At 40.5% G+C, this 1,131,126-nt stretch overlaps 7 protein-coding genes across 10 annotated transcripts; 4 read left to right on the top strand and 3 right to left on the bottom strand.

The window, feature by feature from the left end:
• Positions 1-5,544: 5,544 nt before the first annotated feature.
• Positions 5,545-18,229, top strand: klhl20 (kelch-like family member 20). Its single transcript, XM_052128442.1, has 12 exons — positions 5,545-5,675; positions 6,797-7,163; positions 7,644-7,850; positions 11,370-11,528; positions 11,759-11,853; positions 12,031-12,146; positions 13,193-13,376; positions 13,590-13,733; positions 13,895-14,028; positions 14,413-14,621; positions 14,716-14,822; positions 16,873-18,229. Exons 2-12 carry the CDS (start codon positions 6,828-6,830, stop codon positions 16,955-16,957), a joined length of 1,776 nt encoding a protein of 591 aa, XP_051984402.1. The 5' UTR covers positions 5,545-5,675; positions 6,797-6,827; the 3' UTR covers positions 16,958-18,229.
• Positions 18,230-18,356: 127 nt separating this feature from the next.
• Positions 18,357-27,878, bottom strand: cenpl (centromere protein L). Its single transcript, XM_052128444.1, has 5 exons — positions 27,855-27,878; positions 26,934-27,093; positions 26,570-26,821; positions 24,880-25,431; positions 18,357-19,281 (listed from the first exon to the last, which is right to left on the bottom strand). Exons 1-5 carry the CDS (start codon positions 27,869-27,871, stop codon positions 19,207-19,209), a joined length of 1,056 nt encoding a protein of 351 aa, XP_051984404.1. The 5' UTR covers positions 27,872-27,878; the 3' UTR covers positions 18,357-19,206.
• A 348-nt stretch (positions 27,879-28,226) lies between these two features.
• dars2 (aspartyl-tRNA synthetase 2, mitochondrial) lies at positions 28,227-58,057 on the top strand. Its single transcript, XM_052128445.1, is given in 19 exon segments — positions 28,227-28,747; positions 28,904-29,000; positions 29,100-29,166; positions 31,291-31,392; positions 31,501-31,606; positions 32,437-32,550; positions 32,640-32,686; positions 35,548-35,654; positions 38,439-38,508; positions 40,606-40,785; positions 41,078-41,189; positions 42,943-42,970; positions 42,972-42,993; positions 44,681-44,853; positions 46,567-46,570; positions 47,198-47,401; positions 47,493-47,603; positions 48,890-48,965; positions 56,028-58,057. Coding segments are annotated over 19 exon segments (1,998 nt in total). The 5' UTR covers positions 28,227-28,566; the 3' UTR covers positions 56,225-58,057.
• Positions 58,058-272,738: 214,681 nt separating this feature from the next.
• On the bottom strand, positions 272,739-395,974 carry LOC127644655 (BMP/retinoic acid-inducible neural-specific protein 3-like). The gene is made up of 8 exons (XM_052127958.1): positions 395,285-395,974; positions 352,618-352,924; positions 335,886-336,076; positions 333,260-333,441; positions 319,254-319,359; positions 313,136-313,372; positions 280,182-280,404; positions 272,739-277,599 (listed from the first exon to the last, which is right to left on the bottom strand). Exons 2-8 carry the CDS (start codon positions 352,887-352,889, stop codon positions 276,480-276,482), a joined length of 2,331 nt encoding a protein of 776 aa, XP_051983918.1. The 5' UTR covers positions 352,890-352,924; positions 395,285-395,974; the 3' UTR covers positions 272,739-276,479.
• Positions 395,975-408,232: 12,258 nt separating this feature from the next.
• On the top strand, positions 408,233-858,144 carry astn1 (astrotactin 1). 3 transcript variants are annotated; one of them, XM_052129055.1, is made up of 23 exons: positions 408,233-408,801; positions 484,722-484,909; positions 527,001-527,394; positions 528,978-529,127; positions 537,784-537,873; positions 558,982-559,128; positions 570,985-571,152; positions 573,881-573,965; positions 578,073-578,147; positions 588,794-588,931; positions 593,038-593,188; positions 632,030-632,196; positions 640,896-641,090; positions 656,935-657,062; positions 701,272-701,376; positions 712,738-712,926; positions 811,008-811,276; positions 811,670-811,803; positions 811,937-812,088; positions 827,776-827,908; positions 839,048-839,148; positions 842,212-842,395; positions 857,204-858,144. In XM_052129055.1, exons 1-23 carry the CDS (start codon positions 408,510-408,512, stop codon positions 857,439-857,441), a joined length of 3,873 nt encoding a protein of 1,290 aa, XP_051985015.1. In that variant the 5' UTR covers positions 408,233-408,509; the 3' UTR covers positions 857,442-858,144. The 3 variants fall into 3 exon arrangements, with proteins under 3 accessions (XP_051985015.1, XP_051985014.1, XP_051985016.1); XM_052129054.1 differs by having other exon boundaries at positions 537,784-537,915; XM_052129056.1 differs by lacking the exon at positions 537,784-537,873.
• A 711-nt stretch (positions 858,145-858,855) lies between these two features.
• Positions 858,856-984,306, bottom strand: LOC127645023 (pappalysin-2-like). The gene is made up of 23 exons (XM_052128517.1): positions 983,388-984,306; positions 976,276-977,338; positions 956,987-957,135; positions 953,166-953,459; positions 951,783-951,975; positions 948,364-948,485; positions 945,038-945,220; positions 933,481-933,784; positions 926,713-926,841; positions 926,444-926,529; positions 921,077-921,270; positions 915,859-915,972; positions 915,177-915,312; positions 914,310-914,484; positions 913,746-913,908; positions 910,522-910,699; positions 890,418-890,631; positions 888,485-888,653; positions 886,952-887,084; positions 883,943-884,052; positions 881,751-881,822; positions 872,225-872,323; positions 858,856-859,209 (listed from the first exon to the last, which is right to left on the bottom strand). The coding sequence occupies exons 1-23, from the start codon at positions 984,304-984,306 to the stop codon at positions 859,084-859,086; spliced, it is 5,325 nt and encodes a 1,774-aa protein (XP_051984477.1). The 3' UTR covers positions 858,856-859,083.
• A 15,012-nt stretch (positions 984,307-999,318) lies between these two features.
• LOC127645026 (E3 ubiquitin-protein ligase COP1-like) lies at positions 999,319-1,017,427 on the top strand. Of its 2 annotated transcripts, none has more exons than XM_052128520.1 (20): positions 999,319-999,879; positions 1,000,348-1,000,407; positions 1,000,513-1,000,610; positions 1,000,855-1,000,919; positions 1,002,780-1,002,899; positions 1,002,991-1,003,059; positions 1,003,149-1,003,208; positions 1,005,036-1,005,127; positions 1,006,376-1,006,430; positions 1,006,539-1,006,653; positions 1,007,815-1,007,950; positions 1,009,436-1,009,579; positions 1,009,688-1,009,796; positions 1,010,454-1,010,535; positions 1,010,646-1,010,762; positions 1,010,861-1,010,978; positions 1,014,712-1,014,836; positions 1,015,300-1,015,460; positions 1,015,993-1,016,037; positions 1,016,222-1,017,427. In XM_052128520.1, the coding sequence occupies exons 1-20, from the start codon at positions 999,611-999,613 to the stop codon at positions 1,016,237-1,016,239; spliced, it is 2,058 nt and encodes a 685-aa protein (XP_051984480.1). In that variant the 5' UTR covers positions 999,319-999,610; the 3' UTR covers positions 1,016,240-1,017,427. The 2 variants fall into 2 exon arrangements, with proteins under 2 accessions (XP_051984480.1, XP_051984479.1); XM_052128519.1 differs by having other exon boundaries at positions 1,006,373-1,006,430.
• The last annotated feature ends 113,699 nt before the right edge of the window (positions 1,017,428-1,131,126 follow it).

The following is a 1,131,126-nucleotide window of genomic DNA, read 5'->3' as shown; positions in this document are numbered from 1 at the left end:
CCAGGATACAAATACCTTTTAGGGTTAAAAATACTAAATACATAAATAAAATAAACATATATCACCTTTAAACTTGTGAATTTACTGATGCCCAATTTTTTGTTTTTTTATTAAAGGAACCGACCATCCTTCTCTCTTACTTGAATGGGCACAAGGGATTAGACAAGAGCAGGGTGCAGTGGGTTTGCTTGGCAACTGGCATGCCAACAACACTCCAGTCACCTCGTTGACTTAATTCCAATGGGAGTAGCACTGAGACCACCCCAGTGCAGTGCACCACCCCTGTGCCATTCATTCTCATTAACACACTGGACTACAGAATAGTACTACAGTAAAGGGATGGAATTGCTATCAATGCTACATTGACTCTCACTAATTCTTCACAATAATATCATATAATAACATATTGTATTGAAATCGTCAACTGTAAATACACAAAGAGAACCTAAAGCTGGGGGACCATTTGATCTGACCAGTTATTTTGACATAGGTGGGTGGGCTGTGTGACTTTAAAGTAGGCTCAGCAAGTAAAGGGATCTAATAGCTTGCACCATTATTATGCAATTTAGCTGCATTACAACTTTATGTATGCTCTTCCATTGATGATGAATTCACAATCTCTGAGACTTTTATTTTAATATTTGCTCAGCTGTGCGATGCCAAGTTTTGGGCAACATAAACACTGGAGTGGGTCTGTAAAATATATTATATGCTTAACTTACCACATTTACAATTCACAAATCGTACAATTATCTCCAAGTGGAAGGCATGGAGTATTAAATGTCCATGTTATCATCCACCAAGGATTTCATTTATATGTTTGTACAAGTTAAATATACTTTTTGTGGGTTACTAAATGGTTTCTGAAAATCCAAAGGATCATGATCTTTTCCTTTTCAAAGTGGTGAAACAGATGGCATTTTTGCTGATTAAGGTCAGACTACAGGCTGTCATTAGTGGAAATGGTCAACTAATCAATGGCTCAAATGTGGTCAGTTCATGAAGGTGGATTTGGTTAGATTAGAGGAAGTGGTGGGGACTTTCCAGATCTAACCATCATACTGCACTAATGCTGCTCGCCCTCTGCCTGACCAGACATTTGGCTCATTAAAGGTAACTCTATAGAGAAATAAATATGGGTTATTCTTTTGTAATTCTATCCATCGGACAGAAAAATCAAGAATGAGATCACTTTAACATCTCAGTTGTATCAAAATGTTGGTAATCTCACACGTGTCTCCTCTAGAGTTTCAGAAGAGATTTCAACGTCTCAAATGTTGCTTAGGTCTGCCAAGATACCAAACTATTGAGTCAAAAGTCTGGGTACAGCCAATTTGACAATATAATACAAATCATTGGCAATTGCTAACTGAGAGTGATTGGAAAACTATTTATTAGGGAGAAGAAAATTGTATATTGAATATCTTGTTCTAGTTGAGGCTGGTCATTATGTATTATACTAACGTGTAAATAACATGCATGTCTAGTTTTGTTCATGGTTTTGTTTAATTGACATTGACGCTGCCATGTACCACGTCATGTACCACATCAGGTCTGATTTTTCATCAAAGAACACTTGTTCTAAACTGCAGCATTGGCCCACTCATTGCTGTCACTACTGATTAATGATTGCCCTCTGGTGGGAGACTCGGGCTATGCTCGTAGAAGGTCCTCTTTTAAGTTGCTTTGACCAGATTTGAGGATCAGTTCACAGTTATGATCTAAATTTAATAAACTTTGTTTATTAAACAAAGTTAATAAACTTTGTTTATTTTTAACATTACATTTTAAGTGTATTACCAAAATAAACTAAAATAGCACATCTGGGATTAGGACTGAGTGGTATTAGTAACATATTTACTATTTATTACATACACATAATAAAATATTTAGAAAAATATAATTGTCAGTAATATGATTTATATTAGTAGGTTATATTACTCTGATACTTTATAAGTGGATATAATCAGGGTTGGGGAGTAACGAAATACATGTAACAGGATTACGTATTTAAAATGCAAAATATAAGTAACTGTATTCCACAACAGTTTAAATTTAAATAATTGGTAATTAGAATACAGTTCGATTCTAAAAGTATTTTGATTACTGAAGAAATTTCTTTGCATTTTATTTTCATTTGTTTAATTTAATATTTAGTCCTTTCAGATGGAAAACATTTATACATATAAATTATGCGATCCAAAGTGCATTTGAACAGCGGTGAAACACTTTCTTATGATGTGTTACATTCAAGTACAATTAAAAGTTTGGAGCAGAAGAAATAGAAATAAACCTTGTGCAAATGGTCAGCTTTACGCTTAGCTAAAATGCTATTTCTAGCCATTTTACATGCATGTTAGTAGGCACAATCATATTTTTTAACATATTTTTTTTTACTAAGACCTTTGATATGAGGGCAAAAATCGTATTCTTGATAATCATTTTTGTATTGTTTTCCTGTAAAAATATTTAAAAATCCTTAAAACAATATACATTTGATTTATCTTGTTTTAGAAACAACACTGCATAATTATGTTTTTCAGATAATGTATTTATAACATATGTATTATGTTTTACTGTACTGGCAGAGTTTTGATAATCAAAACAAGTGAAACAAATCTACCAGTGCATAAGAAGTAATCCACGGAATTTAGAATACTTGAGTAATCTAATGGAATACGTTACAAATTACATTTACAGCATGTATTCTGTAATCTGTAGTGGAATATAGGGTCCAAAAGTAACCCTCCCTACCCTGGTTATAATAAGTACTTCACCTAATTAGAACACAATCCTGACCTCTTCAATTGCCTCCCCAAGAGTGGACCCTTCAGGTTCAGTGCCCCCCCCCACCAATCCTTGTGGCCCCACCTCCTCCTCCCTCTCACCCTCATGCTATTTTCTCCTGGTTGCCTAGGCAATGTCTAACAAAGCCATCATTTCACCAATTTCCACAGAAACAGGTGCTGGCACAATGGTTGCTTCCTTCTGCACTGAAAGAGAAGGTTAGGGAGGTTCATGGGAACTTGGGCAGACAATCTCAGGGCTGTCCAAGTGTCGTCCTTAGGCTCTGACATAAAAGAAGGCTAATTTGTTGTTGCTGTTTTCCCAGGAGGAGGGGGGCAGGGGGCACACATATTTGGAGAAACAGACCCTCTGATATCAATCTCAGTAGCCGAGAGGTCTTGCTCTGATATGGTTGGCATTAAATGTTGAGCTAATGTAGAGTAATACATGTTTTAATGTGTATTGCTAAAGAAAGAAAAAAAGCAAGACAAGACTAAAGCAGAATCTATGTTGTTCCATTTGATGCTAGTATCCACCTGGTACCATTCACACTATTTCAAGCCCCCTGTTTGCCTGTCCCACTCCCTAAAACTGAAATCCAAGGGTTGGGTTCTGGCAGTACTGCAAAGTAAGTCTGGATATTTGGGCTAGGGGAGGTTCACTTTGCATGGTCCACGTTTGTGTGGAGACAAACCATTTTAGGATGCTTGCAAGCTTTCACAACCTGTATAATACTATGACAACATTGGAAATGCTCTTCTTGTAATTTGCAGCAGACTTAAGTGCCTTTGCATCTAAATGTGCTTTTATATAAAAACAAAAATATTCAGAATATTTTAATTGAATCTAATTAAATGTGCTAATTTATAGTTAGGTGTAAATATATGATAATGTGATATAAATGTATATTATGATATACGTTTTTTCACCATTTGCATTGCTGAACATTATAAACATTAAATGTATAAATATAAATGTAAATAAAACTCTGTATCACTATACTGTGAAAATGTCTGAAATTTTGATTATCATCATGAGAAATATGTTTATTGTTTTTAACATAAATTTTCATATAAGGCTCTGTACTCATCATCAAAACAATTTTTGGTATATTTGAGTTGCTAGGGCTAATTAATCAGTGTCTATTGAGAAAGTCTTGTTTACCCCTATTAATGTTGTGGTTTCACCACATCAATCTCCAAGGCACTGCCTCTTACAATTCAGATTGGGGGCCACCAATGCACAAAGTAAAACACTTAACAAAAGAGTACAATAAAACATGCCACAGAACAGAAAAAGGAGGGGGAGGCTGAGAGAGAGAGAGAGAGAGAGAGAGAGAGAGAGAGAGAGAGAGAGAGAGAGAGAGAGAGAGAGAGAGAGAGAGAGATGAACACACTCACACACGCACAACAAAAATACCTTTTATTGCTTAATAATGTGCTATACCATATATACCTGTCTGCCACTGGCAGTGGTGTAGTTGAAATGCCAATTCCGTAAGCTTGTAGTAGCTATTGCTTTTCTGACTTAAGCCATTCCCATAATGGAGACTATGTTAACCCTTGTGCGACCTTCGGGACATTTTTGTCTTTTTAATTTTTAGTTTGGCTGCGTTAATGTCAATGGCATACATTTTGCCAAAGGTGTGTATTTTTTGGGTAATTTTGTTATTTCAACCTCAGTTCCTATACTACATATATAATACACTGTGTACACAAAATAGTTACACTCAGGACCTTAAGGACAAAAATGTCCCCATTAAAACTGCAATATTCCCAGTGCCATAAAAGCATAAAATCATGAATTCTATGATATTATGCGTTCACTCCAGAGCCCTGGCTAAAAACTTTAAATTTTTAATATTTTCCACCAGATGGTGCCATTTTTCTCATGTTTAGCCCCTGAGCAAACGCATGCTTTTTTCACCTATTTTCTGTATTCTTATAGAGCACCGCAGGACTCACCGCAGGATGCAGCTAAATTGTGTGGGTGTGTTGGTATGCATGTCAGAGTGTGTGTGTGTTGTGTTGTGTGTGTGTGTGTGTGTGTGTGTGTGTGTGTGTGTGTGTGTGTGTGTGGCATTATGTAAACAAACTCATTTAAAGGGCCAAAATCGTGAAAATGAATGAATATTTGGTAGTTATGATCAATACTGATGCTGGTTAAAAAGAGTGTGTGGTGTGTTTTTATTATTTATTATGTTTTATCTGAAACTGCACAAAAATGTATAATGCATCAGAATCAAGGTTTTTGCTAATCATTGACATATCCAAGACTTTGATAAAAAAAAAAAAAAAAAAAAAAATCCACCTTAGCATTTAGTATATGGAAAATAATACATTTTTATTTAAAAAAAAAAAAAAAAAACAACAGTTGCATTATATAAACAAACTGGCATTTAAAGGGTTAAAATACTGAAAATAAATGAATATTTGGTAGTTATGATCAGGACTGATGTTGGTTAAAAACATTTACTCATTGAAAGTGGAAAATAATATTAATATATAATATTATTATGGCAGTGCTTTTGACGTGGACATGTTTGTCCTCTAAGGACCTCTGAGTAACTTTTTTTAAATCGACGCACAAGGGTTAAATAAATATAATATGTTTCACATATTTATTTATTTACCATACTAGTAAAGTAAGGCCACACATAAATATAAAAATATGTTTTATCATTTTAAACTTGCACGCCATAAATGAGCAAGTGAGATAAAGGACTTTTATTTTAAAATATGCATTTCCGTTTACTGTCAGGAAATGCCTCTAGAAAATAAAAAATACAATTGGACCAAGTCCCGTAAAGCCACTGGTTGCCCTCATATTATCTTATAGTCTCTCGACGACTTAAAATTCACTCTGGATCGATTTAATGGACAAATAAGGTAAGGGAGTCATGCCTCTTTTCTCAAATAAAAACTGTTAAAATCCAACATTTGAATCAAGCTAAGCTAGAGCTAGTTGACACTCGGTTAGCCAGCTCCAAAACTCGCTCATAGATTATATGTAGAGACCATGCATTTATGTGTACAATTAAATGGAGAGTTATAGTTTAAAACTGTCTAAAGGAGAATGCACTATCTTATGTGGAAGCTGGGCATATGGAATCCAATGGGCCCTGTCAGATTACCAGCATCACCAGATAAATCGCTTGATAATTGTCTACGGTGTCATTCCAATGTCCATAACAACATTGAGTTAGTTTGTGCAAACATAATATTTCTGCTTGACGCAAGCAGCATCTTTCTAATTCAAAATTCAGAGTTTAGAGCAACCAAATATCTGATGAAAAGAGCTTACTTATATTGTAATATAACTTAAAACTGTCTGACACAGAATACATAGATATTCAGTGTTAAGAAACAATGCGTATACTTGTTTTTCTTTATTTAAAAAGTAAAGTTCTGTGTGTCACATTCCGGTACAGACGAGTGAATACATTTGAGCTTATTGTGATCTTTGTTTACACGGGACATGGGCGTGTGTTGCTCTTCTGAAAGGATCTTGTATCTTTTTATATTTGCTGCTCTTGTTGTTTTCAAACTTTTTGGAGTAGAGTTCAGATTGCTTGATCTCCTGGATTTTAAGATGTTGTTTTTCTGTTCATAATTGTTTGAGGTATCTTCAAATCTTTGGCTCAACGTTCAGATTAGTAATGCATGAATAAGATCATCTCATTTAATCATGTTGGCATGTTTTTAATGTGTTTTAGGTATGATTTAACATTTTAATGACTTTGAATATTAATGAATTGAATATTTTATTTAATGACTTAACATTTTAATGACTATAACAAGTAGTTTTTGTATTTGAGTCAAAAGCAATTTAGTTGTGATGTAGCAAATTCTTCTGTCCAAACTGATTGAGAGTGCATTACTTACAGGCACAATGGTGATAGCTCATGGCTTGCCCCTTGCAGGAATCAAACCTAATAACATTTTTATCATTGCACCAAGTGTTAACCAGTTCTGTTGTTAAATCATACCTTTCATTTTATGTTTCTAAGGGGTACCGGTGCACGCCTAGATACCACAGGAATGGATATCACAAGTCGCTGCACCCTGGGTGACCCCAACAAGCTCCCAGAGGGCGTGCCCCAGCCTGCCAGGATGCCCTACATTTCAGACAAGCACCCTCGGCAGACCCTGGAGGTAATCAACCTCCTCCGCAAGCACCGGGAGCTGTGCGATGTGGTTTTGGTGGTGGGAGCCAAGAAGATTTATGCCCACCGAGTGATCCTGTCTGCCTGCAGCCCCTATTTCAGAGCCATGTTCACAGGGGAACTGGCCGAAAGCAGGCAGACGGAAGTCGTCATCCGGGATATCGATGAGCGCGCCATGGAGTTGCTCATTGACTTTGCATACACATCACAAGTATAGAGCATACCTTCCAATAACATTCTTATTGTTCAGTAGTGCTGTGAACTTCAGAAGATTTTCCTACAGTGACCCCAAAAAGAATTTGGACAAAGAAGACACACTTAAAAACATTGTTCAAAATAAAGACAAATATTAGGCTATTTGGTCATTTTGTGGGTGTCAGTAGAACAAGTCCATTGTTATTTTGTAGAAATCACCTGACTTCGGTTGGTTAAAAATGGTTTGGCTGGGGAATGGCCAAGAAAAGTTAGTTCTGGGAAAAAGTTTAACATAATTTGTTTAGAGATGGATTTTGGGTTGATACTGTTTTTCTTTTTTTTTTATCAATGCATTCAATTTCGACATTTTAATTGTTGACTTTAGTGTCCAAATACTTTTTTGGGTCCACTGTATGATTACTACTGTTTTTGCAGCATGTTGATATTGAATATTTTAAGTTCTAAAATGCTGATGTACCTCGTGGGTGGCCTGCAGGTGACTGTGGAGGAGGGCAATGTGCAGACTTTGCTGCCCGCTGCTTGCCTGTTGCAGCTGGCAGAGATTCAGGAGGCCTGTTGTGAATTCCTCAAGCGGCAGCTGGACCCCTCCAACTGTCTGGGCATCAGGGCCTTCGCCGACACTCACTCCTGCAGAGAGCTGCTGCGCATAGCTGATAAGTTCACTCAGCACAACTTTCAGGAGGTAATGGCTACTCTACACACACCCTCCATTGTTTTGATTCAGAATGTCTTCTGACTTTGATCTCGAACCCTTTGTTTTCATTTTTTGTCTTGTTCTCTTTTGTTTAAGCAGCACAGGTGTGCCCCCAGTCTGGTATCATAAATTAAAATTAATTTGTATTTTTATCTTGCATGATTGTTGATTTAAAAAGGGACATAATTCAACTGGTTGTTCTGTTACCAAGCTCTAATGGGTGGTTTTCCCTTCACTAATTTTAGTCATACACTCTACTCGATTCCCTTTTTTCATCACCTAGTATAGGGTTTCCCTGATGACTGTGTAACGTTGTTATTTTTGACTCGGGGAAAGAACCCTCTTTGGTGGTATCAGATGTACACCTCCTTATATCTACAATGTCCAGAGCATTTATACAGCTACTGGTTAGACCCTTACATTTACATTTATACATTTGGCAGATGCTTTTATACAAAGCGACTTACAGTGCACTTATTACAGGGACAGTCCCACCGGAGCAACCTGGAGTTAAGTGCCTTGCTCAAGGACACAATGGTGGTAACTGTGGGGATCGAACCAGCGACCTTCTGATTAACAGTTATGTGCTTTAGCCCACTACACCACCAGCACTACCCTTAGCTGGTCCAGTGACCTGAACACAAAGTTGAGTCATTTCTTAACAGTTAGTCTAAATTATTCAGTCAATAATGAATTATTTTGGGGGACTAGACCATCTTGGAAATGTTCTAGTTTCTTTAGTGTTCAGGGGAATAAGATAATAAAACGGATAACTTTGTGGATATAGAGCAGAGGGATTTTATAGAATGTAGAGGAGAAATCTAGTTACCTGCAAAGTAAAATAAATAGGTTAAAACTAGAGGTCGACCGATGCCGATCTTTTGAAATCTGGGTCGGCCGATATTTGGCCGATATGTGCTTGTTTTTAACCTCTTATTTGAACCTTTTATTTGAAAGATAAAATGTAACACAAATAATTACTTAAGATAGACAACATTTCTCAACAAATACATTTATTGAACACTTGACCAATCTGCACTTGTAAATAAAAAATGTATAATGTAAAAACATATTGTATAAATAATGTATAACAAATATTTTAAATAAACAAAGCAGGTGTTACGAACTGGTCCGAGACACGAAGGTTGAGATCCAAATGCAGCTTTAATTAAGGGGAAATCCAGACATGTAATACAATATTCAGAGCATCCAAGAGAAGCACAGGCATAACTAGGGATGGGTATCGTTAAGGTTTTAATGGTATTACTACTCTTACCGATACTGCTTATCGATCTGGTACTTTAACGGTATTCTTAACGGTTCTTTTTGTTATATACAGTCAGATCCATAAATATTGGGACATCGACACAATTCTAATCTTTTTGGCTCTATACACCACCACAATGGATTTGAAATTAAACGAACAAGATGTGCTTTAACTGCAGACTTTCAGCTTTAATTTGAGAGTATTTACATCCAAATCAGGTGAACGGTGTAGGAATTACAACAGTTTGTATATGTGCCTCCCACAACTTCCTTCCTGTGAAGGGAAGGAAGTTGTGCTAGACAGAATGAGGCTTATGTATAAATATTATTTTTATAATCTTTGGAAGGCGAAATCTAAAATAAAATCAGACTAATATCATAGATCTAAAGTGTAAACAGGCTACGTTTGAATGTTAAGTTCTGTCACTCATTAAGCAGGGCTTGTGTTGTGCTTGCTGTAGCACCGCATGAGCGAGATCTCTCTCTCTCTCTCTCTCTCTCTCTCTGACTGCGAATAGCTAAATTGCATCACAGACAAATGGTTTCATATTATTATACATAGAAATGGCTGGCGAGATAAAATAACTTTCTCTTTATAGCAATAATACATTTATTTTCTTAATTTCTCCAGTACCGACAGCAGAACTGATAACGTCCGAGCTTACCAAAGGCAGTCCTTCAATAGCCTATAGTGCGTTGGTATCTTTTTTATTACTTATTTCTCTGCATTGAGTGACAACCCTCTCAAATATAAGACACACAAACAGAACAAATACAAATCTCAGATTCACTGTCTGTAATTGCAAAATTCTTGCTTACTTATTGTGTAACGGTTTTTAATTAAATATAAAGGAGTTATACAAATTTAATCCTTACCGTTTTCTCCAAGGAACTTGGCTCCTTCCTTGGATGAGGTCTGCTCACTCTGCTGGAAAATGACTCTAGGGGCAGCGTGCGTCGAACACGTGTTCCACAACAACACTAGGCTGACCACAGATGTGCCTGCCTAATAATTGGCCAATGCCGATTATGTTAAAAATGCAAAAAATCGGCCGATTAATTGGCCGACTGATTAATCGGTCGACCTCTAGTTAAAACTACTCTTATTTTTTGTCTATTTATGTGATTTGTGCATTTCTGAGGAGATACTTTTGGTCGCATTTTTTTAGGTTAAATTATAAAAAATAAACAACAAAAGGTTTAATTTTTTATTTTTTTTTTGTTAAGTAGAATTCCTTGTTAATGTCATCCTCATGTAAAAATGCTCCCAGAGTTATTGCTTTTGCTTTGCCAATAGCATGTTCATCTGTGGAACATGGATGTTTAATATATATATATATATATATATATATATATATATATATATATATATATATATATATATATATATATATATATGCCATTATAAAATTTGCATATATAACTGAAGTGTTGTCTAGTGATAGACCTATATATTTCAAGGCTGATTAATCGGCCGGCATATGGACATTTTGTGATTATCAGGTGATATCCGTGTTTGCTTGGCTGATTTAACAGAGGTAAAAACCTTTTGCTTGTATTTACATTTATGCATTTGGCAGATGCTTTTATCCAAAGCAAATTACAGCGCATTTATTACAGGGACAATCCCACCAGAGCAACCTGGAGTTAAGTGACTTGCTCAAGGACACAATGGTGGTGGCTGTGGGGATCGAACCAGCAACCTTCTGATTAACAGTTATGTGCTTTAGCCCACTATGCCACCACCACTCTTGTGTTAAATCCAAAATCTACCAATAGATTTATCAATGGATAGTCAACTGTTCTCAGGTTTTTTTTTATTTATTTTTTTGTTTATGCAAATTTGAGAAAATATTGCAATTCCGTTTAGAAATGTTGTGTATATCTGATTTGCTTGTATGATGTTTTGCATTGTTTATTTTGGCCATCCTGCTCTCTAAATATCAGTATCGCCCATATCGATTGACCCCTTGTAATATCTTTATCATTGTGCATCCTTCATGTATTTTCATATGAGGTAAAAACACCTCCTAAGATGACCTTTTTGAAACCGATTTGCCCAGATTGTTGGATTCGATTTTCCATGTTCTGATCCTAAAAATGACTTGAAAGGGGCACTTTAAGATTATACTCGAATCTACAAAACACCTGCTGTGACTGTCTTGCCTTTTTCACATCTCATGAGTTTATATCCATGAGATTTTATTAAATCCTGTAATTTTTGTTTTTTCCTGGCCTTAGGTGATGGAGAGCGAAGAGTTCATGCTGCTGCCAGCCAACCAGCTGATCGACATCATCTCCAGTGATGAGCTCAATGTTCGGAGTGAAGAGCAGGTGTTTAATGCTGTAATGGCCTGGGTTAAATACAGCATCCAGGAACGCAGGCCTCAGCTGCCACAGGTCAGATATGAAGATACTGTACACATACTGTCCATAGATGCTTATAATTCAGAGTACGGTAAATAAAATATCTGTTGTGTTGAATATGTCAGTAGGTGAACCGTAAAACTGTTTTTTAACTGTATTTCTATGTTGTTTACATGCAGATTAATGTTATGATTGTGGCTTAAATCAATTAGATAAATGAGAATAATGAATGAGACATCTTGTCTGTTTTGTCATGGCAAAAGGTTTTGCAGCATGTGCGTCTTCCCCTTTTGAGCCCAAAGTTCTTAGTTGGGACGGTGGGCTCAGATCCTTTGATCAAGAGTGATGAGGAGTGCAGGTGCGTGTATACAGCCAGTTGCCTTTGCTGTTTTTCAAATGCATGGAATTATCTTGCAAATCAGCCTAATTTGCAACTATTGGTAGATTTGGATAATTTAAAATTGTCAATTTTACCTCCTAATGATGTTCCGGCACAGTTCAGGGAAAGTTGACAATGTTTTGTATTACTTTATAGGGACTTGGTGGATGAAGCAAAGAACTATCTCCTGCTACCCCAAGAGCGGCCTCTCATGCAAGGACCTCGAACACGTCCCAGAAAACCCATTCGTTGTGGAGAGGTGCTATTCGCTGGTGGGTGTTTTAAAGAACTTATCATGAATCATTGAATTAATTGTCTTAAAGGAATAGTTCACCCAAAAATAAAAAGTATGTAATAATTTACTTATCCTGATGCCATCCCAGATGTTTATGACTTTCTTTCTTCTGCAGAACACAAATTAAGGTTTTTAGAAGAATATCTCAGCTGTGTAGGTCCATACAATGCAAGTGAATGTTACCAGAACTTTGAAGCTCACAAATACATATAAAGGCTGCATAAAAGTAATCCATAAGACTCCAGTGGTAAAAATTAATTTTAATTTTCACTGCCATATTTTTCTCTTGTTTTTTTGGCATTTCACATTCTTCGGGCATATCACCACCTGCTGGTCAAAGGTGGAGATTTAAAGTAAAAAAAATAAATATAGAAGATTAGAACTTAATATTGATCTGTTTCTTACTCACAAATTTCATATTTGTTCTGAAGCCATGATTTAACCACTGGAGTCGTATGGATTGCTTTTATTCTTTCTTTATGCGCTTTTTGGAGTTTTAAATTTCTTGCCACCATTCACTTGCATTGTATGGACTTACAAGAGCTAAGATATTATTCTAAAACGAATCATTTGTGCTCAGCTGAACAAAGTCATACACATCTGGGATGGGACGAGGATGAGTAAATGATGAGAGAATTTACATATTTGGGTAAAGGGATCGTTCACCCAAAAATGAAAATTCTGTCAACCTCATATTGTTTGAAATTTATATGACTTGTTTCTTGGACCACAAAGGGAATGTAAGGCAGAGTGACAGCCTTAGTTACCATTCACTTTCATTGTATGGAAAAAAGATGTAATGAAAGGTGACTAAGACAAACAAACTGCTTAACATAATTTTTTGGGTTCCATAGAAGAAATCATATGGTTTGAAACAACATGATAGTGAGTAAACATGAAATAATTAAATTTTTTGGGTGAACTATCCCAATAGTATCAGTCCTGATCCAGGTATATTCCATGGCATATCAGATTTCCTGTGTTAGTGAGTCCTGTTTGTGTGACTATTGTCCATTTTGTCAGTGGGAGGTTGGTGTAGTGGCGATGCCATCTCCAGTGTTGAGCGTTATGACCCACAGACTAATGAGTGGAGGATGGTGGCGTCCATGAGCAAACGGCGGTGTGGAGTTGGCGTTAGTGTTCTGGATGATCTGTTGTATGCTGTTGGTGGGCATGATGGCTCGTCTTATCTTAATAGTGTGGAGAGGTGTGTTGGAAAAAAGTTTTTCTTTTTACAAATACGATTATCACACTTTTATATAGTGCTTCCTTGGATTTTATATACTATATAATATGTACTATATGAAGAGGTTGATACTGTCAAACGAAGCAAGGCAGAATCTGCTACTACTTTTAGAAAAACATTTTTGTGTTAAATTTAAGCAATTGTAAAACTGCTTCCATTTGCTGGCTCTGTCAGGTATGATCCTAAGACGAACCAGTGGAGCAGTGACGTTGCTCCTACTAGCACCTGCCGGACCAGTGTGGGTGTTGCTGTACTAGGGGGTTACCTGTATGCGGTGGGAGGTCAGGATGGTGTCTCCTGTCTCAACATTGTAGAAAGGTTAGTAAATTGTTTACTAATTGTCATCAGTAATCGTAAATGTCATTAGTGTAAATTATTATTTCTGAACAAGTGAACTCCTACATCTATTAGCTGCATGAGCATGGCTTTACATTCTCAGTAAAAGTGAATATAATTAAATATAATATGCTGTTTTTCAGGTATGATCCAAAAGAGAATAAGTGGACTCGAGTAGCCTCTATGAGCACTAGACGGTTGGGTGTGGCTGTAGCTGTATTAGGTGGTTTTCTTTATGCAGTAGGGGGTTCAGATGGCACCTCCCCTCTAAATACAGGTAAATGCAAGTCTCAGTAATACTGAAATGAATCCAAAGCATTCAAATATTGCTACTCTTACAGTTTGTGCTAAACCTTCTAAAATGCTGCATAAGTGGATGGAATTTCTCCTGGATTTTTATTATTATGAATGAGAAATTAACAATTTGGGAACTTTAACCTCTGTGAAAACAAGCCTTGTTTTGCTAATACGTTGAGTGCGTCAAATATGTTATCCAGTTATGTCAAAGTCTGTATTTGTTGGAAATGTTTAGCGCCATCAAACTCATTATTGTTCCAAAATATTAGTTTAATGTTGTCATTGTGTGTAAATTACATAATTTCAAGTATTCTAAAGGAATGTAGAATGTTTATTTACAACTAAATTGTTGGCATCTCTGTAGTAGAACGGTATAACCCTCAAGAGAATCGCTGGCATACGGTGGCACCCATGGGTACCCGACGGAAACATCTGGGCTGTGCTGTGTACCAGGACATGATCTACTCTGTGGGCGGCAGAGATGATACTACAGAACTGAGTAGCGCAGAACGATATAATCCCAGAACCAATCAGTGGTCCCCGGTGGTTGCGATGACATCCAGAAGAAGCGGGGTACATGTTTGAGATTCTCAGGCCATGGCTGTTATCTTATTTCAGCCTCATGTACAAGAATAGCCCAGCAGTCAAACTCTCTCTTTTGTTGTAGGTTGGTTTAGCTGTAGTAAATGGCCAGTTGATGGCAGTAGGAGGATTTGATGGTACTACATATCTGAAAACTATAGAAGTCTATGATCCTGATGCCAACACATGGAGGTAAGTATCTACTTGCAAAACTAACACAATCTTAAAGGGGTCATATCATTAGGGAATCAAAATGTTGGCTAACAGTTCATTTAATTTTTTTTAAATGTACTGTTACATTCAGAAAAAAATATATATATATTTTTTTTAATTGAAACTAAACTTCTGAAGTCTACCAATAATTATAAGAATTAGCATAAATACGTTTTAAAACCTTTATGTAGGCTTTGGATCAATGCCTTTTTCACACATCGATAATTGAAAACTTCCTGATGTTTATTGATCTATAACTGCATTTTTTCAGATATAAATAAGGCTAATCGTTACACAATAGTTTTTGTCTCTTCATACATATTTTTCAGCATAACTTTCGTAAAGTGTCAGCATTGGGGTAACTTAAAAGGGGTTGCAGGGCTCAACACTTTGGCCAGTGCTTCATTTTTTTCACTGGCCCCAACACAAAAATGACAAATGGCTGTTTTTACCATCATGGCTTTAGAAGTATGTCTGAAGATAAATATTTTTTTTACATATCTTATGTTTTTAATACAATGTTCCCCAGGGGCCTGGGTAGCTCAGCGAGTACTGATGCTGACTACCAACCCTGGAGTCACGAGTACAAATTCAGGGCGTGCTGAGTGACTCCAGGCAGGTCTCCTAAGCAACCAAATTGGCCTGGTTGCTAGGGACGGGAGAGTCACATGGAGTCACCTTGTGGTCCCTATAATGTGTGGTTCTCACTCCCGGTGGGGCTTGTGGTGAGTTGTGTGTAGATTCTGTGGAGAATAACGTGGGCCTCCACAAGCGCTACGTCTCCGCAGTAATGCGCTCAACAAGCCACGTGATAAAATGCACGGATTGATGGCCTCAGACACGGAGGCATCTGAGATTCGTACTTCGCCACCCGGATTGATGCCAGTTATAAATGCAGCACTGCCCGATCGGACAAGTGACAGTTCTAGCAACTGGCCTGAATCTTTCACATACTGGCCCCGGGCCATTGGGCAGTCCAGTTGGGTTTGTCGGACGATGTGGCGCATCCTAAAATTAGAAACAATTATTTTCTACAAAGGTACGCACACCGACGCCACCTTTCAGCATCTGCTGATGGTGTCCAGCAATGTCCTCAGTCCAGCTACGAACTTTCATAGTTTTCCATTTAAATTTACTTTTCTAATTATTTACTCTAGCCATCACTGGATGTTCAATTGTGTTTATGTAACTTTCATGTAGCCTACACACAAATATCCAACTGCGATTAAACTGTAGCTCATGTAATAAAAAAAGAATGATGTTACGCTTAAGCACAAGTTCGTAAACATCGCAAAACAGAAGAAGCTGCACTAACTTCTCGGCTTCACACAAAACAGCAGTTCCTTGCACCGTTTTCCAACAGCGATGCTCTCCCACTAAAGAATCTACAGCCCCACAAAAAAAGAAAACATATTTTCCTGAGTTTTCCTGAGTTTGCTATCCAGATTGAATGTTGGTGAGATAAAAAGAACATATACTGTAAAAAATGTTATTTCTATTGAGTTCGTCCTTGTGGGCGGAACATCCAGCACATGTATACCAATTCACAAACAAATGACTCTTATGAACCAATTATTTTTAATTAATCAAAACATTCAGAGCAACCAGTGTATTCCGACAAACAAACGGCTCTTATGATCTGGTTCTTTTTAGTGAATCAAAACAGTCAAAAATTATTCTTATGAACTGGTTCTTTTAATCAGTGGTTCAGAAAGACTCACAAACTGAATGACTAATTTTCTGTAGTTAAAGATAAATATTTGCAACAAGTTGTTTTAATTACTAAAAAATCTTATTTATTTTTTTTTTAATTATTCATAAAAAAAACACAAAAAAAAATTCTCAGTGAATTAGAATTGGAGTAATGGAAAGTAGTATGGAAAGGGGATCATGTAAACCTCTTAATCTGATTATTCCTTATACTCTAATTATTTAAATAATCAGAGTATTGGTGTACATGTAAACAGCCATTTTTTGGGGTTTGACCATGAATAGGCCTTTCACTAATTCTTTTGTTTCTGTTTTGTAGGCTGTATGGTGGAATGAACTATAGGCGATTGGGAGGTGGAGTCGGCGTAATAAAAATGACTCACTGTGAATCGCATATATGGTAACACCCTCAGCATCCCTCCCACAGATGCCTCACCATAGCTTGTGCCTCATAAAGACATTGTGCATCATGCAAGAGAAAAGCCTGTTTTAAGACTGAATTCTGTCTCTAGTTACTGAGATGGCAAAGCCAAGGAATACCATCTCCTGTAGCTGCTTTGAGGAGACTCCCCTGTACAGACAGACATTGCCACTCCATTTTTTTTATTTAGATGTATTTCATACTTGAGCATAGCCAAAGGCAACTTGTTATTGGACAGAGAAACACTAGTCGGGAAAAGCATCAACCCTCACCACAAATGTTTTTATTTGTCTTACAATGCCACATGTAGGCTTTCCTAGCATTTGTTTTTCTGGAAAGAACTAGGCCTCTGCTGGTCTGTTTGACAGTATTGATGAATGACTACATTTCTTTTTCTTTAAAGTGATCACCCCATAATTAAAATTCTGTCATATGTTGTCCCAAATCTGAGTTTTATGGAACACAAAAAGAGATGTTAGCCTCACCATTCACAGTCATTGTATTGAAAAGGGTGTAATAACAAGTGAATGTTGACTGAGGCTAACATTCTTTAATATATCTTTTTGTGTTCCACAGAAGTCACAGGTTAGGAACATGGTGAGGAAATAATGACGGAATGCTCATTGTTGGATGAACTATTCCTTTAATTTATTGATTTTACACTAATTATCTGTTCCTCTGCATTCTTACCAGATGTAAGCGGATTAGTTGATCCAATATTTTTTTTTTCTTTCCTTGATGTACTGAAAATGCATTTCCCTTTGCAATGTAATGAAGGCTGTGTTGAAGTAAAAAAGTCATTTTTTGAAGCAGTCCAAAACAGGTTTGATGTATTATCAGTTTGTTTACTTTTCTATAACAGAATGCATCAATTAATCAAGTCCATGCACTTTAAACCACTTAAGAGTTTTTCTATTAAAGTTTGTAATTTTTTTTCTAGAATAAATTGTTTGATATATTGTATTATTCATTCATTTTTATTATCATTGAAAAGTCATGGTAAGAAAAAATATAAGTTAATTGTTTTTCTTTTGACATTCAAGAAAAAAAAATGGTATCAAGTAGTGGCCTGCACGTATGGTCAGAAACTAAATGTTGTTGCTGAAAATGACATGAAACTGCCCTAATTGTCAATCGAACTCCATTATTTTCTCACAGAACAGTTGTATGCTGTAATCTAGGTGTTAAATATGGTTACATATCTTTCAAGTTCTTATTTAATTTTAAAGATGTTCACCAACTGTCTGTACATTTCAGAAATTTGAAATAAAACATGAAAATGATCTAATGTCATTGTCACGTCTGGAATTTTATTTATGGGCGATCAACCAAATGTATGGAAAATTAGAGAAAAATATATATATTCCTCAATGTCATTTTTACTCATACAGACTAGGGGTTTGTTAAAACAATTCAGGTTTGTGCTTTACTGAGAGACTAGAGGTTCAATTAAAATACATTTGTTATTCACATCCTATGTACTTTTAATGATGGAAATATTTAAATGAAGGGTGTATCAAGTGCTAATGAATCAAATTAAAATCCCAAAACATAAACGGTCAAGGTATATCATTTACAAAATGAAAAGCCAACCATTTGCAATTCAAAGCAATAACATTTGCTACTCTCACTCGAGTTCTTCGTACATAATTCCTAAACTGTTAGATTCAGTAAAACATAATGAGGTAATTCCACAGAACATACTGAATATACTTTGAGCCAGAGTTTACATGAGACAAAGGATAAAATATAAGTTGGTAAAAATCTAAATTGGTATCTGTCACCATTCTCTGTGTACAGAACCTTCCATAAGGTTTTAACATACTGTCAAGGGTAGAACATGTCTAGAAAACAGCAACATGCGTTACAATATACCAAATTATGAAAACAGACATGTAAACACCAATAAATGTCTCAACTCTAAATATTTATGAACAGCTAAACTATTTAATTATTGTTTGTACTTATTTGGGAAAATTAGTCATATCACTTTCCTTAAAGTGTTGTGGACTAAAATAATTTTATTTGCCTGGATGTAAAGTAAAGAAAACAGTCACAATAAAAACAAGACAGTTACATGTTTAAAATTTGAAGAAAGACAAAAATATTTTACTGCACATTTCAAAAAATATATATGAGACTTCAAACAAAAAGCCTTAAAAGATTTAAAAGTTTAGGGGCTGCACATATCTAAAAAAAGCTATTTACAAAATCTAAAACATTATGCAGATCTTAAGTTGGCATTTTCAAAAGGGCACACTCTGTCAGCAGTGTTAGTAAGGTGGTGATGTAGTCACTGTTTCCAATCTAAAGAGAGAAATAGAAAAGTTAAAAACAAGTTACGATATATGACTAGTCATACTAACAGACAATAAGAAGCAACATAGGATAAATATACAAATAATTAATATAATGACAGTTGTATGATTACTAGAGATAGGAGGAAATATTTCTCATGATTCGGTTCGATATACGATATGAGGTTCACGATTCGATATTGTCTCGATTTGAACACTTAAATGACAAAGTGTGGCAGAACATTTTGTTTATTTTTCTTTTAAATTTTTACGCAAAATGCACATTATAATTTCTCATCAAAGTAATGTTCTTTAATACACAATATAAATGCTAAAAGTTTCTAATTTACCCCTCACTATGAGGCTGCGTTTCCACTGACACGGAAGAAATCCGCACAAAGCCACTCCCAACGCTAGGGAACCGCTTGCCCTATGCTGCTGTCAATTTTAAAATCCACCTCGCGAGCTTGTTCCCTATCAAGAGGTCTCTCCTATTGCGTAAGTAGCTTACGCTATGGGAAAACTCAGTTTCTCGAGAAATATTGAAGTCTTTATGTAAAACGCATTGCAGCTGCACAGCAGACAGTAATGAGCGAGGCAGCTCGGTCACTGGCAGTGCTGCGGCAACTGCTCGAACCAATGACGGGGCGACTGGTCGCGCGCCTCGCGTTCGCGCGCTCAGAGCCCGCCGAAATTAGCATAGCCAGGCTATATAATGGGCACCCCGTCATACGAGTTCCTTTAGATTTAATCTCCTTCAGCGAAGACCTCCTCTTCGCTGGATCCTCCGGATTGTTGGAGTCTTTCGCCCGCCGTTGACAAGCCTACAGCAGGACTGCTAAGAGGACGCCGGCGCCTTCAGCCGCCTTCGAAGCCTTCTGCTACGCCATCCGGCGCGCATCACTATATCCTTTTTACTAAGCTACTTTGCAAGTGTTCGCCTTTGCGACACTTTTTGTAATTAGTAAAAGAGCAAATTCGAGGCGTTGTTCCAAATGCCTTCGACCTGCGCCTCGTGCAGAGGCCTTCTTCCTGACAGGGACCGTCACATTATCTGCACTCGCTGCCTGGGACCTGACCACGCAGAAGCTGCTTTCACTCGAGGCGGATGCCCGAATGTGACTCCCTGGGCCTCAACGAGCCGCTGCCGCTTCGCCAGCGAACGAGCGTGCTACCACCGTGCTGCCGTCCCTCTGTTCGAGCCAGCGCAAGAAAAGCGCCGCTCACGGAGGCCGCCAGAGCACGCGGACTTCAGTGACGTCACGCCGGGCCAGTCCCCGCGTGCTTCACCACCACCGAGAACTCCCGCCGCCAGTCCAATTCACGCAGACGGACCAGCACCCCTCCAACAGAGCGGTGGGTCTCATCTCGTTCGGCGCGCCAGGGGACGACGGTGAAAAGGATGACAGCCTTTCCAATTGGCGCTGCATCCGACGACTGGCCGGGCTCGGCCTTGACATTAGCGGACACGAGCACGGGCACCAGCACGGTAAGAGAGTCCGCTGAACGCTTCACTGCAGCGAGCAAAACGTGTAAAACATTACCCAGTCCCCTTACAGGCGGCTGGAAATGTCTGTACAGCAGTCAATGGGCCAGTCACAGAACTCGCTCACCTGCAATCAAACGCCGTTTTCACGGCAACCACAGAAATCACAAAAAGAGTCATTTTCTGCCTGTGTCACTAAGGGGTCACGTGTCCACACTAAAGTCGCGACTCCCACATATCAATACTGTCCAAACAGTGCCGAATACTTTCCCAGCTCGAGCTGGACGCCCCATAAATGTAGATCGTGTGCCTATTGTCATGTATGCACCACTACACACAAGCACTGTTCCCACAGTTATAAACACTTCCCCAGTAAAAGCGGAAATACTATAAATGTAGCGCGCGTGCCTGCTGTCCTGCACGCACCCCTACACACAAACACTGTATGCATGGCCAAAAACCCCGCCGCTAGCGGGAGGCTTTATGAAAGTGGCACGCGTGCCTACCACAGTAGACCCCCACCCATAAGCGCTGCCCATACAGTTCCAAACAGATCTCTGGCTCACGCCGCCAGCATCACAGATGTGACGCGCGAGCCAAGAAACTCTCCGCTAAGAGCGGGAAGCTTTATGGAAGTGGCGCGCGTGCCTATTACAATGTATGCACCCCCACCCGTAAACACTGTCGTTTCAAACATTTCTCCGGCTCTTGCTGCGAGCATTACGGAGATAGCGCGCGTGCCTGTAATCTCACACGCACCCCTGCACTCAACAAAGCTGCTCAGCTGCCAGCGCCTCTGAAAGCTGTAAGCTCAGTGTTAGCACATTTTCTGCCTGTGTCACTAAGGGTCACGTGTCCACACTAAAGTGCGCACTCCCACAGTTACAAACACTGTATGCATGACCAAAAACACCCGCCGCATGGCGGAGGCTTTATGTAAGTGGCGCGCGTGCCTACTACAGTATATGCACCCCCACCCATAAGCGCTGCCCATACAGTTTCAAACAATTCTCTGGCTCATGTCGCGAGCATCACAGATGTGACGCGCGGGCCAAGAAACTCCCCGCTAAGAGCGGGAAGCTTTATGAAAGTCGCACAATCCTGATAAAAGACATTCATTAGGGAAAAACGATCTAATCATTCGTTTCCTAAGAGGCGCTAGGAGGATGAACCCTCCTTGCCCCCCCTCGGTGCCGATCTGGGACCTGGCCACGGTCCTGGACGCACTCAAGAGTGCCCCGTTAGAACCTCTCCGAACCATGCACCTTAAACAGCAAAACTGCGCTCTTGCTGGCACTCGCTTCAGTCAAGAGAGTGGGCGACCTGCACGCGCTGTCATCAAGCGCTGCTTGCCTGGAATTTGGACATAACGACTGCAGAGTTGTCCTTAGGCCAAAGCACGGGTATATTCCTAAAGTGCTCTCCACACCCTTCAGAGCACAGGTGATATCTCTGGCAGCTTATCGTCCCCAGCAGACTAAGCGACGCTAATTTACTCTGCCCGTCAGGCGCTCAGAGTATATTTGGAACGTTCTGCCCTGTTCAGACAGACGGAACAATTATTTGTATGCTTTGGCGGCCGCACTAAAGGTCTCGCAGTCTCAAAGCAAAGAATATCGTGCTGGATAGTGGATGCTATAGCGCTAGCTTATGAAGCCAAGGGCCTTCAATGCCCCTTAAGTGTCAGAGCTCACTCTACGAGGAGCATGGCCTACTCGTGGGCTTGGTCGAGTGGGATACCCATTTAAGATATTTGTGCGGCGGCGGGCTGGGCCTCGCCTTCGACATTTATCAGGTTTTATAACCTACAGGTACCCTCATTGCATTCCAACATTCTATCAGCCTGACTGTAGAATGGACTGGAGTATGTATATGCTGAGCATTATCTCCTCCCTTATAAGGTCTGTCTCTGACCGACTTAGAGGATTTTTTATGCATATCAGTACATTGAAAAATGCATTCCAACATTCTATCAGCCTGACTGTAGAATGGACTGGAGTATGCATATGCTGAGCATTATCTCCTCCCTTATAAGGTCCGTCTCTGACCGACTTAAAGGATTTTTTTATGCATATCAGCACATAGAAAACTCAGTACATAAGATATGTGCTTGTGCTTGTACTATGAGCGCCCCACCATGGACCACCTTGGAAGGGCGCTCTATACTATCCCATTATGTAGCTCGCCGTTGGCCTGCTCGTGGAATAATCACTTTGCTTTAAGGCTCAGGCATCTGCCTCTGGCTTTATAGAGCGAAGTAAGCACGCACGGCGTTTTACATGGTGTTCCCATAGCGTAAGCTACTTACGCAATAGGAGAGACCTCTCGATAGGGAACGACTCGGTTACTAACGTAACCTCGGTTCCCTGAGAGAAGGGAACGAGTATTGCGTAAGTTGCCGTGCTTGTGCTTGGTCAGCTGGCTTCAGTCGATTGAACCTAAAGGAACTCGTATGACGGGGTGCCCAACTATATAGCCTGGCTATGCTAATTTCGGCGGGCTCTGAGCGCGCGAACGCGAGGTGCGCGCCCATTGGTCGCGCGTTCAAAGTCGCCCCGTCATTGGTTCGAGCAGTTGCCGCAGCACAGCCAATGACCGAGCTGCCTCGCTCATTACTTTCTGCTGTGCAGCTGCAATGCGTTTTACATAAAGACTTCAATATTTCTCGAGAAACGGAGTTTTTCCATAGCGTAAGCTACTTACGCAATACTCGTACCCTTCTCTCAGGGAACCGAGGTTACGTTAGTAACCGAGTAGATTTCCATAGGAAGGAATTGAAAGCGCTCGCTCACATTCCCTCACTACGCGCCAGTGGAAACATACGATAAGAAAGCCAAACTGCTAGTGTTTTTAGCAACACGTATGTTTAGATGTATAACACAGGCTAAATATCGAAATACTCAAAAGCTTATCATCGAAATCAAGGAGTTCTTTTATCGCGATAAATATTGATATCATTTTATCGCCCAGCCCTAATTTGAAATAATGTGCAAAGTAATAACATTAAGTTTACCTTCATTTTTGTAATAAGCACTATAAAGTTGCTGTCACTTTAAAAGCTTAAAACGCATCTCAGACTCACACAAGTGTTGCGTTTCATTTATCTACGAGAGAGAAGACTTTTTTTTAGCACATCCGTGCTAGTTGTTGATAAATGTATATTTATTTTTTTAACTGTAAAGAACAGAGAGCGCACATTATTCAATGAAAGTGGAGAGCGGGATCTCATCTTTGATGGATACATATTACATGGAAGGTCTGTTTTAATCCCAAGCACTTTTCAACTAAAGGCGATTTTCCAGGTATTCCAGTACTTAAATTTAAAGAGATACACTCAAGCACTTTAAGCAGGGATAGTTCAACCACAAATTAAAATTCATCATTTATGCACCCTCATGCCATCCCAGTTGTGTAAGACTTTCTTATTCTGCAGAACACAAAAGAAGATTTTTAGAAGAATATTTAATCTCTGTAGGTTCATACAATTGCATACAAAAGTTAATACAAAATTCATACAAAAGTGAATGGGTGCCAACATTTTTATGCTTCAAAAAGCACATAAAGGCATCATAAAAGTAATTCATATGACTTGTGTTTTTAATCCATATTTTCAGAAGTGACATGGTAGGTGTAGGTGAGAATGTGAAAGTGATCTGTATCTCACCCACACCTATCATATAGCTTCTGAAGTTATTGATTTAGTCACTGGAGTCTTTTATGGATTACTTTTATGCTGGCTTGTGTTATTTCTGGAGCTTCAAAATGTTGGTACCCATTCACTTGATTCTCAGCTCATTCTTCTTAAAATATTAATTTGTGTTCAGCAGATGAATTAAGTCATACACATCTGGGATGGCATAAGGCTGAGTAAATTATGAGAGAATATTCATTTTTGGGTGAACTATTTCTTGTGCAAACCCTGTAAAAATGTATGAAAAAAGCACAGTAGGGGTAAAAATCAAGCTATAGAGAGATTATGCTGTTTGACGGGTCATTGCATTTATGATCACATGGACAGAAAACAAATGTTTCAAATATCAAGTTTTGCCTCAATATGATTCATAAATTTTTTGGACTGTGATATATTGAAATTCTAAATATCGTCCCATCCATAAGGATTACCTTAATTTTCCCATCCAGATGTGCTGATCCAATAGCAGTAGATACTTTTACAAGCTTGCCAGCAGACAAGTAGATCTTAAAGTGTCTAAAGAAATGAGTCTCCAGCCCAGCCATGAAAGACTGAACATCCTTGATATCAATCCTGTCATCTGTAATCTCGTCTGGGTGAACACCGCTCCAGAGCTCCCACGCATCCTGTGGGTTTACTGTATATGAGATATCCAAGGGTGGCTGTGTGGGAAGGCTCCAGGATAACTTCAGGTATCTGATATTGCAGGTCGTATGGCAGCCGGTCCACAAAGCAGCCAGCCAGTTGAGAGTAGTGGAATTCAAACTCAAAGAGCCAAAGTTACAGTCAAAAGCTCGCTCGAACCAGGATTTAACCAGGGCCGTAAGAGACTCTGGCCCACTGGTGCAGAACAAAGGTAAGCTGACAAAATCAGGAGGCAGCGACCTCAGGTACTCAGAATCACCGTTGACACACGTGAGCCAACCACGCCAAACCACTTTCGGTGTATCTCCCGCTGCACCAAACACAGGTTTGGACTGGATCTGAGAAAATTAAAGAAAAATCAAAATTACATTTGGCATAAAACTGCTTTTATTCCTTGCACATAGTGTTGGTTCACCTAAACATTAAACAATAATAACAAGTCTGTCCTCTATCTAAATATGAAAATATATTGCACCAGGTTGTGCTGATGGAACCAGCTTAAAAAAATTTAAGTAATAAAAACTAGTGTTAGAATGATATATTGTCCAAGCTGATTACTCCTCTTACATTTAGAAATTGAGAAAACTTGTCATTTAATTACTTTCTATTTTCAAATACACGAGTAAATGCAACATTCAGAAAATGTTCATTCAATGTCAGAAAAGTAATTTAATGTTAATATTCATAACATCAAATTGTATTTTGTAATACATGTTAATTTATCTATATACTATATACTAATATATATATATATATATATATATATATATATATATATATATATATCTCATTTCACTGTGTACTGTACTAACTGTATATGGTTGAACGACAATAAAAACCACTTGACTTGGAAACTAACAAATATTCAACAAAACTATAGGATTAAACAATTATAACATATTATTACACAAAACTATCAAAGCGAGAGAAGAACTAAGAAAGGCAAAAAAAAAAAAAGAAGAGCGGCACAAAATTGTTTTCGCATTCTGGACGCATAATGACAATTCAGTGTGACCAGAGAGAGAGTAAAACTGCAAGAAAACACCTCACAAATATGGGAATATTTCTCACAGCATTGGATTTAATGTCCAACAGTGATCAACTTGTAATGTATTGTTGATGTGGCGCTTTGATGGCTGAACAGCAGTGATGCATAAATAGACTACACTTAATGCATTAAAGTGACAAAACTTCTAGCAGAAGACTATGCTGATTATGATTCATTTTTAAGATAAGCAAGCTATAATCACACCAAAATGCTCTCTAAAAAGTTGCGCCTTTCAATTAATTTGAGAATTGCATCTCCCATTAAAACAACCACCACTTAAAATATTAATGTTAGTAGTCGTGTCAGTGCCCACTAATTGATTATTTGACCACCGTGACATACCTACGACACCCTACTTTCTAGATATTGGCATTGGTTGTTGAAAACAATACAGTTTTACCACTACTAAGATGCATTTTCAAACTCACCTGGATGAAAACAGTCTCTGCATCCTCCTCAGTCTCAGCCATTCCAAGAACTGCAGTAAATGTAACTTTAAATCCCACCTCTAACCCCACTTCAACTGCAACTCCTTGTTGTTTCTCTGCCACAATGAAGGCTGAGAGATGTTTGGAATACAACTTCAGCTGCGTGTGTCTGAATCCATGCAAAGGGGTGACGTAAGACAGCTTCCACTCATTTTTTACCAAGAGGGCAATGTGCTCAGGGTCAACCTTGTTCTGTAGAAAGAGAAAATAGAGAGAGACATTTTAAGTCACAGAGTATGCAGATTATTACATTTAGATATTTTCTAAATAGAAGACAAAATTAATAATCTCCATGATTGCTTACTGTGATGATTTGTGATTTGGCAGCCCCTCTGCTGGCTGGGACCTTCAAGACTGTTAAATGCCCTGTCGTCTGCCAGAAATATGAGGGTGCTTCCACACAGCTCCGACCATAACTCTTGCTTCTGCGAGTAACAGGCCTGCTGGCAGGAGTATTGACGGCACTGTAGTAACAATGTAATTTACAGACAACGTTATGTACTCAAAAATAACACTGCTAGATTGGCCAATCCTCTGCTTTGTGATGTTCTAAAATGTAACTGTTATTCACGGTGGCCCAGAGGTGCACACTCATAGCACAACAAAAGTAGCTAAGCAAGTAAAAACTAAAAATACAAAAGGAAATACACCACATCACAAAGAAATTAAACCACAACAAAACAAAATTAAGCGACAAGCCCACAACACAATGCAAATTAACTCACAGCACTATAGAAAAGCACAACAAAAAAGTAAGCTACAACATAACAGAAAAGCCATAACACAATTAAATTAAATTAAGGCACAGCACAACACAACGGAAAAGCTGCAACAAAATTAAGCCATAACCCAACAAAAATAGATAACATCACAATAAAATGGAATCGAAATGAAGCCACAGCACCATGGAAAAGCCACAGCACAATATTATTTGCTTTGCTAATTTTGCTGTTGTGCATCCCTGAGCCACCGTAGTTAATGAATCAATTCTGTTGCACATGATCGTAATTTCAAGGTAATTTTGAGACTTATTAACACAACCTGATCAGAAATCAAGGCAGGTCAGACAATGTCTACTATTATCGGTTAGCGAAAGTCAAGACAACCATAAAGACATTATCTGTGTAATAAATAAGAAACAAATAGTAATTTAAATGAATTTCAATAATCATGTTGTATGGTAAAAACGCCTCTACTGTAAGTATAACTCTTAAATTCGCCGTACCTGCCTCTCGCCTCCATGACGAACAAAAACACCGAAAAATACAGGAAGTGGATTTTGAACATCCCGCTTTCCCATCATGCAACGGTGCCAAACAGGAATACGAATCAATTGATGTGGGCGGGGAGTGTATTATTTATTTCTATACTAAATCGAATCCTGATTAAATTCAGAAAGATAAGTAAATTGTGTCAAAAAAATAATTAATATGATATTCACGTGTAATACGCACTATGAATTATATATATATATATATATATATATATATATATATATATATATATATATATATATATATATATATACATAAAAATCTGAATCGATTAAGTTGAGTTTGACTAGTCGTGTCGAAGCGTTCTGTGCGCAGAGCTGGAGCAAGTTCATAACTATAGTGATCTATGCTACAAGAAAGTACATTTCAAACGATATTATGAGTAAAAACATTCGAAAGCGTTTATTTTGATATGCCCTTTGAATCTCTATTTATGGGTTCGTGTCATTTGCGGTTGTGTACTATGGCCGGATAATGGAAGTAAAGGGGAAGGTGACTGTAAGTCCTACATTACCGCAATAGTGTAATTGGACAAATGATATATTATTCCACACTGCTATAAACATGCACGCACAAAATAATTTATAGATCTATAGATTTTTCCAAGTTCATCAAGCTTTATTTTAGCTAGATAGAGATTGAGGCTAAACGAACTTATAGATAATGGCATCCAAATACAGATCATTATTTTTAAGATCAGCCCAACATGTCTTCAGGTATTCACCCTGTGAGGTGTGTTTGAATAGCAAGAGCTCAGTGCCAGCCACCAACCATTTATATGACATAAAACCAGTTTTCTCCACACTGGCATGGACTTATAACTTCTCTAGAAGCTATACTTCAGGTAAGATGACCTTTAATGACCTTTAATGGTAATGGGCTTTAACATTGTAGTGTTTTCATAATTGTCCATAATTATATCTCCTTTAGGAAGTTTTAGAGTGTTATGTGTCAAATAAAATGGTGGAGCATGGCTATGCCTTTCCCCCTTTTGTTGTAGGTCAAAGCAGTTTTTCTTTGAGGACCCACACATGTGAATTATGCTCCAGTCATATAGACGAAGAGGTTACTTTATGTGGCTGGATTCAGTACTTGAGGTTTGATATAACATGATGCTTAATTGTTTCCTAAATTACATTCACATGACTATATCGGTGATGTTCTAATAAACACATTTTGTATTTTCAACATTGCAGACAAGATCTTTTTGTGATCTTGAGAGACTTCAGTGGATTGGTGCAAATTTTTATTCCACAGGATGAGGTAACTGCATGATTCTCTTCTCTCTCATTTTTTATTTGTTTTTACATTAATGGTGCAGTATGTAACAAAACATATTTCATGTAATAATTCACCTTTTTTTGCCAATGTGTGAACGGCTTGTAATGCAACTTAAAATGAGCCCTTCCCGGACTTCCTATGTCAAGTCAAGTCAAGTGGTTTTTATTGTCGTTTCAACCATATACAGTTAGTACAGTACACAGCGAAACGAGACAACGTTCCTCCAGGAACATGGTGCTACATAAAAACAACATAGGACAAACACAGAACCACATGAGACTACACAACTAAATAAAATACCTATATATAGGTCTATATAAAGTGCACGTGCAAACATGTAGCCTATTAAATCCTATAGACTGATTTATATGCGAAGGGATCGGGTCGCTTTTGCCGGGAAAATCCAAAGGATGTGATGTTTATGCACACGCCCGAGAGCCTTGCCTCATACAGTCCCTTTTCTTCCGCTATTCAACAGCATCAACAAGACAGTCTGCAACACTAGGTAACGTTATCTTAGAGATGTAATCCAGAAAATGTCCGGCTCCAAGCACAACACCGACTTGTACACAAACTCAGAGTTAGCCAAACAAAAAACTTAAAAACATTTATCTACTGAATCCAATCTGGCTAAGAGGGAACGTGATCGTGGTCGAGTGAAAACTAGAGTGAACATCAGCAGGGTATTTGATTCCTGGAGGGACCTTTGTTTGGTTTGAATTGGCATTCTTCTTATTGGACGGGTAAGCTTACATCTGCAAAGCATGTGAAATAAAGTGCCATAAGGATTGATCTGTGTAATTGTAGCTTATTTGATCTTGCCTGCTAACGCTGACAAATTGCAAGCTACTTTGCTTCGTAACTTTCAAATAATTTCAACGATCTTCTCTTTATAAAAAAAGTTAGGTTAATGTCAATGTTAATCTGTAATTATTCAGCAAGATGAACTACAATAATACATTAAATGAATGCTAGACAATTTTCAAGATAATGCAAAAAGCTTCATTCATTAGTGTAACATAACTTGGTTATACAGAAAATATATACATTCTATTATTATAAAACAATAGCACATCGATATATCAAAATTACAGTTGTGAAGGAATCACATTAATACTGAATTGTGTCAACATATTTATAATGTGCAGTCTATTTTATAAACAGCTAATGTCATCATCTACCAAATTTAGCATCAGCAGCTATTGATAAATCTGGCTAGCTAGCTATTGCCGACATTGGCTATTGTATAAATGCAGTCAATGTATCATGCAAAGAGTAGTGATTACTTCAAACTACAGTCTTGCATAGTCAGACCTAAACCACTGCTTTAGCCCTGTTCCAGCACTGGTGAGTCAAATATAATATACAGTCTCAAAGTTTGTAGTAAAACAATCATAACTGTGTCATTTTAATTATGTGACCTCATCTGTCAGTATGATGTCGGTGAATCATGTTCAGCCTCTTTGTACATTACGTCATTGTTTTGGTCGATGCTCGCTTGAAGTTCACTTAACGGCCACGTGTGTCATTAATAACAAGCGTTTCTGAATCTTACATACTGCCCCTATAAAGGTGCACTCAGTCATTTGTTTAAATGTATGTTGTCTTGGACTGACACTGACACCTAGTGAAGTGGATGAATCATCGTTCAGATGCATATCTTTTCAGTTATCATTTGTAGAAATTCACTATTCACAGTCAGTCTCGATTAATTTAATCCATAATTGGAATTGTCCAATAAAAGGGCGGTTACTGAGATTAGACGAGAAGTATTTGTCTGGTCATGTAATCCAAACATGGCTGCACCCCTCAGGGGGCACTCTTTATGTAGAATCTAACAGCTTTACTGATATGACCGGAGTCTTAATCTCATGTGAATGCTCATCATTTTATATATCTGTTTCAAAATAACAATTCATTTCTTTAGGAGTACAACTTTTTTTTATATATTGAAAAAAGGACTGAGTACACCTTTAATTTTTGTCTCATAATTTAATTTTAGTCCTATAAACTGTATAGATCCTGTCGCATTTGTTTGTGTGGTTGTTGTGGTTGTATATCTTCACCTTGAGCCTAATGTTTTTCTTCACCATTTTAATCCCTTAGTCCAAATCTGGATTGAAGAATGCTTTTCTTGGCCTCACAGTGGAGTCTGTCATCATGGTCAAAGGAAGGGTCAGGCGTAGACCAGAAGGACAAGAGAATAAGGTTGTTCTGCGTATTACAATGTACATAGAGGGACATTTTTGATACTGTAGATGTCACACATAATATGTGTAGAAGACCATTATCTCATGTTGTTTTTATAATTTTTAGAAAATGTTTACTGGAGAAATTGAGGTCTGCGCTAAGAGCATGGAAGTGTTGAATGCCTGCCGAAAACTGACTTTTGAAATTAAAGAGTTTGTCAAAGTAAGTTTATGTGATTTTTGAATATCTAAAGAAAGCACTGTATGCATTGCAATTTAGAATAGTGCTTCTTCAATCTGTGGTAGAATAGAGGATACACTACAATCTGAGTAAATCGAACTTGTTCAGATCTTATATTTAACCCCAAAATAAGATAAATAAATACAGAAAATAAGAAATTATATTTTGCATAAAGAAATTGAAGCCTATACTTCGCCATTTTTATTTGAAGAGCACTTTTTACAATACACAAGCAGTTTTACATAAATAATGCAGTAATGTCTGTTAATCTTAAATATATAATCTTAAATTACATTACCTCCCCGTAAAATAATAATGCGTCCGGATGTTTTTTTCTTTAATTTTATTTTGTTTGTATTTCTCATTATTCTGAAAGACCATTTTGATTAGATTCTTAGTACTGTAATACATCCTGTCCAGATGCAGTGTTTGTTTTTTTTTCATCAGTGTAAAATTACAGGCAGTATTTTATAAGTACTTTAAAGTATTACAGTCATCTGAAATGGGAGGGTGGATACTCTTAGTAATCACAATAATGTCACAATCAAAAAAATTTGTGGTCCTATAATAGGTTTCATATTTTTATGTAAAAAATATTTTTGAAGTTTATTTTTTTTTGTTTGAGGTGACCCGGAAATGTTTCTTGACTGGCATCGTGAGATTCTCCCTTTGTCATTGGCTGAGGAATAGCCAATAAATTTAATTCCAGCATATGGCTATTTTATACAAGGTTCACTAGCTAACACTAATCACAATCCAGAAAAAAATCCCCTGCTAAGATTCTATTCTATCTTCATATGTTTGCCTTGAATAAATCGGAAGCCCTCCGGATATAATATCGCTATCTTGATCTTCGATCATCCAGAGTGCAGTTCAATTTAAGACTACGATCACAAATGGTGATGAAAATGCAGTATTACCTTTGCAATTTTCATGGTAAGGATTTTGTCTGATTATTCCATACTTTCTTATTTATATAGGATCTCAGTACAGTAGTCACTGAGCATTACTTGTCTTTTTCCAAGGATTTGTGGACGTTGAAACACCAACATTGTTTAAAAGAACACCTTGAGTAGGTTTTTCTTTACTATGACACTCAAAAATATAACACCAGCTGCTAATTAAGATACACAATGCAATTGTTTGTTTCGTATGAATCTAATTAATTAATTAATTAAATCTGCTTATGATTCATAGTTACTCCAAGTGGCTGTTTTTGCTAAACAACAACAACAACAACAAAAGACAGCCAATTTGTTAGTACCAAGTAATTCCAAGTAGGATACACACCATGATTACAGAGATCCATATACGCTCTGTACATATCTCTGCCAGTGTGTAAATTAGCGGTTGACTCTAGAGCAGCAGACAGATTTGAGACAATACTAATAGAGAGCAAGGATGTCTTTCTTTTCAAAGTTATTTGTTTTTATGTACTAGAATGTGGTGTTTTTGATATTTTTGCAGTGCAACATTTCCCATGTGGAAATGTTCAGTTCATTAACTTCCACAATTGCGCTTATGATTCGTAGTTACTCCTAGTGACTATGATATTTTACATTTAATAACATTTCAGAATTGTAAATTAGAATAATAATTTTTCAGTGCATATGGAAGAACGAGAACCAACCAACCAAACATCAAAATATATTTCAAATCATTATTGAGTTAAATGTAGGCTCTAGCTCAAAAGTCTAAGCAATACAACTTTCTGTTATGGCAGAGACATTGCATCCGTAAGAACATCCCTTAAACTGGAGGATGCGTCAGGAAGTTCTGTCTCCTGTAAGACACTTTTTAATGGATTGCCCAAACATCAACAGAATCTACAGATGGTGCAAAATATTGCTGCCACATCTTTATCAGTAGTTTGTGAGCGATCACATTACTCTGGCTTCCTCCTTCTGGCTTTGTTTTGTTAGGAACATGTTTAAAGTGAAAAGACTTATAAAACTTTGAAAACATATTTATGAGTGTCTGACATATTATTTTTCAAATAATAATAAAACAAATTTAGTTTGGTTGTTGGTTCCTGAATATTTTTTTATTTATTGTTTATTCATTTGTCTTTATGAATGCTGTTTTGACAGAAAACATCAGTACATATAGTGTTTTCATTTACTGTTTGTCTGTTTTTTGTTTTTTTACTTGCTTAGCACTTTTAGCTTTATGATGAACAGTTTTTAATGACAAACTAGTGTAGTTTACATTGTCTCTGATCTGCAAGTACAGAACTGGGGTGAATGTGTTGTATAACCACCAGTGGTTCTCAGCTGGTTTTGCTTCAGGTCCCAGATTTTACATTGGACATCAAGTGGTGACATAACAGTAAAAAACATAACCTGTATTTAATGTAGCCTGGATCACATTTTATTTTATCATGCACAGTTTTGTTTATGGTTTTCAAGTATAAAATATGTATCAAGTGACATTATTTTTGTTGTTGATGTATATGAGTATATGAGCCTATTATACAGTATTTGTTATCCAGTTTATTTCCTTATATCAAACATAATAAGACCATGGATGTCTCCTGATTACTGTGATTAGGTCAATTTAGCTAGCCTTTCTAAAAGAAACGAAGTAGTAGTATTTGTTATGAGAAAATGGTAGCCGAAACACGTTTAGAAACCTGCGGCTGCTGAAAGATTTTCTATTGAGGATGTACCCTGGCATTCCCTGGTGTCAATGACATTATTAGATTCGATTTAAATTAATTGTCATTGTGCATAATACAAGTACAGGCAAATGAAATAAAGTTAGTATTTAACCAAAAGTACCATATGTTATCAAATACCAATAAATTATCAAATATTATGGTGCAAGTCTGAAAATTGTGAGATGCTGGTGGAAAGAGGTTCTCCTCTTAACGAGGAAAATAAATAGAGAGGGTGCTGTGTACAGTGATAATGAGGTGTCATTTATTTATTTTTATTTGAAAATCCAAATTAAACATAAAAATAAATAAAACCATCTTCATTTCATCATTGCTTTTCCATTTTCAAATGAAACAAGGTTATACAAACAAGAGAAACAAAAAACAACCAAACATAAAAAAAAAGAGGAAACAAAAAAACAAATTAAAAAACTTTTTCTGTTACAAAAATATTATTAATAACTTCTATAAAATTCTTGCATGGTTGGCATCATAGGCCATAGCCATTTTTTTGTAATTACATTCTTAGATGCAGCTATCATTATTCTAAATAGATATTGATTACCTGTTGACCCAATATTTGGGGATATTAAGCCCAAATAAAGTACCTAAAATTTTAAAGGAATTTTAAGATCCAATACTCTTTTTGTAGTTTGATAGACATTCTGACCAAATTATTTAATTATATTACAACTCCAAAAATATGATGCTAATTAGTATTTATATACCCAAACTGTCACCAACAAAATAAATCTTTATAGTGTAAATAGCAGGTGATCATGATGCAAATTACGTCATGGTTGTAAATGGAGAAAAGTCAAAATGTGCAAAAAGGGTAGGATTGATATGGTATGTAATGCTGAGAAAAGACATTATTCACAGTAGCGCCATACTTGATTTTTGATGTGAATAAAAACGAGGCTGTGAGGGACAGACTTAGTCTTTTCAGTTACATCTACTGCTGTCTAAAGTTCATAGATCACATCTAATTTTCCACAACTTTTGTTTTCTGGATTTTTTTGTCAACTGAAATTCCTTGGAATTTTTTTTTTTTCAATATTTCAATGTCTGCCAGTGTGACTGTGTCTGTGCGATATCGTGCTTTTGACATTAATGTGTTTTTATGTCCTAGAATGTGGTATTTTTTATGTTTTTGCTCCCCTCTTTTTGTGTGAGTGTTTCATGTATCTTATTGGCTTGAGATATGTTGGCTGATTGAGTTATCAGTAAGAGGCAGGAATTCACAAAGTTTATTCAGCCATAACTGTATTTCTCAGGGTGCCAAATAGTTTGTGGTGCCATCTGGATACCCTGGGAAGTTTTACTCTCTTCCACAGAGCCCACATCAATTCAAACAGCTTCTTATGGTGGCTGGCATAGACTGGTAAAAACAGATCACATATTCTTGAACTTTGCCATTTCCTTGATATTCACAGATTTTTGTCAGATGCTTGGCACATTTATTAAACACTACTTTCACTGACTGACTGCACATTGAATGCAAAGCTACATCTTGGTGGCCAACATAGGCTCACATTCAGACTGTATTATTCTTAGCTTTTAGCAGCTCTCAAATATGCAAAAATGCATTTGTTCCAATGCTATACAAAATGCCAAAACAATGACATGTATGTGGAGGGTGCAGTCTGACATGGATTAGAATGCAGCTTTGGATTCTAGCTCAGTTACTGTGTAGGCTGGTGCTGCCATGTCTAGCTTTGTTGTTCACGGTTATACATTAAAGCAGTCTGGGTGCGAAACTAATTGTCGACTTTATCCTCATTTAAAGAATTGTTGATAAATATTTTTCTTTTTGAACAGTTGTTTGATCTCACTATTTTCATCAAGTGATTTCTTTATTAGATGAGGAACAATTATGGCTGTCATTCGATTACATTTTTTAATCAATGTTTTTAATTAATTGCACAAGTAAATATTTGCTCTGAAAGCCACTCAAGTAACAATAATTCAATAAATAATTATTAAAAATTAATAATTATAAATTAAACATATATTATATAAAAATATATATATATATAATTTAAATGTATTAATTTTGGTACAAGAGTAAAGCATTAAAAAAAGACAGTAACACTTTACAATAAAGTTCCATTTTTTAAGATTAGTCAACATTAGTTAACATTAACTAAGATTAATAAAAGCTGTAAAATTATTGTTCATTGTTAGTTCATGTTAATTTCAGCATTTACTAATACAAATTTCAAATCAAAAGTTGTGTTTGTTAACATTAATTAATGCACTATGAACTAAAAATAAACAATTGTATTTTTATTAACTAGTATTACCAAAGATTAATAAATGCTGTAAACAATTTATTGTTAATTGTTTGTTCACGATACCTAATTCATTAACTAATATTAATGAATGGAACCTTATTGTAAAGTGTTACCAAAAAGACCATTCAAAAAGCAATTTATTGTTTGTTTTCATATTATTAAACATAAGCCTGTGATTGGCCAACAGTTCATGGCAATTCATTTTGAATTGAATTCATCAATCAGTCCGAGATAGATTAAGGGCTTGTCTAAGGACGCGTCAATGTACACCTGCGTCAGATGCTTTTGGAGCATCTTGGTTACGTTGCGTCATAAACATTCCGTTTCTGGTCACTGTGTCAATTTAAACATGTCTTGAGATCCCTGCGTTTGATTTGCGCTTGATCAAGCTATGTTTGATTACAAGAACATGTTCTCATCTTGTGATGTCTGCTGTCGGTGAGTGTAGTTTGTTCTCTGTGTAAGCACATTGTCAAAACAGCTGAAGTTCTGCCTACTGTCTCCTGGAGAAAACAGGTGGTACTTCAAGCTAGAATTGCTCAGATGGAAGGAATATTCGTTATTACGGTCCGGGGACATGATTAATTGCATTATTTTTTTAAAAGCACTATTTTTTATATAATTAATTGCATTGAATTAATACGTTAAATCGACAGCCCTAGTAACAATGCTTGCTTAAGGGTAGTGGGCTTGCTGTCAGATCCAATATTGTTGGTGCTGTCCTATCCTTCAATAAATAAAAATGTTCTGCTCAAGCAAAAGCTACTAGAAAAGCAGCATTATTACTTTTGGTCATACTTTGGTTTAATGTTTTTTTCAAGACCTCTAAATCTAAGTATTGATGCTTGTATTGATGCCTGTAACATGTCATGCACCATGATCACATGGGAAATGGACATGTTGTTTCCAAATGTTCATTTACCCTAAAATCACCATTCAGCAGAATTACTGACAAGCACAACACCCCTCACACATTTTAGCATCAATTCAAATGTGTTCACAATTGCTGTAGTGCTAACTTCGGAGACAGGAGTTCTGGTCATATGTAAACCAGGAAGTAATCATGTTTACATAAACAATGGTGACCGTGATTCAGAGGTTGCATTTTCACTCTGTGCAATTTTTACTCCATTGATGGTTAAGGTTGGGGCTTGGGTTATTAGTAAGGTTAATAAAATATGCACTGTTCGCTTTATTACACCATTCACAACTAAAAATACAACTCGCTTTTGATGCTACTCTGTGGATATTTCATCTGGAAACTTATGTACCCATACAATTTTACAATACATATAGGTTCACCACTGGGGGCATTGGTTAGAATTTCAGTAAGCACAGACCGATTTCAGCAGCAACTATTGACCTATTGCTGCCGAATTCACAGTGCTATCAGTCTGCATGAATGATACTTAAATAATACTTTGCTGCTTGTTGAGGAAAGCTATTACTTAACCTGACAGATATTAAAGCAGATATGCAAACTCATAGATTTACATTGAAGGAAGAAGACTGGCCATATCAAGGGACAAGAATATCCTTTGGGGTGGGCTTTTTTTGACTTGGGCCAGTTAGTAAGTAACCACCTAGCAAATATGCAGAACATCCTGACAACCACTCAGAAACCCTAAAGCTCAAAATGAAAAATCTAGTTTCAGTTATAATTTTAAAAAGGATATCGACCACAACAGTCACATTTTCATTTTCATTTTGGCAGCACGTCTCTTTGAACGAATAGTTGCGCTAAGCCAAGACTGCAAACTAGTTTTATGAAAAGTCTGTCAAAGGTAAATAATACTGTATGCATGATTTAAAATTGTCAGTCAATATTGGCCCACACTCGCTTATGTACTGGTTATCTTCTGCAATCTCAGGTACTTTCAGCTTGCTCGCTGCTACAGAGACGAGGGCTCCAAGCCTGACAGACAACCTGAATTCACACAGGTTATATGTTAACGGTTGGGAAGAAATACCTTACAGCACGCCTGACAATATTGCAGAACCAGAGCTCGGTTCTGATGCAGATGAATGTTGAGGTTTTTATTATACACTCACCTAAAGGATTATTAGGAACACCTGTTCAATTTCTCATTAATGCAATTATCTAATCAACCAATCACATGGCAGTTGCTTCAGTGCATTTAGGGGTGTGGTCCTGGTCAAGACAATCTCCTGAACTCCAAACTGAATGTCAGAATGGGAAAGAAAGGTGATTTAAGCAATTTTGAGCGTGGCATGGTTGTTGGTGCCAGACGGGCCGGTCTGAGTATTTCACAATCTGCTCAGTTACAGGGATTTTCACGCACAACCATTTCTAGGGTTTACAAAGAATGGTGTGAAAAGGGAAAAACACCCAGTATGCGGCAGTCCTGTGGGCGAAAATGCCTTGTTGATGCTAGAGGTCAGAGAAGAATGGGCCGACTGATTCAAGCTGATAGAAGAGCAACTTTGACTGAAATAAACACTCATTACAACGGAGGTATACAGCAAAGCATTTGTGAAGCCACAACACGCACAACCTTGAGGCGGATGGGCTACAACAGCAGAAGACCCCACCGGGTACCACTCATCTCCACTACAAATAGGAAAAAGAGGCTACAATTTGCAAGATCTCACCAAAATTGGACAGTTGAAGACTGGAAAAATGTTGCCTGGCCTGATGAGTCTCGATTTCTGTTGAGACATTAAGATGGTAGAGTCAGAATTTGGCGTAAACAGAATGAGAACATGGATCCATCATGCCTTGTTACCACTGTGCAGGCTGGTGGTGGTAGTGAAATGTGTGGGGGATGTTTTCTTGGCACACTTTAGGCCCCTTAGTGCCAATTGGGCATTGTTTAAATGCCACGGCTTACCTGAGCATTGTTTCTGACCATGTCCATCCTCTGATGGCTACTTCCAGCAGGATAATGCACCATGACACAAAGCTAGAATCATTTCAAATTGGTTTCTTGAACATGACAATGAGTTCACTGTACTAAAATGGCCCCCACAGTCACCAGATCTCAACCCAATAGAGCATCTTTGGGATGTGGTGGAACGGGAGCTTCGTGCCCTGGATGTGCATCCCACAAATCTCCATCAACTGCAAGACGCTATCCTATCAATATGGGCCAACATTTCTAAAGAATGCTTTCAGCACCTTGTTGAATCAATGCCACGTAGAATTAAGGCAGTTCTGAAGGCGAAAGGGGGTCAAACACAGTATTAGTATGGTGTTCCTAATAATCCTTTAGGTGAGTGTATATATTGCTCCTACTCTCACACAGAAGTATGAGAGCTTCTAAAAGGCCTTGCAGGAGTCTTACTCAGAATAAAAATAAAAGAATAAATTTTTTTGCTTTTAGTTTCTCCTATTTTTTTCTATATTATTCATATTAGAGTTAAAGAGACAGTACACCCAAAAATGAAAATTCTTTCATTATCTACCTACCACCTTGTTGTGCATAACTGTATGACTTTCAATCCTGCGTGGAACACAAATGGAAGTATTTGGCATAGTGTCAGCCTCAGTCACCTTCCTTTTCATTTCATCTTTTTTCCATACAATGAAAGTCAGTGGTGAGTCTATCATTCTGCCTAACATGTCCTTTTATGTTTTCCTGAACTCAAGTCATACATATTTGGAAGAACATAAGGGTGATAAATAATGACAATTTTCATATTTGGGTATATCCCTTTAAAGGACCCCCATACAAGAACAAAAAAATAAAAAATCTTTATTAAATTATTGACCTGACTTAACACAACTGTGTTTTTATGAATCCCAATTTAACATAAGTTAATTGATTTGAATTCATTTAACATCTAAAATATTTTTTTGCTGTAAAGTTCTAAATATGCCCGAGTCCACCATGCACAAATGGATTCTTTTTGAAAACTGAATATTTTTGCAATTATTTTCAGTGGTGCAGAAATTACACACTTCAGATTTATTCACTGGCACAGAGTGGACAGTTTTCCTGGGTTATGGTTGACAACTCCCCATAATAGCCCTGACACAATTAGACTATGTTATTGACACATCTTCTCCTCACATAGGTGGATATTGAGATGTCCTTTGTGGACCAAGCTGGAGTCATGAATTTGATAGAAGGCTTGTTCCAATACTCCTGGCCAAAGGACAAAGGACAGATTAATGTTGCCTTTCCCACCATGACTTATGAGGAGGCCATGAGAGACTACGGAGTTGACAAACCAGACACTAGATTTGGGATGAAGGTGACTTTTTACTTTGTACACATCATCCTAGATAGGACGTAAGACATCAGTGAGGTTGTTTGCATGCTGTCTGTCCTTGGCGTCTTGCTGTGTTGGCATGCTGTTTTTCCACACATCACAGATTCTCATACGGTGCTCAACAATTAAAAATGAATCCCTCATATTTACAAGTTCTCATGCAACAATGCGTGTCCTGAATGCATAACTGACTGTGATTTAGAACATTCATGTTTCTCATGCTGTTTGATGAGTTCCGCTGTTGTTAATTTCAAAGTGCTTTCTTGTATTTTAGCTTGTGGATGTCACAACAGCATTCCAGGGTACACAGATCGATGTCATCAAGGATGTACACCTTCAGTCAGGGGGCTGTGTTCAGGCCATCTGTGTTCCAGAGGGAACGGCAAGTACAAGACATGGTGATTCTGATTCTCTTCCATCCTGGAAACTCTTTCTTGATCTGGAATACTCTGACCTGGTTGACTGACCTCATGCAACTTTAGGTATTAAGGGCACACAGGGTTTTTTCCACAGTTTTCCTGGAAACAAAGCTGTGTTTACAAGGTACCAAGGTGATAAAACAAGCACTTTTGAGGATTAAATATTCACTGCATTTGCCAAAGTTTCCCAGGTTAGAGGCATCTTAGCTTCGAATGATATTTATAATTTAGTTTGATGCATTCATAGTAAGTTAATTAGATATCCTCAATTTTATAATTCTATATATAATTATATAAGTCTATATAAGGTCTCACAGCTGAAACTGCATCAGAGCAAAAACCAAACTGCCTGCTGAGCTCAGAGACAGGATTGTGTTGAGGCACAGATCTGGGGAAGGCTACACATTTTTTTTGGCTGCAATGAAGGTTCCCAATAGCACAGTGGCCTCCATAATCCTTAAATGGAAGAAGCTTGGAACAACAAGGACTCTCCCTAGAGCTGGCTGCCTTGCCAAACTGAGCAATCAAGGAAGGTTAGAGAGAACCAAGAACCCGATATTCACTGGTTTAGCTCCAGAGATCATATGTGGAGATGGGAGAAACTTGCAGAAGGACAACCATCACTGGCAACGTTCCACAGATCTGGGCTTTATGGCAGAGTGGCCAGATGGAAGACTTTCCTCAGTGCAAGACAAATGAAAGCCTGCTTTGGATTAGCAAAAAAAGCACCTAAAGGACTCACACAGACTGTGAGAAACAAGATTACATCCCAACAGTGAAGCATGGTGGTGCAAGCATCATGCTGTGGGGGACTGGTCAGGGTGTACAAAAAGCTGAACGCAGCAAAATACAGAGATAACCTTAATGAAAACCTGGTCCAGAGCACTCAGGACCTCAGACTGGGCCGAAGGTTCACCATCCAACAGGAGAGTGACCCTAAGCACACAGCAAAGACAATGCAAAAGATTGGCTTAGGATAGCTCTGTGAATGTCGTTGAGTGGCCCAGCCAGAGCATGTACATGAACCCAAACAAACATCTCTGGAGAGACCTGAAAATGGCTGTCCACCAATGGTCCCCATCCAACCTGACAGAGCTTGAGAGAATCTGCAGAGAAGAATGGCAGAAAATCCCCAAATCCAGGTGTGCAAAACTTGTCGCATCATACCCAAAAAGACTTGAGGCTGTAATCGCTGCCAAAGGTGCTTCAACTAATTACTGATTTAAGGGTCTAAAAACTTATGTCAGTGTGATATTTCAGTTTTTTCTTTTTAATACATTTTCATAGTTATCAAAAATATTTTTTTTGCTTTGTCATTATGGGGTAGGGAGTGAAGATTGTAATTATTGAAGTAATAATTTAAAGCATTTTAGCATAAAGCTGCAACATAACAAAATGTGGAAAAAATAAATACTGAATACTTCATAAATGAACTGTAATCTATTTCAGATAAACCTGCCCCTAAACAACACACACAGATAAAATGAACTGTGGTTGGTGCCTTCAAATGTTGGTCTGATAGTTTCAATTTGTCTAAGTGGACAAATCTTGACCAGATTAAGCTACAATATGGACCATTTACCACTTTGTCAAAGGTCTGGTTACACAAGACAAGTTCCAGGGAATGATTTCGAAACAATTTTGGCCTCAGAAATGGCTGATGGTGAGGATGAAGTTAGCAAGCATCTGACGCAAACTGTGTGTGGTGTTTTATTCACAGAACACTTGAAGGGTAAAGACTTCCAAGTAGGCCAAGACACAGTATGGCCAGGTAGGTTCTGTCTCTTTCTCTTGATGTCTGCTCTAGTCTGCTGATGTAATGCCAGTCAGTGTGTGCACATCACAGGAAGACTACTGAACTATTTATTTGAAAAGTTATCAATAAGTAAGGATGATTTAGCAGTAAAAAAACTCAAATGTAACACACAGCATACTCTGATGTAACACACAGCATACTCACTCTGAGGCAGGATAGACTTCACTAGAGGGACACAGCTCTGTGTTTGTGTTGTAGGCCGTCTATGGAGTCCAGTAAATGGAATATTAAATCTATTCTTTTTGTTTCCACACAGTGCCCATTTGATGTGATACATGTTTACATACATATTTAGTTTTGTAAGGAGATGAAAATGAATACTGAAGAGGTGATTTGAGTGATTTGAGGTCTTGCTTTGAGTCTGCTCTGCTAAAGCAATCATCACTATTACTGTTGCACATAAAAGTATACTTCGGTTTTCTGCATGCTACTACGTCTCGTGCACACTGCCTACCTAACTTTTGGGGTTAACTCCCTTTAGGGTAAACCCCTAACCCTTAACACAAAAATGAAAATTACTCAAAATGTACTCACTCGCATGCCATCCAAGGTGTCATTCTTCAGCAGGACACAAATAAAGATTTTTAGAAGAATGTTCTGCTCTGTAGGTCCATAAAATGCAAGTGAATGGGTGCCAGATAGTACATGTAGCCATTATAAAACTTATACATACATTTCCTTTTGAGAAGACATGAATTAATCCATTCGAGTCAAACAGATTACTTTTATGATGGCAGTGTGTGCTTACTGGAGCTTAAAAATCTGGCACCCATTCACTTGCATTTATGGACCTACAGAGCTTAAATATTTTTCTAAAAATCTTCATGTGTGTTCTGAAGAAGAATGAAAGTCATACACATCTGGGATGGCATGAGTGTGAGTAAATTATGTAAGAATTTTAATTTTTGGTGAACTAATCCTTTAAGTATTAAACTTCCCTCACTGTTTTTGTTGTTACATCAAGTCATACAGCTTGTTAATGAAAGGTGTGCTATTACTTTTCTGATCAGATTTTCACATGGTGGACAGTGAAACTGGTAAAACAATCCCATAGACTTCCATTGACAGAAAGACCCAAGTTATATAAAAATACCAACCACCCAGAACACCCTAGCAACTGCATAGCAACATGCTAAAAAACATTCCAAACCTTTGAAATCACATAGCAATGCCTTGGGAACCACCCCTAGGATCTTGAATTGGGAAAGTACTACTCACATTTTCTTCAGTGAATGTAACAATAAAACTCTCTTATTCCTGTCTGTGGGGAACATTATGTTAATATTGTGTCTTTTAATTGATGAACACAACTTATTGATTATATTAAGTGATGAGTTCATTATTACTTCTGAATACTGTCTGTTCTACTTTTCATATTGAAAACATTGTCTTCTGTCTGTTTGTATAAATGGAAAGTGAACTTTGGGCCAGTGTCCCAGGCTTGAACTAAATTGCATTGTCAGAGGTGAATCTCCATCGCAATCAATTATAGTCCAGAAGTTGGCTTCACTTGTGTCTGGGAAACCAGCCCACAGTGTTCTAGAGACTGATGATTTCTCACGAGTTTGTGCCCTATGTTGTCTGTGGAAATGTAATATGGGCTGGTGGAGGAAATGGATGATCATTTCCATGTGTCGTACAGGAGGTGAGTGTGGCTCCAGTAAGGGCAGATGGTTCAATGAAATCCTCTCTCAGCCGGCTGCTCTCAGATGAGGCCAGACAGCAGCTGCTCCAGATGGCCCAGGCCAATGCTGGGGACCTGATCTTCATCACAGCCGGACACCGAGAGAATGTGGTGTGTAACGCCCCCATCTTGTTTAAATGTTTTAAATCGTTTGTTTCTGTTTTATTTTCAATTTGCTAATTTCACTTTTTTCAGCCATCTGGTTTTAGTTTAGTTTACATCTTTAGCGCTGTTAAATGTTTTCAACAATTAAAGCATAGCAAAGTTAATTTTATTTAACACTTGAAGCACTGATCAAATTTCTTTCCTTAAGAAGGGTATGTAGTAGAAGGACTTTAAAGGATTTAATGTAGTGCTATTATTGTTTTTAATTGTTTCCAGTTTTGTTTAGTTTTCACTCTGATTGTTATTTATTTATTTTATTTTTTTTACAGCTTTTCTAGTTTGTTTAATTTTAGTATGTTTAATTAAAAATGTTGGGGAGTCTGGCATTATTTAAAACATTTAATGCTGTTAAATTATATAAACATTTTATTTACATTTGATATTGTAACTAACAGTTTAATTTAAATTTTAATAATTGTGTATTATAATAACCCTGGTTCAGCAGCTACACAGACCCATATAACATGCTTATTCTGTATCATTAACTCATCAGTCGGGTTGAAGAAAAACCTACGTTAAACTACAGTTGCACCACAGGTATACCATGCTGTGACAGAGCAGAGGGCGGGGCCGGGTTGTGATTCTACACACCCGGCCCCTTATCAGGCAAATCAAGCCTCTGAGATTGATAAAGGCTGACTGCGGATGGTGGCGAGAGAGAGAGAGAGAGAGAGAGCGTTTACGGGCAGCTGCCCCATGTGTGTTTGTGTGTGTGTCTTTTCATTTAATTAAATGTTGTTTATATCGTCAAGCCGGTTCTCGCCTCCTCCTTTACATTAATCCCTTTACACAAGTGTTTTAGGTTGTTTATCTTTTCTCAATCAAATTGGGATGAATAATTCAATGCTCAGCATCCCCATTTAATATCCTCCAGTACTCAAGTAGCTTCCCATCAGTTCAGTCATTTCGAAAGGCATATTGTAGCATAAAGTGATTGATGACTAAGTATTTTCTAAAATATGTCTTCTGAAGAATGCTGACGTGATCTAATCACTTTTAAAAGAATATTCATCTTTTCCTTGCCTCAGCCCTCGCTCAGGGCCAGTGCAGATGGTGAGCTTGGCAGAAAGTGAGACTGCTGTTTAGTCACAACACAGAGATGTGGGAGATGGCCTGGGATAACTGGCAGGCTTTGTGTGCTGAGGTTGTGGGATGAATGGGAATGCTTGTGCAGAGGGCGAGAGAAATGAGTGCTACGGGAGATTTTCCCAAGAGCTCTTGGGATTCATTTACATAAGCCTACCTCAAACACCTTAAGTATGAAGACACCCCTTTCTAATTAATAAATATGGCTATTCCAGTAAATACACTGAAGACTAACAGTAATGCCACAGAATACAATGACATTCTAGAGCAGGGGTTGGCAACCTTTTTGACACAAAGTTCCATTTTGTATTTTTCTGGCTATGCCGTTTATATTTCATTACAAATGATATTATCAGCATAACAGTTTGAGTAAAAAATGTGTACAAAACCTGATGATTATGATATAATCATGATCCTGCATGTGAATGTTCACAGAACATCTTAAGTGCTTTAATGAAAGAAAACCTGTCCTTTTGTTCAAAATGATTTAACACAATTAATGTCAAACATTTGCTTATTTGATTACTGATCATGAAACTGTGGAATCTTAAATATTTCTTATATTTTGTCATACATTTTTTTAAATAACGCAGAGGGGTAATCACTAGCACACATGCAACAGCAAGAGAGGAGCAGGCTATTTTATTTATATGAAGTTTTTCGCACCTGACCTGCATTTCCAGTCTACATCTTGATGTAATCCTTCCTCATGATCACCCAGCATGTTTTCATCAGCTGAATTGGAGGGTAAACACTATTAAAGTGTTACGAGACTCACGCTGCACATGCAAGCCATTCACGCATCACAAGCCTATCAACTATTTAGCCCTTTTCAGTGAATCACACCAACAAAACCCTAAAACTTTATTTCCAGGTCTCATTTATATTTTGAATAGACAACTGTGAGCCAGGCCCCATCTGCTAACTTTAGTGCCTGACCTCATGTACACTGATGTACATAAAATAGCAAATCCTTACATCCATGTTTTAACATCTAGTGTAAATCATTACTAGAAAAGTGTAGGGGAAGACCAACATCCTATTAATGCCAATGTTTTGAAATTAAATGCACAATAAACAAGCACATATAGTTGTTTTTGGGTGGCTACATACTTTTGGCCATAGTACGCATGTGCACTCTACCGCAGTAAACAAAAGCTACATTTTTGGACTTTCCATTATAAAGAAAAAGGAGATTTGCTGTAATTAAATGTTCTAATTTAGAAGCTGAAACTGCAGTGTGCTGAGCTGCTTGAGGGCTATGGCATGCCTGTTCGTGACCCCTCGCTCTTTCGCTTCCTGTGGGTGGTGGACTTTCCACTTTTTTGGCCCAAAGAAGATGACCCAGAGATTTTGGAGTCTGCCCACCTTCCCTTCACTGCTCCAGTCCCTGAGGATGCCCATCTGCTGTACACCCAACCACACAAAGTACGCACACATTCACAGTCTCTTTCATAGAGTCAAATTATCTCGCTCTGAATTCCACACACTTCCCCCACCTGTTTATCTTCTCTCTCAGGTGCGTGGCCAGCATTATGACTTGGTTCTTAACGGCTGTGAGATTGGAGGAGGTTCTATCCGCATCCACAATGCCTCTCAGCAGCTGTACGTCCTGGAGACCATACTCAAGGTAATGGAACATGAGCGAAAGACTACATACAGAGCAAATGGCGCCATTTAATTGTATTCTGACAGCGAATACAACACTTGTAATGGACTTGTCCAGACTTCCAGCTGAACCATTTTTTTCTAACACCCCCACACCTCAAAATACCCGCTTAGTTGCTATGGCAACCCATCAGGCTATATTTCATCAACTTTAAAGAAAACAAATGTTTTAGATTCTAAGAGCAAGGGAAAAGGAACAACTTATTAGGGTGTTTTTACTTACGTGGACCCCGGTGTCTTAAGATTTTATACTACAAAGGAAATCATTTAGAATATCTATCTACTCTGTTGACATTGAAGTAGTTATTTGGATTTTTAAAATTTATATATTAGATATATATTATATAAATAGATACACAGATATGTATGACTTTCTTTCTTCTGCTGAACACTAGCAAACATTTTAGAAGAATGTTTAATCTCTGTTGGTCCTCACAATGCAGGTGAATATGTACCAAAATTTTGAAGCTCCAAATGCACAAAAGACAGCATAAAGTAATCCATAAGAAAACAGTGTTAAAAACCATACATTCAGAAGCGATATAAGTGTAGGTGAGAAACAGATCAATATTTAAGTCCTATTTTTACTATCAATCTCCAATTTCACTTTCAAATTCTTCTTTTATTTTTGGCAATTTGTATTCTTCATGCATATTGCCACCTACTGGTCAGGGAGAAAAAAATATATGGGGAAAAAAAGACAAAAATATTGACCTATTTCTCAAGAACACCTATCATATTGCTTTTTAAGATTTAGATTTAACTACTGGAGTCTTGTGGATTACTTCTATGCTACTTCATGAAAACTTTGAAGCCTCGCTTGCATTGCATGGACCTACAGAGCTGAAATTTTATTATTTTAAACTTTGTTGAATTCAGCAGATGAAAAAAAGTCATACACACCTGGGATGGCATGAGGGGGAGTAAATAATCAGGAAATGTCCCTTTACAATATTTAGCCAATTCTTTGGTCCATTTGGACTAGGCTGGTAAATCACAGTTCTGCTGTTTAGGCATTGTAAAACATGTACTGCTAATAAATTAGCTTATTATTGGGCCTATGCAAATAATGGAAAAATTTGTAATTGATTGTAATTAAATTTGTTATTTACATTTTGTATGATAACCAATTTTGCTATTGTGTTGGTTGCCACTTAACATCCAATGTAAAATCTAGACTGTGAAACAAAACCATTTGTGAACAACAATACTACATAATTTCATTTCTCATTTTCATTGGTGTTGTAGGAAGACCCATCCCTTCTTTCTCATCTGTTAGAGGCTCTGGACTCTGGGGCCCCTCCACATGGTGGAATTGCATTAGGTGAGCAAGCATTCAACACATGCCACCTTGGATGTTTGCAAAGTTGTAGAGGTATCACTGTGACTGAAGGCCTTGTTGATTCCATTCTGCTATTGGTTAAAGTGGAACGGTCATGCTCAAAAACTGAAATTGCTTTCTAGGCCTGTCACTATAATTATGTTATCAACTTATCGTACAATATATGGACATAACCTCGATCAATTTTGCTGACCTAGAAATTGCCCATTGTTTACATGCTTGTTTGTGAACATAAGAGTGAATGCCACCAACATTTTAGCCAGTCGCGCTGCCTCTGTCCTCTCGTCTGCTTTCTGTGTCAGAGGCGGGGCTCAGGCAGCTCCTCCACACACATGCACAGCGGACAGGTGAAGATTACAGGTTACTCGAGGCTAATAGGTGTTTTAATAGGTGTTTTCCCAGACGACTGCATAATATCAGACAGAAAGTTTGGAAGAATAGATCCAAATGGATTGATTGGTTTCAAAGCCACATTCCACAGCTCCGGTGTGGGAACATTTTGGCTTTAAGCCGAATGAGAGAGGAGAGCCCATTAACGTGAACAAACCGGTATGCCGACATTGTTTAAAAAAGTCGCAACACAACTAACCTAAAAGCTCATCTAAAACATAACCATCCCATCCAGTTTTTAGAGCTGGGATCAAATACTGGATTTGGAGATTGAGAGGGGCCTTCCCGAATCCCAACTGTTTTTGACATTCCAATTCCAATGTCTGAAAATTCCTAAGAATTAAAAGTTAATTGCTCTTTGAAAGGTTGTACTTGCATTATTATGCTGTTATATTATCATTATATCAGTAGCATAAAATGGTCTTAAAATTACAATTATATCGTTTATCGCAATTATTTCTGGGACAATATATTATCCAACAAAAGTACTTATCGTGACAGGCCTATTGCTTTCCCAGCCAAGAATGTTTGGCAGCTTTGTTTCTGTCTGCAGAAAGCCTTTGATTATTCAGGAACTTCTGTTTGGGCTTGTTTGTGGCAGAATTAGAGCATTTTGCATATTTTAAGATGCACAAAATTACTGTTATTATGAAAGATATCTTTAGAGATGCAGTGTGTAATTTCTGGATCACCAAACAAAATTGCAAAAATAATTACATTTCCTTTGTCTACCATTGGGTGACAAACAGGTATTTCTGCCCCAAACTTTTGCCATTTACCAATGTTTCTGAACAGGGCAATGATTTGATTGCACCACTGAGCCATAGTGTTTACAGTTCCACTTCTGTCACTCACTCGACGTTGTGTCGAATGAAAGTACACAAGGGGTCTTCCAAGGTGGACGCCAAACGTACCTCTGAACCTGAGAAAAGGCCAATGTCAGGTTGGCAGACGGAATTTGCATGCCCCGACCCAGACATACGGGTATAAAGGGAAGCGGGGCAGCGAGTGCCAGTCAGAACTTTTCTTCAGAGCCGAACAGTTGTGCAACAGCAAGCTGACGTTTCACCACTGTTTCACGCACCTCTGTCAGTGAGAAGCATTGCTCTCAGTGAAACGCGCCGTGAGAAGCTGTTAGGAATATTTTGGATCTGGTCGTGATCTCCAATTCCCCCGGTCCCGTCTACCTATGTTCGTGCCCAGTGAAACGCAGTCATGAGTCTGAGTCTCTGTAGACTTTTCGAAGGAAATAGAAAGAATGACACACACACACTCTGTCTGTATTCAATCTATTCAATGTTTTTTAGAGCAGGCAAGTCATTTATATTTTCATGAGACAATAAACAGCCAATGGGAAAGCGGTAACAAGGGAAAAAATGGGTGTACAGAAAAGAGGCCATGTACAGATGTTCCAGCCATGATGCCTCACGGTTGACGTCAGTGGACGGGTGTGGCCTTAATCAGATCACAGAAATAAGTATGCGGAACATGATAAAGGGAAAGAGAAAACTGTCAGCAGTTGCTAAATATATTGACTCACTGTCGTTCGCACTGCTGCCTGCATCTGGGGTCAACAGATCATACATGGGAGGCCAGAAACACATACACAGAGCAGAACAGCATGTACAATTTCATATTTCTCACAGAAGCATTGCAGCGCATTTCTATCCACTGTGCAGTCTACACCCCTGAGCGCTTCGACAGCGCTTTCCGCTGTTAAAAGAGTGTTCTCCTCCTAATAGAGTTTTGATTTCTCTAAAAGAGTTTGAGTTTTCCACTCACAAAAGAGCAATACACAGCGGCTTTTTCAAGATGCTTTTCTGCCCCTGTGTTGTTCCTGGATGCAGTCGATTTCTCTCCAAGACCGACGGCCACAGACGCTGCATCGTGTGCCTGGGCAGCGATCACACTGAGTCGGCATTCGTGGATGCTCATGTACTCATTGCGAGAACATGAGCATGGCAGCATTGCGGTCGCGGCTCTCCTTCCTCAAGGTGAATGCCACTTCAGCCGCCCCTGCGTCGCTCCTTCTTCCCACGGGATTGAGGACGACCCAGCTGGCGATGAAGGCGATATGGGGATACGACGGGCAGAGTTTCGCCGGGTAAAGGCGATTTCTCACATCATGCCACGGCACCGCTCCGCCTGCTCGCCGAGGGTGTCCCTCTGCGACCAAACAACAGGCAGCTCCGCCTCAACCTGGACCCAGTTCTCAGCCCCAGTGTCGAGCATATGCCTCTCGTCTCCAGGACCCCTTCCAGGACCAGGAAAGCTCAGAAGCGCGTCCTAGGCAGTCAGATGTTCGCTCCGGAGCTGGTACCAAGACCACTCCATCCCCCGGTGGAGGGCCAGGAGGAGAATCCTTGTTTTCGTTACTTTCATTTTCCTCCAGCCGGTAACTCTACAGTCCCGGCTCCCGCGGTTCCCTCGCCTCCGGCCCCGCGACTGCTCAGCCTCGGCAGGCCAGCACTGACGAGTTCCAAAGACGCCTCTCTAGGACCTCTTCCTCAGTCTCTAACCCACCCCCTGCAGGGTGCGTGTAGCAAGGTAAGTGCTTTGAGTCTTTTCTCAGCACCCAAGCCTCGGGACGCTCTTCTGCCTCCCGACGTGCTATTACCTGCTTCCCCCCACCGTGAAGCCCTGCCTGGTACGTCAAAAGCAATCGTCCCGTTAGTGCCCCTCGCACGGAGTTTGGATGCGTGGCTTTCACTTCCCAATCCGTCGCGCTGGCTGGCCAGTACCATCCGACTCGGCTAGCGATTCAGTTTGCCCGGCTCCCACCTCGTTTCAGCGGTGTTCGTTCCACTTCCATGCACAGTGAGAAAGCCAGCGCCTTAGGAGCAGAGATCACGTCCCTGCTCCTCAAGGATGCGATAGAGCCCATCCCTCCAGCCGTCCCATGGAGAAGGGTCCGTATACTGAACTACCACAACGACAGGCTCATCCTGGCTTACTCTCAAGAGTTACTGTGCGCTCACAGGGACTAGGTGCTCAGGCACCTCAGCCGTCTAGGGCTTCAGGTCAACTGGGAAAAGAGCAAGCTCGTCCCGGTTCAGAGCATCTCTTTTCTTGGCATGAAGTTAGACTCAGTCTCAATGACAGCGTGTCTCACCAACGAGCATGCTCAGTCAGTGCTCGGGTGCCTCGCTCTCTTCGAGCCCGGCACAGCGGTTCTTCTAAAACAATTCCAGAGGCTCCTGGGGCATATGGCATCCTCAGCCGCTGCCACGAAGCGGTCTCATGCACACGAGACCGCTTCAGCACTGGCTACAGACTCGAGTCCCGAGATGGGCATGGCGCCATGGCACATACCGTGTGACAATCACCCCCTCTTGCCGTCAGACTTTCAACCCGTGGACAGACCTCTGCTTTCTGCGGACCAGAGTCCCCTTGCAGCAGGTGACCAGATGTGTCATGGTGACCACAGACGCCTCTCGACAGGGTTGTGGCGCCATGTGCAGTGGGCACGCTGGCCTCTGGACAGAACCCCGGCAGCATTGGCACATAAACTGTCTAGAGTTGTTGGCTGTATTTCTTACCCTACGGAGGTTTTTCCCACTGATCCGGGGCAAGCACGTCTTGATCCGTTCAGACAGCACCCGACGGTAGCGTACATAAATTGCCAACATATGTTCTCGTCATATGTCACGACTCAGGTCGCTGCGCGCCACTCACATCCCTGGCAACCGCAACACAATGGCGGACGCGCTGTCGCGGCAGGTTTCACCCAGCGGAGAGTGGAGGCTCCACCCCCAGCTGATTTGGGACCAATTCGGCAAGGCACAGATAGAACTTTTTGCCTCCCAAGACATCTCGCACTGCCCGCCCTGGTACTCCCTGACAGGAGCTCCTCTTGGGACAGACGCGCTGGCACACAGCTGGCCCTGGGGGCTGCACAAGTAAGCAGTTCCCCAGTGAGCCGTATTGCACCAGTGCTGTGCAAGATCAGGGAGGACGAGGAACAGGTCATGGTTCTCGGATCTTATGCTCTTCACAACAGCACCTCCCTGGAAAATTCCCCTGAGGAAGGACCTTCTTTCTCAGGGATGGGGCACCCATGCCCAGACCTCTGGAACCTCCATGTCTGGCCCCTGGACGGGATGCAGAAGATCTAGTAGATCTACCACCTGCAGTCGTAGACATGATCAACCAAGCCAGAGCTCCCTCCACCAGGCAACTTTACGGCCTAAAGTGGTGCTTGTTCGCGAACTGGTGTTCTTCCCGAGCCGAAGACCCGCAGAAGTGCGCAGTTCAGTCAGTGCTTTCATTCCTGCAGGAGAGGCTGGAGGGGAGGCTGTCCCCCTCCACCTTGAAGGTGGATGTAGCTGCTATCGCAGCCCACCACGATGCAGTAGATGTCAAGTCCCTAGGTAAGCACGACTTGATTATCAGGTTTCTCAAAGGCGCCCGGAGACTGAACCCACCCCGGCCTAGCCTATTCCCCTCCTGGGATCTCTCAGTGGTCCTCTCGGGCCTTCAGAGATCCCCCTTCGATCCGCTTGATTCAGTTGAGCTCAAGGCCCTCTCCCTGAAGACGGCCTTCCTGATCGCATTAGCCTCCATCAAGAGGGTTGGGATCTGCATGCGTTCTCTGTCAGCGACACCTGCCTGGAGTTCGGTCCAGCACATTCTCACGTTATCCTGAGGCCGCGACCGGGCTACATGCCCAAGGTTCCTACGACCCCATTCAGGGACCAGGTTGTGAACCCGCAAGCGCTGTCCCGGGAGGAGGCAGACCCAGCTATTTCGTTGCTGTGTCCGGTACGTGCTTTGCGTATCTATTTGGACCGCACGTAGAGCTTTAGATGTTCTGAGCAGCTCTTTGTCTGCTTCGGCGGATGGCGGAAAGGGAACGCTCACTGGGTCGTTGATGCTATTTCGTTAGTTTATCACACCCATGCCGTGCCCGCCCCCTTGCGGGTTTGAGCACACTCTACGAGAAGTGTGGCATCCTCGTGGGCACTGGCCCATGGCACCTCCTTAGCAGACATCTGCAGAACAGAGAGCTGGGCAACACCCAATACCTTTGCCAGAATTTACAATCTCATGGTTGAGTCGGTTTCGTCTCGTGTTTTGTCAGGTCCGAGCCGGTAGAACTCGGTAACACGGCACAAACGACCGGGTGTTCTGCTTGCACACAGTGCCCTTCACCAAGTTGATCCAGTGCGCCTTCTATCCCAGGTTAGCCACTAGTCAAGTCAAGTCAATTTTATTTGTATAGCGCCTTTCACAACACACATCGTTTCAAAGCAGCTTTACAGAAGATTATCATTAACAGACGATAAAACTGTAATGTCTATAAAGTCGATGAATCATCATTGTGTAATTTGTATAAAATACGCTTCTTAATCGTGTTTAAAAATAAATAAATAATAATTGTATTAATAACCCCAGTGAGCAAGCTGTAGGCGACTGTGGCAAGGAACACAAAACTCCATAAGATGTAGATTACTAAGCGTCACTCCCTGGATGTTCTCCTCCCTAACCTTCTGGCCTGCAAATTCAGTGGAGCAATTTGCATCCAGACCCACTACGAGTCACAGGTGCTCAGTACTGGGGTCGGGCTCCACGGGATTATCCCTTTTCAGGCAAACTCCCAGTGATGTATTTCCCGCGGTATGGTCCCCCTGTCGGCGGACCCGCGTTTCCCTTGGGCAGCCCCGCTGCCCCGATCGCCATGCTTGTAGAGTCCCCCCTCATTAGGCTGGACCTACCACTGCGCCATTTCCCACAAACGGCTTCACAACCCTCGTGGTGTACATGTTACCTCCCCCTAGACTGGGAAGGATGTGGCCTCTGCAGGTTATTTTCCCCCTGAAAGAATAGGGTCGGGAAAGACCACCTTCCCCGATGCATTTCATAGCATTATGATAGCCCCAGCCGCTTCACGTCCTATGTGAGAGACATAGTGAGAGAAAAGGTGCGGCTGCCGGGCTTGCTCCCATGCTAGTCATGTAACACCTGTTCCCCCCTTCAGGGGTGCGAGGAACCTAAGGTCTGTATTTGACACCTCTTTGGGGATGTTGGGGAGGGCTACGTGCAGCCGACACAGTTGCCTCTAGCACGCGGTAGCCTGCTTGCACCTGTCTCGCCAGTTCACGTAACACGGTCAGTGCGTGGCGTTTTTATATGGGACCCCTTGTGTCACTTCATTCGACACAAAGTCGAGTGAGTGACAGAAGGGGAACGTCATTGTTATTGTTGTCACCTCCCTTCCCCGAGGGAAGGAACGAGGCGTTGTGTCCCTCCTGCCACAGCACTAGACCTACCACTGTAAAAGGCTGTACCTTATTTTCGGCTCCTCGGTGCAAAATCCTGACTGGCACTCGCTGCCCGTTTCCCTTTATACCCGTATGTCCGGGGCGGGGCATGCAAATTCTGTCTGCCAACTTGACATTGGCCTTTTCTCAGGTTCAGAGGTACATTTGGCATCCCAGGAAAACCCCTTGTGTCACTTCATTTGACACAACGTCTCGTTCCTTCCCTCGGGGAACGGAGGTTACAACAGTAACCATGATGTTTTCAAAGGAATCAACCTACGAATGACTTACTTATAGTTGTCTCTGCATATTATGCTGGGATAGGAGAAAGTATTTAACAGGGAAAAAAAAGTACAGATATGTGTAGAGTCTAAAATGTTTTCTTAATTTACAGGGCTGGATTGACTGGTCTCCATTATTGTAGGAGCTCCCAGTATACGGGATGTCATAGCGTTTCCAAAATCATTCAAAGGCCACGACCTTATGAGTCAGACCCCAGACTTTGTCTCTGAAGATGACCTGAAGCCGTACCATATTTCTGTGATCTGGCCTAACAAGGAGACAAAGGGAAAACAGGACAATTCAATATAAGCATTTCAAATGTTAAATGGTTTGTTCACACAAAAATTGTAATTCTTTCCCAGTTACTCACCCTAATATCTTTCCAAACCTTATGACTTATTTCTATAGGGGAACACAAAAGGAGATGTTTAGCAGAATGTTTACATTGATTTGTTTTTTTTCTCCATATGATGAAAATGGATGGTGACCAGGGGCAGTTAAACTCATAAAAGTTCATTATAAAAATGCATGCACTGTATTCATTGTATTTCCATACAGTAACTTTGTTTTAGTAACAGATTGTAATTTAAATAATTAATGGGAAATCTTGACTTGCTTGACAGCCTAGGTCCCTATTAGCTGTCATTGTTTGGAAAAGAGCAGCTTTGCCATTCTGGTTTAAATAACTTTTTTGTTTTCAAAGGAAGAGAGAAAGTTAAACAGGTTTAAAGAGACATGAGGGTGTGTAAATTATGCCATAATTAAATTTTATTTGATGAACCTTTCCTTTAATTTGTGAATGAGGTTCATGATTTCCATTGGGTCCATGTGATCACAATTTGTGCCCATGCCTGGTGATGGACTTTTTTCCTTTACAACTGAGGAAGCAGGATTACTTTCTGTCCTGTGAGAATTGAACACCATCTTCTGAGTGAATGTGATATCTAAGTCCCTATTGCTTCATGATCCAGAGTTGTCTTCTCTGCTATATCAACAGATAAATCATGTACACTACCGTTCAAAAGTTTGGGGTTACTTGACTGAAATGTTTCTCATGGTCTTAAAAAAAATATTTTGATCTGAAGGCGTATGCTTAAATGTTTGAAATTTGTTTTGTAGACAAAAATATTATTGTTCCACCATATTAATTTATTTAATTACAAAACTAAAATGTAATTCAAAAAAGTATTTAAAATAGATGACTTGGACCAAATAATTAAGAAAAGCAGCCACTTAGTGCCCAGCCTATAGATGAAAGTATCCCATGGTGATAGCTCAAGAAGTTGGTTGAGAAAATGTCAAGAGCATATTTCTGAAAATTCTAAGCAAAGGGTGGCAACATTGAAGATCCTAAAATATAACATAGTTTTGATTTATTTTTGATTTTTTTTTGTCACAACATAATTCACATATTTCCGTTTCTATTATTCCATTATTTTGATGACTTTAATATTAATATAAAATAAATAATAAAGAATGGGTGAGTGACCCTAAACTTTTGAATGGTAGTGTACATCCTCATCAAAACATGCTCTATAATAAGTGTTTTCAAGTATAATTTTTTGTATTAAATTCATAAAAGAAAATGTGATCCATGCATTCTAAGCTTTAGAGTGGATTGTAAGAGTGGGTGAATATTTCAGTAGAGGGCAGCGTTGTTCCATTGCAAGTGTTTACATTGCTCAATCCCCCATCCAGATGCCCTGAGGTGGAGGCAGCATGCGCGCATACCATATCTTACTTTTTTTTTCCACCACCAGACATACCGAATAAATTTCAGCGATGCCTTATCTGCAAAAGCAGATGCTCATTTTTCATGCTCAGGTAGTTAGTTTGAAGCAGACCTTTGTGTTGGATTGGAAAAAGGCCGCCAAGCTGTGAACACCGTTCTTTGTGTATGACATACTGTTTTTGCTGTTCAACTAATGACTTTTTCTCTTAGGTACCCACTCACCGCTTATTTCCAGTACATGTACATGTTTACATTGAAATAACTGCCCACATCCAACAGCAATGCAGGTAGATGTTTCGATTAAAGCTTTAGAACAGGGCTTAAGCTCTTTCAGTCCAAAGACCACTTGAAGGATAGAGAGAGAGCAAGGATGTATAATGTATTGTATAATATTGAGTTTTGCATTTTAAGACTGGCTTAATAATGTGTGTACAATACCATACTAAAGTATTTACGTACTTTATTGTGATGCTTACATTGCAAAGCCATTAAAATAATCAATATTGATGTATAGGCCTAGTTGCACTTTAAGTCAAATTTAATTAAAAAAACTACCGTTCTAAAGTTTAGGGTCACATACTCATTCTTTATTTTTATTTCTTTCACATTTTAGAATAATAGTAAAGTCAGCACAACTATGGAATAATAGAAATGGAAAAATGGGAATTATGTTGTGACTAAAAAAATCAAACATAATTAAAAACTATGTAATATTTTAGCATCTTCAAATAGTCACCCTTTGTCTAGAATTTGCAGACATGTACTCTTGACATTTTCTCAATGACATGAGGTATCACCCTGGGATGCTTTTAAACAGTATTGAAGGAGTTCCCATCTATATGCAAGGGAATTTAGTGGCTTCTTTTCTTTATTATTTGGTCCAAGTCATCAATTTAAAAACCTTTATTATATATATTAATATGTTGGCACAATAATTTTATACAAATTTATATACTAATAATTTAACTAATTTCAAACACTTAAGCATATGCCTTTAGACCAAAATGTTTTTAAGATCATGAGAAACTTTTCAGGCAAGTGACCCTAAACTTTTGAACGGTAGTGTATGTAAGCCTAAAGGAATAGTTCACCCAAAAATGTAAATTCTCTCATAATTTACTCACCTTTATGACATCCCAGATGTGTATGACTTTCTTTCTTCTGCTGAACACAAAATAAGGTTTTTAGAAGGATATTTCAGCTCTTTTGTTCCATTCAATTCAAGTGAATGGTGTTAAGAACGTTGAGTAAATATCTATATTAAATATGATGTCATAAATATTCCTATATTTATCCACCCTATTTTGCAACAGGGAAGTAAACAAGTATTTGCATGCCTCCATGTAAACCTCCATTCACATTAATGTTCAAAAACCTCCTTTTTTCCTTAAGTCGATGTTTTCACAAGCCACAAATGCAAAATCTGCATGTCTATCAAAAGCTAATAAATGGACATGATAGTTCTGAACGTTCCTTCTGTTGTATCACATCTTTGATTGCCTAAAAAAGCCAAAATAGCCATGAAAGTAAGAGAGAATGTGCTCTGAAAAATAAGGAGTTTATTATTTTGCCAAGATGAAAGAAGATGCTGTTTTGGTGCAGTAATGGTTTAAGAAGCAATAAGAGTGCAAACTAAGTCAAGATGTTTTTTGCAGTTGTTATCTGCTTTCTTTCTCTTGTCTTGTGTTAAATTTGTGATTGCAATGACTGTCCATCTTAGCACCTGATCTTTCATTATTTGGTAGTTCCCCAGTCGTCTGCCTGTGCAACAGCGTGTGATGAAAGGATGGCAAAAAGTGATAAACTGTAAAACAATATACGCTCCAAATCAATGTGTTTATTAAATAATAATTAATGAAAATAATATGATGACATACATTGGCTGCCAGCAGCATAAAGCAGCTAAATTTAGTATTTTTGTATCTTTAAACTGGCTGGAGATGGCTGATAACACAAGTGGCCAACATCCAAATTTGTAAATGGCCACGCCCATGTTACATTGAAAAATATGGTGGAAAGTCCATATAACTATATTTACACAGACTAAAAAACAGAAAGTCTAGTAGCTGTGTGTGATCTGATTGTGTGTGCGTTTGTGTGGAAATTCCTTTTTAGTGTAAATGAACATGAGACTTCTGATCTTTATTCCTGTTGTATCACATTGCCTATAGACAAAATGGCCATTAATTTGTGCATGATACATATATACTGAAAAGGTCACATAAAGGACACTGAATTTCCCCTCTACATTGCGTTTGCAAGTCTTGTAGTACGGTGACTATGGAAGAAGGATAATTATAATGGAATCCTGCTGAGATACTTTAAGGCATCCCTACTTTGTTTCTGTGTAATTCTGCCTATTTTGTAATCTTGGGGGACCATGCTCTGTGGAGAATAAACCAAATGATTTGAAGGGAAGACCCTTTAGGTAACTCACAAACATGGTGGGGGATAATGAGCTCTCTGCCTTTTTATACCTTTTGATTTCAAATGGCTGTTTTTCAAAGCACTCCAAAAGAAATAACTGGCTTGTGCATGTTGCTGTTTGTCAATCAAGGAATATAGGTTGCCTTGCCCATGAGATGCACATAATTTATTTCCAGGAAATTGTGACTCACAGGTCTCATCAGTGTTTTGTTCCTTTTTCCCTTCAGCTTGAAACTCAACACAAAGACTTTTTGAACAACAAACAATTACTGGCTTCAGAAGTTAATGTGTTTTGTCATGCATTTGAAATTGAGTTGCAAATGTTCAACCTCTATATTTGAACATATAGATCTAGTCGTTATTATTAGCTATGCATTTATGAGTCATTATCATAAAAATGCATCTTGTATATCTTGAAGATTCAATCCAAGGTGGTATATCTAAGAGCTATCCATTAGCATTTCCATTCATCTCAATAGCAGTTGCTCAGCTGGTGCATGCATCAATGGAAGTATGCAACATATATGCTGCCAGCTTTGCTGCATACGCTCTCCATTCCGGAAATATTTTTTTGTTTTTGCAGACCGGGAAAAACATATATCTATTTAATGCTTTTAAAAATCAGTAAAATATCTACTATCCTATAATAAAATTATTTTCTTTGCAAAAAATAAAATGCTTTGGTGTAAGAACCGCATCATCCTGCAGGTGATCACTGCTGAAGCTAAAATCCAAACCCTGACCCCCTTAGTTTAATCAGGCAGGTATTCTGGTTATCACTGAATTGATCTTGTTTTGAAAAGGAATTTTCTAATATTTCGAAATTGGCCTTCAAAGCAGTGTCCCTGAATTATTAATTAGTAGAGATGAGATCAATTTAGAGGTCTTTGAGGCTGATATACTAAATTGATTCAGGGGTTTACAGTACACTTGAGGCACAGCCAAAATCACTTAAGTGCTGTGAGCAGAAACAGTGTACTGCTGATATATCAGGCTGCAATTAAGTGCCTTTCAATGCAAAACACAGGATTTAATCTCTGAAAGCCTAAAAACTAGCCAGCTTTCTACACTACAAAAATATTCTGAACAGCCTTTGTCTTCTTTTCCAGCAAAAAAAAAAAAGAAAAGAAAAAAAAGGAAAAAGAGAGTGAAGACAAAAATAGGATACTTGTTAAGATAATACTTTTGCAGTGTAGCACAAGTATTATCCTGTATTTTAGAAGAAAGTGGGACATTCACTAAGGCTCAGCACTGATGGCTTGACTCATTATGTTACAGTCATATGGAATATTTCGTATGTTTCATATCCTTTGGGAGATAACAAATTCACGAAGGTTCAAAAAGGCAATAGAAGAGAATTATTTAAAGGTACAGTGCAGTGTGAAGCCATCCAGTATTTATTAAAACTCATTAAGAGAGGCTTGCTGGCAGATTGCCAAGGGACTGAAGAAGATTGCATTAATGATGTCTCAGGAAGTTCACTTTAGCCTTGAACATTCCCAAGTTAGCTTTAGCATACTGCTATTCTGAGGCAGTTCTCAGAAATTAAAGGGTTAGTTTTTTATAATTTACTCACCCTCATGCCATCCCAGAAGTGTATGACATTCTTTCTTCTGCTGAACACAATTTTTTTTTTTTAGAAGAATATTTCAGCTCTGTTGGCCATCAGAGCATGTCAATGGTGACCAGCACTTTGAAGGCCTTTGAATTGATGAGCATTTTTGGTTGAACTATCCCTTTAAAAGTTAATCCGCAATACGCACCAGTAGTTGATTAAGATGCAAATATTGAAATGTTCTCATGGGAATACTGGACTGAATATAAGTTCCAAAATATTTGTAGTCATGATCGTGATTCCCAAGTGACACTTGACTCCACTGTAACAAGACTAGCAGCCCTGCTGTTGGAGTGAGTGATGTCAGCTGTGTATCTTTCTGGCAAAAGAGATTGAGTATTTGTCCTCTGTCCATAAATCCATCAAGTTGCATTGTGACCTGAATAATAGATAGTCTGTCAGGCCTCCTGATGTCATTTTCTGTCAACATGAAGCTGTTTGTGTTTCATGGTACACTAAGGGAGTTGCAGCTCAGTACATGCCTGCTGAATTATTCTGAGCACAACAATAAACACATCCAAAATGTCTAATCTGGAGGAATGCTGACTAGTTTGGCAAGGAAGGAGAAATGTTGATCAGTGAGAGCCATGTTACCAAAATAGAATGAGGATCAATAAAGCAAAATTGTGCTTGCAGAGATTCTCAGATGCACAGTTTTCTGATGCTCTTTTAATAGGCCTACATCATGTCGAAAATAGAGGGATGGAAAAAGAGATTTTTCAATTTCTTTATGCTGTTTGCTTGATTTATGTGAATTGCGAAGGTCAAAAGACCTTGAATACTTGTAAACGATACTCTATATTACAGTATGTGCACTTTCAGTATACTTACGGTGTACTTACCTAAGAAAGTACTACTGAGTAATATTAAAAACGACATGTACTTAATGTGGGTTAGGGTTGGGGATAGGTTTAGGATAATCTAGTAATTAGAGAAGTTGTTGGTCACTTAAAGCCAAACACATATACCTGGATATCATATTTGGATACTCCAAATTTCCTTAGACAAATCATTGACACGGTTGGTAATAAATGTTTATTTACAGGTTCTTTCCCAAACTGCCTTAAACATGCTGTGGTGTCACCATATCCAAAAAACAAACAAAAAAAACATAATCCATCCTCTCTGTCCAATTTTCCTCCTATTTCCAATCTACCTTTTATTTCCAAAATCATTGAGAAAGTTGAACTGATTCAACTACAATCTGATCTGGCTGTGAATTCTATCCATTCATTTTGTTTTCAAACAGGTTTTAAAACTTTACTGTACACAGTACGGAATCTGCTCTTTTAAGAGTCTCAAGTGATATTTTTACTGAGACAGATTCTGGGAAATCCATGGCTTTAGTTCTTTTAGATTTGAGTGCTGCGTTTGATCTGGTTGACAAGGGGTCCTGCTGACACGTTTGGAGATATCAGAGGGCCTTCGATGCACAGTATTACAGTGGTTCCGCTCTTATTTGTGATGGTTCACTGTTCATATTTGCCATCACACTTCCTCTAGTATACCTTCCAATTGAGGAGTTCCACAGGGATCAATACTTGGCCTGGTGTGGTTTTCTCTGTATATGCTCCCTATGGCTTCAATTTTTAATAAGTATGGAGTGTCTTTTCATATATAACCTGATGACACTCAATTATATTTTCCTATAAAACATAATAATAAACACCCCTTACAACCTTTGATGGCTTGTTTAAATGAATTAAAGTTATGGCTAGAAAATAACTTCCTTACCCTAAATGAAAATAAAACTGATTTATTCTATTTAAAATTATTCTATTTGGGCCCAAGGAAAATTGTGCTGTAGACCTGGACGCTCCTACACTCTCTGGCTTCATATAAAACTGACTGTTCCAAAAACCTAGGTGTTCAGTTCGATAACAATCTAAATTTTGATAAACAAATTAATACAGTCGAAAAGTTGTTTTTTTCTACCTTCGGCTACTCACTAAGGTCAAACCCTTTTTATCTATGAGCAACTTTCAAACTGTGACTCACGCTTTCATTACTTCTCATTTAGATGACTGCAACTCACTTTATTATGGTGTCTCTCAATCGTCCCTTTTCCGATTACAGCTGGTGCAAAACGCTGCTGCCAGACTTATCATGGGAACTCACAAGTACAAGTCAGTCACACCTATTTTAATTGCTTTGCACTGGCGTCCGGTTAAGTATAGAATTTATTTTAAAATGTTATTGTATGTTTATAAAGCCCTTAATAATTTGGCCCCCAAATATCTGATTGATTTGCTCCATCCATATACTCCATTAAGAAATCTGAGATCTTGTGATCTTGGCCTACTTTCTGTGCCTAGATCTAGACTTAAAAAAAGAGGTGATCGTGCATTTAAGGTCGCCGGTCCGAAATAGTCTACCTCTCCACATCAGGCAAGCCCCTTCAATCTCAGCATTCAAATCTGTCCTAAAAAGTTTCCTGTTTTCTCTGTCTTTAATATCCCAAAATTTTCCATTTTAATATTTTAAATTACCAACCCAAATCCTTACTGAAATGATGCCTCATGAGAGACCGATTTGGAAAGCTCTATATAGGCGGCAACTCCATGTATCGTTCAAATAGCGGTCCTCATGCGCAGCATATGGGACACTTGACTCGCAACTGATTTCAATACAGGCAGTGATGGCCAGTAGCTTCGCTACAAATATTGAAGCTATTAGCTTAACTAAATTTTTGTGTAACGAAGTGGAAATTTCAATACATGTGCGGCTTGTGATAGACTTCTGCAGGTAAAAAAAATTTCTAACCAAAAGAGGTCAAAACACTTAAAAAATACCATGACATTTCCATGGGAGCACCATGTTAATACAATGGTATATGAATGTAGTAATATAGCTCGCTGTACCAAGGTCTTTTTTTAATTAACTTGAAGCACCGTGTAAATACAATAGTATATGTATATGGTCAGGGTTGGGAGGGATACTTTTGAAATGTGTTCCACAACAGATTACAGAATACATACTGTAAAATGTAATCTGTAACACATTCCATTAGATTACTCAAGGCCAGTAACATATTCTAAATTCTTTGGATAAATTCTTCAGCACTAGTAGATTTTTTCACTTGTTTTGACAAAAAAAACTCCTATTATACTGCCAGTACAGTAAGACAAAACACATGTTAATATTAGGGATGGGCATTTTAGTCATTTTGTCTATTCGAGTACTTGGATTAATTACCTGTCGAGTACACAAGGGGCAATAAAATGTTCATAACTGTATATATATATATATATATATATATATATATATATATATATATATATATATATATATATATATATATAATAACATGTCTGCTGCATTGTGTCTTGTTGTTCCAGTGTATCGTCTATTCATTATTGTCGGGTGTTATAAAATAGTATGTTAAAATATTTACAAAAGATTGCATAATCAAAATATAATGCATCATATTTTGTTATTATGTGAAGATTCGCTGCCCAACTCTGAAAGAATGTGCATAACGAGCGTCGGTCTGTTCTTCCTTCATCTTGCCGTAGTAATCTTAGTAACTGCTCACCGGTTTTTTTAGTGACTGTCTGAACAGTATATTTTCAAATAACAGGAGATGCAATAACTATTGCATTTTATTATGCATGTTAAGTTGATGTTCAGTTTTGAAGATGCTGCATTGTGTTCCATATAACTGTGCTCTGTGTAGCTGTTTGAACCACTCGCATACTTGTATACTGTATTGTACTAAACTGTAATATACTGTTACCATGGATTTAATTAACACCATGTGAATACGTCTTTTAGGTTCTTTGTCTATGACAGTATGTCCTGTGCATCTGTGGTTGGAAAAAATGTATTTTATAGGTAACAAGCTACTTTTGGCTTGTAGTTTAACTTGCTACTTTTTCTGAAGGGTATCTTTTAGCTCAGCTTAACTAATTTTCCTGTTGAGTAGTTGGTAGTTTAGCTAGCTACATTTTTGAGTAGCTTGCCCAACACTGAATACAGGTGACACAAGAGAAACTACGCAATCTTCTAATGAGCCTAAATATGCATGAAACACATATTTTGGGTAAAATAGTTGGTTTTGTGTAATATTAAACTGTTATTTATCGCTACTTTTCAGTACTGAATGGATTATAAATCTTTATATAATCAAAATTTCTCTCAATCCACCATCTTGGATTTATTTTTCTGCCAAGCTCATCACGATGCATTCTGGGATCACCTACATGGGAAAGATACATATGATGCTACCTTAAAATGTGGCCAAAACAAGATATCTTAAGAGGCAGCTGTAGTATATTATGGGCAGAAGAACAAACAATTGGTATGCAAAATGACTTAAATTCAGGACCAACACTGGAAATTCCTCAACATCATAAATTAAAGACTGCTCTGCTAATGCCAATCAAAGGCCGGAAAAGAGTCCATTAAAAGCTGCTCTGTTGAGGGTCAACCGTCTTGAGAACAAAGAGAGTTCTGTGGACATACCAAGATTCCTCCTCATCCAGTTGTAAATCAGGAATGCCCTGAATGTTAATGATCATCACATGACTTAAAGCCCTTCTTCTGAAGAAACTCCCATGGAAACCATGCGATTCCTAATCTTTTTTCTTGCCATTTTCACACTGTGTTAATCAGTGAAGAGTTTATATACTTTTAAAAGTGCAATATCTGATTTGTGTTCTCTTTTGTATAATCAATTTGATGAGTGAAAAGTCAGTTTCTCTCAGATCAATTGTACAAATGTGACATCTATTTTGTGATATCAGATGACCAAAGCTGAGGCTGCAGTGTGCACAGGCTCACCAAAACTGGACAGTTAAAGACTGAAAAACATAGCCTGGTCTGATAAATCTACACAGATGGTAGGCCCACTGCAGCCTCAGTGTTTGCCTTGGCTGACAGAAGTGAAACCCGACGTGGTCTTCTGCTGTTGTAACTTATCCACCTCAAGGTTCAACGTGTTGTGCATTCTAAGATGCTATTCTGCTCACTTCAATTGAACAGAGTGGTTATCTGAGTTACTGTAGCCTTTCTGTCAGCTTGAACCAGTATGGCCATTCTATGTTGACCTCTCTCATCAATAACGCGTTTCTGACCACAGAACTGCCTCTCTCAGGATTTTTGTTTGTTTTTGGCACCATTCTGTGTAAACTTTTCAGACCATCATGACAGCCAGATAACTTCGCCTCTTCCACTACATACAGCAAGCCACGACCGCTGACAGGTTGTGGAGTAACGGAATACATGTAACAGGATTACTTTAAAATATAAAATATAAATAACTGTATTCCACTACAGTTACAATTTAAATAATTTGTAATTAGAATATAATTACATTCAAAAAGTACTGAAGAGATTACTTTGCATTTTATTGTAATTTGTTTCATTTAATATTTAGTCCTTTCAGATGGAAAACATGTATACATATAAATTATGTGATCCAAAGTGCATTTGAACAGCGGTGAAACAATTTCTTATGATGTGTTAAATTCATACGAGCAGACGTACATTTGAAGTTTGGAGCAGAAGAAAAAGATATAAACCTTGTGTAAATTGTCAGCTTTGCGCTAAGCTAAAATGCTATTTCTAGCCATTTTACAAGCACATGTTAACACGCAATATCGGAGGCAACTCAGATGTAAAAACGTGAAATAAAGATAATATACAAATAGGACAAACCTGAGTTAAGGCCATACTGCATTGTGAAAAATGAGAGTACAGAGCATTTAATAGTCCTCTGGTGTGTCATTCATTCTCCTGCAAGACCTGGTGACAAAAGACATTTTAGTTATTTGTTTACACATCAGAACAGAAGCTTTACGGATTGCTGCATTCCCACTCATCCACAGCAGCTCCAGAGTATCAGAGAGCAAGACTGCTGGCTTCTCAGCCTGATTACTGGGTAGACTGCCTTCAGAACTACAGAAGGGAAAATATGATTTCCTCATTCACAGTTTGTGGTCTCGCACTGTTTAATTTTAGAAAGTAGAATTTCTCTTTTTGTGTTGGACAGACAAGACTCCAAAGCCATTCATTTGAAAGCAAAGTCAAGCTTTGTAATTTGAAATGGAACTGTCGTTGTTTCATAAAATCGCAAATTTTGAAGGTACTTTAAGATGATTGCATGCTTGTTGCCTATTGTTGAAGATAAAATCAGAATTTAATACATTTTTGATAATCGAGCAATATCACATTAGCAAAAGTGCTCTTATACTGAATATCAGCAATATATAAATCATCTCCAACTTATCCATGAAAATGTATAAATTAGCAAGTCCTTTTTTCCCCCACTCAAAATGTCTGTCAAACAATATTCATATACATTTCTATAAGCAATGCAAGGAATGTAATGTAGTTTTACCGAAAACACAAGAGAATTTATGCACAGCTGGTGCAACCCTACCCTGGTGTCGGCACGCAAGTCAGAATTAGGGTAGGCTATGAAGACATGATGAAACTAAAGTATGTTTCTAAATAATACCGAAGATCTTATTTTGACTCAAACATTATTGGCTCCTGTAGATAGACATCAGAAAATTCTTTGGACAAAGCAGGGACAGGAAAGCTGAAAGGAGAGATGAGTTTGAGGGAGGTAAGATTTAATAAACAAACTACATCCTCAGCCATCAGAGTCAGGTTTCAGACATCAGATGAAAAAGCATCAAGTCTCAGGAAAACCTCTGTCAAGTTTATGGAATTGAAAGAGAAAATAAACACATTTTTGTGTTCTGTAGTACTGTCTTTGTGTATGATAACAATGAATCCATCTTTTGGATATTAAATTAATCATTTAATTCGCTAGCGCTAGTTTAGGACACTACATAAACAGTTGTCAGTAACCTATGGCTGCTGTGTGCTAATTACCTTGCGACTTATAAGGAATACAGATTGGCTTGTTTTGAGATGTTGTTGCAAGTAAACTTAATGAGTTTCAAACATCAGTTTGAAAGTTCCACCAATTATGTTAACTAGCTAGTTATACATTTATAGAAACCACACCTCTGCATTTATAAAGTTAGCGATAGCTCAGCTAGTTTCGCAAGCTAGCAACCAAACTGAGCCACTTTAGCTACCGAATCTGCCTAGCGACCAATGCTTACTTAGCAACCAGCTCTCTGCTCATTTTGAGACCTTTTTGTCTAAAGCCGTTTTGTCTGAATCCGTTTTGCCTGACGTTGGATAATGTAGTTCCATAGACTTACTTGACAGAGGCTTTCCTGATGTGCAATATGTAATATAGAAGAATGTATATGTGCAAGAAACTTTTCTCTGGTTTTGTTATTTGCATATACAGTGTGTGCATTTTAGGCCATAAAACATGCTGCGAATGTTCATGTACAGTATGTTGAAGATACTTAAAGATAATTTCTTAAAGATTAATATCTCTACATGTTTAGCTTTCCCAGTAATTGTTGCAGTGTAGGAATAGTGGGTTAAGCAAGGGAAGTTTGTATAGTGCATTTTGTTGCACACTTCTTATACACAGCAGGCTTTCAAGAAAGAAAAAATAAGTGATATGAGTAATGGGGGGACTTTGCCCCAGTAGAGCATTATGTCTAGCAACACACCTGCCATGACGGTTCCATGTTTTGCATACACTATACACTCACAAATACTAATAAAAGATGTATTAATAGGCAAGCTGTTTCTTCTGTTAAGACTGGTAAAGCTGTTTGAGGTAATTTAATTAGCCTTTTGCATGGTTGCTCACTCATGAACAGACTGAACTGAAAAAAAAAAAACAAAACGCTCCAGTGAAGAGATGGACATTGCGCAGGGTGCTTGCACTCAAGTGGCCTTCGCTTCAGAATTCCAATGACTATTCATCGATAGCAGTCCCTGAGCAGTGATGGGTAAGAGTGGTGCACACTGGGAAGGAAAACCATCCACACCAGAATTGGAATATTATTCCGCTGCATGACTCCAATAGACTGCAGTTTCCTTTCTGAAGTGTGTTAAGCCTCACAGTCTCTCTGAATTCAATCAGTCATCAGGGCTGGTGTCAGGTTAGTGCTGCTCTCTATTGATTTCAACCTAGGAATCCCAGCAGCTGACAATGTGCATTTTCAATCTCTGCCTCTCTTGTGCTACTCTGTGAAGTTGCATAAATAATACATCCAATGTATTTTCATCAGCCACCGTATTTCTCTGTATCACATGCCGTGACGAGGCTAAAAGGATGCGCTGACTGAAGATGTGCATCTGGAATTGTATCTCTGCCATCAGAGATTATGTCCTGCAGCAATGTTTTTGTTTTAAGATACATCGATACTTAATTTCAGAGGTGTGAAAAGGGTAATGAATAGTTAACAGTTCAGCCATTCATTGACAGTGATTAACAAGAATTATTACTACAGTCCTTACCACCACATGTCTCTATGTCTCTCGATGATGGATGGCAGATTTATTTGGAGACTTTGAAAACACCCCAGACATCCGTTATATGAGTTCACTGAGAATCCATCTGCCAAAAGGCATCTTCTTCTGTTTCTCTGTAATAAGTGGACATTTTTCATATTGGTCTGATTTGTAGGTGGAAGGTTTTGAGGGGTGCATTAATTCATTGAGATTTACAATGGGATGACAATCTATATAAATATAGAAACTGTAAGAGTGATAGACCTGGGGACATGCCGGATTTCTATTCATGCCATAAATCTGGCTGTAGCAATGGCATAATAGACAATATTAACACTCTGCTGAAGACGTCACACCTTATCTGGTTGAACCTTGAGTTGTGACACCTACCTCGCCATTCTGGTTAACATTAATGAAAACTGCTCTACAGCAAGCTAAATTGTGAACGTGTGTTGGTCACATTTTTCCTGATTCAAATTTACTTTTGCCAACAGTGCTTCTTTAGCACTCGTTTAATTGTACAGTATGTGTTGAGCTGCGGAACTGCAACTCTGTACATATCGTAAATGGTCATTCCTACAATTCAGTGACATTCTGACTTTGACATTTTTGAAAAATAAAGCATATTTTTACAAGTTTCTTCATGTTTCATCATTACAGGGACATATGTAAGATTGTATTAGTCATAATGGTCAAGCTAAATTACAAAAAAAATAAATGTCCATCCAGTTAAATGGGCAGCATCAGGGTGGACATTCAGTGGATAAATGAGCCACTACATGGTCTGTGATTGATATCTAGGAAACATATTTTTAAACAAATATTTATGATTTTATTTATGTTAACATAAATACTGCATATTGAAAGTTTTAAATTATATTAATTTCCCCTATATCTTCCCATATTAGGGTGGACATGTTATGCTTGACCACATATGAACACCAGAAAATAAAGAAAAACTTAAGTAAAACAATCGAGTTTTAAACTTGAAATAACTAAGTAAAGAATAAGTAATTTTGCAGAATGGCTGATGTCCACCTCCAGTTTGTTTTGTGTCATTTGCTAACATACATCTTCAATGAAAGGTCATTGTACCATGACATAACAGTGTGCTCAATAAATCCTCCACTATCAGTGTTATTTTATTATTATTAAATTACACATTTACCACAAATTAACATGTTAGTGTGAGAATGTATCACTAAACTCTTAACTGTATGTGTGGGAAAAAAATAAATCTTCGGGGCGCCTTATCCACTGGGGGCATCGCCGAGTAACCCCTGGCTGCCCCACCATCGAGGGTAGTGAGAGCGGGGGAGCTGAAAGCTTGGGACCGGGCAGTGAAAGATGCCTCCCATGACCTTGACAGCTCCTAATGCACCTCCGGGAAGAAAGGGACTGGGGCGGGGCATGGCTGTGAGCGGCTGCCCGGGAATGCATGTCCGTCCATCTCCAGCGGAGGCTTCCGCGCCTGACTGGAGGAGCCCGCTCTCCGACTCTGTGCTCAAAAACTCATCACCTTCACGGGCTCCGAATAAGAGGTCGAACTCGACCTGAGATGAGCCAGCACACTCATCCTGAAGCCTAACTGGAGCAAACGTGCATCCGTGGGGATTTACCCGGCGGAGGTGGTCCCATTGAGGTCCCCAAATCGCCCCAGTGCTAGCCACACTGGCCTCATATCCGTAGGTAGAAGGACAGAGGCGGGGAGCCTTTAAAAAGACATTCCGTTGTGTGCCGCTCTTTTAGAATATACTCTTTTAGATCTGGAAAATACACTTTTAGAATATACTCTAGCTGTTGCCAGGGGTGATCTTTGCAGTGCAACAGTGCAGAGAGGGGAGAAAGCCGCTATAATGCGGCGTAAGGCTCCAGCAGAGGTGAATGGAAGCCGTGGGAAATTCAGCTGTGTGAACATCAACTGCTCAGCTCCGAAGAGAAAATCTGAATGAACGGTATGCACACCAGCTCCTTTATACCCGTATGTTCAGGGGAGTGGCATGCAAATTCCACTTGCCTATTCCCATTGGCCTTTTATCAAAGATCAGAGGTGTCTCGGGCTCCCAAGAGTGACCCCTAGTGTCGCTTCATCGACACAACGTTGAGTGAGTGACAGATAGGAAACTATAGCTGCCATAGATTTATTATTAGGACAAAAAGTGTCACCGCTGTAAGTCCACCGTGAAGAGGTACATGGCTTGTAAATTTGTGACTGTCCCTGGTTTTAAAGTGACATCTTGTCACCGTAACTGCGAATGCCACACCCAACTGCAGCTGATTCTCCAGTGCAGTGTGGACCACCAGTGCTCAATTGATCAGCTGCTCTGCATGGTACTACTTAACATAAATAAAAGAAGTTCTGTGGCTTGAAGAAGGATAAATGTGAAAGACATTTTGGCATACAGAGCGAGGGATTAATCTTAATAACTTCTTTAAGTGTGTGTGTGTTTTGGAGAATATATTTAATATTAACTGAGATTAGTTCATCTGATCAATTAAACAGCAGAAAACTTTAATTCTCTCTCACAGCATTGAGAAGACGACAGTGCAGGTTGACCAATCAGAAGAAAGGGGCAAGTCCACCCACATATACACTCACCTAAAGGATTATTAGGAACACCATACTAATACTGTGTTTGACCCCCTTTCGCCTTCAGAACTGCCTTAATTCTACGTGGCATTGATTCAACAAGGTGCTGAAAGCATTCTTTAGAAATGTTGGCCCATATTGATAGGATAGCGTCTTGCAGTTGATGGAGATTTGTGGGATGCACATCCAGGGCACAAAGCTCCCGTTCCACCACATCTCAAAGATGCTCTATTGGGTTGAGATCTGGTGACTGTGGGGGCCATTTTAGTACAGTGAACTCATTGTCATGTTCAAGAAACCAATTTGAAATGATTCGAGCTTTGTGACATGGTGCATTATCCTGCTGGAAGTAGCCATCAGAGGATGGGTACATGGTGGCCATAAAGGGATGGACATGGTCAGAAACAATGCTCAGGTAGGCCATGGCATTTAAACGATGCCCAATTGGCACTAAGGGGCCTACAGTGTGCCAAGAAAACATCCCCCACACCATTACACCACCACCACCAGCCTGCACAGTGGTAACAAGGCATGATGGATCCACGTTCTCATTCTGTTTACGCCAAATTCTGACTCTACCATCTGAATGTCTCAACAGAAATCGAGACTCATCAGACCAGGCAACATTTTTCCAGTCTTCAACTGTCCAATTTTGGTGAGGTCTTGCAAATTGTAGCCTCTTTTTCCTATTTGTAGTGGAGATGAGTGGTACCCGGTGGGGTCTTCTGCTGTTGTAGCCCATCCGCCTCAAGGTTGTGCATGTTGTGGCTTCTCAAATGCTTTGCTGCATACCTCGGTTGTAACGAGTGGTTATTTCAGGCAAAGTTGCTCTTCTATCAGCTTGAATCAGTCGGCCCATTCTCCTCTGACCTCTAGCATCAACAAGGCATTTTCGCCCACAGGACTGCCGCGATACTGGATGTTTTTCCCTTTTCACACCATTCTTTGTAAACCCTAGAAATGGTTGTGCGTGAAAATCCCAGTAACTGAGCAGATTGTGAAATACTCAGACCGCCCGTCTGGCACCAACAACCATGCCACGCTCAAAATTGCTTAAATCACCTTTCTTTCCCATTCTGACATTCAGTTTGGAGTTCAGGAGATTGTCTTGACCAGGACCACACCCCTAAATGCATTGAAGCAACTGCCATGTGATTGGTTGATTAGATAATTGCATTAATGAGAAATTGAACAGGTGTTCCTAATAATCCTTTAGGTGAGTGTATATATATATATATATATACACAATAAATCTTTTTTTTTTATTTTTTTATTGGAACATAAATATTATACCTAAATAATGCACAGTTTAATATACATCATACAATAGCACCAAAATACAATTATTCATCTCTATCAATAATCTTTTTCAACAGCAAAGATTTATTTTCAGCTTTTCTATTGTTCTTTACTGAATGTAAAGATTTATAAAAACTCTTAATGTCATTGTAGAAAAGTCTAATATTTGGTACATTTGACATACACTTTGCTTTGTGTATGGGATATTTCCAAAACAAAGCAAAAACGAATTGTGTTGTCAATCTCCAATAAACTGCTATCACATTCCAAAAACAAGACCATTGAATCAATTACTTGAAAATTTTGTGAAAAATCTCAAAAACAATTAAAGAGATTTGAGACCAGAATGATTTTGTATGCCTACAATTAGGTGCAAATAGGAAGCTCCCATGCTTCCTCAATCAAGTGTCCACGGTAAGCTCCCTCCATCCTCTGTCCTCATCTCCTATCGGTGCATTTAGAGAATTGATACGTCCTTAATGATGGTAGACTTTGATCGGTTTCCAGGTCACATGCTCGAGGATGGGGAGTGAGGAAATGAGGATGCACAATTCAGGAAATGAGAAACACCCCGGGAGTGGGCTGGAGAGAGGAGAGGTGCAATTTAATGAGCCTAGTTTAGGCAGCGGATGATGAGGCACACCTGATGTGAGTGAAGCCTCATTAATGCTACCATTAAAACACAGAGCGCATCACTCCTCGGGAAGCTGGCTCCTATCTCCTTGTGTGCACACACTGGCATCCTCGCAGGTTCAAGAGCAGAGCGAGGAGGGTACAGGTCGAGTTAGATTGGACCAGCCCCCAGACCCCCAGCAAGTTAGATGTGCCACCGGGGATGACAGTACACGTTGCGGCTGACGGGCTAGGATGCCGCCCTTCCCCTCAAACGCTGCGGCCTCTGTGAAGACAGGTCGCCAGAAAAGCTGCTGCCCTTCACGTCCCGGTAGGAGGGGAGCGCGTGCGACTGTCGAAACCCGCCTATGTCCTGGACCATCCTATGGTCACTACCCCTGCCTACACATACCCCATTCACCACGAGGGCACCATATCCCCCTTTATGTTGGACACTTTCCCCCTTGGACACTATTTTACCCATTAATGAACATTATTTATTTTCCTATTATTATTTTCCAAAATAATTTTTTTCAATGAATCCTCTCTGAGGGTTGACACCACACCCAATTTGTCTGTCAATTGCTCACACTGCTACAATGTATTTTTATGAGCCACGTCAGTTTGGGGCCGTTAAGTGTGCCTCAACAAACCTCACAAGCAGCCCAGCCACAGAATAAGAGTCAGTCGTATACATATATTGGGATGTGCACTGTAATACTTTGTTAACCAAGAGGGTTCACAAAAAGTTATTCAGTTATTCATCAGGAGTCGAGACTTGGGAATACAAATTTTTTATTTCAGTAGATATGTGTCAAACACGTCTCAAATTTGCAGGGAATAAAATGCACAGTGAGCTACAGTATGAGCCTAAATACATAGACCTTCAAATTTTAAAATGATTCATATTAAAGTCAAGTAAAAATAGTGAAACTGTCACTGCCTGCAGCATACAGTAATATTCGATCCATATGTCTAACAATGTCAGTAAGATTTTGTTAGTCAGTGGAGAAATATTTTTTTTAAATGCATCAGTAAGGAAATAGCCATGACTGATAGGTACCATGGAAAAGTTTTCACCTCAACTATGAGTTCTGGGTTTTAATCTGCAACATTATAACTTTTTATTTGAGTAAATGAAGATTGCATCTGTACGTTAGTAGATGTATACCATGAGCACCTTATTGCTTTTCTGTTTAACTGGAAAGAAGTGCTAGGTGTGGAGCAAATAGAGCACACGTCTGGATGCTGAGTACATTGCCACCTTCAATGCCACAGATAACAGGTGCAACAAGCACTAATCATAACATAAACACTCCAACACTGGCTCGGCACTTATTACAGCCTACACTTTCACTATAATACTTAATTTGTATTTAACTCGCTGCAACAGCAAAGGGAAAGAAAGCATTTCCTCCCATTTCAAAAGTTTATTTAGCTATCCTAGCTATTTTTTTTTTTGCCTATAGCCAATGTATTTTTTTTTCTTTCTTGAGTTGCAATTACTCTATGGCCTAATCTCCATATCTAATCCTCCTGCCATTTTCCCTGGCATTAAATGGGAATAGACCCCTAAGGGCTATGGACCCTCAGGTAGATATTTTAAATATTTAATTTGCCATTAATTAAAACCAGGCTATGAGGGCTTGATAGTTTTTAAGGCAATTGGAAATCTTTTGGGAAGACATTTTTTCAATGTTGAGTCAGCTAAACAAAACATGAACAACTATTTATGAAACACAAGCTTGATATCTTGAGGGAGAAGCTTCTACTTAATACAGTTTTCATTATGCATAGGCTTGCGTCATAAAGCAGAACCACCAATTGTTAACTGAGCTAATCGATCACTGACAGGTTGCACAGTAGTTTAGACAGTGAGACAGCTTTTGTCATTAAGCATCCAGTCAGCTGGTGTTATTTACACGTTGATCACACGGGAAGTTGGCGCGGTGTTTCCGAAAGTTTAGTTACCTTAGGTTCTGCAAGAGTATGCTGACTCACTGACATGCCCTATCTCCCATTGGACATATTTGGAACGGCTATACAACAATTACTTTCCCTTGTGGCTCGACTGATAGCATGTTGCGTCAGTTGCATGGGAGACAACAGTTCAATTCCGAACAAGTAATCACGTTCGTATAAACAATCACGAGCATGATAAGGTTGCATTTTTGTTCCTAACATTGCATTTTGTCTCTACTAATGGTTAATTTAGATTTGTTAAATAAAATAAGCATTTCTCTTCACTGTTTTAGACCCTGTTCAGCTGAAAACAATTATTTTTACCACTGGCTTCTGGCAAACTCTCCTGGATATAAATGGATGAGGCAGTGTTTTCAAATTCGATCAACGTATCCCATTTTTGGCTAAAGAAAGATTGGCACACACTTGCCGATTTTTATGTGAGATCAGGCTGGTTATTTGGTAAGGTCATGTGTAATGAATTGTCAGGAGCTGTTGTATGTCTCACGTTCATCTGGTGTATGATTTGGCATTAGCATTGAAACTTGAGGGTGTGGTTGGTGTTAATAAAATGATAATTGTACTTAATATTCCTAAATTGTAATAACATTGTCTAGGCTATGTCTCATTCCACTCCCTAGCACTGCTCCCTATGAAATTAATCATAACATTTCCACATAGTTTGAACTGAACAAGCTGAACAGTGGGTGGATATCAATATAGAGGAGAGATTTAGTTGTTTGTGATGACAAGTGCTTGCTAGTAGAGCTTGGGTGCTTTCAGACACATTTCAAGTCCACGTGGTCCACTGATGGGTATCTGGGGAGCTTTCAATGACTTCCAACAAAGCCCTCTCTACACCATTTCAAACAGCACACATACATCCTGTTAGTGGTCATTGACAGCCAGAACCCACTGGTTCCCTGTAGTAAACAACATCCACTGGTTATAGTGAAATGTGGTTTATTTATTCCAGTAATTTTTATTTTTATATTTAAGTGCTTACAATGGGGTGATTGATGTATGTAATGTTTTTTTTTCTCTTTAGATTATTACATTTGACTGGGATTCAGTTATATGATTTGTCTGTCATTATTTTTGTTCAACTTAATTGTGAAAAAATATAATTACATGGAATATTTGGTTTAGTTGTATACATTTTATAAAAATTTGATGGGACAAGCTGGGACAAGTTGACTTTCTTGCCTTGTTGGTGATGATTTTATAGAACATGCTAAAAACATAAACAGTTATGTTACAATTTAAAAATAAATGCACATTGTTCCTAATGGGGGGAACACACAACTACATTTTACTCAATTTGTTATTCTGATAATACAATTTGTATTGAAAATATTTGCATTAAATTATATAAGAGTTTATATTTCTTTAGTGTCGTAAAGAAGCATTTTCATTGGTGAATCTATAAGAACACATTTTTCAATGAAAAGAAAAACACGTTCAAATGAAAAATAAAGTCTGAAATAACAAAAATTGAGTACATACATAAATATACTGTACAAATAACAGTAAAATGTTTTACATTGTGTTGGTCAAATGGTCTTTTGATCTAAGTTTTGATGTTGATTTGGATATGAGTGATTCTGGATTAAAAACCCCTAGCCTACAGCTTTTTAATAAACTAAGCAAAATCGCTACTGGATATCAGTGGATCTAAGAAAAGAGCAGTTGATTTCATATTAATCGATTTCTTTGAAACCGAGATCGGACCATGGCGAAATGTTGTTGTGCTGTAGTAAAGACACCTCGGTGCTCTTAAAGACACCTCCACTTAAAAGGGCACCTTTACATTTGTGAAGGTCAGTTTTGTGTTTTGTATAGAACTATACATTTCGTTTACATAATCACTGCTTCATTCATCAGATGAGAATTTTAATATTTTGTTTTAAAAATTTACTCTGTGGGTCGAGATTAAAGCTTCCAGGTCAATTAATACAGTGGAGGCCCTGTGTATGGTCCTTCTAATGACAACAAGCATTAATTTAATATAACAACATTGACAGTGTTATCACGCATTGCAAAATAAGGAGACGTATGCAAGCTGCGCTTTAGGGAAATGTACCAATCAAATGGAGATCTTTTCTTTACTCTCAAAAGTGATGTGCTGTACTACACAACGCATGGTGCAGGCGAGAGCACCTTTAGATTTCAGAGAGTAAGAGGAGATGAGGAGCCAAAATAATGTACGGACATTTTTCATGCACGGCATTAAGTTATTTACTTTTTCCTTCTCTCTCTGATTGTAATTTTTACAGTTCTCTGCAACAATCATGCCACCACTTTGTTGTTACCTACTAGTCCACAAATAACTTTATTTGTTATCTGTTCATCCATTATTGATTAACCATTTCTGCATTTATTATTGTTATTATTCTTATTTTTATTATTATTAGCCTTGTTAGTTAAAAATAATAAAATAAAACATGTATAATGATAACAAATGAGCACAAGGTGTAGCTATAGGTGTTTCAATTGTATCAGGTGTAATTTCCTAATTGTCTTGCAGATGTCTGTATAAGTCTGTGTCGTTACAATGTTCTTAGCGCTTTACGATTACTCCAGAGCACTCGTTAATCTATGAACATTTTTAAGTACTACTTCATTTACAATGCTTTTGGGAAACAGACCACAAAAGTAAGATGAATTGCAAGTTGGATTCTACAATCTACTTAGGCTTACGATGCTTTTGGGAAATGAGGCTTGGGTCCATAAGAATGCAAGTCATACACTAAGCATAGGACTCAAAGGAGAATGAAAATAATATGATACAATAATTGTACAGCATTTGCATATATATAGAATTTCTTGACATTTTTATAGACAAGTCTGAGACAAAGAGTGCAATATAATTTAGGTTTTAAATAGTCAGTTTTCTGAACATTTTTGTGTATTATTACTTTTGTATGCACACATGCATGCATATAAAACGAATTGTAAATTTCACAATACAACCCACGAAAATTAGGAATTTACAGGCCACGAGGTGAAAGCCGAAAATAAAATATATTTTCAGTATGGTGCAGAATGTAATTTCAATTAAGCTGCAAAAAGTTTTTTTTCCCTACATTCTGTTGCTCGGACAGATAAAAGGAACATTTAAAGTAGAGAGTGAGAGACAGACAGGGGAATACAACCCAGGGTGTAAAAGGGCAAATGGTATCAAATGGATAAGATCAGAAAGAGTAATGAGATCCAAAGGTCCTAAATATTCTCATGGCCGACATAATTATCAGGCTGCATGGACAAATCTCTCATTTACGTTAATTCTGCTTATATACATCAAATGCTGTAAATAATTCTCTGACATCACTGCAGTAATTGGATGCTGTAAAGGTGAGGTTACTCATTTTAAATTAGCTGTGAGACTTTAATAAATAAATATTCAACAGCTAAAAAAATTCAACAGCTTTAATTGTCCAATATTTTTGTAGCCAATTAAACCTCTCTATTAAATGTAATTCTTTTATTCCTGAATCCTTTGCAAAAATATTCAGGCATTGATAAGCTGTTCAAACACATTTCATGACATCTAATTAAACATTTAGATATGTATGTACTGATAAGTTTAATCTACCTTTCCTGCTACGAATACTTTCAGTTACAGAAATAATAAAAATATAACAAATCTTAACAATCTCCCTCTCTTCCACTGGCTGATAATTTTACAGTGTAACACAGTTAAAGGATGGGAGGAGGCGAGAACCGGCTTGTCAATATAAATAATATTTAATGAAAACTTAAACTTAAACCAAAAGCATAAACATACACACATGACGTACATGCCCGTAATTCTCTCTCTCTCGAACCATCGTCACCGGCCACCTTTATCCCTCGCGCGCCTCATCAGGCCGATTGGGGACCGGGCGCGATATACCGACCCCGCCCCCCTCCGCTCCACATACAGCAACACAGTTTATTGGGGCCCTGATACTTCATCATCATCTTTTACTATCACAAAGGTTTATTCTACTTGTTTGAGTCACAATTCTCTGTTTAAGATTGTATTTATTCAGGAATCAATTGCAGAGCGACTACAGCCACACTGTCATCTGTTAGGGAGTAAGCTAGACAGGTGGATTTTTATGGAGTGGTGTGGCAAGAAAGGAAACCGCAATAGACTGGCACTAAGGCCTAACTACTTATAATAGAAATAAATACAGATTTAAGAAAACGGACTACGCCACTCTGATATCACACAGAGAATGATTGATCCCTTTATCAAAATGCACACAAGTTGGTTGCACTAGTAAGGAACAGAGACGTGAATGTCGTACAAAGAGTTCTTTATTACTAAAAACACATTAAAATAAACAGAGCGTACCAGGCAAGACACACCGCAACATCTGCCAATATAAAAAAAAGGGTTGTTATGTTGTCAGAAGAAGTACAGTCATTCAAAAATCAGTCACTACAAAACAAATATAATAAAACATTACACTCAGAAGCTGTTTTGGCTGAGGGCTAAAGAACAAGGAATAGTACCACACACACTTTGGAGTAAACTCTTATCACTCACACAAAATCTGTGCATCTCACTGCACACAGCACCCAGTATTCAAACCACCACCAACACGCGGAGAAAACCAGGGAGGATTCCTGGCTGAAGCCCTCAGCATCTAGCGAAAGTTACAATTGCTCACACACACACATAAACAACAAAAATCAAAATACAATTGGGTTATAAATCAGAACAATATAAACACTGAAGACAAACAATGATAATAATAACAAATCAACAAAACACTATAATTCCCACAGCAAATAATCTCAAAACAAATAAACGAATTAATAACAATCATTCAACTCACATATAATGAACCATGCATATCAAACTAAAGAACACACAAAAACGTAGGTAGTAGGACAACGGCGATTCCTCGCATTAAATACTGGCAAAAGGCAAAGAAAGATCTCGAACTCCTTAGAAGGGAAACACAATGGTTAAACGCCCGCACGAATGCCCAATGTTCTCAACCCAATCAGGAAAAGACTTACCCGATGATAGAATCGCGTCAGTCTCAATCACAAACCACCGTTTGTTAATTCGTTTTGATCCTGAAGCGCCGCACTGAACTGGTTTGCCTATGCCTGAAATGAGCTAAAAATCACACCCACTTTCCCAATCAATGCCTAAGGACACAGTACCCGTAACTTCCTATGATGACGACTTACCTGACAATAGAATCAGACAATCACTCTGAACCGTCAATCTTTTAGATGGCTTGGTCTTGTTTTGATCCTGCAGCGTTGCATAAACGGATTTACATATGCCTGAAACAAGCTAAAAATCATACCCACTCGTCAGATTAATGCCCAAACACAGTTTCCACAACTTACTGCAGTAACAGCTTACCAAAAGAAAGATCGCCGTTTCAGAAGCAAGCGAAAGCTGGTGTACAGCCGCAGTCAAATCATCCGCACGTTGGAAACAAATGGGAACCCCCGGGTCAGTCGGAAATTACACGTCTCGACAGAAATAGAAATAGGCTATTTATAGCCGATCGGAAATGACGTGTCAACGATTAAAGAAAATTTGTAGGCGGCGAGCTCTAATTAACTTAATTTATTAATAGACAACATGGGAGGAGAGCATCCGGTCACAATCTACCCCCGACATTTTCAACGTCGGCCCGACGATGTATACTTTTTATACACCTATGATTTTAATGCCAGGGTCGAAACCAGGCAACCACAGCACTGGATACCGGACTATTACCTGTACCCACTTCGTACCTTGATCTTCCTACTGTTCGAGGGAGGTGATGTAGGTTTGAATGGCGTCCCGCCATCAACCTCCTTGTACGTCTTACGCCCATATCCTCCTCAAGATGAGTAAGCTCTGGTGACCCCACACCCACCGTCACATTACCTGGGGTGGGTGCTATAACCCCTGCATCCACTCCCTTCTCTGGAAGACCATCTGCCAAGGTTCGGTCCCCTCCGGAGACTCCTAATGGGACCTCAACTAGAGGCACTGACATCCGCCCCTCCTGAGGGGTCTCGGGTACCACTACAAACCAGTCTCCAATCTCCTCTTCTTCCTCTGAGGGTGCTATTGGCCCCAACATACTACACTTAGAGGGGTCAACCGAAGGACTTTTACCAACCCATGGCTTTATTGCAGAGTGATGTACGTGTCTCACTTTACCCAGATTGTCCACTGGAGCAATAGAATATACCTGCTCACCTGCTTTCACAATCTGGTATACTACTGGGCCCCAGAGGTCATGTATCTTACGTCTCCCTCTCACATTAAAAGCTCGAAGAAGCACCAACTGGCTCTCCCGTAAAGGTTCCTCCCGGACCTGTCCATCATGCCGGGCCTTGCGACGTTCTGCTGCAGTTCTTAGCTGCTCTTTCACCCCCTCAAAAGCTACTTTGAGCCTATTCTGGTGTTCCAAGACCCACCTCTGCACACAGCCAGCCTCTGGCTCCTCGACTCTCCCAAGCAGAAAATCAACTGGGAGCCGTGGCTCCAGGCCAAACATCAAAAAGTGCGGGAATTCCCCAGTACTCTGATGAGGGGTACTATTGTATGAAAATAGCACCTGAGGAAGACACTGCGGCCAGTCACCCTTCTGAGAGTCGGGCAGAGAACGCAGCAAATCGTGCAAGGTCCTATTAAACCGCTCGCACTGTCCGTTACCCGCCGGATGGTACGGAGTAGTGCGAGACTTCTCAACACCATACAAGCGGCAAAGCTGTTGGATAAGGGCGGCCTCAAAGTTCCAACCCTGATCTGAATGGATACGACTCGGTACACCGAGTCGATAAAACCATTCAGATACCAGAACCTGTGCCACAGTCTCTGCCCGCTGATCTCTGGTAGCCACACCCCACGTGTATTTAGAGAACACATCAGTCATGACCATGACATTCTCAATGCCAGACTGGGAAGGCTCCAGAACTGTAAAATCGATGGCCAGAACTTCATTTGGCCGAGAAGCCATCAAGTGTCCCATGTAACTACTGTGTGTTGAGGGAAAACCCTTCGCATGTTGACACCTCTCGCATTGCTGGCACCAAAGTGCAATCTCAGACGACATATCTGGCCAATAGCACCGTTGTCGCACCAGCTGGGTAGTCCTTTCCACACCCTGGTGCCCGTGCTGCTGATGTAACTGCGTCAAAACCTCCTCCTTCATAGCCATAGGCAATAAAACCTGCAGGGTTTCTTCCCCACCATCTGGGCGGCTCACCCGATGGTACATTACACCATCCTGCTCCACCAAGCGGTCCCACTGCCGAAGCATCGTGACCACTGGTTTTGGCAACTGCTTACGCTCCTCGGGTGTTGGGAGTGCTTGTCGTTGCCAGAACCTTAAAAGTTCTTCAATATGTGGATCAGCACTCTGACCTGAACGCATATCTCCCAAGGGTGGGTCTGGGAACACTGTTACCTGGCTCACCTGGGCCACCAGTCCCCCCTGGGCTACTTAAGCTATCCTTTCTGGGATGGCCCGCCCTGGGACTAGACTTTGAATGTCCTCCCTTATGGGTGGATTCTGTCTAGACAAGGCATCCGCATTCCTATTGCAGCGACCTGACCTGTACTTGATCTCAAAATTGAAAGCAGCCAACTGGGCAGCCCAACGCTGTTCGGTGGCACCCAGCTTGGCTGTAAAAACATAGCTGAGAGGGTTGTTGTCTGTAAATACAACACATTTGTGGCCCAACAGGTACTCCCTAAATTTTTCAGTCATGGCCCACTTGAGCGCCAGAAACTCCAGTTTCATAGAGCTATAATTGTCCATATGGCGCTCAGTGGGCCGAAGACCACGACTAGCATATGCTATCGGTCGTACCTTTCCTCCCTGCTCCTGGGACAGGAATGCCCCCAGACCCCCATAGCTGGCATCAACCTCCAGGACAAAAGGCAAGGAGAAATCAGCACAGGCCAGCACCGGGGCCACAGACAGGTGTCGCTTCAACTCCTCAAAGCTCTGTTGACACTGTATAGACCAGGCATCAGCAAAGTCCTGCTCTGAACACCTCCGACGTTTTGGATTTGTCAGCCTTGCTACCAGCCCATGCAACGGGGCAGCTACTTTAGCAAACCCCTCCACGAACCGACGGTAATAGCTGGCAAATCCCAGAAAGGAACGCACCTCACCTACAGTAGTGGGACAACACCATTGGGTCACTGCCTCGATCTTACTTGGGTCTGTAGCGACCCCTTCAGACGAGACCACATGACCCAAGTACTTTACCTCCCTCTGGAAAAATGAACATTTCCCCAATTTAGCTTTTAATCCCTCTCTCTGCAGATGATTCAGGACCACCTCCATCCGAGAGAGATGTTGATCTACTGAGGCCAAAAACACCACCATATCATCGAGGTACAAAAGGAGGGACTGTCCTTGTTGATCGCCAAACAGCCTTTGCATCAACCGCTGGAAGGTGCACAGCCCGAAGGGCATCCTGTTCCATTCAAACAAGCCAAATGGAGTACAGAAGGCCGTTTTGTATCTATCCCCCTCCGTAACTGGTACCTGGTTATACCCACTGGCGAGATCCATGGTAGAAAACCATTGGGCACCCGTCAGTGAGTCCAAGGTCTCCTCGATACGAGGTAACGGAAAAGCATCCTTCCTGGTGCTCACATTCAGCCGGTGGTAGTCTACACACAAGCGCAGACTACCATCCTTCTTTCTCACAAGCACAATAGGTGAAGCATAGGGACTACTGCTCTCCCTAATTATTTGTGCCTCAAGAATCTGATTTATGTGTGCCTTCACGACCTCATACTCGGATGGAGGTATCCGTCGATGTTGCTGCCTAATGGGAGTATGGTCTACAAGGGGTATGTCATGAGCGATAAGGCCTGTGCACCCAAGGTCCCCCTCGTATGTGGAAAACACGGACTCATAACTCAACAGCAAGGCCCGAACTTTCGCTTGATCGGCCATTGGCAGTACAGACAGATCAAGAGAATTAATCTGGTCCCGTACTGGAGTAACTCGAGCCGCCTGTACGCTTGCTGACACTGCCACCGGCTGAACCTCGCTAACCTCAGAAGGCAAACTTACCACATCCACACCTCTTAAAGTGCCAATAATAACTCGTGGATAAAGAACAATATCAGTTGTGCCGACATTTATTACCGGTATATATACCGTTCCCCGAACCACTCTCACCAAGGCAGAAGATGCCAACAAACCTGCTGGGAGACCTGCCTCTGGTGGTTCAAATAAACTGCCCCACTGGAATACTGGGTTGAATAGGTAGCAGCTACTAGCTTTAATGTCCCCCCGGGAATACGGTTCACTTGGCGACCCCGCACCCTGACTTGACCACTAACAGTTACGATCGGCTTAATGCTTCCCTGATGACAGTGTTGCAGTGCCTGCGTAATGAATGAGGAGGCCTGTGACACAGCCGGTAACTCGAAGAGAGCTGGCCCATGTTGGCCAAAGAGCTCCTGGTAGCAGCGGCCTAAAACATTCATCCCCAAGACTCCAGGGACCCGGCCAGCCAAACCACCAGGAGGATCTCGCACCACCAGGACCCCGCACCCCAAGAGCAACCGACCAAAAAGTTAAATATCTAACTCCAGGTACCCTATATACGGAATTGACAAACCGTTCGCCGCTCGCAATTGCAACCACTGGCATGAAAGGAGACGTTCTGGTCCCCAAGGCTTGAAATAAGTAGTAAAACAACTTTCTGTGACAGTTGTCACCATGGAGCCAGTGTCCACTAGAGAAGACACAGGAACACCTCCCATGTGAACAACAAGCTGTGGACAAGACGACACCAGACGAGCAAGTGAGTCTGGGCTAATCAAGTGACTTGAGCCCCTCCCTTCCCCAACCGAGCAGTGACTCAACCGCTCGGTGGGGATTAGTTTTCCGACGGCTGGTCTGACGGAGCCGGTCCCCTTCCCTGTGGAGGACCCACCGGCATGGTAGGCTGAAACCGGGTAGCTCTACGCTCCCCCTCGCACTCTCTTGCGAAATGACCAGGTTGTCTACACCGCCTACAAATAATGTGACTAAATCGCTGTACTCCACCCCCCAATTGGGTTCTCTGAATATGGGCTAAACTTTGAGTAAGCTGGTTTAATTGTTGTAGTTGCATTTTCATCATCTCTTTTAATTCACGCAACTCAGATGACCCTCCTGGAGTGTTACCACCAGGCTGCGACTGTCCATGCACCCCATATTGTATACAGTGTGCCGTTGGAACGGAATGGCTACGTCCCCTTGCACCCCCAGGGGTCCCCTCTCGCTCCCAACAAATTGCCTCACTATGTACTTCAAGCAACGTACTATTGGGGCTACGCCGAACCAACTGTTTTAACTCGCGTCTAAGTGTACTATTGCTCACATTTTCAACGAACTGATCTCGTAATAGGGCACCAGCATTAGACATTTCATGTGGAGCCTGTTCTTTAACTTTCTCCCTTAGGCTCATCAGGGCCAGGGAGAATTCCACAAGGGTCTCCCCTTCCTGCTGCCGCCTAGAAAAGAACAGTTCTTGTAACGCTACATACGTTCGTGTACAACCGTACAATTCGCGCAATGCTACAATAATTTGGTCTGGGTCGCACCGCTCAACCCCTGAACGATAACGACGCTCTTCACGCGCCTCCCCCTCCAAATGATCGATTAAAAAGAAGGCTTGGTCAACGGTAGACATATGGCGTGCCCTCATACAAGCATGTGCCTCCTCTACCCATTCGTTAACATCAATGCCAGTCCTGCCATTAAATTTTGGGCACTTACGATCCCGCGGAATGAACACAAATCGCTCGGTTGGGCCGGTATCAGGGAGTAAGGGACTAACTGCCGGAGTCGCCGCAGCAATAGGTGGATCAGCACTAGGAGCTGGCAGCACAGCTGGTGGCCCATGACGCAACTGCTCATTATCGGTCTGCAGCTGGGCAACCAACGCCCGAAGCTCCTGCAATTCGTCCTCCATAACGCAGTTTTTAACTTCTCTCCCACGATTTTTTTTTCCGTTACCTGAGAAGGCCAATTCGAAGAAAATGGCTACACCGCCACAGCGCTACTGGCTGCACAGGGTCGCCGTTGTCCTATTCCTACTTAAAATAAAACAGAAACACACCCTTCACACAACCAAGAACAAGAGAAAAAGGTATAACAAAACAAACAATATACAATTCACATCTCTGTCCTACACCAGTGCCATATCCTGCTGACTGCGCCACGTTGTGGCAAGAAAGGAAACCGCAATAGACTGGCACTAAGGCCTAACTACTTATAATAGAAATAAATACAGATTTAAGAAAACGGACTACGCCACTCTGATATCACACAGAGAATGATTGATACCTTTATCCAAAGGCACACAAGTTGGTTGCACTAGTAAGGAACAGAGACGTGAATGTCGTACAAAGAGTTCTTTATTACTAAAAACACATTAAAATAAACAGAGCGTACCAGGCAAGACACACCGCAACATCTGCCAATAAAAAAAAGGGTTGTTATGTTGTCAGAAGAAGTACAGTCATTCAAAAATCAGTCACTACAAAACAAATATAATAAAACATTTCAGTGGCAAGGGGTGACATGCAGATTATGAGGGCTGGCAACAACAAAGCAAGCACCCATGTGTAGTTGTTATGGATTAATGTACCGAGATTCAGTCCAACAAGTACTAGATCATTAATTGGAGCCACTATCGTACTACAAATGTCCATGAATTTGCGATTCAACTGCATTTCCAGGAACCACATAGAAACCATTTTTGTAACATAAATTTTTTTTTTGCATAATAAAAAATTATTAACCAAATGTATATCTCCAGAGCACCAAAACACTGTCTATTAAACACACCTACAAATTCTAAATGTTCCTTAGCTTCACATATAGAACCGGTAATCTGGACTAAACGTCACCACTTTATGCAGGCCAAATGTTTTATTTTGTTAAGTGTACACATGGATGGAAAATGTATACATATTCCATGTTATTCTGCTAATAAAGTCCTGTAGGCCTGTCACCTTTGTAACAGCTGGAATAAGTCACTTGTAAGCGAAGATAAACACAAAGCTAGGTCTACATAAAAATAAACTGCACAGAAAATTGTACTGTGGGGGGCAGTGCTGCGAAGCTCATGAATATTAATTATGCTATGCACAGTAAAAAAATATTTTAAATAGCCTGTTTTGATCAACAGTAAGTCTTAATGACCAATTCAAGCACCCAAATGTTTCACATAATATGGTTATTTCATCTCTACATCTGCCACTTTCAGTCTTGGCATTTTGTAAGTCAGAAGATGAATACATAGATCAGCACTTTGTTTAAGAACATGACTGGTTGATCTAGTAGTAACTGTTTGCCTTTAGTGTTTAGAGGTTTTGGATTCTAATTCGGCCAAAAATAACTTTTTTATTTTAATAAAACAAGATTGCATATGTATGTCAGTGGATGTGTGTTACACTTTAAAAATAAAATGCATTAACAGATGCAGGGAAACGATTGTAGCGGAAACACAGACACCTATATTGACAGTTCAGTATATGAAAAAAAGCGAACTCCAAAATTCAGACAGCGGCAACCACAAATTCTGAAGAAAAAAAAAGTCAATATGCGCCTGAGCGCCCGTGAACGAGATGACACAGCTCACAAATCAATCACGCTATGGTTCTGTAGTCATTTGTGCATTCGATGAGAGTTAAGGCAGATTGACATGAATAAACCCCTACACAATGTCAACATCAAATATAATATATTTATATTTAATATATTTGGATACTTATGTTGGGGTGGCAGATGGGGTGGCAATGCTTTTTCTTAGGGTGGCATTTGCCCCCCCAGTAGATCTGCCCCTGGAGCTAGAGAAAGCCTTTAAAAGCATGATATACAAAACAAAGTGAGCTATTAACTCATTAGGCATCAGAGCTCCCCTCAGTCCAACCCAAGACAGACAGGTGTGAGCAAGGGGGAGTAAAAGACGCCGTCTGTTTTTTCTTCAAATGTTTAGGGATCTGATGGGAGAGAAGTATTTAGGGATCTCAATGGGCATTGACTACAGAAGGGAGTGGGGATTGGCAGGCACAAATGCTTCTGCCATTGTTGATAAAATTGTTTTCAGAATGACTTTTTTTTCTCCCTCCCTTCTCAATATAAGGTGCATTCATCCATCTTGGCTGTTCTCTTATATTGAGGTCCAGCTAGTGTTTGATGAAGCAAAAACACGTGCTGTGTTTGTGAAAATTAGTCACGTAGTAAGCTATTTTTTTAGGCAATGGATAACTGGGGTGTAGCCTAGTAACATATAATCTTTCTGTCATTTCTCTTTCCATCAGAGTTAAAGAAGCTTAATTGGCTCTGTGGGGTACATTATAGAGAGCCAGAGTGTGGCTTAATTTAAGCAGACTGAATTATATATGTTTGTACGGAAGTATGAAGCAGACATGACATATCCTATAGTTCAATGAACCCACAGCACTGGAAACTTTGAGTGGTGTCATTTCATGTTTTGTTCCCATTATCCTAAAACCAAGAAGAGAATGAGTTTTTTTGAGCCCTAGGTTCCCTCAGGAATTTCTAATGTTTTTAGAAGAGCAGTTTTCTATTTATATAGGTTAAATAAGGTCTGTGTTTAAAATAGAAGACTTTCCTGTTGTGTTCTACAGTGTAAATTTCACACAATCATACCTAAAACATGAATTCTGTGACCTTTGTACGGTTTTAAAACATAAGTGATCACACTGTGAATTCGGTGACAGGAGGTCGAAACTTCTGCTACTGAAATCAGTCAGTGCTTACCGAAATTCCAACCACTGCCCTCAAAGGCTGAATCTGGAAGTGTTGTTAAATGTATGGGCACTTGTGAGCTCCAGTTTTCGGGTAATATGTCCACAGAGTGCAGGGACGTGCTGTCCATATAAGCAACATAAGCACTACTTACCTAACAGGCGAAAAAGAAAAGGCGAAAAGAAAAATGATACTATGAAATATTAAAATATAATTGTAATATAATCAACTGTTTTCATTCAAATTTGTCATCTTTCATCTCAGGCAGCACAGACAATTATACTTTTATTCGCTTTGGCGCCACCCTCAGGTATAAGCACTTCATGTTATGCTTTCTCTGACTTAAATTGAAAGCATTGTTTACTGTCTTTTCATTCAACAATATACGTTCATTTAAACTGAATCACGCCCTCTACAATTATGCTACTACAAAGGGCCAAGGTAAGCATGCTTACCATAATGAGTAAGCCAATCAGAAGCTCCTTTCTTCAGTCACGCTATCTGATAGGCTAGATTTGCGTTTTGCGTCAACACGTTCAAGTTCATATAACTAATACATTATGAAGCGCTAAAATGGAAATAGTGTAGACATCGGTGTCCTACTGGGATATTGCAGACTTGATTTCAATGGAATCGAGTAAAAGAAGCTATTGAAACTTCAACAAGAGGGTGACTTTTACACATGTTCATTTGGAGAACATATTTATATTGTGTTCAAATAAAGGTAAGTTTATATATTTATTACAAATCTGTGTTATTGATACCTCTGTAGGTCATAGGTCATTTTTTCTGGTTAGTCTGAGGCAATTAAATGGTGATCTGGCAATCATGTCCTTGTTGTGTTATGCTCTGTCTGTTTTATAGATCTAACATTAGGGTGCAGTGTCTGTTTAAAACAAATTAAGGGATGTACAGAATGCCTTGTCGACGTTACATTTGCATTGTGCATTCAAGTTAAGACTGTTGTCTTTGGTGGTCAGATTAGTGAATTGTCGCTGTCTGTTCCACAGGTTCTGACATGTGAGGACGATAATGTTGAAAGATATAGCCTGCTAGAAACTGGCAATCTTTTCTTTTTCTTTTTGCTTTATGTTAAAACAAGCTCTTCAGTACTGTATGGTTCATTGTATGATTTAATGGACATGAACATGCTCAGCTCAATATATGACAATATGTGTGATATGAGCAATATTACTCTCCTGAATTAAAAACAATTTGGTCATGAAGTTGGCCACTGTAACACAGCTGTTTCCATTGACTGAGGGGTTCTAGGGCAACAATTGACATCAATAACATTTTAGTGACATTACACTGACCCATATAATATGTTTTGGGCACAATGTTTAATAAATTGTATTAAAAATCTTTGATGCTTGCGCAGTCTCAAAGCTCATGGCACGTGTCTGTTGAGTGGCACCAAAAGTAAATAATGTAATGCAGTCAACAGGAATGCATTTTTTATTATTGAATGTGGTGGTACGACCCACCCCTCCCTCTCGTATCGCCCTGCCTCTGAGGGCCGTCCTTGAGCAAGCCTCACATTGGTACAGTGAATTGTGTCAACTCCACCAGACAGGTTAAAAAGCATTCTATTTTTAATTTGATCCATCCAACAACAGTGTAAAGTCTTTAATGATCTAATAATAGTGTTCAGTAAAAGAGTGGTTAACCCTTTATAGTTCAGGGTTAACCCCATTGTGGAGCGGAGGGGGGGGCGCGGCCGATCAGAATATTGCGTGCCCGGTCCCCAATCGGCCTGATGAGGCGCGCGAGGGATAAAGGCGGCCGGTGACGATGGTTCGAGAGAGAGAGAATTATGGGCATGTCCGTCGTGTGTGTTTGTTTATGTGTTTTGGTTTAAGTTTTCATTAAATTATCATTTATATTGACAAGCCGGTTCTCGCCTCCTCCTTGCCCATCCTTGAGCTATTTTACATTGGTGCCAAAACCCGGGAATATTTTTTCCTTTGTGTTATGGAGCAAGATCGTCCCATAGAGTCCTCCCAGCTGGCGGAAATCCTCCAGTCCCTCGCTACTCTCCATCAAGGCCACCAACAATCCCTGCTTGAGCTCCGGCAGGATCAAGATCGGCGGTTCTTCGAGATCATGCGGGCTCAGGCAGAGGACCGACTTGCTATCCGGAGCCTCCTCAGCCAGGAGGCTGCGCCGGCCCCAGCCGCGACCCCGGACATTCACGCTACGCTGCCCCCGCCCACGTTACAGAAGATGGGGGTAGCAGATGATCCTGAGGCCTTCATCGATTTGTTTGAGAAGACGGCTGAAATCTGGAGCTGGCCGCCCAAACAGTGGGCAGCCCGTCTAATTCCTCTCCTGTCCGGGGAAGCACAACTCGCGGCACAACAACTGCCGGCGACTAACCTCCTGGCATACTCTGACCTAAAGAAGGCCATTTTGCAACGGGTTGGTCGGAGCCCGGAGGAGAATCGCCAGCTCTTCCGGAGCATGAAGCTTGAGAAGTCCGACCGCCCGTTTGCGTTTGCTCAATGGCTCCGGAGGATACACCAGGCCAACTTCCCGGCCGTGGGAGAACCCGCCTAACCCTTCCCCGTCCTTCAGCCGCTCTCCTCCTCAGGTGGTGGCGCCCGCCAGCACGGGTGCGGCCGTGGCGCCTGGGCCTGGTCTGCTGGAGGTGCGGAGACCGGACCACTTCCGGGATCAGTGTCCGCTGATGGAGGTGGGGACGGTGGTGCGGGTCTCCGATGTCCCGCAGGCTGCCCCCGGTCGGGCTGGAGCGTACCGGGTCCCGGTAAGGATCCAGGGGGGTACATACCAAGCATTGATGGATACCGGCTGTCAGACCACCATCCACCAACGCTTGGTTCAACCCGGGGCTTTGGGCACAGCTAAACGGGTGAGGGTGAGGTGTGTGCATGGGGATATTCACAAGTACCCCCTGGTGACTTTAGCGATCAAATTCCGGGGAGAAAAACATAGTGTGGAGGCAGCGGTTAGTTCCCGCCTCACCCATCCGCTAATCTTGGGTACTGATTGGCCGAATTTTAGAAGTGTATTAGAGGGAGTTTGTGCGGATGGGTCCTGCATGAAAATGAAGAGGTGTGTGATGTGCGATGCTTTGGCGGAGGAGGCGGAGCCGGGGCCGTCCTTGGCTGCTCCGAGTGACGAGGTAAGGGGCGAGGGGGTCGCCCCTCTCAGGGAGTTCCCTGAGGGGGACTTTCCCTTGGAGCAGTCGCGGGATGAAACCCTTAAGCACGCTTTTGACCAAGTGAGAGTAATCGATGGTCAACAACTCCGGCCGGGTATCGCCATTTCATATCCGTATTTTTCAGTTATTAAAGATCGGTTGTACAGAGTGACGCAGGACGCTCAAACAAAGGAGGAAGTGACTCAATTATTGATTCCACGGAGCCGCCGGGAAATGGTTTTCCAGGCGGCTCACTATAATCCTATGGCCGGTCACCTAGGGGAAAGAAAGACACTTCTCCGTCTAATAGCCCGTTTCTATTGGCCGGGCATTGGCGGTGACGTCCGCAGGTGGTGTGCGGCGTGCCGTGAATGTCAGTTGGTAAACCCACCGGCCGCCTTTATCCCTCGCGCGCCTCATCAGGCCGATTGGGGACCGGGCGCGCGATATTCTGATCGGCCGCACCCCCCCTCCGCTCCACACCCATAATAGCCACTATTGCACTGTGTCCACTCCATCCCTCAGGTGGGTCTGCCAGTTAAGAGGTTAATAAATAAATATTTTTTTGTTCTTTTTTCACACTATTCTGAAAATTCTGAGGGAGTTGACAAAATTAAGTATTTTTCAATCTTTACCACGTGTTGTACTCTGGAAATATTTCCCTCAATTGATGCTGCCTCTCACTGATGTGCACAAAAACAGGGCTACAGGGGCACAAGTCTCTGCCCCTTTCAGTCACAAATCTAAAGTTGCCCTTCATAAATGTAAAGGTGACCTTTAAGAGCGAGAAGATTTAAGCAGAGATGTCTTTAACTCAGCACAACACTTTGTTTTTCAGTTTAACATTGTGACCTCTTGCTGAGGACAGGTTAAGTTACATGTGCTTCCAAGTATAGAGCATGCATTTACATTTTTTTTAATGAAAATATAAACAAATATAAGAAAAAATGCCCTGAGTATACACATTTCCTTTAGATTTATTTTTATTATTATGAATTTCTTGATTTTTAACATACAGATGACTTGCAAGACATGTTTTATGGTGGAGTGGTGGTGGCGTAGTGGCTAAAGCACAGGGCTGTTAATCAGAAGAACCACCACCATTGTGTCCTTGAGCAAAGCACTTAACTCCAGGTTGTTCCGGGGGGATTGTCCCTGTAATAATTGCACTGTAAGTCGCTTTGGATAAAAGCATCTGCCAAATGCATAAATGTAAATGTAAATGTTTTATGCCTTATCTCAAGAATCAGTGGTATACTTACATTCTGGATTCTGTGCAGCTTGTGATTTCCAGCTACATGTATAACCAGGGAGTAATGATTTCACACAATGGGCAAGGAGGAGGCAATAACCAGCTGAGCAGTCAACATAAACTTTTAATGACACTAATGAACAAAACACAACATAAAACTGATGCGAACACACACACACAACTTTGTGCGTCTCTCTCTCTCTCTCAAACTGGCATCCCTGGCTCCTCTTTTTGTCCTTCTCTCGACTGATTGGGCTGATTCAGCACAGTGCTTCCATCAATACGGGCTGGTCATGCCCTTCTCCTCATCACATACCCCCAACGCCCGATTCAGACTGGGGAAATCGCTGGACTGCCTTTTAACCGTCCTTCCACCGGCCGGTCTTCCCAACCTCCTGGGAATCTGTGTAGGATGAAGGGACGGAGAGACAGAGAGAGAGGGAGAGAAAAACTGGCTCGCCGGGCACTGAACACACTGTTGACTGGTCCTCAGCCAGTTGTGCAGCAGTCCTTCATGACACCGGGCAATGGCACTGCCCCCACCTCCTCATAGACAGCAGTGGGCTCCTCAGCCTCCTGGCAGACATCAGTGGCTCCTCCGCTTCCTGGCGGATGGCAGCTGCATTCCTCGGCCACACCCTCCTCCTCATCACACAGGGTTTGACAAAGTTTATTATTTTTCACTCAGCACTTCATTTCTAAAGGTGAATTAATGAGATAAAATTAGCTTCTTTTTTATTGTTGGAACAAAACTAGTGTTCGGTTAAACGGCGTCTGAACACAAAATGGGTGTTTTTCTTTTCCTGCTGTTTCCTACACTCTGCTAATTGCTGCTGCTAAAACACTCGGAAAAGAGCGAGGACAGTTCTAGGAGAGCGTGATCTGCGTCTGCACACTTTTGTGTGATCATGAAACTATGCCTCACTGCGTCCAGTATATTATGCACTCGTGTGTCTTTGCAAGCTAAATAGAATCTTGCTTAGTTAGGTTAGATGACTTTGTTCACTCCATGTAATTTTTGTGCTCTCTCGCTTGTTGTCTGCTTGCACTAACATTATAAATGCAGCACTGGCATGATAAGCCAAGTGACAGTTCTAGCAACTGGAGCGAATCTCTCTCACAATGGCCCTGGGCCATCAGGCAGTCCTTAACGTCATCATCTTTCAAAGTGCGATACTAGAGAGAGTTTTCCAAAGTCTACTTTTTCAGTGGAGGAATACGCTGTTACAGTGTGGAAAAGAGACTTAAACGTAGTGAAAATGAACAATTAGATGTGATTAGCTTTTTTCTCTAAATACTAATGATTATATATTATTTAAATGTTTTTCTGTAAATGCCGTTGTTACGAATTGTCAGACCACACCGTCAGGCCTCACACTAAATATTGTGTTCCATTTCAGAATATTTGTGAAGATTTTGATTCAAATTAGAAGATGTGATTCTGCGTTAAATTAGAGAGACTTTCAGCATTACTTTGACTGCAGTACATTTTCCAGCCATGATTACTTTTGATTAATGATAATTCCTCTCACATTACCTTTTTTAATTTATAGTTCCATTAAATTAGAATTCTGGGTGCCAAAGTTCTGTTCTTTTCTGTTCTAGACAGCTGAAAAGAAGGCTATTACTCGGTAAACCACTTTAAACTGAGCTCTCCCCTGCATGACTTTGAGAATGAATTCATTCAGAGAACTCCCTGCTCTAATCTGAAATGGTGTTTGAACAGTACTGCTTCATGTAAGAACACCCACCGATGCCATTTTGTTCCAATCACTTGCTGACTGGGAGACCATTTACAAACTTACTCTGAGCATATTTCACCCCATTCTGATCACTGCCGGATAATATAGGCTGGTGTGGTGAATTATTATAGATATTGTGTCTTGATTTAAACCTTATTTAGCTTGTGCTATCGATTTTCTCTTAGTGCCCCCAGAAGCGCGCTGCCATTGAGAGTTGCGAGTGGAAAATGGTGAGTCAAATTCAATCCACGTACAGCAGGTAAAAATGACCTTTATTACAGGGCTGTAAGTAAGCCAGGGGAGATCTTTCCATGTTGTGTTAAACAGCAAGCCGCCGTGGAGCCCAGGTAGAATAAATTAGAAAGGAGGGATATCATTTATCGTGCACTGCTGCACTAGGGGTAAACTGACATCATTAATAATATTGTTGGTTGCATTTTGTTCCAACCCTCTGAATAAAAATAGAGGTCTTGCTATTGAAATGGACTTTAGTTTCAGTCCAGTTTCTCAACCAGGCAAAAAGAAATATGTCACTGTACTTTCATTATCATTCGGATAATGGATTACATACACATCTGCCAGATTCACTAATATTAAGGTTTCACTAATAGAATGACAAGGCTAATCCATACTCAATTTCCATGCATGAAGCATGTGCAAATGGTGCTAATAAATCCACATCTTGATCCAATCTATCCTTGTGTGGAGCGGAGGGGGGCGGGGCCGGGTCGGAATATCGCGCGCCTGGTCCCCAATCGGCCTGATGAGGCGCGCGAGGGATAAAGGCGGCCGGTGACGATTGTTCGAGAGAGAGAGAATTACGGGCATGTTCGCATGTGTGTTTGTTTATGGTGCTCTCCTCATGTTTCTGCAATTAGAGACAGGTGTTAGACATAATCAGAGCCATATAAAGAGAGAGTTGCGACAACGGAAGTTCTAAATGCTTGATCGTCACGTGATTCACGTAGACTTCAGATAGTTCCAGGAAGTGCTTTTGCGGTCATTCCAAACTGTTAGAGTAGAGTGACAGAACTGCGATTTCTGGTAATTAGTAGTCAATAAATGCATTTATTTTATATATTTATGTAACACACCGACATATGTATGTAGCATGAGTATGTTGTTACAGCGATGTTGTTTTTTAAAGATCAAATCAGCTAATATTTGAGGATTAGTGTTCGCTACCGTTATTTGCCTCAACTTATTTCAGGCTAGGGTTTCTGTTGCCTTTTTATGTTACCTCATGTTCATTGTTTTCACTAATCTCATGGTAACTAATGTCATATTTATGACTTTTCAGATAGTACAGAGACAGGCTGGTGACAGGTGATTTCCAGCTGGCACCGCACAATGGGTCAATGAACTATTAACTATTAGCAGCAGTTACGAAATGTAAAATTTAGTGAAATGAAGCTTATTGTTTACAATTCTTACAATTCTATATATAGTAATATAATTATTTATGTATTATAAATATTATATATCTAATGTATAATTCTTACAATACTTATTCATATACACAATATATTCAGCTTTAAAACAACTTAAGCATACTCGTATATAAACTGCCGTTCAAAAGTAATGAGGCTGAAAATTCAGCTTGGCATCACAGGAGTAAATTACATTTTAAAATACATTAAAATAGAAAACAGTTATTTTAAATTGTAATAATATATTACTGATATTACTTTTTTTGTATTTTTATTCAAATAAATGCAATAACTATTTACAGCAATTCATGAATACATTTCTAATAAATTAAATAGCAAGCCAAGCATTTTGTATGTGTCCTTTCATGTTGTCGTTGCATAGTCTTCACCATGGTTTGCTGTGCTGCACGGGGATGCTCCAATCGCTCAGAGAAAGGTGTGCAAATGTATGGCTTCCCCACTGACATGGAGAGGAGAAAAAAAATGGTTGGCTCAAGTCAGCAGGAGCAATCTAAATATAAATAAAAATGACAAAAACAAAAAAATGTGTGAGGTATTTGCAAAGATTTTACAATTAATAGGGTGTTCATTACTAACTTTATCCAGCTCCAATCCTTGCCTAATCTGTTAGTTATCCGATAACATCCCTTATCTCCTAATTTAATGAGTAATACTCAACTATAAGTTTTTAATTTACAAGTTATTTTTATTTAGATGTACTGATAATATACAGAATAAGATAATATTATTCTTTAAACGTCTCACCTTTTAAAAGTGCGTCGCAAACGGTTTGTTCTGATGCATCTCTACGGTGTTTGCTGCTACTTCCGGGAACTATTGAGAGGCTCCACGAGCCGCCATTGCTGTAAAAAAAACGTTCCATTGGAGTCAATGGAGTTGTCGCAACTCTCTCTTTATATGGCTCTGGACATAATTTAGCTCAGGCGTGAGCGCCTTTCCGCTTTTCTCTCCCGGACGGGCGCTTGACCACGCCCCCGCTGCCACACCTTATAAATCTCGCATGGAACAGCAAATTTTTTATGAACTACAATTTATAGCTTGTGATGATTGCCTAAATATGGAAGCCGGTTTCCGCCACAGTTAAATAAAAAAAGGTGATTTTGTAAGTCAATAATGAGATACTAAGTCATTATTATGAGAAACTTTCTCATAATAATGACTTAGTATCTCGTAATAATGACTTAGTATCTCGTAATAATGACTTAGTATCTCATAATAATGAGAAACTTTCTCATAATAATGACTTAGTATCTCATAATAATGACTTAGTATCTCATAATAATGACTTAGTATCTCGTAATAATGACATAGTATCTCATAATAATGACATAGTATCTCATAATAATGACTTAGTATCTCGTAATAATGAGAAACTTTCTCATAATAATGACTTAGTATCTCATAATAATGAGAAACTTTCTCATAATAATGACTTAGTATCTCGTAATAATGAGAAACTTTCTCATAATAATGACTTAGTATCTCATAATAATGACTTAGTATCTCATAATAATGAGAAACTTTCTCATAATAATGACTTAGTATCTCGTAATAATGAGAAACTTTCTCATAATAATGACTTAGTATCTCATAATAATGACTTAGTATCTCGTAATAATGACTTAGTATCTCATAATAATGACTTAGTATCTCGTAATAATGAGAAACTTTCTCATAATAATGACTTAGTATCTCATAATAATGAGAAACTTTCTCATAATAATGACTTAGTATCTCATAATAATGACTTAGTATCTCGTAATAATGACTTAGTATCTCGTAATAATGACTTAGTATCTTGTAATAATGAGAAACTTTCTCATAATAATGACTTAGTATCTCATAATAATGAGAAACTTTCTCATAATAATGACTTAGTATCTCATAATAATGACTTAGTATCTCGTAATAATGACTTAGTATCTCATAATAATGACTTAGTATCTTGTAATAATGAGAAACTTTCTCATAATAATGACTTAGTATCTCATAATAATGAGAAACTTTCTCATAATAATGACTTAGTATCTCATAATAATGACTTAGTATCTCGTAATAATGACTTAGTATCTCATAATAATGACTTAGTATCTCGTAATAATGACTTAGTATCTCATAATAATGACTTAGTATCTCGTAATAATGACTTAGTATCTCGTAATAATGAGAAACTTTCTCATAATAATGACTTAGTATCTCGTAATAATGACTTAGTATCTCATAATAATGACTTAGTATCTCGTAATAATGAGAAACTTTCTCATAATAATGACTTAGTATCTCATAATAATGAGAAACTTTCTCATAATAATGACTTAGTATCTCATAATAATGACTTAGTATCTTAGGATCTCATAATAATGACTTAGTATCTCGTAATAATGAGACACTTTCTCATAATAATGACTTACTGTGCGCATGCGCAATGTGCTCAGTCAGACGAATTGTGCGTTTTAGATTGAGACCACAACTCTTTTGAAAGTAAGTATAGTTTTATAGCAAGAGGTTTGCAAATAACAACAATTTAGCGCGACGTAAGTGCAGGGCAAGTGTGTTGACTCGCGAATCGGTTTCACACCGCAAGCGAGGTGTGCATTATTAAAATACATATATAATAATCTCGTTTATAATACCACAGTTGTTACACCTCAAGATATTTTCAGGTTTTAATTCCTAAAACGCTCTTGTGAGTATAACTACGTTGTTACGCCAGGGATTCAGGGGGTGAACCTCACTGTTTTTAGTTCTTCACCTAGGGTCTTGCGTACAAATTCTCCGTTACGGATTCGAAAGCGTCACTTTAGACCTACTAACGGAGGTTTATTGGAGTAACGTGTGTGTGCGTGCGTATGAGCGCTGGAAAGAAAGTGTTCAGACCTGCGTGTACCTGTGGGTTCGAGCTGTTATGAATCAACTGGGGATCATTTTAACTGTGGATGTGCGCTTGCACACTGTGGTAAAGTTAGTTTTACGTATACTGTTACAATTTGATATGTAAATAAATAATAAAACAATGTGACAAGCAATACATCTTGGAAAAATGAACCTAACATTTATATACTTGCACTGTTTTAAAAAGATGCCCATCCAAAAACGTAGGTTTACATTCCATGTTTAAAAAAAAGTTACTCTGGGTGCTACTGGATGTTATTTAAATAAAATACTTGATTTTAAATTTGTTATTTAGGTGATGGCTTAAATTTCATAACTGACATATGTTTGTCTACAGGATGGAAGGTCTAAAGGGATTCTTGAGACAGAGGAATGTCCCTGAGGAAACAATAGAGACACTGGAACATGAAACGGTGAAACAGATACAGATTAACACAGATAATGTTCATAAAAGTTTAAAAGTATTTTGTTAGAGATTAACATTTTAGCTCCAAACTCAAATATAAGCCGCCAAATCCATTCTTGCACTGACATTGGTAGTATTACAACATGTTGCACAAGTAATTGATTAATCGAGTACTCGTTCAGCTTTAAACATTCGACTAGAAAAACTTGATTTTCATTTGTGCCAGCTGTGGGCAACAATGAAACTGCTTTTCTCACTAAAATCTTGCAGTTACAACTAAATGTATTGGCTGGCATTGTACACTCCTGAGCACAAAAAAACGGGTCAAGCCCAAAATGTCAAAACATTAAGTGAGGAATATTAGCAAGAATTAAACAAATGCTCTCCTGAGACCTTCTGTGCCACCATTTGCTCATTAACTGTTTGGGGGGAAAAGATGGAAATGGGGAAATTCACTTATATAGTCTTACTATAGGCAAATGTAAAACCTTGATAACATTTTCCAAAAATGTCACTTAGCCTTCACAGTGGTGCGCAATATTTGGGCGCTACTCAAGAACAGCATCTCAGATGTAGATGCTCAATAGTTCGGTTCACATTCATGCATTTAGAACGGCACCAGAGGTGAATTTTAACAGAATTTGAATGATAAGATGCGAATTAAACTACTGTGAACTTGCCTACTGTGAGGGACAGAGGGTCAGAAACAAAGAACACAAGCTTTTAACTGAAAAGATTGGTCTTTATTTGAACCCAAATAAAAAAGGACTTACAAACTCATAAATTTCTTATAACATAACAAAATCCACAAACAAAAAGAAAATAAGATAACACAACATTCAATAGAAAACAACTAACAAACTAAAGCTGTCCCCTGTAATGAACAAAGCAACAGCTTATAAAGGAAAGGATGGGCCCATTACATCACAAGAAGGGAAAACAAAGTAACTTTACATTTAACAATTAACTCTACTTAAATCATGATCAAATCAACAAATACATTTATGAAATCAAAATTGAAGAAAAGCAAATTTTATAAAGATACCATAAATATAGAACTAAAGAAGTCAATTAATAAAGATATCAGTTTTTCCTCCTCCCCATGCAATCTGAGCAAAATGGTATGTAAACCAATGGTAAAAAATGGTAAACGGAACCAATAATGCTTAAATTCCTCATCCTGCCCGGACTCTAATTTTCGTCACCACAATATGCTGCTTCTGCCATCCTTGTCTGAAGACCATCGCCACTCATCACCGGTAAACTTAAACTCAAATTGAAACAAATATAAATAACAGACACAACGAAACTAACTTGTGTGCACTCCAAATCAGTAACGATGTAAATAAAGTAGGGCTGTCAATTGATTAAAAATTTTTAATCGAATTAATTACATGGTGTCCCGATTAATTAATCGCATTTACAAATATTTGCTGAGAAAGCCCTCATATAACAATAATTCAATATATAATGATGAAATAATGATACATAGTTATCTTTAAATATTAAAAAAAAAAATATATATATATATATATATATATATATATATATATATATATATATATATATATATATATATATATATATATATATATATATATATAATAAACAAATATTCAGATAATTAAAATGCATTACATTCCTGTAGCAGAAGAGTTAATCATAGATAAGACCATACAAAATTTTCAATTTACACCTACATCAGATGTCTCGGGTGTGTTGCATCATAAACATAAAATGTTTAGGTCACTGTGTCAAGTTAAATATAGTTTAATACTCAATCTTTAAACACATCTTGAGATCCCTTAGATTGCATTTGCGCTCCAAGTGTTTTGAACGCAAGAACTTAACGCATGTTGTTCTGCCTACTACAGTGTTTTCTTCACTGTATAAACTGTGCGTTGCTCATACAGCTGAAATTTCACTTACTAGGTGGTACTACAAGCTTGCATTTCTCAGGAATCTTCCTTATTATGGTCCGTGGGCATGCGATTAATTGCATTAATTCAGTGCGATTAATTGTACAAAAAATTACTTAAATTAATTGCAATTAAATGAGCATGTAAATTGAGACATTCAAAATAGTTTTTTTTTATATTTCTTGTTGCAGTTAGGTAAATGCTTCAAAAAAAATCCCAAACTAACATTTGGGCTTTCTTTAAGATTTTCTTTTCTTTATTTCTGTATTTCATTAAATTTTTCAGGTTACATTTTTGTGAAATAAATATTGTGACGTATCTCCAGCAGGCTCTCTCGAAAGGCTATGAAATTCCTCATCCCCTTCCCTCCTCTTACTTATGTGAGTGCGGGTTTTCAGCTTTGACCCTGCTTAAAAGCAAATACAGATCAAGGCTGCAGGTGGAGGACGATTTACCTTTATTCCTTTCTACCGTTTATTTTTTTGCTTAATGTAAGCTTATACTGTGACAAAACAGCACTGTCCATCTTGCTGATGTTGTTTGATGTCTGATGTTGATGTTTTCAAAGTTGAATTGGCTTAAGTCAGTGCTTCCCAACCACTGTGCCACGTGCTGTGAAAGATTGTCAGGTGTGCCGTGGAAAATTATCAAATTCCACAAAATAAATAAATGCATGAAAATAATAATAATTTCAGGGATCTAAACTGCTCACCTTTCAGAGAAATTCGCCATTATGAAACCACAATCTGTCACTTTTGTGATTGTGAAGAACAATGATTAATGTGCAAAAGTGAGTGATATTTATACACATTAAGAATCTTTCACATGACTCGCATCAGCACTGCAGAATACATTGAAGTCTATGAAGTGACTTGACAACAAAGTGTTTTTCACACATATGTTTTTTCTTCACGATAATATTTTTGAGATACTAAGCAACAAGAAATATAATTTTTTTTCCCCAAATTTGGTAAAAAAACAAGTGCATTTCCCCGTTTCCAGCTTTTTCCCCAAACAGTTAATGAGCAAATGGTGGCACAGAAGGCCTCGGGAGAGCATCTGTTTAATTCTTGCTAATATTCCTCACTTAATGTTTTGACATTTTGGGCTTGACCTGTTTTTTTTGTGCTCAGGAGTGTACAATGCCAGCCAATACATTTAGTTGTAACTGCAAGATTTTAGTGAGAAAAGCAGTTTCATTGTTGCCCACAGCTGGCACAAATGAAAATCAAGTTTTTCTAGTCGAATGTTTAAAGCTGAACGAGTACTCGATTAATCAATTACTTGTGCAACATGTTGTAATACTACCAATGTCAGTGCAAGAATGGATTTGGCGGCTTATATTTGAGTTTGGAGCTAAAATGTTAATCTCTAACAAAATACTTTTAAACTTTTATGAACATTATCTGTGTTAATCTGTATCTGTTTCACCGTTTCATGTTCCAGTGTCTCTATTGTTTCCTCAGGGACATTCCACTGTCTCAAGAATCCCTTTAGATCTTCCATTCTGTAGACAAACATATGTCAGTTATGAAATTTAAGCCATCACCTAAATAACAAATTTAAAATCAAGTATTTTATTTAAATAACATCCAATAGCACCCAGAGTAACTTTTTTTTAAACATGAAATGTAAACCTACGTTTTTGGATGGGCATCTTTTTAAAACAGTGCAAGTATATAAATGTTAGGTTCATTTTTCCAAGATGTATTGCTTGTCACATTGTTTTATTATTTATTTACATATCAAATTGTAACAGTATACGTAAAACTAACTTTACCACAGTGTGCAAGCGCACATCCACAGTTAAAACGATCCCCAGTTGATTCATAACAGCTCGAACCCACAGGTACACACGCAGGTCTGAACACTTTCTTTCCAGCGCTCATACGCACGCACACACACGTTACTCCAATAAACCTCCGTTAGTAGGTCTAAAGTGACGCTTTCGAATCCGTAACGGAGACTTTGTACGCAAGACCCTAGGTGAAGAACTAAAAACAGTGAGGTTCACCCCCTGAATCCCTGGCGTAACAACGTAGTTATACTCACAAGAGCGTTTTAGGAATTAAAACCTGAAAATGTCTTGAGGTATAACAACTGTGGTATTATAAACGAGATTATTATATATGTATTTTAATAATGCACACCTCGCTTGCGGTGTGAAACCGATTCGCGAGTCAACACACTTGCCCTGCACTTACGTCGCGCTAAATTGTTATTATTTGCAAACCTCTTGCTATAAAACTATACTTACTTTCAAAAGAGTTGTGCTGTTGTCATTTGTGTGATCCGTCTCAATCTGAAACGCACAATTCGTCTGACTGAGCACATTGCGCATGCGCACAGTAAGTCATTATTATGAGAAAGTTTCTCATTATTACGAGATACTAAGTCATTATTATGAGAAAGTTTCTCATTATTATGAGATACTAAGTCATTATTACGAGATACTAAGTCATTATTATGAGATACTAAGTCATTATTATGAGATACTAAGTCATTATTATGAGAAAGTTTCTCATAATAATGACTTAGTATCTCATTATATTGACTTACAAAATCACCTTTTTTTATTTAACTGTGGCGGAAACCGGCTTCCATACCTAAAGGTTAGTGGACGTTTGAAGAAGTATTTCAAGATTCTGTCAATATTTACTGACCCTCATGTCATTACAAACATGCATGACTTTATTTTTTAGAAGATATGACATATTCTGAATAATTTTCACAGGTCTTTGGCATAAAATGGCTACAAAACACAAAATAGGCTACTTTTTGAGATTAAATGTATCTTTTCAGTCACTGTTGGTAAGGGAAAGTCAATTTTAAATGCTCATCTTACACAGTGATGTAAACAAAAACCATGCTGCAATATATGGGTTTACCAGTTATCTTTAAACGTAACATGTGGGATCAATTCTTGCTTTATGTTGATACATTCTCAAACTTTTTGGTCAATACATGTGGAAAGTAATACAAAAATCTATACAAATACTGAAAACTTGAGCTGATAATCCTTCAAAAAAGAGTAATGTCACTCCAAATACTAAAATGTTTTCTTTACAAATGGCTGAACTTCATGTACAGTAAATAGCCTCCAGTGATATATTTTCATGCAATGCTAACTAATGAGGCTCAGGTATTCCTAAATGACTTTGTTGTGTCAATTAAAAGAATAGAGAAAGCTTGTTTATGAAGAGTTGTCTACTCATTAACCCTGCACTATGCAGTGTATTCCTTTACTTGTAATACAACATTTTCAATTCATTTTTGGATTTTTTTTTCTCTTTGAACACACAGAAAAGGAAAATAAAACTAAAGCTCTATTAAATCACTTTAAAAATATTTAAACTAAACCCATTCTGAACTAAATTCATACAATAATGTGACGCTGCTTTAAAAATTACCATGGTCAAAAATTAACTGTTAATTTTGAAAGTTTCAAAATTACCTACATTTTTAAAATGTAGCATATTCTCCATCTGTAAATTCTTTTGTTGTTTCATGTTATTTAACTTTCAAACATTCAAGGTATTCAGCATAAATAGATGAGACACTATGTAGTTTTATATGGGTAAAAAAAATCTGCCCACATAAAAGTAAAAAACACCTCTGGAAATACCAATACTGCCCCTTAATATAATATAAATAATTTCTGACATTGACACTGACCCTTTTGAAAAGTTAAATTGAAATCCAAAACTATTTGTCTCAGACAATGTGTACAAGGCAATCAATAAAATTAAACCCTTTTAGCGACATGTGACTCCTCCAATCCCACGCTATTGATTTTCGAAATAAAATCAAAGCAATTTTGTGACTAACAACAACGGAAGATACATTTCTTAATATAAAGTGAACGGCACCTTCACACAGATTTAAGAGATATGTCTCCCAAATACAGTTTATATTATGCTTTATTCACTCTCATGTCTTTCCAAACTTTTTTTTTGTCATCTGTGGAACATAAAAGGACATTTAAAGCAGAATATCTAAGCTGTTAATTTCCCTTTCTCTTAACAGTTGATGGGGACCAATGACACCTGTTTGACACCATTAATTTTCATTGTATGGAAAAGAGCAGCATGGACATTCTGCTAGTTAACTAATTTTGTGTTTCTCATCAGAAAGAAATCAAACAAGCTATGAATGACATCAGGGTGAGTAAATGATGATAACTTTTTATTTTTTAGGGATCTTATTAAGTTTTTAGGGGCAGTGGTGGCTCAGTGGTTGAGGCTCAGAGTTACTGACCAGAAGGTTGGGGGTTCAAGCCCCAGCACCACCAAGATGCCACTGTTGGGCCCTTGAGCAAGGCCCTTAACCCTATCTGCTCCAGGGGCGCCGTATCATGGCTGACCCTGCACTCTGACCCCAGCTTAGCTGGGATATGTGAAAACTAATAAATTTCACTGTATATATGCAAAAAACTGTGTGTATAATGTGTGACCAAAATAAAGGATTCTATTCTATTCTATTTTTAAATCAAGTCCGTCAACTAAGCATCAATGACACAATTCATCTTTGTCAAGGGATAGAATAACAAAGCTTAATAGTTTTTTGGAGACAAAAAGAAGTTGATTACACCCACTTTTGTTGTTTTGTACAGCTATTAATATGGGTATCCAGTAGGATAAAGAAGGGACATTACAATTCAACAGCATTCACTCACTCAAAAGGTCCCAGGTATTTAATTGCTTTTCACATAGATGAGATTCTCCATTGATTGACTGTGCCATCAAATTTATTTGTGGCTGAAAACATGTATTTGATTTTGATAGAAATAGTTCCCGTGACACACCTTACAGTCCTGACATGCTCATGGTGGAAACCAAGGATACACAAACATACTGTATATATATACATAGTGCTGATTTGGGAATGGAGCGTGAGATTGGGAGATGAGAATGGTAAGGAGTCCCACCTGCGGGTATTATCTCTAACAGCTGTTTGTGTTTTGCAGTGAGAGCAGACAAGGATAAAAAGGGGCTGTCCAGACCAAAAAAAAAAGAGAGAGAACGACACACGAAGCTGACAATTTGTGATTGTACTGAAAAGACATTAGTGTGTGTTACAGCAAAAGAGTGTGGAAAATAAAAACGTACTTGTATTGTTTATCCGGCTCCCGCTTCCTCCTTAAGAAGAAAGCTAGTTACATGTCACACTGGTGCCGAATCCAGGGAAGGAAGTAGGATACGCTATGGAGTCCTCAATGCTGGAAGTCTTCAGAATCCTTGCCTTGTCTCCAACCTCCTGGACTGCACTCATTTGAAGAAAGCCATCCTGCAACGGGTTGGCCGCAGTCCAGAAGAGCACCGCCAGCAGTTCCGCTCTCTGACAGTGAGTGAGGTCGGCCGCCCGTTCGCTTTTGCACAATAGCTCTGTGATGCCTGCCGGTAGTGGGTGCTGGCTAAGGACAACAGCGATGCTGATGACGTCATGAACCTCATGGTGCTGGAGAATTTCATCTCCTGGCTGCCAAAGTGGATATAGCGGAGTGGGTCCAGTGCCACCGCCCTGCATCACTGGAGGAGGTGATCCAGTTGGCTGAGGACCATCTAGCGGTGTATCTGGGGGCCGGCAAGCCCGTTTCTCTCGCAATTCAATTAAATTTAAAGTATTTTATTGGCATGATTGTGTTTACATACAATATTGCCAAAGCATTAATACACAAAACACTTTGGATACAGGTAGGTGGGTGAAGGTGAGGTGCACAGGGATATTCATGATTACCCATTAGTGACGGTCATCATTCAAATTTGGGGACAAAAGCATAGTGTTGAGGTGGCCGTAAGTCCCCGCCTCACCCATCTACTAATTTTGGGTAAGAATTGGCTGACATTTACTGCGTTATCGATGGAAATTTGAGTGGATGGGTCCTGTAACAAAGTTACTCGGTGTGTAATTTTGTTTCCGCATTAGAATGACGTAAGGGAATTCTCTGCTTCCCCAGCCCTTAGAGGATTTCCTTCAGGGGATTTCCCTCTAGAGCAGACATGAGACGAGACCCTTAGGCATGCCTTTGACCAAGTGAAAGTGATTGATGGTCAATGCTCCAGCCAGACATCACGCTAACATATCTCTATTTTTCAATTATTAAAGATTGGTTGTATTGAGTTACACAGGATACTCAGACGAAGCAGGATACAACCCAATTGTTAGTACCAAAGAGCCATCAGGAAATGTTATTCCAAACGGCTCATTATAATCTGATGAGGACTCAGATGATCAGATGATAAGTGATGATGATCACTTAGGGCGAGAAAAAGATCTTCCTTTGATCGAGGCCCCCTTCGAAAGAATTTACATGGACATCGTTGGGCCATTATAATGATTATGCAACGCGATATCCGGAAGCAGTGCCTCTGCACAACATTTCAGCTCGTAGTTTTGCGGAGGCACTCTTCAGAATTATCTCCCGAGTGGGGACCTCGAAAGAAATCCGAACTGATCAAGGCACTACTTTCATGTCACATAGACCACACAAGCTGTATGAATGATTGGGTATTAAATCGATTTGTACAAGCGTGTACCACCCGTAAATGGACAGCTTGGTTGAACGGTTTAATCAGACCCTGAAAAACATGATTTGTAAGTTTGTGCACGAAGATGCTTGAAACTGGGATAAGTGGCTCGAATCCCTTTTATTCATAGTTCGAGAGGTCCCGCAAGCCTCCATAAGATTTCCCCCATTCAAATGAATGTACGGCTGTAAGCCTTGTGGCATCTTCGAAGTTATGAGGAAACGTCGCCAATGCCTCGGATTGATGAACTGCTCGATCGGTTAGGCGTGGCTCACTTTTATTCAACACTGGCTTTGGCAAAGGGTTATTGGCAAATCCCCTTAACTCCCATGTCCTGTGAAAAAACTGAATTTACCACACTGTTTGGCTTACACCAAGATGCACATGGGGGTATGTGGAGGTGGGGGCGTGGGCATGGTTGAGCACCGATTTGTGAATGGAAATATTTCAGGTATTACTTGCTTACTGTTTTATAACAACTGGGGATTTGGACATACTTCTCCATTGGCCTACTGTTTTTGGCATTCTATATAGTAGAGATGTATGAATATTTGGAAGCAGTGTGTGATTGATTGCGTACTGTCTTAGTGGGAAGGTGCCAAAACAACACGCTAAATCTGTAAATCAGGCTCTAAAATTATTTTGTAGCAAATTCAACTCAAATTTTTTTAAGTATAAGGAATTAACTTTATCTTACAGTTTGACATTCCTTATTAGAAAATCTCCCTAGATCAGCCTAGTCTTTTGAAACTCATTCTTTGTGCATCTTATCGTAGTACTGTGTCTGTCGACAGAGCTCTGTTCAAACAGATTCCAGGGAGGAAAGCACATCGCTAGTGCAGAGACCATTTCATGAAACAAACTGTTTGGTGTGACCTTTAGTATTGCTGAAGTAGTGCTGAAATCATCTCATCTGAACTGTGTGGGGACTTTGCCTGCCATCACTTACAAATGACAAGTGATACTTCAGTGTCATCTTTAAGGCTTGTGAAGTTGCCATTTTAGCGAGGCCATTGAGGATGAGGAAGGAGCCAAGGAGAAGGTTACAGAGAGAACGTGGCCAATGCAAAATCGTGAAGACAAATGGCTGTATAATATTTAATGACTGCCCCTGGGCTCACAGCTATTGTATGTCATGAATGAGATATGAGGGAGATAATGTGATTTTGACACTTCATTGTAATACGGCAGCCTTATCAACCCAATCACCATGTGATATGACACTTTCGACTGCAACTCTCATTAAATTCCAAAGAAAACAAGAAAGACATGGTTGTTTTCTCATAATCCTGATTTACGTGTCTTTAAATTCACTTTTTGCCTCGCAGCACTTTGCCATAATGCTATTAGGTTATGACTAATATAAAGATCTGTGCTTTGGCATACATCTAGTGTCATTTTCTAGATTTAATTTAATGACTGCCCTCTGAAAAAGTTATTTAATGACTGCCTTATTGTGCTGGAGTTTAAATTGGATGCAATTTACATTTATCGTTTTAGTGGTAGCTTTGTGGGTCTTGCGGGTTGAGAATAAAACAAATTTTACTTAAAACAGAGTTTCGGAAATTGCACTTAGCACCAAGAGAGGAGAAAGACCTACAAAAGCCAACGACGTACCTCTGTGGTTTCGCTCACATGTCTTGTCATAAAAATTGTCATTAGCACCTTCGTTACCAATTTCAACAGGGAACTGTATGTTTCTCACTCAGAGAGTGTTAGAGATTAAATAAATTACATACGTACAGTCTTAAACCCCCTATTGCAAAACAGTACAATGCGTCCAAGAAATTAAGTGATTTGAGTAGATCCAAGCAGAGAAACATGAGGATAATTTTGTAGATCACTTGACATAAATCTTTAATCTTAGTTAATTGCATGACAGCATCGTGCAAAACGCTAAATCTCAATTGCCTCTCAGTCATGGAATGTTTGCTCGGATAGATGTAAATCGCTCCTATGTAAATCGCACTCCGAAGGGCACCTCGAAGGGTGCTGGGGAGCGTTGACATGATGATTGAATTCAAAACGAATCTTTGTTTCATCTTTGTTAATAATATGATAAGGGAGCAGTGCCTATTCACAGAGGCAGACTCTTGCGATAGACCGCTGCGGGTAGAAAAGTAGATCAGCGAACATATGAGCAAATGCAGGGAGCTGTTTCACATGTATGAGGCACAGAAGTAGCCGGTTTGCAGAAGCAGCTTCACGTGAACGGATCACTCCGGGTGGAAAGTTTAGGTGAGAACATATGAACAGTCGTAAAGAGCTGTTTCGTAAAGAGCTGATACTTCATATGTACATATGAGGCACCGAAGTAGCCGGTTTGTAGAAACAGCTTCACATGAACAGCACACTCAGTGTGGAAAGTTTAAATGAGAACAAATGAACAGTCGTAGAGAGCCGTTTCGCATGCATACAGTGCCGAAGTAGCCGGTTTGTGGAAGATGCTTCACGTGAATGGACCACTCTGGGTGAAAAGTTTAGATGAGCACATATGAAAAGTCATAGAGAGCTGTTTCGCATGTATACAGTGCCGAAGTAGCTGGTTTGCGGAAGATACTTCATGTGAACGGACAACTCCAGGTGAAAAGTTTAGATGAGAACATACGAACAGTCATATAGAGCTGTTTCGCATGTATACAGTGCCGAAGAAGCCAGTTTGTGGAAGATACTTCAAGTGAATGGACCACTCCAGTGAAAAGTTTAGATGAGAACATACGGACAGTCGTAGAGAGCTGTTTCGCATGTATACAGTGCCGAAGAAGCCGGTTTGTGGAAAAAACTTCACATGAACGGACTACTCCAGTGAAAAGTTTAGATGAGAACATAAGGACAGTCGTAGAGAGCTGTTTTGCATGTATACAGTGCCGAAGTAGCCGGTTTGTGGAAGATGCTTCACGTGAACGGACCACTCCAGGTGAAAAGTTTAGATGAGAACATATGAACAGTCAAAGAGAGCTGTTTCACATGTATACAGTGCCGAAGTAGCCGGTTTGTGGGAGATACTTCACGTGAACGGACCACTCCAGGTGAAAAGTTTAGATGAGAACATATGAACAGTCAAAGAGAGCTGTTTCACATGTATACAGTGCCGAAGTAGCCGGTTTGTTTGAGATACTTCACGTGAACGGACAACTCCAGTAAAAAGTTTAGATGAGAACATATGAACAGTCATAGACAACTGTTTAACATGTGTACAGCATTGAAGCAGCCAGTTGCAGATGCAGCTTCACGCAATGATCTGCTCGGGTGAATAGAGATTAGGCAGAAAGACAGAGTAAATGTAGCACTTAAGTGGTAGCAGTCGATGCTGTGAAACAAATTTCTGATGAAGGCAAATGCTTTGCAATGGAGTTGCAATCAGATTATCCGAGTCATTTGTATGGGTCTGTTAGTGGGCGGTGGGTGGGGCTGAATGCCGGAAACTCTCAATGCTAGGCTGAGGTATGCAGCTGTTTATATACTCTTACTCTGGCTGTGAGATTGGTCTGATTAAACTAACTTGCTCCTCCTGAACTTTGTTAATAAAACACCATATTTCAGCACAATCTGTATTCACCAGATGACAGGGTGAATCGGGATAATCCAGGACATGTTCATCCGCCTCTTTTTAGTAAGACTTGCAGGTTTTGGGGTTTGTTGACTACATCGTCATGGAAACATAGTTATAAAATTGGATATAACTTTGCACCGAAAAGGTTAGTAAGTGATTTTATCAGACTAAACACATATTGTTTACTTCTTGTGCCTATACTTTTGAAACAGTGAGTATTTTAATATTTATGGATTGGCCCCATTCACTTCAGTTGTCAAGTCAAGTCAATTTTATTTGTATAGCGCCTTTCACAACACACATTGTTTTAAAGCAGCATTACAGAAGATCAGGCATTAACAGACAATAAAACTAATGTCTATAATGTCGATGAATCATCATTGTGTAATTAGATAAAATACGATTGTTTATCGTATTTAAAAATAAGTAATTAAATAATAATTGTATTTGTAACCCCAGTGAGCAAGCTGAAGACAACTGTGACAAGGAACACAAAACTCCATAAGATGTTGATTAATGGAGAAAAATAACCTTGGGAGAAACCAGACTCACTGTGGGGGCCAGTTCCCCTCTGGCTAACATCATGAATATAATGTAAATATTACTTATGTATAGTTAAAATCATGGTTTAAAATTATTAAACTAAGTAAGTGTTAAGGCTCATTGTTTAAACATCGATTTTGTTTGAACTGTAAGATTAATGACCAATGTCTCTGAAGTCCATCCTGGATTAACTGCAGAAGTTCACATAGATGCAATTGTCCTTGTTAATTGACTGATGAAGGCTTTTGTTGCAATTGTTAGTCTATGCATTCCATTTCAAGATCGTAGTCCATCAATAGACTGAGGTGATACAGGCAGAGTTCAGGGATGTGAAATGCAGTTCAACCTGGCCAGTAATTTTGGTGTGGTTCGGTGTGGTCCATCCTAAATCCAAGGTTCAGACAATGGCATATGAAGTATCCTATGTCTTATGATTGGAGTTGGCATCAGTTCATCCTCTGAAGTCCATCATAATAGACTGAAGTGTTGTTTGGCTGGCACCGGCTGCGTTTAGTCATCATCATTCAGCAACACGTAGCAGTGGAGTCCAACACGAAGCAGGAATACTGCAGATATTAATTTTTTTATATTTAAAGAAAATATATATATTTTTTTTTTTGTGGTAATCACTATTATGCCACAAATACTGTTGACTGTTCTTAACTTGTATTGAACCCAGAATATTCCTTTTAAATCAGAAATTATGCCAGAATTGTTTTATTTAAAAAAAATAAAAAAAAATGCATATTAGCAAAATGCACATTCTTAATTCTCATCAGAACAAAGTTCTCTAATACACTATGTAAATGCTCCAAGTTCAAGTAATTAGAGTTTCACATGTACCTTCTTTATAAGAGATCACAAAGAATCCTTCAAAAATGGATTGCTTGCACCCAACCCTAGCAAATATCAAGGTTAAATTAGGTTACAACAATGATTTAGGTAAACAGACAATGCTTATGAATTTAGTATGAGACTTGGACCAAAATCTGAGTAGTAGTGAGGGCCAAAAAAAAAGGGGAAAAAATAAAGAGAAAACATACAATTTGCAAGCACGCCCTGTCTTCCTGTACCCAGTTTGTTTGTTGCAAAGGCAATCCATTTGGTCAGGCATAATATTGGACCTCTTTGATTCCGTCTCCCTTCATTACACTTGCTGAAAAGATGGGGATGGCTTCGGTCTGGGACTCTGTCCACGAAAGGTCCTCTGTTGCCTATATCCCTTATTCTGTTTTTCCTCCTTGAGTTTATATTCTTCTTGGCATTTGATAGATATCTCCTTGGCTCTAAGAAGTCTAGCTCAAGAAACTGACCAATGCAGTATTAAAAGAAGTCACTCTTTGCTCAGACAAGAACATTTGATTGTCAATATCCCAAAGCTACCACTCTTTAAAAGAAATACTGGCTATACTTTTCTATAAGAGAAGAGATAAACATTTAGAACATATATATACTTTGTTGCAAGGCTTTTCTTTGTAAAATTAACCCAGGCAGAATGTCAACCCCTCCCTCTGTCACTCTGGGTTGTTATCAGAGTGCACTAATAGGACTTCTTGATCTCCTAACATTCGTCAGGAATACCAAGTCAGCCATCTGGCCGAAAGGAAATTGCATTTCCATTTCATATTCATTTTCCGTAGCCCGTCACCTCTTGATGGGGTCTGTGCACTCCACTCTGGCTTGCTCTCTTATACAGTGTGAAGTAATTGCTAACCATGGGCCCTGGCTCTGCCAGAAATGAACACAGGGGTGAAAGTGAAGGTCATACTTCCATGATAATTCCAATGAATTCATTGTTGTGCATGTAATGAAAGACAGAAGGGTTCTTCATCGCTAGTCACTGTCATGAATATTCCTCTACTCATCGCTTATTATGAGCGTGATTGGGAGGACAAATCATTTTAAAAACAGATGCCACACTTGGCCCTGCTTTTGACCCTTAAAATCTCTACTTATTATATGTTCATCCATCTTATCTATCTATCTATCTATCTATCTATCTATCTATCTATCTATCTATCTATCTATCTATCTATCTATCTATCTATCTGTCTGTCTGTCTGTCTGTCTGTCTGTCTGTCTGTCTGTCTGTCTGTCTGTCTGTGCTTTACTCAATCAAATCTACAGTAATAATATATACAACAACATTTAGCTAATTATTTTATTATATTTTATTAATTATTATGTATGCAGCTTTTATGATCTCATATTAATTGAGAGACTGCATGGAATATTTGTACTTTTCACCGCCGGACAATTTACAATTAGCAGATTAAAGCAATTGGGTGTTTAAAAATTGTGAAAATCTTGAAGTGTTGACAGGACATAATATATACACTTTTTATGTGTATATTGATATACTTTTAGTTTAAAATTATAATTTATTTAATATGTTTACATAATGTTGATATTTTTTTTAAACAGGTCTCTACTACTCTATAGTATATATCTATTATAAGTGATTCATCTTTTTTTTTTTTTTTCATGACATGCTGAAAATCACAGAACTTTAAGATGAATCATTATTTCAGAACTCTTCATTTTTACCCAAACACTGAAATGCTTTCCCTTTGCTTGCCCTTTACCATATAGTCCCTGCTTCTAATTCAAAAACCTTTGTAAGACTCCAGGAGTTTGGACTAACTGGGAAAACCTGCCTGGTGTTGTCAGTCTCTAAAGATCTAAAAAGATCTTCAACTCCTTTTTTAACTCCTCTTGTAAGAGGCTATTATGCAAAATAACACAAAGTTCCTTAATAAGTTGTGCATAATCATTGAACACTTGCACTGATATAACCTCCTGTATATTCATTTGTTATTAATTATAAATTATAAATTGGGAGAACATTTACTTTGCTAACACAGCCATTGTTTGGAGCATCATGTATTGCAGATAGTTGTCTTGAGCATTTATTTTCCTGTTGCATTTTCGGTTGTGGTACAGACTTTCATTGCTGTATGTTTTTGACCCAAGAAACACAAGTCCCTGTTCATATACTTAAAATCGGAGCTTTAATGAGTAATCAATTAACGTACTAGACCTGCTGTTTGCCTCTACATATATCTGATTTCCATTTATAATTAAGTAATTTCTGTTATTGTGTTCATATATTTTCAGACTTCAAAAAAGAAACCAAAGCAATGACACACACACACACACACACACACACACACACACACACACACACACACACACACACACACACACACACACACATGTTGGGTTTCCATGTTTTATGGGGACTTTCCATAGACATAATGGTTTTTATACTGTACAAACTTTATATTCTATCCCCTAAACCTAACCCTACCCCTAAACCTAACCCTCACAGAAAACATTCTGCATTTTTACATTTTCAAAAAACATAATTTAGTATGATTTATAAGCTGTTTTCCTCATGGGGACCGACAAAATGTCCCCACAAGGTCAAAAATTTCGGGTTTTACTATCCTTATGGGGACATTTGGTCCCCACAAAGTGATAAATACACGCTCACACACACACACACACACACACACACACACACACACACGTTGTGTTTCCATGTTTTATGGGGACTTTCCATAGACATAATGGTTTTTATACTGTACAAACTTTATATTCTATCCCCTAAACCTAACCCTATCCCTAAACCTAACCATCACAGAAAACTTTCTGCATTTTTAGATTTTCATAAAAAATAATTTAGTATGATTTATAAGCTGTTTTCCTCATGGGGACTGACAAAATGTCCCCACAAGGTCAAAAATTTCGGGTTTTACTATCCTTATGGGGACATTTGGTCCCCACAAAGTGATAAATACACGCTCACACACACACACACACACACACACACACACACACTTAAATCAACCTATGGTGCTCAGCTGGTTTAGCTACTATCAGGGTGTGCCCCCTCTAAAACCAGCTAGCACACTAGAGATTATGAGAGATTCTGTAGTCTCTGAAGTTGTCCAGTTCATTTAGTAATGAATGGATGTAATTTATTTACTCTTTATTTCCTTTGCCATCAGGGCAGAAGCCATTAGCCGTGATGTAACATGCCAGGGCCAAAATAATCTTTTTCTCTAGCTACACTTCATCTATTACACAACTGTTTCCATTCCAGGCCTGATGCTCTTTCGAGACGAGAGCTTTGCTATACAGAGCTCAGCCTGAGAAATATGAGAGCAAATATTCATATTCTCCACATCTATCCTTATTAAAGGATATCTAACTGCAAACCCTCTCTAAGCGAGGGAGTGTTTGAGATGTAATTGGGGTAGATTTTGTTACTATGGTAATGGACACCGAGGGGATCTGTTTTAAATCTAAGCTTGTGGCAGCTAGGCACCAAGGAGTTTGTGGGCAAGTTGGGTGTATGGGTGAGTAAATATCAGAATGTGTGAGTGTGCAAGTCTAATCCTTTTTGGACAGGAAAAGAAGATATTTGTGGTGGTGCCGCCATGGAATATCAACTACAATGGCCTCAGGTGTGCATATACACTGATCTATCATGGTAAAACGCAAGGAAAATAGCTTGTGGCTGTCTGATGGTCCCAAAACATATTCTAGGTCAGTGATTCCTAACCATAGGTTTGGAAAGATTTCAATTTGTGCTTTGTTATAAAACCAGGAAAACATTATGAAATTATGACTTAAAAATATTTGGTCTGTCAAAATATTACAATTCTTTAAAATGCATTCAAGAAATAAAAGATTTAAGTAATGCCATTTTTTTAGTACAATATCAAACGAAATGCTGTTTTAAAAATAACAGATTACTATAGTTCTCAAATTGCAGCAGGTTCAGAGGAATCTCTTCGGTGTCTGTAGTATTGATTTGTTTTTATTTAATTGTAAGTCATTTAAATAATAGACCCTTTAATTAAATGAATGGCCACTTCAGTAATATTACTGTTAACTGCAGTAACCATGTTTTTTATGGTAAGATCTTTTTCATTGTTCTTTTATGGAACCATGATTGTTTTTATAAATTTTATGGAAAATGTTATGGTTTTACAACAAATACTATAGTTAGTAAATTATATATAATAATTTATATATAATAATATAAGTAGCCTCTTTAATGGGTTTTACTGTTGTTTTTTTATTTGTATTTATTTTACCTTTATTTAACCAGGTAAGTCACTTAAGAAATAAGTTCTGGTTTGGTGTCATTAAAAGGGGTGGGTTTTGAGCCTTACATATGGGACTGAGGGGGTACAAATAAATCTTAAACAGGCATCCTTGGTGGGGTAAAGTTTTGCACAAATTGGTAGTGACCTGCATGACCACTAGAGGGCAATCACTCTCCTCTGGTACACTGATCTTGACTTATCATGTATATATTAAAGCAAACTTTTCAAGGAAACTTTTCAAGTGCTTTCATACCAGGAACACATAGATCTGTGCAACTGATGACAAGAAATGCAGCCATTCTCGTACATGTTTATTCTTAGAGTCTTTGCTGCAGACTGTCTTCAGATGCCAGGCTTCACGCTCTACGAGTCTGAGGGAAATTAGATTAGGCTCTTGAATTGGTTAGAGGCCTAGTAATGTAAAGAGCGCAGAAGAAAAATGCTTCTTCTGTTCCCTTGTTTGTATCTGTGGTATTAGTCATAGAAATACACAGCTGTGAACTGCCTGTTCGCTCTGGTAATTTGAAACATCAAACATTCAAGAGAGCAGCTGATGGTGATGTTAAACTCATAAGTCATACTGCATGTAAACTTTCACTAATTAAATTGAATGATCCGTTCACATGTTTTCTGTTTCGGCTGCTGTCGAACTGAATACAAAATAGAACCAAAACTTAACTGCATTTCAGCAGATGTATGGAATTAAATTTGAGCCATTGTGACATGAACTTGAATATTAGGACTTGAATTTGTGCACGTTTACTTGAAATTGAATTTGCAGTTTTGAACTTGAAATACATCAAACTTGGAATTCAAATGCATGTGGCATGAATTCAGATCTTTCAATTCAGATAAAACATTTTAATACACTGATTCAGGTTTTTTAATCCGATTCGAATAAATATGATGAAGACATCCGGGGTACTCAGAAAGAGCAATCAAGGCTTTATGTAACCTCTTGACCAATCACAACGTAGCTCACAGTTCACATTTGGAAGAGGAAGGGTCCACTGTGAAATAGTGCCAACGTAGTATCAAACGATGGCTGAACGAGAGCCACCACTTCTCTCTAGCATAAGTTACTTTGTGGCAGGGCGGAGGGCGGGGCCGGGTTGTGATTATACACACCCTTATCAGGCTAATTAAGCCTCCGAGAGGGATAAAGGCGGATAGCAGACGGTGGTGCGACGAGAGAGAGATAGTTTATGGACATGTCCGTCGTGTGTGTTTGTCTTTTGGTTTAAGTTATTCATTAAAATATTATTTATATTGCCAAGCCGGGAAGGAGGAGGGATACGCCGTAGTAGAGTTCTCGCCTCCTCCTTCCCATTGAACTCCTTTACATACTTGTTCTGCCCTTATGCAAACTCCAGATGTAATTAGCAGATGTGGAAGCAAGTCACACATGTTCAAGTCTCAAGCAAGTCTCAAGTCTTAACCATCAATTCTCGAGTCAAGTCTCAAGTGCAGTGCAGACAAATCAAGCAAGTGACTCACCTCAAGCAAGTCAAGTCGAGTCCTGATGAGTGTCAAGTCGAGTCGAGTCAAGCCACAGTACTAAAATAAATAGAGGTTCATTTTTGAAATAAATATTTATTTTTGCTCTGAAATGATAAATTAATATACATATCTTTACATAAATTTGTTATATGAATTGTATAAATGTAATGTGTTATACAATATAGTTTCATTCAACTAAAAACTGTTTGCAAGAATAATGTTGTCTATGAGAATGTTACAAATGATCTCAGATCATCTCATAAGGTACTGTGTGTTTCACTTTATTTCCACAGAGCAGTTCGCTCTTACACATTGTGAACACAATTCTGCAGGTTCAGTAATATATACAGGCATCTTTGTATTAAAGAAACAAAGACGAAAATGATTAAATCATAAAGTAATACAAGGCACGTTCATTTTGAACCTAAAATTGAGTTCTATTTTCTTTTCTTTAGGCAGCATTGCTGTATTAACAAACGCAATACAAACACATTCGATAATAACACACATTTGGCAGCATTTTTTGGGAACACAAGATAATTTATTAGGCTTATTTATTATGATGATTATTATAATTATTATCTTTACAGTTATAATTATCTTTAGTTCTTAATTTGTATGCTATTAGTAATTTTTCACCTGGTGTCATGACGGATGCTTGATGGTAAATGTTTGCATTTGGGGAGGTGGTTATATATAAGATTCTTTAATCACTTTATTTTAATAGCTTTTTTGGTTTAGTTTAAAGTGCAATTTGAATTTAGAATTGTCTTTTGTTTAGCCCAAAAGTGAAGTTAAATTGTTCAAGAACAATTGCAAAAAGAAATGGAAGTGGAGCGTAGTTCTAGCGGGAAGACCAGCAGGTGTACATCATCACATCATTAGCTGGGTAAATCCTAGCCAATCGCACGTAAGCCATTGCTTTATAAGTCCGCTCACAATCTATCACATTGCTGTTTCGGTGTGCTAACACTGCAACCTCCACCTCCCCAACACCACCAGTTGAGCCCTGTCCCGCAGGGGGGTAGGCTCCTCGCCCCTGCCTCCTATCTCCGGCAGGACATGACGGTTCCGGGTACAACTACCTCTGACTGCCGGACGGGGCCTACGCCAAAGAGAGAGACATCACCTCCCTTTTTACATCTATCAAATAAATGGCATCTCAAACTTCACTCAAGCCTACGTGTCTTCCCGATATTCCCATATTGACACTTATTTGTTATTTGTTTGTTTTTGAGTAGTCCATGGGCAATATAAATTTTTATTTTATTGAAAAACGTTTTTTTTTTTTTTTTTAAATAGTAAATTGTTAGTTTGTGGTATGGCTCTATCAAAAAAATGCATCAACCAACATTTTTTAAAATTGGCTCCTAAGTGAAAAGGGTTCCCGAAAAGGGTTCCCGACCCCTGCATTATTCGGAGGTAAGATGAAAAGAAAATGCCATTGAAACTTTTCTGAAGACAGTCAGTTCCCTTCAGAGATACATTTATGTAAAATAGTCATAAAGGTATTGCATTCAAGGGCTTTAGTTAAAGTCTTCAGAAGTCATAATCACTATGAGAGCACTTAGATTTCATCACAAGTTATTCTGTATATTTTATACTATTTGTCACATTTTAAATAAAGTGTTATGACTGCAAATCTGCCAGTTATGTTTTTATATTTCCAACAAATGGTTATGGTATATTGTTGACTGTTGAGAAGGTTTAGAAAAGGCACACACACATTTAGAGGCAATGTCGGGTCATTTCAAACTTGTCGCACTACAAAACATGAGATTTATCCTGATTCATTTTAATTTACTGACAACCCTCAAACATTTGAACAGTAATTTTACATATTAATCTTTCTGGATAATGAAATTATAATGAAATGATTTAGGGGAGACCAGGGATGGCTGTAATATTTTTGACATTTCTGTTTGTATCTTGGAGTTCTTTTAAGCCAGTGCGTTAAAAATGCGATACAAACTAGTTAAACGTATCTGCTATTAAATGATGTAGCTGCAGGGCTGGACTGGGAAGAGAAATCAGCTGGGGATTTTACATGGCAACTGGCCGCTGTCCTTTTTTGCATATCGCGGCAGCGTTTTTTTGGTCCGTTCTTCATAACGCAACGGCTCATTTTAGCTTATCGCGGCCTATTCAGCACGTTTTGCGGCCGACCCACCGTTCCGCTCAGTTCTCCTGATGGCCATTCCACTCCTGATCGGCCCCAAAGTGCAACGGCCCACTGGGAAAATGCCTGGTATGCCAGATTACCAGTCCAGCACAAATAGAAAATGTGTGGTTTATTTCCAAACACGAGGAGTGAAATGTTACAATTCACCCCAAAGTCCGGGTTAGTTGTAACATACCCTGGGGTGAGATGTAACATTATGATATCCACTGGGGTGATATGTAACATTATGAAATAAGGATTATGACAAAACATTTATTTTGAAAGCTTTTTATTCAATACTGACATTTCAAAATAATGTGTGTGTGTGTGTGTGTGTGTGTAACAAAACTGAATAAAGTGAGTAAATGTGCACCAGCTTCAACAATTGAACACTATTTGTGTGTGCGTGTTACATTTGCATCATTATAAAAAAATGTGACATAACAAAGGCGTGGGAACGCAAATTTTGTTGCCAATGGCATTGACTGCAAATGCGAGACTGACCAATTGAACCCTTTCTCCTGATGTCATTGCCCCTCATTATTTCGTCAAGTTTTCTGAAAAACATTGCCACATTGAGTTTATTAAAACTGGTGGCCCACGTGAGGCTTGTGGCCTCAGGGCTCTTAATGGACAGAGTTGGGTTTCTTTTCATGTAGGCTGAAAACCAGTCTGCTCGTGCCTTTGAAGATTCATCCCATGTCTTTGGATGTTTGCACCCATATTTCACAGCAAGCTGATACGCAAGTTCTCTCACCTGTAATTTTAATCACATAAAAATTTCAATATTTAGAATTTTTTTATATTTCCCTCATCTATCCATCTGTATGTTTTACATAGGCACCACTATAAATTGATAATTTTCTCCTAACTTTCTCCTATCTTATCCATAATCCTACTCTTTATTCTACTTCACTTGGACACAGTCCATAAAATGTTTCGGCTGCCCTCATCAGATATTCGGTAAGTTCTTTCTCTTGTTCATCAGTAAAGACCTTCTTTCTTTTAGCCTACACTCGGAGGTTCCCTTGATCCCTTCTCTTCTAACATCTTCCTCTTTTGGCAGAATCTGTTCAAGGTTACATGGCAAATGCCATACAATTTTGCCACAGATCTTACAGATTTCCCTGCTCTTTTATCTTATCTGATGCTCTCTTCAAAATGTTGAGATACACCCCTTGTTTTGTCATACTCTTCCAAGACCTTGGTACTGAAATTCAAAGAAAACATAAATTCAACACAAAATTTCCTTTTGGTAGGTTGTATTTCATTGACATTACAACTAAATTTTTGTAGCCATAAACTAGCTCACCTTACAGCTAACAGCCAAAACATTAGCACTAACAACTTGCATGAAAAATATCTACACAGACACACAATAAACATAATTTAACTATAAAGCAGGCATTGCATCACAAAAATAAATTGAGTAAAAAAAGTTACTTCTTTACCTCAAAATTAAAAAAATGTGTGAGAATACTACCATGCTGCTTTTGTGGGGGTAGGTAGGAGTGTTAAATAAGATGATTATGGCTTTTTTTTGTCAATTTCTATGTAGATAATTTCTATAGGTTTTTTAACATTCTTAAGACTGCCACGGGGCTCTACTTTCTCACATGTTGAATAAGGACTAAACTGAGCATGTGAGAAGTGAATCAAGTGATTTGTAACTTGTTCCTGATTGGAGAAATTGGAAGTTTACAACCGACCCATGTTACAACCGTCACGTCTCCCTACTTACCTTTCCTTTTGGTTTTTGAAATGTCTGATGAAATTCGAGGTTGTGGTTGTTGTAGCTGATATTTTTGCATTGTATATTTTCTTATTTGTTTATTCACATGGTCCAATTCGAAATCTTTATATCCAAAGAAGGTTTTTTTGGGGAGCTTGACAATAATCTGTCATTTTGGCACATTGTGAGCGCAGCATTAACTGCACAGATGCAGATCAGTGGTGCTGCGGCTTACATTTTTGCAGATTACTTAAATGATGTTGCAATATTTTTGAAACTGCGACACTGATACTGTTTATAATAAGTTATTGAAAATAATAATAATAAAAAACATTCAAGTCATTGTCGACTCATACAGTTCAAGTTAAGTCAAATCTCGAGTCACTGGTTCTCAAGTCAAAGTCATTTTCTTCATTTAGTCAAGCAAGTCACAAGTCCTTAAATTTGCGACACGAGTCAGACTTGAGTCAAGTCATGTAATTCGAGTCCCCCACCTTTGGTAATTAGTGTGACTGGAAGGGTTGCCACCCGTCCCATAAAATACGGGATCGTCCCATATTTAAAGATAAAATGATGTGTCCCGTATTGAATCTTTTCAATCCTTTCAGCTGGTCAGATGGCGTCATGGTAACATTAATATAAGTTGGAAAATTTTCCTATGGTGGGTACGGAACCATCTGAAAAGTTCACACATTGTGCTAAAACATAGTAATCCAGTGGAGGGTGTGGTAAGGGACCTTCTAAAAAGTCCACAAATGGTGGTAAAACTGTGGCCTTTTTTTTTTTATATATAACTGTTCAATAAGATCAAACAATGTATGAATACAATCATAAAGACAAGTACAGGTGAAGGAATTTTATATATATATATATATATATATATATATATATATATATATATATATATATATATATATATATATATATGTATAAACCATCCAAAATGTATTCATAAATAAGATAAAGAAGACAAATAATCAAATGTATATACATATATAATACAAATGTAATACATATATTTTTAACATATAATGTAAACTCCTCTCACATTCAACTGCTTACATTTTCAGCAAACTTAACATGGTAAATGGTCCGCACTTATATAGCGCCTTTTTAACATTAGCGGTATTCAAAGTGCTTTACACTGCGTCTCATTCACCCATTCACACACACATTCACACACCAATGATGGCAGAGCTGCCATGCAAGGCGCTAGCCTGCCATAGGGAGCAACTTGGGGTTCAGTGTCTTCCCCAAGGACGCTTCGGTATGTCAATCAAACCACCAACCCTGTGATTAGTGGACAACCCGCTCTACCGTCTGAGCCACAGCCGCACATGTGTAAATATTTGTATGAACATAAAAAGATTACTCAACTAAGACATAATCTGAACAAGTTTCACAGACATGTGACTAACAGAATGGAATAATGTGTCACTGAACAAAGGGGTGGGGGGTCCAAATTAAAAGTAACAGTCATTATCTTGTGTCAATAAATAAAGATCTGTAAAGTTATTTGGATTTTTACAAAACTATCTTTAAAATACAGTTTCCTGAAAATGGGTAATTTCTCTTTTTTGCTGAGTTTATTTTTTTCATGGGTCAGGAAAGTTCACCTGTACTGTGAGACACCTAAGACAGCGCTACAGGGAGACAGAAAGGACATCTGATCATCCTTGCAGTGGCAGACCAAGTGTAACAACACCTACACAGGATCGGTACATCCGAATATCACACCTGCGGGACAGGTACAGGATGGTAACAACAACTGCCCGAGTTACACCAGGAATGTACAATCCCTCTATCAGTACTCTGAATGTTCGCAGAAGGCTGAGAGAGGATGGACTGAGGGCTTGTAGGCCTGTTGTAAGGCAGGTCCTTACCAGACATCACCGGCAACAATGTCTTCACACATTTCATATTAGCAAACTATAGTTTTGGCAAGTCGTTTAGGACATCTACTTTGTGCATGACAAGTAATTTTCCAACAATTTTTTACAGAGAGAGTATATCTCAATTCCAGTGTGTCAGAAGTTTACATACACTAAGTTAACTGTGCCTTTAAGCAGCTTGGAAAATTCCAGAAAATTATGTCAAGCCTCTGGCAATTAGCCAATTAGCTTCTGATAGGCTAATTGGCTAATTGGAGGTGTACCTGTGGATGTATTTTACGGCCTACCTTCAAACTGCTTGACCTCATGGGAAAATCTTAAGAAATCAGCCAAGACCTCAGAAAAAAATTGGGGACCACCACAAGTCTGGTTCATCCTTGGGAGCAATTTCCAAATGTCTGAAGGTACCATGTTCATCTGTACAAACAATAGTATGCAAGTATAAACACCACGGGACATGCAGCCATCATACCACTCAGGAAGGAGACTCATTCTCTCTCCTAAATATGAACATAGTTGGGTGAGAAAAGTGCAAATCAATCCCAGCAAAACAACAGCAAAGGACCTTGTGAAGATGCTGGAGGAAACAGGAAGACAAGTATCTATATCCAGATTAAAATAAGTCCTTTATATTCATAGCCTGAAATGTTGCTCGGCAAGGAAAAAGCCATTGCTCAAAAACCATCATAAAAAAACCAGACTACAGTGTGCAAGTGCATATGGGGACAAAGATCTTACTTTTTGAAGAAATGTACTCTGGTATGATGAAACTAAAATTGAACTGTTAGACAATATGACCATCGTTATGTTTGGAGGAAAAAGTGTGAGGCTTGCAAGCCAAAGAACACCATTCCAACCGTGATGCATGGGGATGGCAGCATGTTGTGGGTGTGCTTTGCTGCTTCAGGGACTGGTGCACTTAAAAAAAAAAAGATGGCATCATGAGGAAGGAAAATGTTGTGGATATATTGAAGCAACATCTCAAGACGTCAGCCAGGAAGTTAAAGCTCGGTCACAAATGGGTCTTTCAAATGGACAATGACACCAAGCATACCTCCAAAGTTGTGTCAAAATGGCTTAAGGACAACTAAGTCAAGATATTGGAGTGGCCATCGCAATGCCCTGACCTCAATCCGAGAGAAAATTTGTGCTACCAATTACTAACAATGCAAGGCATTGCTACCAATTTCTAACAAAGTGTATGTAAACTTCTGACCCACTGGGAATGTGATGAAATATATAAAAGCTGAATAAATCATTCCCTCTACTATTATTCTGACATTTCACATTCTTATAATAGTGATCCTAACTGACCTAATACAGGGAATGTTTTCTGCAAATAAATGTCAGGAATTGTGATTTGTATTTGTATTTGGCTAAGGTGTATATACATTTCTGACTTCAACTATATATGTATGGTATGAAACTGCTTCATAAACAGTCTTTTCTAGTCCTGGACTTACAGCCAACGTGGTCATGTCTGTGTTTACAGCAATTTCACTGTCAGCTTGATTCAAATGTGGATGAATGTATACACATAGATGTGTGCACACTGCCAGAGCTGTGTGAGAACACTACCATGCTGCTTTTGTGGGGGTAGGTAGGAGTATTATGGTAAGATAAGATAAGATTAAGACTAAAGATAAGATGATTATGGGTTTTTTGTCCATTTCTATGTAGATAATTTCAATAGGTTTTTTTAACATTCTAAAAGCTCTTTATTCCTCAGATACTACAAGCTAGTCAGTGTATTCAGTAGGTTGCATCAGAAGCATAAGGTATTGTAAGTATTACAAACAACAATGCGTTGACATAAAAAAAGAAATTTACTTTTGATACTTAAATACTTTTAAAACCAAGTAGTTCTGTACTTTTACTAATGTAAAAATCTGTCTTTACAAATTTCACTTGTAATGGAGTAATATTTGACTAATAGTGTCTGTACTTTCACTCAAGTAATGGAGTTGTTTACTTTGTCCACCTCTGTATATATATATATATATATATATATATATATATATAAATAATGTAAGGCATAATTGATGATGGACTGCTGAATTGTTGAAAAATAATACAAACCCGGGGTGGTACCATTGCACCTCGTGTGTGCATTATTTTTCAACAATTCAACAGGCCGGAGTCATTTATTCCGCTTATACCAAACCTTAAGACATCAGTCAGGGTTTTATCACAAGACATTTGAGTTTTTTTCCCCTAAAATTCAATTATGAGTGGAACTACTTTCTTCCACCACGGATTCAGCATCTTGCTTTAATATAGTCTGAGTCTTCGTTGCTAATTCGAAAACGTCACATTAGAACTAGCAATGGAGGCTTGCGTTGCTTTACTCGAGAACATAGTAATAGATAGTTTAAAAAGAAATAGTTGTATTAATCAAGTCACAGGGTGCGGCTCAATTTGTTGGTGTGCGTGTATGTGAGTGTGCGTGTGTGCATATGTGTGTGTGTGAGAGAGTGAGTGAGGGGGAGTGCAAGGTTTTTTCCCACAGATATCTCAGATAATATAGAAAATGTTGTATTGATCAAGTGTATCTAACTTTGATAGAGCTCAAGCCTTTGTTGCTAATTTAAAAACGTAATTTCTGAACTTTTAGTTGTGCTTTCCACCACAACTATATGAGGCTGATTAGGATGAAATACATTGAATCGTTAAAAGTTTTTTCGTATAATAAAAATTGTTGTATTGATCAAGTCTCGGGGGTGCGGCTCTATTGGTTGGTCGTGACTCGAATTGCAGTGTGTGTGCGTGCATGTGTGTGTGTGCGTATGTGAGCATGTGTGTGTGCGTATGTGAGCGGGTGTTTGTATGTGTGTGTGAGCATGTGTGTGTGTGGGCAGGTTTAAGTGTTTTACAAGGACTTTTTTTTAGGTTACAAACTGGTAATTACAAGGGTATTATGCTATAAATGTGGTTTATGAGGACATTTCTAGTGTCCCCATAATTCAAATTACTGAACGATATTTTATTGAAAATGTAAAAATGCAGAAAATGTTTTGTGAGGGTAAGGCTTAGGGGTAGTTTTAGGGGATAGAAGCTATAGTTCATACAGTATAAAAAATCCTTATGTCTATGGTGAGTCCTCATAATGATAGCTGCACCAATATGCGTGTGTGCATATGTGAGCGGGTTTGTGAGTGTGTGCGTGTGTGTGTATATGTGTGCTAGTGTGTTTGTGATTATGTGTATGCATGAGTGTGTGTGTGTGTGTGTGTGTGTGTGTGTGTGTAAGCATGTGTGTTTGCGTATGTGTGTGTGTGTGAGAGAGTGTGTGTAAGTGCGGGGGAGATGAGAGAGCGAGGGATCTTTTTATCCGAAATTGAAATAAATGTATTATATTTTAGACATTGTTTGAAGTTTTTAACTGATTTAATTTACCCAATGTCTTTTAACTGGTTATTTTGTTGTGGTAACCTGTAGGGCTCTTTGAAATAACTGACATCATTTGGAAAATAATTGCACACCTTAGAATGTCCGTGAACAAATCAGAATCAAGCATTCAACAGACTTGTGATATATATATCTATACACACACACAATCAATCAATTGGTGTAATAATGACATAAGGTAGAAAGAGAGACAATGATGTGTGATGAACCCAAGAGCAGTTTTATTTCCAAACGTGAAATCCAAAAACTCAAACTACAAACGTGAACAAATACAAAACATGGACTTGACCATAAACTTGTCATAAACATGACTTGACTATAAACTTAGTATAAAAATGACTTGACTATAAACTTGGTATAAACATGACTTGACTATAAACTTGGCATAAATATGACTTGACTTAAACCAACATTACACAAACAAACAATACCTGACCATGCACAATGGCAAACATGAGGCTGAAATACATAGACAAGGGTAACAAGACAAACAAGTTTACCAGTGACAAGACAGAACTGGTAACTAGACAATAAACCAATGCAAACAAGACACATGAACATGGAGGGAAACATGAAATCACATGACCAGGGGACCACATGACATGAAACACATGAACAAACACATTAAACATTACAATTGGTAAGCAATAACCAAAGACGTTTTATTTAATTGCTGTCAAAACTGGTAAAATTACTGCAATATTAAAATGTACATTCAATAGATTTGAGAGCTATGGTTGAGGGGAAAAACATTAGTAAATAACTATTTAATTTTAACCTTAAAGGACCATTCACACTGAATGCGTACTTGCATTAAAATCCTAAATGCAGTGCAACGAATTGAACCTAGGTGTCTCAAGTAGGGTTGGGATGATATGGTTATCTCACGAATCAGTTCGATGTACGATATGATGTTCATGATTCGATATAATATCGATTTGATATTATAACACATAAATTACAAAGTATGGCAGAAATTTTTTATTTAATTTGAAATGTTTGCGCAAAATGCACATAAACATTTTTCCTCATCAAAATACAATTCATTAATACACAATATAAATGCACAAAGTTTAAATAATACAAGTTTCTCATATACTGTACCTTCCACTTTCAGAAAATATCACAAACAAATAAGCCTTCAAAAATAGTGGGCTACATTCATACTGATCAGGTGTAGAACAAGTAATAGAACTGAACAGAACCTGTCCTGAAAACCGTATGTGAAAGTGTATATTTATTTTTTTATATATTGTTTGTCATCATTATTATAATCACATTTTAACATCTTCAAAATTCTCCATTCTCCATTCTATCAATTAATATTATATCAAGATATTGTATATATTATAATGACATGATCTGTCAATGTTTGAAATAATGTATACAGTAATAACATTATGTTTACATTCATTTGAATAACAAGCGCTATAATGGTATTGTCATTTTAAGAGTTCAACATGCTCTCACAGACTCCCACGGGTGTTACCATTCATTTATTTAAGAGAGAGAAGTCTGTGTAAAGACTGTAATGAAAGGATATTAAAGGACACATTACATGGAAGAAATGGTCCAAGGAATTTTCCAGGTGTTCCAGTACTTAAATTCATAAAAGCTAAATTCAAGCACTGTAAGTACTTCAAGGACATTGTGTGAACCCTTTAAAAATCACACTAGGTGTAAAATCAAGTGATAGAGAGTAGGGCTGGGCAATAGGATGATGTTATCTGATATCAGCAGGACACGCCTGTCTCATGGAAGACATTTACATTTACATTTATGCATTTGGCAGACACTTTTATCCAAAGCGACTTACAGTGCAATTATTACAGGGACAATCCCCCCCCCGGAACAACCTGGAGTTAAGTGCCTTGCTCAAGGACACAATGGTGGTGGCCATGGGGTTTGAACCAACGACCTTCTGATTAACAGCATGTGCTTTAGCCACTACGCCACCACCACTCCATGTGGTGGCGGCGTAATGAAGAAGCACATGTAGTCGTGCAGCGTGAGCCTTTCTCATGGAACAAGTGCTTTCACTCTTTTTTTCTCTTTTTCATTTGTCTAAAAACTTTTTCCAAGAATAATGTTGTCTATGAGAATGCTGCAAATGATCTTTGATAATCTCAGGAGGTGCTGTGAGTTCGCTTTGTTTCCAAGGACCAGTTTGGGGTTAACATGCATTGTGAACGCAACTCTGCAGGTTCAGAAATAAATATCTTTCTATTAAAGAAACAAAGATGAAAGTGATTAAATCATAAATATATACAAGACACGTTCACCTTAAACCTAAACTTTTGTTATATTTTATTTCTTTGGGCAGCATTAACTGTTACCAAAAAGTAATACAAACACAAATTCGATAAGAACACACATGTGCCAGCATTATTTTGATAAAAGAAGGGAATTTATTAGGCTTTATATTTATGATTATAATTATCTTTACATTTATAATTGTCTTTAGTTATTAATCTATAGGCTATTAGTAATTTTCCACCTGTTTTCACAGGTGCTCAGGTGATGGCAAATGGAGCCGTTGGAAATGGTAAATGTTTGTTTTTGTTTATGTTTTTCATGTTTCAAAAAGTAATATAATGTTATTAAAAAATATATAACAAAAATATTCTCTGACCCCAGCAGATGGTTAACAATATAATAATATATAGCAATATTTTTAAAGCTAATTATCTATACAATATTTTTTCTACATATCGCCCAGCCCTAATAGAGAGGTTGTGATGTTTGATGGGTTATTTCACTTATGATCACATGGAAACATTGGACAGAAATCATTGTTATATATTTAGAAATATCAAGTTTGCCTCAATATGGTTCATCATGTTTTTGGTTCGCAATATATCGGAATTTGATACTTTGTCCCATCCCTTGTCATGAGACCGCTTTTAAAAGTTGATGTTCTTTTACCTTTCCTTTTCTAACTGAACACAAAAACTAAAAAACATGGTGCCTATAAGCAGAACACTGTCAAAACAGAAAGACATGTTTACATAGAAAAACAAAAGACACATGCAAGACAATTGCAAAAATGTGTTTAGTGTAAACGTCCCATTAGAAGACTTGGAATGTTGCGCATAAGTCTTTTGGAATATTCTATACAAGGATGACTAAAGAAACCAGGAATCTGACTAATTTTGTGTTACACAGAAGATAGAAAGTAATACCGGTTTGGAACACATGAGAGTGAGTAAATGATGACACCATTTTCATTTTTGAGTGAATTATTCACTATTCAACTAACATTGGTATAAATTAGCCTACATTTTGAGTTGTGCAGTTATACTCTTCTTTTCTGATCTAACTGCTTTAACACTAAAGTTGATATACACTTCTCAACTCAACAAGACTGAAGTTTCAGAGAAAGTATTTTCAAAACGTTGCTCACAGAGAACAGAAATGAGAGTTAAAAAGGTGCTCTTCAAGTAAACAACAGCATGATTTATTTAACCATTACTTGTGCACACAGAAGTTCTGTTTACAACCGAAAAGGTGGGAGACCTTTAGCATGGGTTTGCTAACCCACAGGGTTGTTTCTCATGTGAAGGGAACCAGGGCATGTTTGCTAATGAAAGAATTGGCAGGCTCAGTGTACCAGTGACATTTGTGAGCAGTGCAGCGCTCAGTGCCAGGACAGAGGGCAGGTGATCTGCAGGGGTAGAGCGTTCTGGTTTACCATCAGCCGGCCGTGCAGGTCATCACCATTCACTTCCAGGCCAGAGAGGGTGGAGGCACTGAAAAAAAAAAATAGACCAGGGAACTAAAGTACTGCAGCGAAGTGGAGAGGCCATTTTAGAGTATTTTGAAGGGTTTATGTGATTGACTAATCATGGGTTTGAGTTATCTCTGATCCAGTGGTGGTGGGTAGAGTAGCCAGAAAGTTTACTCAAGTAAAAATACTCAACTAGCAGTAAAAGTGCTAACATAAATAATTACTTGAGTAAGAGTAAGAAAGTATCAATTAAAAGATTACTCAATTTGTGAGTAACTCGTGACTTTCACAACTGACATAATGGACGTTAACTCCCCTATATTCCATTAAATAATACACATTTAACATGTATTACAGAATTATTATTATTAATAATGGTATTTCTGTCATTGTTCACCATCATGTTGTTCCAAACCTGTATGACTTCCTATTTAGTCACTATTTACTTTCAGTGAATGTGTTTTTTCCCTGTATATTTTGAAAATGAATGATTACGGAGACTGTCAGTTCCTAACATTCTGTTTAACATCTTTTGTGTTCCAAAGAATATAGAAGGTCACACATGAGGGTAGGGAAATTATGAAAGAATATTAAATTATGGCTGAGCTATCACTTTAAAGGGATAGTTCACACAAAAATGAACATTCTCTCATCATTTACTCACCCTCATGCCATCCCAGATATTTATGACTACCTTTCTTCTGCAGAACAAAAATTAAGATTTTTAGAAGAAGACTTTTCTGCTCTGTATGTCAGTACAATGCAAGTGAATGGGTGCCAACATTTAGATGCTCCAAAAAGCACATAAAAGCAGCATTAAAGTAATCCACAAGACTCCAGTAGTTAAATCCATATCTGCAGAAGTGATATGAGAGATGAGGGTGAGAAACCGATCAATATTTGTCAGTTTTGCTAGAGATTCTTCTCCCTGGGGCGATATGCAGAGAATATGAATCACCAAAAACACAAGAAGAATGTGAAAGTGATCTGTTTCTCATCCACACCTATCACTTTGCTTCTGAAGATATTGATTCAATCACTAGAATCTTATGGTTTAAATTATACAGATTTGTTTTAGCTTTAAAAAGTTGGCACCCATTCACTTGCATTTTATGCACCAAAAGATCTGAAAAATTATTCTAAAAATCTTCATTTGTGTTCAGCAGAAAGTCATATACATCTGTGATGACATGAGGTTGGGTAAATAAGAGAATTTTTCTTTTTGGGTGAACTATTCCTTTAAGGACTCTTGCCAGATCTGGATGAATTTGCCAATAAGAAGAGAGGTTTGAAAACCTTTCTAGTAATTATTACAGTGAAAACGTGAAAATGTTCCACATGGACATTATATATAATGCTGAAATATAATCCAAAGCAAGATCATGTTTTATAAATGCCTACTTTCACTATTTCATAGCTAAAAAGTTAAGTTAAAAACATGCATGCTTATTTCAGTGTAGTTACAGTTTTCAGTGTCAAAAGAATTTAGATCATTAGTTCTTTACAGCAGTACCGCCACTCTCTGAATGCAGAGTACACAGCATGTGTGTTGTTGGCATACAGTCAAATGACTCACATCGACAAGAAGGTCCCACATCCTCATCAGCAGGTTTTCCTATGGCAATCTGAGCTATAAGAGCTGCGATTGCCTGATGGGCCACGGTTGGTTGCAAGACAGTTTTAGTTGGTTGAACTGTCCCTAAGTCTGTTCTGCCTGTGAAAACAATGTCATGGTCTGTTCCATTCTGTAAACTAAAGGTAACTAAATGCAAACACCCTTTCTCACCATGAGGAGGATTTAAAACAATTCGAGACCTTCAGGATGTTGTGGATTAATATGAGGTTCAAGCAACAACACACTATCTTGTTTCACATGTGGTGTTTTGATCTGACACTGAATTTGCATGACTGTGTGTTTTGGAATATTCACAGGTTCTTTCACGGTACTCACTGCATACTCACTGGACTCTTCTGCCTCACCATGTTTCTAAAGGTACGTATTTTACTCCTTCTGATGCTTGTAAAGGCATTTCTGACTGCTTTGTAAAGATTTTCATCAGCCGCATCAGTAGACTTGTTCATACCACTTTGTTTGATCACTTGCTTGATCTAGGAATGACTAAATCCTTTGCACTTTCAGCAGGAGAAGCCAACTTTAAAATGATCTCTACCTAGCCTGGTGGTGCCATTGGCTGCCACAAGGTGAAGACCATCTGACATTTTTGCCTTCTCGGAAATGTCTCTCAGTTTCACTCCAGGTATGTACTTGTGCTTCCACTGCTCATCTATGATACATACTTGGGAACCTGTGTCCCACAAGGCCTCAGTTTTGTGTCCTTGCAAATAACATGTTACCAGACACAGTTTACCAAGTCACAGGTGAGTACTGGTTAATGTGATATTTAGCATCTACAACACGCTCGGGGGAATGAGTTACAGACTATGACTGCATTTTTCCTAAAAGCTGCATTGGCCATTTCTGGAACGTTTCCGCTGATTGAGTCGCTCCCTGTCCCGCAGGGCAACCCACTCCCATGTAAAGGAATTCTTCCTTGTGGTCTGGTGCCCATAGCTTTACAACCTGCTGAAAAATGTTCACTACTACCACAACAATAAGTATGGGTAAAAAGTTCTTCAGTTCCTCTTTGCTGGCAAAGGAAACACTGTATAACTTGCTGATGTCTGTGCTGCTGGAACGTACGAGGGTGCTGTGGTTGCAGTACTGTTGCATTCTGAGGCTGTATAGTGTGATGGTTGAGTTACATACTGCATCGTCATTTGGTAAGGGTGAGGTTGTTGAGGTTAAGTTGGATATGGCTGTTGGTGGTAAGGTTGTGATTCTACACACTGCGGTTGCTGAACTGGGCTCAGTTGTGCTGGCTGCGGCTGTTGCGATTATTGGGGTCATTCATACACAGCGGTATCTGTGCTCCAGGGTTGGTGTTCAGGCTCTGGACTCGGGTATTGACTGGTAATTTTGTATAAGCTCTGCTAATGGATGACAAGCTGCCATCACTGTTAACCCCTTACTAATAACAGTACAGCACTATGGAGATGCAAGTGAGGGTTGCTGAATTGTTTCTTTGATTTGCGTGATATCATCACTGATAGGTTGCTTTGTCAGACATTTTGGCTCAGGGGCTGGTTTTTCAAACTGGGTAACATTGACATACGCATTACACTCATTTTTCTGTTTATTTGTCTTTCAGTCTTGTGGGCTCAAGCCACATTTAGTTTCTCTAGTGATACCTCATCTGAGACATTAGCATCAGACAAGTATGGTTGCAGGTCAAGACCAGTTAGTACTGTATGTATGGACATATTTTGCACTAACGCTGGATCATTCTTCAAACCGGATATGTCTTCCTGTGAGGCGAACAGGATTTTCTGTCTTAGGTTGAGCACATGTATCAAGAAGCTTTATGTGGTGCTTCTTTAGCTTTCTGAACATCTGTAGTGAATTGTTTATATGACTCAGTAGCAGTTTTCTCCTGGTAATGCAAACACAATATTAATCTCAGTGTGGGAAGCGTCAAATCTGTTTTTCCCTCAAGATATCAATGTAGCTGGAGTCCAGGTGTGATGGCCCTGATAACTGCATCTGTGACTTCCTGCTCTGAATATCCAATTTTTTAGTCCACCCTCAATTTGATGAGCAAGACTAGAAAATGACAGTCTGTCTTTCTGGCACATGTCACCAATTGAACCAGCTATTTTAAAGTCTTTATGCCATATGGGTTTTGAAATGTGTCTTTGTATCATTGTAGGGGGACAGTTGAGTGAATTTAGTTTCACTGCTGCGTTGTTTACAACAGCAGGGCTTACATGCATGGTGGAAAGCGATTCAGTGGTACTCTCAATTACCTGTCTAGTCTCTGTCACATTTTCTGCGGCAGTCATTATCTCACTTATTTTTTCGGAAATTCTCATAATTCTCATAAAAGCACTAATCAATGGGTGGGGAGTGTGCGTTTACCTTGCTGTCTTGACTCGTTGCTGTGAGTAACCTTTGTACTGCACAAGCACACTCAGCTTTGTCTTGCTGCTCCACTCTGCAGTTGCCTTACTCTGTCACTGAATTTTTGGGACAGATGTGACTGGACAGGTTCTCCAGTCAGAAGAGGTCCTCGCAGAGGTCAAAATGTTAGTACTCTAGTAAAGGAGAACATTTACAATTGAACAATTGAGATGCGATGCTACATCACTGTGGCTTTACTCAAAAATGTATTCGAATAAATTAATAAACATTACATACATTAACACAAATTCAATTTTGCATAGTTAATCACATTCCTCTCAATGTACACTGTTTAAAGATGTGATTAGCAACATTAACAACTTTAAAGTACATAATTTCTTTACAATATGGATACCTTACGTGCATTTATGCATGGCATTTAAAAACTCAAGTTCTCATAACCATACGTGCATGATATCACACTATAGTTTTACACTGCGTTAGGATGAACTGGCACAAAATAAACTTTATACAATGTTAATATATTATATTCACATGAAGCATGTAACATACATCGTGTTTGATATGTGACATATAATATATCTCACGTTTCTCAGTATTGTTTTCACATGTTCTATCGGCATGCACGGAGACCGATGACAGGTTACAACACGGTGTTTAATAACATACAACTTACATATTTATTCAAAAACAGTCAATATAGCAACTGATCTGAATTACAACTTATTTAAAACACTTTGTGCATTGTGTTTGTGTGTGTTTTGTGCATTAATGTAACGAATGCAGGAGTGAAGGCAGACGAGGAGGTGCGGATCCAAAAGCAGGTTCTTTATTATAAATCAAAGTGAGGGCAAACAAACAGGAACAAAGAAATATCCACGAGGGGAAAACAACATGAACATGAAAAACATCCACAGGCAGGAGAAACAACCATAACATTCACGTGCAACAACATTCAACGACAGACAAGGACTAAACCAAAAACCAGGATATAAATACAAAAACATGGGAAAAAGGGGCCAATGAACAAACAGAACACAATCTAGGTGACAAGGTGATTAACAGAAACCAAAGGCAAATTAACAAGGGCAGGTGAAAACAATGAACAGTGAACACGAGGGAAAACAAGACTATGGAGGTACAAGGGTGACAAAAGTGAAAACTAAGGAATAACAAAAGTGACAAAATTACAAACAAAGGGCAACAGTGAGACAAGACAGGGTATCCGTTACAATTAATTACCTGTAAAGTAGAACATTTACAAATGAACACTTGAGACGCAATTCTTCATCGCCTTGGCTTTACTCATGAATGAAGCATATCGTGAGAACTCTCCCTAGTGGACCGAGATACAGGTACACACAAGTACATATGACCAATAAGGTTTGTGCATTTTCACCATATTTGCATACTGATCTCTAAACGTAACCCAAGAGTCTCAAAATAGTATTTGACATGGAATTTAAATGTATTATTAAGCTTAAAAACCTTCACAGCATTCTAAAAGAAATTCACAGTATTTACATATTCAAATTATACACAATATTCCCAACATACCTCAAAAACACTTTTACAATGCTCATAAATTGTAAGTTGATACACTTTAACTTTTGCATCACATAACCAACTACATTAACAAGCTTCTTGCATGATTATGTTGCTTTTTACCTCCACTGATAGAGTGTTGCACTTGTGATACAAAGGTTGACACTATCAGTTTTTGGTTTAAGGTTTAGGTTAGGGAGATAGGTTTGTTAAATTCAAACTCAAAAGAGAATTAACCTTACAAACCTCATTAGTTTTTCATCTCACATTTCCTTTTTATAACACTATTGGTGTTTACAATTAGGTTTACACTATTAGGCTTAGGCTAAAGGTGTAGAGTAGGGAGGTCAATTTTGTTGAGGTTTAGTTGATTTTAAAATCAAGAGAGCATTAAGCATCTGTTTGGGAGAACATTTAATCCTCTTTAGTGCCACATAGTATTTCAACAATACGTGTAATGAACCACAGGGTGTCATTTTGCAGAAATGAGTCACTGTTAATGAGATCGGTCTTAAAAATATTATATAGGTAATTAAATGATCTGACAATTTCAGTGCATATTAGTGCTCTGTATTTTTTTAATAATCTAATAATCTTTGGTCATTACAGTGATTGCAAGGTGAACACTATATTGGAAGTATTATTACTTATTTTTTCCACACATTTGTAGATAATTTATGATTTATAGGTGGGCTAACTTTTTTGTACTTTTAAATAGTTTGAAAATCTTTCCTTGACCACCATTGATAGAAACTGCAAAGATGTTGCGGTATGTGTCGGTTTTCATACACAGCTAACAGAAAGCAAGATGTGCACTAATTTTCATAACAACTACAAAGGTTAAGTCTCTATGTGCATTTTATTTAATCCTAAAACTTCAACACCGTTCTTTTGCTGGCTTGCAAGAACTGTTTTTTCCTTAGGAAATATGTAGTTTGATTAATGAAAGTTTTTAGTATTGTTGTTTTAATAATTAGTAAGTTCTCACAGAACTTTGATTCTAATATACTTTATCAGTTGTTTTGTAAGGATATATTTCCCAATTCTGGGAAAGACAAAATGTGCTTTAGAGTTTAAAGAAATATAATATGACGCACAAGCCAGCAGAAGATAAATACTATTTAGCTTTTTAACTCTGTTGTACCAAGAGTTAACTGTTAGAACAATGGCAAACAAACACTATATTTTTTCTCCATGATGCAACATACAGCATATCTTCATGGCCAAATAGAGACGTAGCAGTATCCAGCATTGATGTTGCAGCAGCCTGAAGAAACTTTCATTGAAAGCTTTTCTCACGTTACTCTATCGATCCTTCCCAGGCCTGTGAGGCCTCATGCTGTGCTGTCTCCTCAGCAGGAAGGCCAACATACAGAAAAGAGAGACCACTGATGGATTCTTTCCATATGGTCTGCTTTGTATCAGAGCCAGTCATGCTGGCAAGCCACAGCTGCTCTAACGAGGTACTGCAGTCCCGATGATCCACTGGATAGATTCTTCAGCAAGCCTTGGTTTGCTGAATTGATAATTAAATGATGGTTATGTTGATTGTTGAGAATAATAACTTCATTGCATGGCTAGGGAAAATTGTTGGCTCAAAATCTACGCTGCTAGATGTGATTTAGCTACATATTTATGTTTAATCTTGTGTCATGTGTGTTCAAATACAGGTAAACTACAGTAAAATGGTTCCTGGTTTCACTATAGTTAAATTGGAAACCGTTTTACTGATATATTATTATTAGGTCTGTCGATTTAACATGTTAATTCAGTGTGATTAATTATATAAAAATAATGAAATTAAAAAATTTACACAATTTTCTCTTGTCTCTTGTGAAGGAATTTTCCTATTGTTCGAGCAATTTAAGCTTCATGTACCATCTTCATGTTTTTTACAAGTCTCTCTCAGAAAGGAGCAGTATGTGCAACTTAAACTATAAAGGCAACAAAGCTCACTTACTGAGAGTAGACAGCACACAATTAGAATGCTTTCTTATGATCAAACACAGCTGGGATGGCAAGTCCCCATTCAAGGGTCTTGAGGGATATATTTTTTTAAGTTTCAAACTACGATTAACTTGACGCAGCATCCTAAAAATGCTGTTTGTGATGCAATGCAAACATACGTGAGATACACCAAAAACAACCGTCTAACACATGTGTACATAGACACATCCGTAGAAAAGCCTTTATTATAAATCTACCTTGGACTGATTAACATATTCAGTTGCAAGTTGGATTGCTGTGAACTTTAGGCCAATGATAAGCTCGTTCAAAAAAACAGTATTGTGCCTTTTTGTATTGCATAATCAATGCTTTACTCATCTGTAATAATAAAGTTATGTATTTTAATAATCTGAAATGTTGTATTTATTTTATGTATTATATTATAATTTATGTAATAACAATTATTTATTAAATAAAATATTTTTATTTTAGGGCTTTTCTCAGCAAATATTGATATATGCATTTAATTGCAAATAAATTGCTTATTTAATCAGAATATGACTGGTAGTAAAGATTCCTGTCTTTTAACGCTTGCAGTGTGATACAAGTCATTGCTGTTCATAATTTTTTAATGTTGTAATGAGACTGGAATTATATATTGCAGCTTTCTCATCATTTACTCACCCTCATGCCATCCCAGATGTGCATGACTTTCGTTCTTCAGCTGAACACAAATTAAGATTTTTATAATAATATTTCAGTTCTGTAGGTCGATACAATGCAAGTGAATGGTGTACAGAACTTTGAAGGTCCAAAAATATTGCATAAATGTATCATAAAAGTAATCCATGCTCCATAGCCCAATGGTTTAATCAATGTCCTTTGAAGCAATCCAATCAGTTTTGGGTGTGAACAGGCCAAAATGTAATTCCTTTTTAACCATAAATCCTGATAAGAGTCTCCTTGGCGACTGTGATTTCAAGCTTGATTAAACTTCCTCTAGCGCCATTTGGCCCTGTGCGCATGCGTCAAGCACTCGGAAGTGCAATCAAGCTTGAAATCATGATCGTGCAAGATGTACAGTGAAAAAGGAGTTTGTACTCACCCAAAACTTTTGGATCCATTCTGAAGACATTGATTAAACTTCTGGAGTCGTATGGATTAATTTTATGATGCCTTTATGTGATATTTGATCCATCAGAGTTTTGGCCACCATTCACCTGCATTTATGGAACAACAGAGGTGAGATTTTCTGCCAAAAATCTTAATTTGTATTCTGCAGAAGAAAGAAAGTCACACAATTCTGGGATACCATAAAGGTGAGTAATTGATTGGAGAATTTTAATTTTTAGGTGAACTATTCCTTTAATGCTTGTATTAGGGCTGGGCGGTATTCAATAAATTATATCGTGATAATTGTGTTTTTGTGCTGAAATAGCAGTATCGTTTAAAGTAAAGGATCGTTTTTTTTAAATCAGTGTGTGGTAAACATCAGTTAAGATGGAATTCCAGGGACCAGTTTATGGCAGGGCCCCTCTCTAACTGCCGGTGTGGAAGAAGTTGTGCCACACTATGATTGGATCATTGGTGAATGAACATAAACAAATGGTCAGCAACATCAGACAAGATGCTAAGACAACTGCCAGACACCTTTTACAGGGCAGGAATGGGGACTCTCTGCACCCACCACCACCAAGGAGAGGACTTCTCATTGGACTACAGGTTGACTTTAACTCATCAAACATTCCTAAGGTTTAGGCAAGAACTGCCATAAACATTTCTTCAGGACCTCCCGGATGCAGCAGCAGTGGAGGGCCACAGAGGTCTATTCATACCTATGTTTGGAGGCCTTAGATTAATATAAACTGCAACACATCTACTCCATCTTCATGCAAAGCACAGCTTATGTTAATGATTATTGACTGTTAACACAACAGTTGATGGGACAGACCTATTAACAGATAGAAGAATGCATGGATGATGACTTAACCGTTTCTTATCCTGTTTGGTCTCTAAATGTTCCATAATATTCCTTTAATAATTTGAAAGAGGTTTGGTGAAGAAATAATGCATGGGTAAAACGTTAAAGACACTGTTTTAACACTGTACTTTATGCTATGCAAATGAGTTCCACACTAGGGTGGTCAACACCGCGGCTACTTCAGACACCAGTGGCCAATCACACTCTAGGATCAGAGAGGTGCCAGATTTCAATCTCCTCCACATCAGAAAGGGATAAACATGTCCCCCCCGAGTCTCCAACTTGACGGGGAAGGAGACACCAACAGACACACCACGTCCTGAGTTTCTGACCTGACGAGGAAAGAGACTACAAGATAGTTGAGGTTAGGCTTTTGCGAGCAAAACCTTTTATATCGCTTTTGGCTGCACTCTAGCTGAAAAAGGGCCCCAGCATTGAGGGACCTTATCTGAACCTCACGGCTCCTCCAGCAGCACAGCCCAGTCCACAAAGGACCTCTGCATCAGCAGACATTGCCTGTCCCACACGGCTGCTCAGTGACGCAGCCAGCCTACAAGGTACCCTGTGATGATTCAACTGACCCAGCTGCCCAGTCCACTCTTTAAGGACCCTCTTTGCGCAACCGAAGTTCAGCATCCTCCAACCCAGCGTGGCAATGACTACTGGATCGTAACTATGCGCCCTTCCCACTGCATGCTACCCGCATCACCAGTGGAAGACGTCTCTACTGCCGGACTGATCACCCAACTGTGGGGAATGTAAATATAAACTTACCAAACCTCTTTCTAGAGACATTGGCATTAGTTGATACTTGCAGCATATGTTTTTCTAACTTGCTTAGATAACAGTCACCTGAGGTCAGCTTGTAAATAAGCAATATTTATCACCATTTTGCCAGAGCCATTAGGTGGTTTCACATAAGGAGCATTCCAATACAATTCTCTCCCATTACTACATTCAGTTCAACAGCATTGCATTTATCCATTCTGTGTTCAAATCATTTAATTGTTTTATTGTTTAATTCTTAAGTACTTTCTTTTTGGTTATAGTTTATTATCCTTTAGCAGTGCATGTTCATTATTCGCATTATTAATCATTGTGGTATTTACTCTTGCATATCTATTATTAATACATTTCCTTAATGTTATTCAACTGTGTCTTGGGTACCAAAATCCGGGAGACCTCTGAGTTTCCCTGGAAAAATAACAAAACGGGAGGTGGGGCGGGTGATCGGTGTGAAATACGGAAGACTCCTGGGAGTGTTGCCAGGTATGGTCTTCATTGTGTTGATGATCAAAGATTCTAGGCCTATTAGTTGTCCAGACCTTCACAAATCCTTCAGATGAATCAGCTGACCTCTAGTTTACATTCATTCTAAATTATCGAACAACTCTTTTGGGAGTGTTCTTAAATTGTTAAGAATTTATTCTTATTCTTAACTGCTGCCCCATATTTAAAAGGGGGAGGGGTCATCTGATACACTCATAACCACACCTTAAGTGACACGTGATCAAAAATCGCAAGATCTGTGAATTGAGTAGATACCACTACAAACGGTTTTTATTTTGACACTGCATGCAGTCATGTTTATTTCACATTCATCAGGAGCTTTTATTATAAAACGGAAAGGGCCATGTTTGTTATAGTTATGAGTTACACATCTTGTGAACCGCTTTCAAACTCTCCTTTACTGTTCTGCATTTATAGATTTGTATTATAACTTAAAAGGTTCGTGTCTAGAAGAGATCCCTCGTTTGTGAATTTGTTCAAGATGCACATGAACTGCTTTTAATTTATAAACGTTTAAATGTATAAACATAAATGCTAATTATACAGTATTAAGAAGATAGCAACATGTGCTGCAGTGATGTACTTGATGAACAGTGTTGGGTAAATTAAATGACTAAAAAAAAGTAATTCATTAGTAATGACTAATTACATCTTCTACAGTGTAATTAGATTACTGTACTAATTACTCTGTCTGAAAAGTAATATCATTACTTATTACTAATTCCTTTCTAAAACCCTTATGATCCTCAACCAGATGAAAAATACAAGGATAGACATGAAACTGTTTTCATTCTTTCAAATAAATCATCTAAAATCAAATACATTATTCATGAACTGGCCAAAGAATTTAAGGGGGCAACGTTAAATTAGAAAACATATATTTTAACATTAGATGTTACATTTTTATTTTAAATTCACTATTGTTTTATATAGAATTGCTCTATAGCCTATACAGTATTTAACACAATTAACTGTAATTAAATTACTGAAAAATTAAGAGTAATCCCTTACTTTACTTTTTTCAATTAAAAAGTAATTTAATTACAGTAATTAATTACTTAGTAATGCATTACACCCAACACTGTTGAGGAATCGAGAATGGGCAGCGAGCTCCTTGTTGTTGCGAGTTCCGTGGTTTGCACTCTTTTCCAGTCAAATCCCAAAGAAAAGTGCTCACAAAATGTACCCCCACTCAATATATACATCTACTGAGGAGCGGATGCAATCTTTGTTAATTCAAATATAATGTTGCATATGGACAGATTAGAACATTAAGCCTTTTATGCATGGGGTAAATTAGTTACCACTAGACAACCCAGTCAGACTCCTATTATGGGCGCTGATTGATTTACTTCTCCACTGACTTACAATACCTCTGACAGTAGCACACATAGAGATGAAGTTATCAAATGTATTATGTGAAATATTTATTTTAGATCTTGGATTGATCATCATGAATGACTATTTATCAAAACAGACAATTTAAAATAAACTTTTACTAGCACTCATCTTTGCTGTGCGACATCAAACGCCATATATATAATCTGTAGATTTGTAAAATCTCACGAGATTGACAAAAGAGGGATCCCTTCTAGACATGACCACTTAATAGCAGTTACTAATGTTTGGAATTGTGCGAATGCTTCAACTGGCAGTACTTCACAATGCAGGTGAACTGCGCTAAAAACACTAGCCCATGAGCCACGCGTGCACACACACCATGTTTATCTGTCTTTAATCGCAGCCTTTGGCAGTTAAATAATCAGATGATCATATCTCCATTTTATGTTATTTTAATTAATTATACAGTCATGAAGGATTGTGAAATAGCCTACTGATGCACTCTATGAAACTAATGGCCAATTAAAAGGCTCATTAAAATCATCGCGATATTCACAATATTGTTGAATTGTACATCGTCTGCAAAATCATCATGATTAGGTTGTGGGTATTTGATGTATCACTCAGCCCTAGCTTGCATTGATACCTTAATGGAACATATACTGCTTAATAAGATAGGAATTAAGTGTGCTGATACAAGATGTTGCATTTATCTGCTGAGTCACTTGGATTGAGAGTGACTGTAATATCCCTTGAAGATCTTGCTATGCTAACGTTGTCTGTTAAGAAGACATGAATGCTTCTTTTTGTGCTGTTCAGTCACACATATACATATCTTGAAAGAGAAATACTGAATTAATACAATGGTCTCTACTACATGTCAGAATTAGGGTTAGCAATGCCCTACAAAATCAAACACCAGAACAGAGCTCTCTATGCAAGTTTTGTTGAGATCATAGATCATTTTCACTGTCTAAGAATAAGCCTAGAAGCATTTTTTTCTCCACGATAGACTGATGTGTTCTTCCCTTTAAAAAGGTGCATGGATTGATACTGACTTGTTTTTCTTGAAGTCTGGGCTCAAAGAACCTTGAGAACTTGTATGACAACCAAAGCAGATGCATCAATGGTGATCTGTGTTCTTGTGTACAGCAAAAACATTCCCATGTCTCATTTATGAGTTAAAATTACTGGAGCTGCAATGTGATGAAGGAAGGGGGCTTGGAACGGTGATATATTATAAATTATTAAAAACAGCATAATCTTTCATCTTGGTGTAATCACCAGCTTGTATTTTGTTTATCTTCCTTAAGTTGCATCTGCTCCCTGTGACGTACTTCAATGAAACTTGATTGTTTCTATATAAAGGACAGGCCAAACATCAGTCATGCATGTACTGTGCAAATAAGTAGAGTAATGTTTTGAAGAGACATATGGTTTTCCCTTAGGTGAAGCCATTTTCTTTCCTGTAGTGTGAACACAATTTTAATAGTATGTGCAATTTAATGTACAGTTATTATAATTTTCTATTTACATGCAAAATGGCTAACGATGCAGTCCACAAGCTGTCCAATGTGATTGTGACTATTCAATGAGAAACCATCTGTTTCCAAAAGAGAGACCAAGCTGTTTTCAAATGTAAAATTCATGAAAAGTATGTAAATCCTTTGGATTTACCTTGATTTTTCCATAAATGTGTTATACAATATGAAGAATATAATAACAATAATATACAAAAAAACAATAAGTTTCATATTTATATTAACACTGAGTAAAAATTCAAAATGCAGAGTTGATAAAAAGTGGATTTACATAATAAATGGTTGAATTTCCTTTGAGAGCAATATCTTCCACCGATTCTCCATGTTCATAGAAAATATGCGACAGGAGGTCAAATGTTTCATCTGCTTGAATCAGTGTATATTTTCTGAATGGACCAACAGCCCAAAATCTCAACTACCAAAATTCAAAGCACTGCCCCCAGTGTCCGCAGCAGGTGGTGCTTTTGAACATAAAAAGGTGTGAGCTCCAGTTTCCAGGTGAAATGCCCACAAAAGGGCGCCAAAAGCGAGTGTAAAGTGAATTGTTTTTAGCTGTAACCCTTTTTTGGCTGTAACTCTTCCCCCAAACCCAAACACCAACCATAAACCTAACTGTCATTGGAGTAAAAATTTAATCTTAGAGAGAAAATGGAACCTCTGAATTGTGCTAGTCACGACTATGAGAAAGCAATTACTTCCTAGTTTCAATGCTGGGTAAGAACCCGGGTCTCCTGTGCTGCTGACACAACATGCCACAGGAGGGTCATTCCTGGTATTCTGTAATATCTCAGTCCCCCAGACCTTATGAATTGATAGTTCACTAAAATGAAATGATGAAAGCTTTTTACAAGACATTGATATGTCCATTATAATGAATTCAAAGAATTATTGTATTAAAATATTTTTATCATAAAAATAATGTCTTTATCTATTTAAACCAAGCAATTTTCCTGTCGCTGAGGCATGAAGCAAAATATTTATGTCATTAATGTAAAGATTTATTTGTGCTCCTTTGCTGAGAAAGATATTTTATAAAAATAAATAAATATCTAAATAAAATAAATAAATAAAAAAGAAAATGTCATAATTTTTTAATTAAGGTTTGTCCCTCAGTCTGAACGCAACACTGTTGCACCAACCATTTTCAGTCCATAAAAATGTTAGTTCTGCCCATTTGTGACATTATTAACTGTAAGTGACACCATTCACCTGTCTTCAATAGTGTGGTGCAGAAACATAATAGTTACTATTGTAACCTCCATTCCCTGATGGAAGGAACGAGATGTTGTGTCGATTGTAGTGACACAAGGGGTCTCTTCTGAGAGCCTTGCGTACCTCTGAACTTGAAAAAAGGCCAATGTGAAATTGGCAGACAGAACTTTCATGTCCCGCCCCCGGACATATGGGTAAAAAGGGGAGCGGGCGAGCATCTGTCAGACAGGTTTTTGCACTGAGGAACCGAGAATAAGGTTACGGCGCATTACAGTTGTAGGGATAGTGACATGGCAAGGGGAAAACAACGTCTCCTTCCTTCCTTCGGGGAACGGAGGTTACAACAGTAACCATGACACTCCCCTTTTGTCACTTACTCGACGTTGTGTCGATTGTAGTGACACAAGAGGTCCCACTTCAAAATGCCATGCACTAACCCATGTTACGTGACTGCTGAGCCCAGTACCTATACGGGAACGGGCGATATGACTTGGCATGGGAGCAAGCCGGCCAGCCGCGCCTTTTCTATCTCTATGTTTCTCGTCATAGAGTTTAAAAGCGTCTGGGGCTATCTTAACGCTATAGATGTCGGGGAAGGCGTCCTTTTCCATTCCTATTCTTTCAGGGGGAAAAGGCTCTGCGGGGACCACAACCTGCCCAGACTGGGGGAGGTAACTTGTGGCCAATACACACGGGGGCTGTCAAGCCTCATGTGGACATGGTGCAGTGGTAGATCCTGCCTGACAAGGAAGTAGTTGCTACAGACATGGCGACCGGGGGACAGTGGGGACTGCCCAAGGGAGACGCGGGTCCTGCCAGCAGGGGGACCGTACCATGGAAAATAAATCACAGGGAGTTGCCTGAAGCAGGAACTATGCCTGTGGAGCCCAAGCCCAACACAGAGCACTTGACTCGTGGTGGGTCTGTCGGCAAATTCCTCTGCTGAATTCACCGACCAGAGGGCTAGGGATTAAGAACATCCAGGAAGCTAGAGCTTAATGGCTAACCTGGGAGAGAAGGTGCACTAGATCAACTTGGTGAAGGGTGCAAGGTGCAAGTGGAACACCCGGTCGGCTGTTCCGTTTTACCAAGTTCTACAGGCTCGGACCTGACAAAACACGGGATGAGATCGACTCAAACTTGAGGTTGTAGAATCTAGTAAAGGTGTTGGGTGTTGCCCAGTCCGCTGCTCTGCAGATGTCTGCTAGGGAGGTGAAGGGCCAGTGTCCATGCTCGAACCCGCAAGGGGGCGGGCATGGCCTGGGTGTGATCGCGTCAACGACCCAATGAGCTAACCTCTGTTTTGAAATGGCGTTCACTTTCTGCTGTCCGTCAAACCAGACAAAGAGCTGCTCAGAGCATCTAGAGCCCTGCGTGCAGTCCACATAGATACACAAAGCACGTACCAGACACAGCAATGAAGAGGCTGGGTCTGCCTCCTCCTGGGGAAGCTTCGCTTGCAGGTTCATGACCTAAACCCTGAAGGGGGTCGTAGGAACCTTGGGCACATAGCCTGTTCGTGGAAGGTGAGCATCTGCTGGACTGAACTCCAGGCAAGTATTGCTGACAGAGAATGCTTGCAGGTCCCCAACCCTCTTGATGGAAGCTAGCGCAATCAGGAGGGCCGTCTTCAATTAGAGGGCTTTGAGCTTGACTGAATCAAGTGGCTCGAAGTGGGGTCTCTGATGGCCTGAGAGAAGTGGACCAGTGAGGAGCCACTAAGGTGACCTGTTTCTCATCCTCCCTTAAATTGCACAGCACTAGAGCAAGAAGGCTTACTGGGGGAAATGCGTACTTGCACAGCCCCTGATGCCAGCTGTGTGCCAGCGCATCAGTGCTGCAAGGGGCTTCTGTTAGGGAGTACCAGAGAGGGCAATGGGAGTTGTCCTGGTAGGCAAAGAGATCTATCTCTGCCAAGCTGAACCGGTCCCAGGTCAGCTGGACCATCTGGGGGTGGAGCCTCCACTCTCCGCTAAACGTAACCTGTCGCGACAGCGTGCCCGCCATCGTGTTGTGGTCGCCCGGTATGTGAGTGGTGTGCAGCGACCTGAGTTGTGGCTGACTCCAAAGGAGGAGATGGCAGGCGAGTTGTGACATATGACGAGAACGCATGCCATCTTGGCGATTTATGAATGCTACCGTCGTGGTGCTGTCTGAACAGATCAAGACGTGCTTGCCTGGGAGAATCCTCCGCAGGTCAAGGAATACAGCCAACAACTCGAGGTAGTAGCCAACGCAGGCAGGGCCCCATACAGGAGCCAGCAGCTGCATTCCCATTGCACACGGTGCCCCAACCCCTTTGAGAGGCCTGTTCAAGGGTTGAAAGTCTGACGGCAGGAAGGGGTGATTAACACACGGTATGTGCCGCGGCGCCATGCCCATCACGGGACTCGAGTCTGAACCCAGTGCTGAAGCAGGAGCCTCTGGTACTGTTTAAGAGGAATCGCTGTGCCTGGCTTGATGCCAGCGAGGCACCTGACCGCTTAGTTGTGAGGTGCGCTGACATTGAGACTGAGTCTAACTCCAAGCTGGGAAAGAGATGCTCTGAACCGGAGAGAGCTTGCTTTTTTCCCAGTTGACCTGAAGCCCCAAACGGCTGATGTGCACAAGCACCTGGTCCCTGTGGGCGCATAATGACACTCAAGAGTGTGCTATGATGAGCCAGTCATCGAGGTAATCGAGTATGCGGATGCCCACTTCCTTGGTTAAGACACGAGGGGACAGGGCGGAAGGGGAGGACCTTGTACTGATATGCCTAACCATCGGACGTGAGCCGTAGGGAGTGTTGACACTGAGGCAGAATGGAGAAGTACACATCCTTCATGACTACTGCTGCAAACCAATCTAATGCAAATGCAGGTTATAATTTTTTTCTGCGTGAGCATTCTGCAGGGAGCCCGGCGAACTGAATCGCATAGCCGAGTCGGATGGTCCTGGCCAGCCAACGTGAAGGGTTGGATAGCGACTTCCAAACACTTCGCAGCTGGGGGGGTGCAGTTAATAATGCGTCGGGATGCAGAAGCGCGAACATCTGACTGCCTGGGTCTTCCATCTCAGGGGCGCTTAGGAGCTTCACGGGTCCTAGTGACTGGGGGCATACACCGCCTGTGGGGCGCTCGACGACGGGGCTGAGAGCTGGGCCCATTTGAAGGTAAGCTGCCTGTTGTTTAGTCGCAGGGGGATGCCCTCGGTGGGCAGACGGGGCGCAGGCTACGTTGAAGCGCCGGCACGGCATGATGTGACATATAGCTTCCGTCTGCATTTTCACCGCTGAAAAATGCTGGGCAAAGTCGTCAACGGTGTCAAAGAGGCCGAACTAGGAGACGGGGGCATTGAGAAAGCGTGCCATGTCAATGTTGTGCATTTCGACCAAATTCAGTCCTGGACCACGAGGGTGGCCCGCCCGAGTGCTTGCGCTGTGACCTTCATAGCTCTGAGAGCAAGGTTGGAGTGGCTTTCTCTCGAGAAATGAAAGCAGCGGCACTATGAACCATTCATAAAACGCTGTCTGTGTGTGATCGCAGCCCAGGCACGCAAGGCGGCTTTTATGACAACAAGGGTTTTCCTCCCGGCCCTCCACTGGAAGAAAGTGGAGAGAAATTGACCACATCCAGGAACTACACAAAGGCGGAACGGCATCTTGAAAAAGACGAGTCCTGAAAAGGACGTTCAATGCCTGCTGTGTATTGCTCTTTTATGAGTGGAAACTCAAACACTTTTAGAGGAAATTAACTCTTTTAGTAGGAGAAACAATTGCTCTTTCAGACAATGAAAAGACTGTTGAAGTGCCCAGGGGCGTGGACTGCACAGCGTGCAGAGAGGAGAAGGCCGCTGGAATGCGCCAGCAGTGCTTATCGCCAGTAGAGGTGAGTGGAACAGTAGTGAACTCAGCTTTGCTGTTGCACAACCGCTCGGCTCTGAAGAAACAAATCTGTCTGACAGACACTCGCCCACTCCATTTTATAACTGTATATCTGGGGGTGGGACATGCAAATTCTGTCTGCCAATTTCACATTGGCATTTTCTAAAGTTCAGAGGTACACGAAACTCTCAGAAGAGACACCTTGTGTCACTACAATCGACACAACATTGAGTGAGTGACAGAAGGGGAACAGGTAAGAAATGTTATAATTTGTATTCATATATTGAAGAGTATTATAGTCAGATACTCAACACCGTCACATGAAAATAAGATAATAAATCAGTACTTTTCAAAAAGATATTTTAATCCATAAATATAAATAGTATTTAGTAATATCATGCATCAAACAATCATTTTCAAACCACTTACTTTTTGTCTGTGAAGGGGTTGAGAAAAAAGGTGTCCAAATCAGAAAAAAAAATAAATAATATATATATATATATATATATATATATATATATATATATATATATATATATATATATATATATATATATATATATAAGGGCTTTGATGCCTGAAGTGGGCATATATGATTTGTTGGAGGTTTAATATGTGCCTAATATTGTGGAGTATTCAGAATATTTAGAAAATTCTAGAAATATTACAGAATCCCAGGAATGATCCAGGAAAGAAAAACACACTTGAACTGATGCAAAAATGTCTGATGGGAGATGGCGAATGTCAGTTACTCTGCAGAATTGGGCTGATGTCAGGGTACTGGAACATTCTGTTACAATATTCCGACTTCCGATTATTTTGGAAGATCAGACCAATTTATGCAGAAATCCAGGTAAATCAAAAGGATTCACATTTTTTCCTGCAACAGTAGTTTTAGGATTTAGTTTTCTTAAATCTGTATACCTGTGCTTTGCAAATGACCATGCTGTGCACTAGCGTTCGGCTTGGCTTGCTTATTTGGGAGATGTTGTGGTGCATTGTGTGTGTCTGTCAGTGTCAATTTGCATTCTGTGAACGACTGACAAGACAGCAATTCCTGCAACCCTGACTCCTGAAATATCAATGAAAACCTTTCAATAGTAATGATATAGGAGCACAAGAAGCTCCTCATTTGTCAAGCACGCTTGAACACCTTTTGTAATAATGATTGCTTTTCTTGAAATCACCACCACCATTACACAAACAACAAGATCACAGTTCTCAGGGTGCCCTGTGCTAAATTTGCATGCAGGAATGTGGCTGTCAAATTCTTGTGTTAGCTCGACATCTAAATAGAACCTGATGTCCTCATGGGATACTATAAAAACAGCTTGAGCTTGTAACCTGACATGACTCATTAATACAAAATAAAAGTAGATACAACACACAAACCACCAAGAAAAAGTTAAGAACCACTTGGTCTAACCAAAATTAGAGTCTAGTGACTTATTGTCCATATGCTTGGTAGGGGAATACATGTAACAGCATTATGTATTTAAAGTACAAAATATTAGTAACTGTAGGCCTATTCCACTACAGTTACAATTTAAATAATTGGTAATTAGAATACAGTTCCATTCAAATAGTATTTTGTTTACTGAGAGATCACTTTGCATTTTATTGTAATTTAATATTTAGTCCTTTCAGATGGAAAACAGTTACACGTATAAATGATGCGATCCAAAGAGCATTTGAACAGCGGTGAAACACTTTCTTATGATGTGTGAAATTTGAAGTAAGTTTGGAGCAGAAGAAATAGAAATAAACCTTGTGTAAATTGTCAGCTTTACGCTATGCTAAAATGCTATTCCTAGCCATTTTACATGCACATGTTACCAGGCATCATATTTATCAAGACCTTTGTTATTAGTATTAATTGTACAAAAATCGTATTCTTGATAATCATTTTTGTATTGTTTTCCTGTAAAAATATATACAAATCCTTAATACAAGATCAGTTAGATTCATCTTGTTTTAGAATCAACGATGCATAAGATATTTAGGTTTTTCAGATAAAGTATTTTTAACGTGTATTTTGTCTTACTGCACTGGCAGCATTTTTATTGTCTAAACAAGTGAACAAATCTACCATTGCTGAAGAAGTAATCCAAAGTATTTAGAATATGTTACTGACCTTGAGTAATCTAACACAATACATTACAAATTACATTCTACAGCATGTATTCTGAAATCTGTAGTGGAATACATTTAAATAGTAACCCTCCCAAACCTGTATATATATATATATATATTAGGGCTGTCGATTTAAAAAAAATTAAGGCAATTAATCGCAATGCCCCCAGATTGTAATAAGGAAGATTCCTGAGAAATGCAAGCTTGTAGTACCACCTGTTTACTCCAGAGGGCTGTAATTGAAATTTCAGCTGTGTGGCAAAAACATTTGATGGAGTGCAAATTCGAACTAAGAGATCTCAAGATGTGTTCTAAGTATTAAACTATATTTAACTTGAAGCATGTCTGACGCTTGTTGAAATTGACAGGTCCTAAAAAGAGTGACAAATTCACTTGCGAAATGGATTGCTGTGAATTTTTTAATATTTAAAGATAACTGTATAATTATTTCATCATTATATACTGAATTATTGTTATATGAGGCGCTATCTCAGCAAATGTTTGTATATGCAATTAAATGCGATTAATTAATCGGGAGATCATGTAATTAATTTGATTAAAAATGTTAATTGATTGACAACCCTAATATATATATATATATATATATATATATATATATATATATATATATATATATATATATAACCATTATATTGTGTATTGAGAAAATCTTTACATAGTAAACTATAGCTACTTGACTGTTGTAGTGTATGTGATGGTGGGTCAGCGCTGCAAATCAAAAAAGGTTTGTATTTAATTCCATATGATTCATAATCATACTTATTCATATACATACAAAATCACAGAGTATTTTTGGTAATCAAATGGGATATTATATTTTGTATTTAAATTCAGATGTTTAAGGGTTTTAACTTCTCTGTCACTGAAAAGCAAGTTGAAAATCATATGTTCGTTGCCCTGCAACACCACACAGCTTCACCAGAGCCCCATTTGCCAAGCCCAGTCTGTATATTTCACTCCATATATATTTCATTCTATACTTCTCATTTTATCAAGAAAATAAAATAAAATTTCATAAAATTGCCGTTCCTTATGGTTTTTGAAGAGTGCGCATATTTATGTGCTCAAGTACGGTAAAGTGAGGTAAGAGGGAAACCCCACTATTGCAGCTCAAAGCTGCTACAGGTCGCAATTAAAACAAACACACAAGCAATAGAGGAAATGTGAAAATAAAGCGAAACAACGGAGAACATATAATAGCGAAGTAGTCCTCAGATGCCATGTTCATTATTAACAGCAGAGTCATGGGGAAATAACGTTGCTATGGAGCTACTTACTGACGAAACCACTTGTATACTGTAGTAAAGAGTATGCCACTTACAAAGTGCATATAAATGTAAACATCTATTTCGTATCTTCAGCAGCAGTCTCACAAATGGATTTCTGACCATGCAAATTAGCTGTTACTATTTCATATCCATTCGATCTCTGCAGAAGTTATTACTCCACCCCCTGCATAACATCATTAATGACACCTCCACATTTTTTACCCAACGTGGTTCGAACGATGGATATGCGACATAGTTACTAGGGTTTTAGGAAACAGTCATGACTAGCTAGTTAGTTTCATCTAATTGTTCTATGGTGGTTCAGCAGTGAGGTACGTCATTGTACAGGAAACGCACCCCAGATCGGAGATGAAGCGGGCTCAATATAAACAGTGTTGGAGTGCGTCTCTATAAATTAACATTAATGTTTTCTTTACACACCATGATAGTGTTTTAAAGTACCAGATGACAACAAGCAATTTTGATCTCCTTGTTTCAACCCAACCTACATTTACATCAACGATCAACAGGAAAGCATTAAGCTGATGTTACACCATCACCAGAGAAATGGTATGTTATGTAGCATGCAGTGTTTAAAGATTTTAATAAATTTCAAATAAAAAAATAAGTCAGATGGTTCGAAATATCTCACGATCCATAACATAAAGATTTAATGAACTCAAATGTGTGTACAAGGGATATATCATGTATACAAGTTAATTAATTAAACATTTCACAAATTCGTACTAAACATAGCCTAAATGTATTAAAATACACTGCACAAAGAATATTTTTAAGAGGAAAATGCCAATACTTGCATTCTTTAAGTGTATTAAGTAAAATTATATTTAAACAATAGGCTACAGGCACATATTATTTGGAGTCCTCTACATGTGTTTTGCGTTATTAACATTAACGATTAATTGATCATTAATTTCCATGACGATCAATTTATGTCAGACATTTGACATCCCTAATCAGAAATACATTAACACAGGAAAGAAAACAGATAAACGGCTAAAAAAAATATTTTTTAACAATGATATAAACGTAAATCCATTTCTGGCATATCTAATCCATGCTCAAGGCATAGTTCTTGTGAATTTACAATTGAAAAAATATGGCTATTCAATGCTTGTTTTAATGAGATTACCTTTGCCTGTAGATAAAGATTGTGAGTTGATGGCAGATGTCATACTGTACAAAGTCATATGTCATAAGTATTTGCAGGGACCCACTGCTCAACACTTTTTGACTCACTCATTGCTCCTCTTCCCAGCCTCTTAAATGTTTGTATTCCCTAGGATACAAAAACTTTTTTAGGGATAATTGAGTATGTATTTGGAGGTAGATATGTAGTGCTGTTTAGGCTCTTCAAATGTTAAAGCGAAGCATCATTCAGATTTAATGTGCGATCAAAGCTACTGTCTGTGGTGAGAGAGTACTTATGTTGAGAAAGACTTCCAACATATCAAGAAAGAGTGAGACATTTCAAAACATTGCAGGAAACGTTCATAACTCTAAACTTCAGTTTATTACTGGTTCACTCTCTTGCAATCCCAAAAGATAAAGAGCGCAGTCATTATATTCAAAAGAAATTCTTCCTGAGAGGAGTTATTATTTAAATTCAGTGAAAAGTTTTGTGGAATCCAGAACTGACCCATAAGCAAGCGGACGTCCAGTTGAGGATCACGTCTGTGAGTTTTTAGAATTAGCGAATTTAGTGCACTATCTCCAGACCTATCTCTGGTGGTTTTCTTCTGGACCGGTCTGAATAGTGCACTGAAGGAACTGATGCCTCATAATTTAGGGGCCAGTAGAAATGTCACTGGTTATTGTTTAAATCACAAGACATTCTAATTTGGGCTTTAAAAAATTCATCAACAGGTTCTCTTTATTTCATCAGGGAATGTGTCTAGAAATGTATTTCCTGAAGTATTATTAAGTGCTGTTAATTTCAAATACAAATTTATATTGACTAGGAATCTCCATGCACTCTAATAGTCAATTTTCTCACAATTTAACATCAAAAGTAAACTTTATGCTTCTTTCATCTTGTATGAATGTGGATATATGCATGTGGAAATGTATTTTCTATAAGCAATTGCGATAAAAGCTGGAAGCCTGATTAGCGTTTCCATGCCGTCAATATGGCTCATCAGGACGATCTGTCTTGACAACGCGATCCAGTTCGTCAGACGACCGCCCAGGTTAGGTGGCATCCTCTCCGCTGTGGTGCGAAGATGCCTCGGTTATTTGGGTGGAGATCGCCACTCTTCTGGTGAAGGGTGCTAACATCGAATGGGGTTTCAGGTCAACTGGGAAAAGAGCAGGCTCTCCTCAGTGCAGACCATCTCTTTTTTTTGGTATGAAGTTGGACTCTGTCACCATGATGGCACGCCTTATGAACAGTGTGCACAGCTGGTGCTGGCCTGCCTGAAAACCTTCAGGCGGAGGGTAGCGGTGCCATTGAAACAGTTTCAGAGGCTCCATATGGCATCCTCGGCGGCAGTACTCCGACTCGGGCTGATGCATATGAGACCGCTCCAGCACTGGCTACAGACTCAAGTCCCGAGGTGGGCATAGCGCCACAGCACCCAGCGTGTGAATATCATGCCATGGTGCTGCCAAACTCTCAGCCCTTGGTCAGATCTGGCGTTTCTACAGACAGGGATTCCCTTAGAGCAGGTCTCGATTGTGCGTCATGGTCATGACAGTTGCCTCGAATTCAGGCTGGGGTGCTGTGTGCAATGGGCAGGCAGAATTGGGGCTCTGGTACAGGTGAGCCTTGTTGCACAGACATTGTGCAAAGTCAGGGAGGATGGGCAGCAAGTCCTGATGGTTGCGCCATACTGGCCCAACTGGACTTGGTTCTCAGACCTGATGCTCCTGGCAGTAGCCCTTCCCTGAGGCAGGACCTTCTCTCTCAGGGACTGGGCAAGCTCCAGCACCTGCGGCCAGATCTCAACATCTGGCTCCTGGATGGGACGCTCCACTAGAGGTTTTGCGTCTTCATGGACACTGGCAAGGGGCGCCTCTCTAACAGACATATGCAGATCAGCGGGTCTGGTTTCAGGGATTGGTTTACACCCAATAATTTTGCGAGGTTCTCTCGTTTTATGAAATGCAGTGGGATATCTCTGAGTCCACCCTAGGTCTGCGTTGGCTTTTGCCAAATGGACACATTTAATTATAAAGTTTGTCAGCTGGAACCACAATTGCCCACAATGAGGAATGTTTATCAGGTCTTTGATAGTCATTATGACCCACTGGGATACATTATCCTATAATAAGAGCCAAAGTACTAATACAAAGGTTGTGGGATAGAAATCGTGGCTGGGATGACCCATTGCTACCAAGTGACCTTCTGTAAGCCTGGCATACATAGGAAAAGGAATTACAGAACATAAACAAGATAGCCATACCACGGTGCTATAGCAGACCAAAACTGGATTTTGAACAGGTAAAAGAGACATTCCCATCTTCTGTGATGCTTCAAATCATGCTTGCAGGTCAGAGGCATAGTCCTTAAGGTCAAACCAATGTCGCATTTGTTGCTGCAAGATCTAGAGTGGCACCAAAATGGCAGTTGTCTATACTGAGGCTATAACTCTGTGCAGCACTCATTGGGGCCCAGCTGGCAAGACTTTTGGACAAGGAACTATATGGAGTGATTCAAAATCAGTCCTGGCTTGGATCCAGTCAGATTCATGCAGATACTAGGTATTTGTGGGGATGAGAGTCATCAAGCATGACATTATGTAATGTCTCAAGACAATCCAGCAGAAGACATTACTCGTGGTAAAGCTCTCTGGAATCTCTCAGAGCCAAGTCAATGGAACCAAGGACCACACTTTCTTTGACAAGACCCAAATACCTGGCATAATTACCCAGAAAGCCTGAAGTGCCAAGAATGGCTGATCTACCACCTGCTTGCCATTGTCTCTATCGCCCAGCCTTCTATTCAACAGGTGTGGACTGCTTTGGGCCTTTCACAATCAAAGTAGGCCAACGCAATGAAAAATGGTGGGGAATAATCTTTAAATGTATGAACACCAGGGGAGTATACATAGATTTACTCACCAACGTTGATACAGACTAATTTATCATGGTCCTGCACAGATTCATTGCATGCAGAGGAAGTCCCCACAAACTCTATTCTGACCAAGGGACAAACATTAAGGGAGGAGCAAGACAACTATCGTAAGTATTTGCAGCCCTACAGCCCACCATACAAAGCCAGATTGCAAAACAGGAAATCCAGTTAAACTTGAATCCCCCTGGAGTGCCTCACTTTGGTGGAATATGGGAAAGGGAGATCAGGTCTCTGAAATCTGCAGTTAATGTTACTCTTGGGGCCCAACATGTGACTAAACAGTGACTACAGAGAACGAAGGGATTTCAAACTCCAGACCCCTTGGCAATGTTTCATCAGTCATACCAAACAGCCTTTTAATGGGGTGGCCAGACTCCAATTTGCCATAGGTTGTATATCCTGAATCAGAATTGCTAAGTAGGAAACACTGGAGACATAGCCAAATCCTTGCTGACCATTTCTGGGCCCACTACATTAAAAGATACTTAACTTAGCTGCAAACCCATTATAAATGGACGACTGAGGGTGGCAAAGACCTGGAGACTGGGACAGTTGTAATGAATGTCAATTACCAATTGCCTCAAACCCTCTAGCTAGTAGGCAAGGTCTCAGCCTCAATACCAAGAGCAAGGATTCAAACTGTTGAAGTGCAAGTTCAAGGTTGGAAATACATCCGACTTGGGAGTTTACCCCACTTACCAGAAGATTTCATAACGGATTCATAAAGGATTCATAAACCTTTTCTGTAATAGAATTTACATCGTAAATTGGGGTGGCTGTTGAAAAGGCTTATTAATGTTTTTAACATCTAATTTATTGTTGTATGAATGATTGAGAGTTCTAGTTTCCCACCCCCAAGTTCGTTGCTGGCTGTTGGTTTATTCTGAAATGATGTTAAGAGCTTATTATCTTTCAAACAGAAATATGTGTGTGCGTAAATGACAGAAGAACTCACACACACACATAAACCAAACATGTACACACAAGTGTAAAGTTGAACATGATTGAACTTCAAAATTAAATATCAGTGATCTGGACTACCTGACTTTGTACATTCTTACAGACGCCCTGTGGCACCCCACTCAAGTTAGCACTAGAGAATACATTACTTAAACCCCTGAAATCTATTAAACACAGGCATTTAAGGACATTTACATATTTTTACTGGAAAACAAGAAATTCTAATTAAATTAACATGATTTTGCAGTTTACTCTTGGGCCATTTGGCTGTGCAGAGCCAAAAATATCTTTATACATAGAACAATGATTTCAAACATAACAAGGGCATATTGCATTGTTCACATGTTCCTGTAACCTTTTATATGATTCTCTGACTCCATTTGATGGCAGGGTTGGGGAATATACATGTAACTGTATTCGACTACAGATAGAATTTAAATCATCAGTAATTAGAATACAGTTACATTCAAAAGCATTTTGATTACTGAAGATATTATAATTTTATTGTCATTTGTTTAATTTAATATTTAGTCCATTCAGATGGAAAACATTTATACATATATATGATGCAATCTAAAGTGCATTTGAACAGCGGCGAAACACTTTCTTATAATATGTTACTTTCATACGAGCAGACAGAGAAGTTTGAAGTAAGTTTGGAGCAGAAGAAATATAAATTAACCTTGTGTAAAGTGTCAGCTTTACACTTAGCTGAAATGCTATTTCTAGCCATTTTACATGCACATGTTACTTGTAACGTTGTGCTAGCACTGGCAATGACGAAGACAATGATGTGAAGATGAAGAACCCAAGTGCCTTTTATTTACATACGTGAAATCCAAAACCCTAACTATAGACATGAACTAAACTAAACATAAACATGAACAATTAACATTAACTTAAACTTGACTTAAACTAGACTTAAACTTGACTTAGCAAACAAGGTTACATAAAAAATACTTGACAAGAGACAATGGCAAACATGAGGGCTTATATACACAGACATTGGGTAAAACAACAAGAAAACCAATAAACAGACAGAACTATAAACAAGATAACAAGTTTAATAACCTTAAACCAATGACAAACTAGAATTGATAATGAGTAACAAGACAATAAACCAATGACACATGAACATGGAGGGAAACAGGAATCACATGACTAAGGATACAGGAACTAAAGTTTTTAAAATAAAAGATATGAAATACAGGAACACACACATATGTGACGCTCTTGTTCTACCCGCTCCGTACGGGACTCATACCAGCATCTCATAAGAGGCGGGTGCACTAACAAGGAGGCTACATCCTACAGCCTCTAGTGTCAGTCACTAGTGCATCTCTTGAGGTCAGGAGGGTGAGGTTTACACACTACACAGCTATCTACCAGCTGGCTTCCGTTACACATAAACATTACATTACCAGGCACGATCATATCTTTTATAAAGAAAATTCACGTTTGGATAATAATATTTTTTTCTTCTAGTAAGACCTTTGATATTAGGGCAAAAATTGTTATTATTGATAATAATTTTTGCATCGTTTTCCCTGTAGAAATATCTACAAATCCTATAAACAAGATCAATTTGATTTATCTTGTTTTAAAACAACACTGCGTAAGATATTTAGGTTTTTCATAGAATGTATTTTTAACGTGTATTTTCTTACTTTACTGGCAGTTTTTATAGCCAAAACAAGTGAAAAAAATCTACCAGTACTGAAGAAGTAATCCAAAGTATTTAGAATACATTACTGAGCTTGAGTAATCTAACAAAATACATTACAAATTACATTTTACAGCATGTATTCTGTAATCTGTAGTGGAATACATTTCAAAAGTACCCTTCCCAACCTTGTTGATGGGTGAAGAGATGTGATTATATTCAGATGAAGCTGTCATCGAATTTTTCTTGAGTTATTGAATGTCCTTCAATAGAAGATGATTAGATTGAATGAAATACCCTTGATACTCACTTGAACATGTAACCAAAGTAAGCATGCAGTAATGAATCTTTGATTCACATTCTGTCTTTCACATTCTGGATGTGATTATATCAAGACTTTCTTTGTCTTAAGGGCACAAAGAAGAGGTGGGGAAATGGTAATATACAGTTCATAAGTCCTGTGTTTTATTCCTTTTGATGCTGCACTATTTGGGTAATATTTGTTATTTTTTGATAGACCTTCTCATACTCCAACATCACCACTTTTATATTGAAATATCATCTAGGGTCTATTTAAGAAGCAAATGAAGCCTTCGGTAATAGGCAGTTCTGCTAAAGCTGTCAGAGTCCAGATGGAGCCTGGATCAAAGCTAAACTATACACAAGCTCTCAGTGCCTATTCTGAGTATCAATTAACGTCCGTCCCTCTTACTCAGTAAGGGGTCAGGACAGTGCAGTCATTTTCTGTAAAAATTACTCTTGTTTACCTTTTTGACGAGATTTATCACTTCTCTCTCTTTTCTCTTTCTCTAACTATTTTTCATTTATTTTGATTAGTTTACGCTTAAGTTTCAAACAAGTGAGTTTTATATGTTTTTTTAAATGTCATTTGACTGTTTAGCTTGCTCTTAAGCACTAAATACACTAAATATTCCTGACAAAAGTATGATTTAAAAAACATGGTTTAAATGTCTCATGCTTTAAAAGACTGTTTGCACTTGGTGTAAATAGCACATGTCCACATAGCATGGCTATTTGCACTCAAAATAGTCTGGTGGAAAAAAGATTGAAAACAAACTGCACACCCAAGTATCTCTGTAATAGCATAGTGTGTAAAGACAGTGTGAATGTGTACCCAGGTTCGGTTCCCCCCTTTGTCCCACTTTTTCCTATCCTGTTTCCTGTCTCCACTCTTAATATTTCCTTTCATGCTACTACTTATAATAATAAATGATGGTTGATTGCCTCACAGTGATTTGGTCACATTGATGGTCAGGGAGTTCAAAGAAATGTTTAAGCCAGGTAAAATGAACCATGTTTTACTATAGTACTATTGTAGTAACCATGTTTTTTGGCGAACTACATAGTTTTAATGCAAATAACCACGGTGTTACTACAGTAAAATGGTGTTAATATACTATAGTAATTGTGTTTAATTGTGTGTTTACTATGCTTTTACTACAAAATACCATGGTGATACTATGGTTACTGTAGTAAAACCAGTACCGCCACTCCCTATAAGCAGATTATACAGTCTGCGTAGGGCACCAACTCCCTAGGGGGGCACCATCTTACCCTAGGAGGGCACCAGAAAGTCCACCGGCAGCCCTTACTTGCACGTTATACGTTATTCAAGGACCTGAAAGCAGTTGCGGAACAAAGGGGATTGCTTCGTGCTCATATCACGTGATTTTTATATTGTATACGCATCTGGAACACACAGTCAGATCATCAAGATCTCTCTCTCTTTCTGTGGTGAGCTGGTGGCCTTTAAGTCTCCCTTCACATCCCTGCAACAAGGTGTTAGAGCTAATTACAACCCAGGTGAAGAGCCTTACTGCTCTTCCCCTTCTGCACACAGACACATGACCATGCCCCCATTCCCACATATTCCCACTGCCCGACTCAGGCCAGGGCAACAGCCGGCCTGCTAACTCCCCCACCTGGAGAGGAATTCAACCACAGCCATCTGCACTTCTGGTCTGTGGATCACTTCAAATTTGAACGGCTGAAGTGCCAGGTACCAGCGGGTGATCCTCGCGTTGGTATCCTTCATGTGTTGGAGCCATTGGAGGGGGGTAATCTAAACAGAGGGTGAAGGGCCCCCCCCCCCCCAGCAGGTAGTAGCAGAGGGTGAGGATGGCTCTCTTGATTGCCAGACACCCCTTCTCCACAGTGCTGTGCATATTCTCCCTCAGCGAGAGCATACGACTAATGTACAGCACCAGTCGCTCCTCCCCCTCCACCTCCTGTGAGAGCACTGCTCCCAGCCCCCTGTCTGATGCATCTGTCTGCAAAATAAAGGGAGAGAGAAGTTAGGAGCATATAAAAGCACAGACTTTATTTTTAGAAAAGCCTGTTGGCTTCAGGGGCCCTGTTCCTAGTAAGATCAGTCAGCGGGCTGGTGAAGTCAGAGTAACTAGGCACAAATGTTCTGTAGTAGCCAGCCAATCTCACCTCCTTTTTAGTCTTGAACCTCGGACAGGCCACGACCCCTGTGGTTTTGTCAACCTAGAGACGCACCTGCCCGTGGCCCAAGTGAAGATTGGAGTTAAAGAGATCTGCCAATAACCCTTTGTTAAGTCCAGTGTCGAATAAAATTGAGCCGCACCCAACCGATTGAGCAATTCGTCAATCTAAGGCATTGGGTACGCATCAAATTTGGACACCACATTCACTTTGTGATAGTCTACGCAGAACCGGACCAACCTGTTGCTCTTAAGCACCAGAACCACCAGGCTGCCCCACCCCTCTCCGTCCACTTAACCTCATAATCGAGATCTCTGACTCACCCTGTGACCTCAAAGGGCCCTTGCCACTTGGCAAGTAATTTAGAGCTTGAGGTGGGCAGTAATAAAAGCACTTTGGCCACGATAAGATAAAACGAGCTGCCGCGTTATGCAGAATGGACCAAAAAATGGCGCCACGATATGCAGAAAAGGACAGCGAAAAGTTATGGGCCATTTGCCATGTAAAATCTTGGGCCGATTTCTCTTCCCAGTCCAGCCCTGATTATGGTGAGCTGCCTGGAAGAGGGTCTCCCTCCACCATCACTATAAAAAGAGACAGGTGTTAGAGATAATTACAACCCAGGTGACGAGCCTTACCGCTCTCCCTCTCCCGAAGACAGACACATGACCATGCCCCATCCCCACAGCTCTGTACTATCCTTTATCCCAGGTTGACACACGTGCGCTGCTTGAATACAGTAGAATGGGGCAGAGGAAGCAGATCACTTCATGTGTTTAAATGGTTCTATGATGGCTTGTGCCACACTCACAGGAAAATCAGGCTTTAATCCTGCAGCGTAAATTCGCATTTCAGATGAGAAGCATTCTTAGCACTAATAAAGTGTCAAATCCGAGATTAATATAATTTATACCACTCAACACATGGGCAGATGATCTGAATGAAGCATGCACTGCACAGCTGAAGAATCTAAAAAATATTTGGGGCCCCGAACACCCCTGGGTTAGGGGTTGGGTGTCTGTAGAACTCTAAATAAATACAATAAACACTGCTGTGATCCTCCTATACTGTATATTAGTATTTAATTAGGAGAGCAAACGATATCTGCCACTATTTGCACTTAGTGCAAAGAAGAGGCTTTTTGTTGCTATTTACAGTACTCTTATATGGCCAAGTGGAGGGGTTTCAGGTTGTTTGGCTGTGTTCGTGAATTAGATGTGGTCCCTTTAATAGTTTTGCGATACCCGCTTTCTGGCACTCCTTGTGTTGCGCATATGTGCTGGTTAGAGGCGTGAGAACTTGTATTGTGTAAGAATGCTCTGTAAATTTTGTTTACTGGTTGATAATTCTTCTGGTAAATATCAAAATGTATTATGCGTTAAATATGCGTTCACAATAGTCATATGTTAAAATTTAGTGTTTGTTATGGAAACATGCATATGGATTGCATCTGTGGAGATTGACCACGTTTTCTGCACATGAGGACTGATTATGCAAATTTAGAATCATTCTTAACTTATTTCATGATTTATAGCCCAGAGTGTTTTCAAGTTTAGTGATTAAGTGTAATACGTGTTATATGTGCAGACATGTGTAATGAGAATTTAATTGTTTAAACTGTTATTTAAGTCCTTAAAGTTTAGTTGAAAATGCAAAAAATGCTTTGAGTGTTTAAGCATCTGTTAAATGCATAAGATGCTTTGAGTGGTTTGAGCAAGAGCTTAAGTGCATAGGGTGCTGTGAATGATATAAACATGTATTAAGGTGATGTATGCTGAAGCATATGGGTAGACTAATTCCCTGTTTTTCCTCTGATTTGGAAATTAGCTTCTACCGTATTTCGATGAACCATATTTCATTTTTGTATTTAATTTCCGTTTTCCATTTTACTATTTTGTTTTTCTTATATAATGCCTTTTTTTCTTCTTCTTTTTTGAACAGCTATCAGAATAAAACCCCAAAAATATATTTTCACATCCTGCGTTGTTTCTTTACAACCCACCGGCAACACTTAAAATAAATGTATTTTTAAAAATCTTAACTTTGTCAGGTATAAAATTTGTTCAGTTAATGCCAAGTAAATGTAGTTTCTTTGTCATTTACCATACTATTACATTTTTTTAAATGTTAAAAAAAAAATTAAACTGCATTTTGTCTGCTAAGTTTTAAAAGAGCATACTCTGCATTCATTTTAATTTAAACATTATAGTTATTCAGAATTCTAGAATAGTATGTTCATTATCTAAAGATATATGGTTTTTGTCTTCTGTCTTTAGTTTGCCCCAAACTACATTTCCCATGTTGCATTGCCCTCATCACAGGCATCTGTTCCCCATCTTCCTCACCTGTTCTCTATTCCCTCATCAAGCACCAGTTTGTATATATACTCTCTAGTTTTGCTCATTCTGGGTCTGTTCTTAAGTTACCTAGTATGTTCCTAAGATCATAGTCAATGTGTTTATGACATAGTTTGGGTCTTTGTATAACTCCATGTTGTTTTGTATAACATTCATCACCTTCATTAAAAGCCTGTGTGTAGATCCATCATTTCCCATCTCTGACTAATTGTGACAGGAGAACAGACCTCAACAAATGGATCTAGCAGCTGTCAGGATTATCCTAGCACATTGAGACTGTGCTAATTTAGTGCATCCGGCTCCACCCTGGTCCTTCGAGCCTTCGGCTACTCTCTGGGCTCTAAGTTCTATTCTACAGTACAGTATATTGAATGCTGAAGGCCACCAAACAGAATCCAATACATGAAGAGGTCAATAGATCATTAGTTTATGGCCTTAAATTTGACATCTCATATTCAATTACAGTTGATATGCTTTTTGAAATCACAGTTTGTGAGAACTTCAAAAATATTGCAAAAATTATTATACCTCAAAATTGTGAATATATTGTCACCTATTTTGTTTTTGGAATTGTAGTTAGACTACTAAAGAAATATATAGACTATATGCAAGCATTTAAAGTCCATCGAGATATTTATTTTTATATATATATATATATATATATATATATATATTTGAAAGAAATTGCATTTGTTAAATGCATAAACCACTTTCTTCCTTTCAGTCTGAAAGATCAGGTTTTATGGATCGTGCAGCCTCAAAGAGACTGTTTGGGACCTTTTCATCTGTTAAGATGTCATATTTCGATGCAAATTATGCAATATGACTTTAAAGTGTATTGGTAGCATGAGTAGGGTACAACAGGGCTAAAGCCCCTGTGCGGTAAAAGCCTCCTTTGATTTGTATTTTCTCCCAAAACCTTAAATAGCATCAAAAACTGCCACATGATTCAGAAACACCAATTTGTCACTGTGCACAGCAAAAATGTCCTGATTCATGAGTTGATTGCATGTAATGTCGAAGGTTTGATTTTGAGGTCATTTGCTCTAATATTTAATAATTTTGCACATTTATGTATCTAATGAATATCCTGGAAATTATCAAATTTTATTTTGAGACAAACTACTTCTGGTCATTTTTAATTTCGTTCAAGGTGATTATGTAAAAAGAAATAACTGTCCAATAAGTAAAAGGATAGAATTTGGGGTGTTGCAGGGGCTAAAGGCTGCCATTAAACACATTGTTTTTCCAGCGTGGTTCCATGAAATTGATGTGAACATTGCAATGTTTTTGCGAAACTGAAATGATGTGCTTCATTACACATTTGGCTGCAGTTTTCAAGTGAAATGTCCCAACCTAAAACTTTACTCTAAACCTAACCAATAGTGTTCGTAAAGATAAATGAGAATTAAAAAAAAACAGATATCCTTATCCAACACCTAACCCTAAAGATGCAAATTCAAAAAAAAGAAATACATTTACTGAAGCATCCTCGTCATTTCATGTCGCTTTCATGACTCTTTGACGAGGAGGAGGAAGGTGGAGCTGTGAGTGCACACGCCCGGCCCCCAATCAGGCTAATCAGCTGAGGAGAGTGATAAAAACGAGCTGGATGCGGCAGTTCGAGAGAGAGTCACACGCAGCTGCTGTGTGTGTGTGTGTTTATGTTTGTGTCCTTTTGTTTTTAGTTTTCATGAAATATTACTTTGATGGTTCGTCTGGTTCCTGCCTCCTTCTTGATCGTCCTTTATACTGTTACAGACTCTTTCAATTTCGTGCATCTTTGGGTGGTCTCGAAACACTGTCTTCAAGACCAAAGTTCAAAGCTCATTCATATGAGCTACCAAACAAGCTAATGGTGTCGGTTGAAGGAAAGCCGTGACCGCAACGTTGCCATGGTCATGTTCTCGCAGTGAGAACATGAACCATCCACAAACACTGCCTCGGTGTGATTGCAGCCCAGGCACACGAGACAGCGCCTATAGCTGTATGAAGCGGAGAGCACTCTACCGCATCCAGGAACTACACAGGTGCGGAAAGGCATCTTTATAAAGACGCGTCCTGAAAAGGACGTTCAATGCCGCTGTGTATTGCTCTTTTAGAGGGAATTACTCTTTTAGAGAAAATCACTCTTTTATAAACTCTTTTAAGTTTTGGCTTTCAAAGTGCACAGGGGCAAACTGCACTGCCATGCAGAGAAGGAGAAAGCCACTGAAGTGTGCCATAGACCCAACAGCAGTATCGCTCAGAGGTAGAGGAACAGGTGTGACTCGCAGCTCGCTGCATACATGACCATCGGTCTCCTCAGAAGAATCCTGAATGAAACAGACGCATTTCCCCGCATTTATACCCGTATGTCCGGGACATGCAAATGCTCTCCACCAACTTCTTTTTGTCCTTTTTTCATAGATCAGAGGTATATTCGGCGCTCAAGAGAGACCCCTAGTGTTGCTTCTTCGGCACAACGCTGAAGTGAGCGACAGACGGTAACTGACTTTATACATTCACTAAAATCACCTTATGACCAGTTGGTTAAATGTCATTGTAAAAAAAAAAAAAAAAAGTAAATAAGAAAAAATAAATAACTTAAAAATAAGGTAAAAACTGATTTGCGGGATGGATTCAGGGATAACACTTGAGGATCCTTAGTTTTAGATCCCTGGTCAAAGGCATTGTAGCTTCTCCTTTCAGTTCTTTTCTCTGTCAATCCAGCTTGACACATCCTCCACTCTAGGGGATATATGGAGACTTTTGGGCACTTGACCACAAGCTCATCTTCACTGCCTATAAACTCAGGTCATTCTTTTCCTTCCACTGTGCAACTCAGTTGATGGGTTGCAGTCCATGTGATCATGATCCTTAAATGGATCAGGAGAAGATGAAAAAGTGGATGTCAAATGCTCACTCCCCACCCCAGGCAATGTCTTCTTTCATTCACTGCAGGAACTTGGACACATAAATCAAAGATGGCTATTCTCATAAACTAATTGCTTCTCTGATAGTGTTGGACATAAATACTTTTGAAATGCTAGTTGCATTGATCTAGTGAGTTGTTATTTAAATTTGATAAAATAATGACACAAAGAACGGAAGATCGATACTGAAAAAAGTAAACAAAAAGTAAAATATAGATACATTTGAGATTATTTTTAATAGTGTGCATTTTTAGTGAAAAAAGTGCTGACCTTCAAGTTCTTTTGAAGTAATTACATAAAGAGAGATAACAGCATATGGCAAGTCATTTTTATCTGCATGTTGTATTTCAGATCAGCCATTGGTTTTGAGAGCATGTTGGGTTCACAGTCGGTGGTGTTAAAATATTTCCTTTGATCCTGCAGCCCACCTCACCTGGATCCCACTATACTTCAATCTGCTGTGCCATCTACCTATTATCAAAGCTCCCTCTCAGTGATCAACATTTCATAAAAGAAAAACTTATCTAAAACCTGCCAAAACAAGGGGATACTCAATAAAGTTTATATGGCACTTATGAGGTATGTTTGTAGTAAAAATTCAGAATGAAAATGTCTGTCATTCAACACAAGTAATCAAATGAATGGAAATAAAGACCTTCAAAATGTCTTAAATCGTCAAATTATATTTTTGCAACACTAAGCAATTCAAAACTGTATACAAAAAGGGGCATCTTAAGCATTTAGTGGTTTTAAAAAGGAAAAATGTTTCATTTGAAACAAGGCAAGAGTAGGGTATTCTATTTTAACCAGTGAGTATTTGTGTAATTTTTTGATGCCAGAATGCCATTTTAATAATGCCCCGTGTATGTGATGTGCTCTATGTGATAAACCCATCGAATTACCTTTAGTTGTTTCTTCTAAAACCACAATAATGATTTTTATCAAATCATTATTTTTAGAATTAGTTAACCAAATCAAGATTGTATTAGTTAACCAAATTATTAATGCTGGCCTATCAAATAATTGCCTGCATCCCTAGTTTTAGGCCACTGTATTTAATGGCTTATTACAGGTCCAGAACATGAATATAAATGTGTAATTGTTGCCTAGATGACGACAACAAATAAGCCTGTGTGCGTAAAAATCCATCAAAACTGTTTGGGAACATGTATACCCAATAACTGTATAATACTAAAATTCATGGTAGTATAAACACATGTACTTGTTGTAGCTGTTCCATTAGCCCCAGATGGAGAACACCATCTGGCTAGTGGTCCCCATGTAATTTGAGTTTGAGACCCCTGATATATTTCTCAATCTATACATTAGAACTCTCAAATGCTCTCAGAGTATGCACTGCAAAAACAAAATTTGTTCATCATTTGAATAAAAAAATAAATTTGGGTCTGTTCTTCACACAAAGTAATCGGAAGACAAAAAAGGTAAATGTGTGCATAAAACAATAGATTATTAACTACTTCAAAACAATAGATTTTGCTGATTAAACTTTAACCACTGTGAATAAAAGTTCAAATGAAATGAAAATGCCCCAACATATCATGTCACAATGAGAAAATTGTACCCCAACATATAATTTGACAGTAATGAAATTCCAATCCCTTGAGTAAGCCTATTGACATCAAAGGTTTTTAATTGAAAACAATGCACTTGCTGGAACAGTTGCTGAAGGCTGATTTTTGGCATCCAAAATTTTATTTGTGGGGCTCTTGCACAAATGTCAGTATTTTACGCCTTGGGAGTGAGAAAAAAAAAACACAAACAAACAAACTCAAATTTACAAATTTTACTTTAAATTCTATTTATAATTATTTTTTTTAATAATAAAATAATTATTTTCATAGAATATACTGTATTTTTAATTAGGTTGATTTTTTTTCTTACCTCACTTGCAATAATATTTTTTTCAAGGAATAGAATTTTTAAATGAAAATAATTTTTAATCCAGTCCTGTTGACAGCACTGAATCCAATTGTCACGTTCCTGTGTTGTCTGCCCCATGTTGTCTGTTTCACACGCCACTTCTCACATTCCATGTCACGTTCCTTGTGGTCCGGTCCGTGTTTTCTATTTCACTCAGCACGTCACATTCCATGTCACGTTTTCCTTGTTGTCCGCCCCGTGTTTCACTGTCTGTGTATAAACTACAATTCCCACAATTCCTGGCCTCTCTCACTGCCTGCACTCTTCATTGTTCTCACCTGTGTCTCGTTTAGTCTTCATTGTGTTTGTTATGTTAACCCTTGGTTTGCATTTCGTGTTTTGTTTACCTTTTCCCATCGTGGATGGTTCTTTTGTGTTGCGTTTTATTTTTAATAAACCTTGCTGCGTTTAGATCCTCGTCCCGTGTCTACCTTCACCGTCATTCGTGACAGAAAGACCGACCTCTAATGGATCTAGCAGCGGTTTTCCTCGAACTGGCCCGGGCAAATTTTCCAATCCGCGAGTACTCACGACTCTTCTCCACGGTCGCCATCCACACCGGGTTCGACGACGATGCCCTGAAGACCATCTACTGGGTCGGGTTACCGTCATCCCGGCAGGGAGAGGCGCCGGAACCCGGAGACCACCCGTGGAGGGAGTACGTGAGTCTCGTTCTGAGGAAACTCGCGCCCGAGGAACCACCCCTCGTGATTCCGGCTGTCGAGCCTGAGCCCTTGCCTACCCGGATCGATGAGCCAGCGCTGCCAACTTCTTCCGCCCGGAGGAGGAGGAGGAGAAGGAAAGCCTCCGCTCTCCAGCTCACGCCTGCCACGGTCAGCGAGCCAGCGCCTAAGCTTGCCACGGTCAGCAAGCCAGTGCCTACGCCTGCCACGGTCAGCGAGCTAGCGCCCGCGCCTGGCACGGTCAGCGAGCCAGCGCCCACGCCTGCCACGTGCAGCCATGACCGTCCCAGGGCCAGCGCCAGTAGCCATGACCGTCCAAGGGCCAGCGCCAGTAGCCAGGACCGTCCAAGAGCCAGCGCCTCTCGAGCCTCCTAGGGCTCCACCTCCCAAGTCTCTCGAGCCTTCCAGGGCTCCTCCTCCCGAGCCTCCTAGGGCTCCGCCTCTCAAGTCTTCCAGGGCTCCTCCTCCCGAGCCTCCCAGGGCTCCGCCTCCCAAGTCTCTCGAGCCTTTCAGGGCTTCTCCTCCCGAGCCTCCTAGGGCTCTGCCTCTCAAGTCTCTCGAGTCTTCCAGGGCTCCTTCTCCCGAGCCTCCTAGGGCTCCGCCTCTCAAGTCTCTCAAGCCTTCCAGGGCTTCTCCTCCCGAGCCTCCCAGGGCTCCGCCTCCCAAGTCTCTCGAGCCTTCCATGGCTTCTCCTCCCGAGCCTCATAGGGCTCTGCCTCTCCAGTCTCTCGAGTCTTCCAGAGCTCCTCCTCCCGAGCCTCCCAGGGCTCTGCCTCTCAAGTCTCTCGAGCCTTCCAGGGCTCCGTCCCTCAAGTCACTCGAGTCTTCCAGGGCTCCGCCCCTCAATTCACTCGAGTCTTCCAGGGCTCCGCCTCTCAAGCCTCTCGAGCCTTCCAGGGCTCCGCCTCTCAAACCTCTCGAGCCTCCCAGGGCTCCTCTCGAGCCTCCAAGGGCTCCTCTCGAGCCTCCCAGGGCTCCGCCCCTCAAGTCACTCGAGTCTTTCAGGGCTCCGCCTCTCAAGGCTCTCGAGCCTTCCAGGGCTCCGCCTTTCAAACCTCTTGAGTCTTCCAGGGCTCCACCTCTCAAGCCTCCCGAGCCTTCCTGGGCTCCGCCTCTCGAGCCTCTCGAGCCACCCAGGGCTCTGCCTCTAAAGTCTCTCGAGCCTCCTACGGCTCTTCACACAGAGATTCCAGAGCCTCCTACGGCTCCGCCTCCCGAGCTTCCTACGGCTCTGCTCCCAGAGACTCCAGAGCCTTCTAGGGCTCTGCCTCTGAAACCTCCTACGGCGCCGCCTTCCAGGCCTTCGCCTCTAGAGCCGCCTACAGCGCCATCTCCCATGGCTCCGCCTCCAGAGCCTCCTTCAGTTCCACCTCCTGAGCCTCCCCCGGCTCCGCCTCCAGTGGCTCCCTCAGCTCCGCCTTCTGAGCCTCCTAAGCCATCACCTCCCTCAGCTCCGCCTCCGGAGCCCTCTAGGCCTCCGCCTTTAAAGCCTCCTACGGCGCCGCCTCCTACGGCGCCGCCTCCTACGGCGCCACCTCCCTCGGCTCCGCCTCCAGTGCCTTCCAGGGCTTCGCCTCTAGAGCCTCCTACGGCGCCACCTTCCTCGGCTCCGTCTCCCGAGCCTCCCTTGGTTCCGCCTCCCGGGCCTCCCACGGCTCTGCCTCCCGGGCCTCCCACAGCTCTGCCTCCCGGGCCTCCCACGGCTCTGCCTCCGGAGCCTCCCACGGCTCTGCCTTCCACGGCTCCGCTTCCCAGGCACCCCGAACCAGTCCTTGCCCTACGGCCACCTCAACCAGCCTCTGTCCTGTGGCCACCTCCCAGGTCCTCTGAACCGGCCCTTGCCAAGTGGCCAGCTCCCGGGCCATCTAAACCGGCCTCTGTCCTGTGGCCACCTCCCAGGCCCCCTGAAATGGCCCTTGCCTTGTGACCAGCTCCCGGGCCACCCAAACCTGTCCCCATATTGTGGTCGCCTCCCAGGCCACCTAAACCGGCCCTTGCCTTGGGGCCAGCTCCCGGGCCATACAAACCTGTCCCCCTATTGTGGCCGTCTCCCAGACCACCTAAACCTGTCCTTGCCCGGTCGATACCTCCCTGGCCTCCTAAACCTGTCCCTACCCGGTGGACGCCCCCCAGGCCACCTGACCCGGTTCCCTTCACACACCCCCAGAGACTGCTTGCCTGCCCTCTCGGTCTCCCTGGTCTGCCAGTCTGCCCTCTCGGCCTCCCTGGTCTGCCTGTCTGCCCTTTGTGTCCCCGTGGACTGCCTAATTGCCCCCTCCTTGGTCTGTCTCTGTGTCCTTTGTGCCTCCTTAGTCTGTCTTTGTGTCCCTTGTGGCCCCTTTGGTCTGTCTGTTTTCCCCCTTGTCTAGCCCCCCTCTCCTTGAACACTTGCTTATTTTTTCTATTCTTGTTAGGACCGTCTGGAATCCGGTCCTTTTGAGGGGGGGCTATGTCACGTTCCTGTGTTGTCTGCCCCGTGTTGTCTGTTTCACACGCCACTTCTCACATTCCATGTCAAGTTCCTTGTGGTCCGGTCCGTGTTTTCTGTTTCACTCAGCACGTCACATTCCATATCACGTTTTCCTTGTTGTCCGCCCCGTGTTTCACTGTCTGTGTATAAACTACAATTCCCACAATTCCTGGCCTCTCTCACTGCCTGCACTCTTCATTGTTCTCACCTGTGTCTCATTTAGTCTTAATTGTGTTTGTTAAACCCTTGGTTTGCCTTTCATGTTTTGTTTACCTTTTCCCATCGTGGATGTTTCCTTTGTTCGTGTTCTTTTGTGTTGCCTTTTATTTTTAATAAACCTTGCTGCATTTAGATCCTCGTCCCGTGTCTACCTTCACCGTCATTCGTGACACCAATATGGTGGTGACATAGATAGCATCAAACAGTATGAAGACACATCATTTCTTTAAAAACAAATTCCACATAAATTAAATGTATTTTGTCTGTAGGATAATTAGATTTTTAAGCATGAACCTCACAATTGTTTTTGTAAGTTAAGACAAAGAAAAACAAAAAAATATATATTTTCCAATGGGGTGGGAATAAGTCTTTTATGCAATTTTGATTTTCAAGAAAGAATATGCCTTACTGGAAAACTAAACTTTTAAGAACAAAAATTATTAATAAACTTTCAATTTCAAAAATAATAAATCGATTGGTTAATTTTTCAGTTATGTTACTTGATGGTACCAGAAGAATCGATTCAGGACAGGGGAAGTCTTTAACTAAAGATTATATTGTAACTACTCATCATTTTTTAAATGTCTCTCTCTCTTTCTTTCTTTCTTTCTTTCTTTCTTTTTTTTTGCAGAAATATTCAAACTGCACTTTGATAAGGGGCCAGGTTTAAAAGCTCTTTAGAGTTTTATTCCTACCCTCAAGCCTCTTTTTAAATCAAGAGATTAATTGAAATTGCCCAAAGGCATTGTGTTTCTCCATCTTTCTTTACAACCGCTTTGAAACAGAGCTATTTTCTTATTTAGAGTTTTGAATATTTCTATTTGAAAGGGATGAATGACCCAATCACAGCTCTTATTACTTGTCTTCAGTGCTTTTGGAGAAGGAGACTATTGACACGCTTTGGGGTGATGGAAATGGTAAATGGTCTGCACTTATATAGCTCTTTTTTAACCTTAGTGGTTTTAAGTCCTTTACACTGTGACTCATTCACCCATTCACACACACACTCACACACCAATGATGGCAAAGCTGCCATTCAAGGTGCTAGCCTGACATTGGGAGCAACTTGGGGTTTAGTGTCTTGCCCAAGGACACTTCGGCATGTGGAGTCATGTGGGCCAGGAATCGAACCGCCAACCCTGTGATTAGTGGCCAACCCGCTGTAAGGGAAGGGACGGATTTCAGTCTTAGATCTTGACTCACACTGTTCAGAGTGCAAGACCTTGATTAAAGTCTTCCTTCTTACTTCTCTGCCAATTTAGAGATCTACATAGTAGGGAGAAAATTCCACCTTGTAACTTACCAAACTGAATGTTTAATAATGGAACAACTATTAATATGATTTTGTTCCTGCCCTCTCTATTGGATTTTCCATCCAATTCTAGTGTTTTAACTTTTTAAATATTGCCATCATTTGTGCTGATCTGTGTATGTGTGCGGGTTTGTGTGTGCACAGATGGTAATTGTTGATTTGATGTAAATAAAGCATTTACATGCGGTAAGTCTGTGTTTTTCTCTCACCACCCAGGAAATAATTCCCAGCTAAATTACTTACTGGGCCCTATTTTAAAAGTGTCATGCCTTAAGCACTGCGCTATGCGTTACATCAAACGTGCAAAGTCAGTGGGCATGGCTGTGAAGTTTTTATATTTTTGTGCAAGCATGTGGCAAGTCTAGGCACAAGTCGGTTGGTGAAACCGTCTGTGCAAAGCGCTAATGAGCTGGGTCAAGTGCAATTTTATTCTGAGGATCTTCTCCAGTTATTGCATGGTCTGCGTCCTATTATATATTTACTTTTATTTTAACAACATTGATATAATATAAATGAAGACAGCCCATTCATAAGAATCTACAGTACTCACACACAACTCATAACTAGTATTAAAAGTGATCGATAGCTCTTTAATACCATCTGCTGGTGGAATCCCCAAACTAAAAATGCAGGAACTGATTTTAGGCTTTGCGCTGAGATTAGATGTGCTTCGTCAAAGTCTTAGCGCAATGACATATTCTCAGGAAAATTGCAAATTGCGCTTTGTGCCACTTCATTTTCGCACAATAAACACACAGTTACACGTACAGAGAGCAAAAACACTCCCACTCATGCATACTTGGGCTTTGCACCAGTACAAACATTGTGATTCGAATTAGTATTCTAAGGGCTGCTATTTCAAACTTTGGTTATGTTTATATTCACACTTATTTTTATGAATTTTTATGAAGAGTTAACTATAAGTAAGCCATTTGTTTGTTGATTTTACCTAAAAGTGGGAGAGCAAGATAATTTTTCTGCCTTTGCTTGTGCGTACATCTTTTAATTTTGTCAGTCGTGGAGCGGTCTCTAAGTTTTTTGTGTGCAACCTCAAATTTGATTGGTTATTCCCCTTTCCCCTAAATTAGTTGTGATTGGCTCACTTTTGCCACGAAGAACCATAACAAACTCACCTGTTCTTCGTGAAAGATATGGCTTCATCAAGGGACCCTCTACATGTGAGTCATTATTAATTTTTTGTTGCTATTTTTTTCTTCCTTATTTCATAGGGCTGATTTCATACTATATAAAGTTTATCCTTGTCAGACACTTTAAAAATAGTAAGTTTACCACCAGTTTACTTGCAAGCTGTTGCATACTTGTGATGTTAAATAAAACTACATAGAACAATTTATCTGCTATAAATTGTAGTACTCCAATAATATGACTCCAGTAAGTGGCAAGGAGAGGTCTGCGCCAACCCTCAATCTGAGATGTTATTCTTCTCACCACAATTGTACAGACCGGTTATCTGAGTTACCATAGACTTTGTCAGTGTGAACCAGTCTGGCCATTCTCTGTTGAACTCTGTCATCAAAAAGGCATTTTCAACCACAGAACTGCCGCTCACTAGGTGTTTTTTGTTTTTGGCACCATTCAGAGTAAATTCTAGAGACTGTTGTGTGTGAAATTCCCAGGAGATCAGCAATTACAGAAATACTCAAATCAGCCTGTCTGGCACCAACAATCATCCATGTAATTATCTAATCAGCCAATCATGTGGCAGCAGTGCAGTGCATAAAATCATGTGGATATGGGTCAGGATGTTCACATCAACTTTCAGAATTTGGAATAAATTGGATCTCATTGATTTCATTTGAGGCATGATTGCTGGTGCCAGATAGGTTGGCTTGAGTATTTCTGTAACTGCTGATACAGTATATATATATATATATATATATATATATATATATATACGTATTTATCAATGGCAGACCTTTTGGAAAACCATGTTTATTTTTGCAATTTCATTTGGTGGTGCTAGTGACACAAAAATGACACACTTTGTGCTTTTACTCGTTTGGTGTCATGATATTTTCTCCCTAAGCAATATTAGCAACCAGAGTCATGTTATCGTCAGGCTATTTTTAATGCATTCTTTTCATCAGATGCATGCAGTTTCGTTGTGCTCTTGGAAGCACACCCACAACAGCCTTACCATGGATTTTTTGCCTTAGATCTGTCTCTATCTTGCTGGCTGGATTTGTTGGGCCTTGGCTGAAGTGAAGTAAAGGTATGCTGGGAAGCGTCTTGCAGGTTTAATCGTAGGCGCTGAAGTCATACCGAGCTTAGATCATGCTGTAAACTCCAATATTTATGAATCCCTTCTCTAATTAAATTCAGAAATGTACATACACCTTAGCCAAATAAATTTAAACACAGTTTATAACAATTCCTGACATTTAATCGTAGAAAACATTCCCTGTCTTAGGTCAGTTAGGATCACTGATTTACTTTAAGAACATGAAATGTCAGAATAATAGTAGAGAGAATGATTTATTCCAGCTTTTAATTCTTTCATCACATTCACAGTGGGTCAGAAGTTAACATACACTTCATTAGTATTTGGTAGCATTGCCTTTCAATTGTTTAACTTTGGTAAAATGTTTTTTTCAAATATGGATAGCTTTCCACATGCTTCTCATAATAAGTTGCTGGAATTGTGTCCCATTAATCCAGACAGAACTGGTGTAAGAGTGCCAGGTTTGTAGGCCTCCTTGCTCGCTAATGCTCTTTCAGTTCTGCCCTCAAATTCTCTATCGGATTGAGATTAGGTCTTTGTGATGGCCACTACAATACCTTGACTTTGTTGTCCTTAAGACATTTTGCCAGAACTTTGGAGGTATGCTTGGGGTCATTGTCCATTTGAAAGACCAACTTGTGACCAAGCTTTCACTTTCTGGCTGATGTCTTGAGATGTTGCTTCAATATATCCACATAATTTTTCTTCCTCATGATGCCATATATTATAATTTTCCTTCCTCATGATGCCATCTATTTTGTGAATTGCACTACTCCCTCCTGCAGCAAAGCACCCTACAACCTTATGCTCCCACCCCCATGCATCATGGTTGGGATGGTGTTCTTCAGCTTGCAAGCCTCCACTCTTTTTCCTCCAAACATAACAATGGTCATTATGTCCAAACAGTTAGATCTTTGTCCCCATACGCACTTGCAAACTGTAGTCTGGCTTTTTTATGGCAGTTTTGGAGCAGTGGCTTCTTCCTTGCTGAATAGCCTTTCAGGTTATGTCGATATAAGACCAATTTTACTGTGGATATAGATAATTATCAACCGGTTTCCTCCAGCATCTTCATAAGGTCCTTTGCTGTAGTGCTGGATTTGATTTGCACTTTTCACACCAAACTACATTCATCTCTAGGAGACAGAACACATCTTTTCCTGAGCAGTATGATGGCTGCATGGTCCCATGGTGTTTATACTTGCATACTATTGTTTGTACAGATGAATGTGGTACCTTCAAGTGTTTGGAAATTGATCCCAAGGATGAACCAGACTTGTGGTGGTCCACAATGATTTTCTGAGGTCTTGGCTGATTTCTTTAGATTTTTGAATGATGTCAAGCAAAGAGGCACTGAGTTTGAACGTAGGTCTTAAATTACATCCACAGGCACACCTCCAATTGACAGCATTTAGCCTATCAGAAGCTAATTGGCTAATTGCCTAAAGGCTTGACATCATTTTCTGGAAATTTCCAAGCTCCTTAAAGGCACAGTGTAAGTAAATTTCTGACCCACTGGAATTGTGATATAGTTAATTAAAAGTGAAACAATCTATCTGTAAGTAATTGTTGGAAAGATTACTTGTGTCATGCACAAGGTAGATGTCCTAAACGATATGCCAAAACTATTGTATGCTAATATGAAATCTGTGGAGTGGTTAAAAAATTAGTTTTAATGACTTCAGCTTAAATGTATGTAATGTATGTAAATTTATAACTCCAACTGTATCTGGGGTAGAACACATGTCCAACACAGAAAAATACAGAATACCTATGCCACCGTTTTAAAACTGACATTAGTCCCATATCATGTCTCTGCAAAGAGAGCAGGTTACATTTTAACAGATTTTACAGCCCACACAACATCTTTAATGTTGTAATCATTGAAATGTGTTGGTGCAAGGAGCCGTGTGATCAGTGAGTGTTGATTACTCATAGCTGGAATGATTATTCATAGAGGTGAAATGAATTATTAGAACGTGACATGTCAGGAACACTTTAAACCTGCAATTATGCATGTCAGTAAAACATTAATGAAAGGCAAACTTGCACTAGATGGAAATAGTGCAACTTTCCTTAAATGTGCACGTTTATATCTATATATCTTTCTCTCTCTCTCTCTCTCTCTCTCTCTATATATATATATATATATAATTTTATTTACATTTTTTTGCAGGGTACTTGATCTTTTGAAGTAAAATAGTGCATTGTCCAGTGAAAGTGTACTGTATTCAGGACTCTGACCATAATAGTTTGAGTGGCACATTTCAGCAGATTGTTTTGTGATCCTGTCACATTGCAATGCATGCTTTTCAGAGAGGCTGCTATTGAAAGAAGCAGCAGTTAAACTTCACTGGACTCGACTGCCGCAAGTGCAGCATATCTCTGTCTTAAAAGACTTTTTGATCCTAAAAATAATTGATGTTTTGTCATAAATAACTTTGCTAACAATATAAGTGGACCTCAATAGATAAAAATAATAAAAAATAATAATTAAAAGAATATTTCAGGTTCAATATTTGTCAAAGAAATAGTTCACCCAAAAATGTTCATTCTTTCATAATTTACTCTCACCCTCATGCCATCCCAGATATGTATAACTTACTTTCTTATGCAGAACAGAAACAACAATTTTTTAGAAATATATTTAAGTTCTGTAGGTCCTCACAATGCATGGGTGCCAAATTTTTAAGCTCCAAAGAGAACATAAAGTCAACATAAAAATAATCCATAAGACTCCAGCGGTTGAATCCATATCTTCTGAAGATAGGTGTGGGTGAGAAACAGTTCAATATTTAATTCTTCTTTTTTTTTACTATCCCTCTCTAAAAGATTTTTTTTGCGTTCCCCAGTGAGCCTAATTGCACAGACGTTGTGTGAGGTCAGGGAGGACAAGGAGCAGGTTATCCTAGCGGCCCACCAGAACTTTGTTCTCAGACCTCTTGCTCCTTGTGACAGCCCCTCCCTGGCAAATTCCCCTGAGGAAGGACCTTCTTTCTCAGGGACGGGGTACCATCTGGCACCCACGACTAGACCTCTGGAACCTCCACGTGTGGCCCTTGGACAGGACCACCCCCAGGCCGTGCCTTGTTCCCTCGTGGGGCCTATCCTTGATCCTTTGGGGCCTACGGGGAGCTCCATTTGAGCCCCTAGAGTCAGATGAGTTAAAGGTGCTGTCTTTGAAGACTGTCCTTCTGACGGCACTCACCTCCATCAAGAGGGTAGGGGGCCTGCAGGCGTTCTCTGTCAGCGAACCGTGCCTGCAGTTTGGTCCGGATTACTCTCACGTCATCTTGAGACGCCAACAGTCTATGTGCCCAAGGTTCCCATGATGCCATTCAGGGATCAGGTGGTGAACCTGCAAGCTCTGCCCCAGGAGGAGGCAGACCCAGCATTAGCATTGCTGTGTCCATTGTGTGCTTTGCACATCTATTTGGATCACACAAAGTGCTTTAGAAGCACCGAGCAGCTCTTTGTCTGCTTTGGTGGACAGAGGAAGGGAAGCTCTGTCTCCAAACAGAGAATCGCTCACTGGGTCATTGATGTCATTGCTATGGCATATCACGCCCAGCACATGCCACCCCCTGCTGAGCTGCATTCCCATTCTACCAGCGGTGTAGTGGCCTCTTGGGCTTTGACCAACGGCACCTCTTTAGCAGACATCTGTAGAGCAGTGGGCTGGGCAACCCCTAACACCTTTGCCAGTTTCATCCCGTTTGTAATCACGTGACACAAACAGGTAAGTTCAGGACAGCTGGCCTAGTGTACCGCTTGCGCACAGTGCCTTTCCCCTCCCTTGAGGTGAAGACATGTGCTCGTTTCCCAGTCTTGTTTGCAAAAAAATGTGAGCACTGGATGTTCTTCCTCCTTAGCCTAGTGGCTGCTGAGTCTTCAAAGAAGCTCACCGCCAGCCCAGTACATGCGTCAACTAGGCCGCTGAACGATTCTATTCCTTTCTTGGAGAGAATAAAAGAGAGAATTCCACGGCTGTGTCTGCCGGTCCTTAATTTTTGAGCAGACAACTTGTCCCTGAGGTGCAGGCGACCGTTTTGATGCCTACCAGTGCATTGGGGTAGTTACGTGACGGCCTGGTGTGCTGGTTACAAGGCAAACAGAGCTCTGCCCAGCAAAAACTGCCAGTCCACGTAACACAGTTAAGTAGTTGTGGCATTTTCCATAGGGACCCTTAGTGTCACTTCATCGACACAACGTCGAGTGAGTAACAGAAGGGGAATGTCTTGTTTATTAATGTAACCTCCGTTCCCTGATGGAGGGAACGAGATGCTTTGTCCCTCCTGCCACAACTCTGAACTACCCGCTGAAATGGTTGGGATGGCTCCTCAGTGCGAAACCTGAATGAGTGGCTGCATTTTCCCTCCTTTTATACCCGAATGTCTGGGGGATTGGCATGCAAATTACACTTGGCAATTTTCATTGGACTTTCCTCAAAAGATCAGAGATGAATGATGCTCCCAAGAGCGACTCCTAGTGTCACTTCATTGACACAATGTCTCGTTTCCTCCATCAGGGAATTGCAGGTTATGATAACCAAGATGTTTTATTTTTTTCTAAGAAAAGGAGGGACATGTCAACATTCAAATTTGTATATCTTTTGGGGTTTTATTCTAAATGCTGTTTAAACCAAAGACAGAAACAAAAAAACAGCAGTTGATGGGGGCCATATTAAAAAAAATTGTGAAATTATACATTTTTGAACAGTTAAATACGGTAATGTAATACGGTAGAGGCTAATGTCAAATGAAAATACAAACTGGGCATTAGCCTACCCATATGCTTCACATCACCTTAATACATTATTATATCATTCACAACATTTTATGGATTTAAGTACTTGCTTAAATCACTCAAATTATGTAACCCTTTCCTGCCTGAGCCCAAAATTCAGAAAATTCCATTATGTGCCAGAATATGATATTCATATAAAAATTCACATTATATTCATATTCATATAACATCACACACCTGAACTGTATATACATATTGAAGAGAATAACTAGGGCTTTAAAATTATATAAATATATTTATGTTACGGTCCAGCCCAACATTCTCAACATTCAAGCATGCCAGACATCTGCGCGTCGGTCTCAGAGTGGGCGAGCAGACCAGAAGATGGCAGCCCAGTTAAGGCATCAGACGCCATGACGCTCTCCGATGCAGCGGTGATATTCTCATTCAGCTCGGGGGTCTGAAGGAGATATCAGACTGGCCGTGGGGTGAGCCGATCTAACATCAAGCCTGGACAGTAGCAAAAAAGCGTGCAGGGGGGCAGGTGGTCCGCGGGGATTTACCCGGCGAAACCGCACCCGCCGAACTCCCCAAATCACCTCCATTGTCAGCCGGATCGGCCTCAATCCCGTGCGAAGAAAGCGCGACACAGTGGGTGGCTGGAGTGGCGTTTCCTTTAAGGAAGGAAAGCAATGCTCTTAGAGGTGAGTGGGACAGCAGTGAGAGTCTCAGCTCGCTGATCACACAACTGCTCGGCACCGAAGAAAGAATCTGACTGAACAGATGCACGATCCCTGCCTTTTATACCCGTATGTCCGTGGGCGGGAGATGCAAATTCTGTTTGCCAATTCAGCATCTGCCTTTTTCATATTCCGAGGTATCCGAGGCTCTCGAAAGAAGCCCCTTATGTCACTACAATCGACACAATGTCACGTGAGTTACAGAAGGGGAACTTATAATATATACATAATTTTGTGGGCAATGTAGAGTAGCAAACAGATTAGAAATATAATCTATTGTTTAAAAGTTATGACCATTCTAGTGATTAGTGGGAAAACGGAATAAAACTAATTTAGATTGTTAAGATACATTTCACATGACCACTCCTCAAATACTCCTTTTGAGCACCTGCAATAACAAATTGACATTGCATCTGAAATTGAAGGACACAAACACTGAAATTAAAATTTTATGTGTTCAATAATACACATGCTTTATTTAATTTGAACATTAGAACTACACACAATTACACAGCAAAACATACAAAATCAAACTTAAATAAATGTTCAGTAAATACGTTTTTAATTAAGAGTGCAGGAACAGAATATATATAAATTCATAAATATTCAACAACTGCAATACCTGTGGAGAGAAGAGAGGGAGAAAAGAGAAGAGAGGGGGGGTGGGGTGTGTGAAAACAACAGTAAACACAGCCCAACCTAGGCCTCTTCGCGAAACTGGTCACACATACTTAGCTGAGTGACAAGACTGAAAACAGTTTATATCGCTAACAAAGCAAAGTCTTTTGCCATTACATTCCAGCATGCAACAGTCTACTTTAGTTTTATTTTCAGTCCTACTTTTCCAATAGCTTAGCCAGCATCTCTTAGAGGACTCTTCAAATATAGGGACATGGGCTGCGTGGAGTGATGCAAAGGAGGGACTACAGCCTTTAGTGTATGCAAAGGGATACTTGCGTGAATATTTATACCTCACAGCTGACGAGCTAGGTTTTCTCTGAAATCTAGCTGGGTTAAGTTCAACGGTCAATGCTCATCCCCTGGTGAATGTGTTTGCCATTGCTTAAACAATATGAAACTATTGACGACAGCAATGTCTCTGAAGTAAAAAAAGAAAAAGTGTTCCACCACTTCTGAGTTTTTTTGTTGGACATCTTAAGATTTTATCATTTGGTCTGACCTATCAACACCACCCAAGTTTTTGTTATAATTGCTAATGACAGTGGGCTGGAGGGCTGCTACTTTTGTCCAGTCACCATAATTTTTTCAAACCTAGTAATTTCGGTTGAGCCATTCACATTGTGGAAATTGGACAGGCATGTAACTGCACGCATGTTCTTCCACTGAATTACAAGTATATTCCCTTCAATCCTACACCACTTCATATCCCCACAAGCTGTCTTGCATTCCCATCTTTTGATGTCTTTAAATTCTGCAGGAAACAGTTTATGATTCACCCTGCATGTCCCACAGGCATTACTTCCTATTTCTAACAACATAACAATAAGAGCTGGGGACATGTAAAAGTTGTCAAACCAAATATTGTGGCCCTGGTCTTTGAATGGCTGCTGTAACGATTCAACTACTTTGGTCGTTTGGTCATGATGGGCGTGTCAGTGACACGCCCATCATGACTACTACCTGTGTAAACATTAAAGTCGAGAGTATAACCAGAGTCTGATGTTGCAATTACCCATAATTTAAAACCCCACCAACAGTTGATGGTCTTGGCAGGGGATCAGGTTCTATCTCATCCTCCATCTCCTCGTGGTCCCAGTCTTCATGAAGTTGTTCCAGAATGTCCAACTGCAGATAGCCCTCACACACTTTCCTTGTGAACAGGAAGCTACACACAACCTAAAATCATGACTGTGTGATGGAAGGGATATGCTAAATTATAGAAAGATGTCTACCATTTTTTTTTATTACATGGGAAAATCAACACTATAGATAACTTACAGTGCATCCGGAAAGTATTCACAGCACTTTTTCCACATTTTGTTATGTTACAGCTTTATTCCAAAATGGATTAAATTTATTATTTTCCTCAAAATAATAATAGTGGTGGCTCAGCGGTTAAGGCTCTGGGTTACTGATCAGAAGGTCGTGGGTTCAAGCCCCAACACCACCAAGACACCACTGTTGGGCCCTTGAGCAAGGCCCTTGAACCTATCTGCTCCAGGGGCACCGTATCATGGCTGACCCTGCACTCTGACCCCAGCTTAGCTGGGATATGTGAAAAATAAATAATTTCACCATGTATATGCAGAAATGTATGTATAATGTGTGACAATTGGTCAAATTAAATTAAATTAAAATTCTACAAACAATACCCCATAATGACAATGTGAAAAAGTTTGTTTGAAATCTTAGCAAATGTATTAAAAATAAATCACATGTATAGAAGTATTCAAGGTCAATTTACCCAAGAATTCTTAAATGATGAACAAAACTGGGAGCTCTCTTGCACAATGTATGTTCTCACATATCTAACACAAAAGAGTGCCGAAAAGCAGGTGCCGCAAAACTCCGGTTCTTAAAGGCGCTACGTCCAATTTATGACTAGAGTCAAGTTACTTGAAATTTCTCCACTTGGCTACATTTGTAATCAACATTATGACACACATGCTGTCAGTTGAGCTTAGTTTGTATTGAACCCAGAATATTCCTTTAATAAAAACGTATTACATGACCCCTTTGAATTTTAAGTTTGTTAGTTCCTTAGTTTACTTTGCACTGTCATTAATTTAATTTAGCAGGCATTATTTTACTTCCCCTTAAAATGTTTTCTTTGTCCACAGCTGAGATGCATATGTTTTGGCAATGCAAATGCAAAATGATTGGTCATGCCAATAAAGAACACTAAATTTAAATTGAAAAAGTATTTGTTTGACCACACTGAGGTTTAATATCTGAACAAGGGATTAGATGTGTCCAACCACATCTAGCATGTATAGTTAAAATGACACTGGGTGCTGCATTTAAACATAAACGGTAACCAGTTCTTAAATCCAATGATAGAATATGTATGTTATAATTTCAAAGATATGAGAATTATCATCATGTGAGCTATTATACAGGCAGTGTCAGTGAGCCATCTGTTGACGCAGATTAATTTAATCATTGCTATTGTCATGCCAACCTTTATGAATGCTCTTTTCTGCTCTTAAATGCTGTATCATTATGTGTCTAGTCTTTAGCTTCTTAATTGATTTATATTATTCAGCTTAATATTTATGTCTGTAACTATGCGTTAAAGGCTGCCAATGTAACCGGTGACACTTATCTCTTAATATAGGGGTGATGTTTACTCAATTAGATTAATTTGTAATTGTGTTAAACCTTTAAAGATTAATACCCTTTATCCATAAAATGCAGAAAATCTGAAAATTATTCTCATTTACATAAGAATGAAAGGAGTACTTCACCCCAAAATTAAAAACGTCATGGTTACTGTCATAACCTCCGTTCCCTGAGGGAGTGAACGAGACGTTGTGTCGAATGAAGCGACACAAGGGGTCTTCCTTGGGAGCCTCACGTACCTCTGAACTTGAGAAAAGGCCAATGTGAAATTGGCAAAAAGAATTTGAATGTCCCGCCCCAGACATACAGGTATAAAGGGAAGCGGGCGTGCATCTGTCAATCAGGTTTTTGCACTGAGGAGCCGAGGATTAGGCACGGCCGTTAACAGTGGTAGGCCTAGTGCTGTGGCAGGAGGGACACAACGTCTCATTCACTCCCTCAGAGAACGGAGGTTACGACAGTAACCATGACATTTCCCTTCGGTCACTCACTCGACGTTGTGTCAAATGAACTGACACAAGGGGTGCAATTGCTCCACTGAATTTGCATGCCAGAAGGCTAGGGAGGTGAACATCCAGGAAGCGACGTTAGTGTTTAACCTGGGAGAGAAGGCGCACTGGATCAACTTGGTCAAGGGAGCTGTGTGCAAGCAGAACTCCTGGTCAGTTGTGCCGCGTTACCAATTTCTACCGGCTCGGACCTGAAAAAACACGGGACGAGACCGACTCAACCCTGAGATTGTAAAATCTGGTGAAGGTATTGGGTGTTGTCCAGCCCACTTCTCTGCAGATGTCTGCTAGGGAGATGCTGTTGGCCAGTGCCCACGAGGATGCCACACGTCTTGTCGAGTGGGTCTGGTAGGCCAGTGAGTTGGCGTCAACAACCCAGTGGACTATCCTCTGTTTGGAGATGGTGTTCCCTTTCCACCATCCCTCAAAGCAGATTAAGAGATGCTCAGAACATCTAAAGCTCTGCGTGTGGTACAAATAGATAAGCAAAGCATGTTCCAGACACAGCAAATGGAAGGGCTGGGTCTGCCTCCTCCTGGGGCAGTGCTTGCAGGTTCATGACCTGGTCCCTGAAGGGGGTCTTGGGAACCTTGGGCACATAGCCCGGTAGTGGCCTCAGGATAACGTTAGTATGTTCGAGTACCGAACTCCAGGCAGGTGTTGCTGAGAGAGAACGCTTGCAGGTCCCCAACCCTCTTAATGGATGCTAATGCTATCAGGAGGGCCGTCTTCAGGGAGAATGCCTTGAGCTCAATTTAATCAAGCGGCACGAAGGGGGTCTCTGAAGGCCCGTGAGGACAACTAAGTGATCCCAGGAGGGGAACAGGCTTGGCCCGGAGGTTTTAGTCTCCGGGTGCCTTTAAGGAACCTGATAATCAAGTCGTGCTTACCCAGGGACTCGCCATCTACTGCCTCATCCAGCCTCTCCTGCAGGAATGAAAGCACTGACCAAACTGTGCATCTACAGGTCTTCGGCTCGGGAAGAACACCAATTCGTGAACGAGCGCCACTTTAGGGCATAAAGTTGCCTGGTGGAGGGAGCTCTGGCTTGGTTTATCGTGTCTACAACTGCAAGTGGTAGATCCACTAGATCTTCTACGTCCCATTCAGGGGCCAGATGTGGAGGTTCCAGATGTCTGGGCGCGGATGCCAGAGGGTGCCACGTCACTGATTAAAACGGCAGATGACACGTCACTGAGGAAATGGCGGGCGAGTTGTGACATATGACGAGAGTGCACGCCATCTTGGCGATTTATGTACGCTACAGTCGTGGTGCTGTCTGAACAGATCAAGACGTGCTTGCCCCAAATTAGCAGGAGAAACCTCCGCAGTGCAAGACATAGAGCCAGCAACTCTGGGCAGTTGATGTGCCAACACAGCCAGGGACTGTCTAGGAGCCAGCGGCAGCGTGCCCATTGCACACGGCGCCCCAACCCTGTTGAGAGGCGTCTGTGGTGACCACGACACATATGGACACCTGCTGCAAGGGATTCCGGTCCGCAGGTAGCAGAGGTCTGTCCAAGGTTTGAAAGTCTGATGGCAGGAGCGGGTGATTGTCACATGGTATGTGCCATCGAATCTGTAGCCAGTACTGAAGCGGTCTCATATGCATCAACCCAAGCGACACGACTGCTATATGCCCCAGGAGCTTCTGGAATTGTTTTATAGGAACCGCTGTGCCAGGCTCAAAGAGAGCGAGGCATCTGAGCACTGACGGAGCGCACTCGTTGGTGAGACGTGCTGTCATTGAGACTAACTCCATACCGAGAAAGAGATGTTCTGAACCGGGGCGAGCTTGCTCTTTTCCCAGTTGACCTGAAGCCCTAGACAGCGGAGGTTCATAAGCACCTGGTCCTTGTGAGCGCATTGTAATTCATTGTAATTCACGAGAGTGAGCCAGGATGAGCCAGTCATCGAAGTAGTTGAGTATGCGGATACCCACATCCCTTAGCGGGGCAAGAGCTGCCTCTGCGACCTTCGTGAAGACACGAGGGATCAGGGACAGGCTGAAGGGGAGGACCTTTTACTGATATGCTTGGCCGTCGAACATGAACCGTAGGAAGGGTCATGTCGAGGTAAGATGGACACGTGGAAGTACGCGTCCTTCAGGTCTACCGCCGTGAACCAATCTAGCTGTCAAATGCAGGTAAGAATCTGATTCGGCGTAAACATTTTGAACGGGATTTGAATGGGAGAATTGGTCGCAACCAACCACCTTTTTTGGGTACGATGAAGTAAGGGCTGTAGAAACCCTTCTTCATCTCGGCTGGAGGGACGGGCTCTTTCGCTTCCTTGAGAAGCAGAGCGGTGAATACCACCGAAACGAGGCAGGCGCTGGGCAAACTGAATCGTGTAGCCAAGTCGGATGGTCCTGGCCAGCCAGAGCGACGGGTTTGGCAGTGAAAGCCATGCATCCGAACTCTGCGCGAGCGGCACTAACAGGACGATTGCTTTTGAAGTACCGGTCAGGGCTTCGCGGCGGAGGGAAGCAGGTTATAGCGTGTCTGGAGGCTTGGGTGCTGAGAAAATACTCAAAGCACTTATCTTGCTCCACGCACCCGGCAGGGGGTGGTTTAGAGACAGAGGAAGAGGTCTTGGAGAGGTGTTTTGGAACTCGTCAGCGCTGGCCTGCTGGGGCTGGGCAGTCGCGGGTCCGGAGGCAAGAGAGCTGTGTCCAGGGAGCCGGGACTGTAGAGTTTTGGGGCCGGGGTGCTGTGGGAACGGCGTGCACCGGCTGGATGACCCAGGGAGTGAGGAAATTTGTCTTTTATTGAGAATGTGGGTAACGCAGCCTGAAGGCCGTGCGGCAAATGAAAGTAACGAAAACAAGGATTCTCCTACTCTGCCCAGCTCCGGAGCGAACATCTGACTGCCTGGGTCACCCGTCTCAGGAGTGCTTCTGAACTTTTCTGGTCCTGGAAGGGATCCTGGAGACGGGGGACGTACTCCGCCAGCGAGATGCTTGACATTGGCTGAGCGCTGGGCCCAGGTTGAGGCGGAGCCGCCTGTTGTTTGGTCGAAGGGGGGAGAGCAGGCGGGGCACGCTGGCTTGGTGGCACTGCGGCATGATGTGCGATATTGTCTCTGTCTGCTTCTTCACTGCCTAGAACTGGGAGACGGGGTGTTGAGAAACCGTGATTTGTCATCGTCGCGCATATCAACCATGTTCAGCCAGAGGTGGTGCTTCTGGACCACGAGGGTGGCCATCACCCGCCCGAGTGCCTGTGCTGTGATCTTCGTGGCTCTGAGAGCAAGGTCAGTGGCAGAGCACAGTTCCTGCAGCACGTCGGGATCGGGACTAGCCAGGTGGATATCTTTGAGTGCTTTGGCTTGGTGGATCTGCAGGAGAGCCATGGCATGCAGGGCAGAGGCGGCCTGTCCAGTGACGCTGTAGGCTTTTCGCTCTGTCCACCTTGGGGTCCTCTGTGTACCCATGGGCCACCCTACCATCCAGGGTAGTGAGAGGAGGGGTCGGTTCCAGGCAGTAAAAGGTGCCCACGTCAGCTCGTCATGCACTTCCGGGAAGAATGATACCGTTGGGGGGGCGTGGCTATGATCAGCACCCTGAGCCGAGGTACCAGTCGAGGGTGCCAGTCCGAGCCCACGCTCATGGCAGCCCAGGCAAGCATGTCGGCCATCTGCGCGTCAGCCTCAGATGCTCTCCAATGCTGCGGCGATGTCATCATCCAATTCCAGGGGCTCAAGGCAGAATGCCGGCTGCCTGTGAGGTGAGCCATACTCATCCTGAGCTCGGATGGAAGCGAGCGTGTTGGGGGTGGGTGGTTGTGGGGATTTACCCGCCAAAACCTAGGCCATCATCATCCCCAAATCGTCTTCATCGCCAGCCGGGTCCTCCTCAATCTCGTGGGAAGAAGGAGCAACGCAGGGGGTGGTTGAAGTGGCATTCACCTTATGGAAGGAGAGCCGCGACCGCAATGCTGACATGGTCATGTTCTCGCAGTGAGTACATGTGAACCATCCATGAATGCCGCCTCAGTGTGATCGCTGCCAAGGCACACAAGGCAGCGTCTGTGGCCGTCAGTCTTGGAGAGATATCGATCGCATCCAGGAACTACACAGAGGCGGGAAGGGCATCTTGAAAAAGACGCCCGCTGTGTATTACTCTTTTATGAGTGGAAAACTCAAACTCTTTTAGAGAAAATAAAACTCTTTTAGGAGGAACACTTTTTGGGGAATGAAAAGAGTTGTCAAAGCGCCCAGGGGCGTGGACTGCACAGCGTGCAGAGAGAGAGAGAACGCCAGCTGGAAACGCGCCATAGATCCAACAGCAGTGCTTCTCGCCAGTAGAGGTGAGTGGAACAGTGGTGAACTCAGCTTGCTGTTGCACAACCGCTCGGCTCCGAAGAAAAAATCTGACTGACAGACGTACACCCACTTCTTTTTATACCCATACGTCTGGGGGCAGGACATACAAATTCTGTCTGCCAATTTCAGGATCTACTCTTCAGGACTGTATCCCTCCCAGTCCACAAGGTAATGTAGTTGATTTGCACTCCTTCAGGAATCTAGGATCTCCCGGACGAGATAGGCAGGGGATCCATCGATCTCCAATGGTGGAGGTGGTGTGGATTCAGTGGTTATAGGTTCCAGTGCAGGATGTACAGGTTTCAGGAGAGATACATGGAAGGAAGGAGAGACACGGTAATCAGCAGGAAGCTCTAGTCTATAGGTCACAAGTTTATTTTTCATACCATCTTAAAGGGACCTACGTACCTTGGACTGAGCTTCCTGCTAGGTAGCCTTAGATGTAGATCCCTCGTAGAAAGCCACACCATCTGGTCAGGTTGGTAATTAGGGTGTTCTGGCAGTCGACCTGAATTTCTGTTTCCCGATGACTCTCTGAAGCCGGACATGAACGCTGTCCCACACTCTCTCACTGCTAATCCAGTCATCCATCGCCGGCACCTCTGATGGTTCTCCTGACCAATTGTATGTCCAGGGGCGGGACAAGGAAAATCTACTATTGCTCTATTCAATACAATTTCAAGCTTCGAAAATGCAGCAAAAGCATGATAAATATAACAAGACATTTTAGAAACAGATCTAAATTTGAAACTTTTTTCTGTTAAATTTTCCCTCCAATAAGATGAACTTGAGAGCCATAGAAGTACGATTTATGAACAAATCATTCAGACATGCTTTATTAACCACATCAACTGATTAATTGAAAAGAGCTGTTTCAATTTGTTCACAATCCAGACTTCACAATCTCTCTCATTGTAACAAACCCATTACTGGAGGCTGGTTAGAATCCATGTTGCAGATGGTCTTTATTGTCCAAGGTACTGAGCAGAGAGACGAAGTCGAAATAACAGGCAGTAATTCAATAACAGGTAGGCAGTCCAACAAGTCAACAAAACAAAGATCCAAAAGACATAATCCAGATAAACAGGCAAAAAGGTCATAACATGTGACTTAAACAATAGGCAATGGAAACCGCTTGGTAAGGCAGATGAACTGGCAATACTTTGCAATATGGGTGTGTGAATGCACTATATACATGACAAAGAGGAAGTGACATGGCAGGAACTGATGTGGCAGGAAACAGGAAGTGACATTGTACAGAATTCAGGTGAGGGCTCCCTCTGGTGGACAGGAGACCACTCAACCATTACACTCATGAACTTGCAAAGGAGAGCTATGGCAGATGTCAAGATTGTCAGTCAATTACATCTACATTTTTGGTCTGTTCCATAAAGCTATCGTATGGCTTCAGAAGAGTTGGAAAATAACATACCAGTCGCAAGGACTATTTTTATGATGCTTTTATAGTGCTTTCACATTCATTTTGAAGCTTGAAATCTCTAATGCCCATTCAATTTAATTGCATGGAAAAGAGGGATGAGTACATTCCTCAGAAGTTCCACTTTTTTGAGTTCAACGTAATGCATATCATACGTATTTGCAACAAGATGAGGGCATGTAAATGATGACAGAATTAAAATTTTTGGGAGAACAATTTTAAGCCAAATAACTTAAGTGCAATACTATACTTCTGTTGGCTATGAAAAGATTAATTTAACATGTTTATAAATTGACTGTAAAATGCTCAATTCCTCTGTAAGCTCTGTGTTTCCCAGCTGGTCTAATCAATCTACACTTCACTCCACTGCTTTACTGCAGAAGAGCTCAGCATGACATTGACAGTCTATCATTCTTTGCTCTGTAAGGTTAAATTTTGTCAACCAACCCTGCATTGCTGTGCACAGTAAATATGAGTCGACTGATTCAAGACTAATGTTTCCTGAGCCCAGATATTACTGTGTGGATATGTGGCCCTGGAATTTCATCCATCTCATACAGGAATCTCTAATGGAATTTCATTTACATTTACGCATTTTGCGTTATCCAAAGCGACTTACAGAGCCCTTATTACAGGGACAATCCCCCCAGAGCAACCTGGAGTTAAGTGTCTTGCTCAAGGACACAATGGTTGTGGCTGTGGGGATCAAACCAGCGTCCTTCTGATTAACAGTTATGTGCTTTAGCCCACTACACCACCACTCCTATTCTCATGTGCAATATTCCACAAAATATTCCTTAGCAAAAACACTATATATTCTCCAAATCAGACAGACTTTCTTTATCAGCCAGTCCTATTATGAATGCATACTTTTTTCTTTTTTTGTCATGCTTTAGGGAAAGATTAATTTAACCTGAGTGAGTAGCTAATGGATTTCAGATAGGAAATTATACTTGAATCCTTTTTAAGATTCTGATATTTACTATATTGCACACTGGCTTCAGCTTCTGAAATTGACTGCCCTCAAGCAAAAGAAACTGACAGTGTAAAAGAGAGAAAGAAGAAACCTGAGTTCTGTGGGCCAAGTCAGGCAGCTCTCTCTTCTTTCTCTTGCAGATTAAAAACCCACAAATCCTGTAATTGATACATATACAGTATATCTAAATGAGGACATATGTATTGTAAAATGTTCTGTGAAGTAAATGTAAAAACCTGTCCATGGACAGGGGAAAAGTTATTTAGTGAGACATGTAATTTTACAGTTACTTTAAACTGGACATGTAATTTCCTTTTTTTTTTTTTTTTTTTTTTGGCAAGTAAAAAATATGAATTGCTCTGTTTTACAGTGAAAGCTTGTATTATATTTAATAAGACAATACATGTACTTTTACAGTAAAATATTGTTAAAATTATGGTTTTGTAGAATAAAATATGCCCTTCTATTTTATGGATCAAAACAGTAAAATAATGTTCCCAGAAATCCCTGTGTCACACATCACATTTCATTATATTTCATGAAAATTGTAACAGTTTGTTTCTTATTTTATTTTTTTTTAATCAGTTTTATACATTGGAGTGTTTCATTTTACATTTTTATTTTGCTTAGTTAATCTTTATAGCAATAATGTAGTGACGTGTATTAGCCTGGTTGTGTTTCATTCAGCAAATTTTGATGAATGTCAAGTCATCACGTGGCTTTCTATTTTATCACCTGTGTTACTATGATGGTCATCAGTGTATTGTAAGGTACAAAGCAGTAGATATGAACTCTAAAATATGCAGGATCAAAATCCATGTAAATTTAACAGGATTTGTTTTTAGAGTGTATATTACCACTTAAAAGTATTTACAAAATTCAAAGCCGATTATTCTATTTGAAAAAAGATAATTTCACTTCTATAGGAATTTTTTTTTTTGGATCTGGTGTTTGTTTACATGTTTTGCGCATCCTGTTGAAACACAGCATCATCATATGTCCCATCTGTCTGCGAACAGCCACCTGCTCCCAACAAGCTGTACTTTCTGCAGGCTTTAGCTCTGTGCCGTCTACCCTGTGACCTCTCTGTAGTTATCTCTCTATCCTCAGCTATTCCATACCACATTAGAGCCAAACTTCAAGTATGAAAAGTGACAATATGTTCATCATAAGCGTGATGCCACTGTAACATGAAAATTATATTTTCCCTACTGGTAAGTGGATTTGTTACACTTTACAATAAGGTGTATTTGTTAACTTCAGTAAGCAGGCATTAGGCGTTATGAACTAACAATGAGCTAATTTTTTACAGCATTTATTACAGTAATCTTGGTCAATGTTAATTTCATGTTCTTTCATAATGTATTAACATGTTAACAAATACTAAGATATTTTAACATTAGACATTGTAGATGTAGAAAGTAACATTTACCAAGATTAACAATTATTGTTTGTTCATTATAATACTATTGAATGTTACAATATTGTACACTTAAAGGGATAGTTCATCCAAAATCTAAATGCACTTATTTAATATAACTTTATTTATTTTTCAGTACATAAAGGGAGAAGTTTAGAAACAAAGATCTGCTCAGTGATGTCATAAAATGGCAGTTTATGATGACTACCTATTCAAGCTTAAAAAGGACCCAAAAGTATAATTCAGAAGTCTAATCAATTATTAAATGTGACTCATACCTTGTTCTGAAGGCATATGATAAAGTTTGATGAGAAACAAATTAAAATCGAATTTATTGTTTAGTGAAAATCTTCAAGATTGCATTCATCTTAAAGGTGTTGCACCGTTAACCTTCTGCTATGAACTTAACCTTCTGCTATGAACTTGCACTGGTCCATAATCTTTGTTACAACAGTATATTGAAGCCAGAGTCTCACTATTTAGCTAAAATCAACCTAATTTTGGCAGAGAGTGTCACACCTACCAACTTTTTTGCTGAGGTCTCACTCTATTCAGTCAGAGTTTTGTCACACATATACCGGTTCAAAATGGAGAAGCTGTGACACAAACCAGCATGCTTAGACTTTCTCTCTGGTTCTTCAAGTTAACTTTCTGCAAGCAAAACATCCAAAATCTCAAAAACACTGTGGTCTTTTGTACTCTCTGTCTGACTGTGGCTTGGTTGACTTCATGGTTGGGACTGGGCTGGGCTGCAAGGTCTTATAAAAACTTATAAAAGGAAATGTTTATATAAAATGTGGGCCCCAAAGCCTAGACAAGACCCCTTCAATAGAGCCCTGTGAAAATGAGGGCCCCCAGCCGTCTTATAGGACCTCTTTACCTCCCTGATTCTAATAAAAATAATTTGAGCCACTCTTTAACAGATATCATATCATATTTGATGCATGACTTTCTAAAGCCTCTATGTCATCGACATAATTAAGACTTTTCCCTGATAGAGGGAACGAGACGTTGTGTCGATGTATTGACACTAGGGGTCTCTCTTGAGAGCCTCTGTTACCTCTATCTTTGAGAAAATGCCAATGAGAATTGGCAAACAGAATTTGCATGCCCCTCCCCCGGCCATACAGGTGTAAATGAGGGAAGTGTGCATCTGTTAAGACAGATTTTGAGCAGAGGAGCTGTGAGTAAGGTCCCGACCATTTCAGCGGCTTAGTTCAGTGTTGTGGAAAGAGTCATATAGCCTGGTCGGGTCTCAGGATGGCGTGAAAGTCTGCCGGACGGAAATCCAGGCAAGTATCGTTGACAGAGAATGCTTGCAGGTCCCCAATCCTCTTGTTGGAAGTGAGCGGGATAAGGAGGGCCGTCTTCAAGGATAGGGCCTGTAGTGATTTAGTGATAACATCAAGGCCTTTAGTGGGCCTTGATGTAATCCTTCCTCATGATCACACAGTGTGTTTTCATGAGCTGAATGGGAGGCTAAACAAAAAGTTAAAATGTGACGAGACTGCAATATACCCAACAGACTCCTGAAGCGCATGCAAGCCATTAGCACATCACAAGCCAGCAGAGCTTCACATTTGCTTAATCACGTGAATAAACGCGCCCGCTTTGCCTCTTTCAGTCTGCGTGGATGACAGCCTACATTCCATGTTTCTTTTGTTTTGTTTTCTTTCAACAACACGTGATGTAATAAGGTAAACACCACTATTATTCCTTGAGATTTCCAACACAACATACAGGTACACTCCCCTTAAACCATGGCCAGATTTAAAATTACATTAAATGATAAAAAAAGAACACATAAACCCACATTGTGGGGTTCAAAAATGTTTGACTTTTCAAGTCTATTCAAATTAAACCTGGAAATAAAGTTTTAGGATTTTGCAGGTCTGATTTACCAAAAATGGCTAAATAGTTGATTGGCTTGTGATGCGTGAATGGCTTGCACATGCAGCGTGAGACACGTCACATTTTATTAGTATTTAGTCTCCTATTCTGCTAATGAAAACATGCCTGTCACGGTATTTAATCCTATGTCTCTTCCTTGTCTCGTGCCTTGTTCTTAGTGTGTGTTGTGTGGGTGCGTGAATGTGTGGGCGTGTTGTTTGTACCATGATTAGCGCTCTGCCGCAATCACTCCTCTCACCAGCTGTTACTCATTCCCATTCCTTTAAATTCTCACCACTCTCTCATCTCCTTGTCAGATCGTTGTTTGTGATGTCGGTGTTGTTAAGCTCTTCAGAGTTCCAGTCCAGTTCTCTCGTTGTCCCTGTTTACGTGTCCTGTTTGCTGTTACCCGGATTAGCGTGTCTGTTCAACACTTCTCTTCACTCTTCTCACCACGATCATCTGACCATTGGAGACTCTGCGCCACTAGACCATCACCCGGACTTTTCCCCTATCTTCTCAATTTGACTGTCAATAAACTAATTGTCAACTTGCAACTTGCTTCCTAGCTTCATTACGTCACAGAACGATCTGACCACAAGATGGAAGCAGCGGTAACAATTCAGACAGCCTAGAAGAATTCAGTGATGAACAGCAGACTTCGTATGGAGAACCAGGAGAAGAATCTCAATGACACGGCTCAGCTGTCCAGGCTCTAGTGGCGCAGGTGTCGGACTCACCCAGCAAATTCAACTTCTGCGAGCTCCCACTGCGCCACCCGCACGCTGATTCCTCAACCACCACCAGCGCCCCCTCCCAGTCGGAGCCCGCCTACGGTTCCAGAGCTATATTCAGGTGAACCTAATTTTTGCCGAGCTTTTCTAACACGATGCTCAATGCATTTTTCTTTACAACCCAGAACATTCTGTGATGAAAGAACCAAGGTAAGCTTTTGTCCTGGCGCTACTTTCTGGGAGAGCGGCCCTTTGGGGAACGCGGTGTGGGAGAATCAAGATGAATGCTGCACCTCTTTTCAAGCACTCTCAGCGGAGATGAGGCGAGTTTTCGACCGTGCTGTCTCGGTAGAGAGGCAGCCAGAGTGCTGGCCGACTTGCGTCAGGGAGAGATCTGTATCAGACTTTTCTATCGAGTTCGGACGCTAGCGGCGGAGAGCCAATGGAGCGAGGCGCAGTGGGACATGTTCCTGCATGGGCTGGCTGATCGGCGTCCAAAAGGAGATATCGCCATGGATCTCCCCACCAAGCTAAGCGATTTGATCGCCTTGGCTTAGAGTGGGCGCAAGGTTATCCAGAATGGAACAGCGAGTACAAACCAACACGCCCCTTGAGAGGATTAGGCGGTCAATGTTCTGGGCGGGGGCAGCGTTCAGCCCCGTCTGTGATCCGAGCCCATGCAGGTGGGTGAGCCCGGCTTTCCGGGAGGAGAAGGAAAGGCGGAGATCCCAGGGACTGTGTTTGTACTGTGGTGGTGCTGGACATTTTGCCTACAACTGTCCTTTAAAAGGATCCGCCCGATAGCAAGTATGAGGCTACTATCGGGTGGGATCTCCGCCGAAGACCTCATCCACATCTACCCTCCTTCGGTAAGTCTTCAATGGTCTAATCACCGTCCACGACTGTCGAGCACTTCTGGATTCTGGGGCGAAGGAAATTTCATGGACTACACTTTTGCACTCAACCACCAAGTCCCCTCAAGTCTCTCACTCACCGGATCGCTGTTCACGCCCTCAATGGCCAGAAACTTCCCACCATTTCCCTAGCCACTGAAGACATCACTCTCGTCACGTCAGGCAATCACACGAGACCATCTCCTTCTACATACTGGACACTCCTCTTGCCCCCATAGATCCTTGGTCATCCCTGGCTCACCCATCACAACCCTAAAGTGGACTGGCAGTCTAAGTCTGTGTCAGCGTGGAGCACTCAATGTCATAAGTCTTGTCTTGTTTCTGCCTGTTAGGTCTGTTTTTGTCCCTGTTTTTTCAGGAAGAGGTGGATTTATCTAGCGTGCCCGTGAGTACCTGGACCTGAAGGAGGTGTTCAGTAAGTCTCGGTGACTTCTCTCCCTCCACATCGTCCCTATGACTGTGCCATAGAGTTATTGCCAGGTACATCTCACGCCTAAGGGCAAGTTATATTCACTCTCGATTCCAGAGAGGGAGGCTATGGAGAAATATATTTCTGATTCTCTAGCTAATGGATTCATCCGCCCTTCCTCTTCTCCAGCGGTAGGGATTCTTTTTGTGGGGAAGAAGGATGGATCTCTGCGACCTTGCATTGATTACGGGGGCTGAACAACATCACGGTAAAGAATACTTATCCTCTACCGTTGATGTCTTCAGCTTTTGAGAGGTTGCAGGGAGCATCCATCTTCCGCGAAATTGGATTCACGTAATGCTTATCATTTGGTCCGCATCAGGGAGGGGATGAATGGAAAACCGCTTTTAACACCCCCAGGAGTCACTTTGAATACTTGGTCATGCCGTTCGACTGTCCAACTCCCCAGCGGTCTTCCAGGCACTTCGTCAATGGCGTGCTCGCGAGACATGGTTGATCAGTTCATATATGTTTACCTGGATGACATATTGATTTTTCTTCTTCTCTCCAGGAACATGTGCAGCACGTCCGGCTAGTGCTTCAGAGATTGCTAGAGAATGGGCTTTTTGTCAAAGCGAGAAATACGCTTTTCATGCACAGTCTGTTCCTTTCTTAGGGTACATCGTGTCGGTTGAGGGAATCGCATGGATCCTGAGAAGATCAAGGCTGTGGTAGATTGGCCAAGTCCAGAGTCTCGTAAGGCCCTACTGAGATTCCTGGGGTTAGCCAATTTCTACCGGCGTTTCATTCGCAATTTCAGTCAACTAGCCACACCTCTGACCGCCCTGACCTCCCCAGAACAGCGTTCAGGTGGTCAGAGCGCAGCTGAGCTGCGTTTGCCAAACTGAAAGGTTGCTTTGTTTCAGCCCCCATCCTGATAACCCCTGATCCATCACGTCAGTTAAGTGGTGGAGGTCGATGCATCAGAGGTGGGGGTAGGCGCGAGTGCTATCCCAGCGTTCTCCTTCAGGCGACAAGATACACCCTTAGCGCGTTTTTTCTCATCGCTTGTCCTCGGCGAGCGTAATTATGACATTGGTAACAGAGAGTTGTTGGCAGTCAAGTTAGCTTTGGAGGAATGAAGCCACTGGTTGGAGGGTTGAGGGTACCTTTTATCGTCTGGACCCGATCACAAGAATTTGGAATATATTAGCACAGCTAAAGATTAAACTCCAGGCAGGCTCGGTGGGCTCTTTTTTCGGTCGTTTTGATTTTACTCTCTCGTACCGCCGGGTTCCAAGAACATCAAACCCGATTCTTTATCGCGTATTTTTGATCACTCCGAGCGCCCGTCTACTCCGAGTGCATTTTACCAGAGACTCTATTCATCTCTACACTCACATGGGAGATCGAATCGAAGGTCAAGGCGGCCTTAGAAGGAGTGCGCCCGGCTCGGTGCCCACCGAACCGTTTGTTTGTGCGGAGGGTTCACGGTCCAGCGTTATTCAGTGGGGACATTGTTCTAATGTGGCTTGTCATCCAGGAGTTAATCGAACTAAGTTTTTAGTCAAGCAACGATTCTGGTGGCCTTTGATGGTTACGTGGCGTTCACAGTTTTGTTTTGGCTTGCTCAGTCTCGCCACTGGTAAGAGTTCAATCGACCCCCAGGCGGGTTACTTCAACAGCTGCGGTGCCATCGAGACCCTGGTCCCATATCGCTCTAGATTTTATCACCGCCCTCCCACCCTCACAGGGACACACGGTAGTTTTAACCGTGGTGGACCGGTTCTCGGCGGCCCACTTCATTCCCTTGCCCAAATTACCCTCTGCCAAGGAGACAGCGGTGATTGTCATTGACCCGTCTTTCGGCTACATGGCCTCCCGACAGATGTGGTCTCTGACAGAGGACCCCAATTTGTGTCCAAATTTTGGCGAGAATTTTGTAAATTACTGGGGCGACTGTTAGTCTGTCCTCAGGGTTTCATCCCCAGAGCAATGGTCAATCTGAGCGAGCCAACCAGGATCTGGAGAGAGCGTTACGATGTTTGGTATCCAAGAATCCTTCCTCATGGAGTCAGCAACTGTCTTTTGTTGAGTGCGCCCACAACCGTTACCAGTATCATCCACGGGCCTATCTCCGTTTGAGTGTAGTGTAGGTTACCAGCCACCTATTTTTCCTAGTCTGGAATCGAGTGGCGGTCCCCTCGCTCACGCCTTAGATCCAGAGGTGTCACCGCACTTGGACTAGGGCCGGGAGACTCTACTCCAAGTGGGGTCACGCACCAAGGCCAAAGCTGATACGCCACGGTCTAGGCCTCCCATTATCGTCGTTGGTCAAAAGTGTGGCTTTCTACTAAGAACATTCCTCTACGTTCATTATCTAATAAACTTGCACCTAAATTTATTGGCCCGTTAAGCTGTCACCAAGATGCGTTAGTCGGTGGCAGTCGCCTCAACCTTCCTCCAGCGTACAGGAGAATTCACCCGTATTTCATGTATCCAAAATAAAACCCGTCTTTTATTCCGCATTAACCCGCCGGTTCGGTTCCCCCCGCCGCGACTTCGTGAGGCGGGGAACCTACTATTCGGTCAACCGTATTCTGGACTCAAGGCGGAGGGGCGGATTTCAGTACCTGGTGGACTGGGAAGGTTACGGTCGGAGGAGAGGTTGGAGTACCGGCCAGAGACATTCTGGATCACTCCCTTATCGATGACTACAATCGGCAGGTAAGGGAGCCTGGGAGCACTCAGGAGGCGTTCCTAGGGGAGAGTACTGTCCGCGGTATTTAATCCTATGTCTCTTCCTTGTCTCAGTGCCTTGTTCTTAGTGTGTGTTGTGTGGGTGCGTGAATGTGTGGGCGTGTTGTTTGTACCATGATTAGCGCTCTGCACAATCACTCCTCTCACCAGCTGTTACTCATTCCCATTCCTTTAAATTCTCACCACTCTCTCATCTCCTTGTCAGATCGTTGTTTGTGATGTCGGTGTTGTTAAGCTCTTCAGAGTTCCAGTCCAGTTCTCTCGTTGTCCCTGTTTAGGTGTCCTGTTTGCTGTTACCGGATTAGCCGTGTCTGTTCAACACTTCTCTTCACTCTTCTCACCACGATCATCTGACCATTGGAGACTCTACGCCACTAGACCATCACCCGGACTTTTCCCCTATCTTCTCAATTTGACTGTCAATAAACTAATTGTCAACTTGCAACTTGCTTCCTAGCTTCATTACGTCACAATGCCGTGTTATCATGAGGAAGGATTACATCAAGATGTAGACTGGAATGCAAGTGCGAAGAACATCATATAAATGAAATAGTCTGCTCCTCAATTGCCGTTGCTTGCATGCTAGTGATTACATGATTGCAATGATGTAATATAATAAATATTTAAGATTCCACACAATTTCATGATCAGTAATTAAATAAGCAATTTTGTGACATTAATTGTTAACTCATTTTGTATAAAAGGACAGGGTTTCTTTCATTAAAGCACTTAAGATGGTCTGTGAAAGTTCACATGCAGGTTCATGATTAAATCATAATCGGTTTTGCACAATATTTTCACTCAAATTTTTATGCTGATAATATAATTTGTAATGAAAAATAAATGACTAAATTAGAAAAATGCAAAATAGAAACATTTTCACAAGTGGACTTGTGAACAAAAAAACAACCTTATAAAATACTGACAAATCTTTATAAGATATATTTAAAGTGTGAACAGCTAATTATTTTAAATAAGCAGCTTGCTCTGTCATTATAAAGATTTCATGGTTTTACACTCACATAAGGATTATTAGGAACACCTGTTCAATTTCTCATTAATGCAATTATCTAATCAACCAATCACATGGCAGTTGCTTCAATGCATTTAGGGGTGTGGTCCTGGTCAAGACAATCTCCTGAACTCCAAACTGAATGTCAGAATGGGAAAGAAAGGTGATTTAAGTAATTTTGAGCATGGCATGGTTGTTGGTGCCAGACGGGCCGGTCTGAGTATTTCACAATCTGCTCAGTTACTGGGATTTTCACGCACAACCATTTCTAGGGTTTACAAAGAATGGTGTGAAAAGGGAAAAACATCCAGTATGCGGCAGTCCTGTGGGCGAAAATGCCTTGTTGATGCTAGTGGTCAGAGGAGAATGGGCTGACTGATTCAAGCTGATAGAAGAGCAACTTTGCCTGAAATAACCACTCGTTACAACCGAGGTATGCAGCAAAGCATTTGTGAAGCCACAACACGCACAACTTGAGGCGGATGGGCTACAACAGCAGAAGACCCCACCGGGTACCACTCATCTCCACTACAAATAGGAAAAAGAGGCTACAATTTGCAAGAGCTCACCAAAATTGGACAGTTGAAGACTGTAAAAATGTTGCCTGGTCTGATGAGTCTCGATTTCTGTTGAGATATTCAGATGGTAGAGTCAGAATTTGGCGTAAACAGAATGAGAACATGGATCCATCATGCCTTGTTACCACTGTGCAGGCTGGTGGTGGAGGTGTAATGGTGTGGGGGATGTTTTCTTGGCACACTTTAGGCCCCTTAGTGCCAATTGGGCATCGTTTAAATGCCACGGCCTACCTGAGCATTGTTTCTGACCATGTCCATCCCTTTATGGCCACCATGTACCCATCCTCTGATGGCTACTTCCAGCAGGATAATGCACCATGTCACAAAGCTCGAATCATTTCAAATTGGTTTCTTGAACATGACAATGAGTTCACTGTACTAAAATGGCCCCCACAGTCACCAGATCTCAACCCAATAGAGCATCTTTGGGATGTGGTGGAGCAGGAGCTTCGTGCCCTGGATGTGCATCCCACAAATCTCCATCAACTGCAAGATGCTATCCTATCAATATGGGCCAACATTTCTAAAGAATGCTTTCAGCACCTTGTTGAATCAATGCCACGTAGAATTAAGGCAGTTCTGAAGGCGAAAGGGGGTCAAACACAGTATTAGTATGGTGTTCCTAATAATCATTTAGGTGAGTGTATATTACAAGCTGTTATGATGCCATTTTACTATAACATCCTAAGATAGCATAATAATTTATTTGATGTGCTGAATTGTAATGTTATATATTTATATAGAGCAAGGAGAGGAAGTTATCATGGGCCTCACTAATATTTGGTAGCACTGAAAATCCCAGGGTGTTAAGCTAAACATGCTATATCTGCATGTCTGCCTTACATTATTAACAAATAACTTGGCTTAGGTGGTTGGGGAAAATCAAATATTGATATTTTATTTACAAACAAAAGTGTGAGAAAAGTATTGATTAAACTAGATAGTTAAAGTTTGTCGAGACAAACTATTATCTTAGTTTGACAATAATCTGAAAGTTTAAAATAGTTTTTAAGTTAGAAATTGGATATTTGTACAGGTCTTATAGTCTGAAATAAAGCATGAGCATTCCCTAACAAGCTCATTTGAACATTCTGTAATACACACGTGATAAACATTGCTTACATGTAAACATTGTAGTCTTGGGGATTTGTGGCCACTTTGAAAGCAAAAATGATGCAAGGGCACTTGGTTGGGAGTAATAATAATGGTAGCCAAGCTGTAGGGTTGTTCCCAACAGAATTTTCAATCAAATAAATGTACCACTATTTTTTTAGCCCCACACCTTTCAGCCCTCCTCATAGTGGAGACTGAAGTCTCTAAAGTAAATAGGGTATAGGGATGATCACTTCTTATTAGAACATACTCCATAATTCAGATGAGTAAGAACAGGTATAGCAGTGTGAGCCAGAACTGCCTTAACTCTTTGCAGAGTTTGTTGGATGTAGCTTTAAAAAGTGAAAGTTAGAAATATACAGTTCCATGAAATAGCCTTTAAACATAAGCAAAAATGTGGTGTGTCTATTTACATTTATGCATTTGGCAGATGCTTTTATCCAAAGCGACTTACAGTGCACTTATTACAGGGACAATCCCCCCGGAGCAACCTGCAGTTAAGTACCTTACTCAAGGACACAATGGTGGTGACTGTATGGATCAAACCAGCGACCTTCTGATTTACAGTTATGTGCTTTAGCCCACTACACCACCACCACAAGAATTTTATTAGTAGTTTTTATTTTATTTTGATACACACAACAGTAAAATCAGATTATATTGGTTATGACAGGTATTATTAAATTTGTTGGCATTGTTATGTTTACAATCAAAAAATTTCAATTTTAAATCAGATTTTAGCTTTTTAAAAATTATTATTGCTGGGTAACAGCTGTAAAATGTTAGTATCTAATGATAGTATCTAATCAATTCAAACAATTTGATAAAAAAAAGAGATAAATACTGGAAAATTGTTATGGATATTTGTTATTGATAAATTGTAATATATTCTTTATTTATTTTATTTTATATTTTTATGTGCAAAATTTCTTCAGCTGTTACTTTTGATAAGAATTGGACTAGCCAGCAACCATTCACCAAGTAGAGCTTGGATGTCACCAAGTAGCCTTTTTTGGAACTGCGTCTAATCAAAATATCAGTGGAACCTCATATTTTGTTAAATCAAGCTCAAATTTGAAACATAACTTGGTTGGACTTATGGCTTTTAGGGTGACCAGGCACAGCTTTATATATATATATATAAATATTATAAAAGAAAAAATGTTTGGTGCAAGTTTAGTGCAGTATATTTTCATTACAATAAACTTAAAAAATGATTTAACTTCTGAAATAGTGAATAAACCCATAAGTGTCGTCTTTAAAACAAGACCAAGATTATGTCTTTAGTCCAAAGCATTCATGAATTACAATAAATTAAATATGGTTATATAATTTTCCGGTAAATTCTAAAAGGGGGGACCACTTAAGACTACGCATGTCCAGACCCCAATTGGGCTAATCAGCCGAGGAGAGGAATAAAGGCAGTTGCGTGTGGCTCTCTCTCTCCCAAACAAGTCTGCCATCAGATAAAATTAGCAAAATGCTGGCTAATGCTTAATGTAGAATTTCTAAAATTGTTATTTCATGTCGGCATTAATAATATCCGGCTTTACCAGTCGGATATCAAAAGAGATAAGGGGTGTGCAGCGAAACCATTATATAATTTGTATCTGTTCAAAAGACAAAATTATCTGTATCTGTCTCTGTATTCGGATAGAACCGTGTGTGGGTGGGGCTTAAACCGGAAGAGCGTCAAAACTAACTTAAATCCCCATTTTTAAATGTTACCCTTTCATTTATGCTTTCTAATAATTAAATCAGCCTTTTATATGCATTTTAATAATAATAGCATACTAATAATAATTCATAATAATTTTCTTCCCAATTTGGAATTCCCAATGCACTCCAAGTCCTTGTGGTTGTGTAGTGATTTGCCTCAATCCGGGTGGCGGAGGATGATTCTCAGTTGCCTCTAATTCTGAGAGGGTCAATCCTTGCATTTTATCACATGCCTTGAGCACATTACCATGGAAAAATAGTGCGTGTTGAGGCTTCATGCTATTCTTTGTGGCAACCACGCAAAACTCACTATGTGCCCAACCCAGCCTGACAACCACGAGGAGATTACCCCTTGTGACTCTACACTACCTAGCAACTTAAGCGTGACTGAAGTCACTCAGCATGCCCTGGATCCGAACTCGTGACTCCAGGGGTGTACTAACTACCCAGGCCCCTGAATAAAAATATTATTTAAAAAAAAAAAAAAATATATATATATATATATATATATATATATATATATATATATATATATATAGGCTATATGCATTTCTTACCAGATGAAGCTGAATTTGTAGGCTACATTATCTGTGGAATATGTTGCAGTTTCTCATGGTGTTTTTGATATTAATATTTGCATGAATCAGAATTTTCATTTGTCTGTGCATGTATAACAACATTATTCTAAAGGCAGGAGGTGTCGAGCACACATTTTGCAGTGAATAATAAATACAAATTCAAACATTAAACATGAAAATAAAACCAATATAGCCTAAAACAGCTGAAAGTCCCATAAATCTATAAGGAATTGTTATAAGACACCATTATTTAGTTAAATAATAAAAAAATTACCAGTATAGCAAGGAGAATAACAAGGAGAATGTTTCAGTTTCTTCATTTTACATAAGGGAATTTACTTTTTTTCGGATTAAAAGTCTTAATTAGAAAATTTCCTTTATCAATGATGTGGACATAAATGTGGTAAACTTTAAGAGATGGACAGATGGGCTCCAGCATGAAATCATCACTTCAGGTCAGGAATTTAACACTGCGCTCAAGTTTAGGCAATAAATCTATACATGGTATTCACGTGTGTATCATCTTATACATTCATATTAGACATTTGTAGTGAAGTGGAAATATATATATTAATTTGTATCTTAATGTTACACTTAACAAGCTCCAGATGCACAGTCAGAGCAAGAGCGGGACAAAAGGACAGAGCAGCAGTTTAATGGATTTATTCACAATATATATGTCAACATAAAACTGTGCTGGCAAAGTATAAGAATCCCAGTACTGGCTGCAGTAGCGGGGGGAGAAGTACATGTGTGCTGTGGCTACACAGAGGGCAGATAAGTAGAATGCGTTCGTAGATGGGTGTATGTGTTGTGGAAGTCAAGAGCAGATCCAAAGGAAGTGTCCGTTGAATCGGCGTGTGATGCAGAGAACAAAGTCCAGATGATTAGGAGGCAGTTGTATTTGCAACATGTGCACAGAGACGAGAAATCCTCCACTGCAATTCTTGGGCAGCGAGAACAGGCGTACAGCAAGCTGGAAGGTAACCACACTCCTGACACACAGGCAGAGACAAGCAACCAAACAGATACTAATACACAAGACCGCACCAACAAGACAAAGAGAGCAAGGTTAGTTGCTTGAAATCACACAACAATTGTCAAACTACATTTAACATGAAATAATCCAGCCAAGGACATGACACACTAAGGGATTTATGTAGGCATGATCAAATAAGGGTCAGGTGCCACGCGCAGCTGAACGTTGACATGATCCGCGTTCCCATGAAAACAATCAGGGTTCCAAAAGAAACGCTGATTCCGCGTGCCAGCAGCACCTGAAACATGGTTTTGAAACAGACAAAACCCAACCTGACAAGGTGACAAGACCATGACATCACCGGAGAGTGCCCGGCTTTAACTTGTGCCGTGGCTTAACCATCAGTCTGCAAGTTGCCTTGAGACATCACACGGGTAACAAACTACAACAAATAGAGATTGTATCACCTAGATATCATATAGAGACCGTGTCTGTTCCCCGACTTACCAAACACAAACCCCTTACTAAATAATTTAGAAAAAAATGTATTAAGGTGAAACTTGAAAATAACAAAACATTTAATATAAACATCATATAAAAAAGGTAGAGCCACTAAATATTAGATATCTTTCATCCAAAGTACTAATTGTAAATAAAATTATTACGGATCATAGATTGGATGTGCTCTGTTTGATTGAAACCTGGCTTAAACTGGATGAATATAGAAGCAGAATCAGCTTTATTGTCAAGTATGCTTACTGAATACAAGGAATTTGTCTTGGTGACAGGAGCTTCCAGTGCAAACAATATAGCAACAAGACAAAGATAATAATACAAACAATTAAAAATAGAAGATATAAAAGTATAAAATATATATATATATATATATATATATATATATATATATATGTATATATATATATATATATATATATATATATATATATATATATATATATAGAGAGAGAGAGAGAGAGAGATACACAAAATGGGATTATACAGTCCAATTAGAGTACACCACTTACATTTTTGTAAAAAATGTGATTATAACACTGAAGAAATGACACTTTGCTACAATGTAAATTAGTGAGTGTACAGCTTGTAAAACCGCTGGCAACAAAATTGAGTACACCCCTAAGTGAAAATGTCCAAATTGGGCCAAAGTGTCAATATTTTGTGTGGCCACCATTATTTTCCAGCACTGCTTTAACCCTCTTGGGCATGGAGTTCACCGGAGCTTCACAGGTTGCCACTGGAGTCCTCTTCCACTCCTCCATGATGACATCACGGAGCTGGTGGATGTTAGAGACCTTGTGCTCCTCCACCTTCCGTTTGAGGATGCCCCACAGATGCTCAATAGGGATTAGATCTGGAGACATGCTTAGCCATGCTTGAGTCATCCTTCACCCTCAGCTTCATTAGCAAGGCAGTGGTCATCTTGGAGGTGTGTTTGGGGTCGTTATCATGCTGGAATACTGCTCCGCTGCACAGTCTCTGATGTTGGCATTCATGGTTCCCTCAGTGAAGCTCTCCAGTGCTGGCAGCACTAATGCCGCCCCAGACCATGACACTCCCACCACCATGCTTGACTGTAGGCAAGACACTTGTCTTTGTACTCCTCGCCTGGTTTCCGCCACACACCCTTGACACCATCTGAACCAAATACGTTTATCCATGTCCTTAGTCTGCTTGTCTTCAGCAAACCTCTGCAGCAATGCTGGCAGCACTCACACGTCTATTTCCCAAAGACAACCTCTGGATATGATGCAGAGCACATGCACTCAACTTCTTTGGTCGACCATGGCGAGGCCGTGCTGCAGCTCAGTGTCAGGGTCTTGGCAATCTTCTTATAGCCTAGGCAATCTTTATGTAGAGCAACAATTATTTTTTTCAGATCCTCAGAGAGTTCTTTGCCATGAGGAGCCATGTTGAACTTCCAGTGACCAGTATGAGGGAGTGTGAGAGAGATGACACCAAATGTAACACACCTACTCCCAATTCACACCTGAAACCTTGTAACACTAACGAGTCACATGACACCAGGGAGGGAAAATGGCTAATTGGGCCCAATTTGGACATTTTCACTTAGGGGTGTACTCATTTGGAGTTATTTTGAGGGACAGCAAATTTCCACTGTTATACAAGATGTACACTCTCTACATTACATTGTAGCAAAGTGTCATTTCTTGAGTGTTGTCACATGAAAAGATATAATCAAATATTTACAAAAATGTGAGTGTACTCACTTTTGTGAGATACTGTGTAGATAGATAGTCACAGCTCCTCAGAAAACAGTTTTTCAGATGTCCTCATGAGCAACTTAAACTGCTGCTGTCATAGGTCTTGAAGAGCAAACAAAACTTATCGAAAGCAATAACGTATGTTAGATCCAATACCAACTAAGCTCTTAAATAGTTATTCCATTTAATCTCAGAACCTCTTATTAATATTATTAACTCGTTGCTATCCTTTGAACACGTCCCAAGAAACTTTAAAATGTTTTCATTTTAGTTTTCAAACCGTTTAAGCCACAGCTAGATATTTGGCTAATTATAGATGGATTTCAAATCTCCCATTTAAGTCAAAAATACAAGAAAATGTATTGTCCTTCCAACTATGTTCATTTCTAGAGAGAAATGGTATATATACACACACACACATTTCTCTTCTAGTGCTTTTAGATCTTAGTACTGCCTTCGACACTGTAATGGTGGCAGCCACTGTACAAAATTTAAATGCCAGACAGGGTTGGGCCCGTCAAAATTAATACTTTGTCCCAGATAGCTCTTAAAAGCCACCAATTATGTGCATTATATGCATTTTAAATAAATTCACAAAAGAGTGTTTCACTTTCCAAAGCATAAGTATATTTTTTCAAATAGCATAAAGAAAACAGTAAACAAAGGCAAGGAATCCAAGACTCAATCAAAATACCAGAAATAATCAAATCAAAATCAAATCAAATCACTTTATTGTCACACTACCATGTACACAAGTGCAACAGTAGGTGAAATTCTTGTGTGCAGTTCCGAGCAACATAGCAGTCATGACAGTGACGAGACATATACCAATTACAATAAACAACATACTTACACAAAACAATTTACATATCAAATGTACACATACTTACACAAAACAATTTACAAATCAGATGTACACATACTTACACAACACAATAATTATATACAATGCAGAATATAGAACAGAATATACAATACAATACAATAAGTGGGAGTATATGAAATATATATGTGTATATATATATATATAGCAGTTGTATTGAGGAGAATATGTTGACAGTCCAGTGTGAGATTATAGCTGAATAAAGTGCAGTGCTAATTATTGATCCTGATAGATCAAGAGTTCAACAGTCTGATTGCTTGGGGAAAAAGCTATCATGTAGTCGGGCTGGTGCGGGTCCTGATGCTGCGATACCGCCTGCCTGATGGTAGCAGTGAGAACAGCCCATGACTTGGGTGACTGGAGTCTCTGATGATCCTCCGAGCTTTTTTCACACACCGCCTGGTGTATATGTCCTGGAGGGAGGGAAGCTCACCTCCGATGATGTTCCTGGCAGTTCGCACCACCCTTTGCAGGGCTTTGCAGTTGTGCTGCGTGCTATTGCCGCACTCAGGCGGTGATGCAGCCAGTCAGGATGCTCTCTACAGTGCTGGTGTAGAACCGCAGTGAGGATGTGGTGGTTCATTCCAAACTTCCTCAGCCGCCTCAGGAAGAAGAGGCGCTGGTGAGCCTTCTTCACAACGGCCTCAGTGTGGACGGACTCATGTGAGTTCCTCAGTAATGTGGACACCGAGGAACTTGAAGCTGCTGACTCTCTCCACCGGTGCTCCATTGATGGTGATGGGGCTGTGTTCTCCGCCTTTCTTCCTGAAGTCCACAACAAGCTCCTTGGTTTTACTGACGCTGAGGGAGAGGTTGTGCTCCTGACACCAGCGTGTCAGAGTGTGCACCTCCTCTCTGTAGGCTCTTTCATCATTGTCAGTGATCAGACCTACCACCGCCGTGATCGCCAGCAAACTTAATGATGGCATTGAGCTATGTGTTGCCACACAGTCATGTGTGTACAGGGAATACAGGAGTGGGCTGAGAACACAGCTCATGCGGGCTCCAGTGTTGAGGGTCAGTGATGAGGAGGTGTTGCTGCCCATTCTAACCACCTGACGCCTGCCTGACAGGAAATCCAGGATCCAGCTGCACAGCGAGCTGTTTAAGCCCAGAGCCCGGAGTTTCTCATCAAGCTTGGAGGGCACTATGGTGTTGAATGCTGAGCTGTAGTCTACAAACAGCATTCTCACATATGTGTTCCTTTTTCCAGGTGGGAGAGAGCAGTGTGTATTGTAGATGCAATGGCATCATCAGTGGAGCGGTTGTTGCGGTAGGCAAACTGCAATGGGTCCAAAGAGGGGGCAGAACAGAGCAGATGTGATCTCTGATTAACCTCTCGAAGCATTTGCTGATGATGGGGGTCAGAGCAACAGGACGCCAGTCATTTAAGCATGTGATTATAGCTTGCTTCGGTACAGGCACAATGGTTGATGTTTTGAAGCATGTGGGGACTACAGACAGGGAGAGGGACAGATTGAAAATGTCCGTAAAAACACCAGCCAGTTGATTCGCAAGACGCTCTGATGACGCTGCCCGAATGCCGCTCTGGACCCGCGGCTTTACGGATGTTCACCCGTCGGAATGATCGGGTTACATCCACAACAGAGACGGAGAGTGAATCAACCTCTGTAGCGCCAGTCGCGAAGTGCACTCTCCGCGAGGGCGGTGTTACTGTCCTCAAAACGAGCATAAAATGTATTAAGTTCGTCCGGAGAGATGCAGCGGTGTTCATGGCGGAGACTTTATTCCGCTTGTAGTCCGTGGATTGTAGTTAATTCCCTGCCACATACTTCTGGAGTCAGTGGTGTTGAACTGACTTTCAAGTTTGTGCCTGTACTGGCGCTTAGCTGCACTGATAGTGTTACGGAGGGCATAACTGGCTTGTTTACGCCCTCCGCGTTAGGAGAATTAAAGCGGAGGTCCGCGCAGTGAGTGCCGCGTAACATCGCCAAGTAACCCATGGTTTCTGGTTGGGGTATATCCGTGATAGTTTTGGTCGGAACAACGCCCTTCACGCACTTCCTGATGAAACACGCTACGCTGTCAGCGTAAACCTCGATGTCGCCATCAGAGGCGGACCGAACATCTCCCAGTCCGCGTGGATCAAAACAGTCTTGTAGCGCAGAGTCTGATTGGTCCGACCAGCACTGGATCGCTCTGAGGGTGGGTGCTTCCTGTTTCAGTTTCTGCCTGTAAGCGGGCAGAAGCAGAACGGAAGAATGGTCCGATTTGCCAAATGGGGGCGGGGAGGGATTTGTAGCCTTCCCGAAGGGAGAGTAACAATGATCCAAAACCCGTCCCCTCGTGGTGTTGAACTTTATGTGTTGGTGGTATTTTGGGGCGTATTGCTTTGAAGTTGGCTTTGTTAAAGTCCCCGCAACAATGAACGCAGCCTCAGGGTGCGCGGTTTCCTGCTCACTTATACACCCATACAGTTCCCTGAGTGCCCGGTCTGTGTCGGCTTATGGGGGATGTACACAGCTGTGATGATAACCGCTGTGAATTCCCTCGGCAGCCAGAATGGTCGACACAGAAGCATGAGATATTCCAGATCAGGAGAGCAAAAGACTTGATGAAATGTACGTTCCTCTGATCACACCATGATTTGTTGATCATAAAACATACACCACCACCTCTGCTTTTACCAGAGAGGTCTTTCGCTCTGTCCGCCGGTGCACGGAAAAGCCCGTGATTTCGATGGTCGAAGTCTGGAATCTCCGTGAGACAGCCAGGTTTCTGTAAGGCACATAACGCAGCAGTCCCTCGCTCTCGTTGGAAAGAGATCCGCGCCTCAGCTCGCAGAGTTTGTTGTCCAGAGACTGAACATTTGCCAGTAGTATACTGGGTAGCGGGGTCGATTTGCACGACGCCTTACTCTGATGAGAACGCCGCTCGCTTTCCTCTTTTCCTTCTGCGCTTCTGCGCCGAGCAGCACAGACAAGGGTTCACCGGGCGTGTTTGTAAACAGCTGGTCGGCATTAAGGAATTTGAAGTCCGGTTTTCGATGTGTGATTGTAGAACTAATGTCCAAAAGCGTTTGTCTGTCGTAAACAATAAGGCAGACAACATCCAAGACAAAAAAACAAAGAACTGTAAACAAAACAAACAATAAACCGCAGTGTTGTAACGGAGCTCGCAACGCAGCAGCCATACTCGGCGCCATCTTGAGTCCAGTTGAGTCCAGTAATCAAATCCCAACAGAACAAAACACCCAACAATAATTATTAAAGTGTGTGTGTGTGTGTGTGTGTGTGTGTGTGTGTGTGTGTGTGTGTGTGTAAATGTATGATAGATCATTCATGTAGTAGGAGGGTTTGTGAATGGTGCACGCTGGTTCATGGAGAGTTAGCAATGTACCTTAATGACGACTGTGGGCCATACTGCTGGACGCAGAGTGAGAGTCCAACAACAGGGAATAAAGGTAGGTCAGAAGAATCAAGAAATCACCTGGCACTTCCACTTTAGACCTTTAATTTTCCATCACACCTGGACCATGGAGCTCTTCAGCAGTTGCAGATCCTACGAACTCATGCCAGCCCACTTTTACTCAAGAAGTGCAATGAACGGCTATGATATCCAGGCCTCACACTCTGGTGATGAGCACTGTCAAATTATACCCTTTGTTGTTTCTTCCTCTCTCCTCCAATCATGTTCCTTATCCACATAACAGTACGAAGCAGCAAACTTTCTTTCTCCTTACACAGCTTGGCACACCACAACTTCACCTCAAACCAGTCTCAAATCTCTCTTGATTCTCTTTTTTCCTGAACAACCATCTTCCTTGTTACCTTTATAGCTGCCTTTATCGTTGACACCTGGTAATCTGACGAGCAGCCATTTTAGTAGGTGGTAGTGGAACCTTAAAGGGGCAGTGTACAGTTGTGTTCTGCCACAACACCATAGATCACATCATTCTCTTGGATAGGTTTGAATATTATGTTGGCATTTGTGGACTTGCGTTAGCATGGTTTAGGTCCTATTTAGCAGACCACTTCCATTTTGCCTGTGTAAACGAGGAATTGTCAAATCAAACAAAATTAAGGAGTGCCACAGGTATCAGTTTTAGGGCATTTACTCTTCTCCTTATATATGTTTCAACTGGGAGATATTATAAGGAATAATGTCATAAGTTACCACTGTTATGAAAATTGCAGCCTCTGAACTTTTAAATACTCCTCCTAGGGGATTCATGTGACTGGCACCAAATTTGTGTAACATCATGCCAAGACATTTTAGATGCTTAATTGTGAACAGATTTTTTATATTTTGAACGGTGTAGCCTTGGCGATTCATTTATGGAAAAATATGTAAAACATGAAATGCATTATATCTTCTGTGTGCATTGTGTGATTTTTATGAAATTTCAGCTGTATGTTTGGAAATGAGGGTTGATCACATTGATGTGGCTATTATGGGTCACTGTCATAGCACCACCGACACGCAGCAGGAAGTATGGCACTTTTAACAGACTTTGAAATAGCCATCTTGTGTTTACAGGAATTTCTTCAAAATTCTTTAGAATAATGTCAAGACACTGCTGATGTAAAATTGTAAAGGAATATTAGATGTCTTAAATAGTGTTGCCATAGCAACACATCAATTGTTATTATTCCTTTCTTTGTATATTTGGGTGCTTAGAATTTCATGACATTTTACACACTCATCAGAATCATTGGCCATTAGGGTTGGGCAAATGTTCACATATGGGCATGTAGGGGGGCTCTGTAGTGCTCCCTTTAAAATGGTCATATAAGATGGCCTATGTAGCACACGAATTGGAAATGGCATAGTGCTTGGGCCTGTCATCGCTGCTTGCAGCTTTATTTCTATTTGTTTCCTTGTCTCTACAGAGCCGGCCGGATCCAGCTCCATTTCCGCTTGGTGCGGACTCCACAGCTACATGTCACTCAGTGATGATGACTAACTGCTGCCACACATCACTTCAGTCTACTATGATGGACTACATAAGATGAATTGATGTCAACTCCAACTGTAATACATTGGACACTTCATATGCCACTGCCTGAACCTTGGACTTGGACTCACCGAAATGACCTGCCAGTTGAACTGCGATGCACCTCACTGATATCTGCCTGCATCTCCTTGGTCTAATTATGGACTACACTTATAAAATGGATACATAGCAGGGATGCACCGTCCATATAAGCAAGGTAAGCAGTGCTTACCTAACAGAAGGGTGAAAATAAAAATTACATTATGAAATATTTAAATATAATTGTTAATATGGAGGCCTAGGTAGCTCAGTGAGTAAAAATGCTGACTACCACCCCTGGAGTCGGAAGTTCAAATCCAGGGCTTGCTGAGTAACTCCAGCCAGGTCTCCTAAGCAACCAAATTGGCACGGTTGCTAGGAAGGGTAGAGTCACGTGGGGTAACCTCCTTGTGGTCGCCATAATGTGGTTCTCGGTCTTGGTGGGGCGTGTGGGGGCGATAAGATGCGCGGATTGATGGTCTCAGATGTGGAGGCAACTAAGATTCGTCCTCTGCCACTCGGATTGAGGTGAGTCACTACGCCACCATGAGGACCTATAGTGCATTGGGAATTGGGCATTCCAAATTGGTGAGAAAAGGGGAGAAAAAAATTATATATATAATTGTTCATATAAACTACTGTTTTCATTCAAATTACTCATCTTTCATCTCAGTTGAGCAGCACAGACATTTATTCATTTATTCACTTTGGCGCCACTCTCAGGTATAAGCACTTTATGTTATGCTTACTCTGATTCAAACAGGGGTGGAAAGAGTTCTGAAAAATAATACTCTGAATAATACTGAAAAATAAAAGTACTGTTACTTCGTAAAAAAAATATTTTTAGTAGAGTAAAAGTACCTGTCCTAAAAACTACTCAAGTAAGAGTAAAAGAGTAGATTGTTTAAAAGTACTCATGAGTAGTGAGTTCAGAGTTGTGAAAACTATGCCCCTTTATAATAAAAACTCTATGCTGCAATTTAAAAATTTAGCACACATAACCTAATTTACATTCCCTTTCATGGCTGTTTGCTAGAAAGAATAAAAAATATAGGTATTTTATAGGTGTTTGTGACTGAGAACTTTTAAAATACATCATATATCTATGATAGTATAAACACTACATGAATCTGATGTAAAAAAAAAATAAATAAAAGGACGACATGATTACAGAAATGAAAAGATAATTTTTTTTTTTTCAATATCATAATGTATGAAACAATTACATTAAAATCACTTTATGTACAGGGTCTACATGTCCCTTAATTCAGACTGAGAGAGTTATTGTTGCACATAAATCATGTTCAAAACAATGCTAGGAATGCAAAAAAAACACTCGGTTACTCGGCACAATAGAGGCGGTAGAGCAGTTGTTTTTATACAGGGGCCTCATTGGGCTTAAAAGGAATAATTCACAACAAAGACAACAATCTTAACCTGAATGCACAAGTCAAATGTAAAGTAGACGCGGCAGTCTACAGCAGAGGTGTATAGTAATACAGAACAAATACTTTGTTATTGTATACTGTCTAAGTACAGTTTTTTTATATTTTTACTTTACTTGAGTATAAATGTTTATTTGGACTTTTACTTTCACTTAACTGCATTTTGAAGAGAAAATGTATACTTTACTCTGATAAATTTCTCCAGAACCTTTCGTTACTTTTGCGACTAAACACCTAAAAAAAATAACAGCTGTAAGTGCAAAAATGCATGCAGTTCGGCTATTGTGATGTGTGATTTGTTGAAAGAATTTTGAGTCAAATTATTTAAATATGATTCCTTTGAACTGAACAAAAATATTCAAAAATTCTGAATTATTCATTTTGTGAATCACGAATATGAATCAAAATCACAAGCGCAGCATGCTCTAGATTCTGTTGTATGTCGCAACTGGGGAAGATAAGAAACTGAGACATGTTTAAAGACATGTTTAGGCTTAAACATTATGAAAGTTGTTAAATAATGAAGTTATGTGTACTGGTTGACACTGCATTTTCTCTCACTCTCTTTTACTGTGCCTATTGCCCTGTTCCTTTTTAGTAATTATTGTAATGTCCTGTACTTTTTGCACACATTTGCACGTGCACTTTATGTAGTAATTTGATTTAGTCTGTGTAGTCTCATGTGGTTCTGTGTTTGTCCTGTGTTGTTTTATGTAGCACCATGGTCCTGGAGGAACATTGTCTCATTTAGCTGTGTACTGTACTAACTGTATATGGTTGAACGACAATTAAAAACCACTTAACACCACATGACTTGACACTTATGTGCGATCAGTTTCCTGCCTTTCCAGGTGACCTGTTCATATAAAAGTCAGTTACATGCATTTACATTTTACATTTAAGATATATGTATGAATAATTACCAGTGATCATGAAAATGTCCAACAATGTAATATTTTTATATTTTATGAAGATGTGAATGGTCTTTGCTAAAGCAAAACTAGTTTTTTGGTGGTGGTTGCTAAAGTGTTATATTTGCTTTGTAGCACATTTGTGCTACAGTATGTGGTAACTAGATTTTTATGGATGTTTGCTAGGGCATGCTATGCAGTTGTCAAGGGGATCTCTGCTATGTGTTTTGGTGCATTGCTACAGTAGGTGGTTGCCAGGTTGATACTATGCTGTTGCTAAGTTGTTTTCTGTGATTTTTGCACATTGCTTTGCAGTTGACGGGGTGTTCTAGGTGGTTGAGGTTGTTGCTATGCTGTTGTTAAGTTGTTTTAACTGTGTTTCAGCACACTGCTATGCAGGTTGTTCTGGGTGGTTGCTTATTGGCCCAAATGAAAAGAGCCTACCCCCACAAGTCTCTGTTCTGGTCACTAATATGACTCAACTCCCTCCTTCATTGTTCCCATTTTTATGGACCGTTGTGTTCATTTACACTCATCCCATAAATATGCTCATTCTGATGTGACTTGAATGCGCCATTAAATGGATAGTTCACTTAAATGAAAATTCTCTTAGAATTTTCTCACCTTCATTCGATCCAAGATGTGTATGAATTACTTTTTTTTCTGCAGAACACAATCAAAAAGAATTTCAGAAGAATATCTCTGTTATGTAGGTCAATTCAACATAAGTGAATGGTGGCCAGACCTTTGAAGCTTCAAAAAGCACATAAGTGCAGCATTAGATCAATCCATAAGACTCCAGGGGTTTCACCAATGTCTTATAAATGAATTCAAGTTTTAAGAACAGGCTTAACAGTATAAATAATATTTAATTAAATAAAAAGACATACACAAACACATACAGGGCAGCTGCCCGTAATTCTCTCTCTCTCGAACTGTCTTCACCGGCCGCCATTATTCCTTGCACGCCCCATCAGGCTGATTGGGGACCGGGCGTGCATCATTCCAGCCTGGCCCTGCCCCCCTCCACTACCATCAGAAGTGATATGATAGGTGTGGGTGAGAAACAGATCAATATTTAATGCATTTTTGCTATAAATTCTTCTCCCTTCCAGGTAGATGGTGATATGCATGAATGTGAATCACCAAAAACAAAAGAAGAAGAAAGTGAAAGTTAAAGTGGAGATTGACTGAGCAGGGAGGAGAATTTCTAGCAAAAATGTACTTAAATATTGATCAGTTTCTCACACAACATATCATATCTCTTCAGAAGACATGGATTTAACCAATGGAGTCACATGGATTAGGCTACTTTTATACTGACTTATGTGATTTTTGGAGCTTAAAAATGTTGGCACCCATTCACTTGCATTGTATGTACCAAAAGAGCTGAAATATTCTTCAAAAAATCGGAATTTTTGTTCTGCTGATGAAAGAAAGTCATACACATCTGGGATGGCATAACAGTGTCTAAATAATGATAGAATAAAAAATATATATATTTTAAAAATTTTTTAGTCAGATTAGTTCATTTCTGCTGACCATTTCAGTGGTTCTGAACTGTGGGAAAAGTGAAGCCCATGATGTTGAAGCTAGTAACTGGCAATCTTTCCTTTTTCTTTTTGCTGTCGGTCAAAAAATGCTCTTCTGGCACAATGGTTCATTGTATGATTTAATGGACATTAACTTGCTTGGCTCAATATATGTAAATCTTTCATTTGTGTGATATGAGCAATATTACTGTTCTGAATTAAAAAACAATTTGGTCATGAAGTTCACCACTGCGACAGTTGTTTCCTATAGGTTCACCTATGCACGCCCAGCCCCCAATCAGGCTAATCAGCTGAGAAGAGGGATAAGTGAAACGAGATGTGGCAGTTCGAGAGAGAGAGAGCTACAGGCAGCTGCCAAGTATGCATTTATGTTTGTTTGTCTTTGTGTTTAAGTTTATTAGAAACATTACTTTGATGCTTTGTCCAGTTCCCTCCTCTCCCTTTCCACTGAACCCTGTTACAAAGACCTGTTTTAGATCAACAAAATGATTGGGGTAACGCGATAAGTAATGAGTGTTATGTTATCAGATTACTTTTTCATGTAATGAGTATAGTAAGGCAGTATTTTTTATTTTAGACTATAATATTGGAGTTACTTTTTAAATAAAGCATTGCTTTTGTATACCTATTATTGTCCCTGTATTGCGAAAAATCAGGAGTAAAAGTATGCAAATTTGGGGAGGAGACATAGTGCATGATTGGCATTGTATTTCTATAGAGTGTGAGGCCAGAAACTGTTTGTTTACTGTTGTTTTTACATGAGTGTTGTACAGTAGCTAGTAGGACCTGCAATGTCTCTTGTATGAAATGCATGGCTTATTTGAATGGAATGCATAGCATAGCAGAAGAGAAAGTGTTTGTGAGAAAAAAGTAGCGCAAAATTAACTTAATACTTTACTTTCCATAAAAAAGAACTTTTTAATTAAGTTATTCTAACAAGTTACTTTTAAAAGTTACATTACCAAACACTGCTCACGAGTGGGGGACTCATAACTGCTGCTCTTGTGCACTCTCATGAACACCCACAACAGTGCAGCGATCGGTCAAGATTTTCACTAAACAATAAATTAGATTTCAGTTTGTTTCACACCAAACCTTATTGTATGCATTCAGAACAAGTAACATGGAATAATTTGTTAGATTTATGAATCGTACTTTTGCATCCTTTTTGTAACTTGAAGAGGTAGTCACCATAATGGGGTTATATTCTCCATCTGATAATACATTTTTCACTATTATTATTTTTTATAAACCTGTGTTAAGTTTTAATGCTGAACTAAAATTAATGATACTATTATCAATGGAATAGGTAGGCCTGTTAATGTATGAAAATATTATACTTAATAATTCTATTATTTCGTATTTATAATTATTATCCAAAATATTTTTAAGACAAAAATGATAAATGGTGGGATATATTGCACTATAAAGAAATGTAAATATAAAGAATTGATCAAAAAACAAAAACACCTGGATTTATCATACATTCACTGGTTCAAAACCTAAATTGTCGATAAGAAATAAATGCGTAATGCTGAAGAATACACAACTGTAAGAGGATTTAAAAACATTTCTGATCATTCTTTGTATTTATGGACTTCAAGGAGGTTTGGTTCAATATAATAATAAAAAGAAAAATAATACTGCTCTTATGTAAATTATTGAGCCAATATGAATAAAGGATAATGTCATGTCTGACTTTATGCAAACTAACATAAACAGGCAGCAAGTCTGCTGATTATGCATAAAAGATTTGCATATCATCACTGGAACCTTTACTGAACCAATAATATAAAAATAAAATATAAATAAAATATGTAAAGGAAGATATGTCTAATCTTTAAGCCAAGCATTTACATTTACATTTATGCATTTGGCAGACGCTTTTATCCAAAGCGACTTACAGTGCACTTATTACAGGGACAATCCCCCCTGGAGCAACCTGGAGTTAAGTGCCTTGCTCAAGGACACAAAGGTGGTGGCCGTGGGGTTCGAACCAGTGACCTTCTGATTAACAGCCCTGTGCTTTACCCACTACACCACCACCACTCCGCAATGGTGGTGGCTGTGGGGATCGAACCAGCATCCTTCTGATTACCAGTTTACCAAGCAGGCTCACAGAATTAAAAACGTAATGACGTGAAACACATTACAGACAAATAATGATTGTGAGTTAAGCCACAGTACAGTATCACTCACCTTTCCAAGTGCTTTCTCCAAAAATTACACAACTTGCATAATATATTGCAGTTGGGGAAGAAAAGAACAACAATAACTGTATTTTTCTTATATAGACGAGCGCAGTTATGAAGAATGAGGTAGAATCAGAACTAAAATGTTTTAATTTAAAGTGAGCGTTTGTTTCCTCATTCATGTGGCACACGTCTGTTGCAAGAGTGCGTATTTAATCTGATATTGCCTCTGTAACACATTTGATATTACAGTCATTATAATTGATTATTAAACTCCATAATCAATTCATCAAAATTTCAGCATTACATTGACAGATTTTAACAACTCTAAAAACAGCTGTTAAGCATAAAAAAAGCATTTCATTTTGGGCGGCATTTTAGGGGCTCCTCAGCAAAATGGCAGGGGCTCAAGCCCCTAGAACCATCCCCTCTGCACGTGCCTGCACTTCACTTGCAATGAGGATAACATTATAGCCAAACAGTGTTTTGTGCAGTAAATTATTGCATATCGATAGTAAGAAACCATCCAAATTCAAGAGATGTTTAGAAAACAATTATAAACCAATTTATACAATTCAGATTTTGATTGAAAGTACATTTAACTTTGTAATATGAATAATTTAATACAGTGTTAAGTCACCACTTGAATCAACATAATGCAGTGTAAAATTTGGTTTTACACCCAAAGTGGCATTTGTTGCAAAAATCAGTCAAAGTGGCATATGTGTGAGGTCATCGGCACTGAGCAGTGTTTAAGTACATCTGACAGTGCACATTTAAGTGTAACAGAAACAGCCGCTTCCTTGGCCAGAGTAATTCACAGTTTAATTAATAGCTTAAGGGAGTCTCTTACCTCCTTATTGACACACAATGTTTGTTCGATGTGCTGAGCTTGAGCAGTGTCCTGAATGGACACCAGAGAAAATTAATGTTGAACTGCAAAGCCTCATGCCTCTTTGAATTGATGAAATTAATGACTGACTCTTTTTGTTTTCGAATGCTTTTTCGTTCTGTTTTAAAATAACCTTGAAAGAGGAAAGCAGAAGAGAGTCTGATGGAATGAATGAAATAGGCTATTTTGCAAAATGAGATTTCATTATCTTTTCAGCATTATGGAAATAGGAGTAAATAGCCAGCAGTGTAGAGGCTTGATGTTTTTTTAATATATTTGATGGGTTTGGAAAAACATATAAAACAAAATTTAGCAACACAACCAACCGTGCACTCAATGCAATGTGATTAAATAATATTTTAGTATTAATGATAAAGGAAGACAATTAAACAATCATTCTATGAGTTCTGTCATAAGTTTCTTGATTTTAAATAAAAATCTATAATTTTAATAGCAAAACTTAATTATTATATTTAATAATGGTGGCATGGACTTGCTTTAGAAAATTGTATCGAACAATTACACATTGCACTGGAATGGTGGATAGATATTACTAGTTTTCCTCTGAAGAGCGGAGAACTCTTTTAAACATCTTAAATCCATTAACCATTTAGACCTTTAATCATAATTTGAGTAACCAAAAATAGTATCAATTAAACTTTAAAGTTAGCACACTTTACCCCTGCATGCGATGATATCTTTACATATTCTGGTGGCAGTGTTGGGGAAGCTACTTTGAAACTGCAAGCTACAAGCTACTCATAATTTTAAGTAGTTAAGCTACAGTCAAGCTACACTGCAACTTACTATCAAAAAGTTGCTAGCTACATTGAAGGCAATATTTTTTTTTAATGTTACTATCAAACAAATAATATTAATAACTAAATTTACACTAATGACATTTGTCAATTAATGTATAAATTAAATACATTTAATGTGTTTAATTAAATATATTACATGTATTTAATACATTTAATGAATAGTAAAATTTACAGTTAATAATGGCCATAAAATAAAATGTCTCGGTTACTGTCATAACCTCTGTTCCCTGATGGAGGGAACAAGATATTGTGTCAATGAAGTGGGGGTCGCTCCTGGGAGCCACAGACATCTCTGATCTTTGAGAAAAGGCCAATTAAAATTTGCGAGTGGAATTTGCATGTCACTCCCCTGGACATACGGGTATATAAGGAGCAGGAATGCAAACACTCTTTAGGTTTTTGCACTGAGGAGCTGACACAAGGTCCTGGCCAATTCAGTCGGTAGTTTGGTGCTGTGGCAGGCGGGACACAATGAGACGTTCCCCTTCTGTCTCTCACTCGACATTGTGTAGATGAAGTGACACTATGGTTCCCTATGGAAAACGCCACAACTACTGAACTGTTTTATGTGGACTGGCTGTGCGAGACGGGCAGAGCTCTGTGTGCCTCGGCCTCTTCACTTTTCCTCCCCAAGAGGAAAGAAATCATTCAGCTGGGGGCCATGTAAGATCCAAGTCGGGGGGGTTCCCTCCACACGCGAAGACCACACCCCCGGGGGGAGCTTTAGAGGGGGAATACGTAAAATGGTCTTCCCAAGTCTGGTCAGAAACACTTCATGTGAAAGGGTCCCGTGGTAGATCATACCCAAAGGAGGAGTTACTACAAACATGGTGACCAGTGTCAGAGAGGCCTCTGCCCAATGAAGACACGGTTTGGGTTAACAACAGGATAACCAACACATGTGGAACCTACCTACCCCAGTACAGGGCCTAATTGACAGACGTACTGATTTTCTCCAAAAACTCACCAGCCACAGGGCTATGGAGGGACATCCAGGGTCCACACTTTTGTGAACATGACATGCCCCAGGAGCCTCTGAAAGGATTTCAGTGGGACAGACGTCTTCTGCCTGAACGTACTCAGACAGTCCTCATTGAGACCGGGTCTAACTCATACCGAGAAAAGAGATGCTCTGAACCGGGGAGCATCTATTCTCTCTGCTGCTGAAGCGCCCAGGGGTATTTCTCTGCACAATGCCAGTGCGAGAGGGGGAGAACCACTGTAATACACAGTAGAGACAGACAGCTTGTGAGAGTAATAGATGAATGAATAGCAGAATAATCATCAACACAACGTCGAGTGAGTGATAGAAAGGGAAACAGTATAAAATAAAAACAAAAATTATCAGACGCCATTAAAAAAATCATTTTTTATACTATACTTCACACTTTTCAGTCCTGCTGTGGCCAGGTGTAGCCTTCTTCCTTAAAGATACAATTTCTATGACAAATTCTCCTTGGGCTTGCATTTTTTGTTCTCATCACATAATATTTATTGTAGATAACATGTGAATAAAGACTCATTACTTGTTTCTCCCCTCACCTGGGTTCATGCTCATTGTATTTTCTGACGTTTTTGTCACTGACATGCAAGTGCCATCTTTACAAGTCATATACATAGGTTGCTCTACATATATTTGTTCACTTTGTTCAGGTCCAAAAAAAGTGGATGGATGGTCATCCTAGATTGTTGCATAATAATACATGCCATAAATTATTTCTTGTACCAATCATTTTATTTATTTTACATGAAAATAACAGTTCATTAAATGCCAAGAAATATAGAAATCAAATTGTTCTGCATGATATTAATAATTATAATAACATATATTGTATATTTACAGTATAACAGGGGTTAAAGTGAAAAAAAAATCCTGAGCCTGAACTTTTTTTTGGGGGACTGCACAGACAGACTTATCTTAAAAATACAGTAACAAGAGCTTAAAGTGCTTAAAAAAACTGGTAAACTGAGACTGAGGTGGACAGATTCACTTCTCTTCAATGATTATGCTTTGCACCATTTATTTAAAAGTACTATGTCAAATAAAGTGTTTTCTTCTGAACAATAACAAGTGCTCAAAGTGCTAAATAACTGAACTGCTAAACTGAAGATTAGAAGTGAAAATCAAGGCCATTATCACTTATTTTTTCTTTTTTTCCAGGTTGTAAGCAAAGTCCTGCAAACTCGTTCTTTTTAAGACATTTGGACCAGAAGATGGAGTGTTCATGTAACTTGCATGTTGATTTGAAACCAACAGGCTAGTTAACGCTTTTTAGTCTTCTGCTAGTTTTCTACACAGATTGTGACCAGTGGCTGCGAAATTCTGAGTGACAAATCATGTTCTGCACGTATTTTTAAATCGCAGACACGGTCAGTCATAGACAACGGTGTGTCAGCTGTAACAGTTGCTCCGGCAACGTCGTGGGAAGTTTGAGTGCACGGGCAGCGGCTCTATGACCGGAGTCTAAATCATGACGAGCAAGCACTTTCTTACCGCTGCTGGCATACAGTAGCTTCCTCGAGCAAATCGGGCTCTCTCAGTTTCTGGCACCAACTGCCAAAAGGCTCGCCATCTCTACTTCACAGATGTGAACGAAATAAATATGTTTAGAACAGAAACAAAATCCCTCAAAAGGCAATAATAACGATTAGAACAGGTAAATATGCTTTTGTGTGATCTATTAAGAACAAAGTCTATGAAAAATTCTTTGATACATAGAAGAATAAAATTATGTTCTTTTATCATTTTTAGATTTAACTGCCCCAGTATGTCATATAAAGGTAAACAAACTGTGGTAGCTCGCTTTACATAACCATCAGACAATCTCTACTAATCCAAGTGAGCTGTAATGAGCTCTCACTAGATGCAGCAATTCACTATTTTTGTTTGTGATCTGCCATTACAAAAGAAGATGATGCTGCCTGATAGGGATGGGTGATACCGCTTATTTTCTTTTCGATTCAATACCAAGTAATTTTAGGCCAATATTGATACCAATACCGATACATCTAATAAATACAAATTTTATGAATTCTTTGGATAAAATTAGTAACTTAAATTATTACTTAAAGTTTTAAATATTTATAGGCCTAAGCAGAAAATGTGCCTGATTGTTTACCTTTTAATTTTTTTTAAATATAAGCAACATATAAAACCACAAAATTAACCATAGATATTATTAAATGGCTACTAAAACCAAGTTACAATATGGATACTACAGTAATGCTGTAGCAAAACAATGGTTAATTGTAAAAAAACCATGGTTACTACAGTTGGGGTTACTAGTCATGGTTAACACAATATTACTACAGTAAATCCATGGGTAGTTTTCATAAGAGTATCATTTATTAACCAAGATTAAAGATCATTGTCAATGTTTTAACAACTCTGAATTTAAATAAGCCTGTTTGTCATTACTTGGTGTGAATAAATCCAGATGTTGTTTTTCTGTCATTACCAGAGGAAAGCACTGCTCCCTCTTTGAACGAGCACTGTGACTGAAAGATTGAGCGCTGTCTACTGGTGTATTTTATCATTTCTGCACATCAAGATGAGCAGAAGGAAAAATAGTTCCGGTGCCATGCAACAATTCGCTAATATAATTATTTGTATTACTTCCAAGCTTATGAGATGCATTAATATTCATGTTATCTAAATAATAAGATCACTAGTTAAAAAATAAAAAACCTTCAGAATCTATATTTTTATGTGAGGCTCGGTATTCTTGATACCACATCAGTATTGGAAGTATTGATACTTTAGTATCGATCCGCCCATCCCTACTGCCTGATTCTGATCAGCAGACAGAAATATGCTGCCAGATCATCTGACTTTTTTCTGGTAAAAGTTTGGCTTCTATGCAATAAAGAATGGTTTGGTCACGCTACACTGTTACTTGCTGGAAAAAGTAGTTTGTTACTGGAAAAGCTACTGTCAAGCTATTGAAAAATGTAGTTAAGTTAGTAGTAGTGTTGCTGTCTGGAGGCAACTCTTTTACAACATTTATATTATGATATTTATATCATTTATATGTAAATATTTCATGTAAATATGCGATTTTACACAATATTTTCCTTTTATTCATGTTGTCTGAGCTTTTAGATGGAAAATAAGTGGCTCACTTTGGACTTTTAAACAAAAATGTTCCAAGTTTATGTTTCTAAGTTTGCCAATTTATCCTCAAGGGTATAACAATGCTAATTTGTCTTTGTCGATGAGGAAGAAAACACCCATTGTTCTTAGTAATGCAACCGTGCATATTATCAGACAAAACATACACTGTCTGACCATGAGTTATTAGTTTTCATTAGCAACACACTAAAGACTACTAGCCACTATGGACTTAAAGGTGAAGTGTGTAATTTTTTTATGTTAAAATAGTTTTTCCTATTCCAGCTTATTACAGAGACAGCTATACAGTAAATCATGCAACCATTGACAGGTTTATTTCCCTGAAAGTTGTAAACACATTGGATCTGGCAAAATTGTCTTTTTTGTTTCAGAATAAGCTTGCTATCTATACTGTACCCTTGCAAAAACACCATGAATTCACAGATTTTACTCCTGAGAAATCATAATAAATTAATCTTTCTGTCATATTTATTTTGGATGACAGTGGTTGCTAATACCATGTAACCACAAATGTATTCCAGTAACATTTACATTTATATGCAAACTATGGTTAGCAGGTTTCCATTAACATAATATCAGAATTTTGGGATATCGAATGACAAATGTTGGATTGAAATACAAGGATATGATTAAAGTTTCCAAAAAAAGTATCCTTGCTTTGCTTGGTAGATTGTAATTCCATAGAAAGACATGCACATAAAGTACAATGGAATCCCATTTACCCAATACATTCCTATTGAATTTACCAACACTTAATACACATTTTAGCTAATGGTACATTTTGGTAAGTGTAATATTTAAATTGAAATCCAGGTTAGGAACCGTCACTTTAACGAAGCAGACTACTGGAGACAAATGCAACAAAAAGTACAAGGACAGATAATCATGGTAAATTTTCTGCACTTATATAGTGCCTTTTTTATTAACCTTAGAGGTACACAAAGCGCTTTACACTGTGTCCCATTCACCCATTCACTCTCACACTCATACACCAATGGCGGCAGAGCTGCCATGCAAGGCGCTAGGAATCGAACCATCAATCCTGCGATTAGCGGCCAACCTACCACCTGAGCCACAGCCACCCATATCATGTGGTGTTGTGTATGTAAAATCAGTTGTCATATGTCATAAACCTCACTGGAAGGGTAAACATGTGCATAGAGACCCAGTAAAACATCATGTTCATTTTTTGCTTGTCATGCTATTTAAATCAGGAGTTTTGGCATGACCTTGGGTGTTTTTATTCTCCACATCATCTGTGAATGTTCATTTCTCTCCTTACTGCCAGAGACTGCTTACTATAAGCACCTCAAAGCAGTGGTTGCCATGCTTGCTGCATCCGTTTGATTTATGAAAAGAGAGAGAATAAGAGAACCGGGAGAAAATTATTTTTAAAGAGTCTTTTACTTTGAACAGACACAAGGCTAGACACAAAAAGGGCTTATGTTCATTAAAAGGCTTGACAAAGCCTATAGTATTTGAGATAATAAGGGGGATCAACTCTGAAGATGTGAAGCACCGCAGAGACATGTCATTCTGGAAGCGTATGATACAATCTTAATTAGTGGCAATGAAACTTACAAAATCACTGGAATGCACAATGGAATTTTGAATAGATGTCAGAGCTTGTGCGTCCATAGTCTGACTGTCAGATACAGTATATTCTGACTGTCAGATACAGTATATTTTGTCTCATCTAGTATGTGAAGTTATAACTGCATAAAATGTAGGACATGGTTTGAATGGCTTTCAGAAACACACAAATGTTTATGGGTGACATATCTAAAATTAAAGGGATGGTTCACTGGAAAATTTCTATTTTTTCATCATTTGAAACAATATAAAGTTGAGGAAAAGATGACAGAATTTACATGTTGGGTGATTTACCTCTCTAAATCTGTTAAATTTTGGAGCAATTGAATGATGGGATTTATTACTGAAAATGAAAGTATCCCTGATGAAATTGTATTATTAGGTAACAAAGTGTTGGTGAAAATGCATCCAATGTTCTTGTTTTCAGTCAGTTCAATTAAATGATATTCCAGAAAAAGGGATCTCTGCGCTAAAAATGGAACAGTAATTGTTGGAGTGGAAATCCAATTATTTTGCTGATGTTCAATTTTAATATGTTATGGTCAATTATACAACTAATTAGAAAACTAATCAGAACACGTCCTATACACGTTTTTACTGCTTTCATCATTCGGACTGAATATCAGTTTGATGGCCACATTATTTCTGCTCTTTTGAGATATTTAGCTTTGAGATATCATATCTTGAGGCTGAAATTGTAGCCATGTTAATTAGTTGTAAATGTTAATCCTAAATTCATAGAAAGATATTCTACATCAAAGGCCTATAACCAGACTCACTGTGGGGGCCAGTTCCCCTCTGGCTAACATTATGAATGTAATGTAAATATTAATTATGTATAGGTAAAATCATGGTTTAAAATGATTAAAAATCGATTGTGTTTGAACTGTAAGATTAATGACCAATGTCTTTGAAGTCCATCTTGATTAATTACAGAAGTTCACATTGATGCAATTGTCCTTGTTAATTGGCTGATGAAGGCTTTTGTTGGCAATAGTTAGTCTAAGCATTTCATTTCAAGATCGTAGTCCATAAATAGACCGAGGTGATGCAGGTTGGAGTTGGCATCATTTCATCCTCTGAAGTCCATCATAATAGACTGAAGTGATGTTTGGCTGGCACCGGCTGCATTTAGTCATCATCATTCTGCGACATGTAGCAGTGGAGTCCAACATGAAGCAGGAATGGTGCTGGATTCAGCCGGTTCTGGTGACCTCAGGATAGGAGTCCCGAGGTTGAGACAGGGAAACAAATAAAAAGATGTAAGCGTAGATGCCATTCAATTTATTGCAGAGTTAGAGATCATGCTCAATGTTTCTGGTATCTGGTTCCGGCAGGCCCAACTAAAGCAGCCTAATTGTGGGTTGGAGGATAAATTAGGTGTATGCCTGGCTAAATAGATGAGTCTTTAGTCTAGACTTAAACTGAGAGAGTGTGTCTGCATCTCGAACAGTGTTTGGGAGACTATTCCATAGTTTAGGAGCCAAATATGAAAAGGATCTTCCTCCTTTAGTGGATTTTGATATTCTAGGAACTATTAATAGGCCAGAATTTTGTGATCTTAATGAGCGTGTTGGAATATAGCATGGTAGAAGATCACTTAAGTACTGCGGAGCTAGACCATTCAAAGCTTTGTACGTAGTTAACAGAATTTTAAAATGAATACGGAATTTAACAGGTAGCCAATGTAACGATGATAAAATGGGGCTAATATGATCATATTTCTTGGTTCTCGTCAGCACTCTGGCTGCTGCATTTTGAACAAATTGAAGTTTATTTATTGATCTTGCTGGACATCCTCCCAGTAATGCATTACAATAATCTAGTCTTGAGGTCATGAAAGCTTGAATTAGTTTTTCGGCATCAGCAACCGACAGCATATGCCTTAATTTAGCAATATTTCTTAGGTGGAAGAATGCTGTTCTACAAACATTTGTAATTTGATTTTGAAAGGACAGATTGGTATCAAATATAACACCTAAGTTCTTCGCTGTTGAAGATGATGTAACAGTACATCCATCTAGAGTCAAATTATATTTTAGTGGCTTATTTTTAGAGTTTATTGGTCCAATAATTAGAACCTCTGTTTTGTCAGAATTGAGTAGAAGGACATTTCTGGCCATCCAGTCTTTTATTTCATTGATACACTCTGCTAATTTTGAGAATTGTGAAATCTCATCAGGTTTTGAAGAAATATAAAGTTGTGTATCGTCAGCATAGCAGTGGAAACTTATTCCACGATTCCTGATAATATCTCCCAGGGGAAGCATATACATGGAGAAAAGCAGAGGCCCTAAAACTGATCCCTGTGGCACTCCATATTTTACTTTTGTTTGGTTTGACAATTCCTCATTTACATAGACAAAGTGGTAGCGGTCTGCTAAATATGACCTAAACCATGCTAATGCAACTCCACAAATGCCAACATAATTCTCCAGCCTATTCAAGAGAATGTCGTGATCTATCGTGTCGAATGCAGCACTAAGATCTAAAAGCACTAGAAGAGAAATGCAGCTGCGATAAGATGATAAGAGCAAGTCATTTGTAACTCTGATAAGTGCAGTCTCTGTACTGTGATGAGGCCTAAATCCTGATTGAAATTCTTCATATATACTATTTCTATGTAGAAATGAACATATTTGGGAGGATACTACCTTTTCTAGTATTTTTGACATAAACAGGAGATTTGAAATCGGTCTATAATTAGCAAGTTCTCCAGGATCAAGTTGTGGCTTCTTAATAAGCGGTTTGATAATTGCCATTTTAAAGTTTCTTGGGACATGTCCTAAGCATAGCGAGGAGTTAATGATATTAAGAAGAGGTTCTGATATTACAGGAGATACCTCTTTTAAGAGCTTAGTTGGTATAGGATCTAACAAACATGTTGTGGCTTTTGATGTTTCGATAAGTTTTGTTAGCTCTTCATGACCTATGATAGCGAAGGATTGAAGTTGCACATGAGGAAAATTATTCGACACTGTTTTCTGAGTTGTAATGACAGATGATTGCATAATTCCAATTTTATTTCGGATTATTTCAATTTTATCTGTAAAGAAATTCATGAAGTCATTACTCTTGAGCTGTGACGTAATATCTGGTTCGGTTGAGGCTTTATTCCTAACCAATTTAGCCACAGTACTGAATAAACATCTAGGATTGTTGTGGTTATTTTCTATGAGTTTACTAAAATATGCTGACCTGGCAGCTTTGAGTGCATGTTTGTAGCTACAGACACTATCCTTCCATGCACCCTGAAATACTTCTAATTTTGTATTTTTCCACATGCGCTCCATTTTCCGAGCTGCTCTCTTGAGAGCATGAGTGTGATCATTGTACCATGGTGCAGGGCTTATTTCTTTAATTTTCTTTAAAATCGAAGTGGGGCGACAACATCAAGGGTGCTAGAGAAGACTGCATTTACATTTTTTGTTATTTCATCAAGTTCGTCTGGGCTTTGGGGTTTATTGAGTATATGAGATATATCTGGAAGTGTATTAGTGAAGCTATCTTTAGTGGTCGAAAGAATAGTTCTACCTGAACGATAGCGTGGTGTAGATTGAGTAACATTAGCTGATTGCAGCATGCAAGAGACGAGGTAATGATCCGAGATGTCATCGCTCTGCTGCAGAATTTCTATATTATCAACATCAACTCCATATGAAAGAATTAAATCTAGCGTATGATTATGGCGATGAGTTGGTCATGTTACATTTTGTCTGACTCCAAGAGAGTTGAGAATATCGACAGAGGACGACAGAGGTTTTATATTTATATTTATATTTGACGGTGTCACATTAAGCATTATTAGTTCAAAAGACTTACATTTATATCCTGTCCTCTGAGTAACACCGAAAACTTCACTGTAAATTGTAGCAACACCTCCTCCTCGACCCTTCAGACGAGGCTCATGTTTATAACAATAACCTGGGGGAGTAGATTCATTTAAACTAATATATTCATCCGGTTTAAGCCAGGTTTCAGTCAAACAGAGCGCATCCAATCTATGATCTGTAATCATTTCATTGACAATTAGTGCTTTGGTAGAAAGAGATCTAATGTTTAGTAGCCCTATTTTTATATGATGTGTATTTTTAATTTGTTTGTTTTGTTCAAGTTTGACCTTAATAACATTTTTTCTAAATGATTTAGTGAGGGTATTGCGTTTCGTAGTTCGTGGAACAGACACAGTCTCTATGAGATATCTAGGTGATACGGTCTCTATGTGTTGTAGTTTATGTGACCTGTGTGACGTCTCAAGGCAGCTAACAGACGTTCGGATTAACCAGTTTGTCTGCTTCCTGATGTAAACTTTGTAAACTTTTTCATTAGATTACATGGCAAATATTGTTAGTATGTTTTGGTAGCTGACACACAACATGATTTTAGGTTCATATGTTAATGTATGTATAGGGGAAAGCATAAATCGTACTGTATTTAGTCACCATTTTTTTCTCTCACAGTTTTGCCTATTTTGCCTTCACTTGTTCACTAGTACTTTTATGCTTCCTTTTTTTCCTTTTTGGACCTTCTGATTTCTGGTCACCATTCAGTTGCATTTGAGAGGACCAACAGAGCTGAGATTTTTTACAATTATGCATTTGGCAGATGCTTTTATCCAAAGCAACTTACAGTGCACTTATTATAGGGACAATTCCACTAGAGAAACCTGGAGTTAAGTTCCTTGCTCAAGGACACAATGGTGGTGGCTGTGGGGATCGAACCAGCGACCTTCTGATTACCAGTTATGTGCTTTAGCCCACTATGCCACCACCACTCCATCTTCATTTGTGTTCTTCAGAAGAAACAAAGTCATACACATCTGCAGAGCCGTCATTTCCATTCAGACTGAGGGGGCATCTGGCCCCATAGATTTTTAAGCAATGAGGATTTTGGATGTATTTTTTGAACTTCCAAAGACGTATTTGAACATTCCATAGTAAAATTAAATGATTATTGCATGTAAAAACAATGTCTGTCGCAGATATTTTTATTCACATGCCAAAATTGTGTCAGTCCGAATCCAATCGAGTCATATGTTTCACTATACGCATCATCCTGTGCGTTCACAATCTCAAGGAAAGTCGAGCAACAAAGGAAAGCGTGGTGTTATGGTAATACAAATTAATTGAATCAACATCAGTGCAGTTAACGTTTGCCAACTATGACTGGTCTCCATAGAACAGTCAATTTTTTGTATGGTCTAATAAAGATTATGTTTTTGTTATTGCTAGATTGGTCGCTGTTCATTTACTTAGGTGCTGAATGCTTTTGACAGGTTTTGCACCATCTTTACACTCCCTTAATTTTTAATGAAAGCAGCAGCATATTATCTTATTTCAATGTGAATCCTCTCCTTTCCAGTCATTATAAAAACTATACGAAAGGTGGTTTTACACGGTTTCTAGGTAGCCGTGGGTTCCATATTTTCAATGGGAGAAAAGATGGCGGGAGGCTGAATGGATCGGAGCAGCAGCGCTTGTGTTCATGAGACATTAGCCAAGTCTTGCATGACTGCTTACAGCACACTCTACGCAAGATCATTTAAAAAAATATTTTTACATGTTAGGAGCAACACCACCAGGTTTCTTTATGGTCACTCAGATCACAAAAAGTACAACACATAGAGACTGTATCAACTAGATATCATATAGAGCCTGTGTCTGTTCCCCAAACTACCAAACACAAAACTCTCACTAAATGATTTGAAAATTTGATGAAGTTAAATCTTGAAAATAAAAAAAACTCTGAAGATAAACATCATATAAAAGGTAGGACTACTAAACATTAGGTCTCTTTCAACCAAAGCACTAATTGTACATGAAATTATTACAGATCATAGTTTGGATGTGCTCTGTTTGACTGAAACCTGGCTTAAACTAGATGAATATATTAGTTTAAATTAATCTACATCCCCATACTAACGTTATAAACATAAACCTCATCTGAAGGGTCGAGGAGGAGGTGTTGCTACAATTCACAGTGAAGTTTTGGTGTTACTCAAAGGTTACTATAAGTTTGAGTGTTTTGAACTAACAGTGCTTTATGCTACACCATCAGATACAAATAATAAATCACCTTTACATTTACATTTACATTTATTCATTTGGCAGGCGCTTTTATCCAAAGCAACTTACAAAAGAGGAAAACATAAGCGAATCATCTTAAGGAGACAATGGTACGAAAAGTGCCATACTACAAAGTTTCACTATCATCAGAATAGTACACAAAACAGATTTAAGTGCAACAAGAATTGTAAATATTTTTATTTATTTATTTATTTGTTATTATTTTAATTTTTTTTTAGTGACCGGTTAAGTGCTTTTGGAAAATGTGTTTTTAGCCATTTTTTGAAGATAGAGAGTGAGTCAGCTTCACGGAAAGTCCGGGAAAGTGTTTTGGTGCCACTTTGTTTTAGTACGACAAGGCGACGTTCCTTAGCCGACCGCAGGCTTCTGGTGGGAACTTAGCCCTGCATAATTGTTTTTAGGTATGCTGGAGCAGACCCAGTGACTGTTTTGTATGCCAGCATCAGGGCCTTGAATTTAGTACGTGCATGAACCGGCAGCCAGTGGAGAGAGACAAAGAGTGGTGTAACATGTGCTCTCTTAGGTTCATTAAAGACCAGACATGCTGCTGTATTCTGGATCATTTGGAGAGGTCTAATAGCACATGCAGGAAGGCCTGCAATTAGAGCGTTACAATAGTCCAGTCTAGTTATGACAAGTGACTGAACGAGCAGTTGTGTGGCATGTACAGAGAGGAAGGGTCTTATCTTCCTGATATTGTAGAGTGTAAATCTACATGATCTTGCAGTCTTTGAGATGTGGTCTGTGAAATTTAGCTCATCATCAATGGATACCCCTAGATTTCTGACCGTTTTGGAAGGCGAAACTGTAGTCGGACGTAGCTGCACAGTGATGTTGTACAGCAGGGTTGGCTGGAAAGACGAGGAGTTCGGTCTTGGCTGGGTTGAGTTGCAGGTGGTGTTCCTTCATCCAGGCTGAGATGTCTGCCAGACAGGCAGCGATTTGAGCGGTCACTGTGGTGTCGTTGGGGTGGAAAGACAAGTAGAGTTGTGTGTCATCTTTTCGTCTTTTAATCTTGCTTCAGTATGTAGATCACCCGGGCCATATTCTGATTTCCTTGGAGAATTTGCAAATTTCAGATTTTGTAGTTACTGTGGATAGAACTTTGATTGTTGGTGACTTCAAAATTCACATAAATAATGAAAATGACATACTGGAATTAGCATTTATCCATATTCTCAACTCTCTTACAGTCAGACAAAATGTGACAGGACCATCTCATCTCCATTATCATATGCTAGATTTAATTCTGTCATATGGAGTTGATATTGATACTATAGAAATTCTGTCGCAGAGCAGGTAATATCAGATCATTACCTCGTCTCTTGTATTCTTCGATCAGCTAATTTCACTCAATCATGCTATTGTTCATGTAGAACTATTCATTCGACCACTAAGGATAGCTTCACTTATAATCTTCCAGATATATCTCATATATCTCAGTAAGCCACAAAGTCTAGAAGAACTTGATGTAATAACAGAAAATGTAAATACAGTCTTCTCAGGCACTCTTGATAGTGACAAGTGGCACTCGACCCTCTTCGATTAAAGCAAATTAAAGACAAAAATGGTTTAGGTCCTATTTAGCAGACCGCTACCACTGTGTACATGATGAATTGTCAAATCAAACAAAAGTTAAGTATGGAGTGCCACATGGAACGGTTTTAGGGCCTCTGATTTTCTTCTTATGTATGCTTCCCCTGGGAGATATTATCAGGAATCGTGGAATAAGTTTCCACTGTTATGCCAACTATACCAAACTTCATATTTCTTCAAAACCCAACAAAATGTCATTATTCTGAATGTATCCATAAAATCAAAAACTGGATGTCTAGAAATGTCCTTCCATTCAATTCCAACAATACAGAGGTAGCCTATTAATGTTTGGACCAAAAACCTCTAAAAAATAATCTGCTAAAATATAATTTGACTCTTAATGGATATAGTGTTACATCATCTTATACAATGAAGCATTTAGGTGCTATATTTGATACCAATCTGTCCTTTGAATATCTTATTTCCAACGTTTGTAGAACAGCATTCTTCCACCTCAGAAATATTGTTAAGTAATGACACATGCTCTCTACTGCCGAAAACGAATTCATGTGTTCATGACCTCAAGACTATATTATTGTAATACATTGCTGGGAGGATGTCCAGCAAGTTAAATAAATAAACTTCAAAATGCAGCATCCAGAGTGTTGACTTGAACCAAGAAATATGATCTTATTAGCCCCATTTTATCGTCGTTATATTGGCTACTTGTTAAAGTTCGTATTAATTTTAAAATGTTGTTAACTACTTAAAAGCTTTGAATGGTTTAGGTCTGCAGTACTTAAGCAAAATTCTGGCATGTCAACTGTTCCTAAAAAATCTAAATCAACAAAGGAGGTAGATCCTTTTCCTTTTTGGCTGCTAAACTATGGAATAGTCTCCCTAACACTGATCGGGACGCAGATGTAATGGAACCAAAAACATTTATCATGATCTATAACTCTGCAAAAAATGTAATGACATCTGTGCTAATATTATTCTATTTGTATTCCTGTCTCAGCCTCAGGGTTCCTATCCAAAGTCAGAACTGGCAAGATACAGCTCAGTTCCTGCTTGGTGTTGGATTCCACTGCTACGGATCTCTGAGTGATGAGAACGGTTCCAACCAGACATCACTTCAGTCTATTACGATGGACTTCAGAGGATGACCTGATGCCAACTCAAACCATTAGACATGGGATAATTCATATGCCACTGCCTGAACCTTGGGTTTAGGATAGAACTCACCAAAATTACCGGCCGGTTGAACTACGATGCACCTCACTCATCTCTGCCTTTATCAACTTGGTCTAATGATGGACTACACTCCTGACATGAAATACATAGACTATCAGTTAATTTCCAACAAACACCTTCATCAGCCAATAACAAAGGACAATGCATCTATTTAAACTTCTGCAGTTAATCCAGGATAGACTTCAGAGACATTAGCCATTAATCATTATTGGGATTAAACTCATGCTGTTAGCCAGATGGGAACTGGCCCCCACATTGGGCCTGGTTTTTCCCAAGGTTATTTTCTCGAATATTCAACATCTTATGGAGTTTTGTGTTCCTTGTCACAGTCGCCTTCGTCTTGCTCACTGGGGTTCTAAAAACAATTACTATTTAATTATTCATTTTTATACAAAATTTACAATCACATTTAATCAAACTACACAATGATGACTCTAAGACTTCCTTTCTGTTAAGGCATGATTTTCTGTAAAGTTGCTTTGAAACTATGTGTGTTGTTAAAAACGCTATACAAATCAAATGACTTGACTAAAATCCAGAGTGGGACACTATAAAGCCCACTCTTAAAGTTCATACAAAACTTTCAGCCCACTCTCAGTTTGCTTTGAACCAATGGACATATTGTAAAAATGAAATATTTTATTTAATACAGTGTTTGCCTTATTTTTAATTAGGTGGTCGTGACATGCTTCAGACTCATGACTCAAGACCTGCCCATGCCTGCAATCGGCCCTGGCTGCAGTGTGACAAATAGCCTACATTTTTAAAAGTGCAAATATTCCATGTTGTGTCTCAAGTAAGACAATAAAAGCTCCATGCATAATATTGATCAAAGAATGAGCAAAATGCCATATAAGTTTTACTAAGAGCACAGCATGTCACAAGGCAGGACATTCAACTTTCTGAAATTATTACATTTCAATACTCATTTGCAGTGTGGGCAAGCCATATGCCTCACTGGAAAAAGTGTTCTTAAAACGTTAGGTAATAATTCTGAACCCTTTCTTAAACCAAATTAACAAGTAATACTGTATAATAATATTGTATTTCTCAGATTTGTCATCATCTAAAATGCCATATGCCTCACTGGAAAAAGTGTTCTTAATACATTAGGTCATAATTCTGAACCCATTCTTAAACCAAATTAACAAGTACTACTCAATATCATATTTCTCAGATTTGTCATCTTCTAAAATGGCAAATTCATAAATACTCATACTAAATTCTTTCACTGCTCCTGAATTTTATTTGACAAAATTTGTTGTACAGCCCCATTTCTTCTCGACTCTAAAGCAATTGTGCAGTAAATGTGAAATACTAGACTAATAGAGTAATTAGTGTCTTTTCTATTCTCTCTGTCTCTCTCTCTCTGATGATAACAGTGTAATTGATTAGTATTCAGAGGATTTCAAACAAACAAACTGTACTGCACCTCAGTTAACTAAGATGCCAAATAGCCCTCTTTTGAAGAAAATGTAGGTTTGCACAACCTCTTTAATTTAGGGAGGGATTGTGTATCAGGAATATTCCAGGGATATTTCTTGTTTGATAGAATGAGTGACTGTAATTAATAAAAAATACCAGACATATCTTGCTTAGTCACTTCTTAACCAATCAACAGAGGGAGACATAAGAGATAAAAAGTGCCTCCATTTTCCCCAACAGTTCACTTTAAATACATTTCCTCTTATTTTTTTCTTCTTCTTTTTGATTCAGACATTTATACAGTATATGACTCTGTCTAATGAGACATTGTTAAATAAATGCTGACTCCAATAGAGTTCTTATTAAACTGTTTACTGATTTGGAGACTACACTCTTGATAATTATAAAAGCCCTGTGTGAATATTATCAATAGCTTTAGGCTTTACTGAGTACAATGAAAACGTCTTCAAAGTTGCAGAGCAGATATTCTTTCAGCGAGAGGAATAAGGTGTTTGTTTTAGCCCCAGACCTTGCCCACTGAACAAAAGATCAGTACAGAACAGGCCAGTCAACTGAAATTCCTGAAAATTTGACTGTTGTGAATAAGTACAGTTTGTGCCAACGAATGCTTTGTCCTGTTGCCATATTGATGTACTCACATTTTAATGTGGTGCTCGGTGTAAGTGCTGAAATGCTGGTAATTCAAGTGAATTGCACAGCTGAATAAGAGGAATTTTGTTTGGCCTGTTGTGTTGTGTATGAAGGGGTGGAGGTGGGGGGCAGGTAGTGGGGATGTCATGTGATGCCTCAGCATCTTAAAATGTTTTTTATTACTGTTGTAACCTCCATTCCCTGATGGAGGGAACAAGACGTTGTGTTGAATTGTACACTAGGGGTCACTCTTGGGAGACCTATTCACATTCAGATCTTTGAGAAAAGGCCAATGAGAAATTGGCGAGTTGAATTTGCATGCCACTCCCCCCGACATATGGGTATAAAGGGGAGATCGGAATGCAGGTTCATTCAGGTTTTGCACTGAGGAGCCGAGACAAGGTCCCGGACATTAAAGTGGTGCAGTTCAGCCTGTGTCAAGAGGGACACAACGTCTCGTTCCCTCCATCAGGGAACGAGGCTACGACAGTAACAAAGACATTCCCCTTCTGTCACTCACTTCGACACTGTGTTGAATAGTATCCCTAGGGTTCCCTATGTGAAATGTCACAAAGGCTGAAAGGTCACGTGAACTACTGATGCAGGTGTAGGAAAGCTACTACGGGCATAATAACGGATGCATTCGGGCTGCATGGAGCCTCCCCAGATGCCCCAAAACTTCGGGTGCTTCCCCAGAAACCTGATGTGGGGGATGGAGACGTGTTAAGTATGAGAGCAGGCCATGGCAGCTGCTGCTTTTTCTTTCTATATCTTTCTCCCCACTTAGAAATTAGATTCGACTGTGGTCCATAATGCTCATAAAATGTGCCAGGGAATGCTACCCAGAACGTGGGGGAGGAGTTTTTCTACAAGCACAGCAACCAGGTAGAGGAGGCTCTGCCAAGGGAGACGCTGGTCTACCAAAACAGAGAAGGGAGACTGTATTGCGGAAAATAAATACAGGAAGTTACTAGGGTAGCCGAGAACTGTGGAGCACTTACCCCAGTACAGGTCCTGTTAGCACACATATTGGATCAGACTACGGATTCCTCTGCTGAATTCGAGAATCAAAGGGCTTGGAGGAAGAGCATCCAGGATTCACAAGTCGTGAACACGCATGGCTTCACCTACCTAGAGGGGAAAGGTGCTATGCGCAAGCGGTGCACCAGGCCGGCTACATCGTGTAACAATTTTATTTACTGTTCCTACCTGAAAGAACATGGGGTGAAACAATCTCAATTTCACAATTGAAAACAATTGAGTCAACCTGGAGATTGAAACAATCTTGTGAAGGTATTGGGTGCTGCCCAGCCTGCTGCTCTGCAGATGCCTCATGGAGAGGTGCCATTGGCCAACGCCCACGAGGATGCCACACTCCTTGTAGAGTGCGCTCGAACCCGCAAGGGGGCGGGTATGGACTGGGTCTGGTAGGCCAATGCGATGGCATCCATGATCCAGTGGGAAAGCCTCTGTTTAGAGACAGCGTTCCCTTTCCGCTGTCCACCAAAGCAGGCAAAGAGCTGCTCAGAGCATCTAGAGCTCTGTGTGCAATCCAAATAGATGTGGAAAGTATGCACCGGACACAGCAACGAGAAGGCTGGGTCTGCCTCCTCCTGGGGCAGCTTCGCTTGCAGGCTCACCATTTGGCACCAGAAAGGGGTGTTGGAACATTGGGCATATAGTCTGGATGGGGTCTCAGGATCACGTGAGAGTCTTCCGGACCAAACTCCAGGCACGTTCGCTAACAGAGAACCCGACCCTCTTGATGGTAGTGAGCGCAGTCAGGAGGGCAGTCTTCAGAGGGACGGCCTTCAGCTCGACTGACTCAAGAGGCTTGAAGGGGGCTCTACGTAGGCCCGAGAGGACCACTGAGAGGTCCCATGAGGGAAAGAGGTGTGGCTTAGGAGGGTTCTACCTCCTGGCGCCTCTCAGGAACCTGATGAAGGGGCCGTGCTAATCAAGAAACTTAAATTTAACATCATTGTGATGTGTTGCTAAAGCAACTACAAGATCTCGAGAGTGGAGGGGGACAGCTGCCTAGCTGCCCAGTCTCTATAGTGTGGAAGAACCTGAACTGAATCCGACTTAACATCTTCGAGCCAGACACCCAACATAAGATCCTGACCTCATTGATACCCTTGTGTCTAAATAAATCCCTGCAGATGTTCCAACAACTAGTGGGAAACCATCCTAAAAGAGTAAAACAATGTCTCGTTTCCTCCATCAAGGAATGGAAGTTACGACAGTAACCATGACGTTTTCTTTGCTTTTGTTTCCAAGTTCTGTGCTTGGTTTTCCAAAACGTGTGAGTAGAGTTTCATGTAAATCAGGGGGAGTTTTGCATCCCTATTTGCACCCTATTTGCACCCCACACTAGTTCTTGATCGACATCTCCTCCTCTAGCAAATCATTTGAAGAGGGGAGGTGACAGAAGGGGAAATACATTATAAGCACACAAAAAGAAAATATGAGCAAAATTTTCAGATAGCACAAAAAAACAGTAATTTAACCAAGGAAAACATGATTTTGTTTGCAATTCTGATGACTTTGCTTTAATTTTCTGTTTTCATTTTTTTTTTGCAGCATATTTTAAATTAGTTTATACAGTATATTTTTTATTCATGCTTGTTATTTTTTGATCTGTGCTAATTATTTTGATCTGCACTTTTTATTTATTTATGTGCTTTTAACTTTTTATCTGCACTTATTATTTTTTAATTCATGCTTATTATTTTGATTCACGCTTATTATTTTTGGATCTGTGACCACAATACTTTTGATGGGATTTTGATCCCATATTAATGTCCATATTTATTTCATTTAAATGTACCTTTGGCCTTGTAGTTTACAGTATATACTTTTATAATATTTAGCTGATCTACAACAACCCAATCAAAATCATATCTCTTGATATAATTTACTATGTCTTTTGATCTGTTTAATGCTAATGATACATCATGCGTTTAGTGAAGAGGAAGATGACTTCCATAGAATATCTGGCAAGAGGAGGTGATGACTGCCAAAGAATTCCATTCATCATGGATCTGTTTCTGATGCTTTCAAGTTGAGTCAGTGTACTAGAGAAGTAAACTAAAGGGATCTTCAGAAAAGGATATTAAAACAGTTCAATTGAATTAGTATGGATTCTGATACGTTAGAGCCAGGGGGTGTATTACAGAGTTGCCATTGTTGGACCTTAATACACATAAGAAGAGTCTAAATAAAAGAACTTACCGAGCCTAGTGTTGTGATCCCAGTAATAGGCTTACATAAAAGAGGAGAATGCTTACTAGAGGAGGCAGGGGAGTAAGGAAATGGTGGATAGGTATTGGCCTGCTCACACTTCTGCCCTTTTCATCCTTTTAACGGCCATCATTTCTCCACATGGAATTTGTCAATTTCTTCCAAGACTCATAATTGCTTTCGTTGCTGTTGTATTGCATTCTCCTGCTATGTTATCATGAGCCTGAGCTGTAGCGATGAGTAAGATCACTTTATTGATCAGCTTGTCTTTGACCATTTTGTCTCTCTGAATGCATAGTTCCAACAGTTAGCATACTTCATAAGCAATGGTTATAATAGACATAATTTCCGGTGGGGTCATGTCCACATCATTTTTGCCATATCTGTCTATTAAGTCCCTACTTTATGAAATAGCTTGCAACACTTCTGTATGTAATACAGAGGCAGTGTTTCCAGTTGTTGAGCATTTTGTTTGTGTGCATCGTGATCATAAAAATGTTGCTTCTGAATGTTCATGTACCCTGAAATTGACACATTCTGCTACACTACTGACAAGCACCATCTCCAATCGAACAATTTAAATTAAATTGTGTTTACTTTTCCCTATTGCGCTTTTGATGGCGTGAACAACCTCCAAGATGCAGACTCTGGTCCCATGGAAACTAGGAAGTAATGACTTTCACAAACAACATTGGGCATTTTGAATGTTGTGTTTCACTATAAAAACACACATTTACTTCACTGATGATAAGATTTAGGGTTCGGGGGTAGAGTTAATAAAATATGCATTCCTATTAATTGTAGTAGTTTCTTTGAACCTAAAAATACAATTATTTGGCTTCTCTCTGTGAATATTTCACCCAGATACTGGAGTTTGCACATGTCCAATGGTTGACAGAGTACTGTTTTTTTTTTTATTACTTAAGTAAAAGTACCGCTACTGAAGAAATAATTCACTTGAGTACAAGTAGAAGTACTAATAAATATTATGACTCAAGTAAGAGTTAATTTGTAGCTTGCACTCAAGTAATTACATTACAAGTTACTTTATAAAAATTATATATATATATATATATATATACACTCACCTAAAGAATTATTAGGAACACCTGTTCAATTTCTCATTAATGCAATTATCTAATCAACCAATCACATGGCAGTTGCTTCAATGCATTTAGGGGTGTAGTCCTGGTCAAGACAATCTCCTGAACTCCAAACTGAATGTTAGAATGGGAAAGAAAGGTGATTTAAGCAATTTTGAGCCTGGTATGGTTGTTGGTGCCAGACGGGCCGGTCTGAGTATTTCACAATCTGCTCAGTTACTGGGATTTTCACGCACAACCATTTCTAGGGTTTACACAGAATGGTGTGAAAAGGGAAAAACATCCAGTATGCGGCAGATGCCTTGTGGGCGAAAATGCCTTGTTGATGCTAGAGGTCAGAGGAGAATGGGCCGACTGATTCAAGCTGATAGAAGAGCAACTTTGCCTGAAATAACCACTTGTTACAACCGAGGTATACAGCAAAGCATTTGTGAAGCCACAACACGCACAACCTTGAGGCGGATGGGCTACAACAGCAGAAGACCCCACCGGGTACCACTCATCTCCACTACAAATAGGAAAAAGAGGCTACAATTTGCAAGAGCTCACCAAAATTGGACAGTTGAAGACTGGAAAAATGTTGCCTGGTCTGATGAGTCTCGATTTCTGTTGAGACATTCAGATGGTAGAGTCAGAATTTGGCGTAAACAGAATGAGAACATGGATCCATCATGCCTTGTTACCACTGTGCAGGCTGGTGGTGGTGGTGTAATGGTGTGGGGGATGTTTTCTTGGCACACTTTAGGCCCCTTAGTGCCAATTGGGCATCGTTTAAATGCTACGGCCTACCTGAGCATTGTTTCTGACCATGTCCATCCCTTTATGGCCACCATGTACCCATCCTCTGATGGCTATTTCCAGCAGGATAATGCACCATGTCACAAAGCTCGAATCATTTCAAATTGGTTTCTTGAACATGACAATGAGTTCACTGTACTAAAATGGCCCCCACAGTCACCAGATCTCAACCCAATAGAGCATCTTTGGGATGTGGTGGAACGGGAGATTCGTGCCCTGCATGTGCATCCCACAAATCTCCATTAACTGCAAGATGCTATCCTATCAATATGGGCCAACATTTCTAAAGAATGCTTTCAGCACCTTGTTGAATCAATGCCACGTAGAATTAAGGCAGTTCTGAAGGCAAAAGGGGGTCAAACACAGTATTAGTATGGTGTTCCTAATAATCCTTTAGGTGAGTGTAGTGCATACGCTTCCAAATTTAGAACAAAAAGACATTTTTGTTCTTGAAAGAAACGTATGCTTCCTTTCACCAAGGATGCATTCAATTGATCAAAAATACTATACAAATCTTTGATACTTATTCCATTTTTTCTTTACCCATGATGGCAAACATATACTGTGTCACCTATGCTTTACAAAATCATTCTAAGTGCTAATTTGTTAATCAAGAATCAAGAAAATGTTCTTATTATTAGAACTATTGAAAATGTTTGCGCTACCATTCACTAAATCGGCAAATCACAATACAGTGGGTTTTTCTCTTATTTGCTAAGGTACTGAGTTCTTATAAATTTATCTAAACTTTTGGTTTGCTCTCCTGAAATATTATTTTCTCCTAAAGTCTATTGATTTAGAGAGATAAAGGCTATTCCATGCATTACTGTTTTGAAAAAATAATCTATAACAAGGATAGACAGGGAAGTGGATGGCCAGATGCACAACAAAAAGACAAATAAATCACAGTTTATATTTTGAGAAACAGACTTCTCACAGGTCCTAAACTAGCAGCTTCTATATGCCAAAGACCTGCATTGCTGCAAGAGGATTCTTGGACAAACAGAACATTTTAAGAATACATTTATTTAAAGAGAAATAGCTATTTTTAACATTCTAAATGCCTCTAAATTGTCTCTAAACTACATAATGTGCAATGTGACTGATACACATTCCTATTTCAGGTTTATTCTCAATCACGGATGTCCAAGTATTTTGACTATTAAGTTAACATACTGTACAAAACTAATAAAATGCAAAAACATAGAGGAGGAAATATATCCTCTATGAAATTGCAGCAATTATCAAGATATGGAATGAGATTATTAACCAAACTGTTATCAACTCCTACATGACAGCTGAATAAAATAAGGCAAAAATGAAACAAATACCCAGTGTTTAGTGAGAGATATGATTGATTCAAACACTAAAAGTGTTTGTTTTGTATATGTATTATTGAATTACAATTGTAATAATAAAGTATTAATTAACATAATGGTTATTTAAAATATTGAGATTTTATTATTAAGTAAATTGTAGCATTTGGTTTCATTATTGTTTGTGATTTCTCATACCTTCTTTATATAAAATCAATTTCTTGCACGCTTTTGGCCTCTTGCGGGTGAGGCTTTTCAGACAGAAGAACAGGGAAGGAAATTGGTTGCAGATAGGTGTGTGGAAACGGACGGTGGGAAAAAAGTCCATAAATATACGACACTATTGGCATTGTATCTTTCTAAGGTATATAAATAGATTGTTTCAGACATATAGTAGCAAGTAAACAAGATATCCCCACATACAGTATATGTCAAACTACAATGTGCTAATGTTTGACAAAATTAAAACATTGCCTGGTTCAGAAGGTTCCCTTGTACCTGAATGAATGGCCACTTTCCAGAATTAAATGAAATATGCAGAAAATCACAGTATTACAGTTCTTGTGAAAGGGCAGAAAGTCTTGGAGAAGCTAGAGAAGAGAGGACACTGGTGTCAGTTTATGCAAGCTGCTGCTGTGCTCATGATGCTGTGCCCTTCGGGATTCCGTTGCATAGTGCGTTTTAGTTTATTAAAAGATTTAGCGCTTAGAACTTTCTTCTTCCCAAAAAGTCTGAAATATTATGTATTATTTTGTACTTTGTTTGTGGTGAAAAATAACTGTAGCTAAGTTGAATCCTTTTTTTGATCAACTCAAATAAAAGTACTATTGTTTATTTAAAAATGTGAAAGCTTTACCCAAGTACTGTAACAAGAGTAGTTGTAATTTGTTATTTTCCACATCTCTAACAACACTTCTATAGCTACCCCCACTGGGGGTGTTCTGACAAGCTATGCTACCTGCTCAAGATGTACTACCAGCAGTAAAAACAGTGATATGTAAATTTAAATAAAACATGTGTTAAAAACCTAGGTAGCACATCTTGTCAGGCAGATAATACCATATAGATAGATATATATCAGATAGTGTGATATTGTGTGAGGCTGTACTAAGCCATAACCCTAACTCAAAGCCTAACCCCAGCCCCAAAACTATGCAAATATAGCGTTGGTAGCACATCCTGATAGGTTGCATATATTTTCAAGACACCGGCAGTGATTTCAATTTTGACAGACACAGACACACTCCTCTTTGTGCCACCATAACACCTTCATCTCTTGAAGATGATTTACAAATATATGTTGTTTCTGTTTACTGGGTCTACTGTATTTTACTGTTCTTTTCTTAAGCAATTTCTTAGGTAATTTCTATGTTGCTGTCTTTGTAAACAATTTGCAGACTGTGAATTGTAGATGCTATATCTTCTATTGCTTGTTAAGTATCCTCAAAGCCAAGCGTTATAGAGTTACTTTCACACATTTCTTACACAATGCTGTTACTCTTGAGACATTTGCCCTAGTGGCCACTAGAGGTTGCTAGGTGATTTTAAGAGTTTGAAGTTTTGTGTTTTCCTTGTCTAGTCATGTAATATCCTGTTTCCCTCATGTTCATGTGTCTTGTTTTCATTGGTTTATTGTATTGTTAATTTGTTATCCATCTCAGCTTCTCATTGGCTTATGTTTTAGTAGTCTTGTTAACTTGTTATTAGTTTAGTCTTGTCATTGGTTGTCTTTTTTCATGTGTTTCCCTTGTCAGTCTATTTAAATCCTCGTGTTTGCTATAGTCCCTTGTCGAGAATTGTCTGTATGTAACTCTGTTTCATGTTCTGATACCACCACTGTAAATAAACTGCACTTGGGTTCACACTTAAGCTACTTCGTCTCCATCTGTTCCTGTATTCAGCCTGCCTGAATGTTACCGAATACTCAAACTAAAATGAACCCAGCAGTGGCATTTGAAACACCTGAAATGGTCAACGAGCCCGTGCCTGATGCCTCGTTCGTCCCAGTGACAGCGTCCTCTGCCACGGATGCCACAGCTGTGCCCCCGGCTGTATGGAAGAGAAGGGCTCACGGCCTCTGAGCTCTCCAAGTTCCCTAGATTCTTGCTCTCCAAGTTCATAGAAATGCAAATGCATAAATGTAAAAAGCTGCTCTGAACCCTTTGAGTCCCATGACTCAAAGAGTCATGACCTCTGAGCCCTTGCCTCCAGTAGCTCCATCTAATGAGCCTCGGCTTTCTGCTCTGCCCCTTGAATTTCCGCCTCCTGCTCTGCACATGAACAATAATTTTTTTTGTTAAGGAGCTTCAGGAGCCGCTTCTTGGATTGGGGGGCTGTTGTTATCAGTCTTGTTTTCTCATTGGTTCATGTTTTAGTAGTCTTGTTATTAGTTTAGTCTTGTCATTGGTTGTATTTGTCATGTGTTTTCCTTGTCAGTGTGTTTAATCCCTCTTGTTTGCTATACAAGCAGAACACCTTTGTTGAGTATTGTTTGGTTGTAACTCAGTTTCATGTTATGAAACCAGCTCTGTAAGTAAACTGCACTTGGTTTCACACTTCAGCTACTTCGTCTCCATCTGTTCCTGTCTTTAACCTGCCAGAATGTTACAAATGCTTAGGTTGCCCTCATTGATGTAGGCTTGTTATTGCTTCTCACAAATTGCAGTTTTATAAACAATCAGTAGTTTACAACTTGCAGAAATCCATAGCAGAATGTATTATTTTGCATAGCTGGCCACACACAATAAGTTGACTCCATGTCGATATCTGGAATAAATGGATATTTACAAATCTGCAAACTACAAAAAATTATGATCCAGAATAAATTAATTTGACTTTTTATGACTTAGGATGCCTAAATTCATATAATTATGAGAAACATTCCTTTAATAAATTAAGTAAACAGATTTTCTTCTACAAAAAAACCTGCCATATAAGAGCTTGTATAGTGGGTGTGTTATTCTCTTTTTTGTTACTTTCTCCTGTGCTCTATTACCTCGAGAACCAGGTCTCAAAGCTTTGTGAGATTGCAGCATGATCCATTAAGGTACATGTCTTCACACACAGAACTGCAAACCATCTTGTGGGGCCAGTGATAATTATCATAGGGGCCCTGCAACTCAAACTTGTTCAGTTCATACCAGACAGACATGCGTGAGCCCCTGGGGTCAGAGCATTTACCAACGCAGGATATTCCACTGGAACTGTTTATTGATGAAAACACAGATGCACAACAAGGACCAGGGTGGGGATCGATATGCAAGTTTGACATTGTTCACAGCTGAATTACTGCTAATTGTTATTGAGTATTGTTGTTAAAACCATCAAAGTCTGATAAGCTATATTGAGGATATTTCTTGACAGTATGAACTCCATAAATGTATCCAAGTGTAATTTAACTCTAAGAACCAAAGTGTGCAACAACTGAGTTTTGCGACACCTGCTTTCCAGCGCTATCTCATGTTAGAGTTGTGAAAAACACACATTTTGCAAAAGAGCTCCCTGTTTTTTTTTTTTCATTGATTGAGTATTTGTGTAAATGTCAAATTTTACACAAAATGCTTATAAATTGCATTAAATGTGTTCAGAAGAGTCATATGTTAAAAATGAGTGTTTGTTGTGGATAATTTTTGAAGGATGAATATGGATTGCATGTGTGGAGTTTGACCACATTTTTACATACATGTGAGGTATGTACATTTATTATTATTAATATCTTATTTAATGATTTATATGCAGCCAGTGGGTTGTAAAGAAACAACACACGATACAAAAATATCTTTTGGGGTTTTAATCTGACAGCTGTTAATAGAAAACCAAACCGCAGTAGATGGTGCCACATATACAGTATATATATATATTAGGGCAGTCAATCGATTAAAATTTGTAATCAAATTAATTACATGATGTCCCGATTAATTAATCGCAATTAATCACATTTAATCACATATACAAATATTTGCTGAGAAAGCCCCTCAGTATAACAATTATTCAATATATAATGATGATATAATTATACATAGTTATCTTTAAATATAAATATATATATATATATATATATATATATATATATATATATATATATATATATATATATTTAACTTGACACAGTGACCTAAAAATTTTATGTTTATGATGCAACGCACCGAGACACTACACAAGCATGTCTGACACTTGTTGAAATTGTATATTATATATATATATATATATATATATATATATATATATATATATATATATATATATATATATATATATATATAATATACAATTTCAACTGGAGTAAACAGGTGGTACTACAAGCTTGCATTTCTATCTATCTATCTATCTATCTATCTATCTATCTATCTATCTATCTATCTATCTATCTATCTATCTATCTATCTATCTATCTATCTATCTATCTATATATCTATATATATATAACAGTTAGTTCCGGTCCTCAAATCTGATTGGACGAGAGACGTTCCATGTGCACTGATGGTCTGACAGCATCAGCACTCGGACACTTCACTCTGTGTGTATCACTCCGCTTGTGGTCATGCTGTTCTAAACTAAAGTGTACCTGTTAGGAGTTACTGTCTTTATTTTTGAAATTACATATGTTAACCAGCAGGTGGTGGCAAAAGATAATTTTTGTGTGTAATATGAGCCAGTTGGTGACGTAAAGTGAATTTGTTAGTCATTGTTTACATAGAACAGCGCTCTGTGTTCGCTTGTATGTACTACATTGCTAGGACATTGTTTTAAACAGCAATTTTAGGATTAAGGCTCATCGCAGCTGAGAGACACAACGGACTGTTTGATTACAGAACTCCAGGAACATTCCACATTGGCTGTTTCTATAGTGAAATACCCTCGCTTCGACACTATTTTTCCACTGAGAAAGCTGATCTTCAGAACGCTGACATCATCTCTGCTTGGGAGTGACAACAGGTGATCGCACACGCTCCATCTCTCTCTCTCTCTCTCTCTCTATCACACACACACACACAGACAAAGACACATAGACATGCACACACATCGTTTCAAAGCAGCTTTACAGAAGATCAGGCATTAAAGATTGGGAATTGTGTTTAAAAATAAGTAATTAAATAATAATTGTATTTATAACCCCAGTAAGCAAGCCGAAAGCGACTGTGGGAAGGAACACAAAACTACATAAGATGTTGGTTAATTGGAAAAAAAATTCCTTGGGAGAAACTACACTGACCTTGAGGGCCAGATCCCCTCTGGCTAAGATCATGAATATAATGCCAATATTACTTATGTATAGTGCAAGTCATGGTTTAAAATGATTAAACTAAGTGTTAAGGGACAGTGTTTAAACAAAGATTTTGTATGAACTGTAAGATTAATGACTAATGTCTTTAAAGTCCATCCTGTATTATCTGCAGAAGTTCACGGATGCAATTGTCCTTATTAATTGACTGATGAAGGCTTTTGTTGTCAATTGATAGTCTATGTATCCATTTCAAGAGTGTAGTCCATCAATAGGCCGAGGTGATGCAGGCAGAGATCAGTGAGGTGCATCGTAGTTCAACCTAGCCAGTATAGGTTGATTTAATTGGATTTGTAATATACAAGATTTATTTATTATATTTAAATCCATCAAATTTCATGTTAATATGTTTACCTAATTTGACATTATAAAGTGTTATTGTGGTCATCGGTTTCTTTGTGATTTCTAAGGACTGCTTTGACAACACACACACACATACACACACACACACACACACACACACACACACACACACACACACACAAATTAACAGATTAGTGGGGGGTGGGGGGTAATTCAAAGGGGGGTGTTATTCAAAGTAATAAATGAAAGACCCACTATGGGATTGTGTGGTATTGTGGGGTTGTAGAGAACTATGTTCCCATTGATAAATATTATTTTGTATTTAGATTTGGCCTCAAATTCACAGTATGTAATTTTGCAAGTACAATTGAATACAGAAACTAGCTTAGGTATGCATGTTCTTGTGCCCTTTTGCGCAGTGCTACACATATGGAGTTAAATTTTTCTGCCCTCGCTCAGAAATAGTTGCATGTTTTACTGATGCATCTGACGGTCGGTTATTTTTTTACCATAGTGTGGAATTGTACCATTTAGCAAGGAAAAGTTCAGGCCTGGGTCACTGTTTTGTGTGAGAGGTGAGACTGTGTGGGAAGAGGTTAGTAGAACTTACTGTAGTTGAATTGTAATAGTTTACAGCTCCCACCTAATTACATTATTCATCTGTGTGGCACATCTTCTTACTAACTGAGTAGTCATGACCTTTCCATTTGTGTTAATTTAAGTTATTTGTGTCTAAAAGAGCACCTTGAAAGGTTAATTCCGAGGCATTTGTCTTTATAATATATTCTAAACAGACAGCTTTACATTCCTGTGAATTAATTAACAAATAATGCTAATATAATTATGTGATTTAATCTTTTGGCCATTTCATGTTCAACTTTTAATTGCCTTTATGCAGGGTCTTCACTAAGCACAATATAATATAATAAAGGAATTATTTTAATATACATTCAATTTCAAATTATTACAATATACTGTATATAGGCTTAAATTTCAAATGAGGTCACAACATGATCACACAGGAAGTCGGCGTGTTGTTTCTGAGAGTTCAGGTACCCCAGGATCAGCCAAATTATGCAGACTCACTGACTAGTGGCATCTCCTGTCAGACATTTTTGCATCAGCTCCAGTGCATTTTTATTATAAAATGTATGAAATTAACATTGAATATCAAATATGAAACTAAATGGCATTTATGCTATTTTAAATAAATATAGCAAATCCAAATTTTACAAGCAAAATATTTCCCAAAAATATATTTGTTTATGTTTTCAGTTATGAAACAATATATATAGTGTCAAAAAGTAAGGCTTAATTTTGACTTCACTTACCATTTTAAATTAAGATTTCCATACATCCACTAAGATGACCTTGGTACCAGTTTATTTGAAGTAGGGGTGATTCTAGAGTCAGTGAATTTTCAGGGCTTTGCCAAGACCTTTGTGTTTATGTATGTGGCCAGGCTTTGATTAAATGTAAGAATCTAATATACTTTATGATTAAAGTTTAAATGTTACATCTGTAAGGTGTCATTTGTGTAGGAAATTAGTGACTTGTGGCAGGGTATATTTACAACTGCTAACATTCATCACCAATAAAATTTAATCATTTATATGTAAATTAGTTTAGGAATCTTGGCTGAATTCGACCACCATTATATGAAGGATAAATGACAAATGATCAGATTAGAAATCTGAATAAAAATTCTCCACCTTTAAATATACAATTTATATGTGAGGAATTTGCTTAATAAGGGAATTATGATTCATTTCTTATTGAAAGAATTAATGTGTACGTTTTATCACTCGGCCACGCTGACTTGATATGATGCATCAGTTAACTCTTTAGAGTAATACTATTCTCATGGCTATTGAAAATAATATCACAAATATGTTGAAATATTGTTCGAGTTCGGAGCGTAGACCTTTAAGAATCAATTGACGAGATTATTTATAAAAATGTATCACAGTCATATTACCTTTGAATACAAACAAGACTTTATTGCTATTCTAAAACATCAAACTAACTAACACATAGACAAACAAGAATAACAAGTTTATGAGTGAACTGTAACAGAAGATGAATGGAAATGATCTGTACAGAGAAAATGTATCTTTATAGAGTCTATAGACAATGCCTTGAGAACCATCGATACTTCATTTAGTTTACCTCGATTTGCAGTTGGTTTACCCAAAGTTCTTTGGATCTTTGGCTGGGTCAGTAGAAAGTTCTGGTTTATCCCCATCTAAGTTCTGGATGCAGGATAGTTTGTTGCTGGAATGATGAGGCGGAGCTATGAAACAAGGCCTAGACTCACAACTCCCCATTATGTGTGTGAGTCAAATTGCAGAGAAGAACTCTTTTCTGAGCATTTTGTTCCGAGCTTTCATGGACTCTACATCATGCAGAACCTAGTGAGAGGGGTGCCGGAGTGAAGCCAGCTGAAAAAAGGCTAAGAACCAAGAGGGAAGAGAAGAGAAGAAGAGTGTTGAAGAGAAGAGGAACATTTATCCTAGGCAGGGAGGTTTTTTTAGAGTTGAGGTAGGCTGCACCCCAAAGGTGCCTTGAGCCAATCAGAAGTGTCTTTTCAGATACCATGTGATCATTTATCTGTCCCTCCTTCTGAAGGTGATTGATGAGTCTTTGTTCTTAAGGATTCTGTTTCCCACTCAAAATTGGGCAATGTTTAATCATTAATTTTTATATTATGAAATATTAGAAAATACCCTTCATTAGCATTTAAAAACATGCAAAATGAAATTAAACGTTAGTAAATATGTTACAAGTTACAAAACATGAAAAAACCTGATTAAAAATGATAATTGTTTATTCATTGATGTTACAACATATATAATATATAACATATACAGAATACCGAAACATAATTGTCTGGGTTATTATCAGGTTAATCCTTGAATGAGAGTTCTAGATTAGATTAAGATTAGATGTCCTGATATATATACACTTGAAAAGTTAATTTTGTACATTTGAAGTTCAGATCAGGGCAATAGTTTTGTGTCCTTTTAAAAAGATAATACAAATGTATCATTTCAATGAAAGCATACTTTCTTCAAGTCTTCAAGCTCTTTTGTCTTGGATGAGTTTTTAGCATATGACAGTAATACATTCCACAGGAAATGTCTCATACTCCCTTAGTAGTCTTATTTAAGTGTAGCAAATTGTTTAAATCGAAGGAAAATGTAGTGTCTTAGATTCCCATGGCAACCATTGGGGTTTCTTCAGAAGAGTCTCTTGCAGATGGTCGAGATGGCCATGTCATGTGATGACCATTAAGTGTGAGGGTATTTCCTGATTTATAACATGAGTGAGGAGGGGTCTGATGGGAGGTTGTGTACCATCCTGATAAATTGCCTTTGTTCAGATGATGGTTGATAATAAACAGATGTGCATTCTTACACAAGGTTGATTCAGACTTTAAAGGCACAATCTTGGCATAGTCTTTAATTTAGGACATTGAAGAATTTCAGAGTAGACTATATAATTAATCTTACTCTTTTTCTGTTTCTGAGCTCCTCAGATCTTAAATTTATAAAGTAAATTTTTTAATATAACTGAAACTAAAAATAAAATACTGAAGAAGATAAAAGAGGACGCTTGAGCGAGGAAACACTGGAGCTTCTTATGCGGAAGACTTTTTGGTCAAAGCATCTGACGCATGCATAAATTCTTCTCCCCTTCACATCTGACACAACAGCTTCAATTCATGCTTCACCTTTTCACCTAGCGGGAAGACTAGCAGCTGTACATCATCGCACCATTAGATGGGTAATTTCCAGCCTATCACATGTAAGCCATTGCTTTATAAGTCTGCTCACAATCTATCACATTGCTGTTTCAGTGTGCTAACATGGCAACCTCCACTACCCCAACACCACCAGTTGAGTCCTGTCCTGCACTGGGATAGGCTCCTTGCCCCTGCCTCCTATCTAGGATATGACGGTTCTGAGTACAACTTCTTCGGACATCCAGACAGGGCCTACGTCAAAGAGAGATGTTACTTTTCAGTTTTATATTCATCAAAAAAATGTCATCTTAAATTTCTAGTCTTCCTGATAGAAGTCTTCCTGATAGAACACAAATTATGATTTTTAGAAGATTACAGCGCTGTAGGTTCATGCAATGCAGGTGAATGGTTGCCAACATTTTGACACACCAAAAATCACATAAAGTCATAATACAATTAGTCCATTTGACTCCTGTGTTTTAATCCATATCTTTAGAAGTGATATGGTAGGTGTGGGTGAGAAACAGATAAATATTTAAGTCTTTTTTGCTAGAAATCCTTCTCCCTGGGGGGTGATAGGCATGAAACATGTCAATCATCAAAAACACAAGAAGAAGAATGTAAAAGTCTTCTGTTTCTCACCCACACCTTTCAGTTCTGAAGATACTGATTTAATCACTGGAGTCTTATGGACTACTTTTATGCTGACTTATGTGATTTCTGGAGCTTCAAAGTTCTGGCCACCATTCACTTGCATTGAATGGCAAAACAGTGCTGAGATGTTATTCTAAAAATCTTTTTTTTTTGTGTGTTCTGCAGAAGAAAGCCATACACATCCGCGATGGAATGAGGGTGAGTAAATGATGAGAGAATTGTCATGTTTTTGTGAACCATCCCTTTAATGTTTCACTTTGCTGCAGAAACTAGTCAATGCACTCATATTTATTTTCTTAGCGGATACTTTCGTAACAAATCACATTACTGGCAAATATCAGGGAAGGCAGCTGAGAATACACCAATGTTTGCTAAAGGGCTCAGTCACAAAGCAATTTGGGTCACAGTAAATATTCTTTCCCCTGTCTCCAGATACCCCTATAATATAAATGTCTTTTTATAATTTCCTTTGACTTTACCCTATACTGTTTGTTTTTGCCCCTTAAATAATGTGACAACCTAGAGACGGTTTGGCACAGATACCGCAGCTCTCCCTTCACGAAACTCCTATAGATATCACTTTGTTCTCAGCTATCTACGTTTCTGCCCCCCAGCAGTGAAAAGCAGCTTTCACAGTGTGCTAAAGCTTCACTTTCCTATCTTTAATCCAATCTCCAGGGATTTTGGATTTCACACTGTCACATATGTGCCAAAATTTCCTTGGTATCTCTCACTTTTGCTTTTATCTGTGTCTGAAACAGATATAGAGACAAAATGGAGAAAGCGCTGGGATGAAGGGCTGAAACAGTAAAAGAGAAAGGACAAGCAGAGATATAGCAAGGAATGGAACTTGCTCTCCTGTTAAATCATGACCATTTATAATAGTATACTGTAGGCTGGCTTAAAATATCCATAAAATAGGTGTTCCCTTTTGTCACTCACTCACTTGACCTTGTGTCGATGAAGTGACACTAGGTGTCGCTCTTGAGAGCTCCGAAACACCTCAATCATTGAGAAAAGGCCAATGGGAATTTGCGAGTGGAATTTGCATGCCACTCCTCCGGACATATGGGTATAAATGGAGAAGGAATTCCCTATCTTATTCAGATTTTTTCTTCAGAGCAGATTGGTTGTGTATCAGCGAGCTGAATACTACTGCTGTTCCATTCACCTCGAAGAAGCATATGCTGTTGGAGATACAGTGCATTCCAGCAGTTTTCTCTCCTTCTGCACGCCTTGTGCAGATTCCACCCCTGGGCTATTCGACAGTGCTACTAAGAGATTATATTTCTGCTAAAAGAGTATATATCTATGGGATGATTTTAATCTCATTATGATTAATGAATGCACACACAATTATGCATGTACTAGATAAATGTTGTGAATGTATTTTACTAACCACAAACAAATGCCATTTGATTTGAATCTGTGGAATTCGGGATTGAATGATTGTGCAGCGATTTGTACAAATACAGACATATTTGCAAATAAACATGTTCTGTTCTACATTAATAAATCAAAAATTGCTCATGCAAAAATGAATCCGTGCATTTGTGGATCAGAAGACACGCGTGCATTTATTGACATCTTGTTCGAATCGATCGTGTTCGGTTCATTTTGATTTTGAGACTTCCTTTTCGCATTCAACCCACGCACACAACTAACGAACAAGTCAGTGCTATTCATTAACGTGAACACGATTTGTAAATGTGTGTCACTATACAATGAAACAAATGCTTTTCAACCGGTGTCTGTAGAATTAAGAATTACATAAATGTGCAGCAATTTGTACAAATAAAGTCATGTTTGTGAGTATAAATGTTCTGCTTTGTATTAAAGTGTGACAATTTCCGCGTGCAAAAAGGAATCAGTGCATTTCTGAATCAGGCGACACACGTGCATTTATTGATTCCTTGTTGGAGTCGATCCTGTTCGGTTCATTTGGATTTTGAGACTTGCTTTCCGCATTTTCAGCATTGACGATCCACACGCAACTGAAAGGCAAGGCAGGCAGCTACCACTAGATGGCAGTCGCAGAATTACCGAGTTGGCCTGCCCTGGTTTGAGAACAGGTGATATTGGACATTGTTCGCATTCTCCCGAAGAACCTTTAAAACATGGATAATACCATTTTAAACCAAAAAGCTGGTTGGGTAAGTAAAACAAATCTTTTTTCTTTTTTTTTTATTGCATACTGAAAAAAAATAAAAAGTAACTTCCTATAGACTAGCAAGTTAAAAACAATGTACATTTTATATATTTGACATATTAATTACATTTTATAAATATTAATTTGATGAGATATTAACAAAAAAATGTTGGCTCTTCATTATGTATGTTTAGAGTGCAAGCTGATCAGGGAGGAGAGAATGTTGGCGTGGCTCGTCTGATGTTTTCTGTACGTGGGCCAGACAGTAACTGCTTTATAGCAGGCAAAAGTGTGCACAATCAGAGGCAAGATTGTTTACATTTCTTTAACTACTACTTGAAAAACTTGTAATGTAATTATTTTTTGTAATTTGTCTTTTTTTAAATGAAGAGTAGAGAGACTCTCACCATTGACTATTAAAGGAGTCAATGGGTGCCGCCAACTGTTTGATTACCAAAATTCTTTAAAATATCTTCTTTTTTGTTCAACAAAAGAAAGAAACTCATACAGGTTTGGAACAACTTGAGGGTGAGAAAATGACTAAATAAAATTTTTTGGGTGAACTATCCCTGTAAAATGATATTTTCTTTGTTTAACTGCTTCAGTACCTCTGGGTATGTCAATGGGATTTTCCATCTGACCAACCACCCACAGTTTTTTTGGTGAGAGGTTTTGCTCTGTTCTCAATGGGTGGTTGTCCCATCCCTCACAGAACACATTGAGGTTTGCTTGCAGTCGGGGCAAAAATACATAATAACAGCATAACAGGTGAAGAGTGCTGCTCAAATCCAGCATGTCCTGTTCCTCTAGTGTGTGCAAGATTTGGTAGAACATGCTGGTGACTCCCATCCAGAGATCACGCCAGAGTCTCTCTACTCTTCATTTAAAAAAAGACAAATTACAAAAAATATTTACATTACAAGTCTTTCAAGTAGTAGTTAAAGACATTTAAACAATCTTAGATTAATCTGTTTTGCCTCTGATTGTGCACACTTTTGCCTGCTATAAAGCAGTTACTGTCTGGCCCACGTACAGAAAACATCAGACGCATGAGCAATTTTTTATTTTTTAATGTAGAACAGAACATGTTTATTTCGCTGCACAATCATTCAATCCCGAATTCCACAGATTCAAATCAAATGGCATTTGTTTGTGGTTAGTAAAATACATTCACAACATTTATCTAGTACATGCATAATTGTGTGTGCATTCATTAATCATAAGGCTCGTTTGCTCCCGTTGAGTTCCAAGATGAGACCAGCTTGCCTCATGGCAAGCTTAATGTCTCTTTCGGGGCTCGTGAGCAGGATGAGTTCTCGATCGCTGTATCGGAGAGCACACTGGCGATGTCAGATGCCGAGAACTTGAGTAGGCTGCCACCTTCGGGTCTGCCCGATCTGAGGCCAATGTAGAGCTGACTGCTATGCTTGCCTGGGCCGCTGTTAGTATCAGGTTGGACTGGATCCCTCCATCCTCCCCTGAGCCCTCGCGGCTATATGATTGGTTGCTCGGTTCAGGGCGTCGCTCATGGTCACACACCCCCCTCAGTCCCTTGCTTCACAGAAGTGCACGTGGAACTGAGGAAGTCGTGGAGGACACCTTTTTCTGCCTGAAACTGACTTCCAGGTTCGTCCGCTCTCACTACTCTTGACAGAAATGCAGCCCACGGGTACACGGAGGTCCCTCGGGTGGATAAGGTAGTTGCGGTGCACCTGTGCCCGCAAAATGACGCCACCTGGCAGGATTGTCCGGCACTCCCCTCCAGGGCCTGTAGGACTACATCATATCTAGTGACCAAAGCCTACAATGCTGCTTGACAGGCTGCCTCTGCTCTTTATGCCATGGCCCTCCTGCAAGTACACCAGGCTAAGGCACTGAAAGAGCTGCATGTGGGTAGTCCTGATCCCGATGTGCTGCAGAAGGTGTTCTCGCGACAGCACCTCCCTGGCAAAGGAAGTACCTTCTTTCTCAGGGACAGAGCACCATCCGGCACCCATGTACAGACCTCTGAAACCTCCATGTCTGGTCCCTTGACAGGTGTCAGAAGACTTTAGTGGTTTACTGCCCGCAGTGGTAAACGCAATCACTCAGGCCAGGGCTCTTTCTACAAGGCAGCTGTATTCCCTGAAGTGGCATGTGTTCGCTAAGTGGTGTTCTTCCAGTAGCAAAGACCCCCAGAGATGCGCAGTCGGATTGAAGCTGTAGGAGCTGTTGTCCCCCTCCACCCTGAAGGTTTACGTAACTGCTATAGCAGTGCACCACGACACAGTTGAAGGTATGTCCCTTGGTAAGCATGACATGATCATCATGTTCCTGAGAGGCACAAGGAGGCTGAACCCTCCTGGTCCGCACCTCTTTCCCTCATGGGACAACTCCGTGGTCATGCTGGGACTTCAGAGTGCCCTGTTCGAGTGCCTAGAGTCAGTCGCTTTAAAGGCCATCTCATTAAAGACCACCCTCCTGACCGCGCTCACTTCCATCAAGAGGGTCAGGGACCTGCAAGCATTCTCTGTCAGAGTACGAACAGGTAGAGTTTGGTAATACAGAACAGATGGATGGGTGTATTGCTTGCGTATAGCACCTTAACTCTCTACTGAGGCGAAAACGTGTGCATTTACCCCCAGTTGACTTCAAGTAGTCATGGACCCTGGATGTCCGTCCTCCCAAGCCCTGTAGCTCACAAATGGTAAATGGTCTGCACTTATATAGTGCCTTTTTAATCTTAACTGTATTCAAAGCGCTTTACACTGTGAAACATTCACCCATTCATACTCCAATGGTGGCAGAGCTTCCATGCAAGGCACTAGCCTGCCATCGGGAGCAACTTGGGGTTCAGTGTCTTGCCCAAGGACACTTCAGCACGTGGAGTCATATGAGCCAGGATTCGAACCACCAATCCTGTGATTAGTGGCCAACCCGCTCTACCAACTGAGCCTCAACCACAAATTCGGTGGAGAAGTTCGCAGCCAGACCTACTACAGGAACTAATATGCCCTGTACGAGGATAGGTGCTCCACAAGTGCCGATTACTCACGTAACCCCCAGTGATGTATTTTACGTGGTACTATCTCCCTGTCAGCAGACCCACATCTCCCTTGGGTAGAGCTCTCTCTGCCCCCGGTCGCTGTCCTTCCCTTCAAGGCAGGACCTACTACCACGCCTCTTCCATGTGTGGATGGTGAGCCCATGTGTCGTATTGCCACATGTTGACCCTCCTTTTGAGCTGGATGTGTTCTCCGTGGGGTTTTCCCCCTGAAAGAATAGGATAGGAAAAGAACACCTTTCCCGATGCATATAATAGCATCTGGCACGGCCTGCTCCCTTGCTAGTTATGTCGCTTCCCCTCCTCAGGGACGTGGGGAACTACATTACGTCTTTTGGGGCGTTGGGGGAGGTTACATGCAGTCTGATGCACCTGCTATTACGCACGCAGCAGCTTGCTTGCACCTGCATTGGCAGTTCATGTAACACGGTTCAGCTGCTGTGCATTTTTCTATAGGGAACACTAGTGTCACTACATTGACACAACGTTGAGTGAGTGACAGAAGGGGAACATTGTGTCCCTCTTGCCAAAATGCTGTACTAGCCGCTGAAATAGCCAGGACCTTATCTCGGCTCCTCAGCAGAAAACCTGAATGAGAGTGGGCATTCCTTCTCCTTTTATACCCCTATGTCTGGGGAGTAGCATGCAAATTCCACTCGCCAATTCCTACTGGTCTTTTCTCAAAGATTGAGGTGTTTCGAGGCTCTCAAGAGCCTACATCGACACAACGTTTCGATCCATCAGGGAACGGAGGTTACAACAGTAACCGAGACGATTTACATGGAGGTTTTAAAGGCACAATAGTAAAAAAAAGCTTGCTAAATTCTATGGTCAATGAGAGGGTGAAAAATGGTCAAGTAAAACTAAATTACAAAATTTGCTCCAAGACATTTTGACTAATATTATGAGTTGACTTGACCCCATCAAATAATAATAATTTGTAGCATACTAAGTATACATTAACCAAAAAAGCTTAGGGGCTTAACTGAATGATGAGGGAACATGAGCACAATGGACACTTTGCAGAACAATAAATGAATAAAGCACATTTGCTTAGTCCTATTCACATTCTTTGCATGGATTTCAGGTCACCTTTTTCTTGCATTTCTTGGGGCAGCTGCTGAGCATTAACCCTGGTAATCATTTACATTTATGCATTTGGCAGACACTTTTAACCAAAGCGACTTACAGTGCAATTATTACAGGGACAATCCCCCCAGAGCAACCTGGAGTTAAGTACCTTGCTCAAGGGCCCAACAGTGGCATCTTGGTGGTGCTGGGGCTTGAACCCCCAACCTTCTGCTCAGAAAACCTGAGCCTTAACCACTGAGCCACCACTGATTGTAGCGATTGTGCCCTTTCACTGCTTACATATGTGAAGAGACTCATTGTTATTCTGCAGGTTGGCTCTGATGGTATTTCATTTCTTAGGAAAAAACGTGTGACTAGTCAAGGTGATTTTTGTTCTAGGAGCAGAGGCCTTTTTTAAAACAAGAATTATGAGTGACTCATTAAATGATTGACCACATATACACAGACCAAAGGCTTCACTACACTGACTCCAGCCCACTTAGCAACAGGTGCACATTAATTTATAATCTCACTAAATACTTGTGACTTCAGGCATATTAATTTAATTAGTTCTAAGGGACACATTTAATTATTTTCCCTTTCTTGAATGCCAGAGTTATGAACAGTCATTAGCAGTTTTAACCACTATGCAAACCACGCAATTGCGTGTGGCCCCAGACGTTGGTGGGGCCCCGCCCTGTAGGAAAGCTCAGCAAAAACTGCTTGAGGGTGACATGATGTTTTTGGTACACGCACGAATACGCTGTTGTCAGCGCTTTTAGAGTGGATCATTTTAGAGGTATACGTGGTTCAGGTCAGTTTTTCAAGTAGGACTTTGGGTTCAGGTTTTTAATTTATGAAAAAATATTCAGGACATCCAATTCCGAACATGAATTAGGGGCCGTTCACACCGAACGCTTGTTTGTGTGTGTCTGCTCTGATTTTGCATTGTTTTTCTATGTAAACATGTGCTGGACGAATTCCCAGTAGCAGTTTTAACCACCACGCAAACCACGCAATTGCGTGGGGCTCCGGATATCGAGAGAGCCCCCACAACGGTAGGAAAGCAATGCAAAATCCGCTTGAGGTGACATGTTGTCCGACCTTTATCCCTCACGGAGGCATAATTAGCCTAATACGGGACCGGGTGTGTAGGATCACGACCCGGCCCCACCCTCCGCCCTGCCACATTCCTCCCCACCCTGACGTACACGCCCCCCCCCCTTTCCCTGAGGGAGGGCGTGCTTTAAGTCTAGTCTGCCGGCAGGTCATCCCAATCTACCTGGACGAGGGAGGGGACAAGGGGAGGGAAACAGAAATAAATAAAATGGGGGGGTACTTCCTGTAACAGTGTAGTACCCCCCCAAAAAACACTGTAAAATTTAAAAGAGGGAAAAGGCCAACGCAGAGCGACAGTGAGAGAGAGAGAGGAGAGAGAGATAAAAAAAACAAAAAAAACACCAGTTCTCTGATACGCCGCAGCTTGTTCCTCGGCCGCTCCTCCACCCTCTATCGGACGACAGCCGCACCTCTCTGGGCGGATCAGAGGCAGTCCTCCAGCCCCAGGTGGACGGAACGCCCCGCCGCATTCTCGGGGAACAGAAGGGGTCTCGGGGAACTGAAGGGGCCTCCCTCCAGGCGGTCAGTTAGGAGCCCTTTCTCCCCTCGCGGTCGGCAGCCATCATCCTCTTTCAGGCAGCTGGGCTCCTCGTCCCCCGGCAGATGGCCGTGGCTGCTCCGTTGGGGTGGACAGTAGTGGCGAGAACTCTACTACAGCGTATCCCTCCTCCTTCCCGGGATTCCGGCACCAGTGTAAAGGGATCAATGGAAAGGAGGAGGCGAGAACCGGCTTGACAATATAAATAATGATTTAATGTAAAACTTAACCAAAAGACAAACACACACACATATGATGGACATCTTTCTCTCCCACACGATCCTCTACAGTCGACCTTTATCCCTAACGGAGGCTTGATTAGCCTAATACGGGACCGGGTGTGTAGGATCACGACCCGGCCCCGCCCTCCACACTGCCACACTATTGTATACAACAAATCATCAAAGTCATAATAATACTGTATCATTCTGTATTATAATGAAAAACTGGACAACAATTAATAATTGATAGGTCATAATAATAATAATTAATAACAAACTGAATTCCAAAATGTTAGTGAATGAAGTAGTAGGTTTTGCACACTCTTTTTATTAAAATTAAGTGTTTTGTAAAAATGTAGGTAGGTGAATCTTTTTTATCACTGTATTGTCGAAAAATCAGGAAAACATGCATTCATTATCTTGAAGTAGAATTTTATTTTATGAAACATTTTGAATTTACTTGGCTACAATGGCTAATATGATGCATTTAAAATTATGATTAAAAATAAATTTTATGTAATTTTTTAAGTAACATTCGAAATGGAGCCTGGGTTGGTTGGTTGAAATCGTAAACCTGCCCCTGCAAACAGTCTAAGATTGAAATTCTTACAATGCTCTTTATGGAGGCGATGTGCAGAATTTTAACAGGGGAGAACGCTTGGGAAAAACAAAACAACAGGGCAGCACAATAGCTCTAACAACTGCTTGGAAACATGCTAGAAATCAATGTTTGTTGTTGAGTGGAAAACTCTTGAACATTATTCATTAGGTTTCTGCAGTTTTGCCAGTTTATGAACTCAGACCTTCTCCCTACATTTATTTGAGCACATCTTCCTGAACTGCTTATGGATTTGTGCACCCTTGGGCCACCGTAGTATGCAAATAAGGTAACATACACCCACTTAAAGAAAATCCAGACATTTGCTTCAAGACATTTTTAAAACACACCCTGACCCATTATTCTGATTGATCTAGCCAGAAATCAACACCACCTTATGTTGCAGTGATTTGAAAGCCATAAAACTAAAGATCTGACATATCTCATTGAAATGTAAAATCACAAAGGAGATCTCTTTCATATCCCCATTGTTTCTCCTAGACTGGAATGACAGCAAAGGAGATAAAATGGAAACTATTGTGAAAGTGTCCTGCTTCTCAGATTTTCTCATGGGAAAAAGACCCCAGTAATGTCATGTGTCTCCTCTAGAATTTCTGAAAAGATCTCAACAATTTCTTAAAATGTGCTTGATTCGCCAAGATATCAAAGTCTGTAATCAAAAGTCAGAGATTTCTACAGTATATATGAACTGAAGCATTCTCATGAATTTATTCCAAGACCAAATTATTTGATATATGTTAGCTACAGAAATGTTATATTTCCATAGTCTTACTGTACTACCATCTGAGAAGAAAAATTACATATTTCATACTTTTATCCAAAGTGGCTATTCAAAGACAGTGCATACAAATTATACATTTGTACTCTGTTTCCTGGATAATGAACCCACAACCATTGCGTTGCTAGTGCCATGCCTCATCAGTTGAGTTACAGGAACAATTAAATAAGGATCAAATTAAATACTTCATGATACTTAAATGAAAAATAACAGAACTCAATCTCCTGAACTGCTTTAAGCAATAAAATTGTCCTACTGCTTACGAGCTATAATAGATTTGAAAAACACATTTTGGGGCACATCGTACTTTCTTCCCAATAAACTTTATGTATACGTTCAAAGCAGTCCTGTAAAATGTCAGTCTTAAACATGAGGGCAACTTTTTGGCAACATTTGAAGAAATTGGGGATAAACACAAGAAAGTTTATAATGTTCCATACCTTGCGCACTTGCCAATGGCTACGTTTAGAAAAGAATATTAATTTTGAATATATGGGCTTTCCAAACAGTAAATTGCCAAATGATTTATATAGGCCTAAATGATTATCACATTGTCTGAAAACAAAGTATAATTTATTCCTCATTTATACAGTATAATCCCAATGTATTATTAATTTAAATATATATTTTCTCTTTTTTTAAGTTTTATTAGTTTTAAATGGGACCACATGGAATAAAAAAAATGTCAGAAAAATAACATGAACAAGGCTAAACAAAGTTTTGATATGGTTGACCTATTTTTTGTTTTCACTGCTTTATTCACCTTATTGACATACAAGCATTTAATTTTTATATGTGTAATTCTGCTTAATTAGTATTTTTCAACTTGTTAATTTATGTTAAAATGTGTAGTTGATATTAAATGTTCAGCAGTGACTGCTCATATTATTACACATGCAATATCAACATGAAAGAAACTGATTTAAAATTAATTTGTCACCCTTCATTTTTAGAGGCTTAAAAGTGATTAAAATAGTTGTAAACAGTTTCACATGTGTATGTGCATAAATATAGTCACCCCTCCCGTCCTGGGTTAACTCTCCTGGGTAAAATCTGCTTACCTTAACAACGCCATTGGTGAATTCATGAGAAGATGGTCAGCTTATAGAGATATTTTTAATGACCTTGTGTTGCCTCTCACAGGGTGAAGTTGTTTGAAAGGTGGCTGTTGCTTGACTTGCTTGTTGCTAATTGTAGAAACTAGGCACATGTCTAGAAAAAAAATATCACTTGTAGTATTAAGTATGTAATATAATATTATGAGAAATGCCAAATGCTGGTGGCAATGACCATTATGTCCCATCCAGTTATAATTTTTCTTTCGTGGGCCTTTTTCAATCTCCCAATAGATCTTGTAGCATGAACACACACACGCACGCACGCAAACACGAATGCACACACACACACACACACACACACACACACAAGATCACACATACCAGCACACAAGCATCTCTGCTGCCTAATCATCTAAAGTTGATCCACTCCTCTCCGCTCCTCATCCTCCTTGAAGATTTTGAAAATAGTGGTATGGATCAGCTGCCTAGCGCTAATTTTGGGTGTCCTTGGTTCTCCTACTGACAATTTGGATTAAAGGGACCCTCATGTCAGCTCATGAGGGACAGCCAGTCTATGGGCATCTTCAGGGACGTCTCATTCTGGGCCAGTCAATGGACCACCCTGCCCTTGACAGCAAGCTCCTGTCTCTTCCAAAATCTGTCTCTCCACACATTTTTTTCACACACTGCTGCTCACATCCTTAATGTCCCTGCTTCTAGTTGTTTTTGTATCATACGCTGCCTCTCAGCACATAGCATTTGTTTAATTTCTGTTGGCGACTTAATAGAAATAGACGATGGGATTTTTTTTAACTTAATTTGCTGTAAATGCAAAGCAAGAGAGCTAGGGTGGAAGATGACATTATCCATGAAAACAAAGAAATGTATTATGTCATGATGTGTGGTTGCAAGTATGGATGTCAAAAGTGCTGTATCTGTAGCAAGTTGATACTAAAATGTATAACAAAAATAACGATACCTGTTCCCGTAGTACAGAGTACAGACTTCTGAATGACACACGGCTTCTTTGATATTTTCCTATTTGATATAAAGTACATAGATATTTAACTTTTTAAACGGGTTAAAGGAGTGCGTTCAATAGCATATTAATCTTTGTTTTTGCTGTGGGATCAAAATTGCTATTAATAATTGTGAAATTTTACTGGTATTGGTACTGACTACTGAAATTTTGGCAACACTAGTCACGAGACTCGCAAGAACCAATGAGGTTTGATGCTATCGACATTGCCACCATATTGGATTTAGAGCCATTTACATAGTTATTCGTGATTTGATTTGAGAGTTCACTCAAACACTTACATTCTTTTCTGTTCCTCAAACAGATCAAATGGCTTTAGAAGACTTGGAACAGTGCACATATGGGCTAATTTTGAAGTATTTTATTTATTTATTTATTTATTTTTTGGTACCTTTACTAGATACTGCATGTTTTGATAGATAAATAAAAAAAACCTATACAGGTTTTAAGAGACATGGGGGTAAGTAAATGCTGGATGAATTGTCATTATTGGGTGAACTATGAAAAATTATTAGATTTCATGAGAGAAGCTTGTTCAAGCAAGATTTATAGTGAATAAGGACTTTTCTCTGGTAAAATCTGTTTCTCATCCAAAGTGGTCACATCACTTCAGAAGACAAGGATTAAACCACCAGAGTTATAACAATTACTTTTATGATGCCTTTATATCTATTTTGGAGCTCGAAAGTTTTGGTCCATATTGACTTACATTTTATGGACTAAAACACATAATACATCCTTTAAAACATCTATGTTTGTGTTCTGCAGTAGATAGAAAATCATACAAGTGAGACTGCATGATGGTGAGTAAATGAGGAGAGAATTATCATCTTTGGGTGAACTATCCCTGGTCTTTTTGCAGGGTAACATTAACTTTTAAACCAAACACTTCTCTTGAGCTTGTTTTCCAGGTGTCAGTTTCACCAGTCATGCTTCTATTAGTCGTTATCCAGCATTCTAGCATCGACACAAATGCCTGAAATTTCAAAGGCACACAATTAATACACAATATCACATCCAGTACACCATCAAATTCAGTAGTTCACATGTTAATGCAATCCTGAAGAGGATAGTGTAAACTTGTTTTGGCTCGCTGTCCCTCGCAGAGTGCTTGAGGCTCGAGACTTGACCCAAGCTCGAATTATATCGTTTTTTTTTGTACTGAAGCATCTCCTAGTAGACCCTGCATAACCTCAGTAATGAGTGAACATGAGCCTTAATTAAAATACCAGGATAGCTTTTCTCATTAATCTTGGTGTAAGGTCGTACATGCAGATATAGATCAAGGCAAAATCTATTACAAATTTAACAGATTTTCAGTGCTTTAAGACCCCATGAAATCAAAATGGGAGTTATGTGGCTTTTACTCAATGTCTATTAGTTCTGAGGCCATCTATACTGTACATGAGCATACTTTTACAGTCTTTTGCTTCAGAGAAATTTGACCAAAAGTATTGGTAACTCTCCCCTGAGATTAAATCTGCATTTCTTCACTTTTACGCAAATGTAGTTTCAAGATGAAGATTAAAAAGGATTTGACTCAGCCCTTTTTGGGGCGTGGAATATTCGCAGCAGGATGGCACTTGTCCAAAATTTTGTGCATTGGTGGAAATTAGGTGGAATTTTTTTTTATATAACCCGCCGAATTCACATGTGATCATTTTGGGTTATTTTAAAAGGGATCCTTTGATATGCCCTGCCCAAACTTCCTGTTTCCAATCGAATAAACAAACTAAATGATTTAAGATACTGTAAGAGATTTCTTCTAATATATATATATATATATATATATATATATATATATATATATATATATTTACTTTGCCCACAGTGTCAAGATTCTCCTGCTTCTTTAAACCTCCTGAGTGACAAATCACATCTTTATTCCTCAAGTGGGAAATGGATTTTAGTGTTGCAACTCTGCTCCATTGAGCAGTTTCCTTTGAGAGATAATTACTATTCATTAAACTGGCCAGTCAGATTATCTTCTACCTTTCCTGTTCTCTTCTCCCTCTCACGATGTCCTTCAGGATACCAAGTAGCTTTCATTCTGTCAACCCCCAGCTGTCTTATCGATTCACACATCTCTGCCGAAGCTGAGGAAGCCGGCATGCCAATTCCAACTGTTACTTTACTAGTGTTGACCTTTTCATTTCTTTAAAAAACTGTTTTAGGGGGAACAAATAAACCGCCCTAGTGTATCCACTCTCAATACCCATGGAAGCCTTTCTTGTTAACTTTCTTCCTGTTCTCTGTTGTATTAAACCTGTTTGTGGTGTTTCTTTATCTGACTTTGAATCCCAGTACACGCTGAAGGAGAATCAGGAAGAATTTATTTGCTCTGCAGTGTGGTGTGGTGTGTAGAAGTTAGATTATATTTTGCACGTTCTCTCTCACATGCTTATCTTCCTGCTTACTCCCAGGGTTTCTGTTACAGCAGGAACATATGGAGTCTGTAGGAAGGAGTCATTGGGGTCAAAATGGCCACTCTCGCAAACATACACCAACAGCTCTGTCCCTCTACATTTCATTGAAATGAATGATTACCACTACTGAAAACTGCGAAACACAGTGTTTTTCCAAAATGCAAATAAATAAATAAATAATATTCTTAATAGGAAGCTTTGTCTTATTTTCTATAAAAAATACCTTTAAATCCTTAAAACAAGATATATTCAACTGATAAGATACATTTTGTAGATTAAGACAGGATTGTTTTTTTCTTAAAAAAAGTGTAAAAACCAACCTGTGCGACAAGACAAAATACACTTAAATTCAAGATATATTCTATGAAAACAAGCCTCTGTTAAAATGTATTCACTACTATTACCATGGAACACAATAAGATATGTTTGGCAAAATGGTCCTAGCCACAGTCACCATTCACTTTATTGTTTGGGGGAAAAAAAGACTTAAGAAATGTAAATGTTGACAGAGCCTAACATACTGTCCAGCACCTTTTATCAGGTACAACATAAGAGTGAGTAAATGATGACAGAATATTACATTTTAATTCAAATCTAATCTTAAACCTTAATTTTCTTCCAAAATGTCTTTTGTTCTAAGGAGGTGTGGATATTTTTAACAGTAAAAAAAGACAACGATTAAGAATTTGTAATTTCTAATTGACTATTGCTATTTTACAGATCAAAGAGCCAGCCCTTCTTGGTAGAAAAGATGGCACTTACCCAAATCATTTACTTAAAGACTTCATGGGGGGAAAAGGATTGTTTCATCCTTTTATTAATCATATAAGAACATGTACATCTTGTTAAAACATTGAGAGAGAGAGAGAGAGAGAGAGAGAGAGAGAGAGAGAGAGAGAGAGAGAGAGAGAGAGAGAGAGAGAGAGAGAGAATGGTTAAAAGAGTATAAAGATAATGTTTCATTTCATGGCCTGCCCATATCAGGCTCTGTACAGAATCATAAACACCATATACAGATACAAAATTCCTATCTCCTATCAACCAAGAAAATTAGCTCTGCACTATTTCATGCTGGCACCTCATGCTCTTTACTGAGCTATATTGTCTCTCATAGAATTCAATGCAGTCAAACTATTTACATTCAGCACTTTGGTTCTGGACATTGATACCTCTCAAAAACAAATTAATAAATAAATAAAATCAAGCATACAGTGGCCACAATAGTAATTCATAAAAAAGGTGTGAATGTCTTTGCATTATTTTAAATATAGCAAACCATGTGGCATTTGTTTTAAAGAAATATTGCATAAACACTCTTTGCAAGCAGAACATTTCACGCAAAAAAGGTTTGTTTTCAAATGAAAATTTCAAATGATATATTAAGTAGAAAAAACAAGTTTTTTTTTACACTTTCTGGTTGCCAAACTTTGTGGAACATGTACAACATGTGATAAACTACACTTGTGGTTACTTTGCTAGGACACTTGTATTAAGTCAAAGGGAACTGATTAAATAAATAAAAAATCAGAAAAGTTATTGTTTGCATTATTTGTTTACAGAGGCCACGAAGTTTGAAATGTTGTTCTCTAATGCAATAACATTCAGACAATTTTGTTTGGCTTAAGTGTCCAAAATGTCAAAATATTTTTGGGGCAGCTTAATGTCCCACTTGGGTGATGCATGGAGGCTCAAGGCATGACTGTAGACTGACCCCACTGATGTAACTTGAAGATTATTCATAACATTGTAGAATGTACAGGCATAAAGTTTTGAGTAAAAAAAGTACTTCAAGTGAAATGTCACCCCTTTTTGGAAAATGGTAATATATTTGAGAAACATCAAACATGGACACAATTTCTGTCAGTTGATGTTTACAGCATGGTAAATCTCTCTGCAATGCAGCATTCATGGACACTGCAGTGCAAAGTTGAGAAGTACATTAAAATGAAGTTTAAAGACTGGGCAGAAAAGGTTGATTGCGACAGTAATCTAGACAATTTAAGAGGTATCTGAGGATTCTCAGATTTCACAAATGTTTAAGTACCCCAAGTGACTAGTAGGACACCAACAGTCACCTCAAAACTCCAAGAGCTGTATTAATTTGACAACATGCCATTTTGTTTCAGAGCATGCTTAGTAAATAACTACAGGTTGAAATTAATTAACGATTTCACAAAAAATAATCGTTTTGATACTGTACATTAGTGCACGTTAGAGGATTTCTTTTTTTATTTCAAAGTATGCTAATGAAGGCTGGTTTTCAAACATTTTCATGGAATCAGAACCTCCCCCACCCACACCCTCACATTCTGTTTTTAAATAATTAAAACAGCGTGCTGAGAGAGCCTAAAAGTAGGCCACGCTTGAATCTGAGGTGGAACACCAAACAAAAATGTCATGCTTGGTAAAATCCCAAAGAAATAAATACAAGGTAACTTGCAACTGTTACAGTAATGAATGTGAGAGTTTTGTCTGGCTTATGTTGAAATATAAATGCAAATGTTTTCAGTGCAACCGTCATAAATCATGTAATACTGACATATTCCAATTGTGTAGGCATTCTCAAGATAGAGGATGCAAGTTTACACTGGGCCTCTGTAATTGATTAGATGCCCTTCACTGTCTTAACATTTTGTTTAAGGGCAAAAACTGATTCCTGTGTTCTACATTAAGATAAACAACTCACATTTAGACTCCGTGTTATTTCCATCTTATGAGTTTAGTGAACATTTTATTTTTATTTTCAGTTCAGCACAGATCAAGATATGTTGTGACAGAGTATGTGAAGGTCCTACAGCTCTATATGACAAATGCATAAATTGCTCTTATCCCCCCCACACACACACACACACTGTAAAAGTTGCTCATCATCTGTGGAGTTATTAATCTTATCCTGACAGACAACTGGTTCTTTTTTTTATGTAGCTGGATATATGCAATTTTCACAGACATTTCTAGACATTCCAGTTTTAAATAATAAAGAGTAATAAACACTCAGTGTTGACAAGGGCTATAATACTCTGGCTGATTGTGTTTACAAATTCCACAGCCCAAGTAATGTAATCAAGAACACTTAAGTGGTACATGTAAGGTTATTAAATTCTGAGAGAAAATAATTGCCCCGAGATGCAGATATACTAAAATGAATTCATGTATTATAGTTATGCTCTGTCACATCATTATATATGTCTATGTGTAGTAGAAAAGTAGGGAAATGGAAAAAAAAGATATTGAATCGGGAAATGTTAAAGTAACTCTGTTTTTGCACATAGTAGACAAATAATGTACTCCTCAAATATTACTTCAATTAAAATGAACATTTACAGATTAGAGGTCACTGTAATTCAAATCAGAATTTAATAAAGCGAGAAAAAAAAAAGAATAAGCAAAGAACTGTTGAAAAAGCTGAAGGAGAGAATTTTTCTTTTGCCTTATTTAAAGAGAGAGAGCGAGAGAGAGAGAGAGAGAGAGAGAGAGAGAGAGAGAGAGAGAGAGAGAGAGACGTACAGCCAAGTGTGCTTTGATATAAGAACAGAGATTTCACTTCATAAGGCAATTGTTTTGTGTTGAAGTGTAGTTTGGTCTTTGCACTTTAAAAAAGTACAAATACATCTGTATATATCCAAGAAGCAATGAAAGCTTTTCATGTCTTGAATGAGATGGGGCAATATTTACAAAGCTGTCCACAAACCTTTTCAAAACAATATTGTATGAATGTTATCTTAAGGTTACCTCAGAAGAGATTTCAATGAACATGAAAAAAAAAAAAAACAGTAAGAAACAGCAATAAATTTTGCCATTCAATTTGCTTTCATGTTTGCCTTATGGTTTAGCCATATCTATGAATACAAAGGAATTTTTATCCAACATTCTGGCAATTCAGTCCAACATCAAATACAGATATACAGATCTCACAATACAGGAGTTGTGACTCCAGATAAAATAGAAAAGGAAAGATTTAAATCTCTGTTGATTGTTATAACATTTGGGCCAGTGTGGTCCAAAACTTCAGATCAGAATGGAATCCTTATCATTGGTTCTCTGCTTTCATCTCAAATAATGCCATCACATCAACACAAAATCCCTACAGCACCTGCAGAACAGCAGACTAGGTACAGTCAGGGGTGTACTGGGAAGAGAAATCCACTTATGCATATCACAAGTGTATATTCTCAAATAAAATGTTCTTTTCCATGTTTGCTCAGGATCATCTAGTAGGAAGTCTCCTTAAGTTAAATCCCCATTGTATTAAAGCGAACCTTTTCTCAAAGCCAGTTAGTAGTTTTGAATGTAGGCTACATCCACCCTTCTTCCACAAAGTTTTCCCTGTGAGGGAATATTCTGGCAATTCAGAAGCCTCCTACTGTAAACACTCCTATGCCAGTCACAATAAAAAATCCTGCAATGCATCCCGCCCAAAGGAGGTTCATTCAAAGATGCTCTCATCTACAAACATTTGCACACACACTGACAATATATTTATTTTCCCTCTCTTTCATCACATACAAATACATTCACACACACAGGCCAAAATGTGTGATCTGAGCTAGCTGCACAGCTGGCTGAGTTCTGGCTCAGCAGAATTAGGCAGCTTGGCATTGAAACTCTGGAGCGCATCCCGTATGCGTACCACCTCACTGGATGAAAGCTTGAGCCTGTGCCTCAGTAGGCAGGAGAAGAGGTCCAGTGGCTGGGCTCCTGGTGGAGAGAGCCGGTTGATGCGGTCCCTCATCTCTAGAAGCATCAAGAAGGCTGCATCTTGTGAGCCCTGTGTGTAGGGGTAGTCCAACTGCAAGATCAGATCTTTGATACCCTCTGGATCGAAGTGCATGCTGTACCCAAAGACCTTCAGGCTGTTGATTTTCATGTAGCCCAGGTTGGCCGAGTTGTCATCCAGATCGAGCGGTTCATAAAAAAGCGTCTCGTTGACTGCAGGCTCATCTGTAATGATACGGCTACGAAGGTAAATGTGAACCGTCTCGAAGAAGGACTTCCACTTGCTGCCAAGACTGAGGGTCCAGTTATAGCACTGAAGTGAGGCATCCAATTTCGTTTTTTCCCAGTCTGGGAAGTCCTGCTGGTTAACCGGCATGAACCAGCTCTCTGAATGACTGCCCCCAAAGGGGTTGACGTAGATTGCAGGCACAGGTTCCAGTGTGCTGTTCTTTGTGGAACAGATCTGGAAAGAGATCCCCATCAACATGTGGATAAGGTTGGATTTGTTCTTGTTGCTCTTGAGGGTGAGCAGCATGCGTTTCCGCCATGCTGGGTTGAACCAGCTGCCGAGCCGCACATCATTACTGATGTAGATTGCATGGACCTCCATGCGGCTATCAAGCCTCTGGAGGAGGTAATGCATCTCAGCGTCAGGCATGTCAAATTCAAAGTTGACGTAGTGGTCCAGTGAGTTGGCAATGTTGGGGTGACAGGAACCCATATGGAGGATGCTGCCTGGGAAGCATGTGCCACAGCGGGTAATGTTATCTGGGGCACAGGACGAGCAGGGTGTCCCCTCACCCACCCTACATGGCACAGTGCCCTGGCAGAGAGTCCGTTGCTCTGCAGCGCAGATGCAGCCCTGCAGTTCCTCTGAGAAGGTGCCATGCACACCATGCTCACTGCAGTACAACAGAGACTGGGCTTTGTTTAGCCAAAACCCTAGAGTCCTGCAAGAGAAGTTGATAATTACAGACATGATTAGTTCCTGCAAAATTAATGTCTAGGATTTGCTTATGAAGATGCAACTTAAAAGACTTCAAGGCTAAAATGACATGAACAATTGTTCGACTAACATGTTAAAATTGTTCAGTCATGACTTTGCACTGGCCTTACATTTTGTCTGTGGTAAATGAAGCATTCATTTCCTCTCACTGATTGATAAGAATATTAATCAAGTGCTGATGCCTGTTCCTTGACAAAGTCAAATTGTTCTTAACCAATAAAGGATGTGAGTCTAAAGCACTCTAGAGCTCTAAAGATGCATGTGTGGAGACAGCGTTTTCTTTTCATTCTCTTTCATCCAATTTAGCAAGAGACGAGTCACTTAAATAAATGTTCTCCATTATCTTCCAACTCACTGCTGTTGACGCATACTTAATGCCATACATATATAAATAAAATCCCTCTCGTCATTTGCTCTTTCTGTGTGCTGCTTCCCTGCAGGGTTCCATTTCATTTGGCCTTTCTTATATCCTGGAATATTGAGTCTATTAATGCTCTTATACACTAATGTATCATGTATCTCATGTTGAAGATGATCATAAGAGCCTTAGATGACAATTCAAGTGGCTCAAATAATACAAAAGTTTTAACAAAATAATGAATGTAAGTGCCTATATAAAATGCCTTAAAATCCTCAAAAAATTGGCCCCATTCATTGGTTGCCTTACTGCAACCTCTTTCTTGCATTTTTTAAAGAAAAGAAGGGATGAGTCAAAATAATATTGTTATTATTAATATATATATATATATATATATATATATATATATATATATGTATATATATATATATATATATATATATATATATATATATATATATATATATATATATATATATATATATACTATATATATATATATATATATATATATATATACAATTTTATTTTTTATTTATTTTATTGTGGTAATACTTATTATCCCAGAGTCTAGATGTCTTAAACGTGGCTAAGTATTCCTAGTAAGTGTTATTATGAGCATAAGTGAAATATTACACAGCTGTTTCTACATTATGATGAAATTATATATATATATATTTAAGTGTGTAATTATTTTGATGTTTAAATTATTTTGTCTCAGCTTAATATACAGAGACAACTATACTATAAGTGAGATATATTTAAGTTGATTTCCCCAAAACGTATAAACACTGTGGTGCTACTGACCAGTCTGACCAGCCTGCAACATTTACTCAAAGATGTGAGTTTGGGGCAGGACTATCCATTTGTCCAACCAACGCAAGACATGGTAAGTTGTTTGAACACTCATCACTTTTGCAATTCTGATACCAGTGGTTAAATGTCTAAAAATTATTTTAGTCTCAGATTGGTTGAGCTCTGCTGTGTTTTCCCCCTGTGCTGTGTTACATATACAGCAGACACAGGTGAGAGCAGTCAGAATGGAGGGAAAGTCGTCACCCTGAAGGATGCTAACTACAACCTGTCACTTGCGTGGAGCTCTTTATTATAATGTGTCCACACTGACCACTTTTCTGAAAAGTCTCTCTATACAGAAGCCAGGAGAGTAAATGTTGCCTCTCTCTTAAATCCTTTGGGCTCTTTCCTCATTTTATGTCTCCCATGATTTCAGATATCTGAAAGCATGGCTTGCCATATAGTGCAATTTTTTTCCACAGAGTCAAATACCAAATACTTGCCCTATAACAACAACAACTGAACCATGTAATTGAGTTGCTTCAATGCCTCTTAGCCATGCTCTAAATAGACTAAACAATGTGCAATAAACTGAGAGGAAACATACCAACACTCCTATAGGCACAGATATACAAAGAGATATGTATCTTGCAAGTAGCTCATGTGGAAAAAAAAATATCATGACCAGTAGAAAAAAGTGTAACCTCCTGCAGACCCTTCAGACCACTGTTTAGTTGAAGATTAAAGCTATTATGGTAAATAGGTCAGACACTGGTGGAATCCAAATGCACTTGGCTAACATATTATTAGTAACTTTAAAATAATGTCGTAAAGTATGAAATTAAATCTGAATGCTTCTGTGGAATCCAGTAGTCCATTGACAAAAAGCTAAATTTGAGTGTTGCCTTAGAGCTGCAGTGGATTTGCTTTGTCCTGGAGCTCATTGGTGCAGCCAATATAAAATGTGCCGTTGTCACGGCAAATAAAACATTTAAAAAAGTAATAAATAAGTATAATACACTGCATGACAGATCTTGTGATTGTGATGTCCTGTGATTTTGGGATTTGATTCATGTCATTTTATGCAAACTACGTCATAGGGATAATAAAGAAATTACACTTTTAATGTAAAAAAAAGGGAAAAAATGCCTTATAGTCAATCTGAGATGCCTTAGATGTCTATTTAACAGATATCTAAATTATGTATACAGATATTATACATAATAACTGGAGGGGGGCATTTTGTACTAGTATGCTTAAATACCAAGTATCTACAGAGCTAATAAATGTACTTCATTTCTGCTTTCTCACCTATCTTGCAAGTTTTGCAGCAAAAAAATGGGAGGGGGGCTTGTTCATAATGTGGCCTTTACCTTTCTCTTGTCAGGCTGATCTTTGGCTGTGTTGGACAGCGCTTGCTGAGAGCAAAGAGCTTGCGAACTATCTTGATAGCTTTGCCAAGCACCACCTTAGTGCTCGCTTCCAGCATACCATAGCGTCTCTGCAGGACCAGATCTGACGTCCAGAACTTTAAGATGGCGGAGGTGTTTAAAAACTGGTCCGTTGGCAATTTCTTGAGAAAGGACTTGAACTCATCTGAAAAAAATACAGAAAGACAGAGACAAAGGTTATTGTGGTGTGAAACTTTGGAGAGAGGGAATATACTCTATTGAGCTGTTATAAGCTTTGAATCTAGTGAGATGAGAGAACATGAGATTGGTTCATGATATGAGCACATTAGAGGGAATATGTATATGAATTATTGAGCGGCTGACTGTGGGTGTTATAAAAATGTGCTAGTGACAATAACTGTGAAATGTGATGGTGTAAAACATATTCAAATAATATAATTGATTAATCCTATAAAAACAATTTATTCAATCCATGTATTCAATATTCTATGAACCTCAAAAGAATCATAAACATCTGTGCACCTTTAAAATCATTCATTCTTAAAAGGGGAAAAAGTGTTTACAGTGTCTATTCAAACACACTTAAACCACAAACAAATACATCTGAATACTAATGAGATCACCTTGCACATTTTTAGCAAAATTGACAAACACCTTCCATTGCAAATGTTATACAAGCTGGAACAGCAAAACATTAGGGGCATTATTAAATTTGAATTGTATACAGTAGAAACCCATCTGAATTCCAAAGGCCACTTAAAAAAGTAATTAGCATTTCTCAAAGCTGAGAAACATGAAGACATTTGTGTAAAGCTTAAGAAATCCAATCCCTGGTGTTTCTCCTTGTGAGGCTATGAAGAAGAGACTCTACTGGTGTCCCAGGCCATTAGAATGTGCAATGTGCACCCCTGATGTCCCAGACCATTACATTGGGCAATGATCCTTTGAACACTGAGCCCAGAGGCTCCCACTGATAAGACTAAATCAGAGGAATAACATTAGCATTGGCTCAGACTGTCACTTAAGCTCAGTTGAACTGCTGTTCAGCTCTTTCAATGTCCCTGTTCCCAAGACATATTTTTCTTCTGTCATTTCATCTATGCGTGTGTCTCCATTTGACTCTAAAATAGGGCTGTAACTAACGATATTTTGATAATTAATTAATCTAACTATTATTAGAACTATTATTCGACTATTCGCTGATTATTGCAATAATTAATAACTATCTTTTAACCAATTATTCAGCTAGTGCCTGAATTAAAATGTTGTATTAAATGAGCTTACTAACAATAAAGAGGACACAATTATCTTTTAAAAATACCTCTGTGTCATGGGGTCGTGTTTCTGTCTGCGGGAGAGAGAGAGAGCGGTAAGGCTTGTCACCTGGTTTGTAATTATCTCTAACACCTGTGTCTTTTTGTAGTGATACGGAGAGAGACATTTAAAAGGGACGCCAAGTGTCGAGTGAGGGAGAGAGAGTGGATCCAGAGAGCTCCACAGACGGAGTGTGTTATTGTTTATGTATATTTACGTTTCTACGGCGGTGACCGTCGTACGTTCAGCATAAAAATTAAACAGCTGATTTCAAACCTGCTTCGCCTTCTCCTGACTCCTCCATTGCTTAACGAATGTGTTCACAACCTCTTAATGGCATTCACTGAATTAAAGGGAAACATTAATTTTTATTAAGTTTAATTCAGTGGATCATATTGTTATCAAGTGTTTTTGTCTTGTTTTGCATTTCAAATTGTCTAAAAATGCTTAAAACAAGATGCATTTAATTGAGAAGCAACATATAATAAATTTAGACTTGCTTTAAGATAATATATCTTCAATATAAGTGTATTTTGCTTATAAGTGTATTTTTTCACTTGAATAAACTTCTACAAGAGCAGTAAAGACAAAATATACTTATATTCAAGATCTATTCTCTAAAAGCAAGTCTAAATATCTTATATGCTACTTCTCAGTTGAATGCACCTTTTCTTAAAGGATTTTTAGATATTTAAAAATATTTATATTTTTTATATCATATTCAACATCCTCAGTTAATTTTTTTTTTTTCAAATGTACGTTGTTTTAAAGGAGTTTTAGATATTTATATTGAAAAACTAGCCAAAACAAAAACAAATAAAAAGTATTTTGTTGCAGTGTATAATGGGACGAAGACAACCCTCTTTCAACTTTCTGTTCACTTCAATCTATCTTTAACAAAAAAAAACAAAAAAAAACACAGCAACAACAAGGCTGGGTCTACCTCCTCCCCGGGCACTGCTTGTAGGTTCACCACCTGATGCCTGAAAGGGGCTGTAGGAACCTTGGGCACATAGCCTGGTCGGGGTCTTAGGATCACGTAAGAGTCCTCTGGACATAACTCCAGGCGGGTATCGCTAACAGAGAATGCCTACAGGTCCCCAACCCTCTTGTCAGACATGAGTGCAGTCAGGAGGGTGGCCTTCAATGAGACTGCCTTTAGCTCAACTGACTCTAGGGGCTCAAATGGGGCTCTCCGATGGCCCAGAAGAACTATGGAGAGGTCCCATGAGGGGAAGAGGCACAGCCTAAGACGGTTCAGCCTCCTGGTGCCTCTCAGGAACCTGATGATCAGGTCATGCTTCCCTAGGGACTTACCATCCACCATCTTGTGGTGTGCCACTATAGAGGCTACATGCACCATCAATGTGGAGGGGGACAGCTGCCCCTACATCCTCTCGTGCAGGAAGGAAAGCACTGAACCAACTGCACATCTCTGGGGTTCTTCGCCTCGGGAAGGACACCAACTTGTGAATAAACATCACTTCACGGTATACAGCTGCCTCATAGAGGGAGCCCTGGCCTGAGTGATCATGTCTACCACCAAAGTCCTCCCTCTGGGGAATTCGCCAGGGAGAGGCTGTCATGAGGAGCGAGGTCCGAGAACCAAGTCTGGGTGGGCCAGTATGGCGCCACAAGGATGACCTGTTCCTCGTCCTCCCTGACTTTGCACAAGGTCTGTGCATGAAGGCTCACTGGAGGGAAAGCATATTTGCGAGGGGAGCCTACGTTAGAGAATACCAGAGCGGGCAGTGAAAGGATTCCTGGGAAGCAAAAAGGTCTACCTGTGCCTTGCTGAATCAACTCCAAATCAGCTGGACGACCTGGGGGTGGAGTCTCCAATTTTCCCTGAGCAACACCTTCTGTGACAGCACATCCACTGTGGTGTTGAGGTTGCCCGGGATGTGAGCTGACTCAAGAGGAGGAGACGGTGGGTGAGTTGGGACATGCAACACGAGACGCCTTGGTAGTTTATATACGCTACTGTCGCTATGTTGTCTTTCCGGACCAACACATGCTTGCCCTGGATCAAAGGCTAAAGCCTCCACAGAGTGAGCAGTATTGCCAGCAACTTGAGGCAGTTGATCTGCCAACAAAGTCACGGTCCTGTCCAGGAACCGGCGGCGCCATGCCCATTGCACACAGTGCCCCAGCCTAGCTTGGAAGTGGCTGTCGTAACCACAACGTATCTGAACACTTGCTGAAGGTGAACACCTGCCCAGCAGAAATACAAGGTCTGTCCAAGGGCTGAAACAGTGGAAGCAGATACAGTGGAGGCAGTGATGGCCATGTATGCCGTGGCACCATGCCCATCTCGGGACTCGAGTCTTAAGCCAATACTGAAGCGGTCTCATATGCATCAACCCGAGTGGCAAGACCGCCGCCGACGGCACCAAATGTCCCATGAGCCTCTGAAAGTGTTTCAGTGGAAACGCTGTTCTCTGCCTGAATGAATACTGGCAGTTCAGTACCGACTGTGCGCACTCGCTCGTAAGGTGTGCTATTATCGATGCTGAGTCTAACTCCATGCCAAAAAAACACATTCTGAACCGTCGAGCGCTTGCTCTTTTCCCAGTTGACCCAAAGCCCCAAACGGCTGAGGTGCCTCTGAATATCAGGTCCCTGTGTGCACACAACAGGTCACGAGAGTGAGCTAGAATCAGCCAGTCATCGAGGTAGTTGAGGATGCGAATACCCACTTCCTTTAGCAGGGCAAGGGCTGCCTCCACGACTTTCCTGAAGATGCGAGGTGACAGGGACAGGCCGAAGGGTAGAACCTTGTACTGATATGCACGGCCCTCAAAAGAAAACCGTATTAAGGGTCTGTGTTGAGGTAGAACTGAGACGTTGAAGTACGCATCCTTCAGGTCTACCACTGAGAACCAATCTTGATGCTGGACACACCTCAAAATGCGTTTCTGCATCAGCATCCTGAACGGAAGTCTGTCCAAGATTGGCCGCCACCCAATGCCTTTCTTTGACACGATGAAGTGAGGGCTGTTTCCTCATCTCAGCTGGAGGGACAGGCTCTATAGTGTCCTTCTCCCTCAGGAGTGGGATCTCTGCACATAGGGCGGCGGCGTACTCATCCTTCACAGAGGTGAAGCAGATGTCGCTGAACCGGGGCGGGCGCCTGGCAAACTGAATCGCGTAGTCAAGTCTGATAGTCCTGGCCAGCCATTGCAACGGGTTGGTGAGCACTATCCACGTATACAAGCTCCAGGCAAGGGGCACTAAGGGGATAATCACGTCTGCCATACCTGGAGGTGCGTCCTCACAACAGGTGGGAGCAGAAGACGCCACAACGAGGAGCCTTGCTTAGTCTCGAGGTCGTGGCTGCACTGAGGAGAACCTCAAAGCACTTACCTCTCTCCATGCACCTGGCATAGGGCGGGTCAGCGACAGAGGAGGGTCTTTTTGGCCATCCTCATAACTTGTCACAACCGGCTGGCCGGGGGTATGAGTGTGGTGTGCCCTGGCCGCGAATGCTTGGTGTCCGTGATACAACCAGCCGTACACACCTGCTGTGTGACCCAAGGAGAGAGGAAACCACTCTTTTTTTGACAATGTGGGTACGGGTTGCGGTGAACACAAAACAAAAGGAAACAATAGTTTCTCCTCCAGGCCCTCCACTGGGGGACGATGTGGTCTCCAAGGTTCCGGCGGACATCTTCCTCCTCAGGTTGTCCATCTCAGGGGCACTTAGGAACCTTCCTCTGGGTCTTAGAGCCTGACCATGAGGTGGGGGGCATCAGCTTCCTGCGGGGTCTCTACGCCGGGGCCGAGGATTTGGCTCGGGCTGATGCAGAGCCGCCTGGGCTTTCGCCACTGCAGGGGGACACCCTCGGCGAGCAGATGGGGTACGTGATAATTAGCCATGCTGGGGCAAGATATAGTGTATCGCCTCAATGTGCTCTTCACCGCCGAGAACTGCTGGGAAAATTCCTCATTTGAGAGATGCCGTTTAGTGCAGCATTAACGTGGGTGGGATTATAGGCTGATCATCATAGTTGCGCCGCCTCTACTGCCGTGACATCATCTTAAACACGACACAAAAACTGACCAAAACAATAACACAACCACTAGCTGTTAGCTACTAGCTCATTGTGCTGCATAAAGCAGTTGTTGCATGGTGATTTTACACAAGTGTAACAGTTAAATTGCCCTGGTTGTTTTAGAAGCAAGCTTCCAGTAGCTGGTCAACTAAATAAAGTGAAGCTTTCAAGCAGAGTATATAGTAAACATAACAAAACATACCATTCTCCATCGTGGATCAATGCCAGTCCAAGGCACTCTCCCTCCCATTGCTCGGCCAGTTTAGATAGCATCCATTTGGTCGAACCACTTCCACTTTTCCTTGATGGTTCTGTAGTTGCATTTAAGTTGTTTTTAACTTTTCCCTACACTGTTGGTAGGTCCGGTGGCAGCCGTGTGCAGCCAACAGCTGATACACTTACATTTACATTTACATTTATGCATTTGGCAGACGCTTTTATCCAAAGCGACTTACAGTGCACTTATTACAGGGACAATCCCCCCGGAGCAACCTGGAGTTAAGTGCCTTGCTCAAGGACACAATGGTGGTAGCAGTGGGGCTCAAACCTACAACCTTCTGCTTAACAGTTATGTGATTTAGCCCACTACACCACCACTCCACTTCCTGAGAGACTTTTTCGTTTCGCTCATTGTTAACGAGTGAACCATCTGCAGCTCGTTTGTTGACCAACCCGCTGCTCTACATATGTCTGCCAGGGAGGTGCCCCTGGCCAGTGCCCACGAGGATGGGTGTGATTAAATGGTGTCCACCACCCAGTGGGAAAGCCTCTGTTTGGATACAGCGTTCCCTTTCCGCTGTCCACCAAAGCAGACAAAGAGCTGCTCAAAACGTCTAAAGCTCTGCGTGCGGTCCAAGTAGGTACACAAAGCACATACTGGACACCGCAATGAAGGGGCTGGGTCGGCCTCCTCCCAGGGGAGTGCTTAGGTTCTCTACCTGGTCTCTGAAGGGCGTGGTAGGAACCTTGGGCACGTAGCCCGGTCGCGGTCTTAGGATCTCGTGTGTGTCTGCCGGACCGAACTCCAGGCAAGTGTCGCTAACAGAGAACGCTTGCAGGTCCCCGACCCTCTTGATGGAGGCGAGGGCAATCAGCAGGGCAGTCTTTAGAGAGAGGGCCCTGAGTCCAACTGATTATAGCAGCTCGAAGGGGGGTCACTGAAGGTCTGCGAGGACCACTGAGAGATCCCAAGAGGGGAACAGGCTTGGCCGGGAAGGATTTAACCTCTGGTCGCCTCTTAGGAACCCGATGATTAAGTCGTGCTTACCCAAAGACTTGCCGTGTAATCACAGCCCAGGCACACAAGGCAGCTTTTATGACCGTCAGAGGTGGGGAGAAATCAACCGCATCAAATAAACTACACAGAGGCGGAACGACATCTCTAAAAAGACGCATCCTGAAAATACGTTCAACGCCAGCTGTGTATTTGCTCTTTTAGAGGAACTAACTCTTTTAGAGAAAATAACTATTTTAACTGCGCTGTCAAAGCGCCCAGGGGCAAACTGCACTGCCGTGCAGAGAAGGAGAAAGCCACTGAAGTGCGCCATATATCCAACCTAATGCATTATGAACCAATAATAAACAAAATTAGAAATCAACATTAACCAAGATTAATAAATGCTGTAAATACTTATGATTCATTGTTAGTTCATGATACCTAATGGATTTGCTATTATTAACAAATAAAATGTTATACATAAACAATAAAAATTATTTGTTAATCTTAGATCATATCAAATTATAAATATACAATTTTCCATAGTTCATGTCTGTTCATAATGCATTAACTAATGTTAACAAAAACAATGTTTAATGCATTATTGTTTGTCGACTGAACAAACAAAAATGCTATTAAAGCTTAAATGCTTATTTATTGTTGTTTCATGTTCATGTTCATTGCATTGACTAATGTTAATGTATACAAACTTATTGTAAAATGTTACCTATTCACTGAGAGAAAAATAGATGTATATAGATTTAATACATGCCCAAAAATGTACTAGTTAAGTATCTATTCTAGACTATTAAAATGTTTATATTAATAATGAAATGTATAATGTCTAACATTCATCAAAACTCTTTTGGGGTGGTTTTTGTTTTATGTTTTATGGTTTTGCTTTCTGAGTTATTATTAATTATTTAGTATTTTCATGGCTATATTGTCAACAAAAGCTTTGGATGTCAATGAGTAAAATTGTGATAATGGAGATGAAAACGAAAAAATACTACTGCTCCTACTACCAAAACTACTAACAAGTACAGGTGCAACTCTAGTTAATCAGTTTGGTCATTTTATTTGTCTTTTCCTCAAATAACACAGATGCCTTTCTTTGTCTTGTGTATTTATCCCAACGTGTCTGTGGCAGCGGGGGCGTGGTCAAGCGTCCGCCCTTAGCGAGAGAAAGCAGTAAGGGCGCTTCCATCTGATCTAAATTATGTCTAACACCTGTCTCTAACTACAGTGATCACAAGGAGAGCGGCATAAAAGAGTCACACCACCAGCAGACCAGAAGAGTGAGTCTGGGTCTTTGAGTATTGTGAAGGCGTATTGTGAATGCTTTTTTGTAAGTTACTCAATTAAACTGCTTACCAGAGTTGAAGAAACCTGGTTCCCTGTGTCCTTGCTTTTACGATAAAAAATGTGTGGCTTTTTTTTTTTTTTAATGCCTTCACAGTCATAGTGCTTGAATGATTTAATTCAGTGTCATTTCATTTTACAATAATTGTGTCCAGATTATTCTGTTTCTGGGCAGATGCTTTATCACTCCTTGATTCTCAGATCCGCAGCACACTTGCTTTCAGTATGTGATTACAAAAAAGAAAAGCATTTAATATGTACATTTAAATTCATAACATAAATCTACATGGGCTAAAATCAGGGTTGTGGTATGGAAATGTAACCAAATAAAACTATAGTAATTCATTCTGTACCCAATCATAACAAACCAGAAAGCAATGACCTTTCTCACAGACCAACATAATGCAGCACTGCTTTTATGAGACTTTATCAGTCTCTCTCTCTTTCTCTCTCTACTTCTCTTCTTTTTTTACTTTCACTGTTTACAGTCAAATCTTCTCTTCATCTTATCCCCATTTCATTATCTCTCCCTTGCCCACATTCTCCTGGAATGGAGATCTCATTATTCACAGCACATTTAGAGCATTTAAGACTACTTTTCTTTCTCTTTCTACTTTTTTTCTTCTTCTGGCATTTATGACTTTATGTTCAAATTTATGGACAATTTTGCCCTTCCTAAAAATGTCAGATAGAAGGATGAGGTTATTTTCCACAAAACACATTCTCATTTTGTATGTTAGCACTTCAAATATCTATGAATAAGGAGAAATGGGGACTTACTGCTGCCTATGGATGTTCAATTAGTTTCACAACAAGGACTTAACTGCATTCAGTTGTATTCTTCAGAGAAACTTCACCTTTTGTAACTCAACACAATTGAGTCTTCTTTTGTCCCTTTAAAGGCACACATATCACGGATTCCTTGCAAATATAGCACAGGTCATGGCTTGCAATTCTCAAATGTGTTTGTTCAGAATAAGATCACTCTAATGAGCAAGTGTACATGGTGGGTTTAACATCACCATGAGACAACGACAGCCCCTTCTGGGGATCGTGGCAGAGGGAGGGGAAACACATATACATTTAGTTTACTTGCAACAATGGATCTGTAATGTCTTATGTTGTATTGTGTGTTGCATCTCCACATGGTTTGTACTTTGGAAGTACAAAGGAAACCTGGAGAAAAGGAAAGCAATGCTGTCTGCTGATGAAACTCTAGAAAACTGGATTCTTAGTTTATTCCCGAAGTACTGAACTATTGCAGAGTATCATCAAAGATGTAATGTCCTCCATGACAAGAAAGTTTGAAAACCTGTCAATAAAAGTACAGTAGTTGCTTAAAAAAAAAAAACTAATGAATGAATGAACTACACAGGGAAAAACACAAATGCATTTTGAGTGTATTTTGAATGAAGATTTCACCTAACATCCTAAATAGTCTTCCGCAGATTATTTGAATTAAACTGGATATTCTGTCATCATCTACCATTATTTATGTTTTCCAGAACTTGTATGACATATCACAATAAAGGAGTTACCTTTAAAGGTAAAAGCTATTTTCCATACATTGAAAATGCTAAGTGATCACTGGCTGTTAAGTTTAGTTGCAATTTTGCTTGTTTTATATAGTTGACATTTGAATTGAGGTCCATCATTCTCATCCATGGACTGGACTACCACTAGTGTAAAAAAAATCTTCCCCCCTCATCATATTAAAGTATAACCTGGCACATGTCTAATGATATATTTACAAAAAGAAGGCATTGTGGCCATAATACTGCTTTGAAAGAAAACAGAAAAGCTTTTTAAGACTAAGTGAACAAAGCTGTCTGTACTATCTGTCAATGTTCCTCTTTATCACAAATATTAATTTTTAAATTGCCTCTTAGACTTTGGCTAAATGGATTCACTTTTTGGGGCATAAAGCATTTGCTTGGGTGATCAGCCTTTTCTATGCATTTCACAGACGTTTAACCGAGCCAAGCGTGCCTACAGGTAGGACATGTTTTTTTTTAATTTATTTTGGTAATTATGTAAAACATCAGCAAGCAGAGGCACTAAGTAACTTTAACTTCCAAAATCAGAATCAGAAAACAGAAGCAGGCCAAACACAGTCTTATTCTTTTCATCAGATGCCAATAAGACTCGCAAATTCATTATACCAGTAATGAACTGCTTTGCATCTAAATAGCAGGAAATATACAGTAATTATCACTCCCGAACTCCACAGAAGTTTCATTTAATGCAAAGTAAGATACAAGAGGCTCTGCAGTGTAACCACATCTTTTTTAAATATTTGATTTAATTAAATTCCTTTATTACTATTACAAGGCTCTCTGGAATAGTATACTCTGATTGGTGAATCACATCACGCTGCAGTCAATTATTTCTTTGTACCTTAGCTGCATAATTAAACTGTATATTTGACCATTTTCCTAACAACCAATTCATGTGTCTGCCGTCCCCAACTTCTCACAAAATCTCAAATCAAAATGTTAAATTATGCCAATTTATTGAATAATTTGGTGAGTAGCTATGTAATAAGCAAAATAATTTAAAGTTAGCCAGTCAATATTGCAAAATTAACCCATTCAGAACGATAAAAGATCTCTCTGATTCGTTTTAAGGGTGCTGATCACCTTGGGTTTATTTTGCGATAATGGCCAACTGACTGCATATTATCCTTCATTAGGAAAAAAGATAAACTAGACCAAGGATGTTGAAAACTGAACTTTCTGCCCCTCACCAAACTGTTTTATTTTTTTGCAACAAGAAAGCAGTACACCTGTATAATATATTCAAATGAGTGCTTTTCATGATATCTTCTCTGGACACCCTGTAAAACACACTGTGTGCCGCTGGCCTCTATATGTCTATTATATCTTCTTTTACTTATATTATATATAAGTGGTTTATAATTTTAGAGCAAGCTAAATTTAGTGGCTCCCAGAGGACAGGGCATATTTCACAGATTAATCAAAGGACAGGTAGCAACATGGTGCTGAATTATGGCCTGTCTGGAGAAGCTGAGAAGCTTAGTGACAGACATCTTGCAGTGTTTGAATGAAATGATCTGTTAATCAGTCCACTGGGCCACAGAGATAATTTCCCCCATAAAGTTGTTTAATTCATAATTTTGTGAGATTTATGGTGTCACATCGCCATGGCAACAAAGTTGTAAAATTTGATGAAGCATTACTCAAAAAAAGTTTAGCTAGTTTGTTCTTCACTAAATTCATGTTAACACCAGGGACTAAAAAATGTTCAAGGAATGAAAATAAAAAATGAAAACAAACTACATTTTTGCAGAACGTAACCCAAAATGGGAATCAAGTTGCTTTCGATTGGAGTGAATACATTATTTTAAAATTTTGCTAACTGGTTAATAACTGGTTAATTTGTTCTGATAATTTTTCCATGAAACCAAAGGGTGTGTAAAGGGATCAATGGAAAGGAGGAGGCGAGAACCGGCTTTTCAACATAAATAACGGTTTAATAATAAACTGAAACTTTAACAGACAAACACGCACACATGACGGACATGTCCGTAAACTATCTCTCTCTCCCGCACGATCCTCTGCAGTCGACCTTTATCCCTCTCGAAGGCTTTATTAGCCTAATACGGGACTGGATGTGTAGGATCACGACCCGGCCCCGCCCTCCGCCCTGCCACAGGGTTTATCACAGTAAATTTCAGAATAACACCACTTCCTGTTGCCCGAACAAATTAGGCTTCTCTCTTTTAAGTAGAACATACGCATGCACTTTGATTCTGGAGGACACATCTAGTTAAAAAAAAAACTATGTTAATAAAATAAAAATCATGGGTAACATAAGGTTACTTTTAATCCAAATGTGCCGACGCAGTTTGTGCATGTATGAAGGAGATTTTGTCTATTAATTGATTTTAGGTGACCAAATTATGATTTGAAATATTTGTCTGGAGTTATTTAATTTTAAGAATACATTAATTGAAAAGACATTACTTTATATAGGCTACTAAATACTATGCTTGATATATTTCTATCCTGAAAATTTCAATCATTTTTGCTTTATTTGAGTGAGGATAGTCCCTAATTTTGAGCTTGTTTTTCCAAAATACGTAGAGCCTTTTGAGAACTGGAAACACTGTAATTGGCATATCACCAGGCCTTAGAGCAAATTATTGTCATTTTAAAAAGAACATTATTAACTGTTCTTTTATTTCATTCTAACCGGTTACCATTTGGAAAGGAGGTTGCAGAACATCACAACCAGAACGAAAAAATATTGTTTCTGCTCAGAACAAACGGAAATTATAAAAATATTTAGATTTCAGTCCCTGATTAACACACTTGTTTACGTCTTTTGGCTATACTTTTGAAACAATGTGTTTTTTTTTGTTGTTGTTTTTTTTATGGTAACGGATTGGCCCCATTCACTTTCATAGGAAGTTCCTTGTGTAACCCAGATTTAGCTTTTTCTATTATAAGAGGAGGGACGAAGTCAAAATCAACATTATATAAATCAACATTGTGGTAATCAACATTATGCCATGAATGCCATCTATTGAGCTTAACTTGTATTTAACCTGGGATATTCTTTTAATGTCACAATTTACCCCATATAGTGTGACCGCACAAAACCTGAACACATTTTGAAGAACTGTATCTTTTTTTTTCAGGGAAATAACAGTGGAGCTGTTCAGTAGCATTATTGAAGTCAAGACTTTAATGTATATGCCTATACATAAAATTACTTTAAAAAATAAACCTACCCTGAAAAAATATTCAATGGACTAAAGATTGTGACACAAGGCCCAGCCTGCTTTATTTGATTTGTATATAAATAGAATACAAAAGCTTGTTATTTTGGGGGGTACATTCAGTATGAAACAATCCAGGGAAAAAATATATTTTAAAGCGAAAAACAAATAAACGAGAAATACAAAATCTATCTTTAAATGATAAACAAGAAATGTTAGGCAAGCAATACTATAATGCATAGCTAGTAACCTGTTGAAGCAGTCGGTTGCATTTTAGAATAAGAATGAACCAACCTTGGAGCTCGTCTCTGATAAAATACTGTTTCCAACACTTCTGCTGTCATCAGAGCTTCAACGCATACACTGAAATATAGTCCTCACTCTCCTTTGCTGTTGGTGAAACCCAGAGCTATAAATACAGGGCTTTTATCCATACAGTCTTAGTGCTGTGCTATGTGACTGCTGCTTATTGTACTCCGGTGGGTGCTTTCAACAAGGCCAAGCTGTTTTGTAGAGGTCTCAGCCTCCAAAATCTCATAAAGGTGATCAATCCTTACTAAGACAGTAATTTTTGCCTATCAATGTCTGGAGAGGAGCATAAAACAGTTAAAATGCTCATCCGTAAGTTGTAAGAGAGGGCATTGCACTATGACATATAGTAAATTTAAAATTATTACGTCAACAGTTGCAAAGCACACACACACACACACACACACACACAAAAGGTAGAAAGAGAAAACATGATTATGGTGAATTGCAGAGCACTCTTTCCATTAAACATAAAAGCAAGACTTTTTATAGTTTGTATTAAAAGATTTATGTGACATGCTAAAAGCATAAATAACCATTGTACGCTGGGTAGTTATTGCTTAAGTAAAATGATGTTCGTTTTAATCATGTCATGCTTCTAAGTAAGCAGAAATTATAGCAATGCTTGCTTTTCTTTATAGGCCATTACTATGTAGCATTTCAGGCCCCCACATTATTATGAGTTTGAGGTGCACTGGGGCCTGGTCTTAGCTTAAATGGGGCAGCAGGATGAATTGGAATTGGCGTGTGGCTGCAGAATATCTGTAGCTATGCTTCAGAGCCAAATGGACTGGACTGTGAAGTTATACAAGCCATTGCTTTCATCATTAAAGAGAGTAAAATTGCAATATGTGACATTCTCTAAAGGAAAAAAAAGTGTATATATATATTTGCAAAATATAAATGGTTGTGAGTTTAGAAACTAAAGTTAAGTGACCATTTTTTAAGCGGTTGGAGAAATAGTTTGTTGGTAGTTTTTAGCTACAAAGTATTGCACAGTGGGGCTCTGACCTTCCTCATTATTTGTGTTTTTGCTGAATTAATACCAGCAAATGAAAAGTGTACAGAGGTACAGTGTATTTTTATTGACTACAGTCTAATTTAGTGTATACTGTATATTATTTTTAATGTATACAGTCATCTTAGTTTGTGTATACTGTATATTGTACATTATTAGGTGTATATTGTGTTGTGTAACAAGATGTGTAAATTGTGTTATGTGTAAATCAGATTTTTATTGTAATTATCATACTGCTATGTTGCTTGGAACTGCACTAAAGACTTTCACCCACTGTTGCACTTGTGTATATGGTTGAGTGATAATAAAGGGATTTGTTTTGATTTGAGAAACATTGGTTCCAAATTTTCATGTACCTTGAAATTAAACTAATTTTGCCAACTTATTGGCAAGAGCCATCACCCATCAGATAGTTTTGCATAAATTCAAATGTGATCACCTTTCCTTGTGGCACTCGGAGACACCAGTTCTAGCCCTAGGGGAACCAGGAAGTAAAGGTGTTCACATATCACACGTGATGTGACTTTTCAATCAATTCGAAATTCACTGACAATTACCTTACAACTAAACACAAACTTGTCAAAGAGGAGCTTATTTTGAATTTTTCAGAGACATCTCATAGCAACCATACTGATCTGACACTGCAACGCTACCATTCCGATAATAAAAAAAGAGAATGCAATTAACTGTGTTTTGAACACCTGTCCCTGCAAAACATTTGCTAAACACATTTTATTATCATTTAATGAAAGAACTTTGACTCATTAATGTATTTATTGAATAAAAGTGAATGCTTGTTACTGACTGTAAACCTGTAACACACACCTGCATCTCCCCGAAACGGGAGTTGAAGATTTCCGCAAGAGTTTCCAAGTTTGAAGTCCGACATAAAGTGTCATTCTGTTGCACTTACCCCAGTGGAATGGTGGAAATTCCAACTCTCTGACTTGAAAGTAATGCTTCACGAATCATCATAGAAACAACAGTAGGTGCATTGCGACTTTCCCCACAGGTGCAAACACTTGGACACACACACACACACCAGGCATGTGGCAGTGGACTCATGCATATACGGCAGGCGAGGGTTTCAAACAGCTAGACAGAGCGTATCTAAATTGAACAGAATACAGCGTCTTCAAAACTGACCTTCAACTTAAAACGCATATTTTAAATCAGATGGTTATGGTAGAGCTAGGGGACTCGAGTCTTTTAGTCCAGCCGAGTCCATGACATTTGTGATGCAATGAAAAAAAATTATATAAATAACAAAAATAAATGAATTAACTATCTCTGCCTGCATGCAGCTGTATTAGCCTCTGAAATCATAGACGTAGCCAAAGTTGTTCCACTGTGTTTAAGCAAACACACACACACACATACGCATGTGCACAGGTACACTGAGCAGACAACCAATATGCTTGAAAGTTACTAAAGAGGCTGCTGTATAACATCGACTACCGGGGTGGCTGGCATGATGAAAACATGAAGACGGGTATGTATCCAATGTCACAGGACCTGAAAACTGGTAAAATATTGTGTGGCATTTTTGCAGCCAAGATGGTGCTCGCATTGCTGTTTCATTGTGGTTTAAAACTTAAAATCAAGAACCACATTGAGTCAAGTCACTCACATCATGTCTTTCACAGTTTACTAAAAACAGCATATCAAAATAAAAAGACATAAAATAGAATCAATATTGGATATTAAGTCTTTTTAGGGATAATATATCTACACATGTAGGCTTCTGTAGTCTCTTGTTGTCAATGCAGTTTGAACTGGTCCATAATAGCTTGATGAATAATACTAAATTAAATTGAATTGACAAATTGAAAATGATGTAGAAATGAAAACGAAATAAATTCTAAACATAATAACCTTGTTTGTAATGACTAACGTATGTAATGTAATGTTTTGAGTGGAGGGGACAAAGCAACAAATATTTGAAATGACAGAACGCAATAAGAATTGTGTCGAAGGACAGTTTTGATTTCAATAACCTAAAGCATTTGTTTTCAATTTAAAACCACATTGAAGTTTGTTCAGCAGGCTTCTACTAATATATATATATATATATGTATGACTTTTCTAAATTTGGCTAATTCGTATGATATTGTGCAACTGCACTCATTTGAATTCCTATGAGTTTCACTACAGCCAATGATGTTGCTTGACATCGCTTCCATCTAATACGCGACAACTGTTTGCTTCTGTCACACACAACAGCTCTTATCATGTTTACACATTCTACTGATTTGTTAAGTTTAGATAAGGGGTTTGGGTAAGAGCATAATATTAATAAGTATGTTCTTAATGCCTCGTGCGTGGAATTCGTGCTTACTTCTGCATTAGACAGCTGGGAATTTGCCCGTGATGAAGACATACAAGTTTATGCAAACAACATCGTGCAAGATCATAAGAAATAGCCAACTGGTAAAATTATGTACGAATTTTCATGAGATCGGTTTGTCTAGTGATGACACCGTATCTCTAAAAATTCAGATTCTTTGAGTCTGCATTGCATGGAAGCTCAGTCTACTCCCACATTAGGGTTCTGACAGCAGTGCGTGACATCATATGTTGGTGAGGCAGCAGTTCAGAATCCCTTATGCTTTCCAGGGACTGCATTTTTATGGATTTACAGGGTAGCTTTATTAAACAAAACTCTCTGCATTGACTGTACAGTTTTTCTGACACATAATTGGTGTCAGGTGAAGAGTAGTTTTCATAGACAATGCCTCAAGGTATTTATGATTGTTGTTGAAAAACAAAACTGTGCACACACTGCTTATGAGATAAACATGCATATTTCATATTTATATATTGTTAGCATGTATAATTTTTCAAGTATTATCCACCATTGTTTCATCTTCGTTTGATTGTAGAAGTTCACCAGGATAGTCCGAGAGTGCAGATGCAAACATGCACAAATGGCTTCATGAAATTAACAGTTGTGTAAATAAATGCTTTAGTGAACACCAATTGCATCTGAATGAGCGCTGACAAGCTGTGTCTTTCTCTTACTGAAATAATTACGATTAAAAAGAGAACCTACATGAAATAATGAATTCCGTCATAAAGCTAGGATAGCTCCTCAATAATCGGATCAAAAGCCTAGGTTTTCTTGGTGAGAACATTGGTGAGATGTTTTAAAATCAATAAAAATACAGATGAGGAGTAAACTATTTTATTCATATGAAATTCTGCACCTGCATTACAATCTACATCTTTATGTAATCCTTCCTCGTGATCATTCAATGTGTTTTCATGAGCTGAATGGGGGGGTCTAACAAATGGTCGATGATTTTTGCAATTACACTTCGTGCCACAGAAATGACACCTTTAACTTTGGTAGTGACATGTTCCTACAGTCTATACATAAATCATTGGCAAAGATGAACTGCCTACATTTTTTCTTTCCGTACGGAGCTGCATTTGAGCATAGAATATATTTAACTCCTGAATTTTCCATATGGCATTGAATTTCTTTTTTCTCATTTGTAGTAGTCAATGATACCAGTAAATGGACTGCTCCGAGTCCCACAGAATGTGATATATGTCTACTTAAACTGATCATCATGCTCATCACAGTGTGAATATGACTACCAGTTAGTCTCATAATGTACTTCTTTTCCTCCGTTGTAAGATCTGAGGAAGCAAATGACCTTGATTTCCCTGCTCTGCGAAAGATGTTGTAACACGTGAATGCTAATACTAGTATTTTGTTTTTTTCTTTGCAAATTTATAATTCAACAGGGCAGTACTGAGCAAGGGAATATCTCCCCTATTCTGTTCCATGGTGATGGACCAGCAATTACACATTACGCCCCACCACTGGTAAAGAGCTAGTGGCAAACCAAATCATAGTGGGGGGAATAAGGGTACGATTCAAGATTTTTGTAGCAACATAAATGGTGTTTGCTGGCCAGTCTTTCATTCTTTTCTTTCTCGTTAAGTTAATCTACGATATTCCTAGCATGCAGTAAGTTAAACTCTGCCGATTCTTACACTGTTCCAGATGTCATTGTGCCAAGGTGACATCAAACTGTCAAGCTGTGATGTTTACATACTAAGTTTCTTATCTTTTTTTGTTTTTATGGATGAAATGCATATTTGACAAAAGAAAATTCAAGCATTTGTGTTAGAATTTGGTTGTGCATGAAACACTTACCAGGCTGTCAACAGATTTCACTCTTTCCACAAAGACTATGACATTACACGTTACATATCACATCGGAAATAGCTGGAAACCACTATTTATTTTCTGCCTGACACATTTTTTTGGTATTTACTGGGTTCAGAGTGACGATTGCCTTATATCTGTGGGTTCTGCTGCCATCACAATTGTTGGATATTGCAAAGGGCATTATTTGATCCTCACAATTACAGTTTTATTGGGTTCACTGGTATCGCCTTGGGGACCAGAAGCTCAGCCTCTGCTGAATAATGCATAAAGCTATCCACAGTAGACACTAGCTGACTGAACAGCATTAGAGTTGTTGTAACATAAAAGCCTGGCACACACTTATTTTATATGGTTAATAAGCTCTCATGAAGATAAATAATGCCCCTAAAATTATAAAATTAAGACAAAATGTTGCCTATTATTGGAAAAGTTCATTTCTGACCAATGTTGGGAATATACTTTCAAATGGAAGTTTTACAGGCTTAAGTTAAAGTTTTTATGATGTAGTCACATTAAGTAGCTACTTAAGGAAGCTCTATATACACACACAAGTGTATATATTATCTGTCACAAAACAGTATTTACATGCACACCAATTCACTGATTGCTACAAAAAAAAAAAAAAAAAAAAATCAGCTTATTCAAAAATGAAGAAAACAGCAAGCAAGAAAACTGTTTACATGAGACTTAAAATTCTCTGATTATTCTCTGCTTTTGACTTCAAAACATAAACAGCCATGCAATCAACACTTTCACGCAGTGGATAAGCTGATGAAAACGTTGTTAAATGTTTTTATATACAGAGCGAAACAGTGGTAATGGATCTTGGTGTGCAGATCGGTTTATGCCTAAATCATTTAGGACCTTACCCCATTAAAGCAAAACCATTGCAGCGTTTATGTGTTCTTACATGTTGTCAGTTTATTAAGCATAATGTCTATAATTGTGAATCTAAACACGCTTTTTTAAGAATTAGCAATTTCAACAGGGTAACGGCATTTAAGATTTAACTTGAACAGATAAATGTACACTTAACACAACAAACAAAACTAAAATACACCATAATATATGTCAAGAAAACATAGTAAGAAACAGCAGCATTTCACTAAATATTTTGCTATTAAATTTTTTTATCACACAACATGACTCATTGCTGAAAAAGGTGGCTTCTTACTGGAAAAACTACAATATTTTGAAAACAGCTAGTTAGTATCATCACTACTTTTAGTAACTCCCCATCAATGAGAGTTTAACAATTAAAAAAGTCTAACTAAAGCAATAATTCCAGACCAAGATAATGTGGTTGTAGATCGGTTCTGTCTAGCATGTGTACACTTCAATCGGGCCTCAACAGGCCATGCTATGTGCATGGTCAAAAAAAGGTGATGTTGTGTGGGTCTGGCTGTAGCTGACTTCGATGTGCTTCTATAATGCTAAAGGTCAACTGGAAAACATGTCCCCTCCTAGGCTGATGCAATTTCTTTACAATACAATGCATTTAGTGATTAGCACATGGTGTCATGTATACTTTGACAGAGAGATTAAGACTGTAGCTCTACATCGCAAAAAACTTTGGTAGTTTGATTAAATCTGTCCATGAAAACTACGCATTCACAACAGCAGAGCTCCTGTCAAACTACAACACTCTATTGTGAACAGTACCACAGAAAATGGATGTCCTTTATATCTTTGTCTTTGCCACCCTACCAGATGGCATTATTTAGGTGCTCAGTGGGTGATCTGATCCTTCTCACCCTACTCAAATTACCCCTTGTTGATTTGATCCTTTTCCCCTTTAAACAAGCGCTTACATCAGGCTGCGTACAAGATGAACTGCCATTGTCTCTCACATTTGTCAGTAGAAGGAGAGCAGGGAAGTGCTTGGGCCACCTACACATCTAAATGGCAGACAGTCAGAAAGTGACACTTCGCATACCATCCCTGATGACAATGACAGTATTTTTCAAAAACTCATTTTGCACACACCGCACTGCACAAATCTGTCCTCATTTTGCCTGGGCCATCTGCCAGATTTAATGACAGCTGCTTATCAAGGCAGAAAATATATGCAGCTGTGCAGATCAAAGTTTTCTAGCTGTCAGTTGGAGTGGCATTGTGTGAATGTGTTTCTTAACACAATCGCTGTGGATTTAGTTGGTTATTTAAATAGTTTTTGACATACAAGGGACTGCAACTGATCTTAATTATATCAGGGTATTTCTAAGCAAAATGCATGATTCATTGAACAGTTTATCACATTTTTGTTCCAACCTCTTTCTCACCCTGTTTCATTAGAAATGAGTAATAGTCCAGAACCATGTGCACCCTTCTATACTAAATATTGTGAAAGAGTCTTAAAATGTAAGTGTAAACACTAAGGCCAGAAACATACTTTCTGCAAGTACAGAAATGCAGAAGCGAGTGCTTGGCCTTGCATTTCCATTATGTGGTCCGGTTGAACATAATTAATGAGTGTTCCTGCGTTACTGTGGCACTAAAAAAACCTCAGTACTCAAGGGGGCGATAGAGTCTAAAAATATTTACATTACTTATTTGTTCAGCAATATTCTACTCAAGCTGTTGCGTCACCTTTACAGTAGACCTGGAGGAGAAAATTCACTGTACGTAGATGCGGACTGTTCACTTGAAAGTTTGCTATTGCACACTTTTTGGCAATGCTGAGAATCCAACACATACATGTACTGTGTTATGAATTGCGGTCTGATACATTTTGGAAAATTTGGACAATGGCACATGGAATCGGGCTTGCGTAGCTAGAAGTGTCTGTGTTCATGAACTTGCATAGTGTATGTTTCGGGCCTAAGTTGTAACATGTTCTGTAATGGTTCTTTGCAGAATCTTATAGATTCAGCAAAGAAACCTCCTCTATACAAATAAACACTGTATCTTGTTCTTTAATTGACTATACAGATCTTTGGAGGTTAAGAAAATTCTTGAGGTTATATTATAGGGCTGGTTATAACAAGCTTTCCCAATTCGATTCCGATTTACAAGTGTTCGATTTGATTTGATTCCGATTTACAAGTGTTCGATTTGATTCGATTCCGATTTAGTTTATGATTGTGTGATAAAACGGTATTGTCTCTGCCTAATACCAGTGTTTCGGTTGAGCACGCAGAAAAGAGAGCTAATGGTATTTGATGTGTAATTGATATTGCAAATATTTGTATAAAACTTTATTAAAACATTAAAAAACATTAAAATGTACACAAATTATCATGCAACCTGACTTGTACGTTAATTCCATAAGAAAAGGATTTATTTTTCTACCATATGAGCAATTCAAGCTTGACGTATTATCTGTATGAGCTGCGGCAATAGGTGCCTCAACAAACCTCAAAATCTGCGCAGCCATAGAAAGAGAATTGCTCACTCAAGCCTGATTTTGTGACGAGGCAGGCAAAGAATGAGGATCTAAGTGCAGCTTTATTACAATAAACAAGAAAACTCAGCATAAAGAAAAACACAGGGAACCTAGCACAGAGCATAACAAAACATGCAAGAACTGACAAACTATATGGGGAAAACAAGGGCTTAAATATACAAGGGAACAAACAAGGGAACGAGGAACGCCTGGGGAAACAATCAGGGAATGAGAAATAATCAGGGAAAATCATAAAATGAAACTACAAGGAACTACAAAAACCTAACAGGAATCAGGAACTAAACAAGAACTTCAACATAAAAGCACAAAAACAAAAGACAACAGGGAATGTGACAGATTTATATTAAAGAAGAATCCAAATTTGTTTTCTCCTGGATGAACTAAAGCCCCCAAGGTGAACAAAGCCGGCGTGTATACTACACACATACTATACTGCATACATAACATACTGTTCCAGACACAAGTAGTGCCAGTAATGCAGGCTTAATGCAGCGCTGAAACAAGAGATTGCCGGCATTTATAATGCTGAATATCAGTGAGATGCATTCATCTGTGGCACGTACATGTACATAGAGCAATAATTAAAAATAGCACAGACACATTGACAAAGTCAATGCAAAACAGATTGCTGTCAACTGTAGGCTTTTTCAATGAAATGAAAATAAAACAAATATCTATCTATCTATCTATCTATCTATCTATCTATCTATCTATCTATCTATCTATCTATCTATCTATCTATCTATCTATCTATCTATCTATCTATCTATAGTATATATACTGTGTATATATGTATATAATGTGGTGGAATGACCTGCCCCTCCCTCTCATCATCATTGCTCCACCTCTTACGGCTGTCCTTCAGCCAGGCTCACAACAAGAGAGGGCTGGAGAAAGGAGAGGTGCAATTTGATAAGCCTTGTTTGGGCAGCAGATGATGAAGCGCACCTGATGTGAATATAGTGTCCTTACCGCTGCCAAAAGAACTTAGAGCACACGTCCAGGCCCTAAACCTGCAACCCCAGTGCAAATTAGATGCACACATTGCGGCTGACGGGCCAGAAAGCCAGACTGCTTTATACCTCAAGCAACAAGACCCAGGGAACCAATCGCACCACACATCTCGGATCCAAGAGAGGAGCACGTCGCGGCTGCTGGACCCCACCCATTACACCTGTACCTTACAGCAGATTATTTTGTACACAAATTCCCCATTCAACAATTTTATGTTTATTTTTATTTCCAATAAATGCCTCCGAGGCCTGACACCACACCCACTGTGTTACACACACACACACACACACACACACACACATACACACACACTACAGTCATCCATAAAACAGTCTATAATCTAATAAGTAGGCTATTGTGACGGAACATAACTATATCGCTGGCAGCAGAAAGAAACGCACCTGATGTCGAAATTACGAAAATGCAGCTTTTATTTTCTGTGATATCACATTCCCCTTAGACACTTTATTTAGACCTTTCGTGTTTGTACTGTATGTCTTTGCTTACAAAGATCGATGAGGGGAAAATACTGAAATTGGCAAAAGGTGAGCTTGAACACTGATTACCCACACAAGTAACCAGCTTGATTACTAATGTCGCCACATCAAATCGTTTTGAAAGGTTCCAGACTATTGGCATGCATATGGTCTGTGTGCCCAATACTATTTTCACTTCTTGCAAATAATTAAATGGCTATACTGAACCAGTGATAGGGGTGTCCTGGTGGCAGTGGAGGCCCTATTAAGCCGCATATATTGCATATTAGACAGGGCCAGCTCTGAATTATATTGTATGTGCATGTTTCTGAGAGAGTGTCGAGACGTTGTCCTACAGTACATCATCAGGATCTCACAGCCGCAGAGACCCCTGGAATCATCTACACCATCCAACATTGGACCTTGGACATTGGACCTTGCTGAAGCTGACATCCTAAAGCCAGTTCCTATCTGTCAGTCTGGGCCCATTGAGAACCGCAATGAGATTCAGAGGTCATCATTCACAAGGGCAGTCACCACTGTCCAGAACTCCTGGACAGGAGCTTCAAACAATACATTGGTCTGAAAACTCTACTCTGCCTGCTCTACTTATGCCCTGCATCTGAAAATGTGTACTTCCAACACACTCCTATGATGAAATCGTCAAGATTCGTATTACTTTTCTAAATTTGGCTAATTCGTATGATAACACGCAACTGCACTTGTTTGAATTCCTACGACTTTCACTACAGCCAATGATGTCGCTGGACATCGTTTCCATGTAATACATGACAATTACTTGCTTCTGTCACACACAACAGCTTCCTATCATGTTTGGACACTCTACTGATATGTTAAGTTTAGATAAGGGGTTTGGGTTAGGGCATAATATTAATAAGGATGTCCTAAATGCCACGTGCACTGAACTCACACTTACTTCCGTATTAGACATCCGGGAATTTGCAAGTGATGAAGTCATACGAGTTTATGCGAACAACATCATGCGACACCATATGAAATAGCCAACTCGTAAATTATATTCGACTTTTCATTAGATATGCAAACCATTTGCAAAAGTTTCTGGACTTGTCTGATATGCATGGGGGTGATTGTTCCCCAAAGCAAGTCTGCGAGTATCTGTTCTGTAAGGGTGGACTGAGGACAGTGTCTTTATGTGTGGTATATGATTGTGTGTTTGTGAGTATGTGCAGCCCTGAGCACTGGAAAGAGTCCTTGGTGAACAGGGATCGAACAATTCTGATGGTCTGGTCTTTCACAAGATGAATGTGTTCTTTATTTTGTTATGTTACATTCATGATAAAAGATAGTTTTTATCCCTGTAAATAGCAGAAATCAATCCCTCTGCAAATTCTGGACTCAAAAGAGCCAGAAAGCATTCTAGTTCAGAGAAATAGTACTTGCATGGTAAACAGAAAATAAATTAAATACACAGTTCAATTATTTTGTCAAGTAATATGGTGCATTATCGTAACTGTAGGATTTTTGTAGTTGCATTACTATAGAGTATGCAGTAATACATGTGCAATTATGTTAATTTTACAATTGCTTCAAACACAACTCATTCTATCAGAGTCTGAATGATCTATTAATTACTTAAATAATTACAAAATTGATATTTGCATGGATTTTTATCAATTTAGTTGATTTCTCATTATAAACAGATTTTTATGTCTACCATTTTAATAAAGTAAAACAAATAAATAAAAATTCATGAAACTATCAAATTACATTTTGATGAAAAAAAATAATCAACCTGCTATTTTGGTTAAGAAAATACATGGCTTGAATAAATCCTAAATATCCCATTAGGATCTGAACTATTAAACGAACTTAATTAATGACAACAGCAAAACTGAAGGGAAGGACATGCTATGAATAATTCATATTCTAAATCCACCACAATTATTTCCCTAAGCAACATGCAAATATTAAATAAGAAACTGGCATTTTCAGTGTCTGTGAATCTGCGATAGGTTTATCTATGCTAAGTATTTTATTGCCGTCTTTAGGGAAAGCACTTGTGGGATTTGCTGAGAAGAAGTATCATGTTTATGACAGTGGTACAGTTTTGTATAATCCCTGTTTAGACTAACCAGCGCTGTTGCTGGGTGAATCCATTTGTTCTGCTATAGCCAATTTAACCCCAAGTGAATGGAGTCCTAAAATCTTGCACATGTTGGAGAACTGAGGATAGGCTATTTAATCCTAAAAACCTAAAAATCCTAATTTGTAATTTACTGCGATCTATCACATTCAAACAGTGAAAGTGCCTTATCTAAGTATGATCACTGTGTGCTTTACAAGCTAACTGATCCAATAACTGGATGCAAAAAATTAATTAAAAAAAAATTCAAAAAAATTCCATTGGCAGACTCTGATGGAAAGAAACATGTTGCCAGGGCTGTTTATTAGTGGTACCATGTATCAAATTACCTCATGTAACTTGAAGCCAATAGTTTTTTTTTTTTTAATTAACATAATGGAATGGCTCAGCTAATCAAGCTGTGAACTGAAGGATGGAGAACACAACAGTTTTCCACTTCCAGAAGACTGGATTTACTGAAGTAAACATAATCAGTTATGGAAGTTTAAAGAGAGGTGTTAAAACTATTGTGTGGCATGATTTAGAAAGCCGTCCAATAAGAATTCTCAGCTCTGAAAAGGTCATGTGTGGTACTTTCGAACAAACTTGAACTAAGTGCAGTGAGGCAAAGGATGTGAGGAGAAAGGATTTTACATTTGTGAAGTATATCTGATTGTTTTGGTGTGTGGGTGTGTGATTGTGTTTGTGTTTTTTTTGTTAGATGTAAAGAGTAGGAGGCTGGGAAACTAACTGAGAGCCAGAGGTTGTTGTTTTATTTTGTTCTTTTTTTTTTTTCAGCAATGACGCTGACCAAAAACGCATATTTGTTCGACAGCTCTAGTATAATTTCAAAGAGATTATATACAGTGGCCCCAAGAATTATTTGAACACTTAAGCCACACATAAAATGTATAAATTACAGTGCATTAGATAAATATAAAACATGCAGTATCTACAAATAAAATATGCTTGATCTTTTTTACAGAACCAACTTCACTTTTATGATGCATTTTATAACATTTACCAACTGGTTCCAAGTACATTTTTGTGGATATGAAAAATTATTTGAAACCTAATAAACTTATTTTGTGAAATGCTTTACTTGAAAAGTTTGTTTTTGCTATATTTATTTAAAATAAATACTACTTAGTTTGATATTTTCTTATAAAGTGTAATGCCATTTACACGTTAAGTTTGGCTCAACTCAAGTCTCCAAAAATGTTTTTGGGGCCACTGTATGTTCTTATATTTATTTATTTATTTGACATGGTAAAATACATACATATATGTATATGCTGAAACATACAGTACATATGCAAAATTGACATTCTGGTGTCTGACTTGGTCAAGCTTTTGATTGCCCAGCGTTTTTCCATATTTTTTATATTATTTATCAGAATCCTGTATGACAAATCAGTTCCCTTTCAAAAAGCTACACTTATGAATCTGCGCTGAGTTAGCGCTTTGGGAACAACTTTAGGTGTGACCAGCTGTGAATATGTGTGCAACACGTCAATGAACATTGACCAGAATTTATAGCCTCTGCCGGTGACATCATTGGATGCACCTGTAGCAGGGCTATAAATAGATGCGTCACAGGTGCATCGTCAGATCTTTTGTCTTCAGATCACTCTGTGTGTGTGTTCTTCGTGAGCCTGTCAGAAACCTTTCTACTTTCCTCTGCTAGGAGTTAGATTTTGTTAGGCAGTGCGCAGATACCTTTCTCTTCTTTCTCAAAAAAAAAAAAAAAAGGAGAAAATGACTGAAAGACAGAGCAAGCGATGTGTGTTCCCTTGTCTATGCTCTGTGGCTGAGAGGGACACACATCACTTTTGCTTTGTATGTTTGGGGGAAGAGCATGCTGCTCTCGCGTTGGGGCGGGGCATGTGCGAGCATTGCGATCTGCTCTCGGTCAAAATGCTTTGCGCTCGTCTTGATTACTTCCGATAGTCGGCGCCCACACTTCAATCATGGGGCTCTCGTATGGATCTGGCTGTGGAGCGAGAGACGGGTCCGTCCCCATCGCTCACTCTCTCCCCAGACCCAGCTGGTCCTTCCCGTGATCCTGAAGCACGCTCCGGTGCCTCTTCAGTTCATGAGGGGGACCAAGAATCTCTTGAGTCTGCGGACTTCGAGTTACCCACCTCCGAGCATTCTGGGCATGATAGTAAATCATCTGATCTGAATCAGGCTGATCTGCTGAAGGACCTGAGTGCAGGTTCCACGCTCGATGAGGAGGCTTTCTCCGAGCTTCGTCGAGCCACAGATCTAAGTCTCCGCGCGACCAAGCAGACGGCCTGTGCCATTGGCTGGTCTATGTCTGCTTTAGTCAGCACGAAGAGACACTTATGGATCAACCTATCGGGCATCAAAGATAAGGACAAAGTTTTCCTTCTTGATACCCCGGTTTCGCCTTCTGGTTTATTTGGGGACGTTATGAATATAGTTATCACCAGGTTCCAGGAGGCAAAAAATCATGAGGAAGCATTCGGGCCGCACTCAGGGGGCGGGGACGTTGGCCACCCAGACCCACCCCTGCTAGAAGGGAGGTTCAGAAACAGAGCGTGGTGAATCGTGCTCCCCCTCGTAAAGACTGGGGACAGGCTTGTCACCCTCATCAGCCCCCAAAGCAAAACCTCAGGGGAGTAGTTTCTAAAAAGAAAGAAACTTTTTTTCTTCTTTTTTCTTCCAGAGAAGGGTGGGGGGTTGCGTCCGATCTTAGATCTTTGAGGCTTGAATCGCTCAGTCAAGGCGTTCAAGTTCAAAGATGCTAACTATCAAGACGGTCGTGTCACAAATCCAACATCCCGATTGGCTGGTCACGATTGATCTCATGGACGCATACTTTCATATAGAAATTTTGCCACAGCAAAGGAAGTTCCTGAGGATTGCTTTCGGGGGCCTAGCCCCATCACCCCGCACATTCACAAAATGCATGGATGCAGCACTGGCTCCTTTGCGACTCCGGGGCATCCGCATTCTGAATTACATAGACGACTGACTGATACTAGCACAGTCTCAGGAACTGGCAGTTCAGCACAGGGATATTGTCTTAGCTCGTCTGATTTCTCTGGGTCTGAGACTCAATGTCAAAAAGAGCGTTCTCTCTCCCACCCAGGGAATGACCTTTCTGGGAGTTATATGGAATTCGATCTCGATGCCGGCACAATTGTCTACCGCTCAAATCATGTCCATTCAGAACACCCTGAGCAAAGTCAGGCTAGGTCCAGGTTGCACTGTTCGTCAGTATCAACGACCTATACTTCTCTCTCAGTCACCCAGCCCCCCCAGGTCTGGATGCGATTGCGCATACATGGCCCAGAATGCGTCTGTTTGTGTTTCCCCCGGTTTCTCTGCTCCAGGGAGTCTTGGCCAGAGTTCGCCAGCAAGGGTCCTGCCTCTCACTGATAGCGCCGCGCTAGCCGAACAGGGTATGGTTCTCGGAGATAATGTCTCTCCTCGACGGCGTGCCTTGGGTAATTCCGGACAAGAGGGACATTCTATCTCAGGCACAGGGGACAATATTTCATCCCCGAGATGTGGAACCTTCGTGTTTGGCCCCTAAAGGGTACCAACTGAGGGACACTGGGTTTTCACCTGAGGTTATCAAGACCATTTTAAGTGCTAGGGCTCCCTCTACCAGAAGGATCTACGCCAATAAATGGGGTGTCTTTGAAAGATGGTGCAGTGCACATAATGCAGATCCAGTTAACTGCCAGATTGTTTCAGTTCTGGACTTTCTCTGTCTATGTGGCCACCATTTCGGTTTGCCACTCCTTGATGGACGGGGTGCTGTTGGGGAGACATCCTCTACTCACTAGCTTCATTCGTGGAGCTATGTGACTGAGGCCTACTGCTAGGACCAGGACCCCTTCATGGGACTTAGCAGTAGTCCTTGAGGGTCTGGTTGAGACCCCCTTTGAACCTCTAGAGTCAGCGTCTGACAGACTTCTGACTCTCAAGATGGTTTTTCTTATGGCGATTAACTCTCTAAAGACAATTGGGGATCTACAGGCTCTGTCTGTCTTGCCAGCCTGTTTAGATTTTGCCCCAGGAATGGCTAAAGTGATTTTGCACCCTCATCCTGACTACCTTACATCCAGTCACACTTGAAGTCTTCTGCTCCCCGCCGTTTACAACGCCGGAGCAGGAAAGCCTTCACAGACTTTGTCCAGTCCATGCCCTTCAGACTTATGTCCACCGCACAAGCCAGTGGCGTATGTCAGGGCAACTATTCGTTTGCCATGGGGGCTGCAACAGGGGCGGCCACCACCAAGCAGACTATGTCGCATTGGGTGAAGGACGCTATTGCCCTGGCCTACAAGGTGCATGGTCAAGCTTCACCAGTAGGTATCAGGGCTCACTCTAAAGCCTTGTCTAGAGGTGTCCCTCTGCAGCATGTTTGTGATGCGGCAGGCTGGTCCTCTCCACACACATTCATTAGATTTTATAGTTTGGATGTTCATGCCACTCCAGGCTCTTATGTCCTTGAGTTGACATCACAAGCTCATGTCTGAGACCTCTCGCACTCTTGTGAGCACACTACACAACTGTAAGGGGTCCGGACATACACAGTGCGGCAGCGTGGGTTTTCGCGTTCCCAAAGCGCTAACTCAGCACAGCATCATAAGTGTAGCTTTTTGAAAGGGAACATATCGGGTTACTTGACTGTAACCCTTGTTCCCTGATAAAAGCGGAACGAGATGCTGCGCTTCATTGCCGCACTGGGATGCCCCAGGACTGCTCTTCAGACCAAATACATGGCGATGCACCTGTGACACATCTATTTATAGCCCTGCTACAGGTGCATCCAATGATGTCACCGGCATAAATTCCAATGTCCAATGTTCATTGACGTGTTGCACACATATTCACAGCTGGTCACACGTAAAGTCCCAAAGCGCTAACTCAGTGCAGCATCTTGTTTCGCTTTTATCAGGGAACAAGGGTTACAGTCAAGTAACCTGAGACATTTTCCATTATAAATCTGAACGAATGTTTTCTCTCTGCTATCAGGACTTCTGACAAAAGGGGCAGGTTTCTGTAAGGGCCGGTAAATAAAACCCTTATGCTGTACCTACGCTATGGTCAAAGAACCCTTTTCCCAAGACCAGCACTTCACCTGCTGAAAGGAGATATGCATTCTTATGAGAGCAGTGCCACAGTTAAAGGGATTTGAGCTGCTTTCATTAATGATCCTTCACTGTGCAGAAGAGGCTTTTAGAGGCAGCTAGGTTTTATCTTCCTGATTTAATCATTCTGTGAATGTGGAAACACTCAGCTGGGAGAAAAATCTGAGGTGCCATCTTTCCATGCTTCTCTCTTCCACTCTTTACCTTGGGTTTACTCTCTCTCTCTCTCTCTCTCTCTCTCTCTCTTTCTTTCTGTCCATTTCTCACCACCATTTTAAAAACCACAGATTGTATTTGACTGGTCTTCTCAAAACCAGTGCAATAAAACACACAAACCCTTCCTCTCCTTTGTAGTCAGATAACTTTAAAGAACTTAGAATTAAACCTAAAAGTGGGTCACATTTATCAAAAGAGTTCATAACCGACTTGTATTCCCTTGCAGTCCTTTTTAGAGACACATTCGCCCACCATACCCATCAGATGCATAACATGGTCTTTGATGGTGCCCACCAGCATGTATGATGAACAGTTTAAGTGTTTATGAATTGCACTATATATATATATATATATATATATATATATATATATATATATATATATATATATATATATATATATATATATATACACTCACCTAAAGGATTATTAGGAACACCATACTAATACTGTGTTTGACCCCTTTCGCCTTCAGAACTGCCTTAATTCTACGTGGCATTGATTCAAAAAGGTGCTGAAAGCATTCTTTAGAAATGTTGGCCCATATTGATAGGATAGCATCTTGCAGTTGATGGAGATTTGTGGGATGCACATCCAGGGCACGAAGCTCCCGTTCCACCACATCCCAAAGATGCTCTATTGGGTTGAGATCTGGTGACTGTGGGGGCCATTTTAGTACAGTGAACTCATTGTCATGTTCAAGAAACCAATCTGAAATGATTCGAGCTTTGTGACATGGTGCATTATCCTGCTGGATGTAGCCATCAAAGGATGGGTACATGGTGGCCATAAAGGGATGGACATGGTCAGAAACAATGCTCAGGTAGGCCGTGGCATTTAAACGATGCCCAATTGGCACTAAGGGGCCTAAAGTGTGCCAAGAAAACATCCATTTACACACCATTACACCACCACCACCAGCCTGCACAGTGGTAACAAGGCATGATGGATCCATGTTCTCATTCTGTTTACGCCAAATTCTTCAACTGTCCAATTTTGGTGAGGTCTTGCAAATTGTAGCCTCTTTTTCCTATTTGTAGTGGAGATGAGTGGTACCCGGTGGGGTCTTCTGCTGTTGTAGCCCATCCGCCTCAAGGTTGTTCGTGTTGTGGCTTCACAAATGCTTTGCTGCATACCTCGGTTGTAACGAGTGGTTATTTCAGGCAAAGTTGCTCTTCTATCAGCTTGAATCAGTTGGCCCATTCTCCTCTGACCTCTAGCATCAACAAGGCATTTTCGCCCACAGGACTGCCGCATACTGGATGTTTTTCTTTGTAAACCCTATAAATGGTTGTGCGTGAAAATCCCAGTAACTGAGCAGATTGTGAAATACTCAGACCGGCCCGTCTGGCACCAACAACCATGCCACGCTCAAAATTGCTTAAATCACCTTTCCCATTCTGACATTCAGTTTGGAGTTCAGGAGATTGTCTTGACCTGGACCACACCCCTAAATGCATTGAAGCAACTGCCATGTGATTGGTTGATTAGATAATTGCATTCATGAGAAATTGAACAGGTGTTCCAAATAATCCTTTAGGTGAGTGTATATATATATATATATATATATATATATATATATATATATATATATATATATATATATATATACATATACTGTATACTCAGTAGGTATTTTGTCATTTCTTGAACTTAACACTTAGCCTAGCCAATGCTTGTTTATCTACAGTACCATACAACACACTAATTGCTGGGCCAATCCCCTAGGTGCACCTTGGCATTAGGTGCAATTCATATGGACACAATGGTAACAAAACAGGCTTGTGTTCTCATTATCGCTCCATTTACTTGGACACCTGGGACTGTACCTCCAGAACAGATCCTTAAACTTCTGCCACCACCCATTTTGACTACATATATCTGGCCATGCATTCCAATGTACATTTCAGTGTAATATTTTTTTTTTTTTTAATAAATAAATTGTGGTGCAATGGTTGCACACATGCTCATGATCAGCATCTAAGCTGATGGTGCTCATGTTATGTTCCAATCCCAAACACCTGATATCTCAATAATCTGATGCTTTGCCACAATTGAATTATTTTTCAGTTGTAATCTGCACTAATAGTACATTCATAAATTGCTGCAGCTTACACTGAATTAACCCAGAAACCCTGCAAGGAGTATCTGCTGAGTGAATACGGTTGCTGACTGTGTATCAGTCAATGTCACAATCAAGATCTACCATTGAGATTTACCCTTCATATATTTGATCATTTATCTACAGAGAAGTTACATTCTCCTAGTTTTCATCCAGTCATGATATGAAGTCTATGTAGAAACTTTTCATGATCCAAGAGATTACACACACAAATTTAGCACATGTGGCAATCAGATTAACCTACCTGACTCCAAGAAATCAAAGTTGAGATTAGTCCAGGACTCCTTGCTTTTACGGAGACTCTCTTCCATGGCTTTGATGTCTGCAAAGGGGCAGTTACAATCTGGGAACTTTGTGGAGCAGTGGCACCAGCAGTCATTGTTGTGACACAGTAGTTCACCCTCAGAATTGCATGCCACGTAACTGAGGGCTGCCTCCACAAAACGATTCCGCAGAAACTCTGGGAGCACATCCTGTAGACCTGTGTGTGGGAAGAGGAAAGTTTACTTCTGTAATCGGTTACAGATCTGTTTACTTTCATGTAACTCTCAGTGAGTTTTTTTTACCTACATAACACAGCCAGTATACTGCCAGTACAATTAACAAAACAATCCTAAAAGATTCTAATAGATTTGTAATGGAAAAATAGGCATTTTAGTTTTATATCTAGTTCACTGGTAAATTAATTTTCATGAACTCTTAAAAGGGGAAAAAATAAATAAATAAATACATAAGAAATGTATTTATTGCTGTTTTCCAATACAATAGAACCCAAATAATACATTTCCATGTTTATAATTAAAATATAGCTTTTTATTTTACACCTTGAAGAAATCATGAAAATAAACTTCAATCAGTTTTATTGTTTTATACAATTTTGAATCTAGAGCAAATGCATCTTGTTTTAAACATAACAGTTTAAAATTTTTACAAGAAAACAAGACAAAATACACATAAACAGTTTTTTTTTTTTTTTTTTCTTAAGCATTCTTGTGTAATCCCAAATTATTAATTCCAAATTATGATGGAAATTCCATTGCCATTCTTTTCGGATATATTGGCAAGGGAATGTTGAAAAACAAGTTCTGATTGGTGATCTGTGTATCCACTATAGACTTATATGTTTACAAAATATCTCAGAGCACCACTGGACCTTGAATTCCCATATGGATGCTGAAAAAAAACATCCCTGAGTCAAATGACATAATTATAAACCCCTTTATCAACTGTCCTCTGCCTATCCTCTCCTCTCTCTCTACACTCTGTCTCACTTTCTACCCCCCCTCAACTCTCAAAGTAATATATTTTCTATTTTAAGTCTCCATTTAGACCAATGCAATAAAGGCATGCTACCATTGTTCCATTACCCTCAATTGGCTTAGCTATACGGGACGGAGACCAAGCTGGGAAGCAGACAGCATGTAAAGTGGGTCAGAGATGCAGGCAATGTCAGTGATTGGAGTTCTATTTGGGACAGAGGTCTGCTATGTGAGTGCAAGAATGGGGTAATTGGATGAATAAAGACCAACAATCTCCATAGCAAGGTCATTCGGCCGTAAACCTCTGTCATGAACTACTGGCACGCGGAATACAGGGAATCAATGCGAAATTCTCCTGTCCAATTACATATACTGATAGCAGGCAATAGGGGTATTGATGTTTCCTCAGGAACCTAATTATTGATTATTTGAGCGATTGGGCATTGACAAGGTGGTACAATGATAAATAACACGTAGAGAAAAATATGTAGAGCAGAACCCCTCTGTTCATTTTATAGATGTAATATTGCCTCTTGATCAATAACCTACGAATTACTTATAAAAGCCTTCAGTGTCGAATATATTAATGCTCCAGCAATTCCATCACGTAAGGGAAAGATACAAATTTCACAGCACAGCTGTGGGTGATGAACACCTTCTAATTATATTATCTGAGAAACTGCTCTACATAGCTTTTCCAGACCTGACATCTTTCAAGAGAGAATCAATGTATTTTGCCCTCATATACAAGCTTTTCAAATTCCCTTCCCAGTGTGAATATTTATGTATTCCTCAGTATTTATTTATTGAATTGTGAAAAAAAAAGAGTCATAATTAGATGCAGTCTTCCTCTTAAGCCCTGGCTTCTGCTGGGTACAGATCCAACAGAGTGAGGATCCACACAAAAGAGACTGACTTGGATGCCGTTCATTCCGGAGACAGCTAAATAGCTGCTCTTATGCCACCACCTCCACATTCTGTCTCTTTTAAAGAGAAAGAGAGGAACGTGCATTATTCCTATGTATTTTTTCAACCCTCCATTACATCTAATGCATGATATCTTATTTTAAGGGGTCTAAATTCTGCTCTCTAACAGGACATAAAGCTTTGATATAAAATTGCATGGGAAGCCCCTATAACTGCATGAAAGAAAGCATACAGTGTACCTATGCAATAATATGCAAGGATATTTCTACGTTTTATGCAATTTCCAAGCATATTTCTGCATATATTTTTTTTTAAATTTTACACCAAATTAAATTCATTAACTACAATATCCATGGGGTTAAACATATTCAATTAATAATTAATATATCTTAAATCAGAGCCCAGTTTGAAAGCCCCTACTGTACATACATTTTCCGTCCTTGAGGGGGCATGCGCACAAAATGTGTTCTTGTTTTGAAACAGCTAGACTGTAACTGAATGGAACAGAACATAGTGGTCTTAAGACGCATTTTAAAGGTGCTTTTTTTGTGACGCAGTTTACTATTTTTTACTTGACAAATCACATTAAAAATCCAGTGCTCGGGCCTGGGTATCATAGAGTATTGATGCTGACTACCACCCCTGGAGTCGCAAGTTCGAATCCAGTGTGTGCTGATTGACTCCAGCCAGGTCTCTCATATTGGCCCGGTTGCTAGGGAGGATAGAGTCACATGGGGTAACCTCCTTGTGGTCGTGATTAGTGGTTCTCGCTCTCAATGGGGCACGTGATAAGTTGTGCGTGGTTTGTGGAGTTTAGCCATATGCTGGGAATCTCAGATTGACTGTCTCAGAAGCGGAGGCAACTGAGACATGTCCTCCACCACATGGATTGAGGTGAGTAACCAGGCCACCATGAGGACATACTAAGTAGTGGGAATTGGGCATCCCAAATTGGGGAGAAAATGGGATAAAATAAAAACAAACAAAAAAAAACAATCCAGTGCTCATGTCTTGAGATGCCGAAAACAAATAAACAGTGAGACGTGATGAAACGGCAAAAGACATCTGTCAATGATTTATATAGAACATTGACTATAAGCATTGACTTATCTGTTGAGTATTCCAATAGACAACATAAATGGAGTGTGACAGGGCGGAGGGCAGGGCCGTGTGGTGATTCTGCACACCCGGTCCCTTATCAGGCTAATTAAGCCTCTGAGAGGGATAAAGGCTGACTGTGGATGGTGGTGCAACAGAGAGAGATCGTTTACGGGCAGCTGACCGTAATGTGTGTGTTTGTGTCTTTTGGTTTATTTCTTCATTAAACTATTATTTATATTGTAAAGCTGGTTCTCGTCTCCTCAGTTCCCTTAATCCCCTTTACATGCAGTTCTTCAATGACAGTTCGGGAGGAGCTTGCTCATCTAATCTGCCAATCAACCTGCAGGCTGCAGAGTATATAAGCCGCCACTTACCACACTCTAGCGACAGTCTTTCCGGCATCCAACACTGCTATCTCTGATTTTTTCTTTCCCAACTTTCTCTTCCCAAACACTTACCACAGATAAGCTTTGACGCAGTACTCTTTAATGTAGTTACAGCATTCTGGGCAGCAGGAAGCTTGCTTCAGGAAATGGCAGTATTAAGTGGGTTGACAATTGAAATGTCAAGAAGGCAGTGGAAATTGGCACAGGCCACGTATATAATTAGCAATGGCTAGAGGCTTAAAACCTTCCTCTTTTCTACTTTCAGTCTTGTTACTTTATCTATTCTTTATTGCTTCGGCTACTTCTGACTTGTGGTGACACCGCTGTCATGAGAGTGTGAGGCACATTAATGCATGCCTGTCTTCACATAACCCCTCACTCACTTTGAAAGCATGGAGACAATATGCATGTTAGCAAGTCCTGTGCTCTCCACAAGAGCCGCTGTCAGTCAACCTGTTAAGTAAGCAAAGCACTCAACTTGCCTGAAAGAGTTAAAAGTGATGAGAATATTTTTTCAATGTTAAAATTCTTTCTCTAATCACAGTTTAATATGCAGAAACAATTCCAGTATAGCCTATTGACTGTAAGCCATCTGTAGATCAATTCCGCTGAAAAGTGTGAAAACACAAGCTTTGTTACGATGTCTGTTTGACCATTCTGAGCAGCCCTAGCAACAATGTTTGATGGTCTTTGATGGCAACCAGTGGTGTGAGCATGGGGCAGGCATCTGTTTGTATCACCAATGCCAGACAGGGCGAGTGTCTGGAAACCAGTTTGAAAAGTCATTATTTTTGTTATTCCATTTCCTGACATTCATGTGACAGAGATATTACATACTTCAATATACAAATCATTAAAAGCAATACTCTACAAGATAAAAGAATATTGTAGGGTTATCTCAGACAAAATAATTAGCTGCAAGGTTTCTTATATCTACAAATCAAATTTTGTTCTTGCAAAATGTAGGACACACTGTAATTTTGAAGAACTATGGAAAGCCTGGAAAAGTACAACTGACTAAAATTACATTTTTAATTTTTTTTTTCAATAACAAGCATTTGTTTCTCATTTATTTCATTTAACTGCCAAATCAAAGCAGTTTCTTTTTTTTAAATTCAAGATCAGTTTCCTGTGTGCCAATAATAACTACAGACTTTAATACTCTGGAAGGACTGTTTGAATGGGCGAGTTTTATGAGATCTTAAGACACAAATCAACAATTAATTTTTAAAATAAGCTCTTGGATCACAGAGATGCAAAGAAATTTAACAAGTTTAACAACAAATTATTCTCAAGGGGAGAACATGTGAAATCTGTGTTCAAGCAAAGTTAGTATAAACTATTTATTAAAAATATGTGTTAAGGACTAAAGGCAATGGAAGTTGCAGTAGTAGATTACAGTTAACCACCTACGTTCAGTTCACTACTCTTCAAATGCGATCAGCTACCATTTTTTATTTGCACAGTGGCTGTTTTATTATATATATATATATATATATATATATATATATATATATATATATATATATATATATAGAAGGTCGCTGGTTCGATCCCCACGGCCACCACCATTGTGTCCTTAAGCAAGGCACTTAACTCCAGGTTGCTTCAGGGAATTGTCCCTGTAATAAGTCCACTGTAAGTCAGCTTTGGATAAAAGCCTCTGCCAAATACATAAATGTAAATATAAATAAATATAAATATATATATATATATATATATATATATATATATATATATATATATATATATATATATATATATATATAAACACATGGATTGGTTGCATTCTCTAAATTTGTGCTCCTCAGAAATTCCATATGCCACCCAATATAACACCCCCAGTATGTCATCCAGCTGCTGACTCAGGTCCTTTAAAATGCTTGATTGTTGGTAAAAAATTGCCATTTTATTAATTTTACTTTTAAAGTTCTCATCCATTCTGAATTCAAATCCAAGATCATTAACCATGAATCATTGCTTCCACAGTTTGCTTCATTGTACATCCAGTTAAAGACAATTAGTAGACTTGCTCAATTTTCACACTATCGGTTCAGTTAACACTGGTCACTTGTTAGACCATTCTGTATTTTTAAAACATGATTGCCAGAGTTCATTAACCTGGGCTGCGATTACAAAAAGCATCATAAGCCTAAGCTGATTTAGAAACCATTGATGCCAATGGTCTCTTTGATCAACTTGTGCTTGTGATGCTTTTGGGAAATACAGCCCTGGATTGTTACTTGTAGAAAACCTATTCAGAGCTCAAATCCCAAGCAAATGAAATGCATATAAAATGGTATTACATTCATGGTTTGCTATATATTCTTGCTGTAAATAATTCACTAATACGTCTGCATTAAGTTCAAAGTTTAGCTGAGGACTAAAAATGATCAAATACTGTACAAATACTGACAGCACTATACGGATGTCTTTGATACCATGCCTCACTGTTTTTGTTTCAGCGTATTGCACAGGACTGCCATGTTTTTACATTATGTCAAGTTAAAAATAACTTTTTAAAAAGAACTTAGTTCTCTTCTATTCGTTGCATTAAGTCTGTTTTTTTTTTTTTCAGTCTGAAGAGCCCTTTACTGCACATCACCAGCACAGTTGATACAAGTAAGAGCAGAACTAGCTGCAGTGTTGTTGTCCATTGTTGTTCTAAAAATCATAACAGCTGTCATACCTTTCAGATGGATTTTGTTTTCTGGGCTGTGCACTAAGACGGAGCTGACAGAATCCAGGCTGTCGTAGTTACTACATCCAAGAGGCCCTGTTCTGGTCTCCGTTACCTAGGAAACAAGGAGATATTTTAATGCCTTATTATCATCTAAATCATGCACCTGTTTGTTCCTCTTCAGAAGCAGTAGAGTGCTGAGCATATGATGTTGTCTATAACAAACTAACACGACTGTGCTATAAACCTGAGTCAATATCTAAATGTCACCAAAGCCTATTTCAGCATGTCAGAGCCCCCTAAAAATGCTCACTTTGCACTGCTTCATCGAAATAGTAACATTACTTCCTGAAAACTCCAGTGTTAGGTCCCATTGCATTATTAATTTCAAATCTAGAGAGCAGTGAGCCATGTGCAGTGGTATAGTGTTGTTAACGGGCCCTTGCATTAAATAGATGGGTTTTCTGGCTCTAAAATAACACTGTGTGTAATGTGTGTCTGACCTGGCATTTCAACTGGGACTTTTAAAATAATGGTGTAGCCTAATGCTCCAGGACTTTTTGATTGAGTTGTGTCTTTTTTCTAAAAATGCTGATGGGCCTAATGGGCACTCTGCCCATTACTACCACTTGGCACATCAATAATCAGTTAATTAATCAAATAGAACACACACACAAATTGAATAATGTGTGAATTGTGAATAAACAAAAGAAATGGATGAAAACATTTTTATAAAAAATTGTTTTTATAAAAAATAATATATATATTTTTTTTAATTCATGTTTTTTTTAATCAACATTCCACTGTTTCACAAAAGGTTTTCTTGTTATTTCAAATCTAATGTGAAAAACTGTGGTAACGTTTGATTTAGCAATTGAGTCTGACCAGTGTAATTTCAACTCACGAATCACTTTAACACCCCAACAAGGCAAACAAGTTTGTATAAATTGATTCATTGGAAAGAGCCAGTTAGAAAGAAGCCATCATTCACAAATCTGACAGTTCACTCAACCATTAAATGTTATTCACTGTAACGTAAACAAATTTATGCTATCAAATGAAGTGAAAAAAAGTGCTTGCTGTTAGCAGTTGCAATACGAATCAATTGTGACTGAGGCTAACACAATTCCTAACATCTATTTTGGGGTTTGGTGAAGAAAGTCATATGGGTTTGTAACAAGAGGCAAAGTAAATGATGACAACATGTTCATTTTAAGGTGGCCTAGCCCTTTAATGTTCTTCACAAATGTTAGCAAATCAGAACTGGAGTGTGTCCAAAACTGAAAAGGGAAAACAGACCCTCATGAAAAGGTTTGCTTTGAACAATGTTTTTTGCCAGGTCAATATATCATAACTTAAGCTGTACATATATTAGTATTTATATATGTACAATAAAAACTGACATATGTCTTGTGTCAATCAGGAAAAAAAAAAAAAAGATATGATAAGATAAGCCAGCCTTACTTGATGATTCAGAGCGAGTAATTTATTATACTATATATTCTTCTAAATAGTGTTGCTATTTCAAACAATACTTCAGAATAAATATATGTTTCAAGGAAAAGCTGATGAACACACCACTGAGTCAAAATGAACCATATCATGTAACTTGGCTATGGAATCCATATCTTTGTTTTCAGAAGAGTGCCTTTGTAGCTAAGAACTTTAACACTGATGTTAAAACAAAATAATGGTGTTTCTGCCTGAATACAAATTTGTCTAAATTTTTAAGCCTATAAAATGCTCTGATATGCATGAAATATCTCGCAAAATATTCTTATGGAGGCGTTTGAAATTTCACTAGCACAAAAAACTTTCATCTGTCAAATTTCGCCCCACCACTTTTGGTGGCTTTGTGCCGCCTCTGCTTTGACATAAATAGATGTCAAAATATGTGTGAATTTACATATCTTTGTCAGGTCTTTGTCTTAAAATGCAATACTGCAACTAATCCAACACTAATCCAACACAAAAATGCAAAGGATTTGGGACCATGTCCTCATAATGCCATAATCATTAGTTTGGATATTTTGAAGTATGTTAAGAATAAGCAATTCCCTTTTTATATGTATTTTTCCCTCCTCTGTTGGATTTAAGATATTCCTCAATGGAGCTTAAACAGAAGAAACAGTGTTCTATTTGGCGAATATTTTAGTTTATCCCCTTTTATCTTTTTTCTTTCTTTCTTTTTTTTTTTTACTGATCTGCTTTATTTCTGATATATTGCCAAGCAGTTTATAGATACAGTGTTGAAAACAGACTATACGTGTTTGAAGTAACTTGCCAACACTGTGTCATTGATTAATGATGGCTTTCCGCTTAACATTACAGTCCTTCTCTTATCTGTCACAATTTATCACCACATGATTTTAAATATATACCTATATTTGAAAATCCTTTGGATAAACAAACAGTAAATTCAGTGATAACATAAAATCTCTATGATGATATTTACACAACTTTGGTAAAGGAGCATCACAATGTATCATAATATGTGCACACATGTGCAAACTTAATCGTTATTTTACAAACTGTCTCTTTTCCCAAAAGTGTAAAGTCCCAGTTCACATACCCTCCTCCTCTGCTTGTCCCACTTCAGCATCTCATTAGATCACTTGTCATTTATGATCACTTACTGCAGCTGACTTGCTCTGATCCCAATAGGACTTCAGGCTGTTTGCCCAACACATAAATACAGACACTAATCCTTCTAACTGTCTTCAAACTTGCGTTCTTCATGTGGAAATCATTTCAATCATTCACTCTTTTTTTATTTTTATTTTTTCATTATTTGTGCTACTGACTGTTCAAGGTATAATAAAACAAACAGCTCATGTTGTTGCTGTGATCTGTCATTGCATTGGTTTATTTTGTTGAATTGAGACTAGAGCTATACATATATAAACAATTGGCTCATACTGTTCTCTGTTTTGTTCCTAGTATGGTTTCAAAATAAATGAATAAAGAAGTAAAGATAGAACATCCAGATTCAGAACTTCAGACTAGATTCTAATTGAATGACCTGCATTCAAAGCCTTTGTAAAACAGCTATAAACACTAAACATATTAATGCACTAAGATGCTATGTTGCTTGGCAATGATAATGAACTACATTATTTGGTGGAAGAATTGTTCATTGCAAAAAGTAGTAATAATAAATGTAAACATTTGTGTCATTAATCATGATGCTGTTACTGCTGTTTTATAAATGCAATAAGCCAGAAGTGGTTCAACTTCAGTTGCGACTCAAAACATTTCCCATAAGTTTGCAGACAGCAGAGAAAAAACAATGCTAAATGTAAGTAATAAAATGCAACTAACCGTGTAAATTAATCTGTAACATGGTGATATGGCTGATACTAATATAATATTTAGCCCAGTGTTTGTTCCATGTGTTTATGCATTTACAAAATTGTCAATTTTCCATGGTATTTTTGCATATTATTGGGCACGTGCAGTTTAAAGTAATATGATTAATTTGAGGACATTTTGGTTTAGTTTCAAATGAGATACAATTGTAGTGCTTTGTTGGGTTATTAATATCCTGAAGCAAAACCAGTTGAGAACCACCACATTTACATTAAGAGGTATTCTTAGGCATGAAGTGGAACCTCTCACAACTGACTGCTTTATTATTATTTACCTGGCACATTCATGTACATTGTTTGTCAGCATCACTTAATATTAACACATTCTGACACATCCATTTAAAGAATGATTTCCTCCTACCTGCCAAAACAAACGGATAGCACATAAATCTGACATTTCCTACCCTGCCTCTTGCAAAAGTGTCATTTGTTGTTTGCTTCATATTTCTGTGGCTTTGTATTAAACTGTATCCTCGACATGCTTGTCTTAAGGGCATAACAAAGGAAATTAAGGCCTTGGGTACTTCCCTCTCCATTTCTCCCTCATCTCACACCAGCCAAAAGCCCACAAAACACCCACAGACCACAGTATAGCCTATTCTGTCTCAATTGAGATGCTAGAGAAATGCATATCAAGGTGACTCATTTGTCAAAAATGCCTCTACCCCTGCTATGGGAGGCACACTTAGCAAAAGACTGCAGATGCGCTCTGAAAGCTGGGATTCAGCTGTTTAGGAGTACATGACATGTGACAGGATTTTAAGTGCAGGTTCTGAGCTTCATTGAATTTGACAGCTGAAGTTGATTATACATTGCTGTCAGATGTCTTGACCAGTGCCAACTATCTAGAGAAGGCTCTCCCCAAACAAGGTTCATCGTTAGGAGCTCTCTTTTAAATACTAGACTCATTTAGATCATTATTTATATTCTGCACAGAATGAGACTGAATGAGAAAATATACTGTAGGTGTACAAAAATGTACACTGGTGGTACTATAGTAATGTAATGGCATTAGATGGTAATACCATGTTACTTTGATATATTCCATGGTACTAAATGATTACCATATACATACAGTATATAGATATACTCATTATATATAATATATACAGTAAATGAATATGGTAATCATTCAGTACTATTGTATGTATCATGGTATTACCATCTAATACAATCACTGTACCATGGTACCACCACAGTTTATTTGGTACTGTATTTAAATGATACTCTTTGAAAAGCGGTTTGCACACCTTATGACCAATGGATTTCCAGGAATGTTCTGTTGTTGTCCAGTCACTCATTATTACTGGAGATGGATTTTCAAAAATCTTTTTACAGAAATTACACTCAAAAAAAGTAATTTCGAGCCAGTTAAATATTTAAGACTTGAACATAATATAGAAAAATTTACTTTCACTATAGAAATCTCCATGACAGGATTTTATTTATTGCCATAATTTTTCTGTTATGAAGGTAAGTGAGGACCCAAGAGCGATGTCAATGAAAATAGAGTCTTTAATGAGAATTCTTTTCTCACCCCCTCCAACCACTGTCGCCATTCGCCTAGGGCTAGGCGGATGGCGAGCAGCTCACGGTTACCCACATCGTAGTTACGTTCTGACCGCGACAGGCGATGAGAGAAGTAAGCGCAAGGGTGGACCTTGTTGTCAGAGAGAGAGCGCTGGGAAAGAATAGCTCCTACGCCCACTTCGGACGCGTCAACCTCGACAATGAACTGTCTAGACATATCAGGGGTAACCAGAATGGGCGCGGACGTAAAGCGACTCTTGAGGAGGTCAAAAGCGCCCTGGGCGGAAGCGGACCATCTAAAGCACGTCTTGAGGGCAGTCAGGGGAGAAACCACCTGACTGAAGTTACGGATGAAGCGTCGATAAAAATTAGCGAAGCCGAGAAAGCGCTGCAGCTCGACGCGTGATTTAGGTGCGGGCCAGTCTATAACGGCTTGGACCTTGGCGGAATCCATCCTAATACCCTCAGCGGAAATGACAGAGCCGAGAAAAACTACGGAAGGGACATGGAAAGTGCATTTCTTGGCCTTAACGTAAAGACGGTTTTCTAATAGGCACTGAAGGACACGACGAACGTGCAAGACATGAATCTGGAGTGACGGCGAGAAAATCAAGATATCGTCGAGGTAGACGAAAACAAAAATGTTCAGCATGTCTCTCAGGACGTCATTAATCAGCACCTGAAAGACAGCTGGGGCGTTTACCAGGCCGAAAGGAAGGACCCGATATTCAAAGTGCCCTAACGGAGTGTTAAACGCCGTCTTCCACACGTCCCCCTCCCTAATGCGCACGAGATGGTAAGCGTTATGCAGATCCAATTTAGTAAAAAATTTGGCCCCCTGCAAGATCTCGAAAGCTGAAGACATCAGAGGGAGCGGGTAACGATTCTTAACTGTTATGTCATTCAGCCCTCGATAATCAATGCATGGGCGCAAGGACCCGTCCTTCTTCTGAACAAAAAAAACCCCGCCCCGGCGGGAGAGGAGGAGGGAACAATAGTACCGGCATCGAGCGCTATAGATAAATAATCCTCGAGAGCCTGACGCTCGGGAGCCGACAGCGAGTAAAGTCTTCCCCGGGGGGGAGTGGTTCCCGGAAGAAGCTCGATCTTACAATCATACGAACGATGCGGAGGAAGAGAAGTGGCCCGGGACCGACAAAACACCGTCCGCAGATCGTGATACTCCTCCGGCACACCCGTCAAATCGCCAGGTTCCTCCTGAGAGAAAGAGACAGGAAATGGGGGGAATAGCAGACATTAAACATTCCACATGACAAGAGACGTTCCACGAAAGGATAGAATTTTTAGACCAATTAATAGAGGGATTATGTCGAACCAGCCAGGGATGGCCTAAAACAATAGGGGCGAAAGGTGACTGAAAAATAAAAAAAGAAATGGTCTCGCTATGATTACCAGAGACAGTGAGGGTTAAAGGTAACGTCTCGCGCTGAATCCTGGGGAGAGAACTACCGTCCAAGGCGAACAGGGCCGTAGGCTCTTCTAAAACCCTAAGAGGGATACCGTGTTCCCGAGCCCAGGTCTCGCCCATGAAACAGCCCTCTGCCCCAGAGTCAATCAAAGCCCTGCAGGTGGCTGAAGAACCGGTCCAGCAGAGATAGACAGGAAAGGTAGTGCAAGCCCTTGAGGGAGAGGCCAGAGTTGTAGCACTCACCAGTAGCTCTCCTCTACGAGCTCGGCGATGAAGGTTGAAGCATTTCTCAATACGAATGGCGAGTTCAATCGCGGAATCCACACGGGAAGGGACCTCTCGAGAGAGAATCTCATCCTTGACCTCCGCGCAGAGACCCTCCATAAAGCGGGCGAGTAAAGCCGGCTCGTTCCAATCGCAGGAGGCAGCAAGAATCCGGAACTCAATGGAGTAATCAGTGACGGACCGCTTATCCTGACAAAATGAAGACAAGACCCGAGAAGCCTCTTCTCCAAAAGCAGAATGGTCAAAAATCTCTTCCTTAAAGTCCTGATATCGGGTCAAACAATCAGCCTCCGACTCCCAGATGGTCGTTTCCCACTCTCGAGCCCGTCCAGAAAGGAGAGATAATACATAGGCGATACGAGCTCTGCTCTGGGAGTAAGTGGTGGGCTGGAGAAAAAAAACTACATCACACTGGGTGAGAAACGCGCGGCATTCTGTGGGCTCACCAGCATAGCACGGCGGGTTATTGATCCTGGGTTCAGTAGGCACAGGAGTCTTGGAGGCGACCGATGAATCAAGGCGAAGAAGGTGTACCTGACCTGTGAGGTCGGCGACTTGAGCAGCCAGGGTCTCGACGGCATGTCGCGCAGCAGATAGCTCCATCTCGTGTCTGCCCAGCATCGCGCCCTGGAACTTGACGGCAGACCGTAAAGGATCCGGAGTTGCTGGGTCCATCTTGGTCTGAGTCTACTGTTATGAAGGTAAGTGAGGACCCAAGAGCGATGTCAATGAAAATAGAGTCTTTAATGAGAATTCTTATGAAGCAAAAGATGAACACAAATCTCCTCCTTGAGAGGTATAGCTCAACATAAACAACCCGCAGAGAGGGCGAAAAATAAAGGAAGCTTCTTCAGAGCTTCTCAGGGAGTGTCCCTTTAGGCAGCAGTCGGGGGTTGTAGTGTAGCGCCGACAGGCAGTAGGCTCCCCAGGGGTAGACAAGGGTCGAGATGAGACAGTGGTGTCCAGGCCTCTAGCAGCGCAGGGCGCACTGAACAGAACACAAATATATCCAGATAATTATCAGTAAACAGATAGCGTAGAGTGGCGGATGCCAACAGGACAGGACTGGACAGCGACAAGCAAGACAGTGGTTGTATCAACGTGTGAAACTCTAGTGAGACTCAGACAACGACAACAGCGAAAGCAGAGAAAGAAGTAGAGATCTTAATCAGCGGGAAGCAGGAACAGGTGGGAAGAGAATTAACGGAGAATTAAGGGGAGATGAGGAGCAGCTGGAGGAAGAGGGAAAGGGGGAGAAATAACCTAAAAGGGTCAGCAGAGGGCGAAAGAGTAGAGGGAAAGAACAAGAACAAAACATATTATGACAAGACAACACAAGACATGACATTTTCAAGGTCTGGACATTCCAATTTTCTTCTTTCATGACCCAGATGTTTTTTCAAAGAATACCATGGTAAATGTCCAAAAATCCATGTTTTCTTTTCTTATTTTTTTCTGTTAGTGCATTAGTTCTGCATAATGCTTTAGCATGCCATTATTCATTTTCACTCCAGTACCATTCGGACACTTGCATGTTAAATGCCCTTGCATGTTTAAAGAAGTGTCTATTTTTACAACATGTACTTAGTCTATTAACATGGTCGGTACATTCAGTGGCGGTTCTAGCTTACATGGTGCCCTAGGTGAGATCAGAAGTGGCACCCCCTCAACTTCCCAACCCCTTTAAAAATTATGGAATTTACAGATAATTTTTTTTTATTTATTTTTTTTTACAGAACTATGCTTTAACACAAAATATCTAGAAGGGTTAGTTCACCCAAAAATGTAAATGTTATCATAATTTAATCACAATCATGACATCCCAGATGTGTATGACATTCTTTATTCTGCTGAAAACCAATGACATTTTTTTAGAAGAATATTTCAGCTTTGTAGGTCCATACAATACAAGTAAATGTTGGTTAGAACTTTGAAGCTTTAAAAATCACATAAAGGCACCGTAAAATAGCCCATAAGACTCCAGTGGTTAAATTCATATCTTCAGAATCTTTATCTGTTTCTTGGGTGAGAAACATCTAGGTTACTATTGTAACCTCCGTTCCCTGATCGAAGAAGCGACACTAGGGGTCTCTATTGAGAGCATTGCGCATGTCTGAACTTGAGAAAAGGCCAATGAGAAATTGGCAGACAGAATTTGCATGTCCCTCCCCCGGACATACGGGTATAAAGGGAGGGAATCATGTGTCTGTCCATTCAGGTTTTGCACTGAGTAGCCGAGAATGAGGTTTGGCCATAACAGTGGCTCGGTTCTGCGTCGTGGCCAGGAAGACACAGCGTCTCGTTCCCTCCATCAGGGAACGGAGGTTAAAACAGTAACCTAGACGTTCCCTGTCTGTCGCTCACTTCAACGTTGTGTCGAAGAAGCAAAACTAGGGGTACATATTCAATCACGCCATGCGCTGATCCGTGTACGTGTGATGCGGGTGCGGGCAGGCAGTTGCATGCCAAAGTGACAGGCTACGTCACACTGCACGTACCCTTCCCCAACGCCCCATAAAATCATCATAAACTATTTAGGTTCAAGGCACCCCGAAGGGGGGAACAAATTGACATGCCAAGCATGGGAGCAGGGGCCATCTTAACACTATCACACGCATCGGGGAAGGCATTCCTTTCCAACTCCTATTCTTTCAGGGGGAAAAGACCCCATGGAGACCACCACCTGCCCAGGCTAGGGAGAGGTAAAGAGTGGCAGAATACTTCACATGGGTTTTCAGGCCACATGCGGGAATGGCGCGGTGGTAGATCCTACCTGTGAGGGAGGAGTTGCTACAAACACAGCGACCGGAGGGCAGGGGGGAATGCCCCAGGGAGACGCGGGTCCGCCCGTAGGGGGACCTTACCGCGGAAAATCCACAAAGGGGGATTAATCAACACAGACCCCCTCCTGTGGAGCACCTATTCCAGTACAGAGTAGTTTCAGTATCCGTAGTGGGTCTGGTCGGGTAGGCGAGTTAGTGGAATCTCCTGGGATAGGAGCGCACGTGATCACCTCAGTGGAGGGGAAAGCCGCTAGGTGCAAGCGGTACACCCGGTCAGTTGTTCTGCATTACTGAGTTCTACTAGCTCGGACCTGAGAAAACACGGGACAAGACCGACTCAACCCTGAGATTGTAAAATCTCGTAAAGGTACTGGGTGTCGCCCAGCCCACTGCTCTGCATATGTCTGCTAGGGAGGTGCCATTGGCCAGTGCCCTAGAGGATGCCACATTTCACATTGAGTGTACTCGAACCTGCAAGGGGGTGGTCATGGCCTGAGTGTGATAGGCCAATTCTATGGCATCAACAACCCAGTGGGAAAGCTTCTGTTTGGAGACAACGTTCCCTTTCTGCTGTCCACCAAAAGAGACAAACAGCTGCTCAGAACATCTAAAGCTCGGTCCACATAAGTACGTAAAGCCCACACCGGACACAGCGATGAAAAGGTTGGGTCTGCCTCCTCCTGGGGCAGCACTTGCAGGTTCACTACTTGGTCCTTGAAGGGGGTTGTAGGAACCTTGGGCATATTTTTCTAAACCAAAATATAGCGTGATTTGATAAACCAACACTTTTAAATCTATGGCTAACCCTGCAGCTGTTAACTTTCTTTGCCTAAGTGACGTCACAGACGTCACAGACAGTGGAGACTGCAAGTGGCGTCATTATCAGAGTACATGCAGGTGAGTGAGCCTGCATAGATAGCAAGTGCAAGTCTGCAGCCGGACCCTTCTCGCGTCTTTCCCCCATCGCCATCTTGCGAGCTCTGTACGGGGGCGGGGTGTTATGATTTGGGGTACCTCAAAAATGCTGTTAGACACAGACACGTGCTTGAAGCAACACACTTTATTATAATTGAGAACAGATGACAGAAAAGCCATATATGCACATGTCTGGCGCGCTGTTTGTTCGAGGGGTGCAGTCTCCTCAGGGAACACAAGAATGTAAAGGCTTCTCACTCATGAATTTTTTTTGGAAGAATAGTATTTTCTATGAGAATGCTACAAATGACCTCATACGATATCAGGAAAATAAATCATAAAATATTAAAAAAATGCATTCACCTTGAACCATTATCATCATTATAATTATTATGTTTACATATAGAATTGTTTTTAGATCTTCATTTGTATTAGTAATTTTCCGCAGTTGTCACAGACGGATATTTGCGTGATGGTAAATGAAAGATGGTTCTGTTTTTATATTGTATTTTTTACCACTTCATTATTTTGATTGATTTTTCGTTTTGTTTGAAGTTCTATTTGAATTTAGAAATGTATTTGGTTTGAGATTTTGGTTTTTGTTTTAATAAATGAATACAATTTCTATGCAAAATCACTAAAGCAAGAATATTCACCGATCCCCCAGCCAGTGGGTTGATGATTTAATTGGATATTGTGTGTGTGTGTGTGTGTGTGTGTGTGTGTGTGTGTGTGTGTGTGTGTGTGTGTGCGTGAGTGTGCGTGCGTGCGTGAGTGTGTGTGGGTGTGTGCGTGTGTGTGTGTGTGTGTGTGTGTGTCTGTGTGTTTGTGCGTGCGTGCGTGTCTTGTGAGAACGCTGAAAAGCCATCTTTTTAAAAGTTGAACAACACTATTTTAATTGCACTTAATTTGTTTTATTTTTTAAAATAAAGTTAAAAGTTTGAAATCAAATCAATTGTGTAGGCTATTGCTTAACGAAAATTACTCCATAGTACCACCTAGCGTCCGACCAGCGGTAATACCGGTGTTAATCGGTTTGAACGTGAACACCGCACCTGTGTGAAAATTATGATACCATGGGAAGTCTACTGTTAATAGGATGTCATTATGACAAATGGTTATATTATAGAGGGAAGAGTCCATGTCTAGGGCTGGATGGTATACTATATGAAATTACACACATACACAGATTCCGTGATATTAAACATCTTCAACAATCAGTAGAATCTCTTAGATCTGGGAAGACCAGCTAATCTTAGGATGTTTGTTCCTGCAAAATTTAATCGGCACTTAACCCGCCATGGTATCTCAGGCTATTTTTGTCCTTAAGTGGTATCTGTTTACATGGAGGCAAAGTGACGCTCCCCAGAAGCAGCTTCCTGGTGTGCTTTTTGCACTTCTTTTTGTGTGTAATTGATCATCCTTTATGGCATTATTGATGAGCCCGCTATAACCCACTTCTACATTGGTGCCCAAATCATCAGTCTGATTTGCACACAGGGTGCATGAAGGAAGCAGTCAAAGGTATGCCCAGTAGCCTTGGAATGTCTCATTAGCTCAAAGCAATACTGTAGGGCACTCTGAAAGCACTTTTACACCAAAAAAATATCACCTTTGTGATTTAATGAGATGTCTGTCACAGAGCGCCAGAGTCAGACACACGTATCTCATGCACAAGTAGGATATTTAAAGAGATAGTTTACTTCTAAATGTAAATTATGTTATCATTTACTCAGTCTCATGTTGTTTCAAACCTGTATGTCTTTCTTTAATGAAAAGAAAGGGTTGGAACAACACAAGGGTGTGAATGAAATATTTTTTTTTTTAGGTTGACTATCCCTTTAACAATATGTTTTACAAATCACTAGCTCCCTAGTGCACAATATATGCTCTTGTTGTACATCTACGCTCATTTGAATAGCTTGATGTGTTTATATAGTTTGCAATCAAGATCCAAGTGGATCACATTAAGTACATAAGCAGATGTTTCCCAATAGGTCTGTGGCCATATTGAAATGGAACTGTAAAGGATCTTTGTTAAATTGAACTTCTCTGCCGATGTTGTGTGGGGAAAGCTTGGGCAGATGAAAAGCATATCACAGCCCAAAGGGAAAGTCATTATCTTCCACTCTCAATTTCATCAGTGTAAAATGCTCTTGCCTTCGTTACAAGCCATGCCACTTTTATTCAGGCTGAAATGTTTTGCAAAAATAAAGGTGCAGTATAGAAGTTTTGGCTTTGACGGTGTTTGACAGAGCTTGAAAGTTCCATACTTCATTTTGACTGATCAGCCTGCACAATGGTAGTGCCCAAAAACCACAAAGTAACTACGCCAACACTAAAACTGAGAAAAATGTCTTCAAAGGTTTTTGGTTTTAGTGTGGATCTTCTGTGAATCTGAGCATAGTTAAGTCGAACCCGATAAGACTAGAATGATCATATTCTAATAGACCCAGTTTCGGTCATAACTCAGTTTTGAGCAAATGTTTAGTTAATGTGTTTTCCTTTAGCATAGGAGTATAAGAATACAATGGAATGCATAAAAAATATTGAATAATCGGCATTTTGCAATGTTGGCATGCATTCCCAGATCGATTGTGACAAGAATTTGCTTATGTAATTAGGAACCCTAATGCTAAGCAAAAACATTGCCATAAACAAATTAACAAAGTCTAATTTTGTCATCATCTTTTCCATTAGGAAATATGCTTGTGAAACCTGCATCTCAAACCACAACAGGAATGTCCCTTGTATCAAACTGTAATTGTATGCAAGCAGGCGTCAGCATATCTTGATTGGAAGTCAATGATACATGTCTCTGTTCACCTTTCAGAAGCATAATTTCCTGCACAGCTCACTCTGAAGGAATCATGATGTTGCAGTCACAAACTGTTCTACACCCACTCAGCAGCTGTGAGTTACAGCGAGGGGCAGTTGATGCATCATAGCTGCTTAAAGTGCAGATTACCATGGAAACAAATATGCAACAAAATGCCTATAATGGTAAACGTATGTACCACAAGCTGAATATTCAGAGTTCAGCTGATTAATGGGAATCAAAGGCTCAACACAATGAAAAACAAGAGAAATGGCTAACATGCTGGTAAACTTTTAAAATAAGTTGAACACAAATGTAAAATTCATTAGTGGTGTAATAATTATGCATAGTAAAATGTGTTTGGTTAACATGGGGCACATGAAAAAAATACAGTGAGGGAAATTCATAAAAAATAAATTGTGGCCTTTATTAGCACTGATTATTTGAATGTGTTTGTCTGCAGTTTAAGCACCTAAATAATTCATTAATTCATGATGCAAAACAGATACCATCACATACACACTAAAAATCATAATTTTACGAATTACTGCTGCCATGATCAATATAAATGTTTATATCTAATTTTACAGATAACCCCAAATTTTAAGAAATGATTGCAATAATTTATAAATAACATTGTACAAGTTTGCAATTTTATGATAAACATAGTTTATTATAATATAATAATATTTCAAAATTTTAAAAGCATGCCATTTCAGTTCTGTGTCCTCTATTTTCGAGGAAAAAAACTGGTTTTTGTGCAGAAATAACGTGCAAAATTGGCACAACTGTTAAGTGAATTTACCCCACAGTCTCTCTAAAATGATAATAGCAGGAAACCATAGCTGAAACTGGATTAAACCAGAAGAAGCAGTCTTTTCCATTACCTTGATGGCAGATGTAGCAATCTGCAGGTGGTGCAGTCTTCGCAGGGTGCTTTCTCTGTCTGTGAAGTATGAAGCCGCCAACTGGTGCAAGATTTCCAGGGAGACCATGGAGCTGTTTCCTTTTCCCTCTGTCTTTTTACTCAGCTTCTGTTTGTCCAAGAAGATTGTGAGCGACTCCTCCCCTTTGGAAAGAAGCATGCAGAGCCCAAAGCATGAGACATGGTGGTTGAAAAAATATATGAAGGCTTCACTTTCCAAAGACAATGTTCAGCAAAGTGACAGTGAGTCCTACTCATGTTGTCCGACAGTTGTCCAAGTGTGCTATTGAATGAGATCCATACAGTCATTTCAGATGTTTTGCAGGTCTTCATTGAATATCAATTACAGAAGTGAAGACTGAGAAGCAATTAAGTTTCCAAGAGAGATTCCAAAAGGGAGTTTATTCCAAATTCAGGTTGTTATAACCACAGATTTCTACTGATCAATTTCAGATTTATTTTATTTTTATTATTATTATTCTAAATGTTTATTTGATGTGAGGCTAAGCCTGAGGTCCATATAAATATTTTCAATCACATGAGGGTTAAAAAGTGTCTGCATCTTTCTGTGGAGCCTGAGTGTTGTTATTTGTGTCAGTCTTATTAGTATGCACACAACAGCATTGTTCTCCCATTTCCTTAGCTTTGAGATGTTAATTACCAGCATTCACAGCAGCTTTACCACTTCATTTGTCTCCCTTGTTGCTAAAGTTCTCTAGCTTCACTGCATACATTCACCAATAAGTGACATTATAATTAGTGTGGGTAACGTAGCGATGTAACATTTTGCTAGAGACAGTGAAAGTTTTGAAACCACTATTGGGACAAGCTGCCCTACTTATCATTTTGATGCCAGGGGGAGATGAGAGAATAACTGTCTGAAAATGTAAGTTAATCAAAAGAGTCTGGAATGCCTTTGCAGTCTGATTTCTACTGTTTCTATTATATTTAAAACTAGATTTTTACACTTTCTGAATAAAATATAAGTGGTGCTTATCCATGCAAAACTTGCTGTTTTGATGTTAGGCACTAGCTAGGGTGTTGTGGGTGGTTATTAAGGTGTTCTCAGTGATTACTAGGTAGGTTGCTAGCTTTCTGACCCAAGTCAAAAGAGCCAATTTCATGACATTACATCTTATGACATCATCATTTATACTTTTTTAAAAGAACAACTTGTACATTGGTATTGCAATGTATTAATTAGTAGGCTACTGAAGTTACAATTGTTTTATGAAAATATATGGATTGCAAAGGCTATTATAAGGCATAACAAACATCTTCATAATGCATTATACACTCACCTAAAGGATTATTAGGAACACCTGTTAAATTTCTCATTAATGCAATTATCTAAATCAACCAATCACATGGCAGTTGCTTCAATGCATTTAGGGGTGTGGTCCTGGTCAAGACAATCTCCTGAACTCCAAACTGAATGTCAAAATGGGAAAGAAAGGTGATTTAAGCAATTTTGAGTGTGGCATGGTTGTTGGTGCCAGACGGGCCGGTCTGAGTATTTCACAATCTGCTCAGTTACTGGTATTTTCACGCACAACCATTTCTAGGGTTTACAAAGAATGGTGTGAAAAGGGAAAAACATCCAGTATGCGGCAGTCCTGTGGGCGAAAATGCCTTGTTGATGCTAGAGGTCAGAGGAGAATGGGCCGAATTTATTCGTTACAACAGAGGTATGCAGCAAAGCATTTGTGAAGCCACAACATGCACAACCTTGAGGCAGATGGGCTACAACAGCAGAAGACCCCACCGGGTACCACTCATCTCCACTACAAATAGGAAAAAGAGGCTACAATTTGCAAGAGCTCAGCAAAATTGGACAGTTGAAGACTGGAAAAATGTTGCCTGGTCTGATGAGTCTCGATTTCTGTTGAGACATTCAGATGGTAGAGTCAGAATTTGGCGTAAACAGAATGAGAACATGGATCCATCATGCCTTGTTACCACTGTGCAGGCTGGTGGTGGTGGTGTAATGGTGTGGGGGATGTTTTCTTGGCACACTTTAGGCCCCTTAGTGCCAATTGGGCATCGTTTAAATGCCACGGCCTACCTGAGCATTGTTTCTGACCATGTCCATCCCTTTATGGCCACCATGTACCCATCCTCTGATGGCTACTTCCAGCAGGATAATGCACCATGTCACAAAGCTCGAATCATTTCAAATTGGTTTCTTGAACATGACAATGAGTTCACTGTACTAAAATGGCCACCACAGTCACCAGATCTCAACCCAATAGAGCATCTTTGGGATGTGGTGGAACGGGAGCTTCGTGCCCTGGATGTGCATCCCACAAATCTCCATCAACTGCAAGATGCTATCCTATCAATATGGGCCAACATTTCTAAAGAATGCTTTCAGCACCTTGTTGAATCAATGCCACGTAGAATTAAGGCAGTTCTGAAGGCGAAAGGGGGTCAAACACAGTATTAGTATGGTGTTCCTAATAAACCTTTAGGTGAGTGTATATACAGATTTCATGAATTGTTACCAAAATGTCTTGTTAAAATCACTGGAAAATAATTTTTCAATTGCATTTCTAACATATAGTAGAACTCATGCAATATTGGCTTACCTCCCAGTGTGGCTGATACCAAGAAATGAGTGCCATATTTCTTGATTAGGTTTTCATGGATCTGCTGAAGGCTCGGCCTTCTCCCCAGAAGCCTTAGGTTGCGTAAAAACTCTGGCGCCAAAGGCAGTGGGGCTTTGAAGAAATCTCTCTTCTCTGTCACCAAGCTGTTCACTTTCCAGTGACTAAACTCCCTGTAAGACAAAACAAGCACAGTTAAGTGCTTTCAAGCCCAGTTAAAGGTAATGCATGTGGTGAATTTTGGAACCCATTTTTTTTTTTTTTTGTATTTTTTTTATGTTGTTAATCATTGGTGGAACAGGGAATTGTGTCTCTTGGTCTGTGTGCTTATGTGTGTGCAAGGTGTTAGACCATGAAAAAAATGCTGATTTCAGCAGAAATTAAAACCATCCCTGCATAAATATGCATCAGAATTTGGTGCTGAATATTGATGCATCTAATTTGAGTGCAGGGCAAAATATGTTTCAGAATCAGAATCAGAACAAGTGTTATTGCCATGTATGCATACACAAGGAATTTGTCATGATGACAGAAGCTTCCAGTGCAAATGCAACCATATATACTTACATAGAAACATATACATTTAAACATACAGTATATACAAACAGTGACATAAAAAGATATAACATGGAAAAAGAGAAATATAAAATAAAGCAATAATGTTGTTAGCATATTTTATATACAGATATATTGTACAGTTATGTGCAGGTAATATAATGTATTGAAAAAGAGGTTGGATATGTTAAAGAATATAAAATAAATATGGATATAAGTTGGAATGGATAGATTGAATATTGCACATTGTTGTATTAACAAAAGGAAAGTATTTGGGGGCCGTTTTAACTGTTCATGAGGTGTATGGCCTGAGGGAAAAAAAAAAATGTTCCTGTGCTTGGCTGTTCTGGTGCTCTGTGCTCTGTTGCGCCGGCCAGAGGGCAACAGTTTGAAAAGGAAGTGTGCTGGAAGAATGGGGTCAAGAGTGATTTTACCAGCCCTTGTAGTCACTCTGTATGTGTACAGTTCTAGCAGGGTGGGAATGGGAGCACCAATATTCCTATCTGCAGTCCAAACTATCCTTTGAAATCTTCTGATGTCTGACTTAGTAGCTGAACCAAACCAGACAGTTATAGAAGTACAAAAGGCAGACTCGGTAACTGCTGATTAGAACTGTATTAACAACGCCTGTGGCAGGTTGAACTTCCTCAGCTGGTGAAGGATATACAACCTCTGCTGGGCATTTTTCAAAATTGAGTCTATGTGGGTCTCCCACTTCAGGTTTTGTGAGATGGACTAGTCCAGGAACCTGAATGACTCCACTGCTGCCACAGTGCTGTTCAGAATGGTGAGCGGGGTCAGTGTTGGGGTGGGCCAAGTCCACTGTCATTTCCACTGTTTTGAGCATGTTCAGCTGTAGGTTGCTTTGACTGCTCCTGTTAGCCATCTGTTCAGCCTCCCTTCTGTATGCAGACTCATCGTTATCCTGGATGAGGCCGATGACAGTGGTGTTGTCTGCAAACTTCAGGAGCAGAGGGGTCCTTGGCAGTGCAGTCATTTGTGTACAGTGAGAAGAGTATTGGGGAGAGTGCACACCCCTGGGGGGCACCAGTCTATAAACACAATAGAGCTTAGATGACGCAATTGGCAGCTTTGGTAATAGTGCACAGGAACTCTGCACATGAGTAGTTGATACAAATTGTGCCCATGTACTTTAAACATTTTCAACAACTTTATCAACATCACGATTTTAAAAATAAAAAGATATTCAATTTAAAAATAATTGTTTAAATTATGGTTTAAATGAATGTTTAAGGGGAAGTATATGTTTGGTTCTGTACCATTTCTAATAATCTTTTTGCCTTTGCTAATTCATTTTAAACTGTCCTGCAGTGTGACAATTTAAAGATTTTTAAACAGTACATTGTCTCTTAATTATTATGATGTCATAAAAGCATGCATAAAAATGATAACTGTATTAGTAAAATGCTGTTTAGGTTAGCTTTAGATGGAGAATAGCATGTCACACCAAAGGAAATGTAAACTTTCCATATGTATTCCAAGTCAATAATCCACTGCATCTTTCAAAACACTGTATCCAGCATCAGCATAATTTCATAAAATTATTAATCCTTAAACATATCACCCATAGGAATCCTCTATTTGGGCTTAATATGGTTCATGAAGATCTCTTAGAGTTAATTAACAAAAGCAGTGGCTGTCCAACCATAAGTTAATGATGATATATGGTCTTAATTAAAGGGATCTATTACCAGCTGGAACTCTGCTGTGGGGTGGGACACTCACACCCAAAACACTCTCCTTTTTAATACCCCCTTACCAGGAGGCCACTGCACCTGGGTATCTCAACACTACACAGACTTGCTGTAAATTAGCTTCTTTTATTTGTTGTTTGTCTCTGCTCTTTCAGCTAATTACAAGCAGTAAATACAGCTTTAATATAAGCTTTAATTGTTCTTCTGAGATTTAAAGAAAAAAATTAAACATCTTATTTACACACCCTCATGTTGATCCAAACCTTATTTCTGACTTTCTACAGTGTAGTTTGGTGAAGATCCTGGCCTCTCTTTTCCATTTCATAAAATGAATGATGACTGGGGCTTTCAAGCTCCAAAATGACAAAAAAAGCACAATAGAGCCATTCTAAAAGTGGTCTATACCATTTGTGGGCTATATTTCAAGTCTTCTGAAGTCATACAATAGCTTTGTGTGTGAAACAGATGGACATTTAAGTAGTTATTTGCTGCTAATATTTCCCTCCAGCAACTCTGGACTAATGTGATCTGAACTTGAAATGTTGTGCTAAAGTCATATGGACCACTGTAATGGTCATTAACTTACATTATGTGGATTTCTTGAAAAGTCTTGAAAATTTCACCTTTTGTGTACTGTGGCCTTGTGGGTTTAGAATGACATGAAGGTGAATAAATGACGATGACGTTTTTGGGTGAACTGTCCCTTTAACTTGCACACACACACACACACACACACACACACACACACACACACACACACACACACACAATCGAAAGAGAGAACTGCTGATCTGCAACACTTTGCTCTGCTGAATTAAAACTGGGTCTTCTGGCCTGTTTGTATGAGCCTGCCAATCAAGCGGGGGGTGGCAGGTGTGCTCTATGAAATACTCTCAAAATATGTCTTCACTTCTCAAACTGTTCACTCATTAAAACAGACACATTCCTTTAACAGATGCATTTAATGAATAGTCTGTCCTCTACCCAATGGTGGACAGTATAGCAAAGTCATTGATACTAAGAAATTCCATCTGGAAGGTGGTTAGTGCTTTGCAGAGTTTGGTGAATGAAGGAGGGAAAATAGCAGATTAGCAATTAGAGTCTTTTTCTTCTCCCCAGCGTATGGGTGTCGGCGGTGCATTCTGCTATGGTGTTTGTGCTCAGCACACTAATGGGTGCTTCCCAACATGTACTCACTAATTTGAGTCAGTTACACATTTCCTAGAAAAGAAACTTAATCCGAAATATCTATTCCTTGACAAGTAGCCAGTAGAGTTCTGCTCCAGAGCAGCGTTTTCTTTTTTTGGTAAATGGAAAAGTGGTCGTATTGGGATAACACATTTTGTCATGCACCAATGGCTTTATTTTGCCAGGTTGAAAAGCATTGACACTGAGCTTGAATCTTAATTACTCAAAAAAATCACAGTTCTAAATGCTGTAATTAGATTTTCTAGCTTGGTACCCTCAGGCCCTCGACAAGAAAACACACATTTCTTTAATACCAGGTGTTGGAAAATCAAGTAAGGCCTTATTTAAATATACTAACAAACGCCATGATAAAGTATTGATTATCCAAACTGCTGAAAGATTGTAACAATTTTGGAATGGCTTAATTGTATAAGTAGCTGTTCAGGCAGGACATGTTCTTGGAGCACAATAGAAAACAACAGAATGCAGGGGTCTAGAGATGCATTTTTCAAATTTGATCTATGACTTGACACATCACCTAAAAAAAGTAGCTAAGTGAACAAATGCATCTGTTCCCATTCATCTCTACATAAACCAACAATTAAAAAAAATTAAAATACTGCAGATGCAATGTGGAAATTCTCAGCAGCCCCTCAGGAGAGCATGATACTTCATCTGGAATAGTTGGACTTTCCATTCCAGTGACAATATGTTCACACTGTAAAGACCTTCACACTTTACGTCAGTATGAAATCAGATCAGAATTGACGTGAATTTGATTGGAGTGACAGACTATCAGGCTCTCTGGCCTTTATTGTGTCTGGAAAAAAATAATTCCAGTGCATTTGGACTAGTATGAAATAGTATATTCGTGTCAACTAAATACTGTAAGTATTTCTTCATTCTCACCCAGAGACACTGAAGCATCTAGTGAACTCAGCGTTGTGCAAGAGCAAATCTGCGCTTTCTCCAAATTACATCGCAGATTTACATCTTTCTTTTTTATCATTTCAAAATTTGGAGGAAAAAAATATTGTAATGGAATTAAGAAGGTAATATTTGCATAATTGCAAAAGAGGCTGTGGCTTGAGCTAAATAAACTAAATACATTTCTGAATATCCATTGGTAAGAGAACTAGATCAGTGGTTCTCCTCTGGTGGGTTGTGAGGCAAAAATGGGTCGGAGGTCTCTTCTGATGAGAGACCTCCCGGCAGGGAGGCTTATCAACTTTTAAAAATAATGAAAAATATTTCCTATATTTGTATATATTTATTTATTTATTCATTTTGTTAGGCTCAAATCATACTCTATGATATTTTGGCACAACTTTATATATCACTTGGTAGAAGCTAGCCAAATTATGCAGATGCCTCGTAAAATCATGAACAAAACGACTTAAAGGAATAGTTCACTCAAAAAAGAAAGTTCTCTCATCATTTACTCACCCTTATGCCATCCCAAATCTGCTGAACTTAAATGAAGATGTTTAGAAGAATTCTCACCTCTTTTGGCCCATAGAATGCAACTGTATGTGGGCCAAAATGTTTAAGCTCCAAAAATCACATAAGTCAGCATAGAAGTAATCCATAAGACTCCAGTGGTTAAATATATGTCTTTAGAAGTGATATAATAGGTTTGGGTGAGAAATATATTAATATTTAAGTCCTTTTTTACTAGAAATTGTCCTCCCTGCTCCATCAATCTCCACTTTAAGTTTCACATTCTTCTTTTATTTTTGATGATTCACATTCTTCATGCATATCGCCCCCTAGTGGGCAGGGAGAAGAATTTCTAGAAAAAAGTGACTTAAATATTGATCTGTTTCTCATTGATCACTTCTGAAGATATGGATTATAACATGGAGTCATACGGATTAATTTTATGCTGCATTTATGTGCTTTTTGAAGCATCAACATTTTGCCACCTATTCAATATGGACCTACAGAGCAGAAAGTCAATCACATCTGGGATGTCTTGAGAGTGTGTAAATGATTAGATAATTTTCATTTTTGGGTGAACTATCCCTTTAAGGTAAAACAAAAACAACAAAAAACCACACAGACCACAATAAATAAATAGGTTCACAAGGATAAACATAGTTTGTGCAAAACCACAATGAGTTTTGTCAGGTAAATTCAGGGACTGCTTTGTATTGTGAAAGCAGCTTTAATAGATTTTTAAAGAAGGATTAGTCACCAAAGTTAAGCAAATAAGTAATGACAAAATCATGCTTTCAGCAAAACCAAAACTACACAATGGAGAAAAAATAAAAAAGAAAGAAAAAGCTGCTCAGCAAAAACTCTGCACTGGTAAACATCAATATAGAGAGTGAAATTTGACTCTGATCTATGAAAGCTCAGACAATGTTTGTCAAATCTAAAATATCCTTTAGTGAATGATTGAAGTGGGAAATTGTATCAAGTCAACAGAACACAAAGGCGCTTTTTTTCAAGCCCCTGTACCACTCTTTTTTCCATTATAATTCAAAGCAAGCATCTCCAAGTTTGCCAGCCATTTGTCTTATTAATTCTGCATTGTGTAGACCAACGTCACCTGTACAAAAATGCTGTATTCATAATTCACCGCATCAGAACACTTGCATTTCTTAATTTGCCAGTTTCAAAACACCAAATTACGTTCTCTCTCTCAATCATTTACAGCTTAAAGATGTCTTCACTATTTTTTAACGCTGATACTCGTTGCCTCTGGAAATCAGCTGTTTCCAGGTTACTGTCCCCCAGGGAGTGGCTCCCTACTGGTTGTCACTGCCATCATGTCCTGCAGCACCAGTCTTGGTCTACAGATGATAGCACAAATGGGAGTTAATAAATCATCCAGATTCCACATAGGAAGGGTACCGCATCATTGTTCTACCCTCCTCTACAATCAGAAATAAGTGTACAGTGCGTTTCCAATAGTTGTCCATGTTCCTTGGTTAATTTTTTATTTGAATTTTTTTTAATGAAAGATGCACCCAGTTTTTTTCTTAATGTCACAATGGCCAATATTTCAGTCACCTTGGACATGTAGAAATCAACGGTGATGTCAATGAAGAAAAGCCCTATGATTAATTTATTCTGTATAAACGTATCTGCTAATAGGGGTTTTACCAAGATAAAGTAAGTAGTATTCAGCTTTTATTAGGCTACTGATTGACTGGAGTCTTAATCTCAATTGAATGTGCATGATTTTTTCAGAAATATTCATTTGTGTACAGTTTATTTCTTTAGAGATAAAATATTTAATGAGGATAAAAGTACTTAATATTGATTAATGTATAAATAGATGCATAATTGTCTAACACTGTACATTACACAAGGTTCCACAGTGCAGAAGTTTGTGTTTTTGGATATATTATTAATTTAATAATAATTCAAACAAATTGTTTGGGATTAAACATTAAATTTATTGGGAGGACTCTTCTGTAGTTCAGTTATATTCTCTTTTAAAAGGCTTTTATTTATTTATTTATATTGCAATCACAGAGGGTTTCATATTGAGTAACATTTGAATCTAAATGTCAACTGCTGTGTATGTTCCTAAAGCCCAGGATCAAAGCAAAGTATTGCAAGTGCATATCTCTTTCTATTTACAACAGAAATCCCCATCGGAGCTGGCAGTATGACTAAAGACCATAGAATTCACTCTGCCGGGGATCCTTTGGTGCAATGTAGCCTCCCAGAGGGGAGTTGTGCCCAAGGAACAGTAAAAGATACAATCCCTCAGTAAATGTCTGCTGGTGTTCTCCTCTTACCTAGCCACCAAAACCCAGTTTCTCTTCTCGGAAGTCCTTTTGAAAAAGATTATAAAATCAAAGTGCCAATGCAATGACCAACTGAAGTACCGTCACTGCTGTGTGAGTTCAGGGATGCTGTTTACAATGCATCTGAACTATGAAGCACAATCAGAAGACTTGCATACAAACAGATGCACACTCAAAACACCCCACTTGAACACACCCACACAGACTCTTTGGCTAGCAAGACAACCTTTTCAAACTGTGCTGGCAGAGGCTCCACAGGCCTTTCTTTGCCCAGCTGCTGTAGGCATGCTGAGTTCTGAATTTGGTGAGCAGGGAGAGTTGGACAGTATCTTCACTAAGATAGCTTCACTAGTAATCTTACAGATCTATTTCATACACTCAATAAGCCCCAAACCCCAGAAGAACTTGATGAAATGAATATAAATTTAGTCTTCTCTAGCACTCTTGATATTGTCGCCCCACTTCAATTAAAGAACATTAAAGAAATAAGCCCTGCTCCATGGTACAATGATCACACTCATGCTCTCAAGAAAGCAGCTCAGAAAATGGAGCACATGTGGAAAATAGAAAATTAGTATTAAAAGTATTTTGTGGTGCATGGAAGGGTAGTGTCTGTAGCTACAGACAGGCACTATAAGCTGCCAGGTCAGCATATTTTAGTAAACTCATAGACAATAACAACAACAATCAAAGGTGTTTATACAGTACTGAGGCTAAATTGGTTAGGAATAAAGCCTCAACAGAACCAGATATTAAGTTGCAGCACAAGAGTAATGACTTCATTAATTTCTTTACAGATAAAATTGAAATAATCAGAAATAAAATTATGGAATTATGCAATCATCTGTCATAGCACCTCCGAAAGCAGTTTCTAATAATTTTCCTCACATCCTTCTCTGTCATAGGTCATGAAGAGCTAATAAAACTTATCAAAACATCAAAAGCCACAACATGTTTGTTTGATCCTATACCAACTAAGCTCTTAAAAGAGGTATCTCCTGTAATTTCAGAACCTCTTCTTAATAGAAATAACTTGGCAGTTATCAAACCACTTATTAAGGTAGTTTCCTCCTATTTCTACAGAGAAATAGTATATACAAATAATTTAAGTCAGGATTTAGGCCTCATCACAGTACAGAGACTGCACTTATCAGAATTAGAAATGACTTGCTCTTATCATCTGATCATGGCTGCATTTCACTTCTAGTGCTTTTAGATCTTAGTGCTGCATTCGACACGATAGATCATGACATTCTCTTGAATAGTCTAGAGAATTATGTTGGCAATTGTGGAGTTGCTTTAGCACGGTTTAGGTCATATTTAGCAGACCGCTACCACTTTTTCTATGTAAATGAGGAATTGTCAAACCAAACAAAAGTAAAATATGGAGTGCCACAGGGATCAGTTTTAGGGCCTCTGATTTTAGGTCATATTTAGCAGACCGCTACCACTTTGTCTATGTAAATGAGGAATTGTCAAACCAAACAAAAGTAAAATATGGAGTGCCACATGGATCAGTTTTAGGGCCTCTGATTTTCTCCTTGTATATGCTTCCACTGGGATATATTATCAGGAATCGTGGAATAAGTTTCCACTGCTATGCCGACGATACACAACTTTATATTTCTTCAAAACCTGATGAGATTTTAAAATTCTCCAAATTAGCAGATTGTATCAATGATACATTTCCTTCTACTCAATTCTGAAAAACAGAGGTACTAATTATTGGACCAAAAAACTCTAAAACTCTAAGCCACTAAAATATAATTTGACTCTCGATGGATGTAATGTTACATCATCTTCAACAGCGAAGAACTTAGGTGTTATATTTGATACCAATCTGTCCTTTCAAAATCAAATTACCAATGTTTGTAGAACAGCATTCTTCCACCTAAGAAATATTGCTATATTAAGGCACATGCTCTCTGTTGCTGATGCTGAAAAACTAATTCAGGCGTTCATGACCTCAAGACTAGATTATTGTAATGCATTACTGGGAGGATGTCCAGCAAGCTCAATAAATAAACTTAAATTGTTAAAAATGCAGCAGCCAAAATGATAACGTGAACCAAGAAATTTGATCATATTAACCCCATTTTATCATCGTTACATTGGCTACATGTTAAATTCTGTATTAATTAAAAAATTCTGTTAACTACATACAAAGCTTTGAATGGTCTAGCTCCACAGTACTTAAGTGACCTTCTACCACACTATATTCCATCGTGTTCATTACGATCGCAAAGTTCTGGCCTGTTAATAGTTCCTAGAATATCAAAATCCACAAAAGGAGGTAGATCCTTTTCATATTTGGCACCTAAACTATGGAATAGTCTCCCTAACACTGTTCGAGATGCAGACACACTCTCTCAGTTTAAGTCTAGACTAAAGACTCATCTATTTAGGCAGGCATACACCTAATTTATCCTCCAACCCACAATTAGGCTAATTTAGTTTAGTCTGCCAGAACCAGGAACCAGAAACATTGATCATGATTTATAACTCTGCAATAAATTGAATGGCATCTATCCAGCACCACTCCTGCTTTTTGTTGGACTCCACTGCTACGTGTCGCTGAATGATGATGACTAAATGCAGCCGGTGCCAGCCAAACATCACTTCAGACTTCAGAGGATGAACTGATGCCAACTCCAACCATAAGACATGGGATACTTCATATGCCATTGTCTGAACCTTGAATTTAGGATGGACCATACCGAACCACACCAAAATTACCGGCCAGGTTGAACTGCATTTCACATCCCTGATCTCTGCCTGCATCACCTCGGTCTATTGATGGACTACCATCTTGAAATGGAATGCATAGACTATCAATTGCCAACAAAAGCCTTCATCAGCCAATTTACAAGGACAAGAATTTCTGCAGTTAATCCAGGCTGGACTTCAAAGACATTGGTCATTAATCTTACAGTTCAAACAAAATCAATGTTTAAACACTGACCCTTAACACTTATTTAGTTTAATAATTTTAAACCATGACTTTAACTATACATAAGTAATATTTACATTATATTCATGATTTTAGCCAGAGGGGAACTAGCCCCAACAGTGATTCTGGTTTCTTCTAAGGTTATTTTTCTTCATTAATCAACATCTTATGGAGTTTTGTGTTTCTTGCCACAGTCGCCTTCAGCTTGCTCACTGGGGTTATTAATACAATTATTATTTAATTACTTATTTTTAAACAAGATTTAAAAATCGTATTTTATCTAATTACACAATGATGATTCATGGACATTATAGACATTACAGTTTTATCGTCTGTTAATGCCTGATCTTCTGTAAAGCTGCTTTGAAATGATATGTGTTGTGAAAGGCGTTATACAAATAAAATTGACTTGACTTGATTATCGGCTGCGAACTACACAGAGGAAGCCGGCAAAAAGGCCAAATTCCCCTGACAATGCTGAGGTCAGTCACAGTAATATGCCAAACATACATTTAATTTCTGTTGTGCATGTGCCTTTGATATGGACTGGAATTCATTCTTAGTAATTGATATTTAAAGGGATAGTTTTTTTACTCATTTACTCAACCTCATGCCATCACAGGTGTGTATGAATTTCATACTTCAGAACACATTTGAAGGAAAAAAGAAAAAAATATCAGTTCAGTAGGTCCTTAAAATACAAGTGGATGGGGATCACACCTTCGAACCTCCAAAAATCACAGAATGTAAACATAAACGTCATCCACGTAAATGTATCGCAGCATAGTTCTAGCGGGAAGACTAGCAGCTGTACATCATCGCACCATTAGCTGGGTAATTCCCAGCCAATCACATGTAAGCCATTGCTTAATAAGTCTGCTTATTGTCACATTGCTGCTTCAGTGTGCTAACATGGCAAATAGACATGTTTCAACCTCTCCAGGCCACAGGAGAACCAGTGCACAGAACATCTCTGGAAGCCCGCCTTCCCTGACCAATGACGTCATCACTATATCTCAACATCTGCCCACATCAGACCCATTGGGAGTAAACAACCAGCAAACCTGGATCTTCACCATATCTCATTCATTTAGGAGATCTCTCTCAATCGAGCCACCGCATCCTCAATTGGATTGCACGACCTGGTGCAGAAGGAGCGTGCTCCACACCATGTCCGTCAAAAACATCGGCTCAATCAGCAGCTGGTTTCCATCAAAAATAAGCTAAGTTATTATCATATCCATCAAATGAATTCAGATTTAGTCATGGGTCTAGCCTTCCGTTGCCATGCCATCTGTTCATCATAAAGTTGCAACGCTGTCTGTTCAACATAAGGCATATGCATCAATATCAAAAGCCAGTATTTTATGTCAACAGCACATTCACTCTCATAGTAATGGCAGGCAATCGTGCAATCTCATGAGGGCAACTCGGTCAAGGTTCATTCACATGTCATTCACCGTGCTGCATGCCCGAGCGTTCCCCATCGGGGAATTAAGATAATTATTCAGGCATATCATCATGTACAGTCAGTGCTTATTTTATGGAGTCCCATTACTCCATTCAGTAAGATATCCCTGTTTTGCTGGTCGCCTTCACCCAAATCACGTAATGGGTTCTTTCCGATACAATTTATCATCCCTATGCCCTACTCACTAGGAAAGACAAAGCCTATGATGTGGGCATTCCGAGGGAGCATGGCATCACAGTTTAACCCATTGATGTGTGCCCCCTTTTTGAGCACAAACCATGAAAATTACATACCTGAACTTAAATGGTTGTATTTACTGGACCCTTTGGAGTATGGACACAGTTGTAGTATCTTTTGAAAGAACACTTTGGGCTTTATTTCCCAAGTTTCAGAATTAATATATGTTGTTATTTTTTTAAGTTAGAGAACTATGAAGTTTATAGTAATGGAGATATTTTGTGCTGAACATATTTTTATATATAAATAAAGAATTAAAAAACAATAATAAAAGTGCCAAGACAACCCAGAAATACAATGTTCTCAAAGCCACAAGTCTAAAGAAGTTATGTTTCAAATTTGAAGATGATCTAACAAAAAAATTTAAAAAATTTGCACAGAAATGTTTTCTGTGTAAAATTGCTGGAAGAGTAAAATTAAGGCTTTGCCTTTCAAGACGACACAAAATCTGACCGCACTGCTTGGATATTATAAATAAAACTACACCCCATTTTTAAAAATAGATTTTGGAGATGGGCTCGTTTTGTTTATAGTTTTACAACATGAATGCTGCTCAGATTGCATAGTTTGTTGAAGAACGACGATTAAGGGTAATTCTTCCAGGCGAGATCTCATGTAAACAATAGAAAACATATCAATATTTCTCAGATTTATAATTTTTATGGACAGAAGTGCTATTGGATGTTATAGAATGAACCCTTGTCATGGACAATTGACCCAAGTGTGGCGAATTGGATTCATCTCTCGATCGCGATTTCATAATAAAGGTATACAGTTCCGTTTTGATATTACATGTTTTCATTCGTACTCCTGGCACAATTAAACAAATTGCTGTTTCTGGAGGATTGCTATCATGCAATGGAGATCGGATATCAATGTTGAACCCTTAAACCTTTGAAAAGATGTATAATTTGTTAACATTAATTACATATATATACTGTAAATTATATATTAAATGTAAGCAGAGTGACGTCACTCCTGAGTGTGAACAAATGCGTATCAACAGGTTAATATACCCTTCACCAAAGCCTTGTGATAGGGTCCTTGGTGAAATAAATAACTTATTTTGTTCGGTACAACATTTCGAGTGATGTTCCCCAAGCGCCTCCAAGGGCGCATTAATGGCAATCCATAAAATGCAGCGTTTTCTTACTCTATACGTACTTCCACATTCTCATCGTAAGCACGACTGTTGAGGCGCGCCTCTGACACCTAGCAGTAGGCTCCGCACCGCATCCCCTTATTCATCAGATTATTTAATTGCCAGCGTAATAAATATCACATAATGATCAGGTCATACAGCGAGTAATTCCTATCTTATGGCATATTTACATTTTATTATCATTCAGGCATCATTAAGTGCAGAAATTCGTATGGCATGTCTTCTTAAATCATTCACTCATTGTTGTTCAGACCACGTTTCAATCTATGGGGATCTTCAAGCACTTGGAGCTTTATCCATGTTCCAAATTTCAACGCTCAGAGTCTAACAGTCATATCAGCCCAACTACATTACTTTTAAGTGTCAAAGCATTTTGGTATGAGCCGTTCCTTTTTAATGCGCATGGTCAGGGACGTTACATTTTAGTAGCAGGTAAGTAGGTCTGTCAATCACTGGATAAAACCTGTGCCAAGTCAAGCTCATTAATATAATCTTGTTACTGTTAAAGGAGACCTATTATGCCCATTTTTACAAGATGTAATATGTCTCCAGAATGCGTCTGTGAAGTTTCAGCTCAAAATACCCCATGGATCATTAACTATACAATGTTATAAATGTCTCTTTAGGGTGGAATCAAAAACACGCTGATTTTGTGCATTTCTCTTTAAATGCAAATGAGCTGCCGCTCCCCGCCCCCTTTCCAGAAGAGGGCTATGTCTTTTCAGTTCCAGGTCCATTTGTACGTCGTTCTCTGGTCAGTTTGGGTCTCATAACGCAATCAACAGTCCCTATCAGGCCACCTTAATTTTGCCATGCTTATCATTCCTCAAGGCCACTCCATCGTTTCCCGCCTCCTCACACTAGCTCATTCCATACACAACCTCTCCTACCTATCAATCGATGATGGCTGCCGTGAATCTCCGGATGACATGTCCCTATTTACGAATGATTCTAGGATTCAGGGGTTACTTTCTAGGATTATGGTTCACAGGTACATTTTTAGTAAATTTTTCTCAATCTGCAATCCCCATCTCGATGCGGCTCAGCTGAGAAAAGAAAGAAATGACACGAAGACCGAAGCTATCAAATCCTTCCACGTTTATTCATACAGCACTTCATTATATGGTCCAGCAAAACAACATTCCACTATATCCTCCAATTAAATAGTTCTTTATCCTATATGGGGTAATATATATGTTTGAGTACAGAAATAGAAAATACATTCCCAGAACAGATGTGTTTTGTGATGACACAGCAAGCTACATCAACAAGAGAAGTTTAAAAGAGCCCTTTATTATTACACACCCATCGTCATGACCAGCGTCATATGGGTTCCCTTCAGACACGCAAACGCATCGTAGTTATGCAACAATTCCGCAGTCATCCCTATAATCAATAAAGGCTGGTCCTCCTCGAACATCATGTCCCATATGAGACGTCTGACATGGCAGACCATTTCCTGCAACTTCATTATCCCAGCCAGACATATTCCTGGGTTTTTCAATGTAATCTCTGACTACCTCCCTCGTTTCGCAGGAGTTCTACAGACCAGCTTCTACTGGCACCCTTCGAGGTATACTGGAATCCACAATGAAGGTGCTCGGCTGCTGGTCTCCCCAATCGTACCTGAAATGGTCAACCTAACGCAAATCTTCAAACAATCTCAACTCTCCATCAGCCATAAGTTCTCATGCATATCTGGTGGTGGTTGGTGGTTCTCTCCCAGCACATCCAATTCAATTCAAGCACGCCCACTGCTCGCAAGGATAGCGCATAACTATGTCTACCACCCTTGCCAGGGCTTCAATAATCTCAAGCATGGTTCCTTTGCATAGGTATTGCACAAGCCAGCTGCCCTCGCTGTAAAGCTCGAACTATAACGGCATATCTTTCAACAAGGTATTGCACAACAACAACGCCATTATCGTATGGCTTTATGTATGCTGTTCACCTTGGCAAAGATGACCATTAAACAAGGGCCTCCCTCGAGGGCTTGAGCCTCATGGAATATCTTTCTACAAAGGGTATTGCATGCAACGTCTTTATCGTATGGCTCTACGCACGTTGTTCACCTTTCGGCAAAGATACCTGAAACAACTTTTCCCCTCGTCGGAGGGTTTTCATATCAAATGTTGTTTATCTTTCAACAAAGACACTGCACAGCAGTGCCGGCCTAACGTAGGTCCGTATACCACGTTGTTTGTCTTTGGCAAAGATTCTACACAACCAGGGGCCTTCGATGCACAAGGACAAAATCAAACTCAAGGAGAAAAAGAGAAAATACACAAGGACAAAATAAAACTCAAGGAGAAGGGAGAAAAAAAAAAAACGCGGCTTTCCCTATTGCACGGCTTTTTCTATTCAAAAAATGAACACATGACCTGGCTCGTACCCAATCGGACAATCTCTTTTGGGGGTAGTTTTCTACATTCTCTCTCTTTTGGGGGTAGGCTCCTCACCCCTGCCTCTTATCTTCGGCAGGATATGACGGTTCCAAGTACTACAATTTCGGACCGCCAGACGAGGCCTACGCCAAAGAGAGACATTACTTTTCTGTTTTATATTAATCAAATAAATGTCATCTTCAATTTCACTCAAGTCTGCGAGTCTTCCTGATAGAAATGAATGTCTTCTAAAGTGATACGATCAATTTTGGTGTGAAAAGGTCACAAGAGCACTGAATTCAAGTGGTTTCTCATGTGACAAATTCACGTTGGCATGTCATGGATGCCATCTCACGTTCTTTTCTCAGTTGAGACATCCTGGATATGCTCACAAATTCACCAATGTGAGTAAAGAAAAAGATGCAAATACAGATTTAAACCAAAGCCAACAAGCACTGCCCTTCCAGGTGTGTCGCACGTCACGTGAACATGCCAACCACACTTATACTGCTGCTGGCTGGAAGTGATGCCTATATTTAAAAAAATACTTATTGCACTTATGCAAAAATGTATCTTTTATACACCAAAAGCAATCGTATCGAAAACATGAACATAACAGCTAGAGTTGTACGGATGACATTTATACTGACTGTCTGTTCTTTTTGGAGCTTTAGAGGTCTGATTACCATCCAAAATAATTAGAGCGCATAGAGTAATAAGTGCTAAGGTCACGTGTTTGATTCACAGTGAATACACATAATGATAAAATACCTTGAACATTCCATGCATCAGTTGCTAAATTTTAAATACAAAGTAGTACTGTGTATATATATATATATATATATATATACACACAATTTTACATTTTAATTTATTTTTAAATCGCGCAAAAGACATGTGCCCACGTACCTTTGTGGACCATGATCCTGCCCTGTGTAAATGTCCATAATGTCTAAATGAATATGAGTAAATTATGACAGAATTTCCATGTTTGTGTGAACTATTCCTTTAAACATTTTGCTAATTTGAATATGATTTCAGCTACCAAAAAGACTGTAGTCAACTCTATTTAAGGAATTTTACCATATTTAAATCCATTTTTATTTAATTTTTTACAGAGATGTAATAAAGGTATGCAGAATCAGTGTGGACCACTTTCTCGCTTATTACTTACTGTTTAAAAAGACAATATAAGCATTCTTTTCCGTTATATAATAGCTTGTCAATTCAGAGAGGACAATGGATAGATGGTATTTTCCATTAATAAGATAATCTTCGCAGCACAAACCTGTAGATTTTGTAGCGTGTGGAGAAGCCTTGTTGGATGCGTTCTTTGAACTCTGTATATTCTGGACAGCGATGGAAGGGCCCTTTATCAGACAGGAGCCAGTCCAGCTGGCCGCTGCTCCATCCGGAGATGGAAATTAAAGGTGAGGTTTTCTGGGTCAGAGGCTCAGCCAGAGCCAAGAACCAGCTCAGTGAGCACAGAGGTGCCCAATGCAACAGGAGCATCAAGAGGAACCATCTAACAACTGCAGCTCTCTGCCAACACATCGCCATCCTGCCTCCAGCATTCTTCTGCCAATCCCTTTGACCTGCACAGACAGGGTGAAAACATAAGGTACTACTTTTTAAACTGTAAATTATAGTAGAGTACAGCTCAATATAGCATATGAATAACATAGCATTGCAAAAAATAAAAAATATGAAATAAACACAATTTGTTAAACAAACTAAACAAGTATGAGAAATTATACACTGTAAATTGAAAATGAGCTGTTTTTTCATCAAGGAGCTATTTCTACCTGACCTCTTAAAAATGACTTTCATTTGTTTAACCATATGCTGTCAGGTTGATTCAGATATGAGATATATTTGACTTGAATAAAACCAGTACAATTTTTTGGGTTATTTGAGAAAAATGTTTTACAGTGCCATGAAAATGATAAACTCAAAAATATAAAGATAAAAAATATAGCAAATCCAAGAAACGTTTTTGTTAGTTGCAAATTCAGTTTAGGAGTTTCAACCATTGTCTTGAAAATGCCTGCCTCCCTTTTCTGCTCTTGAGCAGATGACAATTTGGACCGTGAGCCATGAAAAACACCATTTACCATTTACATCTAGTTATTTACAGCAGAATTGGTAAAAACACAAGTCTAAAATTAATGTTTTACGTGTATGTAAAAAAAACGAAGGGCCACTGGGGACCGAATATTAATGAGTGAGCATAGATTATGTATCCCGCTGGCTGGTAGACACGGGTTTTGGGAGTGAGTGGGGATGCTTCATGCACCAATGCAAACAAAATCAAACAGTTAATTCTATACAGGAGGAAATATTCCCTGACATTTATAATCCCCCTTAAATCCATGATGAAAATTAATTTTCAGAGGGACTAAATGCATGTTTGGATTCCTAACGATGCAGAAACAACCTTGCAATCATTTCTAACCACAGCAAGGGAATATAGTGAATTTTTAAAAGGCAATTAGAGAAGAGCATATAGTTCGAAAAATAAAACTGGGCTGAGCGTGACGAAATAGTTAAAATGTCTCTGCTTTATGCAAACGAGGAATGAAAAATGCAGGCACCAGCCAATCACTCTGAGCTGAACGCAGTGACGTGTGTCATCATAAGCGCTTAAAATATGCCTTTAATGAAAGAATTTCTGCTGGATTCAATGCTTTAATCACATCATCATGTATATTTCTGACTTCAAACAGACTTCAAATGATGATTCCACAAATGTTTTAGTGGCAATACTGAGGCTGGGTAAGTAATCATGTGATAAATCAACACTGACCCGACTATGGTAAAGGCTGTTTCTGATTGGTCATCCCCAGATTCTCACAAGGTATTGCTTTTTTCTGGGTTTCACAAATTTTTATTGGAGGTTTATTAGGAATTACAGTTTTTAAAACAGTAATTCTTTTGGTCCCCGGTAGCGAAGGACTGTTTTTTAAAAAAATAAAGAAGTGGTTTTCTTCCTCATCTATTCTAATTACTCCCGATCCCGCAAATCAGTTCATGGTGGAGGTGGATGCATCCGAGGTTGGTGTTGGAGCTGTCCTGTCCCAGCCCTCCCTTTCAGACAGAAAGATGCATCCCTGTGCTTTTTTTCCACAACGTTTAACCCCAGCTGAACAGAATTACGACATCGGCAACTGAGAATTATTGCCTGTACAGTTGGCCTTGGGCGAGTGGCATCACTGGTTAGAGGGTTTGGGGGTACCTTTTGTGATCTGGACAGCACATAAGAACCTAGAGTATATTCGTTGCACTAAATGTCGCAACTCATGTGGTGGGCATGGTATCTTGGGAGGTGAAGGCCAAAGTCCACATGGCGCTACGCAACACTGCGTCACCAGCCGCGTGCCCAGTGGGTTGGTTATTTCTTCCATGATCTGTCTGGACACATGTCCTACAGTGGGGTCACTCGTCTAACATTGCTTGTCATCCTGAGGTGATTCAAACACACATGCTCATTAGACAACGATTCTTTTGGCCATCACTAGCGCATCACTAGGCGATCACTGTACGTCACTTCATTGCAGCTTGATCCAATTGCACAACTAACAAAACATCCTGTGAACTCTCAGCCAGGCTCCTCCAACCGCTTCCAGTCTCGTTAAGACCCTGGTCACTGCTCTCTCCCCTCTTCCCCTGGCAACATTGACAATTTTGACTGTAGTGGACTGGTTCTCGAAGGCAGCTCACTTTACCTTCAACGAGGGAGACAGCGGAAGCAGTCGTTAATCATATCTTCATGGCCTCCCGGTCGATGTGGTTTCTTTACATTCTGTGCTTCATCCCGCCACTCCTGTCCCTGCTCCTCCACGTCTTATTGATGGCTCTCTGACGTACACGGTCAGGAGAATGACGATGTTAGGTGGATATAATTTAAATAGTCATCACTGTATGTACTGTGTAGTAGGCTACATGCCTTCCAAATGGATATTATGTAGTCTCATTCCTGATGCGTCAAACATTCCATCTGATTTTTACCTAGTGTGTAACCGTACGTTTCCACTGGCACGTGGTGAGCGAGGTAAGCAAGCGTTTATTTCAACTACATTTTTATGGGAAGGAGGGCCACGCGCTTGAGGTGGATTGTGGGATTAACAATGGTGCGGCACAAGTGTGGGGAGTAACCTAGAGCATCAAAAAACTTTATGCAAATAAGAAGCAGAAAAATCTGGGTACGAGTCAATCACTGTGAGCTGAAAGCAGTGATGTCTGTCAGAAGCAATTTCTTGATTATTCAGTGCTTAAAGCATACCTTTATATTTAATTCTGTATTTAAATTAAGCAAAATTGTAAAAAATCAACACTGTTTGAAGAGTGTGGGCATTCGAAAACTAAGCTGGCAAATTAATCGCACAAATATAAGATTATATTACTGCTCGTATACTGAAAACAATGAGAGACCATAGACACTGGCTTTGCATATTACAAACATGCCCTAAAGTGGTAGCTGTCTAGCATGTTGAGCAGGGTTGAGAGGGTTGTGCAGAATCACGGCCCCGCCCTCCACCCTGCTACACACATACAAGAGGCAAATCATAATAGATCAAATCTTAAGTGTAAATTTAGGTAGGGATGATAGGGACATGTCCCAACAAACTTTAAGGAAAGTTTGTGGGCAATTTTACTACACTGAAAAAAAAAAAAACATTTACTTTATACAATTTTTTTATTTATTTTTACTGTTTGAATAAAAATGTTCCTGTCTAAGTGAAAAATTTACTGAGTTTTGCAAGCAGCCCAATGGAGGATTCTGCTTTTTTGGCCAGTAAGCGCCATTTGGAGGAAGACACCTTTTTGTGTGTCAGGATCTTAAGATGCTAAGAATATACTTTTGTTTTTGTTGTTATTTTAAAGAATACCAACATTTTGAATATTATCCTTGCGGTAGGCTATGTCCCTAGCAACTTTCAAACCAAACCTGCACCCTTGTATAAAATTAATGGTGTGAGAAAATAAGAGCACTACTCTTTTGCACTACATTTGTAAACAGAACAAATTCACCATGGCCTGCATCTTCACTCCGATCTGGTATTATCTACTCCCTGAGAGAGATAAATGCCATGCTATTTATCAAACTAAGAGCAAAAACCTCATTCTAAAATAAAGGCCTATATGTCATTGACAGAATGGCTAAAATCTCAAACACAAGTACTAACTCAACCACCACCTGAGGGTCCCTCTTGTTTTTGTAATCTCAAAGTTCTGAGGTCACTCCTACTTACATTTCCTGTAAGTTATTTTGTTATGTATCCCAGCACTTTGAATCTGATGGCTCCTCAGCTCCTGTGGCCAAATGGGATAGTGAAGTGTCAATTGGTTGCACACATATGAATCTTGGCATTTGCAGTAAGTCATCTAGGTTTTATTTATCTGCTTTTACATGAATACTGATGTTCTGCAAGTTTGACTATTTGGATGCACAACACCTCTCTCTTCCTCTCTCTTCACATGACCTCGCATCCCCTGTCTTCTCTTGCTGACATTGCTCTATCTTGGCTCTGTGTGTTGGTAGTGGGTCTGCCATGCTGAGCAGCAGATAAGAGATTAATGCTAATTCCATCACATGCTAGTTTTGCAAGCACTAATTAAATGTTGTTGTCCATTTTTAGGTGTTACAGCCATCTGGTCTACTCTTGATCTGAAATACCTTGGCTGATCCTTGTTTGAAATTTAAACTGTAACACCCCAGACAGCTAAGGCTTGAGCATATGATTATCAGAATAGAAAACATTATATCTAAATGATCTGATAATGATTATATTGTGGTTTGAGGAACTGGCTTGAGCACTGGCAGAGACAACAGCTGTATATGATTATGAGGGATAAACAAGCTCTGAGAACAGTACATTTCTTGAGGAGGTTAGTTGTGTTGCTCATTTTGACCTGAATGTGACAAACAAGTGGCATCTGGACAAGGACTGAAGCTGTGAATAGGGAACAATTTATGTGTCTTTGTCATGTGGAAATTTCAGATGAATGGTATATGTACACTATTTGTTTATCATATCCACATAGCTTTTCACATGAAACAACACAACAAAACTCCAGGAAATTTGGTATAACTGCTCTTGAATAACACTGTAATTACTTTCACTTTGCCACTGGATTTTTCAGTGTCCTTAACAATGTTTATAAAAGAGCCTATGACTCATGATGTGCACCTGCTAGTATTTCGGTAACCTCCAATGATTGTTCATCACTCTTCATTATGTTCAAAGAATGCAGCACCTGCAAATTCTGTTGTCAGTGTACTTTATGAGGAATCTGGCTAATTCAGCTCAGCTGAGGCTTTGCCTTGTTATGTATGAAAATTATTACATGAACATCTCTGGGGGATAAAAACCTCATCTGTAAAATGCTTGCAAAATTTTACTTTGTTTCTTTCTCAAATTGTATTCCTTATTTTTTTCAATTAGCCAGTTATTGCAATTAGTGTGGATGATCTTATGGAAATGATATTTAAGTCATCATTTATTTGAAACTTTGATCGAAGTGACCTGCACTTACTTTAGGTGCACTCCCCCAGAAGCATCCTGAGATTAAGCGCCTTGCTCAAAGCTGAAATGTTTATCACATATGGCTCACTTTTTGCAGCAATTGAACCAGCAACCTTCTAATCTTCATCAATGGGCTTTTAACAGCTACATTCCGGCATACTTGCATGAAATGATTCTCACAAAAATTGGGTATGTATCATCCAAAAATGCATATTTTTCAACCATACATCCCTTCTTTATATACATGTGTGATTATGGGAACATAATTTATGCTGAGGAACACTCAATTTCACCTCTCGATTCATGCACAAAGCAGAATCAACATCTAAGCCATCAAAGGTGTTGATTTTGGAAGTTATCCAAAAGTGGCCCAGCAGTCGGTTTTTAAAATGGCCAAAACATGTATCGCTGTGATTTAACTGCTATTCTACCCTTTTTAGTAACTAAATTAAGAATGGTTTTCACATAGTAGTGCAAGCTCTTCTTGAATTAAAGGATTAGTTAAACATTCTGTCAATTTTGACTCGTAGGACTTTTTCTCTAATGTGTATAAGAGATAAGAATATTTTCTGAGAACAGTGATTTACTCTAGGAGGTTAAATGTGTTTGTGATAGGGTGGAGGGCAGGACCGGATCGTGATTACACACCTGGTCCATTATCAGGCTAATTAGCCTCCAAGAGGGATAAAGGCAGACTGTGAAAGGTGGTGAGAGGAGAGAGAGATTGTCTACAGTCAGCTGATCATCATCATCATCATCATCATCATCATCATCATCATGTGTGTTTGTGACTTTGGTTTCAGTTTTACATTAAACTGTTATTTATATTGTCAAGCCGGTTCTCGTCTCCTCCTTGTCCGTCTAAATCCTTTACAGTGTTGTTGCTCATTTTGTCCTGAATGTGATAAACGAGTGGCATCTGGACAAGGATTGAAGTTGTGAATAGGGACTATTTATTTTTTTAAAGTATATGGCAATTTCTGATTCCCATTCAGTACCATTTGATAATGACCCAATTTAAAGCTGACAAAGCACCCAGAAGTGTCATAAAATCAAATGAAGGAATTTTTATCTGAAAATAAATTCATTACGACACAAGAACCAGTAAGGTTTGATGTTATTGACATGTTGCCATATTTAAGAAACTATTAAGAAAAAAGATGTATGAAATACATTATAGACAATATAGAGACATATATCAATGTTCACAACCCAGATTTTGTTTTGATTCTGGCTCTGTATGCATAAGTTGATCTTTGATATGATTTAACAGTGAGTAACACTTTCAGAAGCCACAACGCACAAGTCACATGGACTACTTTTAAAGAATTAGCATTCCTTGTAACAGATTTCTACATGGCAGAGCTCTCAAATATCCTCATGTAATGTCATAAGTTAATAAAAGGTTTCTCCAGTATGTGTTCTCATCCATTATACAAAGCAAAGCAAGAATTGCTGTCTAGCCCAGCTGTAGACCTTTACTGGTCCTGAGTGAGCAGAGGAAGCAGGTGCACAGGCATTACCATGAGGCCGGCTGTCCTTTTGAACTCAGATACTCCTACTCCGCATTCTCTAAACACAGCAACCCCCACCACCTGAAGTACTCTTACGATTACGTGTGGCTACACCTCCCAAAACAGAAATCCAAACGTAAGCTAATTCTTCCAGTGAAAGTTCTACCTCTGCCTCTGCAAATAATTTTGTTTAGATGCCTCATTAGATCAGAGAAAAATAATAACCATGCAACCGGCTCCTAACAGCTGTCAGATTTTACTCAACCTGTTAAGCTTTCATTACAGTTTATTTAGAGTTTTCCTCTATAACAGTAACTTCTGCCACATTTAAATAGAAACGATCTTTTTTCACTCATTCAAGAAAAACAACCAACGATTGAGGCCTTAGGGTGTATTCAAAGTGTGATAATTTGGTTCTCTGAACTCTTATGTGCAATGTGCATTTGTGTATATTTACATGCATGTGTGTAATTTTCTCTCTGACAAGGTACAGCAGGTGTTACTCCATTATGGCAAATTAATCAATTGTTCTGTCAGCGATATATAAACCAGATGTTCTCAGTGGCAACGGAGTGAAAACATAAAGAGTTAGAGCAAACACAGCAACAGTAACAGGCATTTACAGTATGCTAGAATTAAGCACAATAACCTATGGATGGTTAATGTTATCATTGCCTTCTTTGGTATACCAGTGCTTGATAATTGAATGAATAGTTCACCAAAATTAACATTCTGTTATAATTTAATCACCCTCACTTTTTTTTTTTTTTTTTTTGTGGAACACATATTGAGAAACTTCTTGCTTACTATGACCATGTCTGTCAAGCTCCAAAAGGACACAAAAGCACAATAAAAGTAGTTCCCCTTCTGTCACTCACTCAACGTTGTGTCGATTGTAGTGACACAAGGGGTTTCTTTCGAGAGCCTTGGATACCCCTGAATATGAAAAAGGCCAAAGCCAAATTGAAGAACCGAATTTGCATGTCCCGCCCCCAGACACACGGGTATAAATGGTGGGGATCGTGCATCTGTTCAGTCAGATTCTTTCTTCGGAGCCGAGCGGTTGTGTGATCAGTGAGCTGAGACACTCACTACTGTTCCACTCATCTCTAAGAGCATTGTTGTTGGATCCTACGCCGCATTACCAGTGGCTTTCTCCCTTTTCTGCACTCCATTGCAGTCCACGCCAATGGGAGCTGATCTGGGACCATTCTGGCAAAGCACAGGTACACCTGTTCGCTTCCCAAGATATCTCTCATTGCCTGCTCTGGTACTCCCTCATGTCAGAGACAAGTCCCCTTGGGACATATGCTCTGACATACAGCTGGCCCCAGAGGCTGCGCAAGTACGCATTTCCCCCAGTGAGCCTACTTGCACAGGTGCTGTGCAAGGTCAGTGAGGACGAGGAACAAGTCACTCTATTGGCCCCGTACTGGCCCACTCGGACTTGGCTCTCGGACCTCTTTCTCCTCGAGACGGCACCTCCCTGGCAAATTCCCCTAAGGAAAGTCTTTCTTTCTCAGGGTCGGGGCACCCTCTGACATCTGCGCTCAGAACTCTGGAATCTCCACGCCTGGCCCCTGGGCGGGATGTGGAAGATCTAAGCGGTCTACCACGAGCTGTCATAGAAACGATCAACCAAGCCAGAGCTCCCTCTACCTCTCAGCTTTACACATTAAAGTGCCGTCTGTTAGCAAACCAGTATTCTTCCTGATCTGAAGATCCGCAGAGGTGCACAGTTGGGTCAGTGCTCTCATTTCTGCAGGAAATCTGGAGGGGCGACTGTCCTCCTCCACCTTAAAGGTGTATGTAGGGAAGCACGACTTGCTTATCAGGTTTCTAAGAGGTGCCTGGAGGTTGAATCCTCCCAGGCCATGCCTGTTCCCCTCATGGGATCTCTCCGTGGTCCTTACAGGCCTTCAGAGAACCTTCTTTGAGCCGCTAGTGAGTTTTAGACTCTCTGAGCTGCTCTTTGTTTGCTTTGGCAGACAGCGGAAAGGGAACACTGTCTCCAAACAGAGGCTCACCCACTGGGTATTTGACACCATCGCATTGGCCTATCGGGTCCAGGCCGTTCCCATCCCCTTGCGGGTTCGAGCACACTCTACAAGGAATGTGGAATCCTAGTGGGCACTGGCCAATGGCACCTTTCTAGTAGACATTTGTAGAGTAGCTAGCTTGGCAACACCCAATACCTTTGCTGGATTCTACAGTGTCCGGACCCTCCATCAGGGAATGGGGGTTACACTAGTAACCTAGATGTTAATATGACTTGTGCACTATATACTAAAATTTCTGAAGCAATACAATAGATTTGTGTGAGAAACTGACCAAAGCCTATGATGTCATTCACTAATAATATTGACTTTAATTGGGCCATTAAATCTAGTACTAGATCATTGATTCAGTGAGTTGAACTCAAGACCTGGATCAGAGTTCAGTAATCCGGTTCAGGAATTGGAATTATATTTCTTGAGTTCAATTCACTGACTGAACAACCTGGTTTCAATGGTTCTCAGTATAACAGCTTGAGTTAACAGGGAAGATTATCAGTGAATTGATTTACAACTTGATTTACACCTTTACAAAACATTCTGTTTGTATGCAATTTATTTTTACTCTTGCATTTTTATTTCATGCTTTCACAAATCTTACTATGTGCATGCAAATCATTTAAGCATTATTTTACCTTCATATTTTGTTGGTTTCAGAAGACTTGGAATATTGCACACAAGTTGTGTGGACTATGTTCATGACATTTTTGTTTTGTGTGTTATTGTGCTTTATTTTTTTAACTTGACAAACATAGTCACTTTGAACTGTGGTTACATGGAAAATAACCGTGTGAAGATTCTTAAATTCTCAATTTACAAAAATGTCAGCGTACATTTTTCTTTTCAAAAATAAAAATTAAACTTGGATTTCACATCCTGATTGAATCATACTGTTCAAGTAACAGTCGCTTAATGCCTTAATGTCCAGCTGTTGTATCTTCAGAAACCCATTTCAGCCTTCCACTGGGGTGTAATCGCTGATACATCACACTTTTAAAAAACACTGTTCACACACATAGAGTATACACACACTCAAGATAAGTAACCAGGTTGCTTATTAGATTAACACTGCTCCATAAAAATGCATCTGCATATTGCTCTAATTCTATTAGCTCCGTGCCTCATCCTTAAATACGTCCTGGCACACTTACTGCCAGCCCCTCGTCGAGTTTTCAGAAGTTTGTTGCCAGAGCTTAGGCAAACTAATTTTGATAATTGAGGGAAAACCAGGGTCCCTGTGCAAACAGACCTCCCACACACCTATAACACTTTCCTGCCACTAATGAGAGGATGAGCTTTAGAAACACACATAGGACAATCATCTTCAGTACACACAGGACACATTCCCACATCATTGCCATGGTCACCTCATAGTGGCAACAATTACCAAAAGTGCACAAATCATGATAATATACACCAGAGGTCCTCGAGCATTTTGAGAAGTAACCACATTAAAAATGTGTGTTCAAAACCTTTGATCTTTGCCTTCATAATATTGGTGCCCTTGTTGGGCATTCCTGTCAAATAGGGATGATATACATGAAGATAAAAACTAAATGTATCATTAAAAGCAGGCCTGTTTAGTGTAGTTTTTTCACAACTGTTTGGACCACAAAACTAATCGAATCAAAATTTCTTTAATCTTTTTCATTAACCCTCTGGGGTATGAGGGTGTTTTGGGCCCTGGAGAAGTTTTGACATGCCTTGACATTTGTGCTTTTTTCAGTTGCTTAAAAACACATTAATGGCTAAAGTCTGATAACACTGTATTCAATACAAACTGGGCTACAATAATATGTGAGCAACATGTATGTACAGGTTTGTATTTTTGAGAAAATAACGTTTATGCGTGGTTTTTGAAAAAACAATAATTTTAAGTCATTGAAATAAGGCCATATAACACATAATAAACCTTTGTCCACAAGACTTTTGAGAACTGGATCTTGTAGCCTAGAATTTTTTCTACAAAATGATGTGAAAACCATCCTGATCACTCATTCATACAAAACAATATACTAATTTAACTTTTGTAAGACAATTTTAGTGTTGAAATGTTATATGCAAGGAGGCATGAACTAAAATGAATATTGAGGTGATTTACATCTGAGAAGACAAAGACCCCTCCCCTGGTCCTATCAATGAGGAATGTGACAGAAAGAGAATGAATGTGAGGAGACTTAATTATCAAAATCAAGTTTTAAGTTAAAAGAAGTAATCTGACTGTACATTTTCTTTAAATAAAGACTTTACTTAATTTTAGACCTACACTACCGTTTAAAAGAAGTCTCTTCTGCTCACCAAGACTGCATTTATTTGATCCAAAAAACAGTAAAACCAGTGATTTTTTGAACTATTTAACAATTTAAAAGAACAGTTTTCTATTTGAATATAATGTAAAATGCAATTTGTGATCAAAGCTGAATTTTCAGCATCATTACTGCAGTCTTCAGTGTCACATGATCCTTCAGAAATCATTATAAGATGGTGATTTTCTAATATGGGTATATTTAAAGTGCATTTTACTCATTTAACCTGAACACACATTTGCAAGCACAAGCTTTGTTGATGATAATGATGTTGTTGATGATAATGAGGCAGCATAAACACTAGATAACATATATTCTAAACATTCATATTATTTTTATACCATAGTACATATCATATTTATATCATACATCATACAATTTAAATACCTGCTTTAGCCGAAACAGCATTTAAATGTAACTAAAACTTGCTTATTAGGAAATATTTCAAATGTCAATACTCTGAATCCTGTCTGGCAAGTCTGGAAACAGTCTCCAGAATGACATCCAGAATTGTATCCTCGGCTGGATCAAGTCTCTCTTCAAAATACAAACGTTCATCAGAGTCCTGCTCTTCTTCTGAGGAAAATGTTAACTCTTCCTTAATATCCTGGAGTTTCCTCACCTGTGTATCATTACAAACGCGCAGAAAAATGAATGAATTCTGTTTAAATTAAACCTCAATATCGGGTGCGTTTACCATTTGTATTGATCGCCTCAGCACATTAGCGTATGAGTGGCGAGCCCTGCTGGTGGGTGTAATCACATTAGAGATAATTCGATGAACCGGTAAAAAATGTACAGCGTTTTGTTTCATACAGATTACATTGCAGGAGAATATTTGTTTAAAAAATGTTTTATTTAAAAGTAGAAATTTTAAACTTTCTTTAGACATATGCTTCATGTTTGTGTGATAAGTATTCGCGGAGTTTCAGTTAATTGTTGTGACGTGTTTCAGAAATATGCTCGTGAACACAGAGACAGCTGAAAGCTCACCCTTTTTATTTTCTTTACTTTACAAAAGTACAAGGTTTTGTTGTTATTGTGAGTGTACACGAATAAAAAATACCCTTTATAGTCTCTAATGATGTCTTACACTTATCTGTATGTTGTTTCTGCTGTATTGACGAAAATATTCAGCAGGTCGCGCCAGCTTGTCCGTCGACCCCAGAGGGTTAAACCATGTCAACTGATGAGAAAATACATCTCTCTCACATACACACAATCACACACCATACCATTTTGTAAATTAAGTAGCAGATAATGTAACTCTTAATACAAAATGTATATCCTTATGTTATTTTAACTGTTCGGTCATGCAGTTTTGAACAGTATTTACACACACAAAAAATGCTCTTGAATAACATATGGCCTTTAATGCTCCTACTACAGACATTGAAAACTTAGCTCAATGTTCTTTCCTGAATTTTTTAAATCCTAAACATCAACAGTTATTTCCACTTAATGCAATCATAAATACATATTGTTGATTCCTTTGAGGGAGCAATACTAAATTGTGTCCAGCAAACCTGAAAACTGAAGCTGTTTATTAATTGCAGCAAATGTAATGAGTACCTTAACACTCTCAAAACGATTCCTTGAGTTATTAGAACGTTGGTGTACCACACCGAGATAACATCCTTTATTTAAGCTAATGTATCAGAAAGCTTTACACAATTAAATAATGTTTCAAAAGCAGAGTTGGAGTCAAGTCTTTGGGTTGAGGCTGTAACAGTTTTTATGTTCTCGTAATCCAAGTAGCATCAATCAACAGTATACCACAGCAGTAAAGTTGTATACCTGAAACTATCTTTTGTTTTATAATGTACTATGCTGGCTTTTGTTCAAGTGGTCACCATAGCTTTTGAACTCTTTATATAGGAATAGAAGATAGAGAGGAGAAATGTGAGGAAGGATGATTGGATCGATGTGAAGCAGTAATACAAACACACCTTTTGTCCTTCAGCTATTCGACTGGCAGATACAACACCATTCACTATGCTTAAGTGTGTGAATGTGTTTTTATGTACATAATATCCGTTTTGCTTGTCATTGTTCACATTAGGTCATTTTTATCGCTTACTGTATATGTATATGTGAAGTGCAGTGGTGTAAAGTAACGAATTACAAATACTAATGTTACTGTAATTAAGTAGTTTTTCCCATGAATTGGACCTTTTTTTAAGTAGTTTAAAAATGTTTATACTTTTACTTGAGTAAATTTTAAGTGCTACTTTTAACTGTCCTTTTAGTGCGCTATTTTCCAACTGTCTGTGTTCGCCACTTCCCTGACCTGATTTTATTTTTATCTATCAACATGATTTGCTAGGGAGAGTCTTGTGACTTCCGTCAAATCAAATCACACGTAAAAATATTGAACGGCAGCTGTAGATCTGTCACCAACTGTTATGGATCTGGAGAATGCCACAAGCATTGTTTACAGCTGAACATCTCGGTCGCACCTGAAAGGGCTTTTCACAGTGAAAAAGGCCAATTGCATGATTGGTTTGTGGGTAATGAACTCTGGCAGACACAGGGTGATTGTGAAGCTCCATATACATGTTTGGTAATGAGTGAAGACAGATGTAGTGAGCAAAGACTAATCAGGGGAACTGAGAACCTAAAATAGTCAATAAATCTACCACAGTGCAGAACGAGGTCCATTACCCTCCAGCAGCTGAGAAACCTTCCCTTAAAGATTGTTCTAGAAAAAAAAAAAAACTGGCCCATGACCTTGTTTATTGGTCTTTCACTGATTTAATCAGAAACATCAAGAGCTAAAAACCAAAAGTGACTATACAGAATGATCAGTTTTGCCCATGGTGTTCAGAGAGCAGCTGTGCTGTACTGAATCTGTCACCTCAGTTATCAGGGAGTCTAACTAGGAGTTAGGATTCGGTTAGCTTCGCGTAGCCAGACAAAGTCTGGTTCAGGATATTCAGCTTATTATGCATGTAATTTAAAAATGAGAATAACCCACTGCGGGGCCAGGTCGTGATCCTACACACCCGGTCCCGTATTAGGCTAATTATGCCTCCGTGAGGTTTAAAGGCTGACTGCAGAGGGCCGTGCGGGAGAGAGAGATCGTTAACGGACATGTCCGTCATATGTGTTTGTGTCTTTTTTTTAAGTTTACCATTGAACTATCATTTATATTATCAAGCCGGTTCTGGCCTCCTCCTTTCCATTGAATACGTTACATTGGTGCCGAAGCCCGGGAAGGAGGAGGGATACGCCGTAATAGAGTTCTCGCCACTACCGTCCACCCCAACGGAGCAGGGACGGGGGACGAGGAGCCCAGCCACCTGAACGAGGACGATGGCCACCGACCGCGAGGGGAGGAGGGGCTCCTAGCCGACCGCCTGGAGCGGTCAGGGCCGCTGCCAGGGGCGGAGGAGTCGCCTTACCGGCCGCTGAAACGCAGCGGCGTTTAAGACCGCCGACCGCGAGCAGGGAGGGGCTCACTGCCGACCGCCTGGAGCGAGAGAACCGCTGCCAGGGGCGGGGAGACCCCTTCTATTCCCCGAGAACGCGGCGGGGTGTTACGTCCGCCAGGGGCTGGAGGACTGCCTCAGATCCACCCGGAGAGGTGCGGCTGTTGTCCGATAATGTGTGGAGGAGTGGCCGAGGAACAAGCTGCGGCGTATCAGAGAATTGGCGAGTACGTTTTTTTTTCATCTCTCTCTCCTCTCTCTCTCTCTCTCACTGTCGCTCTGCATTCGCCTTTATCCTCTTTTAAATTTTACAGTTTTTTTGGGGGGGTACTACACTGTTACAGGAGTACCCTCCCATTTTAATCATTTCTGTTTCCCTCCCCTTGTCCCCTCCCTCGTCCAGGTAGATGGGGATGACCTGCCGGCAGTCAGCGCGGAAGGCGCCCTCCCCAGGGAAAGAGGGGATGTACGTCAGGCCGGGGGCTCCCCAGCCTGAGAGAACGAGGGAGGAATGTGGCAGGGCGGAGGGCGGGGCCGGGTCGTGATCCTACACACCCGGTCTCGTATTAGGCTAATTATGCCTCCGTGAGGTTTAAAGGCTGACTGCAGAGGGCCGTGCGGGAGAGAGAGATCGTTAACGGACATGTCCGTCATATGTGTTTGTGTCTTTGTTTTAAGTTTACCATTAAACTATAATTTATATTATCAAGCCGGTTCTCACCTCCTCCTTTCCATTGAATACGTTACACACCCATTTAAACCTAAAGAGTACTGAATGTCAGAATCTGACTGAAATGTGACCAACAAAAAAAAGCATCTTTTGTTTTAGGTGGCATTTTTTTTTTTTAAAAAAAAACAAGGCAGTGTACTTTTTATTTCATTCTTTCATATATTTCTTTTATTTCACAGACAGAAAACCTACTGTACATACAGTTCAGCTCTTGTATATTTATTTAACCATATTATTTCAATGGTTTGATGCCACTGACCTGGCAAACCTAATCCAGTAATTGCATCAACCCGGTACTTTGTTAACACTACTTAACTTTTCTCAAAGCGGAATGGAGCATATTTCAGCAGGGTCGGAGTCTGTTTGCCAAGGTACTGCTCAGAGTAAATCACAGAATGTAATTCTGAATCATTATTGGCACAGCTGCAGCAGGCTAATGTACTTCTATCGAGCAAACTATCATTGGCAATGAGTGTGAATTAGAAATTTGTCAAAGTTGTGGACTGTCCACATTATGTATTAAGTCGGAACTATTTTCTTTGGTAGTTCTGTGGTATGTTTCCATCGAAGACAGCCTAAAGCCGTTGTCATCACCACAGATCCAGTGTCTCATGCAGCTATGCTTGGGACATACCGTAAGCATGCTGCGTAAATCATATGTTTGAAAGCCAGCAAAGATTATTGACGGCTTGATGGATCAGAATGATTATACTGGTCAGTTTTGATCACTCTAATCACAACATCAACTTGCTATGGCTGTTTCTCCACTCAACACTTGTGCTTTTCAGAACAAGTCATGTACACCTGGAGGGGAAAAACTGGCAGCAGTAGCTAACACCTTTAGAGGATGGAGTTACTGAGATTATGAGTGCCAAGGTGGGGTTGACGGGGTTTAGCGCTGGGGGTTGACGGAGACAGCGTAAGTCACAGCTGGTTTTATCAACAGCACTATGCATCTCAGATATCATCAGTTAACATGTAGAGTGCAGTAGGCTGTTATGGCATGGGTGAATACACCGATCAGCCACAACATTAAAACCACCTGCCTAATATTATGTAGGTCCCCCTCGTATCGCCAAAACAGCCCCAACCCACATCTCAGAATAGCATTAGGAGATGCTATCTCCTCACCAAAATTATACGGAGCGGTTATTTGAGTTACCGTAGACTTTGTCAGTTCTAAACAATCTGGTCACTCTTGAAATCTCTTAACAACAAGGCATTTCCATCCACAGAACTGCCGTTCACTGGATGTTTTTTATTTTTGGCACAATTCTTAGTAAATTCTAGAGCCTGTTTTGTATGAAAATCCCAGGAGATCATCAGTTACAGAAATACTCAAACCAGCCCATCTGGCACCAACAATTATGCCATGCTCCAAATCACCAGATGGGCTGGTCTGAGTATTTCTGTAATTGCTGATCTCCTGGGATTTTCATTCACAACAGTTTCTAGAATTTACTCAGAATGAGACCAAAACAATATTAGGCCGGTGGTTTTAATGTTGTGGCTGATCACTGTAGATTTGCAAGGCTGGAAGATTTGTGGATGAGATTTTCTCCATTCATTTGTTTTCTCTGGTAGACTGCGTGAATGCATTTGATTTGCTATCCTGTAGCATAAAAGAACAATTGTGTTGCCATAGAAAAATCATTACTCTGACCAGTGGGAAAAAAGTGGTTATTTGGCTTTTCACTCCATAGTGAGTGGAGGGCACAGCACTTTAAGCTTTCAGAGGGTTTATGGATAAATGCTTTTCCTGTTGCATGGGGATCGTTCCATCAGGGTCAATGAACATTAATGGCCAAAGTAACAGTGATGCATGCCTCATGGAATAGCACTTTAGCTGCAAACACACATTCCAATACGTGACAGATATTGGTGAATGTATATCAGAGATAGGGATCACATCAATGGATATCAACAAGAGTCCTATAATGTGGACATGTAGGTTAAAGTAAGTAAATGTAATCGGTAACAAAGTGTCACTGGGGGGCCAGGTTCTGATTTCTGTCTCTCTGTCTCTGTAACACAAAATGTAAACACAAAAAACTGGTGTTGCTCTGAAAAAAAAAAAAAAACATCTTTAAAAAACATTCTTGTTTTCCAGTAAAAATATCTAAATGGAAGTTTTCTTAAAACAAAATCAGTATACATGAAGATAATATGACTTGTTTTCACAGAATATATGTTGAAGTTTTTATTTTTCTTGCTCCATTTGCAAATAATTTATCTTATTTTAAGCATAATTCCGAAATAATTTGTCAAAGTTTATACATTAAAAGAAGATAAAAACTTTGCTAGTGAGTTCAGACAAATATACTCAATTCAAGGTGTTTTTTCCTGAAACAAGTCTCAATATCTTATGAAATTTAGCTTTTCAAGTACATTTATCTTGTTTTTGGATGTTAAAGGATATTTTTACTGATGAAAAAAGAGATACTGTTTATGAAAATGTTATTTTTTTTGTTTGTTTGCTTTTCTTGGTCATTTTGCATGCTAAGGAACAACTTTTGAGGGCCAATCTCATGTCCATGCTGGTGAATATGAAAAGCTTAATGTACAATGTGTCTTGAGCTCGATATGTGCATGCAAGCAAGTGTTAGGGTGATTGTGTGTGCATGGATGTCTGCGCAGTTTGAATCCATGCATTTGTCTTGAATTTCTTCTAACTCATTATTCAGATGCCTGAAAACATTTTAACTGCAATATTACGATGTACAGTAGGATGTACAGATATATACTATATATATGCATGTATACTTTTATGGTCCATCACTCCAGAGGGTATGCCGCCAAAATGCTTAGTCCACAGGATCAACTGACAGAGATGTCATGCCAAAACAGACCACTTTTCAATAGCTTTAACCAGTCTGAATCAACCTCACTTATGTGTGCATGTAATTGTGTGTTTTGTCTATCTGTTTTTGCATTTGCAATAGTTGTGTAGTTTTATAGCTTTTGCACTTTCTTGGTCTTCAACTTTGCTGATCATCCGAGATTCATTTATACCCACCAATCATTGGGTATTGTTTCCCAAATGTTTAGTTCTACAGACTGGCGCTAGTCTCATCAGAGCTTTGTTTCTCTAGTCTCTGTTTCCATAGCATGCCAAAATGGAGAAGAGGTCCCTCTATGCAATGGCAAAACTGGATTGAAATGATGTTTGAGGGGGTGGAAAAGCACTCAGCAGAATGATGGACCATTTCCCGGCTCACACTGGCAGTTCTCACATCATTAGTCCTCAAAAGATAATGACATTCATCCCATTTTGCATATTGGCAGCTGACTTTCATGCCTCCATACATCATAAGCCGCTCAACCCCCTGTACCCATGGGCAGCCATTGATAACAGCTCTTAAAGTTAAAACTTTAAAACAGACATCTCCGAACATTAAAACAGCCACATCCACAGGCAGTTTTTAACCTTTTATTTGTTGTGCGTATTCAGCTTGGGACTCGGTTTCAAAAGTAGACTTCAGTGGAAGTCGGTTAGATATGAAGGTGTATGATTAATAGGCTTCATGCTGAGAGAGGGCTTAGCCATGGTAATGGACCCAAATTCAAGCACACATATACAGCTTAATTTACAGACCCTAAAGACCAAATAGAGCTCATTCCTTTACAAAGACATTTCATGCTCATAACTTATATTTAATATACAGTTATTGTTTATTTGCCTTTGTAATTTAAGGAGCTGCAAATAATTTCAGACATTTTGCTAACTTCCGCTAGATTCATTTAGTTACTGAATTAGACGGTTCTGCATCCCTTCAAAAACACCCTTCCAAAATCCTACCCTCCAAAGACATGTCAGCCAAGCCAAGGTCAGCAAACTCAAATGCATAAAAATAAGAGAGGCAGAGAGCATGGGGCACTCCCAAGACTTTTATTTTTTTGCTGTTTATGGAGGCTGTGTCTGTCACAGAGAAAGGTGTGATTTTTCAGGCCATCTATTTCAGTGATATATGCCAAGAAGTAGGGACATTTATGCATGGTTTACTTTTTTTACAAATTGTTTACTTTTGGCATGAAAAAAAAAAGAGAGACTCTTCAGCCCTACTCCAGGGATGTGTGTGCATAAGCATTAGATGCTGCAAATGTCCCGCCCCTAACTGAAATGGAAAATGTGATTGGTTAGCAAATCCAATTATGTCTGAGATGAACGTTTTGATTGGTAAGTCTAATGATTGGAATATCTGGTTAACACAACAAAATTGCTGACATTAAGAGCCTAATCTTACATTACGCTCATCAATTAAATATATAGACAATCCCTTCACATTATCTTATTTGTCCCTCCGGAATATATGTTCCGAAATGCGGGACTACATTTCCTGTACTCAGTCTGCTCGAATCATGAAAAAAAATATGTTTTACCTTTCTAGTTATCCTTACCAAAAGAAAACACAATCGTTATCTACAGTTGTGAAGTGTGTCTTGCAATATCCAATTCAGACACTCTGAATGTTTAAGTGAACTTAAAAACAGCAATATTTAAGGGGCTCAAGTGCTGGTGCTGATTTCGATTATTTTTTTTTACCAACATTTCAGTTCACACGGGATTAATATTGCCAGGGGTTGTTTTACAGGGCATTTTACAGTAGGTAAAACATGCTGTAATTTTTATCAGCGTGGGAATGCCCAATTCATAAAACAATTATAAGATCTGGTATTTATTACATTACCCAACATCCCCATATATATATATATATATATATATATATATATATATATATATATTAGGGCTGTCGATTTAACGCGTTAATTCAGTGCGATTAATTTTTCAAAACTTGTTAAAAAATTTACGCAATTAATCGTATGCCCACGGATCATAATCTGGTATTTATTACATTACCCAACATCCCCCATATATATATATATATATATATATATATATATATATATATATATATATATATATATATAGATATATATATATATATATATATTAGGCTGTTGATTTAACGCGTTAATTCAGTGCGATTAATTTTTCAAAACTTGTTAAAAAAATTTACGCAATTAATCGTATGCCCACGGATCATAATAAGGAAGATTCCTGAGAACTGCAAGCTTGTAGTACCACCTGTTTACTCCAGAGTGCAGTAAGTGAAATTTCAGCTGTATGAGCAACACACAGTTTTTACAGTGAAGAAAACACTTCAGTAGGGAGAACAACAAATCGCTCAAAACATTCGAAGGAGCGCAAATGAGATCTAAGGGATCTCAAGATCTGTTTAAAGATTGAGTATTAAACTATATTTAACTTGACACAGCGACCTAAACATTTTATGTTTATGAAGCAACATACTCGAGACGTCTGACGTAAGTGTAATTTGACGGGCCCTTAAACAAGCCCTCATAATAAATCTCCAACTGATTGACAAATTCACTTGTGAAATGGATTGCTGTGAACTGTATGCCAATGATTGATTTATGATCAATAATATGGTAGTAAACAATACATTATATTCTAAAGCCGCTTTTTGTATTGTCTTATCAATGATTAACTCTCCTGCCACAAGAATGTAATGCATTATAATTATCTGAATATTATATATATATATATATATATATATATATATATATATATATATATATATATATATATATGAAAACCTCTGAAAATTATATATATATATATAAACTTTATATATTTAATTATTGTTATATGAGGGGCTTTCTCTGCAAATATTTGTATATGCGATTAATCACGATTAATTTTAATCGATTGACAGCCCTAATATACATATATACTGTATATATATATATATATATATATATATATATATAAACTTTGGCTTTGTTAGGGGATCATGATATTTTGAGATCCTTTGCATCAAAAAGTTTGAAAACCCCTGCTACAGTCGATACTGGAAATTTACAAGGGGATAGTTCACCCAAAAATGAAAATTCTGTCACCATGTACACCACTGCTGCTGTTCAAAACCCACAACCCGTCTGTTGAGCATGAAAATAAATGTTGGACAGACTGACTGGAGCAGACTGTTTGAAAGAAGAAGAAGAAGAAGAAAAAAATGCAATGAAAGTGAATTGGGACCTAACGTTTTACTTAACAACTCTTTTTGATGTTCCATGAAGGTGCGGTGTTCCACAGGCAAAACAACATGTTGAGGGGGAGTAAATTATTACAATTAAAATGTATCGTGTGAACTATCCTTTAAAGTAACAGTTCTAAATGTGGCAAGGCGGGTTAGAACCCACCCTATTATTATGTGTGATTTATTAAATGACTGATGGGTGTGACAGCCAATGGGCTGCTGTCCCTGACCTATTTAAGGCGGATTTCGGGCCACCTGGGTATGCGTCATCGTCAGATTCACTTTTGCGTGCGCACGCAGCTCTTTGGGAGGTATGTACTAGCTGTTTGGCTAATGTTGCTGCTAGCACACACACACACACACACACACACACTATTAAAGTGGTGGTGTATTTATTGTAGCCAGGTTCTGTAGCCAGTCGCACTGTTTGCTCTGCTGCTTTCCATACTACAGTGTGACTTGTTTTCTTTTGTTTGTTAAATAGCTTTACGGTAATACTGGTGGTCTTGGTGAAGGGTGGCTAGTCTCAGGGCCGTCACTAAGTGTGAGACTTTCCAATGTTGCACCTTAGCCCCACCTTTTGCGATATCGCTACCAACTGTTTGTTTGTTAATTTGTTGCTTTCTTTGGTCTGTGCTTTTCCTAGTTGAATTACTTTTTGTTTTGTGATTTGATTTTGTTTGAAGTATAATTAATTGTCAATTCTATTTTGTATTGTTTGACTTATTTTGTTTGTGGGTCATTATTATTATTTTTTTTCTTTATAGCAGTTGGCTGCTTTATTGTTTGTTCAGGCCTTACTGGCAATTTAGTGTAAACCTTTCTGGGTTACACCCGTCTGTCGAACTTGTGGCCAGTAATTCGCCAGTTATTGACCTTCAGCATTGGAACCTGCCTTACTATAACTGCGTGTCTGTTGATTGTGAAATCAATTGTTTTTTTGTTTGTTTCAGGAACTGGAGGCCCCCGGTGTAGGGAAGCTAGCTGTCCTTGTCCTTTTTGTGGTGTTTCCTTCACAGAGTGTTTTGCCGTTGGCACTTGCCTTTCTCTCACTTGGCGTGTGTGAGTGTGTGTGTGAGTGTTGGTGTGGTCTTAGGATACTCACTCTGCAGCTAGCCACCCTACTGGTAAGCCTCAGCCTGAAAGTTTTTCCTCTTTATTTTCCATTTTTTTGGTCTGGCACCCACTGAAGCAGTGAGAACTCTTACCTGTTTTTATACATTTTAAATGTATTATTGTTGTGAAAATAAAAATAGTTTTGTATTCATATCCACGTCTCTTGTCCTCTGTGGTAGCGAACCTGTGTGTCTTATGAAATTTCCCCGTTCATAGAAACGGGGTGGCATAGTCTGCTCTTTATCTTGCTTCATTTTGTACATTTAGTGTAATTTTTGTCCAACCACTGCCCCGCCACATAAAGTAAGTGCCTAAAGTAGTGAAATCTTACTGTAAATGGACTTCATTCATATTTCAAACAAAGAAAAAGAAAGAATAAAACTGTGTTGTGGGGTTCTGCTTGTCATTGCATTTGTAAAATTATATTGCTATTCTCTTTGTGGGATTGAAGACTGAATGCTTCAACAAGCTAATATGGATGAAGTGTCAAGTTGCTAAGGGATATAATCAAACCAGACAGTGTTGCGAAATGGAGAAAACTTTTGAAAGACTTTTCATCTGGAACAATCCAGAGGAATATGGTGCCAAGTGCCCATGGTCGTTGATTTTGGTACACTGTTTAAGGTGGCCATTTAGCCTAATACAGGCAGGTCATTTGGGGACACTTTCAAGCCTGACTGCTGACACAGTCTAACTGACTGAAATAGTTGCTGACTTGCAGTATGCAGTACAACGATTACTGAATAATGCATTACATGCTGTATGTACTGGTCTTGAATGTAATATGTTAGCTCTGTTACTCTGTTACTTGATGCTACAACTTTATTTTCAGAGGTGTTCATATGATTTGGGATATGAATTCAGATTCCTTTAACCATTTGAGAATACATTAATTCCTTGTGCTGTGATTTCTACCATTAGTAGGCCTGTATAGGAACTGCTCTTTTAGTAGCTGAAAAGTTTAATTGTGAGTGAGCTGTTCTCATAGAGCTGGAGATGTATTTCAATTCAGAGCTTTGGAAGTACATGACTTCAAGGGCACTCAGTTTCAGAGGTAATTTTTCACAATCATTGTAAATGCCACTTTATATTTGAACTCCTTGCAGTAGACAGATACATAGTTCTATTCCATGCAGTTAGGTGTGCTCTAAAATTAGAGTTTTGTATTACTTATATGTTGCTTGCAAAAAAGAATGCACCTGACCCCCTGGTTGTGACCAATGGGGAAAAAAAAGTTTATTTATTCTATTTGCACTTGCAATATGAATTAAAAATGCCATCACCAAGAATATTTTGTCTGTAAAACCTTCACCTCCATTAATTTGGACACATTTCTATATATTTTTACATAAGCGTTTTGTGAGAAAACACTCTACTGTCATTGTCTATAGTGCATTTCCGTTCACACTTGGTGGACTGACTGCCTCTCAGTCACACATATTTCATAATCTCTGGCCAGGGTGCCATAGGGGTTGTGTGAAGCCATTCTGAGAGACTGCATGCCAATGTATAAGCTATGGAAGGCAGATATTAACTGGATGAGCTGAAAACCCCCCCCCCCCAAAAAAATCCAGACCTCTCTCCTCTTTCTCGATCTCTCTTTCTCTCCAATAATCCAAATTCCTCTCACCAAAAAAACAAAAAACATACTGCAGTGGTGGCTCAGTGGTTGAGGCTCAGGGTTATTGACCAGAAGGTTGGGGGTTCAAGCCCCAGCACCACCAAGATGCCACTGTTGGGCCCTTGAGCAAGGCACTTAACTCCAGGTTGCTCTGGGGGGATTGTCCCTGTGATAAGTGCATTGTAAGTCACTTTGGATAAAAGCGTCTGCCAAATGTAAATACTGTAATTTAACACCATAAGGGTGAGTAAATCATTACAGAATGTTCATTGTTGGGTGAAATATTACTTTAAAGTTCTAACAGCACATTTCAATTTTTGTAGTGAATACTGTATATGGAACTGCATGGTTACCATATTCATGTAGCAAGACATTTACATTGTACTCCGAAGTACTTCAAATATTGCAACACCGGCTAATTCCACAGTATAGGTCCATATAAGATGGTAATACCATCTAAACCCCAGTATCCAGAATGGAAGCCTTTTTAAAAGTACACACAGAAATTCAATGCGGCCAATAATATATGAATGGAAACTGCTACATTGGCTTGTATAGCAAATTGCTGCAGGAGATTTTGCGGCAGGCGAGTGAATTTATACCCAGTAAATGGTGGATTGAAGTTAGGGTCTTTAATTACATGCAGCAGAAGAGCATGTTCAGCAGTCGGGGATGAGGGAATTGACTAAAGTGTTCGAGGTGGTTGAGATAATGCTGCTGACAGTGTGCCCTGGAGCAATGGAGAAGTCCTTACCTCAATATTGGTCTTCTGCATCTTATCTCAGCTAGTTTTCAACCAAATTATTGCCAACATACAGTTGGTTATATGGGACAAGGAAACTACAACCTCCAAATATTATGTACAGAGTGAGTGGGCTGTTTATTATACATAAAGAAATTAAAAAATAAGCCATGAGAAGACTTGCAGTACAGTGATTTTTCAATGCTAAAGAGTGTGCTTAGGCACAATGTAAAGCAGCCTTTTATAAAACAGCAACAGCAATATGATTAAAGACATTATTATTAATAATTAACAACATAAACAATCTCTTTACCCTATGTGGAGTTGCCAAGAACCATACTGTAGCAACTTGGCACATTAATATAAAATATGTGCTTGCAGGTATACATTTATAGTCATTTTACAATGGTTTTGAATACGGCTTATCCAAAATAAAAAAAAATAAAAATTTTTAATATCAAGGCAGAATGTTTCTCATTGCGGAACTGGGCTTTTCTGTACTAATGCACAATAAACCCCAACAGGGTGATCAGGATGATCTTGTATCATCCTGAAGGCCTGAAAGGTTTATTTTGCGATAACAAACGACTGACTGTACATTATCATGCCTATTACACTGCTACTTACCAAATAAATAAACAAGTGGGCATATAATACAGATTTTCATTGAGATTAGGTAAGTTAAGAAGAAAGAAATCACTGAACAGCTGAAATCTACCTCAGGTTTGTGTCAGAGTTCTGTTGGTGTTTATTTTGTGAAAATGACCATCTGACTGCTCATTGTTTAACCTATTACAAGACTACTTGCTAAATAAACAAATAAATGGACATGAAACATTGATTTGTGCTGAAATTGTGTAATTACTGTATGCGAGATGAAAGAAATCGCTGAACAGCTGAAATCTACCTCCAGTTTGTGTCGAAGTTCTGTTGGTGTTTATTTTGAGAACATGACCATCTGACTGCTCATTATTCAGCGTATTACAAGACTACTTGCCAAATAAATGGACATGATGAACAATGAACAATGATTTGAGCTGAAATTATTTTATTAGCTTACTTATAGAAATTGCACATCCAAGAAGCAGGAGAGGCTGTTCGCAGTACCCGCATGAGCGGTATGATACGTTTTAATCCCTGGATATGCGGATGTTACAGAGCAATTGTTGGACCATTGAATGGTGCCATTGACCAATCAGAATAGAGTATTACAGAGAGCCGTTTAATAAATAAAGTTAACAACCTGTTGTGCATATTCTGCATATATTGTGCTGGGCCGGGACTAAAAACAAAATTTTTCTAAGCAAAAATTTTAGTTTTTCCGTTCCAGTTCAGAAGTTCCGCAGCCTACTTTTCAAAAGGTTACCGGTTAGAACTAAAAAAAAGAACAGTTAATAATGTTATTTTTAAAATGACAGTACTCTGTGCTAACGGCTGGGTGAAATATCAATAGCAGTGTTGCCAGATCTCACAAGTGAAACAAGCTAGATGATCTTGAAAAACAAGCCCAAAATAAGTCATTTACCTCACCAAAATTAGCGAAAATAAGCAATTTTTTTCCCCTGTGTGGTGGATTTATCGACATAAAATCATAACAAGCAGTTAATTAACAGTTAAGTATCATTTTATTTACAGATCTGCTTTGGAGTCAAAACCCAGCAGCATCAAAATTGTATTAATGCATCATAAAATAGTAATTCTGTGAAGACTTGGAAACAAATGAGAAAAGTACTTTTTACCTCGAATAATGTTTTCCTTGTATCTGGATTAGCCGTGCATGTATATGTAGTAATTATACATTGTTGTTAAAAAGGTAAGTAGGCAAAGAAATGTGTGATGAAGCAGTTTAGGCAAATGAGATTCGTCCTCCGACCACCATGGTCAACATGCATGTGAAACACAAGACCTGTTACCAGCAATATGTCTGAGATCCACAGTTGAACCTTGGCCCCGGTGACCCTCTTTTATTTGCATTCTTTGCTCATAGCAATTGTTGAATTTTTCGGTCTACATCATTCTTGCTTTTTCTCTCAAACACACTCAAACACACACATACACACACACACACATACACACACACACACGTGCACTACCAAACAGTGCAGCTATTTGCACCCCATAGACCTTTATCACAGACTGTGATGACTCGTTTCCACATTAATTAGCAGCGTAAATCTACCAAACATTTTTATGTGATAATTGTATCAAATATTGTGTAAGTTTATAATATTATGCTTCCTGTTATATTACCCTGGAATTAGTTTTAAAAACAGAATTACCACAGCTGTGAGGGGTTTCTATTGCAGCTCCTGAGAGGGTGGCAGTAAATTTAGCATTTTCTCCCATTTTTCTGTCTTAATCCACCACTCTCAATTTGTTTCTTCTTCTAGAAAGTAATTTAAATGTAATAGAGGATTTCTTATTTTGCTCTTGGAGCAAATGGGTAAGTGAAAATAATATTTGCAGTGGTCTCCCATTCACTCCCATTCATTGCTGTCAAAGTTTACCCTGCAATTATTTACTTCTGCGTTCCAATACACAGAGTGTGAAAAAGGTCTATAGTCTGGTGGAACCACAGAAATATATGAAAACTAACCAGTAGATGTTGCTGCAGTGGCGTGGGGTATAAGAAGGTGTGTGATTGTGTAGGGTTGTTCTAGTGGCTGCGGTTCGAATCCTTCTTTTGTCCCACTCTTTTTAACCCTTCTATTTCCTGTTTCCACTCATAATATTTTCTTTAATACTACAATAAATACTAGAAGAAAAAAAAATGAATTGTTGATTTCATCATAGTGATTTGGTCACAGAGAATGTCAAGGAGTGCAGAGAAGGGTTTGATCCAGAGGCAGGGTCTGTCAATCACACTCGTTCCCGCATGAAACCATGGTTACTGCAGTAAAACCAAGGCTATTTAAAGTTATTTTTAGGTTTGGTTGAAGGGGTTGATGTATTGTGACTGTGGGACTCTAAATAAACACAAAAAACACACTTCAGTGATGCCATCCTGTATGTTAGTATTTAATTATGGGTGCAAATAGTAACTGAAACTATTTGCACCAGGGTGCAATTATCTACCATTAATTGCACCATGGAACAAATATTATCTACCATCATTTGTGCCAGGCTTTGTGTGCAAATAATTTCTGCCACTATTTGCACTGTGGTGCAAATAGCATCTGCCTATTAAAAAAAGCTACATGCCATAAGTATGATATGAAGAAGTAGACAATCTGTGACCTTTCTCTCTTTGCTTATCTTCTATAATGCCATGACCTTTCCATAGTCTGTATTTAAAATTTCGTACAGCATTGTCATTCATCTCCACTGCATGCAAATACAGTAATGATTGTGTTCTAAGCAGCTTTTGGAATTAATACACAATTGTAAAGAATAATGCACCATTTTAACTTTTTAGTGGATTGTCATTAATGTTTTTGCACTTACAGTGTATATATAGATCAATATACATCAACTAAAACAATTATATAAAATCTAATATTACATTTTAATTTGCTATATGAAATGTTGCCGATATAAATCAGAAAAAAACTCCTTTTAACAACTTAAAGAACAAGCAAAAAATTGTTAGTTTCGGGACTCAACCTGATATTTATCATTTGTTTTTAAGAAGTCAAGCAAAATTGTAGAGTGCCAGTTATTACTCTGCATTTAGTTGTATAAGAAAAAAAAAAGAAAAAGCAGTTTTACATTTTAAAAATACAACATTTTGTGTTCAACTGTAAGAAAAAAAATACACATTTTAAGCAACATGGGGGTGGGTATATGACAGAGTGTTTAGATTAAAGCAAATGATCTGTGGAAGGTTCGAATTGCGAATGGGTGATTTCTGATACAGCACTTTTCCAGCCCTAAAGTAATCATGCAACTTAATTATCTAAATATACTTTATTTATTTTTGAAGTTGCATTCAAACTCCCCTAGGCTCAGTGGGCATGACGCTTCAGTTTATGTTACATCTTGACCTATCAGCATATTGCATCCATAAGAGAGTGAGCCAGCTCCATTTTACAAAGAGGAAAGTCTGGACCATGCAGAGAGCCATGTGAAAAGATGTATGGGAAGACAGTTGCAAGATCCATTTAATCTTGCTCGCTTTCAGCTTAATCCTACTGAGGCTGATTTACGCCTGTAGGTATTGTGGGAGAGGAACTGTGAGTCATCTGCCTGAGCAACTGCACTGGAGCAGTGGTGGAGACATGAAGAGAGCACACATTCTTTTGAACCCCACAGATTAAATACAAACAGAATACCTTTTTTTTTTACTTCTGCAAGATGAGTCGGTGACTGTCTGCATGAGATATGTGTTAAGACATGAGTCCTATATTTAGACATCAAATCGTTCAGTCCCCGTTTCCCTCTAGTTTTTTTTTTTTTTCTTCGCTTAGGTCTATTTCACTAGTCCCTGCCCCTTGATATCATTGGCTATCTGAGACATGCACAAAGGGGGATGAATCCAACCTCTGATGTGCAGAGCATGAATTTCAAGTCCGCTGAGACACTAAAATTATGGATGAGTAGCAACCTGCACAAGAGATTTCTTTTTTCTTATTCCATTTTTTTTTTTCTAAGCAATACATGAATCTATCATGAGAATTTCATTCTCTAAAGGTTCTTTTAGCACAGACAGTAGCTCATATCATCTGAAACTGAAACTCAAATACAGGAAGAGATGGTGCCAGGGAATTGGATTGTGTTTAGATAAGAGTACAAGAAGTCTTGGGACCTCATACTGATTACAACTATGGCCAAGTGAAGGCTGAGGTGTCAACAGTTAAAGAATTTAATAGATGGAAGGATGCGTGTTCTCAATAATATACGTCATTTATAAAGGACATTTAATCAATATAGGGTTTTCATACCTGCCTGCTGTTTATCTTGTGAACACCAGCTGGTAAGATGAGCTTTACTTCGAGAGCAGTGCGAAGGATAAAGGCCTCGATATACTTCTTACGAAATCAAAGAAACAAATGGGTGTGACGTCATTTATAACAGGGGAGCATTGGATCAGCGTTCACATCGCACTCCCTGTCAACTCCAACCTGGTCTCCAGCCAGGATCTGAAGTTGCAATGATCCAACCAGCAGGCCGAATTCCTGCAATGAATCCCGGTCATGTGCCACAACCATCAGCAAATTCCGACGAGTCAGTGTGCAGTGATTTTCAAGCCATTGGACCGGCACTTAGAGTTCTACAACTTAACGTCGAGGGACTGTCTGCAGCCAAACAAACACTCACTCATTTAGAACAAACTGTGGCCAAAAAAAATTTGTTTATCGTACGTTACGGTGGTTCGTAACAGCTCGCTGGGGCGAAATTTTAAGAAAAGTTCTATTTGACAGCATAACACCTTACTGCTATTGGTCCATGTCATTGGTTTGTGTGACCTAGAGCTCCACCTACATTGATGCCGAAAGCAAGTTCTGTTTATGTTGTTTAGTGAGTCAAAATCAATCAACATAAACACATCACCGTGTAGAGTTATTAGGGACCTGGTGCAATTTACCGGCATCTGTATGATTGTTCAGTTGGAGACATATTCCAAGACCATGATTTTTGTTTAATTAGTCTGCCAAATGCATAAATGTAAATGTATTGCAGTTAGTATGTAAAGGGAATTGTACTTTGAACTATTCATTATCTTTAGACTGTATTCAATAGGTAGACCACACGTTTGAAAGAGGGAATAATATCGAAATTTCCAAGAAAATAATGTTCTTCATTGGCCATCACGATGAAGCAGCTGTTTGCCTCGAGAGCAGAGTGCCGATGTGAGACATGAGAGAGGACCCGAAGAGAACATGCATCTAAACCAACTCTCACTCTAAACAAACAGCTGTCTGTATCACTTTATGTCAGGAAACATTTCTTTTGTCAGAAATTAAAACTTCTAATCCTGACAGTAATTCCAATTTTTTGAAAATGTAACTGTAATGATTACAGTTACATAATAGTTGTATCCTGATTACTTAACACCATTACAAGTAATCTGTTATTGCCCAAGCCTGATTATAGATCACAATAGCAGTGTAACCTGCCGATATAATGGCCATGTATATTGTGTTAGCGCATTAGTGCCATGAATTCAGAACAATAACCAAGACAAATTAAATATTTTATACTGCATACATATGTTACTTTAAATCATCGTTTTAGCTTTTTTTTTTACTGACTTCATGTGAAGTCTACTCATAGAATGAGACATAAAGTTATTGATCACACATTTTGTATAACACATTGGTTAAAGTTTTACATGTAGCGTCCTCATATTTAAATATATGCCTCCCACAGCGGTGTGGTGGGTGCCTGAATGTTCGGAAACAGTATACCGTTGCTTAACTGTTTAGAACTTCTTTTTACCCTTGAACGAATAACAAAAAAGGAAGTTCTCTGGAAGTATATCGAGGCATTAAGAAGAAAATTCTAATGACCATCTCAAAAGTACAAAGTGAACTTAGATTTTAGCATCAGGAATTGGCAAAGAAATGGCAGATGAATAATGGAAGGAGCTTCGCTGGAAAAATCTAAATGTTGATGTTTCTGGTTTCAGAGAAGCAAACATACAGAGCAAATGAATTGCAGAGAAATTCTTATTCTCATTAAGTCCTTCAAAAGGACTTCTATATGTAAACGGTAGTGCTAAACAAAATTTGATGTCAATAAGGATTACCTACATTGATTACAAAACAGCATGCAGTTTCAGAAGAAAATAAAATATGCTTGTTGATAGATAAGGGTTTCACCATAAAAGCTTTTATTGTGGTAAAAAAAAAGTGAAAACAAGTATTTTATGTAAACATTATCCTAAAATATTGTTGCTTAGATCTTTATTGGAGGCACACAACACTGTTAGACACTTTCCATAAATTAATTAATTTTCTTACAGGTCTTTGATACCAGTGTAATATAAAACCTAATAGATGCATGTTTTTCCTTCTTAATAGTCAAGATAATTCTCAAATTTAATTAAAATCTAATCCAAAAACCTTTAAAAATAAATGAATAAATAAATAAATAAATAAAGCCACTTGAGGCTACTATGAATATAAATGGGGCAAAGTGAAACTCGTTATAAAACATATTCAGAATATGACATTTCATCTTTTCCTCTTTGTCATTTAACAGAAATTGAATACAATAGGCTATAATGTAGCTGTCATGTTTACCCTTTTCAAAAACAAAATCACAAAGCAAAATGAGAAACATGGCTTAAACGACCAATCAGCAACAAGCTAGTCTGCTTTCAGTGCATACAAGAGATGAAAAGAGACAAAGGGCAAGACAGATCAAGATTTGTTCATGGAAATAATTACAATATCTTTGATTATGAAGTTTGATCTAAATTATTTTCTGAGTTTTTTTATATGATAGAGATACAATATGTTGTAATGTTTGTAAGTTTTAACATCCTTTTTTAATTGATCATAAATGAATTTATCATATTTGTGTGTGGAAAAGTTGCATTGCTAGTCAACGAAAAATTATGTAACAGTGGTGTAAAAAGCTGAAACAGTTATAGCCTCATTCTCAAGGCTTTATTTTTTTTTATTACATCTCAGTATGTTAATCAAAACTCTAAATTAATTCTTTATAATTGCCAAGCATGGAATGCTCTAACTGTATTTTGTGGCACATGCTTTAAAGGGATAGTTCACACAAAAATTTAAATTCTCTCATCATTTACTCAACCTCATGCCATCCCAGATGTGTATGACTTTCTTTCTTCTGCAGAACTTATATTTTAAGAAGATTATCTCAGCTCTGTAGGTTAACACAATTTTTTATTTTACTTTTAAATCGAGAGATCAAGATTTTGCAAAAAAATATTGCAAACGCTATACTAAGATACACCGTAAATCCTCCAAAGTCTGAATAAGGAACATCAAATAATGCATAGAGCTTGTCTAATGCTAAATTTACACTACATGATTTTAAGCCCAATTTTGGCTCGCCGACAGTTTTGTGGAGATCGCCAACAAAAGCCTGAAATCTTTGGCAAATCGAAGCTCGCTCCCATGAGTGACGATTACAATGTATGAATTATCAAAGACGCGATTTGAGAGAAGCGCTGACGCATTGCCGATGTCAGCGAGATATCTAGGATGTTAAATATCTGGACCAGTCTGTGACTCCAAATTGCGCAATATGATTTGTGTTTTGACCGAATACAACTGCAGCGTTGACCTACAGCCAATGAGAGATCAAGAAACAGGGCATGGGAAGTTTCAGTGGGAGGAGTCCTGATGTATTTGCAACAGAAAATCAGCTAGCATGTATGCGGCATCAAGAAATTCTCATTGGACCGTAGAAATGGAGGAAAAATTTGAAGAACATTGGCAAGAACACCAGTGCATATTTGATGTTTCCTTTGAACTGTACCACAACCGGGTGGAGAAAGAGAAGAGTTGGAGAGAAATTGCCAATTCTCTTGGACAATCAGGTAAGCAAATAGGTAGATGTTTCAGTAGGAGGTCCTTTTTCATATGGTAACCAATAAAATATATGATTAGATTTAGGCAATTAGTAACATACACATAATATTCAGAAACGCATAACATGATCATACATTTGTTTTCTTATCTCGTATCACTTCTCGCGTGTACTCTGTTGTGAAACGTAATTTGGAGTGCAGGCAGAGTCATCGGGGATTTGTCAATAGTGAAATGTTTTGTAATGTGTTCACCCCTGTCGCCAATTCGTCGTGTAGTTTGAAAACGCCACGACTTCCATGACAAGACAGACAGATGTGTAATATGAACGATACCACGATCTGACATCTTTGAAAGTCGTGTAGTGTGTAGGAGGCATTAGTGCTGCTCCCGATTTGATCAGCTGCACATATGTGGCGTGCTCCAAATGAACGTGACATTGGTAACATTCCCAGTATGATTGTACACAGTGTGATTGTAGCTCAGCTTCAGACATCATGCAGGTATATACTGGCTTAAGACCATAACAGGCCTCGGTGTGTGTTGATGAACTGTCTCCTTTCTTTTCTTTTTACCTGCATAAAATCACGTTAGTTATGTAACAGTTATGGGCGCTTCGTTTCAAATCATAGAGAGGCTATATATGGGAGAATCAAACATCTGCCACTCTTTTTGCCATGATGATTCAGATAGATAGCTAATTATTACATTGTTCTGTAATATGTTTCATGTGTACTGCATCTATATAGCCAAAATTTGGTAAGCGATCATTTGGTAAACTTTACTAGTTGAATTGTAATGATAATTTATTTCATATCGCTGGAGGGAACCGCTAAAGGGCGCGTCTCCATCTGCTGTAGTTTATGAATATACACATATTTTTGGATGTGAATGAGTACATTATAGATAAACTTGATAATTTTGTGATATTGATTTCTAGAGATACATTTCTAGATATAATTAGTTTGAATAAAATGAATACCTACACTGGCTAAGCATTATTTAGCAGTTTTCTTATTCTATTATTTCTGATTTTCATTTATTTTACATTTACACACTGTTGACATCCCTCTGTGAAGCATTTGTAATTTTTCTAGCACACCTTTGTTTCCTATAATGAAATGAACTTGGGCTTCTTTACATTCTAATAAAGAACATACAATTTGAATCATGTTTGAGTACATTTAAAAATGGAAAAAATCGTGTTGTGAATCCTCCATAAGTTTGATAAAAATTTAGAATTTATTTTTTCGGCCATCCCTAAGTGAATGGTGACCAGACCTCTGATGTTCCAAATATCACATAGGCATCATAAAAGTAATACATATGACTCCAGTGGTTTAAGCAATGTCTTCTGAAGCAATCCAACCAGTTATGGGTGAGAACAGACCACCTCCTTGGAGATCGTAAATTCAAGCTTGATTACACTTCCTATAGCACCATCTAGTGCTCTGAGCATGTCAAGCACTAGTAAGTGTAATCAAGCTTGAAATCATGATCATACATAGATAGTGCAATGGCAAGATGTACAGTTAAAAAGTGTTATATTTTACGGGGCGACTGTGGCTAAGGTGGTAGAGCAGGTCAGCTGCCAATCGCAGGGTTGGCTGTTGGATTCCCGGCCCACATGACTCCACATGCCGAAGTGTCCTTGGGCAAGACACTGAACCCCAAGTTGCTCCAATGGCAGGCTAGCGCCTTGAACGCTTTGGTAACCTCTAAGGTTAAACAAAGCGCTATATTTACCATTTTGGTTTGTTCTTACCCCAAATGATTGGATCCCATCCAAAGACATTGATTAAACCACTAGAGTTTATGTGCCTTTATGTGATATTTGGACCTTCAGAGTTCTAAAAATCTTAATTTGTGCTCTGGAGTAGAAAAAAAATCATACACATCTGGAATGGCATGAGGGTAAGTAAATGATAAGGGAACTTTCATTTTTGAGTGAACATCTCGTAAACCCCTTAATTGGAACTTAGGCAGAATGAAGACATTTGTAAAACCTATTATAGAGAATGATCATCTCAGAATGCCAATAAGAATACCAAATCTTAATTATGATACACAGTAAAGTCAGTAAAGAACTGTGTAGAACTTGGGATTTTGGCATGGGTCACTAATTAGTTTTTCAGCATACTTTTATTTACAAATTCTCTATATGAAGTGAAAAATGACAATTTGAAGTCACTCTTGACAAAACCAAGCAGCAATCCCTACTAAGAATTCCAGTTTAAACCACATGTATTTACATAGTTCTAATAATTTATGGGAAACAAGCTTGCCCATGAATCTTACATTGATCCACATATCTCAGATTCGACTAGCACAATGGTACAGTACAGTACTTGTCTTCTGACAGAAAGTGGTCAGGAGTTGATCGATAGGTTATGTGCATCACATTGCTGCATTGAAAGGTCAGAGGGAGCCCGAGTGAAATGCCAGGAGGGTTGGTCTTGCCTCCCAGAGACCAGGGATTGGGACACAGACAATGACAGCCTTTTGGTGTGTGATACAATGGTTTTTCCATCTCTTCTGATTCTTCCTCTTCAAGAGTTTAGCTAGCAAAGTTCTCCTATTTTCATGCTTGACAATAAATGATAGTTGTATGGTTGCTGTGCTAATAGTTTGGTGATGAATGAACTAGTAGCCTATATTACAATAATGTATTCAACTAATCAAATTCTGTTTTATTTTTTTTCATTCTGTGCTTACATACAATTCTGTGCATAGTTTATATAGTATATACTGCAGAATTGGTAAGAGTAGTATGTTAATATGCTATTAGGTACATAGCCATGGTCTTGAAGATACATATCTTTTGAAGATATAGGTTCCTTGATAAGACATCCATTTTGAATTGCCATGACCATTACCACATTACATTGTATGCTTGGTCGTACACAAACTTTCTCTGCCACAAATTCTCTTTGCAGTGAGAACAGCACAGGCAGTGCGATAACGGACCCTGCCGCCATACACAATGGCCTCCAGCTTGAGGTCTGTGAAGGCCGGCTGGTACACAGCAACCAATTAAAACTTAGAGATGGGGCCCTGCTGCTAGGGCTGATTGGTGGAGACTCCTGTGATCATCTGCACTGGGAGATCTATGCATCCTGGTTAATCATTGCCTTTGATCTTTGACTCTTTGTCAAATACATAATTTTCCTCCTGGCCCTTGACCAGCAGGCAGGAAGTATTCCGATTTTTTATGCCTCATGTCATGGTTGATTCGGAAATGTGACTGCATACCGCATAACAGGATGGGCTGCGGATGGCTTAGTGTGAAGTGAATTCGCCCAATCAAATCCAAACTGTTTCCACACAAATCCACACAATTTACGTTGTTTTCACATATCTATACAAATTATAAGTGTTTCAATATGAAAAGATAAGAATCAGCTGTTCAACTGTCCACAAAGAAGAAAAAAATTATTTCAATATTTTCATATATTTTACTGACGCTACACTTTTTTTACTGATTTAATGTACTACTGCTACAATTACAATTATGGATTTCATATGACGGTAACTGAGGGATTTTGGTTAGCTAAAAAAGATGAATCATATGACATATGAGATGTCTGCAAACATATGCCCTTTTATCATAGGACTTTTTAGATTATTCTGGGCAGGAAATTACATTAAATGTAACCGCCATTAAACGAGTAGACTTGGGATCACCCTTTTAAATTAGATTGAAATCTACTGAAGCTTATATAATGAGTTACTTAATACATCATATGATAACTAACATGAAAGAGTCCTGGACACTAATGAGACTTTACTGAAGAGCTGGCTTATAAAATTCCCACTATTAGTTAAAACAAACACAGTGCAAAAGATATACACAAAACATTAAATATATGGTTTGGTATAATGTTTCGACTACCAGACACCATATAGAAATAAAAGTTACTTATTTGTGTAATATTTCAAGAGATTAGGATTCAGTGTTGATGCACTGAAAAACAATTGAAGAAAAGGGGGTTGATATTTGAGTTTCAAATTATTTACATAATTTGTAACGTTTATTTTTGTTTTGTGCACAAATTTCAACCCCTTTAATGTATATTTATTCTTATATATTGTTTTATATCTATATTTATTCATTTGTTATACAATAATATTTCATTATTATTATTATTATTGTTGTTGTATGGTACTCTCATACTGGGAACTCCTGCTACATACTTTTATGCATTATGATAGATATTATGAGTTTGAGATCACACATGCATTTCCATTGCCATTTCTTCAATGAAGTTTTGTATGATAAAGTTAAATAAAAAATTAAATACACACACTCACACTCACGAACTCTCACACTCAATCTCTCACTTTCAATCTCTCACTCTCACACATTCACACACACACTCTCACACACTATCACACTTAAACACTCTCACACACTCAAACGCTCTCTCTCTCACTCACACTTACACTACCACACTCACTCACTCTCGCACTCACACTCACCCACTCACTCACATACACACACACACAAACACACACACACACACACACACACACGCACTCACACACACACGTTGGGTTTTCATGTTTTATGAGGACTCTCTATAGACATTATGATTTTTATACTGTACAAACTTTATTAAGGATTTTCTATCCCTAAACCTAACCCTCACAGAAAACTTTCTGCATTTTTACATTTTCAAAAAACAGATTAATATGATTAATCAGCTGTTTTCTTCATGGGGACCGACTGTTTGTCCACACAATGTAAAAAAAATCCGGTTTTACTATCCTTGTGGAGACATTTGTTCCCCTCAACATAGGGAATACCTGGACACACACTCACACTCTCTCACTCACACTCTCACTTTTAATTAATTTATTTTTTTATTTCAATTGCTTTATTGGCATGATTTTGTTACAATGTTGCCAAAGCACAAGTTTTAATCAAATCAAACAGAGTAGAAACATATGTATAACATTAATCAACAGATTTAAACTGTGGATATTTAGAACACAGTAATTAACCAAAAAATAAACAAATGCATTGTATGTAAATATTTTAAATCACATGTAACTGATACTCAGTATATATATATATATATAATGAAATAATATTTGAACTAATGTATAAATATATCTTTTGCCACCACCTGCTGACTAACATATGTAATGTAAAATAAATGTATGTTAAATGAGACACATAGCCTAAATGAGCTCTTAACACGTATGCACTGCCCTTCACTTTAGTTAAGGATGACAAACACAAGCAGAGTGATACACACACTGTGTAGCGTCCGTGTGCTGATGGTGTCAGACCATCAGTGCTCATGGAACATCTCTTGTCAGATTTGAGGACCGGAACTAACTGTTGTATATAATTAAATAATATATGAACTAATGTATAATGTATAATACTAATATATAAAACTGTGGATATTTAGAAAACAGTAATTAACAAACAAATAAACAATTGCACTGTATGTAAATATTTTAAATCACATGTAACTGATGCACAGTAATATACAGTTTATATATAATGAAATAATATTTGAACTAATGTATAAATTTAAGCGAAAACGCTTGGTTTATTGGCTCAGAGTTCTTTCTCTCAGGTTACACACACACACTCTCTCACTCTCACACTCTCACTCTCACTCTGTGTATACTCTAACTCACACTCTCACCCTCGGCCCCCACACTCTCACCCTCGGCCCCCAATCAGGCTAATCAGCCAAGGAGAGGGATAAGTGCAGCGAGATGAGGCAGTTCAAGAGAGAGAGAGAGCCACATGCTGCTGCCATGTGTGTGTTTGTGTTGTGTGTCTTTTTGTTTCATTAAATATCATTTTGACCGTTCAGCCAGTTCCCACCTCCTCCTTTCCCATTTGAACCTTGTTGCATTGGTGTTGAGGCAGGGAAAGGAGGAGGGATGCGCTGTAGTGGAGTCCTCGTCACTGCCATCCACCCAAAGGAGCAGCCGTGGGGAAAGGGGGAGCTGCTGCTCCACCGCTCCAGGCAGTCCCCCCTACCGGCCACCAAAATGCGGAGGGGCATTCCATCCACCAGGGGTCGGAGGACTTGCTCCGGTCCTTCCGGGGAGGTCATCCACCAGAGGGTGGAGGAGTGATCGAGGACCAGGCGATGGCATGTCTGGGAACCGGCGAGCAAGTGACTACGCATGCCCGACCTCAATCGGGCTAATCAGCCGAGGAGAGGGATGTGGCAGTTCGAGAGAGAGAGAGCGAGAGCCACACTCAGCTGCCATGTTTGTGTATGTGTTGTCTTTCTTTTTGATTCATTAAATATTATTTTGACCGTTCAGCCTGTTCCCACCATCTCCTTTCCCATTTAACCTTGTAACAATACAGTATAATAATAACAATAGCTCTGAACTTTGATTGGCATCCCTTTATATGAAACACGTACAAGTTCAAAGGAGTTCAGGCAGGGGTTATAAGGGTGTTTGTTTGTTATTTTGAATTTGGCATTTCATTAGGCTTGCTAAAAAATTGTCATGGCTACAAAAGTGATGAGTAAGATCATCGGAATTTATCAAGCATGTGTAAGAATTTTATATTGATAAAGTCCGAATATTTCCCATATGATAATCTGCGCATTGAAATACCGCTCACATTAGTTGTAATGCTCCCCATCTCATATATCACTCTTTTGTATGTATGGAGTCCAGCCTAAGAGATTCAGTTACATTTTCTCAACATCGTTTTCTTTTCTCTATTAAAGCTGTGCACACATGTTTTTTGATAAAAGCAGTGAGAGACTATTATAAAACTGGCACATACTGCACTTGGCAAGCGGCTACAGATTAATTTCAATAAGCTGCAGACCTTTATGATGTTCTTTTTTTCTATACTTCTGCCTTTGTGAAGCACCTTTGCTTTTCAGATTGATATAGCCTTAAACTAGTTTTATATTTTAATTTTTCAATTTCAGTGAACATACAGGGGTGAATTCACTACATTAAAAAATTGTGTCTTATTCACAAACTACCAATCCAGTTTAACCTGGTGCTAAATGCACTGAAAATGAAGTCATTGTCAAGATCAGGAATTGCGCCATGCAAATATACCCAATTGTTGGGTATGTTAGCTCCATTACATACTTTGGATAATTCTTTTAGTGAATCAGCTAGCAAAACAACACATGCAAATACAAATTGATATCACTGGCCACTATTCATTCTAAGTAAATTCCATTTTGAATGCACTTTAAATTTAGTTTTCTTCTGAGAATATTGCTTGGGCTGATCTACAGTTCTTTAATAACATTATACAGCAAACGACTGCCATACACAAACGCACACACAAACGCAAATACACATAAGGTTCCCCCTCTGGGACTGGAAATGGAATTTTGTGTTCTCTCCCTCCACTTTAACACATCAAATACCTCAGAGGGCTTCTTGGTAAGCAGAAGAGAGTGCGGACTAGGGAAGCATCATGGGCTTGAATCCCAATCACTATAGCCTGCACATTATAGATGCAGACATATTCAGCATCATCTCCTCACCTTGCATGGATTCAATCTTTTTTGACAGTATCAGAGGAAATCAATCATGTTTAGATGTCAAACTGAATGGATGGACCTCAGTGAATCTCTCTCCAATAACATGATCAATATTTCAAACTGATAATCGTACTGTCATCTCCTACTGGAAGCCATGCTGTTTGTTTTCTTCAATGGCTTTGGTATAACAGTATTATTCATAGTTTTAAATAGTATATGTAACCCAGTTTATATAACCTACCAATGCAAATTGCCCCTCATGTTCTTCTAAACCTGTATGACTTTCTTTTTTTTCTCTGTGAAACACAAAATCAGTATAAAATGAATGGTGACTCAGGCCAACATTCTACCTAGAATCTAATTTTGTGTGACCTGCAGAAATAAATGAATATAGGTTTTTAAATACACAAGGATTCCATTGTTGGGTGAACTATTCCTTAAAGGGGCTAGTGATGGGAATATGATTCTGTTGGTATGAGGTTGTAGAGTGCTTGTTAGAAGAGTTGTGTATTGCTCCCTCTGTAGGCTGCATAAAGAATCGAAGCTGTACAAGTCTGCTCTCTGTGTGTTGCTTTGTAAAGACAAATGCTGAACAAGTGCTGTCAGCCTATACTGTACATCGGTCCCTAAACAATTGATTTACTCTTGATATGCTTAAAATACTATTCTGCCCACAGAAAGATGGCCTGGTGGGTTTTTTTTGTGAAGCCACGAAAAAACTACACCAGTAATCTGCTTTCCAATTGTTAATCCAAAAAAGAAAGAGAAGATTGAGGAGCAGAAAAAAAAGAGACCAAGAACAGCTTAAATATTTCTGCAATAGATTAAAAAGAAAGCTGCTTTGTATTTTGACAGAAATAGGCATACTATTCTCCTACAACAGTAGAATTGCCAGCGTGCTTCTGCTCTGCCACTGCCAGAGTGAGAAAAGAAGCTTAATGTACATGTGAGACATGCAGCCCAGCTCTACCCCTTCGTCCACACTGCACCGCATGTGCCCTCAAACAATTGCAAAATACAAGATTTGCATGGCCAAAACATCAAGGAATAAGACAGAAGCAGTTCCGTCCTACACATCAGTCCTTCTCTTGTTGGTTGCTCGTATTGTCCAGGCAGACGTCCAAACCAGACTGTGAGGAATCCATCCTTTGAGTCTGTTTTGAGCTGTGGGTGGTTTTGTTTCATCTCTTTGCTTCTGCTGATCTTTTTTTTCTTTTCTTTCTTTTTTCTTCCTCGTACTTATTATCAAAAACTTCAGAGTAAGGAAAAAGCTTGGAAAGGGAGCAAAAGACATCTTCCGTGTTTTGAGAGCACCCCTCTGGGTGCTTGTCGTTGTGCAAGGAGCTGGAAACTCTTGGGGCAAGCTCCAAATTTAGTTACAGAAAACATTGTGGGATGAAATTCAATTCAATTTAATGAGATGAAGGCAAATGCCCTGTAGACGGCTGCTTCACCATTCATGATAACAGCTATGACAAGGAAAGACAGCAATATTTATAGCATCAACTTATCACCATGTACTAGCTACAGTGAGCTGAATATTCAAAAATAAACTTCAGCTAACCTCTTATAAATCATTTTATAGCCTCTGTGGTTTCATGACTTGTATGTCACCTTCACTCAAATTGTATCTCTTTTTGGGATCCTAAACTACGTTGTCCATTGCTTGTGTTAATGTCACATTGTTAAATGCTTGTTGATGGACACTGCAGCTATCCAAAATCAGATGAAGGGGAAAGCAGCGTGCACAGATTCCTAACAGATCACATCTACAGATAAGAGTCCACAAACAGTAACATTTAAGCCAGAACAGATTCTCAAAATGTACCAATAGGATGAGCTCAGTGAAGTGGCATAACCCAGTATAGATTGTGTGTCCAGTGAACAGTAAAAAAGTACTCACCCAGAACGTGAAGGGAGGTTCCACTCTAGTCTTTACAGTATCCGATCAGCTTATAATAACAATCAGGTTGTCTTAAGTGGAGAAATGCAGTTCCCACTCACTTAGCCCCCTGCTTTCCCTTTAATTCCTCCGTTGTGATTTTAATAGGCAGTCAAAAGGGTAATCCAGGTATTTTATTGACATACCTTCTTGCTTCAAAGAGAGGGCAACTAAGTGTGTTCCATTTAGATACAGTTCTTCATGCACGTGGCTGGAAGAATCAAAATGTTGTTAGCCATTAGTTGTTTTCTTTTTCCTTACTTTTTTTGTGTGATCAGTTCAAAACAAAGATGAATACGGAAGAAATGTAACTTTTAAAGCCAGTTCTGTAGGATGGAAGTCCCAGCAATTCGTTCTTTCTTGGCAAGACAAATCATGAAGTCACCAGTGCATTTCTGATTGTCTTGATAACTGTATGATTTAAAAAAAAAAAAAGAAAAGGATACAAGTAGAGATGTGGTTAAAATTATAAATCCATACGAAGCTGCTCTCTCCTCCGCTCAACTCATTTGCTTTATCCAGCTTCTTCCAGGTACGGAAACTGCACCTGTCATGGTTAATCTGTGATATCCATTGACAGTCTCTGTGTGTTTGTGCCAGAATAGTGGTAGAGCTAGACTCGAGCTGCCTGTACTGTAGTCATCACTCACTGCCAAGCCCTATAACGCCAAGCCTCACACAGAAGAGAGTCTTTCTGGAAAGCATTTCTTTCTTTTCAACGAGCTCTGTCCAACTGAGACCAGTGGCCACACCCCTTTCACTATGATTGGCTGAGCCCACAGCAGGAAGCGATGTGACAAGAAAAGAGAGAGGGAGAGAGAGAGAGAGAGAGAGAGAGAGAGAGAGAGAGAGTGAGAGAGAGATTCAGGGAAGAGAGGATAGATTGAGCTCTGTGAGCCCTAGAGGGATAGGATGGCTAATGAAAGCAAAAATGATTTTCTTCCAGTGATTTAGCCAAATTTGTCTGCTGCAAATGTGTTGTGGCTCCTGGCAAATCACATTCATACTAACAACGTCTTTTAAGAGAGATGTGTCTTGTTCTTTACATAATAAAGGCAAAAATCAGTCTTATTATAGCCTAGTATCTTCTAAGTGCCAGAAATCCCTGGCATTGGAGGAAAAAGAAAAAATACATAGGCCTAAGTGTGATGACTATCGCGATGCGCGTGCAAGCTATTGGCACATCACGAGTCAGCAGCACTTCTCTTTCGATGAATTGCGGAAGTAAATGCGCCCGCTTTGCTTCGGTCAGACTGCGATGATGACAGCCTACATTCCGTGTTTCATTTGTTTCTTTTTGCTTTCAGAACAACACGTCATGTAATAAGGAAAGCACCACTATTAATCCTTCATTGGCACAGCCATTGACTAGGAAAATAAATTAAATGGCACTCCATGTCAAAAAGGTTGCCGATCCCTGGAGTAATATCTTGTTGAGTCCAATTTGTGTAGGCTATTATATAATTCAGTGCCTTGCAGATATAACTTTCTAGATGAAATGTTTCATATTTCCGCTTTTAAGTATTTTAATGTTACACTTTAAGAATGACAATATACTTTTCTTTCAGTTGATGAAAAACTGACATGTCTGCAACACCGGATAATGAGTCTTAAAGCCGAGGCGTCTTACAATTACTTCGCCAAATATATGAAATATTATGTATAATTTCTACAAAAAAAAAAAGTGTCGGGACGAACTCAGAAAGTGAGGGGGAGCATCCCAATTAATAGTTTCTACGCCACAGTTTAAAATAGGCTGGCTTTATAGCAAGTGTTACGTCGGTAGCCAAGTGAGCAGCAATACAGCAGACCCAAAATTAAGGGGAAATAATTTAATTAATCAGCTATTATTGTATGTTGATAAAGAAAACGAAAAGCGGTCATATAACGTGATACTATTAACTTACCTCTGTATCTTCTGTTGGCAGTGGCACTGGTCGACCGTTGAAATTTAAAATGTCCTCGCCATACCAATTTTAACCCAACTGGGTGCATTATTATAGAAACAACCCAATAAAAGTTAGGAATAACCCAACAGAACCACCCAATATGTTTAACCCAGCAATTGGGTAAAATGAATAGCCCAAGGTTTAGGCTATATTCTGAAATAAACATTAGCCAATATTAATACATTCTGTAAAAAATGTTGTTCCTTGTTTGTTCACAATATCTAATGCATTAACTGATGTTAATGTATCATTTTTGTAAAGTGAAGATTATTATTGATAATTATCATTATTATTGAGCTCATGGTAACTGTTAATGTTACAGCTTCTTTATTTTCCCATATTTTATGAGTAAATGATGCTAGATTCCATCTGAGGAATGGGAGCCCCTTTCATCTCTGTATTTGAGGAATCTAACCAGACATGACAACAAACTCTTGTCCCTTTTCTGGAATCAGCAGCAAAGCTGGCAGGCAAATGTGTACACAGATGACTGAAATGCCTCCACAAGTGAAGCTACAATCCCATCTTTAAAAAACTAACAAAAAGACAAAAATTGTCCAGAATGTTGTTTTAAATAGACCAAAGTGTCTGTTATTGCAATTGCTTACAGATTTAGGTAGGCTATAAGCACCACAGTGCATCTAATAGCATTTACAAGAACATCAATTGTATTATAATTAATATCAAATTTGAGCAACATTTACTCTTCATTATTCTTTCACTGCTCAGGTACTTTAAAATCAAGCTATTAGGCATTGTTATATGTATTGTTCTGCAAATATTTTCATTACATACATTTGCATAATGGTATAACCTAGTTTGGTCAAGTACATTGCAAAACAAAACTCAAACTGTGTGGGCAGTGGTTTATGATAATGGTGGACATATGCGCTGTAAAAATCATGATCTTCAGTTATGGAGGTACAAAACCAGATGTTACATCATGCTGTTATACCGGACATGTCAGTATTTAGGAAAATTATAGAGTCTATGTACAGTTTTCACAGGAATTGGATACCATTTTATTCCACCTTCTAAAATAAGAGCCTCTTTGTGACAATGAGAAATCTATGTAATGCATTTCTTCTGCAGTTTCTTATGTACTGGTATGTATTTTCAGCAACCTCAGCCATTGCAAAACAAATAAGGCTTACTGTATGCTGTATTTGACATGTCAAAGCAGCTGAAACTCAAGGTTTTGCAACTTTTAGTAAATCCAGCATATTATTTTTATAATATTTTTATAAAATATAATAATAAAATAATTGCATTTTAAATAGTGTGAAGCAAGGTAGAGACATAAGCTCCTTTTCTAAGACAAATCACACTTCAAATCTACAGTACAACATTCTAATATAAAAGAACAGCATGTTCACATTTATAGAGATTCTATTAAAATGACAAATAGCAACAAGCTTCTCAGAGGTTCTTGAGACACACATTCTTGCACATACACACTCTTACTAAAAAGTATAACCCACAATATTCCTAACTACACTTCTCTACCATATTTTCTGCACATAATGTATACACACATAAACGCTGACACATACAAATACCCCTCACAATTTTCATAAAAAATTAACAAAGAATAATCTGCAAACATTTTAACCAAACACAGAGAACACACAGCTTTCTCCACAATTCATTCTGCTATCAATGCTTCCGACTGAGTTAGAAATGGCAAACAAAATTAACTTCAAACAGTAGGCTGCACACAGTATTTTGTTAAGGGACAAAATATAGTTCTAGATAATAGCAGATACTGAAGGATGATGCACAAGCACTGCTGGCATGTTGAAGAGGACCCATTTTTTTAGATTTAGGAGTCAAAGTAATCCCCATGTATTTATAAAACTTCTGTCTTGGAAATTAAAATAATGATTACATTAGCGTAGGAATATCTTTCATTTTCAGTAGATATTGTACTTCTGCTTACAGCTTTGCTCTTGTTGTCTCCATTGGACTTTACAGTACTGTATGTTCAATGAAAGCTCTACCTCACAGGTACACTTCTGCTTAAATAAGTTTTACTAAAAACAACATGCTCTGCAATATGATAAATTTATTTAAAGGTAGGTGTCCTTCCAGCCATACCCAAGCTGCAAAATAGGACAGATGTTTGACAAAATAAGAGCATTCCTTCCACTCATGTACAAGGTGTTACCTCTTATCCAATTAGCTGGAGAAAAGATGAAGCACTGCAGAAAATTATGCTGAAAAAGCACACACATGAAAAGATGGAGGTAAAAGTGTTGCAACAGTCAAGTTGTAAAGATTTTAAATTACACTACCAATTGAGTAACCCGTGGACTGTTAAACTGAATTAAAATGCAAAAAATTGTGTGACTGAATATACAATTCTGTGTATTTCTGCAAATGTCAATTTGTCTTCAATAAAGTCAGACTTTGGGTTTGTTACAATAGTCTGATTGACCAAATGTTTGATTTTCACATTAGAGCTGATTGTAAATTTCAAAATACAACTGAAAATGAACTCATAAGATTGAGAAACTGAATAATTAAGGGAGCTCTGAGATAAGATGGACATTCAAACTGATTACTCTATGCATAGTAATAAATTCAGGCAGCTGGATGTAAATATGTGATTTATGCTAATATTTTATGAATAAGCATTATGAGGTTATTTTCAGCAGGATTTTATGAGCTAAATATTCTATTCTCCACTTATCTATCATGTTTTATATATTGCAAGTCTGTTCTGTCCAGACAGCCAGTCAATAATGTTATGTACAGAAAAAAAGAAGAAAAAAAGAAGGAAAATAATGTGGATAACAGCCAAGAAAATCTGTTTAATCTGATACGCCCAGAGTCATAGTCATGATAGATCATATGATTGTTTGCAAGGAATGAAGTGCAAGCAGACAGACCTGATACAGTCCATGCTATTTTGACATTTTGAATGCTAGCATAAGAGATCATTTTAGAGTCTAATATTATTTAATTCAAAATTGAGAAAATATTATTACCAGGCTCATAAGCTTGTGGACAACAACAATAACAGTTCATTCTTCATGGGCAAGCAATAGATTTACAATTAGATTTATTCTCCATGAGTCAAAGGAATGACCCTGACGCATAGTGATTGCATTCATTTAAGTTTTCAGTAAATGTTAGTGCTATGGCTGTAGCACAATTAGGTTAATCTACATTCATTTTTCAAATTGTAACTCTCCTAGCTCAACAAGCATCATTTTTCTTTATGGCATAAGTGATGTAATGCTTATTCAAGGAGACTTTTCTCCAGATTGACTGTGGAGATCTTCCAGGTTTCTATCCAGAGATTTTTTAATTTATTATTTTTTATTTTTTTTTTTTGTCAGTGTCAGAAGACGAATGGCGATGGGGAGTGTCTGCACCCTCACCCATAAAGATGAATCACCCTTGTTGTCCCGTTTGCCATTATCCAAACGCAGACTAGACCATGATCTCAGCAACAATCAGTGCCATGGATTGACCTTCCACTCAAGGCAATGATTACCCCCTTGAGCATGCAGCACCTGGCAAGGTAGTGTATTGTTGGCATATAAAAGTGATGCCGCAAGAAGCAGAAGGAGATCGGTAGACTTGAGTACCGTAGAGTTTGACCATCTGTGGCCTATTGGTCGTCAAGATTTCTAATTTGAGACAACTTGGGAATAAACCAAACCAGGGCTGAAAATGTCATTACCTGGCTCCTGTTGATGTGTCCTTCCATATTTACATATTTATACAACTTAATTGTCTTTGCTTCACTGCCGTGACATTGAAGCTGTGAAAACAGCATTCTATCGCAGGTATTAAATTTGAAAGTAAACCAGCACCATTAACGTGACAATATAACCTTGAGATGGACCATTGCACTTGAAATAGAAGGGAGTTAACACAGAGAATATTATTGCAACTGTTGTTTTTAATGTGCAATCATGTTAACAATCTTATAATTAGTGCTTTGTTCAAACTGTCAGACAGTGTCTCATGAATTTGCCACTCAGATCTAGCTTTTTGTATGTTCTCTTCGTTATACTTGAGGAAATTATAAAGCAACTAACAATATACATGTCAATCATATATAATAACCAGCATATTAATTAAAAAGCTAAAAAACAGACATTAATTATTTTGAAAAGCTGTTTGAGCTTGTTCTCTGTTTTAGCACTATTCTGCAACATGGGAAAGATGGGAAATCAACATGTTGTTCCCAAATGTTTAAATATCCAGAAATTGACCAACATTCTGACAAGTTACTAACAAGTGCTATCAGACATTTTGAGACGTTGCATTAACTCAAATTGGTTTGCTTTTTCCTGTGGCACTACTGATTTGGGGTTGTGCGAACAGCCTCTGGTCACATAGGAACCAGGAATTAAACACGTTCACATTATCAATGATGAGAATGATTTGAAGGTTGCCTTTTCACTTTAAGATTATACTTTTACAACACTGATGGTTAGGTTTATGGATGGGATTAAGGTTAGGGGCTAGAGTTAATAAAAAATGCATTCCTGTTGAATGTAAAATAAAAATACAACTTGCTTTTTGCGTCACTCTGTGGACATTTACAAATGTCTGGGAAACTGGAGATTACACTTGACTATACGTTCAAGATCACATACAGCTTTGGCCACTGGGGGCAGTGGTTCAAATTTCATTTAGAACTAATTGATTTCAGCAGCAAAATGTTCTGCCTACTGTCGCAGATTTCACAAAACACAGGACTGTGAGAAAATTGCATTCACTTCTGTATTCTAAAATACATTTAGATGCTATTTTGATGCTTTTGCTTGTGTCAACAAGCTTACTCTTTTCTTTGCTGCCTTTTTTTGTAGAATCAAAACTGTGCAAAGTAGTAAGGTTTACAAAGCAAAATGAATTGCAATCCTGCTGGCACAAACAGAGACATAGCTAGCTTATTTTTGTCAAGGCCAGGCAGAGTAGACAAATGATATGCAGAAAATTTTCCAGTTGGAAGCAAGAAAAAGATCTCAGTTGCAATGAATAAGAATAGTTGTAATCCATACATTGGAGGTATACTGACAACATTATATCCAACATGTGTAGTTATTAACTTGACTCAGCTGTCATAATTATCTTGTAAATGGTGTGAAACATGCTCAAGATATGCCATGTTTTAAGCACAAGAATATCAGTAACACATGGGAGTAACGGATGTCAGTTGTTGTTTTGAGACAAGAGACATAAACCTCCCTTGAATTCTGTATTATTTATTAAGGGGGTTTGACTGATAAGTTTGACAGGATTTCAAACGTATCAGTCTCACCCCTTTAATAATTGCTGCAGTAACACGTTTTGTCAGTTTGAATTTGTTCACACACTGAATGCAAAATATCCTGTTCAGCCAATAAATTCTTGTATGATAACTGCAGATTTTGTGCTCAGCAATTTATGAAATGTTAATGTGTCACCACTTCCTGCTTACATATAGATTTATACAACTCTTCCATAAGGTAAACTTCAGCAACCACTTCATAAAGCAATCTTTGCCCCTGAAGAGGAGAACATCACATCACAATTATTTATGACAATTATTTTCAGGGAAAATAATTCCTTCGCGTCGTGACCACATTACCACCCCGGGTGTGCATTATTTTTCTAATAATTCAACGGCCCGTCGTCAATTATTCCTTACATAATCACATCAAATAACTAACAGTTATGACAAAAAGAACAACATAAAAGCAGCGAACAGCAAAACAATAAGCCTATAACACTAACCATATAGTTTATTCATGCTGCAATTAATGCTGGGAGCTCACAATTAAGTAACAGTTTACAATATTAAATTTTTGCTCAGACTACTTTTTTTTCCCCAAAAAAATATTTTGGGGAAATATTGTTGGTCTAATATTCAATTCACTTGGTATCTGTTATTTAAAAAACCCTTTATGCTGGATAAAACTTGATGCTGATTTTTTTTTTTTTTTCACTGGCTGCATCCAAAACAGAATGTAGCTGTCTTGTTGTCTCACTGCCCTATTAGTCAATGATTCAACAGACAGAATTTGCGTACAAAGGTACCTCCAGAAAAGTATCTTTACAGCCAAATGAACAATGAACCATAAACAAGTACTCAGTAAAGGCCTGTCTTTTGTACCATCTCCTATAACTGACCTTTTTCTGATTAAGATTAAATTGTTTAAGTTTATGAGGAATAGTAAGTTGAAAATGTTTTTTTCAGCTGTAAAGAAACTTTGGTGAATTAATTAAACAGTTTAAACTGAAAAGTATGTTTGCACCCCATGTTTCGTATTATTTTGTAATTACATTTTGTCGGCTGGTGGAAATTAACATAGATGAGATGTTAAAGGACAAACAAGGACATTACATTCTTCTCTAGAAGAACAATATTTGTTAGTAACATTAGATGTGTCTTCTCTCTATACTCCAGTTCCATATAAGGAAGGTCTAGAATCTCTTGAATAATTTCTAAAAACTTCACAAACTTCTACAATATCTTGTGAAAAGGTATCTTGTTTAATGTGAAAGAGGAAGCAGGAGCTGGATAAACAATCCAACATAATTCTTTATTTCACACACTTTTCAGTGCAAGACACACAACTATTACTTTTCAGCAGCACACAAGAACTCTGCTGCGTACATTTATCTTTCTCTCCCCTCCGGCAGTTCGGACTGCCCTTTTATCCCTCCTAGCTCTCACTGCAAACACAAACAGCTGTTAGAGATAATTTCCCACAGGTGTCCTGACCGTTCTTCCTATCTCAGCCTTGCTCTCCACAGACGTCACTCAGCCATGCTCACATCACAACATACCTGTTGACTATATTCTAGAATTTTCAAAATGTATTTTGATCAGGAATTATGTTTTATTTGACAAAGATTATTATTTCCAAGTTCAAGACACTGCTATAGGCACCCCTCTGGCATCTAGCTATGCTAACCTTTTCATGGGGAAATATGAACTGGACTTTATTTATAATAATAATCCCTTTGGGCAATGCATTAAATACTGGGCAAGATACATTGATGAATGTTTTCTAATTTGGAAGGGAAATGAAGTGAAAATGTTTTTTATGTTTTTGAATTCTACACTTGGTTTGATTTAATTTTCTGTAGAAATAGACCATTCAACCATTCATTTCCTAAATGTGTTAATATCTAAGGACAACAATGTTGGGTCCACTACAGTCTTTCATAAACCAACAGATAAAAATAGATTACTCTCTGCAGATAGTCATCACCCACTACTTCTGAAAAAAGTTTAACTTTAAGCCAACTTTACTGACTGAGACGAATTTGTGATTCAGAGAAGGAATTTGACAAACTATCAGAAATACTTTGCAACCGTTTTTGTTCTATCACAAGCATGGTTACAGTCTGCATTTGATAGGGCAAAAAAGTTAAATAGAGCTCAATTATTAAACAATACACAGGAGAAAAAATATTTTTCTGTAAATTATGTTAATATTTACACTGAGAAAAGTTGTAAAATCAAATCCATTGTTAATAAATATTGGTTAATTCTAGCTTTAGATCCCCCCTAAAAGACATTTTTAATGATCCATGTTCACCTATAATAGATCTCGCAATTTGGCCAATATGTTGGTGATATCAGATTTGGTGTGTGATGACAAAAAAAAACAAAAAATGTTGTTTTCTATGTTGAAATTGTACTTCATGTTCTTCAATATTGAAATGCAAAGAATTGACATGTATTTCTACAAAAAAGTGTATCAGATTAAATTTTGCATAACTTGTTCCACAAACAATGTGATTTACTTAATTCAGTGCCCATGTCCTCAAATGTAAGTTGGGAAAAAAATCAAGGGCACTAAAAATTTGCATTAGTGAGCACAAATCTGCCATCCGTGGACAAGAAATCACTTCACCCATTGCCAGATATTTCATTTAATACAACCACAACACTGAACAATTAAAATGTATTGGGATTAAGAAAGTAATGAAGGTGGAGTTAATGACAAAAATTACTACAGTGAGAGGCATTTGGTTTCATTTACAGACATTGTCTCCTGTTGGTTAAATTACTTTCAAAGACTTTGATCTTTCACCTTTTTTGTAATTTTCTGTTGTTAAAAATATTGAAGTTATGGAAGTAAAAATGTACTAGGTGACAATATTAATTAATGAATGGTATTTTATCCTGATGTGTCATATTGCTCCTATTGGTGGTATGTCATTGATTGTATAATTGGGTTGATTTGGGAATTGTCCATTGGCTGCTTTGCCAATAATGGAAACCTGATAACACCTACAGGCTTGGCCATCAATAAGAAGATCAAATGAGAACTGAGTTACACACTGAGGCAGGCTTTTGGCTGAAACATTTGTTTTAATTCCCCTGAAGTAAAAGGATAATTAATGCTTATGAAGACATTTTCAGAGAGCAGACCTTCCTTTATTTTTGTGAAATCAATGGACTAAAAACTGTCTATCATGTGAGACTAGGTATGTATACATAGTGTTTAGCTTCCCATTCAGCTGATGAAAACACGCTGCGTAATCATGAGGAAGGATTTACATCAAGATGTAGATTGGAATGCAGGTGCGGAATGTATATAAATATAGTCTACTCCTCTCTCGCTGTTGCTGGCATGCCAATGATTACCCCTCCACGTCCCAATGCTGGCACGAGTACCATAGGTTGCGGACACCTATATTACACAATAATCAGCATCTACATGACATTGGGTGATAGTCTAATCAGAACCCACTTTTCAGATAGTTCTGCGCCCCTGAATTCACGGCGGTTATGACTTTTTTCACGTCGTGACATTTATCACTTTTATTGTGACTTTTTAATGCCAAAAAGCGGCAACATTTTGATGGTGTTCTTTTACATTTACATTTACATTTATGCATTTGGCAGATGCTTTTATCCAAAGCGACTTACAGTGCACTTATTACAGGGACAATCCCCCCGGAGCAACCTGGAGTTAAGTGACTTGCTTAAGGACACAATTGTGGTGACTGTGGGGATCGAACCAGCGACCTTCTGATTACCCGATTACCAGTTAGCTTTAGACCACTGCACCACCACCACTCACTTTTACCATTGTAGGAAGGTGCCTGGCTATTCCAGAGTCAGCTTCAGGCCATGTCACAGCCATGCCAGAGTCAGATCCAGGCCATGTCACAGCCACACCTCAGTCTGTTCCATGCCATGTCACAGCCACGCCTCAGCCTGCATTATGCCATGTCACAGCCAAGCCTCAGCCTGCTTCATGCCATGTCTCAGCCAAGCTCCAGACTGCTCCATGCCATGTCACAACCGAACCGCAGTCTGCTCTGCTCTGGTTTTTGGATATAACTTTTGTTTAATAAACTTGTGTTCGTCTCTCCATTGTCATCGTCTTCATCCTTACACCATTGTCTACTTATTTATTACTTATTTATTTGTGGTGGTTCTTGTAAATTGAAACGTGATTGTAATTAACTTAATGATAAAAAGGAAGTAAATTGATAAAACAATTGAAACAATTCACTTAATTAATGAAAATGTTTGCAACTTTTAATTTAATGGAAATAAAGCATTTTCAAGATATTCGTAACTTGTGCATTATAATTTATTTACTCAGCAATAATAATAATAATAATAATGTCAACAATAATAATAGTACCAATAATACTAGGACCCCCCAAATAAAACCCAACAAATTATTTATTTTATAACCCAATGTCCTAGGTAAAACTTGCTACCCAATGCATTGGTTGGTGCTATATCAACCCACCATTGGGCTATGTTTTGGGTCATCTTTAACCCAACTGATTTTAGTGAGTACAATTACTCATTGTTAGTTCATGTTAATCTCACATAATCTCAACAATACCACTCTAAACACAGAGCACACAATTTTTTGAGAGTGTTATAATGAGGGAAACAAACATATCCTCAAAGAAATGTCACCATACTGTTTTTAACAGTCCACTATGCCCCAGCCCTTATATTACCTTTGGATATGTGCAAAACACAGAGAGTAACAGCTTGAGCAAAAAGGACACTAAAAGAGACAAGGATTTCACAGCCATTTCTCAAGTATAGCGATACCACTCTCTCCCCCACCACCCTCAAAGTTCAATTATTGTGCAGGTCAAAACTGAAATGAGTACTGTGCCCTTTCATCACAAAAGTGCTTCACACTTTACTAAAGCCTTGCTACAGTGCTGGAATAAGCTCAAAATTACACAGGGAGATCATTCTTTGGGGCAGACTGCACTGCTTCTTTCTTTCCTGTCTCTCTCTCTTTTTTCTTCTTTTTTTTCAAGCTTGCAGCTGCAGTTTGCTTCAAAAGATGCTCTTGGCTTCTCGTCTTCAAACTTATGCTGTTCTTTTTTTCAGTAGACTGTAAAATGTAAGATAGTCAACTAATATTCTTCTATATTGACTCTCATATTTTACATTTGTATCTACTGATGTGTATAAAAATTCAGGTAATGTTCATGACAGTGTTTATATGCCATTAAGTGTCCTTTAGAGTACATGATAAAAGCATTATGAAAATGGTTGTTAACCATTAGGTTGTTCAGAGAGAATAAATAAATCATACATACACACACACACACACACACACACACACACACACACACACACACACACACACACACACACTGGCTGTGAGTCGAAACGTCTGTGTTTTCCTGTTCTGTGAGACATAAAATAAAATTTAAAGAAAAGGGGAGTGCGGATCGCTTTTTTGCAATTGAGAAAAAAATATATATATGTATATTAAAATTTGTTATCATAATACATGCGTTTAAAGTGTATTTAAGTGTTGAGCGTGAAAAGATCCTAATTAACATGTCTGAAAAGCTAAATAAATTCAATAACACGACGACATCAAATGGGAAAATAAAAATAACGCCACGTAACCTTTTTTTACAACTTTAATCCTCCCATATAGCAACTGCTAACGGATGTACTTTTGCGACAAGAAAATCGTTGTAAATGGCTTGAGGTGGGGAAGTCCAATAAGGGGCTCTGATGCTGCGCTGTTCCGCCTCTCGCGCTGTCATCACTAAGCCGAGTCGTGTTATGATGAAAAAAAAAAAGATTATTTAGACTTTGGATGGAGAACATTTGACTCTAAAACTTGCGTTCATCAAATATTTTCGCGCAAACCGCAAGCCCGGAGGTTCGTGTTTTGCTAGCTAACCCATTCCTCGCTCATCATCCTCCAGCTCCCAGTGACTGCAGCAGCCTTGAAACGTTGAGCCGAAGCCGTCGCACAGTATCCAGCAAGATGCTACCACCTCTCTCCGCTACGCTTATCGGCATTTTATGGATTGTCGTCCTCTATTCCACAGCTGTGAGATGCCTGAACAGCGAAGAAGATCAGTCGCAAGACATGGAGTGCAAAATGAAAAGTGTGACGGTGTCAGCTTTGCCGTTTTTGCGAGAAAACGACCTGAGCATCATGCACAGTCCGTCGGCCTCCGAGCCTAAACTGCTGTTCTCCGTCAGGAACGATTTTCCCGGCCAGATAGTCGTTGTTGACGACCTAGAAAACACCGAACTCCCGTACTTTGTGCTGGGTAAGTAGGCTACTGTCATTGCTATTTATTTTAAGTTATATTATTAATTGTGACACCAATTATGTTTAGTAATAGAAATAGCTATCCATTGCAGGCCTACTCCACAAACTCAAAAAGGTCAGTTTTTTAGCCGGCTGTAAATATGTGTTCTTTGTCTTTTACTGTGTGGCGAGCTGCAGTTATGTGGTTATTTGCGCTATATGACGCATGGTGCTCTAATAGTAGACCAAGAGGCAGACAGACAGAGGTGTTTAATTATGAAAATATGTGTCAACATACACAGTTGTGCGCCCGTAGAGACTCAGTGGTCACTTACTGTCTTGTGAGAATCCCAAGTTTCAACTTGTGTGAAGTGTGTGTTAAAAACAACAAAAAAATTGAGTTGACACACATTTTGTGTAGAAACAAACAAGCAAAACATAAATAAATAAATAATTAATTGATTGCTTTATTTCAATTTAGAATACCAAGTTGTTGATAGATAGATAGATAGATAGATAGATAGATAGATAGATAGATAGATAGATAGATAGATAGATAGATAGATAGATAGATGACCATTTGACTAAAATTTTGTGTTAAATATCAATACATTGTTGTTTTGTAAGATTGTTTCAAACACATTTGCACAATGCTGTGTTGGTAATCTCCAAATCCCAAGACCTCCCAGTTTCTTGTGGAATTAAAGACTAAACAACTCATTGACTGTACTTTTGATTGATTTAACTTTAATTTGAAGAATATAAATTAAAGTGCACAAGTAGCTCCAACTGGCTGCTGTCCATGGTGCTGATATTTCAATGAACACCACTTGCATGTCTGCCATTCACCCTGAGGTGCACACACACACACACACACACACACACACACACACACACACACACACACACACACACACACACACACACACACACTATATATAATAAACTGAGGGAGTGGACAGTTATATAAGTCACTGACAATCAGCATGTTGTGTAGTGGTATGTGGCTGTCATAGACAGGGTTTGACAGATGTGCTTGGGTTGACTGTTTATTTGGCACTGCCATAGTGATGTCAAATATGTCAAGTTGTCTCTCACATTAGGGGTGTCTGGGGAAATTTTTTTTGACCGTAAACATGGTGAAAAAGGCAGAATTGGCAGAGAGAGAGAGAGAGAGAGAGAGAGAGAGAGAGAGAGAGAGAGAGAGAGTGTTCTGCATTTTAATTTTCATTATCAAGCTATATTTTATTGATTTATGACAATTGATTGCATCCCCCAAAAAGCAGGGTATTTATACTCTTTGATTAATAAGTGATTTAATTCAGAATTTTATATTAAAATACCCTACAAAACTTTTAGTGAAATGTTATATTGCACAAAGTTTCATATGAGCACCATAATATTTGAATGCATGAAGACCTGCATATTTACATTATAACTAGAAATCATTAGAGTCTAAAAAATAGTGTCAGCATATATATGTGTTAACAATGTTTGTATATGACTACATATTTCAAAGGATAATCTTCTTGGTGTTCAAGATTTTAATACATATACCTCAAACTTTAAATGAACTCAGCACTTTAGAGTGCCAAAACACTCAAAAATAGTAAGTGCAGGCTCTGCAGAAACATGTAGGTCTTTATATATTCCAAAATTGAATTTTATTGGTTTATGGAAACTAGGAAATCCTTTTTTTTTCTTTCAAATTTATCATAACTTCATTTTGGGGATATATAAACTTTAACATCTAGTTTTTCAAGTTTCACTTTCAGTTTTGCCCATTCACTTAAAAAGTAATAATTCAGAGTTTATTAAAGTTAAACTTCTACTTAGGTGAATGGGTGTGTTAGTGTTTTGTAGTCCCAGAATGCACGTACTGAAACAATTTCAGCCATGCAACAATATTTTCATGTTTCATCTTGTGCTCAGTTGTTTGTAATTTCATTCAAACAAACTACATGTTCCCTTACGAGATAGTCTCATCTGGTTCTTCAGCCTCTCTCTTACACAATGGCTCTTTGTTTGCATAAGATTGATTATAATGATCATGGGAAGTAATTTCAAGACTGTTATAAATGTTGCCTTAGGTGTGTGCACTCCCCTCCCTTTGCTCTGTGGTCTTGTTTACTGATTATAAATGCAGTCTTTACAGAGCAGCCACAGTCTTTGAACAAGTTATTTTTAATTGCGTACATTAGTGTAACTGGTTTACAAATGCATGCACAAACTCATGCACACACACATGTTTGTTTTTTGCTTTTTTATGTACAAGTGGGTACTTTTTTGACTTCTATTGTTTTAATAGTGAGCTAATAAAATTTTCTAATCACTTAACCTCACCTTTACTCTAACCCTCTTATAAATCTGTTTGCATTTTTATTTTCATTAAGACAATATTTATTTAGCTTATTATGCCGTTTTCTTCACGGGGACTGTTGACTGGTTTTCACAATGTATGTTATTTTAGGATTTACTACTTAAAACCTAATTCCAGTACAGAAATAAATTGTTTAAAGGGATAGTTTAAATAATGATATCAAATTCTCTCATCATTTACCTACCCACATGTTGTTGTTAACCAATACTGACTAACATTTGCTTAACATTTGTGCTCCATGAGAGAGAAAGTAATCCAGGTTTGGAACACATAAGGGTAAGTAAATGATGACAACATTTTAATTTTTGAGTGAACTTCCCCTTTTAAGGCCAACACAAATATAAATAAATAAAAAAACACCCATTTATTTTTCTAAAGAGGTTTGAAAGTTTATCATTGATTATGTTGTCTGACCTCTCCTGTGCTGAAGTAAAGCAAATACAATAAGATATAATGATCCATGTTTTACCAAACCCTCTCAGTGAAATCCTGGATTTAAAGCTGAGCGTTGCTGTGTGTTTGTCAGGAAGCTTCTATGAGACAGCACAGGGATATTGTGTGGCAATGAATGGTTTCCATGGCAACAGGAGCTGGTGCTTAGAGGATGCCTTGAAGAGTTGTGACATTATGCTTCCACCTTAGGAGAGAAAGAGCAATTCTTCCTCTAACTATGTCTGGAGAATCGAACGGAAATTCAGTTTAAGTTTACAAGCTTTCAAGCCCTTTGTGTTGAATCCCATCTCTGTTATGATCAATATCTCTTCATTTTTGTTTCAAATAAACAGCTTCATGCTCTTTGCATAGTTTGATTACAGTTGTCTTTGGAAATTCCATTGTTATGACTGAATCATAACAGTTTGAAAATTGTAATTACTTTAAATTCCACATTGGATCCCATGCTAGTTAACAGGCCATGGGATACCAATTGAAACAATAAAGTAATTAAAGGATAAGTTAACCCAAAAATTAAGATTATGTCATAATTTACTCAACCTCATGTGAGAGCTTGTTGTTTACGTCTAAACAACACGAGTTCTCGCATGAACATGTGAGCCACTGTGAATTTTCTCTTATGCAATCAAGAACACATGTCTTTCTTATATCATACGCCTTCTAAAGACTTGCCTTATAATGCAAAATATGCATGGACTACTTTTATCATAATTTGGGGTCCTTTAATCACCTTTAATATGGAGTTTTTCCATAACTGACAAATCCACCAGCATTCCAGAGTTCTTTAATGCGTGTTGTAATTTAAAAAAGTTGTCACCTTACACTTTACAGCAGATGCACTGGAGGACTATATAATGTAATTTGTAATGTAATTTTGAGATGTTTAAAATGATTGATTATGATAGGTAAAATGTAATCGCGAACATCACAATTGAAAATGTACGTGTATGTGCACTGCAATATTTTTATATTGCAATGCAGCATGGGATTCTGAGTTCATCCAGCATAGATGGTTCTATAAAACCTAACCCTTCCACCTGTTGCACTGGAAGTGGTGAGAAAGAGCAACAGATAGAATGGGAGAAGACTCAAGTGGACTAACTAGTTGATATAGTACATTCTGTATTTAACATCAGAAAACATCACTTGCTGCGTAAAAACAGTCAGCTCCAAGTGTTGCAGCTTTAAACATTTATTTTGTGATTATTTGAATGTTTTTAGTGTAACTGGAGCCTGCTGGTAGGTATCTGTACAGTGTGTAAACATCACTGCCCTAGCCCTAGCGACTGATGCTAGAGGTTGTAGCCTCCTGCCTCCCATGCCGGAGACCCCGGTTCCAATCCCACTTGGAGGGGGTGAAGTAGGAATGGATACAGTGGTGCCATGACCCAGATGAGAGTGAGATTTAGGGGGGTGAGTGTAACGGGAGACAGCTGGTAGATAGTTGTGCAGTGTGTAAACCTCACTCCCCTGGCCTCAAGAGGCGCACTAGTGACTGACGCTAGAGGCTGTAGTGTAATAACACCAGTTTGATCAACGTTTGAAAGAGTTAAGTGTAACAGTGAGTTTCTATTATCTGCCATTTTATTTAAAAAGAAGGGATATTCATTTAAAATCTTTTTGTATTCAGCATAAGAAAATCATGCTAGTCTGAAACAACATGAGAGCACATAATAAAATAATAGTAAATAATGAAAAAATTTGTCAAAGTTTTCGGTGAACTAGTCTTTTAATGCATAAACAGTCTTTTCGAGTACCCTTAGCCTGCCTCAAGAACAGGGAGTACATGCTTAGATTATGTGAAACAACAAATTGCTTTCCGGAGAAAATCACCCACAATTGTCGACATTAAACAACATCCCTATAAAGAATAAAATCTGGTAGATGCGGCAATAATTTTGATCTGTCTCTGATGTTTTGTGCGGTTGCTATGGGCTGAAATATGTGCCACCAGAAACTGAATTTGAACCATTATATTTGAATTTGAATGGCTAAACTTGAATAATTGCATTGAAAAACTGAATTTGAATCACATCATTTGAAATTGTATTGTTTAATTAAAATTGAATTTATTCAAAAACTGAATCTGAATTGTATCATTTGAAATTGAATTTATTCGTTTGGAACTGAAGTCCAATAAAATTTGATCCTCACTGAAAATTAAACTCTCTATATATCTTCACATTCACTTCTCACAATTCAGATTCAGTTCAATTCAATTTCAAGTTACTGAGACAGACATCCGGGTAGTTGGAGGATGAAGGAAGAGCAATCGAGCGCAGATCGATAGATAGCGTTCATTGGCGCACAGGACTCCTCTTGGGCCAATCAGCACCAATGTTTTGGAGCACAGTACGTTACCCGCCATGAAACTATGGAATTACGATTGTGTCAATAATAATGAATGTAACTTTATAAAACTGAACGTAACTTTTTCAGAAACTATGAAAAATATTCCATTACAAAAGAAGAAAAACACAATTAAAATGAAAAAAAATGAACTCAGTCGCACGAATTTAACAGGCTCGTCAAATATGCTTCATTTTTTGTTAATGTTTTTCAAAGATGCGTTTTCGCAAATCGTGGATTCTGAATACATTGCCACAGATTTCGCTTACGCTTCGCAGTTTTTCGTTTGCTGTTTTGAGACAAACCTGTCATGGGGGTGGGCTTAACAATGATCTACTCTGATTGGATAGTGAGCTTTTGATGGACAGGTGCTCTCTGACCCGGATGTACAGACGTCACTCAGTGGCGCGCATATTAGAAAGCTCTCGCGGTGATTTGTAGTTATACAATACGTCGTGCTTTGTTGTATTACTTACTAACAATATGTAAATAATATTTGACCTATAATTATATAATTTAATATTATATGAGACCTTCGATCGTCTAATAATCGTCTTCGATCAGTCTGTAAAGATGAGCTTTCAGGAGAGACATGGAGCGGCATCATCTTCCTCCTCTTATTTATTTAAAAAAAATATATATATATATATATTTTTTCAAAAGAGAAAGCATACGTACATCACATAATATCAACCAAAACAATAAAGAAGACAAAAATAAATAGAAAAAATAATAATAATTAAAAAAAAAAAGATAATAATAATAATGTATATAACAATAAAAGAAGAGGTAGGGCATTACATCACACACAAATGTTCACATGAAGAGATCAAATGCAATGCAGATTCTAACAGTCCTTATGGCTTTCTTATTAGTAGATACTGAAATCAAATGTAGATAATTTTCTATTTCTTTTAAGAAGACAGAGAAGATAGGTTTACAGTTTAAAAATTTGCATTTGTGAATATAGAATTTGCTTAAGAAAATAATTAAATTAATAACAAAACAGACATTTTCGTTTGTGGGGTCTGAATCAAAATACCCAAATATAATGTTTCTCATATGTATTGAGAAGCCTGGCAAAATCTTACACTTGATAAAAAACATCAATTTCATTCCAGAGCTTCTGAGTGTAATGACACGACCAAAATAAATGAACCACTGTTTCATCAGAATTCACACAAAAAGAGCATGTTAGCTCAATGTCAGATTTAAATCTTTGTATAAATTTCTTAACAGGATAGAACCTGTGTATCAACTTAAAGGAAATTTCTTTCACTTTATTTGTGAGAATGAATTTCTGCTGTAAAGACCAGATTTTTTCCAATTAAGGTTACCAAACAAATTATTCCAAAAGGAAATAACAGGTGGAACAGAAATCAAATCCTTAAGAAATAAAGATCTTATAGTTTTTAGCTTTCGACTCTGAAAAACAGATTTGACCAACAGAAGTATCACAAGGTTTAAGAAAGGATGCAGTAGATACTGGGGTGAAGTAATTACGGTTTTTAAAAAGCATACATAAACCAGAGGGAATAGCACCCATTACTGTAGCAAATTCTTTTGGGGTTACTGGTATTTGGTATTCAGAAAGAAATTCTGAATATCTGAATAAAAGACCTTGCTTATTACACAAATGCTCCACTCCTCCTCCTCTTGTCCTTCAAGGCAGCTTGAAGTAAGTTCGTGTTACTGAAGTAACCAATAACATCGATACAATTTTCTAATTTTACAGAAAACACTCTAAATTTCAACACAGTGGTGGAATATTGCATATATTTTATTATATTTATTCACAATGTTTTGATAAACACATATAAAATATAATATTTTTATATATTTTTTAATCATTTTTTTATTGTCATTCACAAGTTTGCAATGCACTGATGTCATGTCATGATGTTATGTAGTTTGATTGTTTGCTCTTTTGCACAGATATTATATTCAAGGACGTGTCAATGTAGACAGTGCAGATATCAAACTGGTCTTCATTCTACAGAAAGGCAGAAATCTTGGTGCAGATACTGCATCTGTACATAACAACCTTGAAATTCTTAACCAGTCGCTCGGGAATACCAGCACAAGGCAGGGTCAGCAGCAGTCCGTTCAGCAGTCGGGGCAGAGTCAAACAGTGGACCAAGATATGGCCAGGTTTCAGTTTTGCAGTCATGACAATGACAAAACAGCAACATTTTATTTAGCATGCATTTACAATACAACAATAAATTTGCAAAATAAAGCCAGAACTGTTGCACACTGTAACGTTACATGAATAAAAGTTTTATCGATGTTATTGGTTACTTCAGTAACACGAACTTACTTCAAGCTGCCTTGAAGGACAAGAGGAGGAGGAAGATGATGTCGCTCCGTGTCTCTCCTGAGAGCTCATCTTTACAGACTGATCGAAGACGATTATTAGACGATCGAAGGTCTCATATAATATTAAATTATATAATTATAGGTCAAATATTATTTACATATTGTTAGTAAGTAATACAACAAAGCACGACGTATTGCATAACTACAAATCACCGCGAGAGCTTTCTAATATGCGCGCCACTGAGTGACGTCTGTACATCCGGGTCAGAGAGCACCTGTCCATCAAAAGCTCACTATCCAATCAGAGTAGATCACTGTTAAGCCCACCCCCACGAGAGGTTTGTCTCAAAACAGCAAACGAAAAACTGCGAAGCGTAAGCGAAATCTGTGGCAATGTATTCAGAATCCACGATTTGCGAAAACGAATCTTTGAAAAACATTAACAAAAAATGAAGCAAGAGCCTGTTAAATTCGTGCGACTGAGTTCATTTTTTTTTCATTTTAATTGTGTTTTTCTTCTTTTGTAATGGAATATTTTTCATAGTTTCCGAAAAAGTTACGTTCAGTTTTATAAAGTTACATCCATTATTATTGACACAATCGTAATTCCATAGTTTCATGGCGGGTAACGTACTGTGCTCCAAAACATTGGTGCTGATTGGCCCAAGAGGAGTCCTGTGCGCCAATGAACGCTATCTATCGATCTGCGCTCGATTGCTCTTCCTTCATCCTCCAACTACCCGGATGTCTGTCTCAGTAACTTGAAATTGAATTTGAGAACTGAATCTGAATTGTGAGAAGTGAATGTGAAGATATATAGAGAGTTTAATTTTCAGTGAGGATCAAATTTTATTGGACTTCAGTTCCAAACGAATAAATTCAATTTCAAATGATACAATTCAGATTCAGTTTTTGAATAAATTCAATTTTAATTAAACAATACAATTTCAAATGATGTGATTCAAATTCAGTTTTTCAATGCAATTATTCAAGTTTAGCCATTCAAATTCAAATATAAATGGTTCAAATTCAGTTTCTGGTGGCACATATTTCAGCCCATAGGTTGCCTCCTTGAATCATCCCTTGAATGACACAATATTTGAGTGGCTTTGTATGAGGAAGCAACGCATACCCTGAGTTATACACAGAGGAACCAAAAATATTTATGCACGCTCACATGTTGCTGGCAGGGGCATTCACAGGACAAGCAAACAGAGTGAGCTAGACTCCTGCAAACTTTCTTTGAAGAAAACTGCAGCATTAACAGGCTGTGGCTTTAATGTATGGCACTACACGTGTTGCTACCTGTGGTGAGTTCTTTGAGCAAACAGAAAATATAGATGATCTGAACTCCAGTAACAAGGGCATAAAGAAAATGCCACAAACCTTCAAAAGCTTTTAAAGGTTATTTCAGTGATGTAATGACAGATGTTGAAAGGTATTTAACAAATCTGCAGGATACTTTTTATCTTCCTAGTTGATGGATGGGAATTACTGTTTATTACTGTGAAATTCACATACCGTGAATACAATTTTTGTTGTTCATAACGGCACATTTAGCACCTGGGGCTACAATTATCATAATTCTATAGAGGTTTCACATTCACTTCAGTAGTTTCAGCAGGTAAAGAGATGCAGCATTAATATGCAGCACATGACGAGGGTGGATAATGATTTGAAACAATCAAGCCATGTGAACATTTTAAACATTTACTTGCATGCTTGCCTACCTATGTGCAAGCAAATTGTCCCACATTGGTAGTTATAATTCCAGAAACATGACATGTGCTCTGACACATTTGGCATTATTGTATTGAAGCAATAAGCCATGAGATTTTTATATTGTTACGAAATGGTTAGGATCAGGTTAATGAGTAAGGGTGGGCAGGGCCGGAGTGGCTAATCGGGGGACCCAAACAAATGAGAGAGCGAGCTTTGAAAGAAAAAACACTGGCTGTTAATGTGCTATCACCAGAGGTGGGTAGTAACGCACTACATTTACTCAGTTAAATTTATTTTAATAACATTTTGGAAAAAAAATACTTTTAGAGTAGGTTTAAAAGTAGGTACTTCTTTCTCACACTCAAGTCAATTTCGAATGGAATTTTTTTTACTTTTACTTCTTTAAAATGGGCGGCGTTCCTGTCGTTACATTACTGGGTTTAACTTTAATTAATGCGTCATTTATTGAGAGATTATTGAATGGGACTTTTACGAGATCAGACGTTCACATAGCTTTGCATGCTGCTGTCACAGACTGTCACTCAAGTCATCAGTGCTGCAGCATCAAACTCTTCAAAGTGAAACACTTTCTCTATTTCTTATATAGTGAATGGCAGTTAGTGCACTATATCTCAGTAGTGAGTAAACTAAATGAGTGAGTGAATTCGGACGCTGATGTGTACACAAAGCTGCTGGGGCTGTCATAGAAACAACATCACATATGAAGTTTTAAAATACTTGGGCCTTACTTGTTATTCTTATTATATAATATATTAATACAATTAATCTTCATTCTGTTTGTCATTTTTAATATATATTGTTTGTTATTATAAAGATTAAACACATTTTTATCAAATAAAGAGTACATTTTAAAATGTATCTGTATGTTTGCCTCTCTATATGTTATTATGTTATTTTAATCAAGTAATTATTTGTCAAAAAGTAATTGAATACATTCAGCATGAAAGAAAACATTGCAGCAGTGAAGGAAGCAGTAAACTCCCAGCTTGTACGTCTTCTCCGTGGTCAATTGTGGGCAATTAACCATTGTCGAGTGTACATCAAATGTACAGAACTAATGATCTACACTGAAATAAGAATTTCAGGACATTAAAAGCTATGAAATAGTGAAAGAAGGCATTAATAAAGCATGATCTTGCTTAGGTTTATATTTCAGCATTATATATAATGTCCCTGTGGGACATTTTCACGTTTTCACTGTAATAATTTCTAGAAATGTTTCCAAACCTCTCTTATTGACAAATTCATCCAGATCTGACAAGAGCCCTTAAAGGGATAGTTCTCCCAAAAAATTATCATTATTTACTCACCCTCATGCCACCCCAGACGTGTATTACTTTGTTTCATCTGCTGAACTCAATCTCAGATTGAAGATTTTTAGAATAATTTCTCAGCTCTGTAGGTCCATACAATGCATGTGAATGGGTGGCAACATTTTAAAGCTAAACAAAATTCTCTGCATTGCACCCCTGCTGTCTAACAAAAAAATGACAAATATTGATCTGTTTCACACCCACATCTATCATATCACTTCAGAAGATATGGATTTAATTACTGGAGACTTATGGATTACTTTTATGCTGCCTTTTATGGCTTCTTTGAGTATCAACATTTTGGCCAACAGAGCTGAAATATTCTTCTAAAAATCTTAATTTTGTGTTCTGCAGAAGAAAGGAATTCATGCACATCTGGGATGGCATTAGGATGAGTAAATGATGAGAGAATTTTATATTTAGGGAAAACTACACCTTTAAAGTGATATCTCAGCCATATTTTAATATTCTGTCATCATTTCCCTACTTTCATGTTGTTCCAAACCAGCGTGACGCTTTGCATTATGTGGAACACAAAATATGTTAGACAGAAAGTTAGGGACTGGCAGTCTCGCTCACCATTCACTTTCAAAATATGGAGAAAAATATTCACTGAAAGTAAATAGTGACTCAGGCAAACATTCTGTCTAATATCTACTTTGTGTTGCATGGAAGAAAGAAAGTCATATGGGTTTGGAACAACATGATGGTGAATGATGACAGAATTTACATTAATAATAATAATTCTGTAATACATGTTAAATGTGTATTATGTAATGGAATATAGGGGAGTTAATGACTATTATGTAATTTGTGAAATTAGCAAGTTACTCACTTGAGTACTCTTTTAATTGAATACTTTCTTACTCTTACTCAAATAAATATTTATGTTAGTACTTTTACTTCTACTTGAGGAAATTAATTGTACTTTTACTTGAGTACAGTTTTGGGCTACTCTACCCACCTCACCATCACGTTGCATCACTTGACAGTGGGGGAAGGATCACGGAAGGTCCAGCGAGAACAAATACCATGAGTTGATTGGATGAACATGCTTCAGGTACAAGATCATCGCAAATTTAATTCTGACTCTAGTCTCAAAATCTTAATCAGTTAATCTCTTAAATCCTCATTCCTCGCATAGACAATATTGTTTATTGTCACAAAATAAAAGAATACTTAATGTAAATGAATACAGATGCAACAACATGAAACAGTTTGAAAATAATTAGACTTTACATCTCTCAAAAGTTTAATCTCTGCGAAACAAACTGTGTAGAGTGCAAAAGTAAAAAAATTACATTTTTCTTTTTTTCTCACTTCTTTGTAGGTAAATGTCACTTAAATGGAATAACAAAATATAAAGACAATCACTCAACCTTTATTATTTAATGAGCATTTCATTGCTGCATATGTTTTCATTGGATCTGTTGCTATGCTAATTATCTAAAATACAAAGACAATTTGAAGGAACTCCTTCAATACTGTTTAAAATGCATCCCAGGGTGATACCTCAAGAAGTTGGTTGAGAAAATGTCAAGAGTACATGTCTGCAAATTATAGGAAAAGGGTGACTACTTTGAAGATGCTAAAGTACAACATAGTTTTGATTTATTTTGTTTAGTCACAACATAATTCCCATAGTTGCATTTATGTTATTCATAGTTTTAATGATTTTATAATTATTCTAAAATGTGAAATATATATATAATAAAGAATGAGTAAGTGTTTCAAAACTTTTGACCAGTAGTGTGTATATATATAAAAAAGAAAATAACGTTTATATGTATAAGTTGTACATCATGCATTATTACGATCCCTCATGTAGGGGGTGATGGAGTAAAAAAGTAGAAGAGGTTTCAGACAACCATCAGACCAAAAACACGCAACAACGAAAAGTAGATGCTTTTGTTATTTATTAACAAAAATAATTATTTTAAAGTTAAAGCAACAATAGATCTCTTTTGGCTTCAGGGTAACCAAAGGTCCAAAACAACAAACAAAACCCACTTAAAAAGAAAGACAGATATTACCTAACAAATGAAGAGAATAATACCAATAGATACCAGTTAACCTAACTACATTGACAATAAACAAAAGAGTTCTCAAAATAAAAGGACAGGTTACCCCTACAGGTTGCTGCATTAAACTAATGACTTAAACATTTAACACAAGAAAACAACATAACAGTTCGCTGTGGCTCTTGTTGATTTGCCGGTTGGTCTGGGAGCATGGATATAAGTGACCAGCCCGAAGTCACAACACCCTCCTTTCCAGAGAGCAGCTCTCCCGATTATAAACCGACCATACCAATTTGTCAACCAGCCGTAATCACTGATGGCTGGAGCTATCCAATCTTTCAATCATCAAATCAAAAATAAAAATAACACATTAGAAAAGGTAAGCAAAACAAAACACAGCACCGGATTGTAACATGCATAAAAACGATTACGTTTTAGATGCTGACAATTTGTCCATATTATAAGCCTATGTGTCTATCTAAATGTAATGTTTAAATGTTATGTATAAACACCTTTTAATAAGAATGAGATCAGGCTGACAAGTGTGGATTTAAATAATGTTCCAACAGTTTTTGGAAGGTTCGTCCACTCAGAATTTTGAGTCTGAATGTTTTCATTCTAGTGAATTTATGCTCATACATGATCTGCACTTTTAACATCCTCAAAAAAACAAAGATAAATTCAATCTGTTTCAGCAACCCTCTTTATTTCAACTCCAGTTTCGGATTCGATGATTATTTGCTTCTATTTGTAAACCATTTATGAATGCAGTACGAAGGTACATTTACCAGCAATTCAGTTTCATTCTCCATGCTTTACTTTTGAGACTTCAGAACAAAAGTAAAATCTTCAAATATGAATGAATCTACAAGAACATACCCATGTGGTCCAAGCATCTGTTCTGCTTTATCAATCTCAAATATCCAGGGTGGATTTGATGTGCCAAATGTTGTAGCGTGTGGAAGATGAGTAGAGTAGAGTGGGTGAGATGTCTAATGGACACTCTCCCACCAGCACTCACTGGGTACTTGAGTTATGTATTTTTTTTTCTTTACAAGCCACAGTTCATCATCTTCTCAATTTACTGCAGTCTTCACTTGTCGACCTTGACATCCTTCCTTTATTCACACAACTTTGAAGAAGCCGTGAATGCAATTAAAGTAAAAAAAAACTGGCACATGCTTCCCAACTTTGAAGGAGATAATCAAGAAGAATGGGCTACTTATGTTAGGTAATTTGCATAAACTCATACTAAAAGCATACTAATGAATGAATCCGGATCGGCTCAAACAAGAGAGTGAGACATCATTATTAATGAAGCTTGAAATGGTAAAGATAGAAGAGTTTGTTCTTGACTTGGCTTTTCCCTCTGTTAATAATTTCATTCCTCTTTTTCTTTAAAAAAAAACAAAAAACAATTGAGGTTATACTGAGGCACAAGGAATTGAATATAAATTCTCAAAAACATTAATAACCAACACTCCTGGACAAATAAAATATTTGATGAAAAAATCTGACTTTCTGCAGCTTGGTATTACTGAAAATGTCACAACTTAGTCCCACCGGACATACATTTTTAGGAAAACTATTTGCTCTAGAAAATGTGTTAATTCATTTATTGTTGTTTTTTTTTTTTTTGCTTGTTTTTGCTTGGGTGTTACTAGTAACAAATCAAAATAAAAAAAATGAAAAAGTTATTTTAAGAAAAGATTTATTTTAAGATTTTTTTTATTTGATCAACATTATGCCAAATGTTTTTGATTGAGCTTAACTTGTTACCCAAAATATACCTTAAAGAACAAGAAAAATAACAACATTAAAAGGATAGCTAACTCAAAAATCATATTTTACTCACTCTAGTGTCGTTCCAAACCAGTATGACTTTCTCACTTCTGTGGAACACAAAAGAGGAATTTTTGAAGAAGGTCCTCGTCGCTCTTTCTATACAATAAAAGTGAATTTATTTTGGTATTTTGTGGATGGTTAGTTACCCACAAAAAGCAGTAATTTAATGATTAGAAACATGTTCACACAGAATTGAGCTTCATGCATGGATCCCTTGGGGAAGTACAGTTGTACATTCTTTTTCTGATGGAGCATTTCAAGAGTTGTACATGATGTGATGGCTGCCAGTGTTGCTCAAGTTCTATCTGTAATTGAATAGAGTGTCAGAGCTCAGCAGAAACTTTTGATTGACACTGGCTCTTGGCACAGTGGGAGTGACCCTATTTAATGCCAAACCAGGAACAGGGTGTCTTCTTTATTACTTTCCAAAAGAACACACATCTATGTCTCTCTCTCCTTTTCTCAAATGTGCTCATTTAATACTTTTCTCATCTGTTCATTCTGCTTTAAAAGGACACAGGTCTATATATCCACATGCTATGCTTTCACCTCTCTCCATTTTCATTTCTTGCCACTTCAACCACTTGGATGGATGACAAAGGAAACATTCTGTATAGGTTTTGTTCTTTTTTGCCACCATGCTGCAGTGCTACTTGTGGAGAGGCCAAGCTAATGAGATGACACCAGCAGCGTACTTGTCTGGTCATGACAGGAAACTGAGATAGGATAGAAGGACTTGCAGTGCTGGTAATAGACATTTCAACAACACAATGGCACTGTTAGTTAATTCAGCTACATGAAATCAGCCACAAACTCATGATATGCTCTATTGATGCCAGGTAAGATGAGTTGGTTTGCCTCCAAAAAGAAAAATCCATCCATCCATCCATCCATCCATCCACAATGAGCAATTATGATAACTTAAGTTCATAAGTTTTGTAGCATAACATGTTAAAATAGCTGTTTAAATATTGAAAAGAATGATCACTGGGAGGGCCTGGGAAGCTTAGTGGTAAAGATCCTGGCTACCACCCCTGGAGTTTGCAAGTTCAAATCCAGACAGGTCTCCTAAGCAACCAAATTGGCCTGGTTGGTAGGGAGGGTGGAGTTACATGGGGTAACCTCCTCGTGGTCACAATAACGTGGTTAGTTTTTGGTGGGTTGAGTGGATGCCGCAGTGGATGGCGTGAAGCCTTCACATGTGCTATGTCTCCGTGGCAATGCGCTCAACAAGCCATGTGATGAGATGCACAGGTTGACAGTCTCAGATGCGGAGGCAGCTGTGATTCGTCCTCCACCACCTGGATTGAGGAAAATCACTATGCGACCACGAGGACTTAAAAAAAAGCAAATTGGGAGAAAAAAAAAAGAAAAGAAAAGAATGATCACTTTTAAGGCATACTGGTCAATTACCTAGTGTTAGAGTTTATGAAAACTGCTGGTATGCAAGAATATTTCTTGGTACTGTGTAAAGCATAGTGCAGAATTGCAGATACTGCATACCAGTGAGTCTTGTCCCACTTTGAGCACTTTATACAGCATATAAACATTCTAGTGGGATTGCAAGGTGAAACTTTCATTTTTTTTGTTTTTTTTTGCCGGGATACAATTGTATTGGATAATGAATGTGCTGCCAGCCAAGCACACAGTCTACATTCACCTCAAATGCATTAGGGCAGCACATTATATTGCCTGGGTGGAATAATTTTGATAACTAGATATGCGAGTTTAACTGAATTGGATAGGGCACACTCAATGACTTGTTTATTAAATGGAGAATAACATATTGACTCACATTCAATAATATGATTGCTCATTACATAGATCTGCAATGGGTGTGGCCATTCAAGTAGTATGTAGGGATGAGCATTCATCAATAATTTGGTATTCGAATATTTAAGCTAATAAAAAAAAATACTCAAATATTCTATTATTTAGGTAATGGTAATACCTAAATAGCTAAATATCAAGGTAATGAATAAGAAAGAGACATTGTAGAATTGTTTTTTTTTTGTCATAAAGGTTGCATCACCATTAAAAAAAAAAAAAAAACAAGCTTCTAATTACATCGAAAACGTCTCGGGTTACATGTGTAACCCTTGTTCCCTGAAAAAAGCAGAACGAGATGCTGCGCTTTTGCTAAGCGCTACGGGGAACAACTCAAGCTGTGATCCGAGCTGAATAATGTGTGTAACATGTCAATGAACATTGACCAGAATTTATAGCCTCGGCTGATGTAATCATTAGATGCACCTGCAGCCAGGCTATAAATGGATACGTCACCAGGTGTCGTCAGATACTTCTTTTTGAAGAGCAGTCCTGGGACGTCCCAGTGCGGCAAAGAAGCGCAGCATCTCGTTCCGCTTTTTTCATGGAACAAGGGTTACACATGTAACCCGAGACGTTCCCTTTACAAAAAGCTTCACTTTGATGCTGCGCTTTTGCTAAGCGCTATGGGGAACGCAATACCCACGCCGCCGCACTGGGGCTGTCCAGACCCCTACGGTTGTGGTGTGCTCACAAGAACGCGAGAGGTCTCAGACATGAGCTTGAGATGTCGACTCAAGGGTGTAAGAGCCCGGAGTAGCATAAACATCTAAACCATAAAACTGGATTAATGTGTGCAGAGAGGACCAACCTGCCGCACCACAAACTTGTTTGGTGTCAACTCAAGGGCATAAGAGCCCAGAGTGGCAAGAACATCCAACCTATAAAAGTTTAATGAATGTGCGCGGAGAGGACCAACCTGCCGCACCACAAACTTGCTGCAGAGGGAGACCTCTAGCCAAGGCTTTAGAGGAGGAGAGCCCTCTGGTAGAGTGCGCCCTTAAACCTACACTGTAAAACTTTTCCCTGTAAAATTACAGTAATATACTGGCAACAGAGTTGCCAGCTAAATACTGTATTTTGTCTTTACAGCATGACTGCTGTAATATATTTTACAGTAAGGAAAAAAATACTGTAAAACATATTACAGCATGCCTGCTGTAAAGACAAAATACAGTATTTAGCTGGCAACTCTGTTGCCAGTATATTACTGTAATTGTACAGGGAAAAGTTTAACATCCTGTGATGAAAATGACCTGAAATAGACATTTATTTTACAGTTCTACCAAGCATATGTTGTCTTTAGAACAAAAACAATATAGGCATAGTAACATACAGTGTTTATTTGTTAACATAAAATGTTTTGCATAAGATGGTTATACACAATAACTGTTAATTCCTGAAAATATCTCAAAATGTAAAAGTGGAGGTCAGTGAGAGAGGAGGGCAGAGAGAGTGACATGCATAGATTGCAATAGCAATCCAAAATCAATTACAAATAACTGTTTGTGCCTGTCTGTTTAAGAAAGTGAGGAGAACAGGCAGTGACATGAACCAAAAATACATGTCACTGCTAGCCAGCCCTAAGAGGACCCTGATCGTGGATGGTCAATCCTCAGCTCTGGACAAACATAGAAATAGAAAAAATAAAGAGAGAGGTTGCTATTACCCTGGGGTAAAAAGGCAGCTGACAGCTGACAAATCAAGATGACTGTATTCATCAGGTGTACTTACATATTTAATTTCTTCCACTCAAAGTCCTTTAGGTTCTTGAATAAGCGAGTAACATTGGGGTTTATTGGGGTTGGCATTCTCTGAACCATCTTCTCGGTCTTTCGGCTCACTCCAGTTTTGGCTGTGCATTTGGAGCCTTCTGGATTTATTAGAACTGTGAACCTGCACAACCAACATAGAATATATTAATAATAATAACTCAGATTTATATAGCACGTTTCTGAATACTCAAAGTCACTTTGCGTATCTATACAACAAAACAAATAATTAGACATTTTATTAGAGAAAAACAAAAAGAGTTAAAAGTGCTAGTCTTATGAGGTGGGTTTTGAGGGCTGTTTTAAAGGATGGGAGAGTGGGGGCATATTTGATGTGGTTATGGGAGTGCATTCAAAATGAGGGGGCAGCAACTTAAAAAAAATATAAAATCAGAGTAGTAAACAAATAACAACAGAAAATATAACTGCAGTGTAACTGAAACATATACTAAATGTGATGGATCGACAGCAGTTCAACACTCGCCTCTGTATCAGCTCCAAGGTGGCCAAAGCTGACTCCTGATATTCTATATTAAAGACATAGAAATAGGGCTGGGCGATATGGCCAAAATTGTTATCACGATAATCTTTTTCATATTGTTCGATATTGATATTTATCACCATATACATTTACACATTGCACTTTCTTTTTTTTATTTCAAAGTTGACGGAAGAAAATTTTTAGAATTAAAAATTAATTCTAAACAGTCAAAATAGTCTCTACAAAACTGCACAGGGGGTCCTGAGACACCCAAAGCAGTGGGGTCTGTGGATCTTTTACCAAAATATAAAAATATTTTATAGTTTATCAATTGAAAATGAATGTTAAAAGATCCTCTGTTTGTTCTGAATTACAGGGACAGCAGTCCAGTATTTGTTCGAATATTTTTACATTAAAATAAAATATTTTTTAGATTCAGATACCCAAGTATGGGGCATAGAATCCTTTGTGACTGTGGAATTATTTTTATTTTTTTTAATTAAAAGAAAATTTGTATATTTTCATTAAAGTGAGAGACTAGTCTACCAACTAGTAATTTTAATTTAATTGATTTTCACGAAATTTTAACAGAAATCAATTTGTTTATTATTAAATGCTCGTAACACGCTGATTAATAAAAGGGAAAAACGTTATGGTCTAAAAGGTGCTTTGAAACGACATTAACTCATGCAGCAATGCGTGTGGTGCGGGGCAGGGCAGAAATGATGCATGTTTGGTGCTAGAGAACCACATTCAAGATTACAGCGCAGAAAGAGTAGAGCTGTTGTCCACATCACTGTTGTTCTGTTGCGCTCTTCACTAGAGACGATGAGAGGGCACAACCATTTTTATGAAGTCTTGCGGTGCGGATGGAATCAATCCGGTGTCCGACGTCGCCTAATCATTAGCAAGGCAGCTAGCATTAGCAAGTTCATCCAGTCTGACCCTACGTTACCACTGGCGCGTTGTAAGCGAAGCTGAGAGTGTTTTCAATTCATTCCTATGAAAGCCGAGCATCATGCTCGCAAGGTGGATCATAGGATTGGCAGCGGTGCGGAGCAAGCTCTCCCCAAGCGCTGTGAGTGCCTTTGAGCGGATTTCGTCCGCCCTAGTGGAAACGCAGCCTGAGAAAGCCGAACTGTTTGTGTTTTAGCGACACGCACATAAATATAGAAAATTCCTCAAAAACCTATTTTCAATATTTTGGATTTTATTTATAGTGATAAATATCGATATTGTTTTATTGCCCAGCCCTACATACAATGAGCTGAAGAGCAGAGAGAGCAGCTGCAAAGTTGGAATGACTGTCCAAAACACACACCACTCGCCCCTTAATGGAAACCATCCATTTTGAGCAACCTAATAGGGTATTTCCAGACATACACAGAGGTAGAGGTGTTATTAAGTACTCCCTAGATATCACAAAAAGTAATGAACTATAATCCCCCTGCCCCCATCATTTGAAATAATAACAAATACTACCAAGTATGATCAGCCTTGGGATGTCGGGCAAAGACATTTGCGATTCAATGTCCATCTGAGTCGCAGTGATCTGAAATTACAAAATACATGGTCAAAAGCAATGTTAACATCATGCGTAATGCAACAGTAGTAACAATATTAATTGTAACATTATACATTTTATTTGTATATGAAAACTTTTACTCACATCTGCCAAGAGGAACAGAGAGGTCGTCTCCTCTTTAAAGTGAGCCATCAACAGAAGATTGGCAGTAGTGGCTGTAAGATCTTCATTACCTCTGATAGAATCAGTCCCTTCATTCAACAGGGACTGGATCTCTCTTCTCCCCTTGGTCTGTTGGCTTTTAAAAAAGTCCACAATTCTTGGACCCTTGCTCATGAGGGCTTGAGTCAGACGACTTTCAATATCAATACCAGTGAGGGTATTGAAGTGATCGCAGAGGCATAACTTAGTGAAGAGGAAAGAACACTGGTCCTGGATGACACAAATGCTTGGTGGAGAGCAAGTGTTTATCATGTGACAGTTTCATCAGACCATGCACTTCTGCCTTACCAGACAAGTAAAAAACAGATTGGTAAAAAAACTAAACAAATCTGATTCCTTCAAATGCAGACCACTGTCCCCTCAATAGAAACCATCCATCTTCAAGAATGAATCTGTAAAAGGCAAATTTCCAGTCAGAAACTGTTTTTGTAATAATTAATTTAACTTCACGGCACGACGGGAAGAACTTCAAGGAGCTTATCACATAATATGAAGTGCAAGCACCCAGTCTAAACAGGACTCAGAAAGCTAACAGCAAGCTAAAGTCATCCCCCTCTCAACAACACTAAGCAACTACGTGCCTTGGATACCACAGAATAAAAACAATAATAGAAAAAAATGAAACGATATCAGTCCCCGTTTGCTAATAAACTAAAAATGATTCGCCTTACGAATGAGCTAAGTCTGCCTCAGATTTTACTACCACACTAGCTATTATGCTATACACTACTAGAGTGACTAGCTATTGTTACAAAAAAACCTGCAGCAGAAAACGGTTTCGTAAAATAGTTTTGCTAAAACTGGAAATAGCTAGGTGACAGAAGCACATTATTATAATATTAATGCAACTTTACCTCAGTTTTGAAAAGGTCTCCAGGTTTGGTCTCTCATTTTTCTCGGCTGCTTCTCAGACTTCAGCGCTGTTTCTCTGTTTCAGGGTGTGTTCACTCTTTGCAGGTTGCATTCGATTAAAATAAACTGTGGTTCATTTGAACAAGTGTGAGCGCTGTCACCCGAACCTTCGTGCGCTCCAAACAAGCGGACCGAGACCGCCTGAAAAATCGGCCTCGGTCCACTTCCAAACGAACTCTGGTGCGGTTCGAGTGATATATGAAAATACGTCTAAACGGGCCAAAAACAGGAAGTATTTTGTCTAATGCTGACCTCAAGCATGGTTCAGGAGCTATGTTGCCCATTACAGTTTGGTACAGGTGTCGGAACCGCCGTCAGCCGTCCTTGCAGCAAATCTTAATTTGTGTGTGCAATGGAGGAATTCCTGGTGCTCTTTTGACTAATTTACACATTATATTAGCTCTTCGTTTGATCTCAGCTGGTAAAAAATACCGCCATATATACATGTCGTCTATAATATAACGAGCGCAGTTCGCCCCGCACCCTGCATTGTTTTGGATGTTCGGCAAGTTCCGTCAAAAAATATACATCATAAACGCTTTCCAACCAAGTTGTGACTTTTTCCTGATTCCTTTGGTTTTGTATCATTCGTTCCAGTTTTAAAAATGCCAGTGTGAATGTTAAGTGAACCAGGACATAATGTATTTTATTTTTTGGTCCGGACTAAGAGGACCGATCTACAAGTGTGGGAACATACCCTCAATCTCACATTCACAAAGGCTACAGACAATTTGGCGCCTCTGTCTTCAGTAGGGTAAAACACTGCTGTAAGACATTACAGTATGTTAAAGTATTTTTTACAGGAGGCTTCCAAATACAGTATATTACAGTATTTCTTATACTTTTACCCACAATACAGTGCGATATACGGTATCCATGCTGTAAAACAGACATATGGTACTTTACTGTAGACTACACAGTATTTTACTGTTGAAATGACAGAAAAGTCTTACAGTGTACTGGTGAAGCTTTACCGCATGCCTCGTAGGCCCGGGCAGTAAGGTCCCTCACCCAAAGTGACAATCCGGTCATGGCTTCAAAGTGAAGAACTGCTGCCCTGACTTTACGCCACTAGCAAATGCGGTGGACATAATTCTGAAGGGCACAGACTGGACAACGTCTGAGTAGTCTTTAGCTGCTCCGGCATTACAAACGAGAATGACTGGCCAAGGGTCGCGAAAGGCACCTTGGGCAGGTAGTCAGGGTGAGGGTGCAAAGAATGCTTTTGGTCCTACCTGGGGCAACTCAAAACAGGCCGGCAAAAGAGACAGAGCCTGTATTTTCCCAAGTCTCCTTAGAGACATAATTGCCATATGAAAAACCATCTTGAGAGTCAGAAGTCTACCAAACGCTGACTCTAGAGGTTTAAAAAAGGGGGATCTTACCCTATGAAGAGGTCCTAGCAAGGATGCCCACCCGCCCACCGAGGCGTGGCAAACCGAAGTGGAGGCCACATAGAACCTGGCAGTGGTGAGGCAAGTGCCCGCTGACAGTTCTTTCTACAGAGACTCCAAAACTGAAGCAAACTGAAGCAAACTGGCAGTTAGCTGGTTCTGTAATATGAACTTATTAGAAGGAAACGCATGCAGGCATATTAGTGCCATGTATACGGCACCACGATCAGCTATCAGGGGTTATTGACTCAAGGAGAAGTAGAGGAGACATTGCGCTATCAACATAGGCGAAGAGGTCCTCTTCTGCCCTGTAAAATCTACCCAGATCAGTTCCAAGTGGAGGGAGCCCTAACACTTGAAATGGTCTCGATAACCTCAGGAGAAAGCCCTGCGAACCTCAGTTGGTACCCTACAGGGGCCAAGCATGAAAGGTTTCACAATTCGGGCCGGGGATGAATATGTCCCCTGAGCCTGAGAAAGAAGGTCCTCCCTGTTCAGAATCGACCAAGGCGAACCGTAGAGGAGAGATATTAACTCCGAGAACCATATCCTGTTTGGCCAGCGCAGCACCATAAATAGGAGGCAAGACCCTTGCTGGTGAACATTGGCCAAGACTCCTGGGAGCAGAGAAACCGGGGAAAGAAACGCATACAGACGCAGCTGTGGGTCATGTATGTGACTTAACTTCCAGACCCAAGGGGGGGCTGGGTGACTCAGGGAGAAGTAGAGGAGACATTGCGCTATTCATAGAGGCGAAGAGGTCCTCTTCTGCCCTAAGATCTCACCCAAACTTGTTCCAAGTGGAAAAATCCCGGCATTTAAAAAGGTCTCGATAACCTCAGGAGAGAGCCCTGTGTCCCTCAGTTGGTACCCTTAGGGGCCAAACATGAAAGATTCCACAATTTGGGGCAGGGATGAAATATTGCCCTGTGCCTGAGATAGAAGATCCTTCCTGTTCGGAATCGCCCAAGGCGAGCCATCGAGGGAAAAGATTATCTCCGAGAACCAAGCCCTGTTCGGCCAGCGCGGTGCTATCAGTAAGAGGTAAAAACCCTTGCTGGCGAACTCTGGGCAACTACTACCTTAGGGTGGAGTTCTTAACTCCCCCGTTGGTATTTTCTGTCTGGACCGTAAATCTGCTCCCATATACGGGCATCCAGGGATATAACTGACCTGAGTGACAGGAGCTTGCCCTGGGCCCTAAGGAGAACCCAACGTGTCAGAAATACAGCTGACAAGAACGTGGGTCTCCTTGATGATTTATGTAAGAGGCTACCGCTGTATTGTCCACCCACACCAAGACATGGCAGCCTCAGGAGGAGGTATTTCAGGGCCAGAAATACAGCCATCAACCCGAGACAGTGACTGTGACAACCGAGCTGACGACCCTCCTATCCCCTTAAGCTGGACGACCACTTAAGGCCGCTACCCCGCCCATCAGGGAGGTGTCTGTCGTTAGCAGCCTGCGACAACAAGACGCACCTAGAGTGGGACCCAAGGGAGAAAACCGGGGTCTGAACCACATAGAAAGGGAACGAAGCCTGAGGCGCGTAACCCTATTTAGCCTAGGGGTTTTGGCCCTTGGAAGAAATCCCCTGGCTTTTGGCCACAACAAAAACGGCCTCATGAGCAGAAGGTCCAGAGGGATCACCGTGGACGCGTTCGCCCTGAGACCTGGAAATAGTTGATACTGATAACAGTGCAACCTTGACCTAGCCTGACTTTGCTCAGGGTGATCTGAATGGACTCAATACTAGCGGGAGACAGTTGTGCCCGCATTGTGATTGAACTCCATATGATGCCCCGATAGACAGTATTCTGAGTGGGAGAGAGGACGCTTTTCTTGGCGTTGAGCCTCAACCCCAGAGAAACAGATGAGCTAAGAAGATGTCCCTGTGCTGAACTGCCAGTTCCTGGAACTGCGCTAGGATCAGCCAGTCGTCTACATAATTCAGAATGCAGATGCCCCGGAGTCGCAAGGAGCCAGTGCTACATCATGCATTGTGAATGTGTGGGTAAAAAGGGCTAGGCTGAGTGAAAGAACCTGACCCTGGAAGACTTCTAAATGAAGTATAGAAGTGCGTCATAAGATCGATGGTGACCAGCCAAACGAGTTGTAGGGCTTGAGACACGACCATCTTGACAGGCATCATCTTGGACTTGAACACCCACTGGTAGTTCAAGCTTTAAGATCTAAGCCAGACGCCACCCCTCACCCTCCATGGGAAACGGGAAGTATTTAGTGTAATAACCTAACTCTCTCTCTGGAAGGAGAACACATACCATGGCCCCTTTAACCAGGAGATTGAGTTTTTTGTTTTTACAAAAAAAGAAATCCGGTTTACGGTAGTGAGAACACGCTGTTGAAACTGTTGAAAAGCGGCGAGTGAATTAAATCCTGACGCCCTTATAAGACCCACAGAAAAGAATATATCCGGCAGAAGTTTCCACGCTGCCAGGATCTCTGAGATGGGTATTATATTTTAACACTTCCTGTTGAGGGGTTGTCGGGTGTTTCGCGTCCTGAATAAAATGCAGGAACAGCGAAAACACCCAATTTTGATGGAAGCCTCTGCAACCCGAAACACCAACAGGTGGCGGGAATGGAGGGGCTTCGAGGGGTACCGGGAGGGTGAAGTGAAGCACGCGCCCCATCCCGAGGGGAGCTACCCCCTAATCTAGGCGCAAGACTGTCAGGGTTTTCTCTTGGGTCTTGCTTCGGGGGCTGGCGAGGGCGGCGAGACTGTCCCCAATCCCTGGGAGGAGGAGCACGACTTGCCACGCTTTGCTTTTGAGCCTCCCTTCAGTCAGGACCAAAGTGGGTCTGAGGCTTGCTCGTCAAGCGCAGAACCCACACTCAGGTCTTCCAGGAGGTCAGCCTGGTACGCCTGTAAAACAGCATAGTGTGCAGAGCAGCACCAGCCTGACCTGCTGCTTGATAAGCCCTTCCCACTAAAGTGGAGGTTGTCCTACAAGACTTTGAGGGGAGAGAGGGCTTCTTAAGTGACGATGCCGAGCCCGGCGAGAGATAGCCCGCAAGCGTGTCTTCGACCGGCGGCATCACTGAATACCCCCGTGCCTCAGCACACACGATAGTCGAATATAATGACGTCGAGGGTATGTGAACACGGGAAGAAAATATATATATATATATATTTTAGGGGTTCTCCATGAGCGATAAAGCTCTTCATGGAGGTTATCAAAGAAAGGAAGGGACCCATGAGGCGTTCCCTTTCTTCGACCTGAAGATAAAATCTATCCCCTAATTTGGAGCGTTTGGGTGTCTCTTTTTCGCGTGGCCAGTCCAATCTGGCAACCGCACGAGTAACAACATCGAGCAATTCCTCCGTAGATTTTCTATCACGGACGGAAAGCTCGGAGGCGGGAAGAGAATCGCGATCCACCTCATGATCCGAAGAAGCGTCGGAACGCGCTTCGAGATCATGTGAAGGACCAGCTGGGTTTGGGGAGAAAGTGAGACAAAGGGAACAACCCGTCTCTTGCTCCTCAGCCAAATCCATGCAAGAGCCCCACGAACTATCTTTTTTTTTTTCGTGAGTGCTAACTCCTGGAAGAAAGCGAGGCGAGCACGACGCACTCTGCCTGTTAAAGCAAATCGCAGTGCTCGCACCCGCCCTGCTGCAACGCGAGAGCAGCGTGCTCTTACCCCCAAACAAACAGCAAAAACTGATGTGTGTCGTCTTCAGCTATAGAGCGAGAAGAGGGGAACACGCACCGCTTATGGCTTTCAGTCATTCTCTCTTTTTTCTTTCTTTTTAGAAATATATATATATATAATATTTTCTAAACAGAAGAGAAAAGAGAACAACGTTCACTGCACACTGCCTAACTGATTCTAACTTCTAACAGAGAAAAGAAAGTTTTGACAGGGTTTGTGAAACACACAGAAACAGAATCGCTCTGAAAAAAGAGTTTCTGACGACACCTGGTGACATATCCATTTATAGCCTGGCCGCAGGTGCATCTAATGATTACATCAGCCGAGGCTATAAATTCTGGTCAATGTTCATTGACGTGTTACACACATTATTCAGCTCGGTTCACAGCTAGAGTTGTTCCCCGTAGCGCTTAGCAAAAGTGCATCATCAAAGTGAAGCTTTTTGTAAAGGGAACAAGCTTATATTATGTTTTTTTTTTTTTTTGTTAAAAACATTTAAACAAGCAATGCATGAAAACAAAAAAGTACAGAATGAAAGCATTTAAGCTCATGCAAATAAAAAGAAACCGCTAATAAAGTAGACTGATGCAATTAACCTACAGGACAAATACAAACACTCAGCAAATAATAGTTATTTTTATATTATCTTGTGTCATGTTTTTGTTGAGATAAACAAGCACTTCCACATGCTCAGTAAACTATACTAATTTATACACACCAGTTTAGTTGATGGAATGTCCCTCTGCTAGCAAAGTCTTTCTCAGATGCCATGTTTGTTGTTTACAGGAGCATCATTGGGATTATGTTGCAACGGGGACGCTGCTTTCTGATGAGTTGTGCATATACGGGAGTAAAGAGTACACCGCTTATCCGGTATATTTAAACAGGATTCCAGCTTTCTCACAGTAAGCCACATTCTAGCAATAACTTGCTTTTTGGAGTCCACCTAAATTAACTGTCAGAATGGTTTGCTCATCAAATGTGATCAACTTGTGTCCACACTCAACAGCACCACCCAGTGCATTCTGTTATACAGTAACTGTGAGTTTTAGTTTGTGTGTTCAGGATTCAACATGCATCTCACTGTATATATGTCCAACAAAGCAAAATTTAGCAAAATTCGAATAGTATTTTTACTTTTCGAATACTTATTTCAAAATACATACTCGAGTATTCGACTACACTTGCACATCCCTTGTAGTATGCTCTCAAATTGGATTTTGGTTACCTTATATTAAAACACAAAGGCACTGTCATAGTTTTTATGTTCAATATCCAACATTCCCTCTTCTCAAGCCTTCGCTAGTATGTAGTGAGCAAATAGAAACCCAATATGGTTGACTGGAGCTTTGCCCTAGGTCAGAGATAGATGGTAACATGCCCTTGGAGAATTCCTGCCACTGTCTGTCAGAAAGGGAGTCGGAGTATTTGAGGTAAGTGAATGCTCTTGAAGGTCAAGTAATTGTTTTTCATTTTGTTCATGAGATATAGTTTTGTTTGAAAGCGCAGGCCCACTCCCAGCTCAATTCAGTCTGTTATTTGTGTGCAGAATATTAAATTACTTTTGCTATCCACATTGCTGAGCTGTTGACTTGCTATTCTCCAATATACTCAAGGCCTCTACACTAAAGTCTATAATTACATACATTTTATTTACAAGACATTTTTTCAAAGCTTGTTGCAACTTAGAATAAAATATATCAGAGCAGATTTGTGCAGAAATTGTGCTATGTGTAACGAAGGGAAGTCAGGAGAAGGCAGACGGGAGGTGTGGATCCAAATGCAGCTTTATTGGGCAAGCATATAAACATATAAACAAACAAACTCAGGAACAAATGAAAAGTCCAGGGTGGGAAAAATAAACTAAATTAGGAAAACATAAAGGGGCTAAACAGGCTGGAGCTGTGGGAGGCCCAGGAGGCGGAGTCGAGGGAGACTCAGGAGGCGGAGCTGAAGGAGGCTCTGGAGGCTCAGGAGGCGGAGCTGTGGGAGGCCCAGGAGGCGGAGCCAAGGGAGGCGGAACCATGGAAATTCTCCAAGGTCATGTTACCATCTATCTCTGACCTAGGGCAAAGCTCCAGTCAACCATATTGGGTTTCTATTTGCTCACTACATACTAGTGAAGGCTTGAGAAGAGGGAATGTTGGATCGAGGCTACAGGCGCTGGCTCAGGGACGGTCGAGGCCACAGGCGTTGGCTCAGGGACGGTCGAGGCTACAGGCGCTGGCTCAGGGACAACGACAGGCGTGGAGGTGGGCTCGCTGACAGGTTGAGCTGGCGCGACAGGAAGCGCCATAGGTGACTGGAGAGTCACCACTGAGGGAGGAGAGGTAGGGTCCTCCTCAGCGACGCCCATGGTGAACGGCGAGCCACAGACCAGCAGAGTCGCCTCCAGGAAGTCGCAAAGACTCCAGCCACGCGTCGTCTGCGGCAACCGCTCCTTCGGCGAACTCCGCAGGTTGTCCCTGAAGAAAACCACCAGAGAGGAGTCCGGGAAATCCGATATACTCGCCAGTGTAAGGAAGTCGCAGATGTGGTCCTCTATAGGGCGGTCCTCTTGCTTTAAGCAGAGCAGGTTGTAGTTTGTGCGTAGAACCGCTGGATCCATAGTTGGTCAATCATTCTGTAATGAAGGGAAGGCAGACGGGAGGTGCGGATCCAAATGCAGCTTTATTGGGCAAGCATATAAACATAAACAAACTCAGGAACAAATGAAAAGTCCAGGGTGGGAAAAATAAACTAAATTAGGAAAACATAAAGGGGCTAAACAGGTTGGGGAAACATCCATAAAAGTCAGGGAAACCTCGAACGAAGACAGAGAATATCAAGGACATGCAACGAAATGTCAACATTCAACAACAATCGTCAAGGACTGAACAAAGAACCAGGTTTAAAGACAGACAGACCAAGGGGGCACTAGGGGCAGACAGACAGTCCAAGGGGGCACAGAGGGCAGGAAGGCAGTCCAAGGGGGCACAGAGGGCAGGCGGGAAGTCCAAGGGGCAGGGACAGGTTCAGGAGACCTGGGAGGTGGCCATAGGACAGGGACAGGTTTAGGAGGTCTGGGAGGAGGAGTGGCCGTTGGGGGAGCTGGCAGAGCCAAGGAGGACTTCTGAGGCGGAGCCGAGGGCGGCTCGGGAGGCGGAGCCCAGGGAGGCTCTGGACGCTCAGGAGGCAGAGCTGAGGGAGGTTCTGGAAGCGGAGCTGAGGGAAGTTCTGGAGGCTCAGGAGGCGGAGCTGAGGGAGGCTCTGGAGGCGGAGCTGAGGGAGGCTCTGGAGGCTCAGGAGGCGGAGCTGTGGGAGGCCCAGGAGGCGGAGTCGAGGGAGACTCAGGAGGCGGAGCTGAAGGAGGCTCTGGAGGCTCAGGAGGCGGAGCTGTGGGAGGCCCAGGAGGCGGAGCCAAGGGAGGCGGAACCATGGAACTTCTCCAAGGTCATGTTACCATCTATCTCTGACCTAGGGCAAAGCTCCAGTCAACCATATTGGGTTTCTATTTGCTCACTACATACTAGTGAAGGCTTGAGAAGAGGGAATGTTGGATCAAGGCTACAGGCGCTGGCTCAGGGACGGTCGAGGCCACAGGCGTTGGCTCAGGGACAGTCGAAGCTACAGGCGCTGGCTCAGGGACAACGACAGGCGTGGAGGTGGGCTCGCTGACAGGTTGAGCTGGCGCGACAGGAAGCGCCATAGGTGACTGGAGAGTCACCACTGAGGGAGGAGAGGTAGGGTCCTCCTCAGCGACGCCCATGGTGAACGGCGAGCCACAGACCAGCAGAGTCGCCTCCATGAAGTCGCGAAGACTCCAGCCACGCGTCGTCTGCGGCAACCGCTCCTTCGGCGAACTCCGCAGGTTGTCCCTGAAGAAAACCACCAGAGAGGAGTCCGGGAAATCTGATATACTCGCCAGTGTAAGGAAGTCGCAGATGTGGTCCTCTATAGGGCGGTCCTCTTGCTTTAAGCAGACCAGGTTGTAGTTTGTGCGTAGAACCGCTGGATCCATAGTTGGTCAATCATTCTGTAATGAAGGGAAGGCAGACGGGAGGTGCGGATCCAAATGCAGCTTTATTGGGCAAGCATATAAACATAAACAAACTCAGGAACAAATGAAAAGTCCACGGTGGGAAAAATAAACTACATGAGGAAAACATAAAGGGGCTAAACAGGTTGGGGAAACATCCATAAAAGTCGGGGAAACATCCATAAAAGTCGGGGGAAACATCCATAAAAGTCGGGGGAAACATCCATAAAAGTCGGGGGAAACATCGAACGAAGACAGAGAATATCAAGGACATGCAACGAAAGAACCAGGTTTAAATACAGGAGGGAACAAACAAGGGAATGAGGGACACCTGGAGGAAACAATCAGGGAAAGATAAACAATCAGGGGAACACCAATGATACAAAGAAACTACAGAGGACTACAAAAACCAAAACAGGAAACAGGAACTAAACTAAACTTCAAAATAATAGTACAAAAACAAAAGACAACAGTGAACATGACACTATGATTATTGTAGCTCTGCCAAGATTTTATAATTTACAAAGTATCAGAGGTAATACAAGGACTTCAATAAGACAAACAATCCTTACTTTCATTACCCTGAGCTGGTTCGTGGGAAACTTGCTCAGTATTGTCAGTGGAAAAAATACTACTTATGCTAAACCAGAGACAGTCATAGAAAAGTGAATGGGAAAAGATAAAAATTTGCTAAATAAGCACAGTTTGAAATAGCATTTTTTTTTTTCAGATCTTATTGCTGATTTGGCATGTGTTATTAGAATGTAAACTTGACAGCATATTTACATTTACATTTATGCATTTGGCAGATGCTTTTATCCAAAGCAACTTACAGTGCACTTGTTACAGGGACAATCACCCCGGAGCAACCTGGAGTTAAGTGCCTTGCTCAAGGGCCCAACAGTGGCATCTTGGTGGTGCTGGGGCTTGAACCCCCAACCTTCTGGTCAGTAACCCTGAGACTCAACCACTGAGCCACCACTGCCCCAAGCATATATAATTTATCACGTATAATTAGTAATATTACTGCTACCTGAACCTTTTTTTTCCATTTGTCAGTCATGCTTGTTGTTATAGGTTATTACATCCTGTTTATTTCAGATTCAAATATTTCTATTTTTAGAAAATAATTTGGATGTGGTAGGTTAATGGCAAGGAGCAAAAGAACTGCTAACAAGCCTGTCTCTCAAAGTAAACAACACCAGAAGGTCTTTATAATGTTGATACATCTGTATTTTACCCCGTTCTGACCAGAGGTTAACAGAACGGACCTGACATTGAAGGGCACACACACTAGCACTCTGTGAACATCTGTTTTTAACAGGGAAGGAGAGACTGACATGTTAACATCAGGGGAAAAAACAGCAAGGTGAGGCTGAGCTACTCTCTCAATCCAATGGTCGACTAATTGCCAGAGAAACCTGAACCGTATTGACTGTGAACTTGACATCTAACCTTGCGTATTAAGCACCTAAACCTTAAAATGAAAACACCTACCTCCTGTCAGTTTGAAAATGGTTAGATGCTACAGTCAGTCAGCTTTTAACTTCAGCCACTGGCGAGAAAACTAATGCTTGTACATCTTTTATGGGATGAATATAGTATGAACATTATTCACAAATTCGTAAACACATCCATCAATTCGATAAATGTCATACATGTATTTTATTATCTACATACAAATGCCTTTCAACTTTTGTCTGTGAAATTCCAAATGAAATGAATGTGCACCTATTTGTACAAATAGAGACACATTTGTGAATACATATGTTCCCGTTTGTGTAAATGTAACACAAAAAGGGAACTTGATCCACAAATGCAAATTCAATGCTTCACAAGGCCATTTTCTGTTTAATTTGGAACATCTTCCTTTGGTTAGACATGCAAATTGTGTTACATTTATACAAAAGGGAAATTTTGTATTCACAAATGTGTATTTAATTTGGAATATCACAGACACAAGTTGAAAGGCATCTATGTGTGGATAGTAAGATGCATGTATGATATTTATATAATTGATGGATGAGAGTTCACACATTTGTGAATACTTTCAATACTATATTCATCCCATAATAGTCCCTCTTGTTGCAACATAAGCTGAGATATTTCTAAATAGTTTCTCTTAGACAGCAATAAGATTAAAAGGAGACCAAATGGAGACTCATGCCAACGTCTCTCAAAGTTATGAAAGAGCAACCTCCGAGCAATACGTTATTCCTCTTGGCAGTGTCATAATCTGATAAAGCTTTGGAAGATGGTAAGCTTTTTTGATTCTTGCTCCAGAGTGTGGTTTTACAAAACATTAAACATTTCCTGAGCTTCAGGGAATTTGAAGGCTTAAGTGCTTTTTTGACATGACCTCATCATGCAGATTTACTACACATACAATCAGTCTCTTTATTGCTTGAGGGAACCATGCATTTACATCTCGACTTCATGATACAATGTTGTTGTTTTTTTCTTTTTTAAATAATTTATATGTTGCATTTGAGGAATCAAAAGCCTTCAAGCATACACATTTAATGGGAAAGGACATATTGTTAAATGTAACCGCAAATATACAATTGCATGAAATGTAATTATTTGTAATGATTCAATTAGAGAGCAGACATGAATTTCTCTTTAGCTTCAGGAATACTGTAGTAAAATGGTTGTAAAGGCCATCTAAAATAAAAGAGTAAGACAGCTCCTTGTGGAGTTTAAATGCAAATCTGTTTTTCTTCCATTCTGGTAAGCCACAGAACTACTGATGTGACATGAAATGGAGTAAAGGACACAAAATATAATCTTGTCTTGATAGCAATGAGCTCAATAGGCTTGCCAGCTAGTGTGAGGGTCTACATGATTAATTTTGATTCGTTTCAGACAGTTTGAGAAGGAACACTGCATTCTTCAAATAAGCTTATTGACAGGGCGTTCTTTTTTTATTTTTTATTTAATGTAATTGTAAAGCAGTTCAATGGAAATGAAGAGGCGAGAACCGGCCTGGTGATATAAACAATATTTTTATAATTAACTTAAACAAAAGACAAACACACACACATGACGGAGATGTCCGTAAACGATCTCTCTCGTCGCAACCCCGTCCACAATCGGCCTTTATCACTCTCGGAGGCTTAATTAGCCTGATAAGGGACCGGTTGTGTATAATCACGACCCAGCCCCGCCCTCCACCCTGTCACAGTAATTTACAAGTTTTTATCATTGAAATGTTCAAGACCAAGGTACCTTTAAAGCTGAAGTTTGCACAATTAGCGCCATCAAACGGAACTGAAATAATAATAATAATAATAATAATAATAATAATAATAATAATAATGGTTGTTTTCAAACAGTGTGACTCACTCCTTTTCCTATTGGTTAGAAAAACAGAAAGTTCTGCCCCAAACAATGGCTTTTTAATTTGCCCCATATTTTTTTTTTCTTGTTAGCAACACTGGGCAACTTCAAGTTTCTCAGGAGCCTGAAAAGTTTGCTTATGCTGTACACATTCAGTCACTTGACTTTGTTTTCTGTCTCTCACACATTTTCAAGGTGTTTTAAAAGGTTTATTATTCGCTCTTGGTGGTTTTGCCATGTGGCCAAGTCCCAGATGGAAGGCTCAAAACTCTCCATAGCAACATGAGGGTTCAGGGATGTGTTTTATTAAGCTGCATCATGAAAGTTATGGCCTGCCACTGTGAGCTGTAATAAATGCAAGTCAGCATGGATGCTTCTGGCTTGCATCCTTAGAGAATAGTTTATTCAACTGTCAGGATTATATTAGATAGTCAATGGCCTAGATCTTGGTGGAGACCAAGCTGTGAAATTGTGTTTACAGCTATGTGGTAAATTTCTAGATTAATTTGTTTAAATATTTATTTGGTTTACTATAGGCTTGTTGTTAGTATCTTTTGCATTTTTCACAAGTTTGTGTTGTATATAATGCCATGTAACCTATAGTGCCCCCTAATGCCATGTTTAAAAATGTATGTATGCCTTTGCATTAAATAACCAATCATTACATTATACATTACAATACTCAATTCTGATTGTGCCATCCAGTGGTCTGAAATTTCTGAATAATGGTAGCACATCCATGGATAAAGTTATATTTCACCGGTCATCCGGGTATTGCGAGTCAAGTGTCCTACTGGTTGTTTCACTCTTTGATCTCTACAAGCTTGGTCATCATTGCAAATTAATAAATAAATACATAAATAGAAAATCGAAACCCTTCTTTTCCATACTGTGATCCTGACCACCCTGTTGAGGATTATTTAGCCTGGTCTCATGGTCATTACTTGACCATGGCTACACTGCCCTGCAAAAGCAAAAGACCTTAACTCACTAGAGTGTGAAACTGAGAAAAATGACTTTAAAGTTTCTGTTTTGTCCAGACAAAAGTATTATAGGTAGGACTCCCAAAATTTCGCAACTAGTTGCTATACAGAAGAAATGTTTGTATGCAAAAAATCTTGAGCTCAAAATTGACCTTTAAACCCTTGTTTGGCAGTCTGCCTTTGTATCATGTGCCAAAAATCAGGAGTCATGCAAAGGCAAAAGGCCGTAACTGACATATAATCAATATTTACTTGCTGTTCACCATACTTACATCCATTATAAGAACACCTAACCAAGGTCTAGTCATCATGGTATTTGTTTTAAATTATATAGAAGACCTTTGGTTGTTCCTATTTAGTGCTATAATGATCAGGATAGTGCGGCAACACTAACACAGTTAAACAGTATAACAGATAAGTTACTTTGCAGTACAGTATGTACAGTATGAATAAATATTATCTCAGAATTAAAAAGTAGTAATCCAAGTCAAGTTCGTTGACTGAGCATCTTGAGCAGTTTGGACTTCAAAGTTTAACCCTTTAAGACCCTAAAACCCTTTTAGTTTAATGATAAACTGAACGGAAAACACACAAACATAAGCACACAGAGCAGCTGCATGTCATTCTCTCTCTATCTCTCAAATTGTGGTCACTGGTCGCCTTTATCCCTCGCGCTCCCCCATCAGGCTGATTGGGGACCAGGCGTGCCTTATTCAATCCCGGCCCTGCCCTCATCTGCTGTACATCCAAGTGTTCAAATGTATTATTTTTTCGAATTATGCAATAGAGTAAAAGTGTTTTGATATCATAACATAACAGTGTGTAATTGTGTGAAAAGGAAGTGTTTACTTGCAGACATCTACAAATGATTTGTTTAATTTCCCCCCAAAATTATTCAAATAAAATGAGAGAGATTAACAATGCTATATAAATCATTCCTATTTGTGAAGATTGGGGAAATATTTTTTTGAAAGAAGCCATTGAGTTTGATATCAGAAACCAGACCAGGGGGAGGAGATGTTATAAGAAAACACGAGGTTTATAGATGATACCATACAACAGAGGTGCCTCAACAAAGAGACATCCATTAACAATTGAATTGTCATGTGTTTGCTGATCAAATTTCCAGCACCTAAGCCCTGAATAGTCATTATTAAATTTAACGCTAGCATACAGCATAAATACTATACTATACAAGCAAACCCTAATGCCATTGAAATATACCTTGGCAGGAGATCACAGTCTGCTGCAAGTTTAAATATACATCTATATATCTGTGTAGATGAGGCCATTACAGTTCTCACACCTTAATGCTTGTGAGCCTGAACAAGCAAAAGGAAAAATGTGCCAAAAGACTTTTGCCTCTCAACAATCAGTGTTTATCACCAATGTTAAGCGATCATTTTAGATGCCTATTCTGTGTTAGGGAAAATAGGCTCTATCACATAAAAGCGCTACCCCCTTTCCATAAACATAGATTATTTTCCTTCAACAATTTCATCTTGGCAGCCATCTTTGGCACTTGAATATTTTTTACATTATTGTTTCATTTTTCCTAACATAACCCACAACGACAAATGAAATAGAATGAAACGTTTTCAGAAAATATGATCAGCAATACTATTATCATTTCTCCACGTAATAGATCCCACTGTTGTGCTTATCATTAGATTTAAACAAACACACTTTCTGGCCACCATATGTGGTGACAGATGTCATTGTGTAGACCCTGAGGGGGAAGACAGATGACCTGTCTGCATAACTGAAGCTGAGAAATTGTAGTTTAGGAGAAACACAGACAGAACATTTGCATTCTCTACATGTCCTTCATTCAAGATTCATTCTTCTCTGGGAATGCTCCAGAGAGCTTGATGTACGCAAACTGTGAGAAGGTCTAGGGCATTTACCAAGGTTGTGAGTGGTTCATGAGCACTGCCAATTCTGCCTAGGTTTGACTTTAGAGGAATTTTCTAATACATTTATTTAATTATATATCAGCTTCCATATTTTTGTTATTCAAACATTAAAGATTTATTTCTTCAACATGGTGCCAATTATTGTTTTATTTTTTTTTCCTTTAAAAGGGTCATGTCATAAAGAATAACATTTTCCTTGATATTTTGACATAAACGAGGTAATTCTACTATAAAAACATACTGTACATTTTAGAACTCAGTACGTAATCCCCCATGCAACAAAAGCATTTATTGAAACCAAGCTGCAAATTCACCTCGTTCTCTACTTCCGTGACTTCCCTACATCACTAGAGGGCCCATTATTGCATGACTGGCTCCACAGCAACAATATCAATGCCTACTGTACAACATCACACCCTTGGCACCGCCCACTGGTGCTCAGTTAATTCTCAGAGAGAGAGAGAGAGCAGGACAAACAGTACAGTGTAATATAAATGTACAGTGAATACAGTTATTTATACAATTACAGTGATTTCGTTTGGAAGTTAAACGTGCCCCAGCATGCTGTCCGAAATCAAGGGGCAACTGATATTGACAAATTCTGAATGTGAGGCATTGGGATTAAACAGTCCAGACCCTTTCCAGATATTTTAGGAAGCAATCATTAATTCTATTTTTGTAAATTGACTGATAGTCTTGAAGAATCTCTTCTATATCACCATTAAGTCCTCTAGGAGTCCTTAGGCAAAGAACTACATCAATAGTAGAGGAAAGAGGATAATCTTATCTTCACATCTGGAGCCAATTATTAGACCAAATGAAGCCCTCATCAGATTGGGAGATGATGAAATTATGGTTCCTACGAGAGAGACGTTTTCCCATTGACAGTTCACTGAATCTGACTTAACATAGTAATTTCATGATTAATTCATTCAAAAGTTATCAACACCAGGCAGAATACACTGAAAAATGTTTAAACTTGAAACATGCTTTAAGAGGGAACATTTAAATTAACTGGTTAAAATAATATGTACTACACTGTAAAAAAAAATATTCTGGGCTTTAGTTAGATGGATGAGTGAATTCATGTTCTGTGAGCTTGCATTGTCTTACGACACAAAACGATGAGTTACAATAACCTCAACCTGAACAGAATTTAAAAACATGCTCAAACAACAACCCACCAACTAGTCCCACCAACTTATAATGCAATGCGTCATGATGGTGTACTGCTTCACCTGAGCTGGGACTGATGGATTGTCTGCCATTACTGTGGATTTGCGCGGATTCAAAATTCCCTATTATACAACTAAAAGGAGAAGACAAAGGTGCCCTTGAAGGAATACAGACTAGAGTTTGTGTGCTGCAAAGGATCAAATAAGTAAGTATGTTTTGAATTATGTTTCCTGTCAAGTTATTTTAGATTTGTCACTTGTCAAGAATTTAGCGTTACCCATGCTGTAGATCGCTATCCAGTGAGATGATGTAGTGTAATGTAGGCATAATAAAAGATACAAATAAATATAAAATGCTAAAATACCTTCATTGTGGAAATTTCGTTACCTGACAACACTGTTCAGGCAATATTATGTGTAGTGTAAAGTTACTGCGTTCACACTTGAGGTTCATTAAACCTGCTTGTACTTATTTTGAAATCTATTTCATTTTGTATATTTTACTCAAAATCCAGGTAGGACGTTTAATAAAAGTTAAGTGTTTTTCATTTAATTTTAACTATCATTAAAGTTCAGAAAGTATGAGATGTCGTATTTTTTGTATCAGCAGCGAATACCTGTACTCGTGTAAGATTATAGAAATGTTTAGCACATGTTGGCACTATAAAAATATTTTGCATAATAATGTTAATTACCTCAGAAAAAAATCTTCCTTCAGTGTTTATACGTTTAAACATGTTTCTGTTTATATTAATTATTGCAGATTTGCTTTAAATTCAGTGTCTGAATTTACCTTACCTGTGAAAAATGCAAAAATATAGAGTTTGCAAATGCTATTTGCTATGTTTGTATATAATTGGCCATAATGTTATATTATTGTTTTTTAATGCAGGATCAGTGCAGATTTCATCTTGGAGGTACACTGCAAGCACCATGAGAGCACCATGGGTTTCGATGAGGTGGTGCAGCAAGTTTTGTCATTAAGTCTTCATATAACCAGCACAATCAAGTAATCAAGCTGAGCCTGAAACAGAAAAAATGCAGTCAAGCAAGTCACTGTTCACGCTCATGCATCTAGATTGTTTATGCTCGTTCAGGACTGAACTGTCTCTGAAGAAACATTTGACTCAGCATCATATTCTGTTCAGATCTGCTCAAAGTTCTTTAAAGAAATAGTTTGTCTAAAAATAAATAAATAAAATAAGTCATCGTTTACTCATCCTCATGTTGTTCCAAACCCATAAGACTTCAGATCACAAAAGGATATAGTTTAAAAACAATTGTGATTTCCATGCAATTGCAGCTGATAAAATTACTCTTTAAAAAGCACAGAACAAGTTGTTCAGTCTTCCAAAAGCATACAATCACTTTGTGATAAACAGAATGAAATGTAAGCTATCATCTACTGTCATATCTAATAGAGGTTGATTGATAGTGGATATAACCGATACAAGAGTGCGATATGGCCCTACATCAGCAGTGCTGATGTAGGGCCATATAGCATGATTGCGAGTGTGATATTGCTTATATACAACAGTTCAATGAACAAGTACATTTAAAAAAATTAAGAAAATATGAGTACGGTCATAAAAACATATTTGTGCATGAAACTATTACGTGACCGATCAGAATCTGTCCTCGCTGGTTCAAAACAAATGATGCGTCCAAGCCTTCATTAGTATTTCAAAAATGTCAATTCAGAAATAGTATCACGGCTTGTGCTGTTTCAAACAAGTTATTGGATAAACAAGGATGGATGTGTTTGTGTGTGTGTGTGTGTGTGTGTGAGAGAGAGAGAGAGAGGGAGACGGAGCGTGTATAATTTCTCAGTGGTAAAATAGCCGTCCAAGCGGGGGTATTCCTCTCTATTTTACGGTAGCCGGTGTGCAAGAGTAATTCCCTATAGAAACCGCAATATCCTCTGAAGCTGTTAGTTTAAAGCCGTTTAAAGCTAGTAATGTAGTAGTAATACGAGCGATCACGGAGCATTGTTCTATGTAAACAGATTCACTTCACATCACTAACTGCTCATATTACACACAAAAATGATCTTTTGCCACCACCTGCTGGCTAATATATGTAATGTAAAAAAAAAAATGATGTAAAAAGTGACACATAGCCTACATTAGCTCTTAACATATATGCACTGCTCTTACACTTTAGTTTAGGACGACGAACACAAGCAGAGTGATACACACAGTGAAGCGTCTGGAACATCTCTAGTCCAATCAGATTCGAGGACTGGAACTAACTGTTGTATATTACTGCATAGAATATTCCTATCCTGGCTGTTAAAAAAGTAACTAATGTGCATAAAATAAATAAATAAATAAAAAGTTTTAGTCAGCCCATATTCTTAAATGTTAAGTCAAAAGTAAATTGAGGGAGGAAAATGCTTCAATATATAGTTCACATGGTGTTACACTTGCACTGATTCCTACTACTCCAGACTCAAGCTTTATAATTACAGTGAAGTACCACATTGCTTTTTTATTCATTACAGTTGTATGTAGGGTAGCAATATTCACAGATAGCAGTGTTATTCAGCTGAACTCGGTGGTGAAGTGGCTCAGACTATGAGCCCAGGCCAGGAGCTGTTCAAACAGACAGAACACAACAGACTGGAACTGAACGTGAGGCTCTCAAGACACATATTTCCAAGTTGAACATCTTTCCTGACAAAGCATTTAAACAAATCATTGCTTAATCTGAGAAATGCTTATAAGAGAGCAAGACACAATGGCCAAAGACCTCCAACAGCTCTAAAGGGCTGTTCACATTGAACGTTTTAGCAACCATCCATTTGTTTTTCTATGTAAACGCGCTAGACGAGTGTCTTTGTTTCCCTTTGATTTTGTTTATTCAGCATCTCGTGCAGGAGTGCTGTTTTTTAGATGATGTGTCTAATTAAAACGTACTTTAAAAGCATATTGAGACATCTGCTTTCTATTAACCTGTAACTATTGTGCTGTGTCTAGTCTTTTTTAGCTCAAGAATGCGCTCGATCTGAAGTCATCTAATTACAGTGAGGATAAAATAAATTAATTAGAAATCAGATGCGTTTCAGATTTGTTTATACATTTCTCTCGGCTGCATGATGTTCATTTGCTTTCTCACATCACTAGCTTTAAATATGCTACTTAGCTGGCTAACGAATGCGTAAACATGACCAGCTGGATATAAACTAATGCAAATAGATGGTAATAGATGGAGACAATCGTGAAATGTAAACATTTGTGTAGGACTTGCATGTATTTTTGTCACATTGTTTCCTCTCTGCCTTGTCGGCAAACATACTGCTGTTCTCTACTAATGCAGCATCTAGTCAACAAATGAATTACTTTATAATGATATGACCACATGTACTGTATACATACCTTTTCATTGTTGGTGTTTTCAATCCGCATCTGAAGTGCCCCGCTCCATGCAGAGTGTAGTCTCACGTGTCAAAACAAACACCACAAGGCATCAGTAAAGTGCTAGTTTTTATTTTGCCTTGAATTTTGACAGCTGACCCTTCCCAGCCACTCCAGCACTGGACGCAACGGGGAAAAACTTTCGGGGTGGATTTTTGCAGATAACCGACAGTTCCAGAAATCTGTTGTCGGTGCCGATTAATCTGCAAAACCGATATATCAGTTAACCTCTAATATCAAATCATTGATCTGCTCCTGTAAACAGAACACAAATAAAAAATGCGACAGGTCAATACCATCAAATCTTATTGTAGGTGTCTTGTGACCAAACATCATGACACAATGAGGTTTGCTGTTGTTGACATGTTGCCATATTTAAATTGTTCACTTTCTACAGGAGTTGATCAATGATTTAATCTGAGAGTGAATATCAAATGTTGTCTGTTTATTATACAAAGTGATTGTATGCCTTCAGAAGACTTGGAATATATTGATTTAACCGTATCGACTATTTTAACTGTGTGTTGAGTTTTTTGTCCTCTATGGATCTTAACAGCTCAGAATCACCATTCACTTTTTATTAAATAGTGAACGTCATGTGAATATGTTTTTATAATTTTTTTAATATTTTGTTTTCCACAGAAAAATAAAAAGTATGTCATACTAGTTTGGGACAACAGGAGGGTGAGTAAATAATGATAAAATCTTTTGGTGAACTATTCCTTTAAAAGAATAATTCACCCAAAAATAACAATTCTTTAATTTACTCACTTTTAATCCATATCAAACTCATATGAATTTATTTCTTCTGCAGAATACAAACAAAAGACATATGTCCAGCGAGATATGGTTGTTTTTCGATACAATGCAAGTGTCACATATGTTCTGGACTTTAATTTTGTATGGACTCTAATTTTGAAATCATGTTTGACTTCTTCTGTTCTTGTTCCCCTCTGATTGTTCCCCAGGTTTTTCTTGTTAATCTTGTTAGTCTGTGTGTATATATTGCCCTTATGTGCTGTCTGGCTGTCAGTTCTTTTCAATGATTGTCTGTAATGGTCTTGTGTTTCATTAAAGTTTTTATTAAAATAGCTTGCATTTAGATCCACCTTCTCTCACCTTGATTCTCCTGCATCATTACATTAAGTCAATGTGGTCCAAAAAGGACATAAAGGCAGCATAAAGGTAATCCATATGACTCTAATGGTTTGCTAAAGCATGGACCGTGCTCACCACATGCATCAAGTGTGGGAAGTGTGATCAAGCTTCAAATCATGTTCATGTCAAGGAGACTGCAGATGTTAAGATATATGGTGATAAAGGAGTTACATTTTGGTCTGTTTCTCACCCAAAAATGACTTACTTGGAGGACATGATTATGCTGCTTTAATGTCCTTTTTGGAGCTTGACATATTTGAACCCCTTTGACTTGAATTGTTTGGAAAAATGCACGCTTCATAATGTCTCGTATTCTGCAGAAGAAAGTCTGAGTTTTAGAGGACATAAAGGGAAGTGATGAGTTTTTTTTTTTAAGATTAACTATTCCTCTAGATGCACTGGATAACATTTTCCAGGTATGATTCACCACCTAGGATGAGCCTTGCATGGCCTGCCTTTTTGTGGAACAATGCATCAAAATTCATGACCAACTGTGAGGTAAGCTAAAATATGTCAAGTAAGCTTAGGGAAATGTTTTGATAAATTCTCTCTGGGTCTGGGGATTATGTGTGTGTATAATCCTTTCTAAAGTTCAAGCACCTTGTTTACTTTTTATAAAGCCCAGTGATCATGAAGTGGATGCTATCATATTGTGGTTGTGGAAGATGTGAATGAACCTTTTCCAGCATTCTACAATCTTGGTGTCCTGGTCATAATGGAAGTGGTAATTTGTCACCTAGGCAATATACATACTGCTTTTGTGAACCTGGTGGATGCTCTAAATCTGGACTACTAGGAAGTACATTTGTGTGCGTGATCACCAGCTTATTGCACTTTAACGCCCGTTTCACACATACTCCGTGTGCAGTGCGTATGTGGTACGTATGCTGTGCGTATATGGTACAGGAGCAGCATGTGCTAGTGCTTTCACATATGCTGCGTTTGCAGTGCGCTACTGATCCGCAGTTTCTGTGTGCCACAAAATCAAAAATGTGTAAGGAATTTTGATTTTAAATCCAAACGTTAACTTTGACATGGTTTAAGACATTGAAACCGTATGAAAATGTATTTTAATCGTTGTGATTCTTTGTTTTACATGTAGTTCGAGTTGAAGAAAAGCTATCGCGCTATATATGTTGCTAAGAAGGAGAAGAATGAGACGCATTTGCGTTCACTCTGTCTTTTTTTAGGGTAAAAAAATCATATATGATGGCATTTTGCAACTTTTGGGACTATAATCATACTTTTTTGTTTTTCTTGACCCTGTAATTTAGTAACTGTAGAACACATTAACTGTAATTATGCTTATATGATTAAATTATTACAGTTTCTTGACAATCTATGCCTATTTTAATGTGAACAATGCGCTGCCACTTTAATTCAGTGCGGTGCAGCGCAGCAAAAATAGACTCGGTCCGTAAACCATCGCTGCACTGCTGTATACGCACCGCAACTGGAACGGATCGACAGACTGCATCCGCGTGCAGTGTAAAAGCGCTAACCTGTTAACATGGGTACGGAAAAATATACGCACCGCATACGCATTGCAAACAGAGTATGTGTGAAACGGGCGTAAGAGTTCACTCTGAAGAAATTACTGTATAGGAGTGTAATTGTCAATTTTTCTTTTCTAAGTACCTGACTTTGCCAAACACAGGCTTGTACTTATTTGGGACATTTACATGCACAAGATTGTGTGGAAGGATTCTACACAGCCTGCTTAATTTTTCAAGATGTTGATGTCAAAGACATACATTTTCTACTTTTTGGGAAGTAACATACTCTACTACTCAAATTAACTGCAAGCTTTTCATTAAACAGAGTTTGGTGACATGTGACCCACTAATATATGTTTTATTTATTTTTGTGCCATTGCATGATTAAATGTCCAAAACAGGATCATCACATGTTTGCAAAAATTGTGTCTGTGAAGATTCATTTAATTTGACCACATCTATTTTTCATTTACATGTTGGGCATTTCAAAGATTTGTGTGACCAAGAAACAATGTTGTGCTGCTGTACAGTTGATTGATGTTTTGGACTAGTTCAAATCTTACTAGTTACTTTGATATGTTTGCTTAAAGTCCAAATACATTTTCCAGCACTGCCTATTCTACTTCTCTATTTAAATGTCTCTACTTTTAAGTTAAAGAAATGTTCTGTATTCCGTTAATTGTACGCTGAATCAACTAATCTGCTATTTTTTAGAAACTCTTTGTTTGTGGTAATCAACAATGCCTTGTGCTGTCAAGTTACTTTAAATCCGGAAAACATTCTTTTGTGTCTAACACACATGCAGTTTTGTTTTAAGATTTTAACTAATAATTGCAGTGGCTTTTGAGAACTGTGTCTGGTGTATTTGTGTGTAAGTTATATTTATGTGGGAGAGTGCTTTTGTGACAATTCCAATGTAGGACCAATAGTTCTCAACTGAATTTCTGTGAATAAAAATTGAGTTCTAATTTTCCTGTGTTTATTTACTCTAAAGCTAGTCCCAGATAACAATACTACAAGAACTTTAAGGCCTTTAACTCCCTGGAGCTATATGGATTTCTTTTTTTGATGGATGCTATTTTGGGCTTCAAAATCTAAGGTACCATTCACTCCCATTATAGCTTGGAAGAGCCAGGATATTTTTTTTATATAACTCCGATGTGTTTGGCTGAAAGAAAGTCATATACACCAAGGATGGCTTGAGGGTGAGCAAATTATGGGATCATTTTTATTTTTGGGTTAACTAACCCTACATCAGTTTACACAAAGCTAATTTTCTGAGTTGAATCAGATAGAAAATGCTCCTTTAGATAACAATTGCAAGGGACCACTTTTTACAATGTAGTTTGTATATACAATATACCTGGCTCAAACATGTAGCATAAGGAGTAGTATACTAGGGATGGAATGTTAAACATTTTTTCTTTTCCGATACCTGAACTCTCAGTATTGGCTGATCGGATCCCAGTGTTTTTTTTTAAATTTTATTCTTAACTAGTTTAGAAAATCTTTAATTCACCTTGTGGTAATTATTGAGAGTACTCCTTGTAAAGAAACAAAAACCTCTAACAACACATTATTTAATTATAAAAGAGGAAAACAAAAATATTACATACGAGCATATGCAAAACATTGTTAACTATTCTGCAGGATGCATCAGCAAAAATAACCGTAATTCCAGTCAAATTCTTCAGTAGAAGCTCGGAGCTTCTAAAGCTCTGTTTGCGATCCAAGTAGATAAGAGGAGCGCGCACCGGACACAGCAACGCCAAGGCTGGGTCTGCCTCCTCCTGGTGCAGCGCTTACAGGTTCACCACCTGATCCCTGAAAGGGGTCGTGGAAACCTTGGGCACGTAGCCCAGTCTGGGTCTCAGAATGGCACGAGAGTAAGCCGGACCAAAATCTAGGCACACTTCACTGACAGAGAACACCTGTCGGTCCCCTCCTCTTGATGGAGGTGAGCGCCATCAGGAGGGTGGTCTTCAGGGAGAGCACCTTTTGCTCCCCTGACTCAAGGGGCTCGAGAGGTCCCACGAGGGATTGAGGCACGACCTGGGGGGTTAATCTCGTTGCACCTCTCAGGAACCTGATGATCAAATCGTGCTTCCCTAAATAAGTACTGTCTACTGCATCGTGATGTGCCGATATGGCCTACAGCTGTCTCTCTAACTTCTCCTGCAGAAAGGAAAGCACTGATCCAACTGTGCATCTCTGGGGGTCTTCACCTCAGGAAGAACCCCACTGAGCAAACAGACGCCACTTCAGGCCGTAAAGGCGTAAAGTAATTGTGTCTACCACCGTGGGTGGTAGGCCACCTAAGTCTTCCGCGTCCCGTCCAAGGGCCAGACATGGAGATTCCAGAGGTCCGGTCGCGGGTGCCAGATGGTGCCCCGTCCCTGAGAAAGAATTCTTCCTTTGGGGAATTCGTCAGGGGGGGCTGTCGCGAGGAGCATGAGATCCGACAACCAAATCCGGGAGGGCCAATAAGGGGCCACTAAGAGGACCTCCTCCCCATCCTCACTGACTTTGCACAACGTCTGTGCAAGTAGGCTCACTGGGGGAAACGCATACTTGCGCAGCCCCAGGGGCCAGCTGTGTGCCAAGGCATCTGTGATGAGGGGAGTCTCGGTCCGAGTGTACCATAGTGGTCAATGGGAGGATTCTAGGGAAGCGAACAGGTCTACCTGTGCTTGGCCGAATCGACTCCAGATCCGCTGGACCGCCTGAGGGTGGAGCCTCCTCTCTCCCTTGGGCGTAACCTGCCGCGACAGCGCGTCCGCTGTGCTGTTGAGGTGGCACGGGATATGAGTGTCTCGCAGCCACTTGAGCCGGTGCTGACTCCAAAGGAGGAGGCGGCGGGCTAGTTGTGACATATGGCGAGAGCGTAGACCGCCTTGGCAGTTGATATATGCTACCGTAGCTATGTTGTCCATCTGGAGTAACACGTGCTTGCCCCGGATCAACGGCAAAAGCCTCCTCAGGGCAAGTAGTACCGCCAGCAACTCGAGGCAGTTGAAGTGCCAACGCAGTCGTGGGCCGGTCCAAGGGCCAGTGTCTGAGTGCCCGTTGCATACGGCACCACAGCCCCGTTCGGAGGCATCTGTCGTAACCACAACGTGCCTGAGGACCTGGCCAAGGGGAACTCCTGCTCGTAGGAACGCTAGGTTTGACCATGGGCTGAGAAAGCGGCAACAAGCCTGCGTGACAATGATGCGGTTTGTGCCGTGGCGTCATGCTCATCTCTCGACTTGGGTCTGTAGCCAGTGCTGAAGTGGTCTCATATGCATCAACCCAAGTGGCATGACCGTCGCTGAGGATGCCATATATCCCAGGAGCCTCTGAAAGGATTTAAGTGGGACCAATGTGTTCTGTCTAAACGCATTCAGACAGCTCAGCACTGACTTTGCGCGGTCGTTGGTGAGGCGCACCGTCATTGAGACCGAGTCCAACTCCATACCGATGCTCTGAACCGGGACGAGCTTGCTCTTTTCCCAGTTGACCCGAAGCCCCAAGCGGCTGAGGTCTCTGTGAGCACACAACATGTCCCGTGAGTGAGCTAAGATTAGCCAGTCGTCGAGATAGTTGAGGATGCAGAAGCCCACTTCCCTTAGTGGGGCAAGGGGTGTCTCTGCAACTTTCGTGAAGGCTTTTTTATTACCTTGTTTTATACCACAAGGTGTTTTATTAATCCATGCCTGCAATTTGGTGAATCAATCGTCATTTTACTGTGTACTGAAGAGACATTTATGGCTGCTGTTATGCACAGAGACAATTTGTTGGGAGTTGGGAACAATAGAACAGAAAATAAATTCCTTACATTTTCATCTTCAAGCTTCTGAATCAGTTCCTCATCAATGGAAAATCTCTGAATCTCTGAAATCTCTCAGCTGAGCATCCATATTGTTGTTAACTGACTCCTATAACACGGGATGAATTCAATTAATTTCAATATAACACCCTGTCAACGCAGGACGTGAGCATCGCATCACATCAAAAGCAATAGAACCCCATTATAATTAATGATGTTGTCTGCTGTCGAAGCGTCCATTGCGGCGCATCTGTTGCTCTGACAAAAAACGCGTTTTGCATTCCATTTTACGCTGCTCGAGCTGATGCTACTACAAAAATGTATGGTTTAGAACGTGCGTGTCGACCCGTCCCTTGTAGACTTAAGCCATTTTGGCATGTCGAGTCAACGGATGTGCCCGATGATAGGGTGTTACTGTATCACTTCGATACTCATGACCAATACAACCTTACAATGTGTGATTACTGATAAGAAATACAGTTTCAGAAACAAACACATTCTGGAGTTTTTGGTGCAGAGTTGGCACTTCAAGGTTTATAGATGTAGAAGAAAAATACATTTGAAATGGACTAGCAAAGGAAGTGATCAATTATTACAAAACAAACCCTTGTGGCACTAACTATAGTAAAATGCTGTATTACTGTATCTCACTTCTAAATGTAAAGGTGTTTAAATTTTTGTTAGTGTTACTTGTGAAAAAATCAGTTTAGGAGACTGATAATGAGGTTAGTGCCTGTTTCACAAAGGGGGAGCAAGTGTAATAAATAAACGAACGAACTGGTCACATTTAATTAAAACAACGCCATAAAATAAAACGTGACGATTTACAATTTTTTCCCCCGCAAGTCATGCGCAGGTGTCCGTATCATACACCCAACAACACTTGCCTCTTTAGCCACTGAGAGCAGTGTTTCACATTTCGGTAAGCACAGACAGATTTTAGCTAAAGAAAAGTCAACCTTCTTTTTCTGATTTCACTGAATTTTTCAAAAGATTTCTGAATTTTTTTAAGTTTGATTTTTCAATAAACACTGGCTAACTGTACATTATCCCACTAGTTACAAGGGAATTTACACACTGTAAAAAGTGGTAACCTGCAACTAAGGAGTTTTTCACTTAGTAATTTAACCCTAAGTAGTTTAGTTGGTGGAACCTAATGTATTCAGGTTGATTCAGCATTGATGAATAATATTTTTAATTGAATCAAACCAGTTAATTTAGATGTCATCGCATGACACTTTTCCAGTGCACTGGGAAAAAAAAAATATATATATTTTTTTCAGGTAACTTAAAAATTTAAACTTAAAACTTAAAGTTTTACTGTAGTCAAAAATATCACATATGTTTAAATTATGTGCATTAATGTATTTTGCAGCCGGCCCTCTGGGAAAAGTCCTTTTTATCCCTATGGCTATAAGCACATTTTTAGGTTACCTGAAAAAAAATAAAAATAATTATATGCTGACAATATATATATATATATATATTTTTTTTCCCAATGCACTGGAAAATTTAAATTGCAGTCTGTGTCAGGCTGCACAGTTTAGCTCTCAACAAACAGTGCATGCTGGTCTCTCCTGTGAGAATAATTTGGTCTCTAAAAATCTGCTTATTCCCTCCCACTATTATTTTTGTTTAGCTTTTAATGTGATTCCCTTTTTTTACATCAGCTTATTAAGATATCTGTACTCACTTTGTAATGAATTGGTAACATGTTATATATTATAATAATACATTTGCATTAAATCTTAATCTTCTTTGTCCTTGAAAAGCTGATGTTTTAAATGTGCTCATTTGTCTTTTTTACCCACTTTTCCATGGGGGGCTGTAGTGCTAAGTGCATGTCATCTTGCCTTTGCACTGTCAGAGTGCTTTAGTGTTCTTTGTTTTTTTTAATTGCCCTCTTACATAATTGTTTAATTAGCTCTTTCTGAAAATAGTCGCCTGATAAGTCGAAGACGAGATGCGTGCGGGCAACTCTGGTGAGCATGGCCAGTAAATAATAGGTTAATTGAGTCTATAGCACTTAAGGCCCAGTGCTGCCATTCCATATTATTTGCATTAATTAGGAGCACCGCTGCAGTCTCAGGAAGAAGCAGTCCCACTAGGTGTATAGGGAGCAGTATAGGGAGTTGACTTGCTATTGCTCAGTGAGTGGGAGGACAGGATTGCACAGTACCGTAATACTCAACATTTTTTTGCAGTTTGCATAGTCTGTTGAGCACAGAATGCAAATTTTCAGTATGGATGAAAAACCCCTATGACCTATTTTCCGAAATGTACAGGACAACCACAGCACAATGCGTTGCTTACTGTATGAATTCCTATCTTCTAAAACAAAGCGACTCATTATTTCATCAAAATATTAATATTTGACAGCCAAAAGTATTAATTTTTTTTTATACATAATTGGATTAAAATACTAAATGAAATGGTACCGGTACATAAATAACCAAATTAAACATGCACAATAATAAGGTCATATGACAACAATGTAGCATACTCCTTTTTGAAATTATTATTATTATTATTATTATTATAATAATGCATACAACATTGTATTGAAGTATACAGGATATACTATGTATGATTCAATACACTACGCAGGCAGTATAACTTTATATGAGTTTGGAACAACATGAGGTTTTGTAAATTACAATGTGTATTTTAAAAACATTTTTGGGTGAATTATTCCTTTAAGTAAGAGACATAGCCCCTTCCTGCCAGCCATATGGATCACTATGGAGACCAATTTCAGAGACCATTCTTATAGTATGTAGTTATTTAATTAGGGATGGTATAACAGCTACGAAGTTAGGTTCCTGTCAACCCAAGACTTGAAATGAAAATCTTTGGTGTATTAAAATGCATGTAAAGACAGTGACAAGAATGAAGCTGCAATCTATATGTGCAATTTTGAAGATGAACTGACCCTGAAGGCATCCATAGTCTCATAATTAAATGAGCCATCAGATAAATTCATACAGTGGAAGACTTTTCTGGAAGCAATTTTCAGAGATGGCATGGAAATCTTAGTTAATGAGGTAGGTTATGTCATCTGACTGTGCTCATCAGGAACTTGTTTAACCTTTCATAGGGACGTTCTTGGTTCCAGTAAACAGGGATAGCTGAACTAAATATTTCCTCCATTCTGAACAAGATCTACTGCAGTTAAAAGTTTGGTACATCCAAATTCTACATATTCTCCCAGAGGAAAATGTTATTGTTCAAAACTTATGTTGTTCAGGTAATTGTTGATATGCTGGAAGTGTACAGAGTTTTTAAATAATTGTGGATAGCATAGCACAAATCGTTTAGTCTTAGAAGTATTTGATGAGAAATGTGAATTCAGCGATAGTAGGTCAAAAGTTCTGATCCTGAAATCGGTCTGTGCTTACCTAAATTTGAATCTCTTTGATATTTTTCTTTCCTGTGGGCTCCTAAGGTGTTGAAGCATGATATACAATAGATTACCATACAGCATGGCCACCCAGTGACCCTGACAAAAATTAATTTGAAGGCCAGAGAATGTGTGTATAAGGTGTATGCTGAACTGAAGCATCACTTGTCAGAGATATTTCTTTGGCTCTTGTTTGTCTGGCTAGTGTTGCTCAGCAATATAAACAGAGCTTGAGTGCCCGTGGAGTGTTTCATTAACACAAGAATAGGGTTTTTTCTTTCTTCTATTTTGCCAATTTTGCTCAATTGATTCCATTACCTACCAGATATGTCCTGAGTTAAAAGTTCTGTACTTTACTTTTGTTTCCATTAAATCCAAAGCAATTTCTTTGCATTTATTCCATAATTAATCTTGAATATGTGCTGTGGCAGACATACGGCATGGCACCCATATATTGGATAAAAAAAAAAAAGAGAGAAAATTCTGGAAACGATATGCAGAAAATTTATTTATAAGTATATGAATTAGAGCAAGCATTTGTTCTTTGTTTTGAACGATTAAGTGATCAAGTTTTCCAGTTGTGATCAATTTCTAACAATCTGCTAGATTGTGTTGCCATTTTAAACTATGAAAATGCAGGCTATAATTACCGAAGGAACCGAAGTAGCTAATTTGCTTATTTATCAAATGGGGGAAAACATAATTGTTTTTATTTCACGAGAAACTGAAAAATAAAAAAGTGGTATTTGTTTGAATTATTTCCAACTTTGATGTTTAAAACTGCTTACAACAAAATTGAAGCTGAGTGCCGTTGTTTTCTTATTTTATGTTTTTGGAAGATTTAATCAAGAATGTAGTCTTCACTGCCATGTAGCCATATAATCAAGAGCACAGGGAGTGATAAATCCACATAGTTTCTCTCATGTTTGATATATGGCTCAATCAAACACACAAACAGATCTGCTGATGAATATCTTTTCATATAATGGTCTGTTTGTCAATGTCAAGCTAATATTTTCCAGTTTGTATGTGGGAATTCTGTGTACCAGCTGCCATTGAATGCTGCAAATTGCATATGACTCTTCAACTGTATTCTTCCAATGCTTTATGTAGGATTTTGCAATCAATATATGCAAATGAGTCTGTACAATTATATGTAAAGACACTCTGGCTTATTTTGCTATTTGGATGTAGTGGAAGTGGCATTTTGCATATAATGCATTGGATAGATCAGGCTGTGTGTGATTGTTCTAAAATAACTAAAGCACATTTGGGCCATGTACACTGCAAATTTTTGGAGTGACAATGGCATTCAAATCTGTAAATGAAGCCCCTAAATTATCGTTCACAGTGTGTACAGGAAACTGACAACAATAACCATAGCAATATGTTTGTGTCCTGCATGTGTAAATAAGACTCATGGATGCCAAGTGAAACAGAAAGGGAAGGAAGCAAAAAGGGAAGATTAGAACGAATATCAGTTCTTCAAAATGACAAGACATGCAATGCTCTTTAGTCTGGCATGCCACAGTTGCTCATTCAGTTTCAATTATCAGCTAATTCACAGGCAGAACATGAAGTATTTTTGGGATTTGCAGAGAGTTTTACTGTTGAAGCAGAGATCCGAAATTCTCTGTGGTAATTTCATTTGTGTACAGGAGCTAATCTCTCACAATGCATTAGCTATTGTAAACAAAAGACCTTGATCTTGACAAAACAAACTTAATTGAAAGGTTTCTCCTCTACCTGTATTTTTTTTTTAAGCGCTTTTTGTTTAATGTAAAATTATCAAAATTCGAAGCAGTCGTTCATCCAGGAAATGTTCACGCAAGATGTGTTTTACAACTTTTTTGAACACAGCATTATAAAAAGCTTATAAAACATTACATAGGAATGGTGAAAGTTGTCAATTTGGCGCATGTAGATAATTAAACAACACAGATGGGCCGTCTGAATGGCCTCTAAGTAGGGATAAAAAAATAAGCCATGTCCTTTCCTGTGCCTTTCTCTCGGTGTCTGCCATACGAGGATACAATGATTTAACTGTTTCTCCTGCTTGAACAATTTCAGAAAATTACCTCCAATTTTCTCCTTAAGCCAAGATTGTCTTAAAATAGAGATGGCACCAGCCTTTCTCTTTTATTAAGTTTTCTTCTTTGCATCACTGCCTTTGAGCTGTTATCTGTTGGGGTGCTTGGTTTTTCTGTCATGGTGAATCCAAGGATATTGCAGAAGCAAATAAAATGAATAATTTTGCTTTAGAGAAAATGCTATGCAATAATCATACAATATATTCGCCATTTGTTGTAGGTACAGTATCTATGATAGCTTCAGAATGGAAATACAGCTCTTTAAGCTGTGTCTGTATTTTTATTTTATATATTATATTTTTTAAATTTTAATTTTCCTTTTTTACAAGTGAAACTATATGTGTGCAGTAATTTAGGGAACACAGGAATTTGGATGGATGGATGGATGGATGGATGGATGGATGGATGGATGGAAAGCAATGCCATGTAAGCACCATAGGTTATTTTAATGGAAAAAAAAAATAGATTAGTTTAAAAAGCAATGACAAACAATAAACAAAACACAAATCCCACAACAGTGCTGTGTTGGACAAGTTTTGATTGCTGAGTGCAGGTGCGGGCGGGACGATGTGTGCACGGGAACGGGAGAAATGACCTGTGTGACTGTAAATATATATCTAAAAATATATATTATAGATTATGTTATGTATTTAAAGTAAAAAGTGTTATTCGTGTTATCCATCTATTGTGCAAGAACAACAAAAACAATTACGATTTACAAGTGCAGGGTTGATTCATACAAATTCTTCCTTGTGCTCTATGCAGCAGAAAGTCCCTTAGTGCTGTGGATGTTAATGCTATATTAAAGAAAGGTACAAACAAAACTTTGAAAGCAACCAAAGGTCAATCAGATATTTGGCAATGTTAGTGTTAACAAAAAGTTTTTTTTTCTCACTCACTCTCTACCCGTTTTTATTTATTTATTTATTAATTTTTTTTCAGATGGGAATTGTAATAAAAATAGTCTATGATAGGAAGAACAGAATCTTACGGGAGTGGGACTTAAAAATGTGCGCAGATCACCACCTGCAGGCTTTAGTGGTTTGGAGCGGGACAAAATAGTACATATTTTTTTGCCGGAGCGGGACAGAATCTTTCTGGAGCGGGTCTGAAAAATCCATCAGAGCTCTACTTTATAATTCAGGTCCAGAACTTCATGAAAACCTGCAGTGCGATTTTGGGTATCTGATGTCGAGGGAGAGGGAGATATTTGATAAAAGGGAGGCTGTGATACATTAACGGCAGCCACATGGTCACTGCACACTGAGACAGCACCAGACATCTTTATGGGCATTAAAAACCTATACAAAAATATCTCTAACGTCTCGGTCTCTCTGGATTGCAGCAGCCGCTTCTTGAGAGTGTCATTGCTTACGGCCAATGACAAAAATAGAAAAACACTACACATTTCTGGTACTGTTTTGTGATATGTTGGGCAATCTATAGCCCACCCTCAATGTTTGTAACAAACAGCGTGCCCCCTTATTGCTTTTAACCAAAGCACAAATTGGGATTTTTTTTAAAAGTTTATTTAAAATTTTTTCCCAAATGTTTGATTGGGTGGGCAAGACTCACATTTGGGTGGGCTCAAACCACCCCTGCCCATGCCTGCACATGCCTACATCCGGCTCCGCTCACATGTGCCATGTTAAGCCAATCGGGTCACATGGTGTAAGCTGATTGGTCCTTTGACATGTAATCAGGTATCTAATCATCTTGTGTTTCTCTCTTTGTCTAAAATTTTTATTTGCTCAGTTTTGCAGATAAGCTGGTTTGTAGTGAGCTGCAAGAGTTTTTCTCTGAAACCCATCTCCACCCCAGCTTCAACTGTCTAGATCTGCTACATGGATTTATTCTTCAGGGGGATTTTTTGTAAATCTTTTTGTGCAGCAGCATGTCCTACCAGTCTCAGTACTTGCTCAGCAGCATAGCAGATCTAGTATGCCAAGACCATTATCCTATCAATACGTCACATTCATGCTGCTAAATCATACTAACTCTTTCTGAGAGTTGTCATCATCATCAGTTGTCGCTGATGTTTTGTTCATTTGTGCTTGTGTTATGGGTGTGCAATATCTTGATAAACTGGCACAATGAAAGGTCTTGATCTTTGCACACAATTCTTCGAACATAGCCCATGACATTCAGAAGTGTTTAACCCACAGCTGATCCTTAAAGTGGGTCCTCACGATTTGCCAGATTAGTTTTGAGCACAGGCGCTCCCATGTATATGGAGGCTAGCAGCCATTTTAGCCCTAATTATGTGAAATGTTACACTCTTTCTGTGCCATCTCCTGGCAGCGTTAAATGAAATGATGCTCCAGTACAGAAAATAAACTGTCCCTGATGCAAGGAGGTCATTCAGTCTCAAGATAATGTGTATGACTTAGTGGATAACACACAATGATCGCATTTTCTTTAGCTAATTTTTAGTGCTTAAAATGCATTTTTTTAAGCAACATTTGGATGGAAGCCCAGTTATTGACTGGGTAGTGAGGCAGCATGGCAGGTGCACAAGATTTCGGATGCAGCCCTTATCTGTGGTGTGAAAGGTGGAATGGGAAAGAAAAATACATTTTCGCCCATGTTTCGGTCTTACCGCTTCCATTAGCAGGTCTTCACTCCCTCAGCCCTCCAGTCCCCTTAGCCCTGTTGACTTGATTCAACTCTATAAATAGACTCCTAGAAAGACCCTCCGGCCCTGTTACAAAAAAAGAGCATGCTTTTTCATCCACATCAGCACCTGTTTTAACATTAAACTGAGTCTTCCTTTGAGGGAGCCCTTGGTGCACACAACTAAATTGTTAGCTATGCAACCTTCACTTAACAGGCCATAATCGACCAGTCTTGGTGTTAAATCCATAGTGCATCACGTATGATGTACTTGAGCTCAAGCTTTTACCCATGCTTAGCACAAATCTGGGGATCTGAAGGACATGGCTGGGTGAAAATTAAGGAAATTAAATCTGAACAAAAATAAATACAAATCAGGCAGAAAAAAATTTACATGTATTTGATTTGGCACTAATCTGAGCATGGTGTTTTTGATAACATTTAATACACATGATTTCTAGTTAAATTTCTTTAATAGACACTAGTACGCCTGCACTTTAACCGGAATGACCTGAAAATGCATTCTGAAAACCGCCAGTTGTGCCACAAATGAATTGCAAGGTTCCAGGCTGTGAATAAGTGGTTGCATTTTGCTTTTTTCCTGCTGGTGCAACTAAATTACAGTGCATCCGGAAAATATTCACAGCGCTTTTTCCACATTTTGTTATGTTACAGCCTTATACCAAAATGGATTAAATTCATTATTTACCTCCAAATTATACAAACAATACCCCATAATGACAACATGAAAGAAGTTTGTTTGATATCTTTGAAAATGTATTTAAAAAAAAAAAATCACATTTAATTAAGTATTCACAGCCTTTGCCATGACACTTGAGCTCAGGATCCTGTTTCCACTGATCATCCTTGAGATGTATCTACAACTTGATTGGGTTGTAGATACATCTCAACCAGGTCGACCTGTGGTAAATTCAGTTGATTGGACATGATTTGGAAAGGCACACACCTGTCTATATAAGGTCCCACAGTTAACAGTGCATGTCAGAGCACAAACCAAGCCATGAAGTCCAATAAATTGTCTGTAGACCTCCGAGACAAGATTGTATCGAGGCACAGATCTGGGGAAGGGTACAGAAACTCATTTAGCTAAACTGAGCGATCGGGGGAGAAGGGCCTTAGTCAAGGAGGTGACCAAGAACCCGATGGTCACTCTGACAGAGCTCCAGCGTTTCTCTGTGGAAAGAGGAGTACCTTCCAGAGGAACAACCATCTCTGCAGCACTCCACCAATCAGGCCTGTATGGTAGAGTGGCCAGACAGAAGCCACTCCTCAGTAAAAGGCACATGACAGCCTGTCTGGAGTTTGCCAAATGGCACCTGAAGGACTCTCAGACCATGAGAAAAAAATCTGAACTCTTTGGCCAGAATGGCAAGTGTCATATCTGGAGGAAACCAGGCACCACTCATCACCTGGTCAATACCATCCCTACAGTGAAGCATGGTGGTGGCAGCATCATGCTGTGGGGATGTCTTTCAGCGGCAGGAACTGGGAGACTTGTCAGGATCGAGGGAAAGATGAATGCAGCAATGTACAGAGACATTCTTGATGAAAACCTGCTCCAAAGTGCCCTGGACCTCAGGCTGGGGCAAAGGTTAAACTTCCAACAGGACATCAACCCTAAGGACACATCAAAGGTAACAAAGGAGTGGCTACGGGACAACTCTGTGAATGTCCTTGAGTGGCCCAGCCAGAGCCCAGACTTGAACCCGATTGAACATCTCTGGAGAGATCTGAAAATGGCTGTGCACCGACGCTCCCCATCCAACCTGATGGAGCTTGAAAGGTCTTGCAAAGATGAATGGGAGAAACTGCCCAAAAATACGTGTGCCAAGCTTGTAGCATCATACACAAATAGACGTGAGGCTGTAATTGGTGCCAAAGGTGCTTCAACAAAGTACTGAGCAACGATTACTTTTATGCTGACTTAAGTGATTTAGTTTAGTGTTAACATGTTGCCACACATTCACTTGCTTTGTATGGACCTACAAAGATGAGAAATTCTTCTAAAATATTCATTTGAGTTTAGCAGATGAAAGAAAGACATGCACATCTGGGGTGGCATGAGGGTGAGTAAAAAATTATCATTTACATTTTTAGGGTGAACTTTCCCTTTAAGGGCTCTTGTCAGATTTGGAGGAATTTGTCAATAAGAGAGGTTTGGAAACATTTCTAGCAATTATTATGGTGAATATGTCCCACAAGGACATTATATGTAATGCTGAAATATAAACAACAGCAAGATCATGCTTTATTAATGCCTTCTTTTGCTATTTCATAACTTTTAAAGTCTTATTTCAGTGGAGTTACAGTTTTCAGTGTCTAAATAATTTATATCATTAGTTCTGTACCGCTGCTCTGTAAATGCAGAGTATGCAGCTTAGTGTGTAGGGCACCAACCTCGGTCGTGGAACACTTGCTGTGTTCGAAACCACTCCCTATCCACTATATAGTTATTTTGAGCGTTGCCATTTTGTAGGATTGTCTAAATTCTGAGTGAGCCTCTCATTCCTTACATTTGTTCACTCATTATTACCCACAATGCACTCTTATACACAAAGTGTACATTTGATGTATACTTGACGACGCTTAATTGCCCACAATCCACCATGGGGAAGATATACGAGCTTGTAGTTTACTGCTTCCTTCACTCCTGCAATGTTTTCTTTCATGCTGAATGTATTAAATTACTGCAAAACATACAGATACATTTTAAAATGTACTCTTTATTTGATCAAATGTGTTTAATCTTTATATGAACACACATTATGTATTAAAAATGACAAAAAAAATGAAGATTTATTGTTTTTATATATTATTTAATAAGAATGACAAGTAAGGCCCAAGTATTTTAAAACTTCATGTGTGTTGTTTCTGTGACAGCCCCAGATATTCGACGAATTCTCTCACTCATTTTGTTCACTCACTACTGAAGTATAGTCCACTAACTGACATTCACTATATAGGAAAAAGTGAACGGTTTTGGACACAGCCAATCTCTTCGCCATACGATCGCCTCACGCCCACACATCTCTCAAGTGCACGCCCCACAAACCTCACTGTGCACGTGCAGAAATGATGTCTGTTCGTGCTCCAGTTGTCAATTACGCGAACAGCAGAGCCAAGGCATTTATTTACACTTAACTTGGCTGTTTACTTGGATTTATAGTTAATCCACCTGAAGTAGCTGCGATAGTTTCCAGTACCCCGCGAGGGTGCGTGGTAAATGCGTAAATACTGCTCATGACATGCTGACGCGGGACAAAGTGCTGCACTGATTTTAAAATGTACACTTAAAAACTGATGTCATAAGAGCCCTGTTGCACAGTCACCCTGACAATTGCCATCACATTCACACAGAAAAGCCTGTGTTAGCATTAGAGGCAAAACTTAGCGTGCTGCCTTAAATTGAAGCTGTGATTTTTATCTTGAAATATCCGCTTGTGTTGGTGTTAAATGAAGCCATTGCATGATGAAACTATTCTTTTTTTCACAGTGCAGAGCGGATAAAGTGTTTCTTGAGTGAGAGAAAGTACCCACTTTTAAACCTACTCTAAAAGTTTTTTTTTTTCCAAAAAGTTACTGAAGTAAATGTAACAGAATAATGTAGCACGTTACTACACACCTCTGGTTTTAATTGACTTCTTATAAATATTTTGTCATTGATATCAGTAAACTTACAACTCAACTTGCTTTACTGTTAAATGTGTGCTGCAGTGGATCAGTACTAATATGTAATATTAGTTAACTAATATAACACTGTTATTGTTGGTTTCTGACCTACATTTTTTATTTTTAAATACCATCCCCCACCCTATCCACCATCTCATATGTTAGTCTGGAGCCCTTGAGTGTTACTGTTGTGCTCAGGGACTTGTTTTGTTTGCCTCCTGCTGATCTGGGGAAGGCATATGCCTCTTTGACATGCTAATAGGTGTTTATAAATAACTTATTAAATGTTATCCTGAAAACTTCTGCTGCTTCAGCAGAACTCTGAGTTTGAAGCAGTGTCCTCAGATTAGCCTCTTGGTTTACATGATTGTAACGAGTTTCCACTGAGGAAGGGACGGAAACTGCAACAGGATTCAGGTTTTTTTAATTCTCACACACTAATTCACACACTAATTCACTCACTAATACAACACACTAATACAACACTCTAGCTTCTTGGCCTTCGTGTCGGGCTCTCCCCTGGGCTCTGTTGCTGCTGCTTTTTACGCCGCTCTCCTCAAGCTACTGCAATTAGAGACAGGTGTTAGACATAATTTAGCTCAGGTGTGAGCGCCCTTACCGCTTTTCTCTCCCGGACGGGCGCTTGACCACGTCCCCGCTGCCACATACCCCCACCGCCCGACTCAGGCCGGGGCGTCATCCGGCCTGCCTACCACTCCCCCCCATTTCTGGAGAGGAAGTCAGCGGCAGCCATCTGCACCCCCGGTCTGTGGACCACCTTGAACTTAAAAGGCTGGAGGGCCAGATACCAACGGGTGATCTGGGCGTTAGTATCTTTCATGCGGTGGAGCCATTGCAATGGGGCGTGAGCCGAGCAGAGGGTGAAGGCCCGCCCCAGCAGGTAGTATCGGAGGGTGAGGACCGCCCACTTGATGACACTCCTTCTCTACGGTGCTGTACTTAGTCTCCCTCAAGGAGAGCTTCCAGCTAATGTACAGCACCGGGCGTTCCTCTCCCTCCACCACATGCGAGAGTACGGCCCCCAGCCCTCTGTCTGAAGCGTCTGTCTGCAAAACAAAAGGGAGAGAGAAGTCAGGTCATGCAAAAGCGGCCCCCCACAAAGTGCAGCTTTAATCTGTATAAACGCTTGTTGGCACTGCTCCGACCATTGGACCGGATCTGGAGCCCCCTTTTTAGTGAGGTCAGTCAGCGGGCTGGTGACATCCGAATAATTAGGCACAAATCTTCTGTAATAGCCAGCCAGCCCCAGGAACTGCCTCACCCCCTTTTTGGTCTTGGGTCTAGGGCAAGTCGCAATCGCCGCGGTCTTGTCAATTTGGGGACGCACCTGGCCATGACCCAAGTGGAACCCCAGATACCGTACCTCCACACGCCCAACCGCGCACTTTTTTGGGTTTGCCATGAGCCCCGCCTGCCGCAGCGATCTCAGGACCGGCGCTATAAATGATGATATCATCTAGATAGGCAGCGGCGTAAGCAGTGTGCGGTCTGAGGATCCTATCCATGAGGCGCTGAAACGTGGCTGGTGCCCCGAACAAACCGAAAGGAAGCGCCACGAATTGGTGTAATCCGAACGGCGTGGTGAAGGCCGTTTTTTCACGGGAAATTGGTGTCAAGGGGATCTGCCAATAACCCTTCGTTAGATCCAAGGTCGAATAAAATCGAGCCGTACCTAACCGATCGAGCAGTTCATCAACACGGGGCATTGGGTACGCATCAAACTTAGACACCGCGTTGACTTTCCTATAATCCACACAGAAACGTACAGACCCATCACTCTTGGGAACAAGGACGACCGGGCTGGACCAATCGCTGTGGGATTCTTCTATTACTCCCATCTCAAGCATCGCGTCCAATTCTTCTCGAACTACTTTCTTTTTATGTTCGGGCAAGCGATAGGGGCGGCAACGTACCACCACGCCCGGCTCGGTCTCGATATGGTGATGTATGATGTTTGTGCGGCCCGGTAGAGGAGAAAACACGTCTGCAAACTCCTTTTGTAATTCGGAAACCTCTGCGAGTTGGCGCGGTGAGAGGTGGTCTCCACAAGGAACCGGGGTGTTGAGATTGTGGGCTTTGTTTACCTCCGGTCCGAGCTCCGCCCTCTCCGAACTACCGTTGCCAACGTCACAGAGGCCGCCTCTTCTCTCCACAATTTCAGGAGGTTGAGGTGATATATCTGACGCGCGCCCCCTCGTCGTGTGACCTCAAAGGGTCCTTGCCACTTGGCGAGTAATTTCGAGCTCGATGTTGGGAGTAATACAAGCACTTTATCTCCCGGTGCGAATTCCCATAGCTGGGCACCCCTGTCATACAGCCGGCGTTGGCGTTCTTGAGCCTGGAGCAAATTCTCCTGTGTTAATTTCCCCAGTGTGTGGAGTTTTGCTCTAAGATCAAGAACGTATTGAATTTCGTTTTTACTATTAGAAGGTCCCTCCTCCCAAGCTTCGCGGATGACGTCGAGGACCCCGCGTGGGCGTCGCCCATACAGCAGCTCGAACGGTGAGAACCCCGTGGAGGCTTGTGGGACCTCCCGTACTGCGAATAACAAGGGGTCGAGCCACCTATCCCGATTCCTAGCGTCTTCGTGTACGAACTTATGAATCATATTTTTTAGTGTTTTATTAAATCGCTCCACTAGGCCATCAGTCTGCGGATGGTAAACGCTAGTGCGAATCGACTTAATGCCCAATAGTTCGTAAAGCTCGCGAAGTGTACGTGACATAAACGTTGTGCCCTGATCGGTGAGGATTTCTTTCGGAATCCCCACCCGGGAGATTATTTTGAAGAGTGCCCCTGCAACACTACATGCGGTGATGTTGCTCAGGGGCACTGCTTCCGGATATCGCATTGCGTAATCCACTAGGACTAACACAAAGCAATGTCCGCGTGCTGTCCGTTCTAATGGCCCGACGAGGTCCATTCCAATTCTTTCGTAGGGGACCTCGATCAATGGAAGGGGGCGCAGTGGCGCTTTTGGGGTGGCCGGTGGGTTTACCAACTGACATTCACGGCATGCCGCACACCACCTGCGGACGTCACCGCCAATGCCCGGCCAATAGAAATGGGCTATTAGACGGAGAAGTGTCTTTCTTTCCCCTAGGTGACCGGCCATAGGATTATAGTGAGCCGCCTGGAAAACCATTTCCTGGCGGCTCTGTGGAATCAATAATTGTGTCACTTCCTCCTTTGTTTGAGCGTCCTGCGTCACTCTGTACAACCGATCTTTAATAAGTGAAAAATATGGGTATGCAATGGCGATGCCCGGCCGGAGCTGTTGACCATCAATTACTCTCACTTGGCCAAGAGCATGTTTAAGGGTTTCGTCCCGCGACTGCTCTAGAGGGAAGTCCCCCTCAGGGAATTCCCTGAGAGGAGGGGCGGCCACCTCGCCCCTTCCCTCGTCATTCCGAGCAGCCGAGGACGGCCCCGGCTCCGCCTCCCCTGCCAAAGCATCGCACACCGCACACCTCTTAATGCAGGACCCATCCGCACAAATACCCTCTAAAATATCTTTGAAATTCGGCCAATCAGTACCCAAGATTAGCGGATGGGTGAGGCGGGAACTAACCGCTGCCTCCACACTATGGTTTTTCCCTTGAATTTAATCGCCAAAGTCACCATGGGATACTTGTGAACATCCCCATGCACACACCTCACCCTCACCAGTTTAGCTAATCCCAAAGTTCCGGGTTGAACCAAGCATTGGTGGATGGTGGTCTGGTTACAGCCGGTATCCAACAATGCTTGGTATGTACCCCCCTGGATCCTTACCGGAATACGGTACGCTCCAGCCCGATCGGGGGCAGCCTGCGGGAAGTCGGAGACCCGCACCACCGTCCCTATTTCCATCAGCGGACACTGATCCTGGAAGTGGTCCGGGTCTCCGCAACTCCAGCAGACCGGCCCAGGCGCCACGGCCGCACCCGTGCTGGCGGGCGCCTCCACCTGAGGAGGAGAGCGGCTGAAGGACGGGGAAGGGGTAGGCGGGTTCTCCCACGGCCGGGAAGTTGGTCTCATGAATCCTCCGCGCCTGCGGGGGGGGGCAGGAACGGACCCTGGGGAGAGGGCAGAGCGAGAGGGAAGAGGGGAGGGGAGAAAAACAGGGGAAGAAACAGGGGAAGGGGAGAGAGAGGGCTCATCCGCCCTAGGAATCGCCGCCATGTGGTCCTCCGCGAGTCGTACGGCTTCCTGCAAGCAGCCACCTCCGACAGGCATCACGGAGCCGTTGGGCGAACGCAAATGGGCGGTCGGATTTATCCAGTTTCATGGCCCGGAAGAGCTGGCGACTTTCTTCCGGGGTCCGACCAACCCGTTGCAGGATGGCTCTCCTCAAGTCGGTATAAGCCAGGAGGCTTGTTGCCGGAAGTAGTTGTGCCGCAAGTTGTGCTTCCCCGGACAAGAGAGGGACAAGGCGGGCTGCCCACTGGTCGCGTGGCCAACCCCAAATTTCTGCCGTGCGCTCAAAGAGGTCCAGGAACGCCTCTGGATCATCTTCCGGCCCCATCTTCTGTAGCGTGGGTGGGGGCAGTGTGGCGCGGGTGTCCGGGGTCGCGGCTGCGTCTGGAGCGGCCTCCTGGCTGAGGAGGCTCCGGATGGCAAGCCGGTCCTCTGCTTGAGCCCGCATGATCTCAAAGAACCGACGATCCTGGTCCTGTCGGAGCTCAAGCAGAGACTGTTGGTGGCCCTGATGGAGCGTAGCGAGGGACTGGAGGACTTCCGCCAGCTGGGAGGACTCTATGGGGCGACTCTGTTCCATAGCTTTGGACCACTGTTCCTGGAAGTCCCGGGTTTCGGCACCAGTGTAACGAGTTTCCACTGAGGAAGGGACGGAAACTGCAACAGGATCAATAGATCAATAGAAAGAAGCTACACACACTTGAGTGAATATGTCGACACTACTGGCAACCCACGAAGCCGAGACTAGTGCTAAGTCTTTTGTGGCTTTTTCTGAATGTTTGTGATAAGTTTGTGTGCTGTGCAATGGCAAGGTTGTGCCTGGCTGACAAGCCTCATTGAGCTGCCATTGTCACAATACCTGCATTTTTGAACATTTTCTCTGAGTGCACAAATCCAGTGTTTAAAATGTGCAATATTCAACTTTTTTTGAGTATTATTAGTATAGAGTACATGTGCTGAAAATGACAGCAAAATAAACCTGCACATGTAAAAAATGCAACCACATAATTTCTTCATGGTTAAACCTAACCATAATGCCTATAGTTTTACACATCTAGTGAAAACAGTCCTTCATTTTGTATTCACTAGCAAATTTGATCAAATGAACAGTAATTAAATGCACTTAAAAAAAGTGAGATAAGTAAGATTAATAAGATAAATGGCTAATGATTAATTTAATTAATTTCCATAAAGCTGATAGTCTGCTACATATATTGTTGGGCACTAAGAAATGTCACATAAAAGTGATGCCACAACTTCTCCACAGTATGTGCTGCATGGTTTTTCAATTACCACTCAGCCCCCATGTTCACTTGCATTCAAATTCTTTTTTTTTTTGGGATGTTAAATAATTCACACCACACAGGGAAGTAACTTATACACACTTTAGAATCTGTTGAATGCAGATTCCTTCACTCAACAGATTCTGAAGTGTGTATGAGTAACTTCCCGGTGTGGTGTGCATTATTTAGCACCAAGTGGCTAAAATAATAATAGCAGGTGACATTGAAGGTTGGTGGCGCTTATTTATAGAGAGTTTCTAAAAGTGAAGTGTCTAGGACTGAATATAGCAGTAGTGGTGATGGTACGTTGCAAAACTTATCCTTGGTTTTATTTTGAAACTCAAATATTTTCTTAAGATAGAGAAGCACTCAATCTAATACACTGCTTGTTTTAAACATAAATGTTATTCATTTAAGTGAGGCTTATACTTCAGGTAATTGAACCAAAAATACTAATGGAACAAGACAAAATGTACTTATATTCAAGATGCGTTCAATGAAAACTAGCCTTAATATCTTTGGCTTCTCTGGTGAATTTATCTAGCCTTAAGGATGTTTGGATATTTCTACTGCAAAGACTAAGGGATATTGATTAAGAATAGCTTTTTTTCTGCAGTGTAGTTGTGCACACTAAACAAAAAAACCTTGTTTTACAAAATATTGCTAGAACTAAAGCTGAATATGCAAAGTATTCAAACTGTAACCTGCACTTTTTCTATAAACCAGAGCTATTTGCACCAAAAAAAAAGTGAGTAAAATAAAATGTTAGGTTATGTGAATGTAGATTGATTGAGATTTGTTATATTGTATATGCTTCTAGCTGCTTTAGATAGAGTGCATAGGTTTAGTATTAAAGTTATGTTTGACTTGTTAGGGTCACATTTATATCTTTGTCCTTGTAGACAAGAGCAGGTAAAGTAATTCATATTAACTGATATTAATGATTGAACAGTGAATGGTTTGCTTGAACAATATTTTTGTATTTTGGAGACCTTCTATTAGGGAATGTATTGTGTAAGTTCTAAGAAAAGCAGGAGATCTCTTAACCTTGAAGGCACTCATTCCTTGCTCATTAAGGCAAATTTTCCTACATTAAACATTAAGCATGGCTTTGAAACCTTAACAAATTACCACTTTCTAGCAATTGCGCTTAATGTTTGGATAGGTTGGTAAAATAATACTGACTTTGACTGATTGCTCAGTCCTAAATTCTTATTCAGGGGGAAAATTGGCACCATCAGAGGAAATATACCTTGAAACAGGCTGGTGAAGGTAAACTTTGATCTACTGTGAATAAGATGTCACATGATTTTTTGTTCTTCACCTTTTGTGAGTGTGAGGACAATTTGTGAATTTAACATTCAATAGAGGATGAATTATATAACTAAAGTGCTCAATACTTTAAAATATCATGCTATATATATATATATATATATATATATATATATATATATATATATACCGTGTATATATATTTCAATCAAGTAAATCCTTTTCTGAAAAATGTTGCACTAAGATCTGTGCTTTTTGTGCCACTATAGCACTTAATAAAATCGTAGAAATAGCAGTGTAACGAGTAAAGGAGGGACAAGGAAAAGGTGGGAACCGGCAGAACAGTCAAAGTAAACTTTAATGCCAAACTCATCTTAAAACAAAATAAAACATCAGACACACACACAGCTGCCACCTACAGTGCGCCCTCAAGGACCGGCCACGTCGTCCTCCTCGTCACACTCCTCTGCCGCCCGATTCAGGCCGGGGCGCCATCTGGACTGACCTACTCTCCCCCCCATCTCTGGAAGGGAGATGTTGCCCTTCTGGCTGTTCCGCCAGCCAGTGGTCCACCCTGCCTCCTGGGAACCTGGGGGAGAGACAAGGGGAGGGAGAGGGGAGAGGGAAAGGTATTTACTCTTACTTAGAGAGAACAATTACTCACCAGTCCCCGGACATGCTGTCTTCTGGTCCTCAACCACTCCTCTACCCTCTTGCAGACAACAGCCGCTCCTCCCCGGGTGGCATCAGCTCCTCCGCTGGTGGACGGCAGCGGCGAGGATTCCACAACAGTGCATCCCTCCTCCTTCCTTGTTTTCGGCACCAATGTAACAAGTAAAAGATGAGCAAGTACGAGGCGAGAACTGGCAGAACAGTCAATGTAAACTTTAATGCCAAACTCAACTTAAAACAACAGCTGCGTGCATCTCTCTCTCTCTCTCTCAAACTGGCTTCTCCGGCTCCCCTTTATCTTGCTCTCCCACTGATCAGTTGACTTGGCGTTGGCCGTGCACCCTCACGGCCTGGCCACGCCCCCCCTCCTCATCGCAAAAGTTTTTAAACAGGTGTCCCAAACACTCTCCATATCTTCCACTAGTCGACCAAACACACAATCCCACCCTAAACCCATGCCATAGACCTACGAATGGCTTACAGTTCTCTCTGCATATTAAACTTGGATAAGTATTTTAACATTGAAAAAAAAACATCACATTTGAATTCCTGTTGATATTGATCTACAAGCTAAATCCACCAGTACAAACAAATTTGTTTAGTCTTTCAACAAGCACACAACAAAAGCTGAATAAAAAAATCATTTAATAACCAAACCAATTCCAGTTTGGAATGCTTTTAATTTTCATTTGTGTTAAAAAAAAACTTAAATAGCGATAATGGCTCATTGTGTTAAGACACATTGTGTTAATGACTCTTTATCACAAAATGTGATTCCCATACAATGGCAGGCAGCCACTCTCTGCATTTTGAAATGTTAGCTTCTGTTGTTACTGCATTATACACCTTTAGGTGTTGCCAAACATCCTGGCCAGTTCTTCCTTAGAGGGAAACTGTAAATAGTTGTATTTAGCCAAAGACCAGATTGTATATTTGAGTCTGTGGCTCTGTAGCAAAACCACAGTGAAAGAGGGGAGGGCAGGTTCTAGCACTGCATCTGGATGTGAGATGAATACTGTAGTATGAGCTTTTTACCTAAGCCTTCTCTTTCTTCTCCCTCTCTTTCCATCTGTCCTTTTGGTTTGCACTCCCTTGCAGTTAAACAGGCATTTTGGTTAAACCCTTGCTCAATATGCATTTAAAAGACAATTCAGCTACAAACAACATTGGTCCTAGTTTCTTCTTTGAACATTCTGTATTTCACCAGCTTAAATGCTTACCTAAGAATGGCTTCTGCTCATTCACACTAGTAATTATTATTTTAATTTTTTAGTGTCTTAGAAATGTTCAACATTGTACAGCACATGGTTTGCTTTGAATGACAAAAAAGTATTGTGAACTCACTGGTGATGTCACAAGAGTAAGAGTTCCCAAGGACATATAACACATTTCCAAGCATGAAAAGACACTGAAAGATGTGCTCAGCTCTAAATTATTTCAGCTCCTAGAAATTTCCCTTTGTGAGTAAAATCTCTAAAAACAATTTATGAAAAATCTAATCACAATGAAATCTTCATAAAAAGTTGCAAAGATTCATTGGTCAAAAGGTCTGGGATCCCTGCAAGAGGACATACTTAGACTTAGATCCTCCCATGCTAGGTAGCATATCGGGCAGTAAGTTCACTCCTGTGTTTCCCGTCTCTGGCCACAGTTTCTTCATCATCCCTTGTGTTGTATAGTGTCTTCAGGTCTTGGATAAACATTCTTCCATGTGTTTCGGGGTGCCCTTTTTGACGTTTCACGTCTGAACTTTTCACTTTTTTTGCGATCTTGAATATCATACCTCTTTGCCAGTCTTCAGGGACTTCTCCGTTTCACCAACATTTGTTAAATGGCGTCATCATCTGTTCGAATATGGCCTGGCCTCATGCTTCAAGACCTCTGCAGGTATTACTTCCAAGCCGGCCGCCTTATTGTTCTTGAGACTTTTGACTGCGACTTTCACTTCTTTGATGGTGATTTCGCCAGTGTCCACTTGGAGCTCTTTCCAGGCTTCGTCCACCTTGAGGTCGTAAGTGGTGATTGGGTCTGTTTGATTAAGAGTTTCCCGGAAGTGTTCAATCCATCTCTTGTTTTGCTCATCTTGGTTGACCAAAAGCTTCCTATTCTTGATTTTGACATACAGTACAAACAAAGGGCATACAGTGAAAACAAAATAAAGCAGTCAAATAATAACTGAATATTTAGTGAGAACACAGGTTTGAGCAATTGGGCATCATTATTCAGATTTTTAAGACCTGTCCTTGTCTTCTAACAGTACAGGGCTTTGAAATGTGTTATTGAGGCCTATGTTTTTTTTTTTTTTTTTTTTCATGAGCGGTGGCCCTCACGCTCAAGTTCATAGCGGATGTGAAGCTAGTCTCTACTGACATTACAACATGTTTATCTTAAAGATATTTTGCTGGCCGGTCTCAAAAATACATCACTTATCTATGATAAACACTACATGAATCTGATTCCAAAAAATAAAAGGGAGACATGATAACAGAAATGAAAAGATGAAAAAGTTATTTACAATACACTGATCACCATTTTAAATCTTAGTGTATGAAACAATTACATAAAAATCAGTTTGTATAGGGTCTAATTTCCCTTAATGCTGACAGAGCGTTATTGTTGTGCATAAAACATGTTAAAAATGCTAAATAAGCAGGATCACTTGGCAAGTCATATTCTGCACAATAGAGGTAGAGCAGGCATGGGGTAAGTTTTTTGATACAGGGGATACATCTTGCTTAAAATTCACCAAAAAAAGTTGAATTGGATGTGTATGACTTTCTTCTGCAGAACACAAATTTCAGCTATTTTGGTCCATACATTGAAAGTGAATCAGTACTAAAATCTTGAAGCTCCACAAATCACATAAATCAGCATAAAAGTAGTCTAATCCATGTGCCTCCAGTGATTTAATCCATTTATTCAGAAGCGATATGATAGATGTGGTGAGGCACAGATCAATATTTAATTCCTTTTTTACTATTAATTCTCCTCCCTGCTCAGTCAATCTCCACTTTAACTTTCACTTTCTTCTTGTGTTTTTGGTGATTAACATTGCTATGCATATGTTGATTCATTTCTATCTTTATAAAGGCTAAGAATAATTATAAATTATTTTACCATCTCTACTTTCCTGGTAATTTATTTTACCAATTAACACACTCTCTACATCAGGGGGTTCAGTATAATTAAAAAATGAACTATATTTAAAAAAAAATAATATTATTATAAATGTCACTGTTTTATTCTATTACATTAATACTTTTAAAGCTACTAAAGTTATTAGTGAGTGAGTGGTTTTCTCGTTTCCTTGTTGTTTGATTAAAAGCCTTTTTATGACATAGCCTACTAGACAGTGCTCAATTCGGTAACATGTACACTTCAAGTCAACATTTTGATGCAAATATGCTTTTTGTCCCACTGTTTACATTAATTTTAGACATAAATGACTGCGTTTACATTAAATCCTCACCAAAACGGGCATTGGCATAATTATAAAGTGTATTTGATCATTTAGGCGCGTAACCGCATTAGCGCTCAAACAATAGCGGCCTGTCAATCAAACAGCACGCAGCGACAGTGTAACACAGTTCAATGGAAAAGAGAAGGGTCGAACCGGCTTGACGATATAAACAATATTTTAATGAAAAACATAACCAAAAGACAAACACACACACAAGACTCAGGCACCATCCTCCGCAGTCAGCCTTTATCCCTCTCGGAGGCTTGATTAGCCTGATAAGGGACTGGGTGTGTAGAATCACGACCCGGCCCCGCCCTCCGCCCTGCCACATTCCTCCCTCATTCTCTCAGGCTGGGGAGCCCCCGGCATGAAGTACATCCCCCCCTTTCCCTGGGGAAGGGTGTGCCTTTCGCCCCGTCTGCCGGCAGGTCATCCCCGTCTACCTGGATGAGGGAGGGGACAAGGGGAGGGAAACAGAAATAATAAAAATGGGGCGGGTACTTCCTGTAACAGTGTAGTACCCCCCAAAAAAAACTCTGTAAAATTTAAACGAGAGGGAAAAGGCCAACGCGGAGCCGCAGTGAGAGAGAGAGAGAGGAGAGAGAGATCGGCCACTCCTCCACCCTCTAATGGATGACAGCCGCGCCACTCCGGGCGGATCGGAGGCAGACCTCCAGCCCCTGGCGGACGGAATGCCCCGCCGTGTTCTCGGAGAATTAAGGGGTCTTGCGCCCGGATTTTGGCACCAGTGTAAAGCAGTTCAATGGAAAGGAGGAGGCGAGAACCGGCCTGGCGATATAAATTATATTTTAATAAGAAACTGAAACAAAAGACACAAACACACACATGATGGACATGTCCGTAAACGATCTCTCTCCCCCCCGCACCATCCTCTGCAGTTGGCCTTTATCCCTCTCGGAGGCTTGATTAGCCTGATAAGGGACCGCGTGTGTAGAATCACGACCCGGCCCCGCCCTCCGCCCTGCCACAGCGACCTTCTGATTAACATGTTTGATTTAGCCCACTGCGCCACCACCACTCCTCGTCAAGATCAATCAACCAGTGGTGCTCTTGCTATTTTGATTGATGGAATCAACACCCCTGTTCTAGATGTAGATCATAGGCTAAATATAGAAAACTACTGAAAGTTTGATCGAGGACATCTCTCTTTTTTTCCGAAAATCGTCTAGATAATTTTATTACACAGAATCTAGTAAGAAGAAATATGACATTTACCTCGATGTGTTTCTTCAAATTAGAAGCAGGATTAATGCTTATATATGGCTTGAACAAGATAAACTAACATGACACTATCAAGCAATTGGCCTTTTTTCACTGCGAAAAGCCCTTCCCCCATGCTGGGTTCTTTATTAAGTTTTATTCATTCTCATTTTGCTTAATAATTATTCTACAAAATACATAAGAAATTACTGTTGTATAGTAGGAAACAGGCAAACAGCAGTAATATATTCTTGTAAAGTGCTTTTGTTGTTTTCACACATGTTTTCATTAATAAAAGTGCTATACTATACTGGTCCTGTGGGATTCTTCAGTCTAGTGATGAAGTGCAGAGTCACTCTGGCTTGTGCATGTGAATATTCAATTCACAAAGTGGGTCAGAGTTTCTCCTCCAATTTGTAGTCTGCAAGCACCGTTTTAAAGAGTTATCAGCCTCTCTCTTGCTTAAAATATAAAAAAATGCATAAGTGACTGCACAGGTCAAAAGCTTTTTTTTTTTTTTTATAGGAGCACATCACCATGTTTAAGAACAAATGCTTAACAAAACAAACCAAAAAGAGAATTCTAGAACATTCATTAAAAATGTATAACATGTTCACATATCCAGTATACCATCCAGCCCATATACTTCAATAAACCGTCAAAAAATGACAAGTTGCTCGATTTCAAAGCCTTATCAAAACCCTCTGTCTTTATATATCAAACAGACTTTATTCACTGTCAAGAACATATGTTTAGGTTGCTTTGTACTGTGAAAATCTCTTCTGAGCAGAATAGCAGAAGATAGGTCTTTTTTTATTGCTCCACCTAAAACTTCTGATAATGTGACATCCAATAATATTTTTCCTATTAATGTGTATTTGCCTTGACGTGCCCTAGTCATCTGCATCTACCTCAATTAACTAGACCTAAAAAAAATTAAATGATCACACACATTTAAAAAGTGAAGTTTGAATGCAGAAGGGATTGCTCAGATATTTCAAAACTTATTAGGAGTGATATGAATAATGTTTAATCACAGTAAACTGCGAAAACCATTTCTGATTTTGCCTGCAAACCATACCACACTGTTCAATGTATGAATAGTTCCTAGACTTTTGTTACACATTAAGTTCACAAAGGGTTGGATGTAACAGAATTCATGCAACATCGCTACCTATTCAGAATACCAAAATGTACTGTATTCAGCCCCCGTTTCAAGCACCTTTATTCAGAAAATTGTTACTTTATAATATTTTTTTAGAATACTTTTAGAATACAACTCTCATAATGACCACAAAATAAGGCAGAAAGAAAAATTCTTGTCAATCAAGTGATATTTCTTGTTGTTCTGAACAGTTTATCTGAAGAGTTAAGTGCTGCACACATTCTCTCTCTCTTCCCCAGATCAGCAGTAGTGAATGATTGCAGTGATACCAATGTTCCCTTTCGTAGGAACTTGAGCTGCGTAACTGCATTGGGACACGCCCTGAGTGTCAAGTGGTCTGAAGCTTTGTGCCATTGAGTCAGATTTTCTGTTCTTCGTTGTTTATACAGTGTAGATTTCAGAGCAATTTTAATGTTTTTTTCCAAACATTACAAGGGTCCAACGGGGACAGCTGCAATTTTCGAGGCTTGCAATTTCTCACTGAGGCTATATCCCCCTTGTTATCCCCACAGTTCCACAGCCTCCAGATTTGAACCTCGATTCAGGAGCCATTTGGGATCTGAGAAGTTTGGAGTGCAAACTGACATCATGTTCTTCCTTGTGATTGTCCCTCCCCCTGAGAAAAAATTTGAATATCTTCGGACATGCTATGAGGCCTAGGTCGGCTGCCATTTTTTGACAAAGCATGCAAAAGATGCATGCACATCTTGAGCCATTGCCATTATGGAAAAAATAAATGCTGCATGAGAGAATTCATCGTTGGAAGGTAAGGAACAAGTTGGCCCTGTTGTCCCTATTGTCTTTAAATTGTGTCTTTTATATTTCGCTCATTCGTGGACAACAAGGGCATTCTGGCAAGACAAGAGATGCACACTGCCATCTGTATCTACACATGATGGTTTTGCAGTCCAACCAAACGCATCGCATTAAGTAATGACTTTAAGATAATATCATTTGGAATTTTCCTCATATGTCGCGCTGGGGAACGAGTTGGCAAAGCCGATGCTTTTGTACGTGAAGGTGTTTCATGCTATCCGGGTTCTACACATTGTTCCCCCATTATATGCTGGGATTGTTTTTTTGTCTCACCCATTTTCCAGTACACCAATTTAGTTCACTTTCCCCCATAATTTATGCTGACAAATAAGCATTGAATATTTTCATCTTGAGTTTGGCCTCTGCCTCCATGACCAAGGGCATATGTAATGTAACGCAATGTAAGATATAAATAGGTCTACACACGAGCCTACAGGCTTGCTGTGTAAAAAGCCATGCAGGCGGCTTGCATGCCATTCTGGATTGAGACATTTGAATTTTGCTCTAATTATAAAAAAATTATGTCACAAGTACAACCGGGGGACTAGTTTGTGACAAAATATTTGAAGGATATTTATTTCCATATTCAGATTGCACAGAATCACATGCGTATTCTCAGATTCGCATTTGGGGCAAGCGTATCAATTTAGCGTCCTTCCATTCGGATTTGCACTGGCACCACGCATTTTCACAAAATACATAGATGAAGCTTTGATGCACTTGAGGCTTCAAGGCATCCACGTTTTGAATTATCTCAACGATTGGTTGATGTTTGCCAACTCTGAGACTTTGGCTGCCCAACATCGATATTTCATTCTCAGCCATAAAATCTAGGGTTGTGTGTAACCTAGATAAGTGTGTCCTGTTACCAGGGCAAAATAATCTATTTCTAGGGATGGAGCTGGATTCGGGAGCGATGCAGGCGTGTTTGTCTCCTGTTCACATTCTGTCATTCTGCCAGTGTCTACCGATATTCAGAGTGGGATGTGTTCTCCCTGCGAGAACAATTCACAGGCTTTTGGGCTTTATGATTGCAGCTTCCGCTGTCATTCCCCAGGCATGTTGATTATGAGATCTTTTTCAGTGCTGAATGAATGCTACCGAAAACTTAACATGGAAACGGGCCTGCCTTTTGATGTAGGGTGTTCCGTTGGACAGGTGTGTTGCCGCAAAATTATAACAATAGATGCCTCCTACGTGGGTTGGGGCACTGTATATGAGGGTCGTCTAGCCTACGGGGTTTATGCTGCTGGCTTAAAGAATTTCCTCCTGGAGATTCAGTGCAGCCATGTCCTCATCCGGTCGGAAAACAGGATGGTGGTGACCTACAGTACATCAGTCGTCAGGGAGGAGTGCGTTTTCATACCATGCTGAGAAGTTAGCATGGCATTCTATATTGCATTCTTCTGTTGGCACGCGATGATGTGCTGTCTGTACAAGCCGTGCATGTCCCGGGTCGGTTGAATTTGGTGGTGGATCTCCTTTCTAGACAGGGCTTGATGCCCGGAGAGTGGACATTACATCCTCAGATTATGGAAAAAAATCTGGAGAAGGTTCAGCAGAGCGGAAGTGGACCTGATTGCCTCAAGTCAAGTGGACCTGATTGTCTTTTCCCTCCTGCCAAAAGCACTACTGAGCATCTATGCGTTGGTGAATCTACTACATTGTTGTCAAATGACCTCAATTTTTTGTTTTATTTCTGCACATGTCATACAGTTATTATATAAAAATTAAATATGGTTTATTTTCATTTATTTTATAATTGTATGTCAAATATATCATTCTTTGTAAGTTCAATCAAATAATGGGCTAAGAACTGTTTTTAAAATATTAAAATATTGTAGTTGAACTACCTTCTGTTTGTCTTCTGCTTTCCATAAAGAAAAACATTAGTGTCCAACTCCACATTTAATAATACAATTCAGATTCACTTAAGAGTACTTATAAGTGGAAGTGTAGCACTTCAGATAAGATAGAAATGACACATTGCATGTACTTCCAATTGTGACTTTTCATTTATAAATATGTATTATAAAAGTATTCTGAATGTTACTTTTTATTTGTTGTATTCAGAATAGTTTACTGAATGCATTGTAGAAAGAGAGTTTAATATTCAGCACAAACTTTCTTAAAATATTCTGCCCAACCCTGATTCCACAAATGTTGAGATTTAGAAAGATCGGTTTTATAACAAGCACACATTTAGCTCCATTTTACTCTGATTATTAAAATGAATAGATCAAACACTTGTATTTGTGGCAAAATTCTGACATAAAACTGTTTTAAGAACTTTAAGAAATGTAAAAGTCTTTTAAAAAGATTACTTTTCGCAGTTATAGAATACTTGTCTTATAACATGCAAAAAGGTTTAAAAGAAAATAACGAACTATTCACAAATTAGTGCAAATATGTCATCGTCCACAAAAGGTACACAAACTTACCATCAAAACAAACTCATCAAAATCATACATTTATGATGACTAATAAATGTTCTGATCTGTTTATGTTGACAGAGATCTCAGGGAACTCAGAGGATATTCCGCTGGTGCGCTGGAGGCAACAGTGGTTGGAAAATGGCACCTTACTTTTCCACATCCACCATCAGGATGGCAATCAGAACTTGCCTGGCCCGGCGGCCACAGCTTACCCTGCTAGTGACTCTGCAGAGGAGGAACTTCGTATCCTGCACATCTCTGTTATGGTATGTAACCATCAAACATGTATGTTGATTACACTGAAAGGGCACAGTGTAGATATTTAGCTAAGAGTTGTAGGGAACAGTATGTGTGTTAGGAATTTAACTAAACTGTCCGCATGTCTACGACATTATGTAAGGAATTTATAATGGAATTAGCCTCAGTCGACAACTATTTTAAGAAGGATAAATTACAAATAATTAGGTTATATGTCTGAATAAAATTATCCACCATTAAAATAGTAATATAACAGCTCATTTTATCTGCTGACAAATTCTATTGTAAGGAATTAGCTTTAATAATGGAATTATGATTAATTTGCTTATTGGTGTAATACTATTGTCATGGCTTATTGAAAATAATATCACACAGTTTAGATATAGTTCGATCTTAGGTGCGCAGATCTTTGAAAATCAAGTGACAAGATTATCAGAATATACCACGGTCAGTTCATCCTTGCATACAAACAATACTTTATTGCTAATCTAAACATAAAAATTAATCTAACACTTACAAACTGGGATGATGAGACGGTGGGTCGCAGCGCAGAGAAGAGCTTCCTCGGAACTTGCCGAAATTGGTGTAAGACATGACATCTGTTAACCTCAACATTCTCTACATAAACAGGCAATCACTTACTAAATATGACATACTTTCATGAACATTCTACGAGCAAATACTGAAAAATTAAAATACCTGATTAAAAATCATAATGGTTAATTCATTGGCTTTACAACATGGATAACAAATTACACATTATGAGAAGCATGACTGTCAAGGTATATTATCAAGTTAAACCTTGAGAGTTCTAGGCACTTTGACAGATCATGTACAGGATAACATTACAGTAAAGATTTGCGATTCTGTCAGAGATTATAGATTCAAATGCTGTTTGCAGGAAATTATCACGATTTAGTGATCATGATCCCTCTTAGTTTAATTTTTAGTATATAAATTGGTTATGTTCAAAACCAAAAGTCTTAGTATTGGCTTGTGTTGAGGAGAGTGTTTTAACTGAGTCTTCTATTGACCTTCACATCTGTCCTTAAAGTGGTGGTGGTCTTCTTTCCTGAGATGGTTAGATGTCATGTGATAACCATTAAGTGTGGATGTATTTCCTGATTCACAACAGGACCGAGAAGGGGTTGTTCTCAAGATGGTTAAGTTACACAAATGGGCATTCTTGTTACGATCCCGTGTTGTCTGCCCCGTGTTTTCTGTTTCACTCTCCACTGATCACATTCCATGTTACGTTTTCCTTGTTGTCTGCCCCGTGTTTCACTGTCCTTGTATAAACTAAATTTCCCACAATTCCCGACCTCCCTCACTGCCTGCACTCATCATTGTTCTCACCTGTGTCTCGTTTAGTCTTCATTGTGTCTGTCTATTTAAACCCTGTTGTTTTCCCTTTCCTTTGTGGTTCATTATCATTGCATGTTATGTTTCGTGTTCATGCCGTTGTTCTCTCGCTGTTCCCCTGGTTCGTTCGAGGTTTACCCTGCCCTTCGTTTATGTTCACTGTCTGTTCTACCCGCTGTGTGTTCTTTTTTGTTTGAGTTAACTTTTCCCATCGTGGACTTTTCTTTGTGTTTTTGCTCTAATTACTTTCAATAAACTGCTTTTGGATCCTAACCACCTGTCTGCCTTCTCCTGCTTCCCGCACCCTTAACAATTCTTATCTCATTTAGCTGGGCTATGCCAGACTTTAGAGTGTCGCAGTCTCTTAGTTTTATGGCTTTGAGGAATTTCCAGGGTTAAAAAGTTTCCTGGATTCAAGTCATTTTGCATAGCAAATATTTATTCTTCTGCCCATAATATACTACACAGTAGACCAATACTGAATATATATGATTTTTTATTTTTCATGAATTTAAATATGGAAAACATTTTTAAGATAGCTGAGCAAATACACACTTTAAATGTTGTGATGTCAACATAACCAGTATTTCAGTACCAAGTCAAGACTTAAATAAATAAATATTTAACAAAACTGTCATTCTACAGTATCAAAACTACAAATACCAACTCAGTTTGTTACTCATGCTGTCTCATTGACATGTGAATGCTTTCAAATGCTCACATGCATTTTGTACGAATGCTCTGTGAAGATCACTTGCAGATATGCAAGTGATCGACTCAACCCTGAGATTGTAAAATCTGGCAAAGGTATTGGGTGTTGCCCAGCCCGCTGCTCTGCAGATGTCTGCTAAGGAGGTGTCATGGGCCAGTGCCCATGAGGATGCCACACGTCTCATAGAGTGTGCTCGAATCCGCAAGGGGGCAGGCACGGCATAGGTGTGATAAGGTAAAGAAATAGCATCAACGACCCAACCCTCTTGATGGAGGCTAACACGATCAGGAGGGCCGTCTTCAGGGAGAAGGCCTTGAGCTCAACTGAATCAAGCGGCTTGAAGAGAGGTCTGTGGAGGCCCGAGAGGACCACTGAGAGATCCCAGGAGGGGAAAAGGCTAGGCCAGGGAAGGTTCAGTCTCCAGGCGCCTTTCAGGAAACTGATAATCAAGTCGTGCTTACCTAGGGACTTGCCATCTACTGCATCGTGGTGTGCTGCGATAGCAGCTACATACAGCTTCAAGGTGGAGGGGGACAGCCTCCCCTCCAGCCTCTTCTGCAGAAATGAAAGCACTGACCGAACTGTGCACCTCTGCAGGTCTTCGGCTCAGGAAGAACACCAATTCATGAGCAAGCGCCTCTTTAGGGTGTAAAGTTGCCTGGTGGAGGGAGCTCTGGCTTGGTTGATCATGTCTATGGATGCACGTGGTAGATCCACTAGATCTTCCGTCCCATCCAGAGGCCAGACATGGCAGTTCCAGAGGTCTGGGCACGGGTGCCAGAGGGCGCCCTGTCCCTGAGAAAGAAGGTCCTTCCTCAGGGGAATGTTCCAGGGAGGTGCTGTCATGAGGAGCGCAAGATCCGAGAACCAGGCCCAGGTGGGCCAGTAAGGGGCCACCAGGATGACCTGTTCCTCGTCCTCCCTGATTTTGCACAGCACCGGTGCAAGAAGGCTCACTGGGGGAAATGCATACTTGTGCATCCCTCAGGGCCAGCTGTGTACCAGCGCGTCTGTCCCGAGAGGAGCTCCTTTCAGGGAGTACCAGACCGGGCAGTGGGAGTTGTCTTGGGAGGCAAAGAGATCTATCTGTGCCTTGCCGAATTGGTCCCAAATCTGCTGGATCACCTGGGGGTGGAGCCTCCACCCTCAGCTTGGCGAAACCTGCCATCGTGTTGCTGTTGCCAGGGATATGAGTGGCGCGCAGCGACCTGAGTCGCGGCTGACTCCAAAGGAGGAGATGGCGGGTGAGTTGTGACTTATGACGAGAGCGCACGCTGCCTTGGCGATTTATGTACACTACCGTCGCGGTGCTGTCTGAACAGATCAAGACAAATATCTGCAAGAAATACAGCCAACAACTCTAGGCAGTTGATGTCCCAACGCTGCCGGGGTCCTTTCCAGGGGCCAGCGGCAGTGTGCCTGTTGCACACGGTGCCCCAACCCTGTCGAGAAGCATATGTTGTTACCATGACACATCTGGATACCTGCTGCAAGGGGACTCCGGTCCGCATAAAGCAGAGGTCTGTCAAAGGGTTGAAAGTCTGACGGCAAGAAGGGGTGATTGTCACATGTTATGTGCTGTGGCGCCATGCCCATATCGGGACTCGAGTCTGTAGCCAGTGCTGAAGCGGTCTCATATGCATCAAGCCGAGCGCCGTGGCCGCAGCTGAGGATACCATCTACCCCAGGAGCCTCTGGAATTTTTTTAGAGGAACCACTGTGCCAGGCTCAAAGAGAGCGAGGCACCTGAGCACTGACTGAGTGTGCGGCCGTTGGTGAGACACGCTGTAATTGAGACCGTGTCTAACTCCTTGCCGAGAAAAGAAATGCTCTGAACCGGGACGAGCTTGCACTTTTCCCAGTTGATCTGAAGCCCTAGACGGCTGAGTTGCCTGAGTCCTGGTCCCTGTGAGCACACAGTAACTTGAGAGTGAGCCAGGATGAGGCAGTCATCGAGGTAGTTGAGTATGCGGATGGCCACTTCTTTTAGGGGGGCAAGAGCTGCCTCTGCGATCTTCGTGAAGACGCGAGGGGACAGGGACAGGCCGAAAGGGAGGACCTGGGCGGTGTTGAGGCAGAATGGAGACACGGAAGTACTCGTCCTTCAGGTTTACTGCCGCAAACCAATCTAGCTGTTGAACGCAGGTAAAAATCTGTTTCTGCATGAGCATTTTGAATGGGAGTCTGTGTAAGGCCCGGTTGAGAACTTGCATATCCAAGATTGGTAGCAACCCACCGCTTTTTTTGGGTAAGATGAAGTAAGGGCTATAGAAACCTTTCTCCATCACGGCTGGAGGGACAGGCTCTATCGCATCATTGAGGAGCAGGGTAGGGATCTCTGCTCGTAAGGCGCTGGCTTTCTCGCCGCTCACGGAAGTGGAGCGAACACTGCTGAAACGAGGCGGGAGCTGGGCGAACTGAATCACATAGCCGAGTCGGGTGGTCCAGCGCGATGGATTGGGAAGTGAAAGCCATGCCTCCAAGTACCACGCGGGGCACTAACGGGATGATCGCTTTTCACATACCTGGCGGGGATTTGCAGAAGGGGGGAGCAGGTAATAGCGCGTTGGGAGGCAGAAGAGCATCCCGAGGCTTGGGTGCTGAGAAAAAACCCCAAAGCACTTACCTACCTCCATGCACCCTGCAGGGGGTGGGTTAGAGACTGAGGAATAGGTCCTTGAGAGGCGTCTTCGGAACTCGTCAGTGCTGGCCTGCCAGGGCTGAGCAGTCGCAGGGCCGGAGGCAAGGGAACTGCGTCCGGGGAGCCAGGACTGTAGCATTTTGGGGCCAGGGGGCCATGAGAACGGCACGCACTGGCTGGATGACCCAGGGAGTGAGGAAATCGGGAATGTGGGTTCCGCAGCCAGAAGGTGGTGCGGCAAATGAAAATAATGCCCACCGGGGGATGGAGTGTTCTTGGTACCAGCTCCGGAGCGAAAATTTGACTACCTGGGTCGCCCGTCTCAGAAGCGCTTCGGAGCTTTCCTGGTCCTGGAAGGGGTCTGTGGCAGGGTGGAGGCATGGCCCTCATCAGGCTAATCAAGCCTCCGAGAGGGATAAACTGACTGCAGAGGATTGTGCGGGAGAGAGAGACAGTTTATGGACATGTCCGTCATGTGTGTGTGTTTGTGTCTTTTGTTTCAGTTTTATTATTAAATTATTATATATAATAATAATTCTCGCCTCCTCCTATCCATTGAACTATGTTACAGGGTCCTGGAGACAGGGGGTGTACGCCACCTGCGAGGTGATCGACGCTGGGGCTGAGAGCTGGGTCGCAGGGGGACGCCCTTGGCTAGCAGGTGGGGCGTGGGGTGTGCTGGTTGGGCGCACACCCTGCTTCTTAACCGGCGAGAACTGCTGGGCGAAGTCATCGACGGTGTCACTGAAGAGGCCAAGCTGGGAGACGGGGGCGTTGAGAAATCGTGACTTGTCAATGTCGTGCATCTTGACCATGTTCAGCCAGAGGTGGTGCTAATGGACGGGTGGCCATCGCCCGCCCGAGTGCCTGCGATGTGACCTTCGTGGCTCTGAGAGTTAGGTTGGTGGCAGAGCACAGTTCCTGCAGCAAGTCAGGGTCGGGACTACCCAGGTGCAAATCTTTAAGTGCCTATGCTTGATGGTCCTGCAGGAGAGCCATGGCATGCAGGGCAGAGGCGGCCTCTCCGGTGGCGCTGTAGGCTTTGGAGGTCAATGATGACATCATCCTACAGGCTCTGCAGGTGAGTACCGGGCAGTCCCGCCAGGTGGCGGCGTTCTCGGGACACAAGTGGATCGCAACCACCCTATCCACCTGTGGGACTTCTGTGTACCCGTGGACCTCCTCGCTATCCAGGGTAGTTAGAGCGGACAAGCGGAGGGGTCGGTTACGGGCAGTAAAGGTGCCCTCCACGACCGTGTCAGGTCGTCATGCACTTCCGGGAAGAACGGTACCATGGGGGGCATGGCTATGAGCAGCTACCGTGGCCAAGGTAATGGCCCGAAGGTGGCAGCCCAGTCGAGTTGTCCGCGTCAGACACCTGGATGCTCTCCGATGCAGTGGTGATGTCATCATCTAAGTCCAGGGGCTCAATGGAGAATGCCGGCTGGCTGTGAGGCAAGCCGCACTCATCCCGAACTCGGATGGAAGCAAGCGAAGTTGTCAGGGGGCAGTGGTTCGTGGGGATTACCCGGTGAAACTGACCCCATCGTTATCCCCATATCACCTTCATCGCCAGCCGGGTCGTCCTCAATCCCGTGGGAAGAAGGAACGATGCGGGGGGCGGCTGAAGAGGCATTCACTTTTAGAAAGGAGAGCCGTGACCGCAACTCTGCCATGGTCATGTTCTCGCAATGAGTACATGAGCCATCCACGAACGCCGCCTCAGGGTGATCGCTGCCCAGGCACACAAGGCAGCATCTGTGGCAGCATCCAGGAACAACACAGGGGCGGAAAGGCATCTTGAAAAAGACGAGTCCTGAAAAGGACATTCAACGCCGCTGTGTATTGCTCTTTTGTGAGTGGAAAACTCAAATTCTTTTAGAGAAATCAAACTCTTTTAGGAGCGCCCAGGGGCGTAGACAGCATAGCATGCAGAGAGAGAGAACGCCAGCTGGAAACGCGCTGTAGATCCAACAGCAATGCTTCTCACTGACAAAGGTGAGTGAAACAGTGGTAAACTTCAGCTTGCTTGTTGCACAACCGTTTGGCTCCGAAGAATAATTCTGACTGGCACTCGCTGCCCCGTATGACAGAGGGGGAACTATTTATTTTGAATGATGCTGCATCCACATCTCTAGGTGTCACTTTTAGTCCAAGATGACATGAGCAATAAATTACTGAGTGCACATTTATATGAGGCATACCTGGTCAACATGCCATTTTCTAATCAAATTTGTTAATACTTACTAGTGAAAAATCACTGGGATTGGTATCAACTACTAAAATCTTAGTGTCATGGCAACTTTAGCTGAAAGCATTATCAAATTAGACAAAAATATTACAATTTTACCTGATTAAAAATAAATGAAAAAATGTTGATGAGGACAAACAAATTAACTTGCAAGGGGCAGGGTGTGTGTTGAATATTATTTTGTTGGAGTTCTACGAGTTAGCGCCTAGCCTTGAGGGAATTTTAGAGTGAACACATAACAAAGACTAGAAAAGAGTTGGACATGGTTGTGAGATAGAAGGCAAGATTAAATTTGGTTTAGATTCAATAAATTAGTTGTTCCTCCTGGCTTCACAACTCTCTTCTCTCAGATCAGTGAACTGCTGTCATGATCCTCAGAAGTTACACAGAACAAATGGAACAAATTATCTTCAGGGCATTAGGTTTATTTAAAGCTTTTTAACACACTTACACTTAGTATAATTAGTGGAATATCCATATGTTAATTGTCATGATGAATAGGAGTGGAGTTTGAAAAGAGTTTGTTTGCGCTGACTAGTAAAGTAGACAAGATGAATAAAATTGAGTAATGTAGTTCTAAAAACAGGCTGGATGAATGGCCTGTTATAAAAGTTTTGGTATGCAAATCCTTAATTTGAAAAATGCACAAATGGCTCATTATTTCTATATAAAGCTATATGGACATATGGGTGCTCCAGGCTTTGCTGAATTTTTTTTGCTGTTTGAATTTCAAATCTTGTAATTGCATATCAGTGCTGCAGTTTTTTGTATGGTTATATGATTCTGTTTGCAAAGCCACTGATTATTGAAAGATCACCATTGGAATATGACCCCTAGAAGCTCTGGGAAAGCTCCTATTTTTAGCTTACCCCACATGATTCCTCAGATGCTGAAGAAGATTGCTTACCTCCTATCTCAAACACAGCCCTTGACATTGATATCGCTACAAAGATGATAGTTATAAGTATTCTAATAGCAACATGCTGGAAGTCAGCAGACGATTCAACCTCACTGAAGGCAACAGGACGCAAAGAATTTTCTCATCTCAAATCATTGTTTGTCATTTCATAAGGGCAGCACAGTGTTTTGATGTCCATGGACTATATACATCCACATTTCCAAAGGACTGGCTCCAGTCATTAATTACTTAATTATTCTGACTACAAATGTGAACAAGAAATTCAACCGGCTGCCCCTCCTCGCACGTTTTTTATTTCTCTTCATTCTTTGTGCGATGGGTTGTCTTGTTAGGTATTACAACCACAACATTACTTCATTAAAACCTGGCTGGCAACAAGAACACAGGTCAACAAAGATCAGCACTTGTTTTATCCAACACAGATGTGTTGGATAAAACAAAACTGCCCTCATGAAAAACAATGTCGAAACGTGCATCCATTGCTAGTCTCATGTGTAGTGAACGTCATTACTATGACAACCAATGTGGACATGTTAGTAAAAGAAAACTGCAGTCTGTACATAAAACAAAATAATAATAATAATAATAATAATAATAATAATAATAATAATAATATGGAGGAATTTCCATTTTAATTCTTCTTAATTTCCTTCTGCCTTCAGTCACTACACTTGTGCGCCACTATATGCTTGCCACACAGGCGTAGACAGTTGGCAGCTACTGTTCGCATGGCGTGAATGTATATAGTTCCCAGTGCGATTATGCAATTCCAGTTCCTACAAAAGGGAATGACTTGGTTGTGTAAAATGGAACTCTGGTTCCCTGAGTGAGAACGAGACCCTGCAGAAACTGGCCATACTCTCTAGCATCTGCATAGGCTCGTGCCTTCCTGCAGAAAATCTGACTCAATGGCTCCAAAGTGAGCACTTTTATGGAGCCCGCGATGTAGCTCCCTGGTGCATCGCTTAAGTGCCACCAGCCAATAAAATGGCATGATTGTATAAGGCTTCAGACCACGTGACCCACTCATGTCCCAATGTGATTACGCAGCATCGCGTTCCCACTCAGGGAACGCGATGGGTCTAGGTTACGAATGTAACCTCCGTTCCCCGATGGAGGGAACGAGACGTTGTGTCCTTCCCGGCTTCTCTGACACAACATCTCGTTCCCTCCATCGGGGAACGGAGGTTACATTCGTAACCTAGACGTTCCCCTTCTGTCGTTCTCTCCACGTTGTGTCAGAGAAGCGACACTAGGGGTCCAATTTAGAGCCGTGTACGTGGTCTGACACAGGAGCGGGCAGGTGTTTTTTACGTGCCAGACGACCAGATGTATCAGACTACACGTACCCTTCCTCAATGCCCCACCAAAGTCGTCGGAATCCTTTTGGTTACCCTGACAGGGGAACAAGGCGACGCTTGCCAACCTGGGAACGGGCCAAGCCTGGCTGGGCCTCTTTTCTCTCTATGTTTCTCGCACAGAGCAATAGACAGCCAGGGCCCTTACACGCACTGAGGGAAGGGGGTCTTACCCAATTTCCTATTCTTTCAGGGGGAAAAGGACCACCCCTACCCAGCTGGGGAGGTAAGGTGGTGAATACATCACATGTGCTTTTAGGCGACACGTGGAAGTGGTGCGGTGGTAGATCCAGCATCAACGAGGGGGGAGTTGCTACACACGGCGACTGGAGGGCAGCCGAAACTTACCCAAGGAAAACGCGGGTCCGCTCGTAAGGGGACCGTATCGCGGAAAATACACACAGGGGGAGTCCGCGTAGGAGTCCTCACCCTGTGGAGCACCTATTCCAGTACAGGGTAGATTTGAGTACCCGCAGTGGATTGGGTCGGCAAGTTCCTCTGCCGAAATGCGGACCCATGAGGGCTAGGGAGGAATCGACCAGGGATTCAAGCTGAGTGGAATCTCCTGGGAAAAAAGACGCACAGTTTTACCTCAAGCGAGGGAAAGGGCGTATATGCAAGCGATTCACCCGGTCAGCCCATCAGCGTGTTACCGAGTTCTACTGGCTCGGACCTGAGAAAATACGGGATGAAACCGACTCAACCCTGAGATTGTAGTATCTCGTAAAGGTGTTGGGTGTCGCCCAACCCGCTGCTCTACAAATGTCTGCCAGGGAGGTACCCCTGGCCAGTGCCCACAAGGACGCAACACTCCTTGTCGAGTGAGCTCGGACCCGCAAATGGGGGGCACGGCCTGAGTGTGATAAGCCAGTGAAATGGCATCTACTACCCAGTGGGAAAGCCTCTGTTTGGAGACAGCGTTTCCTTTCCGCTGTCCCCCAAAGCATACAAAGAGGTGCTCAGAGTGTCTAAAGCTCTGCGTGCAGTCCAGATAGGTACGCAAAGCACGTACCGGACACAGCAACGATGGGGCTGGGTCTGCCTCCTCCTGGGGCAGCGCTTGCAGGTTCACTACCTGGTCTCTGAAAGGCGTGGTAGGAACCTTGGGCACATAGCCCGGTCGCGGTCTTAGGATCACATGAGTGTCTGCCGGACAGCGCGTCCGCTACCACATTGAGTTTGCCGGGGATGTGAGTGGCACGCAGCGACCTGAGTTCCAAAGGAGGAGACGGCGGGAGCGTACGCTGCCTTGGCGATTTATGTACGCTACCGCAGTGGTGCAGTCTGACCTGATTAGGACATGTTTGTCTCGAATTAACGGGAGGAACTGTCACAGGGCAAAGAAAACAGTCAACAACTCTAGGCAATTGATATGCCAGCGCAGCGGGGCCCCTCTCCAAAGGCCCGCAGCTGCGTGCCCATTGCAAACGGCGCCCCAACCCGATTTGGAGGCGTCGGTAGTGACCAGGACGCGTCGGGACACCTGCTGCAGGGGCACTCCTGCCCGTAGAAAGCAGAGGTCTGTCCAGGGTTTAGGTGTCTGGTGGCATGCGGGGGTGATATCCCACGGTGCGTGCCGTGGCGCCATGCTTGTGTCGGGACTCAAGTCTGAAGCCGGTGCTGAAGCGGTCTCATATGCATCAACCCCAGCAGCGTGACTGCAGCGGAGGATGCTATATGCCCAGGAGCCTCTGGACGAGTTTTAGAGGGACCATTGTGCCTGGCTTGAACTTTGCAAGGCATTTCAGCACCGACTGTGCACGCTCGTTGGTGAGACGTGCAGACATTGAGACTGAGTCTAACTCCATGCCGAGAAAGGAGATGCTCTGAACCGGAGTGAGCTAGCTCTTTTCTCGGTTGACCTGAAGCCCCAAGCGGCTGAGGTGTTTAAGCACCTGGTCTCTGTGAGCGCATAGTAACTCTCGGGAGTGGGCCAGTATGAGGCAGTCATCGAGGTAGTTGAGTATGCGGATGCCGGATTCTCGGAGCGGGGCAAGGGCTGCCTCTGCGACTTATGTGAAGACGCGAGGGGACAGAGACATGCCAAAGGGGAGGACTTTGTACTGAAACGCCTGGCTGCCGAACACGAACCGTAGGAAAGGTTGGTGTTGCGGCAGAATTTAGACGTGGAAGTACGCGTCCCTCAGGTCTACCGCTGCGAACCAATCTAGGTGCCGAACGCATGTTAAGATAAACTTTTGCGTGAGCATTTTGAACGGGAGTTTGAGCAGTGCTCGGTTGAAAAACTTGCAAGTCCAAGATTGGTCATAAGCCGCCGCCTTTCTTGGGTACAATGAAGTAAGGGCTGTAGAGACCCTTCTCCATTTCGGTTGGGGGGACAGGCCCATCACGTCTTTGTGCAGGAATTTGGCATGTTTGCAGTCTACTGCGGAAACGGATGCCCGCGAAGGGGGGGCGGGGCCTGGCAAACTGAATTGCGTAACCGAGTCGAATGGTCCGGTACAGGCAGCGTGACGGGTTGGGCAGTGAAAGCCACGCCTCCAAACTCCGTGCTGGGGGTACCAAGGGGACGAGTATTTTGGACGTACCTGGCGGGGGCTTCGCAGCGGGGCGAAGCAGGTAGTGTGGCGTCGGGAGGCAAGGGTGCGTCCCGAGGCTTTGGTGCTGAGAATAAACTCAAAGCACTTACCTTGCTCCGCGCACGACAGGGGCGGGTTCGTGACTGGAGGAGGTCCGGTTGCAGGCATCCTCTAGACTCGTCAGAACCGGCCGGCCAGGGGACAGTCGTGGGACTGAAGGCGAACTGTGGCCGCGTCCAGCATGCCGGGACTGTTGAGGTCTGGCGGCAGAGTGCCGTGAGAACGGCATTTGCGGGCCAGGTGACCCAGAGACAAAAAAGGAAATAGCTCTATTATTGAGAATGTGAAATGAATTGAATGAAATTAATTCAACAAAATATTCTCCTCCCGGCCCCCCACCGGGGGACGGAGTGGTCTTACCAGCTCCGGAGCTAACGTCTCGGTCTCTAGGTCGGTCATCTCAGGAGCGCCTGGGGGTCCGTGAGATGAGGGGGCGTCCATCTTCTGCGGGGAGCTCGATGCAGGGGCTGAGAGCTGGGCCCATGCTTGTTGAGGTGGAGCACCGCTTTTCTTTCTTTCTTGAAAGCCGCAGGAGGACGCCCTCGGCGAGCAGACAGGGCATGGCCCCTGGCGGCAGGTTTGCGGCAGGGCAGGATGTGTGAAACAGCCTCCGTCTGTTTCTTCACCACTGAGGACTGCTGGGTGAAGTCGTCATGTGGTGTCGCCGAATGGATGGAGCTGGGAGACGGGAGTGTTTGAGAAAGCGTGCTTTGTCTACCTCCTCTACTGCGACCAGGTCCAGTCCATGCGTTGCGTTTCCGGACCACGAGGGTGGCCATAGCCTGTTCGAGTGCAGTTCCTGCGGCACGTCAAGAACAGGACTACCCAAGTGCAAATTTTGGAGTGCCTTGGCCCAGTGGACTTGCAGGAGGGGGCCATGGCATGCATGGGGGAGTGGTCTGGGACCGCTCTACCTCCGAGGGTAGTGAGAGTGGAGGAGCGAGGAAGCTTGGCTTGCTCAGCTCGTCATGCACGTCCGGGAAGAAAGGAACCGGAAGGGGGTGCGTGGCTGTGAGCGGCGCACATGCCCGTGGAACCAATCGAATGGCCATGAGGGGGAGGGGGACGGGATTTCCGGTCCAACCTCGTGCTCACGGTACCCGGGGAAGCATATCGGACTTCTGTGCATCAGGCTCAGACTGGGTGCGCAGACCCGAAGGTGGCGGCGCAGACGAGCCATCAACATCAGTAACGTTCTCTGATGCAGCGGTGATTATCGTCATCCAATTCCGGGAGCTCAAGGGACCGGAAGGCCGGCCGCGAAGCGGGCCGCGCTCATCCCGAGCTCAGATGGGAGCAAGCAAGCGTGCCGGGGAGGCGGGTGGTTCGCGGGGATTTATCCGGCGAACACAGCCCGTCATTGTCCCCAAATCGCCTCCATCGCCCGCGGCACCTGCCTCAATCCCGTGGGAAAGAGGCGAGGCGCGAGGGTGGCTGAAGTGGCTTTCTCTCATGACAAAAGAAAGCCTACGACCGCAATGCTGCCTCAGCTATGTTCTCGCACTGAGAACATAACCCATTGGAGAGAAATCGCTCATCCCGAGCTCGGACGGAAGCCAGCAAGCGTGCCGGGGAGGCGGTGGTTCGTGGGGATTTACCCGGCGAACACAGCCCGTCATTGTCCCCAAATCGCCTCCATCGCCCGCGGCACCTGCCTCCATCCCGTGGGAAAGAGGCGAGGCGCGGGGGGTGGCTGAAGTGGCTTTCTCTCATGACAAAAGAAAGCCTACGACCGCAATGCTGTTATGGCTATGTTCCTGAAAACATAGACCATTCATAAAAACGCTGCCTGCGTGTAATCGCAACCCAGGTACGCCAGGCAGCTTTTATGATCGTCCGAGGTGGGGAGAAATCAACCGCATCCAGAAACTACACAGCGGCGGAACGGCATCTTTATAAAGACGCGTCCTTTGAAAAGGACGTTCACGCTCGCTGTGTTTGCTCTTTTAGAGGAAATTACTCTTTTAAATAAAATCATTCTTTTAAGAAACTCTTTCGAGTTTTTATCTGCGTTGTCGAAGCGCCCAGGGGCAACAATGCACAGCCGTGCACAGGATAGGAGAAAGCCGCTGTTATTCGCCATCAAATCCAACAGCATGCAGATCGTCAGAGGAATACACGGGTGTGTGTAACTCGTAGCAGACAGCATACAAGACCATCGGCTCCAAAGAAAATTTCTGAATGAACTCTAGTATTTGCCTCGCCTTTATACCAGTATGTCCGGGGGTGGGGTATGCAAATACTGACTGCCAACTTCTCATTGGCCTTTTTTCATAGATCAGAGGTATATTCGGTGGCTCAAGAGAGACCCCTAGTGTCGCTTCTCCGACACAATGTGGAGAGAGCGACAGAAGGGGAACCAGGGTTACGTTTCACAAAACTTAGACCTTTTGCATTAGTTTTTGCGTTTTGCTTTCCCAGGCAATTTTTCTATAGTAATATTGTAGTATTGACTGTTGTAGGCTAACCATGTTTTGTTTTTTTGAAACCATGCTTTTACTTTAGTTATATTGTAGTAACTATGAAACATATGTTGAGCAATCATATTTTTCTGGCAGAAACTGTTGTTTTAAAACAGTATACTATATTATTTCATTCTTATTTATTTATTATTCATTATTATTATTCATCTTTTTCTTTAAATATAAAAAAAGACTGAAGTCAAACCTTATTATGCATACCCTTTTTACCTCAAGTTTTACATTCTCCCTTTAAATATTTCCATTTATGGTCCTAGTTATTTTATCTCATAAGAAAATAACGTGAAAGAAAATAAAGAAATTTGAAAAGAAAACATAAGAGCTTCAAATTAATTTTTAGGTTGTGACAAGATTTTCAAAAATGTTTTGTCTTTCATTAATTCTGAATTTTGTACAGCATCTCCAAAAAGTCTTCTTTTACAATAGACCATTTTATTTTGAGTATGTCCTGGTCAGGTCTGTGCTCAAAAAAATAAGCCACCAGTTAAAGTAGTTCACCTAAAAATTTACTTATGTTGTTCAAAACCCATATGCTGTTACTTTATCTTGGAACATAAAAATAGATATTTTAAGGAGCTCTACTACTACTACTACTATGGCCGTTCATGTCGAGTACGACAAACTGCTTCCCGTTTTGAGCGTCTCTCTTCCAGAAATGACTTGTAGGCCTCCTGAGAGTCCCTGCGGCTGTTGTTAATTGCTGTGCGCCATTTGGTTCTGTCATTTGCAAGTGCCTCCCAGTTGTCCAGGTTGATGGAGAAAGCCTGAAGATCCCTCTTAATGACGTCTTTAAAACGTAGATGGGGGCGACCATGTGTGCGGGGGGCATTTGCCAGCTCGCCATAAAGCAAGATTTTTGGAAGGTGAAAGTCATTCATTCGATATATATGCCCAGTCCAGCGGAGGTGGCGTTCACGGAGGATGGTGTACAGGTCACTGGAACCAGTTCTCTCAAGTATGACAGAGTTTGGCACATAATCCTTCCAGCATACACCCAGTATGGAACGAAGGCAGCGAAAATGGAAGGCGTTGAGGCGATGTTCGTGCCTCCTGTATGTTGTCCATGTCTCACTTGCATATAGTAAGGTGCTCAATACACATGCATGGTACACACGAACTTTGAGGAGCAATGAGAGGTTCTTGTTGTGCCAGACACGCTTGCTCAGTTTTCCAAACGTTGATGATGCCTTCCCAATGCACATGTCAAGCTCTGCGTCAAGGTTATTGTTGTTTGATACAGTGGAACCCAGGTAGGTGAATTTGTCTACCACAGATAGACATGTGTTGTTAATGTATACTGTAGGGTTTAGGGTTGCAGGTTGGGCAAGAATAACTGTCTTTTTAAGACTAATCTGCAAACCAAACTCTAGACATGCAGCAGCAAAAGATGAGCAGAGTAGTTGTAGATCTGCCTCTGAGTGGGCAACAAAGGCAGCATCATCAGCATAAAGCAGCTCACGTACCAGAACATGGCGCACTTTAGACTTCGCCCGCAGTCTGGCCAAATTGAAAAGTTTTCCTGAGCTACGGGTATGTAGAAGAATACCCGAGTCACCAGGGACGGCACGGCGTAGTAGTGCAGAGAAGAAAATTCCGAAGAGGGTAGGAGCAAGGACACATCCCTGCTTTACCCCACACCTTATCTGGAACTCATCAGAGCGAGTGCCTTCAGACTGTACAGTTGCCTTCATGCCCTCATGAAACTCAATGATCACCTTCAGTAACTTTGGAGGGCAGCCAAGTCTTTGTAAAATGAGGAAAAGTCCAGATCGACTAACGTAGTCAAAGGCCTTGGTCAAGTCTACAAACACCAAGAACAGAGGTTTATGCTGTTCTATACACTTTTCCTGTAGTTGACGGACACAGAAAACCATGTCTGCTATGGAGCAGCCAGTACGAAACCCACACTGGCTTTCAGGGAGGATACAGTCAGCAAGGATTTGTAGACGTGGTAGAATAGTGCAAGCAAATATCTTGCCAGCAAGACTGAGCAGAGATATTCCTCTGAAGTTGTTACAGTCTGCACGGCCCCCCTTGTTTTTATAGATGGAGATGATGCTGGCATCTCTAAGGACATCTGGGAGATATCCACTGTTCCAACACATCACAACCAGATGATGTAGGACAGAAGCAAGAACATCACCGCCTGCCTTATAAGCCTCAGGGGGGAGGCCGTCAGCTCCAGGAGACTTGTTATTTTTTAGTGCCTTAATTGCAGATTTGACTTCCTCGATGGTAATGTCTGCATCCAGATCAGACATAGGGGGGAGCTCAGGAATAGCAGCAATTATTGCCAATGTATTGGCTGTGACAGGCTGAGCATAGAGAAGGCTGTAGTGCTCTGCCCATCTCGCCAATTGAGATTCCACATCGGTCGGAAGTTCGGCTGATAGGGAACGGAGTGGAGAGGATTTTTTAGGGACTGGGCCCAAGGATTCTTTCAGACCTTTAAAGACACCTCGGATGTTTCCAATGGATGCACTTAACTCAATACGTTCACGCAATGTGCTCCAGTAAGCCTGCATGGCTGTGCGAGTGACCCTTTGGACATTGCGGCATGCCTGCTTCCATGCTGCCCTATTTGAGCGAGTGTTATGCTGCAGATAGGACAGTCTTGCTGAACGCTTAGAGTCAGTTGCAGGTAGGAGCAGGCTGGCATGGGTTTTGAACCAGTCAGGCTGTGATCTGGATCGCTTTCCAAAGATGGAAAATGCAGCCTTTGTGGTAACAGAGTGGAAGTGCTGCCAGGCAGCCGTGATATCTTCATGAGGAGGTGAAGAGTCAAAGCTGGAAGCAAGTAGTTCCTGGAACGCATACTGCGACGCAGGAACATAGGTTGCAGAAATATCCAGACGAGGAGTAGGCTTGGGCCTTGCGTAATGAAACTTGCTTGGGACCATCCTTAATTTACAACGTAGAAGGGCATGATCAGTGTCACAATCTGCTGAGTGCAGTGATTGGCAGTGTGTTACTTCCTTCAAATGCTCACGCTTCACCAGTACATGGTCAAGTTGGTGCCAGCGCTTAGAACGTGGATGACGCCAGGTGACTTTAGAGGAACTTGAGCCCTGAAAGAATGAAGAGGGGACACAGAGTTTGTGGGTGTTGCAGAGTTCCAGTAAGCGCTGACCGTTGTCATTCATGTTGCCATATCCATGGCTTCCCAGAATATCAGGCCATGCACTGGAGTTAGCACCCACTCTGGCATTAAAGTCACCAAGGATAATCAGACGTTCAGTTGAGGAGGTCTTCTGAATAATGGAGCTCAGTTGACTGTAAAATGATCCCTTTACATCTAGTTCGGAAGTCAGCGTAGGGGCGTAAGTGGCTATGATTGTAACTGGGCCACAGTTTGTGTGCAGGCGCAGTGAGGAAAGACATGAGGAGATGGGGACAGGTTTTTCCACTGAGGACAGTAGCTTGTTTTGAATTGCAAAGCCAACTCCGTGCATTGGTCTGTCACCATCTGGGTATCCGTTCCAGAATAAAGTGTAGTTTTTTTTCCTGGACAGAACCAACACCGGTCAGCCAAGTTTCACTCAGAGCAGCGATGGAGATGTTAAGTCGGAGTAGTTCTGCATCAATCAGGGCTGATTTACGAGGTGAGACGCAGTCCATGTCAGAACTAACGCCAAGCGATCGCACATTCCAGCATGCGATGGAGGTATATGCGACAGTTGCAGGATGACGACCAGGTCGCGCCTGCCGTACACGTGAACCTTGCCGAGCAATGACAGCACTCTTAAGGACAGCGTGCTCCCGAGTTGCCAGTCGTGGAGGCTGAGTATTAGACGTCATAATGGAGAGATGAGATGCTCATAGTAGAGAGCGCCCGGGCAAAATTTTAAGTGAAAGGATGCTCGCCCAGGTCAACCTTCCACCTCTGGACTCAATGCTACAAATTCCAACGGAACAGAAATGTGTGACGGTTGGTGTAGTTATGAGTTGCCCCGCAGTGACCAGCTAACTAGGTCTATTGCCCCGTGACCATTGGTGAAGTGCTCTTCTGCTCACTCAGGTGCTGTGACAGCAGGCACGATCTGATACTCAGCATACCAGCCCCTGCTGCCGGGCTGGCAGGGTGGACTGCATTTCGTCTGGTCTCCCGCCTTTGACCTGTCTGGCTTGCTTGAAGCTACCAGGGGTACAAAAGGCCCCCGCCAGCATAGCTCTCAGGGTCATTTAGACTCACAAGCTGTTCCGCCACGACAAGGCACCAGTCCATACAACAGGAGCTCTATTCCATAGAAAAAACAGTTTAGAGTAAGTTGGAGCTGTAAAGCTTCATAAAAGACAAATACTATAAATCGTTATTAAAGGTTCTGTATAAAGACATCATAACAGTAGTCCATATGACATTGCAGTGAATTCCAAGCTTTCTGGTGGCAAAGAAAAGTTTAGTGTTGCATGGGAATTTTATGGTATTTTATTGATAATTTTTTGGTTTGTTTTTTTAGCTTTGGATCTTGACAGCAGTGGTCAATGTGATGTATTTTTGTATGTAAAAGAGCATTGTTAGGATTATTGAAGAAAAGATTGTTTTATGATTCTACTGGGGAAAAAACAATGAGAGACAACTTGAGGACAGTAAATAATTGTGAATTTTCTTTTTGCAAGCCAGCTGATGGCATGTCATTTTACAGATATGTCAGTGATTAAATTAAATTAAAATTATTTTTGTCTTTTCTTTGATACAGCCCAAAAAAAGAAAGGAAAGGTGACTGAAATAAGCAAATTGCTTGCAATGCAGACACAGTTTGTCTTGTACTGTGTGAGAAAAAAAAAAAAAAAAACATAATTTAAAACCAAGCATTAATACATTTTGGTCACATTACATTTTTAAACAAATTTAAAGCCTTCATTCAGAAAATTATTGCATTCACCACATTTACTATTTTAAAGGACTGAGGACACCCGAGACCCCCAACCCATCTATTTGATGTGTGCATCTACATCTGGACTTATTTTTCCTTATCTGCAATATGTCTTTAAGATGCATGTCAATAAGTATGTCTTGGATGCCAGCAGATGTCATTGAGACATTTATGATTTAGAATTTTTGTTTATCTGATCTTTTTAGAATGTTTAGCAGATGTTAATTAGATTGTGATACTTTCCAGATGAAAATATATTTAACAGATACAGTATCTCAGTTGTACGTCTGCTATCTGGGATGTAATAAAATCGTCTGACAAACAATTATCCATTTTAGCATATTTGTACTTGAATTATTATTGTACTTAAAATTCTCTCATTATTTACTCACCCATATGCCATCCAAGATGTGTATGACTTTCTTCTGCAGATCAAACAAAGATTTTTAGAAGAAAATCTCTGCTCTTTAGGTTCATACAATGCAAGTGAATTATGGGCAGAACTTAGAATATTCAAAAATCACAAAGACAGCATAAAATAAATCCTTATGACTCCAGTTGTTAAATCCATGTCATTAAAAGTGATAGTTTGTGTGAGAAACATCTCTCTCTCTCTCTCTCTCTCTCTCTCTCTCTCTCTCTCTCTCTCTCTCTCTCTCTCTCTCTCTCTATATATATATATATATATATATATATATATAATGTACAGATTTTGCACACAAGGAAAGAAATCTGTACTTTTATTCACCAAAGTGGTATTCAACTGATCACAATGCATAGTCAGGAGATTAATAATGTGAACAATTACTATTACAATTATATATATTTTTTAAACTACTTCAAAGATTTCTCATCAAAAAGCTGTCAGTTTGTCCATATACTCAGGTGACATTTCACCCTAAGCTTCCTGTAGTACTTGCCATAGATGTGGCTGTCTTGTCAGGTACTTCTCAAACAACTTACGGTCTAGCTGATCCCACAAAAGTTCAATGGGGTTAAGATCCATAACACTTTTTCCAATTATCTTTTGTCCAATGTCTGTGTTTTTCTGTTTCAAAAGTGGCTTTTTCTTTGCAATTCTTCCAATATGGCCTGCACCCCTGAGTCTTCTCTTTACTGTTGTACATGAAACTAGTGTTGAGTGGGTAGAATTCAATGAAGATGTCTGATGACATGTGAGGCATCTATTTTTCAAAGTAGATACACTGATGTACTTATCCTCTTGTTTAGCTGTATCTGGCATACAACATCTCTTTCTGTCCTTGTTAGAGCCAGTTGTCCTTTGTCTTTGAAGACTGTAGTGTACACCTTTGTAAGAAATCTTAAGTTTGTTTTGGCAATTGCAAGCATTGAATAGCCTTCACTCCTCAAAACAACGATTGACTGATGAGTTTCTAGAGAAAGCTATTTATTTTTTGCCATTTTTGACCTAATATTGACCTTAAGACATGCCAGTTTATTGCGTACTGTGGTAACTCAAAAACAAACATAAAGACAATGTTAAGCTTCATTTAACAAACCAAATAAATTTCAACTGAGTTTGATATAATCGCAAGTGATTTTCTAGTACCAAATTAGCAATTTAGCATGATTACTCAAGTGTACTGTGTTGAGCGATGGCTGCTGGAATTGGGACCTGTCTAGATTTGATCAAAAATTACTTTTTTAAAATAGTCATAGTGTTGGTGCTAATGTCCTGACTACACTTTGTTTTATATATACACTCACCTAAAGGATTATTAGGAACACCATACTAATACTGTGTTTGACCCCCTTTCGCCTTCAGAACTGCCTTAATTCTACGTGGCATTGATTCAACAAGGTGCTGAAAGCATTCTTTAGAAATGTTGGCCCATATTGATGGGATACCATCTTGCAGTTGATGGAGATTTGTGGGATGCACATCCAGGGCACGAAGCTCCCGTTCCACCACATCCCAAAGATGTTCTATTGGGTTGAGATCTGGTGACTGTGGGGGCCATTTTAGTCCTTGAACTCATTGTCATGTTCAAGAAACCAATTTGAAATGAATCGAGCTTTGTGACATGGTGCATTATCCTGCTGGAAGTAGCCATCAGAGGATGGGTACATGGTGGCCATAAAGGGATGGACATGGTCAGAAACAATGCTCAGGTAGGCCGTGGCATTTAAACGATGCCCAATTGGCACTAAGGGGCCTAAAGTGTGCCGAGAAAACATCCCCCACACCATTACACCACAACCACCAGCCTGCACAGTGGTAACAAGGCATGATGGATCCATGTTCTCATTCTGTTTACGCCAAATTCTGACTCTACCATCTGAATGTCTCAACAGAAATCGAGACTCATCAGACCAGGCAACATTTTTCCAGTCTTCAACTGTCCAATTTTGGTGAGCTCTTGCAAATTGTAGCCTCTTTTTCCTATTTGTAGTGGAGATGAGTGGTACCCGGTGGGGTCTTCTGCTGTTGTAGCCCATCCGCCTCAAGGTTGTGCGTGTTGTGGCTTCACAAATGCTTTGCTGCATACCTCGGTTGTAACGAGTGGTTATTTCAGGCAAAGTTGCTCTTCTATCAGCTTGAATCAGTCGGCCCATTCTCCTCTGACCTCTAGCATCAACAAGGCATTTTCGGCCACAGGACTGCCGCATACTGGATGTTTTTCCATTTTCACACCATTCTTTGTAAACCCTAGAAATGGTTGTGCGTGAAAATCCCAGTAACTGAGCAGATTGTGAAATACTCAGTCCGGCCCGTCTGGCGCCAACAACCATGCCACGCTCAAAATTGCTTAAATCACCTTTCTTTCCCATTCTGACATTCAGTTTGGAGTTCAGGAGATTGTCTTGACCAGGACCACACCCCTAAATGCATTGAAGCAACTGCCATGTGATTGGTTGATTAGATAATTGCATTAATGAGAAATTGAACAGGTGTTCCTAATAATCCTTTAGGTGAGTGTATATATATATATATATATTAGCGATGTTAATTGATACAACAATTTAATCGAATTAAATTAATTACATGTTGTCCCAATTAATTAATTGTGATTAATCTCATTTAATCACATATACAAATATTTGCTATGAAAGCCCCTCATATAACAATAATTCAATATATAAAGATCATACATAGTTATCTTTAAATAATTAAAATTATGCTTACAATGTATTGTTTACTACCATATTATTGATCATAAATCAATCATTGGCATACAGTTCAAAGCAATCCATTTCGCATGTGAATTTGTCAATCAGTTGGAGATTTATTATGACGGCTTGTTTAAGAACCCGTCAATTTACATCTTCGTTAGATATTCTTGTGTAGCATCTCGGGTGCGTTGCATCATAAACATAAAATGTTTAGGTCACTGTTTCAAGTTAAACATAGTTTAATACTCAATCTTTAAACACACCTTGAGATCCCTTAGTTTGCATTTGCGCTACTTCAAGTGTGTGGAACGCAAGAACATAACGCATGTTTGCGTTGTTCTGCCTACTGATGTGTTTACTTCACTGTATAAACTGTGCGTTGCTCATACAGCTGAAATTTCACTTACTTCCCTCTGGAGTAAACAGGTGGTACTACAAACTTGCATTTCTCAGGAATCGATAGCCCTAATTTATATATATATATATATATTAATTATAAATATCTACCTTTGACCAGCCCCAACCAGTAGGTGGCAATATGCACAAAGAATGTAAAAGTGAGAGTGGAGATTTATGGTTAAAGAAAATGACATATATTGTTCTGTTTCCCACCCACACTTAACATATAATTTCTGAAGACATGGATTTAACCACTGAAATCTTATAGATTATTTTAATGCTAACTTGTTTGTGATTTCTGGAGCTACTAAGGTCTGATCACCATTTTCTTGCTTTGTATGGGAACAGAGCTGAAATATTCTTTTTAAAATCTTAGTTTGTGTTTTTCAAGAGAAAGAAATACACATCTGGGGTGGCATGAGGGTGAGTAAATTATGATAATGTTCATCTATGGATGAACTATACCTTTAAGGCTTTAACAACTGAAATATTGCAGAGGTATAATGACATATAAATAATAAAAATAATTATAGATTATTATACATGAATAATAAATAATTGTTACAATAATATTTTAAATATTTCAGTACTTCCAAATACTTAAAATATGTCTCTAATTTTGGACAACTTTAGTCTTGGTCAGCTTTATATTTACACTGTTGTTTCCTGGAACCCAGCCAACCTGAATGTAATATTATATTATATTATATTATATTATATTATATTATATTATATTATATTATAATATTTTTAAGCAATATCACACAAGCAAGAGTGCGGCACTTCTGTGATTCGGCAGCAGGGTAGCTAGGTAATCGCAATAGGTAATCACAGCAGTGCTGCTTTAGGGCATATATAGCACAATTATGAGTGTGATATTGGTTATATAAAACAGTTAAAAAGTACATATTAAAAAAAAAAATAAAAAGTACATCTTCAGCTTTCTGAAGATAATGTCATTTTGGTGAAATCTGTCCTATATTCCCAGTGGAAATATAGCCATCCAAGCAGGGGTATTCCTCCCTATTTAATGGTAGTTGGTGCACAAGAGTTTTTCACTATAGAATCCGCAATCTCCTCCACCATTTTGTCCTTTCCAATGTGGAAAGTCCAGTAAGAGGTAAGCACCTATAGTTTGTGTAATTAATCAGTCTGTTGTGTCTCTCAGCTGTGATGAGCCTTAATTCTGATTTGTTAGTTGTTAGTTTAAAGCCCTTTAAAGCTATTTCCTAACTTTAGTAGTGTAGTAGTAATACGAGCGATCACGGAGCACTGTTGAATATAAACTCTGATCTGACTCTCTTCATGTCACCAACTGGCTCATATTACACACATAAATGGGCATTTGCCTACACCTGCTGGCTAAAATATGTAATTTCATAATATTAAATGTAAAGAGACAGATGGCTCTTAACCATCTGGGGTCTGAGTGTGTTTTGGGCCCAGGAGAAGTTTTGACATGCTTGACATTTGTGCTTTTTTCAGTTGCTTAAAAACACATTAATGACTAAAGTCTGATAACACTGTATTCAGCACAAACTGGGCTACAATAATATGTGAGCAACATGTTTGTACATGTTTGTATTTTTGAGAAAATAACATTTATTCATGGTTTTTGAAAAAAAATAAATTAAGTCATTGAAATAAGGCCATATAACACATAATAAACATTTATCCACAATAATTTTGAGAACTGGATCTTGTAGCCTAGAGTTTTTGCTACAAAATGATGTGACAACCATCCTGATCACTCATTCATACAAAACAATATAGTCATTTAACTTTTGTAAGACACTTTTAGTGTTAGAAAGGTCATATGCGAGGAGGCGTGAGCTATCATGAATATGGATTGTAATTCACACCTTTTATACACAAATAAATGTAGACCCTTTATAGTCTCTAATGATGTCTTACACTTATATGTATACCCCAAAATGACAGAGACTTTAATGTTGTTTCCACTGTAATGATGAAAAAATCCAGCAGGATGCGCTGGCGAGTCTGTCGACCCCAGAGGGTTAACACATATTCACTGCTCTTACACTTTACTTTAAAACGGCACGAACACAAGTTGAGTGATACACACAGTGAATGTCCAAGTGCTGTTGGTTGGAGACCATTAGTACTCATGGCACATATTTTGTCCAATCAGATTCGTGCACTGGAACTAACTGTTGTATATTATATTATATTATATTATGCAATGCTAAAATATTTTTGTTCTAAATTCATCACTTTTAAGTGAATGATGAATTTCAAGGATGTCTGATAATGCATATATGAACCTGCATTGACGGAGAACATTTGTCATTCAACAAATGTTAAATTAAAGCGAAACCAGAGCACTTTACGCTTATTATCAAAAACCTTGTTTATTTTTTCACAGTAGTTTGGCGTGCACCTGAGCAGATGGCACATGTAGCACTGTGCTTCAGAAACATTTAATCTTCATGCTTTCAGGAGCTCCAATGAGTGCGATCCGTGGTGCAACTCCGTGAGATTTAATTTGAAGTTCATCCATCCCTGATGAAAGCTATGGGACACCATCCGAGTGTCACATGGTCTGAAACACTTATACAATCACGGCAATTTATTGGCTGATGGTGCTTAAGCAACGCCCCCTAGGGAGCTATGTTATGGGCTCTAAAAAGGCGATCACTTTCAAACCATTATGTCAGATATTCTGCAAAAGACACAAGCCTATGCCAGCGGATAGAGAGTATGGCCAGCTACACAGCGTCTCATTCCCCTTAGGGAAATAAGGTTTCTTATGTAACCGAGACGTTCGCATTTGTGGAACTCGAGCAGCACATGAACGCAATGGGAACGTTATAGGTTCACGCCATGCAAACAGTAGCTGCCAACTGTCTAAGCCCGTGTAGTAAGCATGCAGCGGCGCACAAGTGAGCTAAAGCATCTGCATAAAAGCAATTATGGATTTACTCCTGTTGCAACAAACAGGAAGCAGGAGTCAAACCCTCGTCCAGATTATAAAATCTTACAAATGTATGAAGAGAGGGTCACCTTGCCGCCATACAAATGTCCTCTAAGGATGCACATCTAGTCAAATCAACATCCATCCACAAGGGATTGATCAACAGGGCATGCAAATAACAGACACTCTTACAACCCCAATTCCCAAAAAGCTGGGACAGTATGAAAATAGCTAATAAAAACGAAAATAAGTGATTTCTAAATTATATATATATGGGGATAAACCATTATTCAAAATAGTGCCCTGTTTAGGGGCCACACCCATAACTTCCATAAAAGTGCATGGATGTCCAGCGTGCCAGGTGTGAGAGAGAAAACCAGAGGGGACAGTGCGATGTTTCACTCTGTCGAACCTCCTCCAGATTTGTTCCACAATCTGAGGACGTGATGTCCTCTGGGTATCAGACCCTGTCTGAACAGGAGATCCACCCCTACATTCAGTGAGTCCGAAAACATGTACGGCACGCAGAGAAAGTACATTTATCTGTGCCCACAGATGGATGTGATGTGCCAGTCTCAGCATTGCATGAGCAACACCATGTACATCTCCATACGGTGTATTTGTCAGTCCCGCTGCTGGCATATACAGTGCCCTGACCCACAGAGGAGGCATCTTAGCGGCGACACACCTGTCCCAACAGAACACACGATATCAGAAAGTGGGTCCGTATCCATGGCAACAAAGCCTGGTAGCACCCACACATCAATCTGAAGGGATGAAGTGCATGCCTCAGTGGTTGAAGTCCCTTTGTGGAGTTCATCCAACATTGAAAAAGGTTTTGCATGCAACAAGTCCAGGGGAATGACAGCCGATGCCATGATAATGAGTCCCAAAAGCCTGTGAAATGTTCTTACAGGGAAAGCACATCCCACTCTGAGCATCGCTAGACACCAGCGTAATGACACAACGCAAGCTGGAGACAGGCTCGCATGCATCACCCACGAGTCTAGCTCCATACCTATAAACATGGTCTGTTGCCTTGGCAACAGGATGCACTTGTCTAGATTCACTCGCAGCCCTAGATTACTCAAATGGCTGAGAACAACATCTCAGTGTTGGGCAGCCAGACTCTCTGAGCAAGCTAACACCAACTAACTGTCAAGATGATTCAAAATGCAGATGCCTTGAAGCCTCAAGGGCATCAGAGCCGCATCCATGAATTTCGTTTAAGTGAGTGGTGCCAGAATGTTTTTTTTTTTTTTTTTTTAAACAGAAGGACACAAAATTGGTTCGCTTTGCCTGTAAAATCAAATCTGAGAAAGTACCTGTGCTTTGGCGCAATATGAATATGGAAATAAGTGTCATTTAATCTATTGTCACAAACCAGTCCCCCAGCTGTGCTTGTGATATTATTTGTGTAACCCTGTGTTAAATAGTAATTAAGCTAGAAGGATTTGTTAACATAAGTGTAATATATAAGGGTTGTTGTTGAAAATATCTCTTGACTAATAACTTTGATATAATTGTAATTTGAGGGTGTACATTATGTTAAACACAGTTATATAAGATAATTACGGTAAAAGAACCGAGAGCTCATGGGAAGGCTCCTTGAGGGAAACCCCAAAAATGTATATAGTTTTTGTGAAATGTACTGGTGCGAACATGAGGGAACTATCAATTTGTATGTCCGTCATGATGTGATAGGCTAATTCCTTGTTTGCGTACACCTTCTTTGATGCAGGGTAAATGTTTAACAGTGCCCTGACATTTCAATCAAGGAAGTGTGTGAAATATGTGTATATATAGAGAGACGGGAAGAGATGAGAAATAGAGAAAGAATGGAGACGAAAGGTTGTGAAAAATTTTGAAGTTCTTTCACAGTAGACATGCTTGTTCCGCTTTCACGGGTGTGGAGACCACGCTGTTAAAACACGGAGGACGGTGATCAAATTTAATTCATTTATTTATTAGTTCAAATTAATTAAGTTAATTTATACTGTTCTTAGAACCCACATCAAAACACCTGGCAATAGCTTCCACACTGCCAAGTTCTCTGAGATGGGTATCAATTTTGACACTTCCTGTTGAGGGGGATGTCGAGTATTCCGTGTCTTGGACTAAGGCAGGAAGCAACGGAACACCTAACATTTTTCTGGAAACCTTAACATGGTGGGAATGGAGAGGTTTCATGGGTGTATTGGGAAGTTACGGGTGAATGCTTCACACTCCCCGACCCGAGGGGGGCTACCCCAACAAGTCTGGGTGCAAGACAGTCAGGGTTTTTATCTTCTTTGAAATGACTGTCCTGAGGTCTTGCTTTGTGGGCTGCTGAGGGCAACGAGCTGGCCCCCAATCTCTACGAGGGGGAGCAAGACTCGTCACGCTTTGTTTTTGAGCCTCCCTTCTCGAAGGACCAGGGCGGGGCTGGGTGGCCGACGTCCTCTCCCCCTGAGTGCGGCGAGGAAGGAATGTGACGCATCAAAGTGCAGCTTTTTGACAGGGAACAAATGTTTCCATTGCCAATGTAGAAATTCACTATTTGCAATCAGCCATGATGAATATATTTTGCAAGTGAATGTGTCCAATTACAGGGAATTGTTGTGAAAAGAAAAAAATTTTCACATTCGACTGGTCATATGATCTCAACATGGCGCAGCTCATAAATGTGCACCAAGCACCAGTAAGTAGAATTTAGCAATTAGCACAAAAAAAAAAAAAAAACATTACTGAGTGCACTTTTAACTCAATATATATTATCTTATGGAGTTTTGTGTTCCTTGTCACAGTCTCCTTCAGCTTGGTCACTGGGGTTATAAATACAAATATTATTGAATTACTTATTTTTAAACACAATTCACAATCGTATTTTATCAAACTACACAAAGACAACTCTAAGACGTTATAGAAATTACAGTTTTATCTTCTGCTAATGCCTGATCTTCTGTAAAGCTGCTTTGAATTGAAGTGTGTTGTGAAAGGCGCTATGCAAATAAAAATGACTTGACATTTTAAAAATAAGAAAATCCATGCCTTAACCTGAAATCTTCTCAAACTTGTCTTTGCAGAGCTGAGGCTGTTATTTCAAGTTGGTATAGAGAGAAAGTTTTGTTTGTAGTGAGGCAGCAAACCTCTGTGATAGATGGTACTGTACCTATGGCGCATACCCTCCTTACTTCAGCTTGAGTCTCGGCCGGAGGGCAAGCTCTTAAATCTAGTGCCCACCTAAAATCATGTCACTTCCTTTAGTGCTTTGCCATGATGCCAGTCCCAAAGAGACCGAGCCACCAGTGTAGACACCTGTCACCAGTCCATGTCTATTGTTGGCCATACACGACAGCCCTTGGGCCAGCTGGGGCTTTTTCTCAGCTCAGTGGTACAGCAGTGACCCTTCAATGCCAGGCTCGCAGTCTTACCGTGATATAGTTTAGGGCTTTTGGATGGATAAGTGCTCATCAAATGTGCCTTGATGAAAGGCCTGTTGTGCTCTCATTATGATGTGATGGGGCATTTTTCTCCTTTCTTTTACCATCTTTTCTTCAGACCCGTATCTCGCGCTGCTTTCACAAAGGCCAAATTGTAAATTGAAAATGTTATTCCATTACAGCTGATTTAATGAAAAGCTAAAAGAAGTTATAAAATATGAGAAATGTGGTGTGTCCCTTAAAGGTGTGCCCTCCCCCAGATCCTCCATACAAACTACCTCCTGCATGTAATCTACAGGAATCAAGGACCCATTTAATTACAAATTCTGATCCCATAGTTGTGAACCCCTCAATAGGGGACACAAATCGAATTAAAATGACAGACACCACCATTTGGTAAGCATATTGAATTATCTGGGTTTATAAGGAAATGGGCAAAAGGTTGGGGAGTCTGTAGGTTGACTTCCCACATGATCGCTGTGTGTAGTTTTCATTGACAGGTAAATATTTCTATAAATTCCACAATTTTATTCTGACTGACTCTGAAATGGTTTTCCCAAGTAGATTAAACGATTCATATGTTACCGCAAGTCTGCGTCAGATTAGTGACAACTAATATTTGGCATCAATTCAAGTGTACTTGGTTTGGATTTCCGTTTAGAACAGCAAATGCTGCTTGACCAATCTAAATTCGGGTGTGTCTTACCTCTGTTTTAATTTAATGTTTCTCCAGATAAGTGTACACGGGAAACCACGACATGGCCAATCCAAAGCTATTATAAGAGAAGTTATGTTGGTCAACTTACATCTGTAATAGTGGCCGTGACCTCTACTGAAGAAAACGTTAAGTTAAATTCAAGTGTATGCAATTCCATGGGGGCTATACTGATGTATCTTTGATTGTGTAAACGTGACTGTGACCGATCTTAGGTACATAGGAATTACCTCTGTTTGATGATCAAAGACTGATGAGCTTGTGATCGTGAGACCCGCATAAAAGAGAAAAACACCTCAAAACGACATAGTTTCCTAATCTGAACGGGTATAATATAATTAAAGAGTTAAAAATAATAATCAAACATTCGCTCACTTTTAATGATGCTCAGATATCATTAAAACAGTTTTAATATATGGAGTCAGATGAAATAACGAGATAATACATAATAGAAAATGTATTTCATTTAATCTTGTTGTGTTGTGTAAAAGGAAAGACAGTAACGCACAGAGACCTTCACCCGTATTATTGGAGACGGGCTTACAGTTATTACACTAGACAACCCTTAGAAATGTAATTGTGATAAACATATTTAAATGGTATAATTTAGTGTATTAAATTGCTAGCCCTAAAATAATATTTCTAAAAAGATAATCTCAAAGTGAATTTGGTGACAGGAGGTAAACAATTCTGCTGCTGAAATCAGTCTGTGACTGATCAGTCCAAAATTCGAACCACTGCTCCCAGTGACTGAAGCTGGAAGTGTTGTTGAGGAGAAATTAACACAGGTTGTCCACAAATTGACCACAAAAGCAAGTTGTATACCCCCAATGATCTGATGGCCCTTTGATATTTAGTGAGCTGTCCTCCTACCTTGTTGTTCATGCTCTTCCCACTAACAGCCTCTCAGAGGTGGTTGCATTATTATTGGAGAGATTTTCAAGGTGCACCATCCCTCCATTCAGCTGACCATTTTACAAGTTGCAATTTACTCTACTCAGCAAGCCTTAACATCCATAGGCTGCTCCTGACCCCCGTTTCTACCATTTGCCTGCCTGAAGCTTGTTCCCTGGTGGTTTATCTCTCTGTGGATGGCTGGCTCAGCTGCTCCATGCCCTTGCGGTGATTTGCACATGCTGGGTGGAAAGCGATGCGACTTGTGCAACATAGTGCTCATTGCATCTATATCACAACTCCTGACAACTAACCTCAAATTGGCAACAGAAACAGATGGTATTGTGTCCTGGATTTAGAACAATGGTAGATGTGATTATCATTTTTTTTATATATATATATATATAAGCAAAACAATGAATAAAAACATCCACACCTGGGCAATAAGATGACAGATTGTTACACACTTAAAATAGACAATGTATTTGTCTCTGTTTAGACTTGTGTTTGGCATTCTATTGTTAGATCAGAAGAATAATCTGTTTAAGCAGTTGAGCAGACTTTGGGCAGTTTTGAGTAGACTTAGATTATTTTTACATTACAGGGATACCTTCCCACGGTCATGGAAAACTTAGAAGGATCAGGGAATTTAAAATTGGGTATTCCAAGCCTGGAAAGTCATGGAAAGTAATTCAAATTTAAAAGCCATTGAAATTTTCCATAAAATATTTTAAACTTTTCTAGTAAATTGGCTAAATATTGCTTTTGGGTAGAGTAACACTTGCTTGCATTGTGATGTCCGATTTGTCAGTAATTTTGTTTTCCATCATTAAACCTTAAATTAATTAAGTTACAAAAAATATTCATGTCAAATAATATTATTTAAAGTGATGAATCACCATGACTCACTGAAAGCAATGTTGAGGGTCAGATAGATTATGTTCCTTAAGGTCACAACTGTGTGTTTTCACTTTTTACAGTGTAGCAAACCAGTTTGTATTTATTTATCATATATATATAAAGAGAGTCAAAGGGTGTTGTAATCAAGGTTATTATAAGGTGAATATTTGATGGAGGTTTTAATGAGTAAATCATACCTAAAACCTAACTAATAGTGTCCTGAAAGCAAATTAGAGGTAAACAAAATATCAGAGCTAAGACATACTGTGTAATTCCTCACTCATAGCTGAATAGGTGAGATCCAGGAAGCTGTCCTAAATTGCCAGGCCAAGGATTCAGAGGTCATGTCAGTCCCTTAAGTGTAACTCTACAGTGAAGACTGTTTGTGCTAACAAATCCAGTCCTGAGTAAGCTGGAATGCTAAAGTTCAACTGACATTACATTATAAAAAACACTCAAATGTGCATTTAAAGTGTGTAATGTATAGCTGTGCCCTTGGTATGCGCTTAACAAATGTTCCAAGAATGAAATCATGCATCAACTATGCTTTCAAATATAGATTTGGCTGTGTGTTAGTCAAATGTAAAAATATAAGGAACAAAGGTAGCAAATTGTAAGAAATCCTAACCCTAAACCAACATCTAAACCTAACCTAAAGTGTCCTAAAAGTAATTGCAACATAAAAAAGCACATGTTCTGAAGCAACCATGTCATTTTGTGTCATTTCTATGACATTTTCATCTTATGTGTCAGCTTTTGTGATTGACAGGTTTCAAATCTCAGTCTTCTGAGTCCAAGGTACAATACTCTATGAAGTGAGATACTGTGTAAGCTAATCACATTGGAATAAGTGTAGTAATATAGGTGTGTCTGGAATACAGGCATTAAAATGTATCTTTTTTAAATTATGTGTTACAGTACAAGTGATTCTAGCTCATAAAATAGCAGTTTGTGAGTAATAGTGGGAAAATTTATAGTTTAAAAGCGATAATCGGTCATTGTATTCATGATTTGTGTGAAAGTACATAAAACGCACAGTTATTGTTGTGCTTTTAGTGTTAATTAAACCAGGAAACTGTGGCAAAACGTAGAACATGGTACGTAAAAGTGAGTTTGCAAAAATGTAGTTATAGTAGCGTTCATTCTTTGAGACTTAGTTATGAAATTCATAGATTAAAAAGTATTTTCCCCCAACATTACATGTGAAAACCTCCCTTTGTAGAGGTGAACTTGCATAATCTCTCAGTGTGATGATAAGCCATAGACTTTCTCCACTGAATGGTAGTAGAGAGATATGAGTCTAACACAATTACACTATTGACTGAACTAATGCATCTTTAAAGATACTCAGCTTCCTGTGTTATTTGATTATGCAGACTTACAGTATGATTTCATCACTATAAATATTTTGGGTTCCTTTGCCTGCCATAAAAGACTCAATATTAATCTTCCAGATTCAGTTTTAAACAAAACTGCACTAGTGAACTCTTGAGTAGTGACTGATTCTTTAAGTTTTCTTCCCTTATTGCTCAGGCTGTAATCTCCCCCTTGGATTAATGTCTCAGACAATCTTTTTGTGTTGGTCTGAACTAATGAATCCAGACTTTACGATGGGATTAAAATCTATTTTTTTGAGCCCTTACACAGGGTTGGGGAGTAACGGAATACATGTAATGGAGTAATTATTTAAAATACAAAATATTAGTAACTATTTCACCACAGTTACAATTTAAATCATTGGTAATTAGAATACAATTACATTCAAAAAGTATTTTGATTACAGAAGAGATTACTTTGCATTTTATTGTCATTTTTTCATTTAATATTGAGTCCTTTCAGATAGAAAAATGTATACAAATTAATGATGCGATCCAAAGTGCATTTGAACAGTGGTGAAACACTTTCTTATAATGTGTTACATTCATACGAGCAGACAGAGAATTTTGAGGTAAGTTTGGAGCAGAAGACATTGAAATAAACCTTGTGTAAATTGTCAGCTTTTCGCTAAGCTAAAATGCTATTTCTAGCCATTCTACAAGCACATATTACCAGGCACGATCATCTCTTTTATCAAGAAAATTCACGATGGATCTTAATTTCTTTTTTTGTATTAAGGCCTTTGATATTAAGGCAAAAAACATATACTTGATAATTTTGTATTTTTTTCCTGTAAAAATATCAAAAAATCCTTAAAACAAGTTTAATTTGATTGATCTTGTTTTAGAAACAACACTTTATAAGATTTATTGTATTTTTACAATTTTTATTTAATCTTACTGTACTGGCAGAATTTTTATTGGCAAAACAAGTGGAAAAATCTATCAGTGCTGAAGTAGTAATCTGAAAAGTATTTAGAATACGTTTCTGACCTTGAGTAATATAACGTAATACGTTACAAATTACATTTTACAGCATGTATTCTGTAATCTGTTGTGGAATACATTTCAAAAGTAACCCTCCCAACCCTGACCTTACAATGACACATCACACCTTGTGCTTCTGTAGCTCTTGGTTAAAAAGTTCTACTCTGTCATTCTAATGGATGACATATGTATAATTTCCCACTCTTCTTGGAATCATAAAAGATGGTATTTCAGAGTTAACTGCCAGGGTGGCATTAAGGAATTGGATATGAAGAGGGGCTGAAGCAATAAAGCAGAAATCAATTATTTTTACATTGGCTAACAGCCAGTAAAATAGTTTCCTTAAAAACATCTTGTGAGGTAAAAGGTCAGCTTGGTCTTATAAACATTATGTGACCATGACAACATTTTAGCAAAGCAAAATTGTCTGCTTCGGTACAGTTTCCCAGTGATATGTCCAGTGAGGGGCACCAAAATCGAATGAAATATAATCAGACAAGGTTTTTAAAGTGAACAGTAGATGTAAGTTTTAATGAGTAAAACACATATCCCTAACCTAAAAGTTTTACCTAAATCTAACCAATAGTGATCTAATAATGAGAGGTAGACACAAAACAGAGATCCTTACCCTTAACCAATACATAAACCTAACCGATAATGTCCGAAAACAAAATGAGAAATGAAAAGCACATTTTCTGAATCAATGACTCCTGTCTCACATGTCAGCTTGTGTCCTTGACTGGTATTGAACTGCAGTCTTCTGTATCCAAAGTCAACAACTCTACCAGGTGAGCTACTGCAGAAGCTATTTACATTGAAATAAGTGTGTAGATGTAGGTGAGACTTTAATACAAGTATTAAAATCTGTCATTTTTCAAAATGCATTATGATACATTTGTTTTGATATCATAATATAGCAGTGGGTGAGTAATAGTGTGAAACATAAGTGTTTATAAAGTCATAATCACACATTGTAGTCATGATTTGTGTGGAAGTGAATAAAACATTCAGTTGTTGTAGAGCCTCTAGTTTTAATTTCACCAGGAAACTGTGACTAAATGTAGTTTTCTGTATGTAAACATCAGTTTGCAAAAGTGTACATATAGTAATGTTCATTCTATGAGACTAGATTGCAAAAGGTTTATTAGAGTGAACACATATGATATCTTCACACAGTCAGAGTTTGGGATTGACAACCTTATTTACAAGTGTGACTTTTGAATTGCTCCGTTCACAACAGCTATAGGAGTGGTTTAAATACTGACTGTATGAACAATTAATCCATGTAAAGCCCTTTTTCTATTTTCGCAATAGCCATGAATAATATCTGAAACCAAAGTGACAAAAATAAATATCACAATATTAAAGATGCTGACTTCCATAATGGTGGAAAGTTTTTTCACAGTTAAAACATATAATTTCATAAACAATTAAATTAAGGCACAAGTTCATCTGTAAATTCTTAATTAAATGACATTTATTTTTATTTTTATTTTTATTTTTATTTTTCTTCTGTTTTAAGTGCAAAACACAGCATTTGGGTGGTGCCAAAATCACAAAACGAATAAGAACAGCTCTTTGGAGGAAAGTGACTATATTTAAAATCTTCAAATGACATACTGCTCATTTCTACAGTACATGTCTGTGACTTGTGTGAGCCCCACATGAAAAGGAAAATAAAAATACAACAAATACTAGACAAGCATGTGTGTAGTGCAGAGGTCTCACTGTCACACTGCGTTCCATTTCATATAGAAGCTATGTGTTTACAAAACTCACTCATAAAATGTGGGTTTGAGTTCTGGAAGTCACTTTGTTTATAAAATGTTGTTATTGGTCTTGTTTATAACCAAACTGGGTGTGACTGTGAACGTAACCATATTTAGCACTCCAAAACAGGACTGACAATGTGTTCTGCTGGTTTGCAAATTAAACCAATGCACTTCTTAACTCCATACTAATATGTGTTTATTTATTTATTTATTTATTTTTTTTACTTTGAATGATAGTGGATATTTGAAGGGTCTTGCTGGCTTCCAGCTTACCAGCTGCATTAACTCCCAAAACGCTGACATTCCCAAAACAGATTTGCGCATTACGTTCTCTTGTTTTCCCAGTCCCTTCTCAACCATCCTTCTCTAGTAGGCACCTGCAAGGCAAGGTTCGGAATGTGGAGGTGTAAACATTGTGAAAACTCAAATCCATTTATAAAACAGACCTGCTGGAGATATGAGTTTCTGCCCTGTTAGCAGCCATAAGAGGAAAGTGATATATCTTTGCTTTGAGCCCCCTCCCAAGGGCCCTCTGCAGCATGAATGTAACCGATGGCTAAGAGTGTTGGAAAGAGGGGCAAGCAATGTTAAAAGCAGTGAAATATGAATCTCTAAGGTAGCAACAATGTTGATGCTCCTGGTACATTTATTTCAGGCTACACTGCAGTCCAAATCTCTGAGAGGTGGGTATTTTATAGTGCAGTTTAAAATAACATTAAGGTGAAATTCTATGAATATCAAGCAATACATATGCAACCTCTTAAAAGCACTTCCTCCCTTGAGTACACTTTTAAAGTGTATGGTCATCTCCAATAAAGAAGTGTTGAATAGAAAGCTGCCAATGGTACATACAAATCAAGTGATATCTTAATTTTTTATATTTCCAAACATGGCCATGTCAAGTTTTAATCCTTATATTCCATTCAGACTTTACTGTTTTCATGTTTGGGGTCCCAGAAACCCAGTGTGTGTGTGTGTGTGTGTGTGTGTGTGTGTGTGAGCGTGTATTTATCACTTTTGTGGTGACCAAATGTCCCCATAAGGATAGTAAAACCTGAAATTTTTGACCTTGTGGGGACATTTTGTCGGTCCCCATGAGGAAAACAGCTTATAAATCATACTAAATTATGTTTTTTGAAAATGTAAAAATGCAGAAAGTTTTCTGTGAGGGTTAGGTTTAGAGGTAGGGTTAGGTTTAGGGGATAGAATATAAAGTTTGTACAGTATAAAAACCATTATGTCTATGGAAAGTCCCCATAAAACATGGAAACACTACATGAGTGTGTTTGTGTGTGTGTGTGGATGGATGGATGGATGGATGATATGCCAAAACGTAGGCCTTCATATTGGCACCAAATATCATTTGAACAGAGGAAGCATAATAATAAGACAATAAAAAAGGAGTCATGGCCAGTTCACTAAATCCATTTTATTCATGTGGGCTCTCCTTTGCTACAAGCAATTAGAGTTTAAGTGCTTGATAATACCTTGTTTTATGCCCACACGCACCCTTGAACGGAAAGGGCATTTCCTCTTTCCTCTCTCATTTATTCCACAAATGCCTTCTAGATCAGATAAAGGCCCATCTGGAAAACTGTCCTGCTATTTTCCAAATCATTAATATCAGCGCAGACCCTTGGACTCACATTGCACACTCCTACACTAAAACAAACAAGCAAAACCAAACAAGTTTTAAGAAATCACAATTATTTATCAGTGTCAAATTTTCAGAGTGATGAAATTCAATGAGATTCTGATACAAAAGGATGTGACGCAGGTTTCATATTTATTTTATAGCTGGAGCTGAAGGTGATTTATCATAAAGGAACTTGTCACCCTTACAGTTCCACTATCCAAAAATATTGTAGAGATTTTGTCTTCAGATTGTTCCACAGAATACCAATCGCATTCAGTTGACCGTTGTGCAAAAGGCACGAAATAGCTTTTAACATCTGTTCAAACCATTGCAGAGCACCTGATCACACCAAAGCAATTTAGTAATTTCATCCTTAAACATTCTTTCTACACAATAAAGATAAAGGGTGATTTGCATCCTAGAATTTGATTGTCTGAATGTTATTTAAGTTTCCATTTAATCCATTATGCAGTGAATTATTGTACCACGTTCCAAAAAATGCTAAAACATTACATTACCCTGCTACAGTCCCTCTTTGTCCATGCATGGCAGCATGGCTGGGCAGAGAGTTTGCCAGGTACATAACCATACCACCAATACCAACAGATTGCTTTAATTGACTATAAGTGAATAAGTATTAATTTAAGTATTCAAATCAAGTAGCCTGTTCATATGATGGAAGTGGTCCTCACTGAAATAGTTAAATAACTGTTTGCATATGATGATCAATATCAACATGATCACAAAAGAAATCGACATGTTGCCTTCTGTAAAACAACCCCATACTGCTGAAGTACTGACAAGCTTAATCCCCCATCACACATTTTTACATCAATTCAAATGTGATTACATTTCCTTCTGGAGCTACTGAGTGCATTGTGTGAGCAACATCCTAGAATGGGCTTCTGGTCCCGTGGGAACTAGGAATTAATTGCATTCAGATCACGATTACATGTTTTTACCACACTGATTGTTAGGTTTAGGGTTGGGGTTTGGTTTAGGGGGTAGAGTATAAAAGAATACAAATTTGCATTCCTGTTGATTTCATTTACAACAACAACAAAAAAGGCTAAACTGCAAGAATTACAAAAAATAAAAATAAAATCAAAGGTCAGTTTAAATAACCTTCCTACTTGATAAAGACGTAAATAAATAAATATAGCAATGTTGTTTAAATAAATATTGATTCAAGTGTTTAGTGAGTTCAATTTTTTTTAAAGTATCAAACAGTCCTTTTGTGTATTTGGATAAAACATTAACCTTTTAATTGCTGAATATTATTAAATACATGTCCAGTAAAGGGACAGTTTGGGACATCACTTATTATTTATACAATTTTAACAAAATGCTAACTATTCTTAGAAAAATACTTTGCTTGCACACCTGAGAGAAGCACATACATTTAAGAATATGTGGTCAATTTCCATAGACCCTTGCATGTACCCATAATTGCTGACTTCCTCATGTAAAATGTCTTCAGAGTGCTCAGCCAGAAGGTTGTCGGTTCAATCCCCACAGGCACCACGATTGTGTCCTTGAGCAAGCCACTTTACTCCAGGTTGCTCCGGGAGGATTGTCCGCTTAATAAGGACTCTGTAAGTCGCTTTGGATAAAAGCGTCTGCCAAATGCATAAATGTAAATGTACATTTTATATGGGGGGTATTGTCAATGCATGTATTATTATCTGCTACACAGCTCTTTTTGCTCTCACCCTGAAATATTTTAACGCCCAACCCTCATCAGGATTAGAAACCTACATAATTGCCTCACAGGAATAAACCACATGGCACATAATATTTATGATTTAGATCACACCATATGTTAGTTTTACTTCTTTGATTAGCAGTAACAATCAATAGCTCAATTATCACATTTCATACAATTATTCACTTTCCTAAGGTATATTTTGTTGCTAAATGACACACTATTCCCCTCTAGAGCAAGTTTGATAAACCTATTATACCATCAATTCTACACTTGAGCTAATTTAATTACAGCTCCTTATGCTGCTAGAGTGTGATGTTTTGTTCAGTCTTCATGAACAGATATCCCATGTGGTCTCATTTTAAACAGTCTGTAACTTGCAGCATTCACAGTTATATTTTGCTTGTTCGGCTATTTCAAAGTGATACACACAAAGGAAAGCAAATGACATAAAACTAATTACAGTATCTGTTGAATCTGGTGCTGATTGTGACCACAGTCTTGGTATGGTTTTCTTCCAGCAGTCTTTAGCGCCATGTGTAGATTATAATCTCGATGCCATGAGGCAACAAGAAAAGAGAAGATTTTTCTTTCTCTCTCTCTCTCTCTCTCTGTGATCTGTAGGTTAATGCTAAAGCCAGTCTGATCTCATGGAATTTACATGAAAATGACATTTATGCAATTCAAAATTTTTGTGCTGTATAACACGTTTGGCTGGGGGAGCCAAAAGTGAGTAAAATTGTGTTGTATTCAGATGAGGTTTAAAGGAGAATTATGGACAGGGTTGGGAGGGTTACTTTTGAAATGTATTCCACTACAGATTACAGAATACATGCCGTAAACGTCATTTGCAATGTATACTGTTAGATTACTCAAGGTCAGTAATGTATTCTAAATACTTTTGATTACACCTTCAGTAATGGTAGATTTTTTTCACTTGTTTTAACTATAAAAACTCTGTAATACAAAATGCACAATCTCTTGTTTTAAGGATTTTTTAAAAACTTTTACAGGAAAATAATACAAATATTATTATCAAGAATAAAAATTTTGCCCTAATATCAAAGGTCTTACTAGAAATAAAGAAATTATGATCCAACATGAATTTTCCTGTTAAAAAAAAATGATCATGCCTATTAAAATGTGCATGTAAAATGGCTAGAAATAGCATTTTAGCTTTGCATAAAGCTGACAATTTACACAAGGTTTATGTATATTTCTTCTGCTCCAAACTTACTTCAAACTTCTCTGTCTGCTCGTATGAATGTTTAAAGGACATTCATACGAGCATTCATAAAATAGCAGGGTCTGAGTAATAAAATATTAAGTCATAATCAGCTATTAATGTGAGACCAGGTTGGCCAAATTCTTTGTTTGAAATGTCATACTGATGATCTTATTTATGGATTGCACAGAAAACAGACATCATAAGAAAATGTTTCACCGCTGTTCAAATTCACTTTGGATCACATCATTTAATGTTTTCCATAATAAGAAAGTGTTTCACCGCTGTTCAAATTCATTTTGGATCGCATCATTTAATGCCATCCTTTGTAGTGATGTTATTTGAACTTTAATTCTCTTTAGTTAACATGGTCCTACTAATTTATATCATCTACTTGTATGAGACTGTTAATGGATTTTTGCATGTGCAAAAATAATCTAAAGCACTTTGCATTTTTTAGCTGTTAATTCTTGTTTTATATTGCAAATCCATTGCAGGCACAGTGAGAGAGCATGCTGGAAACCAATACTTAGATCTTAGGTTTGATATACAGTCAAAATTCACTAAACAGTTGCATCATTTTGCCTTATTCACACGCAAAAAATAAATAAATTGTGGTATTTGCCTGGTGCAGCTTTGCGCCTTTGCCACTCACAGAAAGCCAGATTTAGTTCAAAAGAGATGTTTTGTAGATTTTCTTTTGATCATGGCAGAAGTATATTGATCAAATTATAAAGACAATGACAGGCCAGATATCCAGATGTGCGTCAGGTGCCTGGATCGCAGTACACAGTACAGTCCCAAACATTTTTGTCTTAATCTCAGTAGTCTTCTGCATCCTACACAACCATGCACTTGGAAATGATTTGAAAGATCCAGAAATATGCCTTGCAAATTGCATTTACCTCAAAATTGTGGGGTGTATGAGCGCCATTGCCTGATTTGCATAATTCTTTCTGTGAATTGGGTGCTAAAACAACAAAGACAGTGCATGCAAATAAACTACTAAATGTAATCAGTTGGAGAAATTAATTCTTATTGAATTAACCCAAAAATGTCATGGTAGCTAAGCCTGTCATGTGTTATCTCCTAAATAGATTTCATATGATAGTTGGATGTCTGATTGTTAATGTGAATCAGACAATTCCTTGGTGGAATTGGGATGGAATAATTTGAGAGAAACAATATGCTATAATTAAATCTCATGAAAAAAAATTAAATAAAGTATATATATATATATATATATATATATATATATATATATATATATATATATATATATAAAAAAACATATAAATATATATATATATATATATATATATATATATATACAGACTGTCATATACAGTCCCAGTATATATACAGTATATACCTGGAAACAATATATTCTGGTTTACTCTTAAAATACAATTAAAGGTGGAGTGTGTAATTTTGTAGCATTAGCATCATCAAATATGATCGCAAGAATAATGACTTTAATAGTTTCGGCCCTAGCCGTTGGTTTAGCCAATGGTTCTATACAGGGCTGGTTAGGATCCTCAAACAAACAATGCAGTTTTGTAAGTGCCACAATGTTTATGCTTTTTGTGAGAATAAACCTACAAATGACTTACTTATAATTGTCTCTGCATGTAAAGTGGGGATTAACTAATTTAACCTTGCACATACTGTATATTTTTCACAAAACATTTAACTGTCTTTCTATACATATAAATGTTGTATATATGCAGGTTTTTTTTCATCTTACTGTCTTTTTAAATAATTTGTATTGCTCCATTTTCTATTCTCTCTCTTTCTGTAGGGTGGCATGATTGCTCTTCTGTTGTCCATCCTTTGCTTGGTATTGATCCTGTACACTCGTAGACGCTGGTGTAAACGACGCCGGGTCCCTCAGCCACAGAAGTGTGCAAGTGCAGAGGCAGCAAATGAGATTCATTACATCCCTTCTGTGCTGATGGGTGGACAGGCACGGGAGAGTTTGAGAAATTCCCGCGGACAGGGCCACAACTCCAGCGGCACTCTCAGTATCCGCGAGACACCGATTCTGGATGGGTACGAGTTTGACATCACTGACCTGAGGCACCACCTGCAAAGGGAGTGCATGAACGGCGGTGAGGACTTCACCAGTCAGATGACCCGTACACTTGACTCACTTCAAGGGTGCAATGACAAAGCTGGCATGGACCTCACCCCAGGTGTGTGAGCTTTCCACACACTGCAGTGCAGAAATATGAAATCTTTGTATATTCTGAGATAAAGTTGAAGTTTGTAATTGATGTCCTTCTAGCGTTACCAAATTGTCTTCAAAAAGGTTTTCCAAAATCTCCACAATCTCAATCCAGTGTTTGAGCCAAGTTTGTGAAGATGGGATGGACGAACAAAACAAAAAATTTGATAGCACCTCAAAGCCACAGTTTTAAGAGAAATCAACCTACGAACAGCTTACTTATAGTTAGGGATGTCAAAAATACAATTACTTTAGTCCGAACATTTCTGCAGTATCGGTAATTCCGAGTACTGACTCAACTAGATACCTGCATGCCTTTTGACTGACAGCCTGCTGCTATCTAATGCATATAAATGTATTTGCACACATGTGCTCTGTGAAGCACATTCACAATGATGCGGCTATGGGCATACATATCAAATGCACCTTTTTGTCACACAGTTAGTCTATAAATGTAGTCTGTATGAGAAAAACAAAACAAAGCAAAAAACATAGTGTAGAAATATCTGTGGCTGCACTTTCTGCCTTTAACCATTTAGCAGACATTTTATCAAAATAAACTTACAAATGAGGAAAACCGCAAGCAATTTGTCATAAAAGAGCCAGAAATGCCTCATTCATGCACTGCCAAGTTTTAAAAGTGAGCTTCAAACCTCAGAAGTATGAGTGGTACAGAAGCTATAGCAGAAATGCAGGCAAAACAAGTTTCTTCTTCTTTTTGGTTAATATTAACGTTTTCATTTGAAATGTAAATGTGTTCAATAACCTGTTAGTATTGGTATTAGTATTAAAATTGGTATTGAGAATTGCTATTTAACTCGTATTGATTATAGAAGTTTTGGCATTGTGACAACCCTTTTTAAAGTTGTTCTTTAATAGATTAATAATCTGGTATAGGAAATAAATATTTGAGAAGAGCAATAAACTTGCCAGTGAAACATCAGATTATAACCTCATAATCATTTTAAAAATATTATTTAATCATTCACAAAATTAATTCACTCCCCAATTAATTTGCACCTTGTTGGTCTTAAAATCCCACTGCCTGTTTATTTCACCAAGATAGCTCAAGAATACAGATGATGCATGACTTGAGTATTTGCCAGATTGGCTGTGTGCATTGGATACATAGACTTTAGAATGGCCACCCCTTATCAAATGTAAAATTGTGTCAATGTTTGCCTTGAAATGTAGCTCACTATAAATACCCCTAAAATACTATGTGGGAGATGAGTGATTTCATGCTTTCACAATAATTTGCCAAATACAATAAAACCCTGCAGGGCCGGTTGTCTTTGTTGTGCAAGTTACTCATTCTAAAGGGGATGGAAATGTTGCATTGTAGTGAATGACAGAATGTCATATACAGTACTGAATCACTGGCCTGTGAAGGCTCTCAGTGTAGCAATGCACTAACAATACTTTGCAAAGACTTGACCTTCTGAATTGCAAGCATTTACAGTATGTAAAGTGTCTCTATATACCCTCGGTGGGCTATTATTTTCTGTCCATCTGTCTCTTTATCCCTAATTGTAACCTTTGTGCCATCAGGGAGTGACAGTACAAAACTGTCCCTAATGAGCAAGTACAAGGATAACATCATAGCCACCAGTCCTGTCGACAGTAATCACCAGCAAAACACACTCCTCCCACACAATACCTCCACCAACCAGCGAAAGCGTCTGTCCAGCAAAACGCATGGTGAGTCTGGATCTCCTATTGTGTGCACACACGTCTCATTTCAACCATCAAACAATTGGTGTGATCATACCCACACCAAATTATGTCCTCCATTCATTTCCTCTCATCTCGTACTGTGTCTGAAGTGTTTGTGATATTTTGTGCAGGCTCTTTTATGCCTAGCATTTTGGTGATTGGATCACAATCATATTGCTCTTGACCACATAAGCTATGGTGGTCAGAGGTGGTCAGTGACAAATTCTAACCTCATTCGACAAATGTATAACAATTCAAAGGCATTTTATTATTTGCATTAAACTGTGTAAGCAGTCTGTAATGCTGATGCAATCTGAGGATGCGCTACAAATAATAATTTTATGTCATTTTAACAGACTGGGTTGTACATTTTCCATCATTCTGTATTTTTATACATTGTCATTTCAATTTTCTCGATTACTAAATTAAGTTAGGTTTATAACGACTTGTGCTGCGTTTCCCAAAAGCATCGTAAGCTTAAGATGTTTGCAGAAAATATCATACAAATCATGCTTAGTATTAAGGACTGTTTCCAAAAAGTATTGTAACTTAAGGAGTATTTGAAAATGGTCATAGATTTATGAGTGCTGTGGAGTAACCATAAAGGGCACGAGAGCATCATAATGACATAAACTTGTGTGCAAAATTACACTTAATACAATTAAATATATTTAACGTCGACATTCCTACACTTTAGGCAGTAGTAGCGACCATGAAAAATAAATGTTTAATGTAATTTAAAATGTATATATATGTATATATATATATATATAGAGAGAGAGAGAGAGAGAGAGAGAGAGAGAGAGAGAGAGTGAGAGAGAGAGAGAGAATATATATCAGTCTGCTTTTATCATCTATAGGCCTATTTTTATTATATATTGTATATAATAATATAAAATTGTATAATTTAAAATGAAGGCATAAAATGGATCAATAAAATACAATTCTAAAATAAAAAGCAAAAAATAATGAATGATAAAAGAAAATCGACATAAATCAAAAACTTACACGGATTTGTGTGCAGGACCAGGTAAAAAGTGGTCGTATGTTTGCATTACAAATTAAATTCAGGGGGAAGGGAGTTATATTTAAGAGGGAAACTGTCTATCTATCACTGACCCTGTGCTTGCACCTCGACCCACAGATGTATTTGTGTAATTTGTAATTTGATGAAAAAAAAAAGCAGTGATTGTGTAAAAATATTAGCTATAAGTCCTCACAATATATTAGATATTAGATATATTAGATATAAGTCCTCACGGTATATAATTATGCAGTTAATTAGCTTGATTATTTAAGAGAATAACTTTTCCAAGCGAAGTACAGTAAATTATGTATTTTTAAAGTTATGTTCCGAGCTATAATACAAGTACAATTATGAGCGTCACTATGTGGTAACATTTCAGCACTTACACAGGGACAGCGACTCTTAAGAATATAATGATTTTAAGAACTAAAATCATAGATGACTGTCAAGTATAAGATCTGTGTAACTTTTAATTTCAATGCATTAATTCAGTAACAAAAACATTTCATTTGAAAAGTGATGTGCAAATTACTCTATAAATACTGTATACTGTATAAAACCACATTTCCTCTAATTCAAAGCAGATTTGGGCAGCTGAAACACAACATACTTACATTGCATGCCTAAATCATTCCTTTAGTTGGCTACTAGGAACAATCAAACAAAATTTCAAACATTCCTTTCACTCGTACTTGTTCAGGGCACAAAACGGCCAGTGAACTCTTCTCACTGAAAAATATTCGTATTTTCTAGCTGCACAAATCTTTGATTCTCTGCTCATGCTTTTATGCCTCATTACCTCAGTCCAGCAGACATACCGCCTTTCCATGACCTTCAGATGAGCCTGTTTCATACGCAATGCACTTGCATTATCTATTCACTGTAAATTAATACAATAATAATACAAAAATAAAAATAGTGAGAGTTTAAAATAAACAAAATGAATTGGATCCACTAATCAACTCTTTGAGAGCAATTAACAGAGCCAAGTTGCTGTTTTAAAAAGGTGGTAGGCATGGAGATTATTTTTAAGGAAGCAACTTCTAAACATATCAAACTTAATAAAAATCTTTATTTTTCGAGGAATAGAATGTACTATATCACCAGTCCACTAATTGCATCACGGATGAATTTGTCTCTGAGGGTTTGACCCTGGCATTGAGTTGCTGTCCTATAAAAACTCTTCTGACAACTCCTAAATAGCAAATTCCCCATTTCTCCAGCCTTCCCTAGTTTTTCATATACAGTATGTATTTACATTGCCCTGTTTGTTTATTGGCAAACATCCGAAGACAAATCAAGATTAATACAATTGTCAACATTCATTTGTTTTATATCTGCATGAAGACAGAGCGACTTTGTTCCCCTTTGAAACAATTTTCTCTTTTTCTCCTCTCTAATGAAGCACGTTTTGAGCGAGCTCTCAGAGCGATCTGCCAAACGCGAGGGCTGCTAAAGGCTATGTTTAGACTCCTGTTCACGTCGCCGAAGGAGAACGTGTGTGTGTGAGCGCACAGGTCCTCTCAACTTCTTTTTTTCTTCTCGCAGTCACACCTGCCTTTCTCATCTCATCTATTTATATCCCTAATTTTTCATTAGAAAAAATAGAACTGTTGCTCTCGACGTTTAACTTTTCATAGCTATCTCTAGGTCAACAGTAATCGAGTAAGTGTTCGTATTTCACCTTTCCTCAGTTTGAGAGCATTCTGGTGACTCTGTGATAGCAAGACCTTTCTAATGATTGAGTTTTAGAGCCCTGAATGGCAGGACAAAATATCATTTCTTTTAGGAGGCATGCGCACCTGTGCTGCATGCCGAGAGGCTGTTGGTGTTCTGCGATTAAAATTTAAATAGCTCATCTTTTATTACCCTGCATGGAGCTTTACACCTTTCACCCTCACCTAATTGCGGAGGCTAACACACAATTCTCACCTGCTCTAAGGTTTACAGCTAATTTCTTTAAAGGTGCTTCTTTTGGTCAAAAAAATTAAAAAGGCTACATTACTGGGTTTAATTTTAGTTAATGTGTAATTTATTGAGAGATTATTGAATGGGACTTTTACAACAGCTGTTCACTGCTTCGCTCCGCACAGTCAAAAATAATAGTTTAGTCATGCAATGTCTTAATTTAACACCAAGACAAGCAGATGTTTCAAGTTTAAAATTGAAGCTCAAACTTAGACAGCATGCTGAGGTAAGTTTTGGCTCTAATGCTAATACAGTGTAATATGATGGTCATTTCAGAGTGATTCTGTAACAGGGCTCTTATGACATACATCTTTAAGTGTACATTTTTAAATCAGTGCAGCAATATATCAGTGCGCTTTGTCCCGCATGTCATGAGCAGTATTTATGCATTTACCCCACACCCTCGCACTAGCAACTATCACATACTACGGGCTGATTAACTGTATAAATGCATGTAAACATCCAAGTTAAGTGTAAATAAATGACTTTTGCTCTGCCATTCATGTGACTGACAACTCAAGCGTGAACCGACAGCATTTCTGTGTGTGCATAGCAAGGGGTGCGAGGCGCACGTGTGAGTGATGTGTGGGCACGAGGCGATAGTATGCAGAATAATATATATGTTAATATAAAGAGTAAACACATTTTATCTAATATACATTATTATATTTATTTGAATTACTTTTGTATCTTTAAACTCCAATACAAGCTGGGTTGTACCCCTGTGGGATATTTTCATGTTTTCACCATAATAATTACTACAAACATTTCCAAACCTCTATTCTTATTGACAAATTCATCCAGATCTGACAAGAGCCCTTAAAAGAAGTTCACCCAATAATGAACATTCTCTCATCATTTACTCACCCTCATGCCATCACAGATGTGTATGACTTTCTTTAATCTGCTGAACACAAATTAATATTTGTAGGAGTATTTCTCAGCTCTTTTGGTCCATACAATGCAAGTGAATGGGTGCCAACATTTTAAAGCTTAACAAATCACATAAATCAGCATAAAAGTAATCCATAAAACTCCAGTGGTTAAATCAATTATCTTCAGCAGTGATGTGGTAGCTGTGGATGAGAAACAAATACATTTTACATTCTTCCTCTTGTGTTTTTGGTGAAGTTCTTGTGTTTTCACAAAAAAATTATAAATATTGATCTTTTTCTTTCCCACACCTATCAAATCGCTCAAAATACATTTATTTAAACACTGGAATCTTTTGGATTACTTTTATGCTGACTTGTGTGATTTTTGGAGCTTCAAATGTTGACACCCAGTATGGACCTCTGATCTGTCATATCACTTCTGAAGATATGGATTTACTTTAATGCTGCCTTTATGTGCTTTTTGGAGCATCAAATGTTGGCACCCTTTCCCTGACCTACAGAGCTGAAATATTTTTCTAAAAATCTTAATTTGTGTTCTGCAGAAGATAGGAAGTCATGCATATCTGGAATGGCATGACAGTGAGTATATGACGAGATTATTTGTATTTGTATTTTTTACCCTTTAAATTGATAGCTCAACCATAATTTAATATTCCGTCATCATTTCACTACCCTCTTGTTGTTCCAAACCCTTGTGACCTTCTGTATTCTGTGGAACACAAAAGATGTTTGACAAAATGTTACAGACTGGCATTCTCGGTCACCATTCTCTTTCAAAATATAAAGGAAAAAACACATTCACTGAAAGTAAATAGTGACTCAGGCAAACATTCTGTCTAATATCTACTTATTGTTTTGCATGGAAAATCATATGAGTTTGGAACAACATGATGGTGAATTATGACATAATTTCCATTAATAATAATAATAATGCTGTAATAAATGTTAAATGTGTATAAATAATGTAATGGAATATAGGGGAGTTAACGACTATTATGTCATTTGTGAAAGTAACGAGTTACTCACTTCTTGAGTACTCTTTTAATTGGATACTTTCTTACTTTTACTCAAGTAATTATTTATGTTAGTACATTTACTTCTCCTTGAGTATTTTTTAAATAATTGTACTTTAACTTGAGTACGGTTTTTGGCTACTCTACCCACTTCTGCATTTTGACTCCTGAGCTAAAAGAGGAACAATAAAATAAAGTAATAAAGTTTAAAATAAGTGAAAACAAGTGTCATTTCGTGAAATACGTGTTTATAAGTAATAATTACTTGATTCTCCACCACACCACAAAGGACGTCTTCTTAATGGATCAATGGCTTCAAACATTATTCCTCATCATTGTGAGGCAGTCTAATCCATGGTCAGTGTGTTCATGCATCTCCTCCTCTCACTCTGCATAATGTGAGTGTTTTTCTTGCTTTGTGATGTGTAAATTGTGTCTTTTGTACACATCAGAAAAGAGCCCAAGGAGGTGTGCATCTGTCATCTCAATTGCACTCCTTACCTCATGTTCATTACTTATATTTACCCAGTACTCTCAGGAAGGAGAATCATGTATCTTAGGTGTCCAGAGAACAATGATTGTGGATTCTTTTTTTTTTTTGTCTGATTGGTCTATATGGCACTATGGGGTCTGTGCTGTACATTTGTGATGTATGTTTGAAATTATGTGGTTTCTGAAGTGTTTTATATAATTTAAGTGGAAGTTTTGACATTTTTCCAATTGCTGAATGTTGTCCACTATTATATGAGCAGGTGATGTGAATATATTTCCCTTTTTATTTGTCTGTTGACATTGTATGTTATGTATGTCATTCACTGCATCATTTCATTTCATGAATTCAAACTTCAGTGTATAGACCAGTTTTGATTATTATATCTTCCATGATTTCTTACATATACTGTTTCATGTAATATTTCAGTGAATTAAGTGCCTTAAAGGTGAAGTGTTTTTTTTTTTTTTAATTCTTTCTTTTATACAAGCTTAAAAGTATAGTTCACCAAAATTGAAAAAGTTCTCATCATTTACACACCCTCGTGTGTAACATAGACTTTTAGATTAATTTTTAACACTGTATGTCCAATCAACGCAAGTGAATGGTACCAAATTAAGTCAGCATGAAAGTAATCCATAAAATTCCAGTGGTTAAATCCAAATCTTCAGAAGAAATATGATAAGTCTGAGTGAAAAACAGATAAATATTTATGTCATTTTTTACTATTAATGTCCACTTTCACTTCTTTTGTTTTTGGCAATTCACATTCTTCATGCATATCACTATCTACAGGGCAGGGAGGAGAATTTATAGGAAAAAAAATACTTAAAATAGCGTATCGCTTCAGAAGAAATAGATTTAAACATTGCAGTCTTAAAGATTACTTTTATGCTGCCTTAGTGTGCATTTTAGAGCTTCAGTTTTGTTATCCATACTTGCATTGTGAGGACCAATGGAGCTGAAATATATACAGGTGGAACTCGAAAAATTAGAATATCGTGCAAAAGTTCATTAATTTCAGTAATTCAACTTAAAAGGTGAAACTAATATATTATATAGACTCATTACAAGCAAAGTAAGATATTTCAAGCCTTTATTTGATATAATTTTGATGATTATGGCTTACAGCTTATGAAAACCCCAAATTCAGAATCTCAGAAAATTAGAATATTACATGAAATCAATAAAAAAAGGATTTTAAATACAGAAATCTCGGCCCTCTGAAAAGTATAATCATGCATATGTACTCAGTACTTGGTTTGGGCCCCTTTTGCATTAATTACTGCCTCAATGCGGCGTGGCATGGATGCTATCAGCCTGTGGCACTGCTGAGGTGTTATGGAAGACCAAGATGCTTCAATAGCGGCCTTCAGCTCTTCTGCATTGTTTGGTCTCATGTCTCTCATCTTTCTCTTGGCAATGCCCCATAGATTCTCTATGGGGTTCAGGTCAGGCGAGTTTGCTGGCCAATCAAGCACAGTAATACCATGGTCATTGAACCAGGTTTTGGTACTTTTGGCAGTGTGGGCAGGTGCCAAGTCCTGCTGGAAAATGAAGTCAGCATCTCCATAAAGCTTGTCTGCTGAAGGAAGCATGAAGTGCTCTAAAATGTCCCGGTAGACGGCTGCGTTGACTCTGGACTTAATAAAGCACAGTGGACCAACACCAGCCCGATGACATGGCTCCCCAAACCAACACAGACTGTGGAAACTTCACACTGGACTTCAAGCATCTTGGATTGTGTGCCTCTCCATTCTTCCTCCAGACTCTGGGACCTTGGTTTCCAAATGAGATGCAAAATTTGCTCTCATCAGAAAAGAGGACTTTGGACCACTGAGCAACAGACCAGTTCTTTTTTTCTTTAGCCCAGGTAAGATGTTTGACATTTGAAGCCCATGTCCAGGACCCGTCTGTGTGTGGTGGCTCTTGATGCAGTAACTCCAGCCTCAGTCCACTCCTTGTGAAGCTCCCCACACATTTGAATGGCCTTTTCCTGACAATCCTCTCCAGGCTACGGTCATCCCTGCTGCTTGTGCACCTTTTTCTTCCACACTTTTCCCTTCCACTTAACTTTCTATTAATGTGCTTTGATACAGCACTTTGAGAACATCCAACTTCTTTTGCAATTACCTTTTGAGGCTTTCCCTCCTTGTGGAGGGTGTCAATGATGGTTTTCTGCACAACTGTCAGGTCAGCAGTCTTCCCCATGATTGTGAATTCAACTGAACCAGACTGAGAGACCATTTAAAGGCTCAGGAACCCTTTGCAGGTGTTTAGCTGATTAGAGTGTGACACTTTGAGCCTACAATACTGAACCTTTTCACAATATTCTAATTTTCTGAGATTCTGAATTTGGGGTTTTCATAAGCTGTAAGCCATAATCATCAAAATTATATCAAATAAAGGCTTGAAATATCTTACTTTGCTTGTAATGAGTCTATATAATATATTAGTTTCACCTTTTAAGTTGAATTACTGAAATTAATGAACTTTTGCACGATATTCTAATTTTTCGAGTTTCACCTGTATTTAAAAATATTTGCTATTGTTCATCGAAAGAAAGAAAGTCATACACATCTGGGATGGCATGAGCGTGAGTAAATTATGATAATTTTTATTTTTGTTAATTAAAGTTAATTAAAAGTACCTGTAAGCCATTCATAGGTTTATTCCCCTTAAAAGTATAAACACTGTGACTCAGTAAGAAATTTGCTCTGATTGCTTGTCTTGACCAACCTGACTTAGCAACATTGGCTTAATCTGTTTTTTGTTTTTTGGAAGTCTTTGTTTTTGCAATTCCATTTGGTGGTGCAGAACATTTCACACTTCACCTTTAAGAAATGTAATTTTAATAGCAGCACAAAAACATTTTCCTTCATTAAAATGATTATTATATTTTGTTTTTCAGTTTGATATTTCTAATGTATCTGTTTTGTAGGGGTTTATTGCTTATTATTACTTGCAGTATTAATCAGTACTGCAAGAAAAATAAACAAGGGGATTGGCAATTAGACAAAAATAAATAAATAAAATAAAAAAATAAAATTGACATGCTGTCGCAATTGTTTAATTTCAAACCCAGAGAATCACAGTGTTTTTGGAAATGTTGTTATATATCTGCTGTGAAATTATTATTTTGATTTTAAACTCAAAGTTATAAATTATTTTTCATGACAGTCAGCCACAGTTACATTTTAGAACTGTTCATGCTTATTTACATACAAAATACCATTTCATCCAAAAGCCCATGATGGAGACTCCGGGACGGAGGTGGACAGTGAGCCTCAGCTGACCTTCTACACCGACCCAAACCGCAGCCGCCATCGCAGTCGAGGTATGAGAAATGGTAACGTCAACACAGCGTGGGGCTCCGGGGGTAAGGAAGATTTCCACACCATGGCATGTTTTCAACCTGCACTGCCTGACTGTGGCCATTTGCTATTTGTGTCACATGTTAATGGACTTTGTTCAGAAGCTGAGCAAAGTGTTAGTTGTGATGTGTCGCATCTCACAACTACCTTACTGACCGAGGCATGTCTAATGATGGATGTAAGCGTGGATTGATTAATTTGAGATTTGGCATTGCCATTGAATGTTCTATTCAATTTAGTCAAATAAAAGTTGGCATGATATAATACAGTATATAATTATCCCAAAGTAGGAAAATGGGTTTTATAATTCAATACGTAATTCTTGTAATATAAAGTTGGTGTTTTTGAGTAGCATTTTTTTTTTAAATACTTTGTCTTATCCTAATTAATATGTAAAGGCAACTATAAGAAAACCATTCGAAGGTGGACTTCACCAAAAAGTGTAAATAATGTACCATTATGGCTCTTTCAGACATTGATCCAGTGGCGGTTCTGGCTTGGTGCATTAGGCGAGATTCAACATATCTGTTTCTCACCCACACCTATCATGTCACTTCTGAAGACATGGATTACTTTTATGCTGCCTTTATGTGCTTTTTGGAGCTTACAAATTCCGGCGACCATTCACTTGCATTTTATGGGCCTACAGATCTGCAATGTTCTTCAAATATCTTCATTTGTAATCTGCAAAAGAATCATACATACAAATGGCACATTCAGTCATTTTTGGGTAAACTATCCCTTTAAATAAAAATAACCTGACAATGAATAAAGAAATGAAGTAACAGTATATCAAGCCAGGGGCGGGGCTGCACAATCTAATGAGCCCCTTTCTCTCATTACGATCTTGCAAGCTCTGTATGGGGCAGCCGAGCAGGTAACCTATCATGCTGCCCTAGCCGGCTGCCTATATTGCCTAAGCCAGGATCCGCTACTGCATTGGTCTGTTTGAATGACCCATCGAGCCCCAGCAAGACTGACTCTACTAATGGCATGAGTTTAGGGCAGGAAAATATGTTAATTCAACCAAAGGCATATGAGAGTGTTCTTGAAAATCTATATAAAAACAAAGTTTATTTTTTGAATCTGTTTGTTTACGTCGCAGAATTTTCAAATTTGATATTTTATGAATTTTTATTAAATTTTAATGTTATATTTTGTTAATTTAATTACACAGCACCGAGACAAACTCTTAAATTCAGCACAACAACAGTGCAGAGTGACATGTTGAATACCTTAAGCGATGCTTGTTCAACTAGTACAGCATGGTGCCAGCAATGCCATGGTCATGTGATTGGTTCGACACACAAGAAATACAAATATGGACACAGTTGGTCTTAAGTGCAAGTCACTTTGGATAAAAGTGTGTGAATAAATCTAAATAAAAACATTGCACATCTGTCCCACCCTAAAAGTATTTTTAAGGATGCAAAAATACAAATATATATCTATATATATATATATATCTATATATATATATATATATATATATAGATATATAGATATCTCTCTCTCTCTCTTTTTAAATATATATATGTATATGTATATATGTATATGTATATATGTATATATATATATATATGTATATATATGTGTATATATATGTGTGTATATGTGTATATATATACATATATATACATATACACATATATACATATATACATATACACATACACATATACAGGTAAATCTCAAAACATTGGAATATCGTGGAAACGTTTTTTCCGTAATTTCATTCAAAAAGTGGAACTTTCATATATTCTAGATTCATAACACTTAAAGTGAAATATTTCTAGCCTTTTTTTGTTGTAATCGTGATGATTACGGCTTACAGCTCATGGAAATCAAAAATCCATGATCTCAAAATATTAGAATAAAGAATTTATTATACAGAAATGTTGACCTTCTGAAAAGTATGTTAATTTAGGCACTTAATACTTGGTCAGGGCTCCTTTTGCATAAATTACTGCAAATAATTATTGCTCAGTGGTCCAAAGTCCTTTTTTCAGATGAAAGAAAATTTTGCATTTCATTTAGAAATCAAGGTTCCAGAGTCTGGAGGAAGAGTGGAATCCAAGGTACAGAATCCAAGTTGCCTGAAGTCCAGTGTGAAGTTTACACAGTCATTGATGATTTGGGGTGTCATGTCATCTGCTGGTGTTGGTCCACTGTGTTTTTGTCAAATCGAGAATCAATGCAGCCATCTACCAAGAGATTTTAGAGCACTTCATGCTTCCATCTGCTGACAAGCTTTATGGAGATGCTGATTTCTTTTTCCAGCAGGACTTGACACCTGCCCACAGTGCCAAAACTACCAGTAACTGGTTTGCTAAAACGTTTTATTACTGTGCTTGATTCGCCAGCCAACTCGCCTGACCTGAACTCCATAGACAATCTACCAGACCCAACAATACAGACGAGCTGAAGGCCACTATGAAAGCAACCTGGGCTTCCATAACACCTCAGCAATGCCACATGCCACGCCGCATTGATGCAATAATTTGTGCAAAAGTAACCCTTACCAAGTATTTGGAGCATACATTTTCAGAAGGTCTAAATTTCTGTATTATAAATTCTTTATTCTAATATTTTGAGATAATGGATTTTTGATTTCAATGAGCTGTAAGCCGTAATCATCAAGTGTTATGGTGCAGGAGGAGGCAGACAAGAGGTTGGATCTATTCGCGGCTTTATTGCTCTGATTAACAAGAAAACACAGAGGAAACAAAACACTGGGAACAAAATAAAACATCCACGAGGGGATAAACAAGAATGTAAACATTAGAAACCAGAAAATCTTAAAGGAACACGAACTGGGGAAACAAGGCATAAACCGGAACAGCGAGACACGGGTGAAACATCCATAACAATATTCATCAACATGAAACGACGGGTAACCATACAACGAACGACAAAGAAAAGGAAAACAACAGGGTTTAAATACACAGACACAATGAAGACTGAACGAGACACAGGTGAGAACAATGATGAGTGCAGGCAGTGAGGGAGGCAGGGAATTGTGGGAATTGTAGTTTTTTGACAAAGACAAGTGAAACACGGAGCGGACAACAAGGAAAACGTGACATGGCGCGTGATCAGTGATGAGTGAAACAGAAAACACGGGGCAGACAACACGGGAACGTAACATAACCCCCCCTCAAAAGGACCGGATTCCAGACGGTCCTACAAAAAAGAAAACCCACAAAAACAACAAAAACAAAAAGTCCAAGGAGTGAGGGGGTAGACCTGGGGGAACACAGACAGACAAAAGGGGGCACAAGGGACACAGAGACAGTCCAAGGAGGCACAAGGGACAATTAGGCAGTCCATGGGGCAAAAGGGGCAATTAGGCAGTCCACTGGGGCACAAGCGGCGGACAGGCAGGCCAAGAGGGCAGACAGGCAGTCCACGGAGGCGCAAGGGGCCGACAGGTAGACCAGGGAGGCCGAGAGGGCAGGCAGGCAGTCTATGGGGGTGTGAGACGGGGTCAGGGTCAGGTGGCCTGGGGGGCCTCCACCAGGTAGGAACAGGTTTAGGAGGCCAGGGAGGTGGCCACAAGGCAAGGACCGATTCAGGAGGTCTGGGAGGTGGCCCCAGGACAGGGACAGGTTTAGGTGGCCTAGGAGGTGGCCATAGGGCAGGGGCTGGTCCAGGGGGCCTGGGAGGAGGAGTGGCCACTGGGGGAGCTGGCGGAGCCAAGTTGGACTTCTGAGGCGGAGCAGTCGAAGACTTGGGTGGCGGCGCCGAAGGAGGCATAGGCAAGGCCGCAGGAGACCCTGGGGGCGGAGCAGAGGCAGGCAGAGCCGTGGGAGACACTGTGGGCGGAGCAGAGGCAGGTTGAGCCGTGGCAGACTCAGGTGGTAAGGCCTTGGATGGACCAGGAGGCGGAACCGTGGTGGGCGGAGCCAAGGAGGACTTTGGAGTTGGAGCCGTAGAAGGCTTGGGAGGCGGCGCCGTGGAAGGCGTAGGGCTGTGCCGAGGGAGGCTCGGGAGGCGGAGCCGAGGGAGGCGATGGCGTAGAAGGCTCAGAAGGCGGAGCTGAGGGAGCCACTGGAGGCGGAGCCGAGGGAGGCTCAGGAGGTGGAGCCGAAGGAGGCTCTAGAGGCGGAGCCGAGGGAGGCTCTGGAGGTGGAGCCGAGGGAGGTGAGGGCTCTGAAGGCTCTGAAGGCATAGCCGAGGGAGGCTTCGGAGGCGGAGCTGAGGGGGGCTCCGGAGGCTCAGGAGGCGGAGCCCTAGGAGACTCGGGAGGCGGAGCCCTGGAAGGCTCGAGAGGCGGAGCCCTGGAAGGCTCGGGAGGCGGAGCCCTGGAAGGCTCGGGAGGCTCGAGAGGAGCCCTGGGAGGCTTGAGAGGCGGAGCCCTGGGAGGCTCGAGAGGAGGAGCCCTGGGAGGCTCGAGAGGAGGAGCCCTGGGAGGCTCGGGAGACTTGAGAGGTGGAGCCCTGGGAGGCTCGGGAGGAGGAGCCTTGGAAGACTCGTGAGACTTGAGAGGCGGAGCCCTGGAAGGCTCGGGAGGAGGAGCCCTGGGAGGCTCGAGAGACTTGAGAGGCGGAGCCCTGGATGGCTTGGGAGGAGGAGCCCTGGAAGACTCGGGGGCGCTGGCTCTTGGACGGTCATGGCTACTGGCGCTGGCTCATAGCCACTGGCGCTGGCTCAGGGACGGTCGAGGCTACAGGCGCTGGCTCAGGGACGGTCGAGGCTACAGGCGCTGGCTCAGGGACGGCCGAGGCTACAGATGCTGGCTCAGGGACGGCCGAGGCTACAGGCGCTGGCTCAGGGACGGCCGAGGCTACAGGCGCTGGCTCAGGGACGTTTGAGGTTACAGGCACTGGCTCGTTGAAGTTTGAGGCTTCAGGCTCTGGCTGGTTAACCGTGGTATGCGTGAGCTTGGGTCCGCTGGACACTGAGGGCAGAGCCATGGGGGGTTCTGGGGACGGAGCTGCGGGAGGCGGAGGCTGGAGGGCAGAGGACTTTCCCCTTCTCCTCTTCCTCCGGGCGGATGAGACTGGCGACGCTGGAACGCTGTGCATGGTTGTCGTGGCGTCAGGCTCGCTGACCGTGGCAGGCGTGGGCTGGGAGGCGGAAGCCCGTCTTCTCTTCCTCCTCCGGCCGGTGGCAACCGCTCCTGCAGCGAACTATGTAAGTTGCCCCTGAAGAAGACCACCAGGGATGAGTCCGGGAAGTCCGGGATATTCGCCAGGTTGAGGAAGTCACGGATGTGGTCTTCCACTGGACGGTCCTTTTGCTTCAGGCTGAGCAGCTGGTAGTTTGCACGTTGCACCGCTAGATCCATTTGTGGTCGTTCGTTTCTGTTATGGTGCAGGAGGAGGCAGACAAGAGGTTGGATCTATTCGCAGCTTTATTGCTCAGATTAACAAGAAAACACAGAGGAAACAAAACACTGGGAACAAAATAAAACATCCACGAGGGGATAAACAAGAATGTAAACATTAGAAACCAGAAAACCTTAAAGGAACACGAACTGGAGAAACTAGGCATAAACAGGAACAGCAAGACACGGGTGAAACATCCATAACAATATTCATCAACATGAAATGACAGGTAACCATACAACGAACGACAAAGAAAAGGAAAACAACAGGGTTTAAATACACAGACACAATGAAGACTGAACGAGACACAGGTGAGAACAATGATGAGTGCAGGCAGTGAGGGAGGCCGGGAATTGTGGGAATTGTAGTTTTTTGACAAAGACAAGTGAAACACGGAGACATAAAAGAAAAACGTGACATGGAGCGTGATCAGTGATGAGTGAAACAGAAAACACGGGGCAGACAACACAGGAACATAACATCAAGATTATAACAAAAAAGGCTTGAAATATTTCACTTTAAGTGTTATGAATCTAGAATATATGAAAGTTCCACTTTTTGAATGAAATTACGGAAAAAACGTTTCCACGATATTCAAATGTTTTGAGATTTACCTGTGTATATATATATATTTAAAAGATATATATATATATATATATATATATATATATATATATATATATATATATATATATATATATATATATATATATATAAATTTTTATTTTTATTTTTGTTTTTTTCGTACTTAAATTCACCAAAGTGGCATTCAACTGATCACAAAGTATAGTCAGGACACTACTAATGTAAAAAACAGCACCATCATTATTTAAAAAAACCAAAAACAATTATCAAATCTAGACAGGCCCCATTTCCAGCAGCCATCACTTCAACACCTTATCCTTGAGTAATCATGCTAAATTGCTCATTTGGTACTAGAAAACCACATGTCATTTTATCAAACACAGTTGGAAGCTATTTGGTTAATTAAATTAAGCTTAACATTGTCTTTGTGTTTGTTTTTGAATTGCCACAGTATGCAATAGACTAGCATATCTTAAGATCAATATTAGGTAAAAATCATTATTTAAAAAAACCAAAAACAATTATCAAATCTAGACAGGCCCCATTTCCAGCAGCCATCACTTCAACACCTTATCCTTGAGTAATCATGCTAAATTGCTCATTTGGTACTAGAAAACCACATGGCATTTTATCAAACACAGTTGGAAGCTATTTGGTTAATTAAATTAAGCTTAACATTGTCTTTGTGTTTGTATTTGAATTGCCACAGTATGCAATAGACTAGCATATCTTAAGATCAATATTAGGTAAAAAATGGCAAAAAAGAATCAGAAAACTTTCTCTAGAAACTCATCAGTCTATCGTTGTATTAAGGAATGAAGGCTATACAATGCTTGAAATTGCCAAAAAACAGTTTGTACACAACAGTCTTCTAAGACAAAAGCCAACTGGATCTAACAAGGACAGAAAGAGATGTGGAAGTCCAGATGTAGAACTACACAAGAGGATTAGTACATCAGAGTCTCTAGTTTGAGAAATAGATGCCTCACATGTCCTCAGCTAACAGCTTCATTGAATTCTACCCGCTCAAAACCAGTTTCATGTACTACAGTAAAGAGAAGACTTGGGGTGCAGACATTATGGGAAGAATTGCAAAAATAACAGCCACTTTTGAAACAGAAAATCAAAAAGAAAAGGTTAGGGTGGGCAGAGAAACAGACAATGACAATGATAATTGGAAAAGGGTGTTATGGATCTTAACCCCTTTGAGCTTTTGTGGGATAAACTAGACTGTAAGGTGCGTGAGAAGTGCCCGACAAGACAGCCACATCAATGGCAAGTTCTACAGGAAGCTTGGGGTGAATTGTCCCCTGTGAATCTGGACAAACTGACAGATAGAATGCCAAGGATATATATATACACTACCAGTCAAAAGTTTTGAAACACTTCACTGAAATGTTTCTCATGATCTCAAATCTTTTGATCTGAAGGCATATGATTAATGTTTTAAATTAGTTTTGCAGACAAAAATGTAATTGTGCCACATAATAAATTTATTTCATTATAAAACTAAAATTTTATAAAAAAAAAAAAAGTTTTTAAATTGATTACTTGGACCAAATAATAAAGAAAAGCAGCCAATAAGTGTCCAACATAAATAGGAACTCCTTCAAAAAAAAACTGTTTAAAAAGCATCCCAGATACCTCAAGAAGTTGGTTGAGAAAATGTCAAGAGTACATGTCTGTAAATTCTAGGAAAAGGGTGACCTCTTTGAAGATGCTAAAATATAACACAGTTTTTATATATTTTGATTTTGTTTAGTCACAAGATAATTCCCATAGTTCCATTTATGTTATTCCATAGTTCCCCTTCTGTCACTCACTCGAAGTTGTGTCAAATTAAGTGACACAAGGGGTCTTCCTGGGACGCCAAACGTACCTCTGAACCTGAGAAAAGGCCAATATCAAGTTGGCAGACAGAATTTGCATGCCCCGCCCCGGACATACGGGTATAAAGGTAAGCGGGGCAGCGAGTGCCAGTCAGAATTTTTCTTCGGAGCCGAACGGTTGTGCAACAGCAAGCTGAGTTCACCACTGTTTACTCACCTCTAATGGCGATAAGCACTGCTGTTAGACCTACGGTGCGTTTTCAGCTGGTGTTCTCTCTCTCTGCACGCTGTGCAATCTACGCCCCTTGACGCTTCGACAGCGCTTTCATTTCCTGAAAGAGTGTTTCTCCTCCTAAATAGATTTTATTTCCTCTAAAAGAGTTTGAGTTCCCCCTCATAAAAGAGAAATACACAGCAGGCGTTGAACGTCCTTTTCAGGGCGCGTCTTTTTAAAGACGTTTTTCCGCCTCTGTATAGTTCCTGCATTCGGTTGTTTTCTCTCTACTTCTGATGGTCATAAAAGCTGCCTCGCGTGCCTGGGCTAAGATCACACGCAACCAGTGTTTTATTAATGGTTCATGTTCTCAGTGCGAGAACATAGCCATGGCAACATTCTGGTCGCGGCTTTCTTTTCTCACGAGAGAAAGCCACTTCAGCCACCCCCCGCATCGTTCCTTCTTCCCAAATGATTGAGGATGACCCGGCCGGGTCTGCTCGCCCTGTCTGAGGCTGATTCGCAGATGACCGCTATGCTTTCCCGGGCCGCCGTGAGCACGAGGCTGGACTGGAAACCTCTGTCCCCCCATAGCTGGAGGGGAGGCTATCCCCCTCCACCTTGAAGCTGTATGTAGCTGCTATCGCAGCCCACCACGAAAGGAGCCCGGAGACTGAAAGGAGCCCGGAGACTGAAACCTCCCTGGCCTAGCCTGTTCCCCTCCTGGGATCTCTCTGTGGTCCACTCTGGCCTTCAGAGACCCCCCTTCAAGCCGCTTGATTCAGTTGAGCTCAAGGCCCTCTCCCTGAAGACAGCCCTCCTGATCGCGTTAGCCTCCATCAAGAGGGTTGGGGACCTGCATGCGTTTTCTGTCAGCAACACCTGCCTAGAGTTTGGTCCGGCACATTCTCACATTATCCTGAGGCCGCGACCGGGCTACGTGCCCAAGGGAACCTTCGGGACCCCCTTCAGGGACCAGGCCATGAGCCTGCAAGCAAGCTGCCCCGGGAGGAGGCAGACCCAGCCTTCTCGATTCTGTGTCCGGTATGTGCTTTGCGTATCTTTTTGGACCGCACGCAGAGCTCTAGATGTTCTGAGCAGCTCTTTGTCTGCTTTGGCGGATGGCGGAAATGGAACGCCGTCTCTGAACAGAGGTTACCTCACTGGGTCGTTGATGCTATTTCCTTTGTTTATCACACCCAGACCGTGCCCGCCCCCTTGCGGGTTCGAACACACCCTACAAGAAGTGTGGCATCCTCGTGGGCACTGGCCCATGGCACCTCCTTAGCAGACATCTGCTGAGCAGCGGGCTGGGCAACACCCAATACCTTTGCCAGATTTTACAGTCTCAGTGTCGAGTCGGTCTCGTCCCATGTTTTGTCAGGTCCTAGCCGGTAGAACTCGGTAATGCGGCACAGGTGTTCCGCTTGCACACAGTGCCCTTCACCAAGTTGATCCAGTGCTCCTTCTATCCCAGGTTAGCCACTAAGCGTCGGTCCCTGGATGTTCTCCTCCCTAGCCTTCTGGCCGGCAATTCAGCGGAGCAATTTGCGGCTAGACCCACTACGAGTCACGGGTGCTCTGTTCTGGGGTCGGGCTCTACGGGCTTCGTTCCCTTTTCAGGCAAACTCCCCGCGATGTATTTCCCTCGGTATGGTCCCCCTGTCGGCGGACCCGCGTTTCCCTTGGACAGCCCCACTGCCCCGGTCACCGTGCTTGTAGAGTGCCCCCTCATTAGGCTGGACCTACCACCGCACCATTTCCCAAGTATGGCTTCACAACCCTCATGGTGTATTTGACACATGTTACCTCCCCCTAGACTGGGCAGGAAGTGGCCTCTGCAAGGTATTTTCCCCCTGAAAGAATAGGACCGGGAAAGACCGCCTTCACCAACGCGTTTCATAGCTTTAAGATAGCCCCAGCCGCTTCACGTCCTATGTGAGAGACTAAGTGAGAGAAAAGGCGCAGCTGCCGGGCTTGCTCCCATGCTAGTCATGTAGCGCCTGTTCCCCCCTCAGGGGTGCGGGGAACCTAAGGTCTGAATGTGACATCTTTTTGGGGGCGTTGGGGAGGGCTACGTGCAGCCGACACAGTTGCCTCTAGCACGCAGTCGCCTGCTTGTACCTGTCATGTCAGTTCACGTAACATGGTCAGTGCTTGTTGTTTTTAGATGGGACCCCTTGTGTCACTTCATTCGACACAACGTTGAGTGAGTGACAGAAGGGGAACATCATGGTTGCTGTTGTAACCTCCGTTCCTCGAGGGAGGGAACGAGACGTTGAGTCCCTCCTGCCACAGCACTAGACCTACCACTGTAAACAGCCGTACCTTATTTTTGGCTCCTCAGTGCAAAATCCTGACTGGCACTCGCAAATTTGACATTGACAACAACATGACATTGGCATTTTCTCAGGTTCAGAGATACGTTTGGCGTTGCAGGAAGACCCCCTGTGTCACTTCATTCGACACAACGTCCTGTTCCCTCCCTCGGTGAATGGAGGTTACAACAGTAACCATGACGTTTTGATGACTTAACTATTATTCTAAAATGTGAGAAAAAAAACATTGTAATAAAGAATGAGTGTTTCAAAATGTTTGACCGGTAGAGTATATAATCACCACAACTCAAATAAATTAATTTATAGAAAAAATGTTTAACCATCTAGAATAGATATTGTATATGCAGCTAGTCATTAAAAAAATATTGTTAGGTCTCTCAGTTGGAGAGACCTCAGGTTATTAATTTATGTATTTATTTACAGTGCATGAATCCTTAATACATGATTTTGTCATTTTGTTCTTTGTTCTTAAACTGTCCGCAATTTTTAACTTTGCTTAGAGAATTCTTCAGAGCCTCTTTGTGGACATTTTCAGAATTGAATGATGACTAAATACAGGTTTAAAAGGATTTAAACACCTTAAGCTTAGCAGCTCAGTTTGTAGACCACTTTTAACTTTAAGCTGGGTACATTATTGTATGTTAAGTGTCAGAGGGCTTGTGACAAGCCCGTAGGACATTACTGTCAGACACTAATGCAAGAGTCTGACTGAAACCCCTGAATTGTCTCTAGAGGAACGCTGTATTTTGCTCTAAAGAGACCAGACTAAATGCAAAGCTCTTGAGGAGCTGCCACTTTCAAAGCAACTAACAGACCCTTATTACACTTTAATGCTTCATCCATTCAATTATCAAATGTTAAACCCTGTACTTGTCACAAACAGTAGTAGTCAACTGTGGCAACAACACCTTTAATTGGACTTAAGTTAATAATAGACATGGCTTGTTTTGCATTTTTGCTAGATCACTTTGCATGAACTGGTGATTGGTTGTGAGCAGCGCGTTGACTTTGATAGACATGTTTGTGCATGTTTGCATTACAAAGCAGGTGTTAGTATGTCGTATTTAAGCGAAGTTAAAATGTTGCAATCTGTGAAAGAATTTTAGTGAAGCTTATACCCATACTTTCATCAAGGATACAAGTACAGACTGATAACTCCATTATTTTCCTCAACATTCTACAAACAATATCCCCATAATGACAACATGAAATATTTTTTTTTTTAATCTTTGCAAATTTATTTAAATAAAAAACAAAAAAAATCACGTTCATAAGTATTCACAGCCTTTGCCATTGCACTCAAAATTGAGCTCAGGTGCATCCTGTTTCCACTGATCATCCTTGAGATGTTTCTACAACTTGATTGGTGTCCACCTGTGGTAAATTCAGTTGATTGGACATGATTTGGAAAGGCACACATCTGTCTATATAAGGTCCCACCAGTAACAGTGCATGTCAGAGCACAAACCAAGCCATGAAGTCCAAGGAATTGTCTGTAGACCTCCGAGACGGGATTGTATAGAGGCACAGATCTGGGGAAGGGTACAGAAAACTTTCTGCAGCATTTAAGGTCCCAATGAGCACAGTGGCCTCCATCATCCGTAAATGGAAGAAGTTTGGAACCACCAGGACTCTTCCTAGAGCTGGCCGCCCGGCCAAACTGAGTGATCAGGGAGAAGGGCAATAGTCAGGGAGGTGACCAAGAACCTGATGGTCACTTTGACAGAGCTCCAGCATTTATCTGTGGAGAGAAGAGAACCTTCCAGAAGAACAGCCATCTCTGCAGCACTCCACCAATCAGGCCTGTATGGTAGAGTGGCCAGACGGAAGCCACTCCTCAGTAAAAGGCACATGACAGCCCGCCTGGAGTTTGCCAAAAGGCACCTGAAGGACTTTCGGACCATGAGAAACAAAATTCTCTGGTCTGATGAAACAAATATTGAACTCTTTGGCCTAAATGGCAAGCATCATGTCTGGAGGAAACCAGGCACCACTCATCACCTGGCCAATACCATCCCTACAGTGAAGCATGGTGGTGGCAGCATCATGCTGTGGGGATCTTTTTCAGCGGCAGGAACTGGGAGACTAGTCAGGATAGAGGGAAAGGTGAATGCAGCAATGTACAGAGACATCCTTGATGAAAACCTGTTCTAGAGCGCTCTGGACCTTAGACTGGGGCGAAGGTTCATCTTCCAACAGGACAACAACACTAAGCACACAGTCAAGATAACAAAGGAGTGGCTATGGGACAACTCTGTGAATGTCCTTGAGTGGACCAGCCAGAGCCCAGACTTGAACCTGACTGAACATCTCTGGAGAGATCTGAAAATGGCTGTGCACCGATGCTCCCCATCCAACCTGATGGAGCTTGAGCGGTCCTGCAAAGAAGAATGGGAGAAACTCCCCAAAATTAGGTGTGCCAAGCTTGTAGCATCATACTCAAATAGACTTGAGGCTGTAATTGGTGCCAAAGGTGCTCCAACATAGTATTGAGCAAAGGCTGTGAATTCATGTGATTCTTTTTTGTTTTTTATTTTTAATAAATTTGCAAAGATTTAAAACAAACTTCTTTCACTTTGGCATTATGGGGTATTGTTTGTAGAATTTTTAGGAAAGTAATGAATTTAATACATTTTGGAATAAGGCTGTAAAATAACAAAATATGGAAAAAGTGAAGCGCTGTGAACTATTATTCTAAAATGTGAGTAAGGCAGGAACTGGGAGACTAGTCAGGATAGAGGGAAAGGTGAATGCAGCAATGTACAGAGACATCCTTGATGAAAACCTGTTCTAGAGCGCTCTGGACCTCAGACTGGGGCGAAGGTTCATCTTCCAACAGGACAACAACCCTAAGCACACAGTCAAGATAACAAAGGAGTGGCTATGGGACAACTCTGTGAATGTCCTTGAGTGGACCAGCCAGAGCCCAGACTTGAACCTGATTGAACATCTCTGGAGAGATCTGAAAATGGCTGTGCACCGATGCTCCCCATCCAACCTGATGGAGCTTGAGAGGTCCTGCAAAGAAGAATGGGAGAAACTCCCCAAAATTAGGTGTGCCAAGCTTGTAGCATCATACTCAAATAGACTTGAGGCTGTAATTGGTGCCAAAGGTGCTCCAACATAGTATTGAGCAAAGGCTGTGAATTCATGTGATTCTTTTTTTGTTTGTTATTTTTAATAAATTTGCAAAGATTTAAAACAAACTTCTTTCACTTTGTCATTATGGGGTATTGTTTGTAGAATTTTTAGGAAAGTAATGAATTTAATACATTTTGGAATAAGGCTGTAAAATAACGAAATATGGAAAAAGTGAAGAGCTGTGAACTATTATTCTAAAATGTGAGAAAAATACATTGTAATAAAGAATGAGTAAGTGTTTCAAAACTTTTGACCGGTAGTGTATATAATCACCACAACTCAAATTAATTAATTTATATAATATATTATTTAATATAATTTTCCGGATGCACTGTATATTTACTATTTACACCCCAGTGCAAATAGTGGCTGATACTATTTACACCCCTAATTAAATGTGAAAATACAGTATAGGGGCATCACAGCAGTCTGTTTATTGTGTTTATTAAGAGTCCCATAGACACCATACACCAACCCCTAACATTCCCTTACAAAAATTTGCCATGATTTTACTACTGTAACCATAGTATCAACATGGTATTTTGTAGTAAAATCTTAGTATACACAACATTAAACATGATTACTATTTTAATATCATATAGCTGTGGTATTTTCATTAAAACTGTGCCTTCAGCCAAAAAACGTGGTTAAATGTTACTATAGTAAAACCATTGTCAATTTTACCCAGATCAAACCTTTCTCTCAACTCTCTGAACTTCACCATGACCAACTCATTGCAAGAAAATCAACCTTTATAATAATTTCTACATATTAATATAAGTAGTATTAAGTAGTATTAAATCCAAGTGAGAGAAATTTTGATAATAAATATACTTATAATCTTTTCTAAATACTAATTACAGTTTAATAAGATACAAAACTGACTATTTTACCATAATTGTGTGTGCTTTGCATATTTATCCTCATAGACCTTTTTCACGCAAGCGCCATCTTTGATTTTAATGGGAATGGCTGTGAGAGATAGACTAACTCTTCAATGGCACAAATGGTATAAAGCTGAATTAAGCTCCTAGATCACATCTGATTTTCAACAACTCATGTTGTCTGGAGTTCTTTCTATACTGAATGTATTTGGACAGATATTTTACCAATGTTTTGTTTGCAGAACAATCCAAAAACACTTTAAACTGCAGTCCAGTCCACTGAAGAGACTGTAAGTGTATCCCTCACAGCCGCATTTTCGTTCCCATTAAAAATCAAAGATGTGCTAGTGCGGATAAGGTCTATTTGAATATTGAGGTATTTATCTTGAGCACTGAAAACAGCTGCGTTTCAAGTCTCTCCTTCGCTGCGTGTATGGAGCACTATTTGAATAACGTGTAGAGCTGCCACCTATTGTATGTAGAGTGTTCCAAATCAGTCTCTTATGAAGCTCCATTTCAGTTATGCCATAGAAGACAGCTGCCTATATTGGCAGGAGACAGCGCTGCAACTCACTAAGCTTTTGAACAGACCCCTAGTCTGCAAATAGACACTCTGTTTATTAAAGGGATAGCTCAGCCAAAAATGAAAATTCTCTCATGATTTACTTACCCTCCTGAATATTTCAGCTCTGTAGGTCATCAAAATACAAGTGAATGGGTGCCAACATTTTGAAGCTCCAAAATCCACATGAAGGGAGCATATATTGTATGTAATCCATATTGACAGTGGTTAAATCCATATCCTCAGACATATCTTTTATCATACATTCTCCTCCCTGCTAAGTAGGGGGTGATATGCATAAAGAATGCAAATCACCAAAAACAGAAGAAGAATGTAAAAGTCAAAGTGAAAGTGGAGATTGACTGAGCAGGGAAGATAATTTATAGTAAAAAAACAACTTAAATATGTATCTATTTCACACCCAAACCCAAATCATATTGCTTCAAAATACATGAAGTTAATCAACAGAGTGATCTGGAGTACTTTTTTGTTGCCCTTATTGGAACTTCATCATTTCGGCACCAATTCTCTTACATTGTATGGACCTACAGAGCTGAAAGATTCTTCTAAAAATCTTTGTTTGTGTTCAATAAATGAAAGAAAGTCATACACATCTAAATAATGAAAGAAGTTTCATTTGTGTGTGAACTAACCCTTTAATTTGACCCACTAATCCAAACCCCAATCCTAAACCTAATCGTTAGTGAAGTATCATTTTTATTTTAGAGTGAAAATGCAACCTTTGAGTCACACTCACCATTGTTTATGTGAACAAAATCAATTTCTGGTTTCCATGGGACTAGAAATCATTTATCTATTATTATTGGATGGTGCTTGTCAGTAAAATGAATGAATGGAGTTGATGTTGGAGTAGATGACTTTCACAAACTACTTGCCGGTTTTCTGTGTGATCGTTTTAACAACCCATTTATGGTGGGACATGCAAGAACAATGATGGTGTCCCCTTGAAATTTATTCGGCATCTAACCCTTTAAATGTTTTGCTGTCCAACCGCCCCCTTTGGGATGGTTCGGCACCCTCCTTTGTCTGGCACCTCTAAGCGCTACAAATGTTGCATAACCCTTTTTTGCACACCTGAATTTCATATAAAACAACTCGGGTCAAGCCCTCCCTAAATCTTAAATGCTAACATTTATTACTGTCTCCCAATTGTCAGACTTCTTCACAGTTAATCTCTTAAACTCTGCAGAGCCATTTTAACACTTAAAACCCTGAAGTCCCTGGATGCATAAGTAAGGCATATGTGGTATCATTTGAAAGCTTAGAATCTGAACCCCATCACTTTTGCATTTAGTTATATAAAATAACATAATAAGGCCTGAAAACATTTGTGTCGCAAATTGACCCCACCTAGAGTTTACGTTGTAGAATTTTGTTTTAATGAAAATAAAAGCACTTAAATAGGGTCAAATATCAACTGAAGGCTCTCCTTCTCAGGAAGGTGACTGTACAGTTTATTTTCCATAATACCACAGTTTAACTTATTTTTTTTAAATATCTCAAAGTGAAATTTTATTTTGGTAAGGCATAAAATGCAAATGTCTCTTTTATTTGCTGACCACTGATCTGTAAACCCAAAATAGCCTCAAATTTTATATAAAATCTTACCTTGGTTTGTTAGAATTATTTAAAATGAGTTAAATACATTTCTTGTTTACTTGTTTGATAGCTTGCTAGGGTGAATAATCCAATGTTGTGCCAAAAATATTTAGAACAAAATATGAAGTCCTTTAGAAAATGTATGATATACAAATAATAATTAAAATAGGTTCCCTTTACAAAAAGCTACACTTCTGATGCTGCGCTTAAAGTGCTTTGGGAACAACTTCATGTGTGTGACCAGCTGTGAATATGTGTGTAACACGTCAATGAACACTGACCGGAATTTATAGCCTCTGCCAGTGTAATCATTGGATGCACCTGGGGCTGGGCTATAAATAGATGCGTAACCAGCGCGTCGTCAGATTATTTGTATTCAGAGATCATTCTGTGTGTGTGTGCTTTCACGAGCCTTTCAGAACTTTATTTCCTCTGTTAGGAGTTAGGCAGTGCGCAGAAGACCTTTTCTCTTTTCTCTCTTTCTTTCAAAAAAAAAAAAAGAAAGGGGGGGAAATATGACAAAGTCAAGGCAAACGATGTGTGTTCCCTGCTCTCGCATTGGGGCGGGGCGGGTGCGAGCATTGCGATCTGCTTTCGAGCAATGCTTCGCGCTCGCCTCGCTTACTTCCGGGAGTCAGCGGCCACTCTTTCCTCGTGGGGCTCTCAAATATATCTGGCTGAGAAGCGAGAGTCGGGTCCGTCCCTATCGCTCGCTCTCTCCCCAGATACAGCTGATCCTTCTCGTGAGCCTGAAGCGCGCCTCGGCACCTCTTTGTTTCATGAGGGGGCGCTGAACCTCTGAACATTCCAGGCATAATAATAAAGCGGCTGAGAAATTACTCGAGGTGGTTACTCGGGTGGTGGCCAGACTACAGCTAGACTGGTCATGTGAACAAGAGAACCCCCCCAAACACTCCAAACTATAAGACAGATTTGTCTGGTGGCTAAAAAAAAAAAAGAGGAGGGGAACGCTATATTAGTCCCTTCCTTTCTTTGATGACCTCCATGACGAGCTTTCTCGTTCATGGAGGAATCTTTTTACTTCCTGTGTCTTGGTGCCCTTGATGTCGACATATTCGACTATCATAGATGCTGAGACACGGGGCTATTCGTTGATGCCGCCGGTAGAAGAGACACTTGCGGGTTATCTCTCGCCTGGCTCGACATCATCACTAAAGACACCCACTCTCCCCACAAAGCCATGCAGGACTACCTCCATGCTAGTGGGGAGTGCTTATCAAGCAGCTGGTCAGCCTGGTGCTGCTCTGCACACTATGGAAGTCTTGCAGGCATACCAGGCTGACCTGCTAAAGGACCTGAGTGCGGGTACCACGCTTGATGAGGAAGCTTTCTGTGAGCTTCATCGAGCCACGGATCTATCTCTCCGTGCGACCAAGCAGACAGCCCGTGCCATTAGCTGGGCTAAGTCTGCTTTGGTTAGCACAGAATGACACTTATGGCTCAGCCTATCGGGCATCAAAGATAAGAACAAAGTTTTCCTTCTTGATGCCCCGGTTTCGCCTTCCGGCCTATTTGGGGACTCTATGAATACAGTTATCTCCGCTTTTATCAGGGAACAAGGGTTACATTCAAGTAACCCGAGACATTCTCATGTTACAAATCATTGTAAAGATGAGATTCTCTTCTAGATTGGGCTTCTAGACAACTCAGAAGCCTAGATATTTAACAAAACAGTGTGGAAGCTCTCAGGACTTTATTATGCATTAGAGCACCACCTACATTTCAGATCATTATAATGTGATAGAATGTTCACTTAACAATGACAGGCAGAATCAGATGAAAACGATGATGCGAGAACCTAAGTGCAGTTTATTTACCATGTGAAATCCAAAACTAAACAAACATACGTGACTTGCAAAAATGTGAATCCAAAACTTCAATTACTTGATTAACTTGACTTAACAATGACACAACGTTACACCAACACAATACTTGACCAAAGACAATGGCAAACATGAGGGCTTAAATACATGGACATGGGCAAACACATGACAATGACAACCAATAACAAGACTAAACTATTAACAAGATAACAAGACTACTAAAACATGAACCAATGAAAAGACAAGACTAATAAACAATATACTCAAACAATGAACCAATGAAAACAAGACACAGGAACAGGGGAAACACATGACAAGATCACATGAGGGAACAAGAAATCACATGACATGAATATATGACTATAAAACTGGAACTAAACTAAAAAATAAAAGACATTAACACAAAACATGAACAAAAACACATATAAACGTGACAGTGATAGAGGAAAAAATATATTATATTTTCATCCAGTGGAATAAAATAAGACTTTTTGCTTGAAAATTGAGGACAATGAACTGAAATGGCATGTTTTAAACTTTAGACATTAAAAAAAAATTTATATATAAAATGTTATCATAAAATTGTAAACATATACAAAGTTATTAATTAATTATTGCAATCATTTCTTAAAATGTAGGGGTTATCTGTAAAATGAGACCATTGTTATGAAATTAGTCCACTGTATGTGTGAACAGAGAGATTTTAAATCTCTCAGCTAACATTCCTGCTTAAAGATCATGTTGTTTTAAGGAGCACTATGTAACATTGACATCAAGCATTTAAAATCCGTTCTGCAGTCCAAATTCAAAATATTGGAGAGAGTTGTCTCCACCGCCCTCTCCACTCCAGACTCAAAGCTCACGGGGGTTGCCAGGTTGAGGGCACGCAACAGGAATGAGCAAACTGACAATGGCAAGCGATGAGCATTACACTGTAAGTTCATCAGCTAATGTATACATTTGCAGTGATTTTATTGTTTGCAGATTATAAACCAGCTCATGTGAATTTTTTTTTATAAAAGACTGTCAATGTTAATTAGATGTATTGCTGGCTTCCATGACTGCAGCACGCTGTGTTTGCCTGCTAACGTGTTTAAAATCTGACAACCCGAGGTGTCGAAATACTATTGGGAAATGGGCAGTGGGCAGGATCACACAGACCAAAACACAAACAGAAATTCCATCCTGGAACAGACATTTCAAAGTAGAATACACTGCTGTAGCATTGTTTTCGGATAAGCCAGTATTTCAACTTATCATGCTTCCTAAATCTCTGATAACAATCTATGATAATGTTATGCTTTAGTACAGTAAATATATTACATATTGCACCTTTAAGTATCTATGCTTTTATATTGTAAAACTGGGTTTCCTCCATTCATATGCACTTTTTTAACACTATGAAAATGTGTGTCTGGGTAACTCTATTTTGTAATTTCAGAGAATGTACAAAAATTTTGAATGTAATTACACAATATATATCATTGTTAATGTATTGTCGTCAGCTGTATTTTGACATACATACTATGAATGTATCATCTGATTTCATTGCATATGTGGTTCATTTCTCTTGTCAGACCTCTTTCATTTGACTCAGATTTGTCCCGAGATGTTAACTGAGTTTTAAATGTCACTTAGTGTTAATGAGCTATGACTAGCAAAGTGGAGGGATCTCCACAATACAGTATCTGATCATCACCTTTGTGTCCTCATTCATTTGTGAATACGTATGAATATGTCTTTTTTTGTGTAACCTTGTTGTATACCCAGAGGCATAGCAACTATTGTAACCCCACTTTTAGACATTTCTAAATTATTCCTTCACTTTTTGTGCTAAAATCATTATATTTTAAGAGCTTTGCTTTGCTTGGTCAGAACCAATTGTAGCCACATAAAATAACAGGTTACCCCAAAATGATAATACTCTCATCACCCTTACCCTATTGATGTGCCAAACCCACATGTCTTTCTTCTGTGAACACTTTAGTCAAAGTCACCGTTCACTTTTATTGTATAGAAATAGGATGCAATGAAAGTAAATAGAAAAGAACTTTGGCTAACCTTCTGCTTCACATCTCATTTAGTGTATCACAGAAGAACAAAAACATGTTTGGGTGAACTATCCCTTTAAGACCAAGCAGAAGCCTCTGCCAACCATCTGATTTGGCAGTCGATTTAAGAAATGACTAGGATGTTATTTCTAATATGGCTAGCTCCCATTTAGCTGCTTTGTAACAAAGCAGGTAGAACTACTGGGTGAACATTACATCACCTAATTAATATTCATGAGCCAATGCTGTTTATACTATTCAGTCACAGCTAGCTGTCCCTACTGCCTTGTTTTTGACAGATGAACAGGCACTACACCAAACCAGTTTGGCTGGATAATAATAATAATAATAAAAAAGTTTTTAAAAACAACTTTATTCATGATTTGACATTAAAAGTTAATCATACAAAATATCAGCCTTTAAAATGTAAACAGTTATCTTTTCACCACACTATTTATGCCAAAGCTGGTTGGTTTGATCCAGTGCTTCTTTCATGGACACACAAACCCTGATGTTGGCTGTTTTTAACTGCCTCCCTTGTGCCTTTTAGAGGTGCACATAAAAATGTGAACTTTCCAGGCTCACAGCATTGCTCTTTTATTGTGATCTCTCTCTCTCTCTCTCTCTCTCTCTCTCTCTCTCTCTCTCTCTCTATTTCTCTCTTCTCCCCAGGTTCCCCACGTAGCCCTATCAACAAGACCACCCTGACTTTGATCAGTGTTGTGAGCTGTGTGATTGGACTCGTCTGCACGTCTCACCTCTCCTGCACTCTTAATGTCCGAATCATACTCCACATTCCGGAGCACCTCATTGCGGACGGTAATCTCATCACCCGCTCTGCTTGCACACAGCCCTTGCACAGTAGGGTGTCATCAGCCCCTTCGCTACCCCCCACAACTTCTACTGTATTAAAGCAAATGTCATACTGACTTCCACTCTGTCTCTAGTGAAAAGGAAACAGCTGTGATGCTGAAAGCATCAAAGCACAGTCAGGCTTGGTCAGAGACAAAATTGCATGTCTCTCTCACACACACAATTGCATGCTTGTACACAACTTTAAACAGCATCTAGCCCCTTTTCCCAAGGGTTCTTTGTTTGTGATTTGGACCTAAGTCGCGTTTGTGTTGGATGAGCTTGTTATTTAATTTCAATGTTGCACCTGCAGTCCAAGGCTACAGACCAAGTGCTTTCTCTCTCTCTCTCTCTCTCTCTCTCTCTCTCTCTCTCTCTCTCTCTCTCTCTCTCTCTCTCTCTCAATTCAATTACATTAAATTAAATTCAAATTAGCTTTATTGGCATGACGTATACAATGTTTCCAAAGCATTGAGTAATAAACATATTCATAAAAAAATATATGTATGAACAATAAATAAATAAATAATAAATATAATAAAATACAATCAAATGACAAAGTAAAATACAGAGATCATTGAGAAAGGGAAGAAAAAGGAAATTAAAATAGAGCTCTAATAACATGAGGGGTCAGCCTCCCTCATATGATATTAGAGGCCGACTCGCTCTACCACCTGAGCCACAGCCGCCCAATTAGCTGAGGTTTGGTTAATTTTGTGAATAGAGGTTTCCGAAATATTCTATCCAGAGTTTTGGGTTAAAACTTTTTGGGAATTATCTAAATTGTTCCATAATTACCAAAAGGAATTTTCGTTGACAGCCTCCTCATTCTTGTTGAGCTTTGCTGTCGCATGTTCGGCTCTTTTCTTTCTTAGTAGTGACTTGTACATTTTAAGGGTTTAATGATATTTGGTTTGAGTATTCTGGTTTGCAGGGTCTCTGTGTTTTTCATTTGATAATGATTGTAATTCCTTTCTGGAAGTTTAACAATCTTTGTCAAACCAATTGGCTTTAACTATTTATTTTTTACCTCTGTATATTTTTCTTTTTCTCAGGGATTTGCTAGCCACTGTAGAAAAAATTGGTTAACTGTTCTGTTGGTAAATTTAGACTTTTCTTGTCTAGTAAACATTTTGTGAAGAAACATTTGTCTGATTTTTCATCAGAAGAAATATGAAAATGTTCTCATAATGAATGCCGTGGACCTGGTTCATACTGGACTGGACTGTCATTTTTCCATATAAATTTGGTGGGGAGGGAATACTATTTAATTTTCTGATCAGATGGCAGATATGCTGACTTGTTTAGACTAATGTCTATGTGACTGTGATCTGAGAAACAAAGCAGTGGCATAACCATGAAGTAGTTGATCTTATTGTGGTCTATATCTGTTATAGTGTAGTCCATTGTGCTGCTGCCTCGAGGTGAGCAGTAAGTAAATTGACCCAGAGAGTCTCCGCTTGTCCTGCCATTAACTATATATAAACTCCTTTGCAGAGCTGCAGGATGTGTTTCCCATGTCTGTTTATTGTGTTGTCGTAGCTCTGACGTGCTTAAGTAAAGAGTTGACTCTGCTGTATATGTGTACTGTTAATATATTTATCTCAAGCTGAACTAATGTTGTCTGGATCCTTTCCAGGCCTTGCATTCAGATCTCCCATTAACATTACAGAGCTTAGAGACTGAAACTGAATGACCTCTGACTGTAGTGTAGGTAAGTTGTCCTTATTATTATAGGGGGGCTTGTACGGGGGGATATACACTGCAAATAGGTAAGTGTCTTCATCTGAAACAATTAGTTCAGAACAAAGTTTCATCCAGATATGTGTTTTCCTTTTTAATTACAGGCTGACTGTTGTGGAAAAGATGCTCTTTAAACCAAACTATATTTCCATTTTTAACATGAGGGTTTTGATTGAATGTATAAATAACGCTCTGTAGTTTGAAGGAGTGTAGGTTTGAGACTCTAAACAGCTCCATGTCCCAAGTAATATAATTATATAAAAACTATATACAATATTTAAAAAATAAAAGTTAGTGCTTTTATCTTCAAAAGATGACGAGAACACCCCCTGAATGTTGTAGCATGTTATTTTAAATAAAGACATTGATATATTTTCTATTTATTCTATTTTTTGATTTTGCTCCCACTATTGTTTTGAAATATAGTGAATAAATTAAAATGCATTACAAGTTATCAATACTAATTATAATAATATTAATAATAATAAAGAATATGCTTGACTAATCTCACATTGTAGGTAATTAACCTAACAGTTTGTCACATATCATCTTTAGCATGTTTTATATCTGGCTGAGGACATTGGTTTCTGAGCTACCTCTACCAGCAACAGCAGCGGCATAGCTGTCTGCCGGGATGCTGTTTGACCCTCTCCTCACGGACAAGACGTTTTCTCTGGGGGTTCCTCAGAGGCGCCTCCTTGATGGATTTTGCGAACAGTCTCATGCCGTCTCGATGAATGTGCAAACGGTCATATAGATGTTCATATGTACTGTGCTGATGGTTTGAAATGTGCACATTTGACATTGGTGCACAAACACTAGCTATCTTTGTATTAATTGTGTTAATGATTTTTTGTGGAATGTCTCTGCGAAGGAGAAGGGTAAAGATGATGACCTTAGTACTGGGGTAGATCCTGGAAACTGTTTTCACCACGTTGTTCAGAGCTTTAGCGACCTCCACCCTTCTGGTGCTGAGGTTGTTTGTTCCGGTGTTCTCTCTCTCTCTCTCTCTCTCTCTCTCTCTCTCCATATTTCCACCTCACTAATTTTGTCTGTCTTACTAAGATTGGGTGCTATGACCACCATCTTATAGGGCTGTCAATCGATTACAATGTTTAATCAAATTAATTAAATGATATGAAGATTATTTAATCACAATTAATCACATACAGTGCATTGGTATCTGCAGAGAAAAGTCCCCAAATAAAAATAATCCAATATATAATGATTCAATTATTATGAATAATTATATTTAAATAATTATTAATAAAACATATATAATACATATAAAATTTTCAGATTAATGTGTCCCAGCTAATTAAAATACATTATTGTGGTAGATGAGTAACGCATTGATAAAAGGCAATAGAAAAAGTGTCTGTAGGCAACATATTTCCATATATTGAACATAAGTCTATCGTTGCCATGCAGTCCACAACAATCTTTTTTTTTTAATTGAACACATCAATCTGTCCAAGGTATTCTTGTTCTTCCGTTCGGACTTGTACTGGCACCACGCATTTTCACAAAATGCATGGATACACCTCTGACACACTTGAGGCTTCAAGGCATCTGCTTTTTGAATTATCTCGTCAATTGGTTGGTTTTCACTCATGTAGAGGTTTGGCTGCCCAACATCGTGATTCTCAGCCATTTGAGCAATCTAGAGCAGTGTGTAAACCTCGACAAGAGTGTCCAGTTGCTAGGTGTGGAGCTGAACTTGCAGGCGATGCAGGCACGCCTGTCTCCAGCTCACGTTCTGTCATTACACCAGTGTCTAGCGGTCAACAGATCAACAGGATAGTGGTGACCTACATAAATCGTCACATAAATGGGTGCACTCTTGTGCCATGCTTAGGCTGGCAAATTGCATAATTTTGTGGGCAAGTGAGAATGTACTTACACTACGAGCCATACATGTTCCGGGACGTTTGAACTTTGGGGTGGATCACCTGTCCAGACAGGGTCTGATGCCCAGAGAATGGATATTGCACTCTCATATTATGGAGCAAATCTGGAGGCGGTCCTGTTAATTTTGAGCGAGAAGTCACACTGTCCGCTCTGGTTTTCTCTCACCTCTGGCACCACTGGGCATCGATGCACTGGTGTATCAGTTGCCGAGAGCGCATCTTTACGCTTTCCACCAATCAGTCTGCTGCATGCTGGTCTGCAGAGGGTTCGTCAGGGCTTCTGTTAGTTGCGCCGTTTTGGCCATCTCAAGTATGGTTTTCGACTCTGGTCTCTCTGCTGGAAACGACAATTTGGGAGATTCTAGTCAGAACAAACATGTTGTCTCAGGCATGGGGCAGCATTTGGCACTCCCGGCCAGATCCCCCGCTGTGGTTGATACCATTCTTGAGAAATTCTAGTCAGAACAAACATGTTGTCTCGGTCATGGGGCAGCATTTGGCACTCCTGGCCGGATCCTCCGCTGTGGTTGATACCATTCTTAATGCTATAGCTCCATCACCGAGGAGGCTATATACTGTACATTTAAGTGCTGTATTTTTATGCTTGGTGCTTTTTGGTGTACAGCACAGTGTGAAAATCCAGTTCGGGAATCCAGCAATTTGGGCCCAGGGTTGCCTCGGCAACGCTTCTAGTCTATGTTGCAGCTATAGCGGCTGAACATGCGCTTATCAATGTAGTCTCTATTGGTAGACATTTTTGCACTGGGTACGCAGGCTTAGACCTTTTTGTGAAGTTCACGTTCATTTATTGGATTTATCTGATATTTTAGAGGTGCCCTTGTGTGCTCAGTTCGAGCCATGAATAATTACATTATTATACTTTTTTTTTTTACATATTTTTTATATAATGTATTGCTATAAGTTAATATGTTAAATCAACAGCCCTAATTATAAAATATATGATGTATCTATTAATATAATATGGATGTACACTGGAGGAAAAAAATACCCTAAAACTGTAAAATGGCGTAACATCTAAGCTGACTGGTTGCGGTTCACAAATATTATTTTACATAATTGAATTAGCTTAGATCAAGTAGAAATAGTTCTTTATAGTTCCTAAAATGTAAGGTTAGCACTTCTTACAGTGTATTTCACAATTTCATTATTTTTGCTGGATATTCAACCATAAGTGTTTTAAATATTTCATAACTGTATAATCCAGTGAATTAAATACATTACAAATGAAGATTACTGCATATTATGTGATACATATTTTATCTTTATGTGCGACTTTATGGACAGAAACTAAAAGATAAAAATATTCATAACAAATTAATCTGACGTTATCACAAAAAACGTCTCGGATTACTTAACTGTAACCCCTGTTCCCTGATAAAAGCGGAACGAGATGCTGTGCTGATTTAGCGCTTTGGGAACAGTTTTAGGTGTGACCAGCTATGAATATGTGTGCAACACATCAATTCAATTTACTAGAATTGATAGCCTCTGCTGGTGACATCAATTGGATGCACCTGTAGCAGGGCTATAAATAGGTGCATCAGAGCTGCATCGTCAGGTATTTTGTCTGAAGAGCCGTCCTGGGGCATCCCAGTGCGGCAATGAAGCGCAGCATCTCGTTCCGCTTTTATCAGGGAACAGGGGTTACAGTTAAGTAACAAAAAAGCTACACTTTGATGCTGCGCTGATTTAGTGCTTTGGGAATGAGAATACCCACGCCGCCGCACTGTGGATGTCTGGACCCCTTACGGTTGTGTAGTTGTGCTCACAAGAGCGTGAGAGGTCTCAGACATGAGCTTGTGATGTTGACTCAAGGACATAAGCGACCTGAGTGGCATGAACATCTAAACTACAAAATCGTATAATTTGTGCGGAGAGGACCAGCCTGATGCATCACAAACCTGCTGCCAAGGCTTTAGAGGAGGTGACTCCTCTGGTAGAGTGAGCCCTGATGCCTACTGGTGAAGCTTGACCATGCGCCTCGTAGGCCAGGGTAGAAGCGTCCCTCACCCAATGTGACAGTCTGTTTGGTGGCGAATTGTTGCCCTGACTTACGCCACTGGCTAGTGTGGAGGACATAAGTCTGAAGGGCACGGACTGGACAAATGTAATGGTCTCCTGTTCAATGTAAACGGCGAGGTGCAGAAGGCTTCGAGAGTGACCGGATTTACAGTCGAGAAAGGAACCTTAGGCAGGTAGTCAGGATGAGGGTGCAAAATTGCTTTAGCATTCCTTGGGCAAAATCTAAGCAGGCTGGCAAGACAGACAGAGCCTGTAAATCCCCAATTCTTTTTAGAAAAGTAATTGCCATAAGAAAAACCATCTTGAGAGTGCTGACTCTAGAGGTTCGAAGGGGGTCTGAACCAGACCCTCAAGGTCTATTGTTAAGTCCCATGAAGGGATCCTGGTCCTAGCAGGAGGTCTCAGTCACATGGCTCCACGAAAAATGCGAGCGAGCAGAGGATGTCTCCCCAACAGTACCCCGTCAATCAAGGCGTGGCAAGCTGATAGAGTGGCCACGTTAACCCTGAGAGTGGCGGAACATGTGCCTGCTGACAGTTTTTCCTGCAGAAAATCCAGAACTGAAGCAATCTGGCAGTTAATTGGATCTGAATAATTATTATTATTAGAGGGAGCCCTAGCACTTAGAATGGTCTTGATAACTTCAGGTAAAAGCCCAGTGTTCCTCAGTTGGTACCCTTCAGGGGCCAAACATGAAGGTTCCACATCTCGGGCTGGTAATGAAAAATTGTGCCCTGCACCTGAGACAGAAGGTCCCTCCTGTCCGGAATTGCCCAAGGCGAGCCGTCGAGGAGAGACATTATCTCTGAGAACCATACCCTGTTCGGCCAGTGCGGCGCTATCAGTAAGAGGCAGGACCCTTGCTGGCGAACTCTGGCCAAGACTCCAGGGAGCAGAGAAAACGGGGGAAAATGCATAAAGGCGCATTCTGGGCCATGTATGCGCCATTGTGTCCAGACCCAGGGGGGTCTATCTGTTGAGAGGCGAAGAGGTCCACTTCTGCCCTGTAAAATCTCACCCAGATTTGTTCCACTATCTCTGGGTGGAGTTTCCACTCCCCCGTCGGTATTTTCTGTCTGGACAGTAAATCTGCTCCCACATTCAGGCATCCAGGGATATAAGTTGCTCTGATTGACAGGAGCTTTCCCTGGGCCCAAAGGAGAATCTGCCATGCCAGTCTGTTCAGCTGGCGTGAACGTAGACCTCCTTGATGGTTTACGTAAGAGACTGCCGCTGTGTTGTCCACCCGCACCATGACATGGCAGCCTCTGGAGGAAGTATTTCAGGGACATAAATACAGCCATCAAGTCGAGATAGTTAATGTGACAATTGAGCTGACGACCCTCCCATTCCTCTTGAGCTGGAAGACCGCTACCAGCCCGTCAGGGAGGCGTCTGTTGTAGCAACTTGCGACGGTAGAGTGGGACCCAAAGTAAGGAACCGGGGTCTAAACCACATTGAAAGGGTACGAAGTATGCAGCGCTTAACCCTTATTAGCCTTAGTGGACTGGCCCTTGGATGAAATCCCACGGCTTTGAGCCACAACTGAAACGGTCTCATGTGCAGAAGGCCCAAAGGGATCACCGAGGATGCTGATGCCATGAGATCTAGTATTCGTTGATACTGACGAACAGTACAACCTTGCCCTAGCCTGACTTTGCTCAGGGTGTTCTGAATGGACACGATTCGTGCGAGAGACAATTCTGCCCGCATCGTGATCGAATTCCATACAACGCCCAGATAGGTAATTCCCTGAGTGGGTGAGAGAATGCTCTTTTTTATGTTGAGTCTCAGACCCAGAGAAACCAGATGAGCTAAGATGATATCCCTGTGCTGAACTGCCAGCTCTTGAGACTGTGCTAGTATCAGCCAGTTGTCTATGTAATTCAGAATGTGGATGCCCGGAGTCGCAAAGGAGCCAGTTCAGCATCCATGCATTTCGTGAATGTGCGGGGTGATAGGGCTAGGCCGAATGGAAGAACCCGATATTGGAAGGCTTCGCCCCCGAAAGCGAACCTCAGGAACTTCCTTTGTTGTGGCAGAATTTCTGTATTAAAGTATGCATCCATGAGATCGATCGTGACCAACCAATTGTGATGTTGGATTTGGTACACGACCATCTTGCTAGTTAGCATCTTGAACTTGAATGCCCTGACTGAGCGATTCAAGCCTCGAAGATCTAAGATCGGACGCAACCCCCCAACCTTCTTGGGAACCAGGAAGTATCTGCTGTAATAATCTGACTCTCTCTGGAAGGGGAACATATCCCATGGACCCTATAACCAAGAGATTTTGCAGTTGTTTCCACAGTAGACATGCTTGCTCCGGTTTCACGGTAGTGGCTACTACGCCGTTCAAACGCGGTGGACGGGGAACTAATTTAATTCTGTAGCCTTTTTCTACTGTTCTTAGGACCCACATAAAAATACCTGGCAGAAGTTTCCACACTTCCAGGTTCTCTGAGATGGTATTCATTTTGACACTTCCTGTTGAGGGGATGTCGAGTGTTCCGTGTCCTGGACTAAGGCAGGTACACCCAACATTTCGCTGGAAGCCTCTAACTCCCAAAACACCAGAGGCGGAAAGGTTTTGTGGGGATATTGGGAGGGTAGAAGTGGATAATACACGCGCCCCTTCCCGAGGGGGGCTACCCCAACAAGGTAGGGCGCAAGACCGTCAGGGTTTATTCCTCCTATAAATAAATAGCCCTGAGGTCTTGCTTTGGGGGCTGCTGAGGGCAACGAGCCGGTCCCAGTCTCTACGAGGGGGAGCATGACTCACCATGCTTTGTTTTTGAGCCTCCCTTCTAGAAGGACCGGGGTGGGGCTGGGTGGCCGACGGCCCCTCCCCCTGAATGCGGCGAGGAAGGAATTGCCCGAAGGCTTCCTCATGACTTTTTGCCTCCTGGAACCTGGTGATAACTATATTCATGGCGTCACCAAATACGCCAGATGGCGAAACCGGGGCATCGAGAAGGAAAACTATATCCTTATCTTTGATGCCCGATAGGTTGAGCCATAAGTGTCTCTCCATGCTGACTAAAGCAGATATAGAACGGCCAATGGCGCGGGCGGTCTGCTTGGTCATGCAGAGAGACAGATCCGTGGCTTGACGAAGCTCAGAGAAAGCCTCTTCGTCGACCATGGTGCCCGCACTCAGGTCCTTCAACCGATCAGCCTAGTACGCCTGTAACACTGCCATAGTGTGAAGGGCAGCACCAGCCTGACCTGCTGTCTGATAAGCCTTCCCCAAAAGCGTGGAGGTGATCCTGCATGGCTTTGTGGGGAGAGTGGGTCTCTTTAGCGATGATGCCGAGCCAGGCAAGAGATAACCCGCAAGTATCTCTTCTACCGGCGGCATCACCGAATACCCCCGAGCCTCAGCACCGACAATAGTCTAATATGTAGAACTGATATAGCGTTACCTTAATGTTTTTTTTTTTTTTTTGGACATCAGACAGAAATCTGTCTTCTAGTTTGGAGCATTTGGGGGGGGGGGGGAGGGTCTCTTGTTCGCATGGCCAGTCTAACAGTAGTTTGGCCACAGCCCTAGTAAGCACCTCGAGTTATTCCTCAGCCACTATTATTGTGCATGAAATGTTCAGAGGTTCATCGTCCCCCTCGTGAACCAAAGAGGCGCCGAAGCGCGCTTCAGGCTTACGAGAAGGACCAGCTGGATATGGCGCGAGATCGAGCGATAGGGATGGACCTCTCTCTCGCTCCTCAGCCAGATCCCTGCGAGAGCCCCACGATGAAAGTGTGGGCACTGGCTCTTGGAAGTAAGCGAGAGGAATGTGAAGCATTTTGACTGTAAACAGATCGTAATGCTCGCACTGGCACCTGCCCCACCCCAACTCAAGAGCAGCATGCTCTTCCTCCAAACACACAGAGCAAAACTGGTGTGTGTCCGTTTCAGCCATAGAGCGTAAACACAGGAACTCTCTGCTTGCTTTAGCTTCACACTCATTCTTGGAAAGGAGAAAAGGTTTTCTGCGACTGCCTAACAAATTCTAATTCCTAACAGAGGAAAGAAAGTTCTGACAGCTTGAGAAGCACAGCACACAGAGTGATCTGAAGACAAATGATCTGACGATGCACCTGTGATGCATTTATTTATAGCCCTGCTACAGGTGCATCCAACTGATGTCACCAGCAGAGGCTATAAATTCTAGTCAATTTCATTGACGTGTTGCACACATATTCACAGCTGGTCACACCTAAAACTGTTCCCAAAGTGCTAAATCAGCGCAGAATCAAAGTGTAGCTTTTTGACAGGGAACAGCTGATTTACATATTTGAGTTAAGAGAAAAAGACTCAAAAAGAGTACCACATTAAAAATAAGATTGGATGAGGTACATTCTTAATCAAAGCAAAAGTTAAATAAAGCAATAAGCCACAAGAGACTATACACAACAGTGATTTCCCACAGGATAAATTTATTATTAATAATAATCTGAATAAACATAATTTTTTTTATGTAATATGTAATAAAGTTATATGGTTAAATATCCTAACTTTAGGAGACTGTGGTTGCCTAGAATTTGTAGAAAGTGCCACTTTAATAAAGAATGTACAGTGGGGTTTATAGTCATTTTCAGCTACTTGGAAGGCAGCTCGTCCAATCAGAATTTTGATTAAGAACTATCTATTTTATTTTAGACGATATGCTTGTGTACACACTTGCAATTATACTGTTGACTTTTTTATAAATGTACCAAGTAGTGAAGTTCCTTGTTAACTGTAAACTGTTACACAGTCTCTATTCTGGAAATGATGGATGATGTCACATCGCAAAGGCTTGAGGATGTGCCCATCTACTGCATAGCATACAGTAGGCTATAGTGTTTTGCTTGGTGTCCCATTTTTATCAATTCTAAAGTGAATATACTGCTGTAACATGGTTAAAATGGGAAAGGAGGAGGCGGGATCCAGCTGAACAATCAAAGAAATATTTTAATAGTCACTTAAACAAAAAGACACAAAAACATAAGCGCACAAATGGCAGCTACAGGTGGCTCTCTCTCTCTCCTGAACTGCTGCATTCCGCTGCACTTATTCCTCTCCTCGGCTGATTAGCCTGATTGGGGGGCGTACGTACGTAGTCACGGCCCAGCCCAGCCCTCCTCCTAGTCAGAACTGTGTTATAAACTCATTTCACTGTTGCATGGTACAGTAAATACTGTTTATATTGCCCAACCCTATCTCCCACCTATACCCTCTATTCTCTCACTCTCCTTCTCTCTTTATCTTTTTCAGCTCATTGGCATTTTCAGCCTACATTTCTAGAGTTTAGGCAATATGATGGACTGTGACTGGCCTTGCTCATCTGTCATTTTATCTTTCATGCGTAGCTGTTCTGTATGGGATATGCCGCTTTATGGGTAGATTAACATTCACACAGAAGTCTAAGTGAACAGAATCTGAGGAGAGGAGAGAGTGAAGGATTTTCAATTCTCCTTTTGAATCGAAAAATCAGATACATTTATGGTGTGTCTATAACTGTCTAACAGTATTACAGGGTGAAATGCTGTCAAAGCAAATCTGATAAACCTGATTTTTACAGAATATATTTTTCTCTCTTAGCCCCTTTGTTGTGCTCATCGTTGTGAAATATTCAAAGGGATTGTGCAGAAAACAGCACACTTTCAATTGCAATGTTTTTATCTGAGCTGTTGTCTCCTAACTAAAGCTATGAACCATAAAAGCCCATACTGGATAGAAATTCAGCTATACACTCCAAAATATTTTTCTCCTGTAAATAGGTTTAAAGATTCCTAAACAAGAAAAAAATACTTAAGATGCAAATAAGTGTAAGATCAGATAATATATTTTGAATTAAGTTTATTTTCTTACACCATTGGCAGATGTTGATTTTTTTATATTATTATTTTTTTTTTTTTGCAGTGTAAGGATTGTACTACTTCTAAAGCTTTGCAAAAAGTTAATTGCATTTTAAAGACTGTTTGTCCAAGGAACATTTGTAGTTTCTAGTTTGTGGTTCATACTGTGTTTGCTTATGTTACTGTGTGGTACTCCATGACAATGCTCAGTAATGTAGATCACATACTTGTTGATTAAACTCATGACAGATGTCCTCTCTGATTCTTTATGTTCCTTCCTCCTCCAGGATCCAGATTTGTTCTGCTTCAGGGTAGCCAGTTGGACGCATCTGATTGGCTAAATCCAGCTCAAGTGCTGCTGTACTACCAGCAGAATGCCAGCGGTCCCTGGGTTAATGATCTGTGTGGCCGTCGCCTCTTGGACCCCTGTGAGCACCAATGTGACCCAGATTCAGGTACAGTCCCCCTATTGTGATTCCTTACTTCAGACAGCTCACATAGAAAGTCTGAGATGGCCAATTGCACACACCTGTTCTCTCTTATTTTTATCTTGCTGAGCAACACCTATTCCATACACACCCTATGGCCACCTGTGCTGAAGCCCCCAATGTAGTACCAGACCTGAGCTGTGTTCAGGAAAATTATCTTGTCAGAATTTTCCAAAATGTATTTGGTTGGTTGTCCATCATTGTCACGTCTACATTTTTTTGTTGCAGTTTAAAAACAAGACGTGGTTTTGCAACTTTAGAAGACTGCAGCAGTTTGCCCCACTTTGATTAGTCAGTAGCTGTGCCTAATTAATCATAAAATAATCTCTCATTCCCCCAACTGAAGGTGTGCCCATTCCGCACGCTGTGTAAAATCAATGTTTTCATCAAACTGCAGTTGTAACATAGCTTCATTTAAAGAGCAGGAGGGAGGGGAGAAAGGCTTAGCTCTGATTCATCTGTCGTTTCATTTGCAGATTTCTCTGAAGGTGTCTCTCTTGAGTGAGCACTATTAAGTAATGAATGCTAAATTAAGCGAGAGCTGTGGGGACAGTAATGCTTGGCTATGAATCTTTGTAACACAGGGCTTGGGATTACACAGCCTGAGAGACCTGAATTTTTTTTAATTTATTTTTTTTATTATTATACAGTAGGGTCAAAGCAGGATCAAATGGAATGTCTTACCCAAGGAGAGCTAGAGTTTTATCAGCAAAAAATGCATTATACAGAGACTGTATTGCATGAAAATCCCAGGAGATCAGCAGTTCCAGAAATACTCAAACCAGCCCATCTGGCACATATACAACAATTATTGATAAAAACATTTTATCGATAAACATATTACTATACTATTTACACCATACAATATAGTATTAAAAAAACACACAATACAATTTACAATACAATATAAGCATACTGTGATACAGTGCAGAAAGACGAAGGATTCAGGCAAATCTGATAGATTAGAAAACTTCTGATGTGCTGAAGTATGTGGATGTAATTGGATCATACAGTTTGTTAAGAGTGTTCTGGTACTTAAAAGTGTTTGTACGCAGCTTGACAGTCATTGGAAATAAGCAGTTCTTTATTCTGGATGTTATGGTTGTCAGTGATCTAAGGCATCTGCCTGAAGGTAATAGTTGAAACCAGACATATGATGGATGAGATGTGTCCTTCATGATCTTATAGCACGCGTAATGGTGGTTGGATATACAGTGATTCCACTGATGCAAGATCTGTACTGGTGATCTTTATGCTTTAGTGACCATACGTTCCAGCTTTTTTTCCATAGCAAACAAAGATGAATGAAGTCAGAATTCTCTCCACAATGGCTGTTATCGCATACAGTAGTCACATAGTCATCTGTTTTCCTTAGCCTATACCATACTTTCTTTTCCCACTCACAACACATTTATTTCCCCATGTCTCCATGTTTGCTAACCCTCCTCCCCCCGTGCCCCGCTATATTTGAATCGGGCTCCTCTCTCATCTGTTATCAAAGTGGGTTGCTCCTCCTCAGGCTGCAGCTTCATCAGTCCCATGAACCCAAATCATGAGCAGCATGCCCGCGGTATACCCTGACAAGTACGATCAGCCAAACCCATAGTGACTGGAACTGTCTGGGCCATGAGCACTTCTGAGGTTGGCTGGCACAGGGAATCTGCTGTGCATGGATATATGCTTCAACACACAGAACAGCACCCATACACAGCACTGATTTTTCAGTGAAAATCTTGATGTTCATTGTGCATTCATAAGTGCTATGAGATAAGCTTGTCCACAGTGGGTCTCGTGTTCACACAATAAGTTACATTGTTCAGTAGTAAAAAGTAGATTTCCTGTGTTCTTATGTTAATAGCGTGCCACTGTGATAAAGCTTCTCTCATGCTCAAAAAATTCTGGTTATTTACATTGATAATTTTACAGTCATAGATACATTTGTAGTGGTATTTTTGTACAGACTGAGACTGTGGTTATCATAAAAAAATTTGTAATGACAGAGAGGCAAATCAAAATAAAATAAAATCCCTTTATTGTCACTCAACCATATACACAAGTGCAACAGTGGGTGAAAGACTTGTGTGCAACATAGCAGTATGACAATTACAATAAAAATATGATTTACACACAACACAGTTTACACAACTTGTCATACAACACAATATACACCTAATAATATACAATATACAGTATACACAAACTAAGATGACTGTATATAATAAAAATACACTGCCACCCCCAATATATGTGCTTCAACACACAGAACAGCACCAATATACAGCACTGCATGTCCATATATAATCATTATATCGATGCGAGCATGACAATGAGGTAATTCACCCTTGTCTCTGAATTGTTTACACAACTTGTTACACAACACAATATATAATATACAATTTACAGTATACACAAAATAAGAAGCCTGTATACAATAAAACTATTATTTTAGTATGTTATTAAGAGAAGTATAAAATGTCTGAAGTATAAAAGAGTCCAGTCTGAGGCTAATAAAGTGCGATGCTGATGTGCGGTGCAACCAAGGCTTAGTTGATAAAACCACAGTAATCGTACACAGCTGTCCTTCAGTAGTGACATATTACAATTAAAGCTTAGCACCATTTTATTATCCAATATATTAATTTCCTGCATTTCCTTATTGATTATGAGTATAAATGTACATTATATCTGATTTCAGGAGATTGTCTCTGTTTTGATGGCTACATGAAGGACCCTGTTCACAAGCATCTATGCATTCGCAATGAGTGGGGCCAAAATCAGGGGTGAGTATCATAAGAATCTTACAATATGTAGACACTTATATACCACAGCACTACAGCAATCAGAGATCTATCACCTAGAGAACTGGCATGTTGCTCAGCTGTTGTAAAAAGTCTCGAGTGCTGATAGCCAGCCAGGTGTTATGTGCTGTGGGAAAATTAAATTGACTTGTTTGAATTAATTAACTTACTGGACTTATTATTATAATTTTTTTTTTTTTTTTTTTTGCATTAGGCTCTTGCTCTAGAATTAGAAAAGTGATTATTGCAGCAAAGCACTGGATCATTTCAGATTTGTTTAAAAATTATTTACATTTCAGTATACCGATTAAATGCTTGCATTGCCCATTGTAACTCTCAATACATACAGTGCATCCGGAAAAATAAATCACATGTACGTAAGTATTCACAGCCTTTGCTCAATACTTTGTTGAAGCACCTTTGCCCCAATTACAGCCTCAAGTCTTTTTGTGTATGATGCTATAAGCTTGGCACACATTTTGGGCAGTTTCTCCCATTCTTCTTTGCAGGACCTCTCAAGTTCCATCAGGTTGGATGGGGAGCATCGGTGCACAGCCATTTTCAGATCTCTCCAGAGATGTTCAATCGGGTTCAAGTCTGAGCTCTGGCTGGTCCACATCAAGGACACTCAAGGACAGAGATGTCCCATAGCCACTCCTTTGTTATCTTTGCTGTGTGCTTAGGGTCATTGTCCTGTTGGAAGATGAACCTTCTCCCCAGTCTCAGGTCCAGAGCGCTCTGGAACAGGTTTTCATCAAGGATGTCTCTGTACATTGCTGCATTTATCTTTCCCTTGATCCTGACTAGTCTCCCAGTTCGTGCCACTGAAAAACATCCCCACAGCATGATGCTACCACCACCATGCTTCACTGTAGGGATGGTATTGGCCAGGTGATGAGCAGTGCCTGGTTTCCTCCAGACATGACGCTTGCCATTCAGACTAAAGAGTTCAATCTTTGATTCATCAGACCAGAGTATTTTGTTTCTCATGGTCTGAGCGTCCTTCAGGTGCCTTTTGGCAAACTCCAGGCAAGCTGTCATGTGCCTTTTACTGAGGAGTGGCTTCCATCTGGCCACTCTACCACACAGGCCTGATTGTGCAGAGATGGTTGTTCTTCTGGAAGGTTTTCCTCTCTCCACAGAGAAACGCTGGAGCTCTTTCAGATTGACCATCGGGTTCTTGGTCACCTCCCTTACTAAGGACCTTCTTCCCCGATCACTCAGGTGGCCAGCTCTAGAAAGAGTCCTGGTCGTTCCAATCTTCTTCCATTTACAGATGATGGAGGCCACTGCGCTCATTGGGACCTTAAATGCTGCAGAAATGTTTCTGTACCCTTCCCCAGATCTGTGGCTTTCCAAATCATGTCCAATCAACTGAATTTACCACACGTGGACTCCAATCAAGTTGTAGAAACATCTCAAGGATGAGCTAAATTTTGAGTGTCATAGCAAAGGCTGTGAATACTTATGTACATGTGATTTTTTGTTTAATAAATTTACAAAGATTTCAAACAAACTTCTTTCAAGTTGTCATTATGGGGTATTGTTTGTAGAATTTTGAGCAAAATAATTAATATAATCCATTTTGGAATAAGGCTGTAACATAACAAAATGTGGAAAAAGTGAAGCACTGTGAAAACTTTCCGGATGCACTGTATACAATCACTAAAATGGATTGTTCACCAAAAAATATTTTTTTTGTTTTCCTCATTCCTCATACCCTCATGTCAACCTGACTTTCAATTCTGTGTGGAACATTTAATAAGACATTTAGCAGAATGTTGTCAGTCCCCATTAACTTTTGTTGTATAGGAATACAAACTTAATCTCTTTCTCCTGTGGTGTTCAAAGTTTGGAGCTGCATGACCCTTGAAGTGCTTAATCAGATATTTGCACATTTGCATTGAAAATGCATATAAGCTTATTCTCCTTATGATCAAAATCTTAAAAGGCTGGTTCATTTACTCACCTTCATGTTGTTCCTAATCCATGTGACTTTATTTCCTTTGTAGAACGCAATAGGAGATGTTACTGTAGACAGAATTTTAGCCTTAGTTTTCCATGCAATAAACGTGAATGGTGACTTAAGTCAATGAAAGTGAATGTGTCAGGTTTAGAAAAAAATCATGAGAATGTGTAAATCATGGCAGAATATTCATTTTTGGGTTAACTATCCCTGTTGATCCATCCCAACTGTATCTGAACAGATGGTATCTTTTAACTGAGGTAAAAATGTGATTATGCATAACCAAACAGATGCTTCTTATGTCAACAAATAGATAAATAAATCACAAACATAAGAGAATGGCACAATATACAATGAGAGCATGTTTAGCTTTGAAACCACCCATTAACAGTCCAGAATAATGAAAGAGTTTAAATGTTAGGAGTACAAGTTTATAATCCTGGAAATACTTGTATTTAAGATCTTTGAAGTTAATTAGACCCTCCCTGAGGAGATTTTCAAATGCTCATCTGGGTTTAAGGCTGTCGCTCTGGAGTGGTTTGATTAAGATGTGGAGGTGAGGAAATCCTTGGCATTTTAATTGGGAGGGAGATGGGTGTGATGATGGTTGGTGAGATGGATCCGATAATTAGAAATCAAATTGGAACAATCAGGAAGATTGCCTTAGGCGAGTGGAATTGCACTGGATGTGCTTGTTCCTTTTGTGCCATGCTGTGAAGGTGTGAACAGTTTTTAATTGAGTCTACCACTTAGCAGATGAAAGAAAGTCCAGCGCCAAATGTTCTTAAAAGTTTCAAAGTGCCAAAATATTTCTCACACTGTTCCCTACAGGCTAAATGCTTCTTTTTATTTTAAAGAAAATCTTAGGGGTTTTTGAACAAAATTAGAGTAAATTGTTTCTGGGTAAACAATCCCATTAATATTCAGCAAGAATGCCAGAGCTCTGGCTTAAGGCCCCAATATACTTCCAGAGAAGTTCTTATTCTTTCTTCATTCAGAATTAAAACAAAGTTCTAAAAGTCCAAGCAATGATATACTGGTTACGAACATTCAGACACCATCCACACCATTGTGGGAGGCGTTTAGAAGTACATTTAAATATGAGGACCCTCAGTAAAACCTAACTACTGTGACATTAAAATTAGTTATCAATGACGTTATGCCTCATTCTATGAGTATAATTCACACGAGGTCAGTAAATATAAGTTGTTTTAACCACTCAATGATGATTTAAAATAATATATATGCAAAATAAAATGTTTAATTTGTCTTTATATTATAAATTCATGACACTAATGTGCAGCCATAATATGCACTGGTTAAGCTCTGTTATTGTGATTTATGATGACACAGATACTACTGCAAATATGAGTGTATAAAAGTGTTAATGTGCAGAATAAAGACAAAAGAATTATGATAGAGGCATTTCTTACTTTACACAGATGTGTGGATGGCTTTCGCTGCAGATGGCACTTGAGTGAATGGGCACTTAAGAGTATTTGTGAAGATATGATTCCTTTAGTAGACTAATTAAACAAAACAAAAAAATTGCATGACATGGTTTTGGAAAACGTTAATGTTTAAACAGTAATACATTTATCATGAAGTGGTGTAACCAGGCTGTGTCTGCTCTTTTGCTTTGAGTAACAGCTTACTTATAGAGGCATCAGCTCCTTGTCTCTTCTCTTATACCACAGTGACAGCCCCTGTCCCCACAGCTGCCTCTCTGCATTAATTTCCATCAGCTCACATTGCTCTTAGAGCTTTAGGTAAATACTCACTTCAAGTCACGCTCACGTCTAGGAGATGCCACTCTTAGGTCACAGTTGGAACAAACAGCATTTGTTGGAGTAAATTCTGTGATGATCATGTTTCAAATATATTTTCTTTTTATGTCGCCAACGAAGGAACTCACTTTTAAAAGGTAGTAATATTTTCATCATAATGTCATGCGATTTTAAATGTCGAATGGCTTAGAATGGACTGGACCAGTTTAACAATAAATGAAGAGTCACTAGTGTTTTATATATATATATATATATATATATATATATATATATATATATATATATAAACATTAATTATTTATATTCTTTCTGACTTATTTTCTTTGTGTTTCACAGTCCGTGGCCCTACACAATTTTCCAACGTGGCTTTGACTTGGTAATGGGAGAGCAGCCATCTGATCGCATTTTCCGGTAAGACAACAGACAGAACACTTTATTTGTACTGTGAAGACTGTGAAAGATGACTCAGTGTTATTGAAGGTTTAGGGACCATCACAATCCACACATCTTATCACGTGGCCTGTTGCGCATGTTACCGTAAACATTTAGCACACATATTAAAATCAAGATATGTCCTAGTGTGGTTGCTAAACCACAAAAACTGTGATTTAATGAAATAAATATATAGTTTGCATGTGCTTTGCACTTCAAATGGGAGCACTTGTGAATGTGTGGAGCCAGTGTTGTGCTGATGCTGGCTGCTTTAGAGTTCTATGGCTCTTGTATGGTAAAAACCATAATGAGCATCACACACTGTTTTTAGCACATGGCAGTAAGCTGAGTGCTAATCCACTTTGTAGTGCTAGACACATACAGACTACATATTTATGTAATTAAATATCAGCCTTTTGCAGTTTAATAATCACATCGGGTCATGTAGCGACCTGCTTTTCCATAAATGAGAAGCTTCCGTCAAAACACCACTGAAACAACTCAAAATAAAAGCTTCTGCCAAAATAAAAGCTGAACTTAAATGGAAAAAAAGTATGACACAAATATATCACTACTGTATAGTTATTAATGCCTAATTTTCACTGTAATACCGCTACTAATACTACTACTAAATCTAGTAACAGTAGTACTACTACTGCTGTATATACAGCAACAAATATGTATCATACAGCCGTGGCCAAAAGTAATGGCAGTGACATACATTTTGTGTTTCACAAAGATTTCTACTTCAGTTGTTGTGGTGTTGATTCACATTGTTTCTAGATTATTGTGCAGAGTGATCAGATGCATTTTATATAATTGCAAAAAGCTTCATTGGCCAAAAAAATGAAATTTATCACTAAAACCTCAATTTCACTGTTTTTTTTTGGCCCTGGCACAAAATTACCAGCTAACATCATTTCACTAATCATATCAGCAGCACTTGGGAAAGTGTGAACGAGTAGTAATCAGGTGAAATCACTCTATCGTTCTGATTGGATTATAAGAGCAGACTGTTTGCTATAAAAGGAGGGAAGAGGTGCTTCCAATAATTGTGTTCTTGTTAGCAATGGTTACCTCTAAAGAAAGACGTGCAGCCATCATTAATTTGCATCAAAATGGCCTCACATGCAAGGAAATTGCTGCAAAGAATATTGACCTGACCAAGAACCATTTAACGGATCATCAAGAACTTCAAGGAGAGAGGTTCAACTGCAGTGAAGAATGCTTCAGGACGTCCCAGAATGTCCAGCAAGCGCCAGGACCATCTCCTACTGAGGAGTCAGCTATGGAATCGCGTCACCACCAGTGGAGAGCTTGCTCAATATTGGTAGCAGGTTGGTGTGAGTGCATCTGCACGAACAGTGAGGCGAAGACTTTTGGACAATGGCTTGGTGTCAAGAAGGACAGCAAAGAAGCCACTTCTCTCCTAGAAAAACTTCAAGGACAGACTGAAATTCTGCAGGAAGTACAATGATTGGACAGCAGAATACTGGTGCAAAGTAATTTTTTCCGATGAAGCCCCTTTCCGATTGTTAAGGACATCTGTAAAATCGATAGTCTGGAAAAGAAAAGGTGAACGCTACCATGAGTTCTGTGTCGTGTCAACAGTGAAGCATCCTGAGACCATCCATGTGTGGGATTACTTTTCATCCAGGGGAGTGGGTTCTCTCACAATTCTGCCCAAAAACACTGCCATGAATAAAGAATGATATCAAAAAGTCCTGCAAGTGCAACTTCTTCCAACTATCCAGGAGCAATTTGGTGATGATCCGTGCATTTTCCAGCATGATGGAACACCCTGTCACAAGGCAAGAGTGATAATGAAGTGGATCGAAGATCATTACATTTAAATTTTTGATCCATGGCCAGGCAACTCCCCAGATCTTAAACCCATAGAGAACCTGTGGTCAATCCTCAAAAGGCGAGTGGACAAGCAGAAGCCCACAAATTGTGATAAACTCTGAGCACTAATAAGGCAAGAATGGATCGCCGTAAGTCAGGATTTAGCCCAGAAGCTTATATCCAGCATGCCAGAGCAAATTGCAGAGGTTATGAAGAACAGGGGTCAACACTGTAAATATTGACTCTTTGCATATATTGAATGTTTTTGCCAATAAAAGCCTTTCAAACTTATGAAATGATTATCATTGTTCCCTTTACAAAAATCTTCACTATGATGCTGCGCTGAAGAGCGCTTTGGGAACACGTCTTGTTGTGACCAGCTGTGAATATGTATACAACATGTCAATGAACATTGACTGGAATTTATAGCCTCTGCCAGTGTAATCATTGGACGCACCTTGTGCAGTGGCTATAAATAGATGCGTCACTGGTGCATCATCAGATTTTTCGTCTTCAGAGCCATTCTGTGCTGTGTGATATCACGAGCCTGTCAAACTTTCTTTCCTCTGTTAGGAGTTAGATTATATTAGGCAGTGTGCAGTGAACCTTTTCTCTCGTCTCTTTCTTGCTTTCAAAATGAAAAAAGGGGGGAAGATATCGTCTTAGCTCATCTAGTTTCTCTGGGGTTGAGGCTCAACGCCAAAAAAGCGCCCTCTCTCCCACTCAGAAAACTGATTTTCAGGGGACTGTATGGAGTTCAATCACAATGCGGTGTGAATCGCATTGGACCGCTAGAATCAAGTCCACTAAGAATACCCTGATCGAAGTCAGGCTAGGTCAAGGTTGTAATAGGTCTCAGGGCGTCTGCATCCATGGTGATCTCTCCGGACCTTCTACTCATGAGACCATTTTTGTTGTGGCTCAAAGCCAGGGGGGGTTTCTCCAAGGGCCAAATCCCCTAGGCTAATAAGGGTTACGCACCGCGGGCTTCGTTCCCTTTCTATGTGGTTCAGACCCCGGTTTCTTACCTTGGGTCCCACTCTAGGTGCGTCTCATTGTCGCAGGCTGCTAAAGACAGACGCCTCCCTGATGGGCTGGGTAGCGGCCTTACGTGGTCGTCCAGCTTAAAGGGAATAGGAGGGTCGTCAGCTCGGTTGTCACAGTAACTGTCTCGAGTTGATGGATGTATTTCTGGCCCTGAAATACTTCCTCCTGAGGCTATCATGTCTTGGTGTGGGTGGGCAATACAGCGGCAGTTTCTTACATACACCATCAGGGAGATCCACGTTCATGTCAGCTGAATTTCTGGCACGTCGGATTCTCCTTGGGGCCCAGGGCAGCTCCTGTCACTCAGGTCGGTTTATACCCCTGGATGCCCGTATATGCGAGCAGATTTACTGTCCAGACAGAAAATACAGACGGGGGAGTGGTTACTCCACCCTGAGGTAGTGGGTGAGATTTTTCCCAGGCAGAAGAGGACCTCTTTGTCTCTATGAACAGCGCAATGTCTCCTCTGCTTCTCCCCGAGTCACCCAGCCCCCTTGGGTCTGGACGTAAAGCACATACATGACCCAGAATGCGTCTGTATGCGTTGCTTTCCTCGGTTTTTCTGCTCCCGGGAGTCTTGGCCAAGGTTCGCCACCAAGGGTCTTGCCTCCTACTGATAGCGCCACATTGGCCGAACAGGGTATGGTTCTCGGAGCTAAATTCTCCCCTCGACGGCTCACCTCGGGTGATTCCAAACAGGAAGGACCTTCTTTCTCAGGCACAGGGTACTGTATTTCATCCCCGGCCCGAATTGTGGAACCTTCTCATGCTTGGCCCCTGTTGGGTACCAAATGTTCTCCTGAGGCTATTGAGACCATTTTAAGTGCTAGGGCTCCCTCAGCTTGGAACAAATCTGGGTAGATTTTACAGGGCAGAAGAGGACCACTTCGGTGGCGCATACATGGCCCAGAATGCACCTGAATACATTTCCCTTTATTAAAAGTTAATATTGCAGAACCAGTTAACTGCCAGATCGCTTCAGTTCTGGACTTTCTGCAGTAAGAACCGTCAGCAGGCTTATGCCCCGCCACTCTCAGGGTCTATGTGGCCGCACCTTCGGCATTCCATACCTTGATGGACGGAGTGCCCTTCAGAGGCACCCTCTTCTAGCTCGCTTCATTCATGGAGCCATGCGACTGTGGCCTCCTGCTAGGACCATGACCTCTTCATAGGACTTGGAAATAGTCCTTGAAGGTCTGGTTGAGACCTCCTTTGAACCTCTAGAGTCAGCGTCTGACAGACTTCTGACTCTCAAGAGGGTTTTTCTTATGGCGATTATCTCTAGAGAGAATTGGGGACCTACAGGCTCTGTATGTTTTGCCAGCCAGTTTAGAGTTTTCCCCAGGAATGACCAAAGCAATTTTGCACCCTCATCCTGACTACCTGCCTAAGGTGCCTTACGCGACCCTACATCAGGTCACTCTCTAAGCCTTCTGCTCCCCGCCGTTTGCAACGCCGGAGCAGCAAAGGCTTCCCAGACTGTGCCCAGTCTGTGCCCTTCAGACTTATGTCCACCGCACTAGCCAGTGGCGTAAGTAAGGGCAACAACTCCTTGCTATGGGAGCTGCATGAGCGGCCACCCCCAAGCAGACTATGTCGCCTTGGGTGAGGGATGCTACTGCTCTGACCCTCGTGGCGCGCTGTCAAGATTCGCCAGTAGGTGTCAGGGCTCACTCTACCACAGTGCTCACCTCCTATAAAGCCTTGGCTAGAGGTCTCCCTCTGCAGCAAGTTTGTGATGTGGCAGGTTGGTCCTCTCCGCACACATTCATTATATTTTTATAGTTTGGATGTTCTTGCCACTCCAAGCTCTTATGTCCTTGAGTCGACATCTCAAGCTCATGTCTGAGGCCTCTTACGCTCTTGTGAGCACACTACACAACTGTAGGGGGTCCGGACAGCCATAGTGTGGCGGCATGGGTATTCTCGTTCCCAAAGCGCTCTTCAGCGCAGCATCATAGTGAAGCTTTTTGTAAAGGGAACGTCTCGGGTTACATGTAACCCTTGTTCCCTGAAAAAAGCGGAATGAGATGCTGCGCTTTTCTGATGCACTGGGATTCCCCAGGACTGCTCTTCATACGAAATACCTGATGATGCACCGGTGACGCATATATTTATAGCCACTGCACCAGGTGCGTCCAATGATTACACTGGCAGAGGCTATAAGTGACGTGTTGCATACATATTCACAGTTGGTCACAACTGAGACTTGTTCCCAAAGCGCTCTTCAGCGCAGCATCTCGTTCCGCTTTTTTCAGGGAAAAAGGGTTACATACGTAACCCGAGACATTTTCCAGTATACCATAGAAACATGTGAAAAAAACAATCTACAAATACTGAAGCAGTAAACTCTACAAAACACAAAATGTATGTCACTGCCAATACTTTTGGACATGGCTGTATGTTATGTAATTGTAGAAAGAAAGTGTTTAAAAAATGTCTTGACAAGTACATAATAGGATTCTGTTGAGATGAACTAGCTTGTGAAAAGCAGTAGGCCTACACTTATTCTGTCTCTATGGCTAAACTTTCATTTCTACATTTAGCTTCAAAGAGTTCCTTTCAAAGTTCAAATAAAACCTTGAAAATTGAACAAATTTGAAATGATTTTAATGCTGTGCTACTGAATGGTTTCCCTTGAAAATAAATTGTATCCATGTAGAAAGGCAGGGAGTTAGATGACGTTTATCTCTGGCTATAACACAAGACTTAACACTAATCAGAGCATTGCTTTAAGCACTGGATATATTTCAATTTGCGAGGTGCATGTTTTGGAATATTACAGTAAGCTATGCTTATCCTATTGTAACATCATATGGTTATCTTTAGTTGTATACAAAATCTTAATTTTGTAAATTATACATAGGTCTGATCCATTGCATTTCAAAGTCCTTAGATTGTCTTGTTCATTTCAACCCAAATTAATATGCCCAAATCAGAAGCTATTTATTTTTACGAATCCATATTGAGTCATTGCTCTTTATGACTTGGTGCTATGATTTTCTCAATCAAACAGTATATTTATTAGAAAACAAAAGTATTTTATATATATATTTTGAAGCTGTTTTATTTCCTTAAAATTTATAAAATCTCACATCCATTTGCTTTATTCCATTGGTCACCATACATTTCATTGGGACAGTTAAAACCTGAATGTTCGTGTTGACTTGAATATATATTTGAATAATATATTTGTTTTCAATTTCACAGGGCTTTTCCTCATACATCATTGATTTGTGCCATGAATGAATAGGAAAGGCCATAATCAATTTAAAAAATGGATAGTGTGGTCCTGGATGCTCATAAGCCAATGCTAAAATACACAATAAAATAACTGCATTGATGCAAAACACCAGCTCACTGCATAACCCATCAGACCAGTATTTTTGTTGCATAGCAGCATGCTGAAAAGGAAGAATCTTCTAGTGGAATGTTGGCACTTTATGTATTTGAGATTAAAATAAGGGTTTAATAAAAATTTGTGTACTTAAAATTGTATTATGCAGTAAGCATTTTATAAAAGCAATAAGGCACATGAAGCTAAGCTATTTTGTGAATACACTTCCAGCTGAAAGAGTTGCAAGCAATAACCTACTGTAGCAACGACTCAAATCGTATTACTGATTACATTTTTTGCATATACATTTTTTATCCTGCTTTTAACTTCAGACTTATAAATGATCTGGCTTATATTTTTTATATTTTTAAAGTGACATTATAAAGCACACTAGCAAGAGAAAAAGAGAAAATGTGGTGCTATGGTGCAACTAACCATCATATTAAACTAGAGGTTTTTTTAAAACTGCAAATCACTCTGTAATCTGATTTACTTTCTAATCTGCAAACCATTCAAAGTTGGGAAATGAGAACCTTTCACATTCAAATGATGTGTTCCGGTGTCTGCAAACATCTAATCCAAACTGCGATACCATCAACATGATTATTTCGGACACTGCTGCTTTTAACAAAACCACATTTTATGATTATTTATTTGTCCTCCATTTCTAAAGGCTTTGTCTTTGTAGGTCAAAGAGCTAGTGTGCTACTGAAATAGTGAAAAAAGGATCTTAGCCATTTTGATAGATGCTTTTTCGCTTTTAATTGTCCTGCAAAACTCAAATGAAGCCATTTCACACTAGCTGGTGACAAAATGTAAATGTGTCAGGCTTCACTTTGTAAATCCCCTTGCCTGGTTATGCATATTACAACAAGCCTGCAAGTTATTTCAACAGATGTGTGTTGTGTCCGCTTAGCAAAACAAGACTTAACTTTAGATATTATGAAACATATGGTTATAAATATATTAAAAAACAATATATTGTAATTTTAAAAATATATTTGACTCTTTACTAAATTAAATATATATATATATATATATATATATATATATATATATATATATATATATATATATATATATATATATATATATATATATTCATTACACTTAAAGTGAAATATTTCAAGCATTTGTTTGTTGTTATCTTGATGATTATGGCTTAAAGCTCATGGAAATAAAAAATCCAGGATCTCAAAATATTAGAATAAAGAATTATAATACAGAAATGTTGACCTTCTGAAAATTATGTTAATTTAGGCATTCAATACTTGGTCAGGGCTAATTTTGCACAAATTACTGCAAATAATTAAGGCTCAGTGGTCCAAAGTCCTCTTTTCAGATGAAAGTAAATGTTGCATTTCATTTAGAAATCAAGGTCCCAGAGTCTGGAGGAAGAGTGGAGAGGCACAGAATTCAAGTTGCTTGAAGTCCAGTTTGAAGTTTACACATTCATTGATGATTTGGGGTGCCATGTCATCTGCTAGTGTTGGTCCACTGCGTTTTCTCAAGTCGAGAGTCAATGCCGCCATCTACCAGGAGATTTTAGAGCACTTCATGCTTCCATCTGCTGACAAGCTTTATGGAGATGCTGATTTCCTTTTCCAGCAGGACTTGACACCTGCCCACAGTGCCAAAACCTAACAGTAACTGGTTTGCTGACCATGGTATTACTGTGCTTGATTGGCCAACCAACTCTACTTAACTGAACTCCATAAAGAATCTACCAGACCCAACAATACAGACGAGCTGATTTGTTTCCAAACAAAGGTTAGCTCACTGGGTCGATGATGCTATTTCCTTAGCTTATCACACCCAGGCCATGCCTGCCCCCTTGCGGGTTCGAGCACACTCTATGAGAAGTGTGGCATCCTCGTGGGCACTGGCCCATGGCACCTCCTTAGCAGACATGTGCAGAGCAGCGGGCTGGGAAACACCCAATACCTTTGCCAGATTTTACAATCTCAGGGTTGAGTCAGTCTCGTCGCATGTTTTGTCAGGTCCGAGCCGGTAGAACTCGGTAATGTGGCACAACTGGCCTTCTATCCCAGGTTAGCCACTTAGCGTCACTCCCTGGATGTTCTCCTCCCTAGCCTTCTGGCTGGCGAATTCAGTGGAGCAATTCGTGGCCAGACCCACTACGAGTCACAGGTGCTCTGTACTGGGGTCGGGCTCCATGGGCTTAGTTCCCATTTCAGGCAAACTCCCCGTGATGTATTTCCCGCGGTATGGTCCCCCTGTTGGCGGACCCACGTTTCCCTTGGGCAGTCCCGCTCCCCCGTTCGCCGTGCTTGTAGAGTCTCTCGTCATTAGGCTGGACCTACCACCGCGCTATTTCCCACGTACGGCTTCACAACCCTTGTGGTGTATTTGCCACATGTTACCTCCCCCTAGACTGGGCAGGATGTGGCCTCCGCAAGGTCTTTTTCCCCTGAAAGAATAGGACCGGGAAAGACCCCCTTCCCCGACGCATTTCATAGCCGCTTCACTTAGTATGTAAGAGACTTAGTGAGAGAAAAGACGCGGCTGCCGGGCTTGCTCCCATGCTAGTCATGTAGCGCCTGTTCCCCCCTCAGGGGTGCGGGGAACCTAAGGTCTGTATGTGACAACTCTTTGGGGGCGTTGGGGAGGGCTACTTGCAGCCGACACAGTTACTTCTAGCACGCAATAGCCTGCTTGCATCTGTCTCGGCAGTTCATTATGAGACCCCTTGTATCACTTCATTCTACACAACGTCGAGTGAGTGACAGAAGGGGAACGTCATGCTTACAGTTGTAACCTCCGTTCCCCGAGGGAAGGAACGAGACGTTGTGTCCCTCCTTCCACAGACCTAGACCTACCACTGTAAACCTTATTTTCGGCTCCTCAGTGCAAAATCCTGATTGGTACTCGCTGCCCCACTTCCATTTATACCCATATGTCCAGGGCGGGGCAGGCAAATTCTGTCTGCCAACTTGACATTGGCCTTTTCTCAGGTTCAGTGGTATGTTTGGTGTCTCAGGAAGACCCCTTGTGTCACTTCATTTGACACAATGTCTCGTTCCTTCCCTCGGGGAACGGAGGTTACAACAGTAACCATGACGTTTTTGTGACACTGCGTGCAATGCCGCATATGCTATGTTTTTCGCTTTTGTTGTGCTGAGAATTGTATTAAATGTAAATTAATCAATTTAGATTAACTAGATTTGCATTTCCTGAAGGAAATCCCAGTGCTTGCACAGGAGTAAAATAATAGTTTTAAAGTTTTAGACAAGCAGGTATGGTTCTGTGCACATTCAATTATGCATCTGCTCTGCTTTGCACTTGTAATGACACTCATCAGTTGTCTGGTTCAATTCCATATGAAACATTTTGATGACATAATAGCTAATAGCTCTTGGTTACATTTTGAATGAGGAACATTCTATCAATGTAAGCCAATTTTAGATATTTATTAGCCAAATATTGGTAGTACATCTGAGGCTGAAATGAGGTTGGTAGTACATCCAATGATGTACTGTAATCAGACAGGATCTTCAATGCATCTTTAACAAAAAACAAACACCTGGTGCATTCTCTTGTCGTAGAGACACACTACAGTAGATTCAATTTATATTCTATACAAGTCAATGTCAGTGTTGGGCAGACCTTTATTCATACATTGATTCTTATGACACCTCAGGATTTCAAAGTGAATTTAAATTATTTAAAACAGTGATAGCTTGTAAAGTTATGCCAGTTTTCAATTACACATTCAAACTCTTTGGACCTTCAGTTGTGGGCATTATTTTACAATGCTCAGTTGCTTTGTTTTTATAGTCCTCTATGAATGTCCACCCACATGTGTTACCTGAGTTGATCTGATCCGCCTGTATGTCTCTCACCAACAGGGGGAGTTTTTAAGGTCGGAACAGGCTCAAGTTTTAAAATATGCAACTGCTCTGGAGGTTGAGCTTGATTTTGCTGTGAACATAAGAATACAGTCTGTTTAACCTCTTGGATTACTTGATAAATCCCTGCTCAACTTTGCAGAGGTGGCTACAATAAAAAAAATAATTAGATCAGTTTACATACTGTATATGTGGGTGTCTCCCATGAGGCACCATGGAAAGGTTTTCTTGTCAGAAATCATTCAATGAATATTAATAATATCATGTCTCTTTTTAAAATGTGAAAATGTATTGTTAGTTGTTACTCTGGACAGCAAGGCTGCTATTTTTGGATTCATAAACAGAATTTAAATGTAAAATTCATGGATAGTTATTAACTAACTCCTGTCAGTCAAATGCCAGTTTCCGTGTCTCGCGATGTAGCAATACAGGCCGAACGATAGAAAATGTGTTGGATTATTATTTAATTTTTTTTCTATTTGGAAATAGGTTTCTAAAAGAGTCTATATGTCCTTTTTGTGTTTCAGATTCACATACACTCTTGGTGAAGGCATGTGGCTGCCACTTAGCAAAAGCTTTGTTATTCCTCCAGCTGAGCTGGCCATCAACCCCTCTGCCAAATGCAAGACAGATATGACTGTCATGGAGGATGCAGTGGATGTCAGGTACTGTAGGATATGACATTTTCTCTCTACAAGCAGCTCATTTTAAAGAAGAATAGCTAAGAATTATTGAAACCATATATTTTTTAAATGTAAATATTATACAAAAAAGTTAATTTTATTGGCACTTCAATAAAATGTTTTAAGTGAAATGAATGTAAATACATGTCAAAAGATATCCTAAATATCTCACTTAGATATCTTAAATCTTTCATTTATATTTCTTTAAAATATCCTCTAAGTTGTTCCTGCTGGTCTGCTTCAGAGTGGCCATTGGCTTCACAGGGCTCACTGAGTAGAATTTTGCATGTCATGCAGTCCGAAGGTCATGGGTTTGTTTAGTATCACCTCAATTCCAAGTGTCTTTAGAGAATTGGGATTTTTCTCATAATCGTACCAATCTTGAAAACAAATCATGAAAACAAATATGTATTCAAGAAGGGCTTGCAACCCAAGGAACACTTTTGAAAACAGAGGAAGGTGAAGTTGTGTTATTTGATGTTCAAACTGCTTGTATGACCTTCAACAAAGTATGAGTTATAATCATTTGGCTGACTCTTTGGTTAAAATTAGACTATAATTTATTGACTTGGCCTTTATTTACTTGGAAATGCCTACTTATGAATTGTTGAAGGAAATTATAAATTCAGGCCACTACTTGAGCTGATCGTCTTTGAAAACATAGCTAGAACCATGCAGTGAAATCTGTAATTCTTTCTTACAGAACTAAATGTCAGGATGGATACCTATATTTATTGTTATTTTGAATGTCCATTGACTGCGTGTCCCTGCAATTGTCAAAATGGAGATTGGAAATGTACCATAGCTGTCAACTTTGTACATCACATAGTAAATATTTGTTAATTTCAAGCACAGCAAACACATTTCTCTACGTTTGTGCAAACAAACAATACTGTTTCTACTACCAGTAGCATAATCTGATTCAAGGGAAAGCAATCTTAGAGCTGCACAGAACAATAATTTTAGATAATACATTGCAGACTCTGTATTCATGTGTATAATGTTTGTTACGTCATTGCATTTATGGTTTTTAATGTGATGGCACGATTAAATATAGATCATATACAGTAAATGTGGACCACAATGATGTTATGATTATTTTTGAACATAAAATTCATAATTTTAGCACTGATACCCTTTCAATTCATGAGTTGGAATTTTAATTGAATTGGCTACACCCTGGAGGGTTTTGAATTGAAATTGAAATATGGGATAGGGATTTAGTCAATTCAAAAGAATTAAAAGAAATTGAACACAGTTACAAAACAAAGGCATTACATTAGTTCAGCACAACAACAAAATGAGCAAGAACAGATAACTTTGAGGTGCTCTGTGGAATGGAATTGAATATAATTGGTATTCTTAATTCAGTCTTAATCTGAATGGTGTACTTGCCTGCTAAAATGAGATGGTGAAATTGTCCTCATTATTATTAATATTAGTTCTTTTGCTAATCATTTTGCTAAGTGATACGCAATACCTCCAATTACAATATGGGAGTAAGGACAATAATAGATAATGACTGACTTTATTTTTCCTTGTCTTAGCTTTTGATTGAATTGGATTAAGCATCAGATTTGTTCCCGGTGAGTCTTCCTAAACTTAGATAGTCTTAAGTGAAGGTTTGGTTTAATTACTTCTTGCCGATGTTTAAAAGAACAGGATGCACTTTTCCATTGTCTAGTCTGAAAATGCTTGCTTTGTATTTGAAGTTAAGCTACTAATTAGAGCATCCACAGACATTCGGTTCTAAGCTCTTCCAACTGAGATGCTTTGTTCACAGAGTTAGATTTGTCTCAATTTGTTCAAAAGTGCCCTCATTACCATGGAACGGGAGTCATTATTTATTATCCCTTATAATGATAACATCTTCCCCCTAACGGCCATAACATCATTACTTTAAAAGGTCTGCTTTCTCCGGCACGCCTACTCTTTAGCTAAGATTGGTGTGAGTGGGAACCTGGGGTGAGAACTGCATTGTCTGCTATTAAGAGAGCTGGGCATTCACTAAGACAGACCATGCATCTGAATGTGCTTAATTCCTGCAACAGATGTGCAAAAAGCAGTCAAGCGAGTAGGATGTCTAAAAACAGTAGATGAACAATACCCGGATGACACACTGTTTCTTCTGAAATTGTAAAGTGTGTAACCACTTCAAACCTACAAAACATACTTCTTCAACAGTTGAGTCATTTCTTCATCAAAAGCTGTACATATTGTAAAAGTACTGGAATACAGATGCCAGAGAATATACTGATAATCATTAATTATCATTAGCCATGTTATATCTGAAAATGTAAAATCTTTCATATCCCCTATAACGTTATTCATTTATGAATTCCTTTTTAAAGCTGAAGTGTATCATTTCTGAGTAAGTAGTGCCACCAAACATAATTATAATGACAGAAATATGAAAATAAATTTTAATAACATCAAATGCTAAAAAAAGGAAAGATTTTCAAACAGGTTTCCCTCCAACACTCCCTCCATATGCAACTGGCATAAAAACAGAGAGTCCCACTCCGATATCACATCATTGTTTAACCAACTTTGCTGTGTACAACCAAACAGAGCAATATATTAATATTGCTACAGTAAAAATATTATGCTTTTCAGGGAAGTTAACATACAATATACAATATTTATATATATTATGTCTTTTTGTCTTTACAAAGACAAAAAAAAAACATAACTAATTTATCCCACAAATGTTCTTCAAAAGAACTTTTATGAAATGTATTTTCATTTGTATAATGTCCATGCAGACAGTAAGACTAAGGCAATGATTGTTTGAAGTATGTATCGATCATGTGAATGAAATGGCATGTCCAAAAATGTAATAACATTTTTAACACTAATTGACCAAGTCTCCAATGGGGATTGAGATGAATAATTGTGGCCACATTAGAAAAGAAATAGGAAAAATGAAAGAAAGAGGGGGTACTATCTTCAAGCTGAAATCACAATAGCAGTACTGTGAATCCATTTATCATAGCATTCTACTTCTCCAGCAGCCCTGGTGATTTCACTTAAAATATATTAGACAATAAAAGGTCACTGGTTTGTGCTTTCATCATGACCACTGCACTGTCATATTTCATAGTAATGATAAATATTTGAATGTTTCAAGTGCTCTGGAAAGGAAAAATAAAAATCACCCAATGCAATCTTTCAGTCACACAGCTCAAGCCAAGGTCAGAGCAATAATGTTCATGTTTTCAAGGTTTTGCCATCAGCACCATTGTTTACTTTTTGCTACCCTGTAAAGATTTTGCCTTTTGCTGGATTTATTGTAGCCTAGAGAGTGTAGACACCGAATCAATGATTTCTACTTTATAGTAGAGACTCTTTGACATGACAAAGTATAATTATGCATTATTTCAGGGGATGGCTAAAGATCAGTAGATAAATTGGTGAATTCGTTAAACTGTTGCTTCACATTTGCACACAGTATTTCATTGAAAAACCTATGTCTTATTTACCAAGCGCACATGATGCACTATAATCAGGTATTTATTGTATATTTAAGTATTTTTACATTATTTTCAGCACAGACACACCTGCTCTCTGTGTAAATTAGGCATCTTATATGTCACTGGTTCGATCCCCACAGCCACCACCATTGTGTCCTTGAGCAAGGCACTTAACTCTGGGTTGCTCCAGAGGGATTGTTCCTGTAATAAATGCACTGTAAGTCACTTTGGATAAAAGTGTCTGCCAAATATAATTGTAAATGTTATAGATTGTGCTTTATTCGCTAGTATTGACATTGGAAAGCAGGCAGTAAACAGAAATGTATTAAAAAGAGATGTTTTTGTATATTTTTGTTAATCATAGTCAAATTATAAAGATCAGAACTAAGTTTTTGGCCATGTTTGCACCATTAACTTATTTGCTTAATACCTTTAGCGAATCAGGTGCTAAAACAATGCAGAGAGTGTGTGCAAATAAACAACTTTATCAATGGGCATTTTATTTTATTTTTATGAATTCACCTCAAAAGTGTGATCATTCCAGAGGTTGTTTTTAAAGCAGTATGATTAATCTGCCGTCACTAATAGAGTTTTCAATGTGCCAATGTTCATCAGGGAGGAGTTGATGATTTCCTCATCCTTCGACAGTCTGGAGGTCCTCCTTGACTCTTTCGGGCCCGTGCGAGACTGTTCAAAAGACAATGGAGGCTGTAGTCGAAATTTTCGTTGCATCTCTGACCGCAAGCTGGACTCCACAGGCTGTGTGGTGAGTTGTCTTTGCTTGACCCCTTGTTATTTAATGTGCCGTTCCCTTGTCTGTCTATCACCCTTTGTATTGTGTGCTATCTCTTATCCCTCCATTTGAAGCCCTCTTTTTTATCTCTCGTATGATGATTTCTCTGTTTACCTGTTTACAATCTGTCATAGACACAAAACAGAGATAAACGAAGCTTTTTTCACGCCATCATGCACTTCACAACATTTTGGCATATTTCCTCACCTTATCATGCACTTGTAGATACACAATCTTTTGTATTTTGTAAGGCCATGCATCCAACTAAATTGTATTTTAGCACAAATTTAAATGTCATTTGATTGAAACTAGGCAGATACCAAAATGAATAGTTTAGTTTGGTTCACTAGTTGGGTTTACTGGTAAATCACACTTTTGTTTGCATTAACCTAAATTTTGTTTGCATGTTTCCTATACAGCCTCTCCTAAAGGAGATTATTATATATATTTTTTACAATAAACAATGATTGGTCGATACATGATGTTGAATATTAAATATGAGTCCTGACGCAAAACTAGCTATGAACCACAGAGTTAGGCCTTCCTTGTCTGACGGTGGAGTTTCCATGAAAAATCACATTGATTTCTTTCATTTCTTTCTCTTTTACATCATACTCTGATTTCACTCATCATCTGGCTTAGGTATGCTTAAAGTGTTTGATTTCTCACATTGGCATGCACCGTGATTAGTCCATTTGGCTGGACGTGCTGGTGGGAGGATTTTTTCAGGCAGGGTTTATGAAAAGAGCTGCATCTAATCCATCTTTCTGACACTCACTTCATTCATGAACTCCTGCCCGTGTTTTTGAAACATGTGAATGAGGGTTTGTTCTGATGAGGTATGTGTCCAACACGAGCCTTATCAGATCTTTTTTTTTTTTCATCTTGTTGTTTCATTTGTGAGATAAAGTATTTGCACTGCTTATGTTCAGTGGAGCATCTGAACATTGAGCGACGTTCACAGTGATTACATTACATTTTCTGTTTAGTTTAACATTGTCTTTTCTAAACAGAAAACATGGAATGATAATAACAGGACTCTCACAAACATGGAAAACCTTAAAATGCAGGAAATTGAAAATATTGTGATTTCCAGACCTGGAAAAGTAATGGAAATTTATAAAATCCTAATCACCACTAGGGGTTGAATGACAAAGTCAATATTTATGTGATTAAAGTCGAGTCGATGTTGACTAATCGCTGATGACGCCATTAATAAAAACACAAGAGATGGAAATGGTTGCAACATGCCACAATTTGCAATTTATTGGCAAAAAATTATGTAGATGCTGACAGACAACTCACACCATGTTGCAACTTAATGGTAACAATGCAACAATAACACTAATTCCCATTTTCATGCAAAGGAAAAGCTATCAATGCATGTTGGCATAACATAATAATGACACTCACGCAAGATCTAGACTGTAAGCCTACTCACTGTCACAGTCCTGCTCACTCAGAGTTTTTGCTTTTCGATCCTGGTTTGCATGTGTAACCCATCGATGTGGGCTTGATGGATGGCTCGCCTGCTGTCGGGTGATGGTATTCCCAGCCAGTAAAAAAATTCTCTCCCATGGGTGCTGGTAGCTGGGACAGCCAAGTAGTTTTTGCAAAGCTTGGCCCAATGGGGAAATTTGTCCTGGTCGCAGGCCCACCACTCTAGGGGGTTCTCTATGATGGGAATATGTGGTGTTGTTAATAAATATTCACTGACTTCTTTGGCTGCTGTGGAGAGGTGTCCCAAGCGGCTTTCCCTCATCCTGGAGCAGGCTGTTCAGGTGGCTGTGGGCAGCCTCTCTTTTACTCTCTGGGATGAAATAAAGATGTTTGAACCGTGTTCTTAAAGCATGTACAGCTCCATGGTGGAGGATGTCCACAAGTCAGTTGTTATTGACACACTCTGAACTCTCATCTCCTTCACAATATTTTCATACAGGCTGTCGTACTGGTGTTTGACAGTGTTTCACAGTGTGTTGTATGATGGGACATTGTAGCCAGGCTCAAAAAAGTGCAGTATTTATCTCAAATATTCTCAGTGCACTGCAGCTAATGGTCGAATGTCTTTGACAATTAAATTCACCAGCAAATTGGTTATTTGCTTTCGTCTTTTCTCTGTCACAGCAGGACGTTTGGTAAAGTCACTAATTGACTGCTGTGAGATGATTTGCATCGTTCCTCACCTAGCATTAGTGGAGGCCTTTTCAGATGAGTGTGCATTGCACTTGTACTTCAGGATGGTGTAAACGGATTAATGGAAAGGAGGAGGTGAGAACCGGCTTGACAATATAAATTATATTTTAATTATAAACTTAACCAAAAAGACAAACACACAAAGGTGTCAGACAGTTGTCTGTAAATCTCTCTCTCTGTCACACTGCCGTCTTCGGTCGGCCTTTATCCCTCTCGAGGGCTAATTAACCTGATTAGGGGCCGGGTGTGAGGAATCACAATCCGGCCCCGCCCTGCGCCCTACCACAGATGGACTTGCATATTTCACAAGTGAAGTTTTAGTTAATTATTTCCAGACAATTGAATTACCACTGCTGCTTTGCTGCAAACTCCAACCCTATCTCAAGAGAAGTCTTACGAATTGTAGACGTGCAAATCCCCAGATGTGTAATGTGACTGTAAGCTAAAGTTCTGTGTTTCAGACGTTTTGTACATGATTCTTAATTTTTTGCCTTATCCCTTATCCAAATCCAGCGGCGGGCCGTGCATTTAAATCTAGGCCTTTAGTGTGATTCATGCCATTAAGAAAAACACAGTTTCACAATGAATAAGACACCCTATGCCTTTGGGCATCATACATTATATTGCGGCTAACTAGTAATACCAATTGACATTTTAAAAACATGTCCACGCACGAAAGCCAGAACTTGAAATGAAATTTAATGCTCAAGCAAGCATAATTTTAACTGCAGCATGACTGTTTTGTGAAATGAACATCTCCTGAACAGACATTCAAAAATCATAATTTTTCAAATGAATCTACCAAGGTCTTTATTACCTAGAACAATCTATCTAATAATATTTGCGATTTAAATGTCGCTTGCAATACATTTAGTTTCATCAGGGTACAATGTTATGCTGTGTTCCATTCAAGTTGGATGTGTGATATTCCTACTTGATATCTCCGACCATAAATGGATTTCATTTCACGATATTCAAACTGCAACACTCCTGTTACCTTAGCAGGTGTTTGACTCTCATTAGAGATGTCTCCTAGCAACCCAACTGATAAACAATGTTGCAGCGCTAGCATTTGTGCTTCAGGTGTACGATTATCAAAAGAGATTATAATGTTGTATACACCTGTTTCTGCAGGAATTTGTTAAACAAGCTTTAATATCATGTCATTTGGAAATGAACTCATTTATCGATATTACTTAAGTGTTTATCACTTACTTTGCATATTTCCCTGAGTGTCCAAATTATTGTGTGACATCATGCCGACACTGACTGCTCAAGCAGGCTAATTTACACAAAGACAACTCCTGATGTTGCTATAACAATGCAAAAAGCACTTACCAATTTACTTGAAGTGAAAATCAATCCTCCTGGCCTGTTTATAAATTAAGCAATCACAAGGTCATGCAGAACATCTCATGTTTTTAAATCCACAAGGATCTCTTTCTCAACAGCGATTGTGGCAGTGATGACAGTCAACTGTTAGCAAGTTGCTCTTTGCTTTCAAATTACATCACTTAAAGCATGATTGCGTCACTCAAGGCCAGCTAGAAGGCCTCGACCGTGACATATGCTAAAGATCACACCCACCAAGAACAAATACATCAATCTGATTGGCTGAGGAATCTGACAATCTGACTTTAGTTGCCCATTCATGTGCACTGTTGAGGGATTCTGAAGAAATTCTGAAGGACTGAGGGGGTGGAGGTGTTGCGATATTGCGGCGCCGTTTCCACCCCGTAGGCCCAAAGTGCATCGGCCCACCGGGAAAATGCCCGTTATGCTAGATTATCAGTCCAGCCCTGATGATATTGTAAACACTACATGAATCTGATTTAAAAAATAAATAAATAAAAGAGCGACATGATTACAGAAATGAAAAGATAAAAAAGTTATTTTCAATATCATAATGTATGAAACAATTACATTAAAATCAGTTTACATGCAGGGTCTAAATTTCAATTAATTCTGACTGAGAGAGTTGTTGTTGTGCATAAAACATGTTCAAAACAATGCAAAGAATGCAAAAAATTCATAAATAATAAAAAAACCTTGGCACAATAGAGGAGGCTGAGCAGTTGTTTGGTACAGGGACCACATCAGGCTTTAAAGGGATAGTTCACACAATTTTTTTTTTATTCTCCCTTATGCCATACTGGATGTGTATGACTTTCTTTCATCTGCAGAACACAAATTAAAGATTTTTAGAAGAATATTTAAGCTCTTTTGGTCCATACAATGCAAGTGAATGAGTGCCAAAAATGTGAAGCTCCAAAAATCACATAAATCAGCATAAAAGAAGCCTAATCCATGTGACTCCAGTAGTTAAATCCATGACTTCAGAAATGATATGATAGGTTAGGTGAGAAACAGATAAATATTTAAGTCACACAGGGCATGACAAATGCAATGATTGTTCCTCATCGGATTTAAATGGAAGAGGGAAGAAGGCCTGTAGGTGAACCACCTGCATTCTGGAGGGCATGGTTAGGACCTTAGACACATAACCATTTCTGGGTTTGACAGTGGCTTTTGAAGGCTGACTCCCAAAAAGGAGATTTGTTGGCTGGGGGAGAGCATGCACTTTGCCCAGTTCACATTGAGGCCCAAGCTGTTTAGATGTTGAAGCAGTAAGTCTCTGTGCTGGCATAACAGAGCCTCTGATTGTTCAAGATGCTCATGACCAAGAACCGCATCAATGCACTTTGTGAATGTGCGAGGAGCCAGAGACAGTCCGAAGGACAGGACTTTGAATTGATATGCTGTTCCCTCGAACGCGAATCTCAAAAACATCCTGTGATGTCATACAATTTGGATTTGAAACTACACATCCTACAGATATGTCGAAGCATACCAATTGTGTAGGCGTTCATGCAATAAGATTGTGCGATTCAAATGTCTCAGATCCAGGATCGGCCAAAGCACGTCGTCTTTTTTGGGACAAGAAAATAATGGCTGTAAAACCCTTTATGGGCTTGAAAAATTAGCACAACCTCTATCGCATGGAGATTGTGTATTTCGCTCATAACACTGGCGCGTCTTCTGATAAATCCGTGGAAGACAGAACACCGTTGAAATAGGGTGGCAGGCATGCAAATTGAATATTGTGTATTGTATAATGTGTGATATAAATATAAATATATATTTAGCCACACACACGCAGAGTTGGCTCTCATGGAGACTGTCCTCACTGCGAGGACATGAGTCTCAAGAAGCTTTGCTCGCAAATCGCCCTCGTTCTGAGGGACGATTCAGCCTCACGCGCCCTCCCACCCGCCTCTTCTGTGATACCCAAGGATTCACGGCGGGGCCGCAAGGTCGAGCAGGATGAATGTGAGGTGATATCACAGAAGAGGTGGATGGGAGGGCGTGGGAAGCTGAATCATCCCTCAGAATGACGTCAAAGAGTACAGGGATTCCAGACAAGATATGATTGCTGATTTGAAGGAAGAAATTCTGAGTAAATGGTGGTTGTGCACCTGTATTTATAGTTGAAATTGCTATAAACAGGTGGGGCTCAAACACCTTAGCCAATATTAGAATATTGACATTATTGTAGAGAGGTTTCAACTAGGTCATGTAAGAAAGCACTCCACATATACGTTAATAAATGCAATGACAAGTGTACTGAGTAGTAAGGGAATTAATTATAATTATAAATGTAAAGACCATTATAATCTGTAACACTTTATAATAACTACACTGTATAACGTATTTGTAAAGCATTAGTTTATAGTTAACTGATCATTTATAAATTATTGTTCCTACATTATTAATACATTAATGAGCTACATATAAATAGTATTTTATTTGTTTCTATTCACTTTAGCAAATGCTAACTTTATTAGAGTTATCTCTTTTCTCGGCATGGAGTTAGATTCAGTCTCAATGTCAGCGCGCCTCACCAACGAGCGCTACAGTCAGTGCTGAAATGCCTCGCCACCTACAGGCAATGCACAACGGTCCCTTTAAAACTTTTCCAGAAGCTCCTGGGATATATGGCATCCTCCACGGCGGTCGCGCCGCTGGGGTTGATGCATATGAGACAGCTTCAGCACTGGCTCGAGTCCCGAGACGAGCATGGCGCCACGGCACGCACCGTGTGATGGTCACCCCAGCCTGCCACCAAACATTCAAACCCTGGACAGACCTCTGCTTTCTGCAGGCAGGAGTCCCCTTGCAGCATGTGTCCCGATGTGTCCTGGACGCCTCCAGATTGGTTTGGGGCGCTGTGTGCAATGGGCACGCAGCTGCGGGCCGTTGGAAAGGGGCCCTGCTGCGCTGGCACATCAACTGCCTGGAGTTGCTGACCGTTTTTGCCCTGCGGAAGTTTCTCCTGCTAGTTCAGGGCAAACACGTCTTGATCAAATCAGACAGCACCACTGCGGTAGCGTACATAAATTTCCATGGCGGCGTACCACTCACATCCCCAGCAACCTCAATGTGGTAGCGGACGCACTGTCACAACAACGCATGCCCAGTGGAGAGTGGAAGCTTCACCCCCAGTCGGTCCAGCTGATTTGGGAACGTGATGGGGAACGCTCTGGCATCCGCACCCAGACCTTTGGAACCTCCACGTCTGGCCACTGGACGGGACATGGAAGATCTAGCTGATCTACCACCTACTGTCACAGACACAATCACCCAAGCCAGAGCCCCTTCCACCAGGCAACTTTACGCCCTAAAGTGGAGCTTGTTTGCAAATTGGTGTTCTTCTCGTGGTGAAGGCCCACAAAGGTGCGCAGTCAGGTCAGTGCTCTCATTTCTGCAGGTTTTGGTTGGAGGGGAGGCTGTCCCTGTCCACCTCGAAGGTGTATGTAGCTGCTATCGCAGCCCACCACGACTTAGTAGACGGCAAGTATTTGGGTAAGCATGACTTGATTACCAGGTTCCTAAGAGGTGCCCGGAGGTTAAATCGCTCCCGGCCAAGCCTGTTCCCCTCCTGGGATCTCTCAGTGGTCCTCTTGGGCCTTCAGAGACCCCCCTTCGAGCTGCTAGAATCAGTTGGATTCAGGGCCCTCTCCTTAAAAACGGCCCTGCTAATCACACTCACCTCCATCAAGAGGGTCGCGGACCTGCAAGCGTTCTCTGTCAGCGACACTTGCCTGGAGTTTGGTCCGGCAGACATACATGTGATCCTAAGACCGTGGCCGGGCTACGTGCCCAAGATTCCTACCACGCCCTTCAGAGACCAGGTAGTGAACCTGCAAGCGCTGCCCCAGGAGGAGGCAGACCCAGCCCCTTCGTTGCTGTGTCCGGTACGTGCTTCCCCCCCCCCCCCTTGCGGGTCCGAGCACCCTCAACAAGGAGTGTTGCGTCCTCATGGGCACTGGCCAGAGGCATCTCCCTGGCAGACATATGCAGAGAAGCGGGTTGGGCAACACCTAATATATTTGCGAGATTCTACAATCTCAGGGTAGAGTCAGTCTCGTCCCATGTTTTCTCAGGTCCGAGCCAGTAGAACTTTGTTCACGCTGACGGATTGACCGGATGAATCACTTACACATAGCGCCTTTCCCTAGGCTGAGGTAATATTGTGCGCTTTTTCTCCCAGGAGAGCCCACTCACTCGGCTCCCTGGATGACTCCTCCCTAGCCCTTTGGGTCCGCAATTTGGCAGAGGAATTTGCCGACCCGATCCACTGCGGATACTCTAATCTACCCTGTACTGGAATAGGTGCTCCACAGGTTAGGGCTCCTACGTGGATGTTCTACATGTGTGTATTTTCCATGGTACGGTCTCCTTACGAGTGGACCGCGTCCCCCACTGCCCCCCGCTCGCCGTGTCTGTAGCAACTACTCCCTCCAAAGAGGCGGGATCTATCACCGCGCCACTTCCCAAATGTGATCTAAAAGCCCATGTGGTGTATTTCGCCACTTTTACCTCCCCCTCTCTGGGCGGGTTTGGTCTCCGCAGGGTCTTTTCCCCTGAAAGAATAGGAAACTGGGTAAGACCCCTTCCCACGATGCGTGAAAGCGCCCCAGCCGTTTTGCTCTATGCGAGAAACATAGAGAGAAAAGACGCCCGGCTAGGCTTGCCCCGTTCCCATTGGCAAGCGTCGCCTTGTTCCCCTGTCTAGGGTAATTCTAAGGGTTTCCGATGACTTTATGGGGCATTGGGGAAGGGTGTGTGCAGTATGATACAGCTGGTCGTTTTGGCACGTCAAGTACCTGCCCGCTCCTGTGTCAGCAGTACACGTACACGGCTCAGCGCATGGCGGGATTTAAATTGGACCCCTAGTGTCGCTTCTTCGACACAACGTCGAAGTGAGCGACAGATGGGGAATGTCTAGGTTACGGATGTACCCTCCATTCCCTGATGGAGGGAACGAGACGCTGTGTCCTCCTGGCTGCGTCGCTGAGCCGAGCCACTGTTGTGGCCGGACCATTTCCGGCTCCTCAGAAAAATCCTGAATGAAACAGACGCATTTCCCCGCCTTTATACATGTATGTACGGGGCATGCATTGACATGCAAATTCTGTCTGCCAACATCTCATTGGCCTTTTTTCATAGATCAGAGGTATATTCAGCACTCAAGAGAGACCCCTAGTTTTGCTTCTTCGACAAAACGTCTCGTTCCCTCCATCAGGGAACGGAGGTTACAGCCGTAACCTAGACATTCTCTTTTGTTGCATGCGTCAAAGTGATGTGTGAAGGCACTGACCCCCTAAAAACATCACATTTACATTAACATTTATGCATTATGCATTATGCATTTTATCTAAAGCGACTTACAGTGCCCTTATTACAGGGAAAATCCCCCCGGAGCAACCTGGAGTTAAGTGTCTTGTTCAAGGACACAATGGTGGTGGCTGTTGGGATCGAACTGACAACCTTCTGCTTACCAGTTCAGTGCTTTAGCCCACTACGCCACCACCACATTACATTAAGGCTTCTGTAATCTGTGTATTAGATTACAGAAAGCGAACCGCTTATTTCATGTGACGCATGCAGCACATTCCAGACTATATATTTAATGAAATTGCTGCCTCTTAAGGTGTAACAATCAAATGACCATGTAGTAAACTGCTTATCCAGAGGTGTGAAACTTCTGTGAAACAGACACAGAAACTGATTCATCAAAATAAAAGTTTGGTTTAAACTGATTCGTGTAATTGAAGAAGTTATGGCAAAAATTATATTACTACTGCATAGTAAAAATGTTATATTATTTTTATTATTATTATTATTATTATTATTATTATTATTATAAATATAATTATTCCTGATATAGTATGAATAATAAAAATATTTTAGCAAATTTCACAAGCAAGTCTGCTGTTGTACTGAATGTACTGTACATGTTTTACTTATACCGTGAATCTCTGTAGTGCTCACATTTTTTGACAAATAATAACTGTTTTAGATTCAGCTGTGAAGATGTTATTGAAGCACTTTAATTGCTAAAATAATTTCATTTGATGAACTCTTTATTAATTAATTTTATTAGTCATATTTTTTATAAAAAATTATTAATCTTTTAAATCAGAATTTGGGAAAACAAAGCAGAATTAGAAAAAAATTATTCATCTGGCCTATTTTTTATCCCTCACAAACTTAAACATTTACATTTTATTTGAAGTAATAAAAGTTGTTGATGTAATAAATATCTAATTTTGCTTATTGAAATGTGTCATCAAAGTGGTGATTTAACTAAAAATAGCTTTCTATGAGACAAATGTGTCTTCCTTAAGGGGGTGTCTCCCAGCCTGTATCCTGAAAGCGGAATTCTTTGTTGATCAGCATTCAAAACTTAGGACATTTTTAAATACATCAAATACAATATTCAGTAACCACAAACTACTGTTATTGTTCCATCGGCCCAGCGCTGAGAAAAGTAGCATACGTGGCGTGACAACGTCGCTTGTTCACTTCAACAGCATAATAAGGACATTTTCACTAATGGCAGCCGTGGTGGTTTTGTGATGGCTGTTTCAGGAGCACAAGCACAGATACTGTAGCGGGATTTTTGGACTTTCCTTCTGGAATTGGATTACATTTAATGATACATTTATAGTGGTCCACTGGAGAAACTGAATTAAACAGTCATTTTAATTGACAATAATGACAACAGGTCTGCTCTTAAAGTTTAAAAGGATGGAACATGCTGAAGTCAGGTTTGAGCAATTAGAGGATATCTTTTAATGAACTGTGGATTTTCATCTTTCACTATTATTCGGCCGCCACATACACTTTGAGCGTGGATGGGGATCTGCCCTTATCCAGCAGCTCTTGTAGAAATACGAGCAGCGACGACACCCCACATGTCCGCGGGTCCAGGTCTCTGTCGGTGCACCATTTTGAGAACACAGACCATTTTGACGCATAGAGTCTTCTCGTGGAAGGGGCTCTAGCGTGTATGATGGTGTTTATTACTCCTTCTGGCAGAGCGACGGGTAGTCGTTGATCACCCACGCATGCAGCACCCAGCGCTCTGGGTGGGGATGCCAGATTGTGCCGCGAGCTTGAGAGGAGATCTGCTCTCACTGGGATGGGCCACGGCGCTGTCAGTGACAGCTGCGTAAGCTCCGGGAACCATGTCTGATTCTCCCAACGCGGGGCTATGAGGAGCACCGAGTGACGCGTTCCCTGATCCTCTGCATTACCTGTGGCAATAGCGAGATGGGAGGGAAGGCGTAAAGCGGGCGTCTGGGCCAGTCCTGGGCCAGCGCGTCCTTGCTTTTCGAGAAAAATATTGGGCAGTGAGAGTTCTCTTTGGACGCAAAGAGGTCTATCTCTGCTCTGCCGAATAGGTGCCATAACGTCTGGACTGTTTGAGCGTGCAGGGACCATTCCCTTGGGGGAATATTGTCTCTGGACAGTCTGTCCGGGCCGTCGTTCAGGTGGCCTGGCACGTGCGTCGCCCTCAGCGAGCGCCGGTGGCACTGGGACCAACTCAGTATGCGTTTCATCAGATGGAAGAGGTTCCTGTATCTGACACCGCCCTGACGGTTTAGGTAGGATACCACAGATCTGTTGTCCGAACGGACCAGGACGTGGTGACCCTGAATGGCCGGGAGAAAGCGCACGAGCGCGTACTCGACCGCTATCATTTCCAGACACGCGCGGGTGTTTAGTCAATGCTGAAGCGGGCGCATGTGCAGTAAACCCAGCTGAAGTACTGCTGCGGCTGAGGCCATGTAGCCTAGCACTCTCTGAAATTTCTTCAGAGGTGTGAGGCTGTTCATCTGAATTGACGCGGCTAGTCGCTGCACACGGCGCGCGCACTGTGTAGATAAGCGAGCCGTCATTGCCACTGAGTCTAGTTCTATTCCAAGGAAGGAAATTGCCTGACTGGTCTGTAGTGAGCTCTTGGTCCAATTGACTGCAAGGCCCAAACTGTTCAGATGACTGAGGAGAACTGTCCTGTGAGACAGAAGCTCCGTATGTGATTGTGCCAAAATCAGCCAATCGTCCAAATAGTTCAGAATTCGCAAACCCTGACTCCGCAGGGGTGCGAGCACCGCGTCCATGCACTTCGTGAAAGTACGGGGTGCTAAGGACAGGCCGAACGGAAGGACGGTGTATTGATAAACCTGGCCGTCGAAGGCAAATCTCAAGAATGGCCTGTGACGGGGATTTATCTGAATCTGAAAGTATGCATTTTTCAGATCGAGAGAAATAAACCAGTCCCCCTGGCGCACATGCGCGAGGAGTTTTCTGGTTTTAAGCATTTTGAACGTTCTTTTTGCAAGCGCTTTGTTCAAAACCCTGAGATCTAATATTGGTCTGAGGCCGCCGTCTTTCTTGGGGACAAGAAAATAACGGCTGTAAAACCCTGACTCGCTCAGGGGAGGCGGCACTCTCTCTATGGCCCTTTTGCACAGAAGGTTTGCTATTTCTGAACGAAGCATGCACGCTGCTTCCGTGTTCACAGTAGTTTCGAGCACGCTCTGAAGCTAGGAGGGCGGCGATCGAACTGTAGCAAATAGCCCTGTTTTATTGTGCTTAACACCCATTCGGATATCCCTGGAATATCTTCCCACGCTTTGAAGCGTAATGTTAGAGGGTGAATGGCCAAATCGCTCTGATTGCCGCACAGCAGCTGAACAGAATGTGTGAGCGCACTTACTGTGCTTATGCTGGACTGCTCGCAGACAGCATGGACAGGCTGTTCTGTGAGTGACTTCCCGATTGAGGTGAATGGGGAAAGAGTCACGTCTGTTAAGTGATGCGCAAGCATAGCCACGAGCGCGGGACTTACATACAGAGAAGTGTTTGCTGGCCGTGTGACAGAGCGGGCAGAGAATGGGCACACGCGCGTATTCGTGAGCGCATTTATTGACTCTAACACTCGAGTGGTTCAGTAACCGCTTTTGAGTGTGCTCTGATGGGGACACGGAGCGTGTAATGCTTGTGTGTAGAGGTGAACACTGGATTGTGGGCACATTTTCTACATAAGGCTGGTCGGTGTGACAGAGCGGCCAGAGAATGGGCGGCTTATTAACCCTAACACTCGAGCGGGTCGTAACCGCTTTATGTGAGTGTGCTCTGATAGGGACACGGGACGTGTAATGCTTGTGTGTAGGGGTGAACACTGAATTGTGGGCACATTTTCTACACGTAAGGCTTTATTTTGGGTCGCCGTGGAAGCGGCGTTTGAGTGCAGAGCAAGCGGGTAATATCACCGGCTTGTTGGCTGCTGACTCCACCACTGCAGTAGCCTGAGAGAAGGGGACTGACAGGTGGCATACGGGACTTACATACAGCTGGCCGTGTGACAGAGCGGGCAGAGGAGGAGCGCGCTGCGGGCTCGTGGGGCGTTTATTAACGCTAACACTCGAGCGGGTCGTAACCGCTTATGTGACTGTGCTCTGATAGGGAAGCGGGATGTGTAATGCTTGTGTGTAGGGGTGAGCACTGGATTGTGGGCACATTTTCTACACATAAGGCATGTTTACTCTTTACAAGATTTCTTTGGGTCGCCGTGAAAACGGCGTTTGAGTGCAGAGCAAGCGGGTAGTATCTCCGGCTTGTTGGCTGCTGAATCCACCACTGCAGTAGCCTGAGAGAAGGGGACTGACAGGGGCTGAAGCTTTGACGGTGGTCCGGCCGTGGCGGGACTGAGCAGTCGTTTTCTCAACAACGCTAGGAGGACTTCGGTTGCTCAGGTTTCAGTACAATCTTAGGCCGAGGCCCGCAGAGGCGGCGGTCTGCGGCGGCTGTCTGAGCCGATCGAGGGCGGCCGCCCTGTCGACGCTGAGAAGTCTGGCTTGTTGAGCTGGGCGCTGTGAAGAGGCTCGTGCAGGAGGCTGGTCACGTGGGCGGCCTGCAGAGGAGCTAGCGCGACGAGGCAGAAAGAGATTCATGGCTTGGGCTTCAAGAAACGGTCAACAATGCCACTCACCGCGGAACCGAAGAGACCGGACAGAGAGAGCGGCGCGTAGTGCGTTCAGCTTCTCCCATGTCGGCTAGTCATATCTGAAACAGCCTCTGTCTGTAAGACGGCCATGGAATGCAGAGCAGATGCGGCTTGGCCGGCGGCGGTATAGGAGCGGCCAACACAGGCAGAAGTAGTTCTGCAGGCCTTAGACGGGAGCACCAGCTTAGACCGCCATCTCACGGAGGGCGGGCAAAGGTGCGGCGTGGAGTCTGTTGGGAGCCTGCTCAGGGGGCGGTGACCACTCGAGCCCGAGGCGGTCGACGGCCTGTGTGAGGAGACGCGTTAGTTCCCCTTCGACTCCGGCGCGGGTCCTGCTGGATTCCTGGGCCGAGGAGGAGGCGTGTGAGCCTGACCACTCCTCGCTATCCGAAGCCATGATGGAACAGCCCTTATCCTCCGCTTCTTCATCCGAGATGGCAGCAGTGCAGCCGGGTGGGCGGGGAGGGTGAAGGCGATGCTCGAGGGAGGGGCTCCGGCGAGGCAATCGCTTCTACCACTGGTTCCGGCAGCCTTTGAGAGCGGCGCTTTTTTCTGCGCGGCTGAATGGAAGGCGGCGCGGTGGCTCGGTCCTGAGCGCTCGAGTCGAGCCCGCAGGGTCGACATCGAAGCTCCTCGCAGAGATCGCATCCGCCTTCAGCGAGGCGAGCTCTGCATGCCCCAGTCCCAGGCAGAGAGCGCAGATGACGTGGCGGTCTCCGGTGCTGAGAGGGGCGGCATGAGGCGCAAGTGGAGCGAGGCATCTTTAAAAAGACGCTCGTACTCTTTTGTGAAGTTCAGTAAGAACTAGCTTGCTGTAAAATGGATACGTCGCCGGATGGCGTAGCTCGCAGGACGGCTGAAGGTGGCGAAGACGGCCGGCTTCTTCGGCGCTGTCCACGCTTGCTTGATGCCCCTCGAACGGCGACGGCTTCCAGTTCAGAGATGCGAAGAGCTTCGCTGAAGAGATGAAAATCAGGGTTCCAGCCTACTGAACTACGCTTATATGCACTCTAGTCACGCCCATTTTGGCGGGCTTTGATGCAGTGAGCGCGGACGCCTCTCATTGGATCGCGAGTTCAGCCCAAGCTCGTCTATAGGCTGCAGCAGTTGCCGCAGAGCAACCTATGAGCTCGCTAGCTAGCCCGCTCAAGGTCTGCAGCTGCCGCACTGCGTTGACAATGGATACAAAAATTAAGGATAATTTTTTGGCTTCAATATCTCAGAAAAGATGAATCTTTCCCGTAGCGTAAACTAGCTTACGCAATACGAGAGAACCTCTCGTAAGAGAACAAAATGCAGAATTTAATCAAATACATCTACAGAATATATACATTATATATATATATATATATATATATATATATATATATATATATATATATATATATATATTATATGTATTTCTAGAAATGTCCTTTGTCCTCTGTCCTGGAAGAACTTTAATCTCAACCAATTACAACCCTAATCGTAACCCAACATCTAAAGCCAGGTTGCATTGATTGGTTGACAGGATCTTCATCATTTAATGTTGTTTCCAGTGGTTTCATTATGAGATTGCTTATTTTGTCCTAAAAAACTCTTATTAATGTGGTTTATATATATATAAATATCATATTCTATATAGCTTTCTTCCCTGTGTTGATTAATTTCCTACTGAAACAGAAAGTTTGGATGGGACATAGCGAAGGGATGTATGTCACAGCTGTGAACCATGATTTGCTACTTGCTGCTCCATTTCAGGGATTGGGCATTCGTATTTTAAAGAGCATTAGATTAGACGAAAATCTGTGTAGTGCAACATGAATCATCAATATGTTTTGATAGTTTTCATGAAAGATACAAAATGTAAATGCATATACTGTATATGCTAAAGGGGTAGTTTGTAAATGTTCAGGAGATCATTAGCACACATGACCTCAAAGCAAACACTTATGGGCTAAAAGACACAAAACTCTGACTTTAAGGTACACTGGTATATCCCTAATGAAATGCAAATGTAATTTTCTATTACCTACAAAATAATAATAAGACACATTATGTCCTTCTCAATGTTTTTCTACATTATATCACCTTTTGCTCAAATTTGAACTCTAAATTCCTTCTGTTCCTCATAATCAACACACACCCTTCTGTTGAGTCGGGAGCTTGGTGTTTAGTAATTAACCGGCAACTGAAGCTATAAAAATGATGCTTCAATCTGTCCAATCATAAGAGCTCACTGCAGGGCCCCCAGAGAGCCTCATTCCCCCCTAATCAATTAACACCTTGTCTGAAGACAGCAGTGCCACAGCAGCTTCTGTGTTTTAATATCGTAGTCTGCGTGAGCAGGCTCGTTCCGATCTGTTCTGTCGCTCTGATGTATGGCACTCCTGGGGAGAGGAACTGTGCTCTAGTTTGGAAATACTCTGATAATCGCTAAATGATGATGTGATTAATTAGTTCCTTTCCCTCAAGCTCACAAGGTGTTGAGTGCTTTTTGTGGGACACAGAGGGGTGCCCACTGTCCATCCAGCCATCCACATGAAAAACAAATTGTCTCATTTCCAGATCTCAGCAAGCTATCCTGCGATGATGGAGAGAGACTGTTTAACCTACCGCTAGGAAGTTTTAATTATTTTTATTTTTTTTACTGTTTATTTATTTATGTTTTTGTAGTGCTAGGCTTCTGCTGAAAATGGCATAAAAATTTAGGCAATCTTGCATCAGGTCATATTGTTTAATTTTAGTAAATTTTATTCAGACTAAAATACATTTTTCAGTTGAGGGTAATGTAATAAAAAATTTAATTGATCAATTGTCACCACTGCCCTATGACTACAAAATGACTGCAACAGACCAAATATATATGTATAAAAAAAATCATTTATAAATTTACACATGTATCAAAAGGCTTTATCAACATAGGCAAAAAAAAAAGCAACATGTAGAACTGTCCATGTTGTATGAACTTGAACTCCTGAAATAATATAATTATGATCATACTGAAGTATACACTACTTTTTAGAAGATATTGTTTACTAATTCTTTGTTTTAGAGAATGTTAATATTTTTCTCAGTGTAACGTGCAGGGGTGGTTCTAGGGTCACTGAATATTCGGGGCTTAGCCCAGACCTTTGTGGATATGTGTGACGTCAACTCTGATGAGTTATCGGAATATAGCACACTTAATAAAACATGATTAAATGTTATATCTGTGAGTGTCATTTTTACACTAAATCTGCAAATATTACTAAACCATTAACATTTTCCTCAGATTTGCTCAAAGACCAGAATTTGCATGCTGTTAACATTACGTACTTTAAAACGCGATAAAAAAAACACTGTTTTGTCCCATTCGCCTTTCAGAATTCCAATGCAACATTGGGCCTCATTCATGAAACACAAGCAGAATGCATTTGTGTAAATCGTACATAAAGCCGTTATGACGTAAATTCTCAGATTCTGAAAAGTTTTACCTCCCGACCATGTGTAAGTAAGACATATGAATGTATTCTTTCAGGCAAACTGCCATGACTACAGTTTGATAGAAGTGAAATGAAATAAGGAATGAAAAATACATAAATATCTAATAAAATTTAAATTAACCTTCAAAATAACAAATTGATAAACAAAAAAAGACAAAAGTTACAATTACTGACTCAGGTAATGCGCTCTCTCTCTCTGAGGAGGAGGAGGAGGAGTGCATATGGGGAGAGTGGGGGAGAGGCTGAGTGGATTGGTGGGAGTGAGTGTGAAACGTTTCTTTGTTTTCAATGTTCTTTTTTTTCTCTGGGGCCCTATGCAATAAATAATAAATAAATAAATAAAGTGGGCCCTGACTAGGCGACAGGCTCTACATATCTCATAACATGAGAAATAGAGTTCTGAAAATAAACATTTTCTCCTTGCCTTTCTCTGATCATAAACTCATTACAGTTGTGTGTTTTTTTTTTGTTTGTTTGGCAAAAATAACTTTTAAGAGCTATAAGAAACTTTTAGATCCTCTTGAGATCCTCATCCCAGTCCTTGTGATTTAACTCTATAAAATATACACCATACCTAGTTTTGCTAGATAATTCTGAAAATGACTCTATGACCTATGATCACTTGTATAACTGACAAATTAATGATTATAGCTATATAATCAAGGTATGATTATACCTTTTAAAATATTTGTAGTGTTTGGTAATCACTTATAACTGATAACTCGATGATTTTAATCTTTAATCTGTTATGATTCATCTAATTCTACTAAGAATGGCAACTGTTCAACTGGATATCTCTGACAATCAGGTTCCTCATAATGTGTAATGTATTATCCATGATGTAAAACCAATGAATTAATCAGAATGATTTGTAACTAGGGATTTTCATGTTTTGTTACTTACATGTGTAATATTCATGAAAGAATGTCATATTTAGTATGTAAATGCTTGCTTGTTTACATAGAGAATGTTGATGACAACAACTGTCATGTATCTTGCACTGTTGTTAAGATATAAAAGTTCATGATTAATATTGGACTATTTTTGAATGGGAGTTTGTAAGGATCCTAATCACAAAGGATCGTAAATCAACTTTGGGAAATGGACAGACCAATCGACCTTGTAACTCTGAAAAGCCACTTCTGATTGGCTCAAGACACCTTTTGAGTGGCCAATTTAAGTTCAAAACTTTCCTACCCAATGAAGAAATTCCTCTTCTGCTAAATTTCTCTCTTCCAATGCTCTCTTTGAACCGTCGCTTGGTCTCTCCTCTTTGGCTGCTTCCAGATCCTCCATGCCATGTAGAGTCCAAGGAAAACTTGGGATTCACAAAGTCCTGAGGAAGACTCTCATTCTCAACTCTACGGTTCACATAACCAATGGTAGTCATGAGTCCTCCTTGCAGAAGGCCTTGCTTCATCCAGACAATAACTATCCACGATCATAACAGAGTCCAAAACATTTAGGGAACAAACTTTTGACAAAGAGCCAAAGAACCAAGCAACACAAAGGATGCAACGCAAGGAAACGCAATGACACACAAGTACATCTTCAGAATTTTGGTCAAAGTGCAAATTATAATTCTCTTATTAAAGCGAATTCCTTACAATAGAAATTGTGAGCGGATACAACGAGAGGTTGTATTTTGATTTAAATTGTGGAGAATTTTATTCAGACAAATAATCTATTATTTGTCATTTATCTTTCTTATAATGGTTGTCGAACATGACTAATTCCATTATAACTTTCCTTACATAATAATGATGTAGAATAAGGACAGTGTAAATTAATTACTGTTTTCCTACATATAATGGTGGGAGAATTGCAGCACTTTAGTCTGTACCATGTACATTTATACTATATATACTATATACACTATATAGAGTGCACCATCGAGTCAGTTCACTCATTTGTCTAAGCCTATGTTTGTTACAGCAACTCACGTTGAAGCAAGGATTGTTATTCCTCCCTTTTAAGTGGCTAACATGTAAGGACATCGTGTATATGGTGTATATTTCAGAGCAAATTTTATGTTTTTTTTCCAAACATTACAAAAGTTTGAACAGCTGCACTTTTTGAGGCTCGCAATTTCTCACTACGTGGTATTATCCCCACTTGTTCCAGTTCCACAGATTCCAGATTTGGAGCTCTGTGTGCTGGAGATTTTTGGGATTTCAGCTTTGTGTCTGAGAAGTTTTGAATGGAGAACTTTGGAGTTTGAAGTTTTTGCTTCCTCCTGTTTGTCACCCTCCCCCTTAGCGAAAGCACCAGTCTCAGTCTCATTGGACATGCTCTGAGGACTAGATTGTTGGCCATTTTCTGACAAACAAAGTGTGCAAAATAGTTACCATGCATGTCTTGAGCCATCAGCATTAAAAAAAAAACGCTGTATGAGAGAATTCATCGTTGGAGAGTAAGGAACAAATTGTCCCTATTGTCCCTATTGTCTTTTTCTGTGTTGTTCTGGGAGAATGTACATGAATAAGGTAAATGGAGGAGTGGCCTCTGCCTTTCTCTCTCTCCCCTCCATATTCGAAGTGAGCTGCTCACGGCGTAGGGGATCATGCATGGGCCAGTGAGCCTGCCGCAGATCGAGGGGGCTGGAATAAGAGAATATTACCCAATGGAATGATGGCGAACCAACACATGGAGTGCTTGATCTGTGCCATTATTCTTTCGGGATTCTATCAGGAGATGCAAGGTATTTTAACTCATTATTTTATCTTTCGCCCATTCATGGACCACACGAGTGTTCTGGCAAGATGAGAGATGTGCACTGGTATCTCAGCTTGATTTTTTTAGTGATGGCATGGATGTTGCTCTTTTTAGTCAGCTGTTGGATCTAAACACAATGGTTTTGCAATCCAACCAGGCGCATCACGTTAAGGAATGGCTTTGAACTAATATCGGCTCCATTTGGAATTTCCCTTGTGTTTTCCTCCTGGGCTCTTGCAGTGGAATGAGGTGGTCAAGGTGATGCTTATGTTCGTGAGGGTGTTTCAAGCTATTCGTATACTACACGTTGTTCCCACATTATATGCTGGATCGGTTTGGTGTTTAACCCATTTTTCTCCACCAATTTAGCTCAGTTTCCCCCATAATTTACACTGGGGAACAACATCGAATATTTTCAGGGTCTTTGGGCATGCATAATATAATTTAAATCTGATATAAATAGGTCTACACATGAGCCCAACGGGCTGCTGTGTAATGAAGGATGAGCCCCTATTCAGTGAATGAACTTGGACTGTGTAAACATATCCATTTCTGTCCTGTTTTTTCCTTCGGTCAGTATTGGAATGAATTGCCATTGTATGCGTCTCGAACTTCCGACAACCAGAATATGGTTAATTTTTCCCCTGCAGTTTACTTCAGCCTCTGCCTCTATGACCAAGGGTCTCAAGATATGCAGAACAGAATTCGATGTTCATTGAGTAAAAGTGTACACAAAACACAAGAATGCTGTTCATACACTTTCCCCCATTCAAATACCATGGAAAAGGTTTATTCTGTCAGCATCCTTGCTGTAGATATATTGCAGGGCACCCATCATTTATGCCTAAATAAAATAAAGGCACAAAAATTTACAAATTCCCTTCAACCAGCCACAGTATTAGATGAGTGAATGCTTCCATCCGCTGTGCCGCTGGTTCTGGGGCAATCACCAAAATTATGCCAAGTGCGCCATCTAATGGTTACAGGTCATGCTGCGAGCAAGGAACAACAAAATATAGATATAGTAGTATAGTAGTGTATTCAGGTACATTGATACGTTTAAGCAATATGAACATTTAGTGTGGTATAATAGTAATTATTATAATTAATAAAATTTTTCTTGTGATGTGGAGAGAGAGAGAGAGAGAGAAACAAAAAAAAAACAGATTCGCTATCGGGGCAAGTGTATCAATTTTGCATCCTTGTACTGGAACCATGCACTTTCACAAAATGCATGGATGCAGCTTTGATGCACTTGAGGCTTCAAAGCATCTGTGTTTTGAATCATTTCGGTGATTGGTTGGTGTTTGCCCACTCTGAGACTTTGGCTGCCCAACATAGTGTAACAGAACCACAGACTCGAAGATAGTGTTGAACCCGGAGGTATAGTTTATTGTAGGGAAAAGGGAAGTAGGAGAAACTGAGTGCACAATGACGTGCAGCGGAGTGAGTATCAGGGGAGGTTGATGAAGGGGCGATGGAGTGATGAGCCTTGACACACCTGATGGTTGGAGAGGAGAACTTGGTAATAAGTCGCTGTGATGAAGGAGCGAGGAGCCCGGAATGGCGACAGCTGGAAGGCAATGCCGAGGCACCTTGAGGGAGGAGCGCTGAACACGCCGGAGCGTTGGAGAGGAGATAATCGTCGTATGTTTACTGGAACGAAGGAGCGATGAGCGTTAGATGGAAGCCAGGAATCGTCTTGGAGAAGGAGCAGGTAAGTGAGTCTATGTTCACGTGTGAGATCAGACAAAGAGTGAACGGAGAGTGGAGCTTTTATGTTGTGACGCAGATTGATGAGGGAACAGGTTTCAGGTGCGGGTGATTAGTACTCTGGAGAGAGGGAACGTGGAGTGAAAGTGCTGGGAGTGTCAGGCGGAACTGTTACATTACCCCCCCCTCCAAGGGCTGCTCCCGAGGGGCATGTAGTCCGGCGTCTGGGGCGCCCACGACCACGAGGAGCAGGTCGATCTGGGTGGGTATCGTGGAAGTGGGAAAGAAGGGTGGGATCCAAGATGTCATTACGAGGTATCCACGATCTTTCCTCTGGTCCATATCCCTCCCAGTCGATGAGATACTCCAAGCGACCTCTACGGCACCGGGAGTCCAGGATGTCTCGGACTGCATAAGCAGGACCATCTTCTAGGGGTAATGGTTGGGGAGGCGCATCCGTAGGGTCCTGTTCCGTGGAGCGAAGAGAGAGAGTTGGGTGGTGAGGTTTTAGCAGAGAGACATGAAAGGTAGGGTGTATACGGAATTCAGGTGGGAGTTGGAGTTGGTAGGTGACAGGGTTAATCTGTTTGGAGATTGCGACCAGGATGCCAGTATAACCTTCGGAAGAGGGTAGATCAGTGATGAAGTCTACCCCTAGATGTGACCAGGGGCGATGAGGAACAGGTAGAGGAAGGAGTTTGCCTGCAGGAAGTCGGCGCGGAGTTCGGGAGATGGCACATTCCACACATCCTTGGAGTTACCTTCGAACGTCAAGTTCCATATGTGGCCACCAGAATTTGTCCTGGAGAAGGGAGAGAGTTCTGTTACTCCCGGGATGACCAGTACCCAAGGAGGAGTGAAGGGAATTGATGAGGATTATACATAGTGAAGTGGTAGGTAGGTTTTGTCTGCAGGGCAGTTAGGAGGAGCTGGCTCAGTGACGGTTGCTTCGGCGATGTCCTCGTCCAAGGACCATTGAATGGGACTAACCATGATGTTGGGAGAAAGAATGGTATCTGGGACTTCCTGGCTCTCCTCAGGGGCATAGAGACGAGACAGTGCGTCTGCCTTGACATTCTTGTTACCTGGGCGGTAGGAGATAGAGAAGTTGAACCGGGAGAAGAAGAGGGCCCATCGTGCTTGTCGAGGGTTCAGGCGGCAAGCCTCACAGAGGTATTCCAGGTTCTTATGGTCAGTTAGCACCAGGAAAGGGTGTTTAGCTCCTTCAAGCCAGTGTCGCCATTCTTCCAAGGCTAGTTTGATTGCCAGAAGCTCCCGGTTACCAATGTCGTAGTTGAGCTCAGCAGAGTTGAGTTTCCTGGAGAAGTAGGCACAAGGGTGAAGTCTGGACGGTTTCCCCTGTTGTTGGGAGAGGACAGCTCCCACGCCGGTGGTGGAAGCGTCTACTTCTACAAGGAAGGGCTTGTTAGGGTCTGGATGGAAGAGAAGGGGAGCCGTTGTAAAAGCTGTTTTGAGACGTTGGAAGGCCAAGGAGGCCGAGGGGGACCAGGTTAAAGACTTGGGCTTGGACTTGAGGAGTGAAGTCAAAGGAGCAGAGAGGGAACTGAAGTTCTCAATGAAACAGCGGTAGAAGTTGGAGAAGCCCAGAAAGCGTTGGAGCTCCTTAATGGTCGTAGGAGTGGGCCAGGTTCGCACTGCCTCTACCTTACCCTCATCCATCTGGATGACTTCAGGACTTAGGTTGTAGCCGAGGAACTGAAGTGAGCGCAGGTGAAAGGAACACTTTTCAGCCTTGAGGTATAGACGGTGGTCCCTGAGCTTCTTAAGTACTAGCTCGACATGCTGGCGATGGACCGTTTCATTTGTGGAGTAGATGAGAATATCGTTGATGTAGACGATGACAAACTGATTGAGGTGCTCCCGGAAAACCTCATTCATGAAGCCCTGGAACACAGATGGGGCATTGACCAGACCATACGGCATCACCCGGTATTCATAGTGGCCAGTTGGGGTGACGAAAGCAGTCTTCCATTCGTCTCCCTTCCGAATGCGAATAAGATTATAGGCGCTGCGTAGGTCAAGCTTGGTAAAGATAGTCGCTCCTCTCAACAACTCCAGGGCAGCAGGAACTAGGGGAAGAGGGTACCGGAACTTCACGGTTATCTTGTTGAGAGCACGATAATCAATACAGGGACGGAAACCTCCGTCCTTCTTGGCCACAAAGAAGAAGCTAGAGGCAGCTGGAGAGGTGGATGGGCAAATGTAACCCTGAGAGAGAGCCTCCGTTATGTACTCTTCCATGGCGGCCTGTTCTGGAATGGAGAGGGGTAGATCTTACCTCTGGGTACAGGTTCGCCCGGCAGGAGGTCGATAGAGCAGTCTCAGGGTCAGTGAGGTGGTAGTTGTGATGCCTGAAGGGGACAGAATACGTCCTGAAAGTGGGAGTAGCAGGAGGGAAACTCTCTGGACTGTGAGCTGGTCGGGCTTTCGATGGAAGTGGTGTTTAAATGGACAACAGATTCCCTGGAAGTAGTAGAGAGGTTTGGAGCAGGTAGGTTGGGAAAACAGGTGGAGAAGCATTTGGGTCCCCACTTCAGAACTTCACCGGAAGACCAGCAGATGACGGGAGAGTGTTGGACGAGCCAGGGGCGGCCTAGGATTATGTCAGTAGTGGAGTTATCTAGTACCAGTAGGGTGATATCCTCCGTGTGCAGGCATCCTATTTGAAGTTTGATGGGGCTGACCCAGTGACGGACATGCCCCCTGCACAAAGGTTTGCCAATTATGGTTTGGATCTGGAGACAGGGTTAACAGGTGTGTTTCTGGAGGAGGAGACGTTTGCAGAGCATGCCAGAGATGAAATTGCCGGCTGACCCAGAGTCGAGGAGCGCGGGTACTGAGAGAGTGGAAGCAGAGGCAGTAAGTGAGACCTTAGTTAGGAGTGGGGAAGAGCAGATTCTTGGAGAGTGTAAATAACTCACCAAAGGGCGAGGTGGCCGAATGGGACACGAAGAGATTACGTGTCCCTCCTTTACGCAGTACAGACACAACCTCTAGGTCAAACGGCATTGGCGCTCAGCAGGGGACAGGCGGTAGGAGTCCAGCTGCATGTTGTCACCTTCGGGTTCATAGGAATAGTTGGAGAGTGGTTGGACAACAGCTGGAGGAAGTGGCACTGTAGGCAGCTCGGCAAGACAAGACCTCATACGATTAGCCACCCGGATGGAAAGTAGTATGAAGCACTCTAGACCCATAGCATCATCAAAAGAAGAGAGATGTAGTCGCAGCCGTGGTTCCAACCTCAAGCGGTAAACAGTGAGGAGAGACGACTCATTCCATCCACTGGAGGCTGCTAGTGTGCGAAATTTCAGAGCGTAGTCGTTGATGGAACTCTTACCCTGGCGGAGGTTATACAGTTGTTCACCTTGCGATGTATCCCCTGCAGGGAAACCAAAAACTTCCCGGAAGTGTTGGGTGAAGCCGTCAAAGGATAGAGTTACAGGGCTATTGGAGTCCCAGAGAGGTTGGGCCCATTGTAATGCTTTTCCAGTTAGAAGAGAGATGATGAATGCCACCTTAGAGCGTTCTGTTGGGAAACGATGTGGTTGCATCTCTATAGTTAGTGAACACTGCATCAGAAAGCCACTGCAGTACTCCGCCACTCCTGAGTAGGGCGCTGGGTTGGCGACGGGTGTCGAAGAATGACCCGGAGAAGAAATAGCAGAAGTGCCGGTGGATAATGGCAGAGCGGAGGGATCCAAGTTGCGAGTGAGTGCTTGCTGAAGAGCATCTACGAGGGCTTGAATGGGATCGGGTCCTTCCGGGTTCATGATGTTGGGGGTCTGATCTTCTGTAACAGAACCACAGACTCGAAGATAGTGTTGAACCCGGAGGTATAGTTTATTGTAGGGAAAAGGGAAGTAGGAGAAACTGAGTGCACAATGACGTGCAACGGAGTAAGTATCAGGGGAGGTTGATGAAGGGGCGATGGAGTGATGAGCCTTGACACACCTGATGGTTGGAGAGGAGAACTTGGTAATAAGTCGCTGTGATGAAGGAGCGAGGAGCCCGGAATGGTGACAGCTGGAAGGCAATGCCGAGGCACCTTGAGGGAGGAGCGCTGAACACGCCGGAGCGTTGGAGAGGAGATAATCGTCGTATGTTTACTGGAACGAAGGAGCGATGAGCGTTAGATGGAAGCCAGGAATCGTCTTGGAGAAGGAGCAGGTAAGTGAGTCTATGTTCACGTGTGAGATCAGACAAAGAGTGAACGGAGAGTGGAGCTTTTATGTTGTGACGCAGATTGATGAGGGAACAGGTTTCAGGTGCGGGTGATTAGTACTCTGGAGAGAGGGAACATGGATTGAAAGTGCTGGGAGTGTCAGGCGGAACTGTTACACATAGAGATGTCATTCTTAGCTATTTGATCAAGGGCTGTGTGTAACCTAGACAAGAGTGTCCTGTTGCTTAGGCAACAAACTCTATATCTAGGGGTGGAGCTGGAGTTGTAAGCAATGCAGGTGCATCTGTCTCCAGTTCACATTCTGTCATTTTGCCAGTGTCTAGAGATTTTCAGAGTGCGACGTATTCTCTCTGTAAGAACATTTCACAGGCTTTTGGGGCTCATGATCTTGAAATCATGTGCATGCAAGAACCTTTCATTGCTGAACTCCACAAAGGGACTTCAACCACATACATCATTCAACCATTGGAGGCAGATCTCCTGTCCAAACAGGGCTTTATGCCTGGAGAGTGGACATTAAATCATCAGATTATGGAATAAATATGGAGAATATTCAGCAGAGTAGAAGTGGACCTTTTGGTTCGAGCGAGACGTCACACTGTCTCCTCTGGTTTACAGTCTCGACCCTAGCACCTCTGGGCATCGATGCGTTGCCGCATCAGTGACTGATAACACGTCTTTATGCTTTCCATCAATCAGTCAGCTTTACGCAGTTCTGCAGAGAGTTCGGAAAGATCGGGTTCAGCTTCTGTTAGTGGCAATCTCAAGTATGGTTTTTGACTCTGGTTTCTCTACTGGAGGAAATTCCTTAGGAGATTCCAGTCAGAACAGACATGTTGTCTCAGGCTCGGGGCAGCATTGGGTACCCCCCAGCCAGACTTGTGGAAGTTATGGGTATGGCCCCTTAACGGGACACTCTTTTGAATAATGGGTTATCACCCATTGTGGTTGATACCATTCCGAATGCTAGAGCTCCATCAACTAGGAATCTTTATACGTTCAAGTGGCATTTTTGCTTCTTGGTGTACAGCACAAGGTGAAAATCCAGTTCACCGCCCTGTTTGTACAGTGCTGGATGTTTTGCGAGAGTGTTTTAGGGCTGAGGTTTCCCCGGCAACCCTTAAAGTCTATGTTGCGACTGTAGCAACAGAGCATGCATTTATCAATGGAGTTTCTCTCGGTAGACATTCTCTTGTCTCTCGTTTTATGTGCAGGGTACGCAGGCATAGACCTTTTTGTACTGTCCACGTTCGCTTGTGAGATTTATCTGTTGAGGTGCTCTCAGGTGCTCCGTTTGAGCCCTGGCAACTGTCGCTGATAAGTTTCTAACTCTTAAAACAGCCCTGCTAGTAGCATTGACATCTTTTTAAAGGGTTGGTGATTTGCATGTCCTGTCAATCAAATGTATGTATGGATTTTGCACCATGGTGTTTAAGACTGATGTTAATACCTCATTTGGGCTATTTGCCAAAGGTCGTTTCTACATAATTTTGCTCACAGTCTATTAATTTTCAGGCATTCTATACTCCCCCATTTGAGTCAGAGGAGCTTGAATTATTGCATATGCTTTGCCCAGTTCGGGCGCTGCAAGTTTACGTAATAGTCAGTGGCGTAAGTCGGGACATTTGTTTGTGTGCTTTGGTGGCTACAACAGGGGTTTTTCGGTGTTACGTCTCATTGGCTTACTGATGCAATTTCAAGTGCTTACGAAGTGTGCGGTTTACCTTCACCTTTGGGTATTCAAGCCAGTTCTACGAGGAGCATGGCATCCTCATAGGCTTTGGCTAGAGGTTGCATCCTTGGAGGACATTTTTAGGGTGGCAAGGTGGTCCTCTCCGCATAGATTTTTTAATCTGGTTGAGGGTTTGACTCCTGCTAGGTTCTCTCTGTTGGAACAGGAGTAAACTCATAATATTCTCTGTTTTATTCATACACTTTAGCTCACTTGTGCACCGCTATATGCTTGCCACATGGGCATAGACAGTTGGCACCTACTGTTCGTATGGCGTTAATGTATGTAATTCCCAATGCAATTATGTAGCTCAGGTTCCTATGAAAGGGAACGTCTTGTTTATGTGAAGCATAACCATGGTTCCCTGAGTTGGAGCGAGATGCTGCATAAGCTGGCCATAATCTCAAGCAGATGTATTGGCTATTGCCTTCCTGCAGAACTGACTCAATGGCACCAAAGCAAGCTCTTTTATGGAACTCATGATGTAGCTCCCTAGGGACATCACTTAAGTGCCACCAGCCAATAAATTGGCATGATTTTACAAGGGCTTTAGACCAAGTGAATCTCATGGCATGTATAGGTCTGACTTGTCTAACGTCCTTCTACAGGTTTAAGTAATGTTTTTCTTCAGCGATGCAGGAAAAAAGTACTTTACGGACTGTGTGTGAAATGGTTACATCTGCCTGCACTTGAGAATGTGAAGAAATCTCAATGGCAGGAAGTGTTTGGACTGGGCTTCTCCATTAAAGGTAGCTGGAGGACATTGTACAAGCCTCCCATTGAGAATAGGTCTGGAGACATACAATGGAGGATTGTGCATCGTATAATAGCCACAAACAGACACAGAGTGCACCTTGATCCACAAGTGGGGGAGGTCTGTCCATTGTGTGGTGTATAAGAGGCAGTGTTTCATTTATTTTTAAACTTTGTGAGACTTTTTATTTGTTAAAGTAGAAGAGTCATGTCAGACCATGGGAGAAGACTATAACACTATGCTTTTAATTTATGGTCCTTAATATGATAAAGAATAAGAGGGAATTTCCTCAGGGAAATAATAACCCCAAAGGTAAAGGGAACACAGGATTGTTACCAAAGGAGGCAAAGAGATGTGAGTTTCAATAATAAAAAAAAACCATTCTTGAGTACACAATTAATAGAATGATAAAAACATTTTGGTTGACACTGTGGCAAATGTCACTCAGACAAATGTGGTATAAGCTCAGTATACCAACACAAAGGTCACACAAAAAGAAGGAAACAGGGCTGAGGCTTACCAGTAGTAGGGTAGGCTAGCAGAAACCAACAGTTAGCCAATGGATACACAATTAACCACACAGGTAAAAAGAGAAAGTAGGATATCACAACATTGGCATCCCACAACAGAAAAGGAAATGAAAAATAGTACCAAATGAAATGGACAACTGATATAAACTGAGTAAGCTTACACCAAATAAACAAATACAGAGGCATGAGTGGCCAGTTACTAAAGAAAAAAGAAAAACAGCCAAAACTATACAAATATATTAAACTTACCACTGGCAGATATCAACTGAGCTTCTGCCAGGTAAACCTAAATTAGTAATGTAAACCTAAATTATTAATTTAAACCTAAATCAGTATATTAATCAAAAAGAAACAATCGGCACACTCAGTTTCCTCAAAAAAGTACATGATAATTATCAGATACCGGAGAACACACCTCAAGAACAAAATAAAAAACCCTTAAACAAACTAATAACCACTCCGCCGATGGCCTTTGAGCTGGCTAATGTGCGCTGATAAGAGTATATTCAACAATGGGTGAGTGTTAAAGCAGAGCACCACTTTCCCACCTTAACACCGACATTGGCATGAAAAGAAAAAGGATAATTAAATATATAAAGAAAAGAACATGAAGAGAAGCGCTCACCCCGCAGCCCAAACAGATAGAAAACGCACTAAGACAAGCAAATTAGCCAACTAAAAACAAGACAGTAAGTTATTAAAGCTAAAACCCAACCCTCAACTATGCTAAAAGACATAAAAATAATATACATACCAGTGCAATACACAGCTTAGTTTATTTATATTTGTCCAACATGTCCTACCTCTTCTGCCATACATTCCCTTGCATCTGTATATAACGTATTTGTACATATAAATATTTTTTTGTCCTGTGTTTTTTTGTGCACTGGAAGCTTCTGTCACCAAAACAAATTCCTTGTATGTGTAAGCATACTTGACAATAAAGCTCATTCTGATTCTGACTGGTCACTGAAACCCATATGACATACAGTTGCTCAAAGCATAGATCACAGCAGCCTAATTGCAAATATGTCAGCGGTACGAGGCGAGCTGCAATGTAATGGAAGCGTCAGTTACTGATCACATCAAAGCTGGTTGGAAAAAATGGTTGGAATCAACATACATGGGGGTAATAGACAGCCTGCACATAGCAGCAAGACAGAACAGATCCGACACAAACCCAGCTACAATGAATAAAACACATTTTAGCTGTGCACATACACCAGTAGCAAAACTAGCCAAACAGCTAAATACCTATCTTTGATGGAAGCGTGAAATATGCAAAGGAGCAGAACTGACAATGACGCATACCCAAGGGGCATGTACCAGTCTTTAGATAGGCAGGGACTAACTGCTGATAGGCTGTAACTAGTGTCAATAATGTAATGACACAAACAGGCCACCAGAGTATGTGAGTGGAGTGGAGTGGGAACGAAGCGAGTAGTGGAGCAGCATGATTTTGCCTGGAGTGAGGAGCGGGTTTTTAAAAATCCGGAGCACCATTGTTTTCTCTCGCTCCAAGAGTGCTACACTAATGCTCTATCACAGGCAAAACATCTGGTTACGGACCTTTATGCAATAATTCACCATGTGTTAAGCAGTGTTAAACACTATTGGCATGAAGGAAAGATAGAATTTCTGATATAACCAGTAAGAATGTGATAAAAAAAAAATACTAATTTAAAATCTAGCAGCACTTGGTAATGTTCGTCCTCTAGCGGGAAGGTTACTTTCACTTTCAGTTTTCACGCCCCCTATTACTGAGTTAAGCTTGCGGTAAAGCTTGACTTAACTACATGCTTGTGTCTCATGTCTTTATTCTTTCGTCAACCAGCATATAGTGAAATTAATGAAGGGATGGCGAAGGAGAAAACGAGTAGGGAGGTGATTGCCACGATCAAAGATTTGTTGTGTCCAAATAACACGATGATAATCCGTTCATATGTGGAGAGAAAATCTAAAGGTCAGTAATACATATATCCCCTATTAAATATTTTTAATAATCATATCAACATTCAAATCTAATGCATCTCAATCTTAACTGTAGGCTATTATGTCCCGCATTAAATATAATTGAACACCAACAGAATTAATCAATATGTTAATATTGCATAGTTTGACTTCAATCGCGTAACATCTAAATTTATTTTAGTGCTGTAGGCTAATTTATGTGTAATACATTTGCAGATGAAGAAGCTCAGCAAATGCGAATAGAGGAAGATTTAAAATCTTTAAAAATTAAAACGCAAGTATTTCTAAAAGTGAACTCTGCATTAGACATATAGTTTTGACAAAAAAAGTGTAGAACATTCTGAGAATGTATTTAATTTTTTCATTCACAGAATTATAGGGCAAGGTTAATTAAAAGAAGTGCAATAATATAAAATAATAGTAATAAATACATAGGCCTAATAATGTTTTCTTCCAGTATTGTGTATTTATTTTTCATTTAATGCACATACTGCATGGAAGGTTGTGATATTAAAAAGCATACTGAAGTAACTTTACAGTGGAGAGGTATTTAGGGGCTAATTTTGCCATGGAGCGAACATGGAGCGGGATTTCTCTAATCGACAAGCACGGAGAGAGCGAGGAGCGGGAAATGGACAACCCGGAGTGGAGCTGGAGCGGAGTGATTAAAGAATGCTTTTAGCTCAGAGGAGAAATTGTTGCCACTCCACTTCACTCACATTCTCTGCAGGCCACAAATACAAGGGAGGGGTTTAACCTACCCTGCCACACTATGATTAGATTATTTGCATAAATCACATTCTATCTGGATTTTTTCTTTTTCTAAAAAACATTGTTAAATCATAGTTATATATATATATATATATATATATATATATATATATATATATATATATATATATATATATATATTTCTCAACATACTTTCTTTAATATCAGTTTTAATTAAAACTTTTTAACTAAAACTATGATATATATTTTTCATCTTATTATAGTTTTTTTTGTTTGGTTATTTTTATTTGTATTTTTATATTGACAATTGTCAATATTTTCAATTACGAGATTATGCCAAACACTCCCGCAAGAAGCAGGATTGATCCTGGCACAGTAGCTCTCTGCATATGAATAAAAGTAGCTATATAAATATGGTACCAAAGATTATAACCAGACTGCTATAAGCAAGTTTAGCTTCAGGTCATTCACTGGTGGTAGAATTCTCTGTTCCTTACTGATGTATTCCATCACCCAATCAACAGCCAGCTCACTATTTCCCCAAAAGCTGTTCTGTCTACCATCATGTTCTGGCTGCTAAGCACTACTGAGTTCTCAGTCAATACTTGGCAAAGGTCTCCTGAGTGCAAACTCTGTGGGAGTGATCCAGGTACTCAGCAGGGAGGAAACACAGCCTTTTTTTTTTTTTTTCAAGACCAAACGCTGTTTTTAAAAGGACTGTATCCATCTCTGTGACTATATGCAATAAAGAGGTAGTCGTGAGAGTAGGGATACTTGAGCATGTTAAAGGTGTCATGAATTGGAAAATCAAACTTACCATGATTTCTTGACATATAAGAGTTCATAACACTATACAAACTGTAAATTTCAGTACCGAAACCTTCTTTGTTAGTCAAAAAAATGCTTTGTTGAAACCAAGGTGCCAAAATGACTTATTTTCTACTTCCTCCTCACTATTACATCATAGTGAGATATAACATCAGCATAGGCATAAACAGATCAATGCCTACTTTATCGTCGACACTGCTTAGGCCCACCCACCGATTTTACGATTAGAGTAGAGCGCTGAGATTATTTTTGGAGCAACAGGAGGTGTCATGATGGCCACGAAGATGTCAAGACGTTGTGCAGTGCCAGGTTGTTGGAAACTAGATTTCTTGCATTTGCTTCGCAAGGATCCCAACATTAAGAAAGAGTGGCTGACGTTTATTTTTAATTAAGTCCTGGATCGCGTCGGTAAGAACGTTTTTGTTTGCTCACTTCATTTTACCGAGGATTCTTTCACAAACAAGGAAGCAGGCTTTAATAAAAGTTGATGCAGTGCCAACTATATTGGACCAGACAGTGATGTCACAACAAACAATTTAAGTATCCATGTTTATTGTTTTGCTTACTGCTTATTGTTAGATGTGTACTGAATATTTGATTTGATCCTAGTGATTTTAGACACTCATGTATTAGTTTTAATGCACAGGAATCTCTAAGTAGCATATATTTTCTTGTTCTGTTGGCATGATGGCACAATTGCCACAGATGTACCGCTTTTGTCACTACACTGAATATATTATGAAAGATGATTACATGACGAACGACAGTGCGACAAACACCGGTGAATGTATCATGTATACATTTAAATGTTGCATGGTAAGTGTATCCTTTCACAGTTATAAATTTGATAGCACCGTGTATTTACACTTTATTTGTTACTGTCATGTGTTACTCAGCATTTGTAAAACACAGAAACTGCCCCAACTATGTAACAAGATACTCACCGTTGTGTCGCGTCTTAGTTTAAACAACAACAAAATAATACCTATTACACAAATAGACAAGTAATTTACAGTGATTATTTACCTAGCTATCACAGACTGCAGTATCCTTGGTGTTTGTGGAGGGGGTTAATTTTCTTCAAATTCGGTATCAGACTCTGAATCTGGATGAATTCCTCCTGTTGTCATTTTTTAACCACCTGACGTTTTAAAAACAACCCCACATGTGCGTAATGGTGGGGGAGTTTACACTTATCCAAAGATGCAAAGATGTTACCCAATCACAGCAGTGTGAGTTTACACTGAAGTCTTCAAGAACACATGCCCCAAAAAGTATTTGCATCAGAGGCACAAAAACTGGATAGAAAATGACCAATTACTCCTACATTATGACTACTTTTAATAAAAAATCACAATTAAATTATAAATGGACCTCAAGGAACATTATAAAATAATATAAAAATCCAATTCATGACACCTTTAATATAAGATATAATCCCCAAAATTAAAATTAAAAATGTGATGGTCAGTTGAACCTTTGGTTTTTACCAGATACAGTAAAAAAAAAAAAATAAATAAATAAATATATATATATATGGCATGCAGGGCGGAGGCGGCTTGTCCAGCGGCACCGTAGGCCTTGGCTGTCAGGAACGGCGAAAACCTACAGGCCCTGGATGGGAGCTTCGGGTGCCCGTGCCAGGTGGTGGCGCTCTGCAGGCATAGGTGCACCGCGAGCGCCTTATCCACTGGGGCATCACCGAGTACCCCTTGGCCTACCCATCATTGAGGGTAGTGAGGGCGGGGAGCTGAAAGATCGGGACCTCGCAGTAAAAGGTGCCTCCCATGACCTTGTCAGCACCTCGTGCACTTCCGGGAAGAAAGTAACTGGGGCGGGGTGTGGCTGTGAGTGGTGCCACGGGCCCAGGAACCAATCATAGTGCCACAAAGTTTCAGTGGAGAGCAGAGGGTTCCACTCCTGCCCGATGCTCGCGGCTGCCCTGAAAAGCATGTCAATAATTTCCGTGTCAGTCTGTGACTGGGCGACCGTACCCGAGGGTGGAAGCCCAGCCAAGGCTTCCGCGACTGACTGGACGAGCCTGCTATCCGATTCTGCACTCAAGAGCTCATCACCTTCACGGGCCCTGAACAAGAGGTCTAACTCGCCCTGAGATGAGCCGCCGCACTCATCCGGATGCCTGATCGGGGCAAACGAGCGTGCTGGGGAATTGGAGGTCCATGGGGAAATACCCGGCAGAGGTTGTCCCATTGAGGTCCCCAAATCGCCCCAGTGCTAGCTGCGCTGGCCTCATACCCATAGGTAGAACATTGCCATGGTCGTGTTATAGCAGTAAGAACATAACCAATCCACGAACGATGTCACGATAGACAGCAATCGTGGCCATCAGTGGGCGAGAGATAACGACCGTAATCAGGAATAACACACAGACGGATAGGCATCTTTAAAATGACGCGTCTTTAAAAAGATGTTTCCGTGTGTGCCGCTCTTTTACTCTTTTAGGATTTTTACTCTTTTAGAATATACTCTTTTATTCTGTCTTTATTCTATATACTCTTTTGTTCTGTCGAAGTGCCCAGGGGCAATCACTGCAGTGCACTGGTGCAAAGGGGGGAGAAGCCCCTGTAATGCACCGTCAGAATCCAGCAGAGGTGAATGGAAGAAAAGGAGAAAATCTGAATGGGCGGTTTTCACGCCAGCTCCTTTATACCCGTATGTGTGGAGTGGCATGCAATACCACTCGCCTATTCCCATTGGCCTTTTATCAAAGATCAGAGATGTCTCGGGCTCCCAAGAGTGACCCCTAGTGTCACTTCACTGACACAACGTTGAGTGAGTGACAGATAGGGAACAGTTAACAATAATGGCAATCTGTATATTATTATTATTTATTTTCAAGGCACAAATAACTATTGTTAACAAATTAGAAATTTAGCTAAATATGTCAAAAAAATCTGTCAGTACTTTTTGGTTATCGGAATGGATTTATTTGCCAAGAACAGAAGCACCTACCAATCCTGCATATTGGCACAATCCATCCATAATAATGTTGATTTTGGTTCTGTGTGTGTGTTCTTGTGTTTCTATAGCAACTGTCCTTGAAATTGTTCAGATTTACTGATGCAGTGCATGTCTGCCTGTGTTATACATAATCAGAACTCCATACCTCTGGGGTTTAATGTTCAGGCCATGTCTCAGAGTTTTAACAGTGTTTAGAACAATGTTACAGCTGTCATCAACTGTAGATGTTTTTTATGTATTATTATTATTATTATTATTATATTCCTTTTTCCCATGCAAATAAATAAATAAATCAGTTTTTGGATTGGTGTTCTGTCTCTTTTGTTCTCTTGCTTCTCTTCTCTTTTTAGATTTGCATAGCTTATTAGACAGCCTAAAAGGGATGTGTTCCTATATGACAAATTCGCATGGCCAATTCTCTTAAGCTTTAGAAAGCTATGGGACTAGATCCCCATTTGGAAATTAGATTAAAATGCTCAGTAGATCAGGGCTTTCTGAGTTTATCTTGAATTTATATCCTTTTTAGGCATCATTAACTGTCTCGCCATGCCCTCTGTACTACAAAGTGCTTTTCAATCAAGGCTGCTTTGAGTTCTGATAGAAGACAGCAATAATATTGGACTCTGACTCAGGAATTTCATTATTCACTGTGAGTTGGATGCAAGGTTGCACAGACCACAGACCAAGTGCTGTTCACAAACCAAAACAGTCCAAAAAAATGTCAAAACAATATAAAATAAAATGTAATTTCCAAATAATAATAAAAAAAGCATTACTGCAGTAAATAGCCATCCTTTATTTAAGAGCAATCCCGTTGCGTTATCAACTTGTGCATTAGCAGAAATATATAGGATATATGGCTGTCAGGACAAGTTGTAGTTAGTGAAACCAAGTGTCCTTTGTGTGAGACTTGACAGTGAAGTGAAGTGAACGTGAGTTATTTATGCAGGCTGTGATGATTGAGTGAATTCAGTGCAGGTGTGGTGAATTAGAAATAGAGTGAAGAGGAGCGGACCACTGAGGGAGTTGCAGAGTCACAATGACAACGTTTTTACACATACCTGAGTTTGCTGGAAAAACAGCATGTGCACAGCCGATGAATTCAGATATCGACCCTTTGTTTCTTTCAATTGTCTGAAATCCTCACAACCACCAAATATTTGAAAGAATCAGGGTGAACTGATATCCAGGTTCAGCGCGAAAAGCCAGAGCTTCAGTCGCTCATGATCATGTATATGCATTTTCTTTGGGGTTTCTGAAGGTTGAAGCATCCAGGATACACACACCAAATGACCATTTTGAACAGTACGCTTATATAAATGCAAATCTACAGCAAAGACAAATCAACTTTTGTACAGTGCCCCTTCTCTAGTAAACAATGATGTGCTTCCTGCCTCCTCCTCTACGTGACGCGTGACCTTACCAACAAGCTGAGAAGTGTACTTTTGTAGTTAAAAAGTATATAATTATTGTTTTGTTTCTAAGAATAATCAATCGTTTGGGTTCAGAAGAACTTTATTCTTCGTGTGGATTATTTGGATGCACCCTTAATATGCTTTTTGGACCATCAAAAATGGAGTACATTCACTTGCATTGTTTAAAGGAGGAGGCCTGAAATTCTATTTTGATGAAGAAAGAAACTTAGATACATCTTGGATGGCCTGAGGGTGAGAAAATTATCAGCAAATTTTACTTTTAGGGTGAACTATTATAAACTATTCCTTTAATATAAATGAAACCTGGAGATTTAACAAAATACAAAAGCATGACTGCTAAATAGTGTGAAATGAGGACGACCAGGCAAATCATGAAATAAAAATTGATTTGTTTCGAACAACCCTCCACTTCCCCATTATAACGTCCTCTGTTCAGCTGATCAAATTGGGACTTTGTGATTTAAGGAATCTGCCACAGATGAGTTAAGAGTCTCAGTGCCCTGCGCTCTCTGCATTGCTGGTAATAAATCAGCTGTCTTGTCAGCTGTAGCTAACTGACAAAATCAATACGGATGCATCCAGGGACAAGATGTGCTACTAAGATGCATTACCAACATTTGGGCTTTGATCCCAAATACGAATGAGGTCAAGTGGAAAGATGGCACTCAGAAAATGTGTGTTTCTTTTACACCAACTTGCAGCTGAAGAATCTGTGGAAGTTTGCTGGTAAAGTGAATATCATGCTGTGATGGACTTATTAATCATTTTACTCTCCCTAAGGCCCATGTATCAATAGCACAAATGTATTAGAAATGTTATTATACTATGAAGAAAGAGTCTTTTGTGTCTTTAGTAAAAGAGCTATGCAATTGTATTCTCTCTTAATGCATTTTTATTATGACAGCTGCTTATTTCTGGAATCAACGCCCACTGTAATAGAAAATGATGCCCTTTCAACCTCTCATTTGTAACAATTTTTGAATAGTGAATGACTAATTGTAGAGCAGTTTGTTCTTTTGTAGAAATGGCACTATCCAAAAGAATAAAGTGTTTCATTGTTGCTGCTTTCCCATTACAACAACAATGGCTTCCTTGGAAGCAGTTCTTATGCTAGTAAACCTTTTTAACACTACTGCAGGTAAGTATTTTGCTTGAATCTGTGGGCACCTGGCAGAAGAAAAAGTAATGAAGCTTATAAGTTAAGGTGTGGAGGCATATGAATTTTGTCCCATTCTCCAAGCAGGGATGCCCTGTAAGAATCAACCTGTCAAACCCCCCTTTGAAGCCAAAAGCTGACAGACAACATTGTGTGAACTTGGCTTCACTAGCTTGGGGAAAATTGCAATTGTCGATGCAAGGGACTGTGCCAGACAGAGAGAGTAGTGTAACCTAATGTTGGGGAACTTAAGTTTTTAAAAATAACGTGTTAGGTAGACAGACCAGTAATCTGCATTACTCATTTGAAAGTAACTAAGATATGGTGTAAATTCTATGGTAATAATTTAATCTGATTCAGGGCAGTGTCATAATGAAGATGTCACAGTGTTTTTTACTGCATCATGGAAAAGACCTTGTCACTCCATTCTTACCTCAATTCGGTGGATTTAGGCATTGGTGACGATGGTATTTTATGATCTTTTTGATTACAATTTTTCATAGTTTGAGCTGCAGCTTGGACATTCAGAAAATTTCCTTTTTTGCCTCACGATAATCAAAATTAAAATGTAGAACAAATAGTAAACGTTTACAGAATTATTTAATTCATATTATTTTAAAATGTAGCCTTCGAAAAATTATTGAAATACTTTGAAAAAATAAAATCCTAACCATCTTACTTTAACATGTCTAATAGTACTCCTAAAACATTATTGATATTTGGAAAATATTGTGTGTTCCACTGTTGGTTGTTTGTAATAACACTTTTGGAGAGTTTGCATGTTGTTTTTATTGGTTGAAAGCTTTTCAGCAACTGTCAGAGTTGTGGTTCAGTGGTTAGCATATGTATACTCCTGTCATGCTGGAGCTGTGTTGCTTGCTTTACACAAACAAGTCTGATTACACAATGAAGTAGAGGAAGTGCATTGCACAAATTTCACCTACCATCAAAATAAAATAAATGCAATATGTTAAAAAGAAGAGTGAAACACATATCAGTGAATGTATACCGTAAATGAATTTGTATGCATTTATCTTTCTCCCAGTGTCCTCCTGGTTTGAGTCCAATGAAGGATGGCACAGGTTGCTATGACCACCATATTGGCATTGACTGTTCTGATGGCTTTAATGGAGGCTGCGAGCAACTGTGCCTTCAGCAGCTGGCACCTCTGGAGGAGGACCCCACTCTCTACAACATCCAGATGTTTTGCGGGTAAGAAGACTCACACTCTACACACATGTAGCTATCTGTTTGATAGCTATATCTGAACATGTTAACAAGGCTTTCTTAAGTCAGACATTTTGAACTTTAACTGACATACTGAAACTGTCTCAAGTATTTTTAAACCAGAAGGGTGTTGGAATTTGGGTGTTTCTTTAACTTCAAGCAATTTTATGTCCCAACAGGTCAATTACAACAAACAGAATTAATTAGTAAATCTTAATATTTACACTTTTATAGCTATGATAATATAAACTGAGAGTGAAATAAACACAAACATTTGTAATATATGACATTTAAGTTGTTAAATAAAGTATGACCTTTGCGTCATTTCCACCTTGACCAACAATTTTGTCACTAATAAAGTATTTTCAAAAGTCAGTGTACTAGTCATTTAGGACACACACACACACACACACACACACACACAAAATATCACTTGTGAATAGACTGTTTATGCAAAAATGGCAGCTTGATTGGAAATTCTGCACATTAATACGATCATTCAGAAAGTGTGAAAGTAGTATTTGATTGTGTGAATTTTTCATACAATGTAGCTTCAGCAACACAAATAAGTCTGACAATTTATTCCAGATAAAAAAACTTTTAAGATATCTTTTCCACTACAGCAGTGGTTCAAAAAGTGTGTGGCACGCCCCTATTGTAAGGGGGGGGCGCAGAAGACTGGCCCGTTTTCAAATCACTTTCAAACATTCACCAAAAATAGTGACAATACATGCAATGTGCTCAATTACTACACCTCTGTAGAAGGCAGGCACCACAGCACGAACTTCACAAAGCATGTAATGGTGTCAGGTGTGCTCTCCGCTGCACTTATATAAACAAAGATGTCTCGTGCGCTAGTTTCAAAGATGAATTAACACTGTTATTTTGGTTAGTTACTCACACAACACTATTGAATGGCTTCAGAAGAATTGATATATAAGGCATAAAAGTTAAGGACATCTTGTACGGTGCTTTTGGATCTTGTCCAGCATATCACCATCCTCTCATCCCTCATTCTTGTTGCTGACATGTAGTACCTGTTACTTTTCTCAGCGCTGGGCAGGATGGGCCAATCACAGTCGTTTATGCTTACTGGAAGTTAAGAGTTAAAAATGCTGTTATATAGAATACTGAGGCAGATATGAATCTTTGCAATTATTATTATTATATATAATAAAAATAAATATTATATGGAAATGTCTCCATTAGAGAAAAACGGTCTGCTATTTAAATGCAGATGAATGGAGGATTTGGTTTGCAATGTGTTCATGCCCAGGGGTTGCTCCAGCAGCAGTATTACTTTTTATTTATTTATTTTTCCTTCTGTTTTTGTAAGTGTACAGGCATAATTAAAATGTTTTATGTATTTATGTAATACAGAAGGTATACACAAATTTACTGAACAATGTTGGCATTGTGACACATTTTCATTCAGATTCTTTTTCAGTGAAGTGTAACTTTTCATTCACTTTTTATAGTATTTTTAAATATTAAAACTTTTTTGCGAGATATAAATATGAAAGAAAATGCTGCAAAAGTTTTTTGTTGTTTCAAAGGGAGGTATGACCAAATACATTTGAGAACCAATGTAGTAGAGAATGAATAATGATTTGAAATGTGGTGAGAATTAGTAGACATGGTAAATAAATTAGTGAGTTGAATTTTACATTTTACATTTATGTATTTGGCAGACACTTTTATCCAAAGCTACTTACAGTGTCATGAAATTAATTGTATCATTTTGTGTGTTCCCTGGGAATTGAACCCATGATCTCAGCGATGCTAGCTACTTCTACCAGTTGTGTTTCAAATGGGTTTTATTTAAAGTCTACAGGGCCTACAGTGCCATAGTTTAAAAAACACCCACTTGCATCCACTATTTTTAAATTAATCTTGAATTCACATGCTAACACACGTTCATCTGCAAAACAATGCAGTTGAATACCCGCACAATCTGAATTTTTTGCACAATATTATTTTTTCAATGTTTGCTATAATATTGAATGTGACGTTTGTAAAAATAAATAAAAAGCTAAACAAAACAAAACTTGTTTATTACAATAATTATTGTAATAAACAAGTTTTGTTTTGTTTTGTAAGGATAAATTAGAAACAAACTCTTGCAGAATGTCACATGACAGTCACACCATGGTAATTGCCTCACTATAACCTTGATTTTTGCTTTTTTTAAAGAAAAGGAGTGATGAGTCTAAATAAATTTTGGTGGTAATCAATATTATGTCACAAATGCTGTCGATTAAACTTAAATTGCATTGAACCTGGAACATTCCTTTAATGCACTTTTGAATCGTTTATGTGAATTTTGAGGACATTTGCTGATGACTGTTGTATGTTGGCATTGCTAGCGGCATGCTCTACCAGTTGAGCCGCACACTTAAAAAAGTTGGAACCTACAATTGTTACCTCAAGTGCTTTCTTACGTTTCTACTTAATCTAATGCATATAATTAGATTTTGTTGGTGTAGCAAAATTTGTCAGGTTGGTTTAATCAGATTAAATTAAATTGTTGACTTAAATTAAACCAGTTATTTAGTTGTTACCACATGGAGCATGTACTTGTTTTAGGTTTCCTGACAACATTTTACACTCCAGGAACATTCTTTCAATATTGTCAAAGGAGATACATTATAAATACCAGCCGACTTGTAGATGGAACATATACTGTAAATCATAAATACAAATTGTGAACACAATTCATTTAAAAGGAACGCTACAGTCAAACAGACTAGTTCTTGTTCGGCAATGAAGAAGTCATCTTCCTGTCATGTCTTGGAGGTAGTGCCTACACTCTGACATGACATCACATGCATCACAGAAAACTAACCACTGTGAGACGTTCATGTGCTAGCAGTAGAGACTATGTGGTCCAATTGGAAGAAAGACCTTTTCCTATATATTCTTTCTTGCTAAAACAACTTTTTTTTATCCAGACTCCAAGATCATTAGCTTCTGTAGGCTCGTGACAAATGTGCATAATTATCTCTTTCTTGATAATATGACTGAAGCCACTTAAAGTGTTTTCTGTGTTACGGATGTGCTACTGAGATGATGTGTCTCACCTCCACTGATGACAATTTCCTGTAGTGCTACCAGGAAAAGTGAGACTGAGAATTTAAGCTCTGACACCCCTTTCTCTCTGTTGTTTGTGTTGTAGAGTACACGTCACAGCTGAGTTTCAAAGTTCCATAAATATAAATGAGTTCTGTGAAGTGTCACTTTTAAGATGATACTGTTCTGCATATGGTAAAAGTTGGTAGTGCATTGAGTTGGCAAACAGAATTGCCAGCCTTACATTCATGTTGTATGCTACACTGTGAGATCATTACCTATACCTACAGCATATGGCTTTCTTGCTAAGAGTGATGTCTTCATGTTTTATGACCTATGTTTTTTTTAAACACACTCCTAAGGTACAAACAAGTGAATAGAAATTATTGATGACACTTAATAATGCCTAAATAAAGAAATCAAAAAGCAAAAAGCAAAAAAAAAAACATGAAAAACACTATATGGAATATATCATTCTAATATTATCTTTCCATGTAATTTCATAGTGGTAGTACATTATAATATATATATATATATATACATATATATATATATATACACACCCACCTGCCACATACACTCAACCTTCTCTCTCCCCGGAATACTGATCACCCACACCTGCCTCCAATCAACACATCAATCAGCTCCTCTATTAAACCCTCTGGGTTCTGAGGGTGTTTTGGGCCCTGGAGAAGTTTTAACATGCCTTTACATTTGTGCTTTTTTCAGTTGCTTATTAACATATTAATGGCTAAAGTCTGATATCACTGTATTCAGCACAAACTGGGCTACAATAATGTGGGCAACATGTAAGGTTTGTATGTTTGAGAAAATAACATTTATGAGTTGTTTTTTAAAAAAAAGTCATTGAAATAAGGCCATATAACACATACTAAACATTTGTTCACAAGACTTTTGAACTGGATCTTGTAGCCTACAGTTTTTGCTACAAAATGATGTGAAAACCATCCTGATCACTCATTCATACAAAAAAAATGCACTAATTTAACTTTTGTAAGACAATTTTAGTGTTAGAAAGGTCATATGCGAGGAGGCGTGAACTATCATGAATATCGAGGTAATTCACACCTGAGGAGACAAAAGACCCCTGTCCTGGGCCTATCAATGAGGAATGTGACAGAAAGAGAATGAATGGGAGGAGACTTAATGATCAAAATCAAGTTTTAAGTTAAAAGAAGTAATATGACTAAACATTTTCATTACATAAAGACTTTACTTAATTTTATATTTATACTACCGTATAAAAGTTTTAGAAGAAGTCTCTTCTGCTCAACAAGACTGCATTTATTTGATCCAAAATACAGTTAAACATTGTGTGAACTCTTTTTACATTTTAAAATAACAGTTTTCTATTTTAATATATTGTAAAATGCAATTTGTGATCAAAGCTGAATTTTCTGCATCATTACTGCAGTGTCACATGATCCTTAATAAATCATTATAAGATGGTGATTTTCTAATATGGGCATATTTAAAGTGCATTTTACTAATTTACACCTGAACAGATATTTGCAAGCACAAGCATTGATGATAATGAGGCAGCATAAACACTAGATAAAATATATTCTAAACATTCATATAATTTTATATCATATTTATATCATACAGCATGCAATTTAAATACCTTCTTTAGCTTAAACAGCATTAAATGTAACTAAAACTTGCTTATTGGGAGTCATATTTCAAATGTCAATACACTGAATCCTGTCTGGCAAGTCTAGAATCAGTCCCACTAGTAAAATATGTACATGTTTATATCAAATAGCATGTCAACTAAAGAAAACTAAATGACTTACTCGTCCGAAATTGTATCCTCGTCTGGATCAAGTCTATCTTCAAAATAAAAATGTTCAGCAGAGTACCGCTCTTCTTCTGAGGAAACTGTTAACTCTTCCATACTATCCAGGAGTTTCCTCACCTGTGTATCGTTACAAACGCGCATTAAAGTGAATGAATTGTGTTTACATCAAACCTCTCTGTCGGGGGCATTTACCATTTGATTTGATCGTCTCAGCACATTACCGTATGAATGGCACGCTCTGCTGGTTGGTGTGATCACATTAGCTGTAATTAGATGAACCAGTATAAACTGTACATCGCTTAGTTTCATACAGATTACATTGCAAGAGAATATTTGTTTTAAAGTTGAATTGTTTTATTTAAAAGTAGACATTTTAAGCTTTGTTTAGACATATGTTTCAGGTTTGTGTGATAAGTATTCACAGAGTTTCAGTTCATTTTTGTGACGTGTTTCAGAAATACGCTTGTGGAGATAGACGTCTGATAGCTCATCCTTTTTATTTTCTTTATTTTACAACAGCACAAGGTTTTGTTGTTATTGTGGGTGTACACAAATAAAAGTAGACCCTTTATAGTCTCTAATGATGTCTTACACTTATCTGTATGCCCCAAAATGACGGAGTATTTTAAGTTGTTTCCGCTGTAATGACGAAAATATCCAGCAGGACGCGCCAGGTGTCTGGTCTCAACCTGGAATACAGACTCACATACCTGATCTTCATGTCTGCCCAGAACTGAAATATCACACTCACCTGCTTGGCTTTGTTTGTGTTCCATGTCTCAATAAACACATGCTTGTGTTCAACATCATCAAGTCTGGGTATTCCTAATAGAAGACCAGACCAACAAGAACCATGAACCCTCCAGGGGCTGGTTGACGCTCTCCAGCAAGCAGTGGCTAACCCCTCATCACCTCCAATATCACCCAGCACTTCCACAACTACTTCTCCGGTGTATTCCGCCAGTCCCGTGGTCAATCCAGCGCCCTACTCTGGATCGGCGGAGAACTGTGGTGGCTTTCTGCTCCAATGTTCGCTCGCTCTTGAGATACAGCAGCATCGATTCCCCACTGAGTGGGCTAAGGTTGCATACATCATCTCCTTGCTGTCTGGACAAGCACTACAATGGGCCTATTCACTTCGGGTTCAGAATAGCCAGGTAACACACCAAGGTAAGCAGTTTACGGAGGTATTTGGACTTCCTGAGGGTGACCCTTTAGCTGCAGGAAAGCTTCATTATCTTTGTCATGGTCAGAGCTTCATCAATGTCTATACACTTACTGTCATACAGTAAGTTCCACACTCTGGCAGAATCTAGTGGCTGGAATGAAACTGCTCTGATTTCCACCTATCGCCTAGGAGTCGAGCCAAATCTGCGGCAGCATCTCTCATCCTACGAGGACACCATGGGGCTGGAGCGCTTCATCCAACTCTCCATCTGAGTAGCTAACTGCATGAAGAACTGCCTCGATGATTTACCCGCCTTGCAGTCTCTGCCATTCCCTCCGCAAAGGTCGCCTTACCACTTTCCAGAACAGAGACGGATTATGACTTTGATGTGCCCTGGGCACGGATGCCTCAAAGGCCCCCTACACTACATTTGTACAGACAACTGTATGCCACATCATACTGGATTTTCAATGACACAAATACGTGGGGGAAAATACACACAATATTCTGTACTTTCACACCACAAATTGGTTTATTTATATCTAACCAGCTTCTGACCTTCTCTAAACATATCACATGAGAATATTCCATGAATAATTTACATTTCTGCATTTAGCAGATGAGCGTTTAGCAATCGATGCATTATAAAAACAAGGAGCAATATCAATCACCAAAGGCATTTAGCTAAGTAAAATTTTTTGGTTTTACCTTAGCTGAGGGGTATCTTTATTGATTTCCTCAGAGAAAACGCTTCCACAACGTCATCAAAATCCAGTTCCCTCACAAGATCGCATTCAATGGCAATTAAAGACAGTGAATTGAGACGTCCTTGACACATTTTGTTTCTTAGTTCGTTTTTTACTCTTGCCATGAGAGAAAATGAACGTTCTCCTTCACAGTTGCTGACTGGTAGGGTGAGGAAAAGCTTTAGGGCAACATACATATGGGGAAAATTGATGGCAGCCCATTATCTATAATTGTTTTCAGCATATTTGATAGTGTTCTATCCGGCTCCATTGAAATGAAAGATCTGAACTGTATCAGCTCATCAGCAAGACAGCTGTTCAAGTCATCAGGGTAAGCAGCAGAAAGGTGATGGGCTCCTGTAATAATGTTGCTGTCGGATTCTGAGTCTGGCACGTATAGAACACAAAAGAGACTATTCATGTGTTTATAAGCATCCAGTCTGTGATCAAGGCAGTTGTCAATATTGTCAATGGTAACATTAAATGTGTCCACTTGAAATTTTCAGCTTCCACTAAGGCCTGCGTCACCATCTGTGGTGTACTTCATGCTTATAAGACTGCCATGCACCTGGCACACTTGAAGCGCTCCTCACAAAGTGTTCAAATAGTTCTCGCTGAGCTGATACAAACTAACGCAATGACTCAAGCAGTCACACTGCTGTCCGAAGGTCCATATCACTTTGTAGACATAAACGGGTCGCGTGGACTTGTTCGAGAATAGTATTCCAGAACTGCACCATAAATGCAGTTTCTAGTTTGTCCATCTTTGCATGAAGTCCCGATGCTTCGTTGCGTGTTTCCCTTTTTTCGGTCTCATCTGCAGCTATACTGTTTAAGGCCTCTCTTATATTACTGTAATTTTGCCAAAGAGCTTTGGCCGAATCAGCCCTACAGCTCCACCGAGTATTAGATAAATGCTTAAGTGTTAAGTTTGTTTTTTCGAATACTTTTCCCCATCGGCGTTTAGATGCAGAAAACAATTAATACAATGACTGTAGCAGACTAAAATACTATTCGACCTCTGGACTGCTGTGTATACTGTTTACATCTACTAATTTCAATGAGTGAGCTGCACAAGGTATGTAGTGGGTCAATGGATTTCTCAGTTTTAAGTGAGCCTGCAGTCCATTGTATTTGCCCGACATATTACTCACATTATCGTACGATTGGCCTCTACAGTTTAATATGTCCAAGCCTTGGTCATTTACCATTTTAATGACGTAATCACACAAACCCTCACCTGTGTGACATGAAATGGGCTCGAAAGCTATGAATCGTTCTATTACATTCCCTTTCGCATTGACGAATCTGAAGATGAAAGTTAATTGGTGTTGAATCTGGTGTTGAATCAACGATGACTGAAAAATATTTGGCATCCTTTAATTCATTCGTGATTACTTGTTTAGTTTTTTCTCCCAATACATCAATAAACTCCTCAAATATACTTTATGACAAATAAGATACACTTCCCCTTCCTTTTTGGCCACGTGTTTTAATATGCTTCGATAGAAGCTCGTCCTCTCCCCTGAACGCCAGTCCTCTTTCTGCTAAAAACTTTATCACTGCCACCACACGCTTCAGTAAATCTTTCCAGTATTCCCTCTCTCCAGCTATTTGTTTGAACAGAGCTGAGTCCATTGCCTGGGTGTCCAATCTTTGTCTAGATTTATTCAAGTTGATTCAGTGATGTTAAATAATATTTTTAACTTAAAACTAGATATTTTTGATGTTAACACATAAAAAATATTTTCAAGTTTAATAATTTTTTTTGTATAAAGTATTATCTTACTCTACTTGCCAAACAATTACTCCCCTGAATTTCTTTTTTTTTTTTCTTCTCATCTCTTGTGTCGTTTTCCATTTGCTGTCTGTTTTGTAGATGTATTGAAGATTACAAGAGAGGAGCAGATGGCCGCTCCTGTCAGCCGCTGTCAGAGGCATGCACTGAGGGATTGGACTGCGGGGACATTGCTGACATCCCAGCCAACCAGACTGTGTTTGGGGACCTCTTCTATGGCTTTAATAACCACACCAAAGTGATTACATCAAGACAGATCCTTAAGTCCACCTTCAGGTGAATTAGTGATGAGGTTTAACCTCTTCTCTGAGTATGTTTTTTGCTATGCAAGGGGTGACAGCTGACTTGTATTCAATAAGTGTTCAAAGATTGTGTTCATAATGCGAATTGTTGTAATGTGATTTCTTTAGCCTCACTTAATTAGACCTGTGGTTCCCAGTTTTGTCATGTTCCAGTGATCTTACCATGGTTAAGAGGTGTTGTTCAGTACACAAAGTGGAGTTAACCATGGTAAAATAACTGTAACACTTGGCCTTAAGTGGCTTATTTATTTTATTATTATTATTATTATTTTTATTATTATTATTATTATTTAGGCTTTAGCCAAATTTACTGACAGAACAGTGAAGATATGGCAAGATACAATATATTGAGGAGAAGAGAGGTGGATCAGGAGATGCATGAACTCAGGTTCAAACTGGGGTTGCGTTATATGTCTGAGCATGTGTACAGCCCATATTGCCACATCTCTGAGAGCAAGTAGCTTATTGTTTTTATACTAGGATGAGAATATACAAGTCACTAAAAATCAGTTGATAATTAAATTGATTAAAAAACAAAATAATCCCACCAAGTTATACATTTAATTAGCCTTCAACTCTATGTTGTTTACAGTTGCCAAGAAATGGACATTGTAAAAATGTAATCATATTATTATTATATATTTTTTTTGGTGTAAACTCAGGTAGGTCAGGTAGATTCGTTCATGTTAAATAATAATAATTATAATAAATTATGTATATATATATACATAATTTATTTACCTGAATAAAACCTTTTAACTTATATGTTATAACGGCTATTTTATAACAACTTTGAATGTAGCTCATCCAGATCGATTTTAGAGCTGGAAATTATAATAATAAATTATTCCACCTAGGCCAAAATATAATATATTTTTCATAATCAATAGTTAATTTTTGTTTTTGTTTTAAAGGGATATTTCATCCAAAAATTACATTTCTCTCATCATTTACTCAACCTCTTACCAGAGCCATCCCAGATCTTCAGCAGAACACAAACAAAGATTTTTAGAAGAATATCTCAGCTCTGTAGGTCCATACAATGCAACTGAATGGTGATCAGACCTTTCTAGTTCCAATAAAATAAGACTCCAGTGGTTAAATATATATATTCAGAAGAAAGTCCTTTTTACGCTAAATCTTCATTTTCACTTTCACTTTTACATCTGAAAGTCACATGTGGTGCCTGTTTAGCTTCACTTTCACTTATGAAACATAAGTTAATTTTAAAATAAGTTTCTCACCCACACCTATTATATTACTTCTGATGATATGGATTTAAAGGGTTAGTTCACCCCAAAATGAAGATTATCCCATAATTTACTCACCCTCAAGCCATCCTAGGTGTATATGACTTTCTTCTTTCAGCCAAACACAATCGGAGTTATATAAAAAAAAACATCCTGGCTCTTCCAAGCTTTATAATGTGAGTGAATAGAACCTTAGAGTTTGAAGCCCTTAAAAGTGCATCCATCCATTATAGAATGTAATATAATCCATACGAATCCAGTGGGTTAATAAAGGCCTTCTGAAGTGGTGTTTTTGTAAGAAAAATATCCATGTTTATAACTTTATAAACCCTATAACTCCTCGCGTACACGATAGAGTTGAGTTCCGGCATATGACGTAGGTGTAGCGTAAGCTCTTGTGAGAAGTGACATAAGTCATGTAATGTAACATACTGTTATCACAAATGAGAGTTTGCTGTGTTGAAATCCAACCACGTTGGACTGTTGTGTATTTACGCCATCGCGGATGAGACCGGCACACTGTGTTTATCCATTAAAGGACCAAAGGCTGCGGGACAGGTTACGAGCCGTTCACAAGCATCTCTAAGTGATAAACTAACAGTTGCCTTTTCTCCCACAATCGCGAAACCGGCTTCAGTGCCGCAACTTTATTCTCTCTCTAACCACACACACACACACACACACACACACTTGTGCACGCACGGCCCCTCACAAACATTTGGCTAGTAGATAACTTTGTGATAAAGCTCAGCTTTGTCCCCAAATTATCGTACAAGCGGAGACACGCGGTAAACGGGCGAACGCCATTAACCGGCTTCTCTCCGCCCACATTCGCGGTCATACTCTCTGGCCGGAAATCTCACTTGACGTACACACACACACACACACACACACACACACACACACACACACACACATATACCGTCCTTTCATGTGATATAGGCTTATTTTGGTTACCATATCTAATCATGTCACTGTTTTGTTTGTAGTTGTAGGTCAGAAGTGTATTGACTGCATTGTATTAATTATTAATTGATATTGCTGCATCAATAAACTTTGTTATATTTTAAAGAGAAGTGCTTTGGTTTGTTTTGCATACACATGTCAAAGGCTGGCAGGGGATGCCAGTGCTCGAATTCAAACCTTCGTTGTTTCCTTTTGAATTTTGATGATCTACGGACATCAATTTTCCTAAGAGAACAATCTAATATTGAGACTGTTATACCATATTAGTCCCTGATTCCAGGGTGGTGCCCCGTCGATATTAATCCTAATTAATATTCTATTGATTTTGATAATTGACAATTATCTTTGATGATTGTTGAATTTGAAGGATCAATAAGCTAGTGTTAAGTCTAATCAATGTTTCATTGATTTTAATACTGAATGATTATCTTTGATAATAATTAATAGTCTATTGAATTTGATTATTGTTGATTTAAAGGATTAAAACTAACATTGATTCTAATCAGTGTTCTATTGATTTTAATAATTGATAATTATCTATGATAATAAATCATTATTGCTAATAGCCAAACCCGCTCCTAAACTGTGAGCCCTACAGCTAAAATGGTATGATTATCTTTCACATGCATTGTATAGACCCACAGATCTGAGATATAAATCTTTGTTTATGTTCTGCTGAAGAAGGAAAGTCAAGCGCATCTTGGCTGGCATGAGGGATGATAAGATAATAAAAAATTTTGGGTGAAAATATCTTTATTATTTGTACCGTATTCTTTATGTTCCGTATGCTAAATATGGTAATCTTGAATATACTGGAGGTTTTTAAAGTATGGCAGTAATGCTATTTAATCATCAGGGCTAATTTAATAAAACCACATATCCTGTGAAATAGCACCACAGAACATTTATCTAATCGAATGCGGAACCACTTTGAAGGGGAGGAGGGAGGCCAGAGTGATGGAGGAATAGATAGAGCGGGTGGAGAGTTAACGTTATCAAGAAGCCAAAATCTCTAATGCTCTGATCTCATTTAGAGCTGCCCAGAGAGACAGCGGGTTTAGACAGCCTTTGAAAAGCACAACCAGCCCCCATGCTCCGAAACTCACTCTCTGCACCTTTAGAGAGGCCTTGCTAATGCAAGCTCTAATTATGGGGAATGACAAGATGCAAATTAAAAGTGACCATAAGCAAGTTTGATTTAATGAGGATTAATTTGGCCAGCTGAATTTTCTAGATCTTCGGTTAAACAAATGAAGGCTAAGCCAGGTTCATTAATCCTTTATAGAATATTGCAGAGCTGCAAAAATATATTTCAAACTTAAGGAAATGGTCTAAATATTGATACTCAGGAGGGGCAGGGAAAGGAAATGAAAAGTTGTTTGACATTCTAGTATGCAGAAGGGAAATCTTTAAAGAGAACGGTTCAGATAAACAACATATTTTCCTGATTGATTGCATTCTGAGATAAATGCAGGGCTTCCATTTATTTCAGGTATGTTTGACTTGTCTAATCTACATTAGGATATAAAAAAATAAATTTTTGATAGCTGTTAATCCTTGCAGTTTGTTTAGTGTTTGTCGGTTTAATGTTTGATTTATTTTTTAAGATTTTGGTTTGCTGTGAGTCACTGAGGATACATTTGCAGTTTTCTCGGTTACGTGAAATGTAACCCTGGTTCCCTGAGTGGGAACGAGACACTGTGTAAAAGCATTGTGACACACCCTGAGTGTCACTTGGTCTGAAGCCAATCACACCTATGTATTGGCTGGTGGCGCATACTTCACACACCTAGGGAGCCATGTCAAAGGCTCCATAAATGCGCTCGCTTTGATGCCATTGAGAAAGATTTTCTTTAGGAAGGCATAAGCCTGTGCACTTGCTAGAGAGTATGGCCAGCTTACGCAGCATCTCATTCCCACTCAGGGAACCAGGGTTACGTTTTACATAAACGAGACGTTCCCTTTCATAGGAACTCGAGCTGCGAGTGCTGTCGCATTGGGAACAATATACATTCATGCCATGCGAACAGTAGCTGCAAACTGTCTACACCCGTGTGGCAAGCATATAGCTGCACACAAGCAAACTACAGCGTCTGAAAAAAACAGAGATAATTATGAGTTTAATCCTACGGCAACCCTGGAGCAGATAAGGTCAAGGACCTTGTTCAAGGGCCCAACAGTGGCATCTTGGCGGTGTTGGGGCTTGAACTTTTTGGTCAGTAACCCAGAGTATTAACTGTTAACCCACCGCTGCCCCCTGCATCAGTAAGCCAATGAGATAGATTTGCGGCCACCAAAGCATGCAAACATCTACTCTGATTTATGCCACTGGCAAGTACAATCAACATTAATTCACAGCATCCAAACTGGGCAAAACATATGTAAACTTTCATGGTCCTCCTACTCAATTGGGGGAGGATAGAAAGCCTGAAATTTAATAGTCTGCAAACAAATTGATGTAGTCGAGAATACCCTGGTGCAAAATCCATACATAAAAGATTGATTGACAGGGCATGCAAATGACCAACCCTTTTAAACGATCCCAATACTACTAGCAGGGCCATTTTAAGAATCTTATCAGAAACTTATCAGAGACTGTTGCCAAAGGCTCAAACGGAGCACCAGAGAGCACCTCTAAAACAACAGATAAATTCCCTATGGGAACGCGATGAATGAACAGGATGAAAAGGTCTAAGCCTGCGGACCCCAAATAAATGAGAGACAAGAGAATGCCTACCGACAGAGACTCCACTGATAAGTGCATGCTTAGCCACTATAGTGGCAACATAGACTTTAAGCATTGCCGGTGCAACCCCGGCTGAAAAACACTCTCGCAAAGAAATCCAGCACTGTACAGACAGGGCAGTGAACTGGATTTTCACCCTGCGCTGTACAGTAAGAGGCAGAAATATGCCACTTGAACATATAAAGCTTCCTATTTGATGAAGTCTAGCATTCAAAATGGTATAAACCACTGCAGTGGATAACCCATCATTCAAAGAGAACACCCTTGAGGGGCCATACCCATAACCTCCACAAGTCTGACCGGGGGTGGAAAATGCTGCCCCGAGCCTGAGACATGGCATTTCCTCCAGGAGAGAGAGCAAAGTAGAAATCCATACTTGAGATTGCCAAAATGACACCACTAACAGAAACCAAACCCAGTCCTCCTGAACTCTCTGCAGGACTGCTTGCAGCTGACTGATTGGTGGGAAATTAAAGACACATTGTCGGCCATTGATATGCCAAAGTATCGATGCCCAGCAGTACCGGAGTCAAGAAGGAAAACCAAAGGGAACAGTGTGACGTTTTGCTCGAAGTGAACGGGTCCGCTTCTGCTCTGCCAAAGCTTATCTAGATTTGTTCCATAATCTGAGGATAGAATGTCCACTCTCCGGGTATCAACCCTGTCTGGACATGACATACGTCTCTAATTTAAACCAGCCTGGGACATGCACAGCTCGTAGAGACAGCACATTGTCCCCTGCCCACAGAAGAATGCGATGTGCCAGCCTCAGAATGGCACGAGTACAGACTCATCCATGGCGATTTATGTAAAACACCACCGTCCTGTTGTCCGACTGGATGAGGACATGGCTGCATTGAATCTCCGGGAGGACAATCAGTACTGCCAGCTGCACCGTGAACATCTCCAGACAGTTTATATGCAAAAATTTCCGGCGGATCCGTTTCCATGGTAACAGAGTTCACAAGTTACAAGATACATGTTCCATTTCCATGGTAACATGTATCACTTTGAAGAGACGGAACACATGCGTCAGTGGTTGGATTCCCTTCGTGGAGTTGCCCAGGGGAATGACAGTGGAAGCCACGATCATGAGCCCCAAAAACCTGTGAAATGTTCTTGCAGGGAGAACGCATCCCACTCTTAACATTGCTATACACCGGCAGAATGAGAGAACGCGCACTAGATACAGACGCGCCTGCATCACCAGTGAATCCAGCTCCACCCAGTGAATCCAGACTCTAGAAACAGAGTCTGCTGCTTTGGCAACAGGACACTCTTGTATAGATTTACACACAGCCCTAGGTTGTTCAAAAGGCTGAGAATGACATCTTGGTGTTGGACAGCTAAAATCTCTGAGTGGACTACCACCAACCAGTCGTCGAGATTATTTAAAATGTGGATGCCCTGAAGCCTCAAGGGCATCAAAGCTGTACACATGCATTTTATGAAAGTACGTGGTGCCAGTGCAAGTCCAAAAATAACTTGTGACATTATTTGCTTCTGCGTCAGCATTCCGAATTGACATTTCATCAGAGTGGAATTCAAACATCTCAAATGCAGAATGGGACATGAGCTGCCGTCTTTTTTCTGGACCAGAAAATAAAAGCTGTCAAAACGCATTCTCTCTGAGAAGGGTGAATCTCCTCTATTACCCCATTCTTAGAGAGAATTATTTTCCTGATTCAATAATGGGGCTTACTGAAGAGAAATGTCTGTCGAGCAAGCTGCTGGGGGAAACTGAATTACATTCTGGCTGTTGGATGTTCAAGGCGTGAACAACGGCAAACTCAACCCAATGATGTCTGAAGTGCAAACAGAAACGACATCAATATGTTTGCACGGTCTGGTTTTGTTCATCGAATGGGGCTCACCCTTCATTTCACTGCAAGTCCGTCAGGATTGCTTCTTGTGTCCCACCAGCAGCTCAAAAGGGGCTGATCCACCATCCAAACGCCTACGCACATAGACACCCGTGATGGTGGGAATGAACGAGGACTCCGGAGGGGGTGCAAAACTTGTGTGTGTTGCCTTATGCGGCTCTCTGTGTAACAGGTCTCCTAGTGGATCTGGGACACAGCAGCAGGCGGAGTCAGAGACGCGGCAGTTGGTTCCCCATGTCCTAACGACCCCTAGAGAACAGCCTATGTGAGGGTTGTGAGCAGTCAGCCATGGGAAGCCGAGAATCAGAGGAAGCTTAGGAGAATGTATCAAAAGGAACTGAATATGTTCCTGGTGTTGCCCCACCTTTAGCTGGAGAGGTGGGGTGCATAGAGTAACCTGTCCAGATCCCAGAGGGCTGCCATCCACTGCCATAATATTAAGAGGTCTAGGTAGGGTAACAGACTGAATAGAGAGGCTCCTGGACAACTCAAAATCCATAAAGCTCCTGGCTGCTCCAGAGTCTACAAAGGCACAAACCTGATGGTGCTGAGTGCCGTGGGTAAGGGTGGCGCGGAAGGACAGACCAGAGATCACAGAGCAGGGGACGGTTCCTACTCTCGTCCTGGCTCCCCTCCTCCTGGACGAGAGTTGGCTTTTCCCGACAACTCAGGGCATGTGGAGCGGAAATGGCCTAACCTGCCACAATAGAGACAGCATCTTTCCCTCATCCGTCAGTTTCGCTCACTTTGAGAAATCCTGGTTCCACCCAGCTGCATGGGTTCCTTGGGATCACAAGGGGACAAAGGCAGTTTAACTGGGTTTGCAGACTCCAGAAATCTGACCTCCTGCCGTCGCTCCTGTAGGCATTATCTTATGCGATGGTCTACCCGGATGGCCACGTCAATGAGGGATTCAAGATCAGGTGCAGGATCTCAGAAAGCCAGCTCGTCCTTGAGCTCTGGAGACAAGGCATGGTGAAAGGTGGCTCTCAGGGCTCGTTGATCCCATCCACTCTCCGTGGCAAGGGTGCGAAACTCAATGGCAAATTCTGCTACACTCCGGGTACCCTGAGAGAGGTGAAGCAGGCGACGGTCCACATCTCCCTTACTGGCAGGATGAAGGAAAACTCTCCTCATCTCAGAGATGAAGTCTTGACAATTAATTGTAAGTGGAGATCTTTGGTCCCATAAGGCTGAGGCCCAGTCCAAAGCCTTGCCGGTGAGAAGGGCTATAATGTAGGCCACTCTACTACTCTCTGTGGGAAAGCTGCTGGGCTGAAGCTGGAAGGCCCGGGTACACTGAGTGATGAACCCTCTACAACTCTCAGGGGTGCCATCAAATCGCTCAGGGGCTGGTAGTCTGGGCTCAGATGGTGAGGCAGGCATAGGTCTTGGTGAGACATCAGGAGGAGGGACTTGGGAAGAAGAGACTTGTGACTGGTGACTCAGAAGGTGGAGGATCTCTGACAGAGCCTGGTCATGCCTCTGAATGGCCGTGGCCTGGCTTGAGAGAGCTGGCAGAATCTGTTCAAGGTTAGATGAACGCTCTTCCACTGGGCTCGCTTCCATGGTTCAGTCTTGCTGTAACGGGTCTGCCTTTGGAGGGGATCGAACCTGTGTCTGCAGTGTTCAGAGTGTATGGTGTTCTGCCACTGAGCTAATTCTAAAAAAAAAAACATTATCTTTTACTTGTAGAGAATTGCAAAGTACAATTAAACTGGGAAAGCCGAGCTTCCACAAAACTGATAAACAAAAGAGACACGAGGGTCAAAAAGTTACAAATAATCTGGGTAAGCCGAGCTTCCACAAAACTGAGAAACTAAGAGAAACATAGATCAATAAAGCAACTAGAGACAAACTTAGCTGAGGGCTGGTCAAAGGAGGAACAGGGTACAAAGGCTCAAGACTGAACACCTTGGTGAAAAACAAACAGGCTTATATAGGGCTAAGCACAGGTGAAGGGAATGAGGGTTAATGAGTGGATGGTTGAACTGGGTTAGGGGTGTTAGTGCCATCTGCAGGAGGGGAGAGGAACATGGCATGGAAGGTACAGGACGAGTGCCCTCTGTTGGTCTGGAGGAGAATAGCATCCCAAAAGGGAGATCCTTACACTCTGGTTGGACTTTCAAGAGGTGCCCGGAGGTTAAATCCCTCCCGGCCTAGCCTGTTCCCCTCCTGGGATCTCTCAGTGGTCCTCTCGGGCCTTCATAGACCCCCCTCCGAGCCGCTAGAATCAAATTTTCTGATTGTATGAGACCCTGTATGATTTATGATAGAGTTACAAGGTGACTGAAGATTTTCTTAAAAGTATTTCCTTTGTGCATAGTAGGTTTTTAGGGTAGGGCACAGACATACGTTTTAGAGTCAATAATGTAACTTTTTGTAATTTGTCGAACTAATTAACAACACAATTGTGAGTGTGATATTACTTCAATCAGACTACAGTAGAGGACCAGAACAGTTATATAACTAATTTTTAAGGATACATTTTCTGTGCATTTCTTTTTCCACGTTAATGCAGTAACTCCAAAGTTTTATTGGTAAGCTAGAACATTTTGTTAAGCTATATACACTTTTTCATATGCATAAAAATTCACAGACATTTCAATTCACTGGGGTAATAATAATTTTTGCCTAGTTTTAAATTCATAAAGTTAAGAACCGTGCATCATTTTCAGTAAAACTACTGGCCCCAAGGTTTTTGCACTTTTCTATTTAGCTGCACTGCCTCAATGGGGAACTGAAACTCTTATCATCCGATGTGGCTTTGACAAGCAATAAATCAGAGCTATTAATATTTCAATATATGAGTATCTATTGAAGCGTGAAGTTCAAATTTGACGAGCTTCAACTTTTTTACATTTTTATTATACATGATAAGGAAATCCCCCCGTGTTTAAAGATGTTTCTGCAGTACTGTATGTGCTGCAGTGTACCTTCTAACACATTTACTGTAAGATTACTGTTGCGGAAGCTACTTTAAATCTGTAGCTTCCCAAGACACAAGTTACAAATAATTTATAGTAATTAAACTATAGTCAAGCTGCCTTGTAAAAATAAGTGGATACACTACAAATTACTAACAAAACTACATTGAAGCTATTCAAGGTGGCAATATATATACTCTGGACACAGTTCCCCTTCTGTCACTCACTCAACGTTGTGTCGAATGAAGTGACACAAGGGGTCTTCCTTGCTCACTTCCGTCTGCTCTCTCGCTTCCATCCGAGTTCCGGATGAGTGCGGCTCGCATCACAGCCAGCCGGCATTCTCCGTTGAGACCCGGAATGGGATGTTGACATCACCGCCACATCGGAGAGCGTCCAGGCGTCTGACACGGAGGACCCGACTGGACTGCCGTCTTGAGGCTGACGCGCAGATGGCCGACATGCTTGCCCGGGCTGCCGTGAGCGTGGGCTTGGACTGGAACCCTCCGTCCTCCCCACAGCCTTCGCGGCTTGACGACTGGTTCCTCGGCTCTGGACCTCTGGACCCACGACTGCCCAGCCCCGGCAGGCCAGCGCTGATGAGTTCCGAAGATGACTTTCCAGGACCTCTTCCTCAGCCTCTAACCCGCCCCCTGCTGGGTACGCAGAGCAAGGTAAGTGCTTTGAGTGATTACATGCTCCCCCCCCACAGTGAAGCTCCGCCTGATACGTCAAAAGCGATCGTCCCATTAGTGTCCCTCGTGCAGAGTTTGGATGCGTAGCTTTCGCTGCCCAACCCATCGCATGGGTTGGCCAGGACCATCCAACTCGGCTACACGATTCATTTCGTAGGTATTCGCTCCACCTCCGTACGCCGCGAAAAATCCAGCACTTCACAGGCAGAGAAAAGGTGGCATGTTGCGACCAATCTTGGACCTGCGAGTTCTCAACCGGGCCTTGCACAAACTCCTGTTCAAAATGTTCACGCAGAAACAGATTCTTTCCTGCGTTCGACAGCTAGATTGGTTCACGGTGGTAGACCTGAAGAACGCGTACTTCCACATCTCCATTTTGCCTCGACACCAACCCTTTCTAAGGTTCATGTTCAACGGCCAGGCGTATCAGTACAAGGTCCTCCCCTTCGGCCTGTTCCTGTCTTTATAAAGGTCACAGAGGCAACCCTTGCCCCGCTAAGGGAAGTGGGCATCGGCATACTCAACTACATCGACGACTGGCTCATCCTGGCTCACTCTCGAGAGTTACTATGCGCTCACAGGGACCAGGTGCTCAGGCACCTCAGCCGTCTAGGGCTTCAGGTCAACTGGGAAAAGAGCAAGCTTGCACCGGTTCAGAGCATCTCTTTTCTCGGTATGGAGTTAGACTCAGTCTCAATGACAGCATGTCTCACCAACGAGCGTGCTCAGTCAGTGCTCAGGTGCCTCGCTCTCTTCGAGCTCGGCACAGCAGTTCCTCTAAAAGAATTCCAGAGGCTCCTGGGGCATATGGCATCTTGATGCATATGAGGCCTCTTCAGTACTGGCTACAGACTTGAGTCCCAAGATGGGCATGGTGCACAGCATATACTGAGTGACAATCACCCCCGTCGTCAGACTTTCAAACCTTGGACAGACCTCTGCTTTTTGTGGACTGGAGTCTCCTTGCAGCAGGTGTCACCACACACGCCTCTCAACAGGGTTGGGGCGCCGTATGCAATGGGCACGCTGCCGCTGACTCCTGGACAGGACCCCTGCTGTGTTGGTACATCAATTGCCTAGAGTTGCTGGCTGTATCTCTTGCCCTGCTGAGGTTTCTCCCGCTAACTCGGGGCAAGTACGTCTTGATCCATTTAGACAGCACCGTGATGGTAGCGCTCTCGTCATATGTCACAACTCACCCGCCATCTCCTCCTTTGGAGTCAGCCCACTGCACACCACTCACATCCCTGGCAACCGCAACACGACGGCAGACGCGCCATCATGACAGGTTTCACCCAGTGGAGAGTGGAGGCTCCAACCCCAGGCGGTCCAGCTGATTTGGGACTGATTTGTCACAGCAAATATAGATCTCTTTGCCTCCCAGGACAACTCCCATTGCCCGCTCTGGTACTCCCTTACAGACGCGCTGGCACACAGCTGGCCCCAGGGGCTGTGCAAGTACGCATTTCCCCAGTGAGCCTCCTTGCACTGGTGCTGTGCAAGATCAGGGAGGACGAGGAACAGGTCACCATGGTGGCTCCTTACTGGCCCACCCGGACCTGGTTCTCGGATCTTACGCCCTCACGACAGCATCTCCCTGGAAAATTCCCCTGAGGAAGGACCTTCTTTCTCAGGGACGGGGCACCCTCTGGCACCCGCGCCCAGACCTCTGGAACCTCTGCGTCTGGCCCCTGGATGGGACACAGAAGATCTGAGTGATCTACCACCTGCAGTCCTAGACACGATAAACCAAGCCAGAACTCCCTCCACCAGGCAACTTTACGCACTAAAGTTGCGCTTGTTCATGAATTTGTGTTCTGCCTGAGCCGAAAACCCACAGAGATGCGCAGTTTGGTTAGTGCTTTCAGTCCTGCCGGAGAGGCTGTCCCCTTCCACCTTGAAGGTGTATGTAGCTGCTATCACAGCCCACCATGACGCAGTTGATGGCAAGTCCTTGGGTAAGCACGACTTGATTATCAGGTTCCTTAGAGGTGCCCGGAGACTGAACCCTCCCCGGCCAAGCCTGTTCCCCTCCTGGGATCTCTCAGTGGTCCTCACTGGCCTTCAGAGACCCCTCTTCGAGCTGCTTGATTCAGTTGAGTTTAAGGTCCTCTCCCTGAAGACGGCCCTCCTGATCGCGTTAGCCTCTATCAAGTTGCTGTGTCCAGTAAGTGGTTATCATATCTATTTGGACCGCACACAGAGCTTTAGATGTTCTGAGCAGCTCTTTATCTGCTTTGGCGGCCGGTGGAAATGGAACGCCGTCTCCAAACAGAGGTTAGCCCACTGGGTCATTGACGCCATCTCACTGGCCTACCAGATCCAGGCCGTGTCTGCCCCCTTGCGGGTCCGAGCATACTCAAAAAGAAGTGTGGCATCCTCGTGGGTACTGGCCAATGGCACCTCCCTAGCATACATCTGCAGAGCAGCGGGCTGGGCAACACCCAATATCTTTTTACAATCTCAGGGTTGAATCGGTCTCATCCCATGTTTTGTCAGGTCCGAGCCGGTAGAACTCGGTAATGTGGCACAACCGACTGGGTGTTCCGCTTGCAAGCAGCGCCCTTTACCAAGTTGATCCAGTGCGGCTTCTCTCCCAGGTTAGCCACAAAGTGTTGCTTCCTGGATGTTCTCCTCCCTAGCCTCCCGAGCAATTTGGGTCCAGACCCACTACGAGCCACAGGTGCTCTGTACTGGGGTAGGCTCCAAGGTCTTAGTTCCCTCCTCAGGCAAACTCCCCGTGATATATTTTCCGCGGTATGGTCCCCCTATTGGCTCCCAGTCCCACTGCCCCAAGTCGCCATGCTTGTAGAGCTCCTCCCTCATCCGGCAGGACCTACCACCGTGCCACTCCCACGTACGGTTTCACAACTCTCGTGGTGTATTTTCCACATGTTACCTACCACTCGTCTGGGCAGGATGTGGCCTCTGCAGGGTCTTTTCACCCTGAAAGTATAGGACCGGGAAAGACCGCCTTCCCCAATGCATTTCATAGCGCTAAGATAGCCCCAGCCACTTCACACTCTATGAGAGACATGAGAGAAATTGCCGTAGCTGCCGGGCTTGCTCCCATGCTAGTCATGTAGCACATGGTCCCCCCTCAGGGGTGCCGGAAGCCTAAGGTCTGTATATGACACCCTGGGGAGGGAACGAGAGGTTTTGTCCCTCCTGCCACAGCACTAGACCTACCACTGTAAACGGCCGTGCCTTATTCTCGGCTCCTCAGTGCAAAAACCTGACTGACAGAGGCACGCCCGCTTCCCTTTATACCCATATGTCCAGGGGCGGGATATGCTAATTCGGTCTGCCAATTTCACATTGGCCTTTTCACAAGTTCAGAGTTATGCGAGGCTCCCAAGGAAGACCCCTTGTGTCACTTAATTTGACACAATGTCTCATTACCTCCCTCAGGGAACAGAGGTTACAACAGTAACTATGACGTTTTTCTTGGTTGTTGGCAGATAGGATGTACCAAGCTTCTTGGAGAATTCACCACAGTTCTCAATTGCTTCAATCTCTTCATGTAATCCCATACTGACTCGATATTCAGTGGGGGGCTCTGTGGGGGCAATTCCATCTCTTGCAGAGTGCCCTGTTATTCTATTCTAATCTTTTCAATTGGCAAAATTAATGTTTGTGAGTCTAAAATGTATTTTTCCTATTGACACACTAAAGCTGAATACTTAAATAACCATCTTAAGACAAATGTTTTTGTAAGATATCATTAATGCCTAAACTTTTGCACAGTACTGTATAAGTGTGTGTGAGTGTGTATGTGTGTGTGTGTGTGTGTGTATATGTGTGTACAGATAATGCAAATTTAAACTAAATTTAACCGATTCAACTACAATTACACAAATCATCCAAACGAACTGATTCACTAAAATGAGCCAGACATTCTGATGCTACATTTGTGTTAAGTGTCACTACTTTAATTTAATAAATTTTTTGGTATATACATTTAATACATTGTCTTGTGCATAATGTTTGGTACAAAATATTACAGGAAATTACTATTATTTATTGATGTTTTTACTTTTTTTTCTTTTTTTTTTTTATGAAATGTGAAGGAAGCATTGAGTCATTCAGGAAAAAATTGCTTGACTGTTTACCAAACATAATGATGGCACTTCCCACCACCAGCTACTTTTCATTCATTAACATGAAGCACATTTTGCAAGCCTCTGGCTTTTTTCTGTTTAGGCACAATTGTTTATACTGAACTCTGTGCAATCAGAGATAATATCATTCTCTTATCCAAGTCCACTTTTAAATCAGATATGACAGTAATGCTTGAACAGAGATTTATATTGCATAATGTTGCCTGGTACAGTTTCCCGAATGCTTGCTCATTTACAATTTGATCGTTCAAGCATTCTAGAATCTTAAGTGCATCCTGTATATTTCCCTTGTGTGTTTTCTACTCTAGGTGCTTTCTTGCTGACTTGAAAAATGCAACATTATATTTCATGTTTTCCTTTAAACATGTACATACTTTATATTGCTTTATTCAGTTTCTACACATGCAGGCAGTCTATCTCTAGAATATTTTAACCTTGATCTGTCTTTAGATATGTAAAGAAAAATGGAGTCAGACTCCTATACTGTAAATGCTTTGTTTGTGCGTCTTTCCTTCAAATCTGAGCATATTTTGCTGTTTAACAGTTTATTCCTTCACTGTTGTCCATTTGTTCAATGTACAATTCTTTGCTTACGTTGCTTCAAAACTAAACTGTATCTAGTTTATACTGTAACTGTTTTGATCCCCTTCTGTGTTTCTTTATGTTATGTTAAATTAACTGATTGTAACTATTGCAGATATATCATAACCACTCATACAGATTCAATCCCTCATTCCTCATTAACATTTAATAATAATATTAAAAATATTAAATATAACTGCTTTAAAAAGTCCCCTCCTATATTCTTCCATCCACTTTTTGTTTTAGTTTGGATTACATACATTATACTTAAGAACCAACAGGGTCACCTAACTGTGATTAATACACTTGACAACCATTTGAGCAATGATCCAAAATGAGTTAAGAGAGAATTAGCAAATGAGAAAATATATTATAATAGAGAACATTTAATCTAAAATAGCCACTAAGCATTAACAAGTGAACTTTGAAGAATGAAGAATGTGATACCAAAAATAAAAACCTGGGTTTGACAAATAACAATGGTGGGTTACTCAAAAGAAAAAATAATTATAGATTAAAAATACATGCTCATGTTTTTCTATAGATTTTTCTGTAGCTATTGATGTGCTAGAAATTCAGGATTTGTTCATAAAGGCTAATGGATTGTGTTTTTTGAGAGGACTGTCTTCTGTATTTTCTCTTTTGCAGGCAGAAAAACTTTGCACGTAGCATTGAGAAGCAGCTCCCGGATGGCATGGTGGTGGCGTCAGTACCTACTGAAGCTCAGTGTCATGAGGAGTTGTCTGATCCAGTGCCTGATCCAGAGTACTTGACTGGTAAGACACCTTCTGTGTAAAATGTATGTTTGGACATTTTCCCCTGTAAATTCCCATCTTAGAGACTAAATCAGCAATACTATATACTATGGTAAAGCATTAGAGGCCCAAACCCCAGGTTTTTTTTTCAAACCTTTCTCTCAACTCCCTGACCTTCACTGTGACCAAATCACTGTGAGGCAATCAACCTTAATATTCATTTTTATTATTTTTTTTTTATTATAAGTAGTATTAAAGGAAATATTAAGAGTAGGGACAGGCAACATGTTTGGGAAAAGTGTAGAATCAAACCTGGGACGTTCGCATATCCACATTGTCTTAACACTACAGTATTGCAGTGACACTTGTGGATAAAGTTTGTCTGATTGCAAATAGCAGTGCTGTGTGACAGGTGCTATTTATGCCTAGTGCAAACATTTGCTCAGTAATTACTATATATTCATTCATTTTAGACACTTTGTCTATTAAATATTGATGTTTGTTTAATGTGTAATGCTATATACTGTAATTACAAAATCACACAAATCAGTGTTTAAAATGTAGCTCATTTAGCCCCAAAGTTTTTGTCCTTTGTTGAAAAACAAATAAAAAACAAATACCAAAGACAAAATAGCATTTCTTAAATAATTTAAATTAGATTATAAACATGCCTGTTTTCTGAAGGAACTTATTGGCAGTGAGTGACACTAGCAGAGTGAATCCTCATTTTCACCTTACAGTAATGGTAAGATATAATTTTTCTTTGATATATGATTGTTGGTACTTCTAAGTTACTAACATTATATCAACCGTCGCTAGAGTTTTATTAATATGAACACAGTTAATATGTAAATAGATTTGCTCATAATAGTTTTATCTCACACTAAATGTTAGCTCATGTTATGTCATGTTAACCAGTTATTATATGGTTGTGTAATGAATGAGGCAGCGAAGGCAGACGAGGAGGTGCGGATCCAAATGCAGTTACTTTATTGAATGATAAAATAAACACAAAGGAAAAACCCACAATGGGGAAACAGGAAACTTAAACACAGAGAACTATCAAATAAACAAATAAACACAAAGGAAAAACCCACAATGGGGAAACAGGAAACTTAAACACAGAGAACTCGGGCAGGGAAAACATACCATGCTAACAACACTCAACGATTGACAGAGGGGAGTGAAAACAACCGGGTTAAAATACATGGACAAGGGAAAACGGGAGCCAATGAACAAACAGAACTCAAACAAGATGATAAGGTGATAAACAGAAACCAAAGGGAAACTTAACGAGGGCAGGTGAAAACAATGAACAGTGAACACGAGGGCGGACAGGAAGACTATGGAGGTACAAGGGTGACAAAAGTGAAAACTAAGGAATAACAAAAGTGACAAAAAATGACAAACAAAGGGCAACAGTGAGACAAGACAAGGTATACGTAACAGGTTGCAATGTCTATTTATTATGCTGTGCCTGTGTCGAGCGGTTTTCCCTCAATAGTTTTAAATATGCAAGTCACACTTATAACCCTAGTGAAAACATAACATACTCAAGCATACTTTATTCGTGGGTGCTTCAGTATACTAATATGTTTTGCTGGCAGGCTATAAACTGGTATATTTAAACTCTGATAAATTTGAACAGCTAATTTTGTACTTAATGCACTTTAGTTTGCCGAAAGCAGTGCTGTGGTGCAACAAAATATGTTTTAAGTATACTTGGTTGTGCTTAAATGGAACTATTTCAAGTATGCTTTAGTACACTTTAAAAATCTACCCTTGTATTTAATTTTGTCAATACACAGAATTGACTCTGTGTAAACTTATATTGTATTTTGTTGACATTACAATAGCAACTCCATTACACTGTAAGAGTGCTGGACATACATTAATGTATAGTAATAATATACTGCTGGCCCACAACACAACTGAATTTTGGCTGGCATTAATATGTGTGCATATGGTGCTTGCATTAAAAGTATTACAGTGTGAGTATTACTGGGAAAAAAGTTGGGAGACCTAGCATAGTGAGTCTTATATCGCACATTTTCATTTTAAAAAGTCTTTCACTGATTCACACAGGATCATACCTTTCTCAAAGCAACACTAATCTCAGCAAGGGTAACAAAAAAATACCCCTTTACGGAACATAAAATTACATTTTTAACAATAAGCTGAACTTGAAACAACAATTGTCATTAAATTTGGTTTAGTTTTATGCTCTTTATGTGCCAATTTCACAATTTTCTACAAAACAGAAAATGATAAAATTGGCACGAGAAGATGTGAACCTTCTTAGTATTCTAGGCTTCAAACCCTTAAACACTTCCATTTATTGGCATTGGAAAGATTCCCCTGTTCAGAGCAACAAAACAAGGATGATTTCTGTAACACCAACCCAAAACTATAACTTTACTCAACATTGCTGAAGTATGCACACACACACACACACACACACACACACACACACGAGAGATATCATCACAGACTTCAAAGGGAATAAAAACTCCGCCTTGAACAGTGCTGCCTCTCTCCCGGATGAGATTAATACTTTTTATGCTCGTTTCGAGGGAAATAACACCACCTTCACAGAGAGAGCTCTCCTGGCCGAAGCTACAGAGGTTAGTTCAGTCTCTCTTTAGCGGATGTAACCCGCTCCTACCGATGGGTGAATATCCGTAAAGCCGTGGGTCCAGAGGGCATTCCGGGCTGCGTCATCAGAGAGTGCGAGAACTGGCTGGTGTTTTTACAGACATTTTAAAACCTTTCTCTCTCCTTGTCTGTAGTCCCCACATACTTTAAGACATCCACCATTGTGCCTGTACCAAAGCAATCCAAAATCACTTGCTTCAATGACTGGCGTCCTGTTGCTCTGACCCCCATCATCAGCAAATGCTTTGAGAGAGTAATGAGAGATTACATCTGCTCAGTGCTGCCTGCCTCACTGGACTCAATTTGCATACCTTAACAACTTCTCCACTGATGATGCCATTGCTTCTACACTACACACTGCTACTCTCTCCCACCTGGAAAAAAGAAACACATATGTGAGAATGCTGTTTGTGGATTACAGGTCAGCATTCAACACCATAGTGCCCTCCAAGCTTGATTTGAAACTCCGGGCTCTGGGCTTACATAGCTCGCTGTGCAGCTGGATCCTGGAACTCCTGTCAAGCAGATGCCAGGTGGTTAGAATGGGCAGCAACATCTCATCACTGATCCTCAACACTGGACTGTGTGGCAACACATAGCTCCAATGCAATTATTAAGTTTGCTGATGATACTACGGTGGTTGATTTGATCACTGTCAATGATGAAACACTGCACACTCTGTCATGCGTGTGTCAGGAGCATAACCTCTCCCTCAACATCAGTAAGACCAAGGAGCTTGTGGTTGACTTCAGGAGAAAATACAGAGAACACAGCCCCATCACCATCATTTGAGCACCAGTGGAGAGAGAGTCAGAAGTTACAAGTTCCTCAGTGTCCACATCACAGAGGAACTCATGTGGACCATCCACACTGAGGCCATTGTGAAGAAGGCTCACTAGTGCCTCTTCTTACTAAGATGGCTCACTCTGTTCTACACCAGCACTGTAGAGAGCATCCTGACTGATTGCATCACTGCCTGGTACGGCAACAGCACTGCCCTCAACCGCGAAGCACTGCAAAGGGTGGTGCAAACTGCCAGACACAACATCAGAGGTGAGCTTCCTCCCTTCAGGACATATATACCAGGTGGTGTGTGAAAAAAGCTCGAAGGATCATTAGAGACTCCAGCAACCAGAGCCATGGGCTGCTCTCACTGCTACCATCAGGCAGACGGTATCTCAGCATCAGGACCTGCACCAGCCAACTTCATGACAGCTTCTTCCCCCAAGCAATCAGACTTTTGATCTCTTGATCTCTCACAATCAATATACATTAGAACTGCACTTTATTAATCTTACACAGGACTGTCATTAATTGTATTCTGTCTGAACAACACAATTGGAACTGACTATCAACCGACAGCCTGAATGTCAATATAGCACAACACATCCTACTGTATATTTTTTATATATATATAAAAAAAAAAATTATTGTATACTGTGTATTCTATATTGTGTGTATGTGTATCCTATATTGTGTGTATTGTATACTGTACATTATATATTATTATTTGCATATTGTGTTGTGTGTAATTACTGTATGTGTATATTATAAATGTCAATTGTGTTGTGTAAATCTGATGTTTATTGTAATTGGTATATGTCTCATCACTGTCATGACTGCTATGTTGCTCGGAACAGCACCCAAGACTTTCACCCACTGTTGCTCTTGTGTATATGGTTGAGTGACAATAAAGTGATTTGATTTTTGATTTAAACCCAAGAGAAAGGAGATAAGATACTATAAATATTTGATTTAAGAGGTGACTATGATTAGCTGAAGGAGAGAGGGTGGGACTATGGTGTCTGTGTAAGGGGACCCACCAAGTGCTCTGTCTCAATTTGAAAACTGAGGGTAGCTGACACACAACTTGTCATTGAACTTTATTATTATTTTATTCAATATCAAAATGTTTGGTTAAAATTTATAAGAATTAATGGATAAGGGTAAGTTCATGTTTTAGCATTAAAATTATTTAATTAGAACTACCTATAAACAAATGTTAGTTTTGCCACATTCTAACATGTTGACAGAGTTTTGATAGTTTACTTTCTATTAGTTGTCCACTTTATAAATGTTTGTCTTGAATAATTAAGCCTATTAAGCTCACCCTTGACCTCATTTAAGTACTTTAAGTACTCATCTTTGTCGCTAAACCTAAAATAGTAACACTATCCACTTGGATTTCCTTCTTAGTTTAATTACAACAAGGCCATTTAGTAGTTCTATTAATTTACTTATTTTCTCTACTTTTAAAAAAAATATTTTTTTTAAATTAGAGAAAAATTATTCAAATCATTCATCAAGGGTAATAATAACAGATTGAGATATGTAACATCCATCTTCTATATTTGGTGTGTATGTTTGAGATTGTGTGTATAGTACATTATACATTTTTGTAGATCTTACAAACAGTCGACTGGTCCATGTAATCTTGTGCCAGATCAAGTGAGTCAATGATGAAGAGGCAGAAAATAGAGAGGGTATTAACAAAATAATTTTTCTGCTAAGGTTGGGATTCTAGATGCTACAATCTCAGTCAAAACTCATTAGCTGGCCAATCTGACTTCTTTCTGGAGCTCACAACATTAGTGGTGTTCTGTACGGCAGCCACTTACCATAAATACAGAAGGGGGCAACTTTTATGTTCATGCTAATGAAAAAAAAATGGTGGGGAAGGGGGTAAGTCCCATCCAGTCCAATGAGTCAGACTTCAGAAGCTGCATCTTTCATCATAATCTCCCCCTCTGGCACTGGACGCCCATATCAGACTGCCAGTGAATAAAGGATTATAGTCTTAGGTCTGATGTAAAAATAACGTGAGGCAAGGCCAAATAGAATAGATATAATTTGCACTTGTTTTTTTTTAATATTTTTTTTTATCTTTGTACAGCAGCCAACGCCAGCTACAGTGTGCTTTTTGATGTACATATTTTCATTTACAGTGGGTTTCAAAAGTCCTCTCTGATTCTATTTAGCATTTTAATAATTTAATACTGTATTTTATTACAACTTATATTATCAAAAATTTTTTGTAAAATTTGAACTTAAAAATGTACATGAATTTTAGTTTATTTTTTTATTATTATTATTTATTTATTTTACATTACTTTGTTTGTACTTGGTATGTCCTCCTTTTGCTTTAATGACAGCATGCGCTTGAGCTGGTATGGACTCCACAATTTCGAGCAAAACCGGATGATCCATATTATCACAGCATGATTTGAGAATTTTCCAAAGATCATCTTTTGAGTTTTTCAATGGAAGTAATTGTACAAAGGAGTTAACATGGTCAATGGCTATTTGATTACTGACATAGAAATTGTCCAGAATTTTTGTAATACTTTTATGATGTTTTATTATCTTTATTTAAAATCTTTTTACTTCCAGGTTTAAATTAGATTTTGAATCTCATATTTCCAAAGTGAACTCAAAACGTTTGTATATCACATTAGATTTGATTTGAAGAATTGCTCACTTTATGCATGCCTGACATTTCATGAGTTTGTACATGATAAGTTTTGTTCGGTGCCAAATGTAGAATAAGAGAAGAAGATATTTATCACATTTTATAGGTATTTTATTATGAACAACTTGATTCCCCGACCACTATCAAACTCCAATTTTTGTCTAAAGGTCACAAGTGTATGAAATGGTAATGTCTATTGTGGCTCTGCAATATCACCTGAGCTACCAGTGGGTGCAGATGCTACCCTCAAACAATGGCTGGCAAAACTGGCCTTCAAACATAATGGTTATGGCATAAGGTGAGACTTCTGTGAGATCATATTGGACACTTGAAGGAAGATTAATATGGGTAATCTGGAGGAATCATCACCTGTCACTCATGCCTAAGGCATTGGTTGTGAACACGGTGGTTATTTATCCAGTGCATTGTGATCTGCTGCAGGCCTGGGGGGCATATGAGGCGGGTGGTTTAGTGGAGAGCTCTCCAACCCCTCTAAATCATCACTGCTGCACCTGATACTCTTCAAGCTCTTCTATCAAAAGAACTGCAAATTATCCTTAATGTACGACTCATTAGTCATATTAGACATGTGTGCCATTTAGATATTTAATTACATCCATAGGAAGCTGTTTGGATAACACATCTCCAGTCCTCCCAGTACCAGATTCCTTTTATTGTGGAAATGAAAATGATTTGCTGTTACATTTATGCCAGATATATAACCTCCAATTAATTACGCTCCTTAATTACATTCCTCTTCACTAATATCATGCATTTAAACTAAAGCAACAAGCCATGAGAGGTTGTGAGTTGTAGTTAATAATGGGAAGGGATAAGAACAAACCCCTTAGTTAAATGACTGTAACTCATGAGTCGATTGGCTTGTTGTTTTTATAAAATGTATAAAATGTTGGCAACAGTACTGTGATAAAAACACCAATGTTCAATAAACAGTTGCATTTATTATTGATAATATTCAGAATACACGATTATTCCTCATTAGTAGTATAATTCATTGTCCTTAATTTAGACTGTTTGCGATTGCCAAGCAACATATCCATCTGTCCGCCTGTCCGTCCATTCCATCCATCCATCCATTCCATCCATCCATCATTTGTCTTTTTCCATTTTCTGACTGTATTTTAGATGTAATAGAACAAAAAAAAATTTCATTTGAATTGCTACTCTCTTGTTGCACACTGCGGCACATTCTTTGTAACAGTATTTAAAATCAAACTCCTCTTTTTAGAAAAGATTTTGTTTCTAGCCCGTGCCCTTAATACATCTTTGCAGTGTTTTTCCCTTGAATGTCTCTAAATATCACTTCTGAAACACACTTGAGGTTAAATTAGTCACTAGCTCTTGTAATTGGGCACGGAATGGCCATGTGGCATAAACCTGAGTAGTTGCTGAAGTTGTCAGGCCTCTGCCACACTCCCTTGCTGATTTGGGCAAGTTGGTGCGACGGTCAATGTATTTGTCACTATGTCAGCACTCCTGGAGTCTTTCCTCCAACCCTTGCAGGAATGCATTCATCTTTCTATTCATATTTGGGGTGGAAGTCATTCATCTTAGGACCTTGGCACTCTTTCAATTATTCCAATGGGGAAGGATGAAGGCAGAGAAGCTTTGAAAGGCAAATACATCTTGATTTAATTGGAATGCAGGTAGATAACACATGGACGCTTAGCATATCCCCTGCTAGAAGAAAATAAAGGAAGAAAATCATCTCTTTCGCTCCATGCATATGCTACAAATGGATATGCATTGAGGGTGATGGTGATGTCGGGGTTAAGCAACACTTGTCTTTGTGACTCACAATGGGCCTGGGGTTTCTTTCAAAGGCATTTGCTCGCCGACACAGTTTCATGACATTCTAAATGAAAATGCTAAAAGAAATCACTTCAAAACACACATTACATTATGCAAAAACACCACAGGTGCTACAGTCTGCTGGGCAAATGTAGGGTGGCAAGCAAAAGATGAATAGATGTAACTGATCATTGACCACAAAGGATGCTGTAGAGAGAGTTGTGTGAAATGGCTGACACAAGGATTTTTTGACTCTTCATAAGAATTAGCTGTGCTTGGGCAATCTCCCGAATGCAGCTTTTGAAGATAGCACAGAAGTGACAAGTTCCTGATTTAATTGGATGGATTCAATCAAGTTAGGCCTTTGTGTGTGCTCTGCAGTGGGAGCTGGGGTTCCTGCTGGCTCTTGTAATCCGAAAGAATAGCCTTGCAGGATCGATGAGTTTGAGATTTCCTGTTTCATGTCTGGATCTTCTTTCATCACTGCAGATACCACCTTGCAGTTGCAGTCTGCAAAGTGTCCTAGTCACTACAGAGTCATAAATGATCTGATCAGTGAATTTAGTAGTTGTTATACTATTTTACTTTCAAAGTGTACTTTCTGATTCTGTTCTAACAGCTTGTGTCTTTTTGTATGTACAGCAGAATGTATTTCAAAACTTTGTGTCTTCTGTGATTTACTGCTTTTGTGTTTGGTATTTTTGTTTGTTATGTATCTAGTATGTGATTGCCCAGATAGGGCAAGAAATGGACACTAAACTTTCATACTCACACTACATTTTCATATCCACATCATATAGACTATGTCTTAATATATTGGATCAAACTTGGCACTCACAATTTTTTTGGAGTTCATATTAAATCATTAGTTCATTTTAAATAATGTCACTACTTAGGTTTAGATATTGATAATATATATATATATATTGTAAAAAAGGCTAAGAATAGTGAAATAGAAAAAAAGGTCCAGCATCAATTGTTTGGTCAATGAAGGCCAATCTATTTACCAGATTAGCACATTTTAAATCTTATTTCCTCCACAGTTGGGTATATGGTAAATATCTAATATATTTGTGTGTAAAATCGTGTGAAATAGACAGTAAATTGGCAAGGATTGAAACATCATTATGAATTGCCAGATACATCTTAGTTTACAGATTATTCGAAACATGCAGGATCATTGAGTTTTGGTATAGAGGTAGAATAATACAGTGGAAATCATTTATTAGCTGATAGAGCAAGAAAGCCTGGATGAAATTTGCCAAATAACAGGCATAGTAACGGCCGTTTCACACATACTCCGTATGCGGTGCATATTTTTTTCCGTACCCGTGTTAACAGGTTAGAGCTTTTACACTGCACGCGGATGCAGTCCGTCCATCCGTTCCAGTTGCGGTGAGTATACAGCAGTGCAGGGATCGTTTCCACACCGAGTCTATTTTTGCTGTGCTGCACGTCACTGAATTAAAGCGGCAGCGCATTGTTCACATTAAAATAGACATAGATTGTCAAGAAACTGCATAATTTCAGTTAATGTGTTCTACAGTTACTAAATTACAGGGTCAAGAAAAACAAAAAAGTATGATTATAGTCCCAAAAGTTGCAAAATGCCATCATATATGATTTTTTTACCCTAAAAAAAGACAGTGTGAACGTGAGATGCGTCTCATTCTTCTGCTTTTTAGCAACAGATATAGCGCGATAGATTTTCTTCTGTCAACAACTCGAACTACATGTAAAACAAAGAATCACAATGATTACAATTAATTTTCATACTGTTTCAATGTCTTAAACAATGTCAAAGTTAGCGTTTGGATATAAAATCAAAATTAATTACACATTTTTGATTTTGTGGCACACAGAAACTGCGGATCAGTAGCACACTGCAAACGCAGCATATGTGAAAGCACTATAGCGCGTGCTGCTCCTGTACCGTATACACACCGCATACGCACTGCAAATGGAGTATGTGTGAAACAGGCGTAAGACAGCAGCTTTTGAAGAACTGTCTTATTTACAAGTCCAAGTTGATCTAATGGTACAGTATTTGTGTGGAGAAAGGCAAGGAAATAATTCCAGCCACAATGTACCAATGGAACTGTAAAGCACAGAGGTGGAAACATCAAAGTCTGGGACTGTTTGTCTTTAAGTGGTGTTGGACTCTGAAGTGTACAGAGGTATAGTGAATGAAAACATGCAGAAATCATTGAACAAATTATTTAATAGACAGAAAAGCATAACAGCAACCTAATGAAAGAATACTTCACAAAAAAATAAAATTAAGGTCCTAGGATTGCCCTCCAAGAGCCCTGACCTAAACACTAAGGAGCACCTATGGAATGAAATGGAGAAGACTATTAGATTTTCAATTGTGTAAAATGTTTAACTATTTATTTATTTGTATAATTAATCACAATGAACAGGCAATGTCTACACTTTGAATATTATTTGCCACAAATAATACTAGAATAAATAAATAAATAAAAATAACATTTAATAAGACAAATTGCAAGATTGGAATAAAATAAGCCAAAGTAAATGACAGAATTAACATTTGTAGGTGAACTTATCTTTCAATAGCTTCCTTTTTGAGCACAAACAGGACATACCGAAAATTAAATGCCTGCATTTCATGAAACCCATGTCTATTAAAAAAGAGAGAGTTTTTGTCCAAACGTCATAATGAATTCAATAAAATTGGCAGAAAAGCACAACTTTTATTGTAAAGTAGGCCTATATGCAAATGTTTTTATTAAAAATAAAAAGACACTGTCCTTGCCACAACCTAAACTCACAATGAAGTCAAAGCCACAAGTATTACCATGTTCTAGTTATAATCTGAGGGTGATTGCTCTCCAACTTTGTTTGAATAAAGACAATTAATTCGCAATATGCTCACATTCACACTGCATAATGCCTGACATGCTGAAAACTGCTCTGCAAATGACATTACGAATTGCAAACGTTACATAAAACTGAATTTTTTCATTCACTTAATTGCAATAAATTACAGTATGTGATTTTTCTTTTCTTATAATAAACCACAGTATAAAATACCCCAAGGAATATATAAGTTTATTAGGAAAAAAGGGGGTTCTGATTGGTTAACATAGCAAGGTGTGCCGGGTGACCTATCACCCTGCACCACATAGCGTCCTAACTAAATTTTATTTGTACATAAAAATGACAATTACTGTAAATTGTGGCCACATACACACTGCAGCTAAACTCAGATGTCAGTTCACCATTTAGTGCTGAATCCTGTTCTGTACACACATAGCTCGGTAAAATATTGGAGTGACAAATGCATTCCACAATCTAATTAACTCCAGAAAAATTCAGGTAGAGAAAACTGCATTTTTTTTAAATTTTGCGAAGTGTGAACGTAACCGAACTTAACTACTAGTTGTTAATGAAGCGATTAATGGCATGTGTGTGATGAGTCTTGCTTCTCCTGGTGTAATTCACACTTACAGAGGTCTATGTCCTTATTCAATCAAATATTCGTCTTTCTCTCTCATCTGATCTTTCATCAGCTCTGCGGTCTCAGGGAAACTTCGGTTCACTGAGATGAAGGGAACGAGACTAGGGGATTCATTCCCGGTGACCTAGTTGAGACATGAGGCCCATCATGCCACAATATATGATGTCATACCCCCTGAAGTATAAACACTTGAAAAACAATAGGAATTCACAGGCCTGCAGGATGGTGACTTATTAAAGGCATGTCTTCAAGTGTATAAATTAATGAGTCACCCCCACATGTTGAAAACCAGATGGAAGTTAATCCTAGTCTGGGAATCTACATGATCAATATAAATACACAGTCTAAATTGAACCCCTTCACAACCAGAGGTTGGAAAGGAGTTTTATTCCTTATTGGAAAAGATTTTGACTATTTGGTTTTGAGTAATTTCAACAACAGCCTACATACAGGTGGCTGTACCAAAATATAAAAGAACCCCCACCCAGTTAAAGCAGACTTTTCTTCTGTGCAAGGTTACCATCAGATTTGCACATTTCAAATTAATATAGCCTTGCTAGATAATGCTGAAAATCACTTTGAACTGTTGTAATGTTTGTACCTGACAAATTAATGATTGTAGACTGATGGAGCTCTTTAAAATGTGTGTAGTGATGTGCAATCATCTATAGTTGATATATATAAGCTTTAATTCTGTATGATTTATCTCATTCTACTAAGAATGGTAACTATAAGATTTAACTTGATAAAATGCAATGATGAGTAAAACCTATATGATTTTGTAACCAGAGATTTTCATGTTTTATTACCTACCCGTATAACATCCATAAAAACTTGTCATGTTTAGTATGTAAACATTTGTTTGTGTATGAAGAAAAATATGATGACAATGAATTTCATGTCTCTTGCACTATTTTTAAGCAGGAAATTTTTAAGAGTCTGAAACAAAGGACCATAACTCAACTGCCGGAAAAGACAGCCCAGTTGGCCATGTGACTCTGAAAAGTCACTTCTGATTGGCACAGGACACCTTTGGGGGATGCGGGCAATTTCAGTTCAAATAGTTCCAAACAGAAAGAACACGTTCTCTTGCTCTCTTCCTCTTGACTCTGCTCTCTGAACAATCTTCCTCCATATTTGCTCTTCCAACCACTGCACTGCATCTCGCCAGAACCAAACTCATGCCATGTGAGATCCAAGGGAGCTCGGGACTCGAGGTCCCGAGAAAGCTAATCACTCTCTACAGTTCACAAACCCATGAGAAGGACTCGCTTCACAATTAACCTAAATCATAGAGACAATAAACTTCGACCAAACAGAAGTAAAAACATTGACGGAACAAACTTTCAACCAAGAACTGAGCAACGTAAAGGACGCCAGGACACGCAAGTAACACCTCCAATATTGTGCTCAAAGTGCTGGTGAATTGATTAAATATTTTGGGTAATCCAATAGCAAATTGATGTAGACTCAAAGAAGGATGAAATGGTTCTTAAGGCATTGTCGAAAGACTCCATAGAGTTCATCTTCACTGTACTGAGCAGTTATTTCACATTCTGTCTCTACTCACCAACCTGTCTCATGTATATATGTGTTAGATTAGATTTATGTTTAGAATAGTAATAAAGTTTGTCTGTATTCAGAGATGATTTGACTGTGGGATATTTTGATAAATAATATCATCCTGGTTTCTGAAAGATTTTGCTTCAAAGCTGTACCTAAATACATGTGATATTATTTTCAATAAGCCATGAGAATTATGTCCCTCCAATAAGTGAATTAATCATAATTCACTTATGCTCTTCCAACCACTGCACTATAATTCACTTATTAAAGCTAATTCCATATGGTTGAAATTGTGAGCTGATACAACTAGACATTGTGTTATGATTTCAATGGTGGAGAATCTGTTAAAGACAATTAATCTAGTTATTTGTCATTTATCTAATACAGTATATAATGGTTGTCGACCATTTCCCTTATACATTTCATTACCTAATAAGGTACAACAAGGACAGTTTAATCTAGACCATAGCTCACACTTTTCGAGATCCTAAATTCTCTCCTAAATTTAACATGCGTGCAAATTACCCTATATACAATGGCGGTAATATGCATGCAAAATTCCCATTTTAACTGATTTAGTCAACATCTCTAAATTTTATTATATAACAACCCTACACTGACTTACTGGAAAACATATGTCCTGCAAGGACACACCATTTGTTGAGGCCATGAATATATTTGATTGCGATTTCACACCAATAGGGCATCTCAATCCCTGTGATTCATAAGCAAGAGCATTTGTATCAACAATCCAGTGAGAGAACCTTTGCTTGGAGATGGACATGCCTTTTGTGTATCCTCCATAACAAACAAAGAGATGATCCGGCAGCATAAACTGGCAGGTGTGCTTCACACACATATGTTATGCCCACACTGGACATAACAAACAAATGCATCAACTGCTCCACATCCGAATTAAATGGTGGAGGAAAAATGCTTGTAGGCGGACCACCTGAGCCCCAATGGGCTTGGATAGAACCTTAGGCACATAGCATTTTCTGGTTTGATAAGAGACCAGCCTGAATACCAGGCCTGAGCTGTCAACCAACAGTGCCTTGTGTGCCAGAAAGCACATACAACTCGTGAGCTCCTTCAACACCAGGTTTAAATCCCAAGCTGGGACTGTAGCAGGTCTAGGGGGTTAATATGCCTCTCTCCTTTGAGGAACTGAAAATATAACCAGCCTCCAGGTCATTGTATGCCGACATAGTTTCTACATAAGCCTTAAGCGTCGATGGGGTGAGATCAACATCCAGCCATACTTAGAGGAATGCAAGGATCTCAGCTATGGAGCATTTCACTGACTCTTCACCACATGAAGAGCACCAATTTGTAAACACACACCACTTAGCAAATAGAGGCATCTTGTGGAAGGTGCTTCAGCTTGCAGAAGTGCTTTCACCCTGGTGGGGCATGTGATTTATTTAACCTACCACTATCATGATGTCCAATAGAATCAGAACGTGTTGATAAGCCCTCAAGGCTAAGAGACAGATAGTATTTTCAGATGAATTTAGTGCCTGGTGCAGAAAGCTTGGCGCCCGCTGCACAGTATGCCTCAGCCTGCACTGAACACATCCGTAATACCACCTTTTGCCAGAAGACATGACCCAGCATGATACATTTAAAAGGTTGGAGTAATGCCAATGTGCATGCGTCCCTGGTGTCAGGCATGCGCTGGAGATGTCTCATGTAAAAGAGCTAACATTGCAATGGCAGATTCTTTTCACCCAGTATGATATTGCCATTTGTACAGTCTGGGCCTCGGAGTAGTAAATTCCCATGCTCGCACAACAGAGCCTCTGAGCGAGCTAATAATAGTCCATCATAGATGTAATTTCAAATGTGCACGCTTTTTAGCTTCAACGGAGGGAGTGCTGCATCGATTGACTTCAAGCATGCGAGGAACCAGAGAATGACTCTGAATTACTAAGCTGTTGCCTCAAACACAAACCTCAAAAGAGCCTGAGAGAGTGCAACTCGTTCATGAAGGTATGCACGCATAGATCCTGTAGATTTATTGACGCAAACCAGCCAGATGGCGGATGCATGATAAGATCTTTTTCTGAGATACTGCTTTGAATGGGCACATTGTGAGTGTACAATTCAAGCGTCTTGGATCTAAAATGGGATGAAGCTCACTGTCTCACTCCAGAACAGAACAGCTTTTCTCTTAATGAGAAAATTACTTATGTAATACAACACAGGAGCAAAATTCTGTGTAATATCCCAATCCTAACGAATTCCAGCATAAAGGGGGAGATAAATGAGAATGTTTGTTTGTTGTGAAGATGTCACGATCACTTTCCTCTTTTTTGTAAGAATCATTATTTATTTGAACACATCACACAGAAACAACATTTCGTATAACATCCTGGCAAACTCTGACGGGGAGTGAACAGTGTGTGAATGTGGGCCCATTTCGTACAGCAAATGTTTTCTCTTCTGTGTAAAATTTTACATGTCGTTTTGTGAATCATTTTGGCGACCTACAGCTGAGAATGAGTGTGTGCTTCATGTACAGGTGCAACAAGACAATTGCTGATTTTATTAGAACATACTGTAGTTTATTTGAACATAATGCACAGAAACACATTTGTATGCAACCAACAGTGGGGAATTAGCGGCTGTGAATGTGTGCATCTCAAATATGTACGGCGAGCACATTTATGATATTTATTATTTTTTTATTTTATACCGGCGGGGATGAGTAGCATGTGTATTTGTGAAATCAGCGAGCAGATTTCTGTTTCTTGTGTGAACATTCTTATTGAAAACCACACAGAGACCATTCAGTGGCTCAGCTGTCATTGGCAGAGCCGGAGCAACGGGGCAGAGTTCTTCACCAGGCTCTGATATGAAATAGAGCAGTGATTCATCAGACTCACTGGTGAATTTTTGCAACCATGAAATGTTGTGTCACATTCATGAATCTGTCATGGCACGTATCAGATTAAGATGACGGCTGGTTTAGAACCGTGGTCCTCTGACTCTAAGGCCAGCACTTAATTAGGCGAGTTAACACTCAAGCTGCATCTTTGGGAAGAATGGTGCTGCCCTTTATGACGCAGTCAGTAAGCTGGACTGCAGGACCACTCATCCAAACAAGATAATTATTTCTCGACTAGAGTGGACCACTGTAAACCAAGCTCATCAACTGCCCTTGAGGGGAGACAAATCAGCTCTTACCAGTGGCATGCTCAAGCTCCTCAACCTCACTGGGGGAAGGGACGGCAACATCCTCCATGGACCACTCGCTCATAGTTGATGCTGTGAGTGACATGACATCCCTATTGTCAGAACCGGCAACATGATAAGGTGTGCGCTCCTATAGAGGGCCGGAGCGCTGCATGCATATACTGCATATAAATGCAGTTGTCGCTCTCGAAACTTTGTAGTGTGTACGTGGCCTCTATGAAAGAACTGACTCCCTTAAATTGTAATGACTCACTGCTGAATTTTAAGGATGTAAATAGGTTTATACTAATATAGTCATTTGCATTCAGTATTAATTATGAATTATGTGATGTGCTTTGGAGTACATGTCTCACACAGCCTAGTTGGGGGGTTGGGGAGTAATGGAATACATGCAACGGGATTACGTATTTAAAATAAAAAATATTAGTAACTGTTTTCCACTACAGTTACATTTAAAAAATATTTTGATTACTAAAGATAATTCTTTGTCATTTATTTAATACAAATTTAGTCCTTTCAGATGGAAAACATTTAACATATAAATTATGCGATCCAAAGTGCATTTGAACAGTGGTGATGCACTTTCTTATGATGTGTTACATTCATACAAGCAGACAGAAATTTAAGCTTGGAGCAGAAGACATAGAAATAAACCTTTAAGAAGAAAATTTATGTTGGATCATAATTTCTTTTTTCTAGTAAGAATTTTGATATTAGGGCAAAAAACTTATGCTTGATAATGTTTGTTTTGTTTTCCTGCAAAAATATCTAAAAATCCTTAAAACAAGATACATTTGATTGATTTTGTTTTAGAAACAACAATGCATAAGATATTTTAGTTGTTCAGAGAATGAATTTTTAACATGTGTATTTTTGTCTTACTGTACTGGCAGAGTTGTTATATTCAACACAAGGGAAAAAATCTACCAGTGCTGAAGAAGTAATCCACAGTATTTAGAATAATGTTACTGACCTTGAGTAATCTAATGGAACACGTTACAAATGACATTTTATAGTATGTATTCTGTAATCTGCTGTGGAATACATTTAAAAAGTAACCCTCCCAAACCTGCAGATCACACTATATCTTCATGTATATTCACTACATATTATGTCACAATACATTATGTTTCCTTTTCATATTTATTTATTAATTGTTTATGCATTTAAACAACAAGACATTGCATGAGTCTTGCTATTTGTTTAGTCGCTTGCATTTGTCACTTATTATGTGGGATTTTTCTCTGCCATAGTGTTGCAATCATCAAATGCAAAGAAAATTATACTCTGTTCTAATGGTTAATTAGATTAAAAATGAAATGAGGGTAGAAACAGCTTTGCCTTTTCCACACACCTCTGCTGTAATTGAGAGAGCATTCTTTACAGTCTGACTTTTGACTGTTCTTTAACTTGCCTGCCAGTGTAGGAGGAAAAAATCAAAAAAACATTATGTTGTTGTGAAGGCAATGTGACATTTTTGGTCACCCAAATGCTAGCTTGTATTACAAACCAAGTTGAGCGGTTCCCTAGCGTCAGTGATAATTCGTATTTAATTATGAAACTGCAATCCTCATTGTAGGATGTACAAAATTCAACACACCTTTCTGTTGCTAATTGACTATCCTAATATACACTACTGGTCAAAAGTTTTGAAAGGACTGAAATATTTCACATGATCTTAAAAATCATTTGATCTGAAGGCGTATGCTTAAATGTTTGAAATTAGTTTTGTAGACAAAAATATTATTGTGCCACCATATTAATATATTTCATTATAAAACTATAATTTAATTTAAAAAAAAAAGTTTTTGAAATTGACTTTTTTTTAACCAAATAATAAAGAAAAGAAGCCAATAAGTGCCCAACATAGATCCTCCTTCAATGCTGATTAAAAAGCTTCCCAGGGTGATACCTCAAGAAATTAGTTGAGAAACTAACTTAACTATGTCAAGAGTACATGTCCGCAAATTTTAGGAAAATGGTGACTACTTTGAAGATGATAAAATGTCATTTTCATGGATGGACTTGAGTATGCATAGACAAACATATTCTAATTATTTGAACCATCATCTACAACTTCTTTGGTTTCTCTTTAACCACTATAATCATTTTGATGACATTTGGGAATACATTTATATTTTCAGGCGATAACAGAACTCAATGTGGCATTCACTGAGGGGAAAAAGTAGCCCCATTCAAATTATATTTTAGGTGGAGTCCTCAATGGTAATCACATTTGGGGTTTAATTTATTCTTTGACACTGATTAATTGCAGAGAATCACTGGAGCCATTTCCTGCTGTAAACGTCAATTAATTAGCCGACAACATTAGATGTGATAATTAATACAGTGGGTGACACAGCATGGGTCCTGAAGTCTTCAAGGGAGGCCCTTCAGATGCCTGTGGCTGATGCTGACACGGAGATACAAGGGCGATGATTGAATGAAAGAAAGAACTTATATGTCTCTGCATAGATTTTTGTCTAGTTAAGTCATGCACACATTTGATGTTTTAAGTTTGCGACCAGTCTGTAAAACAGCCTCAGGTTGCAAATATGTAGCATGTGCCCATCACTGAGGATTTTCTAGTGTGTGCAATTGTGAGACAGACTGCAATTTGTTTCTGATGCAACGCAAATTTCAATCTTTCGTCAAGTGTTTACATTCTCCAGGCTAGTAAGAGATCATTAATGAGCAACAGCCATTGACGTAGGAGAACAAAAGCGAACAAGAAGTGAGCAAGGCAATGGCAAGTGTTAGCTTCATGAAGAAAACAAAATCGTCCTGGTTACTTTCGTAACCTCCAGTCCCTGATGGAGGGAACAAGACTTTGTGTCAATGTAGTGACAATAGGGGTCGTCCTTGGGATCCCCAAACACCTCTGATCTTTGTGAAAACATCAGTGGGAATTGGTGAGTGGAATTTGCATGCCACTCCCCCGGACATCTGGGTATAAAAGGAGCTGGCTTCCAACCACTCATTCAGGTTTTGTGCTGAGGATCCGAGACAAGGTCCTGGCCATTTCAGTAGGTATTTCAGTGTTGTGGCAGGAACGACACAATGTTTCGTTCCCTCAATCAGGGAACGGAGGTTACGAAAATTACCAGGACATTCCTTATCTGTCAATCACTCGATGTTGTGTTGATGTAGTGACACTAGTGGTCTATATACAAAATGCCACAACTAACTGAATTGTGTTATGTGGACTGGTGGTGCGAGACGGGCAGACCTTTGTGTGCCTTGTAGCCAGCGTACCTGGCCATGACGTAACCTCCCCAACACTCTTACAGGCATCATATGGTCCCCTGCACCGCGGGGACAAGTCTACTGCCAAAAAATGTCCAGCTGGCCTAGCCTCGGCCTCTTCTCCTTTTTTCTCCCCAAAAGGAACAAAATCATTCAGCTGGGTGCCATATAGTGTCTGTGTGGGGGTGTCCCTCCCAAGATGGGGACACCATGGAGACCACACCCCACATGCAGGGGAGGGATTTGAGTGGAAATATGTCACATGGTCTTACTGAGTCTTGTCGGCAGTGTCTCATGTGGAGAAATCCTGTGGTACATCTTACCTACATCTGCCCAAGGAAGACGCATGTTCACCAATGTGGAAACCGTTTCGTGGGAGATACATCACACAGGGTTACCTACGGGCAACTAGTGCATGTGGAGCACACGAGCACAGGGCCTAGTTAGCACACGTACTGGGCCAGCAGTGTGTTTCACCATAAACTCATATGCCACAGGGCTAGGGAAGAAGGTCATCCAAGGTCCACAACTTCGTGAACATGACTGGGGGTAAAACTTGCACGTCTTCATCTCGGGGGAAGGGAAAGGTGCTATGCGCAAGTGGTACAACCAGCCAGCCGTCCCGGAACTTACCTGCTCATACCTGTCAACACACGGGACGAGACCAGCTCAACCCGGAGATTGTAAAACCTTGCAAAGGTGTTGGGTGTTGCCCTGCCCGCTGCTCTGCAGATGTCTGCTAAAGAGGGGCCATTGGTCAGGGACCAGGAGGCCGACACACTCCTTGTAGCCCTAAGGGAGGGGTGGCACATCCTGGGCGTGATATGCCAAAGGAATGGCATCAATAACCGAGGGGGCGATCCTCTGTTTGGACACAGTGCTACCTTTCTCCATTCCACCAAAGCAGACAAAGAGCTGCTCAGAGCGTCTAAAGCTCTGTGTGGGATCCAAATAGATACCTAAAGCACGCACCGGACACAGCAACGCCAAGGCTGGGTCTGCCTCCTCCTAGGGCAGATTCGCTTGCAGGTTCAACACCTGATCCTTAAACGGGTTGTGGGAACCTTGGGCAGATAGCACGGAGAGGGTCTCAGGACCACGTGAGACTATTCTGGACCGAACTCCAGGCACACTACCCTCTTGACGGCACCCCAGCCACCAATGAACCCCAGCCCATAGAAACGCCGGGTCTCTCCAAGGTCTGAACAGGTGGCAGCAGATCGGTGTGACGAGCATGCAGTGTGCCCCATGGCGCCCTGCCTATCTTGGGGCTCCTGTCTGATATATGCTCATATGATTCAACCCAAACGATGTGACTGCTGCCAAGGATGTCATATACCCCAGGAGTCTCTGAAACTGTTTCAGTGGGACCACTATTCTGCGCCTGAACATTTCAGGCAGTCTTGCAGTGACTGCACTCGCTCACTCGAGTGGTGCACCAACACAGATACTGAGTCTAACTCCTTCCTGAGAAAAGTGACGCTCTGAACTGGGGAGATCTTGCTCTTTTCCCTGTCAACCCGAAGCCCCAGCCAGCTGAGATGCCTGAGCACCAGGTCCCTGTGCACACACAACAAATCCTGTGAGCGAGCAAAAATCAAAAGCACTTACCTTGCTCCTCATACCCACTGTAGGAGCGGTCTGGGAATGGGGAGGAAGGAAATAGTCCTTGTGATCTGTCGCAACCATCCTTTTGTGGGCATGATTGTGCCACATCTGAGCGTTGGTGCCCACCTCTGGAGGGCCGTACCTGCCAATAAAGGACAACGACGGCTGTTGACACTGAATGTGTGACCCAGGAAGTGAGGAAACCACTCTTTTCTTGAATATGTGGTACCGCAGCCCCTTGGGCATGCAGCAAAATCAATAGAAAAGGCAAACAAGAATTTTCCACTCTATCCTCCACCGGGGGATGAAGGGGTCTTTTTACAAGCTCTTGTATAGTGGATATCCGACTCCCTGAGTCACCCGTCTCAGGGGCACTTCGAAGCCTTGAAGCCTTGAGATGGGTGGCGTCTGCTTCCTGCATGTGGCTCCACACATGGCCGGCCTACTGGGGAGGGCTGTGGCAGAGCCGGTGTTGCTTTGGGACGCCCTTGGCAACGAGCAGTCGTGTTGCGGTACCTTGATCCGTGTGCCAGGATGTGCTGAATAGCCTCTGTCTGCTGCTTAACTGCTGAGAACTGCTAGGCAAAGTCCTCAACGGTGTCGCCGAATAGGCCATCCTGGGAGATGGGGGCGTCAAGGAACCGTCCTTTGTCAGCCACCCTGATCTTGACCAAGTTGAGCCAAAGGTGGTGCTCCTGGACCACCAATCGCCTGTCCGAGACTCTGTGCTATGACCTTCATCGCCCGGAGGTCGGGATCGGATGCAGAGCACAGTTCTTGCATCGATCTTGGGTCAGAACTACCCTCGTGCAGTTCTCCCAGGGCCTCGGCTTGGTGTACTTGCAGGAGAGCCGTGGCGTGCAGGGCAGAGACAGCCTGTCCAGTGGCACTGTAGGCCTTAGTCGCCAGTGTCGACGAAAACCCACAGGCCTTGTACGGGAGTCCCAGGCGGTTCCACCAGGTTATGGCACTTTGTGGTCATAACTGCACCGCAATCGCCTTATCCACCTAGGGAATCTCAGAGAGAGGTAATGATCACAACCAGGAAATATACACAAATGGAAAGGTATCTATAAAAAGACACTCTCCGTGAGTGACACTCTATTAGAAGGGAAATATACTCTTTTAGAGGAAGTGTAAATACTTTTAGGCTGCTGAAATGCCCAGGGGCATTCTCTGCACTCAACCGGTGCAAGAGGGGGATAAGCAGCTGCAATGCGCCATAAATCCAACATACTTTTGTAGTGATGAATGGATTGCTGGAGGAATTCATCTAGCTGAAACACAATCGCTCAGCTCCGAAGAAAAATTCCCATTGGCTTTTTATCAAAAATCAGAGGTGTTTGGAGCCTCCAAGGGTGACCCCTAGTGTCATTACATCGACACAACTTCGAGTGAATTATAGATAAGGAATATCAGTTGTCGGTTCTTTTTCCTTTTATGTGCAAATCAGTGTAAAAATGACTGGAAGTTATTTCTCCATCTTGTTTATTGTCATGTTGTCATGTTTCTATGAAGACTATCTCACTATGAATTTGGCAACAGTAGGTTGATAGTTTCAAATCGGTCTGTGCTTAACAAAATTGCAAAATTGGGTATGGTGCTTGGCAGTAAATCGGCAGTATATGGTTGATTTCATCATTCATGAATTTAAGTGTATGCGAATATTAATTCACTACAATCATAGATTTTAACTACAAATCTATATTTGTAAATGACACACAATATTCGATTTGCTGTGTAAATTTCGTACCAACATGACAGAAAAAAACAAAATAACTCTAAAACCCTCTTAGACCCACTGCAATGTGTTCTTGCTTGTTAGGAGAACTCTTGTTGACCACTGACATAAGCCTGAATGGCAGTGATATATTCTGCAGCACACAGTCCCTCTCTCAAAGTCCCTCTCAATTAAAATGGCAGCATATGGCCCAGTGACCAGGAAAGCACATAGGCAGCTATCTGCTCAAGATGTCTGGGGATTCTGATAGAGATGTCCCTCAGTTTGAGAGAGAAAGTGTGTCACCTTGCTCTTTTAAGAAGTCTTCCCTCCTAAGGTAGCTATATTTGGAACAGATCGATCCTTTTGATGGATAGTGTGCTGTTGGCCAAATTGTTTAATATATTAATTTGTTTGCATGGCTTTTGTGACTCAAACTCAATAACAGCATGTTCTCAGATGTATGTCCTTCATGTATATTTGATGGGCCGTAAATGTGAGACAGACAAAATATGACTCACAAAATAACTAATTTGTATTTTCATATACTTACAACTAGGTCTGCAACTAACGATTATTTTGATAATCGAATAATCTACTATTACAATCTATATCTATTATGGAACGATTATTTGACTATTTGACTTATTGCTGCGATTAATTATTAGCTCTTAACCGATTATTCAGCTTGTGCTCAGACTTAAAAGGTTGTATTAAACGTGCTTACTAACAATAAAGAGGACACAATCATCTTTTAAATATACCTCTAAATGACTTTCAATACTTTCAATTTACTGCAAAAAATCCTATTGTTTTCAAGCGTTTTTGTCTTGTTTTCCATTTAAAACATATATTCAAGATCTATTCTCTTAAAGCAGGTCTAAATATTGTACATGCTGCTTCTCAGGTGAATGCATCTTTTTAAAAGGATTTTTAGATATTTTCAAAATTTTATTTTGTAATTTTATATTCAACATTCTCAGGTAACACATTTTTCTTCTGCAATATAGCTGTAAAATAAAATGTTCATTGTTTTAAAGGAGTTTTAGATATTTATATTGGAAAATAAGCCAAACAAACAAACAAATCAAAAATGTATTTTGTTGTGGTGTATAATGTGGCAAAGACTACCTCTCTCACCTTTCTGTTCATTTCAATCCATCTTTAACTCTCTCTCATTAATAAAAGGTTGTATTGACAATTTTACTCCCAATAAGCAGACACAAGATACAGTGCCATTTATTATGATTTAATAAGTCCCGAGCCATCATGTTATAATCTAGCTGTATTAAGTGTGCATGCTTGAGCAATGAGCGTCCCCACGACAGAGTGTGCCTCAGCCATGTACAGTTTCAATCTCTTCCCCTTAGACCAGGAAATTTGCTCAACTCATAGAAGAGGAGCTGACCATTTACATTTATGCATTTGGCAGACACTTTTATCCAAAGCAACTTACAGTGCAATTATTACAGGGTTCAATTCCCCCGGAACAACATGGAGTTAAGTGCCTTGCTCAAGGGCACAATGGTGGTGGCCGTGAGGTTCAAACCAACGACCTTCTGATTAACATCCCTGTGCTTTAGCCACTACGCCACCACCACTCCGAGAAATCACACAGAGAAATGCTAGTTTCAGAGTTTGTATTTATTTACATGATCTGCTTCAATATTATATTAACTTAAAGCTATAATGCATTAAATATAACTGCATTTACAAGATGTTACATCAGGGTGTTTCCTTTAAAGACGCTCAACAAACAAGTTTTGCTTCAGCAGAGTGGAGGCTCCAGCTTCAGCAGAGCGGAGGCTCCAGCTTTGCTTATTCCACAAATTGAGAACTTCTGTATTTACTTATTATTGCATTATAATTCCCTCATACTTTGCAATCACATAATTTGAAGCTGTTTGGAAAGTTTAGAGTGCATCTGTACTGTGTAATTCTTCCTCTCCTCAGTCAGGTTCGAACTGCATTGCTGGTCTCGCATGTCATCGCTAGAGTTTAATATGATCTCATGTTACATTAAATGAGAGCAAAGGACTATTCGACAACAAACATTTTTATAAAAAAAATGTATTGTTGACATTTCAGCCCTACTTACAACACCTGGTGGTAACAACTTTGACAGTACACAAGAGTGCTGCCTACAAGCTGTCATTTCAGTTAGTGTTTATGGTTTGGCTGCTGTTAAAGTGATATCTTAGTGCCTTTATGAAAAAGGTATGAAGTTTAGTCAAACAAACTTGCACATTCTAAAGAATGTCTCAAATTTTCTGTTTAACTAAGATTGTGATTCTTAATTATCCCTGTAAACTTGCAGAAATAAAACAGAATAAAAAAATACAATAATAATAATAAAAATAATAATTAAGACCATTAAACAGCTTTCTATATTTAGGGAAAGCTGGTATTCTTTTTCCCTAATTAAAGTGTAAAAAGTAATGTAGTCAGTCATATTACTGTTATATTATTATTGTTTACTTGAATACAACAGTTATTTTAGATTTTACCACATGAAACACATGTTTTAAGGTTATTAGACAAAATTACAGTATTTTTTACAGTATCTTATCAGTGCACTGATAATACAGTATTTTGGCTTCAACAAAAATTGGGCTTAACAAAAGCCCTGTATTAAATAAGCCTGTTGCAGTCTGAGGTAAGCCCCAATGTTCTATCATTTGTAATCCATTCTTCTGCTCATCCATGAGTGAAATGGAACATGGGGTATAGCAGTTAATGGGGTTTCATGGGCTATTCGATGGCTACCACCAGTGGTTGTCGCAATGAAACTCTCAGCGAGAGGATTCTAAATAGGGGAATTTGGCCATGCTATAGTGAGTATCCCTACTGTTCAGAGCATTAAGAGCATGCAATTTGATATTAACCTTTTCTCTTGTCCTGTCCTTGTGATATACAGTGCCTTTCAAAAATCCACAATAATTTGACAATTAAACCTATTTTCAATCTGGAAATAAACAAAAGTGTAGAATTTTGAAATTAAATAACAAACTAAATGAACATTTTTTAGATTTTTCTTTTACCTTTTACTTTATTTTTTAGATTAAATACAACAATTACAGGGTTTCATTGTTGTGACAACAGAGTTGTAACATTGCACAGAACTTTAATAAACAAGCTTAGTAAATTATATTATTTAATTTATTTGTTTACAATAAAATCACTTTAAATGTGTAATGTTTAATGCTTCAACTTTTAAACAGTGTATACTTTACTTAAACTATCCCCATTTACTTCCATTGTGAGTGCCTGTTACTGTAACCACATACTTATTTTATTTGTTTTAATTATTTGTTTTCTTTAAAACGTTGCGTGGGCCCTGCTTGTCTGCCAGCTTACCTGATCATTCCTTGCTAATGATGTCACCACCAAAAGACACACAGCAGAATGGCATAGATCATTCTAGCCTATGAACTTGTGTTTGTGATGTTCAGTCAAATTAATCATTCTGTCAGACAATGAGATCAAGGTGCTCATGGGGTAAAAAGGAGACATGGCCCTCTGAAGCGTTTGGTTTTAGCCAGAGGTGAAAAGTAAAAAATTAAAACTTCTCTCGATACCGAGATTTTTTAAGTATAAATAAATAATAGTACTTTTACTTGAGTTTTCAGTATACAAAGTATTCAACTTTGCTACAGTTAACAATTACAAAGTACAAAAACTACATAGTATTTCGAAATTTTTGGGAAGAAGAAAGTTATGAGCGTTTAATCTGTTTATAAACTAAAATGCTCGTGTGTGGAAGCCCACAGGACACAACATCACGAGCACAGCATCTTGCATAAACTGTCTCCGGTATCTTCTCTAGCTTTTTCAAAACTTTCTGCACTGTCACTCTACAAGAACTATAATACTGTGATTTTCTTTTTTCATATTTAATTTTACTCTGGGAAGGAGTTGTTCATTCAGGTATGAGAGAACCATCTGTACACATTTAACCACTGATCAAACTTCACTTGTTTTTAAGGTAGGCAATGTTGTCACTGTGTCAAACAGTAACACAATGTAGTTTGATGTATATGTTGGGATATCTTGCTTATGTAAACTGAAAAGTTGTGTCCGTTTGTGAGCGTTGCCAGGTGGAAAAAGATACGTGGCCACCACGCAGGGACCTATGGGACATCTGCTGGCTTTCAGTCCTAATGAGATCCTAGCTGTTGATTTTAAAGTCTTGGAATCATCAAGCTCAGGATTGGAGAATGTGCTGGTGATGACCGATGTATTCAGCAAGTTCACAGTCGCTGTACCTACTCGGGAAAAGCGGGCAGAGACAGTGACATGAAAATTGTCTAATACAATCTGTTATATAAAGAACAAAAACCTGTATATTATGTACAGAGCAATGTAAGTAATGGCAGAAGTGGATAAGTTGGATAATATAAATTAAAATTAAACTGTGTATTGCACATAATTATTGCTCAATGGGGCAATTTAATTGTTCATTAGATGGATGGCCTGAGGGAAAAAACTGTTCCTGTGTCTGACGGTTCTGGTGCTCAGTGCTCTGAAGCCCGCCAGAAGGCAACAGTTCAAAAAGGTAGTGGGCTGGGTGAGTGGGGTCCAGAGTGATTTTACCAGCCTTTTTCCTCACTCTGGAAGTGTATAGTTCTTGAAGGGGGGGCAGGGGGCAACCAATAATCCTCTCAGCAGACCGAACTGTCCTTTGTAGTCTTCTGATGTCTGATTTCATAGCTGCACCAAACCAGACAGTTATTGAAGTGCAGAGGACAGACTCAATGACTGCTGAGTAGAACTGTTTCAGCAGTTGATTTGCACGACGTCTTACTCTGATGAGAATGCTGGCTCGTTTTCCTCTTTTCCTTCTGCGTTTCCGCGGCCGAGCAGCCCAGACAAAGGGCTCCGCTGGTGTGTTTGTAAACAGCGGGTCGGCATTAAGGAATTTGAAGTCCGGTTTTCGATTTGCCAGTTATGCATTCTCTATGGGATTGTAAAGTCAGGCACTACTCCATATCACCCAGCAGGTAATGTTCAATGCAAGTGTTTTAATCGGACATTACACAATCTGTTGCAGAGCCTTCCGAGTTCGAGAAAGCAAGATTGGGTATCGTGACTTACTCAGGTGCTGTTTTGTTATAACAGTACCCGTCACCAGACTACAGGAGAGTCACCAAATTTTTTTAATGTTTGGCCAAGAAGCAAGGTTAACTGTGGATTTTTGCTAGGTAGATTTCCATAACCTACAGAAGGTGGGGTACACGATTGGGTGTTGGAACATCAAACTCGACAACAGGTGGCTTTCGAGGGAGCTCGAGAATGGGTGCGGGTTGCGGCAGAGAGGCGTAAAGAGCAGCACAATGTATTAGTTCGGGATTCGCCGCTTGTTGATGGGCAATTGGTGTACCTTCACGATTATGGTGCTCGTGGGTGTCATAAGATCCAGGATTGTTGGAGCCTGGTGCTATATCTGGTCATACAGGCACATGGGGAAGGAGGCGTAGTGTACACTATTGCTCCCATTGATGACTTTAACCAAGTAAGAAGGGTCCATCGTTCCTTGCTTAAGGGTCAAGTTGGGTCTAAGTCAGAGAATTTAGACTGGCTCGGGCACAGATCGGATCCAGAGGAGGATCCCCCTCCGCTGGACAAAGACACCCCTCTGGAGGAGGAGGATGACGTGGAGCTGTTGAGAGTTGTCCGAGCAAGCACTGAGAGTTCGGGACTCATGAGGCGAGTTGGCCCTCAGGGCGGTTCAGGAGAATTGGGTCCACCTCTGGGAATCGAGGTGGTACAAGAGGTATCCCCTTTGAGAGACAGAGCGGTTAGTCCCACACTAGGTGATTCATTTTGTGAAGGTACAAATGCAGTGAGAAGAACCAGCAGAGCTACGGCAGGCCAACATTGTAATGTGTTCAACATTGTAATTGTTCTTATGTCAATGACTTTTGTGGGGTTGGTATGTTTTAGATATTGTTAAATCCTAATTTTGGGTAAATACCCAAAAGTATTTTTGTATACTCAAGTCTCTGCTCTATCACTGTGGGGGCGGAACTGTGTGTCCTTATTAGGTTGTTATTTCCTTGGGTGAAACTCCCAAGGTGGTGTAATCTGTGCTTAACAGTGGTTTTAGATCTTTATTAATTACTGGGGTATTAGGTATGGGCCCACGTCTCCTGACAGTGCTGGGAGACTTCAGACCTTAACCTTCGTAGCTTTTACCCTCTTTATCATTAATAATATTCCCTTTCCCACTCATTAGCGCCACACTCACTTGCAATATGTCTTAAACAAACTTTGAAATACCTTAGAAAGATACAATGCCAATAGTTTCGAAAATTAACTAAGACTTGGGGCACCGAAATTAACAAAAATGTTCCCAAAATTCAAAAGTTCCTGTGTTTTATTAAGAATATATTAAGAATATATGATATAGTTACAATTACATACATTGCAAACTTCTTTTAACGTTTCACTGAACATCATCAGGCACACAGATGGGCTCTCTGCTTCTATCAATCCACATCAGTTCGGTATTGTACTCCCATGTTAAAGTCCATAAATATTTGCCCCTCTTGTTCAAAATAGACCATCTTAGCAGGTAAAAATCTCTCTCACGGTGCTGTACTGTACTTTCCTGCCCCCAGCTAGAGGCCAAAAGTGCGCAAGGGATGGATGCTGTATAAAGAAGGTATTAGAAATGACAAAACTTAATGTAACCAAATGCTACAATTCACTAAATAATAATATCTCAATATGTTATAAAAACTATAATGTTAATTTAGACTTTATTACAACTGTAATACAATAATTTTAGTGAATCAATCGTATCTCTCACTAAACTCCACAAATTCCAAAGGCTCAACGAAGGCAGGCGGAGCCAGGAGAGGCTCGATGAACGCAGGTGAAGCCAGAAGAGGCTCAAGGGGTGGAGCCATGGAAGGTTGAGCCTTGAGAGGCTTAAGGGGTGGAGCCATGGAAGGCAGAGCTGTGAGAGCCTCAACAAGAGCTGGCAGTGACTGGGAACTGATGTCCGTGGTCGAGAGCACTGGCGGTGACTGGGGAGTAGGAGCACTTCTTTTCTTCCATTTCTAGAGGGTCGTGAGAACAACAGTGGGAGGCTCAAAGGGCGGAGCCATAGAAGGCTCGAAGGTCAGAGCCATGGGTGCTCGAGAGGTGGAGCCATGGGAGCCTCAAGGGGTGGAGCCATGGAAGGCTCTATGTGGCAGTCATGGGATGCTCGATGGGCAGAGCCATGGAAGGTGGAGCAATGGGAGGCTCAAATGGCGGTGACATGGGAGGCAGAGCCATGGGAGTCTCAAAGAGGGAAGGCACCAGGGCCACTGAGGTTGGGGAGAAAGTGGTCTCCGTTGATGGGGGTTTGGAGACCACTGGATCCATAGTGACCCCCTGAAAATTCCTCTAGGGCTGGAGCTGGCTCTGGGATGGACAAGGCTTGTGACGATGGCTTTGTGACGGACGGGGCTTGCAATGCTGGCTCGTTGGCTTTGGCAGGTGTGGGTGTTGGCTAATTGGCCATGGCAGGCCTGGAGCAAGGGGCCATGGTGCAAGGTGCAGTGGGAGGCCGGGAGGCCAGGAGGATGGCGCCATGGAAGACCGTGGGGCATTCTTTGTGGGGTTTGAATTAATGTCCTCTTCTCCTACTGTAAAAGGTGAGCCACATAGAATCCACGTACATTTGAGGCAATTCCACATATTCACCTAATGTCCAGTAAGGGTCCGCCTGAGGCAGCTGTGGCTTCAAAGCTCCATTTAGACTGGCTCTGAAGAACGAAATCAGAGCGCGGTCATCATAATGCACCACAGACCTGATCATATGAACTGTGAGTTGAACTCAAGAAACTGGATCAGTCCCATTCCTGAATGAGTCATTCAGTCATATTTTGTGAACTGGATGAATCAAAAAAGCTTTTTTTATTTAATTTTTTTTTATCAGACATCACTACTTCACTTTTGAACTATCATGTTTGTGCCAAGAAAAGCTAGGGTGGATGCCAGTGAATGACGACTTGAATTTCAATCTGTTCCTCAAACACAAAAAGATATGGAAGACAACTAATTAGTCATAATGACCAGTTTATCATACTTTCATGGTACTTTTTTATCATTTCAAAAAAGGCTTTAAGTTGTTGTCTCCTCTTGTTCTGTTTATAATAATATCCATAAGATATAAAGACTTATTTTTCAAAGAGTACAAGTACATCTTGAATTGTTTATATACAGGATACAGTGTATATATACTGGAAGCCAATATTGTGGAATAATGTACAGATTTTGCTCTTATGGAATTTTTATTTTACTTTTTATTCATCAAAGTAAACTTCTTAAACTCCTTCAAAGAGTTCTCATCAAAAAATCCTCCACATGCAGCAATGACAGCTTTTAAGATCCTTGGCATTCTAGCTGTCAGTTTGTCCAGATACTCCTCCATGCTTCCTGTAGCACTTGCCATAGATGGGGCTGTCTTGTCTGGCACTTTTCACGCACCTTACAGTCTAGCTGATCCCACAAAAACGTAGTGGGTTAAGAACCGCAACACTCTATACTAATTATCTGTTGTTCAATGTCCGTGTTTCTTTGCCCACTCTAACCTTTTCTTTTTCTTTTTCTATCTCAAAAGTGGCTTTTATTTGCATTTCTTCACATAAGGCCTGCACCCCTGAGTCTTCTCTTTACTGTTGTACATGAAACTGGTGTTGAGCGGGTAGGATTCAATGAAGCTGTCAGCTGAGGACATGTGAGGCATCTATTTCTAAAACTATAGACTCTGATGTACTTTTTATCTTGTTTAGTTGTACATCTGGCCTTCCACATCTCTTTCTGTCCTTGTTAGAGCCAGTTGTACTTTTTCTTTGAAGTGTACAACCTTGCATGAAATTTTCATTTTTATGGCAATTTCAAGCATTGTAGCTTAATTCCTCAAAACAATGATTGACTGACAGATTTCTGTCTCTTTGTCTCAGTTTCTTTTTTGCCATTTTTTTCCTTATATCGACCTTAAGACATGCCAGTCTATTGCATACTCTGGCAACTCAAACACAAAGACACTGTTAAATGTCTAGTACTAAATTAGCAATTTAGCATGCTTACTCAAGGATAAGGTGTTATAGTGATGGCTGCGGGAAATGGGGCCTGTCTAGATTTGATCAAAAATTACTTTTTTCAAATAGTGATGGTGCAGTTTTTTGCATCAGTAATGTCCTGACTATACTTTAAATAAGTACCAATTTCCTTCCAAAACAACAAAAACTACTGTACATTATTCCAAACTTTTGGCCACCAGTATATATATATATATATATACATTATATATTAGTATTTTGGGTAATCCACTAAGATAGTTAAGAGTGAGATATAGTCAAAATGAAAAATGTAAAAAAACATTTAGTTTCCATTTCAGTGCTTGTCAGTGCTATGATTTTGAGGACAGTCCTCATTTTAGCATTGACAGACAAACGATAAGAGCCACTGTTTATCTTTTGCAGCACATTTCATTTTTTTGTAATCCAAATACTGTGATTTTCAAGCCACATCAGATCAGGGTACAGTACATTTTGCCGAGATGCATTCATGCACGCATGATAAGTAGAGAATTTACCCAATTGAGCGAGGTTAGGATTAGCAAACACTATTCCAAAATCCAATTCAGACTGCAATTGTCAGTGTATTAAGGGATTTGCAGTCATGCATTTACTCTCTGTCATTTGTCAACATAGTACAAAGGCGAACTGGTCCATGTTGCAGCTATCATCATATGAAAATACAGTGATCCCAAATTGTATTTTAATTTAAGCAACCCTTAAAAATTTATGAATGTCATTCCAATAGATATCAAAAAATCTAACCAAGTTGCACTAGCACACGTCTCAAGCAAAACATTTCACAAAAATATGTTCTTTAGGTTTAAAATAATAAAACAAATGATGCAATGTTCAATATGAAAACCAGGGGTGCTTCTCATTTCTTAAATTGTGTATCCTTGTTTCCTAACTCCACCGTCCTTAAGCCTGTAACACGGAAACCGACCAAAGACATGAAAGATACATACATTTTCTAAATGCACCGCAAGGAGGCGAGGACTGAGGATGGAGGAAGCTTAACCTGGATGCTTGATAGAGGAAGCACAGGAGCATCCTATGCGGAAGACTTTTTAGTTGAAGCTGCATGCTCTTGACGCAGGGGCATAGCACCATATATCAAGCAATAAATAAAATAAAATATAAATATGCCTGCTAACAAATAAATTATGCATGTATAAGTTATTGGACTTTAGAAGACTACAAAGGACAGTTCGAACTGCTGAGAGGATTACTGGTGCTTCCCTGCCCATGCACCAAGATCTATACATGTTGAGAAAAAATGCTAAGAAAATCACTCTGGTCCACTCACCCAGCCTATTACCTCTATAAACTGTTGTCCTCTGTCGAAGCTGCAGAGCACTGAGCACCAGAACAGTCAGGCACAAGAACAGTTTTTTTTTTTTTAATCAGCTCATTAACAGTTAAAAGTGCCTGTGCAATGTAATCATGTGCAATAGCAATTCACTCATATTTACAGTATATTCATGTAACTTACCCTACCTCTTCCACCATTACATTCCCTTGCAAAAACTATATACAGTATCTATATAAATATCATATTTGTACATAAGTTATTTTCCCCGTCTGTCATTCTCTCCACGTTGTGTCGGAGAAGTGACACTAGGGGTCTCTCTTGAGTGCCGAATATGCCTCTGATCCATTGAAAAAAGGCCAATGAGAAGATGGCAGTCAGTATTTGCATACCCCGCCCCCGGACATACGGGTATAAAGGCGAGGCAAATACTAGAGTTCATTCCGATATTTTCTTCGGAGCCGATGGTTGTGCATGCTGTTCGCAGTGAAACACACCCGTTCCTGTATTCCTCTGACGCTACTACATGCTGTTGGATTGAGGGCGCATTACAGCGGCGATTCTTCTCCTTGCACGGCAGTGCATATTGCCCCTGGGCGCTTCGACAGCGCAGTATAAAAAACTCAGACGAGTTTTAAAAGAGTGATTTTCTATAAAAGAGTGATTTTCTTTAAAAGAGTAATTTTCTCTAAAAGAGCAAATACACAGCGGCGTTGAACATCCTTTTCAGGACGCGTCTTTGTAAAGATGCCTTTCCGCCCCTGTGTAGTTCCTGGATGTGGTAGAGTGCTCTCTGGTTCAGACGGCCACAGGCGTTGTCTCGTGTGTCTGGGCAGCGATCACACCGAGGCTGCGTTTGTGGATGGTTCATGTTCTCATGCGAGTTCATGTTCTCATGCGAGAACATGACCATGACAACGTTGTGGTCGCGGCTCGCTTACAACCGTAAGCAAGCCACTCCAGCCGCACCTCGCATTGCTCCTTCTTCCCATGAGATTGAGGACGGTGCGAGTGGCGCTGGAAGCGATTCGGGGATGGCAGCGAGTGCGGCTCCGTCGGCACCTGTCCCCCGGCACGCTCGTTGACTCCCGTCCGTGCTCGAGGCAACAGCAGCTCGCCTCACAGCCAGCTTGCCTATCCTCTAGAGCTAGAGGTGTATGAGCTCGCCGCTGCATCGGAGAGCACGGTGTCTGACGCGGATGACTCCCTTGGGCTGCCGCCTTCGGGCCAGCACGCCCAAGCCGAGGTTGATGCTCAGATATCCAACATGTTTTCCCAGGCCGCCACCAGCGTGGGCTTGGACTGGAATCCCCCGTCCTCCCACAGCCATCGCGGTTGGATGACTGGTTCCTGGGGTCCCGACACCACTCACAGCCGTGCCCCCCCAGTCCCGTTTTTCCCGGAAGTGCACGATGAGCTGACGTCGCTGTGGAGGGCACCGTTCACCACACGACATCACAAAGCCACACGCTCATCCGCTCTCGCTACCCCTGGTGTGGTCGCCCTGTACTCCCTGGCCTGTAGGACAACATCCTCACTGACAGCGAAGGCCTACAGCGCCACCGGAACTGCTGCTTCTGCCCTGCACGCCATGGCCCTCCTGCAAGTCCACCAGGCCAAGGCGCTCAAAGAACTGCACGTGCGTAGCCCTGATCCCGACGTGCTGCAGGAACTGCGCTCAGCGACCGACCTCGCCCTCAGAGCCACGAAGGTAACAGCGCAGTCACTCGGGCAGGCGATGGCCGCCCTCGTGGTCCAGGAACGACACCTCTGGCTGAACCTGGTCGAGATGCGTGAGACCGACAAGCTTTGCTTTCTCGATGCCCCAGTCTCCCAGTTCGGTCTCTTCGGCGACACCGTCAAGGACTTCACCCAGCAGTTCTCCGCGGTGAAGAAACAGACGGAAGCGATATCACATATCCTGCCCAGCAGCAAATCTGCCGCCCCGGGCCCTGCCCCGTCTGCTCGCCAAGAGTGTCCTTCTGTGAGGAAACGACAAGCTGCTCCGCCTCAACCTGGGCTCAGCTCTCAGCCCACGCGTCGAGCGCTCTGCAGGAAGCAGATGCCCCCCGCAAATGCTGTTCTCACGGCACTCTGCCCCCAGATCTCAACAGTCCCGGCACGCTGGACGCGGCCCCAGGCCAGCCTTCAGCCCCACGACTGCTCCCCGGCCGGCCGGTTCTGACGAGTCCAGAGGATGCCACTACAGGTCCTCCTCCTCAGTCACCAACCCGCCCCCTGCCGGATGTCCGGAGCAAGGTAAGAGCTTTGAGTCTTTTCTCAGCACCAGAGCCTCGGGACGCATCCGCGCCTCCCGACGGTGTACTACCTGCTCCACCCCGCTGCAAAGCCCTGCCGGGTACGTCAAAAATAACCGTCCCTTTGGTGCCCCTAGCATGGAGATTGGATGCGTGGCTTTCACTTCCCAACCCGTCTCCCTGGCTGGCCCGGACCATCCGACTCGGTTACGCAATTCAGTTTGCCAGGCCCCCGCCCCCCTTCACGTGCGTCCGCTTTACCGCAGTGCACGGCCAACATGCCAAATTCCTGCGCGCGGAGATCGTTACTCTCTTACTCAAAGAAGCGATAGAGCCTGTCCCTCCAACCGAAATGAAGAAGGGTTTCTACAGCCCTTACTTCATTGTACCCAAGAAAGGCGGCCAATCTTGGACCTGCGAGTTTTCAATCGAGCGCTGCTCAAACTCCCGTTCAAAATGCTCACGCACAAGTGTATCTTGACAAGCGTCCAGCACCTAGATTGGTTCGCAGCGGTAGACCTGAAGGACGCGTACATCCACGTCTCAATTTTGCCGCGACATCGACCCTTTCTACAAGAGTCAGTTTCATCCCGTGTTTTCTCAGGTCCGAGCCAGTAGAACTCGGTAACACGCTGATGGGCTGGCCGGGTGAATCGGTTGTATATACGCCCTTTCCCTTGCTTGAGGTAAAACAGGGCGTCTTTTTTCCCAGGAGACTCCACTCAACACGAATCCCTGGTCGATTCCTCCCTAGCCCTCATGGGTCCGCAGTTCGGCGGAAGAACTTGCCGACCCAATCCACTGCGGGTACTCAGATCTACCCTGTACTGGAATAGGTGCTCCACAGAGTAGGGACTCCTACGCGGACTCCCCCTGTAGGTATTTTCCATGATACGGTCCCCTTACGAGCAGAACCGCATTTTCCTTGGGTAAGTTTCGCTGCCCCCCCGGTCGCCGTGTGTAGCAACTCCACCCTCGCTGAGGCTGGATCTGCCACCGCGCCACTTCCATGTGTTGCCTAAAAACACATGTGATGTATTCACCACCGTACCTCCCCAGTTGGGCAGGGGTGGTCTCCGCAGGGTCTTTTCCCCCCTGGAAGAATGGGAATTGGGTAAGACCCCCTTCCCTCAGTGCGTGTAAGGGCCCCGGCTGTCTATTGCTCTATGCGAGAAACATAGAGAGAAAAGAGGCCCAGCCAGGCTTGGCCCGTTCCCAGGTTGGCAAGCGTCACCTTGTTCCTCTGCCTAGTGTAACCATAAGGATTCCGACGACTTTTCTGGGGCATTGGGGAAGGGTACGTGCAGTCTGACACAGCTGGTCGTATGGCACGTAACAAATACCTGCCCGCTCCTGTGTCAGCAGAACACGTACACGGCTCAGCGCATGGCGGATTTAAATTGGACCCCTAGTGTCGCTTCTCCGACACAACGTGGAGAGAGTGACAGACGGGGAACGTCTAGGTTATGGATGTAACCTCCTTTCCCTGATGGAGGGAACGAGATGTTGTGTCTTCCCGGCCACGTCGCTGAGCCGAACCGCTGTAGTGGCCAGAACCATTTCCGGCTCCTCAGAAAAATCCTGAATGAACTCTAGTATTTGCCTTGCCTTTATACTCGTATGTCCGGGGGCTAGGTATGCAAATACTGACTGCCAACTTCTCATTGGCCTTTTTTCAATGGATCAGAGGCATATTCGGCGCTCAAGAGAGACCCCTAGTGTCGCTTCTCCGACACAACGTCTCGTTCCCTCCATCAGGGAACGGAGGTTACATCCGTAACCTAGACGTTTCTTGCCTTATTGTGTACTTATTGTGATTTTATTTTATTATCTGTCATGTTGTTTTGTTTTTTTAGATTTTCTGTGCACTGGAAGCTTCTGTTACCTAGTAAAATTCCTTGTGTAAGCATACTTGGCAATAAAGTTAATTCTGATTTTCAAGTTAAAAAATTTGCCATACAATTTCTGAAATGAGAAAAGATCTTGGTCATTCAGTCCATCTTAGGCATTACTGCTCTCAGGTAATTTTGGCAAGTCTAACTTGCTAACTGACATTTTCACAGGTCCTGAAATAAACTTAAAATATTACAAAACAAATGATAATATTGTAACAGTTCCACTATTACAGGGTGTAATTTTCTCCCGGCCACTAGGGGTCACCGGGGAGAATGTTGTCACTAGGATGTGGTTTCTTTAAAAGAGGGAGAGAAGAAGTAGGGAGGACAGGCGCTATGGGGAGATGGTGATTTAACTGTTTGGGGCCCTCCACTACGGCAGTGGATACAATGTTAAGTGAATGTATTTCAATGCTTGACATATGATGTTTTGACATATTGCTAAACATTGACAGAGTATTTATATACTCTGTGTTTGGAGTCTGTAGAAAACGCCTGCAGGAATGAGAAAGGTAGCTACATGCAAACATGACTGAAGGGACTGCGGATGAAAGTGGATACTGATTTTTTCCATGCACCATTTTTTGGATTGGATTTATTCTACTGCTATTGCTTGGACTCAGTCTTTTCTAATCATTTCCATCAGAGACTTGGCCTAGGTCTTCCATGCACCTTTGGACTCTAACAGATAAGTCATGCTTTATGTGATTGTCTAAGTAATGTTGTCTATGGAATTGAGGAGTATTTAAAGGAATGGGTAATATTGGAATACTGCTATTGTGTCCATCTGAGAGGGAAACAAGCTGCTTATGATTGTCAACGTATAAGTTTTGGTATTTCTTCTGTTTTTTTTTCAATGTTTTGTTAATTCATATGGCTATTTTTGATGGGGTTTTTTTCCCCCATTGTTTCTGGCATACCATTACATTGCAACGACTATGCTACTTAAATCTACTGGCAAACATGACATAATAGTCAACATTTTTGCACAAAGATATGTTATCTGTAATAACACGGATACATTCTGCCTTGCATTACATTCAGAAATTCAGACCTTTCAGGTCAGCGGCTCGACCTTTGATGAAAGATTATAGATGAACGTCAACAACTGGAGCAGAGATGCTATCTACCACTCCAAAGACAAAATAATGTTCTACATTTGTAATTTTCCCACGTCATTTTCTAAAAGCTTTAGGTTTTCCCTTTTGCATAGAATTGCCTGTGCAAACACGAACATTAAAGCACTGAGCCTGTACATCAGAATTGTATCTCTTTGGCTAAGACGTACACCAAAGAAGATTTACATGATGATACGGTGTTGTAGGGGAGGATGGCTTTTCACTTTAGGTGGCAGACTTCAGACACTCATTTCACAGAAAACCTAGCAAAACATTAGTCTTGCTAATGTAAGGCACTATGTATAGCATCTCTGAATGGCTTCTGAAAATAAAAGTCATCCTTATTCTATCATCACCCATAATCTCAAGTGATCATTCCCATATTTCCCTGATTCTACATAAGTGTGACTTGAAAATCTTTTCAGGCACAGACAGACCAGAGTCTGATCGGTCTTTGGGACATAAACATGGGCGAAACCTTTGTTCGCCCGATATTGAATGTCCTCTTTGTTTATTGAAAGCGTTCTGCCTCGCCTGGTCCAGACATCTCCTCCTCTCTCTGGCCCTCTGCAGGAGTTACAGATGGCTTATTCGATGCGAACAGCTCAAACGAGGAACAAGTACCAATCTCAGTGTCAGAGAGGCGTCTGGGAGATTCAAATCCCGACTTTTAATTCAAACATCTTGTGATGTTCAGCTAGCAGAGAGTTCAACATGTCATACAGCGAGGACGTATGTTGATGGGTTGAGGGTTTGGGTCCACCTCGCTGTACACCGGAGGTGGGTGTAATCTGAACTCCTGCACATAGGCCATCTCTGGAGGAGATTTGCTGTCACCTTGTATGTAATGAAAAATGATGATCTGACTTTTCCATTGATCCTGGGGATGGATTTTATGATGTCTTCGGGCATTATATTGGATTTCTCCAAAGAGGAGTATACCCTGCCTTCCCAGCACGGGGGTGAAGTTAGGAGTCATTCTTTCAGTTCTAATGAAGCTCTTTCTTTACCTCATCTGCTTTTCTACCTTGCAGTATTTCCCGATCTTGTAGGACCTTCCCTTCCTCAGTCAACAGAATCAAACCAATTAGTTCAACAACTTGTGCAAGCAGCAGATACTAGCTCTGAAAACAAGGCAATGCTACAGAGAGTGATGAAAGAGTGGCCTACTGTATGTACCACTGACACTGGGCATACCAAGATAGTTAAGCATTCCATCATTACCCACAACGAGGTACCTGTTAGGAAGAGACCATATAGAGTTTCAAGGGATAAACAACTGGTGAGTGAACAAGAAATACAAGAGATGTTGTCCAAAGGCATTATCAGACCATCTGTTTCTCCTTGGGCATCGCCGGTGGTACTTGTGCCGAAGAAAGATGGTGGTACAAGGTTCTGTGTTGATTACCGCGGCCTTAATGCCAAGACTTACTTAGACTGTTATCCCATGCCTCAAATCTTGGAAATCCTTGAGGCATTACATGGAGCCTCAGTGTTCAGTACCTTGGATTTGAAGAGTGGATACTGGCAGGTGGATATGGAGTCTAACAGCATTCCTAAGACAGCATTTGTTACCTCTTCGGGGTTCTATGAATTTCTACGGCTTCCTTTTGGCCTCAAAAACGCTGCTGCCTCCTTTCAAAGACTTATGGAAATAGTGCTGAAAGACTTTAAAGGGAAACATTGCTTTGTTTATATTGATGATATTGTGGTATATTCCAGAAATGAAGCTGAAGATCTTGTACACCTCTCCCAAGTTTTCAGTAGTCTTCAGGAAGCCAGATTAACGCTTAACTTGAAGAAGTGTAATTTGTTCCAACGTTCACTGGTGTTTCTGGGACATGTTGTGTCATCCAATGGGGTGAAGACAGATCCCGAGAAAGTTAAATCTGTCAGGGAATTTCCAGTTCCACAATCTCTCAAAGAAGTGCAGAGATTCTTAGGCCTAGCCGGCTGGTACCATCGTTACATCCCTCACTTTGCTGAAAGAGCTTCACCATTAAATGCTTTGAAGAAAAAAGGATCTACTTGGATTTGGTCCGAAAACTGCCAGAAGTCTTTTAGTGATCTAAAGCTGGCATTGACGGAATCTCCTGTGTTGACCCCCCCCTGATTTTGATAAATCCTTTAAAGTACAGATGGATGCAAGCCAAGTGGGGCTGGGAGCTGTGTTGACGCAAGAGGAAAATGACCAAGAAATTGTGATTGCCTATGCCTCCAGATTGCTCCGAGGTGCTGAAAAAGATTATTCAGTGTCAGAGAAGGAGTGTCTTGCTGTTGTTTGGGCAGTGGAGAAATGGAGGCCTTATCTTGAGGGGCAGCGATTTGAAGTCATTACTGATCATGCAGCATTATCATGGGTGTTCAATCATCCCAAGCCCTCCTCACGCTTAACTCGCTGGACTATTCGACTTCAAGGCTTTGATTTCGAAGTAAAATACCGCAAAGGGAAATGTAGTGTTGTGCCTGATGCCTTGTCTAGTAGCAATGAAGAAACTAATCCTACAGGGGTGCTTGCAGTATGTAGAGCTTCTCGGATGTCTGAGAATTCCATAGACCTGCCGGTTGAATGGAATGAATTAGCAGAGGCCCAACAGGAGGACCCTGAGGTAAAGGAGTTGATATCCAAAGTGCCTTCGGGAGAGGGACGTGACCCTAAGCGAATCCACTACACTATGGTAAATGGCTATCTCTTCCGTAGTGTACCAACTAAACAGCATGGTCAGAAGTTTTAGTTAATCATACCAAAAGGCCATCGGAAAGAATTGGTGAAATTTACCCATGACAGTCCTCTGAGTGGTCATTTAGGAAAGTTAAAAACTCTCATGAGGCTTCTTGAAGTTGCTTATTGGCCTAGCATTCGAAAGGATATCTGGAGCTACTGTAAGGAATGTCAGGTATGCCAAAAATATAAGCCATCCATTTCCAAATTATCTGGACTGCTTCAGTCAACACCGGTGGTCGAACCTGGGTACATGCTGGGAGTAGATCTAATGGGACCTTTCCCGAAGAGTGCAAAGCAACACGAATACCTCTTGGTGGTGGTGGATTATTGTTCTAAATGGGTGGATCTGTTCCCCTTACGAACAGCTAAAGCTCCGCAAATAGCCAAGATCCTAGTTGAGGAGATCTTCACCCGATGGGGTACTCCTGTCTACCTGGTGTCGGATCGGGGAGCGCAATTCACCTCACTCCTCATAACCCTAGTCTGTAAGCAATGGGGAGTGTTTCGAAAACTCACGACTGCGTATCACCCACAGACCAATCTTACAGAAAGGATAAATCGCACTTTGAAAACCATGATGGCTTCCTATGTAGGAGATCATCATCGGCAATGGGATCGATGGCTTCCTGAATTTCGATTTGCCATTAATTCTGCTTGGCAAGAGAGTACAGGTTTTACTCCAGCCCAGATTGCATTGGGACGTTCTCTGAAAGGACCTCTAGAAAGGGCCATTCCAACTCCTCCAAAGCCTGATAGTCAAACCTATGAGCTGCTTGAAAGACAGCAAGAGTTGATAGAACTTGTAAGAGAGAATGTAGAAATTGCCCAACAAAAGCAGAAACGATTCTATGACCTGAAGAGGAAGGTGCAAGATTTTAAAGAAGGAGATTTGGTCTGGGTGAAAACTCATCCTGTGTCCAGAGCTGAGGAAGGTTATATGGCCAAGTTGGCAGCCAAGTGGAGAGGCCCAGCTAAAGTGTGTAAAAGGTTGGGTTGTGTAAACTATTCCATTTCATTTGTTGACACTCCCTTGGTTTTTGACACAATTCATGTACAGAACCTTAAGTCTTATTATGGGGGAGTTAACTCTTCCAGTAAATAGGGGAGTATGTAACAGTTCCACTATTACAGGGTGTAATTTTCTCCCGGCCACTAGGGGTCACCGGGGAGAATGTTGTCACTAGGACGTGGTTTCTTTAAAAGAGGGAGAGAAGAAGTAGGGAGGACAGGTGCTATGGGGAGATGGTGATTTAACTGTTTGGGGCCCTCCACTACGGCAGGGGATACAATGTTAAGTGAATGTATTTCAATGCTTGACATATGATGTTTTGACATATTGCTAAACATTGACAGAGTATTTATATACTCTGTGTTTGGAGTCTGTAGAAAACGCCTGCAGGAATGAGAAAGGTAGCTACATGCAAACATGACTGAAGGGACTGCGGATGAAAGTGGATACTGATTTTTTCCATGCACCATTTTTTGGATTGGATTTATTCTACTGCTATTGCTTGGACTTTTCTAATCATTTCCATCAGAGACTTGGCCTAGGTCTTCCATGCACCTTTGGACTCTAACAGATAAGTCATGCTTTATGTGATTGTCTAAGTTATGTTGTCTATGGAATTGAGGAGTATTTAAAGGAATGGGGATTATTGGAATACTGCTATTGTGTCCATCTGAGAGGGAAACAAGCTGCTTATGATTGTCAATGTATAAGTTTTGGTATTTCTTTTTTTTTTTTTTTTCAATGTTTTGTTAATTCATATGGCTATTTTTGATGGGGTTTTTTTCATTACACGGAGTAGTTAAAAACATTAAAAAGAGGAAAAATCAGAGGGTTCTCTCATGACCTGAAGATTCTGGTGTGATTTGCAATAGGCAATTTTCAATGGGTGGAACCCCTTTCTTTTGTGTAGCCTTTACCTAGGTATAGTAGGGAGGTGGTTACAATATTATAAATATATTTCTTTAAAGTATTTAGCATTATTTTAATTACAAATTTATTTCTATGACAGTGGAATTATATAGCTGTTTTTTCCCCTTGTAAATAAGTGAAAAACAACACAGGTTATTCATTGTGTAAATACAATTAAACTACACCTCTCAGAAAAAAATTACATACATTTTGTTCTTCACATATTATTTTGGTATCTTAATGTAAGGAATATTCCACATGTAGCTCATGGAATTCTGGAGAAAAAAATAAATACAAATTTTAGGCATCATAGATAAACATCTGATGGCTAAGTTTTCACTGATAGATGATAAATAAGATGTTTGAAGATGTGTAGGTTGTGGCAGATATCACTTTTATTTAGCAAGGATCAGATTATTGTTCTCATAGTTTAATGTAAATTATGTGGTTGCTAATAATGTTATCTGCCAACTGGTGAATAATTGTTTTATTTACTCACCAAATGCGATTTTTCTTTCCCGTGTTTGCTATGTGCTGAGTCTGTGTTAATTTTGCTTTTGGCACATGACCAGTGTTAATTTTGGACCCTGTTTACAGGGATATCTAAAACATATTTACCTAAGTAGCTAAGTTGACACGCATGACTGACCTTTTTTTTCTGTAAGAAAAAGAATTGTCTGCTACCTCTTGCTTTTTGTCCACTCCGTTTTTGCTTTAAAGTCTGATTTCAGACTCTTTTCAGTTGTAATGTACATGATTTTGCACCGTGTGGCACATGCTCTGCTCTGGCTGAACTTGAGGACAGACCACTTTCATTTCTTATAGGGGTGGAGAAGGGGAAGCCGCTGGCATTGGAAGAAATAGGGTAGATTGGGGAAACTCCCCATTATTAACAGATGGAAAACTGAGACGTGCTACATTTTATTCCGAAAATTATTTTATTCCTACCAATAGCTTTACTATATATAGCAAGTTCATGATAATATCATGGAATATCTGTATTGTGTATCAGTGAGCCCTACTCCAGAAAGGGCCCTTGTTACTCAACTCCACAATTAATGGTGGTCCCACAGCTGACACACACATAAATTCTCCTCACTTAAAAATTGCACACAAAAAAAACACACAAAAAACAACTGTCTTTTCTCATTGTCTCTGTTTTTGTAATTTAGGTATGGTAAACTACAGTGAGGTTTCTGGTTACCCCTTGGTTCAGTACTGGAAGCTGCGGTCCATTATGTACCATGTGAAGCTTAACCAGTGGACCCTCTCTCAAGGTAAAACAATCTCACCTTTCTTCCATGCATGTACTGATCAAGTATTGATTTGATGGAGTGGACAGTAGATTTGGTGGTTTGAAAGAGACATTAGGCTAGCTGGACATACCACTAGTGATCTGGTAGACTGCCTTTCTGTCTTTCTATCTTTTAAATTGGAGAAATCTCACTATGGATGCACAAGATTAGCTCAGAGTAGAGAAGAATAACCTCATTACTTTCATACTATGGCTGGCCAATGTAAGGCGGTTCTCAGTGCTTTGTTGATCCATGATGGTGAGTGTGTTTAAGAAACTTCCCATGCAAAGATCCCATGCTATTTCAGTTTTAGGGCTTTTAGTTCAAATCTATTATCTTAACCCAACTATATGCTAGTGTACTCCTAAAGTTAACAAAACAATCTTTTAACAGATATACACATTTTAAATGAACATTCTTCAGTTCTTAAACCAGATTAAGATGGTTTTCTATTCTAAGCTAATTTTGGCCATGGTCTCCCAGTCTGACTATTGTAAACGTGCCCAAAACTCTTCTAAAACCAGACAACAGACCAGCCTGACTAGACTGGGATACCAGCTAATAGGAGCAAAACAGCTAGTTCTGATTCTTGAATGTGAAGTACTGTACGTTAAAAAAATATATAAAATAATGCATTTGCATTTTATACTGCAGAAATGTTTTATATATACAATGTACTTTTGGTTTGATTGGAAAAGGATAAATAACAAATAATCATCAGATCCTATGTCCTTTCTCTTTTAGATAAAAAGTTTTATCTTCGGTATAGTCTATTCTTGACTCATATGTAGCAAATAATTATCATAGACAGCAAACAATAATCACAGCACTGCTGATTTAGGGCTATATAGCATGATTACGAGTGTGATATTGCTTAAATACAACAGTTCAATGAACAAGTAATAAAAAGAATAGGAAAAACTGGGTACGGTCATAAAAACGCATTTGTGCATGGAACTACTTTCTTACGCGATGGATCAGAATCTGCCGTTGCTGATTCAAACCAAATGATGCGTTCAACATTCGTTAGTAATTAAAAAATGTCACTTCAGAAATAATATCTACCAAGTTATTGGATAAACAAGGATGTGTGTGTGTGTGTGTGTGTGTGTGTGTGAGAGAGAGAGAGAGAGAGAGAGAGTGTGAGAGACAGAGCATGTGCGATCACCTGTAGCCACACCCAAGCAGAGATGCTGTCAGCTATCTGAATATCAGCTTTCTCAGTGGAAAAATAGCCATCCAAGCAGGGGTATTCCTCCCTATTTCGCAGTAGCCGGTGTGCAAGAGTCATTCACTATAGAAACTGCAATCTTCTCCACCATTTTGCACAGTAGTTCCCCTCCAATGTGGAAACTCCAGTAAGAGGTACGTTCCTTGAGTTCTGTAATGAATCAGTATATTGTGTTTATCAGCTGTAATGAGCCTTAATGCTGAAGTTGTTCATTTAATGTGGTTTAAATCTATTTTCTAGCTTTAGTAGTGTAGCAGTAATACAAGCGATAAAGGAGCATGGTTGTATGTAAATGATGACTGATTCAGATTCACTTCACATCACCTAACTGGCTCATATTACAAACAAAAATAATATTTTGCCACCACCTGCTGGCTAACATGTAAAAAAAAAAAGACAGCGCTCTGGTGTGTAAGAGACGCACATACAGTAGCTCTTAAAACATATGCATTTACACTTTAGTTTAGAACAGCATGAACATAAGCAGAGTATATATTTATATATATAATATACATGTGTAACAGAGAAAGGATTGGCAAGAAGAATGCAGGAACCGGCTGAAAAGTAAACAAAGTTTAATAAGAAACTCAACATAAAACAAACATAAACAAACACAGACACACATGCAACGTGGCCACGTGCATCTCTTTCTCTCAAACTAGTGGCTCCGGCTCATCTTTATCCCCCTCATGGCTGATTAGACTGATTCAAGGCCGGCTGTGTGTCCTCAAGGCCCTGCGCCATCTTCCTCCTCATCACACTCCTCCATCACCCGGGGACACCTCTGGCATGACACACTCTCCTTCCCTCTATTCCTGTAGTGGGGACGCTGCCCTTCCGGCCATACCTACCGGCAGTTCTTCCCTGCCTTTCTGGAGCCCTGGGAGAGACGAGAGGAGGGAAAGGGGAGTGGGAAATAGTGAGGCAGAGCGACAGAGAGTGTGTGTGAGAGAGAGAGAAATTGCTTGCCGGTTCCTAGACATGCCGTCGCATCCATCCATCCATCCATCCATCCATCCATCCATCCATCCATCTATCTTATTATTATTAAAAATGCCATATTATTTTAACATGGGTTTAAACATGGGTTTAACTTTGCTGTGCAAAGTTATAGTAAATTGTACAACTTCATTGCCATGATGATATGTCAACAAACCCTAAAATTACTGTAAAAATTTAAATTTAAACAACTTTACAGCTCAAATAATTCATGAATTTTAACAGAAGAATACATGCAAGTGCTTTTTATACAATGATAATCTTCATATAAAATGTCACATTCACATCCATTGTACTGTAAGTGCCTCACTGTAACTGAATATTTCTCTCTTTAAAGAAAAGGTGGGACAAGTTTAAATACATTTTTGTGGTAATCAACATTATGCCACAAATGCTGTCAATTGAGCTTAACTTGTGTTAAATCCAGAATTTAAATGATTCTCACACTTACATTGATCAGCACATCCATCCTCAACCTGATCTTTCATATGGTGTCCAGACCCCTCAGTGCAGTCGGCATCAAATTGATGACATGGAGATAGATAAGTGAAGTGAAGTTTTGTAAAATTTTCTGAATCCAAAAGACCTCACTCAGTGCATTAGACCAGTGGCAAAAAATACATAAATAAAATTATACTTTATCTGCCCGAGTGCTAAAATTGTTTAGCAGCTTTTCATTGGTAATTTGTTTTTATTTATTTTTACTTTATTTTTACTTGTTATTAATCTTACTTATGGTTATAATGTAAATTTATGTTGATTTAATATTTATGATTTTTATCATAGTGCATGATGAATTGTGATAATTATTGCTTGTGTTGTAAATACAATCGATTAAAAATTCTTTACTTAATAATCCTTAAATGTCTTTAAATGGTTATTTCACTTTCTTTGTGATATTGTATATAAACTATTAAATTAGCATATACATTATTATTTAATTACCAGAAGAACATTTAAAGTACAACCTAGCTCAAAGAACCATTTATGGTTCGTTTGACAGAACCCTTAAAAAAGGTTCTGTGTAGATACTTTATATTTGGAACCCAATATAAAGTGAGTGATAGAAACTTTTGGGTTGTATATGGAACCTTTTCTTCTAAGAGTGTAATCTAAAAGCTATTGGCTATTATGTCCTGCTCCAACTTCCTGTTGGAACTGTTACGGATGAGGACAGAGGCAGACAAAGGTTGAGGATCCAAATGCCGGTTTATTGATGAACAGACACAACAGGAGCAAACAAAACAACCATGATGGGTAAAATGAAAGCAAAACACAAAAAACGCTGGAACACTGGAAACACGGGCATGGGAGCGAACATCAACATTCAACAAACGACCGAGAGTGGAAGGCAAACAGGGTTAATATGCACACGAGGCAGGATAATTACAAACAAGACACAGGTGAGAATAATGACAGTGAACACTAACGCTAACAAGGAGACTATGTAATTAAATAACGGACAAAAGTGAAAACTAAGGAGCAAGGTGAAACACGACAGGGTAATACATGACAGGAACAAAGAAACGAAAACTTCACTTGTCAAGTCATTTCATGGGGTCTGTTAAGAACGCAGAAGACCAGCTTTCAAAGATGAATAAAGAGGCCAAGCATCTTTGTCACATTACTTGACTTTGGGCTTGTTTTTGCACTGTGAGAGCATTTGCCTCATTTGTTTAATGAATGTTGTATATTTAATGAGCAGATGTCGGACCCCTAGTTTAGATCTAGAAGTAATACTCCCTATTAATAAATGGCCTCAGTGGCCTTTAAAATGTGATTTCCTTGCTCTCCTTGCTTGCATCACTTACCTCTCTTCTCATCCCATTACCATTAAATGTATTCATTTTTCATCTGACTGAAAAGTGGAAGTTTTTACTTTTTCAGATTTAATTTTATAGTTTTTCCACTTCTTTTCTGCCCTTTCCCAATCCTCTCATTTGAGGTGAAATGCAAACCTGGGCATCAAGGTCATGAGAGAAAATCTTTTACTTTTGCTCACAATCAGCAGGCTAAACCAGACCGTTCCTCTGATCATTCTATAAATATTCACAGAAAATGTTCTCACAATATGAATAACATGTTTTGTTCAAGCACTTTTCAAATCTTTACAAGTAAAAGTTTCATAAGATAATAAACATGATTTGTTTGCATACAATATACTGAGCCGTGTTTTCTAACAAATGTTTCAAAGACTTTGTAAAGTACTTGTAAACATTTCATTTACATTCTGCAGTACTGTAAGGAAATGTAAATTATGTTAAAGCATGCACTTCATTTTATGCTGGATATTTTGTTGTTGCTGTTGTTGTGTAGGATGATTAAATATCATCCTCCACAAAAGAGCTGAAGACTTCAGCAGTGCCTTGCTTTTTATTCTTCCCTTGTTCCCCAGATGACTTAATTGCACACAGAGCACTGCCATATAATGTTTTCTCTCTATTTCTTGCAACACTGTTATTTGAAAAGTGCAGTGAAGCACACTTATTTTATGTATTTTTTTATTAATCTGTACAGTCACTCTATTGAAAATGTAAAAGATTTTTGTATTTTTTTATTAAACTATCATGGTGAGTAGTGAGGATTCTGAATGTATGTATTTTTCCCCGTTGTGAAGTCACAGAGCCAAACACCAGTTACTTTGCCAAGAAATAAAAAAATGATTAACTATTTTAGTTATCAGACATTGGAGAGAAAGTACATTTCTATTATAATGATGTTATGCGATGAACTTCATTGTCTTTCCCATCTTTCTCTGTCTCTCTCTCTGTCTTTCTCTGATGAAAATACATTTTAAGGGTGTATTTAAGCATACCACAGCAGAGAGCTGTGGAGACCACATCCTGTCCAAAAGGGGAGTTCAACATGTGGCAATATGACACATGGGCTCAGCAACCACACATGGAAGAGGTGAAGTGGTAGGTCTTGCCACAAAAGGGGGGGGGGGGACTTTACAAACACAGAGACCGGCTTACTGCAGTTGCCCAGCTCACTGCTCTGCAGATGTCTGGTGGAGAGGTACCATTGGCCAGTGCCCATGAGGACTGTCCAAGGGCTGAATAAGTGGCTGCAGAGCAGCGTGATATTTACATGATGTGTGCCGGGGTGCCATGCCCATCTCTGGACTCGAGTCTGAAGCCAGTGCTGAAGCGTTCTCATATGCATGAACCTGAGCTGTGTGACTGCCCCAGGAGCCTCTAAAAGTGTTCCAGTGGAAACACTCTCCTCTGCCTGAATGACTTCAGGCAGTTCAGCACTGACTGCGCGCGCTCGCTTGTGAGGCGTGCTATCATCGAGACTGAGTCTAACTCCATGCCGAGAAAAGAGATGATCTGAACCGGGGAGAGCTTGCTCTTTTACCAGTTGACCCGAAGTCCTAGACGGCTGAGGTGCCTGAGCATCAAATCCCTGTTTGCACACAGCAACTCTCAAGAGTGTGCTAGAATCAGCCAGTCATCGAGGTAGTTGAGTATGCGGATACCCACTTCCCTTAACGGGGCAAGAGCTGCCTCTGACTTTCGTGAAGACGTGAGGGGACAGGGACAGGCCAAATGGGAGGACCTTGTACTGATACGCCTGGTCGTCCAAAGCAAATCGTATGAAGGGTCTGTGTCTAGGTAGAACTGAGACATGAAATTATGCGTCCTTCAGGTCTACCGCCGAAAACCAATCTTGATACTGGAGGCTCATCAAAATGTGCTTCTGCATCAGCATCTTGAATGGGAGACTCTGTAAGGCCTGGTTCAGAAATCGAAGGTCCAAGATTGGCTGCAACCCACCGCCTTTATTTGGCACGATTAAGTAAGGGCTGTAGAACCTTTTCCCTTTATCGGCTGGAGGGACAGGCTCTCTCACGCCCTTGTGAAGAAGGGTCCCGATCTTCGCACACAGGGTGGCAGCATTCTCGCCCTGCACTGAAATAAAGTGGACGCCACTGAACCGGGGAGGGCGCCTGGCGAACTGCATAGTGTAGCCGAGTCGGATGGTCCTGGCCAGTACCCACGATAGGTTGGAAAGCGTTAGCCACTCCTCCAAGCTCCGGGCACTTAGGGGACGATTCCGTGGGTACCGCAGCCTGTTCGGGAGAACAAAAGAGAAACAGAAACAAAGGATTTACCTCCTGGCCCTCCAGCGGGGGATGGATGGAGTGGTCTGGATACCAGCTCTGTAGCGGGCATCTCGATGCCTGGGTCGTTCGTCTTAGGGGCTATGCTGGGGGAGAGAACTTGGCTCGGGTTGAGGCGGCGCCATCTGGGCTTTCGCCACCGCAGGGGGTTGCCTTCGGCGAGCAGACGGGGTGCGGGATCTTGAGCCCGCTGGATGGCCTCCATTTGCTTCTTCATCGCTGAGAACTGCTGGGCGAAATCCTCAACGGTGATTCCGAAAAGTCTGATCTGGGAGATGGGCGCGTTGAGAATGCGGCCTTTATCTGGGTCCCTCATCTCCTGGACCACCAAGGTGGATATCGCCTGCCTAAGCGCTCGTGCTGTGACCTTCATCCCCCAGAGGGCGAGGTTGGTCGCCGAACACAGCTCCTGCAGCACTACCCACGTGCAGTTCTTTTAGTGCCTTCTCCTGGTGTACCTGCAGTATGGCCATGGCATGTAGGGCAGAGGCGGCCTGTCCAGTGGCACTGTAGGTTTTGGTCCCCAGAGACGACATAATCCATGGCCGAGAGGGCCCCCCTAACCCAGGAACCAATCATCAACCCAGGGTGTGGGTGGAGGTTTCCAGTCAGCTCTGCATCAGCATCAGAATGGGAGGGCAGACCTGAAGGTGGCAGCCCAGTCGAGTCATTGGCATCCAACATCGCCAGTGCACTCTCCGATGCAGTGATCGAAGACTCATGCTGCTTGCAGGCCCTGAAAGAGACGTCATGCTGGCTGTGAGGCAGGCTGGTCTCATTTCGGGGAGTGGGAGGAGTAGGTCAGACCAGTGGCACCCCCAGCCTGAATCGGGCAGGGGAGGAGTGTGCCGTGGAGGGGTGCTTGGCCAGGCTGTGTGGGTGCATGACTGGTGCTGAATCAACTGAACAGTGGGAGAGTGAGATAAAGGGGAGCCAGAGACGCCAGTTCAAGAGAGAGAGAGAGAGAGAGAGAGAGAACATGGCCGTGCTGCATGTGTGTCTGTGTGTCCTTATGTTTTATAATTTTTTAAGTAGAGTTATATCATTAAACCTTGTTACTGTTCTGCCGATTCCTGCCTCCTTCTTGCCCATCATTTAACTGTTCACATCATAGTAGCTGGAATCTTTCTGAAAATGTAACCAACTGGTTTGCATTGATCACCTGGCTTTTGATATAGCACTGCTGAGTAGAATTCATCTCCCACCTTGGTCCATAAATGGAATGGCAGGTGACCATCAGGAAATCCCAGAAGGAAACATTTATCCCATAAATGTTTCCTTCATGGTAGTGAATGCTTCGTCTGCCACTGGTGTCCAGTCTATCATTTCCACTTGAGGCTTCCCTCCTTTGTACAAGTCAATGAGAGGGCTGGTGATGCTGGCAAAGTCAGGTACATACTGATGGCAGTAGTGAAGTCCCATCACCTTTCACATTCCTGTGACGGTTAGAGGTTTCAGAAGTTGCTGCAATGCCTCCACCAGCCTTGTTTTCATCCTCTGCCCTTCGATAAATATCTCTTGGCCTAGTTAGATGATTTTGTCTTTGGCCAGTTGTGCTTTGTCAGGGTTGATTTTAAATCCCCTATCTCTAAAAGCTTTCAGAATAATGTTTACTCCAGCTATTTGGCTGTATTTATAAGGGCTTGTAATCAACAGATCATCAACATATTGGAGGAAAACGCTTCCTGTACGCTCAATGGCATCTTTTCGTTAAATTAGGAATTGATCCAAAGCTTGATGGAAAACAACAGGAGAGAGGTTGAGACCTTGTGGAAGTCATTCCAGACATACAGTTTCACCCCCACAGTGAAGGCCAGTTTTCCCCGAGATCTTTCATCAACTAGTATTGACCAGAACGCCGAAACACATCCAGCACAGTGAATATTATTGCATTTCCAGGAATGTAATTTAGAGTGGTAGCTGGATTGCCACAATGGGATGTGGTTTTGGGGTTACATTGTTGAGTCTTGTGAAATCATTTGTTAACCTTCATGAGTTGTCAGATTTATTTACAGGCCTGATGGGACTGTTGGTGGTGGATGAAGCCTGTCTGACAATCCCTTTGGCTTCCAATTCTGCCACTATCTCTTCCATGGCCTGTCTTGCTTTAGGTCATATAGGGTATTGTTTGTGGGGAACTCAATGTCCCTCAATGATGATGGGATCTATGTTAGCTTTCCTGTAATCTAGCTTGTGTTTAGCTCAGATGTCTGAATATAAGCTGAACAGAAGATCACATACACCTTCTTTTCCCCAGTCTCTGGAGATTGGTTTGGCAGCACCAACAGAACTTATACTGCATGTATTATCTTCAGGTGGTATTAAAATTGCTGTTGTGGCAATGAGGCTTCCTTGTGAATTTGGCCAAACCCAAAAAGATTTCCATAAGACTTCATCTACATGTTTTTGCAGAGGTACTGGTATACTCTTGCAAAATGTTTTGATGCCTCCTCCAAATCCTTCAACTTCCATGATTTAATTTGTGGTGGGTAGGTCCAGGTAGGTTACTGAAATGGCAGCTTCAGTGTCTACCAAACATTCACACTGATGGCCCCCTATTAATGTGTAAATAAAAAGGCGATTGTCTCTTGTCTTCCTTGTACAGGAGGCCGCTAATTTCCTATTGTGGATGCATGATCCCCTCAATGAGCTGAAGGAATTGTGTCTCAGTCCACAGTCGCCGAGGTTTGATCAGCATTTTTGAGCAACCTGTTTAAATGGTGGGCCATTACCTTCTGCTCCTCATCCTTTGCCCAGCACTCCTTTCTGTAGTGACCACGCTTTCCACAGTTTCCAAAAACCTTCAGTCTCCTATATGTGTATATATTAGATTGAACTGCTGCAACTCATTTTCGGTTTTGCTTGTTTCCTTCTTTATCTGATCACATAGCCATATCTAGGCAACCTGCCCATTGCAGGATTTGGTCATATGTGTCACCTGGATTGACCCCCAGTGATAACGCTTGTTGATATTTTGCGCCAAATCCATCCACTAATGTGTCTATGAACTGTTTATCATCATTGTCGGGTATCTTTTGGAGCAAAGAGCCCACCTTTCATAGGAATTTATGTAGGGCATATTAATCGGGTAATTCACCATCTTTTTGCATAATCAATGTCACTGTTTTGAAAGGAATAATTCTATTCAAAACTCATCCAAAGCTTGCTAGAGACCCAGTGGTCTTCCCTGGCCACCTGTACACAAGTCCGTCCATTGGGCAGTTGTTATGGAGGATGATAATTGTTCCCATCAATCCCTTAGGGTTTTAGCTTTCACAATGATGTGAATGTCTCTCAAAGTCATTTGATGTTCTTTAAACAAGGAATCTAACTCTTGCCAGAACTCAGTGTTTGGGTCTTGTCTCTACAGTAATGGCAAGGCTATGAGAATGGCTTGAAATTCTCCTGGTGTAAATTACCTCTCTTCAGTCGTTGTCATCTCTGAATAGGATCCTCCTCTTCTGACTGGAGGTGAAGAAGAATCAGGTCTGACATACAATACAAAAATTTATAATTTCAAGTCTGCATCCTTTAATATGTGGGTGCCATTGTTTTCTTATTTCTTTTACACCAGTCACAGAAATGTACAAGTTTTTACTTTCCATTGCCCTTTTAGCAGATAGTCTGTTTAAACAGAGTAGACAATTAATAACTGCCTCTTTAAAACATTAAATCTGTGGTTCCCTTTGAATGTATGCTCATCTCAGGTTGTTTGTAATGTACAAATTTCATAGCAAAGTAATGCATATTAAATTGTTTAGCATTTTACCATCGCTCAATTATAACTTTACTTCCAAATAAATTATTTAATAAACTGTTTATTATTGTAATTTTTGTATTTCATTATTCTGCATATAATCTACATGTTTAATAAAGTACTATATATTTTATCTCAATAATTTTTTAATCCTTGTTTTGAGTCTTATTGTTTGCAGTTCATAGGCCTACTATTGTAGTATTAGAGTTCAATTGCATTGCTCACTGAGGTTGTAGATAGATAAATACAAATAAGTGTATTATTGGTAGGCTGTGAATCAGGTGGTAGAGCGGGTTGTTCACTAATCACATGGTTGGTGGTTCGATTCCTGACCCACATGACTCCATATGCCAAAGTGTCCTTGGGCAAGACACTGAACCACAAGTTGCTCCCGATGGCTGGCTAGCGCCTTGCATGGTAGCCATTGGTGTGTGAATATGTGTGTGAATGAGACGCAGTGTAAAGGGCTTTGAATACCGCTATGGTTAAAAAGGCACTATATAAGTGCAGACCATTTACCATTTATATTTAATTTAACCCATATCAGCCATTTCACAAGCTTCACCTCTTAAATTGATATGTATAGTACAAAACAAATATGAATGTGTATTGGATAAAACATGTTATTAATCAAATGAAAATATGTAAGTAAGAGTGTTGTTTATCTTCCTCAAAGTAAGCAATATCTCAGTTATAAATGTTTAAATGAATAACCGAATATCAACATTAAAATTGCACATCATGTCTTTGGCTCTGCTGTTGAAAATCTCCGGGTGATCACAGAGAAAGAAGGTAATTTTAAAACATGAGATTCATCCTACAGGATAAAATACCTGAATTCTGAATAAACAATTCTTCCACCAAGTAACATATTTATTTTTTTCAATATCGGCTGTTTGTGGTTGCCAAGCAATGTTGAAACTTGGCACAGTAATATAAAATGTGTTGTCACAGGTGTGCCTGTATAGTCTTTTGCAACGGCTTGAATGTGACTCATCCAATCAGAATTTACTACTTTCCCGATAGTTGGAATTATCTGTTATACAATCAAGAAGTCTTCACCACAGCTCAATTTTGAGTCTTTGCTCTCCTGTTTGGTCTATCAATATGGCTTCACCTCTTTTATTGAGACATTAAATGGAATGTATAATTTAATGTGATACTCTGAAACATCCTATCTTTAAATGACTTCTCCCTCCTTCTCCATTCTTTTTTACTTTTCCACTTCAGCCTTCAGTTCAGCAGTTCACTCGCTGGATGGGGCCACACTCCGCAGTGACTTCGTTTCCATTTTAAAAGAGTTTGGCAACCATTTTATCCAGGAGGCAGTGTATGGCTTTGAGGAATCCTGTACTATATGGTACCCCAACAAGCAAGTCCAACGCCAGCTGTGGTTAGAGTTTCAGGATATCAGCAAAGGTAAGATTACATTTGTGTTGTATAATAAAATGTAATTTGCTGCTTTAGATTAAATTAATGCTAGTAGCTGATTTCAATGTTTGATTGTAAGGACATTTTGTTTACACTTTTGAATGCTAAACTTGTTTAGTACTATGTTGGTGTTACTTGATGTTCAATGTAATATCTGGATTCAGATACAATACCAGTTGCTAGCCAGTGCTTCAAGAAATACCTTAATTGGAATCAAGAATTGTGTGAGGTGACAGAGCAAAATTATATAGCCTAACCCTACAGTACAAAGTAATTATATATTCATACATCACAAACAATTTATATTAAATAATGCACAAATAATGCACCGTTGTCTAGACAGAATTTTTTTCTGGTGCATCCAAAGTTTGGTTCAGTCAGAACATAAACTATATTTTAGAGAGGATGTGGATGGGAGCAGAGGAACTCAAACATCGATATGGTTCCTGGGAGGTTGGTCACATCTGTTCAGCCAATAAAAGGGGTCGAGGGCAGATCTGAAAAGGCTGGCTGGTTGGCTGGCTAAAGCTGAATGCAGGCCAACGCTGCTCCATCTCCATCCACAGGAGGCCCCTGGCCAGCATCACCTAGTTTTTCTATGCTCCAGCTCCACTCAGCTGAGCCCATGTTTATGTACAAAGTCAGTTAGGACAAATATAAAAAGCTTAAGTGGGTAATCTCTTCACCACTACCATCACCAAATAGAATTGCAAAAATAATGATTGTTTTAAAACAACTTTCCCAAACACCCCCCCCCCCCCCCACCTTCAATTGGTTGAACGCATAGACAGTCCAACCCCAAACCCAGACATTGGTTTATATGTTTATATGTCGAGCTAATTGGGATGCAGAAAGTGCCACAAAGCAAAATTGTTTACAATTTTCTAAGAATTTAACCTACAATACTTAAAGCCATGAGTGTAGTTGTACATATTAAACTGGGATAGGAGACAGTATTTCAACATTAAAAAAAATGACACTTTTCAGCTTTAAATTGAAAGAAAACAAAAGTTAGAAAATAAAAGACCCAAAACCTCTGCAGATAATTTAGGCCATCTATAGAGTGACCGTACCATTCGGAATTCATATTTCTATGCTCAAGGCTACCTTTTCAACAATGTGCCTGCAGGCATTCATGAAATAGCAGTGCTTTGACCATTAAAAAATTCATTTTTGATCTACACAGACATTTCTTCTGGAACTGTGAAATAAGCTGCAAGGTTATTTAACAAGGCATAAAAGTGGCCTTAGTCTGTGCTCTCCTTTCCGCCATAAAAACACAAGGTGAACAGAATGAAATAAGGTGAATGAAAACAAAGTGAAGCTGTAGACGGTTGTGGCAAGCAGGGCAGGGTTGAGCGGCATCTTGGCAGAGCGAGGTCAGGAAGATAAGTGGTGAATGAATTCCACCTGTGTGCCACACCAGACTCGCGTTTCAGGGAGGGGTGGTGGGAGTATTTAAGGAGAGGACACAGAGGCAGACAGGAAGAGAGATACACATGAAGTGATGTGTTGTGTGTGCCTTTATGTTGAACGTGTCTGCTGAAAGCAGAGTGTGTATTGAATGTTACGGCTGAAATGTCTTGTTGTGCACTGAAAAGTGTCAATAATAATTTCTAAATGTTTGTCAAGCCAGTACCAGCTTCTTTCTTTGCCATTATTGAATGCTTTACAATGGTCCACAGTGTGACAATCTAATACCCAGTCATTGTACAGGTGTTGTTGGAGTAAGTGAGTTCACCATGTTCTGGCCTCATCACCATTTTTTGCTAATGACCTTGAGGCAAATTAGCAATGGACCTGCTAAAAAGACTAAACTGATCACCAGCATATGTCCCCAGAGGAATAAAAATCACAAATTAGATATCTTAAAAATATATTTTTTTCTTTTTTGCTTATTGTAGAATTAGAAATTAGAAAAAAACGTATCTCCTGTTCATACGTTCACTCCATAAGTTACAGAGAGATCTCAACAATGTCACATGCTCTGCTAAAATGTCAGAGATTTCAATATGAACTCAAGCATTTGTCATCAAATCCTTTCAAGGCTGTTATGTGTGCTCATGAGTTTCTATATTGATTGTCCGTTGGACCCTGCCCCAACCTGCCTTCTTAAACATCGCGAGTCAGTCATTACAGCACCTATTTCGCATATGATAAATACATCTCTTGTATCTGCCAAAGTTCCAACTTATCTTAAAATTGCTACTGTTACACCAGCCCTGAAAGGTTCCAACTTAGATCCATCTTCCCTCTGAAACTATCATCCTATTTATAACCTGCCTTTAATATCTAAACTTCTAGAAAAAGTTGTAGCATCCCAGTTAAAATCACAACTTGCAGCTAATAATCTCTATGACCCCTTCAAATCTGGTTTTGCTTATTCCACAGCACTGAAACTGCTCTCTTGAAGGTTATTAATGATCTCCTCCTCTATGCTGATGACACCCAGATTTCTCCATCCACACGTTTTGATGAAACACATGCCATCAGCCCATTAACTGAATGTATCAATGATGTAAAAATTTGGTTAAACAGTAATTTCCTCAAATTCAATGCTGACAAAACTGAGATCATGATCATTTCTGGGCCACAAACACTTATAAGAAATATTGATTCTGGGAATCACTTTCGATACATCTCTTACTTTTGAAGCCTACAGTAGAACCATCACTAAAACTGCTTTCTTCAATCTATGTCACATTGCACGACTTCGCCCCAGTCTCAGTTTGAAGGATACAGAATCACTAGTTCATGCTTTCATATCATCACGTCTCGACTACTGTAACTGCCTCTTTACTGGCCTACTAGCTAAAACTTTTGCCCAATTACAATACATCCAAAATTCTGCAGCTGGAGTTCTCACTAACTTGTTTAGACTTCACTGGCTGCCTGTCTCATGCCGTATTAAGTAAAAAAATATTCTCCTGACATACAAAGCTCTCAATTATCTGGCACCTCGTTATATATGTGATCTGCTGCATCCATTCACACCAGCATGCATTCTTCATTCTTTTGATTCCAAATTGTTGTCTGTCCCTAGATTTCGTCTATCCACTTTGGTGGGAGATCATTCAGTGTAATTGCACCTAAACTGTGGAACTCTCTACCTCAGAGCCAATGTGACATCTCCTCTATGTATATCTTTAAATCTCAGCTTAAAACACGTCTTTTATATGTGCATTATCTGTCTATTACTGACTGATGTTTTATTTCCCCCTTTGTAATTGATATTGTAACTTTTGTTGAAATGTATATTAATGTCCTGTTAAATGTGTAAAGTGTTCTTGAGCTTGTGGAAAGGCGCTATATAAAATAAAACTTATTATTCTCTTAAGGAATAAGGAGATACAGTATTTCCAGCACTAAGTAGATAGTTATAACAGAGAAAATTAGACATAATTGAGAGTTTCCCAACCAAGCTTCTTAATGCTATTTGACAAACCTCGGGCTACCAGCAAAAAGTCCATGCTAGTCCATCAGCTAGACCAGCACTAACAGGGATGCATCAAACTGGTCAAGCACGGAAATTCAGTGTGGTCATTTCAACAAGAGGGGAAAAATTATGCATTAGTTGTGCTCTAAATTGTCATTTAGCTAACACTGTATCCTAAGCGACTTATGGTAGACACTGGTTAGAAAATAAAAAAATCAAATATAGTGGTGCACAGGTTAGTAAATTTGAGGCCTGTACCGCTCACAGATTTTTAACACTGAAATCGCCCGATACCGATCTGATCAACAATTTTTCTTTATGATGTGCCCTTTGCTACACTTTTACAAACTATATTTTACAAGTTATATGCAGGGTTGGGATTGTTACTTTTGAAATTTATTCCACTACAGATTACAGAATACATTCTGCAAAATGTAATTTGTAACGTATTTCGTTAGATTACTCATGGTCAGTAACGTATTCTAAATACTTTGGATTACTACTTTACTAGATTTTTTTCACTTGTTTTAACTATAAAAACTCTGCCATTAAAGTAAGATAAATTGGCAGTGTTGGGCAGTAGCTAACTACAAGAAGCGACGCTACTAACTTAACAAAATTTTTCAGTAGCTTGACAGTAGCTCAACTACTTATAAATCAGAAAAATGTTTCCAGTAGCTAACTACTTTTTCCAGCAAGTAGCGATGTAGCATGACCAAATGCTACATCATGTTTTGGTCAGATTATACCTAATAGCCTTCTTTATTGCATAGAAGGCAAACATCTACCAGAAAAATGTCTGACGAACTTGAAGCTGTCTGCTGCTCAGAATCATGCAGCGTATTTCTTCTTCTTTTGTAATGGCAGATCACAAACTAAAATAGTGCATTACCACCATCTATGCATCGTATTACTGCTGATGATAAAATTCTGATGGTTATGTAAAGCAACCAACCACAGTTTGCTTACTTTGCAAGACGTAAGAATTTATAAAAGAACACCATTCTATTCTATGAAAAAAAAATGACACTTTGTTTTTAATAGACAGAAGCTCCACCGATTTAGATCGTTGGCCAATCTTGAGCATTTAGTGCACCCCTAATCAAAAGAGTGATTTGCTAACAAATCAGACCTGACTAAAATAAAATAAAATCACAGTTCTTTTTGAACACTTCAGTTTTGTTGAAACAGGGGCATTCAAAGCCATCCATCTTTACATGGGTACTTTTGGTATCAGTAAGATAAATAATGGCCCTTCTCTAACTACTGTTTCAGCCCAGTAACTCTTACACCATTTATTCCCAAGGTTGAATGGACTATTTTGCGTTTGTCCCAAGGGCATCACCTTGCAATTCACAAAAACGTTTCTGACGGATGGCCTTAAATCACAGAGTTTTCCTTCCTACCTGAAAACTCCATTATTCTTCATTTTGCTAGGCTCTGACATGGTCACAACACCATTACTGCATTAAATGTAGATCATATATATATATATATATATATATATATATATATATATATATATATATATATATATATATATATCAGTGGTGTAGTCTGGGCCATCCCCATGTATATGCCATATGCTTACTTTTTCCCAGGGCTGTTTTGTTTTATTAACTATAATAAAACTATATTGTTTTATTTATGCATCTGATGATACATTTTCCATTTTCCAGACATGATGTGCTGCTGCATTCTGGATCATTTGCAGGGGTCTAATAGCACATGCAGGGAGGCCTGCAATGAGAGCCTTACAGTAGTCCAGTCTAGTTATGACACGTGACTGAACAAGAAGTTGTGTGGCATGTTCAGAGAGGAAGGGTCTTATCTTCCTGATACTGTAGAGTGCAAATCTACATGATTGTGCTGTCTTTGAGATGTGGTATGTGAAATTGAATTGGTTATTGAGTGTATAGTGGGTGTTGTAACGTCTGAACTCCCATCCACCAGAAGGAGCCCTCACCACTGAACTCTATCGCTTCCTTTTCCTGTCACATCAGTTCCTGTTTGCTCTCTATATAAGCCTTGCATTCACACTCCCAAATTACAAAGTATTGACAGTTTTCTGCCTTACCAAGCGTTTGTTTCTCTGCCATTGTTTCGGACTACTGTTATGACCATTGCTGACATTTACTGGATTTACGTCTCTAGATTACTTTTTTGGATTTGTTTGCCTGTGGACCAATTTACCTGTGTTTTGACCCAAAACCTGTGACCGGAATACGTTTATGGAATACTGCCTGTATTATTTGTTGAAGCCTTCCAATAAATATCCGCAAATAAAATCCACTCTGCCTACCTCAACATTACAGAATACTTTGCCAGGCTCGGATCCAGCGGATGTCTCCCAACTTCTTTCTACCATCAAATATCAGAATGAGGTACTCATAGGTTTTCAACATCAGCTGCCAGTGCTACAAGCCAGCAATGACCAGCTAACACAGTTTATTCGGTCTCTTAATGCACCACGCCATGATCCGTTAAGATTTGCTCTTCCTGATAAGTTTGATGGCTCTCCTGATAACTGTACTGGTTTCTTACAACAGTTTTCAATTTATTACTCAAACCAACCTGATGTGTTTAACCAAGATATGTTGAAATGCTCATTCATCATGACTTTACTAACTGGAAGGGCATTAGAGTGGGCTACGGCTGTTTGGGATCATGATGCACATGTTCAGCAGTCTTACAGTCATTGTATGGTGTTAAATCACAATGTTTTTCAATACCCTGCGGGAGGCATGGATGCAGGCACACAACTTACTCCGTTACGCCAAGGTTGTAAATCTGCTTCTGACCACACAACACAGTTTCGCACTCTTGCAGCACAGAGTGGATTTAATCTTTCTTTCTAATCCGTCAATAAAACTCCAGGCAGAATTAGTATGCAGAGATAACTCCCTTGGTTTCTCTCAGAATGTTACTCTCGCTATCAGACTAGACAATATCATGCAATTGCAACCATGTTTCAACACCTCATCGCCATGCCATGTACCTACAACCTTAGTTCAAGCACCAAGTCAGCAGCAAGCTACAGAGACTAAGCAAATAGGACAAACTTGTTTGTCTCAAGATGAACGTTCGTCTCAAGATGAACGTAGATGTTTACGTCATAACCTCTGCTTCTACTGTGGTGAACAAGGTCATCACTGTTCTAACTGCTCAGCCATATCTACTACCATCTCTTCACAACATTATCGAGTGAGTTACATTCTGTCAAGTCAATTTTATTTGTATAGCGCCTTTCACAACACACATCGTTTCAAAGTAGCTTTACAGAAGATCAGGCATTAACAGACAATAAAACTAATGTCTATAATGTCAATGAATCATCATTGTGTAATTAGATAAAATACGATTGTTACTCATGTTTAAAAATAAGTAATTAAATAATAATTGTATTAATAACCCCAGTGAGCAAGCTGAAAGTGAGTGTGGCAAGGAACACAAAACTCCATAAGATGTTGATTAATGGAGAAAAATAACCTTGGGAGAAACCAGACTCACTGTGGGGGCCAGTTCCCCTCTGGCTAACATCATAATATAATGTAAATATTACTTATGTATAGTTAAAGTCATGGTTTAAAATTATTAAACTAAGTAAGTGTTAAGGGTCAGTGTTTAAACATCGATTTTGTTTGAACTGTAAGAATAATGACCAATGTCTTTGAAATCCATACTGGATTAACTGCAGAAGTTCACATAGGTGCAATTGTCCTTGTTAATTGGCTGATGAAGGCTTTTTTTGGCAATTGTTAGACTATGCATTCCATTTCAAGATCGTAGTCCACCAATAGACCGAGGTGATTGCAGACATCAGGGATGAGAAACGCAGTGCAACCTGGCTGGTAATTTCAGTGAGGCCGATCCTAAATCCAAGGTTCAGAAAATGGCATATGAAGTATCCCATGTCTTATGGTTGGAGTTGGCATCAGATCATCCTCGGAAGTCCATCATAATAGACTGAAGTGATGTTTGGCTGGCACCGGCTGCATTTAGTCATCATCATTCGGTGACACATAGCAGTGGAGTCCAACAGGAAGCATGAATGGTGCTGGATCAGCCAGATCTGGTGACCTCAGGATAGGAGTCCCGAGGTTGAGACTGGGAAACAAATAAAATAATATAAGCATAGATGCCATTAAATTTATTGCAGAATTTTGTAATCGTAATGAACATGATGGAATATAGCGTGGAAGGTCACTTAAGTACTGCGAAGCTAGACCATTCAAAGCTGTGTATGTAGTTAACAGAATTTTAAAATGAATACGGAGTTTAACAGGTAGCCAATGTAACGATGATAAAATGGGGCTAATGTGATCATATTTCTATTTTAGTTAACTAAAATGCCCTAAAACGGATCCCTGTGGCACTCCATATTTTACATTTGTTTTGTCTGACAATTCCTCATTTACATAGACAAAGTGGTAGTGGTCTGCTAAATATGACCTAAAGCATGCTAATGCAACTCCACAAATGCCAACATAATTCTCTAGCCTATTCAAGAGAATGTCATGATCTATCGTGTCGAATGCAGCACTAAGATCTAAAAGCATTAGAAGAGAAATGCAGCAGCGATCTATTGATAAGAGCAAGTCATTTGTAACTCTGATAAGGGCAGTCTCTGTACTGTGATGAGGCCTAAATCCTGACTGAAATTCTTTGTATATACCATTTCTCTGTAGAAATTAACATATTTGGGAGGATACTAATTTTTCTAGTATTTTTGACGTAAATGGGAGGTTTGAATTCAGTCTAAAATCAGCCAGTTCTCCAGGATCAAGTTGTGGCTTCTTTATTAGGGGTTTGATAACTGTAATTTTAAAGTTTCTTGGGACATGTCCTAAGCATAGCAAGAAGTTAATGATATTAAGAAGAGGTTCTGAGATTACAGGGGATACCTCTTTTAAGAGCTTAGTTGGTATAGGATCTAACAAACATGTTGTGGCTTTTGATGTTTCGATAAGTTTTGTTAGCTGTTTAGTGGTCGAAAGAATAGTTCTCCCTGAACTATAGCATGGTGTAGATTGAGTAACATTAGCTGAATGATGACTCCAAGAGAGTCGAGAATATTGATAAATCTTAATCCCAATGTGTCATTTTCATTATCCATGTGAATGTTGAAGTCACCAACAATTAAAACTATATCTACAGTAACTACAAGATTTGATAAAAAATTTGCAAATTCACCAAGGAAATCAGAATCGGCCCAGGTGATCTATACATTGTAGCAAGGACAAAAGACGACATAGATATTTAATTTATATCTGACGGTGTCACATTAAGCATTATTAATTCAAAAGACTTACATTTATATCCTGTCCTCTGAGTAACACCAAAAACTTCACTGTAAATTGTAGCAACACCTCCTCCTCGACCCTTCAGACGTGGCTCATGTTTATAACATTAACCTGGGGGAGTAGATTCATTTAAACTAATATATGAATCCGGTTTAAGCCAGGTTTCAGTCAAACAGAGTGTATCCAATCTATGATCTGTAATCATTTCATTAATTAGTGCTTTGGTAGAAAGAGATCTAATGTTTAGTAGCCCTATTTTTATATGTGTATTTTTTATTTGTTTGTTTTGTTCAAGTTTGACCTTAATCAAATTTTTTCTAAATGATTTTGTGAGGGTATTGTGTTTCGTAGTTCGGGGAACAGACACAGTCTCTATGAGATATCTAGGTGATACAGTCTATATGTGTTGAAGTTTATGTGACCTGTGTGATGTCTCAAGGCAGCTAGCAGACGTTCGGATTAACCAGTTTGTCTGCTTCAATCCAAGGCTTGTCACTACCCATAATTTTGTCCATAGCTAACAAAGAATATAATTTTTCAGCATTAATAGACTCTGGAGCTGCTGCCAATGTGATACATCAAGACAGAGTGAAGCAATTGAACATCCCCACAACCAAGTGTGAACCACCTATTACTCTAACTGCTGTCGATGATGGTCCCATTGGGAAAGGTCATATCACTCACCAAACTCTTCCTATAAAACTTGAAGTCGGTTTGCTTCACATTGAAGAAATCACACTGTATGTCATTTCTTCACCACGAAACCCAGTTATTCTCGGATATCCACGGTTATCTGCTCACAAACCTCAGTCTTCATGGAAGAACAAGGACTTAATCCATTGGTCTCCTCACTGTCTTCACCACTGTCTGGAACTGCCACCCAAATTTACTGTCTGCACAACTCATCTCACCAAGAACCTCCCTTCATTGCCAAACAATGTCCCCAATGAGTATTCTGACATGGCGGGGTTTTTTAGTAAAGAGAGGGCCACCCTGTTACCTCCTCATCGATCCTGTGACTTTGCCATTGTTCTTTTTTCTAACACTTCACCCAAGAGCCGTGTTTACCCATTGTCCATCCCTGAGACCAAGGCCATGGAGGAGTACATTGGTGAGGCCCTATCTTATGGATTTATTAGACCATCTACTTATCCTGCTGCTTTCGGATTCTTCTTTGTTGGCAAAAAAGATGGCGGCTTAAGACCTTGTATTGACTATCGTGCACTCAATGCAGTTACTGTCAAAAACAGTCATCCACTACCACTCATTCCTTCTCTGAAACAATAACGAGAGGCCAAATACTTCACTAAACTGGACCTCAGGTCTGCTTACAACCTCATCAGAATGGAGAGAGTGATGAATGGCAGACTTCCTTTCTCACCACCAGGGGGCACTACAAATACTTTGTAAGGCCGTACGGATTATCCAACTCGTCTTCCAATCTTTCATCAATGAGGTCTTAAAGGATCTCCTATATCAATATGTGATTGCCTACAAAGATGACATCCTAATCTATTCTTGATCTATGGAGGACCAAATCTATCAAGTCCGAAATGTCTTCTCAAGTCTACTCTAAAAAATATTTTTGTCAAAGCAGAGAAGTGTGAATTTCATGTCCTTTCCACCATATTCCTAGGTTACAATTTTAGCCACTCTGGAGTGGAGATGGATATCACCACGGTCAAAGTCATCATTGACTGGCCCACCCCCACCACGGTAAAGGAGATATAACAATTTCTAGGCTTCATTAATTTCTAACGCATATTCATTTGTAACTACAGTACAATTGCTGCACCTATCACTTCTCTCCTTAAAGGAAAAGCCAAGAAGTTGGCATCGACTGAAGCAGCATCAACCACCCTCAATAGTTTTACCTCTGCTCCCATTCTCAAGCATCCTGACCCTCAAATTCCCTTCATCATAGAGGTTGAAGCCTCTGATTATGGAATTGGTGCAGTCCTTTCCCAACGTCATGGAAACCCAGGCGATCTACACCCTTGTACATTCTTCTCCCGGAAATTAACACCAGCAGAGCACAATTACGACTTCGGGAACAAGGAGTTACTGTCTCTTAAGGTTGCTCTAGAGGAGTGGAGGCACTGGCTAGAGGGCACACTGCATTTCTTTCAAGTCATCACCGATCACAAGAATCTAGAATATATCAAGGAGGCCAAGAGATTGAATCCACGCCAGGCCAGATGGGCACTTTTCTTCACTTGGTTTGATTGTACAGTCACATATTGCCCAGGGAGTAGGAATAGTATAGCCGATGCTCTGTCACGCATGTATGCATCTGCTGAGATTAAAATTAGTCCAGAGAGAATTCTACCTACATCTATCATCATCGCAACCATCCGGTGGGAGATCATGGAGATTCAACGCGTTCAACAAGAAGCACCTTCCCCTCCTGAGTGTTCCACTGGCAAGGTGTACGTTCCTTCTCTTCTATGCAACAGAATTATTCAAAGGGTTCACACGTCACTCGCCTCTGGATACCCTTGAATTAACCATACTAACACTTTAGTCAGGAACTCCTTCTTGTAGCCAACACTTTCCTCTGACGTCAATAACTATGTAAGTGCCTGTCAGACCTATGCACAATCCCGTACACAATGTCAGCTACCTGCAGGACTGTTAGAACCACTACCCATTCCTCAGCAAACCTGGTCCCACTTATCTATTTATTTTGTCACTGATCTGCCTAAAACCCAAGGATGATCTGCCTAACTCAACATTACAGGTGTAAGGTAGGTGTTTGTTAAATCCAGTGACAAGGAGAAGAGACACAGGGCTGGGTTTTTAATACCACCTGTGTCTCAGTAAAAGGTCCTGCTCTTTGGCTTTGAGTAATAAGCTCTCTGGATACTCTGGTGGTAAACCATCCTTCTACCCTGGCCCTAAACAGCACAACATTTATGGAGCTGAATTGTGCCATCTAATCATGTAGGGTGAAATTCTAAATATTCATGAATCAACTAAAGGAAATAAAAAAAAAAATGAATTATGCCTAAGCGAAATTAGGCAAAATTATTTTTTATTATTATTATTATTATTATTATTTAAAGTCAAACTTTAAATGGTTTGCCATTGCTATGCTAGAATTATTTTTAAAAAGCTCTCTTTTCAGACCACAAAAGGGTCTGTGATTCTGTACTGCCTGTCCTGACAGGTATTGCTTTTTCATGCTCAATAACTGTTCAGTTCATCCAAATTTCAGTGACCAGAAGAGTCTGTTAAATAACTTTTGATAGTTAATAATTGTCCTAAGGCTATAACCTTGTATGTTAGTGGGCATGGGTTTTTGTATTTATGTGTAGGGTAAGCATTTGTTTTAAATTTGAAGAGGCAAACTGAAATTTGTGATTCATAGTAGCAAATTCATTCAGCATTCATCCAGTCTTGAAAATTGTATTTTGAATCACACTTTTTTTAATAGGACATATTTCCCTTTTCTGTCATAATGAGCACTAATTTGTCTATTTGAGGCTATTTGTTAATTATATGAGTGAATTTAGACTCTTGACCACAGCACCACTCAAGCAATTAAAAGACTGAATTTGTGAGGTGGAATGGTGGATTTAAATTTTTTAAAGAATGCTGGATTTTAAAACTAGTCAAAACATAAAATATACACATATTTAATGTAGTTTAAACAGGTTTAGTATAGTTTGTTGCAGTTTATAGTGAACCGATTGATACACTCCAAACTTTTATGAACAAATTTATCTTTAAACATCATTGCAGAGTCTCTTTTTATACTCTTGTATGATTTACAGAGATATACTGTACCAGTAAAATGGCCTTTAAGGACAGGTAATACTAAGTGTATAATATTTGACTAGAATATCCATTCATTATTGATTACAGGACTAACTCAACATCACGAATCTCTGAAATTCAAGAGTTGAAATATATTGTACAGACTTACCTGGCTCAAAAATATGCTAGAATAGATTTTATGACTTCAAAAATCCACCCATGCATTTGCTCTTTCTGTCCATGGCCCCATGTTTCTTTTTCCCTGGTTCTCTCTTTTTATCACACTCACTCTCAAAGTCTCCTGCTCCTATTACATGCTCTGTCTGACAGTGAGGTTAGAGGGTAACGGCTTAGCATGGCCCACCACAGCAGTGGCCGCTTCTGCCTGAGGGTGAAAGATTGAAAGTGGGGAGAGAGGGATCATGGAATTTAGCAAAGAAAAAGATTCTCACCCTGAGGATGTTTCAAGAGGTGAGAAAGAAAATTAGTGTGTAAGGGAGTAATACATTTGAAATCAGAAGTTAAAATACACCTTAGCCAAATAAATTTAAAGTCAGTTTTTCACAATTCCTGACATTTAATCGTAGAAAACATTCCTTGTCTTAGGTCAGTTAGGAACTGCACATTATTTTAAGAATGTGAAATGTCAGGATAATAGTAGAGAAAATTACTGTATATATTTCAGCTTTTATTTATTTCATCACATTCCCAGTGGGTCAGAAGTTTAAATACACTTTGTTAGTATTTGGCGGCAGTGCCTTTAAATTGTTTAACTTGTTTGGATGGAAGATTGAGGATGGTGATGGGGAGGTGTAGTGATGTCAGGAAGACTGCCGCTAGACTGAGGTAAGCGGTGGCTTATATACTCTGCAGCTTGATGGTTGATTGGCAGATTTCATGAGCTAGTTTCTCACGCACTTCAGCTTAAGAACTCCATAAAGTGTGGTCCTTATCGCTGCCACTTACTGTCGATGGGAAGAGAACATCTGGCTGACATGTAAAGGGACTAACCATAGTTTGTTTCAGTTCATCGCATTTAAGAGCTAGTATATCTGAAAAAAGATTATATATTTCAAAAACTGATCAGCAAGAGGAAACAAATAATTCAAATCATAGTGTGGGAGTATCTATGAATGGTTGTACAGAAAACATTTTATTTTTTATTTGATGCCACTAAAAACCATGCTCATTGTATCATTCGGGTACCTTGTAAATAGGACTTTGTTTTCAGGCAGACTGATTAAAAAGCTAGCCTACTGGACTGGAACTGGTGATTTCAGAGTGTTCGTGCCATTTTTGAGTGTAATTTACATCAGATCGTAATTGGTCTATTGGTGGTCTGTTAGACATAAGCCTCTATATCAAATAATGATAATAATTAAATATATATATATATATATATATATATAAGCAATATCACATGAGCAAGAGAGCGATAGGTCCCTTTAGGGCCTTATAGCATGATTGTGAGTGTGATATTGCTTATATACAACAGTTCAATGAACAAGTAAATAAAAAAAAATTTGGAAAAATTGAGTACGGTCATAAAAACGCATATTTGCGTGGAAATACTTTCTTATGCAACAGATCAGAATCTGCTGTTGCTGGTTCAAACCAAATGATGCGTCCAAGCCTTTTGTTAATGATTCAAAAATGTCACTTCAGAAATAGTATCACGGCTTGTGCTGTTTCTAACAAGTTATGTGTGTGTGTGTGTGTGTGTGTGTAGAGAGAGAGAGATGGAGCGTGTGCAATCACCTGTTGCCACTCCCAAGCAGAGAGGCTGTCAGGTTTCTGAAGATTATCTTTCTCAGTGGAAAAATGGCATCCAAGTGGAGGTATTTCTCCCTATTTTGCGGTAGCCGGTGTGCAAGAGATGATCACTATAGAAACTGCAATGTCGTACGCTATTTTAAACAGCACCCATTGTGTAATTAATCAGTCTGTTGTGTCTCTCAGCTGTGATGTGCTCAGACGTAATGCTGAAGTTGCTTGTTTAAAGCAGTTTAAATCTATTTCCTAGCTTTAGTATTAATACAAGTGATCACAAAGAGCTGTTTTATGTAAACACTAGCTGACACTAACATATGTAATGTAAAAAGAGACACATAGCCTAAATTAGCTCTTACCACATATTCACTGCTCTTACACTTAAGGACTACAAACACAAGCGGAGTGATACACTCACAGTTAAGCTTCCGAGTGCTGATGGTGTTGACTGCTATATATGTGTAGTGTGTGTGTGTATATTAGGGCTGTCGATTTAACGCATTAATTCAGTGCCCAATTCACATACCCACGGACCATAATAGATTCCTGAGAAATGCAAGTGTAATACCACCTGTTTACTCCAGAGGGTAGTAAGTGAGATTTCAGCTGTATGTGCAAAGCGCAGTTTATACAGTGAAGAAAACACTTCAGTAGGCAGAACAACACAAACATGCGTTACGTTCTTGCGTTCAAAACACTCGGAGCGCAAATGACTCAAGATGTTCACCTAGTGTTGCAATTGTGTACATGGTAGTGTGACAATAAAGTGATTTGATTTGATTTGAAATGTGATCTAAGGGATCTGAAGATGTGTTTAAAGATTGAGTATTAAACTATATTTAACTTGACACAGCGACCTAAACATTTTATGTTTATGACGCAACACACCTGAGACGTCTGACGTAGGTGTAAACTGACGGGCCCTTAAACAAGCCCTCATAATAAATCTCCATCTGATTGACAAATTCACTTGTGAAATGGATTGCTGTGAACTGTATGCCAATGATTGACTTATGATCAATAATATGGTAATAAACAATACATTGTATTCTAAAGCTGCTTTTTGTATGGCTTGTTGTATGGCCAATGATTAACTCTTCTGCTACAGGAATGTAAAGCATTTTAATTATATATTGATAATCATTATATATTGAGTAATTGTTATATGAGGGGCCAAATATTTGTATATGTCATTAATCGCGATTAATTAAATGGGACTCCATGTAATTAATTCAATTAAACGTTTTTTATTTTTTTTTATTTTTATTTTTATTTACTCTATTTCCCTGTTGATCTTGTTAGTGCTCCAGAAGGAGTGGTGGTGGCGTAGTGGGCTAAAGCACTGAACTGGTAAACATAAGGTTGTTGGGTCGTTACCCAGAGCCACCACTTAACTCCAGGTTGCTCTTGGGGGATTGTCCCTGTAATAAGGGCAATGTAAGTCACTTTGCATAAAAGCGTCTGCCAAATGCATACATGTAAATGTGGAAGAGCAGTGAGAAGTGGACTGAGGTTTGTTAAAGGAGAATTTGTGAGAGGTCCTAACCTTTAGCCAGACATAATTTACTTTGTCTTCAGCTGAATAGCAAAAGCACCTACAGCCCTCGATGTCTTTTTAAACAGAGACAAGCAGAGAACTGATTCGGCCTTTGGATGCCTGTGTTGCTGAATTTATGATCACATAGTTTCTTTTTTCTCTAGCTTTCTGGACTTTGGATAAAAAGAAGAACAGATGAGCCACAGAACAAACTTGCAGTCTTCTTTTGTTAGTAGTTTAAAAGTGAATGTCTTTGCATCATAGATTCTTGAGATTCTTAAGAGTCTGACAGACACTTAATGTTTACTCTGTCTGTCTGTCTGTCTATCTATCTTTCTGTGAGTCTGTTTGGTGCTAACATTTGAATCAACATTTGATTATATTTTAGAATCTGCACATGGAAAGAATGGGCGTTCTACAATTAATTATTTGTATACCTACACTGAGTTGCCCCAAAACATTTTTTCACTGATATTATCTTCACTTTTGATATGAAAGGAATAGTTTAATAAAAAAAATATAATTCTCTCATCATTTACTCACCCTTATGTCATCTCAAAATCATATGACTTTCTTTCACGGATCACAAACAAAGATTGTTTATTGGAGATATGTTGTCTGTTTGTCCATACAATGCAAGTGAATTGTGACCAAATTTTCAAGCTCCAAAAAAGGATGAAACTCCATTGACTTTATCCATGTCTTCTGGAGCGATCCAATTGGCTTTGAGTGAGAACAGACCAACATTTACATGGATTAAACCACTAGTCATATGGATCACCATTATGCTGCCTTTATGTCCTTTTTGGAACAAGAACATTTGTTCACCTTTAATTTGCATTGTATGGACAAACAGATATCTTTGTGTCTCATGGAAGAAAGAGCATCATAGAAGTTTAAGAAGAAAATCCTTTTTTTGGGGGGGGTAAACTATTCATTTTAAGGTCTAAAAAGTTAATTTAAGGTCTTCTTGTTTTGAGTTGCACCATTAGTTACTGGGGCATGCTTTATGTTTCGTTATAGTACAAATGCTACATATTTCAGTATTCCGTTGCTTTCAACTTTATCATATGGTTTAAATGCATCGGTGTGTTTCTTGCTTGTAAAATATAAGAGAACTAAACTTTTTGGAACCATATTGGAATTATTTTGGGTTCCTCACTAAGGGTTAGGATGTAATTCTAGTCCAATATGCATAATAAAATACTTTTTGCTTTGATAATCAAAGGTTGATGTTTTATTTAAAAATGCTTGCTGTTGTCTGCACAGAGTAAGTTTGTATTTGTAGTGTGTTTGATGATTCAAATATAGTGTCTGGCAACACTTTTATTAATTAGATGTCAACATTTGTATTTGTTATTCATTTAAACCAAAATGTGCCAAAAATATATATGACTTTTACATTAGATCAAACAAGAATTCCTTTTTTTTTTAAATTAACTGCAATTTATGAGCAAGAAAAACTTCTCTGTGTGTAAAGGTTTTACTATATTTGTGAATGCACAATTTTTTAAAATGTCTGCACTAATATAGTGAAAATTGTTGAAATCCCAGTGATGAAATTTTAGGTGATCCTCAATAGTAAAACAAAAACAAAAAAGGCTCATAGATCGGCCTAATCTTTAGTTTAGTAAAATGCAGAAAGTTTTTTGTGAGGTTTAGGGGTAGGTTAGGGTTAGGAGATATAATCTTGTACAGTATAAAAATAATTTTGTCCATGGAGAGTCTTCATAAGGATAGCCATACACTTTGAAAACGATACATTTTAATGCTTGTACTACAGACCCACCTACATATATACACATATTCCAACATTTTTAGCTTGTGCAGTAGCTCCCCTGAGCAGTGTCAGATTCAGAGGACAGTGGTTCAAGTCCAGCTATGAACTTATGCTGACACGTAACATTACACAATCATAGAAGCTGCACGAAATTAGGTGGTCGCTTCAGAAAAACTGCTTTTTCGCTTTTGCATTTTAAAACATTAGATTTAGACCGATAAAATAAGGATGTCTTTTTTAACTAGTCATATGTGTTTAAAAAAATTCCTGGTTATGATTAGGTGTTGATTTGTTAAGGATATCTTTTTTCAACATATTTTAAAACACTATTGGTTAGGTTCAGGCAAATTTTTAGGTTTTTAGGGAGGAATTTTATTTATTTATTTTAATAAATAGAATTCATGTTAAAACCTCTTCTGAATACGACACCATTTTATTTGCTTTTGGCTCCCCCGGCTGGAGATTTCACAGGAAACCTGCAGCCAAACATATTGTACAGCATGCAAATTTGAATTGCAAAAATGTTGTCATGTTCACGTAAATTGCATGAGACTGGGCTGGTGTGGGGGGGCATGTCAAGTAAGGAGTAATGAGTAAGGTGCACAAGGCTTTTTATCAAGGCCACAAGTACTTTAAGTGTGTCTTAACACAATCCAGCTTTGTGGTTAGCTAACACTGATCTATAGTGCTGGTCTGTGGAAATGGATTTCCATTGCATTCCTCTGCCTCTGTAGGCAAAAAGATGTGTGATGTAAGACAGTATTGAAAGTTAAGATTACAGAGCTCGAAACAGCACAAAAGTGACAATTGTTCTTTTTTCTGATTTATGTCCTGATCCATTCTCCAATTAAAGCATGCTCCTTCTAAGGGGATTTCTGATTTTTGAAACATGCCAAAAATTACTTTTTTAATTCTTTACAAATTACAAGTCAGCAATGTACTGTATGTCTGAATTTCAAAATTATTCTTAAAGTAATCCTTGTGTACAATAATAGTTCATATACATTTTCAAGGAAACAAATTAAATAAATAGAAGTGTGTAATGGAGACTCAGGCCTGGGCTTTGTGCAAGCCAGTCAAATCCTTCCACACCAGACTTAGTAAACTATTTATTTATGTACCTCACCACTGTCATTTTGCAAACAATAATTGCTAAATGTCACAGAAGCCTCAAATGTTCTCTCAGAATTCAGTAAGCAACATTGTGACCCTGTCCAAGGCTGCAATTCATAAACTTCTGGACTTTAAATCTGGACTTTAAGGCCAAGCAGCAAAAACTCATAACCTGTTAAAAGAGCACAAACCCTCAACCCATATAGAAAAAAGTAATGTGCTCTGATATGTTATCCTTCACATGATTTCTAGCATCTAGACTGGTTTATGTTTTGAGGAAACCAAAAGATGGACACAATGTCTTACCAGCTGTTTCACATGATGGGCGATTTACAGTGCATTCAGAAAGTATTCAGACCCCTTAATTTTTCTCACATTTTGTTATGTTGCAGCCTTGTGCTAAAATGCTTTAAATCTTTTTTTTTCCACATCAATCTACACTCCATAACCCATTATGACAAAGCAAAAAAAGATTTTTGATAACTTAAAAAAAATAAAATAATAATATTTTATGCTGACCCTTTCCCTTTGACACTTGAAATTTAGCTCAGGTGCATACTGTAGGGCTCATAGTCTAGGAGTTTGTTTGTTATTAGCAATGATTTATAATTATCATAGATAACCATCAGTTATTAAAATCAATAGAACATTGATTAGAATCAATTTTAGGTTTTTTAATCCTTTAAATCAACAATCATCAAATTTAACAGAATATTAATTATTATAAAAAATAATAATTAATTATTAAAATTAATTGAACATTGATTAGATTTAACGCTAGCTTATTGATCCTTCAAATTCAAAAATCATCAAAGATAATTGTCAATCAATGTTAGATTGTTCTCTTAGGAAAATTGATGTCCGTAGATCATCGAGATTATAAAGGGAATAATGAAGGGTTGAATTCGAGCACTGGCATCCCCTGCCAGCCTTTGACACATGTGTATGCAAAACAAACCAAAACACTTCTCTTTTAATTATAACTTTTAACTCTTTTAAAGTTTATTGAAAATATAATATCAATTAATAATCAATACAATGCAGTCAATAAACTTCCGATATTCAACGACAAACTAAACAGTGACATGATTAGATATGGTAACCACAATAAGCCTAGAACATTTGTGTGTGTGTGTGTGTGTGAGGAGTGACGCACACGAAATGGCGGACGTGACTCTCGTTTGTGGGAGAGAAGGCAACTGTTATGGATAAACACAGTGTGCCGGTCTCATCCGCGATGGCATAAATACACAACAGTCCAACGTGGTTGGATTACAACACAGCAAACTCTCATTTGTGATAACAGTGTGTTACATTAATACCTTGAGTATTAATAGCAATAAATGAGCGGACTCTGCGGTCCATAAACTGTACAAACAATGAACTTTATCCACAAGAATAACACACCTAAATATCCTATCTCTGCCCAGACGTAATCTCTTACTTGTATTGCTTGAGGGCGCATGTAGAACGTGTGTTCATCCGTCGTTTGACTCCGACTCGGTTCCTCGAGGCTTGAGTAATGACGGGAGTCCGTTATCTCGCTCTGTCGGTGGGCGGTTGCTGATTCTCGACGGCTGGCGGAGAAATCAGCGATGTTAACTTGACTGAAGAGGAAAGGGGATCCTTCTTTCTTCATTTCTGCAGGCAAACGGATGAAGATGCGGATTGCTCGGCGGTTGCCTTCGGATCCGTTAAAGTGTTTGGTGGAACACAATGTAATCTCAACTCGTCTAGCGAGATGGAGATTGTATGGCCGCAGTTTCAAGTTGCACGTTACTTACTTTTGCAACAAGGCAACACCTGAGAGCAGTGATGACTGCATCTATGCACGGCGAGCAAAGTCACTGGAAGCGAGGTACAGAAAGATTTTTGCGGTATTTCTACTCCTGATGACATCATAGTTGAGGTGTGTTCTGTTGAGTGCCTCATCCAATAGATGTTGAGAGTTCGATGCTTTGGAATTTCACACAGTTGTAAAGTGAGCAAGGCTTCTTGGGATTTGTAGTGTGTTTTGTACTCCCTTTGTTTGATTTTGGCACGGTTTTTATCAGTAAGATTTATGACTTTGTTTTTGTGGGCCTCAGTCAGGCTTTACGACTGTGTTAGGCCTGCCTTTGTCTTGTATCTGAATACATGAGGCCCTACAATACCATTTCGCTGGATCATTTTTTAGATGTTTCAAAACTTTCAATTGATTGGACATGATTTGGAAAGTCACACACCTGTTTATATATGGTCTCACAGCTGAAAATGCATTTCAGAGCAAAAACCAAGCCATGAGGTGAAAGGAACTGCCTAAGAGCACATGACTCTTCCTAGAGCTGGCCGCCCAGCCAAACCAACCAATCGGGGGAGAAGGGCCTTGGTAAGAGAGTCAAGTCAAGTTGATTTTATTGTGTTTCAACCATATACAGTTAGTACAGTACACAGCGAAATGAGACAACGTTCCTCCAGGACCATGGTGCTACATAAAACAACATAGGACAAACCCAGAACCACATGAGACTACACAAACAAAATAACATACCTATATAAAGTGCACGTGCATACGTGTGCAAAAAGTACGGGACAGTACAATAAATTACTAACAATAAACAGCACAATAGACATAGTAAGAGAGTGCAGCACCGACCAGTACACAGTAGTGCAAAAGATGACAGTTTCTAAAAAATGCCAAATGTAAACATAACATACTATGAGATAGTGTTCTATTGAGTAGCAGCCAGTTATAAAGTGACAAAATTAAAATGCAACTCAGGACATGTGTGTGTGTGTGTCTGTGTGTCAAACCAGTCTCTGAGTATTGAGGAGTCTGATGGCTTGGGGGAAGAAGCTGTTACACAGTCTGGCCGTGAGGGCCCGAATACTTCGGTACCTCTTGCCAGATGGCAGGAGGGTGAAGAGTTTGTGGGGTCGTCCACAATGCTGGTTGCTTTGCGGATGCAGTGTTTTTTGTAAATATCTTTGATGGAGGGAAGAGAGACCCCAGTGATCTTCTCAGCTGTCCTCACTATCCTCTGCAGGGCTTTGCGGTCCGAAACGGTGCAAGTCCCAAACCAGGCAGTGATGTTGCTGCTCAGGATACTCTCAATTAGTCCCTCTGAAAAATGTAGTGAGGATGGGGGGTGGGAGATGTGCTTTCCTCAGCCTCTGAAGAAAGTAGAGACACTGCTGGGCTTTCTTGGTAATAGAGCTGGTGTTGAGTGACCAGGTGAGGTTCTCCGCCAGGTGAAAAACAAGGAATTTGGTGCTCTTGACGATCTTCACAGAGGAGCCGTCTATGTTCAGTAGAGAGTAGTCACTCTGTGCTCTCCTAAAGTCAACAACCATCTCTTTTGTTTTGTCAACATTCAGAAACAGGTTGTTGGCTCTACACCAGTCTGTTAGCCACTGCACCTCCTCTCTGTATGCTGACTCGTCGTTCTTACTGATGAGACCCACCACGGTCGTGTCATCTGCGAACTTGACGATGTGGTTCGAGCTGTGCATTGCTGCACAGTCGTGAGTCAGCAGAGTGAACAGCAGTGTACTGAGGACACAGCCCTGGGGGGCCCCAGTGCTCAGTGTGTTAGTGGTGGAGATGCTGTTCCCGATCCGGACTGACTGAGGTCTCTCAGTCAGGAAGTCCAGGATCCAGTTGCAGAGGGAGGTGTCCAGGCCCAGCAGGTTCAGCTTTCCAATCAGGTGCTGTGAATGATTGTGTTGAATGCTGAGCTGAAGTCTATGAACAGCATTCGAATATATGAGTCCCTTTTATCTGATGGCCTGGGACAGTTTGGCCCTCGCTGTTCTTAGGGCTGCCTTGTCGCCTGCTCTGAAGGCAGAGTCTTGGGTCCTCAGCAGCACGCGCACCTCCGTAGTCATTCACGGCTTCTGGTTGGAGAGTGTGGTGATGGTCTTGGAGAAAGTGACATCATCAATGCACTTGCTGATGTAGCTGGTCACTGATGCTGTGTATTACTCCAAGTTGGTAGAGTTGCCATATTTTGCAGCCTCCCTGAACATTTGCCAGTCAGTACACTCAAAACAGTCTTGAAGAGCAGAGATGGCTCCTGCTGGCCAGGTTTTCACCTGCTTCTGAAGCGGTTTTGCGCATCTGACGGGTGGTCTATATGCTGGAATTAGCATAACAGAGATGTGGTCTAAGAAGCCGAGGTGGGGCGGGGCTCCGCCCGGTACGCGCCTGGGATGTTTATGTAAACAACATACTGTCCACATACTGATGGAATTTAGGGAGCACTGTCTTGATATTCGCATGGTTGAAATCTCCAGCGACAATAAACAGTCCATCAGGGTGAGCGTTCTGCAGTTCACTCATAGCCCCATACAGTTCACAGAGCGCTTCCTTAGCGTTAGCGCTGGGGCTAATGTAAACTCCGGTAATGATAACAGTGGTGAATTCCCGTGGTAAATAAAAAGGTCTGCATCTAACAGTCACAAGCTCCACCAGCGATGAGCAGTAGCTAGAGACTAGCATAGAGTTCTTGCACCATTCCATGTTGATGTAAACACACGTCACCACCACGAGTCTTACCGCACAGAGCTGCATTTCTGTCGGCATGAATCGAGGCGAGCCCGTCTAGCTGAATGGCGGCGTCCGGAACTCTGTCGCTGAGCCAAGTCTCCGTGAAAACAAAGACGCAGCAGTCTCTAAACTCACGTTGTGTAGCCTGCTGGAGTGGGATGTAGTCCAGTTTATTGTCCAGGGAACAAACATTTGAGAGCAGGATAGATGGGAGAGCCAGCTGGCTAGGGTTTGTTTTTAGCCTAGCATGGACCCCGCCCTCTTGCCACGCTCCGATGTCCATGTGCCGCAAAAGTCGGGTTATTTAACAAAAATAGCACCATTTTGGATCTGGATCGGCCGCTGCGTGCTACCTTGCTGCCATCTTGGACCTAGAATCCAAGACCAAGAACACGATGGTCACTCTGGTTGAGTTCCAGAGGTCATGTGTGGAGATGGGAGAAACTTGCAGAAGGACAACCATCACTGCAACACTCCAACGATCTGGGCTTTATGGCAGAGTGGTCAGACGGATGCCTCTCCTCTCCCAAGAAAGCTAAAAATATCCAAAAGGTCTCAGACTGTGAGAAACATGATTCGCTGGTCTGAAGAAATGAAGATTCAAGAGCAAGGCCAGGAGGAATGAATGGAAAGGACTCGCACCTGTGCATAATTTCTCTAACAGCTGTTCTGTGTTCATTGGGGAGATAAAATGGAGACGAGAAAGCCCATTGGAGAGAGAGAACTGAACCTGTGAGAGGGCTATGGCTGAAAGCCCAACCAGAGTATAATTGTATAATTGAGTGAATTAAGATCATTAGAGTGTTTTTAGCCGGCTCCCGCTTCCTCCTTACCCTTCCTACAAAGGGTTGAGTTACACCAGACTTAAACCCAATCGAACATCTCTGGAGAGACCTGAAAATGGCTGTCCACCGATGGTCCCCATTCATTTACATTTTACATTTACATTTATGCATTTGGCAGATGCTTTTATCGAAAGCAACTTACAGTGCTCTTATTGCAGGGACAGTCCCCCCGGAGCAACCTGGAGTTAAGTGCCTTGCTCAAGGACACAATTGTGGTGGCTGTGGGGCTCGAACCAGCAACCTTCTGATTAACAGTTATGTGCTTAGCCCACTACGCCACCACCACTCCTTACCCACAAATCCCCAAACCCAAGTCTGCAAAGCTTGTCGCATCATAGCCAAAAAGTCTTGAGGCTGTAACGCTGCCAAAGGTGCTTCAACTAAGGACTGAGTTAAGGGTCTGATTGCTTATGTCAATGTGATATTTCATTTTATTCTTTTTTATAAATTTGCAAAGTTATCAAAAACCTGTTTTTTGCTTTGTCATTATGGGGTATGGAGTGCAGATTGATGTGAAAAAAGTATTTTAGGAGAAGACTGCAACATAACAAAATGTGGAAAAATGGAAAGTGTCTGAATACTTTATGAATGCACAGTATATAATGGAATGAACAGCCAACTCATGAAAGTGCTTTGGTCTAATAATTGGTCTGCATGGTTGTATAACATATCAAAAGAGGCCATATCCAGAGAGTGTGCAAGCTATGCTGCAAAACACTGTCCCCTTCTTGGTGTTCCCATATTCCAGGAAAAATGCACACTGGTTGACAAGTTGAAGAGTGATTTAATCAACACCAAGATGAAAAACAAACACTTTCTCATGCCTCCCTAGTCCATTCTATGAAATACATAAGCTGCTTTGCCATGCTTTATTATACCCTGCTTAAAAAACAAAACAAAAAAAAAACACCCTAAACATGTTTGCTGGTATCTCAGCCCATATTGTTGGATGGTTTAGAGGAATTTGGGAGTCTTAAGATGGCCAGATTGGAAGACCAGCTTAAACTAGCTAAGGGAAGTCTTGATTTTAAAAAATGTGAGGTTTCCAATACTACATTTCATTTATTATCAATCATTATATAAATTATATAGCATCATTATTACAACTAAATAGCTGATTATTTCAAGTGGGATCTTTTAAACCTGTGATAAATATGAGATTAGATATAGAATGCTAATAGAAGTTAAAAGAGCATGTTTGGAGCTGATGATCATAATCATGTCAGAAAAGGTCCAGCCACCCTGCAGATCTCTGCTAATTTAATCGTAATGAGCAAGCGCTGTTTCTTCTTTCCAAATTAGCAATGGGATTTCTCTTTGTGTCTGACTTAAACCACCTAATGGATGTTAATATTTATAATTTATACAGTGCAATAAAAACAAGGCTGCAACTGGCCGAGAGTGGAAGTCACTGAGGAAAAAGAAAAGTGGAAGAAATGAAAGATCAAAAAAGATTTTCAAATTTGTTCTTGGATGCAGCTAAATTGCCCTCTGCTGGTCTGTGTCAGTACTACAGCCTCATTTAGTGCTGGAACAAATAGACATTTTATTTTCAGAAAGAGAGCTTCAGGTGACACTGTTCACTCCCATTGTCCCATTTTAGCAGGTCTGAAAACTCCATAGAATAAATGGAGCCAGTGGAATGATAATATCACGATCCCCTGTTGTCTGCCCCGTGTTTCGTGTCACCATCACAAACTACACTTCCCATGATTCCCGGCCCTCATCACTGCCAGCCCTATGTCATTGTTCTTACCTGATTGTCGTTTGTCATCATCATGTCTCCTGTGTATTTAACCCTGCTGTTTCTCCATTCCCCTGTCGATTGTTGATGAATGTGGATGTAGCTGTCTTGATATGTATACCCAGTTTGTCTAGTTTACCTTTGTCCGCCATGGATGTTTCTTCAGCCTATGTTCCCTTTGGATGTTTTCGTGTTTTGTTTTGTATTCCCATCGTGGACGTTTCCTTTGTTCCAGTCTTGTTTGTTTTCACTTTGTTTTCAATAAAACCCGCACTTGGATCCTCACCCCTCGTCTGCCTCCTCCTGCCTTCGTTACAGATAATATGTATAAAGCATGTAATATTTTGGTGGTCAGACAGCCATGTCTTGAAGTGAAGACTAGCAGGGCTCTGCCTGCTCCGTATACGCAGATTACACTGTCTGCGTAGGGTACCAACCCCCTAGGGTGGCAACATTTTACACTAGGGGGCACCAAAAAGTTCACTAGGTGCACTTCCTTGGAATTTACACATTACTGAATGGCTAAATAGTCGCGGAATACTCTCCCCATCAGACGACCGCCCTGCTGTAAATTGTTAGTTGTTTCTGACCAAAACCCAGGGCTGGACTGGTAATCTGGCATTTTCCCGGTGGGCCGACATACTTTGGGGGCGATCAGGGGAGGACTAGCCATCAGAAGAATAGAGCGGGCCGGTGGGTCAGCCTCGAAACGGACCAAATGTGCATAAAATGGTTGCGGCGATATGCAGAAAAGGATAGTGAACACAGCTCATCAACTTCTGGCTCATACAATAACAACATAAGGTTGTGTACTTTTTAATGGATTTAATTTTTTTGGTGAACTGTCCCTTTAAGGCTTCTGTTGATGAGTGTGTTTGGGATGTGGATGGGTTGCAGCATTGGATCCATTACTGCCCAACACACAGCTGAATTTAATGGCTGCCGACAGTGGGTGTCATATTTCAAAGCCCAGGGTGGTGCCAGCTGACTTCATAGGATCTATAGTGACGGAGCACACCCATTACTTTCACTGCCAATCTCTCCACTATGACAGACAGCCATCAGCTGTGAAAAACAGTGTGAGGTCTTTGATAACACCATGACTCAGCCGATTACCTAATTGTGTGCTATGTAAGAATGTAAATTGCACTCATGCAAATCTGATGTTGTAAGGATGTTATGTGCATTTGTTGTATGCAAGGATGGTTAAGCCATAACTGTAAATTCTATGATACTTTTCTCATTCTCATGTTGTTCCAAACTTGACTATATTAACTTAAATGACAACCTCAGTCACCATTCATATTCGTTGCATCATTTGTTTTTTCTCTTTTTTTTCAGTCAATAAACATGAATGGTGACTGAGGCTGTCATTTATAACATCTCCTTTTGTGTTACATGAACAAAAGTAATTCAGCTTTTGAAGAATACGAGAGTGAATGATCAATTTAAAGCTGAAGTTTGTCATTTTTCTCCCCATCTTTCAGTGGTCTAAAACAGAGATTACTAGTCCAAACTAAAGCCATTGGTTGAGCCAATGTTGCTGTGACTGACTAGTAAGAATGCTCAAATATAGAGTAAGGTTTTGATACTGCCACAGAGACATGTTTACACTTTTTAGGGAAATCACCATACCATTGGATTGATTATAGTGAAAGCTTTGTACGCCTAGCACCAAAGTATGATAGTTGTTGCTACAAAATTGCAAAAGATTATTATTGATTATATCCTAATTTATGGGATATGCAGTTTAATTAAGCTGTTGCATTTTCAGATCTTAAAACTGTTTATGCCCCCTAGGACAACTAAACATCTTTCAGTATTATTTATCATAATTGTATTTATTTAGAGCATGATTTGATTGTGCAAAAGGCAGCATAATTCACTGATGAGAACATTTTACATCTATGTTGCAGTTTTTAATTTTAAATGTTCTGTACTAGTCCTACATAACAGCTACCGTCAAAATCATCTTGTCCTGTAGCATCACAATGAAACTAATGATAGTATTGGTTGCTGCCTCACCATGTGCTGTTCAGAGCATTGTCTTGTTGTGACTTGTTATTGTTTTGACATTGTGATCAGTCAGCCTTTGTCTATTTAAAGCTCTGTTCTGTGAACAATATTTTGAGAAGTGGCTTGCTTTAAAGTCAGTCTTACCCTGCTGGGCTTCACTTTGTAAGACATGAGTAAACATTACAGAGACTATGAAGATATGTACTGAGATTGATCACTTGTCTTTTTGTTGGGTTCATGAGCAAAACAAAATAGTTTAACACTGACAAACACAGAGAGCTGGTTTGTGTTGTCCAACAACATTCATGTTGAACAAAAGTTAGTTTGCCAATCAGTGAAAGTGTAGATTAAACAGAGGAATGGCTATTATTCTTGTTTAAATAGCAATGTCTATACCTTAAATTATATCAGCTATAGATGAAACATATTTAAGTTGCTGGTTCCAATTTCGATATACAAAGTAACAAATATAATAAAGCTAAATTGTTATTTTATTTTGAATTTAGTTTGGGAACATTTAAATTGAAGCTTTAGGATTCTTTAAAGAACGTTCTGTAGATAATTAGATGGTTATTTGAAATTACCATAACACCATATCTAACAAACTCTAAGAGCATGTATTCATATTGTAAAATCAACTAAAGGAATATTCCAGGTTCAAAACAAGTTAAGCTCAGTCAACAGCATTTGTTTCATAAAATTGATCACCACAAAATTAGAAAAATAATAAATAAAATTTGACTTGCCCCTTCATTTTCTTTAAAAAAGCAAAAATCTGGGCTACATTGAGGCACTTACAATGCAAGTGAAGGTGAACTCTGAACCGCAAATCTGGATGCCATAAACACGGACAGCATGGAGGACATCACACACTGACCTCTATATTATATATATATAAAATGTTGTTTGTTATTTGTGTAGCCAAGTGGAGAAATTTCATGACATTTAAATTATCTTTTATTAGCTTGTAAATTGCATTAAATATGTGTTCAGATGAGTCATATATTGATGTTGAGTGTTTTGTTATGATTAATCCCCAATCTAATCCCCAAGTTAAATCCCCAATCTAATGTGGGGCAAACCATAACAAATGTAAAGGAGTCCTTTATATGAATAAAGGAATCCTGGAATCCCATCTCCTGCTCTCAAACACACAGAAACGAATACCAAAACAACAACAGGAAAGGGGATCAGCAAAAACTTCAGGTGGGGGAAAAAGGACAAAGGCCAGCAAAATATAAAATGACATGAAAAACATATTCACACACAAAAGACATTCCCACCCCAAAATACACAACCAAAACAAATGATATATAAAATGTCCACTTGAATACGTTTTAGGATGTAACACCTCCCCATCGTAAAAAAAAAAAAAAGATACAAACAAATAAATTTGTAGCAACAACAGCAAAAGGTTTACAACCCCAGTACCTGTCAGCACGGTGTTCTCTGTTTTTTTTTGTTTATCTGCAATAATATTCACTGCACCCTTTCGATGGCAGATGTCCAGTTTAAACTCTTGAGTGCTGGAATGCCATCAACAGGGCAAGAGCTTTGATTTCGATGGTGCTATCCCAGCTTTGGCACTGTTATTTATTTATTTTTAAGTAGCAAATTGGGTGATCAACATTGGTTTCACTCTTTCAATAGGACTGCTCAAGCTCCGGTATCACTTGCATCAACCTCCAACTTAAACGGATGAGCAAAGTTAGGTGCGGCCAGTACAGGAGCATTACACAGCAGATCATTGACCATGTTGAAGACATGCTCACACAGAGGTGTACACCTAAATAGCTGGGAGGCACTGAGGAGATCAGTTAAAGGTGAAACAATGGTTGCAAAATTACAACAAAACCCCTGATAATATCCTGTCATCCCCAAGAAGCGATGCACCTCGCACTTATTCACTGGTGTGGGAAACTAAACAATGGCAGAGACTTTTGGATCCACTGGACGTACCCTGACCTTGGCCAGAATGTTTACCCAGAAAAGTGGCTGTAGTTTTGGCAAATTCACACTTGGCTAAAGTCAATCAAACAATTTTCAATCAATTAATTTATAGAGCACAATAAAAATAACAGTAGTTGACCACTGTGCTGTACAGCCATAATAAAATAAATATCACAAAAATGCACCACCAAAATACATCAATACATGCAGTACATACCACAATGCAAGATAAGTGTCAAAAAAGCTCTTGCAAATCGAGAAAACACATCTTGTGTTTCTTCCCAACTGGAAGAATAGACAACCACTAAATATGCCTCACAATTTTGTATTCCATACAACACTGTCTGCATAAGGCGCTGAAAAGTAGCTGGGGGATACTTAATGGAGTAAGACCATAACGGAGTACTGCAGGACGTTGTCACGTGTAACAAAAGTAGATATTTTAGAAACACGAAGGGTAAGAGGACTTGCTAGTATCCTTTCAAAAGATCTAGCTTTCTCACAAATTTTGCGGAGCCCACTTGGTCAATGCAGACTTCCATTCGTGGTTGTGGAAATGAGACAGGCCTCATAAATACATTAACCCTGAGATATTCAGTGCAAAAACAGAAGGACGAAATGGACTTCAGAACCAGTAAAAAACTCCACGCACTCTGACTGGGAACAGCAAATTTGTTCCTAAACACATACTCAACTTCAGCTCTCATAATTTCACATTTTCTTGGATTGACTCTAGACAGGTGTTGTTTTATGGGAAGAGATTTATCAAGATTGATGTTGTGACAGATTGCATTGGTTTGGGTTGGAATGTCAGAAAAGAGAATGGAGTGACTTCCAATCAGTTTTATAGGGTCATTCCTCTGGGGCTGAGCTAAATGACTCATGTGTGACTCCATATTGATTTTGACACATTGGTGTCAGGAGCACAACCTCTCTGTCAATGTCAGCAAGACCAGGGAACTTGTGGTGGACTTCAGAAGAAAAGACAGAGAACACAGCCCCATCACCATCAATGGAGCACCGGAGCAGAGAGTCAGCAGATTCAAGTTCCTTGTTGTCCACATAACTGAAGATCTCACATGGTCCATCCACACTGAGGCCATTGTGAAGAAGGCTCACCAGTGCCTCTTCTTCCTGAGATGGGTGAGGAAGTTTGGAATGAACCAGCACATCCTCACATGGTTCTACACCAGCACTGTACATTTACACTCATTCTTGCATTGTGTTGGATTGCGCTCAGTTTTAGGCGAATGATTAAACACAATAGGTTTTTTGCCTCATTGGAAAACATCAATGTGTGATCTCTAAAGCACAGCAGGAGAGAACACACTCTTGTGCGTAAGAAAATATGAATCTGCCAATACATCAGCAGTGGAAAGGCTATTTTTGTTCATTCTAAGGCATCACTAGACTATCAGGCAAACAGGTTTTTAAATCCCCTAACATGACAAGTTCTAAGAGTTGTTCTAATGTTGTGGTTTTGGAAGCAGTACACCACTAATCTAATAAAGTTCTCTTGTCATGAGCGAACTCAACAAATGTCTGTTCGGCATTTTTACTGTAACCAAAAAAATTTTGTCTATATGCCTCAGAGACCAGATCATAGGGTCTTGAGAACAACAGCTTTAACAAGGTCATAATCAAGATAATTTTTTATTTGCTGGACTATGCCAACAAGACTACACTGCAACATTAATGCCCACATATACTTTGGCCAATTCAGTTGAGCAGCAAATGTAATGAAATAAGCATTTCATAGAGTGGTCTCAAGATGGGGTAGAGTGGGGTAGAGTGGTCTCAAGATGGCGCCGAGTATGGCTGCTGCGTTGCGAGCTCCGATACGACACTGCGGTTTATTGTTTGTTTTTGTTTATTGTTTGTTATTGTTTGTTTTGTTTACAGTTCTTTGTTTTTTTGTCTTGGATGTTGTCTGCCTTATTGTTTACGACAGACAAATGCTTTTGGACATTGGTTCTACAATTACACATCAAAAACCGGACTTCAAATTCCTTAATGCCGACCCACTGTTTACAAACACGCCGGCGGAGCCCTTTGTCTGGGCTGCTCGGCCGCGGAAACGCAGAAGGAAAAGAGGAAAACGAGCCGGCGTTCTCATCAGAGTAAGACGTTGTGCAAATCGACCCCCGCTACCCAGTATACTACCGGCAAATGTTCAGTCTCTGGACAACAAGCTCTGCGAGCTGAGAGCGCGGATCTCCTTCCAACGAGAGACGAGAGATTGCTGTGTTATCTGCCTTACAGAAACCTGGATGTCTACGGAGATTCCAGACTCGGCCATCGAAATCACGGGCTTTTCCGTGCACCGAGCGGACAGAGCAAAAGACCTCTCTGGTAAAAGCAGAGGTGGTGGTGTATGTTTTATGATCAACAAATCATGGTGTGATCAGAGGAATGTACATTTCATAAAGTCTTTCTGCTCTCCTGACCTGGAATCCCTCCCCCGCCCCCCATTTGGCAAATCGGACCACAATTCCGTTCTGCTTCTGCCCGCGTACAGGCAGAAACTGAAACGGGACGCACCCACCCTCAGAACGATCCAGTGCTGGTCGGACCAATCAGACTCTGCGCTACAAGACTGTTTTGATCACGCGGACTGGGAGATGTTCCGGTCCGCCTCTGATGACGACATCGAGGTTTACGCTGACAGCGTAACGTGTTTCATCAGGAAGTGCATAGAGGATGTTGTTCCGACCAAAACAATACGGATATACCCCAACGGCGATGTTCGCGCGGACCTCCGCTTTTAATTCTCCTAACACGGAGGAGCGTAAACAAGCCAGTTATGCCCTCCGTAACACCATCAGTGCAGCCAAACGCCAGTACAGGCACAAGCTTGAAGGTCAGTTCAACACCACTGACTCTAGAAGCATGTGGCAGGGAATTAACACCATCACGGACTACAAACGGAATAAAGACTCCGCCATGAACATCGCTGCATTTCTCCCGGACGAACTTAATACATTTTATGCTCATTTTGAGGACAATACACCTCCCTCGCGGAGAGAGTATTCGCGGCTGACGCTACAGAGGTTAGTTCACTCTCCGTCTCTGTTGTGGATGTAACCCGATCCTTCCGACGGGTGAACATCCGTAAAGCCGCAGGTCCAGACGGCATTCCGGGCCGCGTCATCAGAGCGTGCGCGTGGCTGGTGTTTTTATGGACATTTTCAATCTGTCCCTCTCCCTGTCTGTAGTCCCCACATGCTTCAAAACATCAACCATTGTGCCTGTACCGAAGCAAGCCACAATCACTTGCTTAAATGACTGGCGTCCTGTTGCTCTGACCCCCATCATCAGCAGATGCTTTGAGAGGTTAATCAGAGATTACATCTGCTCTGTTCTGCCCACCTCTTTGGACCCATTGCAGTTTGCCTACCGTAACAACCGCTCCACTGATGATGCCATTGCATCTACACTACACACTGCTCTCTCCCATCTGGAAAAAAGGAACAAATATGTGAGAATGCTGTTTGTAGACTACAGCTCAGCATTCAACACCATAGTGCCCTCCAAGCTTGATATGAAACTCCGGGCTCTGGGCTTAAACAGCTCACTGTGCAGCTGGATCTTGGATTTCCTGTCAGGCAGACGTCAGGTGGTTAGAATGGGCAGCAACACCTCCTCATCACTGACCCTCAACACTGGAGCCCCACAGGGCTGTGTTCTTAGCCCTCTCCTGTATTCCCTATACACGCATGACTGTGTGGCAACACATAGCTCCAATACCATCATTAAGTTTGCCGATGATACGACGGTGGTAGGTCTGATCACTGACAATGATGAAAGAGCCTACAGAGAGGAGGTGCACACTCTGACACGCTGGTGTCAGGAGCTCAACCTCTCCCTCAACGTCAGAAAAACCAAGGAGCTTGTAGTGGACTTCAGGAGAAAAGACAGAGTACACCGCCCCATCACCATTAATGGAGCACCGCTGGAGAGAGTCAGCAGTTTCAAGTTCCTCGGTGTCCACATTACTGAGGAACTCACATGGTCCGTCCACACTGAGGCCGTTGTGAAGAAGGCTCACCAGCGCCTCTTCTTCCTGAGACGGCTGAGGAAGTTTGGAATGAACCACCACATCCTCACACGGTTCTACACTAGTACTGTAGAGAGCATCCTGACTGGCTGCATCACCGCCTGGTACGGCAATAGCACCACCCACAACTGCAAAGCCCTGCAAAGGGTGGTGCGAACTGCCAGAAACATCATCGGAGGTGAGCTTCCCTCCCTGCAGGACATATACACAAGGCGGTGTGTGAAAAAAGCTCGGAGGATCATCAGAGACTCCAGCCACCCGAGTCATGGTCTGTTCTCACTGCTACCATCAGGCAGGCGGTATCGCAGCATCAGGACCCGCACCAGCCGACTACATGACAGCTTCTTCCCCCAAGCAGTCAGACTGTTGAACACTTGATCTGTCAGGATCAATAATTAGCACTGCACTTTATTAACCTATAATCTCACACTGGACTGTCAACATATTCTCCTCAATTCAACTACTTATATATATTTCATATACTCCCACTTATTGTATATTGTGTATTCTATATTGTGTGTATTGTTTACTGTGCATTGTATATAATTATTGTGTTGTGTAAGTATGTGTACATTTGATATGTAAATTGTGTTGTGTAAGTATGTTGTTTATTGTAATGGGTATATGTCTCATCACTGTCATGACTGCTGTGTTGCTCGGAACTGCACACAAGAATTTCACCTACTGTTGCACTTGTGTACATGGTAGTGTGACAATAAAGTGATTTGATTTTGATTTGAATTGATTTGATCAAATTCAGACTCTCTGAATGGTGGGACAATTTTAATATACCTGCTAGTGTCAAAAGGGAACAGAAGCACCATGAAGTGCACAGTCTGTGCTGGGCAAGGACTGGTAGAAGTAGAGACACTGGCGTAGGTAGGCGCAGAGGGAGGCAGAACTGAGATATGTGCTGCATGCTCTCTTTCCTTCTGCCTGTGAATTAACTCCCAATTTGCGCAACTGTAAATCATGCTCTTGCCATTTGATTTGCAACTATCTTTTTCAATTTCAGTGCCAACCTGAGGTCGGGTTCAGACGTGCCACCCTCCAGTGTCTCGCCTTAATCAGCCTCACTAACTGCAGCTCTTCCGACAGTATTTTTTACTCCACCAATTTAGTAAACAATTCCGATTTATTTATTTGTTTCCAGCTGAAGATCGAACAAACGTTTTAAGATTTCAGCAGTTTGCAGCAAATCTTTATTTTGGAATTTGGCAAGTTGCTCTGTGTTCAGAATATTGAAGAATGATTCAATTTCAGACTCCATAGTCTGTGGTCTATGATAATTCCTTCCCATACAAAATAGAACATCCTACAAGAAATGTAAATACTCCACAGGGAAGAAGGTGAATGGAAGGACAAGCACCCACATCCCTACAAAAGCTTCCAATAGTAGCTAACATCTTTATACAAAGCTTAATAGCTGTACAACAAGCCACAAAGTAGCTAAGCAAATCTAAGATAGAAGAGGGGAGTCAGAGAATGGCATTTTCCAGCAGCTTTTGTCCCCACAGCTCACAGCCGGACCAACTCAGGCACCTCTCGTTAGTGGTTTCACCTGGTAGTCATTAGAGTGATAGAGGAGACAGAAAACAGGGAAAACACATGCACACACATATGACATTCACACCCCAAAATACACAACCAAAACAAATTATATAAAATGCCCACTTGAATATGTCTTAAGACGTTACAGTTTGTTGTGGATCATTTTTTAAGGATGCATGTGGATTGCATGTGTGGAGTTTGACCATGTTTCGTGCACATGGGACTGGATATGTAAATTTTGTGTTAATCATATTAATAATTAATTGTAGCCCAGAGTGTTTTCCAGTTTTGGTGAATGAGTGTGGTACGTGTTGTATGTGAGAATATGAGTGGAATTGTTGAAGCTGTGATACATGCCCTTGAAGCCTGGTTGAAAATGCATAAAGTGCTTTTAGTGATTTGAGCAAGTACTAAAATGCATGAAATGCTGTGAATGATATAATTATGTATTAAAGTGATGAATGCTGAAGCATATGGGTATGCTAATGCCCTGTTTGAATTTTCATTTAACATTGGCCTCTACTGTATTTCATTTCTGCCTTTTTTTATTTTTTGTACTTCATTGAACCGTATTTCAGTTTTTGTATTTTTATGTTTTTCTTTGTTATTCTTGTATATTCTTAGTCATCTTATTGCTGTTTTAAATCTTACTCCATATGAACTATATTGCAACTTTATCTGGGCTATATATCAGTATCTTTTTAATATTGGTCCTGACTTGTTGGTAAATTTTCCCCATAGAGATTTATTGTGCATCACTCTTCGTGACATAAATAATTAATGCATTCTCCCACTCCCCAACTGTGAGTGGGCGTCAGTTCAGCCAGGATCTTGTATCCACTGAATTAAGGACACTCGTGGAGATACTTGTGGCACTCTTCGCACCATTATTATAGCAGAGGGACTATTGGAAAGGGTCTGTTAAATAATCCATATATGCCCGCTCACTCTCGGTATTCACCCTGTGTGTTCAACAGAGCAGAGCCTGTGGGTGGGGATGGAAAACACATACACTCAAAGACTCTTGACAGACGAGATATGATGTGTAATATCTTTCCCATTATTACACTCCGTAGAATACTTTAGGATAATGATTAAGTAAAGTAGGCAGTCATTTTGCTGTACTGTTTCTCAACGCAAGCTATAGTGAGATGTTTTCCCTGTGTAAGCAGAGAGAACAGCAGGAGCTGCTGTAAGCATCGTTCTGCCTGAAATGGAGTATTGAGCAGCCTGGGGATTTTGCTCTGAATTCGGTTAGCACGTCTCAGATGTGTCAAAATGTGAAAATCATGATGTTCCCTCTCTAGGACAAACTGAGAGTATCACTGTTTTAGCAACCCAGCATTTACGATTTCACTCTTACTTTTAAAGAACAGCTGATTGTCTGTCATTCATTGGTGTGAATGTGGGAGAATTGGAGAACATGCAAAAAATATTGGGACTGGGAAAACAGCTGTCGAGACAAAATGTTTTGTTTGAGTAAAATCGTATATCACACAGATTGACTTTCAATGTGTAAACTTCCAGAGCTATGCAAATGAATGATTTCTTTCCCTGACATTGGGAAACTGTTATAAGTGTACAGTCAGAAAAATTCTAAAAACATCTACAATTAAAAAGAGAAAGAGATTTTACACAGATTTTTAAGTGGTGGGTCCATTTGGAAGTTTTAAATTAGATATTTGTTGTGGAAATTACCAGAAATGCATTTATGCTATGATTCATAAATTCATAATTTTTCATATTGTGAGATCAATATTCTCATGAACATAATATAGTTGGAACTCATAAGAATCAGAATGCACTTTTGTTTTAAAAATAGCACAGGCCCCAGTTTACTTCTGAATTTCTAGATTTTATATCAGAATTTCATAGTTAGAATTTGTAAGTTAAAGTAATTATGGCAACAATGAGCGAAAATATTTGGGGGACTGTTTCTTTAAAGAGTTAGTTCACCCAAAAATGATCCCATAATTTACTCACCCTTAAGCCATCCTAGGTGTATATGACTTATTTCTTTCACATTCACTCACCTTCACCAATTACTAAATTTCTCCCCCCATTAAGACAACACCCCTCTAACCAGAGTAACATTAATTCTGTAACACTAAGAAAATTGGCTCACTTGGCACAGTGCTTAAAGTGTCCCCACTACCCAACACTGGTTCTTGATTAGAGAGCAGAACCATTGGGTCTTCAACAGTGTCTCCACTGCATTCCTCATGTGACAGGCGAGGAATGAGGATCTAAGTGAAGCTTTAATAAAATAAACACGAAAACTCAGCATAAAGAAAATCACAGGGACCCTAGCACAGAGCATAACAAAACTTCAAGGACTGACAAATAAACTGGAGAAAAAAGGGCTTAAATACACAAGGGAAAATAAGGAACACCTGGAGAAACAATCAGGGACTGAGAAACAATCAGGGGAAAACAATCATAAAATGAAACTACAAAGAACTACAAAAACCTAACAGGAAACAGGAACTAAACAAGAACTTCAACATAAAAGCACAAAGACAACAGGGAATGTGACACCTCAACTCAATCTGACCTATCAAAGGCACACCCCTGAACACATCCTTCAGGTTCACTGACTTTGAACCTTCCCACTCTGCGCACCAATTTTACATCTCCCAACATGACTTTGTAAGAGATAGGGCCGTCACCTTAGCAATGAACCCAGGAATCCACTTTGGTCCATAACTTAACTTACTTGTCAGTACAGTATCTCCTTCACTAAATCTCTTCCCTGGCAGATGGTTGCCACGTGTCATTTATTTTGTACTTTGTTGTAGATATGGTTGTATCAGATCAAGGGTGGATCTCAGTTTATGCCCTAACAACATTTCTGCAGGACTCAAGCCTGTTGTGGATGGTGGTGTTATCCTGTAGCTAAACAGTACACCTGACAGTGCTTCTGATGCTGGTGCTTTCCGATGTTCCTGACATGTTAAACAAACTTTCACCAGTGATTCAATGTTTTCATCTAGCATCAGCCACCAGAAATAACTTCTTGCCAGAGCCTTCATGTTAGAGATACCAGGATGACACTGATGTAGTTGCGCTAATGCAGCTTGGCATACCTGTGGTGGAATAACAACTCTAGCACCCCACAAAATACTCCTATCTTCTACACTCAATTCTGTTTTTCTAGTAGGGTTTAAACTCTATGATTTTTTGTTTGACAGGGCCAACCCTTTAGCATGAACTCTCTCTTGGGCCAAAACGGGATCCTTACCTTCCAAGTGCTTACATTCCTCACTGAGACTAATGAAATGTCCTCCACCATAGAACTCGATCCTCCCTGCAAGTTTCTTGAGAGGTATCGGGGACAGGGCACCTGCTCAATACATCAATATTCCCGTTATCTTTGACCAGTTTGTAGACCATCTCATACTCGTATGCTTGCAGCATGACTGCCCGCCTTTGAATGCATGGTGACACTAGTTGTGGCACAGCTTTCAGTTCACTAAAAAGAGACAACAGTGGTTGGTGATCTGTACAAATAGTGAATTTTCTGCCATACAGAAAAAAAACAGCGAGATCATCTTTGTCGAGCTGAAAGTAGTTACTCTCTGCTGTGTAAGTGTGCTGGACATGAAACTAATGGGTCGCTCCTTTCCATCCCACATACAGTGAGACAAAACAGCTCCTACCCTTTTTGGGTATCAAAGTGCACGAGCACATCAGGAGACTGAATGAGCTGTTTGGACTTTTCAAATGCGTCGCTTTGCTCGGCACCCCATTGCCACTTTGTAATTTCTCAACAGCTTGTGTAATGGGGCTAGCAAGGTTGACAGTTTTTGTAGGAATCTATGATAGTAATTAAGAGGACCCAGATAAGCTTTCAATTCTGTAACATTTCTGGGAGCTGGGGCTTTTTGGAGGGCTTCTACTTTTATTGGTAGGGGCCTCAGGCCCGTACAGTCCACTTTGTATTCTAGAAACTCGGCCTCTTGTTCCAGGAATGCACACTTTTCTCTAAAGTCTCAAACCCCTTCCTTGAGGCACTTCAGAACCTCACTCAGAATATCATCCAAGTATATAGCTACACTGTAAACCCGAAGAGTACTACTAACTTATAAATATTATCTGTGTAGTATAACGAGTAATGATTTTTAAATTTTATTTGAGTTTATGTTTTTGAGTTGTACCATCATAATTTTTCACCAACGTCTTTTTTACATTTAAGGACTTTCCAAAAGATGTCAGAGATGTAGCCTAGCTGGCTGCGCTCATGATGTGGGGCTAATGCATCGCAGGCGTCCCAAGTTTGAATCCTGGCTCGTGAGGTCCTTTCCTGATTCCATTCCCACTCTTCTCCCCTCCACTAATTGTGTCATTAAAAGCCTACAAAAGCACAACATTATTTTTCAAAAAATTCCATAGCACAACATTTATTTATTTTTACTTATTGTTTAATTTAAAAAAAGTATTACAGGTAATTAAATATTCTTGGTGTGGCATTCCCAACAGGAGGGCAACGTAAATCAAAATTAAATTAAACCCGACTACGCCACCCTGGGGGAGAGCCAGGGAAATACTCCCAATAAAGGTCACACAGGTAAGTTGTACCAATTGAAGGCAAAGAAATAAGCAAAAGGGAGACGTGAGTATCAATACAAAAATATAGCTTTTATTGACACTTCAGCATTACTAAAAAAAACATACAATTATAGGTTATCTCTGCCTTGAAGCACAATAAATATTTAAAAAAACTAACACTTGTCCAGGGCCAGGCTTAGCAGGAGCAAGGCAGGCCAGCCAACTCGGGAGATAATTCAAACCCACCTCAAATTCACGCCAAATCGTCAAACACCACACACACCATAAAGTTATGTCGGCACACTTAGCACACTTGTGAAGCACACCACTGAATCAAGACAGCTAGCCTCCCCTGATCCCCACAAAGACCTCACTGGCTCCTGGAGAAAAGAGAAACACAAATTAGACCAAAAATAACAATATACAATAACACAACATACACCACATCAGGTATAATGTGATAGTGTGGGAAATACCAACCTTTAACAAACCCACACTATATGTGGTCACTAAACAAATGTACTCAACTTAAATCAAACAATAGCCACAAGATAACATAACACTATAACAACAATTAAAGAAGACAAAAAACAAAACACAGCACAAAGGGGGAAACGAACTACACAAACAGGAGCTGATATGCAGCACAGCAAAGGCGAGGCGCTTAACCGGAGAGCCCAAGCGAGCCGCAAAGCATAACAGCAACACAATTGTTCAAAACAAAAAATCCAAAATTAAAGAGGCAAAACAAAAGAGACAAAATTCCCATAAGCAAAACAATAGAGACAAAATGCCTGTAAGCAAAATGAAAGGGGCAAAACAAAAGAGACTAAGCAAAACAGCAGTAGCTTCACATATAGCATTTTTGGCTAGCGATTTGTTTTAGGGTTAGAGGTTCAACTCCCCACGCTTACCTTAACAAAAAGACAGAGTTAAATTACATCCAACGAGCCCCGATGTGAAAAGGGAGTGGTGTACTTACAATTTGGTTGAGCAACCACCAGACGCGAAGTTGTATGATTGTTCACAACAAAACCTGAGGCTCAGTGTATAGACCATCATTCACCCACCTGCTAAGGCTGCTGTTACTGTGAACATAATTCAATAAATACCTCCACAATATGCGATCTAGAAAATTTAAATACCAGACATACCTGAAAGCGACCTCCACCGCAAACTTGCCACAATGCGCACGCCACCAGCTCCGCTCTATTAAAAATGGTACATTAGCATTTTTTAGCCTCGAGATGTTCACATTGTTAAAAAGTGAGCAACACCTCAACCTACCTGAATGGAAACAAAACGGAAATGCCAGGAAGTGAGGAACCCATACTCACCAGGACATGTATACACACGTCAAAATAAGGGTCCTTAAATGGTATGGTAGCTCCCACCTCATTGGGCTGCCAAAACCATACTCCAACCAGGCCAATAGGATGGTAAAATCACTTATCCTGCCACATTCGGTTATCGGTTACAACAAAAATTTTGAATATTCACAACTTAACAGGTTTTACAGTGTAAATGAGGTATGTCCTGCAGCAACCCTTCCATGATACGCTGAAAAATAGCAGGAATGTAAGTGCAGCGTAGTTCTAGTGGGAAGACTAATAGCTGTACATCATCATACCATTAGCTGGGTAATTTCCATCCAATCACATGTAAGCCGTTGCTTTATAAGTCTGCTCACAATCTATCACATTGCTGTGTGCTAACTCAGCAACCTCCACCACCCCACCACCACCAGTTGAGTCCCGTCCTGCATGGGGGTAGGCTCCTCACCCCTACCTCCTATCTCTGGCAAGATATGACGTTTCCGAGTACAACTTCTTCGGACTGCCAGATAGGGCCTACGCCAAAGAGAGACATTACTTTTCTGTTTTATATTCATCAAGTAAATGTCATCTTAAATTTCACTCAAGTCTGCAAGTCTTCCTGGTAGAACTGGATGTGATGCCAAAAGGTATTCTGTTGGCTGAATAGTCCTTTGTGTTTATTCAGTGTTACATATATTTTAGACTCCTCATCTTATGTCACCTGCTGATATGCATGGCTTAGATCCAGTTTAGTGTATTTTTCTTCAAGCTTAGGAATGGGGTATTGTTCTAGCTTTGATGCACAGTTCACCGGAAACTTGTAATCTCCACAAATTCTCATAGTTATCTGGTTTAAGAACTGGCATGATTGGAGCATCCCACACTGCACATTTGACAGGTTCCAAGATTTTGTCTTTCAGTAGTCTTCCTAACTCTACTTCCACTCTTTTTCTCATGGTGTAATGGACTGGTCTGGGTGTGTAGTACCTCGGTACTGCATCAATGTTTACAAAAATCTTGGCTGGGGGGCCTTCTTTAAACACAGACTCATGATTTGCTAACACATCTTTCAGCAAAATAGCTTCTGTTTTTACTTCATCAAATCGTCAAACACCACACACACCATAAAGTTATGTCGGCACACTTAGCACACTTGTGAAGCACACCACTGAATCAAGACAGCTAGCCTCCCCTGATCCCCACAAAGACCTCACTGGCTCCTGGAGAAAAGAGAAACACAAATTAGACCAAAAATAACAATATACAATAACACAACATACACCACATCAGGTATAATGTGATAGTGTGGGAAATACCAACCTTTAACAAACCGCCTCCCACACTATATGTGGTTTACAAAAATCTTGGCTGGGGGCCTTCTTTAAACACAGACTCATGATTTGCTAACACATCTTTCAGCAAAATAGCTTCTGTTTTTACTTGGTTTAAAAAACTCCAACAAATGCCCAGTTCTTTAATCCAACCTGGCCCAAGAGGTTTGGCCCTGTGGTGGACTAACACCTCTGGAAGCTCTCTCACCTGTTCTCCATGCTGAATGTCTACATCTGCTGCCCGCAGTATGTCTAAAGACTTGCCCGTGTGCATTTTGAGGTTTAGTGAACAGGTACATTGCCAACACCTCATAACTTGGCATATGCTGCTTTTGTTGTAATTTTTACGATGCAGCTCATGTCAATTTTACACTATGTCACACTATCTCTGACACACTACACATGGTGAACACTTCCTGATCCTCACTGGTGCTGGTTTCTATATTTTCACTTATGTGGTGAGCTGATCTTTTTTTCTTCTTTTCTCTGCTGTTGTATGCGTCTCACTACTCCTTTTTGATTAAACTTGCTAAAAGGGTGACCTTGCTCTAAACATTTTCCTGATATGACCCCTCTTAATGCATTTGTGGCATTGCTCTTGAAGGAAATGACATTCATAGACCATGCTCTCCACCACATCTGTAACAGGCGTTGTTGAGTGTTATGTGTTACAAAGTAATATTTTACTGTAATCGGATTACATTTTGTGGTAACACAGTATCACGCACCCATCTGACAGAGGGTTAGATCACTCACAAGGTGGAAACATTTGTAGATTGGCATCTTGAAAAATACATTGCTAAGCAAACTGCTCTTTTATGCTGTTTATGTACTGTACACAATAAAACACAAACACAAAGCTATAGAATTACAGATGTGCAAGTGATAATGGATACTCAGTTCATACAAGAACAAGCAGGGAGATAATCCACTCGCTGTAAATTTGTGTAAACACACACATGCTGCACATGTACACACACAAACAGACACACTGTACATGCACACATACACATGCATGATGCGGCACACAAGCAAACCTGTATACGCAGCACTGAAAAAAACAAAAAGCATTCAAATACACAATGATTTTTCTATCAAAGCTGTTTGAAAATGTTTCAGTTCATTCCTGACAGAAATACAAATGCGCTTCCATTGAATATTTTTGTATTATTAGTTGCAATAAGATCTTGATTTTGCAACTTCCCAATGAAATACCTTGAGATGAGGATTTTTCATTGTCGTTATTGGTGTCTTACTCTGAACCATAATGCATATAATTTAGCATCCACTGGACATCCTAGCCCAGACACACTGAGATTAGTCAGGGTTAAACTGCATTATGGTGAAGCTGGATCAATCCGAGCATCATTCCTTCCTCATGCTCGCTTTGGAGATACCCATGTATGTTCTGTCAAATCTGAGAGGGAGTGGGCTTTTAACATATGAAAACTCACCATCACAGAGTATTGATCTTTCTCTGGATTCCTCAGCCTTCTGTGTGCTCCTCTCTGTTGTAGGATATACATTTGGTATCGTTCTGTGGATTGCAGTAAGAATGGTGTGATATGCAAAGTTGAGAGAGAGAGAGAGAGAGAGAGAGAGAGAGTACTGTGTGTAATCATGTACACGTCCATGGAGGAAATAAATAGCTTGCGCAATTTCAGAAATTGATTGGTATCCGAGGAGACAGGCAGAGAGAAATGAATATTTAGCAGTGTATCGTTCATACTGTTTTGTGGATGGAAGGGCCAGTCCCTCAGGGAACAGTAGTGAAGGGTCAGTGCTAACATATCCAACAGGTCCTCCAGAGGCAGCCTGCATGGTGCAGTACCACTACTGCCCAGCATACCAGGCTTTCCACTGGGCAAGAACATGCTGAACTTGCCCTGAGATGTTTTTCTTTTACCCTCTCATCCCCAGAGCCTGTCCTTGCGTTGATTAGATTACTTGTGTGCAGTAAAGTTGAGAAACGTACCCCAGCAGTCCCATCAGTAGTCCTTTTCATTATCTATACCTGAATTCTAAATGCTTCACATCTGTAATCAGTAGGTGGTGTTGAAACCTTTAGTATGGCTGAGTAGTTATTTGAGCTTTGAATCTGGGCAAGTATCAAAGATTTTTAATACACATCATTAAACACTGTGCCCAAAACATATTATTTGGTATAATGTCATGGAAGTAGGGATGGGCGGATTGATACTAAATTATGTATACTTCCGATACTGATGTGGTATCAAGAATATCGATCCTCACATAAAAATATCGATTCTGATTTTTTTTTTAAACTATTGATCTTATTTAGATAACATGCATTTTAATGCATCTCATAAGCTTTGAAGTGGAAAAAAATATTTTTTATATTTTATTAACAAATTGTTGCATTTCACCAGAACATTTCTGCATGTCAGCTCATCCTGACATGCAGAAATGCTAAAATACACCAGCATACAGCGCTCATCATTTCAGTCACAGTGCTCGTTCAAAGAGGGAACAGTGCTTTCCTGAGGTAATGACATAAAAACAGCCTAATCATTTTCTGTTTAGGTCCATAAATATATAAAAAATATTAAGTAATAATAAAGTTACTAATTTTATCCAAAGAATTTGTAAAAATGTAATTTAATAGGAGTATTGGTATAGATGTCATCAATATAGCATAAAAGTACTTGGTATCAAATCGAAATGAAAATTAGTGGAATCGCCCATCTCTACACAGAAGTGTTATTAACATAAATTGCTGCCCTAGAGCCCACTAGGCAACAGAAACGATTATGTTGCAGTGGTGAACTTCATGATCAAACTGTTTTAAATTCAGGACAGTAATATTGCTCTTATCACACAAATTAAAGTTTGTCATATTGAACCGAGCATGTTTATGTTCAATAAACTATACAATGAAGTATATTGAAAGAAGAGCTTGTTCCCTTTCAAAAAGCTACACTTATGATGCTGCGCTGAAAAGCGCTTTGGGAACAGCTTTAGGTGTGACCAGCTGTGAATATGTGTGCAACACGTCAATGAACATTGACCGGAATTTATAGCCTCTGCTGGTGACATCATTGGGTGCACCTGTGGCAGGGCTATAAATAGATGCGTCACAGGTGCATCGTCAGATCTTTTGTCTTCAGATCACTTTGTGTGTGTGTGCTTCATGAGCCTGTCAGAAACTTTCTACTTTCCTCTGTTAGGAGATAGAATTGTTAGGCAATGCGCAGAAACCTTTCTCTTTCTAAAAAAAAAAAAAAGAAGACTGATAAACAAAGCAAGCAGTGTGTGTTCTCATGTTTATGCTCTATGGCTGAAACGGACACACACCAGTTTTGCTTTGTGTGTTTGGGGGAAGAGCATGCTGATCTTGCGCTTGCGGCAGGGCAGGTGCAGGCATTGCGATCTGTTTACAGTCAAACTGCTTCACACTCGTCTCGCTTACTTCCAAGAGCCAGCGCCCACACTTTCATCGTGGGGCTCTCGCATAGATCTGGCTGAGGGGTGAGAGAAGGGTCCGTCCCTATCGTCCGCTCTCTCCCCAGATCTAACTGATCCTTCTCGTAAGCCTGAAGCGTGCCTCGGCGCCTCTTCGGTTCACAAGGGGGACACTGAACCTCTGTACATTCCACGCACAATAAAAAGCGGCTGAGGAATTACTCGAGGTGGTTACTCGGGCTGTAGCCAGACTATAGTTAGACTGGCCACGCGAACAAGAGACCCCACCCCAAACGCTCCAAACTAGAAGACAGATTTCTGTCTGGTGGCCAAAAATAATAAAAAAAAAAAGGGGAAGTGAATGCTATATCAGTCCCTTCCTTTCTTCTGTGACCTCCATAACGAGCGTTCTCATTCATGGAGGAATCCTTATACTTCCTGTGTCTTCAAGTCCTCAACGTCGACATATTTGACTATCGTGGGTGCTGAGGCTCGGGGGTATTCGGTGATGCCACCAGTAGAAGAGACACTTGTGGGTTATCTCTCGCCTGGCTCGGCATCATTGCTAAAGAGACCCACTCTCCCCACAAAGCTGTGCAGGACCACATCCATGCTTGTGGGGAAGGCTTATCAGGCAGCAGGTTAGGCTGGTGCTGCCTTGCACACTATGGCAGTGTTACAGGCATACTAGGCTAATCTGTTTAAGTATTCAGTGATGCCGCCGGTAGAGGAGACACTTGCGGATTATCTCTCGCCTGGCTCGGCATCATCGCTAAAAAGACCCACTCTTCCCACAAAGCTGTGCAGGACCACCTCCACGATTGTGGGGAAGGCTTATCAGGCAGCAGGTCAGGCTTGTGCTGCCCTGCACACTATAGCAGTGTTACAGGCGTACAAGGCAGATCTGTTGAAGGACCTGAGTGCGGGCACCACGGTCGACGAAGAGGCTTTCTCTGAGCTTCGTTGAGCCACGGATCTGTCTCCCTTCATGACCAAGCAGATGGCCCACGCCATTGGCCGGTCTATGTCTGCTTTAGTCAGCACGGTGAGACACTTATGGCTTAACCTATCGAGCATCAGAGACAAGAACAAAACTTTCCTTCTCGATGCCCCGGTTTCACCTTCTGGCTTTTTGGTGACGCTATGAATATAGCTATCACCAGGTTCCAGGAGGCAAAAAGTCATAAGGAAGCCTTCGGACAATTCCTTCCTCGCCACACTCAGGGGGAGGGACCAAAGCCCACCCAGCCCTGCCCCGGTCCTTCTAGACAGGAGGCTCAGAAACAGAGCGTGGTGAGTCGTGCTCCCCCTCGTAAAGACTGGGGACAGGCTAGTCAGCCCTCAAAGCAAGACCTCAGGGTAGTAATTTCTAAAACAGAAAACCCTGATGGTCTTGCGCTCAGCCTTGTGGAGTAGTCGTCCTTGGGACGGGGCGCATGTATCATCCACTTCAACCCTCCCGGTACCCCCACGAAACCTCTCCATTCCCGCTGCCTCTGGTGTTTCGGGAGTTAGAGGCTTCCAGCGAAATGTTGGGTGTACCTCTTCTTCGTGCCTTAGTCCAGGACGCAGAACACTCGACATCCCCTCAACAGTAAGTGTCAAAATTAATACCCATCTCAGAGAACCTGGCAGCGTGGAAACAGGAAGCAGTGGCAATTAATAAATCTGTCCACCAAAGACAAAAATCTTAACCTGTTAATATTGCAAGTGTAACATAGAAACGGCAGTCTACAGTAAATCCCTTAATATATATATTTTTTTAAAGACATTGCGCCCTAATCTTAGGACTACAGTATAAAACAGACGCATAACACAACAAGGCCATGATTGCCATCACCATTACATAGCCCCAGACTAAGCAGAAACAATGTCCTAGTATCTATGACCCAGTATCAATAACACAGATTTGTAATAAATATACTAACTTAAATTTTCTTGAAAACAAAATCCATGTGTCCTTGCAACTTGCTTGTTGATGTTTCGATTGCCTCTCTTTTCGATTCCATAGTAATCAAGTTTTTGAAATCCCAGTCGGTTACGATACACTATACCCTTTTTAGCGCTTAATAATGCTTTAGTTATGTGAAATTGAATGTATTGACGCAAAACAAAAATCTAGCATCAGATAGCGTGACTGAAGGAAGGAGCTTATGATTGGCTTACTCATTATGGTAAGCATGCCTATCCTAGCAGCGTGATTGTAGAGGGTCTGATTTAGTTTGAAAGAACGTACAGTGTTGAATGAAAGTGCAGTAAACAATGCTTTGAATATAAGTCAGAGAAAATTCAAATATCACATAGTGTAATAGTGAAAGTCTCCATTTAAAAATGCTGTATGAAAGAATTTGTTGTTGGAAAGTAAGGGAACATAATGGGCCCTTTGTCCCTATTGTCTTTTTCTTTGTCATTCTATGAGAATGCACATGAATAAGGCAAAGGAGGAGTGGCCTCAGCCTCTCTCTCTCTCCTATACCCGTTCGAAGCGAATTGCTCATGGCGAAGGTGATCAAGCATGGACCAGTGAGGCCATGATGAGGGTGCTGGAATAAGAGAATATTCCCCAACTGAGTGATGGCGAACCAATGCACCAGTGCTTTTGTTTTTGCCATTATTCTTTCGGGATTCTATCAGAAGATTCAAGGTATTTTAACGGATATTTTTTTATTTACTAGTTCCGTGGATCATGCAGGCGTTGTTTTCGAGAGAAGGGACATGATATCTCTGCTCAATTTTTCATTGTCAGCATGGATGTCACTATTTTAAGACAGCTGTTGGATCTATACACAATGGTTTTGTAGTCCAACCAAGTCCATTGCAGAATGCCCTTGAGTTCAAAAGCACCCCCCCCAAGTTGGTGAAGGCGAGGGTGATAGGCAACAGGCTTTGTGCCTCCTACAAATTGAGGTCAGCAAAAGCACCCCCCCACCCCTACACACACACACACACGAAATATAAATGTTGAGCATTCCAAACAAAATGTTCTATCCAGTGTGCAAAAGCAAGTACTACACGTTGTTCCCCATTATATGCTGGGACTTGTTTTGTGTCTAACTTTTTTTTTTAGTACACCAATTTAGCTCAGTTTCCCCTGTAAATATTTTTTTCTGGCAAATGACCATTGAATATTTTCAGCTTGAATTTTGCCTCAGCTTCCATGACCAAGCAACTCGGGGCACATATAAAACAATTCAATGTACAATAAACAAGGAAAAAAGCCATGAATAAAAATTAAACATTAAAAAAATGCTTCCAAAATTCAGTCTCTGTCTCCATGACCACAAGTCTCGTGGCATGCATAACAGAATTTGATGTTCATCAAGCTAAAGTGTACACAAAACACACAGTGAACGTAAGAACCACACGTTGTCCCCCCCATAAAGAATTCTGGGGCCGTTGTGGTGAACCAGTTTTCTCAAATAAACATTCCACCCAATGTTCACACACACACTCTTCCCCTTTCAAAATACTCCAGGGAAAAGGTTTATTTTGTCAGCATCCCTGTTGTAAATGAATATCAAGGCATTCATCATTTATGCCTGAATGCACTAAAGGCAGAAACCTTATTAAATCCCATTCAAGCAGCCACAGTAGTAGAGGCGCAAATGTCCCCCCTCCGCTGTGGCACTGGTTGTGGGGCAGTCATCAAAAGTAAGCCAAGCACACCATCTAGTGTTTACATGTCGCACTACAGGCGAGAGCCATGCATTAATTGCTCTGTATTCCCATCTTCCGGCTTGGCTTGAGGCTTCAGGGCATCCAACTTTTGAAATATCTGAAGATTGGTTGGTGTTAGCTCACTTAGAAACTTTGGCTGCCCAATATCTCCGCCATTTGAGCAATCTACAGTAGGGCTGCATGTAAATCTAGAGAAGAGCATCCCGTTGCCAGTGCAACAGACAAGGTTTCTAAGTGTGGAGATGGACTTGCAGGTGATGCAGGCGGGCATGTCTAGCCATGTTAACTCTTTCCCCGCCAGCGTTTTTAAAAAAAAGTTGCCAGCCACCGCCAGGGTTTTTGACGATTTTCGCTAAGATTTAATGGCCCGCAGAATATTTTCTTCCATGAATATATGAAGATGCTATATATCACAATAAAGATCTGAGCCTCTGCTTTTAGGCAAAAAAAAACTTTTTTTATTGTGACTTAAACAGAGGTAGGTTTTGTCAAAAAACAACATTTCAGACAAATAGCTGAGAAAAAGGCATGTTTATGTCTGATATTTTGAGCTTCTCAATACTCCACTTCTTCATGTTTGAGACATCGCAGTCTGTTTCTTTGATCAAAGAGTTGCGTACTCTTTCAAAACATGCGCAGGGGTCTTCCTTACCGTATAACACCTAAAACACGGAAACCCGGAAAATTCTGTGTTTGGCGGGGAAGCGTTTTTTCATAAAACACGGAAAATTCCGTGTTTGGCGGGGAAGAGTTAAAGTGGGACGTGTTCTCCTGTGAGAACATTTCACAAGCTTTTGGTGCTCATGAGAATGGCGTCCACTGTCAGTCCCCTGAGCATGTTGCATGCAAGACCTTGTCTTTACTGGACTTCAACCACTGATGCATGCGCTTTGTCCCTTCAAAGTGATTTGTGGGTGTTTCCAAACTCTGCAGCCATAAAAACAGACCCACCTTCTTATGTTGGGTGTTCAGAAATTACAGAAATTCAGTTGTTTGACTCATCTGGTCGGACAACATGATGGTGGTATCCACATCAATCATCAGGGAGGGTACTAAGGCTGGCATGTCGCATTCATCTGTGGGCACAGGAAAATGTACTATCTCTACCAGCCGTACATGTTGAACATGCCAGTTGAACTTGGGGCGGATCTCCTGTCCAGACAGGGTCTAGCACCTGGAGAATGGTTATTACATCCATAGATTATGGAACAAATCTGAGAAGGTTTGCATGTCATGTTGGCCAATCCTTTGTGTATGGATTTTTGTTTATGTTGACTGTACTAGTCAGTGGTGTAAGTCAGAACAGTTGTTTGTTTGCTTTGATGGCTGAAACAGAGGTGTTTTGTGTCCAAGCAAAGACGGTCTCATACACGGCTCGAGTTCTCCGAAAGTACATAAACCATGGTTCCCTGATGGGAATGAGATGCTGCGTAGCTGGCCATACTATCTAACAGCTGCAAAGGCTCATGCCTTTTGCAGACAATCGGACTCGATGGTCCGAAAGCGAGCTCCTTTATGAAGCATGTGACGTATTTACCTAGGGGGCATTGCTTAAGTACCATCAACCAATAAATTGCCGTGATTGCATGACACTCGGATGGTGTCCCAAAGCGATCATAAGCAGCATCTCATTCCTCTCAGGGAACCAAGGTTACGTACATAACCGAGATGTATGTAATATACGTAATATATATTTTACCAAATACACACATGAACGACACATTTCTATGAATTAAATCATATAACATGTATGGATGCATATTTTTGATTGTAATAGTGATAAATTATGGTCTCCACTTTGTGTTTACACATCAGAATACTTGTCACAATCAAATAGTGGAGTTGGAAATATTTATATGCCAACATGTTGTGTATGAACTATAATGTTATACTGTATGTTCATTTATGGCCATATATCAAATATCTGCATGGGTAACATGCTACCTAAACATATATGAGATGTTGTTGGGACTTTGTGAGAAGGAACATTTAAGAAACCCAGCAAATAGATGGGTTTGATGAATCTGTCCCAGTTTATACAAACACATTTGCAATCGATTTGCTTCTGAGGCTTAGACACTTCAGTGATATATGGAACACTTCCAGTGTTAATTGCATCTGATTTCAAAAACACTTACATAATTGTTCAGAAGATCAGTGTTTTGGTGAAAGATCTGAGATATAGTAACCAAAAGGTTGTAGGTTCAAACCCCACTAGGGGTGACCATTGTGCCCTTGAGCAAGGTATTTAATCTCAGGTTGCTCTAAGAGGGACATAATAAAAGCATGAGTTGTAAACTCCTTTGGATCAAAACATCAGCATCAGCCCCTTGTTTTCAGCTTAATTGTCATGCACAAAGTTGATGATGCATTGAAATGATACATTCAGGGAATGTGTTTGATTCATGCAAGGAACTAATGATGCTTCATAGAAGCCCTAATCTAAGTTTTAATCGTGTCTTTTCAAGAATATGTGGTCATTAGGACTTTGAAAAGGACTGTCATTATGAAAAAACAGACCTGCATTCAGAGACAATGAAAAGGGTTATTAGATGTATATAAATGTCTGTTCAAAGCTACTGGGTAATGAATCGAGGTTGGCATGATAAATACTTGGAACACCTAATGGCATAACGACAGTAAATGGATGCATATTGTCAGGCCTAACAATTATTGCATCACATACTGAAATCTAATAGAACGAAATTGCCTGTAAGGTCACATTACTAGCATCAATGCAGAGATGAACAGATTTGCAAATAAGCAAGGAAGACACTTTTTCTTCTTAACCCACACCACAAGATAATCAGTTTCCAACCAGCAGCACGTTGCCACTTCTGTCTCTCATTTCACCTGGGAGTTTCATCAGTCTATACCTAATTACCTCAAATAAACCATCAATCTCCTGCAATTATGACATTTCCACATTCCACCACACAAGGGGCATCAAATCAATCACTAAATCTGAATTCCACCCTTATTCCAGAAGAATATCTTTTGGATTAAAGCTCTGTTCAATTCAAATTTGAATGTGGAATATTGCTATTTTATATCTTCTGACAGTAAAGGTGTTCCACCGCTAACTTTTTTTCTATTAAGTGAAAATGTATCAAAAAATCCCATACAGCAAAATATTGTAGTGCTGTCAAATGATAACGTTTATTAACCATGATTAATCGCAGGTTTTCTTGTAGTTAATCGTGATTAATTACAATATACCATGAGTCACAGAAAATGAACACAGCACAATTTAAAATATCTGTAAATGAATTAACAGAGCTTCAAATGTGCTTCAAATAGAGATGAGATGAGTGGCTTTTTTTCAATTTATCAGGCAAACTTTATCATTCCTGGACATGTTTGAGAGAACAAAAACTCTGGTTAGCAGTGCAAGGCAGGTGTTCAAATGGCCACTGCAATCATGTTATTCAAACTGTGTTTTTTTTGTGTGTGCTTGCTTCATTCTAAATGTTCCCCTGCTTTGCTACATTGATAAAATGCTTGGCACAGGTCTTAGCATATTCTCTCCCACCAGCTGCTTTCATGACGGTCAATGCATGGTTTATTAAAAGGGTCATATAAGGACATGCATTAACGGCATTTTAAAAAATGGTGGCGTTAAAGCAATATTGCGTTAACATGTTAATTTGTCAGCTCTAATTTATTCAGCTGCGGGCCGTGCATTTTAAGTTCAGGCCTTCAGTGCGATTCATGCCATTAAGAAAACACAGTTTCACAATGAATTAGATGCTATTATTTATGTGGCAGTCAACTAATAATACCAACTGACATTTTAAAAACACATCAGCGCACGAAAGCCAGAACTTGAAATGACACTTAATGCTCAAGCAAGCCAAATTTTAACTGCAGCATAATTGTTTTGTGAAATGAATGTCAAAAATCATAATGTTTCATATGAATCTACCAAGGAGGTCTATAACTTCCTGGAAAAATATATCTAATTATATTTGCGATTTAAACGTTGCTTGCAATACATTTTGTTTCATCAGTGTGCTGCATTATGCTGCATTCCATTCAAGCAGCACTACTTTTCAAAACTTGATCTGACACTGAATGCTCAGCCTAATTTACTGAAAACTCTTGATGTTGCTATAACAATGCAAAAAGCACTTACCAATTTACTTGAAGTGAAAATCAGTCCTCCTTTCTTGTTTAATAAATTAAGCATTCACACAGTCATGCAGAACATCTCATGTTTTTAAATCCATAAGGATCTCTTTCTCAATGGCAATAGCGGCATTGATGACGATCTTGCGCTCTTCACTTTCAAATCACGAACATGATTGCGTCACTCAAGGCAAGCCTCGACCGGGACATATCCTAAAGATCACACCCACCAAGAATCTTATTGGCTGATGAGTCTGACTTTATATGCTCATTCATTTGCACTATTGAGAGATTCTGTGGAAATGATGAAGGCCTGAGGGTGTGGAGCTCAAACTCATGCGCTGCTTTTGCTAAGGAGCTTGGCTTCAGGCATGCGATTTGTGTAACAGCTGTCACACTTTACTTGTAAGCATCAAGGAATAAATTCTGACAGGATAAACTTTTCATTTTTCTCTATTTGTTTGTAGATTAATTAAGAGTGGAAAGCGATTAAAAATACATAGGCAAAAAGGTGACTGAGAATGAATGGATGAAAAATATTTATTTATTTGGCATGTTAGGCCAGCAGAAAAGGCTTTGCTGGCCCTGAGAATTCACCACTGAAATGATTTATTTTCTTTGTTGTATGTTAAAGTATAAAAATGGCTGAGAAATATATCAGGACAATATATTGGAAATATATATATATATATATATATATATATATATATATATATATATACAGTATATATATATATATATATATATATATATATATATATATATATATATATATATATATATATATATATATATATATATATATATTGTAAATATTAAATATGAATGCATAAATCTGAATGTATAAAAAAATGACATTTGAATACGCTACATTTTGAAATTTGAAGGTTTAATCCTCTGGGGTCTGAGGGTGTTTTGGGCCCTGGAGAAGTTTTGACATGCCTTGACATTTGTGCTTTTTTCAGTTGCTTAAAAACACATTCATGGCTAAAGTCTGATAACAATGTATTCAGCACAAGCTGTGCTACAATATTATGTGAGCAACATTTATGTACAGGTTTGTATTTTTGAGAAAATAACGTTATGCATGATTTAAAAAAACAAAAAAACATTTTAAGTCATTGAAATAAGGCCATATAACACATACTAAACCTTTGTCCACGAGACTTTTGAGAACTGGATCTTGTAGCCTAGAGTTTTTGCTATAAAATGATGTGAAAACCATCCTGATCACTCATTCATACAAAACAATATACTACATTTAACTTTTGTAAGACAATTTTAGTGTTGAAAGGTAATATGCGAGGAGGAGTGAACTATCATGATTATTGAGGTGATTTACACCTGACAAGACAAAGACTCTCCCCTGGGCCTATCAATGAGGAATGTGACAGAAAGAGAATGAATGTGAGGAGACTTAATGATCAAAATCAAGTTTTATGTTAAAAGAAGTAATCTGACTGTACATTTTCTTTAAATAAAGACTTTACTTAATTTTAGACCTACACTACCGTTTAAAAGAAGTCTCTTCTGCTCACCAAGACTGCATTTATTTGATCCAAAATACAGTAAAAATATTTTGAACTATTTTTACAATTTAAAAGAACAGTTTTCTATTTGAATATATTGTAAAATGCAATTTGTGATCAAAGCTGAATTTTCAGCATCATTACTGCAGTCTTCAGTGTCGCATGATCTTTCAGAAATCATTATAATATGCAGATTTTCTAATACGGGCATATTTAAAGTGACTCATTTAACCTGAACACATATTAGCAAGCACAAGCTTTGTTGATGATAATGATGTTGTTGATGTTGATGATAATGAGGCAGCATAAACACTAGATAAAATATATTATAAACATTCATATTGTTTTTTTTATAGCATATTACATATCATATTTATATCATACAGCATACAATTTAAATACCTGCTTTAGCAGAAACAGCATTTAAATGTAACTAAAACTTGCTTATTAGGAAATATTTCAAATGTCAATACTCTGAATCCTGGCTTGTAAGTCTGGAAACAGTCCCACTAGTAAAATATGTACATGTTTATATAAAATAGCATGTCAGCTAAAGAAAACTGAATGACTTACTTGTCCAAAATTGTATCCTCGGCTGGATCAAGTCTCTCTTCAAAATACAAACGTTCATCTTAGTCCCTCTCTTCTGAGGAAAATGTTAACTCTTCCTTAATATCCTGGAGTTTACTCACCTGTGTAAAGTTACAAACGTACAGAAAAATGAATGGATTGTGTTTACATCAAACCTCACTGTCGGGGGCATGTACCATTTGCATTGATCGCCTCAGCACATTAGCGTATGAATGGCGCGCTCTGCTGGTGGGAGTGATTACATTAGCTGTAATGAGCTAAGCCAGTAAAAAATGTACAGCGCTTTGTTTCATACAGATTACATTTCAGGAGAATATTTGTTTTACATTTTAATTGTTTTATTTAAAAGTAGACATTTTAAGCTTTCTTTAGACATATGTTTCATGTTTGTGTGATAAGTATTCGCAGAGTTTCAGTTAATTTTTGTGACGCGTTTCAGAAATATGCTCGTGAACACAGAGACAGCTGAAAGCTCACCCTTTTTATTTTCTTTGTTTTACAAAAGCACAAGGTTTTGTTGTTATTGTGAGTGTACACAAATAAAATAAGACCCTTTATAGTCTCTAATGATGTCTTACACTTTCCCCAAGATGACGGAGTATTTTAAGTTGTTTCTGCTGTAATGACGAAAATATTCAGCAGGACGCGCTGGCGTGTCTGTCGACCCCAGAGGGGTCACAAAACATATGTATTTAATATTACTGTTGGAAAATATATTTATTTTAACCACAGTGTTTACTACATACAGTACATTTCGATTTTTTGTCAGATTTTATTTTTTAGGTTTTAATTTGTATTTTTTTATTTTGCTGTTTGGGCTAGGTATATCTCCCTGAAAGTTGGCATGTTTGTTTCACTTCATACACCTAGATCTTGGCAAATCTGGATTTCAATATGAGTTTCCATTATGAGTTGTAAATTCAACTTCAAGTGATGTTCTATAAAAAAAAATTTAGGAAGAAAGTTAGAAATATAAAATATTTAAGTATATATTGTGGACTTTGCGGGAATGTCTACACTCTATCTAACACTGTTATGACACTAGCTGAGGTCATCCATGCTCTTAGAGATCAACCTCCCGTATTTTCTTTTGTAATAGATATTAGAGCACATGCAGTATTCAGGAGGATGGACAGTGGGGGAGGAAATAATGGGGGAGTAATGAACAGGAATCAGGAAGTGTGCTATGTAATAATGTGCCCCACCACTCAACAGTGGCCTTTCTTTCTGCCGAACGGGCTCAAACTGTGCCGGCACACTCCAAACAGCAGGGCCGCACACACCACCCAGCTGATTCTGTCAAGGGCATCAGATTAACTTAACGATAGCAGAGAGCAAATGCTGGGGAATGACAACAGGGCACAGAGGAACTGGTGTGGTATTATAATGAGACACTCACTGTGATCATCCATTCTTTAGTGGCTGGTTTCTCATTATAGTTTCTAAAACAATTCATATTATACTCTGCTTTTTGAGTTGCATGGAAGGCTAAGCATTGTTTTATTGTTTTAGAAGTCTGTACCACCCGTGAAAATGTCACCAGAAAAAAAAAAATCTGAATTTCTTAGTATTTGGTACAGTATGTACCCCTTATGCTTTAATGACAGCATGCATTTGAGCTGGCATGGACTCCACAAGTTTGTGCAAGAACTAATGATTCTTGTTATGAGTATTTTGTGGGCTTCAGTGAATGCAAGGATATCTGAGGAAAAAAGGTGTTTATGTTTTTTAGTCAATGTCACAAATGTTCTTATTTCATTAGTGACAAATAATTCTGAAATATATCTTATTTTATTTCACAATGTACCCTAAAATCTTTAGTTTTTGAATGTGGCAATTATGTATATACAAAGGAGACAGCGTTACATAGGAATATTAATTCTTTCTTTCCACTTTTATTGCAGTGACAAAATCCACTTTTGTGGTTCTTCAGGAAAAATAATATATCCTTGCTTTATTTTAGTTGAATCAAAATTGCTTAGTTGTGATAGGCCAATGAAATGGCATCCACTACCCAGTGGGAAAGCCTCTGTTTGGAGACAGTGTTCCCATTCCGCTGTCCCCCAAAGCAGACAAAGAGCTGCTCAGAACATCTAAAGCTCTGCGTGCGGTCCAGGTAGGTACGTGAAGCACGTACCAGACACAGCAATGAAGGGGCTGGGTCTTCCTCCTCCCGGGGCAGCTCTTGCAGGTTCACTACCTGGTCTCTAAAGGGCATGGTAGGAACATTGGTCACGTAGCCCGGTCGCAGTCTTAGGATCACGTATGTGTCTGCCGGACCGAACTCCAGGTAGGTGTCGCTGACAGAGAACGCTTGCAGGTCCCCGACCCTCTTGATGGAGGCGAGCGCGATCAGCAGGGCAGTCTTAAGAGAGAGGGCCCTGAGTCCAACTGATTCTAGTGGCTCGAAGGGAGGTCTCTGGAAGCCCGCGAGGACTACCGAGAGGTTCCAGGAGGGGAACAGGCTTGGCCGGGAGGGATTTAACCTCCGGGCGCCTCTTATGAAATCAGCTGGACCGACTGGGGGTGAAGCCTCCACTCTCTGCTGGGCAAGCATTGTCGTGACAGCGAGTCCGCTATCACATTGAGTTTGCCGGGGATATGAGTGGCACGCAGTCGCTGCTGGCTCCAAAGGAGGAGACAACGGGCCAGTCACAACATGTGGCGGGAGCGTATGCCACCTTGGCGATTTATGTACGCTACCACAGTGGTACTGTCTGACCTGACTAGGACATGTTTGTCCCGAACTAATGGGAGGAACCTCTGCAGGGCAAAGAAAACAGTCAGCAACTCTAGACAATTGATATGCCAGCACAGTGGGGCCCCTCTCCAATGGCCCGGAGCTGCGTGCCCGTTGCACACGGGGCCCCAACCCAGTCTGGAGGCGTCGGTCGTGACCAGGATGCGTCGGGACCCCTGTTGGAAGGGTACTCCTGCCCGTAGAAAGCAGAGGTTGTTCCAGGGTTTGAATGTCTGGCGGCAGGCAGGGGTGATCATCACACGGTGCGTGCCGCGGCGCCATGCTCGTCTCGGGACTTCAGTCTGAAGCCAGTGCTGAAGCAGTCTCATTTGCATCAACCCCAGCTGCGTGACCGCCGCGGAGGATGCTATATGCCCCAGGAGCCTCTGGAAGCGTTTTAAAGGGACTGTTGTGCCTGGCATGAACTTGGCGAGGCATTTCAGCACCGACTGCGCATGCTCGTTGGTGAGGCGTACTGACATTGAGACTGAGTCTAACTCCATACCGAGGAAAGAGATGCTCTGAGCCGGGGCAAGCTTGCTCTTTTCTCGGTTGACCTGAAGCCCCAGGCGGATGAGGTGCCTGAGCACCTGGTCTCTGTGAGCGCATAGTAACTCTCGGGAGTGGGCCAGTATGAGCCAGTCGTCGAGGTAATTGAGTATACAGATGCCAGCTTCTCAGAGCAGGGCAAGAGTTGCTTCTGCGACTTTCGTAAAGACGCGAGGGGACAGAGACATGCCGAAGGGAAGGACTTTGTACTGGTACGCCTGGCCGTCGAACGCGAACCGTAGAAAGGCTCGGTGTTGAGGCAGAATTGAGACATGGAAGTACGCGTCCTTCAGGTCTACCGCTACAAACCAATCTAGATGCCGGATGCAAGTTAAGATGTGTTTTTGCGTGAGCATTTTGAACGATAGTTTGAGCAAAGCCTGGTTGAAAACTCGCAAGTCCAAGATCAGTCGTAAGCCGCCGCCTTTCTTGGGTACAATGAAAAGGGCTGTAGAAACCCTTCTTCATTTCGGTTGGAGGGACAGGCTCTATCACGTCTTTGAGTAAAAGAGTAGCGATTTCCACACGCAGGGATTTGACATGTTTGCCATGTACTGCAGTAAAGCGTACACCCACGAAGGAGGGCACGGCCTGGCAAACTGAATCGCATAACCGAGTCGGATGGTCTGGGCCAGCCAGCATGACGGGTTGGGAAGTGAAAGCCACGCATCCAATCTCCGTGCCAGGGGCACCAAAGGGACGAGTATTTTTTTATGTACACGGCAGGGCTTCGCAGCGGGGCGGAGCAGGTAGTATGGCGTCGGGAGGCAAGGGTGCATCCCGAGTCTCTAGTGCTGAGAAAAGACTTAAAGCACCCAGCTGGGGGCAGGTTAGCGACTGAGGATGAGGTGTAAGCGTCCTCTGAACTCGTCGGAACCGGCCGGCCGGGGAACAGTCGTGGGGCTGAAGGCGGGGGGTCCGCGTTCAGCATGCCGGGACTGTTGAGATGTGGTGGCAGATCTGAGTGCCCTGAGAATGGCATTTGGGGACCAGGTGACCCAGAGACAAAGGAAATAGCTCTATTATTGAGAATTTGGGTACCGCAGCCCCGTCTAGGGGGGGAGACAAATGAAATGAATTCAACAAAAGATTCTTCTCCCAGCCCTCCACCGGGGGAAGGAGTGGTCTTACCATCTCCGGAGCTAACATCTCGGGCTCTGGTCGAATGTCTCAGGAGCGCCTGGGAGCCTTCCGGGTGTGTCTGCTTCCTGCGGGGCGCTCGACGCGTGGGCTGAGAGCTGGGCCCAGGTTGAGGCGGAGCAGCCTGGTGTTTCTTCGCAGGGGGACGCCCTCGTCGAGCAGACGGGGCATGGCCCATGGCGGCAGACTTGCAGCGGGGCAGGATGTGAGAAGCTGTGTGGAAGCTATCCGGTTTGTCGCTCCGCGCAAAGCTTCAGGTATTCTCGGCCACGGTCATTCCCTCCCTTCTCTATGCTTACGAAACGTGGACCCCCTAATGTTACATCTTCGTCAGTTAGAAACATTTAGGCTTGCCTGCTTAAGAACCATCCTGGGTTTAACCAGGCTGGATTGTGTGAGGAGCTCACAAATCTTTGAAAGATGTGGAAAAAGTCCCATCGGTGAGCTCTACCAGCAGGCAAGGTTTTGTTAAATGGGTCATGTAGCCCGCATGCCCAACCGCCGAATGCCTAAACAGCTTTTTTTCGGCCGGATAGAGAGGGCTAATCGGGCGCAGCATGGGCTGGAGAAGAGATGGAGTGATGTGGAACAGGAGGATGTGGAGCTGAGTGGACTTGCCGAAGACTGGTACCAGCTGTGTCAAGATTGGCCTCTTTGGAGGAGGCTTGTGATGCTACTGGCCAGTTGGAGGCAGTTGCCTTCCAACAACAACGGAGGGCAGAGGAGCGATGCTCACAACAACGAGCAGAGCGCCCGGGTGGCTAAAGCACAGCAAGTTGGGTCAGTAGGGGGCACATGTGGTGCATCAGCCAGTCATCTCAGTCAGTCGACCCGTGTCACCTGTTGGATCTGTCCCGTGACCCCCTGTCAGCGGGCGTTCGACACTTCACATTGCCTAAACGTGTACATGGTCTGGCACAAGCACCGTGGTGACGCCACCGCCACTTAGTGGCGAATGGCAGTTGTTGTTGTTGTTGTTGTTGTGTGTGTGCAAGAGAGAGAGAGAGAGAGAGAGAGAGAGAGAGAGACGAGCTGGAGAGAGACCAGGCCAGTATAATTCTGGCCTGTTAATGAAAATGACATCCTGAGAGCCTGGTAGTGTTGCTACATTGAGAGCAACCATCGGAGGATAATATCCTGCTGAGTACACACATAATTTATTATTGCAATCTGATGGCCTCTTCAAATGAGTTCCATTGGAACTCATTAGCTACTTTGATGAAGATCGGCCAAGACAATAAAGAATCTGAGTATCTGATCTGAGAAAAAGGAGAAGCAGAACTGTTTGTTTGGAAGTATATTGAGCTTGTAATGCTTCCATTTGGGTGAATCAGATGTACAAAGGGGTCCAAAAGACCACATTGAGAATCTGGGATTCAAAATGTAACTTAAACCTTAAATTTAAAATTGAATGTCCACACTAGTTTTAGGTTAATAATCAAATGAGCAAATGTGTGACATTGACCATCTTAACTCCTTTGTACAAAAGATAAAATGTCCTCGCTTCCATTAAACCTGTTTAAAGATGATACTTTAATTTTCCAATCAACAACATCAAGTTGGGGTAACATGGATCACTACGTTTTGCACAAACTTGGGTGTATTCTGTCATTAAAGCCAAAAGGGGACATACCACATACCAAGACATTTGGACATAATTTTTATTTTATTTTATTAAACCTTTTACTCAAATTGGTTGGCTGGTTATGTTGTTTATTTATAAAAATGTAAATTAATGTATTTTCACTAGTCGTCGCTGACATTTGGACCCCACTTTTTTTGCCTATATGAATACATTTCATACATAGATCTGATGCATGGTTTGAACATGATGCAAGAGGTTGATAATAAAGATAAGGGACCTCATGCATAAAACTTTGCATGGGTTTCATCATAAGAGTTTTCATATATGTGGTCCAGAGTGGGTGGATGGTGCATTCTGTGCCAATTTATCTTGTTACAAATCCTAATTTGTATGCGGGAAATAGTGTACACACTTTTCAACACCCATTTTGTGCATACATGCTATTTATACAAAAAGCTCCAGATCTTTATACACTTCAAACATGTAACATATCAGTCACAAACTGGCAAAAGTTCACACAATTTTTTTTCACTTATGTTCATTGTTTTACAAAACCATATTCCAACAAAGAGGCTGTTTGGAAAGAGTAACTGCTCTTTAATGTTTGATCACAGTGAAATACATTGACTGATATTGTGTGCATACTCAGTGCCCAGAACCTCTCTCTGCCATTTCAGGTTTTTTTTCTGCTTGACTGGGTGTGATGCTCATGCACAAACGTGGAAGCGGTACGTAAAAAATAATAGTAATATAGTAATAATTACTGTTTCATGTTCATAAAGGAGACTCGTGATGGGTCAAACACTAGCTTTTATTTTAGCTCCCTTAACATAGCCATCCTCCTGCATTTTATGTTTTTACACACTTCTTCTCCTTGCCTCGCCCCCTTCCTAAGATAGCTCACTGGTGCCCTCTATTGGCTGACCTATATCGTAACATCTCCCTTCACATAACAAAGGAAAGTTCTTGAAATTGGACAACAGAACATAACCCAACTTAATCAGAAAACCCCTTATACAGATTAACAGGTTTAACAAAACTATCTGTTATTCTGTGAATAGCTTAATGAATAGTTAAGTAATTTTATTTATTTATTTATTTTTTTACATAACATAGTCCGTAGAGTATCTAGCAGGCATTTTTATGTTGGAACTGGTTCTTGTGTGTCTTAGAATTGGGACTGTGGGTGGTACGGTATCTTCTTTGTTTGTTATTTGCTGTGCGTTGCTCTCTGAAAACTCTCCTGTCCCCCAGTAGTCATCATTTACGGTGGGTTGGTCTGCTGGTACGGTGACTTTGAGCTGTTCAGGCACGGGACGAATGTCTTTACTGTTGCGACGGTATTTCTTGCCTTTCACTAGCAGTATGTAGGAACGGTCACTGAGCTGATCGATGCAGATGCCAAGCGCCCATGTACTGGCTGGGTTATTGGGGTGAAGAAGGACCCGCACTGTCTGACCTTGAATTATGCTTGGCATGACGCGTGCTGTAGTGTCATAGCGTTGCTTCACTGCTGCTCGCTTGGCTGTTTTTCTTGTGACAACTTCTTGCACCACTTTGGGATGCAGAAGGGCCTCTCCAGTAGGCAGTGTAGTGCGTGTTCTCCGTGACATGAGCCTTTGAGTTGGAGAGCTATCAAGGCCTTCTGTTGGGGTGTTTCTCCATGCCAGAACTGCTTTCCAGAGGTCTCCCCCTTCCAAGGTGGACTTTTTTATCAGTGTTTTTGCTATTTTTACAGCTGACTCTGCTTTACCATTGCTTTGGCTGTGATATGGTGATGATGTGACATGGTTAAAGTCCCATTCCTCTGCAAATTCTTGAAAGTCCATGCCACTGAAAGGCGGTCCGTTGTCTGTGAAAACCTCAAGGGGAATGCCATGTCTGCTGAACTGTCTTTTGCAGCACTCAATGACTGTGGATGATGTGTAATCTGGCATGCTGTCTATCTCCCAGTAGTCAGAATAGTAATCCACCATAATTAGGAACATGGAGTCGTTTGCAGTAAATAGATCCATTCCTATTTTAGACCATGGAAGGTGAGGTATTTTGTGTGGAATCAATTGTAGCGAATCAGCTCTATATTCTTCCACCATTAGGTAGCGAATCAGCTCTATGAAATATTAATAATCAATCATAACTTGTTATAATCGATTATGAATATTTGGATCAGTTAATCGGGTTAACTTGATGTAGCTACATTAACATTACAACCAAATACTCGGTTCATCCCGTGAACACTCAATTTTGGTTATTACTTAATTAATTAATAGAAATGTACATTTCGGGGCAAGGGAAATGTCTTTCTTACTAAGTATTAAGAGCAAGTAGTCAAAATCTATGATTAGTGACTTTAGATATGAGCTTGAGACACAGACAACTTTACATGTGACATGAACAAGACTTTATTAACTAGACTAAACATTTAAACTACTCTAACATACATATACATACATTCATACAGTTTACCAAGGGAAAGAGGGCTGAAGCAGAATACAGGAAGGCAAGAAGTTATAGCATTGTTTGAAGTTCAGCAGATCAACAGCCTGAGCAAACCATCATATTAGTTCTGACACGCCCTTTTTAGAAAGGGGTTAAGGATACTTAATGTATCAAATAATGAGACTAAGTTTGATACTTGCATGTCCCATTTGAAATAAACTGTCCTGATGCAATTTGTTGAGGCTCCAGTTGATCTTTGATGATGTTGTCTTGATGAGAGAGAGAACCAGTGGGAGTCAGAGACAAGGCCGTAGCCTGGCACACGCTTGGGAGTCCTTGGGGCCTCTAGTTTAGCATCATCCAGTGAGAGAGTGAGAGAGCACAAGGCTCAGAGGACCAGAAAACAAGAGATAAGAGACAAGAGAGAGGAGAGAGGGCTAAGAGGGGGCTAAGAGGGAGCGAGGAAGTGGGCGCAGCAATTTTATACCCTCAGGAAACAGGTCCCACCTCTCATTGGCTCGACCAATGAGAAGGGTTTGGGTTCCAGGCGGGAATTTGGTTTATTGCTCTTTGTTGTAAAATTGCCCATTGCATGTGCAAGAAAGAAAATAGGAAATATACTTGTAATACTAATATGTTGTTGTTATCGACATATCATGTACACAGTCATTTCAATCTTCAAAATACCAAGTTATAGAGACCAAATATGCCACACATATGATTTTGGTTAACCATAGTATGCAAAGTCTGAAACATTAACCCATTAGTTTGCAAGAAAACATAGATCAAGCACATTTAAGGGAAAATGTGAGATGGCACATTAGATACATGTCAATATTTATCACATGGATATATAGAATATATATATAGGATTAACAGGGTTCATTTCTCTTTCTCAGTAAGAGAATGAAGTGAGGGTCAGCACTTCTCTGAACATTCCTTTGGAGGTCGTAAAATTCTCCTTCCATTGGGACAGGAGAATGATTCCTTTGTCAAGGCTCATTTGCATGTTTATGACAGTAAGAGATTTTGGGCTGAATGACTCAAAAGATAGTAAAACATCGCGTAATATCATTCTACAGAGATCTTATATTCGAATTCAGCTCGGACAAATCGTAAGGTTTAATTTGATACCAAGAAAGGTATATTTGGTACCTTTAAAAGTGGGTTTAACATTCTTACACTCAGGCTATTAAATATAAAGCCTCTTATTAAATATAATGAGTTCTCCTACACTACTAAACAATTCTACTAATTTTGATCTACACCAAAATACATAGCACACAGGGATTACAACATATTTCACTAAAACTAAGCCCTTTTAGGCTTTATAAGAAAGACACACATTTTTACGTTCAAAAGTCCCCCTTCCTTTCCACACGATAAGCACGTGGTGAGCATCGCGGATGTCACATGCGGTTCTCTGTCAATAGTTCATTGTCTCTTTGTCAATACATTTATTGTGCTTGTGGAGACTAGTTGGCGCTATTTCAGTAATTAGGGGAGTTTTTAACAGTAAGTTCTTGTTTGTTCGTGAATCTGTTAAGGCCACTGATCCTCCGCCATACCTTACACAATGTTTCTTTTTGCTGTTTCACATGGATAGTGTTGCATGTGGCACAACTGCTGACAAAGTTTTTGACTTCATCTGTGATGCCAGGCCAGAAAACTGCCTCACGAGCCTTTCTCAGGCTAGCCTCAATTCCAGAGTGTCCAGTGTGGATTTTTTTCTAAAAAGGCAGGCCGCAGAGCTTCAGGAATGAGAATCCTCTGTCCTTTGAATATCAGGCCACTGTCACTGGCTAGTTCCTCTTTGAAAGTCCAAAGCCGTTGACAGCACATTTGTGGTTGGGCCAACCGGTTTTAATGCAGGCATGTAGTTTTTGGAATAGCGTGTCTTTGGCAGAGTGTGTTTTGATGGTTTCCAATGTCTTTGTGGAGATATTGATACCGCTGGAATGGCTAACTTGTTCAAAGTCCTGTGAGGTAAGACCCATTGTGTATATGGAGGCTGGTGTCTGCATTTGTGAGTGTGTCATGCTCGTCTGAGGTGCTCTAGAGAGGAAGTCGGCGATGTGCAAATCCTTGCCTGGTTTGTACTGCAGGTGTATCTGATATCTCTGTAGCCTCAATAGCATCCTCTGTAACCGCTTGGGTGCTGTCAGCAAGGGTTTTTTGAAGATTGCTTCAAGTGGTCTGTGATCAGTATGTACAGTGATGTGCTCTCTTCCATGTAGATACTGGTCAAATTTATCACACGCAAAGACAATGGCAAGGCATTCTTTCTCAATCTGAGCATATTGTTGTTCTGTAGGGGTCAGTGTCCTGGACGCAAATGCTACAGGTTGTCCATTCTGTAGGAGGGCTGCCCCTAAGCCTTTCTCGCTGGCATCACATTGCAGTGTGACCTCCTCTTTGATGTCATAGTATTTCAGTACAGGGTAGTGAGTGACTAAATCTTTGATCTTCTCCAAAGCAGCATCATGCTTTTGTAGCCACGTCCAGTCAACGTCCTTGTCTGTCAGCCATCTGAGAGGTTCACATATGTCTGACAGACGTGGCAGGAACTTTGACAAGTAGTTTACAAACCCCAAAAGCCTTTGGAGGGATTTTACATCGGTCGGTGTTTGCATGTTCTGGATTGCAGTTGTTTTCTGCGGGTCCGGGCGTAAGCCTTCATTTGTGAGGAGGTGACCCATGTACGTCACACTAGGGAGCCTCAGCCGAAGTTTCTTTCTGTTCAGCTTCAAATTGACTTCCCTTGCTCTCTAGTAGGGCTGAGATGTTCTTGTCATGATCTGCCATTGCCTCTTTTGTAGTGTTGCCACACCCATAGACAAGAATGTCATCTGCAATCACACTGACTCCTCTAAGACCCTGCAATGCTTCATGTTGTCTCCTTTGGTACTCTTCAGCTGCCGGTTTTATTCTGAACGGCATCTGAAGCCACCTGTATCTTCCTTCAGGCGTCCAAAATGTGGTGAGGTAGCTGCTGGCTTCATCCAGCTTGATTTGCCAATAGCCATCCTTAGCATCGAGAACTGTGAATATTTTTGCATTGGTTATTTCTGGAAGGATTTCTTCAATTGTGGGAATCTGGAAGTGTGATCTGAGCAAAGCTTTGTTCAATGGGGTAGGATCGATGCATATGCGCAGCTTGTCATTCTTTTCTATAACCACCATGTTGCTTATCCACGGAGTCGGTTCCGTAACTTTAGCGATGACCCCCTTTTGTTCCATTTCCTGAATGGCTTTGATAATTTTTGATTTGATGGGAATAGGAATCCATCTTGGTAACTGCTGTACAGGCTGGACTGTGGGGTCAATCTCAAGGTGTAGTTCCCCTGGGAGGCATCCTAATCCATCAAACTCATCATCAAACCTGGAGATGATTTCATCCGTTGTATTGGGTGCGCCTGACATCTCTTTCGTGTCAATATTGTGTATTACATGGTTGGTGTTTATTTGAAGTAGATTGAGTTTCTGGCAGGTTTCAGCTGAAAGCAGTGGTATGTGTGATGTCTCCATTACTTGAAATCTGAGGATGTATTTGTGCCCTTCATGGTCTGTTTTGAGGTCACATTCACCCTTAGGCTTGATTAGCGTGCCATCATACAGCTTGAGTGTGGCTTTGCTGGGCATTAAAGCTGGATTGCCGTCTTGCAGTAAGCGTTGGAGGTCCACGAAAACCGATTACATTGACTGTGGAGCCTGTGTCTAGCTGGCACTTCAGGGTATAATGGGAATCGTCATTGAATGACTTTACATTGTGTGGGGTCAGCTTCAGATTTATAAACCATTTACTTTGGTTGGCTTGCATACAGTTTACATGTGAAATGTACCACATTGCATCTGCTTGTTCTTCAGACTGGACGTCTGCCTCTACTAAGTTCAGCAGTGGTTTGTGTTGTCTTTGTTTGCAAACACGTGCAAAATGATTTCGTTTGCCACATGTTTTACAGGTTACACCATAAGCGGGGCATTTGGCTTTTGCATGCAGTGATCCACAGTAATGGCATGAGTTGTTATGTTGACTTTTTTGTGATCCTCAGATACGTTTGTCTGTTTGTACCCCTGCCTGCTGCGTTCAGAATAGTTTTCTCGGGAAGTGAAGTTGATGACGTCATCCCGCTCCGCTCCGCTTATTTTCTGTATTTGCAGCTGTGCTCTGTTCACTCGCGCGACACATGTCTATAGCCGTGTTCAGTGTGAGCTTTGGTTCGCGTAACATCTGTGCTTGTGCACTTGAATCCTTTGTGCCTATGACCAGCCGGTCACGGATCAGCTCTTCTCTTAATTCACCAAATTCACATGTGTCTGCTAACTTCCTTAGCTTTGCAATGAACTGTTCTGCTGTCTCACACTGAGTTTGTTTACAGTCATTAAACACAAACCTTTCGTAGATTACGTTCTTGCATGGTTCGAAATGTGACTGTAATGCATCTAGTATCTTAGTCGGATCCTCCTTGTCTGCCGACAGCATCCCACTTCTGACACCATGTTTCATGTTCATAAAGGAGACTCGTGATGGGTCAAACACTAGCTTTTATTTTAGCTCCCTTAACATAGTCATCCTCGTGCATTTTATGTTTTTACACACTTCTTCTCCTTGCCTCGCCCCCTTCCAAAGATAGCTCACTGGTGCCCTCTATTGGCTGACCTATATCGTAACAATTACCAGGATTTAGCTCAAATTTCATTCCCATCTATGTGTGGTGGTGGTGTAGTGGTCTAAACCACATTACTGGTAAACTGGTAATCAGAAGGTCGTTGGTTCAAACCCCACAGCCACCACCATTGTGTCCTTGAGCAAGACACTTAACTCCAAGTTGCTCCGGGGGGATTGTCCCTGTAATAAGTGCACTGTAAGTCGCTTTGGATAAAAGCATCTGCCAAATGCATAAAATGTAAATCTATCAAGTCTTCCCAGCACCCTGAGCAGTTGTCTCCAAAAAGCTGTGTGCTATACCTAAATTCAGTTGCAATTAACATGCTACACTAATGCCATGTCATAGCTTATCTCCATGTAAAGCTCTTGCAGTGGATGTCAGCTGCTAAGTGTGGCAGCTCTATGGTTTGACAGGGGGAGTGTAAACTGAAACACAGATTTACACCTCTAAAATGCTTGACTACGCCACCCCAGAGGCAACATTACCAGGGAATCGCCTTTCAGGATGATTTAAAGCACACAAGTTCGGTTACGGCTGAGTCAGGATCAGAAACAGAGGCGTAGTACAAAAAAATATAATTTTATTAACAACCATTGAACAGCATGTACCAATAGTCAAGTAAAAAAGGGATTTCACACACACACACTGCTACACCTGCTCCAGGGCTGGGAACCACTCGCCTATCCTCAAGAAACCACGGCAACCACACGTGCACTCACACTGCACCCCAAATGTGAACCACCGCACACGGAAGAGGAGACCGCCACCAAACAGAGAGGAAGGTTCGTCCACACACACACACACGGATCTGGGTCCCCGACCCCCTGGAGAAAGAGCAAAAATACCAGTTAAACATACACACGTATTCTCCTAAAACTTGGTACTCAAAAGAAAAGAACATGCAATCATAAACATACACGAAACCTTAAATTCACAACTGAGTAAATGCACAAACTGGGTCAAAGAGAAATTACTTAACGACTGATTTAAAATACTGGGTAAGCAATTAACCAGATCACAAAAAACTCAAATAACCCACGAGAAAATAATAAATACACAACCGTGTTGACAAAAGAAAATACAAAAAAAAAAAGAAAATACACATTCAAGGCCAACCAAACTCAGGATGTTAAATAGACAGATTCACAGAAACTTGGCTAGCACAAATAGGCCTAATAAAGAAAATAAATACACAAGAATGAATCATCAACCATTTAAATTGTACCAAATCTCATTCATAGATATCATAAAGAAACAAAATAAAGAAATAAACCAATTAAAAGGAAACATTAAAACACAAAAGACTTTCCATCTTGACATTGGCTAGTGAATGGTCAAACTGTTTCGTGGATTTGTGGAGGAAGAGAGAGCAAGTTACGTTGCCGAATCTGCGACACACCAGGCGGCCACTCCGCAGACGTTTAAAGTGTCCAACTTCGGAACTCACACGTAGTATCGGCAAACGCCACGCAACAGCACGCGAGAACTGATCACAGGCAAGGCGCAGTCGATCTGTCGATCTACAGCACCCTGCTGAGTGAGATTCAGCACGCTTCAAGCGTCGTCATGCGAGGATGCTTCCGCCCAAATCCCAACAATAAGAACAGCAACAAAGAAAGCAGCACTAGCGACAGAGAGCAGCAAACAGAAAGCCCACTGCAACGTCTCGCACTCGGTTTCAACTTGCAGTACACCGGTGATTCAACTCAGGACACTAAAACATCCTATTGCAACGCACGTCGCTATACTGTGTCACCGGAGTCCTCAGTCCACACAGACAAAACACTTCCGTAACACGCCGGAAATGGATACCGTCACTCGTGACGATGGGACGCACATCCCAAAGACGCTACCGCGCTGCTTTTATAGTCCAACTAAATCATGCGAAATAGACCCGCCCTGTCATTATGCCAACGGCAATTACTATCAACGGCTACATAAGCAGAGACAACAAAAAGATTTACCATTTGTCATTTGACATTTTTGTCAGCATATTAATTAGAATTTTAACCCAGGCTAAGTCATCACAGATTCTTTGTACCGAAAAGTCAATCAAAATTAGGATCTACAGAAGTGGAGATTAATTGATGTTGGAAGCAAAGAGCCTGTTCACGAACACAGTAAAATTGAGAGAGTAAATAATGGAAAGCAGAAGTACTTAGTAAACATCACTCAATCCTCCCAGGCTTGGCTTTGATTTTTTTGTTCGCACCGTACAGTTCCTACAGGGTCAAGGACAGCCTCTTTCCAGAGTGCAGTGTTAGTTCGTCCTGCATAGAAAACCAAATCTCACTGTGTGCAGGGGAGATTTCTAGTCCCTCTGGAGTTCAGTCAACTACTTCTGCCTTAGCGTTTTTTCTGTCTTATTGCTCTCAGCGTTCCAGCTCCCATCTGCCAATAACATGTCTTTATTCTTGAGAGATAGCATGCCTTTAATCTGTGCTCTGAAAAAAACAAAAGCTAGGATTAAAAGTGCCATTTCCAATCAACTACTTAATACACTAAATTAAGTCGAGTCAGGTTGTTTAATTGGACAGGGGAGCAGGTTACACAGTGTAGTGACTTTCTTACTGTGTGTTTCCTTCTGATGTTTAGCAAGAGTTATATGTAGAAAATTTGAAATCTTTCCAATGGAGAGTCACATGGGGGATACATGGAATTCCAACCATCTACGGATGTTGTTCCGGACTTTCCTGTTCGTTCTTGCTAAGACACGGAACAAAACCAGTTCAACCCGGAGATTGTAGAATCTCGCAAAGGTGTTGGGTGTTGCCGCAGCACTCATCCGGAAGCCTAACCAGAGCAAACGAGCGTGCTGGGGAATGGGAGGTCTGTGCGGAGGTGGTCCCATTGGGGTCCCCAAATCATCTCCAGTGCCAGCAACACTGGCCTCATACCTGTAGGTAGAAGGACCGAGGCGGGTAGCCGCTAGCGTGGCAAAGTCTGAAGGTGAGAGATAAAGATCGCACCCAGGAATAACACACAAATGGAAGGGCATCTTTAAAAAGACATTCTGTTGTGTGGCAATCTTTTAGAATATACTCTTATAGGAATTATACTCTTTTAGAATATACTCTTTTAGTTTGTTCTGCCGAATCACCCAGGGGCAATCTCTGCAGTGCACCAATTCAGAGAATGGGAGAAGCCGCTGTAATGCGCCGTCAGAATCCAGCAGAGGTGAATGGAAGCCGTGGGATTTCAGCTCGCTTATTTCTCAATGAAATAGCGACCGCTCGGCTCCGAGAGAAAATCTGAATGAGCAGTATGCAAGCCCCTCCTTAATACCCGTATGTTCGGTGGAGTGCATGCAAATACCACTGGCCAATTCCCATTGGCCTTTTATAAAAGATAAGAAGGTGTCTTGGGCTCCCAAGATTGATCTCTAATGTCACTTCATCAACACAACGTCGAGTGAGTGACAGATAGGGAATGTGAATTACTCTGAATCTATAATTAAAAAAAAACATGTTAGACCAACAATATTGCCCTAAATGTTGTCCCAACTAGTCAAACAGAGTTGTCTGAATAAACAATTGATTGTACAATGCTGCTGCTTTGTGAGTTCCCAGCATGCATTGCAACATGAATAATTATGTGGTTTGTGTTACAGGATTATTTATTTATTTATTTAGCTGTTTTCTCACTTTATGATGTTTCTGTTGTTGTTAGTGGTGTTTTTGTTATGTTATGAGCTTAATTTATTGACGTTTGTTTATCGTTACTGTTATTGAGGTTTGTGTGTTAACAATTGAAGCCTACTGTGTGTCTATACAGTGCATCCAGAAAGTATTCACAGCGCTTCACTTTTTCCACATTTTGTTATGTTACAGCCTTATTCCAAAATGTATTAAACAACTACAACTTGATTGGAGTCCACCTGTGGTAAATTCAGTTAATTGGACATGATTTGGAAAGGCACACACACCTGTCTATATAAGGTCCCACAGTTAACAGTGCATGTCAGAGCACAAACCAAGCTATGAAGTCCAAGGAATTGTCTGTAGACCTCTGAGACAGGATTGGATAGAGGCACAGACCTGGGGAAGGGTACAGAAACATTTCTGTAGCATTGAAGGTCCCAATGAGCACAGTGGCCTCCATCATCTGTAAACCTTCCAGAAGAACAACCATCTCTGCAGCACTCCACCAATCAGGCCTGTATGGTAGAGTAGCAGTCCTCAGTAAAAGGCACACGACAGCCCACCTGGAGTTTGCCAAAAGGACTCTCAGACCATGAGAAACAAAATTATCTGGTCTGATGAAACAAAGATTGATCTCTTTGGCCTGAAAGGCAACCGTCATGTCTGGAGGAAACCAGGCACCGCTCATCACCTGGTTAATACCATCCCTACATTGAAGCATGTTGGTGGCAGCATCATGATTTTTCAGTGGCAGGAACTGGGAGACTAGTCAGGATCGAGGAAAAGATGAATGCAGCAATGTACAGAGACATCCTTGATGAAAACTTGCTCCAGAGCACTCTGGACCTCAGACTGGGGCAAAGGTTCATCTTCCAACAGGACAACTACCCTAAGCGCACAGCCAAGATAACAAAGGAGTGGCTACGGCTACTCTGTGAATGTCCTTGGGTGGCCCAGCCAGAGCCCAGACTTGAACCCAATTGAAAATCTCTGGAGAGATCTGAAAATGGCTGTGCACTGACGCTCCCCATCCAAACTGATGGAGCTTGAGAGGTCCTGCAAAGAAGAATGGGAGAAACTGCCCAAAAATAGCTGTGCCAAGCTTGTAGCATCATACTCAAAAAGAATTGTGGCTTTAATTGGTGCCAAAGGTGCTTCAACAAAGTATTGAGCAAAGGCTGTGAATATTTATGTACATGTGATTTTTTTTTTATTTATTTTTTTTTAATAAATTTGCAAAGATTTCAAACAAACTACTTTCTCATTGTCATTATGGGGTATTGTTTGTAGAATTTTGAGGAAAATAATGAATTTAATCCCTTTTTGAATGCTGTGACATAACAAAATGCGGAAAAAGTGAAGCGCTGTGAATACTTTCCGGATGCACTGTACATCAAACAATGTACATGATGCCTTACTTGCAAGACATACATTCTCCCACTATTCAGAGGCAAAGATTGCAATTAAATTACCAAAGTTTAGCCATAAAACTCTATGTGGTGCCGGCTGATAGGTTCTTTGACTTGTTAACTGTTAAACAATCGGCTCACTCACATGTGACTGGTTAGGCCAATCGGCCTGCATGGCGTAAGCTAATTGGTTCTCTGACTTGTTATCGGGTAGCCAATCATCTTGCATCTCTCACCTGTATTTTATTTAAATGGCTCAATCTTGCAGTTAAGCTGTTTTCTCTGAAACCCACCTCCCTTCTAACTTCCGCTTGCCTAGATCTACTACACAGGGATTGTTTATGTCTATGTGTGTAGCAGCATGTAACACATGCTCAATCCAGCATGTCTTGCATTGTGCAGCAGCAGTAGCATGTCCGTATGCTAACTCCATATGTATGAGTTTTTCTAGCAGTAGCAAGTCTTTGTACTTGCTCTGCAGCAGCAGCGTAGCAGATCTAGTCCACCAAGACGAATATCCTATCAATATGTCATACCCACATTCATGTGCTAAATCTTTCAGAGAGTCTGCATTTTCATATAAAATTAATTGAAATGGTCACAAAATGAAAGTGCTCTTATTGCGAATTGATACTTAGCTGAACAAGAAATTAGTAGTTCTCTCAAAAATAAATGTTGCATTTGTGTACAAATAAATTCACATTGACTAAAAAAGGCAATATTTCTGAAGACAATTGTTAAGGCAGTCACTGAGAGAAACACTTTCTGAATCATGTTGTGTTGAATTTTTAAGTTTGCTCAACAATTACTTTTTTTACAGAGTGCATTCAAATATTCAACTGAACTAATTGAATTAGGCTGTATGAGACTGCCTGATTGTAATACATTTATTCAAAAATATAAGAACAAAGTGATAAATATCAACGTTTGTTGTCCTAACCTTTATTCTAAATGCGTTCTACCTTTGTAATTTGGACTGCTATGAATGCAGAAAAAAATTATTAATGTTGCAAATATTTCACATAAGGTATTTATTATTTGTGTGTGTGTGTGTGTGTGTGTCAGTTATTTTTACATTTGCAAACCCTTATTTAAACCTGTATTTAAATAATATCCAGAGTCGGTGCCAGGATAAAATAAGTTTGGGGGCATTTGTAATTTCAGAGGGAGCCACAATTTGAGAATGACATCTCTGATTCTCAGTTCACCACATCATACCCCATATCAGACTAACCAGAAATCTGTAAAATCTGTTTAATTTGCATAATGATCAAAGTAAAGGGGCACAGCCCCCTGAGCATCCCCAGCTAAATTAACCTAATATAGTGATGTGATTTATTGTTAATTATGTAGAATACAGAATACAAAAATATATTTTGGGGTGTTATTCTGATGGCTGATAAAAAAAAAAAAAAAGAAGAAAAAAAAATCGTCAATGGGGTTCATTGAAATACTGTAGAGGCTTATGTCAAAAGGAAATACAACCAGCCCATTAGCTTAACCATTTACTTCAACTCATGCTTAAATCATTTAAAGCATAACTGTTTTAAACAATATAATTCTCATTACCCATGTTTTTACATATAAAATTTTTTACACTTATTCACTAAACTGGAAAACACTCTGGGCTATAAATCATAAAATGAGATATGATTAATTCTAAATGTACATACTCAATTCTCACATGTGTGCCAAACATGGTCAAACTCCACATATGCAATCCATATGCATCCTTCAGTAATTATCCAAAACAAACACACCCTTTTTACATATAACTCTCCTGAACACATATTTAATGCAATTTATCAGCATTTTGTGAACATTTGTATATTTACCCAAATAATTGTCTACTGATGAACTCTCTCGCACAATGTATGTTTTCACGTTTCTAATAAGAGAGAGTGCCGGAAAGCGGGTGTCGCAAAACTAGTCCAATTTATGAGTTAAATTACTTGAAATTTCTCCACTTGGCTACAAATATTTGCATTTAAGATAACCGTTTACTTAGCATGCATGGCATTAAGAATTATGAAAATGATTATGAAGAAAAACTGGTTCAGTATATTGGTTATTGTATGCTTAAAGTAAACATACAACATACTTGGAATCAACTATGTAAGAACTTATCAGTGTCTATAGTATGTACAGTAAAAAACACAGCTTGATTTTCCTAAATCAGCTTTCTACTTTAAGCAGACAAGCCTGTGCCAGTATCCCACACTGCCCTTCATCTTTCAAAATCATCCTCATCATTGAAATCCATTAGTGGAATGGCTTTTGCTAAATTAGAAATGCATAAATAATAAAGAATAATGAGGTCTTCTGAGAGTTTGTGTTGAGGATGGAGCAAAGAGCTACCTGTGCATGCTGCAATCTTTTGTTTACAATATAGTTAGAGCACATCTAATTGTTGCCTCATTTAGGGGGTAAATGTCACACTTTGGCAGTGTCCCTGGTTATCTCTCTGTCTCATAATAGAAAAAAAGTGATTAATGCATTTTAGCAGTTCTTGAGACAGAAAGACCCAATCGCAATGTGTTTCACAGTAATTTCTTTGTTCGTTATATCTTAGGGGACAAACAGGTGTATGGATGAGCTGTGGAAATGCTAAGGGCAGTATGAGCCAATGTGTATGTGTGTATTTAAAGGAAAGAGAGGTATGATAGTTAAACTGCCACACATACACACTAGTCTGCTTTCGGTACAGACAGTTTGAGTCTTCTCGGTAACAAGCTTCCCTTCTGCTCCGCTCATATATCCTGCAGCCATATTCCATGCTTTGATTCATCATTCATTTGCCCCACTTTTGAGGACGCACACACAGACACACTTATCTGGCTCATCATGGCAAACACTCTCCTCAATGATTTATTAGAACACTTGAATGGACTGGTAATCTGTAAACACACTCAACTTCTTTATAACAGTGGCTGTTGTAGTGCTGGGGGTTTATTGTCTATTATTTAAAAGGAAGGGATGTGTAGGTGTGCTGTTATGGATCATCAGCCAAGTTGTCTTCACTTTGAGGTTAGAGGAAAACAAAATGTTATGTTGATATGAAGAGTCCAGGAAGCATACAGATTCTTTCTTGCTTGCTTGCTTTATTGCTTTTATTTATATGTTCATTCTAAAAAAAAGAATGGAAGTATCTTAATTAAGGTTACAGACTGACCAAGATAACTAAATTATCATTGGCCACAAGAAATAAGACTCTTAAGACACACAATTAAATTGTAAATGCTCATTGTAAAGAAACAACACAGGATACAAAATAATATTTGTGGGGTTTTGTTCTGATGGCTGTTTGAAATATATATGAAATACAGGAATGAAATACGGTAGTGTCTAATATCAAAAGAAAATACAAACAAGACTTTAGCTTACCCACATGCTTCAGCATACATCACCTTAATACATACTTATCTACTTCACAGCATTTTATGCATTTAACTTGCTCAAATCACTCAAAGCATTTTATGAATTTAACACATGCTTAAATCACTCAAAGCATGATATGCATTTTAACCAGGCTTTGAGGACACGTACCACAGTCTAAGCAATACAATTCTCATTACAAACATTTTCACATATAACACGTATTACACTTATTCACCATACTGGAAAACACTCTGGGGTACAAACCATTAAATAAGATATGATTAATGCTAAATGTACTCACCCAGTCCTCACATGTGCTGCTAACATTGTAAAACTCCACACATGCAATCCATTTTCATCCTTCAAAAATACACATTTAATGCGATTTATAATCATTTTGTGTACAAAACGTTCATCGTTTGAGAATTATTGTGTAAATATAAAATTTGGGAGGTAAATATAAAAAATGGAAGCTCTCTTGTTCAATACATGTTCTCACGTTATAACCAGCACATATGTGTAACACGAGAGAGTGCCGGAAAGTGTGTGTTGCAAAAGTCAACTTCCAATTTATGACTAGAGTTAAATGCCATGAAATTTCTCCACTTGGCTACAAAAGGTATAAATGTTATTGCATTAAATAATATATCATTTAAAAGTATATATAAGTTTAATTTAGGCCTAATTGAAAGACTGATATCGGAAGCACACTTTTCAGGCAAATGTTAGTGGAACATGTCCATTAATAACTGACCTACAGCTGCGGTTACTCTTCTAGGACACCTATGTTTGAGGTGAACAAACTTCATACATACAATAATTTTTTTATATATATATTGCTAAAATGGCTCAAAATGTTGGTTTTGAGGATGCAAAAATGGTTTAAAATGTTGTATCTAATGTATTGACATTCATACATTTTGAAGTGTGGCTTAAGTCTACAAATACTTTTTTTGGGGTCAATCCACAAGTGTGTTACAGTGTATGCATGCATAATCTCAAAAGGATTTCCATTTGAAGATGAGGTCACTGCCACTGGTGCAGAAAATAGAAAAGTGTGAAAGAAAGCCAGTGTGTTTTTATCTGACATCTAGACCTGGCTGGTATCATGGAGGGCCAGAGACCTGGCTGTCTCAGGTGTGCACTGACCCATGACTGAACCCTCCGGGCTGCTTTTCTGCATGACCACCAACACATTCCTCTCACATCAACCCAGGGCACTCTGACAGCAACAACAACATGGCACAACACTGCACCGCATACCAACTCGAAATCTGCCTTGTGTGGAAACCCTGCCCACATTATGCCCACTGTTACTCATAAGCTGGAGGGCTATTCTAGTTCAGGAGAGTTAAGGCCGATTTGTACTTCTGCGTTGAACTTATGGCGTAGGCTACACGTAGCTAAGGTGGTTATGGCATAGCCTACGCTGTAGCCTGATGTATATCTCTTGAAAAATGTAACTGCTCGTTGTGTCGATGCAGACCACAAAAGTTGTGATTTGTCCATTTTATCCAGAGACCGCCCTCCAGGATGATAACAAGGATATCTGTGGTTGCATTACGGCAACATGTATAATAAATAATATGTGCCTAAATTACAACATGTTCACATACTTTGAACTCATTTTTAGTACTAAAAAATTAAATAAAGTTTGAATCCAGAAATGACATTGCGGGCATTGCTTTTGTTTATTTATGAAACATATAGTAAGCATTTTGGCTGTGTAGTCCCAGAACAATGCAGACACACCAATGCGGAACAATACTGTAAACGAAACCAACATGTTGGCCACTATGCGGAGCCTACACTGTTGGTTCAATGCAGAAGCTTAATTCATCCTATACTGTAAGAATGATCTTGCTGTTATTTTTACCAATGTCTATGATTCATGTCTTCATACTAAGGCACATGGTTAGTCACCCTCCTTTATAGAATACACTACTCTACGTTGAACCTAGAATTTGTTTTATATATTAAACTTAGAATTTGTGTCAGTACATAAACCTTCATTAAGTTACCCTATCTATCTGTCCACAAGTTATGCATATAGGGATTTAGGTCAAAATCATCTCATATTTCCAGGGACAATCATGTCTATTAGAAATATCTAATGTGGAACACATTAGACAATTACTTTCATGCTGCGCTCTTCCATACTATGAAAGGAGAGCTGTCAAGCTCCAACGTGGACATAAAATACACAATTAAAGCATTTTGGATGTAGTCCACATTACAAATTCCATGTCTTCTGTACCCACGTGATAGCTTTGTTTGAGGATCAGACTGAAATTTATGTTGTTGTTCACTGAAAATTGTGCTTAATTGCTGTGGTCACATATCTCCTAAATCCGGTGACTGAAACTTGATGTAGGAGAAATGCAGCTGTCTGGAAGACAATAAATATCTCATTAAATGGATGCCTGCATTTTAACCACATAATGATACAATTTTAAACTTTTTCTGCTGCTAGGACTCTTTATTGAGAGAAATCCTGTCTCAGCTCTATTGTCCATAATCATGACTATATCAGAATCAGAATATTATATGGCTCAACTTATCTGTGCTAGGGCTGCCTGATATATAACTCACACCTTTTTGACACTATTTGATATGTACTGATATCTCAAAATATGTAAAGTATGTATTTTTTTTAAGTGACTTAGAGACAGATGAACCATAATTTCAACCAAAGAGTGGCTTTTAATATAGTTAATCTAAAAACAAAAATACAGTAAAAATCTAGTTAAAAATAATCAAGGCATGTTTTCCATTTTGCTTTTCACTAAATGAACAGAAGGAAGTTTAATTTAAATGCACTAATACAACAATACATAGTAATAAACAGCAATATTCTCCCTTAGATTTTATTAGATATTAAATTGTAAGTTTAATACATAAAAAGTTTCACACATAGACATCCATGATTCAAACTAATCTTTAAATCAGAGTTTTTAATCAACTCATTGAAATGGACAGTTTCAATCGATTCAAGAAATGAATCAAATGCTCCAACTCCAGTATAACACCATTTTTGCTACTGAACAGTTCCTCCAGGATTTAGTAATCTTGCGATCACAAAAATTCTTGCAAATTCAACCAATCTCTCCATTATTTTTGGTAGCTTGGGATTTAGTTTTTTTTTATAATTTCTGTAAATATTCTGCAAAAAAATAAAAATAAATCTTAAATCTGAGGGAATCCCATCACGTTTGAATCCCTTCATGTTTGACAGTGGCAAAATAAATGCTTGAAGAGCTTGAAGCAGTCCTAACTTATCCAAATGCATAGCATTATATGCCAGTATTGTATCATATCCATAGCAAAGCCCCGAAAACACATGCAGCGACTTCAAAACGATCTCATCTCATTCATTGTCAATAGCTTAGTTTCCATTCACTTTTCACACTATTTTGTTATTGACAAAGTTAAAATGCACAAAAAAACAAAAGGTTGGGAAATTGGGAAGATTTGATAAATTTCCATTCAAATGGCCTTTTATTGATAAAAAATGGTGTGCATGATGAAGTCATGCCTAAAAAAACACTTTGTCGCATAATTTTTGGTTTATTGCTAAAATAAATCTGCCCTTAAGCCGTTTCCATACAGAAATAAATGTTTATTGGTCATTGTGCACCTTTCGCCTCCTAGATGTCCCTATTTTTTTTTCCCGCTGAAATTTTGGTAAAATGGGGAGAGTATTGAGACAATTAATTTAAATTAGACAGCTTACTGTCATTTTATTTTCTCAAATAAAAGCAATCAGAAGATGGAATTGCAATCAAAAGGGAGCTGTTGCCCTACTGATAGGACTGTAATACTGGTCCTAATGTTGCGCTTATCAGAGGTTGTCACAGTTTCCGACCTGAAAGTGAATTATCAATAGGCTATTTTGAACAATCATCAAATCTAAAGCATTACAACTGCATTATGTCCCACATATTTTGTCCAGCAACTTTTAATGACCAATGGAACTTGATTGTCATCTAAAATGAATTTAATGTCATAAAGCAATTTACATTTTCTGAAGAAGCTCAGCAAATGCAATCAGAGACAAAGAGGGTTAGATTTAAAAAATGTAAAAGTTTTAAAATGTTCAAAAGCTCATTTTCTGATCGATTTTCATTATAGTCTTGAGAAATGTGTAGAACATTCTAAGAATGTCATTCAGCCGACTTTTTTCATCTACAGAACAGGGTAAGGCTTATTTATGTTTGTGTAAAGAAAAGACATCTCAATAAATATATATTTTTTATTTGGTGATTCATTATTTGTTTAATGCTTTATTTATTTGGTAGGCTAATTTATTCTATTTAATAGAGGGAATATTTACATTTATTTCCAAAGTAAGCTAAACATTAATATTATAGTTTATAAAAAAAAATATTAAATATATTATAAAATATATTTTATATTGGGCTGTATGATAGTGTTCCAAAAAAAGCACACTGATGCTTTTCTCCTAGTATTATATATATTTTTTTAATATATTTATTATTTTTGAGCACAGAATTCTTTTTATTTTTTATTATGGGCTAATTCCATGACTGCCATCTATTATTTTGAATGGTATGGAAAATCAACTTTAATAAAAAAGCAGATGACTACCATGATTAAATGAATCACAAACAGTGGCCATTTATTTTTCTTCCTGCACTTGTTGATAAGAGATAATTGTGTTGGCACTCCTGGAAGTGTCATGTTTGCAGCATTGGATCTGTGCCATGCTGTTAAGATCAATCCATAATCATGTAAAATAAACTGGCTTTCAAAGATGTGCACCTTGTCGTCATGATTAACACAGGCTAAAGATTGGTGTAAATTCTGTCACGTGACACAACATTTTTGTTAATGCAAATTTTCTTGACAAAAGTGTTTCCAAACCAGTTTTTCATGACATTTGAAGTAGCGACATGGAATGAAATGAAAAAATATTATGTTGACACAAAACTTTAGCAATAATTTGCATTTCCATCAGCTTTTATTTTGATGTGCCCAAACTTTTTTCACAAAAACACCTTGGATGGAAACATAGTTTGTGAGAGCGACACGAGCGACAGAGACCCCTGGCGACTAAATGTGTCCATGGCGAGCAACACGACAAAGTTGAGAAAAGTTTCACTTAATGCAAATGAGGAGCGACTTTCGGGAGCGACAACCAATAGTAGTGAAGACTGTGTCAGTGGAGCTCAAGTCATCCGTCTCCTGTGAGACGAGTTGAGTGCGAGCAAGACAGAGAAGTTGCTGTGAGGGATTTCACTGGCCTATATGATTCGTCTGTAACCACTTACATGAATATAATACAAAATATGTGTGGAAAAGACATTGTCGGCAGTCTGAGTGCATTTGATTCGCACATTGATAGTTCGTTCTTCTTATTAATGTTATGATACACATTGAGCATTGCTGCAGTTCAAATAAAAACACTCTCCCCTGCAGAATGTGCATTTTTAGGGACAACAGAACTGATTTCTTGTCAAATTAGAATGAAATTGTTGTTTTACTAGCAAAATGTCTCATCTGTGATCATATTTTCAAAAGACATGGGCAGACGTGCAGTCCACCAATAACGTTAGAGCAACAGCAGTAGGAACACCCACTAGCGACTTCATAGTACAGAGACTAGTGACATCAAGAGATAATTCACCTTGATGGCTGTGAATGAGTCACAAAAACCAGCATTTATACAAAGAATCTCTAACATTCACTTAAAAACCCTATTAGTTGTAGTAAAATGTGATTAGAATTTTAGTGCTTAATACAGTAGGCTACGAATCTGAAAATTTTAATTTATGCTGAACATTTATATGCTAAAAATAAATGTTCATAAATGTCTTTGGTGACTAATTTTAGTTAACAACATTAGTCAACATGAACTAACAATGAACAACACTTTTATAGCATTTATTCATGTTTGTTGATGATAATTAGAACATTAATACATTTTTAAATCTTAAGTTGTATTTGTTAACTTTAGTTAATGCAGTTTGAACTACCATTAACAAACAATGAACAATTGTAATTGTATTAGCTAAAAGTAACATAGCTTAATAAATGCTGTAATAAATATATTGTTTATTGTTAGTTAATGATACCTAATGCATTAACAAATGGTACTTTATTGTAAAATGTTACCATGTTTTTACTGATATAAAAAGGTAAATTATATACATACAGTATATGCAACATTTCAAAATATGACAAACATTTTCATTTTCATATATGTAACATATTGTGGAATTTAAATTTGTACATGCTCATAAATGCTCAAATGTATGAACTCTAATTGTATTTGTTCGTTTATGGCCACATATCAGATTTCAGTATCAGACAATGTAATAATTTCAACAGGCCTAATTATTGAATCCTCATTTACAGAATAATTGCACTTCTATTTTAACCTTTGATACGTTTCTTGCATTGTCTGAGGCATAAAATTTGAATACCAATATAATGAAGGGTCTTCCAATACCCACAGGTTTCACTTAAATGTATGGTATTTTTGTTTGAAATTATTATTATTTTTTGCTTGCTAACTGCATATTCAGGTATTGTGAACTAAAATATGTAATGCATATAATTGCATTTGCAATGTAATTAACACATTAACAGAGGTATATAATAATGAATTGTGGTTTTTACTACAAAACAACCAAACAAATTTGGCAAAATTTGAGAACATTCATAGCAAATTCAGTCATTATGGGCAGCAAAAATCAAGAAAAAGTGGTGCAAAATCCTGGTGTGACTGACTGAATTTAAAATCAGATACATTATTTAAACATCGCTGTCTTAATGCTCAGGGGCGGGTTTGTGATTTCTGAGGCCCATGCATCCGATCAACCCTACTTAAAAAAAAAAATGCTTAAAAATGACATAAAATGTATTTTAAATCATAATTTTAAATTCATCCTATCAGCCTTTGTAGCCAAGTACATTCAAAATGTTTAATGCAATAATCTAGTTAAAGATTATTCATGCATGTTTTCCACAATACACTGATAAAGAAAGCAATATTTACCTACACACAGTATATTTTACCAAAAGTTTACCAAAATCTTTTTTTTTTTTTTAGTTAACATGGTGTTCTAAAAAACTATTTCAGGCAGTAACATTTTGGAATTCTGTTGTTACAGTATATATTAATATTATAAACAAAAAATTATTTATTGCTGTCCATTTTGTTCAGTATTGTTCACCATGTTGCAAGCTGTATTGTATGTAAACATTGTAGGCAACGTTTGGAACTGTTACCGTACACATACAAAGTATAGCGGCCCCTCAGCACACTATAGCAGAAGGAAAAAATATGGCTGTTTATCAAGCACTGAAACTTAGCTTGATGCAGAACAACATGGAACAATGTTAAATATTGTAACATTCCCCTTTTTGCAACCTGAACATGTTCAGAACGTAATATATTTGTGACAATCTAGACCAGCATATCAACTGAAACAGAACACAGGTGTCTCGACATATGTTTTTGAAAACAGCGTTTTTACATTGAAAAATTATGGAAAATAGAGCAGATGCACACAAAAACACTTTCAGTGTGAACGGCCCCTAACTCATCTGTTCGCGCGTATCTGTGTGAGTGAAAGTGCATGGACAAAACAAGTTCGGAAGGCCTGTATACTTTTCATAAATTACAAATGTTATACTGACCTTAACCCGGCGGCTTTTTGAACCGCTCTGAGACTGCAGACAACAATGTAGCTGAGTGTGTACTCAGAACAACATGTCACCCCTCAAGTGGTTTTTGCGGATTTTTCCTACCCGGGGCGTGGGCCCTCCTGACGTCCGGGGCCCCATGCGATTGCGTGATTTGCGTGGTGGTTAAAACCACTACTGTTAATGCTATTTACAAGTTGCGAGGCAAAGAAAGATTATGAAAGATAGATTTTGGAAAATGTATTGGCCAAAAAATATAAAAAGAGAATTCAAATCGTCTTGATGTTTTTAATCAAGATGTTGCTTAATTTCATATCAGCATAAAAATAACCACAAATATATTCTGATATATTTGATATTTCATCACCCAGCCCTAATCTGTGCACAAAGACATATACGAGCCAGACAATAAGGTGGATACCAGTGTTGAAACATGCTGGGCAACAGTCATAGTAAAAAAAAATGCTATTTACTGCATAATGGAAACAATAGCATGACACAAATCATCAAAATGCAGTGGCAGCCCCATGAAGGACAGCGACACAATAAGCTGATGTGTGGGAGGCTCTCTTTAAAGCAGACACTGATCATAGAAATCAGACAGAGAGCAGCATGATCCAACACTCACTGTGGGAGACTCCAAGAGAAATCCACAATAAGCATTTTGAGTTAAAGTATAAAGTCTGTTTTTGAGCTGTTTGGGATGTTGTTCCATGTAGATCGATTCTCTCTTAAAATCGATCTAAATAATAGGCACTGTTGCCAGACTCATCTAGAAACTTCAATTTTGCTGCAGTCTTCTTTCCTGCTGTTCGACTTGAAATTAAATGCCAAAATAGCCATGCTGCTAATATTACAGTAATAGTAACCAGAAGCTGATTTCTTTATTAACTCCAAAAATGTCCATAGATAATATTTGGGAATTGTCATTGTGCTATATTCTGTATGTTTTTTTTTACAAAATAAATAATTTTTAATTGAAAGTTAAAAGTGATGATTCATACCAAATGAATATTATTAAACATAAATAAGCAAAAAAAGACTAATAAGTAGTAGCCAGAAATGTTGTAAAATTAGTGTATCTGTGTTGTTAGTGCTCTTATTTCAAAATTTCAGACAATGAAATGTTGTGTTGTCTGTTCGATGCATTTGCTTGTTGAACAGTAAATAACACAACATTATTTTTAACCAACTATATCAGTGGTGTACTCTGCCTAATGTTTAAATATTGCCACCTTGAAAAAACTGCTTTTTCTAGGGATCCATGCTGAATACAAAAGCTTTCAGAAAAGGATCTTGAAAGGATCAAGGTAAATGGTCTGCACATATCTAGCACCTTTTTAACCTGTTGCAGTATTCAAAGCGCTTTGGGTGAATGAGACGCAGTGTATTCACACACACATTCACACAATGACGGCAGAGCTGCCATGAAAGACGCTAGCCTGCCATTGGGAGCAACTTGGGGTTCAGTGTCTTGCCCAAGGACACTTTGGCATGTGGAGTCATGTGGGCTGGGAATCGAACCACCAACCCTGCGCTTAGTGGACAACCCACTCTGAAAACACACTGAGTTCAAACTTCCAAGCTACCATTTTCTGTACAGATTGTCTCTGAGCCTGGCATTTGTACATTTGAAGCCAAGAGAGCTTGTAGCCAATACAAAAGAGGAAAAAAGATTAAAGATAAGCAGGCCAGTTGCCATGTCAACACAGGGTGACCTGTGTGTGTATATGTGTTTGTGTGACAGAATGGGGACCCGAGACACAAACCTGATGGAACACTCATCTCTAGTCCCTGATTACTCATTTTAGAGGTCAGGACAAACCAGACCCTGGAGACTTCTCTTCTTAATTAATCTTCCAACTGGTCACTGAGGAGGCCAGTCTCTTCACACAGCCCAGGCAGGCTTGAATAATGCTGCCCTTTGCTTCACTCTTTGTGCTTGGCTAGTGAATGCCATATTTCTGATGGAAGCATATGGGGGACTTTATCTTTACTTGGAAAATATTCAGAACTTTTATTAGCCCATAGTGGACAGGAAAAAAAAAGATTTCTAAAACTAAACTAAACCCTGATCTTATGCTTTAGCAGTACAAATTGTATCCCAATCACAAACTCTAAACCAATTGTGATTAAATATCACAAGTTAAATATATTTAATTAAATATTATATTATTTGTTGATTGTTTTAACTTAATATGATTTATTAATAATAATAAAAATAAGTCCAGAAATTACCAGTCTTGTGAATATAGAAATTTCAAGGATGTAAACAATAGCAAAGGAATGAGAATGTCTTGGTTACTGTTGTAACCTCCATTCCCTGATGGAGGGAATGAGATGTTGTGTCGATATAGAGACACTAGGGGTCAAGTTTGGGAGCCCCAAACCCCTCTGATATTTGAGAAAAGGCCAATGAGAATTGGCGAGTGGAATTTGCATGCCACTCCCCCAGACATACGGTTATAAAAGGAGCCAGCTTGTAACCACTCATTCAGGTTTGTCCTGAGGAGCCGAGACAGAGTCCCAGAAGCAGTCTCATATGCATCAACCAGAGCGTAACCACCGCTGAGGACACCATATTTCCCAGGAGCCTCTGAAATTGTTTGGGTGGGATTGCTGTTCTTCCTCTGAATGACTTGTTGGCAGTTCAGCACCGACTAAGCCTTCTCGTTCGTGAGGTGCGCTATCATGGTGACCGATTCCAACTCCATCCCGATAAAAGAGATCTGCTCCGGGGTGAGCTTTCTCTTTTCCCAGTTGACCTGAAGCCCCTGCACACACAATAGATCTCGAGAGTGAGCTAGAATCATGCTATTTAACCACGCTAGGCTAAAAAGACACCCTAGCCGGCTGGGAGTGACCCAGGAAGTGAGGAAACTGCTCTGTTTTTGAAAATGTTGGTGCCGCAGGCCCTTGGGCATGCGATGAAATAAACACAAAAGGAAATGGTGTGGCAGCAGTGCAGTGAATATAATCATTCAGATACGTGTCAGGAGCTTCAGTTAATGTTCATATCAACCATCAGAATGGGGATTTCTTTTTTATCTCAGTGATTTGGACCGTGGCATAATTGTTGGTGCCAGATGGGTTGGTTTGAGTATTTCTGTAACTACTGATCTCCTGGGATTTTCATATGCATCAGTCTCTAGAATTTACTCTGAATGGTGCCACAAACAAAAAACATTGAGTGACTGGCAGTTCTCCCCTTTTTCTCCCCAATTTGGAATTCCCAATTCACCAAAGTCCTTGTGGTGGTGTAGTGACCTGCCTCAATCCAGGTGGCGGAGAACAAATCTCAGTTACCTCCGCGTCTGAGACATCAATCAGCACATCTTATCACATTTTTAGTGCGTTACCGCGGAGACATAGCGCATGTGGAGGCTTGATGCTATTTTCAGTGCCATCCACACAAAAGAGCGAACCACATTATTGTAACCACAAGGAGGTTACCCCATGTGACTCTACCCTCCCTAGCAACCGGCCAATTTGGTTGCATAGGAGACCTGGCTGGAGTCACTCAGCACCCTGGATTAGAATGACTCCAGGTGTGGTAGTCAGCATCTTGATTCACTGAGCTACAATGGAATGCCTTTTTGATGAGAGAGGTCAACAGAGAATGGCCAGACTGGTTCGAACTGACAAAGTCTAGGGTAACTCAGATAACCATTCTATCCAATTGTGGTGAGAACAATATAATCTGAGAGTGTTATACTGAGATGCAGGTTGGCGCTGTTTTGGTGGCACGAGAGGGACCTACACAGTATTAGGCAGGTGGTTTTAATGTTGTGGCTGATCGGTGTGTATATATATATGTGTGTGTGATATATATATATATATATATATATATATATATATATATATATATATATATATATATATATATATACAGTATATACAGAGACGGATTATGACTTTGATGTGCCCTGGGCACGTATGCCTCAAAGGCCCCCTACACCACATTTTTCGACAAACAGTGTTGATCCTGTATGCCACATCATACTGGATTTTCAATGACACAAATACGTAGGGGAAAATACACACAATATTCTGTACTTTCACACCACAAATTGGTTTATTTATATCTAACCAGCTTCTGACCTCCTCGAATCATATCACATGAGAATATTCCATGAATAATTTACATTTCTGTATTTAGCAGACGAGCGTTTATCAATCGATGCATTATAAAAACAAGGAGCAATATCAATCACCAAAGGCATTTAGCTAAGTAAAAAAATAGTTGGTTTTACCTTAGCTGAGGGGTATCTTGATTTCCTCAGAGAAAATGATTCCACAATGTCATCAAAATCCAGTTCCCTCACAAGATCTCATTCTATGGCTATTAAAGACAGCGAATTGAGACATCCTTGACACATTTGGTTTTTTAGTTCATTTTTTACTCTTGCCATGAGAGAAAATGAACGTTCTCCTTCACAGTTGCTGACTGGTAGGGTTAGGAAAAGCTTTAGGGCAACATACATATTGGGGAAAATTGATGGCAGCCCATTATCTATAATTGTTTTCAGCATCTTTGATGGTGATCTATACGGCTCCATTGAAATGAATGATCTGAACTGTATCAGCTCATCAGCAAGACAGCTGTTCAAGTCATCAGGGTAAGCAGCAGAAAGGTTATGGACTCCTGTAATAATGTTGCTGTCGGATTCTGAGTCTGGCACGAATAGAACACCAAAGAGACTATTCATGTATTTATAAGCATCCAGTCTGTGATCAAGGTAGTTGACAATATTGTGAATGGTAACATTAAATGTGTCCACTTTAAATGTTCAGCTTCCACTAAGGCCTGCGTCACCATCTGTGGTGTACTTCATGCTTATAAGACTGCCATGCACCTGGCACACTTAAAGCGCTCCTCTCAAAATGTTCAAATAGTTCTCGCCGAGCTGATACAAACTCACAAAATGATTCAAGCAGTCGCACCACTGTCCGAAGGTCCATATCACTTTTTTGTAGACATAAACTGGTCGCGTGGAATCGTTCGAGGATAGTATTCCAGAACTGTGCCATAAATGCAGTTTCTAGTTTGTCCATCTTTGCATGAAGTCCCGATGCTTCGTTGCGTGTTTCCCTTTTTTCGGTCTCATCTGCAGCTATACTGTTTAAGGCCTCTCTTATATTACTGTAATTTTGAAAAAGAGCTTTGGCCGAATCAGCCCTACAGCTCCACCGAGTATTAGAAAAATGCTTAAGTGTTAAGTTTGTTTTTTCGAATACTTTTCCCCATCGGCGTTTAGATGCAGAACAAAATTAATACAATGACTGTAGCAGACTAAAGTACTGTTCGACATCTGGACTGCTGTGTAAACTGTTTACATCTACTAAATTCAATGAGTGTTGCGGCACAAGGTATGTAGTGGATCAATGGATTTCTCCATTTTAAGTGAGCCTGCAGTCCATTGTATTTGCCCGACATATTACTCGCATTATCGTACGATTGGCCTCTGCAGTTTAGTATGTCCAAGCCTAGGTCGTTTACTATTTTAATGATGTAATCACACAAACTCTCATGAAATGGGCTCGAAAGCTATAAATTGTTCTATTACATTCCCTTTCACATTGACGAATCTGAAGATGAATATTGGTCTATATGGGACAAATCTGGTGTTGAATCAACGATGACTGAAAAATATTTGGTATCCTTTAATTCATTTGTGATTTACTTGTTTAGTTTTTTCTCCCAATACATCAATAAACTCCTTGATGACAAATAAGATAGACTTCCCCTTCCTTTTTGGCCGTGTGTTTTAATATGCTCCGATAGAAACGGGTAAAATTGAGATATTAGCTCTAAAAGTTTCCATTGTGAGGCGAACCTAAGAGCTCGTCCTCCCCCCTGAATGCCAGTCCTCTTTCGGCTAAAAACATTATCACTGCCACCACACGCTTCAGTACCTCTTTCCAGTATTCCCTCTCTCCAGCTATTTGTTTGACCAGAGCTAAGTCCATCGCCTGGGTGTTTTTAGATCTATGCAATACAGCTAGCATACAAGACATATGACCAGGGCTCCTCTCATGTTCAGAAATCCGTTCTGGGTGCTTCCAGTCACTGAATCCATCTGTAAAGGCGAGTCTTTTGGACGAGAAAAGTTTGCATAAATAACAGAACACCTGTCCCGTTGATGGGGAGTATAAAAGCCACTCTCGTGATACAATCTGGCCGTTTGATAAGTGAGTGTGTAATAAATCATTGGTAAGCAAGCGAGTCTTACCACCCAGACCACTATCCCTTAGAGAAGAAGTATATTGTGAGCTTTGGTTATGGAAAGAGGCAGTCCCTCTGTTAAAAAGAATACTTCTCACCGAATAATTTTTTATATCTCCCCACAATGCTGGATCGCTGTTTGTCTCCCAAAACAGGTGGTCATCATCTGTCTTACTCTTACTGTGATCGTCCTGAGTAAGATTGTGGTATACACAGGCCGGCTCAGAATCACTACTATCACTATATATACTATATATATATATAATTGGATGGATGGATGGATGGATGGATGGATGGATGGATGGAGTTTTCTCACACCCTCTCAACCATCTATGAATATAAAAGGTTGGCTCGAAGGTTGGCAAGTATGCTAGAACATGGCAATTATAGTAAGAGCGAACAGCGCCATTAGTGTGCAATCCTGTCATAAATGCCATGCCAGCTGCTCGCTGCGTACAGACAGAAAAGGCCCAGGAAATGGAACCTGCCTGGCACAGAAACCCTGCTGCTGACATCGCTCTCTAACTCCAAGGGATAATTTCAGCAGACTGCAAATATATATATATATATATATATATATATATATATATATATATATAGCAATACAGTGCATAACAGGGTAAGAAATTAATCAGGGTTTGGAGCAAAAATTCCATCAGAATTACAAAAATGTCCAAGATATTTAAAATATGGGGTCAAAAATGCCACATACACTTTTATTTGTTATCTAACATTTTATATATTTAAAATGATTCTATATTTCTATGTCTATATGGGTTTAGTGCATCTGCAGGCACCGCAGTGACCTGTAGCAGATAATTACTCTAACACTCTAGACAACTCTGCTGGTTAAATCAATTTCTTCAGAAGCAATATTATAGGTGTGGTTGAGAAACAGATCAATATTTAAGTATTTTTTACTTCAAATTATCCTTCCTGCTCAGTCAATCGCTGTGTCCGAAACCAGGACAATAATGCCTCCGGAGGCTGTTTTCGGAGGTGGGAAGGGATCAAACAAGGCAACAAGAAAGCTACCGTTGGTTTCGGACACAACCAATCTCCACTTCAGTTTCACTTTCTACATTAATTTTGCCCCCTACTGGGCAGGGAGGGAAATTTGTGATAAAAATGTACTTGCAAATGGATCTCTTTCTCACCCACACTATCATACCGTGTCTGAAGTTATGGATGTAACCACTGGAGTTACTGGATTGCTTGTGTGCTCCCTTTATGTGGATTTTAGAGCTTCAACATTTTGGAACCCATTCACTGGCTGCTTTGTGAGGACCTAGAGAACTGAAACATTCATCTAAAAATATTAATTTCTGTTCTGCAGAAGAAAAGACAAGAAAGAAAGTCATACACATCTTGGATGTTAGGAGGGAGATCATTTTCCTTTTTGGGTGAACTATCTCTTTAATAATAAAGTTCATTTCTGACACTGGTGCATAGCACAAATTGGCAATATCCATGCACAAATGTGCCCACCATCAATGTTCATACAATAACCACCTGGTTTAAAATGAGTTGTTCTTATCTTTTGAAAATAGTTGACAATCCTTGCCTTTCAGTCTCTCCTTTTGTGGTTTGCAATTATATTTCAACCATTTTCTCAACAGTATTCTACATTGTGTATTATAACATTTACCTAGTAATATGGCTTAGAAGTAAGCCTCAGTTTTGTCCGTTTATCCTGCTAACCATGTGATTAAAATATAAAGCCCTCAGCCAGTTCTATGTAAGACTATTCAGAATCCATTGCAAATTGCTTCTGATTCGATTCCCTCAGCCTAGCAGGTCAGGTCAGGTCGCGGAGCGAGGTCTTGGTGAGCATTACCAGCTACACGTGCCAACAGATGAATTTGTTTAGCCCTCACACCTCACAAACAAGATGTCACTGCTCTTTGTGTCTGCAAGCAGGTCCAATCACAGGTAAATAAGCCCAGTCACTCTCACCTGTACATGCCAGCAGCTTTATTAAGAGACAGAGAGGCATGTCAGTTAAGACCAGCAGCTAGCCGTGTGCTAAACTGGTGGAATAAATCAAACACAGGAATATTGAAAGGCTGGTCAGGGGAAGTGAGAGAAGAGAGATGGAAAGGGACAGGGTGGAGGGGTATTTACAAGTTACTGTCAAACACCATATGGCACCAGCATTGTTTTACCTGTGATTGGATTTCACATTACAGCTTCTGCACCAACTAACAACAGCAAGATAAACAAAATCTTGATACCAGGATTGTGTGTTATTCAGATTTGAATTTAGAATGCCTTAGACATTTCAATTAAATTGAAATTCAATTAAAAGCTGAATTTTAAATTAGGCAGTACACCTCAGAGAGAGATGTAGAGGAGATATTTTCATTTTAATATAGGCAAGAAGTATTACAATGGAATGAAATGCAAAGAAATACATATTGTTGGATTTAGTGCTTGACTAATGAAAGTCCTCTGTTGTCTGATTGTGTTGAACTTCTTTCAGAAGTAAAATTTCAACTCAAATTTCAAATCGGCATCCTGTAAGTATTGTGGCAAATTATTAAAATTCCAACTCATAAATTAAAAGGGGGCCAATTATTTTAATCTTAATTTTGTCCCACAATGCTACGTACAATTTGCATAATGAACAATGTTTGCTTGCATGGAGTGGGTGCTTAAATTTGAGCTTTGTGATAATCATCTCTTGATAAACTGTGCAAAGTATAAATCATTATGTCACGTCTGTTTTGTGAGTTTATCTTGTCACGAGGAATAGGTTAAGTATATCCCTAGCCCAGACAACACAATGCAAATTGGTTGACTGTTGTGCTTTAAACACGGTTAAAAGCTTCAGTGATGGAACGCTTGAATTTTGGAAACATACAGAGCAATTAGTTATTTTAAATTTGATGATTCATACTGTCTTCTACTTTCCATATGTGTCAAAAACATGAGAGAGTGTTAATTTTCCTGATAGTGTTTTCAGTTCAATGCAGACATGATAATGCAAAGTTAGGTCAACCCTTCCCTCTGATTCCTTGTGTCCTCTCCTAAAGACTTTGAGCACCATCTAGTGTTTAGTCTATTAGGCATCCATCGTCTTTTAGGAGATTTATACATTATGTGCAGTGGTATATCCACTGCACATAAATAAAGATATTTACTGTGCGGCTCCAAAGAATTTGTGAATTCTCACCTTTGTCATTGCTGACAATTTGCAGGCTATCATGAATGAAAATTCTTCAAACCACGAAAGAAAATCAAGGCTTGTTCTTCACTGTGAAGAACACTGAGCTGATGTCTAGATTTCCATGCTTTTTCATGCAGATCAACCATCTTAAATAAAAGTAATCTAATGAGATGTTTTCCTTCAATCTCCAATTTTAATTTTGCCTGCAATGCATTCTGCCATTTTCAAAACTGTCAAAAATCCAGAGCTGTGTAAAAAATATGTCATAGCAAATTGGCACACTCTAGAGCTCTCCCTACTGTTTCTCTCTTTCCAATCTTTAATATTTCTCTTTCCCCAAATTTTCTTACTGTCTTTCTCTCACTCTGTCTAATTAAAGCACCACTTAAGTGTAATATTGGTAATGCTTCCCTAATCTACAGCTGGCATTTAATTTGATGAAACACTTAACACATTAGTCTTTTCGAGGAGCTCAAGCCTTCTGATTGGCATCCAAAATCTACTGATTTACAGGCCTTTTAATCCATTAACTTTGTGGAATGCATTTTGAAGTGCTTTGTTTTTTTTCTTGGCACATCTGCAATGATTTGCGTCAAATAAATAAAACAGAAGATCAAATTTAGATGATTTAGATTTCTATGAGTAATTAAGCAAGATTCATACTGTATTTCACAAAGAGTGAGGCTCAATAAATGTACATCCAAAGAGTGGATTTTAGGGGTTGATGAAATCCAAATCAAGAGCCATTTCCTTCCAAAGCCTTCCTACCTTCGCCTCCCAAAAGGTAAATTACATTGACTCCTGTCCTACTGAATAATGTCTGTAATGCTGTTCAAGGAATGCATGGGAAATGAGGAAGCCGGGCCGGCTTGACAAACATGTAGACATTTATATGTTACTCATAACATAAAACAATTTCACGTGCTGCTTCCCCACAGCCACTCCAAACACACACACACACACACACACACACACACACACACACACACACACAGATTCATGTGTCTCTCTTTCTCATCTACCTCTGTCTCCTTTCCCTAAATACTCCTGCTGCCCCTTACTGGGATGCAAGACCAATGTGGCACACAGGTGGAATTCATTCACCACTTATCTTCCCAGAGAGAAGAAAGCAGACGGCAGCGAGTCCTCCGTCCACCGGCGAACAGCAATGGCTCCTCCTCCTCCTGGCTGACGGCAGCGGTGAGGACTCCACGACAGCACATCCCTCCGCCTTCCCAGGTTTCGGCACCAGTGTAACAGTTCGGTAAAGGAGGATGTGGGAACCGAAGTAACAAACAACAATACTTCTATGTGACACCAACATAAATTGAAAACACAGCAACATAAACATACACACCCAGAGGGGTCGCATCTCGTCTTGCACTGTCTCCTCTCCCTAAATACTCCTGCTGCCCCTCACTGGAACGTGAGACCGGTTTGGCACACAGGTTTCCCGGCCTCACTCTGCCCAGATGCCGCTCAGCCCCACCCTGCTCGTCAAAGGCTGGTTTTGCATCAGGACCCAGATTTTACACTGGACATCAAGTGGCACCCAACGCCATACGAAAAATTTTTATTGTACAAATGTAAATGAAAATATCACAATATAGGACTACAACCTGTCCATGTTTACCTGAGGAATTTGCACCAGAATAGAATAGAATAGAATAGAATAGATGGCTTTTGACATCAACAACAAAGGCTTTTTTTCCTCCAATGTTTTCGCTGTCTGTGAAGCTATTTGAACAGATCTGCAGCTAAATTTGTTGTTGCGACCAACCAGTTAAGAATCACAAATTTATAAACACAACACCAGTCCTATAGGCCAGACTGCACTAGGATACTGAATAACGAAGGACCCACTCTGATTCTCCCTGAATTAAAAAAAAACTTAATTAAAAAGGCAAATCAGAAAAGTAATTTGAGACTGGATGCTTGCTGAGATGAAAGCAAAAGTCTATTTGGGTGGACTGATTCACATGTTTCTTTATTAATCAGTGTACTACAGGGGACTTCAATTTTCATTTCCGCACATGTCCTTCAGACAAAATGGTGGGCTGAATATATCCTTTCTGATACTGCAAAAGGCTGATGGAATAATGGGTTATTGTGTTTTCTTCTCACACTGTTGACTCATAAAATCTGTGTGTGGTTCAACTGTGTCTTTTATTAAATTGTGCTGCAGCAAAAGGTTATTCCCTAATTGGCTGTTGAGCTTTCAGTTTGTTTTGTTATGTGCAGGACTCTGCAGAGTGAACAAGTATAAGTTCATATTCTTATGGGATGAGTTTAAAATAGAAGCAAATCTTTATAGGGTAAATAAACAGTTTAATTTTTATGTTCATGATTCGCAAGTGTTTAAAGATATGAATCATGTTTTGGAGGTATACAGAACAGTACCAAGCAACAAACACAGCAGGTTATCACAGATGTGCATGACTTACTTTCTTCTGCTGAACACAAACAAATATTTTTTGAAGAATATTTCAGCCTTGTGAATGTTGGCCAGAACTTTGAAGCTCCAAAAAGGCAAGGCAAGGCAAGATAATTTATAGAGCACATTTCATACACAATGACAATTCAAAGTGCTTTACATATACATTTTAAAATAAAATACAAGATACATAAAAAAACAAAACAATTAAGGACATGAAATAATAACAAAAATATTAAAATGAAAAAATATTAAAATGAAAAAGAACACACAACTGTTGTTAACCTTCCCTGATTAGAATAATTAAAATTAAAGTAAGACAAAAGCAAACTTATTCAGTGAAATCAATAAGTGCAGCACAATGCTCAGTTAGAAAATGCACATCTTAACAGATGTGTTTTCAGTCTAGATTTAAATGTGGCTATTGTTGGGGCACATTTAACCGCTTCTGGATGCTGGTTCCAGCTGCGGGTGGCATAATAGCTAAACGCTGTCTCACCTTGTTTTGAGTGAACCCTCTGTATGTCTAATTGACTTGATGCTAATGATCTGAGAAGTCTGTTAGGTTTATATTCAACAATCATATCAGCATTATATTTAGGTCTTATGCTACTGAACGATTTATAATGAGTAATATTACTTAAAATCTATTCTAAATGTAAAGACCTGAGGACTGGAATAATATGCTCAGATTGTTTGGTTCGTGTGAGAATCCTGGCAGCTGCATTCTGAATGAGATGCAAGTGTCAAATGGTCCTTTTGGGAAGGCTGGTTAGGAGACAACTGCAGTAGTCTAACCTACTGGTGATGAATTTATGAATGAGATTCTCTAAGTTTTGAATGGATACAAAACCTCAAATAGTAGGCTGATTTAGTTATTGTTTTGATGTTACTACTGAAACTAAGTTCTGACTCCAAAATGACGCCAAGATTTCTTACTTGATTGTTTTGTCTTCAGACATAAAGACAGCATAAAAGTAATCCATATGACTTCTGTGATTTAATCCATGTCTTCTGAACAGATATGATAGGTGTGGGTGAGAAAAAAACATTTTAGATTCTAAATTCGGAATTCTGTGTTTCAGGAAACTCTCCACAAGACGAGTCAGAGGAACGGGACAAAGAGCCACGTACGCTCACTTACCCAGCATACATTGCCAGCCTGCTGGACTCGGGTGCCAAGCGTATGGCAGCAGGGGTGCGTATGGAATGCAGCAGCCAGGGCCAGTGCCCACTGTCCTGCCACCTCTGCCACATGAGCCCTGGGCCTGCACGTCCTGCAGAACCTGTGCTGCTCAACATTACTAAAGCCATGCCAATCTACGAACTAGTCAACAGCAACGAGACCTACCAGGTATCTGTAATGCATCACTTTATACCAAATTTGTGAAACCCAAAGATTGTTAGGCTTGATGTTATAGCTAATGTTACCTATTTTCAGTTAACGGTGCACTTTATTTTTTTCCATCTCTAATCTAAAAAAAAGTTTCTGACATGAGATGAATGCTACAGTCGATTGGCTTTTTTAACCAAATGTGGGACTTCCAGTTCTACTGCCATGATATTGAGTGCTACAATTTCTCCTATTAATTTTCCGACAAGCGTTCCATCTCCTCCCTCTCATAAAGTCTCTGAATTTCGCAATTCAGTTTGTTTATGATAGTGTTAAATAAATTACACCTTTAATAGGTAGGTATTCAGCGTTCAATTTCAAGTTCACATCTGCCTATTTGTATCTGTCATCTAGGCTCTTAAGGAGGCCATGATGAGTGTATTGTGGTGCTCTGCTAAAGGTGAAGTCATTGATGACTGGTGTCGATGCGACTCTAGCGCTTTTGGCACAGACGGGCTCCCCACCTGTGCTCCTCTGCCTCAGCCAATGTGAGTACTTATAATATACTTTGAATAATACAATTTTAATATCCTCAGTATCTGTGCTTGAAATGTGTTAAGGTTTAAAGTTCGGATCTTGGTCAAATATGAATGATCTGTGTTTATTGTATATCCTTCTCAGGCTCAAGCTATCCCATTCATATGAGCCAAGCAGTTCATTGGTCATCATAGAATGGAATCATGCAGAGCCATCAATCGGAGTAAGAATTGTTGATTACCTCATCAGTCAGGAGAAGGTGATAGAGCGGACTGATCACTCCAAAGTTGAGACAGGTAAAATAAATGAGAGATAACACTAAATTAAAGATTTAATATCTTTGCTGCAAAAAAACAAAAAACAAACATGTATTTTCTATAACATGTACACAGTGGGAATTGTTTTTTGTATATATGGTCTGAGATCACATTGGAAATATGGTATTAAACCTGAAAATAAGCAGTTTTAGGAGACCTTAAACAGAAAAGGTGACATAAAATGAATATGAACTTTGTAAATTTCTGCATTATTTTTAGGCTTCTATTAAAGGTAAGCTCAATTGAGACAATGATCATGTTAAATTCCTTATATGTTTTATTTATATATATATATATATATATATATATATATATATATATATATATATATATATATATATATATATATATGTATATTAGGGCTGTCAATCGATTAAATTCTTTTTTTTAATTTATCGAGATTAATCGCTTTTTCCCCCTTAAGACTGAAGCTTGTAATAATGTATATTTAAATGTAAAATGGTAATTAATGTAAAAATCAACACAAAGAAACTATATTTACATTCAAATACTATTGTTTATTTTTCTTTTATTATTATTAATTGGAACACAGATTCTCTCCTGACCATCAAGTCCTCAAAATTGACTGTTGGCTTGAAAGGCATGTTTCTTACAGAAATAAAAATACACAGGCCTTTATGTTAAAGTGCCATTTGAATTTCAAAAATATCAAGGCCAATAAAAAAACAAGTGAATTGCAAAAAGATCCACAATAGGCCTTGCAAATATTAAAACAATAACAGGGAAAGAACACAAACAATTGTACTCAATAATATTGCTGAAAGTTCAGAATATTAACTAGAAACTATTCGGCTTAGTCCTCCTTTACATTCAGCCAGTTACTGAGACAGACCAGACTGTTTACATTATCAGAGGACAATGAAGCTCTCTTCTTTTGAACGATGTGACCTGAGAGCGAGAACAACCTCTCACAAGGCACTGTGGTTGCAGGGGTTGACAGATACTTGCATGCAATGGGTGCCAGCCTGGCATGAGTTTCTTTTCTCTTCGTCCACCACTGTTGTGGACACTCCTCCATGTCCATTTTGGGCTCTACTTTGTAGTGGTTCAGACATTGTTCTATGGATTCTTCCTCTTCATCTGTATCTATTTCAGAAGAAACCACCAAGACAGACATCATTCTCTTCTTTGGCAGCTGTTTTTCTGTTGTCTCTTCAGATGGTTGTTTTTCAGGACTTTCTGTCATTAACTGGTTGCTTACTGAAGTCCACACCTCATTCCTTTCATCGTTGGGAAGACACTTTAGGACTTTAAACCTTGGGTCAAGTGCAGTAGCGATCTTCAGCCATGTGAGGTTGGTGCTGTCCTTCCGTTTAGCTAGGTCTGTGGTAAAGTTTTTTTTTTATTTCACTACATAGACTGGATCATCATCTGTGGACTCCATAATTCTGAACAAGTGGCACAAGGCTGGCAACACCACTGAACAGGAGACATACTGCTCTCCCCCAAGCAGTTCAGTGACATATCTGCAATGGAAAACACAAGATGTTGTAAACATGTCAGTAAATTGGTATTAATAAATTGGTATTACACAGAAACTCACTACATACCTGTCTGTATGCCACACACACACACACACACACACACACACACACGTTGGTCTACTTATCATTATGAGGACTTTCCATAGACATAATGATTTTTATACTGTACATACTGTATATTATATCCCCTAAACCTAACCCTCACAGAAAACTTTATGCATTTTTACATTTTCAATAAAACATAATTTAATATGTTTTTAAGCTATTTAAATTATGGAACAACAAGAAATGTCCTCGTAAACCACATTTATAGCATACTACCCTTTTAATTACCAGTTTGTAACCTAAAAAATTGTCCTCTTAAACCATATAAACATGCCCCCCCCAACACACACAAAACACACACACATATATATATAGAGAGAGAGAGAGAGAGAGAGAGAGAGAGAGAACAAGAGACAGAGAGAAGAAATAAATATTAACTTACCTGCAAGGTTCAAGGAGTTCCTCGAGCTTTTGCAGTTTGGCAGGCTCCTGCGCAGTCAACATGGCAACATTGATGTTTTGCTGAGCCAGGGTAGTGGTCAGTGGAGATTTGATTAGCTGGATTCGCTTGACCATTTCTAGGGTCGAATTCCAACTTGTTGTAACGTCCTGAACGAGTGATTCTTGCTTCTGTCCACATGCAACTTGCTGTTCCTGAGCGTTTGATGGACTATGCTTAAAGTGCCTTGTGACATTTGACTAGAACACTTTCAAATCCACTGCCATGAATGGAAAGAGTGACAGTTCTTTGCAGAATGTGAGCTGTGCATGGCAGGTGTTCAAATCGAAGTAGTCTTGCGGCAGCAACCATGTTACGAGCACTGTCAGTGCCAAGTACAGTTAACTTTCCCTCTATTTTCCATAATTTTGCGACATCGAGAAAATGACTAGCACATGCCTCAGTGTAGTGTCGTTCTTCTGTTTTACTCACAGTTAGTGCAAATGATTGCAATTTCCATTCTTTATCAATGAAGTGTGCTGTAACGCCTAAGTAGTTGTCATTGTTAACAGAAGTCCAATGGTCCCCTGTGAGCAAGATGTGCGTTGCTTGCTCTAGCATGTTCATCCTCTGTGACCTCTCGCCTTCATACAAAGTGTGTATTTTTGACACAATGTTTCCTCTCGAGGGCAGATTATATGAGATGTCTCCCGTTGCAGTTCAAATGATTTCTATCAGTCCATCGTCATCTACTATATTAACTGGGCGGCAGTTTATAGCTATCACTTACAGATCTTGTTATTTGCCCACGAATAACACACTCCTGTAATTTACATTGGCGAGGCCCCGTAGAGATTTCGGAAAGTTTTGCTTTCAAGTGATATGTCAAAGACGAATTACATCTGTGGTAATTAAATTCGGCTTTGCAAAATGCACAGATTACTTTTGTTTTATCCAAAGATCCATCGGGCAGTGTTTTATAGTGAAACTTTCCGCCTAAAAATCCTTCCTTTTTCTTATCCATCTTTTTCCAGGATGAATCGTTTCGGCCGAACTCGGGACTAGAATGGCGCGCACGTCGCACTCACACGTCAGCCGCCACAGGAAGTTGAAAAAATACAACCGCGTTAATTGCGTAAATTTTTTTTTAGGCGTTCATTTTTGCGATTAATTTGAAATATTTAACGTGTTAAAAAACATTCACGCAATTAATTTTGACAGCACGTTAAATTAATTCAAAATGAACCTAAATATATATATATATATATATATATATATATATATATATATATATATATATATATATATATATATATATATACATAGAATTTGAACAAAATAGTATTTATTTTAAAGTCAAACTACCATAATCAAAATATGTAATAAGAAAAATAAATGAAAAACAAAGGACTCATCAGGTAACTCATTGGACTTGTTCCTAGACTCCATCTCGGAAAAGAGACAAATCTGGTAGACAAAAATGTGCATCAACACCTAGGGCCATAACAAGAGCTAAAGCAATAACAAACACCATAAGAGTACAGGATGTATTGCAGCAGATATGCAACCATACTCAGTCATCAAGAACATAGTATTTAAGCATCTGCTTATCATGCTTCAGCCCAGTTATAAAGTTCCTACAAGAATGCATTTCACCAGATCTGTAGTGTCTGCTCTAAACAAGAATACACTGTAATTGTCCTCTGATGTTCCTGAAGGTTTTTTTTTACTTTTATTACAATTTGCATAGAAGAGGCTCTTAAGTTTTGTATTGCAATTTCGTTTAATAAATATGTAGAGTGAAGTCATGTATAAATGAGCCTTCACAATAAGAATTATTGCCCATCAGCCACTGTTTTCAAAATAAATAATTTCAAGATTCTTCGTTTTCCCTGCTGTATCGAAACCATATCGAACCGTGACCTCAAAACCGAGGTTCATATGGAACTGTGAATTTTGGGTACTGTTGCAGCCCTAATATATATATAAATATACACTCAAGCACTTTATTAGGAACACCTGTACACCAGTTGATTTCATTTAGTGACCCATGATAATTGGGACATATTGCTTGTACTTTCTGCTATAACCACTAGATTGTGCTCAGCATCAAGTCACTATAAAGCATCACCTATGACCTTTAAAATTAACCTAGTCAAAAGAATGATTTGAAAGACTTTGATGTATTTGATACATTTTGGCTAAAACAGTTTGGGATGTGTTTATCAGAGAGCATATACTTGAGTCATGTCTCTATCTTGGGCAGAATGGGATCACATGGGATCTCTCTGTCCACATCAAACTTTCACCATGATGATGTTTATTCATTCTAAGCTTCATATATTAGAAGATGTGTTGCTAAATAAAGATCATACGCATAGGCTCACCGGGTTCTGCGAGGGATTGATGAGTGAAATTGATTGCCCTCTTTACACCTACTATTAACATCACGGATGTGAATGTTATGTATGCATTTAGCATTGGAATAGTAGATTGGATTTATATCCTTTTCTCAGAGACATATTAATGTGGCCAAGTGAAAATGGAATGTGCATACACAATGGAATAGCAATCCGTTCAATTTGGACACATGAAGTGACTAAGTATAAATAGGCCCTCAAATGCATCAATTGTGACTACTTGTGATCAGAAATATCAATTACTATGTCAATGTGTAACTGCATGTTGATGAGGGATAGCTTAGCTTCATTTGGAAATTTTTTATCTCATCTCAAAAGTGATATTTTGATCATAATTATGATAGTTAGTTTTGTCTAGTACACTTATTAAGCAAACTTGAGATGTGAGTGCTTTACATGACCTATTAATTTATTACACATGATCTACATTTTTAGAAGAAACTTTTACCCAAAGTGAATGGTCTGTGTCACTGTATGCATCATACAGAAGATATTTCAATATATTTTTTGCATATATTTGTATGGGGTTTCCCAAATATTCCCATTGGACAGTTATCTGTATTTTGTTTTAAATCTGCACGTCACTGAAGAAAAGGAATAGGTTTAAAACCCTCAACCACAATGGTTTATTGACTGGTGAATAGGTGGCCCTTTGCTGTTGTCAGGGATGCATCAAGACAGATGAGTTTTTAGACTACAACTGTGCTGTGGTCAATTGTATTTCTGACTATCTGAAAAGAAGTTTTGAATGATCCAAATCCAAAACATTTTGGACCTCATTTGTTGGACCTCAAGTATTTAGCTTTATCTATTTCGGCTCACCAAAGATGCATGTTACCAGGTGTAAAAGGAGTACTTTTATAAAGAAATTGTTCAACCAAAAATTATCAAAATTATGTCATCATTTATTCGCCATCATGTCATTTCAAACCAAAAATATTAAGTGAATAATAACTGAAGATAACAATCAGCCTAACATTTACTTTTGTATTCAACAGAATAATGTAATATGGGTTTGGACCAAAATGAGGTTGACCAAATAATGAATTAAACATTTTGGTTAACTATCCATTTTATGGATATTTCATCTTTGCTTTGCATGCAACATAAGAACCCACCTCAGACACACTTTGTTCAGCCCAAGGCCTCTTAAGCTAATGTTAGTACTTTAACTTAAACCCCAATTAGTCCCACTGGTCATCTTACTGGAGTGCTTGCTGTGCTGTGCACTAGCACCACAGGATTCCGGAGAGATTTTATTCCACTTTAGGCAAGAGCCCAAATTGGTTTTTAACACAGATGATCAATTGGTTCTTCAGAACCTTGTGTCCACTCACACATTCCTCAAAAACTGGTCTTGATACTGGGAATGCTGTGCTCCAGGTGGATGCAAGACACATGTGGTTGCCTGGAAAATGAGGATGCTCAGGTTTGAAAGCTTTCAAACAGATCCAATGATGGATTGATCTGATCACAGCTCAAAATATTAAGAAATACAATGCATGACGAAGACCACATAGAAGATTGGGAAGGGCAGCACCTTGTCAAGAGATGTGGTAATGATTTAGGATTAAAATTCTTGACATTTCCTGTCAAGCAGACACTAGGTGGTTAGAATGGGCTGCAACATCTCCTCATCACTGACCCTCAACACTGGAGCCCTGCAGGGGTCTCAGCCCACTCCTGTATTCCCTGTACACACAAGAATGTATGGCAACACACAGCTCCAATGCCATCATGAAGTTTGCTGATGACATGACGGTGGTAGATTTGATCACTGACAATTATGAAACAGCTTACAGAGAGCAGGTGCACACTCTGACATGCTGGTGTAAGGAGCAGAACCTCGTCCTCAACGTCAGTAAGACCAAGGAGCTTGTGGTGAACTTCAGGAGAAAAGACAGAGAACACAGCCCCATCACCATCATTGGATCACCTGTGGAGAGTCAGCAGCTTCAAGTACCTCGGTGTCCACATTACAGAGGAACTCACGTCGTCTGTCCACACTGAGGCCATTGTGAAGAAGGCTCACCAGTGCCTCTTCTTCCTGAGACAGCTGAGGAAGTTTTGAATGAACCACCAAATCCTCACATTGTTCTACACCAGCATTGAAGAGGCGGTGATGCACTGGCTGCATCACCGCCTTGTACGGCAACAGCACCGCCCTCAACCGCAAAGCCCTGCAAAGGGTGGTGTGAACTGCCAGAGACATCATCGGAGGTGATCTTCCCTCCTTCCAGGACATATATACCAGGCGGTGTGTGAAAAAAAGCTCAGAGAATCATCAGAGACTCCAGCCACCCGAGCCATGTGCTGCTCTCAGTGCTACCATCAGGCAGGCGATATCGCAGCATCAGGACATGCACCAGGAGACTTCATGACAACTTCTTTCCCCAAGCAATCAGACATTTGAAATCTTGATCTCTCACGATCAATATACATCAGCACTGCACTTTATTAATCTTATTAATCTCACACTGGACTGTCATAAATTATATTCTCTCTTATCAACACACTGGCAACTGACTATCAATCAACAGCCTGAATGTCAATACAGCACAATGCAACCTACTGTATATTTTTATCTATATTGTGTGTATGTGTATTATATATTGTGTGTATAGTATACAGAATTTTTTTTTAGGATGAAGCGAAAATGATTCTACATTGGATGAGCACCAGAAACTTTAAATCCAGGGTTTTTCATGCTTGCTACTAATTTTTGTTTCTCAAGCGAATGGAAAAGCTCCGCAAACAGGGACTGATTGAAGACTATTAGTACTACAAGGCATACAGTGTTAGAAGAAAATAATATCTACTGAAATCAATAATAACAACACTGGGGTACAGATGTTTATTAAGGGGGCATTCGGTAGCTCTCTAGCTAGCGTTAGCATTACTCTTCTTTGTGTACTTTAAGTACCGATATGACACTGTTTCATCTCTGCTGCCCCCGTCAGCTTTGGAATACAATTTGCATCTGGCAAATGTCAGAGTTTGAGGTAATTTCTAAAGTTATTTATTACTACTTTAATATAATTGCTTTGCCTAAACAAACATCAGAAGCGAACAGACTTCTACAGTTAAGGACAGATTATTATTGTCCCTCATATCAATATATCAGATTATATATCAATAATCTTTGGAGACTGTCTACATTTCACGTTAATTCTAAAGACAGTTATTACATTTATTAGAGAACTCCTTAGCGTAAAATAAACCTCAATTATCTAGTGATACAGAATGTCATCGTAAAGGAAAGATTAGAATTGTTTTTGATGATCAAATTTAGCATGTACATGAATGCTGTAAGAACTCATTTTGTTTTTAATCAATACAATATAATTTTACACAACATTCACAACAATCGCTGTGCCAAGCTACCAAACGAATGAATTTTTATGCCACTTTATGAATATGTATGTTTCATTGAGGAGGAGGTAGTATATTGTACTATAGCTGTGATAACAAAGAAAAGAAAATTACACATTGATTTCGGTTGTGTTTGTAAAAGCAGCTGAAAACTGTCCATTACTAACATACGTTTGAGGGAAACTTGTGTGAGTTTCCTGTAAGTTCCAATGATAATATTTTAGAAAGTGGTCTAAACAATTAATAATTTCTTACCTGTCCAACAAAAAAGAAGCAACATATGCATCACTACTCAGGTTTTTCTCCATCATCAAATCTTTCCATCCTGTTTATGCCGTACCAATGTTTACTCTAGTTTTTGTCTATGCCGGTCTTTCTATATTCTTCCTTCTGACTTTTTTCGCTTCATCAGCAGTAACGCTACTGAATCTTCTGTTGTCTCTGTTTTCTTCTTCGACGTTTAGTGAAACACAGCATGGCAAAACACATTGAAGGGGTGACCCACATGTATAATAAAATCACTTTTTATAGAAAACTATTACGTGTACAGTCTTCATCTCATGTGAGTGTACACCATTCAGATCACTCTTCTCAAAAACACAATTCATTTGTTAATATATACAACTTTTTAAATGACCCCCTAATTAATGAATGCACCTTTAATTTACTATTAAATTCAAAGTCTGGTATTATGTTCCATGAAGGTTAGGATTTGGTCAGTCCCATTCCCCATATCTCTCCCATCTTCCTTTCTCTCACAATTTCCCTATGTGTTATGAGCAGTTCTACCACCAGATGGTCCTCCCCACCTCCTGGGAACCTGGGGAGAGAGAGGGGAGAGAGACCGAGCGAGCGATAGAGAGAGAGAGAGAGAGAGAGAGAGATAGATAGAGAGAGAGAAAGTTGCACGGTGGTCCCCGGACATGCTGTCAACTGGTCCTCAGCCACTCCTCTGCCCCCTGGTGAACAACAGCCACTCCTCCCCTCAGTGCAGACCGTGCAGCCTCACAGCCCGGCTACACCCTCCTCCTCATCACACTGTCGTTCTGCCTAACTTCTCCTTTTGTGTTCCACAGAAGAAAGAAATTGCATGCAGGTTTGGAACAACATGAGGGTGAGGAGATATGTTGAGAAGTTTATTTATTTAATTATACATTTTTGCCAGGAAGAACAAGAGACAGGCATATTAGATGTATCATTAAATCTTTAAATCTACTTGAACATAATTGAAATTGATTTAACACTTTATTCTTGGGTTTATCGCATCACATTATCCAACAAGTTAATCTCACATTGCTCCATATCCTGCTGCCCTGTGTTAGCATACCTTTTGAGAACTTAATGGGAATAAGGCACACAACGTGACATCATAGCATTTGCTTACTTTCTCTCCTGTTGTGGGAACTGAGTAAATGAGAAGTCTGCCTTCAGTCATCTCACCCAAACAAGACAGATGCTGTGAAAATATACAGCTCTCCTCGCCAGGCTGATGACAGCTGGTGTTACTCAGGGGTCAGATGGACACAACATTTTACCCTTAAAAAGGCTGCTCTCTCACACAAGTGGCATAAGAAACTATCCAGTTGAAAATTGTATTGCTCAGTGGTTGCTGTTTCATGGCTTTGAAGACTTAATGGAGTTCTCAGTTATGTTTAATTTAAGGATCAACTTTGACTTTGATATGTTTCTCCTAAAATTCATTTTGAGAACGAAAATAGACAAATCTGAGACAATTTCTGACATATTGTCTCAAGAGTAATAAAATGAATGTGGGTGATAAACACTGTTTCAGATCGATTTAATCCCCAGCAATTTATCCATTTTGCGTAGTGTTCATGACATAAACGTTGTGCCTTGGTCAGTGAGGATTTCTTTCGGAATCCCCACCCAGGAGATAATTTTGAAGAGTGCCTCCACAACACTGTGTGCTGAGATGTTGTGTAAAGGCACTGCTTCCAGATATCGTGTTACATAATCCACCAAGACTAATACAAAGCAGTATCCGCTGACCGTTCCAATGGCTCGATGAAGTCCATACCAATTCTTTCAAAGGGGGCCTCAATTAATGCTAATGAGTGCAATTGCGCTCTTGGGGTGGCCGGTGGATTCACAAGCTGACATGTGCGTACATCCCAGTGAATGCCCGGCCAATAAAAGAGGGCCATTAAACGGTGTAGTGTTCTCTCTTGTCCTAAGTGACCCACCATAGGATTATGGTGAGCTGCCTGGATTAAAAATTTCCCGACGGCTCCTCTGGACTAATAACGGAGTTGTATTTTCATAGGTTTGAGTGTCCTGTGTCACTCGATATAACTGGTCCCTGATAATTGAAAAGTACGGATATGTGAGAGTGACATTAAGCTGGAGTTTCTGGCCATCGATTACTCTCACATGTTCACAGGACTGCTCTTGAAGGAAGTCCCCCTCCGGGAATTCCCTAGAGCCGGGAATGCCGGAGAATCCCCTCCTGCCATTCTGACACTGAGCAGCCATCGCGTCATATACCACGCAACAGGTTTTTGGCTTGCAGGACCCATCCACACACAAGGCTTTTAATAATCTTTTAAACCTCGGCCAATTGGTTCCGAGAATCAGTGGATGGGTGAGGCGGGAATTAACCGTGGCCTCCACTCTATGTTTTACTCCCCAAAATTGAATAACAGTAGTCACTACCGGATAATCGTGAACATCTCCATGCACACACCTCATCAACACCTTGTGATTTGTACCCAGAGACCCATATTGAACCAAGTCATTGTGGATCGAGGTTTGGTTGCAATCCGAATCCACCAGGGCTTGGTATGTACGCCCCTTAACCGTTATCGGTATGCGATATGCCCCAGATCGATCAGGGGCAGCCTATGGCGTGTCAGGGTGGGGTGCCGAGAACAGGTCAAGAGGGTGGAGAGGGAGGGGAAAGAGGGGGAGGAGTAGCAGGAAGAGAGAAAGAGAGGGAGACTTGGACTGCTCGCCGGCCATGGGGTAGGCCACCATGTGGGTTTCGGCCAGTTGGACTGCTTCGGTGTCATCCACCGACATGGGGTGGATGGTCATGTGTCTTTCACTGGGGAGAGAGGAAGTGGTAAGGGCCATCACCTGGTGATTAAGGATGCATAACACTTGTGTCTCATTAAAGTGTTGATGGAGATGGGCTTGAAAAGGCCACAGAGAACGCCAGTGAGGGAGAGAGAGTTGAGAACAAGGAATAAGTATATTATGTTGTGAAGCTGAAGTGTATTATGCTGTGAAGCTAAAGTGCATGAACTGTAGTCAAGCTGAAAACCATTAAACCTTGACTTACTTGGACTGCCACCCCACTACCCGATTCCTTCCTTATTCCTGGAACCTTCTACAGGCTTAATCTCATCTGTGCTATAACTTAATAGAATTCATTATTTATGTTTTGTTGTATTTGATCAACAACTGACTGTAGAGAACAGAAAGGGTTTAAAAGATAAATTATTCAATGACAATTGGGTGACGTGGATCTATTTGGAAACACATTGTATGGAACAATGTTTACTCTTAACACAAAGTGAAAAGATCTTGCTGCTGAGCAAGAAATTTGTTTGCAAATGCGAGTGATTTCCTTGCATTGTAGTGGAGGGTTGCACATAGAGTAAAACATAAATCTTGGGATTTAAGAATTGAAACCTAATCCTTTAAGAGGTTTAAACCTTTCTTTACAAATCTTCCATCATCATATTGTTGACACTTAGCTTGATATATGACAGTGTGGTTTGATTATGTTCGCTTGTTTACCCAAGAGCTATAACAGAAATATGATAATAGTGAAAATTTAGAACTAATAAAATAGAAATTAGAAATTTTTTATTCTAATTTAAGAGGGTTGATTTCATATTGGTTTCAACTAGGCATTGGAAGCCAAAATGGAAAACATCTGTTTGTAAAAACAAATTTGTGTAACTGGACATTTTGAGTTTTGACAAAGTGTTGTTGTTACCAAGATATAAAACCCTGTAACAAATTCCCCATGTGACAACTAGCCCTAGTCTCCCCTACAAATTTCAGCTTTTTTATGTTACTGATACAGTAATCTGTAATCAGTCTATGTGTGTGTATGTAGCACCAAATTACTCACAAGCTAAGCAGAGACATATGGCAAACATTGTGGAAAAGATTTAGGCTCAAAACACTAGAGGCGCAGCTGTTGCTTCTGTATGTTTTCAATGGAATCTACAATGTTTAATAGAAGAAATAAATAAGTTTGTACATGATAGCTCAGCATATATCATAGACATATTTATTTACATCAAAGTTTATGCTCTCTTTTTATCCAAAGGGATTTATCTTATTTGCACAGATCTGATACTTATATCACCATATTGATGTTCCTTGGGCTTAATGTAGGAGTCAGTTTTGGCATCATATTTTGGTCATTCCTTTGGCTATCTCTCTCTCTCTCTCTCTCTCTCTCTCTCTCTCTCTCTATATATATATATATATATATATATATATATATATAGGTTTATTTTAACAGCTTCAGTAACATTCATAGGAAGACTGAAATTAACTCAAATTGTCCAGTAATATTGGCACAGTGATCATAACAAAACTTACATAAAACAATACTCTTTGTAATGTCATTTATTTTGTGCAAAGCAAATGCCTGGTGTAGTGTTTACCATTTTTTTCCCAAAGAAACTTCTAGGTTACGGATGTAACCTCCATTCCCTGATGGAGGGAACGAGACGTTGTGTCAGAGAAGCGACACTAGGGGCCTCTCTTTAGCACTGAATATACCTCTGATCTATGAAAAAAGGCCAATGAGAAGTTGGCAGCCAGTGTTTGCATACCCCACCCCCAGACATATGGGTATAAAGGATTTTTCTGAGGAGCCGGAAATGGTTCTGGCCACTACAGCGGTTCGGCTCAGCGACGTGGCCGGGAAGACACAACGTCTCGTTCCCTCCATCAGGGAACGGAGGTTACATCCGTAAACTAGGCGTTCCTCGTCTGTCGCTCTCTTCGACGTGGTTTCGGAGAAGCGACACTAGGGGTCCAATTTAAATCACGCCATGCGCTGAGCCGTGTACGTGTTCTGCTGACACAGGAGCGGGCAGGTATTTCTTACGTGCCAAACAACCGGCTGTATCAGACTGCATGTACCCTTCCAAAATGCCCCAAAAAAGTCATCGGAATCCTTCTGGTTACCCTAGACAGGGGAACAAGGCGACGCTTGCCAACCTGGGAACGGGCCAAGCCTGGCCGGACCTCTTTTCTCTCTATGTTTCTCACATAGAGCAATAGACAGCCGGGGCCCTTACATACATCGAGGGAAGGGGGTCTTACCCAATTTCCAATTCTTTCAGGGGGAAAAGACCCTGCGGAGACCACACCTACCCGGCGGGGAGGTAAAGTGGTGAATACATCACATGTGTTTTTAGGCAACACGTGGGAGTGGCGTGGTGGTAGATCCAACCTCAGCGAGGGGATTTGCTACAACATGGCGACCGGAGGGCAGCCGAAACTTGCCCAAGGAAAACACGGGTCCGCTCATAAGGGGACCGTATCACGGAAAATACACACAGGGGGACCATCTATTCCAGTACAGGGTAGACTGAGTACCCTCAGTAGATTGGGTAGGCAAGTTCCTCTGCTGAACTGCGGACCCATGAGGACTAGGGAGGAATCGACCAGTGATTCGAGATGTGGAATCTCCTGGGAAAAAAAGACCTAAATTTTACCTCAATTTACCTTGCTATATGCAAGCAATTCACCCGGCCAGCCCATCAGCGTGTTACCGAGTTCTACTGGCTCGGACCTGAGAAAACATGGATGAAAGAAAAGTCTAGGTTACGGATGTAACCTCCGTTCCCTGATGGAGGGAACGAGACGATGTGTCGGAGAAGCGACACTAGGGGCCTCTCTTGAGAACCGAATGAAAAGGATGAAACTGACTCAACCCTGAGAATGTAATATCTCGTAAAGGTGCTGGGTGTTGCCCAGCCCGCTGCTCTACAAATGTTTGCTCGGGAGGTAACCCTGGCCAGTGCCCATGAGGACTCAACACTCCTTGTGTTAGCCTGGGTGTGATAGGCCAATGAAATGGCGTCTAATACCCAGTGGGAAAGCCTCTGTTTGGAGACAGCGTTTCCTTTCCAATGTCCCCCAAAGCATACAAAGAGCTGCTCATAACGTCTAAATCTCTGCGTGCGGTCCAGATAGGTACGCAAAGCATGTACCGGACACAGCAACGAAGGGGCTGGGTCTGCCTCCTCCCGGGGCAGCACTTGCAGGTTCACTACCTGGTCTCTGAAGGGCGTGGTAGGAACGTTGGGCACATAGCCCGGTCGCGGTCTTAGGATCAGACGGGGAACCATCTTTGTCAAGATGATTTGTAGGATTTTACTTTTTTGTGTTGTTTTCTGAGAACTATACCATCGGGTTTGCCAGGGTGCTGTGCAGTCATGGAAAAGATCACACTGAGTTTATGGCAAACATTAAAAATTAATTCAGAATTTAGGTTAAAAACATTTAGATTTAAATTCTGAAAAAGTAATTTGGTTTAATGTTAGTTTAGAATCAAACAATAATCACTGTTTACCATTAATAATTTGTTTATATGTATATAATTTGTTGGTTAGTTAGTTGCTAGCTAGAAATACAAATTAATTGTACAGCTTGAAAAAGAGAGAAGACCTGAGGCACTCCTTACATCAGTTTTCCCATTCCCATCCCTCCTTTAAATAATCATTAAACATCATGCCTTCCTCTGTTCATAAATGGCACCCAATTTAATATATCATACAATAAATGTTCTAAATGTTCCACTGGCATTAAAAATTGTATTGTCTTCTCAAAGCATTTTCACCTATTTTCAACATAAAAGGATGTTAGAACTTGTTGTCAATGGAATTGTATATGGCTGGGTAACTATGACCAAAACTACAGCAGTCTCTCACAATGTCACTTTTCATTAACATCAGACCACATATTCCTTTGCTCTCCACTACAGTTCTTAACACACAAGCACTGTAAATACTTACTGGTGGCAGCAAGCACATAATCACACACACTTTACTGATACACACACTTGTGTTTATCCTGGCATCCTGTTCTCAGAGGCCAGCGACTTGGTATTTTTGAAGAGGAGGCCTCCAGGAAGACCAATTTTAAAAGGTTCCTTATCCAGGGGAGATTTCGCCTTGCTGTGAAAGGCACACGAAGCCCCCGTGCTCATGTCCTGTGACGCATGCAGGCCAGCTGGGCAAACAGTCTTCCCCTCCGCTTCTTAATAAGAACAAGTAAAAGCACATCAGCCTCTCTGGTAGCTCCTGTATGGGTTCTTTAATAGGGGTTTAGACAGCTGACACTTGCAGATCGAGTCACGCATTTCATGAGAAATCAAAACTATGGATGTCTCCTCCACTTGAAATGTCCAAACCACAGGATTTCCATCTCTGGAACGTTTTACCGTGTTCCACCATCCAGAAGAGAAGCAGGGAAACACTTGTTTTCATAGCACAGGGTCAAAGTCAGATGGGGTTTTCTGAGTTTTAGGGAAATCCTCATGCATTCATGTTTGTTAAGCTGTTCAGAGCTCCAGTCTTAGAGGATTTACCAAGAAGATGGGGTTGTTTTTTAGATACCTTTGCAGAGTGGCGTTTGCTTTCTCTGCATAAGCATTGATGTCTTCTTTGTACATCTCATTAACCATTCTTGATTATAGACACTTAAAACTAAGCAAAGAATCAGGATGTCATAAATGGTGTGGTTACAGAAAAGTCAGCATGGGACTCCATTGGAGATTCAAATAATCAGGATATGAAAACTTGTGTGTGTGTGTGTGTGTGTGTGTGTGTGTGTGTGTGTGTGTGTGTGTGTGTGTGCAGATATGTTAATCAAAATTCTCTTCTCACAGAGACCATGTTGAGTTTCGTGGATGACATCATGTCGGGGGCCAAATCTCCATGTGTGATGCTGGGGGACATCCCTGATCCCCTGTCCTCTATTTCCTTGATCATTCGCTGCCTAGAGCCAGACAACACATACATGTGAGTTTCCATTTAAAACGTTTAGAAATATATACAGTGATCCAAAAAATATTTGGGCACTTAAGGCACATTCTAAAGTAGTATTCTAAATATATTGAATCATTTAAAATTTTGTTATCTAATCAAATGCAAAGACATTTGTATATATATTTGAGTGTGCATAAAGTGTCCAATAACTATTTGTAGCCACTGTATATTTTTAACAATATTCAGGCTGAAATCCTCTAGGCCTTATACTCTTATATTTTAAGACAAAAATTGCGCCAGGATGCTCCATGGTTGTTCATGCCTCACCTGGACTGAGGTACATTCAGGGGTGAATTTCTCTAAACAGTTGTTTCAAAGTTGTGTTGATAAATCACTAATGACCCATAATGTAGTTTAGGCAAGCTCAATGTTTGTGTACATTTTCTGTCATATAATATCAGCAGTAATTCTTAAATAAATATCAAATGATGGAGGATGGAGCGTTATATCCATATATCCAGATGTGCTATGTATTTAAGCGCACATTCAACATGTGAAAGAGATAAATCAGGTGTCTGGATCACAGTGGTGGAGTGATGCTGTATAGCCCCAGCATAGTGTGTCAGATTATGGTGGTCTGCTGCAGCCTCTGTATATATAGAGCTAAGAAAAGGCCTGTGTGATCGGAATTGCTGCACGTGCACATGTGTGCCGTTGCCTGAGCTGTTGCCTGATTTGCATTTTACTTTTTTATTTTGTGTGAATTGGACACAAAATCAGCGCAGAGAGCCCAGGCAAATAATCAGTGCTTTAACCAGGAACAATTCATTCTTAGTGGATTCCCCCCTAAGTGAGCAATATACGCCCCACTTTTGGCTGAACTGATTCACTTGGACATTGAACTAACCTTGAGTTGCATGTTTTTAGTCAGATGAGGGTTATTTTTTTATCTGTGTGAGTTTAAGCAATTATATTTAACTAAGGTTGTGTAAAACTGAGAATGATTTGTCCTAACAATTGCTGGACTTCTTCCTACCTATGTCAAATTTTAAAAATCAGCAGTTGATTTACAAAGTGCATTTTACTAAATGGCTTGGCAGTGTCCCTAGCAGGTATGTAAAGTTCTTGGAAAAGAATAATTAGCAAAAATCATCGCTTTTGCATAAAACCTGGTGACATCAGTCCAACATATTATCTTGCAAGTTGTAATCATGCATGGTGGGCCCCCGTCTGTTTAGACTGTTGGATAGTTGTTATGTGATGTACTGTATCCTTTTCTCTGGAACGTTCATTTGTGTACCATGGGGAAGAACATGGTCTTCTCACCCAGTTGACAGACTCAAATTGGGCTTGTTTTACATGCCTCAGATACAGCTGGAGATACAGCTCATATTCTGGAAGAGTTTGGAAGTATGTCAAAGGGTGCACTTTGGGGCAGTAGCAGAATCAGCAATAGAAAGACTGATGTGTTGGAAGGAGCTGTATACAACACGAAAATAGCAAGATTCCCAAGTAACCTTTTGAAATAAACAGTACCGTATATTGCTGAAGAAATTACTACAGTAAAACTTATAGTGAGGATGATATGATTGCAAATGAAAAACAGGTACCCATATATGTTATGGATAACCTAAGCAAAATTGCATATTAAGACTGGTTTCTAATATACTGTATGTTGAATTATGCTATTTGTTTTACTCTGTTTTATGCTTGAAAAAAAAAAGAAAACACAATTTTATTTATTATATAGTTTTATTTAATATTCATTATTTTATTAATGTATTATTTTATTTTATTTAGTATAATTTTTTTTTTCTAAATCAAATAAGACAATTTGCCAATGGGATAACAAAAAGATAATTGACCAACTTTTTCATTTTTACATGCCATTTGTAATTTTTTTTTTCTTTTTTTTTTTCTTCATTTAGAATTAGAGGAATCTGCTGGGACAAAATTAAGGTGCTTAGAGTCCAGGCTTCAGTATTCTAGAAATACAATTGTAATAGTATATATGAACTGTGAGTTCCCTATCTCTCACTCACTCAATGTTGTTTCGATGTAGGGGTCACTCTTTAGAGCCCGAAACACCTCTGATCTTTTATAAAAAAAACAATGATAATTTACGAGTGGTATTTGCATGCCCCTCCCCGAACATACAGGTATAAAGGAGGGGATGCTGCATATCGCTCATTAGATTTTCTATTCAGAGCCGAACGGTCGATGGTTCAAGCTGAGCAAGCGATTTCCATCCCTCACCTCTGCTGGATCCTTACGGCGCATTACAGCTGCTTTCTCCTCTCTCTGCACGGGTGCACTGCAGAGATCGCCCCTGAGTTTTATTTCCTATCCTAAAAGCGTGAATTCTAAAAGAGCGGCACACACCGGTGTCTTTTTCAAGACGCGTCTTTTTAAAGATGCATTTCAGCTGTGTGTTATTCCTGGTTGCGCTTGATATCTCTTGCCCTCTGATGGCCACGACTGTTGTCTTTCATGCCTGGGCACCGCCCATGCCGAGACTTCTTTTGTGGATGCGTCATGTCCTCATTGCGAGGCCATGACCATGGCAACATTGCGGTCGCGGCTCGCTTTCATAAGCCCCAGTGCCTTTCTTCAAGGAAGTGCATGAAGAGCTGATGAGTTCGTGGGAGGCACCTTTCACTGCCCGGTCCCGATCTCTTGGCTCCCCTGCTCTCACTTCCCTCGATGGTGGCATGGCCAGGGGTTACTCGGCGATGCCCCCAGTGGATAAGGTGCAAGCTCTCGTCCAAGGCTTGTAGGTTCACATTGTCCCTGGTGGCCAGAGCCTACAGTGCCGCCGGACAAGCCACCTCCGCCCTGCACGCCATGGCTCTCCTGCAAGTACACCAAGCCAAGGTGCTGAAATATCTGCATGAGGATAGTTCTGCCCCAGGATTAATGTAGGAGTTGTGCTCAGCAACCGACCTTGCCCTCACAGCGCGGTCTCTCGGGCAGAGGATGTCCACTCTGTTTGTCCAGCAGGGTGTGTGTTGTGGCCGTACCTGGTCGAGATGAGCGAGGCTGACAAGACAGCTTCCTGACAGCTTCCATCACCCAAGCTGGCCTATTTGGCGACACCATCAGGGACTTTGCCCAGCAGTTCTCAACCAGACGGAGGCCATTGAAAACATCCTGCCCCGGCGCGTTTCAAGATCCCGCACCCCGTCTGCTCATCGCCAAGGGCGTCTCCCTGCGGTGGCTGCACCAGCTCCGCCCCGGCCTGCCCCGGCGTCAAGCACCCCCGCAGGAAGCAGACGCCACGTGTCTCACGGCCGGCCTTGAAGAAGAAAACTTCAAAGTGCCCCCGAGGCAGGCAACCCAGGGATGCGAGGGTCCACTGCCCTTGAGCTTGTAAGGCTTGTAAGGCCGGGAGGAGAATATTTTGTTCCCTTTTCATTTTGTTTTGCCACACGCTCCAGTAGCTGCGGTACCCAAACATCCAACAAAAGAGAAGTTTCCTTATTCCCTGGTCATATAACCGGTGTGTTTGGCCGTCACCCCAACCACCGGCTTCTGTCTTTCTTTTAGGTCCAGCACTCAGGCGGCAGCGCTTCCACTCACCAAGCTGTGGCACACATACTCAAACCCGGACGGCTCAGATGGACCACGGGGACGTGGTCTGCATTGAGGTAAGTGCATTGATGTATCTCAACTCAGCACCGCCACAGGGCTGAAACCTCTGCAATGTGGCTTCCCTGGCTCCACCCTACCGTGAGGCCCCACCTGCCAGTATGTCAGACGAAATTGTTCCCCTGGTCCCCCTCGCCTGAGCTATCACAACCCATTGCGATAGCTGACCCGGACCATCCGACTCGGTTACACGATTCAATTCTCCAGGCGCTCGCCCAGGTTTTCTGTGGTCCTCTTCACCACGGTGAACGCCGAGAATGCCGCTACCATGTGCGTGGAAATCAACACCCTTCTACGGAAGCATGCGATAGAGCCTGTCCCTGTCCCAGCCGATATGAAGGGGTTTTACAGCCCCTACTTCATTGTACCCAAAAAAGGTGGTGGGTTGTGGCCAATCTTGGACCTACGTGTTCTGAACAGGAACTTACACAGACTCTGCATTCTAGTGAGTTTCCAGCATCAAGATTGGTTCGCGGCGGTAGACCTGAAGAATGTGTACTTCCACATCTTGATTCTACCTCGTCACAGACCTTTCCTGCGGTTTGCATTTGAGGCCCGGGTGTACCAGTACTAAGTCCTCCCTTTTGGCCTGTCCTTGTCCCCTCGTGTCTTCACAAAAGTCACAGAGACTGCCCTTGCTGCCTTGAAGGGAAGCGATGTGCGCATTCTCAACTACCTCGATGACTGACTAATCCTCTCGAGACATGTTGTGTTCACACAGGGACCTGGTGCTCGAGCACCTCACTAGGCATTGGGTTAACTGGGAAAAGAGCAAGCTCCTCCCGGTTCAGAGCATCTCTTGTCTCGGCCTGGAGTTGGACTCAGTCTCAATGACAGCGCGCCTCACGAACGAGCGCGCCCAGTCGGTGCTGACCTGTCTGAAGGTGTTCAGACAGAAGATTGCGATCCCACTCATATTATTTCAGATGCTCCTGGGGCATATGGCGTCCTCGGTGGTTGATGCATACGAGACCGCTCCAGCACTGGCTCTGGACTTGAGTCCCGAGATGGGCATGGTGCTGCGGGACACATCGCGTGGCCATTACCCCGATCTGACGCCGCCTCTTCAGCCCTTGGAACGACCTTGCATTCCTTCGGGCAGGGATTCCCCTAAAGTCGGTCTCCAGGTGCGTTGTGGTTACAACCAACGCCTCCAAGACAGGCTGGAGCACTATATACAACAGGCACACAGCCGCCGGCCTCTCGACAGGCTCCCGGCTGCATTGGCACATCAACTGCCTCGAGTTGTTGACATTACTGCTCAACCTGCGGAGGTTCCGACCGTTGATCCATGGCAAGCACGTGTTATTTCGAACATACAAAATGGAAACGGTGGCTTAAATCAACCGCCTAGGCGGTCTACACTCCCCTTGCATGTCACAGCTCGCCCGCCATCTCCTCTTCTGGAGTCAACAGCACCTCAAATTGCTGCAAGCCACTCACATCCCGGGCGACCTAAACAGCGCTATCATGACAGGTCACTAGCAAGGGAGAGTGGAGATCCACTCTCAGGTGGTCCAGATGATCTGGAGTCAATACGGGCAGGCACAGGTAGACCTGTTCGCCTCCCCCAGAATTCTCCCATTACCTGCTCTGGTACGCCCTCACCAAGGCCCCCCTCGGTATAGACGTGCTGGCACACAGCTGGCCACCTGGACTGCACAAGTATTAATCCCCTCATGAGCCTGCTTGCACAGTCCCTATGCAAGGACAGGGAGGACGAGGAGCAGGTCATTCTAGTGAATCCCTACTGGCCCACTCAGATCTCATGCCCCTCACGTCAGCCCCTCCCTGGAAAATTCCCATGAGGAAGGACCTTCTTTCTAAGGGACGGGGCACCATCTGGCACCCACAACCAGACCTCTGAAACCTCCATGTCTGGCACCTGGATGGGATGCAGGAGACCTCAGTGGCCTACCCCCTGCTGTGGTAGACTCAATCACTCAGGCTAGGTCCCCCTTTACGAGGCGCCTGTATGCCTTGAAGTTGCGTCTTTTCACTGAGTGATATTCTTCTCGGCACGAAGACACCCGTAGGTGTGCAGTCAGTTCAGTGATTTCCTTTCTGCTGGAGAGGTTGGAGGGATGGCTGTCCCCCTCCACCTCGAAGGTGTATGTAGTGGCCATAGCTGCACACCACGACACAGCGGACAGTAAGTCCTTAGGGAAGCACGACCTGGTTATCAGGTTTCTAAGAGGTGCCAGGAGGTTGAAACTTCACAGGCCATGCCTCGTTCCCTCATGGGACCTCTCAGTAGTCCTCCAAGGCCTGAGAGGGGCTCCCTTTGAGCCTTTAGAGTCAGTTGAGCTTAAGGCACTCTCCTTGAAGACCGTCCTCCTGGCGGCGCTCACCTACATCAAGAGTTTTGGGGACCTGCAAGCGTTCTCTGTCAGCAAAACTTGCCTGGAGTTCGGTCCGGGCTACTCTCATGTGATCCTAAGACCCCGACCGGGAAATGTGCCCAAGGTTCCCAAAACCCCTTTCAGGGACCAAGTGGTGAACATGCAAGTGCTGCCCCAGGAGGAGGCAGACCCAGCCTTAGCTTGCCGTGTCCGCTACACGCTTTATTTGGATCGCACGCAGAGCTTTAGGATCTCTGAGCAGCTCTTTGTCTGCTTTGGGGGACAGTGGAAAGGAAGCACTGTCTCCAAGCAGAGGATCGCCCACTGGATCGATGCCATAGCTATTGCCTACCAGGCTCAGCATGTGCCACCCCATGCAGGCCTACGGACCCATTCTACCCGGGGTGTGGCGGCCTCTTGGGTTCAGACCAGTGGTGCCTCTCTTGCTGACATTTACTCAACGTCTTTGCAAGGTTCTACAATCTCCAGGTTGAGCCCATTTCGTCCTGTGTCTTAGCAGGATTGAACAGGTAAGCCGGGTCAACTGGCCGTGTATATCATTTGCACCTAGCACCTTTCACCTCCCCTGAGATGAATATGTGCGTTGTTGTTTTCCAGTAGTGTTTACAGATGTGTTCCCTGGTTGATTTCCTCCTAGCCCTGCGGCAGGTGAGTTTGGCAGAGAACATAACTGCCAGCCCATTACTGGTGCTAACTAAGCCCCGTTCTGGGATAGATACTCTGCATGCATTGGTTCCCTGTAGGCAACCCCTTGCATCGTATTTTCTGCTGAAATACGTTTCCCTGTTGGCAAACGGCATCTTCCTTAGGCCCCTCTGCCCTGGTCTCCATGCTTATAGAGCCTCCTCCCCCAAATTGGGCAGGAACTAACATAGTACTTCTCCACATGGCATATTTCTGACATATTTCCACTTAATACCCCCCTCCCTCTCTCTGGGCGGGTTTGTTCTCCGTGGTTTCTTCCCCTGGGGTGTGGCACCCCCCACCCCCATCCCCCGACGTTCACTGGTGTTCCAGTCGGTTAGCAAATTCCCTCTTTTCTGGGGAGAAAAGAAAGAAAGAGAGGAAAGGCATGACTAGGACAAGCCTGTCCCTATTCCCCCACAACATGATGCTGCCACCACCATGCTTCACAGTTGAGATGGTTTTCTTCGACTTGCAAGCCTCACCCTTTTTCCTCCAAATATAACAAGGGTCATTATGACCAAACATTAAATTTTTTGTTTCATCAGACCAGAGGACATTTCTCCAAAAAGTAAGATCTTTGTCCCCATATGCACTTGCAAACTGTAGTCTGGCTTTTTTATGGCAGTTTTGGAACAGTGGCTTCTTCCTTAATGAGCAGCCTTTCAGGTTATGTCAATATATGACTAATTTTACTGTGGATATAGATACTTGTCTACCTGTTTCCTCCAGCATCTTCACAAGGTTCTTTGCTGTTGTTCTGGGATTTAGTTGCACTTTTCGCACCAAACTATGCTCATCTCAAAGAGGCAATGAGCTTGCTGGTAGGCCTTAAAATACATCCACAGGTACACATCCAATTGACTCCAATTAGCCTATCAGAAGCTAATTAGTCTGGGCTGCTTAAAAGGCACAGTTAACTTTGTGTATGCAAACTTCTGACCCACTGGAATTGTGATAGTCACTCAGTGAAACAATCTGTCTGTAAACAATTGTTGTAAAAATTGCTTGTGTCATGCACACAGTAAATGTCCTAAGCAAATTGCCAAAATGCTAGTTTGCTAATATGAAATCTTTGGTGGTTAATTTTTTTTTTTTTTATGAGTTTGTAAACTTCTGACTTCAACTGTATATCACTTCACATTTTGCAGAGCAGCATCTGTTTTATGTGTAAGCTAAAAAAGTACATTTGATTAGAATTTAGTATCTCATTTTTGTATATTTCTTTACATGTAGGTGCTTGACTTTAAACATACGGCTACCTTTTCCTGCCCATTTTCTGTGGTGCAGGTCCTTCACACATGTAGGTAGTTAGCACATACATGCAATGTGTACATGGAGGTCATGCTGAAGAGATTACAACAGCTAAGAGAGAGGAATAAGGGAGGGAATTGGGTCTTCATGAGTACACTTTCCAAATGTTTATTGATATATGAGGGTTGTTCAAATGAGCACATATTGTCTCTTTATCAATTATGGACCTGTTCTGTATTATTGTCAGGTTCTTTTCAAAGTTGTGTGTTTCAAGCTAAATATATTTATATGCACACTGCAAAATAAATAAATAAGAATACAAATATACATTTCTCGTAAAGTCTCGTTTTCCAGTAATAAAAATAAATAAAAATCTAAGCATTCTTAAATTTACATTTCTTTCTCAGTATCTTTTCAATTGGCAATTTTTTGTTTGTTTATGTTTAAAGCAGGACAAACAATTTGCCAGTAGGATATGAAATAAATAATGTAATTCAAGATATATTCTCTAAAAACATCTTATTGTCTCTTAAAGATTTGGTGGTCAAGTAAATTGATCTCATTTTAAGGATGATTAGCCATTTGTAACTGGTAAACAAGGTTAAAACACTGATTAAGAAAATAATTGTATTAAGTGCAGAAAAGGCTGTGCATACCATGTCTTGTTTCCTCACCATCACCAAAGCAGACTTATACAATCTAAATTTACTAAATAGTGTAAACCGTTTATAATATATTATCCAATGTTTTTATAAAGTTTTTGTTTAACTTCCTCTTCTCTTTGTATGAATATGCTGAGAAATGTCTATAAACAGCCCTTCATTAATAGAGCAGAGCTTCACTGTTGAGATTACATACTGAGGCCCTTTCATCCACAAATCAAACACAAGACATACAGTGTCGAACTTCCTACCTCACATGCACACTGTTCAGCACTTTGAAGGATGGCACCGCTGTGTCACTGCATGTGGTAGTTGTTTACGTTATCCTCCACTAGATGGAGATATAATTCAACTCAATCTTAATAAACTGCCTCTTCTAGCCTTCAGCACATTTCGGCAGTGATAGAGTAATTGTACTGGTATTTTTGGAATGGTTACACAGAGGGTGGGTGCCAGTGAGTACACTGCCACAGCTGGATGCTATTGTTCAGGTTGTGTGTGCACTTAAGGCATCTTCAAATCAAAGCCGTGAGACAAAGTGGAGTGGTGGAGATGCTGTTATATGATTACATTATTCACACACTAAAACACCTGGTTGACTCTTAAAACTTTAAAATGACCCATAAAAATGGTTAGTGCTTATCATTTCCAAGATGTTTGGAAATAATAATAATAATAAAATATCCAAAGAAATCTTGTTTATTTCTTTAGCCGTAACCCTGACATTATGATATTTTATCAATTCTGTTTATTTTGTTTTTGGAACCATGGGCTGGTGGTTAGCAAACATGACTGTAAAGGGATTAATGGAAAGGAGGAGGTGAGAACCGGCTTGACAATATAAATAATATTATAATTATTAACTTAACCAAAAAGACAAACACACACAGGTGTCAGACAGCTATCCGTAAATCTCTCTCTCTGTCGCACTGCCATCTTCGGTCGTGCTTTATCCCTCTTGATGGCTAATTAGCCTGATTAGGGCGGCCCTCCCACGTTCCTGGGGAGCCCCCGGCATGACATACACCCCCCCCCCCCTCCCTTCCCTGGGGAGGGGTGTGCCTTAAGCCCCATCTGCCGGCAGGTCATCCCCATCTACCTGGATGAGGGGACAAGGGGAGGGAAACAAAAAAAGTGTGGCACCTACACACCGTAATGGCGATCGTGCCAAATTATCAAGACATTTTAAAAAAGAGAGGGAAAGGACAACACGGAGTGGCAGTGGGAGAGTGAGAGGACAGAGAAAGAGAGAAAAAAAACACTTATTCGCCTGTTTTTTCCGATACGCCATTGCTTGGTCCTCGGCCCTTCCTCCGCCCTCTAATGGACGACAGCCGTATTGGAGGCAGTCTTCAAGCCCCTGAAGGACGAAATGCCCCGCCTCGTTCTCAGGAAATAGAAGGGGTCTTCTGCACCCCTGGCAGCGGCTCTTCCACTCCAGGTGGTCGGTCAGGAGCCCCTCCCTGCTCGCGGTCGGCGGTCTCAGACCCCGCCAAGTTTCAGCGGCTGGTAGGGGTCTCCTCTGCCCCTGGAAGCAGCCCTGACCGCTCCAGGCGGTCGACTAGATGCCTCTTCTCCTCCTTTGTTCAGCAGCCGTACCTCTGCTTTCAGGCAGCCAGGCTCCTCCGTCTCCCAGCGAATGGCCACGGCTGCTCTGTTGGGGTGGATGTAGTGGCGAGGACTCTACTACGGCACATCCCTCCTCCATCCCGGGTTTCAGCAGCACTGTAAAGGGATTAATGAAAGGAGGAGGCGAGAACCGGCTTGACATAATATTTTAATTATAAACTTAACCGAAAAGACAAACACACACACAGGTGTCAGACAGCTGTCCATAAATCAATCTCTCTGTCATACTGCCGAATTTGGTCGGCCTTTATCCCTCTCGAGGGCTAATTATACTGATTAGGGGCCGGGTGTGCGGAATCACGCCCCGTCATCCGCACTGGCACAATGACATGTTGAGCTGTGGTGCTTGTTTGGAAGATGCAGGTTCAAATCTGGCTTGCACCTTTTCCCAGTCCCATACCTTGCATAATTTCCAGTCTTTTCTCTACTGCAGTGATTCCCAACCAGGGTTATTTTGTTTACCGCAGGGGGTACTCAAGCAGATTCCAGGGGTTACATTGAAAGATTTTACTTTTGTTTTACTTTTTATTTCTTGTCTTTGTCACCTGTAAGTTATAACTTCTCCTAAGGATTTGCACAGATGACAGTGTATACACGTGAGGGTGCTATTTATTACTTGTTGAGCTATATAATTTCAACATGCAAAGAGTGCAAATGACTTCACTTTTGTTAAATGTCTCATCTGGATGTCATTTATAAATACATTCACTGTTGATACCAAGCACATTACAAGTTAACTGGAACACATTTCTGGTTTGGTGTAGGTTAAGTTGGAACTTGAGCCTTACCTTAATTGGGCTGTGGTGGCACAGATGCTCTACTCTATCAATAAAATTAGCTATAAAGCCCAAAATAAATAAATACATTTGTAATCCTTATTAGGACTGAATGAGAGAGAGTAACAAATGTTGTCTAATTGTCACATATGTCAGGTTTCGACTCTGGGCGGTGGATAACACGGGTCGACGTTCCAGCCCCAGCGAGGTCACCATCAAAACTCCCTGTCCCGCAGTGGATGATGTCAAGGCTCTAGGTATGTACAGTAGATGAATGTATGTACTTTAAAGTATAGAGTCATCCTGTGGATGCAGCATCATGCAAAAATAATATTTGGTTACTGATGCCATTGTAGAAATGTGCTGCTTGCAGTCAGATAGATTTATTTATTTTGTGAGCAAAAGTGTCCGAACATAAGGGGGTTACCGAAATAAAATATCTATTGTAGTATTTGGTTGGTCATGTGATCTAAACATGGTGAACAGCCCAGCTCCATGTAAATTAATCAATAAATAAATATAAGATACAATTGTATTCTTTGATCTTATGTGAGTGTGCATGATTTTAAAAGCCTCTTGAAATCAATCTTTTTGTGTATGTTGTGTAAGTTTTGTAGCATTGGTCTATGTGTGTTTGTTCTGAGGACATCTATATGCTAGTGTCCACCTCAATATTAACAAAATTCCCATTAAGTATATGCACACGTTTAAAATTCAAAAACTGAATTTTCTTTTAGAATAACTGACCAAAACTGTTGATTACTCCTTGCATCCATATTTTTGTCCAGTCAGATTCTCACTAGAATGAGAATGTCTCTCCCCCCCCACAGGTGGAAAGATTAGCCAAAAACTGTACTCAAGTAAAAGTACAATTACTTTTAAAAAATGTACTCAAGTAGAAGTAAAAGTGCTAACATAAATAATTACTTGAGTAAGAGTGAGAAAGTATCCAATTAAAACAGTACTTAAGTAGTGAGTAACTCTTTACTTTCACAAATGACATAATGGAAATTAACTCCCTACATTCCATTATATAATACACATTTAACATGTATTACAGAATTATTATTATTAGTATTAATGGTAATTCTGTCATCATTCACCATCATGTTGTTCCAAACCCATATTACCTTCTTTCTTCCATGCAACACAATAAGTACATTTTAGACAGAATGTTAGCCTTGGTCACCATTTACCTTTAGTGAATGTTTTTTTTTTTCCTCTATATTTTGAAAGTGAATGGTGACTGAGACTGTTAGTCCCTAATATTCTGTCTAACATATTTTTGGTTCCACAGAATACAGAAGGTCATACAAGTTTGGAACAAAATGGGGGTATGTAAATGATGACAAAATTTTAAATTATGGTTGAACAATCACTTTAAAGGTGTAGTTCACACAAAAAGGAAATATCCTCATGACATCCAAGATGTGTATGACATCCTTTCTTCTCCAGAACACAAATAAAAATTTTAAAAGAATATTTCTGCTCTGTAGGTCAGTACAATGCAAGTGAATGGGTGCCAACATTTTTATGCTCCCAAAAACACAAGAAGAATGTGAACATGATCTATTTCTCATACACACCTATCATTTCGCTTCTGAAGATATGGATTTAACCATTGAAGTGTTATGGATTACTTTTATTTTTAGCTTTAAAATGTTGGAACCAATTAACTTGCATTGTATGGACCAAAAGAGCTGAGAAATTCTTCTAAAAATCTTCATTTGTGTTCTGCAGAAGAAAGGAAGTCGTACACATATGGGATGGCATAAGTGTGATTCAATGATAAGAGAATTTTCATTTTTGAGTGAATTATCCCTTTAAGGGCTCTTGTCAGATATAGATGAATTTGTCAATAAGAAGTGAGGTTTGGAAACCTTTCTAGTAATTATTACAGTGAAAATGTGAACAACATCCAATAGGGAAATATAAACCAAAGCGAGATCATGTTTTAATAATCCCAACTTTTGCTATTTCATAGCTTTTAGTTCTTAGTTCAGTGTACAGTGTCGAAATAATTTAGATCATTATTTTTGTACAGCAGTACCGCCGCTCCCTAAACACAGAGTATACAAACTGCGTAGGGTACCACGTGCAGAAATGCTGTCTGTTTGTGATCCAGTTGTCAATACAATGATCAGCAAAGCAAAAGGCATTTACACTTAATGTGGATGTTTACATGGATTTGTACAGTTAATCAGCCCGAAGTAGCTCTGATAGTTTCCAGTACACCTGCAAGGGCACGGGTTAAATGCATAAATACTGCTTATGAAACGCAGGATGTGGGACAAAGCACATTGAAACATTGCTACAGATTTAAAAATGTACACTTAAAAACTGATGTCACAAGAACCCATATTTACAGTCACCATGAAAATTACAATCACCATTTCACAGAAAAGCCAGCATTACCATTAGAGCCAAAACTTACCTCAGCGGGCTGCCATAAATTTGAGCTGCAATTTTTATCCTGAAATATCCACTTGTCTTGGTGTTAAATAAAGGCATTGCATGACAAAACTCTCCTTTTTTTTTGGACTGTGCAGAGTGAGGAATGTGTTTCACTTAGTTAGAAGAGCATGATGTGATGGACTCGGCTTGAGTGACAGTCTGTGACAGCACGCAGCTGTGAACTTCCGCTGATGTAAAAGTCCCATTCAATAATCTCTCAATAAATTACACATTAATTACAATTAAACCCAGTAATGTAATGACAGGAATGCCGGCCATTGTAATGAAGTAAATGTACAAACATTTTATTAGAAATTTACTTGAGTGAGAGTAAATATTACCCACTTTTAAACTTACTCTAAAAGTAATTTTTATTTTCCAAAAAGTTACTCATGTAAATGTCAATGTAGTGCATTAATACCCACCTCTGCTCCCCCTAAAACGGACCAGTAAATCATGACTCATGCCTATGACATAACAAAATTCTATTTCTGACAATTTAAAAAACGCAGTGATGAGCCCTTCAGTTTTTCCCTCGCAAACTTCTTGTCTATATAAAACACATGAATGTCAACACCGGGCCAGTTGTCCTCGGCAGTTTTTTCAAAGGGGTCTTAAAACATGTATAACATTTTTTAAATGTTTGTCATTTCTGGAGAGGTAAAACATTTTTAATGTGTATATATATATATATATATATATATATATATATATATATATATATATATATATATATATATATATATATATACATATATATATATATATATATATATATATATATATATATATATATATATATATAAATATTGAGTGCAACTTTCAGACGATCATAAGTCACCTGATTTGGTTGAATGTTCCCTCAGAAATAGCTGACAAGATTTATAATCTGTTCAATGGCTACACCAGCGGGAAGGAGCAGCAGACAGCCTACAACACACTGATGGATCTGGGCTCACCAACCCTCCACAGAGTTCTTTACCACTACAACCAGCGCTACGAGAGCTTTGGAGAGTTCACTTGGCGCTGTGAAGATGAACTGGGGCCTAGGTTTGTAAGCTGATTCTCACTCTCTCCAAAATTGGATATGAAATATAAAGTGGTGTGCACAGACAAATGCAGGTATTGTAGAAAATTGAGGGGTTGGGTTGGGAATCAGCAGGGATCTGACTATACAATATTATATCAATATCTAGGTTGCAATACAAAATTATTGCGATTTATGTGTGGTGTATTGCAATTCAAAACTGATATATTGCAATCTTTTACTTGGTTGATTCTCATTCAACTTCATTAGACTTAAGTGCTGAATCTTCTGCAGAAATTAATCTTATAGCCAGTGAATTTTTGTAGAGCATATGCAGAAAAAAAAGTGTCATGAGGAAATGGTGTATCTTGGTTTCAACGTGTTTATCATTACATAAAAAAACATTCAGTCTAGATATACGGAGAATCTGTATGGGCATCTTTAAACAAATTAAACAAGTTATAGGGCCAATTCAGAATTACTACTATACTACTATTTCTGCCATTGACAAATAAGAGTTGTATGGGTAGAATGCAATTCTAAACTCTGCCATAAACTTATATCCTAAGCTTGTTCTGAGTTTGCATTTTGGTCATATATAAATAATTGTGTTGACCTAATGTTGAAGTACATTTTGTTTTTCACTTGATTTTAATGGTGGTCAGTCTGTCTGTCTGGTCTGATTATTTTTCTGTGTTTGTTTTGTCGCTCACTACCTCTTGTGTCTTGCAGGTGCCACGTGGAGAATGCCAGCTCCGTTGCCCGGGCAACAGCTCATTCTCCAATTAACTATTATTGGTGGCACCTGGTCCCTATCTACCTTTCCCTACTTAAAGGGGACCTATTATGCTAGATTCACTTTTACATGGTGTTTGTACATAAATGTGAGTTGGCAGTGTGTGTACACATAACCACCCTACAGTGTTAAAGGTCCACCCACTCCTCTTAATTATATATCTATAAATCAAAAACAGTATGCCAAAATGAATGGGTTTAATTTCTGCTCTAAAGTGATGTCACATTAGAGCAGGCCTCGCCCACGACTGGTGACAGACTCCACACTATTATAATAGAGATCCTCCCCTGAGTGGTCTACACACAGTCTGCCATTTTTTTCCACGCTGGAGCAGATACAGTGTCTCATAAGCTTCACAAGTGTTCTGTTGTTGGCTGTAAAAGTCAACATAAGAGTCGTCATGTTCTCCTCCGGCATCAGAGCCACTGAAGACGCAGTGGACAAGTTTTGATTTTGAAGGAAATATGCCCCAAAACATACAAAAATGTGCTTATGTTTGAGCAATTAATTTTACACTGGACAGCTTTGTAAATGAGTGTCAATATAAAGCAGGATTTAAAAAAATATATATTCTCAAGCATGGATCAGTACCAACTGTTCATGTTCCAGCTTTATATGCTGAGAGATGTAAGTATCGCACTTTATATTTGGTGTAAATACAATCTAAAAATAACAACATAGCTCTGGTCTCTGTGAATAAAATGGTAACTTTAGCTGCATTAGCCGTGGAATCAGCTAACAAGCACATTCGGAAAGGTGATGTATAATTCATAACCGCACCTTTATTATGCACAATACAGTAAGGGGATTGTCTTTTTGAAAACTAGGTATGTTTTCTGTGAACATAAGAGAGTTGTACTAAAAGTGGAATGTTTACTTGCAAAGACCAGCACATCTGCACAACATATCAGTACCACGAGGGATGTTGGTTGCCAGACTGACTCACCACAGCTGTGTAGTGTCAATTAACCATTTAGAATCATCCTGGTTCATTCTCACAGTTGTGACTTCTGCCGGAGTATCTTCTTCATCAGTGTCCGACATATATGGCTGAACTCCGGTATTTACACTGTCAGTCATATTGGTTCTGATTTGTTGTTGCTATAGTATATGTAGTATGCTGTAGTGACCATCATCAGCGAGTCTCTTATTTTTATATAAATTGTTTTTTGGCAATTTCTGTGAAACTTGCTAAATAAACATTAGCTAGCAATACTATGTATATTTTTAACTAAATATTAATAACCTTTTTGCCAATTTTGTTGCTTGTGAAAAATCCACCTGACGTAATGTTGGCACTGTTCATGAGCTGTAAAGACACAGCCCTCTTCCTGAAAGGGAGCGGGGAGCAGCAGCTCATTTGCATTTAAAGAGACACACTTGAAAACAGCGTGTTTTTGATTTCACCCAAAAAGAGACATTTACAACATGGTATAATAAATGATCCGTGGGTATTTGAACTGAAACTTCACAGACATATTCTGGGGACACCTGAGACTTATATTACATCTTGTAAAAAGTGGCAAAATAGGTCTCCTTGAAGTCCCGCTTGTGTTCTGTCCTGTGCTGAAATGTTTTGTTTGATAGTTGGTTTGTATGTGTTCTGTCTGTCAGTTTGACTAAAATAGCCCTTGGTCGGTTCCTGAAGACAAGTGATATCTAGTTGTTTCATTTGACTTTTTCTCCATTGTGAGAGTTTTTGTTGTATTTTATTTCTAGAAAAAGCTTTATTTTGTCTTCCATCCCTGTGTTTGGGTCCTGCCTCTCTGCCATAATGTGACAGAAAAATTCATGGCATCATGCTGACCACAAAACAGGGTGGTAGTCTTTATACACTCTCCAAAACAAACCTAATACAAATATGGTCTGGATTTTAGAATTACATTGAAACATTTTCTAAACACAGGCATGATATAAAACGTGAACACTTCCTCACCGATGCACAGTACAGGCAGGTGAATTTAATTATGGACATTTGGACAACATACCTGAGGCCTCAGTTCAATGTAAAAGGTTACATTTAATCGTCTCCAATTGAAGGTTTTCAATTGCTCCTCAGGTGCTCCTTTAACAACACATTATACTATCCCACCTAATGTGACTGATGAGAGGGCATCACTGTGAAGAGTTCAACAGTGGTAAATGTTTTAAACAAATGTCAAAAAAGATAATGGATTAATGGTAGCTTCATCAAATTCTAGAGTTAGCCTTAGGTACTTTCTCAGCCAGACCGTGTAATATCTCACATCCAGCTCAGTTATTATTTAGAAAAAGAGAACATTTTCTATAAAGGAGAACTACAGTGCCTTGCAAATGTATTCGCCCTCCTTGAACTTTTCGACCTTTTGCCACATTTCAGGCTTCAAACATAAAGATATAAAACTGTAATTTTTTGTGAAGAATCAACAACAAGTGGGACACAATCATGAAGTGGAACGAAATTTATTGGATATTTCAAGCTTTTTTAACAAATGAAAAACTGAAAAATTGGGCGTGCAAAATTATTCAGCCCCCTTAAGTTAATACTTTGTAGCGCCACCTTTTGCTGCGATTACAGCTGTAAGTCGCTTGGGGTATGTCTCTATCAGTTTTGCACATCGAGAGACTGAAATTTTTGCCCATTCCTCCTTGCAAAACAGCTCGAGCTCAGTGAGGTTGGATGGAGAGCGTTTGTGAACAGCAGTTCCCCTTCTGTCGCTATCTCCATGTTGGGTCGGAGAAGCGACACTAGGGGTCTCTCTTGAGCGCCGATATTCACCTCTGATCTTATTGAAAAGGGCCAATGGGAGTTGGCAGTCAGTATTTGCATACCCCGCCCCCGGACATACGGGTATTTAAGCGGGTCAAATACGGGAGTTCATTCAGAAAATTTCTTCGGAGCCGATGGTCTGTCTGCAGTTTGCTGCGAGTTACACGCCACTTAAACGTTCCTGTTTTCCTCTGACAATCTGCATGCTGTTGGATCTTGACGGCGCACAACAGCGGCTTTCTCCTTCTCAGTGCACGGCGTGCATTGTTGCCCCTGAGCGCTTCTACAGCGCAGACACGTACACACACACACTGTGTATTAAAAGAGTTTTTACTAAAAGAGTAATTTTCTCTAAAAGAGCAAACACAGCGGCGTTGAACGTCCTTTTAAGGACGCGTCTTTTTCAAGATGCCTTTCCACCCTTGTGTCGTTCCTGGATGCGGTAGAGTGCTCTCTGCTTCAGACGGCCACAGTCGCAAGTCTCGTGTGTTTGGGCCGCGATCACAGCGAGGCGGCGTTTGTGGATGGTTCATGTTCTCACTGCGAGAACATGACCATGACCACGTTGCGGTCGCGGCTCGCTTTCAACAGAAAGCAAGCCACCCCAGCTGCACCCCGCATTGCTCCTTCTTCCCACGGGATTAAGGATGGTGCGGTTGGCACTGGGGGCGATTTGGGGGCGGCAGCGGGTGCAGTTTCGCCGGGTAGCCCCCCGTGAACCTCCCGTTCCCCGACACGCTAGCTGGTCTCCGTCCACGCTCGTGGTGATAGCGGCTCGCCTCACGGCCCGGCTGTCTATCCTCCCGAGTCCGAAGCAGATGAGCTCGCCGCTGCATCAGAGAGTGCGGTGTCTGATGCCGAGGACTCCCCTGGACTGCCCCCTTCGGGCCAGCAGGCCCAGGCTGAGGCCGACGCTCAGATGTCCGACATGCTTGCCTGGGCTGCCTTGAGCGTGGGGTTGGACTGGAACCCTCCATCCTCCCCACAGCCTTCTCGGTTGGATGATTGGTTCCTGGGGGCAGCGCGCCGTTCGCGGCCTCGCATCCCCCCGGTCCCTTTCTTCCTGGAGGTGCATGATGAGCTGACGTCTACATGGAGAGCCCCGCTCTCCGCTCGTCTAGGTGCCACCCGCTCCTCTCTCCACCCGCGACGGCGGAGAGCGCCCAGGTTGATAGGGCAGTTGCGCACCATCTATGCCCCGGTAGCCCTACCTCCTGGCGGGGTCACCCCGTACTCCCATCCAAGCCCTGTAGGACAACATCCTCGCTTAACGCGAAGGCCTACACTACGGCTGGACGCGCTGCCTCCGCCCTGCATGCGATGGCCCTCCTGCAAGTCCACCAGGCCAAAGCTCTCAGAAACATGCACGGGGTGGACCTGATCCTGATGTGCTGCAGGAACTGCGCTCAGCGACCGACCTCGCCCTGAGAGCTGACGAAGGCCACAGCGCAGGCACTCGGACAGACGATGGCCACCCTAGTGGTCCAGGAACGCCATCTTTGGCTCAACCTGGTCGAGATGCGTGAGGCTGACAAAAACCGCTTCCTGGACGCACCTGTCTCCCAGATTGGCCTTTTCGGTGACACCGTCGAGGACTTCGCCCAACAGTTCTCCGCGGTGAAGAAGCAGGCGGAGGCCATTTCGCACATCATGCCCCGCCGCAGACCTGCCGCTACGGGCCCTGCCCCGTCTGCCCGCCGAGGGCGTCCCCCTGCGAGGAAACCAGCTCCTGCTCCGCCTCAACCCGGGCCCAGCTCTCAGCCCCAGCGTCGAGCACTCCGCAGGCGGCGCACGCCCCCTGTCTCAAGAACCCCCTCCAGGACCTGGAAGGCTCCCAAGCGTTCCTGAGACAGCCGACACAGAGCCGAAGACGTTAGCTCCGGAGGTGGTAAGACCGCTCCGTCCCCGGTGGAGGGCCGGGAGGAGAATCCTTTGTTTTTCATTTGCCACACCCCTGACGGGGGCTGTGGTACCCACATTCTCAATAAAAGAGCTATTTCCTTTGCCTCTGGGTCACCTGGCCCGCAAATGCCGTTTTCACGGCAATGTGCTTTCAGATCACAACAGTCCCGGTACACCGGACGCGGCGATCCCGCCTTCCGCCTGCCCACGACTGTCCACCGGCCGGCCGGTTCAGACGAGTCCAGAGGACGCCAACATCAAACCTCCTCCTCAGTCAAGAACCCGCCCCCTGCTGGGCGCGCGGAGCAATGTAAGTGCTTTGAGTCTATTCTCAGCACCTCAGCCTCAGGCCGCAACGAAGCCGCCCGACGCTGCATTACCTGTTCCGCCCCGCTGCGAGGCCCCGCCGGGTACGTCCAAAATACTCGTCCCTTTGGTGCCCCTAGCGCAGAGCTGGGAAGTGTGGCTTTCGCGTCCCAACGCATCACGCTGGCTGCACCGGACCATTCGACTCGGTTACGCAATTCAGTTTGCCTGGCTCCCGCACCCCTTCAGGGGCGTCCGCTTTTCCGCAGTACACGGCGAGCATGCCAGTTCCCTGCGCACGGAAATCGCGACCCTCTTAGCCAAGGACGCGGTAGAGCCCGTCCCTCCAACCGAAATGAGGAAGGGTTTCTACAGCCCTTACTTCATTGTACCCAAGAAAGGCGGCGGCTTACGACCAATCCTGGACTTGCGAGTTTTCAATCGGGCCTTGTTAAAACTCCCGTTCAAAATGCTTACGCAAAGAAATATTCTGGCTGGCGTTCAGCATCTAGATTGGTTCGCAACGGTGGACCTGAAGGACGCGTACTTCCACGTCTCAATTCTGCCACGACACCGACCCTTCCTACGGTTCGCGTTCGACGGCCAGGCGTTTCAGTACAAAGTCCTCCCCTTCGGCCTGTCTCTGTCCCCTCGCGTCTTCACGAAAGTCGCAGAGGTGGCCCTTGCCCCGCTACGAGTAGCCGGCATCCGCATTCTCAACTACCTCGAGGACTGGCTCATCCTAGCACACTCTCGAGAGTTATTATGCACACACAGAGACCAGGTGCTCCGGCACCTCAGCCGCTTCGGGCTTCAGGTCAATTGGGAAAAGAGCAAGCTAACTCCGGTTCAGAGCATCTCTTTTCTCGGGTTGGAGTTAGACTCAGTCTCAATGACAGCACGTCTCACGAGCGAGCATGCACGGTCGGTGCTAGACTGCCTCGCTTCCTTCAAGCCAGGCACGGTGGTCCCTCTAAAACTTTTCCAGAGGCTCCTGGGGCATATGGCGTCCTCCGCGGCGGTCGCGCCGCTGGGTTTGATGCATATGAGACCACTCCAGCACTGGCTCCAGACTCGAGTCCCGAGACAAGCATGGCACCGCGGCACGCATCGGGTAAGGATCACCCCCGCCTGCCTCAAAACACTCCGACCCTGGACAGACCTCTGCTTTTTACGGGCAGGAGTGCCCCTGCAGCAGGTGTCCCGATGCATCCTGGTCACAACCGACGCCTCCCGGTCCGGGTGGGGTGCCGTGTGCAGCGGGCACGCAGCAGCGGGCCGTTGGAAAGGGGCCCCGCTGCATTGGCACATCAATTGCCTGGAGTTGCTGACCATCCTTCTTGCTCTCAGGAAGTTCCTCCCGTTAGTTTGGGACAAACATGTCCTCGTGAGATCGGACAGCACCACGGTGGTGGCGTACATAAATCGCCAAGGCGGCGTACGCTCCGCCACATGTCACAACTTCGCCCGCCGTCTCCTCCTATGGAGCCAGCAGCGACTCAAGTCGCTGCGTGCCACTCACATCCCGGCAAGCTCAGCGTCATAGCGGACGCGCTATCACGACAACACCTGCCGGCGAGTGGAGGCTTCACCCCAGTCGGTCCAGCTGATTTGGGAACGGTTTGGCAAGGCCCAGGTAGACCTGTTCGCCGCCCAGGAAACCTCCCACTGCCCACTCTGGTATGCCCTAACAGAGGCTCCCCTTGGGACAGACACGCTGGCACACAGCGCGTCTGTGTCCAGTGCGCGCCCTGCGCATTTACCTGGACCACACACAGAGCACCAGACGCTCTGAGCAGCTCTTTGTCTGCTTTGGGGGATGGCAGAAAGGGAATGCCGTCTCCAAACAGAGGCTCGCCCACTGGGTTGTCGACGCCATCACACTGGCTTATCACACCCAGGCCGTGCCCCTACCCTTGCGGGTCCGAGCTCACTCAACAAGGGTTGTTGCGTCCTCGTGGGCACTGGCCAAGGGCACCTCCCTAGCAGACATCTGTAGAGCCGCGGGTTGGGCAACACCCAACACCTTCGCGAGGTTTTACAACCTCCGCGTTGAGTCGGTTGCGTCTCGTGTTTTCTCAGGTCCGAGCCCGTAGAACTCGGTAACACGTAGACCGACCAGCTGGGTGGATCGCTTGCACCCAGCGCCCTTTTCCTGACGTCAAGGTAAAGTAGTGCGCCTTCTTCCCAGGGCGCCCCACTCCGAGTCGGGACCCTGGTCGATTCCTTCCCAGCCCTCTGGGTCCGCGGTTCAGCGGAGGAACTCGCCGACCCAAGCCACTGCGGGTACCCTGGTGGCCACCCCGTACTGGTATAGGGGCTCCACAGGTAAAATAAGAAGGCCTCCTGTTCGGACTCCCCCTGTGTGTAATTCCACAGTTCTGTCCCCTTATGAGCAGACCCCTGTGTCTCCCTTAGGCAGTTACAGCTGCCCCGGTCGCCGTGCTGTAGCAACTCCCCCCTTTCGAGGCTGGATCTACCACCGCGCCATACTTTCCACACGAGCCCTAAGACGGCTGTGTGACGTGTCTACCACTTTTCCTCCCCAAGAAAAAGGGCAGGTGTGGTCTCCGCAGGGTCTGGGTAAGACCCCCTTCCCTATATGCGTGTAAGGGCCCCAGCCGTGATTGCTCTATGCGAGAAACATAGAGAGAAAAGAGGCCCAGCCAGGCTGGCCCGTTCCCATGTTGGCAAACATCCCCTTGTTCCCCTCCCAGGGTAACTAGAAGGACTCCGATGTTCTTATGGGGCATTGGGGAAGGGTACGTGCAGCCAGGTACAGACGATGCATGGCACTGGATGAAATCCCTGCCCGCCTCTGTATCGGCGGTCCACGTACAAGGTTCAGCGCATGGCAAGATTGGAATGGGTCCCCTTGTGTCGCTTCTCCGACACAACGTGGAGAGAACGACAGAAGGGGAACATTTGGTTACGTATGTAACCTCCGTTCCCCGAGGGAGGGAACGACACGTTGTGTCTTTCCTCCGCCATGTCGCTGAACCGAGCCACTGTTGTGGCCGGACCATTTCCGGCTCCTCAGAAAAATCCTTAATGAACTCCCGTATTTGCCCGCTTAAATACCCGTATGTCCAGGGGCGGGGTATGCAAATACTGACTGCCAACTCCCATTGGCCCTTTTCAATAAGATCAGAGGTGAATATCGGCGCTCAAGAGAGATCCCTAGTGTCGCTTCTCCGACACAACGTGTCGTTCCCTCCCTCGGGGAACGGAGGTTACATACGTAACCAAACGTTTTCAGTTCTTTCCACAGATTCTCGATTGGATTCAGGTCTGGACTTTGACTTGGCCATTCTAACACCTAGATATGTTTATTTGTGAACCATTCCATTGTAGATTTTGCTTTATGTTTTGGATCATTGTCTTGTTGGAAGACAAATCTCCGTCCCAGTCTCAGGTCTTTTGCAGACTCCATCAGGTTTTCTTCCAGAATGGTCCTGTATTTGGCTCCATCCATCTTCCCATCAATTTGAACCATCTTCCCTGTCCCTGCTGAAGAAAAGCAGGCCCAAACCATGATGCTGCCACCACCATGTTTGACAGTGGGGATGGTGTGTTCAGGGTTATGAGCTGTGTTGCTTTTACGCCAAACATAACGTTTTGCATTGTTGCCAAAAAGTTCGATTTTGGTTTCATCTGACCAGAGCACCTTCTTCCACATGTTTGGTGTGTCTCCCAGGTGGCTTGTGGCAAACTTTAAACGACACTTTTTATGGATATCTTTAAGAAATGGCTTTCTTCTTGCCACTCTTCCATAAAGGCCAGATTTGTGCAGACAATTAAACATGGTTAGAATATTATCACAGTATTACTGTAGCAACACCCTGGTAAACTGCATTTAAATGAAGAATTCTGCCATAAAACATAGATACTAGTAAAATATTGTTAATTATACCTATACCTATAATTGCGAGAAAATTAACCTTTATTAATTTTTATGTATTATTATGAAGTGGTGGTGGCGTAGTGGCTAAAGCACAAGGCAGTTAATCAGAAGGTCACTGGTTCTAACCCCACGGCCACCACCATTGTGTCCTTGAGCAAGGCTCTTAACTCCAGGTTGTTCCGGGGGATTGTCCCTGTAATAATTGCACTGTAAGTTGCTTTGGATAAAAGCGTCTGCCAAATGCATAAATGTAAATGTATTATAAGTAATATTAAAAGAAATATTAAAAGTTGAAATAGGAAACAGGAAAGAAAAAAGGACAAAATGTGCTATTTAGCCCAGTGGTCAGGATGGGGAAAAAAACTAAAAAAATCCACAATGTGTTTACACATCACACCATTGCAGTTGTACTTGGGGGTGCAGTTTGTCTTCAGTTTCTGTTTCAACCTGACTATTTGAGTGCAAAAAGCCACGCTGTGTGGCAGGTGCTATTTGCTACTAGTGCAAATAGTCACTCCGTAATGATATTTAACAATTGCACAAAAAAACATTATATTTATAATTATGTTTTAATTCAAAAGTATTATTATTGCCGTCAATGTTAGTACATGAAAACGGTACAACAAATGCATATTATAAGGCCAGGCTTAATATGCAACTTTCAATTTAATTCAATATGTTCAATCACTGCTCCATCTCTCTGTGCACCTTGGCATCTTTGGCTTTCAAATGGTTAAAGACTCCTGATGAAGTGATGTCATTAATATTGACATTGGCCATTACTGAGATTTGAGAGCTGTGTGTTTAAATTATGACAGGTCAATGGTTGATCACAGAAAGCTCTCTCTGACAAATACATAGAGATAATGCAAAAAACCAACATTCACTCACAATGAATTCATCTAGATTTTCTGGTAGCTTTTGCACAATGAAGGTCGTCAGGATGGGAGCTTGGTGAGATCATGCCCCTGTGATTAACCCAGTTCTGTTAAATATTTGCAAGATATTAGACTTCAGATAAGAGCTAAACAAATTAAGCCATTCCAGTGGAGGTCAGGGGAGATGGGCAATTATCTCCCCAGCATCAGTCTTCCAACTTGCGTCATTTCAAATCTCCTTGCGTCCATAAAGCATTTTTGAAAGACATTAATTGGATGGAAATATAAACAAAGAGAATTGTTTCCAAGTCTTAAATACAAAGAATGTTTCACCCCCAAAAACAGCAATGGGTTTCTAGTTTTTAAATTTTCCAGAAACTCTGGGGTTTCCCCATTACAAACAATGTGCACTATTTAAATGCAATTTTCATTAGCTAATCATAATACAAGATAATTGTCACTAAACTGACCCCACTCAAGATATAAACTGGTGCTGGCTTGGAGCAAAATGTATTAAGTTGCAATGTCAAAAACAAATATTTATCTTGTTTTCTTTCTTTTCGAGATATCAAAACAATCATCTAACTCACGCTAAATTTGTGGGCTGGCCTATTGGAGAACTGACTCGTGCTCTAATTGGTGGAATTTAATTTTGTCTTAGGTCACAGTTCTTTGTTATTAAGATTATTCCAGTGCATCCTGAGCTATTAAATTACTATAGGGAATTGTGTAAGCCATGCCGAATGGCGGTTATAGAAATCTGGAGTGAGGTTAGTCGACATGCCCTGTATTACTGTGGGTGTCTGTGGAATTTACTTGATTGTTTCCTGCCAGGATATAGTGCAAGGCAATAGAGTTCAAGAGAGAGAGGCACTGGCAGAGCCAATGAGGTTGAAAATGTACCTTGGAAATAAGAGGCCATTTTTCATCTCCATACATGCTGGGATTTATGGTGACAACCGTTGCTATTTGGAGACCAAAACGTACTTTCTTGAAAAAATAAAGGATACAAAATAACAGGGTTTTGTTTTAAGCAAATAAACATCCAAATTCCTACAACCACTGAAATGTGGCAAGATATTAGAGACATAAATTTTCATTGAATATGCTAGTGATTTTTGACATAATTAAAATACCATTATAATACATTGTGAAGTGGAAGCCAAAATAACGCAATTTTGGTCCAGTTTTTCTGTGAATGTGTAAACAAACAACTACATTTGAATGTTACATGAAGCCTCTGTCAAAACCAATAAAAAAAAGACACTCAACAATCTTTTATTCATTTTGTATTTTTAGAGCATTGGGCTTCTGGTTTGGCAGGGGCATGAAGTGAAGCTATGTCTTAGGAATGAGGCACCCTTTTCATGCTTTTGGTATCATTTTTCACATTCATATTTCATTTTCTTTTTCTTTTTCTTGTTTTTTTTTAAGGGTATTGCTGCTTCATTGCATTCTCACATATTCAATGCATGTCCTCTTAAGTCACTGTAGCTTATAGAATTGAAAAGTACTGAACTTTAGTTTACAGTAACTATTGGTCTGTGTTACCTCGGAAGCTGTCTTGACAGGGAAATTTTTTGTTTAGGCTCTGCCATAACAATTTGATATAAAAACACCACAGACTTGATTTATGATTAATCTCCCCAGTCCAGATTTTGAAGAGCATCATTTAAAGAGAGCAGACAGAAGACCTGTACTTTAGTTGACTATGGCCATCTCCTACATTTTGTATTTATTATATTGGGGTCTCCCATCAATTTTTCAGTCTCGCTCTCAGGAGCAGTTTGTGAGGTGGGCATTCTCAGAATGGATAAACTTAATGGAATGCTCCATTTCTAAACCACCAAAGAAAAAAAAGAAAGAAAAATCAAGCTAATGTCAAGATCATTGCATAATAGCAATATTATAAATTATTATGCAGTATAAATATCATAATAGCTTCTAGAAGAAAATGCTAATTTACAGATCATTGAGAGAACAAGGAACAAGCTGTGTACATCTGTACCTGTCTGTTTCTTCAACTACTGGCAATTTTGGGCTTTTGGATTTTTAGAAAAGAAACTCTTAAAACCCTTAAAATCCATTCATCCATCCATTTTCTATAACTGCATATCCAGTGTAGGGTCGCAGGGAGTGCTTAAAATCAGAACCCTTAAAATGCACTTTTCACACTCTCACAAGATTATTTTTGTAACTAACAAATGTAATTTCCACCACACCTCACATTATGTATTCAGTTTGATAACATCTTGTAAAGGAATTTAAAAAAAAATATGTGTGAAATATCAAATGTTAAAACTACTTAATTTAAAGATAATTTCATAACAAATATAAAAAATAAATCAAAATATACAATATTCACACTTTTTGCATAATTAAAAACAAAAAAATGAAGCTTGATTGGAAAAGGCACACAACAAAAGTCTGCTCACGATGTGATATTTACCTTAATTTGTTTTTGTTTTATTCACACATCACATATATTTCACATTTCATCTTAAGAATTCTCTTTACTGACACTGTTGTCTACTTGCTTGATGTTTATTTCATTCTTTTTAGATTATAATAGATTCAAAGGTAATATTTTTATGATGGATTTTCATAGTAAAACATTAACATCTATATATAAAGTGCATTTAAAAAGTAGCACTCATAAATGATGCATGGTAAAAAGTTTCCGAGTTTTAATGTGTCATTCAAATAAATAATAATATTTTTTTTTTAAATCAGTTAGTTTTAATCCGGGCCGTTTCAATGCATATGGGCCCCTAAGCAAAATCCTGTTGGAGCCCCCACTGCAACACCATCCGCCCTGGATTCAGGCCCAACCAAGCCTGATACCTCAACACAGTCTTAAACAAGTTTGAATATATTAACTTAAAATTGGAATATATGAACTACAGCAAACACAAATAAAATAAATAAATTTACAAAAATGAATTATAAAAATTCTATATAAATTGAATTTTATAAATACAAATAATACAAATAAATACAAATAATTAACTATATATAATAGGACACAACTGCATAACAAGAGCTAACTAATTGCAATTTAATGAATTACAATGGACAAACACCATCTAGCCTGGTAGCTGGCTTACATTCATTTCTTAACAGTGGTCTGGCTATGTTTCTCCTTCTCTTCCTTTTTCTTTTTTCCTTTTTCTGCTTCCTACTTTTAGGTGCACTTCATGATGACGAAAGTGGTAACATCTAGCTACAATTCTCTCCTTGCAGTTGCATTCTCCCTTCCCTCTAGGACCACAAGGGGGCCCCCTATAATTGTCTAATTGGGCCATAACATCTTACTAACTTCAACTAACCCTGAATGAGGACCACTTCCAGTATAGCCACTTCCAGCTATTTTAGCTATACAAAAATATAACATTATGCTGCTTTATATTACAGTCTGGCAATAAATTTCAACATATTATTATCATTAATTACGATTTTCATAAACTCTTTGGTTTTGAGCGCATATAGTTTTAGTTTATTGCATTTTGTCATTGTTTAATCACACATTTTTGCACTGGCAGAATTAATGAAATTAGGTGCTGACACAGACAGTCCTCCACGCCAACTGACACACCTCCACAAACTTTACACAACCAGCAGAGAGAAGAAAGATGCTGTAAAAATGCTGCTTCAACTTTCTTTGCACCAAAACTGCATCTTGTTGCATCTTAGCAATATAATAAACACATTTTACCCTCCATTCTTCATTGTCATAGCGGTGCATAGTAATCAAACACGCAGATCTTGCATGCAACATGGCTTAAACATTGCCTCTGGAAATAAATAAAAGCATCATCAGATTTTATTACCATCTCTTCAATACAACAACACAGCAACAAATTAATGATTTACTTACTCTTTTACTATAAATGCTGACGTTAGAAAATTATCTGATATTGGCACAAAATTCTGCTCTACATCTTGTGGCCGTGTGACAGTTTATAAGCCCAAATCACTAACTCTGGTATTATAAACTTCTATTTACACTGTGGTCAATGCCAGCTAAACTTTCTCACATTCGCTGCAAATGTAACTGCTGCTTGATTCCGCGTTGCAAAATAAGGTGGATATTTAGAAATAAAATAAATTAAAAAAACACCTTGCTTTGCGGGGCCTTCAAGGTGGCTTGGGGGCCCTTAGTGGCTGCTTATACCATTTATAGCTAGAAACGACCCTGATTTTAAAAAATAGTGGCTGTAGTCAGAGAAAAAAACAAAACACCTACAGTATGTCTGAACTAACCATATATATTCTTCATTGTGTTTGCTACTGCAGGAAAGCAGGATTGATTCTGTCTCAGCTGGATGACCTCAGTGGCTGGTGCCGTGGGCTTCTCCAGGAACCCAAAATTGGCTTGCGCAGGGTATCCCTCAAATATCTGTCTTGCCGTTATACAGATACCAAGGCATTTGGGCTTAGCTGGGTGAACCTCGGCCCAGACTTACGCAAGGCCTGTGAGGATCAGCTGCTCTCTGTAATGTACAATGATTATGGAGAACTCAAGGAACTCTAAATGACACCAGAGGACTAATCGGGCCAGCAGCTGTTGTTCCTAAACATGGCCTTCCTTTTTCAGTCTGAAACTCTTTAGGGCTTCTCTTTAGAGACTGCTCCATCAGTTAAAGGTAACAGTTAATTGGTTATTTAATGGTGAAGTGGGAGATATTGGCAAACAACTTGTTAAGACCATGAGCAGTCCATTGCACATCTGATTTATTAGTGAGCATTCAAGTGATGTGTTTTTGGGCTTCATTTGCAAATGAAAACGTATCAAAAGCACTGATTATGTAAAGTGAAAGTCATTTAAAGTGGCATTTGGTATTTTGTCAAATAGTGCATACACCAGCTTTATAGGTAGGACTTTTTCCACAAACACTTGAACTATATCTTCTTTATGTGCTGAAAATATATGTCTCTCTATAGTGCTTATAGATATGGAAACTATTATAGCTAATGTATATGTTAACAAATCAGACATTATTTCCTTATAGGTACAGGAGGTTTTTATTTTTATTTATTTTAGTAAGCTGTGTTATGAAAATTATAATTTGAAAGTTGTGTACATTAACATTAATACCTTGTTTGTTTTATTTCATATTCCAAATAAAATTGCCCTAAATACTTAAATCACTGATTATTTAATTGTTGAGAATTGAACAAACCAGAATGGATATTAAACATGTATCTTTAATAGTTATTATGTACTTCCATGTGTAGTCTGCATCTTAAATAATTTGATTTGAGAATTAAATACAAGTTGATTAAACAAAAATGAAATGAATAAATCTTGATTTGACCTGTATTGAATGTTGTGCACATAGAATGTAATCATGGACAGCAACACCAAATTCGAGATTAAAGTTAGATTGTGTTTTCTTTAAAGTTTTTATACTTTATTGAAATGACAGTAAAACTACACTTTTACAGACACAACAGCATATAAAAATAGTATATACTTCCATTATAACTGCTATAAATGAGGCATTTATTATCCAAATCACACATGCAATGCAAGATTTGCATGTACATATAATGGGAAAATGAGAAGAATGGTGGAAAATATTAACAGCTGTGGCGGACAAACAAATACTGATAAAAACAAATATGTATATATAATATATAATATATATATATATATATATATATATATATATATATATATATATATATATATATATATATTATATACACAAGATCGCAATATATTAAACAGGGTTTTTATTAAGTTTGCATTAGGAGATAAGCATTTATTTATATAATGAACTAACATTGTTGGATCCAAGACATTGATATATGTGAAAAGGTAAAGTATAAAAAGAATGTGGCACACAACAAGCAAGAGCTAATGGTTTAATATTTGAATAAAATTAGCTACATATGAAACAAAAAAATGATTTTTGTTTTCTAAATGTTTGTGTGGTAAAATGCTAAAATATTGATCATGTCTACACCTACAACTATGGTAGAGATTTTGAAAATATATTAGTTATTATTTTATAGACTAATGATGAATATGATTGCTTAATGCAATTCTATGGTTTTAAATACTGCTTTTGATTACAACTTCTTTGTTCATGTAAAGGGAGAACAAGTCAGGTTATTGTTTGCAATTTTCTTTTTTTCTTCTTCTTTTTTCCAGGTAGCATTATATCTGTTCATGCAGTTTCTGCTTTGCTATCATTCATACAGTTTTGGCTGTGGGCTGTGTCCTTGTTCTCCTCGGCCTCAGGGTCACGGCAGGTGCACTCATCATGATCGCAATCCACTCCGAACTGAATAACCTGTCAATCAATCAGACATGCTGCTTTATAAACAATATCCAAAAAACACTCCACCAGAAATATGGTTGGGTTGTGTGGGAGCCACACACAGCCTTTGATCAAGAGATCAAAGTGCGGTTTGGATAATTCTATTAGAAAATACTTTGAGGCATTGCCGTAGATCAAAACAATGAGCACTACCTTTTTCCAGCTGTACTGTATGATCGATATCAACTGTTGACTAAATTAAGTGAGAATATTTGTCTAATGATAAAATGTGGACAAAAACTTGGACAATGGGCTGTTCTGAGGATTTATTTTCATTTTACTGGAAAAAGGAACTATGAAGTCATAAATGAAAATAAAATATCAAGCCAAGTGACTGTTAGGGTTACCTCGTCTTGTTTCACTGTTGCCCTTTTGTTTGCCATTTTTGTCACTTTTGCATTCCTTAGTTTTCACTTTTGTCCCTTGTGTAGCTCCATAGTCCCCCTGTTAGCATTCGTGTTCTCTGTCATTGTTTTCACCTGTCCTCATTAGTCTACCATTGGTTTCTGTTTATTCACCTTGTTATCTTGTTTTGAGTTCTGTTGTTCATTGGTTCCTGTCTTCCCTTGTCAGTGTATTTAAACCCTGTCTCTTTGTTCAATAGGTGTCTATCGTTGAATGTTGTTAGCCCGGTGTGTGTTCCCTGCCCGTTTTCCTCTGCCTTGTGTTGATTTCCCCATCGAGGGTTTTTCGTGTACCTGCCCTGTTTGTTCCTCAATAAAGTTGAACTGAACTTGGATCCGCATCTCCTCGTCTGCCTTCGCTGCCCATTGGTAACGGAACGATAGACCAACTATGGATCCAGCGGTTCAGCAAGCAAACTACCACCTGCTCTGCTTGCGACAAGAAGACTGCCCTATAGAGGACCACGTCCGCGACTTCCTTAAGCTGGCGAGTATTTCGGATTTCCCGGACTACTCTCTGGTGGTCTTCTTCAGGGGCAATCTGCACCCCGCACTGAAGGAGCGGCTGCCACAGGCGACGCGTGACTGGACCCTCCGCGACTTCCTGGTGGCGACTCTACTGGTGTGCGCCTCACCGCTCGCGGTGGGCGTTGCTGAGAAGGACCCTGCCTCACCGTCCACAGTGGTGTCTCTTCAGCCACCCCCGGCGCCCCCTGTAACACCAACTCCACCTGTCAACGAGGTCACCCTCACGTCAGTCACCTTCCACGAGCCAGCACGGCCCTCTTCGTCTGCCCGGAGGAGGGAGAGAAGACGGGCTTCCACCTTCCGGTCCACGCCTGCCCCGGTCTTCGAGCCTGTGCCCACGCCTTCCACGGTCAGTGAGCCTGTGCCCACGCCTTCCACGGTGAGCGAGCCAGCGCCTACGCATGTCACTGTGTGCGAGCCTGCGCCTACGCATGTCACTGTGAGCGAGCCTGCGCCTACGCATGTCACTGTGAGCAAGCCTGCGCCTACGCATGTCACTGTGAGTGAGCCTGCGCCTACGCATGTCACTGTGAGCGAGCCTGCGCCAACGCATGTCACTGTGAGCGAGCCTGCGCCTACGCATGTCACTGTGTGCGAGCCTGCGCCAACGCATGTCACTGTGAGCGAGCCTGTCGCCTCAGAAGTCAGTGAGCCAGTGCCTGTTGCCTCGACCGTCCAAGAGCCAGCGCCAGTAGCCAGGACCGTCCCCGAGCCAGCGCCAGTAGCCTCGACCATCCCCGAGCCAGCGCCTGTAGCTTCGACCGTCCAAGAGCCAGCGCCTGTAGCCTCGACCATCCCTGAGCCAGCGCCTGTAGCCTCGACCGTTCCTGAGCCAGCGCCTGTAGCCTCGACCGTCCCTGAGCCAGCGCCTGTAGCCTCGACCGTCCCTGAGCCAGCGCCTGTAGCCTCGACCGTCCCTGAGCCAGCGTCTGTAGCCATGACCGTCCAAGCACCAACGCCTCCCGAGCTTTCCAGAGCTCCGCCTTCCGAGCCTCCCGAGCTTTCCAGAGCTCCGCCTCCCAAGCTTTCCAGAGCTCCGCCTTCTGAGCTTTCCAGAGCTCCGCATACCGAGTCTTCCAGGGCTCCTCTCGAGGTTCCCAGAGCTCTGCCTCCCGAGTCTTCCAGGGCTCCGCCTCTCAAGTGTCTCGAGCCTCCCAGGGCTCCTCTCGGGCCTCCCAGGGCCCCGCCTCTCGAGCCTCCTGAGCTTTCCAGAGCTCCGCCTTCCGAGCTTTCCAGAGCTCCGCCTACCGAGTCTTCCAGGGCTCCTCTCGAGCTTCCCAGAGCTCCGCCTCCCGAGTCTTCCAGGGCTCCGCCTCTCAAGTGTCTCGAGCCTCCCAGGGCTCCTCTCGGGCCTCCCAGGGCCCCGCCTCTCGAGCCTCCTGAGCTTTCCAGAGCTCCGCCTTCCGAGCTTTCCAGAGCTCCGCCTACTGAGTCTTCCAGGGCTCCGCCTCTCAAGTCTCTCAAGTCTCTTGGGCCTCCCAGGGCCCCGCCTCTCGAGCCTCCCAGGGCTCCTCCTCTCGAGCCTTCCAGGGCTCCTCCTCTTGAGCCTCCCAGGGCTCTGCCTCTCAAGCCTTCTAGGGCTCCTCCTCCAGAGCCTCCTACGGCTCCGCCTCCCGAGCCTCCTACGGCTCTGCTCCCAGAGACTCCAGAGCTTTCTAGGGCTCTGCCTCTCGAGCCTCCTACGGCTCCGCCTCTTGAGCCTCCTACGGCTCTGCCCCCAGAGACTCCAGAGCTTTCTAGGGCTCCGCCTCTCGAGCCTCCTACGGCTCCGCCTCCCGAGCCTCCTTCGGCTCCGCCTTCCGAGCCTCCTACGGCTCTGCTCCCAGAGACTCCAGGGCCTTCTAGGGCTCCGCCTCTAGAGCACCCTACGGCTCTTCTTCCCGAGCCTCCTTTGGCTCCGCCTCCCGAGCCTCCTACGGCTCCGCCTCCAGAGCCTCCTACGGCTCCACCTCCCGAGCCTCCTACGGCTCCACCTCCCGAGCCTCCTACGGCTCCGCCTCCTGAGCCTCCTACGGCTCCGCCTCCCGAGCCTCCCACGGCTCTGCCTCCTGAGCCTCCTATGGCTCTGCCTCCCGAGCCTCCTACGGCTCCGCCTCCGGGACCTGTTCCAGTCCTGTGGCCTCCTCCCAGGCCTCCTGACCCGGTCCCTGTCCTGTGGCCTCCTCCCAGGTCCCCCAAACCTACCCTTGCCCTGTGGCCAGCTCCCAGACCACCTGAACCTGTCCTTGCCCTTTGTGCCCCCCCGGACTTCCTGCCTGCCCATTGTGCCCCCTGGACTGCCTGTCTGCCCCTTGTTGCCCCCTGGACTGCCTGTCTGCCCCTCGTTGCCCCCTGGACTGCCTGTCTGCCCCTCGTTGCCCCCTGGACTGCCTGTCTGCCCCTCGTTGCCCCCTGGACTGCCTGTTTGCCCCTTCTTGCCCCCTGGACTGCCTGTCTGCCCCTCGTTGCCCCCTGGACTGCCTGTCTGCCCCTCGTTGCCCCCTGGACTGCCTGTCTGCCCCTTCTTGTCCCCTGGACTGCCTGTCTGCCCCTCGTTGCTCCCTGGACTGCTTGTCTACCCCTTGTTGCTCCCCTTGGTCTGTCTGCCCACCAGAAGCTTCCCCCCCCCAGTCAATGGACATTTGTTCTTCCTGTTTTTTGTTCTGTTACTGTTGATCGTCTGGAATCCGATCCTTGAGGGGGGGCTATGTTAGGGTTACCTCGTCTTGTTTCACTGTTGCCCTTTTGTTTGCCATTTTTGTCACTTTTGCATTCCTTAGTTTTCACTTTTGTCCCTTGTGTAGCTCCATAGTCTCCCTGTTAGCATTTGTGTTATCTGTCATTGTTTTCACCTGTCCTCATTAGTGTACCATTGGTTTCTGTTTATTCACCTTGTTATCTTGTTTTGAGTTCTGTTGTTCATTGGTTCCTGCCCAGATAGCAAAAAATATCCGCACAGCTTCTTTTTGCCGCCGTCCCTAAGCTGTCGGCTATAGGTGCGTCCCACTGGCGGGGATGAAACGTTTGCCGCTGAATTCGTCACTCCCATTTCTTGTGAGATGCCGCCGGCAATCAGACGGCGGGCCGCCCGCTTCATTTTCTCTGGCGGCTGCCTCGGGCTGATCGACCGCGGGCGGCTGGCGGCAAGCCGCTTTGAAATACAAGGATTTCTACTCTCAAAATCGACCAGCCATGTTGGCTATTATTATTTTTTGCTCCAAAGCCATTAGGGTTTATAACAGAGTCTTGACTCTTGATTCCATGATAAGGTAAGGTTTAGGAAATGACATTTAAATTACTTTGAAACTCTGAAGTGATTATACAGTAATATATGTAAAATATATTGAATTATTTTATGTGCTTGAAAATTGTTTACATTTCTTTGATTGCTGCGCATTTGAGACATGCACCAATAAACCAAAAAGAATTCCTTTTGTAAAACTTACTTGGCAATAAATATCTTTATGATTCTGATTAGGTTTTAAAATAGATATTTAATTCATGGTATGAACAATTTAGCAGAATAAATTGATGAAGATAGACTTTTCACGAATGCCTGACTATCAGTGAACAGTGAAAGACATCTGCAACATGGCCAAAATCTCGGGTATACTTTAATTTTTTTTATTAATATGCAACCATGGTGATATCTGTCATAAACATGAAAATCCCTGTTTTGACATGAAGGATAAACTCAATGAAAAAGCTAAATTATCCTCTGGTTTCACAGTTGTGCAGAAATTTCGTTTATGTCTACATTTTTTCCAACCTCTATTTTTTATTTTTATTTTACCTTTTACAGGTTTTGCAATTATGACCTGTACAAATGTTTAAGAAAGTGTTAAAGTCCCTGTAAAGGGAATAAAAAAAAAATCTAAACGCATTATAAATGTTAAAAATGTATTGCTAAAACACATTACAAAGACTGAACTGTGAAGTTCCGCTGTCGCCATATCTGTTTCCGGTTTACTTGCGCGTCGCCCAAAATGTCTGTATTTACTCGATGTCTCCAGAATCTTCCGAAAATACGCGTCAACGATGTTCATCGCATTGTTGATGCCTGGTCCTCTGCTCCGACAAGCAAGAGGGACAAGGGCTTTAAACTCTACATATCGAGTTATCTGCACAACTACAAGTGTAAGTATTTTAATCTAATGTGGTGTGCCGGCAGATAGCGGCTAAGCTAGTTCGCCACGTGTTCATTTTTTATGTTAGGTTAGTATAGAAGCTTGTTTTTTCTTAGTTTTAAAGCAGACTGTTTGTTAATTTTTGTGATAATTGTAATATAAATTATTAACTTGGTCTCCTCTCAGTTTCTAATAAAGATCAGGGCACAGGTGAAGTCACTGTCAGGGCATTGTGCTACAGGTCCATGAGGAAAACAGATAAACCTCACATTTTGAGTGTATGGTGAAGCTAGAATTGAGGTAAGTTTCCCTAACTGGTCCCCTCTGTGTAAAATGCGTTCTTATTCAAGTTTTCATTCGTTTAAGATGCAATCTTGTGTTATAAGTATTAGGCTATCATGATTATACAGTGAGCAAGCTATATAAATAAGTATTTAATATAATAAAAGTGTAGAGCAACAACGAGGGTGTAAGGTAAAGGCTGAATATTGTAGATTTATTACAATATGTTGCATGTTTGAATTAAAATACCTGTGGATATGCAGGAGCACACACTCTACAAAGGCCTGACTGGAGATTTGCCTGATCTATCCATCCTTCAGGTGAGTAGGGATACAACAATAGCAAAATTCACTGTACAGTATGATATATCAACCAAAATCTGTATACCAATATTTCATTATTTTCTTTTTCCTCCCCTTTTACAAACAAATATTCTGCTTAAAAAAAAAAAAATGAAATTGATGTTATCATAAGGGTTCTTCATTATGAACTTGTATGCCGTGCATAACATACTGTGGATAGAAATTACAGGGAAAGTTACTGGTATGATAATTGTGGTTATATTATATTACTATTATATTTAGTGTATTGCTAATCAATATATTGTTACTTCCCAGGTGACAGCGGCTCACTTCAAGAGCAGGTGAAGCAAGTTGGGACAATGTTGAAGACATTTGCTCGCACTGGGCAATCAGGTACAACTTGCAAACAACACCTGTGGTTGTTGGTTTAATTCCAACTGGGGCCACCTGTACATGTAGTAGACCTAGACATAAATGTCATAGTTTAATAGTTGAAGGACCAGGACTGACTACTTTATTCTTTTATTCTGGGAACCCCTGTAGGTGCAGATCAAACCCTAATGCTGCGACGTCTTGGAGTTTGGCGATGTTGTGCGTAGCATGGACAACAAAATGCTATGCTGCAACATTTCAGTGCCAATGTGTCTGTTGGAGAGTTATCCCTGCCAGGGGATCTGTTACTCCCCCCTAGACACCCAGGAAGATTTGGCGTTGCTTGACAACATTTTGAGGCAGGATAAAGAGCTCCAGCAACGATTTGTAAGTGTGCCGATTTCGTTTATAACGCCATAGGGTAATCTAAAAAGTAAAATTAAGATCGTACACTGCATATTCTACAGTCTGAATCCACTGCCTGTCACATTTTAAATTTATGAGAAGCTTCAGAGAAATGTAATTTGTAACATGTTTTTTTTTGTATTTTCAGCTTCGGTTTTTAGCAATCAAATGTGGGAGGGACCTAAAGACAACCGTGTGGCGAATGCTTCAGAGTATCTACTCTAATCACCTTTCCATCAATACAACCTGGACTGGTGTAGGAGATAAAGCATGTTTTAGAGACATGTTCCTGAAGACCATTGTTCAAAGTAAGTTGGATATTTTTTTTAATTAGATGTGTATGACCTTATGCCATTCAAATGGAATGACAGATCTTTATTTTCTACAGGAGCCATCCGGAAGAACCCGGCAACCCAGGATGCCACTGATGAGGCGATCCAGGTTAACGTTACGCGTTACCTGAAAGGAGCATCTGAACATGAAGGTGGAAAAAGGCGCCGCACAGCTGAGAGGGACCCACAGCCGACCCCTTAAACCTAGGCTGACTACTGACACCCCAGCATCACTGACAACTGGAACCCTTTCTTTATCCTGCAGTCAGTAACATCAAGACCCCTAAAAAAGCCTGCTAAAAGTGTCAGACTACCGTAATTTCCGGACTATAAGCCGCAACTTTTTTCCCACGCCTTGAACCTCGCGGCTTATACAATGACGCGGCTAATATATGGATTTTTCCCACTTTCAAATTTTATAAAAAAAAAAAAAAAAAAACATTCTTTGACGTGCTCAGTTTTTTGGCGGCGTGAAGCTTTCATTAGACCAATGAAATTGCCGCACGGGTTAAGGTCAAAACAACTTTTTTTGTTTACTGTTTAGATTAAATCGAAGCGCTCAAACTTCCCATCATTCTGATTACGGTAGTAATTTTGTCACCCTCACCATGGCAAAGACATGGAGAAACGCATATGACGCTGCTTTCAAGTTGAAGGCGATTGATCTGGCTGCTGCACGGGAGCTTGGTCTTAATGAGTCGATGATAAGACGCTGGAAACAGCAGCGTGAGGAATTGACTCAGTGCAAAAAGACAACTAAATCTGAGGCTATACTCTGACACCGAAGGAGATGACTTCAGTGGTTTCTGTGCACAGGACGAGGAAGATAGTGACCAATGACTTGGTAGGCTACTGTTTACTGCAAATGTTTTATTACAAGCCGTGTGTGGCAGCGGGGGCGTGGTCAAGCGCCCGTCCGGGAGAGAAAAGCGGTAAGGGCGCTTACACCTGCGCTAAATTATGTCTAACACCGGTGTCTAATTTCAAGTGCCCTGCTTCACGTGTCCTTCTTGGGAAAACTGTCACACGGGCACCAGTGTGACAGTTTTCAGCAGGGCACTTCCAGGTTCCAGGTAAGGCTTTTAATGGCCACAGCAATGTTTACAATCAATTTTATAAAGTTTCTCAATTCTTCTATGCGCCAACACTAGACTGACGTGTGTCACTTTCTCAGCTCTGTGGCTGCTGCCTTTTTATGCCGCTCTCCCCATGCTTACTGAAATTAGACACCGATGTTAGACATAATTTAGCTCAGGTGTAAGCACCCTTACCGCTTTTCTCTCTCGGACGGGCGCTTGACCACGCCCCCGCTGCCACACCGTGTTTCGTTAAAGCCTGAGTAAAGTTCATTTGTTTCAATGTACCGGTAGGCACCTGCGGCTTATAGACAGGTGCGGCTTATTTATGTTCAAAATAATATTTTATTTAAAAATCAGTGGGTGCGGCTTATATTCAGGTGCGCTCAATAGTCCGGAAATTACGGTACACTCACCCAATCCACACTGTTCACTGTGGAAATTGCTTTTTTTTTTTTTTGTTTTTTCTTTTCTCTCGTGACCCTGCTTTGAGGGCAGCTCCTTGGATGAATATGGGATGGTTTGTCCTTTTATACAGGCGCACGAGGAATCACTGAAGATATGCCAATTTGCACTGCCTCATTCTGGAGGTCGGGGAAAACCGGTGATTCTTAGCCCACTACGCCACGCAGTCCCCAACCTCTCCAGACATTCTGATTGGCTGTGTTCTCTACAGCCAGATTTTCTGCTGTTAATTATTCCCACTTGTTGTCATGTGTAAGTTGAATGTCAAAATGTATATTATACCTGTTATCCTGCACATTCCTTGATACCAAAGATCTCAATTATTTTATATACAATTTGCTGCTTATTTCATTGTTACAGTGCTTAACTATTCTATTTTTAAATATAGCTTGTAAATCCTAGATTATACATCTAATACTTGATATTTGCACATTATCTGGTATCAAATATTCTACTTACCGTGACTTTAGTATTGGCTTATTTCATTCCGTCAGTGCTTAACGATTCTATTATAGTTTGTAAATCCTATTTCATGCCTCTGATACTTGATATTGCAAATTAACTAGTACCAAAAATTCTACTTTCATTCCGTCACAGTGCATAACTGTTATTTGTTGTTGAATATAGCTTGTAAATCCTTGTGCCACAGGTCAGCATTGCAGTTATAATGGTATATTCTACTCCAGAGCTTTACTCTAAATTATTACCACTTAACCTATTGTTAGAAATGACTTGTAAATATGATGTTATGCCTCAATTTATTTGGTATCCTGCACTTTATTTGGTACCAAATATCCTCATTGCTTATGTTTACTGGTAATTCTTTTCATCCCAGAGCTGACCTCTTTATATTATTAACAATTATTGTAAGTGTTACAATAGTGTTTTAAAAAAAACATTTTTTTTTTTACCAAAATTGAATTGGAAACCTGCATGTTCTTTAGTGTGTGTGTGTGTGTGTGTATATGTATATATATATATATAAATAATGTTCGTATGTTTCTGTTATTTATATTTCAGTGATCTGACATCTTGTTTCAATGACAGTTACTGTACTTTGAAATGTGGAATTAAAACGCCAAATGGAAATTTGTCTGGTTTGATCAATCATTATTCTTGATAAACTGCATGCTATATATATATATATATATATATATATATATATATATATATATATATATATATATATATAAAACAAACAATAAGCGGCGGCAGATCGCCTTATTTGCCTCCGACGGTCCGATATAACGGCGGCGGAACGGCGGATAGCCAGCGGGCCGGCCGCGGAACGAAGGCGGTAGGAAGGCGGCTGCCAAACGCCGTCAAACGTGTTCGCGATATCGCCATTCTGCCGCTTCTACTGCCGCCGGAGCACCGCCAGCGGCCCGCCGACTTATTGCTATCTGGGTTAGTGTTCTGCAAAAAACAAAACACTATTACAAAAAAAATTATGACCAAATTTTCCTTTTTGTGTGAACTATTATTTTAATTTTGAACAATATAATTTTTGTTTGATAATTTGAAAAATAGCAAGCTTTATTTTGTGACATGTTTTTACTTGAAACGTGTGTTTGTGCCATATTTCTTTTAAAATAAATGCCACTAGGTATGAAATATGTTATATAGATCAGTGGTTCTCAACCAGGGGGTCGGGACCCACTTGGGGGGCCTCAAGAACTCTTCAAATTATTTAAAATAAGATAGATTATTAGAATATTTATATAATTATTATAATTCAACAAAAAGAATGAAAAGAAAAAGTAACTCCCTTTAACAGGGATTTCTAGACATTTCTGGAATCACAAAATGTATCATGATTCATATATTATCATATAATTGTTTTAATATATTTACGCTAGTTTTTTCTTACTAAAAAAAAAATAAAACATTTTTGCATCATTATTGCAATAGAAGTATCTGAGGAAATGTCTTATAATAGATATATTTTGTTTACATTTTTATGCATTTGGCAGACACTTTTATATAAATTTTGTGCTATATAAATAAACTTGCCTTGCCTTTTATCCAAAGCGGCTTACAGAACCCTTATTACAGAGACAATCCCCCTGGAGCAACCTGAAGATAAGTGCCTTGCTCAATGACAGTGGTGGTGGCGGCTGTGGGGATCAAACCGACAACCTTCTGATTAACAGTTTAGTGCTTAACTCCACTACGCCACCACCACCACCACTATAATATATCTTATTATATGAATATCTAATAGCCTACATTGGGGGCCTTCAAATATTTTCTCTGACAATGGGGGGCTTTGGAATCAAAAAAGTTGAGAACTATTGATACAGAGTATAATTTAATTTAAAGACATTCTTTCATGTTTAACTTTGATTTAAGATTCCAAATACCTTTTGGGGCCACTACAAATTTTGCTTAGGTTCGATAGTCCTGAATTTATTACTATAAAAGAATTGCTATAAAAGAAGGATTCATAAGGCAAAGACTTAGTGGATAAGGAAAGGATAGAGAGTGGCCGACTGTGAGCAGATGAGTTAAGGAGGTGAGCAGATGAACACACGTTAAGAATCAACAAGAAGAGGTTCTCATTCGGGACTCGTGCCATCACCACAGGTTGCAAAATAAACTCAAATTCCCAGCTATGCAGTCTATTGCAGGAAAAGTAAACATGAAATGCAACTATGGGGATAAGCACTGATTTTACCTGATGTTTACAGGATTATCTAATTGAAGTCCATTCAAGAATGCTCCGCCATTACCAATACATATCTTTGGAAGACAGAAGTTGTCTTTAGTTTAATAATAAATAATCATGACAGTTGACTTTCCCATACAATGAAAATGAATGGTGACTGAGATCAAACATTCTGCCTAACTTCTTTTGTTTTCCTTGAAAGGAAGTTTGGTTTGAAACAACATTAGGATAAGTAAATGAGTAAATGATGATAACATTTTCTTTTTAGGTGAACTATCCCTTTAATTGTATCTGTGCATTTGGCTGCTAGAACAAGAAGGAGGGAGGAGAGGATTTCGTTCATTATTGTCTAACGTTGGCTGTGAGCATTATTTCTGGCTCTAGTCCTAGACGTTCTTAAACCAGACTGCCCCACCAACATATTCGCTGATCAGCCGAGGACTTTTCCATGGCCTGCATAAACAGGAGTATGACAGTTCCGCTGGACCCGCAGTGGCAGGATGCTGTTCCTCACGGTTTATTTCACATTCTCAGACCTTGCTTGTTAAAACAACACTGTTTACAGTTGCCCATGACCACTGACACCTGGCCCTCTGCTAATAAAAGCTGCTGTGGCCAGTTATTTATTTATGACGGACACTTCCCCCTGAGCTCATACTCTCTATAGGAGAGTACGCCGCCTGGGTGACTAATGATGTAGACATTCATGGAAAGTGTTGACAATATGGTGGCGCTATATGAGACAGAGTTCTAGAGCTGCAAACACTGGAACTATGAAAGAGGAATGGTTAAATGGCAGAAACATTAACCCTTGTGCATCAATTAAAAAAAGTTACACATAGGTTCATTATGGACAAAAATGTCCATGTCCAAAAATTGTCATAAAAATATTATAGATTTATATTTTTTTCCACTTTCACTGACATAATTTTTTTAATCAGCATCAGCTCTAATCATAATGACCAAACATTCATTCATTTTTAGAATTTTAACCCTTTAAACGCTGGTTTGTTTACATAATGCCACTGTTGTTTTTTTAGGAACAAATGAAAAATAGTAATTATTTTCAATTTAATAGATGCTAAGCAGAATCTTTTTTCTTTGATTATTAGAGCCTCGGATATGTCAATGATTAACAACAACATTCATTTTGATGCTTTCATATTTTTTATGCAGTATCAGATTTAAAAAAAGCTACCACTCAGGTCCATAATGGACAAAATGGCCATGTCAAAAAGTGTCATAAAAATATTATAGAATAATATTTTTTTCTACTTTCACTGACTTATATTTTAACCAGCATCAGTTCTAATCATAATTACCAAACATTCATTTATTTTCAGAATTTTAACACTTTAAACGCCGGTTTGTTTACATAATGCCACTGTTGTTTTTTATAAAAATATAATAATTATAATTATTTTCAATTTTATAAATGCTAAACAGAATTTTTTTATTTTTATTATTAGAGCCTCAGACACATACAAACCACACTCTGAAATCCATACCAACACACTCACACAATTATATATTCATAATGTATCTAATTGGCTCTATAATATGCATAAGCCAAAAACAGCAGAAAACAACAACAAAAGCTGATGATATGCCAAACCTGAAAAAATGGCACGATCTGGTAAAAAATATTTAAAATGTAAATTTTGAAGCCTTGCCAACATAATGAAAGCATGTTAAACAAGATTGCATAATTTTATAGTTAAATGGCACTGGGATTAAAAATCGCAGTTTTAATGGGTTTCAATGTGCCATTTTTGTCCAAAACGACGCTAAGAGGGAGTATTTTGTGTAACTAGTGCAAAAAATATTTTTTTAAAGAAAATAGGGTGAAATATTAAAATTCCAATAAAAATTCACACCTGTGGAAAATTTTATGCAGTTAGCATTAACACAGACAAAGTTATCAAAAAAACAAAACTGAAAAAGCCAAAAATGTCCACAAGGATGCACAAGGGTTAAAGTAGTGCTTACATGAAGAATACAAATGTGAGGAATAGTTTTTCAGATGAGATCTAGAGGGTTTAAATGACCTTTCTAGATGAGAGAGTTGATGGACAGCAGTCCCCTCCGTCATACTGGCAGTACGCTCGGTTATTAATGGTATCACACCAACCATCTCCACCAAATGGCTTAAGAAAGAGAGAAAGAAAAAACCATGCACCATGTTAAGTCACGTTGTCCCAAATAAGCATTTTTAGTTTTATGCATTAGAGTCAACAGGAAAGCATTTAAATTAATATAACAGTCAACATTTCAATGATTATATCTCGAAAATGGTTTGGAGTAGACAATAATGTGTGTCAAAGTGACTCAAATTGATGAAGCAAGTCACATACACATAATTATGATCTTAATTAAAGGTTAAATGTGAAATCTCTGAACCACTAACTAATGGATTGCAAAAATAATGACTGTTTACAAACAGGTTTCAGTGTTTGCATCTGCAGATACTCCCACACCAAACTCATGCCATTGGTTGAGCCAATGTTGTTTTATCAGTCTGGTCACATTGCTCAAAAAGAACAGTGCTTAGAAAGTGCCACAAAGCCACATAGTTTACTTTTCTTTTTTGGATAATCATCATACAAATGACTAGATTATAGTTATCTGAGAAAATATATTAACACTGAAAGAAATACACACATCACCTTTAAAATAAATCCAACAAAGACCTCTGGTTAACTATATATATAAAGAATAATGTATTTGTATTGAGCATCTGATTGTGATGACACTGATTTTCACTTAAAAAATACTTTAATTTAATTTTAGTGTACATTTACAAACATGTTTGTATTATTGCAGAATAAATTATATAATATTGCAGTATTAATTAAGAGTTGTAAAAAGAGAGATGCTCCTTGAATCTCAGAGGAACTAAATGCATGAATCATGCCAAAAGGATTCCTGTTATACGGTACTTTATTTTACAGTTGGTAACATAACTAATTTGTTCCGTTCACATAAATATAAAACCACTTGTTATTCCATACAAAACTTCCTAGCTTTTTACTTTGAACCATTTCTTCCCCTGTGTGAAAGCATGGCTACCCACTTTGCAATATCTATGTGAGTTAAGTCCAACTTTCTTGAGTGGACAATTATTAAATTGAACTTGCATAAACACTTGTAATGCTACAGGATTTTACCTACCCTACAGGATATGATGCCATTAACAGAAAAACAAAAGCAGTCTGCCAAAGATACTTTTGGCTCCATTGTGCATGTGGAGTGCTTTCAAAGAGTACAGCTTCTACCTGATTCCACATCCCAGTGCAAGAGCTGCTGCTGAGATCTCTAGAATGTATCTCTGCTAAAGTACACCAACTCAAAGTGTTTTTCCTGCTGTGCTTTTATATCCAAGTCATAAGCTATAAGCAATATACATTTTCATTATTCTGTTTTTTTTTTATTATTATTGTTCTCAGTGCAAGTTTATCCATGTAATTACTTTAACTATATTGGGACTGTATTGGCAATAACAATTTTAAATCAATCAGATACATTGTGTTTAAATTAATCTGTTAAATATTGTAAGTTAAATATCTGAATTAAGACCATTGACCTAATAATAGTGTAACAGTAAATGGAAAATATGTGAGGAATGTATCAAAACAGGCCAAGAGAGGAATACTGCCAGACAACACTGTAGTCAACCATTGAAAGTCCAACAGGGAGTTTGGCCAAAATCAACTGACCATTACCTTATGAGCATCTGCATCAAGACCAAACAATTGTCAAGAGAAGTCCAGATTTCAACAGAGTAGCCACCACAAAACGTCTAGGTTACGTATGTAACCTCTGTTCCCCGATGGAGGGAACGAGACGTTGTGTCAGAGAAGCGACACTAGGGGTCTCTCTTGAGGGCCGATATTCACCTCTGGACTATGAAAAAAGGCAATGAGAGTTGGCAACCAGTATTTGGATGTCCCGCCCCCGGACATACGGGTATTTAAGCGGCGCAAATACGGGAGTTCATTCAGGATTTTTCACAGCCGTGCACGAATGAGAAAGCCGCTGTTATGCACCGTTAGATCCAACAGCATGCAGAGCGTCAGAGGATTAAACAGGAACTTGGTGTGTAACTCGCAGCAGACTGCATGCACGACCATCGGCTCCGAAGAAATTTTCTGAATGAACTCCCGTATTTGCGCCGCTTAAATACCCGTATGTCCGGCATCTTTCTGGCGTCTTTCACAGTTTATATATTAAACAGTTTTAGTATATTTTGATAATTGGAAAGCCATTGTAAACTATTTCGGAGGGTTTAATTTTTTTTTTTTTTAAATTGCTATGAAATAAATAGACAGTCTCCACAGTCTGCGCAAGCGACGTGATAGGTCTAAATTTACAAGATGTAATACAATATAACGTTGTATTAGCCTTCTTTGACAAGCATAATTGTAATGCAATAGACATGAGACATGTTTTTATTAAACAGATTATTTAAGAAGACATATGTGAGTAATGTAACCACGAAGTTTAAAACAAAAATAAATATGCCTTAATAAATAATTATGAATGGACGTTATATTTATATAGCGCTTTTTCTGACACTACACTCCAAACGCTTTACACATTGAGCACTCCAAACGCTTTACACACTCACCTGCACCAATGTGCAGCATCCAACTGGATGATGTGACAGCAGCCATAGTGCGCCAGAACGCTCACCACACACCAGCTATTGGTGGATAGGAGAGAGTAGAGTTATAGAGTCAATTAATGGATGGGGATTATTAGGAGGCCATAATTGATGAGGGCCAATGGGGGGGAGTTTTGCCTTGGACATTGGGTTACACCCCTACTCTTTTCGAGAAGTGTGCTGGGATTTTTAATGACCACAGAGAGTCAGGACCTCGGTTTAACATCTCATCTGAAAGACGGATATAATTCAAATATGGTTAAGAGAGGAGAGTCTTTTTACAACGCAGTACCAACTTGCATGATGCATAATGGCAGTAAGGCTACAAGTACACAGTACCTTGAACTATAACCAGATGATCTATTCATATTTAGACAGGCCTATGAGTGGTTCAACACTGATGGCCGTCATTTTAATTCTGTTCTGTGTGCATTTGTTGTCTAATCAGTGGGAGAGATATAATGAGGGGCCGGGATGCGAGAGAGAGAGAGAGAGAGAGAGAGAGAGAGAGAGAGAGAGAGAGAGAGAGAGAGAGAGAGACAGACAGACAGACAGACTGTTTTGTTTTCTGTTTGAGTTATGTTCTGTCATAAAATGTTATGCTGCTGTTCAACTGGTTCCTGCCTCCTTGTCCATGCTGTGAAACTTGTTAAATTCACATACTTAAATTCACATTACGTGCATTTATTGCTTCACTTTCATTAATCTCTATGATTATTCAATTAAATTCTGTAATAAATTTCGGGGCCTCGACAAGGTTACAAACAACTTCCACGTTTGTTAATATTTCTACCTTACTTGTATTTTGAGAAGACAAAAACCTGGACATACTGACCAATGTGATCAGCACCATTAGGCTGGACAGCTCCCGTAATGAAGCACTTAAATTCTACTTCATAATGAGCAATCTAACAGGTGTTATCGTAAAATAACGAGCAACATAAATGAACATGATCGTTAAAGCTTAAGTTGCAACGTTATTGGGAAACCCAGATGATGACTGATTTTGATCCGTTCATATTGAACGGATCAGCTCTAATCGGAGCGATGTCTCCCCTAATGTGACTTTTCACGTATATTGGATGGATACCTCACCTCACATTCAAGCCACACTTTAGAAGCTCAATGATATTGCAATTAACTGAAGAGAGGCTTGAGAGATGCTGCGGCCCTCTGAAACTTCATCCACTGGTGTCACTGTTTGACAGACTTTAGAAAGATGACTGCTATACATATTATTTGATCTCACATTTCAGAATATTTTATTTGTTTTATTTATGTACAGTTATTTATTATTGAGGCTAAAATGCCATTATGCTCTGATGTGTTTTTAATGCTTTAATGCTTATATTTAACATTTAATGTATCGTCCAAATAAACTAATTCAGGAAGATATTTATGCATACCATCATGTCTCATTTGAATGCAAAAATGTTGAATTATTACACAAAATATAGCCTATGTTTTTTTTTTTTTTTGTTTGTTTGTTTTTTTACTTGGTGGTACATAGGTGCTTATATGCTTACCATATAACCTTCAATAATGAGTCTCAAAAGCTAAGATTGCTTGTGTTTGTTGCGTTGACAACTGAAACATTCTACAAATATAGTCAAATTTGATCCTATTTTTATTATTATTAATAGTATAAAAAAACAACATTTGTCATTTATAAATGAAATGGGCTAAAAGGGTTAAAAGAGGATGTGACAGAGTGGAGGGCGGGGCCGGGTCGTGATTTTACACGCCCGGTCCTTTATCAGGCTAATCAAGCCTCCGAGAGGGATAAAGACCAACTGTGGACGGTTGTACGACACAGAGAGCGGCTGCATGCCCATTGCACATGGCGCCCCAACCAGGTTGGAGGCATCTGTGATGACCACGACACATCTGGACATCTGCTGTAGGGGGACTCCAGTCTGCAGAAAACAGTGGTCTGTCCAGTGGCTGGAAGTCTGATGGCAGGAAGGGGTGATAAACACACGGTATGTGCCGTGGCTGTATGTGCCGTGCTCAAATGGTCTCATATGCATCAACCCGAGTGGTGCTACCACGGCCAAGGATGCCATATACCCCAGAAGCCTCTGGAACTATTTTAAAGGAACCGCTGTGCCGGAGTTTGTGTAAAGCCCAGTTGAGAACTCACAAGTCCAAGATTGGCAACCCACCGCCTTTTTTGGGTACGATGAAGTAAGGACTGTAGAAACCCTTCTTCATCTTGGCTGGAGGGACAGGCTCTATCACATCTTTGAGTAGCAGATTTGTAATCTTTGCTTGTAGGGCGCTGGCATTTTTGCCGGGCATCGAAGTGGAGCGAATACCACTGAAATGAGGTGGGAGCCTGGCGAATTGTATTACGTAGCCGAGTCGGATGGTCCTGGCCAGCCAACCCAAAATAGCGAAAGCCATGCATCCAAGCTCCGTACGAGGGGCACTAGAGAGACAATTGTTTTTGACATACCAGGAGGTATGTAATGCGTCGGAAGGCAAGAGCGTGTCCCGAGACTCTGCAAAAAGACTCAAAGCACTTACCTTGCTCCGCGAACCCGGCAGGGGGCGGGATAGAGACTGAGGAGGAGGTCCTGTAGAGACGTCTTCAGAACTCATCAGCGCTGGCCTGCCGAGGATGGGCAGTCACAGGTCCAGGGGCGAGATAAGTGCATCTGTGGAACCAGGACTGAAGGATTTTGATGCCGGGGTGCCGTGAGAATGGCACGCACCAGCTAGATGACCCAGGGAGTGAGGAAATCGGCTCTTTTTTGACAGTGTGGGTCCTGAAGCCCGAAGGGGGTGCAGCAAACGAAAATAAGAAAACTAAGGATTTTCCTCCAGGCTCTCCAGCGGGGGACACAGGAGGCAGAGCTGCCTGTTGCTTGGACGTAGTGGGATGCCTTCAACGGGCAGATGGGGCATGGGCTGCACTAGGGCGGCGAAATCGCTTCCATCTGTGTCTTTACCGCTGAAAACTGCTGGGCGAAGTCGTCGATGGTGTCACCGAAGTGGCCAAGTTGGGAGATTGGGCATTGAGAAAGCGGGCCTTGTCAACATCGCACATCTCAACCATGTTCAGCCAGAGGTGGAGTTCCTGGATCACGAGGTTGGCCATCACCCGCCCGAGTGCCCGTGCTGTGACCTTCGTGGCACTGAGAGCGTGGTCGGTGGCAGAGCTCAGTTCCTGCAGCATATCGGGGTCGGGACTATCCAGGTGCAGTTCTTTAAGTGCCTTGGCTTGGTGGACCTGCAGGAGAGCCATGGCATGCAAGGCGGAGGCAGCCTGATCAGTGGCGCTGTAGGCTTTCGAGGTCACTGATAACGTCATCCTACTGTCCTTGGAGGGGAGTTCCTGAGCGATCCCGCTAGGTGGCAGCGTTCTTGAAGCACAGGTGGATCGCAACCACTCTGTCCACCTGGTGGACCTCTGCGTACCCATGGGCGAGCGAGTAGGTTGTTTCCGGGCAGTGAAAGGTGCCCTCCATGACTCGTCGGCTGGTCATGCACTACTGGGAAGAAAGGTACCGGGGGCATGGCTGGGAGCGGAGACCTGACACGAGGTACCAATCGTCAAGCCGTGAAGGCTGTGGGGAGGACAGAGGGTTTCAGTCCAGCCCAATGCTAACGGCGGCCCAGGAAAGTATGTCGGCCATCTGCGCATCAGCCTCAGACTGGGCGGGCTGACCCAATGTTGGCAGCCCAGTCGAGTCTTCTGCATCAGATGCCTGAACGCTCTCTGATGCAGCGACGACGTCATCATTGAACTCAGGGGGCTCGAGGCCGAACGTGGGCTGGCCGTGAGGCATACACTCTTTTAACAGAAGCACTGTCGTAGTGCCCATGGACGTGGATTGCACAGCGTGCAGAGAGAGAGAAAGCAGATGCACGCCTGCTTCCCTTTATACCTGTATGGGCGGGGGCGGGATTTGCAAATTCTGTCTGTATATCTTGTATACATTCTGTCCATAGCCCTCTGGCTCATGAATTTGGCAGAGGAAAACCCCCAACCAGACCCACTACGGGTACTAATTACTCTGTACTGGAATAGGTTCTCCACAGTTATCGGTCATCACAATTACCTCCTGTGTTTATTTTCCGCGGTACTGTCCCCCTGTCAGTGGACCTGTGTCTGCCTTGGGCAGCTCACTCTGCCCCGTTCGCTGTGTTTGTAGCTCTCCTCCCTCACCAGGTAGGACCCAACACTGTGCCACTTCCATGTATGGTATTTATTCTCAAATACATTTTCTATAATAATAATTTTCCTGGATTCCTCTCAAATAGTGGTTTCAGTAGGCAATGTTTGTTTGTGAAGCATCCAAAGCTTGATTTAGTTTATGTGAATTTATTGAATATGAATCCTTCTATGAGTCTATATATATATATATATATATATATATATATATATATATATATATATATATATATATTATATTTTTTAAAACACAATCAAACCCTAGAAACTGTAATTTACTTGTTTGAGTCGTAATTTGAGAAGCAGCTTTTGGGAGTAACATCTCAGTAAATAAAGAAAGAACCGGAAACAATCAAGGTGTCTTCACCCGACGTGAAAGGAAATCCCTAAACATCCCACTGATGTGAGGGAGGATACACTCCACAGGTTGCCTGACTGACCATATCTAAAGCTAAGCGAAAGATAGAATAAACAACATAAACTCTATGGCAACAACATGTTTTTAAAGACAGAAATTTTTTGAGGCCCCGTGTTAGTGCTGGCATCTCATTTCACTAAAGTATGTGCCCCTTGATTGGTTCTCATCAGAGATCCCAAAAGACTATTAATTATGTTCCCCTCTATTTCATTTATAATGTAAACAACCCCTTTGTTTTCAATAAATGCTGAACATACTGAAAAACAAAGTTTAGGTAACATTTACAACAGTGAAAGGGTGAATTATATTGTGTATGTGTGTTGTCAGTTTTCCATCATATTCAGATGAAGAAACCCTGCGTGAGGCCTGAGAGGAATCAGATGACCATTGTTTAAACCATATTTGCAGCAAGGAATCTGAACAGTGGTTCTTTGTAAACTTGTGGCACTGTTTGTAAAGTATTCTCAAATAGAGGCACACATAAAGGGAAAAAATGGCACAAACCCAAGGAGGCTAGTATGAAGCTGTCAAATAATCTTCACTGGACAGTAACAGAGTTTCAAAGACAGAAAAAAAAAAATAAAAATAAAAAATATATATATATATATATATATATATATATATATATATATATATATATATATATATATATATATATATATAATATGCTGCTGCTGATAACGCGATCAAGTGTTTTTTGCTTTCATTTTTTATTGCCATTCTAATACATATATTATGAAATATCTATAATATATAATGACATAAAATATGATATAATAGTTTACGTATAATTACATTAGTTGTTATTTTACTGGAAGAGCAGTGCTTACTTATTACCCATGTGCCTGCCTTAATTCAGAAATACAGTTTATGGACATACCTGTATGAGTTACTATCAATCGTTAAATAATAAAAAATATATATCCAACTCTCACACATCATTAATTTGAATGCCATACTGTACTAAACATCAATCCAACATTTTGCTTAAGATACATTCCCTGACATTGACAGAGTTAAAATCCAGAGGTAATTACGGTAAACAGTAATCCATTATTTTTCAAAACACTCAACAGTTAATGTCATCACTATTTTCACTTCCAGGTTTCACATGACAGTATTGTCTACTCTACACTTCATTGTTTTTTGAGTCTGTTGAGCGAAGTCTGGTATGTTACCTTCGTCACATATCATATAATTTATTATTATTTTATAACTTGTTAAATACATCAGTTAAATAATGTCCTTAAAATTCCCTCCATCCAACTGACCTGCACACACCGATAAGATCATTCATTTGTTTTGGCACCTCCACACCAAGATTGTCAACAAAGTTTGATGAGTTAGTACTTGGGGTGAGTTTAAACAGGATTCTGTGAATTGGAGAACTCTGGAGGAAGACAAGGTGGAATAATATTCTTTATGATCATGTATCTACCACATTTTACAGTGGCAATTATATTTTCATTCTGTATTATTTTTGTGATAAAAGGTGCTCCACAGATAATCAATCTGTCAGCGTTCAGTGGGAAGATGTGGCATGCAGTCCATCAGCCATTACACTCAATATTTCTTTTGGCTACAAGAAATGTTAAAGATGTCTCGATATAAGAGTGGATGGTGTCGGAAATCCCTGGCAACCAAATGTCTCATTGCTGATGTAAATGTAATGTAAACCAGAGGAATGTGTAAACTACACACAGACAAAATAAAAATAGAAATAAATAGATAATGAAGAGCAAAACAGGTCCACTACATGGTTCCACAACCCAATAATTGGCATGTAAAACTAAACCAATCAACACCTTTAGCATTTATCACTGATTATAAAGCTCTCTGGTTCTGCCAAGCAGCACAGAGGACCACATCAATGCTGTGCTGGTGGTTATCTGTCAAAGTGCTCTTTCTTCTGCTATGTCTGACAGGGAGCAGATGTGAACTTTGCCACTGATTATGTCTTCCATTGCACATTGAAATACTGCTTTCGTAAAGGAATTGTTCACCCCAAAATGAAAACTGTCATTAACTCACCTTCATGTTGTTGTTGTTTTTTTTTCTTCTTCTGTAGAACAGAATCTAAACATAGCTCTTTGTGATACAACTAAAGTTCATTCTGACCATGTCTGTGAAGCTCCAAAAGGTCAATTAATGAGTTTGCTGGTTCATATAATCCTGGAGCACATTAAAATAAAGGTATTTGACATGCTGTCCATAACTGAGTGGCTCGAGCACAGGGTAAAGACTCTCAAAGATATAATGTTGCACTTCAATTCAAAAAGATTTCACATTACTTACACAGTAATTGGCACTCACCTCACATGACTGAATGCAGTGGATATGTGCTGGATTTGGATACCACTTCAACATGCCAGTACAGACGATGCTCTGTCAAAGGGAGATAAATGGGGGTATAAGATAAATTTAGGGAGAGACAACTGTTCTGCCATTATGACATCATAAAACACAAGAGGTGATTTATTAATACTGATTGTGTTATTGTAATATGTATCCTATTAAGAAGGAATTTGAAACAGGATATTTTATTTAGAATTTCTTAGTGTCCAGAAATCCAATAACGTCTCATTCAGTTTCAGAAGACATAATGATTGTGCCAAAAAACAACTTTGCAAATTAAGATCCAATTAATATGACGAGTTACACTTCTTCTCTTGTCTTTCCAATTTGAACAGACATTTCATTGATTTGACGTGAAATGGCTCTTCATTCTCAGACTTGGAAATCTGAACTTTTTTTAAAGCAGAATTTCTGGAAAGAAACTTGCTTATCTCTGTTTCATCTCCCTCCTTCTGTGACCTTTCCTCCATCATTCTTACCCAATCTTCAATATTTTGGACACCATTCCTGGAAAGCAAACTGTACTTAGAGGTGCTGATGTATCATTATAAACAATAGGAGTCAGACACCATGCTTGATGTGTGGCATTTTAATAGTCTCTTGTAAAAACATCTCAGCGTAATCGTTATTCTCACAAGCACGATGTTATGGATAGAGCGGGTCAACTCTTTTGCAGCAAAATTTCAGCGGTGGAGTGATCTAAAACTTGTTTCAGAGCACGAATCAAGGTAACCCAATCCAACTTATCACTCTGATGTGCCAATGATGTGATTCTAGTTACAAGCATTGCTTCAAAAGTAGCTCCCTGGTCACTTGGAGCCAAATAAGACCACCCAAACGAAGATCATAAAACTAGGCATTTTTACATCTGATAGAATTCAAACAGATTTCAAGTCATGATGTGTGGAACAGGGACCCTGCCAATATCTGGATGGCAATGTGACATGTCTGAGGGTCATCATTTCCTGTTGAAAAGACTTAACTGGTCACTGGTCACCAGAATAGTATGTTGTGTTTTGGCTGCTGTCTCCATAATTGCATGCTGGCATGTGGGTGTCCCAACCAGAATTCTTAAAGGGATATTTCACCCAAAAACTAAAATTCTCAAATGATTTACTCACCCTCATGATATCTTAGGTGTGTATGACTTTCTTTCTTCACCAGAACACATTTGAAGAAAAATAGAAAATGATATTGGTCCTTAAAGTGCATGCGAATGGAGATTTCTCCTTTGATGCTCCAAAAATCACAGACACTAAGCAGAATTGTCATTCATATGACACCAGCTGTTAAATTAATGCCTTCTAAAGTGATACTACTGCTTTTGGTGTGATACATATCAATATTTATGTACTTTATTACTATAATCCAACATTAAGGTAAGGTTCACGAGAGGGCGGAGTCAATGCGGTCTCTCGTGTGACGTATACGTTTTTTTGCACCAAAAGCTTTCGTGTTTCTTTAGAAGACATTAATTGAAAAACTGGTATTGTATAGATGACATTTATGCTGACTGTGTGTGATTTTTGGAGCTTCAAAAGATTTCTCAATCCACTTGCATTTTAAGGACCTACTGAGCTAAGATATTTTTTTCATTCTGGTGAAGAAAGAAAGTCATGAGGGTGAGTAAATAATGAGAGAATTGTAATTTTTGGGTGCACTATCCATTTAACTAACTTATTCAGCAAACCTCACTTAATTAATAAGCTTTATCAGACAAACCATGCTGGTTGAACAGCATTGTTTTTTTTTGTTTTTTGGTTGTTTTTTTTTCAGATTAGATTTACAAGACAACTTTCTACAAACTTTATGCGTTAAGTCTGCATAGGGTAAACAAGGACAGCTTGGTCACATATAATGGCTATATTCCACAGATGTGTATGTTTACTTAACCAGTGAATAACAGGTGTGGACAGATGATATTCACATTTAAGGATTATCAAAATCATGCTACTATTCTTTCAGACTCAACCTGTTTTCCAGGAAAAGGACAGAGCTTACACTTTCAGGGTGGCTTTAATAGTACAAATGGAAAAGGGAGGCTTTTCAGAGTGTACATAAAGATTTGACTTGGAGTTTGGTGGAAGCGCTAGAAAAACGGCCAATGATATGAAATAACAAGTTGTGGCAAACTGTCCCCACCACCTCACCTGAACTTTGCTGGGAAGCATCCAGTGCTCTACTGTATCAGCATTAGAGTCATTGGCTAACACCACAGGGTCACTCAAGGCCACAATGCATGTCGGGTAGCAGACCGCACCTGCCATGACACAAAGTGAGCTTTGCTTAAACCCTCATTTACATCTGTTTAATTTTTTCATGTCAACACATGAATAGCCAAGCTCAGGACTGGTCATCCATAGTTCAACAGCTTGGCTGGCTGGCACTCAAACCTATTCTACTGCATGTAACTGACTGTGGTCCTGTGGCCCAGGTATGTCTATACCTCATATTAGAAAATATAAATACAGTGGCTTTAATGCAAATAAAAACATTTTAGAATACAATGTAAAAATAGAAAAAAAAAAGAAATGGCGCATACTGTACTAAACAGTATTTGGACACTTAAGCCACACTTAAAATATATAATAATGTAACTGCATGGGAGCCTGGGTAGCTCAATGAGTTAAGAAACTGACTACCACCCCAGGAGGTGCTGAGTGACTCCAGCCAGCTCCAGCCAGGTCTCCTAAGCAAACAAATTGGTCACATGTCAACTGAGGCAACTGAGATTCGTCCTCCGCCACCTGGCTTGAGGTGAGTCACTACGCCACCACAAGGATTTAGAGAACATTGGGAATTGGGCATTTCAAATATATAAAAAAAAAATAGAAAATTATGATAATGTAACTGCAGTCGATGACAAAATGTCAAACCAAGCGGCATTTATGTTCAAGAAAGATAAGGCAAACACTTTTCAATCAAATCATTTCACATAAAATTATTTGTCAGGTTTTAATTTATGAAATGGTAAATGGTCTGCACTTATATAGCACTTTTTTATTAACCTTAGAGGTTACCAAAGCGCTTTACACTGTGTCCCAATCACCCATCCACACTCACATTCACACACCCATGCAAGGCGCTAGCCTGCCATTGGGAGCAACTCGGGGTTCAGTGTCTTGCCCAAGGTCACTTCGGCATGTGGAGCAATGTGGGCCGGGATTCAAACCACCAACCCTGCGATTGGTAGCCGACCCGCTCTACCATCTGAGCCACAGCTGCCCCATTATTCGAAATGATCTAATGGATAATGGATCATATTATGAACAACAACTGTGGGTATTCTGCAAGGATACCTGTGTGAACTTGAAGGGGGCTGATATACATTTACATTAATGACCTTGAGTTGGTTATTGCAAAAATGACTCAGAAAAGGGAAGTTAGAGCTTCTTTTCAGATGACACTTGGTTTGATAGTTTGTATCTAATGCAATTAAATAACTTTTCAAGTGTGCCAAATATGTTTTGAAACAACTGTATGTACTGCCAATGATTGAGATACCCAAGAAAAAAATCAACACTTTCTTAGAAATCTGCTGTCTAGTCAATTTAATATTTTTTAAAGGCAACTTTGATTTGATTATCAAAATGGTTAGTACAGTATGTACATTTTCTTGTCAGTTTAACCTTTTCATACGTACCGTCACAAAAATGTAACGGCTAATAACTGGGCCATGTAGAGTAGCGTCACACATACTGTATGTGTTTCTGCTTTTGCGCCAACACAGGCTGCGCTGGTCAAGAGTCTGTTGATTATTTTCGCTCAAACAGTTACTCATGCAGTCTTTTAAACCACAGAATAAGTTTATTTGATATACATACATACAAATCATCACCAAAGTACTATGATAAAAAGTTTACAGCTCTCGGAGAAAGTTCGGAGAAAGTTCACGTTTGATGTATTGACTGTAGTACAGTCAATACATCAAACGCAAACTTTCTCCGAAACATGCTGCCATGTTTGTTTACATTAGTAGCAGTTGTCAATCATCAAAAAACAGCTACTCAAAGAGTCTTTTCAAGCACATTATATGTGTATTTTATGTAACAAACAGCCAAATTGTCACCAAAGTACCACAATAACAGTTCACAGCTTGCATATGCACTGCCATCATATCGTAACGTGATCTTCCCATGCACGCAGCCAAGTCTGGTGATTAGGTGCAGACAGGGCTGGACTGGGAAGAGAAATCATCCTGGGATTTTACATAGCAACTGGCCCAAAAAAGGGGGGGGGGGGGTTTCACTGTCCTTTTCTGCATATCGTGGCACCGTTTTGTGGTCCGTTCTGCATAACTTCATTGTGAAGTTATGAACTTCATTTTAGCTTATGGCAGACCATTCAGTCCGTTTCACGGCAACCCGCTCGGTTATCCCGATGGCCAGTCCGCCCCTAATCGGCCCCAAAGTGCGTTGGCCCAATGGGAAAATGCCCGGTATGCCAGATTACCAGTCCAGCCCTGAGTGCAGATGAGGTTTATTCACACAAACAGCAACTCAAAAAGTATTTTCAGGAATATAATATGTTTGTTTTCTGAAAGAGACAGCCAAACTATCACAAAAGCACCAAGATAACAGTTTAAAACTCATATACTCACAGTGAAAACATGCTGATTGAGCACAATTATCCATGCACGCTGCCAAGTCTGTTTACATTAGGGCGTGTAACACACACACACACACATACATAAACATAGTTTAGTATGTTTTTTAAGCAATTTGAATTATAGGGACACTAGAAATTTCCTCATAAACCATATTTATAGCATAATACCTTTGTAATTACCAGTTTGTAAACTAAAAAAGTCCATGTTAGCCAAAACCACCCAAACCCACCCCTACACACAGACACACACACAATGTCTGAGATGTCAAACAGTGCATAGGCAAACCATACTGCTGATATTATTTGATAATTTCTTTTTTACAGCTATAAAAATGAAATAAATAAAACTAAAACATTACAGCAGACATAACCTATTTGTTCACATGTTTACTATATTATGTTATTTAATTATTTTTATGACAAGAATAAAAACAATTTATATTTACTATCTGCCCCTCTCTACCGGCTGTGCAGTGTCACATGCAAAATAACTCACTCCAGGGGGCACTGCATAGGAATTTAGATCCAACTCATGAAAAGTAAATCCTCACCCACATCAAAGCCCTCGTCACAGATGTATTCCACCAGATTAAGGTCAAGAGGAGCCTGGCACAAGCCCTCTATCTTCTTGCACATTGTGAAGTCCTCAGACCATCTGCCGTCTTTGGTGCAGTGAATACTGGACTTTAGGGACAAGTATATTGCAAAAGAGTGTTTAATGACTTCCTCAAAAATTTACATTCTGTCATCATTCACTTACCCTCATGTTGTTCCAAACCCATGACTTTCTTTCATCAATAAAACAGAAAATTATGTTGATAATAAGTTTTGGCCTCAGTCACCAACTTCCGTTGCATGGAAAAAAGATGCAATGAAAGTGAATAGGGACTGAGACTCTTAGTCCCTATTATTCTGCCTTTTGTTTAATAAAAGAAAGTCATACAGGATTAGAATGGCATGACATTGAGTAAATTATGAGAAATTTTCATTTTAGGGTAAACTAGCTTTTAGAGTTTAGGAAATGAGCAGTATGATCTCCCAAAAATGAATAAATTACATGACTGTGGAACATTTTTGCAAAATTATATTGAAGGTGAAATGTCCACTGAGGGATGCTAAAAGACAGTATAATGTTCTCCCCAAAAAAAGATGATGTTTCTAAGTTTAATGCTCTATGGAGTTTTAAATGAATAAAGGCTAAATCCATAACTGAGACATTTAACAGAAACCAAACGAATGGTATCATAAAAGCAAAAGTGAGATTATTTGTTTTTCTATTTTGAAATGAACAAAACCAACGTCCCTTCTCTAAATGCTACATCTAAACTTTCTAGACAGAAGGAGAAAGAAGAAATATCTAGAAGAAACTAGTGTGATATTAAAGCAAATGTGAGGTTAACAAATCAGACATTCCTAACCAGAACCTGATGCATAAACCTAACTGATAGTGTCATAAAAGCATATGTGAGATGAAAAACATATTAGCTGAAGCAGCCATGTCTTTTTGTGGTGCTTCTATGACACTTTGGGCTCATGTGTCAAATTAAAGCATGCTCTGCTGGTATCAAACACCTGTATTCTGGGTTGAAAGTCTCAAGGCTCTATCAGTTGCACCATCGCACAGTCATGCTTGGGAAAGCTTATATACGTAGTTGGTTATGTAATGCAAGCATTAAAATATATTGTCTTTCAAATAATGCATTACAGTGAAAATAATTTGATGTAATAAGATGGCATTTTGTGTTGAACAAAGAGAAAAATAAGTGTGTATGAACTGTTAATATGCTGTTTTACTCATGATTCGTGTGAAAGTAAATAACTAATTGCCTCTAATGATTATTATATATTATATACACTGCAAGACCATAATGTGGACCCCATTCTAATTAACAGGTTTGGTTATGCCCCTTAATTCCACAAAAGAGAAATCTTAAGGTGATGTTCATTACGAAATGGTTACTAAGTCTGGTGTGGAAGAAATTGACTGGCCAGCACAAAGCCCAGACCTAAATCCTATTGAACACTTTTGGGATGAATTGAAAGAAACCTTATGCTAAAATATGAGTTTCATAAGTAGCAGTTACCCTTTCTGTTGTGTCGGGACACTTTAGGGTGCAGATGCTATCGAAGTAAAAGTTTATGGTGCAGGTATACATGCCCTCAAACATCATAGGCAAAGTAGGGCATGTAACAGGTGAACAGCTGCCCCTCTGCCAGTTCCCGCCCTCCAAACACTCCAACCTCAGAACCTTCCTGAGAATAACATAGGTCATTAGCATAAAGGAGGAATATATTGAATGCACGCATGTACATTGCATATAAAAAGCTACAGTATTACAATGGCAGTTTTCTCAAAATCTACTGAGTTTATTTGCTACTCCCTTCGTGGGCAGAAACTTTCTAAATAACAGCTGGTCTTAGCTGTCTTAAGATAGTTTAGAAGGACTTCCATCCTGGCCAAGCTGATATTCAGCTGGATTAGCTGGCCAGACAGCTAATCATCTCTTAAAATATTGATATATCGATTATTGATCAGCATGTTATCGATTATTGATCAGCATGTTATCGAAAGGAAATAAACAGGAAGAACTTACAATTGTGGAAGCTTTAAACCCTAGGAAAAAAATATAAATTGATTCGTCAGGCCAAGAATCTAACAAATTGTGTAGATTGTGTCTAGACAAATTTGTGTAGACTGTAGTTACGCCACTATTTTTATTTTGTATTTTTTTTTTTATTTTAATGCAAGAACATGTTCTTGTTAATCTTGTACTGTCACTGGTTTGAGCAAGCTTGAGTGTGGGTTTTATCTCAGTACAGCTCCACGTTGTCAATACAGCTGGAGTGTTGCTTACTGCCTCCTGCTGAAAACAGGTAGTATACCTACTTCAAACTTGAATTGATGGTAGAAATATTCCTTATTACAGTCTGGGGACATGAAAAATTGCATAATTGTTTTAATGCATAATTTTTTCTATACCTTTATTAATCACACAGAATTAACATGTTAAATCAACGTCCCTGGTTTTAATTAAATGGAATAATGTCCTATCAATACTTTTCAGAACTAGATATACTCATAATTTATACTAATATGTATCAGTTTATATTTCCCTCTGCTCTGCCTAACATCTTACATTGACGTTGTATTATCCATGATGAATACAATCCATGTTGCCTGAAATCTTGGCCAAAATTTGGTGTCTTAGAAAGTAGCAACATTTGGCTTCTTGTGAGCCTTCATTTAGGAAATACACCCATGATGTTTAGAAGGCTTTGTAGACAGGCTCCCATCAAGGTTTTGTGAAAAATGAAGGCTGTCTGTTGGCTTCCATTTAGAATTTTGCAAAACATATGAATGTAGGGATCGTTTCTTGAATGACATTCTTCTCTAGCCACAAGGGATGTATTTATACCAAAGACATGTGACAAAACATCTGGTACAGCTGAATAGCCAATAAATCCAGAGAAAATAAATTGGGGAGCATTGTTCATTGAGAAAGATCATACAGAAGCAAAGGCTAAAACTACCTTGATAATGGCATAACACCTTTCCTTAGACAGTCATAAACCATTTGCTCAACTTTCATAATAAAATGCCTTTTAGAACAAACATGCCAATGGTATTAATAAACAGGATCAATTAAATGGCTTTATGAGACATGCTGGCTATCGCTTCCTGTATTAATGACCAATTAAAAGCAGTTAAAAGACATTCACATATTTTACCAGCCATTTTAATAACTCATAAAGACATTGCAGGTGCAAACGCTAGTCCCCTCGAGATGTGCTAAGATCATGCTAAGCAACCTGGTATAGCTTGATTGGATAGAATACCAAAACAACACGCCATTAGACCATTCATCAAAGTACACTGCTTACTCCATTGCTGAAAGATATTTGGAAACACATGGAGTGAGATTTTTATGTTATTAGAAACATGTGAACAACCTAGATGCTGGAAACTCAGTAACCTATGCCTAGAAATTATTTTAAACTGTATAGACTGCAACTCACTTTCTTGGCTTTTTTTCGAGCGTGCCAGTGACGTAATATCCTGGGATGCATTTGTAACGGCATACAGTGCCCACATCATGGCCACCTCCAACACACTGGGGAACAAGCAGCTTGGCATTGGGTACGTTAGGTGGATCTGGGCACTCAACCTTGCAGTACCCTTCTGGGTATGACCACAGCCCATCCTCGAGACAAACCAATGTGTCACTTTTCCCTGAAACATGGAAAAACATAAGTAAATTGCATGAATTGCACTTTTAAAAAACATTATCACTTTCATTTAAGTGTCAAAGTCTTGTTCAAATATTTCTACTAAACTTTTGCTGAGTTTGGCATTGTACCTTTTTGCAGACTTAAACATATTCCAGAAATCCGAAAAGGCAGACATTAAAAATGAATGTTTTCCCTTCTATTTTTAGGCTAAATCCTAATTCAGTTCGGATGTATTTCACCAAATCTAAAGGTTTATTTCCGTAAAAATGGTCATGGTGGAGTGGGGCCTAGATCCCATTTGATTCAGGAAAGTTGGTATCATCTGCAAACAAATCAATCTAGAGCATTTCATTTTTCAGAACTAACTTCACTTTACTGATACATCCATGTCTGACAACAATGTATTTTTTATCAATTAAAAGTGAAATGTTTTTCTTGTAAAGTATGCTTGAGCAATCTTTCTTTAAATTGTGTCACTTGGCTTGAGTTTCTATAGCGTACAACATGTTTATGCAATTTTAAAGGTGACATAAATGCCCAAATACCTGTTGGTGCCATTGTATTTAATTAGATTTTGTCAAAGTTCTAAAGCAATTGTATTGGTATATAAAATATAATTTATAAAATATATAATATAATATTTTTTTATAAAAAAAACTAAAATGTTTTTTCCAACCCCAACATTAATGAAAAATGCAATCGTGTAACTTAGATTTCTGCATGTTTGTCCAATTAATGTAAACTCATGAAAATATTTTGATATGCTTCCTTAAAATTGAAAGAGCATTGAAGTTCATCAGGATAATACTTTAAAAACTTTACCATCAAGGCCAAGATGCATAGATGCTCCGTGATGCAATGTCCTGGAGCTTCAAGAGAAGCCACTGACCACTGCTGCAATCCTTGCCAGAGGAAAAGTTTGGACTAATCCATCAAAGCCCGACATTAAAGACAGTCAGAGTGCTAAGAGTACCCACTCGACTCCTGGGCCACCTTGCCTATGCAGGGCTCCCAGTCTTTAGGTGTGGGATGTCAAGATGCCAGTCTGCTCTACGCTGTCTGAAATGAGGGGCTCTCTGGGGACTTCAGTAGTATGAGATGAAATGCACTCTTGTTCTTTCCTGATTTCCTATTTCCTATCTCCACCTGTCTCCTGCAGCTCTGGCCTACTTTCCTATTTACTCAGCCATTGCCAAAAAGGGGCTGGAACCACAGTCAAACTGATGCACAGACTAGTGCCTGAATGAATGCAAGGGCCTGAGGAGGGTAGTAATGTGGTACCTTTTCTCCGATACATTTACTTGAGTAAAAGACTGTAAAAATATATTAAAAAAATTATATATATATATATATATATATATATATATATATATATATATATATATATATATATATATATATTGAATGGGACTTTTACTAGAGCGGAAGTTCACACAGCTACATGTGCTGACTGTCACTTCCACAGACTGTCACTCAAGTCATCAGTGCTGCAGCATCAAACTCTTCAAAATGAAACACATTCTTTGCTCTGCACAGTGAAAAAATAATACTCTGCTTTACCTTAAGGCAGGACGCTGAGGTATGTTTTGGCTCTCATGCTAACACTGGCTTTTCTGTGTAATGTTATGGTCATTTTCAAGGTGATTCTGTATCTGGGCTCTTATGACATCAGTTTTTAAGTGTGCATTTTTTAATCAGTGCAGCAATATATCAGTGTGCTTTGTCCCACGTCCCGCATGTCATGAGCAGTTTTTACGCATTTACTGGAAACTACTGCAGCTACTTCGGGCGGATTGACTGAATAAATCCATGTAAACATCCAAGTTAAGTGTAAATTCCTTTTGCTCTGCCGTTCGCATGTTTGACAACTGGAGCGCGAACAGTCAGCATTTCTGCACATGCACAGTGAGCACATAAGAAATGTGCGGTCGCGAGGCAATCTATGGTGAAGAGAGTGGCTGTGTCCAAAATCTTTCACTAATTCCTATATAATGAATGGCAGTTAGTGCACTATATCTCAGCAGTGAGTGAACGAAATGAGTGTGTGAATTTGGATACTGACATATACTTTGGCCTTATTTGTTATTCTGATTAAATAATATATTAATATATACAATAAATCTTCATTATGTTTGTCATTTTTAATATATTCTGTGTGTTAATATAAAGATTTAACACATTTTATCACAATTTAAAATGTGTCTGTATGTTTTGCCTCTCTGTATGTTATTATGTTATTTTAATCAAGATTTGTCAAAAAGAAATTTAATACATTCAGCATGAAATAAAACACTGCAGGAGTGAAGGAAGCAGTTAACTCCCAGCTTGTATGTGTTCCCCATGGTGGACTGTGGGCAATTAACCATTGTTGAGTGTATATAAATTAGAGTGTACACTTGAAATTAGAGTGCAGTGTGAGTAAGAATGAGAGAACAAAACAAGGGAACGAGTGGCTCACTCAGAATTCAGACACTCCTACAAAACGCCGGACACTCGAAATAGTGAACAATATAGTGTATGGGGGCGGTTTCAGACACAGCGAGTGTTCTGCAACCGGGGTTGGTACCCTATACACTAGGATGCATACTTTGCATTAAAAGAGCGATGGTACTGCTGCAGAACTAATTATCTAAATTCTTTCAACACTGAAAAATATAACTACATTGAAATAAGGACACAGGACTTTAAGTGCGATGAAACAGCGAAAGTAGGCATTAATAAAGCATGATCTTGCTTTGGTTTATATTTCAGCATTATATATAATGTCCTTGTGGAACATTTTCACCGTAATAATTACTAGAAAAGTTTCCAAACTGCTCTTCTTATTGTCAAATTTATCCAGGTCTGACAAGAGCTCTTAAAGTGATAGTTCACCCAAAAATGTAAATTCTCATTATTTACTCACCCTCATGCCAACCCAGATGTGTATGACTTTCTTTCATCTGCCAAACTCAAATGAAGATTTTTAGAAGAATCTCTCAGCTCTGTACGTCCATACAATGCAAGAAAATAGGTGGCAACATTTAATGCTAAACAAAATCACATAAGTCAGCATAAAAGTAATCCATAAAACTCAAGTGGTTAAATCAGTATCTTCAGAAGCGATGTGATATGAGAATGTGTGGATGAGAAACAGAGAAACATATCACTTTCACATTCTTCTTTTTGTGTTTTTGGTGATTCACATTCTTCTTTGCATATAGCCCCTGATGGGCAGGGAGAAGGTCTAGCAAAAAATGGCAAATATTGATCTGTTTCTCACCCACACCTATCATATCACTTCTGAAGATATGGATTTAACTACTGGAGATTTATGGTTCCCCTTCTGTCGCTCTCTCCACGTTGTGTCAGAGAAGCGACACTAGGGGTCTCTCTTGAGCGCCGATATTCACCTCTGACCTATCGAAAAGGGCCAATGAGAGTTGGCAGTCAGTATTTGCATACCCAGCCCCCACATACGGGTATTTAAGCGGGGCAAATACGGAAGTTTAGTCAGAAAATTTCTTTGGAGCCGGTGGTCTGTATGCAGTTTGCTGCGAGTTACACACCACATTAAAACGTTCCTGTTTCCTCTGACGATCTGCATGCTGTTGGATCTTGATAGCGCACAACAGCGGCTTTCTCCTTTACTTTGCACGGCGTGCATTGTTGCCCCTGAGCGCTTCGACATCGCAGACACACACACACACTGTGTATTAAAAGAGTAAATTCCTATTAAAAGAGTAATTTCTCTAAAAGAGCAAAACACAGCGGCGTTGAACGTTCTTTTCAGAACGCGTCTTTTTCAAGATGCCCTTCCGCCCCGGTGTTGTTCCTGGATGCGGTAGAGTGCTCTCCGCTTCAGACGGCCACAGGCGCTGTCTCGTGTGTTTAGGCCACGATCACACCGAGACGGCGTCTGTGGATGGTTCATGTTCTCACTGCGAGAACATGACCATGACCACGTTGCGGTCGCGGCTTGCTTTCAACAGAAAGCAAGCCACCCCAGCTGCCCCCACATTGCTCGTTCTTCCCACGGGATTGAGGAGGATGCGGTTGGCGCTGGGTGCGATTTGGGGGTGGCAGCGGGTGCGGTTTCGCCGGGTAGCCCCCGCGAACCTCCCGTTCCCCGACACGCTCGCTGGTCCCCGTCCACGCTCGCGGCGATAGCGGCTCGCCTCATGGCCCGGCTGTCTATCCTCCCAAGCCCGAAGCAGATGAGCTCGCCGCTGCATCGGTGAGTGTGATGTCTGATGCCGAGGACTCCCCTGGACTGCCGCCTTCGGGCCAACAGGCCCAGGCTGAGGCCGACGCTCAGATGTCTGACATGCTTTCCCGGGCCGCTGTAAGCATGGGGTTGGATTGGAACCCTCCATCCTCCCCACAGCCTTTACGGTTGGATGACTGGTTCCTGGGGCAGCGCGCCGTTCGCAGCCTCGCATCCCCCCGGTCCCGTTTTTCCCGGAGGTGCATGACGAGCTGACGTCTACGTGGAGAGCCCCGCTCTCCGCCCGTCTAGGTGCCACCCGCTCCACTCTCACCACCCTCGACAGCGGAGAGCGCCACAGATACGGGGCGATTCCCCAGGTCGATAAGGCAGTTGCGTACCATCTATGCCCCGGTAGCCCTACCTCCTGGCGTGGCCGCCCCGAACTCCCATCCAAGCCCTGTAGGACAACATCCTCGCTCAACGCGAAGGCCTACAGTGCGGCTGGACGCGCTGCCTCCGCCATGCATGCGATGGCCCTCCTGCAAGTCCACCAGGCCAAAGCACTCAGAAACATGCACGGGGGTAGACCTGATCCTGATGTGCTGCAGGAACTGCGCTCAGCGACCGACCTCGCCCTGAGAGCGACGAAGGCCACAGCGCAGGCACTCGGACAGGCGATGGCCACCCTAGTGGTCCAGGAACGCCATATTTGGCTCAGTCTGGTCGAGATGCGTGAGGCCGACAAGAACCTCCTCCTGGACTCACCTGTCTCTCAGACTGGCCTTTTCGGCGACACCGTCGAGGACTTCGCCCAACAGTTCTCCGCGGTGAAGAAGCAGACGGAGGCCATCTCTCAAGCATCATGCCCCGCCGCAGACCTGACGCTACAGGCCCTGCCCCGTCTGCCCGCCGAGGGTGTCCCCCTGCGAAGAAACCAGCTCCTGCTCCGCCTCAACCCGGGCCCAGCTCTCAGCCCCAGCGTCGAGCACCTCGCATACGGCGCACGCCCCCCTGTCTCACGAACCGGAAGGCTCCCAAGCGTTCCTGAGACAGCCGACCCAGAGCCGAAGACGTTAGCTCCGGAGGTGGTAAGACCGCTCCGTCCCCCGGTGGAGGGCCGGGAGGAGAATCCTTTGTTTTTTCATTTGCCACACCCCCTGACAGGGGCTGTGGTACCCACATTCTCAATAAGAGCTATTTCCTTTGCCTCTGGGTCACCTGGCCCGCAATCTGCTTTCAGATTATGACAGCCCCGGTACACCGGACGCGGCGATCCCACCTTCCGCCTGCCCACGACTGTCCCCCGGCAGGCCGGTTCAGACGAGTCCAGAGGACGCCAGCATCAGACCTCCTCCTCAGTCACGAACCCGCCCCCTGCCAGGTGCATGGAGCAAGGTAAGTGCTTTGAGTCTATTCTCAGCACCTCAGCCTCAGGCCGCGACGAAGCCGCCCGACGCTGCATTACCTGTTCCGCCCCGCTGCGAGGCCCCGCCGGGTACGTCCAAAATACTTGTCCCTTTGGTGCCCCTAGCGCAGAGCTGGGAAGCGTGGCTTTCGCTTCCCAACGCATCACGCTGGCTGCACCGGACCATTCGACTCGGTTACACAATTCAGTTTGCCCGGCTCCCGCCCCCCTTCAGGGGCGTCCGCTTTTCCGCAGTACACGGCAAGCATGCCAGTTCCCTGCGCACGGAAATCGCGACCCTCTTAGCCAAGGGCGTGGTAGAGCCCGTCCCTCCAACCAAAATGAGGAAGGGTTTCTACAGAGCTAGCCGGCTTACCAGCGACCGTTGTGAATACAATCAACCAAGCCAGAGCCCCCTCTACCAGGCACCTTTACGCCCTAAAGTGGCGCTTGTTCGCAGATTGGTGTTCTTCCCGAACTGAAGACCCACAGAGATGCGCGATCAAGTCAGTGCTCCTGTTCCTACAGGAGAGGCTGGACAGGAGGCTGTCCCCGTCCACCCTCAAGGTGTATGTTGCCGCCATTGCCGCCCACCATGATCCTGTAGACGGCAAGTCTTTGGGTAAGCACGACCTGATCCTCAGGTCCCTGAGAGGCGCCCGGAGGTTGAATCCCTCCCGGCCAGGCCTAGTTCCCTCCTGGGATCTCTCGGTAGTCTTGGCAGGACTCCAGAGACCCCCCTTTGAGCCGCTTGAATCAACTGGACTCAGGGCCCTCTCTCTTAAGACGGCCCTGCTGATTGCGCTCGCCTCTATCAAGAGGGTCGGGGACCTGCAAGCGTTCTCTGTCAGCGACACTTGCCTGGAGTTCGGTCCGGCAGATACGTCTGTGATCCTAAGACCGCGACTGGGCTATGTGCCCAAGGTTCCTACCACACCATTCCGAGATCAGGTAGTGAACCTGCAAGCGCTGCCCTGGGAGGAGGCAGACCCAGCCCTTTCGTTGCTATGTCCAGTGCGCGCCCTGCGCATTTACCTGGACCGCACACAGAGCACCAGACGCTCTGAGCAGCACTTTGTCTGCTTTGGGGGACGGCAGAAAGGGAATGCCGTCTCCAAACAGAGGCTCGCCCACTGGGTTGTTGACGCCATCACACAGGCTTATCACACCCAGGCCGTGCCCCTACCCTTACGGGTCCGACCTCACTCAACAAGGGGTGTTGCGTCCTCGTGGGCACTGGCCAAGGGAACCTCCCTAGCAGACATCTGTAGAGCACGGGTTGGGCAACACCCAACACCTTCGCGAGGTTTTAGAACCTCCGCGTTGAGTCGGTTGCGTCTCGTGTTTTGTCAGGTCCGAGCCCGTAGAACTCGGTAACACGTAGACTGACCGGCCGGGTGGATCGCTTGCGCCCAGCGCCCTTTTCCTGACGTCAAGTTTAAGTAGTGCGCCTTTTTTCCCAGGGCGCCCCACTCCGAGTCAGGATACTGGTCGATTCCTCCCCAGCCCTCCGGGTCCGCGGTTCAGCGGAGGAACTCGCTGACCCAAGCCACTGCGGGTACCCTGATGGCTACCCTGTACTGGTATAGGTGCTCCACAGGTAAGGCCTCCTGCTCGGACTCCCCCTGTGTGTATTTCCACGGTTCTGTCCCCTTACGAGTGGACCCCCGTGTCTCCCTTTAGGCAGTTACAGCTGCCCCGGTCGCCGTGCTGTAGCAACTCCCCCCTTTCAAGGCTGGATCTACCACCGCACCATACTTTCCACACGAGCCCTAAGACGGCCGTGTGACGTGTCTACCACTTTTCCTCCCCAAGAAAAAGGGCAGGTGTGGTCTCCGCAGGGTCTGGGTAAGACCCCCTTCCCTATATGCGTGTAAGGGCCCCGGCCGTGATTGCTCTTTGCGAGAAACATAGAGAGAAAAGAGGCCCAGCCAGGCTGGCCCGTTCCCATGTTGGCAAACATCGCCTTGTTCCCCTCTCAGGGTAACTAGAAGGATCCCGATGTTCGTATGGGGCATTGGGGAAGGGTACGTGCAGCCAGGAAGGAATCCCTGCCCGCCTCTGTATCGGCAGTTCACGTACACGGTTCAGCACATGGCAAGATTGGAATGGGTCCCCTAGTGTCGCTTCTCCGACACAACGTGGAGAGAGCGAAAGAAGGGGAACATTTGGTTACGTATGTAACCTCCGTTCCCCGAGGGAGGGAACGACACGTTGTGTCTTTCCTCTGCCATGTCGCTGAACCGAGCCACTGTTGTGGCCGGACCATTTCCGGCTCCTCAGAAAAATCCTGACTAAACTTCCGTATTTGCCCCGCTTAAATACCCGTATGCGGGGGTGGGGTATGCAAATACTGACTGCCAACTCTCATTGGCCCTTTTCAATAGGTCAGAGGTGAATATCGGCGCTCAAGAGAGACCCCTAGTGTCGCTTCTCCGACACAACGTGTCGTTCCCTCCCTCGGGGAACGGAGGTTACATACGTAACCAAACGATTACTTTTATGCTGCCTTTATGTGTTTTTTGGAGCATCAACATTTTGGCTTACATAGCTCAAATATTCTTCTAAAAATCTTAATTTGTGTTCAGGGTTTTTTCTGCATGGAGAATTAGGAGGAGGCCGCCTCCATAATTTCATCGACGAAACTCAGGCAGGCAGTCACATCCACAGATAGACCCCAAGTCTATCTGTTATTACATTACACCTTATTTAATTACATTTTAAATTTTAATTACATTTTGGCAACATTGAAGTCTACCTGACCAGCCTTCATTTGTGACAGCCACGTAAGGATAATGTTTGCCCTAAACTTTGACATTGTTTGCCTCTGCTGGAAAATTAAACCACAATAAAAAATCCCCATAGAGCCAGCATAACTTAGGTAATAGTGCTCCATTAAGCTTAACAACAAGCAAGCTAATCAGGCGTTGGGTCAAAAAAGCATTGTGCAGGGACTGAAGATTGAGTTTTGTTTTTTATAGTGATAACATAACATAGTCAATACTCTGTGGTCACCGAAGATGCCTGCACAATCACCTGACTTTTTCCCTGATAACAGCAGAAAGAAATACCAAACATTATTTTTGGTTATTCAGATAAGAGAAAGGCATCATTCAAAACTCTAAAGAGTTTAATTTTATTTGTGTACACTCACAATAACAGCATAATGTTGTGGTTTTGTAAAATAAAGAAATCATACAGGATGCGGTTTCTGCTGTTTCTGTCTCTGTTAACTTCGCATCACGAAAATGAACCGAAACTCATCGTATACTTGCCTCGCAGACATGAGAAATATGTCTATAGAAAGCTTGAATTGTCTACTTTTAAAAGATCCAATTTAATAACAAATATTCTCTGATTGTGTAATCTGTATGAAACGAGATGTGCAGTCTTCACCGTTTGAGCTTATTATTGTTTTTGGAAGAAGACACGCTGTGAATTTACATCAGAAGAAGAGCGTGATCCGATACGGCCAATCTAACACAAAAAGTTTCTCACAAAAGTTAATTTTGTGAGCGAAAACTGTAGTCTACAAAATCTTTTATGTGTTTTGTGGCCTTTTTTCAGTGACTTAAAAATAACTAACCACGCATAATCTTGATTTTCTCAAAAATGCAAACATGTACATTTTATGTTTGGAGGCTCTTATGTTACAACACTGTTGAGAATGTGATGCGGTTTATTTATTAATTTGATTAATTATTCATGCTTGACATGATGACTACAATCATGTCAACTGTATCTGGGCAACATTTTTATTGTTATCTCAAAGCAAGTGATCTGAAGGTTTTACTGAACCTAAGAACTACTTACATTTGTAAATGCCACAATAAAACAGAAACATAATTACATAGAAAAAGTAACAAGTAATAAGATACAGCACTGTTTCAGTTGTGCGCATGGTAAATCAAGACCTGTCAATCCAAGCCACAGGTGTAAAACTCAAGGCCCGCAGGCCAAAACTGGCCAACCACCTTATTTCATGTGGCCCACGAGCTGATTTCTAAAATGCATGATGGAAGGTAAATGGAAAGTCTCATTACTAGTTAGTGCTTTCACCATGATTATTAATGAGCCTTCCCCTGCAGCGCATTTTACTCTCTCCAAAAGCTAAAAAAATAACAGCGCTACCAAGAATAACGTATCGGTTACCTAACGTAACCTCGGTTCTCTCTAGATGAGGGAACGAGTATTGCGTAAGCTAGCTTACGCTACGGGAAAGATTCATCTTTTCTGAGATATTGAAGCCAAAAAATTATCCTTAATTTTTGTATCCATTGTCAGCGCAGTCGCGGCAGCTGCAGACCTTGGCCGGGCTAGCTAGCGAGCTCATAGGTTGCTCTGCGGCAACTGCTGCAGCCTATAGACGAGCTTGGGCGAACTCGCATCCAATGAGAGGCGTCCGGCGCTCACTGCATCAAAGCCCGCCAAAAGGGCGTGACTAGAGTGCATATAAGCGTAGTTCAGTAGGCTGGAACCCTGGTTTTCATTGACTGAAGCGAAAAGTTAAGCAGGTAGGCGCGAGCACGGCCGGCTCACGCAATACTCGTTCCCTCATCTAGAGAGACCGAGGTTACGTTAGGTAACCGATACGTTCTCTTCTGAGAGGTTCTCTCGTATTGCGTAAGCTAACTACGCTCACGGGAACCCATTGTCAGCGCCGTCTGGCTCAAGCATCCACTGTATAAGCCCCAGGGAATTAAGGGGGACCGGGGAGCCCTTATGAGTGGGGAAATAATATTTGGCGGCAAGAATGCGGGTCATTGATTGTGTAATACATAAGCACATAGTAGGGCCGGGAGCGACAGAGCGGCGGTGCGGTCTGTGTGGAATGTGTCCCATCAGTGCAGCTCACCAGGGGAGCTGTAGCGTGATAAACCGCTAGTAGTTTTGCCTGCAGAGCGGGCACTTCCATATTGTAAAATCTGACAAAGGTGGAGGGAAGTCCATCCGCTGCCACACATATGTCGTGAATGGAAATTCGGCTGGACCATGCCCACGAGGATGCCATGCCTCTAGTGGAGTGAGCCCTAATGCCCAGCGGGCATGGCAGATCTTTGGCGCGTATGCAGCAGCAATAGCGTCCACTATCCATCTAGATAGTGTCTGTTTCGGCGCGAGACCTTTGGTGCGCCCTCGAGCGAAGCGAAAAGCTGCTCGGGCGTCTGAAAGCAGCGGGCGTGCAGTATACAATCTCAGTGCTCTGACCGGGCAAAGGAGATTGGCGTCGCGTTCGCTATCCGGTGCTGGCAGCGCCGATAGGAAATGACCTGTGCTCTGAAAGGAGTACCGATCACCTTGGGAACATAGCCGTGTCTAGGCTTTAAAATGACCTTGGAGTCACTTGGTCCAAACTCAAGACCGCATGGCGCTGACAGACAGCGCGTGAAGGTCTCCACACGTTTGACTGATGACAGGGCAGTCAGAAAAGCGGTTTTGAGTGAAAGGTATTTCAAATCCGCGGATTGAAGTGGTTCGAAAGGGGGCTTTCATAGTTTCGAGAACTATAGAAAGATCCCAGATAGGAACCGATGGAGAGCGCGGGGTTCATCCTTCTAGCTCCCCTGAGGAAGCGGATGACCAGCTCGTTTTACCCCATGACTGGCCGTGCAGGGGTTCAGCGAGCGCCGCAGCGGCCGCCACCTCACTTTGGCGTGGATGGGGATCTGCCCTCATCCAGCAGCTCTTGTAGAAATCTGAGCAGCGGCGACACCCCACATGTCCGTGGGTCCAGGTCTCTGTCGGTGCACCATTTTGAGAACACAGACCATTTTGGCGCATAGAGTCTTCTCGTGGAAGGGGCTCTAGCGTGTATGATGGTGTTTATTACTCCTTCTGGCAGAGCGACGGGTAGTCGTTGATCACCTACGCATGCAGCGCCCAGCGCTCTGGGTGGGGATGCCAGATTGTGCCGCGAGCTTGAGAGAGGAGATCTGCTCTCACTGGGATGGGCCCGCGGCTGTCAGTGACAGCTGCGTAAGCTCCGGGAACCATGTCTGATTCTCCCCAGCGGGGCTATGAGGAGCACCGGTGGCCGTTTCCCTGATCCTCTGCATTACCTGTGGCAATAGCGAGGCGGGAGGGAAAGCGTAAGCGAGCGTCTGGGCCAGTCCTGGGCCAGCGGCGTCCTCGCTTTCGAGAAAAATACTGGGCAGTGAGAGTTCTCTTTGGGCGCTAAAGAGGTCTATCTCTGCTCTGCCGAATAGGTGCCATAGCGTCTGGACTGTTTGAGCGTGCAGGGACCATTCCCTGGGGAATATTGTCTCTGGACAGTCTGTCGGGCCGTCGTTCAGGTGGCCTGGCGCGTCGCGTCGCCCTCAGCGGCGCAGGTGGCACTGGGACCAACTCAGTATGCGTTTTGTCAGATGGAAGAGGTTCCTGGATCTGACACCGCCCTGGCGGTTTAGGTAGGATACCACAGATCTGTTGTCGAGCGGACCAGGGCGTGGTGACCCTGAATGACGGGAGAAAGCGCCTGGCGTACTCGACCGCTATCATTTCCAGACAATTTATGTGAAGGAGCTTTTCCTGAACTGACCATAGGCGAAACCGGAGAGCCCTCGCGGACCGCGCCCCAACCCGTGTTGGGCGGCGTCTGTCGAGATGACTTTCGGCGAGATACAGCTCCCATTGTCACTCCCGCTGATACCATTCGGCCACTGTCAGGGCTGCAGAGCTGATATGCAGGTCTGAGTCACCTTGATGGGCTGGCGGCCTGTGGCCCAAGCCCGGCGAGCAGCGGGTGTTTAGCCAATGCTGAAGCGAGCATGTGCAGTAAACCCAGCTGAAGTACTGCTGCGGCTGAGGCCATGTAACCTAGCACTCTCTGGAATTTCTTCAGAGGCGTGAGGCTGTTCATCTGAAAAGATCGCGGCTAGTCAGCTGAACACGGCGTCTTGGCTGTGTAGATAAGCGAGCCGTCATTGCCACGCAGTCTAGTTCTATTCCCAGGAAGGAAATGGTCTGACTGGGCTGTAGTGAGCTCTTGGTCCAATTGACTGCAAGACCCAAACTGTTCAGATGGCTGAGGAGAACTGCTCTGTGAGACAGAAGCTCCATATGTGACTGAGCCATAATCAGCCAGTCGTCCAAATAGTTCAGAATTCGCAAACCCTGACTCCGCGGGGAGTGCGGCGCCCGCATCCATGCGCCGTGAAAGTGCGAGGTGCTAAGGACAGGCGAGCGGAGGCGGTGTATTGATAAACCTGGCCGTCGAGGCGAATCTCAAGAATGGCCTGTGGCGGGGATTTATCTGAATCTGAAAGTATGCATCTTTCAGATCGAGAGAAATAAACCAGTCCCCTAGGCACATCTTGCGAGGAGTTTCCTGATTGTAAGCATTTTGAGCGGTCTTTTTGCAAGCACCTTGTTCAAAACCCTGAGATCTAATATGGGTCTGAGGCCGCCGTCTTTCTTGGGAACAAGAAAATAGCGGCTGTAAAGCCCGACTTCGCTCAGAGAGGGTGGCACTTTTTCTATGGCCCTTTTGCACAGAAGGCTTGCTATTTCTGAGCGAAGCATGCACGCTGCTTCCGTGTTCACAGTGGTTTCGAGCAGCTCTGAAGCGAGGCGGCGATCGAACTGTAGCAAATAGCCCTGTTGTATTGTGCTTAACACCCACTTGGATATCCCTGGAATAGCTTCCCAGCTTTGAAGCGTAGCAGCTAGAGGGTGAATGGCCAATTCGCTCTGATTGCCGCACACAGAGCTGAACAAAATGTGTGGCGCGTTTAGTGTGTTCATGCATGATTGCTGCGCAGACAGCATGAACAGGCTGTTTTGTGAGTGACTTCCGATTGGAATGAATGGGGAAAGAGTCACATCTGTTACGTGATCGCGTAAGCATAGTCATGGGCACGGGACTTACACACAGAGGAATGGTTGCTGGCCGTGTAACAGAGCGGGCAGAGAATGGTAGCGCCGCGCATTTGCGGGCGCATTTATTGACTCTAGCGCTCGGCGGTTCAGTAACCGCTTTATGTGGCGTGCTCTGGTGGGGACCACGAGACATGCAGTGCTTGTGTGCAGAAGTGAACACTGGATTGTGGGCACATTTTCTACACATAGGGCTGGTCGGTGTGACAGAGCGGGCAGAGAATGGTAGCGCTTGCGCATTTGTGAGCGCCTTCATTGACTCTGGCCTTCGGCGGTTACGTAACAGCTTTATGAGGCGTGCTCTGATAGGGAGCGCGGGATGTGTTATGCTTGTGTGTAGGGGCGAACACTGGGTTGTGGGCACTTTTTCTACACATAAGACATGTTTGCTCTTTACAAGATTTATTTGGGTCGCCGTGAAAGCGGCGTTTGAGTCTGAGCAAGCGGGCAGTGTCACCGGCTTGTTGGCTGCTAAATTCACCACTGTAGTAGCCTGAGAGAAGGGGACTGACAGGGGGTAAAGCTTGACAGTGGTCGGCGGCGGGACTGAGCCGTCGTTTGTTCAACACAGTTAGGAAGACTCGGCTGCTCGGGTTTCAGCGTTACCTTAGATCGAGGCCAGCGGAGGCGGTCTCGGCGGCTGTCTGAGCCTTGATCGAGGCGGCCGCCCTGTCGGCGCTGAGAAGTCTGAGATTGTTGAACTGGGGCTGTGAAGAGGCTGCGTGCAGGAGGCTGATCACGTGGCGGCCTGCAGAGGAGCTAAGCGGCAGCGGCAGGAAGAGGTTCATGGCTTGGGTGGCTTTCTGGACTTCTGAGAGCGGTCAACAATGCCACTCACCGCGAGCCGAAGAGACCGGTTGGAGAGGCGGTGCGTTGAGGAGCGTGGAAGCTCTGCTTCTCCCATGTCGGCTAGTGTTAGCCATAAGTGTCTCTCGGTCACAGTCAGCGAGGCCATGCACTTCCCTAGAGCTTGGGCTGCAGCTTTGGTAGCCTGAAGAGCGAGGTCTGTCGGCCAGTAGATCAGTAACAGCCTCTGGGTGCCTGCCTTTCTCATCCCACTCCGAAGAAGGTCTGCTTGTAGGATCTGTAAAGCGGCCATTGAGTGCAGAGCAGATCGCGGCTTGGCGGCGGCGGAATAAGCGCGCCAACATAGGCGGAAGTCAGCTCTGCAGGCCTTAGGCGGGAGCACAGGCTTGGAGCGCCATCTCGCGGAGGCGGACAAAGGTGTGCTGCTACCGAGTCCTCGACCGGGGGATGGAGGAGTAGCCTCTCTCAGTGGCGCCCGTCCACCGGCGCAGAGAGGTGGAGGCGTGTGAACGGGTCCTGGCTGAAAGCGGGCGTTCCACGACTTTGCAAGCTCCGTATGTAATTCCGGCAGGAAGGGGCGGCCGGGCGCGGGTGTAAGCGGCGATGGCTTTGAAGAAAGCAGCCGTCGAGTCTGTTGGGTGCCTGCTCAGGGGCGGTGACCACTTTCGAGCCCGAGGCGGTCGGCGGCCTGTGTGAGGCGTGTTAACTCCCGCCGACTCCGGCGGGTCCTGCTGGATTCCTGGGCTGAGGAGGAGGCTTGGGAGCCTGTCCACTCCTCGCTGTCGAAGCCATGATGGAACAGCAGCCCTTATCCTCCGGCCGTCATCCGAGATGGCAGCAGTCGCGGCCGCTCGGCGGCAACTCTTGGCGTCCGAGGCGGGGAGGGTGAGCGATGCTTTCGAGGAGAGGCTCGGCGAGGCAGTCGCTTCAACCACAGTTTCCGGCAGCCTTTGTGGCGGCGCTTCTTCCTCTTGTGACTGAGGGTAAGGCGTGGCGGTTTCTGCTTTGACGGCCGAGTCGAGCCCGCGGGGTCGACATCGGTAGCTCCTCGCAGAAATCGCATCCGCCCTCAGTGAGGCGAGCTCTGCGTGCCCCAGTCCCAGGCAGAGGCGCCAGATGATGTGGCGGTCTCCTGTGCTGAGAAGAGCGCGACATGAGGCGCAAGTGGGCGAGGCATCTTGAAAAGAGCGCTTCGTACTCTTTTGTGAATAGTTCGTGAGAACTAGCTTGCTGAATAAAAGGATACGTCGTCGGATGGCGTAGCTTCGCAGGATGGCTGAAGGTGGCTGAGGCGGCCGGCTTCTTCTAGCGCTGTCCACGCTTGCTAGATGCCCCTCAAGCGGCGGCGGCTTCCAGGTCAGCGATCGCGGAGAGCTTAGCTGAAGAGATGAAAATCAGGGTTCCAGCCTCACGAACTACGCTTATATGCACTCTAGTCACGCCCTTTTGGCGGGCTTTGATGCAGTGGCGCGGGCGCCTCTCATTGGATGCTGAGTTCAGCCCAAGCTTGTCTATAGGCTGCAGCAGTTGCCGCAGAGCAACCTATGAGCTCGCTAGCTAGCCCGCTCAAGGTCTGCAGCTGCCGCACTGCGTTGACAATGGATACAAAAATTAAGGATAATTTTTTGGCTTCAATATCTCAGAAAAGATGAATCTTTCCCGTAGCGTAAGCTAGCTTACGCAATACGAGAGAACCTCTCGTAAGAGAACTATCAGTTCTGGTCAAGCTGCACGAACTCAGAGAAGGTGTGTTCATTCGCCTACCACTCTAAACCGTATAGCTTACATCATTAACAACAGCGCTAACTGCTGCCTGGATCAATGAAGAAAAATATAAAGAGGTGCATTGTTACAACACTGTTGAGAATGTGATGCGGTTTATTTATTAATTTGATTAATTATTCATGCTTGACATGATGACTACAATCATGTCAACTGTATCTGGGCAACATTTTTATTGTTATCTCAAAGCAAGTGATCTGAAGGTTTTACTGAACCTAAGAACTACTTACATTTGTAAATGCCACAATAAAACAGAAACATAATTACATAGAAAAAGTAACAAGTAATAAGATACAGCACTGTTTCAGTTGTGCGCATGGTAAATCAAGACCTGTCAATCCAAGCCACAGGTGTAAAACTCAAGGCCCGCAGGCCAAAACTGGCCAACCACCTTATTTCATGTGGCCCACGAGCTGATTTCTAAAATGCATGATGGAAGGTAAATGGAAAGTCTCATTACTAGTTAGTGCTTTCACCATGAATATTAATGAGCCTTCCCCTGCAGCGCATTTTACTCTCTCCAAAAGCTAAAAAAATAACAGCGCTACCAAGAATAACTATCAGTTCTGGTCAAGCTGCACGAACTCAGAGAAGGTGTGTTCATTCGCCTACCACTCTAAACCGTATAGCTTACATCATTAACAACAGCGCTAACTGCTGCCTGGATCAATGAAGAAAAATATAAAGAGGTGCATGAGCGCAGGGCAGATGCATTTTTCCCAGACTGCAACATGCCGTCCAGACCATTATAAACAGTGCTTGTGTCAAGTGTGGTAAGGATAATGAACAACATTTGAATTCTAATGCAAAACTTAAAATGTTTCATTGATTAAACTACTTCAAACACATGTTAAACAGCCCAACCATTACAGTATAGACAGCACTGACAGAGAAATCATGGATTTACTGTAGAAACACTAACTGTATTAATTATTGTATTTTTCCATGAATAATTTCTAAATGTATTTTGATTACTGTTCTTCTTTACTGTTCTGCTATAATTTTCATAATTATTATGAACCAAGTTTTCCTTCTGTGTAAAATCTGGTCTCTTATTAAGCTGTATGATTGTAGGAAAATGTAACTGGGTTTGTTTGCTTTCATAAATTGAGATGACTGTACTTTAATAAGTAGGAGCCTGATGAAAGATATCTATATAGGAGACCCATTTTAGTTGCTCAAAATATTTTAATTTAGCCCTAGACAGATTACTTTTCTCACAGATGTTACTGTAAATATAATAATTGACATATGCATCCCAACCTCAAAATTGATGCTTTATTTTCAAATGTGCATTTTAAATGCACAAAATATGCAATATTATTGGATATTGCATGGTTGCTACCAAATCAGATTTTCAACTGGCCCTTTGAGGGCATATATAATGCTGAAGTGGCCCAGGCTGAAATTGAGTTTGACACCCATGATCTAAGCGATCAGTCCAATCCAAGCTGTAAAACAGTGGCCGATTGGTCTCTACACATCGTCCCTTCCCACCAAACCCACCCACATACCTGAGATCAGAGATTATCTTATTATCGGTTTAAGAGGTTAATCAAGTTTGCTGTTTGTTAACTATAAATGAACACATTAGCTGTTATGTTGTATTTAATTAATCTAATGTTGATCAGTTTAGCTTTTTTAATTAAATGCTGTAAAGTGATAATTGCCATTTTCATCAATCATCTAATTATCAGAACATCAGAACATTATTCAGCCAGTGGAAAGCATGGTAAAAGTGTATGTGTGCACTTGATCAGGGTCGTGCCACCTCTGCCTCGTTTTGAGCCAGGAAAAACCATGGTGTTCTGCGGAAGAAAGGAAATCATCCATATCTGCGGTAGCATGAGGTGAGTAAATTATGAGAGAATTACCATTTTTGGGTAAACTATCCCTTTAAAATGATAGCTCGGCCATGATTTTATATTTTGTCATCATTTCCCTACCCTCGTGTTATTCCAGACCCCTGTGACCCTTTGTATATTGTGGAACACAAAACATGGGACAGAATGTTAGGGATGGACCGTCTCAGTCACCATTCACTTTCAAAATATGAAAATAATAATAATAATAATAATAATAATAATAATTCACTGAAAGTAAATAGTGACTCAGGCAAACATTCTGTCTAATATCTCCTTATTGTGTTGCATGGAAGAAAGTCATATGGGTTTGGAACAACATGATGGTGAATGATGACAGAATTTCCATGAATAATAATTCTGTAATACATGTTAAATGTGTATTGTATAATGGAATATAAATGGTAAATGGTCTACACCTATATAGTGCCTTTTTAACCTAAAAAGTATTCAAAGCGCTTTACACTGTGTTTCGTTCACCGAATCACACACACTTTCACACACCATTGACGGCAGAGTCTGCAACTCTGCAATTAGTGGACAACATGCTCTATCTCCTGAGCCACAGCCACAGCCACATTTGTGAATGTAATGATTTACTCACTACTTAAGTACTCTTTTAATTGGATACTTTCTTACTCTTACTCAAGTAATTATTTATGTTAGTAGTTTTACTTCAACTTGAGTAATTGTACTTTTACTTGAGTACAGTTTTTGGCTACTCTACCCACCTCTGACAAGAGCAAAACTGAAATAAACATATATGTATATATATATATATGTATATATATATATATATATATATATATATATATATATATATATATATATATATATATATATATGCATACCAGGGTTGTGCACTATTCAGAATTGGATTGAAAAAGCATTTTAGATTCTGATTCAATAGTATAATAGGAAGTTGAATTGAGATGTATAATTCCAATTCAAAATGTAATTTAAGGAAGTATAATTATAAAAAAATATTATCATAATGAAATTCCATTTTTTAAAGGGTTAGTCCACTCACAAAAGGAAATACTGTCATACATTTCTAACATTTGTTCCAAACAAAGAAAGGATATGTTAGGTAGATAGTTGGCCTCAGTCGCCATTCACTTCCATAGCATCTTTCTTCCTAACATCTCTTTTTGTGTTCCATGAAATAAAGGAAATCATTAAAGGACTATCCCTTTAATAATGTGGTATTTAATTTTTCAGTTATCATACCATAGACATTGATATTATTAACCAATGTTTAAATATGTCAGCTCTAGAAATTTGCATTACATTTATAGATATTTCAGTATGGTTCATAAATTAAATTACAATTAATGGACCATGAAGAAAGTGCACTTCATTTGCCAGAACACTAAAATTTACCTCAGTGTCTTCAAAATGGAACCAAACAGCAATATATAATCAATAGATTTAAATTTGAATGTCAAAATTCATTAAAAAAAACTTTAAACAGTGTGGAGGACATTTTGTGGTGATTTACGGCAAATTTAAAATAAATTGTGTTTGCATATAATGCGTTTCCATATGTACAGTACATGCATTCCCTGATACAGTTCAATGAACAAATAGGCATGATTAGTAACAATTAATGGTGCACTGTAATTATGTATGTTTATTTGCAAAACATGTGGTGGAAAATGTCTCTGTTGTGCAACTACGTTTGATGTTTTGCATTGCTCTTCCTCTCATTTCAATTAAATTTCCAATTCAATATTATGTAGGGTATGGCAAATTCAATACAAATTTCGAATCATGAAACAAAAGGGTGCCAATTCACAAACAAATACGTGGGGAAACTCACAAAAGAGACACATGCTAAAAAGACATCAACAAATCTACTATTATTGACTTATAGTCTTATTACTTAAGAAATCCTCAGACACATGCAATTATCATGAATGTGTCCAAAAAAACCTCTGGTCTCACACTGTAGCCCAGTTCCATCCTCACCTTGCAGGATAGCTGGGGCATTACAAGAAAAGGTGCACTGCTTGCCGAATGTGGTGCCCCAGGGACACGAGAAGGAGGTAAAGTAGACATGAGACTGAGGAGGGTGGCCACAGTCCACTGGCTGGCAGCTCACTATACGGTCCCATACTCCATGCACACAGTTCAGCTCTGCTTCCCTCTGAGCAGACAACAAACAGACAGAAAGAGAGAGAGAGAGAGAGAGAGAGAGAGAGAGAGAGAGAGAGAGAGAGAGAGAGAGGACACAATGTTAGTGAGCTATTTCTTCTACTGTCTGTCTATTCTAAGAGACATAAATAAAAGCTGACATTTCATGACATATTCATTATACAACATGAAACACTTTTCACAATGCATTCTGTGATGTGACATCAATCTGAAAAGAACATTCAGTAGGAAATAATGAAGGGTTGGACATTTTTTCCTTTTGATTTAATTTGGGGTTAAATATTATGGAGAGTCTATTTGCACCCCAGTGTAAATAGCATCTGCCACACAATGCAGCTATTTGCACCACAATACACTGCTGAATCCATATGACAAACAAGAGATATCACTGCAGTGGAGTGGGGTGTAAAGACGGTACGTGAATGTGTACAGTTGTTGGGCCTCATGTATTCAGATATAAGACAAAGGCAGGCCTAACACAGTCGTAAAGCCTGACTGAGGCAAACAAACACACCTTACTGATAAAAGCTGCGCCAAAATCAAACAAAGGGAGTACAAAACAGACTACAAATCCCAAGAAGCCTAGCTCACTTTACAACTACTGTAGTAGATAACTTTGTTATAAGCTTAGCTTTATCCCCAAGTTATCGTACAATTTGAATTTGAAGGATCGATAAACTATGTTCCATTAATTTTTATAATTAATGATTTTCTCTGATAATAATTCATATTCTATTGAATTTGATAATTGATGGCTGTTTTTGATTTGTTGATTTAAAGGATTAAAAAACTAACATTGATTATAATCAAGTCAAGTCAAGTCAAGTGGTTTTTATTGTCGTTTCCACCATATACAGTTAGTACAGTACACAGCAAAACGAGACAACGTTCCTCCAGGACCATGGTGCTACATAAAAACAACAAAGGACCAACACAGGACCACATGAGACAACACAACGAAATAAAATACCTATATAAAAAAACCTACATATACCTATATAAAGGTCACGTGCAAACATGTGCAAAAAGTACAGGACAGTACAACAAATTTCTGACAATGAACAGGACAATAGACAGTGCAGCGCCGACCAGTACTCAGTAGTGCAAAAAGATGACAGTTTCTAAAATGTAAACATAACATACTATGAGATAATGTTCTATGCACATAGCAGTTATTGAGGTAGCAGACAGTTATAAAGTGACAGTAATTAAAGTGCAACTCAGGACACGTGTGTGTCAAACCAGTCTCTGAGTATTGAGGAGTCTGATGGTTTGGGGAAGAAGCTGTTACACAGTCTGGCCGTGAGGGCCCGAATGCTTCGGTACCTCTTGCCAGACGGGAGGAGGGTAAAGAGTTTGTGTGAGGGGTGTGTGGGGTCGTCCACAATGCTGGTTGCTTTGCGGATACAGTGTTTTTTGTAAATGTCTTTGATGGAGGGAAGAGAGACCCCAATGATCTTCTCAGCTGTCCTCACTATCCTCTGCAGGGCTTTGCGGTCCGAAACGGTGCAAGTCCCAAACCAGGCAGTGATGCAGCTGCTCAGGATGCTCTCAATAGTCCCTCTATAGAATGTAGTGAGGATGGGGGTTGGGAGATGTGCTTTCCTCAGCCTTCAAAGAAAGTAGAGACGCTGCTGGGCTTTCTTGGTGATAGAGCTGGTGTTGAGGGACAAGGTGAGGCTCTCCGCCAAGTGAACACCAAGGAATTTGGTGCTTTTGACGATCTCCACAGAGGAGCCGTCGATGTTCAGCGGAGTGTGTTCACCTTGTGCTCTCCTAAAGTCAACAACCATCTCTTTTGTTTTGTCGACATTCAGGGACAGGTTGTTGGCTCTACACCAGTTCGTCAGCCGCTGCACCTCCTCTCTGTATGCTGACTCGTCGTTCTTGCTGATGAGACCCACCACGGTTGTGTCATCGGCGAACTTGATGATGTGATTCGAGCTGTGCATTGCTGCACAGTCGTGAGTCAGCAGAGTGAACAGCAGTGGACTGAGGACACAGCCCTGGGGGGCCCCAGTGCTCAGTGTGGTGGTGGTGGAGATGCTGTTCCCGATCCGGACTGACTGAGGTCTCCCAGTCAGGAAGTCCAGGATCCAGTTGCAGAGGGAGGATAGAATCAGTGCTCTATTAAGTTTAATAATTGATAATTATCTATGATAATTCTAAATTTTTGCTAATAACCAAACCAGTATCTAAATGTAGAGCTCTACACAGTTGTCCTGGCTTCCGCAGTTTGAATCCACGTTTTGTCGCACTCTTTTTCCGCACTCTTTTTCCCATCCAATTTCCTAATTCCACTCTTAATATTTCCTTTAATACAACTTATAATAATAGATACAAATTTATATAAATGTTGATTTCGTCACAATAATTTGGTTATGGTCAATGTCAAGAAGTGCATAGATGGGGGTTGATCTGGAGGTGGGGCCTGTCGATTGCACTCGTTGCCGCGGCTCGGCATTGCTTTTGTGTACATTGCATCGTGGTATTCCTAATATTGTATTAACCAGGTTTTTTTGCTATTACCAATGGTGTTAGCACAGTATTATGATGGCAATATAGTAACTTTTGTTAATTTTGTGGTTACTGTAAATTTACAAAAAAAATTCCTTGGTAATACCACGGTTAATGTAGTAAAATCAAGGTTAATTTTTCCAAGGTAAGAATAAGGTTAGGTTTAGGGGTAGGGGTTAATGTAGTGTGTCTGTGGGACTCTAAATAAACACTATAACACACTGCATTAATGCCCATATTCTGTATTTTAGTATTTAAATATGGGTGCAAATAGTATCTGACACTATTTCACCAGGGTGCTATTAGTATCTACCATTATTTTTGTAGCAGATTTAGGGTGAAAATAATATCTACTACTAATTGCACTGGGATGTAAATAGTATATATAATTATTTGCACCAGTGTGCAAATAGCATCTGCCTTAATATTATTGATTCATATTTTTTTCCAGTGGATATCTATTATGGCTGTGACAATTTATAAAAGAGACAGACAGCTACATTAAGAATACTAATACACACATGATGAGAAGAAAGCCCCTGGCCATGGAGAACAGTGATGGTGTAGCCACGATGACAAGAAACAGAGCAGTGTTTAATGTCTATGTCTGGAGTACAGCGCACTGAAGCATGGTCCACTTTCAAAGGACCACATGACTCTGTACTGCACAGCCTATGCACATATCTGCATGAGAAAAATAACTATATAGTTAATTTGGTTTATTCAGTGCTATAGACATATATGGACACCTACAGACATACAATTTTGATTACTTATTAATAATAAAACATGGAGGGATTTCATTCTTTTATTTGTATGGTCTCTTTAAATGTATGAGGTATTTGCCTAAGTGATGGATTATCTTTGTGACTTGAAGGATCACGAGGAAGGGGAGGGACAGATCCATGACCTTTAACATTCAACCTTTAATATATTAACACTTTTAACATACCACTACAAGTTTTAACCTATAAAACAATACAATTCTATCTATGTCATGTCCATATTTAGATAGCTAAGTAAACGTATGTGTGTTTGTGTGTGTTTACGCTTGTATGTCGTGGGAGACCCCACCCTCAGCGCACCCGGTCTGGGCAAAGACACTGAAGTGACAAGATGTACGCAATGCAACCGCCAACACAGCCACTTGAGAGGAGGAGAAGTTGAGCTGCAATGCTGAGGTCTGGAAGAATGGCACACTCAAGTTATGAGTCACGTTCACTACTAGGGGGTTACGCTGGCATGAGAGCTTGTATGAACCTGTGGATAAACACAAACAAGACAACATGTACAGGCCACACAAAGTCAAGACAAGCCAAGTCAATTTTATTCGTATAATGCTTTTCACAACATACATCGTTTCAAAGTAGTTTATCATAAAATGGAGTGATGTCTTAAAGGCTCACTCAGTAACTTTTTGCTCATGTCATCTTCGACTTACAGTGATACCTAGTGGTGTGTATGCAGCATTATTCAAAATTAATAGTTTTCAGTTACAGATGCCACTGTAGAAATTCACAATCAGCCTTGATTAATTTGACCCAAGAGTGAAAGTGTTCAATAACAAGACGGTTACTGAGATTAAGCTAGTAGTATTCATCTGGTCATGTGATTGTAAAATGGCAGCCCTCATGAGACTGCCCCTGCCCCATGAATAATAAAACAGTTTTATAAAGTTACTGATATGACAAGAGTCCTCATCTCATGTGAATTATCATGATTCTATACATGTTTTGAAATTACAATTAATTTTTTAAGAGTAAAACTTTTTAATGGGGAAAAAACTACTGAGTGCACCTTTAAAGTCCTCAATGTGCAGTTCAAAATAAATAACCAATTGGAAAAAAATGCCTTAACAATTTTTTTATTTAAGCCCCCAGTGAGGAAGCCAAAGGCCATACTATAAACATACAAAGCTTTTTCAAACAAATTGTGGATTTAATCTGCATTACCAAGCATGTGTTTTTTCCCAGTGGTATCACACAATTGTATGGTCACAGTTTTCCTGCAACTCTCTCCATTGCAACTACCATCATAGGCCAGGTAGATAATAACAGATGCTGCTACACCAGGTCTCTCAAATCCAACCTTAAAAAAACACAGTGTATCAATGTTAACCTGTCAAACAGCATAGGGGTTTTCAAACTGGGTTTCAGGAATTCCTAGGGGGCTGGAAGGGAATGCTCATATTTGGGGGCCCTTGGAATAGAAATATTTGAAAACCCCTGAAATAGCATACACAGTACATACCTAATAAACCACTTTTAAAAGTGCCCAGACAGATAAGATTTTTTTTAATGGTCAATGCTGATATATAGACAGCAATGTAGCCATTAAACAACAGTATTGCTGATATAATTATAAAATGTTATTATGGCAAATGAGACAAGCATACTTGCTGAAATTAAATAATAATTTATTTTACAAAACATTTACTTAAAATGCACTATTTGAAAACAGAAAAAGTTGACCAAACTGTCTGCAGACATGAAACCAGTGTTAAACGGTCATCTCATAATGGCCAAATTTAGGCATATACTGTATGTACATTGATCTAGCCAAGTCCACTACAGCCATCAAAGTACAGTCAAAGTCTTCCAACTTAACATTCATTCAATGAGCATGTGCATATACCTTTAGCCAGACAGACTGATCTTGATTATTGTAGCTGTTAAGATGGGCAGTGCAGGGGGTCCATGCAGCATGTGTCACTACTTCATTTATGTCAAAATATTGAGACTTGCACATCTGACAAGGAAATAATATAAAATAAAGTAAAACATAGAACATCGGTTTTATTTAGAACAACCATAGTGTTTGTTCACTTGAGTGGCAAAAAAACAAAAATATATAAATTTGTTATGCAGGCAGTTAGGTTGTCTTAGGGTGACCAGATTCTTGCTTGTGGAAAATGGGACAGCCCCATCCCAGCAAAAATGGAATTGACGTATCCTTACCTAGGCGCAGATCAATGCAAAGTAGAGGGTGTATCCGCATCTGTAATTATTCTCACCTTGTACTTTTCGCTGGCAGCAATTTTTCTCAGTGTACACTTGCCTTTCAAGAGTTTATCGTAAAATGCAGAGCAGTCAAGTCCAGAATTAATATGTACGAAAAGCATTGACTTCATGACTGTTACATTGAGTCGAGATTTATCCGATGTCCAGGCTGCATTCATTAATTTGATTTCTACGCAAAATGATTTGAATCCAGGATTTAAACTGATATTTTCCTTCCAAGTTATTATCTAAGACACAGAGGCCTAAACAGAGTCCATTAAAAGCTGCTCTGTTAAGTGTCAACAAAGAGAACTCTGTGGATACACCAAAATTCTTCCTCATCCAGGTTGTAAATCTGGAATGCCCTAACCATTAATGATAATCACATGACTTAACCCTCTGGGGTATTTTGGGCCCTGGAGAAGTTTTGACATGCCTTGACATGTGTGCTTTTTTCAGTTGCTTAAAAACATATTAATGGCTAAAGTCTGATTACACTGTATTCAGCACAAACTGGGCTACAACAATTTGTGAGCATCATGTGTGTACAGGTTTGTATTTTTGAGAAAATAACACATACTATACATTTGTCCACAAGCCTTTTGAGAACTGGATCTTGTAGCCTAGAGTTTTTGCTACAAAATGATGTGAAAACCATCCTGATCACTCATTCATACAAAACAATATAGTAATTTAAATTTTTTAAGACAATTTTAGTGTTGAAAAGACTTAATTTAAAAGAACAGAGGAGAAAGACTCCTCTTCTGATGAAACCGCCAGGCCAGAAATCTAAAAGAAGTCCCTTTGTTTCATTCATTTATTAACACTTAAAATGAGACATTTCCTGTGTCACAGGCTAAAAACTCATTACCAAGGCACCGGGCTAAAGCAGACTCCTTAATGTGACCCTCGTGTTTGCAATGGACAACACAATTATTTTCGTAGGATACCTCATCTTAAATCCATTAACATTTCACACAAAGTCACAGTTCTTTGCTGACTAAACCCTCTAAAATGTACAGAATCTACTATTTTGTGTACCAAAATGTACACAATACTTTGCCTTGCTAGATAATTCTGAAAATGATGTTGTTATGACCTGTAATCACTTTGCTAACTGACAAATTGATGATTATAAAATGTATTCTTGTCTTATTCATGTCATATTACTCATCAATCACCTGCAGAAGGAGGGACCGAAATGTCCATGTGAACCATCTGATTGTCTTAAAACACTTTTGGGGAACGCCAACCACAATAGTATAAAGTCTCCCCACCAAGGAAGAACTCTCTCTTACCTCTTCTTCTTCAGCTCTCTTCATCCTCAGCACTCTTGCCCTCATGGCTCTTAGCCCTCGTTCTGGCACCCCTCTGACCTCGCACAATGTATAGTCCAGAAAAGCTCAGAATGCAAAGTTCCGAGGAAGCTCTTCTCTCTGCTATATGACTCACACAAATGGCGGGAGTCGCGAGTATACCATGTGGGAAGCCTCGCTTTAAAGCCACCTCATCATTCCAGGAACAAACTGTCCTCAATTTTAACAGAGGTCCAAAACATCGACGGAACAACCAGAACTTTCTACTGGCACAGCCAAAGAACCAAAGCAACACAAGGAAACACATGTACATCTCCAGACTTTTGCTGAAAGTGCAGGTGTTTTATTTAAAAACTTTGAGTTATACGATTGCAAACAGAGGTATACTAAAAGAAGTAAAATACGGTTCCCAAGGCTTTGTCTATAGACTTTCTCTGTACAGATCTTTTCCATTCTTCTGTTACAGTTCACTCACAACCTGTTTCATGTTCAGCAATTTGTTAGTTAGTTTTATTTTGTAGATTAGCAAGATTGAGAGACTGGTGTTGACCCACTAGACCCTTTCTAGATCCCCTTCAATTTGCTTATCGAGCAAACAGGTCTGTGGATGATGCAGTCAACATCGGATTGCATCATATCCTGTGACACCTGGACAGACCAGGGACATATGCAAGGATATTTTTTGCGGACTTCAGTTCGGCTTTCAACACCATCATCCCATCTATTCTCCAGACTAAATTACACCAACTATCTGTTCCGACGTATATCTGTCAGTGGATCACCTGCTTTCTGACGTACAGGCAGCAGCTAGTGAAAAAGGGGAAATCCACTTCCACATGTACAGTCAGCACTGGTACCCACCAGGGATGTGTGCTCTCCCCACTACTCTTCTCCCAGTATACAAATGACTGCACCACCAAGGACCCCTCTGTCAAGCTCCTGAAGTTTGCAAACGACACTACTGTTATCGGCCTCATCCAAGATAACGATTGGTCTGTATACAAATGGGAGGTTGTACAGCTGGCTCACTAGTGTAGTCAAAACAACCTGGAGCTGAACACACTCAAAACAGTGGAGATGATTGTGGACTTTAGGAGGATTACCCCAACATTGACCCCCCTCACCATTCTAAACAGCACTGTAGCAGCAGTGCAGTCAATCAGGTTCCTGGGCCCTAACATCTCACAGGACCTGAAGTGGGAGATCCACATTGTGTGTAGTTCTTGGATGCATCAGATATCTCTCCGCCTCTGATGGTCATAGGCGCTGCCTCATGTGTCTGGGTTGCCGCTCACAGCCATGCCCTCCTCCCCCACCCCCAGTCCCCTTCTTCCCGAAAGTGCACGACGAGCTGATGAAGTCGTGGAGGGCACCTTTTACTGTGCAAATCCGACCTCCTCGCTCATCCGCTCTCACTACCATTGACGGCGGGGTGGCCCATGTGTACACGGAAGTCCCACAGGTGGACAAAGTGGTTGCGATGCACCTGTGCCCGCAGGACATGGCCACCTGGCGGGATTGCCCGACACTCCCCTCCAAGGCCTGCAGAACAACATCATCCCTGGCAGCAAAAGCCTACGGTGCCACTGGACAGGCCGCCTCTGCCCTGCATGCCATGGCCCTCTTGCAAGTTCTCCAGGCCAAGGCACTAAAAGATCTGCAATTGGGTAGTCCTGATCCTGATGTGCTGCAGAGACAGAGGCGATCCAACACATCATGCCTCGGTGCCGTTCCAACCCCCGTCTGCTCACCGAAGGCATCCCCCTGTGGCTGCAAGGCAACAGGCAGCTCCACCTCAACCAGGGCCAAGTTCTCAGCCCCTGCGTATAGTGCCCCACAAGAGACGAAAGCACCCCATCTCCCGAACCTCGTCAAGGACCCGCAAAGCTCCCAAACGTTCCTGAGACGGACGACCCCAGGAACGAGATGCTTGTCTGGAGCTGGTAGACAGACCACTCCATCCCCCGGTGGAGGGCCGGAAATTCTTGGTTTCCTTCTTTTTCTTTGCAACACCCCTTTTGGGCTACAGTACCAACATTTTCAATAAAAGAGCAATTTCATCATTCCTTGGGCCACCTAGCCAGTGAACACACATGCCATTCTCATGGCGGCCCAGCACCAAACAGATACAGTCAAAGAATAAGCGGCATCTTAGATGCAGACCTCTTGCCTCCACGCCAGCAACTGTATCACATGCAGACCACCTGCCGACTGGTTCTGACAAGTCCAGAGGACATCTCCCGAGGACCTCCTCCTCCGTCACCAACCCTATCTTGGACCTGCGAGTTCTCAACCGGGCCTTACACAGACTCCCGTTCAAGATGCTCATGCAGAGACATATCTCATATCTAAAATGCGTTCAGCATCACGATTGGTTTGCAGCAGTAGACCTGAAGGACCGGGGAACACTGAAAACCGCTTTAATATCTTAAGCACTATTCGGGGCGAACTCGGCGGCGGAGTTATGCCACCAGGCCCAATACTCGTGGTATGCCCCTTTTCATTCCCCTTTGGTAATCCTGTATGATGTGTTTCCACTGTTTGGTTTCCCCTTTGGTGAACCCTGGTTTTCCCCTCGATAGAGCTCAGCTCTGCCTCGGCCATTGTTGCTGTGTACCCTCTCCATAGATAGGGTCCTCCCAGTGGCTTTATTCCATGTGAACTTCCCTGTCCCTGTTCCATGTGAGGTATTCTCCACATGTTAACCTCCCTCCAGCAGGATGTGGTCTCCGTAGTGCTCTCCCTCCAGGAGAGAAGAAGAATGTTTCCCCAGCACTATCCTTGAAGGTGCTCATTGGGAAATTGTTTGATACAAAAATCAGGAATGGCCACCACCTGTAGCCTCCTCAGGTAAGTGCCTCCTCCCACCCTTAATGGGATCAGGGAGGTGCCTTCCTTAAATTCGCTGGAAGGTCACAACTTGGAGGAGCGCTCACTGTGAGTGACACGTGACATGGCTCAACGGTTGCGGCATTTCCAATAGGTACCCCTTGTGTAACTACATCGAAACAACATCGAGTAATTGACAGACAGGGAACATCTTGGTTACAGATGTAACCTCTTTTCAAATATGGTACAAAACATAATTGTTTTAGAATAAGTTGGAACATTAGAAAGTGCTTAAATATGGGACTATCCCTGGGAAAAACAGGAAGTCTGGCCACCCTAGTATGTCTCTATATAAAAATATGAATGGTTTAAAGGTGAAGTGTGTAATTTCTGTGCCACTAGTGTCAATAAATGGAATTGCATAAATAATGATATTATTTATGCAAATAATATCGGGATACTCAAACAAAGAAAAAAACCTTTGGATAGTGCCACATAGCCAGAGTTTTTCAGGGTAATCAAGCTAAGAATGTCTTGCTTATAATTGTCTCTACATATCAAACTGCGATGGGAGAAAGTATTTTAACATAAAAAAATTACACACATCACCTTTAAGTGATTTATGAAGTGTTTATTAGCTACAGTGTTTAGTATTTGATGACTGTGTGCTAGATCACAGGGCACATTGAGAAGGCAATTCTGCTGTACCTGAGTGAGCACAGGCTCTCCGGTGACCCTTGATGCTGGGCATCTCTGGTCCTGATGAGAGCCTGAAGCGGTAGATGCCCACTGATCAGTGAAGCCCTGCGGAGTGGAAAAACCACAATCCTGAATGCTGAACCCTCTCTCAAACTCCTCACAAACTCCATCCCCTTCAAACACATAGCACAGGCTAGGCTGACCTGAGAGAGAGAGGGGGTCAAGGAGAGACAGCAAATGTCCATCATAACTAACAAGCAATGACTCAAATTCAAAGTTGTAATCTCATAGCAAGGCCATGAAATAAGGTTTCTTTCACTACACTTGTGTGTTGTTTCTATGTGTGAATAAAAAAATTAAAGTAAATATGTGCTAAATGTGCACATGCACATAAAAAGGTTATTCAATTGTCGCTCTGATTGTACATCAGAGACTTGCATGTCTGAAAATGCTTTAAGGTAAGAAAATGATGACTCATCAGTGGGCGCAGCTTATCAAAGGTGAGGAGTCTCGAATGGATTCTAACAACAAATTAAAAACACAAGCATTTGATTGGCTGTCTCCCCTACACAGCAGATGACATAACCCATGTGCCTATGCCAGAGGATTTACTCCTAAGCTTTGTTGATCTTTGCTCCCCAAATTTGCTTGTGGAGATCAAATAAGAAAGCTCCTAATGTGGGGAACCAGATTAGGAAAAAAAATGAAAAAAGAAGTAAATTCTGAATGCCCAAAATTGGGAAAACATTGGGATGTTTGATGGAATGTGAATGACATGTATAGCTGTTTTTGAATTATACACTTTGCATGCTTCACAAACACAGAAAATATGTCACTGCTGGTCCTGAAAAAATGTTTATCAATTGGGTGAACTATTTGTTTTTTCCCACAAAATCTCCAGAATTGTTTTTCTCCAACATAAGGCCTACCAAAGGACTAGAAAATACATTATATAGGCTAACCATGCCAAAGAGTTAGATCATATTTAAAAGATAAGATGTTATGGCCTGATATTACTATGACAATATAGAATAAAAACCAGTAGTGTTATCTGAATTTAGATTCACTGTTTGGACTGGATGCTTTGCAATCTGGAATGAATGGTTGAATACCTCTTGTTGTTGATGACATACATGTATACGGGTATAAAGGGAGGGAAATGCATCTGTTTCATTGAGGATTTTTCTGAGGAGCAGACAATGAGGTTTGGCTGCAACAGTGGCTCAATTCAGCGACGTGGATGGGAGGACACAACGTCTCGTTCCCTCCATCAGGGAACGGAGGTTACATCTGTAACCTAGATGTTTGCGTCTGTCACTCACTTCGAAGTTGTGTCAAAGAAGCGACACTAGGGGTCCAATTTAAATCACGCCATGCACTGAGCCGTGTACGTGTACTTCTGACACAGGAGCGGGCAGGTGTTTTACAATGCTAAGCGACCGGCTGTGTCAGGCTGCAAGTACCCTTCCCCAACGCTCCATAAAATCGTCAAAGCCTTCTGGTTCTTTACCCCCGACAGGGGAAACAAGGCAACGTGTCAAGCATGGGACCAGGCCGCGCCAGCCGCGCCTTTTCTTTCTCTATGTTTCTCGCATAGTTTTAAAGCGGCTGGGGCCATCTTAACGCTATCATACGCATCGGGGAAGGTGATCTTTCCCAGTTTTCCTGTTCTTTCAAGGGGGAAAACCCTGCGTAGACCACACCTGTCCAGACTGGGGGAGGTATAGAGTGGTGGGATTTTAGGTCACATATGGAGAATGGCGCGGTGGTAGATCCAACCTTATTGGGAGGGAGGAGTTGCTACAGACACAGCGACCAGTGGCCAGTGGGAACTGCCCAAGGGAGATGCGGGTCCGCTCGCAAGGCGACCGTACTGCAGAAAATACACACAGGGAGGAAGTCCGTGTAGGAGCCCGACCTGTGGAGTACCTATTCCAGTACAGGGTAGATTGAGTACCTGCATTGATGTGGTCGGCTAATTCCTCTGCTGAATTCGTGGACCAGAGGGCTAGGGAGGAGTCATCCAGGGAGCCGAGTTAGTGGGATCTCCTGGGATAAGAGCACATGATTTTACCTCAGCAGAGGGAAAGGGTGCTAGGTGCAAGCGATCCACCCAGTCAGTTTGTCAGCGTGTTACTGAGTTCTACCGGCTCGGACCTGAGAAAACACGGGACGAAACCGACTCAACCCTGAGATTGTAAAATCTTGCAAAGGTATTGGGTGATGCCCAACCCGCTGCTCTGCATATGACTGCTAGGGAGGTGCCCCTGGCCAGTGCCCATGAGGACGCAACATTTCTTGTTGAGTGTGCTCGGGCGCATCTTAGGAACCTGATAATTAAGGCCTGCTTACCCAAAGACTTGCCGTCTACAGGGGCTGAGAGCTGGGCCCGGGTTGAGGCGGAGCTGCACGTTTCTTAGCCACAGTAGGACGCCCTCCGTGAGCAGACGGAGCGTGGCCCGGGCACAGGTTGATCGCAACCGATCTGTCCACCTGGTGGACCGCTGTGTACCCGTGGATGAGCGAGAGGCCTTGTGATGGGTGGAGAAGGGTGTCCTCCACGGCTGTGAGCAGCACGCAGACCCGAGGAGGCGGCCCGGGCAAGCATGTCGGACATCTGGGCATCAGCTTCATCCCCAAATCGCCAGATCACTACCAAATCACCTCCATCGCCAGTGTCGTCCTCAATGCTGTGGGAAGGCTGGAGTGGCGTTCCTTCTAAGGAAGGAAAGCCATGACCGCAATGCTGCCATCCACAAACGATGCCTCGGTGTGATCGCTGCCCAGACACACAAGACAGCGCCTGTGGCCGTCAGGAGCGGAGAGCACTCTACCGCATCCAGGAACTACACAGGGGCGGAAGGGCATATTTATAAAGACGCGTCCTGAAAAGGACGTCCAACGCCAGCTGTGTATTTGCTCTTTTAGAGGAAATAACTCTAACAGCAAAGCTGCACTGCTGTGCAGAGAAGGGAGAAAGCCACTGATATGCACTGTAGATCCAACAGCAATCACACTCAGAGATGGGAGGAACAGTGTGTGACTCGCAGCTCGCTGCATACACAACCAGTCGGCTACAAAGAAAATTTCTGAATGAAACAGACGCAATGGCCTTTGGCCTTATGGCCTTTTCTCATAGATCAGAGATGTAAAATTCGCTCAAGAGAGACACCTAGTGTCGCTTCTTCGACACAACGTCGAAGTGAGCAACAGACGGGGAACAGGAAAAAACAGCAGTCGATGGGGCCATATATAGATGGAAATTAAATACAGAAATGAAATGCAGGAATTAAATACAGAAAAGAAATATGAGAGGCTAATGTTGTAAAAAAATTAAAACAGGCCATTAGCCTACCCATATGCTTTAGCATACATCACCTTAATACATAGGCAGAAATCGTGGGAGTCGGGGGTCAGGACCCCCCCATCTGAGGGTTGTCCCCCCCTAAAATATCATTAAAATATTTGTATTGTAAATAATATAATGATATATTCTTGTTTAAGAACTAAAATAATACAAATGCAAACGGGGCAACAACAAAAAACGTTTTAAACATTTTGCTCTTGAGAATTGTTATGTTTATTGTCCCCCCAACATTTTGATGAAATGTTTGCCCCTGCCTTAATACATGCTTAAACATGCTTAAACACTCACAGTATTTTATGCATTTAAGAACATGCTTAAATCACTCAAAGCATTTTGCTTATTTTTTAACCAGACTTTAAGGACATGTGTAAAATTTTAAACAATACCACTCAAATGTTCATATATAACATGATAACACTTATTCACTAAACTGGAAAACACACTGGGCTATAAATCATTAAATAAAATATGATCAATTCTAAATTTACATACCTGGTCCTCGCACTTATACAAAATGTTGTCAAACTCCCCACATGCAATCCATATGCATACTTCAAAAATAAACCATAACAAACAGTTTTAAGATTCGACTCTTCTGAGCACATATTTAATACAATTTATTAGCATTTTGTGTAAAATTTTATATTTACCCAAAAAACTCTCAAACAATGAACAAAACCGGGAGCTCTCTTGCACAATTCAAGTTCTCACATCTCTAACCAGCACACACATGCAACATAATAGAGTGCCAGAAAACAAATGTCGCAAAACTCTAATTCTTAAAGGGGCCACATCCAATTTAAGTCTATAGCTAAATATCATTAAATTTCTTCACTACGCTAAGCTTTTATATTCATATTGAGGCCTTTACAGTTTTGGAAATGTAAAATAATTTGTTTTGTTATTGTGAGATAGGTGATAAATACAATAAAGTTCATTTTGGAGACTAGATGTCGAGGCATAATTATAATAATTCAAAAAAAACAAATAGTTCCAAAAAGCAACTATTAGTGCCAATATATCTGGAACTATCAAAATTCAATTATGTTCTTTTTATTATTATTATTCCTCTGTTTCTGGACGGTTCTACCTTTAAAGTAGCTTGTTGTTACAGTATAACAGCAGCCTCTAGAGATTAAATAAAAACAATCACTGACTACACAACGCATAGACACTTAATAAGGTGATTTAAAACTTAGACAAATCCCAAGGTATGTAAACAGTATACATCATCATTACATATAGTCATGATACCATAAATCAATAAAAAAAAGGTATTCAAATTAAAATGAATTGCTGCATTAGAGAACTGCATGTTTGCCAACAAGGTCGAGAGAATGTTAACAATAGCTGTTCGAATGGTTAGAACAATGTTTTAATATTTTCTGTTTCATCTTAATTTACAGTTTTTAATAAAATGTAAAAAAGTTAATTTATGATTTGTGCAGATTCAGTGAGTTTTATTTTGGTGGGTTTAATTTGACTGGCGACCTGTCCAGGGTGTCCCCCGCCTTTCGCCCAATGTTAGCTGGGATAGGCTCCAGCCCCCCGCGACCCTGTACACAGGATAAGCGGTTGATGATGGATGGATGGATGGATGGGTTTAATTTGATAGAGTAAGGTAATAAAAAAGAGCTCTCCGAAAAGTAGATTTATGATTATCATATGTTTGCATTTGAGTTAATGTTGATTTCAATAAATCAACATAGGCCTTTTCCACCAGCTTTGTTATCCACATAGGCAAAATCGGTTGACCTTTATTGGAGACCACCAGATATATTTTCCCTTCTCAATATCATTCTGAAACCGTGACTAATTCATTCTGACTGAAAAACAGTAGCAGAGGAATCAGAATCTACAGCAAAGTTTGTTTAGTTTTTGATTATTGCCCTGGTGTATTTTCTTGATAGTTGACCTGTTGAAGTCTTCCGCTATTTCTGTTTACAGTCTCAAGGCCAACTTTCTCAGGAATGAAGAGCGTGAGTGTTTGTTTTGTGAGTGTGACTCACCATGACATTTGAAGCCTTGTTCAACATGGCATTTTTTGGAGCAGCCATCTCCACCTAAAATATTTCCATCATCACACTGCTCAGTCCTGTGGGGGAGAGAGAGAGAGATCAGAGCCAAGGTTTGCAGATATTAAATATGTGGAAGGTCTTTGGTTATGCTTCAAAACACGAATGTCAGTAACCAGAAATTCCAAAATATGAGATATTATTTAAAATGACTAATACACAACATGAAAAGCATCTGCCAGACCCAGTATGTTTATACTGACCCCTGAAGTGAGCTGTCACCACAGAAATGTTCTCCATGAGTGTAAACCAGTGCTGGGGAAAGTTCACTGAATAAACCATCCGAGTCCACCTGGATCCTGTACTTATACTGTATGTCCCTTTGCACGTCACTGGGAACACACATAAAAACGCATCGAAAAATGCACATTATAAAATGTATAGTTCTGACTTGCTTTAGTGCAACATCAGACAAGATATTGTGCAGAATGTTGTCATTCATGCATTTACATTGCATCTTTTTCTATAGTGAATGTTGACTAAGGCTGTCAGACCCTAACTTTCGCTATGCCTGAAATCTCCATTTTTGTTCCACTTAAGAAATGCACTCATACAGGATTGGAAAAACATAAGGTTAAGTAAATTATGACAGAAAATAATTTTGAACTATCCCTTCAATATTATATCAGATCATGTATTGAACATCAATGTTTTATAAAAGCACAAGAGCCTGTGTTTTACAGTAATTGTAAAATCACTGTAATGCATAGCTTCTCGTGGCTTGTTGCTTTAAAGGAGTAGTACACCCAAAAATGAAAATTCTCTCATGATTTACTCACCCTCCTGGTATCCCAGATGTGTATGACTTTCTGTCTTCTGCAGAACAGAAATTAAGATTTGTAGAAGAATATTTCAGCTCTGTAGGTTATCATAATGCAAGTGAATGGGTGTCAAAATTTTAAAGCTCCAAAATTCACATAAAGGAAGCATAAAAGTAATCCATACAACTTCAGTGGTTAGATCCATAACGTCTAGGTTACGAATGTAAACTCCGTTCCTCGATGGAGGGAACGAGACGTGTGTCAGAGAAGCGACACTAGGGGTCTCTCTTGAGCCACCGAATATACCTCTGATCTATGAAAAAAAGCCAATGAGAAGTTGGCAGTCAGTATTTGCATACCCCGTCCCCGGACATACGGGTACAAAGGCGAGGCAAATACTAGAGTTCATTCAGGATTTTTCTGAGGAGCCAGAAATGGTCCGGCCACTACAGCGGCTCGGCTCAGCGACGTTGCCGGGAAGGACACAACTCGTTCCCTCCATCGGGGAATGGAGGTTACATTCGTAACCTAGACGTTCCCCTTCTGTCACTCTCTCCATGTTGTGTCGGAGACGCGACACTAGGGGTCCAATTTAAATTACGCCATGCGCTGAGCCGTGTACGTGGTCTGACACAGGAGTGGGCAGGTGTTTTTTACGTGCCAGACGACCAGCTGTATCAGACTACATGTACCCTTCCCCAATGCCCCACAAAAGTCGTTGGAATCCTTTTGGTTACCCTGACAGGGGAACAAGGCGACGCTTGCCAACCTGGGAACGGGCCAAGCCTGGCTGGGCCTCTTTTCTCTCTATGTTTCTCGCATAGAGCAATAGACAGCCTGGGCCCTTACACGCACTGAGGGAAGGGGGTCTTACCCAATTTCCTATTCTTTCAGGGGGAAAAGACCCTGCGGAGACCACCCCTACCCAGCTAGGGAGGTAAAGTGGTGAATACATCACATGTGTTTTTAGGCGACACGTGGAAGTGGCGCGGTGGTAGATCCTGCCTCAGCGAGGGGGAGTTGCTACACACGGCGACCGAAGGGCAGCCAAAACGTACCCAAGGAAAACGCAGGTACGCTCGTAAGGGGACGGTATCGGAGTCCTCAACCTGTGGAGCACCTATTCCAGTACAGGGTAGATTTGAGTACCGGCAGTGGATTGGGTCTGCAAGTTCCTCCGCTGAACTGCGGACCCATGAGGGCTAGGGAGGAATCTACCAGGGATTCGGGTTGAGTGGAATCTCCTGGGAAAAAAGACACACAGTTTTACCTCAAACAAGGGAAAGGGCGCTATATGCAAGCGATTCACCCGGCCAGCACATCAGCGTGTTACCGAGTTCTACTGGCTCGGACCTGAGAAAACACGGGATGAAACTGACTCAACCCTGAGATTATAGTATCTCGTAAAGGTGTTAGGTGTCGAAAAACCCGCTGTTCTACAAATGTCTGCCAGTGAGGTACCCCTGGCCAGTGCCGACAAACACTCCTTGTCGAGTGAGCTCGGACCCGCAAAGGGGGGGCACGGCCTGAGTGTGATAAGCCAATGAAATGGTGACTACTACCCAGTGGGAAAACCTCTGTTTGGAGACAGCGTTTCCTTTCCGCTGTCCCCCAAAGCATACAAAGAGCTGCTCAGAGTGTCTAAAGCTCTGCGTGCGGTCCAGATAGGTACGCAAAGCACGTACTGGACACAGCAACGATGGGGCTCCTCCCGGGGCAGCGCTTGCAGGTTCACTACCTGGTCTCTGAAGGGCATGGTAGGAACCTTGGGCACGTAGCCCAGTCGCGGTCTTAGGATCACATGAGTGTCTGCCGGACCGAACTCCAGGCAAGTGTCGCTGACAGAGAACGCTTGCAGGTCTCCGACCCTCTTGATGGAGGTGAGCGCGATCAGCAGGGCAGTCTTAAGAGAGAGGGCCCTGAGTCCAACTGATTCTAGCGGCTCAAAGGGAGGTCTCTGGAGGCCCGCGGGGACTACCGAGAGGTCCCAGGAGGGGAACAGGCTTGGCTGGGAGGGATTTAACCTCCGGGCGCATCTTAGGAACCTGATGATTAAGTCGTGCTTACACAAACCTTGGCGAGCAGACGGGGCATGGCCCGAGGCGGCAGACTTGCGGCAGGGCAGGATCTGGGAGATCGCCTCCGTCTGTTTCTTCACCGCGGAGAACTGCTGGGTAACGTCCTCGACGGTGTGGCTGAAGAGGCCGAACTGGGAGACTGGGGCGTCGAGAAAGCGAGTCTTGTCGGTCTCACGCATCTCGACCAAGTTCAGCCACAGGTGTCGTTCCTGGACCACGAGGGTGGCCATTGCCTGCCCGAGTGTCTGCGCTGTGACCTTCGTGGCTCTGAGGACGAGGTCGGTCGCTGAGCGCAGCTCCTGCGGGATCAGGGCTACCCACGTGCAATTCTTTGAGCGCCTTGGCCCGTGGTCCGCGGGTCTCTGGTACTCGACGGAGCCGCACCCGCTGCCGCCCCAAATCACCTCGAGCGCCACTCGCACCGTCCTCAATCCCGTGGGAAGAAGGAGCAATGTGAGGGCCGGCTGGAGAGGCTTGTTCTCGGTTGAAAACAAGTCACGACCGCAACGTTGTCATGGTCATGTTCTCGCAGTGAGAACATGAACCATCCACAAACGCAGCCTCGGTGTGATCGCTACCCAGACACACGAGACAACGCCTGTGACCGTCTGAAACGGAGAGCACTCTACCGCATCCAGGAACTAAACAGCGGTGGAACGGCATCTTTATAAAGATGCGTCCTGAAAAGGACGTTCAACGCTCACTGTGTTTGCTCTTTTAGAGGAAATTACTCTTTTAAATAAAATCACTCTTTTAAGAAACTCTTTCGAGTTTTTATCTGCGCTGTCGAAGCGCCCAGGGGCAACAATGCACAGCCGTGCACAGGATAGGAGAAAGTCGCTGTTATGCGCCGTCAAATCCAACAGCATGCAGATCGTCAGAGGAATACACAGAAACTTGGTGTGTGTAACTCGCAGCAGACTGCATACACGACCATCGGCTCCGAAGAAAATTTCGGAATGAACTCTAGTATTTGCCTTGCCTTTATACCCGTATGTCCGGGGGTGGGGTATGCAAATACTGACTGCCAACTTCTCAATGGCTTTTTTCATAGATCAGAGGTATATTCGGTGGCTCAAGAGAGACCCCTAGTGTCGCTTCTCCGACACAACGTGGAGAGAGCGACAGAAGGGGAACTTCAGACATGATAGGTGTGGGTGAGAAACAAATACATTTTTAAGATATTTTTTTATAATAAATTCACCTCCCTGCCCATTAGGAGGCAATATGCACAAATAATGTGAATCACCAAAAACAGAAGAAGAAGAATGGGAGGTTAATGTGAAGTGGAGATTGACTGAGCAGAGAGGGGAATAATAAAAAATAAACAAAAATAAAAAACACTTAAAAATGTATCTGTTTCTCACACACCTATCATATAACTTCTGAAGATATGGATTTAACCATCAGTGTCATCTGGAGTACTTTTATGTTGCCCTTATTAACTAACCTTTTTAAAAATGGAAATAACCTTAGGGTATTGCTGCATGTCACACTGTGTACCTTCTGTTTTCGGGGCTAGGCCTATCGACCTGATCTGATGCAACAAGCCTATATAAAGTCTCCCCATGACTGCCAAGGCTTGTTTGATTTCAATCGTTTTCCGTCCGGTAGTAAAAGGATGCCAAACAAACTGAGCATCATCTACTTTCTCCAGCGTGTCTTGTTACTGAAGAAATTACCCTTATTAATTATGGATTACTTTGAGGGACAGAGAACGAGAGAGAGACTACTTAAGCTATTGTTCTGAGGTCCCAAAGAGAGATCCAATGAAGGATTCTGTGTAAGTGATAAGGTAAAGCCCTATTTCTCTCTTTGTAGCACCCAGTGTTAGGGTTCAAGCTACTTTGAAACTTTCAAAATGTAGGTTAGTAGTCGTGTAACTCTTTTCCTGGTAGCACCACCAGTTGCCTACAGCACAAGACTTGTTTTGGACAAATAAAACATTAATTTGGCAAATTTTGGTACACTTTCAAACAGAAGGAAGAATAACCATCCAGGGAGAACACAACACACTTGAGGTCAAATTCTTCTTTGGCAATTGCAGAACAAGATGAATGGTCTGGAGGTTATGGCTTGTTTTGCTGCAGACCTCCAACAAAATCACCTACAGTACACTCCCACTCCCATTTCCTCTCCACTCCTTATTTCTTTCTCAAGATGCCAATTGACAGGTCTCTGATTTACCACACAATAACTATACTCCGTACCTTTATCAAATGAGAGGAAAGATTTCAGAGCAGCTATAAACAGCCACAGGTGTTTAGTGTTTCTACTGGTAAAGCGGTAACATTTGGTTTATAATTCAGAGTCTTATTCTAACCCTGTCTTTCTTGCTCTTATATCCAATCCATCTCTGTCTCATCTTTCCCTATCCACATAACTCAATTATTTTTTTATTTTCTTTAATTATTATTATTGAGCTTACAGAGCTGGTGGAAGGAACTTTTCTCGAGATTTTACAATCTCTGATCCACACTATTAATATCTGAACATTTTGACCCATTGCAAGTCTTTAATCCAATGCCCTGTTGATGAGATTGTCTTGGAACAAGCTGAATTAAATGTGGCAGGAACAGATCCAAAACTGGCTCTGCATCAATACTTTAACTTTCCATGTAAAATGAATGGCTAATGAAATGACAAAATCAAACTTGTAATTCTTCTTATTGTTTTGGCTGTTGAAAGATGTTTTATTTATCAATGTATTTATTTTTCAGGCACTAGGTTAAAAAGTATACTACAAAATTATATATATATATATATATATATATATATATATATATATATATATATATATATATATATATATATAATTACAGGGTTGGGAGAGTTACTTTTGAAATTTATTCCGCTATAGATTACAGAATACATGCTGTAAAATGTCATTTGTAATGTATTCCGTTAGATTACCCACGGTCAGTAATGTATTCAAAATACTTTGGATTACTTCTTCAGATTTGTTTTATTTGTTCTGACTATAAGAACTCTGCCAGTACAGTAAGACAAAATATACATGTTTAAAATTCTTTCTCTGAAAAACCAAAATATCTTATGCAGTGTTGTTTCTAAAACAAGATAAATCAAATTGATCTTTTTTCAAGGATTTTCAGATATTTTTAGAAAAAAGCAATTAAAACATTATTATCAAGAAAAAGATTTTTGCCCTAATATCAAAGGTCTTACTAGAAAAAAAAAATTATGATCCAACGTGAATTTTCTTGATAAAAAAACATGATCGTGCCTCGTAACAAGTGCATGTTAAATGGCTAGAAATAGCAATTTAGCTTAGCGTAAAGCTGACAATTTACACAAGGTTTATTTCTATTTCTTCTGCTCCAAACTTACTTTAAACTTACTTCTCTGTCTGCACATTTGAATGTAACACATCATAAGAAAATGTTTCATCGCTGTTCAAATGCACTTTTGATCGCATCATTTATATGTATATATGTTTTCCATATGAAAATACAAAATATTAAATGAAACAAATGACTATAAAATGCAAAGTAATCAAATCTTCAGTAATCAAAATACTTTTTCAATATAACTGTATTCTAATTACCAATTATTTAAATTGTAACTGTAGTGGAATACAGATACTTATATTTTGTATTTTAAATATGTATTCCTGTTACATGTATTCCGTTACTCTGTTAAATATATAATATTTTTGAATAATGTGTGCCAGTTGCTAACACATTTTTTGAACTATATCCCCTCAAAAATCGACTCACGTATAAAAAAATACATCATAATATTAAAGTTCATTTTTGTAATTATTTTATAATTGTTGTACCACCAGGTGCAACAGATGGAATTGTAAAATTTTTATATACACTCCTCGTCTTCCATTATTCTAACAATCAAATATTCCCGCCTCAAATCCACAACATTGGTTGAAGCAATATTTCTGTGTCAGGCAGGGCAGGATGCGCAAACAAACAGAGCAATATTTTGAAATCATCACAGAGCCACATTGTTTATCCTTTTCAGATAAATCACCTATAAATATCGTATAGTTATAAGCTGTAAGGGAAGGGAATACTTTATCAGAAAAAAATAACAAATTCTGTATCATCTTTAAGTAGTATTGTATCGTATAGTATACAGAGACAGTATATATTCTTACCTGTCAGTGTATGTGGGCCGTCTGACGATGACGGGGCTCTGGTCCTCTCTGATTGGAGGTTCTCTGAGCACTCTGTAGAGAAGTGGGCGGCAGCCAGAGCAGATTGGATTCTGGGGCCGTGAGGACAGCAGGACAGCATCAATCTCAAGCTTCTTGTCAAAGGTGGAGATTTTAATGGCCTTGACCTTCTCAATAGTATGGACATGTAGCGTCAAAGGAATATCACAGAAAGCATGCTGAGGGCCTGTGTGGACCGACTCGCCATTTTCCAGAATGAACACGATATTAGCGATTGCCTGTCTATCTATGGAAAAATAGAACAATGGATTCAAATACAAAAGTAATATAATCTCAACATATGCTATTATTTATTATTTTATATAATATTGAATGAAAATGACTAACAGCCCTCATCCGTAAGTATTGTTCCCTGTACAAAAAGCTTCACTATGATGCTGCGCTTTACTAAGCGCTTTTGGGAGCAATCCTGCATTGTGACCAGCTGTGAATATGTGTGTAACAGGTCAATGAACATTGACCGGAATTTATAGCCTCAGCTGGTGAGATCATTAGATGCACCTGTGGCCAGGCTGTAAATAGACACGTTAATAGACACAGCGTGTCGTCAGATCCATTTTCTTCAGAGCATACTGTGCTGTGTGTCTGTAAGAAACTTTCTTTCCTCTGCTAGGATTTAGAATTTGTTAGGCAGTGCACAGTGAACTTTTTCTCCTTTCCCTCTTTCTATATATATATATATATATATATATATATATATATATATATATATATATATATATATATAAAATAGAAAAGAAAAGGTGGAAAAATGTCAGAGAAGCAAAGCAAACAATGCTTGTTTCCCTGTCAACGTTCTATGACTGTCAGGGACACGCATCAATTTAGTTTTGTTTGTTTTGGGGAAGAGCATGCTGCTCTCACGTTGTGGCAGGGCAAGTGCGTGCATTGCGATCTACTTTCGAGCGAAATGCTTCGCGCTCACCTCGCTTACTTCCGGGAGTCAGCGCCCACTCTTTCATCGTGGGGCTCTCGCATATATCTGGCTGAAGAGCATTGCGACGGGTCCGTCCCTATCGCTCGCTCTCTCTCCAGATCCAGCTGATCCTTCTCGTAATCTGAAGCGCACCTCGGCGCCTCTTCGTTTCACGAGGAGGGCGCTGAACCCCCATTTCACGCATAATAATAAAGTGGCTGGGAAATTACTCGAGGTGGTTCCTCGGGCTGTGGCCAGTCTACAGCTAGACTGGCCACGCGAACAAGAGACACACCCCTCAAACTATAAGACAGATTTCTGTCTGGTAGCCAAAAAAAAAAAATATATAATAATATAAGAATAAAAAAATTAAAAAAGAAAACAGAAAAAGGGAACGCTATATTAGTCCCTTCCTTTCTTTGATGACCTCCATGACGAGCTTTCTCACTCATGGAGGAACCCATATACTTCCCGTGTTCACGTACCCTCGACGTCTTTATACTCAACTATCGTGGGTGCTGAGACACGGGGGTATTCAATGATGCCGCCGGTCAAAGAGACGCTTGCGGGCCATCTCTCACCGGGTTTGGCATCATCACTCAAGAAACCCGCTCTCCCCACAAAGCCATGCAGGACTACCTCCATGCTAGTGGGGAGGGCTTATCAAGCGGCAGGTCAGGCTGGTGCTGCGCTGCACACCATGGCCGTGTTACAGGCGTACCAGGCTGACCTACTGAAAGACCTGAGTGCGGGTGCAAAACTCGATGAAGAAGCCTTTTCTGAACTTCGTCGGGCCACAGATTTATCTCTCCGTGTGACCAAGCAGACAGCCCGTGCCATTGGTCGGTCTATGTCCGCTTTAGTCAGCACGGAGAGGCATTTATGGGTTAACCTTTCGGGCATCAAGGATAAGGACAGAGTTTTCCCACTCGATGCCCCGGTTTTGCCTTCCGGTCTCTTCGGAGACGCCATGATTATGGTTATCTCCAGATTCCAGGAGGCGAAAACCAACGAGGAAGCCTTCGGGCAGTTTTTTCCTCTCCGCACTCAGGGGGGGCGGGGCCGTCGGCCACCCAGTCGTGATCCCCCTCGTAAAGACTGGGGACAGGCTCTTCGCCCTCAGCAGCCCCCGAAGCAGGGCATCAGGGTCGTGATTTATAAAAGAAATAAACCCTGACGATCTTGTACCCAGCCTTGTGGGGGTGGTTCCTCTCGGGACGGGGCGCATGTACCATCCAATTTGGCCCTCCCGATACCCTCACGAAACCTCTTCACTCCCGCCGCCTTTGGTGTTTCGGGTGACAGAGGCTTCCAACAAAGAGTTGGGTGTACCGTTGCTTCCTGCCTTTATCCAGGATGCGGAACACTCGACATCCCCTCAACAGGAAGTGTCAAAATTGATACCCATCTCAGAGAACCTGGCAGCGTGGAAACTTCTGCCAGGCATTTTCTATGTGGGTTCTGAACACATTAGAAAGAGGCTACGGAATTAAATTTGCACACCGCCCTCCGCATTTGTGGAAAGAGCTGCAAATTCTCTTGGTCAAAGGGGCCATGAACGTGTTCCCCTTCCAGAGAATGAGTCAGGCTATTACAGCAGATACATCGCCAACATTACGATTGGCTGATCACGATCGATCTCATGGATGCATATTTCCATATTGGAATTCTGCCACAGCACAGGAAGTTCCTGAGGTTCGCTTTTGGGAACAAAGCCTTCCAGTATCGGGTTCTTCCATTAGGCCTAGCCCTATCACCCATTCAACATTCACGAAATGCATGGATGCAGCACTGGCTCCTTCGTGACTCAGGGGCATCCGCATTCTGAATTACATAGACGACTGACTAATCTTAGCACAGCTCCAAGAACTGGCAGTTCAGCACAGGGATATTGTCTTAGCTCATCTGGTTTCTCCAGGTCTGAGACTCAACGTCAAAGAGCGTTCTCTCTCCCACCCAGGAATCACCTATCTGGGGGTTATATGGAATTCAACCACGATGCGGGCACAGTTGTCTCCCGCTTGTATCACCTCCATTCAGAACACCCTGAGCAAATTCAGGCTAGGTCAAGGTTGCACTGTTCACCAGTATCAGCAAATACTAGGTCTCATGGCGTCTGCGTCCAAAGTGATCCCTTTGGGCCTGCTCCATATGAGACCATTTCAGTTGTGGCTGAAAGCCAGGGGATTTCGTCCAAGGGCCAGTCCCCTAGGGCTAATAAGGGTTATGTGCCGTGTGCTTTGTTCCATTGCTATGTGGTTCAGACCCTGGTTTCTTACCTTGGGTCCCGCTCTAGGTGCGTCTCGTCATCGCAGGCTGCTAACGACAGACGCCTTACTGACGGGCTGGGTAGCAGACTTAAGTGGTCGTCCAGCTCAAGGGGATGGTAGGGTCGTAAGCTCGGTTGTCACAGTAACTGTCTCGAGTTGATGGCAGTATTTCTGGCCCTGAAATACTTCCTCCAGAGGATACCATGTCTTGGTGCGGGTGGGCAATACAGCGGTAGTCTCTTACATAAACCATCAAGGAGGTCCACATTCACGTCAGCTAAATTTCTGGCATGTCGGATTCTCCTTGGGGCCCAGGGCAAGCCCCTGTCACTCAGGGCAGTTTATATCCCTGGATGTCTCTATGTGGGAGCAGATTTACTGTCCAGACAGAAAATACCAACGGGTGAGTGGAAACTCCACCCCTAGGTTGTGGAACAAATCTGGGTGTGATTTTACAGGGTAGAAGAGGACCTCTTCGTCACTATGAACAGCGCAATGTCTCCTCTACTTCTCCCTGAGTCACCCAGCCCCCCTGGGTCTGGACGTGATGGTGCATACATGGCCCTGAATGCGTCTGTATGCGTTTTTCCCCGGTTTCTCTGCTCCCGGGAGTCTTGGCCAGAGTTTGCCAGCAAGGGTCTTGCCTCTTACTGATAGCGCCGCGCTGGCCGAACAGGGTATGGTTCTCAGAGCTGATATCTCTCCTCAACGGCTCGCCTTGGGCGAATCTGGACAGGAGGGACCTATTGTCTCTGGCGCAGGGGACGATATTTCATCCCCAGCCCGAATTGTGGAAACTTCATGTTTGGCCCCTGAAGTTACCAACTGAGGGACACAGGGCTGTCACCTGAGGTTATCGAGACCATTCTTAGTGCTAGGGCTCCCTCTATCAGAAGAATCTACACCAATAAATGTGGTGTCTTCGAAAAGTGGTGCAGTTCACATGGTGCAGATCCAGTTAACTGCCAAATTGTTTCAGTTCTGGACTTTCTGCAGGAAAAATTGTCAGCAGGCATATGCCCCGCTACTCTCAGGGTTTATGTGGCTGCCATTTCGGCTTGCCACGCCTTGATGGACGGGGTGCCTTTGGGGAGGCATCCTCTACTCGCTCGCTTCATTCGTGGAGCCATGCGACTGAGGCCTCCTGTTAGGACCAGAACTCCTTCATGGGACTTAGCAATAGTCCTGGAGGGTCTGGTTGAGACCCCCTTTGAACCTCTAGAGTCAGCGTCTGACAGACTTCTGACTCTCAAGATGGTCTTTTGGCGATTACCTCTCTTAAGAGGATTGGGAATCTATAGGCTCTGTCTGTTTTGCCGGCCTGTTTAGAATTTGCCCCAGGTATGGCCAAAGCTATTCTGCATCCTCATCCTGACTACCTTCCTAAGGTTCCTTTTTCGACACTACATCCTGTCACTCTGGATGCCTTCTGCGCCCTGCTGTTTTTAACGCCGGAGCAGGAAAGACTTCATGGACTCTGCCCAGTCCGTGCCCTTCAGACTTATGTCCACCGCACTAGCCAGTGGCGTAAGTCAGGGCAATTATTTGTCTGCTATGGGGGCCGCAACAGGGGGCAGGCCGCTACCAAGCAGACTATGTCACATTGGGTGAGGGATGCTATTACCCTGGCCTATGAGGCACGCGGTCAAGCTTCGCCAGTAGGTGTCAGGGCTCACTCCACCAGAGGGATTGCCTCCTCTAAAGTCTTGGCTAGAGGGGTCCCTGTGCAGCAGGTTTGTGATGTGGCAGGCTGGTCCTCTCAGCACACATTCATCAGATTTTATAGTTTAGATGTTCATGCTACTCCGGGCTCTTACGTCCTTGAGTCGACATCTCAAGCTCATGCCTGAACAAGTTTGTGATGCGGCAGGCTGGTCCTCTCCACACACATTCATCAGATTTTATGGTATAGATGTTCACGCTACTCTGGGCTCTTACGTCCTTGAGTCGACATCTCAAGCTCATGCCTAAACAAGTTTGTGATGCGGCAGGCTGGACCTCTCTGCACACATTCATAAAATTTTATGGTTTAGATTTTTATGCTACTCCGGGCTCTTACGTCCTTGAGTCGACATCTCAAGCTCATGTCTGAGACCTCTCGCGTTCTTGTGAGCACACTTCACAACCGTAGGGGTCCGGACAGCCTCAGTGCGGCGGTGTGGGTATTGCGTTCCCAAAAGCGCTTAGCAAAGCGCAGCATCATAGTGAAGCTTTTTGTAAAGGGAACGTCTCGGGTTACATGTGTAACGCTTGTTCACTGAAAAAAGCGGAACGAGATGCTGTGCTTCTTTGCCACACTGGGACATCCCAGGACTGCTCTTCAGAAAAAGATATCTGGCGACACTGGTGACGCGTCTATTTATAGCCTGGCCACAGGTGCGTCTAATGATCTCACCAGCCGAGGCTATAAATTCCGGTCAATGTTCATTGACGCGTTACACACATATTCACAGCTGGTCACAATGCAGGATTGTTCCCAAAAGCGCTTAGCAAAGCGCAGCATCTCGTTCCGCTTTTTTCAGGGAACAAGGGTTACACATGTAACCCGAGACGTTTCTGCTGCTGGCCCAGTTGGACTAGTAGTTTAGATTTGTACTTGCCCTGTGAATATTTTCAATAACAAAACTAATACCACACTAACAATCTTTTACACCATTAAAATTATTCATTTAAAGAAACATGTTTTTTGTGTCAGAATTAAATATTTTTTGTTTGTTTGTTGGCTTGCATGAAATAGAAACGTCTCGGGTTACATGTGTAACCCTTGTTCCCTGAAAAAGGCGGAACGAGATGTTGCGCTGCTAAGCGCTACGGGGAACAGCTTTCGCTGTGAGCCGAGCTGAATAATGTGTGGAACACGTCAATGAACATTGACCGGAATTTATAGCCTCGGCTGATGTAATCATTAGATGCACCTGAGGCCAGGCTATAAATGGATACATCACTAGGTGTCGTCAGATACTTCTTTTTGAAGAGCAGTCCTGGGACGTCCCAGTGCGGCAAAGCAGCGCAACATCTCGTTCCGCCTTTTTCAGGGAAAAAGGGTTACACATGTAACCCGAGACGTTCCCTTTACAAAAGGCTTCACTACGATGTTGCGCTGCTAAGCGCTACGGGGAACGCAATACCCACGCCGCCGCACTTGGGGCTGTCCGGACCCCTACGGTTGTGCAGTGTACTCACAAAAACGTGAGAGGTCTCAGACATGAGCTTGAGATGTCGACTCAAGGGCATAAGAGCCCGGAGTAGCATAAACATCTAAACCATAAATTTTTTGATGAATGTGTGCGGAGAGGACCAGTCTGCCGCATCACAAACTTGTTCAGGCATGAGCTGAGATGTCGACTCAAGGGCATAAGAGCCCAGAGTAGCAAAGCATCTAACCCACAAAGTTCGATGAATGTGTGCGAAGAGAACCCTATCGCAGCACAAACTTGTCATAAAAACTGATGAATGTGAGCGGAGAGGACCAGCCTGCCGCATCACAAACTTGTTCAGGCATGAGTTGAGATGTCGACTCAAGGGCATAAGAGCCCAGTGTAGCAAAGCATCTAACCCATAAAGTTCGATGAATGTGTGCGAAGAGAACCCAATCGCAACACAAACTTGTCATAAAAACTGATGAATGTGAGCGGAGAGGACCAGCCTGCCGCATCACAAACTTGTTTAGGCATGGGCCCATAAAATGTGATTAGTGTGTGCGGAGAGTGCCAACCTGCCGCACCACAAACTTGTTCGGTGTCAACTCAAGGGCGTAAGAGCCAAGAGTGGCAAGAACATCCAAACTATAAAAGTTTAATAAATGTGCGCGGAGAGGACCAACCTGCCGCACCACAAACTTTCTGCAGAGGGAGACCTCTAGCCAAGGCTTTAGAGGAGGAGAGCCCTCTGGAAGAGTGCACCCTAAAACCTACTGGCGAAGCTTGACCGTGCGCCTCGTAGGCCCGGGCAGTAAGGTCCCTCACCCAAAGTGACAACCCGGTCACGGTTTCAAAGTGAAGAACTGCTGCCCTGACTTTACGCCACTAGCAAGTGCGGTGGACATAATTCTGAAGGGCACAGACTGGACAAAGTCTGAGTAGTCTTTAGCTGCTCCGGCATTTACAAACGGCAGGGAGCAGAAGGCTTAGAGAATGACTGGCCAAGGGTCGAGAAAGGCACCTTGGGCAGGTAGTCAGGGTGAGGGTGCAAAGAATGCTCTTGGTCCTACCTGGGGCAACTCAAAACAGGCCGGCAAAAGAGACAGAGCCTGTAGGTACCCAAGTCTCCTTAGAGACGTAATTGCATATGAAAAACCATCTTGAGAGTCAGAAGTCTACCAAACGCTGACTCTTACCCTATGAAGAAGTCCTAGCAAGGATGCCTCTTAGAGGGCACCCCGCCCACCAAGGTGTGGCAAGCCGAAGTGGAAGCCACTTAGAACCTGGCAGTGGCGAGGCAAGTGCCCGCTGACAGTTCTTTCCACCGAAAATCCAGAACTGAAGCAAACTGCAGTTAGCTGGTTCTGTAATTGAACTTATTAGAAGGAAATGCATGCAGGCGCATTTGTGCCATGTATGCGCCACCACGATCAGCACCCCCAAGGGGGGGGACTGGGTGACTCGGGGAGAAGTAGAGGAGACATTGCGCTATCAACAGAGGCGAAGAGGTCCTCTTCTGCCCTGTAAAATCTACCCAGATCAGTTCAAAGGGAGGGAGCCCTAGCACTTGCAATGGTCTCGATAACTTCAGGAGAAAGCCCTGTGAACCTCAGTTGGTACCCTACAGGGGCCAAGCATGAAAGGTTTCACAATTCGGGCCGGGGATGAATATGTCCCCTGAGCCTGAGAAAGAAGGTCCTACCTGTTCGGAATCGCCCAAGGCGAGCCGTCTAGGAGAGATATTAACTCCGAGAACCATATCCTGTTCAGCCAGCGCAGCGCCATTAATAGGAGGCAAGACCCTTGCTGGTGAACATTGCCAAGACTCCCGGGAGCAAAGAAACCGGGGAAAGAAATGCATACAGACGCATTCTTGGTCATGTATGTGTCTTAACGTCCAGACCCAAGGGGGCTGGGTGATTTCAAGGAGAAGTAGAGGAGACATTGCGCTATTCATAGAGGCGAAGAGGTCCTCTTCTGCCCTAAGATATCACCCAAACTTGTTCCAAGTGGAAAAAGCCCGGCATTTAAAAAGGTCTCGATAACCTCAGGAGAGAGCCCTGTGTCCCTCAGTTGGTACCCTTAGGGGCCAAACATGAAAGATTCCACAATTTGGGGCAGGGATGAAATGTTGCCCTGTGCCTGAGACAGAAGATCCTTCCTGTTCGGCATCGCCAAAGGGCGAGGGAAGAGATTAGCTCCAAGAATCAAGCCCTGTTCGGCCAGCGCGGTGCTATCAGTAAGAGGCAAAAACCCTTGCTGGCGAACTCTGGGCAACTACTACCTTAGGGTGGAGTTCTTAACTCCCCCGTTGGTATTTTCTGTCTGGACCGTAAATCTGCTCCCATATACGGGCATCCAGGGATATAACTGACCTGAGTGACAGGAGCTTGCCCTGGGCCCTAAGGAGAACCCAACGTGTCAGAAATACAGCTGACAAGAACGTGGGTCTCCTTGATGATTTATGTAAGAGGCTACCGCTGCATTGTCCACCCGCACCAAGACATGGCAGCCTCAGGAGGAGGTATTTCAGGGCCAGAAATACAGCTATCAACCCGAGACAGTGACTGTGACAACCGAGCTGACGACCCTCCTATCCCCTTAAGCTGGACGACCACTTAAGGTCGCTACCCCGCCCATCAGGGAGGCGTCTGTCGTTAGCAGCCTGCGACAACAAGACGCACCTAGAATGGGACCCAAGGCAGAAAACCGGGGTCTGAACCACATAGAAAGGGAACAAAGCCTGAGGCGCGTAACCCTATTTAGCCTAGGGGTTTTGGCCCTTGGAAGAATCCCCTGGCTTTTGGCCACAACAAAAACGGTCTCATGAGCAGAAGGTCCAGAGGGATCACTGTGGACACATTCGCCCTGAGACCTGGAAATCATTGATACTGATAACAGTGCAACCTTGACCTAGCCTGACTTTGCTCAGGGTGATCTAAATGGACTCAATCCTAGCGGGAGACAGTTGTGCCCGCATTGAGGTTGAACTCCATACGATGCCCCGTTAGACAGTGTTCTGAGTGGGAGAGAGGACGCTTTTCTTGGCGTTGAGCCTCAACCCCAGAGAAACAGATGAGCTAAGACGATGTCCCTGTGCTGAACTGCCAGTTCCTGGAACTGCGCTAGGATCAGCCAGTCGTCTACATAATTCAGAATGCAGATGCCCCGGAGTCGCAAGGAGCCAGCGCTACATCATGCATTGTGAATGTGCGGGTAAAAAGGGCTAGGCTGAGTGAAAGAACCTGACCCTGGAAGACTTCGCCCCCGGAAGTGAACCTCAGGAACTTTCCATGTTGTGGCAGAACTTCTAAATGAAGTATAGAAGTGCGTCATAAGATCGATGGTGACCAGCCAAACGAGTTGTAGGGCTTGAGACACGACCGTCTTGACAGGCATCATCTTGGACTTGAACACCCACGGGTAGTTCAAGCTTTAAGTTCTAAGCCAGACGCCACCCCTCACCCTCCATGGGTAACAGGAAGTATTTAGTGTAATAACCTAACTCTCTCTCTGGAAGGGGAACACATACCATGGCCCCTTTAACCAGGAGAATGAGTTTTTGTTTTTACAAAAAAAGAAGGTTTACGGTAGTGAGAACACGCCGTTGAAACACGGAAAACGGCGAGTGAATTAAATCCTGACGCCCTTATAAGACCCACAGAAAAGAATATATCCGGCAGGAGTTTCCACGCTGCCAGGATCTCTGAGATGGGTATTATATTTTAACACTTCCTGTTGAGGGGTTGTCGGGTGTTTCGCGTCCTGAATAAGATGCAGGAACAGCGAAAACACCCAATTTTGATGGAAGCCTCTGCAACCCGAAACACCAAGAGGTGGCGGGAATGGGGGGCTTCGAGGGGGTACCGGGAGGGGTGAAGTGAAGTTTTTCGTGAGTGCTGACTCCCGGAAGCAAGCGAGGCGAGCACGACACACTCTGCCTGTTAAAGCAAATTGCAGTGCTCGCACCCGCCCTGCTGCAACGCGAGAGCAGCGTGCTCTTACCCCCAAACAAACAGAGCAAAAACTGATGTGTGTCGTCTTCAGCTATAGAGTGGAAGAGGGGAACACGCACCGTTTGCGGCTTTCAGTCATTCTCTCTTTTTCTAAACAGAAGAGAACAACGTTCACTGCACACTGCCTAACTGATTCTAACTTCTAACAGAGGAAAGAAAGTTTTGACAGGGTTTGTGAAACACACAGAAACAGAATCGCTCTGAAAAAAGAGTTTCTGACGACACCTGGTGACGTATCCATTTATAGCCTGGCCTCAGGTGCATCTAATGATTACATCAGCCGAGGCTATAAATTTCGGTCAATGTTCATTGACGTGTTCCACACATTATTCAGCTCGGCTCACAGCGAAAGCTGTTCCCCGTAGCGCTTAGAAGCGCAACATCGTAGTGAAGCCTTTTGTAAAGGGAACAAGTAATACAACTTTGAATAATTTACAATAATTTTTAATTTCTGAATTTGCAACAGAAATATTGAATACATCACATAACAACAATTGTTTAAGTCTGAAAAATACATGTTTTGTACATGATCAACAAATGTAAGGTGTAGTTACAACACAGCACTGGCCCCTTTATGTTTTGTCAGTTAGACTGAAGCTCTCACACTGCCCCTGTGTCATCAAGGAATCCTTATTGTTGAGCCCTGGACTACAATGAAAGAACAAATGGTTGTATTGTATCCACAGTTTTTCACTACAAAGCACTGGGCACCGCCATAATGATTTGAATTGTGGTGGACTGTTTTCTGTTTCCGGTCTCTGTAAGAAACTACCAATACGAGCATTCCAGATTGAGAACAATGACTATTGTAAGTGTTGTTTGGAGTAACAATTAGTTCAGGCTCAACTTGTGCACTTGTTGGCTGTCATAACAACTCAAAGTAGTTAACGATATCAATGTAACTAACATAGGTTTATTGTTTCACGTCCTCCACCCACTCCTTAAACATTGGAGCACTATGTAGCCACATGCTTTTTTTGACCATTTATGCAGTTTTTTTCAATATTTAGCATCACATTATCCTATAAGAACATATGCCAATGTGAGTGAAAACACTGGAGCTTGGAAAATAAAAACAGGTGTCCGTTATAAATCGTGAAACAGGAAAAAAGGCTGAGATGCTTAGATAGTACTTACTGAGTGAGGTGTAGGTGACCCAAATAGTCAAGCTGTCAGGAAGCACAGGGTGAAGGAAGCGCAACTCCAGCAGACAGCCTTCGGTCTGGGGACACGGTGTGGTTATGTTGGCCTCATACAGGTTGACCTCAGGACTCCAGGATTGCATGCTAGGTTCACACGGCTGGTATACATCAGGGGCCCCTTTAAAAACACACACGCAAACATCATCAAAAGCTTAAAAGAAAAATACCATACATAACTTTGCATCAAATGCTAAGAATCTTTTTGGCAAATGGGACATACACCTGGGAGGATGAGATAATTCACTGTAATAAAACTGGCATATTAGTCCTAAAACAGCCATTTCCATAGCAAAAAATTGGCACACTGCACTTGAAAATATTATGTGCACACTCATTATTTGTGCTTATTATGAACAACTGTTAAATCTTTAGAATTTTCAATCTTATGACAATTTTGTGGAAACAAAGGAGTGAGTGAAAGAAGAAACAGAGAGAGAGAGAGAGAGAGTGTGTCTGGGAAAACCCACATGTCTTGGCAATGGATGTGAAGCACTTTTCCCCAGACCTCAATCGAACGTAAGACCCAAGTGCAGCTTGGCAAGGGAGACAGATTGGCGCCTTAATTGGAACAGACAGTGCTCACAAAATAATTTATTAAACTAAGAGTTAATGTCGTTGGTGGCCTGAAGAACAGGAGCAAGGCAGAGAAGGTAATCCTGCAAGTGCCTCTGGGTGCTATTTGTGAAGTGCTTGCCCCTGGTGCTGTACTGTTAAAATTATGCTGTGCATTAACACAAAAGAAACACACAAATCTTGCCATCAGGCCAAATTAACTCCCTTCCTGCTAAATACAGTTTAAACAAAACAAGCTTAAACCAGCTTTAAATCCAGCAGTATATACTGAGGCTACAGTCTTGATAATGAGTAGGCAAGTGCCACAAGATGTGAGAAATTAGTTTGATTTGTTGTTGAATTAGCTTGGATGCTAATTTGTATATCAATGTATTTATGTACAGGTCTTGGCTGCTTTAAACTGATCAAGGTGGACTCCCAGTCTGGCCATGCTGGTGCTGGAATGTGCTAATTTAGATATCAAATGATTCACCGTGCTGGTCTTAGCTGGGTTAAGTTGGTCTAGCTGGCCACCTAGCCTGGCAAAGCTGAATTTGAGGGTCTAGCTGGTCACGCAGTTTGGCTATACTGGTGCTGGCCTGTGCTAATTTGGATATCAAATGATTCACTGTGCTTGTCTCAGCTTGTCTAAGCTGGTCTAGATGGTTACCCATCCTGGCCAAACTGGTTTAAGATTGTCTAGCTAGTCTCCCAGGCTGGGCATGCTGGTGCTCACCTGTGCTAACTTAAATATCACATATTTCACCATGCTGTCTTAGTTGGTTTAAGATGGTCTAGCTGGTCACTCAGCCAGGTCAAGATGTTTAAAGATGGTCTAGCTGTTCACCCAGCATAGCCAAAATGGTTTAAGATTGTCAAGCTGGTCTCCCTGTCTTGCCATTCTGGTGCACGCATGTGCTACCTTAAATATCACATGATTCACCATGTTGGTCTTAGCTGGTTTAGCTGGTCTCCCAGCCGGGGCATGCTGGTGCTCAGCAGGTTTAGGAGGTCAGTCTCCTAGTATCCCTGTCTGACCAGCTGAAAAGTACATAGAACCCTTCTGAAGCCAGCCAACAGAACAGCCTGAATAGGTTAGGAGACCAGAAAAGAAGCATAGGCTGGTCTAAGAGTGTGGTCTTAGAGTGTTTTTCTGCAGGGCTCCCTCCAATATGCTTTATTATGATAGATTAAACTGTAATCCAGCTCTGTGGCAAACATTAAGGTAGAGAGAGAGATAGACAGACAGTCAGCGGCCTTGAGTAAGGGAGCGCCTCTTTTGCACCCAGCATGGCCTCACATGTGTGGATATGTGTAAGGTAAACAGCAGCAGGCCAAGGCAAACCATAAAACTCAATTGGTCAGATAAACAGAGTGAGGGCCTCAACACAGGGTAGAATTAATGACTGTATCAGATGTGGTGTAATGTTCCTGCAGGGAGAAGCAATGCGGCGAGATCTGTGAGAGTGTCATCCTTCGTTCTTTCAGCAACCTTAACCAGGTCTCTGTTCACCCTGCTCAACCCTGATTTCTCAAAAAGCTGCCTTGAATCACTTACTAAGACTACAGAACAGGTAATGAGGGAGCAAGTGCTACAAGATATGAGATACAAATATCTAAGTATGATATGTTGTTATTGAATTGGCCTGGGCTAATGATTCACTGCAGAAATATCACAAGCATTATTTCACATTACACAAACAGTGTTGTCATATTGTTCTTAAAGTATTTCTGATGTGATTGACTGACAAAATAATTCACATTAGGTAGTCATTACGCACTTTATCATATTTTTAAAAATAAACCAAAAACAATAGGTTGCTGAAATGTATTACTGACCTGAACCAATGGAAGTAAATCTCATTCATCATTAATATCTCAAAGATCTTATTTTCTTAGAGATATATATTTTTATGTGCAAATTGAATGCTTTATTTCTTATCAATCTGATTATCAAAACAAAAACCCAAGCCAAGAATCACTCTTCACTACCACCTAAATGGATGGTTCTTTGTTTGACCTCTCATGATACTTTAGAAAAATGACAGTATAGCAGGGGAGGATTCACACATTTTGGGTGGACATTTTAAAGCCAAATCTTATCCATGACACTTCAGTGAGCAGGCAGCCCAGTTGCTATGAGATTAGATTAGAATAATTGGCAACATCTGTTACATCAATAATAAAGTTGAAAAGCTGCACAGGATACACATTGCTTTTTATAACAGCCCAGTTCTGGACACCACCCAATATTACCAAAACCCGCAGCTGTGCCAAGGGGCTTTTTTATTCATTGATGGCAAAAAGAGTGTTCTTTATCCTGGCAATTATGATTTAATGATTTATTCCCTAACTTTTTCCAGACATCTCTGGATTTGCACGCACCTGGCCTACAGGAAACTGAACGATCCACCTGAGTATGAATACACAAGTTCGGAGAGAGAGAAGCCAGGCTAAAATTCTCTATATCCTCATTTATCAAAACATTTTTTTTAAGTTGCCGATCAAGCACGATGGAGTGGTGTTACGGATTAAGCACAAGTTCCAACATCAATTATGCTGGAGTCAACATCTTAAATTAAACCTGGCATATGCTTGTGGTAGAATTGTGTATAGAAAACCTAATGTAGAATGATAAGTGTTATACTGTTTTGTCCACTGAAACATACATTTAGAGAGAGATAAAATAAAGAATGATTTAGCCCTTACCCACTGCTTCCTCTGGTGTCCAGTATTCAGTGGAATCACAGGTGTGAGGAGACGTGGCCTCATAGGCGTATTGATGGAATGCGCCATTCTCATCACAGAGCTGGCAGCTCACACCACCCTCCCTACAGTGACACAGGGAATAGCTTTACAGTTTTAAAGTGCATAAAACCAGTGATATTTTTTTTAAATAGAGTGCAAAAAAGATTTTTGGCCCCGGCGTAGAGCCTCCGACAGGAGAGGGACACCCCCGCTTCTTGGCCAGCTGCGAAGACCTCCAAGAGGGCTCCTAAGCGATGGGCTGCGGCCAATCTTGGACTTGCCAGACCAGTTCTGAACCGGGCCTTGCACAGACTCCCATTCAAGATGCTGATGCAGAAGCACATTTTGACGGGCATCCAGCATCAAGATTGGTTCGTGGTGGTAGACCTGAAGGACGTGTACTTCCACGTGTCGATTTTGCCTCGACACAGACCCTTTCTACGGTTTGCGTTCGATGGCCAGGTATATCAGTACAGGGCTCTCCCCTTTGGCTTGTCCCTGTCCCCTCGCGTCTTCACGAAGATTGCAGAGGTAGCCCTTGCCCTGTTAAGGGAAGTGGGCGTCCGCATACTGAACTACCCCAAGAACTCGAGAGTTACTGTGTGCACACAGGGACCTGGTGCTCAAGCACCTCAACCATTTAGGGCATCGGGTTTACTGGGAAAAGAGCAAGCTCACCTGGTTCAGAGCATCTCTTTCCTCGCCATTGAGTTAGACTCGGTGTCAATGATAGAGCGCCTCACGAACGAGCGCGCGCAGTTGGTGCTGAACTGCCTGAACTTTTCCAGGTGGAAAATGCCGGTCCCATTGAAATATTTTCAGAGGCTCCAGGGGTATATGGCATCCTCAGCGGTGGTCATGCTACTCGGGTTGATGCATATGTGACCGCTACAGAACTAGCTCCAGATCCGAGGCATGCATGGTGCCGCGGCACACATCACGTGACTCTAACGCCTCCAAGACCGGCTGGGGTGCCATGTGCAATGGGCACGCAGCTGCTGGTTCCTGGACAGGATCTCACCTGCGTTGGCACATCAACTGCCTCGATCTGGACGGACAACGCCTCGACAGTGGCTGTTGCCAAGATGATTTATGCTCCCGTCTCATGTCTCAACCCGCCGTCGCCTCCTCCACTGGAGTCAGCCATGACTCAGGTTGATGCGCGCTGCTCACATCCCGGGCCACCACAACGTCACAGCAGATGCTCTGTCATGGCAGGTAATGTGGAGAGTGGAGACTCCACCCTCAGGTGGTCCAGCTTATTTGGAGTTGATTTGGCCAGGCACAGGTAGACCTTTTCGCCTCCCTGGAATCCTCCAACTGCCCACTCTGGTATGCCCTGACGGGAGCTCCCCTCGGTACAGATACGCTGGCACACAGCTTTCCCCGGGGATACGCAAGTATGCGTTCCACCCAGTGAGCCTACTTGCATAGTTTCTGTGCAAAGTCAGGTAGGACGAGGAGCAGGTCACCCTCGTGGCTCCGTACTGGCCAACTCAGACCTGGTCTCGGGCATACGGAGAGCTCCCTTCGAGCCCCTTGGGTCAGTCGACCTGAAGGCCTTCTCTCTGAAGACCACCCTCCTGACTGCAGTCTCGATTATTGCAATGCACTTTTTATTGGCCTTCCTGCTAGCTCCATTTCCAAATTGCAATACATTCAAAACTCTGCTGCCAGAATACTCACCCACACCAAGCGTTCTGCACATATCACCCCAATTTTGCATGATCTTCACTGGCTTCCTGTGGTTTACCGTATCAAATTCAAAATTCTCCTTCTCACTTTTAAATCTCTGCACGACTTGGCTCCCTCCTATCTCTGTAATCTGCTTCACCCCTACGCACCGACCCGCTCTCTACGATCCTCCGACTCTAGCCTTCTCGTCGTCCCTCGGCATCGCCTTGTTTCGATGGGGGGCAGATCCCAAAATATGGAACGCTCTACCCCGATCACTCTGTTCTGTTAACACTATCTCTGAATTCAAATCCATGCTCAAAACTCACTTATTTGCTGAATGTCATAACTCTTAAGTTGTACTGTATTTTTTTTTTTTTTTCCGCTGGGTGCTGCCCCATCTACCTAACCTTCTCATTTTCTGTACCTTCACTGTTATCTACCTGCTGTTGTTTTGTCTGCTGTCTTTGTCCTCTGCCTTTATTGTTGCTTGTCTATTGTAAAGCATCCTTGAGCTCTGGAAAGGCGCTATATAAATAAAACTTATTATTAAACTTATTTATTACTTCCATGAAGAGGGTTGGGGAACTGCAAGCGTTCTCTGTCAGCGAAGAGTGTCTAGAGTTCAGTCCGGGTAACTCTCACGTGGTCCAGTGCCCAAGGTTCCCACGACCCCTTTTAGGGATCAGGTTGTGAACCTGCAAGCGCTGCCCCTGGAGGAGGCAGACCCAGCCTTATCGTTGCTGTGTCCGGTGCGTGCTTTGCGCATCTACTTGGACCACACACAGAGCTTTAGACACTCTGAGTAGCTATTTGTCTGCTTTGGCAGACAGCAGAAAGGGAACGCTGTCTCCAAACAGAGGCTTGCCCACTGGATCGTGGACGCCATTGCGCTAGCATATCAGGTCCAGTCTGTGCCTGCCCCCTTGGAGGTTCAAGCACACTCCACGAGAAGTGTGGCATTCTTGTGGGCACTGGCCAATGGCAGACATCTGTAGGGCAGCAGGCTGGGCAACACCCAGTACCTTCGTGAGATTCTACAATATCTGGGTTGAGCAGGTCTCGTCCCAAGTTCTTTCAGTTACGAGCAGGAAAGTTTCGTTACACAGACAGCTGGCTGGGTGTGTCGCTTGTGCATAGCGCATTTCCCCTCCAAGGTCGGTTAAGCCATGAACTCTTTCTCCCATTTGTGTTCTCGACTTGTGAACCCTGGATGCTCTTCCTCCTAGCCCTCTGACTTACGAATTCAGCGGAGAAATCTGTAGTCAGACCCAGTACGTGTGCTAACAGGCACTGTAGTGGTATCTAAGAAGGGTAGGGTGTGGCCTCCTCTGGGTCTTTTCCCCTTGAAAGAATAGGAATGGAAAAGAACGCCTTCCCTGATGCATTTTATGAGCATTTATGGCCCCAGTCGATTCTAATTTCTAAGTGGAGAGAAAGAATTAGAGAGAAATTTCTCATTGGCCTTTTCTCAAAAGATCTGAAGGTGAATCAGGCTCCCAAGAGCGACCCCTAGTGTCACTACATCAACACAGTTTCTATGAAAAACATTTACCGAAATGTTCGGTTTCTCGAGCACACAGTTTGCCATTGGTCGGAAAAAAACAAACTCCTTCCATTTTAACATCGAAAACTAAACATTTCACCCTTAAAACATAACTATTATTATTGTGAGGCATATTTTGTCTGTTATGTACACTCCTTACCTGTGAGCAAGTGGCCCACTGACTGGATGCAGCCAATGAATTGAGACGGAATCTGTATCTTGACCAGTCACTATTGGCGCAAGAGGAATGGAGGTGGGCTTTCTGCCAAGGACCCAGTTTTTGTAGACCAAGTCAACATAGCAGTGCATCCGAGCTACTTGATTTGGTGTAAAATGGTTTGTACAGTCATCATCTGTAAGAAACAGGTTAAAATGTTTAATATTTGATAAGTTCATTGGTACATTCTCATATGTGACTTGATCCTCATTATAAATATTATCAGATCATTGAAGTTCTTTCCAAGTCTGCTACAACAGGATACTATAAGTATGTATGAGTATATCTTGTATCACTGATAAGTGGCTGTGGTGGAGCAACCCGCCCCTCCCTCTCATCATCATCGCCTCGTCCTTTATCCAGGCTCACAACGGGAGTGGGCTGAAAAGCCAGAACAGCTGCATAGTTAATAACCCTTTTTGGACAGTGGTGGATGAAGCACACCTGATGTGAATAATGCTTCATTACCACTGATGAAGAGCGCACCTCTTCTCGGGGAGCCGGCTTCAAATGTGTGAACACACTTTCATCCTTGCATGCCCAGAACCAGAGTGGGGAGTGTTCGGCTGAATTAGATGCATCAAAGGATGTGTTGCCGGGGGAGAACAGCATGCATCGCAGCCAACATAATATAGGCTGGGCCACCTTCCCCTCTCAGTTGCCGCAGGCCTGGGAAGACAGAATGCCGCCGCCCCATGCGCCGTGGACCCAAGAGGGGAGCACGTGCAGCCGTCTGACCTTGTTCACACCTGGGCCATTCCTTGGACACTTCCTCGCCATACACGAAGCCCTGTTTCACCATGGGGATGCCAGATTCCCCCTTTATTTTGAACACCATTTCCCCTGGACACATTATTTTTCCTTTTATGGACATTTTATCTTTTATCTCTGAGGCATGACGCCACATCACTGTGTCTGTCTGTTTCTCACCCCGGTATTGTGGCATAGTGTGTTTTTGACATAAAAATTAAGATTCCATCATAATTTAATGTCCCTCAAAGTGTTCGAAATTTGATTTGTTTTTTTCTGTGAAACTCAAAAGAAGGCAGACAGCCTCAGTCACCTTTAACATTAATTTTATGGAGAAATTTGTTTTATAATGAAAGTGAATGGTGACTGAGGCTGGCAGTTTCTAACAACCCTTATTTCACCCTAAAATCTGCTTTAGTTTTCCACAGAATAAATGGAACAAGAGTGTTTGTAAATAATGAAATATTTTTTAATTTTTGGGTGAACCAACCTTTTAAACAATAACATTGATTAAATTGAAGCTGTTTATTTCTAATGTAGTTAGGCATACAGAAACAATACAATGATAATGGCTACCTGTATAACTCATGTAGTTGTTGTAAGGTGTGTTTTTGTATTGGGTAAGACCACAAGTATCGTTGACTGGATCAGGGTCATGGCAAGCTTTAGACTTTGGTGTTGGCGCTGTATCTGCACACAGATCTCCTGTCTCCATGGATGCGGTGGTCTCTTGACAAGGATCATCACATGACTCGCGTTCACTCACACCCCTAAAAACATGGTAGAGTCCCAAAATATGTCCCATTTCATGGATCATGGTGTTTTTGTGTCCTTTTGTGCCAAAGTAGCCAGGGTTAAGTATCATTCCTCCTGAAATTACAGAAATGGAAATCTCTAAAACAAGCAAGTGACCTCAGCAAAAACTAAAGTAACGAATTAACAAATACTCACGTTACTGTAATTAACTACTTTTTCCAAAGAATTTAAATTTTTTAAGTAGTTTAAAAATGCTATACTTTTACTTTTACTTGAGTATATTTTAAGCGCTGTAACTGTACTTTTACTGCGCTACTTTCCCACAGTCTGTGTTCGCTACTTCCCTGTTTGGCTAGGGAGAATCTTGCCAATGCTTCAGCCTTCTCAAGAAAGTCCATAACACACCCAGAGTACCACCAAAATATTTAATCTGGAAGCAATTGTATAGAGGCTACATTTTAATAAATAAATAAATTCATAATTTTAAACATCAATTAAAATAAAATACAAATATAAATAATTACGCTTGCGTTTTTCCAACAGTGTTATGTGGCGTGAATTACAGCTACGGTCGCTGTCTCACTCACCTGAAGGTCATAACATTTAGTCATAAAAATGGATTGGTTCCTTGTGCCTACTACATGATCTCGTAGTTCTAAATCAGTGCACGTTTCCAGTGGGAGTGAGGATAAAGATATTAATATAAGCTTACCCCCTTCTCAGATGGAAAACTGGTCAGACTCTGACAGCTCGTTGGACACAGAGCAGTCCATCACCATGATGGCAGCTAGCACAACTGCAAGTTTCAGTCACGTTAGCAACACAAAGTCAAGTGCTGGCAGTCGTATGGATGTTAGCCAGAATCCAGATGAAGGACAAAGCGCCCTGTTTGCATACACCCAACCCAGCAGTACTACTTATCTGCTTATGCAGGCCCTGTTTGCTAGTCTCCCAGCCTGATTAGGCAGGTATATTTGCTGGTTTTAGAGTGGTTTTGGGCACTTTAGGGTCTTAGGACATTAGTGTTCTTTGATCAGCTGGCCAATGAGCTAAACCAGCTGAACACAGCTGGGCAGAAATGGGCAACCAGCTTAAACCATTAAAGTCCAGCAAACCCTCTTAGGCAGATTTAAACTTAAAAAAAATTATACTAACTTTTTTTTTCAAGGAGATTAAATTAACAATCTAAAGCCAAAAGTCTGTAAGTATGTACAATTTATGTATTTGGAAATTTTGCTGCATAAAACAATATGCACAATCCTGTAAATTGGGACCACCACAGTAAGAATTACCAGGAACAAAAGTGCATCTATTAATTACTGTTGTATTCCTTAATGTTGTACCCATTTTATGAACACTACAATGCATTAAACTCTCCACACCATCTGGAGAATACCACATTGATATCTGGTTTTATAACAAGCTAATGTAATAAAAACCTTAAACGATGTGACATTTATAACTGCTTAACAGCCATGTAGAGATTAAAAAGGAAATGCAAAACAATTGTGGTACCAGCCTTTGAAATCATTTATATAATGTTTGCTATATTGACTCTGTAGTTACTGCATGTTATTAGGTTTTAAAGCAAAAGCACCATTTGTTTACTAATTAAATACAGAGGTTGGTTTATGTGGCCATCTGTAAAACTCTCCTAGAGACATTTTCTATTGATTTGCACTTTACAACAGACAGGCCAGTTTAGTGCAGTGGATAGTAAAGATTTGAGAGAAAGACCTTTTTATTTAAGAAACACCCAAATTTTATGGGAAGATCAACCAAATGTATAGAGTTTGGCGAAACGCGTCTGAGAGACACAGATAATTTACAGTTATACCACAAGATCAGCAATCCATGCAATGGTCTGCTTTCACTTAAACCATTCAGAGCAGTAGTTTGACCTTGTCCCTCAATATAGGACATCAAGGTACTTTCACAAATAACATGGTGATTTATGTGGAATTAAAGCAGGAAATGCTGCAGCCAAACCCACGCCATAAACCTCAGCCTACTAATTTACGAGAAACTAATCTCAATTTTTAACCTCCATGCAGGTCCACCGAAAACTTTGTGGACAAAAATCATCTTGGAGCTGAAGATTGTTGCTGACATGACAGTAAATCAAATGCAGAGGTGGATTAGGGACATAATAAGAATGTAGCCATATCTCTGCTGTAGGAAAATTCAAAGCAGTGCAGTCAGTCATTCATGAATTCCATGTACCAGTGGCTGAGACCACCTCTGGAACCTGTTTTAACCATACAAGCAGACCCAAAACAAAGCTAACTTTTGAATCTAGGGTTCAATACGTTGGAAATTCCTTTTTTATGATGACATAAAGGAAAAGGTAGAGAGCAAGGTTGTGGCAGATCTTGAAACCAACTGCCCACCATAAATGGGATGGGTATTGGGATACAATTCTTCTCGGCTCTGCTTAAATCATTAAAGTAATGGACATGTAGAGAAAAAATATATACTATTGTGGGGACATAAATCTGTGAAGAGGTTTAAAATATAATTTAAAATTCATTAAAATAAATGTATTTATTTGAAATATAACTTATTTTGCATGCTAATTCATTACCAAATTCAAGGTAATCAAAAGCAAATCGGGACTGATTACTTATGCCAATATCTGTTTTAAAGTTCACATTCTATGCACTGGCCAAAATTACATTATTAACAAAAGCTATAACCCAAGAAGCCAAGACCAAAATGTCAGATCATGCATCCTGAACTAATGAGTGGTGGGCTTGTATGAAAAACCTTCCTGCTTGAGAGAAATCTCCTTTTTAAAGGAGCTGGATCTAAATAAGACCATTCTGCTTTAATGAGCTCAAAAACAAGGCAACAACAAGTACTATAAAATCAGCTGGCAGTTAAATGGAGATTGCAACAGGGTAATACCCTTCTTTTGTTTTTGTTTGGTTGTTGTCGAGATCATTTTCTTCTCTCCCAGTGGAAGAATCTAATGATTAAGGAGAGATCTACAGGGAAATCTATGCGTGCTGCAAGTGTTATCTTTAATGCTCAAGATTACGGCCCAAGAACAAGGAGGAAGAGACAAGAATGTTTCCTTTAAGAAAAGATTTATAGGGTTTGAAAAAGCAAGTCATGACAGAAATGATCTATGATCTATGGCATTACACACACAAACACACACACACACACACACACACACACACAAACACACACAAAAACACATGCTGAGGGAATACAGACAGGAAACAGGACCTTAAAGAGATAGTTCACCTATTACTTTTTTGAATATTTTTATTATTATTATTTTAATTAATTAAATCATTTAATTATATCAACTAAATTATCACCATAAGGTTGTTCCAAAGCTTTGTGAATTTTTTTCTTCCATTAACTAAATAAGGTAGGGCTAACTCAGTCATTCACTTTCATTGTATGGAGAAAAAAAAGATCAAATGAAAGTGTATAGTGGCAGACACTAACCTTCTGCCTAACAACTCCTTTTGTGTTCCATGTAAGAGAGTAAGTCATACAGGTTTGAAAAAAACATGAGGGTTGGCAAATATTGCTAGAATTTAAATTTTTGGGTAAAATATGCCTTTAACATTTAGACATTGCTTGTGAAGATGGTAGAACAGACCCAGTATAGATGGTAATCTTACCTTGATGAGTGAGGGCTTCTTTGGCCCATGGCCAGGTGGCAACCCCAGCAAGCTCCTCACGTGCTGAATTATTAGCGAAGAAGACGTTGAGTGTGTCTGAACTGCTCAGATGTAGCAGATCCTTCAGTTCCTTCACACTCAGGTAAGTCCTGCAAAAGAGATATCCTGTCACAGTCAAGCAACTTCACATGAAAAAAGGTTCTTAAAAGAAGTGCCATAAACATGTTTTTCACCTGAGGCATTTGGGCATGTTAAAGCGATTTAATGCAATACCGTATTTTCTAGATTCTATTTCATTTATTAACTGTAAATTTGGTGGACTAAAACAAGTCTACTGCCTGTTAACACTGAGGATTTCAGTGAACATTTTTTCATGGCATATGAAGTTATATTCTAAAAACTTGACTTGTCAATGGCTGCTCCTACAGAATTGGTAATAATGATAGAAGATGATTAAATTTGATAAAATCATACAAGTTTGCTTGAACAAAATCTTTTTTTATTTTTCATGGAGAAAAAGAAATGAACCAACTAGCAATGTTATTTATGAAGTTTAACCCTTAACCCAAACCCAAACCTCACTATAAAGTCTAATTTGCTATCAAAACCCTAAACGTAACCATGATTTTAATAGAAAAATCACTGTTGTGTACCAAAGAAGAAAGAAAACATCAGGCTTTGGAACAAGCCGAGGAAAGCATATTGCATGTTATTGACATGCTGTATATCAGCCATTTCTATTGCCTACATATTTTAATATGGAATGAGTAACCAAATTTGTTCACAGATGTTTAATGTCTTAAAATAAATGTGGGATAGTAGGCTAGCTAAAATGTTATGCTTGTACTGTATCAATTGGAAATTCTATTTGTTGTTTGGTTGGTCTCTATGGGAATCAATTTTACCTTTTTGTACGAGCCAAGTCTTACGATATCTTGAGATTTTGCCATCTCATTTGAATTATTACAAGTTGTAATGATACTATGCTTTATGTCTGTAGTTTACTGTAATCAGTATTTAAGCATGTGATCATTTTGCTCTCAAAGTATATACTCCACTTACTATATTTACCACCTTTTGCATCTTAAAACCGGTTCTAGACAACCAGGGATCATAAGGTCATCAGAAGCCTGTAACTGGGAATTTCATAGGAATTGTAAGGGAACTAGCATTGAATAAGTAAGATGTTGCATACATGTTTTTAACTTCGTCTCCAGACATTCATTAGTGGCTTTCATAAAAACAGTCACTTTGTGTCACAATGATTAGAGATTACAATTGTTTAAACTGGTTATGGCGTGTGGAACGACTAGCTGCCTTGAATTCCACTTCCAGCTGTGTTAAATCACCATAGAGGCACTTTGATGTGTGATGTTAACATATTTCACTTTGGAATATGTCACATGTCATTTTTCTCTTATGCGTTCATAGCTGCTAAGCCTTTGCACCTTGTTGGTTTGAAGAGGTCCAGCTCTTATTGTCATTTGGATCATGCAGAAGGGTCTAGCCCATTAGCTGAACCACCTACTGATTCTTGGAGCCATTCCATGCAAGAATAGACCAAGTATAGTGCTTCTTATGTCATTTTTTTATATAAAAAAAAAAGCAAAGACTGAACCAATTTACTTGAGTGCTCCAGTTCCCCTAATCCCTCCGATAGTGCAAAATAGTTCAAATGATTTAACAATTCATATTCACGTGGTATGACTTCAAGTTGATTAATATGGTGTTCCAAATGTGCTCTGGAACAAAATACAACTATGTTTTGGGCCATTTCGTTCCTACATTGTGAATCTTTGTTGAGAGACAAATAAGGTAACTCAGAAACAAGATACCAGCAATAAAACACATCTTTAGAAGCCTTTAAAAAGACTGCCATGAAGTTGGCATCTTATAATTATGTATTTGAAGTCAACTGATGACATTTGATTTAATTTTTACTAGGGGTGTGAAGCAAAGCCATTATCTGTATTTGTATCTGTATCTGTTACCATCGCAAAGTTATCTGTATCTATTCAGAACTGTAAGTGCGATAAAACTAAATGAAACACCTGTTTTTAAAATGCAAATCTATTACATGTATAGTTTCTATAAATAAAATATACCTTGTATATGCCAATTCATAATAATAGCTTAATAAAAATAATACTAATTATTATTACTATGAGTATTATTATTATTGTGCTATTATTATTTCATTATCATTATTTTATATATTTTTTTCTTACCAGATGAAACGTATCGGTTACCTAACGTAACCTCGGTTCTCTCTAGATGACGGAACGAGTATTGCGTAAGCTAGCTTACGCTACGGGAAAGATTCATCTTTTCTGAGATATTGAAGCCAAAAAATTATCCTTAATTTTTGTATCCATTGTCAACGCAGTGCGGCAGCTGCAGACCTTGAGCGAGCTAGCTAGCGAGCTCATAGGTTGCTCTGCGGCAACTGCTGCAGCCTATAGACGAGCTTGGGCGAACTCGCATCCAATGAGAGGTGTCCAGCGCTCACTGCATCAAAGCCCGCCAAAATGGGTGTGACTAGAGTGCATATAAGCGTAGTTCGTAGGCTGGAACCCTGGTTTTCATTGACTGAAGCGAAAAGTCGCTCGTGGCGCGAAGCACGGCCGGCTACGCAATACTCGTTCCCTCATCTAGAGAGAACCGAGGTTACGTTAGGTAACCGATACGTTCTCTTACGAGAGGTTCTCTCGTATTGCGTAAGCTAGCTTACGCTACGGAACCCATTGTCAACGCCGTGCGCTCAAGCATCCACTGTATGAGCCCCAGGGAATTAAGGGGGACCCGGGGAGCCCTTATGAGTGGGGAAATAATATTTGGCCGGCAAGAATGCGGGTCATTGATTGTGTAATACATAAGCACATAGTAGGACGGGAACGACAGAGCGGCGGTGCCGGTCTGTGTGGAATGTGTCCCATCAGTGCAGCTCACCAGGGGAGCTGTAGCGTATTAAACCAATAGTAGTTTTGCCTGCAGAGCGGGCACTTCCATATTGTAAAATCTGACAAAGGTGGAGGGGGAAGTCCATCCCGCTGCCACACATATGTCGTGAATGGAAATTCCGCTGGACCATGCCCACGAGGATGCCATGCCTCTAGTGGAGTGAGCCCTAATGCCCAACGGGCATGGCAGGTCTTTTGACGCGTATGCAGCAGCAATAGCGTCCACTATCCATCTAGATAGTGTCTGTTTCGAGGCGGCGAGACCTTTGGTGCGCCCTCGAACTAAACGAAAAGCTGCTCGGAGCGTCTGAAAGCAGCGGAGCGCGCAGTATACAATCTCAGTGCTCTGACCGGGCAAAGGAGATTGGCGTCGCGTTCGCTATCCGGTGCTGGCAGCGCCGATAGGGAAATGACCTGTGCTCTGAAAGGAGTACCGATCACCTTGGGAACATAGCCGTGTCTAGGCTTTAAAATGACCTTGGAGTCACTTGGTCCAAACTCAAGACACGCAGCGCTGACAGACAGCGCGTGAAGGTCTCCCACACGTTTGACTGATGACAGGGCAGTCAGAAAAACGGTTTTGAGTGAAAGGTATTTCAAATCCACGGATTGAAGTGGTTCGAAAGGGGGCTTTCATAGTTTCGAGAACTATAGAAAGATCCCAGATAGGAACCGATGGGGGCGCGGGGGTTCATCCTTCTAGCTCCCCTGAGGAAGCGGATGACCAGCTCGTTTTTACCCCATGACTGGCCGTGCAGGGGTTCAGCGAACGCCGCAATGGCCGCCACATACACTTTGAGCGTGGATGGGGATCTGCCCTTATCCAGCAGCTCTTGTAGAAATACTGAGCAGCGACGACACCCCACATGTCCGTGGGTCCAGGTCTCTGTCGGTGCACCATTTTGAGAACACAGACCATTTTGACGCATAGAGTCTTCTCGTGGAAGGGGCTCTAGCGTGTATGATGGTGTTTATTACTCCTTCTGGCAGAGCGACGGGTAGTCGTTGATCACCCACGCATGCAGCCCAGCGCTCTGGGTGGGGATGCCACATTGTGCCGCAAGCTTGAGAGAGGAGATCTGCTCTCACTGGGATGGGCCACGGCGCTGTCAGTGACAGCTGCGTAAGCTCCGGGAACCATGTCTGATTCTCCCAACGCGGGGCTATGAGGAGCACCGAGTGACGCGTTTCCCTGATCCTCTGCATTACCTGTGGCAATAGCGAGACGGGAGGGAAGGCGTAAGCGGGCGTCTGGGCCAGTCCTGGGCCAGCGCGTCCTCGCTTTCGAGAAAAATATTGGGCAGTGAGAGTTCTCTTTGGACGCAAAGAGGTCTATCTCTGCTCTGCCGAATAGGTGCCATAACGTCTGGACTGTTTGAGCGTGCAGGGACCATTCCCCTGGGGAATATTGTCTCTGGACAGTCTGTCCGGGCCGTCGTTCAGGTGGCCTGGCACGTGCGTCGCCCTCAGCGAGCGCAGGTGGCACTGGGACCAACTCAGTATGCGTTTTGTCAGATGGAAGAGGTTCCTGGATCTGACACTGCCCTGACGGTTTAGGTAGGATACCACAGATCTGTTGTCCGAACGGACCAGGACGTGGTGACCCTGAATGACCGGGAGAAAGCGCACGAGCGCGTACTCGACCGCTATCATTTCCAGACAATTTATGTGAAGGAGCTTTTCCTGAACTGACCATAGGCCGAAAACCGGAGAGCCCTCGCAGACCGCGCCCCAACCCGTGTTGGACGCGTCTGTCGAGATGACTTTTCGGCGAGATACAGCTCCCATTGTCACTCCCCGCTGATACCATTCGGCCACTGTCCAGGGCTGCAGAGCTGATATGCAGGTCTGAGTCACCTTGATGGGCTGGCGGCCTGTGGCCCAAGCCCGGCGAGACGCCGGGTGTTTAGCCAATGCTGAAGCGGGCGCATGTGCAGTAAACCCAGCTGAAGTACTGCTGCGGCTGAGGCCATGTAACCTAGCACTCTCTGGAATTTCTTCAGAGGCGTGAGGCTGTTCATCTGAAAAGATGCGGCTAGTCGCTGAACACGGCGTGCGCGCTGTGTAGATAAGCGAGCCGTCATTGCCACGGAGTCTAGTTCTATTCCCAGGAAGGAAATGGTCTGACTGGGCTGTAGTGAGCTCTTGGTCCAATTGACTGCAAGACCCAAACTGTTCAGATGGCTGAGGAGAACTGCTCTGTGAGACAGAAGCTCCATATGTGACTGAGCCATAATCAGCCAGTCGTCCAAATAGTTCAGAATTCGCAAACCCTGACTCCGCAGGGGTGCGAGCGCCGCATCCATGCACTTCGTGAAAGTACGGGTGCTAAGGACAGGCCGAACGGAAGGACGGTGTATTGATAAACCTGGCCGTCGAAGGCGAATCTCAAGAATGGCCTGTGACGGGATTTATCTGAATCTGAAAGTATGCATCTTTCAGATCGAGAGAAATAAACCAGTCCCCCTGGCGCACATGCGCGAGGAGTTTCCTGATTGTAAGCATTTTGAACGGTCTTTTTGCAAGCATCTTGTTCAAAACCCTGAGATCTAATATGGGTCTGAGGCCGCCGTCTTTCTTGGGAACAAGAAAATAACGGCTGTAAAGCCCCGACTCGCTCAGAGAGGGTGGCACTTTTTCTATGGCCCTTTTGCACAGAAGGCTTGCTATTTCTATTTCAAGCACGCTGCTTCCGTGTTCACAGTGGTTTCGAGCCGCGCTCTGAAGCGAGGGGGGCGGCGATCGAACTGTAGCAAATAGCCCTGTTGTATTGTGCTTAACACCCACTTGGATATCCCTGGAATAGCTTCCCACGCTTTGAAGCGTAACGCTAGAGGGTGAATGGCCAATTCGCTCTGATTGCCGCACACAGAGCGCTGAACAAAATGTGTGAGCGCGTTTAGTGTGTTCATGCATGATTGCTCGCAGACAGCATGAACAGGCTGTTTTGTGAGTGACTTCCCGATTGGAATGAATGGGGAAAGAGTCACATCTGTTACGTGATGCACAAGCACGGGACTTACACACAGAGGAATGGTTGCTGGCCGTGTAACAGAGCGGGCAGAGAATGGGCGCGTGCACGCATTTGTGGGCGCATTTATTGACTCTAGCGCTCGAGCGGTTCGTAACCGCTTTATGTGAGCGTGCTCTGGTGGGGACACGAGACATGCAGTGCTTGTGTGCAGAAGTGAACAATGGATTGTGGGCACATTTTCTACACATAGGGCTGGTCGTGTGACAGAGCGGGCAGAGAATGGGCGGCGCGACGCATTTGTGGGCGCTTCATTGACTCTGACGCTCGAGCGGTTCGTAACCGCTTTATGAGAGCGTGCTCTGATAGCGGCACGGGATGTGTTATGCTTGTGTGTAGGGGCGAACACTGGGTTGTGGGCACTTTTTCTACACATAAGACATGTTTGCTCTTTACAAGATTTATTTGGGTCGCCGTGAAAACGGCGTTTGAGTGCAGGCAAGCGGGCAGTGTCACCGGCTTGTTGGCTGCTAAATTCACCACTGTAGTAGCTTGAGAGAAGGGGACTGACAGGGGGCAAAGCTTTGACGGTGGTCCGGCCACGGCGGAACTGAGCCGTCGTTTGTTCAACACAGTTAGGAAGACTTCGGCTGCTCGGGTTTCAGCGTTACCTTAGATCGAGGCCCGCGGGGGGGGGCGGCGGTCTGCAGCGGCTGTCTGAGCGCGATCGAGGGCGGCCGCCCTGTCGACGCTGAGAAGACTGAGATTGTTGAACTGGGCGCTGTGAAGAGGCTCGTGCAGGAGGCTGATCACGTGAGCGGCCTGCAGAGGAGCTAGCGCGACGCGGCAGGAAGAGGTTCATGGCTTGGGTGGCTTTCTGGACTTCTGAGAAGCGGTCAACAATGCCACTCACCGCGGAGCCGAAGAGACCGGTTGGAGAGAGCAGTGCGTTGAGGAACGTGGAGCGCTCTGCTTCTCCCATGTCGGCTAGTGTTAGCCATAAGTGTCTCTCGGTCACAGTCAGCGAGGCCATGCACTTCCCTAGAGCTTGGGCTGCAGCTTTGGTAGCGCGAAGGGCGAGGTCTGTCGGCTTCAGTAGATCAGTAACAGCCTCTGGGTGCCTGCCTTTCTCATCCCACTCCCGAAGAAGGTCTGCTTGTAGGATCTGTAAAACGGCCATTGAGTGCAGAGCAGATGCGGCTTGGCCGGCGGCGGAATAGGCGCGGCCAACATAGGCGAAGTCGCTCTGCAGGCATTAGACGGGAGCACAGGCTTGGAACGCCATCTCGCGGAGGGCGGACAAAGGTGTGCTGCTACCGAGTCCTCGACCGGGGGGATGGAGGAGTAGCCTCTCTCAGTGGCGCCGTCCACCGACGCGAGAGAGGTGGAGACGTGTGAACGGGTCCTGGCTGAAAAGGAGCGTTCCACGACTTTGCAAGCTCCGTATGTAATTCCGGCAGGAAGGGAGCGGCCCGGCCGCGGGTGTAGAGCGGCGATGGCTTTGAAGAAAGCAGCCGTCAAGTCTGTTGGGTGCCTGCTCAGGGGCGGTGACCACTCGAGCCCGAGGCGGTCGACGGCCTGTGTGAGGAGGCGTGTTAACTCCCCTTCGACTCCGGCGCGGGTCCTGCTGGATTCCTGGGCTGAGGAGGAGGCTTGGGAGCCTGTCCACTCCTCGCTGTCCGAAGCCATGATGGAACAGCGGCCCTTATCCTCCGCTCGTCATCCGAGATGGCAGCAGTGCGGCCGCTCGGCGGCAACTGCGCGTCCTGGGGGGCGGGAGGGTGAAAGCGATGCTCGAGGGAGAGGCTCCGGCGAGGCAGTCGCTTCAACCACAGTTTCCAGCAGCCTTTGTGAGCGGCGCTTCTTCCTGCGCGGCTGAGGGTAAGGAGGCGCGGCGGTTTCTGCTTTGACCGCTCGAGTCGAGCCCGCAGGGTCGACATCGGTAGCTCCTCGCAGAAATCGCATCCGCCCTCAGTGAGGGCGAGCTCTGCGTGCCCCAGTCCCAGGCAGAGAGCGCAGATGATGTGGCGGTCTCCTGTGCTGAGAAGGGCGCGACATGAGGCGCAAGTGGAGCGAGGCATCTTGAAAAAGACGCTCGTACTCTTTTGTGAATAGTTCGTGAGAACTAGCTTGCTGAATAAAAGGATACGTCATCGGATGGCGTAGCTCGCAGGATGGCTGAAGGTGGCTGAGATGGCCGGCTTCTTCTAGCGCTGTTCTTCTAGTTGCTAGATGCCCCTCGAACGGCAATGCGGCTTCCAGGTCAGCGAACTACGCTTATATGCACTCTAGTCACGCCCATTTTGGCGGGCTTTGATGCAGTGAGCGCGCGGACGCCTCTCATTGGATGCGAGTTCGCCCAAGCTCGTCTATAGGCTGCAGCAGTTGCCGCAGAGCAACCTATGAGCTCGCTAGCTAGCTCGCTCAAGGTCTGCAGCTGCCGCACTGCGTTGACAATGGATACAAAAATTAAGGATAATTTTTTGGCTTCAATATCTCAGAAAAGATTAATCTTTCCCGTAGCGTAAGCTAGCTTACGCAATACGAGAGAACCTCTCGTAAGAGAACAGAATATGTAGGCTCATGAACTGTAGAATATGTTGTTAACTGAGGCACGAGGTGTCAACAATTGTGAAATGTCAAGCACAAATTTTGAAGAGAACATTAATACAAACATTAAAGAAATTAGTATAAATCAATATAGCTTACAAATAGGTGAAAATCCCAGGAATTTTACACTCAAGGCTGATTTGTGCTCACATATTTTAGCATATTGTGGAGGACATAATTATTTAGGTTAATTACATATACAGAATTAGATAAATAGTGGGAAAAAAATAATAGTCTAATAATAAAAACAATAATATTAAGATAACATTTTCAAATGTAGTACATTTTAAAGGGAGGGGAAAAGACTGAGCGTGTTTCAGTTTCTTTGTATCACATGAGCAGAAATATTCTGAATAGAAAATGTTTGCCTTGCATTGCTTGCGCGAGTTTGACAGCTGGATTATAAATGTGTGTTTAAACTCACGTTCGCACGAGTAACACAAACTTGCGAGTATTCCCCCTTCTCTTCTGGAAAAGGACAGGAGGAGGTCCTACTATGACTTGGTTCATAGTAAAGTACAACCAATAGCAGGAATCAAGTAGACGCACATATTTTCAGAACTTGCCAGGTAGTCCAACGTCCTCGCACACTTTCCTCCAAGTGATGTCTTTTTTGTCCAGTCTCTGTACATGTATGAAGTTGTGTCATACAATTCCGTGTGCCCACAATCTGCTACAACAATATTTTCATAAATTTTTCAAGATTTGTTGTCCTACTACGTGAGTACGTCAGTGACATCCGGACAATCTCAATGCTGATAGGCTTTTGTGACAACGCGCCATGCAGATGCATATGCAAATGAATGAGTGCTTAAAACCCCGACACAGCTGCTTCTAGCACACAACAGCCTGCTTGCACCTGTCTCAGCAGTTCACGTAACATGGTTTAGTGCATGCCATTTTTAAATGGGACCCTTGTGTCACTACAATCGACACAACGTCGAGTGAGTGACAGAAGGGGAACGTCATAGTTACTGTTGTAACCTCCATTCCCTGATGGAGGGAACAATAAGTTGTGTCCCCCTTGCCATGGCACTATTCCTACCACTGTAATGCACCGTACCTTATTCTCAGCTCTTCAGTGCAAAAACCTGACTAAACAGATGCACGTCCGCTCCCTTTATACCCGTATGTCTGGTGGCGGGACATGCAAATTCTGTCTGCCAATTTCACATTGGCCTTTTCTCAAGTTCAGAGGTACGCGAGGCTCTCAAGAAAGACCCCTTGTGTTACTTTAATCAACACAACGTCTCGTTCCCCCCACAGTGACCATGATGTTAGCACTCCTCTTTGCTGGATCAGGAGGAGTTTTTAACGCCGTACAGGTGAACAAAGGTTATTGCTCCAGCATTGTCTCTCTTCGTAGTTTGGGCACCTGTAAGATTGTAGGGACGATTCACATTTATGCCCCATCACTGACATGATTTCTCTTGCCTCTAGGCCAGGATCAGAAAGTTTCTGTACAGTCGTGCTTCGCAAACAGTGGTTGGTGTTGATTGTCTCAGTGCCAGCCCCTTTACAAATATGTGGCAACATTAACAAAGCAAATTTACCCCCACTTGTAACCTGTTGCATTGTAGCTGTTGTCACTTACCAGCAATTTCTTTTTTTCTTGTTACAGTGTAGAGTAACCAAGCTACACTATAACAAAAAATATATTGTTGGCAAATGACAGCATGACTACAGATAGGTGTTGTTTCTTTCGCCAGCATCTTTGTGTTTTTTTGTGCATTCATTGAATGACAGTGTTACATACTTCTGACCGTTCTCATCCTGGTGGATGATAAATGATTCGGGCTTCAGTTGGTGGTTGCCCTCTTTAGCTCTGCGTACCATATGCAGCTACACATCAAATCAGACTTTGTTGACATGACCCTCATGTGTATTTGGAATCAGTGCTGCAGACTGCTCGATTTTCTGAAAATCTGCCTCTGTTACTGCGTTAATGTTTTGTCACGTCCTTCTAAGCAAAGATTTTTCACTACTCCAAAGAAAACGTTGTTGCTAGTGATAAACTCGGGATCTTTCAAGAGACACCAGGATCGGCTGATATACTGTAATACTGATAATACTGAATTGCTTTACAGAATCACAAACGGCAGTTGCGCTTTAATACTGATGTAATGTGGTCACAGGTGTATGAGTAATTTAGAATGGATTCGAACGAGGGTCAACCAATCAGAATCAAGGACTGGAACTATCCGTTTTATGAAACAGAGACAGCACACGAAGCAGATGTATGTTTTTTCCCCCCGCAGTGACAGCGGAGGCCACTAAAATATGAACAATGCAATATTACAAAAAACAAATATGATTCAAATATGAACAAAACATATCCACTTCGACTTAACTAGGTGTGCATAATCAAATGCATCAAGGAAGATTGATGCTGAGGTAACTGTCATTAGATTTTGCATCTTTGCCTCAGACAGATGACTTCTCGTGGCAGTTATAATTTGATTCTGGAGGCTGACCCCAGCGTCAAGCGCCGCATCGCCCTCCACATGATAAGAGTTGCAGAAAGCGTCACAGAGGGGCGATTTTATGATTTTGCCACGTAATAAAGCAGGAGGTGTGCAAAATAAACATTGAAAACATGTATTTGGAAGAGAGAAAAAAGCTTGCAGTTGCTTTGATAGCAGAAAGTAATTAAAGGACTTTATGTTAAGGTCTAAGCGTTTTCTTGGTGAATTTAAATGAGTTCATTAACTGCGGTCTCTGATATGCGATAAGGTAATATTTCATTAAAAGAAATTATGAGACATTGTCTCCACAAATTTAGACAGTTTTTGAATATGTCTTGTTGCTTAGTACTCTCAAAGACATTATTGGTGAAGCAAAAATGTGTAAAGTTTGGTGCAAAGTTGCGTCACTTCATAGACTTCACTGTATTCTGCAGCGCTGACACGAGTCATGTGAAAGTCCCTTAACACATATAAATATCAAACAATCATTGTTCTACACAATCACAAAAATAACCGATTATGGTTTCAAAACGGAGAGGTGAGGAAAGGTGAGGAGTTTGGATCCCTGAAATTATAAAAACAATTTTCATGCATTTATTTATTTTGTGGAATTTGATAATTTTCCACAGCAGACCTGACAGTCTTTTACGGCACACTAGTGTGGTGACCACTTCGTTATTTTAATTATATTTTCATTTAGTTTGAGATGTAATTTGAATTTAGAAATATTTTTGTTTCAATAAATGAATTACATTTTTAAAGCAAAATCTAATACATAAAAAAATATAATAGGACACAAAAATAGAGGTCACAGTGAGGCACTTACAGTGGAAGTGAATGGGTGCCAATTTTTGAATGCTAAAATACTCACTGTTTCAAAAGTATAGCCAACGGCATGATATGCATGTAAACATGATTTAAGTGATTTTTATCAAATAATAAGCTTGAAATGTCTGCCTCTAAAAATTGGCCCCCACTTCCATTCTAGTGCCGTAAAGGAGGGATGAGTCGAGACAAATTTTTGTGGTTATCAAAATGATGTCACAAATGCTGTCGACTGAGCTTAACTTGTATTGAAATGTTCTTTTAAATTTTGAAAGACAAGTTGTTATTTTTGTAAAATGTCCTCATAATGAAGAGTAAAAAAATTATGTACAGCAAATGTTAGTTAATAGTTGTATTTTTTATAAAATTTTGAAAGCTTGTAATAAATTATGCCACTCAGAAGTGATTGGTACTGACTTCCTTATATTTATATACATTTAATCATTGTATAGCCTTATTTACATGGCAGAGGGACCATGTATTGATTCATGAGTTCAATCGACTGAAAATAAGACAAACTCTGTATTTACTGTAAGTGATTACAAAATGTCAAAAAGATTATAAAAGATTGCAATAGTATTTTTATACAGTTCTAAATAGTTATCTGTAACAGGGTTCAGGATGGCTAAGGAGAAGTAGGGAACCGGCAGAACAGTCAACATAACTTTAATGACATAACTGGAATTAAACAAACATAAACACAGAGACACACACAGCGGCCGCATGTGTCTCTTTCTCAGACTGGCACCTCCGGCTCGTCTTTTTCCCCCTCCCAGATGATTAGGACAATTCAATGCATCCTCACGTCCCAGCCACGCCCTCCTCACAATCACAAAATTATGCATCTTATTAATTAAAATCAAATTAGATAAACTTATTTTGAGTGCAATGTATGCTTTCTTCTTAAAACTATCTATCTATCTATCTATCTATCTATCTATCTATCTATCTATCTATCTATCTATCTATATATATATATATATATATATATATATATATATATATTTACATAGACCACCTATGGAAAATTCAATTGATTGGACATGATTTGGAAAGGTACACACCTGTCAATATAAGGTCTCACAGCTGAAAATATCAAATTAGGAAAAATAAAACAGGCTATGAGTTCAAAGGAACTGCCTGCATAGCTCAGAGACAGGACTGGCCAAACTGAGCAATTGGGTGGAGAATGGCCTTGGTAGGAGAGGTGACCAAGAACCTCCTGATGGTCACTCTGGTTGAGCTCCAGAGATCATGTGTGGAGCTGGGAGAAACTTGCAGGAGGTCAGTCATCACAGCGACACTCCACCGATCAGGGCTTTATGGCAGAGTGGCCAGATGGAAGTCTCTCCTCAGTGAAAAACACCAAAAAGCACCTAAAGGACTCTGGTCTGATTAAACGAAGATTGAACTGTTTGGCCTCAATTCCAAGTTACATGTCTGGTTGAAACCAGGCACTGCTCATCACCTGCACAATACCATCCCAACAGTGAAGCATGGTGGTGGTAGCAGCATCATGCTGTGGGGGTGTTGTTCAGCAGCAGGGACTGGGGGACTGGTCAGGGCTGAATGAAAGCTGCAGATAATACAGAGATATCCTTAATGAAAACCTGATCCACAGTGGTCAGGACCTCAGACTGGGCCAAATGTTCACCATCCAACAGAATAATGACCCTAAGCACACAGCCAAGACAAACGCAAGAGTGGCTTAGGGACAACTCTGTGAATTTCCTTGAGTGGCCCAGCCAGAGCCAGGTTTTGAACCCAATCAAATAATGCTGGGGAGACCTGAAAATGGCTGTCCACCGACAGTTCCCATATTACTGACAGAGCTTGAGATGATCTGCAGAGAAGAATGACAGAAAATATGCAAATCCAGGTGTGCAAAGCTTGTCACATCATACCCAAAAAGATTTTAGGCTGTAATCGCTTCCAAAGGTGCTTCAACTAAGTACTGAGTTAAGGGTCTGAATACAGTCAATGTGATTTTTCAGTTGTTTCTTTTTAATAAATTTGCAAAGTTATCAAAAAATGTGTTTAATTTTTTTTGCTTTGTCATGATGGGGTATGGAGTGTAGAATGATGTGAAGAAAAAAAATATTTAAAGCATTTTAGCGTTAGGCTGCAACATAAAATGTGAGGGATATGAAAGGATATGCACTGTGAATGCACTGTGTACAATGCTCCACACCAAAATGTACATGCACATTTGAAGCAATCACAATCCTTTTGAATAACACAGTAGAATGAAATCTATATATTTACACAGGTGTTTTCAAAGCCACGGATCAAACAATTTGCATATCTTCCAGCATAATAAAAAAAAAGAAATGAATATGTGGCATAATGAGCTAGAAGCCCACCTGTCCGCATTTAAGTAGGTTCTGTGACGTCATTAATGTGCGCTTGTATTTAGGCTTGAGCACGTCTTCGGTGAGTTCTCACCTTTTTGTTTGGTGCTGCATGCTGCTGTGACTGCTCCGAGCGCGTCTTCTGTGAACTCTCGCCTGCTTTATTTCGTGCCGCACACTACTGTGACCGTTTCGAGCGGACAACTGTTTGATGCTGCAACCCATTGTGTCCCACTACTAACGTGGTTTTGGATTCCTCCGGATGGCTGTTGTGCGGGTGTCTGTGCCCTTCAGGTGCGGGTACGACAGGTTTTAATTGATTGTTGAAAAAAGTGTAGCAACTGGTCAAGTAGCAACTCGCCTGCGTTGTCTTTTTAGTTTGAGATTTGACGTGTGAATGATGACTGTGGTGAACCATTAAAGGATGTCCTTTTGGGTATCTGGACCCGCAGCTACGGTCGGTCACCATCTAAATTCTGTTAAAATATATATGTAGATCTAGATTGACTTTTAATAATTTTTGTGAATTTCAGGAGAACTACAGTTCGTGCAGTGTCACCGCTGTTTTGTTATGGGTTGTTTTGATACTGCTGTGCTCAAATTACACCTTCATATTCTCTGCAGTGCTTACACGCACTTCCTCATTGGATGCTTTGCTTATTTAAGGTTTTGTTATAGGTTGTTTTTCTTCTGCTTTCTTTGTATAATGGTGTTTTTGGTAACTATCATATTTGTAAATTGTTTGTTTTATTCATTTGAAGCATCTTGATTTGTGTATTTAATTATTTCTCTTGTTTTGTTTTTTTGGTTAAAGACTACTGAATTTGGTTATTTGCATTATTAATTGTTTTTCTTTATTGGATTGGGCCTATTGGTGGATGAACTTGTTTTTGTCCATCCACCTGCTAGCTTGTATAAACCTGTTTCTTTCCTCTCTTTGTTGTATGCATGTGGTGTGGAGAGTGTGTGTTTTTTTAAGAGCTGCGGCCCTTTTTGCTTGGGCAATTGACCGTTCCTCTCCCTGTTTTGGTGGTGGTGTTTACACTGTGTGCCGTGACTGATCACTTCACTGGGGCTCTTGTGCTGTGAGTGTGAGTGTGTAGTGCGTTTGAGGGGAACAAAATATATCCTTTGCGAGGGCACCTCCTAAATAGAGGCCGCAGCTGTCTTTCTGTGAACTTTGTATTTGATTGTTTGAGGCTTGTCGCCTTTCTGTGTCCAGGTTTTTATTATAAATTATAATAAACTTTTTTGTACTTTGCATAAATACCAGTGTCTCCATGTCTTCCTGTCTCTAGTGGGGAACCTGTGCGCGGATAATATTCTCTGGGTGACATTTCCAGGGTGGCGTAGTCGAGATTAAAATATAGTGTTCTTTTGTCCTTGTGGTTGCCACAAATACATAATCAATAACTGCAAAAATGAAAATGCTTTTAAATTACTACAGAAAAGAGTTATCAGGTAGTCCAGTTCAATTGGCTTAAATATCAGGTCTAAAATGCCTTTGCTTTCTTCTTATTCCATTTCTGGAGCTTGCCAAAATGCACCTGGTGGTTCCCCATGTGCTGTTCAACAACAAATTTGTGCAGTGACAGCCTTTGGCAAGCATTCATGCTCCACTGCCCAGCGTCAGATACCTGGGCTATAACTCACACGGCAAAACATTAAAATCCCAGACCTCCATATTAAAAAGCACACTATACTTTTGCCAACAAACTGTCATCCCTGTATTAATTCGCTGCAAACTCTGGACTGCACCTTAAGCAATACACTCTTCCAGCATGGTAAGGAAAGACCTCTCTAAGGACTCACTCCATGAGACCATGGTTAATCTGGTCCTGTTGGCTACTAGCATGCCTTCTTGACACATCATATTTAAAGGAACCCAAGTACACTGAATGACTGAGAAGTAAGCCTTTGGTTCTTTAGAGGCTTTTGAGTGTGAAGTGCCAAGAACAGAATGCTACTCTAGGTCACCACTACTACAAACTGTTGGCATTGGTAGAAATAGTGTTGATGTAGTTCAAGCATGTTCATCTAATCTATTATCCACCAGTCTTGACAGTACGTTTTATAATGGCTTACTCTACAATTTTACCTTCTTTCCATTCTCTGTTACTGAAGTATGAACAGAAAGAAACTGCCTGTGCAGTGTGGCTATAAACCTGCTGTTGTCCTCTTAAAAAGTAAAAACAACTTTCAAGTGTTTCTCAGACCACCATCCAATTGTATCTTTGGGGCACAATTAATTTTGGTTAACTGTTAGCAGATAGCAGCTTCTGAGCTTTCTCAAGCAACCATAAAATGACAACAGATGGAGGGTAGTGCCCTGTTGCTGAGCCTGGAAAGAGAATATTTAGCAGAGATGGGCCAATTCTATTTAAATGAATGGGAGAAATTGGAACACCCAACCAAGAGGCTCTAATGCGGATGCAGAAGTCCCGTCTTATAGGTTAAAGTGCCAATCAACTTTTAGATACAGACACTACCTGTCAATCATCTCGCTATCACCAAAGTCTTTTTAGCAAGTCAATCCACTGTCGGCCATCTTTGGAATGCTCCCAGGAGGCTATTTCCAGTCATATCAGTGCAGCTCCTATCTGCTTGAATGGGGACCACAGAAATCTAAAAAACTGCTTGCCAAGCTTACGTTTAATCAACATATTTCAAATCAGCAGTAAAATCTGACAACAATGGTATAATAAATTGCATTTATTTAACTCATATACTGTATGCTAAGAAGCACAATTTTCCCTGCTTGTATAGCTAATGTGCATGAGCATTCTTAAGTTGATGATTTTATCTGAAAGAGGATTGGCTCTTTTACTTTTAAGGCTGGACTTCCTTTCTACACCTGTTGACCACTTGTGCACAGAGCTCCTTTGATGGGCGTTCCAATTTCTCCCGTTCATTTAATGCAAGTGGCTTGTCTCTCATAAATAAATAGTCTCTGCTAATGCACATGCACATTAGCTAAACAAGCCGCCAAAATTTCATGTTTTAGCGTAATATGAAGTAAAGAAGCACAATTTATGATTCCAATTTTATAAAATTTGATTGCTTCTTTGAAATATGTTCTTTGATCGCAATCTTGACCAAACCATTTTTGAGACTTCGGTCTTTCCCCATTCAAGTAGATAGGAGCTGCGTAGGCATGACTGGAAATAGCCTCCCGAGATAATAACCTATCATTAGTTAGAAAGTACAAATCTTACATTATTGCTCTGTTCCAAAACCTAGTGAGCTGCCTGTAGAAATGCTTCAAAAGGTAGGTATCTTAACTGTGCCTTCTAAGATACATTGTTTTGCACAAATTCTACAATGAACACATTGTAATTATCTTAGTAAAAATTAATCCAGCATGACAGACGAGACGAGCGAAATTGCAATTATTAACAAACTTACCTTTGATTAATTACTGAAAAGTAAATAGAAAGATAGGTTGGTTTTATTTAAAATGGATAGTGTTACCCAATTGTGTGTGCTAAATATATTTTATGCTAATTATAGCAACATGCGTATGGCAAACTGAATTGAAATCAAGTCATATCACTGTGTGGAGTGCTACTTCTATAAAGCAGAGTTGCTGCATATGTAGAGTGTCCCAAATCAGTTACTTATGAGGTTTATGACCTTAAGATGCTGATTAAATAAGGCAGCTGCCTATGTAGACAGTAGGCAGTGAGTCAGTTTACTTAATTAAGGAACAGATAACATACTGTACTGTATGCTGTCTTAATGGTCAAATCTATACTCCAACAACAACCAACATAAAAGTATAAAAACAATCTTTGAGTTTTGTTGTATTCTATGCTTGCAGTTCATGCACTCCAAATACTTAATTAAAACATAGACTCAGTGTATTCCTAACACTGTTGTTCTGAATGATGCACTGTGTCACATCTGTACAACATATCATATCACATTTTTCAGCTAGATTACAGCACATGGATTTCTACTTATATCTGTACCACCAGAAAAATGAGAGACACTTGGACAAGCCATCACATAGAAAGAAAATAATAATTCCTTTCACAATGAATAAAGCTGAAAGCTCTGGATTTGTTGTTTAGCCATATTAAGTATATACTTTGGCTTAGTTTTATATCCAAGTTTTGCATGCTTTTTAAAGCTGTTCCCAAGGCCGAACAAAATGATCTGACAATCTTGACAATAAAAAAATGAACACAATTTCACAATAAGACACTTTGGTTTTCTTTTCCTGATGTTGTTGTGAGAACATTTAACAAGCTTATAACTTTTGTCACTTTCTTGAGCACAAAACAAGTACACATCCACAGTAAGGGATAGAGTTTGCTTTCATGAGTTTATCTTGGCTTCTGAGATATAGTACTTCATAGTAAGTTGTTTTGGTAAGAATGCACCTGTTAAGAACATACATGTACATGCAAAGTAGTTAATGACTCTACTACCTGTTCAATAGAATTTGTATAGGTTTTATTACTTACAGTATTTATCTTAATTATTATCAAATAATTTAGCATCTGTTGCTTTTGTCACACAGAGTGTGTATATATTTTTTTCTAATGTTTTATTTCTATATTTTATTTGTATCTCTACTGTTATTAATTTTCTTCTTTTTAAAGCTGAAATGTGTAGTTTCTGCACTACCTTTATCACCAAATGTAATTGCAAAAAGAATCACTGTTTCAAACAGATTCCATAAAATTTCCCCTGTCTTCCGTTGATTGTACAAACAGAAATATATGCCTTAAAACTCATGCTATTGGTTGAGCCAATGTTGCTGTGTTGGATGGACAGTCCACTGAAACAAACAGAGTATGTTTAATAGTGCCATAGTTTTACAATTTTAGGTGAAATCTACAAGTGGTTTACTTATATTTGACTCTTATACACATCCGCTTTAATGTCAATACTGGCACGTGAAATTTCTTGTACTTTTGTACTACCCGAATAAAGCTTCTAAAGTATAAAGAAGCAAGCATAAGATTATGCAGACCTTGTTTTGAGACCAAAATGTGAACTGTATGTGCTCTGGCAAATCCTAATACATTTATGCAGTACATCTGCCTTGTTTGTTTAAAGTCTGTTGTCAAAGTGGAACCATACTGAAGCCCAAGCTCACCTGTGTGGAGACTCCGGATCAAAGCAGGTCTTTGTGACATCAGTGACCTCGGGATCACAGCAATCACCATCATCATAATCATAGTGAATCCGGTTGCACTCTGGGTTGCAGGCTCCATCGTTCCTCTTCCAGCTGTAGCAGGGCCCCATGCGCAAGCAATCACCCCCATCATGGCCCGTGAGAGGATGGTCACATTCTGGATCGCAATGGCGGTTTCCCACCTTGGCAATGTGGCAGTTACTGAGGATGAATCGGCGTTGTAGGGATGAGTTGTAGATGGTGTGGATGCTGAGCTCCAAGGTGATGTTATAGGGCCGAAAGGCCTCTTCCAAGGCCAGGTGTTGCAGCTGGATCTGCTGCAGAGAGACTGCAGGATCACTGCCATCATCCTTACAGATGTTCACAACACGGTAACGTAGGCGCTTCTCTGCTCTCAGTTGCCAGTGCTGGTTATAACTTAGTGCAATATCTGCATTGTCACATATAGTCACACCACACATAGGAGGCTGAAGTGGAGACAGACGCTGTTGCTCTGGAATGGGAAGTGCCACAATGGCTGGGTTGAGTCGGTCTTTGTAAGGCACCCACTGATGCTCTACCTCTGAGAAATCTGCCCATTGAGCGAAAAGGGGGTCTTGCCTCCCTGAATTGGGGTGGTGAACTTTAAAAACCTCTTCATGAGAACGCACATAACCCCATAGTACAACACCTCCTAAATACCCTCGGAAACCATGTTTGTGATCAGACTGGTCCCCTCCAAGCAAAAACAGGCGACAAGTCTTGATATAGGAACTATACAAGTCACCTGACTGTTGAGTGGTCTCGCCAACCTTGGAGCCATCTATGTAGAGTACCATCTTGTGGCCATCGTAACTGGCCACCACATGAGTCCAGCTGTTAGGCTGGTAGCGCTGATGTCCAGTGATGGTGGTGGATTTGAGTGCACGGTCTGTGCGAAGGGAGAAGAAAAACCTGCCATCTTTTCTTCCAGTAGGGTCTATGGTTTGAATACCGACAGACCAGCCTTTTTCACTGAATGGATATGAACAGTTGTCAAACACGCCTAAAAGAGGAGAAAAAAAAGAAGGAATCAGTAAACAAATATGGAAATTCATCAAACACTGTGCTTTAGTAATTGCCGCTCAATTATCTGAGGGGTTTAAGAGTTTAAGTAATTTCCATTCAACAAATCCACTGATATTCTCAGCTGCTTTTCATATGAAGCAGTCAACTCTGGCAGCCAGATGTTCCGTCGAAGGACAGAGAGAGGTCAGGGAAACCCTTCACCCTCCCAGCACACATGTACATGCAAGTACATACACACTCAGACACATTAATCCCTGAATACTGGAGAAAGAGAGATGGGCAATTTTAAACAATATATCAAGAGGGACATTGGACCACACTGAAATGTAATTAATTAAAAAGCCTGAGCCCTGAAGACGTGTGAGTCTTTAGAATTCAGTATGTGGCAATATTTGTGTGTATCAGCCATTAAATAATTTGAAGATAAAGTTTCCAGAGCACTATCCTCTTGGATGCTGTAGAAGAATATGTTATTGCTTAGAGATTGCTCTTTCATGACTCATGACTTAATAGAGTTCTCAGTCAGTCATGTCTCACAGTCTCACGTTTGTCTCAGAAGTTACTCCTAAAATTCTATATACCATGTTATACAGTGTTTATTTACAGTAAACATCAACTGAAGCTCCTGACCTGTATCTGCATGATTTTATTCATTGCACTGCTGCCACACGATTGGCTGATTAGATAATTGCATTAATAACAAGGTGTACCTAATAAAGTGGTTGGTGAGTGTATCTTAATATGTTCGTTGTTTAAATAAAACATTTTGTGTGTAGGACACATTTACTGCTGACTAGCCTTCACTGTATTCTAAGCACAGGTGGGCTGCGATATAAAAAGTGATACGTTAATTGTCAGATGCTCAAAACGTCTCACTAAAATAATAACTGTCATGTGATTATGAGAAAAGAAGTCATTTAATGACATAATATCTCATTATTATGAGAAACATGTATGATATAACTCATGATTATGAGAAATTGTTATTTTTACTTCATAGTATCTTGTTATTACAAGAAAAGATGTTTTACAACAATATCTCGTTATTACAAGAAAAGATTTAGTTTTTATCACATTATATCTCGTTATTACAAGGAAAGATGTAGTTTTATGACATAATATCTCATAATTACAAGAAATAATGTTGTTTTTATTGCATAATATCTTGTTATTGCAAGAAAAGGTGTTTTACAACAATATCTCATTACGAGAAAGGAAGCCATTTTTATCACAAATATCTTGTTATTACAAGAAAAGATGTAGTTGTTATAACATAATTGAGTGGAAACAATATTAAGTACAGTACGTGGCAGCACTACACCACAATACATTTGATTTGTCTCTCTTATGGGATTCTGTATTATCAGAGCCTCAGTTCTTATGTTACGTTTTTTATTTGTCTCCCACTAAATAAAGGGCTCTTGATGTAATAGTAGTACCTCAGACTGAGCTGGAGTGCTGAGTTTGGTTTAAGCAGGACTCTGCTGAACAAATACTTGATAATATTGTATGATTGATACTGTAGGTTCGGTGTGTGTGTGTGTGTGTGTGTGTGAGAGAGAGAGAGAGAGAGAGAGAGAGAGAGAGAGAGAGAATGTTAAGACATTCTGCATAGGATCGCTTATTAGTAAAAATAAGTTAGCACTGAAATGATCACTTCCAGTAAACCCTTTGAACACTCATTTGGCAGAGTGTGGGACTTTTTAAAACTGGCTTTACAACAATAGATTTGTCCACTGATTTTAAAAAGAAAGCTGTTGACCTAAGAAGGAGCTGGAGAGAATGATCAACAAGATGCATGATTTCAGCGATAATGACAAACATGCCAATGTGTTATTGTACATCTTAACAATATCAAGATGATCTTTCCCTCTGGATAGTAGACATCCCAATTTGTTTAAAGGTAAAGTGCATCATTTTTTTTAATGTTTGATGCTTGAGTACTTTCCTCCATCCCAGTTAATGTGCAAAATAATGCCCATCAAAGGCAAAATGTAATAACAAGGGCAACACTGAAACTTAGAAAAAAATCTCAGCATTGTTGAACCAAACCCATATGCCAAAGGACAGATCATTGTCTATGAAATCCAGAACAGAATTTGCATGTCCCACCCCCGGACATATGGGTATAAAAGGCAGGGATCGTGCACCTGTTCAGTCAGGTTCTGCACTGAGGAGCCGAGAATAAGGTCCGACCATTACAGCGACTTGGTAAGTGTTGTGGCAAGGGGGACACAATGTCTCGTTCCCTCCATCAGGGAATGGGGGTTACACTAGTAACCTAGACATTCCCCTTCTGTCACTCACTCGACTAGTTGTGTCGAGTGAGTGATAGAAGGGGAACATCTAGGTGATCATTGTGTTGCATTGTGTTGATGCTGGTGCAGCAAGCTGTAGCGTGCCAAAGGAGCATGAGCTTTGGACTGCAAGTAACCCTCCCCGATGCCCCACTAAGACATCATATTGTTTTTATTAGGTTCCCGGCATCCGACCAAGGATTCCCTTGAGGGGTGGGAACAAGCAACTTGGCAAGCATGGGAGCAGGCCTTTATGCTTCTCTATGTTTCTCCTCTCAGAGTGTTAGAAGAATCTGGGGCAATCTAGCTATAACATGCATTGGGTAAGGCGTTCTTTTCCAGTCCTATTTTTTTCAGTGGGAAAAGACCCCACAGAGACCACATTCTGCCCAGGCTGGGGGGAGGTGAAAATGTGTCAAATACGGCCACATGTGGAAGTGGCACAGTGGTAGATCCTACCTAGCGAGGGAGGAATTGCTACAAACACGGCGAAGGGGGGCAGAGGGGACTGCCCAAGGGAGACGCGGGTCTACCGGCAGGGGGACCGTACCGTCGAAAATAAACACTGGGGGATTAATCCATGATGGCCAAACCCTGTGGAGCACCTATTCCAGTACAGAGTAGTTAGTACCCGTAGTGGGTCGGGAACTCCTCCACTGAATTCTTGGACCAGAGGGCTAGGGTGGAAAGAGAGTTTATGGACTCACCTGGGAGTAAAAGTGCACGTGTTCGCCTCAGTGGAGGGCAAAGGCGCTAGTGCAAGCGGTACACCCGGTCAGTAATCGAAACAAACTCAACTCGGAGATTGTAGATGTTGTGATGGTGTCGCCCAGCCCGGTGCTCTACAGATGTCTGCTAGAGAGGTGCCGTTGGCCAGTGCCCACGAGGATGCCACACTTCTTGTCGAGTGTTCTTGAACCCGCAAGAGGGTGGGCACGGCCTGGGTCTGATAGGCCAATGCGATGGCATCGACTACCCAGTGGGTAAGCCTCTGTTTGGAGACAGCATTCCCTTCCACTGTCTGCCAAAGCAAACATAGAGCTGCTCAGAGAGTCTAAAGCCTCCTCCCGGGGCAGCGCTTGCAGGTTCAATACCTGGTCCCTGAAAGGGGTCGTAGGAACCTTGGGCACATAGCCCGGTCGAGGTCTTAGGATGACATGAGCATCTGCCGAAACGAACTCCAGGCAAGAGTCGCTGACAGAGAATGCTTGCAGGTCTCCAACCCTCTTGATGGAAGTGAGTGCAATCGGGAGGGCCATCTTCTGGGAGAGGGCACTTAGCTCGACTGATTCTAGAGGCTCGAAGGGGGGTCTCTGAAGGCCCATAAGGACCATGGAGAGATCCCATGAGGGGAACAGGCATGGCCTGAGAGGGTTCAACCTCCGGGCGCCTCTTAGAAACCTGATAATCTGCCTGGTGGAGGGAGCTCTGGCTTCATTGATGGTGTCTACAACAGCTGGTGGTAGACCACTCAGATCTTCCGCATCCCATCCAGGGGCCAGACGTGGAGGTTCCAGAGATTCCAGAGGGTGCACAGTCCCTGAGAAAGAAGGTCTTTCCTCAGGGGGATTTGCCAGGGAGGTGCTGTCGCGAGGAGCATAAGATCCGAGAACCAAGTCCGGGTGTGCCAGTAAGGGCCACTAGAGTGTCTTGTTCCCCGTCTTCCGTGATCTCGCACAGCACCTGTGCAAGTAGGCTCACTGGTGGAAATGCATACTTGCGCAGCCACCGGTGCCAGCTGTGTGCCAACGCATTTGTCCCGAGGGGACTTGCCTCTGACCTGAGGGAGTACCAGAGCGGGCAATGGGAGTTCTCTTGGGAAGCGAACAGGTCTACCTGTGCTTTGCCATAACGGTCCCAGATAAGCTGAACGCACGCCGCCTTGGCGATTTATGACTGAGGTGTCATAAATCACGTCACATTGAGCCTGGACGGAAGCAATCGAGCATGCTGGGGGGCGGGTGGTTTGTGGGGATTTGAGTTTGTGAACTCCCAGGCAAGCCGGGCAACCTGCTCTGCCCTCGAACTTTTTGTTAAAGGCATAGTTAACCAAAAAGTCATAAATTACTTAAAAACATTCATTTATTTCTTCTGTCAGGATCTCCAAAAGGAGATGTCAGCCCAGTCACCATTCACTTAATCTGTGAAAAATTTAATATGCAATGAATGTGAATGGTGACTAAGGCTAACATTCTACTCAGCATCTCCTTTTGTGTTTCACAAAAAAATAAAGAGTCATATGGGTTTGGAAATTAAAAGTGAGTACTTGAAGAAAGCATTTACATTACAAGACGCCATTTATTCATAAAATGAATGTGCAAGGTGACCATGGCTGTTGCTAGTCCACTTTCATTGTGTGGAAAAGAGCAGCTTGGACATTTAGTTAAACATCTCCTTTTATATTCCACATAAGAATAACAAAGTAATATGGGTTTGTAATGACAATACATTACATTAGTGTGAGTAGTAAATGATGACACCAGTTATATGTTTTGGGTGAACTATCCCTCAACAATAATTCTTAATTAAAAACATAAATGAATCAAACAGACACCTTTCACATGCAACTCTGACTCAGTTCCACATATAAAAATTTATGTCATAACTGCCCTGGCCAACTTTTCTGCTTTGAAAATGTTTTGAATATATCAAACAATTGAGCTGGATTGCAGTTAGTTGTCAAAGTAATTATGACATCCAGAACATGTCACTCATGAATCAAACCTTGGAACTGCAGACCAGCATGCACTAAACAAGTGATTATACACAACGGACAGGATAGATAGAGCAGGTGGTGACCACTTGTTCTACTAACACCCCATCTTAAGCACTACTCATCATTTACACTTCGTAACTGGATGATTTTCCCTTTCATCTGCCCATCAGATGATGTGCTTAAACAAAGGCCCCTTAATGAAACAACAAAGTGTCAAAGCAATGACAGAATACAGATGAAGGACTGGATGAACTGAAGCAAAGATGAGAAAAGGAATTAATTTGACTTCACTTAGTCATTTGGGTGGAATTTTGGTCTGCATGGTTGTGCGCATTTCACTTCATCCGACAGCAGTATTTGTTCTGATTAGGCAGTTGTTGATTATGAGTTATGAATTCTAAGAGTAATAACTGCTTGCTGTAACAAGTTTGTTTTCCAGTTCTTACAAAACCAATCTTGAGAACCTTAAAATCAAAATGCTGCTCAGGTGCACGTGTCTTTCCAGCAGCAACATTTTGCACTGTATTTTTTGATGTGTTTTGACCCACATTTGTTTTGACCAGTTAATTTCCATGAATCTTCCATTAATTTTCAAGGCATAAATACAGACTATAAGGTTTGTTTGTTTTTCTTTTTAAATTAACTTATAGAGACATCTGGGCAGATGTCTATATGTCAGGTACCAATCTTTTAAATTAATAGATTTAAACAGTTATACTTGTCTACAATGTCTCCAATAAGACTATTAATGGACAGACTGATGTTACATGCTTACTTGTTGGCAAGTTTTAGTCTTTGCAGGCACTCGCAAAAAACATAGTATCTATCCAATTAAATACTTCAAAGAAGAACAAAACTACAAATATTAATATTCACTGTAGCCATTTCCATGACGTTCCAATGTTTACTTATCTCCATAAATGTGCCAGGCCTGGAATTCAAAATGTCCTGTTATTTCCAGGATTGCCATGGAAACCCCGATTAGAATGATTTTAGAATTGACAGACACACACCTGCTATGATGGTGGGATTATTCTGGCCCCCTTCTGGCTTGAGCCACAGCTCTAAAGTGAACCTAGAGCGGGGCAGTTCTATGGCAATCCCAGGGTTCACCTTTAGTTGCTCTGCCTGCCCACTGAAATACAGTGCAGTCATCCACTTTGCTGGGACATCCCATACATCAGCTCTCCAGAGATCCCCAGCAATTCTCTGCACCCCTTCTTGCTCCCCAGAGTACACCTCACTTTCTGCAGAGTAATCAGCATGATGGATTTGGCTGTTTTCCTTATATTCTGGGACCTCTTCTTCTTTACTGTGGAACTCTGCAAGGCTGCGTGCTACCCTTCTTACTATGGAGGAGCTGTCCATCAAAGCCACCCTTTGCAACAGTGGCACATGAATTTGCTCTGGGTGTCCATTCACTATTGTTTTAAAGGGCTTGTTTGAGTCCATGTCTTTTGCTAAACTAGAGGACTTAATTCCAGTCACAGAGTCAGTGGCCCACTGTGCCCTGTTGATCTTTGAGAATGACTGTTCTTCGTCTTTCTCCCATATAAAAGGATCTTCCTTTGGTCCATCATATTTTTCCCTTTCATTCGTATCCCAGTTAAGGTCATCACGCAATTTAGTGCCACTTGAGCTGCTGCATCCATTGGAACAGGACTTCATTATTTGTGTTTTTCTTATTTGCAGGTCTGTTAAGCGAGTGTACCGTCCAGGCACGTCCGCTAGGGAGTAGTGTTGGGCCGTGGAGCGCGGCGGCTGTTTACGGCTGATGGAGCCGCACTGCTCTCTCCCTACACCTGCCAGCGCTCTGTCTGCTTTTTGAGCCAGTGTCCGCTTATACTTGTGCATATAATCTGAGTGAGCATGGTTCAACGGCCATGTTTGGAATACCGCAAGAATAACAGCCAATAGTCTAAAAAACATCATCGTATTGATGAAAAGAGCTCTTGATTTGAGTGTCAGTTATCAAATCATGCAAATATAAGTTGTTGATTTGTTTTAATATTGAATTGTACTTGGCACGGGTAGCCTAATAAAACCTCCTTTTTATAATGTGTATGGAATGTCTCCTAATTGCTGGGTACATAAAACGTTTCTTTCATATGTGATATGCTTTATACGGTTACTTTTCAGATTTAGAAATGTTAATGACTGGGAGAGTCAGAATTTTCAGTGCATTAAAGTGGATAGGCTACTCCTTAACTTGCCTGTTTACAATTTATATGCAACTGGATGTCCCGAATAATGGGTCACCGGCTGCAAATTGTCTTTACTTTATTTGTTTCTACCTTCCGTCTTGAGTGCTCAATTCCAAAGAGAACATTTTGTGTGTCAGGTATCTCTCCAAAGCTTCCTCTTTAGTGCGCATCAGACATTCTCCATTGTCTTTCACTTATTTGTTTATGCGCAGACTACCCTCATACAATTCGAAAAAGCGAACTGGACCGGTTTTGATTCAGCATCATTAATGCTATTATCAGACTTGCATCGTTTGTTTTCTGTACGGTGTAAAATTCACTGGAAGTGATATCCTCTGGGTTAAAATTTTTTGAGGTTTTGCCACTTTTCACCGGTGCGCAATAGTTCGTCTCCCGCGGTTAGGCTACTGCTCCTCCAGCGAATAAAGCGTAAAAACTTAAAAATAAAAAGTCTGTAGAGTTTTAATTTGCCAATTGATTCAGATAACAGAGAGTAGTGTAAGTCCCCTTAAAAAGGATTTTGATTGACTCAAAATGTGGGTCAATATCCAAAAATGTGAAGGTACTGAATGGAGATAACGGTTTATCCTCTGCTCATGGCACCTGAAATTAGCTGAGGTGTGCATCTGCCCTAAATAAAAACGGCTGTTTAGATCACTTTCAGATGGTGCGGAATTTCCTCTTGCGCTCCTTGTTTCTATATTCTCAGCCTCAGTCCCCACGCGCTCAAACTCACGCGCTAAACGTTTTATCTGTTTCCTCCAGCCTGACATCACAAACCCAGCCTCTAACTCAGCCATTAGGAAAGAAAACTTCACCCAGGTCCAACCCCATCGCCTTGCATGTGTGCATCTACTCTCACTTTCTCCCCAAGTCCCATTGACATCTAGCTGCTACACCTAGTTGTAATGCAACGGAGACAACACATCTGTCTCACATGTTCAGGGAAAGTGGCTGAAACTCTGCACATGTAAAGTCAAGGATGCCATTAATGCCATTACTGTCACTGTCTGTTTACTGAAATGGCTAAAGGATGCTGAGGGAAAAGGCAAATAGTCAGGTGGATCAGCTCTAACTGCAATTAGAGCTTTATTGCCATTTTTTTTTCCTCCAATAGAGCAAGAATGCAATGTAGGATAAGAAATTATCAAAAAGGCAGAAATATGTGTATTCTTCAAAATGTCAGGTTTTTATATGTTTTGGATATGTTTGCGATATCTGTGCAGTTCATGATAATGTGTCAGATCCATTTCAAAGCATTGTCAATCCTACATCATGTGTAGCGTTTATTCTCATGTAAAGTAATTAAAATGATGGAGAAAGGCCTGTTCTAAGTATCAAACAAGTATGCAATATTTATTTCCCAAAATTTCCAGGAATTCACAGTTCCCCATCTGTCACTCACTTGACGTTGTGCGATGTAGTGACACTAGGGGTCACCCTTGGGAGCCCGAGACGCCTCTGATTTATGATAAAAGGCCAATGGGAATTGGCGAGTGGTATTTGCACGCCCCTCCTCCGGGCATACAGGTATAAAGAAGGGGGCGTGCATACCGCTCATTCAGATTTTCTCTTCAGAGCTGAGAGGTCACTATTTCATTGAGAAATAGGTGAGCTGAATTCCCACGGCTTCTATTCACCCTCAATGGTGGAGCGGCCAGGGGTTACTCTGCGATGCCCCCAGTGGACCTGGCCCGGGCGCCCAAAGCTCCCGTCCAAGGCCTGTAGGCTCATGTCTTCCCTGACGGCTAGAGCCTACGGCGCTGCCGGACAAGCCTCCTCTGCCCTGCACGCCATGTCTCTCCTGCAAGTCCACCAAGCCAAGATGCTGAAAGAATTGCACAAGGGTAGTTCCACTGCGGGATTGATGCAGGAGCTGCGCTCGGTGACCGACCTTAACCTCCGGGCAACAAAGGAAGTCTCTCGGGCGGACGATGTCCACACCGGTGGCCCAGGAGCGCCACCTATGGCTTAACCTTGTTGAGATGCATGAGGCCAACAAGACACGCTTCTTGAGTGCCCCCGTCTCCCAGGCTGGCCTATTACGTGACACTGTCAAGGACCTTTGCCCAGCAGTTCTTAACAGTGAAGCAGCAGACGGACACTATCCTGCCCATCAAGACCCGCACTCCGTCTGCTCGTCGCCAAGGACATTTCCCTGCGGCGGCTGAACCGGCTCCGCAGCATCGAGCCCCCCGCAGGAAGCAGACACCACACGTCTCACGGCTGACCGCCAAGAAGAAGGCTTCGAAGCGCCCGGAGATGGGCATCCCAGGGACAAGGAGACCCACTATTCCGAAGCTGATGAACAGACCACACCATCACCCAGTGGAGGGCCGGTAGGAGAATCTTTTGTTCCTTTCTCATTTAAATTCGCCACACGCACAAGTAGCTGTGGTACTCAAGGAACATTTTCCTCAGTCCCTGGGTCACATAACCGGTGTATACGGCCGTTACCCCAACCATGTCCTCTATCTCTCTTCGGCATGTCCAGCGCCCCGGCAGTAGTTTCCCCGCCCCTGCGCACCAAGCTGTTGCACAAACATAATCAAACCCGGATGGTTTCAAAGCACCACGGGGACAAAACACCTCCTCCCTCCTCCTCGACTGCTCCGCCGGTGAGTATCAGGAGTCAGGTAAGTACTTTGATATCTCTCGACTCAGCACCTCCACAGGGCTCAAACCTCATAAATGTGTCATCCCTGGCAAAAAATTGTTCCCCTGGTCCCCCTCGCCCGGAGCTTAGATGTGTGGCTCACACTTTCCAACCTGTCGAGATGGCTGACACGGACTGTCAGACTCGGGTACGTGATTCAGTTCCCCAGGTTTGACTGTGTCCATTTCACCATGGCGAAGGATGAGAATGCCACCACCTTGCGCTCGGATATCGCCACCCTTATACAGAAGCGCACGATAGAGCTTGTCCCTTCTGGCTAGAGCAAGCACGTGTTGGTTCAAACAGTCAACATGGTGATGGTTGCATATATCAATACGCTCCCCTCGTATTTCACAACTCGCCCATCGTCTCCTACTCTGGAGCAAGTAGCAACTCAAATTGTTGCAAGCCACTCACATCCCGCGCAACCTTGCGTGGGATGTGTGATGCGCTGTCACGAAAGGTCACCAGCAAGGGAGAGTGGAGACTCCACCCTAAGGTGGTTCAGCTAATTTGGAGTCGGTACGGGCAGGCACAGGTAGACCTGTTCGCCTCCCTGGAATCCTCACATTGCTCACTCTTGTACGCCCTAACCGAGGCCCCCCTCGGCATAGACACGCTTGCACACAGCTGGCCACATGGACTACGCAAGTATGCGTTCCCCCCAGTGAGCCTACATGCACAGACCCTGTGCAAGGTCAGGGAGGACAAGGAGCAGGTCACCCTAGTGGCTCCCTACTGGCCCACACAGACTTGGTTCTCGGACCTCATTACATCGACACAACATCTTGTTCCCTCCATCAGGGAGCGGAGGTTACGAAAGTAACCAGAACATTTTTGCTAAGTGTTGATACAAGTCGATGCAGGACTTAACTGCTTGCCTGCTAGTCTTTAAGTACCTTTACTGTTTTGTACAGTGGATAATAGCCCTGAAACAGTGCAGGTGTATATAGAGTGGTGTGACTTGCAAATGAGCAGATATGTGATCAGAGTGCATCTCTTTCAGCAACTCAACAACTATAAACATCTTACACTGGAATGGTCAAAAAGTTAAGACATGCCGCTATTTGATTTCGGAGTAGCACCAGTTTTTCGCCTCACTGTTTTTGTCAAGCTCAATTTGCAAACAGCCCAGACTTGGGGTAACTGGCAATTATGGCAGGGGCCCCTTCAGGGGTTGAAAAGGTCCTAACAGTGGGAGGTAAGAATTCCGCAACCAGCCTGAGGATCTGCCTGCAAAACATTTAGTATTTTTTGTATCAAAGTTCTTTGAGATACACCTACAAATGTGTAAAAAAAAAGACAAAATAAAAGTGATTGGACGCTCCAGGGCCTCAACCCCACTGCAAAGGACCTCTAAGAGATTATCCTGGATTTGAGGCTTCCCTACCACGATCCAATGAGAAAATCCAACCTGATATACTGGACCAATAACAAGAGCCTAATCCAATGTCCAAAGGCAACCTCAACATCAGAGATTCAAAATATAAAAAAGAGGCACAATACATTCTCTGCAGATATTTACTGCATTTTCTACAAGTGAAAAAAACATAATTCTATCACTTGGGAGACACAACAAACATCCACGAGAGAGCAGAACATACCACAGAATAGATATTTGAAGAGATACCATGAGTCAAACAGGGGTGCACTATGCAAACTATAATGTCATTTCCAAATTAGTCATGGCTGGCTTGACTTTAAGACTGGATTATTTGCAGTGAGCATCAGAAAGTATTTTAAAGTGTTTACGCTTTTATGTTTAGCTATAGATAAAAAAGAAGTCTCAGTGGTTTCAACTGCTTTGCAGATATAGCGGCAACAACCCTTAGGACTCCATGGGTTTTTCTGGCCCCTTTTCCATGCATTTAATAGAGTGGCTCTGAGACGGAATCCTGTCCATTGTCTTACAAACTAATGATGAAAAGCACTGTAATGGCTTAATTTCTGTAAGTGCATCATTTATATTTATGTGCTTTTATCTTAATGACAGTATGTGTGCAATTGCATGTATTGGTGGACAGGATGTGGACAGATTTGTTACTCATTTTCTACATTGCCCATTAATATCAAAGATGGGCATTTGATAAAATTTCAGTGCATATTGTTTTAAAATATTTTTATTTGTTATTGTTCTAAGAGTCTTTGGAACGTTGCTGTAAGTGAATGACTGAACCACATGTCTTTAACTTGTTTAACTACACTAAAAAGACAATTATATAACAACGATGAATCAAGGCTTACCTTTTAGCCAGAGATGAACAACATAACTCATAATTCATTTGTTTTGTAGGAACACAATAATAGCAAAATAATAACACAATCTCCTTGAAGTGGTGTATTTTATTTCACTCCAAAATACATACTGTACTCAACAACGTCTGATCAGTCAAATATCTTATATATATTTGAAGTCTATTATCAGTTAAAAAAGGGTCTATTTCACCCTTTAGACTAGAGCCATAACAGAAGCACTGGAGATATGTAAATGTTTGAAATGGCAACCACAGTTTTCCCCATTTGTAATTGAGACAGAAGTAGACACAACTCATCTAGACATTTTGCCTGATTCCCTCCCATGAGGGCTTATCCATTTGGAATGTTTGTTGGCTTTAAACATATGTGTTTTCTGAGTTAAATATGCCAGTCATTAGAGTTTAATTTCAAACGAGATACAAGCAAATAACATCTGAATCAACAAAAGTTAGTGTCAGAGAGCTTTGAAGTTTGGTCCATTATGTGCTTCAGGCAGGGAGAGCAGTGCTGTAATTAACTCAATGCACATGATGAAAATGATCTGCCTTAATTGCCAAGTGAACAGTAATTAATAATAATGGAGTACAGTGGATCAGTAGTAGTTTTGGAAAAGCTCATCTTTATTATGTTTCACCTTCATAATAGGATCAAAAACAGTACAAAACACTGTAGGAAATATAAAATGCATGAAATATAAATAGATATAGATATATACAGTACAGTGGAAATTGATCTTGTTTTTCCATGTTGAATCTTATATTCAGATGAATGTATACATCTTCTTGAGAGTGACATGCACTACACACACAATCTGGAATGACAACAACATAGATCTTACATAAGCCTTAGAAGTATAGCCAGAGAAGGTACAGGAAAACAAATTCCAAGATTATTTCAATGGGTGGCTTTTATATAAATTAATGTATTCTGTAAGTTATCTAGCAAAAGACTTCAGCCTGAAATTAACACTTTTTCCATCTTACATGATCTGCATAGGAAATGGTTGGATCCATCCATCACAGACAGTGAAAAAATGTAAACATTTGAACATTCCCTACAAATAAGAATTTCTTATAATCTAATATATGTATATTATATATATAAGATTATATATATATATATAAGATTATATTACTATTCAACAAATAAACATAACCTTTTAAAAAAAAATTACATTTACATTTATGCATTTGGCAGACACTTTTATCCAAAGCGACTTACAATGCACATATTACAGGGACAATCCACCCGGAGCAACCTGGAGTGAAGTGTCTTGCTCAAGGACACAATGGTGGTGGCTGTGGGGATTGAACCTTAATGTTAAATGCTCAAACACACCAACTGCAGGCTTCTAAAAAGATTAATAATTCAGTATCAGTTTATTGGTGTGGTTGTGTATCACTCTATTCTAGGAAATTCAATCTATGTATTTTGTACCTGCTTGGATCCAAAGTTGAACTGTATTTCAAAAGATAATAACTCCCCCTGCTGTGTAAAATGAAAATTTCAGTCATGAGAGTCCATAGGCATCATCAAAGACAATTTAGCCAGGGAGAGCCAGCTGATTAATTGTGCCTTTTACACTGCTATCCAATTTTTATTTTATGATATCTTAATGCAATGTGTCTGCAAATATATTTGCAGACACATTGTCCTTAAACTTTTCTTTGATAGAGGCTGCTCTTCTTCTCTAAGGTAGGTTATTTTAGTTTGTTGGGACATATCATTCAAAGATCAATGGAGTGTGTTTGTCTATCCACTTGAATAAACTGGGAAAATGTAGTTGAGTGCAGAGCTCCTAACTTAACACTGCATTGTTGAGGACAGGTCACGTGATCTCCATCTTCAGTGAGGTGATCTCATAAAAGTTGAGAGTTCATTGCTCAGTTGAGGCCATGGAATTTCTAGACTTGGTGTCTAGAAACTGGTTAACTTTTTCATAGGAAGAAGTTATAAGTTGCATTTTACAATAGAAACAATCTCTTAAGTCTGATGATAGCTAATTGGCGGTCAGTGTAGAAACCAGAGCAAAATAGATACTGGAATCCTTTTCATCTGACTTCATGCAATCAAGATCTCTATCAGCATAATGATAAGCAGTTGCATGTAGCCAATACTTTAGACCCAGAAGAATCAGTATATAGATAAGCAAAAACACCCCGACCGACAAAAGAGAGTGACCAGATATTATGTCAAATTGTTAGGGATCAAGTAAGTCAAGAATGATCATTTTCAATACTGTTGTGAGAAGGGTTGAAGAACAGAATGGAAAATCATGCTGGTCATTTCAGCAGGGATGAAAGTTAGGACGCTGATAAATGTTCCTAACGTCTCAGAGTGTTCCATTTGGTTCTTTAATAGTGAGGCTACACAGACTTAAAGATCTTAAAGTCTGATGGGACAAAGCCTCTGGTCAAACATGTACTGATAACAGAGGATGGTAGAAGATCAGAGGAGATATTTTGGATGGAGAGGGAAGGTAGTCACATAGTGATTGAAGTAGCTGTAGAAGTATCCCAGATCAGAAGTTGAAGTTGCTTCTTATCTGGCATGCTCTCAAACAAAGTCTGGATCAAAGAGGGTAGTTGTAGTGTATATATGGCTGTGGACTGATAACTTAAAAAGTGATGTTTCGAGATACATCCTCGTCATCATTGATTAAACAGTGTGCTGACTTTAGTGTGTGTTTTCATAGATATATTTTTCAATCATATGTCTGCATCAAAATATTTTTTGGTTATTTTGCTAAAAAGCTACAGCTAAAATGAATATTTGATGCATTAAAATTTAAATTCAGTCATTATTTACTCACCTTTATGTTGTTTCAAACTCATATGACCTACTTTCTTCTGCAGAACACAAAAAGATATACAGTATTTTAGATAATGCTGTAATGCTTATTTTCAGGAGGCCGCTACCACGCAACCCAAACACCCCCTCACCCCCACCCCCTTGATGGGGGCGCCAATAGGGATCTTGCGTGCCAGAATGGTCTGAAAAGGCCCTGAATGGGTGCCACATTTTGAAGTTCCAAAAAGCACATATAGCCATAATAAAAGTAATCCATACTGCAGAGGATACATTTATGATTGTCTTCTGAAGCAAAATGCAAGGTGTGTGTAAGAAAACAATAAATATTTAAAACCATTTTTTACAAAATGTTTTGCTTCAGGCCAGCTTGTGGCTTGCATGTTGGCGAGGATGGAGTTCAAACTGCCTCTTGAGTGACGTAAGCACGTACGCCTCCTCTGCATAGATATTCATACATAGAACATTTTTAGCAGCTGTTCCTATGGACTGTGATACTGTTTCCACACAAAAGTAGTTTATGAAGCTGTCTGAGCAAGGAGCTTGGTCTGAGGCATCTCTTCCATTCACTGTCATTCAAACCGATTCAAACAGCTCTCCTTGTTGACAGTTCCAAGATGCCTGAAGATGACATGTCCAAACCAACCGAATGAGGCATCTATGATTACCTAGTATGCTCCTCTGTTGTAAACAACACTACACTTCCATATTTTTTTTCTCTGAGGGTCTCTGTGACCTCGACCCTCGTGAATTTTTTTATATTGATCTATTTCTTACACACACCTAGTGTTTTTATTCGTAATGCATTAATTTATCCACTGTCGGATGGATTACTTTTATGATGGCTATATGTGCTTTTTGGAGCTTCAAAAATGTGGCACCCATTCACTTGCATTGTATGGACCTACAGAGCTGAAATATTCTTCTAAAAATCTTAGTTTGTGCTTAGTCATACACATATGGAATGGCATGAGAGTACGTAAATGATTAGAGAATTTTCATTTTTGGGTGAACTAATCCTTTAAATGTTTATCTGTTTCTCACCCACACTTCTGAAGATACTGATTTAAATACTGGAGTCTTATTGATTACTTGGATATTTAGAGTTCTGGCACCATTTATTTGCATTGTATGCACATACAGAGCTCAGACATTCTTCTAAAAATCTTAGTTTGTGCTTAGTCATACACATATGGAATGGCATGAGAGTGCGTAAATGATTAGAGAATTTTCATTTTTGGGTGAACTAATCCTTTAAATGTTGATCTGTTTCTCACCCACACTTCTGAAGATACTGATTTAAATACTGGAGTCTTATTGATTATTTGGATATTTAGAGATCTGGCACCATTTATTTGCATTGTATGCATATACAGAGCTCAGATATTCTTCTAAAAATCTTCATTTGTGTTCTGCAGAATAAAGGCTACGTTCACACCACAGCTAAGCTTCAAATCTGATTTGTGTTGTAAGGTTGTTCACATGACATTTTAAATGTAGCCCATATCAGATAGACCTACTGGTGTGCAAAAAAATCTAAACTAGCCACAAACATCCTGCAAAATTTTTCACACGCAAATGAGATTGTTATTAACTGCAAATGTTTGACAGATGTTTGTTCTTCACCGGTAGTGGTGAACCTTTATCAACAATGGACAAATTTTCGCAAGTTTGCCGCAAATCTCATATGCATGTGAAAATTCTTAGTGGCGAATTTGTGGCAAGTTCTTGGAAAATTGCAGTGTGAACAGCAGATGCTTGTCAACTGACCTGCATGGGTATAACACTCCCTGAGCATGTGTATTAAACTCTGGCATGTTCAATATTATAATATAAACAATCTACTATATTGCATAAAAAAAATGTATTAGCTGTTTTTTGTGGATAGGACACTAATAATCTAATAATATGTCAGCAAGTGATGGTGAAAAAACCGTCTTGATGGATAAAGCATTTATAAGTAAAGTCATTTGCTTTCATTTGCGACAATTTAATTATCAGATTGTAATTTTATTTAAAGAGCAAAACACCATTAAATCGAAGGACAACAGGAAAATAGCCAGTGTGTATACACATAACTGTGAAAGAAGAATTGTAGTTTATAATTATTTCAGATTTCCACTGACCTTGCTTACATTCCATTAAAGAAAATATAACTAGCCGCAAACTTGCCGCTCCTTAATTTCACATGCAAATTAGCTTTTGATTCACCGCAAACGTGTGCTAGAAGTTTAAAACTGTTTGCCGGTAGTGGTGGACCTCTGAAAAACCTTTAGCAACAATGGACAATTTGCCGCAAAGCTCATTTGCATGTGAAAATGATCAGTGGCTATTTGCAGCAAGTTTGCGATGAACCCTTGATTTTCGAAAGGGTTCACATTCTGATGCAGTTTGAGAAATGTAGAAACGTCACGGTTACTGTTGTAACCTCTGTTCCCTGAGGGAGGGAACGAGACTTTGTGTCGAATGAAGTGACACAAGGGGTCTTCCTTGGGAGCCTCGCGTACCTCTGAACTTGAGAAAAGGCCAATGAGAAATCGAGAGAATTTGCATGTCCCGCCCCCGGACATACGGGTATAAAGGAAAGCTGGCGTGTGTCTGTCAGTCAGGTTTTTGCACTGAGGAGCCAAGAATAAGGTACGGCAGTTTACAGTGGTAGGTCCAGTGTCATGGCAGAAGGGACACAACGTCTCGTTCCTTCCCTCAGGGAACGGAGGTTACAACAGTAACCGTGACATTCCCCTTCGGGCACTCACTCAACGCTGTGTCGAATGAAGTGACACAAGGTGTCCCGTTCAAAAGCGCCATGCACTAGACCGTGTTATGTGAACTGCTGACACAGGTGCAAGCAGGATGCTGCATGCTAGAAGCAACTGTATCGGCCGCACGTAAGCCTTCCCAAAGCCCCCAGAAAAGGTGTTAATTCAGACCTTAGGTTCCCAGCATCCCTGAAGGGGGAACAGGTGCTACATGACCAGCAAGGGAGCAAGCCCGGCAGCTGCGGACTTTTCTCTTTCTATGTCTCTCGCATAGAGTTTAAACTTAACGCTATGAAATGCGTCGGGGAAGGCGGTCTTTCCCGATCCTATTCTTTCCGGGGGAAAAGACCCTGTGGAGAGCACATCCTGCCCAGACTTGGGGGAGGTGATATGTGGCCAGTACACCACGTGTAGGACCTACCTGAAGAGGGAGAAGCTCTACAAACACAGACACCAGGGGCAGAGGGACTGCCCAAGGGAGACATGGGTCCGCCTGGCAGGGGGACCGTACCATGGAAAATACATTACAGGGAGTTGCCTGAAGAGGGAATTAAGCCTGGGAAGGCCTACCCCAGTACAGAGCACTTGCTGCTTGTAGTGGGTCTGGTCGCAAATTCCTCTGCTGAATTTGCAGGACAGAAGGCTAGGGAGGAAGAATCATCCAGGAAGCAAAAGCTTATTGGCTAACCTGGGATGACACACTTCTTTAGAGTGTACTCAAACCCGCAAGGGGGCGGGCAGGGACTGTGTCTGGTAGGCCAGAGAGATGGCGTCAATGACCTAGCAGGCAGCCTCAGTTTGGAGATGGCGTTCCCTTTTCGCCCTCTGCCAAAGCAGACAAAGAGCTGCTCAGAACATCTAGAGCTCTGTGTGCAGTCCAAATAGATACGCAAAGTACGTACTGGACACAACAATGAAAAGACTGGGTCTGCCTCCTCCTGGGGCAGCTTGCTTGCAGGTTCACGACCTGGTCCCTGAAGGGGGTCGTAGGAACCTTAGGCACGTAGCCCTGTCGTGGTTTCAGGATAACTTGAGTATGTGGCGGACCGAACTCCAGGCAAGTATCACTGACAGAGAACGTTTGCAGGTCCCCAACCCTCTTGCTGGAAGCTAGCGCTATCAGGAGGGCCGTCTTCAAGGAGACGGCCCTGAGCTCAACTGAGTCAAGTGGCTCAAAGGGGGGTCTCTGAAGGCCCGAGAGATCCCAGGAGGGGGACAGGCTTGGCAGGGGAGAATTCAGCCTCCGGCACCTCTAAGGAACCTGATAATCAAGTTGTGCTTACCCAAGGACTTGCCGTCCACTGCATCGTGGTGGGCCACCTTCAAGGTGGAGGGGGGACAGCCTCCCCTCCAGTCTCTCTTGTAGGAATGAGAGAACTGACCGAACTGCGTATCTCTGTGGGTCTTCAGATCAGGAAAAACACCAATCAAGCGCCAATGAAAAAGCACCACTTCATGGCGTAAAGTTGCCTGGTGGAGGGAGCTCAGGCTTTGTTGATCGTGTCTACGACTACAAGTGGTAGGTCACTCAGATCTTCCACGTCCCTTCCAGGGGCCAGACGTGGAAGTTCCAGAGGTCTGGGCGCGGATGCCAGAGGGTGCCCCGTCCCTGAGAAAGAAGGTCCTTCCTCAGGGGAATTTGCCAGGGAGGTGCTGTTGAGAGGAGCGTGAGATCCGAGAACCAAGTCCGAGTGGGCCAGTAAGGAGCCACTAAGGTGACTTGTTCCTCGTCCTCCCTGATCTTGCACAGCACCAGTGCACATCCGCTGTCGTGTTGCGGTTGCCCGGGATATGAGTGGCGCGCAGCGACCAGAGTCGCTACTGACTCCAAAGGAGATGTCGAGCGAGTTGTGACATATGATAAGAGCGCACGCCGCCTTGGCGATTTATGTACGCTACCGTTGCGGTGCTGTCTGAACGGATCAAGACGTGCTTGCCCCGAATCGGAGGGAGAAACTTCTGCAGGGCAAGGAATACAGCCAGCAACTCTAGGCAGTTGATGTGCCAATGCAGCCGGGGTCCTATCCAGAAGCCAGCGGCAGCGTGCCCATTGCACATGGCGCCCCAACTCAGTTGAGAGGCATCTGTGGTGACCATGACACATCTGGACACCTGCTGTAGGGGGACTATGGCCCACAGAAAACAGAGGTCCAAGGGTTGAAAGTCTGATGGCAGGAAGGGGTGATTAACACAAGGTATTTGCCGTGGCGCCATCTCGGGACTCGAGTCTGAAGCCAGTGATGAAGCATTCTCATATGCATCAACACGAGCACAACCGCAGCTGAGGATGTTATATGCCCCAATAGCCTCTGGAATTGTTTTATAGGAGGAAAACTTGCTTATTAATTATCTTGCTGAGAAAAGAGATGCTAGAATGAGCCAGTCATCGAGGTAATTGATTATGCGGATGTCCACTTCCCGTAGTAGGGCAAGGGCTACCTCTGCTTTTTTGGTGACGCGAGGGAACTGGGACAGGCCGAAGGGGAGGACCTTGTACTGAAACGCCTGGCCGTCGAACGCGAACCGTAGGGAGGGTCGACGTCGAGGCAGAATGGAGACGTGGAAGTACGTATCCTTCAGGTCTACTGCTGCGAACCAATCTGATGCCGAACGCAGGTTAAAATCTGTTTCTGCATGAGCATTTTGGACAGGAGTTTGTGTAAATTCCAGTTGAGAACTCGCAAGTCCAAGATTGGCCGCAACCCACCGCCTTTTTTGGGTGCGATGAAGTAAGGGCTGTAGAGACCTTTCTTCATCTTGGCTGAAGGGACAGGCTCGATAGTGTACATGAGTAGCAGAGTTGCAATCTCTGCCCGTAAAGTGCTGCCGTTTTCGCCGCGCATCGAAGTGGAGCATATACCGCTGAAACGAGGCGGGAGTGTGTCCCGAGGCTTGGGTGCTGAGAAAAGATTCAAAGCACTTACTTACCTCCATGCACCTGGCAGGGGGCGGGTTAGAGATCTAGGAAGAGGTCCTGGGAAGGCGTCTTCGGGAACTCGTCAGCGCCGGCCTGCCAGGAATGGGCAGTTGCAGGTCAGGAGGCGAGGTGACTGCATCCGGGGAGCCGGGACTGTAGGATTTAGGAGCCGTGGCGCCGTGAGAATGCCACGCACCGGCTGGATGACCCACGGAGTGAGGAAATCGCTGTTTTATTGAGAATATTGAGGTACTGCAGCCCGAAGGGGTTGCGGCGAAAGAAAATAATGAAAATGAAGATTTTACTCCTGGTTCTCCACCAGGGAATGGAGTGGTCCTGATACCAGCTCCGGAGCGAACATCTGACAGCCCGGGTCTTCCATCTCAGGAGCACTTAGGAGCTTTATGGGTCCTAGAGGGGGTCCTGGAGATGAGGGATGTACGCTGCCTGTGGGGCGCTCGATGCTGGGCTGAGAGCTGGGCCCGGGTTGAGGCTGATCTTTCTGTTATTTAAGTGCAGGGGGACGCCCTCGGTGGGCAGGATCTGGGTAGTAAAATGTGCCCTCCATGACCTCGTCAGCTCGTCATGCACCTCCGGGAAGAAAGGAACCGGCTATGAGAGGAGCCCTGACCAGAGGAACCGATCGACTAGCCATGAGGGTTGGGGGAGTTTCCAGTCCAGCCTCGCACTCACGGCGTCCCAGGAAAGCATAGCAGGCATAGCGGGTGGCTGAAGTGGCTTTCTCTCATGAGGAAAGAAAGCCGCAACCGCAACGTTGTCATGGCTATGTTCTCGCACTGAAAACATGAACCATTCATAAAACTCTTACGACCGTCAGATGTGGAGAGAAATTTACATAAAAAGACGCGTGCTGAAAATTACGTTCAACGCCTGCTATTTATTGCTCTTTTGTGAGTGAAAATAAACTCTTTTAGGAGGGAGAACACTCTTTTAGACAGAAAAGCGACCAAATGTGAGTTAAAAAAACCCCTGATTTAAGCCACTTTCAGCTGCAGTGTGAACACAGCCAAAGAGCATCTGTCATACACATCTGGTATGCTGGTGAGTAAATAATGAGAAAATTTTCATTTGTGGGGGAACAATCATTTTAAATAATGGTAGTCTTTCAAAAATATAATTATATAAATGTATTTAATTCAGCACTGAAATGTCTATTACAATCTTACATACCACTGCACACTGGCCAACCACTGTTTGTGAAAACCTTCAGAAATATTTGCGAGTAATACGTAGGCTACAGATTAACTCCAAAGCAGTAGATGGCGGTTATCTTTCCAGTCGAGGAAGTTCTCGCGTTAACATCCTGAAGACAGACGATTGAAATTTCGAAAGCCTTCAAAACTGTCAACAAATCCCTGCGGAGTGTCATATTCTCATTTGCATCGCACAGACTCAATACACAGCTCGTGCATGCACAAGAATCGCCTAAATTGTGTTTAGAAAAGGGCCAGTCAATGCTAGAAGCGCGCTTGGTGGAAGTTCCGATCTCTTTTCTCTGATCCGTGTCGCTTTAGCTGGTTAGCGTAGCTCCCACAGCCGCCCGGATGCGGTGAAACACCGCAGCTATACTGTAGCTTCAGCCCCGGCCTTCCGACGTGCACAAGTGGCTTCCATCATGTCAAGCGCTCGCCAGCAGCAGTCTGGTGGTGTGCCAGTGTCCGTTCCCGGGACGAGCACTGGGAGCACAGGCAGCAGCAGTGGCGATGGTGGGGCGAGCAACAGCGGCTCTCTGAACGGCAACAGCTCCGGTAATGGTGTGTCCTCTCGAACTCTGGGATCGGGAGCCGAGGGACAGAGCGCTAAACTGGGTTCGTCGAGCAGGAAAAGACCCTATTATAACGGTCTGACCAATCCGTATGAAGATAAGAGTAATGATTTTGTGTGGTAAGTATATTCACTCTCCTTGGTGAGAGATAATATTTACTGCCACATTATAACCTCTTCAAACTCTTTTTAACCAAATCCATTAGATAATGATTCTAAATGTTAATATTTGTAGTTTTGAGCAAAATTGTGCATGTTTTTTTGGCAAAACCTTGTTAGTACTCTTCATTTGATCCTTTAATTCTCGTATAATGCTAAATAATCATCAGAAACAAGGTGGAAAGGTTACAAATTGCGTAGTTAACACACCCACCTGACATTGATTACAAAAGATTACAAGTCAATAGAATGGCATTTAATGTTATTGTATCTATGAGAGGGTATGCGTTCACATTTATAACAACTTGAGTTTACAGAATAAAAATTTTGCAAATGTATGGGAACTGTCAAACCTTAGCTTTTTTGGTGATGTGTTGGAATAGGGAAGCAAGCCCTGCATGTCGTGTTTTTCTTCTCTTTTTTTAACAGCCCCATATGTTTTGAGATGATAGAGGAAGCTCACATGACAAAGTGTGGCCACAGTTTCTGGTGAGAAGCACTTTTTTTTTAAAAAACATTCTATTTTATTGTTGCATTTTCTAGCCTATTTGCAGCCTTTGATCGTACCATTATGTCTTAATTCCACCTTTCTAGTTATAAATGTATACGACAGAGTTTAGAGGACAGCAACAGATGCCCAAAATGTAATTATATTATTGACAATGTGGATCAGCTGTATCCCAACTTCTTAGGTATGTATATTGTAAAGCATGTCAATTGTTGTCTTTTTTACTTTTCTATAATTTTAGCAACATCGTCACTAAGACTTTCTACGAACACTTATTAGTTTCTGTAATGCTGCTTTGAAACGAAATGCATTTTATAAAGTGCTATACAAATTAATATCACTTGACTAGTGTACTGCATGTTCCTGTAATCAAAAATACATATGGTTTGTTTATCAATCTAAAGAACTGTTTATCTGTCATGTTGCAGTGAATGAACTTATCCTAAAACAGAAACAAAGGTCTGAAGAGAAGCGTCTGAAACGGGATCACCCTGTAAGTGCACATTTCTCTTCTTTTTTTCTGAGAGACAATAATACCTGACAATAATTTGATGTGTACAACTATACATTTCATGATCTTAAAATTATTTTCATTGGTCTGAAGATTTATACTTGAGAATTTAATGCTTGGAATATTTTTATATATATCTATATATTATTTTTTTTTATATTTGGATAGTAAAGAAAAAGCAGTTCACAATTCCCAAAGTGTGCAGAACTCTAATCTTGGTAATGGGTGGCTTCTTTAAAAGAAGCAAATATATAAGATTTTTTTGTACACTACTTACAGTTGAAGTCAGAAGTTTACATACACTTAAGTGATTAAAACTCATTTTTTAACCACTCCACGGATTTAATATTAGCAAACTATAGTTTTGGCAAGTCGTTTAGGACATCTACTTTGACACTAGTAATTTTTTCAACATTTGTTTACAGACAGAATGTTTCACTTTTAATTGACTATATCACAATTCCGGTGGGTCAAAATTTTACATACACTAAGATAACTGTGCCTTTTAAGCAGCTTGGAAAATTCCAGAAAATAATGTCAAGCCTTTAGACAATTAGCTTCCTAGTGTACTGAATTGGAGGTGTACCTGTGGATGTATTTTAAGGCCTATCTTCAAACTCTGTTCCTCTTTGCTTGACATCATGGGAAAATCAAAAGTAATCACCCAAGACCTCAGAAAATAAAATGTGGACCTTCACAAGTCTGGTTCATCCTTGGGAGCAATTTCCAAACACCTGAAGGTACCACATTCATCTATAAGAACAATAGTTTGCAAGTATAAACACTATGGGACCACACAGCCATCATACTGCTCTGGAAGATGATGTATTCAGTGTATTAGAGATTAATGTACTTTGGGGCAAAAAGTGCAAATCAATCCCAGAACAACAGCAAAGCACCTTGTGAAGATGCTGGAGGAAACCGGTAGACAAGTATCTATATCCACAGTAAACCAAGTCCTATATGGAAATACCTGAAAGGCTGCTCAGCAAGGAAGATGCCACTGCTCCAAAACCACCATAAAAAGCCAGACTACAGTTTGCAAGTGCACATTGGGACAAAGATCTGACTTTTTTTGGCGAAATGTCCTCTGGTCTGATGAAACAAAAATTGTTTGGCCATAATGACCTATGTTATGTTATGAAAAAGGGTGAGGCTTGCAAGCTGAAGAACACCATCCCAATCTTGAATCATGGGGTTGGCAGCATCATGGCAGCATCAGCCAGGAAGTTTAAGCTTGGTCGCAAATGGGTCTTACAAATTGACAATGACCCCAAGTTTACCTCCAGAGTTGTGGCAAAATGGCGTAAGGACATCAAATTCAAGGTATTTGATTGGCCATCACAATCTGATAGAAATGTTGTGGGCAGAACTGACAAAGCATTTGCGAGCAAGGAGGCCTACAATCCTAATTCTGTTATTTAGTTCTGTCTGGAGGAATGAGCCAAAATTCCTGCAACTTATTGTGGAAGGCTACTCCAAATGTTTGACCCAAGTTAAACAATTTAAATGCTTTGCTACCAAATACTAACAAAATGTATGTAAACTTCTGACCCACTGGGAATGTGATGAAAGAAATAAAAGCTGAAATATATAATTCTCACTACTATTATTTCACATTCTTAAAGTAGTGATCCTAACTGACATAAGACAGGCAGTGTTTTATACGATTAAATGTCAGGAATTGTGAAAATCTGCTTATTTAAATCTGCTTGTGTTATTTCATTGTTTTGATGACCAGTACTCTAAAATGTGGAAATGGTAATATCAATATGTGGGTGTGTTGAAACGTTTTACTGGTTGTGTATGTCTTACTGTCTATTTTTTTTATATTGTTTACAGAATGGAACAAAATGGCAGGTTTTCCAGGATGTTCTTGGCACAGATCAAGAGAACATGGATTTGGCAAACGTGAACTACATATTAGAGTATCTGTTGCAAAAAAAGAAACAACTTGAGGCGGTTGGTACACTATTTGATAATGTATCATATTGTGGGGTAGAAATGCCTTGTCTTGTCCCGATTCTGAAGTTTCAGTGATATCTTTCCACAGGAATCACAAACTGCTCAGCGGCAAATCTTAATGGAATTCCTGAAAGAAGCCAGACGAAATAAAAGAGAGGTCGAGCCTCCACATCTATTTATAAAATGTACAATAATGCATAGCTGTTGAGATTAAGTCATAACGTTTCCTTGTTTTTACTTCTTCAGCAACTGGAACAGTTACAAAAAGAACTTAACTGTTTAGAAGAGGATATCAAAAGAGTTGAGGTCAGTTTATTATGGAGCCCAAGAATTGACACTGAAGGGATCTCTGTGGCCTATCACTGATATATTGAATTGTTTAATCTTACTTTAGATGTTTAAGATACCTCTTCAGTTTAAAATAGGGGTTTTACGCTTATAATGAAATGTTTGTAAAACATATTTTTTTCTCACTTTTTATTTTATGTTATAAATCTGTTGTATATAGTTGAAGTCAGAAGTTGACATACACCTTAGCCAAATACATGTAAACTCACAGTTTTTCACAATTCCTTACAATTGTAGAAAACAATTAATCCCTGTCTTAGGTGGGTTAGGATCACTACTTTAAGAATGTGAAATGTCAGAATAATAGTAGAGATAATTATTTATTTCAGCTTTTATTTCTTTCATCATATTTCCAGAGGGTCAGAAGTTTACATACACTTTGTTAGAATTTGGTAGCATTGCCTTTAAATTGTTTAACTTGGTTCAAACATTTTGTGCAGCCTTCCACAAGCTTCTCACAATAAGTTGCTGGAATTTTGGCCCATTCCTCAAGACAGAACTGGTGTGAGTCAGGATTTTAGGCCTCCTTGCTCGCACATGTATTTTCAGTTCTGCCCACAAATGTCCTATCGGATTGAGGTCAGGGCTTTGCGATGGCCTCTCCAATACCTTGAATTGTTGTCCTTAAGCCATTGTGCCACAACTTTGGACGTATGCTTGTGGGTCATTGTCCATTGGAAGACCCATTTGCAACCAAGCTTAAACGTTCTGGCTGATTTCTTGAGATGTTGCTTCAATATATCTACATCATTTTCCTTCCTCATGATGCCATCTATTTTGTTAAGTGCACCAGTCACTCCTGCTACAAAGCATCGCCACTACTTGATGCTGTCACCCTCATTCTTCATGGTTGGGATGGTGTTCTTCAGCTTGCAGCCTCACCCTTTTTCCACCAAACATAATGATGGTCATTATGGCCAAACAGTTAAATTTGTTTCATCACACCAGAGGTCATTTCTCCAAAAAGTAAGATCTTTGTCCCCATGTGCACATACAAACTGTAGTCTGGCTTTTTTATGCCGGTATTGGAACAGTGGCTTCTTCCTTGCTGAGTAGCCTTTCAGGGTATGTTGTTATTGGACTCATTTTACTCTCGGAAATTGATACTTGTCTATCTGTTTCCTCCAGCATCTTCACAATGTCCCTTGCTGTTGTACTTGGATTGTTTTGCACTTTTCGCACCAAACTACGTTAATCCCTAGGAGACAGAATATGTCTCCTTCCTGAGCGGTATGATGGCTGCGTGGTCCCATGGTGTTTATACTTGCGTACTATTGTTTGTGCAGATGCACGTGGTGCCTTCAGGCATTTGGAAATTGCTCCCAAGGATAAACCAGACTCATGGAGGTCCACAATTTATTTTTTGAGGTCTTTGCTAATTTCTTTTGATTTTCCCATAATGTCAAGCAAAGAGGCACTGAGTTTGAAGGTAGGCCTTAAAATAGATCCACAGGTACACCTCCAATTCAGTACACCTCATATCAGAAACGAATTGACTAATTGTTTATAGGCTAGACATAATTTTCCAAGCTGCTTAAAGGCACAATTAACTTAGTGTATCTAAACTTGTGACTCACTGGAATTGTGATGTAGTCAATTAAAAGTGAAACAATCTGCCTGTAAACAATTGTTTGAAAAATTACTCATGTCATGCCCAAAGTAGATGTCCCAAAGGACTTGCCAAAACTAAAGTTTGCTAATTTAACTTAACTAAATTTCATTTTAATTACTTCAACCTAAGTTTATGTAAATTTCTGACTTCAACTGTATGCTTTTCCTTTTAAGGAAATGAGTGGTATGTACTCACCAGTGAGTGACATGGACCCCAACTTGGACAGTACTGTCCCACAGTTTGAGGCTCCCTCTCCTGTACCCAGGTAAGACCAAGCACATTTCACATTAAGTCATCACTGCCTGACTGTTCTTGATCAAGGTCTGGGTGATATAATGATGTAATAGGATATCGATTATATCTTACAAATATCCTGAATGGTGATTGCGACACTTATTGACATTCGTTGATTGACAACAATGGGAAATTACAAAACCATAGAGATGGGAAGTCACCAAATATGTTAAATAGCAGTGCAGGGAGCCTATAAAATGCAGAGAGCCGTCAAATGCAGGGAGCCTATACTAGGCGCATGGCTGGCAATTTTGCTCGCCTACCAGTAACTGTGGCGGGCAAAGTGTAAGATGTCTTTGAATAATGTTGTTAGACACAAAGACAGGCACTTGAAGAAATGCACTTAATTATATTTTAGAGCAGACGAAAGAATAGCAGTGATTGCGCATCTCTGGTGCGCTGTTTGTTCAGAGGTTTGCAGTGGGAGCATGTCAAATGCAACACGCACATCTTTTCTATTTCAGTCATCTGTAAACAGTTTGCAAGAACAGGATCTGCTGAAATGCTGAAAATTACCTCAGACTATCTCTGGAGGTGCTCGAAGTTTAGTTTGTTTTATTTCCAAGGAGCTATTCACGCTTAACATGCATCGTGAATGCAACTCTGCGGGTTCACTATATAAATGGGCTTTACACGTGTGATTTAAATAATAAAATAGTACAAAAACATGTCCACCTTGAACTTAAAATTGATTTAGAATTTAAATTATATTATCATCATCATCATTATTATTATTATTACATTTATAATTGTCTAATAGATATTAAAATGTAGCCTAGTCATATTCCATCTGTTGTCGTAGACTGATACTTGCGTTACAGCAAATGAATGGGTGGTTCTATGCGTTTTTTTTTTTTTTACCACTTCGTTATTTTAATGTATTTTTCATTTGAAGTCAAATTTGACTTTAGAAATATCTTTTGGTTTATGTGTTTCAACAATCTTTTTAAGCAAGATAAATAAAGCAAGAACTTTCACTTATCCCTCGGCTGGGGTTGATTTTTTTTTTAATACAAATATTGTGAACATAGTTCTTGGATATCGTCCAGCCCTAACTTGATCCCTTACTTATTCCAAATTGTTCTCCTACGGAGGCTGTGCAAGGGCTATGCAAAATTTAACCCTGTTTTCCATTTAACTACACTGGCATTAGAGATGTACAGTTATGCAATCTTTTTTCATTAAAAATATCTATATGTTTTTTTTCTTTCTCCAGCAGTAGCATAATAGATCCCACAGAATACATTCCGCCCCCTTTTGGTGGAAGCTCTCAGGTAAATATAAGCCAAATATCTTTCTTTCACTACTACAGCTGGATTATATCCTATTTATGAATGCTAATATTCACTGTGTACTGTTGTAATTCATGGTTTTATTTTTAGGGTAAAAGACAAACTTGGTACAACAGCACTCTTGCGTCACGGCGAAAGAAACTCACAGCACACTTTGAGGATCTAGAGCAGTGTTATTTCTCCAATAGGATGTCTCAAATAACGGGTTGGTTGATTTTCTTGTTACTTTCTGAAGGAGTATTACTTTTGATATAGCATATTCAATAGCATATATACAATGAATTCTACAATTCTGAAACCCCATTGAAAATCTGGGAGTATTTTTTTTTTATTGACATAATTTTAGATTTAAAATGAACGTTTTGATGACATAAAATGAAAAAAATAAAATAAGATTCTGCAATATTTATTGGACATTAATGGACAAGTACATATGTGACATTTACCAATTTAATGTGAAATCCTTGCTTCTGTTGAAAAACACAAGTTGCTCTTTGCAACATTGTTAAATCATGCTGGGATAACAAGGATAATTCGATTTTGCACAAACCTGTGGAGTCCATGCCAGCTCGAGTGCATTCTAAGAAATTCTGAAATTCATGTCAGTTTTTCAATCCAATCTTTCAGTCTAATTGTTATGTTGACAAAATAATTTGGAATAAAAATGTTTTAAATTAAAAAAAGACTTTTTGACCCTCGTGACAATTTGTCATCTCTACAATAGTCAAGCAAGTCTGTTCAGAATATTGCTGCCCTGTATCCATTTGACATGGTTGAATTGTTCCAAAGCACTTTAAAAGCGAACATTCTCATGTAGAATTCAAAGGTGTTGCATGTTCCACCATATTGTGGGAAGCCTGATTTAATTGCGCTTGTGAGCCATTCCACGCGATCCTTTCACCAGTCCTGCAGCCCTCTTAACTTGCGTACACATGGATACTTCAATCACTCCGCACATATCCGTATCCCACATGAGAAGCATATTTAGTGCTTATAAAGCAAGATGAATATTATAAGGTTGCTACATCGCATGACGGAAATGTGTACGGATGTGGCTGGTATTAGAGCGTAAAAATAAATGTGCATCTTAAAAAATATATTTATTGATCTTACACATTGTATCGATGACATTGCATTGTTGGTTGTTTGACCAATGCATCAATACAGATCTAACAAAAGTTGTTGTGGGTGGTTGCAAATGAGATGACTGGTGGACTTCAGGGTGCACACTTGTCTGTGTGGCGTGTCACTCATGCCTAAATCTGTCCCTGATGAAAAGTGTCTATCAAAAAGTATTATTTATACAAATCTGTGTAATATTCTTCCCAAGTTCAATCACTTAATTGCTTTTCTCCATCTTAAATAGATGACAGCAGGACTGTTAACCAACTGGATGACTTCATGGAGTGTCTATCCAAATTCACCCGTTACAACTCTGTAAGGCCTCTGGCTACCCTCTCTTATGCTAGTGACCTCTATAATGGCTCCAGTATTGTGTCCAGGTAAGGTTGCTAAAGCATTGTTTTAGTTGTTAAGACCACATGTTGTGGAATTTCAGGTTCCCTATTAGTGTGACCAAGTTCAAATACTATCCTACTGCCACCAGCAGAGGGTAGTGTTGTGTCACTAAATATTATAGGTTCTGATTGGGTGTATTAAGTACCATCTATTTTCCAAAACCTAGTTTGCTTCAATATATGCACCACAATATTTGATGAATTTTTTCTTTCTTTTCTGTCCTTTCCTTTTTTAATTTTTTTATTACAGAAATGTCATATTGGATAGAGCCATGGGTTAACATGCATGCTCTATTATATTGAACCATGGTGCTGCTAATGCGGTCGATGCCCCCAACTCCTGACCTCTATAAATTAAATCAATTAAAACCTGGAAATATTACGTTTCTGGAAACATTTTAATATTGTGTTTTCCAGTTCTGGAAAAGTCAATTAAATTTCAGGTTTATAGCTGAAATATTTAACTTGAGTGTTAAAATACCTTCTATCCCTGCTTAATATACAGAGACAGCTATAAGTAAGCCATTCATAGGTTAATTTTCTCAGAAACTGTTAGCACTGTCTTTCTGTGGCACGTTGTTGTTGTTGTTTTGGGTGGCCTTTTTAGACCCGCCCCAACAATTTTACTTAACCTATGGTGTGAGTTGGGGGTGGGACTATCTCTTTGTTTGACAACTGGCAGACAGGGGGCATATTCAGAAAGCTGTTTTAAAAACAAAGTTTATAATTGAAATTCCGTTTGGTGGCTTAGAAATGACATACTTCAGCTTTAAAGGGATAGATAGTTCACCCAAAAATTACAATTATCACATATGTAGCTCACCCTCATGATATCCCAGAAATAAACATACACAACTGAGATATCATATTTTATTGGCTTGATACTGCCTTAGTTTAGAGTAAATCCTGTGAGTCATTGTGATGGGATCTGCGAGTCAATCATAATTTCAGTTTTTATTTTTTCAATTAATTGGTCAAAACGGTTTACAAATCTGTCTGAATGATTCATTAGCAAATTGATCTGATTCTAAATTATTTTTAAAAGTCAGGAAATCCCATGGAAATTCATTGGTCAAAAAGTGTGGGAACCCTGAAAAATTTAAATATGGTGTACACTTCTTAACATGGGTGTTGGATTATAAATATAATTATTGGCTGAAATATAATGCAATTCCCATGTTTTATATAATATTCACAAAGATTACACATTCACAACCATCCAAAAAAACTTGCTCAGCTTTTTGCACCTGCAGTATAAAAATACATATTTATGCAGATTTTCATATCAGACATTTTTTTCAACCCACTGTTCTTTGCTTTGATCACCTGCCTGGCCATTTAGCTGCATTACAGCTCTCATCTCTCTCAGTGTGCGTGTTAGAGTGGAGCTAGAGCAGAAAATAAGCATGCACAGTCAGAAGAACTTGCTGTTTTAACACTTGTTCTGTCTCCTCTTTCCCTCTTTTGCAGCATTGAGTTTGACCGCGACTGTGATTACTTTGCCATTGCCGGTGTCACTAAGAAAATTAAAGTGTTTGAGTACGGAACTGTGATCCAGGATGCCGTGGACATTCATTATCCTGTCAACGAGATGACATGTAACTCTAAAATTAGGTATAAAATGTGCTTGAAATCAGGGGCTGGCCTTTATGTTCTTGGTATATTATTCAGTGATATATACAACGGACTGTCAACTTCTTTCTTTGTCTCTTTCTCCGCCAGCTGTATCAGCTGGAGTAGCTACCACAAAAATCTGTTGGCGAGCAGTGACTATGAAGGGACTGTCATTCTTTGGGATGGGTTCACAGGGCAGAGGTCAAAGGTGTACCAGGTACCCTTGTGTGTCGGCCTGCGGCAGATGGCATTTCTTGAATTCCTTTACCTCTTTCAATACTCCAAACTGACTTTTAAAGAAGTACTTCTACAATTTTATAAAGAAACTCTGGTGTCTTCTGCAGAATCATGACATTTCTTTGACACCTATGCATTTTTCATTGGAATGTCTTGGATTGGTAATAATCTGGTACTTAAGCTCATTTCATATAATGCTTGTGAGTTTTCACTTTGATTTCACTTGGTCCTGGCACTTAAAAACAAGACTTTTGCGATTTCTATAGACTTGAAGAAGAAGTGTGTAATTTCTGCTCTGGGATTCCTTTTTGACTATTTACAACACCGGTTTAATGAACTCTCTTCTCATCTTCCATTGGTTTGACATGCAGATAATTCCGCTCCAAACTCATCCCATTGTGTTGTTATGTTGTGCTGGTCGGTATGCTTAAACACAGTGCAATGTTTAGATATTGTTACACCTTTAGGGGAAATCAACCTAAGTATGGATTACTTCTAGTTGTCTCTGCATTTTAAGCTGGGATATGAGAAAGTATTTTAACACAGAAAAAATTACTCACTTCATCTTCAATCTAAGTTGTATACTGACCTTGAATTTGTTATTGTTTTGCGTTTTTACTCTCAAATATTTACACAGGAGCATGAAAAGCGATGTTGGAGTGTGGATTTCAACCTTATGGATCCTAAGCTCTTAGCATCGGGATCAGATGACGCAAAAGGTATTTCTTCAGCAGAACTGTTCAGGGTTCAGAAAGTTTGTTTGATCAGTGATCCTTACAGATATTTACTTTTATTAATAATATTAATGAATAAGCCTTTTTTTCCACAGTTAAGTTGTGGTCCACCAACCTGGATAATTCAGTAGCCTGCATTGAAGCTAAGGCCAATGTATGCTGTGTCAAGTTCAGTCCAACCTCTCGATATCACCTTGCATTTGGTTGTGCAGGTACAATGTTGTTTCCTATGGAACAATATATGCATAATTCATTTGAATTTATCTGTAAAAATTGTAACTTTTTTGGGCTCATGCTTAATCTTTTCTAGACCACTGTGTGCACTACTATGACCTGAGAAACACTAAGCAGCCCATCATGGTATTTAAAGGTCACAGGAAAGCAGTGTCCTATGCTAAGTTTGTCAATGGAGAAGAGATTGTGTCTGCGTATGTGAACACTGCACATTTTCTATGCTCTCTTTTTTTTTATCAATGGGATATTACAGGTATCACCCAAAAATTTTAACTGTGTTTTACTCACCCAAAACCTTATGACTTGGATATGTTAGGCAGAATATTATCTTTAGTCACTGTTTACTTTCATTGCATCTTTTTCCATATAAAATGAATGTTGACTGAAGTTGTAATTGTGCCTAACATATTGAAGTCATATGGGTTTGGAAAAACATAAGGGTGAGTAAATAATAGATTTTCATTTTTGGGTGAGCTACCCTTTTAATGCCTTTTGTGTATTAAGTCCCGTACACACATGCAGCGACTTAATCGCATGATGTCGCTATTCTCTGTACTATGAAGTCTCTCATGGGCGTTTCTCATGCTGTTGCTCTAACACTATTGGTGGACTGAACATCCCAGCCATATCTTTAAAAAATGTGATCACAGATTAGATATATTCCTGATAAAAATATATATTATAAAAAACAAATTTATTTGAAAAGGAATTTTGTTTTCATGTTGCAAAACAATTACATTCTGATGTGGAGAGTGTTGTTATATAAACTACAGCTGTGCTCAATGCATTTAATCATTAACCAGATTAACGATCTATCAATGTACGAAATCTACTAATCAAAATTCCAAAAATGTCTAATGTCATTCTAATTTGACAAATAATCAGTTATTCTGTCTCAGAAAATTTACATTCTGCAGGGAGACTGTTTTAATATGAACTGCAGCAGTGCTCATTGCGTCAGATCATTAACAAGATGAACAAACTATCAGTATGAGTCAAACTCACTCACACTGCCAACATTTTCCATATAATTTTTTATTATATCCATGTATGTGGTTAGACAAATTATATAGAACAGTGAAATCGCTCCCAGAGACTATAATTTCTCGACTCCATTACCTCAAAGGAGACTGATGACGTGAGCTCACTGTCTTCTCTCCTATTTGTTGTCACTTCCTAAATTCAGTCCTCATTTGCATCAAGTTAAACTTTTTCTCAAATTTGTTGTCACTCCCCACATCTAGTCGCCAGAGGTCACTGCTGCTCGTGTGTCACCAGAAGTCAGCATCTCTAATTTAAATTTAATGGGATCGTGTTGCTTTGTTGCTAGAAGTCGCTGCGTGTGTACGGGGCTTTAGTCCAGTGTTTCCCAACCAGTGTGCCGTGAAAGATTGTCAGGTGTACCATGGAAAATGATCAAATTCCACAAAATAAATAAATGCATGAAAAAAAATTAAATTTCAGGGATCCAAATTCCTCACATTTTGGAGAAATTTTGAAACCATAATTGGTCACTTTTTTGATTTGTGAAGAGCAATAATTAATGTGCAAAAGTGACATATACGTGTTAAGGGTCTCTCACATGACTCGCGTCAGCACTGCAGAATACATTGAAGTCTATGAAGTGTCTTTTATACCAAAGTGTTTTTAAACACTTTTTTAAATTCACCAAGAAAACGCTTAGACCTAAACATAAACAAGTGCTTTTATTACTTTCTGCTATCAAAGCAACTGCAAGCTTTTTTCTCTCTTTCAAATACCGTAATTTCCAGACTATTGAGCGCACCTGAATATAAGCCGCACCCACTGATTTTTAAATAAAATATTATTTTAAACATAAATAAGCCGCACCTGTCTATAAGCCGCAGGTGCCTACCGGTACATTGAAACAAATTAACTTTACTCAGGCTTTAACGAAACACGGCTTGTAACAAAAATAAATAGGATTTAATGAAACACGGTGTGGCAGCGGAGGCGTGGTCAAGCGCCCGTCCAGGAGAGAAAAGCGGTAAGGGCGCTTACACCTGAGCTAAATTATGTCTAACACTGGTGTCTAATTTCAGTAAGCATGGGGACAGCGGCATAAAAAGGCAGCAGCCACAGAGCTGAGAGAGTGACACACGTCAGTCTAGTGTTGGCGCATAGAAGAATTGAGAAACTTTATAAAATTGATTGTAAACATTGCTGTGGCCATTAAAAGCCTTACCTGGAACGTCAAGTGCCCTGCTGAAAACTGTCACACTGGTGCCCGTGTGACAGTTTTCCCAAGAAGGACACGTGAAGCAGGGCACTTGAAATTAGACACCGGTGTTAGACATAATTTAGCGCAGGTGTAAGCGCCCTTACAGCTTTTCTCTCCCGGACGGGTGCTTGACCACGCCCCCGCTGCCACACACGGCTTGTAATAAAACATTTGCAGTAAACAGTAGCCTACCAAGAAAGTCATTGGTCACTATCTTCCTCGTCCTGTGCACTGAAACCACTGAAGTCATCTCCTTCGGTGTCGGAGTTGAATAGCCTCAGATTTAGTTGTCTTTTTGCACTGAGTCAATTCCTCACGCTGCTGTTTCCAAAGTCTTATCATCGACTCATTAAGACCAAGCTCCCGTGCAGCAGCTCTATTTCCTTTTCCAACAGCCAGATCAATCGCCTTCAACTTGAACGCAGCATCATATGCGTTTCTCCATGTCTTTGCCATGGTGAGGGTGACAAAATGACTACCGTAATCAGAATGATGGGAAGTTTGAGCGCGCTCGATTTAATCTAAACAGTAAACAAAAAAAGTTGTTTTGACCTTAACCCGTTCGGCAATTTCATTGGTCTAATGAAAGCTTCACGCCGTAAAAAACTGAGCACGTCACAGAATGTTTTTTTTTTTTTTTTTTATGAAATTTGAAAGCGGGAAAAATTCATATATTAGCCGCGTCATTGTATAAGCCGCGAGGTTCAAAGCGTGGGAAAAAAGTTGCGGCTTATAGTCCAGAAATTACGGTACATGTTTTCAAAGTTTATTGTGCACACTTCCTGCTTTTTTTAAGTGGCAAACTCATAAAACCGCCCTTTCACCCTGTCCGCAAATCTTGTCATGTGGAGGTAAATGCGGCGCTTTCGCTTTAATTTTGAACCAAATTAAAACTGCCACGAGAAGTCGAAGATGCAAAATCTAATGAAAATTACCTCCGCATCAGTCTCCCTTGATGCGTTTGATTTACTCACAGGAGAGCATCCCAGTTTAAGTCGATGCAGACTAGGCGGAAGGTTTGAGTTGTCGATTGAGTTCTGTTCAGTTCATTTTTTTTTTACGCGTTCTGTTCATATTTTAATCGTATTTGTTTTTTGTAATATTGCGTTGTTCATATGTCGTGTTTTAGTGGCCTCCGCTCTCACTGCGGGGAGAAAAAACATTAATCTACTTCGTGTGGTGTCTCTGTTGTTCATCTGTTCTCTTCATAAATAAACAAATGTATAATCTGCTATATTACATATTCATTAAAAATGAATATGTGAATGAAAATAAAAGCTATTAAATGTCTTATTATCGTTAAAATATGAAAATGAAAATGACGGGTAATAATAGATTATGACTGACTTTTTATGACCCTGTCTGTTATAATGACAAATGATGAGAAAGTCTAACGCAAGCACTGTATGTGACTTGTAATGTTTGAAATTTGGCTATGCAAAAAGAAAACAAAAACAACAAGTTAACACTACTAAGACTGACAGAAATCATGGACAAGTTCTTGAAAAGGAAAAATATTGCCGATGTGGGATAGTGGTGTGCCGTATAATTTTTTAGTCGTAAAAAGTGTGCCGTGTCAGAAAAAGGTTGGGGAAACATTGCTTTAGTCAATGGGAAGGTACTTCATAGATTGCTAAAATGTCTTGAAATTCTAATATCTAAATCCAAGCATGACATCTCCACAGCTCAACAGACAGTCAGCTTAAACTCTGGAATGTGAACAAGCCACATTGCTTGCGCTCCTTCAAAGGCCACATCAACGAGAAGAACTTTGTGGGTCTGGCATCTAATGGAGACTATGTAGCATGTGGTGAGTGGGTTTAGCTATGGCCTCACTTTAAAAAGTTTTTTCTCTCTCTCTCTCTCTCTCTCTCTCTCTCGTGTAATTGTGTAATTTCTGTGCCTCTAGCATTACCAAACAAACTTGCGTACTGATTGTTTTCAAACAGATTTCCTGAATACTGTGCCCCAAATTAATTATATTGTTTGAGCCAGTGTTGCTTTGTCTGGCTTGTCAGGACGCTCACAAGAGCAATGTTTTGATGGTGCCAAAGAGCCTCAGTGTTTAAACTTTTAAGGAAATCAACTTACAAATGGCATGTTTATGATTTCTTCTGCACATTAAGCTGGGATAGGAGAAGGCATTTTAACAGAAAAAATAACACGTATCATCTTTAAGGATTAACTAAATGAAGAAAAGACAGTGGATCAATGGATTTTTTTTATTTGTTAAAAACAAATTAATGTTCATATTTCATGTTATCACCCCGCAGGAAGTGAAAACAACTCTCTGTACCTGTACTACAAGGGGCTCTCCAAGACGCTGCTGACTTTCAAGTTTGACACCGTGAAGAGTGTCCTGGACAAGGACAAAAAGGAGGACGACACCAATGAATTTGTCAGCGCAGTGTGCTGGCGAGCACTACCAGATGGGGTACGATTTGGCCTTATTTTGTCTTGTCTCTTGTGCTTCTATTTGACAGAAGAAATTAGTTAACTAACAATAGACCAGTAAAAGAAAGACATACATAGGACACTGTGGGTTGGATTCCATATGTAGGAGTTCATGTTTTGTTTCACCATCTCAAACAGCATGTTTTGCAAAAGCCATTACTAAAAAAAACATCTTCCAGTCTGTTTCGCTTTGCTCTTAAATAAATAGTAAGGCCATAATTATGAGAAATCAAAGTGTTGACTAAACAGAATTTATGCTCCGTGTCTTTCTCATCCTTGCATAAATAACTTGGACATAAAATGTCAAGTCTATTTTGTGAACATTTGTGAAACGTGGCATCTTTAGCATCCGTATCATCACCATAATTGTGTAACATATTCAAAGAATTTGATTCTGGAATAACAAATAATTTCTTTCAGTCAACATTCCTGCCTGTGATTCATCTAAATAGTGTTTTGCATGCTTTGTGGATGCCTTAAAATGCTTTCATTTTTCTGTTTTTGATTCACAGGAGTCAAATGTGCTGATTGCAGCCAACAGTCAAGGAACAATCAAGGTGTGTACTACTGAATGACAATCAAAGTAGTTTTGCCAATGTTGATATTTACTGCCAAGAGCTGCTATCAAGGCAGGAAGATTCACTCCATTAAAGAAGGTTGTATTCATAGTTTTTCCACAAAAACATAAATTGATGCTAAGAATGAATTGGACATATAAATATGTTTTCCCCTTTCTGAAAGGTACTTGAGCTGGTCTGAAGGTCCACTTGAATCAGTGGTCGGAACCTTCGAAAGAACTGTTGCTTCTCTGAGAGTTTGATACAAGGGAACTAATGCTTGGGAGAACTGAAGCAAACAGTTCTGAGGAAACAACCAGCAGAACTGGTTTTTATCAGCATTATATTTTTAATAGACTTGATCATTCTGCATTGTCATGCTATCGCTGTATGTGAAATGTTGAGAATGAGGACTTGTTTGTGCTAACAGGGAGTTTTTTTTTTTTTTTTAATAAAGTTCTTTAATAAAGGTAACAAAGTTATTGTTGAATAACTAAACATCTTTACATGTGGAGGGAAAGAATCATTCTCAAATTAGACTCATTTAAACCTTTACTAGAGGCAGTCCTAGCCAGAGAAAGAGCTATGAGACATTTAAGGCCAAAGCACAAGTCCATAACACAATACTTTTTGTTGTATAAATTAGCAGTCTTTGATTCTTTTGAGCCTGTTGTATCCATTAATCTTTTTTTTTTTTACACTTTCTGTTTATCCATAATATATTTATAAGCCTTGGCATATTATGATATTCTCCCCAAATGGAATTACTGGACCTTTTTAGCTTTTGTTTTGGTTAAGTGGACATGCTTATATCAAGGGTATTTTAAAGTACACATAATGTACTCATAATTTGGTGTTACTTGGAAATTGTATGTCCAACAACATCTTCTACTCATCAAAGAATCTGTGCATGAGATTCTCCTCAGGATGCCATGTTTTGAAGTTGTAAAATTAATGTCTGAATATGTTGCTGTCTTTCAGTAATGTTATGACAAAATTGCTTTAAAGTTTCATTCACAGGCAAAGGTTTTGCATGTTCACAAATTTCCAAACTTGTAGACTAAAATATAACTCATCAAAAGCCTAATGACACTATGTATATTTTATTGGGATTACTTAAGATCACCCATGACATTGCTGCTCTCTCACATTTGAGTTCTTGTACAAGTGTTATTTATTTTAATAATTTATAGAAATTGTGAGAACATTGGACCCAATAGCCTTTAGGTTTTGAGCTTTATGCATAGGTTCTCTGTTGCATCCCAGTCATTCTAATTGTTATTTTACCCAATTTAACACATTTATTTGAATTAATAAATGATCATTCTTTTTCTTTTTCTTTTATTGGTTAAAGATGGTGTCTCTCTTTCTGACTGGCAAATGCAGAACATGTCTGGCTTGGTTTTCATACCTTTCTTAGTAAAAAATATATATATATATATATATATATATATATATATATATATATTGGGAGGTTGTAGACGTACCCTGTTATTTATTCACTTAACTGGAATTGTCTAAATAGAATGACTGGCTTTATGAAATTGAAATAGCCAAACCTGCAAATTAGAAGTGAGTGGCCTCATACTTTTGGCCATGCAGTTTAAATTATTAGTCAGTACCAACCCCACTGTCTCAAGTCATCTTTTGGAACGCGTCAGTATGCATTCTTGCAGTAACATTCTATGGCAGACATGATTAGATTAGTTTGTTTTGTGGGTTTTTCAAATCTTGAGAGAAAAGATAGAAGGAAACTGCCAACTAATCTTGATGGAAGCCATTTGCTAAATCGCTATGTTTTGAGCAAACAAATGCAGCCCACCATCCTCATAACGGCATCCCTGCAAAGAAGCATGGTGTTAGGCTGCTTGCATAAGCTTGAAGAACCAAAAGGCTTGTTGCCATCAAGTATAACATGGATGGAACCAAATATAGGGAAATCCATGAGAAGAACAAATCACCCAGTGACTCATTGTCTAACAAGTTAATGAACAAAGCACACAGCAAATATTCAAACGGTTTGAAAAGTTTGTGTTCTGTAATGGCTCAAAGCTCAGACTTTAGAGTCCAACTGAAAATAGAGATTAGTCTATTTGAAAATGAGTATTTATCGGCACTCTCCATCTAACTTAGCAGGTAAAGCAAATTTGCTCTGATGAATGTGCTGTCTGAATCTCAAACCCAAAATACCCAAGTTATGGCTGTAATTGTTGCTAAAGGACCACGTATGGAAGTAATGACTCACGTTTCATTTTTATAAATGAGAAATTATGGCTTTCATTCTGGGAAAACTAATGTTCTTGAATAGAACCATTTTTGGACTCATAAATGTGTTAAATGTGAAATGTTGAAGGTATAAGCCAACTGAAAATCTAACAAACTGTGTAAAGGGCAGGTTTAATAAGATACTGACCAGATATGGTACACTCATTGCCAGTCTTAAAAAAAAGACATTTCAATTGTAAATTATCATTATAGATTACTATGACCATTTGTTTGTTTTGCACTTTAAAACATACATGATACTTCATAGTCCTATAATTAAATTATGCATTTATGTTGTATAAAGCCTATTGCATAGTACATATATGCCTTTGTATCTATGTTGTTGTTGCTCTTTTCCAAGGTTACTTTTTGTGCAGGACCCCAAGGTTTTAGGGGTCTCTTAAGTGTTGCTATGATGTAGAGAGTTTAGTAAGAACTCTCTAGTGCTCTAGAAAACTTCTTTAGTGCACAGCTGAGAGGATGCAATGGAAGGAGAAAGAAATCAGTAATTGGATTCTACTTTAAAGAAATTATGATGTTCCAAACCTGAATTTCTTTCTTTTTTTTTTTTTTTTTTTTGCATGGAACACAAAAGGAGATGTTAGTCAGGATGTAAGCCTCAACCACCATTTTGGGTAAACTGTCCCTTTAAAACAATGACATGCCATTGATATGCCCAGGAGCACTCGTTATTGGATAAAAGAGAACTAACTAGCACACGGTGGAAATATAGAACCACTGTTTTCAGCATTTCTATCAGTCGATCGATATGGACCAGACCGGATATGCACCTGTCTGGGTTGTTCCTTCCCAAGTTATAGATTATAAATCTGTTTTAAGCTTTTCCCTAGTATACAATGGCAGTCAATAAGAGTTCAATAGTATCAAACAACAACCCTTGGTCTATGAAAGTGATCTATTAAACTTTTAACCAAGTATTGTATGTGTGAATTAAATCAAGAATTCAGCCTTGCCGTATAGCTCTAAGAAGCTTTCATCTTCTTTCAAGACTAAACCATTAAAGGTTATGCTTGCCGTAGTCATGAATGCTAAACAATGGACTTAGGAGTTTAGGAGTGGTGTTCCACAAAGCTCTGTACCACAGTTCATAAATTACAAACATAAAAATGCCCATCAGTCTGAATGGAGGTGAGACTGAATCTCATTCCATTACCACGACACCACATTCTGCTTGAGAGCATCATAATAAGAATACAAAGAATCAGGACGGCAATAAAATGCCTCCTTGCTTTATCTCTGACAAAAAGAACGGAGATAAAACAATGTTGTGTTATCAGACTATTTAAAGTCAGGCAATTTTCTCTTGTTTAAAGATGGTTATTCTTAGCAGTTTGCAATTATATATGTGAAAAATGCAGTCATTACATTAATCCTATTTCCTGTTGTTTGACTATTTTAGTGATGTATGCTAAAAGAAACGATGTATGTGGATGCACAGAACTTGGACTCTTAAGGATCTCAATCCAACTGTTGATTTAATATATTTACTGTGGGGTTCAAAAGTCAGAGCCTACTTCTGAAAATGCTTCTCTTTTGCATATGCATTTAGTTTATTTATCCCTTAAACACATACCTCGGTTCTTTACTGACCCTTGACCTCATTCCACCCCTTGTACCACATCCATTTTTGGAGTTGTGTACACACCTCTTCAACATTCCTCAATCTATCTCTTATAAGTATTGTAAGACACATAGACTTCTTCGGCTGTAACTCGAAACGAGTATGACTGTCCTCTCAGTCGGGTCATCTTATTTGTGGATCCTCAGGTGGCTGTAAAGGCCAATCCGTGATCCACAGATTCTGCTGCAATGTGGGCATTGGAAGATTGAGGTGGTGGTGGAGCTTTTCTCTTTTTGTCCTTGCGATGTTGCCGCTTTGCCTCTGCGGCACGGCGGAGTTCAGTTTCGTGGTGTGCTGCACCTTCCTGCACTGCTTTTCTCCAGTAGTCCCTGTTCAAAGCGAGGTCCTCCCAGTCGCCAGACGTGATGTTAAACTTCTTCAGGCTGGTCTTAATATTGTCCTTGAAGCGTTTCTTTGGCCCACTGGGGGCTCGTTGTCCTTCTTTTAGCTGGGAGTACAGGATCTGCTTAGGGAGACGGTTGTTGGGCATGCGGATGACATGGCCTGTCCATCGGAGTTGGTGCTGCATTATGATGGTAGTGATACTGGGCATATTAGTTTCCTCCAGAATGCTGGAGTTTGTGCATCTGTCTTCCCAACTGGTCCTCAAGATTTTTCTTAAGGCTCTTTGATGGAATATTTCCAGGGCTCTCAGGTGTCTGCTGTATGTGGTCCAGGATTCCGCTCCATACAGCAGAGTTGAGAGAATCACAGCTCTGTAAACCAGGAGCTTGGTTTGAGCCCTCAGGTCTCGGTCATCAAAGACTCTTGTCTTGAGTTTGGCATAGGCTCTGCTGGCACAGCTCAGGCGATGGTTAACTGGCACAGCTCAGGCGATGGTTAACCTCAGAGTCTATATCGGTCCATCGGTCCACGCTTTCCAGAGTGGTGTTATCCACTTTGATGATGGGCTGGAGTGATGGCTGGTTGGGTGGTGGTTGATACAGAAGAGTTTTCTTGATGTTCAAGGCCAACCCCAGGGCTCTATATGCCTTGGCAAAGGCATTTAGAATGCCCTGGAGGTCTTCAGGGCAGTGTGCTACAATGACATTATCATCTACGTATTGCAGCTCCCTGATGATGGTATTCCTGTGGCAACTCTTGGCCAGTGAGGTGGAGTATGGCTGCAATGAAGATGGCAAATAGGGTGGGTGCAATGATACATCCCTGTTTAACCCCAGTTTCTACAGTAAATGGCTCAGATTCAGAGCCAGTGTTGCTGAGCACTGTGGCTGACATGCCGTCATGCAGTAGCCTCAGTACACGGATATATTTGTCATGACATCCATACCTTGATAGTATGCTCCACAGTGCCTGACGATCCATGGAGTGGATCACACACACACACACACACACACACACACACACACACACACACACACACACACACATGTTGTGTTTCCATGTTTTATGGGGACTTTCCATAGACATAATGGTTTTTATACTGTACAAACTTTATATTCTATCCCCTAAACCTAACCCTCACAGAAAACTTTCTGCATTTTTACATTTTCAAAAAAACATAATTTAGTATGATTTATAAGCTGTTTTCCTCATGGGGACCGACAAAATGTCCCCACAAGGTCAAAAATTTTGGGTTTTACTATCCTTATGGGGATATTTGGTCCCCACGAAGTGATAAATACACGCTCACACACACACACAAAGCAATTTCAATAATTATATTTTTTATGATTATTTCATATGTTTACTATAACAGGATACCTATTTGTTTGTTACAAGAGAAGTGAGTACTATATTCGTACAAATAAATACTGCATCATGTTAATTTTCTGTGCAACAATGAATTATCAACAATGGCAAATTGTCAGTATATTATGTGTACACATACATATTATACATGCTATTTCTTACTCAGGGTAGCATGATGTTTCAATGATTGATTTGATTTACATTTGAAATTGCTATCTGATGAAAAAACAACATAAACTGAAACTATAGCAAGTAAAACAAATGAAAAGTATGGTATGACTATTGTCATTTGGGTGTATTATGTAAGTTGTGCATCTATTTAGACTCAATAAGTGTCTGAGAAAATACATGTGTTACCTATGTGTAACCTGTATGTAACTTATGTGTAGCTTATGTGTTATGTGTAGCACAATATCTTTGTGACAGTCAGTTGTGTCTAATTGTTTGTGGAAAAGTAATTAATCCAGTTCTATACTGTATGTGTCCTGATTTGTTGCGTTATCTCTTTGACTTTTGAAAAATAAAACATGAAAATATATTTAATTCTATTATTTTCTAATTATCGTCAAAATATTTGGAAAAGTCAACACTGTTTGGGCATTGTGTAGGTCCATTTGTGATAGAAGTGCTGGGTCTCTAAAGACTCAAATATGTAAGAGTGTTTGGGAAAATTCCCATGCATTTAAGGGTTAATAATTATTTATTTATTTCATTTCAAATGAATTTATCAGCATACAAATTTGATAACATTTTAATTGAATAATTCAACGTTAATAATAAACCTTTAATGTACTCCCCAAGTTTATGAAATCCTGATGATCCATGTTATTACAGCACCATTTGAGAATATTCAAAAGAGCATCTTGTTTGCTTTAATGGAAGCAAGCAAGTTTGACCTTTGAACTTGTAGAAGATAACATGGGTTAATAGGGTCAGTGTCACAAATTTGATTAATGACCTAGAACTAGTAACTGTTATTCAATGTTTTGTATTTATTTATTTAATATCTAGGACTTTTCAAAATCCTAAAACATTTGGTTTATCTCCATGTTTAAATTAAAGCTCAGACTTTTGAACCCCACTGTATTATTATATTTTCAGGTCTTGTTTGATGTGGATTGCATACATTCTTCTTTTTTAGATTTAAGGCAAATTCTTTGCCTAGACCTTGTGAGAATTCCACTTTGCAATGTGGGCAGCCTGGGCACCATTCCTGATTTCTCTCAGACAACAGCTTGCAATTTAATTATCCCTGGTCTAACCGAGTTCTTACTCAGTGCCCAAAAACAACCGAGGGGAGCAGGAAGCTGTCATTGCCTCTCAAAACTTTTCTTCCCTGTAAAAAAAAAAAGTGCCACAACTTCTTCCTCCAGCCATCATCTCTAAATTGGGTCAACAGAGGACAGTTTTATTTATTTATTTTGGCTCTCAAAATGCTGCAAGCCCATCTACTTAAGAAGAGCACTCAATTGCAAAGAACATACACAGTGAGATGCCATGTCCTCACTTCATGGCTGGATGCATTTTTGAGTTTGTGATATTATGAATTTCAATTTGGATGAATGGACAGGTTTTGCATTGTACTGGTACCAGCAACAATGACAAAAATTCATGCTGACTCATGCAACAATTGGCACCACACAGAAATGCAAAACAATTTATGGATTTAGGTTAGGTTTGTTAGAAATTGTGGGATTTATTAGTCTTGACTGTGCTTTACCTTATATTCAAAAAGATGAAATCTTCCTGCTGATTCATTAAATTGCACTTACTGTCCATTCTTTCCTTGCTGTCATTGCCCTGACATCATTTGCCTGCACGTTGGCAAAGATAAGAGAGAAGACTGAAAAATTGCTGAATAAACCTATATGACTAATCTAAAAATATACCATCCTACAACATCACAGTTTCCAACATTGCTGTCTTTTTTTCCATGTTTGACCCCAATCAATAGTGCTGGGTTGTGTTGTGGTTTAATTTGTCAAACATTTCTTGTACGCCTTGTTTTTTTTTTTTTTTGTTTTTCTTCTCCATATTGTGTTGAAAGTATTTGAAAAGCTTGAATTATGTAAAAAAAAAAAAAAACATTGGCAGTCACATTGTGAACTAAACACAGGAAAAATGGACAGTGTTAATTTTCCAAAACTGTTCATTTGTAATCATTATAATTTTCCATTTAATAATTATAATCTATAATAATTATTATAATATATTAATTATTCTATAAACTACAACCTATTATTTCTGAATTCACAGTCCCTTGGTACAAACTTTGTCAGGTTGTTGGGTTGTCTTTACTCCAAATATATATATATATATATATATATATATATATATATATATATATATATATATATATATATACAATATATCAATGACATCAGAGATGTTGGAACTTCTTGTCATACTTCTAGGATTAAGGCATATATATTCTAGTTTGTGGTGAAGATGAATTCTAACAGCACACTGTTTTCAAGGTGTCGGCATATTCTTCCTCATTCTGCTCTTGGCATATCCTCACTTTCTCCATGTCTGTTTCAGCCTAAAATACATAGTATCCATCATCCTTATGTATAACCTTTTGCTGAAATATTTTGAATGACACCAGTCCATTTATAATTGTTTTAATTTATGGGCTATTAATTCCTCTGTGCTTCCACATAATTTATCAAACAATATAAATTAAATGCATTATGGTAAAATGTTGGAAACACAAACAAATGTACAATGACCTGAAGTAGCTGAATAATGACCCTTGGAGAAATTAATTGACAAAAGAGCCACTAGATTTCCTATTCCTCATTCAAAATATTAAGGAAAGTGTTACATAGAAATGCATTTGAGAAAAGGATATTCTCATTCTCATTGAATATGCCTTGAATACATGTAATTGAATCTTTGTATAAAAAATAAAAAATCACCAAAAATGCTGTTTACTGAAATAACTTGTAGAAAATAAGAAAAGATACATCAGACCAGAATAATTTGAAGTTGTGGTATAACATACATCAAGTTGACGTTATGGTACAACAAGAGGTGTACACATTCCAGGAAAGAACGTTACCATTCCAGGAAAGTTACCCCATAAAAATTGCACTTATTTGTAATTCTTTATCTTTCCTTGTACTTGCTTCATGGAAATAGTGACGTTTAAGCAAGGATGACTGTTGTACATTAAAATTACAGCACAGAGTCGAGAAAGCTCCCTGATATTCCAAAACAGGACCCATGCTTCTGTTACACACTTTAATGTGAGGGCTAATGCCAGGATATTTGCCATTTAGTCTCTGTTCTCACTTGATGTTATACAGCTGCAATGAAACACTAAACGAACAAGAGGTACTGGGCTATCACTGATGACATGTGGTAAACAGTGGAGTGCACACATCAGCAGGAGCTGCCCTGTCTCTCACACTGCTGTCCATGAGCCCACTGCGAAGGAAGAGTAATTGGATTTGATGAGAGGGAAGGGAGGAAAGAGTGGCTATGTGCATGCGTATACACTCTTAGTAATACCACACACTGCCAGTAAGTTCACCTGAGGTTGGCTATATTGCATTGACAATTCTAGATTGCTTGTGTCCTCTGCAAGGGTTAAACAAATCAGAAAAATTTCTATTATATAAACTTTCAGTTTAAATGGCTAAATTAATGTTTATCTTTGTAATACTACACACTGATTACTGTCAACAAATTAATGCAGTTTGAATGACTGAAAATGAGTGAGTTTCCCAGCAATCTGATTTAAATTAACATCATGAAAAAAACACCAGTTTACAACACCATGAATTTCTATGCTGGCACAGGTGGTTAAACCAGCCTAAAATGGCTTGTTAGTTGCATCTGGTTTAAGCTGGTCTTCCAGTCTGGCCAAGTTCCAGTCTGCTTTGCTGGTTTAGCTGGTCTGCCAGCTTGTCTCCCAGACTTACTAGCTGAAAAGTGCCCCAAACTCTTTTAAAACAAGCCAGCCTGACCGGGATGGGAAACCAGCTAAGACCAGATACCTGCTTATGTTGGTTTAAGATGTTTTACAGCAAATTAGTGCTGGTTTGGTGTTGGTCTAAGTGGTACACCAGTAAAGCCATGCTATTCACCAGCAAAAACTGCTAGTAAACCAGCATGTTCTTTCTTCTAAAGATGGTTGACCAAGGAAGTTGTGCTGGTTAACCAAGATAATAAGACTGTTGGGGACACTGGTGACCAGCAGTGCATGTCTTTTAAAAAGGGTTGAGCTGCAGCCAAAATATTTGCCATATTCTAAAGGTACTCATATCTGTGTGTGGTGAATCTGAATGTAGTCCCAAGTCACTCCTTCCTCAAAAATATTTATTATATTTTCATGCATTTTTGTTGCACAAAACGCTGTAAAAAACATATAGTATATCATAACCAAATATAGGTCAATTTCTGACATACTGTAGCTGAATTGTGTGTATATGGATTAATTTGGATTTAAAACTATATGTAATTTACATTTTAACCAATGTTTCTACATTTTTCATCACTTTTTCTGCAAAAACAAGATTAAAATTGTCTTTCTATTTAATCCAGCTGACAGGCAAGTGACTTCAGCACATCCACTAACTGTAGAACACTTGCTGTGAGTGACTTATTTTTGTGGCCACAGTGCTGTTGGAAGTTACCAGGATCACTTGTCTGTATGGGGTTTGACAAAACAGCTTAAAGGAGAGCCTGAGACCATCCTTCCAAAATCACTTTAACAATTGGCTTATAGAGCACCACAACTTCTCTGGTTACCTGCCCTGTGATGGGCTTGTGGCATTCATTACTTCGGCCCAAAAAGAAATCCCTTGACACAAGGTGTCAATGGCTCTCAATCTGTCTATCAAAATGATAGACAGAAAATACAATACAACTTATTTAATCTTATGAACAAGGGGTTACAGTTGATGTAACTTGTATCTGTCTGAGACTCACTGAAGTGCACAGCGAGCTCCATAACAAATTGTACAACAGACACTGAATAAAATGCCAGTCATGACAAAGTGAAAGATAAATATCTCTTGAGACCGATAACAAGGCTAGATGAATAAAAAGGTATGTTTTTATACTGTATATAAGGTAATTCTCTTTCAGCCTTCCTCCCACAATAACTCAAGGTTTAATATATATTAGCCTTCATTCCTGAAGTGCATTAAATTGCTGAAATTAAAACCATATCAAAATGAGCTATTTTCCACCATGATGTAATAGTTTTTTTATTTATTTATTATAATTTTTTATTCTAGAGGCATTTCTGCAAGCCAGGTACATTCTATACAGGAATCCAAGGCAGTTATATATGCTTTGCGCAAAGTTAAAACTTACTGTGCTAAAGCAAGCATTGTTAGCACATAAAGTAATTTCCTCTGAGCTTTTAAAGCCAATGCAAAGTTAAAAGTTACATGGTTTGCTTTAAAATTATTCAATGCTCAGAATCTGCACTGCCACCAATGTGCTCACTTGTGACTTTGTAACTGGATCAATTGTTGAATTGATTAAGGTATCAATCAGTGAACTCAATGATTACTTTTTTTAACCAATAATTTGCCCTCCTCAAGAGCACATTGGATTTCTAATTCGGAGCAGGGTTAGCACTGGCATTGTAATGCGAGGTTAACCTCACAAATGCAAAGATATACAGAAATGATGTGGGTTTGAAATGTTTCAGAAAGTTGTTTAGCAACACAAATCCAATCATATAATGCCTCAGTGTTTACATCATTTAATATTCCTGTGCTTTGTACTATTGCAAAAAACAGGCGCTGTTCACCCCGTCTGAGGAAAACTGATAAAATGCTGATCAGTGATGACATACAAAATAACGAGTTGTATTCCTTTTGTGTGCTTTCATAGTATGTATAGCAGAAGACAAAAGACAAACAAAGCTAATTTGTTTGCCGAAATTTCCACAGAAAAGCCGCTCCATAGACAGATTGCTTGTATGCTGCCAGATATATTTATCCAGTTATTGTTGTTGACCGCAAATAAGAACGTAAATCCCAGAACCACAAATTTACTCCATGAAACCTCGGAACATGACTACCCAGGATTCATTATTTACCCCAGGTAATACATGAACAGTGGGAAACATGAAAATAACCCAGATTATCTTTATCCAGGGTTGAGGATGACCTTGTGGTGGTTAACCAAGAAAATAAGACTGTTGGGGACACTGGTGACCAGCAGTGCATGTCTTTTAAAAAGGGTTAACAGTTTCAAGTGTGAAAAGCCCTATTTTTACTCCATTGATGATTAGGTTTAAGATTGGGGTTTGGGTTAGGTTGTATGGAAAATGGATTATGCATTCCTGTTGACTAATCATTTACAACTAAAAACAGCTCATTTTTGGTGCCACTCCATGGACATTTTACCCAGAAATAGGAATGCAATCATGCACATACGTTCAAAAAGCACTTCCAACGTCGATGAAAGGGGACAATGTTTCGAACTGATTTCAGCTGAAGAAATTTTGACATATTTTCTGTGACTCAAGAGTGATTAATTATAAACTCCCTTTTAATTAATTAAATAAATAAAAATAGGAAAATAAATGCTATTTCAATTAGTACAAATTATCAAATACACATTCATCGATGAATTCCTGGACTGTCAAATGAAAACACCATTTCATGCTAAACTATAACAAAGAAATTGGATGTGTGCATTTTAGGATTAAAGGCCAAATCTGACGAAAGTATATCAAAAAATAAGAATCTACAGAAATTATATTACATTTAAGATGAGATCATTGTTTCATGATTAGACTCATTTTTCATAAGCTCTCTGTCTAGTAGAGTAATGAAGCCATTACTGCCTGACCTTGAGGGACCCAGTCAAGGACAGCACATTGACTAGTACTCAGCCATGCCTACAGGCAGGCCTACTTTCACTATTCTGCTGTATACACACGTAATTAGATTTTCAGTTGTCAAAGCACATGTCACAAAATCACACCCTAACCCTCTGCTTCCATTTAAGTTGAATAACCACAGGCCTTTTTAGTGCCTGGCCTTTCATTTTAAAGAGTTAGGTAAGGGAAAATGTAGAGGCTGCATTCCATCCTTATTGTTGGTCACTCATGCTGGTGGCCTGACCTAATAAATATTTTGAATAGCTTTTTATAACAGAAACTAAAAGTTAAAACTGCCCATAAGACATTTGTATCCTTTCCAGGCACAATGAGCGGCTTTTTTCAAGAAACCGGGTTATTGCGAGAAAACAGCATTGTGGTTTACATGCACTATATAGTGCATACTCTTAACTCCCACATACATGCGGCTCGGGCAGTAAGCGGCTTTCTCCACAACAATGTACTGTAATTTCCCTGTGATGCTTGTGTAAATAACAAACATGGGATCCGAGGAACTTTCTATAGTGACCTGCAGCTGAATTGTACTGCAATATTGGGGTTTCCCACTTATGTGAAAACTCTGGGATTTCCCCAATTTACAAGCGCATATGCAAAAGTGAGGGACAGTCAATGTTTTACATTGGTGTGTGTAAATGGATCTTATATATAGTATCAGAAATGTTGAATTCTTTCCATTGTGTTGACATGTTGTTGGGCTCCATCATATGACGTTTGTTATCCTGGTCTGTTCCATGCATGTGCACTCTTCAAACACCCATCAGAAAACTGCTTATGTGTTTACATGACCACATTAAGCTGCGTATTCTTAGAGAAACCTAGATGAGTTAAACTGTTTTCTCTTAACCCCTTAATCGCTGTAAGGAAATCAGTGTTCTAGTTTACTTGACGTTTCAGAATGCCGCTTTCTCCAAAAACCCAGGAATATACCATTTTCTTAAGTGCATGTAAACGTGATCAAGGTATATATATAAATAAAATATAAATACTGTATCTCTTCAATGTAAATTTTAAATTTTGTTCTTATTAACCGAACCATGACAAACGAAGAGTGAAAGGACATTTTGTTGATCGCTTGGTTTCTTATTTTCTGCAGAGTTGCAGGCCATCCCACTGAGAAATTTCATTGGTCTAAAATCTCACCCCTTATAACTGCACGCTAATCATTCATTTTTTGAGTGGCTGTAATTGTGCTGTATTTTGAGTGTAGTGTGGACAGACTGCTTATTGGTGTAAATTTGTTGCATTGCACCTAGTTAGAACATGGTGTTAGGACATGTTTTCACCAAAGATTTTCAGCTCCAGAACTGCGTGCTGAAGAGTAAATATGTCCAGTATAAAAAAATATGTTTAATTATGAAAACTGTATATGTGGAAAGTTTAGTAACACACATTGTTATAAAAAAAAAAAAAAAAAGAATAATTATTCACTGTATTATATTACATCAGTACCATCAGTTTCATCCTAATATTCTAAAGTGGATAAAAAAAAAAGGGAAAAGAAAATCTTTGGTACAAATCAAAGTCATGCTTCCTGGCCAGGTGTGTTGGGAATCGCCTTTCATTTGTTGATGAACCTTGGGCACTTTATCCATCAAACCAGGAGAAAAAAAATAAATGTCTCATCCACTTTGATCACTGGGGGCCAGATGATAGATGACTGTGAGTGTGGTTAAAGTGGAAGAACCAAAGTAATGGAATGAAAAAAGAAAAGTTTCGAGCCTTATTAACAATCAGAACCTTGAACAGTTCAGTAAAACCACATCACCACTATCTGCTAAACCACTGTTGAACAGTATAGCTTGAAACATATTGACCCCCCACATTTTTCCTGTTCAGATATATCAAAAATACATTTTAATGGACTCTATCAAAGAGTGTGATGGCATATTTCAGATTTAATTTAGCAGAGTAGATTCGATTTTGTTCTAAATTACATCACAGCTGTTCGTTCTTCGATTTTGTTGGAAGTATATTGAGGCCTTAAAACCCTGAGTTCACTTCACAGTGCACTAATGGAAGATTGGAACATTATTCTCTGAATTGTATGAGTACCTTAAGTTACTTTGTTAGCTATTCCACTTAGCAACAACTACAGAAAGTGAACAACATGAGTTTTAAGGAAAAGTTGCATTAGAGCTTTTCAGTAAGAGAAATTTACGAGGGAAATGGTGAAGCAATTTAATTAAAATAGAAGAGAAAAATAATTCAGTATTTTTATCCCTTATTGGACTCTCATAATCATGTAAGCCTACATATAGAGGATGTCTTTGACTTATTATAGGGGTGGAGAAAGTTTAAAACAATCACTGTTGGGATAATGAGCATGTTGGCTTTAACCCCTCTAAATATTATGGCTAAGAAGTGCTTATAATTTAAAATTAGATCTGCAGTCTGGAGTCTGATTCAGTGTACTAATGTGCAGTGTTAATCATCATTTCAAACTTTTTTTTTTTATCTTTAAAATAAATACATAAAATAACAAACTTTTAATCAGACATTTGAATGCAGGTTTTGCATGTTATAAGATTGCATTAAAAATCCCATTTACTGATCTATTCTCTGTCTGGGCAGGTGTGATGTTTTCTCGCTAGATGCAGACAGCTAATTCCACTTAAGCTCTATAAACCAGACATCTCTCCCGCTGTCTGACAGACATCAGTAATAAACAGATATGAGACTAGATCTGTTCATCTTTCATTGCTTGTGTGAACAAATCTTAGAAAAGACAATTGTGTAATCTTTTCATGCCCACTGTTGTTCAGATGCTACCTACAGATTTCAGGGAGAGAAGAACTAATAAGCAAGTCAATGGACTCAGATGGCAACATTTTCTAATGAATTATTTTGAGGAGTAAAAACTATTCAGTTCATTGTACAATTACATCCCTGAAAATGGCAGCCCAGTCTCATTAAAGCACGACAGATAAACTTGTGTTCTGAGATGACAATATTAATCATTGAATAGGTCCATTATCGAACAGCAAAAATTAGAGTATAACTGGCACATATTCTGGCCACGTGTAGCATGTTAGTGCTAACATGCATTATGAATTCATAATGTAAACAAGACAAATGAAAAGTTTCTACCGCATATATATATTACTTCCTCTTATCAATGGGTGGGTCAAAAATGACCCACTTACATATTTATTTACATTTAAATTACGCTAAGTACATGCTTAAACTGTGAAATTGTAAACTAATATTGACATCCAGTATATAATTTGAAAGATCTTGGTCTCAAGATTTTATATTTTAAAGAGATTTTGACAATTGCAAAGTTACAATAATAAGATTTTATTAAAAGTGTCAAGAAAACACACGGAAAATGAAACCGGAAGTTCTGACCTTTATTGTCTTCCAGCCAAACACAGATGAGCACAATCCTCCAAACTTCAGTATGCTTTTCATTGCAACAGTCCAATAAATAAAATATATTATCAGATTTTAGTCCAAAAATGCACAAATATGAAGCAATATTGATTAATCTGTCTTTTTTCAGGTTTAAATATTCAACATGTTAACGTCCATGTACATTCTCTGCATCTTGTACTCTGTGTAGTGTTTCAATAGAAAACACCCAAACATGATATTTGGGAGGATTTTACGAACAAAATGGGCCCTCCCTCAATATTTTCTGTGCAGTTGTGATTGGGTAGTCACTCAAAATAGCCAAACAGGGCAGTCGTTACAAGTGAAGTAAAGCGTCATCCAAGTTTATCTCTGGATAAAGCCGGCCAATAAAAAGCTAAAACATTTTTGACTGATGGTTCATGTAGCTAATGAAAAGATGAAAACAACTATATGAGGGTTGTATCTATTCCTGATGCCGGTTTGGAGTGGAAAACCGTGGACTGTGTTTGTTAGTGTTTGCGCTTTTACGCACGGTGTGCAGTTATAGCGTTTTACTGCCGTACAGCCAACAAAGAACTCGGCTTTTGGACCCGTGATTTGATCCACACTCCTCGGCTTCTGTCACCATCACTTAGGGCCTGGACGAACTGCTCCTCCTGACTGCATTTTCACTCAAACCCCTTGTTCAACTGCACATCCAGGGGGTTCAGGCATGCCATTCAACCTGAGGGGAGCCACCCTACTCGGTTTCAGTCACAATCATGAGGGCATAGATGAACCGCTGCTCCTGACTGCATTTTTTTCATCAAACCATCTAGGTTACGGATGTAACCTCCGTTCCCTGGTGGAGGGAACGAGACGTTGTGTCGGAGAAGTGACACTAGGGGTCTCTCTTGAGCGCCGAATATGCCTCTGATCCATTGAAAAAAGGCCAATGAGAAGTTGGCAGTCAGTATTTGCATACCCCGCCCCCGGACATACGGGTATAAAGGCGAGGCAAATACTAGAGTTCATTCAGGAGTCGGAAATGGTTCTGGCCACTACAGCGGTTCGGCTCAGTGACATGGCCGGGAAGACACAACGTCTCGTTCCCTCCATCAGGGAACGGAGGTTACATCCGTAACCTAGACATTCTCCGTCTGTCGCTCTCTCCACGTTGTGTCGGAGAAGCGACACTAGGGGTCCAATTTAAATCTGCCATGCGCTGAGCCGTGTACGTGTTCTGCTGACACAGGAGCGGGCAGGTATTTGTTACGTGCCAAACGACCAGCTGTGCCAGGGCACGTACCCTTCCCCAATGCCCCAGAAAGTTGTCAGGATCCTTTTGGTTACCCTAGGCAGGGGAACAAGGCGACGCTTGCCAACCTGGGAACGGGCCAAGCCTGGCTGGGCCTCTTTTCTCTCTGTGTTTCTTGCATAGAGCAATAGACAGCCGGGGCCCTTACACGCACTGAGGGAAGGGGGTCTTACCCAGTTTCCCCTACTTTTCAGGGGGGGAAGACCCGCGGAGACCACCCCTGCCCAACTGGGGAGGTATGGTGGTGAATACGTCACATGTGTGCTTAGACGACACGTGGAAGTGGCGCGGTGGCAGATCCAGCCTCAGTGAGGGTGGAGTTGCTACACACGGCGACCGGGGGGCAGCCGAAACTTACCCAAGGAAAACGCGGGTCTGCTCGTAAGGGGACCGTATCGCAGAAAATACACACAGGGGGAGTCCGCATAGGAGGCCCTTACTCTGTGGAGCACCTATACCAGTACAGGGTAGCCATCAGGGTACCCGCAGTGGCTTGGGTCGGCAAGTTCCTCTCCGCAGGCTTGGCCGGGAGGGATTTAACCTCCGGGCGCCTCTTAGGAACCTGATGATTAAGTCGTGCTTACCAAGAGACTTACCGTCTACTGCGTTGTGGTGAGCCACGATAGCAGCGACATACACCTTTAGGGTGGAAGGGGACAGCCTCCCCTCCAGCCTCTCCTGCAGGAATAAGAGCACTGACCTAACTGCGCACCTCTGTGGGTCTTCTGCCCTGCGAACAGGCGCCACTTCTGGGCGTAAAGCTGCCTGGTAGAAGGGACTCTGGCTTGGATGATCGTGTCTACGACGGTAGGTGGTAGAACGGCTAGATCTTCCGCGTCCCGTCCAGGGACCAGACGTGGAGTTTCCAGAGGTCTGGATGCGGATGCCAGAGCATGCCCTGCCCCTGAGAACGAAGGTCCTTCCTCAGGGGAATTCACCAGGGAGGGGCTGTCGCGAGGAGCACGAGGTCCGAGAACCAGGCCCGGTTGGGCCAGTAGGGAGCCACTAGTGTGACTTGTTCCTCGTCCTCCCTGACCTTGCACAGCACCTGTGCAAGAAGGATCACTGGGGGAAAAGCATACTTGCGTAGCCCCGCGGGCCAGCTGTGCACCAGCGCGTCTGTCCCAAGGGGAGCCTCTGTTCGGCCGTACCAGAGCAGGCAGTGGGAGGTCTCTCCGGAGGCAAGCAGGTCTACCTGGGCTCTGCCGAACCGTTCCCAAATCAGCTGGACCGACGGGGGGTGGAGCCTCCACTCTCCACTGGGTAAGCTCTGTCGTGACAGTGCGTCCGCTACCACATTGAGTTTGCCGGGGATGTGAGTGGCACGCAGCCGGAGTCGCTGCTGGCTCCAAAGGAGGAGACGACGGGCGAGTCGTGACATGTGGCGGGAGCGTACGCCGCCATGGCGATTTATGTACGCTACCGCGGTGGTGCTGTCTGACCTGATTAGGACGTGTTTGTCTCGAATTAATGGGAGAAACCGCTGCAGGGCAAAGAAGACAGTCAACAACTCTAGGCAATTGATATGCCAGCGCAGCGGGGCCCCTCTCCAACGGCCCGCAGCTGTGTGCCAGTGCTGAATCAGTCTCATATGCATCAACCCCAGCGGCGTGGTCGAGGCAGAGGATGCTATATGCCCCAGGAGCCTCTGGAAGAGTTTTAAAGGGACCGTTGTGCCTGGCCTGAATTTGGCGAGGCATTTCAGCACCGACTGCGTACGCTCGTTGGTGAGACGTGCGGACATTGAGACTGAGTCTAACTCCATGCTGAGAAAGGAGATGCTCTGGACCGGGGTGAGCTTGCTCTTTTCTCGGTTGACCTGAAGCCCCAAGCGGCTGAGGTGCCTGAGCACCTGGTCTCTGTGAGCGCATAGTAACTCTCGGGAGTGGGCCAATATGAGCCAGTTGTCGAGGTAGTTGAGTATGCGGATGCCGGCTTCTCGGAGCGGGGCAAGAGCTGCCTCTGCGACTTTCGTGAAGACGCGAGGGGACAGAGACTTGCCGAAGGGGAGGACTTTGTACTGGAACGCCTGGCCGTCGAACGCGAACCGTAGAAAAGGTCGGTGTCGCGGCAAGATTGAGACGTGGAAGTACGCGTCCTTCAGGTCTACCGCTGTGAACCAATCTAGGTGTTGGACGCTTGTCAAGATGCATTCGCGGTCCGTGAGACGGGGGCGTCTGCTTCCTGCGGGGTGCTCGATGCGTGGGCTGAGAGCTGGGCCCGGGTTGAGGTGGAGCAGCTTGTCGTTTCCTCACAGGGGGACACCCTCAGCGAGCAGACGGGGCAGGGCCCGGGGCGGCAGGCTTGCGGCGGGGCAGGATATTTGATATCGCCTCCGTCTGTTTCTTCACCGCGGAGAACTGATGGGTGAAGTCCTCAACGGTGTCGCCGAAGAGACCGAACTGGGAGACTGGGGTGTCGAGAAAGCGAAGCTTGTCGGTCTCACGCATCTCGACCAGGTTCAGCCATTGGTGTTGTTCCTGGACCACGAGGGTGGCCATCGCCTGCCTAAGTGACTACGCCGTGACCTTCGTGGCTCTGAGGGCAAGGTCGGTTGCTGAGCACAGTTCCTGCAGCACGTCGGGATCAGGGATACCCACGTGCAGTTCTTTGAGCGCCTTGGCCTGGTGGACTTGCAGGAGGGCCATGGCGTGCAGGGCGGAAGCGGCAGTTCCGGCGGCGCTGTAGGCCTTCGCTGTCAGCGAGGATGTTGTCCTACAGGCCTTGGAAGGGAGTACATGGCGACCGCGCCAGGTGGTAGGGTTTCCGGGGCATAGATGGAGCGCAACAGCCCTATCCACCGGGGGGATCGCCGTGTACCCGTGGGCCGCTTCGCTACCCAGACACATGAGACAGCGCCTGTGGCCGTCTGAAGTGGAGAGCACTCTACCGCATCCAGGAACTACACAGGGGCGGAAAGTCATCTTTAAAAAGACGCGTCCTGAAAAGGACGTTCAACGCCGCTGTGTATTTTGCTCTTTTAGAGAAAATTACTCTTTTAAAGAAAATCACTCTTTTAAAACTCGTCTGAGTTTTATATACTGTGCTGCCGAAGCGCCCAGGGGCAATATGCACTGCCGTGCAAGGAGAAGAATTGCCGCTGTAAAGCGCCCTCAATCCAACAGCATGCAGTAGCGTCAGAGGAATACAGGAACGGGTGTGTTTCATTGCGAACAGCATGTACAACCATCGGCTCCGAAGACAATTTCTGAATGAACTCTAGTATTTGCCTCGCCTTTATACCCGTATGTCTGGGGGCGGGGTATGCAAATACTGACTGCCAACTTCTCATTGGTCTTTTTTCAATGGATCAGAGGCATATTCGGCACTCAAGAGAGACCCCTAGTGTCGCTTCTCCGACACAACGTGGAGAGAGCGACAGACGGAGAACCCCTGTTCAACTGCACATCCAGGGTAATCTTGCATGTCATTCAGCCGAGATGATCCTCCCTCCCCAGCTTTGCTCACCGTGAGTTACACCTAGAGCACATGCGCTCCCAATACATTGGCTTTTTATTCAATTTGCATTAAGAGTAGGTGTGCTCCAGGCTTCACTAATGGTGATTAAGAGCGGGGAGAGCAAGGCTCCCTGGCTTGAGGCAGTGGATAAAGACCCTGGGTAAAGACCCTGGGTGAACGGCAGAACAAAATCTCAAGTCAATTTGCATTTTTATGTGTAAAATTTTACAGAAGCATCTTTAAAGTAAGTAAAAGTTTATTTCTATTGCAACATTTCAAATTGCAATGTTCTTTTCACGTTGTTTATAAAATTCATAAATATATATGGAATACATAATAATATATTCCAATATAATAATAATAATAATAAAACAATTATATCTTCATGTATATTTTGGTTTGTGTGGTATTTTTTACATTTAAATATAAACAAATTGTGTGTTTTGAACCACTTTGATAATCGGTTTACGGAATTACTACAAGTGGTCTATTGGCGCCTCCAAGTTGCCTTTTTTTGGAAGTTCACATAAATCATTACGGAACAAATAGTTTTGGTCATATCGACTAAAAAATTGTGTCAGACATGGCATCAGACATGTGTTGTTGGGGCACTGTGCATAGTCTTGCATATATATATATATATATATATATATATATATATATATATATATATATATTTCTCTGCAGGCACATTTCATAATCATGTTCCCAATGAAAACATAATCATTCACATTTTAGACACATGTTAATGTTTTGATTAGTAATTAATAAGCAGTTATTTTAAATTAGCCATGTTAATAGTTCTCAATTAGGCAAATCAAATTCAGTAATTATTGATTACCTAACAGTGCACTACCTCAGTCATCAGTTCATTATAACTTACTGATTGGTTAATTATGTTTCCATAGTAGTTAATAGTAGTAACGAAAGTGTTAACGTAGTACTACTCATTTGTCCTGCATTAATTCCTGTATAGTTATATATATGATAATAACATCTTGATGATCCAAGATGGCGGCGCGGTAGCACGCAGCGGCCACTCCGGATCCACAACGGTGCTATTTTTGTTAAAAAAGCCCGACTTTTGCAACACATGGACATCGGAGCAACCAGTGTTCGTGTCTACCATCGCCAGACACTACTCAAATATAAGAATCATGCAAAAACCAAGCTGCATGATGACCTGCAGGAGGCGCTACGGCGTACTCGGCTTGCTGCGGAGACCAGGCCTCCAGCCCTCGGCGTCGCCTGATGCCGGTGGCCGGGGAGAGGACGTCGTAAGCGGTGTGCGAGAAGCGAAGCGCGGAAAGAGGGCGGGGTCCATGCTAGGCTAAAACAAACCCTAGCCGGCCGGCTCTCCCGTCTATCCTGCTCTCAAATGTTTGCTCCCTGGACAATAAACTGGACTATATCCGACTCCAGCAGGCTACGCATGGCGTGAGTTTAGAGACTGCTGCGTCTTTGTTTTCACGGAGACGTGGCTCAGCGACAGAGTTCGGATGCCGCCATTCAGCTAGAAGGGCTCGCCTCGTTTCGTGCCGACAGAAATACAGCTCTCTGCGGTAAGACTCGCGGTGGTGGCTTGTGTGTTTACATCAACACGGAATGGTGCAAGAACTCTATGTTAGTCTCTAGTTACTGTTCATCGCTGTTGGAGCTTGTGACTGTTAGATGCAGACCTTTTTATCTACCACGGGAATTCACCACTGTTTGCATAACCGGAGTTTACATTCCCCAGCGCTAACGCTAAGGAAGCGCTCTGTGAACTGTATGGGGCTATGAGCGAACTGCAGAACGCTCACCCCGACGGACTGTTTATTGTCGCCGGAGATTTCAACCATGCAAATCTCAAGACAGTGCTCCCTAAATTCCATCAGTATGTGGACTTTGCAACGAGAGGGCGAACGGCTTGATCTTGTTTACACAAACATCCCAGGCGCGTACCGGGCGGAGCCCCGCCCCCACCTCGGCTACTCAGACCACATCTCTGTTATGTTAATTCCAGCATACAGACCGCTCGTCAGACGCACAAAACCGCTACCAACTTGGAGGAATACACAGCATCAGTGACCAGCTACATCAGCAAGTGCATTGATGATGTCACTTTCTCCAAGACCATCACCACACGCTCCAACCAGAAGCCGTGGATGACTGCGGAGGTGCGCACGCTGCTGAGGTCCCGAGACTCCGCCTTCAGAGCAGGCGATAAGGCAGCCCTAAGAACAGCTAGGGCCAAACTGTCACGGGCAATCAGAGAGGCAAAGCGCGCACACGCCCAGAGAATCCACAGTAACTTCCAGGACAGCGGTGACACGCGGCGCATGTGGCAGGGCATCCAGGCCATCACCAACTACAGGGCAACATCAGTTGCCTGTGACAAAGATGCCTCCCTTCCAGATGAGCTGAACGACTTCTACGCTCGGTTTGAAGTGCAGAACTACGTGATGGCGAGGAAGTCCACCCCTCCTCCCAACGACCAGGTGCTCTGTCTTACCACGGCAGATGTGAGGAAAACTCTACGTAGAGTCAACCCACGGAAGGCTGCTGGACCAGACAACATTCCTGGCAGAGTGCTCAGAGGATGTGCAGACCAGCTAGCAGATGTTCTTACCGACATCTTCAACATCTCTCTGAGCAGCGCCGTTGTTCCAACGTGCTTCAAGGCCACCACCATCATCCCCATGCCAAAGAAGTCTTCAGTGTCCTGCCTCAACGACTACCGTCCCGTCGCACTTACACCCATCATCATGAAGTGCTTCGAGAGGCTCGTCATGAGGCAGATTAAGACCCAGCTGCCCCCTCACTAGACCCACTGCAGTTTGCGTATCGTTCAAACCGTTCAACGGACGATGCCATCACCACAACCCTCCATCTGGCCCTCACCCACCTAGACAATAAGGACTCATACGTTCGAATGCTGTTCATAGATTTCAGCTCAGCATTCAACACAATCATTCCCCAGCACCTGATTGGAAAGCTGAACCTGCTGGGCCTGGACACCTCCCTCTGCAACTGGATCCTGGACTTCCTGACTGGGAGACCTCAGTCAGTCCGGATCGGGAACAGCATCTCCACCACCACCACACTGAGCACTGGGGCCCCCCAGGGCTGTGTGCTCAGTCCACTGCTGTTCACTCTACTGACTCACGACTGTGCAGCAATGCACAGCTCGAATCACATCATAAAGTTCGCCGATGACACGACCGTGGTGGGTCTCATCAGCAAGAACAATGAGTCAGCATACAGAGAGGAGGTGCAGCGGCTGACGAACTGGTGTAGAGCCAACAACCTGTCCCTGAATGTCGACAAAACAAAAGAGATGGTTGTTGACTTTAGGAGAGCACAAGGTGAACATACTCCGCTGAACATCGACGGCTCCTCTGTGGAGATCGTCAAGAGCACCAAATTTCTTGGTGTTCACCTGGCGGAGAACCTCACCTGGTCCCTCAACACCAGCTCTATCACCAAGAAAGCCCAGCAGCGTCTCTACTTTCTTCGAAGGCTGAGGAAAGCACATCTCCCAACCCCCATCCTCACTACATTCTATAGAGGGACTATTGAGAGCATCCTGAGCAGCTGCATCACTGCCTGGTTTGGGACTTGCACCGTTTCGGACCGCAAAGCCCTGCAGAGGATAGTGAGGACAGCTGAGAAGATCATTGGGGTCTCTCTTCCCTCCATCAAAGACATTTACAAAAAACACTGTATCCATAAAGCAACCAGCATTGTGGACGACCCCACACACCCCTCACACAAACTCTTTACCCTCCTCCCATCTGGCAAGAGGTACCGAAGCATTCGGGCCCTCACGGCCAGACTGTGTAACAGCTTCTTCCCCAAGCCATCAGACTTCTCAATACTCAGAGACTGGTTTGACACACACGTGTCCTGAGTTGCACTTTAATAACTGTCACTTTATAACTGTCTGCTACCTCAATAACTGCTATGTGCATAGAACATTATCTCATAGTATGTTATGTTTACATTTTTAGAAACTGTCATCTTTTTGCACTACTGAGTACTGGTCGGCGCTGCACTGTCTATTGTCCTGTTCATTGTCAGTAATTTGTTGTACTGTCCCGTACTTTTTGCACATGTTTGCACGTGCACTTTATATAGGTAGTTTATATAGGTATTTTATTTCGTTGTGTAGTCTCATGTGGTCCTATGTTGGTCCTTTGTTGTTTTTATGTAGCACCATGGTCCTGGAGGAACGTTGTCTCGTTTTGCTGTGTACTGTACTAACTGTATATGGTTGAAACGACAATAAAAACCACTTGACTTGACTTGACTTGACTATAAATGATGGACCATAAAATCATATGGAGTGTATGCTGAAGGGCACAGCAAACTGCATAGTGAATAAGTGTATATACGTACATCAATATATCACTTCACAGTGGACAAGGACATTTTCCCACCAGTCACTGCACAACATCTCAGTATACTAATAAACTTAAAAAGTTGGGTCTGGCAATTTGGTTCAGCTTAATTCAACTCAGGTTATTAGGAAGTTAATATCCCCCCTGTTGCAGTGGCTAAAGGCCCTATTAAACACATAGGTTTTTTTAAAGGAAGAGGAATAATTTTTTTTATAAAGACTGTTCAGAGTGGACTCAAACTGACTCCAATCATAATAGATATTAGTTTGTTTACATAATACTTGAGATGTAATAAAATGCCAAATGTGTTTGTAATTAATAGGAAATGGTTGACTTTTTCATAAAAAATGATGTTCGGCTTTGCCAGTCGGTGATCACTAAAGATAATGTGACTGAGGTGTGTGAATTTGCAAAAATACTGTAACATGCTCTGGTCCCCTCCCTGCTTGTCCTGGTGACGAGGTTTATTGTAGATTATTGTCACTGAATGGCTGGATGTCTGAGTGGTGTCTGGAGAATAGCATAGGATTTATGGAAAATTGGAAGAAGAGATTTTGGGGTAGACCTGACCTGCTAAAGAGAGACGGACTCCATCCCTCCAGGGAAGGTGCCGCTCTCCTCTCTAGTAATTTGGCTCATAGTCTGAATAATGATAGTATTTGACTAACTGGGGCCCAGGTCAGGAAGCACACAAACTGGTTAATCCGAACATCTGCTAGCTGACTTGAGACGTCACAAAGGTCACATAAACAACAACACATAGAGACTGTATCACCTAGATATCTCATAGAGGTGTCTGTTCCCCAAACTACCAACCACAAAACCCTCACTAAATAATTTAGATTTGTTTTTATTAAGGTTTAAATTAAGATAAACATCATATAAAGATAGGGCTACTAAACATTAGATCTCTTTCTACCAAAGCACTAATTGTAAATTCAATTATTAAAGATCATAGTTTGGATGCGCTCTGTTTGACAAAAACCTGGCTTAAACCGGATGAATATATTGGTTTAAATGAATCTATTCCCCCAGGTTATTGTTATAAACATGAGCCTCATCTAAAGGGTCGAGGAGGAGCTGTTGCTAAAATTTATAGTGAAGTTTTCGGTGTTACTCATAGGACAGGATATAAATGTAAGTATTTTGAACTAATAATGATTAATGTGACACAGTCAGATATAAAAAAAAAAAAACGACGTCGTCTTTTACCCTTGCTACAGTGTATAGATCACCCGGGCCTTATTCTGATTTCCATGGTGAATTTTCTAAATTTTTATCAAATATTGTATTTACTGTAGATAGAGTTTTAATTGTTGGTGACTTCAACATTCACATAGATAATGAAAATGACACATTGGGATTAAGATTTATCAATATTCTCAACAAGTCAGAGAAAATGTAACAGGGCCAACTCATCGCCATATTCATACGCTAGATTTAATTCTGTCATATGGAGTTCATGTTGATAATATTACAATTCTGCAGCAGAGCGATGACATCTCGGATCATTACCTCGTCTCTTGTATGCTGCGATCAGCTAATGTTCCTCAATCTGCACCACTATCGTTCAGGTAGAACTATTCATTCGACCACTAAAGATAGCTTCACTAATAATCTTCCAGATCTATATCATTCACTCAGTAAACCCCAAAGCCCAGAAGAACTTGATGAAATAACCAAAAATATAAATGGAATCTTCTTTAGCACTCTTGATAGTGTCACCCCCCATTCGATTACAGAAAATTAAAGAAATAAGCCAGGCACCTTGGTACAATGATCACACTTGTGCTCTCAAGAGAGTGGCTCAGAAAATGGAGTGCATGTGGAAGAATATAAAATTAGAAGTATTTCATGGTGCATGGAAGGATAGTGTCTGTAGTTACAAAGCTGCCAGGTCAGCATATTTTAGTAAACTCAGAAAATAACCACTACAATCCTAGGTGTTTATTCAGTACTGTGGCTAAATTGGTAGGAATAAATCCTTATCTGAACCAGATATTACGTCACAGCACAAGAGTAATGACTTCATGAATTTCATTACAGATAAAATTTAAATAAACAGATCAGGATTTATGTGATTTGCTGCGTATCTGTCATAGCACCTCAGAAAACAGTGTCTCATAATTTTCCTCACGTGCAACTTTAATCCTTCGTTGTCATACTGTAGGTCATGAAGAGCTGACAAAGCTTATCGATACATCAAAAGCCACAACATGGTTGTTAGATCCAATAAGAACTAAGCTCTTAAAAGAGGTACTTCCTATAATTTCAAACCTCCTGTTTATGTGGAAAATACTAGAAAAGGTAATATCCTCCAAAATATTTTCATTTCTACAGAGAAATAGTATATATGAACAATTTCAGTCAGGATTTAGTCACAGTACAGTACAGAAACAGCACTAATCAGAGTTACAAATAGCTCTTATCATCTGATCGTGGCGGCATTTCACTTCTAGTGCTTTTAGATATTAAAGGCTAAATTATGTTGGCATTAGTGGATTTGCATTAGCATGGTTTAGGTCCTATTTCGCAGACCTATCAAACTCATAAACAGTTAAAGCCGCCCCATTGAGCAATAATTATGTGCAATACACAGTTTAAGTCTATTTATATTATCTAACATGTACTCTTCTGCCATTACATACAAAGGAAAAAAAAAACATTTTGCACTGTACATAACATACTATATTTTTGTACTTTGCATGTATGTGTTATGATGGTAAGTGAGGACCCAAAAGCAATGTAGCAAAACAGAGTCTTTTAATAAAGCTCAGGGAATAATTTCAAACACAAAGTCTTCTCCTTGAGAGGAATACAAACAAACAGCCCGCAGAGAGGGCGATAAAAAACTGAACAAAACAAGTGCTTCCTTAGATCCCGAGCAAGTCCATGGGCAACAGACAGGGTAAGCGGAGAGTAACACTTAGTGAGAATCCGACAAAGAATGCAGCGAGAGCAAGGGGAGAAATACAGAGCTTAATCAGAGGAGAGCGGGAACAGGTGGGAAGAGGATTAACGAGGAATACAGGGTAGATGAGAAACAGCTGGAAGAGGAGGGAAGGAGAGGGAAGGTAACATATAACGATCAACAGAGGGTGGCAGAGTAGAGGGAAAGAACAGAAGTGAGACATACCAAGATAAGACATGACAGTACCCCTCCCTCAACGAGCGCCTCCTGGCGCTTCCGAGGAGGGAACCTGGCGGCTACGGAGGAAATCATCGATAAGCGAACGGTCCAACACGTCCCGAGAGGGGACCCAACTTCTCTCCTCGGGTCCGTAACCCTCCCAATCAACCAGAAACTGATGACCACGACCCCGAGCGCGCATGTCCAGAATCTTGCGGACCCTGTAGATGGGAGCGCCTTCAACGCGAACGGGGAAGGAAGAGGGACGAGTGGGAGTGCGAAGAGCGGGCTTAACACAGGAGACGTGGAAAACTGAGTGGACGCGGCGCAGATAGCGGGGGAGAAGAAGTCGCACCGCGACGGGACTAATAACCTGCGAGATGCGGAACGGACCGATGAAGCGCAGAGTCAATTTACGAGAGACAGACTTAAGGGGAAGGTTGAGAGTGGATAACCAAACCTTCTGGCCGCGACAATATCTGGGGCTCTTAGTTCTACGCTTGTTAGCAGCCCTCACAGTCTGGTCCCTATAAGGGCAGAGAGCTGATCTAACACACCTCCAGGTGCGCTCGCAACGTTGGACAAAAGCTTGAGCGGAAGGGACGCTGGAGTCGGCGATTTGCGACGAGAACAGCGGAGGTTGGTACCCGAGGCTGCTCTGAAAAGGAGACATAGGAGGCGTATTCTGCCCAGGGAAGGTGTTCGGACCAGGACGCGGGATTACGGAAAGAAAGGCTGCGCAAGATGCGGCAGACAGTCTGATTGGCCCGTTCGGCTTGACCGTTAGATTGAGGGTGGAAGCCGGACGAGAGACTGATGGAAGACCCAATCAAGTGACAAAACTCCTTCCAAAACTGGGACGTAAATTGCGGACCTCTATCCGAAACAATATCAGAGGGGAGGCCATGAATTCTGAAAATATTTTCGATGATTATTTGCGCCGTCTCTCTGGCAGAGGGGAGCTTAGTGAGGGGGATAAAATGGGCCGCCTTAGAAAATCGATCGATGACAGTGAGAATGACTGTATTGCCCGCCGACGTAGGGAGTCCGGTGATGAAATCTAAGGCGATGTGTGACCACGGTCGAGAGGGGATGGGAAGTGGTCTGAGAAGTCCGGCCGGAGGAGAGTTCCCTGACTTGGTCTGCGCGCAAACGGAACAAGCCGCCACAAAATGACGCGTGTCACGTTCCTAAGTGGGCCACCAAAAACGCTGGCGAATGGAAGCGAGCATGCCCCGAACGCCGGGGTGACCAGCCAACTTGGCCGAGTGAGCCCACTGAAGAACGGCCAGGCGGGTAGGGGCGGGAACGAAGAGGAGGTGTCTAGGACAGGTGCGCGGCGAGGGAGTGAGAGCGAGCGCTCGTTTAACCTGCCTCTCTATTCCCCAGACAGTTGACCCAAGGATACGGGCCGTAGGGAGAATCCACTCGGGGTCTGTGGAGACTTCGGGGGAATAGAGACGTGACAAGGCATCGGGCTTGGTGTTCTTGGAACCAGGGCGGTAGGAAATAATGAAATCAAATCGGGCGAAAAACAGAGCCCAACGAGCCTGGCGCGCGTTGAGTCGTTTGGCAGAACGAATGTACTCTAGGTTCCGATGGTCAGTCCAAACGACAAAAGGAACGGTCGCCCCCTCCAGCCACTGTCACCATTCGCCTAGAGCTAGGCGGATGGCGAGCAGCTCGCGGTTACCCACGTCGTAGTTACATTCAGACGGCGACAGGCGATGAGAAAAGTACGCGCACGGATGGACCTTGTTGTCCGAGGGAGAGCGTTGGGAAAGGATGGCTCCCACGCCCACCTCTGACGCGTCAACCTCAACCACAAACTGTTTGGACAAATCAGATGTAACAAGGATGGGCGTGGACGTAAAGCGGTTCTTGAGGAGATCAAAAGCCCCCTGGGCGGAAACGGACCATCTAAAGCACGATTTGACAGACGTAAGGGCAGTCAGGGGGGCGGCCACCTGACTGAAATTACGGATGAAGCGTCGATAAAAATTGGCGAAACCGAGAAAGCGCTGCAGCTCGACGCGCGACTTAGGTACGGGCCAGTCTAAAACGGCTTGGACCTTTGCAGAATCCATTCTAATACCCTCTGCAGAAATGACAGAGCCGAGAAAACTAATGGAGGCGGCATGGAAAGTGCATGTCTCAGCCTTCACGTAAAGACGGTTCTCTAATAGGCACTGGAGGACGTGACGCACATGCTGGACATGAATTTGGAGAGACGGAGAGAAAATCAGGATGTCGTCGAGATAAACGAAAACAAAGATGTTTAGCATGTCTCTCAGGACGTCATAAATTAGTGCCTGAAAAACGAGGCCGAACAGAAGAACCCGATATTCAAAGTGCCCTAACGGAGTGTTAAACGCTGTCTTCCACTCGTCCCCCTCCCTAATGCGAACGAGATGGTAAGCGTTACGCAGATCCAATTTGGTGAAAAACTTAGCTCCGTGCAAGATCTCGAAAGCTGATGACATAAGAGGGAGCAGGTAACGATTCTTAACTGTTATGTCATTCAACCCTCGATAATCAATGCAGGGGCGCAAGGAACCGTCCTTCTTCTGAACAAAAAAAACCCCTGCCCCGGCGGGAGAAGAGGAGGGGGACAATAGTACCGGCATCGAGAGCTACGGATAAATAATCCTCGAGAGCCTGACGTTCGGGAGCCGACAACGAGTAAAGTCTTCCCCGGGGGGAGTGGTTCCCGGGCGAAGTTCGATACTACAATCATAAGAACGATGGGGGGGGAGGGAAGTGGCCCGGGAATGACAGAACACCGTCCGCAGATCGTGATACTCCTCCGGTACCCCCGACAAATCACCAGGCTCCTCCTGAAAAACAGAGACAGAGGATACAAGTCAAGTCAAGTGGTTTTTATTGTCATTTCAACCATATACAGTTAGTACAGTACACAGCAAAACGAGACAACGTTCCTCCAGGACCATGGTGCTACATAAAAACAACAAAGGACCAACATAGGACCACATGAGACTACACAACGAAATAAAATACCTATATAATTTACCTATATATACCTATATAAAGTGCACGTGCAAACATGTGCAAAAAGTACAGGACAGTACAACAAATTACTGACAATGAACAGGACAATAGACAGTGCAGCGCCGACCAGTACTCAGTAGTGCAAAAAGATGACAGTTTCTAAAAATGTAAACATAACATACTATGAGATAGTGTTCTATGCACATAGCAGTTATTGAGGTAGCAGACAGTTATAAAGTGACAGTAATTAAAGTGCAACTCAGGACACGTGTGTGTCAAACCAGTCTCTGAGTATTGAGGAGTCTGATGGCTTGGGGAAGAAGCTGTTACACAGTCTGGCCGTGAGGGCCCGAATGCTTCGGTACCTCTTGCCAGACAGGAGGAGGGTAAAGAGTTTGTGTGAGGGGTGTGTGGGGTCGTCCACAATGCTGGTTGCTTTATGGATACAATGTTTTTTGTAAATGTCTTTGATGGAGGGAAGAGAGACCCCAATGATCTTCTCAGCTGTCCTCACTATCCTCTGCAGGGCTTTGTGGTCCGAAGCGGTGCAAGTCCCAAACCAGGCAGTGATGCAGCTGCTCAGGATGCTCTCAACAGTCCCTCTATAGAATGTAGTGAGGATGGGGGTTGGGAGATGTGCTTTCCTCAGCCTTCGAAGAAAGTAGAGACGCTGCTGGGCTTTCTTGGTGATAGAGCTGGTGTTGAGGGACCAGGTGAGGTTCTCCGCCAGGTGAACACCAAGGAATTTGGTGCTCTTGACGATCTCCACAGAGGAGCCGTCGATGTTCAGCGGAGTGTGTTCACCTTGTGCTCTCCTAAAGTCAACAACCATCTCTTTTGTTTTGTCGACATTCAGGGACAGGTTGTTGGCTCTACACCAGTTCGTCAGCTGCTGCACCTCCTCTCTGTATGCTGACTCGTTGTTCTTGCTGATGAGACCCACCACGGTCGTGTCATCGGTGAACATGATGATATGATTCGAGCTGTGCATTGCTGCACAGTCGTGAGTCAGCAGAGTGAACAGCAGTGGACTGAGCACACAGCCCTGGGGGGCCCCAGTGCTCAGTGTGGTGGTGGTGGAGATGCTGTTCCCGATACGGACTGACTGAGGTCTCCCAGTCAGGAAGTCCAGGATCCAGTTGCAGAGGGAGGTGTCCAGGCCCAGCAGGTTCAGCTTTCCAATCAGGTGCTGGGGAATGATTGTGTTGAATGCTGAGCTGAAATCTATGAACAGCATTCGAGCGTATGAGTCCTTATTGTCTAGGTGGGTGAGGGCCAGATGGAGGGTTGTGGTGATGGCATCGTCCGTTGAGCGGTTTGAGCGATCACGCAAACTGCTGTGGGTCTAGTGAGGGGGCAGCTGGGTCTTAATCTGCCTCATGACGAGCCTCTCGAAGCACTTCATGATGATGGGTGTAAGTCGCGACGGGACGGTAGTCGTTGAGGCAGGACACTGAAGACTTCTTTGGCATGGGGATGATGGTGGTGGCCTTGAAGCACGTTGGAACAACGGCGCTGCTCAGAGAGATGTTGAAGATGTCGGTAAGAACATCTGCTAGCTGGTCTGCACATCCTCTGAGCACGCTGCCAGGAATGTTGTCTGGTCCAGCAGCCTTCCGTGGGTTGACTCTACGTAGAGTTTTCCTCACATCTGCCGTGGTAAGACAGAGCACCTGGTCGTTGGGAGGAGGGGTGGACTTCCTCGCCATCACGTCGTTCTACACTTCAAACCGAGCGTAGAAGTCGTTCAGCGCATCTGGAAGGGAGGCATCTTTGTCACAGGCAACTGATGTTGTCCTGTAGTTGGTGATGGCCTGGATGCCCTGCCACATGTGCCGCTTGTCACTGCTGCCCTGGAAGTGACTGTGGATTCTCTGGGCGTGTGCGCGCTTTGCCTCTCTGATTGCCCGTGACAGTTTGGCCCTAGCTGTTCTTAGGGCTGCCTTATCGCCTGCTCTGAAGGCGGAGTCTCGGGACCTCAGCAGCGTGCGCACCTCCGCAGTCATCCACGGCTTCTGGTTGGAGCGTGTGGTGATGGTCTTGGAGAAAGTGACATCATCAATGCACTTGCTGATGTAGCTGGTCACTGATGCTGTGTATTCCTCCAAGTTGGTAGAATCGCCATATGTTGCAGCCTCCCTGAACATGTGCCAGTCAGTACACTCAAAACAGTCCTGAAGAGCAGAGATGGCTCCTGCTGGCCAGGTTTTCACCTGCTTCTGAAGCGGTTTTGTGCGTCTGACTGGCGGTCTGTATGCTGGAATTAACATAACAGAGATGTGGTCTGAGTAGCCGAGGTGGGGGCGGGGCTCCGCCCGGTATGCGCCTGGGATGTTTGTGTAAACAAGATCAAGCGCGTTCGCCCCTCTCGTTGCAAAGTCCACATACTGATGGAATTTAGGGAGCACTGTCTTGAGATTTGCATGGTTGAAATCTCCGGCGACAATAAACAGTCCGTCGGGGTGAGCGTTCTGCAGTTCGCTCATAGCCCCAAACAGTTCACAGAGTCCTTAGTGTTAGCGCTGGGGGGAATGTAAACTCCAGTTATGCAAACAGTGGTGAATTCCCGTGGTAGATAAAAAGGTCTGCATCTAAGTCACAAGCTACAACAGCGATGAACAGTAACTAGAGACTAGCATAGAGTTCTTGCACCATTCCGTGTTGATGTAAACACACAAGCCACCACCACGAGTCTTACCGCAGAGAGCTGTATTTCTGTCGGCACGAAACGAGGCGAGCCCGTCTAGCTGAATGGCGGCATCCGGAACTCTGTCGCTGAGCCACGTCTCCGTGAAAACAAAGACGCAGCAGTCTCTAAACTCACGCTACGTAGCCTGCTGGAGTCGGATATAGTCCAGTTTATTGTCCAGGGAGCAAACATTTGAGAGCAGGATAGATGGGAGAGCCGGCCGGCTAGGGTTTGTTTTTAGCCTAGCATGGACCCCGCCCTCTTTCGCGCTTCGCTCTCGCACACCGCTACGACGTCCTCTCCCCGGCCACGGCATCTGGCGACGCCGAGGGCTGGAGGCCTGGTCTCCGCAGCAAGCCGAGTATGCGTGGCGCCTCCTGCAGGTCATCATGCAGCTTGGTTTTTGCATGAGTCTTATATTTCAGTAGTGTCTGGCGATGGTAGACACGAACACCGGTTGCTCCGATGTCCATGTGTTGCAAAAGTCGGGCTTTTTTAACAAAAATAGCACCATTGTGGATCCGGAGTGGCCGCTGCGTGCTACCGCGCCGCCATCTTGGAACACAGGGGGAACAGCAGACATTAAACATTTAACATGACAAGAGACATTCCACGAAAGGATAGTATTCGTAGCCCAATTAATAGAGGGATTATGTTGAACTAACCAGGGATGGCCTAAAACAATAGGGGCGAAAGGGGACTGAAAAATAAAAAAAGAAATGGTCTCGCTGTGATTACCGGAGACAGTGAGGGTCAAAGGTAACGTCTCACGCTGAATCTTGGGAAGGGAACTGCCGTCCAAGGCAAATGGGGCCGTGGGCTTACATAAGTCCATGAGGGGGATACCATGTTCCCGAGCCCAGGTGTCGTCCATGAAACAGCCCTCCGCACCAGAGTCAACCAACGCCCTGCAGGTGGCAGCAGAGCCAGTCCAGCGGAGATGGACAGGAAGAGTGGTGCAAGACCTCGAAGGAGAGACCAGAGTAGTAGCGCTCACCAGTAGCTCTCCTCTTACTGGCGAGCACTGGCCTCTTACCGGGCAGGAGGTCACAAAGTGTGAGGCAGAACCGCAGTAGAGGCAGAGACAGTGGGTGATTCTCCGCTCCCCTTCCTTAGCCGAAATGCGGATGCCCCCCATTTGCATGGGCTCAGGAACCAAGGTGGTGGCGGAGGGTGGTAGTGCTGCGGAGAGGGGAGCAAAGGAAAATGTGGACTCCTGGTCGCGAGCTCGGCGACGGCGATCAAAACGTCTCTCTAGGCGAATAGCAAGCTCGATCAAGGCATCCATGCGGGAGGGAACCTCTCGGGAAAGAATCTCCTCCTGAATCTCCGTGCAGAGACCATCCAAAAAACGGGCGAGCAGCGCCGGCTCGTTCCAGTCACAGGAGGCTGCGAGAGTATGGAACTCAATGGAGTAGTCAGTAACAGACCGCTTACCCTGACGCAAAGACGATAAGACCCAGGATGCCTCTTCACCAAAAACAGAGCGGTCAAATACCTGTATCATCTCCTCCTTGAAATCCTGATAACAGTTACTACATTCAGCCTCCGCCTCCCAGATGGTCGTTCCCCACTCTCGAGCCCGTCCAGAAAGGAGAGAAACAATGTAGGCGATACGGGCTCTGCTCTGGGCATAAGTAGTGGGCTGGGGAGAACAAATAACGTCACACTGGGTGAGAAAAGCACGGCATTCAGAGGGCTCACCATTGTAGCACGGCGGGTTATTAATCCTGGGCTCTGGAGGCTCGGGAGCCCTGGAGGTGACCGGTGGCTTGGGGCGAAGGAGAAGAATCTGCCTCGAAAGTTCAGAGACTTGAGCAGCCAGGCCCTCAATGGCGTGTCGTGCCGCAGACAGCTCTGCCTCATGTCTGCCCAACATTGCTCCCTGGTGCTTGACGGCTGACAGGAGTGAGACCGGTGTCGCTGGGTCCATCTTGGTCGGATTCTTCTGTTATGATGGTAAGTGAGGACCCAAAAGCGATGTAGCAAAACAGAGTCTTTTAATGAAGCTCAAGGAATAATGTCAAACACAAAGTCTTCTCCTTGAGAGGAATACAAACAAACAGCCCGCAGAGAGGGCGATAAAAAACTGAACAAAACAAGTGCTTCCTTAGATCCCGAGAAAGTCCATGGGCAACAGACAGGGTAAGCGGAGAGTAACACTTAGTGAGAATCCGACAAAGAATGCAGCGAGAGCAAGGGGAGAAATACAGAGCTTAATCAGAGGAGAGAGGGAACAGGTGGGAAGAGGAGGGAAGGAGAGGGAAGGTAACATATAACGATCAACAGAGGGCGGCAGAGTAGAGGGAAAGAACAGAAGTGAGACATACCAAGATAAGACATGACAGTATGTGTGTGTGTATGTGTGAAGGTGTGTGTCTGTGTGTATGAACGTATATGTATAATTATATATATTTTTTATTATCTGTCTTTCTGCTGTTTTTGTATTGTTTTTTGTATTATTGTGCACTGGAAGCTCCTGTCACCAAGACAAATTCCTTGTATATGTAAGCATACTTGGCAATAAAGCTGATTCTGATTATGATAAAAGGTCCCTCGTTCCCTGATCTCACTAGGAAGTATGACAGCCAGTACATGATGTTAAAGATGGCCCTATACAACTTGTTAGATCCAGGAGAGTCAGAGCAGTACAAATACCACATCTTATTGGATCTATCTAAAGGTAGACCAGGTGAGGAGGCTTGCATTGGCTTATGTTCATGCCCCAGATTCTTATACTCAAGTTTTACAGGCTCTAGATGAGTGTTATAGTCAACCTAGACAGCTTGATTTGAAGGAGCTCCAAGCTATAATGGAGATGCCTGCTATCTGCATAGATGATGGTAGAGGTTTAGATCAATTTGCCCTTCAGTTCAGGCATTAGTGGGCCTATGTGGGTCTCTCTGAATTTACTTGTGGTTCACATGTTGAGCGGCTTTTAGAGAAGCTTCTCCATGAGCAGTTCTGCCAGTTTAAGAGGAATATGTGTTTGAAAAGACAAGGTCCCCTTTCCTAATAACCTCCTAGATTTTTCAAAATGGCTAAAACAAGAAGCCCGCTGCCAGCCAAGAAGGCAAAGAATATCTCATCCTATCTGACAGAGGCCATCACCCCCTCACCCATTAAGAGGTACAGCCACACTCCATGGTGCTAAAACCTCCTCTCATGTGACCTCTCCTAAAGCCCAAGTAACTCCACTAGTCAGCCTCTCCCCAACACCTCATTTGAACTCTGTCCAGTGTGCGCCTATTGTAACTCTGAACAATCATGTTAGTAAATGTAATGCTTCCTCCAGCTCACAAAAGACCAGAGAACTAATTGAATTAAGGAACAGAGATGTTTCTGGCGATGTGCACGAGACCACTTTGCTACCCAGTGTGACCTGAAGGGACGCTGTAGCAAGTGCAATGGGAAACATCTACAGGTGCTATGCAACATCAACCAGAGGCAAGTGCAGACTTGACCACCCTAGTGACTGCAACAAAGTGCTGCTGAAGGTAGTTGAAGTGAACCTGCGTAATGGAAACAGATCCTTAGACAATGATGGGACTAAAAGAACAATCCTCCTGTACCTTACTGCCCAGACACTCCACTTGGTAGGAAAACCAGAGAGCCTAAAGCTGAGAACTGTGAGACAAGATGTTCAGACTCTTAATGGAGCCACTGTGTCCTTCACCCTCATTCCTAAGGTTCATCCAAAAAAGTCCTATGTTATTCGTCAAGCCTTCACTGCTGACAAGCTATCCTTGTCCGAACATTCTCACCCTGTGAAATCCCTGCAGTGGCGCTAATTTCACCTCCGTCAGCCTCCTCTCAAACAGCTTAATAAAGTAAGACCCCTGCTCCTTCTAGGGGCTGATCATACACACATTATTACCCCAACCCCTCTCGGCTATATCCTCCCTTACACAACAAGGGCCAAAATCATCATCCAGCACTTATGGGGAAATGCACAAGAATGGGATGACCCAAACCTCTGCCATTATCTTCTAGAAGCCTGGCTTTCGTGGGAAAGCATCACCTTACCTCGCTGCCTCACACCTCAGTCAATAGACACCTCCTTCGGCAGCCAAGACCTTCACATCTTCTGTGATGCATCAGAGCAGGCCTATGGGGCTTTTGCCTACATGTGCACAGAAGATGGTCAGCTGCAAGTGAATGTGTCCTTCCTCATGGCAAGGTTCTGTGTTGCTCCCAAAAAACAGCTATCCATTCCATGACTTGAATTATGTACAGCTCTCATAGGACCTCAGCTATTACGTCTCCTCCAAACAGAGCTCACCCTCCATATCAGAAAGACTACTTTGTGGACTGACCACTGTTCTCTATTGGCTTTTCTCTGACTCTTGCCGCTACAAATCTTTGTCGGAACTAGGGTAGTTGAGATTCAGGAGCTCACTGAAGGCCAGGAGTGGTGCTATGTGGATTCTCAGAAAAACCCAGCGGACGACCTAACTAGAGGAAAGTTACTGGCTGATCTTGGTAGGGTCTGCAGGTGGAAGCAAGGACTTGCCTTTTTGTTTCAATCCCCTGAGCTGTGGCCCACTAGCCCTGCTATTGATCCATATGATGAACCTGTAGAGCTGCGTGAGGCCATTTTATCTGGTACCATATCCCTCAGTCAAAGCCCCTCTATCCTAGTTCCCAACCAATATGCCACCTTCCAGGACCTCCTTGACTGCACCGCTGCATCCCTTCACGGAGCTGCAAAGCCCCCATCAGCAGAAAACTACCGTGTTGAAGAAGTAGACGTCATAAGATAAGCACAGGTGGATTCCTTTGGGAATGATTTAGCCCACCTTCAGACCTAAAAGCCCCTTTAAACTTAAAGCCATCTACTCTCCCCTGCTCAAGAGTTAGAACCAGTATCAGGGCTCATTAAAGTAGGCAGAAGGTTTCGGCAAAGCAGTGATCTACCCTCGATGCCATTCATCCAGATGTCCTGAACCCTGCCCATCCAATCATAAAGCTTATAATTAAGGATTGTTATGACCACCTACAACATCCTGGGCCAGAGAGGCTTTTTGCTGAGTTGAGGAGACAGTACTGGATCCTGAGGGGTCGTGAGGTGGTCTGGAAACATCAGCATAGGTGCCCTAAGTGACAGCAGTACCGTGCCCCTTATTCCCCAAATTTTGGATGTCCCTCCAGCTCGCCTTCGCATTTGCAAAGCTCCATTCTATTACACTGGGATAGATTGTTTCAGGCCCTAAACAGTGAATATTGGCAGGCAAGCTGAGGAAAGTGGGGAGTCATTTTCAAATGTCTGATGACTAGGTGTGTGCATCTAGATCTACTCATTCACATGAATATGGATTCCTTCTTGATGGCACTTAGGCGCTTTATTGCTCGCAGGGGTAAACTATTTGAGCTGCTTTCTGACAGATGTACCAACTTCATTGGAGGCATAAGAGAGCTATAAGAAGCCTGTCAACCCCTGACCTTCAGACAACTCTGGCCAAGCATAAGATCTTCTTTAAATGTAATCTTTCACATGCACCCCACTTTGGTGGAACCTGGGAGCGTGAAATACGCTCCGTCAAAATTGCCCTGGAGACCACTCTAGGTGCTCAAATTGTCAGTGAGGGGGTACTGCGCACAGTCATGATCGAAATTGAAGGCATCCTAAATTCAAAGCCCTTAAGCTATGTCTCATCTGATGTTGCTGACCCTGTGACCCCTACCCTGGTGCTCATGTGGTGGCATGATGCTTCCCTCCCCCTGGTAATGTATCCAGACTCTGAGCTGCACAGTCACCGTCAATGGCGCCATAGTAAAATCCTCTTTGACCACTTTTGGGCCCATTTCCTTAGAAATTACCTTCATTCTTTTCAGTTTAGACAGAAGTGGCATACTGACAATCCTAACCTCCAACTTAACACTGTTGTTCTAATACATGATCCCCAGCTTCCTCGATCCCTGTGGCCAGTGTGTAAAGTAATTTCCCTCCATCCCAGCAAGGATTGTTGTCGTAGGGTTGCTGATGTCCATGTGAAGGACAGAAGGTACACAAGGCCTGTTGCTCACCTTATCCCACTCCCAGGCCTACCTGATCCCCCATGATCTCTAATACTAACAAATTTGCAATACAAACATGAGGCGGCTGTTTGGAAGTTTTCCTTTGTTTCTATGCTGTAGCCTCAGAGCAAGTGCCATGTCCCTCTTTGTCCCTTCATTTCCCTGGCAGCACCCAGCTCCACCCACTCAATCTCAGGCAAATCAGGACATCCTCACAGGCCTTATTAACGGCACTTCTGCACACATTTTCTCCTTTTTTTCCCCTTGTTTGTTGAACCGTGCAGTGGATTGTGATCTCTACTCCTTGTATTCTGTATTTTGTGTGTGTAATTGACAATGTAAGTCTGTATTTTAAAGTTTATTTTGAATAACTTGATTTGGGCCTAAATGCTCTTCTCATTTTCATGCATGTTCATGTTAGATACATTTTAAATTATATTTGAAGATGTAGCTGGTTTTCAGCACTGTCATTGTTAGATTGCCTGATTAGCTAGGCATGTGCTTTTGTTTATTGCCTGTGAGTCTCCTAGTTTAATGTAAAATTTGCAGATGCTATTTCTTTGTGGTGGCTTTGATTATTGGGAACCTAAACCTTGTATTCCTTTGTCTTTCCCTTTAGAAAACACACACTCACAAACTCCCATAAATACATGCTTGGATGTCTTGGATTTTTATATATACAGTTACATTCAAAAAGTATTTTGATTACTGAAGAGATTGCTTTGCCATTTTCATTGTCATTTGTTTCATTTAATATTAAGACCTTTCAGATGGAAAACATTTATACATATAAATTATGCGATTCAAAGTAAATTTTAACAGCAGTGAAACTTATGATGTGTTACATTCATACGAGAAGAGAGAGAAGTAAGTTTGGAGCAAAATAAATTTAAATAAACCTTGTGTTAATTGTCACCATTGTCACTTCTTCAGCACTATCAGTGCTGAAGAAGTAATCCAAAGTATTTAGAATATGTTACTGACCTTGAGTAATCTAACGGAATACATTACAAATTACATTTTACAGCATGTATTCTGTGATCTGGAATACATTTCAAAAGTAACCCTCTCAACCCTGACTCGATGCAAACTCAATGGTATTTAATTCAAATCAACAATCAGAGCATTGAATGGTGTTGATTTGACTGCTCCTAAACATATTCTAAGATCTTTTTACTGCATTCTGTCTAAGCTCTTTAATAATGTTACTGATGCGGCACCATATATCATACATCCATAATCAAATACGGATCTAATCATAGCTTGATAAATCGTCAACATAGATGTCCTTTCCGCTCCCAATTCTTTGCCCTCATCACATTTAAGATCTTCTTGCATTTTTTTAATCAGTTTCTTCTATATGTTTCTACTATCAAACCAAATTCCTAGTACTTAAATACATTAGAGCATCCCAATGGTGTACCATATAATAATAGTTCAAAACCATCAGGAATTTCCTTTTTCAGAGTATATAACATATTACATGATTTACTGGTTGACATTTTCAATCTCAAATCTATACTCCAAATTTCTAATGGCTGACTGCATAGTTGAGATCACTTGGATCATATTTCGACCTCTCTTCCATATAGCGCCATCATCAGCATATAATGCACATCCTATACCAGGACCTACATTTTCAAATATAACATTAATCATAATTTAAAAAGTATTGGGCTAATGACACTCCCTTGTGCAATACCATTTGCAGCATTAAAAATAGATGACTGATATGAGCCCACTTGAACCACAAATGTTTGATTAAAGAAAAACTGTAATAGACAACTGTACAGCATGCCTTCTATTCCTTTCTTTGATGCTTTAATTAAAAATGCTCCATATTGTGTCATATGCCTTCACTATATCAAAATATACCACTGCTATGATTTCATTCATATTAATTGAATTTTCTATTTTGTTACTGATCTTGATTAATGCATCTATTGTTGATCTTCCACTTCTGAATCCACATTGATATTTATAATTTCTAGATCATAAAATTACCTTTGTACTATAAATTTCTCCATTGAGTTACAAAAGTTTGAAGTTAATGCTATTGGTCGATAGCTTCCTGGTTTAGTTGGATCTTTCCCTGGCTTCAAAATTGGGATTACAACTGCCTGCTTCCATACCTTTGGAATTATTACTTCACTATATCATCCTCAATTAAAAGTGATATTTGAATTGACTTTTTCCTTTTTCCACTCATACTTCTTATCATATTCCATATTTTGTCCATTGGAGTATCTTTTCCCATTGTAGAGCAAACATTTCTCCATCCTATTCTCTTAGCAGGTTTAATAATTCTTCTTGCATTAGCTCTGACGTTTCGAACAAATTTCTCATAATAATGTTTTTCCTAAGTTGTTTAATTGCTCTATTCCTTTCTTTAATTGCTTTACTACACCCTTCTGTCCACCATGGAATATTTTTCATGTTCTGACCTGCTGTTCTTTAAGGAATATAGAGTTTTGCACCCTCTATTATTAAGGCCAAAAATGATTTGTAAAATGTTTCCAATTTGTTTTTTGTAACTTTATCTCTATTAATTTTACAATAATTGTTAAATGAAGACCAATCTGCTTTCTCATACACCCACTTTCTTAGTTGGTAATACCCCATATTACAATTATTAATATTTAATTTACAAACTATTGGAAAGTGATCACCTCCAATGGTGTTCTCACTGATCACATTCCATTCACATAACTCAGACATCTCATTTGAGATTAATGTTAAATCTATACTTTATGTCATGTTCCCTTTTACATTAAATCTAGTGCCTTGCTCTAGCATACTGATGACCAATAATCTATGAATTGCTCTGTTATTTCACTGTAATATATAATTTTACTACCCCATAACCAAAGCATTACAATCTCCACACCAGAACAATCTCCACACCATCAGTTAAATTGCTAATTTGGTACTAGAAAATCACTTGCCATTATATAAAATACAGTTGAACGCTGTTTGGTTTGTTAAATTAAGCTTAACATTGTCTTTGAGTTTGTTTTTTAGTTGCGACAGTATGCAATAGACTGACATGTCTTAAGGTCAATATTAGGTCAGAAATGGCAAAAAGAAACAGCTTTCTCTAGAAACTCATTAGTCAATCATTTCATACAAAGCTGTACACTACAGTCTTCAAAGACAAAGGACAACTGGCTCTAACAAGGACAGAAAGAGATGTGGAAGGCCCAGATACAACTAAACACACATGTCCTCAGCTGACAGCTTCATTGAATTCTACCCACTAAACACCAGTTTCATGTACAACAGTAAAGAGAAGACTCAGGGGTGCTGGACTTATGGGAAGAATTGCAGTGAAAAAGCCACTTTTGAAACAGACAAACAAAAAGAAAAGGTTAGAGTGGGCAAAAAAACACAGACATTGGTTAACAGATATTTGGAAAAGAGTGTTATGAATCTTAAACCCACTGAGTTTATGGGATTAGATAGACTATAAGGTGTGTGAGAAGTGCCTGTCAAGACAGCCACATCTATTGCAAGTGCTACAGGAAGCATGGAGTGAAATGTCACCTTAATATCTGGACAAACTGACAGCTGGAATGCCATGGTTCTGCAAAGCTGTCATTGCTTTACATGGAGGATTTTCTTTTGATGAGACCTCTTTGAAGTAGTTTAAGAAGTTCTGACATTTTTATTCAAATTTTAATAGTTATTTTTCATGTTATTAATATCCTGCAGTGGCACATTCTCAGGGTCAGCAAAGCCTTCTCTGCTGGCCTAACGTGCCAAATAAATACATATTTTTCATCCTTTCATTCTCAATCACCTTTTTGCCTATATATTTGTAATTGTTTTCCACACTTTATTAATTTAAAAACAAAAAGTTCAAAGAATTTATTCTTTGATGTTAACTTTTTCACAAATCACATGCCCAAAGCAGTGAGTGAGTTTGAGCTCCACCCCCTCAGGCCTACAGAATATCAGCAGAATCTCTCAATAGTGCAAATGAACGAGAAACTAAAGTCAGACTGTCAGATTCATCAGCCAATCAGATTGATTTATTTGTTCTTGTTGGGTGTGATCTTTAGGATATGTCCCGGTCGAGGCCTTCTAGTTGGCCTTGAGTGATGCAATTACGCTTTAAGTGACATAATTTGAAAGCGAAGAGCACCAGATCTTGCTGAGGAGTAGCCTGTCATCACTGCCGCTATCCCCATTGAGAAAGAGATCCTTATGACTTTAAAAACATGAGATGTTCTGCATGAACATGAGATTGCTTAATTTATTAATAATGTAAGGAGGACTGATCTTCACTTCAAGAAAATTGGAAAGTGCTTTTTGCATTGTTATAGCAACATCAGGAGTTTAAGTGTAAATTAGGCTGCTTGAGCATTCAGTGTCAATTTTGAAATGTAGTGCTGTGTTACATTCAACTCGGAAAGTCGGATTTCACAAATTCCAACTAGGAAAAGTGCAATGGAATGCATCTTGAAGTCATAATTACAATTTGTTGGCTTACGCAGAAACTCTCAACACCGATTTCACCAAGATGCGGGGGCATGATGTCAGACAAACAAAGTAAGTGATAAACATTCACTTTATTAGGTAATATCAATAAATGAGTTAGTTTCCACATTACATGATAATAAAGCTTGTTTTACAAATGCCTGCAGAAACAGGTGTATTAAAAATGTATAATTTCTTTTGATAATCGTACACCTAAAGCACAAATGCTGGCGATGCAGCATTGTTTATCAGTTGGGTTGCTAGGAGACATCTCTAATGAGAGTCAAACACCTGCTAAGAGAATGGGAGCATTGCAGTTTTGTTTCCTTAAATGTCATCTTCCGATTATCGGTGAATGGAATGCATTTATGGTCAGAGATATAAAGTAGGAATATCCCACATCCAGCTTGAATGGAATGCAGCATAGTCGTGTACCCTGACGAAACAAAATGTATTGCAAGCAACATTTAAATTGCAAATATTAATAGGTAGATTTTTCCAGGTATTATAGACCTCCTTGATAGATTCATATGAAAAATTATGATTTTTGACGTTCATTTCACAAAACAGTCATGCTGCAGTTAAAATTAGGCTTGCTTGAGCATTAAGTGTCTTTTCAAGTTCTGGCTTTCGTGCGTGGACACGTTTTTAAAATGTCAATTGGTATTATTAGTTAGCTGTGACACATTATATGATGCCCAAAGGCATAGGGTGTCTTATTCATTGTGAAATTAATTCTGAAGGCCTAGACTTTTAATGCATGGCCCGCCACTGATGTCCTGACTATACATTGTGCTCGGTTAAATTACACTTTGGTGAATAAATGACATGAATCACACTGAAGGCCTAGACTTTTAATAAACAGTCCACCACTGATGTCCTGACTATAGATTGTGATCAGTTAAATGACACTTTGGTGAATAAAAGTACCGATTTCTTTCCATAAGAGCAAAATCTGTACATTATTACAAACTTTTGGCCACCAGTGTGTGTTTGTGTGTGTTTGTGTGTATGTATACTTTGCAAAAGTTTTAGGCACTTGTGAAAAACATTTAAAGTGAGGATTTCTTAAAAAATTTATGACATACATTGTTTTCATTAATCAATTAACGTCATACAAAGTCCAGTAAACAGAAAAAGAGCTAAATCAATATTTGGAGTGAACACTTTTGCCTTCAAAACTGCACCAATACTCCTACTTACACTTGGACACAGTTTTTCTTGTTTGTTGGCAGATAGGATGTTCCATGCTTCTTGGAGAATTCGCCACAGTTTTTTTATTTATCTGATTTGTTTAGCAGGCTTTACATAATTAAAATGGCTCATTTTGTAGAAAACTGCTTGAGGTAAGAGCAAATATAAAGTTTTTGGCTACTTGGGTTTTGCTGCAGGAAAGTTCGGCACATAAAAGAGACATTTGTATTTCATGTCTCACAGAAATCACATTTTGAAAAACTGTGGTGTTACAGCATCAAAATAAACCGTATAGTCACATTTCTGAGAATGAGAGCTTTCATTTGAAGTACTGTATGACTTGTATATTTAAGTGCTATGCGAAAACTTCTGTATTCACATTCATTTTTCTACGCCATTACATGTAAGGGCGCATATTTGATTTTTAGCCTTATTTTGTTATTTATGTCACATAAATGCAAATGTGTTGGTATTCTACGAGAGAGTTCAGATTCTAAGCTTTCAAATTATGCCTCATAAATACCAGACTTGCATATCTGGAGACATGAATGTTTTATATGTAAACTTTTTTTGACAATGTAGTGCCCCCGGTGGATCCGCTGGCAGGTCCATAGAGTTAAAGGGAGAAGCAATAGTTCACCTCTTCGATTATAATTATGTCATTGTTTACTGACTCTGATGTTTTTTTAAACAAATATATGACTTTCTTTCTTCAGTGTAACACAACCAAAAATTTAAGGCAGAATGACAGCCTCAGTCACCATTCAGTTTCAATGCATGGAAAAAGATGCAATAAAAGTGAATGGTGACTGATGCCGTTAGTCCCTGACATTCTGCTAACACATCCTTTTGTGCTCCATTGAACAAAGAAAGTATTACAGGCTTGGAAAAACATCAGGGTGAGTAAATGATGACAGAATTTTCAGGTTTGGATGAATTAATCCTTTTATCAATAATGCAACCTCTGAAACATTGCAATCTCCCAGTACGAAAGGTGCAATATCAATCAAAAGTAAACATCCTAAGACAATAAGGATAGTATAAAAAAAAATTAAGTAAAGAGAAAACACACTCAATTCAACAAAGACTTGAATTAGAAGCACCTATATACACTCACCTAAAGGATTATTAGGAACACCATACTAATACTGTGTTTGACCCCCTTGGCTCATGGCTCAAATGATTACAAAATCTAATACTATAAGGAGATACAATGATGCAATGAATTGAAAAATGTTGAGTCAGAGTTGGAACTAAAAGTGAGCGAACTAAGGCACATGGATTAATCAACTTATTTACACAAAGTTTACACACATATACAGTAGGTGTATATATATATATATATATATATATATATATATATATATATATATATATATATATATATATAGTTTTATAAAACACCATCCAAACACAAATAAATGGAAGTTGAATTATATGCAAATTATCTAAATACATCAGAATAAACAGACTATATCAGGACATCACTGAGTTAAACATTTCCCCAAGCAGCTACTGCATCCTCTTACAAACCATTAGAGTGCAAGAATAATGCTGTGCAGTTTGGTTCCACAGGAAATATTTAAAAGCATTTATTATTCAAGGATTCAAATGTAGACACAAATGTAAATATACATCTCCACAGAGCTGACAATGAGAACTTCAGCAGCTCTGGTGATATGAGAGAACCTTTGATTAGACAGTCTATCTGCATAAACACTGGGATTTTAGCTTGACCTGTTGGCCATCTTGATTCATAACAGCATTTACAACAGCATATAGAGTATACCATTAGATACTTCACCCTCTGTTACTATGGAAACCTTAACATTGCATGCATGCCTACATACATACACACTGTACATACATACTGTACATAAATACATACATATATGCTGACAATGCTGCCAGAGGTGGTCCTGCATGATTTAGTGAAGCACAAAAAATACATACATTTCCATGATTGCTTTTGTCTCTGTGAGTGTTTGTGCATGTGTCCATGTGATTCTCTCTGCTGGCTAGAGCAAACTATCAGATAGTCTTCACTTTCTAATGTCTTTTAATAAATATATCCTCAATAGAATTCGCAACAGGAGTTTGAGAGCATCACTATAGCCACTAGCCATGTTGAGGTTTGGGAGCAAATTATGTTTACTATATCCCTTATTCTTATGACCTAACAAAATCCAATTCGTTTTCTAGAGCTTTACCCTTTTGTCCTTTAAGCCTTCAGAGAATTCCAATGACTCTGATATTGTACTGCTCTTTTCTCATGGGGTTGAAAGAGAAGAAATGTGTTATAGAATAATAGGTAATAAATATACATTTAAAAAATATATTATTAAACATTTAATTTAAAAGCATGGGCATCCACAAGGAGTTAATCCCTTAGCTGCCATAACTGCTTCCAGTCTTCTGGTCAGTCTTTCCAGTAGATGATGAAACATGGCTGTAGGGATTTTCTCCCATTCAGACACAAGAGCATAGGTGAGGTCAGATACTGATGTTAGGCAATGGTGTCTGGCTGGCAGTTGGCATTCCAATTCATCCCAAAGGTGTATAAAAAAGGTTTAGATCTGAGATTTGTGAAGGCCAGTTAAGTTTTTCCACACCAGACTTGGTAAACCATTTCTTCCCATTCTAATTTAAATGTTTGCCAAAGGAGACTGCAGTTTATAAGCCAGTTAATCAAAAAAGGGTTATCCACATTATGTATTTTATGCAATAATGTAGTGTAACAGTGCACATAAAATATTATTTGTATATAAAAATAGGAGTACTCCCTTTATGTGTACTTCCATGTATCTTTTAGCACACCAAAAATACCTTTGAGGCTCAATTATACCAGAAATGTATTTCTACGGCACAGGAGAGTGACACCAAGTGACACTGAGATTATTCCAATAGAGCCACAACACATTACAGTGCTGCAATTTCGTCTGAGCCGTGGATCTCTTCAAGCCAAGAAACATTTTTAATGAAATGTTTTTTATTGATCGCGGGACATTTAGTGGGACAAAGGTGCCAAGTATTGATCCACCTCTTTTGGGGCATCCAGTCAACGTAACTTAAACATGGCCAGCTATTTAGTGAGCTTACATCTAGAGACAGGAGGGAGTTTCTCAGATTTCTGCTGGGACAGTGTTAGTTAAAAAGAGACGGAAACATGATTAACTTAATGCTGCCAAGCATCACAAGGAGTTTAAGTGAGCTTTTCTGCAATGGGGCCAGCTGAACTATGGTGGATGTGGCATGGGACATTAATCATTGGTGCCATACAATTACTGTAAAATGTCTCATTTATATCCTGGTTTCTGGTATGATTATTTAAATAAGGATAAAAATTGTTTTGGCCAGTGTAATTTGTGTAAGCCCGTTTATCGGTCCAATGATGGTCTCCAATAATACGGGTGAAGGTCTCTGCGCGTTACTGTCTTTCTTGTTACGCAACACAACAATATTAAATGAAATACATTTTCTCTTATGTATTACCTCGTTATTTCATCTGACTCCATAAATGAAAAAGGTTTTTAATGATATCTGAGTATCATTAAAAGTGAGTGAATGTTTGATTATTCTTTTAACTCCTTTAATTATATTTTACCCGTTTAGATTAAGAAACTATGTCGCTTTGAGGTCCTTGCGTGTTTTCTCTACACCACGGGTCTCACGATCACAAGCGGCCAGTATTGGATCATCAAACAGAGGTAATTGCTATATACCTGAATTTGGTCACATTCACGTTCACACAATCAAAGATACTTCAGTATAGCCCCATGGAATTGCATACACTTGAATGTAACTTAACGTTTTCTTCAGTAGAGGTCACAGCAACTATTACAGATGTAAGTTAACCAATAAAACTTCTCTTATAATAGCTTTGGATTGGCCATGCTTGGTTTCCCACGTACACTTATCTGGAGAAACATCAAATTAAAACAGAGGGAAGACACACCCGAATTTAGATTGGTCAAGCAGAATTTGCTGTTCTAAACGGAAATTCCCTTTTTGTCTTTGCAAACCAAGTACACTTGAATCGATGCCAAATATTAGTCGTCACTAATCTGACGCAGACTTGCGGTAACATACAAATTGTTTAATCTGTTTGGGAAAGACAATGTCAGAGTCAGTCAGAATAAAATCAAATGTTGACAATTTATTGACCAGGTAACATAATCAGTTCATCAATTCCAATTAGACAGTGATAAGTCAAAGTTAGACATTTTATCAAAACATAAGAAATTCGAATTGAAATCACCTGATATAAATTACACACAGTAAACTGTGTGGGCTCATCTGACTACAGAGAACCCTGAGCAATGTGTCACAACTCCTTAAATACCCAGATAATTCAATATGCTTACCAAATGGTGGTGTCTGTCATTATAATTACATTTTGGTCCCCTGTTGAGGGGGTTCCTGTAGATTTACATACAGGAGGTATGGAGGATCTGGGGGAGGGCACACCTTTAAGGGGCACACCACAGTTCTCATATTTTATAACTTCTTTTTGCTTTTCATTATGGCTGGGAGGATGAGACCAGTTTACCAGGCGCACTGAGACACTTTAAATGATACCAAACATGTTATAGTTACTTTTTTGTACACACTTCACATTGCATAGGTTTTTAGTGAGTTTTAAGTGAGGAGGAGGAGTGAGATGAAGAGACTTTAGAAGGGAGGTGTTAGCTGCACAGTTTGTTGCATCTCGGATGTTGCTGTTAGAGAGTTCAGATGTTAATTCTCATGAGAGCCTTTTGTTTTCTCGAGGAGTAGCCCAGACTCACTGGCACCCGCCTTACAGTTGTGATACATTTTAACTGGTCCACATAGATCTGGCATTATCTGTCAAGTTTTTTTTTTACTCTTGGTGCAATTTCTGTGCAATGGCAAGTGTAGTTATGGGTTTTATGTGACCATTCCAGGAAATCAGAAGTTACTTTTGTTGTTGTTGTTGATTTGTTGGGAATTTATGGAAAGGCCAATTTAAATTATTATACCTATTTTTCTTTTTGAGTGTACTGTGCCTTTTTACTTTTTTTATTATCTTATGAGAGTTTTGGAAAAATTTGTGTTTTTGTTTTAAAATAACATCTGGAGTTTCAGATATGAGTGACGGCATTGCTAATTACCATCTATTGGACCAATCACATCCGGCTATCGTTCAGAATGGCCAGACACTTGAGTGAGACAGGTATGCTATGTTGTCACTACGCTCTGCTTAAAGGTGTAAAATATATAAAATTAAGTGAATACTTACAGGTATAAGTGTTTTAATGTTGGATTTTGTCCATTAATGTGTTTTATTTTCATCAGTGTAAAGTACTATAGCCTATTCAGAGTTTCCTTTCATGGAACTCTAGCTGCGTATGATCGCTATGGGACACCATCTGAGTGTCACGTGGTCTGAAGCCTTATACAATCACACCATTTATTGGATGATGTCACTTAAGTGATGCCCCCTAGAGAGCTATGTCATGGGCTCCATAAAGGTGCTCACTTTTGCACAATCGAGTCAGATTTTCTGTTCTTCAATGCACAAATTGTCTAAGCTTGTGTTTATTTCTAGAGACTCATGTCGAAGTGGGGACTATTTTTCTCCATTCTGAGTTGCAGCAAGTCAGGACGTCATTAACACAGTGTAAATGTCAGAGCAATTTCAATTTCCAAACATTACAAGGGACTGAAGAGGTCAACGGCGCTTTGTTGAGGTGCGCAATTTCTTAGCACAAGGTGTTATCCCCACTTTTTCCAGTTCTATAGCCTCCAGATTTGGAGCACCGTGTCCATTTTATGATGAACAGTGCATGCGAGAGTCCATGTGTGTCATGAGCCATCATCATTAAAAAACGCTGTATGAGAGAATTTGTCATTTAATGGTAAGTAAACAAAATGGGCCTCTTTGTCCCCATTATCTTTGGGGTCATTCTGGGAGAATGCCCATGATTAAACCTGGGGTTTATGGTTGCGCCTGCTGGATTTTTCCGTCATTACAGAAACAACATAAAATACTCCGTCATTTTGGGGCATACAGATAAATGTAAAACATCATTAGAGACAATAAAGGGTCTTCTTTTATTTGTGTACCCTCACAGTTACAACAAAACCTTGTGCTTTTGTAAAATAAAGAAAATAAAAAGGGTGAGCTTTCAGCAGTCTCTGTGTTTGCAAGGATATATCTAAAACATGTCACAAAAATTTACTGAAACTCAGCGAATACTTATCACAAAACATATGTCTACAGAAAGCTTAATGTCTACTTTTAAATAAAACAATTCAAATATATATTCTCCTGCAATGTAATCTGTATGATACAAAGCGATGTACAGTTTCTCCTGGCTCAGCTAATTATCCCTAATGTGATCAAACCCACGGGCAGAGGGTGCTATTCATACGGTAATGTGCTGAGACGATCAATGCAAATGGTAAACACCCCCGACTGTGCCTTAAATACAACAAGTTCATTCACTTTTCTGCACGTTTGAAATATCGCAAGATATACAGGTGAGGAAACTCCTGGATAGTTACGAAGCATTCACATTTTCCTCAGAAGAAGAGCTGGTCTCCGATGAACATTTGTATTTTGAAGGGAGACTTGATCCAGCCGAGGATACAATTTCAGATGAGTTAGTCATTTAGTTTTCATTAGTTGACATGCTATTTTATATAATCATGTACATGTACTTGAAAGCCAGGATTCAAGAGTATTGAAATTTGAAATATGTCCTAATAGGCAAGTTTTAGTTACATTTAAATGCTGTTTTGGCTAAAGCAGGCATTTAAATTGTATGCTGTATGATATAAATATGATATGTAATTTGATATAACAATAACATGAATGTTTAAATTATATTTTATCTAGTGTTTATGCTGCCTCATTATCATCAACATAGCTTGTGCTTGCAAATATGTGTTCAGGTTAAATGAGTAAAATGTACTTTAAATATGCCCATATTAGAAAATCAGCATATTATAATGATTTCTGAAGGATCGTGTGACACTGAAGACTGCAGTAATAAATATTAAAGTCTTTATGTAAAGATAATGTATAGTCATATTACTTCTTTTAACTTAAAACTTGATTTTGATCATTAAGTCTTTCTGTCGCATTCTTCCGTGATAGGCCCAGGGGAGGGGTCTTTGTCTCCTCAGGTGTGAAATTCATCCAAATTCATGATAGTTCACGCATCCTCGCATATGACCTTTCTAACACTAAAAGCGTCTTACAAAAGTTAAAATACTATATTGTTTTGTATGAATGAGTGATCAGGATAGTTTTCATATAATTTTGTAGCAAAAACTCTAGGCTACAAGATCCAGTTCTCAAAAGTCTTGTGGACAAATGTTGAGTATGTGTTATATGGCCTTATTTCAATGACTTAAAATTGTTGTTTTTTTCAAAAACCATGCATAAACGTTATTTTCTCAAAAATACAAACATGTACACACATGTTGATCAAATATAATTTAGCCCAGTTTGTATTGAATACAGTGTTATTAGACTTTAGCCATTAATATGTTTTTAAGCAACTGAAAATAGCACAAATGTCAAGGCATGTCAAAACTTCTCCAGGGCCCAAAACACCCTCAGACCCCAGAGGGTTAAGGCAATATAGGATCGAGCTTAGCAAATACTCCACCCCACATGTATCGTGTCTCACAGATGAGTGCATGGGGTTCGTATCGACGTCGTTCATGTCCCCTAAAGTATTTATTGATGATGCAGAGTTCACTATCGCATCAAGTTCGTCTTTCTGCACGCCTCCAATGCTCAACGTTGCATCTGTCTGTCAACATTTTGTCTCAAGTATTACACGTTGTTCCCCTATTATTAGCTTGTACTGGTTTAGTGTCTATCCCATTTTTCAGTACACCAATTAAGGTCAGTTTCCACCTTAATTTGCAGTGGCAAACGAGCATTGAATGTTTTCAGCTTGAGTTTTGCCTCTGCTTCCGTGACCAATGGTCTCGGGGCACGCATAATATAACTCAATGTACAGTAAATATAGGTCTACACACAAGCCTGATGTGCTTGCTGTGTAATGAAGTGTGAGCCCCCATTCAGTGAATGAAATTGACCCCTATAAATGTGTCTTTTTCTCCCCTGTTTTCCCCTCAGTCAGTATCGGGATGAGTTTGCCATTATACATTATACATGCCTCAAATGCCCGACAACCAGAATATGGTTCAGTTTCCCTCCGGAGCTTGCTCTGGGGAGTAAACATTAAAAAGACCCTTCCCAAATTCAGCCTCTGTCTCCATGACCAAGGGTCTCTAGACATGCATAACATAATTTGATGTTCATCAATCACAAGTGTACACAAAACACAGTGAACGTAAACACCACATGTTGTCCACCCTGTTGGGGGAATGTTGGGGCTGTTTTGGCAGACTATGTTCTCAAATAAACACTACCCTAATGTTCAAACACTCTTCCCCATTCAAACTATATTCTGTCTAGGTTTATTCTGTCAGTGTCCCTGCTGTAAATGCATTTCAGGACACTCGTCACTTATGCCTGAAGACAAAGGCTGTAACATTATTTAATCCCATTTAACCAGCCACAGTAGTAGAGGCGCAATGACCCCTCTCTGTTTTGCCACTGGTTGTGGGGCAGTCGTCAAAAGTAAGCCAAGCTTATGGTTACATGTCACGCTACAGGCGAGAGCGATGCATTAATTTCTCTGTCTGCCCATCTAGCGGCTTGGCAGCAATTGCAGAGCATTTTGAACTGGGTACTTTGAACAAGAGAGCATGGTTATGTCATTCAATTCAGACCTGCTCTGCCAGTATTCAATGGGGTTGTTCTGACAGTTGTCTCTGTTTGTGAAATTCACTCTCAATAGAGGAGGCAATAGAGGAGACTCCCCCTTCTCAGACAGAATGCGGCTTTTACAGCAATCGTTTTCTGGTCCTGAAAAAAAAGATGGCAACTTGTGTCCCATTCTGGAATGTAAGAGGTTTGAATTTGACCCTAATGAATCTCTCAATTCAGAATGCTGAATCAGTAACAAATAATGTCACAAGTACAGCCGGGGGACTGGTTTGTGACTATAGATTTGAAAGGCTTTTATTCCCATATTCAGATTGCGTCAAAACAAAACAGTTTTCTCAGATTTGCTTTTGGGGGCAAAGCGAACAAATTTTATGTCCTATGTTTTCGTCAAAAAGTTAAGTGCCTTGCTCAAGGGCACAATGGTGGTGGCCATGGGGTTCGAACCAACGACCTTCTGATTAACAGCCCTGTGCTTTAGCCACTACGCCACCACCACTCCATGCTAACCAAAGGTGAATTTTCTAGTGATTCACATGACTGTCTCGATCGCTTTAACACATGTATTTCCTGCAGGCCAGATGTTTTATCATCCTCCCTGGAGGAGTGGGACAATTGGTACTTTGACAGGTCCTGTTCCAAGCCAAATGATTCCATATACTGGTGTGGTTATGCTGTAACAGAACTCCCGAATTGAATTATCGGAGCTTATTCGCTCCCATATAAATCTGCACAAGCTGCTGAGTTGTTTGCGTTGATCAGAGCATGCCAATTGGCTAAAGATAAATCAATCAATATATACACAGACTCGAAGTGTGCTTATGGGGAGGTACATGACTTGCCCGAATGTGGAAGAAAGAGACTTCAAGACAGCTGAAGGTAAACCCATATCACATCATAACCTGGTTGCAGAATTATTGTGAGCAGCACAGTTGCCTGAAAATTGGCTGTAATAAAAGTGGCAGGACACATGACTGGGGAACTGGAAGAGGCAAAGGGAAATAGATTAGCTAATGGAGTAGGAAAGTGGGCTGCAAAGGAAGTTATGGTCAGCCCTGATCTGAATCAAGTTGAAGAGACTGTTTCCATGATGCAATCAACTCTGGTAGTGGACACTGATATTAAATTGTCACAGGCAAATCCATCTGAATCTGATCTTCAACATTGGGCCTCGAATTAATTGAAACTGGACCAGACTAATTTGTTAAGGGATATATAAGGACATTTGGCTCTACCCAACACCACAATATTAGTACTTTGTCAACATTATCACGGTATCACATTTCGAAAGAAAAAGTTATCCAGTCAAGCAATCAAACCTATTGCATAAATGGGGTATGAAATGCAGTACATTTTATCCTGGATAAAGAGCTAATGTGCGCAGAGAATAACAGACACAAGCCTACGAAGCACGACTCGTTACCACATCCAGAATTGCCATTTCAACACCTGCAAACTGATTTGACACATATGCCACCATGCAGGAACAACAAATGATTGCTTGTGATAGTAGATCGCTTTTCCAAATGGACAGAAGCTTTCCCATGTGCGAGGGATAATGCTAAAACAGTGGTAAAAATTCTGGCAAAAGAAATAATACCGAGATTCAGCATTCCAATCGAAAGTAACAATGACACTCTGTTCGCGTCCAAAGTTATGCAACGACTTGCGAAGGAATTGAATATAAATTGACATTTCAACATACTGTATCACCCACAGTCGGCAGACATGGTTGAATGGAAAAATTTAACATTAAAAGAACGCTTAAACAAAGCCTGCACCGAAACTGCAAAAACATGGGTTGATTCTGCCTATGATACTATTTGGGCCATGTTTGCTACAATTGGTGATGCAAAAATTAAAAACATTGATAAACAGTGATAACATTGCCATGCTTCACTATATACGTATACTTACTGCTGAAGTTGTTGAGAGGGCTATGTGATCCTTTCAGGATAAAAGTGGGCAATGTATAATAATAAGGCCTTTCAACAACTTCTTATTCGGTACAACTTGTTTTTCCTTTTCTGCAGGACAGTTGATGTGTTGCAAGCTGTTTCCTATTTTGTATTAGGATGTGACGACAAACTGCCATTTTTAGAAATGTGTTTCTAAAATGTCCATATGAGGTAAAGAATGATTTTATTGTTTAGTCTAGTGGAAGTGTTACTTTGCTGTACAATATATAATGTTGAGTTTAACAATAAACATCAGAGAATGATATGACATATGTGTGTGTCATTTCTCCCCTCATGAGGGTCCGGTCCGAAACAGCGACTCCAGACCTGAATTGATATTTAGAGGGTACTCCTGAAATTCCTTAAATGTGTGAGTATCATAGGTACTCAAAATAAAAATTCAAAATGATGAAAAAGATTTGATCATCATAATCATTGTCATCTTAATCATCATCAAAATTGTTGTTAATAATAGTCATTTGTTTTGTTCATTTTTCTGTGGACATTTATGCATGTAAACAACATATTGTGTTAACTCCATTTCAAGTGTAGATCGTTTGCTACATTTCTGCCCAGAACTACAGTATGTAGAGAGTTGGTTTCTGTTGGGGCATTTATAAGCGTCGCTCTCTTGGTGTTGGCTGGCTGCTTAATTGCCACTATTTTCTATGGAAAAGCTGTAATTTTGTATCTAAATGTATTGATTGTTTTGTTGGACTGAGTTAAGGATTGAAGACAGAATGTTCATAATATCAATTTTGACAATGTTATATTTAGTATATGAATACATTTTGTTATTTGAATTGAATGTATTAAGTGCTAACATAAGCATTGTTAGCATTTTTGATTTGACATCAGGAGAGATAGAGAGAGATAAATCATACCTTATAAACAATTTAAAAATGCATTGTATGTCTTAATAGGTATGTTTGGATTTTCATTTATTTAAAACATCTTGGTGGAAGATTGACACTTGAATTTCAGTATTGATTTTTCTTCACATTAAAGGTGATTTCCCATTCCCCATTTTTCATGTCATATATGCTGGTGGATTTGTATTTTAAAATAAGCGGTTCTTAAAAAAGAAAAAAAAAATATTATTCTTTATTTCAGTGGTGTAAAAGGGTAAGCATCTTATGTGTATCATTGCTCATTATTAACTACCCATGAATCCATGACTTGATATTGCATCATCATGTCATGACTTTACTTGGTGTGACACATCATTATTAACTCATTGCTAACTACTCATGAACAGTTATCAACTAACAACTTGTTAATGCATCATAATGTCATGACTTTATTTGGTGGGGCACATCATTATAGACTTATTATCAACTATATATGTATTACACTAGTATTCATCCCAGTTATATCACATATTTTTTTGCATCTTTTGGTTTGACATGACGTAAAAGCTGAGATGCGGACATGGAATGGGTATGGATGACGAGTGAACTGAGTGGTAGGACTGAGAGTGGTAAGGTTGAGTATGAAGGGGAAGGAATGGAGAATCACACAGAATGGGTAGAGATCAATTATTATTATTAAGAATAATTATTGGTGCAATCATTAAAGGAAAAGTTCTCCCAAACTTGAAAATGATCTCATCATTTACTCACCATCATGCCGTTGCAGATGTGTATGACTCTCTTTTCATATAATTCATTATCAGACATGTATTAACATGTAATTAACAAGCAGAAATTCAATTACCAATGTTTTCAGATGCAGCCAAAAGCAGTCTGAAAGAATCATTCATGAATTGTACTGATTCGGATCTCGATTTTAACTTCCTGAATCAATGATCCAGTCACAGCAGTTACAAAGATTATCATTTAAAAACGACTTAAATTTGTGTCTGGTCCTCTGAGATAAATAAGTAATACATAAATAAAAAAGTGGAGGAAAATAAGTAAATAAATACACTGTAATGAATTGCTGTAAAAATTACATCATGATTTTACAGTAAGATGGCTGTTTTTCAATAATACAGTAGATTGCTGTCAACAGCAATGCATTCTGGGGCACGCGGCAGTTTATTGGACCGATGTATCACATGTACAGCATACTGCTCTAAATTACAAATGTACATATGCATTGTGGGATATTTACCAGTCGAGATTATTGGTGGCAGGCGGTGGCAAGAATAGTGATTCACGAACTATGGTAAGAGACTAAAAGCTGAATTACACTACACTTTTAAAAATCACGTCAGATTTATTGATATATATATATATACATATATACAGTATTATAGGTATCATACACTTACAGACTTAGAAAGATGCTGTTGGCAAAAACAATGAACAATGTTCTTATCATAGTGATCTTGTGGAAGCACGAGCCTGCCGTAATTAGTTATTTTTAGGTGGTTGTTGCATTTACTAGCTGTAGAGCAGTGATTTATTGCAATAATCCAGTAATACATTTTAGCTGTGGGGAAATCTTTTTTTCTACCGAGGCTGGCTGTGTTTTTGCGTCTGTTCTTTGTAGCTCCGGTGTGTCAACATGGTCCAGTGTCAAATTTGCATGAATTAGCACGTATTTCGGGGTGTTTTTTAAATGTAAGCAATGAGGTACGTGTAGAGCAGTTAACTGTTTAAAAGACATAAAAAGATCTGCGCATTTTTTTCTGCCTTGTTCCCTTTCACTGATATCCAGATGTTTTTGAGAGAACCTTGCAAAAATGTGATGTGTTTTTTCCTCCTTGAATTGACATGTACACCCAATAAATTTTTTTTTATAAAATAATAACAATTATACTACTAATACTAATAAAAACAAGTATAAATAGTATTTATATTTGTTTTTCTCTCTCTCTATCCTTACTTGTTCTGTTATAAATACTAATAATAACAAGTATATTCTGTGAAACTTGCTCATTATTTGTTCCCAATGCCTCTTGTTAACCTTTGTTTAAAAGAATTGGTTCACTCAGTCATAAATATTAAAATAAAGTTTAAATGTCAAAATATTGAAGATGAAAATGAAATGGCATGGTTAAAAATAACTGGTGTCATGTGTGGTATTGATTGTTTCAGGAGACATCTTGACTACTGGGCACTGGATGCTGAGCATTGAAGGCGAGGTTGTGTGTGAGGGCACTCAGCCTACCTTCCTGTCTGGCCTTACCACATTATTTGCAGAGTACTACTACCTTGTGGCAGGGCGGAGGGCGGGGCCGGGTCGTGATCCTACACACCCGGTCTCGTATTAGGCTAATTATGCCTCCGTGAGGTTTAAAGGCTGACTGCGAGACCGGGTGTGTAGGATCAGGACCCGGCCCCGCCCTCCGCCCTGTGTGTACATTGGAGTTTATTCAAAGGTAAAGGGTGAAATCTAACAACCTCAAAACCTGATGTTTATGTTATGTAGATATGTTTTATGTTTTATATCTGTTGAGTCAACTAATATTATATGGTGGTAGGAAAACTTTCAATCCAAAAACTTGATTATATGCCTCAAAAGCTAAAACCTGCATTAAAATGTTGTGTGTTTCATGACAGGCTCTTTGTAGGCATTAACCCTGAGAGAGGGACAAAGAAGTCAAAAGGAAAAGTGACCTCTAAAACCACTGGGTGACTTGTAGAGAAGAAACAGGTTGCAAGTGGACCCACACGTCTCCACTCTACTCTGTAAACTGATGGACTACCAGTGGAATTTCTGAAATTGTAAGAAAAAGCAGACACACACACCAAGATCTCTCTCCCTATACTTTTATTAAAACACATTTAACAGTGACCAGCTACAGAACTACACAACACTACTGAAAACAAAAAAAAGAAAAAATGAATATATCCCCATTATACAAACACTGCATGGACACACTATCCCACAAACACACACAGAGACACACTGTCACGCATACACACACACGGACACCTTTCCCACACTCACACACTGTCCCACAATCTATCATTACTCAAGACATATTGAAGAGACAATAAAAAAGCACAAAAAACAAATTGTATCTATCATCCCTCTATCCGTCTCTAACTGTATCTATCATCCCTCTATCCGTCTCTAACTGTATCTATCATCACTCTATCCGTCTCTAACTTTATCTATCATCCCTCTATCCGTCTCTAACTTTATCTATCGTTTGAAATGTATTTATTTTTTATAATGTAAGTAATATATTGTCCTCTTTGTTCTTTTCATATTTCTAGCCACTCCTTGGACCCTCTGATGGATCAGGATCAGGACATGGAACTGGATTTGAAATTGTTTTATGATGACATGTTGATCATCTTATGTTTATATTTCTGTATTGTTTGAATTGCTATTTTGGCAAATACGGTTGTGCAAATATAAGCTGTGAAGTGAATAAAAAAATATATTTCATGTACAAAATTAACTTTGCATTGTTTTTAGGACCATGTTTTCACATAGTTTTTCACAAATTATTTTTTATTATGTTTTGTGAAATAATAACTGAATTCAACAAACATTATGCAATTAATGAGTAGTTTAAATTTAAATTCAGCTGCCAGTAATAGACATTCAGCAAAATATACTGGACATACAGTATTTTATGTATTTCCTCCAAAAATAGTAAATTCACACAATCAAGTAATAAATATACTGTAAAAATGACAGCATTAAACTGCTAAATGCATCTGGTAAATTACTGTATTATTTTAAAAATACAGTATTTTTCTGTATTCTATAATTACAGTAAATAATTGTAATTAAATTACAGTAACTGGCTGGCAACCCTGCTGCCAGTATTTTACTGTAAATTTTACAGGTTTTTTTACAGTGTAGATTAAATCTATAATTAAATAAGCAGTCATATAATGCATTCCATATCATATATACAATTATGTTTATATGGAGTTGTAAATGAGTGAACAAGCAGAGCAAGTTCCTGAATATGGCCACAGTTATACAGTATGTCAAAATTATGATTCCCAACTCTTTGCCTTTCTTTAGAATACTCAGTAGCATGAGGGTTTCTTTTGTCTCTTAAAGGCTCTTGAACTGTAGATGGCAGTAATCACATTTAATGTATCACTAGTAGTCATTAGCAGTAATGAGAGAGTCATTTAGCATGAGGATGTATGTACTGTAAATCCCAAAATGACATTGTCGGTGTGAGCAACTGACATTTAATTACTGGACGGATGTCACTTTAGACTCTTGTTTTTACAGATCTTATGCTTTTTTTTTCCTATGCTATATATTGTCCTATGTCATTTCAGCTGAATATAGGCTAGTAGCATCTCTATATTCTGTGCTCAGGTTGCTTTCACATGACTGGATTAGTTTATTGGTGTCTGTCCTCTTGATTCAACAGTCTCTTACAAACCACTGAATCACAGATTTATATCAACACAGTTGACATCATGCATTAGAATCCTTGCCATGCCAGGTCACAATAGTATGGATTTACTTGGGACTGTAGAGATGCTGCATAGGCATTTTGCATGTTTCCTTTAAATAAACAGTCATTCAGCCATTGCTAAATCTTTAAAGACAATTTCAGTTTAAACTAGGAAGGATGTATTGATTCTACATTAGTTGACCTGTGATGAAACCGAGGTGTTAATTAATCAGACTCTTTCAAAGCCCATTTGTGATACAATGTGATTTAAGTTAGCGTGATACTCTTTTCCTCCCAGTTTCTCTCTGGCTATTTTCTTTTGTCACTGTGTATCTGTGGCTGCAGCCATTAATTGGATTATTGGCATTGGCAGGACTGTGTGTGAAATGAGAAAAGTGTATTGATCACAGTCTGCCTGTGCCTTCAGTCAGCATGACACTGGCTAATTTAAAAGTTCTCTCTAAAACGGGACTGTTAAGATTATGTATATTTCCAAGAATTGCCGCAGTCCAAAGATATTGACGATAGATCTTAGGCCATGTACACACAGCATCTATATTCGGTTGTCAGTTCACCCTTTAGTGCTTAATCCTGTTCTTTACACACACAGTTCGGTAAAATACTAGAGTGACAACAGCATTCTTCAACAGAATTAAAGGGTTAGTTCACTGTAAAATTAAAGTTCATGTACTCACCCTCTTGATATGGCAGTGCGACAGAGAGAGAGATTTATGGACAGCTGTCCGACACCTGTGTGTGTGTTTGTCTTTTTGGTTAAATTTATAATTAAAATATTATATATATTATCAAGTTCTCACCTCCTCCTTTCCATTAATCCCTTTACAATAGCAGGGCCTTTAATTCTTTCCAAACTACTTTTTTTATGCTCTGGTAATCGGTAGGGACGATTGCGTACCGGCTTGACAATATAAATAATAGTTTAATATAAAACTTAATCACACCGTTTGCCTAACACCAATTTGTCACCCTTTCTTTCTGTTTGTTCCATTTACCAGGCCGTGGGATAGATCAGAGAGGGTTAGGAAAAGCCAGCAAGACAAACAGCCCATGGGACAGGGGAACCGGTTATGGGGAAGGAATTCCCTGTTTCCGGGAAGGGAGGAAAGGGAGAAAGAGAGAGTTTTTTGAGTTTTCAACACACTTTATTTATATCATTACAACGTCAGCAAATCACCCGATCACATTATCCAAAAAACAAAAAAAGGAGATACAAAAAACCAGACTTATTGTAACATCATAGCAAAAAACAACATTTCTTCTTCAACTTTACAAATAGCTCCATTAAAACACCATTTGTGCAAAAAACTTTCTAAGTCATTCATCAGTTTATAGAACTTGAAATCAAACATAACCCTTGCTTTTAACATATTTTTAAAGACAATAACCACATGTTGTCCTTCTCTACCCTCTATTTTGTTTCTCCTGGTTATGTAAACAGCAAGTTTGGCTTGCCCAATTAAAAAATTCAACAATTGACTTTTTATTCTTTGCGCCACACAATATTTGGGTCCAAGAATCCAAATCTTAGAAGAAAAAATCTCCCCAAAATTCATGAAAAGTACATCAAACAAACAAAACATTTCATACAGTCTAGAACAATCTAAAAAACAATGAAAAATTGTCTCCCTCATTTTACAAAAAGGACAATCACTTGACACATTGGGATTAATTAAGCTCACAAAAGCATTTACAGCAACTGCGCCGTGTAAAACCCTCCACTGAATGTCACCTGTGTGTTTTTCAATTGGTGGTTTGTATAAAACTCTCCAAACAGGTTTATTTTCATCATCTATTCCCAGTTTCTCTCTCCACACTTTATCACTACGTTCTTTTAAATGTGCTTTATTTAAAAACTTTTACAAGACATTTATACAAAACTTTACTCTGAACATCCTGCAAACTTAACCATTCTAGCCCTCTCAGGTTCAGAAAAGGTCCAGACAGTCCTTTGAGATTGGGACTAAGAAAAATACTTGGAAAGGGATCTGTATTATTAGGAACCAGTTTCCCATTATGAAATTCAATTAACAAATTATGTTCTTCTTCTGTGAGTTTCTGTTTAAAAAAGTCCAGAATTTTTCCTACATACCGTACCGACCGCACACCTAGATATGCGGCCATGGACTGAGCATTATTTAAACCAGAACCAGCAACATCCAACACATGATGCAGTTTTAATGTCTTAGTGGTAATTAAACAATGAAGCAGTCCAGGTGTAACTCCACACGTAACATCAAACCGCGCTCCATGCACAAGAGGTTCCTCCAAAAGCCAGTACAACGAGGAAGTCGCATCCAACCTCCGTTTTTTCAAATAAGTCCCAAACTTTAAAAAGTCCCTTATAAAAAGGAGTCAGTCCATTGCACTGCAGCTTACTAGAGTCCATCAAAAACAAGACAGAGTTCAATCCCAGTCCGCCAGCTTGATTGAAAATAGCATCAGCCACTTTTCTCCAGACAAGATCCTTAGGTCCTGTGAGGTACCTTTGCATAAACAGAAGTCGAAAAGCTGCCCCCCTGCTGGGCAAATGGATAAGTCCTTGTCCTCCTTCATCTCTGGGTAGAAAAAGTATGCTCTGCGGTATCCAATGAAAAGTGCTCCAAAAAAAATCCACCATACTGGCTTGAATTTTACTCAGAAGTCCATTTGGAGGATCAATGCAGGCCAAACGATGCCACAAAACTGAAGCCACCAGGTTATTAATTATTATCACCCTCCCTCTAAAAGACATTTTTGGCAAAAGCCATTTCCATTTTTCCAATCGCCCCTTTAATTTCTCTAAAACTCCTTCCCAATTTTTGCCTAACATTGAATCATTGCCAACATATACTCCTAAATATTTTAACCCATCTCTTTTCCAGTACAAATCACTTGGTAGTTTAGGAAGACCATGGGACCATTTACCACTTATTATGGCTTCACTTTTGGACCAGTTAACTTTGGCAGAGGAAATTAGACCAAATTTGTCAAGAATGTCTTTAAGAAGATCAACATCATTTTGCCCTTTAACCAAAACAATAATATCATCTGCATATGCAGACAGCTTAAAATTTGCTCCAGAGCAAGGTATGGTCCAACCTTCAATGCTTTCTCTGATCTTAACCAATAAAGGTTCAATGGCAAGAGCATACAACATTCCCGAAAGTGCACAGCCTTGTCTAATACCTCTGTTAATTTTAAAAGGAGCACTAAGACCACCATTCACTTTCAGTACACTCTCAACATCCCGGTACAAAACCCTAATCATGGCAATAAAACCAGAGCTGAACCTGAACTCCTCTAGCGTGCGCCAGAGATAGCTGTGCTCAACTCGGTCAAATGCCTTTTCCTGATATAGAGAAATGAGACCAGTGTCTATGTCCAATAGCCTAGAGACGTCCAAAATATCCTGAATTAAATAAACATTATCAAAAATAGACCTGTTAGGCACACAGTAAGTTTGATCACGATGAATAACCTGCCCAACTACCTCCCTCAATCTAATGGCCAAAGCTTTAGAAAAGAGCTTTAAATCAGAGCATAAAAGTGAAACAGGGCGCCAGTTCTTTATTTCTTTTAAATCACCTTTTTTGGGTAACAGGGTAATGACTGCCCTCCTGCAGCTCAAAGGTAGCAAACACAGCCAGCAAATCACCCCCCAACACTGACCAAAACGTTTTATAAAACTCGTCTGGTAGACCATCAATTCCCGGGGCCTTACCGCAATCCATGCTCCGCAGAGCAACATGCAGTTCAGCTGCTGAAAGCGGCCTCTCAAGCCAAGAATTGGTCTCATCTGGAACTTTAGGCAAACCCATATAAAAAGAGCTGGCCAGCTCATCTTCCTCTGTATGTTCACTTTTATAAAGCTCAGAATAAAATAATACAGCTCTTTTTCTGATTTCCTTAGGCTCCACCACTTCTATACCCTCCAATGAGTATAAAGAATATATAAATCTGCTTTGACCATTCTTTTTCTCCAAAACGAAGAAGAATTTAGTTGGGCCATCCATCTCTACCGCACTCTGAAAACGTGAGCGGATCAAAGCTCCCTGTGCTCTGATGCCTAACAGGTTATCCAGAGTCCTTCTTTTAACTTTGAGGAGCTCAATATGTCCTCGATTTCCTGTGGACTCTACCAAATTCTGAAGTTCCACTATTTCAATCTCTAAGGATTTCATTGATTGGGAAATGTCCTTGGATACGTTGAGAGTGTACTGACGACACAGTTGCTGTATTTCTTTTTTCCCATGATCCCACCATTGTTGTAGGGATGAAAAATATTTTTTCCTGGAACTGAACTGTTTCCAAAAATAAATAAAGACATCCTTAAAAAACTTGTCTTGTAACAAAGAGGTATTAAAATGCCAATAGGCACTCTTAGGCTTCATATTAGTGATGAAAACACTACAAATTACTAGACTGTGATCAGAAAACCCACAAGGCAAAATCTCACATTTCTTAATAACATTAAACTGGTACTTAAAACAATAGAACCTATCCAATCTAGCCATAGAAATATAATTTTCTCTTGTGTGCGCCCATGTGTACTGCCTTTGTTCTTTATATAGAGTTCTCCATATATCACACAAATCATGTTCTTCTATAAGCTTTCTTATAGCATGTTGAGAAGCTAGATGTGGCTCTCTATGATTCCTATCATTCCATCATTTGCTGTACAGTTAAAATCCCCTCCAACAAATATGAACTCTTCCTCTTTACAGTTTGACAAAATATTACTTAATTTATCAAAAAGAACAACCCTTTCAGGACCAACAACAGGAGCATTTATAAAAACTAAAAACATTTTTTCAAATTTTGCTGTTATTTTCAATAGATGTCCCTCAACAACATGTTCTACCTCATATGAAATTGGTTTAAAGTTTTTCTTAAAAAGTACAGCTAAGCCACCACTACAGTGATTTTTGTGGCTTAAAATAATCGACCCATCCCATTCCATTAGCCATTCATTCTCATTAAAAACATCACTATGAGTTTCCTGGACCAGCATTACATCAATTTTCTTTTGTCTAGTCAGTTCATAAAGCATTGCTCTTTTCTTGCTGTCTCGTGCACCATTTAAATTAAGTGTGCCCAATCTTATTCTACTCATAAAAAGGTAATACGAGCACACCAATAACAAACACTTCACAAAAAAAGAAAAGAAGCTAGATTGATTCAAATTCATCATTCAATAAATTTAGTTTTAACTTCTGGACAATTTTCTTCAGCCTAAAGACTTCTTGCTCAGTGAAATCTCCACCCTCCTTCCTTAAAGCCCTGATTGAATCTATAAACATCTCACAATCTGGGAAGTAATCCTCTACATTTACACCTTTCATGCCCTTCGTTGTCTGAAGAAACGTTTTAATTTTGTCCGATGTGTAAGCGCTGCGGACAGATCGCCTCAGTGAAGCTGAGCTCACAGAGTCTGAAGCTTCACCTTCACTATTCTCTGCAGACTCCCCAACATTACTCGACTCCGAGTCCCCCTCCCTTGCATCATCACCAGCCGTCCCATTAGCTTTTTTACTAGCCCTTTTTTCTTTTCCTTTGGTCTTAGTTTTCCTTTTTAATGTCAGTGTTTTAAAACAACTCTGATCATCTGTCATGTCAACATCCACACCATGCTCTAACATGGCCTGCTCACTGACCTCAGAAACACCACCTTCATGCACATTTTCGTTTATGGCCACACTCTCATTTTTATTACTTTCACGATCGTCAATTCCATTTTTTTCAACACAAGATACTGTATCACTCGTTTGTGCATGATCTGTATTAAGCGTTTCGGCTTTGTTGTCATTCTGATCCGCATTCTTCTCAGGGCACACGCGTATCACATGACCCTCTTGTCCACAACCAAAACACTTCATCACATCTGAGGTAGCAAAAATAACATAATTAAAATCCTCAATCTTAAACTTCATGGCTAAATTAAGCTCCTCGTTCTGGTTATTTAAGATCATGTGCACCTGCCTCCTAAATGATACAACGTGCTTCAACTGTGGTGATTTGCAACCAAGTGAGATTTTCTTAACTTTTGACACAAACTTTCCGTGTCTAGACAATTCCCTTTCAATCACTTCATTTTTAATAAACGGTGGGACATTTGACAATACTACTCTTTTCGCTGGTTGTACTAAAGGCATGACTGGAGTAAGTGACTCATTCACAACAATCCCGGTCTCTACAACTTGATTGACTTTGTCAACATTGTTCAAAAACATCACTATTAGCGCTATTCATTCTTGACGCTAGAAAGAATGCACTCATGACCAACAACAGCAGCAACAGCGAGGACGCAATCCTCAACTGAACAACGCTCCACGGGTACAACCTTAACACCGTTCGCCGCGTTAAACTTTCTAAACTCGCGTGCTGAGACGCCGCCATGGCGATCAGTGCACACTGACCGACGACGCTCCTCACAAACACTAGAAACTTTCCTCTTTACCTAACAACAAAAACCACAAGAGATAGAAAAAAAAGATAGAAAACTCACTCAAACCGTAGAGCTCACTCCAACACACACTCACGCTCCGTCCACAAAATCCCAGCATGCCCTCGAGAGAGAGAGAGAGAGAGAGAGAGAAAAGGGCTTGCAGTATAGATATGCTGTTATATGGTCTTCAGCCAACTGAATCGTCTCCTCCAGCAACACCAGAAGGTGGCACTGGACCCAATCCGCCATCCCCTTTTGCAGCTGGGAGATGAACTGCTCCAGCAGGCATTGCGGAGCTGTTGTGCGAAGGTAAACGGGTGACTAACCTTCCACCAGTGTGCGGAAATGCTGGCTGTGCTGTTCTGGGCTGAGGCCGACCTATTGCAGGATGGCTTTTTCAAGTTGGAATCCTCCAGGAGGGGGTAGACCGTCCAGTGTTTTTGTGGCTACTTCAGGGCTCTGGCCGAGTGCTCGAAGAGCTCCAGTAAGGCCTCTGGGTCGTCCACTAGTGTCATCTTCATGAGCGTCACATGGGGTCCTGCTGCTACTGGGGTTACGTCTGAAGCCCCATCCTGGGGCACCAAGCGCCACAACACCCACCAGTCCTCCACTTGGGCCTGGAGAAGCACCTCAAAATGCTTCTCCTGCTCCTTCCGCAGCTCCATGAGGACCTAGTGTTGTGCTTGATGGATGCTGGCGAGGGACTTGAAGACTTCCAGCAGCGAGGATGTCATGGCAGCCTATCATTCCTCCTTCCTGGGTTTCGGCACCACTGTGACAAGATTCTTATCTTTCTCCAAAGGAGGAAGCAGGAGCCAGATGACAATCCAACGTAAGTCTCTTTATTTTCACAAATACGTGTTGCTCTTCATCCAACACTCAAGCACACACACATACACACACACTCAGAGCTTTGTGTGTGTGGATGATGTTTATGCTGACTTATGCTGAGTTTAAACTTAAGGGGCAATATTTGCCCCTGGATATGATTTTCAGGGTCATTCTTTACCTTTATGAATGCTTCTTTTTTCTAACCATTTAAAACTTGTCATATGTTATTTTAATAAATTAATTTATGCAAATTCTGAAGATAAGATAATTTATTACCCTAAAAATTAAATCAACATTAATTGTATTGTATGCCATAATATGTATAAATAGGACCATAATAGAATATTAAGAACTAATAAAAACAGAAGAATTCATTATGAGAGCATTTTTGCCCCTACATTCTGAATTTCTGACCCTGTTTTTTTTTTGTTCAATAAAGGTTGCCAAGCCATTCCATGGTGCCTTTAAGATGTAATGAGTATCCCCAAAGATGCACTGGAGGTGATGTCATCCTGCATACTGCTTTAGAGTTTTTCTCACTTTCATACTATCATTAACATATTAAAACTTGAGCTTAATGAAGTATAAATGCCACTGCACATATCTACAGGAGCAATTGGTGCAGTGCTATAATATCCATGCAGCTACATAACAAGTGTAAGGAAGGTGAGAATTTTTTTTTTTTTTTTTTTTTGTCAAAGCAGTTTCAAGTATGCTAGAGTCAAGAATCAGCTTTTCACCTAATGCTGCTATTTAAATTATGGTGGAGGGCAAGTTTGGGCCAGGGGATTCACTGGTGAAAGTTGTTTCATCAAGCTACTGGCTCAACCTAAAGCCATACAAGGATTTCTGCAAGGACAACCACCAAATTCCCAATTTGTTGTTTTAATTCTTTTAAAATGATGTTAATTAATATTCAGAATATAGCCCTCTTTTGCATGGGGAGTCCTTAAGTGGTGTTGTACAATAATTAAGAAGTTAAGCATTTGGAATGGATTTTGTAACACAGTTAATGATGGGCAAGGAGGACGCGAGAACCAGCTTGTCAACATAACGTCTCGGGTTATGACTATAACCCTTGTTCCCTGAGAAGGGAACGAGACACTGCGTCGTTGAAAACGACTCTTTGGGGAACGCTCCTTAGCGTGCGCCTCTGAAGTATGAATGAAACTATTCCAATCTTGATTGGTGTTGCGTCATGACGTAACATGTGACGGCATAACCGGATGCATAAAAGTGACGCCGGCACACATACACATTAGCCTAGCGATGAAGCAAGCCGCTCTCAGGCCTTGAGGGCGTGGCAGGGCGACGCAGTGTCTCGTTCCCTTCTCAGGGAACAAGGGTTATAGTCATAACCCGAGGCGTTCCCTCCGGGGAACTTCGCACTCGCGTCGTTGAAAACGACTCTTTGGGGAACGAATGCCCACTAGGCCACGCACCGAAAAAAGGCCTGCCCTAGGGTGAAACTGAACTCAGGCACTCAGCTAGGACGAGAGCACACGTGCGCCAGGCGTACTAGGGAGGTGCAGACTGTAAAAACCTGATGAAAGTGTGCGGGGTAGCCCAACCGGCTGCCTCACAGATCTCCTGGAGGGGTACTCCCGATAAGAGAGCCCTAGAGGACGCCATGCCTCTAGTTGAATGAGCCCTCACGGCCAAAGGTGAAGGCAAATTACGCACCTTGTAGGCCGAGATAATAGCCTGAACAATCCAATTACTAATGGTTTGTTTTGAGGCAGGAGCCCCTTCTTAGGTGACCCAAAACACACTAACAGTTGGTCCGACCTCCTCCAAGAAGAGGACCTCTCAGGAGTAAGCAGCTCAAAGCTCTGACAGGGCAGAGCAAATGGAGCCTCTCTTCTTCTGCCGACACATAAGGTGGAGGATGAAAAGCCTGCAGGACCGTGGACCGTGCCGTGTTAGAGCGGCACCTTAGGCACATAGCCAGGTCTCGGGTGTAAAATGGCTTTAACTCCGCCAGGGGCAAACTCCAAGCAAGCTGGCGTCACTGCCAGGGCTTGAAGATCACCCACCCTCTTTAGAGAGGTAATAGCTAAGAGAAAAGCCATCTTGAACGTCAGGGCCTTGGGCGAAGCCGACTGAAGGGGTTCGAAGGGGGCCAGGGATAACCCTTCGAGAACCACCGCCAGGTCCCAGGCAGGAACCCTGGACCTGGTTGTCGGTCTCATCCTCCATGTACCACGGAGAAAGCGAATGACCAGCTGGTGCCTCCCCAGAGGCCCATCACTCAGTGGTGCATGGAACGCCGAAATGGCAGCCACGTACACCTTGAGTGTGGAAGGGAGAGACCACGCAGAGAAACAATCTTGAAGAAACTCCAGAACTGAAGCCACCGGGCAGTTAACTGGATCTACTTCATGTTCTCTACACCAAGTGGAGAACACATTCCACTTGAGGCCATATAATCTCCTAGTAGACGGAGCCCTAGAGCTAAGTATGGTTTCAACCACCCCCACTGATAGACCAGCATTTAGGTACTGAACCCCCTCAGGGGCCAGACCCACAGTTTCCACAGCTCTGGGCGAGGGTGGAAGACTGTGCCCCCCGCCTGAGACAACAGATCCCTCCTCAGAGGAATCTGCCATGGCGGAGCTATCAGGAGTGAAATTATGTCTGAGAACCATACTCGGGCCGGCCACATGGGGGCAACCAGAAGTAGACTGATGCCCTCTTGGCGGACCCTTTCCAGGACTCCGGGAGCAGAGCGATCGGGGAAATGCGTACAGGCGAAGCCTCGGCCAAGCCTGTACCATGGCGTCCAACCCCAGTGGGGCTGGATGTGAGAGGGAGAACCAAAGTGGACAGTGGGACGTCTCTCGAGGCCGAACAGATCCACTTCTGATGGTCCAAATTTGTCCCATATCAACTTCACCACCTCTGGATGAAGTCTCCATTCCCCGGCCTCAGCCCCTGCCTCGACAGGATGTCTGCTCCCTGATTCTGAACCCCGGAATATACATTGCTCTGATAGACAGTATTTTCCCTTGGGACCAAAGAATTATCTGATGCGCCAGTCTGCACAGAGGCGCGATCTGAGTCCTCCTTGTCGGTTCAGATAAGCTACCACTGATGTATTGTCCGAACGTACTAGGACATGGTAACCCTTGATGTCTGGAAGGAAGCTCCTCAGAGCCCTGAACACAGCCAACATCTCTAGACAGTTTATGTGCCAAGAATGATGATGGTCCTGCCACAGACCCCTGGCAAAGCGGCCGTCCATGACCGCGCCCCAGCCAGTGAGGGAGGCGTCTGTCGAAACGGTTTTCCGGCGACATGACGCTCCCAACACTGGCCCTTGGGACAGGAACCAAGGTTTCTTCCATATTAGCAGAGAACGAAGGCACCTGCGGCGTTACTCTGATTATCACGAAATGGATTCCCGCTGGGGAAAACCCCTTGGCTTTCGGCCACCACTGGAGGGGCCTCATGTGTAGAAGGCCCAACGGTACAATGTTGGATGCCGCTGCCATGAGGCCCAGCAGTCTTTGAAATTGCTTTACAGTGATGGCCTGGCCTAGCTCTAACCCGGACACCATCGCCATAAGGGACTCGATACGTGCAGGAGACATGCGTGCCTGCATCGTAACCGAAGTCCCACACAACACCCAGAAATGTTGTGCACTGGGATGGTTGTAACACACTCTTTTTGTGTTGAGTCTCAACCCCAAACTTCGAATATGGCCAAGGACGACATCTCGATGCCGAACCGCCATTTCTCGAGACTGGGCCAGAATGAGCCAGTCATCGATATAATTCAGTATGCGGATGCCCTGAAGTCTCAGAGGAGCAGGAGCTGCATCCATACATTTGGTGAATGTGCGGGGAGAGAGTGCTAGGCCGAACGGAAGAACCCGATATTGGTAAGCTTCGCCCCGAAGCGAACCTCAGGAACCTCCTGTGACATGGAAGGATGGGTACATGAAAATAGGCGTATTTTAGATCTATCGTGACAAATCAGTCCTCGGATCTGATCTGACTCACGATGACAGGAATGGTAAGCATTTTGAACCTGAACCTCCTCAAAGGCCGGTTCAAAACTCTGAGATCTAAAATCGGCCTCAACCCCCATCCTTTTTGGAACTATAAAGTACCGGCTGTAAAGACCGGACTCCTTGTCTGAATGAGGAACACGTTCTATGGCCTCCTTCAGCAGCAGAGATTGCACTTCTTGTTCCATCACCTGAGCCTGCTCGGAACCACTGTAGTCTGCACCACCCCAGAGAATTTGGGGGGTGGTGCCCGAACTGCAGTCTGTACCCTGATTTTATTATATGCAGGACCCATGCAGATATGTTGGGAAGATGATTCCATGCCTCAACAAAATCTACTAAGGGAACCAGCCTCTCGAGGCTGATCTCGGTGTTTTTCGAGCACTGTTCTCGACTTCCTGAAGCGAGATACCGGCAGGGTTTAGTCGATACAGTTCTTGTGACCACAATTGATGTGTGTTTTTTATTTTTTGACCTGAACGGCACGGTATGCGTTCAGCTGGAAATTGATGTGGCCCGAGCGTCAGAGACGGCGGGAACCGACACCGATTTCCTGAGGACTCGCTGCGAGAGCAACCTCGGTTGCTCTGCAGCGGGGGACAGCCCTCCGAGGTTCTACCACCTCGGTAGAACCTCTTTCCGAAGCTTCTACTAAGGGAACCAGCCTCTCGAGGCTGGTCTCGGGTGTTTTTCAAGCACTGTTCTCGACTTCCTGAAGCGAAAGACCGGCAGGATTTAGTCGATATGGTTCTTGTGACCACCATTAATGCTTGTTTTTTTTTTTTTTTGACACGAACGGCACGGTGTGCGTTCGCTGGAAATTGATGTGGCCCGGCGTCAAAGACGGCGGGAACCGACACCGATTTCCTGAGGACTCCGCTGCGAGAGCAACCTCGGTTGCTCTGCAGTGGGGGCAGCCCTCCGAGGTTCTACCACCTCGGTAGGACCTCTTTCCGAAGCTTCAACTAAGGGAACCAGCCTCCCGGGTGTTTTTCAAGCACTGTTCTCGACTTCCTGAAGCGAGAGACCGGCAGGATTTAGTCGATATGGTTCTTGTGACCACAATTGATGCTTGTTGTTTTTTTTTTTATATATTTTTTTTTTTTTTTTGACACGAACATACAGTGTGCGTTCGGTGGAAATTGATGTGGCCCGAAGCGTCAGAGACGGCGGAAACCTACACCGCTTGTGTGCCGCCATGTAAGCCCTACTTATTAAAGCAGATGTATCTCTGCAGGGCTTACTAGGCAGCGCCGGGTTTTAGCCCATATCCCGTGCCCCCAAAACATCGTTCTGTAATCAAACACTGGGGCTGGAGATACGGGACGAATGCGGTTTACCCCACGATCTCGTTCTGTGGAGATCGGGAAAACGGCAAACCCCGGCGCTGAGGTTGTGATCTGTGCCGCAGGAAACGCACGTCTAATTTGCTTTCAACTTGCGTTCCCTGCTCATTTTGTGGCCAGCTGATATTCAGTCTGGCCACGGCACGCGTCATAACCTCAATCAGCTCCTCATAAGCTTGGCCAAAAACCGGCGTGCTTGGCTCACGGTCGATCCGCATCGATGCTGAGCATATCCACTTCCTCGGAAGCAGTGAGCTCAAGCATCGGGACCTGATCATGGGCAGAAGAAGCGCGACGCGGGCTTCTGCACCACACACAGTAGGCTCGGGATCCTCAAACGAAGAATGAGAAAGTGCCGCAGCAGTCTCATTCTCATCTGCAAAATCCGCTGCGAACCCCGCGATCTCAATCGCCGCGCTGCCTCAACAGACGCGGACCAAAACCGTGGGGAACGCGAGCCTGACCGTGCTCATCAAAGCACGCCAACCGGAGCGCAGCACTCTCATGGGTAGTGCTTCACAACTTTTACAGGCAGATCCCTCGAGAGCTGCCTGTGCAGTACTGCGCTCCCAAACAGTTCACACATAAAGCGTGCGTGTCCCTACCCGTAATGAAACGAGGGCAGGGGTGCACGCACTTCTTGAACTGTTCGGTGGCCATAATATTTTTAAATCAGACAAACAACACCAAATAAGACAAACAATTTCAACATAGAGCGCTTGCTGAAGAGCGAAAGCTAATGTGTATGTGTGCCGGCGTCACTTTTATGCATCCGGTTATGCCGTCACATGTTACGTCATGACGCAACACCAATCAAGATTGGAATAGTTTCATTCATACTTCAGAGGCGCACGCTAAGGAGCGTTCCCCAAAGAGTCGTTTTCAACGACGCAGTGCGAGTTCCCTCGGAAGGGAACTCATAATTGAATGCAAAATTAAACCAAAACCAAAAGCACAAACACACACACGACGGACATGCCCGTAATTCTCTCTCTCCTGCACAATCCCCTGCAGTCGACCTTTATCCCTCACGGAGGCATAATTAGCCTAATACGGGACCAGGTGTGTAGGATCACGACCGGCCCTGCCCTCCGCCCTGCCACAGTTTTCAATACGGGTCAAAAATGACCCAAAGTGCAAAAGGAGGGTGCAGTTTCTTAAGACAATGGGATGGTTAAATAAAAAGAAATCACTGATACTTTTGGACTCTTTTAGAGTATTAATGTTCTGTCAATAAAAATGTGAATTATTAGATTAAAAGAAAGCATTCTGAATCTGAAGTCTTCATTTCATATGGTTTACAATAAATTCAGTAAGCAAGTGCTTGACTAAACTCTGCAGTTTCATTGAGAAGTGTATAGAATTAGAATGAGAAGATCAGACAACAGTACCATGGCAATTTGGATTGGTGGATCAAAGATGGCTGGTACAGAATTACTATGATTTCAGATATATCTCTATGGTGACTGTGCAAGCACCCACTGTGCCACTGTAAATCTTACAATCATATGTAGATTTGGCTTGGGGCAACACTGCTTTCAGAAAAAGCAATGTGATGAGGAATAACTAAGTATTATGTCCTGTTTCTAGATTTCTAGGAATAATAAACTTCCTAGTTTCTAGGAATAATAGAAGTTCAATGCCTGTTGAACAGTTTTATCAACCAAGGCTATGTTCAGAATGGAATACTAGCTAACTATTCACTGATTACTGCCCAGTATATACAGTATGCTGCATACCATTTTTGTTTAAATGTTTAAAGAGAGTAAAAGTTGAAACAGTCTATGATAAACACTTTAAGATGTAAAATGCTACACTTTACATGGCCTCATCATTTTGCATCTTTAATTCAGCAATTGGTGTTCAGCTATCATCTTGGAAAATAAAATTAGTTATTTTGCATTTTTAATTAAATTTTGTTTTATTTCTTTGATTATTATTTTTTTTTTATTATTATTATTTTTTAATATAACAAGGTTACTTTGATCAGTACCTCTGTTTCTGACCCACAGAAGGGTGTTGGTTAGTCTATTCATTTTCTCTAAGTACTTTAATGTTTAGGAAATTTTAATAATTTTCTTTTATAATCTGACTAGGGTATTCAGCAGAGTAGTTGAAGGCCCTGGCCATTGATAACATGTGAATGTGGTAAGCAACACAACCAGCTAATATTTGTTATATACTGTAATGCGGGCATGAATAATACCAGGTACTAACCAGGTTGCACTAATAAAAAGTTGGTGGAAAAACAAATATTGACGGTACTTAATGACTCCAGGCTGAATATAAATTTTTCAGTTCATAAAGAATTCAGAATGTGAATTGTTCAATTATTATAATTATTATGTAAATTGTGGCATGATTTCACATTGATATTGTCTGGAGTTAAAATAGCAATGAAACATAATCATTATTTCTATGAAAATAACTCATAATCAGTCAGTAAGTAACCTTTGTATAACTTATGCTTTGCTCCCTGTAAGATATTTACTACCTGCCAATAAGCCACAAGGTGAGGGGGCAGGTTTCTTCAAAGCAGACATGTTAGTACAAAAACAATATATATATACTGTATATATATTTATACCTAATGGTATGAAGGTGGATGCTGCCTCCATAAAACCCAGCATTCTCTGAAATTACTTCAATGGTAATGTTTTTCCAGTTTGAACTGAGACAGACACCGAAAAATGGTCTCTATGCGCTCGTTCGTTAGGTGCGCATGCATGTTCATGGAGTCGAGACAAACCCCTAAAAAGGAGATTTACTGGCTGGGGAAAAGTGTGCTTTTTATTGAACCAGATTTTCCATATGGCAAAGCAGCAAGTCTCTGTCTAGTAATAACCAATCACTCAGATAATTGAAAACACGCATTGTAATACTGCCACGTCTTCGGACGGAATCATGGAAGACAGAACAGGGCAGCCGACATGCAGATTGGATCATATAACGATATTCTATCGTTTTTAGTACTCAATCAGAAATGCCCTTAAGGGTTCGCCAAGCGTCTGTGTAATAGGACAGAGGGCAATTTGGTTTGTACATTGTATGATATAATGTGCCGCTCACCTCTGGGAATTGGTTGTGCATAATCTGTGGGCTTTGAAGTGGGAAAGCTCTTTATTGAAAAAGTGTGAGTGCTTTGTTCATGTGCAATTCTTTTTTGCATTCTTTATTGCATGTGAATGAATGTGAGACAGAGAAACAACATATTGCACAACATTTTGAACAACAATATTCCTTTCGCAACAAACAGCAGTGGGGAAGAGGGGAACAGCATTGTGTGTCAGGAGCGCTTTTGCTATGAGGGGGGAGGTTTTCCCTCAACGTGCAGCTTGCACTGAGGAGGCTGCCTTCATTTACTGGCAGTAACATTTGGGGGCGCTGAGGCAGCAGGCGTGGGGTTTTTAGCTGGGCGCTGGCCCGAGACAAAGCAGGAGCATGCCGGTTGTGATGAAGTACTGCTCCGTTTTGGCATAAAATGGTCTCATAGTCTGTAAGTGTTGCTGAGTCGTGACGTAGTGCTCTGCAAATCTATCCACAGAGCCGCTGAAAAGGCCAGCTGGAGACACCAGAACATCAAATAGAGCGGCTTTTTCCATGTTAAGCATTTCAGTGAGGGTCAGCCAGATGTGACTATCCAAAACCACCAGGCTGCTCATTGACTTGCCAATGACCTGTGCAGTGAATTTCGTGGCTTGAAGCGCTAAGTCCATAGTGGTGCGGAGCCGACATAGCAGCAGGTTTAGCACTCCATGTGGAGTATGCCTTTCCAGCCAGTGGTGACATCAGTCGACACAGCTTGGGAGAATGAACGGGGAGTGATTTCCATGTCATGCTACTCGCCATTAAGAGATGTGCCGCAACCGCCTCTTTCACAGGTTGGGTAGTTGGACATAACCTTTGTTTTCCCTGTGGTTCACTTTAGTGAGGAGAGTGGAATCGCTGTGCGAGCAAGCTGATTAGGGTGCACACCAGGATTTTGTCAGTTCGTTATGACAGGGATTCACTGAAGAGTGTTCCGGCAAAACACTCGCCCTCTCATGGTATTATCACCCTCCCGTGCAATAGAACCCATCCCAGTAGCCGAGTCACACAAGAGCTTATGCAGCCCTTATTTAATTGTGCCCAAGAAAGGGGGAGGGTCTCCTGTCTTTTTTCCACTTAATTGCTTGTATTTTAACAGTCTGGTCTAGCTTCTTTTGGCTGGTTGCTGAATGTCATGCCAGAAGCAGATGTGAGCGACAAGCTCTGCACACTTTATTAGGTTTTTAAAAATTATTTTCATGTTATAATCTGGTGAGTTCGATACACCCAGTTAAATACTTGCTCTTTGAGGTAAACATGGCAAAGAAGTAAAAATCCTCAGACTCTGGAGACAAGTGTCTTTATATGTTTAATCTGCAGCCCTGCGGACTGGGGACTCAATTTGGAAGGCACATCGGGAGAAGAAATTCAGCATTAACTGTCCAACATCTCTGTGATTCTAAAGAAGGTTGTTGCTGCCTTGGATGATCTCGCTGTAATACGTCGATCGATTGCGGCGATGGAAACAAAATCAATTGGATTGATTTTCTGGCGTCATCGGGAAGGGAATATATCCACTAATCCAACTGCATCCAAAACAAACTTGGAATATTCCGAAGGAATAACACAAATTGTTGGAATTTCTGAGCATGAAGAAGGCAGATATATGGTGAAATTCCTTGATGAGCTCTTCCCGAGACAGCTTGACATAACAGGCTATTATCTGTAAATTGAGCGAGCTCACAGAGTCCAGGCTCGCCGATCTGCTGAGAGAGACAGGCACCGATCAATTCTGGCCAAATTTCGGATAATTTCTGATCCTCTGATAAAGATCTCATGTTGTGGCATACGAGGAGCAAAGGAAAACTTTCTTGGAAGAATCACAATATTTTCTTGTTGCCAGCGAATTGTCCTTTGCAAATTCAAAAACAGAGAAACGCTATCAGTTCAAGGAATGTAAGAAACTCTTACATCATTGGAAGATCACTTTTGCAATGATGTTTCCGGCCAAACTGAGAATAAACACCAAGGATGGCAGCAAAGTATTTACATGTCCCAAACTGGCACTCTCCTTCATAAATACATTGGAGCGAGTAAGCCATTTTTGTTTCATTTTGCGTTGGGTCCACCTGGCGGCTGGAGTTTGTTTCATGGAATGACACATGCTTCAAGGAACTTTTGCATTGACAGGGGATCGCTCTTCCATGGAACCGGTATGCCTGTTTTGTTTCTTTTTGTGTTGGTTCCATCTAGCGACTGGAGCTTGTTTTGTGGAATTACACTGCTTCGGGACAGTTGTGGATGAATCTGTTCGATCTTTCTTCTTGTGCCTCCTGTTGGCTGGAGTTTGTTTTTGTGGAATATTTTTAAGGGACATTAGAATGTTTTCGTCATCTGCTGCACTCATAACGGCCGGCTCACTGAACAATTGTTTGTCTGTCCAAGGAAACTGAACAGTTTAATATCAGCTGGAATTTGATTTGTGGAGGAACACACCTTCGAGACAGTTTTGTGAATTAATCTACATGTTCTTTGTGTTTATTCTGCCTGTTGGCTGGGGTATGTTTTTTGAGAATTTTCTGTTATGTAATTTTGCCTCACAAAATTTGCGCAGAAGCACCGGATTTGAGCAATCCAATGGCAAAGATGTCGCGGGGGCTCTTGCGTGCATTCATCGACCTTTTGAGTTTAGAGGGATTGACGCCGGTTGCCAAAGGTCATTATACTGATTAATAAACATCTACAATTCAAATGTCTTAAACAGATTAAAGATAAATTAGGAATAGTCATTATTGTTTTAGCATAAATTCAGGGTCAAAGATTGATTTTTGCTAATATTTACACACCTATCACTGACGATCAAGGCTTTTTGGTTGGAGGCAATCAAGAAATTTGACAGTGTGCTCCAGGATGCCTATAGAGAACGTCAACTCATGGTAACAATTTTATCTAATATCAATAACGCTGTCATAGATAATAGAAAATAATTAATTGTGTTTATGACTGATTTACGTTAAAAGAATATTGTTTTGGGTTATTTAGCTGTCGGTGGTATGTCATGATCATTTTCTATTTTTGTTGATCTGTGTTTGTTTAATTTTCATAAGGTAGATTTTTTGTGTGTGTGTGGTTGGGGTATAAATCAGCAGAGAATAAGACTAAATTAAAATAGTTTTTCAAAAATGGCTGGTAAAAGATTGCGTTATGATGATGATTTACATGGCTGTCACTTGACTATGAACTTTTGCAAGGACTAGATACGATCATTTGTCAAATATTGAACAGTTACAGAGCATAACTGACCATCAGATGGCTGTTTTAGGGCCTACCTATTTGGATTTATATTGTAGATTAGAGTCTATTAATCAAATGCAGAGAAGATGTGTAAATTATTCTAATACAGACAACAAAGACGGTACAGTTTCAAATAATTTGTTAGAGCAATCACAAAGCTCAACAGTGCATGATCTAACAGTTGCAGAGACACAAATATTAGCCCCCTCACACTCTAATCTGTGCGAAAGATTAGAAGAGTTGATAAAAAGGTATGATTATGAGGTGGGGGTCTCACGCCCTAATCTGTGTGAAAGATTAGAAGAGATGATTAAAAAGGTATAATGACAAAGTGGGGGTCTCACATGCTATTCTGTGTGAAAGATTTGAAGTGATGGTAAAAATGCATGATAATAATGAGATTGATGAACCGTTTATTGAGCCAGTACAGGTTGGCAGTGAAAGCAACATTTCTACTGAATCTAAATCATCCCACGCAGGTTTAAGTCAGAATGATGTTGATGCGCTGGTTTGAAATGGTCGCGTTGAAGACGAATACACAACTGTACCAAGAACATGTTTCAATGGAATAGAGATACACAGAGCTCTAAATCTAAGGGAACTGTCTTCCACAGATTTGGCTGCATATAGTGTATTTGTGCATAGTGCATTGTCAGAGATGTAATTTTCCAGACAGATGGGTGGTGAGGGTAGCGTTATCAACATTTCACTGAGAGCTCCCAGTCTGAAATCTGATCACTGTATTATCACCTAGTAATGACTACAACAAAAACATTTTTGTAGAACAATTTGATAAAATTATGCAGAGTAATATGGATGCAATGGCCGATGACAGTTTGCAATTACATGTATCCATAGCCAGAAGTAAGAATAGTGGGGCTCGTAGGAAGGTTGTTGATATAGTGCATTATGACGTGATTAGAAGAAGACAAATGTGTTTATTCTGTCCTGTTAATATTTCAAATAACCTGTGCTTTTTAATTTGCCTTGCATATTTTCTCAACCCATTTTTCACATGACAACATAGAAAGAAGGGGTGAAATCATACAGAATGCTGCCGGGTTCACACCTCAGGACAAAACTGGCCTAGGTGATATTGCAAAATTTGAATGTGCATTAGGCATAACAAATTGTAGTCTTTCACAGGTCAAGTGATGGGAATTTAGAAAAATATTAAACTTATGATGAACCACACCTCAAAACAGCATGTAGCGGCTGACATAAATTATACAGACCAATTGCACATCAGAAAATCACAGGAACGGCTACTGGAGGTAGTGTATATTCACTGAAGAACACAGGAGCCAATAATAGAGTAAGTACTTTACTTTGAATAATATTCCCCAATGAAAAGTAGGCCTTCTTGAAAGAAAAAAAAACAATTAAATCAACAATAGGAAAATAAAAAACAAACAAATCACATTTATCCAATGTAAAATAAATTTACAGTCACCTGTTACCGTCACAGTGTATTAACCCTAGTAACACCAGATTCACTGTTTAAAAGATAACCCTCTTCTCTCAAAGAAGACACTTTGAAAGCTAATCACAGTTCAGTTCAATCAGTCACTGATATCAGATTTCGTTCAGTCACTTATCTCAAATCCAACGATGCATCTGTCAATTCACAGTTCCATTCAAAAAGGGGAAAAAACATCCTTCCCGAAGAAATGAATGTAAACAACCCGATTTCAGTCTCTGCTGTCCTCTTGATAACTTCCTTCTCCTCTTCTTCATTTCCACACGGTAATACCTCAAGATTAACATCCACACGAACATAAAATTAACTGGATTCTTTCAACCTAACTGTCTCTTCATGAAATCCAAAACATTTTAAACAAAATCAACAATTTACACTTATATTTCCTCCCTTTAGAAAATACTTGCTCTAGCTTATTGCTCTCCTGTCGGTAGCTTTGTTAGATCCCGCTGCTTCCTAATGACTCAGCAGGGCGGAGTTTCTCAGTCTTCTCTCATTGGTCAATTCTATTGTACATCTTATTCAAATTATTCCTTTTCCACATTTTATTTATTCCTCCTACATTATATTTCAGTTTAACCATCATATAAGTTATAATTGATTTAAACTATATACAATTATTTTTATAAATCCTGAAATTAAGTCAGGGTTACATCCTCCCCTAACTGTGTACGTCCTCGAACACAAGCTAAGGTAACATAACCCTCACACAATCTGTGTTTGAGATATTTCAGTCAACTCCCTAGGATTTGCAATATCACTCAAGGCAGTTACAAAGCAGTATTCAATCCTTGGAACAAAGATTGGGCTATTTGGATCAAGGGATTTCCCAGACTTGGATAGGTAAGTATCCTAGGTTTTGTCCTTTCCCTAGTAGAACGTCTGCACTCAATTTCCTCAACAGTGTTTCCTTCATTCAAAGGGCTGTTATCCTCACCGCTCTCTCCTCCAACGTTGTCTCCTCCATTAACATTTTCTGTTTCAGGCGTATGGTTTGACTCAACGGATGCTGCAACATCAGGTGAGTTTTCAGCGGAATCTTTCACAGGTGAGTGTTCTACCATTTCAGGTGATTGAATTTCTTCTGTGTTACCCACAGGTAAAGAACTTCCCGGAGTTACAACAGGTAAGACATCCCTTTGTCTAGGAAAGTCATGGTAAGTTATGAACTTTATTCCCTCAACTGGATAATTGCGAGATGTAAAATCAGAGATTTCATCGTCCATTTCTGAATTAACAGTCAGCTCCCCTTGTTCTTGCACACCAAGACTTGACCTAGTCCTAGGCTTCGAGACAGGCTGCCGTACAATAGGATCCACAGTTTCAGGAACAGGCAAAAATCCGCAAGGAAGTAGTAAGTCTCTATGCAGAGTACGAACTGGACCATCCTTCAACTCCGGACGAATTGTATAGACAGGTAAATTGTCCGCTCGCTTCATCACTACGTAGACTTCAGACTCCCACTTATCAGCAAGTTTATGTTTCCCATGAATCCTAACATTTCTCACCAACACACGGTCTCCCACCTCTAAGGTAGACTCAGTCACACGCTTGTCAAAGCGAACTTTGTTCCTTTCCGCAAGCTTTAGCGCATTGCGTGCAGCAACCTCATAGCTCTCTTTTAAGTGTGATTTCAAGTGTTGCACATACTGGGAATGTGATGTCTGTGAATTTCCTTCTCTAGGCAACCCAAATGCCAAATCAAGTGGCAACCGAGGTTGTCGGCCAAACATTAATTCATACGGAGAAAATCCTGTACTCTCATGCTTAGTACAGTTATACGCATGAACTAAGGGTTTGACAAATTCCTTCCAACGACTCTTATCTTTCTCCTCCAGAGTTCCCAGCATACCCAAGAGTGTGCGATTGAATCGCTCCACGGGATTTCCTCGAGGGTGATAAGGTGTAGTGCAAATTTTCTGAATTCCAGCTATTGCACAAAGCTCTTTGATCGTATGTGACTCGAAGTCTGGTCCTTGATCACTGTGCAAGCGTTCTGGGAAACCATAATGCACGATAAACTGATCCCATAAGCTTTTTGCAACAGTCCTGGCTTTTTGGTTGGGTGTTGGTATAGCAACAGCATATTTAGTGAAAAAATCGGTAATTACAAGGATATCCCGAGTGTTGCTTTTATCAGGCTCGAGGGAAAGAAAATCCATACAGACAAGTTCAAGTGGTCGTGATGCTCGAATATTCACCAAAGTTGCGGCTCTCTGGGGTAAGGCTTTCCTCCGCACACATCGATTACAGGTCTTTATTCTGTGTTCTACCTCAGAACCCATTCTCGGCCAATAAAACCGCGCTCGGACCAAATCCAGGGTCCTTTCTATGCCCATATGACCCATCTGATCATGTAATTGGTTTACGGCATAGGATCTGAGTTCCTCGGGCAACACCAACTGGTACTTGATAGAATCTCCATCCTGTCGCCTTCTGTACAAAACTCCCTCTTTCATCTCTAGACGATCCCACTCTCGCAGGTAAAAAGGAAAATCTGGAATTTCCTTCCTAACAACAGGAGGAGGTTTTTCATCAGATTTCAGATACATTAGCACTTCCCTAATTACTGGATCAGATCTCTGCTTTTCAGCTAGCTCTTCTTTTGTCAAGTGCGGCATAGCTGATGACCCATTTAGAACATTCTCTTGCACATAACAGTCTGGTACTGCATCGGGATGAATAGCAAGAGACATGACCAAGGAATAAGCAGGATTGTTGTTCTGCTGTACAAGGTGTTTTTCACAAATGGCCTTAATCACATCAGAATCAGTGATACAGGAGGCGTTGGCATCAGCCGTATGATACTGAACAAACTTTTCAATCCTTTCAATTTCCTTTGTTGACAGTTGATCATCTGACAACTCCCCGTGCGGTCGTCTGGACAAGCTGTCTGCATCAACATTTTGCTTACCAGCTCGGTACTGGAGTGTGAATGAGAACGTGGATAAAGCAGCAAGCCATCGGTAGCTGACAGCATCTAACTTGGCAGTCGTCAACAAGTAAGTCAACGGATTGCTGTCAGAAACAACCGTGAATGAACTACCGTAAAGGTAGTCATGGAATTTGTCCGTTACCGCCCACTTGAGCGCTAAGAATTCAAGTTTGTGCGCTGGGTAACGAGATTCACTCCGGGATAGCCCCCTGCTGGCAAAGGCAATGACTCGTTGCTGCCCGTCCTGCTCCTGATACAGCGCAGCCCCCAATCCTGTGGTACTAGCATCTGTATGAAGAATATAAGGAAGCTTAGGATTAGCGAAACCCAAGACAGGAGCAGTAGAGAGCTTGATAATCAAGGTTTCAAACGCTGTTTGACAAGAAGGGGTCCAACGACCACCAAACGGCTCTTTCGGATTGTGATATTGATCTTCTTTACCAAGCTTTTTGACACCTTTTCTCAACGGAGGATATCCAGAGGTCAGTTCATTCAAGGGCTTCACAATCTGGGAATAGTCCTTTATAAATCTCCGGTAGTAACCAGAAAACCCTAAAAATGACCTTAACTCTTTAAGGGTTTTAGGACGTGGCCAGGTTTTTATGGCCTCTATCTTCTCCGGATCAGTTTCTACTCCACTTCGGACACAATGTGACCCAAGTACTTCACAGAAGTTTGGAAAACCGACACTTCTCTGGTGACAGCTTCAATCCGTATTCCCTCAAACGAGTAAGCACTTGTAATAAACGCCTTTCGTGTTCCTCCAGGGTCTTGGAAAATACAATCAAGTTGTCTAGAAACATGAGTACTTCCTTCAAGTTGATATCTCCCATACACTTCTCCATTAACCGCTGGAAGGTACTCGGTGCGTTGGTCACTCCTTGAGGCATCCTGTTGAATTCCCAAAATCCTAAGGGACACATGAAAGCAGTTTTGGGTTTATCGGCTTCCTCTACCTCAATTTGATAGTATCCCGACTTTAAGTCAAGCACGGTGAACCATTTGGAACCATTCAGAGCTGCAAATGTCTCTTCCAAGTTCGGCAAGGCATATGCGTCCTTTATCGTTTGCAGATTTAATTTCCTGTAATCTATACAAAGTTGGACATCACCATTCTTCTTCCTAACCACCACTATGGGTGAAGAAAAAGAAGACTCTGATTCACGAATAATACCGCTCGACAGAAGCTCTTGAAGATGTTTACGCACAGCTTCAAAATCTTGCGGGTGAATGGGTCGTGCTCTTTGCTTAAACGGGGTCTCGTTATTCAGCTTGATACGGTGCTTTACTTTCTGAGTCCATCCAAAGTCTAGTTCATGGTGGGCAAAGACCTCAGGCATTTCGTTAAGCTGCTTAGTAATTCGATCTTTCCACTCTTGTGACAATGGTGAATTACCAAAGTCCAAAGTCACCTTTGACTCTTTACTCATCTCAGGTTCAATGTTCTGCGAGTCAGACTCGGTTGGTGCTCTGTTAGATGAAAGCACGGACTCCATCGCATGAATTTCAGCGATGACGCACCGCTGTGGGATAATCACATCATGATCAGCCTCATTAGTGAGGACCACAGGAAGACATCCTGACTTCTCAGGAGGAAGGGTAAGTAAAGCACACTTTACTACAACTCCCCTGGTAAGGACGATACAGTCGGGTGCTCCACCACAACCCATCTGTCAACTGGAGTTTCCAATACATGAACAGCACCCTCCAGGACAACTGTTTGACCAGCGGTCAAGACTTCAGGTGTCCGACTCTTCAGTCTGACATGACCAAGAATACCAGTTTCACAGTGTTTGTGCCGCAGTTCAAGAGTGTATAGGACAGCCCTATAGCCATACAAATCTGGAAGGAAAGGGAAGGATCTTAGTTTCAGATGTTCTTCATACAGAATATCCAGGGTGTTTGTTCCAATTAGAACCAAAGGTTGGGTATGTGACTTAATGTCCGGCACCACCAAAGCAACGGTGGGAACCTCAGTTCTGACGCCGACAAATTCTGCTGGAAAGGTTATGTTCAGGTGCACATACCCAAGGTACGGCACAGAAAGACCATTTGCTCCTTCTACCTCTAGTAGGTCGGAGAGAGGATGAATGGGATGATCCGAAAGATACTGTGCATGAAAGGAAAAAGGAACAGTGGTTACTTGCGAACCAGTATCAATCAAGCAGCGACATTCTTGCCCTGAAATATCAACTAGCGCAATGCACTTAGCACCAACTAAACCTTTGGGGAGTTTAGCTTTCAAGTTTGGATTCTTAGGGCATTGGCTGCAAGTAGAAGCTTTAATCTTGGTGGGACTAGTAAGTATTCCAGTTCCGATTCGGCCCTCAATAGGAACCGGTTCTAGTTTAAAGCTTCTTCCAGGACAGCATTGTGGGACTCCCATTTGGACTGTCTTTCTTTCAGCAACTTGCGTTTCTCTGCCACAAGTTTTGGATTTGGTTTGGAGTTGCAAGAGATTGCTATGTGGCCGTCTTCTCCACACTTGAAGCAATACCATGGCCTGGGCTTTTCAACTTGACTCCTCATTTCAATCGGGGTAGCTTCAAAATTTGATTTCTGGGGTTTCTTTGCCACTACAGGGGTTTTCCGAGCTTTGACTGGCAGAGTATTTTTCTTGACAGCTCCAGCATTAGTAGTCAGTCTTGCCAGCTGACTTTGAAGACTGGCTATTTGCCTCCTTAGCTCTTTAGTCTCAGATGCGACTGACAGCACATCAGGATTTCCTGATTGATCGGTCTCATCAACCACCCATGTTCTTTGAGTGTGAACTTGAACACGCTGCTTCAGCTCCAGCCAAATGTTGTCTCATGCGCTTTGCTTTGGTCGCATATTTGTCTTCTTCAATTCACAGCATCAGTAACAACTGTGCAAAAGAAGGAGGATTCTCACGTTTTTGTTCCAGACCCAGGTCTGCTATTAGGTTGTTATCCCAGCAGCCCCGACAGAACTGTTTCAACAGATGCCGGTCTGCTTCACTGGGCAAGACACCACCCCTCTTAACAGCTATATTCAACACAGCTTGAAGTCTAGACAAATAATCTGAAGGTTTTTCACCTGCATTCTGTAAAGTATTCATGAACTTAGCCAAAAGCTCGTCACCGTCCTCTACAGTGCCAAAAGCTGAATCAAGTAATTGCAGATAATCAGATGGAGAGGCTTCAGGGCCCAAATGCTTCACGATGTCAGCAGCCGGGGGTAGAAGGCTGTCTAAAATCTTCCGTGACCCATGAAGGTTAGATATGGCAGGGTCTTGCAGGATGAAATCAACACTTGTGCGCCACGTGTCATATTCTACCTCATTCACAGGCCTGGGAATCCTCCCAGAGAAAGCTCTGAGCCTTGTGGTTGTGAGCTTGAGAATTTGCTTCCTCAGTCCGCACCACATGCTCAACAACTAATCTTTGTACATCAGGTGGGTTCAGTACAGTAGGTGAAGTAAGAATTGAGTTACTCACACAAGTAGCAGCAGATGTTGCTTGCTGGCCTCCAGCTGAAAGTGGGTCACCCAATGCTGACATGGTTTTCTCCTGTTGGTCCTGATTAACATTAGTTTCAGGATGTTTGTCAGCAGTGCCTGTCTCAGCACACAAGGGAAAAACTTCAGAGCTGATCTCAGTTAGCATTTCACTTAGCATTGTCTCAAAGTTAACTCCGCTAAGCGTTGCTATTTCTCTCAACCCTTTTAGATAAGACCTGGTGGCATCCCCCCAAACTGTTTGGTATACACACTGGATAGAGACCTCACTACGTAGCTGATTTCGGGCTTATCAATCAACTTGTGGGTGAAAGGTAATACAGGCTCTAAAGTTTGCATAGCATTCCCACTGCTAAACTCAACAATCAAATTTTGGTGAAATTCAGATTCAGGATCTTCAACCTGAATCATTTTAGCTATAGACCCATATTTCTGCAAGACTTCAAGTAACTCCTCATCATCTCCAGTTCCAGATACTCCACTAACTATCACTGCATTAGGGACCTTGATACCTTCAGTTACAATTACTTCCATTTTGTCAACGGCCTTTTGAATGACTCACACTGTGTCTCTTCAGTAATAGAACACCAACTCCTGGCTGTGCTCGCCAAAGTATATGTAGCGGCTGACATAAATTATACTGGACCAATTGCACATCAGAAAATCACAGGAACGGCTACTGGAGGTAGTGTATATTCACTGAAGAACACAGGAGCCAATAATAGAGTAAGTACTTTACTTTGAATAATATTCCCCAATGAAAAGTAGGCCTTCTTGAAAGAAAAAAAACAATTAAATCAACAATAGGAAAATAAAAAACAAACAAATCACATTTATCCAATGTAAAATAAATTTACAGTCACCTGTTACCGTCACAGTGTATTAACCCTAGTAACACCAGATTCACTGTTTAAAAGATAACCCTCTTCTCTCAAAGAAGACACTTTGAAAGCTAATCACAGTTCAGTTCAATCAGTCACTGATATCAGATTTCGTTCAGTCACTTATCTCAAATCCAACGATGCATCTGTCAATTCACAGTTCCATTCAAAAGGGGAAAAACATCCTTCCGAAGAAATGAATGTAAACAACCCGATTTCAGTCTCTGCTGTCCTCTTGATAACTTCCTTCTCCTCTTCTTCTAGCGTTCGATTGGGTAGCTCGCCATCAACGGAACTTTCCGATGAATTCAAAAAACCTGACCACATCCAGTATTTCCACACGGTAATACCTCAAGATTAACATCCACAAGATTAACATCTTTATAAATCTAGAGAAGGTGATTGGGAATGACCTCTGGGTTCTTATTTAGGAGAGCTGATAGATGAAAAAGGCAATGATGATTACATCGCAGAGTCTTGCTCAGGAGGCCCTAAACATACAGATATCGCACTGTGAACGGTAAAGTGTGTATGAAAGCAAAGGGTATAACGTTGAATGCAAAAAAATCCATAGCCATTTGATTAGACATTTTGATTGGTCTTGTTGACAGCTATGTAAAATCGCATGACACCAGACATATTCTAGCCTACACAGACAATATTGTGAGAAATAAAAATAACTTCATTTTGCCAAACAAGTTGTTAAAAAGTTGTTAAAAAGTTTTAAGTGGTGTATAATAAAAGGCAGCTACTCCCTGATTATACAATGCTACCATTTGTTTACTAATATTTTTTTAAATCACAACCGTGTGCGGGAGGTTGATGGTTTTGATTTTAGGCTTCTACATCTTTTTTCATGTGTAATAAGTGGACCTTCAAATTCTGGAAAGTCTTATTTTGTAAAAATGTTGTTGTAAAATGCTGTACATATGATTTCTAAAAAGATTGAAAACATCATGTATGTTTATGATTGCTGGCAACCACTATATGATGAATTGTATAAATTGTATAACATAAAATTTGTGGAAGGAATACCGCAATCTCTGAATGATGATAATTTTTACCTTTGAATTTAACTAATCTGTTGATAATTGATGACATGATGAAGGTGGCGAATGGAAACTTTGAAGTGGAAAAGTTACTCACACAATACGTTTACCATAGAAACCATCTCGGTTACTGTTGCAACCTCCATTCCCTGATGAGGGAACGAGATATTGTGTCGATGTAGTGACACTAGGGGTCTCCCTTGATGTGGCTGGGGCTATCTAGCGCTATAACACGCATCGGGGAAGGTGTTCTTTTCCAATCCTATTCTTTCAGGGTGAAAAGACACTGCAGAGACCACATCCTGCCCAGCAGGGAAGGTTAACATGTGGCAAATATGTCACATGGGCTTACCAGCCACACATGGAAGTGGCACGGTGGTAGGTCCTGCCTCGACAGGAATGAACTCTACAAACACAGCAACCGGGGGGCAGAGGGAACTCTTCCCAAGGGAGACACGGGTCTGCCGACAGGGGGACCGTACTGCAGAAAAGGAAAAATCCTCGTTATTCAGCTTGATACGGTGCTTTACTTTCTGAGTCCATCCAAAGTCTAGTTCATGGTGGGCAAAGACCTCAGGCATTTCGTTAAGCTGCTTAGTAATTCGATCTTTCCACTCTTGTGACAATGGTGAATTACCAAAGTCCAAAGTCACCTTTGACTCTTTACTCATCTCAGGTTCAATGTTCTGCGAGTCAGACTCGGTTGGTGCTCTGTTAGATGAAAGCACGGACTCCATCGCATGAATTTCAGCGATGACGCACCGCTGTGGGATAATCACATCATGATCATCCTCATTAGTGAGGACCACAGGAAGACATCCTGACTTCTCAGGAGGAAGGGTAAGTAAAGCACACTTTACTACAACTCCCCCTGGTAAGGACGATACAGTCGGGTGCTCCACCACAACCCATCTGTCAACTGGAGTTTCCAATACATGAACAGCACCCTCCAGGACAACTGTTTGACCAGTGGTCAAGACTTCAGGTGTCCGACTCTTCAGTCTGACATGACCAAGAATACCAGTTTCACAGTGTTTGTGCCGCAGTTCAAGAGTGTATAGGACAGCCCTATAGCCATACAAATCTGGAAGGAAAGGGAAGGATCTTAGTTTCAGATGTTCTTCATACAGAATATCCAGGGTGTTTGTTCCAATTATAACCAAAGGTTGGGTATGTGACTTAATGTCCGGCACCACCAAAGCAACGGTGGGAACCTCAGTTCTGACGCCGACAAATTCTGCTGGAAAGGTTATGTTCAGGTGCACATACCCAAGGTACGGCACAGAAAGACCATTTGCTCCTTCTACCTCTAGTAGGTCGGAGAGAGGATGAATGGGATGATCCGAAAGATACTGTGCATGAAAGGAAAAGGAACAGTGGTTACTTGCGAACCAGTATCAATCAAGCAGCGACATTCTTGCCCTGAAATATCAACTAGCGCAATGCACTTAGCACCAACTAAACCTTTGGGGAGTTTAGCTTTCAAGTTTGGATTCTTAGGGCATTGGCTGCAAGTAGAAGCTTTAATCTTGGTGGGACTAGTAAGTATTCCAGTTCCGATTCGCCCCTCAATAGGAACCGGTTCTAGTTTAAAGCTTCTTCCAGGACAGCATTGTGGGACTCCCATTTGGACTGTCTTTCTTTCAGCAACTTGCGTTTCTCTGCCACAAGTTTTGGATTTGGTTCGGAGTTGCAAGAGATTGCTATGTGGCCGTCTTCTCCACACTTGAAGCAATACCATGGCCTGGGCTTTTCAACTTGATTCCTCATTTCAATCGGGGTAGCTTCAAAATTTGATTTCTGGGGTTTCTTTGCCACTACAGGGGTTTTCCGAGCTTTGACTGGCAGAGTATTTTTCTTGACAGCTCCAGCATTAGTAGTCAGTCTTGCCAGCTGACTTTGAAGACTGGCTATTTGCCTCCTTAGCTCTTTAGTCTCAGATGCGACTGACAGCACATCAGGATTTCCTGATTGATCGGTCTCATCAACCACCCATGTTCTTTGAGTGTGAACTTGAACACGCTGCTTCGCTCCAGCCAAATGTTGTCTCATGCGCTTTGCTTTGGTCGCATATTTGTCTTCTTCAATTCACAGCATCAGTAACAACTGTGCAAAAGAAGGAGGATTCTCACGTTTTTGTTCCAGACCCAGGTCTGCTATTAGGTTGTTATCCCAGCAGCCCCGACAGAACTGTTTCAACAGATGCCGGTCTGCTTCACTGGGCAAGACACCACCCCTCTTAACAGCTATATTCAACACAGCTTGAAGTCTAGACAAATAATCTGAAGGTTTTTCACCTGCATTCTGTAAAGTATTCATGAACTTAGCCAAAAGCTCGTCACCGTCCTCTACAGTGCCAAAAGCTGAATCAAGTAATTGCAGATAATCAGATGGAGAGGCTTCAGGGCCCAAATGCTTCACGATGTCAGCAGCCGGGGGTAGAAGGCTGTCTAAAATCTTCCGTGACCCATGAAGGTTAGATATGGCAGGGTCTTTCAGGATGAAATCAACACTTGTGCGCCACGTGTCATATTCTACCTCATTCACAGGCCTGGGAATCCTCCCAGAGAAAGCTCTGAGCCTTGTGGTTGTGAGCTTGAGAATTTGCTTCCTCAGTCCGCACCACATGCTCAACAACTAATCTTTGTACATCAGGTGGGTTCAGTACAGTAGGTGAAGTAAGAATTGAGTTACTCACACAAGTAGCAGCAGATGTTGCTTGCTGGCCTCCAGCTGAAAGTGGGTCACCCAATGCTGACATGGTTTTCTCCTGTTGGTCCTGATTAACATTAGTTTCAGGATGTTTGTCAGCAGTGCCTGTCTCAGCACACAAGGGAAAAACTTCAGAGCTGATCTCAGTTAGCATTTCACTTAGCATTGTCTCAAAGTTAACTCCGCTAAGCGTTGCTATTTCTCTCAACCCTTTTAGATAAGACCTGGTGGCATCCCCCCAAACTGTTTGGTATACACACTGGATAGAGACCTCACTACGTAGCTGATTTCGGGCTTATCAATCAACTTGTGGGTGAAAGGTAATACAGGCTCTAAAGTTTGCATAGCATTCCCACTGCTAAACTCAACAATCAAATTTTGGTGAAATTCAGATTCAGGATCTTCAACCTGAATCATTTTAGCTATAGACCCATATTTCTGCAAGACTTCAAGTAACTCCTCATCATCTCCAGTTCCAGATACTCCACTAACTATCACTGCATTAGGGACCTTGATACCTTCAGTTACAATTACTTCCATTTTGTCAACGGCCTTTTTGAATGACTCACACTGTGTCTCTTCAGTAATAGAACACCAACTCCTGGCTGTGCTCGCCAAAGTATATGTAGCGGCTGACATAAATTATACGGACCAATTGCACATCAGAAAATCACAGGAACGGCTACTGGAGGTAGTGTATATTCACTGAAGAACACAGGAGCCAATAATAGAGTAAGTACTTTACTTTGAATAATATTCCCCAATGAAAAGTAGGCCTTCTTGAAAGAAAAAAAAACAATTAAATCAACAATAGGAAAATAAAAAAACAAACAAATCACATTTATCCAATGTAAAATAAATTTACAGTCACCTGTTACCGTCACAGTGTATTAACCCTAGTAACACCAGATTCACTGTTTAAAAGATAACCCTCTTCTCTCAAAGAAGACACTTTGAAAGCTAATCACAGTTCAGTTCAATCAGTCACTGATATCAGATTTCGTTCAGTCACTTATCTCAAATCCAACGATGCATCTGTCAATTCACAGTTCCATTCAAAAAGGGGAAAAAACATCCTTCCCGAAGAAATGAATGTAAACAACCCGATTTCAGTCTCTGCTGTCCTCTTGATAACTTCCTTCTCCTCTTCTTCTAGCGTTCGATTGGGTAGCTCGCCATCAACGGAACTTTCCGATGAATTCAAAAAACCTGACCACATCCAGTATTTCCACACGGTAATACCTCAAGATTAACATCCACACGAACATAAAATTAACTGGATTCTTTCAACCTAACTGTCTCTTCATGAAATCCAAAACATTTTAAACAAAATCAACAATTTACACTTATATTTCCTCCCTTTAGAAAATACTTGCTCTAGCTTATTGCTCTCCTGTCGGTAGCTTTGTTAGATCCCGCTGCTTCCTAATGACTCAGCAGGGCGGAGTTTCTCAGTCTTCTCTCATTGGTCAATTCTATTGTACATCTTATTCAAATTATTCCTTTTCCACATTTTATTTATTCCTCCTACATTATATTTCAGTTTAACCATCATATAAGTTATAATTGATTTAAACTATATACAATTATTTTTATAAATCCTGAAATTAAGTCAGGGTTACATTTACATTAATAATTCACACTATTACATGATAAAAAAAAATCAGATTTTGAAACACGTTGTGATAATGGAAAGCATAATGCTAATTATGTTTGTGCCATGACATTTGATGGTAAGACATTTGAATGTGGAGGTGGGGATTGTGTGAGACAACTCGTTTGTAGGTTTAGACACCTGAGATACAAAAATTACACATGGATATCGCACAATGCAAGTGGGTTCGACAACCTTTTAATACTGGAATATTTTTGCAATGCCGGACTCAAACTTAACATAGTAATGCAGGGATGTAGAATAATTTTCATGTATGATGAGAATTTTAGGCAGCATTTTATTGATTCTTCCTCCTTCCTCCACATGGCATTATCTAAGACATCTTCTGCATTCAATTTGCAAAATAATGAAAAAGGACTCTTTCCCCAAAATTTCAACAGACAGGATAATCAAGAGTTATATAGGCCCATAACATGCGAAAAACTACTATGGGTAAAACACCATGATAGATAGTGCCAGGACAAAATTTGATCAGTGGTATGAAAAAATGTATTGCAAATTCTTTGATTTCGGCAAAGAGATTGGCCTTTATTGCATGAATGATGTTGTTTTATTACGTGAAGCATGTAATACATTTAGAGAAGAGTTCCTGAGTTGCACACAGCTAGATCCTTTCAGCTACGTGACTCTTGCTAGATGCTTTATGGGAACTTTCAAGACCCAGTTTCTTTCTAGAAATACACTGGCTCTGACACACAACAATGCACAAATCAATCAGTATAAGACATACTCGAACATCTCTATTGAGAGGCTTGAATATGTGAAAATAAAAAACCTGCGACATAGACATCCACCACACTCTAAATTATGGTGAAGTGAAATTTGGAGGATATTTTGATGATGCTATTACAAAAAAAGATGGTGTACGAAAAGCTCTAGAATTTGCTGGCTATTTTCACCACGGCCATGGATGTCATTACAGACCCGATTAAGCCAGTCCCTTGTCAAATATTCCTTTTGGAGTGCTCGGGAGGCTGTTTAATGAGAAGCTTGAGGTTTTACAGAATGCATACTGTTTTAGACATTGAGGAGATGTATGAATGTGCATGGAAGACTGAAACCGTGTGATGCACTCTTTGGGGGGAACACAAAAGCTTACAAGCTCTCCCACAAAACTGCAGAAAACGAGAAGATATGTTGATTTCAAGAGTCTTTATCCTTACTGCCAGGTTCGAAAAAGCTACCCGGTTGAACATCCTGAAATAATCTTCAAGGATTTTGTACCCCCTGAAAACTATTATGAACTTATTAAGGCTACAATGCAACTGCTTCACCCTGTTCTCCCTTACAGATGTGATGGGAAACTCGTGTTTCCGCTATGCAGAGTCTGTACTGAGAAACAAAACAATGTTACACCTTGTACGCACACAGATGAGGAGAGGCCTATCTCAGGGTGCTGGGTGAGCATTGAATTGTTAAAGGCGGTTGAGAAGGGTTATGCTGTAGTGGAAGTCTCAGAGGTGTGGCACTTTGCTGAAAAACTGTTTTCCGATTATGTAAAGACCTTTCTGAAGTTTAAACAGGAGGCTTCAGATTACTCCTCTTAAGTAGTCACTGAGGAGGGCAAAAAGGCCTATATTGATGATTATTTAAAAAGAGTGTATTAAACTCAATCCTGAAAATATCTGTCACAACCCAGCTCAGAGGTCTATCAACAAATTGCTGAATAGTCTGTGGGAGCGTTTATCAATAAGGGAGAACCTAACCACCTCTAAGCTTTTGAAAGACCCAGAAGACTTTACTCACATCATATTTGGCTGTCAGTATTACGTTAAATATTTGTGTCAATATTCATGTCTGATGAAATTGCTCTAGTACGGTATAGTCACACTGATCGTGCTATATACGACACACGTGATGTGAATATATTTCTGGGGGCCTTTACAACAGCACATGCCCGGTTAGAATTGTGTAGCCTTATGGACAAGCTGTTGGACAGATTGTTGTATAGCAAGAGAGATAGCCTTATCTTTATAAATCTAGAGAAGGTGATTGGGAATGACCTCTGGGTTCTTATTTAGGAGAGCTGATAGATGAAAAAGGCAATGATGATTACATCGCAGAGTCTTGCTCAGGAGGCCCTAAACATACAGATATCGCACTGTGAACGGTAAAGTGTGTATGAAAGCAAAGGGTATAACGTTGAATGCAAAAAAATCCACAGCCATTTGATTAGACATTTTGATTGGTCTTGTTGACAGCTATGTAAAATCGCATGACACCAGACATATTCTAGCCTACACAGACAATATTGTGAGAAATAAAAATAACTTCATTTTGCCAAACAAGTTGATAAAAGTTGTTAAAAGTTTTAAGTGGTGTATAATAAAAGGCAGCTACTCCCTGATTATACAATGCTACCATTTGTTTACTAATATTTTTTTAAATCACAACCGTGTGCGGGAGGTTGATGGTTTTGATTTTAGGCTTCTACATCTTTTTTCATGTGTAATAAGTGGACCTTCAAATTCTGGAAAGTCTTATTTTGTAAAAATGTTGTTGTAAAATGCTGTACATATGATTTCTAAAAGATTGAAAACATCATGTATGTTTATGATTGCTGGCAACCACTATATGATGAATTGTATAAATTGTATAACATAAAATTTGTGGAAGGAATACCGCAATCTCTGAATGATGATAATTTTTACCTTTGAATTTAACTAATCTGTTGATAATTGATGACATGATGAAGGTGGCGAATGGAAACTTTGAAGTGGAAAAGTTACTCACACAATACGTTTACCATAGAAACCATCTCGGTTACTGTTGCAACCTCCATTCCCTGATGAGGGAACGAGATATTGTGTCGATGTAGTGACACTAGGGGTCTCCCTTGATGTGGCTGGGGCTATCTAGCGCTATAACACGCATCGGGGAAGGTGTTCTTTTCCAATCCTATTCTTTCAGGGTGAAAAGACACTGCAGAGACCACATCCTGCCCAGCAGGGAAGGTTAACATGTGGCAAATATGTCACATGGGCTTACCAGCCACACATGGAAGTGGCACGGTGGTAGGTCCTGCCTCGACAGGAATGAACTCTACAAACACAGCAACCGGGGGGCAGAGGGAACTCTTCCCAAGGGAGACACGGGTCTGCCGACAGGGGGACCGTACTGCAGAAAAGGAAAAATCCGAGCCTGTGGAGCACCTATTCCAGTGCAGGCAAGTTGGTGTCTGCGGTGGGTCTGGCTGCGAACTACCTCTGCTGAGTTCGGAGCCAGAGGGTTAGGGAGGAAGGACACCCAGGGTATGTGACTTGTGGACTGGGGAAAGGTGCTAAGCTCAAGTGATACACCCAGCCAGCTGTACCGTATTACTGAATTACCGGACCTGTCAAAACACAGGACGAGACCGGCTCAACCCGGAGATTATATAATCTTGCAAAGGTATTGGGTGTTGCCCAGCCCGCTGCTCTGCAGATGTCTGCTAGGGAGGTGTCATTGGCCAGTGCCCACGAGAATGCCACATTCCTTGTAGAGTGGGCTCGAACCTGCAAGGCTCCACCAAAGCAGACAAAGAGCTGCTCAGAGCACGCACTGGACACAGCAATGCTAAGGCTGGGTCTGCCTCCTCCTGGGGCTGCACTTGTTGAATCTCTTGATGGATTTGAGCGCAATCAGGAGGGCCGTCTTCAAGGAGAGGGCCTTTAGTTTGACTGATTCTGGTGTCTCAAACGTGGCTCTCCAAAGGCCCAAGAGGACAACGGAGAGATCTCATGAGTGGAACAGGCATGGCCTAGGAGGGTTCAGCCTCCAGGCACCTTTATGGAACCTGATGATCAGGTCGTTCTTCCCTAATGACTTACCGTTCACTACATTGTGGTGAGCCACTATGGCGGCTACATAAACCTTCAAGGTGGAGGGGGACAGCCACACCACCAGCCTCCCCTGCAGGAATGAGAGCACCTCTGTGGGTCTTCAGATGAGGAAGAACACCAATTTGCAAATAAGCACCACTTTTTAGGGCATAAAGCTGCCTGGTAGAGGGAGCTCTGGCTTGAGTGATCATGTCTACGATGGCTGGTGGTAGACCGTTCTGATCTTCCCAGTATTAACTACGATGTGTCTTAACACCTGCTGTAGGGGGGCTCCTGTCCATAGAAAACAGAGGTATGTCCAAGGGCTGAAGAAGTGATGGCAGGAAGGGGTGAGGGTCACACGGTATGTGCCATGGTGCCATGTCCATCTCGGGACTCGAGTCTGAAGCCAGTGCTGAAGTGGTCTCACATGCATTGCTGAGGATTCCATATGCCCCAGGATCGGTGTCTGGGACATATCTTGTGGTTGACATGTGGTGGCGTTTTGCGGGCACAGGTTTGCCTCATCCAGCTGGGGGAGTTCCGAGTACCTGTGGACCGCCCCGTCGTTAAGGGTAGTGAGAGCGGAAGAGTGAGGGAGTCAGCTTCGGGCAGTGAAAGGTGCCCTCCACGACTTCGTCAGCTCATCATGCACCTGTGTGAAGAAAGGAACCGGGGGAGGCATGGCTGTGAGCAGCGCCCCAAACCCAGAAACCAATCGTCTCGCCACGATGGCTGAGGGGAGGACGGAGGGTTCCAGTCCAGCCTGACACTCGCAGCGGCCCGGGTAAGCATAGCGGACAGCTCACGTCGGCCTCAGACTGGGCCGGCACACACGAAGTGTCTCTAGTTCTCAGTGTCGGAGTCTGCCAAGACGCTCTCTGATGCAGTGGCGAAACACTCATCCAGCTTGTGGGCTCCGAATGAGACATCAGACTGGCCGCAAGGAAAGCCGTTCTCATCTCGGAATGGGACGTGGGAAAATGAGCGTGCTGGTGAATGGGTGGTCCATGGGGATTTACCCAGCAAAACAGCGCCTGTTATATTCCCAATATCACCTCCAGCACCAGCCGCGCCAGCCCTATATCCATGCGTAGAAGGCGTGATGTGGGGGGCGGCTAGAGTGGCTTTCCCCCAGAAGAAGGAAAGCCGCGACCGCAACGTTACCATGGTCATGTGAGTTTAATCTTGGAATGATTTGGGGGAGTTTGTATTTGGGGGAGTTTGTATTTAAAGGTAATACTATACCGGGGTCACACGTACTGGACCTTGTGAAGAGTGTTACAGCCCCACAACATTTAGGGATGACCTCATGTATGGATTGAGTTTTTGCATGTAATTGCTGATTTAAACATACCCTATTCAACAGTCCCAAACCATGCGGTTAGGGATGTAATAATTTAATTTAAAACCAAACCATCCACAGCATACTCTATTGTACAAAGAGTGTATTTAAGTACACCTTCTCCTCAGGATTCAGAGGCATCAGCAGTTAAATCACTGACTCTTTAGCATATCTTGTGGTTGTCATTTTAATCTTGTATAATTTTGATATTAATATTTTGTTTGTAAAAATGAATCATGTGATATTCAATAAAAAACAATGACATTGGGGCAATTAGTATTTAGTTCTTTATTTATTAGAAACAATAATTTTACATTTCAAGAATTTAACATAAAAGTTTCACCCATTTGCACACATTGAATACACATAAATGTAGTATTATTACAATGAGATAGCCTTAGTTTTTTTACAAAACGTGATACAAATTCATCATTTTTAATTTAATTTAAAAAATCATTGCTATAAAGCATCATAATATCATCATAATACGACCTCTAATCATATTATATAGGAAAAAAACACAATGATGACCACATTTGACAGCCATAAAATGCTGACTTGTTTAGCTGAATATGGAATGCAGGTTGAAGTATTTTTTAGAAAGTCAATGATTGATACAGGAAAACAAATAAAATCAGGACCATTACTGAAACTGTCAAAGAAAAATGCTGAACCATCCTTATTTATGTATATAGCCAAGGTGTGAAGGATGTGTGGTGATTATGGCGGATGTGGGTAGTGTTCTTAAAGGATCCTTTGGTAAATTATCACATGGTAATACACCAAGAAAATGCATGTTTTGTGAGATTATGTCTATAATAGCCGTAAGCTGTATGTTGTTCATGTTTCAATTAATAGTAGTAAACAAGCACCTGCCTTTGGTTAGAAACATCAATGATGTTGTCAAAAGCATAAGCAATCAGATTAATGGTCATTGGGAGTGGTTGTCTGAACCAAACTTCTAGCCTGATATTGCCAGACTTAACAAGCGAGATGTGTTGCCCACAATCTTCGTATGGAGTGAGGTTGAAATCATAAAGGGTATACCCCTGCTGAAAATCTTCTCTGTCGATTACCAACGTTTGGTTTTTTAGATAAAAAATTACAAGCTGGTAAAATTCTCACACGGCGGTGCCTGCACCAAAGTCAGGTTGTAATGATTTGGCGGGGTGTTGCTGACCATCCACATAAACAGCTAGACACTCCAGATTATAATGTTTCAATGCAAAAGGGTTTGTATCGTATGCCCCTGTAAACGCATCATTATCCACCATACCTAATATGATAGATTTGGGCAGCGTTCCTAAGAACAGGTTTTCCTAATTTGATACACGTCCTCCTGCTGGCATGGAGATTTCTTTTCAGGCAGACCCTATCAATGTGGTACTTGTCTGTAGTTGAGAGCAGTGCTTGAGCGAGCCCCAGCCTCACACCTGGTGATACAGATACTTTTTTGACAAACAGGGACGTTGACAAAATATTTAGTTTGTTTTCTGTAGCATCCCTCCTCATTAGACAAAATTCACCATTGCCTCTTATCAATTGGATTTTAATGCCCACTCCATTAAGCATATTTTTTTCTTGAAAGAAAATATTGCTGTGTATGGGCACTTTCATTGCTAAAGGCAGCCCTCTTTGTCAGACCATTGTTAGCCCCAGCTGGATCACTCACATCCATATGCCCTGCAGAATCTTTGTAAAATAAACCTGCTGAGAAAACACTTTCCAGGGTAAAACCATAGTTTAAAAGGCATTCTATGATGCAAAGATAAGGGTATGTGTTTTTAATCTGTGAAATTACCTATCACCAAGTGATACTTCAACCTGTGAAAAAATAGTGATTTCTATATACATGTTTTTTTTTTAATAGCTGTCTGAGTCATCGGTACTGAAAACAGATCCTGTTCATATTTAATACACTCTTTGGACATGGTATTTGGCCATTGTTTAGAATATAGTTTTAACAGATCTCTTAACCGATCCAGATGAGACGAGTTTCAAAGCTCTCGTTTGCTTTCGTTGTCTAACTGTGGTTTTCTTAGGCACATTCTTGGTTTTCTTTACCATTTTACCACTCCTCCCCCTCCTCACTCCAGGCAGTTTAGATCCCCGTTTATGTAGCATAACAATTAAACCTGACCCATCTTCAGATTTATTGTTATTAAAAGAATGTGTCATAATGTTGGAGACAACGTCGCTGACTATATTTTTAGCAGCATTTTTAAGGTGTTGTCTGGCTATGCTGAAACCTCTTTTTAACAATGGAAGAGCCATTTGAAACAAACCCCTGAAAAGATCTCAGAGTCCTGCACCATAAATAACACCCCCACCAACATACCCTGGTAATCCTCCACCTGCTTGATTTTTATAATAGTTTAGATAATGAGTAGGGTCCATTTGGTATGGATTATAATAAACAATTTTTAAAAGGATCAGTTGTTTCACAGGTCTGTAGAGTAGTATAACAACAACTTTCCCATAAGAAAATGGCACTTCCCTGTTCCTGTCATCTTTGAGTTCAATACTAATTTCTCCAATATCATTTTTTTTGACTGACACGTAGTGCACTCTGTCTTACCATTTCACCATCAGATCTGGTTAAATGTACACATCTCAAAAGTGAGGCATGTGCATCCCCCAAAGATTGGTATTCAATGACATCTGCGTACAGGTACATAGTGTAAATCCCACCGTCGGCTTGGTGTGGCGAGTACACTGGTGAAAATTTTTTATCGTTGCTTTCATTTTCAGTATGCACATGTGCAGCTTCAAATGGTTTCTCCGGTATTACACCCAAAATAATGGCTAGTTTACCGTGGAATGTTAAGGATCTTCCTGGTGGCACTGTCATGAACACCTTGTTTTTCACATGATCAAAACCAAGATGTACACGTTGAGGTAGCTGCACATTTATTTCCCTAATTACAAACTAAAATTCATCATAATAACTAATAAATAAAGTGGAATTTCGCATCATCATCAGTAATAGTATACCATGATCTAGGGTATTCTGTAGATCTACAACAACTGTCAAACTTTGGAGGCCACTCCAACCACTGTACAAGCACCATGGTTATTTTACTGTGCTTGTTCTTGGCTAATATATTTTCCACTTTAAAAGCTTTGTCCTTGTCCACAATAATGTTTTGTAATTCCTCTTCATAAAATTATCCTTTGATAACATCACCATCATAATCAGACAGCTTGTAGTCTGGTGGTTGATGCTGTATACATTTGGTTACAGTGAAGAACTCATCTGTGTTGTTTTTTCATACTCCTTGGTAAAAGGGCCTCTCATCTTTGAAATTCTAGCCATAACACCAATTTTGTATTTACAGGTATCTTCTTACAAACTGTCATAGATGACCAGTTCATTTTCTTTGTTGACATCCACAGGTCTCATTTTAATGCTTCTGTGTTAACTACTGTTGTATCCTTGAATAATATCTTTTAAAACATCGATGTATCATTAATCATTTATAGCTGTTAAATACCTACACATCCGTCCATTTTAATGTTCTATTAAAGTGTTCAATAACGCTTGCCTTCAATGCACTCCCTGTGCTGAAATGGTAAATGTTGTGCCTTTTGTTAGCTGTTGGAAATGCTTTTTAAAAAACTTTTTACTCTGTATTTTCTGAGGAACACTCCCCTCTTGTAGTTTTGAGTCAAAGACCTTGACCACAGCCTCTCCAGTCATGTTCTTTACACAACACATCTATACATGTAAGCAGAAATGTGTTATTGTCATGTTCCTTAGAATATGCTGACATATCTACCAGGTATATTTGAAACTGTGTATCAATACCAAAAACAATGACCTATTCCTTTTCAAATTATGGCATATTGGTCTGTGGAGTATATAAGCATCTTGACTGGCTAACCAGTCCGAAATGTCTTTATCACTTAGCAAATCCCCACATTCCTCTAATACACCACGTTTTAATATATTTACACCCCCTAAAGAGCTGGGTTGTGAAGGTGTATAGTAGACCTTATGCTGTAGCTCGGTCATGTTATCAGATCAGACTCCACATAAATAATGATACAGTGATTCTATAAAAACACATTTTTATTTAATTTTTTTAAAACAGGGTTAATCACAGCAATCCTCCCACACAAAGTACAAAGCAAGCTTAACTAGTAAAATATAAACACCAAAATTATGCAATGTCGAGATATGAATTTATCACATGTCTTTATATTTGTTAATCAGGAAATTAACCAGAGTAACAACATTTTCAAAAACATAAATATAACTCATTTCTTGACAATAACATCACAAACATATCAGTTACATATGTACATAAGCATATTATGTCAGCAACTTTACAGACAATATCGCATTCAAACAAAGAATAGTTTTAAGCATCACACAGTGTGAATCATTCCGGCCAGCATAGAGTTTGGTACTGATGAATTTAGACTGGAACCGTTAAAGTGCCCACATTCTCACACCATTATATGTAGCGTATTTAGGGGTTTTAATGAAAGTTTGCTAACTGGTTAGTTTAGTGGTGCTGTGTTATGCTATTAGCTTAGCTGTACTGTGTTGACAATATGGCATTGACAGGTTGCGCATGTGCGGTTAGTTGCCCCCGGAAGAGTATCTTTAGGACTTTTAACTGCATAACTAAGAAGTGGGCAGCCTGATCCACGATCAGAGACCCAGTTTGTCCTCGCTGTTAAGTATGTAGACATAGTCATCTGGTCTCTTTTTGGTGTGATCGCTAAACACACAGTAGCCTATCTTGGAAATGGGGATGTTGGACCATCCTAAATCCCACTCTGCAACGAATAAGGGTTCATCTCCAGAGTCATTCAGGTCCCTCCAAACACGATCTTAAAATAAACACCAGTCCTTTTCCATGTAATACAAAAAAGGGTCTTCATCCCATGTATAACGATCAACGTCCCTGTTGTATAATTTCACACATCATGAGATATTTTGTCAAAGTCGTACACACACACAAACTTGCACTATCTAGGTGAAATTCATAATTCAGATGTCCTAAGGGTTTGTGGAGAAACTTGATCAGGCATGTTTTGGGCTCCTCCCATGGGAATCTTATTTTGATAGGTATTTACATTGAGCAAGAGAACAGCCATCTTAGTTAATGGTGCACAACTCTCTCAGCGTCTCCTACTCCACATTAATGTTCATGCCTTCGAAATATTGTCTGTGAGTTCTAATTTAAAATATATAAAAATGTAAGGTGAGTTTTAAGAACATTTACTTGTCAACAGTGGTTTTGTTTAATTAATCATTCAGCTGTTAACTCGGCTCTGCCAGCTTCAAAAGCACTTTGCATATATTTGTATTTGGGTACTGAAAGCCTTTATTTGTGTTTTACAGTATCTTTAATAGTTTCACTCTTATTCAACTGAATTTGTAGTAAGCAATGAGTTTTTGGAAAAATACATCCTGGCTCCAGTCTTTATTTGAATGGAGTTTGGCTTGCTGCTGAATAGTATTCACAACAGTATACACACATACAAGGAGAGCAGTAAAGCTGGGTAGGCCCATCCACTGTCACTGGTAGAAAACCCTGTTTACCATCAAACATATGATGATTGGCTGTGATTGTGTGTCATCGCGCAACAATTTGGACAGATTAAGTAGACAGATTAATTGTCACATCTATTTTATCACAGTGAGTCTGGTTAGGATGCAGAGTTGCAGAGGGGTAATTTATATTTTTCTGAGCATCTTATATTTTCCTCCTTGTAACAGATTTATAATGCATCTAAAGTAACTGCAGGCACTCTTAAATTAACTCTTGAAGTTATTCGAAAGAGCTCTGAGTCTGTGCTGCAGAAGCTGTCGACTCTTCTCACCTCTGACTCAAGTAGAGCAAACAAAAGTACACAGAGAACAATCACTATTCCATTGCCGTCTTAAAGTTTGTGCTGACAAACCATTTAAAACTCATTATGTAGATGCTAGTGTTCTACTGTCCAGAAACTGGAGGCTCTGAGAATTACAAAACAAAATGCTCTTAATTAATCATCATGGTATGGCAGGTTTATACAGATGTCAGTTATTGTTTGAAACGGTTTACTCTCTGGCTTAGGAAGGGCTTAAATGCTTTCTCACAGTTTACTGTAGCTGCAGAATACTAAGTCAGAAGGACGTTTATGTTTACAGACCATTCAATTTTTTTTTTAAATAATGCTCACCCCAAGGTGATCATGTGTTCAGCGGAGTGGACATTACACCTCAGGTGTGCATTGTTTTTGAACAATTTTATGGGCCAGAGTGACATATTCCACTGTTACCATGCAGACCAAACCTTATTACAAAGCTCTCTGGAATACTCTATTATGATTTGTCAATGGCACCATCTAGTGGTCTGATATTGCTCTGTAACAACCGCACATCCACGTATCAGACCGCTTACCCGGGTACTGCGAGCAGACTCTCCTGCTTCTCAGATCACTGTGTGATCTCTACAAGTAAGCTAATAAAATAAATTATACCTAAATTCATTGTTTCATGTCCATTTATTTGTTTATTTAACAAGTAGTCTTGATATAGGCTGAATAATGAGCAGTCAGAAGGACATTTTCACAGAATAAACACCAATAGACCTCTGATGCAAACCAGAGGTTGATTCCAGCTGTTCAGTGACTTCTTTCTTTTCAAATTACATAATTTCAACACAAATTAATATTATATGTCCATGTTTTTATTTATATGTTTAGTAGCCATGCAATAAGTGGAATAATGTACAGTCAGCCAGTTGTTATTGCATATTAAACTTCCGCTTCTCGTCTGGATCCTGATCCCCATGTCTGGGCTTATTGTGCAATAACAAATGTCTGACTGTACATTATCCCTTACTTAATGCATCATTCAGGGTTTTATCTCAATACTTTTTCTGGTTTTCCTCCCTAAAACACGCTTGTGAGTGAATCTACTTTCTTCCGTCACAGATTCAGTGTCTTGCTTTGATACAGCCCGAGCCTTCTTTGCTAAATCAGAAGGGTCACCTTTGAACTAGCAACAAGGATGCACTACTTTACTGGAGCACTTACTGGGGTAACAATGTAGAGTGTGGGCATTTGTATGCGTGTAAGCAAGAGAAAGAGAAACTCAAAGAGATTGCATGTGAAATTATAGGTTAGCGAAGCTTGGTGGGATCTTCTGATTTCTGCAACTGCTACCGGGTCCTTGAACAATATATATGTATAATATGTAAGTAAGGATGGCCGGTGGAGTTTATGCTGCCCCACTAGAAAGTTGATGCCCTACCCAGACTGCATAATATGCGGTTAGGGATTGGCAGTACTGTGTGTCAGTGGATATGTTTACATGCATTAATTTTCGTCATTCTGAATAAATTCAATCCAAATGCAGATTCCGAGTGTACTTTTTATATGTCCCCTAAACTTTGGAATCCTATACAAATATTCCTTTACATGTGCATTACATGTATTCCTAACAAAAGTTCTGTGCATGCGAAGAGCTTTAGTCGTTGCTTTCTGTTGAAGAAGAGAAAGGCTGAGAAAGTGAGAATGGCACCAAAAACCGTAAATGGTGCTTTTGCTTTGTTGAGATATCTAAAAACAGTATATGCTAGAAATGCTTTCTTCTTATGTTACTCACTCTGATAGGCAAATGAAGAATTAGAAGCAGCATCTAATACCCTGTCTGACTTATTCATGTATTTGTCTTATGCCCATTGTTCTTCCAATCTAATCTAATCTGTGGTTGCAAGTATGAAGTAAAGACAGGTGGGTGAGAGTTGTCCTTAACCCTTTAAGGTCTGAGCACAAAATTCCAAAAATTCAATTACGTGCCAGAATATGATTGTGCTGGAACAAATTTGATGTAACAGATTCCATATTTTGTGTTTAATTGGATAACAGAGTTAATTGTTGAATGTCTGTAATTTTTTTATGTTATTTGGGCACTAATTCTCCTGTTTACTTGATGGTTTAGAGCTTCATCTAGTGGTAAGTTTGACGTTGCTTTAATTCTGAGATTTTCCGGTATTCACGTGAATCAGGAACTAGAGAGTGCTCTATGCGGGCAGTGATAACGATGACTCTCATGAATCACCATGTATTTCTGTAATCTTTAACCTTGCAACAGCATAGCTTGTAAGTATTTATTTGATTTACATGGATGTTCATTATACTTGCATATAAATGTGCATATTGCTGTATTCATTATTTACATTACAAAATGACATGTTTATTTGCAAGCATCATTAGAAAATTGCATTAATGTGGATGTTGATATGATGCTGTAATTGTTGTTAATTCCTGGATATTATTATTATTATTATTATTGAAATATATTTATTGTTTATTTGTAGTTTCACAACATACACAAGACCATTAAACCTGTAGACAAACAAACTTATTGCCTTCAGAGTCATGTGAGGGAAGGGAGTTTATCTGACTGTCAAAACACTGAAACTACGTTGAGGACAGTATAATGATATTCATATCAATATTCATATTACATTCATATTCATATAACATCACACAAATGAACTGCATATACCATATTGAAGAGAATAACTATGGCTTTCGAATGATTTAAATAAATGTATGATTATTTAAGGCTAATCATCCTTTATCAATAAGATTTCACACAGCAATTTTTACAAAAATCTTCTCTGGTCACCATACTTCAGACAACAGCATTGTCAACGATTTTAATTACAAGCTGGAGGGAAACTTAGAGTGTATGAAATATATATATAATTTTGTGGGCAGTGTAGGATGGCAGACAGATTAGAAATATAATATATTGTTTAAAAGTTATGACCAGTCTAGTGATTAGTGGGAATAAAACATAGATTAAAACAAACATTTAGAATGTTAAGATACTTTTCACATGACCACTCCTCAAATACTCCTTTTGAGCAACTGTAATAATAATTTGAGATTGCATCTGAAATTGAAGGACACAAACACTGAATATACATGTGTTCAATAAAACACACACTTTAATTTGAACATTATAATTACACAGCAAAACATACAAAATCAAACTTTCGAACTATCTACAGTAAATACATTTTTAATAAAGAGTGCAGGAACAGAATATATATAAATTAATAAATACTCAACATCTGCAATACCTTTGGAGAGAAGAGAGGGAGAATAGAGGGGAGGGGGAGGACAACAACACCAGTAAACACAGCCCAACGTAGGCCTCTTCGCAAAACTGGTCACACTCAATTGCAAAAGACTAAAAACAGTTCCTATCGCGAACCAAGCAAAGTCTTTTGCCATTGCATTCCGGCGCACAGCAAGCTAGTTTAGATTTATTTTCAGTCCTACTTTTCCGATAGCATGGACAACATATTTTAGAGGACTCTTCAAATTTAGGAACATGGGCTGTGTGGAGTGATGATGAAGGAGGGACTACAGGCTTTAGTGTATGCAAAGGGAAACTTGTGTGAATATCTATACCTCCCAGCTGATTAGCCAGGTTTTCTCTGAAATCTAGCTGGGTTAAGTTCACCGGTCTAAGCTCAGCCCCTGGTGCCAAATTAATGTGTTGCCATTCCTTAAACAATATGAAACTATTGACGTCGGCAATGTCTACCAAGTGGAAAAAAAGAGTGTTCCACCACTTCTGAGTTTTTGTAGGATGTAGTATGATTTTATCATTTGGTCTGACCTATCAACACTGCCCATGTTTTTATTATAATCGCTGTTGACAGTGGGCTAGAGGGCTACTTCTTTTGTACAGTCGCCATCATTTTTTACAAACCTAGTAATTTCAGATGAGCCATTTGCATTGTGGAAATTGGAGAGGCATGTAACTGCACATGTGTACTTCCACTGAATTAAAAGTATATTACCCTCAATCCTACACCACTTCATATCCATAGCTGTCTTGCGTTCCCATTTTTTTATGTCTTTAAATGCTGCAGGAAACAGTTTACAATCACCCTGCATGTCCCACAGGCATTAGTTCCCATTTCTTACAACTTAACCATAAGAGCTGGGGATGTTTAAAAGTTGTCAAAACAAACATTGTGGCCCTGGTCTTTCAATGGTTGCAGTAACTATTCAACTACATTAGTGGCCATGTCAGTGGCCCATCACGACTACTTGTGTAAACATTAATGTCGAGAGTATACATAGACATTATGTAATTACCCATAATTTCAAACCAAACCAAGTAGGCTTGTCCTGTGTTGTTCAAATCCTGACCGAGCTTTAGACTTGACCATACGTTCATCTATTGCAATATTTTGGTTAGGCTGAAAGAGCTGCTGGCATTTTTTTTTAGGTGGTCCATTAGATAATGTAACTTCCAAAGGCAATCCTGATTATCCTCTGTGGTAGGGTCTACAAAATTTAGAGCTGCTAAAAGAGCCTTGTAGTGGTCATACAAAATAAATCCCCTTGTCCACAACCCCTGAAGTGACTTGGTTCCCCAATGACGATGGGGAACGGGGAGAGCTGAAACCCCATGTAAATGAGCAACCCAAGAAATTTGTAAAATTCATCGGGGGTCACCTCTATCCAAGCTCCTTGGTAGCTGGAATATGACGGCGAGCTCCCACCCCTGCCGATTTGTAAAGCTGCATATTTCAGCAACTACAGCCTGAGTAAAAACAGCATGAAAAAGTCAATTTCTCGCAACATCCTAGTGGAGGTTGATCGCACAGCCTGGTGCATGCTACCTAAGTCAATACCAAATGGACAGCTAGGCTTAAATGGGAGAGGTTTTGGTGCCTGTGAATCGATATCAGATTACGAGGGATAAGAAACAGAGTCAGGGAAGCATTTTTTGCTTTCTAGCTGACTTGGGACCTGTGCGAGAATGGCTAGCCATACCCAAACTAATAAGAGTAACAGTGTTAATGTTACTGTGAATATCATTCATATGATAAATACAAACAAACAATACATACACATTCATACATACCCAGTTGATGGTCTTGGCTGGGAATCAGGTTCCATCTCATCCTCCATCTCCTCGTGGGCCTGGTCTTCCTGCAGTAGTTCCTGGTCCAGCAGATCTTCCTCCAGTGTGCTCATGCCCACTGCTATGAGCCTATGTCCATCAGCATTCAACTGCCTCCTCCTCTTGAGGGTACTGAGCAGGGAGCCATAGTCTTTATCCATCTCTACGACAGAAAAAAAGTACAACAATTGGTAGCCAGCAGTGTGTTCTTCACATATCCGTACACTTAATAGTCTAACCAGTATGCAGACAGCCCTCTCACACTTTGCTTGTGAACAGGAAGCTACACACAACCTAAAATCATGTCTGTGTGACAAATGGGTAAGGCTATCTGCAAAATTATAGAAATATATCTACAACTGTTTTTATGACATGTGTGGGGTGTTGACCAGAAAGGCATCAGGAGACAATGCTCATAAACAATAAAAATGTATTGGCCTTTTTTCAATCTTTGCATATATATATATATATATATATATATATATATATATATATATATATATATATATATATATATGTATATGTGTCTATTGGGCAAACGTACATACAGTGGAGAAAAACATTTGACCCTCCTCATGGAGGGTTCACTTCAGGACAAAGGCACCACATCTTTAACCCAAGAATCAAACAATTTGACACTCCCAGAGGAAAAAATAATCAACACAACAAAAGATAAATACATAAATAAACAAACTCTTAACAATTAACATTAAAACATAAAATAATCATCAACATAAATACAGAAAATAACAAATACACTATAAACTACTACATCTAACATTAACAATACATATACTATAAACAGTGAATGCTCGTCAACAGAAGGCCTAGTTGACCTAGTCCTACATTACACATAATTCCATGATTACTGTATAAAACAGGAAATAAAAAGGCCGGACATTCTCTTAAAACCCACCCCTGGAACCATGCTGCAGTCATGAACCAAGAGAGATGCAAGAAGAAAAATCAAACAAACTTCAAATTAATAAAACAAAAGAAAAACTCTTGTTGTATTACTTTCTTGCCTAATGTGCACCCTTAGACAACAAAAAGACAACAAGTACATATCATACAACTTATAAATCAAACATATAATGTGGGCATGCAGGACTCAAAAACAATCCATCACATCGTCACAACATGAGAAAATCAACAAGCTAGATACGTATCTAACTTTTAGTTTCCAGGCAGGTCTGAACAGTGTCTGCTCTCTGCCTCACATTACTTAAGGCAGATTTTTCACAAGTGACTAGCTAATGTTTTGCTAGCTAATGTTTATTTAGCTAGTTTCACAGAAACTGCCAAAAAAAGGTTGATATAAAAAGAATAGGCTCACTGATGACGGTCACATAACATTTTCCAGAAAACAATTGCTACAAATAAATACTTTGTAACTAAAAATGTTTGACTATCATCCAGAAGCGACAAAATTGGCCAAAAAAGTTATTGAAATTTTGCTAAACATGAACATAGTATTGCTAGCTAATATTTATTTTGCAGGTTTCAAGGAAATTTGCTTAAAAATATAGGCTAGCTGCCTATCTGATGAACGCCAATGGTCATGTAATTTTTTCCAGAAATAACTAGCAGTACTAGTACAAATAAATGCTTTGTAAATAAACCGTTTTGACATTCAATTGACAATATTAACAACACATGTTAAATAACTTGCCTCTCCTTGAAAGATCTCCTCAGTTTTAAATTTGAAGCAGTAAATCCAACACTTGAGGTAATCTCCCGGGCATCCTCTCTGGCTCTGCCCAGGCAAATGGAGGATGACGATGATACATTTATTATTCACGGCCAGTAACCGCTTAACCAATTATATGTGCTTTTAGCATATATAGTCATAAGTATCTGGCAGTTTTCAGAAATAAAATTGGTGATTGGATGTCAAAGATATTGAGACAGGAACCATGGGAATAATTGTTCCCAAATTTGAACACTCCGGCTGGCAAGGGTACAAGAAGTTTACAGATGTGGAAAGGAAACAAAATAATAGGGACATTAAGCAAAAGCTGCAGAATGAATGCTACACAAAACTCACTAAGCAATAATGATGGTGGAACAGAGCATTTAATCATTAAATTGCTATTTAAAACAGCAAGAGAAGGAATGCATGCAGTGTTAATTAATTGTCAGAGGAAGACTTCTACACTTGTGCGATATAAAAATTCTACGTCTAAAACCTAGATATTATTATTAATAGGCTATCTATATTTTTTAGGTTTTTATTCATGGCATTTACATTTTGTAATTGTAAACAATAAGTGACACAGAAGCACCACAAAAGGATGTGGATTGCTTCAGAATGTATTTATTTATTTGTTTTTGGCACATTTGCTTTTTATGACACTATCGGTTAGGTTTAGATTTAAGGTTAAAGGTGACTCAATAACTTTTTGTTTTGTGTCGACTTGGTGACATCTAGTTCGCAATCAGCCATGATTAATTTAATATAAGAGGGAAAGTGTTCAATAACAAGATGGTTACTGAGATTAAGAAAGTAGTATTCAGCTGGTCACATGATTCCAAAATGGCAGCCCCCATGAGGGCACCTCTGCCCCATGTAGAATAAAACATCTCTGTTACGTATGTAACCTTGGTTCCCTGAGAGGGAGCGAGATGTTTTGCAATGACTAAATTGGGACTACGTCAGTGGTCTCACATTGTCTGAAGCCTGTATACAATCATGCCAATGTATTGGCTGATGGCTTAAGCAACGCCCATAGGGAGCCACATCACTGGCTCCATAGAGGCAAGCACTAGGCACCATCTCGCCACATTTTATGCAAAAGGCACGAGCCTTGCAAATATTAGCTGCCAACTCTCTACAGTAAGCCTGTGTGACAAGCTTCTAGCAACCACGTGCCTCGTAAGCACTAAAAATTGAATCAACAATCCAATGAGACACCCCCGTTGTGACCACCAAAGCACAAAAACAACTGCTCTGACTTACACCATTGGCTAGTCTGATCAACATACTATAACATAATATAAAGTCCCCGGCCTTGACTACTGGACACACGGGAGCTCGCCCACTGCACAGCACCACTCCAAAAAAATGAGAGAAAGAAAAAGAGTCCCGAACTGCCTCATTCTCGTTTTTGCCAACACCCAAGGACGATAAACTTGAAGAAATAGAAGAAATTAGGATTTATTTTTAAACAAGTGCCTACTTTTTTCATTGTTACCACGATGACAAACCTCCAAACCAGTGTTTCCTTATGGAAGCTGTAACTGCACCAAACTACACTGTGTGCTAGACGCATGTCTCAAGGAAGATAGAGACACAATGAAAAGTCCGGTGCCCATTCTCAATCCTTCTTTTTAGGACAAGAACCAGGGCCTCAAGGCTCACATGTCTCATCTCAGAGACAGCATGATTTGACAGAGCCTCGATGAAGCTCCATCAGACCCGTTTTACAAAGCAGTTGAATCCACACACAAACTGCTCATTTCCAACGATATCCTCACGTGTTATCACTCAAAAGGAAGAACATAGTCCTTGCTTTGGCGTGAATTACTAGTCACTAACACAATCTTAGGTTAATTTGTGCACTGAAGTAAAGAAAATCTGGTGTGATGGCACCAAGCGCTCACCAATATGGAGCCCGTGACGTGGCTCTCGATGGGTGTCACTTAAGCGGCATCAGCCGATAAGTTTGCGTGATTGTACACAGGCTTCAGAACACGTGAGACCACTGATGTAGTCCCAATTGTGTCATTACACAACATCGAGGTTTCCCTCGAAAGTGAACAACTTTTATAAGGTTACTGATGACTACTGTCCTTATCTCATGTGAGTGGTAATTTTATACATATGAGTAAAGGTTTTTAATAGGGGTAAAATTACTGGGTGCACCTTTAAAGACAGAGAGGTTAGTTTTGTTTATTTAAAACCGGATAGAACATTAACCTTCAAAACCTCATCTGTTTTCCAGCTCACATTTGCTTTTTATGATATTATTTGTTTAGGTTTAAGGTTTAGGGTAGGTGAGTTTTTTTTTTTCATTGAGAGTTCAAGTCTGTTTGTCGTGAAATTTACCTTGCACAATATGCCACAGGTGTTTTGATTTAATGACAGATAATTATATCAGAGGCTCTCTGCTGTATGTAATAATACTGATTGTGCAAATATTTCATGAAAGCCAAGCTGCTATGATGAAGCATATCAACTAATAATAGTCTGACATCCTCATAGAAGGTGCTACAGAGGTTATTTTCTGATTTGTAAAGAACTGTGCAGCGACTTCACCTTCTCTGTTTAT

Source organism: Xyrauchen texanus, chromosome 6, assembly GCF_025860055.1.
Source record: "Xyrauchen texanus isolate HMW12.3.18 chromosome 6, RBS_HiC_50CHRs, whole genome shotgun sequence".
Lineage (NCBI taxonomy): Eukaryota > Metazoa > Chordata > Actinopteri > Cypriniformes > Catostomidae > Xyrauchen > Xyrauchen texanus.
Note: the sequence above shows the minus strand (reverse complement) of the source record. Positions and strands in the feature narration are given on the sequence as shown.

Bases quoted from the DNA above. Each gene is read 5' to 3' on its own strand.
- klhl20 (XM_052128442.1), top strand. From the start codon at position 6,828: ATGGATATCACAAGTCGCTGCACCCTGGGTGACCCCAACAAGCTCCCA. The intron at 7,851-11,369 runs GTAATGGCTACT...TCCTGGCCTTAG, and splicing joins CTCAGCACAACTTTCAGGAG to GTGATGGAGAGCGAAGAGTT. The intron at 13,734-13,894 runs GTTAGTAAATTG...GCTGTTTTTCAG, and splicing joins TGTCTCAACATTGTAGAAAG to GTATGATCCAAAAGAGAATA.
- cenpl (XM_052128444.1), bottom strand. The intron at 26,822-26,933 runs GTAAGCAATCAT...CTCTTTCTACAG, and splicing joins CCAAATCACAAATCATCACA to AACAAGGTTGACCCTGAGCA. The intron at 19,282-24,879 runs GTAATCCTTATG...TTCTCTCTTTAG, and splicing joins ATCTGGATGGGAAAATTAAG to ATTGGAAACAGTGACTACAT.
- LOC127644655 (XM_052127958.1), bottom strand. From the start codon at position 352,889: ATGGCGATGTGTTGGCAGAGAGCTGCAGTTGTTAGATGGTTCCTCTTG. The intron at 333,442-335,885 runs GTAAGCCAATAT...TTCTTTCCAAAG, and splicing joins GGTATCAGCCACACTGGGAG to GGGAGGAGTCGCTCACAATC. The intron at 277,600-280,181 runs GTAAAGGCCACA...CTTCTCTTGCAG, and splicing joins ATCAGCCTGACAAGAGAAAG to GACTCTAGGGTTTTGGCTAA.
- astn1 (XM_052129054.1), top strand. From the start codon at position 408,510: ATGCTACCACCTCTCTCCGCTACGCTTATCGGCATTTTATGGATTGTC. The intron at 529,128-537,783 runs GTGAGTCTGGAT...TTCATCCAAAAG, and splicing joins TCTGTCCAGCAAAACGCATG to CCCATGATGGAGACTCCGGG. The intron at 571,153-573,880 runs GTACAGTCCCCC...ATCTGATTTCAG, and splicing joins CCAATGTGACCCAGATTCAG to GAGATTGTCTCTGTTTTGAT.
- LOC127645023 (XM_052128517.1), bottom strand. From the start codon at position 984,306: ATGATGTTTTTTAGACTATTGGCTGTTATTCTTGCGGTATTCCAAACA. The intron at 957,136-976,275 runs GTGAGCTTGGGC...TCTCTTTTGCAG, and splicing joins GATCCGGAGTCTCCACACAG to GACTTACCTGAGTGTGAAGG. The intron at 915,973-921,076 runs GTACAGCAGAAT...TTTCCTTGTCAG, and splicing joins GAGAGCCTGTGCTCACTCAG to ATGTGCAAGTCTCAATATTT.
- LOC127645026 (XM_052128519.1), top strand. From the start codon at position 999,611: ATGTCAAGCGCTCGCCAGCAGCAGTCTGGTGGTGTGCCAGTGTCCGTT. The intron at 1,000,920-1,002,779 runs GTAAGTGCACAT...TATTGTTTACAG, and splicing joins GTCTGAAACGGGATCACCCT to AATGGAACAAAATGGCAGGT. The intron at 1,002,900-1,002,990 runs GTTGGTACACTA...ATCTTTCCACAG, and splicing joins AAAAGAAACAACTTGAGGCG to GAATCACAAACTGCTCAGCG.